Raw genomic sequence first — 1,153,433 nt, 5'->3', positions numbered from 1 at the left:
CTATGCATCAGAGTTAATTATGTAATTGATTATCACAAGTGTAGGTGATACTATGTATTATCTATAGTTTAGAGACGAGTTACCTGAAGTCGAAAGAGGTTAACTTTCTCAAGGTTGAACAGCTGGAAGATAGCAGGCTGAGCTTCAAACCCTAGCAGTCTAGCTAAAGACTCTGCTTTTCTGAAAATTACAGGACAATAAAATAACTGACAATGAAGAGACAGAACAAAATTTAAAAAGAACATAATTTTATTGCCAAGTAAACCTAAGTCTGAATCTTGCCTTCACTGTTTTTAACTGTGTGCTTTAAACTCATTGTACCCTAGTTCCATCTTTCATAAAATTTAATACCTAGCATTTTCCTAAACAATTATTGGTGTTATGGCTCTAAAAACTTTGTATACTTTATATGCACCTCATACTTTGAATAAGATTATGCTATACAAACTATTACTTGTTTTCTGTTTTACAGATGAGGAAACTGGAGACCTACAAGTTTAAATAATTTGTCTCATATCATATAACTAGTTGTGTTTTTTTCCCCCAGAAGACTGTTTTCTAATCACTTTGTTATTAAGCCCTAGTACAATTTACATACTTTAAATAATGAGGGCTATTTTCCTTATTGAGCAAATCACCTTCTCCCTTCAGTTATGGAGAAAACACTAAGTATAGGTGAAATTCACTGAATCTTCAATTTCCTTCTAGAAAAAAAAAGTAATTTGTATATTTTAGAGGAGAGCCAAGAGGAATATAGGAGGTAAGGTTATTCTAGCTATCTCAATAATAATGTTGTACCTGGACCCCGGATGCTACTAAATCTGATAAAATAAACTTCAGTTTTTTCATGAGCTTCAGCAAATGTTTTACTCTACTAGATCTTTCTTTCTCACATTTTTATTTTATTTTTTGAAGATTTTATTTATTTATTTTTAAGAGAGAGGGGAAGAGAGGGAGAAAGAGAAAGATCAATGTGTGGTTGCCTCTCGTACCCCCTCCTGGGAACCTGGCCTTCAACCCAGGCACATGCCCTGACTGGGAATCAAATCAGCCACCCTTTACTTCACAGTCCAGCGCTCAATACACTGAGCCACACCAATGAGGGCCTTTCTATCATTTTTAAATATAGCTTTTATTCTATTTTCTTTTCATTTTGTATTCTTGAGGATGGGCTGAATTAATTGGCTTGATGGGAGACAGTATGTCAGTGTGCGTAACAAGAGATGATGCCTTGAACACTTATTTTTTTGTGTTCAGATATCATTAATAAGGCTGAGCCATAGTTATATTAGCAGCTGCTTGAAGGATAGTGTACAGTCTAAATTTTTTCTTAATAAGAGAAAAAATTAGTAGTTTCTTTATGATTAGTTCTTTAAAAAACACGCCAGAGAAGAAAGTTTTAATTAGGAAAAGTTATTAATTTGTGAGTCAAGGGAAATGGTCCAAATAGAAACAAAACTAAAGATCATGTTGGATAAAAGAGAAGTAGTTTGGGGTATAGGAAAGCCCTTACAGGACTCTGGAAGGTACAATATGGCAAAATGCAAGCAGATCTGGAAATGTTTCCATGAGTGTTGAAACTGCTCCAAAATATTTTTTAAAGAGGTCAAAAAACTTTTCTCCCTTGGAAGTGAATTCTTTAAAGGGGTGAAAAGAGTTAGGCGGATGGCATCTCAGGGCCGCCTTAACCTGCTGCCATGATTGATCCAGTAACCTCCCTGGCGAGGAGGACTAACCAATGGAGAAGGTTGTGGGTCTTACAGCAGGCTTTTAGTTTCAGTTTATTTCCTGAAAGAAGACAACTGCCTGCCCTAAAAATAATGACAGAAACACCATATATTGCTGTGTATAATGCACTCCCATGTGTAGTGCACACCCATGTTTTGGGCCCAAACTTTCAGGAAAAAAATCTTTCATTTTAATTTTTCAATTCAACTTCTTATTTATTTATATTTATAGACTAGTTCTTTTTGTGTTATAGAGGAATTTTAGCATTTATTTTTAACATATTATGATACAAGAAATTTTATGTAACAAGTAATTATAAAACACCATAACAGATATGAGATATTTCAGTTACTACCCATGTATAATGTGTATCTTTATTTTTCCCTCAAAAGTTTTCAGCAAAATTTGCTCAATGGCAAAATATAGTACTTTTGGGAAAGGAAGACTTCCTTATTGGAATTCAGTATGGACATGCCTATTTGCAAAACCATTTTCCTCCAATATTTTGCAAATTTTTGCAGTTGTTTGAGGGCTATTACAACTCAATGAAATAGTCCCAAATATTTAAACAGTTATATTTCTATTCTAACTAAATGCGTCCTTGGAAACCATACATGCATTTTTTAGAAAGTTATGATACAGGAATTGTATTATATCAAAGTACTGTACTTATTTAGAAATCCTGATATTCTGCCCAGGGCCAAATTCTGTATTAATGAGTGTCTAGAAAACACACAGTTAGCATTATTAATGATGATGCTTCTGATGAAGTTATTAGTCACTACATGTACTTACACAGTATATGGATGTCAGAAACTCTATGTATATTATTTAATATAATCTGTCAAATGTTTCAATGAAAATGTGGCATTATTTTAATCTTACAAATAAAAACAAAACAGAAGTAACACATTAACTTTGGAAGCTGTAATTTTGGTAAAGGATAGAATGGTCTTAATAAAGATCCATGACCATATAACTGTGATCAAATACCTAGAGAAATAGAATTGCCTAAAATTCTATTGTCAAACTATTATTAAGGAGCACTGAACACAGAAATTTTCATTGTAGGCTTGTAAATACCTCATACATGGAAACTTTCAAAGTTTATTTTATTCCATATCAATAAGCATATGATATATCAAAACTTATATCAAATTGAATTAATATATACCATAGTATGATGCTGAAGTATTTAAAGAAGTGATGGAAGACTCCTCCTTTTTTTTTATTTTTACTGTGACCAGTTCAAAATTCAGAGCTTCCTTTAGACATGAGAGTTAATATGGCACAGTGATATAGAATTCATATGTTTCCTTTTATAGAATGACCTGAACGTGTCATTTATTCTTTGATCACAAACAATAGTTTATAAATATCAGAGTGCAATATCAATCATAGACCTGAATAGCAAAGGCCTATTATTGAATGAGTTTAATAACTGTTAATATTTTAATAGTATTGAGCAGTAGTTCTTACAGTACTATTTCCTGTTCTGAAAATGATTTCTAAGATTAATTCATATTTTAAAATTGTTATAATATAATACTATTTTAATGGTGGAATAAGGCAATGGTGGAATAGTTAGATTCCCAGTTAACTTTTGATGAGCATATGCATAATTGTTTTAAAACTAATTATTTTGAATATAAAATTATTTTAAGCTGAAAAAAATTTTGGAGAAATACCTTGAATCCATGATTGGGATATTGGCTTGTGGAAAACAGGGCCACTGCTGGCCTTTGTGCTGTCTTTCTAGAAATTAGTAAAACGTGTGAATTAGAACTTCCATAAGCAGTAGCCTTGACCCCACATCCACTCCCAGCTGGGCTCCATGGGACAATGAACAGGCTGCTTAAAATAGAATGCAACAACCCTGATGGTATTGTTTCAGAAATTTAATCTGTGCTTAGATGTATATTTCATAGTAAGAAGTAAAATAGTCATCTTTTTTTAAAGTTCTTCCCAACAGCCAGATATGATGCGATATACTCACAAAACTATACGACATTGAAGAAAAAAAATGAGAAAGACACAAATAAGTGGAAGCATATACCCTGTTCATGAATTGGAAGAATTAACATCATTAAAATGTCTGTACTACCCAAAGGAATCTATAGATTTAATGCAAGCCTTATTAAAATACCAATGATATATTTCACATATCTAGAACAAGTATTCCAAAAATTAATATGAAGCCAAAAAAGACCCTAAATAGCCTCAGCAATCTTGAGAAAGAAGTACAAAGTTGGAGGTATCACAATACCTGCTATCAAGCTATACTGTAAGACCACTATAATTACAACAAACTAGTACTGGTATAAGAACAGACACAAAGATCAATGGAACAGAAAACAGAGCCCCCAAATCAGCCCACATCTTTATGGTCAAGTAATATTTTACAAGGGAGGCAAGAGTATACAATGGAGTACAGACAGTCTCTTCAATGAAAAGTGTTGGGAAAATTGGACAGGTATATGCAAAAAAAAAAAAAAAAGAAGAAGAAGAAGAAGAAGAAAGAAAGAAAGAAATTAGACCACCAAGTGATACCATACACAAGGATAAACTCAAAATGAATAAAAGACTTAAATGTAAATTGTAAAACCATAAAAATGCTAGGAGAAAATATAGGCAAGAAAATTCAGACATCTCTCACAGCAATATTTGTGCTATCAAACAGTTATTTCATCTACATGATTAAAGATGACATGGAGATACTGCACTTTTTTTATCTGATTGGAACATACATTTCTTTTTGCATTTACTGAGGGAGAGCAAGAGCTGGTCCTCACATGTGGATAATTCCTCTACTTTTGCTAGCCTGAAAACAAATCATCCACAAAGGAAGGCCTTTCATGGGACTGGAAAGACTTGGAATTGAAGTCATAGAGCCCAAACGCAGAGCTCAAACGCAGAAAACAAAGCAGTGTTGCAGGCAATAGATACTTCTTTGACTTGATGTGCTAGAATACCTAGGAATGTGACAGCTAGAGTGGCAAATGCGTTTCCTGACTAGAAAACTAAAAGACCCTGCCATTTTAGATCTGCACTATCAACACTGACCAAGTGGCCATATTAGAGATAGGACTTCCCCAGCATTTAAATGATGAAAGGGCAAGTGAGACAGTTCTAAATAGAGGGGCATTTAATTGTCTATAAAATTACAGGCTCAACACACTCTTATGAGACAGTGTGCTGGGTGGTATGGAACAAAGGTAATTTGCCAACAATAGCCCTTACCTGGAAGAAGCTTGAGATAGGGAATGAAGTCTTTTATGCATGGCACTGTAACTAGTTCAGAGTGATCACACAACACTGTAGTGATCAGGGTCTGGTGGCTGCTTAAATTGACTAAACTAGAATGGAATAGTAAATGAAGTGATATTTGATATGGTCTTCTGGGTGGCTCTCACCCATGTTTTTGCCTGCTTTCTGTCCAGTTGCACAATACTGCGAATCCTTTAGTATTCAGAAGGTGAGCAGCTTTTGCTCACAGGAAATGTCATTTTTTTGTTCACAAGAGATAGGTTTAAGTGGAGAGAAAAGATGTCCTTAGTTAAATTGAATAATTTTTGACTGCAGCATACATTTAAATAAAAAAGACTAGCAAAGCCTGGGAAGTAGTCTTTTACTGTTGGTGAGCCTCTGATATGAAGGGTTTTTCATCTAGATATAAGCAATAGTAGAGTGATTCTATTCGTTTATTTAAACATGTCTGAGTGAGTCACATTGAGGCAGTTCAAACTTTGGAAACTTGAATTGATGATTTTTCCCTTTTGTAAAAATTTCATACTTGAGAATGGAAGTGTGAAATATGGAATAGATGATGATTAATTCTATTTAATTAAATGCATTTATCAAAAACTGTGTCCCTGAATTTGATAAATTAATGTTTAAAGAAATACCTACTGCATTTGTCCAAAACATAGCAGTGATACAACATACATGAGCAGAGAAAATTAAGCAGATGGATATGAACAAGAAAGGGCATCTATCATCAAGGATGAGAATTAGCAACAGGCTTTATTGTAGTTTGAGTCCAAAAAGCAAATAGAGGGTCCTGTTTAAATAAAATGGCTCATCTGAGGTAGCAAACATAAAGCCGAGCTCATTTTTTTTTGAAATAAGGTTCAGATTCACCATGGAAAATGCTAATCTGTACAAAGCCTCCCACCTGAGACAGCATGAAAAGGCTGACATAGATTAGCAGACTGGATTTGGACCAAAATGATTGTGAACTCAAATTCTGTATCTAACTTTGACCCGGTATGGCATGGAGGTCGGCTTACTAAGCCAGAGTGGAAGAAACCACAAAACATGTACTGGCTAGGGAAGGGTAATTCTAGATATCAAAAGGAAAAAGCATGCAAAATGCATGAGGAAATGAATAATAAATATATATAAAATAATATTCTGATAATTGAATCTTTGAAAATAATGGAATTTGAAAATGAACTTAAAATTAACACTTATAGTCTCTGAAATAAAGCATTGTGAAAATTAATAACATACGAAAATTAGGGTTGAAAGAAATGAAGCGACTAAGTGCACATCTTGAAATAAAATGTATAATCATTACAAAAATAACGGTAAATTTCCAGCAAATATAAAAGAAGACATGAAAAATTCACCCGGAGTCACAAGGAAATGAAACTGTAGCACAGCATCATGAATATTATCACCGTGACAAAGTTATTAAAATAAATTGAGTAACAGCAGACTTCTCTCAGCAATATCAGACTCCAGGAAAAGCTGATTAATTCAAAGAGCAAATGATAGAAGCCTATATCCTAGAAAGATAAGGAACTAGAATAAATGCAAAAGTGAAATTATTTTTCAGGCTTATACATAACAAGTGATTTAATACCAACACAGCTTCCTTGAAAGGACTATTCAATCATTAACTTTGGTGAGTGGAAGCGAGCCCATAAGGAAGTAATGAAATGGATGCATCCATATCAATAAAACATACAACTATGTAAACTTGACTGTTAGAAAAAAAAGTGACACTAATTCTTTTACCAGTAATAGTGTGGGAAAGGCTTGGGAAAGCAGTGTTAAATGACTGAGTAAATGATTCAATAACTTTTTGTTTCTGTGATGGGGAAGAAGATAAACTACTGAATGTGTAATTGAGACATTAAGAATAATAAGGATAACTATTAAAACAATATTACAGTAAATTGCTTCCAAACCTTTCCCCAAAATTTAAACATAATGAAGACAACAGAAAAAATAATTACCAATGAAACACAAGGCAAGGAAATCAATGAAAGAAAAAAATGAGCAAAGATAAAAGCATAGTAAAAAGGAACACAAAAGTTATTAGCTAGAATAACTAAATAAATTAGTAATCACAATAATTCCAACAGATTAATCAACATTATTAAAAGGCAGAGGTACATAGATTAGATTTTAAAATTAATTATTTGCTACTTACATAGACATGAAAAATTCAATGAATGAATGAATGAATGGAAATAATACAATTTGTTGGATATTCTTGGACATTTTTAATATGATTAAAGGAACACTCATTCAAATCTTAAAGAGTTAGCAATTGAACAACAAATCAATACAGCATGTTTGTATATTAATTTTAGAAAAATTATGGCACTAGATTATTTGATTCTAAAAAGCATTGTCTTTTCAGTTGTTTACATTTTGTTTTAGATCCTTCAGTACAATCTTCTAGTTTTTGTGATATGTTATATACCTTATTAAGTGCATTACAGAGAACTATAAAGTTGTCGAAAAAATACTGTGAATGGATTGCTGTTTTGATTTCCAATTCTAGATGTGTTAGCAAGAGAATTTTTAAAACTATTGCATTTTGTTTATTAAATTCTTATTTAGACTCTTTTCCTACTTTATTAACTCAAGATAGAGGTGTAGGTAAACATGATTCACACCCTCACATAACTGCAGAAAAAAGTGACTATTAGACCTCAAAACAAATATCACCTAGAACCATCCAAAAATCAAGCCGTACGGAATTCCGTCTGACAACCAATGATTTAAAGAAGCCACATTTTACCAGACGGGAAGGAGGTGCAGAGGTGTGGAAACGGGTGGAGAAGCAGCAGGATGGGCAGTCCTATGTTCACAAATGATAGATAAAAATCAGGAAGGATCCCTGGCTGGTGTAGCACAGTGGATTCAGCTCGGGCTGCGAACCAGAGGGTCATCAATTCAATTCCCAGTCAGGACACATACCTGGGTTGCGGGCCAGGTCCCCAGTGGGGGCCACGTGAGAGGCAACCACACATTGATGTTTCTGTCTTTCTCCCTCCCTTCCCCTCTCTCTAAAAATAAATATATTTTTTTACATCAGGAAGGATACCTTGGAGTGAGGAAATCCAGGAATCCCAATGCCAGGCCAGATCACACCACACAGTCCAGGTTTTGAGCACCAGGAAAATAAAACCCCATAACTGGTTGTAAAACCAGTGGGGGTTGGGGTGGCAGAAGAAACTGGTGGATTTTCAGGAGACTTCTCTTAAAAGACCCTCATGGACTTTGAACTTACATAGACCCCACCCCTCTGGGATTCAGCACTAGGGCAACAGCTGGAAAGGCACTCAGCATATAGGGGAAGAAAGTGAAGTGATCAGAATCAGGGTGAGTGCCCAGCAAACATCCGGAAGCCAGGCAGTGATGTTGTTCTCTCTATGAACCCTCCCCCCACACAGAGATGAAACGAGTTGCCCCACCCTGGCAATTACCAAAAGTTCCACCCCACAAAATTTGCAGATGCCAAGAATTCTGTGAGTAGGAATAGTTCCTATCTGCACTCTTTTTAAAAAAGATTTTATGTATCTATTTTATAGAGAGGGGAAGGGAGGGAGAAAGAGGGAGAGAAACATCAGTGTGTGGTACTTATACAGCCCCCACCAGGAATTTGGCCTGCAACCTAGGCATATGCCCTGACTGGGAATCGAACCAGTAACCCTTTGATTTGCAGACCAGCATTCAGTCCACTGAGCCACACCAACCAGGGAGTATTTGATGGCTTAATAGAACATTTTATTTCATTTTCATAGCTTGCAATCATTTTCTTTAATGATTATCTCAATATAAGAGATACTGACAGAGTTATCAATGCCTGCATATGAAATAATAGAAAATTATATATACATAACATACATATATCTAATTTTCCATTTCATCTACATTTATATTGGACTCTCTTCCCAGTTTCTGGCACAGAGCTCCTTTATAACTTCCTGAGTGACAGAAGTGTCTTAGCAGAATTCCTCTATTTCCTTGGTGATAGAACATCTTTTGTTCTAATGAGGTGAGTTTTGAGTGGGTTCTTGGATAGGAAATATTCACCAGAAAGATCAAGCCATGGATAGAAGCTTGGAACTTACAGCGCCACCCCATTCTGTAGACAGGGGAGAGGAGATGGAGATTGAGTTGATGATCCATCATGCCTATGTGCTGAATCCTCTATAAAAATCCCTAAAGTATGGTGTTCAGAGAGCTTCCAGGTTGGTGAACACCTGCACGTGGTGTGAGGCTGGCACACACTGACTCAGTGGGGGAGCTCCTGAGCTTGGAGCCCTTCCAGACCTTGTCCTGTACATGTTTTCATCGGTCGATCATCTTTATCCTTTAATTATAGTCTTTCGAACTAACAGGTAAACAAATTTTCCTTGAGTTTTGTGAGCCATTCTAACAAATTATCAAACCCATGGAGGGGGGCACAGGAAACACAATTTATAGTCTGTCTGTCACAAGTACAGGTGACAACCTGGACTTGTGATTGGTGTTTGAAGTGGGGGCAGTCCCATGGGACTGAGGCCTTAACTGTTGGGGCCTGGTGCTAACTCCAGGTAGATGACCTCAGAATGGAATTGAATTGTAGGACACTCAGCTGGTGTTGCAGTTTCTGGATGTGTGGAGAACCCGCACCTCTGGTGTCAGAAGTGAAGTGCAGGTAGTAGTGTGAGAGCAGAGGAAGAACAGGAGCATTTTCAATACACCCCTCCCAAACTCTTTCCCTCACCCTCTGGGGGCAGGCTTCCTGTGCGTGCTACCCCAGTAAAATTCTTCAGCTCATTGGACCAGCTGAGCATATGAAGCCATTATATAATTATTGTCTAGATTTTATCTGGGTCTTTTATTAGAGCTCTTTTTTAAAGCATCATTTCACTCTCTTTTATAGCTTTCCTTAATGCTTACAACAGGGAGCCTTTGATTTACCACTGCGCTCCACACATCTGAATGTCCTGAAACGAGGGTCAGATGCAGAGCATCATTTAAATTGCTCTCCTGTGCATTAATGCACAGACATTAAGAATGAGGTAGCAGTAAAGGTGCTACTCAGTGAAGAGAAATGGCTTTTACATGAGTAAGTGCAATAAATTATTGAAATTTTCTACTCCAAAAATGATGAAATAAATGAGTTTTCCAAATGTTGAATAAAACATCTTAACTCACACCACTGCACCAAACTTTAAAAAATAAATTACTGCAAAAATCTGGTTAGTAATGTAAATGTTCAACCAAATGACCCAAAGCATAACTATTATTTTTGTTTTACTTAAATGTTCTTCATACTTTAAAACATTACTATATTCCAATATATGTGTTCTAGAAATATCATAGGTGTTTAATGGAGTATAGAGTTCTCCATGTCACTACTTAAATTTCTACTTGGCTTTATATTAATCTTTCAGTTACACACTGAGTAGCCTCCTGTCTAATGTAATGGATCTGTTTTTTTTTTTTTTCTAGTTTCCCTATCACTGAACCCTGTCATTCTGACTTCCTAAATGAATGTCGGTATTACCCATTTGTCTCCTTTCCCGTTCCCATGCCCCAGTCCTGCTGTAGTTATTTCTCACCTGGATCATGCGAATAACTCTCCAGACTGATGGATATCAGACTACAGACTAGAGTTGTGACTCAGTTTGCCAAATTTTTATTTCACTTGTTTCAGCACTGCTTATATTCCAGGTTAGAAGTACCTGTAAAATGTTGCACTGCATATTTTTCCCACCATTTATGTGGTTTTAATAGGACTAACTTGACTGCAGAATATGAAAAGATGGGAATAAAGTGATAAAAATAATGCCTATACCATACTGAACACTTACAATTTGCCAAGCCCTGTTCCAGGAACTTTTCACGTATCAACACATTTAATTCATACTACAGCCCTCTTAGGTAACTTCTATTAATAACTCTGGTCCATATAAGGAACATTGAAGTTCTAGGTCACACCATTAAGTGGCAGAACTGTTTTCCTTTTGTTTTTCACAGATACCTTTTAACATAATGACTGTGAACATGGGACTCAGATGCACGCAGACCTATGTTTAAGTCCCACTCCAGCATTTAGCACAGAGACCACCTCTGATGCAAATGGTCAGCAAATATCCAAGAAATAAGCAAGTACAAAAAGAAAAGGAGTGTATGATCATTGCTGTTGTTTGGAAAAGCAGATTATTATCAACTTTGGAAACATTTCAGGATAGGGGAGATTGGCCAAAAGAAAGATGAAGGATGGACCCAGGAATGCATGGTATTTGGGTAAATAAATAAATATCTTAATAAACATTGCTCATTGATCTGTATCCCTTCAGTGTAACACATCTAAATGTCCTATGGACTTTTTGTGATGTGATTCCAGGGAGACACAAAGTTGTTGCAAATGATATATGACCATGACCATTCAGTTCAACTCTCAGAAATCAGCTGATGTTTCTACCTGTTTAGGTATGAAGCTGGGTCCAGATTGATATTTTTTACCCTTTCTTTTTTTCTTATTTTTTTCTGTATTTTATTGATTATGTTATTACAGTTTTCCCAATTATTTTCTCCCCTTTCTCCCATTCTGTGCTGCACACCCCCACCCTCCTGCATTCCCATCCCTAGTTGACATCCATGGGTTATACATGTAAGTTCATTGGCTTCTCCATTTCTTATACTGTTCTTAGCCTCCCCCTGTCTATTTTGTTCCTGCCATTTGTACTTCTTGTTCCCTGTGCCTTTTCCCCCCATTGTCCTCCCCTCTGAAAACCCTCCATGTGATCTCCATTTCTGTGATTCTGTTCCTGTTCTAGTTGTCTGTTTAGTTTAAGTTTTTTAGATTCTGTTGTTGATAGTTGTGAGTTTAGTGTCATGTTACTGTTTATATATATATTTTAATATATTTTATTGATTATGCCATTACAGTTGTTCTATTCCCCCCCTTCATTCCCCTCCACCCGCACACTCCCTCCCCCACGATTCTCCCCCTCCCTTAGTTTATAACCACGTAACAAAGTTCTTTAGATTCTATATTTCCCCTACTATTCTTGCCCTCCCCCTATCTATTTTCTACCTACCATCTATGCTACTTATTTTCTGTACCTTCTCTCCCCTTCTCTTCCTCTCACTCCCCTGTTGCTAACCCTCCATGTGTTCCTCATTTCTATGGTTCTGCTCCTGATCTAATTGTCCTCTTAGTTTGCTTTTGTTTTAGGTGTGGTTGTTAATAACTGTGAGTTTGCTGTCCTTTCACTGTTCATATTTTCTATCTTCTTTTTCTTAGATAAGTCTCTTTAACATTTCATATAATAAGGGCTTGGTGATGATGAACTCCTTGAATTTGATCTTATCTGAAAAGATAAGAGAAGCACTTATCTGAGAAGTGCTGTATCTATCCTTCCATTCTGAATGAAAACTTTGCTGGATAGAGCAATCTTGGATGTAGGTCTTTGGATTTCATGACTTGGAATACTTCTTTCCAGCCCCTTCTTGCCTGCAAGGTCTCTCTTGAGAAATCAGCTGACAGTCTGATGGGAACTCCTTTGTAGGTGACTGTCTCCTTATCTCTTGCTGCTTCTAGGATTCTCTCCTTCATTTTAATCTTGGCTAATGTAATTATGATGTGCCTTGGTGTGTTCCTTCTTGGGTCCAACTTCTTTGGGACTCTCTGAGCTTCCTGGATTTCCTGGAAGTCTATTTCCTTTGCCAGATTGGGGAAGTTCTCCTTTATTAGTTGTTCAAATAAGTTTTCCACCTGTGGCTGTTTCTCTTCCCCTTCTGGTACCCCTATAATTCGGATGTTGGAACGTTTAAAGATGTCCTGGAGGTTCCTAAGCCTCTCCTCATTTTTTTGAATTCTTGTTTCTCCATACTTTTCTGTTTGGTCATTTTTTTCTTCCTTCTGGCTCATTCCCTTGCTTTGAGTCCCAGTTTCCTTTCCATCACTATTGGTTCCCTGTGCATTTCCCTTCATTTCAATCAGTTTAGCCTTCATTTGTTCCTCCAGTTTGTGACTACAATCATCCAGTTCTGTGAGCATACTGATCACCAGTATTTTGAACTGTACATCTGAGAGTTTCGCTATTTCTTGGTCTCTTAGAGTTTTCGGCTCTGGGGCTTTGAGCTGTTCTTGAGCCATATTTTGGACTAATCATGCCTGTTGGGGCGGGGCAACTCAGTCGCTGGGTTGTGATGCTGTATGTGGGGGTGGGGTCAAAGAGGAGCAATGGTGGTCCCCTCTGCTTCTTCCCGCCGCTGGGACCTGTGTGGTCTGTCTCACTGGTCTCTCCCCTGCTGGTTTATCTGCGCGCAAATGTGTGACCGCGGTCAGCATGCCGCCCTGCGCCCTCACTGGGTCTGCCTGTTGCTACCCCACACCTGGGATCCGTCCATGGCTGCCTGGGTGCCTGGGTCGGGGGATCTTTCCTGCCCGACCCGGCTTCACCACTGGCTCTGCCCCTCTTACCGGTCTGGTTGAACGGTTCCGTTGTTGTCAGACTTCCATACAGTTCAATTTTTTGTGTTTTGGCTGCGTTTTTGTTCACTAAAACTTTGTTATCTTTAAACTTGGTTGTGGGAGAAGGCACAGTGTTTCCACCTACGCTTCCATCTTGGCGGAAGTCCCTCTTACCCTTTATTACACCCTCTCTCTCTCCCGAGTCACCTCTGTAGAGAACTTATTTTCCTTTCACTTATGCAGATTTCCATCAAATACTATTTTAACCTGTTCATTCTATTTTACTTTTTAAAAATTTCCTTAAAGTTTGTCTTACTCTTAGAAAATATAGTTTGAATAGGTTTTACATATTTTATTTAGAGGTATTGACATGTACAGAATTGCATCATTGCTTGAAATTTAACAGGATTTTTTTTAAGAAAGTGAGTGTCTGAGGTGTCTGTATGTAGTGTCTGTGTTTGTGCCTATGCCTGTAGAGACTTGGCCATAGAGATATTTCCAAATTTAGTTTGTTTGGTGGACTATTGACTAGAGACTGTGAAATAATCTATTTGCAGTTTGCGAAAAAGCATGAAACTGAGGTTATGAACATTTCTTATGATTTTATGTATTTTCCAGTTTTAAGCATTCAATCTCTTATTGAATGAACCTGGGAACTGTGCTTTTCCAACTGGAGAAGATCAATATATTTTCTCCAAAAGCATTGATTACATTTTTCAGTTGGTATCATAATTTGTTTAAGTTTTAGTGGTAGATATTTTATTATATGATTCATTTTTAATTGCCTGATAGTATATTATTTAGTATTAAATACATTGGTTGATTTTGAATTTCTAAGTTGACTTTGCAGTACTGTTTAGGTTTTTCATTTATTTCCAAAATAAAGTTTATATTGAGGGAGAAAATATGTAATAGTATTAACTCATTTCTAAGAATTAGAGTTGAGAGAAATAGGGAAGGAAGTAGAAAATGGCCTTTGGCACTCAGTTTGTGTGCCAAAGAAGAGACAAAGAGAAATGATAAAATTTTTACACAGCAAGTGGCAATCTCATATGGCATGTTCACATGCAGGAGTTTCTTCCTTTGTCTTTTCAATTTTTTACTGAAGATTTTTACTTAACGTATGATACTTATTTTTTTTAATATTGTGGAGTTTGATTGATTCCTGATTGTTAAATGCTACAAATATTGAGTAATAATTTCAAAAATAGGGTGAAAACATTTAATAGCTAGACCAAAAATACATGGTCATGAAATATAACTATTGTCATTGATGAGGATTCAAAAAAAATGACTCTGCTCCACTGATATTCACAGTTACAGCATCAAAATGTTACATGGAAAGTGATATTGATAATAATAAATTGAGACAAAGGAAGTCTGGAGTGGACCATTAATTTTTAACTATACAGACAAATGATTAGGTAGCCCACACTGATGAGTACCAAGGGCACATCTCTGAGATTTTATTTCATGGAATTTCTCTGGTTTATAAAGTGTCCACTTTTAAAGTAATTCCTTTAAATTAATGAATGTTCTAGGGTAGGCTCCCACCTTGAGTGTTATTTTATTCCAATTCCTTGGGAGATGTCATATAAATTTCACTCGTTTGATTTAATAAACTTTCTGATTTTTGAGAAAGTGCCTGTTGGGAACAGAGCAGATCTGTATATACGGAAGAGCACAGATCGGAAATAGTGTTATATGAAATACATCTGAGAAGAGCAGAAGTATGGTAGGAGAGGCACTGCATATCAAAGAGTTACTCTAATAATAGCTAATAATGTCACAACATTGATAAATACAGAAAGACATAAAGTAGGAAAATAAACCTCAACAATACTTTTCCTTTAGGAGTAGCAGAAGTCAGTTTTTCCCCACACTCGATAACTCTGAGTGTGTGTACATGTATGTGCATTTGATAAATGGGTTCAGTGATATTTCACACAGTTAGTTATAGGTGTGCTTACCCATGAGAAAATTCTGAGTAATTTTTAAATCAGAGAGGCGGAGCAAGATGGGCGTGGTGGAATGAAATGCAGCATGGAGAGTGAGGAGGTGGGGGTGCCGGCAAGGAACAAAGAACAAGTGATGGAGACAGAGCTACTTGAAAAATTAAAGGGGGAAACAAGGAGAGAACAGCAAAAATTAACCGTTATAAAAACTTATATGACATTTGGAATTGAACGAACAACCATTAATTCCCCAGGGTATTTTTTTTTTTGTAATCTAGATATCATTGAATTATGGTGTAAATGTATGTAAGAAAATTATTTTTAATTTTTTCTTTTAATATGTTCTATTTTTAAGATGGTTAGATTGAGAGAGAGGGAAAGGACTTCTGAGGTAGTATTGATTTGTCCCCCCCCTTGAGTTTAGGAGAATGTGAAAGGCAACAGCCCTTCTCTCAAGACTCTTAGAATAAAAATTTTTACTTCAGTGTAATCACTATCTTCTCATAGTTAAAAAAAAAACTGCATCACTAAACACTCAGTATTTGTTGACTGAATGAATAATACATGTACATAGTAAATACATTATACATTATACATAGTATTTATTATACATTTACTATGTATAATAATACATTATACATAGTAAATGTTAAATAAATGCTANAATTGAACGAACAACCATTAATTCCCCAGGGTATTTTTTTTTTGTAATCTAGATATCATTGAATTATGGTGTAAATGTATGTAAGAAAATTATTTTTAATTTTTTCTTTTAATATGTTCTATTTTTAAGATGGTTAGATTGAGAGAGAGGGAAAGGACTTCTGAGGTAGTATTGATTTGTCCCCTCCTTGAGTTTAGGAGAATGTGAAAGGCAACAGCCCTTCTCTCAAGACTCTTAGAATAAAAATTTTTACTTCAGTGTAATCACTATCTTCTCATAGTAAAAAAAAAAAACAAAAAACTGCATCACTAAACACTCAGTATTTGTTGACTGAATGAATAATACATGTACACAGAATTTATACATAGTAAATGTTAAATAAATGCTAGTTTCTATTCTTATTCAGAAATATGTTTTTTATACATAACCTATCACTAACTAAATTTATGGGCATAATATATTGTAGAATGGGTGATTTAAATGAAGTTGAAAAGTGTATTCTCATATATTTAAAGTCCATAGAGGAAAAAAATCACTGTGAAAATATATACATGAGTGAATGCTGATTGTTTTAATTACTTAACCTGTGGAATCAAGCAGTAGGTAAGGTAACAGTGACATACCAAGAACAGTGATCTTTTCTTACTCATTTATTTTCCACAGTAGAACCTAGGAATGTGTCTGAAATGTTTCCTGAGTAAAGAATCACAGGGGTGTACGTGTGTGTCTACAAAGGAAGATTAAGTGCCTTGACTGGAGCAAAGGTGTTAGATATCTTTCCAGAACCACTAGTTGCAGCCACTTCACTAAGGGGAATAAATTAAGCTAATGATCTAACTTAGTGAGTTTTTTTCATGGTCACTTTGCATTCCTCTCCTTTCTGTTCCTGCTTATACTCCCATCAATGTCCTTAATTGCCATACATAAGCCTATGGGAATTTAGGAGGCAGGCTAATGTTATTCATTTTCCTATGATTTGAATAATCTACAAATAACATCACTGATACTAATGTGCTCACATTATCCACAAAATTGCCAGTTGCTTCATCATTGAGTGTCCTCATGCTGTGTAGTCCTGCTAATTGATGCCTAGAGGTTTGCAGATTTCAGGAAGTGTTGCCATTAATATTCTGCCAGGGTTCGTGGAATGGTATTCAGTATTGGTGGACTTCACACTGGTGAAATCTTAAAGTATCAAACTCAGATGGGGTTCTATTAAAAACCCTATATAGTGGTCCTGGCCAGCCAGCTCAGTAGGTTAGAGTGGCATCCTAATACTCCAAGGCTGTGGGTTCAATTCCCAGTCAGGAGGCATACAAGGAACAACCAGAAAATGCATGAATAAGTGAAACAACAAAGCCATAGATAAGATAGAAAATCAATCAACAAATAAATAAAAAGGAAGAACCCTGTGTCTTCTGCTGTGTGGACAGGCTGGGCTGAATTCAGGAGACCAGAGACAGCCCTAAGAGGGAGTCCATATTACCATATGGTTTAGGGAACTATTTCCCTATTATTATGTATTCATTTTCTATCCATTCAAACGTGCCTAACCTGAACTAGATTAAGGGTTAGACAGAACCTATGCAATACTGATAACTAAGATAACATAGTTATTTTATTTTTGCTAATTTCTTCCAGGGTTGTATTAGATAGAAGACTACTGTGGAAGAGCCACAGGGCAGTCTGCCTTCCTCCATCAGCTGGCCAGAGTGGGTACATGCTTTTCCTAGAAATATTAGATTTGGTTGATTCTTGCATTCACCTGTATTATTTATAACTAGGGGCAATTACTGGCTTGAGAGATACTGTTCACTTATATGAAGCTTTTTTTGGCTGGTTGCTTGTGAGATACTTTGTGAAAAGCAATTTGGTTTTATATAAAATATTAATTCAGATGAAATCATATCTCAGTTTCTCAATCTTGCTGCTATTGGTATAAAAACTTGCAAATCTCAGCTTCTTTGCTTCATATTCATTTGATTTGCATGATGTTGGGCAAATTGGAAATTTCCTTCCAGCACAGGGCAATTTAACACGCAGGCTGCTGGCTGATAAGTCATTTTCTCCCCTGAGAACATTTCCTTATACTTCCTTCTTTTTCCATAAAATGGAAATGCTTTTACATACAACTTCCTAATTCATACTGATATTGAATGAAAAACTAAGAAATATCTGAGAGATGCTTTACTTCTTCATGGGGAAAAGACATACTCAAAAGCCTGCATTCTGCTGTTGCTGTTTTTCAGTATCATCTCTGCGTATTCTTTAAAGTTATCATAATTGAAATCTTTATTTCATCATTTGGCTCAATATTCTAATTTAACTTCTTCCATGTAATTAATAAAAGTTGTACTTGGGTTTTATTTTCTGCCTCTGTATGGACCTCAGATGCTCATAGGCAAATATCATATATCTTTTACACAGAGGAAAAAAGTGTCTCTCATTCACGAAGTCGGTGTGGGAGGAAAGATTTTATATGGATGGCCAGACTATCTCACTGATTCTAATTTCACAAGCCACTAACACTCTGAAAGGAGAAATTAATTTGAATGTCTGTCATATTCTAGAAAGGAGGACCACCTATTGGGAAATACTCAGTTGACCGCATAGAAAGGACAGACAATGGAAGATGAATTTATATTTTTGATAAATAAGGTGGAGAGATTTTCTCTCTATTCCCTCACTAAAAATTTCAAAGATTTCTTATTGTCCTTGGTACCGTGCTGTAACAAATCCCAGAAAGGAGTGAAGCTGCCCAGCAAGTTCTCTAATTAACTCAAAGATAGATGAGAATATGTACAAAACATACAGTGGGATTCAGGTAACTGGAACGGAATTGGAAGAGTTATGGAATTGTAATATTAGTGTTAGGAATACTAACAGACAGAAATTATTATCCTTGTATATATATTGTTAGGGACTGCAAATGAAGTCTATTAAATAAACCAAAATAGCGAATGGGCAGGAATACAGTAGCTGCTTCTTTGGCAGTCATTACTCAGTAGATTATTAAAGTCCAATGTAAATTGCCAACTTTGCCCTCCTCTTTCCCCTCCCCATTTTCTACCTCTTCCTCCTCCCCTTACCTGTTTTCTTATCTGTCTCTTCCACATCATCTTTTTCAAAGTGAAGAAGGGCCTTATGATGATGGAAACAGAATTTAGGATTTCTGTGTCAAACAACAAGCATAAGATCCAGTCCGAGCAGTGACCTGTGAGGTCACACGGTAAACCCAGCATGCGTTTGTGTATGTGTTGATTAGTAGTAATAACATAGACATTCTGCTACTACTGGTATTATCACTATTGATAGCAACAAAAGCTTATTGAACACTTTTGCATTTAGAGACTGGTAGGGTTTTATGTCACTGCCCAACAGCTATGTGTCAGAATGAGAATATTTTGAAAGTAAGCTGTCAGATTTCACAGCTTCAGCTCCTAACCACTACAATATATGGTGGTACGAAAGTGTGGAAAGAGTGACTTCTTTATCCAGAAGATGGTAGCTTTACATTTAAAGCTAAATTTAAGCATCTCTGTTGAGGAGCTTGGAGTTCCAGTAAAAAGAGTTATTTCAGAGGAAGCTATGTTTCAATACTTGAATTTTTGCAACTAAGACTATTTCTTGCCTTTAAGTGTGAAAGAAAAGTCGAAGCTCTGTGAAGAGGCTCCACGATGGGCATGAGCCCTGTATTCTCCTCTCTGTGCCCCACTTAGACGTGTTTGTTCATTCCTTCTGGAAGAACTACCCCGAGCAAGACTTGTCACACGGTCACTAACAATTGGGCCTGAGCAGGAAAGGAGAACATTTTAAAGTACCTTTTTATGATTTGTACCTGGGAGAGAAAGTTCTCTCATCTTGTTGATGACTTATGTGAAGAAAACAATGGACCAAAATTTCAGGTGATCTGCTCTTAGTAAGAATAAAAAGAATGTCAGTGCATAAATCAGGATCGTCAAAAATCTTAATGGAGTTGATTTGCAGACAGAGTATTTTTGTCGAGGTTGAATATGGAATTATATGGCCAAAGTAAATGTAGCGTTCTTCATTTGTGTCCAGCTAAGTGACCACAGAAACACAGAATTATGTGACATGGCTCAGCAGGTGCCTGTATAAAAACTTAGGTTTTTATATAATACGAAACTCAATATGTATTGTGTCTACTAGTTAGTGAAGTCGTTCAAAGTTGGTTCAGGTGTACTTTTTCTTTTACTTCTTATTAAAGTATTTTTAAAAATAAAGGAAATAAAACAATGTTCATCAGCATTGTAAGAGCATGGACTCTTGATCAACAGAGATAGATCCATTTGGACTAGGAAACCTGAACTATTTCACTTGATCTTTCTGAATTCCTGTTTTATTATTTGCACAGTAGATATAACTATAGCAATTTCATAAGAAGAGATTATATTATAAATGTATAAAGCTCCTGGCATAGTGTAGCCATTCAAAAAATGACTTCCCAGACTCTTTATCAGTAAAACTTATGCAAAGTGAATCTGCATTAAAAGAACTTTAAGTACAAGGGCAATCATAATTCTGCTTTATTAAGCGGGGCTGAGCAAGCAGGAATGACTTCAGAAGGAGCTGATCTAGCTGAAGACTCTCAAAATTGTGCCACACAGAAAGTGGAGGAAAATGAATGTATTAGAAGAATGGAAAGTATGTATATTTAGTGAAATTTAATCCTAAACTCTTGTATAGGGTTTGTAATTGAGACCTTATTTTTTTTTTTCATCAGGACAAAAAAAAAAGAGAGAGAGAAAGAGAAAAAAAGAAAACAGTTCCTCACCCTATTTATATCTGAACTAGGAACTCATTTTGAAGCCTTACATTGGTATTTCAGAAATGTTAGTTAGATGACGGTTGGTGAGAGATAAAATTGGTAAAATGCTCTGACCAGTCACTATAATGTGGTGGTACTGGGGGGTAGGGGCGGGGCAGCCAGAATGTTAGTACATCCTAGGGGACCAAATCATTTGCCTTTATCTTGTCAACTTTAGCTGCCAGCTTCTCTGTGTCTCTCTCAACACTTTAAACTTTGTCAAAGATAGTAGTAAGGCAACAGTGATGAAAACGTGAAGTAGATCACTGAAAGGAAGTTTGATGCACATCTTGCTAGAAGCAGAGGCACTTGCATGTCTTAGGGGATCAATTCTGCTGCCCTTTCTATTTGCTCTGAGGCAGGGCACAGTGAGGGACACAAACAGCTTCCAGGACAGAGCCTGCGATTACTTACTGACCATTTCTCTATCGAAACTGACCATTACTTACTGACCTGCAATTACTTAACATTTCTCTAACATTTTCCTATTTGCCAGTCAGCTCTAACATTCTGTATACAAGATAACTGGAGGGGGAGTTCCAATGGCAAAAAATAAGAATGAAATATTTTGGTGTGTTTTTAGCAAAATATGTGTTTGTATTAAAATACAGGCATACGTTCAATGAAAACCAGCATTTTAATACAAGAAGTTGGCCTCAGCCGACAGGCAGTTTTCCTCATTTTAACTTTTAGTTGAATTAAAAATGAACCATGGGGTGACATGGTGTAATAAAATTATATAGGTTTCAGGTTCACAATTCTCCACCCCAAGTCTCCTTCCATCACCATTTGCCCCCCTCTTTACCCTCTTCTATCTCCCCCACCCCCATTTCCCTCTGGTAATCACCATACTCTTGTCTACATCTATAACTTTTCTTTTAATGAACAAAGTAAACTAACAAAATAGACTCACAGATAGAGAACAGACTGACAGCTGTCAGAGGGGAAGGTGCTGCAAGGCTGGATGAAAAAGGTGGAGGAACTGGCTTATTTTAATTAGGAGAGGTGTACTCACAGTGGCAGCAGCTAGAACACAAACTGAACCACAGCCGCTGTGTGCACTTGAAGTGAGTGGTGTTTCAGATGTGACAGTTGATCAATTGGCTGGCTCAGTGTGTACGATACAGTAAACAGAGCATTTCTCAACTTTGCACCCAACCTACAATTCAATTTAAAAAACAATATATTTTTTAAAGATTTTATTTATTTATCTTTAGAGAGGAAGGGAAGGAGAGAAGGAGAGAAATATCAATGTATGGTTGCCTCTCATGAGTCCCCTGCTGGGAACTGGCCTGCAACCCAGGCATGTGCCCTGGCTGGGAATCGAACTGCCATCGTGCGGTTCGCAGGCCCGAGCTCAATCCACTGAACTACACCAGCCAGGGCTAAAAACCAATATTTTAATGACTATAAAGGTATGGAGCATCCTGAGAATAAACAGTATGCATCTAATTAAATTCAGGTCTTTTTAATATGTTTTCTTTCCTTTTATTTATTTTTCCCTCCATCCTTTTGAGTAAATAATTTTAGTTCAATGTCTTGGTCTAGGCTTTCCTCTCAATTGTCCTTTCCATGAATTGTAACCCTTAGCAAACCCAGCCTTCATAATTCACAGCTGGTTATTACATGGATAATATGGAAGGTAATTTTTTTTGGTATGACCAATATCTCCAGTGTCATATAAACTAAAGGAGTTTCTAAGAAAATTTTACATGCCATCACATGTAAATGCAATCTATTTACATATTTCCATATTCTTTTCCCTAAAGTTTTATTGTACTACCACTAACAATAAAAATAAATGTTTATGTTAATATTAATGGCTTACATGTTAGTTGCTACAACACACAATAAGTCCTTGGTAAATTGAAATTTTTCCAACTACCTTAAAAAATCTGGGCCTGAGAAGGAACTCTGCTCCTGCAAAGTATGTTTGGAATTTTTAAAAAAGTTTTCTTGCAAGTATCCTTACAGAGTCAATAGTATTTTAATTTTTTAAATTAATTACTCATATAAATTCTATGTGGAAAAATTTTGATAAAATTTTATTTTATACAAGAGAAATATATTTCACAAATTGACATATATAAAGGGCTGATGCAGATTTAACATAAATATTTGTCTATCTCTAGGATCCAGAATTATCTGGTACACAATTCGGGTGGGTTGCCTACAGTATTCAGTTAACTGAAGTCATTTTCTTTGCAAGATGGAACCTATGTACTAACTCCTTTGCCTGGATATTTGGTCACTACAGGCTGATCAGAGCAGCGTGGTATTTGTGGCCCCAGAAATTCATGTCTGGCCCTTGTGAAGAATGTAGTTACCAGCCAGCCTGAAGAACTGGTTTTTATGGTGTTTCTTATGGGACATGTCTCATACTTTTATGAGTCTCTGCTATATAGTCTAGCAACTAGAACACATTAAGTGTTCAGAAAAATATGTTAAATTAGTAAATTGTTGAATTACAAGTGATTAACTGGTACATCCATAGTGATTGCCTTCATACTTTAATTTTTCAGATACTGGTGCAGTATGATTGGAATATTACCCAAGGAACTAAACATCTGCCAAATGTAACAGTAAGTAATTTGCAGTCTTCCAGTATTGCCCTAGAAAGAAAATTATGAACTATTCCAGAGTAACCATTGACATATTGTCTGGTACTCTAGTATGGTAGAGCTTGCCTGGAATCCACAAGATTTAATTCACGTGTTCTACACTTGACTTTTTCAGGGGGTCTTCATGGATGTCAGTACTTGTGTATCATTAGATACTAAAGTCTTCCATTCTCCCTGAAAGTTAAAAAGCAAGTAAAGTGTAAACTAACATAAGGTGTAACCTAATGTGGCTTTGAAGTGTGATCTGGACAGTGAATCATAGTTGTCTGTGGTTACCAGGACAGTCGGACAACGTGATGTGCAAGGCCCAGGGGAAAGATGGTCAGTGCATTTGTCAGGCTCCAAGGTGGATGTGAGTGTGATTTAGGGGCCAAAAAAACCAAAAAACTACTCAATATTTCTAGTATTTCTCAAAGGATATAATGTAACCAAACAAAAAACAGAGGTTCAGCTGCCTATTACCACAAAAGGCAAAATTATGTGTGAGATGATGGTGCAAAAGAAAAGAGGTTTTTGAGCTGCATGACCTGACAGAATAGAGAACTCTTGTCTCAAAAACTATCTCTGCTTTCTGCCTTGGAAAAAGTCCAAACATCCTCAGCAAGACCAAAACAAAAGCCCATGTCCAGAGTTCCTGCTCCATTTCAAAGTATTGCTCTTTGGAACTTGCATGGGGCTGCTAAATGGTCTGTCTACATCCAGGTATCATAGCTTGTTTGTGCTTGTTGTCCATTTCCGGTTCCTCCTGGAGCCTGTGTGTGGAGCCTGCATGGCCATGGTCCACACAGCTGCTAGGGATACCTGGTTGTGTGCTCTCCAGTGAGAGAAGTGCAAACGCAATTGTGATAGAGTCACCAGGTGGTCAAAGAGAGAGAGGCTTCCCCCTGGAGGCTGGAGGCCAGAGGCCATCTGGCTGCTAAGGCCACATGGCCATGGAGAGAACAGATGAGCGTCAGCCAGTGCAGGTGTCGAAAAAGAGAGAGAGGTTCTTTGTTCCCCTGGGATTATATTAGCTGGGGTGTGGGACAGACCGGGTGCTTTTCAGAATGAGCAGTTGACTTCCAGTCAACTTCATTGCAGGGGATCAGGTGCAATTAACCACATTATGGTATACCAAGGGCCCTAATAAAGATATGTGTAAAATAAATTATTAACTGTGGGGTTTGGGGATTGAAGAGAGGGGTCAGAGAATGGGACAGAGAGTATGCTATTTGGCAGATTCTGGAGTGCTTCATTAGACAGATACTATAAGGAAGACTTTTTAGGCCAAATATTTGATGGATTAAAAGAAGGAAAAGTTTCAGTTGTTATTCAGAGTTGTGTATGTTTCACAAGCTTGAATAGCCCCCTCAGTTTGTCAAGAACAAGACACACTGACAGTCCTCCGCCTTGCTGTTCGTTGCGCTGGAATGTTAGGTTTTTTTGTTTTTGTTTTTGTTTTGTTTTTAGTTATTTTATTGTTGTGGAACTGCCTTTTGATCCAGCAGTTCCACTGCTGGGATTATACCCTAAGAGACCTGAAATACCAATCCAAAAAAACCTATGCACCCCAATGTTCACAGCAGCACCATTTACAATAGCCAAGTGCTGGAAGCAACCTAAGTGCCCATCAGTAAATGAATGGCCTGGAATGTTTTGATACAATGGAAATGTATCAAAATGCCCAGAGTTGTTTACTGAGCCATCACTAGACTATGGGATGTTTTCTAGATGTTTTAAATGCTGCAAAGAAAACCAATTTTCTTTCCAGTCCAGGATTTCCTATAAAAATTGGTTTTCTCACATTGCTTTTTGTTCCATTTTGTTTTATTTTTGGTAAACATGGAAACATAGACTTTTTTCTGTGTTCAATTTTGATTTCTGCTATGCTTATTCTGGGTTTATTTTGCTCTGCTATTTCTATTTTCTTCAGTGTGAAACTCAGTATTGTTGACTTGAGACTTTTCCTCTTTTCTAAAGTAAAGTTAATGGTATACATTTCATCCTTAACGCTACCATAACTGCAACTAGCATTTTGATTTGTTGTATTTCCACTTTCATCCAGGTATTTTTATGTCCTATAAGACTTTGACTTGGGTCCATGGGCTATTTATAAATGTGTTGTTCAGTGTGTATTTGATTCTACTTTGATTCTACTATGTCTAATTTCAAATTTATAAAATTTGTTAAAGGGTGAATTATGGCCCAAGACATGTTTCCCTGAATTTTCCATGGATGCTTGAAAAAATGTGTTTGCTGCTTTTGCTGGTTTGAACGTTCTCTGTGTCAGATCTCGTTTGCTCCTAGTGTTTTCAGTTCTGTATCTTTGCTGATGTTCCGTCTGGCAGATCTGTTTGCTGCAAGTGAGCTATTGAAGGTCCATCGTTAACTGTAGATTTGCTTATATATCCTTTCAAATATGTCTATATTTGCCTCAAATATTTTGAAGCTTTTTGTCTAGATAGCTCTTTATTCTTGGTGGATTGATTGTTTTATTATTATATTATGTTCCTGTTTGTCACTGGTAATTCTGTTTATATTGAATTCTATTATATCTGATATTCATTTATCCTTATGTAATCTTTCTATTTCCTATATTAATATTTTGTGTTCTGAAGTAAACTTTGATATTAATATAATATATTGTATTTTTCTTTTGGTTTGTACTTATATGGTATACCTTTGCCATCATTTGTCTTTTTAACATATATTGCTTTACATTAATGAATGGTTTCTATATATTTAAATATATAAATACATATTTTGAAATATAAATATGTATTTTATATATTTACAAAAGAAACATTTTGAAAAAGTATCCACAATACTTTAATATACTTCACAAATGAAGATGTGAAGATATCTAAATTGTCAATAAATACATAACAATTATGCAGCTTCACTAGTCATAAGGAAAATGCAATTAAAACTGCCATGAGGTACGAATACAAAACCACCAGAGTAGTTAAAATTTAAATTTGAAAGACCGACATCATCAAATATTGCCAAACGTTGCAAGTTATATAGAACAATTTCAATTCTAATATATTATTGTTAGGAGGGTTAAATGTTAAGCCTTTTGGGAAAAAATAGTAATTTCTTAAAACTAACCATAAAGCTCTACATATATCCAATTATTCCTTTTCTAAACATTTAAAACACATTTATGAGAATGTTTGGATCAGCTTTCTTTATTTATAAGAGCAAAACACTTAAAACAGTCCATGTATCCATCAACAATTAAGTGAACTGCAGTATGGTTATTTAATGGAATATTACTCTTCAATAAAAATGAACAACTAATGATACATACAGCAATGTGAATAATCTCAAAAAATATTATGTTAGGTGAGTAAGCTGTACAAGTAATATATGGTTTACATAAAGTTTTACAACAGGAAAAATACATATTTATGTTGCAAAATCAACATAGCAGTGCTTGTTCTTAAGAAAAAGGATTGCCAGAGAAAAGGCGTTCTAAATTTGTGTCTTCTTATACTGTATTTACTTTAGAAGCTGTTAATATATGTGCAGTATCTTAATTTCATTTTAGAGTAGCGTTTTAATTTTATGGAAATCTCAGTGGAACAATGACAATATATAAAATAAGTGGAAGATTGTCTTTTTTCTTTAAAAAGAGTGTTAAAAATTTGAACACTTCGATGAGCTGTTTTCATGATGGGTTTGGTAAGCTGAATGATTGTTCCTCAATGATGTCTTAACCCCAATCTCTCTGTTACAGTAAGTAGTAAAAGGAACTTCAGGGATTCGGTCTAGAGAAGAATCTTGAGGTAGAGATTAACCTGGATTACACCTGTAGCCTCTCTGTAATGATAAAGAGGCTTTTAAACAGAAAGCAGGAAGGTCAGCCTGAGAAGTAGGAGAAATGACTTTGGCAGGAAGAGGTTGAAATGATATGAGGAAATACCAAGAACTGAGAAATGCAGATAACCCCTAAAGGCAGAAGAAAGGAATGAAATGGGTTATCCCCTCCGTCTCCAAAAGGAACCAGCTCAGCCAACACCTTGATGTTAGCCCAGTAAGACCAATTTTGCACTGTTTCATAGAACAGTGCAAAATTAATCTTACTAGGCAGCAAAGTCTCAGACATTGTTCATAGCAATATTTTATTGGTTATATCTCCACAGACAAGGTAAACAAAAGAGAAACAAATGGGACTACAGCAAACTAAAAATTTTTGCACAGCAAAGGAAATCATGAACAAAATAAATAGGCAACCTACAGAATGGAAGAACATATTTGCTGATATATCTGACAAGGGGTTAATAGCCAAAACTTGTAAAGAACTTAAAAAACTCAATACAAAAAAAAAAAAGAAAAAGAAAAGAAATAAAAAGAAAAATTAACCCTATTAAAAAAGGGGCAAAGGACCTGAATAGACACTTCTCCAAAGAGGACCTACGGATGGCAAATAGACATATGAAAAGATACTCAATGTCACTAATCATCAGAGAAATGTAAATTAAAACCACAATGAAATACCATCTCACACCTGTCAGAATGGCTATAAATCAACAAACAAGTGCTGGTGAGGATGTGGAGAAAAGGGAACCCTTTTGCATTTTTGGTGGGAATGCAGACTGGTGCAGGCATTGTGGAAAGCAATATGGAGACAGCTCAAAAAATTAAAAATGGATCTGCCTTTTGACCCACAGACCCCACTTCTGGGAATATATCTGAAGGAACCCAAAATACTAATTCAAAAGAACATAAGCACCTGTATGTTCACTGCAGCATTATTTACAATGGCCAAGATATGAAAGTGGCCCAAGTGTCCATCAGTAGATGAGTGGATAGAACAACTATGGGACATTTACACAATGGACCATTTCCTAGCCATACAAAATAAGAACAGTTTATCCTTTGCGACAGCATGAATGGACCTGGAGAACATTATGCTAAGTGAAATAAGCCAGTCAGAGAAAGACAAATACTGTATGATTTCAGCCATATGTGGAATCTAATGAGTAAACTGAACTGAAAATTGGGACAGACTCATAGATGGAGAGCAGGATGACAGTTAGTGACGGGGGCGTTTAGGGAGTGGAGGGATTGTGCAAAAAAGAAAAAGGACTCATGGACATGGACACAGTGTGGTGATTGCTGGGGGTTGGGGTATGTATAAAGAGATAAAATGATAACAAAAGAAGTACAATAAAAATTAAACATTAAAAAAGACTAATTTGTAATTTTGCACATACCAAACTGCAAGATAATACACTTGTGTTGGTTTAAGCCACTAAATGTGTCTCAGTTTGTTACAAAAGAAATAGAAACAGTACATCTGCCATATTTATGATTTGCTTTGATTAAATCTCAGCTATAAGAATGATGGGAGTATTGAGGCTTGAAGAGAAAACATTGGCATATTCATTGGTCCTATGCTTACTTTTCATGATTCAAAGAGATTCCTTTAGAATCTAAAGTTTAGACCATTCAAGGAACTAACTACCTTAGAATAATGAACGCATAGAACTTTAGAGTGAAAGAAACGTACACACTACTTAGTGTAGATTTTTCATTTTGTGATTGAGGAAGTTGAAATTGAGAGAGAAGTTAATTTACCAAAAGCTATGAAAGATCATGATAAATTAAATAATCAGTGTTCTGAACATTGAGAATGCCTAGTGTTGACATCCCCATTGAAAAGAGGGCAGGCTAATTGGTAATTCAATTATCGTCTACTTGACAATTCCATTTTTGCTTCATTTAGCCTTATTATGTGAGAATTGTGAAGGTTAAATCAAATGAGGATTTTTAAATAAAATTACTGTATGAATTGTAAAGTATACAACAGATATCAGACTCAGTGTTTGGTTGTAAAGGAAAAGATTTTCCCATTGGAAACAAACTGATCACCGTATCAGTTAGGACAACTGACGGGCTTCAGACTCTGAGGCTCTGTCTTCATTCGACTACAAAGTAAATGTCGGCCATTTTTTATCTGTGATATTAATCTTCAAAATCAAAAGATGTCAAAAGATTGTGCACTTTTGTTTGCAGAGAAAGGATATTTGTCACATGTATACTTTTTTTGATATCTTTATGTTAATAAGACAAGGCTATCATTTTCTATATTTTAACACAGGCAAAACTGGGGAAGCGTATAACATGGTTGCCAGCCTGGTTTAATGCTCTGCACTGTGAATAACCATTCCACTAATCCAATAAGAATGCTATACAAAGTTTCTATACTTGATATTGTGCTGACATATTTGGTTAATTGAAAGGACAGAGCCTGAAGGAAATGTCAAATATTGGATCAAACAAAAAAGGATATTCCAACTCACTGTTGACTGAATGTCCCTAAACCTATTTAAGAGAAATAGTGGTTCTCCACAAATGGAAAACCTAATACTGCTATTTTCTGAAAAATGGAGAGAACTTATATAACTGTAAACAGACAAACAAAACCCCCGTTTTTCACTAGAGTTCTCACTCCTGTCCTTTCAGAGAATTTATTTTTATTACATAAACCATCAGTAATACATATATATGTGTGTGTCTATGCTAATTACACTTAGATTGTGATTCTAGCCATAACAATGTTATGTATGTATGTGTGTATGTCTAGCCATGTTGTGTTAGTCACACGCTACATATTTACAAAGTCCAAGCACATAACGATAAGAGAAATGACTAGAATGTACATATGTTTGCTTGGGTGCTTTATGGTTAATGAAATTATCGTAAAATAAAATTTAAAAAATATCAATACTTGTATCATTTGAATTAGGAAATCATTCCTCAGATATTTTCATACTCGATTTTGGTTAGTATGTCACCATGTATTACACTCATCAAAAGACACTAAACTTGGTGGTTCTGTGTAAAATCTCCTGGTTTTTAAATGCTGACTTAATTTTTTACAAGTGACCATTCTGGACACACACACAAAAAATATGACTATAAAATTCTGCCAGAAGTCAGCCAATTTGACACCTATAAAAATAAAATAAAATCATATTGTTACCAATTAGTTTTGTAAATTTGGCCTTATGTGACCAAAGCTTAAATTATTTTCTTATTATCCTTTAATAGAGCTAGCTAAATTATCCAATTTTTCTAGGCCTAAAGGAATTAGTAATGGTAAAATTTAATAGCTATTTGTACAGGAAAATGTTCCACATCCTTCCAGATCATTCAACAAGAATAACTGATTGTTATACTATTCTTAAGGCCAGTGTACCACCTCTGAACATAAGAATTTACTATAGACTAATTCTAATAAAAGAAAATGATATTTGTGCCTTGGGCTGATTTGTTTAATAGTATATATAATGACTAATAAAGGAAGAAAGCTTTAAGTCTGTTTATTTGTTCCCTAAGCCTCATAAATTTATAAGAAATAGATTATATTTAGATTGGTGGTTTATTAATAGCAAGGAAATAATTGTTTATTTAAATCTTGATGAAATGATTTCATCTTATTATTACTTTTTATCATTTGTCCTTAATTTGCAGCAATGAAAGAACACGATTAAGCTTGACAAGACTGAAACTTTAGCAGTTTAGTCGATATGATCAGTATTGTAATTTTAATATTTCTAATTAGCACAGTAGAGTTTTTCAAAATGTCAATTATAATCTTTACAATTCTTAGACATATCATGATACTTTCACAAGTATTGTAATTGCCTATATTGACTCTCTGTATTAGGCCAAGTCACTATACTGCACTATTATTTAAATGTTTTTGTTTCAATGAGTCTTTTTCCAATAAAGATTTTTCCTAAATGCTGGAATTTTAGATTGACTTTTCTCTCTATGGGAGTTTTCTGTACTTTGTGACAAACAGCTACTGTAAAGCTTTCATTCTCATAAATATAATGCATAGATTTTGAAAGAGATTGATACCTACTAAAGATGAAAATTAAATCTTTCACTGTAACTGTAATTACTTAATTTGTTGATGGAGGATTTTTCTTAATAGCTATAACTGAGGCTAAGTGTGGAAAACTCAAGTCTATTTTTATCTATCTATTGCTTAAAATATCTACTTTTACTATACATAATCGATGCATTAGACGATTCACTAACCCATTTATCTATAGATCCTTACTCATCTGTCAGTCGGAAACATGAAATCAGTTTCTTCATTTGGAGATGTACTGTGCTTATTTTTAAATCAACATTTCAAAAAAGAAATGCATTATTAACCTTTTGTTTGAATATAATATTCCCAGGTACTACTATCTGTATATTGCATTCTTTTTTAAATTGAATGAGAAGTTTCCCAACATTTAGATGTTTCAATAAATAGTATAGAATTTCAAGTTAAGAAATAGGCATTTCTTTCCCAAATAATTAATTATGAAAAGGATTATGAAAAATATCTTACATAGTATTAATGCAGAGAATTACATCTCTGTAATAAAGCTTAATAAATGTTATTACCTAATCTTTTAATATTTTTATCTATAGAAATAAATTTTTATAAACTTGCTTTGAAAAAGATTAGGCTTTGGGAACACTATTCTGCAATGTTATCTTTATCTAATTAAATTAATAAAAATGGTCTAATACTATAGTTATAATTCTAATAGTGAGCCTGATGTCACTGGTGCCTTAGTATAAATGACTTTGTGAATCTCAGATAGTAGTATAACACCCTACAAGTGATTTTTTTTTTTTTGCTTCTAAAAGCTGAAGAAACCAATGAAATGTTTTATCCACCCAGGCTCCAACAACTTGACTTTAGCCTATTAAGAATAATTTTGAATTTTACACCTACTGAACAACAACAATTATTTTTGCTATAGTTTTAGTATACGTATTGATACTTTTTTCTATAGTGCATTTAATAGCCCCCTATTCTTAACATGTTCAGGTGAGATGGGGCAGGGGCTGCAGTTTGATATTATTAACAATGAATTGGCATTTTCCATTCTATTTTAAGTGATGAAGTAAGATACTTATTTTATATAACTGCTAATTGATTTTACAAACATTCCTACAATATTCAAATTAACTGGATTTCCTGGAATAGAAAAAATGATGTGTATTATTGATGCTATAACACAGTGTTGCATAAACTCAGGGCTACAAATAGAAACAGGTGGTGTATGTACTTCTCATGCCCTTATATTTTAAGATTTTAGCAGTTTCATAAAATTTTAGGCCCTGGCTGGTGTAGCTCAGTGGATTGAGCACGGGCCTGCGAACCAGAGGGTCACGGTTTGATTCCCAGTCAGGGCACATGCCTGGGTTGCAGGCCAGTTCCCAGCAGGGGACTCATGAGAGGCAACCATACATTGATATTTCCCTCCCTCTCTCCTTCCCTTCCTCTCTAAAGATAAATAAATAAAATCTTAAAAAAATAAAATAAAATAGAATAAAGTAAAATAAAATTTTAGCAGTCTCAGAAATCTCAATTCTTAAATTAAACAGTTGACTAGGACCACATTCAGTTCTAAAAGTCTAACCTTAGTGTTGGGTTATGTTATCATCAGGTTGGTTAAATTGGCAGTCATTTTCTAGAATTTTTTACTTGTATGTTTCTTCTTGACCAAAAGAGGAATTTGTGCAAGATGTGGGTGTTGGGATGAAAGCAGAGATCTTTATTCATAGAATAAAGGGTATTTTTTGTGATCAAGTACTGGGAAGGACAGATTAAGAAGTGATTCTCCTCACTCCAGCTCATCTTTCTAACTTCTGACTTTGCTGACCAACAGCAGCCCCAGGCACCAGGGACACGGATCACATGGTCTAGGAAAAGCTTTAATTTGTGCTGCTCCTGAGTCTTGGAGTGTTTGTTCCTCTTCCATCTTGTTGATCTGCCTGCACCACCCCTACTCCACTCTTAAAATCAACTTAGGCCCTGGCTGATAGGGCTCAGTGGATTGAGCACCAGCCTGCAAACCAAAGGGTTGCTGGATCAATTCCCAGACAGGGCATATGCCTGGGTTGTGGGCCAGATTCCCAGTAGGGGGCATCCGAGAAGCAACCTCACATTGATGTTTCTCTCCCTCTCTTTCTCTTACCCTTCCCCTCTGTCTAAAGATAAAAATAAATAATATATAAAATAATAAAATAAAATAAAATAACTCAGCACCAAGCTCTGCTGCGAGATCCCAATTTTATCAAATCACTTGCCTAAGTATATCATTACTCTCAGTTAGGGGTATTATTGCACTATGTGAAAAACTACACTTTTGTTCTTTTCAGAAATTTTATGTTTTTATACCCTAAAATAAAGTGGTTTATTAACAAATAACTTTAGACATATATGTAATGTCTCAGTTTCTGGATTCCTCCATCATATACCATGATCTTTGACTTTACATTGCACTTATTAAAACAGACAGGATTATCTTTGGTCTGTCTACTTTAAAAAATAGTGAATGTTTGAAGAAACGGGAATATTGTGGCTTATAAAATTATGATGTAATTACATAATTTTTCACCGCTTAGGGCCCTAGAAACACAAGCAACTTTATTCTTAATGGATCTTACCCATCTTTCTGATAATGCTAGCTACCTTCCATTCTGCAAGTTAGACCCAATTGGCTCAGCAAGCTGTTACCCATATGATTTTCAGACCAGCAGGAGGCATCATTATGCTGCATTCAGAGAGACCTTAGCTATGTGCAAGAAAGTAATCAAACCTTGTGTTACTAAAATAAAGCACAGAAGGTACTTTAAAATGCCCCTTCTGGACTCAATGTAGCAAGCTTAATCAGTGATACAAAAAAGTACGTGCAGTGCATAAACCCAGCGGTTCTTGTTCAGTGCATTTAAATTTAATGAATAGTCCATTACCTCATAAATTATAATGCTGCACCAATATTGAGTGCTGTACACTTTATCCTAGCTTTGATTATGCCTTTTTGTTTAAAAAAGTATATCAGGATATACAAATGCAAATATCACCAGCAATTTTTAAAGAATTAGTAATGCTGCAGAAAATAAGAGCTTGAGTACAGTGTATTTTCTTAAACAATATTAACACAGCTTTTAAAAATACTTACTTTGAACTTCACATCACCATCATTGAAACTAGAGAGAATTTAAATTATAAAATAAACTATCAATTATAGAGAAGAAATTAATTTTAAATAGCATTGCATGATTCTGATAAATTTATCTTTAATAAATTAGAATATTATATAATGCACAGAAATAGCTGATATCTGATTAAATATTAACATCCAAGTAATAATTTGTATTATGTAAATTTTGTTTCATTTTCAGAAATTACAAGGCATACTACAAATTTTATGTACTAATTTGCTTGTTTCACTGGATCATAAGTAAAATTTCAACAACTTTAATATAGAAAGCCTGCTTTTTTGAGAGAATCCTAGAAGCAGCAAGAGATAAGGGGACAGTCACCTGCAAAGGAGTTCCCATCAAACTGTCAGCTGATTTCTCAAGAGAGACCTTGCAGGCAAGAAGGGACTGGAAAGAAGTATTCCAAGTCATGAAATCCAAAGACATACATCCAAGATTGCTCTATCCAGCAAAGCTTTCACTTAGAATGGAAGGACAGATTAAGTGCTTTTTAGATAAGATCAGATTCAAGGAGTTTATCATCACCAAGCCCTTAGTATAAGGAATGTTAAAGGGACTTATCTAAGAAAAAGAAGATAAAAAATATGAATAGTGAAAGGACAGCAAACTCACAGTTATTAATAACCACACCTAAAACAAAAGCAAACCAAGAAGACAGCTAGATCAGGAGTGGAACCATAAAAAAGAAGAACACATGGAGGGTTAGCAACAGGGGAGTGGGAGGAGGAGAAGGGGAGAGAAGGTACAGAAAATAAGTAGCATAGATGGTAGGTAGAAAATAGATAGGGGGGAGGGCAAGAATAGTAGGGGAAATATAGAATCTAAAGAACTTGAGACATGTGGTCATAAACTAAAGGGGGGAATGATAGGGGAGGGTGTCTTCAGGGTGGAGGGGAATGAGGGGGGAATAGAACAACTGTAATGGCATAATCAACAAAATATATGAAAAAAAATAATTACCACCATACAGCAATTTTAAACTTTGTCCATGACTGTATTTTCTTCCCAACAGAATGAACCATTTATTTTCCCCACTACTCCACTGCCATTCCAGGAATCTCACTGTTAAGCATTACATTTTGTAGTCCCAAATGAAAATGGGTGGTATTTTTTATTTTTAATGTATTGGGATCATCCTTATCTCCAATATATATCAATACCTATCCTTAAATATCTGTTAGAACAATTAGACACAGATTAGAAAGTATACAGAAGACTAGAACAATCCTGTCAAATAACCTAACTGACATATATAGAACTTTCCACCCAACAACAAATTATAAAGTAAATATAAAGATATTAAATAAAATAACAAGCAATAAGCAAAAGTCACTTTCCTCAAGTACATACGAACTATTTACCAAAATGTTTCTAAACTATACCCTAAATTTAAAACTGGGCAGAGTCTTGCATAAAAGAAGTTGAGGGACTTCAATTCTCTTAACAGAAGAGTACATCAAATGGCCTATGAGCATATGAAAAGGTACAAACCATAATTAGGTGTCTGGAAGTGCAAATTAAAAAGACTAGGTGATAAGACTTTGCACACATTAAAATCACTATACTTAAAAAGACTAAAAACTAAATAATTATTTAGACTAACACCTAAATAATTAAAATAGGAATAGATTTACATTCTTATAACTTCCTGCTGAGAGTCTAAACAGGTAACCCTTTTTTTGTAAAATGGTTGGGCCTTATCAATTTAATCATGAACCTTCCTGGTAACCCAGTAATTCTACTAATCATTTCCCCCTTATAAATGATTACATGGGCCCATAAAAGGATTTGCACAAGCATATGTATAATGGTTTTAATCATGTTAGTCAAAAACTTAAGGTGTTAATAGGATCAATAGATAAATGCTAGTACATTCATCTTTTGAATACTACCCAATAATAGTAATAGAATACTGATAACAGATGGCCTAAATAATTTTCAAACACATTATACTGAACAACTGAAAATAGACATAAAGGAAAACAATACACAATGCCATGTATGTGAAATCTATGTTTAAAAAAAATAGGAATATTGTTATCTTGATTGGAGACCATGCACTGGCTGAAAAGGGTCAAGAAAAGATTTCTGCGTTGGTAAAAATATTTTTTTAAAAGGCATGGGGATGTGTGGCACTATACATTTGTCCACATTTGTAAAATTGTACATGAAAGATTTCTTTATTTTACTTCATGTAAAATTTACCTTGATTTAAAAAAAATTTTTTTAAAGCATTAGCTAATGTTGTCACAGGTGGGTACAGGTAACCAGGTTCTTGATGATCACGGACAAAGAATTGAACTGACACACAGAATTTATAGCAGAAAGAGAGAGAGCAGATCTATTAATCGACAGTATCCTTCACAGAACATGGGAGCAGGCCAGCTCCGAGCAGAGATTGACCTCAGGGGCAGATCGCTCCTGACAAGTTTTGGTACAAGTAGTTGTATTACTTTAAAGCTACTGTGTGGCCTCCCTTGATTTTCCTTGATTGGCCACTGGAGAAGGGGGTCACACAATGTTAATGTATTATAACGCTATTGTAATGAAGGAGGGGTCATGTAGCATCTTCTATGTAGATGCATTCATGACTCACTGGACTTCAGTGCTTTTCCAGAAAGTGGGAACAATGGGTTTTAGAACAGGCTCTCGGTCCTGTATCACTGTCCTTTATCTTAGCCCTGGGGCACCACTGGAGTTTGCTCCTTCCTATCACCTGCCTCAATGTTGCATTACTCACCCAGTGTGGAAGGGGGTTTGGTGAGAAAGAGCCACTCCTACAGAAAATAATACACTCAATAATGCATGAAAAAGTGTCATACTGCTTTCTTTTTTGAAAATTTTTTGGGAAAATTGGGTCCATGTTGTAAAATGTAAGTCTTGCTGGTTCTTTTTCCCAACTACCTGTATTTAGAATACAAATGTACTTGTATTCTAAAATTGCCAAAAAGCAAGAAACAGGTTAAGTGTAAAAAGATGATAAAATGGATGTCAATGATGGATATAGCAAATATATGGCTGTTTATAGAAGCCAAACATTTTTCATGTTAAGATTTATATCTTTTTCATATTCATGAAGCATCTTGTCTTAAAGTTGTATAATCTATGTGTTGCTTAGAATTAAATTTTCTTTAAAAATTTTTGCATAATAAAATTTATTTAAAAATACTAATGTTGCCTAGCCAATAACTTTGCAACTATTACTAGTGTTTCCAACCTATAAAATGGTTTGAATTCCTTGTAACAAATGGAATCTTACCATATCCTTTCCTTTTCTTTCCTACTTAGATGATCAAAGCAGGGGCACCACTCTACTTACCAGCTTTTGGCACACCAGCTAAGAAATGAAAACTTTTGAAGCCTTTTGAACAGTATAGGACAATTTTCAATCTGGCACTTAGGGAATTAGCCATGTAATTCCCATTAATTTTAATGGGAGCCGTGTGGGTAATCCATAAACCATTAATGTATCCTTTTGGAATTTTCACAATGAATCAGCATAAACTTACATAGCACGGGTGTTTAATGGGCGATGAATGTAATATCAAAGCTGAATATATTAACATCAAAGAATAAAAAAATCAATTACTCACAACTATAGTAAGGTCTGAAAAATAAAATGGCTGTGTTAAATTTGGCTCAGATTTGAATATATATTACTAATGAAACTAGAGGTGGCTATCAAGTGAAACTAATCTGAATATCATTTATGGGTTTGGGTCTTGATATTACTCTTCTTTGTTGTTGCTAAGCAATGATGGGGAAACACTATTGTCAGTGTTTTGGCATAAATGTGATTTAATTTAATCAGAGAATGAAATATCACTGTAGCAGTTAGAGTTTTTAGTTACAGAAATAGATTGAGGTAAGCCAGTGTAAACAGAAAAAAGATATTAATATAAATTATTAGGTAGTTTTCAGACTGTGAATAGGTTAGAAGAACCTAAGTCCCATGCAAAACCCTCTATAGAAAGTAGATTTTAGCTTCCCAACCTTTATACTACAAGAAGACATGCTGGAAGGAGATTGGAATGCTTGTTGAGTGAACTGGTCTGCAGTATCTGGCACAATTATCATGTCCAAATTGTGGCTTGTTTTTTATTCTTAAGTTAGATGCTGGTTAAATATCAGGTCTTGGTTTTACATATGCACATAATGACTAATGAATTAGTCTAGTGTTGAAGGTGAGCTGGGCAGTAAATGACCAGTGAGGTTAAACTTTGTAAATGCTCTGCTGGTATACTACAGAGAAGTTACTGACCTCTGGTCCTTGGGTTTCTGAGATTTCAGAATTCACAATGGTCTTTTATTGGAAGAAATACTTTTGTAAAGACAATTTGGTGGCTTTGCAATCCAACTCACTGCTGATTACTTCCTTACTGGTGGTCCTAGTGTTTATATTTTAGTCTAAGTTTACAGTTGATACTACATTTCTATAGTGTGAGATTGCTTATTGGAGTTGGAATTTTGAAAAGTTTATTTGACTATAATATACTAGGAAGAAGGATCCATTTCATCATTATCTTACAGGATATATTAAATTAAAACATCTTTGGCTTTAGTAATCAGCAGATCTTCTTAAAAACTTCAAAACTTGAGATGTCTTAGTTTATAATTAAAACTTTTCTTTTGTAAATGGAACCTTAATGTGTAACTAGGTCACTGTGGAATGGGACTCTAGGCTGAAGCATACCACTAGGATTCCTCATTTTGTTTCATTCACTGGTGGCTGTTAAAATAAAGATACTCTTAGTACAGTGAGAGTTTACTCTTCACTTCTATGACTGTCCAGACGGAGGCAATGCAGGGCTGGAATATTAATTCTGTTCTATTTAACACACCGCTTTCATCTCCATGTACAATACAGGTTGGCTACAGAAACTCTCCCCAGACAATGAGATGGGGCAAAGAAGAGGTAGGGGGCACATCCCTCCTAGTTAAGGGTAAAGCCTGGGTGTTATACATACCACTTCTGGCTCACATGTCATTAGTCAGAACATAGTCACAGAATCTAGTTGTAGGGGAGCCCAGGAACTGTCAACTATAGTTGGAGAGCCTTAAACCCAGGGAAAATCTGCCTGGGAGGCTTTTAGTACCATGAAGGAGAAGCAGTGGATATTGGTGGGTGGCTAACAGTTTTGCCGAAACAGCTTACCTGAAATCAGAGCTGCCTTGGGGCTAGACTCTCTTATGGCCATCTGTGATGAGGATGACGCTTCTTGAAAGGGCCAGTAAGGGGAGTTTATTATACTAATTTCCTGGTAAACAAATCAAGAACTAAAAGAATCTCAGTGTTGAAAGAGGTCTTAATTGTCACCTAGTCTAACTACTCACCTGAGAATCTGAAATGAGGCATCTATCTTTTAGACTTGTATATTTTTTACATGTGACAACTAAGGACATACTCAAATTCACAAAATTATTTGTAACAATCAGGACTAGAATCCAGAGAATCTAGTAAATTTCTTTTTTTTCTACTAGTCCTAGATGAACACTCTGAACTTTGTTTTTATCATGTTATTGTCAGTGAAGAGATATTTGTGCATATTATAAGCTATAACAATCTGTATTTTTAGAATACCATTAAATGCTGTAGAGTAGTTTAGCTAGTATATTGAACTGTAAGACTCCTTTCTAGTGAAGTCTTACTAGAATACACTTCACTATTACACATATTTAGATAAGCTGGTGCAAAGGGTATTAAAATGGAATTCAAAGGATGTAACATAGTTTTCACTATCTATTGGGTTGGCCAAAATGTCTGTTTAGTTATTTCTGTGAAATAAAAGACACATTTCATTGTCACCAATACTTTGTTGATTTGAATATTTTGAGTATGTTGGCTATCTCCTGTGTGGTATTAATGTTGATTGTTCTCAGTTAATGTCTCAAATTGATCACTTTCAACTTCAGCTGGTCTACCTGACCACACATGGAGCCTTGTCCAGTGAGAAATCTCCAGCATGAAACTTCACGAAACATTTTTGACAGGTTTGGTCAGTCACAGCACCTTTTCTATGCACCACACAAATCTTTTTTGTGTGTTTCAGTTGTATGTTTACCTTTCTTGAAATAGTAAAGCATAATAAGCCAAAAGTTTTTCATAATAATTAATTTTCATTGTAATAAATCTGGTGGAGTCCAAAAAGGAAGCCTTCCCAAATCTCAATTGCAAATAATTGAGTTCAAAGCTTTCACTATTATTATGTCAACAATAAAATATTCCCAATATATCTAAACACATTATTTAGGAATAGTGAATGAACAGTTACTTTTATGGTGCTCAGTGAGGTAGAAAGGACATTACCTTGTTACATTGGCCTAAGATACCAGAGCTACCAAGTATCTGTAGGTTATCTTTCACTAGTGAGCTTTAGCCAATGATCTTTCTCTTTTCTACTAAAGAAGGTATGCAGATATCAGCAAGATATGTGATAACGCATTTTAACTATCCCAGATAGAAACTGTTAGTCAATTGTGATTTTACAAGATGGTAATAAGGTTTATCATAGTGAAACTACTGCTTTTGAACCTACTGTCTGTACTGTCATAAAATAAGTAGGGTGGAAACTTTCCTTTCAGAATGTAAATGTTACTGCATTGTTTAATTTCCTCATTGATCTGGATAACTATGTTCACATGTGATTTCATAACAAAAATAATTATGGACTGAACCATTTAAAAAATGGATATTATGTCATATGCATTGCCAATATGGAGTTCTAATTTGTGGGGTTAAACGAATCTGGTCATTCATTCAAATACCTGGTTTTCCACTTTGAAATTTTTTATGGCTATACATTATGTAGTTAATCTCCTTAGTCATGCAAACATCATTTAAAAATACTTGTATGTTATTAAAAAATCATGTTTATGAGAAAATATTTATTCTATCTGAGCTTTTATTTTAGAGGTTAATGATAGCTTTTTATTAACAATGAAGGAAAATAAATACTAAAATATTTATGTTTTTCATTTCTTTTCCTCATTTATATCCATTGATACAACATAAACAAGAAATCTAAATATGTTAAATATTCTTTGATTGTAGAAAGAGGGGAAAGGAGGAAAAAAAAAGAAGGAGAGAAACATCTATCAGTTGCCTTCTGCATGTGCCTTAGGACTAAACAGATCACAAAGGCATGTGTCCTGACCAGGAATCAAACCCAGGATCCTCTGGTTAGTAGGACAATACCCAGCCAATGGAACAATACCTGCCTGGGCTGATTTTGTTTTTAGACAGAAGAGAAAAACAAAGGTAGAGGAAAAGATTAGAAATATAAAAGAAAAATATATAATTATTAGATTAGACTCCTGGGGTGATAGGAAGATATGTTAGTCAGGAAGCTCTATATTATATAAGAAGAAATACAATTAAATTCATTCACATGTATGTGTGAATGAATTTATACACACATATACATATATAAAATATATGTATGGCCTATCCAAAAGAAGTCCAACTATTGTTAATATAATGAGAATAGTTTGTGTGACATCGGTGTAACCTGGCAGCCAAGGAGAGTGCACATACATATGTGCACTTGAACGCACATACATGAACAATGACGACTTCACTATACTAGTCAGTGGGGGCAGTAGATGCCATTGAGTGAGCATGTGTACTGTTTGGTTGTTGCATTCAAAATGATTGAGCAAGTAGAGCAATGAATCTGCATCAGATTTTGCATTAGGCTTGCACATTCCTTTGTGGGAACTATTCAGATGATTCAGAAGGCCTCAGCTATGGGTGACTGGCGATGGACACCTTCATCACGACAATATGCCCACTCACGCATCACATCTTGTACCAAGTTTTTTGGCAAAACACCAAATAACCCAGGGGACTCTGTCTCCCTACAACTGAGATTTGGTGCCCTGGGTCTTTTCCCAACACTAAAATCACCTTTAGAAAGGAAGAGATTTCAGACCACCGATAAGATTCAGGAGGACACAATGGGGAAGCTGATGGCAGTTGGGAGAGCTCCCAACTGCAAGTTCCCTTTGTGGCTCAAACCTTTCTGCATCTTCGGTGAGAGCCTCCTGGCTACATGATCCATCCATTCAAGACTTCCTGGGAAATAGGGAACTTCTAGGCCCCAAGTTCCAGCCCTAAGTTCTGTACCATTTTGTCAGATCCATATAGTCTATTGAAATTCTAATTTTTCTCAGCGTTATCCCTCATTCCACCAAGGCAAGAAGCAGTGGTGCAAAGTTTAAATGTGGCTGTGACTCAGGTTCATTAACCGGCTCACCTGGGGGCCATGACGCGCAAAGCAAATGCCAAGTGTAAACCTGAATTCAGGGAAATAAACTCGTTTAGAATACGACCAGAGAGGCTGAGTTCATAGAGGTGAGAGGAAGTAAAGATGAGGAGCAAAGTAGTGTAACACATCTGTGGAAAGATATAGACAAGTTTACGGTTATGGCCTGGGATGACCAATTCTTTTATGACTCCCTTTGGGTTACTGATCATTGTGCCATCTGAGAAAAGGGATGTTAAACCAGACCTGTTGAATCTGCTGAGATCTATTCAATTTTTTTTTACCTAATAGAATATCAAGGAACCCACATGTTTTCCACTTCTCCACAAACTTCAGGGTCCCCACAGGTAGACAAGATACTTTTGTTAAAGCTACAAAAAACACTCCAGTGAGAAACACCACCCCCAAATCATTCTCATCTGGAAAATCTAGACAAACAGCCCCATCCTCTCAGCTGGACCCCAAAGCCAAACACTTTAAAAGCAAGATACAGTTTGAGTTTCAAGCCTGTCTACCACCCTTGTCACCATCACCGTAAAGACCTTGTCCAGGTATTTTCATGCAGAACACAACATACACCTTTATATACAGCAACAATCATGACCTTCTGTTTTATTCACATTGTTCAGCATTTGGCTGAGTTGATTGCATTAATTGGTTATCTTGGCATAGAATCATCCAGCCTGTGTGGAAAGGTTATGTCTGAGCAGCTGTGGAGGAGCCAGCACAGAATTCACAACCAATACACAATTCATATTTTGCTGAGCACACAAAATTACTCATCTTGTCCTCCTTTGTTTTGTGTTCTTAGTCTCGCCCTTAAAATAAATATGTGAGATTAAACCCACAGGCTTTGGTCAGACTGCTTTCAAACTTATTTTAAAGTTAAAAATCTCCTACTCTATCATATCTCCCTTATGGCAATTTTGTGCTCTTACGAAGACTGTTTTTCTTATGCTCATATAGGCTGCTTTCATAAATCTCCTGGACCATAATCATACTTCATCTTGTTCATTGTGTCTGCCCTTTACCGTAAATGTCTATCCTCTAAAAGTTAACTAAGTTTTCATATATATACACAATACCAGCAACATGAATTATTTATGAGCTCGGATTGCTTGAGATTATAGCTGTCATAAGCAGTCATTGCAATTTTAAAATTATAAAGAAAAAATTGATTTTATTCTTCAACTAGGTCTATGGCCTGGCTTCGGAAATTCATTCTTAGATCTCCAGAACCCTGTGAAAGTACAATATTTTACCAAGAAAATAATTCCTCTCTGGTGTTCTGTTTCAATATATTGTTGGTACAGTGATTCATTAGTAATATGTGGCCATGCATCATGTGTCAAGAGAACACTGTGGAACAGGGAACTCACTTTATTTATTGGTGTTCTGTGCCATTGTGGAGTCACCAGCTGATGCTCAGGATCATGAACCCAGACGGGAGATTCTGCGTGATTGTCATCATGAGAACCAATATGCTTAATGCCAAGTTCAATATAAAACAACTTGCCTTGAGGATCCTCCAAGAGTAACTGTGATGGTTTTGATGGGGAGGCAAATATTATTTATATCAAGGGATTAGTAGAAATTTAATACAAATATTGTTTTTAAAATGTGTGAATGTTATTTATAACCCCATTCACACTTTGTACTTATTGTTAGACTTTTTGCAGTATATTTATTTATTAAGAATAGCTTATTACTTAATGATTTTAGTTGGTATGCTTATTTTTTTTAAATGTTTTTTTAATATTTTATTTATTTATCTTTTTAGAGGGGAAGGGAAAGAGAGAGGAAAGAAACATCAATGTATGGTTGCTTCTTGTGCATCCCCTGCCGGAAACTGGCCTGCAACCCAGGCATGTGCCCTGACTGGGAATTGAACCGCGATCATCTGGTTCGCAGGCCCGTGCTCAATCCACTGAGCTACACCAGCCAGGCGGTAAGCTTATTTTTTAATTGAGAAAATTTTATATGCTCTATAAATAATGCAATTTTGTTAAATTGCTGTACCTTTCTCATCTACCTAAATGTATCACATATCTTTTCTCTTAAGTTTGAAAATACAAAGCTAATAAAGTAAGATTGTCCTTGGAAAAAAACAATTTAATTGATTTATATTATTTGCCCGATAGCTTTCTCTATTTATTCATTTACATTACTTCTGTATATCACTCTTTCGAAAGGACCAGTTTTCATTTTATGTCCTTCTGTAAAACTCTAAATACTTGCCTCAACTTAGAACATAAAGAAGGTACTACTGTATTGCAGTCTTCCACTGACAGTATCATTTATGATTTTTTGCTGCCAAGGTGTGCTGCGCATACAGTACAGGGGCCACACTGGCAGGATAGCTGATGAGCTGGATTGGGCCAAGGGTTCAGAGCATGCATCTAAGATTTCCGTATATCCCAAAGAACCCAATTAGCCAAAACAGTTTTGAAAAGGTATAACCAAGTGTAGTCTGACTTTAAGATTTGCAAAAAGCTACAGCATTCCAGACAGTTTGTTTTGGGCACATGTGTACCTATACAGATCAGTGGAACAGGAAAATGATTCCAGAAACAGGCCCAGGTATATATTGACACTTAATATTTTTATTTTACAAATGTCCAAGGTAATTCAGTGAAAATCAAGCAATCAACAAATGGTGGTGGATAATTTGAAAAACACTGAAACTGTATTTCATTCCCTGCAAAACCTCACTTAAAATAGATCACAGATCTAAATCTAAGGAGCTAAGTACATAACACTGTTAAAAAAGTAAAGGAATGTTTTTCCTAATTGGGAAAAGTTTTCTTAGGGTGCAGAATAAAAATATTGCCAGAAAAAAACAATTTATACAATATATTTAATTAAAACAAAAAGGTTCTTAAAATGACACATTGTAAAGAGAAAAACATGATTCACAAACATACATTGTATTTTCCAAGTGTATGTCTGCTAAAGAAGTGCTATTAGAATATGTTTAAAACACATCTCAATATTAAAGACACATCTTAATATTAAAGATACAAACCCAACAATAAAAATGAGTCAGTGTTTCAGTTTTTATTTTACCAAAGAATATTTTCAAGTAGCAAGCAAACACATGAAAATGTGTACAACATTAATTGTCATTAAAGAGATAAAATGAAAAAGCATAGTGTGATTTTTCTTTGCTCAACCAAATTGTCTAAAACAAAAAGTTCTGATACATGTTGAGATTATGGAGCAGGAGAAATATACACTTCTTGGGAAAATGCAAACTGCTACAGTCACTTTGGCAGTAGTGTTTAATTTCTTATAAGTTAAGATAATATATGGTCTGGAGAACTAAAATATGTTTACAGGAAAATGTTTATGTGTATGTGCATAATAACTGTACTCTTTAGAACCAAAACAGGGAAGGGAAGAAATAAACCACAGATACATGCAATAAAATGGCTGAATCTTAAAACTAATAAACTGGGTGAAAGAAGCCATAGATAAACCACTACATATGTTCTGGTTTCATTTGTGTTATGTCCCAGGAAAGTCATACCACAATGACAGAAAATCAGGAGATGCGGACAAAGTGTGTGGTTGACTACAGAGCAACTCACAGAGGAGTTGTGTGTGTGTGTGATTGAAATATCTTATGATTGTTTTCGTGATGAAGAAACTATAAACATTAAATAATCATACCCTTCAATTTGGGGAATTGTATTCAAGCACATTATGCCTCAATAAGCCTTAAATAAAGCTTATTTTTTTTTCAAATAACAGCTTTTATTTACATTGTGAATTAGTATAGTTCTTGAATCTTGATACACCTATTCAGATGTATCAATTTCCTACTTTTCCTTCAAAGTAGTATTACTTATTTAGTAGATATTTAGCTTCCAACACAAAATTCGAATTAGATATTTATGTAATATACTTTCCACTTATATTAAAGTTAATAGTAAAAATACAGTTTCAGTGTTGTTAAATGGCACATCCTTAAAAGTGTCAATTTCTTGTTAAAGGGTTTTGGTAAGTATGAAGACTGACATATTTTTACCTAGCAAACAAAGACTTCAGTTATTAATTTCATGTTGTGTAGTATAGATATGTAAAAAAGATAGAAGAATAATATTGTTGAAGTCACTAAAAAACATTAAACATAGAACAATACAGGATGCCTGATTACTTCAAACTTATGTCTAAAATCAATGATTTATTTCCAATTAAAATTATCATTCATCATGTTAAAATACTGTTGCTAATTAGAATTTTATATGCTTTGATAGCTGTTTGTGATTAATTTGTGCATTTATTTTGGTCTTGTAGCTGAATAAGGACTATCTAAAAAGTGTTGAAACTTAATTTATACACAAGATATCAACATTGAAATTAACAATTCAAATCACTATAAGGAAAATATAATCATATATTGTTAAAAACAGTGACACTCAAATACGGAGCAGGCTGACAGGGTCCAGAGGGGAGAGGAGAAAGGGGAGAGAATCAAAGGGGAAAAGAGGATGGACTCACATGAACAAGTATAAAGGACACCTGGACAATAACTAAGGGTGGGGGGCGGAAATGGAAGGGAGGTGGGGATCACTGGGTGGGGGGCGGGCAGGGCTGGGAATATAAGACAGAAAACTGTACTTGAACAAGAATTAAATTTAGCCCTGGCTGGTGTAGCTCAGTGGATTGAGCGCGGGCCTGCGAACCAGAGGATCGCGGTTTGATTCCCAGTCAGGGCACATGCCTGGGTTGCAGGCCGGTTCCCTGCAGGCCAACTCCCAGCAGGGAACGCACAAAAGGCAACCATACATTGATGTTTCTCTCCCTCTCTCCTTCCCCTCTAAATATAAATAAATAAATAAATAAAATCTTTTAAAAAAAGAATTAAATTTTAAAAATGATGCACACATTATTCAAGTTTGAGGAAACTGATTAGAGGATTTAAAATATATATATATTATACATAAACTGATATCATTTATACAATAAATATTTGCAAAATATGTATATGATGTCTGTCCAGAAGATATCCAGGCATGTACCATAAAAATAGGGATATTTATTGAACAAGATGCAAGATACAAGAAACACTGTACACAAGACAGTGATGTTTTAGTCTCCTTCAAAGTAGGCACCTTGGGACCTCACACATTTCTCCCACTTGCCATCAGCTGTTCCGTTGTATTTTCCTGAATCTCACTGATGGTCTAAAATCTTTTTTCCTTTCAAAGATTAATGTAGTTTTGGGAAAAGGCAGAAGTCTCAGGGTGCCAAATCTGGGCTATGGAGGGGCTGAGTCACCTGGGTGATTTGACGTTTAACCAAAAACTCCGCATGAGATGTGATGCCTGATACAGTGTTGTGATGAAGCTGCCAATCCCCAGGTGCCCATAGCTGCGGCCTTCTGCATCATCTGAATACTTTCCACAGAAGAGTGTTCAAGTTTAACATGAAATTTGATGCAGATTTTTTGCTGTACTTGCTCAGTTATGTTGAACATGATGACCACACAGTACACATGCTCACTCAATGACATCTACCACCCCCACTGACTAGTGAAGTGGAATCATTATTGTTCATGCATCTGCTTTCCATTTCACTCTCCTTGTTTGCCAGGTTGCATGGATGCCATTCAACCATTCTCATTATATTAACAATGGGTGGACTTTTCCCAGACAGATGGTATACACACACACATGCACAATTCCTTTCCATTGACAAACTAGTACCCTACATTATAATATCCTCAAAATTTGCATTGTGAAGGCCCACTTTTCTGGCATTGTCCACAAATTCTGTAATTTTGAGCAAGATTAGTATGTATAACTTTATTTGTAAAATAGAAATTATGCATATTTCCTCATGCACATGAGTGTTTTTAATTTCTAATAACTTCATTTTTCATATACAAATTAATCTTTTAGTTACAGTTGTCATACATTGTTATATTAATTTCAAATGCATATTTCAGTGATTACACATTATATAACTGATTAACCTGATAAATCATGTACCCATCTGATGCCATGTGTAGTTATTAGAATAAAATTGACTATATTCTCTATACTGTACTGTACATTCCCCATGACTATTTATAATAACTAATTTGTACTTCTTAATCCCTTTACCTTATTCAGCCATCCCCCAAATCCCTCCCATCTGTCACTTACCAAAATATTTTCTGTGTCTATGAATCTGTTTCTGTTCTACTTGTTCATTTATTTTAGATTTAATTGTTGACAGATACTCATTGCCATTCTTGTTCATATTCTTTATCTTTTTTTTCTTGTTCTTACAGAAGACCCTTTAACATTTTGTAGAAAACTGGTTTGGTTGTGATGAACTCCTTAGCTTTTTCTTGTCTGGGAAGCTATCGCTCCTTCAAATCTAAATGATAGCTTGTCTGGGTAGAGTAATGTTAGTTGTAGGTCCTTGTTTTTCATCACTTTGAATAGTTCTTGCCAATCACTTCTGGCCTGCAAAGTTTCTGTTGAGAAATCAGCTGACATTCTTATGGGAGGTATCTTATAGTTAACTAATTATCCTTCTGTTGCTGCTTCTAATATTCTTTGTCTTTTACCTTTTGCATACTATTATGATGTGTCTTGATGTGGGCCTCTTTAGGGTTCATTTTATTTGGGACTTTCTGTGCATCCTGGACTTGTGTATCTATTTCCTATACCAAATTAGGGAAGTTTTCTGTCATTATTTCAAGCAGGCTTTCAGTTTCTTGCTCTTTCTCTTTTTCTTCCAGCACCCCTATGATGTGAAGGTAGGTATGCCTGAAGTTGTGCCAGAGGCTTCTTACACTATCCTCATTTGTTTTTAATTTTTCTTTCCCTGTTTTGATTGTCTTTTTCTTCCTTATGTTCCGAATGATGATTTGATTGTCTCCTTCACTACCTATTCTTTATGCCCTGTAAATTATTCTTCATTTTAGTTAGTGTATCCTTCATTTCTGACTGATCCTTTTTTTATGCTATTGAGGTTCTCACTAAGTTCAGTGAACATCCTTCAAACCAGTGATTTGAACTCTGCATCTAATAAATTGCTTGCTTCCATTTTGTTTAGCTCTTTTTCTAGAATTTTATTCTGTTCTTTCATTTGGAAGATGTTTCTTGTCTCCTTATTTTGGCAGTTTCCCCATGTTTTTTTTTCTATATATTACTTAGAGTGGCTATGTCTCCTAGGCTTTGCAGAGTGGCCTAATGTAGTAGGTGTTCTGTAGAATTGACTGGCATAGCATCCCCAAACACCCAAACTGGGTACTCAAGGTGTACCCACCATGTCGGCTTTGTACAGCCTTCTGTTGTAGTTGTAACTTAATTGCTACTGCCATGTCAATGGGAAGGATGTACTCCCAGTCCGATCAACTTCAAAAACTAGCTTTGCCCATTTACCACTGACATCTGACCACCATGGAGGGTCAGCTGTGCGAGGGCCTGTCTCACAGATCAGGACTTACTTCAGCAGCACTCTGGTGCCCAATGAGTCTGCCCCTTCTGTTATTTGCAGAGGTGGTTGGGTAATGATGCTTCCAAATTGTATGAGGCTATCCACTGGGTGCACTGGCTCTGGAACCTCACAGTAGGTACAGGCCAAAGTCAGCCACCCCTCTGTGTTTTGTCCTGGGCCATCTGGCACGAGCTACAAAGCAATCTGCAGGTGCCTGTACTTGTGCTGGGCTTAGAGGTGCTCAGGTGAGGCCAAGCTGCAAACTAAGGTGAGGCCAAGGTGAGGCCAAGCTGCTGCTCATGCCAGTGCTGGGGCCACTTATCAAGAAGTACGGAGCATGCTGAGGCCAGGTACTGTGTTTTTGAGATTTTAGGAAAATCTGAAGCATGAGGCAAGACAGACTATTTTTTAATGGAAAATCCACTGAAAACAGCTTGGGTGATCATGGAACTTGGGTGGGGTACAGCCTCAGGGAATCACTAGGGTTGGACAAATACTATGAAACAGGTTGATGGAGTGTCAGATATGGCACCCTATTGCCATCTCTGTTACAGGAGAGCTCATTAAAGGAAGAATGGTCTCTGCCAGTACTTCTCTCTGAAAGAAGAAAGCTGCCCCCCAGTTCTCACCTTGGTACCAGACATTTCAGTTCCTCCCTTTGTCCCTGATGCCTGTCAAGCTGATGCCGCAGCAGTGGAGCTCAGAATGAATGAGTCAAAGTACATGCTTGTCTAGGCCTTTTAAAAGGAACTGCCTGGGACTCTGGAGCCCTCTGTCTCACTCAGCCTCAGTTCCTGCTGCTTTTTGTAGCCTGAAGTTATAGGAACTTCTCTTTCTGACACTAGAATCCTGGACAGAGGGGCATGGTGAGGCTTGGACCTCTTGCTACTCATGGGGTCCTCCACAGTTGGGTTATTCCTCCAGACTTTTACCTGCCACACTGGAGTGTGAGTCCACTCTGTTCTGCATCTCCGCTTCTCCTACCAGTCACATGGTAGCTGCTTCTTTAATTCCCTAGTTGTTGGACTTCCACTCCACCAGATTTCAGGCAGTTCTAAACAGTGGTTGTTCTGTTTAGTTATAATTCTGATGTGGTTGTGGGAAGAGCTGAGTGCTGCATTTACATATGCTGGCATCTTGACCAAGAGTCATGCAGGGAAATTTGTTATAGCAGCAAAAAGTTCAAAGTATTATACTCCTGAATGATATGCTATAGAAAATGTGTTCATTTGTGGATTTATAGGTAATTCAATGGTAAACATGTAATCAATCAATCAATTCAGGAGCAAAGAAAATAGTACACTTGCTTCTTGGTTTCACTCTTGTTCTTTTTTATTTTGTAATTATTTCATTGTTGGCCATCCCAAAGTGAAGATTATCATCACCTTGTTAATAAGGGAGATGTAAAAAGGAGGAAAGAAATCTCACAGGGATTAGCACCATTTACAAGTTACTTAACTTGTCATTTTTATGGGGGGAAAAAACCATACAACAGTCACCTTACTCTACAACAAGACAGGTTCTTCCTGCCATTGATATCATTTTCCCCCTGTTTAGAGGATCTGTGCAATGCATCAGAATATCAAAATATTAAATAATTACATCAAATTAAAAGCTCACATAACACATACACACATACATGCACACACAATTATTGTTGCTTTAATGCAGAGTTCTTATTTCAAAGAATATATATTTTTATTAAGTTTTCAAACACTCCTAACAATTTATCTTTTGAAATAGTTCATTTTAACATTTTGTTTTCTGCATACATATATTTCCATATGTCTGTAGTTAACATACGAAATATGCCTCCTTCCTGTTTTAATCAATCAGTTTAAATGTATATAAAGCTAACAGATTCATGTCAACAATTGCTTGACTGAAAGATCTAATGTTTTTCAGCCCCTAAAGGCATTTATTTAGAACAAAATGAACAGACAAAAAATTTAAGCTATAATATACTTAGTTTTATGAGTTGTAGCAAAAATTAAAATAAAAATTACTTTTATAGCTGTTGCCCCAATTACACAGCTACCTCATTCATTTTCTGGATCAATTGTAATGACAGATCACCTCCTTTTCTTAAAATATGTTTTTCCAGAGACTTCTCTCACATTCAGATTTTTATTGATCAGTAAGCAGTTGTGCCATTTTCAAATAATGTTGAGATGAATTTATAGTTACTCATAAAAGTGCATCACTTATCTTTAGAATGATAGATTGTGGTTGACTAATATTGATGAAATGACTTCAGGTGTAATTGCTGAAAGTATTATGTTCATGGATTAGAAGAATTAACATCATCAAAATGTTCATACTACCCAAAGCAATTTATAGATCCAATACAATCTCTATTAAAATACCAGTGACCTATTTCACAGATATAGAACAGACATTTCAAAAATGTATATGGAATCATAAATGACTACAAATAACTACAGCAATTTTGAGAAAGAAGAACAAAGTAGGAGGGATCACAGTACCTGATATCAAACTACATAACAAGGCCACAGTAGTCAAAACAATCTGGTACTGACATAAGAACAGACACATAGATCAGTGGAACAGAATAGAGAGCCCAGAAATAGACTCAAATCTCTACAGTCAATTAATATTAGACAAAGGGGGCAGGAACATAAAATGGAGTATAAATTGCCTCTTCAACCTGTGTTGGGAGATTTGAACAGCACATGCAAAAAAAAAAAAAGAAGAAACTTGACCACCCACTTATACCATATACAAAAATAAACTGAAGATATGAATGAAAGACTTAAATATAAGTTGTGACACCACAGAAGTTCTTGAGAAGAACATAGGCAGGAAAATCTCAGATATTCCATGCAACAATATTTTCACCAATATGTCCCCTAGAGCAAGGTACATAAAGGAAAGAATGAACAAGTGGATGTCATCAAAATAAAAAAATTCTGTGCAGCTAAAGAAAACAGCCATAAAAGGAAACGGGAACAACCCATATGGGAAAATATGTTTGCCAATGATACCTTGGGCAAGGGTTTGATCTCCAAAATATATAAAGAACTCACATGACTCCACTCCAACAAACAACCCAAGTAGAAAATGGGCAAGAGACCTGAACAGACACTTCTCCAAGGAGGATATACAGAGGGCCCAGAAACATATGCTCAGCATCACTAGACATCAGAGAGATGCAAATTAAAAGCACAATGAGATATCACATCACACCAGTGAGAATGGCCATCATAACCAAATCAACAAACAAGTGTTTGTGAGGTTGTGGAACAAAGAGAACCCTAGTGCACTATTGGTGGGATTTCAGACTGGTACAACCACTATGGAAAACTGGAATTTCTTCAGAAAACTACAACTGGAACTGCCTTTTGACCTGGCAATTCCACTGCTGGGACTATACCCTAAGAGCCCTGAAACACCAATTCAAAAGAACCTATGCACCCAATGCTCATAGCAGTACAATTCACAATAGCCAAGTGCTGGAAGCAACCTCAGTGCCCATCAGTAAATGAGTGGATCAAAAAACTGTTGTGCATTTACACAATGGGATTCTATGCAGCAGAGAGAAGGAAGGAGCTTCTACCCTTCACAACAGCATGGATGCATCTGGATACTGTTAGGCTAAATGAAATAAGCCTGGCAGTGAAAGACAAATACCATTTGATCTCATCTATAAGTGGAGCCTAATCAACAAAACAAATAAGCAAGCAAAATATAACCAGAGACATTGAAGTAAAGAACAAACAGACAGTAATCAGAGGGAAGGTGGGAGAGGATAACAGAGGGAAAAGGGGGAAGGGACATGGACAAAGCCAAGAGGGGTAGGACTGAGGGTAGGAGGTGGAGATAGCTGGGGTGGGGAGTGGATGTGAGGGAGAAATGGAGGCAACTGTACTTGAACAATATGGAAATATGGAAAAAAAGAAAGTTGTGTATGGTTTAATTTAATGTGAATGAAAGAATGAAGAGGAGGAGTAACTTTTGGAAAAGATATCTGATACTAAAGGGTCTGGAACAACAAAAGTGCCACTAAGACTTAAACATTTTTTGTTTTGTTTTTCAAGTTGAAAATAAAAGGTGAGAAAAAGCTATGGTACATTTACACAATGGAATTCTATGCTGCAGAAAGGAAGAAGGAGCTCCTACGTTTTGCAACATCATGGATGGAACTGGAGAACATTATGCTGAGCAAAATAAGCCAGGCAGTGAAAGACAAATACCATATGATCTCACCTTTAACAGGAATCTAAACAACAAAACAAACAAGCAAGCAAAATATGACCAATGACACTCAAATACGGAACAGGCTGACAGGGTCCAGAGAGGAGAGGGGAGAGAATCATAGGGGAAAAGGGGAGGGACTCACATGAATAAGTATAAAGGACACATGGACAATAATTAAGGTGGGGGCAGAAATGGGTGAGAGGTGGGGAGCACTGGGCGGGGGGGGGCAGGGCAGGGAATACAAAACAGAAAACTGTACTTGAATAAGAATTAAATTAAAAAAATTTTTTTAAAAGGTGATCATGTAGAAAGTTTGTGTGGTAAGAATCACAGAAGCTATAACATATGCTTTCATTTCTATAAACTTACTGTTCTTTAAACTTCAAAATGGCAATGGTTGTGCCTGTATTTTAATCTTTCCATTATGAAATCTACACAAAAGCCCTACACTATTATGTGTAACTAAGCACAGGGAATAGGAGGGGCTGCACACCGCCCAAGGCAGTGCACGGGCTGCAGTCTCCAGGTAACCAAGATGGCATCTTGTGAACACTCCGCCCCTGTCTGGAGCATCCTGCTCCTGGTGGCAGATTCCTCACCTCTAAGAAAGATGATGACAGAAGGAAGTACTGCAGTAAGCATGGGGGCAAGGCTAGTAAGATAGTTGGATGGAGGAAAAGCCCTCTTGCTCACTTCCCATACGAGGTTGGGGGTGGGTCCATGGGTAGGCAGGCACATCCACCATAGAAGTCAGAATGGCAACAAGGAAAAGTAAGGGATGTGCTCTGACCCACCTGGCAAATGTACCGGCTGGTGTGATCGTGGGTCCTTCTGGCTCTGGAAGCCACATGACTGATAGTGATGCCAGCTGAGCTGGAGGCTCCAGGAGGGAGCCCGAGTCCCAACAGTGGCTGGGAGAAGAGCTCAGCTGCCTGGATGACCACTCAGTGGTTGCCTGTGGTTCCCAAAGGAGGATACTTTAAATGGGAGAAAGAACTCTGGGTGTTGCCTTTGGTTTTGGTCTGGCTGACATGGCTAGGGTTTTCTCTGGTTTCCTGAAGTGGATGGGTTTTCATACCAGAGGCTGACATTCTTCAAGATTGTGCAGCACTTGAGTAAAAACTTCTTTCCTTTGTCACCAACCTCTACCTCTAGAGTTTGCCTACTGGTAGTGGTAGGCAGCCAAACCTCCACTTTTATTTGGTAACATTCATAAACAGATGTTAGAATTTACTCTTTTCAATTTAAAAGAAATTTTGTTAAAAATGTTGTGGAAAACTAATGGTAATTTTTAAATCATTCATTATAAATAAATAGTGTTTGGTATCTCCTCTCAGTTTTTATCAACATGAATCCTGTAACAGTTAATATGATCTATCTATCTATCTACCTATCTATCTACAAAATGTGAATTTATAATTAGTTTGTATTTTCAAAATATAATTCTTTACTTCTTTTTTCCCTGCTGTTTCTTTTTTTAAATATTTTATTTATTTATCTGTAGAGGGGAAGGAGAGAAACATCAATGTAGGGTTGCCTCTTGTGAGTTCCCTGCTGGGAACTGGCCTGAAACCCAGGCATGTGCCCTGACTGGGAATCGAACCGTGGCTGTTTGGTTCACAGGCCCACACTCAATCCACTGAGCTGCACCAGCCAGAACTGTTTCTTTTTTTTGTATTTAGTAATAATATGCCATTCAATGTAATATGTTTTATTTCCTAATTTTATCCTCATTCCTCTCCCTATTTTGCTACTTTTAATCACTATCTCTCTTCACATCACTTCTTTTCTTCATGCACTTGTAGCTCTAGCTCTATTTTTTTATTGCTTCTGCTAATTCCTCTTTGAACTTGGACTTATTTCCTCACTCCCCCCCCCCCACAAAACCCCAGTGTTGTTGCTTTTCGTAAATTAGCTCCAAGACATTCTGTACTTTTTAAAGCTTCTTATTATGCTTATATTTGAAGGCTATCTCTATCCAAAGCTAGCAATGAGAACTTGGTCAAGTTACACAAAAATTGTTTAAAAAACTGTTACATACCTTATAGGTTTGTTTTCATGATACAAGGAAAGGCTTTGGGAAAAAATGTCTGGCAGTTTTTATATGATAGTGATTTAAAACATCTAACTTTTAAAAAAAGATTTTATTTATTTATTTTTAGTAAGGGAACTGAGGAAAAAAGAGAGGGAGAGAAACATCAATGAATGGTCACCTCTTGTGCACCCCCTACTGGGGACCTGGTGGGCAACCCAGGCATGTGCCCTGACTGGAAATCAAACAGGTAACACTTCCGTTTGCAGGCTGGCACTCAGTCCACTGAGCCACACCAGCCAGAGGTAAATTATCTGCCTTCTAATGTTGAGGTTACCTTTCTTTCCCAGTTCTGGATGAAGGAAAATCTCCCTTTCCAAAGCAACTCCATTAGCTAAAGAGTAACAATGAAGAAATTTTTCCAGCATGAAGACATTGAAGTTACCCTTAAACCCCAGATTAGGACTTTCAGCAAAATGAGATAATAACAAATGAAAATGGGTCAACCTAAAAGGACGGTGGGCTGTTTCAGTAATGAAAAGTAGTTTTGAGTCCAACAGGAGCTAGAAAAATGATATTATGGCAAGAGGAGAATAATTCTAATAATGCACAGGGTGTGCATGCTAGAATTATGTCCTACAACAGTAAACACCGAAACAAACATTGTCATCCTAGCTGACCTTTCATTTACATCCTGTCTCTTCCCCTCTACCGCAGGGACTGGTTTCCTAGTCTTTCTGTCTTTGGTCATTACCTAGTACTCCTAAAGAGATTTCTCTTTCACTGTTTCATTAAAAAATAATGTAATCTTTCTCCTGACTTTTCCATTCCTGAAGGAAGCATTCAGTCCTTTTGAACTTTTCTAAGGCTGAGTTTTTTCTCTTAATAGAAACAACCTACAGTTGCAATTATAATTGTGCAATTAGCCTAAGATATATCATTTCTTTAGGAAACTCAGAACTCAAGGATCACCTAAATATGCTAATGAGTAATGAGTATTTAAATAACAATCATAGCTATCTCAATTAAGATTCAGTTGCAATTGAAACTTGTTTTGATTCCTACATTCTAGGTGTCCTAGCTATTTCACTAGAGGGAGGTGTGTTGAGTGATAAGCTCTATGGGTCTGAGGCTGTGGAATGGGGCTGGCCCTGTGGATACAGACATTGTGAGGAAAAGTTGAAGATACGGTTCAGGAATGTACTCTAACTTTGCTGCTTTGATGTCACCATCCTGCCACTGTAGCTGTCTGTCATAGTACAGTAACCTAATCTCAAGCAAAGTGGGAAGCAGGTTAAAGCCCAGAGAGTGAGAACAAGAGGTTTGGGAAGGTACAGCTTAAACTACCTCTGGCTAAACAGATATCTATCTCCTGAGTTTCCTCAGTTTATCTACTCTCTTAAGCAGAGCCTGAGTCAAGGGTTTGGGTCCAAGTAATTTATTTGGGACTTTATCTAAAAAGCAGTGAAACATGAGTTGAGAGGTTAGAGAGAAAAGGAGAGTGCATTGTTGTAAATATCATAGTATACAATTCATAAAAATTGTGCCAGGGCTTCTAGATATTTGCAAAATATCTCCCTGAATGATCCCTAAATATCTCCCTAAATTGATGGGAAGTTGGAAACTACCCTAGTTAACTACTTTCTATTTATACCTTGTGCTTGAGCATCTTCATGGCTTCCAAAAAAAAGCTCTGAGACAGAAATATGAAACTACAGGTGCAGAACCGTGATGGAGTGGACCTCTATAGGTAGGACTCAGAGCTTCATCATAACTGTAGCTGGAAAAGAGAGAACCCAGGGGTTAGCTGAGCAGAGCTTCCCTGCATTAGAAATTGTCTGTAATTAAAATGCCAAAGTATGATGAAGTAGTAGAAATGTAGCCTGGTTTATTTATTTATTTAACCTATATTTACCAACTATTGTACACATCCCCACCGAGGACCAGACCTGCAGCCTAGGCATGTGTCCTGATCAGGAATTGAACCTGTGACGTTTTAGTTTTCGAGACAATGCTGCAACCAACTGAGCCACATCAGTCAGGGTAATTTCTACTTGAGTCTTTAAAGGACTTGTGCATGCAGCTCTTAACTGACTTGGGACCTATTTACAAAAGGGCATAATATGCATTAAATGTTTAATATATGTTTACTTTATTCTCACCAGATGATTTTCATCATTTATACCTTGTGCCAAAATGTGTCAGAATCCCTTTGCTAGTGGAGTATCCCCCCAAAAAGTAGAGTTAAGAGCCGTAAGTTATGGAGATTGGCAGGAACTGTGTGAAATTAATGCAATGAAACCATCTGGTGGCTTCTGGTCTTGTAAGAAGACTTGAATACTAGGAAATGCCATGTAAAGGAATGGCTAAGAATCCAGTGTTCATCGTCAGATTTTATTTTAGCTGATTCTCCATTTATTAGCTTTGTGATTTTAATAATAAAGCCTTTACATACTTTACTTCTTGAAACCATACAGTGGGTATATTAACTACATCTAACTTATGAAGTAGTTCTGAGGATTGAAAAATATTATTTATACACAGAATTTAACAGTGCATGAACCATCTTTTTTTTAATGAACATTTTTAAAAGATTTTATTTATTTATGTTTAGAGAGAGGGGAAGGGAGGAGAGAGAGGGAGAGAAACATTAATGTATGGTTNGGGTTGTGACGCTGTATGTGGGGGCGGGGTCAAAGAGGGACTATGGCGTCCTGTCCGCCGCCTGCCACCACGGCCCTCACCGGTGCCGCAGTTGCTGCCGTCACCGGGCCCACGCGTTTCGCCCCACTGCACGCGAATGTGCCACCGCCGGCAGCCCTCGCCCCCTGGGGCCTGCGTGGTCCGTCTCACTCTGCGCGAATATGCGCCCGCGGTCTGCCCCGCACCCCAGCTGGTTCCCATCTGCCTGCGCGCCTGGGTCGGGGCCCTGTCCTGCCCGATCCTGCTCGCTGCTGGCTCCGCTCCTCTTACCGTCCCGGTTGAACGGTTAGATGTAGTCGGACTTCCGTATAATTCAATTTTCTGTCCTTTGGTTGTGTCTTTGTTTCTCCAAACCTTTGTTGTATTCAAACTTGGTTGTGGGAGAAGGCACAGTGTTTCCACCTATGCCTCCATCTTGGTGGAAGTTCCGCATGAACCATCTTTCATTGTAAATAATGTTAATCATTATTTCCTCCCTGGTTTTAAATACTCAAGTAAAATAGCCAGTCAGTAAAACTGCTAAAATTATTTTCAATAATGTTATTTTTCTAAGTTATTAAGCAGTACTGCCCCACTATTCTAGTACTTACAAGATTGGCTCCCTTCCTGAAAATTTCTTTCAATAATTTGTATTCTCTACATGTTGCTTTTTTTAAGTCACAAGCACTTTAGACATCAATTACATTGAATTAAATACAATTTTTCATGTTGAAGCAATTCATAAAATTACAGGAACGGGTGCGTTTAGTTGAATTTGACCTAGTACATCCCCAAAGTTAAGCAGTCCAGAGTTCACAACGAGAGTAACCTCCCCAGGCTAAAGATTGCCTCCATTGTGTTCCCTGGTGCCAAAGGAAGTGATAGAAATCAGGCAGCAGGATCAAATAATAATGCAATGTGGTGCTCTACTACCATTATAGAGGGGCTAATGTTGTTGCACATGTGCATATGACTGAAGGATACAAAATGTGGTTTTTAGGCAAGATATATTGTGAGGGGAGAACAGTCATTTAACTTAATGTTGTGCTGATTTAAGAGAAAGGAGTTCTACCAGTTCATTTCATTATCTGCCAAGATTACTTTGTTTTTTATAGAAATTTAATTTTTATTGTTTTTTTACATTACCTTTAGTCTCCTTATTCTCCCCTCCCCTCGCCAATCACCATGTGAATCTGCTATTCTGTGTCTTTTTATTGTTGGATTCAGTCCATTTACATTTAGGGTGATTACTGATGCCTGAGGATTTCCTATAGCCGTTTTTTGTTTTGTTTTCTGGTAGCTCTGTTTCTCCATTCTTCTTTTCCCTTGTGTTTCCATCTGCTGTTTTAGTTTGGTGATATTCTATAATTTTCTCTATTTCTTCTTTTTTTAAAGTTGTATGTCTCAATTCTGAGATTTTGTATGTGGTGACCATTAAGTTCATGCAATTGAAAGCTTCATATATATGTAGTAGTCCTGTTTCTTCTGCGTGCATCTGGTCTCTATCCTCTTTTGCAGTTTCAGACCTTTACCTATTTCCTGTTTAGGTGTTTGTTGTCATAAATGATCTGTATTGTGCTGTGAGTTCATTCCTCAATTGCAGTAGCTATTATCTTTTTAAAAACATTTTATTTATTTATTTTTCGAGAAATAGGAAGGGAGGTAAAAAGAGAGAAACATCAAGGTGCAGTTGCCTCTTGTACGCCTCCAACTGGAGGCGTACACAACCCAGGGATGTGCCCTGACTGGGAATCGACTTGTAAGCCTTTGATTCTCGGGTCAGCGCTCAATCCACTGAGCCACACCAACCGGGGCTAATCTTCTTTGTTGAATATAACTTTTCAAATTGTCATAACTTCAAGTGGAGAAACTAAGTGGATCTCTCATGCTGCCATTCCTCTGATGTCACTCTGGAACCATTCTTCACAGTAGATATTATTTCCCCTAGTTCATTATAGAAATTGGAGAACACCTGTACTTGTAAAGCCACAGGCTAATTAATCTTAGAGCACAGGTGGCAAACAGGAGGCCTGCAGGCCGAATGCAGCCCTCCACCTTGTTTCCCCCCAGCAGCCCTGCCGAGCTCTCACTTAACTGTTCAGGAATAGTTACATTTATGCAGCCCTAAAGTTACTTTCCACCCTTTGAAGGCAACTGAAGGTAAGGCTGATGCGGCGCCCCTGAAAATGAGTTTGATACCCTTGTCTCAGAGCCATGATCAAGATCCAGGTTTATCTGAGGCAAAATCCACATTCCAAACTCTACCACGCGCTGCTTTTTGAAGCGCAGGGGAAACCTGCATTTTTGTTATGATTGTTGTTTTCACAAAACCTGTGGAAATGTTTGTGTATATTACTAAAACCATGTTTGGTAGGCATAAACTACAACAAACATGCTCTAATTAACCAAAGCATTTGATTGGAATGGTTACATACTAGGTGTGAAAAACATGTTGAGGAACCAATTTGATCTATACTTCTGCTTCCAGGCATATAACTGTGAAAAAACTTTTATTATAAGATTATAACACATTTTAATTTTTTGAGAATAAAGGAACAACCTAAGTAATTTTATAAGTGCAAACAAGCAACTTGGAGAATGTTTACTGGTTACGATTTGTTGTAACACTCAGTCATTCGCGGCCTCCAGTTGTGTGGCAAGTAGCTGAAAAAGTTCTGCACTGTTACAGCTGCTGCTGTTGTAGAAGCCCTCTAAGCCTGCTCACACCCAAGGAGCGAGCCTTTAACATTGCTTGTAAATATCGAGCCTACCTAAATTTCATTTCTGTTATTTTATGTGTACTTCCTAGCATTCATAGTAAGCAATAAGCTTTGTGTTTATGTTTTTAAGAAAAAAATACAAGAATATAATAAGTCCTATTATCTCATAGTTTTAGACTATTAGAAAGGAATAATAAAGATCCAGAATGTGGTAGAATATGCAGAAAATCTTTGGCTTTAGATAGACTTGGAGGAAAATTTAGTAGTATGCTTTTGTTGAACCTTCAAAAAGGGAAAATCATAGTCTGTATTTTCTGAGTACACAATGTCTTAGTTAATATCCATAATGAACCTACAGAGTGGATATTTTGAAGAATATCTTCAGATAAGTAGAACCTTTATTATAGTGACCAGTACTTAGTAGACTTAATAAAAGGTACTAAACTCCTCTTTTGACATTATTACCTTTTTTTAGATACTTTTTTTTAGATTTTATTTATTTATCTTTAGAGGGGAAAGGAAGGAGAGAAGGAGAGAAATATCAATGTATGGCTGCCTCTTGTGTGTCCCCTGCTGGAAACTGGCCTGCAACCCAGGCATGTGCCCTGACTGGGAATGGAACCGCAATACTCTGGTTTGCAGGCCCGCGCTCAATCCACTGAGCTACACCAGCCAGGGCTTTTTTAGATACTTATAAAAATTAAAGCATAGAGAAATAAACTTAGGCTAAAGAACAAATGAAATTGGTGCACAATATAGAAATCTAAACGATAAAAAATTAAATTAACTGAAATTACTACATGAGTTAATAAATACTGATGAAAAAGAAGGAAATGTTTTTAAATTCTATTTTAGCTAATATCCTATACTTTACATATATTCTTTATTCCTTTAACTTGCTTCATTTTTTCTTCACAAAGAAATCGACATACGATATTTTATATACTTTTATATTTATTTGCTTATCATCCATTTGCTAACTAGCCTGTGGGCCCCCTGAGAGGTGAGGAAGTACCTAAAAATGTCCCTGACACATAGAAGACACTTAATATACATTTGTGAAATAAAGGACATTTTTCCTTCCTTTGAAAAAAAGATAAAATGAGTTTATGACAGATGAAATGACACAGCTAAGAATTTGGAAAAATCCAATATTTTAATATAAGTTAATTTAAAGAATGATGCTGTTATTTATGTAACCACAAAACTAAACTTATAGTAGATACACAAAAAATTAAGACAAATAACCAAAACAGATAAAATCATCAAAGCAGAAAGGGAGAGAGAAACAGGAACAAAGGAAGAAATGACAAAACAACCAGAAAACAATATGCAAAATAGCAATAGTAAGGCTATACCTATCAATAGTTACTTTAAATATAAATGAACTAAACTCTACTTTGAAGAGACATAGAGTGGCTAATGGATAGACAAGTAAGACCCAATTATATGTTGCCTACCAACGACTCACTTCAGGTTTGAAAATACACATAGTTTGAAAGTGAAGAGATAGTAAAAGATAGTCCATGCAAATGGAAATGACAAGAAAGAATGGGTAGCTAAACTTATATCAGAAAAACATTAAGCCAAAACTACAAGAAACAGAGAAGGTTATTATATAATGGAAAAGGGGTCAATTCATCAAGAGGCTATGTATCATTAGCAAATATTTAGGCACCCAATATAGGAGCACCTACACATCTACAGCAAGTATTAACAAACCTTAGCAGGAAATAGAAGCACCACATATTGAAGGGTCTTAAACACCTCACTTTAAACAATGGGTAGGTTGTCTGAGAGAAAACCAATAAGGAATCATTGAACTTCCACTACACTTGCAGGAGATGGCTCTAAGGACAATTACAGAACATTCTGTCGAAAAAGCATCAGAATCCAAACACATTCTTTTTGAGTACACATGACACATTCTCCAGGATAGATCATATGTTAGGCCACAAAAGAGGTCTTAATAAGTTCAAGAAGATTAAATCATATCAAGAAAATTTTCCAGTCACAATTGTATGAAACTAGAATTACAAGAAGATAGGTGAAAAATTTACAGGTATATGGAGTTTTAACACCATGCTCCTGAACAACTAATGAGTCGAAGAAGAAACCAAAAAAAGCATAAAAAGACAAATGAAAAAAAGCCATTATATCAGAACCTGCAGAATACAGCAAAGGCCATTTCAAGAGAGATGTTTCTAGATATAAACACCTGCATTAAGAAAAAGAAAGATCTCAAGTAAACAATCTAACTTTACACCTCAAGCCACTAGTCAAATGAGAACAAAATAAGTCTAAAGTTAGCAGAAGGAAGAAATAACAAAGATCATAGCAGAAATAAATGAAATAGAGGGTCTAAACAAAGAAATGAAGGGGACAAAAAGGATAAAAAATGAATAAATAGTGGTACATCAGAGTAGGTTTGGCTAGAACACGTGAAGAGTAATCTAATTCTGGGGTATTCACTTGGTACTCACTGCCTTACGCTGTGAGTCAGTCTATACTTCAGAGACATAGTTCAAAAATATGGAAAAGTGCTTTTCTTGGGTTATATTAATAGGATTTTAAATCACTTCAGTGGTTTCCAGAGTTCCTCATGTTTTTATATAAAAATAATTTATATGACAGTATATTAATCTTTTAAAACTCTTCCAGCTTGGATTTGATATGACTTAAATTACTTATTTTTATTGATTGCGTTATACTTTAAAAAGGTGAGAGAGTGCAATAAGTTTTTATGCTTAATTATTAATTTATCCCTTATTTTAAAATCATTTTGTGAGTTTTGAAAACAAAAGGAAAAGAAAATATAAAAAAATATTTGTAGGTGAGGTCTGAGACACACAAACAAAATATTGATGGGAATATCAGGTAAGCTAGTACTAAAATTTAACGCTCAAGGCATGTCAGGAGATCCTGTAACTTTTCAACTATAGGTGAAAATTGGGCTTTGTATTTCCTTGTTGCCCTAGAAAATAAAATAAAATAAACACAACACATTGGTTTACAAGATTCATAGTGTGAAAGCAAAAACTGAAATGAATAGGTAAAAATAAAACTTTCAGAAGAAGCAAAACCTACTTTTATTATGAAAGAACTACAATGTTTATTTTGGGGGGGGGTGCTCTGTGATTAGGTAACATTTTCAGCATAATACATATACCAAAATAAAAAGGCTAGTTGCCATTTCATTCTTCAGCACGTGTCTTCTGTATAACAACAAAGCACAGCTTCAAAAATCCAGTGGACAGGGAACCTAGGTAATTCTTGCTGGACACAGCCATTGTGATCTGGCATAGTACAAGAATGCAGAACAGACCACTTACAGAGAGCATGGATTTCAGATCACACAGTTAATGCCTACATCTATCTATGATCTAAGATTTTGATTAGTATTAAGCAGCACAAAATTTGTAGTTAAAAGGTTTCTGCGAACAGAAATCTAGGAGTGACACGATTTCTGTTTCCCAGTTTTTAAAAATGGAAATGGAATTAAATTTGTAATGGCAACTGGAGACATCTTCTAGAATAATAGTTTATTTCGCCTTCACCAAAAAGAGAAAGGTACGTGAATTGTGAATAACAATGCTGATATTCCTTTGAAAAAGAATAGCTATTTTCTGCCCAACTTTTTTCCCATGATTTAGGAATGATCTTACTTAAATATACTCTTGCTCAAAATGAAAGGGAAATTGAATGCACACCGGCAACTTATTTCATTATTTTCTACTGACACACCCATTGAGTAATTGCCACAAATTTGAAATGCATACAGTCTTCTTGTTCTGAATGTGTATCGGCTGATAATTATAATGTGAGAAGCTGAAAAGTGGTAAACAGAGAACTTGAGAAGGAAAGAATGTTTGTAGGACATTCTATCTGGTAGCTAGTTAAAGTATTTGGAAAATCATTTACAAGTTGAAAGCACCAATCCAAATTACAATCGAAAGCAATTCTAAGGCTTTGAATAAATAAGCAAGACAGATCATTTGTTGCAGAAAAGTTTTGATGTGTTTGTGTTAAATAGACTTAACATGTATGTTGCCATGCATCTCTAGCCTCAATTTAAAACATAGTAGCACTTGACCCTTGATGCTGCGTAACATTTTGCTTTGATGATTTAGTTTTGTGAAAATAGAACATATAGAACAAAGATATCACCATGTAAAGAAACATTATGGTATCTAGTTTACATTTCTAGCCAATCACTACATTCATAAAATATAAATAATTAAATCATCAAAGTCCACTCTGTTTACATGAACATGTCATATCCTTTTTCTGCTTCTGGATGGGCCCTGACCAAACCATTCTCAATATGGACTATAGCATTTACACGGTGCCGGTACACGCATACCACCTTGTCTTCGGGCAGATCTGGGCAAAGACCCCAAACAAAGTGCTAATCAGTATGCTCAAATTCTATTGGATTTTTTTTTGCCTCTTAATACAGTTCTTTGTTTGGGGTCTTTCCCAGATATAAAAAGAATAGCAAAATATGCAGAAGATTAATTTTACAAGATTCAAAACCCATTCATCGTAAAATCTCTCAATAAATTACAGCTAAAATCATGATTCTCTTTTAAAATTTTTTCTATATTGTTCCTCTTTTTCTCCTTGAAAGGCAGGCATGAAAGTAGCTGGTTGCTATGGCAAGACTAATTACATTTAACGACTCAGAAAACCTGTGACTAACCTTGCTCTGAAGTGTAACAAAAAAAGAGCAGCTTAAATTCACTTGTTGCTTTTTTCACCTTGAATGCATTTTCATTTTTGTATAGTGCTTGAGTTTTGAGCCAGAGACAGGTGGAGAGTCATCAGTACAGGGACTCTGAAGCAATGGAGACTTATCAACAAGTTCAAGAAAAAAGTAGAAGGAACAGAGATCTTCTTTCTGCACAGAACATAATTCATCATCACAGGCAGTTTTTTCATAAGAAATCAATGCAGTTCTGCAGCCAATACCCTCCTAACCTTATCTCTACTCTATCTCATTCAGGAAACAAATTACTTGGAACTCAATTTTTCCATAGGAAATCAATGCAGTTCTGCAGCCAATACCTTTCTAACCTCACCTGTACTCTATCTCATCCAGGAAACAAATTACTTGGAACTATAGGAAACTCAAATGATAAAAATAAAGGAAATTTCACACTGTAAAAAACACTAGTTCATTTAATTCTGGATTCTGTTTGTATAATACTGTTAGGAGTCAGTATTACACTGTTTGAGGAGTATACATAATTTTTCTTTGATATTTCTATTAAAATATTAATTCTTATGGTAATTGAATTGGTTTAAGTATTCCGCTTATAGCATAGACAGGAATGTGGGGGCTATGTATCCTTGATTCCTTAAAAAATGCCCCATAAACTATCACACAGATATTTTTGTGAATAACAACTAAACCTGTAAATAAAATTTTATTTTACTCTTAGTTTTCCCTATTTGGCAATTTTGCCTCTAGAAAACCCCATCATAGATAAATACATTCTGAGAATTGAGATTTTTAAAAGAATGATAAATTACAAGCTTTTTCTATTCAATTTTATGGAGGGAAAAAGTAAGCCACTAATACTAATCTAATAGTTCCTGTGCTTGGTCTTTGTTTCTATGCCTCTGGTTCTATTTTGCTTATTTGTTTGTTTTCTTCGTTAGGTTCCTAAAATAGATGAGATCATAAGTTATTTGTCTTTTGCCATTTGGCTTATTTCACTTAGCATAATACTCTCCAGTTAACACTCATACCGTTCTGAAAGGTAAGAGTTCCTCCTTTCTTTCTGTTGTGTAGTATTCCACTGTGTAAACATGTTTACCATGTTTTTTAAATCCATTCATTTACTGATGGGCACTTAGATTGCTTCCAGCACTTGGCTATTGTAAATTGTGCTTCTATGAACATTGTGTACATAGGTTCTTTTAAATTGGTGTTTCAGTGTTCTTAGTGTATAATCCCAGCAGTAGAATTGCTGGGTCAAAAGGCTATTCAATTTTTAGATTTTTGAGGAAATTCCATACTGTTTTCCACAGTGGTTGTACCAGTTGCATTCCAACCAACAGTGCACTGGGGTTCCCTTTTCCCCACAACCTCTCCAACACTTATTGTTTGTTGCTTTGTTTATGATGGCCATTCTCACTGGTGTGAAGTGGTATCTCATTGTGGTTTTAATTTACATCTCTCTGATGCCTATCAATACTGAGCATCTTTCCATATGTCTCTGGACCCTCTGTATGTCCTTCTTGGAGAACTGTCTGTTCAGGTCATATGCCCATTTTTTAATTGGATTGTTTGTCTTCCTGGCATTGAGTCATATGAGTTCTTTGTATATTTTGGAGATCAAACCCTTGTTCCATGTATCATTAGCAAATATGTTTTCCCTCACAGTTGGTTCCTTTTTCATTTTTATGATGTTTTCCTTAGCCATTCAGAAGATTTTTAATTTGATATAGTCCCATTTGTTTATTCTTTCCCTCTATTTCCCTTGCCCTAGAGGATGTATTGGTGAAAATACTGCTGTGTGGGATAATTGAAGAAATGGAGGGGCCTATGTTTTCCTTTAGGACATTCATGGTGACGTGGCTCATGTTTAAGTGTTTTATCCATTTTGAGTTTATTCTGGTGTATGGTGTTAAGTTGGTGCTTGAGTTTCATTTTTTACATGTAGCTGTCCAGCTCTCCCAGTACCATTTGTTGAAGAGGCTATTTTTACTCCATTTTATATTTCTGCCCCCTTTGTCAAATATTAATTGATCATAGAGACATAGGCTTATTTCTGGGCTGTCTAGTCTGTCTCATTGATCTGTGTGTCTGTTTTTATGCCAGGACTCGTTTTGACTACAGTGGCTTTGTAGTATAGTTTGATATCCGGTATTGTGGTTCCTCCTTCTTTGTTTTTCTTTCTCAAGATTAAATAGCATTACTTCAGTAGTAAAAAAAAAAATGGGTGCCATTGCATGCAATTCAATAATACACATACACAGTAGAAGGAGATAGTAAAAAATTGAATAGATACTTTACAAAAGATATCTAAATAACCAATAAACATGTGAAAAGGTGTCCAATTTTCTTAGAGATCAGAAAAATACCAATTACAAGTATAATTTGATATGACTACCAATCCAGGAGAATAGCTTACATGAAAAAGACAGAAAATGCCACAGGTATTGCTAGTGTGTGGAGCAAATGGAATTCTCATCAATTTCTGGTGAGAAGTATAAATTGGTACAACAGTAACTCAACATTCTGTGGCAGATGTATCAGAAATGAGCAGCCAGTGTGTTATGTATGAATACGATTCTACTCCTAGGTTTATATAAGAGAAATGCATACTTATGTTTAACAAAAGACATGAAAATTATGTTCATAGCAGTGCCATCTATAATTACATGAAACTGGAACTGAACCAGTGTCTATAAATATTAAATGGGTAAACAATCTCATGTTTATAGAATAGAATACCATTAAAGCAACAAGAATGAACAAATAACAACTAAAACCAACAATATGAATGAAACATACAAGCATATTATTGAATGAGTGCAGCTATACACAAACAAGTAATGATTCCGTTTACACAAGTCAAGGGACTCAAAATAGTATGATTTCATTCATATAGCTTTCAAAAGCAGTATATATATAATGTTCAAAGTAAGAGTGGAGGGAAAGTAATTGAAGGGTTTTGTGCTGATGGTAATCTGGCTGTTGATCACATGAGTCTACAATCAAAATATACAATTACAATGGTTTTTCCCTTTGATGTATATTACAAGTCAATGAGTTGCCTAAAACATGCAACCATTGGGCAAAAGTAAACTAATTCACTATTGTATGGAAACAGTTGTGTTCTCAGCACAATATTCTTTCACACAAAAAACTAGAAGCAACAAATCAATCCTGTCATCTGATTATATTTACTAATTTCATTTTAGAATTTTACTCTAAATTAATTTGGAAACACTGTGATTTTGCACATTATCATTTCTGTTCATGCCAAGAAAGTACTCTGTGATACGGCAGTACCAATTAATAAGGGTCAATACAACAGGTTACAACAAACTGTTTTCACTTGTAACTTCCGTGTGAGCAGTATTCTCCCAGGTAGTCACTTCACATTATCTCATCATAGATAGAATATTGAGTACTGATGATCTGTGTGGGTTGGTGAATTGTGAAAATTGGTGAGTTATGAGCACAATAATTGTGCTCACCACTATATCATGCTCTTGTTTGTTGAATACAATTTAACTGCCTGTGGTCACTTAATGGTTCATGATTTGTTTCGTGTAAGTTATTTTCAGTACCAAAAGCTAAAAATTGTGGCACTGTGTGTGAAGTAAGTACATATTTTATTTGGCCTTCAAAGTATTTAAAAATAAGTAGAAGATGGATTTTTAATGTCTGAATTATTCACATTTTTAAAAATCATTATTTCCCATCTTTCTAGAAATAGCAGACAATTGGGCATCACTAGGCCAATATTCCCAAGAAGGAAAAGTATGCTTACCGTGAGTCAAGACTGCCCTCTTGAGAAAGTGCAATGTGCATTTCAGCTCAAAACATTCTTCAACATTCCTTATCAATACCCCGGCCAAACCAGTTATCAGTTCATTTTTCTTAAACAATTATTTTTAAGTACAAAATTATTTCTCTATAACAAAATCCCTATCACAAGTAGGACAATAAAATTTAGAGATAGATGCTGCATATTTCAGTGGGGATTGATGAACACGCTTTTTTCTTTGTTTCAAGTGAAGACTTTTGAAAATGTAATAGTCAAAAAAAGATGCCGGGTATCTTAAGACTATTTAACTTATTTGTAATACACTTGAGACCTAGAGAAAGCCAAATTTTAAATGTTTTTCTGAAAAAAAAATTTCCCTGTGCCTTGCAAGGGGTGCCCTTGCTTTAGTTCACATAAGTTTATAAAGAAAAAAACAGGTAGGAAAGAAAGAATAATCACGTATAATGTGCATGCCTCCCTCATTAAAAGATGAAAAAACAAAGTACCTAGATCAGCCAAAAGAGAAACTGAAAGAAAATAGAAATATATTCAGGGATAACTATAGAGAAACAGTTTCTCCCTACATTTGTCCATAATAAGAAAGCGAAATGAGAAAGCTGAATGTACCAATGGCATGAAGTTATAAAATCCCCTGCAGGTATAGAAGAAAGAAAAGATGGATATAAAAAGTTTCTGAGAGTATAGCTTGGAAGCAGCAGCCTAATTTTTGTCTGCATGTGAGGTGTGGCAAATATATTTCCTCAAATATTTACATTGACCTAGAAATTCTGCCCAAATAGAACTGCGTGTGAAAATGGGGTCTGATGATCAGAAACCTGTCAAGATTCTACAACAGGCAGTTTTATGTTGACATAATTAAAAAGCAATCTCAGACCTGCCCTACATAGGAAAGTTTTTAGACCCTGGGAACTAAGTTTCTCACTATGCACTGACTCATTGTTTGGACACATTGCACCAAAAAAACAGAAAAAGTTTCTTTTGGTATATTGGCACCCTGAAGCCTGGATGCAAACTGCTTTTCCAGTTGTGTTTAAGCAGAAGTATGAATTCAGGAGAAAAAGAAAATCTTGTGTTCTTGTTGATGAATAACTTGAGTAAAGTTAAAGTAATGCAAATATTTTGTATTATAGTTTTCTTTGTGACAATGGATTAAATCCAATTTGCACGCTTTGTTCTGGTACAAAATTAAACCTTTCCCAGGATTACAAAAGAAATACCCAGTAAACATTCTCTCTCTTTTTTTAGGAGTTTATATCTCTTGGTAATTACTTTGTTGGTATAATTTTTGCATTAGCTGGATAAAGAATGAGGCACATGATTGCAATGGGATATAAGGAGGAGTTTTGTGTTCTGGACCCTGCATCAGCTAGATTCCTGTGGAGGAGGAAAACAATGACTTCTTAATGAGGCCAAAGCTAAATGCTAAATTAAATCTGTACTTGGGCAGAAACAAAGAAAAGGCACATTGACGGTAGAACCTAGGAGACGGTGACTTGTTTGCTTTGATTAAAGTTTAGGAAACATTACTTATGAGACCAATGGGAGGAGTGAATTTAGATTTAAATTTGAACAGAACAAAGCAAAAGCAGCGTTCATATGTCATTCTATGCTGATTAACATTGACGGAATCCTTCTAAATTAGCACAAAGCCCATTTCACGTTAAGACCTCATTTGGATTTACTTTCCAAAGCGTTTATTAATCTAGGGTTAGGATTTCAGTTTTGACTTGTCACAGTGAAAATCACACTGGCCAGACTTAGACAGGCAAGGAAGCCTTTGTTCAAGGCTGTTGTGATAGGTACAGAGGCCAGAACTGGGTCTGAACTTAACCCGGCTGAAGCAAGGGCAGGAGGGTTTTTAAAAGCCGGGGTGAAGGGAACGTTGTAGGGCTCCTGCAATTGCTAACTGTCTTTATCAATGTAAAAGTAATCATTTTCTTCATGGCAGAAGATGTTTTTTACAAATTGGACCTAGGACCTGCTGAAGTCAGGCTCCTCCCCTCCTTCAGATGCGGAGATGGGGACTCCAACCTCCTCGACCACTGCGTGTGAAATGGGTAGTCCCAAAGTCACTGAGAAACAGTCTTGTGTAGTAAAAGTGCAAGAAAAAGTCCTTCATAAACAAAGGGCAGAGAAGGCTTTACAATGACCAGTTTTCTAAAGGAAATGTTCTAAGAAAGGAAGGCCAGGGTCCAGAGTCAGAAAAAAAGCCTGATGTTTAGTCCATTTCAGGGTAACATTAAGGCTACCTTAGTCAGACTTCAGAAGAACCCAGCTTCAAATTTATCATCCAGTTTACTTCATAGAGCTTCATTTTTGTTTATCTCATTATTGGTGTGAACACATCAAGCATTAAGTCATTGTCTATTGCATATTGTAGATGCTCACAACAGTGTCAAAGGGGCCTATGCTGTGGTTCATGTTCTGAACGTATCCTAGCCTATTTGGTAAAGCAAGATTTTCACAAGGCTGCTTGAAATTTCAGAACTGTATTCTTGGTTCTGAGTATAACTATTCATGTGATTTTGAATAATTTACTGAACCAGTGTGTGGGGGCTCCACCTGTAGCCGCCCTCCTGGGCCACCACACATGAGAATAAGTCTACCAAGACATGATCTGCTTGGGGAGGAAAGGTGGCCAATCTCCCAGAGGAGAAGGGCCAAGAGCCTTTTCCTCAATGGGCTTTTATTGGGTTCGTTTTGCACAGGAATGCAGGACAAGCTCATTAATCATTATCAGGCAGTAAGGGTCAAACACACAAAGAACTCTGAGGGCCTATTCTGAGTCAGGGTCAGATAGCTAAAGAGCCATAAAACTTTGAGGAACAAACTTACTTCTTGCTTGGACCCTTATCATTTAATTGAGAGCATTCTAAATAAAGCAGGTTTCACAGGATTTTACATATTCTTTCATAGGTCTGATTGCCCTAGGGAACCTGCCCTTTCCAGCACAGGGCACCCACCACCAGTATTGTTTCAGGCTTAAGGTATTGTTTCAGGCTTAAGTCAGGCAGGGTAGGGCAATGCCAAAGACGAGGGGTGAGTGTCCATCACCTCCTTTTGCTGTAGCCCCCCAAGTCCTTCCCTGGTGCCTCTATGTGATCTTACCTGTCTTAGGTTGTTCACCCCTGGGGGAATCTTACCTGTCATTGGCTAACCCATCAAGCACTGGGGGCCCATTATGGATGAATAAAAAGGAGCAGAAGCAGCCCTCCTGCCAGGGAGGTGAGCTTTGTCTCCTTAGTGGCTTACAGTCCAAAGGTTGTTTTCTCAGCCTTAGCCATGGGGGTAGTTACAGCTTCTGAAACTAGGCAGGGCGGTTCCCAAAAAACCAGTGTAGTTTTCTCATGCACAAGACAGTGTTATAAAAATTTTTGAAGTGGGTTTGGTAAAAGACACTCACCAAACCCTAACTATTGGGAACTTTGATTGAAAAATTCTATGGCACCACCCATCCTGGCCATGACCCCTACCTCCAGATGTTTGTGCTTGTGGGCAGCCCCCTCCCGCTAATGAGGTACAGGGTGGTATACAAGGAACCTGAGTGCTGATGGCACCCTCCAGTGACAGAACCAGACTTTTATCTTGGGCACATTTCTTAATTATCTGTGAGATTGGAAAGTCACTAGCTTGCTAAATCTCAATTTACCCACCTATAAAATGTAGGAAATGATCCTTAAACTCTCATTCAGTTTAAAAGACCAAAGGCACTATAAAAATTTCAGAAACTCATAGTTTCAAAAGTTTAGAAGTGTATATTTCTTTTTTGTGGGCCATTTAGTTGATGAAAATGACTAATTTTTTTTTTACATTTCTCCATATGTCACTAATGCACTTTACATTTTCACTGAGTATTTGTTGCTACGTGACTTCTTTAATCACATATTAATATTGTGCTAGACACACAGAATAAATTATTGCTTAAAAACAAAAATGGCAGTTTATAAATAATACCATTTGGTGCTGTGCAAATGTGAGATGAAAGAGTATATAATTAACTTGCTTGCATTTAACCATAACTGAAGGGGAAGCACTAATGGAAAGTTTTGAGGCATACGGGACTTCTCTCATATCAAGCATAAGAAATTTGCCTTCCTGAAAAGTGTCATCAGAATAGCAAACACTCTTCAAGTCTTAGATGATTCAGAAACGTGGAGTCTTTATGATTCATACGAGGTTATTCAAAATATATTTGCTCCAATAACTCACAAAATATTCTGAAAAACAAGGTATATGCTGTCCTACGTTTAAGTTGGCATCTAAACTTATGACAAGTTGAAATAATTTGTAAGATTCTAATTACCAGTAATCAACATTTTAAAACACAATTGTTACCTTTCCCTTTTATATGTATTTAACAAAATATAAATACTGTAGTGGTTTGATACTTTCAGCACAATTTATTTTTTTCTTTTTCTCTATTTTTATTATTGATAGTATTATAGATGTCCCCATTATCCCCAACCTGACTTTGCCCTCCTCCACTCAACCCCTGCCCCTCCTTCCCTCTGGCCATCACCAGGGAACATGGTGATGCAAACATGTTCCTTGTCTAATCCCTTCTCCATCTTTCATTCAGCATCCTCTACCCTCCTCCCCTCTGACAGGTGTCAGTCTGTTTTCTGTATCCATGCCTTTGTTTCTATTTTGTCCATTTATTTTTTTATTAGATTCCATGTATAAGTGAGATCATGTGGTATTTTTCTTTCTCTGACTGGCTGATTTCACTTAGCGTAATAATGTCCATTCATACTATTGCAAAAGGTTAGATTTCCTTCTTTTCTGTGGCTGTTTTATTGTATGAAAACACCACAGTTTATCTTTTAAAATTTAATTTATTTATGTTTAGAGAGAGGGAAGGGGAGGGAGAAACAGAGGGAGAGGAACATCAATGTGTGTTTGCCCCCAGCCAGGGACCAGACCAGCAACCCTCTGGTTTGCATGCCAGCACTCAATCCACTGAGCCACCCCAGCTGAGGCATACTGCAGGTTTTTTTTTTTCCTTTCAAGATTTTTATTTATTTCTTTTCAGAGAAAGGGAGGGAGGGGGGGGGGAGAGAAATATCAATGTGTGGTCATCTCTTGTGCCGAACCTAGGCCCTTCCTGGGGACCTTCCTTAGGGACCTGGCCTGCAACCCAGGCATGCGTCCTGATTGGGAATCAAACTGCTGACCCTTTGGTTTGCCGATTCACAGGCCTGCACTCAATCCACTGATCAGCATTAGCCAGAGCCATACCTCAGCTTTTTTATCCACTCATCTACTGATGGACATTTGGGCTGTTTCCAGATCTTGACTATGGTGAATAATACTGCTATAAATATAAGGGTGCATATACAAGACCTGTCCAGAAAGTATCCAGCCATGTACTATGAAAAATAGAGACATTTATTAAAGAAAACGCAAGATGCAAGAAACATTGCACATAGGACAATAATGCCTCAGTTCCTTTAAAAATAGGTGCCTTGGGGCCTCACATAGTTCTCCTAATTGCTACCAGCTGCCCCATTTTATTTTTCCAAAACTTGTTGACAGTCTGAAATCTTTTTCTCTTTCAAAGGTGATTTTAGTTCTGGGAAAAGCCAAAAGTCACAGGGTACCAAATCCGGGCTATCAGAAAACTGAGTCACCTGGGTGTTTTGCTACTAAAACTCTGTATGATACGTGATGAATGAGCAGGTACGTGGTGATGTAGATGCCAGTCACCAGTTGCCCGTAGCTGCGGCCTTCTGAATCATCAAAGAGTTTCTGTGGAGGAATGTTCAAGCTTAATGCAAAATGTGATGCAGGGTCATCGCTCTACTTGCTCAGTTATTTTGAATGTGGCAGCCACACGGTACATGTGCTCACTCAACAGTGTCTGCCACCCCCACTGACTAGTACAGTGAAGTCGTCATTGTTCAGGCGTGTGCATCCCAGTCCACTCTCCTTGGCTGCCAGGTTCTACATGATGTTGTGCAGACTGTTCTCATTATGTTAATAATGTCTGGACTTTTTCTGGACAGACCTCATATTCCTTTAAGTTGGTGTTTTGAGATTCTTAGAATATACTCCCTGAAGTGGGAATACTGAGTCAAAAGACAGTTCCATTTTCACTTTTTTGAGGAAACTTTGTGCTGTTTTCCATAATGGCTGCACCCAGTCTACCTTTTCATAAACACTGCACTAGGGCTCCCCTTTCTCCACATCTTCACCAGCACTTGCTCCTGTTGATTTGTTGATGGGAGCCATTCTGGCAGGTGTGAGGCAATATCTCATTGTGGTTTTAATTTGCATTTCTCTGATGATTAGTGATATGGAACATTTTTTAATGTCTATTGTCCATCTGTATATCCTTTTTTAGAAGTATTTATTTACATCTTGAACCATTTTTAAATGAATTATTTGTCTTCCTGGTATTCCTTGTATAAGTTCTTTATATATTTTGGAAATTAATCCCTTATTAAATGTATCTCTGGTGAATAATGTTCTTCCATTCAGGGGGTTGTCTTTTTGTTTTGATGAAGGTTTCCTTTGCTGTGCAGGAGTTTTTACTTTGATGAAGTCCCATTTGTTTACTTTTTCCTTTGTTTCTTTTGTTTACTTTTTCCTTTGTTTCTTTTGCTCTGGTAAACATATCAGCAAAACAATTGCTCTGAGAGGTGTCTGCCTGTTTTCTTCTAAGATGTTTATGGTTTTGTGACTTAACATTTAAGCCTTTTATCCATTTTGAGTTTATTCTTGTGTATAGTGTACGTTAGTGGTCTACTTTCTCTCTCTTTTTTTTTTTTTTGCATGTACCTGTCCAATTCTCCCAGCAGCATTTATTGAAGAGACTGCAGTAAAACATGTGAAGAGGAGATGGAGTTTGAACTCCTGAATTATGATTCCTCATATACCAAGCCACTTGTAAAACAAATTTAGAGAAATATTATGAAAGTAAATATAAATAGAAAATACCATGGTTTTAGATTATTCTATTTGTTTTTTTAAAATATTATATTTATTTATCTTTAGAGAGGAAGAGAAGGAGAGAAGGAGAGAAATATCAATGTATGGTTGCTTCTTGTGAGTCCCCTGCTGGGAACTGGCCTGCAACCCAGGCATGCGCCCTGACTGGGAACCGAACCGCGATCATGTGGTTCGCAGGCCTGTGCTCAATCCACTGAGCTACACCAGCCAGGGCAGATTATTCTGTTTGTGATAAGAGAATAAGAAAACCTGAATTCAACCTGCTGAGATAAGAATACCCAATACTATACAAGGAACCAGGTTAAAGAGCAGCCTTTTAAAAAAAGATTTCATTTATTAAATTTTAGAGAGGAGGAAGAAGGGAGATAGGAAGAGAGAGAGGTGGGGAGAGAAACATCAATGGGAGAGAGAAACATTCATTGATTGCCATTCCTATGTGCCCAGACAGGGAACCCAACCCACAACCCAGGCATGTGCCCTGACCAGGAATTAAACTGGTGACCTCTCACTTTGTGGGACAACAACCAACCAAATGAGCTACATTGGTCAGGATGTAGCAGTCACTTTTTATATTATCAGTTTTGGGGGTAGTATGTTGTAGCTACTGTTATTGAGTTGTTTCTCACAGTTTCACATGTTGGAATCCTAAAACCTAGCACCTTTGACTGTGAACATATTCAGAAATGGAATTGCAGAAGATGTAATTAAGCTACAATGGGGCCATTGCACCCTTAATCCAATATGACTAGTGTCTTTATAAAAAGGAGCTCTATGGAGACAGACACACATCCACAGGTAAAACATTATGTAAAGATAATGGCATAGATGAAATAATGCTTCTATGAGTCAAGGAGTGCCAGCAAAGCATGGGAAGCTAGGAGAGAGGCCTTCAGAAGGAATTACTCTGCCCCAAAATTGATTTCGGAGTTCTAGCCTTTGGAAATGTAATCAGTAAAGTGACATTGTTTAAAGCAGTACATTTGTAGTGCTTTGCTGTGGCAGCTGTAGAAACCTAATACAGGTACTCAAATGAAAAAATTGTATATTTTGGTGTTTTATAGTTACATATAAATATAGGAAAGTGATATAAGTAAATAAAACTCTGGAAAAGTTATTTCTTTGCTCTTATACTAAAGCAAATGATTAGAAACATTTTTTTGCTTTATATACTGTAGATCACAGTACATTTTAATGGAAAAATAAGGATATGATGACTCTATGTGGTCAAGATGTCCGTTTTTCTCAATATGATCTATAGATTCAGTGCAATTGAAATAAAAATCCACATCAATAAACTAATTCAAAGCTTATATGGGAAGGGAAAGAACACAGAATAGCAAACTCAATATTGAAGAAGAATAAAGTCAAAGGACTAACACTACTGACTTCAAGACATAATCTAGAGCTATAGTAATCAAGCTAGTGTAGTACTGGCGAGAGAAGATACAAACAGATCAATGGAACAGGATAAAGAGTTCACAAAGAGGCCACGCAAATATAATCAACTCATCTCTGATGAAGGAGCAATGGCAATGCAATGGTGAAAGGATTTTCAACAAATGATGCAAAAAGAAAATAAGTCTCTACACAAACCTACAGAGATGCCACCTTACAAAAAATTAACTCAGAATGAATCATAGACCCAAATGAAATCTAAACCTAAAAAACACAAGAGAAAATCTCATAAGCTTGTGTTTGGCTATAAGTTTCTGTTTTAAGAACCACAAATTGTAAAAATAAATAAATAAACAAAATTGGAACTTAACTAAGTAATCTAAAACGTCTGCAAAAGGCATTGTTAAGAGGATGAGAAGACAAGCCACAGACTGGGAGAGAATATTTGCAAAAACATATGTTATACAAAGGACTTTTATTCAAAATAGCCAAGTAAATCTTAATACTCTATAGTAGAAGATGAACAATCCAGTATAAAAATGAGCAAAATATCTGAATGGAGGCATCACCAAAAGACACACAGATGAAAAGTAAGCATATGAAAATGAATCAACATAATATATAAAGAATTGCAAATTAAAACAACAACAAGATACCACTACACACCTATTAGAATGGCCAACATCTAAAATACTAACACCAGATGCTGGTGAGGATGTGGAACATCAGAAACATTCATTCATTGCTGGTGGAAATGCAAAATGGTACAGCCTCTTTAGAAGAGAGTTGGGAAGCTTCTTACAAAATTAAACATACACTTACCAAACAATTTGGCAATCACATTTGAAACCTACCCAAAAGAGTTGACAATTTACATTCACACAAAAACCTGAACGTGGATGTTCACAGTAGCTTTCTTCATAATTGTCAAAATCAGGGAATAACCATGATGTTCTTAAGTAGGTGAATGGAAAAATAAGCTGTGCATTATTTGTACTATACAATGGAATATAACTCAATCCTAAAAAGCAATAAGTTATCAAGCATTGAAAAGACATGGAGAAATCTTAAGTACATGTAAGATTAAGTACATATAAGTGAATGAAGCCAGTCTGAAAAGGCTATCTATTGCATATTTCAAACTATACGACATTTTGAGAAAGACAAAATGATGGGAATAGTAAAAAGATCAGAAGTTGCCAGGGGTTAGTGGGAAGGAAGGGTGGACCAGGAGAGCAGGGATGATATTTAAAGCAGTGCAATGATTCTGCATGAAATTAAAATGGTGAGCACATGTCATTGTACTTAGTCAAAACCCATAAAATGTATAATACCTAGACTAAACCTTAATCTCTGGGTTTTAGGTCAATAAAAGGTCATCATGTGCAACACGTATGCAACTCCAGTACGGGTTATTGATAGTCGGGGAGACTGTGCTTGTGTAAGATCAAGGGTTATATGGGAACTCTGTACTTTCTACTCAGATTTGCTGGAAATCTAAAACTTTTCTAAACGTAAAGTCAACTTCAGAAAAAATGAATAGGACCCGGCCAAACCTGAAGCAGTTTACAATTTATCTGCAATGCATTTCCCAAAGTGAAAAATCTACTTGGAGTTCTTTGCCTAATTATTCCAGAAGAAGATATTCAGGAGTTGGTTAAATAAAGAATAACTTATCTTCAAGAGAAGAAAAGGAGCAGCCAAGTAAGCATTGTAATTATTACTTAAATGGAATGAACATTCAGAGGTTTGAATTGTATGAAATATAGAAATGGGATTGGTTATGGTGATTAATAGGATTTACCAAATTTGTAAGTCCCCAAATTCTGTCTTTACATTCTCTAAAGTAATCACAAATATTTACGAACTTTAAACCTAACCTATTTTATGCATGTATATATTTATTCACTTTAACTACTATTCAAACTTTAATTGCTATTTATAAAAGCCTATGAATTGCCAAGTTTTATGTGGGGATTTGGGCATTAAGTAATTATAAGGAAAAAAGATCCATATTTAGAAAGCTGACCAACTATTTTTTTTCCCTTCACTCATAAACTATGCAGGAAAACACATGCAGATACTTCCTCTTTCTCCTCCTCTGATTTCCTGGACCGCACTGGATTGGACTGTATCATTCCACACAGATCATCATATAGCTCCCCACAGAGTTTGGCTGCCTTACTCAGTTGTCCACAACAGTCCCAGTAAGATGGTCCCTAAATGCCCACAGGGACAGTTGACAATCCATGTCCTTATGGGACTCCTTTTCTTTTTCCTTTATATCATTTTCTTGAAGGTAGGACTGACATACAAAGAGCTGCACATGTGTAGTGCGTATGATTTGATGAGTTTGAAGATATGTATAAGCCCATGAAACCATGACCACATCGAGGCCATAAACTTACCTATTACCTCCAAGAGTTTCCTCCCACCTCTTCTAAATGTTTTGGTATACTTAAATATTTGCTCATGGAGTGAACGTTATGTCAAGTGCTCTTACCAAAAAGTGAAAGAAAGAAAAAACCCATGGGGATCTTTTTAATCTAAGGCTTTTCAGGGGCTGTCACTGTGGCACACCATGCAGCCTCCTTCAGATGCCACATGTATAATGTTTGCCAACTTTTCATGGCAGTTTATTCCATTTTATCTCATTTCCTCATCGCAGTGATGCTGTCAATTTGATAATACAGAAACTATTATTTCTACTTACCTATGAAGAAGCTGAGGTAGAGGAACTAAAAGAAAGGTCTGAGATCACCAGTGTATAGGTAGATATGAATTTAAGGAAAGATCAATGAGCTTTCTGTTCAATCCTCATTTATTCTATTTGCCTCACCATTGCTGAGGTGCTGTTTCACATTTCTTCTTGTCTGAGAATGCATCCTTTTTAATGGGGTCATCTTTGAAATTAAATTCACGATTCAATTATGGTTAAGGACACTAACTTTTAAGGAGTTATTTTTAAACAACAATGATGTGCTCAAAACCAAGTAAAATATTTAATGAGGTTGAGGGACTACAGGATTGATGTGAGACTTTTGCTTTTACAGTATCCTATTTTATGCCTTTCAGTATATTTATTCTCCTCTTTTTGCAATACAAAGTTCAATACATTTCCACATAAAGTTTACTCTCTCTTGTTTCCATAATATTCTCAGATAAAATTTAGTTTTTATTTTTCAACTACCAACTATATGAGATTATTAAACACAGTTTACAATGCTTCATAATTAAGCTTTAGATTATTTCCACAGTTTTTATCTTTATAATATATTTCAAATCAGTCTTGATTTGCATGAATAAACATCACTTCTTTTGTACATTTAGCGTATCACCATCCTTGTCAGTCTACATACTCCTTTTGAATTCTGTTCTCCACCTGAAATTATTCGTATTCACTTACCACACAGAAACTAATGGCATGTGTGAATGGCAGGGAATGGAGGGTTGAGGTGTATGCACATTTCAAATTTTATTCAAGCCTCAATACTGGAAAGACTTGTCATACAGCATAATTTCACTTTTAAAGATTTAGAAAAAGAGAGTTCTGCTTGTAATTTCTCACGGAAGTTCTTTTTAGATTATTTTTTCAAATCACTGCCTTGAGCACTCTGGTTCAAATCCCAGCTTTATTATTTCATTTCTGTTTGTGCACTTTGCAGTATAAAGGTCTGCATTAATAAACATTATAAAAACGAAATTTACATTAACCAGTAAGCTGTTACACTCGCATTAAGCTGGATCGCCCGGCACATTTATTTAATAATAAAAAACCCATGCATATCCTTTTACGTGGAATTGCAAATTAAGCTTGCGCAACGATTTTTTGATGCTCATAAAAAATAGCTTTAAATTGCCACTTACAAAATGTTTTACAAACCATAATCCTTGTAACACTTAAACAGATAAAGATTATGAATGGTGCTTTCTGAGGGCAACTAAGAGATCATCCATTGGTGCTCCCAAATTGCACCGGAACTTGAAGCAGCATAAAGAATAGATTTTCCCTGCGTGTCTCCCTCTAATACTCATTTTAGTCAAGGGACGCAGTGCTCTCAGTAAATGCCAGCCACCACTCTGTCATTCAGATTCAAAAGCAAACCTTGAGGAATCCAAGATTTCGCACAAGAGCGATGATATATATGAGATAAGCAATGAAATATCTTCTCAAAGATACAGTAGCGTAGTGTTGAAAATTATTTGGAGAAATGTTTTGGAGAATGTTTAACAAATTATTTAACACACACAAAAATGTCTTTAGAAATCACAGTTGTTATTTACACTTAACACTTTTATTAAGAACTTATCAAAACGAGGCAGTGAGTTATTTCCAGTGTTATTTCATGGGAAGAAAGTCAAGATTCAAAAACATAAAATATTATCTCCAGTGTCTCAGTAAGTATTAAACCTAAAACTTTATACTCAGGTCTGGGGACCCCAAGATTGGGCTTTTTCATTCTACCAGTCTGTGTTTCTATCAGAATGTCATTCATTTCTTAATTTCTTCAGAAATTCCCAAGTACTCAGTATTTTTATGTTCTCTAAATTCTCAAACCTGATAGCTTCAAGTGAATAGACAAAATGAATCAGAACCTATATTCATTCTCAAAGCCATTCCAGAACACAAAATGTAAAGAATAAAGTAGAAGAGCCATACATCACATATCTAGAAAATTCTCCCACAATGTTACCTGATAGGACAAAGCAAATAGTTATATTGACAGCCAACATGCCTCCAAATAAACAAAACCTGGGTTATCAGACACACTAAAAATCCTTTTAGTTGTACATATTGAAGGAATCTCCAATGTACCACAAGACTCCTACATTCTTACTTGACATAGGATTTTATTCTTCTCATAATCAAATTTTCCTAATTTTAAGGCAGATTAGAATCAAAGGAAAAAAGACAACAAAACTACTCCAGGTAGTGAAAATGGTGAAAAGTGAGCTTATTGCAAACCTGGAAGGAAATGAATGAATTCTATTTAGAAACACATTTATATTATTTATCAAGATTAATAATATTTAGATATCATGCCATGATAACATAATTTAACTGTAAATATTCCTGTAGCATGCCAAGTTATAAGACTCCGAGATCTTGCTACTCACGCTGCCCAGTCCCGTGGAGATGATGGTTTCACTCCCACGATTAGCTTACGTTTTTAGTACAGTTGACATTACCATAGGGAGATGATCCAGGCATATCCTAATCACCCGAAAAAGAAAGTTTTCTCCAGGTGGTTAAAAAATAGAAGGTCAGACTTTTGTTTGTTAACTGTTTTCTTTTCCTTTGTCTTGTTTAATGCGTTTACTTAGAATCCAGGGAAATGATAAGAGTATAATAGAATGGTCTTTGCCAAACTGATGTGGGGTTTTAGCCATACCCGTAATCTGATCTTTCTCCAGAAGGCAAATTGCGTCTTTATGAATAATCCCAGTGATTATCACTGAAATAATCTGCTCAAAGGTAGAGCGGGTAGTTCTCTTGTCAGAAAACAGGCAACTGTCAACTGTAGTTAGGAAGCTATTTGTCATCTTATATGCAATGACGGCTGTACTTTTGAATAAACAGAAGTTGTCTAAGCAAAATACTCCTAATCTAAGGGAAAAGTAGGCACTACTATGTATTCAGTTGTTGAAACCCTCTTAACAAAGATGAAAAATAGGATGAAACTGAAGATAAAAATGGGTTAGTTGCTAGAAATGCTAAAAGATACTTGGTATAGATTCTGAGCATCATTTGTATTTCCTTATATATGTAATATTTAAGTCTGAGACAGGAAAACATGAAGACTCTCAATTTTACTTTAAATATTTTTCAAAATTGTTCTTAGTTTTCACAAAATAAAGCTCATAAATACCTAAATATATTGCTTTAATATGAATCATAAGCACTTAAACGCGGTAATATTTTTTAAAGATTTTATTTATTTATTTTTACAGAGGGGAAAGGAGGGAGAAAGAGAGGGAGAAAAGCATCAATGTGTGTTTGCCTTTTGAGCTCCCCCTACCAGGGAACTGGTCTGTAACCCAGGCATGTACCCTGACTAGGAGTAGAACCAGTAACCCTTTAGTTTGCAGTCTGGCATTCAATCCAATAAGCCACACCAGCCCAGGCTAAATGTATGTTAATATTTGATCGTGATTAATATATATGTATAGTTTTCTAATATTTCTTAATAGAAAAAGCAAACTGTGCAACAGTTTTTAATATCAAATTATGTAAACTATTAAAAAATGTGTGCCTTATTGATGTGCTCTGTTGTCTCAAGCCTAAAATAATATGCTGCATCTTCTGAATTCCTGTGTTCCTTTGCATATATTATTTTCATGAATATATCCCAGAAAAAATATGTGTATAATTTTTAAGTTAATAATATATAGCTATTTCTACATATTCATATATTTATAATATCAGTAATTTCATATTTCCCCATATTCAGAATATTAATGGAATTTATTTACCCCAAGTCATTATCTTTGGATGTTGAATCTTCTTCCTCTTTATACAGTTAGTTCAAATAAGCACACTTTATCTAAATAACTATGCCTGATCATAGTTATTTCCCTAGAATAATCCAACATAGTGTTAAATAAAACTCTTACACAATTATAAAACCTTTCATCAAAAATTTTATCTTGGACTCTGGTTGGTGTAGCTCAGTGGACTGAGCTCAGGCTGTGAACCAAAGGGTCATGGTTTGATTCCCAGTCAGGGCAGGTGCATGGGTTGAGGGCCAGGTCCCCGGGGGGGGGGGGGGCATGTGAGAGGTAACCACCCATTGATGTTTCTCTCCCTCTCTTTCTCCTTCCCTTCCCCTCTCTCTAAAAATAAAAAAAAAGAAATAAAATATTTAAAAAATTGTATCTTGGCTTTCTGTAATGTCTTACCAGCTTGCTGTCCAGCTGGAGTAGGTGACAGTACATTGGTCTTCACTCGTTTCCCTTCACCAATGGCCAAATATCTGTTTTAGTAGAAGCAGAGATGGGAAATCTTGTATCTCTGCTAATTTGATGGGTGAGAATTGTTGTTGTATTTTAATTTTCACCATTTACTATGCTTTGTGTTTGGATTGGAATAGGTGTTTTTGAAGCCAGGGTTTTGTCATGTTGTGTTCAAAGCTGTATTCCAGATCCGTGAGTGATACTCGGTATGTAGAGTGTAGTCCCCAGATAGCGTTTGAAGGAATAAGCTATGGGAGTGCGAGGCACGATAAATTCCGTCCTCCCATAGGGAGGCTCAGATACGCAGCCATGACGACACGGGAGCCCCGGTGACTGAGATGTGGGTACACTCCTTTTTCGCACATCTCACTGAGGCAGTTGGCTGTGAACAGTGACGGTGACTGAGCAGGGCCCACGGAGCGCGGAGCAAAGCAGGCAGGAGACTGGGAGCCAGGCACAAGCTTCATGGGGCCTGTCATGAGAGAATGTGTCTCAGTCACGGTCAGGGGTCCTCTGCAGTGAATTAATACTACACCTTATGATACGGACATGGAGGGGCCTAGAAATGTCATGCTCTGACATGGGGTGCATGGTTCAAGAGGAACAGGGAGGACACCTAAGATGCACACAGTAAGGAGACGGTGAGTAAATCAGGCTACAAAATCCTGAGCAGTCCAGAGAATGTGGCCTTTTTTTTCCAGCAAAGATCTCTAGCTCACTAGGATTTTGAGAAGGCAACTTTTATTGACCAGCTTTGTCAATAATAGCTGTAACAAAACAATCAAAATATAACCTTTCTTCATTCACTTTGAAATAATACTATGTCATGTAAGCAGTATCTTTAGATTCAACACTGTGATGATAAACACTATTGACCAAATTCTTTTTGATTAGAAAGGAAAATAATACAAGGAGTGGATACAAAGACCTGGAATAAATGGAATATGATTCCTCCCAGTTTTTATTTTTTGATTTCACAACATGCTTATCCTTACAGCTAGTATGATTCTATTAGTCCACATATATAGGCTTCAATTAGATGAATTGGATGTTTAATTGATTAAATTGGATGTTTTCTTAAAGTCATTTGAGTTTATTTCTCTCGTGTTTACCAACTGATGCATGACAAATACCTCGAAACTCAGTGGCAAACAACAATAGCATTTCTTATATCGTTTATGTGTCTGTGGGTCTGCTGGGGTGGCTTGCGTGATGCATTTCTTGTTCTTCTCAAAGGAGCAGCTAACAGGGCATGTTCTCGTTGTGATGACAGTGGGGGGGGGGGAGAGAACAGCGTATTTCAAGTGAACGGGAACAGTTTTCCACCCCCAAATATGACCTTTTGGTATATTGATTATTTTATGCTGGTATTTTAAGAAACAAAAGGCATAGGAAGAACTTTGCTGTACCTCCTACATGCCTGGAAGAATTTATAGAGGAAACGCTGCAGGAAAGGAGCTATCGTTAGAGATAACTCTAGTTTAATAAGAGCTGGATAGGGAGGAATCCAGCAAGGTCCACTTGATCAAAGTCCCCTCTGTGTCCCATTGTTCAAGATGACCCAGAAAACATTTACCAAACACTTGCTCTTCTCTCTCCTATGAATTGCCTTCCTCCACTTGGAAGTCCCCAAACACGCCCCCCCCCCCCACCCACGTCCTTTCTCATCAGCTCATTCTGGTGAGCCTGAATAAGCCTCAACTGCCCAATTTCTCATTGGTTCCCATGTACTTATGGAACCCCCCGTATGTACATACATAACAAATTTGGTTATTTTCTCCTATTAATCTTTCTCGTGTCAATTTAATTTTTAGCCCAGCCAGCCGAACTATGAGGGGAGAAGGGACTTTGCCTCAGAAAGCATACCCACTAAATTCCCACTGACCCAGTACCATCACATAGACAAACCCGACATCAGGGGGACAGAAAAGCACTTTCTGCCCATAGTACAAGGGGGAGGGAAGCAAATATTTACTAATAAATATTCAAACTATCACAGTCACTAAGCCAGTTATATCAAGCAATTCAAAATTACATGTTTTTATTAAGTACTGGGTAAACTAAGCACACATAACCCTCAAAGAAAGTTGCTTTATGAAAACTTCATGCGTTACTTTCAGCTAACTCAGTGAAGGCAAATAGCCCCCCAAAATACATTCTGTTGAATTGGGTGTAGATAACTTTGTTGTAAAATAGTTGGTGTAGGGTCAAGGAGAAATAAAGATCCAGGTGATTCTGCCCTCAGATTGCTGCTTTGCAATGATCTTAAACTTCTCATTTCACCTTAAAACAATGATTTATAAATGATGTGTGATTCTTGTTAATATAAAACCCTGTAACATTCCAGCTGGGGACTAGAATAGCCTTAGCTGTACATCAAGTGGCTGCTTGTGTTTGTGTGTGTGTGTGCGTGTGTGGTTTGTGTAACTTTTAATTAAGACATTTGAAGTTGTTACATATGGAGAGTTGTGATTTTCTAGATTAACTTGCTTTTTAATTAACTGGAGAATTACTGGCTATATCATATCAGAGAGAAGGACTTCCTGGTTTTAAAGGTAGAGATTTGATTATTTGAAGAAAAAAAATAAACTTCAGCATAAGTTTACATCATTAGCTAAATTCCAAAACTCAAAAAAAAAAAAAAAAACCCCTCACAAAACTCACTTGACCCTCCCCCTCCTGAGGAAAGGGGATTCAATTAAATGGCATCTGTAAGTGAATAGAATTCCCAATGAGATTTGTAGCACTCTGATCTCTTTATTGCTCTGGAAACATTAGCAAAACAGCCTTTTCTAAATGTCTTTTTTCACTAAAGCACCTTCTAATCAGCATGGTGAAACAAAGGCATTGTTCAAAGAAACTAACCAAATTACATCCTGGCTCAGGAGACCCTCATTTACAACCGAAGTTCAAGACAAAGATGCTCACCTGCTTGAGTCTCTTTTGCCCACCTGTCAGGAGTTCATGGACACACTAGGGTGTAGCCCTGATAATGCCAAGAGAAGTGTGCATGATTTGTGTTTCAAATTGAATTTAACTTCGAAAATCATTGCAGATGTATTTCTTGGCTTTATTGTAAATGATTTTTCCCATAGAACATAACCCACAATTCCCCTATTTTGATTTTTTTCTCTATACCAATAACTGAAATGTTTGGTTAGTGTCTCTGCATGCTTTCAACAGTTTCTTGTTTTTTTCTTTTTATTAAGCTTATTGGTATGACACTGGTTGACAAAATTATACAGGTTTCAGGTGCACTATCCTTCCAAACATCTTCTGTGCACTGTATTGTGTGTTCACCAACCCAAGTCTCTATCCATTACCATTTATCCCCATACCCATCTCCACCTCTCCTCAGCTCTGTTTTTTTAAGTAGTGATCTCCTCGTTCTCTTTGTGTATTTAAACTGCTGGAGTAGAACTGATTCTGATGAACACAAAGCTAGTCTCATTCACAAGTTTTCATTCTATTAATACTGAATTGAAGATATGATAACTGTATTTTCCCGAGTAACTAATGTTTTTCAGGCAAGCATTAAGGATCAGTTCTTTTCAGATTAAGTTCATCCTCTTTGCTGGTAGATGATAGAAAGCAATTCCATAGTTGGTGAACACCTCCTTTCTGTACACTGCCAGCTTTATTTTCGTGAAGGCATTCGCACTCCTGACGTGCAAGGTTCATCTGGAATCCTTCTATTTCATCTCCTTGACGTTGCTGGTTAAATCCTTTATAAATGTAGTCCTGTAGTACCACATGTTGACTAAAATTAAATCCACCATCATGAAGAAAGCCTTTCACAGGACCAGATGTCATGATGTTTACACTTTTGTTTATGAGTCTACTGTCTTATGTTGTCAGGGAGCCTGGAACAAGAAAAGACCGTTTGCAATGAGACATTTATTGGCTGTTCTCACAGGTACACATATACATACCCTTTATCCTACAATGAGTCTTTCCTTGTTATCCTAAAATAATGACCTCAATACAAAAGGGGAAAAATACAAAACAATTGGAATGTCTTTGAAAGAATACTCTTTACTCTCTTTTTATAGCAAAATTTTACTAGCAGATTACTGCCTGGAATTGGAGAGGCATTTAAATTGTACCAGGAAAAATTATTTGGCCCTACTCCCTACTGTGAGTCATTTTCACTTATTTTTCTATAAGGTGTTTCTCAGAAGTCAGCATATACAACTAAAATCACTGTAGAAATTTATGGCAATTCCCACTTGAAACTGAATTTCTTAGAAAATGTTGGGAGAAGTGGAAACCTGAAATAGAGCACAATTTATATTAATAGTTTGAATTTTCTAAGTATAGCTGATCATTGGTTCTTCTTCCACATTATTAGGTGGAGTAACTGCTTAACAAAGTAGCCAGGGAGTTAAGTATGATATTCAGCCAGACCAAAAATCAGTGCAGTAACTGGTATTGTGGAAGACAGTTTTTCCTAGGATGGGGCAGGGGCAGGGGAGGAGGGAGGTGGCTGAAGCAGGGGGGGCGGCGGTGGCAGGTGGGAGGGTGGTCTCCAGGTGATTCAGTCTCACCTCCTGCTGTGCGGCCTGTTCCTAACAAGCCAAAGACCTGGGGGTTGGGGACCCATGATGTAATAAACTAGTGACTCTGGTCATTATATTCCAAATTAGAATCATCCTATTCTTTTTTTTTTTTAGTTAAAATACAACATATGGGATTAATAAGTGAGGTGTGTTTTTTTCTAGAGTTCTATGGTTGTCTTCATTCCAATTTCCCTCTACTTTTGAACTGTTTTGTAAAGGTTGAAAACACAACTTTCATCCAATAAAGTTAATTAAGCAGTCTAACAAACAGTGGGCAGAGAGAGTGGAACATTGGAACAGCCCGGGGGCTGGACACCCATTCTGGTATAATCTGGAGGTGGGACTTTAGCAAATGCTTTCCTCTCTCAGATTTTTCACTGGGGAATAATACTTTAAAGAGTTGAACTCCCAGGTCTCTTCTTTAATGTGTGAAAGCCTAGGATTATGCTTGATGGTAAATATTTTCTAGCATTTTTTTCCAGGAGAAAAATGACACCGTAAATAAAATTCCAGCGCTGTAGAAAAATAGCTACCCAACTTTTATTTTGTTTTGAAACAGCTTTAGAAAAAAGGCCTCTCTGGTTAATAGTTTACAATACTAACCAACTATATATTACAGACTAAAAAAAGGAAAATCTTTAAAAAGTGAGACATCTTTTAATTATTCAAGATACTAATTTTCGCAGTTTCAACTCCTTTGCTCTTAAAATGGTATTGCATTCTTAACCCTTGAGTATTAGCAGTAGCTGCCAGGTGACAGCAGGGGGAGCTCTAACACTATTTTATTTTATATTTGTTTAGCGTGGAGGCCGGAAAGGCACTCATTTTTAATTTGGTTGTGAAAATTAGAATTTAAATGTGATATACCTCCCAATAAGATAGCATCATCAAAGTGGACATGTTTATTCAAAGTAAAATTAGAATATGAAAATCAATAGTGAAACTTGTCAACCAGCTTCACAAAATTTAGCTTTGGATGAAGTATGATTTCACAACTATTTAAAACCTCCGCAAACTATAAGAATGCAAGGTATATGTTTGTAGTGTGTGTTTCCAATTGACAGATGAAAATATTTAATTGCCAACATGTTCATAATTGTACAAAGTTGTCTCAAAACCAGATTTACTCTGTCTGGCTGGAATACAGATTTTTTTATTCAATTTTTGCCTCAATACTTTTTAGTATAGCTTAATGTAATTCTATATAGGATTCTTCCAATATTATCAAAGTGGATATATATATTATCATAGTGGATAATATATATATATTATCATAGCGGATATATATATATTGTAATATATATATATCCAGAATAGTATTATCTAAATGTGAACACAAAGAAATTATCTCAGTGAGTTAAAATCTTATATATCCAGATACACTGCAGGTTTTCATTTTCAGAGATCAAGATGAACACTAAGATGGCAAACAGAGTAATTTTTATACTCGTTAAACGAAATCTTGTACTTGAAAAAAGTACATGTCCATTGAACAGTAATATAGAAAATAATTTCTGAAGTTTTTCATACCCTTTCCCTTATATAATACTAATCCCTAAAGATTTTTTTTTTGTAGTGTAGCAGGCCCTATGGCCAGTACTTTGCCTATCCCTTGTCTAAACCAGAGCTTTGCAAATGTAACATGCATATTATTCTCATAGGGGATCGTGTTAAAATGCCGGTTTTGATTCAGTAGGTCTGGACTGAGGCTTATAGAGCTGGGTTTATTATAAACACCCTTTCGGAGCTGCTGCTCATGGACTTCAACGTGTCAGGGAGATACACTAGGCATGGAACCTATGACTCTCCTATCCCCAAATCTCCACCGTACTCCTCCTTACTTTTCCATCAGCTAAAAATGACCATTGCACCACATGTTTAAAGGGATGGAGTCTTCCTCAGCTTGGCTCTCTGACTGAGTGGAGCAGATTCCTCTCATGCTGATTGAGAATAACCAGTTGGATTTATGGGGTTGAGAATATATTAAACCTCTGAAATTTTGTACTTATCTGTTACATCAGCTAAACTTATTTTACTAATATGTATATTCAGATTATTTTCATAAAAGTGTACACAAATAATGGTTTATACCTTTTTGCTTTTGTAAGGAAGGATATGTGATAAATTCTGGGTAGTATTTTCTATTCAAAATAGAATATAAATCTTCAATAATAAATATTGCCAAATCAAAATTTTAAAGTATTTTATCAAGTTATATACCTTAAAAAAAGAAAATATCTAATTTCACGATCTTTACTTCCATTAGGCAATTTAATAATTTTTATGTGTGTGGTTTTTAAATTTTTAGTTATGGAAAAAAACATACCATCAACTGTATTATCTTAGCCATTTTTAAGTGGACAGTTCAGTAGTGTTCAATATAGTCACATTATTGTGCAACAGATCTCCAGAACTTTTTCATTTTGTGAAAATGAAACTGTGTACCCATTAAATAACCCCATTACCCATCTTCCCAGCCCCTGTTAACCTCCATCTACTTTCGTTTTCTATGAATTTAACTGGTTTAGTTAGCTCAAGTAAGAGGCGTTATACAGTACTTGTGTTTTTATGACTGGCTATTTTCTTTAGTTTAATTTCCTCCAGCTTCATACATCTTGTGGAATATGACAGAATTTACTTTCTTTTTATGTCTGAAAAATAGTCTATTGTATTTATATACCACATTTTTGTTTATCTTAATTTCTAAACTTTACCAGATTGATAGCTAAAAAAGTAATGTTCTTTTTTATTAGCATACATTTTTGTTTGTAATAATTAGATAATATTTTTATATTACCCAGAAATTTACCAGTTTGTCAGGTAGTGTAGTGTTTTGTTTTGTTTTTTTCAAATTTTCTATTGGGCATTTTGTATTGATTTATTTAAGTTCTTTATATCTCACTGATTCTAGCCCTTAGGTGTTACATATTTATTTTCATCATCGTATTTCAAAATAAATATGTAGTCAGATCTGAAAATATTTCCCACATGGCTTTTGGACAACAGTTTCTTTGGTTTTATGGAGAAGAGAAAGAGAATTTAAGTTCCATGATTCTATTTTTAAATGAGCCTTGAAATTGAACATGACACTGTAGAAGAAATCTTAAGAGGCAATATTGTTCCTACTTCTTCTCCTAGAATAAAATTAAAGAAATAGTAGCTCAATACATAGCTGTGTCGTTAAAATTTGAACCAATATTATGTATTGTGAACTATATTTAGAAATTTCCAGTAACCATTTTACTCAATAGGGTACACACACATTTCCCTAAACATCAAATCTTTTTTTACTTTGTCTCCTGTTGAATGTAGAATCTTCTTTAAATCAGGGTTAGCAGCAAAGAAGTGTTGGCTGCTCTCTTTTTGTGAAGTTTAAATGCACTCATCTCTGAGAACAGCCCGACTGCTTGATAATTTTCTGTCTGTGATTTTCCCGCATCCCCACGCTGAGCTTAAACCTACTTATCCTTGTTCTGTGCCTTAGAAGAAAGGACGGCTGGCTGGCAGCCTGCTTCCACAGAGCTAGTCTTCATATCAGAAGAGTAGGAGATTGTGCCTTTGCCTTCTGCTTCTGTCGAGCCATTCAGATCCAATTCTCTATCTTATCACAAAATTTTAAAGTAAATGAGAATAAATTCTTCTGCGGTGGTTTGACCTATGCAATAATGGGAATAAATTGTAAAATCAGACTACCGGAGTTGTTTTCTATAGCTAAACATATATTTAAAAGCAAGAAATAAATTTCTACCTCTGCCAACAGGTTTAAATTTAGATATAGTAGGCATTGCAAATAAAAGTACATGTAAATAAACTCTATTGAATTTGCACTCTAAATATTTCTATAGGAGGTAAAAGATGTGAATATTTTAATTTCCAAATCTCTCTACCATGTAGCCACATGAAAGATTTATTTCAAAACTCTATTTCTTATGAATGCCCAAGATTGAAGGTTATAAACTATCAACAAAATAATTTAGGAAGAAAGTCAGATCATCTGGCATTTGCAAAAATTAGAAGCAAAAACAGCCTTCATTATACCAAAAAGTTAAAGGAGTATTAGACAGCCATTTTGACATATTAAAAAAAAACCACTGAAAATCAAATTGGAACCCAGAAAAATGGATTTCAGTCAAGTGCCACTCCAATCTATACCACTCCACTGGTGGACCATTTTTTAAAAAATGACAATAGAGCTTGTTTGGTGGAACATTTGCTTAGAGAGAAAATATACTCAAATAAGCATGTTCTGGTCTTTTGGGATCAATGGAAAGGAAACTATGAGATGAAGATTAGCACACACGAAATCTATCAGAATGTTCTTAAAATCAACATTGATGGAAATGAAAGGAAGGCAGGGTTGGGCAGAGGATGAAATGAAACACTGGTAACATACCTGTGGAAGTTCCAGCTAATCCCATGAGTAATCAGTCGTTAAAACGAGACGATAACCCTTCAGAGCTCTCCCAGGCTGGGAGGAGTCAAGCCTTTGTATTCCCAGGAGGATCAGTTCTCGAATGCAGGCAAACACTGGACGGGTGAAGGACTTTGGGCAAATTCCAAAAGGAGATCACAGCCAAAGGCTCTATGTACAGAAATATCAAGTGGTATGCTCTGACAAAAGTAACCACAGTAGTCCATCTATAAAAGCCAATAATATTTTACTCTCAAAGTTTCTTTTTGATATAGAATTAAGACCCCCATTTTCCATCAAAATTCCTTTATTATTTTTTTCAAAATGTACCCTGTTTCTTCACCCCACCATTTTGAAAAGAGGTTACGGGAGGTCAGTAGAAAGGAGACAGTTTTACCAGCCTACAATAAGAAATTTTCATAACCTGGAAAATAGACTGGTTCTTACCAGTTCATAGTGTCAACTACAATAGGCCTTCCTGGCCTTCCTACTAGTGCTGGGGAACTTTCCACAGGCTCCCAAACTGGGCCCGAATCATCAGTGCTGGAGCTTCTGGCTGAACTAGACTATTTTTAAATTAGGCTGAGCTTGACTGGGCTGCTACTTAATGGTTGTGCCTTTTTCCGGGTGACTTAAATTATTAGAATTTTGGTGTTCTTATCTGAAAAATGGGAGTAAGTTTCTTACAAGTTTACAGTGAGTTTTAAAGGAAATGCCATATGTAGAATATTCAGAAAAATGGTCATTAATATAATAAGTTAGCTATTCTTATAAGTTGAGTGAAGAAAATAAGAGCTATGATAGCTAATATTTTTGAAGGTCAATTATCAAGTGCTAATTCAACAAGGTCTATGTTTGATATTTCACTCTCTAGAGAGCCTGACGTTCACTTGGAGAAGAACAAATTCTATTATATTTTTTAAGGTCAAAGATGGTGCTGTAACAGGGTGCAGCCAAGAGGGGGGGCCCAAATAGGGATTTGTAATGGGGTCCAGAACTCAAGGTGTCCAGGAAATATTAGAAAAATATACAGGATGTCCTCAACGTGCCCCTCGCCCCCAAGGCTAAGCTGGGGGATGGGACAGATGGAGCAGGGTCATTGGGAGCTGTGTTGTGTAGCAACAGCTTTGCAGTTAACCTCTGGCATGGTCATTGAACACACCTATAACCTTTAGCTGGTTTCATGGGTACGTTAAATAGCTGTGGCCTTGCTGTGAGGGGTGGGGGGATGGAAGTGACTTCCACCCAATAAGTAACTGTGAGGCAGCTCCCCCTGGTTACAGCGCCTGTCTGAGAGCTTGGAGAAGATTGGCTCAATGCCATGGGGCCACACCTGCCTAGACTTATGATGACAGCCCAGTAAACCTGGAAGAATACAGGAATGCTGACAGCTGTAACTGATTGTAGGAGGAGTTGGAAATGGGGGTGCAGAGGAAGATTGACTTGAGGATTTAAACGCAGGCATGGCAGCCATGTGAAGAGAGAACCATGTGGCTTTGGCAGAGTGAGGACCACGTGGCTTAGGAAGCAGGAGAGACTTTGCCTGGAAGAAAAGGGGTGAAAGGACTCCTGCTGGTGGGCCTTAAGAAGGTGCCACATGGCTTTGGATTAACTGGAGATCATGGCGGTGACACAGCTGATGGTGCTGGGAGCCCAAATCATGGACTTCTACTTCTTTTCCTGAGATACAGTACCCCAGACTAGGGCAGAGGGAGAAGGAAGGCCTCTGTGCATCTGTGGGAATTCTAAAGGACTTTAGTATTTTAATGAAGACATTAAGTCATTACTCTAAGTCTGTATAACTTTTAAATAAATATTTCCTTTCCTTCTCACAAATCTCTGGCATTGAGAGATGTCTTTCCTCTGGCAGCAGGTACAGCAAACCTAGTGGGGGGTCCTTCTGGTAATAGTATATTGTACAGCCCCGTTGGCTCTGCTCTGTAACAATGCCTAATGCTTTTTAAAAAATGTGTTACCATATTTAAGCCTTGCAACAACTCTATGAGGCATCTATCATGATCCCCATTGTTTCGATAAGAATACGAGACACTGAAGGTTAAGTAATTCTCCAACATGTACACCCTTGTTAATGGGGCATGAGGCACCCAAGCCAAGAGGTCTGGCCCCAGGGTGCCCATGTGTGGCCGTTGCACCTTCCGTCTCTCCAGCAGCACGTTCTCCTCATCGCTCAGGAGATGTTATTAAACTAGTCACTTACTTAACATAAAATCCTATTAGGCTACAAAGTATAGTGTTTCAGTGTACAGAAGGGATAGCAGTATTTGATAATTGCTAATATGGGGAAAAGTACGGTTATAAGTATTGATTTGCTGTAATTTAATATTAGCCAGCAGTATAATTCACTTTGTCACAAGAAAAAAATCACCTCAGAAGGCATTAATATGCTTGGGATCTGTATCAAAACTATAATCATGTCATACCCCATCTGCGCTAATCTCATACTGTCTAAGGTACTGTGTTTTAGTATAATGAAGAAAGACAAACAAAAACATCAACGGTGACAAAGACATTTCCAAAATATGGGAACCAAAAAAGGAGGGGTCCTGAAGCCATGACTTTTAATGACATCTAAAGAAAAACAAAGAGTAACTGACATGCAGAACATCAAATAGAACATCTATGCTATACTACATAGTAGAACTGCATAAAATTTACATATAAGCTAATTTCAAACTATCATAAAACTTTTTTTGGATAAGTGAAATTCAACGTGGTACCATGAAAGGAATGACCTTCACGTTCCTGGCATGTTTAAGTAGAGAAAAGGTCATCATCTCAATTCAGAAATACTGTACAATGTAGAAAAGTTAACTTCATAAAGGCCCCCAAATGAGACTCAAATCATCATTTGATCTTCTAACTGGACAATTTATGTCTAATTTCTTCTTAACTCTAAAATGAGTAATACCAGTATTCTAAGATAACAGCAAAAATAAAGAAATCTCTGTGTGTGTACATGAGTGTCTGCATACCATGAAATATGACAGTGAGCATATATTTTCTTTGCTTTGGCATTTATTTGTTGTAATTTCAAACTAATAACCATTACTTCTTTATTGGTAAAATAGGGATATCAGTAATGGTGAAAGCTTCAGATTGGGGTCAATATACAAAATTTATAAAGAACTTATAAAACTCAACATTAAAAAGTTAAACAACCTAATTAAAGCATGGTCAAAGGACCTGAATAAGCACTTCTCTAAAGAGGACATACATATGGCCAATAGACATATGAAAATGTGCTCAACATCATTAATCAGCAGAGAAATGCAAATGAAAACCACAATCAGGTACCATCTCACACCTATCAGAATGACTGTCATCAATAAATCAACAATCGGCAAGTGTTGGCGAGGATGTGGAGAAAGGGGAACTCTTTTGCACTGTTGGTGGGAATGCAGACGGGTGCAGCCACTGTGGAAAGCAGTATGGAGATAACTCAAAAAATTAAACGTGGACCTTCCTTTTGACCCAGAGATCTCACTTCTGGGAATAAATGCAAAGAAATCCAAAACATTAATTCAAAAGAACATAAGCACCCTTGTGATTATTGCAGTGTTATTTACTATTGCCAGGATGCGGAAGCAGCCCAAGTGTCCATAAGTAGAGGAGTGGCTAAAACAACCATGGGACATTTACAGAATGGAGTATTCCTTGGTTATACAAAAGAAGAAAATTTTACCCTTTGCAAACAGCATAGATGGACCTGGAGAACATTATGCTGAGTGAAATAAGCCAGTCAGACAAGGACAAACACCATACGATTTCACTAGTATGTGGAATCTTATGAACAAACTGAACTAACAAGCAAAATAGAGACAGACACATAGATTGAGAGCCAGATGACTGTTATGTGGGGAGTGGTAGGGTTAGGGAGTAGAGGGATCCCACGAAAAGGAAAAGGGACTCATGGCCATGGATAAGCAAGATAAATGTAACAAAAAAAATACAAAAAAAATTATACTACTACCAATTCTCCCCAGCAATCTTGATTCTTCTTACCCAGTTCTGCTGTATTTCTTTCCCATATTTATTGCCTGCTACCATACTTTCTAGTTCACTATGTTTTATTTTCTGACTTTTTCCTGTAGGTTTCAGAAGGGCACATGATGTTGCCTTTAAAAAAACTGCTGAGCACCAGTTTCTGGAACATTCCACTCATTGCATGGTTAATAAACATTTCTCGGGCAAATGAGTGAAAAGTACCAGTTCTCTTTGTTCTTCTCCCTCTGCTCTTCCATCCTGTCATGTCCAAAGCTGTGTACACAGGGCATTTATAATTTGTGCAGTTTTTTCTTCCATTGTCTCTAATAATCACTTTCATAATGGGTCTTTCTGGTTTATAAATATGCCTGAAATTGATAGACAAAGATTAAACATGCAATCTTCCGTCTTATAAAACAGTAATTCTCAAACCCCGGTGTCATAGAAAAAGCAGGGATGTCTGCTAGAATTTCAGGATTTCAGTTCAAATACCATAAACTCCAGTTCAGTAAGTTTGGAAACAAAGTCCTCAAATCAACACAATAAACAACCAATTCAGATGATAAGTTTGTGAAATACTTTGGGCTGCTGACAGATTGACTATAGTAAGCCCTGCTTCTAAGATAAATATTTTTATTAATTTTTAACTAGCAAAAATGTAATGTATTTTTAGCATGTTTTACATAGGTGAATTTGAATAGTAAAAGACAAATTATGTCTTTGATTTCTGATGCCTTTATTAGTCTTTCATATTGATTTAAGGTAAATGACAATGTGATAATTAACAAAATGATTTTAGTTCAGCTAGAAATTTTTGTCTTGTCTTATTTTCATCTATAAATAAAATTTAAGTTCTACTTTTAGGAGTAAACCTTGTAATTATGCCCCTGATATTGTCATTTAGATATGGTAATTAAAATGTAGTCATTTATTTTCCAGATAATTTCAACGATTAGTACAATCTAAACATATGCCCGTCAAGGCAGCTTTAGTGACATTACCAGTTCAGAGTCTTATCTCAATTAAGGTAACTGTTTACATAGTTATTATTTTCTCTTTTTTAGGCCAAATTTCCTTTTGTTTGCAGCAGTAATTATTGTAACAAATCTTGACAGCAAGATGCAGATGAATCTCTCTCTCTGTTGTAAAGGACAATTTGCATTCTTGGCATAGATAAAATCCATACTTGCCTAATTCATTCATCTGGACAAAAAAATTTGAACTCACAGATAAAGATGCAATAAATTACACATAACATAACAGTAATTAGGGTGGTATGGGTCTGACTACTTTCCATTTTTATATCAAACTCCCTGGTATCAGCTTCTTAACTGTATCTTTAATAAAACTTCTTAAAAACATGAGCACTATTGCATTCCTGAAGTTTAAAAATAAGAAGCAAAGGATTTATTTCAATAAAATGCATTAAAAATAAATGTGAGCTAACTTCTTTCTGTCTGTTGACATGAAGACATGTTTACAGAGGAAAAGGAAGAACAGAAGTAAATCCCTCTTAAAGTAAAAACAGAAAAAAGGCATCATCAACTGAGATATTATTGCAACTGTAATTGTTCACATTATCTCCAAAATGCCCCACTTACCTCTGTGTTTACACTTGGTCTCAAATAAATCATCCTGAGGTTTCAGGGATTCTAGGTTGGGATCCTCTATCCCTTTGTCAAAAGGCCACAGCATTAGTTTGGAATTCTATCCTAATTGTTTACTTGGCACATATCGTACCTAAAATATATGCTTACTGCTGGCAAGGAAGAATTAGAGCCCGGATGAAAGACCCTTCAGTGGAAGCATGTATCAGACTTAAGTGATTGAATTGGAAGGAATGAAGAGTGGGGGAAGTAGGAGGATTAGGGAGGCTAAATGGTGATGTACAATGGAGAACTATATAATTTTATTAACCAATGTCACCACAATAAATTTAATAACAAAGAGAAAATAATTGGAACTTAAAATGGTTTATTAGACTGCTTGTGCCACACAGATAATTATAATTATATAATTTTTTTCACACAGCTCCTATTCTTATAATGAGAATAAACTGGAAAGACCAAAAAAAGCAGGTTTTTTCTTAACCAGCAGGTACCTGAGGACACAAAGTCACCTTTGTACTTCTATTTTCATTCCCTGCTATTTGTCAGGTTTTGTGTTAAGAATTGATGTGTGCTGGTGTTGGCATTTCTAATTGTGTGACACCCACCCACTTCCTTTTAGTATTTTCCCTGGTTTAAAGGAGCTGAGTGGGAATCAAATTGCTCTGAAGGGAAAGTGCTTGAAGGATTTGGAAGGCGAAAGAGAAATCCTGCCACCCAGGCATACACCACTGAGTTTGGCAGATACATCGTTTTCCGGGGCCTCAGTGATTTTCCAGGAAATTATTCTTGGTGCTGCAGGCACTGAAACCCATCATTACTTCCTCAGCTGCAAGGCCTAGGAGGCAAACCTGAGCTGACCTTTTTGAATTTTGTTCCTCCATCCCTTGGTACAATATTTCTTGTACCAATATTCCTTCCTTCATGAATCCCGGAAGATTTATGTTTCCCACACCCTACCCTGACTCTGATTCTTATAAACAATGTTTTGTCCCCAGTGAGTTTAGGCCATGGTCAGATTTAATCAAATAGATATTTTAATTTTTTTCTGAAGAATTTATAACACAAGGGTTATCTCTAGCCCAAAGAAAATATAGTAAGTATATATTTAAATTTTGACAGACCAGTAAGAAATAATTGACATTATGTGAAGCTTTATATAGCTAAAATACCCTGAAAACTTTACCAAGTCAGAATAAAGAATGGTCTTTAACCCTGGTTGTTGAAGCTCAGTGGATTGAGCATGGGCGTGTGAACCAGAGGATTGCGGTTCGATTCCCAGTCAGGGCACATGCCTGGGTTGTAGGTCAGTTCCCAGGAAGGGACGCAGAAAGGCAACCATACATTGATATTTCTCTCCCTCTCTCCTTCCCTTTCCCTCTAAAGATAAATAAATAAAACCTAAAAAAAAGAATGGTATTTAATTAGTCACCTTTATATTTAGGTTGCAATATAGTTAGGTTCGCTTTTATTTGAACATTTTACAGAAATAGAAATCTTGAAAAAAACCTTTTTAAGGTAATAAGGTAAATAGATTGTGCACCTAGGTATAATAAAAACAATCTTTCTGAATAGTAAGTGTGTAGAATTTTACTGGCTTTTAGATATTATGTCCATAGGTCCTCTTGAAACGTTCTGTCAACAAAAGGTACTGTTATCAATGCAAATTATATCTGAGTAACTATGATAGAAGAGAATCATAGAGTCTAGCAAATGCATGTAGCCTTGAGCAGAATTCAGTTTTAGATTTGATAGAGATGTAAGTTAAACTTTAACACCTGTGACATACTTTGTGTGGTCTCATTTTTATTTATTCTAATATAAGTGTTTACAACAGACAGTGTTGTCTGTGCCCCTAAGGAGCTCAAAGATTATCTTTAAAATCCCCATTTTCTTATTCTGGGCCCTGACTCAGAAAAACTCACAGAAGCACCTTCCCTTAGATTTTGTAAAGGAGACAAAGTGTTTGGCAGCTTGGTCGTACAGCTATCGTTATAGGAATAGGCTCTATTTCAGCACATACCCGGGAATGTATAGCTCCATCAAACTAAGAAATGGCAGTAATATAAGAACATGTGTTGTAAATGGGGCAGTTTAGCAAAGCTATTTAACAATAATTTTGCCAGAGATTGCAGTAAAGGGAACAAAGATTTCACACATTAGGCCTGCAATGCTCTTTCTCATAAACATTTACAAGGAGGTGATTAAGGATTGTTTGCTCTTTATGTGTACCACGTCACCATTTGAGGCTTTGCACACTTTCAGTAACATGTGGTTGTGGTTTAGAAGACAACTAGCCTTTGTTTATTGCAATGCGTTTTAAGCAAAGAGCAAAAGGTAAGGTAGCTATGATCAATGCAATAGTTGAGATATTTTAATAACTGAGGAATCAGATCACAGCCACTTATCTGAGGTATGCATGACAAATCAGTGTCTGCATCCTTAATGCAAATGATCACATACATGATATATTAGAAATCAAATATGTAGCTTTATTTAGTGTTCAGCACATACCCGAGAATGTATAGCTCCATCAAACTAAGAAACAATGGCTTATTTGATTATTTTATAAAAATAATGTCAATTCTGAGTTGAATGGTTTTCAATTATATGTAAGACAATAGGAAATGTAAATATATAAAAATAATCATATATTTAAGTGCATTTATTGTAATTTCTAAATAATTCTTCATTTATATGAACTATAGGATATGAATTAAAATAGGTAGGTGAATACATAGGATTCCAAGCTTAAAGTGGTCTTCATGCGTGATGGATGCTTTTTTCTGCAACAGCAGAATTCAGAGCTGAGTTTCTAAGGTAAGTGTCTATGTGTATACACTCAAAGACCAGAAGGCAAGGCCTTTGCTCAAGGTGAAAGCTTCAGCCAGGTGTCTGAATGATAAAGCCTGATTGGAATCAGAGGTGGAGGAAGGGGTGGGGATCTATAAGACTCCATAGTTGAGGAGGTAACCCAAAGCCTCCTATGGAAAATTAATAATGGGCATGTGTATCCAAAGTCCAAGGTTTGGGGCATGGCCATAATATATCCCACTTCAGAGTAAAAGAGATGCTGTAGCTGCCCAAGTTTCCAAACCCAAGTAGATTTTCTACTGGACCAGGTGAACGCCATTTTTTCCTTAAAGCACAGATTTCATGTTTTTTATTAGGAAGAGAGAAAAAGTTGCAGGGTGGTACACCATTGATGGGGGTAAAAAGTGAATATTCCCTTTTGCTTAGAGTTCATGTCTCTGAAAATATTAGATAAGCATTTTTTCAAAGATTTTATTTATTTATCTTTAGAGGGGAAGGGAAGGAGAGAGGGAGAGAAATATCAATGTATGGTTGCCTCTCATGTGTCCCCTCCTGGGAACTGGCCTGCAACCCAGGCATGTGCCCTGCCTGGGAATCGAACCATGCTTGTCTGAGTCCCAGGCTTGCACTCAATCCACTAAGCTACACCAGCCAGGGCTAGATAAACATATTTTTGAGGAGCTTGCCTTCGAAGCAAAACCATGCATTGGCTTACCTGTCATAATATGTATCTGCAGGTTAGCAGTTGGTATCGCTGCCAGAAAGAGCCTTTTTCTGAAGCACAAGATTAATCGAGTAGCCATGAACTATCTTTTTGAAATATAAGAGTTTAATGAGGCTTTCACTGTTTTTGTTTTTTTTTTGTAATTTTTTTCTATTGTCTTGAATTCGGTACTACTATATTTTAACTTCTAGTATTTTCTGTTCTTTCTTTCCTGGTTCTTTTCTGGAATCTGTTTCTGTAGGACAGCTGTGGATTTTTGCATGTGGTCGATAGCGGTGTTCAGGGCTCCTACTTGGGCTGAGCAAATGGCAAACTTGAACTTTTCTATTCTTTGGTTAGCTTTTTGCCATCTGTTTTTCATCTGAGAGTTTAGTAATATTCTCCATAAAACTTGTAACATTTACATTGAATTCCACCTTTCAATTATGTTTATACTATTTTACTTGTTCTCAAATTAACCTGGAAATTATCCTCTAGAACTTTTTTTTCAAGCATTGTTCATGTTTGCTTAAGCCAAGAAACTTCCTCAGAGTGATTTTAAAAAAAATCTGACTTATTTATTGTCTTTGTTGAGCTAACATTAGTGTACAACATATGCAAGTTTCAAGTACAACAATGTAACTCGACATTGGCATGTACTACATTGTTCTCACTTCCAAAATCCCAGTGTCCATCTGTCACCATACAGTTGACCTCCTTTACCCATTTCACTGTCTCCACTCCTTTCCCCTCTGGTAACAATTGATCCGTTGTCTGCTTCCATGAGTTCGTTCATTTTTAAAAATTCCAGATATGAGTGAAATTATATAATATTTTATTTGCTAATTGACTCATTTCACTTAGTATAACACCCTCTAGGTCCATCTGTGTTGTAACAAATGGCAGGATTTCAATTTTTTTTAAGTGCTTTATTATTATTATTTTTTAAAATATTTTATTTATTTATCTTTAGAGAGGAAGGGAAGGAGGGAAGGAGAGAAATATCAATATATGGTCGCCTCTCATGAGTCCCCTGCCAGGAACTGGCCTGCAACCCAGGCATGTGCCCTGACTGGGAATCGAACCGCAATTGTGTGGTTCGCAGGCCCGCGCTCAATCCACTGAGCTACACCAGCCAGGGCAGGATTTCAACTTTTTTTGTGGCTGGGTAGCATTCTACTGTTGTCTGCATGTCTTGGCTATTATAAACAATGCTATAGTGAACATAAAGGTGTATGTATCTTTTTGAATTAGTGTTTTCATATTCTTTGGATAATTACCAGAAATGGAATAGCTAGTTCATATGGTGGCTCTTTTTTTTTGAGGAGTCCACATAATATTTCCCATATTTATATTACCACCAATAGTAACAAGTATTTCCTTTTCTCTCTATCTGCTCCAACACTGTTTCTTGTCTTTTTGATGATTACCATTGTAACAGGTTTTAGGTGATTTTGGTTTGCATTCCTTAAAAATGAGTGATGTTGCCCTGGCTGGTGTGGCTCAGTGGATTGATTGCCATCCTGCAAACCAAAGGGTTGCTTGTTTGATTCCCAGTCAGGGCACATGCCTGGGTTGCAGGCCAGGTCCCCAGTAGGGGACACATGAGAGGCAACCACACACTGATCTTTCTTTCCCTCTCTTTCTCCTTCCCTTCCCCTCTCTCTAAAAAATAATTAAATCAAATCTTAAACAAAATTAAAGATGTTGAATATCTTCTCATGTACATGTATGTCTTGTTTAGAAAAATATCTGTTCAGATTCTCTGCCTTTTTCGTAATTGGGTTGCTTATCTTTTTGAGGTTGAGTTATATGCTTTCTTTATATATTTCATATATTAACCCCTCATTAAAAGGATGATTTGAAAATATGGTTTTCTATTTGGTAGATTGCCTCTTTATTTTGTCAGTGGTTTCCTTTGCTGCAAAGAAACTTATTAGTTTGATATAGTCTCATTTCTTTACTTTTGCTTATCTTCTTTACTCTTGGAGCCAAGTTCACACAAACATCCCTAAGATGATGTCAAGGAGCTTAGCACCTGTGCTTCCTTCTGTGTGTTTTATGGTTTCCAGTCCTACGTTCAAGTCTTTCATCCATTCTGATTTAATTTTTGTTTATGGTGTACTATAGTAGTCTGCATTCATTTTTCTGCATGTGGCTATCCAGTTTTACCCTTTTCAATAAATAACATTTATTGATTGAAATGTTATTTTTCATAAATAACATTTATTGAATGTTCCATAAATGTTAAATAGATGACATTTTCAATAAGTAACATTTATTGAAAAGACATTATTTTTCTTTATTGTGTGTCCTTAATTTCACTGTTGTACTAGTTGTCCATATATGTGTGAGTTTATGTCTGGGCTCAAAGTTCTGTTCCACTGATCCATGTGTCTGGTTTTCTGCCAATACCATACTGTTTTGGTTATGGATTTGTCATGTAGTTTGAAATCAGGACATGTGAAAGCCCTGGCATTGCTCTGTTTTTCTGAGGATAACTTTGACTATCATTTGGGGGGGGGGTTGTAGTTTCATTTAAGTTTTTCTTTTTAATATATTTTATTGATTATGCCATTACAGTTGTCCTATTCCTCCCCCTTCATTCCCCTCCACCCTACACACCCCTCCTCCACCATTCTCCCCCCTTTAGTTTATGTCCACCTGTCTCAAGTTCTTTAGATTCTATATTTCCCATACTATTCTTTCCCTCCCCGTCTTTATTTTCTACCTACCGCCTATGCTACTTATTCTCTGTACCTTCTCCCCACTTCTCCTCCCACTCCCCTGTTGCTAATCCTCCATGTGATCTCCATTTCTATGGTTCTGCTCCGTCCTCTTAGTTTGCTTTTGTTTTGTTTTGTTTTTGGTATGGTTATTAATAACTGTGAGCTTGCTGTCCATTCACTGTTCATATTTTTTATCTTCTTTTTCTTTAACTTTTCATATAATAAGGGCTTAGTGATGATGAACTCCTTGAATTTAATCTTATCTGGGAAGCACTTTATCTGCCCTTCCATTCTAAATGAAAGCTTTGCTGGATAGAGCAATCTTGGATGTAGGTCTTTGGATTTCATGACTTGGAATACTTCTTTCCAGCCCCTTCTTGCCTGTAAGGTCTCTTTTGAGAAATCAGCTGACAGTCTGATAGGAACTCCTTTGTAGGTGACTGTCCCCTTATCTCTTGCTACTTCTAGGATTCTCTCCTTCGTTTTAATCTTGGCTAATGTAATTATGATGTGCCTTGATATGTTCCTTCTTGGGTCCAATATATATTTTTTTCTAGTTCTGTGAAAAATGCCATTGGGATTTTGGTAGGGATTGCATTGAATCTGTAGATTGATTTAGGTAACATGGACATTTTAACAGAGTTATTTTTTTCCAAACAGTGAACGCACAATGTCTTTCTAGTAATTTGTGTTTCCTTCTATTTCAAACTGTCTTACAATTTTCAGTGGACAAGTCTTTTACCTCCTTGGTTAAATTTATTCTTAGCTATTTTATTTTTCTGTTGTTGCACTTATAAATGAAATTATTTTCTTAATTTTTCATTCTGAATTTTTGTTTTTAGTGTATAGAAATTCAAAAAGAAATTTGTATAGTGATTTTGTACTCTGAAATGCTACTGTTTTTGTTTCCCACTTCTAATAGATTTTGGGTGCAGTCAGAGTATATATTTTTTATCTAGTTTCTCCCAAAGCTGTAATTACACTTTGATTATACACTCCTCATTTAAAATCACACACCATAACATTCTTTAAATTGAAATATATTTTGAAATATTTCTCAATTTAATGTTCACTCAGTTGTTAAATTCTTGATATTATAAGGAGAGTCTCTAACAATAAAATAATGATAGTTACAGGCTCTCAGAAAATTCTGAAAAGCCCAGTCATTGGTGCTTAGGATTGTATTTTATACTTATATATTTTATTTAAATGAATTACAGTGACACGTGTTTTGGGGCTTTGGCTTCTTGTGGTCAACCTCATTTCATCTGGTCAGCTTCTTTTATGTGCAGTTTCTCTTTAGGCATTTCCTTAGTCCTCTGGCTTTTTTTTCTGCTGAGTTAGTATTTCTGATTTCATTTAAATTAGCTTTCAATAGTTGTGTTTGAGCTATTTTTTTATTGTTGACCATTGAATGTCACAGAGTAAGTTCCTTTTTTTTAAAGATTTTATTTATTTTTCTTTAGAGGGGAAGGGAAGGAGAGAGGGAGAGAAATATCAATGTATAGTTGCCTCTCATGCGTCCCCTGCTGGGAACTGGCCTGCAACCCAGGCATGTGCCCTGACTGGGAATCGAACTGCGATCGTGTGGTTCAAAGGCCTGCGCTCAATCCACTGAGCTACACCAGCCAGGGCAGAGTAAGTTCTTTTTAAAAATTTTTATGTTATGTATTTTCTTTTTTATTCAATTTATTGGGTGACATTGGTTAATAGACTTATGTAAGTTTCAAGTGTACAGTTCTATAATATATCATCTATTACATTGTGTATTCCTCACATCAAGTCAAATCTCCTATCACCATTGACCTCCTTTATACATTCTTTTACCTCCTCTTGCCCTACCTTCCCTCTGATAGTCACCGTACTGTTGTCTGTAAGTTCTTTCTTAGAGACCACAGCTGGCCAGTGGGCCGCATTCTTCCTGTGGAGTCTGCTTCTAACTGAGTTGTGGACCATTACCTGGGTCACAGTAGTACTGCATTTCTCATTTCCATGGTGGTTACTACTGTGGCTCAGGTGGCGCCGTTGTCCTCGTATCCATATGTAAAATCAGATCAGGCTGTGAACAAGTGGTTAAATAACCATGCTAAAAACTGGAACAGAGAGATGCCTGAGACATTAGAAATTCAAGGATAGGACCACAGTGACCAGTGTGGTAAAGGCTGTTCTGAAGCCTGAGAACTGACTTTCTTAAACTCAGCTATGAGTACCCAAAACAATAGATACATCAGTATAAATACTAAAAAAAAGTTTAAAAAATTAAAAGAAGATTGGAATGGAAAATAAAACTAATTAAAAACAGTAATAGGACAAGCAGAAAAAAAAGAATAATATGATAGAACTAAAATCAAACATATCTATATCACTTTAAATGCAATTTATCTAAACACACTAGTTTAAAAAACACTCTAAATTTCAGTAGTATTGTATTACCAAACACTGTGTAGTCTATAGGAAACTCACTTTGTATCAAGAAGAAAAATGGAGTAAAGTATTCCAGTCAAACTCAAATAAAAAAAGATAAAGTGGCTCCATTAATATCAAACAGGTTAGACTTACAAACAAAGACAATTTTCAGGTGTAAAAAGACATAATACTAGAGAGTTTGCCAGGAAGATACAATAATTTTAACTGAGTAGACACATCTAAACAGAGATTCAAAATTCATGAAAAAACTGATAGAAATTAAAGCAGCAGTTGAATAATTCAAAATTTTATTTGGAGACCTCCACACTTGTCTGTTGGTAATAAATCAATTGGCAGAAAACAGCAAGGATATGGAACTAGAAACACTATCACCCGTAACTAATTGACACTTACAGAACAAGACATGCACCAACAGTGCAATAGTATTTCTATGTGTGTCTGAAATATTCACCAAGAGAGACTATCTTAGGTCATAAAACAAACCTTGAAAAATGTAAGAGAACTGAAATAATATAATCTATGTTCAATAACCATAATGGAAATAAACTAGAAATAAATAATAGAAGATATCCAAATACTTGCAATTTAAACCACACACTTCTACATAATACATTGCCTGGAGATAAAGTCTCAGGGGAAATTAGACACTATTTGAGAACACACAAAAATAAAAATGCATCATATCAAATTTTGTGGGATACAGCTAATGCAGTGGTCAGCAGGTAATTTGAAATGATTATGTTAGAAAAAGAAAAAAGAAGCAAATATCTGAACTTCTACCTTAAGGAACTAGAAGAAGAGCAAAACAAAATTAACCCAAAGAAAGCTGAAAGAAGGAAATATAGGAGTGAAAATGAATAAAATTAAAAACAAGAAAGGAATCATGAACATCAATGAAACAAAAAGATCAATAAAATTGATAAATTCCTTGAAAATTTGACAAAGATAAAAGAAGAGAAAACAAAAACTGCCTATATCAGGAATGAAACCAAACTATTACTAAGGATCCTTCATCCATTAAGAGGATGAAAAATAATTATGTGAAAAATTCTATGTACATAAATGCCACAATTTACATGAAATAGAAGGGGAAAAAAGCACTTTTAAAATAGCATCAGTTATTCTTTCACAAACCTTGATGAGATTACCACCAAACACAAATCATGTGATAAAGAATAAAATGTCTTTAGAGTCTACAAGAAAGTACTATCAAGTAGTATAAATAGCTAAGTCATTCTGTAATATTTGAAAACAAGTAATAACATGCTACATCTATTGGCAACATCCTGATGCAGCAGGAGATATAGTCAAGGCAGATTTTAATATATTTTGATTGACTTATAATAATTCAGCTCTTGGTCCTGGACAGGGAACTCAGTTAGAATGTTGTCCCAATACATCAAGATTGCAGGTTTGATCCTCAGTCAGGGCACATACAAGAGTCAGTTTATGAATGCAAAGATAAATGGAACAACAAATCAATGATTCTTTCTCTCTTGCTCTCTTCCTCTCTCTCTTCAACTCAGTAAAAATTTATATATATATATATATATATATATATATATATATATATATCTGTTAAGAAACAGATATATAGCTTTTACAAGTTGTTATTTAGGGTCATTCTCCTTTTCCTAAATATTTTGTTTTGCAAAAATGAACAATTCTGGTACTCTTTTAATTTATTCTTAAGGAAAAAAAACCAATCACTTAGTACCTTATGAGCTCTGTTTTTAGTTAGAAGGTGTATTGCCTGGGTAAGTTCTATTCATGTGGCATTGGCTTACTCTCTTCTGTAAAATAACTGGAACACAGTTTACTCTGCATTTCTTCAATTGAGGCTTAAGTGTTTGTGAAGTTATGACCTCATAACTTTCACGATGCCTTTCAGGGTACCCCAAAAGCCATATAACAGGTGTGGGGCACTTTGTTAAAACACAAAAGGAATAAAGGAAAATTCAGCTGCACCAGTCCCTGGCATGCCAATTTATAGGGGTGTTTAAGTATTATTACAGGAATCATAATAAAATAAAACAAAAATATTCAGGGAGAGTTTATTTAAATGTTAAAAGAATACCAAAGGGCATGGTTGTATAAGAAGTGATTGTAGCTAACCCTGGCTGGTGTAGCTCAGTGGATTGAGTGCGGGACTGCAAACCAAAGGATTGTGGTTTGATTCCCAGTCAGGGCACATGCCTGGGTTGCAGGCCAGTTCCCAGCAGGGGACACAGGAAAGGCAACCATACATTGATATTTCTCTCCCTCTCTCCTTCCCTCCCCCTCTAAAGAAATATAAATAAAATCTTTAAAAAAGAAAATAATTCTTAAAAAAAAAGAAGTGATCATAGCTAAATTGTCTCCTAGTACGGCAAGTCTCCATTTGTTGATCATAGACCATTTTTGTAGCATCTATTAAGAAGTCAAAAGTTTGGATAAAGAGCTAAATGCTCTGGGTACATGAAAGTAACCCTCGCTTTGAGTGCTATGACAAGAGTCCTCTGCTTAATTTTGTCCCAGGCAGAACTCAACTTCTCCACTGCATATATGTGGAATGTGGTTATTACCTGTTTTTTAAGCAATGTACAATTATTCATGTGCTCAATGTAACACATTTTTAGTTTTATTGGATCTTTCATTTGAAGATGAAAGTCTGAAGGCTCAATAGATTTATTCAGCAAAATGCAAAATAGTTTTCTTAAGGTAAAGTATGCTTAGTAAAATATTTCTCTCTGTTACGGTCTCTGTCTTTAGGGTTCAGGGTACTGATCTATTCCCCTTTGCCCTTAGAGGCACTCAGTGTAGGTGTTGGCAAAACTAAGTTCCCTTCTGGCTGGATGACTTTATAATTACTTACTCTTTTTGCTAATTTATTGAATCACAGAATCCTAAACTGTGGGACAAAAATTAGAAATAGTAAGTGTAAGTAAATAAATAATAAGCTTCAAGAGGTGAATGACCTTGTGCCATGGCAGTAAAATGACAGACTTCATCGCCCACAATTACTACAAAGTCCACATAGACAGACATGTAAGTCAACAAGTTTAACTCATGAATATCCAAATATATGAAGATAATTAAGGACCTATAGTAATTTCCAAATTTGAGGTATATAAGCATCCTCTTCTGAGAGCCTGTTTATCTCAATCAGAGAAGGAATTGTGGGAAAAGCAAACATGAAAAGTCTTGAAGATTTAGAAAAATTTGCTCCAAATAGAGATACACATCTTTTTGCCAGTAGTTTATGATCTGAATTTCGGTGTAAACCAGCAGTCAAATGGAATGGTTTGTCTCATGCCTGTTCATTGGATGCTGTTGGTAAGCCGCAATTAGCATCAGCATCTTTTGTTTAAGCATGCAATTACAACTTATAATTTGCATTAGAATGTTCTTACAGACACAATATAGAGATTCTTTCCATTATAATTCATGGGAAATAACTTAATCTAGCATCCTCACCAGGGATTGTCCTAATTGGCTCAAGATATAGATCTAAGGTGTTTGGTTCTACAATTAAAGTTCAAAATGTACTCAGCTGATTGTCCTCACCTTTCCAAATGGCCAGTTTATACTCGTTATATGACAAAGATTAAGGAGGTCTTTTAATTCTCTGAAATTATAAGCAAAATTCTGTGTGAATTCCAGTTTTATGGAGATTAAATTCAAAAGGGTTGATAAAATTGTTTTAAATGTTAGACTTTTTAAGAACCCTTAAAAAAAGAGTAATTACTTCAAGATTTGGTTCTTCTGATTTGAAGAAGCCCTGAGAGTAACTGAAAGCCTAGAAATATAAACCAAATTACTTGAGAGTATCTCTGTAGTAGCAGGAACTCATCACAATGGATAAATATTTCAGTGACAATCCATCCTGTTAAAGTCAGATACACATAATGCTAAAACCCTAGTGATTTCTACCCATATCTTTTAAATTATTGTTAAATGTGTCACTTGGTTAAATAACCAGATATGGGTTTCCTAGTGTAACAGATATTCTGATTGTTTTATCAGGCAGACAGTAATCTTCATATTTATTCATTTGCACTTTTAGTTTTTAAGAAAACATTATTAAACGAGGCATGTTGCTACATCCTCAGTATACGTAGATCAGACCCCTTGCCTTGCACAGCCTATTTCTTGCTAAAGACATTGAAACTAAATGAGCAGGGGCAATCGGCTGTAATAAATGCCACAAGGAAACAGTCCAGAATATTTTACTGCATCAGCTAACTGGAGTATCTAGGAGTATCTAGGAGTGAGGAGTACTATATAAGAGGAATAATGCTTCAGTTGACACCTGAAGGATATTGGAGCAAGGAGCAGGGCAAAATAAGGGAAGAAAAGAATACTCTATTGGGAGAGAACACAAATGTATTCATATTATTTGACAAATATATGATTTCCTATTTTTATTTTGTATTCAGTAAAGTAGAAGAGGCTTAATTGTTTTTCTATAATAATTAGGAGAAAGATGTAATGCTTAGGTAATGTCTTTAAGCCAATCCGTGCAGAATCTAGGAGTATGGTATCCAAGGGGAGGCGCTTAATAACTAGAAGGAAACAGTGTTAGTACCTATCTATCTATCTTCCATCCTATCTGTTGACAGAGAGGAAGAGAGAGACTTAAAGTATTTACTAATTTATAAACCAATGAACATGCTTCTAAATTAAGGAGAAATATATAAGGCTGGTAAACATCAATCATGATAGATAAAATACAAAACAACAAAAATAAAAGAAATAGATCTCAGCAGCAGAGTGAAATGACAGGTCAAGAGGAAAAGAGAAAAAGCATTTTACAAAAGAGCATTCAAATGACTTTGGCTAGTTTTTGAGTGAAGTTTTTCTTTGCTTATTAATTTTAAAGACTTAGAATTTATTAAAAAATTTGCCGAAGTAACACCTGATATGTGAAGATTTTATGCGTTTAATTTAGAAGATAAATCAACCCAAGGAGTATTGAGATAAATTTTGCATTTTGATTTAAGATGAAGGAGAAGGAGTTATGGAATTTTATTTAAAGTCATCACATATTTTATTCATGTGGTTTCTATGATTCTTTTTCTTCTTTCTGATTAGTCAATAACAAATACTAAATATTAAAGATACTTGTTCATCTTAGAAACTTTTAAACCAGATGCGTACTTCTGATTTATTTCATCTATGCAGTTTCATGTAAAGAAAACCAAGAGCAACTTTGCACTTACTGGTTTATTAGAAGAAATCAATAAAATCAAAATGACTTGATGAATTATTTTGTTAGAGGGAACAATGCCACTTAAAACTTCCCAGGATTTTTATTACCATTTTTTTATTCCTTTTTGAGCCAGTTTTCAAAGCAGAAGCATTTCAAAGTAATTCCTTTTCAAATCATTTTTCCTCTCAACACATCTTTTATTAATGTGTTATTGGCTAGATTGCCAATATTTTCTTTCACAATTTAATGAGTACAGTGCAGTATACATTGGCCTTTGCAGTGTATGTTGGCCTTACACACACCTGGAATGCAAATGTATGATCTAAATACTTTTCACTCTAGAATGATAAAGCATGGACCGACGGAAAGCAGTTAAGAGGCAGTGGAGTGTACTTTGACAGAGATGAATCTCATATGGGCAACTTGCCTAACAATGGACAGTTAAATGCCCCAGACAACTGCAGCAGGTGGCCGTCTACTGCACATGTGATATGGAGCCATCAGACAAAGTGCATGTTCTCGCAACTCTTGGGGACCTGTAATTTGACATCTTCAGTAGAAAGCCTGTCACTGAAGAAAGCAATTTTGTTTGCACTCTGGTCTTCAAATAGCATCTCTGCGTAATATCAAATATGTTGGTACAATAGAACTTTTTATGTCTTTAGTGTCTGGTATGTAATAAGCACAAAATAAAATTTTCAAAGATGATAAGCCCTACCTATTTTATTTTAAATAATAGCTGATGATGCCACAAATGTGTGGGAACTGTGAAGGCATTGTCTCTGCTACTGTATGTCACTCATAGGTTAAATTAAGTAATCTAGCTGACAAAATCTGTGAATCAAGCGAAATAACCGTATCTCCTGATGGCATTAATTTTTTAAGAATTATTTTAGAGGTTTGTCTTGTTTCCATTTTAATGACTGGTTAAAGGGTGAGAAACCAGCCTGAGGAAACCGAGAGGGTTGAGAAATAAGGTCCTGGACTGCCTGCCTTCAGCCACTAGACAGTTACAAAAGGGCATTATTCTGGGCCTTTTTTCTCTCTTGCATTGGCTTCTGTTGTTCCCTGGTAAAGGGAACGATGATTCAATGAAGATACAGAACATGGAATAAGGTCAAAGTTATAGAGTTTATTGTTCTTTCAGGGGACATATTAGGGCATAGAAGTCTAATACCTGATTCCTGTGACAAAACTCCTAAAAAGGAGAGAAACTAGTGCATCCTAAATCTAGTTTCTGCCACTGACTGGAGCAGAAGTGAACCTGGTACCATTTAGTCTGTTTTCATTAGAATGTTAAGAGGGTGATCTTGTGACAAGTAGTTCTGTAATCAAGACTAAGCTTCAATATCCTTTTGATAAAGAGTTTTATGTTAGAAAAATACGCAGGGGTTTTCTCAAGCAACAGAAAAAAAAGTTGCTTGGGGTGAGATTGAGGGAATAGAGAGGGTGGGGCAGGGGAGTCATGCCATTTTTGGTAAAAAATTGCTTAACACCCAGCACAGTGTGGGTGGTGCACTTGTAAATCACTCATCATGAAATGAGGGAATGCGGTGAGTCTTCAAAAAAAATTCACTGAAGCCAAACACGGCTTCTCACAACAATGCTAGCTGGTACACTAATACAGATGAATTCCTAGAACACTCACTTGTGGAGATGCCTGTATTTCAAGGGGCCCACTATTCAGAAGATAATTTCAGGTTTTTTGAGTCCCCTTGTAGATATTCTTTATACTTCAAACTTTTTCCTCCTTGCACCTATCCTCTCCTACTTGCTAATTCTACCTACTAGTTTTTTCTCCATATCTCACCCCAGTTCTGAACTGGGGTTATTTATCCCTGGGATATTTCTTAGGATCTAATTATTTCCTTTCCATAATATTTATTAGTCTATTGTAACTGTGTGATTACATGCCTCTACAGAAGACAGAGATTATATGCATTTACTTTACCATAACATACTCAGTGACTAATACACACTATCATCCTTTAGCACTTAGTAGCTCCTTTATTTATTAATACAATAAATAAATTAGTGGATGAATAAAAAATAATTACATCCAAATGACATTTGGTTTTATTACAGAATAAAATGATTGTGTCTTTATTTTTTAGATGTGGAACATCTTTTTTGATTAAATCTCTAAGGATATAACTATTCTTTAGTTCTTTGTTTTGTCTTTTTCTCTCCTTTTTTTTTTGGACCTGTTTTTGTTTTCAAAAGACAGGAAATTGGTTTGTTTATCTTGGATAACTGTTTTTAAATACTGCACCTAAAATCAGCACCAACACCAGCTTTGTTTTATCATTTTTTAAATACTCACCCACAGACATGCTTGTTGATTTTAGATAGAGAGTTAGGGGATGGGGAGAGAGAGAGAGACAAATATTGATGTGAGAGAGAAACATCAATCGGTTGCCTCTGTACACGTGCCCCAACCTAGACAGGACGCACAGCCTAGGCATATGCCCTTACCAGGAATCCAGTCTACCACCTCTTTGTTTATGGGTTGGTGCTCCAACCAGCTGAGCCTTGCTGGCCAGGGCAAAAATCAACACCAGCTTTAAGTCAAGGCAACATCCAAACTTCTTTTTCGCCAGCTAACTGTGCACAAGCTTATATAATTTGTAAAATTACTAGGCTTATTTTAAGGACGGTTTTACATTTACAGAAAATTGACCAGAAGTACACAGAGTTCCCATATTCATCCTCTGCCTCCTCACATAGTTCCCCCTATGATTAACACACTGCATTGGTACATGTGTTATGAAAGCAAAACAAATATTGATATATGATTATTAACTAAAGTCAATCATTTACATTAGGATTTACTTTTTTGAGCTTACAGTTCTATCTACCATCATGTTACAATGCAGAAAAGTTTCACTGCCCTAAAAGTCCCCTCTGTTTCCTTCCTCTCCCTGAGTGCCTGGCAACCACTGACCTTTTTACTGTTTTCACAATTTTACCTTTTACAGAAGTTCATATAATTAGAATAATACAGTACATAGCCTTTTCAGGATGGCTTTTTCCCTTAGTCATATGCATTTAAAATTCTTCTATGGTTTTTCAAGGTTTGATAGATAATTTTTTTTAGTAGTTGGTAATATTCCAGTTTATAGATATACATCAGCTTCTTTATTGATTCATATATTGAAGGGCATCTTGGGTGCTTCCAGATTTTGGAAACTATAAATAATTCTGCTATAAACTCTATGTCAGTGTGTGTGTGTGTACGTATGTTTTCAATGTAATCTAGTAACACCAAGGAGTTTGATTTCTGGATCTGATAGTAAGAGTACATTTACTTATTTTTGTGAGAAAAAAAGTTGTCTTAAAAAGTGGCTGTACCATTTGTACCCCCACCAGAAATAAACGTGAGTTCTTATGGCTCTGTGTCCTCCTAAGCATTAGGTGTTGTCAGTGTTTTGACTTTTAGCCATTCCAACAGGTACTCAGTGGTATCTCATTTTTATTTTAATTTCCAATTTTTAATGACAAATGGCATTGAGTATCTTTTTATATGCTTATTTTCCATCTTTATATCTTTGGTGATATGTCTCATTCAAATTTTTTGCCCATTTTAATCATTTTTTTCCTTTTTGTTGAGTTGTATTTCGGACACAGTCTTTTATCAGACACATGTTTTGTGAAGATTTTCTCACAATCTTTGGCCTGTGTTAGAACCATTTTCACGGTGCCTTTCACAGAGCAGATGTTTTTCATTGTAAGGAAGTCTAACATAGTTATTTTTCTTTCATGAATCATATCTTTGCTGTTATGTCTCAAAAGTCATTGCCAAACCAAAGTTAGCTAGATTATCTGCTATGTTATCTTCTAGTTTTACAGTTTTGGATTTTACATTTAGGCCTATGACCTATTTGGTGTGTGTGTGTGCGCGCGCACACCTGCATAAGATAAAAGATCTGTTCAGTTGTTTCAGCATCTTTTGTTGAAAGCCTATATATACTTACTCCATTGAACTATCTTTATTTTTTGTTAATGACCAGTTAACTATATTAGTTTGAGCCTATTTCTGGCTCTCTACTCTGTTCCACTGATCCACTTCTTCTGATCTACTTACCAATAGCGCCCTGTCTTGATTACTGTAGCTTTCTAGTAAGTTGTGAAGTTGGGTAGTGTCAGTACTCCTGCTCTGTTCTTCACCCTCAATGTTTTTTTGTCTACTCTGGGCATTTTTCACTTCCATGTAAAGTTTAGAATCAGTTTGTTGATATCCACAAAATGACATGTTTGGATTTTGCTATAAATTGTATTGACTCTATACATCAAGTTGGGAAGAACAGACATCTTTACAAGGAGTTGGTCTGATATCTTAAATCCAATGCCTTATTAGATTTATTCTCTGTGTTTCCCTTCAGGAATAAAGTCATGTATGAGGGAATCACACATAGTATCAAGTCAGAAAGGACATTTGCATAATTTATTAGATTTTAATGGTTAGAGGAATTTTATACCTGTATACAATTTTTAAGATAGTACAGAGTTTTGCATAATGAAATATGGATTTTAATTTAATGGTAAACAGAATATACCACTTGCTAAATGCACATAGCTATATAAAAATCAACTGCTCTATAGTAGATTTAACAAGTACGTGTTGAACTTTCAAATTATATTTGTGATACTATATTATTTAATAGGCAACTTCATATCTTTCCCTTATATTTTTCTTTAACTTGTTCCTTTGTTCATTTTAAATATTTTTTATAAAATTAAAGATGTGTATTTAGATTGTATACAAAAACACTTAATACTGGTTTGCTATGAGGTATAAGCTAATGGAGCTCCTATGTTGGGTGCATAAATGTTTACAACTATTACATCCTCCTGTTGGATTATTCTCTTAAGTATTATGTAGTGAACACTGGCTGGTGTAGCTCAGTGGATTGAGAATGGGCTGCGAACCAAAAGGGTTGCTGCCTTGATTCCCAGTCAGGGCATATGCCTGGGTTGCCAGCCCAGTCCCCAGTGGAGGCCATGTGAGATGCAACCACATGGATCTTTCTCTCCCTCTCTTTCTCCTTCCCTTCCCCTCTCTCTAAAAATACATATATAAAATATGTTTAAAAGTATTATGTAGTGACTTTCTTCATCCCTTTTTATGGCTTCTATTTTGAAGTCTATTTTGTCTGTTTTAAGTATTGCTACTCCAGCTTTCTTTTCCTGTCCAGTTGCTTGGAATGTTTTTTCAATCCTTTCACTTTCTCCTGTGTAGAACTTTCGTTCTGGGGTGGGTCTCTCGTAGACACAATATATATGGGCCTTGTTTTCTTATCTATACAGCTACCCTACGCCTTTTGATTGGAGTATTTAATCCATTTACATGTAACATGATTACTTATACATGCTTATTCATTGCCATTTTATCCACACCTGTGTTTCTCTCTCCTTTCCTCTCTCTCTCTTTTTTCCTCTTTATAGCAACCCCTGTAGTATCTCTTGCAGTGCTAGCTTAGTGGAGATGCACTCTTTTTAGCCTTCTTTTGTCTGGTAAGCTTTTTATTTCACCTTCCATTTTAAATAAGAGCCTTGCTGGATAGAGTAGCCTTGATTGCAGGTCCTTGCTTTCTATTACCCAGAATATTCCATGCCTGCTGCACCGGACTGGGCTGGATCCCAGAAATCCCCTCATGGTGCACCTTTCTGATCTCTCTGCCCAGCTGCATTCAATGGAAGCAAACTTTACCCTCAATCTTTTCCCCTTGCTGGCAAAGCAGTTTGCACATGGTCCCTGACCAGCAGGTCTCAGTTCCCATTTAAAAAAAGTCTCTCTGGGAACTTCCAATGAGTCACTGTTCAGCTTTCCATATACACTGTCTCTCCAAAAAGCCAAAAGTCTCTCAGAGTCACAGCTTGCCACAGCCTGCCTCCCCCTCCAACCCAAGTGCACATGGAATCCCTCTTTCTCTATAGCACTCTCCTCATTGGCATTTGCTGCTGCAGCTGTTCTTGTGCCTCTCCCTGTGTGAGTGTGTAGCCTGGATCTCCCCAATTTTGTATATCTAAGTCACTCCCAGCCCAGGTCTGGGGGTTCTCTGCCCCGAGAGTGGAGAAAGCTTCAGGCTGCGATTGCTGACTAGGCTCTCTGGGCTGCTGGTGCCGTGCACAGGTATTTCCCTTCAACCTGTAAAATCTCTTTACTACCCATTGTGAAGAGTCTTCTCTACTCCTTGGCTTCCAAACTTCGTATCAGCTAAGGTTCTGTTGAATGTTCAGTTTGCTTTTCAGAAGATCAGCCAAGTATCTGAGTTGCGGTCAAGAGCAAGTGGACTCAGCTTCCACCTAGTTGGCCGCCGTTTTCTCTGCTGAGCATAAGCTAATGCAAAGTGAAAGATCAAATGGGAACATTCTCCTCTAACTAGAAACCTTTATAGTCACATATTCTTTAAAGCAATCAATACAATAGGTAGCCTCCTAAATATAAAAGTAAAATCCTCTTCCCAAAAATTTATATCTGGCTTTCCTCTCAAAATAATCCTGCCACTGGAGGGAAATTAAATTAAAATTATCTTTGTTTGGATTTCTTTAAGAGTAATATATTACCTTGAAATGAGTGGCAAGCAGGGAAATAAAAAAGGAATTTTATACTCTGCTATACATAATTTTTATTGCAGTAACAAAAGAGTAGTTTATGCCATTACGTGGCTTCAGGAGTATAACATTATAAATCTATGTCTGCATACAGTATGGCATGCTCACCACCAAAAGTCTGTTTTTGATCTGTCTCCATGTACTTGACCTCCTTTACCCACTCTGACACACATCTGCCTTTCTTTCTGGGAACTGCCTGTCTGTTATCTGTATCTACAAGCTTGTTTTTGTTTTATCTGTTAATTTTTTTTAGGTTGTCATTTTGTTTTATATTCTACATATTAGTAAAATCATACAATTTTTGTCCTTTTCCATCTGATGAACTTTTCTGAGACCCTCAAGTTCCATCTATGTTGTTACGAGTAGCAATATTTTATCTTTTTATAGCTGAATAGTATTCCATTGTGAGAAAAGTGAACATCTGTACAGTATTGGCAGGATGGTAAATTGGTGTAGCTTCTATGGTAAACAGAAAAGGATTTCCTCAAAAAATTAAGAATATAAGTACCATATGGTCCAACTGTATCACTTCTGAGTATTTATCCAAAAAATACAAAAACACTAATTTGACAAGATGTATGCACCCCTATGTTTGTTGCAGCATTATTTACAATACAATTTTTATTTAAAAAAATTTGTAATTATTCTTTATTCTGAGAATTTGTTTCTGTATTGACCCTTCTTTATAATATAAAATACCTGTGTAAAAAATATTTCTTTGTTTGCTGTATTTTGTAGGTACAGTTTGTCACATATGTAAGTGACACATAAAAGTACTTTAATTATTTGCAAATGACTAATTTTTGAGAAAAATATTTTCCATGTACTCTACTCTGGGGGGTCTCATCTTACCATATTATGGTTGTTGAGACAAAAATGTACTTTTGAGTAATTAATTTGTTTTTCTTACATTGTATGTGACTTTAGACCCTTGGTTCTTAATTTCATATCTCTTTACTAACACCGAGTCAGGTGTCAGAACTACTAACCTAAATTCTTTACCTCAAAAGAAAGATGTAAAGGCACCTTCTCATTCCTGGGCCCCGAAATGATGTTTCCAAAGTGTTTTTGTTTCTAAAACTAGGCCCTTCTGGGAAGTATAAAGATTCAGAACAAAGACAGTTTTAGAGGTGGGGGAACGTTGACAGAATGAGCAGTTCTCATTTCTGAGGCTCCAAAAAAAAGGAAAGGATGTCCTGAGAAACAAGAGGTTTGGGGAAGACCGTGCAAAAGAAAAAAAAATGAATGATGAGCTTCTTTTTGTCAGGCTAATGTCCAGAGGAAGAGAAAAGTCACTAAAAAAGAGATCTAGATAAAGAAAGGTGAGAGAAAAGGAGTTTACCGTGTATTAGCCTGTTTGTCAGTGCTGCTGACACTTAAGCAGAGCACAGAGAAGTGGAGGGCTGAGCCTTGGAAAGGGCCTCTCTGCCACTTGCTGTCCAAGGGACTTTTTTATACCAGGGTAAGTCATGTCCTCCTAAGACGGACATGGATGTAGGAAGAGAGCAACAGATTTAAAAGGGGTAACTCAGGGTCTAACTGTATAAACTAAATCTTGAAGTCTAGACTAGATAATGAACACGAAGGTGATGACCTGGCAGAGGTCTCTGAAGGCATCCAATGTCCCTTCCCCCTTTATGGCATAGTGTGCTATAAGGCTTTCCATGAATCTTAGTTACAAACGGGAAATGGATGAGACTACAAGATTAATCAGATCCATGGATTTCCATAAAATGTTTTAAAATAACTCATAAATGCTCAGAGAAAGAATTGGCACCACTATTGTGACCACACAGCATCTTCTTTTGTGACAGTATGGGCTCTGGGAGCGGTGCTTGGTCCGTAAACCAATACAGTTTCTATCACAGATAGGAACTCAGCATTCCCTCTTTCTACAACAGTGAACACTTACCAAGAGCTAGCTATGTGCCAAACATTGTGTTAAGTGAATACACTACATTAGCATTTAGGACAAATATAACTATCCCTTTTCAAGTGTACGTATGTTAACAAAGTTTGCAGAATTTCTGTGTGACTGAGCCAGGATTTAAATTCAGGCAGACTAATTGTAGACCTTTCTCTCTTGTCAACTCTGCTATTCTTCATGCAGTGTTGTCCATACTGCAGCCAGTGGTACTTAACACATACACACAAATTGACTGGATTTTACTTTTTAACCAAGTTTCATTGCAGATTGAAACCAGGGACAATGTAGTTGCCTTTAAAAAATTTAAAAATTGTTTTCAGCAAGGGATTAGAATTCAAGACACTTTATATTTACATAAATTTGTTCCAGAGAGTAAAATATCAAACACATTTTAGCTTTAACTCACAGAGTGTTTTTTTGCTCAAATCTGTCAAAGGACATTGATGTTATTATCTACGTGGCCTCCTGTGGTCTGTTAAGGCTTCGGTAGGAGTGGTGGGCCTGGGAAGGGTTATATGAAACTTGGGCTTGAAACTGAAAATTTCTTTTTTTAAATTATATTTTATTGGTTATGCTATTACAGTTGTTCCAATTTTTTTCCTCTTTGCTCCTTCTCTACCCATCACCCCCTACTCCTTCAGGCAGTCTCCAGACTGAACATTTTAATACCCTGGACATTTAGCAAGTATCAGAGCAACTTACTCACCTATTTTTGTATTTGTTCTAGATCCTCATAATCTGAATATGTTTTTCATTTAGACCCAGACAGCCACATAGAAAATATTTCCCTTAGAAAAACACCTGCTGAACAACTTTATAGCACATTTGATTATTTCATAATATTTCAATGAAACAATTGTCTAGGACTTGAGGAGAAGTTTCAGAAACCATCTAAGTCAGGGTTTCCCATAGCCTAGTACTATGGACATTCAGGTCTGATACACACACACACACACACACACACACAATTACATATGTACATATAATGTTAATATATGTTTATATACATATATGAACAATATATATATTGCTATGCAGGGCTATCCAGTGCATTCTAGGGTATTTAGCAGAATTCCTGCTTTCTTTTTTTTTAAATATATTTTATTGATTATACTATTACAGTTGTTCTATTCCCCCCCTTGATTCCCCTCCACCCGCACCCTCCCTCCCCCACCATTCTCCCCCCCTTAGTTTATAACTACGTGTCTCAAGTTCTTTGGATTCTATATTTCCCCCACTATTCTCACCCTCCCCCCTATCTATTTTCTACCTACCATCTATGCTATTTTCTGTGCCTTCTCCCCCCTTCTCCTTCTCCTTCTCCAACTCCCCTGTTGCTAATCCTCCATGTGTTCTTCATTTCTATGCTTCCACTCCTGATCTAGCTGTCCTCTTGGTTTGCTTTTGTTTTAGGTGTGGTTGTTAATAACTGTGTGTCTGCTGTCCTTTCACTGTTAATATTTTTCATCTTTTTCTTATATAAGTCCCTTTAGCATTTTATATAATAAGGGCTTGGTGATGATGAACTCCTTGAACTTGACCTTATCTGAGAAGCACTTTATCTGCCCTTCCATTCTAAATGAAAGTTTTGCTGGATAAAGCAATCTTGGCTGTAGGTCTTTGGATTTCATGACTTGGTATACTTCTTTCCAGCCCCTTCTTGCCTGTAAGGTCTCTTTTGAGAAATCCGCTGACAGTCTGATGGGTACTCCTTTGTAGGTGACTGTCCCCTTATCTCTTGCTGCTTCTAGGATTCTCTCCTTCATTTTCATCTTGGCTAATGTAATTATGATGTGCCTTGGTGTGTTCCTTCTTGGGTCCAACTTCTTTGGCACTCTCTGAGCTTCCTGGATTTCCTGGAAGTCTATTTCCTTTGCCAGACTGGGGAAGTTCTCCTTTATTATTTGTTCAAATACATTTTCCACTCGTGGCTGTTTCTTTCCCCCTTCTGGTACCTCTATAATTCGGATGTTGGAACGTTTAAAGATGTCCTGGAGGTCCCTAAGCCTCTCCTCATTTTTTTTGAATTCTCATTTCTTCATTCCTTTCTGGTGGGATGTTTTGTTCTTCCTTCTGGTCCATTCCATTGATTTGAGTCCCAGTTTCCTTTCCATCACTATTGGTTTCCTGTGCATCTCTCTTCATTTCAATTACTTTAGCCTTCATATGTTCCTCTAATTTGTGACTTTGTTCCTCTAATTTGTGACTATAATCTACCAGTTCTGTGAGCATCCTGATAAATAGTGTCTTGAATTGTGCTTCTGAGAAGCTGGCAATTTCTCGGTCGCTTAGAGTTATTGGCTCTGGGACTTTGAGTTCTTCTTGGGCCATCTTTTGGGCTGTCCGTGCCTGTTACGTAGCAGGAGCAGGATCGGAGCCCTAGGTGTTCACCAGAGTAGGGCAACTCAGTCGCTGGGTTGTGACGTTGTATGTGGGGGCGGGGTCAAAGAGGAACAATGGCTCTCACTGGTATTGCAGGGCAACTAAGTCGGTGGGTTGTGACGCTATATGTGGGGGCGGGATCCAAGAGGGACTCTGGCGTCCCGTCTGCCACCTGCCGCCACGGCCCTCACCGGTGCCGCAGTTGCTGCCGTCACCTGGCCCACACGTTTCGTCCCACTGCACTTGAGTGTGCCACCGCCATCAGCCCTCGCCCCCTGGGGCCTGCTTGGTCTGTCTCACTGTGCATGAATATGCGCCCGCGGTCTGCCCCGCACCCCAACTGGTTCCCGTCTGCCTGCGCGCCTGGGTCGGGGGCCCTGTCCTGCCCGACCCTGCTCGCTGCTGGCTCCGCCCCTGTTACCATCCCTGTTGAAGGGTTAGATGTAGTCGGACTTCCGTATAATTCAATTTTCTGTCCTTTGGTTGTGTCTTTGTTTCTCCAAACCTTTGTTGTATTCAAACTTGGTTGTGGGAGAAGGCACAGTGTTTCCACCTATGCCTCCATCTTGGTGGAAGTCAGAATTCCTGCTTTCCACTCACGGGATACCAGTAGCCTTCCTCTCTGACTTGTGGACATCAGAAATATCTCCAGACATTACCAAATATCTCCTGGAGGGCTAAATCGTCCCTGACCAAGGACCACTGATCTAAATGTTTACATCTATTCAATCATTCATCAAACTGTAACTAAAATTATCCCATTAAAAAAGGTTCAATAGAGAAATTGTCCCTGAAAATATTAGCCATGAAGGAATAGTTGACCCTTGATTTAAAATAATTCACTCTGTGTCTGATGTACTGTTACTAATATATATATAAATGTTTAGACTATAAATGAATAAAAATATAATGTTTATTTACATGCATTGGTGGAATTTTCTACCAAACACATCAATAATTTGTTTATTTTTTATTTATTTATATTTATTTTCTTTAACTAATTCAAATTTTAATTTTTATTCAATTTCCAAAGCAAGATTATATATAGTGTTTAGAGTATGTCCATGTAGGTAAAGAAATATCTGTTTTAAAAAAGGTACAAGTCCAATGATATTAATTTACTTAAAAATCACAGGGATAAATTGTCTTAGGGAAGTCTCTATACCTAGTTGAATGGCTCTAAATGCTCACTAATGTCTCATACAGAAGGTGCACTCTCATCCAAAATGAGTGACTAGGTAAAAATTCACTGGAAACTTGGCCATGTACATGTCATTATTCTTTTTCTCTACTAATTTTGTCCCCTTTTTGATGGATAAAAATGATACCTTAACAGTCTCAAATCTCTAGTCGATTAGATGCTCTAATCAAATACAAGTCATTTATCTTTATGATCATACTTCCTTTTATAATTTAGTTGCCCTTAACCAGATCTTGTCCTGACCTTCATGTTAAATAACAAACTCCTTTTCCCAGTGCAGTTTCACGTCCTGCCCTCATTACTTATAAGCCTAGCTGGGTACCCTTGCTCTTTACAAGGGTAACATGAGATATTTCAAAAATGAATATACAAAATTATAGCTCAGTATTTTAAGCAGGTAGAACAGAGTGTTTGGGGAACTTGAAGAATCACATCAGAAATGGAGGTTCCTCTCTGTCTATGGCAGAGAGACTGTTAATACTGAAGTTGTGGACTAGTCAAACGACTGTCTGCACAGGTTTGACGAGAGGTCCTTAATAAATGCTTCTCAAGTAGGGAATTTTCTCTTATTGTTTACTTCTGTGTTTGTTTTCTAAAAGCAACAAATAATTCATTTTTTAAAGCAGAAAAAGCCATATATTCACCTACAGAAACAGTCAACATATTCCTGGAATTTATTGATTTAACAGTGCTATTTTCTATTTCTTTTTTCCCTTCTACTTTATGATATCAAAAATCATTAGTTTCTTAACCAATTCAGGGATCATTATCTTTCCCATAATATACCATAGAGCATTTTGTATAGTTCAACCATAGCACTGTGAAAAAGTAATCAGTATATATTACATAATATACACTGGATGGAATTTGAGAGCAGATAGATAAATATAAGAAACCATCTATTTATGCATACACAGGTTTTAAAAACTGCTAGCTTTTGTCAACCACAAAACCTAGTTTACAAATGAGAGTAAGAGGCTAGCTTTTCAGCTCCTACTGTTTTCCATCAAATTAATTCTTATCCTCTGAAGGACTGCTGAACATATTGCTATGTTTCTAAAAATCCATGTTTCTTTCTGCTGTTTGAGAATAAGGTTATAATATTCTGTTATAGATTGTTAACTGTAATTGATAAAATATTTCCAAATTTAAGCACTAAAATAAAATAGTATGCTACTTTATTTTGCCTTTGATAAAATGGTTTCTCTGTTAAAGTGTTCAAATTTATATGCAGTATTTTGCATCCTCAGTACAGGTTTAAGGGAATACTTTGCTAGTTACATATTTTTTGGATTGTAAAGAGACTGTTAATAAACCAAGTTTCACAATTCATCCAGGAAATTATATTAAAACTTTTAATCATTTAATAAGTCCATTACATAATAAGCTGATCCTTGTTTGACAGAGAAAAATTGGAAGGGCAGCCAGTGTTAACTCTGGAAGGTATTTATCAGGCTACATATGAGAAGTGCTTCTGAATGCACATTATTACAGCTGATAAGGAAATTAAGATATTTTAAGAGGAAAATGATACACGTTTAATGTAAGCTTCTGTTCAACACAAGAAATTCAACACTGAATTATTTTCAAGTCTGATGCTGTCTTGAATGATAAGATACACACAGCATAGAATACAAGTTAAGCAATGCCCTTAATTTCATCAGACGTTGGCAACAGGGACCGTAAATCAAATTATCTCATATTGGGGAGAAGAGAGACAAAAGCAGTGCTGTCATTCCTTAAGCTTGAGTTTGATGAGGCCTGAAGTTGTGTTGACATTTACAATATCATGCAGTCTGCTGCAGACGCTGAAATGGATTCCGACTCTTGTGACTCTTGGCCCCCTGAACTCTGTACATACCAGTGAGAAAACTGTGTTCGGTAATGTTGAACTTCTGGCATGAACTTAAAGATGCAAGACAATCAAAGAGCTCATACTTTAATATATACATTTTCACTGCTTTTTAATAAAATACTTTGCTTTAAGATATATTATTTTCCAACTATAAAAAGAATAAAACACTAATTTAACCTAGAATCACACTAACATTTGCCCACTCCTATGTGTAATAAAATTAAAAGGAGGTAAAAAAAGAGAGTCCCCTGATCTAATAAGAAACTATCTTCCCACTAATGATACACTCGATTAGAAATGTTTTTCCTCAGTATAATATATGCTGGTGGGAAGCTTGCTACCATTACCGTTCCTGAATGACTGTACACTCATCTTTACAAGTCACTTTGCCCATGATATCAATGTAGTATGGTGTGTTAATTATGAACATTGGAGTCAGGCATTCTGAGTGTAAACTTGGCACCACATCTATCTAATATAATACTTTATTAATATTTCTCAGCTTTAGTATTTTCATCATTAAAGCAGGGATCATTAACTCTACTTTCTGGTTTGATAAAAAATCAAGCGAGACTGTATAACACACAGAACACAGCCTCAGTAAATGGTGATAATTATTATTATGTTATATTGTCTCTATTGTTATTACTATTATTACTATTCACTTTGTAAGACAATATATTTTCAACCGTAAGATAGGGCAATGCAATCTCTTTTTAACATTTGATAGAATATTTTGTTTCTATTTCTCCCTCCTCCTAATTAACAAAGAGATATATAAAATTTTACAAAACATTAGACAATATACTTATATACCTTGATCCCATTTGGCATTTGCAGTCAGATCCATGGATGTTAGGCTAAGAACCATTATCCAAAAACACGTTTGGACTGGGATAATGGTGAGGAAAACAAGGAAACTTGACATGAAATATTCTGAGAACAAGCTACCCATTATTCTGAAGACAAAGAATAGAATGCATACATAAATGAACATGGATTTAGAATCAAATATCTATGAGCTATAATGTGGATATTAAAATAAGATGCTAATGTGAACATACATTTGATGAACTTTGGCAATAGCTTTCTGGCCAATCCACCTGAGGAAACCCAATTCAATCTATTACCAATCTTTGCTTCCCACACAGTTTCTGAAGAGACTGTGTGTAGAGAACCATGACAGGGAAAACAAAGGCCTCCTCTATTATTATTCAGTACTTTGGCCTCGAGAGCCAATAGTGAAGTCTAGTGGATTAAGGCTGGATTGAATTCTCTTATGCCACTTAGGTGGGCCAATACATGATAGATGTTCAGTAACTGTATATTTTTTAAATTTTGTATTTTACCTTTATGATGACTTTTTCTACATGTTTTACATATAATTAAGTGGAAGAATGATGGTTGATACCCATTCATTCTTCTCAACTCTCGCATCTACTTCCAAAACAAAGACAAACTCATGGCACAGTTTATATTAATGAGACCCTGTTTGGCCTAAAATTATTGAGAAGACATCCCACTGGCAGTCCTTTCAGCGCTGTCTGTCTGTTCTTACATGGCGTACCGACTGAGATTTGTAAAAGTACGATTAACCCGATAACAATAATTGTTAGTAGTGGCATCGTGCTCGTGATACAAAGATTGAGATGGCACCAGCTCTTTGAAAAACCATTTTCTCCACTGATCAGTGTAACGAATATATGATGAAATTTTATCTTCCAGGGATTTGTTATGAAAGATCAGTCTGTGAAATTCTTACTGAAATGTTGGGTGGGGTAAAAACTGTCAAGGTTTTACCCCCAGTGTTCTTAGCTGATCTAATAATGGAATAGACATGACACAGATTGGCAAGAAAAAAGGAAAAAACAGTTACAAATATATGTTGGGGAACCCCACTTACAAGAAAGGTCCAGGGTTAAAAAGAAAAATTAAATTATAATGATACTCTGAGTTAGGGATGAGGTAAGGCACTTTGGGACTTTCAAAGATAATTTCAGGGAGAGCACATGTTCAGTAACTACTGGTTGCCTCGGCCTCTAGATAGGTAAAAAGTCACTTCTGGTGATAGCTCTTATCACGGGCCAGACCTTTAGTTTTAGTTCTTCTGTATAGTTAAGCTGACAGAAGGGTTTCTTGGACCCTTAGGGTCTTAGGTGCATTTAGCTCTATATAGTCTGCATACCACTGATGCCCATTTGGGGATCGCTCATTCTGAACCCGTACAGTGCACAGACCTACTCCATGGGGAAACTCTGAAAGGCCAGGGGATGCTAAATATATCTTAATTTCCACTACTGGTATTGATGGTAAGGTTGTCAAGCAGGTCACCTCAGATTTTGGAGTTTAACTGACCATTGTTTAAAGAATTCGTGCCACTTTTGGGTGTTTTCTTCCTTAAATTCTCCATACTAAAAAGAATTTGTGTCAACTCATATAATAGAAAACCCAAATAATAATGGACTATGTATTATATATTTATCCCCATGTAGAAGTCCATGAGCCAACAATACTAGTAATACTGGCTCCATAGTAACACAGGGGATATCTTGCCATTCTTTTTTGATTACAGTAACTGCTAGAAATCCACCTCTCTCACACACAATTCTCAGGGCAAAGGAGAAGGGGAAATACAAGTGTAGTCAGACCAGTGAAGTCCAATACTAAATAGCTGTCACAGTGGTTCTTCTCAACAATTTGACTTAAAATTTATTGTCTAGAATTGTGTCACACAATCACCAACTAATATAGGAAATGTAGTATCATAGCTACATTGAATAGTAAAATATCAATGAGGAAATTGGGGTTCTATAATGAGAAGAAGCAATGCAGGCCATACCATACTTTTATATTTGTGTTTGTTTTTATCTTAAAAAAAAATCCCTAGTGTATTATGTACTCTTATGAGCTAAATTATGTCACCCCAAATTTATATGTTGAAGCTCTAACACACAGTATCATAGAAATTAACTGTATTTGGAGAAAGATCTTTAAGGAGATAAGGAGGTTAAAGTGAAGTCACTGGGGTTGGTTTAATCCAATATGACCGGTGATCCCATAACAAGAGATCAGGACACACACACAAGAAGAACCATGTCAGAACAAAGGGAGGACACAGTCATCTATAAACCAAGAAGAGAGTCCTAAGGAGAAATTGATTCTGCCAACACTTGATCTCAGATTTCTGGCCTCTATAACTGTAAGAAAATATATTTCTGTTGTTTACATGCATGTGGTGCTTCACTGTGGCCGCCCTAGAAGACTAACTAGTACATGCACTAAAACAAAACCCACACTGAAGAACTGTACAACTTCAGAAGTGACAATATCCTATAATCTCAACTCCAAAAAACAAAATCAATGAGAGATGTTCTGTGTGTAAGTTGTAGTTTGTTTTTCTAATGTTTATAATGTAATTTTTAAAATAGAAATGATATAAAATCATATATTTTGGCTGTTTGCCTATAATTGTATTATTTATTTTTAAAATTTAGTTGTATATCTAATCCCCTATTCTCATGCATTTTTTTCTCTTGGTTGGAGGGTTTTTGTTTTGCTTTGTTTTATTGTTATAAACATGCTGCAATAAAAAGCTTTATAAACTCTTTTTGAGATTCTCTATAATTCAGGATACATTTTTAGAAGTGTTATTGTTAGGTGAAGTAGTTGGATCCTCAAATCTTTAAGAGTTACTAACTTACTTAATCATCAATACTCAGGCAAGGAGGTAAAAAAAATGACATTTAATCACTGCTGTGGTCTGAATTAAGTTAATTGTTAGTGAGTTTTACTGGGGAACTACTTTAAATTTAACAAATTGTGTGTCAGGATTTTGTATAAACTACATCATTAATATGGTGGCATTTCATGTTCATTCTGCCCCTAAAATTTCAAAAATTATTAATATGTATTTTAACTCCAAAGAAGTTAAAATAGTTTTGAACTACCCATTTGTACAAAGTATTTGAAATAGTGCTGAACTTATGAGTCTATAATAAAGAAATGTAAAAAACAACAAATATTTATTGAAAGTCTCTATCAAAATCATTACATTACCGCTCCAAAATTTTTAAGTACAAATCAAAGTAGATCACATCTCCTCTAAAAAGGCAAATACAGCCTTCACTCTCAATGAGCATTGAGAGTGAATTCAATCAACACGAAGTGCTACAGGTAATAAAAAGCACAGACCTTCTAGGGTCATCAAAAAACTTGATTAGTACTTGAACAATGATCTTTAAAATTTTCCTGGATACTGACTAAATTTTCTCTTCTTTTCCCAGGACTCATTAGCTACACAGAACTTATGAAAATTATGAGTACATCACTCATTATTTTTCTGTAACTCAATGCCTTTCTTAAATTGTGGATGATAATTTCTTCCTTGACTCTTTCATAGGATTGTTTATAATGAATACAAATGTCTTTAATAGTACTATTCACATAAAAATTGCTTCTCAAATTTTAAGTGCTATTATATTTTCTTATTCTTTTAATTTTTATTTTTATTTAATTCTTGTTCAAGTACAGTTTTCTGTCTTATATTCCCAGCCCTGCCCCATCAGTGCTCCCCACCTCCTTCCATTTCTGCCCCCCACCTTAGTTATTGTCCATGTGTCCTTTATACTTGTTCATGTGAGTCCATCCGCTTTTCCCCTTTGATTCTCTCCCCTTCCTCCTCTCCCCTCTGGACCCTGTCAGCCTGCTCCGTATTTGAGTGTCATTGGTCATATTTTGCTTGCTTGTTTGTTTTGTTGTTTAGATTCCTGTTAACGGTGAGATCATATGGTATTTGTCTTTCACCACCTGGCTTATTTCATTCAGCATAATGCTTTCCAGTTCCATCCATGATGTTGCAAAGGGTAGGAGTTCCTTCTTCCTTTCTGCAGCATAGAATTCCATTGTGTAAATGTACCATAGCTTTTTGATCCAGTCATTTACCGATGGGCATCTAGGTTGCTTCCAACTCTTGGCTATTGTAAATTGTGCTGCTATGAACATCGGGGTGCATAGGTACTTTTGGATTGGTGTTTCAGGGTTCTTAGGATATACTCCGAATACTGGAATTGCTGGGTCAAAAGGCACATTCATTTTTAGTTTTCTTAGAAAGTTCCATACTGTTTTCCATAGTGGTTGTACCAGTCTGCAATCCTACCAACAGTGGACTAGGGTCCCCTTTTCCCCACAACCTTTCCAGCACTTGTTATTTGCTTCTTTGTTTATGATAGCCATTCTGACTGGTATAAAGTGGTATCTCACTGTGGTTTTAATTTTCATCTCTCTCATAGCTAGCAATATCGAACATCTTTTCATATGTCTCTAAATCCCCTGTATGTCCTCCTTGGAGAAGTGTCTGTTCAAGTCCTTTGCCCATTTTTTAATTGGGTTGCTCATCTTCTTTGAGTGGAGTCGAGTAGTTCTTTGTATATTTTGGAGAGTAAACCTTTGTCTGAGGTATCATTGGCAAATATGTTTTCCCAAGCTGTTGCTTCTCTTTTTATCTTGACACTGTTTTCCTTAGCCATGCAGAAGCTTTTAATTTTGATGAGACCCCATTTGTTTATTCTTTCCTTTATGTCCCTTGCTCTAGGGGACATATCAGTAAAAATATTGCTGTGTGGAATATCTGAGATTTTCCTGCCAATGCTCTCCTCTAGGGCTTTAATGGTTTCATGACTTATATTTAAGTTTTTTAGGTACTATTATATTTTAAACACAACTGTATTGAATAGCTCTGTACCAAGCACAGTGGCTTTATTAAAATGCTCATTATAATTTATTTTTGATTTGCCTTTATTTTTAATAACCATAATTTGGATGCTGTCTGAGTGAACTTGATGTAAAAAATAATAGTAAACACATAAAATGACAAGAAACTAAAAAAAAGACCCTCATTTAAGTATTTTTATGCTAACAGAAATTTTAAAAGAATGTGCATGGCAGGTATGCAATGTGGATTTTCAATAATGCAACATAAATTTCAAGCAATAGTATAAAAAGCATTTTATTCCTTTTCCATTCATTATAGCATTATTAATAGAAAAAAACTAGAATTATTAAAATTTTCATTTTTGCCTTGATAAATATTTGTTATAATCATCATTAAAACATGAATCTATACATTTTTCAAATTTATTTCAAAAAGCTCATTTAATTTGAGGACTGCAAACATTTCTATGATTTTGTTTTTTGTTTTTTTTAATTTGGTATCAGGTAAAGCTCATTATGCTTTTGAAAGTTTTGGTTAATAATTTTAAAGCATACAATGTCTGACAAACATGTTAAATGCATGATAGTTTCCCCAGGAAAGAACACTGACTATAGAAACAAATGCAGCAGTGCCTTTGATAAAATATGATTTTTGAGCAATAAAAATACTTCAATACATCCAGCAGTGATTGTTGCTGTATTAAGGTTTAATACTAGTTGGTAATCTGCTTTTAGAAATAAATGCATACAAAGAAATCAGATTCACCCATGTTTGACTCAATGTGCTCATAGTATCAATTTTCATCCAATGGAATCACAAACTAGAGCCTGGAAGAGGGAATTAAAGTAAGAAAGATTGTTCTCAGAAGTGAGACAACCCAATCTGTCATTAGCACTAACAGTGACATCATACCTGGTAATATCAGAAGAGATCAAGAGGAGTCAGCTTCCTTGATTACAGTTTAGATATAATGATTTCAGGTTACCTTCTGATATTACAGTTGAAAAATAGCAAGAACTTATTTTTCAAACAGAGAAACTGGGTTAAATTACAATGCACAATAATTATATTTTATTGAAAGTCAGTCTTACAGGGTTAAGGATGGCACATTTGAGTTTTAAGCACTTTAAGACATTTTTTCCAAAACGTCACCACAGCTTGCCCCTGCACAGTGACTCACCTTTTCTCATGCAACATGTTGTGCTTTAAGGTGTTTGTGTTATGTGTTATTAAGCGTTGTGTTGTAGAAGTTTCCATTTACTACATACCTATTTTGTGTCAGTGTCTTATACTCACATGCCACAATGACAAATGTGCAGAATATAAACTGTTAAAAGGTAAACTGAGGCATATCGAACATTTCAAGTGTTTATCTGAGCAAAAATCGGTTAGAAGTGGGCAGCCTTGCACTGGAAATTGTTAGGAATGCTCCGTGAAAAGGAGCTTGGAGAGAAACGTTTTCAGATAAAAGGCAGAAACAAAGTAAGAAGATTATTGATTGGCTATAGCTTGAAGCCAAGTTAGTTGTTTGTGATTGATTGTCCTTCAGGTTTCAATTTCATAACCTTGAAGCATTTACAGGGTTTGTTTTTGCTTTGCTTACGTAGGCTGCCACGGCATTAGGCCCACTTCAGTCAAATGTTCTCTTCGTTTAACTAATATAACAGTATCCTTATCTTTATTTAACAGGAATAGGAAGATGCGGAGGTTCAGAGACATTTTATACCTTTAAGGTACCTGACAAATAAATGGTGGAGTCATCATTTGTCAGACTGGAAATGTACATTTTTTAATGTAATATGAAGACATTCAGTGACTTGCCCCAAGTCACTGAACAAGTGGTTGACAGAATTAGAATTCTGGGCTTAGGCTGTGGGTTGAATGTACAGAGCCAAGAATCAGTGATCTGAAACAGTATGTGTAGAAATAAACCATTTTCCCCAGTAGGAAGGAATAATTAGGTATATATATATATATATATTTTTTTTTTTTTAAATGATCCATGTGTCACTTGAAACACTGGTATCAAAATGAAATTTTACGTGTGTGGTGTTTTAATGGGATCACATATCTTTGTTTGTAACCCAGTTTAACAATCTGAAGGTAATAGAAAAATTCCCCTGAAGAGAATAAATCTGAGCCCTGTGCAAGGAAAATTTTACCAGATTGGAAAAAATCATCAATGCTTGCTACCTCTGAGAACTGTCATCATTTCACTGACCTGACCACTCCTTGGCAGAAAGAAAGGGTACCCTTAAATTTCATTATTCATCCATCACTACCCTCAGAATAAATTGATTAAAGGTTGGGCAGTGTGAAATTGCTACACATCCATCTGTCTATGGCTTTATGTTTGAAAAAAAGCAAGCTTATTATGGCATATAAAGTGGCTGATAGGACTGCTAGGCATGAAGACTATTTTAGGCATAGAGATAATCATAAAAAATTAGATGCTTCTTGTGTGGTCTTGGAAATATCAGAGAAATTCTATCAAAGTTCAGCAAAGATGTTGGTAAATATTCAAATTGCTTATACAGAACAAAATGAGAAGAAATATAATGCTGAAAACTGGCCTCTTGCAAAAAAAAATGAACACAAGAATGAAGAGGCTATAATTACTTATAAGATAGTTCATAGAGTCAGTTACAGTATGAAATTTTGACAACATTAAATCTTCATAAAGCTATTACCTGAATGATGGTGCAGTGCCCTTCAGTGCACCCTTGGGGAGAAAGTTATCACAAGGCATCCAAAAAGAGATTTAAAGTTGCTCATGTAAGAATGGATGTGCTGCTAAGTATATGTTAATAAAATCGAAATAAACAATGACAAAAACAAGAAAACCTACAAACAGTGCATTCTTTTAAAAAAATATTTTATTTATTTTTGGCAAGAGGGCAAGGAAAGGAGAATGAGAGGGAGAGAAACATTGATGTGTGAGAGACACATCAGTAGCTGCCTATTATATATGCCCGAAATGGGGACTGAACCAGAAACCCAGGCTCCTGCCATGACTGGGAATTGAGCAGACAGTGACCATTCATTTTTGTGTTACTACTCCCAACCCACTGAGCCACGTGGGGCAGAGCCAAACAACATATTTTAATAAAAATATCCAGTTTGCAGGTTCTGGTATGGGTAATCTTGGGATTTCCTCCTAGGTGGAGTTGTGGGATTTCATTCAGACCTCTGATGTTCTGTGAGAGAAATACAAAGTGAGGGCAAACCCACCCATACACACTTAGCCCTAACATTCTGGAAGGACAGATCCTATGAAAAAAACAAAACAAAAAGATTTTAGGTGTCCTTTAGAATCATTTGTCTTCATTTTTTTGTTTCACTCTTTGAGAGCTATAATTCTACTTATTCATACATTTTCTAATACATGCAGTACATTTCTGAACATAATCTCAATTTCTTTCTTTCCCTCTGGGTAGGTAAGCTGTTCAACCTGAACAAAGCCTGAGCTGTTATTGGGTGTGGTTTTCCCCAAACCACAAAACACAAGAAGAGATACAACTAGAATCAAAGCAGCTAAATCTATTTCGCAACTAAATTTTATTTTATTTTTTTAGAAAGAATTTTTATTCATTTATCTTTAGAGGAAAGGAGAGAGGGAGAGAAATATCAATGTGTGGTTGCCTCTTGTGAGTCCCATGCTGGGAACTGGCCTGCAACCCAGCCATGTGCCCTGACTGGGAATCGAAGCACGATCGTGTGGTTTGCAGGCCCGTGCTCAATCCACTGAGCTACGCCAGCCAGGGCTATTTCACAACTGAATTTTAAATTAAGAAAACAAGGTAAAAGAAAAATAAAATGTCCATTAAATAAATAAAAATGTATAATAGTATGAACATCGGGGTGCATAGGTTCTTTTGGATTGGTGCTTCAGGGTTCTTAGGATATACTCCAAATAGTGGAATTGCTGGGTCAAAAGGCACTGAGGTTCATTTTTAGCTTTCTTAGAAAATTCCATACTGTTTTCCATAGTGGTTGTACCAGTCTGCAATCCTACCAACAATGAACTAGGGTTCCCTTTTCCCCACAATCTCTCCAGCAATTGTTGTTTGTTTCTTTGTTTATGATAGCCATTCTGACTGGTATAAAGTGGTATCTCATTGTGGTTTTAATTTGCATCTCTCTGATAGCTAGCAATATCGAGCATCTTTTCATATGTTTCTGGATCCCCCCTGTATGTCCTCCTTGAAGAAGTGTCTGTTCAAGTCCTTTGCCCATTTTTTAATTGGGTTGCTCATCTTCTTTGAGTGGAGTCGAGTAGTTCTTTGTATATTTTGGAGAGTAAACCTTTGTCTGAGGTATCATTGGCAAATACGTTTTCCCAAACTGTTGCTTCTCTTTTTATCTTGACACTGTTTTCCTTAGCCATGCAGAAGCTTTTAATTTTGATGAGACCCCATTTGTTTATTCTTTCCTTTATGTCCCTTGCTCTAGGGGACATCTCAGCAAAAATATTGCTGCGTGGAATATCTGAGATTTTCCTGCCAATGCTCTCCTCTAGGGCTTTAATGGTTTCACGGCTTATATTTAAGTGTTTTATCCACCTTGAATTTATTTTGGTGTATAGTGTAAGTTGGTGCTCAAGTTTCATTTTTTTGCATGTAGCTGTCCAGTTCTCCCAACACCATTTGTTGAAAAGGCTATCTGTACTCCATTTTATGTTACTGCTCATAGCTAAGAGTTGGAAGCAACCTAGATGCCCATCGGTAAATGACTGGATCAAAAAGCTATGGTACATTTAAACAATGGAATTCTATGCTGCAGAAAGGAATAAGGAGCTCCTACCATTTGCAACATCATGGATGGAACTGGAAAGCATTATGCTGAGCGAAATAAGCCAGGTGGTGAAAGACAAATACCATATGATATCACTGTTAACAGGAATCTAAACAACAAAACAAACAAGCAAGCAAAATATGACCAAAGACACTCAAATATGGAACAGGCTGACAGGGTCCAGAGGGGAGAGGGGAGATAATCAAAGGGGAAAAGGGGATGGACTCACATGAACAAGTATAAAGGACACATGGACAATAACTAAGGTGGGGGGCAGAAATGGGAGGGAGGTGGGGAGCACTGGGGGTGCAGGGCTGGGAATATAAGACAGAAAACTGTACTTGAACAAGAATTAAATATGATAATGTATATGGACCTTGAGAATATTATGCTAAGTGAAATAATCAGCAGGAGAAGCTAAAAAAATGTAAAATAGTAACAATACTATCTGTTTACTAGTTTATACTGAAATTCTTATTTTCATTATATAATTATTGGTATTGTAAATAGTAATTATTCTTTTGGGGAGTAGTTTGGAAATATGCTGTAAGAATTGGAAAAAGTATTATTTTTTGACTGTTTGGTTATAGATATGACATTTATCCTAAGGGGGAAATCCTAAATAAGATAAAAACTATTCATAAAAATATTTATTGCTCTATTATTTACAATGAGAAAATAAATGAATGTCTCACAATAAGAGAATAGTGTGTTAACATGATGGGTTTTTATGCAACATTTCAACGACTAACTTTGTGAGTTATATAACAATTCAGCCACCTCAATTATCTCCTCAGTCAGAACCGTGTCAGCCACTTCTTCCAATGCTTATTAAAATTTTGAAGAGGCTGCAAGGCATGAATAGTAACAAACAACACAGCAGAAATTTTTCAAAATATTTTGCCATTTCATTAACACTTCTGTTCTCTCAGTTCTTTCTGATATGCAAAATTCCTGCCCTATCTCACTCTGATCCCCGTCCCCCAATTTATCACTGTTCTTTTCTTCTGTTCTTTGCTTCCATATTTTTGCAAATCTAGTTACCTGTAAATTATCACAGTCAGAAGCACAGCAGCCTATCTATTCAGCATAGAAAGGAAATGTTCTCATATTTTCATATTTTTATTTCTATCACATAGTTGTCTGGTCTGAACATAAAGAATGGATTATCAAACTAGAACTATGTTACGGTCCTGTTCTACACAGAAATATGTTAAAAGTACTATTTCATTTTCAATATTAAAATGAAAACAATAATATGTAAAGGACAGTATAAATTACATGTAAAGTTTCATAGAAAGCCAAGATGTATTGCTTTTGAAACATGAAGATGATAAATTGAACATAAAATTTTTGATATTTTATATTAAAATAAAAACCCTAAAAAATCTGAGGTTATAGAGTTAGTTTTTTGCTATAAATGATATTGGAAGAATTAGCAGTTAGTAAAAATTATAAAGTCAACTTCACTGTTAATAACATAGATAAAAATAAATGTAAAATAGTATATAAAACAATGGAACTATATTAAAAAGTAGAAGAAAAACAGGAGAATGATTTTGTTTGGAGAAATTTTAAACATGCAAAGTTCTATCAGTGATGGATATTTTAAACAAGTAAGATGACAAGTATCATGACAATTATCAAAGCAAATATCAGATGGAAAATTTCTTTGTACCAGGTTACAGATAATGGCTTAATGTGCCAAGTATGTGAAAAGTTATAAAACTTGTATGTAAAAGTTTTTATTTAGATTTATTTAAAACATCCTAACATCCCATTCAGATAAACAGACAATTCTTAGAAAGGCAAATCACTTAAACACATAAAATTTTTCACTCTCATGAATTAAAATGTTTAAAACACATTGTCATTCCCGTAATATACTTTATGCATATAATAAATAAATGAATGCATTTGAATAATGAATGAATGAGGGATATTTTATATGTTCTTGAGACATTAAAATAGAGATATTATATAACCAGTCTTAATGACCTGCAGTTTAAATGCTACTCAAGAAAATCACACAAAGGTAGTATTTATATCTAAAATATTAAGAGTTAACAGAAATATAGATCAAGAACAAGAATATCCTCAAAGTTCCCTAGAGATGTTTTTATAAAACAAGTTTCTCAGAACTTCACTTCTAGCTTACATTTTAAGACTTATTTTCTTTTATATGATAGCAAGGCATTTTATTTTAGTTCAATTATATCCAATATAAACCACCAACTATCTGATTTGTAATAATCTGTAACCACCTTTGTAAATTCCCTTAACCTGCTGTGTGTATAATTTAGATTTATTCAGTTATTTAAATGATCTGTTAGATCATTTATCTCTTTCTCACCCCATACTATTTTAATTAAACACACTATTTATTCACGTGCATACCCATCCCTTAAGCTGATCTCCTCCTGTTCTCTCACATGTCCCCACCTAATAACTGTACAAAATATTTATATGAAGAGTGTTCACATAGCAAATTGTGTTCTTCCTGTTTAAAAAGAATAACAGAAATTTAAAGAGAATAGTATATCCCAGGAAAGAGTCAGGACGAAGGTCTCTACACAGGATTGCTGTTATTCTGCTTTTTATCGGATCATTCTGCTCTGTATTCTCAGTGATACTCTCATGACAAAGTGGAAACTTTGTAAAGTTTTTATTTATTGATTTGAAACACACAGAGAGAGAGAGAGAAGGAGAGAGAGATCAATTTGTTCTTCTACTTATTTTTGCATTTATTGGTTGATTCTTGTATGTGCCCTGACCAGAGATCAAACCCATAACCTTGGCATATCAAGACAATGCTCTAGCCAGTTAAGCTTCCCAGCCAGGGCAAAACTTTTCTTGCATGATCTAACCACTTTCCTGTTCATCACCAACTGCCGAATCATGAGAGTCTAAGTAAGAGCATAACTAGGAGATAGGGTAGAATTGGGTTTATGTAGAATTATATGAAAGATATAGCTCAGGAAGGAAATGAGAGTTAAACTTAATAATGGCTAATATATAAAAGTATATTAATGGAAAATGTTAATATTTTTATTTCCACACAGGAGAGAAGTAGGCGGGGTTGATTCTGAATTCTAATAACTCAAATCAGCTTTTTAAATATCTTTTTCTCGAGTTACTATGGCATTGATGTAGGCACTAAAGACCCATGAAATGCTTTCTCTAAAAAGCAAGTTGCAGCCCTGGCTGGTGTAGCTCAGTGGATTGAGCGCGGGCCTGCGAACCAGATGATCGCGGTTCGATTCCCAGTCAGGGCACATGCCTGGGTTGCAGGCCAGTTCCCGGCAGGGGCCAGTTCCCTGCAGGGGATGCTCGAGAAGCAACCATACATTGATGTGTCTTTCCTCTCTCCTTCCCTTCCCCTTTAAAAAGATAAATAAATAAAATTAAAAAAAAATAAAAAGCAAGTTGCTTCTTCAGACCTTTTGCATAAATTGTGAAATCATCCCCAAACTATTGAGTATAGTTGTCCACTTAATTTGGCATTTTCTGGAACATGTATTCCAAAACCAAGGCCTGTCCATTTAAATTCAGTGACATTTATTTCCAAAATTTTCCTAGATTTATTTCCTGCCATGGATATGGATTTTGAGCCAACCAGTCGAAGCATATTGTAGATCCAGGCTGACATTCTACTGTGAACAGAGGCACCCTTCCCAGCTACACTCTCCACTCTATACCCTGATGGCTGCTCACATAGCACATGGCCATCCAAACAGAACCTCACCATGCCAGTGGAGTGGCATGAAGGTACGTGCCCATGTCCATGTACACACACCCACAGATCTACATACCGAACACAGTAGAGAATGTCTTAGAGAAAAGATTTTCTTATGATAATATTAATGATAAATATCCATGAAACTTTTTTATTGGTTATTGAGTAGATACAACTTGCTTGATGAATAAATTGAAAGCCTAGGTTCTGTTTTGTTGGGGTTTAATTTTAGCTTTTGTTTTAGTCAGATAATTATTAAGCCTAGATTTATACCTGCGTTACTCTAGGTATGTACAAAACTTATTATGGCACCCATAAAAAATTAAAGATGTTTTTACTAAGATTACTTGATTTGATTACATTATAAAATGTGTCTGTTAATGTGTAAACCCTTTCTAGTTGAACAGGAAGCTTTTTCTAATGTTCTCTTGTAATGTCCACTTTATTCTCGCCCCTTCTCCACATCTAAAAACCTCACGATGTCTCCAAATTTCACATAAATGAAAAAAATATGAAACTACAGAAAAGATGACAGATGATATAAGTACTCCAAGATGTAAACTGGAAAAGACAAATCATATATGTAAGTTGTGAAGCAGAAGTCACATTTCTCAGTGCAGTAATAGGACAAATATTGCATTATTTCTGTCAATAAAGAAGATAGTTCATTGAATAGTCTATTGTACTCTAAACTCCTCGACTTGTAATACCTTTCTACCTCTGATATTCACTGAGACAATGAGTTATGAATGAGGGATGTGATATTGTACTCTGATGCCCTTCATCCATTAGACACACATAGTAGCATTTGAAATATACTTTCCAAAAACCTTTGTGTAATGTGTTTACTTTTGTTATGCGTTTATCGCCATATTAGTTATATCAGGCAGAAAAATAATGTCTTAAAGAAACCGGTTATAATTTTAACACATAAAACAAAAATTATTAAAGGTATCTAAAATGTGGTATAAAATGGAAATTAACAATGTATAATAGAATATTGGATCATAATGTGAACAGATAATTCACAAGATAAAGAATAAAAAAAAACAAAAATAAGACAAATAAAACCCACTGATAGTAAAACTTTATAAAATACTTCACATGTTAGATTTTGGGGAAAAAGAGATCAATAAGCCTTCAAATGCTAAGTTTTTGCATTATGCATCAAAGTCAGGCTCTTTGACCTAGTAATTCTACTCTTACAAAATAATCTTAAGAAATTATTTTTCCCCCATCCCTCTGATATTCAAACAACAATAAAAATGATTAAAAAATGAAATTAACCATAGAGGCCCTCAGATATTTATTTTACAAGATTGAACACTACAGCCTTATTTATAATGAAAAAAGCACTATAAAAACAAAGTTTATATAACTAAAATGCAATAATATATTTATTCTGGGGAATAGTATGCAAAAATAAAGAATGGCATTGAAAAATAGCTATTTATTAAATGTATTTATATATCTATATGTAGATCTCTATATGACATACAAAAAAGACAGCTACATAAGCACATATGGAGTAAGAGCTCAATTGTATAAATATGGAAAATGGTAAAATTAACTGTTAGCTGGATTTACCTCAGTTTCCATTGTGAAAGTACATGCTGGAGAAGTGCTTGTAAATTTGTTTTCTCTTTGATAACTATTGATATCTGTTACTAATAACTGCTTGGCTCTTCCACCAGCTTCCAGCTTTGTTGTATGCTGGAATGAACGACAAAACTTACGAGAATTTATGTCCCTGCTCTCTAGTAATGTCTAGGGCCTCTCACCAACCCACACAACCACTCCGATTTCATTAGTAAAATTAAATCAGTATTATCTGACCCAACCCCAGCTCAAGATACTTTGGGGATTGCATAAAATAATGGATATAAAGAGAATGGTTATACAGACACTAACTTATCTTTTATATAATGTATCTCCCATTTATATATGTTTATTATTTACCTCATTCCCTTTCCTTCATCATGCTAAAATGATAACCAAAAGAGGGCAAATAAAAGAAACCAATACTTACATTCCTCCTCTTCTAGAAAAATAAGACAAAACCAAACTTTTCAGAACTTTTAATTTCCTGTTGTATAAAAAAGAAAGAAAGATTCTCTCCTCTTTTAATTTCTCATCTAAACCTCAGTATAATGGAAGTAGACTAGAAGATTATTTATTTGAAATATGATACCATCAGTACCCCAGGTGCAAGAGAGGGTATGTAAACATTTTCATATCGGTGCACATTTCTAACTTTGAAGGAAAAAAAAGTAGTTTATCACATGGGTCAGAACTCATGCAATCAAATAACTGTGTCGTATGTTGTACATAAAATGTAGCCAGCACAAATATATATAGTAGTTATTGGCAGATTTTGGCTTTAGAGTACTCATTTTTTAATATATTTTTATTTTGATTTTTCTAATAAATATACTAGCCTGTATCTTCCTAAAACTCAATTGTCTGTGCATCTTCTGAGACATATTTAATGTTTTTCATACATCCAAAGTTTAATAAACAATTCAGATGAATTTTGCTTGTTTTTGTTACTCTAAAAGAAAAGTATTTGATTTTGTTACTCCAGAAACAGAATGACAAAACTTGTAGAGACAAAACAGTTTAATGATTCTGTGGAATTTACAGTTTTTAAAAAAATAATTTTCATAAATTTCTAGAAATCCCTATATAAAAAAATGATTTTTTAAACAAAAACCAGATCAGTTATATTTTGTTGTATAATTACTGTTCAATTTATGTTTTTCTTAGCTTCTTTGCCTGGCTATCTGTTTTAATTATAGTTTCTGTCAAAAGTTTTCTTTTTTATCTTCTAAAGAAACTGTTTGTATCTATAATAAATATACTGACCAGGGAGTCTGAAACCAATTAACTGCTCTACTTAAGGTAATCCAGCTTAGTTTTTGCAGCTGAAACAACAATAGAAATGATATTATGATAAAATGAAATATAAATGGATAGATTATATGAATATACATAATTCTTTTTTCATGATTTCTTGTGAGAATAGAGCACAGCAAGATTGTATTTAATTAGGCTAAAATCTAGTATAACCCGATAGGTTACATGTGCCTTAAGTGAATCAAATATCACTCTAAATATTTTTTAAACTTGTTTTAATGCTAAGGTTTTGTTTATGCCTCAAATATATTCAGTGCTTATTATGTATCAGCAAACACCTCAGTCTTGACACTTCACTATTGACAAGATAAAGCATAGTTTCCAGATATGTTGCAGCATGTCTACAGAAAAGGCACATATTAATCTTAAATTTCATCTTTAATTATCAAGGTTGGCTACCCACAGTCTACATCCACTAGTTAATTTTCACATTCTCAATTTATTATTCTTATGAGGACTCAGTTCAATATTACTTCTTCTTTCTAGAATTCTAATGCCACACAATTTATATTTATACATATATTTATATTTTATCTGTGATAGTTACATGTAAAAGGAAATTTATATTTAAATATGTATTCTAGATTTAGCTGAGGTTTTCATGTAAATTACATGAAACTTTTTTGACTGCCTACTATGTTGCATATAATGGAGGCGAAGTGATGAATTCATGGTCCACGCTCTCCATCTAATACATTATTGAAAACACAAATAAAGCTCGATCTTCTGGTCAAGTGATGACTTAGTTCTAATATTACTCTTTGGGCAAAGGCCTTCTATAAAACAAGACGGTGAAACTTTCGAAAATCCCGATCTTTGCATGCAATGCACAAAGACCATAATTATGAGCAAATGTTCTTTTTATTTTTTCTCCTTCTTTTTCTTCCTTTTGATTTAAACCATTAAATTGGAACCCACACGATTCATGAAGATCACGCCAACACTGGAACTTAGTTCTCCTGATCCTCCTTGATTGTTGTCTTCATAAAATAGTGCAGTCTCTTTATCAAATGTCTTAATCATTCAAATTGCTTATATTTTTAAATATTGTTCCACAAATTTGAATCTAGAACATCTCACTTTGGTATTCATTCCATTCATTATTTTTATTTATGAAGTACTCCACAAAAAACCTGAGAGGATTGTTAGAAGTGAGAAGTTGTACCAGGTAGTTTCTTCCATGCATGTGAAACCCAGTGACATAGACTGAAAATCCGGCATCAGTTTTGCACATCTTTTAGAGTTTCACCTATTAAATACGTTAGATCCATTTAACCAATGACCTTGTATCAGTGGGAGAACGAAAGACTCCTTCACTCAGTGAGAATGAAGGTGAATGTCTGCAATGGAATACACTCCTAGGGTTCAGTCTATTTTAGTAACAGCAGTTACAGCAGCAGTTTTTAATCAAATGAGTATATCATCTCTTTCACACAAAGGTGAAGAAGCAGCTGCCAAAAATCCTTACAAATATTTATTTTATGCTTTTGCTTTAATTATAATTGATTCTAAACTGTGAAAAATAATTTTATGCTTGATCATAAAGAGTATTTGTGACTGCGCAGTACAGGAAAGCCAACGGAGGAAAACATCCAATCACAGTTGTAAAATCTATTCTCATGGCTTGTCTGTGCACAATAACTTTCTTTTAAGATATGCTTTCAGTTCATCTCTTGAGAAGAGGAAAGTAGCCTCTTCCTTAGAATATGCTCAGTCTATGAAGTGTGGACACTGCTGATTGCTGGGTTAGCAGATACATTTAAACTGCATTTCCACTCAACATTTATTTGGTGGTCATGATGCTAAGGCCTTTGAATATCTGATTTTGACAGGTCAAGGGCAATTTTTTTTAAAAAGAAAGACACCGCGATCGAGCCATCTATGGTATTTCCTCTCAATGGTGAGTCACACATTGTGCCTTTTTAAACAGTCTGGCAAGGGTTTTCCTAGTTTTATTTTTATCAAAACAAAATCAATGACATATTGTTATTACCAAACTTTTCTCTAGCCCTGAACAGCTACATATTCTAAGAAGATATACAATTAATTGATGGAAGCGTATGACACAGATAATCTCTCTGTTCAGTCTCCTAATTAAATCTAATTAAGCATTCTCCTTCTTTTCACAATGACTGCTGTGTTACAACATGCATATATTGACTGCTTCTTGATTTCACTATTCCATCATAGAAGATAAATATCAAAAGCCATATAATACAGAATGCCCTGAAGTTTAAGCTGAGCATGTTACAGTGAGATAGTACAGGCTTGGACCGTAGACCTTTTTGAACTGTCTTTAGAAGAATCCAGTTGATTTTCTAACACGCAGCCTCTTTGAGAAACACAGCCCCCTTAAACCCTTCTCCAGAAGTCAAGTCGATTCTGCCCTGTAGCAAAAGTCTCTATGAACTTGACAAATACATATAAGATCTTGAATTCAAAGGAGAACCCTACTTACTAAATTGTCAAGAACCTTTTTGAAAAGTATTTTCATTTTGGATGTTACCGTGTGAAAAGTCTGAATTCTATTAACTGTTTTGTTGTTAGTACAAAGAGTAGTTAGTTCCTCAGCCCAGCTTTCTGCCGTGCGTGCTAAGGACATGGGGCCCCTCACTCTTCCATGCATGCCCATGACAGTTCATGCAGCTGTGGAAGTTTCCTTTGGGAGGTATTCATTTGTGGACATTTCAGACATTTTTTTCTGTTGTAGACTTTAGGGCTCAGTTCTTTATAATTAATAGCTCCAGTAAATTTTGTAAATTTTAAATGAATGCTACCTGTAAGGCTTTGAGTATATTTATTTGAATCTCTGCTTGGAACATTTTGTAGAAAACAAATCTGCCATAAGCAACATCCCTAATTTGTATTCCCTTCATAATGAAAGCAAACATTTAAAATACCTTAAAGTGTAGTCTGGGAAGAAAAGAGATTACAAAAAACATTATTAATTTCCCTTTTAAAAAAGGTTGAGTAAACAGCATATGTAATTATTTTGCAGGGAAAGTCTGCTAATTAAAACCAAAACCATTCTATTAGTGTACACACCTGCTACTTCACAGTCTGTTTCTTACAGAGGAACTTAATTCTGGAACAGAGCTGAATTTCCGGTTCACCTCCTGGAGGAATGTCCACTTTATAATCCTACATTATAGTCTTGCCCATGTTGATTACTGATTTTTTTCACAGTAATCTTGGCATGGTACCAAAAAGAAAGCTTAGTTCTGTTAAGAAAGTTGTTGTTGCAGACTTTACATCCTGAGTGGAAGAGAAATAAAAGTCAATCTCTTCTCAAAGTATTCAGACTCAGTTGTCTCTGTTTTCAGGGCACAGGATTTTTTCAAAGACCTCAAAGGACGGGCCTGCGAACCAGACAATCGCGGTTCGATTCCCAGTCAGGGCACATGCTTGGGTTGCAGGCCAGTTCCCGGCAGGGGCCAGTTCCCTGCAGGGGATGCACGAGAAGCAACCATACATTGATGTTTCCTTCCTCTCTCCTTCCTTTCCCCTCTAAAGATAAATAAATAAAATATTCAAAAAAAAGACCTCAAAGCAAAAATGGTATTTTTATCAATAGAGAAGGAGAAGTCAAACATGGCTTTCCTTTCTTTCTTGAGCAACAATCTTCTGGCATTTTATTCAAAAACATTTTAAAGGTCACTTCTTTTTAAAAATCTTTACCATGTTAAATGAGCTTATTTTCCCACATACTAAAAATACTTTGTCCTATCTTACCCATATTCAAAAAAGTAATGTATGCTGCAGCATACATTTTTGATATTAAGCAGCAACAATAACAATGAAAATAGCAAAAGATTTAAAACCTGTAGAACATTTATTCTATACCAAGAACGATGCAGAAATAATTTGCTGTCTGCATTCATATGCATTTTTAAAATTTTGTTTTTGTTGATATAATTATATTTTATTTTGTTCATATACATGTCAAAATCTCACAGGGACATTTTTCAACTTATAGCTAATCCCTAACATTAGTGCTAGTAATTATGTATTCCCTTTCATAGTTTATAACTAGAACACATGTTAGATATTTTATTATATAACAAACTACAAAGAAAATAAAAAATACCCAAAATTTTACTCCCAATATATCCCTTACTCACGTAACCAATAATACCATATTATGTGGTTAGAAAACTCAAACAGTATAAAAAATACAAGATGAAAAGTGGGAGACTCTCTTCCCAGTCTTAACATTAGGTAATCAAATATTTGGGATTCTTCCAATAATAAATATAGGCAAGGTAGAGGGAAAGTATGTTTACAGTTGTTCATATGGAAAATAATACAGTAATTTGTAAATAAATTTTTTAAATGAACCGTGTTTTGCCCTGGCTGGTGTAGCTCAGTGGACTGAGCACGGGCCTGCAAACCGAAGGGTTGCTGGTTCAATTCCCAGTCAGTGCACATGCCTGGGTTGCGGGCCAGGTCCCCTGTAGGGAACACATGAGAGGCAACCACACATTGATGTTTCTCTCCCTGTCTTTCTCCTTCCCTTCCCCTCTCTCTAAATATAAATAAATAAAATCTTTAAAAAATAAAAATATAAAAATAAAAATGAACAATATGGTATTATTGGTTACGTAAGGGATATATTGGGAGTAAAATTTGGGGTATTTTTTATTTTCTTTGTCGTTTGTTTTGCATACTTATAACTGTAAACCTCCTTTTTTCCCACCCTGTATGTATGTACATGCTAAGTAACTTAATATATGTGCTTTCCTGGTAGGGGAGATACCATGATTATGAAGGTGGTTTTCCCAGGGTGAGGTTTATCCATTGAACCCTGGATATCCTGACCCCTGGGATTTCCACAAATGCGGGAAACTCAACTGCATAATTTGTGGTGGTAGGGAACTGTGTTCGCACTCTCCCCTGGCAAAAAAATAAAATAAAATAATAAAATAATAAATAAATAACTTAATATATGTGTACATACAAGTGTGTTATGTAAGTATTTATCTCTTTTCAAATCAGCAAATTAAAAAATCCATGTCATTTATATGACTGTATAATATGTAATTTCCATGGAGTATCATTTAGTTAAATAATTACTTATCAATGGGCTTTTTGTCTCCTGCTTTTTTATAATATGCACTTATTTATTTATGTAAATTTTATTGTTGTTCAAGTACAGTTGTCTTCATTTCCCTACCACCACTCCTTCCAGCCCCAAACCATCCCTACTGCCTGCCCTTGATCCTGCCCCCTTTGGCTTTGTCCGTGGGTCCTTTATGGATGTTCCTTGACAATCCTCTGCTTTTTTCCCATCATCCCCCTACCCTTTCTGCGCTGGTTACTGTCAGTTTGTTCTTTATTTCAATGTTTCTGGTTATAGTTTGCTTGCTTGTTTGTCTTATTGATTAGGTTTCATTTATAGGTGAGACCATATGGTATTTTATGATAAAAAAAGTTGGAGACATGCCATGCCATGTATCTCCAGCTTTTTTATCATAAAATTGTGGTCATGGTCACATATGTGAATGACTATGCGGGAAGTACCATTGTAATTCTCTCTGAACAGAGGAGGAGAAAGGAAGGCACAGAACATTCAGGGAGCTTGTCCTATTACTCACTTGTCAGTGGAGTGAAAATTCAAATTCAGGCAGTCTTAGTCCAGATTCCAGGCTCTTCTACTATGTGTATCGCTAGTGAGCAAAGATGGCTCCACTGGTAACTTCATTGTCTGGTATTTCAAGATGTGCAATAAACATTTGTTTACAACTCAGTAAATGTCATATAGCTCTTTTCTATTAAGAATAAAAGTAATGGATTCTTGTAATTTTATGGTAACACATGACACTCCAGAACTGAGTTACTTCTATTAGCAGAAACATGAATGAGTTTTAGAAAATCTATATATGAGTCTACACCTGAGAATGTAGAATTTAATGGTATTGTAAAATGATTCTGGAGGAATTGATCTTGAGGGAGGAAAGGTTCAAGGAAAGAGGCGGGCAAACGACATGAAGAAATGTAAGCAGTAAGCTATTTCTAACAGTTCATAGTGGGATAGCAGGAAAACTTTGTGAAGAGGTGTGTCATTTTCATTTTACATTTTCTCGTTTGGCACTATGTGTATGCATGACTAATATGTCCCAGAAAAGAGGTTGAATTCCATATATGGGCTGGCAAGGAGTAGAAGAATACAGTTGCAGGAATGGTATGTGATACAGTGAAATAAGAATTCGACCACCCAAGATATTTGGTGTTGGAAGGGAAAATACGAATAATCCCTCCCCCTCCTACCATATGTTAGAACTTGAGGAAACCTTATGGGCAATGTTAGATTTTCTCCAGGACCTGAGACAGAACTCTTGAAACTTTATTTAATTGTCTACAAACAAATTGGCCTCTTTTGACATCAGAATTACAAAATGATTTAAGGAGAAGTCTAAGAAACAGGGATCAAAAGACACTCAAAAAGTAAGAGAATTTGGGGAAAAAAAACATAGAACAGAGCAAGATGTCAACTAAGTGCTTCACACTTCACTTTCCCTTATTAATACTTTTACATAGTTTTAGAACAATGAAGAACCTGGAAAAAAGTACAAAACACTCCCGGGTAACCCTGATCCAGATTCCCCAGATGTTAACACTTAAGCACTGCTTTTACTACGGATGTTTACTCATCCTTCTTTCTCTGTCACTTGCATATCTGTCTACCTCTCCATCCATCCATTTGTAGGTATTTATTTATATATTTCTATACAGTAATATATTTTCCTGAACTGTTGAGTAACTCACAGATAAGATACTCCTTTACAAAAGCCACTCACCCCCAATAAAATTTGTGTGTGTTTCATAAAAATAAAAAAAAAATACTTCACATAATCCCAGGACAATGACCAAATTAGGAATTTAGCATTGATTCTGTACCATTTTTCTAATCCTGGGGATATCAAACATTCTATTAAAGGTCAGGTGGTAATTGTTTTAGGCTTTGCAGACCACATTGTCTTTGTTGCAAGTACTCCATTCTACTGCTGTAGTTCAAAAGTAGCCAGAGGGAGTATGTCAGTGAAAGGGCATGGCTGTGTTAAATACAAAGTAGCTTTCAAACACAGATGGCAGGATGACTTGGCCCATGGGTCATAGTCTGGTTTCTAGTCTAATATACAAACCTTATTCAAGTATTCATAATTGTCTGTAGAATATCACTCACAAGAGAATGTCAATTATAAAACAAGAGAATAGTTTTATCTTTGGGAGCCCCAGACTTGGAATCAGTCATTTTTCCAAAGAAGCCTTTGTTCCTTTTAAAGGAGGATGGTATCTAGCAATCAGGGTTTGTGACCAATAAGCTACTGCTGGTGTTGCTGGTGAGCTATTGCAGCGACTGCCGTTGCTGCTAGGTTTTCATTGCTTCTCGTCTTTCAGTGGGCAGTGCCGGGAAATAAAACACATGTGTACGTATGCATATATCCATATACACACATATGGATACATATCCCCACATATCTATATTTATTTATATATTCAAATATATTTACACATACTACCATGAGTTTACGCTGACACCTTTAATACCAGTCCAACATGGCAGGACCCTTTCTTCCTCCCTCCCTCTCTCCCCCATCCCTTCCTTCTCCTTTCCATATCTATATTTCTCTGATATGAGAAACCTGGCTGTTATTATCCATGATATATTTACTTATTTTCTCGATCCTGGAATATACAAAACTAGTTTGGGGATTACTGTGCCTAAAATTCTGGGAAGGAGAACTGGCTTGTGGGAGAAGCTCTGAGGGAGAAATAGGACACCGGCATCATAGGAACAGATCAAAGCTCTTGAGGTGACTGGGCTCAGCTGCTAACTGCACGAGGGGCTGTAAACAACATCTGAGCAGAGAAACAAGGGATGGAGAAATCACCGTCTTCAGTCCTGCCTGTGCTCACATAAGCAACATCAGCAGCAGAGATTTCCAGAGACAAAATACCGTACACAGAATCACATATGAACTTAAATCCTTAGCAGAAATGGAGCACTAGGCTCCAGAGAACACAATAGCAGCTTGTGTAAATTTCTGTCAATTAAGCAGGCAAAAAATCTAAAAGTTGTTGAGTTGATTTGAATGAATGCGCTTTTTCCCCTAAAGAAAACAATCTGAGCAATATGAAAAGCAGTCTTAAAAGGGGGGTGGGGGGGAGTCTGTCACCTCTTCACCAAGAAAATGAACACATTTTATGTTTCATGGGCTCTTACTTGCCAATGGTGTATCAACTCAACACAAGCCTGTTCCCAGCTGATAAAAATCTGTTATATGCTTCTCCATTTCACCACATTTAGTTCTTAGTTCAGATGGAGAAACAATAGGAATAATGCATAGGCTCAAATGTTCTCTCTGGTTTGGTAACACTACGATGAAGTTGCTGCTGCTTCTCGCAACTACATGTTTCTAAGGAGTATCTCTCAGTCTTTGCAGAATTTCTTAATATGATGTTTGCTCCTTTTCACGTCCAAAGTATGTGTTGTGAAACCATACATGTTCATTTTTAGACATTTAACATTTGTTCAAATCCTCTGTTCTACAACTTTTCTTGACAGTTATTCTAATAGCAACATAATGCCCCAACAGCACTGCTTGTCCCATACTTTCACATGTATAAACATTTATTAGGTATTCAGCATATAGTGCCTGTTTTTTATTTAATTAATCATCTTAAAATCCCAGGCATAGTTGCTGTTATTATTCGCATTTGGCAGACGTGGAAATTGAGGATCAGAGATATTTAGTAGCTACCTCATGACAGAGCTCGGAAGCCGTAGAACTAAAGTTGCAGAGTGACAATATTGCCCACACGTTATATCTATATAGATTTGTCTCTCACCATCCTTCTATTAATATTGATCTTGCAATGATATTTTTTACTAAGCCAAATTGTGACAGCACAATACTGGGATGAAAATGTGTATGCCTCACTCTCCTGGTTGCCGTTAAAGAAGTTAACAGTTGCAACGAAGAGGTAGAAATGGAATTCTCTGCCTGGTGTTGTTCATTATTGTAAGACCAGGTTTAGAAAATTACCAAATATAAATTTTTCTGTATATTCCACTTTGAAAATATTGCTCATTTTATAGAACCTTGCAGTTATTGCATTCATGGTCCACATTAAGCAGTGAGCTATGCATTAAAAACGGTGTATCTCATTAAGCCCTGATCACTCTCAAAACTCCAGGTGTATACATTTAGCTGCATCCTTGAAAATAACAGTTCTAACTGTGCATGTCCCTCCTCTCTGACAACCTGTTGTTTTCTACTCTCCTCCATCTTGGAACTGGGCACCGATATTGCCTAATTACTCAGACCAATATCCTAACAGTCAGATCCGAGTGTGTTCTTTTCCTTCTCTCCTGCATCCAATTCATTGTTAAATCCTGTCAATTCAAATCTCTAAAATGTATCTTAAATCCAAGTCCTTCTCTTCATCTGTATTACTATCACCCTAATCCAAATATCCACTGCTTTTCATCCTTACAAGCCTCTCTGCCTCTAACCTTGACTCCTTTGCCTCAAGGTGGTATGAATGATCTTTTGGAAACATTCAGCAGATCATATCCATTTCTTGCTTGAATGCCTTCCTATTTATCTTAAATTGAATCCCTGAGCCTCCAGCAAAGCCCCTGACTAACACTTCAATCTCATTGTCCGTAACTTGTTATCCTTGTTCATTTTCCTCCACCCATAATATCCATCTTTCTGTTCCTTGAATATTCTAAGATTTTTTTCAGCACGGGAAATTTTTCTTTGCTGTGGTTTTTTTGTTTGTTTGTCTGTTTGTTTTGATTTGGAAAACTTTCCCCCTAAGCTTTTCACAGAGAAGACATTTTCACAGTGATTCTATCTAAAATGATCCTCCTTGTTTACACTCTGTAAAATCATAGTTCTTATAATACATATAGTACATATCAAAATCTAGGCATGAGTATTGTTTATTAATTTGTTTATTGGCTATTACCATAAGCTAAAAAATGTGATATAAGAGGGTCATTGCCTCCCAGTGTGTCTAACACAGGTTATGTTTTAATAAATAGCTGTTCAGTAAATGAATAAATGGAAACTCACAACTACTCCTGAGATGTAAGTTATTATAACCTCATTTTGGGACTCAGAAAATCACACCTTAGAACATTACAGAACATTTCTGAGGGTCACAAATCTAGTGAATGACAGAGCTATGGTTCAGACCCAGGTCTGGCACACGCAACACAACTCAGGCACATTCTAGAAGCCAATCTCTTTGGCTAAAAGTGAATCTTCCCCTATTAAAAAAAAAGAACAATGAGCTAGTGATTTCAAATACTGTAAATCTTAGCTTGTATTTGAGCTGCAAATGAGTTTTGGAGGTACGGATATTATGCAAACATAACTCCATAATCCCTTGGGATTAACGCTAGTTACTTTCAGCATCAATTAGAATCTAGACAGAGCTGTGGTGTCACGTCCTCTCTTCCCAGCTGAGTAGAGTGTTCTGGAATGGCCAATGTATTTACCAAGTCATTACTAATCTGGACAGCCTAAGCATGCAGGTAGCTCTGATAGATCTACTTGTCAAAATCATGAGTCACTTTCTCACAGTAGCACGGATTAGGGACAAAGTGTTTTTCCACTAAATCTCTAGGGAAACAATTTTTACAGCCTATACAATATATCACTTCAGGTTATAATAGATCTTGCAACATCATAAAACACCATAGTACTTACCTAGCTAGGGAACTACATTTCTCCCCGCTCTTACAAAAGATTGAGTGATTTGTCAACGAGGACTCCATATAGACATTTTATTAAAATTTTGTAACTTTCAGGACATCATGAAAGTTGGTAATGACTCAAGGGGAATAGTTTTTCTATTGCAAGATATCCACTTGATTTATTTTTCCATATCTTTAAATATTTATTGGATAGCTTGTAGAAATTTTTTAGAAGTTTCTGTGTATCTATCTGTAGATAAATATGCAATAAAATAAAGCAAGTAAGAAGTTCTATTATTTTTTCCCACTTCTACTAATTTTTACTTGTTCAAAAAAGAGGTATTTTCAGAGGCAGCTCAGGAATCCTAGATTTATTCTCTGCTCTGCTGGTACATAGTTTTCTAATCATGGATAAGGAATGACTAATGAAGGAATCAAAAACCTACTTTATAAACTGGTGGGTAAGAACATGACTTTTCTTCTTTTTTATTGAATCTATTGGGATGGCATTGCTTAATGAATTTATACAAGTTTCAGGTATACAAATCTCAATGTGCATTTTATTTTATTTTTTCCCGCCTTGGTATTGACTCTCCTGAATTGCAAATAGTTCCTGACTGCTGTGGCTTCTTTCATATACACATTGAATTTAAACATATGGTAAAACATGCTGGACCAGACGATAATGGATTCTTTACCTGTCTGTGTTGCCTACTAGATGCTTAGCTCTTTCAGGCAGGGATGTGTCTTAGGCTCCATTTAATTCAACTGGCTTCATGTTTACCATCTGGCACCAGCTCTGCAATCATTTGTTAATGAAAGAATGAACAATTTCTCACTTTTTCTAATTCTGATAAATATACATTTGGTGAACAGTCAGCACTGTCAATAGATTCAAATTTTAAGTAACCAAGTGAAAAGGGTCCTGGTTTAAAATTAACTTGGCAGATGTGATCTCACTGATGGTGAGTGTAAATTACAAGGATCGTTTTATTAGACATTTGCTAGCTAGTGTTTCACGGCTATCTCCCACTGCCCACCCTCAGAACTATAGGGACAGTTTTAAATCCCATAACGGGGTGTGATAAAGACTGAAAATAGAATCAAAGGAGCCAGTAAGACAAGGGGACTCAGGCTGCTAAATATAGCCATACTCCTATTTTACCCAATAAAAGAGAGCCACAGATCGGATTTCCGTAGAGCAAGGTCTTTTCTCACCATTAAAAGTAGTACTATCTGAAATACAATTTTTAAATGAGTAAACTTATATTGCCACTTTATTAAATCAACCAGGCTTAAAAAAGTGTAATATCAAAATAATCATAGTGTTTGGCTTTTTCAAGTCTATTCCTTCAGAAGCCAAATTCCGAAGAACTGAATATTCTGAATGAATTTGAATATGAAACAAGAGCTGTCCCTCCATTCCACAAAGGAGCTAATTCATAGAACACTGAAAGGTGAAATTTTGTGACTCAGAAGTGTTTCATAATCAGGTCTGTAATAGAAAGAACCTCTTATTTCTTTAGGAAATAAAAGTCACAGCATGGAAATGACTGAATTAAATTACTCACTGGCAAAAAGGCACTGACAATTACTCTTTTTACACATCTAAGAAAGAAAATAACAAAATATACTATTACATTGCTTTACCAAAAAAGGTACATTTTTGAGATGTGTGTATAAAAGGATGATGGATAATGTTGAAACGTGTTGATGGCACGATGTTGAAACATCAATGATGGCATTGACTTCAGGATGTTTTATGTTAATAAACTGTGTAATGACGTGTAAGAAAAACCAGAATTCTTCCTTTCACTTTGTATTCACTCAAATCAAATGAAGGAACCTAACAAATAAATAAAATCATCAGAGGAATAAAACTATAAAATAAAAAACTCTTCATACTTTTAATTTGCCTCCCTCCCTCCTTCCCTCCCTGCCTTCCTTCTTTCTCTTTCATTGTTATTTCTGTTTCTTTTTTCTTTGAACCAGGCTAGGTTCTGCCATGTAACTAGCATCATCACATCATCTGTAGCCTATAACGACTCTATCTGTTTCCCGAGTGTGGTTTCCTAGTTCTGGCAGAGTGCACCTGTGGATTGAATCGACATCCAGAAGAGCTCGGAAATGATGCTCACGGAGCAAAACGGACGTCGTGCTCACGGATGTCGTGAGCAGTGTCCAACCCAGTCTTGGTGATGCCTTACATCCTTCCCAGCTCTGCAAATAATTTCATTTTAATTACTTTTCCAGAAGCAAAGGCACAAAGATATTGATTCTTTAAACACAATTATATAAACTTACTTTCAGCATTTCTGTCAAGGCTTATTTAAGTGCCATTTCTCTTTTCTTTATGAAATGCCTTTGTCTCTTGGTGACAGCATCATTGTGTGGTTTATTTGAATGTTTCCTTTGAAGCAATTAACACTCCCAGTATAGCACGAACACACACAGAGGCTTTTCTTATTCAAACCTTTATTTTTTTGCATAAGCTTATTCTCAGCTTTTACATGTGTTGAAATTCATGGCTTTTGTAAACACCCATTATAGGTAGTGTCCTTTTTCTGTAGTTTGCTGGTTTTCTTTTACTGTTTTAGCTTATTTACCCATAACTCATTTGTTTTAGTACAAATAAATCAGATATTTAGGTCCTGAACTGGGTAGTTTACATAACTGTAAAAGTTTTTCTGTTTTGAACTCACCTTGTTTTATGCCTTTATTTTTATCATTGTAGTATGGGTTCCTCTCATTAACATATAAACCTCTAGGGCAAAGATGGAACTATGTCTCATAGCTGGAAGAAAAAGTCCCCTCCAGACTCTCTCTGTACATATACCAGGCAAAAGAAAAGTGTTTCTGACAGATTTTTGTGAGTTTCAGATGGCCATAGTAGGTAAGTTCTAACTTCAGAGCATCACAAGATCATATAGTGTCCAGATAATACTGAAATGCCACCACCGGATGGGGTCAGTGTATAACTAGGTCCTAACTTACTTCAAAGACTCCAGTATCCATGTTACCAAAGGTTGGTGTTGTAACTTCCCAGGCTTTGAATTCACCAGCCTACGATTTCTCTACTCTCATTCACATACATACATGATTCTATAGGCATAATACTGATACAGGGTGCAGCCAAGGGGGGCCCCAGAAAAGATTTGGAATGGTGTCCAGAACTTAAAGTGTACAGGAATATTGGAGGAAATATTAAGATATCCTCCCCCCCCCAGGTGTCAGTTGGGGGAAGGGACCAATGGAGTAGGGCCATTGAGAGCTGTTTTGCATAGCAACAGTTTTGCAGCTAACCTCTGGAATGGTCATTTAACATATCTATAACCTTTAACTGGTTTCATAGATATGTTAAAGAGCTGTGGCCAAGTTTTGGGCCAGGGAGAAGGGAGTGGCTGCTACCCAGGCTAGAATTGGGAGCTGCTTCTCTGAGAGAGGGTCTGCTTGAGAGCCATGTGGCTTTAGCAGAGTGAGGACTCCCTCCCCCCTTGGCCAGGGGAGGGGGAGAGCCACGCTGTTTTGGAAAGATGTAGACCCCTGTAGCCATTAGGAGGGAGAGCCATGCGGTTTCAGCAGAGTGCAGACCCCCTCTTGGCCAGGTGGAAGAGAAAACCACGCAACTTTGCCAGAATGGAGATCCCTGCGGCCAGGTGAAGAAGAAAGACGCGGCTTTGGTAGAAGAGGCCCACGCAGCTTTGGCGTGCTCCCTTTGGCTGAGTGGCCTGGAAAGCAGGAGAGACTTTGACTGGAACTTGGTACAAAGAACTCTTGCCAGTGAAAGGTGCCACATGACTTTGGATTAATTGGAGATCCTGCCTGGACAGGCAGGCGACACAGCTCACGTGCCAGCGACCTGAAAAACGGACGTGTGCTCTTTTCCTGATTTACGGTACCCGGAGTTGGGACAGTGGGAGAAGGGAGCGCTGTGTGTGTGTGTGTGTAGGTGTATACCCTTAAAGACTTTAATATTTTAAGGAAGGCATTAGGCCTGAATAGCATTAAATAAACATTTTGTTTCCTTTTCACAAATCTCTGGCATTGAGAGATGTGTTTCCAATTGGCGGCGGACAGAAGAGCCCTATAGATATTAGTGTATCGTCCTTGGGAGGGGCCCCTGTTTTTTGCAGCAGTTTTTGGCATCCCTCGGTGGGCCAAGTATTGCCCCCCCCTCGGACCCTTTGTTCGGTAACAATACCACTTCCACTCAACAGATTATATTTATGCAACTGAGTGAGAAGAGTGGTTTGCTAATGATAATACTGTAGACTATTTAGCCCATAGACTTTGGAGTTAAAATACCCGCCTCTGTCTAACTTGTGACCTTAAGTTTCCTAGGATGTTCCAATATGGTTTTGCTTTCTTGCACTCTTTCATATATTTGCATTAACAACTCATTTCTGAAATGACACAATCACAAATGTCTTTAGAAATGTTCTGGTTGTGACAGTCACACCATTCAAAGTCCTTACCTACATGACAGAAGGCCACTTTAATATTTATTAAAAATGTAGATTCTTCATTTTTAAAAAGGTAGCTAGGCTACTTAAAACTGAATTGCAGTAAAATCTGATTCATCAAAATCAATCCAGGTGTTTTAGGTGTGTGATTATCTTTTTCTTTTAACTATTTACCATTGTTAAAATGAGTTGAATTACGAATTTTTAATTTTTAGTAGATAGGGAGTCAAGAATGATGAGTCTTATTTTTAGATCTGTCATTAATTATCTGTGATCTTGGGTGAATTGTTTAATCAATTAATTTCTCATTACCAATATGAGATTATTTTGTGAGATATGCACTAGCTTAAACAAAGTGATTGGGGCCTGACCTGTTATATTATCAGTCAATAAAGAATTCAAAAACTTCCTGGTCAGAAGAGATCTTACCTAAAATAAAGATAGAAAACTGCAATGCCTATAGAGCCATGTAATTAATTAAGATGAAGAAATTATGCCCTGGCTGGTGTGGTTCAATGGATTGAGCACAGGCCTGCAAACCAAAGGTCCCCAGTTCAGTTCCCAGTCTAGGGCATATGCCTGGGTTGCAGGCCAGGTCCCCAGTAGGGGGCATGATAGAGGCAACCACACATTGGTGTTTGTCTCCTCTTTCTTCCTCCCTTCCCTGCTCTCTAAAAATAAATTAAATCTTTTTAAAAAATGAAGACATTACAAAAACAATAGCACAAGCAAGAGATAAATGTCAATTAATAAATAATGCTGGGAATGTAGGATTGAATGTATCTGTGGTTAAATGGAGTTAAGAAAATCTCTCTACAGTGTCTAGTAACTCCTTGCTTCTTATTTATTATTGCTACAATTAACACAGTCCAGTTTTGCCAGATTTAATGAGGTTCAAATGCAAAGAGATATTCCAAGAGATTCTAAGAAATTAAGATTTTCATGTGAAATATTCTGAATTTATATGTTTGCAACAAATTTGTTACTTTAAACTAATATTTTATAGCCAAACAAGCAGACCATTTGGGCTGCATTTATCCCAAGAACCACCAAATTGCCACCTGCTCAGATACAGGTTTCCATTTGATGCTTGAAATCCTCTACAACATCTCTAAGAAGTGATCATTGATTTTATGCCTATATAATCACCTTCATATTTTGGTCAATTATTTCAATCTTTGGGGCAATTTTGATAGAAAGTTATTTCGGCTGAACAAGTATTCTCAATTATATATATATGATATATATTACATTAATATATAATATATTGCTTTTCTTAGACCCATGATAGAAATCTAACATACTTATTCTTTTATCTACTAAAGAAAATTTTCACATTCCTGCTCTCATAATGCCTGAGTATTTTCTTATTTCAGTTATTTCACATAAAGTTGGAATTTCTGCACCTTTCTGGTTGAAACTGCTACATGGATAGACTTTCTTAGAAGAGTTCTGGGCAGAGCTAACCCTACTGCCATCTGGCTGTAACCAACCCATCAGCACAGTGCTGAAGGGCTATCTTTTTATCATGCCACTGTAAGACATTAAAAAAACCCAACTTTTTGTTTCTGGAATTACTTTGATATTTAAAATTAATTATTGGAACTATCATCTTAACATTACTGTCCCTTTTGTTTCCAAAATTTTCTTCATGACTTATGCCATGAGCTGACAATGAGATATCCTCAGATTCCTATATCCAGTAAAATCTGTTAAGATTTAGACTCAAATAATACTGTATTTCTAAAAGTTGAAACGTTGTTCACATCTTTATTTATCTTTTTATGTTTTATGTATTGAATTAGTGTTTTGGGTTATAGATTTAGACAATAATCTAGAAATTATTTTTAAAACCAAAAACATTACAAAAAAAGGTCCACACTGACAAATGATATGTTTTAGCTCATTAGGAGTTTGATGTAGTTTATATCTATGTTAAGAAATCAGATAGAATTTGTAAGACTCCAAGTATGGATTTTTTTTTAATATTTTATTCATCTATCTTTAGAGGGGAAGGGAAAGAGAGAGGAAGAGAAACATCAATGTATGGTTGCTTCTTGTGCATCCCCTGCTGGGAACTGGCCCCTGCGGGGAACTGGCCTGCAATCCAGGACTGTGCCCTGACTGGGAATCGAACCGTGATTGTCTGGTTCACAGGCCCGTGCTCAATCCACTGAGCTACACCAGCCAGGGCTTAAGTATGGAATTTGAGGTAATATTGAGTAGCATATTTCTCTTCCTGCTCTAAATTTATACCCTTGTATATGAAAAGGCTTTGGTAATCGACTTGACAACAGCAAATTACATCATTTTCTAGGTTTAACACTAGTTACTTCTTATTGGATTTTTCTTTAATTCTATTTTTTTAAATTTTTGCCCCTTATACTCTGTATATTCTTCCTTTGAAGGAAACAGTCTATTATATCCTTCAGTTTTAGGGTCCATTTTCAGATCTAAAAATATGTCATTGTGTAAGAGGCTATCCCCCTGCAAAGGACATAAAGATCCTTATTCATTGTAGGTGGTGAGGTAATGTTACCCTGAGTGAGTCACATAATGTGGCCTTTTCAGCCCTTGGCCACGCATCATCCACCTCTTCCCTACACCTCTACGTTAAGGTCCTAATGAGGTCATTTTAAGACATGCAGTTTTACTCACAACTCGGAGAGTAATTTATCACTAATTTCACATAGGAGTGTTTTTCCTCATACGTTTCCTAGGGAAGTAGATAGTAGGCTGACCATTCATGTATTTTTAATAGATTTAGATAAATCTTATTATAATGGGTGGGCAATGAGAGACATAAATTTAATGCCCCCACCCCAGTTTCCTAGATTTGTAAAAGGATAAGGGGTGATATTCTTTCTACTGAAAACCCAAGAAGATATTTGTGGTGGGAGTGCTGTTTTTCAGGAGAAAGAACCCCCAAGTTCAGTGGATCAGTCCCTCACCTCTCTAGCTATTTACATCTTTTGTCACTAAATTTCCATTTGAAGTGGTTCTGAAATCCAGATTCTCAGGACTTCCATATTTTTTTTAATCACTCAGTATCCAAACATTTCATCTTATTTTCTTTCCACCACCTCCTTCCTGCCAAATCACAGCTCTGAATGAACATTTTTATTCCTCTTTCCAATCTTGCTTCTGTCCAACCAAACATTTCAGAAGAAAGTTGCATGTTTTTGCTGGCTGGCTTTACTCCAATACATGCGGGTGTTGGGGAAACACTGGCCACAGGGTATGAGCTTTCAGTTGTAAGTTGAATAAGCTATGCTGACTATACTTAACATATTGTGCTGTACACTTGAAACTTGCCAAGAGAGTAGATCTGAAGCATTCTTATCTCTCTCTCTCTCTCTCTCCCTCTCTCTCTCTCACACTCTCTCTCTCTCTCACACACGCACACACACACACACACACTTTCTCAGTCCTTGTTCATGTAAGATATTTTTGCCCACCCAGAACTCTTGGCTCCAGTATTTGTCATTCCTCTAAAATTCTCAAACCAATAGCTCTTTTTGTAAAGCTTATTTCATTTCTCTCATCATTGTTTTAAAGTTCATTTTGAGCAACAATTCATCTCTAGTCACTTGGATAGAATATGCTTTTATAAGAAGAAAAAGGGTCTGTGGAAAGCTTTTCTTTTGCCCACAGCTTTGGGATATTATATCGAAGGGTTAACAATAACAATGAACCAGCTGAGTGGGCTTTATAGTTCCCTGTACACTTCTATACGCCCACTGGCCACCTTAGTTCTTTCCCGGGGCTCCATAATGTAGTTAGTCTCTTACTCTCCTTTTGAATGCTCGTTTCTAGTACATTTGCCTCTGTCTTTTTGCCTATTATTGATATCGATTTATCTTTTTGGCCCCTAAGCTATATGCCTCTTACTGGACTAGTGTCTATGATGGACATTGCTGTTGAATGATATGGAGTGCAGACAGCATGGGTTCTAGGAGCCAAGAGTCTTGACTAGTAAGCCTGCACGAATTTGGACAAGTTATTTAATAGCCCTAAGTCTTAGTTTTGTGATTAGAAAAATTAAAAGAAACTTAATATACAGAAAGCTTTCATTAGTTTTCTACTGCCATGCAACAGACTGCTACAAATTATTAATTAGAAATAACACAAACCTATCATCTCACAGTTTTTGTGTTCAGAGTACGGACAAAAGTTACCTGGATTCTCTATTCAGAGGCTCACTAGGCTAACTCAAAGAGTCAGTCAGGGCTACAATTTCACCTGAGGCTTAGAGTCCTCTCCTAAGAACACAGGTTCAGTTCCAAGCATTGTTTAAGGCTGAGATCCTTGCTTTCTGACTTGCTTGCTGTCCATCAGACACCTACACTAACTCCTAGATGCTCCCTAATTGGTTCATGTCCGTTCTGGACAACCTCCCTTTTCATGAACTCAAAACCAAATAATTGGCAATATGCATATGCCTACAAAATCCCTGCTGCTATATAAAGTACTGTGATTATGAGAATAGTGTTACCTCATATTTATGAGTCTTGCAAGAAATTCTTCATGGACATCAGGGACTGGGAATCTTGGGGCCATCTTAAAATTCTGCCTACTGTAGACATTTAAGTCATAAAATTACTGCGAGGGTCAACCTATGCAAATAAATGTTTATAATGCATAGAAAATACTTGATATTGGTTCTGACTCATAGTAGATGCTTAATAAACTTTAACTCTTGCTAACATGATTTTATCATCAGCTAATCAGCCTCATCCCTGGGTCCTTCCTCTATAATCTGTGGGAGAAAACTATCCAACCCATTTTTCCACACTCAGAACTTTTATGCTAGCTTGGTTCCTACACCCTAGAATTTAGTAATCAAAAGACCAGTAAGTAGATGAATAATTTTTCAATTTTGTGCTCTGGATTTTGGTAGCAGTTGACTTGTTTCTTTTTTTAACCTACACATACTCTCACAATTTCAGTATGGTCAAAATTCTGTTAGAGGCTTTAATAAAACAATGAAATGCTAGTCAAATATAGCTTGATGGCATTAAGCACCACTTGAACAACTGAAATGAAAATCTGAAAAAGAGATTGTAAACTTCTTAAAATTATGGGATTTTAAGTGAGGAGGAGTGAGGCAACCTAGGGTATGGGCAAAGGAAGACAAAGGCAGATAAACCTCATTTGCTAGTGATTTCTCTGAGTGCTTCTTTTGTTTACTTGTTGCCAGTGTCTCCCTTGAATATATTTTGGCTCAGATATTGAGGCAAATCCAAATGATCTGTGTTTCTCACTTCTATGTGTAAAAAAAATGAAGAGTTTTTGGGTTGAGCTGAAAATCCATCTTTTCTCTCATTATTTACATCAGGACAGCTGTAGGTCACAACAGAATGCCTGGCAGGCCACCTTTTGTGCCCTTTGATTCATTTTATTGATAAATTGTTACTTTCAAAACAACTACTATTATTTTCATGCTCTAAGGAGTAAGTGTTGTGATCTAGGTCTACAGTGGTCTCATCAGTCACACACTGTCCTTGACAATCATCAAAGCAAAATTTCCAAACAGAAAACAGATATCTGTCACATAATATCTCACCCCACGAACTCAATAACTTACAGTTTTCATGGTTGATAATATGTGACATGCTGAGCTTAAGCTAATTAATTTTCATTCCAAACAGCACAGCCCTATTGTCTTCCTTGGTATTAGGCTCTGAGCAGGTGCTATTTTTAAATCATTTACATTCAGCGCATCAGCTGTCATAAGCAAGAGGAATCAGAGATGTGAGCTGTGGCTTGTGTGGTAAAATGAATAGACTGATCTATAAGCTTTGATCAGGGAAACAGATAATTTGGAGTCCATGGCAACAGATGTGTATGAGTTGGGGCTGGACTCAGTCCTCTGTCATGAAGAAGTAATTCAACATCATTTAGCAAACTTTCAACAAGGTTCTTGTCACTATAGAGAAATGTTGAATTAGAGCATCAAATCAATAGTGGAAGTAGCAAGTTGTGGTATTTGATTAACAGAACAAAGTTTTTCTGCAGATACTGGAAACTGAACTTTCAAAACTGGGCTAAATGGTCCAGTCAAGATGGGGGCATAGGTAAACATGGCTTACCTTCTTGTACAACCACAGCAAAAATCACAACTAAATTACGAAACAACTGTCACCCAGAATCATCGGAAAAGAAAGCTGTATGGAAGTCTGACAGCCAAGGAATTAAAAAAGTCACATTCACCCAACTGGGTGGGAGGGACAGAGATGTGGAGACAGGTACATGGAATGGGCCTTCTTACCACCACATGTGGTGAATAAAAATTGGGAGGGATGCCCCGGAAGCAAGGGATCCCAGCCCCATACCAAACCACCCAGCCCAGGGCTCTAGTACCAGGAAGATAAGTCCCATAACTCCTGGCTGTACAAAGCAGTAGGAGTTAGGGCAGCAGAGGAAACTGCATGATTCTCAGGTATCTACTCTTAAGGGCCCCCAACAGTCTTGGGTCTTATGCAGACTCACTCCATCTGGCCTCTAGCTCCCAGGCAGCAACTGGAAGAACTCCAGTGGCCTACAGGGAGAAACTGAAGTGACTGGCATCAGGGCACGTGCCACAGGATAGCTTCCTCCGGGGCAAAACTCCAGAGTGCAGGCAGTGGCTATCATACTTTTTCTGAGCCCTCCTCCACAGAGTGGTGACACCAAGTCTGAGACTCCATCAACCTGGGTCACACAGGTTACCCCACCCTGGTGATTAGCTAAGGCTCCACCTCATGCAACTTATGGCTGTGCTTTTTCTGTAACAGGCCATGCTACTAAGACAGGGAGTCAAAGCAGCTCTCCTAATACATAGAAACAAACACAGGGAGGCTGCCAAAATGAGAAGACAAAGCAATATGGCCCAAATGGGGAAAAACACAAAACAGAACAAAACTCCCCCAAAATAACTAAACAAAATGGAGATAACCAACCTATCAGATGCAGAGTTCAAAACACTGGTTATCAGGATGCTAAAGGAACTCACTGGGTAATTCAATAGCATAAAAAAGGTCCAGGCAGAAATGAAGTTTACACAAAGTGAACTAAAATTTTTTTGCAGGGAACCAACAGTGGAGTGGGTGAAAATGAGAATTAAATGATTTGGAACACAAGGAAGAAAAGAAACCCAATCAGAACAGTAAGAAGAAAAAAGAATCCAAAAATAATGAGGATAGGTTAAGGATTCTCTGGGGCAACTTCAAACACACAAACATTCTAATCATAGGGGTGCTGGAAGGAGAAGAGAAAGAGCAAGATATTGAAATCTTTTTTTTAATTGTTTTTTTATTTAATTATTTTTCAAGTACAGTTTCCTATTACTCCATCCTATCCCAACCCCCGTGCTCCCCCCTCCCTGCCATTTCCACCTTCCTCAGTTGTTGTCCATGTATCCTTTATACATGTTCCTCTAAATCCCTCACCTATTTCCCCTGAAATTCCCTCCCTTCTGGTCACTGTCAGCCTGTTCTCTATTTCAGTGTCTGTGGTTATATTTTGCTTGCTTGTTTGTTTTGTTGTTTAGCTTCCTGTTAGAGGTGAGATCATATGGTATTTGTCCTTCAACACCTGGCTTATTTCACTCAGCATAATGCTTTCCAGTTCCATCCATGTTGTTGCAAAAGGTAGGAGCTCCTTCTTTCTTTCTGCAGCATAAAATTCCATTGTGTATATGTACCATAGTTTTTTGATCCATTCATTTACTGACGGGCACCTAGGTTGCTTCCAACTCTTGGCTATTGTAAATTGTGCTGCTATGAACATTGGGGTGCATAGGTTCTTTGGGATTGGTGTTTTAGGGTTCTTAGGATACAATCCTAGCAGTGGAATTGCTGGGTCAAAAGGCAGGTCCAATTTTAGCTTTCTGAGAAAATTCCATATTGTTTTCCATAATGGTTGTATAAGTCTGCAATCCCACCAACAGTGGACCAGAGTCCTCTTTTCCCCACACCCTCTCCAACATTTGTTGTTTATTGCTTTGTTTTGATAGCCATTCTCATTGGTGTAAAGTGGTATCTCACTGTGGTTTTAATTTGTATCTCTTTGATAGCAAGTGATATTGAGCATCTTTTCATGTGTCTCTGGATCCTCTGTATGTCTTCCTTGGAGAAGTGTCTGTTCAAGTCCTTTCCCCATTTTTTAATTGGGTTAGTTGTCTTCTTAGAGTGAAGTCGTGTTGAGTTCTTTGTATATTTTGGAGATTAAACCTTTGTCTGAGGTATCATTTGCAAATATGTTTTCAGATACAGTTGGTTGTCTTTTTATTTTAATGCTGTTTTCTTTAGCTGTGCAGAAGCCTTTTATTTTGATGAGATCCCATTTGTTTATTCTTTCCTTTATATTTCTTGCTCTAGGGGACATATCAGTAAAAATATTGCTGTGTGAGAAATTGAAATTGTATTTGAAAAAAAAACAATGAAAGAAAAGTTCCCTAATTTGGTAAAGGAAATAGACACACAAGTCCAAGAAGAGCAGAGAATCCCAAACAAGATGGACACAAAGAGAACCATACTGAGACACATCATAATTAAAATGCCAAAGGTTAAAGATAAAGAATCTTCAAAACAGCAAAATAAAAGCAGAATATTACCTCGAAAGGAGTTGCAGGCTAGAAGGGACTGACAAGAAGTATTCAAAGTGATGAAAAACAAGGACCTATAATCTAGATTACTCTATCAGCAAAGCTATCATTTAGAGTTGAAGGGCAGGTAAAGTGCTTCCCAGACAGATAAAGCTAAAGGAATTCATCATCAGAAAATCATTATATATGAGATGTTGAAAGGACTTATTTGAGGAAAAGAAGAACAAAACTATGAACGCTAAATGGTAGTACATTCACAACCATCAGCAACTGAATCTATAAAACTAACAAAACAGGCAGAACAGGAACAAAATCATAAATATGGAGGTCACTTGAAGGTTTATCAGTTGGGAGGGAGAAGGATGAGAATAGGGGAAAAGATACAGGGATTAAGAAGCACAAATTTGCAGGCACAGAATAGATAGGAAATGGAGTAGCCAAAAAAGTGATATGCATGACCCAAGGACATGAACTAAAGGGGCCAATTGCTGGAGGAAATGGAAGGTACTGGGTGGAGGGGGGATGTTGGGACAACTGTAATAGCATAATAAATAAAATATAGTTTTAAAAAAGTGGGTAAATGTCCACTATGCTCTCTCAAAGTGTCATGTTTTAACCATTATCATAACCCTTATTTTCTTAATACTAATTATCTCTTTATCTCCCTAATCAACTAGAGCTTTGAAGGCCGTATTACTTTTACTTATTTCTCAATTGCCTTGTTCAATACTTGAGAGCTGGTAGAGAGTCAACACATGTGTTCTCTATAGAATATGCTCAAACACAAATACTCTGCCCTTTCACATTTTACTGAAAGATTTCAAAGCTAACAAACCTTTACATTATAATTTGTTCAATCAACTCAGTAAATTTTAATGTCTGACATTATGCAGGTAAACGCGTTTACCTTTGCAGGTAAATACGTTATAACAGGTTCTATTATGGCTCTAATTTTACATTAATAAAGTATATTCAATACTCTTTTTTATAACAGCTTTTACAAGTATTTTATTATTCTCTAAGGGTGAACATTTTACAATGTATAAAACATTGCATCATTATGTTGTATACATGAAACTGATAAAACTTTATGTTAATTATGCTTCAATTAAAAATGAACTGATAGGTAAATAAAAATAATGTTTTCCTTGGAAGCATAGCCATTTTACTCATTGGTGCTTTTATAAATACTTTTTGGAAAAAGAGTCCTTATTTCCAGGCTAAATTTGAGATTAGGTTCAGAATTGTATTAACCAATAGAATGAGACATTAGGAGAATTAGGCTTTAACTGAAAAGTCATTCAGGATTCATTAAGGGGGTAATTTATAGAACAGCATTTTCCTGTAATAAAATTAATGTTTACCAGCAACCTGTTGGATGTATTAGTCACAACAAAAACAGTTCACCGACACCATGTTTCATTCAGGATAATTTCTGACTTATCCATGTCCATTTACTTGTAGAGTATGAATGAATGGATAAGAGAGAAAGGTAGTCTTAGTGGAGAGGAAAACACACTCCTTATTGCTATGTAATAAGTCTCTGGAGCACAAACCATCTTGTGGGTAAGACAGATATACTATCTATGACTTTTTACCTTACCTGCAAAATCAAACATATAATAATCTTGTACACTTCTTAAAAGTTCAATAATTTGTCTGCATGGTTACTATAAGAAGACATTTAGGGGCTGCTGGTAGACCAGTTCACCCACCTCAATGTCACCAACAAGTGGTGCTAACCCAAGGCTGTTGTTCCCTCCTAATGGGAACTAGAAGAGGTAGATGGATGTGACCTTGGGACCAGACTTGTGAGCAGAGTGCCCTGCATGCAGAATATCTGAGCTCTGAGCTCCAGCCTCCTCTGTTGTGTAGTGTTTCTGTTTCTTCACCCAGGTCGTGGGGGCGTAAGATGTCTTGTAAGTGAGTGCTGTGACAAAGCTACAAACTATTATTTTAAGTGTATATATGAGTCACCCAGTGGAGGTTAATTTGCATACTTTCAAGAATAACTGCCTACGTGGAAATGAATTTCAAATAACTTTACAGGTGTCACCAGATACAGTAATCCTATTGAGGCAGGTTAGAAACTAGGTAAATCCCCTGGCAAGTGGAAAAAGGAAACAAATGTCTGGAACCTTAGAGCAATCAACAACAAAATGATAAATCATACGATGCCATTCTCCCTAACCAGAGATACCTATGAGCATGTGGTCTAAATCTGTCCTCCCTAATCAAAGATAGCTAAGAGCAGGTAGTTTTAACCTGTGATCATAACCAAAGATACCCAAGAGCAGGTTGTTGAGGAGGTGGAGGGTCTGAGCAAAAAGGAAAATGGACTCATGGGCATGAACAACAGTGTGGTAAATGCAGAGGGAGGGGGCTAAATGATAATAGAAAAAATATAATAAAGATTAAATTTAAAAAAGGAAAACAAAAGGGCATGTTATTCAAATATTTTTAAAAATCACCTTAGGAAGACAGATGAAAAATAAAAACAAAAACAAAACAAGTAAGAGCCAGACAAATGTCTAAGATAGAGGTGAAACTATCCAAAAATGACCCCAAACTCCATTACACTCTCATTTAATTCATTACCAGACTAAAAGACACACCCAGGAGTCTAATCAATATTCTACTGAGCTCCTCCCCTGAGTCCTCCTCTAAAATTCCTGCCTATAGAAAATAGATAAAACCCTCAGGACAAACACAGCCAGCACATTTTTTCAGTATGTCTGCATCCCCCTTTTCCTCAAGGCCATTATTTTGCTTCTTCTAAGCTAAGCTCTAAGGGTCCAGAAGAGACCCACACCCAGGGAAGCAACGGGCAGTAGCAGCTAGTTCCAAGATGAGCCCCTGACCCTGTCTTCAGCGGTCCTTCTCATGGACTCATGCCCATGCCCATGAGTCCAGTGTATCACTGTCCCTAGCTTTAATAAACTTACTCTCACTTTTTTTAAAAAAGGACATGTAGGAATGTTAATAAAAAGCAATTTTCTAAAAGAAATTGTGGCATCTAAAGAGAAAACAAGAATTATAGATATAACTGTGTACATACAATGTTAGATCCTCATGGTAGCTAACATTGAATATTCTTTTTTTAACTCCTCCATAAATAGGAGATTATGAAAGACAAAATTATTTCTCTCAAGGACATGAGAGGGCTTGAATTAAAGAATGCGAGTCAGTGGAATCAAGAATGACTTTCTTGAGAATCAAATTGTTTTTAATGATCTCACAATGGCAAAAGCATGTGTTGGAAGAAGAGGAAAGGAATCAAGAGCGAGGGTGTGTTGAGAGGCAGGAACAGCAGGATGAATGGAAGTCAGTGAGACACTGGCTGGCGGGAGCCCAGTAAACTATGGCTGCTGAGGGGGCTTTCGCTGAGCCGCGTGCGGCTCACAGGAAAGGACTTCATCTTCTTGCAAAGGTGCAAGAGGTACAAAGGGACTTTTTTCAATATGATGTTAACAACTAACATCTGTTGAATGCTTACTTACCAAAAATATATCTTAACTCACTGTGAGACAAATGCTATTGTTAATTCCACCACATAGAGGGAAAATATCAACATGGAGCAATTTCCTAACTTCTCCAGAGACAGTGATAATAAATGATACAATGGGAATTCAAATCCAAACAACCTGGCTCTACATCCCATAACAATCACCATGCTATAGTGCTACTCAAAATACTTATTCTAGAATTTGGCATAAGGTTAACAGGAATCAGTCAAATCTCATTGCAATGAAATCTACTTAAAACTAAAGGCACTCTGTTACCTCCCACCCCAGAGGAAAACAGCCTTTGTGGAAAAAAAAAATTTTTTTTACCCTGAATGTACTACCATCTTCTTCATTGAATTCCTGCTGCTTTTTGTCAGGGTGAAGAAATATTCATTCATATTCAACAGCTGCTAAATTGGAAATAAAATATGGGTTCAAGTCAACGCAAGGAAAAAAATGCATGGAGCAAGTACCAGCTAGAAATTTTTCCCAATATAATAGCATTGATTCTTCCTCTAGACACAGACATATGTACCCAGAAACTAGAAGTGGCAATGAAATATTGCAGAGAAAGGGTAATCTCTAAGAGAAAATCTGGACACAGGTAAGAGGGGAATGAAATGTGTAGTGGGAAAGGATTTCTAAAACAGAGCCTTATGGTTTTTTATGCCCTGAAGTGTGAACTAAAAAATAATAGTGATTTGCTAGTTATCCTTATTCTTAGGGAAAAATCAGATTATTTATATTCTTTTTTGGCCACCAAAACATTTATTTCAAAGACATAAACATATTCCTTGTCTGCTATATTATCATAAATTTCTATCTGTGAATACCAACAACAATGGTACTTTAAAATGGTATGTTTTCATTTATGTTTGGAATGTTGCTTTTTACTTTGACTTCAATGACTTACAAAATAATCCTCATCACTTGCTCTTGGTACCTTTTAATTGCGTAACTCCTTTTTTTTAAGGATTTTTATTTATTTATCTTTAGAGGGGAAAGGGAAAGAAAGAAGGAGAGAAATATCAATGTATGGTTGCCTCTCATGAGTTCCCTGCTGGGAACTGACCTGCAACCCAGGCATGTGCCCTGACTGGGAATCGAACCGCGATCGTGTGGTTCACAGGCCCGTGTAATTGTGTAACTCCTTGATAAATGTTCTATCCTCCATACTTCCCTTACTTTATTTCACTTTCTCAAATTTAACTCTTTTTTTTTCCAGGAAAAAAAGTAAATTCTGCACACTACCCAACACAGTAAAGCATGTTGGTATCTTTCAGGTTAAGGGGGAAAGCTGGTCCTAAATCATCTTCGCAGTACATTTCCTCATGAGGAATAAAATCTGTCTGGAGAAGGAACTCCAGCGATAGAGGGTATGCAGCTGGTACAGGAGTGGATGAGAAAGAAAGAGGTGAAGAGCCAGAGCTGTACATGAATGGAGATCAATTGTCTCAACAGCATATTGTCCTACGTAAACATACTAAAGAATTTGCACAAGTACTACATTAGAGGTCCAGTGTTTGAATTCCTGTCTCTATTAGTGTTATTAAAAAAAATCAGTGACAGTAGAGAGAAGACTGACATATTACAGTTTCACTGTAATATATCACAAAATTCTTGAAAAGGCTTGGGGAAAGAGATATTTCAGAACTAGGCCGCCTCTCTTACACATTTGTAAACTGGGTATTTATACATACACTGAAACTGTCTATTCCAAGCAGTTCACATTCTTGCTTAAACCTGCTCTAGGTTGACAAGGGGAGAAAGTAAGAAAAGTAAAACCTTTTAGTTTTACTAGTTCACCTGGCATAGCTTACATTAAACTAAAGTGAACTGATATTTTGATAATTTCTCCAAGAGACATTTACAATTAGAAAAAGAGATTCACCTCTGGTTCACAGTCCACGCTTCAATCCACTACACCAGCTACACCAGCCAGGGCTAAAAAAAATACAGATTTTTTTTTTTTACAATAAGAAGATGTTTCAATAATAGATACCAAAAGAAAAACTGAGTTTCATTCATTTTAACATTTAAAACTATTATGTATTAAACATATACATACAACAAACTTAAAGGTAAATTATATGATAGGATCAGTATTTTCAATATACATAGTAGAAGACCTAACATTTTTGGTAAAGGGGACACACAAATACAGTGATACTTTTAATTTAAAATAATGGTTCTGAGTCCACTGAATAGATATAAAAGGTATCTTTGTTCCAACCTAACACCATGTCCTCCCCACAAAAGATCATTTAAGTGTAAATTGTAGATTTAAAAGTAAAGCCAAAAAAGAAACAGATTTTTCAAATATTTAGGTAAAAATGTAGAAGATTATATTTAATAAAATGAGTTAGATAAAATATTTTGGAAAAAAACAACATAACAAAGCATACTATCTAAGAAAAATGACAAATTGGCTACTTTTAAAAATAAGGTTATTGGGCCTGGCTGCTATGGCTCAGTGGATTGAGTGCTGGCTTGTGAACAAAAGCATTGCTGGTTCAATTCCCAGTCAGGGCACATGCCAGGGTTGCAGGTCAGGTCCCCAGTAGAGAGCATGTGAGAGGCAACCACACATTTATGTTTCTCTCCTTCTCTTTCCTCCTCTCTAAAAATGAATAAAAATCTTTAAAAATTAAAATTAAAAGAATAAAATTATTTGCCTATCAAAAGATGCCATTAAAAAAATGAAAATACAAACCACAGAGAATTTATGGTTTATATATGTATCTGATAAAGAATTTGCGTCTAGAATACATAAAGAACTTCTACAAGTCAATAAAAGAAAGCATGATAGAAAAAATTGTCAAATGACCAGGATAGGCATTTTATAAAATATAATAGTAAATGACGAATAAATATACTTAAAAGATATTTAATTCGTTTAGTCCTGGGGGAAATACAAATGAAAATCACAATGCAATACTGATTGATAACTACCTAATATGAATAGGATTGACCTCATCTTGTATTACTATGGCCATGAAGCACTTGAAACTTTTTATATTTGGTGAGAAGGTAAATTGGTACAACCTGTTTGAAAAACTGTTACCATTACAAAATAAAGAATATAGGCATATTTTCCATACAAAAACTAACTTATAGCTGGATACCCTAACATACATTTACCGAAAGAGATGTAAAGAATATTCATAGCAGCACTGTTTGCAATAACTAGTAATAGTGTTTGTATTCAAAAACAGTAGGAAGAGTAAATTAGTTGTGGTATAGTCATACAATGTAATACTATACAACAATAAGGCAATGAATTACACCTACACTCAAGAATCTGATTACATTTCAGAAGCATAATATTTCACAAACAAAACTTTTTTACTAAAAAAGTTGTTGCTTAAAAAAGTAAAAAATACGAAACAATTTAAATGTTTAATGAAAGACTAAATAAATCAGGCTTTATCCACAATATAAGTGGAAATACGCACCATTATAGTGATAACATAGAGCAGGGGTCAGCTCATTGGCCAAATCCAATCTTCTGCTGGATTTGGTAAATCAGATTTTATTGAAATACAAGCCTGCTCATCTGCTCCCACCATCTTTATGACTGCTTGCACACTGCAGTGGCAGAGTAGCGACAGAAACCCTACGTCCCACAAAGCCAAAAACATTTAGTGCCTGTACCTTTAAAGAAAAACTTTGCCTATCTCTAGTATTATGAAAATAGTTAAGAATCAATTCATACGATTACAAAAGTACGTTCAAAATAGTTCTTGGTTTTCACAAACAGATAAGTAAGTAGTAAAATTCCAGATTTGACAATACTGTATGCTGGTGAGGAAGTGGAACAACCGAAACTCCGTGTTCAATCATGGAAACGCGCAATTCGCGGCCACTTGGGAAGATGGTTTGATGATTTCTTATAAGACTATACATACTCCGTTTATGCAGTTTAGCGATTGCACTCCTTATTTACCTAAGGGACTTGAAAACTTATGTCCAGACCAAAATTTGCACACAAATCTATAACAACTTTACTCGTAATTGCCAAAACTCGGAAGCAACTGAGATGATTTTCTGTAGGTAAATAGATAAACCTTGATACATATAGACAATAAAATACTATACAACCCTAAAAAACATACGAATTATCAACCCATGAAAAGATACAAGACAAACTTAAATATGCTTATTACTAAATGAAAGAGGTCAATTTGACCAAAAAAAAAAAAAAAACCAACTGTATACTATTTGACTCCAAGTACATGACATTCTGGAGAAGACAAAAGTATGAAGACACTAAGAACACCAGTGATTGCCAGAAGCTGGGGTGTGGGGAGCACAGATGTCTTTTCGAGCAGTAAAAGTACTCTCTGTGTGAAACCATAAAGATAGATACATGTCGTTATAAATTATAATGTATAATATTATACATGTCCAATTCCTAAGGATATGTAACATTAATAATGAACTATTGTGTGAACTCTGGCTGTTGGGTGATTATAATGTCAATAAGGTTTATCAGCTGCCACAAATATACCACTGTGATGAAGAATGTTGAATATGCGGGAGGCTTACGTAGGTGTGGGAGCAGAGGGCATGTGAAACGCCCCTGTACCTTCCCTTCAATTTTGCTGTAAATTTTAAACTGCTCTAAAAAAGTCCTAATTTAATATCCCCCCAAATTTCTGGTTTTTGTTAATAGTAAAAAACAAAACAGAATGATGGACAATATGTGAACTGTTGCTATGTAGATACTCTGTAAATTATAAAGATGGTATTTTTAATATTAAGTCATAAACTTCCAGGACTATACTAACTTTAGAAATAGCAAATACAGAATTTGATATGAATCCCTAATAGAATTAAGAGTTCATATATGTTAAAAGTTTGACATTAAATAAACATTACAGTGTTAAAATTACATGATAAATTTGATTATTTGTTCAAGATGTAAGCCAAGTTTAGATTCATGGATTCTCAGTACAGAAAATAAATGTTAAAGTTATTGCAGTCAGGTACCCCTCCTGTGCTTTTCTGCCTTTCATTTTATCTGCAGAAAATAGCTATTTATCTGGCTTAAATTCATCGGAAATCTGGAAATTAATTCCTTATAAGGAAAATTTGTCTTTGGACATCTCTATTATCTGGGGAGTTTTTAGTACTATTGAGAGAGAAAACTATGTCTTGGTTCTTTTCTTTAGTAACAGCAAATTGCTTCAAATTATTTATTTCCACAATGAATAATTTGCAAGCTAGCCAGGAGAGCTTTTTGATCTTGAGCTTACTTTCACAACAAATCTTAAATTTAAAGTTTTGACATAATTTCCAAATTATATCTAGGCCTTTGACACCATATAAACATATGAATGACCATTCCCTGGCATGATTTGAAGAGTGTGATAAATCTGCATTTTACATAGATATTATTTGTACTTGAAAAATACTTTTTGTGTATTTAATGAATAAATTTAATATTCACTTAATCACTGAACATATTTTTTATTTACTATTATCTTTCCAGAAGATAAAAATGTAGCTAGGAACAAGGCAGAGTGATTTCACTCTTTCAGAACTTTAATTCTAGTGCTGAGAAAAATAAGTACATAAAAATAAGCAAAATGACTACATATAATTTCAAATATTTATAGCATAAGTAAAGATAGTAAAAATGTGCTATCAAATAAAGCTTAATGGAGTTTGGCTATTCAAGAAACTTATAAAGAACTCTTGGAAGGGAGGATAGCTGAGACTTAGGCCCTTAATATCTAATGATTTAAAAAGTGGATTCGTTAGTCTGGGAAGGAAACCTACAAAATTAATCAAAAAAATATTAGGATGTTTCCTTTGTGCCTACCGCTATGCTATGCGCAGTGTAGTTAATAAAACTGGCAAAATGTATTCAGGAAGCTGAGGTTTATAACCTCATTTGAAAAGGCAATTCATACGCCCATGAGACAACTAAAGCACATACAACTTGATGCTGAGAAGCAGTCGCAGGAGTTTCTCAGCAAAGTGAAATTTCTGCTGGGCCTTGAAAAAAATGTGCTGACAAAGTAAGTGAACAATTGGGTTGAGGAAAGTGGCTTGATTTGCTTTTCAAATGCAAAATGCCTGCTTCGGAAGAAAGTTTGGCTTCGGCTGGGCAGCACAGTTAGAGCATTGTCCCCATACGCTAATGTTGTGGGTTTGATCCCCAGTTGGGACATAAATAAGTGGAACAAGAAACTAATATTTCTTTCTCTTTCTCGCGCTCAAATCAGTTTTAATTTTTTAAAGTTTGATTGATTTTGAAATAAATATATAAAATATCATTACAAAAAGAAGTACATGAAATACTGTTAACTTTTTGAAATTTTCTGATATTTGGCTCCTTGAGGAAATTACCTTAGGTTAATGTTATGGAATTTACTTCTCTCAACTTGTATGCATCAGAAATCTTCAATTAAACACCTCTAATTAATCATGAACTAGTAAAAAATAGGTTCCTCCAGAAAATGTAATATAGTACGGAGTGGTCTTTGAAATGGTTCATTCTGCTGTGATATTTCTAAGAAACTTAAAGATTGGGAACTCTCATCCTCTAAAGTTTTCTTTAGTGGAAAGCAGATATAAAATTGCAACCTAATTTTCTGAATTATTGCATAATATTATATAACTATCTCTTAACAGCATCAGTTATTTATATTAAGAAAATAAACACAATATTTCCTTCACTTCTTACATAATAATCATCATGGATCAAGTGGTGGAAAATAGTTCTGCTACTGTGAGTTATAAGACAGTATGTCATAACTAAAAGCAGGTTGTAGGAGCCATGCCAGAATGAGTACAAGGTTGGGTCAAATGCATCGCGTGCTGACTGGTCAAGTTCCTTCTGTAGAGGAGTGCTTGGGGCACAGAGCAATAGGGAACAGTAAAGAGTACAAGTTATTGTATTTTTCAGGAACACATTGGCTTTGCCAAATGTTTTCATGCAAGAGCAACTGTTCCTTGTTATTTTACTAAGGAAAATTTTTCTAGGACTCCGAAGGTCATCCCTTCTAGACAGTGGTTCTCAACATTTGCTGCACGTTAGAATCACATGGCGGGGTTGTACATTGAATATACACACTGCACCCTAAGACCAGTTAAGTCATCATCTCAGCACTTAGGACCAAAGAACTAGTACGGTTTTAAAGCTCCCCAATGAGTCCAATGTGCATCCAAATTTGAAAACTACTGTTTTTATGAGTATGAGTTTCCTTATTTAATCGTTATTTAGAACAAGAGTTCTCAACACTTAATCTAAATGAGGTTTTTAAAAAGACACTTTTGCATCTTATCCTTAAAATAGCATGAGGAATAACTTTAAAAAATAAATGTAAACCAGTCTTTCTCCTAGAGAAAAGTTTACATGAGGTCATCTCCTATCAATTTGAGACAAAAAAAATTGTACTTTGAAGAAACAAAGCTGCCCGTCTTACCTCCCACGGGTCCTGAGGACACTGCTTCCTCTAATTCACTTTCAGTTGACAGCAGAGATTTGTTTTCCTCCCACAAAATGGAGGGCCATCGACAGAGATAATTCACTAACGTGGTCAGCAAAATGGGCTTCGGTGGGCATGCCCTTAGCTCAACAGCTTTAGTTTTAGACCCATGCCTTCAGCATGCCTTAGTTTTAGATACATTTGTTCCTGGTTATAGGATGCTGACCTTGCTTTCCTTAGAGCATTTACTTTAGAAAATTTGGTATTATCAATTCATTCTCTGGGCCTGTTTTAAGTCTTTTCCCAATCTCTTGCCATTTACACAAACCAAGAAATATCTTTCTCAGGGAAATGGAACTGTTTCTTTAAAATAAAAGCCTTGAAGGAAATAGCGCCCCTGTCCTCCAGTTTCTGTGGGCGGGTAGGAGCCTAACTTTGGTAAGTAACAATTAACAGGCACAGATGGCTTATTACAGAAAAAAATTACAAAATCAGAAATATGTCAGTACAACCCAACGATCATCAACCTTCCACCCTGCAAAATCTTTAGTGCATTTTAGTCCCTAAAAATCCATGTTTGGAGGACCTTCAGACCTTCCTAAAAGGTTAGATGCAGAGCTGTGTTAAAAACAAACCTTTCTAATATTTTAGCTTATATAATTAAAAAATAAGTCACAGAAAAAGTCTTTTGATTATCCCTTTTTACTCTTGCCTATTTTATTTTATAAAAATCCAATTATTTCTATAAATTTGAGGAGCACTGGAGTTTTATTCCTCAGAAACCTCAGCTGGCCATAAGTTTCTTATCACTGTTCTTCAGTGCTGTTTCGATGATCAGCATTTTCTGTTCTTTCATCAAAATCCCTGAAGTATTTTCTTGCAGTTCTGTTCAATTTGACAATTTTCCCACCTAATCTGATGATATAATAAGATAATCTTCAAGTTGATGATAAACAAAAAATAAAATACTGTTATTCAAACTGAACATACAGAGCACAAATATTAAAAGCTTACACCACAGATTTTGATCAACACATGTTAAAGCACATTTAATTTATCCCCAGTCCCCTCATACTTGCAATTCAATCATTATCTGCTTAGTGCAGACTGTTTGCCTGCAACTACAAATGTACAGTTTTTATGATGTTTGCAGACTTTTGAAGAGGCAAAGAGTAATAAATAAGGCACAGATATTTACTTAATAATGATAACAATATATAAATAATATAGGGACCTATCTTAGGATCACATGAAAGTATGTAAAAGAAGCCCCTAAACTAATTAAGCATATATATGATGAAACTTAGAAGTCAAAGGTAGGACAATATACTTTCAAACACAAATACACATACTTATGTGTTTCGATGACCTTTCATTGAATTTCCACATGTTCTTTCAAGTGTGAGAGGTTTTGTAGGAGATATCAAAATATTCCTGTATTCAAGACACTATCCTCATTGGTCAGAAGCTATGCAGCTCTTATTGGACGGGGAAAGCCTCAATCCTACTGGATGAGATAGGATTCCAGGAAACCTTTGTAAGGGCCGGCCCAGATGGCAGCAGCACAGTGTGGACAAGCAGTTCAGCACAGAGGCAGGGGGTTCAGTGCAAGTTTCTGTGTCAAGTGCGGTTTGTGAGAGAGACCCCTGTGCTGAAATGGCTGCTAGGCTGTTTTTTGTTTTCTTTTGTTTCCGGCTTTTTTGTTTGTTTTGTTTTTTATTTTAAATTTGAGCCCAGTTAACTAGCAAGAGCCTTTTTTACAGGTGCCTCCCCCCCACAAGATTTGCATGTTTCATTGGAAGTATTTTTACTTTCTTGACTTTTTACCATCAGCCTGTCAGTAACATGAATGACAGTATTAACTGATTTTTTAAGTTATACAGTAAAATGATTTATCTGATTCGCACTCAGAAACAACTTAGTTAAAATGGAAAGCTTTAAACTTAAGTATGTCTAGCAAAGCCTTATTTTTACATCAAATGTGTGTTTGAACCTTTTCTACAGACAGATTGTAAAAACACAAATATAATCATAATTTAGTTATAGTAATTATCTATAACAATTTTTACCTGGCTGGTGTAGCTCAGTGGATTGAGCACGGGCCTGCGAACCACACGATCGTGGTTCGATTCCCAGTCAGGGCACATGCCTGGGTTGCAGGCCAGTTCCCGGTTCCCGGTTCCTGGGGGGGGACACACAAGAGGCAACCATACATTGATATTTCTCTCTCTCGCTCTCTCCTTCCCTTCCCCTCTACGATAAATAAATAAAATCTTTAAAAATTGTTTTTAAATTAACTGAGCACATACAGTGTGCCAAGTATCAGGCACTAATAAATTATATATAATTTCATGTACTTCTTACATGGGTAAGGTTACCCATGTGGTAGACCTTACCTACACACACTTGACAGAGGTTTTTTTTTTTTTAAGCTGTAAGCTCTGAAAGTTACAGTGTGACTTGCCAAAACCCTATAGATAGAAAGTGGCAGATCAATCATTGAAGCCAGGGTTTGTATGCCATTGCCAAATCGTTTAGAGATTCCCATATAGAGAAATATTTCCATTAGTATATATTATTCATTTGATAGTAGATATTCTAGAAGACAACAGCGTGTAGTACTTTCATTTCAGATTCAATTCACTTGAGTCCCTTTCCTTCCTAACTGAATAAAGATGTCCCAGATGCAAAAATGATATAACTAATTTTATTTTAATAAGTCATAAGAGGAAATAACTTGTTTTAATCACCAAGATGGTACATACAGAAATCTGAGATCCACTGATGTAAAAGCTAGCATCAGCTACAGGGTGTTTTCCAATTATACCTTTTAATAAATATAACCCAAAATGCAAAGAAAATATTTCATTTAGTTACAAGATTTTCCCACATAGCTATTAATACTTAGTTACATGAGGACAAGAACTCGCCATATACATATGTCTGAAAATTATTCATTAAAACAGACTTTTATAAAATATAATAATTCAGATATAATGTGCAATATGTATGGTTCAGGGTACACTACTGATATAAATTTTACTAAAATGATGTAGAAGCAAGAGCATCGGATTCCTTGAGTACCTGTAGTCAATCTTTTGGTGGCAAGCTTGGACTGGTAGAGCTGGACAAGTCACTAAGAGTATCCTAGCAGGGAGCATCTCATCCCAGTGCTGCTTTACATACAGACAGCTATCGTCTGAGCCCAGAGACTCCGGGTGCACTGAGAGAGATAGGCAAGGGGCCGGATGCCAACGTGGCCGAGGGAATTACAGGGATGGCAGTGGGGAACAGGCTGAGGACTATTACTGTTGGTCCCAAAGTGTCACTTGATGGTTGCTAAAACACCCTCTTAGACATTTCAATTCAACCTATAAATAGTGAGCCTTAAAACAGATTATATATCCCCTTAGAGATTTAGCAACCTTCTCAGGCAAAGAAGGTGAAAAATAATTTCAGACATTTCAAAAGAACAGCAACACACTCACACAAGTTCACAAACATGTCTTTGATTACAGCAATTTTTTGTTGCTTTTGCTTTCCTTTTCCCTCTCCTACTGTTGAACTAATATCAGTTCAGGGAATAAAGGCTGGAATATTTGTCCCATTGCAACAATCCTGTGAATTAGAAATCAGTTTATGGTCGCACAAAAACGTTCTGCTAAGCTGTCTGCATGTTTTTTAATTTGTCAAAAATAGAAAATATTTTTGGAAAAGGCACGTCTACAGAAAGCGTAGGCATAACTCTCCTAAACTGCCAGGGACGGTGCAAGAGGTCATGCTTCTGCTGCTGTCCTGGTCACAGCCAAGGAACCTCTCTCCAGCTGCCCAAATAGCTCTCGCCTCCTCACTGCTTTTCTTATTCAAAGCTGTTATTATCATTCAGGAAGATCTTAAACAAAGCAATAGTGCTTTTTCACTTAATGCAATGATTTACATATAACAGCAGTTCCTGATTTTTTAATATCATGCTTAGAATTAGCAAGATCAGAGTCTTACCTAGAGGAAAGAAAAGAATCTGTGCTAAGGTGAACTTGAAAAATATTTCTGTCTCCAGCTTTATGACCAAAGACTATAGCCCAGCCCTCAACTCTAATTTGCATGTCTTTTCCTGTGTAGTCCTGATACTGAGTTGGTTCCCAATGCCATTATCATAGTTCCATTCCCCCTACCTTTTGTAGATCTCAAGTCACCCAACATTTTTCTCTGTCTAACCCTTGCAACTCTCCTGGGAAACACATATCATGGCCTTGCTCAACAGCACATTTTCTTGTTTTTGTTCTAGTTAAGCCTCTGGTTGCAGTGATAGAAATCTCTTCAAATTATATAAAGGGTGAATTTTTTTGTTTGGAAATGAAAGCCAAGGAATGAATGCAAATGAATGCCAGGCAAGGAAACTAATCCTGAGAGATAGGAAGTTATTGTGATCTAAGGTAGCATCTAATGTTTACGTAGGTTTAGATCATTAAAAAGACTCAAAGACACCCCAGAATACATTCACATAAGACTTAATGAAGGTAAACAATATGGTAAAGCAGGGCAAAGAAGGACAGGTGAGCCTCGGAGGCTGAGGGCTTCCTAAGAGACTTCCTAGGGTTTTAGTCGTAAGGGGCACACTTTGTCTCTGATTGAGACAGTGTTATGTACAAGAATCTTGGTGTCCAAAGACTTCAGGCATGAGTTTTCCAGCGGGATTCATTACATGCCACTGGTCACACTTACAAGTCAGGTTTTGTAACCACGTAAATGATATGTAGGCCATAGATTTACACGCATCGCTAAATAATGTAAATAGATAGTTCTGAGTATCTCTAAAAGACTTTTTGAGCTTTAAATAGTACAATAAAAATCACTACTTAGCCTTTTTGCTCTTGTTTTTGCCACAGGTGAAAATCACTCTTTTAGCCATACTCAGAGACAGATACACAGCTTACTGTCTAACTATTAGGTAAAAAAACCTTACCTTACACACGCAACTGTTTTCTTCTTTTGTCTCATTCTAGAGCAACATTGTTTCTTTCATCCACTCTTTAAATCTTCTTTGTCTGAGCACCCTCTGCTTGGACCTGGCCCAATAATGTTTGTTACAGGTGCTAACAGGAAATAACTTTACTGGTCAGTGCCCACAATCAGCGTAAGCTTCATCTTAGAATTTGCATGTGAGGGCAATTCAAGGTTTGCTGACCAGGCAATGCATTGTGCCAAGTTAAAGCAGATAACCCCTGACAGTCTATTCAGCTGTTGGTGAATGTGTTTGGATCACATAATGCGAACGTGTGTCACAGAAAGTTGTTATTTTTTAAGTTTATTTAAAAACATACACAAAGGTAGAAGTTAGAATACCAAGGAAGTAGAGGTTTTCCCAAGGTCTAAAGAAAGAAGAGTTCTCTGAGTCCAGCAGTGACAAGTAGCTCTAACTTAAGTCCATGCTCACAGGGCAGCATCCAAAGTGACCACCATACTATTTCTAGAATGTGGCTTAATGACAACAAATACACACTAAATAAATATCTGTTTAAGGAATGAATGAAAAGATAGGTGTCAGTTACCAAAGAGAGCTATTAGAACCAGGAAGCAATAATTACATTTTACAAAAAACAAGAAAAAATAGATACATTTTTTAAAGAAGCCATGGTTTAAAAAGTGAGTAGCAAGTGAGCAATTAGACAGTGGGAACCCAAACTACTTTCAAGAAGCTTGCCTAAGGAGAGTGGGGTAAGTTAATAAAGTTACTGGAGCAAGTACTATAGAGGTAGTACAATGAAAGTTTTTAAAGTTAAAAACTTTAAAGTACAAGGGTAATAGCTATTATTTATTCAATGGTTACCATGTCTTCTTTGAAAAATAAGATGAAGTTGATGACGTTATCTGTGGTGGACTGAATGTCTGAGTTCCCCAAATTTATGTGTTGAAACCCCAATGTCCAATGGGATGAAATTTGGAGCGGGGGCCTTTGGGAGATGGTTTGGTCATGAGGGTGTAGTCCCCTAGTCCTCATGAATGGGATTACTGCTCTCGTAAGAGAAGCCCCTCACCCTTTCCTTCCTGTGAGGACACAGAGGAAAGGCAGCAGTCCATGGGCCTGCAAGTGGGCCTCACCAGACAATGCATCTGCTAGTACCTTGAACTTGGACTTTCCAGTCTCCAGAATGGTTAGGGATAAACTCCTGTTGTTTATAATCACCCAGTCTATGAGTGTTTTGTTTTAGTAGCCTGAATGGATTAGGATATTATCACAAAATTTAAAAAAAAGAAAAAAATAAGAATGTACTAGGAGACTAAGGTTCAGAACAGTTATGTAAACTCTTCACAGATGATTAGCTGCTGCTTGGAAGGAAAAATGCCTCAGGTAAACACTGGCACACAGGGCATGCTCAACAAATGTTTCCCAAATTCTAAGTAAAAATAATGAATGCAAAAGAGAGACATGGAAGGAGAAAACCAAGGTCTCCAATTATAAAACCGATACTTTTTTCCCATGACATGCATATGGTGTATTTTTGATTTTCTGTGAAAGGGAAAGTAAATCCTTCAATCTTTAATCATATATGTTAATGCAAAACAACTACTAAAAACTAAAATAACATTGATTCTAAATCATGTTGACATCCAAGATATGCTAATGTAGGCTCTAAAAGTAAAAAAGTCTCTTTTCCTTGTGGATATTTTCCTTGCAACATCATTTACTCTACAGGCTAAATCTCTCACCATAAGCTTCAATTAATAGACAAAAGATGGATTCCCTGCCCCTAAGTCCCATGGTAGAACTGGAGTTTAGATTTCTAATGAGATAAACATCTTTGTGAAAAGGTAGAAGATGGGATTGTGACATTTCAGCATCACTCATTCCGTATTATAATGGGCATATGCTCTGTCTACCAAATAGAGCAAGATAAGAAATAATCAGTTTTACCTCCTATGCATATAATATTTTATCCTCTTTCATCTTTTATAATTCATAAAGCTACTTGATAGCATTCTAGAGCTTATAGTCTTAAAATTATAACTGTTGTATAATTTAATTGCAAATAACTGGGCCATCTCATTTAAATTCTCATTACTTTGAAATTTTCTAAACCCATGGAGTCCTGTGAGATTATCTTAGTATGCCAGAAAATAATCAGACACAGTTTGGATCCATTATAAAAGTTTGAGAATTATTACCTTTGAGATTCTGGTTTTTGTTCACTAAAAATCACTGATGCTGAAAACCTTCAGCTGCCCATCCATTTTTTACCTGCTTTTTAAAATATTTTCTAACAGTGATCTCAGCACTATATAACCTGAATCCAAAAGCTCTCTGAGTATTAGATTTAGTAATTCTCTTAGAAAAGAGAGAGAGATCAGACACGTAGCAGTACACATATCTCCATCCTCCTTAGTTATTAGTTCGTTTTAAAGGAATTAAAACAAAATGGTTCTAAAATGTCACTATGGGGAAGAGGAGAGTTGCTATAATTAGAAGCAAAAACACTACATTTTTAGCTTCAGTTTCCTGAAATGCAGCTCCAAACACTTCTTTTCAGTGACCCAATTGTTTTGCAATCAGCACACCATCAATCCAGCTCCTCCCCTACCTGATGGCCAGTGATTAATTCACAGGCTCCCTCCTTTCACTTCCGTGCTTCTGTCATTGAAACTGACTAATGAGAAGACTCTGAATTACAAAACTGGTGTCAGTGCATCTGTCCATATGACATTGCAATGGACGAAAATTTGCAAGATAATGGTGAAGTTAAATTGTTGCCTGGAGTGGAATAGACACTGCTAAACACCATGAAATGCCTTGTAAGAATTCTTTATACTGAAATGAATATATTTCAATTGGTCTGGTTTGAAATTTTTAAATACACAACATTGGAATGAGTAACCTAAAATTTATATCACATTTTGGAGGATAGGTGCTTCTCTTTCCAGCAATCTATGTTACATGTACTGAAGATTTTCTCATCCAAATTAAAATTACATGATACCTATTAAATAAAGAGCCGTGCTTTGACATGAGTTTGGCTTTTGGGGCCTAACTTCCAAAGTGTGCAGATACATACAAAGACATAATCTTAAAATGATGAAAAATAAAAATTCTGCAAAATCTGAGACTATCAAAATGGCATATTTCTTGAAGTTAGTATAACTTTGATAATGAGATAAAGATAGAAGAATAAACACATTTACAGCTTAATTTTATTTATAAATATATAGACAAAACTAAATAAAACCATGGCTAACCAACTCCAAGTGCGTATTTTTTAAAGATTATTTATTTATTTATTTTTAGACAAAGGGGAAGGGAGAGAGAGGGGGAGAGAAATATCAGTGTTCAGTTGCTTCTTGAATGCTCCCCACAGGGGACCTGGCCTGCTACCCAGGCATGTGCCCTGACTGGGAATTGAACCAATGACCCTTTGTTTCACACGCCAGTACTCAATCTGCTAAGCCACACCAGCCAGGCCAAGTGTGTATTTTTATATATGTAAGTATATATACATATTTAAAATACATATAATACATATATACATATAATGACCAAGGGGTGTTTATCTCAAGAATGTAAGAATGGTTTAACAGAACATTTATCAGTAAAATGTACTAATTAATTTGTCTAAAGAAGTAAAACAGTATAAGTTAATTAAATGAAAAAATTTTGCCCAAATTTTCATACTTATTTTGGAGTCAGTGTAATAAATTTAAAAAGTTATTATCTAAAATTTTGTATCTCTTTTTGTTACCGAACAAGGGTCCGAGAGGGGGCAATACTTGGCCCACCCAGGGGTGCCAAAAACTGCTACAGAAAACAGGGGCCCCTCCCAAGGACGATATACTAATATCCGTTGGGCTCTTCTGTCCTCCGCCAATTGGAAAGACATCCCTCAATGCCAGAGATTTGTGAAAAGGAAACAAAATGTTTATTTAATGCTATTCAGGCCTAATGCCTTCCTTAAAATATTAAAGTCTTTAAGGGTATACACCTACACACACACACACACACACACAGCGCTCCCTTCTCCCACTGTCCCAACTCCGGGTACCGTAAATCAGGAAAAGAGCACACGTCCGTTTTTCAGGTCGCTGGCACGTGAGCTGTGTCGCCTGCCTGTCCAGGCAGGATCTCCAAGTAATCTAAAGTCATGTGGCACCTTTCACTGGCAAGAGTTCTTTGTACCAAGTTCCAGTCAAAGTCTCTCCTGCTTTCCAGGCCACTCAGCCAAAGGAAGCACGCTAAAGCTGCGTGGGCCTCTTCTACCAAAGCCGCACTCCACCAAAAGCGCGTCTTTCTTCACCTGGCCGCAGGGATCTCCATTCTGGCAAAGCTGCGTGGTCTTCCCTTTCACCTGGCCAAGAGGGGGGTCCTCACTCTGCTAAAGCCACATGCCTCTCCCACAGGCACTCTCTCAGAGAAGCAGCCCTCAATTCCAGCCTGGGTAGAAGCTACTCACTTCTCCCTGCCCCAAAACTTGGCCACAGCTATTTAAATATCTATGAAACCAGTTAAAGGTTATAGATATGTTAAATAACCATTCCAGAGGTTAGCTGCAAAACTGTTGCTATGCAAAACNGTCTTTAAGGGTATACACCTACACACACACACACACACACAGCACTCCCTTCTCCCACTGTCCCAACTCCGGGTACCGTAAATCAGGAAAAGAGCACACGTCCGTTTTTCAGGTCGCTGGCACGTGAGCTGTGTCGCCTGCCTGTCCAGGCAGGATCTCCAAGTAATCCAAAGTTTTAATCCAAATGTGGCACCTTTCACTGGCAAGAGTTCTTTGTACCAAGTTCCAGTCAAAGTCTCTCCTGCTTTCCAGGCCACTCGGCCAAAGGGAGCACGCCAAAGCTGCGTGGGCCTCTTCTACCAAAGCCGCACTCCACCGAAAGCGCGTCTTTCTTCTTCACCTGGCCGCAGGGATCTCCATTCTGGCAAAGCTGCGTGGTCTTCCCTTTCACCTGGCCAAGAGGGGGGCCCTCACTCTGCTAAAGCCACATGCCTCTCCCACAGGCACTCTCTCAGAGAAGCAGCCCTCAATTCCAGCCTGGGTAGAAGCCACTCACTTCTCCCTGCCCCAAAACTTGGCCACAGCTATTTAAATATCTATGAAACCAGTTAAAAGTTATAGATATGTTAAATAACCATTCCAGAGGTTAGCTGCAAAACTGTTGTTATGCAAAACAGCTCTCAATGGCCCTGCTCCATTCGTCCCTTCCCCCAACTGACACCTGGGTGGGATGAGGACATCTTAATATTTCCTCCAATATTCCTATACACTTTGAGTTCTGGACACCATTCCAAATCTTTTCTGGGCCCCCCGCTTGGCTGTACCCTGTATCATTTTCTAAAAAATATTTAGAAAAATAATAATTTAAGAGACTTTCCATGATTTGTGAAACTAATTTAAAAACTATAATAAGCATCATTTTCCAATGGGGAACATATTTAGAAATAGTTTAAGAGATAGAAGAAAACAAATACTCCCATTATCTATGTTATTGTTCAATATATTACTTAAGAAATGGTCAAAAAACAATAAAGAAAAAGAAGAAAAAAATAAGATTTGCCATTTAGAAAGGGAATATAATGGTATAGTTATTTTGAGATTATTTACAATGTATACAGATTATTCTAAAAGACCAAAAACCTGTTAGGCCTATTAGGAAATTTCAACATTGCAAAATATACAATTAGGAAATCATCTACACCATCAAAATGTATTCAGGAAAATGTAATAAATGAAATGTACAAATCAAGACAGAAACAGCTTTAAAATGCCAAGGAATGAACCAGATAAACAAGTATAAGTGTGGAGTAAGTTTATGTAAAAAAAAACCTCAATAAATGAAGAGATGTGCTAAATTAATGAAGTGAAAAACTTAAGAATGTTAAGATTTCAGTTCTTCCCAATGGAATATCAATTAAATGTCAGCCAATTTATTTTTTTGGGGGGTGGGGGGTTTAAATTTTCATTTAAACCATATATTTTTAAAGAGAACAAGTACATTATGAGAAAGAAGAGAAAAATCAGACCTGCCCTAACAACAGCATCTATTAAAAAGTCTCAGTATTTAAAATTGGTCACCAAACACTTGGAAATCAAACAAAACAACTAGTTCTCCCAGTTTACAGCAGCTATACTTCACTTACCAGCAGCGATTCCACACCATGATGTGGAAAAACATTCCATTTTCAAATATGGATCTTCAGCTCTCTCAATAATACAGTGAACTAAGCAATGTTTTTATAAACCACTTTTTTGCTTACCTCAGCCTGAATCTGCTCGAATTGCCTAAAATTAAAATTCTATTAACAAAATACTCATAATTAACAATGAGTCTTAAACATTGGCAAGAAAGAAACAAACTATTAAGAAAAAACAATTTAGAAATAGCAATTAAGTTTTAAATTTGGTATAAAAAGTCTATTTTCCAGTATCATCAATGTTAGACTGAACTATGTATTCTATAGCTTTCCCCGAGCTCAAAACGCATATATAGAAAACATGTTTTTTTCTTTTTTATTATTTATAAAAGGGTATCATATGATTAATATGTTTCTGTGATTTGCTTTGGAATCAAATTATAGGCACCCTCAAAGTTAGAAGTTGCATATTTCACATCTTTCCTTTTTTTTTCAACTTTTTTTGCCAGATCCACAGTGGTTCATAGTGTGGTTATGTCCAGAGGAACTCAATGTTTCTTTCCTCATTGTGGGTAGTAAAGCCGCATCTTTTCTTTCATTTTAATCTCTCTTTCCTTCTTTCTTTCTTTCTTTTTTTTTAAACTTTTTACCCTTTTTTTCTTTTTTTAAAGAGAGGCAGCGAAATTAGTGCTACAATCAACTTCCTGGCAAAAATACTAGAGGTTTTTCTAGAGCATATGATTTCAAAAATGTACTTGCTATATCTATCATACCACTTAGTAAAACAAAACAAAACTATAAAGAAAAATTGGTGGTTTCCTTCTACCCTTTCACTAATTGGTATAACCACATATTGATTTCTTTCCTTAAAATAAATACATTTTTACAACTGGCTTAAGTTGTATTTAACATATGTAAGAAATATGTGTGTTAGTAAGAATAACTATTATTATTGTACAGGGCTGGATTTCCCATCATGATTGTTCAATTCACAATTTATGGCCCCCAGGTGATAAAAGCGAATGTGCTTTATTATTGAAACCTTACTAGATAGCAAATAGGATTTTATCACTCCAGCATCTGCGAGGGGATTTACATTCTGTCCTTGCTAAATACTGTAATGGCTTGGGCTTTCACATTTCAAACTGCTTTTGTGCCATAAATAGCTGTTAAACAAATATTTTATTTCCAGAGTATATTTAGCCTCATCGGCCTGTGCATTTAAATGAGGCTGCAGGAACTTGTAGCCCTTCGGCGTGATGCTCTTCCTTCCGAGCCTCCAATTATGGAGCACAGTCTCCCAGGCACACCTCATACACGCGTGTGCTGTCTTTCATTATCATACAGTGTCTTCCTTCTCCTTTTTTTTTCTTCTGGCTTCACTTCCTTCCTGTAAAATTCCCTGGGGCATCACTGCTCGAAACAGCCTCACTATATCGAGCGCGGTTGATGGCATTCCAGGCTTGATCAACAACATTCACATCAGTGCCGCTGCTTCCTGATATTCTTAATGACTTCAGTGTACCGTGACGAGGTCAGAACTATAGTGAAATGGTGCTGTCTCTAAATTGGTGTCCTACTTAGGTCTCCTGTCCTTAAATTAATGGCTTCATTGTTCTCTAATTCTATGAAATCTTTTAAAAATTCAGCCCCATCAGTTGCTGTCCTAACCTCTTTTCCTGGGGTCAACACCAAATCAAGGAGCCTAGTGAAGGGAATTCAGGCTGCCCGCCTGATAGGAACTGGTTTTCGGGTGTGTATGGAAAAAATAAAAATCCCCCCTTCAGTTCCAATTGTAATGCAACTTTTTGTTCGTCACAAATGCAAATAACTAGATGCATTAGTTTGGGCTCCCTCGGGACGCACTAATACATTAGCTAAGGTTTTATATATTGGAATAATAATTTTCTCTCTTGATTGGTTGATTGGGAGGTTGGTTACTATGTACATGATGTTTTTAAAATATTTCTCAACTATTTGGCAATGGAGATGTAGACAATTAGCTCTTGGTGGGGATAATTTTCTAACTGTACACAGCCACCTACTTTTTAAATAATAACTGCATCACTAAATCAGGTGAATACAAGTATTTGTTGGTTGTAAGCTTTAGAAAATGCTCTCAGGTTTATATTTACATGAGATTACCAGTGACTGTAATATTTTCCAACTGAAATGAGATACAGTGATCAGTTATAAACCAACTTTCAATTTCATGAGCAATATTATTCTGAGAACGCAAATGCAGTAAGCAAAAAAAAGGTAACTATAAAGGAAAAGCAAAGCAAAGTGTGCTACTTGACAAATTAAACATGAATATTTTATCTACCCATCTGAGTTGCTAACTACAGGCTTGAATAATTTTAAGAAAATATTCCTACTGAACTCAGAATTCTCACCACGCATGTCTCCTTTACAAAATTGCCATTGGCAAAGAGAAAGTTAGGAAGAACAAGACGGGGGAAAAAGAGAGAGAAATATAGGAGAGAGAATGTGCTGACAGGAAGAAGAAAAAAAGTAGTAGTGGTATCAGATGTCTTCTGTTTCTTTCTCGTATTTCATTGTTCAGAGATGTCCTTCCTGTTTTATTTAATTTGTCATTTTAATTTTAAACTAATTTCTTCTTTAGTACCTGGCTCAACTATAAAATCAATCCTCATGTCTATGCAAGCAAAAATACATGAAAATTTGAATTTTTCAAAAAATATTTATTTACAAGTGACTAATCTCTCCAGGGTCAAAAATGCACCTTTAATGTTATATTTCCTGATTTAGTATTTTGAGTAATTATTATTAATTATTCATTTTATACCTTTACTCTTATTATTTCTACTCTGGTTTAATAAAAAGATGTATCAGTTATATAATGCCTGTGATAATTTTTTTATATTAACCAACTCAGGTTGATATCAATAGGTTACATTTCTCGATATTTAATTACTTACCAAAATGGACTTTGTTGTCCATGCTTTCTTTCATGATTATGAAACTGCATATTATCTATATAATGCATATATTATAAAGTATATATCATATAAACATATCATGAATCATTTCTATATATTGTCTAAACAGTTTTTAAGAAATTTTTCTCCCAACTTTCACAAAAATGAGCCCAGTTTAACATCATTTAAGTCAAGCTGATGCCTTAGCTAAGTTCCCTTCAAACTTCCCCCCTCTCCTTTGTGTTTTCTTTAAGTCAAATGCTCTCATAAAATCTGAACTTTCCAATGTGGCATTTGTTATCAAGCCCCATTATTCGAGTCCATCCATCTGTGCACACTGGCCAAAAGAAATGCATGAGCAGCAGTTGCAATGACGGAAATAAATAGCTTACTACAGAACTGGCCAATCTGGAGTACTCATGAGCCCTGAAAGAACCTACTCCCTGGTGCCATGTATAATAGGTTACAGAATATACAGGGCAAAATCACAAGACATTGTGCATTCGGGGTTCAGGGTCATGTTAGGAGATTGTTGGTTACAGAAGGTGAGGTAATTGAATCATTTCTTCAGGTGTTAAGGAGAGGTCTGAGGTCAGCTTCAGACATCCCTCTGTTTGATTTCATGGGAAAGTATCCAGGATGTGTTCCATTGGGTCTTTAGCCTGCCTGAGTCCTAGACCTTGTGACCACTAGCCAAGTTCAGGTTATTTAGCCTCTGCTGCCTGAGAGATTTATGATTATCAAGGGGGGAAGGTGAGGTGACAAACATTAGTCCTGTGGGCCAAATCCCACAGCCCCCCACCTTGTTTTATCCAGCTTGGCACCTTGTTTCTACCTGGTGGCAGTGCCAAGCTCCTTGCCCCTAGTTAAGGAGTAGTTACATTTATACAGTCCTAGAATTACATTTGGCCATTTGAAAGCAACTGCAAAGCTGATGTGGCCCCTGGTGAGAATGCATTTGACACCCCTGGGCTCAAACGCATTCTTAAGATGCATCTATGAGATGTGTAGACAGAGAGGGGGAAAACATGATTTCTAAATCTATCATCACAAAACAAATAAAAATCACAAGAACTCTTAATTTCACATTTATGATAATAATGAAATAATTGTATATAATATATTGGTTATGGGTCTTCATTGTTAAGAGATAGAAACCCAGCTCGAATATCTTAACAGCAGAGGGATTTCCCCAACACGTGTAACTGGAAAGTCTGAAGTGGCACTATTTCAGCCGGTTAGATTCAGAGCTTCAGTAATGTTCTCCCTCTGAAAAAGCATGAAATTACCTCTTCCTCTCTGAGCTCTACTTTTCTATATTCATTCTTTCCCAATGAAGACATATTTTCTGCACAAAACAAAGAGTATTTCTACTCACTCTAAAAATCTGCAATCCAGTAGTTTAACTCCAAATGTCCCTTCTCTGTCATGATTAAAATTTTAAATTCTCTAGAAAAATTCACCAAACTTGAGTCAGTAACCGCTTAAACCACTTGAATGTGAAGCAAATGGTTTTCTAAAGGAAAAAAAAAAATATGTGCTATTAGAAACTGATGGAAGATATACAGATATATTATGTAAAAATATATATATATATATATGTGTGTATATGTACATATATATGACAAAAAGAGGAGCAGAATTCAAACCCATTATAGCAAATTTAAGCCCATGGACATAGGGTTTTTATTCCCTATAATATGTTTTTGTATTTATCTCTATTTATGGATAAATATTTACTTCTTACCATGGGTACTTGACATGCAGTGGACACAAAATAAGTAGTTGTTGAATAGTTAATAGTAAGTTAAATATTGAGGTACCTCATCCATACCTTACCACCGTTAAATGCTTCTCTTATTTTCTTTTGTAACTCTAATAATTTAAATTTTAGTGACATTTTCCTATTTATGTCTCACCATCAGAAAAGCATGTCAGATTTCATGTCATCAGTGTGAAATATCAAATCAGGATACATTCTAATTTTCTATCACAATGCTTGGCAAATTATTAATCAGTATTACATTTAATTTATTTTTAAATGTAATATTTATTTTGCCTTATGAACATAAATAGATTATATCAATAGAGCCTAACTTCTCTAAACCTAACCCCAGGATATCCTTTACACACACTCCTCATGTTCTACCTTGTTTTGGGGGTGTTTGGGGCCCCGATGAAAATCTGCTCTTTTATGAGACTTTCAAAATTCCTCTCACAGCTATTTACCTCTTTTATTTTTTTCCACTAGTACTTATGCTCTTATTTATATGCTCTGGGTTATATAACTGGTCTTCTTCTCCACTAGAAGACATAATTCTTTGGGTAACATTTTGTTTGGATTCAATTCAACAACCATTACTTCTTTAGCCCCTAATTATATGCCTGGCTCTAAGCTGTGTGAATATGAAGATGCAAACTCAATCACCAGGAGTGCACAGGCTGTAAGAGAACGTGGTAACTATTTCAGTGGACTATGTCTTGATTGCTGTTTGATGACATTTCAGGGAAGCATTAAAAAATTTCCAGGGTTCCGAGATCAGATGAGATCAGGAGTGTTCATGATAAGAGAGAAAACTGTACGTGAACAAGAATTAAATAAAAAAAATAAAAAATAAAAATAAATAAATAAAAATAAATAAATTGGAGTCAATAAATCACTACATATTGTCAACACCTAAAAAAAAAATTTCCAGGGCTTCCATACTATAGTCTGCTCCTTTTGTATTTACTAATTCACTATATACTTCCTTGTTATTGCATACCAAAGAATATTTGGATTTCTAGACACATTGGCTATAATTTTTTTATTGCCATATTCTCAATAGAATATAAGCTTTGTTAGAAAATATACTAAGTCTTATCTGTCATTATATACCACTGCCCAGTGCCTAGTACATGGTATTCAATAATAAATTTGATAATGGATCAAATGAATGAATAAGAAGAAAGAGTGCTATAAATGTGAACAGGTAGAGACATCTCTGATAAAGTTAGTGTAAAATTTTTGACAGAGGAAATCATGTTTATGCTAGCATTTAGAACATCATCAAGAAATTGGCAATAGTGAAAATAAGAAAGCGCAAGAAAACTGCTTAAAGTCCACAAGAACAAGGAAACCAGAAAAGGTAAAGAGTAAGGCATATCACATGTCATATATGCAAGTGGATATGCACATATATGATACATATCTATACCCACAGATATGTATATTAACAGAATTATTTACATTAAATTATGTTTGAAGACACAATTTTAATTTAATTTAGAATTGTTCCTGCTAGTTCTATTTTCCTTCAGCTTTCTTATACCAGTAGGTTCAAGAGTTTCCTAGCCCTGGCTGGCGTAGCTCAGTGGATTGAGTGCGGGCCTGCGAACCAGACGATCACGGTCCGATTCCCAGTCAGGGCACATGCCTGGGTTGCAGGCTGGTTCCTTGCAGGCTAACTACCAGCAGGGGATGCATGAAAGGCAATCATACATTGATGTTTCTCTCCCTCTCTCCTTCCCCTCTAAAGATAAATAAATAAATAAAATCTTAAAAAAAAAAAGAGTTTCCTGTGATGATAAATGTGAACCCACATATAATGGGCTGCCAGCTTGTTTTATCAACAAAACTTGGCATTATTTTACTTTCTGACTACAATGTATGGTGTATTTTAACAATAAGTGTGGTGCTTTTCCCTTTATACTTCAAATGTGAGCTATAATCTCATCATTTTCTTAATTTACAGTTAGGCATCACAACAAATTAAATATAATCATTCCCCAGCATGAAGCCTGCTATTTACCTCTTTTGAAAGGGATTTGTCTCTTGAATATATGTAGAGTTATTCTTTCTGAGATGTAAATTTGAAGACATTTCTTCTCCAGAATGGAATTTCAACTAATGAAATCGGTAATGGAAATTGGAACTATCAAGTATTCACATTATTTTGTAAAAATTTGAATTAAATTACACTAGTGATGCTAATGTGATTTAAGCATATTTATTCTCTATATAATCTTAAATCTTTGCATTACTCTATTTAATCAACAGAATCTTCAGTTTCATCAGAATGTGTTTAATTCCGTTTTTGAGATTATTAGAATTTGGTGCAAATGTAATATAAGAAATGAAAACAGTCATTGTTCAAAAACCAAACTACATCAATATATCTTTTCAGTTTTTATAGATTCCTCCTCTTTCCATAAAAAATGCATTAATATATTATTGTAACTGTTAGCTGGCTCTTTCATGTAAGGAGAAATTCTTCATCCCATTTGCCTAGTATCAGTAAGCTCTCTCACAGATTCCAAGGTTCATGGGAAAAACGAATGGAAAGAAATAATGATGTATAAACAGTAATGGCTCCTTTTATCCTTACCCCTTTCTCTCTTTTTCTGGAACAACGTTAAAGAGTAGCTTCTGTTAATCTGCAGCGGGATTATTTTTATAAGACTCAAAAACAAGGCTAATATAGGAATCAGAGTGCCATGGGCCAGATAAATTGAAAAAAGATTCAACAGATATCCTGAGTATACGTACTTTAAATCTTGGAAGATCAGAGACAATGAAAGCAAGGGTTAAATTAAAAATTCACTAGGGTAAATTAAAAATTAATTAAGTTACCTAGTTTCTAAAATCTTTTAAAGCTTGTTCTTGGCTACATGCTTATTTTGATGAGGTGCTACAAAAACTCATTGATTACATACAGTTTGCTCTATGACTATATATATATATATCTCATGAACTGATAATGAAGTTCTCGTTTGCACAGTGTTTAATATGATACAGACACCATTCTTAAGATGCTATAGGTAAAAATACAGAGAATAATTCATGCTCAGAAATACTTTATTCTCTTTTATTGTAGAAATCACTGGTATTTTGCATAGGGTAAAATTTCAATTCAATTGCTATATTTAAATCCTGTATTTTGGCAAATGAACAAAACAAAGAACATTTAAACTATTCAAATATCCATATGCGAAGTGTAAGACGAAGGTTAAGAAACCCAGGATATTTTAAAAGGTTTGCAAGACTTAGGAAGAGAGAGATTTTACACTAGATATGAAAGCAGAAGCTGGATCTGAAGGGAAGCATGGACTAATATTGTGAATACAAGTATATGAAGTCTGGACTTTAGCATAAAAGCACTGGGGATTTTAAGAGATTTTAAGCAGGGAACAGATAGAACCAGCTGTACATGAACAATCAAATTTCAAGTAATTTGTGACTTGGCTTAACATGAAATGGTCAATCAAATTTTCTGGTAAATAGCATCTGTTTTATCTAACTCATAAGATACAGATTATATCTCAGAAGGAGATGAACAAAGAAGTAAATTGGCAGAATATAGGAAGAGACATTTAGCCCCATTTTCCCCATATAAAGTAAGGATGAATACAGTATTATTTTTATTCTTAATATCATGATTTTGATGTATTGATTTAAACATGAAGGAAAGTAATATTTGTCAGTGCAATTTAGGTACTTCAAGAAGGTAATTTTAAAAAGGTATTCAGTGAAACCAATGTAAAAGTCAGGAGAGTGGTTAACTTTGAGAGATTGGTGGTTGGGCTTCTGAGTTTCTGGTAATGGTGTTTCTTCACCTTGATGCTTGCTATCATGTATGAATATAGATAAATATCAAACATACAAATAATTGAAATCGCAGAGTTAAAGTCGAAATTAAAAATGGTAGATATATACATGAAGAAATATGTCTGAATCTTTTCCAAAATTAATGGGGGATATCCAGCAATAATTAAAACACTGCATTTTTAAAAAAACACAAAAGCAAATAAGGCAGAGGAAACAAAATCTAGGTACATTGTGATCAGTCTTAGAGATGTCTTAAATAGAAATAAGTATACCATTTTCAAAGACACATCAGTGACAAGAACAGCTGAGTTATAAACAGTGGAAGACAGAATACAATGTAATCATAAACTCAAATTATGAAAACTAATTGCCAACCTTGCTTAAAAATGAACATATCAAGCCTGCGACTGTGGTACTTAGAAAAGGTTTTTAGTTAGAAAGGTTTTTTCCTAATATTTGCCCTTGGGTAGCATCCTGAAATTTCACTTTCAGGGTACTGCTAGTTATCAGTTAACTGAAAAAAATTTTCACTGCCTCAATTTTTATAAAGACAATATAGTTCATGCTGAACACCTGCTTTCATTCTGGGAGCCTGGAATTTTTATATATTTTGGGCCATAGGTGTTATTTTAACCAGACCTAATTAGAACCTTAGGTGTTGAGTCACTTATAAGCTTCCCTAGGGAGACATGTCACCCACATGGCTTCATTTTTTTTTTTGCTGAGGCAAAAGTATGGCACATAGGAACCCTCCAGATGGAAAGACCACAAGGAAACTGCGCATGGGAGCCCCTCCAATCTGTCTATATCTCTCTCCCTCGGGGTGCATCTCCTTACTGGGTGTCTGAAAAGTTTCATCCATGAGCACACTGCCTTCTCACTGGACTCAGTCACTGGACTCAGTGACTCCTTCCAGTGAATTTACAAATGTAAGGGTGATCCTGGGTGACACAACAAGCAAGAAATCTGTATTGTTGAAATTATCTGTCCAGATTCAGGCCAAATAAGGAAGTTTAAAAACAAACAAAAACTCATAATCACTAAAAGACTCACATGAATAAGTATAAAGGACACATGGACAATAACTAAGGGTGGGGGGCGGAAATGGGAGGGAGGTGGGGAGCACTGGGGGGGAGCAGGGCTGGGAATATAAGACAGAAAACTGTACTTGAACAAGAATTAAATAAAATAAAAAAATAAAATAAAAAAATAAAATAAATAAAATAAAAGAAAAGAAAATTAGTGGCATGTATTCTAAAAAAAAAAAAAAAGAAAAAAAATTAAAGAATTGCCAAAAAAAGTTCTTCTGGCAGAAATAAAATGTTCTCATGTAATTTCTGCTGCAGAAAATAATACATATTAATTAAAAATTGAATATATCAATGGATTTGATGAAGAAATTTATTCTATAGAAACATAATACTGGGTTGACATATACAGTCAATCAAACATATACAGATTGACTGTATAGAATAGGATACATGTATGTAAACAATAAATATATTTAGCAGGGTTATACATAAATATACACATGATATCTATAATATATAATTTGGAGATATGGGAAAGGAATTATGACATTCTAAAATTATTGCATTTCCTAGGAAATGGTAAAAGTTAAGGTAAGACATTGAAGTCTGATGTAACCAATAAAAAGACAGCAATGGAATGCATAGGCAACAGAAAGGAAAAATGAAATAATAAAAACAATAATTAATTTTCAAGAAAGAAGAAAAAACACTGGACAAAAACAAGTAGGAAGAAATAATAAGAATCATTAAACATAAATTCATCAATAATTTTATTAAATCTAACTAGGCTAAATTTTGCAAATAAAAGAGAGATTATCAGACTGGATTGCAAAAAGTCAACTGTATTTTAATTACAAGAAAAAGACCAAAAGTATAATGATATAGAGTGGTTGATAGCAAAGATTATGAAGTCTTGATAGTTAAAGCAAGAAATAGACATGATTAAAATAGATAAGAAGAAATGATGATGGGAAGTAATGCATTTCTCTTTCTAACATACAACAAATAGGCAAAACTAGAATCAAGTTTTAAGTTGAAAGTTAATAAAAGTCCTGTAATTGACATATTTATGTAAAACCTCACCCCACAACATCAGGGATTGCATTTTTTTTTTCATCGTGACAATACATTTTAAAAATTGACTAATGTACTGTGCATCTCATAGAATGGGCTATAAGGATGTCTAAACAAATGTTAAATGATGGAAATAAATGAAGCATGTTCTCTGTCTAAAATAGGATTAAGAGGGAAATAAACAATATCGATATATTTTTTAAAAAATCCCTTATGTTTTCTGATAAGTACATTCACTCTAAATAACTTGGATGTTAAAAAAGTCTGAATAACAATTAGATTATATTTTAAACTGATGATAATTAAAAGGACTCTGTAAAAACCTGTACTTTGAAGGAAATTTGTCATTTAAATGCACATATTTTTAAAAGGTATAAAAGTTACATAAACTTACATAAAACCGTGTTTATTAATTTATGCAATCTCAGAACCTTAAATAATGTTGCATGTGGTTTATGGATTAATATGAAAGAAAGAAATAAAGAAAGAAAGAAAGAAAGAAAGAAAGAAAGAAAGAAAGAAAAGAAAATTAGGTTAGAAGAACTTCTTTATTTTTGAAATACTATGAACCCTAAAAAATGTTCAATAATTTTAATATAAACATTACCAAAAATATTTTAATGATCCTGTGTTTCATTATTTTTAACATGAAAAGGTAGTTTTATCCTCATTTCCTTCTAGCTCTGAAGTTCAATGATTCTAGTTCTCTTTTATTAGATCCTGGTATAATTCTGTGAGTAAACTATAAAATAAAAATGTATCATTTATGTTTATATGGCATTTTACTCTAAGAAACTTTAAAAGGGACCCAGGAATGTGCATTTTTAACAGGAATCAATTTTTCAGGTATATATAGTTCTATGACCATTATTTGAGAAACACTGAATGTTGCATTTCATGTTCAGCTTATTTACCACCACATCTAAGGTCGTATAACCAGGTTAATTAAGCCCTGAAAGGAGTTGGCAAAATGCCAAAAACCAATTTTGTACCTTATTCTACCATTGTGTGAATCTAACATAAATAACAGATAACCTAAACAGGGTTTGGAAGAATTATGCAGGCACAGATATAACGATCTTCAGGCATGGAAAAACCTTTTGAAAAATGCAAGGACACTTCTTTCCTCAGATTCTTCAAATTGGTTTCATGTTGACTAACTATGAGGTTTGCTGTCCATCCTAGGTTTGGTTCATGCAATTTTTTCCTCCGAAGAGAAAACTAAAAGACTGGCACTTCTTCCCATGCTAACCCCTCTCCATCCATTTAAGTGGATTATGAGAGAGAACATGAATTACTATACAAGTGGGCCACAAGGAAAGCATACAGAAAAGGCTGGTTTCATCTCTCAGCTTCACACCATTTGCTGAGTGTTTAGTACTTTATCCTGTGACATTTTGACTGACATTTAATATTGGAGGGCAGACTCTCACTTCCATTGTACATTTCATAATGCCACTTACACAGCAGTTTTCACTAAAAATATAAAATGTGTATCTGTGTGGGTGTACTTCTTGTCCAGATGTTTTAGAAATATGCTATCTTTTAAGGGAAATATATTTAAAAATAAACGGAATAATAGCCACCAAATCACATCTTTATAAGCTAGTTTATGTTATTTTATTTCACCCACAAAATTATATAGCTGATTTATAAACCCTGTTTTCAAGTGATTGGAAATGTTATATGAATACAAAAGCCTCTGTCAAAACACTATTCTAAATTTGCAATGAATTTCTCATTAGGTCATTTATTTTACAAACTGTTTTCAGATCCCATTATGTATGCAAGGTGAATGTGACATAATTCAGCCCCTGGAATAGCTCTCAGTTTGGTGAATACAATAAATAAATGAGTAATTGTAAAATAAGATGATACATAGACTGATTAACACATAAGGGAGCATATAAGTCTCTCTTGTCTGTTTCACCAAGGAAAAGAAAGCTTCCCAGCAAAGGTGACACTGTGAAGAAGTAGTAGGGGTGGGGGGGTGGGGGGAAGAGTACACTTTCTTGTAAGATAGAAATATACACAAGCACACTTGTCAAACTGCCCATACATTTTCATGTCCTTGTGAAATAACAGGCTACATATAAAAGTGCAGATAAGGGGAGAGTGGGAAGACTGACATAACACTGGGAGGAGGGGAAAATAGCAATAGTATTCTCCCAGGAGTACTGACGGACTTTTCCATGATACAGAGTAAGGAAACTCTCTCAGGGAGGCCTACAGAGAAGTGAAAAGTATCCACCTAGAGACGACTCTAAAGGGTGACAGATACTCAATTCAGATGCCCCCAGCTGCAGGGGTGATGAGGTTGTTGGCTACATTTTTCTCTCTGTACCAGTGGATAACTAAAGGCATTCGTGAAGAAGAGATAAAGTAAGAACCTACAACAATTGTATTTTTAAATTCTCATCATTAATGAAAAGTCCTTTGTATAATAGACCAATAAATATTTTTATGAGGCTTTAAATTGGCTTATGATTTTTGCCTCTGTCCAGCTTGAAACCAAAAAGATCCAGTTTAGCTTGCCATGCAATCCTCAAGAGACATATAAAATGCAGGCTTGTCCGAGGGTCTAATCGTTACTGTTTTTCCTTCCCTGGGTTTATTCCAGCCAGCATATGTGTGAATGCGTAATCTAACACTGTGAATCCCAGTTGTCACAAAACAATTTGCAAAACTGCTTCACATCGAAACTTTGTATGTCGATTGCCACAATCCTGCCTGACAGTGTGTGAAAAGATATATAACAAGCCTCCTAATAGTATGTAAGTGTCCAAATGCTAAAAGGATAGAAGACAAAGGCGAATAATTACTTCCCTTACACTGTCATGGGATCATATGTGCATAACTAGCCTCTTTAAACAGTCTGTACTCTTCTCAGCCAATCTAGGTGAAGTTAAACAGGGAAATTTTTGGACCAGAATGTCCAGTAGTAGCTACAGGTACTCAGTGCTGACAAATGTATTAGCTAAAAGGCATTGATGTTAGCACATTATTATTTGGAAGAGTAGGGCCTTCATGAGACTTTAATTCCTATATCTTTACAAAGAAACACATCAGAGTGGGAAAAATGTTAAACATAATACAAGGAAGACAACAAATTGATCCAAATCCATACTCATCTAAAAGTTCATCACATGGACTAATATTATTATTTTAAAAATGATTATGGCAATTTAAAATGTTAGACTTAACTAATGAAAGAGTAAATTAATAGATTCATCAATTAATATTAATGAATATTCTTGGACATTTTTAACTGGTACAATAAAACTTTTTAAGGTAAACTATATTTATTTGTATGGTTTTAAATCTAAAATCAATTTTTCATGGTATGGCTAGTCAGCACATAAATCTGGCACTTCCAGTGACCAGGGGATATAGGGCAGGGTCTGCGTGACCATGGATCCCTAGCAGAAGGCTCAGTTCTGGAGCTGGAGTTACACTGTTATACATAGGGCCTGGAACATTGCTTCTCCTCTGAACTAACATCGTATACCTACAAGTTCTCATTCAAAGGCTATTGTCTGCATAAAGTGTTCAATTCAGATTCTGAAGTCTGTCCACCTGCTTCCACGTCTTGGCTTCACCATGTAGTAGGTATATAATATTGAGTAAAAAATGTAACTTCTACATGCTTCTGTTAACTCACATTTATTTCTAAAATAGAAATAAAGAGAGCATTTTTATAAAGTTGTTTTAAAGATAGTGCAATTTAGTGCACACTAATTGGAAGTTCATTGTACCTTCAATATGTGATAGTTATTGTCATTACTGGTGACTTAGCTTACTGAATATCCACAACCAGAATTCATTTTGGAGCAGTGAAAAACTGAGAGAAAGGCAGAGACCTGGAAGACTCACTGAAGAGTAATAAAATGGACCATTAAAAGGAGGTACTATTCTAGTGTGCACCCGGGTCTTGGGCATTCTGTGAATACCCTTATAATTATGAGAGCAAAGTACTCCTGAGTGGAGAGGGAATAAGAGGAAGGAGCTATCAGAAGAGGGGAATCACAGAAGAAACGATTATGACAGATATTGGAAGGTAAATGTATTTTTAAATTAAAAAAAACATTCAATTGCCGTTCACATTCAATAGTATGTTAATTTCAAGTGTACAGCATAGTGGTTAGACATTTATATAACTTAGGAAGTAATTCTCAATAAATCAAGTACCCATCTGACACTATATATAGTTATTAGTCACTATATTCCTTATACTGTAATTTACATATCCAAGACTCTTTCATAACTACCCATCTATACTTTTTAATCCCTTCACAGTTTATTGAAAGGAATGAAGCTTCAGGAATTTTCTGGAATATTCACCCTTGTATTCTGATCACAGATGTGACCAGGAAGCTACCTGAATAACCACCCTGACACCAGGGGGCAGTTAAAACTGCTCTCAGAGGCCCACCTTTTCTCCGTCAAATGCTTCAGTGAATATTTCAAGGAAATCTGAAGGTTTTAAAGCTATGGTATTTCCTATTACAAGTGAGCTCATCATCAGCTATGAATCTATTCTTGCCACAATAATAAAGCATGTAGCTCAGAGTTTAGTGTGATTCTCTGTATGAGAGATGAATCATTCAAAAGTCCATTGTTTATCTTTAATAAAATATATGTTCAATTGAATTGTTCTCAGCCAAGGAAGTCTGGCACTTCATCAAGCACCTAGCGTACTTTTAGTACTTTCTTATAAATCAATCCATCTGCACCACCTAAGTGATGGACCCCAGCTGATAAATAATCATGTTATTCAAGTTGAGTGGATTTTGGAGTATGAATGGTGAAGGTGAAAAGCACTCTGGTTAAAAATAAATGTAAAAGAGGACATAAATAGAATTTCGGTTCCTCAAAGTAAAACAATAGGGGGGATTTAAAAAGGGGGGGCAGAATGTGTTTCTGAAGTTTTTATAGGAAAGGCTCTTAGTCACACCAAATCAATGTTTAAAATGTTACATTTTGGAATATAAACTGTACAAATAATGTTTATGGGGAGGCAATTGCTGTGCTTAGCAGAAACCTTTACAGGAGAATTTTGATTGGGGAAAGTGAGTCCAAGGGGTGACTAATTCTGTGAGATCAAATCATTTACCTGGAAACAGACTAGAATGCAAAAACACACATAGCAAACCTCTGGCAAATGATCACATTGGGAGGGCCCTCGAAGAAGCCCCTGTTTGATATCAAGGTCAAGTTAGAAAAGGTTTTCAACTTCATCTTTTCCTTCACCTCGCTTTAGTGATTAGTTTTCAGAAACCCTCCAAGGTGCATAAAACAAACAGGTTTGTGAAGTCTTAAGCACCACCACACTTTTCTAGCGCAGATTCCTCCATTTGGCGCTCTGTAATTTTATTTTCAATCCCTATCATAAAGTCACATATAAATGATTGCTTTCTAACTGGCAGCATCTCCAGACTGACCAGCCCTCTGGCTGTCCTGCAGCCCACAGCCACCAAACCCACAGAAATAATCTTTCTTCTGAAGATCAACACCCATAAGCCTTTTCTTCTACCCAGGCCCACAATGATTCACTGAGCCCTAACTATATACATAATACTCTATTTTTAGTGCTTTACGTAGCCACTGATTCTCAGTCCTGTGTACAAAATTTATCCTCCACCTTTGAGGTTATATGAAATGTGTGCTTCTTCTGTGTTAGGCACTGTATTCAGTCTTTAATATATTACCACATTTGGGCACTTACAATTTGTAACATACAGATCACTAACTCCATTCCACGGTGTTAGGTAATTTGACCAGTTACGTGGCTAGTAATGGCAGACCCTTGAATCCAAACCATGGCAAAGCCATGTCATTTCTAATAATTTATGAGGATGATTATTACATGTAGGGAACTGAGACAATGGCTGAAACATATTAAGGAATCAATTAATGGCAGTTGCTATTATTCTTTTTTAAAAGAATGTTGAAGTACTACTTACTCTGTCATATACCCCGTGTATGGCAATGCTAAGTATTTATTATATGTGAGATAATTATTTCAAATTTGCAATGTGGTAAATTTTGAACATCATCTGCCTGAAACTAACTTATCTTGACTAACTAACCAGAACACCCTTAATGCAAAGATCCCTTCTATTTCCATCAATACAATCTACTAGTCATACTAGTTAAGAGGAGTTAGAAACGCTGTTATAAACGTGTTAGGGTAAATAAATACTTAGTGAAGTTAGAACCTGCTTTAAAGGGATAGTTAACGTCTTCTTGGTTCATTAACTAAAGCAACAGTAACAGTATTTACATTTTCTGGGCTCTCCGAAAAAGTTTCCTGCTGGTCCCCCTTCCACAGACAACAGCAGAGCTCATTAAATATTCAGACCATATGGAGCATGTAAAGATCTCCACTGGAGGAAAATTGTGAGTGTGTGTGTACAAGCTCAAACATATTCCCTCTAGTTTTTGAATCAAAAAGAAGCTTTTAAATGAAGTAATACACTTATGTGCATTATCTCCTAGTTTGAATTCAATCATCCTGGGATTGCAGGAGTAGAAACTTTGAGAACAGAAATGTCCTTGGACAGAATCGTGGTAGGTTTACTTTGAAGTGTTGTCTTCAGATTTTCCCGAGTCTCCCTCTGGCACTGAGGACTAGCAATGCCTATCTGGTAGGAAGCCTTGAGGCTGCACCAGAAGCCACAGGGGCTGGGACCCCACTTATCCTATTTGGGAAATGCTCTGATCCTCTGTCTTCCTCCTGTTTGAGACTGAGCAAATGCCCCAAGGAGCTCTGGGACTCATGCCCATGACATTTCCCCGTGGGACAGCACCTTAATCTTTTTGAAGGAGCTCATGAGATTGGGTATATAGAGTAGTTACGAACAGGCAGATGTGAATTATTCAAATTGTTTACATAGATGGACTCCCACAATACATCCTTCGAACACCCCAACACACACCCTATGAGTAGCTCTGTTTCAGACAACATAGACCGGATTTATTTTCTTAAAAAATAGCAATTTTAGTAAACTAGAGGCCCAAGATCATACAGCAAAAACAGCCTGGATCTGTTAGGCAGAATAGATAGCAAACCAAGTCAGGGATGGGGAGAGAGGCATGTCTCACCCATTAATTCAGCAGTCCTGAGCCCAGTCAGGTAAGATTATAAGGTATTCGGAAAAATCACAAGAGAAACCATAATAGCACAGGAGGCGGGGAGGATTATAAATTCTGTATCATTTCTGCTATCTAAGAAAAAAAGCCTTTGAAACTGTATGCTAATCCCAAGGTCAGGAGAAGGGAAGAAGATGGGGAGCCTACAACCAGGCTGAAAGCATAAACCCCCTAAAATCCCAATAGTCGTGCACTCAGACTAGTTGTAGCTTTGTGCTCAAGTGTATTTCATAAATAAAATACATAAAATAAAATAAAATGCCAAATAAAATAAATTGGCTATCTCATTTCCACTGTACATGTTGTCTCTCATCTCAATTCATCTCTCATGAGAAGACAAGAATTGAGGCGTGGGAGACCCCTAATTTGTGTCTTCCTAGTAACAGAACTAAACTCTGTTTTTTAAATGACTGCTGATGTTCTATTGACCACATCAATTTTTTTTCTTTAACTCTTACAGATAACTAAGGCACATGTCTGAAAAAAATAAATTTCAGCTGTATTATTAATCTAATTTTAAAGATTAGAATAAAATTTAGAATACTATTTATTTGGCTTAAGTATAGAAAAAGACTTTTTTTAAGAAAGTATTTTATTTATTTATTGTTACAGAGAGGGAAAGGGAATAAAAAAGGGAGAGAAACATCAATGTGTGGTTGTCTTTCGCATGTCCCCTACTAGGGACCTGGCCTGCAACCCAGGCATGTGCCCTGACTGGGAATCGATCCAGTGATCCTTTGGTTCGCAGGCCCACACTCAATCCACTGAACTATGCCAGCCAGGGCAGGTAAGACTTCTGTAGCAAAGTTTAAAAATTTCTTAGAGGAAATAAATATACTTAACAGTTATGCATTTAAAACTTCATACAAGTCCATAAGCAAAATTAAAACATACACTATACACTGAAATAAGTATTTACAACACACATGAAAAAGATTTAACATGCTAAAAAAAAGGAAAAGAAAGAAAAAGAAAAAGATTTAACATTCTCAACATACAAAATTTATTTTTAAAATACAAGAAAGAAACCTATCATGAAAATACACAAAGAAATAAACAAAAAAGTCATAAATGAATTAATGCAAATTGCCAGTAAGGACATGGTAAAATGCTCAAACTCACTAGTAAACAGGGAAGTGTGGTCTAAAACTAAGAGATATCGTCATCTCCTCTCAGGCATACGGAGCTGTAGAATATCTGATATTATCACATTCTGGAGGATGTGAAGAACCAGAGAAGCCTTAGACCCTGCTGATGGGGAGAAGGAAGATTGGCTCACGAAATAAATCAATACTCAATGCAAAAATAAGAGTATAGTGATTTTTATTTTTTTATAAGGAAGAGACAAGACTTCATGTAAAAAATAGTCATATACGATTGCAAAAATATAAATGCACATAACTAAAAAACAGCAAATATGTTAGCATTGAATTACATAATACCTAGTATGCAAAATTATTTCTTCCCTAACCTTATTGTCCCTTTGCTAATACGAGAACATTATTTTCATTTTATTTACACTGCTTTGAATTTTTTGTGAAAAATATTAATTTATTTTAACAGTTTAGATTTTCTTCTAAGTTACTTTTTATGATTTATTTGTCCTTGATGGTGTTTTTACCACCTTCCTAGTTAATCATACTAGATATTTCATTAAAGTCCCTGGTTTTTCTCTCTTTAGATCATTAATTAGAATATTAAATAAGTTTATTTTCAAAACAGTACTCCCTGGGGTATCCATTAGCGCTTTTACTCTATGAATGTTAAATTATAATAAATAAAATTGTAAGCAAAAAACCTCATATTTTTATTCAGACCCTTGACCAAAAAAATTTTTAAAAAATCTGGAAGATTCTATGTGTTCACTACATTTAACATAAAGGAATATGAGTATATACATGTACATGTATACATATGAATATATACACACGATTTTATATGTGTATATATCACTATACACATATATGAACAGTTTTGAGAGGGAAAATGTCAGATAGTTATGCTAGAGTTATATGAAGTAGTTACTAAGCACTTAGACCTTAGTATTAAACTAATTTATAATTTGTTCAATTAGGTCAATTCTTTTATAATGGTATCTTAAAGTTTCTCTTTACTGATTACCAAGAGCACCAGCACTATTTCAGAAAGAATATTTAAAAAATTTTAAATTACAGTTGATATTCACTATTATATATTCATTTCAGACCTACAATATAGTTGTTAGATGTTCATATAACTCACAGAGTGATCCCCCCAATGCATCTTGCAACCACCTGATTTCCTGAACTGCAATTATATCCCCACAACTATTTTGTAACTACCAATTTGTACTTTTTAATCCTTTCATCTTTTTGACCCAGCTTTCCAAATCCCTTACCATCTGGCCACCAACAGCTTGTTTTCTATATCTATTAGTTTATTTGTTTTGTTTGTTTATTTTGTTTTTAGATTGCACATACAAGTGAAATTATACGGCATTTGTTTTTCTCAGTCTTATTTCACTTAGCATAATACCCTCTAGGTTGACTCATGTTGTTGCAAATGTTAACATTTTTTATGACTGAGTAATATTTCAGTGTATGCATGCATGGTTTCTTTTTTATTTATGTGTCTTTTTATTTGAGGATTCAAGCTGTTTATATTTAAAGTAATTATAGATAGGTGTGTAGCTTCTGCCATTTTATTAATTGTTCTCTGATTGTTTTTGCAGTCCTGTTACTTTTCTATTCTTTCTCTCTTGTATTGCATGTTGATGACTTTCTATAATGTTGTGTTTGGATTGCTTTCTCTTTATTTTTGTATCTTTCTTGCAGCTTTATGGATTTGGTGAATATGTGCATTATTTATTTCAAGTTATATTTGTAAAAGTTTATGATTACTTAAGTTAGAGCACATTCTAAAATCGCTACCATTTTTACTCATCCCTCCATGTTTCTACTTTTGTTCTTATTTTATGTCTTTTGTGTGTATTTGTATCTATCTCTTAATTTACTGGTATAAGTGTATATGATCTTTGTGTTATACCTTTAACCTTTGTACTAGCTTTAGTGTTGGTTGATCCATTGCTTTCATTTTGTGTTTGCCCTTGTCAGTGAGAATTTTGTCTTTATGATATTTTCTTATTCATATTTATTATTATTTCTTCTTTTTCTTAAAGAACTTCCTTTGACATTTATTGTATTGTAATACTTGTTTGTTGTTGATGGGCTCCATCAGCTTTTTCTAGTTTTGGAAGCCCTTTATTTCTCCTTTGACTCTCAATGATAGCCTTGCTGGGTAGAGCAATCTTGGTTGTAGGTCCTTGCTTTTCATCATTTTGAATATTTTGTGCCCAACCTTTCTGACCTGCAAAGTTTTTCTTGAGAAATCAGCTGAATGTCTTACAGGATCTTCGTTGTATGTAACTCACTACATTTCTTTTGCTGCTTTTCAAGTTCTCTCTTTAAACTTTGGTACTTATTTAAATTATGATGGGTACTGATGTGGGCCTTTTTTGGGTTCATCTTGTTTGTGATGCTCTGCAGTTCCGGGGCTTGTATGTCTATTTCCTTCATGAGATTAGAGAAGCTTTCAGTCATTATTTCTTCAAATACTCTCTCTGGTACTCCTATGGTATAAATGTTGTACTCAATGATGTCCCTGAGGTTCCTTAAACTATATTCATTTTTAAAATTCTTTTATATACATTTTTGTTGCTCTGATTGAATGTTTTCTGTTACCTTGCTTTCTAAATTGTTGATTTTATCCTCTGATTCATCTAATCTGCTGTTGATTCCTTACAGTATATATATATTTTATTTCTGAGTGGTTATTCTTTATGCTTTCTATATCTTTGTGTAAATTCTCACCGAATTCACCTATTCTTCCCGTAAGTTTATTTAGCATGCTTATGGCCTGTGTTTTGAACTCTGCATCTAGTAAATTGCTTACCTCCATTTGTTTAGTACCTTTCATGGAGTTTTGTCCTGTTTTTTCATTTGTGACATGTTTATTTGTCTCCTCATTTTGACTGCCTCCCTGTGTATGTTTCTATGCTTTTGGTAGACCTGCTCTATTCCAGTCTTGGCAGAGTGGCCTTATGTAGTGGGTGCCCTATAGAACGTAGTGGTGCAGTCTCACTGTTCACCTGAGCCATATGTCCACTGTGTATGTTATATGTACTTCCCTGTTGTAGTTTAGTCTTGATTGCCGCTGGCATGTCAATGGGTAGAATGGACCCTCAGGCTGACTGGTTGTGAAGACTGGCCATAACTGCAGTAGACAAGCTTCTGTGTGGGTGCTGACTACACAGAATAAGATTTGTTTTAGTAGGAATATGGCCCCTGCTGACTCCACTTTTGGGTATGTCATTTATGGAGCTAGTTGGGGTGCTCTTATATGATCTGAAACCAAACCACTAGAGGTATTGGTTCTGGAGTCTTTTGAGAGGGGCTCTAGTGCAGACCAAAATCAGCCACTGCCAATTTCCTACCAGGCCATTTGGTAGGAGTTACATAGTGATCTTCACTTTGTAGCTGCTCATGAAGGGCTTGGAGGTTGTGAATCAAGTTCAACTACCACTAATACTGGGCTTCAGGCTGCATTGCAAGAGGTACGGGCAATGCTAAATCCAACTTCAGCTTTTTTTGTAATTTATAGACCTTTCAGAAATTTTCAGGAAAAGTCTGCCAGGCCTCTGCTTGTATAGATTAGCTTTCGAAAGAGGTTAGAACAAAACCTGTAAATTGGGTGGGTTGAGGTCTCAGAGAATTACCAGGGTGGGGCTAAAGCAGTGTTAACCAGATTAATAGAGACTCAGATTTATTGCCCATCTGTGCTTGCCGGCTGTATTTCCGGGAAGGCTCAACAGAGGAACAATGGTGTCTGCTGGGACTTCAGTAACAGAGACAGCTGCCCCTCCAGCACTCGCCCTGATGCTAGACATTTCATTTCCTCCCCAAATGTCCCTTAAGCTTTACAAGCTGCTGTCCTTTCTCTGGAGCTTAGGGTAAGTGTTTGTGAGCAAGTGAGTCTGTGCTCACGCCCTTTAAGAAGACTCCTGGGTCTGCCTCAGTCCTCCATCTCACCATGACTGAGTCACTGCTAATTTTTACAGCCAGTTGTTGTAGGAAACCATCTTCCCTGCACTGTTGCTCCATGCTTGGGAGTCTGGTGTGTGGCTAGCACCCTGTCATTCCTCAATGGGAACCTCCACAGCTGAGATATCCCTTCTAATTCTTGACTGCCATACGTAGATGTGGGACTGCCTGTTTCACATGTCTATCCCTCCTACCAGTCCCAAGATGGCTTCTTCATTGTATCCTTGGTTATAGCTAGTCTTCAGGTGGTTCTCAAGTGTGTTTGTTTTCTAATGTTGTTGTAATTTTGATGCGGTCGCAGGAGGAGGCAAGCACAACATTTACCCATTCTGCCATTTCGACTAGAGTTCCATTTTATAAACCTTTAAAGGCAAGAAATAGAGAAATAGCAAATAGAGGGGAAGAAAAAAAAACTCTTGCAAACCTAAGTATAAAGCTATTGAATTCCTACAAATGATTACTACTTGGATTAAAAAATAACTTAGTAGGAATAGTCCACTATTAATTAGTCTTTCAAAATAGTGCACATAGCAACCCAGTTTTCACCTTTGGGCAACATAGTTTTTATAAACAAAGAAGTCATAATCAAGTTAGAACTGATGCTGGTGTCATGCTTACCCTTTTATTAAGTGTTAAAAAAGATCAGAATAAGGAGAAATCAGCTAAGAAAAAGGAAAAACACCAATGAATATAGATATAATATATAATATAATAGTAGATCTGTTTTATAATAAAAATACATAATAGACACTACCCCTTGGACTGACATAAGGCATCCATGGAAGACCCACTTCTTTCAGGCCTGTGATCCAGATTATGTTGGAGAAGGTAAGACCTTGGTTCCCTGATGTCAGAGAAGACACTGTGATATTACATGGCTGAACTGTAATAGACATCTATCATCTGTAACTTGCTATCAACATCCTCTGGGATGTTTGGAAAAGCTATTCACAGGGAAATGAATACCTATTCATCGCTGTTCTCCCTGAGAGCACCTTACTCTTATACAGAAAGACCCTAGAGGATAATTTGGAGAAATGCAAAGTCCTGACCACTCTGTACTTAGGCCATTTCTCATGGCTGTGTTTGCAGTGAGCAACTTTGAAAAAAAATTCAAGAACCTTGGTAGATTTCCTTTATCAGCGATCTACCCCTATATCTAATATTTGAAAATCACACAAGTATGCCTCTCAGTTGGCCATTCTAATTAACCTGACTGACAGAGGCCAGGATCAAATGCCATTGTAACACAAGGCAATTATCAGTAAGATGCTAAGCAGCACTATGAAGTCTGTTGTTGCCTACAATTATGTCCCCCAAGGTATTGGACCCAGTCGAGTAGGACTAAGTTCCATAGAGACCCAGAAAGTGTCATTTTAGATAGCCAAGATGTGGATTGAAGCCAGGCTATGATCTATTGTGACCTGAGGAAAAAAAATTGGATTGAGATGCTGATCTTTAGTGTCACTGACAATAATTAAGGAAGCAAGAGACTGGTGAAAAGAAACCTCAGTTCTACTGGAGATATTCTGTGGTCCCTACTTGCTCACAAAGAAACGCATAACCCCAAAAGTCACAAGTAATTTGGGGAGTTGTAAAACTTGATTTGGACCACCATCACATTTGTTTGGTGGAGAAACATAAGCAGTGTTACCAAGAAGTTGTAGAGTTGATTGTTATGTATGGTTTCAGGGAGAGCATACTAATTTAGTTCCAGCTATGTCCACATGCATTTTTCTGTTTTTATGACACCCAAGAAGAATCAACAAATCTAGGAACAAGTCAGATTTCTAGATGCAGCTGACGCTTGATTTAGGCTATGGTATCTGTTCCAGGATGCTTTTAATTCCTGTGGTCCAATCCTGGGTACCAGGGATGTTGCGCTCCCTCCAACACAGCAAAATACATGTGTGTCATTTTAGTACCTATATTTTCACCTTTTCTCTAATCATCCCTATCTGCACCCAGACCATTCTACTGTAAGTGTTGAGTGCCGAAGGAAGGACATTTTTAATCCAGAATTAAAATTGAATCCTTCTGGCCCCTTTTTCATTCTGTCACCCAGAGGGTGCCAATCCAGGCTGGTCTGGTGTTGCTTCTAGGGGTAAGAAAATAAAAACATATTAATTCTAAAAAATGTCAAGGCAAAAACTCAAAATTTAAAATAGGTATATTTAATTCACCCCTTCTTTGGTTCTGCTCATTATTCAGACAGCAGCTGAAATTTAGAAGAACCATCCGGGGAGGACAGCCTCATTTAGTGACAAACTGCCTTCAAGTTATGTGGACTGGAAAAGGAAGCAGAGTTAGAAATATTTTTGAGTTGACTTTTGGGCAGGCCATCCCAATAAGCTATACAATTCTAGATGCCTGTGGGTGGTAGGGAGCACAGAATGTTCACTGTATACATTGACTTTGGGGCCTATATTATTAGATCACTTTTATGAGAAGAAAATACAAAGATTCCTGACTCTGAATGGTCCAGAAACCCCAAAACATGGCATAGCTGACTATCAAGGATCACAGTGTTTTGTCTAGAATAATCGAGCTAGAAAAATAGCACTGTAATTTGAAAACAAATGTCAGGAGTGGAGAGACTCCCTCTGTAGCTCCAAGAGAGTGTTAAAAGCCTGATACCACCAGTCAGGAATAGGTAAGGTCATCCCCAAACACTAACAGTCTTTATAGATATACAAATGGTGCAACTCCTGGCAAGTGTCTAATTTGACAGGCAGAGATGGCCTTTATATCAGGATTATATCTCACCAGAAAATGAAGCCATTCTATGGTTATTTATATGAATGAGCCAGACAATCTGATTAGCAGATATGATATGTTTCTATAATTTGTAGCCAAAGAGTTGGTAAAAAAATATAGCAAAGCTTGTTAAGGGGGTACTTACCAGAGCTATGAGCATGACCTTAAGTTCTGCCCACTGAAATGAGTAAGCGTGTTCATTTTCGGTTCTGTATCACTGATACTGAGTTTGAACAGCTGCAGGAGCCCAGTGGACACAACTGTATTTATGCTTAGCTATATTCAGTGAACTAGACCTTTGTATTTAGGGGAATCTTTGTGTGTGGAGGGCCTCATTTAGCTAAGAGCTTTGTTTCAGGTACCCGGGTAGTGGTGGGGTGGGGGTGAAGTCTTCCTTAATGAAGCAGTTACTATCACTTTGTAAACCCAAGATGGTGTGTGGACATGTCAGTGGACTATACAATTTTTATTTGACTAGCAAGGACTTTGGACCCTTTCTTTGATAGTCATTAATTTCAACTAAGGACATAAGGCCAAAAAGTCACAAGATATTCATGTAACAGGCATTGAATTATCCACTGCCTACTCCTACCTCCACCCCTCATCTTGTACCAAGAAAAAATAAAGAGAGAGAGAGAGAGAATGTTCTTGGGGCTGTATCAGGCGGGTGGCCCAGGTGTTCTAGGAAATATCTCTGAGTACTCAAGCAGCCACGAAGTCTTCAATTAAGTTGTGTTTTTTTCTCCTCTGAGCTTCTCTATAGTCATTGTTAGACCACCTGGGAGAGGACAGGGATCACCTCTCTATCTATAGCAGTCCTTAAACAGGAGGATCTCTTTTGACTCTTTATGAATATTTATAATGTAAGACACATTATTACCAGTTACCCATTTCTACACAAAATAGACTGAATTGGCTTAGATGTCCCCATCCATCCATCAGTTGGATTCAAGCAGTATTTCTTTTTTCACGTGGGGACATAAACCTCACTTGTGTCAGGGACCTAAAATAACTGCCAGGGTACTGTGCATTCTTCTGGCTTAGTGAGGAGAAAGTGGGTGGGGGTGCAGGGATGATGGGGTTTGAGGTTACAGTTGGGGGTATGAAATTAAAGACAGAGGCTTGGTCAGCTGAAAAAGATGAATGGGGCCAGGAAGGCTTTCTGTTTCCTTTGGCCTCCTGGGTGGATACCACCTCATCCTCTCTGTACCTTCCAGTTCCATCAAATGCCTTGGCCTGAGGTCTCATTTTTAATCTTATCTCCTCCCATGTGTAATCTCCCCCGTGGTCCACAGTGGCACTGCTGTGCATTTGGTGACTGTGGTTTTACATAGAGGCAGTCTAGATTTCTGGATTTTGCCAAATGCAAATATGAAGGAAAGGGGGCTTTGGTCTTTGTATTATCATTATTTTACTACCAAGATGCCCATGATTTTGCCTTATAGGAATCACAGCTTACAGGAAATTTGACTTTTATGCAGCCCTCTATACATGAAAAACTTCAATTTGTCGTTGGGCTATCATCCAAAAGGTCCTAGTGTTTCCCAATGCTTAAACTGTTTCTCAATACCTAGACCGTGTCATGAACTATGCTTGCTTACAGGAACTAAGAAGGATTCCCTACCATGAAGATTAAGGTGCAGAGCACAAAGACGAAGATGGCAACGGGGCATCATTTGCAAAACCATGAAGAAAAGGTCAAATGCAACAGAAGAATAACTACACAAGTCTCAAAGAAAGTAATCACTCCATGCCACAGTCCATCAACACAGAAGGCTCCTCCCCGGTCAAGGAAAAGATGCTGTTAGAGCATAAGCTCACCCTTCTCAATTCCTTTATTAAATAAGAAAAATTCTGCTCTGCTTTACTGAACAATTCTGCTCTGCTTTACCTTCTCAATCATTCTGTTGGTGCCATTGGCACTGGGCAGAAGGACCCATGCTTTGGGTCCCTGACCCAGAAGGGTTGGTAGCAAATTTTCAATGAGAATTGAGGTTGGCAACTTAAAGTCATTTCTTACCCATGGCTTTATTAATCCACTAAACTTTCTGCCAAAACTTCCAAAATGTTTTCATCTCTTATGAGAACCTGGGAAGGTTACTTTCTGGCCTTGTTGGAGGAATCTTTCCTGAATAGTAAGATGAAATATGTGTCTAGAAAGATTCACCCATAGTCTAGAGGTTCTTCAATGCTATATTTTATTGCATTATATTCTTTGAGCAATGGGGAAACATAAAAAGACTAAAAAACAATGTTAGATGTTGAATTTATATTCCACTAAGTTCATTGTGGCAGCATTAGAGTTGAAAGGCATTTGAATAGTCATGGCCAGACACGTTGAAGGCGGAGGACAGAGACCCAGCTGTGGAAATGTGAACAACTCTCTCTGTTAAGGAGTAGATCTGAAAGAAGACCAGCAGGTTATACCTTTTATTGTCACAGAGAAGTAATTAAAGTAGAGGAAGCAGCAAGACAAAAGTGTGGGTGCTTTAGAGGAGAGGAGGAACATTAAATAAAATATGAGAAGCAATGTGTTTGATAAGATTTGAGGGAGAAGATGTAAAATATTTTCTCTTTAAAACATGCTGTTTGAAGTCTGAGCAACTTTAAGGGGATACATCAATTGATAGTGTAGCCACACATCATTTATCTGTCACCCAAATGGTCATATTGTACAGTGAAAGAATGCATTCTTATTCATAGCAATTAACATTAACGTGGACTATCTCGAGCCAATCAGATATATTAATACCCTATTTATTAGGCATTATGTGACTATTGATATCAGGAGAGATTACAGTTGACATTTTCAATCATAAAAATCAATGTTAACAATGCCCAGGGAAAATAAATAGAAATATATTTGTGTTATATTTATCTTTGTTTACTGCAACTGATATACTCCTTTATCGTTTACAGAATGCCTTCTTGTATAATACCTGATCTGAGTACTAAACCTATAAGGCAGGCCAGAGGAAGATCTCATTCTTAACTAGTAAAATACATCTTTTCCTATAAAATATTTAATATCGTTTGTATAATGGAGTATATTATAATCTCTATGAGGGATTTTGTTGTTCTATTTAGATCTTCCCCCAAACAATAAATGCAGTGTCTGGCTCTTAAAAGCAACCTGTAAGTTTTGAATATCCATTGTAAAAAATATCCATTGTATAAAAAATCTATTGTTTTGGGGACTTCTGTGATTCAAATGATCAAATTGAGTCTCAGGGTAGGTTTTTTATGCTATGTTGATTGTATCTTCATGTCTAATTTTTGATATGTATACTTCTCTAAAGAAAGAAGATCAGAGATTTGGTAAATAAAAGCAGGAAAAAACCCTTAAAATTAGAGTGTGTCATGGTATTGAATGGAATTAGGAATTTTATTTTACTTTATTCTTCTTTGTAGACCAAAATAAACATTTTATTTTCAAACATGAAGCACATACACTTAAAAGAAACATAAAGTAGTAACAAATATGTCAAGCCACCTTTGAGAGCACTACTATATCCAACTTGAACAACAGGGAAGGAATGAAAAATTAATACGACTTGAAAATATAGCACTGAGAAGGGACTAGAAGGGTCCTCACACCCCACTCTCTCTCCTGAGTGGGGAAGGCCTGGAAGGCTTTCAGTGGGTTGTAGATTCAATATGAACCAAGATAACACTCACGTGTCTCAGGACAGCCTTTTGCCTCTGACACTGCTTGCTTTCCCAAAGAGCTTAGTTTATTACAGATGCATGTTTTGTAACCACAAATAATATGATGGAAGTGGTCTCTGTTTACATAATAGAGTATTTTAAACAACAAGGTTAGTTTGCTTTTGACACCAATAGCTACTCACGCAGCATCTACACAAATACACACACACACTCCACCACACCATTGCCTGGCTCATTAACCACATCAGTCCAGCTGTGGGAACAGCTGGTCTTTTGGACTTGAAATGGAGGGGAAAGTACTCATTCCTTAAAACTAGTGCTGGAAATTTGGTATTTTTCCTGCTTCTGGCACCTTACGTGCTCAAGTTCTATCAACGTCACTGATATCTAAAACACAAAGACAGCCCTGGCTGGTGTAGCTCAGTGGATTGAGTGCGGGTCTGCAAACCGAGGATCGAGGTTCAATTCCCAGTTAGGGTACATGCCTGGGTTGCAGGATAGTTCCCAGCAGGGGGCACTCGAGAGGCACCATACATTGGTATTTCTCTTTCTCCTTCCCTTCCGCTCTAAAGATAAATAAATAAAATCCTTAAAAAAATAAAATAAAACACAAAGACAGACACACAGAGTAAGAGAGGCAAGGCCAAGTTTAGGACCGATTGAGGGATGTCCTTGTTCACAGCAGGTTATGCACAATATGAGAAAAAGTGAGGGCATCATTTCCAAACCAGCCCTAGGGAGTTTTCAAAAGGCAGAGTTCTCAGAGGTTAATGGACGTTTCCTTTGCATGGAGATCAGCAGGGAAGACAACCATTTGCCCCCACAAGAGGCATAAAATGCTTGAATCAGGGGAAATGTCCTGGATCCAATGTAGTCACCCTGAGGTTCACAGAGACCTCACAGAGGTCTGGTGGTGTCGGTTGTGCAGAAGCCCAGGACTGGAAACAAGATTGCTCACTTGTGCTTCTAGATGGAGATGTACATACAGTACACACACATAAATACACCACATTCACACACATGACTTCCTCTTTCCACATATTTCTTGCCAATAAAACTTCTAGAACGTGCATAGTCATGCTTCTGGAGAGAAAAATACTTCTCGTTTTCTCCAGTGGAAAAAATCAGAATTGCTCTATAGCAGCATCACAAAACTAATGCTGCCCTTCACCTGCCTTGCAAGAGGTGGCCTACCTCTTCTTCCAGGGGAAGGCAAGCGCTGTTGTCCATCCCTGGCTCTTTACCCTGATTTTGCCAGCTCCTAATGCCCATGGGAGCTGAAGAATTCCCTAGCAGGATGGGCACTGGAGTGGAACCTTGCAGGCCTTGGTTTCCAACTGCTCCCTTCAACTGGGTAATCAGCCACCAAAGCCCCAGCAGCCTGTGACCCTCAGAGGAAAGAAAACCAGTTGAAGCTAAAGGAAAGTTGTTCCATGGAGAGGCTTGGATCCCATCATCACTTTTGTTTTTAATCACTTATAAAAAAACAAATTCCCCCTCCTTTTTACTTTGACAGACTGAAGGCATTTCTCTTGTAACTGGAACTGAGGGAAAAATTATGGCTTGTTTAAGTCTTTAGAATCTGTCCCTCTGCCAAAGCACCATGGGCTCTGCTATCCAGTTGATGGGAGCCACCTGTGTCCTTGAACTTTGCCTTTCAAGGCCTCCGTGGTCTGCTAGAAAAATGGGGCGAGGAATAGCCTGGAAAAGCTCAGAGAGCCTCTCTTTGCAGAATTTTGCACCCAGGAGTTCCTCATGTTCTAAAAGAAACTGAAGTACATATGAATTCCATGAGCTGAATCCCAACACGAAGGAAGTGGGCTTAGAAGTGCCCCCATTATAGTGAGACCATCAGTAATGCCCTGGGGAAGGGGAGGGACCCACAGGACTTGGGCCTCTTGTCTACTGGTGAGGCAGATAATGGGCCCTGGTGGAAGGACATTCTCATAGGTCAGTGATTAAACACATCCAAGTTCTGCTGACAGAGCCTGAGACCAAGGCCTGGAGAGGTAGAATGGCTGAAGCAGAGACTTCCAAGAGTTGCCCTAATTCTCTTTACAGTTCTTTCTTACTAAGTTTAGGAACATGCCCATCTTACTCATTTTGATGAGCATGTTCCTAAACTCCTTGCAGATATAGGGGATCTATGGGACACAGTCCTGGCCAACCAGGAGACAATAGAAGTCTGGGTGGAATTTCTGAGAAAGGTCCTGAAAAGGAGGGCAAACTTAGGTAGTTCATTTCCTTCTTCCTACCTGGAACCCAGATGAAAAAGCAAAGGTAGAGCCAGAACTGTGCGCCATGAGGTGAATATGAGGAAAAGGAGAAAGAGAATCAGAAACCCGGGCCCTGACATTCTTGAGCTGAGGAAATTATGTCAAAAACTTCCCAGCTTTAGACTTCCCAGGATGAGGAAAATGAAGTCCCTCATTTGTTTAAGTCACAGTTGGGGGGTGGGGGAGGATTCTGATGCTTGGGGGTGGGATTCTGATGCTTGTGGCTGAATATGGGGATTTCCCCTCCAGACAGGAGCCCATCATCATCTTCCTAGAAAATCTAACATTTCAAGTAGCACACGAGGTTCCAGAGCTAACCTGCCCTTTTACCAATGGTTGGGGGAGGAAGGCAGGGAACTCACTCAAGCTATTAACAGCGGAGCTCCATCTCTCCTTTCTCTAGCACTGAGGAGTGTCATCATGTCACTAATGTGTCAAGAAATCTGCCCCAACTTCTAAAACTAAACCCCTGTATTCACTGGGTGAATAGAAGCTGTTGGTACCTCAGTTTTCTCACCTGTAAACTGGGCACAAGTTGAAACATGACAGTCTATAAGAGTCTTCCCAACTCTGACAGCCTAAAAAACACTGCTAAGTTAGTATTTCCTATTTCATTCTGCTTCCCCTAAAAGACCTATCTGGTAATTTATCTCAATACCACCTTTTGGGGGTTAGTTTATCTCACCCAGTCACTGAACTAAGAAAGGTGATTTTTTAAAAAATTTTACTTATTTATCTTTAGAGGGGAAGGGAAGGAGAGAGGGAGAGAAATATCAATGTATGGTTGCCTCTCGTGAGTCCCCTGCTGGGACCTGGACTGCAACCCAGGCATGTGCCCTGACTGGGAATTGAACTGTGATCCTTTGGTTTGCAGGCCCAAGCTCAATCCACTGAGCTACACCAGCCAGGGCAGAAAGGTGATTTTTTATTAGAACATCCCAATTTAAAATAAGTAAGTAAGTAAGTAAATAAAGAAATAAAGAAATAAAGGAATAGGCCAGAATTGAGAGTTTTCTGAAGTGGGGTTGGTATCAGATAAAGAATGTCAAACAGGTTTTCTCACATGACAGATGTGATTAATTGATAGTACTGCCTGAAATGATTTTGAGAAGGACTGTGAGGTCTCTTCTGGCTGGAGAGGGAGAGGGGAAGAGTTTGGTGATCAGTTAGTAATGTCTGCCATGGAGGTGGTAATGTACATATATAGCCATGTATTTAATCCATGTTCCTATGCTCACAGTTCGCAAACTCACCGTCTATCTCCTGTTGCTGTCACCAGACTGACAACCATCAGCCTTGGGCGAGAGGATTAGTTGAGTTCCCATTAAAGAAGAAATTAGGGCATGGTCCTGGCTGAGCTGGGGCCGCAAGAGGCTCGCTCAGGGTCACTGTGCTGCCACCAGTGAAACACTCTGATAACGTACTTCAAAGGAAGCAGCTGTTCCATCTACATATGTCTAGGTCCAAATTTCTCCTTTTTATCACATCATTCATGTTCAACCAAATTAGCTCATTCTAAATTGATTATGGGTGTAAAGACCATTCAAATGAGGTCAAGTTCTGAAACACTGAGGTTTAGGACTTCAACATATTTTGTTTTTGCAGTTGCCTTTTTCATGCCTTCCCCTACTTTTATTAAAATGCAATTACCACCCATTGCAGTGTAAGTATAAGGTTTACAGAATAATGATTTGACTTACATATATCATGAAATCATTACTACAATAAGTTTAGTTAACATCCACAATCTCTCATACAGATACAGAAAGAAAAAGAAAAGGAAAAAGATCTTTTTCCTTGTGATGCTAACTCTTAGGATTTATTCTTATAACAATGTTCACATATATCACGCAGCAGTTTTAACTCTAGTCATCACATTGTACTTGACCTCCCTTGTGCTTATTTCTCTTACCATTAGAAGTTTGTGTCTTTTCACCACCTTTGTCCTCCAATTCCTGTTCCCTCTGCCCTCCACTTTGTTTCCTTTTGTTTGTTTGTCTGGTTAGTTTTCTGTATTGGATGACTTCCCTGACGGCTCGCTTACGATGGCAGTAATTGAGGGGAGACTTTCACATTTATCGACACATTCTTTTCGTTGCGACACTCCCCTTCTGCATTGTCATTCAGCTCTGGAAATGAGCCTGATTTACTTGCCCTGACAATTCTGAAGATGGCCATCCATATATCAGCCAAGGAGAGAGGCCTGGAACAGATCCTGCCCTCACAACCTTCAGAAGAAACCAACCCTGCCAATATTTTTTATTTCAGACTTTTAGTCTCTAAATCTGTGAGACAAATATTTGTTGTTTAAGCCACTCAGTTTGCAATGTTTCATTATGGTCACTGTAGTAAACTAGCGCAGGAGTCTTTATTTAAACAAGTGAGTTATCTTTATCTATAAGAAGACTTAAATGCATACCGCCTAAAATAGTAATGTATTTTATTATATCATAAATACACCAGAATGTGCATGTACAAATGTCTACTTAAATTCCCCTTTTATGTGGAGGGAGCTCACTTATACCAATAATGTAGACATTAACCAAAACCAAAATAAATGAATAAACAAAGGAAGTGGCTGGTGTCTCGGGACTCGCGGAGCAGGTAGGGTGCCCTGGCACCGCCTCTCCCAGGGGTCTTCTAGCTTCTGCTGTCTGATGAACAGTGGGCAGAAGCTGGGGAGGGGCAGGAGCTCATGTTCACCAGTGGCCAAATCGATCCCTGAAACTTACACTACCAACCTGAAAACTCTCCACTGGGGAAGGTGGGTTCTCAGACTGGAATTTTGAACCACAATTTTTTCCTGTGAACCGTGATTGTTGACCACTCATTGTGCCAGTAATAGGAGTAACAATACACTTGCGGTGTTTGAGGGCTTGCACCCAGTTGGTGGGTAACACTACACCAGGGGGTCCGAGGTTGGTACACACTGCCCTTGTTCAGGCCTTTTTATGCCCTGTGCCTGTCATTCCCCTTGGCCTCTGGACTGCAAAGGATCACAGCTTCCTTCCGCTGGAGCTGCCCATGGACGAGCATCCCTGATCCACTGCTCCCTGATGGGAACTCCAGACAGCCATCCTGTGAAGAGGTCATAAGAGATGGATGTGGGTTCCATCACCTAGGACTCATTTCCTGTGTCTCTAGGAGGGGAGCTGGGTGTCAGAAAACACAGCTTGCTGCTAGGTGTTTTCATACAATTCAACAAACCATAGCTGAACTGTCTGCCTGTGCTGGGTTCTGGGGTTACTGTTACAACAGCCATGCCCTAGGACCCCAAAGGAGGACCCAGGGGTGCCCAGCTCCCAGCTGAGGGAGTGAAGTGACTGGTGTCAAGATGACCACAGAGGACCCTTGAGACTGTGTAACGGGTGGCAACTCTTTCCAGAGCTGAAGGCCAGCCCCTCAGGGAGGCTGTCGTAGAAGCCTCACCAGCCCTATCGCCACAGAGCAGAAGGGCAGAGCTGCTTGCTCATGAATCCCATCCCCAAAGCCGGCAGCAGCTGTGCTCTGATAGAATCTGATAGAACCTTCCTCTCAGCATGGATCTCAGAGTCAGACAAACCTGAGTTCAAATCCTACTTCTGCAGGGGCAAAAGTCTTTATATCTTTAAGCCTAAGTTTTCTATTTTTATTTTTTAAGATTTTATTTATTTATCTTTAGAGAGGAAGGGAAGGAGAGAAGGAGAGAAATATCGATGTATGGTTGCCTCTCATGTGTCCCTTGCTGGGAACTGGCCTGCAACCCAGGCATGTGCCCTGACGGGAAATCGAACTTCGATCCTGTGGTTCAAAGGCCCGCGCTCAATCCACTGAGCTACACCAGCCAGGGCAGCCTAAGTTTTCTCATCTCAAAATGGAGGCAGAGCAATACAAAACCCTGAGAGTTGTTGTGGGAATTAATTCAAATATGGCTCACAAAATGTGTACCAAAGGGGCACCCATAGCACCAAATGGAACACGTTCTTCATTTCTGATTCCATCGACTCTTTCTGCCCCCCTATCTGAGCACCCCTGGAGTTTCCTGGTCTCATCTGCTGCCCTCACCAGCCCGTTCCACCACTCCCATCTTTTCTTTATAAACACCCGCTGTATCTTTCTGTGCTCAGATATCAAACTAAGAAAAGTGGGTGGGGCAGCAGGACAGAAAAAAACAGGGAAAGCAGCATGTTTGACCACACCCACCTGTGTTCTTCTGCACACCTCTGCTTCTCCTTCTTCCCTCATCCTCTTCCTCTTCTTTCTCCCCCCCCCCCCCCCCCCCCGCCAGGACACAGTGGTAGTCAATTTTCTTACCAGGGCTCTCACTCTGGGAACAGAAGAAAAACAAACACAAGTAGTACCTACCAAGGCATCTATCTCAAGTGGCACTTTGAATCTCTCCATTGCTCTCGTTAAAGAAGATAGAAATGGAATTAGAAACTTCAGACATGTATAAGACCACAAGATAATTTTAAGACAGTTATATAGTTTTTATAAAGTCTATTTCTCAGAAACAAATAGAATGATTAAGATTGTTTACAGCATAAATTGTTTTTTAAAGATTTTATTTATTTTATTTTTAGAGTGGGAAGGAAGGGAAAGAGGGGGAGAAACATCAATGTGTGGTTGCCTCTCACATGCCCCCTACTGGGGACCTGGCCCACAACCCAGGCATGTGTTCTGACTGGGAATCGAACCAGCAACCCTTGGTTCACAGGCTTATGCTCAATCCACTGAGGCACACTAGCCAGGGCTACAACATGAATTTTTATAGTACAATTGTTATAGCATGCACGTGGAAAGAAAGTGTCTTTGTTTTTCTATAGATTTTTTCCCAAATCTACTGCACAAATGCTCAGAAGAAAGATTTAAGCACTCCAATTATAGTCTCAATATTTTTAGTTTAAACAATCTGCTTTTTAATAAATACTCAGATGCTTAGCAACCTCCTCTTCTTGTGTAGTCCAAGATAGTGCCTGCAGTCCAAACTGCAGACCAGCTCACTTTTCTTTACAATAATGTGGAAACAGAATCTTAGATGCGAGTGTAGGTATTACAGCTCTGTGGGCCTCTGATGGCTTCCAGGGATAATTTCCTTATCCTCTAATCACTGTTCTGCCTGCTGACATCTACTATTAAAGTCTGTGGATTGTAAATTTATGAAAGCTTCACTTTTGGATCTAGATGTTGTGGGTGACCCTGCTGCCTCAGGTTCCCCTCAACATCTGTTGGCACTACATGGCCCTAAAAGTCTCTGCAATGTTTGTTTTCTCCCCTTTACTACTTATAACCCAGGAGTCCTTCCTACTGACCTATTGCAAGCCCCACTGAGGTTATACCCTGCCCCTTCTCGTTGCTTCCACATCCTTGCACACAGAACTTGTGGGGACAACTGAACATCTTCCATATATGTGGGGTTAAGAGTGGACTCCCTATAGCTATACCCAGGCCACTGTCTACCTCCACACCTACTGGCCACTCTGATAAACTTGCTCCTGTTAGTTTGGAGCCCTCTTGGTAAGGGTCTCCAGTTATTAAATAAGAACCCAGATCAAAAACTCCTGCCTTCCAACTTGCTTCACCATTCAGGGACTTGGCAAAAAGAGTTAGAGAAGGACAGGGGATATCACGACATACACAGTTTGATGCCTTCTCACAATACATGCAGGGACAGAGTCAGCATGACTTCTTTTTCCTCTTTCTGTCTAGATGAGATTTATTCTTTTGTACTGAAGTGATTTTTTTCCCTCCACACTTTCTTTTGTTTCACTTATGTCAGTGTCTGAGCCCAGTGCTGGCTGCCCCTGACAATGGCATGTTGATTAATTTGAACTCAAATCACCTGAGGAGCAGCAAGAGCAGGAAAAAACTCTCTTCTATTCCCCTGAAAGCAGAAAATAAATCTCCATGAAAGGTGCTCTTCCCATTTCTGAAGGATTGAAAGGCGACCTTATCTCAAAAGTTATAAAAGCCTGAGTCCAAAAAGCATGCATAAACCCACCTTGTAACATCTTTGCTAATTTACTACCCAAACCCAGACTTTCTTTAGATTCCTCACTAATGAATACTCAAACATGCTTAGATTATTTTCTAGGGAGCACTAACTTTCTTTGCCCTGTCAATTTCTCACAACTGTATTGTTTCTTTGTCTATAAACTATAAAAGGTGCCCAGTTCAATCCATTTTTGAGCCTCATTTTATGATCTGAGCATCATATTGTGATTCTCCCATATGTACATATTAAATTTTTTCCCTGTTAATCTAATACTGTGTCAGTTTTATATTTTTGGAACTAGTCCAGTCAGAAGAAATCAAGGAGGACAGAATGAGGGAATTCTCACCTTCTTTTCAACAGCAGTGTCTATCACATGCCGGCGTTGTTGTAAAAGCTCTACAAAAATTGCTTCATGTAATCATTTTAACAGTCCATAAGATCAGTGCTATCGGTGGCTCCATTTTACAGATAAAGGGTTTGGCCACGGCAGTGGCACCACCAGGACCTGGACTAATATAGTCTAGCTCAAATCTAGGCTGTGCATCTTCCCCTCTACATGGTTATGTACAGAGAAACATGAATTACAGATGATGGAAAGGTGATTAATTTATTATTTTCAAATTTCTTTCATGCTACTTTATTTTTTGGAGGTATGAAAATGAATGAGTGGATGTGGGAAGAGTGTGTTTGTCCTAAAGATGTGGGGAGATTAGATAGAAGAGAGATCCACAGTACTTGAACAGTCGATGCTAACTTTAACAGGCAAAGGAAGTGTGAGGAAGTAACAACACTTTAGTGGTCCTTGGGTTTAACAACAGAAAGGCCCATTAGTGTGTGCATGGGTACAATGAGCTTTGAACTCAATCCTTCTATGATGAATTTTTCTGCTCTGTTACTGATAATCTTTTTTATGAATCCTGTCTTTCCTCTTATATACAAAACTTCTTGATGTGATCTCCCATGTAGATTTTGTAAAGTGATTGATTGTCTATGTGATGAGATGAAAATAGGCTCTTTAAGATCAAGGCCTATAGAAACATTTCAAACAAACAACCTAACCCTATGCCTACAAGAAGTCGAAGAACAACAAAGACAGCCCAGAGGAAGTAGAAGGAAGGAAATAACCAAGATCAAAGCAGAATTAAATGACATAGAGACTAAAAGCACAATTCTAAGGATCAATGAATCTAGGAGCTGGTTCTTTGAAAAGATAAACAAAATTGACAAGCCTCTAAGCAGGCTCATCAAGAAAAAAAGAGAGAGGATGCAAATAAACACAATCAGAAATGAAAGAGGAGAGATTACAACTGACACCACAGAAATACAAAGGACTGTAAGAAATTACTATGAAGAACTGTATGCCAAGAAATTTGAAAACCTAGGTGAAATGGACAAATTTCTAGAAAAATATAATCTTCCAAAACTCAATGAAGAAGAAGTAGAAAGCCTGAAAAGACCAATAACAGCAGAAGAAATTGAAGCAGTAATCAAAAAACTCCAAGCACACAAAAGCCCTGGACCATATGGTTTCACAGGAGAATTCTACAAAACATTTACAGAAGAGCTAACCCCTATCCTTCATAGACTATTCCAAAACATTCAAAATGATGGAAGACTCTCAAACTCTTTTTATGAAGCTAACATCATCCTAATCCCAAAACCAGATGCAGACACAACAAAGAAAGAAAAAGCTTCAGGGCAATATTGCTGATGAACATAGACGCTAAAATCCTCAACAAAATATTGGCAAACTGAGTTCAACAATACATTAAAAAGATCATACACCATGGCCAATTGGGATTCATCCCAGGGATGCAAGGATGGTTTAATATTCGCAAATCAGTAAATGTAATACATCACAAAAACAAAAGCAAAGACAAAAAACACATGATCATATCAATAGATGTGGAAAAAAACACTTGATAAGGTACAGCACCCATATACAATAAAAAAAACACTCAGCAAAGTGAGAATAGAGGGAGCATTCCTCAACATAATAAAGGCAATATATGAGAGACCTACAGCCAACATCATACTCAATAGGCAAAAACTAAAAGCTTTTCCACTAAGATCAGGAATAAGACAAGGTTGTCCACTTTCACCACTTCTAATCAATATAGTATTGGAAGTCTTAGCCACAGTAATCAAACCAGAAAAGGAAATAAAAGGCATCCAAATTGGAAAAGAGGAAACAAAACTGTCATTGTTTGCAGATGACATGATAGTGTACGTACAAAATTCCATAGACTCCACCCAAAAACTGCTCAACCTAATAAATGAATTCGGCAAAACAGCATGATACAGAGTCAGTATCCAGAAATCGAAAGCATTTTTGTATTACAACAATGAAACAGCAGAAGCAGAAATCAAGAAAAAAATCCCATTCAATATAGCAAAAAGAAAAATAAAATACCTAGAAATAAACCCAACCAAGGCAATAAAAGACCTGTATGCAGGAAACTACACAACACTGAAGAAAGAAAACAAGAAAGATACAAACAAATGGAAACATATACCATGTTCATAGATGGGAAGAATCAACATTATCAAAATGTCCTTACTACCCAAAGCAATTTACAGATTCAATGCAATACCTATTAAAGTACCAGTGGCATATTTGACAGACATAGAACAAATGCTTCAAAAACTTGTATGAAACCATAAACAACCCTGAATAGTTGTTGCAATTTTGAGAAAGAAGAGCAAAGTAAGAGGGATCACAATACCTGATACCAAACTGTATTACAAGGCCACTGTAATCAAAACAGCCTGGTACTGGCATAAAAACAGGCACATAGACCAATGGAATAGAACAGAGAGCCCAGAAATAAACCCAACTCTCTACAGTCAATTAATATTTGACAAAGGGGACAGTAACATAAAATGGGGTAAAAATAGCCTCTTCAACAAATGGTGTTGGAGAACTGGACAGCCACATGCAAAAAAATGAAACTCGAGCACCAACTTACACCATACACCAAAATAAATTCAAGGTGGATAAAAGACTTAAATATAAGCAGTAACAACATTAAAGTCCTAGAGGAGAACATAGGCAGGAAAATCTCAGATATTTCATGCAGCGACATTTTTACTGATATGTCCCCTAGTGCAAGGGACATAAAGGAAAGAATTAACAAATGGGATTTCATCAAAGATCTCATAAAAAAAACTTCTGCATGGCTAAGAAAACAATATTAGAATAAAAAGAGAACCAATCATATGGGAAAACATATTTGCCAGTGATACCTCAGACAAGGATTTAATCTCCAAAATATATAAAGAACTTACACAACTCTACTCTAAGAAGACAAGCAACCCAATAAAAAAATGGGCAAAAGACTTGAACAGACACTTCTCCGAGGAGGACATACAGAGGATCCAGAGATACATGATGCTCCATATCATTAGCTATCAGAAAGATGCAAATTTAAACCACAGTGAGATACCACTTCACACTGGTTAGAATGGCCATCATAAACAAAACAACAAACAAGTGTTGGAGAGGTTGTGGAGAAAAGGGGACCCTAGTGCATTGTTGGTGGGATTGCAGACTGGTACAACCACTATGGAATTTTCTCAGAAAACTAAAAATGCATCTGCCTTTTGACCCAGCAATTCCATTGCTAGGATTATATCCTAAGGACCCTGAAACACCAATCCAAAAGAACTTGTGCAGCCCAATGTTCATAGAAGCACAAGTTACAATAGCCAAGTGTTGGAAGCAACCTAGGTGCCTATCAGTAAATGAATGGATTAAAAAACTATGGTACATTTACCCAATGGAATTCTATGCAGCAGAAAGAAGGAAGGAGCTCCTACCCTTTGGGACAACATGGATGAAACTGGAAAGCATTATGCTACGCAAAATAAGCCAGCTGGTAAAAGACAAATACCATATAATCTCACCTTTAATAGGAACCTAAACAACAAAACAAACAAACAAGCAAAATATATCCAAAGACACTGAAATAGAGAACAGGCTGACAGTGTCCAGAGTGAAGAGGGGAGGAAATTTCAGGGGAAAAGGGGAGGGGTCTACAGGGACAACTATAAAAGACACATGGACAAAAACTAAGGGGGGTAGAAATGGGAGGGAGCTGGGGAGGGCTGAGTGAGCTGGGGAGAGCTGGGGAGGACTGGGATGGGAGTAAAAGACAAAATAATGTATTTGAACAATTAAAATTAAAAATTATACTTGAATAAGGGATGGATGTGACAAAGAAAAAAAAAGATCAAGGTCTAGCCTGAGCCTGATATCCAGACTCACCTTTCCATTTCCTGACCCCACTTCAATCTACTACATCTTACTAAAATGTGAAAATGAGGATTATTGGTTATTTTTTAAATATATGATTTCTGTTACATGGCCTTTGCACAAAAAATATTTTGGCTTGATTGTCATTGTCCTACATTCTCTTGGACTCTGCTCTTCCTACATTTTCCGCAGAATTTTATATTTGATCTTTATGTCCTCCAGGCATCTCCTTTTGTAATGCCTTTCTTGACTTTAGAGTTTCTGCTGCCTATTTTTTTTAGAGTAAAAGTAACTATTCTTAATAACTGCTCTACAAAACATGTAAATAAGATCCACACTGGCTTGAAAAAATCAATCATAAAATTTTCAGAAATTTTGCAAGCTGGTTATTTTTAGCCATCAATAGGTACTGTGGTGGGAGAATTTAAGTCACAGAATTCTGAAAAATAATAATATTTTTAATTTATTTTGTTGTATTTTTTCTAGAAAGCTGCTTCACTGGGGTATCACTGAAAATAACCCCAATTATGCCCAGCCTCGTCCGAATGCATTCTTGCTGGTGAAAGTGGAGTGTTTTCATGGGGTCTCAAAAAAGCATTCCAGGGACCCATGTATGGGAGTTTGTGGCATGGTAAGTTTTATTTGGAGTGGAAATAAAAAGGCTGCACCCAGGTTCCCAATTCCTCATATTCATTCATTCCACCATGGAAAAAGTCCAGCCTTGTCTTCATCAAGCCCAGAACAAAGACCAGTGTCCAGAGATTCTGTGCCCTATTAAAGCTTAGTCCTTTGGGGCCCACACAGTCTGCCGCAGTCAGGCCCTAAGGGGCTGCTAGAACCGCACAGGTCTGTGGAGAAAGAATGTGCTAGCAACCGGAGTGAGCATGTGTTACTAGGAGAGAGAGAGTTTCTTTATTAAGCTGATTATATTATCCTGGGCTGGGGAAGGACCAGGCCCTCTTTCAAACGAACAAATCAACTTCCCAATCTTTTATGGGCTCGCACTGAATCCTTCTTCTAACCAAGCCCTTTCTTAGATCTTCTGGATTCTTGTGTCCCTTATCCAGTCTGATCCTTTTCACAGTCTAGACAGACTGGCATTCACAGACACCATCTTAGCCTCTGGGCATGTACCCAACAGAGAAATTTCTCCTGCTATTTTTATTCCTTCCCTGCTGTGCCTGCTTCAGGGGATTAGGTCCTGCGGGTGGAGAATGCCCTGCTTCCTAGTTGATTATGCTTGATAATGTCTGATTCCCTTTGCTCTCTTTTTTTATTCATATTTAGCTACCTACACGAACAATATGAATATGAAATGTTAATAAAGAGGACATAATTAGGCTAAATTGTCAAACCATTAAAGTGGTAGCTTATTCTTTATAGTTTTACCTACTGTGTAAGAGCCAGTTTCACCGGTCTAAGTAAGGTTTTCCAAATTCAGGCTCAAGTTTCAAGGGAGAAATAAAATCTGTATCCTACATAAATAAATAAATAAATAAATAGGCCTGCATTTACATACGCCATCATCAGCGAACAGCACAGCTACGGAGCTGAGAAAATTGCAGACCTTTACAACTCAGTTTTTGATTAATGACTTAATTAAAGTGGAATTAATATAACTTGTTGGCAATGCTAGTGAAAGTAGAAAATGTTCTGGCAATCTAATCCTCTGTCAGTCATTATAGGAAACGTTGATAACAGGGTGACCGAGCCAGTGACTGAAACTTGGAGATTTGGAAGAAAAGATGTTTGCAAGCTATGCCATCAAAAATTGAGAAGCAAAGAAATAAAATGTAAATAACTGCAACTAGGCCATGTATTATATAGTGTACTTTTTATACAGACCCTTAGGAAAAAATTCCTTTCAAGTCTCAGTAACAAGCAAAGCTGACTTCTCTTCAATAATTGCCTTTATTCTTAACTTTGTGCACGTTATAAATCTTGTAACTACTTCTATTTTCCGTTTTGAATTGACAGCTGGGGGAGATCAGAGCTAAATTTGTCCCTAAATAACTAATATATAGAACCATGGGGCACATAAGTCTTGATGCTAATCTAAGCACTGGTTTATTTACTTTTCCTTTATATTTAATTCCCTTGGTTTCACTCTTTCAACCTTAGTTCACCACGACTAGTCTGTACATTTTTGTAAGCAACCACAGGATTGTTTGTTCTGAATTGTGATTTGACTAAATAGTGCAGCCTAGAGATGGGCACAGAAGCAGGTTCTCTAAAGCACTGGTCGCCAACCTTTTTGGCACCAGAAACCAGTTGCGTGGAAGACAATTTTTCCACGAAGGGGAGAGGGGACACTGGCGGTAAAGCTCGGGCTCTAAAGTGAGTAAAGTTCCCCTCCCCCTCCCCTCTGCCTCCGCTCAGCTCCTGTTGTGCAGCCAGGTTCCAACCAGGCCACAGATGGAACCTGTCCCTGTCCCAGTCCCAGGGCTTGGCGACCCCTCATCTAAAGCACAACTGAACTCTTAAAACTTGCTTATTTCAAGTTGCTAGAGTGCCCGTTATTTCTGCTCCTAGGCAAAATGGCCCTAGACTCTCATATCCAAAGTTATTTTGTAGTTATAGAAACTCTATCCACCCCTAGTTGAATGGCTAAAATTTTATTTTTTCCCTTGTTGTGCTATGACAGATATTTTTATAGGGTCACAAAATTCAATAACCTTTAAAAGATGTGGCAAAAATAAAGACATCTGCTGGGAAATAGATTGTAAAGGGAGTCAGGATATAGAGCCCCGGATATTGACATTTCCAAACCAAGTTTTGCCAGTATGCTTATTTATGTAAATTGTGCTAGCTTTCTGATCTAATTTTAGGCTAGATTTTGATAAAAATTAAGGCTCATTCACAGCAAATTCAAAAGAGCCCTTGTAATGCAGTGATTACTCTACATGAAAGACACGTTTAGGGTAGGTATTTAGATGAAAATGGAACGTATTTTAGAGGATATTTCTCAGTATTCCCTCACATTCATACCTGTGAAGCCACTGAACAATCCCGCTGCAGCCCAGGCATTGCATATTTCATGGTGTTCTTTAACAAGGACTTTTCTTAATATGCAAAAGTTCACATTGGAGAGGGGAGGGAATTCTATGGGTTTCTTTTATTTCTCTGTGAAAACATATACCTTTTACAGAACCATACGAAAAAAATGCATTTTATAATAACAAAGTGTCAACTATGTAAAATAGGCCAATAAAATTTACACTGGCCTTAGCTGGTAAAATATTATAATACGGTCCTATTTGTCAAAAAGATTAGAAAAAATTTGTAAAGATTAGAAAAGATTCTAATCTTTAATTCTCTATATCTAGCATTAATATATGGCACAATATATACAGATTAAATATCTTATTTTATCTCTCAACTGAAGTGGATGTCATCAATGCCATTCACTAATGGAGTAAATTGAAAATTGGCATGCCCAAGGTTATTCATTGATAGGGCAAGGATGAACTCATTTTATTTAATGCAACCTTTTTCTCAACACCTGTTGTTTATGCGAGGAGATGTGTAGACACTGGAAAGACAGGCATAAATACATCTTTATTTTACAAGGTGAAGAGCAAAAGGTCAAAAGGCTAAGAATTCTTTCTGTGTGCAAGTTACTTGTTTTTGAAAATTTATTCTTCTCAATCCTGTTTTAGATTAAAAATTAAAATTATTATGTCACCATCAACCGCATTATAAAGTTAAGTGGCATGTGGCCAGGGAAATAGTAGCAGATTTCACATAGATAGGCCAATGGATGAAGGGATAGGTAGATATGAATTCTGAATCTAATTACAAATCTCTAAAGCATCAGATAATCATGTTAAAAAAGTGTAAATTTATTTTGACTATGTTTCTTGATATATTGATGCTTTGCTATCATTTAGGATTGCTTTTTTAAAAAGATTTTATTTATTTACTTTTAAAGAGGGGAAAGGAGGGAAAAAGAAAGAGAGAAATATCAATGTGTGGTTGCCTCTCCCGTGCCCCCTACTGGGTAGCTGGCCCACAACCCAGGCATGTGCCCTGCCTGGAAATCGAACCACAACCCTTTGGTTAGCAGGCCAGTACTCAGTCCACTGAGTCACATCAGCCAGGGCCCATTTAGCACTTTTAACCTAACATAACATTAGTGTTTATTTGATTATCATTTAAAAAAATAAATAGATGAGCAGCATGTTAGGAGATAGGTTCACTCTTCTTAAACTTTGTGATTGTACATGACATACATGACTGAAATGTATAAAAAATAATGTGTTTAAAATAAGCCACTCACATCGTTTAAAGATAAGAGTTTGCAAAGATCGTTCTTCTTTTATTATCAAACTGAAATACTAAACGTGAAAATGGGAAAATAGTTACTGATTTTCATCCCCACCAAACAGAATAATGAGAAATTATATTTTAAATGGAGATTTATTTTTGAAACACTGTGTGGGGAGTAACAATGCATTTGAATTTAAAAGTTATAATTCATGTTCTTCATACAGCAACATAATATTTATTAAGGAAAAACATGTGTTTGGATAAAGAAATGTGGAAATCAGTGGATGCTTTGATAACTTTGCAAACTATAGCTAATGTTCAATTCTTCCATATATTTGCTTAACTTACCGTAAATTTAAAGTAGATTGTGATGAAAAAATAAATCTAAGAAGTAAATATTGTTATTATGAATGCAAAATAGGAAGAAAAACAAAGAAATCCATGTTATTATTTGGGAAAGAGAAACTGCCGATAAAAATAGAGGTCCTCAATATCATTTTGAACTTATCTCTTAGCCATATCACTGTTATTTTCAGGCACCAATGGGCATCTGCCCTGAGAATAAATTATTAGCACTTTCTGCCTACTTCACTAAGTAATTGAAGTGGTAATATAAGCCCCACTTATGATACAAAGTGCATAAGGTGGCTCATAACAAGAGAAAAAACAGGGCTCATAAAATTAAAAAAAAAGAAAAGGAAATGTCTTTTCTAAGGAATCAGTATTCATTTTCTTCTGGCTCTATGATACATGAATTCAATTAACAATATTTTAATAATTTCTATCATATCCTGCTTGGAAGAACCACTTAAGATAAATAACGTGTTTTAACATCCTTGTTATCAGTATAGTTTAATAACATGAGAAACATATCACATATAAAATTCAAGGCAAACTTTTTCTCTGGATTTAAAAAGATGTTTTGGCCAACCTACAGCTATAATCCTACAATGACTCTCAGAGTCTATAATCAGTGAAAAAGAGAAGTCTAGACAGAGAGATTGTATTTTGTGATGTGATGGTCATTGCATCACAAATGTCCCACGTGTCATCTTGACTCTATTGTTTTATTTTTCCTTCCCTTGCCCTTTTTGCTTATGAGACCTTCCCTTGAAAACAACAGATTTGGTAATATTATAGTCAAGTAAGTTGATCCTCATTGTAACCGGCCAAGATCTACTCGCTTGCTAGAAAGTTGGTGCTATGAACAACAACAAAAATTGTTCTTTTTATTTAGGAAAAATAAGCACCAATTTCCTTATAACATTTATATAGAAACATCACTTGTATGAAGTATTCAAACATACTTGGATATCTTCCCTGGGTTCTACAACTTTAATCCTGAGTCAGTGAAATTCCTTTAGAACAGTGAAATTACAGAACAGTGAAATTCCTTTCAAAGTAACTATTCAGTTAATCCAGATTTATGTACCATATTTTGCCATGTATAATGTGCTCTGGTATACAATGCACTCCCAAGTTTTGGGGCCAAACTTTCAGGAAAAATATCTTTCATTTTAATTTTTTAGTTAATTAATTAATATTTAGAAACAAAACTTAATATTGTATTTCATGGTAATATTTTGCATGTGGATAGTCTTATTGTTTTCTAGAGTTATACTTTTAATGCATAAGCATAAACAAAAGAATAAAAACATTAATATAGTTATGGAATTAGCACTATACATGTATAATGAGCATCCTTATTCTTCCCTTGAAAATTTGGGCCAAAAAGTGTGCATTATACACAGCAAAATATGGTAATTACTGATAATGTTTGGGCTGCTGAGTATACCTTACCTTAAAATATACTCACCAAACATTTAATATTTTGCTCTGTGTAAATACTGCTTATCTTCATACTAACTCCACTAACTTAGGGACAGATTAACTTTATGATTGCTTTGACTAAAATGATCAGCTTGAAATTGTTGAAATATGTCTGCTGAGTAGCTTATACTATTTTGCATATTATATTGTAAAACTGAACTTTAAAATACAATGACATCTCATATATTAGGACATTAGTCTTTTGCTAAATTCAGATTTCTAGAACAATGCTTAGACATCAGTAGTGACCCAAAAAAGCTTCTGAGAATCACAAAACTTTGATTTTTTGAATCCACGTACCTAATCCCTCGCTCAGGTTTAATGATTTTTTAAATAACAAGCAAAACAAACAGACAAACTTTCTCACCAGGAGATTAGAACTAAACTAGAAAATAAATTTTAGAGAGAGGCAGTGACAGAATTAAATTTGGAAAAAGAAAAATCAATTCATAAATCTGTATGCAAAGAAAATCTCATGGGACACTAGTTAAATTAATCTTGGAACATCAAGAAAATATGAAACTATATTTACTGATCTCTGAGTAAGTATGAAAATATAATATGCTTAATCTAACTTCTACTCAAAATATTTTATACTAAAAACAATTGCTTTGGCGCTTCAACGAGTAAGCCCTAGAGTTCAATAATATAGATAATTACTTCTCAAAATTTAATAGGCCTATAAACACAGTTGGGATCTTATAAGAACGTGGATTCTTATTTAGTGGACCTGAAAGTGTGGGCAAGACTCTATTATTTCTAATAAGCTCCCAGTTAATGCTGATAGTTTTCTAGCAAGAAAGCATTACTTGTAAGTAATGTCAGATAAATGAGATGCTACTGTATTTGATCTCAAATACTTTTTGAAACCTGAAATTAAAACATACTACTCCTATAAATGGACAAGATTATATTACACACGATTCATTCACTTTGGAAATAAGGAAATAACATATAATGAACTATTTTTAAAATACGAAACATGTGAGAGCAAAATAAATAACAGCATTATTCAGTCTTCCAGCCATATAAGTAAGCATGCATGAGAGAATTTTATTTAAATCTAAACTTGGTCAATACTGTGCAAAATTTGATGTGAGTTCTATCTATAGCATACTAAGTCATACTCAATAGAATCTGTAATTCTCTTAAATTATATTCTTCATCCTTTTCATAACAGGTAAGTATGCAACACACAAGGCAAATTTGGAGGAATTTTTTAAAGGATACTTTGTTTTAATTTATGTTAATGGTGAAACACTGTGCTTTATTCAGTGGTAAACAATCAAGATTTGTTCTTTGATTTAAAAATGTCCATTATCATTTTCGGTTTGTGTCTTATGTGTATAAATAGTATATGTATTAAAATATCCTATAAATAAACTGGAGCTGGGAGAAGTCATATACTATAATGCATTAGAAGCTATGGATTTATAGCCTTTATAGGCATTTCATATATTATTTAAAATCTTGAACTTGTCAAGTTTCTTTATATTGAACTTATAAAATATCCATGTCCAGTGACATTAATGTGAAACTGTTCTGATTTTACCACATCTTTCATACAGAAATTGAGGTTCTAAATGCATTATTGTCCATTTGACCCTCTTCTACTTCAGTGAAATTTGCTGAGTGAGAGATTTCTGCTATGCTCCAAATAGTTATTTAACGTCAGATGTCTAAACAAAATTGCCTGTTATGTTTGGTATGTATAGAATGTCCAGGAAGAGTTGTATATGTGGTGGGTGGGACACCAGGTAAAATCGTAAACGATATTTATAAAAGAGATATGACTTCAAGAGTTTCTTAAAAGGTCAACATATACACATGTAAAAACTTAAAAAAACTTTATGCTGGACATTAAGGAAAATGGACTACAATTCTAAATCATTTATAGAAGATTTCCACATTTACTATCACTTTGTAATTCTTCCATTTAAAAAATCAAGATGATATAGACAGTAATTGCATAAATCTATTACCTATAAAATCCTCTAATGCAACTTTTTTCCATTTTTTAATAAAAAGTAAAATGACATGTATGTACTAAAAAAGTTCTATGAACCTAGAGCGGATGACTAATTTATGCTAACCAAAAAATTATAAATAATTAGTAAATTATTTCTTATTAAAATTTTAAAAAGTTCATGACCCCATAAGACAGCCTAATGTTTAAATGATATGTTATTGGGCAAATTGAGAGTCTTTCCAAAAAGATTTTCTGGGAAGAACAATTAATTGATACAAATGTGAGTGCAAATCTGTTAATTTTTAAATTTTAAAGCATATCGTCAAAGTTTTCGCTTGTGCGCATGATAAAAATTCCATACATGGTTTTCTCAGTGACAATAAAAAGCACAGTTTATTAAAAACTAAAGTAAAAATCAAAATAAGATCTTAAAAAATCGGTCACAGTTTTGTCATTGGTATATGGAGGTTGTTCCAGGGACCCATCCAGAGCTCCTCGTCATCTGACTGGGTGTGGTCACTATGGAGTTCCAAAGCTTCCTTGCTGTTCCTGCTGTCAACCGTGGACTCCTGTTCAACTGTGCTTTTCAGCCTGTTCCCCAATGGCTTCACCGCGGTACTGTCAGTCCCCAGTGGGCAAGGGGCAAATGTAACCAGGGTTGGTCTCACGGTCATTTTTTCAGTAGAAAATGGCCCCTTTGATAAAGTGTTCAGGGGGACATTCTCCTCATGTGTCACTGCCAACTTGTCTAGTTTCTTAAAATGCCTCCCCAGGTGGACAGGGGAAGTGACTTTAAAGTTGTTGGTGAGGCAGGCACGGCGGGTTCTCACCACAGAACCATTCTGTGCAATGTATATATTGCCATTAATATTACTGTGGATATTAGGGTTGTGAATACGGTTTCTCTGACATTCAGGAGCGCTGTCTTCTCCAGCCGAGCTAGTTTCATAATCTCGATCCACAACTAACTTGATCATTCTTTTTCTTGCCCACTGTCAAAATTGGAAAAAAAAAAAGCGTGTGAGACATTATCAAGGGACTGAAAAGGGCAAAGATAACAATGCTGGTGTAGTTCCAAACCTTTGCCGGAAAGCAAGCAAAGGTTTATAACTCAAAAGAGGTAGGAGGAAGCAGCTCTTTATCAACAACAGTTTCTTTCCCAGCAATTCTTTACTGATTTTAGAGTTTAATAACTTCTGGAGAAAGCATTGCTGAGTTAGGAAGTAGACATGTATTTTAGGGAGCACATGTATTCTTTCAGATAAAACTGCTGCTCTGAAAGGAAAAAAAGGTATATTATTTATATCTGACTAAGGATCAGATCCATTGTCTGACAGTTGCTACACTATTCAGGAAAGTTAAACAGAAAGGAACACACCACATTATATTTTGTTCATATTAATACTTCTGTCACAATATTTTTAAACCCATATTATTCTGATTCCTAATTAATCCTTCATTGTTAATTAATTTTTTTGGTATGATTTAGTCCTTTTATTCCATTGAAGTGTCCTGGTTGTATGGGTCATCTCATTGAAATATGTAAACTTAACATATTTTCCCATCCTGATAATATTTAGTAATACACAAAACTGAAAAGTAGTTATTGTAAACTTTCCTTTTGTAAGCAACTGGAACACAATGGGCATTATTGCAAACTTATTTTTCTCTTATCATCCCACATTAGAAATGGCAAGGAGCAAAGATTAAACAATCTGAGGTTATCCTCAACAGTATTGTATTTTCAGGACATGGGAACCACCAGCACATTGCACTAAAAAAACATGCACTTTGATTTTCAGGTATATATTTTCAGATTATTATGTTGACTTACCTATGAATATTGTATAAGTCTTATTATAATTTAACTTTTTTCTCAATTCACTTTAACTCATATTCACAATAGAAAGGAAATGGTAGCAAATTTAATTTTTTTAATTTTATTTCATTTAACTTCTGATATTTGAACATGCCAACAACAGATGTATTTGAACCTGTTCAAGATATTTATGATAATGCCTTTGCCAGAAATGTACATATATGCAAAACTATGAAAGTAGACTCCTAGACGCTTCATTTGTTGCAGCGTGTCCTAGAGTTATTTTTTAGAAATGATATAAAAACCACCATATGTATTTACCTAATACATTGCAGTAAAGAGACATCCTTTTAATACGTAATGCCGCATAGCATTAACAGAAACCACACTAGAAAATATTAACTACTGATTAACTGGTTGCATGTCTTCCAAATTAACTAATATAGGAAGGATGAGTCTGTTTAACGCTATACTCTGATATACGCATCGATTTGGATAGCACATATATTCACTTTTCTGGCATGTTTCTAATCTTAAGTCAGGTCAAAATCATGGTGAATTTCCTTCCTTTCAAGTGTCATGTCAGAGAACACACAGAAGGCACGGCACACAAGAGCACTCATCACTGCAAAACTCCCACCTACTGTGATCACTTTTAAAGTGCTGTGTTGTAACCTTCAGCGTTTGTTCCTGCAGGCTTCTTTTGGCTCGCTTCCCTGCTTTTGTCATACTCTGGCACCTGGAAGCCCCATGGACCTCCCGACTGACTTTCGCTACTGCTGCTACTACTGCGTGATGATTCTGATCTCTCCTCACTTTCCACACCTCCTTCTCCCGATGCCATGCTGCCCCCCTCGGTGACACCTTGAGATTCAAGGTCTGTTGTTTCTTCTGTAGGGGCTGGCTCACTTTCCTCTCCTTCTGTTGGGGGTTCTTCTTCTTCCTTCGGTTCCTCTTCCAGTTCTTCAGGTGGCTCCTGTTTTTTACCTTTGACTTCCTGGACCTCTTCAACAACGGGCCTTCTTCGTGCGAAAAATATGTTTTTCCTTGCTTTTTCTCCCTCTGACTCTGTGGATTCCGATTCTGATTCAGGGGTAGAACTTTCCTCCTCCTCAGAGGGCGTCTCTGACTCAGACTCCTCTTCTGTTGTCTCAGAATAACTGAACTCAGACTCTTCTTCGCTGTATTCAGTATAGTCACTGGAGGTCTCCTCTTCGGATTCTACAGTGCTTTCCGTAGCTTCTTCCTCTTGGTCCAGAGTTAGTTTTAAGTAATCTTTATCTTCCTCAAAACGTCTCATCCACTCTTCACTTTCAAGATCGATGCCGCTTCTCTCTGCTAGTCCTCTAACTTTCTTAAAAATCATTGGGAATATTCTGGCTCTGTCCCATGTTATGGGTATAGGCTCAGCTTCTGGTGGCTTTTCAATAGTGACAATTACTTCTTCCTCACTAGGCTCTATAATTTCAACTTTGGGTTTTATAATTTCCTTTTCCTTTTCCTGAAAATTATGAAAAGGCAATTGAACTGTGAGCCAGGGGATAGGTATGATGTGATCTTTTCCCACATAAGTTAAGCAGGAAAGAATCTGCAGGCCAATAGCTTTATGCAAGTTATATTACTAATTTCAGAAAGTAAACACATGATTCTCTGATTTTTATCCCCACTGTTTATACACAGAAGATGACCAAGAAAAAATAAATTATTTCATTTTGGCTTTTATTAATGACACCAAATTCTAATGCTTTCTCATTTTTTTCTTACACGTTGATTTTGCATCTTGTATCAAAGGAGAGAGAAACAACTCTTCATAACTTCTTTCCTCTCTCATTCATACACTATAATATTTTTATGCAATTCCTTTAACAAAATTTTAAATAATCATAAAATTATGATAGTTTATCTGAATAGCTTGTGAAATTTTACTCTATTCTTAATTTTGAATAGGATAAAGCTATAGTAATATTTTTTTGTTTTGTGTGTATGTGTTTTATTTAAATAAATGTCCCAAGTACATATTTTAGGCAAAATATACAAATATTTTATACATGCCGTGCTAATTTAAGCATAATTATTTCGTTAAATATTGATGGTAATATTTTATTACTCTCATAACTGAAAGATAAAGACTGTACTTTTTCACAGTTTTTAGGTATGCCGGACAATGTAGAATGAAAGTAAACAGTGTTTTGCAAAAGACTTTTTTATGTTTTATTATGTTAACTTTATGGGGAAACATTTAGGAATTTAGAAAATATAATTTTACTGTAGCTTTATTCTAGGTGTCTTAAAATTTTACAGAAGGGTATAAATTAAACTTACATAAAAATTAATTTCCTTCTACAGACAAGACAAAATTGTCAGCATTATTATATTTCTACGAACAACATGTATTAAGTAAACAGAATTTCTGATTTTTGGAAAATTTTGTAGCCTGTTATTAAATAGGGTTAACAGATTGTTCTTGGATTATTAATCTTACATAAGAAACTTATAGTAATTACCTCTTCCTCCTCATATTTCTCCTCAGCTTCACCAACCTCCTCACCATATTCCTCTTGTCCAGCTGGTGGTAGCAAGCGACCACGACTTCCGTATTCAGGCATTTCATACCTGTAACAGAAACTTACACCTTTAAACATGTTTTCATGTGCTCTGGGTAGACTCTACCATGACTGATCTCTGTTTGCTTCTTTTTCTTCATTATTCAAACAACAGGTAATTATACCTCACCTATTAGGTTCCTTGTAAACTAGTTACACAACCATAAGTACTACAACCTGATGACCAATGGTTTTTGCCATAATGGTACCCTGGAATAACAATAAAAAGAGTCAAGTTATTTCAGATTTACTTTTTGGGTGAGTCTAGAATGAAGAGAAAGGCATATTGTTCCTTAATTAATTGAAGGATTTAGGACACAAAATAGGTTCTTTCTAAAAGTATATAATGGCTTATTCAGAACAAAAAGTCTCTATTTACAGTAAAAATCTGCTTCCAACATGATCTGTAGTGATCTTTACGGTTCTCTACTGTATTTTTAGAAAGCAGTTAACTTACATGTGTAGAAATGCTTATTACTAAATTCTATAGTATGATTTCTTAATTTCTCTTGGACAAATCTTGAGGGGGACTGGTTAAATAAAATCTTAAACATCTCATATAAAAATGGTGAATCAGGAATTGAGCAAATATGTTTGACATTTTTCCCATTTAAATAGTTTCCAATCATTTTTACTGCATTCTTAGAGTTGTAGTCAATATCAGCATAAACTTCAAAACAGAACTCAGTGTAGAAAACTGTTTAAAACTTGACTGAAAGTAAAACTGGATGTGTTACTTATTTTCAAAGATTAAACAAATAAAATTACATTTATAAAACAAATGGTAGTAATAATAATTTGTTTAAACTTTATCATTCGTAAAAATATTAAGATACTGGATAAAAAAATCTGAAGATGTACCCATGCTCATAACTGTAATAATCTTGTCCATATTCCTGGCCAGGATCAATTCCAGATTCCATGGATAACTCCTATTGTTCAAAGAGAGAAATTGCATTTGAAAACAAATTCTTATCACATTTCAGCTCAAAGTCAGATTTCCAGACCTGGAATGAGATGACTTTCAAAAGACTCCTGCCAAAGTAACTTTAATCATGAATGTTAGTTAAACATATTCAATTTTTTTTCTGGCTATAACTATTTTACACAAAATAAGGTTATGTTATTAGAAAAAAAGGATAAAAGGGGAAATGTTTTATAGTGGTAAATCTGTTAAAGTTACAGATAAGCCTATCACTTGTTCTTGGATACGTTTAAAACTATCAACTGGCAGTTAATATTTCACTCTATTTTAACATACTACTAACAGAGTTTAGCTTTGAGAAAAATTAAAGTGTTCTCTTTAGCATTGTTTCATTTTCCTGCTAAGTTTTCTAGTAGCCAGAACATTTCTATTTATCAAAAGTTATTCTTAAGAAATGAGCTGATAATAATCATTTATACAGTAATAAAATTACATTAAGATGTAATGTTTTTCAAGGATGTTTACATTTTAAAGCATATGGGATTTAATAAAATTTAATTAAATCTATAGTTCTGGATGTAATTCTCTTTTTGTTAAACAAAGGAATTTGTCAGAGCACCGCCCTCTCAATGTTTTCAGTTCAGAATTCTAGACAATACCAATTCTTTGAGCTCTACTCTTTCAGAAAGATGTTTTTCCTGAGATATACATACAAAACCAGTTTTAACTAACAAATTTAATTTCATTATATTTCCCTTTTAAATTCTATTTTAACATTTAAATAAGTTGAACTGAAAAGGTTAACCAAATTAATTTTGCAATGAAGTAGGTAAAGGGAAGGAAGAAAAATTATAGGTATCTTTGGGAAAATGGATTAGTATTTATTTCTAATTATCTATACAAAATTATCTATTTTGTATATAATTAATTCTGTTGTTCCGGGTATAACAATAATTCAGGGAGAATATTTGTCTTAGAGCATAAGTATATTGTTAGAAAAATATGAAAACTCACAGCCCGTATAACCTTCAGCTGTGCTCTGTTTGGCAAATGTCATTTAAAAAATTGAATTTGTGGCCAAAATTTTATTTAGAAAATGCTATTAAAAATCTGGACTTCGATTTGTTTTTTTAAAAAAAAAGATGGCAATACTGGTCTCATATGATCATTTCACGAATTTGGTTAGTGGTACTACTCCCTATAGCAATCATCTTCTCCACTAGCTACCACTGTGTTCTCAACCAGAGTTTTATATCTATACCCACAGTCATGACAGGATCTCTCATCTGCTCTTTTGTTTTTATATTCTATAAACTCTGTTCACTTACACTACTGCCCTAGGTATTTATTAAGTTTGCAGACACTCAACTCTACTAATGTACTATCTAATGACTTTGTGGTTTATAAATGCTTTGTAAACCATTTGCAAAGGAATCTATTTTTGATGTTAAAGTCAGCTTCATTTTACCCACCAGAACAGCTAAAATTAAAAAGAAAATTATCAATACCATGTTTTGGCAGGGACATGGAACACTGGAAGTCTCATACACTTCTAGACAGATTATAAATTAGTAAAATGTTTTGGAAAATGGTAGTAATCTAAAGTCAAATACATGCATATCCTGTTTCACAGAAAATTAATACAGTTCAGTTTGTATACCCAGCAAAATGCCTATAATCACTCACCAAAATACAGCACTCATAACAGCCCAAACTGGGAACCAATGCAAAAGCCCATGAGGTGAATATACTCTTAAACTACTTGGCTAATACACATTTAATCTAATACATATGGACACTGAAAAAAGATCACCAACTGGTTTTGAAGCTGAAACCTAAGTGTTCATCAGTGGAAGAATGGATAAAGAAAATGTGGCATGTATATAAAATGGAATATTATTCAACCTTAAAAGCATGGGATATCTACCATATGCAACACCATGGATAAAATTTGAAAACATTATGTTAAATGGAAAGAGCCAATCATATAAAGACAGAAGCAGCATAATTCCATTTACATGAGGTATCCGAAATAATCAAACTCATAGAAGCAGATAGAGTGATCATTGCCAGGTGTGGGGAGAGGGGAAAACGGGAGCTACACTTCAACAGGTATAAAGTTTTTATTAAAAAAGATTAAAACGTTCTAGAGACCTACTATACGATATCGTGCTTGTAGCTAACAATATTGATATGCACTTAAACATTTGTTAAGAGAGGGGATCTCAAGATAGGTGTTTTTACAATTAAAATGATTTTGAAATTGATTTTTAGTAACTTTTAGCAATAATTGAAAAACAAATATTTATGGAAACCTAATGCAACTGAGTGAATAGCAGATTTTAAAAGTTAGAATCAAAGTGTGCTTTAAAAAAAGTTATTTTTTTAAACACACACTTTTTTCTTAAAGAGAATGTAAAGCTCAGCTCTTGCTAACTACAACATATGTCTGGCATCAGATGTCTTTAAGAAAATAGAAGAAAACAGAAGCAAGTAGGAAGAAACACAGGAAACTTAGCCCTGATTCAATTAGTCACTCCGTGACCCAATATGAAAAGAAGGAATAGGTGCCTGTAGGAGGGAATAATCTGAAAGGTTCCTCTTGGAGTCTTATGCCACTCATCACTGAAGGGCAGAGTATCACCTTTTCAGAATAAGAAAATGAGGATGGACCAGGTGATGATTAAGATTCCTAAGTCAACTGAAAGGGACACTGAGATGCTCCACACAGTCCTTGTTACCCTTATCAGATCATCCTACATTTAGAAAAATATGCTAAGTAGCATACTAAAAAGTGATTTTATGGCTAGATAAAATACTGCATGTTATTTTTAAAATTCATTTTTGCTAAAATAAGAGAATTTCTCATAGAGAAGCCATAGAATTTGCTTATCTTATTGGCCAAAATATAAACAGCTATGCTGATGTAAAGAAACAAACCAAAAAAATCCCTAATAATAACTACTATTTACTGAATTTCTCTCTAGTGAGCTAAAAGCTAATATTTTAAATCTTCCTGCAATCATTTTATGGAAGTTGAAATTGATGCTCATCTTGAGGGTGCATATCTTGATTAAAGTCTTCCAGCTGGTAATTCGTATTTGGATTTTAACCCTGAGTTATCTGATTCAGTAGTCTTTGGAGGTGTCTCTAAGCAATTTTTTGCCAAAAAATTTATATATCATATTTTGCTGTATATAATGCACACCCACACTTTTTTTGCCCAAACTTTCAGGAAAATATTTTTTTGTTTTAATTTTTAATTCAGTTTTTAAATTTGTATTTAGGTACTTGTTTTTGTATTATAAAAGGATTTTTGCATTTATCTTTGATCACATTATGGTACAGGAAATTTTATGTAAGAAGTAATTATAAAACACAAGAATAGATACAAGGTATATCAGGTACTATCCTGTGCATCCTTGTTTTCCCCTAAAAATTTTGGGCAAAATGTATTCATTATACACAGCAAAATATGGTAAATTGAATATTCCTACCACAAAACTTCCAAATTTCAGAAAATAAATTTTTAAGCACAACATTTCTCTCTCTAGCAAAGTGAAGATACTTTTGTTAAGAAAGTGGAATAATTTTTTTAAAATCCAGGTATCAAACCCCCAACTTAGGCATGTGCGCTGACTGGAGATTGAACCCTTAGCCTTTTGGGCATGGGATGACATTTAACCAAATGAACCACCCAGCCATGGCAAGAAAATGGAATAAATTTTTTTAAGTGGTCCATATAAAATACTAAATTTGCCAAGGGAGATATATTTACATAACATTGCTTTTTATTTACTAAAAACTTGAGCAGTATCAAAACACAAAAAATATAAATAATATGAATTTATATCTATGCATCTCTTTCTCACCACAGAAGAAAATGACATAGGCATTATGAAATAGACACATGCTCAAAGGCAGCATTTGAATGACATGCAGTGATTAAAGACTGTGAGCCACAACCAGTTTTCACCTTTTGTTATTTCAGCACAGATGTCTGCATTCTTTCTTCAAGCTTTGCCTAATCTAAATCTGATCTCAGGAACAATTCTATGACAAGTGACTGATTAGGTCCGTGATTACTTCATTCAATGATAGCTTGCATTTAATAGGATCGAAATTCTTATTTGTCTAATTTCCAGAGAATGACGAAAAAAACCCCACAGCATTTCTACCACCAGCAAGCAGTAAAAAGGAGATTTGCTCGCATATTTATGTATTTATTTATTTTAATTTAAAACCACCTTTTTGCTCTTGTAAAATTATGCCACGTCGGCAGCCACCCACCCTGCCTACACGCATGATAGACATTAATGCCGCGTAGAGCACTGTGAAAACAGTGAGGTTGAAAAGAGAAAGAAAACAGATACCTCTGGTTTAAGAAGAGAGGGCCTCAGCAGTTGTTGTTGCTGCCAAAGGAAATTAAAATAGAAAAAGATTTAGAAAGTAATTCATATGAAAAAAATAGATTATGACTGGAAAGAGCGAAAAAAAGGTGACACCTTAAACCTGGTTACCTTGGGATCATAATTCGTTATTCATGTGATGGCTACCAACAGCATTAAACAATATTTTGACTATTTCTGTTGGAGCATAAATTAATAGATAATTTATTTTAATTTCAACATTGTTTTAATTAACATCAGTTAACTTCTTTAAATAAAAATCCACAATTTTCTCCGTTTGAGCTTCACAGTACAGAGTCACTCATGCTTCTAAAAGCACTTTAAGTGTTACACAGTTCTTCTTAGCACACTTAATATCATTTTCAATTGCCCCTCTTTCTTTCACCCTAATCACGTTAAACGTAATCAGGTTCACTAGGACGAAGGGAGGAGCACCGGAAGTGATGATATAATAGAAATATATTCACCATCATGTTAAAGACACGCTTCCCATTTTTCTTTTTACCAAAATGTGGATTGCCTGCACTCAAGCATTAAGCATGTTCTCAAATTCTTTTGTGATTAGAGAAATGGTTCTCTCTCAGAGTTTGCAGGAATTGTTTCCTACTCTCTCCCTATTTTACCCATCCTTATTTAAAGAAAAACACAGTTACTGTTCATCTGTTTCAGGATAACTCATACTTTAATGAGAAGTGAACTAGATTTGCAACTCAAAGTTTGGGAGAAATAGATATACAACACCAATCTTAAAGTGAACAGTGAGAAAGTGGGCAGAGAAGGCCTGAGAGATACTTCCACCAATGAACCAGGGTTTGAAATGCCTAACAGAACAACTACTTGACGGAACAGACAGATTTTCCATGATAGAGTTATTAGTGAGTCTACTTCAGGTATCCATTTAAAAGGGTGGGATGTTTAAGTTAGAGGTATTCTGATTCAATGTTAGTTATTAATTAGCCCCTTCCCCCCAAAATATTTTTAAAGTCACTCACCTTAATTTTCAAATAATTTAGAACTTACTTTTTCTAAAGTATTAGCCAATCAGGTCATATGCTTATTTCATTCTCTTGACGGAGAAACTGTATGCTAACCATACATACTAGGTTCTCAGAACTTCACTGATAGTGCTTCTTACAGTGAGGCTAGCTAACTACTCTTGGCCTGAATGCCCAGTGTCTTCACTGTGGACTAAGAGTCAAATAACACAATGGAAAAGCCAGAGCTTTCTCATAGTTTTTTTTTTTTTTTTTAACTCTTTGAGATTTGAAACTTTAATGTGATAGAATGCAGCCTTGGACTCATAATAAGAACAAAAGTCAAGTCAAATCATTGCTACAGTTTCCAAATTAGGTTTATAGAAAAATAATTCGGGGGTAATCTCATAATACTGAGTAATAGAAATTCAGGAAAAAATAAATGTGTCCTTGAAAAGGTGAGCAGCTAATCTTCATTCACCTTTAAATGAAAGAAAATAGTATAGCATACTTGTAAATTTTGTAAAGCACACTAGTTTTGAAAAAAGATATAAATCAGTCCCTGATATACTATAACACCATATAATGCCCTTACCTCTGATGCATAACCTCTCCTGCAAGGCAGAAATGAAGAAATCGTATTAAACATCTTGGCTTCTTAGGCTAAATAAAATTTTAGGTAATGGTGTTTAAAAAATCCAAGACAAAGTTAGAAAGTAATTTTTACTAAAAATTGTATCAGTGAGAAATATATTTTGTGGCAGCATCAAAACAAGAGGAAAAAGGTTTCATGCCTATGTTATTAAAAACAATGATCATCCCACCCCTCATTCCATATGAACACCAACACATACATTAGAGTCGGCCTAAACATTGAACTGGTGCTGTTGACCATGCCATATGAAATCAATAAACAACTAACTTCAGTAAAGGTTTATTATGAAGAGGTAAGTACATAATTTTATAAAGTTCAACAAAACAATTTCTGTAGAAAACTTCTTTAATTAGAAGGCCTTCACAAGATGAATCTACTTATCTGCAAATGTATTTAGTAGTTAAGGTATTGCCAATTGAAATAGTTGGTAGTATCAGTGTTATAGTAATAGTATTTAATCCTATCAGCAATTTATTTTTTGTAATAATTCTGTAGTGAGATTTACAGAGTGATCGTGTAGTTATGCCAATAGTTATGGTAATGATAATTCTTCTACTGCATTTAGAAGCTTAGACATTTCACTTTCACTCAGTTCATATCTTTCAGAGATAAAGCTCATATTTAGATTTTAATAAGAATAACTAAGTCATATGCATAATATAAAATATCCAAATGAAGTTGGATTTCATTTTCCAAGACATTTAAACTGCCTCTTTTCTCTAGCAGCATGTTCCATAAATGTGGGAAATAAAATATCAATAGATAAATGTTACTTTTCCATGAATCTTTATGTTGCATTTAATTTAGTTTTTTATATTATTTGTTTTAGTTCAGAGGCAAAAAGGTACTTAGAAGAAGTGCACATTAGAATCAATATGTGTAACTGTCTGTGTGATTTCAACTAACATGATACTCTGTTGATTCCTGTAAGGCTAGTCAGTCATATAATATTGATATATACTATGTAGTTTATATCTAATGTGTATTAATTATTTTATTTTGCATTATTTGTGTGCATTATAGATTACTTTTTAAATTGTTCTATATTTTTGTTTTTAACACATTTTTACTTAACTTCTATTGATTTTTTCCATTACCATTTAGTCCCCTTAAAACCCCCAGCGATCACCACACTGTTGTCCATGTCCATGACTCCTTTTTCATGTTTGCTTAATCTCTCCACCCCCTAACCTCCCCACCCCACTAGCTGTCAACTGCTTTCCGTTTGTGAGTCTGTCTCTGTTTTGCTTTATGTTAGATTCCAAATGTGAGTGAAATCATACAGTATTTCTTTTTCTCTGACTTATTTCACGTAGCACAACATTTTCTAGGTTCATCCATACTGCTGCAAAGGGTAAAATTTCCTTCTTTTCTGTGGCCAAGAATTCCACTGTGTAAATGTCCCATAGTTGTTTTATCCACTCTTCCATTGATGGACACTTGGGCTGCTTCCATATCTTGGCAATTGTAAGTGATGTTGCAATGAACATAGGGGTACTTACATTCTTTTGAATTAATGTTTTGGGTTCCTACACATGTATTACCAAAAGTGGGATCACTGAGTCAAGAGGCAGATCCATTTTTAATTTTGGGGCATGGAGGTATCTCCACAATGGCCGCACCAGTCTGCATTCTCACCAACAGGGCACAAGGGTTGCCCTTTCTCTATATCCCCTCCAGCACTTGTCGGTTTTTGATTTATTGGTGGTAGCAATTCTGATAGGTGTGAGATAGTTTCTCATTGTGGTTTTAATTTGCATTTCTCTGATATTTGTGATCTTAAGCATCCTTTCATATGTCTATTGGTCATCTGTATGTCCTCTTTGGAGAAGTGACTACTCATGTCCTTTGCCCATTTTTAAAATTGGGTTGTTAGATTTTTTGATGTTGAGTTTTAAGACTTTATAATTTTGGATATTAATTCCTATTCAGATGTATTGGCAAATATGTTCTCCCCATTCTGTGGGTTGCCTTTTTATTTTGTTGATGATTTCCTTTGTTGTGCAAAAAGATTTTAGTTTGATTTAGTCCCATTTGTTTATTTTTTTCTCTGTTGCCCTTGCCAGGGGAGATAGATCCAATAAAAAATATCTATGAGCAATGTCTGTGATTTTGCTGCCTGTGTTTTCTCTAGGATTTTTATGGCTTTGAGTCTAGTAGTTATGTCTTTGACCCATTTTGGATTTATTTTTATGTGTGGTGTAAGAAGGTGATCTAGTTTCATTTTTCTGCATGTATGTGTCCAATTTTCTCAGCACCAGTTATTGAACAAACTATCTTTATCCCATTGTATGTGCTTGCTTTTCTGTTGCATATTCATGGGCTATAAAAGTGTGGGTTATTTCTGGGCTCTACATTCTCATCTGTTGGTCTATGTGTTTGTTTTTCTGCCAGTACCAGGCTGTTTTGATTACTATGGCCTTATAGTTTGGTTAATATTAGGTAGTGTGATTCCTCCAACTTTGTCCTTCTTTTTCAGGATTGCTATTGACACACGGGACCTTTTGTGGTTCCAAATGAACTTTTGAAATATTGGTTCTAGTTCTGTGGAATATGTCATTGGAATCTTGATAGGAATTCTGTTGAATCTATAGATTGCTTTGGGTAGTATGGACATTAGAATGATGTTAGTTCTTCCTATCCATGATCATATATGTGCTTCCCCTTATTTGTATCCTTTTCAGTTTCTTTCTTCAGTGTTGTACAATTTTCCAAGTACAGGTAATTTATACCCTTCTGTTGGATTTATTCCTAGCTATTTTATTCTTTTGGAAGCAGTTATGAAAGGGATTGTTTTCTTAATTTCCCTTTTAGTTCATTATTGGCATATAAAAATGCAATTGATTTCTGGATATTAATTTTTTATCCTGCTACTTTGCTAAATTCATTTATCAGTTCCAGTAAGTTTTGGTGGAATATTTGACATTCTCTATGTATAGTGTCATGTCATCTGCAAATAAAGACAGTTTTACTTCTTCCTTTTCAATCTGGATACCTTTTATTTCTTCTTGTTTGATTGCGGTAGCTAGGACTTCCAGCACTATGTTGAATAAGAGAGGTGAAAACATACATCCTTGTCTTGTTCTTGATCTTGAACATGAATATGTTCATGTTGAATATGATGCTGGCATGGGTTTCTCATGTATTTCTTTTATTATGTTTAGGTATGTTTCCTCTAGTTCCACTTAGCTGACAGTTTTGATCATAAATAAGGGCTGGATTTTATCAATGCTTTTCTGAATCTATTGATATGATCACATGATGTTTACCCTTCATTTTATTTATGTGGCGAATCACATTTACTGATTTGCAAATGTACTAACCTTGCATTCCTGGAATAAATCCCACTTGATCCTGGTGTAAGATCTTTTCGATACATCACGATACTCATTTTGCTAATATTTTGTTGAGGATTTTAGCTTCTGTGTTCATTAGGGATATTGGCCTATAATTTTCTGTATTTATACTGTCTATTTAGTTTTGGAATTAGGATATTGCTGACCTCATAAAATGAATTTGGGAGCCTTCCCACCTATTGAATTTTATGAAATATTTTGAGAAGGAGCGGTGTTCTTCTTGGAATGTTTGGTAAAATTCAGCTGTGGAGCCTGATCTAGGGCTTTTGTTTGTTAGGAGTTTTTTGATTACTTCAGTTTCATTTGGTATAATCTATACATTCATATACTCTGATTCTTTTTGATTTATTTTTGAAAAATTTTATGTTTCTAAAAATTTATCCATTTCATTCAGGTTTTCCATTTTGTTGGCATTTAATTATAATATTTTCTTACAATCCTTTGTATTTCTTTGGTGTCAGTTGTTATTTTTCCTCTTTTATCTCTGATTTTATTTATTTGGGTCCTTTCTCTTTTTTTCTTAATTAGGCTGATTAAAGGTTTGTGAATCTTGTTTATCTTTTCAAAGAACCAGCTTTTTGATTCACTGATCTTTTGCATCATTATTTAAGGCTCTATTTAATTTATTTCTGCTCTGATCTTTATTATTTTCTTTCTTTTATTCACTTTGGGCTTTGTTTGTTGTTGTTTTTTTCAAATTCCTTTAACAGTGAAATTAAATTGTTTGTTTGAGCTTTCTTCTGTTTTGAGATATGCCTGTAATGCTATGAAGTTTCTTCTTATGATTGCTTTCCCAGTGTCCCACAAATTTTGGATTGTTTTGTTTTCTTTTTCATTTGTTTCAAGATATCTTTTGTTTTCTTCCTTGATCTTGTTGACCCATTAATTGTTTAATAACATGTTGTTTAGCTTCCATGTCTTTGTGTGTTTTTCAGTTCTCCTCTTGTGATTGATTTCTAGTTTCATAGCATTTGGTCAGAGAAGATGCTTGATATGATTTCAATCTTAAATTTACTGAGACTTGTTCTGTGCCCCAACATGTGGTCTATCTTAGAAAACATTCTATATGAACTTAAAAAGTGTGTATATTCTGCTGCTTTGGGGTAAAATGCTCTGAAGACATCAATTAAATCCATTTGATCTAGTGTGTCATTAAGGCCACTGTCTTCTTGTTGATTTTCTGCCTGGATAATCTATCCATCGAAGTCAAGGGGGGAGGGCAGTTAGAATCCCCAATTATGACTGTATTTCTGTTGATCTCTCCTTTTATGTCCATCAAGATTTGCTTTACATATTTAGGTGCTTCTTTATTTGTAAGCATAAATGCTTACTAAGATTCTATCCACCTGTTAAGAGTATTTCTTTTATCAATATGTAGTGTCTTTCTGTGTCTCTTACTATATAGCCTTGATTTTAAAGACTATTTTGCTGGATATAAGTACTGCTACCCTAGCTTTCTTTTTCTTTCCATTTGCATGAAATATCTTTTTCCAACTCTTTACTTTTAGTCTGTGTGTATTTTTTTATCTGAGATGGGTCTCTTGGAGACCCTTATCTCTTACCATAGATAACGGTCTTGTTTTCTCATCCATTGAGCTATCCTGTGTCTTTTGGTCAGAGCATTTAAGTCATTTACATTTAAGGTGATTATTGATAGATACATATGTAGTACCATTTTATTGTTAGACCATTTTCCTCTTTTTTCTTTCTCTTTTTATTCTTCTTCTTACAGTAAACCCTTTAACATTTGTTGCAATACTGGTTTAGTGTTAACAAACTCCTTTAGTTTTTTCTTGTCTGGGGAGCTTCTTTATCTCTTTTGATTTTAAATGATAGCCTTGGTAAAGTAGACTTTTAAATGATAGCTGGGTAAAGTAGACTTGGTTGTAAGTCCTTGCTTTAAATCACCTTGAATATTTCATACCACTCCCTTCTGGTCTGAAATGTCTCTGTTGAGTAATCAGATGCCACTCTAGTTGGTACTCCCTTCTAGGTAACTTCCTGCTTTTCTCTTGTGGCTTTTAGGATTCTCTCCTTATCTTTAAGTCTTGTCATTTTAATTATGATGTCCTTCAGTGTATGCCTCTTTGAATCCAACTTGTTTGGGATTCTCTGAGCTTTCTGGACTTGAGTAACTTTTTCTTTCACCAATTAGGGAAGGTTTTGGTCATTAGTTATTCAAATAGGTTCTCTATCCCTTGCTCACTCTCTTCTCCCTCTGGTATTCCCATGATGTAGATGTTGTTACATTTCATGTTGCCCCAAAGGTTTCTTAAGCTCTACTTGCTATTTTTTATTTTTATTTTATTTTTTTGCTGCCTGGGTGTTTTTTTCTACCTTGTCTTTCAAAGCATTGATTCAATCATCTGCTTCACCTAACCTAGTATTTATTCCTTCCAGTGTATTATTTCATATATTGCATTCTTTATTTCTGACTGGTCCTATTTTATGGTTTGTGTATCTTTTATCATGCTTCTGAGTATCCTTATAATGATTATTTTAAACTCTCTATCTAATAAATTGCTTGCCTCCATTTCATCTAGTCTTCTAAAAAATTCTCTTGTTTTTTCATTTGGGGTCTGCCTTTTTGTCTTCCCTTGTAGCTGCTTCTCTGTGTTTATTTTTCTTGCATGTTAAACTAATCAACTGTTTAACCGATGGGTTGATAATATAATCAACTGGTAATCAGCAGTCTGACATAAGCATCACAGGTTGGATCAGAGTAATTCCCTCAGGTGGGGTTCTTGCTTCCACTCTGGCTAATGCCACTTGAAGAGGAGTGCTCTGCCTGAGAATGATGGCCCCTCAGATGGTGAATGACTCAGCACAGACATCTTGGTAGCTCTTCCTTAAGTTCTCTTCCTCGTCATCTGTCTCAGACTCTTCTTAACCATCTCTAGTCCACTCCACCCTCCCTCTACTGGAACCAGGATAAGTGACTGTGAACAATATCTTTTGTGTTGTTTTTTTAAGAAGCTCTCTTGAGTTTCCAGCTATCTCTCTTTAGCAGATAGAACTCCTGCTGTATAGTATCTGGGTTCATTTCTGGGTCTAGTGCTGTAGGCTAGTGAGCAAGCTTTGGTTTAGACTCCACGATTCTCAGGGGGAACCTCTAGCTGCTGAAACATTCCTCAGAACTTCAGCAGCCACCTATGGCCCTCTTACAATACCATTGCCCTCCCTACCAGTCACGATGTGCTGAAGTGGTTTCTTCTGTCTGTTAAGGCTTCTCTCCAGTTAGTGTTCAGTTAGTTATTCTGGATGAATTCTCTACAGTTTAGTTGTAATTCCAGATTGGTCCTTGGAGGAGGTTAGTGTAGCTTCTATTTACTCCTCTGCCATCTTGGCTGTCACCCAGATTACTTTTTAAAATAAGAAAATGTATAGTAATTTGTTTATTTACTTTAATAAGATACTAATATAATTCTTTATGCATTAATTAGAGTATAATATATCAGTAGAAAAAATACCTCTTTTTTAGAGCCTGGTTGTCAGTTTATGGACACTTATGTGTTGAGGAAAGAAAAATATTTTGGCTTGTGTATTCAAAGAATATTAGGATAATAGGTATCATGTAGAAGCTTTTCCTAATTGACTTTTAAGATAAATATAAGAATCTCTAAATATAATCTGCCAAAACCAGAGTAGATTAAATATAAAACATGGGTATGGATGTTTCATTTAAAAATATAATATACTAATGCATTTTTGGATTATATAAATATTGTAAAAATGTTATAGAAATGGACAATGTAACATTTTTATAAGGCTATAGGTACCCAAAATTATTATTTAGATTTCTTATAATATTTCTGCAGTAATTATTAAAGATTTAATTATTAAGGAAATCAAAGAAATTATCAAAGAATTTCTTTCACATTTCTAAAAGGTTGGTAAAAAGTAGGTTAAAAATATACACACACTCACATTAAAAGCTTACACAACTACGAATAATACCTTGTTAGAGCCTGCCAAAAAGTATTTCTCATGCATAAGATCAACTGCCAGCAAAAACTCCAAATGAAGTTTTTCAGTGAAACAGAAAAAAGTCACACTCAAAACTCCCAAGAAAGAAATTATGCTTGATTTGGATGAAAAGAATCTGAAGCAAAACTAATGAAAACAATTAAATTTACAAATTGTTTTTGATCTGATATTATTAATTAGAGATGCCAGACCAAATTCTTGAAGAAATGCCACACACATAGGAGCTGAAAGAAACCTTTGAAATGATTCATTGTTGGTCCATGAACCATATACACATACAATGGTAAGTATCAAGCAAGACTTTTGCCTATATTTTAGAATTGTGTTTTTCTCTGTGCAAACTTACATGTTCCTAAAGTTTTAAAATTACAGAGTAAAAAAGATGATTATACTTGTATTTAAAGTAGGTTTTTTCAATAAACACCATTAATCCATGTGTTTGACAGGAAAAACAAAGTTACTACTACTTGATGGTCAAGTGCACCTTTGGTTAAGAACACAGAAAGGTAGTACTTAGCCGATGTCTTTAAGAATTTAACAAGTTCAACTCTAAGATACAAGAACCACTACAATTACAGAGATTTTTTTCTAGGGTATAAATCTTTGTCTTCTTTGCCTAAAACAAAGAGTGAAAGTCTATATAAAACTTGTAATAATTTTCCAGATATATTTCCTCTTGATTTTATTTAAACTTTTTATATTTTATCAATATACTATAGACTAAATTTGAGTGATTTAGCCATAGTAATTAAAAAGTAATTAGTAATGAAGCCAATAATGCCCTTTTCTAAAATTTCAATAGCTAACCATGTTTTATATAATTGATAATTTGATTAAAATATTTATAATTTTCATCAGTGAACTAGTAACTAATTTCATACTAAATACACATTTTTAGACATTTATTTAAGTTTCTTTAGATAAAACTGATTAGACTTTCTTTATTGAACAAGAGATAAGTATTTTCTTTGAAAGAGGATTTTATAATAAAATTATAATTAACAATATAATGTAATAAAGTGAACAAGCAAAACTAAAGAGGACTTTAACATCTGCAGAAACAACGAAATGTCTTACAAAAGTCAACAACTCAAGATTTATTTTCATTATAAAGAAGAAAAAAGAGATCACAATGAGAAATAAATAGATAAGATAGCAATTGAAAAAAAAGTAAAAGGTTTATCAAATGTATAAACATACTAGTAAGATAAAAGCAAACCAGAATAAAGGGTGCTCTCATAAGAAAATAGATGACTATATCTTATAGCACCTGGGATTTATTTTGAAATACCATGATGTCTGTCATGTCCTATATCTTGAGATTGATTAACATTTTAATTTGGTAGCATTTCATCTCACCAAATACATAGGCTTCAAGGAAATAACAGAACCTATTATATTTTTAGCTTATTTGTAACAGTCTGCATTTTTCCTGGATCACTTACATACAACTATGATGAAAAAGTAAAAGTTACTGCATTAACATGATAAACAAGTCACTGGTTTCAATTGAATATCTAACTTTCATGCCCATTTATTCCCATTAAAATATATTGAAATTACTTACTTTTTAAATAAATGTAGACAAATAATGCTACTTCGTAGTTAAGAAAGTAAGATCAAATCTATATGTTAGTACTGATGAAGTTAATAATATTTTAAATAAAAAATTAGGTAAAAACAGTATTGCACTGAGTTTAGGGTAAAAAAATGAAATCTTCTTTAATGTTCAAATTTGCCTTCACTTGAAGATTATGATCAACAAAAGAGTTGTCCAGTTAAAATAGGAAAAGTGACATTACAGTGAAGTAGATTGGCTGTGAGATTGTTTTTCAAATTCCTCAACAGTATTGTGCAAATTCTCTTGGTTTTGTCCAGATGTTATTTCCATGTGTATTATCTCTGAAGGATAACTAACTTGGAGTTTTGGAATGTGTGTTGATGGATAGTTTTTTTCTATTTGACTGTACATATTAGCTACCGACTTTTCAAGTTCCGCTAAGTTTTTAACATGTTTGAGGATTCCTTTTGGTTCTCTTTGAGGATCTGCATTGCTCACTGCCGTTGATGTTGATAGCTGTACTGCGGAGGACTTTATTTCCTTGGCTGGTGTCATATTGACAGTGCATTTATCAGCTGGTATACAAACACACTTAGTGAATAAACCTGAAGTTGAAGGAGGTAGTGAAGAAGGAAGAGGAGGAGGTGGTGGAGGAAGAGAAGGGCGTGAAGGCAGAAGAGGTGGAGGAGGAGGAGAAGGAGCAGACAAAGGAGAAGGGGGAACAGAAAGTGGAGGAAGAGAAGGAGGATTAGAAGGAGGAGAAGGAATACAGGAAAGAGAAAAAGGTGTAAGAATAAGAGAAGGAGGAGGAAAAGATGGAGGGGGAGGGGGAGGAGGGGGAGGGAGAAGAGGAGGAGGGGGAGGAGAGATATTTGGTGGACGAGGAAGGTTTTTGAAAATGTTTCTCTTGGTTTCAATAGTCAACATACAAGTGGGTGTCTCTCTCCTAAAGGAGGGAGAATTTAAAATGCAGGGCATTGAAGGAGAAACTTCCAAGGAACAGTCAGCAGGAGAAATGATGGTATTAGGTTCTGATTTGAGTTCCACAGTTCTTGAAACTGTTGGCAAAGTAGAGAATGCGGAATGAGACCAAGGAGAAGAAAACAAAGAGTCTGAAGATAGAGATTTCATCTGTTCTGTTCCTTGTATAATCAGTGATTCACCTTCCCTTATTTCCTCTTTCTCTGTGAAACTTGTATCTTCCGTTGTAAGCAAGGGATTACTGCTACCTCTTCTGTTTGGATAGGTTTCAGTGCTTTCATTTTTAGCTTTCTGCCTGTGGTTTCGCCATCGCTCCAGATCTATGGTTTCTGTGCTATTAGGAGGCTCCCGCATTGATCTCCTAGGTAAGCAGATTGTCTGATTCCACATCTTTTGAATTTTTTCTCTTGGGCCCCTCAGAGACTCATTTTTGGCTTGTGTTCTGGATAAAAATGAGCCTACAGAATCTGTTCTTACTGAAAAGTCTGAATCTGTTGATCTTTGATCTGTATTTTCATTATAAAGGGTATTGTGGGTACTTAAGGCATCCTCATCAGTTGTCAATGTGAATTTTCTCTTAGAGTCGGGCTGGTTGTTCTTAAGTGATCCATCTACATAAGCCCGCTTGTGAGCCTCAATAGTATTGGAAGAAAAGGGCATCACAACGTCCTGATGTTTCCTGTCTTCTGAGACTGACTTATTTCCCCTGCTTTGTTGAAAATGGTAGAGAAGGAAAAGACTTGAAAGAGAAGAAGATAGTGAAATGTAAGGAAACAGATTGTGATATAGCTTTCATGAGAAAGATGTTTTTATGCTTCTCATTACTACTTCAAAATATAAAATGCCAAATAACACTAATCTACTAAAGCAAAACATTACTTTCATGTCCCTATTCTCCAAAAGACAGGGCAGAAAAGTGAGAGCTGTGAGTGTCATAAGAAATATTCATTTTTTTTAAAAGTAGCAATCTGTACAGTGATATTTTTAAATTATTTTGATACAGCAAAGTATCCAGGACCACACAAAACAGTTCTCTCATATATGAATCACAATTCCCTAAATTGCAGACTAGCATTTTTGGTGATGGTTTCACATCTTTTGCCTTGGTTTAGAATGCTCAGAGCTGACTGTTTGGGGGAAAGGAGCCTTAGCTGTATCTGATTCATACCAATCCATTATCTCTCAACTCAGTCAGTTTGTCCTGGATCTAAAAGTGCTTTCCTACATGAGATAAAGCTAGCAAGAGAATAGAGAAAGGGATTTTTTTTTCTATTCTCCAGATTAAGAGAATTAAAATCCCCAAGCACGTGTGAGAATTTGTCTCTAAGGAGTTTAAAATCACAATTGAGAAATTCAACGTACACTAGAATCTTAATAGAGATTTTCTTCTATTTCAAGTTTCACTTAATCAGTTTAAAAACATTATATATAATGCAAATAAGAGAAGACCTGTTGGAATTTTTTTCATGTAATCTGGATCCAATTTTAGTCAAGACCCACTGCTGAAAACATTGAAGTTAATCAAACATAGTTTAGATACAACTGGAAGTTTTTCTCATACATGGCTACTGAGTCACGGAGGCTGTTCATCATAAATAAAATTGAATAAGTCAAAGGGCACAAATAAGTGCCGTGGAGGAAAGATTGGAACCCTTGGCTCAAAAGCTCAAAGTGACTGAGTTACTTTTGTTTTTGTTTAATATTTACTCGCCTTGAAGAAATAAATTAAAATAAAATATTTTGAATACAAATTAAATAGCCACATTGAAACACTAAGATGACAATGAAGCATTAAATGATATATAAAGCCAAAGTTATTATTGTGGCATTTTGTAAATATACAAAGTTCAAGATAGAATTCTCACAGGTGGACTTAAGGTAACAGGACCACCTGAATAATTTAGAAAATGTATACAGTGTGGATTAAACTGACAGCAAACACTTTTCTCAATCTTAAAAAGTTATTTTTAAAAATGGGTTTGATGTTATATAACACTTTTTGTGTAGATCTGTCCTTGGTTTAGTTTTTCTTGGAAAAAATTATCTATATAATGACATCACATCACGTAATTGAAATATATATACATATAAATATTTTTAACACATTAAAAGCAAAGAGAATGTCGAACCTCCTTTTGGTAGGGACAGGCACTATTGTTGGGACCACTTCTTTAAACTCGTGATTTCCAGGTATCAAAAGGAAGTGAAATATGGAAGATATAACTTTCTATTTAAAAGTAAATGACTTCATGGTAAAAGATGATTACTGTTTATAGGGTAACACAGAATTTAATCTATTCTATTTCATCTTTTTTAATGCCTTTGAATTAGAATAATATTATTTACTTACTTATGCCTATGTGTCCACAGGTAAGAAAGAGAAAACATGTGACAGAAAAGAAAAGTTTTAACTATAGTTAATTTGAAATGGTTATGAAAATGCTAACAGGTACTAGCATTAGACACTTAATAAGTATACCCAAAAAAGAAATGCATATTTTAGAGCTTCTTTGAATTTATTCATTAGAATAATATGCAATGTTTTAGATAAAATCATGACATATAATTGGTTGTCTTATCACATAAAATTATATCTAGCTATCTATTTCACATATATAGGTACAATTCACCTTTATCAAACATGAATGATTTCAATTCTAAAACAACAATTTTAAAGGAGATCCTAAGAATTGCTTTATGTTCTATCTGAAAAAGAGGTCTACACTAATACATAAAAAAGACATAAGTACTGTTTCAAAGGAATATACAAATACTATAAAAACTAGTAGAATAATTACTGAATCTACATGAAGTTACTACTTCATGAAGATTTTTTAAAACACCTTTGATGTTTTTCTTTTAAAAACATTTGTCAATAATTTGTCATTCATTTTTCTAATAATTTATGATTAGAATCCCTGTAGTTTTGAAAGATAAGTTAAACATTCATTAAAGATAAGTAAATTGTAAAATTTAAAATACTCAATAAATACATATTAGAATTCTAAAATCCTCTACTACATCTATAACAATTTTTTAAATAAAAATAGTCCATAAGTGTTGCTATTTGAAAATCATCACCATCAAACTATATTGATTTCAAATGATGTCAATTTATACCTCCTTTTGTTAAATAAAAATAAAAACATATCCTTCCCTAATTTCATATAAAACAAACACAACTTTACATCTAAATATTTTCTTAGTTTCTAAACCATTTTTGCTGGAGAAAGGTGGTTAACATAATCAAAATAATCAAATCATATTGGCTCAATTCCTACATTCACCAATAATTTAAAAGGAGACCATCATTTTCAACTTATGAAAAAATGATTTTAAAACTGTATATAAGTCATGAATCCTATATTATTATTTTAGAAATAGAATGACAAGCATTAAGTTGTTTTAAATTTAATTTTAGCATTAAAATATACAACATTGATGTCAGTTTTAAAATTTTAAAAGCCATCCTTCTCATGAGCTTCTATAATAGTATTAATATGGCAAATGGTAGTGATACTTATGTTTAAAACCAGTTTTCCCATTAAAGGGTAAATTTCATAATTTTTGAGTCTTGCTTTATTCCTACAAGTAAATGTGAAAATATAACAGTAGAATGTGTTTAAGAACCTCAACTCCAACCAATTTCAGGTAATAAAATGTTTTCTGGATTTAATTTTGTCATATTCAAAATTTTATAATATTCTCAGTTATTTTTCATGCCATGTTCAGAAATAGTTATTCTTGAATTTTAAAAATATAGACAAGTTAAACATTTCCAAAAGAATGAGGTTTTGAGAGTGCATAATTATAGAAACAGCTACAATATAGACTTTCAATATAGAAAGTCTATATTGAAATAGACTTTCAATAATAATCTNATGTTTAAAACCAGTTTCCCCATTAAAGGGTAAATTTCATAATTTTTGAGCCTTGCTTTATTCCTACAAGTAAATGTGAAAATATAACAGTACAATGTGTTTAAGAACTTCAACTCCAATCAATTTCAGGTAATAAAATGTTTTCTGGATTTAATTTTGTCATATTCAAAATTTTATAATATTCTCAGTTATTTTTCATGCCATGTTCAGAAATAGTTATTCTTGAATTTTAAAAATATAGACAAGTTAAATGTTTCCAAAAGAATGAGGTTTTCAGAGTGCATAATTATAGAAACAGCTGCATAGACTTTCAATAATAATCTAAAAGTCTCATTCAAAAATGATTTAGTATTGCTTAGATATTCCAAATATTACAAAAGAAATATTAAGCTATCATAGCAGTATCTTTTGAGTTGAATATAATAAAAATGATATTATCTAATTAGTTTGGGTATTTAATATTTAGTTGTTTATTTCCATTTAGATGTTAATTATTCTATCCTATGACATTATAAAAGACTTAAGACCACAGAATTGTTTTATGTCACCAAGCAGGAGTTGACCTTTGATACAAAACCAGGAATTACTATATTATGAGTGTGCTTTATTCTCATTTTCTACGAGAAGCAATTTTTTTCAGAACTTGTTATATTTGGAGCCTAATTATAATATTCAAGCTCTTCATCTGTAAATATCTACTCATACTGAGTACATATTTGTTTTCTCTTATTTAGTTAAAACTTTTTGTTATTAATTTTCAATTTATCTTTTCCAGGGCTCCTGACAATTTTGTGTTTTAAAAATCTAAGAATGTATGCCACAAATTGGACTTCATACATCAAGGTGAAATTAAATACTCACCACACAGCTTCCATCAAAACTCATTTACTTCTAAAAGTATCTGAAAGATCTACTTACATTGTGCTGTCCCCAACTTCTTCATAGACTGGTGCACCTGGAGGTGGTGGAGCAGGCGGGGCAGCCGCTGGTACAACAGCAGGAACTACTGGTTTAGGCGGGGGCATCGAGGCTTGGAGTCGCGCTGTCTTAGTGCATTCAGCTTGGCGTCTTTAGGAAAGTAAGCATGTGTTTATAAAACTAGTTTGGAAATCATATACTTCTCAATAGGCTATCTTGTAATAATAATGTACAGTTACCAGAGAAACTACCTGGTTTAAATACATAAAAAACACGTTCATACAATTATTTAACCTTATAAACTAATATAATTACAAGATATTGAAAAATACTCTTATAATACTTTAAGATATTTACCTTTTAAATAACAGAATTCACTTGAAATATTTGCAAAGTTAAATTATAATATTAAATGGAGAAGATAAAATATTTATTAAAGTGCAATTGACAATTGGTAGTTGTTTAATGGATTTCTTTCACAATGTGTGGTAGATAAAAGACAACTTTTCAGTATTCATCTATTTCAATAACAGTTATTTAAAAATAATTTGAAACATTTTTAACATTAAATGACAGAGGCAGTGTAGGTGTGTATTTCTAGAAGGGAGACTTGGTAATCTTTCACTTTTTTTAGATTCCTAGGAATGCCTGTCATTTTTGCAATAGAGTAAAGCTGTTCTCTTTTACTATCCTGGGCACTGATTGTTAACGCCTTCCTCAAAACCAAGATCTCATACAGCAGGAGCCCTCCGAGCAAACTGTCTTTTTCACATTTCCTCCACTTGCATCCAGTTGTGTAAAACTAGCTCAATCCTAGATATGTAAACCACAAAGGAATTTGAACTAAAAATCATATACCTATTGCAAATATAAAATAGGTAAGTAAAATATTGTTATGGGCAGGATGACTACTTGAACAGTATCATCTGATATTTCCCTTTTCATATTGCATAAAACCATGAGTGAATTATCAGTAATTATACTTACACTTTAAACCTGTTTGGGAAAGCAATGAGTAAAAAAAAAGAGAGAGAGAGAGAGAGAACTACATTAAAAATATTGCATTTATATGTTAATATCTGATTTATTCCAAAACATGAATAATTTACTGGTTATACTCTGAGATAAATTTAATGACATAGTAGAAAAACTATTTTAATTCAGAAAGTGAAAATGGTGAACACTTTATTATTACTGTTACAGTCATATAAGTTGTTAAAACGTTCACTGGAGACAAACAAATAAGTGAACTAAATAGAATAAGAAAAACCTTACTAAAATACGGGTATGTGAAATAGTATATTAAAAATGATCTGATATTTGTAATCAGCTTCTTGGTTTACTGTGCTTGAAGAATATTAAAGGAATAGAGAGAGTTAAGGAGTGATGTCAGAGGAATGGTGGCGTGATGGACCCTCTTGGTCTTTCCCATTGAAGTTTCAGCAATTTGAACAGCTGCAACTCAACAAAGAATTCCCTGCTGAAAACACAAACATTTCTGAAAGATTTGCACATGAAAACTTCTAAAGGTGGGCAACTGGAAGTGAACCGGGGAGGCAGAAAGGGATAAGAGCTCGAAGGAGCCGCAGGTGTAGCCTTAAAGCCTGGAACTCACTGTGGGGCTTCCAAGGGAGAGAGGGACAGTGAGGATTCAGTTGGGACTCCCTTCAGCCAGGAGGATCAAAGAGATTCTGTGAGCATTCCTGAGATTTTGTAGGAGGTGGCAGTATTGCCTGCAGCTAAGCCCCGTGACCTGAAGCACAAAGGTGTGGTCACAGTTGTCTGGCAACCAGCATTCTTGACAGAGAAACAAACTCCCCCGGTGTCCCCTTTGTGACAGGCTGCAGAGGGTTGCAGAGCACGGTATCTGCAAACCCTACAACTGGTACTATAGGGACACTTGTTCCCTGAGCCAAGGGCACACTCTGCACCTAATCCCAGAATCAGGTGGAGACATAGGGGAGATGCCAGGAAGATCCACTGGTCGCTCTTGCTAAGAGGGCAAAGCCACAAAAGAGGTAGCTGGGTTCCCTTAGCTTACTCCACCCACACACATCACTGCTGCCCTGCCAGTGCTGTCTGGCTGCAAAGGGACAACACTGGGCTTTCACCCATTTGGAGCCCCACTGGTGTTCCCTTGCGGGGTTGGTGCCCTACAAGTCTTCTGCAGAGACCTGAAAAGGCCAGAGAAGGTCAAGAGAGACTTAAAAAATGTAATCACAAGTGCTACCCACTGGAAAATAACAGAAAGACTTCTTATCAATCTGTTTCAGAAATGCCGCGCATACATAGACGCATAGACAGAGAAGAAATCTGTCAAATACCAGGAATAACCAGAGCAATGAGGCAGCTCCGTAAGATAAGAAATAATCTTCAGCAGATACACTTAAAGACATAAAACTACGTGATTTAAGTGAAAGAGAATTGAAGACTGAAGTTCCAAAAAACTCAATGAGATGCAAGAAAGCACAGATAGGTAGTTTAATGAACTGAGAAATAAGAGCAATGAACAAAATGTGTACTTTACCAATGAGATTGAAATTATACACACACACATACATACATACACACACATACATATACAAATCTTGGAGATGAAGAAGTCAATAAAAGATCAAGAATAAACTGGCAAGCATAGGAAATAGAGCTGACCAGATGGTGAAAAGAATCAGCAATACTGAAGATAGAAATTGAGAAATGATGCAGAGAAGAGACTTGAGCACAAAAAGATTGAAAGAACTCTATAAGAATTATGGGACTCCACCAGAAAAAGTAATATAAGAATAATAGGCATGGAGGAGGGATGAAGAAGGGAACAGAGAGCGCGTTCAAACCAACAGAACTCCCCGAAGCTATGGAAAGAGCTAGCTAGCTCTTTAAAACAAGAAGCAAAGAGAACACCTAATTACCTCAATCCAAAAAAGTCATTCTCCAATGCACATTTTATTAAGTTTGTGAAAAATTAATGACAAAAAAATTCTCAAGGCAACCAAGGAAAAGAAGAAAGTAACCTACAAAGGAAAGCCCATTAAGTTATCATTGGATTTCTCAGCAGAAACTCTATAAGCTGGAAGAGTGGAACTAAATATTTTAACTGCTGTAGGAGAAAAATATCAGCCAAGAAATACATATCCAATAAAATTATCCTTTAAATATGATGGAGAAACAAAGACTTTTCCAGAAATACAGCAACTGAGGGAATTTATCACCAGAAGACCTCCAATGCAGGAAATACTTAAGGGGGGTTATTCTACCTGAAACAAAGAACAAAAACATCACAAAACTATTAGTGAATCATTAACAAAACTTACAGCATAAATAGAGATGATTTTTGACAACAAACATGTAAAAGAGGAGGGGGTTAAAGATGTGAATTTGCAAAGGAGGATGTAGATTAGATGCATTCAAAGGAAAAAAAACTATGGTATATATGAAATATTTTTTACATAAATCTAATGATAACCATACACACACACACACACACACACACACACAAAACTCAGACATAAAACATAAAAAAAAGAAGAAACAGAAAAACAATATGGGATGCCATAAAAGAAAAACAGAAACACAAAGGAAAATAACCAATGTGGGTACAGAGCTACCAGAAACAAAAGATAAAATGATCAATGGAAATCTTTATACATCGGTAATGACACTCGATGTAAATGGACTGGATTTGCCAATAAAAAGGTACAGAGTAGCAGATTGGATCAGAAAACAAAACCCAACCTTATGCTGCCTTCAGGAGATACATCTAAGCTGCAAAAACATAGTTAAATTCAATGTAAAAGGATGGAAAATGGTTTTCCAAATGAATAGTATCTACAGAAAAGCAGGCGTAGTCATACTTATATCTGACTAAATAGATTTCAAGATAGCAAAGGTAACAAAGGACAAAGATGGATATTTTATAATGATAAAGGGAATGCTACATCAAGAAAACATAACACTTCTTAATATATATGCATTCAATCAGGGAGCACCAAAACATATGAAGCAGCTGCTACCAGAACTAAAGAGAGAAACGGACAAAAACACAACCAGAGTAGAGGATCTAAAGACTCCACTGATAGCACTAGATAGATCGTCCTAACAGAAAATATATAAAGGAATATTGGCCCTAAATAACACATTAGATCAAATGGTATAAGTGACATTTACAGAGCCTTTCATCCCATAACATCAGATTACACATTCTTCTCCAGGGCATTTGGAGCATTCTCACAGAGAGAGCATATGTTGGGAAACAAAACTAGCCAATTTCACAAGACTGAAATCAGACCAAGCGTATTCTCTAACCACACCGTTTGAAATTATAGATCAGCTGCAAAAAGGAAGTAAAAATACCCACAAGCATGCAGAGGTTGAATAACATACTACTAAAAAGTGACTCAGTCAAAAAAAGAAATAAAAGATGGGATTAAATACATATAGAGAAGAAGACGACAATATGGCATATCGAAAGTTACGGAATGCAGCAAGAGCAATAACAAGAGGGCAATTTAAATCATTGCAGGCCTATCTCAAGAAACAAGAACGATGTCAACTAAACAGCCCAAGGAATTAAAAAAGAATAACAAAAGCAGCCTAAAGTCAACAAGAATCAAAGCTTAATTGAACAAAAAAGAGAACACAATGACTATACAAAATTAATACAATAAATAACTGCTTTTTTGCAGATTCATAAAATTGATAAACTCCTGTCTAAACTAAATAACAAAAAAACCCCCCACAGGCTCAAATAAACAAAATCAGAAATGAAAGAGAATTTACCACAAGCATCACAGAAATACAAATTATACTAGAATATATGAGACTATATGCAACCAAATCAATGACCTACAAAAACAGGTAAGTTCTTAGAAATATATATATATATATATATACACACTTCCTATATATAAATTATATATATATATATAAACTTCCTAGACTAAATCATGAAAACGAAAGCCTCTTTAATAAATGTGCTGTGAAAATTGGAAAGCCACATGCAAAAGAATTAAGCTAGACTAGAATTTGTCCCCAGGTACAAAAATTCATTCAAAGTGGATCAAAGACCCAAATATAAAATTTGAAACAGTAAACTACACAGAAGGAAACATAGATACTAAACTGTGGATTTGGGTTATAAAGAACATTTTATGAATTTGACCCTTGAAACAAGGGAAGTGAAGGCAAAATTAATGAATGGGACTACATCAAACTAAAAAGCTTTTGCATAGCAAAAGAAACTGCTCACAAAACAAATAGGCAACCAATCAAATAAGAGAAGATATTTGCAAACAACAGCTTCAATAAAGGGTTAATATCCAAAAATATATAAAGAACTCATATAAGTCAACGCTAAATAATCAATCCAATAAAAAATGGGCAAAGGACCTGAACAGATACTTCTCCCAAGAAGACACACAATAATGGCCAACAGATACATGAAAAGATGCTCAACTTCACTATCGATTAGGGAAATGGAAATGAAAATTACAGTAAGACACCACCTCACACCTGTTAGAATGGCTATTATCAACCAGACAATGATAACAAGTATTGGAGAGGTTGTGGAGAAAAAGGACCTTCACTCACTGCTAGAGGGAATGAAAACTGGTACAGCCACTGAGGAAAACATATAGTGGTTCCTCAGAAAATTAAGAATAGAGTTATGGTATAACCCAGCAATCTATCTTTTGGGTATCTACCCTAACATTTTTAAAACATTTATTTGCAAAGATATATGCATCCCTATGTTCATTGCAACATTATTCTTGGTGCCTTAGACATGGAAAAAAACAAAAGTGTCCTTCAGTAGATGATTAGATAAAAAATAAGTGGTATATCTACAATGGAATACTACTCAGTCATAAGAAATACTGCTATTTGGGACAATGTGGATGGACCTTGAAAATATCGTGCTAAGAGAAAGAATTTAGTCATAAAACATTTAGGACCATATAATTTCACTCATATGCCAAATATAAAACTGAAACTCATAGACACAGAAAACAGTATGGTGGTTACCGAAGGGAAGGGGGGTGAGAATAGCGAAGGTTAAAGGGGGGCAGATATAAGGTAATGAAACCTATATAATATTACTAACCAATGTCACACCAATAAATTTAATTAAAAATAATCATAGAATTAGGTGGCATGCTCTGAGTGTACTCTTGGCCTCAATTTGGAGCTGAACAATAAATTCATGGTGTTGCCTGGATAGGTGTGGCTCAGTGGGTTGGGTGTTCTGCAAAGCAAAAGCTCACTGGTTCAATTCTGGTCAGGGCACAGGTCTGGGTTACGGGCCATCCTATCTTGGGAGCACGTGACAGGCAACCAATCAGCGTTTCTCTTGCACATTGGCATTTCTCTCCCTTTCTTCCTCCCCCCTTCCTTTCTCTCTAAAAATAAATAAGCAAAACCTTTAAAAAATAAAATGAAAATAAACTAATGACTATTTTCATATTTGCTTCTTGGTTTTCCTATGCATTACAAATTTTAAAGACACATCTTAATATTAAAAAAATTTATTCCAATTTTATTTATAAGCAGAATATGAAGGTACAAAAGTTGGGTTTTTAAAAATAGAATTTTACTTTGAAACATGAGCAGAGCAAAACTCATTTGGTTTAATTCTCTTAATCTATAAAGAGCAACAACTAAAATTAATGCATAGTGTTCAGTTGATCACTGAACTAAAAATAACTACATAATGTATCTATAAATGTTTAAATATTAAGCATCTTAATTTTTTGTTAATTTCATATTACTGAGTTTAATATCATTTTTGATCACTACATTGGTGTCAAATAAAAGTTTTCTCATTGATATTATTGCTAGCAGAATATAATAAAACTCCTTTGGAAATAGTTGAATAAAAGGATAACTGTTATGCAAATTATATTTAACATGGATAATTTATATTGGGTTAATAGCTTAATGATTAAAAACCTTTTGTCCAGTATTGAGTTTTTTCATAGGCCTTAAATTTGGGACATCTATTCATTTGTTAAGGATACATGAAATTCCAGTATATCAACCTAAATGTTATGCAGGGTATTTGCAACTTCACATTGATTTTGTGATAGAAAATATTTTTGTAGCATCTTGATACAGAGCATACTTTTTAGCTTTCAGATTGGAATAACCTTACCTTATTTAATTCAAAAGACAACTCTCAATTTTAGAGAACAAAGACATTGGTAAAATAATATATAAGAACTTTCCTTGCAGGTATTTTAAATAATGATAGCAGCTCTACTATTATTTCTTACTGTTCATTATAATAGCATTTTATATTATTTATTACTCTTATTTGCTATCTAGTTCCATTTTGCGGCACTTTATGCCTACCTCTCTTCTTAACCTAGTCCCAAATATTCTCATCGGTCACTGTCAGTAGGGATAAAATGTATAAGCCTCTAACACAATGATCCCCCATATGTAGTGTCAGATATAAATAGCTAGCTAGCCTATTTCAAATATACATGTTTAAATTGGGTAAAATTACATGACTACTTTGAAGGAACTAACTAAGAAAAAATATAGGTATTTTAAATGGATACATTTGACCATAGGAACCAGAAAACCTTGGCTTATACAGCCAATATATACTGTTAGGTGTTACAGCATAGGTTCTATAAAGGCTACCCAGAAAGAAAGGAACCATATGGAAAATTACATAGGAAGTGCTGTACTTTTTAAATGATTTTGCCAACACTGATCATCTGCACAGAGGTAAATGTTACATCATGGATAAAAACCTATTGTGACAATGTAATTTGGCTTCAGATCTTCCTTTGGAACTGGCTAAAATGAATGTCTGCTTGCCATTTCACTGCCTTTTCCTCCGGAGACCTATTCCGTGCTCTCCCAAGATTCTTATCCTGATGCACAGCATAAACAAAGACATGGCAGCTAACCAACGATTCCTATGGATGAGAGTATATTAAGAGCTCAGGAACACTGAACAACCTGTGAAACGTGTGCTGGAAGTTTACCTTGTTTTCCCTTTCAGAAAGGTCATCTGGTATAGGAGAGATACAGCAATCCCTGAAAGGTTGCACCACTGATATTTTACAACTACAAAGCCATGTTACCAGAGATGGTTTTTCCATAACACCTTCTGGAGGAACTATCCACATCTAACACGTATGAATACTCACTGTCGGTAGCTGACCAAAACCACCAAGACGGCAGGAATACAGCAGATGATAATGATGAAGGCCAGAGCCAGCAAAGCCCCTTCTGTGTAGCCTAGACTTTCTCCTCGTTTTTTAATGCTGGTCACCGCCTGTGGAGTCCGGATTTCCAGGATGCGACCTCCTTCCCCATAATGCGGCTGAAAGTCTTTATTGATATCGAGCAGTTTGCCATCCAAAAATCTTTATTGTAGCAAAATGAATATTAATAGAGAAAAGCTTTTTAAAGATAAAGTATTTTATACTATTTTATAATTTAATTGAAACATAAACTCAGATGAGTTTATTACTGTAAGAAAAGCATATATAAAAGCAAGAACAGGCAAAAAAACTACTTGAACAACAATTAAAAAATAAATTTTAAAAAGCAGGAATAATAAGAAGAATAATTACATATCTATATATTCACCAAAAATATTAATAACAATGAGCCTTACTTAGTATGCTTACAGGCCTGGGAAAAGTCATTATCAGTATCATTGAACTTACTATCACTGTGTTGAGATTAGTAACATTATTATGGTATTCAAGGGGAATAAAATATATTTTAAATTTTATAGCATAATTTAAAATAGCATTCCTGAATTTTATCTCCTTGAGTCCTCAAAAATAACCCTGTAAAATAGAACATTATAACATCGATTTACTGCAGGCCGCAAAGCCAGACAGTTACTGAAAGGAATCTGAGACAGCAACTCAAGTCTTCAGACTCAAACTATTGGTGTTCCACACACCATCTTAAATAGCAATGCTCTCAAATTCAAAATAAAACAATGGCTCACGGGCAAAAAGTGAACAAATTAAAAGGCATTTTGTGTTTAGAGAGAAAAAACAATAAATAATGCAGGTAGTAAGTGAGTGTAATCAGAATGACAAGAGGTAGTGCTCAGTTTAATCCTGTAGTTCTAGCAAACCTTTCCTCTAAGTGCAATTCCAACTATGGGCATTGTATTGGGAGGAGATTTAAGAAAAACATACTACCTACATGTGTTAGATTGAATGTTACATATTTTAGCTCCAATTAAAAATCCCCCCCAAATTTCTAAGAAACTTTTCAAAATTCCCTTACAAATCCTCAATATTAATGCAACATTAGTGCTCTTAGTAACATTAAACTATGGTGCTAAGTCTTAGATATTTCTCTTTTTTGAATTTTTGAGATTTTTATTTATAGAAGTCAAATATCTTACTATAGAACATTGGAAAACACAAAATTATTTGAAAAAGCAAAATTGTCTATAGGCCCACAATGCAAAGATAACCACTGCTAATGTTTTAACATTGTGATATGCTAAAGTCTAATGTTTTTCCTTTTTTCTTTTAGTATTAACAAATGTTTCATTTACTTGTGGTCATAGAGCATATGCAAAGAGAAAATGCTATTTTAGAAATACATTTGAATATAAAAATACCATACTTCAGTTTAAAATGTGAAAAACAGAAAGAAATGTGAAAGAGAAAGTGAAAATGCCCCCACATTTCACCCTTAAGGAATAAACAAAGATGTTAAACTTTGCATTTTACAGTCTACTTTATGCCTTTTCGACACCTTTTATTCTAATTTTCTGAGTGATTATGCTGATTTTAAATCTAATTAATACATTGCTTATAGAGTTTCCATATAGGAAAAAAATAAAAAGATGGCTGATAATCGGATGTGAATTCTATAGGGTAGTTTATTACTTTTTGTGCATAGGAAACCTAATGGCTTAGATAATTCAATTTGAGTTTTAAGCTACACACATTCTTACTTATTTTAAATTTATTTTTTATTTATTTTTAGAGAGAGGAAGGGAGAGAAAGAGGGAGATAAACATCAATGTGTGAGAGAAACACTGATTGGTTGCCTCTCACACGCCCCCACTGCAGACCTGGCCGAAACCCCCTGAACTCGTCAGTTCCCAAGGAAGGTTCTCAATCCACCAAACCACACCAGCCAGGGTCACACATTTTTACTTAAGTTTCTTTACTATAGCATAAGGCAACTAATATTTTTTCTACAAATATGCTTTTGTAGATAAAAATATACTCTTAAAGCAATTTTCCAAGGTTATTTTTAGACATATTAAAAATATAATAATAAAGATTTAAATATTGTTCAAAGTACTAGAATAGAATGAAATGGTAAAACTTTTTGTTTAAAATTTTTATTGGAGAAATTAATAAACTGCAAATGAAGTATAGATTTAGTTATCTCACAAGACATACTAAATTTATTAGAAACTAGGAAGGATCAGAAGTAGAATAAGATCATTAACTGCAGAGAAAATTTTACCCCTATTCTGAAAAAACTATTTGAGAGATCACAAATCTATTGGATTCCTAAAACCACCTAAAAGATTTGCTAACCTTTTTATACTACAACATCTACATCTTTTTTAGATATTTATTTTGGTCTATTTACCTATTTAGGTAAATTTTGTAATTGTTGACTAGAAGAATTGATCATTGTAGAACCCATAACTGGGTTAGAATATATATATATATATATATTCTAGATAGGAGGTATATATTCTCACATGCAGATAGGAGGTATAAGGCTTATCTAATTTTTTCCTTTATAATTAAGTCATTTTTATTTCTGTTTCAATGGCTACAAAATATATGCAGACACTTTTGAAGGACATATGAGTACCTTTTCATTGATTTTGCCTGTAATCTAATAAAATCTTTTAGATTTTAGTTCTGTTTTCGGTTTTTGTTTCTGTGATAACTACTACAATTTTTACCTGAGGGACACCTGTAGTTATCAGGTTGTATCTTAATTAACTTCTAAACATATTCAGATCTCTTTCATGATTTATATATATATTTATCTTTGTGTTAATATGCTATGAGTTTCTCATATATACCCTTCATGCTGCCAATTTATTTTTACATGATTTCTTTTCTCAGACAGAGTTGAATCAAGATTTTCAATACATTTTACATATTCTCCCTGATTTCAGGACTAAGAATCTAAGAATTCTAGTATCTTCTAACAACTATATCAGTCTTTGAAGAAATAATTTAATTGGTTCTCCCTGGAATGTGTGCTAACTGACCCACATCCAGTCAATGAAAGCAGAGAAAGGGCATTTTCCAATTATTTTTTATTTGTATTTACAAAAGAACTTGCCACCACCACATTGGAGAAGGCCAATTCTCTCTTTGCAATTCTTTTACCAGAAACAGGGGAAGGGTTCAAGGCATGTGAAACACATACACCATTTCACAATCTCATACTGTCTTGCTTTCTACTGAAAGGTTAAACTATTTTTAATGGTTTCAGTAGAAGAATATTTCCAGAGATATATAGTCTACCCTGAGTTATCAGTATGTTATTTGCTTTGCTTTGTTTTTCGCTAATTATCACTGATCCCATTTTCCCTCCTGCTTACTTATTCCAGAAAGAAAATAGATCTGTAAAATGCAACATTGTGGAGAAATGTGATCTTCTCTTTGTTTTCATCCAGTTTACTTAGTTGCTGCTTGAAAACAGTTAAGGCTAAGGGTGAGGCAAATAGATTCCGTCCCAGTATCCAGCCAACATCAATTGGTTACTGATCTGTTTTCCTGGGATGAGACTAACTCCTAAACCAAATTTTGTGTCTTCTGATTCAGTCAACTGATGGAACACATGCCAACATGTATTCCTTCTCTCTTTACTTGTGTGGGGCCCAACTGTCAAAGTAGAGTGTGTTCATCAACAGTCTACCCTGCATTTTATTTCAATGATTCTGGGATTGTCATGTACATGAACATGAACATGTGTGGCAGGAACCCAGACCTAACCAGTGGAGGGTCAGCTGCCTGTTTCCCGGGTAGGTACACAATCTGGGCCTCTACAACCGGTTTACAGAATGGGCAATGGTTAACACACCTGCACACATTCTTTCCACTAGGATAGGTTGTTTGGCCTAATAAAGCAAGTCAGGGGTAGACCTGACTTCCTATAGTGAGTCCCTATGTACAATTCTAGATTATTTTAACCAGATTCTAATTCTTAGTTTTCCATTTATTTGAATTTTTAACATTCTAAATTTAAAGATTTTTTTCTGGACTTAGGAAGTTGATAGAAGGTTTATCAGAGCTTGATAGTCATTATATTTTGAAGTGTGTATGTTTTTAAACACTATCTCTCATTTACCATCTGAACAGACTAGTGTTAAACAGATTGGACATACATAAGAAAGGCATACAAGCTACCACTGTATGTTCTTTTTAAAAAAATAATTGTTTTATTTTACAGTAATATAATCTGTTCTAAATGTAGTTTACTTTAAATCTATTCATCAACAGAGTTTTATTGGTCCTATTTTCAAAACAATAAAATAGTGATTGAATGCAAACTTAATTTTTAAATTTAAGTGTTTTGATAAACAAATGTGCAAATAGATATTTACTAAATAAATGCACTCACATATACTGTTTAGTATATATAGATAAAAATAAATTATGAAATTATGGGTTTTGGAAAATATGTGTGAGTTTATGTACACACAGATCTATAAATATATGAACATATACTTATGGTTATGTATCAATACATATGTTTCAACTAAAAATGTGTTTCAGTTTGGGTAAGAATTTTACTCCAAGAATCTGTTGAACACTAGGTGTCGCTAGATTAAAGCAGAAACTAACATTAAAAAAAGTACTAAACTTCTAGAATAAGTACTAAGAGAGAATATGTAGTAGTGTTTTGTTTCAGATTCTGTATTTTCTTTATTTTTAAGGATATTTATAACTAAAATATTCAAATAGGCCAGGATAGAATAGGGTATGGCTTTAGATGACAATGATTAAGTCCTCATCCCAAGTCAAGGGAAAAACCAGATGCTAATTTTTGGTGATTTAATAAGACCTTGAAAAAAGCAAAATTTGTTCCTAAACTTTAAACCTACAGACATTGTTGAAGGCAAATTGCCTCTTTAAGAAGGAATCCGTCTTTTCCTCTCAAATATCGAGGGCCTTGAAGCAGGAGTGGGATCAGATACGAGCTGATCTGAATAAACTGCTACTTACTCATGAGTATAATAGGCCACCTGACACCGAAAGGTAAAAAGACCCTCTGATGTCATTCTACTCCACACTCAGACCTGAAAACCTTTAGGTGTGTGGACCCTAGGTATTCTCTCTTAGAGTATTTTTGCTTACACCTCATTTTCAACAATAATTTGGTGGGTTTTAAACATTAAGTCCTCATTATCTATGAGTGATATGGTACCAGGAAGCCATTACTGACAATAAAAGTACTTACTTAAAAAGCTCATTTCTGTCGATGGCTCTGTTGGTTTGGGGGTCGATTGCATAGACCATCAAGTCACACTTGGTGTAATCCTCCAGAGAAAAGGCATCCCCATGCCTGCGAGCACCAATGGACTCCACCACCACTTTGGAACCAGGAATTTGCTCCTGAACGTAGTGATCCAAAATCCTGTAAATCAAACAGCGTACACGCATGATATCCTGACAGCCTTTCTAGGGGGGAAAAATCACCGTCAACTTGAAAGGATATTTAGTCAATGAAAAATGATGACAGCCTGTTTTTTTGCAAATGTTTACTGAATATGAACCTTTGAAAAAATTATATTTTTTCGGTATTTTACTCTTAATGATACTAGAAGAATGATACTAGAAGCTGAATAAGGTAGAAAGAGGTCACTAGCCACATCCTAGTTAAGTCTTGACTTTTTTCAATTTGTGATACCATTTGAGCCTTTACATGGCTCATGGGAAATGCCTACTGTGCTGTGCAGACAAAGCTGTCTATGCTATATAAGAGCCATGAGGTCCTAGAATCCTGAGTTTGTATGTTAGTGTTATAAATTTCACTTCCCATAAGGTTTTGTGAGACAGAGCATGAAGTTATATGCTGAGGTGCAGGACTAGGATACCTGTTCTCCTGATGGTATAAAGATCCTTACAGGATTATAGCAATGAGAGAATGTAGAGATGTTTTGCTACAATAGGTTTACCAGTTTAAGATAAAAATATTGCATGAAAATGTCAGAAGCTGTTTAGGCGAATACAACAACTAAATGCAAATAACTCAAAGCTATACAGAAAAGACAGAAAACATTGTTAACCTATAGGTTAATTTCTAAAAATGCAAATATTAATCTAATGACATAACTTGTGTTAATTGAAAGTACAAATTATTGCCATATAAATATTTGTTTTCTACACTGCTATAAGTAGCAATTTCCTTAAAGTTTTTTCCTTATTAAAAACTTTATATTGTTAAGCCTTGCAGATTAACACTAGATGCATATTTTAAATATCTATAGACATAAAATTAAGTTTAATTAATTTTAATAACTATGCATGACAAATATTTTAAAACTTATCTGTAGATTCAGTGCTCTTTCTGGAGTTCATTCTCTAAGGCACTTTGGGGTAAGGAGAGGATATTCTGACTTCTGTTCATATGTCAGAAAATAACTGACTTCAGCTGCCAAAATTGACCTGCTTTCTACTCCATTAAAAGTGTTGTCTTAAGAGTCAGATGTGTGCTTGATTTGCCCTTGTTAAAGCAACAACAGGATACTAAGCCTTGGAAGAAGTGGCTGTACCACTTAACACAAGTCTACGGTATGCATGACAGAGGACATTGCCCATGATAGCAAAGTGTTCTGTTTGCTTAAACAAACCAGCATAGTTGTATAAACCAGCATAGCTGAAGGCTCTCCTGTTGATGTACTGGTCATTCTTTCCCTTTTCTCTCATTGCCTCACGCCTGCTGGTCTGTCTGCATTACAGAATCTCTGTGATGAGATTGTTACTGAAGAATGAGCAAAAGAAGATGTGCAAAAGAGCCGGAAGAGTAAACCCACAGGTCAAATACTTGTTAGGAGTTGAATGCAGCCTTCCTGGGAATCTGAAGAGAGTTCCTGTATTGTGAAACAGACTAGTCTAACATCATCCAGCCTGTGTTTTGGTATTGAAAATAAGAGAGGGCTCATAGTCAAACTACATACATACTCTTGACAATTTGCAGGAAGCACAAACAATTTATGGTAAAAAACACGGAGTTCTAACTTAAATTTTCAACCTCTTTATTTATCAACAGCATGACCCTAGGCAAGTAATTTTAAGCTTTTAAAGTCTCAGTTCCCTTAACTAAAAAAATAAAGGAACTATCTAATGCATGGGATTGTAGATGGGAAGAAACCATCTACTGCATGGGATTGCATTATGAACAAAGGAATCTTTGCACAGATTTTAGCATGTAGTAACTGTTCATTATAATATTATAAGTAGTATAGTATTACTATTAATAATTTGGCCTAAATTTTGCACTGTCTTCTGTTTTGTTTTTAACTCATTCAAGACATTTAATGGATTTGCAGAATTATTAAGAAAGCATATTTCTCACTAGTACTATTAGTTTACTAATCAAAAAACAAAGAAATGTGAGTATATTATTTAATATATTGTAGAAGGTGGTTATCTGTTCTACTAATGTAATTTAACACTTTATAACTGCTCCAGTACATTTACATGTTCATTAAATATGTCCCATGGAAATCCTTCATATATGTAAATATGTTATGTGTTTTCCTAAGAGGAAGAAACATTTCTATTTCATTTGTGTGTTTTTCTGTATTTCTGTACAATAATGAAGAATCACATGAGACTATAAATGTAATATGGAATGAAATATAATTGTATTAATTGGTTCATGGTAGTAGGAATAAAAAATTAATGAACTCTAAATATCAGTTATGTAATTTAAAACATGTAACTATCTTCTCCTTGAATGTTTTTCCCCCAAAATGTTTAGAGATCTTTTGGATGAAATATGTCTTATGGCAAACAGAAATGTGTTCAAATTTGAGTTCCTTCTATCATATTCAGATAAATACCTATGAAACTAAATTTAATACTTTTTAAATGAGAAGAAATTTTGTAACAATTTTTCACTTAGTATCTATATCTGTATACCTAGGCACTTCTACAATGTTTATCTCTCCACTACATACACACACACACACACACACATATATATTATACATATGCATATAGATTACATTACATATATACATGCATGTATATATATTTACTGAGAATGGATGTTTAGCCCTTGATCTTCATATGTATATAGACAGGAAGATCATTGCTTCCTAAATATATGTTTTCAGATATTTTAGAAAATACAGCTCAACAGCCACTGACCTTGAATCGATTCACATAAATTAATGATAATGTTTAAGTCACCATTGTGTTCATATTTTACTTTCAATTATTATTCATGTCAGGACAATTCACATATAAACTTTAAAATCAAATATCATGAGAATATTGCATATAAACTGACCCAGAACAAACATACCTCTCCAGCCTGAAGACTTTGTATACTACCTGCTCATCATCAATTTATATTATTATGTTTTTTATTTGAAGCCTTTTATTAATAACAAGTTCTATAACAATGACATATTTAAAATACATTAATATATTACATATTAAATAAAGTTTATATTATATATTAATATATTTATATTTTACATAGAAAGAGAGAGAGATCCACAATGATTTTTCTCTGATCTGTAATATCTGTATCATACAGGTCATTGAGGACAACATCTATGATAATAATTATGTAAAGTCAATTATACTTAAGTCCAGGTAGTATGATTTTGAGTTTACTATAAAACATTTATAAAATATTTCATCTTTATACATTATGTTACTTGAATTTCTTACAATGTATAAAATAAAACAATGCAGTCATATTTTAAGAAATTATTTAACTCATGATTTCTTGTTCCTCAACTTCTTGAGACAAGAAACTCTATAAATCTCTATTTTCAGAGTTTAGAAATGTAGAAAATTAATTTGGACTCTTAGCTTTGCTATATAATAAAGTTATAGCAAAACTTAGGTAAGTAATAAGTGTCAACTTTTCATTCAGTCATTCATTCAACAGCTATTTACTGAATGCACATCTTGGAGCAGGCACTGTTCTGGACAGAATATATCAGTGAACAGAACAAAGATATCTGACATTATAGAACTTGCCTTCTCATCGAGTAAGACTATCAAACTACTAAAATAATAAAACTAGTAAGAGTATTCAGGAAAAGTGTGATTGAGAAGTTGATATTTAAGCAATCTTTTAGAAGACAATGAGTAATGTAAATACCCTGGGAAGAAGAAATTGCTTGCTGCTTGTGCAAGAGCCCTGAGGCAGAAGTATGTGGCTGAAGCAGAAAAGGTTGGGGGGTCAGTCACGTGGGGACCTCAGGATTATCAGGCATTATTACCTTTTCTTCTGAGTAAAGCAAGGATGCCCCACGAAATTTTAAACATTGAAAGACTATGCTTTACCTGACATTTAAAAGAAGCACCCTGGCCACTATGTTGAGAATAAGCTGTGGGGGCTGAGAGTAATATCAGAAAAAGCAGTTAGTGAAACTTCAAGAAGACAAGAGATTTATTTGCTTAATCTATTCAATTATTTGGAGGAAGATAAAACAGAAGATAATTCTTGATTATTAGACATGTAAAGCTTATAATTCATTTCTATTATATGCATTATTATGCCTGATTAAATATGCAACAAAAATAAATCTTATAAAGCAAACCAAGAAATACGATGTTCAACTGGACAAATATATTAATTAATGGTTGACCTGGATAAGTGTTTTTTGTCATTCTTCATTTTAAAATGGCTCAACTCTTATAGATTATACTCTGTTTAAAGAAAAATATGAAGGGGGGACTAAAGCTTAGAGATCAATTTGTGATGCTTTATAACCTTCCTTGAAGTGTGTATTCAGGCATAGGTGGCTCTTAAAAGAGGGTAACATCTCTTCTGAATTCAGGCTGCTTCTGTCATCTTTTATATTGAATATGGAGCACAAATACCTTCTCTGCTTCATTTCTGTTACCTTGAACCATCTGAACTTTTTCTTTGTGAAGTCCAGTGTTTCATACATAAGAAAAATTTTCATGATGACAGTGGTACCACCACACTGTTAAATAATATGGTGTTAAACCTGGCTAACATGACCACTAGGTACCATAAACACTGTTTGATGAATCTTTAGGTCTATAATGTGGAGAAAAATCCATTCCATTCCAATGCACAAGTAATAATAATAACAACAATAGAGACATTTATTAAATACAATATTCTGCAAAATTCTGTGAGTATCGAGAATTTTGTGGCCTACCCATACCCTAGTCCCGACAGGTGTTCTCCCACTTGTACATGACCTTGGCCCCTATCTGCTCCCCTGTACCCCACTGATTTCCTTGACTACCCAAATAGTGGCTGCAAATACAAACTAAAACCAAAAAACTTCTGTTTTAAAAACTGGCTGAACTTTTCAACCAATCATTTACTAAAGCTGCATAAGACATTCTGTCTTCTTTCCCAAGCCTAGTATTTTCAAATAAAAGCTTGTGCTAATAGTGCTCTGAGTGGTTTTATTCTACAACCCTTTAGTTTCCTTCTATCCTCCTCAAATTGAATTTATAGAAGAACAATTTGGAGATACACTTAATATTAAAATAAAAAAATAAAAAATAATCTAGGGAGAACCCTTGATTATTGGATTAGGATGAGGAATGGGGCCTACATTTTATCCTATCATTATTGCTCAGTGGCTTAATACCTGACATAAAATGCATCATATTTTAAGACCTCTAATAGAGTAATACTACCTGGGCACAGAACAAATACTTATTAAAGCATGTTTAACTGATTACATTCCTAAAAATATAAAATACATGTTTACACCTCCTTTTACACTGGACAGTATTGAACTTTACCTAAGCCCCGTGATCCTGGAAAACAGGCAGAGTTAGGAAGTCCCCCCACCCTGTTACGTTCTGGGAAACTGCTGACTCCAAACAACCATTCTCCTCCCCAGCGTATGTAAGGCTCAGAGACTCCCTGAGGCCGCTTTGTCTGCATAAGACAAAGCCAGTCCCAGATCCTGCAAATTCTTTACAATATAGGTGATCAACTGGATTGCTTTGTCCTCACAGATCAATCAGAACAAAATCCTTGTTAACCAAACACTGGTTAAATTGCCCAAGCTCCTCAAAGCCCTGAACGTTGACCCACCCTCAGACGGAAGCAGCTACTACACTTCCTAAAAGGCCTCTTCTCTATCTGCTGTCTGATCATCCCCCTCCCCTCCACAGGTTATTTTTAGCCTTCTTTACTCCTCCTTATCAAAAAAAAAAAAAAAAAAAAGCTAGAAAAGGCCTTTACCTCGGTTTTCCTGACCAAAGAGGTCAGGTAAAAGAGCACAACTTTTAATTGCTGTGCTCTTTTGGTCAAAAAGTTTTACAATGTGCTGTATTACAATAGTCTCCCTCCACTTAGTGCATTAGTTCCTCCCCTATTTGTGCCCCCAAATAATCTTTTAAATAAAGCTTCTAAATTCAGATTTGTTTTTATTTGACACGTGGCATAAATAGATTGCTAAAGGAAATTGTTTCTCATGCTCCTAGGGAACCAAAGGTTCTCATGATTCTGATTTGATTTACAATGTAGTTTTAAAACTATCCTCGTTTGCCTTCTCTCTCTCAGCACAATTCACTGACCTGACCTCAATATCTCACCATTTCAGACTCCTGAGGCAGCACATAGTCTAGTTGGACCCCAGAAGGCTAAAGAGAACATTTTGCCCTGGCTGGCATAGCTCAGTGGGTTGAGCTCGGGCCAGTGAACCAAAGGATCTCGGTTCGATTCCCAGCAGGGGATTCCCAGTCGGGGTACATGCCTGGGTTGCAGGCCAGTTCCCAGCAGGGGACAGGTGAGAGGCAACCGTACATTGATGTTTCTCTCCCTCTTTCCTTCCCTTCTCCTCTCAAGATAAATAAATAAAAAAATCTTAAAAATTTAAAAACAAGGGAACATTTTGATCTAAGTTATGTTTTAGCTCCTGAGCCCTAAAGTGGGAAGGCTCTCTTGTCTTCCTCTTCTTGAAACTAGTTTTGGACACAGGACCTGATCTCAGAGTTGTCCTCAAGATCCAAAGAAAGACTTTATTACCCTTCTGTCACCTCTGACCAATCAGCTCCTAACAGGACCAGTGAACCCTTAACCTATGGTCTCTTGTGATTTTCTCCTGTATAACCTTTGTGACATTGGGAAGTTGGCCCTTTCAGTGCATGAGCTGGCCTGGCTTCTGATTGTCCAATTCTAATAAAATAATTTCTTTCTTTACTGTGAAACCCCACTCATGCAATTTTTGGCCAGAGGGCACAGGCAGATGAGCTATTGCCCGCCAAAGCAAGAACTATGCAAAGATTTTTAGCAAACTACACAGAGAAAGCATAAGATTATTCATTATTCCCTTTCCTTGATTTCCTATCCCCACAGTGAATCAGCCGTGAAGTTTCCGAATTTCCAATCGCATAAGCTGCTTTTCTCTCAGTTAATCTGTGTGAATTCTGGTCAGCACTACTTAATTGCATTAAAACTTGTTCTAACAAACTGTAAAATAAATAAGTTCTAGAAGTATTTTTCCTGCAACTAAAAATAACAAATACTAACAAGAAGTCCTAATCAAGTCCTCGCTTTCCACCTTGTGATGAAATGTCATTCTGTGTCCTGCCTACTCATTGGCAGATAGAAACCATGGTGCTCATTTCTTTCCTGATCAGTGATCAGTTCTTTCCTTCCTGGACAGTTCTGTGCTTGGGACTGTGCTCTCTATGCCACAAAAATTGTATTTAATCCTCATAAAACTGACAGAAAGAAGGCATTGATTTAAAAAAAAGCATTAATACCTCCATTTCACATGTGACCTTTGTTGCTTTTTGGCTGCAAAGCACTTATACTCTTTCCCTAATTGGAAGGATTATCCTGTCTCCAACGGTCACATCTGATTGGACTTTAATCAGTGTCCCTATCTTGCTATCATCTTATGCCATCAAAGGCTGTATGGGACTCAGAGCAGGTCATGTCATATCTCTCTCCAGAATTTGATTCTTGAGTTGAAGACCTGAGATTTTTAAATGGTTGGAACTCCTGCCCTGGAGGTGCAACATTTCCACCAACCAGAAATTGTATACCCACCTATACCTGCCACTGTTTCCCAGGCCTCTGCAGCTGCCCTTGTTCTTGGCAATGTCCCCATCTGTTTTTCTGTCCTTTGTTGATATTGTCATCTCTGAAAATTCGGATGCATTTCCCTTTTACTGAAGCTTGCCAGAGTTGATTTTTAGCACAATAGAACTAGTATGATGATGCATATTTCATTTTTAGATCCAGTTGTACCAAAGCCCAAATCACCCTTCTAATGCTTTCATGGTAGCAACATCCATCCCATTTTCCTAGTACTGTTATAATTGGTCCTACTAGGCTCTTTGAAATTCTATTGATCATATGTTTTGTATTCTGTTTAAAGTTGCAGGGTTGCTCATGATAGAGTTTGATAAGAATCTGTATTATAGAAAAATCCAGGTGTTTAAATTGGCCTTGAATTTAAATTCTTGGAAGCAATATATCAATATAAAATACAAGTAATCCAATAAAATACATAGCAGAATGGTAGTTGATTATTGCAAACTGTTTCAAAACAAAGAAATGCACTTGATTAATCTTCTAAGATGCAAATACAGTGCAAATAAATTAGTATAATAATTGTAATCATTAAAAAATAAAATTTCATTTAAGGTGTATTGTCCCACTTTAGTTTAAAAGATCTATAACTTATAATACTTAATAATATGTTACTAAGGTATCTTTAAACAAAGTTTTAATAACTATACTTTCTAAGGAAATATGTTAATATAATTAACATATATATTTTATATGTATATATTTACATGTCAATATATTTATATGTTATATGTGTTTGTTATATATATTTATATATAAATATATGTATATAAAACATGTTTTACTGTGCTAGTACAGGTTAATTAATGTCCAGTTCAGACATTGTTTATTTAAATGGTTTTCTTAGATAAATGTTGAAAGGAACACTTAACTGAAACATACTTTTTCCCTATGCAAAACCTTTTATTTTTTAAATTCCAAACTAAGGGTACCAATATATAACAGTCTCAGTTAACTAATCTATTCTCAAACCAAGTTATTTTTGGCAGATACCCAATTCTAATTTACACCATCACTTTATCTAGTTACCTTTACGTGTATCTTCAATTACTTTCAGTCAAATTGCCTTATAAAAAATTAAAGGTAGAGTTTTCACTGAAATAGTACTGTAGGTGTTTTTCACACTACAATTATTATAGCAGCCAAACTAAAATGACCATTTGGTGAGAGTTTCTGGCATTTTGTGCTCAACTCACTCCCAAGAAAAGATATGTTGGATTTTTAATTAGCTTTGCCTCCTAAAATATTAACAGAGGGAGTGTTTAAGAACCCAGCCTGCTGCTGGCCCATAGATATAGATTCAAATTAAGCCTACACCACTGCTATCTGTGTCTTTGTGGAAACTACTCCGCCTCTTAGAGTTCTAGAGAACTCATCTGTACAATGAGGAAAGTAATCAGACCTACCTCCGAGGGTCTCTGTAAGAAGTTAATTGGATAACTCTAATTAATTGCACAAACCCATCCAATAAAATTGCCATAGGCATCAGACATTTGTTGTGGTGGTTGTAGAAACTACTCCTCGGATTTTATGATTGTACACTATGCTTAGCCTTTTGTTCAAATAAATTGGTTTATATTTAGTTAGTAAATAATATAGGGAGTACCTAAGTACTTGTCAATAGTTTTTCAAAAGCCTGGCTAAATGAATCAATAGGCTTTGCAGATGGCCAAAGGGATATGCAATACAGGTTTTCTGATACTCTGAACTTATTTCCTCTGTTAGTACAGACCCTTGGAGACTTTACACACACCATATGCTAAGTAATGCTCTTCATACCATGATACATTTTTTCATGACATGAGAAGAACCCTCTTTGAATAAAAACATTTTCCTACAATCTGGCATTTAACTGAGAAATAGTTCTGCCTCTCCACCAGCATTTTTTAAAAAAAAGTTGTAACTAATTCTGTCCTTGTTTGTTTGTTTCTTTCACTTTGCCTTTAAAATGATGAAAACTACTCTCGAGATATGGAGAGCATTTTTAGCACCTCTATTATTAGCCTCACTCTGACTCACTTAATTTCTTTCTATTTTATTTGCTATATTTTTCTGACTCATGTTCAAGGTATTTTACCTTGGTTTATGTGTGAATTATTGTAAACTGACAAATGCTCTTTGAATGAGGTGAAACATTAAACAATAATTAAATTTAGTGCCTAATACAGCTAAGACTTTAGTGAATGTTGCTAAAATAACATTTGTATTGGTACAGATACAAATGGAATATTCTTATATAAACATAAGGTTGAATTTATTTCTTATGTTAAAAAAGAAGCACAGACAGAGATAAATTGCAAATAAACTGGAGAAAGTTAAAAAAGGAGGGATAAATATAATTAAGAGAATAAAGAAATTGGCTCTTGGTGATTGGGTTTTTGAATTAAGTGGCTGGTTGTACAAGGAAATGATATATTTATGCTGTACCGTAGGTTAGGATGTATTATAACAAATAATAGTCTACTGTATTTGGCAAAACTTTTGGACCATAAAACATAAAATAATATAATAGAAAGAAGAATTTTGAAAGGAATAAATGCCCAATGTATATTTTGGGAATCTTATAAGGTAACTACAATTTAAATGTTTTAATGGAACCATATATTAAAATTTTATTTTTATCTCAAATCTGCTTTCTAGTTATTTTCTATTTGAAGTGATATTTGGGAAAAAGTAAAACAGAGATATAACACTGTACTTTTTTCTGTTCTTCTCTCTAATTTCTCTACTTGTATTTGCATAGATTTCCTTTTAATGAAAAGAAAAGTGTTGTAAGAGGCTGGGAAAACAATTTCATTGTTTTTTTAAAGACTATTTATTTATTTATTTTTAGAGAGAGGAGAAGGGAAGGAGGAAGAGGGAGAGAAACATTAATGTGCGGTTGCCTTTCACGTGCTCCCACACTGGGGACCTGGCCTGCAACCCAGGCATGTGCCCTGACTGGGAATCAAACTGACCACCCTTTGGTTCATAGCCAGTGCTCAATCCACTGAGCTACACCAGCCAGGGCAATTTAATTATTTTTATTAATGAATTTTACTTTGTAATATGAATAACTGCTTGCCCCAAATCACAGGATAGGCTATACCTGTATAAATTAATCTTTTCTCTATCACATACACATAAGCATTTATTCAAATTCTTTTAAAATATGTGGCACATGCCCTGGCTGGTGTAGCTCAGTGGATTGAGTGCAGGCCTGCAAACCAAAGGGTTGCTGGTTGGATTCCCAGTCAGGGCACATGCCTGGGTTGAGGGCCAGGTACCCAGTATGGGGTATACAAGAGGCAACCACACATTGAGTTTCTCTCCCTCTCTTTCTCCTTCCCTTCCCCTCTCTCTGAAAATAAATAAATAAAATATTTAAAAATATAAAATATGTGGCTCAAATCATAAGTTAAAATAATGCTAGATGACAATACACTGGTAGTTTGTATAAAATTATTACTTCTTCGTAACAAGAACATAATGAAATAAAATGAGTATTTTTCTTGTGAAGAGGGCAATTTACTTCTACTTCTTTACCAAAATATATCCCCAAAGTAGAATTTCAGAAAAACAACAGATGAATTTCCTTTGTGTCAAAATAATAAATCACCACACCTTAGGAAAAAAAAACAAATCACACTTATCTTTTTTAAAAGAATCATAAATTACACCTTAAATGTTAAAAAAGTAGAATTTTATTTTATAAAAGTAGGGCAAAAGTAGGCTTACAGAGGTGGGTATGTAAAATAATATAATAATTAATAAATAATAATAGAAGGATAAAGCATTTTGCATACGCACTACTGTAAACCCACTGTTGGCACACCTTGTATTGAGTCGGTGTTTTATTTTTGAACAGTCTCAATTTACTGTAGAGCTATTTGTCAATTACAAGAAAAAATGTTATTTTCAAAAGCTGTACTATAGAAATGAAAGTGTTTCATTATCTGATAGGAATTATGTCATTTAGGGCTAGTTTCTATTGGTAACTTTTCCAACTATATCTTTGTGCTAAGTAAAAGAAAATTGGCATATGATTAGCAACATTTACAGCAATTTATTTTAGAACACATCAGATAAGAAAGACTACACAATTAAAGAAACTCTCAGGTATAGTAACATATTTCCTATGTTCTAGGTAGGCTTATATACTTTTTAAAGATTTTCACTGTCTTGATAGTCTGGTGTCATACCTGATGTGTGTAATGTGCTTGGTTCATGTAGAATAAACAGACACAAGGAAATCACCGTAATGTATGGGTAAGAAAGTGGCTGTGGGGGGAAGATAATGAAATTTGATTTCATTGCCAAAGTGGGAAATCAGCAGATGATGGTGTGAGAGGCAGATGACATCGGGGCATCTGATGTGAACCATTTATTCTTAAATAAAGTCAATCTTCTCCATGAATGGAATACTATTACTTTATATGCATAATCTTATCAAATTCTTCAGTGGCTAAGTGAAGTAACTACTTTTATTTTGTCCACTTGCTCAGACACGAGCCTAAGAATCATTGTTTCTTACCTGTTCTCATACATCCCCATAATAAATTTTGTAGGTGAACCTTAAAAAATACATATCCTTAGTCTAATCACTCCTTCCTAACCCCACCCCTACCACCAGCCCCAACCACAATGATCTCTGTCCTGGACTATTGCTATAGACTCACACCTGGCCACCTAACCTCCAATTCAACACCCTTTCAAAATGTAAGCCACAGTGGTGTTTCTCTGTGCAAAATGTCTAAGGCCACACTGTTAAAAATAAATAGAATGCAAGTTACATTTGTAAATTCAAATTTCCTAATACCTATATTAAAAATAAAACAGTGAATTAAGTTTAATAGATTTAACTCAATATATCCAAAATAATCACTTCAATATGTAATCCATATATAATATTAATGAGATATTTTACTTTTTTTGTATTGTCTTAAGAATCTAGTGCATATTTTATGCTATACTTTACAGCATCTTTCATCTGAACCTGCCACTTTTCAAGCACTCAATAACCACATGGGACTAGTGACTACTACATTAGACATACAGTTATAAGGACTTTCTTACACAGAGGAAAGTGTTAAACCTTTCAGGGGCCTAAAATGTCTTAAGTCGCTCATTCTCCACTTTGATATCTATATTCTTGATGTCACCAGCATGCTCCCAATGCTGGCATTTTTCCTTTGGCAGTTTTCTCTCTGGGAGATCACTTCCTCCATCCCATCACCCCCAGCCCCCGCCACCCCATTACACATACACACACATCACCACATGACTTTCTTCCTCACTTCCTTCAGGTTTCTGCTCAGATTTCAGCTTATTAGAAAGGTTTTCCTCCGTCATCCTATATGAACTAGTACTTCTCTCACATAATTTTGAGCTTAAGGATCTCTAACATACTTGAAGTTTTCAAAAATTTACCAAAAGAAACCAGTTCTGTGCCTGATATGCTTACTGCACCAGATAATTTACATTTAATTATATTAAAAGCAGCATGAGCTTGACATCCTTATTCCAATATTCAAGATGAGGAAGCGTGGCCTTATGTGTTAAATAACTTGCTTAGAAATCACACAACTATAATAGGATTCCAACCTGTGTGTCTGAAGCCATAATCAGAGTTCCATTACCACTGTACCTGCTCTATGAGTAGAAAGTGCAAAACTCTGGCCTCTGTCTTATCCCACTAGCTTTAGGCTGCAAACTTCATTTTTGTGTAATATCTGTTATTCATTAAATGTTCATGGTTTCCATTGTCTGAAGCAGCTGAGATCATTTAGTCCTCAACACAGTCCTATAAGTTTTATTAGCTCTTATCAACATGTGCTGAAACTGAGTCTGGGGAAAATTAAATCATATGCCTAAACTCATGTTTCAAAATAAACCGTTATAAAGCCCTGGCTGGTGTAGCTCAGTGGATTGAATGTGGGCCTGCCAACCAGAGGATTGCGGTTCAATTCCCAGTCAGGACACATGCCTGGGTTGCAGGCCAGTTCCCTGCAGGCCAATTCCCAGCAGGGGATGCACGAAAGGCAACCGCACATTGATGTTTCTCTCCCTCTCTCCTTCCCTTCTAAAGATAAATAAATAAATAAACAAACAAATAAATAAATAAAATCTCTGAAAATTAAAAAAAAAGAAATAAATGTTATATTAAGTCAAAGATTTTATGAAAAGGGTCTTAAGACATGAAAGTTGCCTGATTTCTATCATTCCTATCTTTATATCTACTTAAAAGAAATAAATCACAAAAATTGCTGAGAAATTATACTTTTATGTTGCCATTTTCAGTTTTCGTAAATTATCTCAATGTCAAGAAAGGGGCATTATGATTTTGCTTGTACAAAATCTTTATTCCATAAAATGCACCGAGTGCTTATTATATAACTGGAATTGTAGCAGTGAAAACTAGATTACTTAGTCTCAAGGAGTTCATATTCCAGTGGGAAATTGAAATATAATAAAAATATTAGATAGCACTTTGAGAAATCAAGAATGAAGTGTGAGAACAGCAATTTTCAGCCTTTTTCATCTTGTGGCACATATACACTAATTACTAAAATTCTATGACACACCAAAACAGGTGTACATATTTTGCTGATCTGACAAAAATAGGTATACTTTTGATTTATTTATACCAAACAGCTATTGCTGTATTGGCTCTTGCCATTTTTTCCCTTCACAATCTAAGGGAAAGTTCAGTGGTCCTGACTAAATAGTGTGTATTGCATGTTTTAAAAATTCTTGTAGCACACTGAATGGAAATTGCTGCCTTAGAGGTTGAAGAAAATGTTCTCATTTTTGGAAAGTATAATCAGAGAAAGCCTACCCCAATATACAACATTAAAACAGCTAAAAGACAAGCATAATTCTAAAACTTTAGGGTATAGTCAGTTATTATTTTGATAAAGATTAAGTATATACAAACCACATCTTCAGAGGAAAATAAGACACTGTTATTGATATTTCCATGTGTAAATGTTGATAATCACCTCATTCATAGAACATTTTTTAAAATCCTCACCCAAAGACATTTTCTCATTATTTCTTTTAGAGAGAGAGAAAGGGACAGGAGAAGAGGAGAGAAATATTGATATGAGACAGAGCATTGACTGATTGCCTCCTGTATAAACCCCAACTGGTATGGAACCCACAACGTAGGTATGTTCTCTGGCCAGGAATCAAACCAGAACCCTTTGGTTATAGAATGATGCTCCAACCAACCTACCCACACCCACCAGGGCATTCATAGGACATTTTATGTGACATCCAAAGTTTCAATTTTATAAAATATTAAAAAATAATTGTTATATAACATATGTTCCTAATTAAAAGGAAATCACTCATGCCTTAATCAACATCCATTGTATTTTATTTGAAACATGATTACTAAAAGTTCAGCTATCTATCTGAAACTTCTTCTGGCAACTTACAAGGAGGGGATATTCTATTAGAGAGAGGAAATTAACAATAGTAATTGACATCTGTCAACCTAAACTCAATAGAAGACACAATAACAAATAAACACCAATATAAAAATCATGAAATGATGGCAAGTTAGGTTAGGGTAGATAAGAGTGAAATAGTAAAGACATTTTAATAACTCTTAATAGCATGCAGAATATTAAAGAACTGCATCTTAATAAATAATTACAACTTTGAGTCAACAATAATGTTAGTTCAGTGTGTACTATTCAAAGGCAGAGGGGCATGATATATATTTTAGAATAATTAAATATATATATCTTTTAGAAGTAGTCACTTGTTTTTGAAAAATAAGCTTTAGCCATCTAGATATATCACTCTGAGAAATAGCCTTCCCTGCACTAGCTGGGTTGCTTAAATATTGAGCTATTTGAATAATTTGGAGCCACAAAATCTAGCTATATACTCAATTAATATTATGACTTATTTCTTATATGCTGCATTTGAGATTACGTTGATGCATCGATCAAAGCATTCTGAAAGAATAAGATCTTCTCACATCTGATTTTCATTCCTATTTGAAAGCACTCTCAGAATCTTCACATATTTCAAATAAAATACTTATTTCAGGAAAACAGCAAGCTAAATTATTATGACAGTGTGTTAAATATAAGTTTAATATGAGCATTATAATAATGAAAAAGATCCAATCTAATAGCTGCATGAAAATACATATATAAGTAAACAAAAGTCCATTACTCTGTAAGCTCTTCTATCTTTTTTTCCACCAGAGTGGGAGGCACATTAGAAACAATGACTTGCATGTCCAGCTGATTGACAACAGAGATCTGAAAGAAGAAAAAACAGAATTTGTTTGGCTTTTACTCATTAACATTTCTATAATTAAAAACATTATTTTTTCTCTATGTATTTTACTTTTTTAAAAGATTTTATTTATTTATCTTTAGAGGGGAAGAGAAGTAGAGAGGGAGAGAAGTATCAATGTATGGTTGCCTCTCATGAGTCCCCTGCTGGGAACTGGCCTGCAACCCAGGCATGTGCCCTGACTGGGAATCGAACCATGATCGTGTGGTTCGCAGGCCAGCGCTCAATCCATTGAGCTATGCCAGCCAGGGCCTCTATATATTTTACACAGTAGTTTCCTATTTGTTAAAGTTTAGTAATAAATTATTTTTAGTCACATAATTTTCACTAGATGTTGGGACATGTTGAGAATGACCGACCATTAGTTGTTTACTTGGAAGTTACAGAACCCTAAGTGATCTCAATTCTTGTTGATTTTGTGTCTGTCTGTTTGCTTTGCTTTCTTGATTATTCACTAGGACATAAAATAAGGTGTTTTTGTTTGTTTAATTGGGTTATTTAAGAACACTCAGGAAAATGAAAAACGCAGCTTCTAGATTTTATAAATCTCAAGGAATAATTTATTCATTGTGATTAATAATCTGTAATATGGCTAGTCAGAATAATTCATTCCATAAAATTATTACATATAGTCTTTATGTTTGCTATAGCCAATTTTATGTCTGTGTTTATACACACACATGTAAATTTACATACAGGGTAAATGAATTTTAAAATAGCTCTTGATAAATTCACCCTATTCATTTGATATATATAGAGTTTTTCTCTGTTCTCATTTAGAAAAATAGAATAAAAATAAAAGCATTTATTCCCTGCTTACAGCATTCAATTTACTTTTATCCTCAATACTCCACAGACTGTAACTCATTTAATTCTAACAACCACCATATCAGGTACTTATGGCTATTATTGAATTTTAAATAAGAAAACTAAAAAAACAAAGAAACATTTAATAACATGGAACCTACTAGCTCAGGCTGTCTGACTCCAGAACATGTGCTCTTTTCTATTATTCAATATGGATATAAAAATGTAAAGTCAAATCAAATATTGTCCTGAATATACACTCAACACTACTCAATTTGTGTAAATGCATATGTACCAGAACTATGAATCAAATTCTCTGGATTAGGTATATTTAAAACCACATATCTGAACATAATTTATATTAGGGAATATTTTCATACTGCCTGTATTTTCCATATAGGCTCTAAGTTGTGTACAAACAGTGACTCAAACAGTGACTCCTATCAGGAGTCACAAACTCAGTGTCTTCAGAGACCAGACCTAAATTCAGGTAACCCAAATGAGTGAAGTCGCTAAAATTATGAAATACTAGAGAGACATGGAACTGTGGCAAATTGGAGAGCCTACAACTCATCTAAAGAGGTCAACTACTAACTCATCCCTAGTGAATATTGCCATATGGGAAAATGTGTCCAGATTTGTTGGATTCTTCATGTTTCAAGAGAAGAATGAGTCCAGACTACTGTGAAATATCACAGTGAATTAGCAATCTTACAAACCATTCTTCGAGCCCAGTAATTTATGCTCTGCAGCATGTATTAAAACAGGCATCTGTCTTATTTCCACCTGTGAGGAATCAGTTAACATTGGCAGTTACAACCATATATCTCTAACTCGTTGTAAGTGCCTGGGATCAAATGTTTAAATTTTCCTTTAACATGTAGAAGAATCTTGTTTGTGTCTTCACACACACACACAAAAATTCACCTAACTTCGTTAGAAAAGGGATCATCACAGTTTTTGTGTAACTTGTTCTTTTCTTATTGGTCCTGAGTAGAAAAAGAGACAGAAGTTACATATAATTATTTTTTGTTTTATTTATTTGTTTGCTCATTTGTTTGTTTTTATTTTAGTGTTTTAAATACATGACAAAAACCTCTAGAAAACTGTGTGTGATACTTATAAAATTATTGTTTTCTTTTCCTTCCCCCCTTCCTGTCTCTGTCCTTTCCTCCCTCCATCTCTTTCTTCTCTATCTTCTTTCCTTCCTTATCTTTTTTCCTTTTTTTTCAACACTGGGTCATGAACTATAAAGTAAAATAAAATAAAATAAATAAAAATTATGATCAAAAGCAAATACTCTAGAACAAAGAGTAGTTATGGAGTGTTATGTCAACAAGAATAGATTCCTCAACCTACTTTATAGTTTGGTGGAACCATATGGTGGAGTTCTGACAGATGTAAAGTTAGTGACAGGAATAAAATGTGCTTAAATCTTTTCCATGTGTTAACTCTTTCCTTCTTTCTTCATTTATATCTAAATAAAGAAGTCATAGATAAGGACAAAAACATAACTTGGAAGGGCGTTGAGTCCCTGTTTCTCCATTTGCAGGAAAACTGTCAAGCGAATCACCCAAAACGTACACTCTCATTGCTGTCGTGTGAGAGGAAAATAGAATTTGTTAGAAACCCTGAAATTTGTTTTCTTTTTTTCTTACACGGTCTACCATGATAAAAACCCAGTTATTTATTACATGTGATTGTTAGGTTCCTACTAGCTGTACTAATTATAGGACAATTAAAAACTAAAATGTTAGTTACATGTGGGTTCAGGAAAATAGTAGAATTTTTCCATAGAGAAATATGTTCTGAGATGTGGGAGCTTATTTGTAGGAATGCAGTCAATTCAGGTGTCAGGTATTTGGAAGCAAGATTGTTCCTGGCAGTTATAGTAACTCTATTATTTGCCTCTTAAGGACAGTCAGTCATTCCTCAGAAGGATAACTTACTTATTCAAGGGGAATTTTTAATTTGTAAATGAGCTTAGGGGCTAAATTCTCTCTAAATCAACAGAATAAGTTAAGACTTAAGATCCTCTGTCATATATATAACAAGCTTAGAGTTTATCTAAAAGATTTTCTGTTTTTAATAACCTTTGAAAACATACTTTTGTTTTTTAAGATATAATAACATTTTTAATTTGGATAAAATAATAAAGTCTTACTATATTTAACTCCAAAAGTAGTTGTCTCAGACTGTTAGAAGTTACATTTAAGATTTAAAATTTTTAAAAAGTGTTAATATACAATTTACGTAGAATTGGTATACATTTTTGCCTATGCAAATGAAGAATAAGCTATTACAATTTAAATTTTGATTTTTCAAACAAGTCCTATATCCCTAAATTTTGGGTTCTTCTATCATCTATAGCAAAGATATTTGAATCTTTAAAATTCTAGATGTTATTTATATTACTTATCACAGTATAGCCTTTATTCAAATAGTTTCAGAAATTCATATCAGTTTATTGTACCACACCTTAAATATTCTTCTTATAAAATTACTTAATCTTATTCTCTGGGTATTGTTTACTAATGGAAGATTTTTAAGTAGATATTCTTATCATTAAGGGAGTCGATCTTTGTTTCTATGTATGATAAAAAAGAAAAAGAAAAAAAGAAGTAATGTGGAGAGCAGGACCAATAAAATGACATTGGTTTGACCACAATACCACAAAGTATATAAAACAAAGTAGAGTCACTCACATCAACCAAAATGGCTGTCAGTCAGCCATGGCACTTTGGTTCAAGAGGGAAACTACCTAGGTCAGAGAGACACTTCTGGCAAGGAGGCACACTTAAGATATCTGCACATGTGATTAGAATAAACATGTTTGCAGAGTGGAACTACCCATAGATAGGTTCCTGGGGAAATTCCCCACTTGCCATTAGGGGTGCCGAGGCATTTATCAAAAGACCCACAATGAGCTCCACACACCAGAGTGCTGCACCATGACACACTGATCTCCCTTGGCATTGGCTACCAGAGGCTCTGCCCTGCTGCCCACCTGGCTCCAGAGACCCTTCCTTGCAAGATGCTGATAACTCCATTGGCTACCGTGCTGTCTCCCGGACCTGCAGATGGAGACTCTGGGACACGGGTTTGTTATTCCCTATTGGTTGCTCTCTGTGTGTTTTATATTTCTCTTAGATTTTTAGAGTGTGAGAGGGTATTAATGTATGCTGATGTTCTACTTTGAGTGAACCTGCATTCAATAAAAGCTGAGTAAATAGAGTAGTTACAGTGTGTGACTTTGGTCTATTCCTTGGTGCTGGGCTACTCAGCAGGCAGCTAGCTGAACATCTGCCTCACTGACTTATAGGAAAGTTTGCTATAAAAATACTCTTGTGACAAGTAACATTTGTGGAGCACAGATTTGTAAAACAAGAGATTGTCAATTTACATATTTTAGCTCTTTCTTTTAATCCTTCATCATAAACCTTTTATCTTTCTTTTTTCTCCCACTTGTTTCCATATAACTTAGACAGTATTATTCAATAGAAATATAATTTGAGCCACAAATACATACCAGATATATAATTTTAAAATTTCTGGTACCCAAAATAAAAAAGATAAAAAAATTAGTGAAAATAATTCAACAATACATTTAACCCTGTATATTCACTATATTATCATTGCAACATGTAACCAACATTTTTTCATGCTGACTTTGAAATCCAGTGTGTATTGTATACTTATCATACATCTTAATGCAACCTAGCCACACTTCAAGTGCTCAGTAGCTACATATGACAAATAGCTAACAAACTGGACCCTCAAGAGGTTCTCTAGAACTCTAGGGACCTTCACCATTTCTTGTGTGGACTGGTCATTGTCTCTCTTAAATGGTTTCTAGTGCAATCTCACTTTCCTTGAAAAGTAAGAGGTATTTTAAGAGCCTTTTGAGGTAAATGTGTATTCTTTAACGCTATACCATGGCCCAACACTTGGAAAAGCATTTTAGGCAGAGTCACTGCAAAATCTCTAAAAGCATGTCTGCCTATTTGAAGAAAATCAACTTGCCCAATATTATTGGGTTTGGGTGAGTTAGAGGGAGAAGAGTAGAAGATGAGGCTGTTGGAGGACAGTTTATAGAGGGCTGCATAGTCTTATATGACTTAAAAAATTATCTAAGTAAATTGATGTGATATTAGAATGCTTTGAGCTAGGAAATCATAGGACCTGAATTACATTGGAATCACAGGCTGCTAAATTAAAACCAGACTTTAGTGGGGCAAGAGTAGAAATGTTACAGAACAGAGCCAAGGGTAGGATAATTGTCTTTTGGTAAATTACCAAAAGTACCCCATACTAGGTTCACATTGTCTGTCACAAGAAAAAAGACATCTCTCAATGCCTGAGATTTGTGAAAAGGAAAGGAAATATTTATTTAAAGCTATAAAGACTTAAAGTAGTGACCTAATGTCTCCATTAAAATATCAAAGTCCTTTAGGATACCCATAGATGCACACAGTGCTTCCTTCTCTCCCTGCCCTAGTCTGGGGCACCATATCTCAGGAAAAGAGGTAGAAGTCCATGATTTAGGCTCCCGGCACCATCAGCTGTTTTGCTGGCTAGGATCTCCCATTAATCCAAAACCATGTGTCACCTTCTTAAGGCCCACCAAGAGTCTTTTTACCCCTTTTCTTCCAGGCAAAGTCTCTCTTGCTTCCTAAGCCATGTGGTGAAAGGGAGCACCCAAAGCCACGTGGTTCACTCCCACCAAAGCTGCAGGGGTCCCCACTTTGCCAAAACCACGTGGTTCTCCCAGCAAAGCTGTGGGGGTCCCCTCCCTGGCCAAAGCTGCATGGTCCTCTCTCTATTGCCACAGCCACACGGTCCTCTCCTGTATAGCTTTGGGGGTTCCCACTCTGGCAAAACCATGTGGTTCTTTCTCTGTTACCACAGCCCCGTGGTCCTGTTCCCTAATGGCTGCCATGCCTGAGTTTAATCCTCGTGCCAACCTTCCTCTGTACCCCCATTTCCAACTCCTCCTACAATCAGGTACACCTGCCAGCATTCCTGTATTATTCTGAGTTTACTGGGCTGCCATTGTGAGTCTGGGAAGGTGTGGCCCCATGTCATGGATCCAGTTTTCTCTAAGCTCTCAGGCAGGTGCTGTAACCAGAGGGAGCTGCCCTCCAGTTACACCTTGGGTGGAAGTCACTTCCATTTCCCTGGCTCAAAGAATGGCCACAGCTATTTAACATGTCTATGCAACCAGTTAAAGGTTATAGATATGTTAAATGCCTATTTAACCATGCCAGAGGTTAGCTGCAAAGCTGTTGCTGTATAAAACTGCTCTGTATGTTCATGCTCCATGTGTCCCTTTCCCCACTCACAACTGTGGGGGAAGGGGTGAGGACATCCTATATATCTTTCTAATATTTCCTGGATACCTTGAGTTCCCGATCCCATTCCAAATCCCTATTTGGGGCTTCCCTCTGGGCTGCACCCTATTTCAGAAACACAAGGGCAAGCCATGAGCTTGTGCAATGATATAGGTAAAATATGGTGGTGGTTTCCACCAAGTTGTAACAGTAGAAATGTTGAAAAACTGTGCAGTTTATATACATATGCATGTATACACATATATGTATATATTATATCTATATAGTAACAAGAGTATTTACTAAGGAATTTGAATGTGTGGTTTAGAATAAAAAGGAATCAAGGAATTTTTAGCCTAGGGAACTCAAAGATGATTTAGTCATCAGGTGAAGCTGGTAAGACTATAAATGAAAGAAATGTGGTGAGGAAGGGGAGTTTGCTTTGGGAAACATTAAATAGACATCTTCATTACATATTCACATGCAATTGGTACATGCACAAGTAGATATCACTATTTAGAATGAGCTTTGGGGTGAAGATATAAATTTAACATGTTTCAGTATATATATATATATATTTTATTTTAAAGTTATTTTAAAATAAAAATATTTAAAATATTTAAAATATTTATTAACTTTAAAATATTTTAAAGTTATGGGACTGAGTTTATTTCGTCAATGAGTATAAACATAAAAGAGAATTAATGTCTGAGCCCTAAAAAACACTAAATACTAAAAGGTCAGGAGAAGAAACTGAACCAGGAAAAGAACTAAGAACCAATAAATAGTGAGGTAAGAGGATACCAAGAGAGAAAAACAGCCTCCAAGCCTAGTAAAGGTAAGCAGTCAAGTGTGGCTGATAAGTTCAAATAAGAAGACTGAAACTACTAGGCTGTTTAGTAATAAGAAGCAATTGGTGTTGACATAAGTTTAGATAAGTATTAGAAGTTACATTATGATTAGAAAGAGCTTTAAAGAGATTAAATGGTGAAAAATTGGTTAACTGTGATAATAGATGGCTTTTTCTCAAAAAAGGAATAGAAATGAGTGGCAGCTAGAAGGAGATAAAGGTAAAAATATTTTACATTATTTTTGAGCATAAAAAGACATAAAAGCATGATTATGAGTGGTTATGGGAATAATCAAATCAAGGAGGGGAGACTGATATTAATGATGTATGTAAGAAATGGGAGAGTTGTTGAAACAATGTTCTGGAGCTGGTGAGTGGGAGTTGGATCTGTTGCACAGGTGGAGGTAATGACTCCAGATGAATGCATAGAGAATTCATCTAAAGGACAGGAAATAAGGCAAAGGATGTCAGTGTAAATCCTGGTAGGTAGGTAGCTATAGCTATGGGAACTGTAGAAGTATCCTTCTAAATGCCTTAATTTTATCTTCCAGTGAAATATGTTGCTAATTAATCAGGCAATTGATTGGTGAGGATGAGTAGATGTTGAAGACTGTAAGAGACAAGTTCTTTTAGGAGAGGAGGAGTGCAAATGAACTAGGAAATATGTAGTTACTGGACAATATAAGAGGTTGCTTGGGGGATTTCATCATTAATTTAAAGCAAGACTAATTACACAATTGCATATGTTTTGCACACATATTCAGCATGGGAGAAAGGAGACAGTTGCAATTAACTAGAGTTATGGTTTTGCTAAGTGAGTGTGATGTCGGAAGAAATGGCAAAGGAGTTGAATTTTTATGTGATTGAGTGCTTATAATAATTGATAATGCACTACAAAGCTGGTAAGCAGGAAAGAGAACATGGGGTTAGAGGAAGGGTAAAACTATCTCAGGCTAAATGAATTAAAGGCCCTGAGGAGAACAAATGAGTGCTGGAGCTAGCTGAAAGCATTCCGTACTATTGTCAAAGAGTGGGAGGTTTGGAATGGAGTTTATAGAGGCGTTGCAGTAATTGGTAATGGCTAAAACAACTCTGGTTATTAAGTAGTTGTAATAGTGTGGATGGTAAAGCCATTAGAGGAAAGCCATTGGAGGAAATAGTGAGGTCAGGATACTGGAAGGTTCATCTCTGCATATAGCAAAATTGTCAAAAATTAGGATAGGGGAATTAGTAACGCAAAAGCTGTACTCACTGAAATATGTTTGGGATAGACCAAAGATTTGGGAGATCACAGCAATGTTGTGAGGCAGCAAGTGAGTGACAGAGTCAGATAATGAGAATCAAGAGTGGATTCTTAGGAAGGAGGAAACATCTAGAAGTAGCAATGTGGTGCACTGAGAATCTTACTTTGGCAGTAGTATTATGAAGATGGTGACGAACAAATACAGAAGAGAACACAAGAACCATTATTTTGGAAGGCAGCAGAAGTAGCATCCTCATGGGAGAACCAGATTTATATCAAGTAATATGTATTTATCTAAATCAAAAATCTTATCTTTACTCACCCTTACTAAAAATTTACAATGTAAATGATTTCTGGTTGCTTTTAGGCAAAATTTCTGATAATTTTAATAATTTTACAGCTTTTATATGGATCAGCTACTTCCATCTTCAGTTCTGTCTCATTCTTTTTCCTTCTCTCAATCCTCCAAACTGAGTAAGTAAGTATCTATCAATTACTCAGACCCACCATCATTCTCTTCCTTCTTGGTTTTGGTGCATTCTTGCCCCTCTGCGTAAAAGTTTTATTTCTCTCCATATCTCCTTTCTCTTGACATAAAGGATTTCAGATCTCACAAGTAGCATTTGCTTGGATTTGTACTTATTAATGGTGATGTGTAAATATAGATTATTATTTTTTGAATTTAATTCTTCTCAATATATTTCAGATAATTTTAAAGGTATATTTCATAATTTCCACATAAGAGTTTATAGAGGTCAAATACAAATCCCATAAACTTCACATTGCTTATGTGCATATAACATATGTAATCTATATAGTTACATTTATTTTTATAACATTTTAATTATACCTTAATTATACTTATCTTTTAGCCTTAAAATACCACAATGTGCATCTGTTATTGTCTTAAATAACAGAAAGAGAAATAACATTATTTTCCATAATGTTTATAGATGTTAATTTGATAAAAATCTATGCCAACCTTAATATCTTCTATGTCAAAAACTTCTTGGCTTAGATTGGCTTTTGTTTATTCTATGCAGCTTTACTGTTATAAATGAGAAAGTTCTGGCCTCTGTACCCCACATAACCATGGTGATTGGTCTTCACCATTATCTCAAAAAAAGAAAAGTACCACTGGTGTCTGTATATATATTAAGGTTAAACTTTTCCAGGGAACTAAATGATAAAAATCATGAAAAATGAAAGTTAAATAAGATTTAAAGAACAAAAATAAAAATTATACTTGATTCTATTTTTAAGTGACAATATTTCCAATAATAATTATTCTTATAAATTTTTTGCTAGATTCATCATAGAAAAGTACAAATAATGATAGAGATTCCATGGAATAGATGCACTGGTATTCAATATTTTGAATAAATGTTAGTAGCAAATAGCCCTTGGGAATAATTTACCACTGAGCTTGTGAAGAAAAAGGTAAGTGATATTATTGGCTGAAGTCAAATATAACAGTCACAGATCGTCAACGCCATCAGTGGGACTTCTGCTAAAACAAATAATAAACATCCATTGGAACATGAACTTGTCCCAAAATATTTCCTTCTGTTTTCTTAGTTACAGAAAGCCTAAATGTAATTTAAGTAATAGTAAAAAGTATTTAAATTTCTACAGCTTATTTCTGTCAAGCATTTTAAAATTTGAAGTAGTTCCAGCCCAATATATACTGAAAATATAAGATCTACATACCAAATAGAAAGCCAATACTTATGACATTGTTGCCACAATGATATATAAAACATGGGATATATTTCTCAAATGTCCAAAAATTATAAACTTATATGTACATACTTAATATACTAATCTACAGCTATCAACAACCTATATAAAATTAATCACATTTTTATTTTAGAAAGCCTATTTCAAATAAAGTTAAAAGTTCTAACAGCTGAAAACAACTGACTCCAGACTAATCTGGCATGTACCCCTTATATGAAGATTTATTTACTTACGAGTACATTGGCTTTGCCGCTTAGTCCCTTCCCATAGTCGTCAGTTGCGATGACTTGAAACTTGAAGTAGGACCTCCTCATATTGTGGAAGAGCATAGCAGTTTTGATGATCCCTGAATATGTATCAATCACAAATCCTTCTTTTTCTTCTTTGATTGGTGGGATTATAAGTCTGTACGCTATGGCGCTATAATTGCCGGTATCTTTATCAGTAGCCTACGAGGGAAAACAACACAAGTTATAGATAATTGAAAAAAAAATCACCATTATTGAAGGGCTTATTTCTGTTTGTAAGACCAATGTTTCTTCTGTAATAATAATACAAAAAAAAAGCTCTCCTCAAAGTCTATTTTTCTGGATGTTTTAGGTAGACTTGTAGACTTAATGTCCACAGGGTTGAATGGTTGTCATTAGAATAATAGCTACCAAACTGTGAGCAAAAAAATCTAGGCACTAACAGAGTCCACTTGATGAATTGAGTGTTTTGATTGTCAGGACAGATGGGTTCAACTTTGGGCTATGACACAAACTGGCTTAAGGAAGGGATTCATTGTTTATCTAACCATTTTCTTGTGTAAAGGCATACACGTGTTTGTGTTCATTTATTTATTTATTTTTAATCTAACCTATTTCCTAAAAGGGAAAAAATAAAACAAGGCAGTAAAATACCTGTAATGACAGTAAGGCAAATTGAAGTCCAGAACATTCAACCAGTAAAACCAGAGATACATAGAGATTCTAATCAGTAAACACCATGTCACAATTATAGAGGGTTTGAATACTAACCCAAGTTCTTCTTTTCATTGTTCCCTACCCTGATCAACAAGATTTGTTCCTGGTGGTAGGTACTTACAGACTACAGGTTACAGTTTCTTAACATTTAGAATATTTAAGAGGTAAATGGGTGCTTAGAACATGTTATATGATTGTGTGTGTTTAATAAAGTTGCACACAAACATAAATTTCTACTTCAGGGAGATTTTTCATGAGAATAATCTGAGAATTATTTTATAGTGAAATGTTTGGAATTAGAATGATTGACAGAGTCTTAGTGAATTTATACCAAGTTATATATATCCTATTCATGATACTAAATATGTAATCTTTATGTTTTTATTATTATTTTATTATCTGGTTATTCTTAGTTTAACCAATGGTGTGATTAAATATCACACGTAAAGCATTTATAATTGGCCATCGCAATGCTGAGAATTCTATGAAAATATTCTTATTTAATAATGTTGCTGAGAAACATTATTGTATTAATAATACATATTAGTGTTGTCCAATGAAACTTTCTGAAAATGCTCTAACACAGTAGTCACTGGACACATATGACTAGTGAGCATTTGAAATGAGGCTAATATGACTAAGGAATTGAAATTTTATTTGGTTTAATTTTAATTAAATTTATATAGCCAAAGTCTGAATAGTAAGTAGAAGCAGAAGCTGGGATAAAAATAATGAAAATAATAGTAAACAATATAAATGTGTATTAAGGTACAGCATGAGTCTGAGTCTCTAATTTTAAATTTGATATATGTGTTTATTCTGTAAAACATTTCAGGAAAACTCTACTCACCTATTGGTCAAGGTAATTTAAACAATTTAGATATTTCACTTCAGAATAAAATATTTTTTGATTTTCTAAGAAGTTAAAATTCACAACTTTAGAATAAGGTAAGCTCTAACTACCAGCTCATTGCTTGAGATGATCAGTATGAATCACACAAAGGCACAGCATAGTTTTGGCATTCGAGAAATGGTAATTAGATTTCAACATATATTATTTAACAGGCAAAAGGGAACAAAGAAAAGAACACATTTTTTCTTTGTAATCTTTGAACCCCAGAGATGTTATTCATTTAACAAAGCATAGCATAGGAACTAAAAAGTTCTAAAGTTAAAATCAGAGTTTGAAGCAAATAATCACAAACATTTCTTTACGTACTATGAGCAAATTGGGGACTACTGCCAACCCAATAAAGACTTAGTTGAATATTATTCTTTTTTAAATTTAATTATTGTTCAAATACAGTTTTCTGTCTTTTACTCCCATCCCAGCCCACCGCCCCCAACTGAATGTTATTCTTTAACTGACATTTCCCCCAGAATAAATTTTTTACTGATAATGCAAATGTACTGAAATATAACAGACATGCAAGAAGTACAAATCTTAAGTACTCAGCTCACAAATTGTTTGCAAAGTACACACATCCATGAGACTTGCATCAAGAAATGAAACATTGCCCTGGCTGCATAGCTCAGTTGGTTAGAGCATCAAGGCTGTGAATTCAGTCATGGGTCAGAGAACGTAGAAGAAGCAACCAATGAATGCATAAAGAAGTGAAACAACAGGTTGTTGTCTCTCTCTCCCCCTTTCTCTTCCTCTCTCTCTGGCAGTTGATAAATAACATTTTTTTAAAAAGAACTAAAACTTATCAGCATTCCAGAATATTTTTTTCCTGGCCAACTAGTCATACCCAGCTCCCCAGGAAAACAACACTATCCTGATTTCTAACAGCATTAGAAATTCTGACTGGTTATGCCTAATTTTTAACTTTATTTTAAGGAGATCATAATATATGTTCTGTTTTCTGTTTGACTTCTTTTACCCAATTTTGTGTTGTGATATTCTAAATGTTTACATCTTTTTATGTTTAGTAAATTATTTACTTTTAAATTGAGTTTATTGGTGAGACATTGGTTCACAAAACCACATAGGTTTCAAGGGTACAACTCAACAAACATCTGCACACGTCATTGTGTGCCCATTGCCCGAAGCAAAGTCTCTTTCTGTCCCCATTTATCCCCACTTTGCCCACCCCCACTCCCTTTTTGTCTGGCTAACATAGTGTGTCTATGTTTTATATTTGTCTGTGTATATATAGTTTTTTGTTTAATCCCTTCACCTTCTTTCATCCAGCCCCCCAAGTCCCCTCCCTTATGACAGCAGTCAGTCTGTTCTGTGTATTCATGCCTCTGGTTATATTTTGCTTGTCAGCTTATTTTGTTCTTTAGATTCCACATGTAAGTGCATTTATATTTTATAATAGACCCTGTAACACACCAATATCATTTAGAAAAGACAAGGTTGTTGCAATATAATAATTGTGATTGCCTGGTACATTAAGCTTCTTTGCAAAGTTCTTGCTGATTAACTTCAATTACAATTAAAAAAGCAATTTTAATATACAGTATTGCTAATTTATTGAGTTATGATAACCACAAAGTCACAATATTTTATCTTAGTGATTAAGGTGCTTTTAACACATACTTTTCCTGAAATAAATACTTGCTTAATACATTTGGATTTGGAATTAATTATAACTCAGAAATACCTATTTCTTTTATTATTTTTTCACAGTACATTTGTAGCAAACTGTGAAAATGATATACATGGTTTTTCAAACAAAATCATGCTTCCTAGATCTTTTTCCCCCCAAATATAAACCTCTATTGTCAATATGTTGTCAGTAATATTAGTAGTAACAACACCTGGGGCTTCCTCCTCTTGAATCAATTTAATCACCAACCTACTCCTCGGTGACTAAAAAGTGGTGGAAGAAATTAAATAATCAGGCAGACTAACATTTCTCTGAGTTCATGGTCTGAGTTCAACTGTGACTTTGTTTTTGGGAAATTTTTGCTGTGTGTTCTCTCACTCCAAAAATTAACCCTTTTCTTCAAAGCACATATTTTTTCACAGCCTCCTTTAGAGATTAGGAGGCTGCAATTAACATTAAATTTAAGAATATTAGTGTGACAAATCTCCACTTTTCATTCTATAACTTTAAAAATATCTATATCTGCACTTACAGTCCTTCTCTAAATGTCACAGGAACAAGCCAACTCTTCTCTACCACTGAAGGTTATTCCTTGGCCTAACCTCTCCCATTTCTTCTTCATTTAATACTTCATCAGCTCTATTTATCTTCGTACTTTTAACCTTTACCTCAATGGAATATAAGACATCTATCTCTCTCTTACTAAAATAAAACTAAACTCTTCTTTTATTCTATACTCACTTCTGAAACTCTCCATAATTCCTATATCATTTTCACAGTTTAGTTCCTCAGAAAAATTTTTCTACAATCATTGCTTCCAATTTCTTCACAATCAGCCTTGAACTGTCACTAGAATTCTGCCACTATCACGTCATTGAATCTGTTAAAGTAAAAGACTGAGGTTAGCTTTGACTTAGATCAACTATCAGCCCAGGGCTCCTTAAACCACAATGGCCATTTGCATTATTGATATAATGTTACTGCTGATGCTGCAAACTAACATTTATTGAACACTTACAATTTTCCAGGTGCTATGAAAATTCTTTATATACACTATCTAAGGACACTGAGTATTTTTTATTGAATAAATTTTATTATTATTACATAAGTGAAGAAGTGGAGGCTCAGATTTACTGGTGTAAGTGAACGTAAAATTTAATTTATGAGGCATTGAGTGGCTCAGACAATAGGAACCAAGACCAAAGGCCCACTTACGGAAGTGAGTCCAGTGAGGCTTCCATACCAAGAACACTGAATCCTCATGATGAGGGTGAATTAGAGCTGCATGTCTCACTTCTAGCCACCACTGCCACAGCTGCCCCAATACAAGTCCTCATTAGAATTTTTATCCTTTATGAACAAAATATTAAGTTTCCCAACTCAAGGAGAAACCATAATATTCTGAATTTATAGATTGAATGCTTAAAAATTTTGCCTAAAGGACCAAACATCCACAACGGAGAATTTGAGAAAAGTGATCTTTGACTGATAATGGCCTAGGCTTCTATTAGAAGTACTTTTTTCAAAAAAGCTACTTACAACCTATAACTCAAATACTTCTAACAAATAAGTCCCAAGAAAGTTGAAAATTCAGAATAATTTCCAAAATGAACAAGAAACAAAATATTGTGAAAAATAGTCTGTGGGATAATAAAAGCAGTCATATCCACGAGGCTTTAGAACTTTGAATACACAGACACAAACTGTAAAACAAATATGTTCATGTATTTTTAATACATTATAGAGAACTTAAAATATGAATAAAGAATGAGAAAAGTTGAACACAAATAAAAAGTATCTTCTAAAAATAAAAAATATATAACTGAAATTTAAAACTCAGAGATGAAGTTGTTTGTAGATTAGGTAGAGCTGATGAGAGAATTAGTGTACTGAATGATAGAGTAAAAGAAATGATCCAGAAAGCTTCACAGAGTAACAAAGACAAAAAAAAAAAGCAAGTTTTAGACAGAATTTAAAGTGATACATTTTATTAAACATCTAATTTGAATTCAAAAAGAGAGAAGAAGAATGGAAGGTAATTATCCAAAACTGATATAAGACAGCTACCCACAAAGACCTAAGTCCAATAAACTACAAATAGGATAAATAATAAGTAATCCACTCCTAGAATGCACACATTATGTATAGATGACAGAGTATCCTCTACCTCCAGGCCAAAAGAGGAATCTTAGAAGTACTAGATTGACAGTTGACGTCTTAACAACAACATTAGATGATGGAACTAAGGAAATTACATCTTCAAAGTACATAAAGTACCAGTTCATTTAGAATTCTAGACCTAATGAAAATTTATTGCAAAAATAAAAATTAATAGTTTTTTTTTCCAGAAAATCCTTGAAGGAGTTTGGTATAAAAAGATGCACTTGAAAAGTTCTAAATTGTGTAGCTCAAAGTGAAAGGAATATGTAGATGGAAGGTCTGAGATTAAATGGGAAAACAGAAAATATTAAATGTGTGAATAACTATATAAGCATGAATTCTACAATATAGTAATTATATAATTATGTGTGGTTAAAAAATAAAGCAAAATATTTCACAACAGTAATGTTTACATTAGAAAGGGAATGACTGGTGTTAAATGTTCTAAATATCTAATATTCAGGATGTAGCAGACTGATATATTTAGGTATGCATTAGGTTACAATTTCGAAGGGATCTCATATTTAATGAAAAAGAGTACATAACTTTTCCAACACTCTAAGAATGCATTGGGTTAAAAATTTATCCAAAAGAAAATTTAAAAGGAGAAAAAATATGGAAAAAAAGGACAAAAGAAAATCAAATACAATACTAGGGGGTAAAACCTATTATATCTGTAGTTAGATAAAATGTAATTCAATCTTCCAAACAAGGTTAATCCCTACTTTACTGTATAATATATCATTCCTAAAAGAAGGAATGTGATTGAAAGGTAAGTCAAACTAACTTATGTTTTCATTTAGAACTCATTATTTCTGGGTAGATTTTCACCATACTATTTTTTCTTTGGTGGGGGTAAAATGGGAAGAGAACTAATAGTCAATATTTCAAAATTTTAACAATATTAGAAGTTAGGCCTGATATAATCTGATTGTCTAAGAAGAACCAATATGAAAAGAAATTATTTGCCTAAAACAGTCAGTTAACATACATAAATAAAGCAAAATAGTCACCTGGTATTTTTAAAACCACATTATTATGGATATAATGTGCACTGATTCCTTCCTTACAAAACTGTAGAAAATTTGTAGAGGTATTTTATGAAAGGGAGAAATTAAAATAATAAATCTATTTCACTGCTTTTTAGATAGTAATAAGGGGATGTCTAACTAGCTTGGTTAAATTAATGCCTAGAATTTAAAACTGACATATAATGAAAACTTTAAGTGAATAAAATTTTCTAAAAGATCAATATCATTTCATTTATTCCATCACCTTCTTCATAATAAAAAATTCACAGTGGGAGGGGAAGGAAAGTGAACATTTATGGAATGATAATCGAAACTGTCATTGTTTGTACTGTAAGCCAAAAAGCAATCCTCTGAATGTTAAACCACCAAGATATCTGGGGGTTCATTGTTACAACACATGAATTCCCTCCCATCCTAAGATTACACCAGATGTGCCCTGAAATCCAATAATAAATAGGAGTTTTAATTTTTACAGCCAATAAATTATTTACTTTAAAAAAATCAAAATGGGTTCCTGACAGTCATTATAATCGAAGAACTGACCCTGAAAGATTTGATTCATTGATTTCTGTGAGGTTCTCTTCGTTAGAAAATCAGGAAAGTTATGTCTAGAATTGTTTTTTTTTAAAAGGAAAATCAGAAATGAATTACATAATTATACTTGCTGTAATAATATTTTTAAATGAAGGCTAAGACACAGGACCAGTAACACATTTCTAAGTCCTCATCTGGAAATTTGAATACACACAGGTGCCCAACATTAAGAGAAAATCAGCAAATAATTGCCTGTAACATACAGGGGAGTAGGTGAGCCTATTAATTTCTAACAGCCTTAATAACTGTTACTCTCTGTTGAATACATTAATACTATGGATGCAGAAATATTAGCAGGATAATTAGCGATGTACTAAGAATTTCCAAAGCCCATTAAAGTCCAATAACGGCAACTTTAGCTTCCCAGCTAGATTCCATTTTAACACTTGTCAGCACTAAAGGCTCCCTTTTCCTGGAAATACATATAGTGAAAGTATTTTAGAATGTGGGGTTGAATATGCTCAAATCTCACATTTTCACTGATTAGTGTAAATATGTCAAGCTGTGCTTGCAAGGGGCAAAAGAACAGAGCTTTAGCTCCTTAAACTACTTTAACTGTTTCTTGTGTCTTTAGGAACTACAAAGAAAGCCTCATTTTAAGACCATTAAAGACAGTATGTCCAATATATCCAATATATTATAAAATATAAATAAGGAAAATGTCAGGGACATTAATCTATACATAAGACAATTGTAGATTGCAGGAACAAAAAAAAAGAGAGGAAAGAAACAGTTTAAATAAGAAAGGTTAGTGTTTGATTTTTTTCATAAGAATATCAAAAAAGAATCACTGTAAAATACTAGTAACTCTTCACTTAAATATGTCCTTTATTATTTGCATAGCTAAAGAAAGTCTGATATTCTGAAAGTCTGATATTTAAAAATATTCTAATTTGCAAACTAGAACTTGGTGTACAAACAACAATTTAATGACGGTATATAGAGATATTCAACATAGTTTAAATTACAGAGATTTTTACAGGGCTTTTATTATTATTTACTTATATATAATTTTCAAGAATTAATAACTAAAATTATGTTGACTCTTAATTTAGAATGGTTTCATATATGGGCTAATATCTACTTGAAAATTAAGGAAAGAAACCAAGGTGAACAAAAGAAAACTTTATTATTTTTTAAAGTTGCATATTAAAATATTCTGTATTACAGAGGCATAAAATAAGAAAGACTTGCATTTGTGTAATAATTGAAACTTTTTTTAGTTCATTTTTCTGTTCTTATAAAATATTTTCAAAAATAAATGTTACCTCAAAATAAGTGTTTTGTTCTTTTCCTTATTATTGCTAAGATAATGACAAACTGTATATTTCCTCAAAGATGATTTAAAATGAACTCTAAAATTATTTGTGTTAACTTTTCTTTCATGTGGAACAGATACAAATTGTGCTTTTTTGATACACATAGTAACAAAAGAAAACTCATACACAATTTGGGTCCTCTATTTGAAGAGTAAATTAATTTTAATGTTGATTTTGAATCAGTAAGTGTTACAGATTTTTACTTTAAACTTATTATTAAAATGTTTAAGAAATGTATACTTTGTAGTAATTCTTTAGTTATAAATCCTAATTTCTCAGCATTTAAAGCAAATTATGTTACATACTTATTATTTTTAATTCTTTTGTTCTTATTTTGTTACATTACATTCAATCAATCCAAACAAAATTTAGGTTTTTTTTTTCCTTGGGTCCCACACTCTTTTCCCTTTTGTAGCTACCATAATTATTCTTCCTTCCGTATTCTCTTTTCTAGGGGTGTCACCACCTATGGATTAAATTGACCTAAAAATAGTATTCTTTTTAGCTGTTTTATCTCCTTGTTCTCCAGGTCTTCTTCATTCTTTCTACCTCTGCAACATTTCTTCTTGTAGGACTTTCAAGCTGATGCTGCCCAACTTCATCCTCTCATGTCTCCTTTTACTATCTACCAATTGCTTAAAATGACTGATGGCTCCCTCCAACCAGAAGATGAATGTTAAGACAAGACCATTAAGTATTCTCAATGTGATCCCAGTTTACCATTCTAACTTCTGTCCTACATTTATTTTATTTCTTTGTTCCAAACCATATTAACTAGTTATTTTTCCTGAAAATCTATGTTTTTTTACAATGTCCATCCTTTGCACATGTGTGTTCTTCTATCTTTTTAAAAATATATATATTTTTTCAGGGAGAGGAGAAGGGAGAGAGAGAGAGACATCAATGTATGTTGCCTCTTGTACACCCTTTACTGGGGACCTGGCCTGCAACCCAGGCATGTGCCCTAACTGGGAATTGAACCTGGGGTCCTTTGGTTCACAGCCAGCGCTCAATCCACTGAGCCATAGCAGCCAGGGCAATCATAAAACTCCTACCCTCTGTGACAGGAGGGATGGAACTAGAGAACATTATACGAGGTAAAATGAGTTTTACTTAGGCAGTGAAAGAGAAGTACCATGTGATCTCACCTGTAAGTGGAAACTAATCAACAAAACAAACAAATGAGCAAAACAGATACAGAGACTTGGAAATGAAGAACAAACTGACAGTGACCAGAGAGAAGGAGGGAAGGGAATAACGGGGAGGGGTTAGAAGGGGAGGGTCAAGAAAGGAACACATATGGAGGACTCCTGCGTGTGAACAATGGGGGGAGACTGACTGTAGGAGTCGGGGAGGCATGGGGTAGGGGACAGCAATGTGGGAAAAGGTGGACAACAAACTGAAAAACAAAAAATATTCCTTGTCTGCTGGCCAAACAATTGTTCACCTGAACTATACTATGGCACACACACAGGCACACACATTTGCTCTCTTTTTCTCTAAAATACATATAATGAATAAAGCAATCAATCCTCAGCTTAAATGACTACTATTCTGAAGGATCTCCTGAATCCCCTAAAGAATGCTGCTTCCACTGCATATTTTTGGTGGCACATTTTACATTTTTTGTTATAGCATTTATCTTGGCATATTATAATATTATGTGTCTCCATTACACACAAAATATGTATTTTTCATCCTTTTTTTAAACTCTAGTATCATGCTCAGTAAGTGGTCAATTTATGTTTGGCTTATATGTCAGTGGAAGAAATATTAGAGATGAATATTTAGAAGTGAGAGGTATGAGATCAAATCTACCACTTATTAACCATATGAGCTTGGGTAAATAATCCTCTAGGACTCAGTTCCTCATCTGCAAAGTGAGAAAAATAGGACATGCTGAGTAGGGTGGCTGGGAATAATCACTGAAGTGTAAAATGCAGTGCTTGGCACAAAATAAGCAATCAAGATTAGTTATTGTTGTGACTATACTCTTGCCTTCTTCTCCATGAGGATTTTGTAGCTGTCTAATCTCTTACATTTTTTTATCACGTGTTGCACATTTAAAGACACATTGCTCTTACCTTTTGTACTTAATTGTAAATTTATTGGGAGGCAGGACTATTTTCTAATTCATCTTTGTGTTTCATAATCCTCAGTGGCCACTGTCCGTATGTGAAATATAGCTAGCAAATATTTATTGAAATGATCAATCTGTCACTGAGAATGTATATTTATTGATGTGTTTTTAGTGAATGCTGTATTTTTTACTGATAGCAAAACAAAAGTATCAGTAGGGATTTTTTTATTATATTACTGTAATAAGATGTTTATCAGAGATTAAAAATATTACTTGTGAAAGTACTGGAATAGCTAAGAATACAAATTAAGTAGCTATTATGTATATAGCATATAACAAAGACTGCACGGTTTATAATTGACATGCATTTTAAAATTGTATGGCTATGGATTTAATCCATAGGGCCAAAACTTAAAATAGAGAAGATAATTTTACTTGAATATATTTAACTGAACAGGTTATTTGACCTGGATTAAAATGATTTAATATTTTTAATAACAGAAGATTTGTGAAGCAAAGTTAAGCTTACACTCACTTAAAAATTTTAATTATTCTTTTTTTTAATTTAATTCCTGTTCAAGTTCAGGTTTCTTATATTCCCAGCCCTTAATTTTTTCATTGTTTATATTTTATCACTTTGTTTCAAAATAGACTAGTAAAATCTATTTTAAAATTTTAAATTTAGTAGAATACATAAAATTTTTAAATCCCTTTGAACATAAAATTTTAAAGCTTACTTTTGTCCCCATTATTACATTATTTAACAGTGTTTCTTTTATTGTTGATAAATTTGTACACCTTATTCCATAAAGTGATTTAAACATTCTCTCATATATATATATATATATATATATATATATATACTTACAATTTTAATTTTTAAATTTATTTATTTATTCATTTATTTTTAGAGAGGGAAAGGGAGGGAGAAAGTGAGGAAAACATCAATGTGTGGTTGCCTCTTGTGCACCCCACCCTGCATCAGGCATGTGCCCTGACTGGGAATTGAACCAGTGACGCTTTGGTTCACAGGCCTGTGAACCAAATTCAATCTACTAAGCCATACCAGCCAGGGGTATTTTTACAATTTTTAAGTACATATAATGTTAAAAGATTAATAGTAACATTTTTAATTATTGCAAAAAGGTCTAGATAATAAATATGTATGAGAAGCTTACTTTTCTATATTCTAAGTTTAATAGAACATCAGGAGAAATGAATAGTGAGGCATTTGAAAATTAAAACTGAATGTTGAATTTTCTATTCAGACTCATGTTTTCTACATGTCTATTTGTAGATTAAAAAGCAGAAACAAAAAGCTTTACTACAAAACACTCAAACAAAAACTAAACTCTTATCATAGCTTTATGAAAATAGTATGTCAAAGAAAAAATAAAATTCAATTTACAACTACTTTTACTTCAGAAAATAAATTTAGAACTTTCAAAATTTTATTGACTATAAAATGCTACAATAAAACTAATGATTGCAAAAGGAATGTCTCTAATATTATTAAGGTGACACTAACTGTAAAGAAAGCTGGACTTTCTTTATACAGACTGGAATGGCACTATTTACACATGAGACAATAAAATCTGTTTGCTTGAATGTACATAAATTGCAATATTTTAGTATAAAAACACTTCAACAAAAATAGCTGCTTTCCAAACATCCTTCATTTTAATTGGTGTTAGTTTAGAACTCTCTCTTTTGCTTTTTTCCTCTTGCTTTATCTCTTTTTGTGTGTGTTTATGTGGTGAGTTTATGTGTATATATTTATACACATCTATATATATTTATGTATTTCCTATTTTATAAAGATGTGTTTTATGTCTATATACATCATGTAACAAGTTTGCCAAGAAGAAATAGCTGTAACTCTAAACAAAAATGCCTGTGAAATAAATTTTACTCATTATGCTATTAACAGTTGTTCTAGTTTTTCTCCTTTAGCTTCCCTCCACCCATCCTCTCTAGCAATCCATCCCCTTAGTCCATGTCCATGGGTCATGCATATAAGTTCTTTGGCTACTCCATCTCCTATACTGTTCTTAATAACCACTGTCTATTCTATACCTACAGATTTGTACTTCTTAATCCCTGCATCTTCTCCCCCATTCTTCCCCTTCCCTTTCCCAAGTTATAACCCTCCAAATGGTCTCCATATCTATATTTCTGTTTCTGTTCTGCTTGTTTGCTTAGATTGTTTTTCTGATTCAGTTGTTGGTAGTTGTGAATTTATTGCCATTTTAATATTCATAGTTTTGATCTTTTTCTTAAATAAGTCTCTTTAACATTTCATATAATAATGGCTTGTTGATGATGAACTCTTTTAGCTTTACCTGTCTGGGAAGCACTTTATATGCCTTTCAACTGGTCCTTGTTTTTCATAGCTTTGAATACTTGTTGCCAGTCCCTTCTAGCCTGCAAAGTTTCTTTTGAGAAATCAGTTGACAATCTTATGGGAACTCTTTTGTAGGTAACTATCTGCTTTTCTCTTGCTGCTTTTAAAATTCTCTCTTAACTTTTGCATTTTAATTATGATGTGTTTGGCATGGTTCTCTTTGTGTCCATCTTGTCTGGGACTCCCTGTGCTTCCTGGACTTGTGTGTCTATTTCCTTCATCAATTTATGGAAGTTATCTTCCATTATTTTTCTAATCAGTTTTTAATTTCTTACTCTTTCTCTTCTCCTTCCAGCACCCCTATGGTTAGAATGTTGGTACACTTGAAGTTGTCTCAGAGGCTCCTTAACCTATACTCATTTGAAAATTTTTTTTTCTTCTTGCTGTTCTGATTGAATGCTTTTTTCTTCCTTCCATTCCAAATCATTGATTTGATTTTGGGTTTCATCCATTTTACTATTGGTTCTCGGTAATTTTCTTTTTTTTTAAATTTCACTTAGTGTAACTTTTATCTCTGCCTGGGTCTTTTCTGTGTTGTTGAAGTATCCAATGAGTTCCTTGAGCTTCCTAATAAACACTGTTTTGAACTCTATCTACTAGACAGCTTATCTCCATTATGTTTAGTTCTTTTTCTGAAGTTTTGTTTTATTGTTTCATTTGAGCCATATTTCTTTGTCACCTATTTTTGGTAGCCACCCTGGGTTTGTTTCTATGTATTAGGTAGAGCTGCTTTGACTCTCTGTCTCAGTAGCATGGCCTATTTTAGAAAAGTGCACCTGAAAGTTGGATGAGGCAGAGGCTTGGGTAATTGCTTGGATGGGGCAATCCATGTGAACCAGGTTGATGGAGTCTCCAACATGATGTCCCTGCTCTGTGTGGGAGAGAGTTCAGAAAGGGGACAGTGCCACTGCCTGGCCTCTGGGGTGTTGTCCTGGAGGAAGCTGTCCTCTGGCACTCACCCTGGTGCCAGATAATTTAGTTTCTCCCTGTATGCCTCTGGAGCTTACCAGCTATTGTACCCATGCTGGAGCCCAGAGGTAGTAAGTCTGCGTAAGTCCTAAGTTCCACTGTGGGCCCTTTAAGAGGAGGCACCTGAGTATCCAGCAGTTTCTTCCACCACCCTAGCCCTCACTGGTTTTTACAGCTACAGGTCATGTGGAATTATCTTCCTAGCACTGGCACCCTGAGCTGGGTGATCTGGTGTGGGGCTAGGATCCCTCACATCCAAGGTAGCCCTCCCGATTTTTATTCATCACACATGGGTGTGGGACCACCCATTCTGCATTTCCACCCCTCCTACCCATCTGGATGAATGTGTCTTCTTTAATCCCTTGATCGTCAGACTTCTATACAGCTCAATTTCCTGATGATTCTAGGTGATAACTGTCTCGTAATTTAGTTTTAATTTTTCTGTCATTGTGTGAGGAGGTGAGCCCTGTTTCCCTATTCCTCCATACTGACCAGAAGCCTTCTGGGGTGTGGTATAAAATTCTAAATACCATTAGCCTCAAATCATAATGTAAAGCAGAGTTGCCAATATTACAATTCCATATTGAGATAATATGAAAATATATTAGTATTCTCATTATTTTTATTTTAAGAACCACGGATAGAATTATAATAGTGTATGAATCTATATTTGCAAAATTATTAAATTGCTTTTGCACCAAGAATTATGTGGTGAGCTAAAGATTATTCCCAGTTTTATTAGTCCACAGAGAGATGACACTTGTATTGAACTGATAGATTTTATTAAAAAACTGCAATTTAATATTTTTATTTCTTTTCTCTTGCTATACAAATACTCAGATTCCAAAAGGCATTAAATTAAGACAAATATCTTCATCTCCACCTCTCTTTTTTAGGACAAGTGGAAAATGAATGGTGGCAGGAAATAGAATTGTTTATATCCTTATTCTAGTAGAGCTGCTCCATTAAGTGACATGGATGCAATTCAATGTTTGAATTGGATTTAGTGCAAATCAAGCCCTTATAAACATAGGTGTGATTACACATTTTCATTGCGTTCTTTTCCTTTTCTCATTAGTTACCCCTAATTTTCATTATCTTATTAACATAACATAACATTACTATGCTCCAGGAGGTGCCAAAAATGATTATGTGTCATTCTGTGATTCATTAAAGCCAGGAAAAGACCTATTTCATTTTTTTTTACTTTTTAACAAATAATTCCTTTTATAATCTTGAAAGATAAATGTTCTGCTGTTCAGAACATTCTATTAATATTTTCTATTTGAAAAAATGATAGTTTGACCATATCCAAGAATAAAAATTAATATTCTATATTGATGTTAAAGGTGAGATCAGAAAAGATAGGCTCACTATTCGGTTTCAAGGGGAATTTGATGAATCTCATTTACATTATTCAATCACTGGCCTTTTTATAGATAGTATTAGCACAAGTTCTGAAGAACACTATGTAAGAAATTTTACTGACTTGATTATTTTTAGTTTTATTTAAGATTACCTCAAAATCTTTTTTCTCAGACATACATTAATTAGTAGAAGATAACTTCATTTATTTTTTTAATCCTCACCCAAGGACATGCATATTGATTTTAGAGAGAGAGAGAAAGAGAGAGAGACTGAGAGAAACATATATCTGAGAGAGAAAAATTGATCAGTTGCCTCCTGTATGTGCCCCGACCAGGCATCAAATCTGAAGCCCAGGTGTGTACCCTGAACAGTAACTGAACCTGCAACATTTTGGTGAATGGGAGGACACCCTAATCAACTGACCCACTTGGCCAGGGCCCTCATTCAATTCTACAGTTTACCATGGTATAGTGTGGTAAGAAACCAAAACCCCAATATAGCCTTTTAAAAATATATGCTATTTTTAAAAAATTTCTCTGGATAAGTTGATGCTGGTACTACCTGAGAGTGAAATTCCTCCTAGTGTTTCTTAGAACATCACACCTGTATATAAACTTATTATTTTTTTCTTAAATTGGTTATGACTTCCTGAAAGGGAAATGGTAAGCCATCAATAATTATTTACAAAGAAAACGTGTAAAAATACTCATCACAATGTTAACATAATACCATTTCAAACATATATGCCTCATACATATCAATAGAATAATTGCTGATTTAGGCCTGGCTGGTGTAGCTCAGTGGATTGAGCACGGGCCTGCGAACCACCCGACTGCGGTTTGATTCCCAGTCAGGCCACATGCCTGGGTTGCAGGCCAGTTCCCGGCGGGGGACTCACGAGAGGCAACCATACATTGATATTTCTCTCCTTCTCTCCTTCCCTTCCTCTCTAAAACACAAATAAATAAAATCTTTTAAAAAACAGAATAATTGCTGATTTAAGAACTATTTCATTTAAAATTTGCAAGTTGAAATAGTTTTATTGATTACTTCTCAATGGAATAATATTGTAATTAAAACTACACTCAGGCCCTGGCTGGTGTAGCTCAGTGGATTGAGCACAGGCCTGCGAACCAGAGGATCGCGGTTTGAATCCCAGTCAGGGCACATGCCTGGGTTGTAGTCCAGTTCCCTGCAGGCCAACTCCCAGCAGGGGACGCACAAAAGGCAACCATACATTGATGTTTCTCTCCCTCTCTCCTTCCCATCTAAAGATAAATAAATAAAATCTTTAAAAAAAACTACACTCAGGTTTATTTTAAGAAGAGTTTGCCTAGTCATTACATAATAAAGGAAACTGTGCTTATATTAAGTTTCTTATAAAAAATGTTCAACTTTCTTATTTTCCTAAAAGGAATAAAAATTAATATTCTATATTGATATTCATAGTGACTTCTAAAAAGATAGGCCCATTATTTGGTTTCAAGGACAATGACAAAATATCTGAACATTCCATAGAATTGTGTTTTTAATCATTTATATGCACTGTGCATGCTTAATTAAAAACATTTGAGTCTTAGATTACTATTCCTTATAGACAAAAAGAACTATTCAGATAAAATAACTAGCAATGACCCTGAACACTTATTGAAAGATATCAGGGAACAAGGCATTGTGCTCAGTGCTTCATATGTTTTTTTTTCATTTACATTCATAAGAACTTTATCAAATAGCATTGTCATCACTTCTAGGCCTGATGCTTTTAGATTAAGAAACTTGTCCAAGGTTATCCATCCAGAAGTGGTTAAAAGCTAAAAATCTAGGCCTGTCTCCATCATCATGCTTTTGGAAAAGAGATAGGTACAGATTTAAATGTTACTACTTTGTCTTTATGATCCTTAAGTTTTATATTCATTAACCTTATTTTTCATAATCTTGGGACTCAGCATATTCATAACATTTGATTACATTTTAATCAATTTTGACTTAAATGAAAAGTTCCCTACTTCCCTTAGTAATTTCTGATATGACAGAAGGAGCAGAGCTACCATCCATTACTTGCTTATAGTTGTGTTTTTTTCAACTTTGGTCTTAGCCTCATCTCACATTCTAATTTTTGCTGTAACCCAAATTAGTAAGCCCACACAGAGCCTCTCCCTCAGAGGGGGCTGCTGCCTCAGTGTCACCCCGCCTTGCCCAGTTCAGATGTCACTTAGCCCTGCAGTGTGTGTAGGAGTATTCTGGGCTCATCGCCAGGATTTTCTGGCTCTGAAAAGCACGCTCTTCTCCTGTAATGCCTGTTCTCTGCTGAGTGCCCACATCTTTCTTCCATTTGACTCTTCTGAGACGTCAATCTACTTCAATCTCGTACTGGCCCCTTTCACTTACTGAGTGCCCGAGAGCATACAACAGCAGAAAGGCCTCTGCTTGTGCTCACGTGTCCGGCAAGGACTTAACAATCTGTTTCTGACCTATGACTATGATAACAGTAGTTTCAGGTGAAAACTGCTCCATCCAGCTTACAAACCTAGATTCTGAAAGCGAGAACCAGGTGAACCCCCGTGGTTGTTCATTCTACTGTGTAATCCTTCTACCAACCCTACCCTACTGTCATCTCTCAATATTGCCACCAATAATATAGAGTTTCATTAAGTATGCTTTCTTGCTCATAGTCATTAAAAAATAAACCTATGTGGCATTGTTTCACCAAGCATTAAAAGATAATTCCTTATTATTAACTAGACAGAAGAGCAATGGAAAATAGGAACTTCTCTATTTTTGTCAGAATCATTTATTACATCTTCCAAGAAGAATAGTTTAAACTAACTAGAAATTTGAATAAACTTCCCTTTATTTCTATGTATTTTGATTTTCATTAACATTTTAAAGTTTTATTTTTATGTTTTGAATTATATTTCTGAAAGTAACTAAGCATTTAGATCAAGGAATAGTGCATTGTTAGTCTTCTCCTCTAAATAAAAAAGTTTTTGGTTGGATTAGTTTTTTCTGTTTTGAACTTTACATCAATGGACTTGAGAAATTAATATTTTTCCTGAATACATTTGTTTATATTATATTTCTAAGTTTTATCAATGTCATTGCATATAGTAGTAATATATTAATTTACAGTATAGAACTTCATGGGACAAATATACTATACTTAATGTGTACTACAGTATAGAATTCTACTATACAAATATCCTATATGTACTATTTTCAGTTGTTTTTAGCTTTGTGATATTATAAATATTGTACATGTCTATACATAATGGATTTTGGTACATAACTTTTGTGAGTATATGAATGTGTTTCTATTTGGTAAATACTTAAAAGTACAAATTCTGAATAAGAGGATACATCTATGTTCACATTTAATTAATGAAGCCAAACTTTTTCCCAAATGATATATTAATTTATGTCTCATCAATACCATTTGAGAATAATTATTTTGAGTTTGATTTTATCTGTCTTTTTAAATTTTACCCTTCTGGTGGTTTCTTGTTGTTTATTTCACAATTCCCTAATAGTTAATAAAGTTGAATGCCTCTTTATATATTTTTGCCAATTTTTACATACTCTATGAATTGTGTCTTCCAGTCTCATACCTCCCTTTTTACCTGGGACTTTTTTTCTTCATCAATTTATTAGAGTTTGTCATATCATGGAGAGATCCTTGATATTAGATCGTAGCATATCTTGGAGTCTATTGGCTTTAGGTAGTAATAAAGTATTTCAAATTACTATGAACCTCAATTGTCTGTTTATAGATTACCAGGGCAATTTGGGCCATGACTCTCTAGAAAAAATAATTGTGAGAATAAATAAAATGAAACATACAGAATAGTGACATAAGTTTATAAAAAGTAGTGTATCTACCACATCAAGTTCAGAATCTACTTGATGAAGATCTTTATTTTAGTTTATTATTCCTATTCATTAGAATGTTTTTGTGAATCCAGTTATTTCTGTGCCTATTTTTGAAAATAAAACTAAAGTCTCTTTGCACTTTTGAGATTTACAGTGACTTATGAACAAACCAATATAAATTATATTTTTGTTATGTACATAATCTTGCTCCAGACTTGCTGACTTTCATTAATGTAAATTAATTAGAACTACTAGGGACAGTCATCCATTCTTTATGACTTATTTGGAATTAAATTTACTTCATAATACATTTTAAAGAATCTAGTCCTTTACTCTTTGGCTTGGCAATATTAGTGGGCAGGTCAAAATTAAAATATACTTAAAGAATTAGGAATAAAACTATCTTTTGGAAGTTCATTTAAATCATTTTTGCTTAAGATTAGTGTGACATGTCTCCTGTGTCAGGTCAATTAAAAAAAAGTTAAATGGATATTTAAGGAACTACAGGGCATTTTCAGACAAAAGTAATTCTTATTTGCCAATTATCTTTGGGATTGTGTCTTTCAATGCAGTCTTCAATGGCAGAAAAATTCTAAGATTTTTAAACTGAATGCCAATATTCTAGACAGATCTCTACCAGATGATGAAAGATACAGCCTTTGAAGCATAATAGGAGAGAGTACACAAATCAACACTGCTTTAGAGCACATAAAGTCTTCTTTAAAAAATGGAAAAAAATGCAAGCATGAGTTAAAAGATAATATTCCACATTTATCTGAATTGTTAGATATTAATTATCTGAAAGAAATGCAAGCATTAAGTACATTTTTAATCCCATCAGAATGTGATCAGACTTTGAAACATATGAGCCATCATTAAATTTAGAAAAGGCAAAATGATTTGGCCATTCACCAAATCAACCATTTTTTCCTAATGTGTTATGTTCAGTGAGTTGATATCCATAAAAAGTCCTCAAGCTTTTTATTTTCAAGAATATTTCCACTTATGTGTGAGCCCCTTTTCATCTGTTTTTAAGGACCTGAACTTTTCTGCTTTTCCTGACATACGGACTGGAAAAGATAGTCCTGTGTCTGTTTTAAGCAACACAAATGAAGGCATTCTTAGTTGCATTCAAACCAACAACTGTGATTTTTAACTAGTACTATGTGAATGCGATGGTTTTAGAGCTCCCTTTTGTGACAATAAAAGACTGATTTGTTTGGTGAAAGGGAAGATTAAAGAGAAATAGAGTAAAACAAATATGCAGACTATTTTATCTGAACACTTCATTTGTGCTTACAAAAGAAGACTTGGTTTTGTCCATTCATATTAATAGCAAAAAAAACAAACCAAACAAACAAACAAAAAACTCTTTAATTTTGTAATCCTTCAGATCAATAAAGACAAACTATATATCAGAAACTGATGAAAATACTTTATAGCTCTCAACTTGTACAGGGAGACAATGAAGGCTTAAACTGCATAGAATTTTAGAAACAGACTATTTAGTAATGACATGAAATCTTTTCTAAAATTACATAAGTTATAACATAAAAATACTTAAAGGGAAAGAAGGCAGAGACTAAAGTGAAAACCAGAGAGAATGTTATCATGCAACATGTGTATTGCATTCAATTTCTAAAATTGCTAAAGATGAACCAAATATTTGACTCTGAGCTCTAGCAGACCAAAAGGAAAATATTAACTACAATGTAATTTGCAATCATATAACACAAATAAACCAGTTTTTAGAAAACAACAATTTTCTTGGCATTTGCTTTCCCCAGTGGGGTTAAATAAATGTAAAGCTATCATAGATATATAATATTGATAAAGATATCATAAAACCTGAGCTCCCAGTTTTGACAAGAAGGGAAATTTTAGGGAAATACTAGATTATGTTACTCTTAATGTTGTAATCAGGCCCAAGGGAGTTTAATCGAAAGGACACTTCGCTTATATGAAAATCGATAATTCGGTCATGTATTACATGGACATCCTTGATTAAACAGGCTAAAAGACATGATATACATAAAAATAAGTGAAAATAAAATTTTAAGTAAAAACTGATGTTAAGCACAATGTATTTATAATGTCATTAAGTCTGAGGGGGAAACAGGCTTAGATGAAATTTGAATTATAGCAGAAAAAAATAGGGACATAGATATATGATAACAGTATAATGGATATAAGTGCCAAATAAGACACAAGGTATTTCAATTACAGGGTCATAGCCAAGAGAGCAATGAACCTTCAGGCATCTATGTGTATTCACTTTTTTCAAGGTATAAGACATTTGAGGTCAGGTGGCGTGGCAAAGGTGAAACACACCATGGGTAGTATGATCTCCTAAGAAATACCACTCTCTTGAAACCACGAGAAGTGTTTGTGAAAAGCTGGGTTTCCCATGGTTGGCAAAGGGGAGTCAAAATTAGTATTTTATGAGACCTTAATACAGACTGGTACTTGTTTACATTTGCATTGTATAGAAAAAATATCGTTATAAAATATTCCACTATCTTCAACTGACATAAATCACAAAAACTGTGAGACGTCAATGGTGTTTTGTATTTCAGAATTAAGTAATCTAGACTATTTGACCTATAAAACATAGCTCTCAAACGTAATAGTTCTCTTAGGGCACTTGGCTTCTATTTTGCTCATGTCATAGTTTTCCTAAAGTAAATGACGTGCAAACCGTTGGAAACAGTTAAAGATGTTAAACAGCACCTAGTCCTAAAGCAGTATTTGCATAATAGGAGAGACCTGTGGGCCAGGGTGGAGCAGTATTACATTCTATAGAGAGCTAAGAGCATATCTGAGCCTGAATCTGAGTAATTTGACTCCCAGCCCAGTGATTACCCACCTGAGAGTGGGTATAGCCTGATCTCCAGACTAGAGTGCCTGGCTGTAAATCCAGGCTTCACTATTGAGTTGCTGTGCATCTTGGGCAGGTTATATGAAATGTTTGTGACTCATTGTTCTCATCTGTGAACAAAATGAGAATAGTAGCTCCCTCATAGGGTTTCTGAGGAGACTGAATTAATTCCTGAGAAGTATTTAGAGTGCCTAGCATGTTGTTACAACTCAGGGCAGGGCACCCATCAAAATATGCCAATTTGGCATATTGATTATTTTGAATTCAAATGTTCACAGCAGCACCATTTACAATAGCCAAGTGCCAGAAGCAACCTAAGTGTCCCTCAGTAAATGAGTGGATCAAAAAACTGTGGTACATTTACACAATGGACTACTAAACAGCAGAATAAAGAAAGGAGCTCCTACCCTTCACAACAGCATGGATGGAACTGGAGAGCATTATGTTAAGTGAAATAAGCCAGGCAGTGAAAGACAAATGCCATATGATCTTACCAATGAGTGGAACCTAATCAACAAAAAAACCCAAGCAAACAAAATATAACCAGAGGCACTCAAATTAAGAACAAACTGACAGTAACCAGAAGGGCGAAGGGAGGGGAATAATGGGGAAAGAAGGGGAAGAGTTGTCTAGGAATATGTATAAAGGACCCATGGACAAAGCCAAAGCGAGGTAGAATTGAGGGTGGAGGTAAGTGGAGCAGGGGAAAATCATGGCAGAAAAATGGAGATAGCTGCACTCAAACAGCAATGAAAAAAGAAAAGAAACTGGTGCAAAAAGGGAATTCTTCTGATTGCCCTCCAACCCTTTGAAAATAGAAAATAAATCTCCCATGTGAAAGACACCTTCCTTGCAGCAGCAGTAGGGAAGAGGCACATCCTTATACTCAGGGATGGAGAATCCAGGGCTGAGAAATGTGTATAAACAAATCATGTTAGTTTTTACTAATTTACTAACTTGTTGTGCTGGAATTGTTTTCCATCAGATTCACATCAGCAGGCATAAGAGCAAATTATATTGTTCTCTGCAGTGTTAACCTTGCCTGTTTCTATACTTTCTGTCATGGAGGAAATTTTCATCTTCTAACTATGACTATGGCTTCTTCTCTCAACAGTATCAATCTTCTAAAACCACTTGTCATCATTTCACTGCTTGGGCAATGTAATAAAAAATGAGAGACTTACGACTGAGGATGCTCCATTTCTTGATACTTTTTCAAAATAGCATTTTAGTCCATAAATTTAAATCTGGCTTCTTTACTAACTCAAGGATGCAATGTCCATAGTCTTTTTAACTTTCGGTAGACATCTAGTCAATATTTTAATTCAATTTTTCTGACACTGAGTTTTTCATATTTGTAACTTGTAGAAGCAGAGATTAATAAAATGGAAAAGTTGGATAATAAGTTGGAAGGTGATTCTAAAACCAGATCTGACTTGCTACCTTAATAGAGGAGATCATAATTACAGAGACATCTCAATTTGAAAATTAGTTGGTTGCCTTGTTAATTATGTCCTAATTTTTCATACAAATTTAATATGTTCTGTTATTTTCTGCCAAAATTCTACCTCTGCCAAACTTCTACTTCTCACTTTCCCTGGGAAGGAACATAATCTAGAGATTAAAAGAAAAGTCCTTGAATAAAGGTAAATCTAACTTTAAATTCTGTCTTTGCTGCTGGGTAATATTTGGACTATTATAACCTTACAAATATTCATTTTTGCAAGACTACCATAACAAATAATTGTACCGACCTAGTTAGTAGGTGGTTTATTTACTTGTTTGCTTATTTATTTATTTAAATAAATTTTATAGGATAAAATGATTAAAGGATTTTTTGTAGTTCTCAAAGAAATAATATTAACAAATAAATGATAGCTATTATCATTAGTAAGAAATATTCATTGATTAATATTTTTCAAAGGCCAAAGGAGAACAGAAACAGTTAATGCTGAAAGGATTAGCTTAATTTTCCTTATCTTACACAAAAAATATGAGTAATATGATACATATACATGACTTTTCTGTTTTATTTTCAATGGCCAAGTAATTGCTTTTTACAAAGTTCTTTGTATATTCTGAATACTGTTTCTGGAGTTTTAAAAAATATATACACTCTACATACTTGCTTTTAGCTTACTGTTTGTCTTTTAATCATTTACAGCATCTTTGTCATAGACTGTTATTCTGATGTGACCACATTTATAAGTCACTTTTCATTAGCATAGGACACTTCAGTTAGTGATATTCAGCTAGTGGCCTGCCCCCAAAGAAGGGTAGATCAGGATTTTCTGGGGAATTCTGACATACACTCCTTGCAGACCGAGAAGGGGCAGTGTGGCCCCACAGAGAGCATCGCTGTCAGACTGTTGCAGCTGGTACTGATATCACTGACGATGGATGTATTGGGGAGTAAATGTTAATGACCACAGTTACATAGTCAAAAAATACAAATAGACTATCACAAATATTTACTCCTGAAACTGAACATAAAGTTTACATTCAAAATAACATAAGAGGAATGGTTACCACTGAAGAATAGCATCTTTGAAAAGAACAATTTTCATATTTGATTCATATCGGTGATGCCCACCCCCACTTTGGGTAGTTTTCTTTAACTGTGCTAACATATACATCACATCAAATTTAAGATATAAACCATTTTAAGTGCACAATTCAGCTACATTAAGTACATTCACATTGTGCTGCAACCATCACCACCAGTCATGTGTAAACGTTCGCATCTCCCTAAATTCAACACTAACTCCTCAGTCTGACCTCCCCATGGGCCTTGACAACCACAATTCCATTTTCTGTCTCTATAGGTTTGACTACCTAGGAACCTCATACAAGTGGAGTCATATAGTACTTGCCCTTCTGTACTTGGCTTATTTCACTTCGCATAATGTCTTCAAGATTTATTCATGGTGTAGCATATGTCAACTTTCATTTTTTTAAAAGACTAGCTAAAATTCTATTGTTTTGTTCATCCCTTCATCTGTTAATAGACATGCGAATTGTTTCCACCGTTAGGTACTGTGAATAATACTTCTATGTAAAATGATGTACAAATACCTGTTCGAGTCCCTGCTTTCAATTCTTTTGGACATATACGGGCAATACTTCTATTAAAGACTGAAGTGAAATATTACCATTTTATTTGTTCTTCCTCTTCCTGCTATTAAAGTGACTGATTGCATCTGATCAGTGAAAATCGATTTGGTGGATCCAGTTGTGAGAGATATCAAAATTAAACCATTATAAATATAGGGTATATTCCTAAATCAATTCTTGTGTTCTGTGTCCTTTTGACAGCACCCCAGAATTACTCTACATGATGTGAACATTCAAGTTTTGAGCCAGAAACCAAATACCTACAGGTCTTTATAAATAAAAGCCCTATTTACTTACTGTTTGGGGTCTAGTGTACAATATTTTTAACTTTAAGGGCAGTGGGACAGTCTATTTTGTTTGCCTCTGGATTTTCAGCATAAACTAGGAACACAATATATATTTTCTAAAATGAACTTCCAAGTCTCTAAGCATATTACATGTGCCACCTTACAGCAAATGTGAAGAACTTTTTTTTACTACTGTTTATAACAGATAATTCATTTTGATAATTGTCTAATTGTGTTGTCTTTTCCCCAACATATTTTTAATAATACCCTTAATATACTATCTAAATTTTAAGCTAGTAAGAACAATTTTATTCATTGATATTTCAGTCTCATCTTTGTTAGTTAATTCTATAATATGTTTCTTCTTCTTATTTCCTACATATAACAGTTTTTTAATTTAAAATTTATTATGCATTTATGATGAACTTAAAAATTAACTTGCATGAAGGATGGATGAAATATTATGTTACTCCAACATTATATAGTAAGTGGTATAAAAGCCTCTTTCATAATCATTGGCTGTTCCCCCATTTTTTAAATCATCTTTCCATTAAGTGCCAGAGCTTAGCTGGCCCTGATTCAGTGCTGTTTCCAATAAGATTTGGGGGCTGTAAGTATGGATTGAGGACTGCTTAGTTCATTTTCACTCTGATTAAATTTGGAAAGGAGAAAATCACAGGCTTTAAGGCTAAAGGCAGCACTTGCAAATCTTCACCATTTAGAGATTTATTACTCTCATCCCTCCTAAGGTACCTGCTTCTTATCACTGCTTCACAAATACACGGCAATTTGTTTCTTTTGGGTTTGGCTCCTTGTTTCCTCTGCTTAGACTATCCTCATTTAATATTCCCTGCAAAGATCTAACCACCCCTTTTCCATGCCTTGCCAATTCCTTACTCTCTAGGAAACTTTTTATGTTCCCTCACCAGTTAAAATGTCTCTGGCCTTAGAATCCACATGGTGATTTGTGCTCTCCCAACTGAGTTTTTATAATAGCATATACTTGCATCAATACATTGCTAAGCTTTTATCTCTTTCTCTTCTCCAGCTAACATAGAATATTACATTGCATGAGATTGGTTTCCTAGAAAACACTTCTTTCCTTAGCCCAAGGAGTCCACAGACCAACTGAAGGGAGGAACGTCCTGCAGAGTTCGCAGCAGCTCTAGAAAACCAGCCAGGCTTATCTTGTTCACTTTAAGGCATCTCTCACCACCCAGATATTTCTTCCTATGTAGCTATTTACACATCCTCATGGGACTCAGTTTCCCATCTCACCTTTACCTCTACCAACAAACTCCCTGGGATCCCCTGGAATTCATGCACCTCCATCATCAGTATCCCCTAAATATTTAACTTCCTTTCTAAATACTGCAGGTGCTTTGCTGATCCCACCCAGCACCTCTTCCCCACACAAGACTGCTTTCTGCAGCTGTTTCAAACAGTGGCTTTCTAGGGGCAGATGGCAGGTATCTTTCTATCTCTGAATTGCTGCTTCCAGAATATTATACCATCTCCTTTGTCAGCTTCTACCAATTACTGTGAATGCCATCATCAATTATATCACCCCCTAAATTCTCTTGCTGTAGCTATTTATAGACCTCTTTAATTACATCCTTTATTAATGGAACATTTTAGCATTTGGATTATTGTTTTTTTTTCTCCACTACAGTATATTATTTGTTTGTTGGATCTGATTTCATACATTTTTAATTAAAAATATTTTATTGTTTATGCTATTGTAGTTGTCCCAGTTTTTCCCCCTTCCTAATATCAAAGTGGTCATGAAAAAGCCAACAAAGCTTTTTATTCACAGGAGTATGTGGCAATTGATCAATCCCTTTCTTAACAAGCTTGTTCTGTACATGGTGCATGGAGTCTGCATTCTCCTAGTATCCTTGCTATGTCATGGCAATGTATTCTCAGTATCTTTTGCGGATCTCTTTCTGCTCTCCAACCGTAGAATATCCAGGAAAAGTCTTTGGACTTTCCTGTCTACACCCATTTTCGAGGTGAGTTCATCCTGGCCGATGATTTCTTTCCTGAATCTAGATCAGTATCTCTAACTGCATTGCATATCGAGAAACCCTCACCAACATAAAATCTTGAAAAATGAACTCTTAATGTCTGTCACCCTAATCATGGGGGAATGAGGGGGACCTGTTCCGAACAAAAACCTCCGTCATTTTTTTTCTATAATGTCCCACATATAACCCATCAGCAAATCCTTTTGGCTATCTTATGACTCCCCTTTTATGCCACCAAATCTTGCCTGGATATACTGTGTTCAATCCTGTTACTACTTTTGTCCGATAACACTGCTACTTGTCCCCATTAACAACCCTGCACAACACACAGAATAATCCTTTTATATTGGATTACATTACCCCTGTGGATAAAAACATTCATTGTCCTTAGGATGTTAGAACTGAGACCTACAGCTATGATTGCTCTACCCAGCAAAGATATCATTTAGAATCAAAGGGAAGTTAGTTTTCTAGACAAGGAAAATATAACAGAATTCATCATCACCAGGTCATTATTATATGAAATGTTAAAGGGGGTTATTTAAGAAAAAGAAGATAAAATCTATGGACAATAAAATGGCAATAAATACATATCTATCAAGAATTAAATCTAAAAAACAAACTAAGCAAACAAGAAGAAGAGAGACAGAATCATCGATACAGAAAGAGTTTTGATGGTTGCCAGATAGGAGGGAGGCAGTGTGGATTGCATGAAGAGGTGAGGGGAAGCACACATAGGTAGGTACAGGATAGCCATGGATGTAAAGTACAGTGTAGGAAATGGAGTAGCCAAAGAACTTATACGCATGACCAGTAGATATAAACAATGGTGGGGGATTGCCCGAATTGGAGGGTGCTGAGTGGAGGGGGGCAGAGGGGGAAAAATTGGGATAACAGTAATAGCATAATCAATAAAATATAATTAAAAATAAGACTCTAGAGTAAATCCATATTGTAATTCTGAATTAGATTTTCAATCTCATCTCCAACCAGTCTTTTTCAGTCACACCGACCTCCAAGCTTCGCTAGCTTCAGTTACTTTAATTGGAATGCCCACAATGCTCCTTATATAGGAATCCACATGTCTTTCTCTTGACCATGTGAGTTTGTATTAAAAAGATAACGATTCTCTTGATACACATTTTCCCCTACTAGTTTGTATTAGTAGTTTAGTGACATCTTGTTTGAAAAGTTTTGTCTGATTAGTTTTGATTTGTTCTATGCCCAACTTCTAGAATGGAGCACACTTTAAACACTCAAAAATATGTTTACTGATTAAATGAACAAACAGAATCAATCAATAGTTAGTGGGACTAAAATATAAAATAAGATGAAAATCATCTCCAAAGGACTGTTACTTGCAAATCATAATGCAAGTTGCATATATGTATTGTGACTGACTTAAAGTTGTGGACCACTTTTGGTCGGAACTGGTGATTCAGATGAGGAATCAGTATTTGGCACTGTGGAAAAGCTATTTTGTAAGCACAATACACAAGCTTTATTTGCTCGATTAATTTTTTCTTCTTAAGGTGTATAAAGTAATAAAACAACATATAAAAAACCCCAGAACTCTAATTATGGTCCTCCTGCTAATAAGGAAAGAAAGGCAACTGTAGATATGCAAAACCATAGGTAATAACAGCTGTGTTTGCCCAGGGAAATTTAGGTTTAATGTTTGTATGTTAATAGCTACTTTCAAAAATCCATTTATTAAGAACTTCCAGAAAAATACTTGAAATGCAGAATGTAAAATCTTCTGGCTTCTAAACATTTTCCCCAAGTCAAGATAATATTTATAAATTTATTTCTTAGTAATAACAGTATTGTGACTTCATGCACTACCAACCATGAAAAAAATCTTCCATCATTGATAATGGAGAAAAATTGAAAATATTCAACTTTAGTCTTGGACATTGTATTTTTAAAATTCCAACTTAGTAATTTTTTGACATATCCAATTTTTAAAACATTTAATAAAATACTGAAATTAGTAGTATCATTTTAATTTATATAACTAGCATTTGTTATTTAAAAAAATTATTGCAGAAAAATTATTACAGAATTTATTACATTATTTCTTATATTAGAAAGTGACAATTAAAAAGTCTCTAAGGAAAACATACATTTTAATCTTTTATTCAGCATAAAACATAGTAAGTAATGTGTTTCTTTTTTTGTAGTAAAAATAAAATACAAAAGTTTGCCTTGTATTTACATCGTAATTAATCTGTATTTTGTTTGGCTAATTACACTCATATATCTCCATGTTTCAGTCCTTGTTTAAACAGGAATAAGTACTCAGTTATTGAGTACTTAAACTAAAAACATGCAAACTACATATTTTTAGTTTAACTGCAAAATTGATTATAATTTATCTAAAAAATTAAGTTCTTTGCTTTTACTTTAAATCTGTGTCTTAATAAACTTTCTCATACCTTAACTCTGAGCACAGAAGAAAACATTTTTGCATCTTCAGATACACCTCCAATGTACAATTTTTTCTGAAACACTGGGGGATGATCATTTTCATCCTGAATCTCAATATATACCTTAGCTGTATTGCCTGGAGGATAAGAAATAATATACTTTTATTAGTGGTTATTCACTAGCAAAAATACAATGGAATAAATATTTATTGTACTTCATTTTTTTCTGAATCAATAGAAATAACAAATCAAAAAGTCATTCCTAAATGACATAACTAATACCACAAAATCCACAGAGGACACTCATAATGATCCTTCTGACATAATATTAAATCGTTGCTAGGCCTTTTAATTAGCATGTCCTAGAAATTCATATTATTTGATTTAATAGGCACTAAAGTACTACATTCTGCTAATTTTAATAAAACAACTGAATGGTTCATGTTTACAAACACTTCACACATTATCTACTACATGAAAGTAGAACAAATATATAAACACACTATGAAATAATAAAAACTGCATATATATAATATATGTGTATATATATATATAATTCTCAAGTATAAAAGCAGCAGTGATGTTACTTTAGCTTAAAATGTGCTATAATTTTTATTTAAGATCAAACTAAGTGGACTACATGGTAATGGAAAAAATACAATGAAGATTAAAAAAGAAAAACAAAACAAAAAAATAAAAGTGATGTTTGGATGAGGTGCTTATTTCTGCAAAGGAAAAATAAGTTTTATCATGTATTTCTGCTATCTGCTATTCATTGCAAAAGATGTGTGAGAGAGATAATTGACACATAACTCATAAATACCAGGTTTTGTAATTTAAACAATAGTAAATGTTTTATAAAAATGCATTTTGTCATCAAATATTAGAATGTCACCACCTCAATCATCACACCTTAAATGAGAAATCTATCACTTGTCACTAGTTCAAGAATAAACCCGATACAAACCCAATCAAATGAGGAATAAGGGGTTAATCATTTTACAAAAGTAGATTAAAATTACATAAGCATTCTGATACAGTAAGTGAATTTCTCTCAGGCATTTCAATTATATGACAAATATATGACAATGGATCTATAAACTATTTATCATGCATACTGTAAATTTTGCTGCTTTATCATATCCCCAACTATAACTAATTAACACCAATCTACTATCACAGTGGCTACATAATGGGCATACAATATATCTATCTATGTTGATTGATGCCTATCAATCAATAATATATCTATGTTGATTGAATAAATGACTGAGTGAGTAACCGGCATTATCTTAGTGAGAACTTAAAGAAAGCTTCTTATAGTTTGCCCTGCAATCAGAGAGATAAGAGAGTAAGTTCCAAGGTTTCACCCCATATCCTGCTGCTACTCATTTAGTTTCTCTCTTATTAGCCTCTTTCTTACCATTCTTGAACTGGAAGTGCTAGAATCAAGAGAAAAAATATGCTAAGTCAACAGAGAACAAGGCTAATGGCAGATTATGCTTCTCTATTCTATACTGCCAGGACTCCGAATTGAACACTGCTGAGCCACCCACAATCAGAGTTCATCCAAATGAAACCCATCTTCATCTTAGCAGATCATTTTATCTCTAGAATTAAGGAGCTCATTGCTCTAAATTTAATATTTTTAAAGAAAAATCATCCTCAATTATATGACCTTTCCAATAAGTGTATTCATCTTCTTAATAAATTACCACATTGGTTATGATCCCTATTTGCAACACTGAAAAAGTAAAGGTTGATTTTCAACTCACTATAAAGGGATAGATTTATGTTCTGAAGCTTGCCTATTTTTCTCCTGGCACTATAGAAAATGATGACAGAAAGATAGGCCTATGCATTAAGGTACTGTGTCATTAGGAACATTTTGTGCTTTTGGAAATCTTTTAAAAAGCTATTATTTTCTTAGGTATTAGGAAAACTAATATAAGAATCAGTGTTGTAATGCGGGGGACTTCCGGCCAAGATAGAGGTTCAGGTAGACACACTGTGCCTCCCTGCACAACCAAAATAAGGACAACAAAAATTTAGAAACAAAGTAACACCAGAACTGACTGAAAATTGAACTGTATGGAAGTCGGACAGCCAAGGAGCTGACATAGACACATTCTTCCAGACTGGTAGGCGGGGCGGAGTCAGGCAGCCCAGCAGAGAGGGGTCTGGGCACAGAAAGCACTGACATCAGGAGTGCAAGGCACCCTGGGCATGCAAGGCACAGAGGGTGAACCCCAGGCACGAGGGTGGCAATGGGTCGACCTGGCGAGGCAGCGATTGAGAAGCAGGGTACCAAGTGCAAGGTGGCTGACAGGGCCGAGGTCCCACATTCATAGGCAGATAACTGGGGAGTGAGACAGACCACACAACCCAGCATCCCAACACTGGGAAATAAAGCCTCAAAACATTGATTGAAAATACCTATGGGGGTTGAGGTGCAGGGAGAGACTCCCAGCCTCATAGGAGAGTTTGTTGGAGAGACCCACAGGGTCCTAGAAGGCACACAAACCCACCCACCCAGGAACCAGCACCAGAAGGGCCCAGTTTGCTTGGGGGAAGCTGCAGAAGGTACTGAGGTCTGACAGAGAGCTGAGCAAGTGCCATTGTTCCCTCTAAGACCCCACCCCCACATACAGCATCACAACCCTGCAACTTGGATTGCCTCACCCTGGTGAACACCTAAGGCTCTGCACTTTATTGTGTAGTAGGCGAGACAAGACAGAAAAAAAATGTCCGAAAACGAAGAACAGATCAAAGCTCCAGAAATAATAAAATTAGGTGACAAAGAGATAGCCAATCTGTCAGATGCACAGTTCAAAGCACTGGTTATCAGGATGCTCACAGAACTGGTTGAAATTTGCTCACAAATTAGAGGAACAAACGAAGGCTACACTAACTGAAATGAAGGGAGATGCACAAGGAATCAATAGTGATGGGTAGAAAACTGGGACTCAAATCAATGGAATGGACCAGGAAGAAGAAAGAAACAACCAAACAGAAAATAATGAGAAACAATAATTCAAAAAATGAGGAGAGGCTTAGGAACCTCCAGGACATCTTTAAGTGTTCCAACATCCAAATTATAGGGGTACCAGATGGGGATGAGGAAGAACAACAAGTGGAAAAGCTATTTGAATAAATAATGAAGGAGAACTTCCCTAGTCTGGCAAAGAAAATAGACTTCCAGGAAATCCAGGAAGCTCAGAGAGTGCCAAAGAAGTTGGACCCAAGAAGGAACATACCAAGGCACAGAGAATAAGTAGCATAAATGGTAGGCAGAAAATAGTGAGAGGGCAAGAATAGTATAGGAAATGTAAAAGCTACAGAAATTAAGACACATGGACATAAACTAAAGAATGTGGGTGGGAGAGCATGTACAGGGTGGAGGAGAATGAAGGGGGGAAATGGGACAATTGTAATAGCATAATCAATAAAAATAAAAAAAATTTTTTATATTTAAAAAATAAAAAAAAATAAAGTTAGCTAGAAGGACAAAAAAGGAATCAGTGTTGTAGTTTAATACAACACTTATAAGCTTTATAAAAATATTGTAAATATGTATTTTATAAACTCCAGGGAGATGGCAATAAAAATAATTATTTAAATATCACTTTAGGAGCTATTGAAATCTCTAAAATTAACATCCTATAGAAACATCTAGATAAATATCTATTTACATTATTGACACTCAATGACCGTATATTTCCTGTAAAATAAATTATCCAACTTTAACAGCTGAAGTAAAAGTTTTCAAGTTTTTTATTTATAATCTATTCATCTCATGAACACTATTACAATACAAGCTATCATGCTCCCACATCACTTGTACTTAAGCCATATTTGTTACAAGTGATTCAGAACTTAATCATATTTACTCCTTAAAAGAAGCCATGAAATAAGTTATGATAGTATTTCCATGTTATAAGTTGTATTAGGAGAGGAAGCACAATTATGAAAGGATAATCTTAATGCATATTTAAATATCTCTCTATTTTTGTTTTAAGTTTCATCTGCCAGGTTTGAGCATCTTCAACTTCATATGCATTATAATGTTAATAATAATAAATACATGTATTTAAGTTATCTATTTATCTCAATTTTTTAGATTGGTTGTTCTTTTTGCCTCTAACTTCTTTTCAATATTATTGTGTTAGTTTTTCTTCTGATTTTTAAATATTTGCCTAAATATTTAATTTGTATAATTAAAATGCATTAGAATGGAGTCATAAACCTATGCTATGGAGCTGCATAATTTCTAGCTCATCTGGCAGAGAAAGAAATGGAAATAAAATACTACAAATATTTTATGTACATCCAGTATATAATGTTACTGTGTTTGATGATGTAAGTTTAATCCTGGTCTGTTTTTATACCAAATAACTTTATACTATTCACTGCTGACTTGATGCATTTTATAAGTCAGTTTTATGCAATCACAATTTTATATAAAATAGAAGCCCTGGCTGGTGTGGCTCAGTGGATTGCATGCTGGCCTGCAAACCAAAGGGTCCCCAGTTCGATTTTCAGTCAAGCCACACACCTGAGTTGTGGGCTAGGTCCCCAATAGGGGGCACACTAGAGGCAACCCCATATGGATATTTTTCTCCCCCTCTTTCTCCCTCTCTTGCCCTCTATCAAAAATAAATAAATAGCCCTGGCTGGTGTAGCTCAGTGGATTGAGCGTGGGCCTGTGAACCACACGATCGAGGTTCGATTCCCAGTCGGGGCACATGCCTGGGTTGCAGGCCAGTTCCCAGCAGGGGATGCACGAGACGCAATCATATATTGCTATTTCTCTCCCTCTCTCTTTCCCTTCCCCTCTAAATATAAATAAATGAAATCTTAAAAAAAATAAATAAATAAAATCTTTTTAAAAAATAGGGAAAAAAAGCACCAAGGTGTGGTTAATAGTGTAAATAATGCTTTCTTACATCTATTGAAATATTTTAAAATATTTTTCATTTTAATCATGACTGAGTCCAAATTCAAGACCATCAATATGTATACATTATTTCAATAGTTCTTTATTTCTCTTAAAAGCTGAAAAATATAAATATATGCTGCTTTATATGTCCTTTCTATGTTTAGCTAAAATTAAATACTGGAAGTTAAAAATTATTAAAAGAGTATGTGGCAAATACTGTTCCAAGTTATACAGTCCCCTACAATAAAACTATTACTATAAATATTATTATTCTTATTTTTACAGAAGAGCAAAACAGGAAACACAGAGGTTCAGTCACGTTCCCCTATTTCTTCTAGTACATGGTACTGGCTGAGAGCTGAGCTCATTATTTGATGATACAGCCCAACATCTTACATTTGTTTGCTGTTGCCTCTACCTCTTTTAGGACAAAGGCAAAGTTGTGTACCTAGTATGGGTACGAAGAAGTTTGAGAGTTATTGGTAAGCAGCGATTTAAAGATTATAATCACAAACACTTTGATTTTCTTTAATTGTTTGTAAGGGGTTCATTTACTTCACAGTTATCATCACCTCAATGATGTCTTCACAGACACCTCCCCAACCCCAGTCATTTAAGTCCCACTAGTGTTTTTATTTTCTGCACAGCCTTACCATTGAAATTACTTTAGTTGAATATATCTGACTCCTTGTTTAGAATATAAAGTATTTGAGAGTTTGTTCTAGGCCCTGTTGAATAAATGGATAAATACATTAACATTAATACATTTTAATATTTTCCTTTGTTATTGATTTCAGCCTATTTACCCACCTTATGGTAATAAATTTTATGAATTTACAATTCACTTAGTGAGAAAGGAAGTCCTTTCATTTGCCTGGAATTCACCTATATACACTCTAACAAATATCCTCTAGTTGACTGCTGTCAGATTTGGTCACAAAATAAAAGAATATCTTCAGGATACAGTACCTAAGGTAGAAAATGAAGGAGAGGGGGACAACATGGATGAACTGGGAGGGTATTATACTAAGAGAAATATGCCATACAAAACAAGACAAATTTTTTATGAGCTTATTTATAGGTGGAATATTAAGAAGTAGAACTCATAGAAACATATGGGAAAATGGGGAGATGCTGGTCAAAGGTAAAAACCTGCTGTTATAAGATGGATGAGTTTTGAGAATGTAATGTATACCATGGTAACTATAGTTAATAATACTATGAATTATTACTAATGTACTTGAAATTTGCTAAGAAGCCTTAAATGTTCTTACCTCCCCCCCCCCAAACAGTAACTATGTGAGTTCATGGGTATGTTAACTATTTTGATTGTGGTAATTATTTCACAATATACACATATATCAAATAAGCATATTGTATGCATTAAATGAATTCTATTTTGTCAAATTTACTATATAAAGTTGAGTAAAACTGGGATATGACTAATCAAAAATGTAGAATAAATGCTGGCCAATCCCCCAACAGGATAGTCACCAGAGCAGCATTCATTTAGATTCTCTGTTTCATTAATATGTAATGTGCACAACACAGACACAACAGAGTTTCTCAGCTCAAACACTTTCAGGAAGTGTGTGAGGACTAAGAACTGTATCATGACCTTTCATCAAATTTGGGTTTTAATTATTTCAGAAGCAGAAACTTGTGACTTCAATTCCTTTAAGGGAATCAACTTTTTCACCTCTTTGAGTATTTGCAGATTCTTTTTTTCTTGTCAATATCATATCTGTTTTTTTAAGGGAGCTATGAAGCAGGTAAGAAAAAGAAAGAATCAGGAGAAATAGTTGGAAACAATGTTGATGAAACGTATAGGAGAGAACTGGAGAGGAACAACAAAAGAGCTGATGTCCCTTCTGGCTGGGTAAGACAATGCCAGGGCCCAAAGGAAAACCACAGGAAAATGAAGGAAATTACAAGCTGCATGAAAGATTTATTTGGCAAGTGTTTTGATTAAAAGGCACTGCAATCTTTTTTATGCACTTTGGTGCAAGTTGTCCCCGTTCCCTTCCTTCATTGACAGCGATTTTCTTTAATTTTGTGAGAGAATCTTTTTGGACAACACCAATGGCCCCAGTGAGCCAAAAAGTCCCAGAAATGAACCTTGAGGTCAGGGAATATAAAATATCTTCTTGGGATTTTTCAATTTAAAGAAAGAGAAAAATAGAATTGCTGCGTTTTACAGCTGAGAGAAGGAAGTGCCAGTCAGAATCGACTGACTAGCAGAATTAAGATAAAATGGAAAGATTCTGCAAATATAAAATGATGCCCTCTCCTAAGGCCATCTACATGCACTTTCCTTTAATGAGGGACTGGATTAAAATTAGCTGAAATTATTTGCTCACATATTGGTCATCAAAATTTTGACTAAATTTTTGAAAGCCAGGAGTTTAGTCCTGTTTACCTCCACTCTTGCCACTGACTGTTGGCCTTTCTTCCTGACATTCTCTTCACTTGAATGATTTCCAACCATAGCTCTAATTATTATTATTATATATATGTCAAAGAAATATTAATATTTGCTGTCATAAGAATACAAGAGCTTAGTCTGATTAGAACACATACACTGGACTAGATTATAAAACCTTGAAAGCAAGGGCTCTGTTTTTCTTATTGTTGCAGATTCTTCATGATCTAGTGTATTAAGTAGATCTTTTGAATTATATTATCTGTTGGGAGCCATCCTGTCTGGTTTCAGGGATGGTAGCTTCATTAACAGACAAGACTCCCATGGCTAGGGCTGAGTGAAAAGGCCTTGGGGCCATGAGCCACGAAGGAGACAGAACCTATCATCCTGGCGGGAGCAAAGTCCCAGCCTGCCTGCCTCACTTCCCTCCGCTTGGCCCCAGAAAGACGGCTGGTTAGTCAAGGATGGGTTAGATCCCTCAAGAGAGGGACAACCTAAACCAGGCCTATGGTCAAAAAAGGGCTATCAGGGAAGGATTTCGGGGACAATAGAGAAAGGGCAGGAAGACCCTCACCCCTCAGCTTTGTCGTACAGCCTGAGGCCTCAGTCTTTCTGTAAGAAGTCTAATCTCTTGACTGCTTTGCTCCCACCACCTGACTCAGCCTGAAAACAATGCCAGAGGCAGCTGTAGCCTTGCATGGGAATCAAGAGCTCCCAGAGGCAATCTGGCCAGAGAAAAAAAGAAACATTGTTTCCTTTGAGGCTTGCTACATAGCCGTAACCAGACGTTTGAGCTCAGAGTGGAGGGAGTGAAACTCCCTACTTCGTGATACAAGCCTCAACAACCTTCTGGCATCAGCATATCTCACTGACCTTGACCAGAGACAATCCCTGTATGTTTTCAATTATTACCGGTAGATGATGTCAATTTTTCATGATTATGGCTTTTTGGACATTGATGAACTTCATGTGCATACTATGTATCTTCTGTGTAAACTGAACTCAATAAATACACAGGGAAAGAAGTGCTCAAGCCTCTTCTCCTCCGAGAGATTAGCCAGCCTTTTCTCTACAAGCATATCTTTTTTAAAAAAATTTAATTAAAAATATATTTTATTGATTATGCTATTACAGTTGTCCCATTTTCCCTCCTTCGTTCCCCCCCACCCTGCACACCCTCTCCCACCCACATTCCCCCAAGCAGGTATTGGAAGTCTAATTTCATCTGAGACTGCCGGGAGGACTTGTAGGACAGAAATCCCACAATTATCTGATGTAAATGGTTTACACATTCTCCAATGATTCTACTGCAGAGACAGTTCAAAACACTCAGAATACCAAACTCCCATTTGTTACTTTGCTGCTGCCAAGTTGACGTAAGTTCTTCATTAAAACATACACACACAAACACATTTTTTCATGCTACTTTTCCTTTAATACAACTTTTGTATATGTTTTACTGGCAAATTCGTTCTTTAGAAGCACTGTAATTTCCTCACAGTGTTTAATAAACATTGAATTAGAATGAGATTACTACCACTCCCCAACCAGATCTCCACTGAAATAAAATGAATCACTCTATTTTATCTCCATAAATTGAGATCATGTAGTTTAAGCTCTTAAAAATCAGCCCTGGCTGGTGTAGCTCAGTGGATTGAGCACGGGCCTGTGAACCAAATAACCACGGTTCGATTCCCAGTCAGGGCACATGCCTGGGTTGCAGGCGAGTTCCCAGCAGCGGGTGCATGAGAAGCAACCATACATTGATATTTCTCTCCCTCTCTCCTTTCCTTCCCCTCTAAAAATAAATAAATAAAATCTTTAAAAAAATCATGTACCAAAGAAGTAGACATTGTTGTCCAGATCAAGAGTACCTCTTTTAAAGATAACAAATTTTTTAAAATAAATATTAATATTAGGAAAATATTGAAGCTGAAACCATTTCATAAACCATTTCACGAACCATTTGTAATTACTTTGAATATTCTTAGTATTTATACTATTGTTAATTTCTTCTCCACTTGTGTATATGCCAGAGGAATGACTAGTTTTATAGGTATAATAATGATTAAAGATGAAAGTATCATTTCAGATAAGAAGAAGCCTTACTGTGGGGTTTATAGTTATTCACTTAAAAAAAGTTTTAAATGTAAAGAGTGTGGAAGAAATATGTTGTAGTGTATTCATTAAATGGAATTAGTATAAACATAACCTACTTGTACACATGTTTTTTTGAAAAACAAATTATTATGAATGTTAGAATGACAAAAATCATAGCTTCTTCTTTCTTGGCTACTTGCTCTGCAGGAATTGTACTTAGTTATATTTAAATACACTGTTTATATTCCAAAGCTAGACTGCAAGAGAGACTGAATCTTTTGAAGTTCATTTGAATAGTTTTCTAGCTTAGTATTTAAATTGGTTGAATTAGCCTTTTCATGATTTTAATTGCTTGTATCTAAAATATATATTTTGCATGTGTTTGCTGAAAGGTTAATAGATGAATTAAAAAAGAAGCTGCAAGTAACTACAGACTTCAAAAACTGAAATTCAGATCCCTATACGTACGTGGTTTTTAGCTAACTCCTTTAGAGAAGAAAACGACACTGACAGTTTTATCGCTGTGGTGATGAGGAGATGATCAAAGAGTAATAATATTCTGAACGGTAATTAAAGTTTAGCTTTGTGTCCATATTAACATATTCTCCCAATAAAAAAAGAATTTAATGAACTAACTTCCTCTATAAACAGTAGCCATCAAAGTAGAAGCTATAAATGTAACATTGTTTCCTTTTATCAGTATTGCCAGCATTTCATGCTCATTCTGAGACAAACATTCATTTAGAGGCCTTTGCAAGGGAATAAATATTACTTTTAGCTCAGTCTGCTGTCATTCACAATAAATAGGCATGATTTTAATTAATTTGTATCCACTAAGCTATAACTCTGTCCAAAAAGCAGCTTAATACAGGAATTTAAGGACCAACAAAACTACTATTAAGCTGGGCAATAAAAAATTTAAGTGCAGCCCTGGCTGGTGTAGCTCAGCGGATTGAGCACTGGCCTGTGAAACAAAGGGTTGCTGGTTCGATTCCCAGTCAGGGCACATGCCTGGGCTGCAGGCCAGGTCCCCAGTAGGGGACACATGAGAGGCAACCACACATTGGTGTTTTTCTCCCACTCTTTCTCCTTCTTGTCCCCTCTCTATAGAAATAAATAAAATATTAAAAAAATTTAAGTGCAAACTGTTGAGCCACTGCCTAGGTCAATTACCAGTAATTCCTCATGTATACTGTGTGACTTTGTACAGGTTACTAATCCATCCTGAGCTAAAGCTTTTTAAGTTTTTAAAGTTTACTTATTCTTAGAAAGAGAGGAAGGAAGGGGGAAAAAGGGGAACAGAAACATTGACCTGTGGGAGAAACATCAATCAGTTTGCCTTTTGCATGTGTGGGAACAGGGACGGGGCCCACATTCCAGGCCTGTGCCCTGACCGGGAATCATGCCCTGAGGGGGAATTGAACTGGCTACTCTTCACTCTGCAGCTCGATGCCCAACAACCTGAGCCGCACCAGTAAGGACAGAGCTAAATTAATTACCAATAACAGTAATCATGTATAGTTAAGTAGATTAAATGAATAAATAGATGTAAAGGTTTAAATACGTGTGGTTTCACTATTTCAAATATGACTCAGAGCTTACTGCCTCTCAGGGTAAGAAAGAGACAACATTAATAGTAGTATAATTATTATTATATATATTTTTATTATCAGAATGAAGAATAGCAAGCCATGGAATTTAAAATATATATTTCTTATAACTTATTTATAAAATAAAATTGTTTTCATATGGGATGAAATATAGGGAATATCAATAATGTAGTAGAAAATATGTATATTTTTACTGCAAATAAAAGAATTTAAATAGCAATGAAATACTATTGGAAAACATATTAAAAGTGTCTTATTAAATATCCATACTTTAGATGGCAAAACTACAAATTTCTAGACAACTGAATTTAAAACATCAACAGTATTTGAGGAAAACAGACACACTGTGTAATATTCAGGCTAAAAATATTCTGCTGACATTACAAGTCTAATAAGAATCATTTTATTGTAAAATGCAAAACTATAGCTGAGGAAAAAGATAATTTGTTTGCATTAAATACACTGTGTTTCTAAAAAGAGAAGTATATATTTAGCCTAATGTTTTATTTAAGTAGAACAATGATTGATAGATTTGGTAAAATATATAAATATACAACAACAAAATGATTGTGTCTTGGACATGTAACTTACTAAGAAGCCCTTGGAAAGGTACATGCCCATAGGCAGTCTTGACTGTCTCCCACGGCCCTCAACACACACTCGCGCGCACACACACACAAAATCAGAAAGACACAGGTGCGCAATCTTTCTCGAGACTATATTGCATAATTAAGGTTAAACGGAGTCATAATGATGGGACCCTGGTCCGGAAGGATTGTTAAAGAGGAGAAACCAGACAGCCAGCCCTCTTCGTTTCCCTCCTTCTCTCTCTGTTTCTGTTTCTCTCTGACTCCCTCCACTCCCCCAGGTAAGGGCACAGTGAGGAGGCAGATAACTGCCGTTCAGGAGGAGAGGAATCACCAGATACGGTCCCTGATATCACCTAGATATCACACTTCTAGTCTCCAGAACTGTGAGAAATAAACCTCCGCTGCTTAAACTGCCTAGTCTGTGGTATTTTGTTATGACAGCCTGAGAAGATTGAAATAATGATATTAATTATTTAATAATTGAAAAATGTCTGATCTAAATGTTTTCTGTACATTATTTAAATTTATTCCTATAAAACACCATGTTATTCATTATCCACATTTCATTGATGAAGATAGTGGGTTTAGAGAGATTAAACGATGTGTCTAAGATTAAATGACTGGGAAGTTTCAAACCCAAACCTTTGATAGCATACATCCTTACTTATTTCACTTTATGGCTTTCATTCATTTAGGGTAATTTTTAAAATCTAATGTAACCCAGTGTATTTAGATAAACTTCTATGCCTAAAATACAAGAAGACCTATCATTTCACTGGGGAATTTCTAAATTTTATAATTGCTCCAGAGTATGAGAAGAAGAATGATAAAATAGGGCCATAGAAAGCAAACTTACTTCTCACGTGCAACAGGAAAATGGTTCAGAAACTATGTAGACAATCTGGCTTAAAATTAAAACTGCTCAGTGGAAGTGAGTCTATATATCTCTATTAAAAATATCCTTAGTTCTTACTTCATGGGAGCTTGAAGCAAAGAAGAAACACCACAGATCCAAAATGAGAAGTCCCTTTTTATATAATTTAGTAACTTTGACTGATTCTGGACAAGAACAAATGCCTACTTTCTCACCTATAACCTGTTGAAGACAATAACATTCTTTTGGTGATGAAATGTTATAATAAACAGGTATGTGATTACCATCATACAAATTTTTAAATTATACTCGATGTCCACAAAAATTAAAAATTGTTTTGGAATACATGCTATTTTAAAACATTTGCACAGTGAGTAAACTATCTGAAAGTTTATACTAGAGCACGTATATATACTATATATGTATATATTTGGGTAAGTATATATGAAATAATAAGATCCTGACACAGAGCTCCTAAAACCTCTTGTAAATAGGGGCACTGGGAGAACATTTTCTGACATTAATCTGCAACCCCAGTTCCTAATACGTAGCTTCTAAGATCTTTGTAATTTCCCAAGTGTAGAAACATTTGCTACCAAGTTCCTAAATCCTTGGGAATCCTTAGGAATGTCTTTCGTTCTAATGAGGTGACTCTTGTTGGGCTTCAGAATGGGTGTTGGTCACCGAAAGAGCAAGCCATGATTAGAAGCTTGGGATCTTCATATGTACATTCTCCGAAGAGGGGGAAATAGCTAGATGTAGAATTAATAATTGATTATGCCTCTGTGGGCAAGCGTTTACAAAAATCCCCACAATAGAAAATTTGGAGAGCTTCCAGGTTGGTGAACACATCCACCTACCAGGAGGTTGATGTACCTGAACTCCATGGGAACAGAAACTCCTGAAGTGGGGCCTTCCAGATCTAGGCCTATGCATCTCTTCATCTCTATGCTTCATCATATTCTTTAAAAACTCCCTTATTTCTTTGGTCTCAAAGAAACCAAAGCACTGGTTCAATCTAAGGAAAGGGGTCATGGGAATCTCCAGTTTGCAGCCAAGTCAGCCAGAAGTTGTGTCCTGAGGACCTACACACAATTTTTGATTGGCATCTGAAGTAGGAGACAGTCTGTGGGCCTGAACTTTAACCCGTGTGGTCTGTGCTACTCTGCTTACTGTCAGAATGGAATTAAATTGTAGGACACCCAGCTGATGTTGCAGAGAATTGCTTGATGCATGGCAAACCCAGTGTCAGAAGTGGTAGTAGTGTAACAGTAAAGGAAAAACACACAGGAGAGGTGTGTTTTTCCTACATAGTACATATTAGGCTAATGACAAGCTTATTTGATTACTATAATACATCTTCTGAAAAGAGAAAAAATGCACTTCATCTACAGAAAGTGACTTGGTAGCTTAATTTATCCTTTTATGGTGTAAGGACAGCTCTAAAAATTTTTATGAAAATTTAGACTACATTTCCAAAAAAATTACTAGTAGAAATATAAGTAGCTTCATTTTAAAGCAGTCATGGGCTCTGAGGACTCATTAAGAACTTCTGCTTTCACATGCTACTTGTAAAACAAACTTGATTTTCAGTAATATAAGAAGAGATAAATAAATTATATACCCACATGAAATATTAAACAATCATTAAAATTATGTTTCACAGAATATCTAATGACATAATATTAGATACTTCTGATATAAGTCTAAGTGAGAAGGAAAAGCCTAGTATTTAACACTCGCAATGCAGGATCCAAATCCTGTGTTTGTGCATGTGAGTGTGTAACCCTGGGAGAAAGAACTGAAAAGGAAGCATGCAAACCTCTAAAACATTCAAAAGTATAGCATTAAAATTACTTTCTTTATTCATTTTCCTTAATATTATATAATGATCATACTTTCATAATGAAGAAACTTAATGTTAAATATTTTGAAAGATAGAGGGAAAAGACAAAATAAGTTATAAGCCATGATATACAAAAATGAAATATCTTGAAATAAACATCAATGGCCCCTTCTTCTGCTGATACTAGTTAACCATGTATTTCCCCCCGTAAAATAAAAAGAATTTGCTTACTTGGTTGCTTGTTTGTCTATAAGAAGATATTTCTTCAAATGTGTGTGATTTTCTTGTGAAGATTTAACCAAAAAGCAATGACTATAGAGAAGCAAGCTTGCAAAACACAATTTTTTATCTGCATATCTTTGCTTTATTTATTGGACATCTGGTATACAGCATATTTAATAATCAGGTTCTTGCAGAAATCTTGGAAGGAAGACAAGCTGTAACAGTTTAACTACAACTACTGAGCTCAGTGGACATGCTAAATCTAGTCCTTAGAAAGTACTTAACCAATTTTGGTCAAATAGGGGTCCTAGTTCTTGCAATTTGTCATTAAATGTAAGGATTATCTTTAATCTTCCCCAAACTTCTGAGAGTAAAAACATATATATTGAAGCAACACAAGTTTGTAAACTTTCAGAAGTTCAAGTGAATCATTATTATAATTTTCAAGCCTTAGCCACTTGAAACGTTACATTTTCATTACGATAGAAAGTGAAATGGAGCACTACGACTTTTAAGCCACACACCACTCCTCTATGCCTGTCCCCACACTTCTCACCTATTTCGGCAAACTGCATTTGGGTCCTAAATGGATTTTTGAAAAGGTAAAGTAGAATATTTTTGATTTGTCTGCCTAACAGCACTTCTTCCCATATGTTGAACATAGAACTCGTTTTTTTCTCTGTGTGCTTTTAGTGAAACTGACAATCACAAGTGCTTTGCACTCCATCCTCGGCCAAGTGCACACATATGTCCCCACAGCCTCCATTCGAATTCTCCCCTCAGACCCTTGTGCTGATTGCCAGCTCCTTTAGGTGCATGATTCCAGCTGTCTTGAAAAGCAGTGTTTTGGGTTTCTAATTAACATTGCTAGAGCTTATGTGGTTTTTTTTTTATCCTTCCGTAGATCCTATTAGCTTTTCCTTTGTGAAAGCCCCCAAATATTCTTCTTAAGTTCTTTTTAGCATAAGTGAGTCAGAGATGATTCCCATTGCTTCGAACCAAATAACCATTTCAAGTGCAGCTGGGCATGACCAATTGAGTTCATATTTGAGAATCAGGGCCACGTCTCCCCACCTACAGAAAGAGTTTGTATATTCCTTTTCAAGGTACCAAAGATATCATAAGATGCAAATTTCCATTTAGTGTTGTTAGAACTTAATCAAGTACTATATTTTGCATCTTTTCCTCTTTGCATCATGAAAGATTACACTGCTGTGACCATTCTGTTTTGAAAAAAATGTCTGTGGTTTTGTTTATACATTGTCTGATTGTCAATTAAGATCAGGGAAATCAACTTTAAAAACTCCAGAAGATGGTATAACTGCTTCTCTAGCATGTCTCAATCTATAATGATTGGCTATGCGAAGAAGTTAAAAGAGAAACGTGGAATCCTATTCACAATAATTTAGAGGAATAGATAAAACATTTTAATATGTGATTGCTATACTTTGAGTGTCCTTCAAACACATCACAGCTGGTAATAATAATAAAGACTAGTAATAATAATTATAATAGTTTTAATTGGGTGTTGTGTTAAGTTTTTTGCAGGGATAATTTTGCTTAAAATTCCCCAACACTCTAAGAGGTACAATAATCTTTACTCTGATATAATGTTGAGGATTCTAGAGCTTAGACAGGTTAGTAAAGATAAAAAATGTTTATGGAACCCAGGCCAGACTGTAACCAAATTCAGAGAGATTAATATATTGTGTTAAATTTTTAAGCCGATGCCATTTCTCTGATGTGCTGTTGAGCGAATTTTGAATTGAGCTGTTTCACTGGTAAATGATCTGAGTTACAACAATTTTCTTAACAAACATTATTTACAAAATTTCCCTTGACTTCTTGTCCTTGTTTCTCACGTAGATCTTAGCATTTATGGATTATCATCAACAGGAATCTTTTATTAATCGAACTGAGTTAATGGACTGGCTAGATTATCCAACCGCCTTATGCATTTTAATAAAACATAAACAGCAATTTCTATCAAGGAGTCTTTCTTTAAAAGATTTTATTTATTTGTCCTTAGAGAGAGGGGAAGGGAGAGAGAAAGAAAGGGAGAGAAATATCAGTCCGTTGCCTCTCATAGACCAAACCTGCAACCCAGTCTTGTGCCCTGATTAGGAATTGAACCAGTAGCCTTTGGCTTTGTGGGATAACACCCAACAGACTGAGCCACACAGTCAGGGCTGTATCAAGGAATCTTGATAGACAAATTATGCTGTAAACAAGTAACTGAAAACAGACTTTGGAAATTGAAAGTGACAGCATTTAAAGAATGATTTTGTTTAAATTATTTGCAATTATTTTCAAGGTCTTACACAGGGGACTAATTAGGTATAAAATATCAAGGGGGGTGGGGGAAACAAGAACAAGATTAATTAATTGAACTTATAAAGGCCCTGGGGATAAAATAATGAATTAGCTTTGGAAGAAGATGTGATTACTAGACTTGTGTTTTAAATAATGATTAAGCAGAATGACAAACCAAGTTCATGTTTCTTATTTCTGAAACATAAAATTCTTATGCATTTACATTCATCATAAATTAAACTGAAATTCATGCCTCACAAAAATATGAAAATTTAAGAATCAAGGAATATTTAAGAACACACTGAATTTTAAGTTGTCTATTATGTAGATACAACCAAGAAATCCTTTACCTCCTATAATTTCCCTGCTTTCTTTCACATACAAGTCTTCTCTATTTGACAGTAACAGTAGATACTATGGGGCCCAACTGTCACTGAACATGTCTTTTTTTAGTTGTACATTTTCTCAAACATCAGTAAGGTTTGAGGGTTTCACTATCTTCTACCTCTCCTGAAACTCCTCTTCCTTCTGAACCTTTGGCTAAAAGGCCATCATTGCACATATTTTACCCCTTGTTCCTTTAGTGTCTGTTTCTTGTTCTCATTCACTAAATGAAGGGCTTCTCCAAATTCAATCTCTTGCTCTTCTCTCTTGTACGCATCTTAGAAAGACAGGGCCAGATGGCCCTGGAGTCATTACTAGTGATTTCCTTTTTGTGACAGATAAGTATGTCAGTCATTGGATCTGTGTTAGCTCAATGGGTCTTAACTGCCTCTCCTTGATACAAGCTATTTAGGCCGTGTTTCCTTGACCAGGAAGTTCCCATTGAAGTTCACAAATCAGTTTTGGGGTCAATGAAAGAAAATTGCCTTAATGTATTTGGTTTTAGAAATGTGTTAATAAAACTCCCTAACCATTTTAATATTGCATTTCTAAGCAAAGCTGTTTTCTACAATCAAATTGTTTTCTTGGTCAGGTACATTTTTACTATATTAAAAATGTATTTATTTCAACTGTGTGTTTAAATAAGATGTCTAGACTGTTTAAGACAATTGTTACAATGTCCATGAATCTTTTCAAAATTCCCTTTAAACATGTGAAGTAGTAATATTTTAAGTCTGTTGCCTTTAGCCCCTTTAATGGTGTGTTCAGGTATGAACAAACTATGTTCTTCTTTCTGTGAGTATGGAAATTAGAGAGGTGCTTTATTTCATTTGATACTTTTCTGCCTGATTTAACCAATTAAATCTTATTTTATATTTCAAATAAGATACTAGCGACCCTTTGTATAACAATACCTTGGATTAAGTAATTATTCTATATAATTTCTTTCAAAATCTATGTGCCTAATCTTGAACATCATTCAAATGATCAGTTCCTTATTTCCAACTATTTTCTAGATTTAACTTGTTACCCAGGATCAAAAGTATAAAATTATCTTGTTTCATTCCTTTCTCTTCATAGCCAGTCATCAAGTTTTATCAACTTTTTTATCCTACATTTCCCCATATTTATATCTCTTACATAAATTATCATGACTCTACATAATTGTAACTAAGAACACTAACATTACTCTAACAGTAGTAATAATTACAAGAGGACCCACAAAGCCTTTACCAACCCATATAATATAATTAAGGGTAAGTGATATTTCATCTCAGTATCAAAACAGCATAATCCCAGTATCCTATGCCATATATATATATATATATATATATATATTAGAATGCAGTATGTTCTGTTATTTGGTCATATATCTAGCATTTTATTATCACTTAATATGTTTATCTCATAAAATACCTTTGTAAATGTAACACAATTCACAATCACTGAGCGGAATATAAAATTTTGCTTCTTTAATTAGTCCCAATAGAAACTACATAAATTTTGGTCAAAGTCAGTCATAAGAAGATCTATGGGTAAGTAAAATATGATTTTTAATATACATAATAAACAAAAAAGTAAAATTCTGTAGAGCATTAGATAACACAGGGGCATTTCTTTAATACAAAACTGATCAGAGCACGGCGTGGTGCTGTGGAAAATACAATTTTGCTTCTACCTTCTAAATTCTTCTAGCTGGACTAATAATCAAATTAATGTGAGACAAATTCACAGGAGAAAAGTGACCAAATTTCATATATGTATATATATATACATGTATATGCATATATGTATATATGTATATGTATATATACATATATGTATATGTATATGCATATATGTATACGCGTATATGTGTGCATGCATATATGTATATATACACATGTACATACACATATATGTACATATACATACATATGTACATATGTGTATATGCATATATATTTCATATATATATACATATATGTATGTATATATACACACACATATACATACATACACATGGGTTCCACAGGAATATAAGATAATGAGGATAGATTGAAGAATTAAGGCTGAGATGCTGTTTGGAGCTCAGGAGAATGGGGGGCTTTGTGTTTGGGACTTCAAAGGGCAGGAAGGCAATTCGCAGGGATCTGAAATCAAATATTCGGTAAACACACGTTTGCAGGGCCATCTTTAACAATTGGACACTGAGAGAAGTTTGAACAAATTGGGCCCTGCAAGGTCCCTCCATATCCCATCTAGTTCGTATTAAACTATAGTTGTCTATGATAAGAGCACCTTCCTGGAGCAGGTACTTTATATACATTTGCTTAGGTGGTTAGAGAGAAAGTCAAAGATTTTCCCAGAATCTTTCCCTTCTTAAAAATAACCAGCTGCAAATAATCGATATCCCGAAATACATATTTCTGAATGTCAAATTCTCAGCATCAGACATAATTTCTTAGGCTAATTCTCTACTGTACAAGAAAAAGAGTATTTTTCTTAAAATGGCTTTGTTTTGTTTTAAGGGGAGGTTTTCCATCTCCATCCAGATTGTTTTCTATACTATTTTCTCCTCCGGGATCTATGTCAAATGTTATCTTGAAATCACCCACATAGTGGCTGTGGTCCTGTGATAGAATTTTGGCAATACAAAAATTGGGTAATAGTATACCTTTGCCTCTGAGAACTTACAACTTAGATATATTTTGTTCCTCACATTACAGAGATAATGGGCAATTAAGAAATGTTTCAAAGAGGAGATGGCTTTTATATTGAGCCTTGTAATTTAGGAGTTTATCTGGAAAATAAGGAAGGAAGGACATTTTAGGAAAAATAGTACAAGCAAAAATAGCACTTATTCCTTGAGATCAAGTAAAAATAGCCCAATATAGAAATTGGGAAACACAGTGACCTAGAAAATGATGACTAAGATCAAGAACCCCTTAAAGTTAAGAAAATGAAAACTTCTGAAGTTTCATCTTATCATTCCTTCTGTGTGGTACTTTCTCTCATACTTCTTTCTGTTATTTAAATATAATATTACTATTTTTTTGTCTAGTTAATGGGAATTTTTTTCTTACCATAGTCAACCAGAAACATTCAGTTGCTTGTTAAGACTTGTCAAAATAGAATATGTCACTAAGAATAAAGAATGTTCACTTTCAGTTTGTCTTAAGAGGTAAAAATAAATAAGTCAACCTAAGAGCTAAGTGAATCTTTAGCAAAATATAAAAAACACTAGAGCTGCCTTACTTTATATACCAGATTTTATAACAAGAGACAGAAGAGGGCCAATACTGCACTCATAAACAATTTGAAGAATTAATGCATTTAGAAGAAAATTCTGATAATTTTCCTTCACAATTTTAATAGCTAAAATGAATTTTATGCTCGTGTTATACAGACAGTGACTTTAGTTCTCCATATCTGTAAATGTTCATATTTCTCTAAGGTAGATGATTTAACAAGGTTCATTCCTTCTCTGCACAGACCTATGTGTATTTAATAAGGCAGAGTTTGCCTCTATTGAAATGAGTTTTTTTTTTTTAAATAGCATCTGATTGTGGACTCACTTTTTTATTTTAATTTTTTTTTAGATTTTTATTTATTTATCTTAAGAGGGGAAGGGAAGAAGAGAAGGAGAGAAATATCAATGTGTGGTTGCCTCTCTTGAGTCCACTGCTGGGAACTGGCCTGCAACCCAGGCATGTGCCCTGAGTGGGAATCGAAATCGCGATTGTGTGTTTTGCAGGCCTGCACTCAATCCACTGAGCTACACCAGCTAGGGCTGAGGTTTTGTTTTTAATCAAATGCTTGCTGCTCTCAGAAACAAAACATAAAGTTGCAAAAATATTTGTAAGCCAGTGAATGAGCTCTATTTTGGATCCCGATTTAAATTCAGACTAAAATAGCTAAGAAAAAATTAAATTGTTAACTATATTAATTAATCAGAAATTCCTAAGAATGGGAAAATATCTCCTTGATTTAGGCTCCCAGTCTTAGTCTGAGGCATATGAGTTAAAAAAAAATTTATACATTGCTTGACTCTTAAATATTTTAATTTTAATTGCACATGGAAGCAATAAAAATGTTTTCTTCATGAAACATAATTTTTGCCATCACATTACATATAAAGAGTTATGTATTATAATCTAATACTGTGATTAAGAATGGCTAATCACACATCATTGTCATCAGTTCAACAAATCAATTTTGGGGTCAATGAAAGAAAATTGCCTTAATGTATTTAGTTTTAGAAATGTGTTAATAAAACTCCCTAACCATTTTAATATTGCATTTCTAAGCAGAGCTGTTTTCTACAATCGAACTGTTTTTTTGGTCAGGTACATTTTTACTATATTAAAAACGTATTTATTTCAACTGTGTGTTTAAATAAGATGTCTAGACTGTTTAAGACAAAAATATCATAATGCATATTATGGTATCTGTTTTCATAAAGTAGTCTCTAATTTTTAAAGTAAGAAAGTATGACTAGAGAGCATTATACTAAGTGAAATAAGCCAGGCAGTAAAAGATAAATATCTTATGATCTCACCTATAAATGGAACCTAATGAACAAAACAAACAAGGAAGAGAAATATAACCAAAGACTTAGAAATAAAGAACAAACTGACAATAACCAGAGGGGAGGTGGGAGGGAGATAATGGGGGAAAGAAGGGGACGGGTCATTGAGGAGGGTATATAAAGGACCCATGGACAAAGACAAATTGGGGGAAGATTGAATGAGGGAGGTGGGGGTGGGTAGGACAGGGGAGAGTAACAGGAGGGAAATGGGCACAACTGTAATTTAACAATAAAAAAATTAAATTAAAAAAATGTCCTGAGTATGTATTGGTAAAAAATTTAGAAAGTAAGGAAGTATGAAGAGAACTTTTAAAACCATGGCTATGTACAAGGTTTGGCAAAAGTAGATATACAGTTTTGAGTACATAGAACACAGTTTATTCTTATGTTGTTGTTTATTAATTATTGTATTACAGCTGTAAACCTACTTTTGTTCACTGCTGTACTTATAGTGTAAATGCAAGGTTTTGAATATACCTGAGATTTGAAACTGAAGAAATGACATGTGACATATCGCAATGTTGTTACCCAAGTTATATGAGGAATGCTTTTGTAAGTCAGTTAATCACAAGTAAAGAAAACAGTCATCAGAGTTATTTGTCCCAAACTTTCTAGTTCCTGTTTGAACTAGAAACACCAAGAAAATGAAATGTATTGCAGGTCGTACCCTTAAGTAAAGCCATAAAATGAAATTAAGAGCATTTGAGTTGCTTTATTACCAGGTTAAGTTTTATCTCAATTGTTCTTTTATTCCTGATTGAAAGGCTATTTATTGAATCAAAACAGAATGACATTGTTTACAGAAAGCTGTGAGTGTTCTTCTGCATTTAAAGATAACACCGAGAAACGGACAACAGAATGGGGATAAGCAGAGGGGAAGGGAGGGCGGGGGAAGGTGGGTGTGGGCCAAGGGGAGATAAACACAGCCAAAAAAGACTCTTAACTTTAGGTGGTGAGTGCATGATGTCCTATGCAGATGACGTTTTGCAGATGATGTCTTACTGAGTTGTATGTTTGAAACCTGTATGTTTTATGAACTAGTGTCATCCCAATACATTTGATGGAATTATGAAAAGATAATTATAATTTTACCATAAAAGAAAATTTGATAAGGCAGTCAGGAAAGTTGCAACTTAAATAGCACCATTGTGAAATGATTGAACACTCATTGGGTCAGACGTGGGTTGAAAATAGACATTACATTGTCAATAAGTGAACACTTTCAGCATCAGTGTGCTCTCCTGCAATAACTTGATTTTGGCAGTGCATGTCAACTGATTCCATTGTTATATCAGTAGAACTTCAGCAGTCCATCTCCAGCTTTTGCTTTTTGCATTCTCATCACTGTTCCAGATGACCCTACTAAACAGGATCTACAAACACTAGCATTCTCACGCGTCCAAAATCTGAACCTTGGCTTACATTCGCAAGCTCTTTGCCTGTGTAATTCTATGAGTACAGGCTTATCTTAATGCAGCTGTAATTCCCTCCTTTGCTCCAACCATCATAAGGGTTTTTCAGTTGTGTAGTTTACCCTCAGGAGAGGTCTCGGACATTAACCCACTGTGCCCCCTCAAACACAGGAACACAGTGGTCTTACTCTAGTCGCCAACATTCCATTGGAGATAGAATATATATTCCCGCAATGCTCTTTTTCTGGGAATGAGCATGTTTGAAACAGAATCCAAATAAAACCTTACAACTTTTCCCCCACAGGACTATTTCACACAAAATCATTTCTAAAGTTATATACTTGACCTTTTTCTTTATTCTCTTTAAGAGTAAGAATTTTTGGAATGGTTTGTTGTGCTGTGTGTGCTTATTTTAAATATTTTTGATGATCTCTATTTCTTTGTAATTTTAGGTCTATCCCATCATGCTACTTTGATTTAAACTTCTAATTTAATACTTCATCATTTCTAATATGTGCTTCTTGTGTTTGAAACTATTTTTTCAAAACTTTTCCATTCATTCTTTGAGCTTACAGCTCAAAGGTCAGCCCATTCGGAAAGTCTCCTCTAATCAATCACTCACATGTCGGCTGTCGCTCTTCCGTACCACACTGCAGTGCGTACTACCCCCAGCCTTCTCTGCAGGCCCTGAACCAGGAGTTGATGATGTGCTAGGCCTCGTGTGTGTTGAATAGAAAACAATAACATAAAAGATATATCATGTTATTGGGAAATATTTTATCCTTACTGCTTTTATTTCAGTGCTGCTGTCAAGAGCTAGTGGACCAAAACTAGTTCACCTTTCTCTCTATGCTTATTTATTAATTCTTGGGAAAATTTGCTCTTTAAAAATGTTTTCTGTTAATTTGAACTCTTTTAATCATCATTCATTCATTCGATCATATATTTATTATATTACCCACTACTTCCAAAAGTGCTTAATTCAGTTAAGAGATAAAAACCAGTAGTTAAGAAAGGAAAAACATGTTTCTAGGAAACCTGTATAAAAGAAATCTAAAGCACTTGATTGAAAACTTAATCTTAGCTAAGTAACAGCTAACGCAATGTGAAGATCAGAGATGACAAAGCTCCCAAAGTCATCAACTGTGAAATAATTTCACTGTTTAAACAAATATTTTAAATGTCCTTGGATTCAAATATATATTTAAGAATTTGAGGGATTTTATTTAAGTAACAATGTAATGTTTGCATCTTGTGAAATCCCCTCTCATTACAAACAGACTGAGGCAGCCAGACCGGGAGGCAGGGTACCTTGGGCTGTTTGCACTTCTATACAACTGTGCTGAAGTTGCGATGCCCTGACCGGTTTTTACCTGGGACACAGGTCTGTTCACACAGCTAGCAGTTGTGAAAAGTGAGATAATGTTTGCAGGAATGCCTCATGTAGTCCACCAATGTACCCTATCCCTCTTTATTTCTTTTTGTAAAAGTGGCAGTCTCTATGTCCCGAGGTCTTCCATGCTGTACTCCAGGCATGTGCAGGTTGTCCACGGTCCTACACTCTACCTGAAAGTTTAGAGAGTTGTGCCATTGTGTTCAGTGCTGTGCTGATATTCCTGATAATACTTGTGTTGTGAGTAATCAGGCCGTTTTTCTTCAGACCCAGAAATCGTTTGTGTTTTACCAACATTCATGGACCTTTACTGGGCTAAAGAGGCTTTTATGGACGTTTTCTTGCACCTAGCTATTCTCCTCACTATCAAATTTACTTAATATTGTAGCATCAAACCAAAAACCAACGGATAATATCTACAGTGCTGTAGGTTGACGCCCACATCACACAAACAAAATCTCTGTAGTATCCGCAAATGTGATGACAACTGCTCATAAGGGAGTTCAGGGGAAAAGAGGGGTTTCTGTGGGTCGTGAGAGCTTGTGAGCCTCCAAGCCGGTCACATGCACTCAACTGGAAAGTTACGAAGCTAATATGAAAAGGTTAAGGAGCAAATGCTGAGACTGCAATGGAAAATGACCACAACAGACACAACAGAGCCAAAGAGAAGGGAACTTCTCCAGTTAAAGTGGGAACACAGAAAAACGCAGCAAGAAGAGTTCTAAAAGCAAAATGATAACTTTTTAACATTTTATGAAAATAAGTAAAGCAGGAATTCTAGAGCTGTAAATTAGATAAGCTACCCTACCCCACCTTAGGTTTTGAAGAGTATGGCAAAAGTAATTTTATTTAAACATGAAAGATAGTAAAGGACCATGGTCAAAGCCACTACTAAGTAAAAAGAGAATAGCAAGCCAATAATGGTTCTAAAGGAAGAAGGCATTTTTTTAATATACGAAAACTGTACCTTTAGTATTTTGAAACAAGCTAAATAATTTATGAAATAAGAGAAGCTATGAAAGAAAAACACCCATCAGAACTAGAAAAACTCATAAATAAAAAATAGTTTAAATGAAATGAATAAAAATATTTAAGGGATTAGGCTGAAAGTGATATAATAGAAGATTGATCACTTATAGGAGTCTCCAATGTTCAAAAACAAATTAATAAAAAAGAGAGAGTAATGAAATCTAAAATTCAAGAAAATGTTCCTGAAATAAGACTTGAATGGATGTACTGTAAAATGCAGAAAATTGCTCAGAAGAGCCAACATGGAGATATATTAAAAAAAACTATTGGACTTTACAGAGAGAGCAAATTTTTTTGATATTCAAATTAAAACCAACACCAATTACAAATGAAAACCAGTTTGTTATTTCACCTTTTGACAGTAATACTTCATGGAAGAGAAAAAAAATGGAGTAAAATATTTAAGTCAAAGGAAAAAAAATACATGAGTCAAGGCTTTTATTTGTAGCCAAACTCATGCTCAATTATAAGGGCCTCAGATAAACTTCAAATAATGCATATGGACATAGGAAATGGGGATCCTACCAGCCTTCTCTGCGGAGTCTACTAGAGAACAAGCTACAGATAGCTATGACTATTAGCATTAATAAGGATAAAACAATGTTATGTCATATTAGAGGTGTGAGGAATGGAAGAGAAAAAGCCAAAGCATTGCTTATGGTAAGAAATATACAAACAGCAGTCCCCTAAAGTGGCCCCTAAGTGTATTACATTATGTAAGTTTTGGAACAAGGTCAGCAAAGTACAGCCCATTGGTCAGTCCAGCCGGCAGCCTGTTTTAGGGGTGAAATTTTATCAAAGTGCAGTCGCCGCCGTTTGTGGCCCTGCTGGAGGACAGCCCACCTCTGTTACATATAGTCTCTTTCTCCTCCTAAACTACCATGGCAGAATTGTGAATTTTCAACAATGACCAGGTGGCCTATCAAACCAAAAATATTTACCTCAGTAATCATATTTGGACAGTGAAAGTGAAGCACCTTATTATTGTGAAACCCAGTGACTAAAAGGAAATAAACATACTTTCTTTTTTTCCTGCCTTTACTACAGAAGCAGAGCCTTGAGGTACCCAGATATTAGGTATGGAGAATTTTCTCTGTATAGGAATATTTTGGCTAATAAATGTAGATGAGATGAAGGAACAGATCAATAGATAGGAAATGAGTACAAGAGGCTGCTACTACCATGAAAGGAGAGGAGAGCCAAAGGGACTTGGTGCGCCTAGTTAAGAAACAGTGAACACAGGAGTCACCTCTTATCTGTGGGCTCACTTTCTGAGATTTCAGTAACCCATGCCAACTACAATTTGAAAAATTACATGCAAAATTCCAGAAACAATTCATAACGATTTTAATTGCATGTCTGAGTAGTATGATGAAATCCCTAGGTCTCATTCCATCCCACCAATGCCTGAATCATCCCTTTGTCAGTGTCCCCACACTGTATACACTGCACAGCGCATGATCGTGTAGCCATCTGAGTTATCCGATCCATCGTTGTGGAACTGCAGGGCTTGTGTCTGAGTCACCCTCCTTTCACTTTGTAATGGCCCCCAGACACTGATGGAGCAGGAGTACTGACACTGGCAGTGAGGTACACCAAAGAGAAGCTGTAAAGTGCTTCTCTCAAGTGAGAAGGTAAAAGTTTCAACTTAAGGGAAAAAAATCATATGCTGGGCTTGCTATAACACATGAGATAAAAACAAACCTTCTATCCATGAAATTGTGCAGAAGGAAAAACAAACTCAAGTTAGTTTTGCTGTTGCACCTCAAACTGAAAAAGTTAGGTCCATCGTGTGTGGTAAGCGCTTGGTTAAGGTGGAGAGGCCCTGAGTTTGTGGGTGGGAGACATGAACAGAAAGCGTGTTCCAAATGACAGTGACATCTTATGCCAGGAAGCGCTGAGCCTATGAGCCTCCTGGGGCAAGGGATCCCGTGAAATGAGTGACCACATTCACGTAATTTTTATTAGTGTATTGATAGAATTGTTCTCTTTTATTTCCAGTTATCATTGTTAATTTTTACTGTGGCTAATATACAAATTAAACTTTTTGGTAGGTATGTATGTATAGAAAAAAATCACAGTACGTATAGGGTTTAGTGCTGTCCAAAGGTTTAAGAAACCACTGGGGGCTTCACGTGTATCTCCTGAGGATAAGGGGAGACTAGTGCGTCATGTGTCACTGTATTATCTATAATTTACTCCTAAAACAAACAAATAAAAAATACACACACAAAAAGAAACCTGAATCTAACCAGGACTCCAGATGTAACTACCAAGTTTTAGAAAATAAGGGAGACAGAGAAAAATATGAAATGATCCCTTGAAAATAGTCATCAAAACTGAGACTTCAGAAATATATTTTTTAAACAAAAATATTATTATATAATATTATGGTGAATAAAAATGAATGACAATGGTGAAGCCTACAAAATAAAAGGGACTCACAAGACATTCAAACAATTGCAGTGCATGTATCTTATTTAGATTCTGATAGAAATAAACTTTTAATATGAATATTAGCTGGATATTTGTTGATGCTGGAGAGTTTTGGTAATTGGGGAGAGTAATGACAGTGTGAAAAACTTTAAGAGTACTTATCTTTAAGAGGTACGTATTGGAATATTTACAGATGACTTACTATGTTTCTGCCGTTTTAAAGTAATAGAATGACAGAACAATTGGTAGTTGATACAGTGAGGTTCATTGTAATAGTCTCTTTAATTTTGTTTATGTTTGAAGTGTTCCATACTAAAATATTAAAACGTTTTAAATGTGAATTTTGGAAATGAGTTCTAAAATTTTTCTATTTAATTATTAATTTGCATTTAAATATTAAATCCAGTTATAGCATAGTTGTAAAACTTACCTTGAAAATAACTTCATTAGCAACTTTTTGATAAAGAAATCACAATAAAATATTTTTTTAGTGAATTCAATGTATTCTGTTTATCATCACTATTCATTTGATATGTGGTAGAGCTAAAGATCATAGGGCAGCTAATTCTGAAGAAGGGATGAACTTTTAAACAACTAATTAATTAACATTAATTTACATAATGATCTTATTTGCATAGGAAATGGCTAGGAATCATTAAAAGTCATTAATAAATGAAATATATTAGAAATACATGAGTTTGTACTTCACACTCAGGAGGCAAATGTAGTCATGAACTATTAATAACAATATTCAAGAATCAGGCATTAAACAAAGATTTAGCTTTTAGGCTTCATACATTTCTAAGAAGATAACTCATGAACTTGCCACTTGGTCTTACCTCTACATGCCTACTGGGGCACATATAAGCACATGTGTGTGCATTAGGTAAACTATTATTAGCCTTACTTAAATTTCTATTCAAATTACAGTAATAAAAGCTAGTTGTATTGTACTCACATACGAGAACTAAGTATAACTATTCCTATAAATCAGAGCTATTACTTGAGGAATGCCAAGTTCTACAACTTAGTTACCAAAATTTTCTTTCTATACCTAATTGTTCATTTGTTTAAAAAAAAGTTGACAAGTACAATTTTCAACATTCTTTCACTCTTTTTTTTATTTTATTTTATTTTTTTAATTTCTTTTTTTTCTCAAATTTTTTATTTAATTATTTTTCAAGTACAGTTCTCTGTCCATTACTCCCATCCCATCCCACCCCCTCTCCCCCCTCCCTCCCATCATCTCCACCCCTCCCAGTTGTTGTCCATGTATCCTCCATATAGGTTCCTCTAAATCCCTCCCCCATTTCCCCTGAAATTCCCTCCCTTATTTTTATTTAGAATAACATACATTACACTATGTAATATGGACCTGCCCTAACATTTCTACTCCAGGTCCGTCAATTAGATTTACAGTTTGAAGCACACCACAATATTTTGTAAAAATATAATTATCTACAGTTTAAAGACTTTAAAGACTCCAAGAACTGGTCTGCTATTTTTAAACAATTTAATTCTGCAAGTGATGCATATTCATTAGATACCTTAATCCCTTTAATTCCACAGACATCCTGTGAATAATCTGGTGTTTTAGGTGATTTGGTTGTACCTGTATAGCCCTGGACACGAGATCAGTAAGTGAGGTTTGAAGTAAATAAAAGGAGTCCTTCACTGTTTCATGACCATCAATTGCTGTAATACATCAATTGCTGGACATTCTGTAATACATCTTTTGACTTCTATTCCCATCTTGCTCTCTTTCTCTTCTATCACCTGGGCTCCAACTCTCTGACATTCATTCTGTAAGTGTATGTAGCTCTACTCTGGCTCACACGCTCTCCTCTTTTTACTTCTTTCCCTTTGACAAAACGCTGATGGAGTGTCAGGATGTCTGAAAACAGTCCCAGAGTACCAGGTGGATGTTTTAGGTCCTGTTTCCCTTTTCTGAGACCTCATTACACTAATGAATAAGTTAAATGTGGTTCTCCTGGGTCTTCTAGATTTAAAAAAAAAGTTGATGTGACTGCAAAAAATGATGGGTTGCTAAAGTGCAAAGGAGTTTTTACTTCAGTGAATGGACAAGAACAGCATTTATCCATTATTGGTCACATCTCTCAGAATCTGTGCTGGCCCCCTTCACAAATGGGTTTTACTTGCTTCCCTGTGTGGGTAAACTATACAACACTGAAAGGCTGAAGACAGATTTTGGAGTAAAAAAATGTAAGCCTAAATAGTCAACTTTTCATTTATTGACAAATATTATTTTTAGAAAAATCACTTAATCTTTCTTTAGCCTGTCTTTGTAAAATGAAGCTAATAATTCTTATCTCTTAGAAATGAAATAAAATTATTTTCTCCTAATGCAACATATAAATTATGATAAATGTTAGTTGTTAATATTAAGATGTGTTTTCCTCAACCCTAAGAAACTGTAAGTGCCAGAAGCCACATAACTCAGGGGCTGTTGGGTGGTAATGGGATCATTAACAGTACACTACATACAGGAGGGTTAGTCAGAAGCTCACAGTGGCGTGAGAATAATGTTTACTATCTAACAGATGATGATGGTATTTTGCAACATTGTACACAGAAGTTGAAAATAGCGAGTTATTGTCTTGGCAGTTCAGGAGTATGAAATCACTCCGTAATTGTCATGTATTTGAAATTAAAATAAATAGGCTAACACCTCTGAGGATTAATGATCTTTGTGCATTCTTAACTGAGAACTTTTAGACATGCATTTCATAAAAAAATACGCAAAGCTCAGTCCCAATGGTGTAGTAAGTAAATATGTAATTCAGAATCTCCCCCAAACATATCAAAATGACAAATAAATTACAGAACAACTGCCATTCAGATCACCTGAAATCCAGCTGAACAGCAGTCCTATCACTAAGGATATAAAGAGGAAGCCACATTAAGACTGGTAGCAGGGGCAGGGATGTGGAAAGAGGGGTTCACACATGTGTGTGTGGTGGTTAAAAACCAGGAGGGATATCTCAGGGGTGGAGGTCCCCCCTGAGGAGTGAGAGATCCTTGCCCCATATCAGAAGCCCCAGCCCAGGGTTCTAGGGCTGGAAAGAGAAGTTTGCATAACTTATGGCTGTGGAAACCAGCAGGGACTGTGGCTGAGTGAGATGGAGGGCTTTGGAGTCACAGGCTAAATACTTGTACTTAATTGAACTCCCTCTTTCTGAGTTCCAGCACTGGGGCAGTTGCTTAAAAGGCACCATGGACATACAGGAACTGAATTTTCTGCTATCAGAGCAAGAGTTAGAGGGACAGCTTTCTCCCAGACAGAAGTTCTGAGCCCTTCTTCAACAGAGCCTGGCCATAGGCTAGGTCCCCAGGTCCCCAGGTAGGGACCATATCTGAGTTTCCATCAACCTGGCTAACACTGTTTGCCCTGCCCCGTTGATTCCCAGAGATCCCACCCCACTGAATTTGCAGTCCAACCTAAGCTGTTTCTAGTGGCTTTTCCATGCAACTAGCCTCATGCCTCATGCTTCAGATTTCCTAAAATCTATCTTAACAGACAGCATTTAGCCTCTGTGTACCACATACCTGTCACTAAAGTGGCCTCAGGCCCATCACTAGTTGGAGCCAGTCTTGATTTACAGGTTGGCCTCCCCAGAGTACCTCCTAGCCCAGCATAAATGGTAGCCATTTGCAGACTACTCTGTAGCTCATGCAGAGAGGCCCCTGGCAGGCTGACCTTGCACCTCCAGGGAAGCTCCAAAGCCAGTGCATCTGGTGTACAGCTTCAGACCAGGCCAGGTTAGTTAGACCAGACTAACTCCATGAAGTTAGTCTCTGCACAGCAGCTCCCATGCTGTAGTCACAGCTGATCCTCATACTAGACTGACCTGGCAATCAATCGCTCCCACTGACATACAAATAACAATCAAAACCCAATTACAACAGGATAGTGCAGACAGCCCACATGGAAGATGAACCAAAGCACCGAGGTCAGGTGACCACGGAGGTTGCACCCATGAGCCCTACAGAACACCTGCTACATAAGGCCACTCTACCAAATCCAGAAGGNTTAGCCTCTGTGTACCACATACCTGTCACTAAAGTGGCCTCAGGCCCATCACTAGTTGGAGCCAGTCTTGATTTACAGGTTGGCCTCCCCAGAGTACCTCCTAGCCCAGCATAAATGGTAGCCATCTGCAGACTACTCTGTAGCTCATGCAGAGAGGCCCCTGGCAGGCTGACCTTGCACCTCCAGGGAAGCTCCAAAGCCAGTGCATCTGGTGTACAGCTTCAGACCAGGCCAGACTACAATCCAACCACATGCACAAGGGACACAATAAAGGGGTGGATTTGGTGGGCACCAAAGACCCACTGAAGCAAGTCCTGTTCCATGGAGTTAGGCTCTGCACAGCAGCTCCCATGCTGTAGTCACAGCGGGTCCTCATACTAGACTGACCTGGCAATCAATCGCTCCCACTGACATACAAATAACAATCAAAACCTGATTACAACAGGATAGTGTAGACAGCCCACATGGAAGATGAACCAAAGCACCCAGGTCAGGTGACCACGGAGGTTGCACCCATGAGCCCTACAGAACACCTGCTACATAAGGCCACTCTACCAAATCCAGAAGGTGTAGCAGCTCTGACTAATACGCAGAAACAAACACAGGGAAGTAGCCAAAATGAGGAGACAAAGAAACAAGTCGGTAATAAAAGAATAGGAGAAAGTTCCAGAAAAAAGAACTAAGTAAAATGGAGGCAAGCCAACTATTAGATACAGAGTTAAAAACAATGGTTATAAGCATGCTCAAGGAACTCAGTGATAACATCAGCAGCACAAAGAAGGACATGGAAACCATAAAAGAGATTCAGTCAGAAATGGAGGATGCACTAAATGAAATGTAGAGTAAATTATAGGGAATCAAGAGTAGAGTAAATACACCAGAGAACCAAATCATCCATTTGGAATGTAAAGAGGTGGAAAACTCTCCATCTGAACAGTGAAGAGAAAAAAATAATCCAACAATGAGGATGGATAAGGAGCCTCTGGGACAACTTCGAGCATACTAATATTTGCATCAAGATAAAAGCAGTTAGTTACCTATAAGGGAGCTCCCACAAAACTGCCAACTGATTTCACAACAGAAATACTGTAGGCCAGAAGAGACTGGCATAAAACTGAGTGTTGAAAAGCAAGAACCTACAACCATGATGAATCTACCTAGCAAAGATGTCATTTAAAATCAAAGGACAGATAGAGTTTCACAGAAAAGAAAAAGCTAAAAGAGTTCATCACCAACAAACCAGTATAGCAAGAAATATTAAAGGGTCTTCATGAAGAATTAAAAAACCCCAAACTAAAAATATGAATAATAAAATGGCAATAAATATGTATCTATCAACAATTACTTTAAATTCAAACAGGTTAAGTATCCAATCAAAAGACATATGATGGCTGAATAGATAACAAAACAAGATAATCACATATGCTGTCTACAACAGACAAACTTCAGATTGAAAAACACACACTGAAAGTAAAGGAATGAAGAGAAGATATTCATGAAAATGGAAGCAAAACTACACAGAAAAAAAATTAAGGTAGCAATACTTAAGCCACACAAAATAGACTTTAAAACACAAGTTAGAACAAGAGAAAGAAAGACCAGACAGCAACTCTACTTCTGGGTATTTATTCACAGAAAACCAAAACACTAAATTGAAAACACATATTCACCCATGTTTATTGCAGCATTATTGACAACAGCCAAGATATAGAAGCAACCTAAGTCTCCATAAATAGGTGAATGGATAAATGAGCAGCACACATATATGATGGAATATGATTCAGCCATCAGAAGAAGAACATTTTGCCAACTGCTACAATATAAATAGATCTGAGGGTATTGTGCTGAGTGAACTAAGCCAGAGAAAGAAAGACGGCAGATGATGTCACTTATGTGTATAATCTAAAAAACAAAATAGACGAGTAGAACAGAAACAGACTCAGATACAGAGAACATTTTGACAGTTACCAGAGAGAAGAGAGATTGGGGGATGGGTGAAAAAGGTGAAGGGACTGAGAAGTACAAATTGGTAGTTGCAGAATAGTCATGAGGATGTAAAGTATAGCACAGAGAATATAGTCAACTATATATGCTTCAGATGGGTACTTGAGTTATTGAGGTGGTCACCTCATAAGTTAGAGAAATGTCTAATCATGGGGATGTACGCCTGAAAGTAATGTAACATTGTATGTCAACTATAATTTAAAAATCAAAAGGAATTTAAATGAGCAGAAACACCATACATTGATTTTAAATAACATAACTTACTTTTTGAAGGGACTCGGAGGTTGGCGAGGACCACTTCCAGGGAGTCAGCTTGGACTCGCAGGACATAGCTTGTCCTTGTTTCATAGTCCAGAGGGCCATTCACATAGATAACGCCTGTGATGTTATTAATTCCAAACTTGTCTAGAATTAAAACACAATTTCTTGGTCATTTTCCTCACACTACAAGGAAAAACAGTTCTCTTTAAAAGCCACTGTGATTTCAAAAACATATGTTTATAGTAGCAGGCCAACCCAAGCTGTTGGCCTAATACATAGAAGAGATAAGTAAAAGCTGGCTTTTGGACACTGGTCCAGCTCTGTGGAAACTTTGTTCCAGTAATTGCAAAGTCCATGTTACCCTAATTGTATGCCTTTAAATTCTAGGGTTTTTTTTTCCTGAGATTCTCCTGGGAATGATTGTTTCTGTGATCAATTACACTGGGGAGCATTGTACACTATACCCCTCACACTAGATTCAGATGGTCTTCTACCATACTAAAAACTTTCAGAAATTCTGTTATAAAGAAATCCATTGAATTTCTTTAACCGTTTTATAATCTTATTAAATTGTTAGACTTTTTATTATTTAATGTACCTTATTATCCTGTAGATTTAGTGTTCTAAGAAAACCTAAGGGGTAAAAAACCAGATAATTTAATATATTGGTTATTTTGAAAATATGGTTTATTATTTTAAGTGGCTTGAAATACTTTGCTCCGATGTCCATTTGTTAAATGAATTTGCTCATTTAATATATGAGTGAAGGGCAGGGCACTTTGCTAAACTGTAAAATATTCCACCTCTTGCACTCATGTTATATTTTTCTCTTTAGTTTTCAGTATAGCATTTATTATTATCTAAATGCTACTTATTTATCAGCTGATTCATTTTTATTATCTCTTCTTATTATCAATAAATATTTGTCAAATAAAGTAATAAATACATGTTAAATAAATAAATAGTAAAAATAGTCGTTGTAGGGGAAAGAAGGTAGTAAGTGGAGCCCCTCTGCTGTCCTCAAGGAGGAGTATTGACTAAAGTACAAAAATATACAGCACGACAGAACAAGAAATCAGAGCTTCAGTAAGATGCTGAAGTTCAGGGAAAAGGAAGTTTAGTAATAGTACTTATGGAGGAAGCATAAGAGCACAGGGAAACAAAGAACAAAGCAGTAAGTATGATGTTGAGCACTTGCTTCAGGACCAGTGATTCCTTGTAATGGTTGATTGTTGAAATGCTTGAAAAAGGCCTGTACACATTCCATGAAAACTGCTTAACAGCATTAATATTAATTAATTTATCACATATGTATTATTCATTTATTTATTTTTTAGTTATTTATTTAAAATTTTATTTATTTATCTTTTAGAGGGGCAGGGAAGGAGAGAGGGAGAGAAATATCAATGTATGGTTGCCTCTGGTGTGTCCCCTGCTGGGAACTGGCCTGCAACCCAGGCATGTGTCCTGACTGGGAATCGAACCTTGATCGTGTGGTTCACAGGCCCATGCTTAATCCACTGAGCTACACCAGCCAGGGCTATTCATGCATTTATTAAATACATTAACTATTTTGACTACCAGGCCATCTGGTTCCTCAAAAGGAAAAACAGAGAACAACTAAGGATATTGGTGGATATTGGTGAAACAAAAAATGGGTGATAAAGACTGAGCTATGGACTTATTCCTAGAGGCTCACAAACCATTATAATTCTTAGTGAAATACAATGAGTAGACAATACTTAAATTACTAACCTAAAATTATTATTTGTATGTCTAACCCAACTGTTTGAGGATTCAATCATATAATACATATGACTTTTATCATGGATATGCCTCTTTGGCCATTCTCAATAATTTGTGATTCTAAAATTTATTCAAGATTAGCTAATGTATGATATGGAGTACGGGTTGATGATGGCAAAGGGGTAATGTAATAATTATAACTGAAAGCTGAAGTATCACACATTAGTTTTATTAAGTTTTACTTTTTTGAAAGATTTTATTTATTTTTATTTTTAGAGGGAGGGGAAAGCAGGAAGATAGAGAGGATAAGAAACATCAGTGTGTGGTTGCCTCACATTCTCCCCCTACTGGGGACCTGGCCTGAGACTCAGGCATGTGCCTCGACTGGGAATCAAACCAGCGACCCTTTGGTTCACAGGCTGGCACTCAGTCCACTGATCCACAACTGCCAGGGCATCACACATTAATTGTGAAGAAATCTCATTAATATACCCTTAAATGAGAAAGAGGAGAAGGCTTCCAGAATTAGTATTTCCTGAGGCGGGGGACTTTTTGTTAATATAACTGGATTTTTAAATTGGAATTTTTAAAATATAAACAGTAACTCAATCTGCAATTAATTACAAATCCAAGTTGATAACTTTTTGTTGAAAATACAGACTAAACATCTACTCACCCTCTTCATTTCCAGCAACAATGGAGTACACGATACTCTGATTGACGGCTGCAGCAGAGATGACACCAACCATAGTTCCCCTGGATGCAAGTTCACTTACTGGAGGAGGCCTGCAGGTTCAGGGAAAATGAAATTTTTAGTACCCATTTTGCCAGGATGGAGTTTTGAATTTGGTAAATAGTATGTGTTTGTGTGTGTGTGTGTTTATTTGAATAATACTATTTTCTGAAATTCATCAGAAAGCATTGCATTGACTCCATCCTTAAAAAAAAAATGGCTAATTGCAGACTGGTACAACCACTGTGAAAAACAGTATGGAATTTTCTCAGAAAACTAAAAATGGACCTGCCTTTTGACCCAGCAATTCCGCTGCTGGGATTATATCCTAAGAACTCTAAAACACCAATCCAAAAGAACCTATGCACCCAAATGTTCACAGCAGCACAATTTACAATAGCCAAGAGTTGGAAGCAACCTAGATGCCCATCGGTCAATGACTGGATCAAAAAACTATGGTACATTTACACAGTGAAATTCTATGCAGCAGAAAGAAAGAGGGAGCTCCTACCCTTTGCAACAGCATGGATGGAACTGGAAAGCATTATGCTGAGTAAAATAAGCCAGGTGTTGAAAGACAAGTACCATATGATCTCACCTTTAACAGGAAGCTAAACAACAAAACAAACAAACAAGCAAAATAGAACCAAAGACACTGAAATAGAGAACAGAGGGACAGTGACCAGAGGGGAGAGGGGAGGGAATTTCAGGGGAAAGGAGAAGGATTTACAGGAACTAGTATAAAGGATACATGGACAACAACTAAGCGGGGTGGAAGTGAGAGGGAGGTGGGGAGCACTGTGGGGGATGGGCTGGGATGGGAGTAAAAGACTGAAAACTGTACTTGAACAATAATTAAACAAAAAAATTAGTTAAAATCATAAAAATGCTCTTTTAAAATTATCATGCTGCTATTATTTTAGTTTTTTAAGATGGAACATACTTTAGTCTGCCAAATATCATACAAAATTCTTCTCACTTGTCTCTAAAACACCTTTTGGACTGAAAACAATAAATAGATATAATTTGCTTCCTTAACTGTTAAAATAATATGTTGATATTGTGTCATTGATGTTATTATATTTAGGTAAATGGCTTCCAGCTGTCTGTATCTAGTCCTTATTCTTGCTGGATTGTAAAGTTCTAACTGTACAGACAGTATCTGAATTAAGGGAATCACAAAATTTACATTTTGTTCGAATTCACTTATTTTGCTCAACTCTAGCTGCACTAGCTCCTTGGTACTATGACATTTGTTTAATTGCAAAACTATATTTTCAACAATTATCTAATCCTCCTATAATTCTCAAAACCTCAAGTTTATTATGTAATATTTGTCACTCTAATTACGCTATCATAACTTTGTTTCCATAAATTAATATAAATAACTTCACTTTTATAATTCACATATATTTATATGATCCAGCTCTAACAGATTTAGAAAATTATTGAATACATATTTTTAACAATGTCTCCAAATGGATTTGTAGTTGAATCAGTATGTCTAACTCTTCTGATTTTTAATAAGGTTTAGTATCTTTTCTCAAACCGGTAAGATAAATCCTACTGCCATTTCCCCCATACAATCTTTCTTTCATCACTTACACTTTTAATATCACCCCTCATTTTTATTTCCATTTTCACAGTTTTTCCTAACCTAGATTACACAGTGCTATTATGTTGGACTTTCATTAAAGTCTTTTATAACAAATACTGATATACAAATATAGTCTGAAAAACTAATTACATATAACTCTTCAGGAATATCTTGTCCAAATTGCTATGCTGTTTAGCACTATAGCCCATATACTTGTTAAGCTCAGTACCTAAATGTACCTCACAGTGATATATTTTATAAATGTTCCAGCACCTAATGGTAGTACATATATTCATTGTATGATCAATAAATATTCCTTTTTCCATTTTATCTTCCTGCATCTTTTCTCTCTTCTCTTGTTAATAGCATCTAAGGTTTGCTTTAGATAACCACCATTCTCAGTCTAAGTGGTTTGGGTGGGGCTGACCAATCATAGGATATGTATATAGGTAAACCTGTATGTACATAAACCCTTAGCTCTCTCTGGCCAATGGGAACACTTGTCCTGTTGCTCACTGTTTATGTGTGGTAAATGTCTTTCAAAGCCAATGAAAGTTATGCCCATACAAAGATTTATTTATTAATTTATTTATGGCTAGAATTTTAATGTTTATTCTCTATAAGGTGGTTCCTGTTGATTGTGATATCAACACAAATGAAATAACTCAGAGTTTGATGACAGAATCCCTACACTTAGACTAATATCCTAAATGCTTCTATACTTAAAGCCAAGTAAACTCATCAGTTTGGGAAAAATAAATTTTCTTTAATATAATATTTCTATCACTTCCAATCAAAGAGTCCCAACTAATTTAAGAAAAACAAGTTTAGATTAAGAAAAAGATAGATTTGTCTTTTTGTACCTAAAGATACATTAGGTAGACACTTCTTAAGTAAGGAATCTGAGAAACACAATTGTATTCTGTAAGCAACTTACCTAGTCACTGTTGTAGTCTTAGTTCGGTAACATAACAGTGACTCTGGTAACTGAACCACAAACAGTAGTCTATTGATAGTAGACAGTAATCTGTGATAGTATCTACTGTAAAAAGCAAGGCATTTACAAAAGTGACAATAGATTGCTTTTGATGGACTGCTTTGATTATGAATATACTGTTGTATGATATTTTGAATTATAAAGAGACATTAAGGCAATTTGCTCTTTGTCACTTTGCTTAGTGGTTGACATTGGTAATTATGCAATGAAAACATGAAAAGGGTTAAAATCAGATGGTTATGGAAACATACTAGTTCCTTAAAAAGTCTCCAATAATCTCCCAGTTTTGGTATTCTTGCCCTTGAGTATTTCTCTACCCTCTCATGAGGGACAGAGTGTGACTTCTTTCTTCCTATAGAAATTGGTAGAGTAGGTGTGATGTCACTTCAGTGAGTATGTATGGTTTTTACTTGTAACTTCATTCTTGCTAGTAGACCCCATCTCCTCTGCCAGATTTATGAAGTAATGGAACATATGGAATTGTCCCCATGACAAGATACTGAAGGTGATGTTTGACCAACGTTCAGTGAAGAACTGAGCCCTCAGTCCAACATCCCACTGGTAACTGAATTCTACCAACAACCACAGGAGCCTGGAAGCATACCCTTCCCTGGTCAAGTCACAGATGAGACCCCAGCCCTGGCCAACACCTTGATTCAAAATTGTATAAGACTATGAAACAGAGAACAAAGGTGACCGGTTTCTGAGACACAGAAACTTTAAGATGTTACACGTATGGTTTTAACTTGCTTGTTTTAATATTGTCATGCCACAATAGGTAGCTAACGTACATGACTTGAATATTAAGAGTAATGAATTGTTAATTTATGACAGATCAAATTACATACAACTTAAATTTGATGTAAGAAAACATGGTAGTCACATTCTGAAATAATTTTTATAAGCTAAATTACTTCTTGTGGAATTAAACATTACTTAAATGGTTTACTTGTTTTTCTTGTTCCTACATAAGAGCTAAATTTTGCACTTTCCACAATTAGTTTATTGATCCTTATAAAATACAGAAATATAAAGTCTGAAGCTAATGTACCACTGGCTTATCATTGGAAAAGATGTCATGTTTTACCTCAAACTTTAAAAAGTATTTATGTGTATTTTTGTACAATATAGATGAAAATGGTTAATACTGGAAAAATTACCAGGCATAATTTAAGAAAGAATTTAAATGCAATGCATATCAGTAAGAGCATTTAAAATTACATTTGTTAATAAATGTTTAAAATATATTTACTTCTAGGCAAAATATCTCATTAACCCTTGTATTAATTTTTCCAACATACTTTCTTCTACCAGAATCAACACATATGATAAAAATGCATTTTTTAAAAAGATTTTATTCATTTACTTTTAGAGAGAGGAGAAGGGAGTGAGAAAGAGGAGGAGAGAAACATCAGTGTATGGTTGCCTCTATTGGGGACCCGGCCCACAACCCAGGCATATGCCCTGACTGGGAATCGAACCAGCGACCATTTGGTTTTCAGGCCAGCACTCAATCCACTGAGCCATACCAGCCAGGGCCAAAAATGCAAATTTTTTCAGGCTAGAATTAAGTAAACCTCTATGATAATGAGCATTGGATTATAAAATTTCAGTTCTGGTCTATTTACTGCCAAACATAACCCTTTTATTTTTTTATGCCCTGGAAGGTACCAGGGCATGATTGGAGCAAATTACGTATTCCCTGAGGAGTCACATATAATTTAAATACAAAATGAAGCAGTTGGTGTAAATCAAGAACATAAAATCAGATGATGGGATAGAAAGATAACAAAATTGAGTTAAAGGAACTGAGCATAAATTAATAGAGAAGGGGGTGAAAGTAAAGAATTTGTCACACTGTATGCTCTACTTAATAAGGGTAACTAGTACAAGAGTGCAAATCAAATGGGATTTTAAAGTGGAAAAGTAAATTCTAAATGTTATGTGCACTCTATACATTTTAATGTTTTGACAACCAATGAAAAGTTATTTGTTAAAATATCATCATCTGACTTGGTTTCTTTGATCTATAGACTTGATCTATGAGCTGACAGTTCATGATTTTTAGAGTATACTCTCTGAAAGGTAGCTTCTGGTTCTGTCATTCTGAGTCTGATACAGTGTGATTTATTATTCCCTCTTTTCTTTCTGTTGAGTACACTAAAAAACTATTGATTAAGTTTAGAAGCCAAGAATTCTGGCCAAACAAAGAATTGCTCACAGAGATTTTTTTAAAACAAAGCTTTCTCCTGCTATTAATTCATAAAGTTGAAATTCTTCTATTTTATAATAAACAAACACACCATCATTAACTCTCTTCCAGTTAACTTTGTAACACCTAATTCAAAACAAATAGTTGTTGAGTGTCTGTAATTCAAGAATTCTACTTTGTAAAGTTATATTTACTGCTGATGTAGTTATTTTCACAATAAAAGAGCCACTTAAAACAGACAAGACTCAATAGTGGAACCAGATGAAGCTTAAGAATCAAGAGATTAACTGACTCCCCATTGTTCAGAAAGACTGCTAAGAGTAGGCTAAAGGAAATGAATATACCTTCAACAGACATGGAGTCTGAACACTAGAGAGACAGATTTTTTAATTTAATTTCATTTAATTTTAATATTTAATTAAATTTATTGGGGTTGCATTGGTTAATAAAATCATATAGGGTTCAAGTGTACAGTTATTTGATATATCATCTAATATTGTATTGTGTGTTTACCACCCAAAGTCAAATTTCCTTCTATCACCATATACTTGACCTTCTTTATCCTTCACCACCTCCCACTCCCTTTCTCTTAGGTAATCACCATACTGTTGTCTGTGTCTATGAGTTTTTGTTTGTCTTGTTTGTTCATTTGTTACTTTCAGTTTTTATCTCACATATTAGTGAAATCATATGGTCCTTAACTTTTTATGTCTTATTTCTCTTAGCATGATACCTTCAAGGCCCATCCATGTTGTCTCAAATGGCAGTATTTCATCTTTTCTTATGGCTGAGTAGTATTCCATTGTATGTGTGTACACTTCTTCTTTATTCAATCATCCACTGAATGGCACATCAGTTGTTTTAAAAACACCTTTGGGCCCTGGCTGGTGTAGCTCAGTGGATTGAGTGCAGGTCAGTGAACCAAAGCATTGCTGTTTGATTCCCAGTCAGGACACATGCCTGGGTTGCAGGCCAGTTCCCAGCAGGGGACTCACGAGAGGCAACCATACATTGATATTTCTCTCCCTCTCTCCTTCCCTTCCCCTCTAAAGATAAATAAATAAAATGTTTTTAAAAAAACAAAACAAAATAAATCTCTTAAAAAAAACACAAAAAACACCTTCAGGAGGGATGTTCACCAGAGGTTAGACCTGTGTCGATTTGATGCCCAGGTTCCTGATATATTCCTCATGGCATCACCAGCTCCTGTAATCCCCTCGCTTACAATATTTTGGGCTTTATTGGTCATTTTAAACAAAACCCACAGATTTTAGCTGAAATTTTAAATCAACTAAATTTGTACTTAAACAGAGACTAAATAATAATTCAATGGAAAAAAGCCTATTTTGATAGATATCAAATATAAATTTTATTTGTGTATTATTTTACTATATTTGCATTACCCTCCCCTCTCCTAATTTTTTCATGTAAAATAGTTGCATATTTAAAAAAAAACTAATAAACTTTGTTTCTAAGGTAGTTTTAGGTTTTCAGATAAATTAAGCAGAAAATTTAAAGTTCCATATGCAACCCTCCACCACATTTCTCGTATAATTAATATTTTGCATTAGTGTGGTCCATTTGTTACAACTGATAAACCAATATCACTACATTATTAACTAAAGTCTACAGTTTACATAAGGTGTCATTCTTTGTACAGTATATGACTATGGCTTTCGACACATGCGTAATGTCATATATTCACCATTAGAGTATCACACACAATGGTTTCAGTGACCAAAACTACCTCCTCTTCACCTACTCATCCTTTCCCCCCCCTGAACTTTCCGCCATTGATATTTTTACTGTTCACATACTTTTACCTTTCCTACAATATATAATATAGTTTAAATAATATGCTTGGTGGTCTTTTTACACTGGGTTCTTAGCAATATATATTTAAACTTCCTCCATGTCATTTTTGGTTTTGTACTTTTTATTGTTATAGCATATAACACTGTAAGGATATACCATAAACAAATACATTTTAGTGAGAAGAAAATTGATTAAATTAACCCTGAATCTCTTGTTTACAAATACATCTTTGCAGGTAAAATGTGAGCCAGCAAATTTAATAGCTACAGAATTTATATGCAAAATATTTAGAATACATTTTCCTATGGATGTGTAAGCTAATTTTTAGATATCTCTTTAACATTTCAAATTGATTCTTTTTTGAAAATGTAGACTACAATAAATCTCTCTCAATTAAATCCTCTTTAGCATTCTTGCCATTTGAATAATGACTATTCTAAAATAACAAAATTTTACTTTGCAAATGGTAGACCCAGTTTTTACAGTATAAATATAGATGAAACAATTATTCTACAGTTTAAAATCTACTTTTATTGTTGGGTTCAAGAAGTAACAATAAAAGTAAATGTTACATGTGTCACATAAAACTCCTCATTATTTTAAATGCCATGCAGTTTAGGATATAAAAGTGTTTGTAGATAGACACTATAAAATTACATTGGGATTCAATCTGGCTCTATTGCTTTTTTTCTACTGAGAAACAAATTAAATTTATTCTGACATGTTTGACTTCAATATACTTGCAAATCAGTACCAATTAAGAAACTGTTTTTATATCTACGATGAGGGAATTTAATGAAAATGAGAAGGGAAAAGACACCCACTGGAACTTTGATTATAACTTTGAAGTAATTTCATCAGAGTCATCCAATTTTACATATTTAACCAAGAAAAAAAGTTTTAAAATGGCATGGATCAAGAGGGAGACACCAAATCACCAAGAAATCTTTGTGTGAATTGCAGATGAGAATTTTAAATTAATAAAGGACCGAATGGTTAAACACTGTTTTTGTTTGTTTGTCTGTCTGTCTGTCTGATCACTTTCCCAAAGAGTGCTTACTGTTGTTAGGAGCACGCTTTGCTTTGCTATGATGAGCATACTTTGTTTTATTTTTGTTATGAGATTCTTGAAGTGTCCTCATCTTCAGGACAAGAAAACTGAAGCCCTGAATCTTAAAACTCCTTTTCAAGTCCACAACACTATTGGGAAGCTAAATGTGCAGTCCTGGGTGTGTATGTTTGATTTGTTATTGTTTGCATGGATAGAGTTGATCTAATCTATCTCAGTCACTGGCTTTCAAGCTTTAAAACCACTGAATTATCTGAATAACTTGTTAAAATATTCAGATTTTTTTGGATCATGCTTAATGATTCTCATTTAGTAAGTCCATAGGGTCAGACTCAGGACTATCTTTTGTAAAATGTCACTTTTTCAATAGTTAAAGGGGCAAAAGCTATTTTTCTTTAAGGCAAAAGTTGAGTAGTGCCATAAAACCACAGGAAAAGTTTATTTCAGGTAAATTCATCCCTCATATTAAACAATAAATCTAAATTAAAATAGAAAACAACCTTAGCAAACAAGTAATCCGCTCTGCATGTGGGCTATTTTATATTATAGGAATAGCTTACATACAGCTGTTTTTTTTCTTTGAAATCAAGACTGATACTTCTTTTCTCAAAATCCTCAAGTCTGAACTTATGTGGCTTATGTAAAAAACAATGGCAGTGTTCCTCAGTGTAGGGTGATTTTCATTCCCTTAAATAATGAGATGTGAATTGGAACTTATTGTTCATCATTTTTTTGTCCACTGTTATAAAATTGTTTCATTTTTTTACAATATGTGAAAATATATTTCTGAATTTTAAGAGAAAGTTATGCTTTTTCTGTTTTTGCATAACAGGAAGTGAATAGTTAATCCTTTATAGTTCTTTATAAAATCAACTCTATTTTTAATTTCAATATAAAGCCACTTGAAAAACATAGTTTTAATATAAATTATATAAAAATTTGTATTGCATTTTGTTGTAAGACTGACATCAATCAGCAAAATGTCAATTTTTATTTTTTTACTTTAATTAAGAAACTGCTGAGATTTTTTCTCCATGCAGGGGATTTAAATTTTTTTAATGTCAAAGTACTTATATATCTATCTTGTTCTTATTTTGGATTTGATATATTAAATTTGAATAATGTTCAAAATTGAAAAAGATTCACAATATTTTTTTCTAATAGCAAAATATCAGCTTGTTCAAGAACTTAATAAAATATCTTGGGGACATTTGTCCCTTCTCTTTTCTATATATACTGATATAAATTTTGAATTTCTGTTTTTATCAAATTTTATTTAACATACATAAATTCTTAAAAAATGATTATAAGTACAGCATTAAATCATGCATCATTAAATAATCAACATTGATACATTTCTATTTTAAATAAATACCAAAAATATATTTATATTGCTAGCATATTTGTTTGAAAAAATTACAAATAACTGTCCTTAATAAATGTTTTGGTAAATAAGATACTGCATTTACCATTCAACATCTGCATTTCCCATTGAATACACTACATTCAACATTTACACTTAGTGCAACATTGGTGGTATATGGTGAGCATAGCTGCCTTCCAAAATCAATATTTACACTTAGACTCTATAATCTATTCTAGATGTATGGACCTTCCGTGGTATTTACCTCTGATACTGATGACAAGTGAATATCAGAGTGTATAAGTCTTTGTCTCTCTTCCTGAGTTACTTTATTCTACCTTGGCTGTTGTGGCTCAGTGGATAGAGTGCTGGCCTGTGAACCAAATGGTTGCTGGCTCAATGCCAAGTGTAGGGCACATGACTGGGTTGTAGGCCAGGTCCCCAGTGGGAGGTGCTTAAAAAGCAACCATGCATTGGTGTTTCTCTCCCTCTTTTTTTCCCTCCCTTCGCCTCTCTCTAAAAATAAATAAATAAAATCTTTCTAAAAAGATTTTATTCTAAAGTAACATGTGTTTGAATTACTATTTGAATGTTCATATTTCTGTCTAGATTAAATGGAAAATACGTATATTACATTTTCTGACTATGACAGCATAACTCTTTTCCAAAAGATGCATGTAAGTAATTGACGGGAAATCTATCAGATATGGACATATGGCGGCAATGCGAGTGTGCCTCACAACCTTGCAGTACGGGAAGCACTTCCATCGAGGTCCCAGCTGCTGTGCTCTGAAGTGTATTGCTGTGTTTATATGAAGGTCCTGCTACCTAGGGGCTGCTCACAGATAACGACTGAGAAAAGCAGAGATGCTATGGCAGGTCCTTCCTAGGAGGCACGGGACTTCCCTGATATCTCACTGTGGAGTGAGGATTCCCCTGTTATCATGTAGAACCTTACTAAATGACACAGCAGTCATTTAAAAAACACAGTACACCACAATGTTTCTATATAAACATCTCTCCCTCATTTTCACTTGGTGTCAGAATGCATGTGACAGGTTTGACAGGTCTCCTAGCTTTACACTGCTTATTCCTCAGTTCTCTCACACCAGTATTTCACCTGATAAAATATTTGCTTATTAAATCTCATCTCAATGTCTGTTAGGGAAAAACGGAACTAACACAGAAACACTAATGGGGTCAAGTTTAAAAAGAAGTTTTAGTATTTTGAAATATCTAAATTAAATTCAAAATATTCATAAACATTTATAGAAAGAGTTCTAGGGAAAATAAATATACATTAATTTAAAATGTTACTATAACTATATATTAGAATAAGTATTACATTATTATACTAAAATGAAGATGAATACACTACATAGATTTAATATATATTAATGTGCATGGAAACAAAAGAAAAAGAAAATCTTTAGGATTCTAGTGAACCATTATTTAAATATTACAACAATGTAGAAGAGTTTGCCATATGATCTAGGATATTTTAAACTGATATGAGAAACTGAATTGACGGTTCCTTTAGTTCAATAACTGCATGGTTACCGTCACTCTTTTGTTCCACATCAATGAACAGCATACACTGCAAGTTCTTTTTCCCAGTGAGACCAAATCTTGTCGGGACACCCTCTGATGGTTCATAGGAAAACGTTATTTGTCACATCCCTCTTAACCAAAGAGTTTAGCTAAGTTTCAATTGAAGCACAGCGGACTATGCCATCCCAAAATATGACTGCAGTTTAGTACATGCTATCCCAAAACATGCCGCTTTGGTGTATAGATTATTTTGAGCGGTAGGTATTTCAAAAGCAGCAAATTCAGGGAGAGGTGTTCTTTGAGCTCCCCTTCACTACCTAAACACAAATTCTGCAAAAGCAAGCCTGTTTTCATAGATCTGTTCCTGGGAGTTTCCATCAACTGGAAAAGATTGGTTTTTGTCACAGGAGAGGAAACAGAAGTGGACTCCACTTCTGTTTGTCTCAAATAATCATGCCTCCCATCTAGTCTTCTAAGAACCCATTCATCCTTCCTGAAAATTATGAACTCTCCTTGGGAGATTTATATCGTCCCCTCCTCCTATTTCCCCATTAAGATGTGACTTAATTCTGAATTCTAAAGCCAAATCTGTGAGTTACTCATATTTTCCTGGGTATACATGAAAATAAAATTGTGTTCATCTTTCTCTTGTTAAATCTGTTTGTTATTATAGGTGTCTTGGTTAAAAACTCAGAGAAATGTATTTTTCTTCCCTACACAGCCATACTACTTAAAGGAGGAGGTGAATTCTAAAATTGATGAGAACTGAGAAAAAATCATAGAAAATAATTTAAAAGAATAAATATAGTAATAATCTCAGCATGAACTCTGGCTAGTGATGCTCAGTAGATTGAGTGCCAGCCTGTGAACCAAAGGGTCATAGGTTCGATTCCCAGATCAGGGCACAAGCTTGGTTTGTGGGCCAGGTCCTCAGTAGGGGACACGTGAGAGACAACCACACAGTGATGTTTCTTTCCCTCTCTCTTTCTCCCTCTATTCATCTATGTCTAAAAATAAATAAAATCTTTTAAAAAATAATAACTTCAGCATAAAAACTCTCCAACATTTACAGCTATCCAAAGACTAAGGAGTACATTTTTCACAACTGTAAGTTCTCAAAAAAAGCCTAGTGAACTTCGTGGCAAGGATATTACAGGAATCAAGTATTAAATTATTATGCTGACTAAATGATCTCTGGTTTATTTCATCTATTATATGATATGACTTTGAGAATAGTATCTTTATGAGTAAGATTAACCTGCTGTTCTCTGCTTCTAGAGAAAGTCAAATTAGGAAAAATAGTCCATATTAAGATATGAAATTGAATATAAATATATTTTTTCAATTGCTTGAGTGATAAAACCTCAAAATTTATGATTATTTATAAGAGAAAAGGGCTAATATTTGAATTTAATTTATTGTAACAAAATAAAGTTACCTGTGGGTGATTTTTTGAAGGGAAGCGGTATTGCAATAACAAAGCATAAGGCAGTGCCAATTTTCTTTAAGAAAATTGTTTCAAGAAAAAGGAGAAGAGAAAAAAATTATTTGTGTGTATAAACTCTAAGACAGTAAAATTATTGGTATTTCCTCATTTGTCAAAGAGAGAAAATGGAAGACCAAATAAAATAGGAATAATGCATTAAAATAAAAATTTGTTTACAATTTTGACATTCTGGGTTGAGCGTATGTTTCTAAATAATATGAATGTTGTTTACAATTGCACAAATAACATTATACAGTATGAAAAGTTATACTTTTCAAAAGTTTTCAGAAGAGTTCAGTATTCCCTTGCAAACGTGGGTGTTCATCTAGGAACCAATACACGATGTCTTTGATTCTCCATTTACCATAATTAAATTACTCAAAGAAATATTGGTTTGACGTGGTCATGAAATTAACAAAATAAGTCTGTTTCAACTATTACAACTGCAATGAAGACCAAAGAGAATCCGTGCGGACTTATCCCAAGAATTACTGCAAATCTGGCCATTACGAAAGTAAATCTGTAAGGGCTGAACTGCCTTCCCATAATGACTACTCTCCTACTCAGAAATTGCTTGAAGCTAGCCATCAGGAAACAGTTCAGGGAAAAACAAAATTAAATATTTTTACAATATGTATAAATTATCTTAGTATGAATTTTAAACAAGAAAAATAATGTGAGAATTTTCTAGTTTTGACAAGCTAAATTATTTTACTTAGGGGTGGTCTTTGAAAAATCCTTGAATAATTTTACTAACTACATTATATATTTTTCATATAACATTAGCAGGAAGTTAGGATGTTTTTAAACATGAAAAGAGAATAGATAAAACAAGTAAGTATGTGAAATAAGGGTTTGGTTTTCTTCTGTTTTGTTATTTTTACATTGGTCAGCCAACCTAATTATTTGTCATCTGGTGATCTAATGCATTTTTTCTTTAATAAAGATTAAAGTATTTATTGTAATGTCTCTTGTTTGTTGGTTTCTACTTGTCCAACAAACAAGTAATGATCAGTAACTAACAACATCTAAATGTTTTCATTTTACAGAAAGAATAACTGACTGGTACATTGGAATATGCTTCACCAAATAGTAAACGTACTTGTAAAATCTTTTTGATGGTTTCCTACTAACTTACAGTGGGGTAGTTTATAGCTTGTAACTATTGCTTGCATTCTACATTTATGTTTTATTTTCACTTTCTTTTTCCTTTGTGATAAAGATAATAGGCTTCTCTGGAAAATGGAGAAAGTAATTAATTGCAATTAAATAGCCAAACCTTAGCTTGAAGTCCAGAAAAGCCTTGGTTTGGAATATGTGATATTAATACTTGATATGTTGAAATCACTCAAAATAATTTAAAACATCCCAAAATGTACATTTGAGATTCACTTTGAATTCAGAGGAAGTGTCCATTCTCTTATTACTTTAAGAGGAATGTATTTTATTTCTCCAACACATATTTAAAAGTAAAAGTGTTTGTGTACTATTATACCACTAGTTCATGTACCTGATATTGTATATTCTGAGACATAATAACTCACTTAGAATGACTGCAGCAATTTAAAATCTATAATGTCTAATATTACACACTTAATGCTGCCTTTTTACCAACATCATTTTCTCTTTTTCCTGGGCAGTAGAGGTGGAACCTGGACAGAGCTGTCTAGCCAGGAATTCCTCTGCCATTTCAGAGCCCAGTGTTCACATTTGCCTGGATTTTCAGGAGAAAATATGAGCTGATATTAAGTTTGCAACTCCCATGATACTTTAGAAAATCTCTGGATATGGACTTCTGCTTCTTTTTTCCTTCCCATGAACTGAAATGGCAATGATTGAAGTTAGTGTGAAACATGTTAAAGATGGAAGACCCTACATCTTCCTGGGTTCCTTAAAGACAATATGGAAGAATGAATGTGTGCAGAAGAGCTATCACCAACCTCACTGAATGTAACACTCATTCCAGACTGTCACATGAGCCATAAATATGCATCTCTTTTGGTTCTCTGAACCATTAAAATTTAGGTTTCTTTTTACAGCAGGCTAACCTACCTTAACTATTGTATTTCAAGATTTAAAGGTTTAATGACTAGCCATTCCAAGAACAAGATAATCGGGTTCAGGGAGAAGGTCAGGTTAAGAATTCAGTTCAAAATTCTAAAATAAATATATACTTTATATTTAGAACCTCTCTTGAACTACTAGTCATTTGTTGAAAACTAGGTTTTTTCCAAGGCATTAAAAACACTCAACATTGAAATGAAGACATTCCTGAGATGTAAAAACCAAACCTCACCTCACAATGCTATTTATCTTGCATTACTGCTTTCCATTTGTAACCCAGGAGCATCCTCCTCCCCAAACCCTACAGAGAACAGAAATCTTGCATTCTGATGTTGTGTCCCAGCAACTTTGATCATATAAAGCAGAAGTTCTTCACTGGGAGCAGTTCTGTAGGGGAGGTAAGACTTTACCTCTATCCTGTTAGGATTTTTTGGCTAGACTTAAGTATTAAACTGACATGCATTTATATAAATTTTACATGACATGGGAGCCCTCACAATGAAATGAAGACCCAAGGAAATGACAGAACTTACATTCTTTCATATTAAGAAGAAAAAAGAGACTCAGTTGTGGAGAAGTAACTAAACTGTGTAGGGAGGCTAAAGAGAGAGAAGAATTATTTTTAACAAGACTTGTTTGTGTTGATTTCCCTCGGCTTTGACTCTCCAATAATAATATTTTTTATCCTGGTATAAGAAGGGCATCTTTCACATGAAATTTGTAAACCTCCTGTTTTCAGGAAGAAAAGGAGATTAGAAGGCCTTTCTTGCATCTGTGGTTTTTTTTAAGTTCTTTTAACTTAAAATAACCCTTATGTCTAAGTGACACGCTTAGGGGTGACATATTCTGCCATCCTTCAGTTCCAACACAGGGGAGCATCCTGATAATCAGGCACTGATTACACTGGCATCTTGGGAAGTTATGTGCATCCAGCTAAAGCAATGAATGCACCAGAAAATAATACGAAAGGGAAGGAGACATATGAAATTTCCAGTAGCCATTCCATATAATTTTTTCTTTCTCTTTTTTTTCTGTTTAGAAAGGGCACCATGTGGGCCATCACAGCTATCTGAAATACTGTAGATATTTTGCCAAAGCTAGTAGTTGTACACATAAAAAGAAAATACTACACAAAAATAAAACTGCCTTATCATGAATATAGTTTTAAGATGACAAACTGGGAAATACTGCAATATAAATGAAAAAAGTTTCTACAATGATTAATACACTATATGATTAATTGTTTCATACTAATAAAATGTTGACCAACAACTGTATTAGTTGAAATGGTATGAGGCAACCTTATGGATAAGCCCCTATGTTTTTTGCATACATAACAATTCATTGAGGGCACTCCTAGTGAGGTAGCTCTCCTCCAAACTGTGATTCAGAGGCCTAAGCTCCTGTTGTATTCTATTTCTACTATTGTCAACATATGGCTCCCAAGGTGTCCTGGGTATTCTTTTTCAACTGTTCCATCTAATGGGACAGGGTTAAGTCAGGTCAATAAATTGTGTAGACCACATTTTTCTCATTGTATCGGCTCTCAGTTACCTGGCTCTACATAGTAGGTGAGGTTAGGATGCAGTCTAGGTGTATGGCCAGGAGGAAGAAGAAAAGAGTTAGGAGGTTTCCAGAAAACCTCTACTCTGCATGTGTCCAAAAATCTTCAAAAACTTCATAATTGATACATAATAAAGACATGATGTATAAGGAAAAATAATAATCAGCCTTAGGATTTTATTTTCTGTAATAGTTTAGGTCAAATTTAAGCCTATATAAATATTTAAATTCAATTATTTCCATTTATTAAGAAACTAATACACCCTGCCGATATTTAATATGACTTTCTATTATCCATATTTTGGGGCATTGGATGGAAAACAAAACAATCCTTTTAAGTACAAAATCCTGCTGAATCTATTACACCAACGACATTGCTTCTTATATAGGATTCTCTTCAAGAACTGCAGGATACAAGATTACCAGACCACCTTTATGTATCAGAATAATACATAATTGGGATAGTCAGGGCACTGTTTGCAATTGTTAGGAATGTTCTGGAAGGTCAAAAATTCTTTCACATTGGCTCACATGATTGCTCTTAGTTTTAGCACCAATTGGCTAGTTGTTTCTTCTCTAAGAACAACTTATTAACAGAATCCATCTGCAGTTAGCAGTTCTATACAGAGAAGGCAAGAAATAGTAATTTATTTGTTGAAAAATTATTTTTAAAAGGTGGCATTAAATAACAACAATTTTAAAAAGAAAGCTAAACGAGCAATGCTCTGACGAGTTCACTGACCTTGACCATAATGCCAGTGTTTTAGCTAGAAAAGTTAACAAGCAAGACACACTTCCATTAATAAGGAAGCGAGTTCCAGATAAAAGCCTGGAGAGAAGAGACATGATTTATTAAGTTTATTTAAGGGAAAATGTTATTCACCACACCACTTTTTTTTTCTCTTGGGGCTTCCAAAGAATAAGTCGACTTGGGATGCGAAGTTTTAGAGAACAAAGGTGGGAATTTTATTGTGCTGAAACTGTGAGGGATTTTTTGACCCATCTAAAATAATAACGACATTTTCTGTGAGCATCTACTAGATAAGTCAAGGAGAAAGAAAAGGGAGTTCACATTCATCTTGGTTCTTGAGAAAACCAAAATGGCCATATTTAGGTAATTCCTTCAATAGCAGAAAACTGAATGTTAGATATAAAAAAAAATGGAAGTTACCATGTCAGCCATAAAAGGGAATTAGTAATAATAGATATAATGAAAAAAATTGCCTTTAAAACAAATGAGTTCATATTGTTTTAAGTATGGATTCATGTCAATGGTTTACATAGGTGTTATGTAGAATTTTTTAGTATTTATATTATGTAATTTAATTTAGTACTTGAATATTGTAAGGACAGCTTTTTACAAAAAGAGAAAACTACTTGGTTGAGTGTGGTAAATGTTCCCAGATGTCTAACTTACCTCCTCCTTCAGCACCTTGGCCCCTGCTCTAGCTTATAATTCATAGGTAGTCCTTAGAAATTATTAGAGCAATAAAATCAAAATTCCAGAATTTGATAAAATGTTTTTATGTAACATTTTCATTTTTCTTGAGCTCCAATTAGTATCATTGTGTAGCTTCCAATTGGTGTCCAGATAGGCTGATTACTAAAATATTCTGGAATTCAATACATCTCCCATATGCCTCAATTGTGAGTATACTTCTGTGTATACTGAGTCTTTGGCATGTAACATTTTTCCACATTTTTGTTGAGTGGCTAATCTCTATTTCCATCAAGATACAGCTCATACTATGTTGATCATGTTCAGATACAGTTAAGTGTTTCTCCAACATGCTTCTTCAGTACTGTGAGCTTCTATTATTGTGTTTTCACAGTGTATTGTATTTTTCATGTAGTTCTTTGTTTCCACCCATGGTTGAAAACCTCTGGAATGCAATGACTGGCTGCCTTTTAATGCTCTTATCCAGAATAAATAAGTAGTAAATATACGATATATAGTGGTTCACTTTCAAATGTTTGTGAGAAAACTATGTCCTATGGGTTCTAACATACTAATAAAAGTACATTAATGTCTTAACTTGGAAACAAAAATAAAGCAATAGAGATCAGGTCTTTGGAAGGTAATTAGGTTTAGATCAGGCCATGAGAGTGAGTGTGATTCTGATCTTGGGGCCAGTGTCCTTACTAGAACAGACATCAGAGTACCTGCGTGCTTTCTCTCACTTTCTTCCAAGTGAGGACAAGTGAACAGGCAGCCATCTGCAAGCCTGGAAGAGAGTCCTCACCAGAATCTGACCATGCTAGCACCTTAATCTCAGGCTTCCAGTGTCCAGAAGTACGACAAAATAAAGGTCTGCTGTTTAAGGCACCCAGTTCATGATATTCTGTTGTGAAAGTGTGACCTGACTAAGATCATGTACATATAACACTATGGCTATAATGTAATATACATTATACACATAAACATACATATACTCTCTCTGTGTTTCTCTCTCTTTCACTGATTTTTGGGGAAATATCCTTTTGGATACATGTTAAAATCAGATAATATCGTGATTTTGGCAATAATAAGAAACAAAATGTCTAATTCTTACCATGGAGACCATTAGTGAGCTGCATTTTAAACCCAAAAAACATAATGTATATTTTTCAATGTTCACTTCAATTATTTGTAAAGGATCTATTATTCATGAAAGCATTAGTAAAATCGATATTATTTATACTGAAGTATCATTTTAACTGTACTAACTTTTAAGATAAATATAATCTTATGTTAATTTAGAAAAGATTAGACTAGAATTGGGAGACCAATTCATTGCTACATTTACATATCACATTGATTTTTAGAGGCCAAAACAAAGCAAAACCCTTTATTAATGACAAAACCTGGTAGGAGTCAATACCTATATTCCTCTTGTGTGAATCGTGGGATCTCTCCAGGATGTAAGACAAGAATTTTCACTACGGCGCTGCTGGACATCACAGGCTCACCGTCATCAAACGCAATGACCACCAACTTAAAGAGTAATAAAAATTCATGTTAAATATGGTTAATGACAAAGTACCATCTCATTTTTCTATATGTGTTTTTAATCATTGGACTTCTAGAACTGCGTACCAGGTGTCAGACACTGTACACCACATGGATCATCATTTAATCTTCATAAAAATCCTGCCACGTAGACATTCTTATTTTCATTTGTTAGATGGAATGACTGAAAGGAATTGAGTTACTAACTCTGTAGTAGAGAAAACTGCCAGCAAAATAAGTATATTATAATACACCTCTTCAATAATACGCTCTTCTCTTTCACGATTCCACTGGTGCCTACAGTGAAAACATGGGCCTTTCAAAGCACTAACACTTATTGAAAAAGTGTTAAATTCAGTAACATCAGTAGCAAAAAACTAATTAGCTTGCTTATAGCAGGAAGTTAACTTTTCCAGCGAACTAATTGCCTGCAAGATTATAGGGGAGAAATGGTTACTCTGGAGGATGAAATTGGAAGTTTATGTATTTAAACACACTTTGAAATACATTCACTTAAAAACAATTAAAAACAATTATGACATATAAAAACCAAGTTCATAATGTACAGCATAAATTGTTCCAACAATGCAAACTAAAAAAAAGTCTTAGTGTTAGGATGTGATTCTTGTATATTGTTTATTACTAAAATAATTTATGACGTCATTTTTTGATAACCTCTATTATATCAGAGGAATTATAATGTTTATTTTTAAGAAATGTTAAATATTTTCAAAACTGTGTTTCTTTGGAATATAATTTTGAAAGCTTCAGATTACTAATCTAAATTTATTCAGCCTATATCATGGAACCATAAACAAGGGACAATCTAAGATTCATGGTTTACCTTTAGTGTACAACCTTACAAAGAAAATACTTATTTCTAAATAGTGAGAACATTATGTGAGACATAGTACTCATTGATATTTGCAAGGTTAACTGATGGATGCAATTCGCCAATGGGGAGCCAAAGGCTTTATTCATAGTGATAGCTTTTTTCTAAATGGCCATAGAAAATAGAAACATTTAAACATTTAATAAATTGGATTATTCTTGATAATAATGAAGCATAGTATTACTTAAAATTTACTGGAATTATAACAAATTATGAGTACATAAGCTTGATTCAACAATCATGCCTGTATTTACTGACCTTAAGGAAAATATTAGCAAGTGGTAAATGATAACTGCAAAATGATTTTCAAGAAAATAATTATTTTTATAACAAAATAATGGAAACAGCCTGATTAGCCAACAGCAAAGTATTAAATTAAAAACTAGAACATTATGTCCGTACAACAACACATCATGCAAACATTAAAATAATACCAATAGTATTTATTAGCATGTGAATATATTTAGTTTAAAAAGCAGTATGAATAATATGATCATTGTATTTTAAAATATACATTTGTATACTTGTATTTGCATAGAATAACATCATAAAGAGAGAGAGTAAAATGGTAAATTCTAGTTATCTTCAAGATGTGAAATAGCAAAGATTTTTTTTTCTTTTTACCTAACTGTATATTCTGAATGTCAATGCAGTGGAAATGTATTGCTCATAATTTTAAAAGATTAAAGATAAAAAGGGAAAAGAAGTGTGGTCATCTGTTAAACCAATTTCTCAATCAAAACTTATAAACATCTAATAGATAATATAAGAAAAACACTGCACTGACCTTAAAAATTGTGGTAGGCTCTTCATTAAGATTGACTCGAGTTATTACTCTTCCAGAATCTTCTTCTACATCAAAAATACTGGCAGGATAAGGAGACTGGATATCATCTACTCTATACCTCACACGACTTGCAGGTAATCCCTAAAACAAAATTATATGTTATTAATTTAAGTCACAATAAAAACTAAATGTAGTGATAATGTTAAACTGATTTATAAAATGCACGGCCTTTTAGAAGTGAAAACTCATATTTCAATTTTTTCTAATTTCAGGTTTCAGATGTAGCTGAGTCTTTATTTCATTAGGATAACAATCTACATTAGTAAAGTGTTTTTACTACCTGCTGTTTAAAATTATGTGCAAAAAATAAATTAATCGTTGACTCAACTATCTTCTTTTTCACTTTCTTTTAATATTTTATCTCATCTTCTGAGACAATTGATAAGTTATTTTCTTTTACTCATTTCAACTCAGTGATAAGCAGCAGGTGCTAGTGTGTGGGACTGTGGTAAAGTGAGAAATTGATGTGGAAATGAAGGGAAAAAACATTGTTACTGTCTGCTCTGTGCTATTTACGATGCTCAGTGTTTTCATAAATACATTAATCCTCACAATACTCCTCTAAGAGAACATTACTAATGATGATAAGAGTAATAATAGTGAAACAAGAAAGGTGAATGTTTGTTGAATGTTTATTATGTGCAAGAATCATACTAAAGATGATAAATGTATACTGTATCACCCATTTTTTAGTTAATGAACTTGAGGCTTATAGGGAGTTAAATAATGTTGAGTTGTCACAGACACAGACCAAGGTAAAATACTAAGTTTTAAAGAAAGAAAAGGAGAGAGTATTATGAGAACAATGAAAATTTGTTGAATATCCTCATTTGTCTTAGGGTTTAGGTTGGTTTTATTTTGAATTATATAAGTAATACTGGAGTGGGTTCTATAATCTTTTCTCATTTAAGGTTGGTAAATCTTTTCAGCCAGACCCAAGTCCCAGAAGTCAAGAAAACAACTCAAGCACAAAGCTAGTCTATGGCAGAGTTTGACTTCAAACTCAAACAGACATTTTATTACACCATTAAACTCTTAGGAGTAAAATACCCATATTTGGCATTCTAATGTGGAAAATATAAGGGCAGTAATACCACAGGCTGTTTATTGGTTAGATTGTTTATTTATTAATTTTTTTATTTATTTATAAAGATTTTATTTATTTATTTTTAGAGAGAGAGGGAGAAAAACATCAGTGCATGGTTGCCTCTCACGTGCCCACCACCGGGGGCCTGGCCCCCAACTCAGGCATGAGCCCTGACTGGGAATCTGTGACCCTTTGTTATGTAGGCTGGCGCTCAGTTCACTGAGTCACACCAGGCAGGGCTATTTGGTTGGGTTTAATGGTACTTTGGTGTAAGGAAGGCTTTGAGAACATTGTTCTCTGTTGGTGATCTTCATAACCCTTCTCAAATGGAGTTTTTTGATCCTGCTGTTTCTTCAATCACATTTGGGCTATAGGACAAAGGTGTTAGCCTTCTGGACTTGTATAATTCTCTAGTCATTATCTGTAAGCCCAGTCCTATCATACATTACACATCGCAGTTGATCCATCCCTCCTTAAACACTTTTTTACCTTCTTTTGCACCTCCAGGTTTTCTTCTTATCTGCTGCTCTATCTCAAATTCTTTCTTTGTTCTCACTCTTTCCGAGTGCTCCAAGTCTCTGTCACAGAAACGTTCACCTTTTCTATCTCCACTTCAGACCTCTAGGATCTATTTTAGTCCAATGGCTTCAACTACCTTCTATTTATTCATAAATCTAAAGTTTAAACTTCTGGCTAAACTCTCATCTTTTAAGCTCGAAATTAGTATATACAATTGCAATGTAGACATTCTATTTTCAATCAAGTCCTGCCAAAACTTCAAGGAAAGCCCTATATGTATCACTTCTCACATCCTCCATCAACCTACAGTATCCCCTCATTATCCACACTTTCACTTTCTACAGTTTCAGTTACCTCTGGTCAATCATGGTCTGACAAATTAAATGAAAAATTCCAGAAATAAATAATTTATAAGTTTTAAGTTGCACTCCATTCTGAATGGTATAATGAACTCTCTCACTGTCCTGCTTTGTCCTGTCTGGGACATGAACTACCCCCTTGTTCAGTGTATCCATGCTCTTATTGCCACCCACCGATCACCACCTATTAGTCACTTGGTAACCATCCAGGTTACCAGATCAACTAATTTGGTATTGCAGTGTTTGTGATCTTATTTTGTAAAATAAGTAATCTTATTTTTCAAAAATGAAGACATATAATCTTCAGATGGAATACTGAAATAAGATCACATGTATGACCAGTGAAAGACTGCAACCTCTGAAGCAACACTTTGATGATGAGAATGAGAGAAAAACAGAGAGAGAGAGAGAGAGAGGAAGAGAGAGAGAGACTTCTGATTACAGTGTTCTTTAAAAACGTTTTGGTAAAAAATTCCTTCAGCTATGAAGGATTCCCAACCATCAACATCATCTGCTTCTGACATGCCAACATCAACATCATGATGTCTCTATGATCCAGGATCACCCTAAGCAGAGAGAATCTTGTTATTGGTATGAGGTCAGAAGGTCCATGATGGCCTAACACTACATCACAGTGCCTGTGTGACTCACCTCACTTCGTCTCATCATGTAGATGGCTTACCATTTCACATCATTACAGGAAGAAGAGTGAGTTCAATACAACATAATTTTTTTATTTTTTTATTTTTTATCTTTAGAGGGGAAGAGAAGGAGAGAGGAAGAGAAATATCAATGTATGGTTGCCTCTCATGTGTCCACTGCTGGGAACTGGACTGCAACCAAGGCATGTGCCCTGACTGGGAATTGAACCACAATCGTCTAGTTCGCAGGCCGTCACTCAATCCACTGAGCTATACCAGCCAGGGCCAAANCTACATCACAGTGCCTGTGTGACTCACCTCACTTCGTCTCATCATGTAGATGGCTTACCATTTCACATCATTACAGGAAGAAGAGTGAGTTCAATACAACATAATTTTTTTATTTTTTTATTTTTTATCTTTAGAGTGGAAGAGAAGGAGAGAGGGAGAGAAATATCAATGTATGGTTGCCTCTCATGTGTCCACTGCTGGGAACTGGACTGCAACTGAGGCATGGGCCCTGACTGGGAATCGAACCACAATCGTCTAGTTCGCAGGCCCGCACTCAATCCACTGAGCTATACCAGCCAGGGCCAAATACAACATATTTTGAGAGAGAGACCACATTCACATAACTGTTATTATGATATATTCTTATAATTATTCCATTTTATTATTAGTTATTGTTGCATTGCTATTAATCTCTTCCTGTGCCTAATTTATAAATTAAACTCTGTCATGCATGTATTAAAAAAAGGATAGTATACAAGGGTGGTTAAAAATAGGTTAAAGTACCAGCCACAATTACCTAAAATATAAATCATAAATAAGGATAAGAAATAATAACAATAATGACAAATAATACATATAAATAATATAATAATTGATAAATAACAATATAAGAATAAACTCTGTCCTTTACATACTCACAACTATAAACCTACTTTTGCTCTCCCCTATAAATGTAAATTTTGGTACTGCCTTTGGTTTTGCTTTTATTCTATTAAAGTAATCTTTGAAAAAAACTCCCAGTTATTTCTCATCACACCAGAAATTTAATCCAAACTCCTTAGTAGGGGCTATCTTATCCTGAAAACATCTGGTTTCTGCCTACCTGTCTAACTTCATCTCTCTCATTTCTCTTTTACCACATTGTCCTTGTTCCTACCCCATTGCCTTTTTCTTATACCTGCTGGACTCTTCTCCCAGACTTTTTCAAACTAAATTTATGCTCCTATTTCCCAGGTACTCTCTAATATTTTTAAAAAATTTTTCTTCAGCAACCCTACATGAAATCATAATATATATTCTCTGTGTTTACTTTGGTGCTGTTTGTTTCCCCCTAGGAACAAAAGTTCACAAGGCTGTATGTAATTGCTTTGGATGGTATCTGACCCGTATAGGCACCCAAGGAGTGCTTGAATGAACTCATGGCTTGATGAGTGAATAACCATGTGTTAGGGGTGACTAGATGCTTCAATTCATATTTAAAATATAAACATACTTCTAGATTTTACAATATCAAACATTGAAGGAGGCTTGAGAGAATATTAGGGAACTGTGTATCCACAGAATAAATAAATTATCTTAACAAAATGTTCTCCAGGTCTATCCATGCTGTAGCAAAGAGTAATTTTTTTTTATAGCCAAGATGTATTTCATTGTGCGTATGTCCCATAGTTGTTTTATCCACTCATCTACTGATGGACACTAGAACTGCTTTCACATCTTGGCAATTGCAAGCCAGTTAGAGAAAGACAAATAGCATATGATTTGGGTCGTAAGTAGAATGTAATGAACAAACTGAACTAACAAGCAAAACAAGGACAGAATCGTAGGTAGAAAGCAGGATGACAGCTATGGTGGGGGGTCAGACTTAAGGGATGGAGGGATCAGGCAAAAAAAGAAAAAGGCACATTAGGCACAAATAACAGTATGATTGTGGAGCCAAGGAGAATAAATGATAATGGAAAAAATACAATAAAAATTACCTGATTGTTTTAGGTTATCATCCAAGAAAACACATACTTTAGATATCCACCTAATGAGGTCCATTTAATTTTATGCTTTAGTTCAACTGGCTAAATTATAACGTCTCTTCCTTAGCACTGATATCTTAATCTCATGAAGTAAAATGTACTTTGCCACTTTAGGCAATGAAAAATTTCAAAAGGATACTATACAATAAACTTGGATCCAACATAATTTAAGGGAAGTTAGTAGAAATCTCATACATGGAATAGCACATGAGAAGAAAACTACTTAAACAGATTTTGAATTTTGCCCTATATATCTAGCCACCATCAAGAGGCAGTATCAAAGAAAAAAAGGAAAATAATTAACTCTTATACACATTAATTTAATAGGAAATTGATGAAATTGCCTGCAGATTCTCTTTAGCAGGCAGTGAGTGGTTGGTAAAGATGGAGTATCCTGTCATGCCTCTTGGAATCTTTTGAAGGGTGAGTACAAGGAGTTACTTCTTTAAAATTTTACAGAAAATTTGAAAGGACATGTGAGACACATAGCACAGCAGCTTTTTTGTAACATCCTTGACAGCTATTTCTTATATATTCAGCCAACCTCATTTATTGGAGCAAGTGTTTCAGATAACCATGGTTTTAAAAGACTAATGAGGTGCTCGTACGGCAGTCCTTCTCAATGTCAATGTCCATTCACCAAAGCATCCTTTGATATTTCCTCTGAGTTTTCAAATAAGTGATGCACTCTTTCTAGAGAAATTTATTTTCTTAAACAGAATATTCAAAATAGAGCCAGGCTATTACTAGAAGCTTAATCATTCAAGGGGTGCCGAAATCCTGGAGTTGTCATCAGTTGGGACAGTTAAAAATTCACCACAATTCAGAACACATCCCAAAAGAGTCTTTGTCACAGTCAAAAGAACAATGTTATAGAACTAAATCAAAATATGTTTATTTCATATAGAGCATATTTTCAAAAAGAAATTAAAATAGTGTACAAAATATTAGCAGTTGGAAATTTTATAAGTTATTCATTACCTAACACTTCCCACCTTGTTCGTATATTTTATAGTACCAGGGTTAATAGGGATTCCTTCATTTATTCATTCATTCAACACATTTACTGACTGGCCACTGCTGAGTCCTAAGAGTAGTACAAAAGTGAACAAATTCACAGCCAAGTGAGGGAGACAGAATTCACCTTATCTTCCTTCTCGACTTGCATTAATAATAATTTAGCCACATTGGCCTGAACAGCAAGCTCACATCAACCCCAGAACTTCCCCATTTGTTGTTCATGCAGCCTGCAACACTCCTGCGTGGCTTGTTCCTTGTAATATTCAGGTCTCAAATGACATTTCTGCATATACCCACCTATACACCACTCCGTGTTCCACTTTCTCTTCTTTTCTTTATAGTATGTACCCTTATCCAAATATTTTACGTGTTCATTTGCTTATGGGTTTGTGGCCTCTCTCTTTCACTGACTGTGAACTGTTATGAGCAGATGAATTTTTGACTTGTCATTACTGAACTAAAGTCAATAAATATTAATTAAGTGTTAATAAATATGAACAATGCTTATTATGTGAGTATCCTGAGCTGCCAGGATGCACAACTCCAGGGGCCATTACGTACACTGATATAATGGGAATGGCTATGTGTGATGTCCCTTATAGTTGAAAATATATTTAACTCACGTTCCTGTTTTCAGTAGCCACATGTACATTTCTTTGTGATCAGAAAGGAGGTAAAAATAATGTCAATCAGTTTTGTTTTTGGGAAAAAGCTTCACAAAAGAGGCGAAAATAGAACCTACAAACACATTGGTCCCCAAAAGACTAAGATTGGAGGAGAATAAATATTCCTTCAAAAAATTCCTGAATACAGTAGTGAAGAAATATAATAATCTATCATAATGAAAGTTTTTCCTTTTTTTTTCTGGATTGGCTGAATGTAAAGCACTATCTCTTCCCTACTTCTCAGTCTCTTAGCTTATATTCCATGTTACTTCCTATTACAGTTAACACACCCTGATGTTAAGCCATCATTTATAATAATGATGTGTCTCTAGATTTTTTAAATAAATGAATCCTCATATGATCTGCAGTTATAGGCTATGTATGTATTCTTATACCAACTGTAAAATATATGATGGGGGAGCCAAAAAATAAAATGAATTATCTCCTGGAGGATAAATGCCTTATAGGACAGGATTCCCCCACTAGGTGGGCGTTCTAGGAACCCATTTGCATCAGCGTACCAGTGTGAGAGGCTGATGTGAGAGGCTGCACTCACCTTTGGTAATTTTTTTTAAAGACTCTTTCAACATGTTTGCCTATATCATGATGGGTAACTTATGATCACCTGTCCACACTGCACTGAGTGTTCAGCAGTTTTTGACTAAAAATAATGTGAACCCTGTGTCCCACTCTCCCTATTTACCTGGTCTCACCCTGAGCAACTTTTTTTGTTTCCTTGGATAAAAAAGACCTCAAAGGGAAATGTTTAGGTTGACGTGGAAGAGGTGAAACAACAACAAAAACCAGCAGAAGCACTGAAAGCAATCAAAACTGATGAGTTCAAACACTGTTCTGTGCAGTGGAAAAATATCCTGATAGGTGTATTTTGTCACATGACAAGCACTCTGAAGGTACTGAAGTTTAAACATGTAAGAATCAATGCATATTTTTTATAAATAAATTACAGTTTCTGTTGGGTTCCCCCTCACATTAAATTTGAGTTACAGAGTAGTTTACCCTATTGTTGAATAAGACTGAATTTTTGAGTAATATGTTTGGTGATTGCAAAAATCATAGCTACATAGATAATTTTCCATATGGTTTAGCAGGCCTCTAAGCATTTATTTAACTCAAAATGTGGTTAAATTGTTGGCAAGTTTTCAATGGAAAACCCACCAATCATAAACACTCGAGATGACAGCCCGTGCTGAGAAAGGTGTGGCTCTGTACTTATGAGTCTCACATTTGCTCAGACGGGGCAGACAAAAGGTCACAGAAGAATAGAACTATCTAATCTTTCTGATAGAGCTCTACAGGAGAAGCATGGTGTATGAAATGGAGGTGCTAGGTCTGGAGCACGAGACTTCAGGTTTATAGTCAAGTGGACCTTACCCCTCTCTATGTAGATACTTACATAAGAAAGTGTGATGTGCCTTAAAATATTTTTATTTGTAAATACTGTCATGATCACGTTATATGTGGAGGTCAACATGTTATGTTATTTGAGTATTAGAATAACAAACTAGAATTTAATTTATATGTCTAAATTTTAAAAATTCTGTCTTAAACTCGAGGGGATAAAAGTAGAGATGCATCATTATGACATGACATAAATTGAAAAAGTCTATTTAAAAATCCTACAAAATTTTTGTAAGAACTTTATAATATATGTACATGCATAATTGGGCAAAAGTAGGTTTATAGTTGTGAGTATATGAACACAGAATTTATACTGGCATTATTATTATTGATTACTATATTATTTTCCATTGGAACAACTTCAAATCTACTTTTGTTCACACTTGTACTCATTTGGGGAGATTGAAAAAAATCCTATTAGCATGGTGGTTCTATAAAAACTTTATTTTCAAATTTTACAATGTCATGGATGACACCAGAATTACTTCATGAGTTCAGCCATTGATATCGTAAAGTTCACAAATAATGAGGATACAAGTACTGGACCAAACCAGAGGCAAAGTTTGGTTTGTTTGCCGTCATCCTGAAAGCAAGAATGAGGAGGAGAAAATCTTAACTGATGTCTATGTGCCAGACATTTCACTAAGTGTTTTCATTTTCCATTAAATGCAACCACCAATCCAGTGAAATGGTCTTACTATTCTTATATGGAAATAAAGTTTAAAGAAGTTAAATAACTACTCTATGTAACTTAAAGGGTTATGTGTCCAATATCATTTTTTCTAGTTAAACACCAACACTAGTGACATTAGCCAACAGCTAAATGGGACTCTGGGGATGTTTGCCAAGTTTTATAGCCCCAAGGAAGGACATGATTTATGACATCTATGAAATGAACTAATAAATTTGTTTGTTCATATATTAGGCTTCTTTCCAAATACAATTTGGAATAGTATGTGACTTATTTAAATATTTTGCTGTTTCCAAAATGTGAATGGCATGATTTCAACTTTGTGATGTCCTTTTATTTACTAAATCTGACATGTGTAAAACTCTATAAATATTAGTATGAGGCAATACTGCAGGAATGGTCACTTATTTTGTACATACATTGTAATATGGTGATATATTGGCACTCTGAGCCAGGCAATCTTTCTAGACAATGGGACTGTGACAGACAAGAAGTCCTGCCATGGTGGTACTTATCAAAAGTAATATATTTCTATGCAATAACAATGTGGGCATAATTAACGTAGCTGAATAAATGTAAATTTATATCAAGACAGTATCATCTTGAGATTTAAAATATTTTCTTTATTACTCAGTACATTTTTACTTTTGATTTTCATTCTTACAGTGTGTCAAACACGGTATGTTTTGACTTAATGACAGTGAGAATGTAATTAATTACTACAGCAGGTAATTTCAGGTGTGTATGAAAGATGTTCTAAACTTGCAAACATAGGGAATTCCAATGAGTCTGTAGTGGATCAAAATAGTAAGTGACTAATATCAGGGGATATTTTGATTTAGTCATTTTTCTTAAATACATAATTACCAAGAAATTATTCAGACCCACATAATTTTCTTCATAACGATGGCAATCGCGTTATGTCAAGAAATACTAAGGCTATTGTTACCATTACACACAAACATGAAGTAATTTGTTTTCAAGTACACAAAGATTTTTTTCTCTCTGACACGGTTTCCAAAATCCTCTTAATGTCTTTGAAAGCAACTAGTCTGATTTATTTTGTAACAGCATAATTTACAAAATCTCCCAAACATGATTTAGCATCAGGGAGTACTATAAAGTAGTTTGATTTTTTATTTTTTGCACTCATATTGACTTAGTAACTTTTTTAGTGGATTTAACTGGATGCTAAGGTATCATTAAAAGAAACTCGGAAAAAGGCAGGTCAAATTCTCCATGGAACCACTGAGAAAACCGTGTGCTCCTCTTTCTCCTTTTGCCCCACCCTGCTTTTGAACTTCGAAGTGACTAGTACATTTTGACAGCATAGTGAGTTGATGCGCTCGTAGACAAGTTCCTTATGCCATATATCACGGACTTAATATAATGCCTGCACAGTATAATTCAGTTTCTACAGACAATGTATTAACATGGCTATAAGAAAGACTATAAGAAATAATTGCCTCAAGATTACTTACCACAAGCTCTCTTAGGAAATGTTTTAAAAGGTAAACATAAGATATCAAATAAAAAATGTACTTCTTTTAAATTTTCTTCATTTAGCTACATTTTTCAAATTTATAAGGTAACAGTGGGCACACATTTAACTTCCTCTACCAAAAATCAACTTACAGAACCAAGGGAATTTAAAAATAGAAACAAACTTGATCTAGAGCTAATAATTAGTGGCCCCATCTTTTCCCTTAAAATTGTCCCATTTTTTAAGGATGAAACAAAACATCTTGACACTGTCTTTATGGCCACCAGGCTCAGCACCACCTGACTCAGGCTTACCTTTCCAGCCTCCTCACTTGCTTTGGTTTTTGAAATTTATTTTTCTTCTTCCTAATTTAGAGCCCAGTTCTTCTGTCACACCACTTTGCCTTGGAAACATCTGTTTATCTTTTAGACCTCAGCTCTGAATCTTTCCTCTGGAACTATCCTTGATTTGCCTTACGAAGTCAGGCTCCCTCTTATCTGGTTTAAGAGCAACCTAAAAATTTACTTCTTAGAGCTTTTCACAATTTGTCATTTTTATTTACTCGATTGTTTTTTTATTATTTTCTACCTTTTTATGTTTGAAAATCTAAGGCCTGGAAACGTGAAAAGTTAATCCTTATCAATTAATGCAATGCCTTTAAATAATCAGATTCATATATTATAATAAATAAATATTGGGGGATTCTTGCTTTGTTTGGACTACAGGTACCGAGATGTAAGTTAAATATTATCCACAGGTTATGGGACATTTACATCAGTGGATCTGCCAGGTATTTTACTTCCTTTTTACATTTTATTGATTGATTTTAGAGAGACAGAGGGACAGAGAGACACCGATTTGTTGTTTCCCTTTTGATCCATTCATTGCCTTCTATGTGCTTTCACCCGAGATCAACCCTAAAACCAGGCCTATTGGGATGACACTAACTACGTGGCCAGAGAAGGCTTATTGGCCAGGCATTTGATTACGTCAATTTATTCTCACATCTCATTCCTCCTTAATAGAACGTCCTCCTTCTCCCTTGAAAGACAAACTTTCTTTTTAGGTCTCAGATGGAAAACTTGAGACCATGTACCGTCACACCCACGGCTGCCGCGCCTCAGCCTCCCGAGAGCTGGTTCTGTTGGAAGGCGGTCGGCGGTGAAGTGTCCATTCTCAGAAACACACTCTGACAGAGTTTCAGCAAAGGCAAGCATTTAACATGTTTAAAGAGTACGTGCAACTAGACTGTCACGGCACATTGCATTTTGTTTAGCAAATATCCATCTGCCCCAATGATTCTGGGCTTGGCCATGTGACTTGCTTTGGTCCATGGGATGTGAGGGACTGGGACGCACAACCAGAAGGGACTGCGATCCCACATTTCGCACGTGATTTTGTCCTTCGCTCTGTGAAAAGCAGGATGGATCAGTCATGGATTCTGGAGGAAGGAGGCACATGGAATGGACATGAACTCAACCTTCAACTGAAACCAAGGCCAGCCACCCAGCTGCCTCAAAGGCCCATGCATAAAAATGTAAATGTTTTCATAATGAACTGGTGATATTTTGGTACGGTTTAGTCCCAACATTTGGGTAGTTAACTCTGATTCTATCGTGAGTATTTTTGCTTTTTTTAAAACTTCATGCGATGGTTTTATTTTATTTTTCTTACTATTTTTACTGAGTATAAGGTTCTTACATTTCAATCTCATTGCTATAAGTTCAGAAAATCCTGCTGTGCTAGAAATTCGTAAGATACTTCCACTGAATAATGATCACAGTTACATGGAAATCTGATGTGAGGGGCAGTCAGTAATGTAACTGATAATACTCCTGACACAAAGTTTTCCTGAATGCTCTGAGATTCCTTGACTCAGTGGTAAAGACGGCTTGGAGTCAGGGAGCAAATGGAGGCAGAAGGCTGGGTGGAGAAGACAGGTATGAAGTCAGACAAGCTACAGCATTTAGCTATAGTAGATAGTAGTCTGGTCTTAGAGAAACATGAATACGGAACTTTCAACTCCAGTTCAGTCAAGAACAGGTAAGGACAAAATTGCCACAGGGTTGGTTTAAAGTCCCGGTTTCTTCTTCACTGCTCTATATGGTACAGATTGGCCAGATCTCCTCAGGTCTTCCTCATGGTGTTGCTGATCTGTGCAGAGGAATTTTAGCTCCAACCTGCCCTCTGCCTTCAGCCTCATGAAGTGCTATATATTCCTCCGTTTGATGAACCTATAACTCTGGGCAAGAGACAGCCTCCTGCCAGTCTGGTACTCTGGTTCCTGGATAGATCTGGAGAGTATTACTCCTTCACTAGCTATGTTATGATTAGTTCTCTCAGCCTCCATGTTCAAGGAAGGGAATTGAACAATTTCTATCATTCTATGAATGGTGGCACTTGGATGTTTTGAAATCATATTTAACTGAATTTGCTCTAATTTAATCGTATTTTCTCCTTAAAACGTTGCTTTCTTTTCTATCATATTTCTGTTAATAAAAATTACAAATATCTTTTCACTCCAGCTAGAATCTCTTGAAACACTTCTGACTGTACTTTTATCCTGCTTGTGATCTTCAGCCTGTGGCCCAGTCACTGTTAATTCTTCCATTTCCCCCTTTTCCGTTTCCACCTTATCATTTTCATACTTAAAGGAAGGCTACAGCTGCTAATTCACCACCTGGTTTCATTTATTATCTAATCCAATGAGGACCGCATATCACAGGAAATTAATTGTTCTAATACATAGCTTTGATTTTGTCTCTGCTCTGTTTGTAAGTCATTAGTGAGGTCCTTTTCTGGATAATAAATGTGGTTCATAAACTATATCTGCCACATTTCCTGTCCCCAAGTGAGTGGCTAAAACAACTTTAATGTATTCTTTTCAATAGCTAACAGTTATTGAATTGGGCATAGTCCAAATAATATTATACAAAGTCCCCAATGTACGATGAATGTTTTGACTCTGCAATTTTTGGATATATTTCTTATGCCCGTCTCTTCTACCCACGCTTAAATGAATCCCCTACATTTGAAAAATTGAATTCCCATCAAGAGCAGGTTCGGGCCACACAGGGGCACACTCACTTCTTGGCACCTTTCAATCACAACATCCTGGCTATATCTATTTCTCTCTTGTCATAGCCTTCTTTGTTAAGTCCACAATAAATGCTTTCTGGTACATTTATTCATTCAGTAAGTATTCTGAGGTGCCAATATTGCTCTAGGCCATGTTTGGTTGAAGTCTACCACCTGGGTAATTCTACGCTTTAAGAAAATGGAATGAGTGTACTGTGGATGACAACATGACCACGAGTTACCATGGCACGGCTTTGAGAGTGGTAAGGCCAAGAATCAGCTCATGAGGAACCAAGCTACTCTTTCAAAGGCTCTGCTTCCATTTTCTCTGGTAAAAAATTCAAAGTAAAGGACATTATTCAAGCCATTAGCTGCTATTTTAGCCCTGATAGGAACGGTGGTTTCTTACTTAGGAGCACAACATTCGTATCACAAACAGTTAAATCTCATATTGATTTAAAGTAATGTTAACAATGTAATTGTTCTCGAAAGAAAGCTCTCAGCTACAGAAAGGGAAGAAAATAACACAGATTCATAAAACACTTACGAAACCTTTTCTTGACACTAGTCATGTAGAAACATTCTCACAAAACCTTCCCTTTTGTACTCATTTACGCTTTCAAATCTAATTATAACTCACTGTAATTTTAAAGATCAAGTCCTAACTGTTCCATAGTGTGCTTTCAAGTTAAATATCTGAGACCAAAGGGACTAAAGCTGGGGTTATATCTTCTCAGTTTTCACAAGCTGACATGCATCATGGAAATAGTTCTTGATTGTTTCCTTAACAGCTTTGATGTGAGGAAAAAAAAATCTTCTCTAAGCTGTGTACATTCCCCTATATGATCCTGGGTCGGGAAATGTGGTTTATAGGCACTGGTCTTTAAAACCAGAGTCTTTGCAACACTGCTGGCAATATCCTAAATCAATATAGCATAACAATATGAGTCAGTATGTGGTAAGTGAAGAAAAATAGAACTATGGAGCTATCATGTGGAAATGATAAAGTACAACATATCTGGATTTAAAAATACAATCTTATTTTTATCTTTCTATACTTTTATTTCTCTTATAAACTTAAAAAAAAAGATTGTATTTATTTATTTTTAGAAAGAGGGGGAAAGGGGGAGAGAAATATCAATGTGTGGTTGACTCTCACGTAGTACCCATGGGGAACCTGGCCCAGGCATGTGCCCCGATTGGGAATTGAGCTGGTCACCTTTTGGTTCACAGCCCACACTCAATCCACTGAGCTACACCAGCCATGTTCTGTATAGTTTGAACTACTGCATACAAAGCAGGGAGTAAATCATAGATAAAGACAATGATGCTGTCATGCCTCTGGTAGTAGACTGCCACAGAATAAGTACTTGAATGTTTAAGCATTTTTAGAACATCATCATAATTATGTGGCATTATTTGGTGATGACATTACATTTAATAAAACTCAAGGCATATATCACAAAAGAAAATAAGAAATGACCATCCTTTTTACTCCCTAGAGAGCAGCAAAAGTGCCTTTGAATGGTGGAGAAGGGTATAAAAGCCACCTGTGAAAACACTTCAAATACAATTCTTCAGGTAGCTTGTCTGAACTCTGAATGACTGGTATAGCTTTCAAAATCTCTAGAGGGGAAAAAAAAAAAACTCCTTACACATGGAATGGTCCTTTTTATACAAATACTCAAAAAAGTATAGTGAGAATGCTTACTGATTTTTAAGCCAATTACTATTGAGAACTTACAAGATCATTTTTTATGGAAGAAATTTATTTTATAAGTCAATATCAAAACCTGAAAAAAGAAGTCTTCAATGTCTAAATAATTCTTATACCAATATATGCAAATAAAAAGACTTTGTCTAAATTGCTAGTATTAAACATGTCTCAATTACTGTTTTACTTTAAAGAAGAATCTTATGAAGTCCTAACATTTATAAAATGAAAAGAATGATACAAAAATGAAAAGGCAATCCTTTGTGGGCACCTCACACTTTTTTGAAAATGAGCACAATATAAACCTAATTTATTTATTCCAATTGGTCCATGTCCACATTCTGACAAAGGACAGTATTCTGTCAGGCATTCACATGGCCCACAAAGAAAACTTTCGTATCATGGGTACTTCAGAAAGAATAAATACATGCAAATAGAAATTACACTTGCAGTTTTGTATTTTGTGAAAGTTTGGAGTGAGATGCTCCTGGTGATCAGAAGAAAAATGTTAGCAATATTTAGTATCCAAAATAATTAGTCATTCACTATTCATATCTCCAGTGAACCCCATAATGTGAATTCCATCACAAAAGGAAACCAGAAAATATAAGTCTTAATGGCTTTAATTCAGTGGGAAAAAATATATATCCCTTGAAGACTTTTTTCTCCATCTACAGCACTTCTGCTCAACCTGCACTTTGTAATTCTTAATTTATATTCAGCAACAATGTGCTCTCTGGCTTTAAGACCTTACATGGTTTCTCTACTGCTACTTCAAAAGATTTTGTTGTTGCTATTTTGTAGTTTAAAATGGGCAGTTCTTACTTCACCTAAAAGATAAAAAAGATGCCTTGAAAAAGGGACATGGCCAAACTTGAGAAATGAAATTATTTTTGATGAATTGTAACCACACCTATGGGAGGCTGTAGAAGCTGTGCTGAGCATTATACATGCCTCACTCCACTTAATTCTCACAGCCCTCGAAGGGCCAAAGTGAGGCTTACAGACTGAGACATTTTCTCAGGGTCACACAACTAAATTTCCAAACTGGCGATTGGTCAATTCTGAAGAGTATAGAAATAACTGTTAACTTATTCATTTATTCAAGTAATCAACAAATGTTTTCTAATGGACTACTAAGTACCAAGCATAGAATTAGATATGGCAATACAAACTGAAATAAGTTTTGACTCCTGCCTTTAAGGACATTACTTTCTAGTTTGGAGAGAGGCCAGTAAGTTAACATAGTGTCACTATAGATACTTACAGCCCCTTGTAGGGGAACTAATGTAGGCTTCTGAAAGGTCCCTATGGAATTGAAGCTATCTTCTTGCAATTAATAAGTGTTTGTAATAAGAATGGAGTAGAAAACACTTGGCAAGCTCGTCCAATAAATATTTAGTCTGTATTTATGGCACCAACATAAAATAATAAAAGTAAAAATTAATCATTTTGAAAATTATGTAATGTTTGTTTTCTGAAAATTTTCATGGAATTGAGCTTTTATTCCAAATTGCTGTAGGTGCGGCCAAAATGGATAAAGACAACCAGCAGCAATAATTGGAGAATTCAGTGCTGAATATCAGTTATACCAAAAGATTACTAATGTTTGGAGATTTAAAACTGAATCTGGCCCTAGCTGGTGTGGCTCGGTGGATTGAGTGCTGGCCTGTGAACCAAAGGGCTTGCCAGTCCCTTTCCAAGTCAGGGCACATGCCTGGGTTGCAGGCCAGGTCCCTGGTGGGGGACATGAGAGGCATTGATATTTCTTTCCCTCTCTTTCCCATTCCCTTCCCCTCTCTCTAAAAGTAAATGAATAAAACCTTTAAAAAGTTGAGTCTGATATCATATATATTCACAAACTGAAGTAAAGCATGCTCAGAGTTTCAGTTGAATGCCTGGCATCCACCTTTTATCTATTTAAAAGCCACTATTGGATATTACATTTCAAAACTATTGGGAATGCAAACCTAAGAACTTCTTCCAAAGAAATATGGGATTTGAGTCTAGTAAATTTCCATAAAAGAAAGGCAGTGTATAATAACAAGGTCTCTTCTATAAATAAGTAGCATAGCTTTTTAGAATAGACAATGGACTAGGACAACTTCTCTCACATTGGTAGAGTGACCTGAATGTCAAACCAGGTGACAAGGTCACAGGTGCCAAAGCTGAAGTCAGGGTGTTGCCTTCTGTATTAACACTTTGAGGTCTGTCCCATATTGGTGACCAGCAGGCTTACTTTTAGTCTTTCATCACTGATGCCATTTAATATTATCTTAAATTGTATACTAATAAGAAATTCTCTGAAATCTGAGCTTGCTAAGATGCTGTGTTTGCTTACATTCATACAGTAGAACTGTATGAATTCAGTTTCTGGACAGCAAAAGCTGGTTTGCACAATGATCATTATGGAATTAATGTTCAAAGCATGTCTTGAATAGAACAGAATGTATATTCCTAATTTCAAAGTATTTTTTTATCTCTAAGTTTACTTAAAAAGGCAGACAAAGCACCAATTTCACATTCACCACCTCTATTGGTGTGTTCAAGAGAATTAAATTTTGCCTATTTCCCAAGATGCAATAAATGTTTCAAAGATTTTATTTTATTTATTTTTAGAAAGAGGAGAAGGGAAGGAGAAAGAGAGGAAGAGAAACGTTAATGTGTGGTTGCCTTTGTAGCCCTACTGGGTAGCTGGCCGGCATCCCAGGCATGTGCCCTGACTAGGAATCAAACAGATGACCCTTGGGTTTGCAGGCCAGCACTCAGTCCACTGAGTCACATCAGCCAAGGGCCAAAGATATTTTACACACTCAAAGAAAGGAGATTCGAAGTAAAAGGTCACTGCCTGCATGTTAACATTATTTTCAAGACCTTTTCATCACAAAAAACTTTATGTGACTTGTCACAATTGAAGCTGAAAATTATTATAAATGCTATTCACCTTTTATTAAGTAAATAGCATTATATTAATATTATTTATGTTAGTAATATGAAGAACATTTAAATCATTTATAATATTCAGTTCATTTTCTATTTTCTCACTTTTCTAACATAGTTCATTTAATATCATTAGTTTTTTGTATGTTAGTCACTAATGTACAGTGTGAGCTCACTTTAAGTAAAAAAAAATCTCCAGAATTTGGTTATTATGAGAATATGTAATTAATATATATATATAATACTCAAGTTATTTATAGGAAGCATTGTTATGTAGATACTATTACTTCTATATGCTATTTTTTAAATATATTTTATTGATTATACCATCACAGTTGTTCTATTCCCTTTTCATTCCCCTCCACCCTGCACACCCCCTCCCCCCCTTTAGTTTATGACCACGTGTCTCAAGTTCTTTAGATTCTGTATTTCCCCTACTATTCTTGCCCTCCCCCTAACTTTTTTCTACCTACTGTCTATGCTATTTTCTGTACCTTCTCCCCCCTTCTCCTCCTCCCACTCCCCTGTTGCTAACCCTCCATGTGATCTTCATTTCTATGGTTCCGCTCCCGATCTAGCTGTCCTCTTGGTTTGCTTTTGTTTTAGGTGTGGTTGTTAATAACTGTGAGTTTGCTGTCCTTTCACTATCATTAAGATAATAACATTAAGAAAAATTTGACTCACTTCTGCTATAATATTTTAATTAAAACCTCTCAATCATGAAAGGTAGTATGAGTCTCTCAAAGAGGTAGTATCCTAGATAAGAAAATAATGTATTAAATATGTTCTAAAAGCTATATTATGATTTTAATTTATCACATTCAATGTAAGTATTATGTCATGCTGATTTAGAGTTTGATAACAAAGTAGCCATATGCGAATAAAATGACAAATATGTAAGATAAAACCTATCTTGGCTAAACCAAGCTTATATTATTCTACATAAAGAATCCAAATGATATTGGTTCCAAATCTAGACAATGCTTTTCATATATATTTATCATTATTACTTGATAAACTGGAAAATAGTAAAATTCCAATTCCAGTGAAACAAAAAGCATATCTCTAACTGTCTAAGCTCAATAATAACCACAGGAAATAAGTTCTGTACCTGTGGATGCAATGGGCAGGAACACAAAAATGAATGAGTGAACAGTGTGAAACATACAAACCACATATGTTGCCTTAGGACCTGGGTCCCTCAGTCATGAGTGTTAAAGGCTGTCTTACTACAGTTCACGGTATTAATCAATGTCTTCCACTTACAGGAGGGTCTGCATCTTCAGCATAAACGCTTGTGATGGGTGTACCCTTGACAGCATCCGGAGCCACAATCCCTTTGTAGATACGTTTACTGAACACCGGAGGATAATCATTCATATCCTGTAAAACACAATTAAGGGTTTAGTGCTTGAGTTGAAACTGGGTTAGGTGTCTGGTTACTTGACTGGCTCCATCTCTTTCTACCATGTAACCCATTTGCCACTGTCAGCCTTCCATCCTCTCAATTCCATTGCTTTCACTTCTGAATGGCACTCGGTACATCGTCAGAGGTGCTGCATGTTATTCATGTGCATGATATCAACCAAAGGCCATTCCACTGGAGTAAATAATCCATCACCCCAACTCCCACCACCACCCAAAATACTCCTTTTAGAGACTAGGGTAATGCTCGAAATTTTCTCTAAAGATACTTTTATTGGAATGATGTACAATTGAACTTTGGAAACAAGTAGGAACAAATTTTACCCAAAAAAGGCATTCAGAGATACACGTAGAAGATGGTGTTTTTATGTTTGTTTTGCTGTTACTTTTTTCAGAAGCTCTCTAACGTTTCTGTTGTAACTTCAAAGTCTTTAGATACTTAGCATAATGGTACGATTTAAAATGCAAAGTGTGAAATATCTTTTGATGCAATCTTACACTTTTATAACTGTAAAATGATTAAAGAATGTTTACCTTATAGCACACTATGATAATGAGAAATTTGATTAGATAGATGTTTTTATACACAGAAAACAATCATTTACTTTAAAAATTTTTGAAGTATTTATATGCATCTTCTTTAATGTTCACAATTCAGTGATGTAAGCACCTTTTTTATTTATATGATATCACTCATTAAATAAATATTTACCAAGTTCCTCCAATTTTTATGACCCCGTGCTAGTCACTGGGAATATATGGTGTCAGAGGAAAAGGTGCCCCTGTGCTAATTTCACGTTAGTGCTTTAAAGCCGGTAAAGACACTGATTCTACCAATAGGTTGGTTTACCTAAAGTAAATTACTTACCTGGCAGAGCTAAGTTGACATTTCTGGTCCCCAGAGAACAAGATCATTTTTTTTTCACTACAGCATTTTATAGAGAATTGCATATTATTTTTCCTCAAAAAGCAACACTTATGACCTTGGTTGATTTAAATTCCTTTAACATATCTATTCTAACATAATCATTATGCCTGGCATTGTTTTGGGTAATTTGGATCAAACATATTTGCACCCAAAGCTCCATCTGTTAATTACCTCACTCTCCAGGTCATCTGTTTCTCACTCGTCATTGAAAATAAAAGAAGAAGACTATTGTACACTGTCTATGATATTTCCTCTGATCCAACAAGTTTCTTGTTCAGTGTAAACTGGGGACACACTAATTCACGGACTCTAAACACCTCTTTGATAAGAGGTCAGGGTAATTATCTCTTACAATCAAATAGAGCTTGTTTTATGTTCCCTATACAGCTGACTTCTGAATTGCGAATATGAAGAAATCTGTGGCCTCCAGTAAGAAATAGGAGGTCCTGAACTGTGAGCAAAACTGAAAAATAAAATGTACGTACAAATTTTCTCCATTTTGACGTATAACATTAACACTCTTCCATAAAACAAAGAAGAGTTTTTTTTTTTTTTTTGTAAACTATGAACTTTAGAATCTGAACAAGTAGATGAACTCAGGAAGCAGGGGATCTCCTTAAGGAGGGCAGTATAAGGTGTTGACCTTGAGGTTTCAGGGTGTGGAGTAAATACTGTACATAAAACGCGGGCATGCATACCATCTCCTGCTCTTCTCAAGAGTGCCAATTACCTTCATTAGTGAATCTTGTAATTAAAAGGTGGAAATCATATTGTACTCCTAAATCTTAACTTCTAGAGTTTACAAAAGAAGGAGCTCAGTATTGTAAATTTTCTGTATACAGATTCCTAAAGTCATATAAACTCATTATGTTCTTACGAATTTTCTTCTCCCACCTCCCAGGGGACATTGAAAACCCTAATGTTACAAGGTATCTTTTGGACAATTTAATTCTTCAGGAAAAAATATGATATGTTACAACTATGTCAATACAGCTGCTAACAGTGCTGAAAACTGGGTCCCATTTCTCCTGAGAAAGTATTTACTAGATTTGCCTTCTAACTGAATGCAAAATGACCATTTCATAATCTGGCCTCACAAACTGATTAGATGCAAATCTCAGGCTCTAAATAACTGAAGACCATTCAAAGATGGTTTCTCTAACTTATTTGTTTGCCATTGACAGGATGTAGAATAAATCAATACAATTATTATAACAGTACTTCTTATGGTACATTGTATACATTTTGGGGCTACAATCTTTTATTGTAGCTAAGATGTACAGCCAGTTGCATGTAGCTCTTACATAATGCATTATATCAAATTATAAAATTTATTGAAATGTAATGCCAATGAGCATAATCAATATTTGGGCGTATTTATCCTTCAGAGATGACAGAAGAAAAATGGACACATAGCCTGTTTCTGTACAAATGCTCTATTATGCATTAAATTAAGGATAAGCTTCAATCTCAAAAACCAAGCCACCGTCTATTGCCCGTTACTCCACTAGAGGGTAGTATTGGCAAGTAGAAACATTTCCTTCTCTGTACACCTGTTACTAGTACCTGTGTATTTTATTACTAAGACTCTTAATAGTTTGCTTTCCATTGTTATAGTATTGTTTATCTGAACAATAACTAATTTTCACGTTTCTAAAGCCTATCCTGAGTGTTACCATAGTTCTCAATTAGAACACCACAATGCTCTTTTTAAAAAAAAAAATGTTGTGCTAGTTAAACTTACAATTTGGTCCCATGTAAAACCATACCTAAAGGTACAGCTAGCTAGGAGGGAAAAATATGTTTCATTTATTTATTATTCTAAACTGGAGGCTAAACTAATCATAAAAATGATTTCTATTTTGGCATATTAGCAAGTATATTTAAGAGAACTTTTTTAATGAGCCTACCAAGAAAATAGAATTTGCAGGTGAGATTAGGAATTAATGGCAGGTTCTTCATAAGACATAAAGAGAAAGAGGTGGCAATTTTTAAAAATAATTTTCTTAAATTATGGGGAAAAACTGTTCTGAATAAAAGACTTTTACTGATAGAAAAGAAATAACTGGTTATATTCTGATCATCTTTTTAAAAATAATGGAAATATAGAGAATGCTAGCCCCAATCTTCAACTGTCACACAAAAAATGACTTCCAGCCCTGGCTGGTGTAGCTCAGTGGATTGAGTGTGGGCCTGCGAACCACACGATCGCGGTTCGATTCCCAATCAGGGCACATGCCTGGGTTGCAGGCCAGTTCCCAGCAGGGGACACACCAGAGGCAACCATACATTGATCCTTCTCTCCTTCCCTTCTCCTCTAAAGATAAATAAATAAAGTATTTTAAAAAATGACTTCCATTACTACCGCAATACTGTTTAGTGTTAGCACTACCCATGTAGAACTGTTTGGCTGCCCTGCCCTCCAAAATCCCTTAAGACTTATGGGGCTGATGCCTAGTCTTCCTTGGCAGACTACAGAGCTGATTTCTCTGTGGCTTGTTACTAGTTCTGTTTCCCACTATCAGACCCTCTGTTTACTGTGTCTCATAGAACTACCTGCCTTCTGCTGTTTCGTTCTCCCCCTTGGTTTTTCTCCTTGACTTTTCTCACTTCTCCCTTTGTTGTGGTTTTGAACATAGGGTTAAAAGAGGGGCCATATCCAGACAAACTTTTTTTTCTGTTTTGCATGGATCTCAAACACAAGTCATATATTTATATCAACTTTTTTAAATGAAAACTTATCCTGGAATCTTTCTTTTTAGTTGTGTAAATTTGTTTTTAGTGTTGTTTTTATTTCTGAGTTTAAGCTATTCTGAATTCTTTCGGGGGCAGTATATCTATATAGTGTAATCCAACTTATCCTTTGTCACAAATGGAAAATCTACAGCATGGCTCTCAGTGTTACAAATATTGATGGGGTTTCCACTCTGGGCATTAGGTGGCACTTTTGGTGCTGGGGATGTGGTTAGCACCATGAAAGGCAGACTGCCTGCTGGTAGCGAGGTTACAGTTTAGTGTGGGAGGCAAAAATTTAATAAATAATATCAAATGTGATGGATGTTATAAAAGAAGTACAAGGATATGATGAGAGTGTATTGCAAGAAGTTTAACTAATTTAATTTAACATAGGATGCATTTCTGTTATCTGAGCAACTGTCCCACCACTCATGAATTCTGCCACCTAAAACAGTCTTCCCAAATTGACAATTAAATCAGAGGATAACACTGTGCACTGTTGAAAAGCCTGGTGATTTAATATGTAATTCCACTCCCTTCTAGATTCCCTGTGTTACACGGTAATGTGGAGGAAAAGGAGTTGGTACATTTCTGGAATTTTTCTAAGCCATGCCATTTTGGCCAATTAGGACTATGAGTGTGTATTCTGAGCTCAAATCAATGAGCAGGTTCAAACAGCATCACCCTATTTTAGACTCTCTCAGAGATGCGCTAACAGAGACATGTGTGCGCGCATTGTGTATGGTCGATTTTTACTTGGTCGGTTATTAGGCATTATCAGGCAGATGCTAGAAGTTTTAAATTTATCATCTCAATTAGTTTGCCAAAATATGTTAGCTATTATTATTACCATCACTCCTACTCTACAAATAAAAAACTCCAAAAACTTAAAGAGATTAAATTGCTCATCCGGCAGTAAAGGATAGAGCTGTGGTTTAATTCTGGGGATCTGCACAGGTAAGGAGAAAGAGAATTGGCAACGTTATCAGAAAATTATGTGTAAGACAAGTGGAATTTTCATTTAAAATATCCACATAAATCTTCTAAAATATCTCTTTCAAATACTATTTTACATTTAAAAAATTCTTCCAACTAGTTACCATACTTTTAACGTGGCAATCTAGTGAGCTTCTGAACATTGCATTTCTCTGAAGAGAATTTTTATAATTACCCGTAAGCCTTTTTTGGTAAAAAGGCAGTTGTTGTAGCTGTATTCATATTCTTAAAGCAGTCTATTCAAGCCTAGAAATAGTTATTTTCACTAAAAACTGATAACTTTTTTCTAAAATGAATTTTTAAAAAAATTATCCTTTGAGAAGCTTTACAAACAAAAAAGTCCCTTGATCAATTTTGGGAAATTACATTTTATTTTATCGAGATTCACAATGTGCATTAGCATATTAAAGCTCCTATATGATGGTCTACAATGTAGAGATCTGTTTGCTTTTGTATAGCCCAGTGTTTCCCAAATCCATTGTCTACTGAAATTCTTTGTATCTGAAACCCATTACCATATTGTTGAGCTGATGCTCCATGAAATATATCCACAGAGACCCTGCAGATACTGAGCTACTGAAGGCACTAACTACTACTACTTGTAGTTTTACAGAGAATATATTGAAGATTCTGGTGTATCACGTATACCTCCCAAATATGGCAGCCAATTCATCAGGGTGAAGATATCAGCTATAGCAACGGTGGGCTTGGGAAATAATGGCAGTGCTTAGCAGTAACTAGCATCAACAAGGCTCATCCGCATCTGTTGTCCCTACTAGGAGGCAGTTCCATTTTGGAAACTAGTAGCCGTAGCCAGCCTGCATGCCACTTGCCTTGGCATGCAGGGGAAACTGTGATCATCACTGAAGGGGGGAAAAGGTAAAATCTCTGAGCATATACATTTTTATTCGTTTCCTCGGCTTTGGTTCTTCAGAGGTAATATGCCACATCCTGGTTGTGAAACTCTAGAACAGCACAATGTGCAGTTACTTTAAGAAGCTATCTGACTCAGCCCACGATTCTCTCCCGGATGTGCTCACATTTTTAACACTTCTGATTAATATATTAGGAAAACACAGTGCACAATAATATGACAGCGCAGAACAAAATAGAAAGAAACATTTGAAGACTATACCCCAAAACACATTCATCTCCAGTTCAACCAACTCCAAGGGAAGAATCAACCCCAAGTTGTAAAAAAATAATGATCACTCCATTAGAACATAATCTCACTAGCTGGTTCATTGAAATCATCTTTAATTCAATCTCCTGCTTCCAGAAGAAGGGAAGAAAATACGCTGTACATCTTGAAATGTGCAGAGTTTCTTATTTGTGTGAGTCCTGGACTACCTCCTGGTCTCTTGTACTGCAGCTCTTGTGACCCAGTCAAAACCGAGACTGTGCCAATCCTGTCACCGTGGAGTTCCAGTGGCACATCAGCAACTGCCTGGTGTCCATGGTTTGGTAAATGGCACCTTGACACTGGACATTGAGTTCCTATCTAGAAAAGCTAGAAAAGCCTGTTCTCTATATTCTATGGGCATGGAAAGATTTCTTTGTACCTGGAGGACGAAACCCCTTTGAAAGATGAAAGTGCTAGCATCGTCTTCAAGGCTCATTGTACATCCCGACGTCCTTGGCCCTTATGGATAGTTTTCCATCTCAGATGCCTCCACCTAGTTCTGCCCACTCCCACACCTGTACCACTATGCCAGGCAAACAAAACCAGGATGCACCCCTGTCTCCTTCCTCCAGGGAAGTGTCTCCCTCAGTCTTCTTTCTGCTCCTACGTAGGCATTCGGTGTAAAATTGTAATCAGCAAAATGACTTAAGTTATCCTTTTTATCTTGAGCAAGTCCTTTACACTCCTTTTATTATTGTTAAGCATTGTCTATCTATTAATATATTTCATTTTTTTCTGGCTTGTATTCAGCTTCTGACTTACTATAGAAAACAGATCTTTATTTCCGTGCATTTTCTGTTGTACATTAGAAATTAGTGTGTAACATCAGATTTTTCTCTGAATTTATGTTTTAAACTGTTTAGAGTTTTATATTTATTTTCCAGAGATTCATTCATATGATCTAATTTTCTACTATCGCTGATTCAACTCTTCCAGATATTCAATAAATGTACAATGAAACAGGCTTTGTTTTTTATCAATGTTCTATAATTTTTTTCAATAAAAACATATTATTTTATCATCATTATTGATTTTGTTTTGGGTCCTTAAAATGTGGCATCAAGAAAGCTCTTGGCAGCCCTGGCTGGCATAGCTCAGTGGATTGAGCGCGGGCCCGTGAACCATATGATCACAGTTCGATTCCCAGTCAGGGCACATGGCTGGGTTGAGGCCAGTTCCCAGCAGGGGACTCATGAGAGGCAACCATACATTGATACTTCTCTCCTTCTCTCCTTCCCTTCCTCTCTAAAGATAAATAAATAAAATAAAATAAAGTAAGAAAGCTCTTGGTAGGTATTGCCGTATAATTCTATTTTCTTTCTATTGTGAAAATATTTTTACTTCCAAATATTACTCCAATTTCCCCATGATTAGTTCAATTTTAACTGAGTTTGATGGCCTAGAATACTTGATATTTCTTTTATTTTTCTATAAAAAATTATATTTCTTCTAAGTTTTGAAGAGAAATCTTCCAGATGCTTTCCCTGTGGTGACTGTTTTGAGTAGAAATATCTCTTAGCAAATACCATGCAATTATGTTATCGGCAAAGCAGCCTGTGAGTACTGCAAGTAAACAGACAAATAGCAGGAAATTTGTAAGCTTACGGAAGATCTATACAAGTGAAAAAATGAGAACTCTATTCCATTTCTCCTAAAAACAAACAGGTATGATAACACACAATAGGGTTTTAAAGCTCTCTGTGATAATCTCACCCTGAGTGCTCAAGAGAAAAGAAAGCAAGGGTCAATCTACATTTGGGAAAATATTCTGTAAATATATTTATGCTTGTATCACTTGAGAGAAGTGGCGTTGAAAATATCTACAATTAAATATTGAATAAGATTTGGTTTAAATGTACAATAAATCAGGAATAACTTCCGATACAAGTTATTGACCAAGAAGATTTGACTGATAAAATGGTATGGCCCTACAGGGTATTTTAACGGATGAGATAACAGACCGAGGGACGTCAAGAAAGCCCCCAAAATTACAGAACTTGAAGTGGTTGAACCATAACATAATATAATTTTATGTGATCCCAAAGCTTATTTCATTCTAGAAACTCAGCTTCCAAACTAAACTAAACTAAATTATCCTTGAGGCTTAGCACACAATCACTGAGTGATTTAATATTTTTAATTTTTTTATTTGAAGGAATTGGGTAAAGTTGTTATTTCTGCTGCTGTGGAATTTGGAGGAAAGTGCAGTTTGAAGATATTAGGATTCGGTTGAAATCACAGAGCTAATGGCAGGCTCAGGCAGCCACAGTGTTTTAATTAATTTTTAGTGTTTCCTTCGTATTTATCACTTATAGCTAAATGATATATTTATTTCTCAAGTCCTCATAAATATTTCACATTTCAAAACCTGTGTTCTGGGTCTGGTACCACTGTTTTATTAGAAGTTGTTACACTAAATACTATGGTCACAGTATGAAAAACAGAAGCTACATGTGAGAGTGCAAAGCAGGCAACCGGAGGTGATCTATACCCCTTACCTTTACTATCACTGTGACAGTCGCAATACCAGGTGGCATTGTCCCATAAATATCAAAGGCCTCCACTATAAAAGTGATGCTTGCTTCTTGGGGTGGAAATGACTCATAGTCCAAACTCCTTAAAAGGGAGAGTACTCCTGTAAATGGGTGGAGTGCAAAAATATGTTTCACTTCTGGGCTTCTTATTCGATAAGACACGTTTGCTCCAAGGTCAGCATCTGTGGCCTGCAACAAGTTAAGCAAAAGAATACTTACAACAGTGGCATTACCATAAAAGAGGGAAGAAAGACAGATGAATGTTAAATGTTAGCGCTTATGACAGCAGATGTTTAATGTTGACCAAAAGTCACGTTTCAGAGAAAAGCACTTTTGCTAAGTAATTTTCTGGAGAGGGAGGAGAGAGAGAAATAAAGAAATATAGCCAGCGACATGAGATTTTGTTTTGTTGATCTCATTGCTAAATTTACTTTACCTGAAAAACTACCAAGTAAAATAATCATACCACAGTAAAGAAATACATATGATCATAAATGATCATTATTTCCTGCTGATCATAGAACCTTGGGAAGGGCCATCAGGGAACATGTCCAAAGGACCCATGGGCAAAGCCAAAGCAGGAGAAGGATTGAAGGTGGGAGGTGGGGGTGGGTGGGGTGGGGGGAAGTGGTGGCAGGAAAATGGAAACAACCGTACTTGAACAACAATAAAAAAAGAACATAAAAATAAAAGAAGAATACAGAAACATACATATCGGATGTTGGTAGAGATGGTTTGAGTAGGTAGAAAGAGCAGATGCATGATTTTGAAAAATCATCTATACTGTATTCGTTTTGTCTTAAGAATCAGATGATGGGTTTATATGAATTAAATGTTTCATTGAAATAAAACTAAGTTCTACTAATAAAGCTGTTTGTATCTTAGAGAGTCTCTGATTTCAAGCACCATTCCAGCTTCCTGACATTATTTGATGGGGAGGCGGATCATCAGAATAAAGCACAGATGAGGACTAAACACTGATTACTCCGAGTTATCCTGCCACTGAAACCAAATTATCTCGTCACACAGGGGTTTATTTTTAAATAACAGGTAAAGAGAAAGGTGGCAAGTGGATGGGGAAGTAGACAGAAGAAACAATCTTCTATCAGGGGCTCAGGAAAATTCAGGACTCAGACAGATGGAAGGACACTGTAGTATATGAATGGATTTCGGGGACTCAGAACACCCCAAATTTAGCCCTGCCTCCTTAATTAGTCAAAGAGATGCTTCTTCCTAGTTTTGGGGCTCTGCTCCACCCCACATAGGACACTGCAGAAAGGCAGTGTTTGAGGGTGACTGCTTATGCTCAGTACCTCTCCCTTTTTCAGTGGTGCTCACTCTGAAGCAGGACATTGAAAGACTCGGGGTGTGAGGGCTGGTGTTGGTTTACTTGGGCAGCTGGAACAAAGTACTGCAAACTGAATGACTTAAAACAACAGAAATTTGGGGAGGGGGTCGGTAGAAGTGCAAGAAGGTACGCGGGGATAAATGGTAACAGAACAAATACAATAAAAAGTAATTGAGAAAAACAGACAGCATGCCAGATTTCGTTACAGTTTTCTGGCCACTGGTGCACTACTGCACAAGTATAATCAAACTTCTCAGCTTCAAGTTATATTGAGGTTAATCAATAAGAGTATTAGGCATGAAAATGATAACTAATAATGGCTTATTGTTGGATCAGCATTTCATGTAGAGCATTTTAGACTTATTTCAGAATAGCTGCATAAAAAGCAACTGAATGTTCATGTTGGCATATATTTATTTCATTTTACTATCATTTTAGCAAACCTTTTTTCTCTGCTCTTAAACTCCTGTAAGTACTTTTACATAATAAAACATTTGAACAGTGATGAAAAAGAAAAGTACTATTTAAAATAAAAATAAATATGTTGAATGATTTCCATAAACATAATAGATTATTGAAGCACTATGAGAAAACTGAAAAAATACAAATAATAATTTCATCTCACAAGTATCTTATAGTACATTCGTAGAAATCGCTGTATTATAACTCCTTTCATTTACCTAATATTTATTGAATAGTTATTATTGTGAGGTGCTACAGAGATGAACAAGATGAATCAAGACATAGTTTCTGCCCTCCAGGTTACTGTCTCAAAGAAATAAGATACAGATACCCAAATCAAAGGGAAAAACTGATATATTACTTTAGAATGTTTAGGATTTGGACTGATGTCTTTGAGCTGAAAGGATAGGTTTTTAAGAATCTTTTGTAGGGTGACTGTTTCATTCAGTAGCACAGGCTGGTGAAGGCAAGCCTGGGAGAGGAAATGGATGGAAGAAGAATGGCATTGGGAAGATGAGGGCTGGTTAGACTATGCAGCACTGATGCAGTACCTCCTATGTGAATGCCCAGACTTGGGTCCCTTTAACCAGTTACCAACAAAATAATGAGAAAGATGCCCTGACTGGTGTAGCTCAGTGGATTGAGCACAGGCCTGCGAACCACACAATCATGGTTCGATTCCCAGTCAGGGCACATGCCTGGGTTGCAGGCCAGTTTCTAGCAGGGGACTCATGAGAGGCTACCATACATTGATATTTCACTCCTTCTCTCCTTCCCTTCCCCTCTAAAGTTAAATAAATAAAAAATCTTAAAAAAAAAGAGAAAGATAATGCTAAAGCACAGATTTTATTTTTCTCCTGGGTAAAATCCTTCTTGTTTTTCATTCCATTTTAGATCATCTCCATTCTCTTTAACATGGTGAAAAGGATCAACACATTTTCCAGCCTTTTAGCCCCTAATTCTCTCCTCTTTTCCACGATTTTGAGCAAGTTCTTTGCACTGCCTTAGAAAGTCTTTCTTCCTTATGACTGAGTAGAAAAAAAAGAAGGAGCTCCTACCCTTTGCAAGAGCATGGATGGAACTGGAGAGCATAATGCTCTCCATGATCCTGGAGGGCATTATGCTAAGGGAAATAAGCTAGGCAGAAAGAGAAAATACCATATGATCTCACCTTTAAGTGGAACCTAATCAATAAAACAAACAAGCAAGCAAAATATAACCAGAGACATTGAAATTAGGAACTATCTGACAGTAACCAGGGAGGAAGTGGGAGGGGATAATGGGGGGAAGAGAATGAAGGTATTTCGGGAACAACTACAAAGGATACATGGACAAAATCAAGGTGGGGGGGTGGAAGCAGGGGAGGCAGATGGGGATGGCTTGGGTGATGGGAGAGTGGTGAGGGGTAAATACAGACAACTGTACTTGAACAACAATAAAATATTTTTTTTTAAAACCCACAAAAAGTCTTTCTTCCTCTTCGCTTGAAGGACTCTTACTCTTCAGGTCACCCTTTAGAAAGCAACTTTCTCCAGGAAACATTCTGTTTGATCCAAAGATTAGGTTAAGAGCTCCGCCTGTGATCTCCTAGGCCCCTCCCACTGTGAACTTTTAGTTTAATCAACAGTTTACTTATCCATTTGCTACATCAGACCAAACACTCCATAAAGGCAGAAAATCTATCATTTTCATGTTTGAAGTCTAGTATAGGAGTGGATATAAAACAAACATTGAAAAAATATGCTTACTGATAAACAAATAAATGAGATAAATAAAAGAATAAATAAAGAAATAATGGCCTTCTCCCTGGCCAGCTTGTATCACATTTTTCATATGTATTGCTGTTTATAGTCTAAATATTCATTGAGTTTAATTATGCAAGAAATATAAGCTTTTTATATCCAAGCCAACAAAATTTATGTTCTGGATTGCAGGTCAAGGAAGGGCTAGAAATTTTTTTGTCCAAAATATACTTCATATATCACCTGTGCCAGAATTAAAGGGATAGTTACTTAAAATAAAAATTTCTGGTCCATCTTAAACTCCTGAATCAGAATATAAAGAGTTTCTGGTGACAACACAATTGAGAAGTGAAAAAGGAGATTTGGTATGGAGACACTAATAAAAAAAAGAGTTGGAGCTGTAGAAGAATGTCAGTTATTTATTGAAAAAAAAACACCACAAAACAAAATAGTAGGTATATAGCCATACCCTATTTTTGTAAAGTATAGGACAACTTTTTACATATGTGTATGTATACATATACATGTATATGTGCATACTTACATATGTAGACATTTGATACTTGCCTGAGCACAAAGATAAATGTGACAGAATAAACATAAAAATATTAATATTGAGCATTTTAGAAAAGTAAAAGTGTGAATTACTGACTTTTTATAGACTATTGTATTGTCCATTATTACTATAAATATGGAGTATTATTATTTTTAATATTGAAAAAACTATTTAGATGTGTTATTTAATTTTTAAATGCAACCTTTCACCCTTTAATTTTTGGTATATCCCTAAAAGTAGAGTCATTAGATTTTTTAAAATGCAGTATCTGAGAGATACTTATATTAATTTAACTGGGTGTTTTATTTATTTTTTTATTTCTTAAATCTGTCAACCCTATCCTAATAGCTAATCTCATTACGTGGGATCCATGCAATTTATGCTTCTTCCACACACCTCTATTCGAAGGAAGGAGGTCCCAGGTGGCAGATTCTCTTCAACGACGACAGTATACGTTGAATTGGTGAACACAGGACTGTTATCATCAATGTCCAAAACTCTGATGGCCAGGGTCAGCGTTGAATGACGAGGGTGTACCGCTCCATCAGTTGCCACAACAACGAGTTCATAGTAGTCCCTGACTTCCCTGTTAAGCTTCACTGTTGTGTAAATACTCCCATTGGATGTGATTCGAAAAAGATTATTAAAGTTGCCCAAACTGTAGTACACTTGGCCATTTATTCCAGCATCAGGGTCAGTTGCCTAAATGAAATTAAAAACAAAGAAATTCACATAGTACATTTTATTAAGTCTTTTTCACATTTCATTTTGTTATGTTTCCCTTCTGAAAGAGAATATTTAATGAATCATGGTTTGTTTCTAACTGAATACTCTTTTTCTCTAGGGGGAATATTAAAAAGATAATGATGATATAATGCAAAAGCCTAGAACATGAAAAGAAATATAGCATAGTTTAATTAATATTCTTCATTGAAAATGAGCATAAAATATATTGATAATATCATTAGCAACAACAATATTGTTACAGAAAACTCTCATTACAAAGTACTGAATTTTTTTATATTATAATTTCTTTAATAGATTTCAAATTCTAAAATAACCTACTGACAATTTAAGGTTCTATAGATTTGTTTAAATTCAAGTATTTTTTATATTAATTTTCATATGTATGCTTAGGAATTATATGTATGTGTGTGTGTATGTGTATATATATTGCAGGTCAAGGAAGGACTAGAAAAATTTTTTTCCAAAATATACATCATATATCACCTGTGCCAGAATATATATATATATATATAATCATTTAATCCTCACAATGTTCTTATGAATAAAAATTGGTTCTATTTTACCAACGAGAAAATTGGGACTTAAGGAATTTAATTATCGTCTTAGTATCACACAAGAAATGAATATCTCAGTGATCTATTTTTTAGTACAATGCTTCTTATGTTAAATCACTTAATAAATATTTGTGAAATTAATGAAAGTGAAATTTAAAACTAAATCTGCTCCAAAACTCAAGTCACAGTAAAAGTATGGTAATGATGAAGCACATACAATAGGCTCTTCTTTAATATCACAGTAAAATCTCCAAATGATAATTGAGAATTGTGGATGTAATAATAATAATATAGTAACTGAAAATTTTAAGATATATAAATCACTTCACATCAAATGAAATGTGGAAAATTGTAGGAGACCGTTCTGCATGGCATGGGCCCAGCTCACAGATAGGTTCTCCTGTGGGGGATCAGGCCTGCTATGTACCTAGGTCTGCTTTGAGTCTTGCTTTTTGCTAAAAACTCCCTCACTCAGATTTGTGGCAAACATTTACTGCAAAGTAACTTCCTAAAAACCCTTCTAAACCTTCCGTGGACCAGTGTAACTGGTTCAGCCACTCCCGCCTTTTCATTTGCAAATATCCCTCCTCTGTGAAGTGACTACCAGCATCCTCTCCTTTGTTTTCTGTAAAAGGTAACCACCTAAAGCAAACTTGTGCATAGAAAATGAGGACCATCATGTAATGTGCTGAGAAACCCAATAAAGGCTGGTCCTGCAAGGGTGGTGGCTTTTGCTCCCCTTGGGAGAAAAGCCATGCCGTCTCTTTTCCTCCACCGGACTCGGTAGTCCCCGTGAATATCTCATTTCATCCACAATGACGTGGACACCGCAGGCTGCTGTCCGCATCCAAAAATTTGAGTGAATAGCCTTCTTATAGAGTGTTATGAGATCTTACTAAACCTTAATCATGAAATAAATTTTGACCTCTATACAATACTGTGTCTTTTGTGTCAAATAGTTCTATATTATTTTTCTTCAGAGAAACTGAAGGAAATTTAAGCAGCCATAAAAGGTTATATAGTTAGGCCTCAAAATGTTGCTAAGGAAGATAAGGTATTTGGCCGAATTATGAGCCAAGGACAATAATCACTTAATATCCACAATACTCTTCCCCTCAACACACACACACACAGAATGTTATCTTTTTGTCTAAAATCACAGCTTAAGTAACTAGAAATATATATATATATATATAATCCAGTAATATAAATAGGTCTTATTTCATCATATCATCACTCTTGAAAATTCCAGTAACTTTTTTTGCCTATGGAAATTCTTAAGGTCACAAAAATCAATCACTTATGTAATCAGTAATTTAAATGGTAGTGTACATGGAAGACCCTATAGACTCCACAAATAAAACTACTAGACCTAATAAATGAATTTGGGAAAACAGCAGGATACAAAGTCCACATTCAAAAATCAAAGGCGTTTTTGTACATCAACACTGAAATATCATAAAAAGAAATTAGAAAAAAAATTCCATTTACTATAGTAACAAGAAAAATGAAAACTTAGGAATAAACTTAACCAAGGAAGTAAAACACCTGTACTCAGAAAACTACAGAATATTAAAGAAATAAATTAAGGAAGGCACAAATAAGTGTAAGTGTATACCATGTTCATGGATTGGAAGAATTCATCATTAAAATGTTCATGCTACCCAAAGCAATCTACAGATTCAACACAATCCCTATCTAAATATCAATGACATTTTTCACAGATATAGAACAAACATTTCAAAAATCTATATGGAATTATTAACTACCCCAAAGAGCCTCAGCAATTTTGAGACAGAAGAACAAAGTAGGAGAGATCACAATACCTGATATCAATGCATATTAATAGGCCACTGTAATCAAAACAGTCTGGTCCAGGCATAAGAACAAACATATAGACTGATGGAACAGATTAATGAGCCCAGAAATAAAACCATGTCAATATGGTCAATTAATATTTGACAAAAGTGGCAGGAGCATAACATGGAGTAAAAATAGCCTCTTCAGTGAATGGTGTTGGGAGATCTGGACAAGTACATGCGAAAAAATGAAACTAGACTGATACAGGGTGCAGCGAAGGGGGGGGTGCCCAAAAAAGATTTGGAATGGTGTACAGAGTTCAAAGTGTATAGGAATACTGGGGAGACATAAAAGATGTCCTCACCCCTTTCCCCCTCACTGGTATGAGTTGGGGGAAGGGACACATGGAGCAGGAACATGTAGGGCTATTTTGTACAGCCATAGCCTTGTAGCTAATCCATGGCATGGTCATTTAACATATCTATAGCCTTTGGTGGGTCACTTGGATGTGTTAAATGGCTGTGGCCAGGCTTGGAGCTAGGGGAATGAAGTCACTTCCCCCCCAAGATGTAACTGGGGGCAGGTCCCCTGAGTTACAGTGCCTGAGTGGGAGCTTGGAGAAGATTGGCTCTAGGACTAGGGGTCATACCTGCCCAGGCTAACAATGGCAGCCCAGTAAACTTGTAATAATACAAAAATACTGGCAGGTGTAACTGAGCATGGGAGGAGTCGGAAATAGGGGTACAGAGGAAGATGGGCACGGGGGATTTAAACCCAGACACGGCAGCCATTAGAGGGAGAGCCATGTGGCTTCAGCAGAGTAAGGGTCCCCTCTTGTCCACGTGAAAAGGGAAAACCACGCAGCTTTGCCAGAATGGAGATCCCTGCAGCTGGGTGAAGAAGAAAGACACGTGCTTTTGGTGGAGTGTGGACCCCTGCAGCTTCCATAGAAGAGGCCCATGCGGCTTTGGGGAGCTCCCTTTGGCCGAGTGGCCTGGAAAGCAGAAGAGACTTTGACTGGAACTTGGTACAATGAACCTTTGCCAGTGGACCCTGAGAAGGTACTGCATGACTTTGGATTAACTAGAGATCCTGCCTTAGACAGTCAACACAGCTGATGATACCAGCGACCTGAAAAACGGACATGTGCTCTTTTCCTGATTTACAGTACCCAGAGTTGAGAAGGGAGTGCTCTGTGTGTGTGTGTGTGTGTGTGTGTGTGTGTGTGTGTGTGTAGGTGTATACCCTTAAAGATTTTGATATTTTAATGAAGACATTAGGCCTGAATAGCATTAAGTAAACATTTTGTTTCCTTTTCACAAATCTTTGGCACTGAGAGATGTCTTTCCAATTGGCAGCAGACAGAAGAACCCAGTAGATATTAGTATACCATCCTTGGGAGGGGCCCCTGTTTTCTGTAGCAGTTTTTGGCATCCCTCGGTGGCCTAAATATTGCCCTCCCCCCTTGGACTTCTGTTTGGTAACAAGACCATCAACTTAACACCGCCAACCAAAATAAACTCAAGATGGATAAAATACTTAAATATAAGTCATGACACCATAAAGGAAAACATAGGCAGGAAAATTTCAGGTAATTCCCACGGAAAAGGATATAAACGAAAGAATAAACAAATGGTGCTACACCAAGTTCAAACGCTTCTGCACTGCTAAAGAAAACATCAACAAAATGAAAAGAGAACCAGCCATATGGGAAAATATATTTGACAATTATACCTCAGACAAGGGTTTAATCTCTAAAATATATAAAAAACTCACATGACTACATATGAGGAAGCCAAACAATCCAATTAAAAAAACAGGGCAAAGGACCTAAACAGACACTTCTCCAAAAAGGACATACAGAAGAAGCACATGAAAAAATGCTCAACATCACTAGTCATTAGGGAGTTGCAAATTAAAACCACAATGCGATACCACTTCACATTGGTCAGAATGGCCATCTTTAATAAATCAACAAATGACAAGTGTTGGCAAGGTTGTAGAGAGAAGGGAACCCTAGTGCACTGTTGGTGGGAATACAGACTAGTGCAGCTACTGTGGAAAACAGTATGGAATTTCCTCAAAACACCAAAGATAGAACTGCATTTTAATCTAGTGATCCCACGGTTGGGATTATACTCTAAGAATTCTGAATCACCAGTTCAAAACAACCTATGCAAGCCAATGTTCATAGGAGCATTATTTACAATAGCCTAGTGCTTGAAATAGCCAAAGCACTCATCAGTAAATGACTGGATCAAAAAACCTTGCTGCATTTACACAGTGGATTCCTATGCAGCAGAAAGAAGGAGCTCCTACCTTTTGAACAGCATGGATGGATCTGAAGAGCATTATGCTAAGTGAAATAAGCCAAATGTTGAAAGACAAATACCATTGGATCTCACCTGTAAGTGAAACCTAATCAACAAAACAAACAAGCTAGCAAAATAGAACCAGAGACGTGAAAATAAAGAACAAACTGACGGTGACTAGAAGGGTGATGGAGGGGGAGGATAACAAGAAAGCAGGGGAAGGGGCAAGTCAAGGAACATGAATAGAGGGTGTGTCCAGAGTGTGGACAATGGGGCGGGGTTTGACTGTGGGAGCTGGGGGGAGCAGTGCAGGATTGGGTAGGGGAGAGCAAGAGGGAAAAAGGTGGGACAACTGTAACGGAACAACAATAAAAATTATTATTGCTCAAGTTATGTTTATTATATTTTATTTACTTTTTTTATAGAGAGGGGAAGTGAGGGAGAAAGAGAGGAAGAGAAACATCTATTGGTTGCCTCAATGGGCACCAAGCCTGCAACCCAGGCAAGTTCCTTGACCAGGAATCAAACTGGTAACCTTTCACTGTGCAGGACGACACCCAACCAACTGAGCCACATTGGTCAGGGCTCAAGTTACATTTTTATTCAGGCATGTATTGGAAGCTTTATTATGATAGAACACTTTAATTTGATGTGTGTGTGTGTCTTAGGGCTGTTGTATATATGGTCGTATATATGTGCAGCTACTTAACATGACTCCAAGAAGATACTTCAAATATATCTGTGTTAGTTTTCTATCATAGCCCTAACAAATTGCCACAAATTTATCAGCTTACACAACACCAGTTTATTATTTTTTAGTTCTGTACAACAGAAGTTCAACATAGGTCTCACCAGGCTAAAGTCCAGTTATAGGCAGGGCCTTGTTTCTTTCTGGAGGCTATAGAGAATCATCACTTTCCTTTTACTCATTCAGTTTGTTGACCTAATACAGTTCCTCCAGGTTGTCTGATGGATATTCCCATCTCTCTTCTGGTTGTCACGTGAGGACCATTCCCAGCTTCTAGAGGCCACTCACATTCCTGGGTTCATGGCACATTCCCTCCATTGCCAAAGCCAATAATGGTGGGTCAAGTCCCTCTCACACTTTTGAATCTCTCCTCTTTCATGAGATTCTCTCCTCTTTCATGGCATCTCATACTACGTATGAACCTCAGACACACGCTTTGAGATATATGGTGTAGCACATACATACGTCCGAGATACAGTGGCATTTGCAGAGAAATCCCCCTTTATGCATAATATGCTTCCACCTATGTAAAATGTCTCAAACCTAACCATACTGGTCCCAGACACCATCCACTCTGGATTAGATTGCTAAATTACTTCTTAATTATTTTCTTTCAGTTATTTCTCTTCAGAGAGATCTTTTATTAAGGAGAAAGTAATGATACGTGTCCTCTGCTTAACTTCTTTCAATGATTTCCACTTCCTTGGGCAGTATTCAAGGCTTTAACATAGTCAAGAGGTCCCACATTAAATATTGCCTTCACTGCATTCCAGAACATTGCAAACGCCTCCAACCTCCAAACTTCTCCAAATGCCTCTGCCTGTAGGGCTGTGCTATTATTTACCAGTCTAATACCCACTCATCTTTCAAGTGTCAATTTAACATCACTTTCTCAAAGCAGTTCTCTCTGACTCCTGAAGCGGAAATTACAACCTCCTCTTATGCAGGTCAGTAGTTCTGTATGCCTGCCATTTTTATTGCTTTTAATAATTTTCGTTATATATTACTATTTATCAGTGTGATTATTTGTTTAATATTGATCTCCTTTTTTACAATGTAAGCCTTAAATAGTATGGTCTGGGATTTATGGTTTTTTTTTCACTGATTGCTCACTGCCTACTATAGTGCATGGCACATAGTAGGCACATATTCAATACTTAAATGCATAAACATATAATATTAACATATAAATGAATATATTATTACTGCTATAGAATTCTTTATTTTTGAAAGGTTTTATTTATTTTTATACAGAAAAGGAGGGAAGGGGAAAGAGATGGAAACATTGATGTGTGAGAGAAATATTGATTAATTGCCCCTCACACGCACCCCAGTGGGACACAATCCACAACCCAGGCATGTGCCTGGACTGGGAATCGAACTGGCAATCTCTCACTTTGCAGGATAATGCTCAATCAACTGAGCCATGCCAGTCAGGGCTGCTATAGAATTCTTAAAATTATTTTATTCATTACATATCTATTGTTTGGTTTTATTTTGATTAATATTTCTTGATTTATCATTCTATGTAATTTTAATTTAAGAATCTCAAAGCAAATACTTTAGAATTATTCAAATTGGTTTTGGGACTCTGATTATTTTTGCATAACTACTGATTACTACTTTATGTTGAAAAATATCATTTTTAAAAATACATGGTGGTATTTTGTCATAACCAGAACAAGGATACGATAACAATAAATGTCTGTGTACTTTGAATATTTTGTGGGATGACAGACAAAATAAGACTGTGTAGGTTAAGATGAAGAATAACCATATTGTATAAAAAGAGATTGCTACATTATAGAAGTGCTGATTATTTTCAGTGTTTCTAGTGAACATATTTTAATGTAATTGGTGTGTCATTTGTTCTCTCTATGTCTCAGATATCTCAATTTAAAAAAATGAAGTAGAATTATAGTTTAGAATCCCTTTTCCTATTGTATACTTGTCAGAGATGAAACTTTCAAACACAACACAGATCATCAAGTATTGTATAATTCTCTATAATGTAGTTGCAATGCAATTTTTTAATTCCACAGCATAAGGTATTTAAAACATTGAATAGGCCTTATTACACAACGAATACTAGAGCAATACAATGTGGTAAATACATTTGTAAAAGATGAATTAGGAAAGACCTCACATTTGACTGCAACAATTCATGTTTGTAAATTGGTGTGCCGGAGGACCGTATTAAACATACTTTAATGAGACTCTGACACACTAAGCTGTAATTTTAGAATAAACCACCTATCATGTAGTGTTTGCATCAAATGGGTATTTCCCAAACTGCTGCATTAACCAGGTTTGCCCTTGGAAACTTCCCAGTGCACCTTATCTCAGAGAAGTGTTACATTTTAAAATCCTCTTTATTTATAATTATTGAATTAGAACTTCTTCCACCCTTCATCTTGCCAAGAGGAAGAACAGTTTAGCAAGAAAACTTCCCTCTCTATTCTGCCTCACTCACAGAAATGGTGGATTTGGTAGAAGGAATCGGGTAACACAAGGCCTCATTTAAGATTTGACTGTGTATAAGAATGTCATCACTTTGTGTTTGTTTAGCTATAAGTGCTCTTCCTCTACGGGCGAGATGAACAATTTCAGCCTCACCAATACGGGAAGAGCTGTGTGGGTGAATGAAATTGTGAGATGCAGCATTATCCAACCCATCTGGCTCTCATACTAAGCCTGTTAATACCACGGTTGCCCATCTGCCAGAATCCTGTATCTATCTCTGAATTGGTTTTGAACCTGAGTAATGTATAGAATACTAGTTATTACTGTCTTCAAATCCCAGCGTGTTTTCACCACAGTTTCCAAATGAATTTATTCAGAAACCCTTTCACTGTTGTTTGGCAGAAGGTACTAACACCTATGTTAGAACCCCTATGTATTAACATTTTAAGGGACATATTTGTTAAATACTGCTATAATTCAGTAAACAATGCTGGGATCATTTTCACACAATATTTCCACCTTGCACTTCTTGTTTTCCTTGACATAGCACTCTGAAACGACTGTCTTATGTTCACAGAACCAATGGTGTCTACTCTCAGCCATGTTGGGGTTCTTAAAAGGGTCATTAGTAAAGTAATAAATGGTTAAGAAATTATAATCAGAAAAGATATAGGTTTCCCACAGGACTACTAAAAGATGGTTCTTAAAAACAACTTAAAAGAAAAAGCAATAGAAAGAGAATTAAGTGTTTGGTTTTGCTCATGACTTTGATAAAGTAACTATAGGTGTGAGTTTTCCTCAAGCTACATTTTGAGGAATGTTAGTTAATGTTTTTTAAGAGGCAAAAAGTGAGGAGAGATGGAGAGAGAATGGGAGGTTATGTTCAGATAAAGTTTAAAAAGTAGGAATCTACTTTTTAAAATGTTTCATTACTTCAGAACTTCTCAAGTGCCATTAATATCTTAATGAATAAGGTGAAGTTCTCAAGACAATTTATGCACCAGATTTAGAAATGTTAAGTTTAGAAATATAGCCTCCGTTTAACACACCTGTTAACTTATAGAAAGAAGTTCAAGTCCAAACTCTTATGTATGATGTAATTCTACTGTACATATTCAGCGTTTCACTCTACTCACTCTCCTTTTCTATATTTCCCTAGGACTCAACACATACCTTTCGACATTTTTATCAGACCTCGCTGTGATGATCCCTTATTTATCTCGGAATTTCTAATCATTCATCCATTCTTCAAATTCTAGGCCAAATTTCACATCTTCTGCAAAATTTATAACATTTAGGGATTAATTAATGAATTGTATAATTGACAAATGTTTCCTCTGATTATTTTAGTTTACCGTAAGTCATTTCAGAATAAGAATATGTCCCATATCTCCTCATATATTATTTTTTTCAAGTGTACAACTGTCTCTAGTTTATAGTGGGGTGATTTGTTGAGAGAAACTATCCAAACAGATATTCAAAATGTGAACTGGTAATAAATGTTACATGGGGCACCTTCATCAATAGGGTTTCATAATTTTGTTTAAGTCAGCTGAAATGTAACAGCATGTTCAAAGTCGAGTGCACACAGACACACCTACAAACATACATTTTGATCTGATTTAGCACAACTAATTCACTGAATGTCTAGCTTCCATAAATAGAACTATATTTGATACTCATGGAATAAAAAAACTAATATTTTGAATATTTTGTTGGAAAATAAATATTTTAAGGTAACTCAGGAATGTATCTAACAGAGACAAATAAACCAGAATGTTTGTAAAATGCAGGGCTATTTCTTCCCTTTTCTATCTCTAAATTAAGGAGCATAAATAGGGTCAGGTAAGTTAAGTGACATGGGCTAGCTAAGCAAGCCAGTTTCATTTCTTCAGTATTATAGATGAGTATGTATATGTTAGACAAAACGGCCAAACATAAAATCCCGTATTATCAGCAGTACTGTCAGGAAATTTGCACTGAGCCAAGGAGCTCAGTGTGTGATGCTATAATGAAACCATTTATCTTCCTAGAAATCAATTAAAAGTTAATTAAGATTGTTAATAAGAAAAATCACACATCTCTTCTTCCCTTGTACTACATCAAAGCAATAAACAGTAATAGCTGCAACTTTATAATCATCTGTCCATAGTTAACACATTTTATAATATATCTTACTATGGGGCCTGATTTGCAGCTACTAATTTGCAAATGCATATTGCTGGGGAATTGGCTGATAGTCTGTGGTCAAGGAAAGACCTCACTGGACAAAACTGAATACTTGCTAAAAAAGACTTCTGGAAAACCTTAATCATTAAAGTCAAAGTTAAGAGTATATTAAAGAGAAATAAATAATTACTTAAGAAAGAAATCAAATCATGTGTAAGGGAATTTATTGAACAAGATTTTAAAAAAATATTTTATTTAAATTTTAGAGAAGGTGGGGAGGGAGAAAGAGGAGACAAACATCAATGTGTGGTTGCCTCTCACACACCTCCCCCTGGGGACCTGGCCCACAACCCAGACATGTGCCCTAACTGGGAATCGAACCAGTGACCCTTTGGTTTGCAGGTCAGCACTCAATACACTGAGCTACATCAGCCAGGGCTTACTGAACAAGATTTAATAAATATTTGTTGAGAATGATTTTTTTATTTTTCAGTTTTTTCTTTTTTCTTTTAATCAGTTTTAATTTATATAACTTATAGTGTACAATCAGAACACCATTTTATAGCATATCATCTTAAAAGGAAGCAAAGAGTTATATTTCTTATACATTATATTAATCATGTTTTCTTCTTTTCTTCCAAGGGGTCTATAGTACACACTTTCCCATCAATAACAGTGGAAGCCTATTACTGGGATGCCTACCCTGGTGGCTACAAATTTTATAGAGATCTAAAAGTTGCCTGAATGGTGGAATACATTCCACCATTCAGGAATGGTTTGAGGTGTTATTCGGGATAACACCTCAAATCTGCACCCCTTCCATAAGCCAGTCTCCGGGGAGATTACTCGTACATTTTTAATGATTAATTCCAATTTAAAGTACTTTACATTTATATTCCTTCAGATTAATTATGTAGATATAAAATCACCTCTGTTTATTCTTACAACAACCAGGCATATGCTAAGTATCTGAAAACAAGAAGAAATATATCTATTAATAAAGGCGTGAACTACTATGTGGCACCAGATCAGCCAGTAGGAAGCTGACTGAGAAGGAGACGCACTGCACTTCTTGCTTGCCTTTACAGCAATTTGAGAGGCTGTGTGCATTCTTTTCTCACCTTGAAATGGCAACCACAAAAGTTGTTGAGTAGAAAGGTCAGAAGGAGGAGTTGGGCAATGCATTGTTAAAGACATTACTAATAGAAATACTTTTCTATTTATCTAACACCCTTGTTTCTTTAAAGAAGCTGAACTATTTTCAGGGCTGTGATTATCAGTGTAAAAGAAGAAAAGCAATTTAGTGACTCAAGATTTGGGTAAATTTTTCCCCTCTCTCCACAAATGTTTCATATTCATTATTGAAGCAAGTAGATTCACAGGCTGGATGGTAACAGCTGCACTTGAGTTCAGATCACTAAAAACATAACTAGGCTAAATAGTCTTTTATTAAATATGGGAAATCTCAAATATTTAATCCTTAACAATCTAGAAAACCTATATATAAACTCTCTCCAGGTTAGAAGCATAGACATTTCCTTTACTAACTATTTGCTTTTGGTGAGTCCATCACTCTGAGCTTCCATCTTTCATCTGAAAAATGATAATAATGAATATTTATCTAGCTACCCCAATAAGGGAGGAACACATTTAGCAGCATGCTTGGCCATATTAAATAATCAATAAAATATATGTTTATTGTTAAGTTGATAAATACCTACTTAAACACTTTAAAAAGCTCTATTCTGTCCTAAAGTACTTTAAAAATATTTTTAGTAGAACAAATCATCCTATTTTTATTGGATGTATTTGTACATCTTATTTTCTGTATGATCATGTTTAATCGGGCATAGTGAATCTAATAGGTTCTACTAACTTTGTTGTTGTCAAGACTTTTTGAGAATTTTAGTTTCTGTATTTATTACAACCAATTCATTTGTGAAAGGTCATTAATTAAACCTATTCACACAGTGCTTTCAGTATAACAAATAAAGATATAAAAACAATTACATGACCAGAGGATAAATGAAAGAAAGGATAGATTGCTTTAGTTACTACAAGTAATAATGATGGAGACTTAATGCCACCAAAACATAAATTTAGATAGTATTAGATACGTGATAAAGAAATTTCTATGAAAAAGTGCATCTGATGATTTAATGGGTATTGCCATACTGAAAAATGATTACAATGTCTGGACTAAAAAATATCAGCATATTATTGGAAAATAAAAAAAATGTATTGCATTTGAAAATAGAAGAAAAGAGCTGATAAATTCTAGTTGCGTTTAAAGAAATTTCACCAGGAAACATGCCCTGCCTGCTGTAGCTCAGTGGATTGAGCATGGAGCTGTGAACCAAAAGGTCCCCTAATCAATTCCGTCTGGGCACAAGCTTGGGTTGCTAGCCAGGTCCCCAGTAGAGGGTGCCTGAGAGACAACCACACATTGATGTTTCTCTCCCTCTCTTTCTTCTTTCCCTCTCTCTAAAAATAAATATATAGCCCTGGCTGGTGTGTCTCAGTGGATTGAGCACAGGGCTGAGAACCAAAGGGTCACCCGTTAAATTCCCTGTCAAGGCACAGGCCTGGATTGCTGGCTGGGTACCTAATCTGCATCCCTGGTGGTGTGGGAGAGGCAACCACACATTAATGTTTCTCTTCCTCTCTTTCTCCCTCCCTTCCCCTCTCTAAAAACAAACAAACAAACAAACAAACAAATAAATAAAATATTTTTAAAAAGAAAAATAAATAAATACAATCTGAAAAAATGAAATAATTTCACCAGGAAAAAATGTGAGTGATCTTGACCTAGTTACAGATTGGGAGGCTCTTAAAATCATTATAGTGAGAGACGAATAAGAGGTATTTCACACTAAACATTTCCTTACTTGTCATAACTACAGCAAGCCATTCTTCTAAATAAGAAAAGGATAAATTCTACTAATCCATGAAATCAGTAAATAGTTTCTTCCCACAAAAAATGTTTGACAGCTGCCCATATTTTCTCCAAAGCTGTGTGTGGTTTTTTTTTTTTAGTGTTTTAAAATTCTTTCCATTATAGGGTAGAACGAACCTCAAGTAAACTGTATTTAAGGGCTTAGGTATTTCTGTGGGATGCCTTTTCTGACTCCCCCAAGTCAAGACAGCTGTCCATCCACTGAGACTACTTCATTCTCTTGTTTACTTAGATCTATAACATGATGCAATTACCTGCTTACCTTTATGTCTCCTACACTATACTTCCAAGATTTGAGGACAAGAATCATGTACTACTTGTAGCTGACTTCGATGCCTATTCTTCAAAAGTATACGATGAATATTTAGTAAATAAATGTTCAATTAAAGACTTACTTTTATTAAGTAGTAGGTGCCTTAATGAATGTTTTTTGAACCTACCAATAGCCAAAGCAATTATTCCTAGTTACACAATAAATCACATTTTATCCTAACATTCAAGACTCCATGTGACCTTGCTCTAACCTATTTTTATGCACTAATTTGCCACAACAAACTCTCTGACACAAAGTCTGTGTTTTAGTTGAAATAGTTTATTTATTGTATCAGTCAGCTTTCAGACAACTCCAAAATCTCAGTGGTTCATCATCACTGATGTTTACTTCTTGCCCACACAGCATCCGTTGTGAATTCCACGAAGCTCTACTTTTCATCAGCTTTACTCCAGGGTGGAGGCTGAAGAAGCAGCATCTATAGAAAGAGGCTGTTCATGTGAGTCATAGCTCTTAATGCTTCTGCTTGGCAGTGGAACATATCACCTACACACCTACTTCATTGGTCAAGACAAATCTTATATGATCAAGGCTGATATCTTTAAGTGGTAGGTAGCAGCTTCTCACAGTGTGGGACAGCCAAAAATTGGAAACAATAGATAGTCTACCACCCCCACTGTCCTTGAAATGCACCATGTTTGCTTCCCTCCTCATAGTCTTTGGTTTCTAATTCCTTCAAAACTTACTTGTCTCATCTTCTTTCTGGGAAGTATCTTCTTTCCATCTAGCTTCTGACTCCTCTTGCACTAGGCACAAGCCACTTTCTTTAATTATATATGTGTGTTGTGCAATTAAATATTAGGCCTAAAAGTTACAGTTCATCCACTTATTATATAATGGGAAGCACTGATAAGAAAATGTACAATGTATGAGAAGTGGGATGTTCAGACAGGGATGAAAATAAAGAGAATCCATAAAAAACAGATGGTAAGAAAACTGAAATAAAGTATCTTCCTAGAGTTGAGTGATATTTAATTCAAAGTGAACTGAGACTATCAAATTAAGCAAGCCAGTTTAAGTGGTTACAACATAGCCTAGAGTTCTCTTAATAATAGGGTATAAATTAACTCCAAGTAATTAAATAGCCTGAGGAAGAAGCCATGTAGCCCTGTACTAAATTTTGTACATACACAAGCACACCATAATGGACAATAATCAGAGCATAGGACTTTGATATTTTAGGAAAAGAGTTGTTAGTTTCATATTGACACAACAAATGAAAAATGTTTTATGATCACTATTGTTTTCACATAGTGAGGTTGACTTTTTTCTTTCTCAAATATTCCCTATTCTATATTGAAAGAGGAGAGAGAAATCTGGGAGGACTCATTTCATGATTGTCATATTTTTTCCAGTATTGCTTTGGATTTAAGAATTCTGTACTGTGGGTGTAGTGTGTATCAAACCATTTTGTGTGATGGTGTAAGGTCATTTACTAGAACTATAATCCATTCTCTCACTTACTTTTACTTCTCAAACATCTTTAGCCTCATCTTTTTTCTATAGACAAACATGCACTGGATCCAAATTCAAGTGTATTTTGTGAAACTAACCATTGCTATCTCATGTTGGTTTTATTCTATCAGGAAATCCTCCCTCAACTGCACAACCTGATTGTTCCTCAGCTCGCGTGTCATGTCTCTTGGTATCTGAGTGCATGGAAAGCTTCATCCCTAGGCTTCTGACGCTCATTGCACATTACTTTAGCAAAGTCCTTTTTACTTTTTTACATAGCCTCATGAAATTAAGACCTACTTAAGGGCAGGCTGGTCTGCTCATCTCTGTACCATGTTTGTTCTTTGCACTATGTTTTCTGCAAAAATTTCACATGAAGCTATTTTCTTTATGCATTTACACATCACTCCTACCCAACCACAGAATCACATGAAGAAATCAAAAACTTATTATTTGAATGAAAAAACTAAATCAAAAATTAAAATTTATCATTTATTATTTAAAGTAACACATCTTCCTTTTTAGATGAAAATTAAATGAACAATCACATCAGCAATGGTTTATTTCTGGATTTTGTTATGATGTTATTCTATTGTTTTTCTTTATTTCATTTTGTCTCTATAATGCTTTAAAATTGTATTTACAGTTCAGTTTGAAAACAAGTGTTGTATATACATCATCTATGTTTTATGGATTTGAATCTAGTACTTTTATTTTGTGATATTCTATTCCATTGTTACTCAAGCCCCTTTCATTATAACTCCCCTAAAGAGGCTTTTTACATATTTTTCCTAATTGCACCTCCATGAAATTGTATTATCATAGATGTATTATATATCTATTTATGTACATATGTTTACCTGTACTTTATACATGTTTTTGTTTGCCTCTGAAAAGTCTTCCATTTTGGGAGTGATATGCCCTTGTTAAATGAATGCTTTAGTCATAAGAAAGGTCTCTGTAACTTCCTAATATGCCATAAATAAGAATTTTAATTAAAGCATCATTTCTCCAATAACAAGTGTTGTTCCTTCAATTACTCATTACAATGACATCACTGCCTAAAATATCAGATTATTTAGTCGGGTAACCCTTTTAGGGTATCTCTGGAGTGCAGTCAATAGTCATCACTTTTAAAGTAATTAAGTAAAAAAAAAAAACCATCACCATGAAATGCATTTTATGCGTTCATCTGCATGGCTCAGGCATTCCTCTGTGCCTTCCTTGTCTGCCGAGTTCTAACACACTGAACTGTTCTCTTCTTATTTCTAAAGTATTTTAGTTTCTTCTATGCTTATTGAAGATGTCATAGTTTGCTTATCAGATGTTTCCATGATATTTGCTACTAATCTTAAATCTTAATTTTAGTTTTATCTGGTATTCTTTTGAGTTAAATATAAAGACACCCATGGATTTCCCTAAAGAGCCAAGACTGCACACAAAGTACTGTTCTTCTAACTGTCACAGAGCTTTCCGAGGTTATGTTGTCTCACAAATGATTTGCTTCTATTGGTTCTAGAAGAAATTTTAACTGGAATTGGGAAACATTTTGACACCCAGGTTGGATGCTCTATGAAGTTCTCCATAATTGTGTTTTCTGGAGGTTATCAAGCATTACATTATCTGATGCACACCTAATGCAAAAAAGAATACCTTTTACCAATATGAAATTCACTTAATGAAAGAAAATATCTTCTAATTCATGGACACTATGAATAATGGCTTTTATTGGATACTAATATACATTTTTCCCAAATGCAAACATAAAATTAAAAGGGTTTCCTCCGTTTTGCATACATTGTTATAATCTTACTGTATTGACCTACCCTGCTAATGCCACTTGAGTAGAACAGGATACAGATATTGATCCCTTGGGTTTATGTGTCGTCTGTCATTACTTGAGCTATGTTTAAAATTCAGCAGTTTTTCAATTACGTTCCATTGCCCTAATCTGGGATGTTGCCTAAACTGGTTGAGAAATGTATGTTTTACATTGATTCATCTGCCAACAATGCACTGGATTTTCTAAAGATCACATTGCCAACTGTCTTGTCTAACAGATTTATTTAAATTAGGAGAATAGAATTAATTAGACAGAATAACTCATCTCTCCTTATGTACTCCCTAGCACTGCGTTTCTGTGCAGGAGAAAGAATGTGCACGAAATGCAGAACTGCCCTTTGAATCAAATGTTGGATTCAGACTCTGCTGAGTTCTCCCTTCCCAGCTGCCTTCTTTCCGTGATGCTGTCAGAGCACATCCTCATGTGCACGGACTTTACAAATGGGGTCTGTTTTGGAATGATTGCCATACACCAGGCATTGTGCAAAGTGCTGTCTGTTTCCTTTCATGTCAGTGTTTAATGCTACTGCTGCTCAACTTAATATTGGAAATATATGTAGAGGTGTTTAAGCTACAGATTTTACAAAAAAACATTTTATCAATGCTTAAGGGTTTTTTTTCTTTTGTGGTTGTTAAAGTAGAAAAATACAATAAACTCAATTAGAGACTTCTAAAGGTGGAAATAACTTTTGGACATACATTCTATTATTAGCACATTCTCATTAAAAACATTTTCAATATCACTGGTCATGCAGAAATTATCCTGGAGAACAATGGGATTTATTCTGTGGAATTCTGTTGATGGTTAAAACAGTCTCATCAATATAATTAAGTAATAAAAGAACTGGAGTTTGGCATAAAAATTGAAAAAAAAAATAACCAGAAGTTAAAATTAAGTGTATAACTCTAAGAAACTAAAACTCCACAACCTGTCTGCCGAGTATCTTTGCCGATAATGAAGAAGAAAGTTATTGATTTATTTCAAACTTAAAGTTTAAAGAATCTAAATGGAGACTGAAGCTACCATCCACCAAGACAAGTTTGAACCGTTTGATTTGGTTTGCCTAGAGGAAGCAGTACTCTTGCAACTTCTATAAAGATGATCACTTTTGACAGAAATCTATTTGCTTTGACTGGGATGAGTGTGATGCTGAGGAGTTACAACGCCATTAGAAAAGTCTGTGGGTTCGGAAAAGCTCGTCATAAAAAACGGTTCCAATACAAGGAAAAAGACAGTGAAAAAGAGACTGCATTTGCTATACATCCATATCTTGAATTATGATACCTATAGAGAATACTCCAGTCCTGGGTTTCAGAATCCCAATGACCTAATCCTTCTGCGATATTATAAACTAAATGGTGAGAAAACAAGCCGAATAAATATTGGCTCTTTTTATTGATTTATTTTGTAGACTGAACCTAGATTTGAAAAAAATCCTCTTATCTTTTTTTCTTGATGACTGGAGGAAAACCAGTTCTACTCAGTCAGAGTGTTGTCTCAATACACTAAGGCTGTGGGTTTGATCTCCAGCCTCCACACAAACAATAAATAATCAAGGAATGCTAAATAAGTGGAACAAAAATCGATGTCTGCTTGTTCTCTCTCTCTCTCTCCTCTGTCTCTCTCTAAAATTAATTTAAAAAGCACTGCAGTATATACGGGTCTTTGTGAGTTGCATTCCCTATAAAACAGACAATAAGGTAGAAATTAGTTGCAAGTGGTTTATTGGTGTGTACCTTTGAGACAAATGCATTTGAGAAGCAACAGAAGAAAGCAGAATTAGATTAAAGAGTTTAACTACTATTCAGGGCCCAAACCAAACTTAGCCAACTCTGGAAGGTGTCTGGAATTAGAATTCCATGTTCAAGTTATTCTGATTTGAGCCAAAATGGCCGGGGCTTCACCCATGGACATTGGTTACACTGACAGGGGTGTGACCGTGGGTAAGGCAGTTCTCTGCAGCTGAGGCTATCCCTGCAACAGCAAACAGCTGGAGGATGTCTGCCTGCCTCACTCCCAGAATTGAGCAGTACATCCTTCCTTGAAGGGGGATCTGGGTGGTACATCTCGGTCTCCAGTATAAGCCTACAACTGCACTGCCTTTGCATTAGATTACAAACTTTTAAAAAAAGAATATAATGGGTCACACACATACATACCCATATGCATACCTAGAATCATTACAATATCAATCATTCATTGTTTTCAAAAAATAGCTATAGAGCTACAGTATGGTTTCACTGTCACACAAATACAGGGTTTGGCTGTTTTGACCTAAATCAATAAGGGTCTGTTTCTGCCCTTACACAATGAGATGCAGCTCAACATTTCTTTTGAATGTATTTTTCATAGAAGAGGCAAGGCCTAGATATGGTAAATTTTATATCTTTTCTATCCTTTAGTTCTTACAAACATAGCAAGACAGTTATTATTGTCCACATCACAGATAAGAATATTGCAGAAAAGCTGAGAAACTTGTTCAGGTTCCTGCAGTTTCCCAATTAAATAACTTAGATTGGAATTTAGGCCATTAATATTCATCTATTTGTGATTATTGTTAAAAGAGAGGGGTTGTTACAATTGATGAGCACTGGGAATTATTTTAAGTATATGATAAATTGCAGCCCAGAGATAATCAGTAATATGACATGAAAACAATTTAGAATTCATTCTAAACTAGTTTACTTATTTTAATTATAAAAATTAAGAGCTATGTTACAGAAATCCATACTTTGAGATTATTATTATGTAGCAATTCAGAATTTAAATGTATTCTACTAGAAAAATAAAAACCTAGGTTACAGGAAATTTCACTGGTTCCCTTCATGTTATTCCTTGCTCTGCTGTGAGCTAGTCTAAAGTGATGTCAGGGGAAAGATAGTAAAGTCAAAGGAAGTCATAGAATGAAGTCCTGGGGAAAATAATATGCAATGTACCCAGGCCTATGAAATTCACTATTGTTTTGAGACTCAGAGGTAATCTTTTAAAAATAAATCTATACGTAATTCAACATCTGTTCCTGTCTCTTGCATTCTCCCTGCTTCTGAAATTGAGGAGAAGCTTTAGCAATGGATTCAATTCCATCTTACAGTCCCAGAGGCTATGTTCCAAGAACATCTTCCACAACCATTTTTACCAAATCTATTTCCATCAGCATTCAAAACTGCTAAAGAAATTACCATCATAAAAAAAGAGAGAAAGAAGAGCCCCTTCCTACTATGTCTGTTGTCTTGCTACCATCCCTTCTCATCCCCATCTAGGGGACAACACATGTTAGGCCATTGCTCACCCATTCCTCAATGAGTTATTTATTGTCACACTAAACTATTTTTTGTTGTTGTTTTAGGCTTTGCATTTTCTTCTACTTAGAAGAAGTAGTCTTCACAGAAATTGACTGTTCTTTAGTCCTCAGCTTACATGGCTCGCCCTCTCAGGGGACTCTCTTCGGCCTCTCAATATATAGAAATACCCTTACTATTCACTCTTGGAACTCGCTATCTTCCTACACAGTGCTGGGACGATTTTGACTTTTGCATCTAACGATGTGTTTATTCATTTAATGTCTTACACGTTTTGGTCAGTGAGGTTCACGAGAGCAGAGACACTTCTGGGTGTTACAACACTCAGTCCGGTGCTCCACACAGAGCAGACACTTCATAAATATTCAATCAAGAAGTGATAAATGAAAGATAAAAAAATCCTAGCTATCCAGCTAAAGTATAAAAGGTATCGATGCAATTCAGATTAAAAATTGTAGAAATGCATATTGACAAAGTGTTACCATTTTCTCCTTTAAAAGTGGCAGAGAATCAAACTCTTCAAAGGTAGGCAGAGCAAGATATTATTTAGTCTACAAGCAGAAGGCATTCTTGTAAACGTTGTCTTGGTGTTGGTCAAAAAACTATATTCTGATTATAATATTCTTGCATAGGTTTTTATGTTAAGGTAGTGGAGTTAAAAGAATACCAAACTTTTGGCCTGAAAATACAATAACATTTTTATTCCCAGTTCTTTTACTTATTATTTATGTTACAATTTATTTACTTGTATGTTATCACTCATATATTCTGAGATATCATGCCAGTGAAATGGGAGAACAACTTAGGTCTTAAAATGCTTTATGAAAACAGGTGCCAACAATCACTGTTTGCAATTAATCTGCACATTCTAAAAAGGCAACCCTTCACCTCATTGATGGGGGTTAAAGTTGTTACATTGCCCTTTATTCTTAATATCAGAACATTACTTTAATCATTCATTTCCCCAGCATGTACCAATCATATAATACTTTTCAGAATCCACACTTGGAGAGAGATATACAAAAGATATATGTTTCCCTAGTATTTGCTACTTAGTAGCTCTTAAAGATATTACAATTACTTTTAAGTAATTACTTAAATAACTTAAATTACTTAAATTACTTAAATTACTTTTAAATAAACTACCCAAAATTATGTCAAGTCTTTGCTATCTTCAGTTACTAAATGTATCCTGTGGATAACATTGGATATTACTGAGTGCAGGTGCAAATGAAGGGCTACATGCTAATTAGAAAAAAACAAGTAGACATGTGTCCATATGCCTAGTAACTGATACTTGTTTAGTATCTTCTAATTCAAAAGCTGCTTTTGTGCACATTATCCCTTATAATTATCACATCAAAAACTATAAGACATTTATTATGACCACCCTCATTTTACTGTTGAGAAAACTGATGTTATAAGAACTTAATAAATAGAACAAATTGTATAACTAGTAAAGAGCAGAACTAAAACTTCAGCCCAGACTTTTTTAGTAGAAAACTGGTGCTTTTCCTACTACATCAACTTTTCTCCCCCTCACTTTTTCTCTTGCTTTATTATAGTGACATATACTAATCTACATGATAACATACTAAAGGATGTACAATACCATACTATACAGGCCCTAAATCTTACTCTTTATGCCACTCTGCTCAGATTACCTAAAAGTAACTTCATTAAAAACTGATATAAACATAGGTTCCTCAACTAAGATAATGAACTTCACTCTCAGGTATAAAGGCATATCACATTTTATTTGCCTCAAAAGAGTACCATTGCATCTTAAAGGAACCAAAATAATACCTTCTTTGTCCTAATTGATTTCATGTAAGTAGACATTTTACAAAGGTGTGGACTGTCAAGATATACTACAAGGCTCAGAGAGATGATGGAAAACATGACTATTAGACTGATATTCACATATCAAGTCTGAATTCTGAATGCTAAATAAAATTGTCTATAATTTACATGCAGTTTACACATTTGCCCCCTTATAATGGTAGACTTCATAAAAACTGTGTTTTAATATATATACTTATATATATTAAATACATCCAATATATAAATATTTGGATGTAATTACTTGCTATAAGACTTAAGCAATATTCTGTTGTTGCAGGTAACCTTTAACTAAGCCTTTTGGAATTTCATACAAATTGAAACAGGCAAGAAATCTATTTAAAGAAGCCTTGAAGTAGAGGTACACATGTAATATTAAATATGGTTTGAAATTAGAAGGCCTAAGTTTGTTTGCATGGAAAGCAAGAATAAACACTCGAGGAATGAAGACACAAGAAATACGTGTTGTCTTTCAGGAAAGCATGTTAAAAGCAAAGAACATGTCTCACTGGAGCATTTTTCTAAAACGTATTTGTGTAGACACAAAAGCAATGGCGTTTTTTTATCACAGAATACCAAATTAACAAATATATATAAAATGTATTTGAATAATCACTCAAAGCTGAGAGTTAAATTAGCTTCCGCATTTCTTTTCTTTTTTAAAATATTTTATTTATTTTTAGAGGGGAAGGAAAGGAGAGAGGAAGAGAAATATCAATGTATGGTTGCTTCTTGTGCATCCCCTGCCGGAAACTGGCCAGCAACCCAGGCATGTGCCCTGACTGAGAATCAAACCATGATCATCTGGTTCACAGGCTCAGGCTCAATCCACTGAGCTACACCAGCCAGGGTAGCTTCCGCATTTCTATGATCCTATTGTACTTTTTACCTGCCAGCCTCACACTCTTCACATTGCCTTATATATATGTATTTGCAATTTTGCATCTGTTAGCTAATGCAAATTCTAGAAAAGTAGAGAATGAGCCTGGTTCACAGCCATGCTTTGGTTTAGAGCTGAGTTTCCATCTCAGTAAATAGTAACTAAATTTTGAGCAGTTTTCTTTTTCCCACTCCTATATTATAAATATCAATGCCAAAAATCCAACATAACTGTTCAAATTTGATTTGATAATCATTCATGATTTCTTTCTTTTATTTATTCACATATATTTATTAACAAATTTGTGCTAGACACCATCTTAGGGGCTGGGGATGTAAACTGGGGCAAAAGTAAAAAGACTCTTTGATCTAATTTCACTTGAACTATAGGAAAAACTAGATATTAAACAATAACTGTCTTTTAAATATTACAAGAATAATAAAGAGGCATTGCACAATTATGACATGTATCTGGGCTTCAAACCAGCCCTCCGGGAAAGTACATTCTAATGGGGAAAATAAATGTTTTAAAAAGTCACAGAAATAAGAAATTTTGAAGTTTAAGAAGTACTGTGGAAAAAAGTACAGTGACGTATGAGAACATATAAATAGAGGCATTTAATATAATACGTGGCTCCAAGAAAGGAAATGACATTTAACTCACATCCATCCCTTCTAAACTATAGCTCTGATAAGGTCAGAAAATTTGGATACCCATGGAGATTTTCACTTTAAATGTACTAAGTACACATGATGACAAATAATTTTCTGTTTTTTTTAAGATTTTATTTATTTACCTTTAGAGGGGAAGGGAAGGAGAGAGGGAGAGAAACATCAATGTGTGGTTGCCTCTCGTGCATCCCCTGCTGGGAACTGGCCTGCAACCCAAGCATGTGCCCTGACTGGGAATCAAACCATGATCCTCTGGTTCACAGGTCCGAGCTCAATCCACTGAGCTACACCAGCCAGGACTATGTTTTTTACCTTAGGGAAAAATGACAATAAACAATATATCTCGATTTCAGTAAAATTCTTGAGACAACTTCTCGTCACATTTTTGTGGCTAAGATAGAAAACATGTTTGCAGATATGGCATAATAATTTAGATTTGGAGCCGATGGAACAATCATCCCAAGTTGAACAGCAAACTGAATAAGACTTAATGGCAAGTGGCAAGTCTCTATAAGTAATAGGTAATTGGGACAACATTGTCAGCCATTTTTTAAAAGATTTTATTTATTTATCTTTAGAGGGGAAGAGAAGGAGAGAGGGAGAGAAATATCAATGTGTGGTTGCCTCTCATGAGTCCCCTGCTGGGAACTGGCCTGCAACCCAGGCATGTGCCCTGACTGGGAATCGAACCATGATCATGTGGTTCACAGGCCCACGCTCAATCCACTGAGCTACACCAGCCAGGGCTGTCAGCTGTTTTTATGAGGGCATAAAGGACACAGTTTAGAAATATATGGATAATGCAAAGCTGTGTTTCATATCATAGACTGCTAAATCAAGACTAAAATAAACCTCAGTGTACGTCTCAAAATTCAAGTGTACACAATGTTACTGCTGCCCCCAGAGCTGCTGTAATTAGACTAAGTCTGAGAGTCCTTACTGTGCTTGAGGCATTGCGAATTACCTCCTCTAAGCCTTGGAGGACTTCACAAACCCGACCGACACTCTCCCTTTTGCGGACATGAGAAAATGGGGTTTCAGGCAGATTAGATAATTTGCCCAGAGTCATAGAGTTGCTAGTGGACATAGTTAGGATCTGAACCTTACACTGTCCGGTGGCATGGTCAGTGCTTTTCTCCAGAATTTTAGGTTGCCTCCAATTGTAAATACAAATTCTTTAGAATTTCACAGCTTCATGCTGATAACTGCCACTTAGCAGTTACATTGTTCTGGTAAATAATTCACCTCTTAAAGTCTATAGGTACAAAAATAATATTTGTAACTACCATAGCAGATTTTGTGAGTACTGAATAAGCTAATACAAATAAAGCCCTTGGAATAGTATTTGTCATCTAACTGACAATCAATATATGTTGGTAAATAATGCCAATATTATTAAAAATTTTTATGTGCCTTCCTTATATTCATAACCATAGCTAAATGTCACAGATCTGTGTGGAATCTGGATAATCTCTCAAAATTCATTCAGGACCCATTCATTGTCATTGGTTCATTTTCAATAAATATTAACAACGTCCCAAGCATTCTCACCTACTATTATTTCAAATTTGAAAGTAGGGCAAATACAGGAAGAAAATAAAATTGTGAAAGATGTGATGCTAGTAAAATATTTTATCTAAATGTTTTTATGTATACCATCTCATTAAATATTGAAAGTTTCAAGTGCTCCACATTAAGTCTGTAGAAGATTTTATGAAATTGTGAAGTATTCTGGGACTCCTGGGGTTTGTGATTTATAATTGACTGGCAATCAAAGAGAAAAAAATAATAAAAGCAAAGTTGCTTAGAGAAGTCAACTAAATTTACATAACTGATGAAACTTCACTGGGCTGTGAAATCATTAAGTTCTTCCTGTGAGTAATATTATTTCAATGAATTAATATTTCTTTTTATTTTTGTTTCAGGACCAAGACTACCTATTATGCTAAGGGATACCATACTTCAATGTAAAGTTTTCTAGGTATGAATATTTCTACCAAAATGCATGTTCTCTTAATTAAAGATGGGTATGGTCAAATAATCCAAAACTTCAGAGGGGAGGGTAGATATACTTCACATTTTTTGCAATTTATAAAAAAATTCCTTACTTAAATGGACAAAGGAACTCTGGCTGGTCTTGTTCAGTGGATTGACTGCTGACTTATAAAGCAAAGGGTCACACATTTGATTTCCAGTCAGAGCACATGCCTGTGTTGCAGGCTAGGTCCCCAGTAGGGAGCGTGCAAGAGGCAACCACACATTGATGTTTCTCTCCATCTGTTTTTTCCTTCCTTGACCTTTCTGTAAAACTAGGTAAATAAAATATTTACCCAAAAAAAAGGATGAAGGAGAATCTGATCTTTAGGTTTTCTTACTTCTCTGTAACTTCTACTTTCCTTTTTTTTCTCCATCTCTACCCACCTAAGTCTTCACCATATACTTTCTCCATTTCTCCTATTAGCATTAAATTTTCCACTGCTTAAGAAAAAAGTCCTGCAAAGCAGAAATTTTTCAGAACCATGAGTTTGATGAAAAGTTTAATTAAATGAAAGTGGAACAATTCATGGGTAACCAATTTTGTGGTAATTTTTCTTTTACTATTCTAGGTTTAATTTTTACCTGTAATAAAGTGATAAAATATTTGATTTTGATATATTTTCCAAATGTGTTATTATCAACCCCATGGTTGCTTCTCTTAATTTCATTATTACTTTCTGTTTATTATGTTCCTTTTGTACCCCATGGAAATTTAACTATATAACTCAATGATAAGGGACATCAAAAAAGATAAACAGATGATAACTTCAATGCATACTTTTAGCTATAAGAAATTGTCACTTGGTAAACAATCAGAGCAAACTCTGAGCTTTCTGAGAGAAAGACTCAATTTTTGACATAAATCTAAAGCTTGTGAGGTTACACAATAGGACATTTTAAAAAATATTCTGGGGTGGACTGGTTAGCTATTTTAAATTTCTTATAAAATTGAAATTATTTTTGAAATGTACTTAATAGGTCAATAACATTGACATCTCATACCATTTTAAACTACTTATTTGTTCAGCAATAGTCAGAGTTTTTTCCCCTTAATTCACCTCATATCAAGTTTCCAAAGTTTGTTACACATCAGTTGGCAAAATCCTTTCACAATGCGTATCAAATGATCATGTTATATACTTTAAATATGGTACAACCTTATTTGTTATTTATATCTAGCAAAGCTGGAAAAAAAGAAGCGAGTTACAAAGAGGCCCCTCCAGCTTGCTTTATAGTACCAACATCTAAACTGTTCCCTCAGATAATTTAGTCAGTTTGTTCATTGTGTTACCATAGGCAGCTAGAAATGAGTGGCCAGAGGGAAAATAAAGTAGGGACGCTGCCATTACAATCTAACAAAGAAGTTAAAACAGGAGGATGGAAACAAAATAATTCACATCTCACCAACTAACCCAGCAGTCCTGAGCCTGGCCCCATTGCCAGGTGTTCCGAACATCACAAGCACAGATAGCCCCTAAGTAAGGGAGTCCTTCAGGCTATATGCTGGGAAAGGGAGTGTCTGTAGTAATTTCACTATGACAAAAAAGGCTTTACTAGCTGAGAAAGAAAATCTTTGTAGCTGTACTTTATTCCCAAGGTTTAGAAAGGACAGAAGGGGGGGAACCTAGAAGCTGACTAAAGTATATAACCTCTGAACCACAATAGTTGGCATACTCAGATTAGTTCAGTGCCTACTTGTAGCTTTGGCTCAAATGTACAAAACGAACTTACAGGAAGTGTACTACTAAACTTACTACCAACTTTATATCCTCTATACATGGGTGCCTGCCTTCAGTTCTGTTCTCATGTGTATTTCATCAATGAACTTGCTATCTCATCTTCACTGTATGTGTTTGTCTCTCACTTGAATTCTTTTCTTGCAAGCAAGACAAGAACAGAGAAACAAACTTGGGTAAGGGGGTAGAGCACCTGACTCAGGTATCTTCCTGGAAACAATTGTCCATATGTGCAGCATTTTGAAAATAAACCCCTTTAAAGATATTTATGCTAACTTGTACTTTGAAGTTTTATGAAAATATCTATGTGATATGTGAGACCCAAGATGGCAGAAGAGTAAGTGGAAGCTACACTAACCTCCTCCCAGGACCAGTCTGGAATTACAACTAAATTGTAGAGAAATCATCCTGAATAACCAACTGAACAGTAGCTGGAGAGAAGCCTGATAACCACAGACAGACAGAAGAAACTACTTCACCACAATGTTACTGGTAAGGAGGCAGAATCACTAGAGGGCTGGCTGGGCTTCCACAGACAGCAGCTGAAGATCTGAAGGCATATTTTTGTGGGTTTTTTTTGCAACAGTTTACTTTAAAATACAATGACCAAGTGTTGGAAACAGCCTCAGTGCCCACCAGTAGATCAGTGGGTTAAAAAACTGTGGTACACAATGGCATATTTCACAGACATAGAACAAACACTTCAAAAATTTATATGGAAGCATAAAAGACCCAGAATAGCAGCTGCAATTTTGAGAAAGAAGAACAAAGTAGGAGGGATCACAATACCTGATATTAAACTGTATTACAGGGCCACTGTAATGAAAAAAAGCCTGGTACTGGCATAAAAACAGGCACAGAGACCAATGGAATAGAACAGAGAGCCCAGAAATAAGCCCAAATCTCTACAGTCAATTAATATTAGACAAAGTGGGCAGTAACATAAAATGGAGTAAAGATAGCCTCTTCAACAAATGGTGTTGGGAGAACTGGACAGCTACGTGCAAAAACTGAAACTTGAGTACCAACTTACACCATACACCAAAATAAATTCAAGGTGGATAAAAGATGTAAATATAAGTCGGGAAACCATTAAAGACCTAGAGGAGAGCATTGGCAGGAAAATCTCAGAAATTCCACTCAGCAATATTTTTACTGATACGTCCCCCAGAGCAAGGGACATAAAGGAAAGAATAAACAAATGGGATCTCATAAAAATTAAAAGCTTCTGCATGGCTAAGGAAAACAGTATCAAGATAAAAAGAGAAGCAACTGTTTGGGAAAACATATTTGCCAATGATACTTCAGACAAAGGATTAATCTCCAAAATATACAAAGAACTCACTTGACTCCACTCAAAGAAGATGAGCAACCCAATTAAAAAATGAGCAAAGAACTTGAACAGACACTTCTCCAAGGAGGACATACAGAGGATCCAGAGACACATGAAAAGATGCTCAATATCACTAGCTATCAGAGAGATGCAAATTAAAACCACAATGAGATACTACTTTACACCAGTCAGAATGGCTATGATAAACAAAGAAACAAACAACAAGTGCTGGAGAGGTTGTGGGAAAAAGGGGACCCTAGTTCACTGTTGGTGGGATTGCAGACTGCCAACCACTATGGAAAACAGTATGGAATTTTCTAAGAAAACTAAAAATGGACCTGCCTTTTGACCCAGTAATTCTACTGCTGGAATTATATCCTAAGAACCCTAAAACACCAATCCAAAAGAACCTATGCACCCCGATGTTCATAGCAGCACAATTTACGATAGCCAAGAGTTGGAAACAACCTAGATGCCCATCTGTAAATGACTGAATCAAAAATCTACGGTACATTTACACAATGGAATTCTATGCTGCAGAAAGGAATAAGGAACTACTACCCTTTGCAACATCATGGATGGAACTGGAAAGCATTATGCTGAGCGAAATAAGCCAGACAGTGAAAGACAAATACCATATGATATCACCATTAACAGGAATCTAAACAACAAAACAAACAGGCAAGCAAAATATAACCAATGACACTCAAATCCGGAACAGGCTGACAGGGTCCAGAGGGGAGAGGGGAGAGAATCATAGGGGAAAAGGGGATGGACTCACATGAATAAGTATAAAGGACACATGGACAATAACTAAGGTGGGGGGGCAGAAATGGGAGGGAGGTGGGGAGCACTGTGGGGGGGGAAGGCTGGGAATATGACAGAAAACTGTACTTGAACAAGAATTAAATAAAAAAAATGAAATGAAAGAAAAAAACTGTGGTATATTTACATAACACAGCAGAATACTATGCAGCAGAAAAAGAAGGAATTCTACTGTTTCCCTATTAATTTTCTGTGTAGATGTTCTATCTCTAATTAAAAGTGGGACATTGAAGTCTTCTATTTTTTTCTATGTTGTCTAAATCACATTTCAGAAAAGTCAATGTTTACTTATATATTTAGGTACTCTGATACTGCATGTTTATAAATTTATAATTAATATATCTTCCAAAAGAATTTACCATTTGATCATCATATGATGACTTTTTCATCTCTCATTATAAATAAAACATTGATCAAAAAGATAAACATTGATTAAACAAATGAATATTGATGGAGAATAAATTAAAGAAGACATCAATAAATGAAAATAAGCCAATATTCATGAATTAGAAGACTTAATATTGTTAAAATGTCCATACTGCCCAAATTGATTATAGACTCAATGAAATCTCTATCAAAATCCAATGACATTTTTTACAAATTTGTTCATCCTAAAATGTATATGGAACCACAGAAGATACTGAGTAGCCAATGGGATCTTGAGTAAGAAGAACAAAACTGGAGGCAGAATCATACTTCCTGATTTCAAAATATATTACAAAGCTTCAGAAATTAAAACAGTATGATAGGGCATAAAAACAAACACATACAGAAAATGTACAAAATGGAAATTCCATAAATAAACCAATGCCTATACATTTAACCAATCTTTGACAAGGGATCCAAAAATCACAATAGGGAAAGCACTGTGTCTTCAACAAATAGTGTTGGGAAACCTGGATATCCACATAAAAAAGAATGGAATTGGACCCTAATCTTATACCATAAACAAAAATTAACTCAAAATATATTAATGACTTTTACAGTCTGAAATTATAACACTCTAGAAGAAAATGTATTGAAAATGTTTACCTACTAAATAAGTATTTATATAATTTTTAATAATAAATGTAATATTTGTAAATAACAAAACAATAAAATAAAGTAACATAAGAAAATATCTTTATAATCTGAATATAGCAAGTAACAATTGAAAAATGATAAATAAAGTTAGCAATCTTAAAAATAAAAAATTAATGTATCAAAAGGCCCATTTAAGGAAGTAAAATGCAAGCCCTTTGGTTGGAGAATTGTTTGAAATACAAGTAACAAGAGGGGAGTCATATCTTGAATATGTAAAGAACTCCCACAGATAAAGAAGAAAAATTAATGTTAACCCAATAGATAAATGGATATGAAACTTATATAGGCACTTTGGGGAAAAAATCAAAATAGCTATTAAGCATTGAAAAACATATTCAATCTTATTAGGGAAATGTTTATCATGACCACAATGTGATAGCATAACAATCATACTAGATTGGTTCAAATTAGAAAGATTAACACATCAAGAATGCAGATGGGGACTATTACTAACTCACAGAATTCTTGACACCATCACTATAAAAATATTTGGCATTTTCAGTTAATTAAATATACTCTTACTCATAACATAGAGAAACTCAGACACATGTGCACCAGCTAAAATTATAACAATATTCACAACATCGTTGATTACAATATTTCAGAATAGAAACCACTCAGATGCTCATCAATAATATAATATCAAAATTAAATGTGATTTGGTCACATAGAGCAAAAAAAATGAACAAATGTTCAGGCAGATGTATGGTTGACTCTCACAAAGAGAAAGACAGATGAAAGAAGGCAAATACTAAAACATATATACTCTACAATTTTGTTTATGTTCATTAAAAAACAACTAAACTATATGATTTATGATGCTGATCTGGTAAACCTGCAAACTATCTTAGTGGTTAATTATAGGTGGCGGAAAGTATTGAATAATTGTGACTAATAAGAATCACGAAGGGTGCATTCCTGGTGCACCCTGCGTTGTACTTACGATTCTATTTACTTATAATAATTTATTAAACTGTGCAGTTATGTCTAAATAACTTTTTCTACATTACACACATTTCATAAAGTTAAAGGACAAGCTGTGGTCTTCATAAAAGCTTTCAGAAACAGTAGAAATGCTTCCCACAAAACCTCAAGTTGACTGCCAGGCTTCCTCCTTAGTTATGCAGTAGAGTCAGTCTAAGTAATTGTAGTGAGCTGTAACATTTGTAGAGAAGAATAACTGAACCCAGCTAAAGTGAATAAGCTGTGAATTCTCATCAGTCTATAACACAACGGTGCAATTTGTATAAGGTCGAATCTCATAAATAAATAATGTAGCAGTAAAAGGCACAGCTAGATGAATGGATCAGGGATTTGTGAAGCAGAAATAGCTGGTATTTCTTCTTATATAAACATAAATAATTTAAATGGAGTAGAATTTTAAATAGATGAATTAAGACACAGTACTAAAATATAACCAAACAGGCTACTTACATTTTTTTCTCATGTAATCTTAAACCTGTGAACATCGTTCATTATTATTTCCTGGACTCCCGGATGGTAAATATTGTGCCCTATATCAACCTAAAATTCAACTGCTCTTTGCATTAACACTGCTTTTATAAACAACTCTATGTGTACTATACTACAAGCTAAAATTCTAAAAGAATATAAATACCAAATATAAAACATTTTTCTCTATTTACCAAGAAAACATGTTTACTTGTAGATGTGTGAGTGAGATAAGCCAAATATATATGTTTAGGTATCAAAGTTTATTACACATTTTTCTATAATGTTTATGAATCACCAGTGTAAAATTTATTCTTTGATTATTTTAATACATTAGGTCTAGCTTCATTTCATATCTTCTAAGGGGCCAATATTGAGTTGGGTGGTGATGTTTCTAAGATCAATATGGCATGGTCTCTGATTTCAAGGAATTTGGATATATAGGTGACTTCAATGTACTTTACAAAGCACTTATATAATTGGGAGATAGGAGTAGGAAACTGTACATAGAAAATCTCAGAAATGGATTTCTGGAAGAGATTATATGTGACTAGAATTTTCAAGGATGAGTTAGATAACAAAGAAGGGAGAAAGAAGAAACCAAGACAGGAGGCATAAGCAGAGGCAAGGAAAGGGACATAGGAAAGTTCTGAGAACATATTATCTAGAGTAATTACAAGCAGGTTACTAATACCGGAACTAAAGTTGTAAAGTAGTGGTAGGAGGTGTGTCTGATTTGTTGCATTGTGGGATACTTTCAATAATTGGGCTGTGCTTGTTAGAGACATCGTTCCAGCAGTTATACTGAGGACAATGATGAGGGGTCAAGAACGGTGCCAGGATAAGCAATTAAGAGGGTATAATAATAGTTCAGATGAGAAATAATGAGAGCCTGACTATGGTTGTTTGGAGAGAGGAAAGGATTTGAGAAGAACTTGAAACGTGTAAGATACCAAGACTGCTGATTGGCTGGAGCTGGACAGTGAGGGAGAAAGAGGTGACTGAGATGACTCCTCACCACTTGGCTTCAGGCACGGCTAACCAAGAAGGATCCCTTCCTGGGCAGATAAAAAGAATTGCTGAGTCTTAAACATGTAGACTTTGAGATGGCTATCGGGAATAAAAGTGGATTTGCTTTACAGATAAATACCTATTTGGGGCTGTAGCTTGAAAGGGCAGAAGGGACTAAAATACATCGATGGGAAACACCAGCATCTAAGTACAATTAAAACTGTGGTTTTAATAGGAGAGAAATTCCCAAAAGGTGTGTGTAGAATCAGAACAACAGAGAACTTACTTTCAAAAATTGTTTTGGAGGTTTTGGATATATTTATTACATTGTGGTGATGTTAACAAAAGTGTACATATATTCAAACCCAAATTCACCAAATTGTGTATGTGCTATATAGCTTTTTGTATACTAATTATACCTCAGTAAAGATAAAAAAGGAATAATACTGTATTTAAAACAAGCAATTTAAGAAGTAATCAAATAAAGGGAAAGCAAAATGAGTAAGATATTCCTAAAATCAAAAATTGGTCAGAATGGCTATCATTAATAAATCGACAAACAACAAGTGCTGGCAAAGTTGTGGAGAAGAGGGACCCCTAGTACACTGTTGGTGTGAATGCAGACTGGTGCAGCCACTGTAGAAAACAGTATGGAATTTCCTCAGAAATCTAAAGATGAAACTGCCTTTTGATCCAGCAATTCCACTGCTGGGACTATACCCTAAAAACACTGAATCACCAATTCAAAAGAACCTATGCACCCCAGTGTTCATAGCAGCATTATTTACAATAGCCAAGTGCTGGAAACAGCCTAAGTGATCGTCAATAAATGAGTGAATCAAAAAATATGGCATATTTACACAATGGAATACTAAGCAGCAGAAAGAAAGAAGGGACTCCTACTTATTGTGACAGCATGGATGGAACTGGAGAGCATTATGTTAAGGGAAATAAGCCAGGCAGTGAAAGACAAACACCATATCATCTCACCTATAAGTGGAACCTAATCAATGAAAAAAGCAAAAGAGCATAACAGAACCAGAGACTCAGAAATAAAGAACTCACAGTAACCAAAGGGGATGGGGGAGACAGATAATGGGGGGAAAAGGGGAAGGGGCAAGCAATGGAAAACAAATAGGGGACTCATGGGCATGGAAAAGTGGAAGTGGAGGTGGAGGAAATAGGGTAGGTGTGAGAAATGGGAAAAATGGCTGGACAACAGTAACTGAGCAATAATAAATAAATAAATAAAACCGGAGAAAACATAGTAGAGCTTCAAGAAAGAGAGATCCACTTCTAATGCAGGAATAAAGTAATTCAGACAAAAATTACATTTGGCAATAAAGATGTCCTTAGTGACCATGCAGATGGAGGTGGGTATTTTATTGTATGTCTGGGATTATGTAGAGGTGAATATTTATATATACACACAAATGTATGTGTACATATATATAGTCATTATAGTAACTGATAACAAGACTAAAAACTCCTAAAAGAGTAGGTCCCAAGGATTTTTTGTGTAAACAAAATCATAACATTTCCTAATCCACTTATGGACTGATATTTGAATATCTGGAGGATTGCCAAATTTCAAAAGTATTCACCAGCAATAGTTAAATCTCCATTTTTAGGTAGCAGCATTAAATGAATGCTACCAATTTTGGGTGGTGGTTTTTTCTTTACTCAAGTAAGAACAGTGTTTGCATTACATAGTTTGACTTCACAAAAGAAGCCATAAAATTCCCCACTTGTGGCCCACTTAAAAAAGAAGTATTATAGTTGTAGGCACTGTTCAATGTCATGCTGAGCTACAAGAAATAAATAAAAGACCATAAAGCTCCCCACCTTCATTTCACTTTTAGAACCCACACGGGGAGATGACAACATTAATCAGACACAGATCACTGAGGGTCAGATTTATTTTGCTTAATATTAAATTGTCTTGTTGAAGGAAATATTATTTTAAAAAATGATACGACTGTTACCTTTCTAAAGACTGCCATTTACTAATGATTTTAAAACTGCTTTAAGGGCTTAAAACTAAATCTTTGCCACTTCATTGCCGCTGAGATGTAGCATGCAGATTCCCCACTGGGAATACATTTGTGTTTCAGCTTAAATAAATTCAGATGCTTTTGTTGTAGAACTGGAATAACATTTTTGTTGACTCGGGCCTCTATTTTTGTTACTTAGAGCTAAAAGAAGTCAGTTCAGCAAAAGAATTTCTGCAAGGTATTAACTAGAAATTTGCTGGGAAGTAGCTAACTCAGTATTGTATACAATGCTTAGAACTTGTTTAATCTTAATGGGCAGTGTTGTTTCCAAGCATGCTTTCTCAATGCATCTGTGCCTGCATTCACACCCAGGGTTACTCTGAAAAACAGAGATGAAACTTTTCAGGAGAATTTGAGCCCCTAAGAAGCTAATCAAGGAGATGGTACTACAAAGGCTAGAAATAGTTGATACGAGCTCCAAGGCTGCCTCCCTCCATACTCCCTCTTCACCCTTTCGCTGGACCCAAATACATCTCCACTGCTCCCAAATAAGCACACACGGTAATGTATTACAGCATCTGAGGGGGAAGCATGCCTAAGTAAAAACACCATCTAATTCTTCCTTATGCTAAATTCTATTAGACAAATACGAAGAAGTCTTCTTTGTGACCCTGTATCTCAGGCAGTGTTTGCTGAAACAGAGCTTTCTTTATCTTTTCCTGACTCCCCATCTCAGTGTCAAGATTGAATACATCAAACATTACTTGAGAAATAAATGAAAATGACACCCATTACATTAAACTAAGCATCATGAAGTCAGGACCAAACTCATTTCCCTGGCTCTGACATGTTAGAATTAATTTTCCCAGAAGGTCCTCCAGTTTTAGGAATAAACGGAATCTTGGAAATATATCCAAGAAATGTATCAAACTCATTTAAAATGACATACATAATTCCAATAACAGATCCAGCTTTACCCTCAACTATTTGCCCCATTTAACAATAAGTAAATAAACACAGACATGCAAACATTTAAAAATAATTCTCTCTCACTTCCTGGACACCCAGGAATTTGGGATCAACTTAGCCTTTTGTACAAGCAGGTATGAGGCCTAATGTCTGAACCCCATTTTAAAAATGAATTACCGTCAGATGGTTCCGAGTCAGAATATGCCTGGAGTAGATTCTATCTCCTTTGAAAGCCTGTGAAGGGTACTAACCCAAACTCTATACTGACAAGTAAAGTCTTTATATCAGCAGCTATTCCATTAGGGCTTCCTGCTTGCCCATGTAAACTTGACACGTTTCAGGTCAATTTTCCAGAACCCCTCTAAACTAATATTCCATTACTGTAAGATTATCGATTGGTTCTCAAATTGCCTCTTCAGCTCAACTCTGTCTTGCATCATATCTGCCCTGTATCTTTATTTCCTTTTTTCTTTTCCAGTCTGTAATCTCACTAATTTATCAAGGTTCTGCCGATGACACATACTACCGTGAACCTTGACATTGCCATATCACTTCCTGAGCTGTCTTTTATTCCTTTCAGTAAACAACTGGCATGATGCATTTGACATTCATACAGAGTCTGTTTTTACTGTTTTTTCTAGTTCTATTTTCTACATACATTTTTTCCAACTCTACTGCTACTGGAAGTACTTTGAGAATATAGAGAAGATTCCAAGATTTAGATTTGATGTGCTACACCTGTGTAAAGTAAGTTCTGTGTTAAAAACAATTACTGGCTAGTAGTTTATTTTTTACCATGCTGATTAAAATGTTTGATTTGTTTAATCTATGAATATCACCTCATAAGTTTTTCCTGTTTAATTAAGCTTGATGGTACACCACCACCTTAGTAAATGAAAAGTTTCTCTGCCGTTTGAATCCAAATACTGGATTATTCACACCAAAATACTGTTAGAACAAAACTCAAAGTCAGAAACTCAAATTCAGTAAAAAAAAAAACCAACCAAATAATATCTTTGTGTTGAGTCAAAATAGTTTTGGTGACAATTACCATGAAATTTTATAAGCAGAGCATGAGTCATTTAGTGAAACTGATATATTGTATAATCATCATTAGGCAGCAACAGGGGACCATTATGATGTATCCAAATTCCATCCTATGAGTATTACAACTTCTCTGGAACTGTGTAGAATCTGTTGGATGCACCTGCTTTGGATGTTTTTCTCTTCTTTTGTATTTTCAAACTCATTCTGGTTTTTTAAGAAAACATGTCTTGTCTAAAGACCAGGACAATTCCTGTTTTATCAGATTATGAGTGCTAAGGTCTATGTTTCCGTTTTTGATGTTGAAATAAATTATAGAGACCATTTCTCACGAAACTGAAGAAACAAAAGATAAAAAATGCTTAATGCTATAATTCCTTCAAAGACAAAGAATCACTAAGGAAAGTGACAAATAGAAGTTAAAAAAATTAACTAGGGATGATCATTATGTTAATGTCTACTTATGTGTTACTGTTCCATATGGACTATGGAACATAAGTGTGTGTATATACATATAAGTACAAACATACACATATGTGTGTATTTCATATGGGTTTATTACTCCAATACTCAGCAAATTAAGAGAAATTGGAAAGATTATTTTCCTAAAACATTTCAACACCCATTTATGTTATCTGACTGGTTGTAGATATCACTGATAAAAATTTCAGTTTCCATCTACGTGGCATCCAAGAGTGACAACTGTAATGCAATTTGATTATCATTCTGATTAGACTATTACTTCAAGCCTAATGCATCTGTCTAGGTTATTCTAATTGCCTTCTAATTCAGCTTTCTGGATTTAGAGCCTCCCGTTATAATCTACTCAAGAGCAATCTTTACATGATCAAAACCTGATCATCTCACACCTCAGACCCTCCAGGGGTCCCCCATCATCTCCTACCACATGGCGAAGAGAGCTGTTTTAGATATGGCACAACTTCTTGACTACGATTAGGACATGCCACATGCTCTCATTCACCTGTGCTTTTATTCATGAATTTAACTTTCTCTAGACAATCCCCACCCCCCACGTCACCCCTTGAAATCTTTTGCCAGGATACATTTTTCATGAATCAACTTTGGTATTGCCTCCTATTATGTTTTTTGCCCACGCGCCCCTTACCACCTTGTTTGCTTGGTATAAAGAAGGGGCAGTGCCCCATGCATGACCCTCAGAGCACATGTACTCTCTGGACAACTTCCACCTGCTGGAATCTGCAGTCCGACTGAATGCCTTGATATCAGAATTGCAGAGAGTTTGCTTGCTTGCACAGGAAGCAGGATGTGCGGCAGTGTGGCCCCTCCACAGCAGCTGGGCTGAGCAAGAATTCTAAGGATTTAGTGCACGAATTTGCAAGATCCATCACTTCTTGGGATCGCTTTTTCGGCAAAGTGTGTTCTGTGCCATTTCCCAGAATTTGCCCTCAAAATTAATCTGCAATTCCTAATAATAGATGGGTAGTAGCAATCCCTTTATGGGCTACCATCTTTTCTCTGCATCACTTCCTTACCTCCCTGTTAGTATTACTTGGCTTCTCAAATAACAGTTTATACCAGACTAAGGTAAAAGGTTTGACACCAGAGGCATTGTGTGGGCTTCTGGAGTCGAGTGGTTTGCTGGCCACGTCCATCAAGCCTCTCCAACGTGTTGAAATAGCACAATTACCCAGATGCTCTCCTGTCATGAATTGGGATGACATAAAGGCATAAGGGGATGCATGACGGATGCAGTCTCTCCAGGATTTAAGAGAAACAGGGACAATGATATCAATAATGGCTGTGGAGTTGGTAGTTTTAGTAAGCATTATCCATGCTCTGAGGGACTCAAACTAACCATTCCAAATGTCAGGGCGTGGTGTGAAAGTCAGAAGCTCTCTAAAACAGTATTTAAAGAAACCTTCCTTTATACAGCCAGTGAGAATATTAGAATGAAAACCAGACTCTCTGTCTGATTGTCAAAGTAGCTGAATTGCAGAAAAGTCTTACTTCAAAGTGGCAGCAAACCTCCTGTTTAAAACCCAAAGCCTTAAAGGGAAGAGGTGGGTTTCTGAAACAGACTCAGGACACCTGGGTGACTCAGTCCTCCTAGAAGACATGTCCTCTTTGCCCAGAGGCCATATAAAATCTCTTTTAGCTCAGGTAGATATCTCAAAATATGTACACTATCCTAAAAATTTTCCCTCATCTTATGACTTTTAGACCATTAACTATGGTCTAACTTACAAAGTACTGTCTCTGGTAAAAAAAAAAAAAAATCAAACAAACAAACAAAAAACGCCAGGATTTTTCATCAAAAGGACTACAGAAACTGGCTAATATGTCCAGTTTGAAATCAGGAGAACATGCCTAGGAACGAGTGCTGAGTATACTGGACAGGGGTTGTGTGTGATGTATTAACATAAAGTACATAGTAGATGTTCAATACTTGCTTATACCCCAAATGAACTTACCTCTAAACAATTGTATTTTGAGCTACACATTACCAAATTTATACTTAATGGAATAGCTAGTTACATATTTATTTTAAAGTCTTTTATCATAATTCCAGGACATAAAAATGTATAGTAAATACGAAAAGAATACTCTTTAATGAATCAGCATTCACTTACACAGTGGTGAATCACATTTTATAAAATGTAAACCAATGAGCTTAAAAATTTAAATCCAAATGGACATATGGTTTTAAAAAATCTCGAAGAGTATCCAGCCCAGTGATTGAGAATGTACGCACTTGAGTGTCATCTTCCATGACTCCCAAGCGCCCGCACAGAGTGTTTTCCAATCGTTTTGATGCTCCATCGTTTAAGACATATTCCACTTACCCTCACTTGACCCACAAAGGCATTGGCTTCTTCTTCCACCACAGACAGATTCCTAGGCAGGTAAGGATCAAACATTGGAGCATTGTCGTTGACATCTGACACCACCACGTTTACCGTGGCAGTTGAGGTCTTAAAGAGAAATAAAGAATTTAATGTGAGAGAAATTATTTCTATTCGGATGACAGTTAATTGTTCATTGTGGCATTTGTCGATCTGAAAAGTATCTCATTGTTATCCCCATGACTTAGTTTCCCAAAAAAATATTAAAAAGAGAAAATTGACAATTTTCAAAACTTTAAAAACAAATGGAAAAATCAAACAGTAATATTAAAGTGAAAAGTTCTTCAGTGTCAAGTATTTTTTTGGAGGCTAACCTTTAGAAACTGATTTTACATATATATATATATATATATATATATATTACTTTTTATATATGTATTTTGTTTTATTTTTCAAAAAATAGTAAAGATATTATATACCTCTTACATTTAATAAGCGTAATGTAGAGACTTTTACATATCAGTACAATAGTTTCCCTTTTTGTCTTTTTATTAAATGTATTGGGGTGACACTGGTTACCAAAATTATACCGGTTTCAGGTGCACAGTTCCACGGCACATCATCTGTGCACTGCACTGTGCGTTCACCACCCAAAGGCAAGTCTCTTCCCATCAGCATCTGTCCCTCTGCATCTCCTTTCAACTTCCCCCTTCCCCCTCATCAATTCCTACACTGTTGTATGTGTACATTATTTTTTTCTTTTGTTCTTTTTTTCTCAATCCTTCCAACCCCCTACCCATGCTTTCTTACTATAAACTTTAAAAAAATAAAACAAATATACTTAAAAAGATCAGAATTTTAAAGCTCAATGAGACTGTGATGATTATAAGAATAAAAAAATTGAGAACTAGAAATGCTAAATAACCTTAGCCAAGGGGAATCAAAAAACATAAATAAATAACTGAAAATAATGCTTTAAAAGGAACTCAACTGCTTTGAAGCCAGAACTTATTTTTACTTTTTAATGTGGACAAAACCAAAATTAGTAGATTGAGAATACTCCAGATGTTTTAATACACTCTTTCTTTTTAATCTGTTCTCTTTGTCTAAGAAGTGTTATTTTTAAGGCCAGGCTTAAAAGGTCTCAGCTAATATTATTAACATTAATTTCTGATTTATAATGTGACATGTATCAATGCTGTATATTCTAATTTATTTTTCTACCCTAATGGTTAACCCGAGTGCTCCCTGTTAAATTTACTTCGCTCTAATTATATCCCTTACTGTATGCTGAATAGTTCCTCCTCCTCTTTAGAATGTTTCCCCTCAGTTATTTCCTTGCCAAATTACCCATTAAACTTTCATCATAATTCAAATTCTTCAATTATTTTTTTTTCTTGAGACGCTCACTGACTTTATTACATGTATTTAACACAGGCACACTGTATTAATCAACCATATTATGGTTGATTAATGCAGTGTTATATATAAATTAATTTTAGATTTTATTTTTCTTTACTCATCTAATATATGTGTCTTATATTGACCCCACTACTTAGTAAAATTGTTCTGAATATTTTATTTTCTATATTGGCCATTCTTTTAATGTATGAAAAATGGCAGATAGCTTATAATTGGCAGATTGTAGTTAACAAATGTAATTAATTATGTCTGTTTCTGAAGTTTAATTAAGGTGATGAAACTGTCTGGCTGTAAATTTGATATGCTTTTATCGTGGAAAACTTCTCATCACTCCTCTTCAAATAACTGTATGGAGAACATTATATCCCCCCAAACAATTTATTATATAGAGCCAAGAAGTCATTTTAAGAAAACTGGAGATATGTCACCATTTGAATTGGGTAGTTCTTACCTGTATACCTACACTAAATTCAAAATTGTTTCCAGAGAACAGTCCTAAATTGGCTCAGAAGCGCTTGATATAAGAACGAAAAAACAACACCACAGAGTGGAGAAAAATAACTGTGTAATGATATATTGCCAAAAATTGAAACATTATAATGCTGAACAGTTGGAACGGTGGTGGTTGTGGCTGGAGTTGTTTGAAGAATACAGCCAAAATTTAAAGCAATTGAGAATGACTCAATGATTCATCTATTCTTAAAACTAATTTTTAGGTCCAGAGGAAATAAAATTCATGTCCTCTATGTTTAAGGTCTCCTTTAAACCACTTCAATCATCAAGAATTAGTCAGCACACTGAGTGCTGCTGTGGAATCAATGAACTTGTTTTCCTGAGTGCTACAATATATTTATCTACAAATTCCTTTGTAATATGTCCCCACCCAACAAAAGTGACATTAAAGGAGAAAGGCTCCAACCTAGTAAAGTTCCCGAGTACTGTGCTATTAATGACGAATGGAATCAAATTCTTCCTAGACTAAGTTAGATTTCATTTCCCACATAAATTGGATAAGAACGTAAAACACAGGAATCTATTCTGTCAAGGCAAAAGTTGCTTAACACCATAAAAGATTGCGTATAGGTTCATCTACTATTAAAAGAGCCTACTGGAGAAAAGAACACTTCCTCAAGTAATTTATAAGTAGTTGCTCCAGATTTAAAAAAGAGATTAATTCATAATTTCATGATAGTGATAAATTCTTGTGGAGTGTAAAAGCTACAGGGTTCTCTCAGACTCTTTTTTTAAAATTGTTGTTCAAGTTCAGTGGCCTCCAATCTCCCCCAACCACTACCTCCCACCCTTGAACCTACCCCTCTTTGGTACCTTTAAAGAGCCCTTTCCTAGAAAGAGTACTCACCCCATCTGGCCTGCCATCCGATGCCGTGACGATTAGAATGTAGCGATCAGTGCTCTCCCTGTCCAGTGCCTTCCCTAAGGTTAGAATCCCAGTACTAGTGGCAGAGAAAACAAACAAACAATTAAGACAGAAAGAAATTCTATCCCAGGGAGTCTTCTTACTATCCTGAACTACTATTATGTTTTTCCCCTCTATAAAACACGTTTTGAGTATTTAAGATGTATGAATATAGGATTAATGTTGAAAACTGTAAAAGGGTTTTTAAGGCTGTTGCATTTCTTAGCAATAATGAAAAATTACCAAAGGGAATGAGATAATTGGCTTAATTCTCTATCCTCCAAGAAAAAACAGAACTATACATCGTTCACTCCAGGAAGAAAGATGTCTACCTTGTCGGTGATTATTGCAAAGGTAAAGAGGCCATTAGAGCAGTTTCATGATCCTTTGAGTCAAGGAAGCATTTCTTCTAAGTAACCTGTGTCATCATTCCAATTCATTGTTACATGTGTGTCCTTCATCAAAATGCAAACATGTAAATTCCATCTTTGACAAATTCTACTAATTAAAATGTACTTTTTCTTCCTTTCTAATTTTAAAATAATTCAGGTTTATTGTAGGAATATAGAAAATACACAGTGGATTATTAAAACTTTTATAAATATTATGGTTATCTTTATAATATTTCTTTTCATTCTTTATTATAAGCATATTTCAATACATTTCAATTGTTTAAACAAGGAATCAGAATCCATATTTTTCATTCTTTTAAAAGAAATTTTATAAGCATTTACTCTTTCATTTTATAATTTATAAAACATAGCCTTTTGTCAATATATCAGTAATTTTAGTGTTATTCTATCATATTTTAAAAATTAGGTGTTTCTTCATTTAACTTATTATGTATAATGGAAGATGAACAGTCTTTAGGAAAATTCTCGTACTTTAAATATTTTTAATGCTGCTTCTTACCTTTTTGCTATTGAACATAAATGCTTCCAACTATTAACGACTTTTTGTCCAATGTAACTTGTTTTATAACTGTTTGGTTACTTACAATTCTCTCTGAGACAAATTCTACATTTATGCAGATATTACATAATACACATTAGACATTAGAACCTGACACTGTTTATAACATTTTAACTAAAGGCCTAAAATCATTTACTGTGGAAGAGAGATGATATTCATATAACAAAACATTAAAATGTTCATCAAGAAAAAACATAATTTATTTCTTATTTGATAAAGGGCTTTCATTTTAATGTAATTTCTTTTATTGTTATAGGGGAATTTAAGCAATTAACACCACATATGGTAGTTGAGTCCTGAAAGTCAACACCAATGAATGAAAGTCAGAGTCTCAGTCACTCTGTAATTGTTGTTGCTGTTGATACGGACTTAATAAATGTTCTGAACATATGGTATGGCTATGGAAAAAACTGACTTTAATTCTTATACATTTTTAAATGTTTTTTGAAATAACTGAAAACCAATTCCTAGGGTAATTCCTAACAAGCAGGTGTGGATCGACTTCCCACACCACAGATGGTCCAGATAATCTCATTCCAAAACGATATTCAAAGGGAAGCATAGACATTATTGCTTCTGAAACTTACAAGTAACTTAAGAAATAGGAAATCTGAAAACCTAATCACAGTATAACAAAAGAAAGAAGCAGTTGAGTTATTGTTTTTCATTTTTCATCTCAGTTTTAAGATCAAGACTGTATATTCTTTTTTGTAAAATGAGTTAGAAAATCAATAAAATATCAATAGTACTTCTACTTAGAGACATATTATACATAAACAGCTAACTTTTCATGGGCTGGTAATTATTATGGAGATAGTCCTTTGTCTAAGATAACATGTGCCTGTGTCCCGATGTAGTAGGTGTGGATGGGGATTTTGGACAGAGAGAAGGAAAAAAGGAATAGCTAGTGTCTTTTGGATTCATTGCAGAAAGACTAGTTTATGGGTACACAAAAGCATCCTTTCATGAAAGGCCAGAAATAATTGCAAGGAGGAGCCTTCCTATGTGTCGGGTTGAGGTTATGTAGCAAAATACACTGAGCTACAGGTATGTTAAAACATGTAAGAATCACTTCTAATAGATCATCAACATTTTACAGGATTGAAATGTATTGCACAAGAGTGATATCAGTGAAAATGGTTACGTAGGTAGCTCCAAGAAAAGGTCTCTCCACAAAAACATTGAAAAAGGAAGTAGAAAGGGTCTGAACCAACTTTGATAGACTCTGGAAAATGGCCAGAGGGTGCCAGCAACCAAATAAAGGCGGAATCAAGAAAAAGGCAACTTAAAATGATGGGAAAGCTTTGTGGCATTTCTGCTAGTCCTTGTCCCCGCTCACTGCCTTAGCCCAGCCTCGATGATGGCAGTCAACATTCTTTACTGTGACATTCTGGTCCCTGTTTCTGAAAGGAGCAGAGCTATCCTTATTCCCAAAGAATTGTGTTTGTCTCTTTCAGCTAATTTAGAGGCTGTCTGGAGATACAATACATGGACTTTTCTTTCTTTTGCCTAAGTCATAACTCACGCAAGGCAGAAAAGCAGTGAGTATTTCTGGAAATGTTTAAGGAAACGAGAACCCCAAAGCCACTGGGGCAGAAGACACAAAGGGCATATAATAGAGCTCCAAAAGCCTGGGAGAAAAAACTCGAGTAGACAGTTCCTTGGGAAATTAGGGCATTCCAAAGTGCTCATGTATCCTGGGGAACAGAATAAAATCGACAGTCCAGAGATAAGTCCATACATTTGTGATCAATTGATCTTGGAAAAGATGCCAAAATCATTCAATGGGGAAAGAATAGTCCCTTCAACAAATGGTGCTGGGGCAGTTGGAAACTGTAAAACCATGAAATTGGACTATCTTACACTCTATGTACAAATTAAATAAAATGAAACAATAATCTAGATACAAGCACTCGAACCATAGAAACCTTAAACAAAAGCATAGGGGAAACTCTTAAGGATTCTGCATTTGAAAATTCATGATCAAATATGACATCGAAAGCATGAGCAGCCAAAGAAAAAACAGATATATTAGATTTCATAAAAACTATAAATTATGTGCATTGAAGGACATTACCAATAAAGTGAATAAAACTATAAAATAGGAGGAGATATATCCAATAGCAGTTTGGTTCCCTAAATATATTAGGGATTTTAACAATTCAACAACCCAAAGACAAACAACTCAATTAAAGAGTAGACAAAGGATTTGAATAGATATTTCTCCAAATATATATACAAATATCACACAAGCACATTAAAAGATCTTTAACACCTGTAGTCATCAGTGAAAACTACAATGAAATATCATTTCACACCTTACTAGGATGGACATAATTAACAAAACAAACAAACAACCAAAAAAACAAATGGGAAGATAACATGTTGAGGAAGACATGGAGGAACTGAAACCCTTGTATGTTGCTGGTGGGAATGTACAGTTGTTCAACCACTGTGGAAGACAGTTTGGCAGTTTCTCAAAAAGTAAGTGTAGAATTACAGTATTACTGAATAATTCTAATTCTGAGTATATAATCAAAGAAATTGAAAACTGATATTTTAATACATGCACATGTATGCACACAGTAGTGTTCACAATAGCAAAAACCTAGAAATGTTGTCCAAATGTTCATCAGTTTATGAATGGATAAACAAATGGTTGTATATGCATATAGTAGAATATCACACAGCTGTCAAAAGGAAGGAAAAACTGATACCTGCTACAAAATATCAAAACATGAGGCTTATTTAAAAAGCCAGATACAAAAGGTCACCTGTGCCATTCCATTTTATATGAAATATTCAGCACAGATAAATCCAGAGCAACAGAACACAAATTGTTGGTTGCCAGGGTGTGGGGGAAAGAGTAAGTAAAGAGTCAATGTTTAATAGGCTTGGGTTTTCTTTTGGAATGATGAATATATTTTATAAGTAGATGAATTGGTAATCGTACAACATTGTGGTTCTTTTAAATGCCACTGAACTGTTAACTCTGAAATGGTATTTTATGCTATGTGCATTTCAACTGAATTTCATTAGTTACATTAAACAAAATTTCCTCAGGCTATATTCCTGAAATGTATTGTGTTTTAAGAAATCATGGCCTTTAGACAAGGAGTTGGATTGCCGAACCAAAAAAAAAATGGTGTTCGAAAATTATTTAGATAGTGTAAATAAATAGTAGAGAGTATTTTCTTCCAAACAAACCAGTATGCTAGCATTAAAAACCTGCTTCTATAAAAAGTAACCATATTCCCAAACTGCATTGGTTATTAGGAAATATTATAGCTGCAGCATTATGGACTGATTGATTATCTAGTTTTCAACCTTTCTATTCTATGCTTCCTTTAAACTTTTAAATATATTTTTCTAGTTCAAATTTAATGTCACTTACACTTATAAGTTTCAGAGGCTTGTAAGTGACAGATTCATCACATTACTTTTGGGCATCATGTTTCAGGCCTTACAATAATATTTAAAAAGATTAGACTATACTTCAAAATGTGTGGTTGCTTCCAGTTTCATGACATTCTATGTTAAATGGTCATTAGTGACCCACAAACACAGAGTTAACAGAAGCAGTTAGGTATTGGTAGGAGATTAGGGGGAAATGTTGGTGGCATACACTAAGGTGGCGGAGTAAAGGGTGTAAGAAGTAGTTTGATCTGAGAATAGATTTTGAAAGTAGAGCTGATAGAAAATAAAATGTATACCATCTCCCTTATAGGGTAATCTTCAAAGTAATCATAAATTTTGAATTGATATAAATAACAAACTTTAAATTCCTTGTCAAAATGATGAATTTAACCATATAGAAAAGTAATAAAAATGCCAGTAAAGGTTTAAAAATGTGAAATAAAATTCTAACAAGGGGCATAAATAACATTTGGAGGTTCTTCAGTTTAACACCTAGCCTCTAAGTGTTATGTTACATACCCTATGCTACAATGATGACAATCTATACACATTCCTCAACCTCTTGCAATAAGTAACTTAAATATTTGGCCATCATATCACTAATGGAAGTTTCTTTATAGCTGGTTTAAATGTGCACTTATATGTGAATGTCTGCTCAATAAATAGTTGCTGAATCATATGCAACTCAACAGACACTACAGAAATTATAAAAATGATGCATTACATCACAGAATCATACAGAAGCGGTCATTTAATATATGATATTGAAGGATTTCACAGCAAGCGGTTGCCATTTTTAAAGAGCAAGGCCTTTTATTCAAAGACTAAGGTCCTTTTCTGGCTGACTACTCCAGTCATTAAAATGCATATGACGATTCAACACTTTGTAAATCCACACTAGCATTAAAGTTATTATTCATTACTATTAATATTTTTTAAAGAATTACAAATGATTTTTAGTATATTGTTTCAATGGAAAAAGTTAAAAATAATACCATTGTGCCCATGATTATTGCTAAACTTTGCATCATGGCATAAAATAACAATATTTAAAGTAAACAATGACCTGTATCTTTGTTTTAAGGCAGAAAATGTAACCAATAACACTATTTGTAGGACTGAAGTGCCTAATAAAGGAGATCATTATGTCCTTGCTATCAGTTTTCCGAAGCAGCACCTGAATTATACAAAACCTTACAATTTACATAGAAGCGATGGCACAAATTTGTACAAATACTCCAGAAGTTTCAAAGAGAGAAGGGGTTGACATTTCAATTTTTCCCCATTTCAAATATGTTGAAATATATTGCTAATGGTCCAGACTAGCCTATAAATATCAATAGGAACACAGCAGTGAGGAGGCCGAAATAGAAAAATGAGCATGAGCTAGAAAGCCATGGGCCTCGTTTCCTGGACCTGAAACAAGGAATGATCTCTCAAAGAAACCATGCAGTCATCACAGTGACCTGTCCTGTCTCACTGTCCAAGGGGTGCAAAATACTCCACCCCAATTATGCCTCTTTGGGAGACTGATTATTTTAAGCTGGTTATATATTTAGAAACAAAAGAATCAGGAAGAAACTTTGAACGTCTTTCTAACTACTCAAAAGAATTTAGATAGAGGGCCTGTTCTAGGAAGGGAGCTATTATCATAGCTAACCATAGTTTAACATAAACCAAGTGTGATGGACAGGAATGAGCCTAGCAAGGCCCATTTGATCAAAGCCTTATTTGTGTCCTATAATTAAAATGGCCCAGCAGACATTTGTTTACCCATTCTATCTGCATATGAATTACCTTCCCACACCTGAAGTCCCAAACAACTAAGTCCCTGAAGTCCCTTTTTTTCCTCTGTTCAAGGCAGTTTACAAACCTCAACTGCCTGATTTGTTCTCAGGCCCCATATTCTTATGGAATCTCTACATGGACACATATAATTAAATTTGGTTATATCCTGTCATTAATCTGTCTCATTTCAATTTAATTCTTAAGGCAGCCAGAAGAACTGAAGGGGGAAAGGGGAAATTTTCTGTTCTCCCTCCCCAGAAACAGTTTGCATTTAAGGAGATGGCTGTCTGAATTGACCTAAGAGCTGTAGTATTAAACACTGAGGTCAGTTTAGTCAAAGGGGATGCTGCATGGACATCTTTCACACCTTAAATAACTTCTGTGACTGTAGTTAGGTGTCTGGTTTTGAAAGCAGGATGAGAAAAGTAGATGGGCAATGGTTGCTAGGGTAACAGAACAAGGGGGGAATTTCTTTTGTAAATTGGTGGTTCATCAGATTTCACAACTAGCAGCTGTAAAATCCTTCAGAATCAAAGGAAACACACAGGAATGCAAATTTTCAACAGAGAAAGAAAGACCTGGGCTTCCTGCTTACCAGTACAGGTGAAAAATCTTCACTGTTGTCTTCTCTCTGTCTCTCTCTTTACAGTTTTATTAACATTTAATTCACATCAAATTCACCCATTTAAGTATACAATTCAATACACTTTAGTATATTTTCAGAGTGGTTCAACCAACACCACAGTCAATTTTATTTATTTTTTATTTTTTAAAATATTTTATTTATTTATCTTTAGAGGGGAAGGGAAGGAGAGAAGGAGAGAAATATCAATGTATGGTTGCCTCTTGTGGGTCCCCTGCTGGGAACTGGCCTGCAACCCAGGCATGTGCCCTGACTGGGAACCGAACCGCCATTGTGTGGTTCGCAGGCCCAGGCCCAGTCCACTGAGCTACACCAGCCAGGGCCACAGTCAATTTTAGAACATGTTCATCACCATATCCATTATCAGTCACAAGCCTTTCTCCCACATCCACATCCTCAGGCACTCATCTACTTTTGTATAAATTTGCCTATTCTGGATATTTCATACAAATGGAACCATGTCATCTATGTTCTTGTGAATTACTTCTTTCACTTAGCATAATGTTCTTGGCTTTCATCCATGCTGTAGCTTGTTCCAGCACCTCATTCTTCTTTATTGACAAATAATATCCTATCATGTGGATATCTGTTAATCCATTCATCTGTACACTGCTCCTTTGGTTGTTTCCGTATTTTACTATTTTAAATATTCAATAATTCTGTTACAAACTTTTTATGTGTAACCATTTATATGGATGTATGTTTTTTTTTATTTCTCTTGAATGGATATGAGTAGAATTGCTGGGTTATATGGTAACTCTATGTTTACCATTTAGAGAAAATAATAAGTTGTTTTCTGGAGTGGGCATTTTACATTCCGTCAGAAATATATGAAGATTCTGATATCTCCACATCCTCATCCATACTTGTTATTTCCTTTCCTTTTCATTATAGCCATTCGAAGTGGGTGTGAAGTGGCGTCTCATGATATTAATTTGCACTTCCTAGTGCCTAGTGATTATGATATTTCCATCTGTTTATTGGTCATTCATGTATTTTCTTTGTAAAAATGTTTATTTAAAGTGTCTTTTTTACTTAGATTATGTTTTTTGAGTTTTAATAGCTTATATATTTTTTCTTAATATATTTCTCTTATCATATACATTATTTAAAAATATTTTCTCTTGGTTTGCAGGTTGTCTTTCACTTTCTTGATGGTGTACTTTGAAGCACATTTGTTTTACAAGTTTTGATAAAATCCAATTTATCAGTCTTCTCACTAATCACTTGTGCTTTTTTTGTGGCATATCTAAGAAAGTATCGCTTAACCAAAATCAAAAAGATTTACTTCTGTATTTTCTTCTAAGAGTTATATCCACTTTGAGATAATGTTTGTGAATATTATGAGGTATGGATTTAACTTCATTATTTTGCATGCTGTGCCAGCTTCATTTGCGGACAACATTATTCTTTCCTGTTTGGATTGTATTGGTCCTTTGTTTTCAGAAATCAATTGGCCATAAAAGTTAAGAGTTATTTCTGGACTCTTAAGTTTATCCCAGTAATCTAAGCATCTATTCTTATACCAGTACTGCACAGGCTTGATTACTGTTAAAGTGACCTTTTACATTTATTTTCTTTTTTAATGATGATTATAAATTATAGCTAATTTATGATTTGTATATACTCATGGGGGGTATTCAAAATAGCTAAGTTTTTCCAATTTTTAAATGGAGGTTTATTCATCAATGAAGTCTAAAGTTTGGGACATCTGGTTTTCAGACATATTAATTCATAGTTATAATGTCTTATTTAATGTGAAATTGCATCTGTTCCTCACAAGAGGAAGTGACCACCCATGATTCCCTTGATTTAAGATCATGTACCATATGTTTCTGAGACTGAAGGAATGTCTAGCTCATTTGTAAAATCTTTCTTTTTATAATCAGGGGTTAAGTTTAAGTTTCCATTCTTAGAGGGAGTAAAACTATTCATGCCCACGTAGAAAACGTCAGACAAGTAGCAAGAACAGCTTTAGATGGATCAGCCACTCGTGATAGCAAAGCAGCAACTTCACTATCACAGAAGGAAGCCAATGATCTCTCTGCAAACCTCAATTCTTTCTTAATGCCTGTTTCCAGCTTCCTTAACAGTTATGATGAACACTATTTTTGATATGTTCAGAGAGGTAAGTAGAGTAATGCTTATATAGACCACAAAGGAACTTAGCATGTACATGCAATACTTTTCTGTTAATTTTTTTAGAATATACCTACATTATTCAAAAATTGAATGGTGGACTTTGGTGGTACTTTTAATGTGTTTGAATTACACTTTGTCTTACAAAATTCCCTTTGAATGAACAACTTAGTGCCAATTTACTCTTTATAAAAGTGTCCTTGCTATTATGAGTAGCCAGCAAATTTAAAGGGAGCTAATTAATCCCAGGTTACACCTGCAAAATGAAATGTTTCCACCTCAGTGGATTTTACCTAGTAACAATGTTTAAAATAAATAAACTCTGGTAAAATTTATGGACTCAGAATTATACACTCCCCCAGCTTCTCATTAACATTCATAGAAAAATGTATAAATTAAACTAAAACCAGCTGAAAGCCTCTGATTAGAACTCTGTTCTGTTACTACTAGTACATTAACATTAAAAAAAGAAAACCAAAATAATTCAGAAATCGTTTTTAACTTACGTTTCTGAAAGATTGAAAACTCGGTGAGGATCTCCCTTCTCAATGGCATATGTTATTGGGTCTCCTTCTCGATCAGTTGCCTTCAGAGAGAAAGCAATTCAATGAACAAGTAATTGATGTGGCTTCTATTCAGGACAGTGTAATATAGAACTTTGAAACTAGCAGCATAGAATATCCATGATACTCTTGTAGCATAAAGATTAAAAGTTGAGCTAGTGGCAAGATGTAAAATAAAGAATTTCTTATTTGATCCCAGAATTTCTGTCATTCTATCTTATCTGAAAGTAGTAACAATGAAGGAGAATATCTTCTGAATGTTTACCTAATGTTACCTGGTAGGGAATACAGTAATAATTTTCCTAAGGTTTATGTATTTAATTGCATGAGTCTATCTCTACAATTTAAACAAACATGTTAAACTCTACATAAATGTTTACAGTGTACAAAAATTATTTAATCCATTATTTTTCTTTTTCCGTTCAGGGTATGTCAGGTCAGAATTGTATAATAGAGCTAGAAAGCTTGAATTTGAAACTAGGCTTCACTTACTAATTGTATGATTATTTCCCATTTTCTTCATTGATAAAAGAGAATCTATAATAATACAAAAGTTAATAGATATTAGGAGGTTTAATTTAAGTTACCTATATTGAGGCATACAGACTAACATTGGCCACACTGTTACAAGTTTCCAATAAATACTCTTCTCCCCACCCCACCCCCGGCTCCTTTTACTCAAGTTAGAGAAGACAAAAATCGATAGCTTCTGATTTTCAGTTGTGGGTTTCTGTTACCCAAAGTGAAGACATACACTCTAATTTGTGGCATTGGACAATGGAATTTGATATTCTAAAGCATCCATTAATTTCCTTTTCCAATGAGCCCTTCCTTAAAGTCCATTATGGGAGGTATGAGTGAAGACAGAAACCTCAATGACATAAAAGGGATGTGAGAGGGATCTATGTAAGTATGACCCAGGGAGAAAGGGAATATCTGAGAAATGGCTAGAGGAATTTTATTTCTAGGTTACTGGCCCAGCAGAGATATCAACATTCCAAATTAATAGGTGCTGCCCTTAAGTTGGTACAGGGGTGGTTGTGCTGGTTCTTTTCAACGACCGGACAATTGAAAGCCTGAATGTGAGCTCCCACGTCCAGACCAGTAGGGAGGCTCTGTTTCTACTGGTAGATTGATGCCTTTGGCATGCATCACAGAGTTCTGTTCATAAGACAATTGTATCAGCTACCACAACTAGTGGACGGCTAGATGCCTCTATTGGACTACTTAAATCCCAGAGTCCAGGGGCAGCTGAATAACAACAGATAATATTCATAAGGTGTCAGGTTCTGTGGGAGAAGCTTTGCAGGATTATTGAATCTGTGCCGCACAAATGTGCCTTCTCCACAAACACGTCCTTCACATGGATTCCATAACACCATATTCACCTGCTTTTAATTTAAATACTACTATTTATATGCTTCAGACTCTCATAGCTCTCAAATAGCCCTTTCCTCTGAATTTTAGACCTATCCAGTTACTTACATCCATTCTCAATTAGGTAAATTATAATCATCTCCAATTAAACAATGTTAAAATTCCCAAATCCTGGTCTTTCTCCCACTGCTCCCTTCACCAACAAAACAAAAAACAGCTGATTTCAGCCTTCATTATCTCAGTCTACAGCAGTCACTACACCCTCCTGCTTGCTCAGTCTGCACACCTTGACCTTAACTGATCATTCTCACTCCCCAGTGCCATGTCTCAGCAAATCCCATTGGATCTATTTTTTACAAGATCTTCAGTATCTGGCTGTATATGAATTCCTTCCCTACTATCATCTTCCTGATGGATTATGGAAGTAGCCTTCTTCCTCGTGGCCCTGCTTTCTCCCTTGTACCCCACTGCACTTAATTTCTAATTAAACCAACAAAATGACGAAGATCATCTTCTAAGTTGAGATTCTATTTCTTTTGGGTAAGCTTATACTGCCTTAGTACACACACTCAGTGTGGAATAAAATTAAAAATAAGATACAATGAAATAACAAACTCCCTAACATAATGTCTTCAAAATATTCCATTTAAATCAAAATCTAAAAATTATATTTAATTAAATTGATTGCAATGAAAATCTTAGAGAGTAAGAAATAAAGGAATATTTTTAAGGCACACAAAATGAAGTTGGCAATAGATGCTTGATATTTTTCTTGCCTTTTTTTGTTGTTATTTGTCAGAACAGTATTAGCAAAAATGATAAAATGAAATTGCAAATAACAAACATTAACTTTTTAAAGAAACACAGGATTCTGTTCTTTTTGGAGAGTATTTTATCATTAAGAAGCTCACATTGAACTATTTCTACTATTTTTCTCTTTCAGTCATTTTTACCTGTAATATTGTTACAGGTACTGTCATTTTCTTTTGTAAGTTCATTGATATGTGGGTTTTTTAAGAGGTGATTTATTGTTTTGTGTTTTCATAAATGCCAGAAGAAATAGATTTTGCAAAAAGATAGCTTTATGAAAATAATTTTAAGTCCAAATTAAGGTTGACCCTTTCTTGTAATGTATCAGAACTATTCTAATATTTAACATTATTTTTATGGGATGAAATCACTCTGGATGTGGTATTGTTTTATGTATATGTCATTGTTTTATGTCACTAAAATAATAATAGAGATGAATTCTTAGATGACTGTCAATTTTTTTCAGCCAAATTAATTACTTTCAATCCCTGAGATACTTTAAAATATTTCTTTAGTTTGGCTATTGAAATATCTCAGTATTTTAAAGATTGTGAGAGCCAATAATTTTCCTAGTTAATCTTTATGTGAGGTTATGTCCATATTGGAAACTTGAAGACCCATGATTTAGGAGGAAATTCTTATTTCATAGTTTTCTTCCTTTTATCCTCTTAGTCAATTTTTTGTTATTTCAGGATCTGTGGTAAATGTAGTAATTAGGGATGATTCATAATTTCTCAGTCAACTGAACAATGTGGAATGGTACTGTCTGGAATGAAGTTTCTAAATCTATCCATTAGAAGTGTCAACTCTGGTATAAATACCACGTATCTCTATTTGCCAATATCTAAAGGAAGAAATAACACATAAAATAATTAGAGAAATCAGCATAAATGAAGATTCTTGGAGTATTCAGACTTGATCCTATGCATATATGTGACCTAAAATATATTTGTGAAATCATTAGAAAAAATTTTTCTAATAATGATTCTAGTCAGTCTTCTCTAAATCATGGGCACAAACTTACATAATGTCAAATAGTGAATCTTCAAGTTAAAATCAGAAGCTATATCCTATGTTTTTTCCTTATTTCAGCCTCATCATAACCTGAGAGTTGTATGGAAAATGCAAAATATTTCAATTGTATTACCTTTTTCTGACACCATTCCAATTCTAGTCCTTTATAATTTATTTAATTGGAAGATACACCTTTTAGTGAGACAATGGTAACTGATGCATCTTTAAAAAGCCAGGTATAGTAGAGTTTTTTGTGTGTTTTATTTTTATATCTTTCAAAGTAACAAATTATGTTCAGAAAATATCAAGCCATGCACTATGAAGAATAGAGACATTTACTGGAGAGGATACAACATACAACAAACATCTCATATAGAACAGTGACGTCTCAGTGCCCTACAACCGTGGGACCTCACACAGTTCTCCCAAGCTCCATCACTGGCTCTATCCTATTTTCCTGCATCTTATTGATGGTATGAAACCTCTACTTTTTGAAAAGTGATTTTTAGTTTTGGGAAAAGCCAGCAGTCACAGGGTGTCATATCTGGGCTGTAGGGGGCTGAGTCACATGGATGGCTTGATGTTTTGCCAGAAATCTCTGCATGATACTTGGTGCACAAGAGGGTGCATTGTCATGACGAAGCTGCCAATCACCAGTTACCAGTAGGTGAGGCCTTCTGAATCATCTAAATAGTTTCCATGGAGGAATGTTCAAGCTTAAAGCTAAATTTAATGCATATTTGTTGCTCTACTCACTCAGTCACTTGAATGTGATGGCCACACATCCTCACTCAATGGCATCTTAGTATGGCAAAGTCATCATTGTTCACGCATGTGCATTCCAGTCCCCTCTCCTTGGCTGCCACTTACATGCTGATATTACACAAACCATTCTGGCTATATTAACAATGGCTGGACTTTTTCCAGACAGACCTTGTATAGCATACTTACTCATATTTCATATTTTCAAAATATCAAAAACATTTCCTATATGTTTATATTTATAGAAATATAAACACAAGATATGTATAAGTCAGGCCAAATCTGAGCCCTTTGTTAAAGGTCTGAGAGAAGTCATGGTAACATGTATCTTTCCTGGGCTTCACATCAAGTTTACTGGGTGGGCCCTAGAGCCAGCCACCTGGGTTCTGGCCCTGCTGTACCATCTCCTCTCAGGCAAGACACCCAACTACAAAGTGAAGACAATCACACCTGTAGTCCTCATTCATTAATTCAATTCAGTATGTATTGAACATCTAGAATGTATTGAACACTAGGGCTTCAAAGTAAACAACAACAACAAAAATCTTCCTTTGTCCAGTTTATATTGTAGCAGAAATAGACAGAGAAAAACAAAATAATTCATTAAAATTTATAGTTTTCAAATCCAAATAAGTGCTACTAAAATATAAAATAACTCAGGAAGGACAGATAGAAAGAGCAGGGTGAGGGTTTTCACCTATGTATAGATTTTCAGAAAAACTATCAGGAAGATGCAAAAATATGGTAAACACTTGTAAAGAGTGAGGGACCAAGTCATGTGGGCAAGGGCATTCCTGGCAGAGACCATGGCCAGTGAAAAGGCCATGAGGTGGACACATGCCTAGTGAGTTGAGGAACAGTACCAACCAGCTCCGGTGTTATGTTTGGCCTCAGATAAACAACCTAAGGTTGAATACATAACTTAGGTTACATGACTGAATGAAGCTTATTTGGAATAGCTAGCAGTAATGGAATTTAGTTGTGGGTTTGCTGACATGTGTTTAGCAACATGATAAATTAAGACAAAGCTAGTTGTTTTGTTTTTCTTTTAATTTTTGCTTGAAGGACAAAAAATATCTAAAGATCAAGGCAACTACTCTTTCTGGTCTGCTCAACCAAATTAATCACTGCAACCAAATTTGTCACCCATTTTTAGAAGCACCAATAGGGACATAAAAGTACTAAACAATATGCTTAGACACTGGTAAATAGGAATTTTGAAAAAGAAAACAAATCTTCACTAAACTAATATTCTGTTCATGTTAAAGACAAATGTAGCCATCAAGTACCATCTGCTAGAGTACACTTTATGCACACAGAATGATTCTACATATTTCACAGGACATTAAGACAAAGTACCTGCCCTTAGGGAGTTTAAAAGAGATAAAATCAATGGGTTTAGATAATCTTTTCTTTTCTCACTTAGGCAAACAAGTTCTGATTTATGTTATTAAACCACTTGAGAGCAAGCACTGAAGTTGTCAGTTCAGTAAAGCAGTTTCCGAAAGTGTGTGTGGAAACTCCTAGTGTTAACCTGTTGGCCCTTTAACAAAATGTTAATTTTTAAAAGTATATTTCAGCATGAAGTAATCTATACTTTTCATGTCAAGCAGTATTGTTTTTGTCATTTATGATTCTGATATAAAATTTCTTTTTTCCCCTTCTTTCAAATATATTTTATTGATTATGCTATTACAGTTCTCCCATTTTCCCCCTTCACTCCCTTCTGCCCTGCACACCCCCTCCCAATCACATTCCCCCGCTTTGGTTCATGTCCATGGGTCATATATATAAGTTTTTTAGTTTCTACAGTTCTCATACTATTCTTACCCTCTCCCTTTCTATTTTCTACCTACTGTCTATGCTACTTATTCTCTGTACCTTTCCCCCCCTCCCACTCCTCTGTTGATAACCCTCCATGTGATCTCCATTTCTGTGCTTCTGTTCCTGTTCTGGTTGTTTGCTTAGTTTGCTTTTGTTTTTGTTTTAGGTGTGGTTGTTAATAACTGAGTTTGCTGTCATTTTACTGTACATATTTCTTATCTTCTTTTTCTTAGATAAATCCCTTTAACATTTTATATAATGAGGGCTTGGTGATGATGAACTCCTTTAACTTGAACTTATCTGGGAAGCACATTATCTGCCCTTCCATTTTAATGAAAGCTTTGCTGGATAAAGCAATCTTAGATGTAGGTCCTTGCATTTCATGATTTGGAATACTTCTTTCCAGTCCCTCCTTGCCTGCAAGGTTTCTTTTGAGAAATCAGCTGACAGTCTGATGGGAACTCCTTTGTAGGTAACTGTCTCCTTTCCTCTTGCTGCCTTTAAGGTTCTCTCCTTCTCTTTCATCTTGGGTAATCTAATTATAATGTGCCTTGGTGTGTTCCTCCTTGGGTCCAGCTTCTTCGGGACTTTCTAGCTTCCCAGACTTCCTGTTAGTCTATTTCCTTTGCCAGATTGGAGAAGTTCTTTATTATCTGTTCAAATAAGTTTTCCACTTCTTGCTCTTCCTCTTCCCCCTCTGGTATCCCTATAATTTGGATGTTGGAACATTTAAAGATGTCCTGGAGGTTTCTAAGCCTCTCCTCATTTTTCTTGAATTCTCGTTTCTTCATTCTTTTCTGTTTGATTGTTTCTTTCTTCCTTCTGGTCCACACCATTGATGTGAGTCCCAGTTTCCTTCCCATCACTACTGATTCCCTGTACATTTTCTTTTATTTCACTTAGTGTAGCTTCCATTTTTCCATCAATTTTGCAATCAAATACAACCAATTCTGTGAGCATCCTGATTACCAGTGTATTGAACTGTGCATCTGATAGGTTGGCTATCTCTTCGTCACTCAGTTGTATTTTTTCTGGAGCTTTGATCTGTTCTCTCATTTGGGCCACCTTTTTTTGTTTTTGTTTTTATGTGCCTGTTATGTAGTGAGGGGTGGGGTAACCCACATTGCTGCATTGTGATGTTGTATGTGGGGAAGGGGTCCAGAGGGAACAATAGTGCTTACTCTACTCTCTGTCAGATTTCAGTCACTTCCCCGGCTTCCCACCAACAAATCAGGCCCTTCTGGTACAGATTCCCATGTGGGTGGGTTTGGAAACATTCTAGGAGCCTGTGGGTCTCTCCAGTGAACTCTCCTGAGACCTGGGAGTTTCTCCCACTGCCCCCTCAACCCCTTCAGGTGTTTTCAATCAGCAGTTTGAGCTTTATTTCCCTGCACTGGGACCCTGGGTTACACAGTCCATCCTGTTCCCCAGTTGTTTCTCCTGTTTTATCTGAGTGTGCATGTGGGACCACCCAGTCCGCAATCCACCATCTTGCCAGGTCTGCCCACTGTCACTTTGCCGCTAGTCCTCTCTGCCTGGCTGTCTGTTTCCTCCCTTCCTACAGGTCTGAATGAGTGTGTCTTCTTTAACACCTTGGTTGTTGGACTTCCATACAGTTCAGTTTTCTGTTAGTTCTAATTGTTTTTTGTTTTTAAATTGTTGCGGTCCTTCTTTTGGTTGTGTGAGGAGGCACTGTATGTCTACCTATGTCTCTATTTTGGCCAGAAGTCCTAAAATTTTCTTTTTGAAATCAGTTTATTTATTTAGAAACTCAGTTTATTAAATTTTCTAAAAAATCAAGTATTACGGTAAATGATATGCAAATATAATGGAGCTGAAACTGGGAAATGCAGCTAGTACAGAATGACACTGTAATACCTGAGAATGCCCTAAGACCTTTAATCTTGTCCATCTATCTACTGTAATTCACTTTTGCTACAATATTTTATTCCCTCTCCCTCTTTCTTGTATGATTATTTAACATTTTCTCCACTGGCCTCCAACTTATTCTACCCCATCTTTATTCTCAGCTAGTGCCCCTAATTACTATTTAACTTGGAAAATTGAAGCAATATTTCCAAAGCTTTCCATAGCTTTCAGAACATCTGTTCTCCTGGGTCTTCATCCCTGGGTCTCCTCATCTCCTAAGCACCTTAAAATCAATGTGTAATCATCTTCTACATTCATTTCCCTTAAGAACTTCATCCAGTCTCAAAGTTTTGATAGTACTTAAATGGCCAAGACTTCTTTTTTGCCCTGGCTGGTATAGTTCAGTGGATTGAACATGGGCTGAGAGCCAAAGGGTTGCTGGTTTGATTCCCAGAAAAGGTATATACCTGGGTTGCAGGTGGGGTCCCCAGTGGGGGCTACCTGAGAAGCAACCACACAATGCTATTTCTCTCACTGTTTCCTCCTCCCTTCCCCTCTCTCTAAAAGTAAATAAATAAAATCTTTTTAACAAATGGCCAAGACTTCTAATGTATATTTCTATTCCATACTTCTTCCCTAACTCATACCCAACTGTCTACTCAACAGCTTTTACTAGATGTCAAAAGACATTTCACAATGAATATGTACAAAATTGATGTATTCATCCTCCGATATTCTTTCCATTCTGGTTAGTGGGAATTCAATTTTTCCAGTAGCTCAGGCTATATTTTAGCCACTTGTTTTAACTTCTATCTTCTCTCCTATATCCCATCAAACAAACCCTTAGTTTCTACCTACAAAATATAACAAGATTAAAAGTAGTTCTCATTGTTTCCTGTGTATTATTCTAGACCTTGTCTTCACTACTGAAATAGCACCCTAATTTCCATAATTTCTCACATGACTCCACCACAGACTATTCTCAGGAGAATCCATAATAATAAAAAAAAATTAAGTCCATTTATGTCACTGCTTTACTAAAATTTTTATATTAGTGCCTTATTTCACTCAGGGTAATTATCACAATACTTCCCCCATAACTGGATGATTTTATTTCTATAACTTTACTCCTCTCTTCCTTTACTGCAGTCCCACGAGGGTTTTTGTTCTTCTTCAAATATACTCAGCAGGCCTAAACTTTAGGGACTTTGTACTTGCATTTGATAGATTCAGTGAAATTGTTACTGATCAACTTGAAATACCCCAAGTAAGCTCTCCATTTTTCCTTTTGTATTTTTTCCTCAAAGAATCTATCACCTTCCAAAACTCTCCATAACTCACTGATATATTGTTATATTTCTTCTCCTCCTACTTGTATACAAGCTGCATTAAGGCAGATCTGGTGTCCACTTTGCTACTGATACACCTTAGTACTTACACTTTGGGCCTGCCATTGCACTTCCTATAGCTGAGAGGGTAAGTTTATTATAATAAAGAAAAAAATAGTGAACCAGTTTTGCTTGTGTTTCAACTAACTATATTTATAGTAAAAAAGATTTTGACTTGATGTTTCTCTTATATATTTCATGTGCATCTCTCTAAATTTATTCTCACCTTGAAGGAGAAAAGACAAAAGAGGGTGTGTGTGTGTGTGTTAGTTTTATTCTACATTTTAAGAGTAAATGTCTTATTTCAAAACATATTTTGAAGGGATATTAACAAGCATTTTTTAAGGCCAATCACACTTGTTCATTATGTTAATAAATGTTATGCATTAGTGATAACTGCCAAAAAGAGTGGTTAAAGATAATATATATTATGTAAACAAAGTATAAGAACCAGAGAGTTCTTTGTCATTTGAAATGGTGCCAAGAAGTTGATGCCATAAGAGTCATGGTTCAACCTAAGGATTCAGTATGTATTATTGCCTGACACTAACTATAACATTGAGTTCTGTCTCTAAAATACTGTTTAATTAGATATATATATATATATATTGTTTAATATACATCTAATTGTTTAATTATATATATATATATATATATATATATATATATATAGTCAGGCACATAAAAGGGAACTATTACTTGTTTGTGTGTAGCGGTATTTGGTTTGCGACATCCTTTCTAAGCAGTAGCAAGGCTGTGACAGAGAATACTAGCTCACTCTTTCCACTCCCTATTGGTGCCTCCTAATTCTTACCAAAGATAATTTCATTCTTGTGAAAGAATATTTGGTTCTGATCAGTTCACAACATTCAATATTTGTTGATAACCTAAACAGATAAAGCATAAGCTAAACTTTATCTTTATAAGATGGTTCTTGTTCAGTTTAAAATAAATGAAAGTCCTGTTTTCTTCCCCAGAACTATGAAGATCTAATAACCTTGAAAATCTACACTTAAATTCTTGCATTGTAGTCGAGGGTTTCTCAAGCTCTGCCTCAGAGTCAACATACTAGTCTAACTAGTTTTCCTAGACATTGGTGCATTAAAAACAAAATTTAAAAATAATGGAGTTAATAGAATCAGACAAAGTAAAGTTAAATATACAGCTAATAGTCTAAGGCTATTGGGAGAAAAAGACAAATAAAAAAAAAACCCCAAACAAAACCCATACCATAAAAAAGACAGGATACAGTAAATGTAAAGATCAGAGTCCAATTGTCCATTAAAACTCTTATTCACAGTATCACCTTTTAATATATAGAATCTAACTTTAGAGCTGCTATTATGAGTATCCTGAGTTCAACAAACAAACAGAACTAGAAAAAAGTTTGGGCGATGAAAATAAACAAAATATTTAATGCTGGACATTAGGAATGTTATAAGCTATGCAATAAAGTCTCCTGCTTTTGAGAAAATTCTAATCATTTGGGACATGCATACTTTGAAAGGCTAAATAATGTTCAGTATACTTTGGTTAAATAAACACTTGTAAAAATAACTTAGAACTAGTTAGTAATCATAACATTGAAGACCTAGTTCTAATTATCTCATTTTTAACAACATGAACTAGAGTGTGCCACTAAACCTGTATTTTAACTGTAGAATTGGGTAAATAACACTTAAATTGTATGTTCTGTATAGTAAATAGAGAATCAGATGAGGAAATAGATATTTAGAACACTTTAGAATTCCATTCAAATGGAAAGTATTATTTAAGGAATTAAGGTGGTAGCTAAGATCTTGGGCTTTGGAGTAAAAAGTTATTAGGGATGGAATCTGTCACATATTAGCTATGTTTTTGTTATTGTTTTTTTTGCAAGTCACTAAACCTAATTATGTCTCATAAGTTCATGTATGATATTGAAATAGAATGGCATCTAAACTACGGTTGTCATGATATTGAAATATTCATATCACTGAGATTCTTACCAAAATATTCAAAACTTAAATGTAGTCATGGAGAAGCTTCAACACATGCAGATTGAGGGAAATTGTACAAAATAAGTGACTTGGAATCATGTAAAGCCTCAAGGACAGATTGTTTCAGACCAAGACTGAAGAGGCATAACCAAAGGTCACATACAATCTATCATTTTGCTGTAATACATTGACCTAATATGTTAAAGCAACTGGCAAAAGTTGAATGGCATCAGAGTGTATCAAATTTACTTCCTGATTTTAATGATTATGTTGTGTTTATATGTAGATAACCATGCTTTTTATACAAATTACAAATTGAAGTGTTTGGTGGCAATGGGACATTATGCTGGTAATTTATTCCCTAATGTTTTTTATAATATCTCTACATCTTTTTTTAAGTTTAATATTTCAAAGAAAAAATTAACAAAATAAATGTATGCAAATTTCTTACAATGGCAAAACATCTATATGTGTATTGTGCGTGTAATTTGTGTACATATGTGAACATATACATGCACTCATGTGTGCTATATATTATTATATATGATCACAATGAAAAAATCAAAAGACACATACCATTTAACACAGTTAACATGGGTTATATAATGAAGAAGAACTGGGAAATTAATTTGGGGAAAGGAAACAGACAGTGGGAAGTGAAGCAAAATGGAAAATAAGACAGCTTTATATAAAGGAAATAATAAAATGTATTCGATACGATTACATTTATTAAAATGTACATATTAATAGTGAGAATAAAACTAAAGGGGGATTTATATAAATATCTAGGTCTTTTCAGCTTGGTGTTCTTGGCATTAATCTTTGAATTTTTCTTCTTGTGTCACAAAGGTGACTTCTAATTCAAAGTCACCCAGCGCAAGCTGGTTAAATTAGGAGAATTATAATGGCAATCACGTTTTGCTGGTCTTTCGAACCACTTGCTTATCAAAGTCAAAATGAACTACTTTTATTTCAGGGTAGGTGGAAGGGAATATAACTATGTTGCAAAGCGATTTAACTTTCATTACTAGATAATTCTGCCTCTATGTCTAAAATGTGCTTTCTTAATCTAGAGCTTTTAAATCTATATTTTGTGTGAATGAGACAAATGTAAGTGGAGATTACTAAATGAAGATTTTTTGTCATTATTTTTTTAAAACTGTTATAGGATTTTGTGAGCCCATCTAAAATAACAAATATTCAAAACTAGCACAAGAGACATTGAATTCTTGTTTTCTTAAGTAATTATTCCAATACAAACATTCTTTGTTTATTTTTAATTTAAAACAAATTGTTTTCTTAGCTCCAAATCAACCAATTCTTGGGAACTAAAAAAAAAATGTGGATACACTATCGGCATTTCTCCACAACAATTGGGTTCCTGTTGCTTCCCCAGACAAATGACACCGAGAAACTGTTGAGTATACTTTAATAACACTGTTTTTGTTTCTTCCCACTTGTCAAAATCTCAGGGAGATAATGGCATTTGCCATTAAGTATAGTTAAGATTTAAACAACAATAGTTGCCAGTATGTGCAGCAATATACAGCTTCAAGCAATGCAATAAACTTTGAGGTTTATTGCCAAGTTACTAAAGATAATACTGATTGCTGCTATTAAAATACCAATAAGCTATCAAATAATTTCCTAAACATGTATTCCACGTTCAATCCCATAGTTCACACTATCTCTTTTTTAGGAAGAGAAGAATGGTTTAATTCTAGTCAATTAACACACACACACACACATACACACACACACAACAAAAACTGTCAAGCAGATATAAAAATTATAAACTTTTCTTTGGGGTCATACACAGTCTTCTAGCATGAGGTAAATGAAAATTTTATTTTCTGCTATAGTTACTGTATAAACTTATGTTTCAAGAGCTTTTATAAGGAGTTTGATGAAAGTAGTTATCCACCATTTCCACAAAATTTGATTAAGAGAAACCAAAGTATATAAGTTGACTGTCATCTAGAAAATTGGAAAGAATTATCCAGGGCTTTAAGAAGAAACATGGTAGGAAGAAGAGTAAAGATTAGAAACAACACTAAATAGGGAATAAAAGCCATTTTGAATCGTCTCTTGCCTTAATCTCCAACATGGCTTTATTATTCATACAACCCCCCAATGGTTATCCATAAAATTTCATTAACGATAAAGGTCTCAAAGTCAATGGTATTGTTTCATGACTATATTCCCCCCAAGCCAAAATGTTTCAGTTTTGGCAATGCTAAAAGCTTGGCTGGGCAATTCTGCATTACTCTATTCCCCCTACCCCCACATATTAGTTCAGAAAAGCATAGCAATAAATCACTTGTAAAAGCATACTATTCTTGGAGCAGCAAAACATATCTGAAGAAAATGCTAAAATAAATCTTTCTGAAATGTGGCCTTCCACTTCAAATACTAGCAGTTTTTAAAAAATAAATTATACTTAAATTTTGTTGGAATATCTTGGGGTATATATTAAATTTCAGCACTTGAATATGTTTTCTTTGAGAGAACTCTCTATCCATCCATTCCCTTTTACCTCATGTTAAAGCTACATGACCCCAACTCCTCATTTCAGATGTAATCAAGAACAAGGAGGTTTTTATCATCTCTATGTCCTAATTAGAGAGGCTGTATGATGCTAGAGTCCACACAGAGCTAGTCAACAGAAAGAAGGACAAAATGCCAGGGAACGATGACACTCTTTGAAACCTTAATTCTAGCGTTTCTTAAATTCAGACCCACTCTACCTTCAGTAGATCTTTATTGATTACATGGTAAATTCCAGGCATTGTTCTTGTTCCTGAAGCTATAATAGTGAATAAAACAAAGTGCCTTTCACTATAAACATAATATAATATTTGGCATCGTGATAAATAAGATAACACAAAGTAAATTTTAAACGTGCATGTAGGGCAAAAGCAAACAAGGTAAAGTGAATATGTATTGTGAGACTGGTTTTTTGTTGTCTAAATACATAAGGTGGTGAGGTGAAACCATTTTTCTAAGAGGAAAGCACGGAGAAACTTATAGGAAGGGAAGATGTAAGTCACGTGAATGTCTAAGAAAGGAGTGTTGCGGGCAGTGGAAACAGCAAGTGACAGAATTCCAAGGCGGGAGCTGCTCAGTGTGTGAAGAGTTTCCCATGGAGCTGGAATGGGACACTGAGAGGATGGGAAGTGGGGGATGAGGTCAGGTAGGCATCAGACATTTGCTTTTATTCTGAGTGTTTGGTGAAGCCACTGGAAGATTTTTAGAAAGAAGTGATTTTAGTTGATTTTTACCTATCTGTCTATTGTGTGAATACTAGACCATGGAAGGGTGAGAGTAAAGTCCCATAGAATTCTATTGCAATAACAGAGGTACACATTGGTGGTGGCTGGCATCAGGATAAAAGTACTGTGAGTGGTGAGAAAATGTAGAATTCTGGATATATTTTGAAATCAAACAGATTTGTCGATTGGTTCAAAATAAGAGGAGGCGATGAAGAAAGAGAACGATCAGAGATGAGTTGAAGAGTTCAGCCTGAGAATCTGGAAAAATGAGGTCATAGTTTACTGTCTACATGAAAATGAAAGAGGAGCAGTTGTTTCTCTAGGGAGTAGGGGAAGTAAATACCAGGTGTTGAGTATGGGACACATTCATTTTGAGATGTTATGATAATACTATGATTTCCCTCCCAACCCTCCCTTCAAGGAACAAAGAAATCATTCCCTTGTATGTTGGAAATGTTGACTGCTGAGAGCTTTCAGTTCTCAGTCTTATTCAGAGGATGCCTACCTCCACTAATTCAGACTGTTTCCTGAGACAGTGTGAATCTGACTCATTGATTAAATGTATATAAAGGGCCTCCTTCTACCAACCTTCCAACTCTAAAAGGCTATATCAGCCCTACTGGTTTCCAGGGGGTCAACTAAAGCCTTTGTGGGATTGCATTGAAGATCAGCTTCTCCCTAAACCTCATCCTGTTTCTTTCTCTCGTTTTCACAGAAGTTGATTCCATAAGCACTCCCTAATAAACATCCTGCAACTGAAGTTTTATCTCAAAGTCTGCTTCATTGGAAACTTAATCTAAGACAGATGATTGCTTAATGTCCCAAAGTAAATGTTGACATTACACTTTGAGATGGGTCTAGAGTTTTAGGGCAGTGAGCTAAACTGGAGGTGTGCATTAAAAATTGTGAGCATATAACAAATTTAAGAAATATATATTTTAATTTTAAAGAGAGAGGAGAGAACAGAGAGGGGGCAGAGAGAAACATCGATTGCTTGTCTCCCATACACGCCCCCAATGGGAATCAAACCCACAACCTATGTATGTGCCCTGATAAGGAATCAAACCTGCAGCCTTTTGGTGTATAGAACGGCGCTCCAACCAGCTGAGCCTCACCAGCCAGGGCCGCATATAGCAATTGAACCCATTAAACCAAATGAAATAATCTCAGAAGTGAATGTAAATAGGAAAAGAAAATCAGAACCTTCAGATGTAGGACATTGTTAACTTTTAAAAGACAGAAAAGCCAGATAAGATGGAGAGAAAAAACCCCCAGGAGACTGGTGCTCTGGAAGCCAACAAACTAAGTTTTTAAATAATGAAGGACTTATCAATTTTTATCACATCTTACTGAGGATAGACTAAGATGAGGAATGGATTTGGATATGGAACAGGCATCGGGACCACAAAAAGAGCCATAGCAATGGACTGATGTGATCAAAACCCCACTTACAATGAGGCCAACAGACAAGAGGAGGGAAAATCACCAAAACTTTCTTTGGGAAAGTACAGATAACGTATTTGAGTATTTTCCACAATGAAGGGAAGCATAGAAATGGGTAAGTAGCTAGAGTGGTTTGTGGAATCAAGAGCATTTTTTTGTTGTCATTGCTTTCCATTTTAATTGGGAGATATCACAGAAGAGTTTCATGCCAATTGAAATGAGCACATAGAGTAAGAAATCTTATGATGCAGAAAGACAAAATGGTGAGCTGCAGCAACGTGCCTGAGCAGGGCAGAGTGGACAGGATCCAGGACTGGTACAATGGACCCACACCTGAAAGGTGCCGTGTTTCCGTTTTACTCTGGGTCCTGCAAACTGCGTAGCAGTCCTGAGTAGTAGTATTGAAAGTGTGGTCCATAGCGCAGTGTCATTTTGCAAAGTGATTGTCACCAATCATTACAACGTAAGAAACCTAGTCTAAATTTCTATAGAGTAAAATTTAGAGTAGTCCGAAAAATTTTCAAGTAATGTAAGAGAGATTTTATATCTGTTGAATCTAATAGTAAAATATAAACTTGTATTCTTTGTGTTTTGTGTTTAATTTTCTCAGTAATTCATTTAAATGCATTCTTACTGGGCTCAAGAAGCATTGATCTGGTAGGCAGATAGAGGGAATGGTTTAGATAAGAACGAGCATTGTGAAAATTCAATCTAAGGATTGAAAACAAAACATGAATACAGGTGTGGAGGTTGGTACTCATGTTGACAGAAGGCTCTAAACATCTTCATCCAAGTGTTTGATAACAATGTGGTGATGGAGAGGTGCCACAATAAAGCTTTGTTCCTTGCCAAAGAATCTGTGCTTCCAGGATGAATGCAAACCCTAAATCATTATCTGTGTCCACTGGTCCAGCCAGCCACAGTGTCTCTGCTTTATGTTTTGTAAGATCAGAAAAGGCTATTTTATTTTATTAATTTGTCTTTAGGTTCTTAATTATTTTCAAAAGAACTTAAGAATATGGCATCCTACCATGTTTTCTAAGCTACCAGTACTCTCTGAGTGAAAAATAACATTATCTTCACTATTTCCTTGTGTTTGACTTCTTCTTCAAAGTGTAAATCAGAGGCAGAAGTGAAGTCTAACTTTATTAAAATATGCATTTGAGTTATAGCCTACAGCTGTTCTGGGGCAAATTTTTACATATTCGTTATCATTTTTATTCCCTTCTTAAGGAAGAAAGAGTCAAGGAAAAGATAATTTAGGAGGTAACTCTTTTAAATGTATCATACCGAGGGTTCTCCTTTTCCTAATTTCCCTGACACTTTTCTGTCTTTATTCCTAGGAGCATGTTGCAGTCTATGGAAGATTTACCTGGGGTACATTATTCTTTGGGAAGAGGAAGGCACACATATGAATAGATGATACATAAAACATATGTTTTCCTCGGTTTGGACAGCTTTATATTTCTACAGGTGAGAAATCATCCCTAGATAATGTGCATCCCTCAGAGTCAAGGGCACCAAAATTTTTTTGAAACTTAGACATAACAGAACATCTGTTTTAAAGAAGAAAATTTCACACTACAAGTTTCATTTTTCAACAAGCAGATACTTGTGTTGTAAAATGTTTTCCTTCCTCTCTGTGTCTCTCTTTCTCTCTCTCAGATTATTTGTTTATCTACCTGTCCTTCATACCAAGTAACCATTATAATGTTCAATGTACATCAACTTTCTAATATATACTCATAGTAATATTATTCTTCTGATATGATATAATGCAAATGATGAAAGAACCACCTAAAACACAATGCAAGAAAAGATTAGAAAATGCAATTTCCACTTCATGAACTGAAAATGAAGAGGGAAATAAATGACTTTCATTTCTCATACATCAAAATCAGAATAACCTACTAAATAAAGTAAGTCACATATTATGAAATTAAAGGGGAAACTGTCATTTTTTGTACAATCTGTGCTGTTAGTCTTTGCAGCAACACATTTAAGAACCAGGATGCTCAAAGAAAAGCTTCTGTAGTAGCAGAAGGGCAAGTAACATACCCAAAGTGATGCCCATAATGTAAATGGCACTGCAAATTCTATGGTATGAGGCCTATGTCTGTGTGTACCTGCAACTCCTGCTAACTCTTCAAGAATCACAAAATCCTATTATCATCTTCAAGGGAAAATATGTTCTATTTTGCAGGAAATACTCAAAGAAGAAAACAAGGAAGGAAGGAGAGGAAAAAAAGAAAGGAAGAAAGGAAGGAAGGACGGAAGGAAGGAAGGGAGAGAGGGAGGGAAGGAGGGAAAGAAAGAAAAGAAAAAAGAGAAAAGAAAATTTTAAAATCTTTGAAAGATTTCAGAGAAACAAATGAACACATAAGATGGGTCCTGTTAATGCAAAGGGGCAAGCTATGGGACAGCAGTTCATTAAAGTTGTTTTGGAAATGGATCAATTCTGTAGTGAGATCAAGGAAGCAGGACATTTTCTTCAGGACTAAAATTAATAATTCATAGAGGCATGCAGTTTAAGTTATATGGCTTTTGAAACTATTAAGCAATGAAAAGAACGGATTAAGACAAAAAGAAAATGCCTGCTGCAAGCTGACTAGAGCAGTCTCATACTCATGCTCCAGTGGTTTCATTAGTAATAGTCACAATCTTTCCTCAAGTAACTAGAGATGGCCACATCCCACTTTTTGGTCTGTTTCTCAGCATTTTCTCATTACCTCGCTCTGCTTTATTAACAGCAAGGAGAAGCCAGGGAAGCAAAACAGACTCAAACTGCTGGAACCAGTAGTTTGAAGCAGTGGCTACATCAAGTCTTCCCAGTGTCAATGGACATTTTCTGTATAATGTTTTCTTCACTTTGTAAAGAATCAAGAGGCAACCACAGGAAAATAAAATCTATGCCAATCGAGAAAATCTTTAGAAAGAAAAGAATGATTAGCTTTGTGTGCAGATCTACTTGCTATGGAAGGAATTGTTCCCAAGCTTGAGCAAAGCTCAGGGGACTAAGCAAACCTCAGTCTCTAAGAAAGGCAGAATAGAATAATGGTGAGCCCATAGACTCAATAGGAATTCCCACTCTGCAGCAGGGTTCTATCTGACAGTGGAAAAGTTACTTCACTGCTTGGCTAAGAGTATAAAAGAAGAGGAAGTTTCAACCACTTACAGTAGCATCCAATTAAAATTAGTGTTAATGCTATTATTATTCATATTTATTGTTTAACTACGTACTTCTTGGGCTTCCAAAGTACCACTTTGTTCTCTAATTTGCAAGGGATCATTACTAAGAAGAGTTAGTAAAAATTAAAAACTGGGTGAATATATTATTTAAAATGTATCCAGTCTTGCAAATTCTTTGATATTCTACTTTTCTACTCATTCCAAATGTCCAGTACTTCTTGCTCACTTTTAAAACTCCCAATCTCACTATGAGTAAACAGAAAAATGAGAATGGTAATGTTCCTCCTGGAAACTAGAAATAAAAATAACGGCCATAAATTAAGCCCCCTCTTCTGTAGTCACTGAGCTAGTAGCTGACATGCTATCTTATTTAACCTCTGTTTCCCTACCCCAATTACAAATTTCCTTCCTGTTTGCCCAAGTCTTAAAATTCTGCTTTCTGGTACATACAAAAGAATAAGTTAGTCTCCATTATTTTATTTAATAAAGAACTTATTAATAAGTATAGTGACTCAAATATTTTTATATACACGTTATGTTGATAACTAATGTTGTTATTGTTTGTAGCTGGCAAATGTAAGACTCATCTCTTACAACAAAGTATTTTGACACAGCTTTAATAAATGATCCCTTAATTCAATTTAACATACCAAACTAATGCTAGGTCTTAGGGCTATGAAGATATGTTTTATAACTTTTATGTTTTAGAAATGACTTTATACCTTATTTAAACATAATGAATAATATTTTGTGGTTTTTTGTTTGTTTGTTTTTAAATGACACTTTATACTGCAGGGGTCAGCAAATTATTTTTTGTATAAAATCAGTACATATTTAGACTATTCGTGGTAGCTAAATATTATTGTTTATTTCTTTTTTGTTACCTTATTTCATTTAATTTGTTTATATTTTGCTAACAAACCTTTAAAAATGTAAAAACTATTCTTAGTTTACCAACAATATGAACAGTCTATGAGCTATATAGTTTGTTAACATCTGTGTGCTATCCTTTCCTCATCGTTTTCTTTTTAAAAAATATCCACACTGACATTATTTCAAGTAGCTTATTATTTCCACTGCTACTCATTTTCAGGAATGAGTGCATATTTCAATAAAATAGAGCAGTGGTAGCAAAAATAGAGCCTGATAATAGAGACATTTTTAAATCAAGGAACATTTGCCATAAACTACTTCCCCCCTAATCCCAATCCTTGAACCCGAAAGGAACAAGGAGAGTCACACTCGACTCCCATTTGTGTTTTTGCTTCCATTTTGCAAAGCCTGGTTGAATTTTCCTTTGGGACGATCTCACCAGCAATAACTGAATAGATCATTAGTTTCAATAGCTGTTCATAACTAAGATTTGTTCTTCATAGTTGGGCATAAGTTACTGTAGGTAATGATATTTCAACTACTTAAAGCAGTGTGAAAATTGAAGTATTTCATATGGAATAAACCATGTTAAAAACAATGTCAAGGTCTTGAGAATAATGCCCATCTTTAGAGTGATGAAGGTAGATCTCAAATTCAGGGGGCAGGGCAAAGATGGTGAAAGCTTTTGGGATTGAATCATTTTAATGATTTCAGTATTTGGGAAATTGGCTACATTCCACTGATCAGCTGGTACAAGTTTAACAAGAGGCTCTGGAGTAGGAGATACTGATTTGTTGTGTTTGTCCATTACTGTGACATAAACATACCTTCCATGGCCAATTTCAAGCAGATAATGAGATGTAATTGAACATGGAGTTGGGGAGAGATCCATGCAACAGGCTCTCACGATCTCAGGGCACAGTCTCGCTTCAGCACCCCATTCTAACAGGCTGCCCTGGCATGTCAGAGTGATATAGAAAAGTTCTGGAAAAAAAATCCAGTCCTAACCATAATCAGCATAAGGAGTTTGGGGAAAAAAAAGAATTCTGGGTACCATTTTCCTCTATTGAACAGCATCAATACAGGCAAAAGAGCTTAATACACTGAGAAAGATCACAGCCTCCTAAACAACTTGTACATAAAATACGAAGATAATAATTAAAGGGGAAGGAAGGGGAAAGGGAGAAATGAGGACTGTTGTCTGGGAAGAAACCATTTTGATCTCAGTCAGAACTGATTATTTTGAAGTCAGTCTGCTTTCCCTTAAAAATGTTCCCCACAAATTCTGTCTTTCTAAATTGAGCAGTGAGTCAGCAGTAGGTAGTGTTGTATTGTGTGTGAAAATGTGGAGGATGCAACTAGGAAGATCGATAATGCATTCTGTTATTAATAGTCTCTGGGCTAATGATTTGATGGGGACTTTTTGAGTTTTAGGTCACTGTTTTAAATTCAATCTCAGATGATCCTGAGCAAAAGTGGATGGCTGGTGGCCTGTAGAAAATGCCTTGATGGTGCCACCCAGGTTCTTGCTAATAGAGACTGCCACTGCATTTGGCACCCTTTCTTTTGCTTCGGCAAGAAGCGTGAAGGGTGAATAGAAATGTAATTTCAACCATTTTCTCAGCTTTTGTACTAGAGAAATTTGAGGTGTGAAAAAGGTCAACTCCTTTCATCTTTAACTCTCAAGTAGAATTATTCCCCTACAATATCATTCCAAAATCTTTCTGGGATGTTTTAAATGAAACCTGAGCCATCTCACCAATAAAATTATATCTTACATTATAGAAAGTTAAATTACATATAGGCACATTCTTGAGGAATATTTAAATGTAAAACATCGAATATTTCTTGGCCTAATTTTAACAAATTTAATGTTTATTTTTCTTTACTTCTTGTTTAAATAAGTAAGTTCCCATGCATGTAAATAAAAAACTTCATTAAATGCACTCATCTTAATATTTGGTATTTCATATTTTTTCATTTTAATGATTAAACTAGCTGTTTTCCCCTTCCTAAAGAAACTGTAGTGCTTTTTCTTTTAAAAAATTGTCCATAAAAACCCATGTAAATTTCCTTATTACTAATAAGTATATTTTTATATAATTTTGATTCTAGTGTCTTTTAATAGTAAATGAACAACAAAAGCAAACCGTTTCCAGTTATCTAGGAAAAAAGACAAAGTAGACACTAGAACAGAGACACAAAGAAGTATCTGCTAATGCCAACCACATTTTTACCAGCCTCAAATAATAAGTGGAATATAATGCATTGAGCCTTATTTTGGAAATGATGAGAATTCATTCAACTATTCATAGACCTCATTTACTTTTTATGGGCTTCATTTTCCATATGTGGATCATGTGGTTGCTGTGTTTCATTATTTTTATATCCTTTCCAATACAAACATTCCATGGAATATTCATTTTTATATCACCAGGTTTTAAGTGAAAGTGTGTCAGTATTCGAATGGGATTTGAGCAAGATGTAGCTATTCATTGTTTGATCACCTCATTTGATGCTAAACGTTGATACCAGGATTTCCCTAAATCAACTTTCAAGGTCAGAGTACTGAATTCTCATGTCAGCAACTCCTGTCATTCGTGTGTAACATCAGAGGAAGATAAATTCTCTGTCTTCTGAACACCCATAGGTAAAGCAATATGTCATGTTATGGCCCTTATGATTTTTACAGCAAATGACAGTTACCAAAATTGTATGTAGTCCAACTTGAACCTGTCAATTCAGTTGAAGACACAGCCTTCTCTGGCCAAATGTGCTTTATTCAGGAATATATAAGTAGTGAAAACCAAGCTATCTTCCTGCAAGTAATCTAAAACATATGCACATGAATCTGAAGCTGCAAGTGAAAATATCAGTTAAACCTACTCCCTTCATTTAAATGACTAAACTGAGGCATAGCAATCACAAAATTTGCTCATGGCCATAGAATGAAGTTGTCCGCCTCGGAATTAGAATGCCTACCATCAATCTGTGTACCTAAAGTTATTTTCTCCATATAACACTGTGGAAAAAATAAATCCTGCTAGGGTAAAGGAAACCAAGACAGAAAATAATAGTCAGCTGCAGACTCTTTGGATGCAAAGTACAAAATATTCAAGTGCATGTTTCCACTCCCTTCATTTTCTCTTGTAATGATTGCAGCTAATCCCTGCCAGCTCACATTAGTTCTTCAATTGTGGCAATCAATAGAATAGATTAGCCATGAAAACCCTCCATCCATATCACACTTGCTTTCCTTTCCAGATGGAATTTTCATTCACTGGAGTACAAGCAGACGTGAGAAGATTTCCCCCAATGCACAAACATAAGCCCATTAGGCTTCAAGGTTGCCACTATAAAATTTTACACATACACACACACACTAAAGACCATACCTGTAAATTTAATAAAACAGCGCCAACCCTCATGGCTTCGCTGACTTCAAGGTTGTACATCAGCTGTGGGAAGCGGGGAGGGCTTTGGTTGTTTGGAGGAAGCACCTCGATGTACACAGTGCAGATGGAGTGCCTGCAGACAAAGAGAAGGCAGCAAGATGGGTAAAAATCTAAATCACATTCAATGACAGATGCCATCATGTATTCTGTTATCAGGTTTACAGGAGAGAAAATTTTGAATTGTTATAGAATATAATAATACTATAATTCAGAATAAAAAGACAGAAAAATAAAAGCTACCCCCCAAATAAAGATTTTATGAAATTATCTTAATAAGAGGCAAAGAAATGCCTCAGATATTAATTTTCCCTACTTACATTAATAGTGTGAACTAGTTTTTCAAATGAAGTTAATAAACGAACTTGACCTTTAACTTTATGTTGCAATGCCTCTTTAACAGTAAAAGAAAAATTCTGTAAATATCAGCTAATATGAGCTGAGCTTGGGACTCCCTCCTGTTAAACCAGCAGGGGAAGTATTGACTAAAATAACACAGAAAACAAAATATGGACTGTGTTTTATTAGTTTGTTGCTGACATCAAATGCTTAATGTAAATTCATGCTGAGTCAGGACCATACAGTAACCACTGGGAAAAGTAGTTACAAATATAATGTTTTAAAATCTTTAATGAGTATAAGATGATGAACTAAAAATTATATTTAATTAAAACCCTCCAATGGTAAGGAATTTTTGGAAAAAATAGGAAGATAATCTATTATTATAAGAACAAAATATTTAAATTGACATAATCAAGTCTTTTTGCAATACTGAAATTTCTTTACAGAACAAAAGCTAAAGAAGGAAGATGTTGGAGATTTGTACAAAAGAAACATCAGCTGAAATATACGACCTGGCAATTCACAAAATTAGTCTTTTATCTTGAAGAACACCATTACTGCCCAAGTTGTATGCTTTAAACTTATTTTAACAAAATAATGACTTTTTATTCAAATTACATTTATTATTATTTCTATTTTGGGGGTTAGAATTTTCTTAAAGTAGCTCAAGGCTCTTTTTTATTAAATTATTCAATTAAAAGACATAGTCATCAAAAATATTTTTATGAGATTGCTATAATAAAATCACATTTTAAGTTAACATCTAAAAGATAGTTTAATCAGTTAAAATATATTTATCAATCCTTGCTACTGATTTTATCACTTTATTTTTAAAATTTGCCAATAAAATTAATCAAATTATAATTTATTTTATTTTAAAAATATTTTTAACAACTGATTTACCATCTAAGGTTAGCATAAGAATTAAATAAGAGTACATATTTGTGCTTGTGTGTATGTATGTGTGTGTTCACATATTCATGCACATGCATGTAAAACATATTTATCAGTTATTTTGATGATTTTTCAAAACAAGCTTTCAAACTCTATTCTATGGAAATGGATAAATAAGTTTATACTTACCTTGGTTATCATGTCCTTTATAATATTTTAGATAAACTAATTGTATCCTTTTACTTTTTTGTCTAAATATTTATAGGCATAGTATACACTTGCCCCTCCCAAAGCAGAATGTGGCTGGTCATAGGGTTTGGTCATATTGAATGAAAATCTTTTGGTGTGAGAAATTCAAGGAGTTCATCATCACTAAGCCCTTATTATATGAAATGTTAAAGGGACTTATCTAAGAAAAAGAAGATTAAAAAATATGAACAATGAAAGGACGGCAAACTCACAGTTATTAACAACCACATCTAAAACAAAAGCAAACTAAGAGGACAGCTAGAGCAGGAGCAGAAACATAGAAATGGAGATCAGATGGAGGGTTAGCAACAGGGGAGTGGGAGGAGGAGAAGGGAGAGAAGGTACAGAGAACAAGTAGCATAGACGGTAGGTAGAAAATAGACAGGGGGGAGGGCAAGAATAGTATGGGAAATATAGAATCTAAAGAACTTGTGACACATGGACATGAATGAAAGGGGGGAATCGTGGGGGAGGGGTGTGCAGGGTGGAGGGGAGTGAGGGGGGAATGGGACAACTGTAATGGTATAATCAGTAAAATACATTAAAAAAATCTTCATTTTCCGTAGATACCCAAGGCTCTACCCACACACACTCAGTTTTGAAAACCACTGCATTAGCTGCTCTTGGCAAGTAAAAAATTACAGCTTCAACTGCTTTTTAAGTTAGTAGCCTAAGGGATTTCTCTACAAGTTGACCAAAATCTCTCCTCGTTAATCCTGTAGGTAAAAGATTCCCTCATTCAGTAACATTTTTTAAAAACCCAGAACACAAGTGTACTCCAAATTCAAAGCTTACTTTCAAAAAGTTAGATCCAGAGACACTGAAATAAAGAACAGACTGACAATAACCAGAAGGCGGTATAACGGAGGAAAAACGGGAAGGGTCATCAAGGTATGTGTATAAAGGACTCATGGACAAAGCCAAAGGTGAGTAGGATTGAGGGTGGGAGGTGGGGGTGGGTGGGGTGGGTGATAGGGGATGGGGGAAGAGAAAGACCACCGTACTTAAAAAAACCAATAAAAATATAAAATAAAATCTACCCTTTTCAACATATAAAAAAAAGTTAGATTCTTCCTGCTTCTGATTTTCTTTACAGCTTCAGCTTACTGGCCTGGAATACTTAAAATAAATCTTTAATAGGCCCTGGCTAGTATGGCTCAGTTGATTGGAGAGATGTCTCCTAAACTGACATGTCTCGGGTTTAATTCCAGGTCAGGGCACCACCTAGGTTGTAGGTTTGGTACCGGTTGGGGAGCATACAGGAAGCAATAGATTTCTGTTTCTCTCTTACATAGATATTTCTCTCCCTAGCACTCTCCCTCCCTTCCATTATCTCTAAAATCAATAAACATATCCTCAAATGAGAACAAAATATTAATAACAAAAACAAACAAATAATATCTAACAGAATATGAGTTCCTTCCCACTTGTGTGAAGTATCTTTAATACTAAAGTTACTATACTTTGTGCATTGTCTAATTCTCTCCTTCTACTCTTCTCACATTAATAGGTTATATCAAACTAAAAAATTTTTTCACTCAAAGGAAAACATCACCAAAATGAAGACAAACCACTGAATTGGAGAACATATTCACTAATGCATCTGATAAGGGATTAATATAAAAAATTTATAATGAACTTATAAAATTCAACACCAGAAAAACAACCAATACAACTAAAAATAGGCAAAGGACCTGAATAGACACTTCTCCAAAGAGGATGTAAAGATGGCCAATAGACATATAAAAAGATGTTCAAAGTCACTAATTATCAGAGAAATGCAAATTAAAATCACAATGATATACCATCTCACACCTGACAGAATGGCTATCATCAATAAATCAACGAACATGTGCTGGTGAGGATGTGGAGAAAGGGGAACCCTTTTGCACTGTTGGGAATACAGACTGGTGCTGCCACTGTGCAAAGCAGTATGGAGATACTTCAAAAAATTAAAATCACTGCTTTTTGACCCAGTGATCCCACTTTTGGGAATATAGCTGAAGGAACCCAAAACACTACTTTGAAAGAACATAAGCACTCCTATGTTCATTGCAGTATTATTTATAATTGCCAATATAACCAAAGACACTGAAATATAAAACAGGCTGACAGAGACCAGAGAAAAGGGGGGGGGAATTTCAGGGGAAAAGGGGAGGGTTTCACAGGGACAAGTATAAAGGACACATGGACAACAAAATGGGAGGGAGGTGGGGAGCACAGGTCGGGCTGGGATGGGAGTAAAAGACAGAAAACTGTACTTGAACAATCATTAAATAAACAACAACAACAAACAATACATGCAAAAAAGATGACAAGAATGAAAATTTTTTAGGAAAAATGAAAGAGGCTAGAGAGTAACTTGAGGCCTTACAAAGACAGATATACAGAACTTCAGTAAAGTAACTACATAGTTCAATATAAAATCTGGTGTTCTTGTATTTGTGTTTTGTAACTCTTTTTATTTCCTATATGAATTTTAAATTAAGTGTAAAACTAATGATTGAAAAAAAGATATGGAAGTAGCCCAAACATCCATTAGTAGATGAGTAGATAAAGTAACTGTGGAATATTTACAAAATAGAAGACTCCTCAGCCATAAAAAGAATATTTTACCTTTTGTAACTGTATAGAAGGACCTGGAGAACATTATGCTAAATAAAATAAGCCAGTTATAGAAAGACAAATACCATATGATCTCACTCATCTGTGGAATCTAATGAACAAACTGAACTAACAAGCAAAATAGAGACAGACTCATAGAGAGCAGGATGGCAGCTAAGGGGCGGGATTTCGTTAGGTGGTGGAGAGATTGAGCAAAAAGGAAAAAGAACTCATGGGCATGGACAATAGTGTGGTGATTGTGAGAGGGAGCAGGGTATAAGGGGACTAAAGGGTAAGGGAAAATACAATTAAATTCAACAAAAAAATAAAGGGCTAAATGCTTTACGTTGACGTACTCTCACTCGGATGAGGCATGTGTTTGCCCCAGAGGAGAAACTTAAAAATACAAAGTTAAAAGGACCCTGGACCCCAAAGCAGAAGACAGAGAATTGCTGTGGTCCAGTGGGGCTATTGTGTTCATCTCCTTTGCTTCCACTCCTCCTTTCCACAATAATTCAAATGCTAAAAGAACTAATTATCCCTTGGACTGGGATCACAGAGAAAGATCATAGTTCAAGGTCTTGCATTTTTCATCTTCAGAATTCTAGGACTTCCTTGCAATGTGTTCAGATAAACACTGACCTATTTGAGGGTTACTGTTTTCTTAACTGCTATCTCCTTTTTATCCCTCATGTCAGTATAGTGTCAGAGCTGGCTTTCCTAGAACACAATACCAATAGTATTAACAATAAAATGGTATCCATAATGCTGTAATGAACAGTATTAACTCAACAATGTCAGTTAAGTACATAATAAAACAGGACTGTCACTAGATAAATAATATTTTATATGAATATTTTATATTTACATTTTGTAGTTAGCATAAATGCATAAAATTGAGCATCTGTGTAACACAAATGTTATTTTTATAATGTAGCCAATATAGTACAGATAAATATCTATTTTTGAAAATGAAAATTATAAACATTTTCTCTTTTTCATTTGGTAATGAAGGTCAAAGTAGAACAAGAGGGGTGATATATTTTCTTGGATAATTTTATGATTTTTTGAAAGACCTTAGAGACTCACTATTTGAACCCTCTTATTTTACAAAAAATAATTAGAAAATCAGAAAAATTAAGTGACTAAATCAAGGTAATAAAGGTAATTAGCAACAGCGGTAACCCAAAGGGCCAGGCTTCTGAATTCAAAATTGACTTGTCCTTTCTTCCCACATTCCACAAGAACAGATTTGGGGAGCACAGTGGAGAATTTTTACTTATCTGGCGTGTGTTTCTGCGTGTCAGGTTAAAACATCCTCATTTTGTAATGATGGGTTTTATTTTGCAGGGATTCAGGGTGTTTCAAGTCTTAGGTTCAAGCTAGTTATTTATATCATGAATGAAACTTCATCCATAGCACTTTTTTCTAAGACCAAATAGAATATTAATAAAGAAGCAGTCAGGAAGACAGATTTAAGATGTTAAACTCTGCAAATGGCATAATTTAAAATGATAAATAAGTAATTTTTTGATTTGACAATAAGATTCAGCAGTAATGAGATATATTTAGTGGATTATACAATCTACATTGTAATTTTCTATTTTACATGTCAACACATCGTAGAAGGTATTTAGTTTTAACGCTGCATTTCTATCTTGTTGCTAAAATGAAGGTTATAAGTGTTTATATTTTCTCTACTAGACTTAAAACAGAAAAATTTTCTTATATTTAATTGTACTTTGTTTCCCAGAAATATTGGGCTAAAAAAGCTATATTTTAAGTTCAATGTTCACAGGTTCTATATTACTATTTTGAAAGTACATAGCAGAATCTGTAGGAAGCAAAGATGTCAGATTTAAAATAAATATGGGACATTTGACAAACTTCTCAGGAGTAGTTAAAGGGACAGTGTTTTAAGATGCAAGATGTACTTAGGTGTAAAAACCATAGAGTATTATAGACCGGAGGAAACACAGGTGCAAATTTATAGAGCAATAAATGAGAAAACTATAAGATTTATAATGATTGATAAAAAAGGATATAAGTAAGGCACAGAAAGATGGGCAAGGGACAGATCATTTAGGGGCTCATGCACAACACTTACTGATTTAGACTTCATCTTGACATCAACAGAGATTGGTTCATAGATTTAAAGCAGGTTAATGATATGTTCAGATGTGCCAAATAATATATAGTTTGCACAACACACCATGCTTTGTCATGTCTTTGTGTCTTTGCTTTCATTGTTGCCTCTGCTTAGCTATACCATTATCATCCCTTTCCAAGTTACCCTGTGCTTGTAATATCTACTATTGCATGTCCAGGTTTACCTGTGCCTTCATATGAATGCTACAAGGGCAGAGATCTCATCTTGTATTTCTGGTGCCTCCCAAAGGGGCTGGGGATTGCAGAAACTCAGTAAATTTTTTGTTAAAATAAATACCACCTCCATTTGTGTTGTTAAACATATCATGTGAAGTTATCTTAAAGAATATATATTCACAATGGAAAACCATTTTTGTTTGCAAATGGATAGTATAATCTTTGTTAATTAGATATAGCCTTAGAGTCCATGAAAAAAAATGGAACTCAAAGTATGCCATGCTATGCAACAATCATTTTCTAATAGTTTTATTATAAGATATTGGGGATGGAATGGCAGAGACTGTCTTGTATTCTCTATGTCTTCATAAACACCAAATAATATTACTTTATTCACGCTAAGATGAAATACATTTGTGTAATTTAATTCAAGTACATGAGTATAAGGAGACCTACATATACCAGTAAATACTATATCCTAATATTTAATTATTTTTTATATTTTGTTTTTTTATTTGTCCTCTTATGTTTATAAAAGACATAAATAAAAAGCCCAAAATAAAATGAAACAAAAACTATACCCTAATGATCCTTACTCTCTTAATAATTAGCTAGTTCACTCAATCAGAATAACCAAAATATGAATTCATATCAACATTATGTTGGGAGTCAATGTGTTTTTAAATTTATGAGTGGAGATCACCAATCCTAAAATTATAAGATAAATGATTGCATTTTTATATTATTAGTTAATTAGGTTTACATGCCATTGTTGTTGTTTGGATCAATATGTAAATGATCCCCGATCCATACTTTTATGTTCCTAATTTTCCAAAAGCATCTTCCCTTCATATGGAAATACTAAAAGCAAATCCTCTCTCTTCAGTTTACATAAGGATTAATTCAGTTCAATATGAAGGATCAATTGTCCTCTGGAAAAGAGCCAATGCCATTATTCATAGGAAAGTTGACATTATCCCAGCAGGTGGAATGGAGGTATTTTTTTTGTAGGAACCACTTGATGTTGATCAAACATTGTTAACTGAATTTTTAGTGCCCAAATCATTGTCTATAAAGAAAACAATGAAGCTATGTCCAACTAAATGTCCAGTGGCATCTAAAAGACCTATATATTCAGATTCTAAAGATGGCACTTTATTTCCTGAAGTGTAATATAATTTTTTTGCAACTAAAAACCTATTAAAGTTGACTGTGAAAAATAGCTGTTTAAACTGTGTGTTCATTTACATATATTTTTTTCAATTGACTATAATTTAATTGACCCACACGGTTCATACCAGGTTGGTCCAGGGTCAACTCCATGGTTGGGGGTCCATGTATGAAGGGAGCAGACTGTAGTTATATGCAGATTTTCAGCTGTGTTGGAGGTCAGTGCCTCTACTCCCCACACTGTTCAAGAGTCAACTGTTTTGTATCAATTAACATAGGCAATAGCTAATCTAAGCAAATCAGCAATATGACTTGCAAATAGAAACTAGGTAAAAGTGGATTATTAAATCTCATCCATTAAGTTATAAGGTGGTTAAAACCACATTAATCATAAAATATAAGCACATGTAGATTAGACCAGATCAATTTATCCAAGTACTGTCTTCAATGAAATAAATTGCAGAATAAATTAATGACTACTAAAGAGCTTCAAGAAAAGTTTAAATGATGAAACAACGATGACTTAATTCTTATAATTAGCATTATTAATTTTGCTAGTAAGCCATATTGTATTTTTCTCAAGAATAATGATTATACAAGATTATGGATGTGGAACAGAGTGGAGGAAACGGTTTTAGATTCCAACTAATCCATGTTTGCTGAGTAGGCGTGAGGGTGAGAAAAGGGGCACTTAGGTAATCCAATTATTCTCTTTCAGACTCAAAGTGTTGGTGTACAAAAATAGATACAGTTATGCAAGAGTCAGAATATTGTTAAGATGAGAAGTTTTGTATATAAAATAGCTGCATGGCTGCTAGCGCTAGTGTGTGGTAATTAAATAGAATCCATCATGTTTAATTCCTCTTCAGAATAGCTCAGCATGAATGAAGCTATTATTTAAAATGCATTCAAACTTTGACTCCTATTTTAGATTCTGTAATTACTCACTACATATAAGCATTCCATATGTTTCTTCACAAGGAACAGCCCTTAACTGTTTCCCTACCTTCAGGCATATACACATCCATTTGTTACTTGGATGTATGAACTACAGCTATGTCCAACTCAATGTGTTCAAAATTGAACTCATCTCCTTCACCCAAGCAATGTTCACCACTTAACATCACCACCACCCAGTCATCTAGAAAAAACTTGGGAGATTTTTTTGACAATTCCATTTCTTCATTCTTCTCAACATGCCCAGGTCAAGCCGTCAGCAACATTTTCCCTGGACTCCTGTAGTGGTGTTCTAATTTCTCCCACTAAAATTCTGTCTCCCTGAAATCTACCTGCTATAGGGACAATAGAGTGATTTTTCCTGAAGGTAAAATAATTTCACATGACTATCTAATTTAAAGTTCTTCCAAGGGTTTCTTCCATTGACTGCTAAGTCCAAGGTTCTTAACAAAGCAAATTAAAAATTTCAAGATATGACCTGTAACTCTCTTCCTTCCCCCTCGTCCCCCACTTTCATCAAAGTTTAGGTGCTAGTTACACTGACTGACTGGTAGTTATCCATAAGCACCAAGGTATCTCAGGCCTCTAAGGCTAGTAATTAATGTCACATACCCTGGTTACCTGGATGACCTCTACTCATCCTCCTGAACTAATCTTGCTTAGGAGGCCTTCTAAGTTCCCCTTACTATGACAAGTGTCCTGATGAATGCCCCAGAAAACCAAAAATTTGTCTCAATCTAAAATTGATTATACTAAACTGAATTTAATTATTTCATATTTCTATACTTTACTGTATTTTTTGACCTGCAAATAATGTTACTATGTTTACCTTTTTACTCCCATAATGTAACATAGTAAAGGACAGTTACATAACAAAGCACTGATATGTATATATCTGTGATATATATATCACTGATATATATATATATGTATATGTATATATATATATATACATATATTGGACTGACTAGAATATCTTAACACTCACAGGCACCTTTGTTTGTTTTTACTTTTAGAAATAAAATTAGACAGAATTAGTGTATACTATAAGGGAAGGAAGAACAAGTTCAAATCCGCCTCTGTATTTTGGAAACCAAAAAAGATATTTGAATTTTGTATTACACAGTCCCTTACTCCAATTCATTTACTTAAAAACAAAACAAAACAAAACAAAATGCCATTTGTTAAGAACCTAGGAAAACAAAACAAAACAAGAACTTGTTTATTAGGAATTTAGGGAATTCCAGGAATTGTTTTGGCTTCTGGACACAGGAGAAAACCAAACCACAGTGATTCTTGTCCTTGTTAACTGGAACTCTAGTAGGGAAGGGGCAAGGCAAACAATAAACTCCATACTCTAAATGAAAACACATATAGCATATTGCATGGTAATAAGTGCAGTAGATAGAAAGAATGCTAGGAAATGCCAGGAACGGGATATAAAAATATTGGGAGGCTGTTGCATTGTAAATAATTGTCAGAAAAGTCTTTGTAGAGACAGAAGTAATTGGGTAAAAGCTGAGGAAAGGAGGCCATGGAGGAATCTGAGGAAGTAGCTGGTGTCATCTGAGAGGAGATGAAAGTTGAGTTTAAAGGTCTGAAGGTAGCTGCAGGCCTCAAGGACAGAGAGGAGACCAGTGAGCTGACTGGAGTCGACTAAGAAAAGCAGAACTGAGTGGAAAACCAGGTAAGCAGGAAGGGGTGACTAGAGGGAGTGTCCCAGGCCTGGTGATAGATGGCAAATTGTGCTGGGCCCCATGGGACCTTTTAATGATTCTGACTTTTACTTCAAAGTGAATGTGAAATCACTGAAATTTTTGAGCAAAGGAGATTATATTGTTACAAGTATCACACAGGCCACTGAAGGAGTCTCAGGAAAAAGTTTAATTGGACTTCTTATTAGAGGAAGTTTTCAACACTCTGAACTAGAGAGAATAGTAGTTTAGATTAGGATGTTAATGAAAACAGTGGGGACTGTTGTTTTCTGAGTATGTTTTCAAGGGCAAGCTTAGAGTTGTTGCTCAAGATTTGTTTGGAGTTTGAAAGAAAAACAGGCAACCTTGCTGGTGTGGCTCTGTTGCTTGGAGCATCAGCCTGTAAACCAAAAGACTGTGGGTTCAATTCTAGGCTGGGGCACATGCCTGGGTTGTGGGTTGGGTACCCAGTCAGAGTGTGTATAAGAGGCTACCGATAGATGTTTCTCTCTCACATAGATATTTCTCTCCTCTCTCCCTCTCCCTTTCTCATGGTTTTGAATTCAATTAGTAAAGCATAGTTGTCTCTTATAATTCATTTAATCTCTTCCATTTACTCCCTCTTAGAATTTATTATGTGAACTTGTGCTTTTTTTTCTTTATAAAATTAGATTAGCTGGTGTTTTACTACATTTATGTTTTCATTTTTGTTGTTTTTTTCCAGAAAAGCAAATTTAGATTTACATATCATTTTTAGAGATTTTACAGTTCATTCATATTTGCTGTTACACTTGTTAATTCTTTTATTGCTTTCTGTTTTTTGTTGGTTTCTGAGGTATCATCATAAGCATATAAAATCTTTCTCAGCAAGAAAAACACGCCCTACTTTTGCTAAACAAAATAACAAACATAACCCAGAAGTTTATTTCGAAGTTAAAATGTCACAGCCTAGTGGAACTGATGCTAAAAATGTAAAGTAGATTTATTTAGAAACTACTGTATTTGCTATGTATAATGCACAATTTTTTTGCCCAAATTTTTGAGAGAAAAATAAGGATGCATATTCTACATGGGTATAATGATTACATATGTAGGTATAATGTTCCCATGTATGATGTGCACAAAAATGTGGGTGTGCATTACACATGGCAAAATGCGTAATAATCAATAATCAATCATCTTACCGTCAGCTCAAGAAGAAAAGTCATTCTATCTGTATAGAGGATATTTATTTTACTTGAATAAACCACCACTCTTATGTTTAAGTCAATAAAATAAGGTAGATAAATAAAACTCTTAACATTATAAAATATATGTTTAAAAAAGAATTTAATATAATGAAGAAGTGTAGGAGGCATTCCCACTCAAGTTAAAAACATGAAAAGCATTCTTATTGGAAGAACTACCAAGCAAAATTCAAAGAAATAAATGGACAGAAGAATATAAAATTATCACTATTTATAAAATACATTCAAGGATAATATAGGGGAATTAACTGAAAAATATAAAACCATAAGAGAATTAAAAAAGAAAGTAGGTTAAAAATTAACATAAGGAGAGTAATAGCTTGTCTGTGTATATATACTTATATATACATACATGTATATATATATGTACATACATAAATAGACATATATTTAGTCAACAAAATACAATAAGGAAAAGGGCTCTATTTACAGTAACAAGATACAGAAACAGACCAACAAAAAAGTATAGGACTTATATGAAGAAAATGTTTAAAAAATGAAAAACTAGAGAAGGACATAAAATAAAGCATACAACTAAAAAGAAGAAAGTTCTTAGATAAAAAGATTCAACATCCAAAATACACAACTTAACCCTAAGTAATAAATTTTTAAATTTGGAATTTTTAGGAAGAAAATATTTTTTAAAAACTATTGAAAGACATAAAATAAAGCATACAAATAAAGAGAAGAAAGTTCTTGGATATAAAGGTTCAACATAAAAAATATACAACTTAACCTAAGCAATTAATTTATAAATTTGATATGTTCTTAATAAAAATATAGTTTAAAAATGGAACTAACTTGTTTAAACTCAAAGAAAAGAATTAACAGAGAGAGTAACAAGGACACTTTTTTTTAAAAGGAAAAACAGGATTTAGATATGGTAGCATCACCATATTATAAAACATAGTTTAAAATGTGAGCAACTAAAATTGTGTGATAATTACTCATGAAAAATAGGCAAGGTAATGGAATGGAAAGTCTAGAATCAAATTTATATACAAAAGAAGATGCATAATATAGTAAATGTAACACAAAATTACTGAGAAAAAAATAACTATCTAATATATAGGGTAGAGCAAAAGCAGGTGTACAGTTCTTTGTGTGGAAAATAATATAACAATAAATGATAGTACAAAAATAAACTATTTTGCATACTCACAACTGTAAATCTACTTTTGTTCCCCCATATTGAGTGGGTAAATGGTATAATTTCCTGAAAAGATCTTGCTGCATCAATGCCTCTTTGTGTACAGCAGAGACAAAGATTTAAACATACAGTACAAATTAAAAAATAACTAGAAGAAAACCTAGAATAATTGAAACTTGGACTGAACATATCAATAGAAAAATGGGCAATGATTATGACCACCTTAAACATAAGAATTGAACTCACTCATAATCAAATGGATAAAAAAAGTACTAATTTTTACCTATCAGATGGGCAAACAATCCAAATGTTTGATGTTACACACATCTAGGGAGACTGGGTAGAATTAACCATTCTCAGCTTGGCAGTTGGAATTGAAACTTGTTTCAAGCCCAGTAGAATACAATTTGGCATTTATCTCTAAAACCTACCATTGCATATATTCTTTGGTCCCTATCTGGGAATTTACTCCATTGATATACTTGCACACATTGAAAATGATGCATGTTCAATGTCATTCCTATACAGTCAGTAAAAAAAAAGACTGAAATTTAAAAGTTATCAACAGTGAATTTTTTAAACATTATTATATACATATAAGGAAACATTACATAGCTGTGACAAAACTTTGAGGAAACTATCCATTATTCATATGGAAATATATCATCAGGATTTATTGTGAGGGGGAGAAACCCAGCAAGGTGCAGGAGTGTATAGACATTCATTCATATTTTCTTTAAATACATATTAAATATCTGGAAATAAAAAGCCATTAATAAAAGGAATATATCAGATGGGGGACTAGATAAATGCAATAGTAACAGTGAGAACTTTTTTGCTTTTTACCCTCTTAGCCGCTCTATCTATCTAGCTATCTAAGTAAATATACAAATTGAGAATATATATGCATATATTCTATAGCTAAATGATAAATTCTAATAAATTCTATAGATAGAATATATACATGCACATATGCATCTATATTTGTATATATGTGTGCATATGTATATATTTGTATACTTATATATAATGTATACGTTTGAATAATTACCCAGACACTGACAGGTGGCTTTAAAACCCTGAGACATTCCATGTCTGACCTCTCTCATCAACCTTGCTTTTCAACAGTAAATTAAATACATGCCTCTGATATTTCCAAGATTCCACCCTGCCTACCCACCGCCAAACAGAGTCATGCATGCTTCATATCTGTGAAATTATAGTTAATTATTTTGTGGTTTAATCCTGTCTTTACTATCCTTTTCCCACAATTGAACCAAGTAAGAACATGCAGTTCCTGAGAATCCGGTCTCTCTGATTTTGTGATCTAATTTAGATGTTTATAGGATAAAAGAATGCTTGCTGTGCTCCTTAAATTTAATTTTGGGGCTAAATGGGAGTGATGAAAAGACTGCTTTGGTCCTAGTATAAATTACCTTCTCTCTACAGGAGGAGCATTATCCGATGCTTGGACCGTGAGCGCGTATGTATGGCCGACTATCAATTCCACCCCCGGAGCGATGGTGACAAGCCCTGTTTCTTTATCGATGATGAAGTCTCCCTTCGCCCCAACCAGAATTTCGTATGAGATCTCTCCATTTGAACCTTCGTCTGCGTCGAATGCAGTGAGCTGGAATTGAAAATCACAACATAAATCCTCTGGGACTCAACTTTTCACTATTGTGTCATTTTTTTCCCCCTCCAACAAAAGCAGCTTGCTTTCAAAGACAAAAAAAAAAAAAAAAAGTAAAGAAAGTTTTCTTGGCGTATACTCTTGTTTTCTTGAATTGTGGCTACTGGATTCTGTTATGATGCAGAAGCAATCACAGAAGGAAGGGTTTCTGTTTTCTTTCCTTGTGAGAATGATTTTTAAAAAAGTGTTTGGGTCTTGAGGGCAATCTTTATTTTAATTTAATAAAGGAAAAAAGAGGAAAGCTGTAAGTAAATCTAATATCCTTATAGAAAAATGAATTTTTCTCTATTTTCCTCCTGTTCTTGACACATAAACACACACTACTACAGACTGAAGGCCTGAAGAAAATGAAATAGATGAAGTTTGCCTTTATTACTTCCATTCTTCCCTTTGTTCTAATTTTTTTCTATTCTTTATGATTTCCCTTCTGTCTCCCACAGATTCTCTTGATCTCTTGTCTTTTTTATTTATATGGGCTTTAGCAAAGACTCTCATAATCTGTTCATACTGACTTATAAAGGACTAACAAGGCCTAGAAGAGCAATTTGCAACTTTTTTTTCATCTCATGGCACATATAAACTAATTACTAAATTATGTAACACACCAAAAACATATTTAATTTTTTGCCTACCTGACAAATATAAGCATGGCTTTTATTCATTTACACAGGATGGCTATTGTGTTGGCTGATGTCATTTTTTAATTTGACAATCTAAGGGAAAAGAGGTCAGTGCTCTGAGTAAATAGTCAGGTATTACATGTTTTTAAAATTCTTGTGGTACATCAGTTGGAAGTCACTGGCCTAGAGTATTATCTCTCAAAATCAAACAAATACATCTTTAATTGTAGAATATTTAATTAGATAATTAGAATATCAAGTCCAAGAAACACTTTTTTGAGGAAAGGGATCCAGTTCAGGATACCTGAAATAATATGACATAAGCACCTGCAAAGCAAATTGCACGTATTTATAATCAATTTAGGGCAAATGGTATTTATCAAAGGCCACATTTGGTTAATTATTTGTATCAACACTGTGGCCATTATTAATTCCACACAGCAAAATTAAGGTAACAATTTAATATGTTGAATAAGGCTCCTTGACTCTCCTGATAAACATACATTTACTTAAGAAGAAAAAATAAATTCTAGGGGAAAATCTTATAATACTCATTTTAGAAGCATTCGCAGAACTTTCTCTTTTCATCATACCAAAAGTGATAAATAAAGAAAAGAAAGATGGCTTCAGCTTACACATAAGAAAAACACAGTTACAAATGTTCTACTGGATAAAGAAAACACTCATGGTTGTAATAAGTAGACCTATAGGAAAATGATCTTATGTACTGACATTTTCTTATATGGTCTCATCCCTGAATTTCACTCCTATAAAATTGTAGTCCTTTATTGTTAACAGTCTCCTTGGGGGTGCAGAGGCTACAGGATGCCCTGCTGTACCTTTGCAGATAAAATGTAAATGTGCACATTTACCTTGAGACTTGAATTCAATTTCAGGGACCCAGTGTTAACTAATGGCTCATTCAAATGTTTACATTTAATATCCTGATGAAGTGTACACAAGGTGTTTCACACTACCTCATCATGCTTACGGGCATATACTTTGCATATTCTATTTCTACTTTTAGCAACCACTGCATTTAGAGTGATAATGTGCATAGAAATAGCAAAAAAAAATTGGAAGGGAAAAAAAGGATATTTGAGAGACTGGCATTAATTCGGCTAAATCTAAGATTAGGTGTCTGGAGGTAGATAGATGTGGGTGCCAGAGGAAAGGCATTTCATGGAATGAATCTGGGGCTTATGTGAAAATGACAGACATAGTCCTAAAGGCAAAGGAGAAGGAAACTATTTTCAGAAACTGTCAGAATGAATGATGTATATTTATGGAGAACTATTCAAGCCAGACAAACTCATTCCCTTTTGTGTGTGGATAAAATTAGAAAATTAGAAAATTAGAAGGTGGGGGGTATCAGAGGAGATATCGATTTTGATTATAGTAAATCACTTAACACAATGTCTCAGGGAATCTTAATTAAAATTTAGCTCAAATTGCCTCAATATTAACATTCTTTCTGGGACTTAAATGGGCTAAAGAAATTTAATGATAAATGGCAATGTAGCAAGTTAAAAAGTGTTGAGGAGTATGCTTCAGGAATGTAGGTTTTACGGCTGGTCTTATTTGACATTTTCATAAATGATGCTGGAAGAGAAAATAAGCTGGATTATAATTAAATTGAAGACAAGGCACTCATCTGGGAGGGGCCATAAATACCAAATAGTACCACAAAAGCAGGTGACAGAAGTTTCCTTAAAACTGCAGAGCCAGCCAACCACAGATAAGTTACTATATTTGGGGACTACAACTAGAACCATTAACACACACAAGTTCAACAAATAAGTCCAAAATAATTTTTATGTTTAGGCTATTTAAATTGTTTTATGTTTTCAGTCTTTTAATACTAAATACTAAAATAGAGGGTTAAGAATCAACATAACTGAGCCCCCACACATGCAAACAAGAATTTTTTGAAGAAAGTTTTCGTAGTCCAAGATCAGAAAAGGGAGCTGAGACACTCACTCTGAATGCCCACAAAGTGGTAATGACACCCATCAAAGACCCTGAAACTGAACGACGGTGGGGATTTAATTCAATTACAGCTCACTGACCCGGTGATCAGTGGTCTATGAGATGGTGGCATATGAAGCCATCTCCCAACTGAGAAGGGAAATCTGTCCCCTAAATAAAAGGGAATTGAAGAAGGTGTTGATTGACATGGAAAAGCCAGTGCCACTTACATGTTATCAGATGAATGTAAGTAACATCTGACTTTAAATGGTTTTACTTAAGTGCTATAATATATAAATGATAAGAAACACTAAGTTATCTGTTCATGTATTTCTTTTCTATAATTGTATTATAGTTATTTTCAGGAAGTTTAATCTTACCCTCCCACAATTTCTTCCTCTCAATATTCTAATATGTACCAGTACATATTTCAGATACAGTGTCTTTATTTTCAGCCACCCTTCACTCCTACAAAAAAACAAGTTTATTTGCCAGTTCTATTCTTGTATTTCCTGCTAGTTTTGGCTGTAGTTTGTTTCTCTCTTCAATCTCCCTGTCCTATGTCTGAGAAATTAACAAATGTGGCTTTATGTATAAAAGAATATCAGATCACAAACTGAACAAAAAAAATCAAATCGGAGTCTCAGAAATGAAGCAGGGATAGACTAAAAGTCACAGTTGTCAAGAAAGCATCACCAGAACTAAACTATAAGACAAAAGTGTGAATGTAGTCTTATTACACACATACGTGTATTTTTACTAGAAATGAATTACAGTCCACAAACTGTGATCACAAACAAGTGTGTTGACCATTTGAAGTTTTGGATTTTTGTTTCCAGGAAGAGCCCTTTGTTTCACCTTTGGGATCGACGCGTGCCCCTCCCAGTCCATATTAGGGTGGGGCTGACCCTTAGCTTCATCCATCAATGGCACTGAGATTCAGACCTGGACATTGTTTGCTTTAGGAACTGCAAGTTACTAAATTGCTATACTCATGATGACTCCTGAACTACCAGAAAAGAGTAGCTGTTATTTTCTCTAGGGCTAGCCTGGTAAAATTACCTCTGACATTTTGCTGATCTTCACATCTGCATGGGTGGGCCTAACACAAAGTTCTAAAAAAAATACAAAAACAAAAAAGACAATGGCAGGTAATTGGGAGAGAATATCGTGAATGTGTCTGTTTCCAGTTATGCTTGAGTCAAATTTGTACTGACCATTTCTGATACACAAAATGAAATGTTCTTTTTTTAAAATAAAAAAGCAAGCTAGTTTATTTTCAAATTATGTCACTTCAATTGGAAGAATCCCAAATATTACAGAAAAATAGTTTTATAATTAGTTATTCGTCTTGGCTTGCTTTATGACTCTTAATTCTTCTAGGATTATTGTACTTTGAGATTCTCATATGTAATGCCACATGGTCATTAATACTTTAATATGTCTTTGATTCAATATATAGTTACTCACTATCATGAGTAAAGATAATACTGTGAAAGTGGTACAGTCATCCTTGTGTAGAAACCATGATGATGTTATGTAACAAAAAAGGAAAACATACACACACAGATAAATAAGTAAATGTTTTTCATGTAGTAATAGTTGGACTTTTAAACAAAGCGGGATCTAAATTATAAAATTAAGAACTTTTAATAATACATATTTCTTAGAATACTTTTTTATATCTTATTATTCAGGTTAAGTAAAAGTAGTGACAGAAAAAAATAGAGTCACTTAATCTTTTGTAATATTTAATGAAAAATAAGGCCATGGATACTGAGGTTAGCTCTTTTCTTTTTAAAGTGAAGTTCAATTTGCAAAGCGAACTCTGCTTAAACATGTACATCTGAGTTTAGAAAAGTCTAAAAATATTGTATCCTTTCCACAAGAAGGCAGCTGCAAAAGTATGTTAGCTGAGACCACTTGGTGGTAATCATAATACCAGAACGAATTTCCAAACTTGATTTAGGAAAAAATAATAATCTGGAGGAAAACATTCATTACAAAAATAATTTAATGAGAACCTACAAAGGCCTCGGGCACTGTGCTGGGAGCTGGGTATAAACCTAAGCTAGTAAATAAAATTAGGCCTTGATTTAAAAAAAATTTACTATCTATGACAACATATTAATAAAAATCTGTATTGACAGGCTGCAACAAATGTTATTTGAAAAATAATTTTAAAAAGTGAGTGTGTTGCAGAATACATATCAAAGTCCTTTGTCAAAGATTAGATTTAAGATGGGGTCTCCACAAGATTGAAGAATATTGGATTTAGAGGAGTTCATGGAAAAGGCAAGGGTGCATATGCAAACCCTGAGATGGAGGGAATGAAGGAGTCTCCAAGAGAAGCTGAATGTGATGAACTAGAGAAAGACTAACATGTCTGCGATGAAGTTGCAGCCATGAGTACAGCCTAGGGGAGGGTTTAATGTGCTGTGATAAAGAGTTTGAGAATCATTCTGTGAGACAAATAAATAAGAAAAGGATTTACATTATATTCGATTTAATATGTATAATAGTTTCTGCATCCTATATTTCCTTTAGGTTTTGGTGTTGAAAGCAGAAACTCTGGGGAAAGTGACATGATTTTAGATAAGAGGGTTATAAGGAATGACAGTAAATTCTTTAAATGGTTCTTATTTATACTAAAAATCATGAGAGAACTGTACTGGTTTTCAAAGCATGGACTGAGACATTTCAGACCTAATGTAGATAAAAAATAAATTTGAAAAAGGAAACTTTTGATAAACAGCATGAATAGCAGTCACACAATAAAGAACAGAGCCATATTGCATGTACACAGGCTACATCTGCTGCAACCTTCTGCTTTTATAAAAGAATTTTCTGACATATATGGACACAAATAGAACATACTTAATGAGAAAAAAAATACTTTGGAAACCTCATCATCTAAATATTTGTTTCAATCTACTGTCGTTTATCCCTAAGGGAGATCATCTATTGGTAAGGGATTTCAATGAATTTCACTTAGAAAGTATAAAACGCTGCGCTGAGGGTTTGTGTAAGAAATATTCATTGAAGAGACTGACACTCTCTGCCCTTTCTGGAAACTCAGATAACGTCTGAGGCTTGGTTTATTTCGACTTTCGGTCTAGGTAGAAGAAAGAGTGCACTGCAATTCCAAACATTCACGATTGTGTCCAAGTATACTATGCTGATACATTCCATTCTGAAATTTGCATTTACTAAGGTAGATTCATTGAGTTTTTTGTTTTGTCTATTTGTGAAAATGAAAGAAGTGATAGGATGCAGAATTACTGTCACAATAAACAATTTGTGATATTCCAATTCCTTCAGATAGTACTTCCTTTATTTTATTCAAAACAGCATAGATTCAGTATGCCAAAATATCTATTATCTTATAATATTTGATATGGAATTTTGGGTTTTGTAAAATGAATACATGTACATGATAACAATATAGAAACTTATGGGATTTTGTTTTTTTAATAAAATCAAACTATAATCCATGACATAAGGGATACATGGAAATAAGCACTCTACTTATTTCGTAAAAAGAAGAAACATTTTATCTTATTAACATATCTTGAGTTTATTTAATTTATTTGCTTCCCTCCACTTTATCACAGGAATCCTTATTTTCAATACTCTGTCTTTTCTTTGTACAATATATCTGGTCCCCTCTAGCAGCTGACTGAAATTGCTCTCTCTAAATGGCAAAGGAGTAGCTGGGTGTAGGACCCCTTGGTCTGGTGGGATGAAGAAGAAGACAATTCTTTTTTCAAAAAGTAAGTAAAAATCTAAGTAAAATAATCAAAACCATAATTTAGGACTATAAAGATTCAGTAAAGTATACAAATTGAAAGAAATGACTCATGAAGATTGCTGTGACTTCAGATTAAAAAGTAGGAGTCAGGGGCCTTGTTTGCATGTCATCCTACATTCCCCTCCCCATTGCCAACCCTCCTGCCACCCCCAGCACAGGTGGCATGCAAAGTTTGTAATGGTAGAACTGGCCATGAAATGCAGTCGGTTTGCCTCAAGAGAAAAACGGACAATTTGATGTGGAGTTAGTAAAGGATTCAAGCACAGTGGGAACTAAATGGAGAACAACCTCACCTCTGCTCGTATAAGGTGTGGTCCTAGTGGGGAAAAGCTGTGAACAAGCCAGACGTCCAGCAGAAAGAACTAGAAAATGGGAGCCCAACAGAAGGACTGAATAAGCTTTCTGTTCTTCACTGAAAAAATGCACATGTAGAGGAGGGACATGAGAAGGCCCGAGGAAATGTAGGTGCCGAATGGAAATCCTGCCAACTGCCTGAACTTTCAAAGCTGTTCTCAACATTAACTCGGATCAACTCATGAAGGGTGGAAGCCTTACGGGCTTGAGGTGTTTGTGCACACCTTGGTCTAAACCACTGGCTGACATTAACGTTTGCAGAAGTAGAAACCGTTTACAAAAAGCCAGCTAAAAATTGAACATGTGAATCAGCATAAAAATTGTGCAGAGACACAAGGAGCTGCTGTACATTGAAGGGAAGCAGAGTCAGGAAATAAAGTCCAGACACGTAATTAAAAAAAGAAAATCCTCTAGGTCAACATTCAAAATTTAGAAGTACTATTATATCTAGTTAAAACACACAAACACAGTCACTGAAAATAAATAAATCTAAATATTGTTAAAGAAATAACTCTTCTGGTGTTTGTAAAAAATGGTAAGGAAAGCTCTACTCGGGACCTTGGCAACAGGGGCCAAGACTATGACAACAGGGGAGAGAGATCAGGCGCAGTCAAACTCTAGATTCAGTAAGAAGACAGGGCAGACAGGCAAGATCTGAGTAAGGAGGTCTGGGAATGGAAAATAGTACTAAGAGGTGATATCAAAATTAGGGCAATATCAGATTGTACATAATAATCTCTAAAAATACAGAAAAAGCAATTTATAAAACCAAATATCTATTTATGAAAAAATGCGCAATGAACTACAATAGAAAGGAATGTCTTCACCCTGATACAAAGCATCTACAATAAAACCTTCAGCGAGAACGACAGGTAACGACAAGAGGCTGAACGATTTTCCCTGAGATCGGGAATGAGGAAAGCATGCTTTCAGCACTTGTACTCAGCCTTGTACTGAATGTTCCAACAGTGCCATAAAGCACACAAGGGAGCAACGGGAACAACAAAAACAGCAAACACCTCAGACTGGAAAAACAGATGTAAAACGGTATTTGCAGAAGGCATACTCATTTATGCACAAAATACTAAGGAATCTACATGAAAGTTTGAGAACTAACAAATGAGTAAAAAGTTTAAGCAAAATCTATTGTATTTTCTTATACAGTCATATCTCATTACTTGCTGGCTTTAGAACTCATTAAAATCTGCACTTGTTGCATTTTGATTAAGAAAAAAAATGTTTCGGGCCCTGGCTGGCGTAGCTCAGTAGATCTAGCACAGGCCTTCGAAGTAGAGGATTTTGGTTCGATTCCCAGTCAGGGCACATGTCTGGGTCGCAGGCCAGTTCCCAGCAGGGGACCCATGAGAAGCAACCATAGACTGATATTCTCTCCCTCTCTCCTTCCCTTCCCCTCTAAAAATAAATAAATAAAATCTTTTTAAAAAAAGGAAAAGGAAAAAATGTTTCAGCACTCGACTCTTGATCAGGACTTGGGGCACTGGTTAGAACTTGTGTAGTTGTGAAGCAGCCCCACAAGAGAAAATGCTTCATTGTTCTATACTTGTCAGCTTTGGCACTCGTCATGCGTACAGGAACAAATTAACAAGTACCAAGGTACCACTGTATTAGCAAAACAATCCAAAAATAACATCAGGTATATTCACAGTAGCATTAAAAATGATAGAATAGGCCCTGGCTGGTGTAGCTCAGTGGATTGAGCAGGGGCCTGCTAACCAAACGACCCTGGTTAGATTCCCAATCAGGGCACATGCCTGGGTTGCAGGCCAGTTCCCAACAGAGGTCGTGCAAGAGGCAACCATAATTGATACTTCTCTCCCTCTCTCTTTCCCTTTCCCTCTAAAGAAAAAGAAATAAAATCTTGATAGAAAATGATAGAAAAATGATAGAATAGAAATAAATTAATAAAATGACTATGTAATCTATACAGTAAAATTTACAACATTGCTGGGAGAAATTTAAGAGTATGTGCTAAGACAGTCCATATTCATGGAGGGAAAATACTCAATATTCTAATATAGAATTCTCCACATTTATTTAATTTTTAAATTTAATGTAACTCCTATCAAAATTTGACCAGGCATGGTTTTGCCTTAAGCTAAACATATAGATTCATAGACCATAAGTCCAGAAATAAGCTCTTACATTTATGGCTGACTTACAACAAAGATGCAAAGATAATTTATGGGAAAATTTTACAATAAAAGCTAATGAGGTATACAGGCCCTAGCTGGTGTAGTTCAGTGGATTGAGCGCGGGCCTGCAAACCAGAGGATCGCGGTTCAATTCCCAGACAGGGCACATGCCTGGGTTACAGGCCAGTTCCCTGCAGGCCAACTCCCAGCAGGGGACGCACGAAAGGCAACCATACATTGATGTTTCTCTCCCTCTCTCCTTCCCCTCTAAAGATAAATAAATAAATAAAATCTTAAAAAATAAAGCTAATGAGGTATACACATGCAAAGGTAAAAAGTAAATAAACAAAACTGGACAGAAACCTTTGTCTCACAGAATATACAAAAATAATTCAAAATGGATTTTCTATATGTAAAATAAAAAAGTTAAAATTATAAACATCTTAGGAGATAATAGAAGATTTTAGTGAATTATATTGACAAAGTTTCTTAGATATGACACCAAAAGCGTGATACCAAAAAAATAGTAAATTGAACTTTCTCAAAATTAAAAGTTTTGGCTCTTCCAAAAATGCTACTAAGAATATGAGAGACAACATGTAGACCATGAAGAAATATTTACAAATCATCTATCTGATAAAGGGCCTGCATTTAAATTTATTTTAAAAAAATTACAAGTCAATATTCAGAAGACAAACAATACAAATAAAAATGGGAAGAAAATTGGGATAGATATCCCTTCAAAGATGGAGACAGGATTGATAAAAACATTAACAATGGCAAAATCTTTAGTCATGAAAGAAACGAGAGAGAAATGGTCCATGTGCTTCAATGACACCGGAAACCTGTGTCAGGGAACTTTGCTACCCAGGGGGTACTGTACTGCTATTTTGCCTGGCCAGATGATCTAATGCCTCATCTGGTAATGGAAAGTGGAGAAAATAACATGGTACTATTAACTGAAGTGTGCCAAACTAAACATGTAATCTCTTTGTCTTTGTTCTATGATATAATAAAGGATTTTTGATTCAATTTCACAGTTAAGTGAAAATGAAACATGAGTAGATGCTAATATCCTGGGCAGAGAGATTATTTGGATAAGCAATCTAAAACTCACAAGCTAGGTAATAACTATGGAGACAGATTGGGCAGAGGAAGAATTTAATTTACATTTGGAAAACTTACATACACAGTTGAATGTCTCTATCACATTTAATATTTATAAAAAGGTATAAATAAGAGGATGAAGGAATGAAATAATGTTTCAAATGTTAAAGAAATATTGGACAACTTAGGGAAAGGTACGGCTATTTGTGTATTTTACAGAGGGAATTCCAACTCCTTACTAAATACAAGACAATCTCATTATTACTAGTGTTTCAGCAAGTTTACTTTATGTGCTAAATATTACAGAAGTTGCTATAAAAACTTTTAAGAAAATTCCTCAGAAATATGTGGCAAGGGAGTAATGCATTTAGAGTGTTGATAATTTAGAAGTCATTAGAAGTTTTACCTAAAGGGTGCCACTCTGCTATTCTGTGAAAGTAATATTGTTACCCCTCCTGAATCCTTACTCAAAAATAAATGAACTTGGTGCTACCAGAGGCCTATTGAATCTTTCATATTCATGGCCAGGCTGAACCCAAGACCACTCTTGCTGGTCAGGCGAATTAGGCAATATATAATTTAGTCATCTCCAGATTGATGCTCTCTGCATCTTTAAAGTAAGCTTGTGACTCTTTGACGCTAAAAATCACACTAAGCTACTGGTTATCCCTCTTCTGCTCAACATATCCCAGAATAATATAAGGTGGTAGGCATTATTAATGATATTATCAACTTTTAGGAACCAAACAATTTTTATTGGAGATGGATCTCTTACCTAGAAGTTTCACTTCCTGATAAAAAGTCAAAGAACAAAATATTAACAGTAAGTCATTGTTTCTTTTCCATGGCAAGTCATGATCTCCTTGTGGAGGTTCATTGAATCTCATCACTCAAAACTCTGACACTGAAATTATTTATTGCTATTGTGTTCTCTCACGCCCAACTTCTAACTTCATTACTTCAAATACAGATTCCAAAGTTGCCTTCCATCAATCCCCATACCCCAGACTTTAACCAGTCAGATTAAGGATCTAGTCTAAATTACTTCTTCAAGGAATCATATGTTGTATATAATGCCAAATCTTAAGGATTCTGCTATGCAGGATATTCCTTCTTTAATTATTTGATACATAAACTAATACATAATTCAGACCTTAATTTGTGTCAGATACTAGACTCTGAAAAACACAGTGTGCAGAAAATACAGAATAATTTCTGCCAAATAGCTTGTGGTTTAGGAGACAAGAAAAAGGCATCCTTAATAGAAGTGCTAATAGAGAATGATAAAAACACACAGAAAAGTCTGTAATGACAAAGGGCTGGAAGAATAAGCCAATGCATATTTGACTAGGTACAAGAAAGAGAAGCTTTTATCATTCAGTTCCTCCCCTCTCCAATGGCAGTCAAATTGGTATCCTTAGCTCCTCATTAAATTGCCATGCCTTTAATCTCATCACATCATTCCATCCAATAGCATCATATCCCCATCTCTTGCCCAATTGAGTACTAAAACATCCTACATGTTCATGAAGTTCTAATCAACAATGAAGCCTTCCCAACCATTCTAGTCCTAATAGATATTCCTCCTGACTTTTGATAAACTATGAGAATATTTTAGTATGCTCCATCTAATTTAACAGTTCAATAATGGTGGTGACATTTTCTGATTATTTGACTGTGAATAATGCTTATCTCATATATATGTGAATGAACCTAATATATTATTAGGACTTGTCCAAGGGTATTTTTGTTTCTGTCCTTTGCTAAACTGAATAAGCAAGTTTACTAGGCTTTCAATGAAAAAGGCACCAACCATATGAAAAAATATATTTGTCAAAGATACCTTGGACAGGGGTTTGATCTCCAAAATATAGAAAAAACTCACATGACTCCACTCCAGGAAGAAAAATAATCCAATTAAAAAATGGGCAAAAGACCTGAATAGATAGTTCTCCAAGGAGGACTTACAGAGGGCCCAGAGACATATGAAAGGATGCTCAGCATCAGAGACATGCAAATGAAAACCATGATGAGATACCAATTCACACTGGTCAGAATGGCCATCATAAACAAATGAACAAACAAGTGCTAGCAAGGTTGTGGAGAAAAGAAACCCTAGTATATTCCTGAGTTGTTGGGGATGCGGACTGGTACAGCCACTGTGGAAAACAGAATGAATTTTGCAAAAATGGAACTCCCTTCTGACCCAGCATTTCCACGGCTAGGATTATACACTAAAAATCCTGAAACAACAATTCAAAAGAACCTATGCATTCCATTGTTTATAGCAGCGCAATTTACAATAGCCAAGTGTTGGAAGCAACCTAAGTGCCCACCAGTAAATGAGTGGATCAAAAAACTGTGGTATATTTACACAATGAAATACTATACAGCAGGAAGAAAGAAGGAGCTCCTATCCTTCTCAACAGCATGGATGGAACTGGAGAACATTATGCTAAGTGAAATAAGCTAGAAGGTGAAAGGCAAATACCATACGTTCTCACCTTTGACTGGAACCTAATCAACAAAACAAAGAGGCAAGCAAAATGTAACAAGAGACATTGAAATAAAGAACAAACTGACAATAACCAGAGGGGAAGGGGGAGAGGAGAGAGTTGGTCAAGGAACATGTACAAAGGATTCGTGGACAAAGCCAAAGGGAGGTAGGATTGAGGGTGGGAGCTGGGGATGGGTGGGGCAGGGGAGAGTGGTGGGCAGAAAATGTAGACAACTGTACTTGAACAAAAATAAAAATTAAAAAAAAACAATTTCTTACTGCTCTATTTAGAATATTGATTTTTCTAAGATAACCTGTCTTAAAAACATCTCATCATCTAAGTATTTTTCTTTTATCCAGATGACCATGCTTTGATACTGAACATAATTTACTACAAGAGACAGTAAAGAAGAGATCTTTATCTTTTTTTAATAACAGCTGAAAAAACCCTAAAATACTTTGGCGATATACAGTAAAGAAAAAAATGAATAAAGTATATTGTGCACTTTTTCTATTCTAGAGTATTATTAAATTTTAAGTCAATTATCCAGTAATCTAGTAACATCAAGAAATATAATGAGAAAAATATTAAAATGCAAAACTTACATTATTTTAAAACAATTACATTACAATTAAACAAAACCTCATGAAGAATACAAGCATCTAGGCATTAATTATTAAAACTGTACTGTGGATAGTTTTCACTAGGAAAACCCAAAAAGCATGGCAGATAAACATAAAACAATTAAAATGCATTTACAAATGGATTTTATTCGAAAAGCTGTACATATAAATATATCAGAGGAGGATAATGACTAAAAAAATAATACACCAGCCAAATGTGAATTTTTTTTCTATTTAAACAAAATGAAAATGCAGATGTTTGTGATCACCTAATTGATATTGTTAATATTTTCTTTAAGTTTATGAAATGGAAAAGCTCAATCTACAGACTGTAACTCTAAGGTTTTTAGAAACACTTAGCTGTTAAAAATTTCATAATGTTTATGTGGGGGAGAGGGGTATAAGTGGAATCTATGGTAATGAAAAGAAACAATAAAATACATAGATAAATTAATTAGAAACATAAAATTTCATAATGTTTAATTTGATGAGAAGAGTCATTTGTCATGTATGATAGAACTAAAATATAATAGGCCTTTTTCTCCTATTATAATAGCAGTTTTCAAGGTCAGAAATAAATGTTAGTCGTTACTTGACTCTCTATGCTTTGGCAGAGTGCTCCAAAATTATGATACTTGACAATAATATAATTTTTAAATGAATGTGTTAATTAATCAACATTGCCTCTCTAAAAGCATATATAATTAATTCTCATGATATGTTTTCAACAGATTATTTAGCTTCTCAAGAGCCTTCAATGGACTCTACCAGATAATCAAAGTTGGGAATACTCTTCTAATGATACTAATATATATCTGCAGTCCTGTTGGTTGATTTTTAAAAATGCATTAATTTGATATATAAGTCATTTCCCACACTCACACAGAAACAACATAACACTCTCTTAACATACACCTATCATTTCCTTTATCTATTTATTTAACAAAAATACATTAAAAGTCTACTATGTACCAGGTGTTATGCAAAATGTTGAGTACATGTAATAGTGAAAAAATAAAGAAACTAAGAGGAGGAACCAACAGTCTTTATTCCATTTGACTTCATAATAAAATAGGAGAAATGGTTAAAAATTATAATTAGAAATTTTATTTTATTTTATTTTTTGTATCTCTTCATGTTTTATTGTTCCTTTTACAAAGTCTCCATTTAAAACATTCACCTAAAGCCTTGCTCTGAAATAACATTTTCTGTGTCAGAGTTTAATATTTCTGAATTAATGTTCTTAAAGCTATTAAAATGTCTTACAATAAAATATCTCCTTAATGAATCAACCAAGGCTTTGGGGATCTGTTTTTTTTGTAATATGTTTTATTGATTATGCCATTACAGTTGTCCCATTTCCTCCCTTCATTCTCCTCCACCCTGCACACCCACCCCTCCCATTCTACCCTTTTAGTTCATGTCCATGTGTCACAAGTTCCTTAGATTCTGTATTTTCCATACTATTCTTGTCCTCCCCTCTGTCTATTTTCTACCTACCATCTATGCTACTTATTCTCTGTATCTTTTCCTCCCCTCTCCTCCTCCCACTCCCCTGTTGCTAACCCTCCATGTGATCTTCATTTCTATGGTTCCACTCCTGATCTAGCTGTCCTCTTAGTTTGCTTCTGTTTTAGGTGTGGTTGTTGATAACTCTGAGTTTGCTGTCCTTTCACTGTTCTGATTTTTCATCTTCTTTTTCTTAGATAATTAGAAATTTTAAATGTGCCCATGAGGAAAAGATCAAGGCACTTGAGGATAACAGAAAAAAACAAAATATACCAAAGGAGTTATGGAAAGCTTCTTTGAGAAAGTGTTATTTAAATTTAGATCTAAATGACGAAAAGCATACTACTAGGAGTTGAGTTTGGGTGGGAGGATTCTAATGAAGATTCTAAAGAGATGGGTGAACAAACTGGCAGCTGCAAAATAGTCACGGAGACATAATGTGCAGCATGGATAATAAAGTGAATAATATTGTAATAACTATGTATGCTGCCGAAATACTGGGAGGAACCACTGTGCAAAGAAGATTTGACTTTGGGTGGTGGGCACACAATGCAATATGCACTCATGGATCATAGAATTATAGAGCTGAAACCTATATAACCTCATTAACCAATGTCATCTCAATAAAACTAATTTAATAAAAAGTATGTGACTGTCTAACCATGATGATGTACACCTGAAACAAAAGCAAAATGATATTGAAGGTCAACTATAATTGAAGAATAAAAATTTCAGCAAAGAAAAAGGTGAACAGTAAGTAATGAAACTGGAGAATAATCAGGAGATTGGTCAGAATGGTGTCTGACTATGGACTTTCTATGTGTAGTGGTGAAAAATGATTAAAGGGATTGAGCATGGGGTTTGTTCATTTGCTTTTAAATTTTAAATAACCCCGTGGCTACTGAACAGAGAAGAGGAGGAGAGGAAATACAAATAAAGCCCAAAGAGGGCATTGCCCTGATCCCAGTAAAAGCTGATGGTCACCAAATACAAGGATGGTGACAGTGGGAAGAGTATCAGGTGGTTTCATACAATAAGGATATGAAAAGAAAATTCATAAGACTTGCTAACAGATTGTGAAGAAGAAGTAAAAAGAATGTGTCAAAATAACTCTCTGGTTTCCAGCATGCTCAACTAAGTAGAAGGTATTACTTTTTCTTAGATGGCAAATATCATCTATTTGGACAAAATAAGAATAATGTAACAAAACTTCAAATTCTATTAAAGTCAGCAATATGAGTGAGTAGCTTACGTGATTTGGTTCTGTGTTTTGAGTCTAGTGCAAAAGAGTTTAGCAAAAAGTTGCATGGTGTTTAGTAAAATGAATTTGTTTCAAATATCAAAAATAAAAAGTGTACAAATGTAAAAATGTAAAAATATATAAGGTTTGCTCATCAAATCTGGCTCTTGTATTTGCTGAAGTATTAAACTACACCAAGACCTCAAATGTAATCTTTAAGTTGTAATCATATCACAAACACACCACAGAAAACAATATTATCATTTGACACACAATAAATGATCAAAAAGCATTAAAATACAGTATAGCTTGATCCTAATTTTATTTATCGTGTTAGAACTTATAAAAAGCACTTTAATATATAGTTATATATGTATATATAATACTTATATGTCCACAGAACACTAAGTAGTAAACATGGCATGTAGAGATATACATATAAGAGGCAGTGAAGAATATTAATGATCACAAAGGTCTTATAAAATTTATGAGAATAATTCAATAATAATAACTAGGTAATATTTATATAAGACTTACTTGCAAAGTATACATGTGGTAGTAGTTCATGTAACAAATTTAATATTTAAAACACCCTGTGAGACTGGCACTATTTTTATTTCCATTTAAAGATTAGAAAACTGAAGTACAGAAGGCTATGCTATTAAAGTCACACAATATCTATAGTGACAGATGGAGGCACATATAGCTAGTCTGGCTCCAGAATCTATTGTCTGTTAGTTAAATTCAACATTAACTCTGCCACTTGTAAATTTTGTGAATTTAGACCAAACATTTATCAATGTTGTAACTCAAATTCTTCATAAAATTAGGATCGGTAAGAAATATTTTCAAAGTAATGTCTAGCTCAAATAATATTTAAAGTCCTGTGACACAGCTTAAGTAAGAGAAATAACTATATCTAGAATGTTTTCTATGTGAAGTCTTTTTTATTCAGTATTAAGACCAATAATAATGTAGTCTGGTTGAAGCTGTGAAGTTGGAGAATATTTTGAGAAAGGATTATGGGAGGTAATTTTTGTGTTTCAGAATAATCATTTGTTGTAGCATGGTGGTGAATATGCAGAAATAGTGTTGTCAACCAGTCTGTTGTAGTAGCCTAATTTGTGGCAGTGCAAGGCATGGAAAAGGAAATGATGAGAGCTACAGTTTGAAATCGCAGTTTCAGTAACTGGACAGCCATCTGGGCACGTGCAGGTGAAGGAGGAACTAAGAAACATGACTCTGAGGTTGCTAGCCTGAAATCTGTGTAAGATTAATTGGGCCCTGTACAATACAGGGGATTCCAAAGAAAAGAGGATACGTGTATCTGACTCTCCGTGTGTGACTGTGTCCGTGTGTTTCTGTACTAGAAGAAACATGATGAATGGTTTAATTAATTCATCTTGGAATATGCCCGGTTTGAAGTGCCTGCCAAATCCACATTGACATGTCCAGCAGAAACCTGTAATGTCGGCACGATGCTCAGGGTACCACAGGACATTTAACTTGGAGAGAAACAAGAATATGCAGAGGAGAGGACTGAAAATTTGGGAATCAATGAAATAAAGAGGAATTACATACTGATTTGGGGGAATGCTAATATTTCAAGAGTGAGAATTGAACAAGGAGACAGCGACAAAGTCCCTCAGTCAGCAGAGAGCTGGGATGAGAACCAAGGGAGATTTCCACAAAGAAGAAAGTTGAGTTTTGCATAAATCAAGGACTGGGAATGCTTTTGCATTTGAAAAGTAGAGATAGACTTAATTAGATTTATGATTTTTTATATGATTTTCGGGTATGATGTTAGTAAAGAATAGGTTATATAACTATACATAAATATGTAATGGAATAATTAATAATTAATTAATTCCATGACTTTACCAATCAGTCTAAGAGCCTGAAAACATCAGGGTAGATTATCAAAGCGGGCAAAGTGCTGATGCTTTATCTGGGAGGACTGCTGAGACCAGGTGGTGGGGAGATTGGAGGATGCTTGTAGGCCAGAGGGAAAGAATCAGTAGGCAAAGATTATTATGGTGAAAAAAGGAGAAAAGAAGTGGAATAATTAGGGTAGCACAGGTGAAGCTAAGAGGAAGATGTAGGCTTTAAAGCAGTGAATAGGAGCAAGAAGTGCAATAGAGGAAAATAAGAACTAAAGAACAAAAAAAAGTAGAAAGAGTGGGATGCTGATCAAAGGACTCAGCACCACCCAGGACTCCATTTTAATGAATTAATAATTCCAATTTATAGAAGTATAAAATATTAAGGTTTAAGTCAGTTTTTCTCAAAACTAGATGAATATTGGAGCTGCTTTGTTTTATTATTATTTTTTCTTTTTTATTTTAATTATATTTTATTGATCATGCTATTGCAGTTGTGCCCATTTTCTCTCTTTTGCTCCCCTGCACCCAGCACCCTCACTTTCTCTGGCAATCCCCACACCTTGTTTATGTCCATGGGTCATGCGTATAAGTTCTTTGGCTACTCCATTTCCTATACTGTGTTTTATGTCCTCATGGCTATTCTGTCACTACCTATTAGTATTTCTTTTTTAAAAAAATTTAATTCTTCTTCAAGTATAGTTTTCTGTTTTATATTCCCTGCCTTACCCCCTCCCAGTGCCCCCCACCTTAATTATTGTCCATGTGTCCTTTATACTTATTCATGTGAGTCCATCCCCTTTTCCCCTATGATTCTCTCCTGTCTACCCTCTGGACCCTGTCAGCCTGTTCTGTATTTGAGTGTCATTGGTCATATCTTTCTTGCCTATTTGTTTTGTTGTTTAGATTCCTGTTAATGGTGATATCATATGGTATCTTTCACCTCCTGGCTTATTTCACTCAGCATAATGCTCTGCAGTTCCATCCATGATGTTGCAAAAGGTAGGAGCTCCTCATTCCTTTCTGCAGCATAGAATTCCACTGTGTAAATGTACCATAGTTTTTTGATCCAGTCATTTACCGAAGGGCATCTAGGTTGCTTCCAACTCTTGGCTATTGTAAATTGTGCTGCTTTGAACATCGGTGTGCATAGGTTCTTTTGAATTGGTGTTTCAGGGTTCTTAGGATATACTCGTAATAGTGGAATTGCTGGGTCAAAAGGCATGTTCATTTTTAGTTTTCTTAGAAAATTCCATATTGTTTTCCATAGTGGTTGTACCAGTCTGCAATCCCACCAACAGTGAACTAGGGTCCCCTTTTCCCCACAACCTCTCCAGCACTTGTTGTTTGTTTCTTTGTTTATGGTAGCCATTCTGACTGGTGTAAAGTGGTATCTCATTGTGGTTTTAATTTGCATCTCTCTGATAGCTAGCAATATCGAGCATCTCTTCATGTGTCTCTGGATCCTCTGTATGTCCTCCTTGGAGAAATGTCTGTTCAAGTTCTTTGCCCTTTTTTAAATTGGGTTGGTCATCTTCTTTGAGTGGAGTCAAGTGAGTTCTTTGTATATTTTGGAGATTAAACCTTTGTCTGAGGTATCATTGGCAAATATGTTTTATTAAATAAAATCTCTCCAGAGACTCTAGTAGTGAATGTGCAGGTCATTTATTTATTTATTTTCTTTTTTTGTTGACACTATTACAGATGTTCCTATTTTCCTGCCCTTTGCCCACCTCCACCCAGCCCCCACACCCTGTCCAGATCATTTAAATAAAAATATATCAGGGAGGGGTCCTATCATAGATATTTTTAAAAGTTTCTCAGGTAGATCTCTAATATTCAATTAGAATTAAAAATCACTGACTTAAGAGAAGTATAAAAGTTTAGTAATAGCAACTGTGGAGTATGAACTGGATAGTTAAGTATTGTTACTACAATCTACACCTTCAAAATATAAAAATTATATATCAAAATCTTTATCTTTCATATAGAGCAATTGGTTTTTCAAGAAAACTAACTCGTATTGTATGAAATGAGACCTAGAGACAATAGAGTATCAGATCCCTCAGTGTCAGCCTGTAAGATTGCACTGATGGCCTACAAAATGGTATTTCATGCAGCATAATATATGCTGCATAAACTGGAAAAAATCATTCCCATGCACAGCAATAATCTCTCCTAAACACAAGACGTGCTAATACTGTGACTACATTTCATACCAGGTTACGAAGGAGGCCAAGGCTGGCATCAGGTGCTGCTCCCCTAAGTGTGTTTCATGAGCCCTGCACATCAGGGTCACCATGTTTCTTTTTTACAATAATCAAGTAGAAGAAATACAGGTAGAGTTAGCAGACCAATTCATAACTGAGAATGTTTATGAAGGACCTGGTTAGTCACATCTTTATGACCAACTAACCCACTTCTTGTGGGAAAGGAGAGCTACCTCCTCAGAGCTAGTGAACTCCACTAATTGTTCACTTATATCAGGTCCAGATAGCCTCATTGAAAATAACAGGTTAAAAATGATCTGATTGTAATACTTAACATCTCTTATCCAAGGCTCTCTTTGTGGGAGAGTTTTCATTGTCAATTTTGCCTTTAATATTCTATTTTCATTGACATCAGGTTACTAACCAAAAAGTAAAGTAATTGGCCTCCTGTTGGGTGTATGGGGAAAGTCACAGGTGATGAGGGGTTTGGTGTGGATGGAGCATAGGAACCTGGTGTGTGACCCTTAAAAAGCATTTGCAGATGGCTTTTAAGGCATCACCTTAGTTTGGTTAACATTTTGTCTCTCAATAAAAAAAATCTACATTCTATTATTTCAAAGCCCTTATAGAATATTTTATAACCATACCTCTCTTTCACAACATACCAGAAATAACATGAAAAAACCTAATTGTAAAGCTTCATTTCTTGACATTTTAATATTTAAAATTAGAAGCATATTTACACAAACAGCAGTTTATGTTCATAATATGTGTAGTTTAGAAAATATATGCACTGAGAATCATGAAAACATGTGGGATTGTTTTATAAAGAGATACAAAAGGAAAATTAATTCCTGTAGCCAGCAAATGCCAGAAATAAGCTTTTGATCCATTCTAGCAAACATTTTTTTGAGAAATGGCTCTACCACATAATTGCTATTGTTTTCTTAGTTGTAGCATCCAATTTCCTGCTGCCTCTTTATCTAGATAAACTTACTTTCATTTCCAATTAAGTTATTATTGAGATGAAAATCAGGTCTAATTAAATTAAGTGCACGACAGTAACCGTCATTCCTTTATCTGAGTAAACTATAATTTTGTTTCCTATGAGGGAATGTCTCAGAGAAGCTAAATTCAGTTCTCTTAGTCAATCAATGACCAGAAATACAGTGGTCTCCCCTTCTCTGCCAGGGCTATGTTTGTTACAAGAGCCCCAGTGAATGCCGGGAACCTTGGGGAGCATGACACAGGAATGAACTTTGTCAGCTCTGCAGGCAATGTGGCAGCAGCTTCGTCTCAGAGAAAGCCTCTTCAGTAATTTTTACAATTTTCAGTCCATTCCTGAATCTTATTTTAGAGATTCCATCATTTACTTGCAGGGTGTGTCATCTCTTGATGAAATCCTTGTATAGGCTCAATGCTTTTGGCGCATCATGGTGCCATTAATTGAAAAATGTTTTCTTATCATGTCTTCCACACACAATTTTTATGCTTTTTTTAATGCTAAGTACTTATCACACATTGTGTCAACAACTTTTGAAGTTTGAGGTGTGACAGCAAAACAAGCAAGAATTAATTGTTCCTTCTTCACAATTTCACAGACAGAAGATTTGTTCTTACTGAGATCTTGGTGATGTCAGCATGCACTTTTTTTCTTTCCTTATTGAAAACTTTCTCCTTTTCTCCATAAAGCAAAAGAAGCACTTTATGGCTTCTGACTAGGATATGCAGGTTGAATATTCTTTTTTATTGAATTTATTGGGAATACATTAGTTAATAAAATTATATGGGTATATAGGTTTCAAGTGTGCATTTTATAACACATCATCTGTATGCTGTATTGTGTGCTCACCACCTAAAGTCAAGTCTCCTTCCATTAGCATTTTTCTCCCCTCTACCTTCTTTTACTTGCTCTCACCCTCCTTTTCCCTCTTATAATCACCACACTGTTATCTGTGTCTAGGAGTTTTTTTCTTTCTTAATCTCTGCACCAAATTATTCTTGTGCATTGGAGCCATCATTAAGTAAAATAAGGGTTGAATGTAAGCATTGTGATGCCATGACTATTGGTCTGATGATTCAGGCCGCTACCAGGTGCCTAACAGGTGGATAGCCTGTGGAGCAAGAATATGCTGAAGAAAATAAATGATGTATGTTCTCAGTGGGACAGAGTAGGGTAGCATACAACTTCATCAGAACACTCAGAACTGAGTACAATTTGAAACTTATAAATTGTGTATTTCTAGAATTTTCTGTATAATTTCCTGACCGTAACTGAACAGAAACTATCATAACTGAAACTATGGAAAACTAAACTGCAGATAAATGGGGACTGCTGTAAAATCCAGTGCATTTACATCTTCCCCTTCATTTATATGCACTTGCCTGCAAATCTTCCTTCCCTTTATCCTCAAATAAACATTTTATTAAGCATCTACCATATTAAGCCTCTATTTTGTGCTAAGCACTATGGATGCAGATGCTATAAGTACAGAAATAAACAAATTACATATCTGCTCTCAAGACAAATGGGTAAAGAGGCGATTTTATCAACATAACAAATGGCATACCGAGACAAATCAAATGCGCTGTGCCTGTTTGAAACCTTTGTCCCAACACCACATACACAGCAGAAGATCCTCACACAGAGATGCCCTTGCGAGGGGAATTTCTGGAGCCAGGGTTAAATGTCTCCCCTTCTATATCACTCAGGAATGCATATCTTATTGTAAATATCAAAATACGTATAGTGGTGACTTATTTCTAATTCATGTTAAAATTACATCATGCGAATTCTGTAATAATTCACTTTTGGAATAAGTATCAGCTGCATGGCTGACATGTCTGGCATGTGCTGGCAAACAAGTCAGATAGCTGCTGATATCCTGAAGTTTTCGGTTCGGGGTTGGGAAGGAAAAAATAAGATAATTCAGTTGGCCATAATGCTATGGCATGATGAGATACAGTGGTTATAAAGAAAGAGTGTGAGGTGGGGTGTGTGTGCTGGGAGGCTGCTGGCATTAGCTGTTAAGGAAGTTTTCTCTGAGGAGGCGGCATTTTGAGCTGAGGTTCGTGTGATGAAAGTGAGTTAGCCTTGTCAAATATGGGGTAAGAAAATGTTCTTTTTTAAAGATTTTTTATTTGTTTATCTTTAGAGGGGAGGGGAAAGGAAGGAGAGAAGGAGAGAAATATCAATGTATGGTTGCCTCTCATGAGTCCCCAGCTGGGAACTGGCCCGCAACCCAGGCATGTGCCCTGACTGGGAATCAAACTGTGATTGTATGGTTCACAGGCCTGCGCTCAATCCACTGAGCTACGTCAGCCAGGCGAAAATGTTCTCAATTAACAAAAAATTGCATTGAAAACCAAATACCATATGATATCACCGTTAACAGGAATCTAAACAACAAAACAAACAAGCAGCCAAATATGACCAAAGTCACTCAAATACGGAACAGGCTGACAGGGACCAGAGAGGAGAGGGGAGAGAATCACAGGGGAAAAGGGGATGGACTCACACGAACAAGTATAAAGGACACATGGACAATAGCTAAGGTCGGGGGTGGAAATGGGAGGGAGGTGGGGAGCACTGGGAGGGGGCAGGACTGGGAATATAAGACAGAAAACTGTACTTGAACAAGAATTAAATAAAAATTAAAAAAAAAGAAAACCATGAGGCATACTGACAAATATTTCTTCCAAACGCCTCACACTGAGGAGGCCACACCACTGTACTGGTATCTGGGCTACAAACTACTGTGTTACTCGTGAGTTGTCAGACTATTAATGGTTAAGTAAGAATTACTAGAAATTAGCTACAGAAAACTAACAAGTGCCTTCCTAGAAGGAAAAGAAGTATAAGAGAAAGGAGTCAAGCCATAAATAGGAGGGAAAAAGATCCAGGTAGAGGAGATAATTCAAGAAAATGAGAAAAAGCACATTCAAGTAACTGGAGACAGTTCAGCAGGACAGAAACACATGTGTAGGAATAGAGGGCCAAGATGAAGCTGGAGAGAAAAACAAGAACCTTAATATGAAGACCTTAGTATATTGTGGAAGCATTTGGACTGCTTTTTAAATACTCTGAACTTTTTATTTAGTACTAAAATATATAGACATACAAATGTATTATATGCTATGCTATCACATTTTATTATGTATTTTATAGAAATGTGACTATATATTATATACTATATATTATACATAAAATTTAGTATAATTTGGAGCCATTTGAGTATTCTTTTTTTAAATTTAATTCTTGTTCAAGTACAGTTTCTGTTTTGTAATCCCAGCCCTGAGTATTCTAACATATGTATTGAATCATGGGCTTTCATGGCCTAAGAGTAACTTAAATTAAGTCTGATTCTGAGATTTAGAGGAAAATCTTGATCAAATGGTCTTTATAGGGCTGGGCAACTGAAATCTTTGAAGTTTCTTTCTTTCTTTCTTATTTTTTTATTTAATTCTTGTTCAAGTATAGTTTTCTGTCTTATATTCTTTTTTATTGTGAGAGTGATTGTCTAAGTATTGCTCACAGAACTTCAGATCCAGGAAACCTGAAACAAATCTTACTCATCCATATTATTGAACAACTGACTAGATCACTTTGATGTACTGCCAGTTTGGAAAGTACTAAAATCACCTGTTCTCTAGATTTCTAAAGCGCCTCAAGGAAGAATGTTATTACTTTTTTATAATTAATATTCAGAATATTCAGGATACAAAAACAATTTTGAGATAACTAACACCTTATTTAAATGTAGTAAGTATAGTTAATAATAAAAAGAAGACAATTCAATGATAAATATTTTGCAAGTTTTCCATTTTCAAAGATAACATTTACTATGTAATCTTAATATTTCCTGCTGTAATGAATGATTCCATTTTATGTCCAAGTAACTGATGTCTAAGAGTATGTTCTGCCAATTTACTAATATAGTCCTTTGTATTTATCACCAAAGGAAACTTAACCATTTGCAAAATAGTTCCATATAACTTGAAGTCTGAAACTGTAGTTCTAATATTTGAAGCTTCAGTATAGTTAATACATTCATTACATTTATTAAATATAGCCAGTATACTATACTTTTAAAAAACCTAGTGTAAGCAGGCCAAATAGCTATTGTATCTAATATCTAGTTAATTGTACTTTAAATGCACACAGATATAATTTTATATGAAAGTTAAGTACATATTTAAAGCCTTTTAAGCTAGATATGTTATATAATAAGTCTGAAATTAATTTCTCTTTCTCTAAGTAATTTGTAACCAATGCATTATGTGATGCCCATGAACACAACTAATTGGAGTATATCCTATTACATGGGTAGTTACCTGTATGACGCTATCCCCAGGACTCATATCTGTATAAACATAGACATCATAGGATATTTCAGGGAAAGTTGGAGTGTTGTCATTTGCATCCATCACCCGAATATTGACAACAACTGGCTCACTTTCTTGCACGCCATCAAAGGCTGTAATCTTTGGGGGTGAAAAAAATACATTCAGTAGACAAGTCATGCAAACATAAGCGGTACAGAATTCACTCTTTCATTTTGTTTTTTTATATGTAATATAAATTTTTATTATATAAATTACATATGTAATATGTAGTTTACACTTTTAAAAGGGGACCAAAATATCTCATCAATAAAGAAAGTAATAAAACTATAATAGTATATATAATCAAAGTGTTTTAATGTGTTAAGAGGAAATTATAAAGGATTGTATTTATTTTCAATGCATTCAAGTCCAACCAACTTTTAAAAGTCATTGTGTAAAATTTTGTAAAGCGGCTTAAAGTGGTCAATAACATTGCTGATTTTTAAGAGTTAACTACTCTTTCATTTTAAAAGGAAATTAATAGGAAAACATTCTCTAATTTTACGTATTTTGTATATAACTAGGCAGTTGTATTTACAGCCAAAATGCTTATATCAGTGAAGAAAGCAGGTGCACTAGGTATGTTGCCCAGGCTCCTGTGGCCTCAGCAGATTAATGAACATAATATGCCGAAAGTGTTGCGTATTTTCTTCTATCATCAGTATTAAAACAGCTACATAAAAATTCACCAATTTTGATGATTTTTTAAAAAAATGCACACTAATATGAAAGTTGTCACAATACAATCTAACAAAATTGTTTCAAATGCCAATAAAGACAACTAAGCACTACTAGAGCCATCTTAAGGAAAAAAGTAATGAACTCTTTTGCCAACCCAATATCTTTATAAAATCTATTTCAGAAACTTGAAACATAGCTTTTATAACTGTTCCTTGTTTTCTTCATTAACTTAGGATTTCTCCATCTCAGTAGTACTGACTTTTTGAGCCAGATAATTCTTTGTTGGGGGGAGTTGATGCCGTGTATATTGTAAGATTGTTATAATATGTTAGGCAGCATTCTTGCTATCTACCCATACCCCCTCACAGTAGTGACAACCCGAAATGTCTCAGAATTAATAATGCAATAGTAACAATAAAATACAGTTTAGAAAAGAATCATTTCCATTGTGGATTCTAATTTATACTACCTCAATTTAAGTCAGTTGTGAGTATATGGTAAATAGAATTCACATATTTTTGTGTTTATCTCAAAAGTTTAATTTTTGGAAACAATGGTCACATAGCTGAGCAAATGTATAAACTAATGATGGAAATATTGCTTTGATTTTTTTTTTAATTTTTGATATTCTCTATGGCATTACTTGAACATGTTACCTTTTCCTCTCAAATAATTGACTTTTCAATTTTAAACCAACATCTCTTTATAATATATATAAATAAATAACTTTTATGTAATATATTTATACATATAAAATACATGCTACACACACACACACACACACACACACACATACATACATACACAAAAGTCACTTTACCGAAAAGATGTACGTGTCCTGCTCTTCCCGGTCCACTGGTTGAAGTAGAGTGAGGAAACGAGTGATTCCAGTCGGTGTGATGGTGAACACTGAAGCGTAATCATTCAGGAAAAGCTGAACCTCTGGGTCTTTCGTCTTTGAAAAGAAGAAAAAGCCATTATTCAAAATGTTAAATAATTAATACTCCTATTTATTCATGACCTGAAAAGTAATTTTTCAAGTTCATTATAAAATCAACATAACTCTATTAAGGATTTCTAAAGAAAAGAAGAGATTTTAATAAATATTTACCATAATTAAGCTAAATTATCTAGATGCCAATGATTCATTTTGTGGAAAACAGTGTAATAAAATAAGTACTAGTAAAATTAATGTAAAATTAAAGTAAGAAGAAAGAATAGAAAAAGTCAATTAAATATATATTTATTTTTTATTTACTATCAGTAGTTTTCAAAAGTTCACTGAGCTAAATAAAACAAGAAATAAATACCAAAACAAAGAAAATCAGAGCAGTGAGTTTTAGCTGTAGTAATATATGCATATGCATATTACTATACTGTTCCTATGTTTAATGTAAAATAAAAATAAGTTATGTATAATTTGTCACATATAAATGTCCTTGCTCTTTCTTATTTTAATTTTAATGTTGTTATGATTCTCTAAGGGGGAAAGATATCTAACTTAATTAAAATATTTTAGATGATTAGATTGAAAATATATGAATTAAACACATGTGTCTGATAAAAGAGTCTAGAATAAAATTTCTACATAAACAAGTGATTGCAAAAGTTCTAAAGGGAGATAATTAACCAAGACTTGGAAACTCTCCACAATCTGATCGCCATCCAGGAGAGATAAGGCGGTAACTGCTACCGTACAGTTAACAGAGGAAGAATGGAGAGGTAAATAGGGAATCTTGAATGGTCTCTGAATAGTGAAATAGGAAGGCGGGTGGGCAAATAAAGGGGAATTAAGGGGTTATTGTGACAGAGTGGATTTTTCAAGAAGGGTATAAGAATAGCCAAAAGGGATGATACAGGAAGATAAGGTATTTTTATATATTATGTCAACTTTTAAAATATTATATATAGTGTAATGTCAAGTATAATTTAATGTCAGATTGTTTTTCTAGATCTGGTAGCAAGGGCTGAGAGCAAAATAGAGAGCTTAGAATCATTAAACATGCTAATTTGAGAAAAAATAGAACTCATTAAAAAAATTTCTGTGTGAAAGTGAAAACTTAAAATGTATATTGCTACATTAAAAAGTGGGCACAATCTGATCCACCATATACTTTATATATCTTAAATTTCAATATGTGTTTATTTCAAATAACTTTGAAATGCATGGTTTTATTTAAACCTGACACCAACTGTGTTCATAATATCTCATTATGGGTGGTTACTTAGATATAGCCTGGTGGCTTCTATGTTCATGATTTTGTTGTGTCAGTATACTACATTTATTCTAGAATAATAAAAGTTAACAATACAGAAAATTTCTGTTGGTCTGATTATTATAAAATAATCAAAATTATTAAAAAATATACGCCCCTGGCCAGTGTGGCTCAGTGGATTGAGCGCGGGCCTGCAAATCAAAGGGTCACTGGTTCGATTCCCAGTCAGGGCACATGCCTGGGATGCAGGCCAGGTCCCCAGTAAGGGATGCATGAGAGGCAAGCACACATTGATGTTTCTCTCCCTCTCCCTCCCTTCCCTTCTCTTTAAAAACAAACAAACAAACAAACAAACAAGCAAATTAATTAAAAAGGTAACAAAAAGAAATATAAAATGTCAAGAAGATTTACACTGATATTTTCAAATAGGCACTTCATTGTTTTTATTTCATTGTCATTGCTCAAGTTGCTCAGCATAGTTAGAACATGGAGCAGTTTGATTAATCAAATGTTAGTTAATAAAAAGTTAAATTATTTATTTAGTACATGGGATTATATAATATTTATAAACATATTTTGATTCACACTTTGAAGATTCTTTTGTTGTACATTAGTTAATTATATGAAATTTAAGTATTTAAAAATGATCAGGAGTGTTAGAATGCAGTTTCAGTGAATAAAAACTAAATAAGTATGAGTTTTCTTTTTTAGTATGTATCCTTGATTTTAAGAATTGCAACATTTTCAAACGTATACGTTTTTTTTCTGCTCTCTGCACATCCAACAACCATGCCACGGAACACAGCTTCCTTTACTTATCCCTGTACGTTACTTTATTAATCCAAGTGGAGCAAGTTTTGATCTGTGACTTCTTCACCAATATTTACTTCTTTCCCTTTATTCAAATCCTTTAGTCATTCTCTACTTTATGATTAATACTTTTTTCAATTTATTTTTTCCCATTCAACTGTAGTTTCAGTCTGTAAATTTGTTAGACATATTCATTTGCATACCACATGTTTTAAACATTTTTAAATGCCAAGTATTATGATAATGCAATACTGCAATGTGGAGAGTTGTGAACCAGCATATATGCGTGGCTATAGTTTAATATAGTTTTGTGAAAACAACACCATTTGCTTTACCAACTTATGAAAGCCACAGATTTCCTTTGTCAAATATTTCCCTTCTGAAGGTAATATAAACACCAGGGCCCTATAAAAAGGCTCTCTCATAATTGATAACCAGAAACAGTAAAGGCTTGATAATTTAATTAAGTTTCTTGAAGTCTTTATAATAACTGGCTGGAGACAAATATAGCATTTCCACGAGGAGCAGCTTATTTGTTTTATGTAGAGATAACATAATACATAAAGCTAGTATTCTACATTGCATATCTAGTACATTCTAATATATTCTACATAGTTAATCTCTGGTTAAAATACAGCTTTTGAAGTTTATCAATAGGTAAAATAGTAACCTTTTATATCTACATATTGATAGATTGATGCTATTAGTGAATACCTGTGCATTTCTTGTAGTACAAGAATTTAAGAAGGAGGAATGGGAAATGTTTAGCCAATTACTATTCAAATTTAATATTTTAGGTTTATTTATAAGGATAACACTAGTTTCAAGTATGACATTTATGACACACTGGACAGATAATGCTTTAATTTAATATTATAATAGGGAGAGTAAATTTTATGTAGTTTTGTGTCCATAAATTTACTAAAAATAATTGTTAGTTTTCTGAATTGATTTGCACACAGAAGACTGATTAATAAATATTAGTTTTCTCCCTGACATAAGGTAATACCATTTTACTCTAAACTATACATTCAGTATATACCAAAACATTACATATTATGTCATTGATTTGTGTATTATTTTATGGAAGGTAAAATAAAATCATATTGACTCACAGCACAAAAACATGAATACAAAATAAACACATTTACAAATGCAAAGGTAAACAAAGATTTGAATGTAAAGGTTCTAAATTTCATCATATATAGTAGAATAAATATGTTTAAATGTGAATAGTCTAATGCATTTAAAATCAATTTTTGTTTTCCAGTGGGAATCAAAATATCACACACAATATTATATGCATCCTCATATATACACACATACAACACAGAAATGTGTACATATAGGCATATATATGAATGCATACTTAAGTGCACACAAATTACAAAGCATAATAGCAAATGACAAAAAGTTAATTTCATGTACCAATTTGAATGAGTTGATAGTAATTGCCTGAAGTACCTTATTCAAAGGGTTCATCTCAGGCTTAGAATTGTTCAGAAAGAATGCAGTGATGAATTATCAATGTTTGTCAAGAACTAAAAGAACATTTAATAGTTGATCTTTAAGTTACATGCAGTTTGGATTCTACAAACTTTCATACTACTATAATAACAATATAATGTAAATAATTTAATGTATACCTATATACATATATATTTGAAGTAGTTATAGATGTCTTTACAAATGAGAATGAGTAACTGCCTACCTATTTTAGTAGAACAGAAAAAGAACACAGAATCAAACCACAGCAATTAGCAAAAGAACAAAGACAAAATCAAAACCTAGTACCTACAGGAACTCCACCAGGTGGGACCTATGTGCAAATTAAACATGAAATAAAAAATGTGAATACCAATGACCAGAAACATAGATATGCTGTATGACATACATTAGTAAAACAAAAACCAAACCAAACAAAGTAAAACACAACAAAAACATGTTTCCTAGTATATTTAAACTAACAGTATTTTACAGGGAATATTTTATTCCTTAGTATTCTGATGTACATGATAGCATGACAATATTTATAAAACATAAAAATACATTATGTCTTTAAGACTGTATTATATTACATTTCAAACATGCCTTTATTTTAAAATAATAACACTATATACAGGGATGTGAAGTGATATGAAATTATAAGTGAAACAATGCCTTTCTAAAAGTCAATGTGCGGTATCTGTTGATTATTATCCTCTGTTATATTCTTATAACCAGAATTAAATGTTCAATATTTTAGTGATTTTGCCACTGAAAACCTGGTCATCTCACACATGACTCTTAAAAAATCTTGACCCTTTCCTATTCTATCTACAATCTAGACTATTTTGAAACTAAGAAGAGTACTTACAATATATAATCCATATATATGTTACATGCATGTATGTGTTTATATCTATGTATCTGTAGAAAAGGACCATTAGTAAATATAATTTGTTTACTTCTCGGTTTCTCTATGATCCTTCTATTCCTTCTGATTCAAATTATTTACTGCTAATAACACCACAACTAATCAATCCCATACATTTGAAAGAAGGAACGCCACTTGATTTTTAGACAAACAAATCCAAGTCTGACCTCTTCTTCACATTTGCCTTTTGTTGTGGCTACTCTGGAAGCCACTTAGGAGACCCAACTCCTATTGTGAAAGCTTCTCTGTTTGCGCCAAGTGCTTATTCTCCATTTCTGTTGCTCACACCTCTATGAGGTGGATGGCCTCTGTCTATATTCTTAACTCTATTATCTCTATTCTGATTAGTTTCACTAATTCTGACTGAAAATCAGCAAGAATTTACCATATAGTAAAATTTTTGCCTGTGACTGAAAAAGGCCTTGAGGTTTAGTTGTTGTTAATTTAGATCTTTAAATAACCTCATAATGACCATATTTTATTTTTAAAAATAGAGTGCTTGACCTGGAGAAAGAGATGATTCAGAGGGCATAAACCCATCTTCAACATATTAGTGACCATTTTGTAGATTTATTCTGTGTGCTATCAAATGAGAAATACATGGAATAATGAATGAGTTACAAGAGGTTGCTTTTAACTCACTATAAAGAACTAAGAATTAGTCTCCTAACCAAAGAATATGCCATATTGTGAAACAGTTAGTTCAATATCATTAGCAATTTTATGTAGATGTTAGATATCCTAATTCTATGAATTTATTTAAATTATAGATATATAGCAACCATATATGATACAGAAACCTTTGTCATTTTGGAATTAGGTATGCTTGAATTAGATTCACTTTCTGGGAACTGAGTGAAAATCACTCACTGTAGATAATTTTAGAAAAAAGATGGGCTTAAATAATAAGCAAATGGCCAGATACACATTATTTAAGTACTTGACATTTTTCACACAATATATTAATCATGCCACTACCCAAATATATGGCAGCATCTAAGGAAAATGTTCTAAGCACATCCCCATCAGCCCCAGATACAGGGACAGGCCGAGGAAACAGGGACCACAAGCATTTACCTTTTGGATCCTAGACAATTGAATGAAATGGGGGAAACTGGTGATGATGAATCTTACGTGGTACAACCAAGAAAGAAGCAGACCCCAGGGTGACTAACTCTAAAGTACAAACTCCTAAGGACCACAATGTGTTGCCCCACCCCTTGGAAAAAGCTCAGAGCATTTAAGAGGTTAATTGGCATTAAATCTCCACACGTAGGATTCTAGGTAGCATTTTCCAAAGGTTTTAGATCCAGGAGTTCTCCTCACTCCCCTCAGGAATACCTTGCTGTCCTTTTCAGAGTCCCTTAGAACACAATTTTAACATTTATTTTTCTAGAAGGAGAAAAAATCTGGTAGTACAGTCTTAATTTACTAAACTGATGATAAAACTCCATGTAATGAGATCCTAGGGATATTCTATAGCTGTGCTGCCCAATTAGTAATGTGTAATTATTTGAATTTAAATTAATTCAAATTAAACAAAATGTTAAAATGATGTTTTCAGCCTAGTAACATTTGAAGTGTTCCCTAGCCACACATGCTACTGTATTGGATGGCAGAGCTACAGAACATTTTCATTGCCCTAACTGGTGTGGCTCAGTTGGTTGGGCATCACTGCACAAAGTAAAACACTGCCCGTTCTACTCCCCCAGTCAGTGCACAAGCCTGGTTGCAGGCCTGGTCCCAGACGGGAAGTGTGTGAGAGGCAACCAATCAATGTTTCTCTCACATTGATGTTTATCTCCTTTTCTTTTTCATCCCCCTCTCTCTCCTAAAAAAAAAATCATCACCGCAAAAATTGTATCGGACAGTGCTATTGGAGAGGGAGAAATTGCTGATCAGGACATTCCTGCATTGTACATGATAGAAATCAAACGTACAATATTTTTTTTTTTTAGAAAAGATACATTGGGAAATGCTGTAGTGGTCACGGAATCAAAGTAAATTTTTTACAATTGGTATAGCTTTGGGAAAAGCATAATCTAAAAACAAACAGGAACCCAATAGGATTGGCTGGCTTCATTCTGTCCACTGATAATGGATTTTCTCCATGTCAGCAAACTTGGCTACAATGGCTTCAGATTCATTTCCATTTCTTTAATGCATGATGCTAAAATCTTCTGGCTCCGTTTTTTTCTTCCATTTCTTGGGAAGACTCTAACTGGCTTGGTGTATTTTCTGTCTGCTATTCATGGCACTTACCCTGGCTAAGGAAGAAAAATACTGTGATCTAGCCAGTCAGCCCCATTTCCCACCCGTGTGGCCAGTGTCAGTGCCAGAGAAACACAGGAGGAGGATGGGTGGAGCGGCAGAGTTCGCATCAACATAGCCACTGACAGAAGTGTAAGCGAGTCAGCTGCCTCTGAATGCTTTTTCGGCAATGTACCATCAGAAAAGTCTCCCGAGTTGTATCCAGAGCTGCCAGCATGATTCTTTGTACTTGTTGCATAGTTCTATTATGTTTCCCTATTAGCAAATTTTAACCCATATTAATTGAACAGTTTTAACCCATGTTAATAAATGAGTGTCCTGATAATTTAGCAAACTTCAACAGAAACATACACTTTCTACCTTCTACTGAATATCTGTAAACCAAGAAAAAACACAGCCGCTGAATTCAAATCTAACATACTTTTGAAATATTATCCTTGATATAGAATTAAATTACAACACTAATACTCTCATTTACACTTTTTCTCTATCCTATAGTTCATGTAACTGTGTTTTTGTAATGTTTGCTATTGACATAAGTATAACAAGAGATGTGTTAATAAAATGAGCAAAGTTTACATTTAACTTACATCTTCTATGTCCTTGTCCAGAACCACAATTCTTAGAGGGGTGGTCAAATTGACACTTTCAGAAATGGTTGACCCCACTGGGGCCGATTCCAGGATATAGCCCTGATAGCCGGGCATCGTGAAGTAGGGGGCCTGGTTGTTTTCATCCAGTATTTCAATATGGAGACTGGCAAAGGCAGGGAGCGGGTGGCCATTGTCCTGTTCAGCCTAGAAAAGAATGTAAAAAGGTATAAAAATTCTACATTTTGGGATCTTTCTGAGCATCACTTTTGATACTATCTATAGAGAATCTCTTTTGAACTGATATTATTATAGCAAGAAGTAATGCTTTAACACTAGAGGGGTTTAGAAAACATAAACAAGAAAATGGTTTCATTGATTTTTTGGTGTCCTGTCTTCAAAATCAGTGTGTAATTTAAAAGAACAGTAACAGTAATAACTGCAGTAAATTATTATAGTCCTCACTACATATTTTTGAAGAGCTAACTGCTTAAATACAATTAGACAGAACATTGATAAGGGGATATATTTGACTGAATTGCTAATAAAACAGTTAAATAATAGAAAAGATTCATCACTCAACTAAGGCATTAAACTTATTTTTGTCTCTTCCATGTCTTCTTATGCCACACTAATGATTAGTTCACCTAATGATTCATTATTGTATATAAAATTAATAGATTTTAGGCTATATTTTAGGAGTTCTCAAAAGCATCACATTAAACAACAGAGATAATTTCAATGAAATATTTTTTTAGTATCTATAAAATTTCAAATAGATTTAACAAAATATATGTTGTTTAAGTAAAATTAAAGTATATTAGAATTGTGTTTATTTTCTTGGTTATTTTATTTAGTTTTCAAACAATGATTACAATTTATAGTTCCACGCCCTGGCTGGCGTAGCTCAGTGGATTTAGCGCGGGCCTGCGAACCAGACGATCGCGGTTCGATTCCCAGCCAGGGCACATGCCTGGGTTGCAGGCCGGTTCCTTGCAGGCTAACTACCAGCAGGGGACGCACAAAAAGGCAACCATACATTGATGTTTCTCTCCCTCTGTCCTTCCCATCTAAAGATATATAAATAAATAAAATCTTAAAAAAAAAGAATCCTTGTTCAATTAAAAAAAAAAAGACAATTTATAGTTCCAATCAATTTTCTTAGGGTATCTCCATATGGTTATGTTGTAAATGCAGACATAGCAATGTGTGATTTTCTGTTTCTTAAAAAAAAAATGTATTTAAGGGAAGTATTCATCACAACTGACTTCAAGCTTTAGGAGAAATCATTGATATAATACACTAGTATACAAATTTACTGTCATAATTTTTTATTGATACTTTCCCTATTTTATTATAGTTGTAATTTGAAGTTAACTCAATGTGAAAGTTAAATGCTTCATAAAATCCTGGAGTGCTTTCCTAAATGGCATATTGACATTTTGGTCATGGAAGTTTATAGCTGGTTTAGATAGATATCTCTCATTATTCAATCCAATGGCAAGAACTAGCTCTCTAGAATGTAATTTTGCATTTTCTTCTCATTGTAATTTAGCATTTTCACCAATTAAGAGGGTAGGTGACAGATCACAGTGATGTTTGCAAAGCTACTGGTGACAATGTACTAAGAAAACTCATGATATATATTGTTACTTCATATTATTGTTAATATTGAAGATATTTTGAAATATTATTTGTGCAAATCGCTAACTTGAAATTACGGTAATTAATAAACCCTTTGTGGGATAATGTTATATAGAGCATTGGTAAAAAGCTAATCTTTCTTTTTTAGTATTTTGGTAACTCTATTTCAGTATATTAGTTTCCCATTGTAAGGTTTTATAGTTTACTTTATTCATTTAAATTTTACTTTGCAGCAGATTACCAAAGTGGTGCAGCCGATGTACTAAATGTTTATGAGCTCTGCATTAAGGACAACATACTGAAATAATCTGTAGCCTTTTCTAGACTTATGTATTCTTCTTCACACATAACCGTATGTGCTCCTGACATCCTTAGTATGGGTAAGCTCTTTCTATATCCAGTGGCTGTGATTAATGTGTGCTGAGCCATGGATGTTCTTCTAGGAGTTCCCTCTGCGATATACAAAAGGGTTTTGGATGTGGCTGCTTTACAGGACAAGAGGTAGAGTCTGTGATTGGTAAACATCATTTTTACAGGGAATGTAAAGCCATCATTTGGGCCATATGAAGTTCCAACCCAATGCCCTTGATCTGATCAAAGCAGGAGCAGTTCACACATAGAGGTCATNCATTTTCACCAATTAAGAGGGTAGGTGACAGATCACAGTGATGTTTGCAAAGCTACTGGTGACAATGTACTAAGAAAAATCATGATATATATTATTACTTCATATTATTGTTAATATTGAAGATATTTTGAAATATTATTTGTGCAAATCACTAACTTGAAATTATGGTAATTAATAAACCCTTTGTGGGATAATGTTATATAGAGCATTGGTAAAAAGCTAATCTTTCTTTTTTAGTATTTTGGTAACTCTATTTCAGTATATTAGTTTCCCATTGTAAGGTTTTATAGTTTACTTTATTCATTTAAATTTTACTTTGCAGCAGATTACCAAAGTGGTGCAGCCGATGTATTAAATGTTTATGAGCTCTGCATTAAGGACAAACATACTGAAATAATGTGTAGCCTTTTCTAGAATTATGCATTCTTTTTCACACATAACCGTATGTGCTCCTGACATCCTTAGTATGGGTAAGCTCTTTCTATATCCAGTGGCTGTGATTAGTGTGTGCTGAGCCATGGATGTTCTTCTAGGAGTTCCCTCTGCGATATACAACAGGGTTTTGGATGTGGCTGCTTTACAGGACAAGAGGTAGAGTCTGTGATTGGTAAACATCATTTTTACAGGGAATGTAAAACCATCATTTGGGCCATATGAAGTTCCAACCCAATGCCCTTGATCTGATCAAAGCAGGAGCAGTTCATACACAGAGGTCATTCTGAACATGAGTTTTCTTCCTTTATTTTGTATCTTGTATAAAAGCTATTATCTCACATCCTGGACATACTAATAATGCTATGAAAAGTAACAAAATTTATAACTTGTCTCCTTCCACCATCCCATACATACAAATATAGTTTATGAATGATGAGCGGAAAACAGAAAGCATTCTATAACAACAAAAGAAGTTCATATTTTACATGCAGCTCTTATATTTTTAATTTTTACTGCCAACTGTGAAGCCAGGAAAAATATATTATTTGCATGGTGAAAACAAAGTGATCCACGGAAAAGAGAAATAAAATCAAATTAGTCCTATGGAAACAATCTAATCCCTGTACCTTTAAAAATACCATGTGGAAGTTCTCTCTGAACGTTAGTTTGTTGTTAATATGACCGATATTTTGGGTTTATTACTACATGGTTTGTCCTATTTTAGGATTTTCAGACCAGGCATCTGTCTCTAAAGCTCACATTCTTAACCCCTATGCTATTTTGCTTTTCTAAATGTGAAAATATAATTTTGCTTCTTTAAAAAATGTTTTAAAATAGTTTGTGTATTTAATTTTAGAGAGATGGGAAGGAGGAAGGAAGAGAGAGGCAGGGAAACATACGTGTGCAAGAGAAACATCATGTGGTTGCCTCTCACACACATCCAATGGGGCACCTGGCCCAAAACCCAGGCATGTGCCCTGACCAGGAATTGAACCAGTGACCCTTCCTCTTACAGGACCATGCCCAATCCACTGAGCCATATTAGCATTCAATCAAGCTTTCTGATGAGTATTTGTTTATTTGCCAATTTCCTTAATTATTTAAATTTTATCCTGCCTTATCAGGTTCCCAAATAATTTTTTACATAGATTAGCTCACACTTTGGTGCTCTGAAAAACAGGTGGGCATCTTGATTCAGTGAGGACTGTGCAAACTGCTTTTCAAAAACAAGTGCTTCACATGACCCCAATTTGTCCAATCAATGGTCATTACCGAATCAGTGGGTCTGGCTTTTGGCATCTCTCATGTAGCCTGAAGGAAGTCGTTATACCAAAAATAGTCTAGTTGAGCCGCCTAGACCAGCTTTGCTCTAGCCTTGAATACAAATGATTGTTACTGTTTTTTACCTTTAGGCAAAGTCTCAAATTTCAGCAGGACCTAAAAGTTGGGGATGAAAATGAAGGAACCTCACATGAAAGTTTCTGGGTATCATCCTGCTTAGTTCACTAAACTCTGCAAATATCTGGGGATCAAATGTCCAATAACTGGCAATAGGTCACCTTTCTTTTCTATAATCATCGTTTTTCTCTAGGAATATCTTTTTTTAATATATTTTATTGATTATATCATTACAGTTGTTCTATTCCCCCCTTCATTCCCCTCCACCCGCACACTCCCTCCCCCTCCATTCTCCCCCCCTTAGTTTATAACCACGTGTCTCAAGTTCTTTAGATTCTATATTTCCCCCATTATTCTTGCCCTCCCCCCTATTTTCTACCTACCATCTATGCTATTTTCTGTGCCTTCTCCCCCCTTCTCCCCCTCCCCCCCCCTGTTTCTAACCCTCCATGTGTTCTTCATTTCTATGGTTCCACTCCTGATCTAGCTGCCCTCTTGGTTTGCTTTTGTTTTAGGTGTGGTTGTTAATAACTGTGTGTTTGCTGTCCTGTCACTGTTCATCTTTTTCATCTTCTTTTTCTTATGTAAGCCCCTTTAGCATTTCATATAATAAGGGCTTGGTGATGATGAACTCCTTGAACTTGACCTTATCTGAGAAGCACTTTATCTGTCCTTCCATTCTAAATGAAAGTTTTGCTGGATAAAGCAATCTTGGCTGTAGGTCTTTGGATTTCATGACTTGGAATACTTCTTTCCAGCCCCTTCTTGCCTGTAAGGTCTCTTTTGAGAAATCCGCTGACAGTCTGATGGGTACTCCTTTGTAGGTGACTGTCCCCTTATCCCTTGATGCTTCTAGGATTCTCTCCTTCATTTTGGTCTTGGCTAATGTAATTATGATGTGCCTTGGTGTGTTCCTTCTTGGGTCCAACTTCTTTGGCACTCTCTGAGCTTCCTGGATTTCCTGGAAGTCTATTTCCTTTGCCAGACTGGGGAAGTTCTCTAGGAATATCTTAGGGAGAGAACCTGTGGGAAGTGTGTTTCCTTGGGTCAAAGATGATATTACTATTACCAATTAATTAGTAATTAAAAGTAAGTGTGTTTGTTGCTTCTTGACCTTTCTTAATAAAATTATATTTCTATAAGATGAACAGGAACTTCCTTTATTTACACTTCAATACTCTAAAGACTCAAGAATGCATACAGAGTTGGACAACAAGGTTATTTATGAAAGTTTCTAAAATATGAGAACTTAGAAAACACAAAAACATCCAATAATTTATCTGATAAAATAAAACAAACTATTTTGAATATAATACAACTGAGGTGTTTCTAGTGTCATAAATATAGCAATAGAATATATTCTTGGTGGGTAAGGAATAGATTTGTTTGACAAAAAAGAAAAATTATTTTTAAGAATATAGAGAACAAATTCCAAAAAAAGCATTTATGATATGACAATAAAATAATATTGACATACTTTCACCTAGATAATATTTTTAATGAAGTGAAATATATTTTATTTTTACTTGAAGTAAGAACATGTCCATTCCACTTATAATTTATTGCAATTAAAACATGAATATACTTTTTTAATAATAAAAATAGTTTTCTTTACTTAGAGTTTGATGCAGAACCTGGCATTACAATGACTGATGCAATTTTGAATAATTTAAAAAAAGAAAAACTCAATCACTTAGGAAGATCACCAATTCAAAAAACTCTTGTCTAGTCACAAACACATCAGACTATTTAGCTCATGTTCTAAGCATGAGAATCATCTTGGTTGTAAATAGTAAGACAAGCCAGAGACAAAATTATGATAATGATGTAGTCTTTTTTTTTATGGAATGATTTTAATCATGTTTTCAGGTGTGGCTCAGTGGGTTGGGCATTGTCCCACAAACCCAAAGGTCACCAGTTTGATTCCCAGTCAGGGCACATGTCTGGGTCGTGGCTCAGGTCCCTAGTTGGTGGTGAACAAGAGGAAGCCAATCAGTGTTTCTCTTCTTCCCTTCCTCCCTCCATTCCCCTCTCTCTAAAAATGAATGAATAACATCTTAATCATGTTTAACCCTCTTATTTTGCCTTGCTCTTTGCCTCCCCATTCAGCAAAGGCCAATACTGGGTTGATCACATTTCCTCAGTATTTTCTCAATTAGGAGAAAACCCATTTCAGTACCTTATGTGAATTGGCCAGTGGGGATACTCCAACCTGGAATAGTTTCATTTCAATACACCATCATATAAAAACAGATTTTAAGTGGGTTACTTGTCAGAGACTGGCAGTTAGTGAGAGTTTATTCCCACCATGTACCAGGCTGTTCCTAAGAAAAATAATAATGATTAGCCCTATCTAGCTCTCAAGTGTTTAGATATATCCTTTCATTTTTAGTATTATATGCAACAACCCAGAAGCTTATGAAGAAAGATTACTTGGCAACAACCTTGTAGGAGGGCTAAGATAGTTTGTGTGTGTGAAGGGGTGTGTCGTGGGAAGATATGGCAAGGGCTGCTCAGAAAGTGACTTTCATTTGAACATTGTACTGTACGTGCAGTTGTACTCTGACAATGACCTTTGCAGACAAGAGGGTGTTACCAGAATCAAGGTACTGTGACAAGAATGGATAAAGTGCTTTTCTTCTTCCAAGTAATTGCAGTCACCTTGTGTGGAAGCAAAGAGGTCAAGTGAAATATCACCTCTGTGAGTCTTTTGTCAGCTTGCAAATTTGGACACCAAATTCCAAGTACTCCTGTAGTCAATGGCTGTATTCTATTTCTGTCCTGACTAACCCAGCTGGATGAATGAATGACTGCATGAGACAAGAGTACACTCAACATTCTTTCCTTTTATTAATTTCCATAATTGGCATCATAGGCAACTAATTCAACCTTGCAGTTAGAATTTTTAGTGGGCAATCAGGATGAAATAAAAGGATATAATGTTTTTTGGGGAGGGAAAAGATAACATTTTATGGGGCAATTTGACACTTAAAAAAATAGAACATAAAATTAAAATAAAAGGTGAACATTTAGCAAATGTATCAAACATGTCAATGAATTTCCAAAAGTGTGATTCATTCGGAAATACACAGAAGTATTTCTAGTACAGTACCAGTGAGAAATAATGCCTGACGTTTCTGTGGGATAATATTCTCTAACATGGGTACAGGAATTTCTCTCTTCCTCACCTTACAGATTTTGCTACTGGAGCAGAGGAAGTGAGCTTCTCTTTACAGACCTGCAGAACTGGGATGTGAGGTACATGAGTGCTTCACTGAAGCACTACAGAAATCCGTAAGAATTGGAAGAGGAGTCCATGGCTAGCATAGTTCCAGTATTATGAAAGTGTCTTCCATAGCCTCTGGCTTGCTTCCTGTGTCTAGACAACTTCAGTTCTGATATTTTTTCTTCTCCTAACCATAATTCACTGCAGGCTCCTATTCAATCTTTCCCCGAAGGACTATTCCACACTTTTCTTTTCTCTACTTTATTTGTCTTTTTTTTTGATAAACTGTTAATACTCACACGACAGCAGAGAGAATAGTAGCTTATACTTCACAATCTGCTTAACAGAGGTAATGACTTTTGATAGTTCTTTCATTTTCATTGCGGAGAGCATCCTTTCTATTTTAGAAGTGATGACTGATGATCTGTGACTTGCTATTCTGTCTGTCTGTCTGTCCCTGACACCTGTGATCTTTCAATCGACAATGTTCTCTGTTGGAAATTCATGAAGGGGGAATGTTGTCAGGTAACTTGAAGACAATGTGGAACAACATGGTCTATTTTTGTTTTCTTGTTTTAGCAATCCTCTCCTGAAATGTGGGGAGACTTGGGATGCAAGGAAAAGAGGCTAAAGTTTGAGAGATGTGTGTGAGATGATGGGCTGTGAGGATAGGAACTTGAGAACTGCGTGAGCATGGAGAATTGGGAAGACATTCAAGAATAAATTCCATAGGAATTAGATAGGATTTGAAAAGGGACTGGATGGGGACATATGGGAGCAAGATAAGTCCTAAGAGGAAATAGGAGCTCCAGACTTGGGTGAGTGGCTGGTTATTGCATTATCAATTGAAAGGAAGAGGTTTTAAAAGGATCTGTGTAGTTTACTACATTCCTACTTTTACACAGTTGTACAATAGTAGAAGTAGGTATACAGCCCATGACTGGAAGTATGGATGCAGACATCAGGAGAAAAGTAAGTCTGGAAGCAAAATTTCCCTATTTGGGATTCCCTTGAGGGCAGAGTTTTCATACATTTATGTCTCCTTAACACCAAGCAAAATGTCAGGCACCTAATGAGCTGTCAGAAAGAATTTGGCAAATTGGAAACTAGAGAATGCCATTCGCTTCAAAAAGGTTTCCATTGAATCCTCATGGCGTAAAGTTTAATTGAGATCATTATTCAAAGAGAAGCCAAACATTTTCTTGCACTGTGGCATCAGAGATTCACAAGTGTGGTTACAGTAGCTCATTCTCCCGGGTCTTGCTCATCCTCAAATGCCACTGTCCTCTGACACCTAAACTACTGAAGCAAAGAGATTTGCCAGGGACACCGGCGCATCAGCACTGCCATTTAGGCTTACCAGTTTCAATTCTGTGGCTCATTTTCGTGTGTCAGAAATGTATCTTATTTTCGGAGAAAGGAGATTTTTATTAACATACACTCATAAGTGGCCATAAGCTGTGTCTTCATGTGTATTTAAATATGGTGAAGTTGTAGGTACTCGATTCCAGTAGCCTTAAAAGATTTACCATACCAGGAAGAAACCAATTACAACAATTATTTGAGTATCTTCTATGCACTGTACATGCATAAGGCCACAAGGTAAATAAATAGATTATAATCTGCCCTCTTACAAAAGTCAGGAGAAAATAAAGAGTAAGTTCAACATAGAGTGACCAGAGCCACAATAGGGGCATGCAGAAATGCAAAGAGGGGCTTCTAACCAATGGCCATGCCTTTCCAGAGGAAGTATCATCCTAGCATCTACAGCATCAACAAAACATCCGCGTGAATTAGTGTTGTTAAAGGGAGAAATGATTCAGGAAGAGGGACAGTACTTGTAAATGCCTGGAGCCTAGAAAGAGCATGATGAGTTTAGGGCACTGCAAGCGGTCTCACACAGCTGGAACAGAAAACCTGCAGGGAGACTGATGAGAGCTTATGATTAGCATGCCCATGATGTGGAAGGAAAAGAAGTTCAAGGATAGCCAGATAGACAGTATGAGTAGGTCAATGAGTAACAACATAACAATCAGAGAGAACATGATACAATGATGTTTGTGACACTATTGTGACCCTTGTTACTAGTTCTTTATCAGTTTCAGATTAAAAAACACAATTATGTTTGAGCAATTGACAGTGAATTATTAATAACTTATCCATTTAATCTTTCTATTAGATGCTTAGAGTATTAAAATACCAACTAATAACATGTTTTAAAAATGGTACACTTATAATAATGAATGTGAATTTTCCAGGCTTTGTTATCGACACTCCATGCATGAACTAACTCATTATCATCTAGAATCTAAAATGCGGTTTCATATTTCTATATCATAGATTTTTTTGTTTTATAACTATGGTGATCACATAACATTTGATCCAAACTAGGGCATTCCGAGAGTGAAAGAGGTATTATAAATAAAATGTACAAGGACAAAAGGCATATATGTGAACTGAATGGGGCAAACCAAATATAATATTCTTATTTAAAATATGTATTTTATCTTAAAGTATGATTAGAAGATTATTATTGTGTAAAATTTGGAATAATGGTTTGATCCAGAACATCTTTGCCTCTTTTAACTGACACGTTTTATTCCTTTCGTATTCTAAGTAAGGTTAGAGGACTACTCCATCATGTCCTTCCAGTTTCACCTTTATGCTTTGTTAAAACACTGAATAAATCACTGGCAGAAAGAGATAAAGGGACGATGCTAAATCACTAATTCATCACCATCACCAGCGGTTAAATGAACATACAGCTTTTTGAAGCAGAATTCTTCTTTGAAGCCTGGTAAAAGATACTTCATTTTATTTTATTACACCTTAGCTTCTGATACAGAATTCGGGATCAAATCTAATGAAAGCTTTCGTGGTCAATAAAAAATGAAGCATTATTAAAATAAGAAAAAGGGAAGAAAGTAAAAGTCTTACCACAGGAGAGAACTCCCATATTGTAGCAATTCAGTGGACCTCTATGCAAAACCACAATATTCAGCTATTATTTAAGCAGGGGGCACGTTATTATTCTCACAGACTGATACCTTTGCTTATTATCCTCTTGATTGCACACAAAACACAGTTATTTTAACTAATAATGTCTGTAAAAAATCCCATTAAAATACAAGTTATTAATACGAAATGAAAAATACCTGCATTTTATTCTGATTGAGGTTTGTTTCTATAATTGATGGACTGGGTTTTAATGTAACTGGGTAAACTAAGACCACTGACTTCGATAATGGAGAAAAATAATTAATTTCAAGTTTCCTATGAGGTAGTTTGGAAACAGTGCCTTGTCAAGTTTCTTAACTCCCCCAGGGAAGCAGCACAGCACGGCTCCAGGTAGACAGACAGCAGACAACAGACACACATTTTTGAGTTTTATAGGGTCCTATGATAAAAAATTAATGTAGTCAACGCAAGAAAATGAATCTCATGCATGACTATTACACACAAAAGGTAAACGAAGTCTTTCTTAAATGCCTCCCGAGACCCTACTGAATTAAATCCAAGGAAATTTCTGTGGCACAGAAGTCTCGTTCCATGGTCTGGCTCCATACCTCACTTCCCTGTTAGCTGCTTGTAGCCTCCTATATCATGCCTCCACACTTGTACTTCTGCTTTCCCTGAGGTCCAAACATATCTTTTATTTTTATTCATTGGACAAACCCTTCCAATACAGTAAAATTTAGCTTGGAGGAATCTCCAGCAAATCTTCTAAGTCCTCAGATTAATTTAAACATACCTATTCTGCACTTCATCAACACTCATGTTTCTTCCTGTTAGCAGTTGCTGTGTTTGTTGCATTTGATATATTGGCTTATATGACTTTTTCCATTCTAGATTATATTTTTTAAGGACAAAGGACCACAATATAAATAAGGATCTGGTATGCATAATAATATAATGGGGTCCTAAAAAGTATGTCTTAATTAGATGTGAAATTAAATGCATTTCTACATATTATTGTTTGTAGTTTCACTGACAATTAAGCCAGACAACCATTTCTAAGCAACTGCACATTAGGGAGGTAAAAAAACTACATAAATCTAATTTTGAATCTCAGTTCCGCTGCCTATTATTGATGTAACTCTACGCCAATCAGTTACCCACTCCAGGCTTTAGTTTCCACATTTGTACTAATTAGCATACTACTACAGTTATGGTTATAATTCAATAAAAATGTACATAAAACACTTTGTACAATGTCCATGCTCAGTAAGCTTCCTTATCTCACTTCCTTTTCCTTTACCAATTTTAAATTTTTAAAATTCTATAAGACTGCATTTATATGTAAGTAGATATGAAAAAGTTATATAACACAGAAGACTTACCATTTCATTCCTTTTGTCTCTTCTTTTACTTAAAATGCCCTGCTCCCAGACCCCATTTCTACTTGATAAATTTCTACTCTTCTTTTCTTGACCAGCACAAATCTTACCTTCTTAATGAAATCTATCAGAATTAATCAACAAATCATTTGGGTTTCCACACTACCTTTCAAATGATTTTATTATTATAAAATTAGATATTATTGCCCCAAAATTATAATGTAAAATGGATTTCCCATGCTTTAAAGATGTTTTCAGTCCAAGATCATCTATCAACATTTTAAAAAATGAGACATATATTAGAATAATTTCTAGACAAGTGAGATCTTTTCCTTTTATGTTAGAGAGACATAAAAATGATAAGTTATTAAAATAAAAATATAAATCTATGTGCATTTAAAGCATATTCATTGGTTAAATTTTTATGAGTAAAATTAATTTCTTTTAGTAAAAAATTTAAGTGTTAGAAAGTGTTATAAAGTGTAGAATGTCAAATTATATACATTTGAAAAGGGCATTTACTACATATAAAATACTCAGTATTGGAATCACTTTGTAAAATAGTTATTTTAAATAAAAGCAATAATGTATGAAAACTGCTACACTTTACTTTTTAAATAAAAATGGGCTAATTGCTTTTCAAATTAACTTTGATTTGTTAAAATATTAAAATGCCCACAGTAGCCTCTATAGCTTTCTTTGATTAGCACTTTATAAACACACACACAAAATAAGAAATTAGTTTAATTTACCTTAATAACCAAATCAAATTTCTGGTAAAAGTCTCTGTTTACTGGCTCCAGGAGACTAAGTTCGGCAGTCCTAGGATGCATATGGAAAAAACGTGGGTAATCCTCAGGAGTCCCTGAAAAACATTGAGATTTCAGCATATAAGAGAACAGTGAGTAATGTGCGTATCTGCTATATCTATTCCCCTTCATTAACTAAGGAACAAAATCTCAATTTCATTAATATATTAAATTTCAAAAATATGCAGTCTGGGGAAATTAGATGCAAATGTGGTATATACTTAATTAGTTTGTAAGTAAGAGGATGAAAAATATGTTATGTTTGGATGATTTTCCAAATATCTTTTATTAAAAGAGCCCTTTAATTATTTGAAACCTCATCACGTACAAAGAGATATTAAATGTTGAGAAAGCAAATTTTGAACTCTAAAACTTATTTTAATAGTGTATAAATCTTCATTATTTTCTTCATGGTCTTTCAACATATCTTGAAATGAATAATGGCTAGTAATTTGTACCAAATATCAAGATGCCTGGAAATTAAAATGAGCATATTCTATTCCAGCTGGGCAAATATTTTTTCTAAGAAAAGTATCAAACTAACTACATCACTTATATTAAATAAAATATTTTAAATACTACATAAATATTTTCATGACACTCTTAGTGTCTGGAGATAATATTTCCATTAGTGTAAACTTTTAGTTAGTTGAAATATTTCTGCTTGCAGAAAATCCCTTCAATGGTATCATCTACCTTTGTATGTTGAACAGTATTTACAGTATTTTTTCCAACATGAAGAAAATGTGAACATCAAATTATATAACTATAGGGTCTATGCATTTGGTCAAACAATAACCACAAGAATAAAATAACTTTGTTGGTAATTATTGAAGCCTACTCTGTGCTTATGTTTTATATAAGAAATCATCAAAAACTCTCTGGTCCTGGTAGAGAGACTCTCTGGTCTGGTCCAGGTAGCTCAGTCAATTAGAGAATCCACTTGATTCGCCAAATTTCTGGGTTCAATATCTGCTTAGGACACATATGAGAATCAGCCGATGAATGCATAAATAAGTGGAACAATAAATTGATGTTTCTCTCTCTCTGAAAATCAATACATATAAAATTTTTTTAAAAACTGTAAATTATTCCCATTTACAGAGGGGTTTGGGACCTTTGAGATATTCAATAACTTTTTCAGAGTCAGAGAAACAATGTAACATAAATGTGCATTTGGATACAGTTTGTAGAATCCACACATACCCAAAATTAGTTAATTGCTACTATTCCTTTGCTTTAACTTTGAGATAAGAAAAGAAATTCTTCTGGCTATATGAGCAAAGAACAAATGAACAACAACCAAAACAAAACAGAAAAAATATTATAGCAATGAAATTGACTTAAAAGCTCAGAATTAATCAATATTGTGTGTGTGAAAAATTAGCATATGATAATAAAGTCAACTCAAAATAGTAAGAAGAAATTTTGAATAAGAGCATTTACCTAACAGGAGAGCCAAACAGAAAATAATGAAATTGCCTCCATTTTTCATACAACTATGCCAAATTCCAAATGGAGAAGATATTTATGTACAATGAATAGTAGTATAAGTTTTAGTAATAGATAAAATATGGATGAATTCTATTCTCATGTGAGAGTGGGTATATCTTTTCTAAGTGTGGCTCCAAATTTAAAAAAAAAGTGAAAAGGGATAAATTCAATGACATTGTGAAATTACATGATAAGACACAATAAACAAAATTAAATCACAGGTGAAAAACTAAGATAAATACTTGCAATTAACATCAGAGATAAAGGTTCATATCCCTAACATATGTACAAAGCAGAAAAGAATTAGCTAAGAAAAGGATCAACAATACATTTAAAACAGGTCTGTGCTAGAAAATGAACAGAGTTCAGAGGAAGAGGAAGGCAAGAGTCTTGACCATAAACCAAGGTCTTCATATTTATACATACGAATAAAACATTCAAGTTAAAACTACACTGAAATTCCATTTCTTACTGTTAGATTAGCAATGTCCCATGCTGGAAACCATACTCTATTTGTGAGTCTATGAGAAAACACACAACATCACGCATTTCTGGCGTTGGTAAATGAGTATTACAAAACCTCTGATGGAGAATCTGGCATAATCCATCAAAATCACATTGGTATTGAATTGCAGGATTTGGGGAAGATGGCAGTGAATGAAAGCACTGGAACCCCTCTTTTCACTGAGGCAACAATTACATTGGTAGAGTCAGCCCGATGTAACTATGCTAGACATCTGAAGTCTATCAAAGTCTTGCAAGCTCCTGGGGAAGAGTTTGGCAATCAATTGTGAAAATGTTCTGTCAGTCACAGCTCTGTGCACAGTAGCAGTTTCCCAATCCCCACTCCTCAAACTCTTTGCAGGAAGCTCTGCACACATCTTCGAGCTGCTTGCACCCAGCATGCGGGAGCCAGACCCTGGCAAAAAGAACCTGCCCTCCAAAAAGCAGAGAACTGCATACACTCTGGCGAGTGTTTGCTGCTTCTGTTTCCAGAGGTGCAGGCAACCCTGAGTAACATGCCTCCCCAAGACTAACTTTAAGTTTCATCTCTTGGACTCTACACATGCTACATTATCTATCCAGATCACTTGTCTGGCATTTCCTACCTGGCAATCCCAGTCTTTCTGCTAAAATAGCTCTTCCTCAGTTTCTAAGTAATTCTCTCAGAGGCCATTAGCACTCTCCTCACGTGGTTATGCAGCTCATACTTTATTTATACTGCTTAAAACTATATGTTTTCATTTATCTTTTGACATGTTTTTAGTCATATCCTCTACCTCATGCTAACTTAGAACATTTAACTATCATATTCATGTCTACAGCATATAGCAAAGTAATTGACATACTCTCAAGTCTTAAATGGAAATTGCCTAGTTCTATTTATCTCTGTCGAGGCCCCTATAGACATAAAAGAGACTTATGCTATTGTTCATAAAAACTTTTTAACAAATTTAATATTCTAATCTCAGTAACTGGTATATGATACATGTGTAGTTCTAGAGACTAAAGGCTTGGAACAGAATTACCTGAATGTATTTTATAGACAGCATTTTTAAGTAGGTGATAGCATCACAGTTGGAAATCTGTCTGTTATCTGCAGGTAATATTCTTATGTATGTGTGTATAAGCATAGGTCAGATGCATGAGAATAAGAAAACACGGAGAATAATGTTGAATTCCATTGAATAGTTATTTTCAGGCATACTTCAAAAGCAACTCCTTCTTTATTAAGAGGTATATGGTCTGTCTCAGGTTTATCTTTCAATCTAGAAACTAAGATCTTTGCAAAGGAGCAACATCCATACTTTAGCAAAATCAGTTTGAGTGGGGGAAAAAGCAATGTGGGTAGCATAATAAAGTCCTCATCATTTTTGCTTTTGCTATAACTAGCAGTATATGCACCAGGATGGATTCAGACAGCTTCTATGAAATTTTTCAAGGAAAAATTAGCCAAGGGAATAATGTATTATGTGCCCTTGGGCTAATTATAATCTTTCTCCTATATGGCTCCAAATGCCCTTATTTAATTCAGTCACATAGTTTCAGAATTATGTAATTGTATCCACTGGTGAAAAAATACAGATAGAGCAAACAATGTAAGTTTTTTTTCCATTTTTTTCTGAGAATTCTATATGAGATGATATTGAGAAAAATATTAACGTGTAGATGAAACTTATTTTTATTTATGTTTTGCTTCTTCAGTAAAAGTTTTTCTTGCCTATATATTTCACTGAAACTAATTCTGAAAAAGAGAAAGTATTTTTAAATTTATTTATCCTTAAAAATAGCAGTAATTTCCAAAAATAATTTTTGTCATTAAAGGGGTTTACTTTGCTTTGAGACACTGTTTTCCTACATGACTCCAGAGTGGTAACAGGGTGTAAAACATTAGCAGACACAAACCAACAAGGATGGAGTAGAGGATGCCTGGTCTATCTGACGGAGGCTGGATGTCCCGATCCTGGTCGATGGCCTGTATTGGTGGAGTAACAATGATGGGGTTCAGTTCTTCCTAGAAAAAAACATTCAGAGGGATTAGTTCAGCCTCATTTCTAAAACCTTCTGTAAAATTGTCATCCAGAGATTACGGTTTGAAGAGCTAGTTAACAACTGAGCCAGTAAACTCAGGTTTTAATATTTGTAATATAACACCTTGGTCTAGTTAATTTTGAATCTGAAGAGGGAACAAGGTGTACTCCAAGTCACAATAAAAAGACACAGTAGTTACATATATAGAAATTTATACCAGGAAATGTCTCCTAAAAGGAAAGCAAGAAGAGAAAGAACAAATTTTGGATTTTCTCTAGATAATTTTATCAAAAGAAATATAACACTATCAAGTATTGTTTTTATCCTTGGCTTTAAATAAGATTTGTAAGAATATTTATACTCTCTTATTCCTAAATCATGTTGTAAAATTTCACATAAATTAACATATTAAAATAAAAGCTTTAAAAATAGATGTTTTAATTCAGTAGAAATCAGAATCCCATTATTGCAAATTTCACATACTTAAAATTAATTATATATTATGTAGGTATGTACATTTAACTTATAATTATCTGCAAGAAGCTTCAGTTTAAAGATTTAATGCATTTCTATAAGTCAGTGTTTTCTAATTTGATGACCAGTAGTATTTTGTTCTTCTATCATAATTGGAAAATATTTTTCTACAAAGGGCCAGAAAATAAATATGTTTACACTGTGTCAGGCATACAGTCTCTGTGGCATCTATTAAACTCTACCATTGTAACAGAAGTGCAACAAGGTATTACTGTATTGCAATAAAACTTTATTTACAAAAACGGTGGTGAGTAGGACATAGGTTTTTAAACCTGGTGTGAGATTATAACAGGTATGCTGAATATAAAACAAATGTGCACTCTGCAAAGATAAGCTTGAGAAAAACTTTATAAAAATTATAAAATATAATCTACTGTACTATAGGTCTTTTTTGAGATTTAAGGCCTAATTTGTATAAGAAGGAGGTATTAATAGCTCATTTTTCTAGAAATAACGTTAACATCTCCTTGAACTGATATCCTCAGAACACAGTTTGGGAAATACTGCTTTAAGTCTTTGCAATCCTTAGTCCAAATACCTAAGCAGTAATTCTAAAGGAAAATAAAGGATATTCTATCTCAATATCTGACAATTTCCTGTTGTAATTATTGCAATGATTTTTCATGTTATTTCTTCTCAAATAATAGAACCTTGAAACATAGCATATACTCATACAAAATCAGTAGTTTACAATCTCAAAAGAAATGTATAATTTTAACATGCTAAAATGAATAATAATATTAAACCATTATTTAAATATTTAATTTGCATTAGTTTTTCGGGGTAGACAAATAAAGGTTTATAATTATGATACAGCCCTGGCCGGTGTAGCTCAGTAGATTGAGCGTGGGCCTGCGAACCAGAGAATCGCAGTTTGATTCCCAGTCAGGGCACATGCCTGGGTTGCAGGCCAGTTCCCAGCAGGGGATGCGCGAGAGGCAACCATACATTGCCATTTCTCTCCCTCTCTCCTTCTCTTCCCCTCTAAAGATAAATGAATAAAATCTTTAAAAAGATACAAATAAATATTACAATAATTGGTAAATGATAATACAAGAATAAATTTTGTGTTCTGCATATTTGCAACTGTAAACCTACTTTTGTCAATTCCTGTACTATTATTAAGCTATACACACATATTAAGTAAAATATATGACTAAGTTATATTAAGGTACTAAAGTTGGAATAATTAAAGATGATCATTGAGCAATAATTTGGAGCTCACATATATCTTAGTGGCTCTGTTGAGGCCATAATCTTCTATGGGCTCTTAGTGGTCTAAATGCTATCAATATTTTCTTAAAAATAAAGAGCTTTAGGCAGGGATAACTTGCCAATATTCTATTTACTTCTTTAAATGTGGATTTGGAACCATGGAATATTAGATCAATATCCAAATCACTCAATGAATTCCAGATGACTACTGTCACACAATGCAATGCTCTTCCTAAACTATCCTCCCCGCCCCATACTGTCTCTGGCCCTCTTTCTCTCCATTTTACTCTCTTTTTATCCCTCCACCTATTCCCACTCACACACACATACACACACACACCTTCCCAATAGTGAGCTGGCTTTCTGTATAACACCTGTATTTCTTTGTAAATTGAAAAAATTCAATGCTCTTCAAAGTGTCCATGCTTGAATGCAGGAGTTAAGGATTGATCAGATCTTCCTAGGTGTTTCTCAAAGGACTCTGGTTGTTTCATACAAAGTCAGCTCACAGGGGAGCTACATTTTCCTGGCTCAACTAGTTAAATCTGTGGGAACTTTTCCAAAAGTGTGGCCCTACTCAGATCTTGAGAAGCATTACAAATTCCACCATTGTTTGCAATTCTATCCTATTTCCCATGGTCAGGGCAATACAACAAGAGTTCCTAATTAGACTCCAGCTTTTAAAAATAATTTACTTACTTACTCAGAAAAGAACATTAAATCTGAGCTCTCCTGTTAGAGCCAAATGTGAACAGATCATGATACTCAGGGTATTCCTGCGGATCACCTTCACCCTGCCTATTTCCATGCCCCTGCTGAGTAACCCTTACACATAAGCAGTGTTGGTTTGGTAATTATTCATGTAGTTTAAAATCCACTTTCTCTATTATCTAAAGTGGGTGGAATGAACAATGGTGTTTTAATCATATTCTTTAAAGCTATATAAGCAATAAAACTAGAAATGACACAGCAAATAACCAAGAAGGAGGGATAAGTGCTAAATTTCTTATTTTTCATATATAGTGAAAACTGAAGAAATAAATAGAAACAAGTGTGCTATTTAGAATTATGTTGGTAATCATCAGAAGAATTAAAAATGGAAATAGCAAACTGAGAATATCTTAGGAAAGTTGGTCTGGAAGTGAGGGTAGGTAAGATAAAAATATATTTATTTAAAGCCACTCAGTTCTGTTTGACTATGCAATTACCATACCCTGTTATATTTTTAATGTTATAAAGAAATAAATAAAGTACACTGCTGAGATCAAAACAAAAGGAACCATGTTGGCAAAGGATTCAATATATTTCTGTAAAATTGAGAGCACTGTATTATCTTAACTTACTAGGACTGAACTTTTGTCTTGTCCTATAATATTAGCAGTTAATCAAAAAATGTTTTTCTTATGCTACTATTTATGAGTTTTTCAGAAAACCTACAATTAAAAGTAAAAAGAATAGCCCTGTCTTGTACAGCTCAGTGGACTGAGTACAGGCTGTGAAACAAAGGCTCTCCAGTTCGATTCCCAGTCAGGGCACATTCCCCCCAGTGGGAGCCCTGTGAGAAGCAACCATACATCCATGTTTCTCTCCCGCTCTTTCTCCATCTCTTTCCCTCTCTCTAAAAATAAATAAATAAAATCTTTTTAAAAAAGAATTTATTAAATAAATAAAATAAAAGTAAAAAGAATATTCACTCAAGTATGAGTTCTAAGATTACCTGTCAAGCAGATTTACCTGTCAAGCAGATTTTGATCTTTGAATCCTGAGAATTTTTAACACTAGGAATATAGTAACAGACTACATAATGGCATCGCAGTTAACAATAGACCTCATATAAGACCGTAGTCTCATAAACATATAGCGGAGCTAAAAATTCCTATAGCTTAGTGATAGAGTAGCCCATCATAATGTCATAGTGCAAAGTATTTCTCTTTTGTGCCTTCTCAGTTTATCAGTAGTAATGTTATGGGCTAGACACACCTGAAGGCACTCACCTGAGCCCAAGGAGTTGACCACAAACATAGCTCCTTTAAAACCAAAGTTACCACTGGACTGACTCTTCAGTTTTTATTATTACAAGACACCCATCAGCCATTAGGAAACTTTGAATAAAAAAATAGATTTTATTACTTATGAGCTGTGGGGCATACAAGGTAAGCCAATGGGATTCCCGGTGAGGACACAGGTAGAAAGAGTACATGTGTGCAGGGATCTGGGGTTCTGCTCTTTTTGGGGGTGTACTTGAGGACCTAGGGTTTCAAGGGCTCACCCTTCAATGATGAATTTAAAACGGCAGAACAAGAATTTACAGGAAGGAAAACAAAATCAAGTCGCCTAAGTGGTCAGTTACTGAAATCAACCAGGACCTCTAAAATAAAGGAGCCTCAGTGAGGGCAGGTGTCCTGATTCTATCTAGTCACCTGACTGGCAACGTGTTTATTTGAAATGTCCAGCTTTGAAGTGGAAGCCTGAGCAATTAAAGCTTAAATCAGGCATTTGCCTTATGAAAAGAAGCCCACTTTGAAGGCTCACACTGCAGTTACTCATGTTTGGGGAGATACTGGTATAAACAAACCTACTGTACTGCCAATGGTATAAAAGTATAGCACATACAATCACAGTAATAGGCTGCACCATCAAGATTTGTGTAAGTGCACCCCACAACATCCCCACAACCAAATCAGCTCCTGATGCACTTCTCACAATGCCTCCTGATTGTTTCTCACAATATATGTAATATATTGTGAATAATACATATATGAATATATGTAACATTAAAGGATGCTGTATTTTGTTTAGGTTGATGCTGTTAATTATTTAATATATTTTTCATAAAGATAAGTAGGATTTATCTTAGAAAAGTATATAGATATGGATAGATATACATATACATATAGATATAGATTAGATACAAATAGATATAGATGATATAGAGATAGATAGCTGTAGATAGAAGGAAACAACATAAATACCATGCATCATTTGAAGTTTTCCACTAAAATTCCTATGGTAGATAGAACCACACGTTGAAGGGGTGTGCGTACAAGCAAGAGAAACCTAGAGGGAACCATTCCTTAAAGTAAGAAAGAATTGTAATATTTCACAATGCTTGGCAAATAGTACATATTTTATACACATTTGTCAATTTGTATTCATTTGACACAAGAAGATCCATACCATAAAATTTCACATATTCTGGCCCAACATGAAACTGATTGGTATATAAAATTATTTAGCCAGGATAAAATACTTAAAATTTTAGAATGGTCTGAGAAAGTTTTGAGGGCTCTTACTAAAGGCTCTGTGAAATGAAAACTTCCTGGGCACATTCCATCTAAACAACCCTGTGAGCTAAGCCTGGTATTGGTTCAATGAAGATCACAGCTGACTTCTTATGAAAGGATTATTGCGACTATGTATTACTTGTGTAGAGATTACTTGGGTGTATACATACACACTCACACCCCCATATATGTATGTATGTATGTGTGTGTGTGTGTGTGTGTGTGTATATATATATATATATATATACATATATCAGGAAATTAGTGGTGAATTAGAAAACTTCAAAAATTAAAAAAGGAAGAAAGGAAGGAAGGAAGGAAGAAAAGAAGGGAAGAGAAAAGAAAAAGAAAGAAAGAAAGAAAGAAAGAAAGAAAGAAAGAAAGAAAGAAAGAAAGAAAGAAAGAAAGAGAAAGAAAGAAGGAAAGAAGGAAAGAAGGAAAGAAGGAAAGAAGGAAAGAAGGAAAGAAAAGAATAGGGGGATAAAAGGAAAGAAAAGGATCCAATCATGTAAGAGATCACTACCTTCAGGTTGACTCCATTGTAAGAGATGATGGGGGACCCCCCAAAATTGAAATGATTTTCTGGAGGGCAGGTCCCTTCTTGTACAGGCTTCCTCCACTAAGTGAGGGTTCTAGAAACCCATCTGTATCAGTGGACCAGCTGGCATTGTTGTGAGAGGCTGCATTTGGTTTCAGTGAATTATTTTGAAGACTCCTCCAGTGTGTTTGCCCATCTCATGATGGGTGATGTAGGAGCACACCTGCCTCCACCACACTCAAGGTTCAGCAGTTTTTTATTAAAAATGGCATGACAACCACAGCCCGCCCTCTCTATTCTCCCAATCTTGCCCCAAGCGACCTTTATTTGTTTCCTCAAATGAAAAAAATCCTCAAGAGGGAAATGTTTTGCCAATGTCCAAGAGGTGAAACAAAAAAAGGCAGAAGCATTAAAAAGCATCAAATTTGACAAGTTCAAAAACTGTTTTGCACAGTGAAAAAAAACATCTTAAAGGTGTCTCACATTGAATAGAGAGTACTTGGAAGGTGACTGAACTTTAAACATGTAAGAATAAATACATAATTTTTATAAGTAAATTGCAGTTTTGTGGGGTCACCCCCCATACCTACTACTAAAACATAGTCCAGTGGTGGCTACTGCTAGAACAACACCCACAAAATGTATTTCTTTTGAGTACATACTCTGTTCGAGCGGATAGCAATTACTGATCTCTGTTCCTCTCCTGCCCCCCTCATTTCCCTTAGCTTCTAATTTTCCTGTTTGGATTATAGAAGGGCAATATGCTGATGAAATAAGAAATTTATGTTTGGGTATCCTTACGGAAAAGATCAAAATGTTCCTCCATTGTAATATAATTGTCATAATTATATATTTACCTAAAGCTTTACTGGTTTGTGGGCAAAAAATACCTTAACTATGTTTACAAGCCTATATAACCCATAGACTAGTGCCTGAGAGTTTTCAATATATTTTCCTAATCAAGTTGAATTCCAGGAAATACATAAAAAAAGCCCAACCAAACACTATAATTTGTTGGTGCCTTTCTTCTAAAGCAAATGTGCTTTCTTGGCAATCTCCTTTTAAAGTCACGTCTCCTTAATTCTGTTCAAACACGAATGGGTGCACTTTAAAAGTGTATAGGATAGCAGACATGCATTCCACTGCTGCTGGAACCAAAAGAGTTAAATTCCTTGACATATTTAGTAATGGCGATTTATCACTAAAGTAGATTATGTCCATTTGAAGAAATAATTATTATGAAGATAATCATAAAACTATTAATAAATAACAAAATAATGCCTCTATTATGTGGGAAGTAATCTGGGATTCGATGATTGTAAAACCCAAGTTTTAGCTCTACTAAAACCCTAGTAGAGATACATGCTTCACAGTCAGTAAGTTATCTGGGGAGGAGTGTTTTGTTTTAAATTGATCTAAGACAATGTCTTCATACTCAATGTTAAATTCTTCTGAGAAGATAACAGTAGACAATTAGAGTTTTGAGATGAGCAAGGTTATTTATTCCTTCTACAACTTCACCAATAGATTAAACATGAGTTTCAGTTCAAATTATTTTATGTATGCGTAATACATAAAAATGCATTAACAAGCAATTGCAAAATGAGCTGAAGAAAAGTGTTCTGTAATTTTAAGGAAGTCCCAGCTCTTTGTTATTTTAGGTGCTCTAACTAGCACCTTACATAAAAGGTATCTCCAAGGGACACCCTCAGATTTCAGAGATAAGATACTCCCATAATTTTACCTAGACTCAGGCAAACAAGAGTAGTGATCTGTAGAGAACTCTAGGACTTGGCCTATGATATCACCCCTAAAATTAAGAGTGCATAATTCACGTGGTTCTCAAGTTTGTTTTCTGCATGGGTAAACTGTATTTTTAAAAGTTTCAGTTCATTCTTATATCTTAAAAAGTTTTCACTTCATTAATAGGATCTACTGTCTACCGTTTATCATACAAATCGATATGGCAGTAAATCTTAAAAATAAAAACCATAGCTGACAGTGTATTTAATTATAAATATTTAACTAGTAAAGTCTTCAGCACTGGTTGAGATATAGACCACAGGAATATTGTTCCAATTCTAAATGTCCCTGGACTCTGTATTTGCATGGTACTTTTGTATCAGTCACATTCATACAACATTACCTTGAACTTGCTAAAATGTTTTAAATAACAGTCTCATAAACATTCCAGTAGACTGAGTGGTGAATTCCTCTATCTTACAACAAAACAGGCCAGATTTATTACTAAGTAGCTATGAAACTTTCCAAGAAACTATTAATCCCTCAGAGCTTGCATAGTAATTTACAAATTGAGGTTAATAATATGTGCATTTCATAATTAGTGAGAGGATTGTGAAAGAATATATATAAACAAAACAGTAACATGTTTACTATATGAAAGTTATTATAGTTAGTATTAAAATTAATTTTATCATTTTTATTATATTGAATTCATTGATATTAAAATGAACTCCAATTAATAATAAGTGGAGAGAGATGGAAAACCATTCCTTTCAAGCCAAAATCTTCTGAGACCAAATCTTGCATTTTCTTAAAAAATCACACCATCATGAATTGTAAAGGTTTTATGTAAAATTGCATAATTGATCAAATTTTTGATAGTGTGAAGGGTGACTATCTATCATTACTATTTAATTACAAACCAAGATTCAGGTATAAAAGTGCAAAGGAATTTAATTAATAATTAAACCTAAACATAATTTTAAGATAGTATATCAGTGAGTTGAATATTCACTTCATTAAAGGAAGCTTCATTGCATTTATTTTCTATAGATTCAGAAACATTATCATTTTATGTCCAATTTATAAACTATTTTCCTAGTATTTTATTATAGAAATTTTGTGATAATTGCTTAGTTTATTAGTACTCAGATGAGTTATATAAATCATTAAGCACTCATGTGCAAAAATCTCTTCTAATTGTTTGAACAGTGTAAAATTGGGTAAGAGAGCTGAAACTCTATGAAAGAGATCATAGTCATGGGTATGTAAACTCATAGTTTACTTATGTAAACTATGCGTACATAAGTTAATTTAGAAAAATGTTTATAAAGACATCCATTAATAAATATTTAGAAAGCCTTGGTGGAAAACTCATACTTTCAAGTGTTATTAGTGAATTATGCAAAATATCAAGAACCTGAGATATTCAAGCATGTGAAGTTTGAACAAAGCAAATTTTGATATTTGAATTAAAGGCAAGATTGATAAAGATAGCAGACATGATTACATCTGATAGAGGCTGGACAAAAGCATTAAAAATTATGGCAATAGGGGAGGGATTTAGAGGAACATATATAAAGGATACATGGACAACAACTGAGAAGGGTGGAAATGGGAGGGAGGGGGGAGCACGGGGGTGGGATGGGATGGGAGTAATAGACAAAAAACTGTACTTGAAAAATAAATAAATTTAAAAATTGGAACCTAGATGCCCATCGGTCAATGACTGGATCAAAAAACTATGGTACATTTACACAATGGAATTCTATGCTGCAGAAAGGAAGAAGGAGCTCCTACCCTTTGCAACATTATGGATGGAACTGGAGAGCATTATGTTGAGCGAAATAAGCCAGGCGGTGAAAGACAAATACCATATGATCTCACCGCTAACAGGGATCTAAACAAAACAAACAAGCAAGCAAAATATGACCAATGACACTCAAATACAGAACAGGCTTGACAGGGTCCAGAGGGGAGAGGGGAGAGAATCATAGGGGAAAAGGGGATGGACTCACATGAACAAGTATAAAGGACACATGGACAATAACTAAGGGTTGGGGGGCGGAAATGGGAGGGAGGTGGGGAGGATGGGGCGGGGAGTGGGCAGGGTTGGGAATATAAGACAGAAAGCTGTACTTGAACAAGAATTAAATTAAAAAATTATTAAAAAAACAAATAAATAATAAAATATAAAAAATAAAAAATAATAATAAATTATGGCAGATATATAATTAGAAAAATATAATTTAGAAATACTTTGAGGAGAATCTTTAAAGTGCTTTAAAAGCAATGCAGGTTAGTATTCATGTAGTTGGCAATGGAAAACTTACATAAGTAAATAACAGAAATATTTTTAGTTCTCCTGATGACAAAGAATCCTAGACTATTTTGTAAGTACAGAGAAATGCAAAGTAAAATATTTAAAATTCTACAACCCAGTGAAACCATTATTAATCTTTTAAGACATTTTCAATCAGAATTTATCATTTTTCTATCATACTATTTGTCTATTTACATGTGCTATTTCATAATTTGCACATATAAATTTTGTTCATTATATCATAACCACTGTTGCAAGCCAATAAATGTGCTTTACAAACACAATTTGCAATAATGTGCAAACATCCACTAATGTTTTAAATTAGACTCTGTAATTGTACATTTAAATTGCTTATATTGTTTTGGCAACATATATAACATATTCATTATTGTGCTGTGTCTTTAATTATATTCATAGCTAAATTCCTGGAGGTGGAATATCTGGATTAAGGAATGAAAACATGCTGAACTCTTTTATACAAATTGTCAGATGGCTTTTCAGAAAGATTATGATGATTTATTTCTTCCTCAGTGGTGTGTGAGTGCTTATAACCACACACACTTGTTAATATTGAGGGTGATATATTTCTAGAGTACTGCTAACTAAGTGTAAGGTTTGATTTTTGCATTTCTTTGGTTGCTAGCATAATTGATTTGATATATTTATCTGTGTTTCTTCTGTTTATTTACTTTGTCTATTTTTTAATTTTTTACATTTTAAAATTCTATACTATGGCATATGTGCATAGTACAAAAATCAACACTTTGTCATCAGTCTTACAAATATCTTCAGTGTGTTTTTTTCCTTTTTAATGTTATCTGTGTTTGACAGCTAGGAATTTGGTATTTCTAAGTACTCAAATAAATGCCATCTTTCCTTTTTAATATCTGCTTAGTCTTTTACCATCTGATAGCTATATAAATGCTGAATTATATTAAAATTCCATATATAAGTTTCAACATTTAAAATTTAATGCTTTATATTCTATCAAGAAAGTTGAAGAGTAAAGACTTAATATTCTCTAAACTGTGGCTAGAACTTTAAAAGTTTATTTTTTGAGAGAAGTAAAACTTGTTTAAAAACTTTTTGTCATCCCTCTTCTCTGTCTTTAATGTACATGTGCAAGAAATTCAATCTCCTTTGAAAATCTAATGATCCTATATTTCTATTATATTCTACTGAACTGTTTTTAGAATCTTAATTGTTTTGTATTTACAATAATATATTTTTATTGAATTTATTTGGGTAATATTGGTTAATAAAATTATAGAGATTTCAGGTGCACAATTCTATAATACATCATCTGCATATCGTATTGTGTGTTCACCACCCAAAGTCAAGTCTCTCTTCACTATTAATCCCCAGTGCACCCACTTCTCCCTCCCTTTACTCCCGTTTCTCTCTGGAAATCACCACACTGTTGTGTGTCTTTGAGGGTTTTGTTGTTGTCCTTTAATTCCCTTCACCTTTTCCACCCAGCCCTCAACTAACTCCCTTCCAATCTGACAGCTATCAGTCAGTTTTCTGTATCTAGGAGTCTGTTTTATTCATTTATTTATTTCGTTCAATGGATTTCACATGTAAGTGAAATAAACTGGTATTTGTCTTTTTCTGACTGACTTATTTTACTTAGCATAATACTCTCCAGGTTTATCCATGCTGTCACTAAGGGTAAGATTCTTTTCTTTTTTAAGGCTGTGCAGTACTCCATTGTGTAAATGTACCACAGCTTTTTCTCTACTCGTCTACTAATAGGCACTTGGGCTGCTTGCAAATTTTAGCTCACGTAAACAATGCTGCAGTGAACATAGTAGTGCATATATTCTTTTGAATTAGTGTTTCAAGTTTCTTCAGATATATTCCCAGAAGTTGAGTTCCTGGTCATTTTAATTTTGAGAGGAGACTCCATGCTGTTTTCCACAGTGGCTTGAAAAATCTGCATTCCCACCAACAGGGGGGTTCTCTTTTCTTGGCATATTCACCAGCACTTGATGATTGTTGATTTATCGATGATAGCCATTCTGATAAATGTGAGGTAATATCTCATTGTAGTTTGAATTTGCATTTCTCTGATGATTAGTGACATTGGGCATCTTTTTACGTGTCTATTGGCCATTTTCATATCCTCCTTGGAGAGGTGTCTATTCAAGTTCTCTGTCCATCTTTTAATTGGACTGTTTGATTTTTAGGTGCTGAGTTCTATGGTGACCTTATTAATAAAATTTGAGAATTCAGAACCACACTACCATTTTTCTTAAATAATTATTTTAGATTCCTGCATTCAATTACAGGTATAGATATAGACATAGACATAGATATTAAAGTTTTATTGGTTTATGTTTTATTTGTTTTAAACGTTATATCTAAACATTTATATCATGATTTAATTATTTTAAGTGTTTTATTTTTACTGTCAGATGACATATGTCTTTGAGTACTTTTTAGTAAAATATATGAGTTCTTATAGATGAGAATATTAATTGCTTTATAACTCAGTAGAAATTTGGCTGAATCTCAGGTTCTCTATTTACAAACATTTCCTCTATTGTCTTTTAGCTTTGATTTCTATGGAGCAAAATTCAAAGTTCTACCTAACATTTGGTTCATTTGTATTTTTCATTTGTCCAGACAAATTTGCTTCTGTCTTGAAATAAACATACGATATCAGAATTTCCTTAAGTATTAGTCTCTCTACCTTACCTGTGTTTCATGCTTTGAATACTTTCAAATGCAAACACACATGCTTTATAAAATCTAACGTTTTACTTTTTCCTTTCCACTGTTTCTTTGTTGTTGCACTTGATCACTTTACCTGGTTCCTTTATTAACACAAATTAATTATATTTTTATTTGTCCATTGCAGATTTTTTGTTTCATCCCTCTGCCGATTCTTCTACAGTCTGGTGGAATTCTCAGAACAGTGCACTGTATCGTGGTAAGAGTATCCTTTTGTTAACCAGGATGATATAGATTGTACCTTGCCATTCATGTTAGCTAGCTTCAGCTAGCTCCACCCTTTGCTATCCGGAAAATGAAGAGAGTAATGTCGCCTTCTTTACTAAGAGTTTTGGCAATTAACTGAAGTGATGCTTATAAAAACCTGCTGAAATACTCCTAGCAAGTTACTTAAATAAATACAGTAATTTTTCATGACTAACAATATTGCATTCTTTGGTTCTGTATTGTCTGTCTTTAATCTCTTTAGTTTTATTATTTCAGTTCTGTTTTCTTCTCTATGAGTTTTTTATTTCAACTTTAATCTCATGTTTTATATATTCTTCTTTATTGAGTTTTACTGGCAATTCAAACTTTTTAAAAATAAATAATGTGTTTTTCCTAATAAATATTTTTAAAGACTTTTTTCCTCCTTTTTACCTTGAATACACATTCTTCTTGAATGTTACGCAATTTTTCATGGGCATCAAGTATGTTCGAACAGTGCATGAGGCAGTTGGCTGATGCTCTGTGATGGGGAAGCTCCTGTATTTCTGTGGTAGCGATCTGAAAATTTATCTTTACCCCTGTCTGAACATTTTTTTCACTCTATCTTTCAAGACTGCAGTGATCTTACACTAGTACTGACTTAGACTCCTGGTTTTCAGTGTCCCTGCAACTTTTCATCTCCTGTGCATTCCCACATGTACTTCAGTAAGGCCTAGGATAAAAATAAGCAGAGATCCATAGCTGTCTGCCATTTCAATCCAGACCTTTTTACTCTAGGTTTATGAGCAGAAAAATGACAAGATAAAAGAGGCGTTAGATAAAACTATATTTTCACCTATGAATACAATCGACACTTTGATAACAACATTTCTCAACCTAACTTTTCTAGATGGAAGGGTAATTGCTTCTTTCTTATTATTCTCACAGCATTGTTCTTTCCCTTGCGTTATTGAACTTTCGCACTCTTAGTTCATCACAGTACCGTATAAAGCAGTGCAGCCCAAGCCCTGGCTGGTGTAGCTCAGTGGATTGAGCGCGGGCCTGCAAACCAGAGGATTGCGGTTCGATTCCCAGTCAGGGCACATGCCTGGGTTGTAGTCCAGTTTCCTGCAGGCCAACTCCCAGCAGGGGATGCACAAAAGGCAACCATACATTGATGTTTCTCTTCCTCTCTCCTTCCCCTCTAAAGATAAATAAATAAATAAAATCTTTAAAAAAAAAAAAAAAAGCAGTGCAGCCCAGAGAAAAGCGTGCTGCCGTCCACCTAGAAAGACCAAGGTCTAAAACTATGTTCCATAACTTATTAAATATATAGATACTCAATATTTTTGAAATGAAGTATTCTAAGTATACAGTAGTAACATTAATTTATATCAAATCATATAAATTAATGATATACCCATTTAATCATAAAGCTTTTCTCAACTTAAAAAACTAACTTTTTACAGTTTCTTGCAGAGACTGTCCAGTTTAATATTCAATAAATACCAGTTGTTAAATATCTGATTATTCTATTTATATATACATTTCTTTCTGATCTAGAATATAAATACATTGAAGAGAAGGACCATTAATACCTCTATCACTGTTAGTGACTTACTTGGTGTCTTATTGATTAGATGTTTATTCTATATGAGAATATCACAGTTATGGCATTTTTCCTACATCTTTTTGGATATGTCTTGACAAAGGAGACTTTACTGATAGCACATTCAAATACTGCTACTGATAGCAATGAGAACAATAATATCTTTCACTAGGCTCATTTCCTGGTACAGTGTAGATACTTCATGAACATTAAGACTCTTGAGAACTTTGTGATAGGAGTCAATAATAACTTTTACTCACTTATAGTTCTATATAACGCATAGTAAAAACTATACAATAATTGGTCCACAAAAATTTACTCTCTTGTGAATACAGAAATGACATTTTTACAGTGTTATTTATGGAGTCATTTCTGAACTTTGTCGCAAATATGAAATATGTTATATAGCAGCATTTAATTGTAGAATTTGTTGCCCCAGTTTTCAAGTACTACTGTTAAAAATGATAATGTGAACTTGAAGTTATACTGGAAACTCAAGTTTCAATCATAAAGGATTTCAATAGGAGAACTTGCAGAATGTCTTTGTGAACTCAAACACAGACGTCTTTCTTAACTAGAATCTGAAAGTCACACAGGAAAGGGAAGGACTGATGGACTTGACTGATTCAGAATTTGTGACTTCTGTTTAGCAAAAATAAAGTTAAAATACAGATGACAGATTGAGTTCTACTCTTTCCAGTATCTAGAATATACCGAGCACTCCCTGAAAATCATCAAGGAAAAAACCAATGGTCCAAGAGGGAAAAAAAAAAGGTGAGAAACATAAGAAACAATTTCAGATGGAAAACCAGACAGAATACCTCATCAAACGAGTATATGCTTAACCTCACCAGTCACCTCCAATATGCAGTTTTAAACATCACATTACCATATTGGCCTCAGACGGGCCAAAATTAGAATATTTGAAGACATTAAATGCTACTGGCAATCTGGGGGACTGGGCACCTGTGTTTTTACTCTGGGAACTGAACAGAGTGATTCTGAAGGGCAGTCAGGTAGAATGATGGATGTGAACACCTCTGACCCAGCAGCCCTCCTCCAGGGCATATTCCCTGAAGCATGTCAGTGATGTGCACTGAAGACCCACACAAGGACAGCCAGCATTGCTTGTGACAGCAAGCTGCTGGAGACAAGTGGGGCAGCCTTCCTTAAGGAAATACATGCATAATGACGAGCATGTGCACACACACAAAAAGAGAGAATTTAATGATCAAAGGCTTTTAAGAAGATGGATGTGTTTGCTATAGAACATCTATAGTTAGGAGTAATAATGAATAACACTATATGTTTGAGCCTTATATATTTCTTTCTGTAAGCTATTGTCAAATGGGTACTTGTTATAAACATTGATAAACTATTTTATTAGTTAAAAATAAAAATATTGGTCTTTTTGTCTTGTAAATCTGGGTCAGTGAAGAAACATTAGTAATTAGTAGCTTGGTTTTATATATCCAATTTAACTTTTAGGGATATTTATTAAATATTTTATCATCTTACTATATTTATATTAAATAGTTATGGTTATATATTAAATTATGCTAAAATTGAATAATATAAATATGTGACTTTTTCAAAACTATTGTTTTATTGCTTTTTAGCTTTAATTACAGGTATCAAATATTATATTTTTCATTTAACAAACCCTATAAACATTTAATACTAGCTAGTGGAGATAATGCTAATGGCATTTCCCAGTTATATTTAATTTGATTTACTGAAATTTTTAAACATATAATTCACTTGGACATCAGCTTTAGGAAAATTGGACTAGTGTAATTGTGTACCCACGCTCCCAGTATTCTTTGTAGAAACATTCCTGAAATTAATAAAATGGCGAGTATATATAAGTAATTTTGGACGAACAGTATCCTCACATATATTACATCACAGGCATTGAAAAGACTAAACTTACCCTACTAGGTGTTGATTTGGAAGATAAAATACACTAAACTTTTGATCCACTTCATGTTATTGGAATTTGGGTGAAGAATAAGAAACATCCTCTTGTTACCAACAGAATCTATGTCTCACCCCAAAATTATCCCACACAACTTAAACAGCTAGGAGGATTGTAAAGATTATGCAAGTCTTCTCTTGACCAATATAAAATTTACAAAATAACACTAAAATGGAAATTCACAGCAGGACGCAGCAGTACAATAAGGTCTAATATCTTATAGAGCTTGTATCACCTGGATTTCTTAAAAATATAAGGTAAGTGAAAAAAAAGTTCATTCTGTGACTCTGTGAGGCTTGGCGGGATTGTACCCGCCTCACTAAATAGCGAAAACACTCTGCAGAGCACTCAGAGCGGCAGCCCATAGCGCGGTTTCCCAGGGACGCTTTCTCCACTCCCACAGCTGGCCTCTGAGTCACAGACAGAATAGAAACTTTCCCGAAACTAAACCGTTAGCAACACTTAAATCCCCCAGCATGTTGAAAGACCCTGGGGGGCTTGGCTTATTTTACGGAACCACAAACTGAAGCTCTTGGTTTTAATGTTCAAAAGAAGCATAACCCAGGTTTGTTTTCAGACTTCCATTTCACCCTGGCAACGGGGCTGCTCCTCAAACCACTACAGGGAAGCCGTTGATAAATCTGGACGCCGATGCCTGTGGGGCACGGAGAGATGCTTCATAAATCTTTTTCAAATAGCATTCTTGATATGTGCCCACAGGGTCTCTTGGAAGCATCTGCTAAACTTTTCAATTTTTCTCCAGAAGTTCGATGTAACAGTTTTTCTTTCTTGTTTCTGGTAGTAAGTTTCTCTTTAGCATAGGATGTGTTTATCTCCCACTGTATTGACTATCTCAAAATGAAGGTATCATTGCATTATACTTGCATTAGAAGCATTAGTTTAACAATAAAAAGAAACACAAAAAAACAATTGTTGGACCTGATCTCAGAAAGCAGATATAATCATAATACATGTGGATAGTTCCAAATAATCTACATTTTGGGAAAGCACCTCAGAAAAATTTTATATACAATGAAGACTTATGCAAACCACTTACATCTTTCTAACCCTTTATTTATTTCACATTCTTTTTTTTTTTAAAGATTTATTTATTTATTTATTTATCTTTAGAGGGGAAGGAGAGAGGGAGAGAAACATCAATGCATGGTTGCCTTTTGTGCGTCCCCTGCTGGTAGTTAGCCTGCAAGGAACCGGCCTGCAACCCAGGCATGTGCCCTGGCTGGGAATCGAACCACGATTGTCTGGTTCACAGGCCCGCGCTCAATCCACTGAGCTACGCCAGCCAGGGCTTATTTCACATTCTTAAATAAGACAGAGATGATGAGTAATATCTCACAGAAAGTAGCATGTATATATCACTTCTTTTATAGCCTTCCTGAACAACTCATTACATTTGGTCTATACTGTACTGGCCATCTCTCATAACTTAGGACTTCCTCAGGGGTTCTTTTTATTCTTATGGTTGAAAACCACGATTGTACTCTTGTGATGAAAAGTTGAAAATATCAAAATTTGAATGATTGGGCGGCATACTTTCAGAACCCTACTGCTAAGTTTATACCCAAAAATACCTTTTTAAAAATAAAGTACTCAAACTGGCAGAAAGATTTCAGAAGACATCCACAGACCCACAACTTAACTGAAAGTATGCTGTTTTTCAACTGGATTGAGTTAACTGACGAACGACCACAGCGACAAGTAGGCTGGTCACTAGGTAACAGGAAAAGGGGAATTTCAAATGGAAAAAAAGAATTTGAACTTTTTATAATGATATCATAAAAAACGGAAAAAGAATTTAAAATAAATTTAACTGAAAGGGAATCAGATGACCAGCTTTTCCTAGAAACTATTACCTAGACTTCTAGCATCTCTGGCTTTCTTCTCATGTTTTAAACAATATTTTTGACAAATTAAAAAAAATAAGAAAACTCTTTTGTAATATAGGTCTGCTGATTAGGTAAATGAAATTATTTATGTGAGGAAAGTAAGATTTCACTTAATTGAGGTTCAAAGTTAGTGTTCTCTATCATCAAGCAGATTGCAAATACTCATTGGTAAAAAAAATCAATCTTTTCTCATAGGCTTAACAAAGACAGGCATCAGTCTAGACTTGGCTTATGGGCTAGAGTTTGCCAACATATTGGCTCATTACCTGAAGTCTGTATTCTGAGAGTTGGTATTGAAAACATTTCCAAGATCTGGCTACAGCTTACTACCTTTCCATTCATATTTCTCATTACTTTCATTCATATTCTGTTCCACCCAAACTAAGGTATTTACATTCACTATACATTATGTACTGTCCCCAACTCTACTACTTTGTACATCTCCAAATGTGAAAATAGTTCAAAGATCTGCTCAAATGCCACCTCCCTTTTGATGTTTTTTCCTGAATCTCCAGCTGGAACTGATCCTTTCTTCCTCTGAATACTTACAGAACAGATATCGCTAATTCCCAATCACCTGTACATACCTTATTTCTTAAACTAGACCCTGAGATCTTTGAGCACAAGTAACGTGCCATGTTCATTTTGGTGTCTCCCTCAGTATAGTAGCATGAACGGACATTCAAGGGATAGTGTAGATTCTTGACTGAACGCTGAGGGAGAGTGATCCATACTGCACACTTCCCGATGGTGCTTATTTTGGAGTTGGTTTCCCATCCTCTATTTCACTTCCAATCCATTTGTGACTGAACTAGCTCCCCGTATTAATTTTTTGTCATTTAACTACATGGCATGTGCTCTGTTTCTCTCACTGGACCATGACAGATATAATTAATCCAAGCCGTGCATATAAACCATGAGAACTACTGCCACTCAATCACCCATTAAATTACAAGAAAGGACAGCACTGAGACCAAAAATTCCTGAAGGAGGAAGTTAAGTAGGGGTTTTCCACACAATTGTTTTTTCTCAATAAAATATGCCAAAGGTTTTCATTGCCAGGGTTTTTGCATTTGCTATTTCTTTAGCCTTCTATCTCATAACGTAGCTCGCAATTCAAAATCCTCTTCCTCAGAAAAGCTTTCTCTGACCACTCAACCTAAGAAAATTCCTTCACTTATTCATACTCATACATTCATATTAGTCACTACACCTTATGCTGTTAATGAAATATATGAGTACCTGAAATTACCTTATTTACTTAAATTTAAGTTTCTGTCTCTTTAAAATGTTAGGTTCCCTGAAGGTATGTGATCACAATCTCTATTTCAGTCATACCCCCCAAATTGTCATGCAATAAAATACTCTCTCTCATTCTGGTAGATAGATAGGTATATATTATATACCTATCTATCACTGGTGGACTGATTATTTTTTGGATGATAAAAGACAAGATTTCCCTTGTCAAGGAGATTAAAATAGAAGACAGGATCAATCAATATATGTTAGAGTTAATTAAACATAGTGCATCTTCTGTGGCATAAACTTTCTGCTGAGTTATTCAGAGGGCAGAGGGTTGGATGATAAGTGTGAACCTGAGTAATGTGACCACTTCTCCACATTTCTGCAGAGTTTCACAGCCTGTCATGTGTTCCATTTTACTTGAGCCTTGCAGAAACACTGTAATGTAAAGAAATTATTTTTTCACAGATAGGTTAAATTACATCAAAAGTATAAATCCAGACCTGAGATAAAGCTCCCTAAAGAAGATAGAAATTGTGAAACATAATAAGCTCTTCTGTTTACTTCTCAGAAATATAGAACAACTCTTATTTGGGGAAAAGAAGGACATGTAAGGAGCTAATAATAACAAAATCTGCCACTGTTACATGTGTGACATTTGTTAGTATTTAGCTTGCTGAAAGCATCACAGACCTATTACCTAAAATAAGAAAATTTGTTGGTTTGTATGTTTGTGGATGGTGGGTCTATACCTCCAATTTTAGGATATTATAGTGAATCAATGGAGCTACAGGGAGATGTCATAAAATATATTTAATCACTAATTTAAAATAAATCACATGGCAGGAGCATTTGTTTTCAAACATCACATGGAAGGAACCAATTTTTGCCTATTTATGTGTGCAGCTAATCAATTTAAAAGTGTTGAGGAATAGCTTCTATATGATAGTTCTGTGCTTAAGGCTTTCTGGCCCAGTGCTGACCTATTGGACGATATCTGTGCCATATTAAAAGAGCCTAGAGATTAAAAAAATCAGATGTTTCACATGTAAAAGGTAATTGGTAAATTGGTAAATTCACAGTCCCTCGGTGATTCTCTTTCTTTTTTGGGGACATCCTTATTTGCTCTGATTTTTACCCAGTATTGCAGAACCATTACTGCCAGTGATGAAAAACCAGAAACTAGGTTGCTTAGATACAGCAAATCTAGTATAGCCAAGGGGAAGTTGAAGGTCAAAGAGTGAATTAGATTGATATCTTGCTCTTGTTTGAAAACAGAATTTATTTGTTTTGCTGACAGAGTCAGAAAAAATGGATAGTCAAGGAAGGGAAGGCATTATTTTTGTTATAGAATACAATTCAGTAAGAAATCATAGTTATAAGAAAAAACACAGTGAATATTATTATGGTAATAACCCACTTAGAATAGAGGGACTATGAAACTTACCACTCACTGCGTCCTCTGCCAGAATAGACTGAGTGACAGTTTCAACTGAGGAATAATCCCAAACTAACCTTCATGGTAAATGACTGCTAAAGGGCAAGCAGAATCAGAATATAACTGAATTACATCATTGCAATACTAGGTGAGCAGCAGAGCCAGAAGCACGATAGAGCTAAGTACCGAGCTCTCTCTATTAAGAAAAAAAACAAACAAACAAAAAAACAGCTCCAGCTGGTGTAGCTCAGTGGATTGAGCACGGGCCTGTGAACCAGAGGATTGTGGTTCGATTCCCAGTCAGGACACATGCCTGGGTTGCTGGCCAGTTCCTGGAGGGGGACACATGAGAGGCAACCACACATTGATGTTTTTCTCCCTCTCTCCTTCCCTTCCCCTCTAAAGATAAATAAATAAAAATCTAAAAAAAATTCATTATAAAAAAAACAAAAAATATTTTATGTATAAAGAGAACAACACAGGTAACTTCTTAAATTTATATATACATTTTTTAAAAATCTTTTATTTATTTATTTTTAGAGAGAGGGGACAGGAAGGAGAAAGAGTGGGAGAGAAACATTAATGTGTGGTTGCCTCTCATGGGTCCCTCACTGGGAACTGGCCTGCAACCCAGGCATGTGCCCTGACTGGGAATCGAACTGGCAACCCTTTGCTTCACAGGCCTGCTCTCAATCCACTGAGCTACACCAGCCAAGGGCCTTAAATTTATATTTTGAACACTTGTTTTTGTACTGAATATTTTATAATACAAATGAAATAATTTGATAAATAAACAAAATAAAATAATAATACACTATATGACTAAAGTCCCACAATTAAAAGATAAATGTTTTTCAATAACTGTAATAGTCATATTTTTCAAAATCTTATCTAGTGAATAATGATATGAAACCTAATTTTAATACTATAGTTCATAGTATACAGTCTTAATACAAAACATTTAAAAACTTCTTTATTTTCCATTTAGCATTTGTTTCTTAATTCCGCTTGAACTAAAAAATGTGTGCTCTGTAATACAAGCAAATTAAAATGACACTTTCTTTCACCACGTATTCTTTAACATTTCCTTATTCACTTTAAATCTTACAAAATGTTTGCATCATATAAAAGCTTCTTGAAAAGTGGTAGAACTTCTACATTTGAAGAGACAGTGACCTAGAGTTACATTAAAAGTAATTGTCACTATAATGGAATGTTGCAGGAGGACTAAAAGTCTCACTTTTAGAAAATAACCAATTTCACATCATTTAATAGCCCTTGATTGCACACACCACGGCTTTGGAAATAAAATTACTTTCAACATTTGTCCTCTTGACAATGTACTGAAACCCTCTACTTGCCTTGTCAGAAGTCCCCTAAAAATTGAACTAGAGCTGTGTCCTCGGGGCCCAGAATGGGTTCCAAATCAGAATGTATCTTGTTTGTAGTGGAAGCAGAATGAGGAGAAGAAATCATCATGAAAAGCTAGGAGAGTCAAATCAAAGTAAGGGTGAAGTAAATGTAACCATTTCCAGCTGTGCTAGATCAGGAAAGTAGTTATCACACAGTGACAAATGAGATGGAGAAAGAGAGGCGATGATGAGAGAAGGGTAGGAAGCAAATACAGGGAGAATAACAGAGCAATCCCTGAGTGAAGTCCAGCAATATTTAATTTTGATTCTCACAGCTTGCCATTAATATGGTGAGCCATTTAAATAAGCCAGAGTAGAATGGACAAGGACATTATTACTGTAGATTGATTCCTCTCTGGGCATTTCCTGAAACTAGGGGAAGCTGTACAATGTGGCCTCAATTTAGTCCTAGAATCAATCACATTCTCTATGTTCAATTCTTGTGTCACTTTCAGAAATTCTTGGGTCAAGGGGCAAGAAGTTATCACAAATAAGGCTTTGTCCTTTCTAGAAGAGAAGTCAGATAAATGAAAATATGGTTATTTCTGTATGAAATATACATGTGATCTTAATCTAGACTATTTTTTTCTAAGAATTGTAAAGCTTGAGATAACGTCAGTATCAGGAGCATGGCTGCTAAATTCACGTCAAAAGAAGCAAGGACAAGGGCGGAGGAAGAGACAGTAACCACGTACTTTGCTTTATTTTGAAGGGTCATGACTTACATAACGACAATAATGCATTGCTAAATAACATAACATCACAATAAACTTATAAACAAATACTGGAAGACAAATAATATTTAAGATGCAATAAATACCAGATTACCATATATGAGATTAACCCTCCCTTTACATTTTATTATAAGTTTGTCACCATTATGATTTATATATGTGTCCCTTCCTAAGAAACCTATTAACCATTTTTTAAGTGTTTGATTTGTATGAAGTCAAGGGTTGCTGATCTAAGGTCATTCTTATCAATTATACTAGCTGTTTTTTACTAATCTCATAAAATATTTTGTATATTCAGATACACAATCACATTATTGCCAAGTTTTTCCTCTATACTCAAGGTTTAATTTACACAAAAGTATTAAATACAGTTGAACTTTGAAAATAGTATTTATATGGTTTTAGTGGGCATCTCTTTGTTGGTTTTTATGTTTTTATGTTTTTAAATGGCTTTAGGCTTTGTTGTTTATAATGATGTCTGTTGTTGGTTTTGATAGTTAACTTTTGTAATATGTGAGCATTCATTTGTGTTCTTAGACTTTTAGAAACAAAAATATCACAAAATATTTATAAACCATTTAAATAAAAACTATAAAAATATAATTTTAGAATAAAATGTAGATCACTACATATAAAATATGTGAAATCTTATTCATAACCACTGGTTAGAAACCAATAACAAATGCTTATTAGAAAGATATAGAGATTTTTAATTACACAGTTCAAACATTAGCATGAAATATATTATTATTATTTTTTAAAGATTTTATTTATTTATCTTTAGAGGGGAAGGGAAGGAGAGAGGGAGAGAAATATCAATGTATGGTTGCCTCTGGTGTGTCCCCTGCCGGGAACTGGCCTGCAACCCAGGCATGTGCCCTGACTGGGAATCGAACCGTGATCACCTAGTTCACAGGCTCATGCTCAATCCACTGAGCTACACCAGCCAGGGCGAAATATATTATTAATATAATCATAATGCCCCTTTATATGGATAAGAAAAAGTAAATGCCCTTTTGGGAAAAATAACAAACTTATAAATAAACTGTGGACCAAAAATGGGGCCACATCCTCAACCAGACAAGTTCAGAGGAGGCTTGTATGTCAACTTTACAAACTTAGAGACCTCAAGTAATTATGCAGGATGGTCCGAAATGAAACTTCTAATTGAAAGCAGGTCATGGTGGGTAGTCAAGTCCTAGGCTGCTAGCTTTGTTGACAAAGGTCAGTTTTTACCTTAACTGAGCCTATCTACTTATCCAGACCCCTCAGGGCACAGTCTCCAACAAGAGTGGAAGACGCACAGCCCCTCAAGCCCATCTTGTTCCTGGAATACCATCTCTATGTGCCAATAATGTTGATTGTTAACTATCCTGTACCCACCAATGTAGAAGAAGTATTTGTATCTCCATCTTACATTTTACCCAAGCTCAGAGATTTCTCTGTTTTGCTTTCTTCCACCTCCCTAATCTACCGATTTCATGTAACCCCTCTATTTTTATCTCCTTTGATAGTAATGTATAAACTGCAAAGCTGACAGTCTCCTGAGCATTTTCTCAATACATTAAAATTTTATTTTCCAGCAATCATTGTCAGTTTGGCTCAAAGAAACTCATAAAAATTCTCTATAGGTTTGGACATTTCTTATGTTGACAAGACAAATCACGGATAAGTAAATCATATGAAAAAATGTTCAGATTTATTGGATTTTTTGATATAAAGGGTACGAGTATTTTTAAAAAGTATATTAAATTTGTATTTGAGAATCTGTAGGGATTTTCAACAAATATTTTTAAGCAAGATACTTAAAATAGGTATATAATTATCTATTCTCAAAAACACATACATATTATACATTATCTTATATGAATATTAAGAATTAAATGTTACAGTATATATCGATTAGTGCTAAGGGAAGAAAAGGAAGAACAGAAAACAAAAAGGGTGAATATGCACAAAAATAGTATCTATTAATGAAAGAGCAGGTATGAGTATATGAGAAATTATGTGAGTGTGTATGTATAAATGTATAAATAAATGTATAAATCCTTGTACAGGATCCTGTACAAGGAGCGCCTGCTTCAGTGTGGCTGGTAGGGTAATGATATGGGTGTAATAATTTATAGTTTAATTTGAACATTTCACCTAAAATGTTATTTTGTATGCTTGACTATGATATTGTTGTATTACAGAATTACATGCTTATGATTTTGTAATAAAATATTTTATCATAAAAAGGGGCATTATTTGTTCCACACCCTGTATGTAACAAAAAAATAAGTATTTTTTGGTAAGATGTCAAGAAATGTTATTTTCTTTTTTTGTGTATGAATAGTAGGATTGATGAGGCAGAAGACCACATAAGTGAGCTCGAAGACAGGGTGGAAAGATTCTCCCAGACGGACCAGGTAATGGAAAAGAGAATCAGAAAAAATGAGGAGAGTCTAAGAGAAATGCAAGACAATATGAAACGTAATAATATCCGAATAATAGGAATACCAGAAGAAGAAGAAGAGGAACAAGGGATAGAAAACCTACTTGAAAGAGTAATAACGGAAAATTTTCCTAAGTTGAGGAAAGAGAAAGTCACACGAATCCAGGAATCGCAGAGAGTCCCAGGCAGGTGGAACCCAAAGAGGCCTACTGCAAGACACATCATCATTAAAATGGCAAAACTTCAAGACAAAGAGAGAATCCTAAAAGCAGCAAGGGAGAAAAAGGAAGTAACATACAAGGGGGTCCCAACAAGGTTGGCTATTTTCTTCCACATAATCATAATATATATAATTGAGAAGATAAAACAAGAAATAGCATGGTGTTGAAATAATTTCCACCTAGACAGTATAGTCAACTGTTTAAGTTTTCTTTTTATTTAAAGTTATTTATCAAACAAATCAAAGTCACTTACCTACTCTTTTCATTGTGGGTTTTAAGAGTTCATCTGTCAATGACAATAATATATCCCTTCCCCTTTTATTACCCTGGTCTTGATTTAATACTTTTGGGTAGGACAGAAATTGGTGAAAAGGCAATTCTTCTTTTACAGACAAGAGAGGAATCCAGGGGTGTCCAAACTTTTGGCATCTCTGGCCACACTGAGAGAGGCATAGTCTTGGGCCACACATTAAATGCACTATGGCATGGAATCACAAAACAATCTCATAATATTTAAGTGAATTATGGTTTCGGATTGGGCCACATTCACAGCCATCCTGGGCTGCATGCGGTCTGTGGGCCACAGGTTGGACACCCCTGGAGGACTCAGGAACAGACCAAGATCTGGTGCAGTTGGGTTTTTTTTGTTTGTTTGTTTTTTCAGAGAGTGAAGAATGCAGGGAGAAAGAGAGAGAGAAACAACAATTTGTCATTCTACCTATTCATGCATTTATTGGCTGCTTTTTGCATGCACACCAACCAGGGATTGAACCCAACTGGTGTATCAGGGTGATGCACCAACCAACTGAGGGTATGCACTTTTTATTGTTGGGTTTTGCATGGTGTTCATCCTCGCAGAACGTTGGATATTGGTCCGAGAACAGTTCCTACACTAATCTTGTCAGAATGTGGGTGTTCAGAACAAGCTCCACTCCTCTAAGCCACAAGCCTTGGTGACCACTGATTTATGCCTTTTGATGTTGCCAATCTAGTGAAAATCAAAGGAGATGGATGAGTCATGGGAAATGAGCCTCATTGCCTTTGTTTCTTTTTTCCTATCTATAAATCTAAGAGATACCCTGTGGTAGTCAAGTTAGTGTTCTGTGCTTAAAAGATAAATACCCAAATTTCTGTGCTCCATTTAAACAGGTGCTTATTTCCTATTCAAAGTTCAAGATACCACATAGTGACTTAGGCTGAAGGAGGCCCTCCCATTTTTGTATTCATGGCTTCCCAGATTGCCCCCAGGAGGGAGTGGACAATTCTATAGGCATTTTGTGTATGAGAGATTTTAGTCCCTAGTAACTCAGTTCCTGATTTACTAGCTGAAAAATCATTCGTTGGAATCCAACACACTAATCACTGGGATGGATTGTAGGATACAAGAGAAATCTTTCACACATGCCTTAGCTTCTTATCGCAAATGTTTTATGGACTGAAAGAGTTAAAAGTACCACTAATTTCAAGGAAATCATCACTGATTTAAGCTATCCTTAGATTAATAGGATTTTCCAAAATTTTGCAGTTGAGGAATGTCCATAACTTATTTTAAGAGCGTATCCTAAGTTGCCTTGAATCTGACACTCTCATCTCCTATCAGCCTTGAATATAATCTAGTACCTGACACTTTATTTCCAAAGATCCTTGGAACATATCCTGGGTTAAATCCAAGTAACTCCTGGTAATTTTTTCTACACTAGCAAGTACAGCAACATTTCTCAATATCAAACTCATAGTAAAGTGAGCAACTGAAAATTAAATTTGAAGTATATATAAGAAACATATTCAATTAGTTCAAGTTGCTGTTAGGTAGCATATGCTCAGCTTTCAGTGAAGGTGAACAAATGAAGATAAATGAGAAACTGAAAGAAAACAAGCCAATATGTGTTTTTAAGAAACAGTATTACTAAAGAGCGTGGGTTTTTCACTGAACAAAGTAACCGAGCTGTGCCTCAAATGGATACTTAGCGAGGTGTATCAAAACAAGTTTGTAAAGAACAATGATTGCAATTTAATGAATCAGAGCGAAGAGGGAATAACACACTTTCATATAGCAATGATATTCTAGGCATTGAAATTTTTTTAAAAGATGAAAAGAATTGCATAGGTTTCTGATCTTGATGTTTACTAAATTGTTTTTTCTATATCTGACAACCTTTAGAGAAATGTCTCCAACAGAATAGCTCTGTTGTTTATTTGAAAGCCACATAAAATGCATTATGTTTATATGTTTATTTGAAAGCCAAATAAAATGCATTATGAATACACTTTTTCACTTAGTATGCAGGTATTATCTCATGGGCAATTCAAGAAAAAGTGAAGAATTCCATAGAAAGTTCCCCTTTTACAATTTGACGATCATGATTAAAGAACCACAAAAATGCTCCTTTTGATATTTCTTGTTTCCTTTAAAAGAGTGGCCTACTGCAATTTCTTTAGTTTTCTTTTCTTCTAACTATATGGTATAATGTATCAATGTTGACTTTCTATATTTTAGAAATAAGACACCTACAACCAACTATTTCTAGAGAACCAGCTGATCTTATTCACAGGGGCCACAAATATTTCAAAAATTCAAAATGCCCTATAGACATTTTAAAACTATATTTATATATTACATAAATTATCATTATTATGGCCATGCCCATGATTATGCCTGTAATTTTAAAACATGTCACCTGAAAAATTATCATACATTTTGTCTTAGAAATGTAAATTCTATCTTTGATCTATTTTAGCACATGGTAATAGGTGGTAATAACATAACCTGGTGTGTTAGACAATCATTTATATTTGGTCTTTTATTCCTTCCTACATAGTTACTCCAGTAACAGAGGAGGGGTTATCTCTATAATTGTACCAATCATAGCAATCAGCACATTATAGGTGCCCAGGTCCTAGTAGGTGTCTGGTTATTGTCTACTGAGTAAATCAATGCATTCTAAATTTTGACAGTCATTACTCTTGATGCCATAAAAAATTACTTCTTGAAGTATGTCAATATTTTCTGAGTAGCTTTAGGCATTTCTTGGAAAATGGGATCTGTGTGGGAAGGGAGTGAAGCCATGAAGGCACTATTTCTCCTTCTAAAACTTCAGTCAGAACGCCTTCATTGTTTTGTTGTTGTTGTTGTTTTTAAAGGAGCTCTATTTATAGTATAATAAAATTATATAGATTTAATTTTCCTCAATGATTCTAATTTATGTGGTGCTTAACAACAACAGTAATAGCAACAACAATACGTCACACTACAGCATTTACAGACAGTGTAAAGAATTTTTCTTTGTCCTCTTCTTTTCCCCTAATAATCATTAACTCAATACAGAATTACCCAGTGACTACTTAGTGCCCAAAACCCTTTTAGGAATTTGTGCTATAAGAGTAAACAAAGTAGGCCTTGCACTAATGAAAAGTTCATGTTAAAAAATATATGAGTGAAATCAGAAAATAACAAACAAAAAAGTAAACACACATTAAGTAAGATGTTACAGAAAACATAAAGGAATAAAAGAAGGTGAAAGGAGTTCTGTAAAATGAGAAAAAATTACATAGTTAGTTATAAAAAGCGTTTTGCCAAGTTAACATCTGAGAAACTTCTGAAGGAAGTAAGAGAAACCGCCATGGGATACCCTGATCAAGAGTGGAAAACAGAGGAAATGTCATACAAAGGGCTTTAGGGGAAATACACATACCGTGCTTGGGGGACAGAAAGGAGTGTGGGAAGAAGCATGACAGAAGAGTCACAGGAGAGAAGGTCACAGCACTAGTCAGGGGTAAACTCATAAAGGGCCTGTGTTTTTGAACAAATGACAAGCCTTCTCATACAGAGAAGCTGAGACTTCCTAGTGAAGTAAAATTGCATTCTCTCTGAAGATGGTCTCCTACTGGTTGGTGGACTCTCCAGTGACTCTTAGTTCCATGCAGATGGGCTAATATTTCAACCTTGCATCATGTGTTAACTAGATAATGTTGTTACAAAAAGCATATCATCAACCAATCCCATGGTGCAATCAGTATGTACTGGTATTTATAATCATCATCTCATTGAAATCTCACATAAAACCTATGTGATGGGTAGTTTAATTTTCACACTATGTATAAAAAGCTAGATAATTAGAATGTTTTTTTTAAAACTTGTCTTAAAGTTATTGCTAAAAAAAGTGACAGAAGAAGGAACAAAAATTAGGTTTGTGTGATTGAAACTACCAAAGAGGGAAAAGAAAAGGAAGAGGGAAAGAAAGATGGAGGAAGAGAAGTAGGAGGAAGTCTGATCACATCATTCACAGATGACATCACTTATGCTAGATACAATGATGGCATTTTATATGCAGCATCTCACTTACCTAGACCTAAATATGTGTGGCCAGAGAATCTTAGTCTAGAGATTTGATCAGAAGCTAGGTACTGAATCTCAACTACCTGAGATTAGTGGCCTACCACAGTGGTTCTCTAACTACTCTTTGAGAAGACTGAACATTTCTTTGCTGTGGCCTTGGTGGTTGGGAAAGAGGGACATGCTCAATGACCTAGGCCACTTCTGTTTGATCAGAGCAGCTCCATTTGATTCTGCTTCACGTGCAGAGATTTGCTGTAAGATTTCATCAAATGGTATGTTTAAGCTTCTGGCTTAATATATCCTTCAAGATGGGGCAGACTGTCACCAGAATGCCCTTCAATGGCTAAGAGTCCTCTCTTGTAATGTACCTGACTAAAGTCCTCAGTACAAATCCCCTACTGCAAAGACCTACATTTTGTCAGCTTGAGCTGCTCTAACAGAATACCAGAGATTGGATGGTTTAAACTACAGATATTTACTTTTCACAGTTCTGGAGGCTGGAAAGTCCAAGGTCAAGACACTGGAAAATTTGATACCTAGTGAGGGTCCAAGTCCTTGTTTATACATGGCTGCCTTTCCACTACTCCTCAAATGATAGCAGAGAGAGAAAGAGCTCTGGTCCTCTTACAAGGACACTTATCCTATCATTGGGGCACAACCTCATGACTTCATCTAAACCTAATTATTTCCTAAACATCCCATCTCCAGATACTTTCATAATGGCAGATACAGCTTCAAAGTGTGATTTTTGCCGAGACATGATTTGGTCCATAGCACATGTCCTCCTATTAACAGTTGAACTGAACACATGTCTGTTATAATATTCACTTCCAACTTCGGTCTATATTACTTTTTTTTAACATTGTCTTTGGTTAAGTAAATTTCTTTCCCTAGTATTTGATTTTATGGTCTGCAATCCTTTCAATACAACTGAATAGTCAAGTTGAATGTAAATTATTTTTCCAGTGATCCCTAAAAGTCAACAGATTATCCTAAAAGAAACAATGAGACTTTAGTTACTAAAGAAAGAATAAACCTATTTTAAGCCTACCTTCTTTAGATTGATATTTTTTTGATAATGCTATTATACACATGTTTTAGTTCTTAATATCCAGAGTAAATGAGCATATGAATTGGCTAGTGTTTATATTTGGCTCTAAAATATTACATACAAAAAAATGCCCACCACATTTTAGAGAGAACTAACCATTGAAATGGTTCAAAAATTCTGTGCAAACAGCTAAATTTTTCTAAAGTCAGGAACTGAGAATAGAATAACAACTCTTCTCAGTTTGACCCTCTCTTAAAACTGAATTTATGATATGTGTTTGTAGTTACCACAAAAATTTAAATTGTTTATATTTCATTCACATTCATATATTATGGTCTTACATGTAAATATCAGATATCAATCACATTCTTCTCTTCTTATCACAATCATTGGATGTTTCTCCATGAATACAATATTTTATTTTTAGTCAACTACTGTACTTAGCAAATATTATTTAATAATTTCTTTTTAAATCTACTTAACCATAGGTAAATATATAAGAAATTTCAATACAAATAAATTAAATGCAAAGATTCTCCTTCTTATGATTGCCTCCTATATCATATGAGTTCAAACACACATAGTTTTTTTATTTAATGAATTTAATTAGAGAGAGAATCACAGGGGAAAAGGGGAAGGATTCACAGGAACAAGTATAAAGGACACATGGACAATAACTAAGGTGGGGGCGAATGGGAGGGAGGTGGGGAGCACTGGGGGGGTAGGCAGGGTTGGGAATATAAAACAGAAAACTGTACTTGAACAATAATTAAATATATCAAAAACTTTTGATATATTTAATTTAATTAGAAGGAAAAGCTGAGAAAAATCATATATATATAATAAGTACATGTATATATGTGTATGTCTATATATATATGTGTGTGTGTGTGTGTGTGTGTATTTAGATGTTAAACATTTAGATGTTTAAATATTCTGGGCCACAGTCAATAAAATAGAATCATTTTCTCTTGCAATTCCCCACTACATAATCTGATTATCACCCTTAGATTATACCATTCTTGTTCCCATGTAAAAATGAAAACTTGCTAGCAGACCTCCTCCTTAGTAAAAAAAGAAATGTGAATTATCATATAAAATCATGCTTGCTGATTTTCATAGCACTTGAGGCCCCAGGCGCACTGAAAATATAAATTTAATTTTGTTTACAGCTATCCACAGATATATTTTCTATTCATAGCTCACTCAGATGCAATTAGGTAGTCCATTATTTGATAAATTACATAGCAATCACATCACTCAGGACTGCCACTGTTTCAACAGCACTGGGAAAATATTCTGTTGTAACTGTATAGATAAAGCTACGGTGGTCTAAATTAATATTCTGGCATTTGATATTGGAATTAAAATTATTTCTATCAGACACAGTAATTGGATGACAATAATACATTTCTAAAGAAAAATCAATGGATAGGTTATTATTATAAAATATTTTAAATATAATCTTTCTAAAGAAAATCATTTATAGATAAAATTAGGAAGTAGAATTTTTAAATATTTTAAAGCAAATCCTCCTTTCCATTCAATCATATTACTGACTCCTACAAGAAACTACAAAAAGCAGTGAAGGACAAATAATAACTTTATTAGAAAGTATCCTGAAAATATTTTTTAATATGCCCTGGTATGATTCCAAACTATTTTTATTGACAATGGATAGATATGAGAGAAGAAATAGTCTGAGGAAGAGGGGACCACTTTTCAATAATTAAATATTCACTCAAAGGATGTTTTTAAGTAAGCATAAATGTAGACCCTTATACAAGATAAATTAGAAATTAAAATAATCAGTGCAGTAAATAAATACAGTTTCAAAAATATAAGACAGGTTTTATATAGTGGGGCAATCATAAATCTATCTGACATACATTTGAGATAGTTAGAAAGAATTCAGAAAAGAGAACCAGATAATGTTTGTAAACTTAAATAAACATTTGCATGCAAACGTGATACAAAGAAAAATCACAATGGAAACAATGCTGTACTCAGAAGTGAATGACAGTGAACAAGTCACAGAAAAGAGAAAAAACCTACTGAATATGGCAAAAGCTGCAGACATAGAAGGAACCTATTGAACACAGAAAAACAGCAAAAGTTGCAAATACAGCAAAAAACTAAATTATACAGGAAGCATAAAAACACAAAGTAAGTGGAAATAAAAATAAAGGAGCAGAAATAAGTAAAAGAGGAAATAGAACGGTAAAAAAAACTGTTCTCTAAAAATACAAATCAAACAGACAAGCATTTAGCCACATCATTTAAAAAATGAAAAGGAAAGACAGACAGCAGTACAGCAGAGGTTTAAAAACATCACAGACATGAGCACAATTCATGAACCTACTTTTGAATGTAGAAATAAAAGACATTTTTATTAAACAAATCTAATGAATATGAATCAGGAAAAGTTTTAAGAAAAAAATTAACATACACAGATCATCAACATGAATAAATAAATAAATAAATAGTCAATATCTGCCTTTACAAATATATAGGCCTTTATAGTTTGACAAGTGAGGCTAACCCACACTTTAAGCAAGAGCTCTCAATTTTGATTACTTGCATTATTTGAACACACCAGCTATACTCCTGACTCTGGGCTGTACACTGGCTATTTCTTCTGGGATGATCCTTTTCCTTCTTTCTCTACTCTTTATTTGAATGTCACATTCTCAATGAAGCCTATTGTGTCTATTTCATAACAATATGAGCTCCTGGAAAGTAAGGGCCATTTTCTGTTTTATACTCATTGATGTATCTCCAGAGCCCAAAGAAGATCTGAGACGTGATAAGAAGCCAGCACGATGTGCTGCCATTTTCTAATATACATGCATATCTTTGATTCTAAACCTGAAGGAAAAGAAATTATAGGCCAAATTCCCTTCTGTTTGTAAATAGAAAGTTAATAAAATAAAAACATAACATAATAATGTGCACATGTATGCATACATATGTGTGTAGAAAGTCATCATGAGCACATACTCTTTATTTCTGTAATGACTGGTGTGTTAATATTATACAATAAATTAATATATTTCAGCATATTCACAGATAGAGGGACTAATCCATAGACATTCCTAATAAATACAGGAAGAGCTTTCATTCAACATTCACTCGTCATAAAATATCTTAGCAAATTAGAAATAAATGGACTTTAGCCCTGGCTGGCGTAGCTCAGTGGATTGAGTGCGGGCCTGCGAACCAGACGATCGCGGTTTGATTCCCAGTCAGGGCACATGCCTGGGTTGCAGGCCGGTTCCTTGCAGGCTAACTACCAGCAGGGGATGCACAAAAGGCAACCATACATTGATGTTTCTCTCCCTCTCTCCTTCCCCTCTAAAGATAAGTAAATAAAATCTTAAAAAAAAAAAAAAGAAAGAAATGGACTTTAATAAGTGCCTTTAAAATATTTATAAAAACACATAATGAATAGTAGTGATTACATATTACTAACACTCCTCTAAAATAAAAAACACAGTAAAGATGACTGCAACATGTGATTTTCTCAAACAATTCAGTGCTATGGATCAAAGTCATAAAAAGAAAAAGAGACATGTATCAAAATGGTAATGGAAAAAATGTAATAAAGATAATACACTAAAAATGTCCCTATTTATAGGTAGTGAAGTTTGCTTCATAGAATGTATAAGAGAAACTAAGAACCATTTCAGTATAAAAGAGAGATCAGCAAGCTTGGTAAAAAAAAAGAAACATTTAAAAGTTGTCAATGTTTCTTTCTATATGACTGTGCAATAACCAGTTAGGAACAAAATATACACTCACAACTAACATTAAGAAGCAACCAAAACAGTTTTACTCTTATTTTAAAATGTATATATTGACATTAGCAAGAAGGTGAAGTATGAGATACCAGCCTTCATCTTCCTGACCAAAAACAAAACAAAACAAAAGCGAAAACAAAGGAAAAAAACAATCATACAGCTATTCAGAAGTGAAAATAGCCCTCAGAGGCATCCAGGATATAGTTAAGAGTCTACAACAACATAATGGAGAAAAAGAAAACCAGAGGTTAACTCCACAGAAATTATTGCTGAGGAGATGCTATAACTGAAACATAAGAAATAGCGAGAAACAGAAAAGAAGGGCAAGGACTATATCAACCAGGAGGTAGGTGCAACTTTGCTCCCATGGCCTGCTCTGAGGAGCCCTTCAACAGCATTCACAGCAGCCAAGGACTCCCAGCAGCCTTCACAGAAGAGAACCCTATAGGGTTTGTCAGTGCACACCTCCACAGCCTGCTCTAGAGAGGACTCTTTAACAGCTTTGCCACTGAAGTAACCAGCAGCCATAGCTGCCAAAAACCCCTTGGGAAGGAGATGCTACTGCACTTCCCTCAAGCAGAGCTGAGATTGTGTTGCCTTGGGTCAGGACTGCCAGCCCACACTGCCTTGCATATGGCCCAGAGCCCATGTGCCTGACCTCAGATCCTGACCTCAAGGTCCCTCTATACACACAAATGCTTCACACTCTGGCTCTGCAGTCATTCGACATTTGTGCTCCAGACTCTGGGCCTGCAGCTGTTTCCCAGGTACCTGTGTTTCAGGTACCACAGCCAAATTTGCTGCAGGCTGGCCAGAACCCATAATCCCAGATTGCTGTCATTCTGTATGTGCCCACAAAAACACACCCTGGCTTTGTGGCCACTTGGCACATCTCACACATAATTGCTGTTGTGGCTAGTCAGCACCCTTGAGCCTGGAATCATGGCTACTCCATGAACACCCATGCACCAGTCCCAGCTCCATGTATGCTCTGTGCATGTCCATGCCTCAGGCACTCAACATACACCACTGCTGTGAACTAAACAGCACCCGGAAGCCCAGGGCTGTAGTCACTCTGCAAGTGCCTGTGTTCCTGTCCCTGGCTCTATAGTTGCAGCACAGGTACCAAACATTGGAATCAGTTCTACCACCACTAGAAGTGGGCCTGTATGCTGAACCTAGAGCCAAGAAGAATCCCCTCTGCCATGACATGCTCCATGGAAGAAAAAAAAAATCAGGTGATCGTCACCAGCCTTTACCACCAAACACCCCTCACTACTGCTACAGACAACCATGCTATTTGTCATTAAAAAGCTGCACTATTATCTGTTGCAGACCTCAGCTAATGTGACTGCATGGAGATTATGCCATTGGGCCTCCTCTGGGGCTAGAACTGGAGCAATTCACCCACCAGTTCTCTCAGAACCACCTGCAGGCGGAGGCTTTCCCCTACTAAAACCAGTCTTAAGCCTGGAAGAGACGATTGCTCCATCAAATGCACAAACATCAATATAAGGCTACAAGAAACACACACGCACACAAAATCAAGGTAACAACATGATCAAAAGACTACTGGAAAACAATTTCCAGTAACTGATCCCAAATAAATGGAGATCTATAAGTTGCAAAAAATCAAAATAATTTTTCTAAGAAAGGTGAATAACTATAAAAAAGCACAGGCAACTCAATGAAATCAGGAAGACAATACACCAACAACACTAGAAATTCAAAGGAGAGACAGAAATTATAAAGAAAAGAAAAGAACCACATAGAAATTCTGGAGGTGAAGAATACAATTAATGAGATGAACAATGCAATGGAAAGCAAAACAACAAACTTGAACAACCAGAAGAGAATCCATTTACACAAAGATGAGTCATTTCAATCATCCAGTCAGAGAAGGATACATAAGTACATAAGTTCATAAATAAATACATATCTAAGCAAAAGGAATGAGGAAAACCTACATCAATTTTAGGATACTGCCAATCAAAACAACCTTTGCATTATGAAAGGCCCAGAAGAAGAGAAAGGTTGCAAGAGCTTATTTAAAGAAATACTGTCTGAAAACTTCCCAAATTTAGAAATTGATATGAACATACAGGAAACATTAAGCTCTTTAATCTTCATTCTGATTTAATTCCAAGAGGACTTCGCTGAATTACATTATAATAAAACTGTCCAAAATTGAAGACAGAGAGGATAACACAAGTAAGAGGGAAAAAATACAAGGCCACTCCCATACCCTGTCCGTGGATGTCTCAGGAGAAATGTTGCAGGACAGGAGAAAGCAGGATGAGACATTCAGTGTACCAAAAAGAAAAAAAAAAAGCTGTCAACCAAATGGTTAAAAAGGGCAAAGTTCTTCAAAAGTGAGGAAGAGACAGGTTTTCCCAGACATATAAAAGTTGAGGGGGTTTATTAACACTGGGCCTGCCTTATAAGAACTTCCAATGAGAGTTCTTCAACCTGAAATAAAAGGATGCTAATTACTAACAGAAAAATATGTGAAAGTATAAATCTCACTGGGAAAGGTAAATGTACAGTCAAATTCAGAATATCCTCGTACTGTAATGGTGGTATCTGAGTCACTGAACTGTGATTAACTGTGATGTAAAAGATAAAAGATTAGAGTATTAAAAATAACTATCACAACAATAACTTGTTTAATGGATATCAATATAGAAAGATGTTAATTGTGACATAAAATGTAGTGGGAGAGTAAAAGGGTAGAGTTTTTATATGCAATTGAATATAAGTTATAATCAGCTTGAAACAGTGATTTTCAACTGGTGTGCCACAAGAATTGTTAAAACATGCAGTACCTGACTATTTAGTCTAGGGCACTGATCTATTTTCCTTAAATCAGTGCTCTAGATTTTCCTTAGATTGTTAAATAGAAAGACAACAGACAACAATAGCTGCCTGATGTGAATCTCTGTCATATGTCTCATGATAGAGGTGCATCTTATTGGTCACCTCACATAATAAGGTGGCACCTGATGGGTTAATTCTTGGTATCAGAAAACTTTATATACAAATCGAGGCACCTGGTTTTTGTTTATTTTATTTTATTAATTTATTATTTATACATTTTTAAATTTTTGTTCTCCCCCGAGGACAGCCTTTTGTTGCTTTTAGAGGGAGATAAAGGGGGGCTAGATAAAGAGACAGAGAGGGAGAGAGATATCTATGTGAGAGAGAAACATGGATCGAACCTACCACCTTCAGCTTACAGAACAACGCTCCAACCAACTGGGCCACACTGGCCAGGGCAGCACCCGATTATTTAAAAAGTCACTATGCAGTAAAAAGAATAGGTAATAATGGCTATTATTGTTTTTGTAAATCAATCAAAATTATACCTATTTTTGTCAGATTGGCAAAACATATATTTTTTGGTGTGTTGTAGAACTTTAGTAATTAGTTTATGTGTGCCAAGAGATAAAAAAAGGTTGAAAATTGCTGGCTTAACAGAGATATATCTACAAGATATTTTATGTAAATCTATAGTAATCACAAAGAAAAACCCTACAGTGGATATGCTAAAGAGAGAAAAATCAAAGCATATCATTATGGAAAGTAATTATATCATAAAAAAGAAAGCAATAGGACAGCAACAAAGAAGCTACAAATGCTAAAAGCAATAAACAATATGTCTTTCTCAATCAACAATTATTTAAATGTAAATGTACTAAATTCCATCAAAGGACACAGAGTGACTGAGTGGATAATAAAAATACAACTGTGTACACTTAAAGAAGGCTTAGTTTTAAGGACATATATAGACTAAAAATGCATGTATGCAAATTGTATTTGCATATACAATGCAAATGAAAACCAAAGAAAGCAGGAGTAACTACAATTATATCAGGCTACATAGTCTTTAAGTAAAAAAGAAAAAAGTAACTAAAGATAAGGAAAATCATAATACAATGATTGAGGGATCCCTTCATCCCTCAGATGATAAGAAGCGAAAACAATTGTAAATATGTATGCACTAGCCATTGGAACACCTAAATGTGTTAGGCAACTATTAATTGATCTGATGGTACAGAGAGACAGCGATACATTGATAGTAGGAGATTTTAATGCTCCACTTTCAACACTGGACAGATTATCCAGACAGAAAATCAATAATAAAATAATTAACTTGAACTCCACTTTAGACCAAATATACCTAACAGAAAAGGCAAAGCATTACATAAAAACAGTAACAGAATAGATACTCTGTTCAAGCAATAACTGAACATTCTCGGGGATAAATGATGCCAAATTCCTGTTCCAACTACAACGGTAGAAAACTCAAAATCAATAACAGGAACAAAATTGGAGAAATTCATAAATATGTGGAAATCAAACAATACTCTGCTGAATAATCAAGGATCAGAGCAGAAATTAAAAAGGAAATAAAAAATACCTTGAGACAAATGAAAATGGGAGTACCACATTCGAAGACTTACACAATGCAGCAAAAGCAATTCTGACACAGAAGTTTATAGCAATAAACACCTAATTTAAGAAAGAAAGAAAGATCTAAAAAAACCCAAGAACTTTACACTTCATAAAACTACAAAATAAAAAATTAAGCCCAGTTAGCAGAAAGAAGAAAATAATCAGTATCAGACCCAATTCTTTTTCAGCATTAAAAAAGAAGGAAAGGCTGTGACTTGTGACGACACAGGTGGGCCTTGAGAGCAATATACCAACTAAAATGAGCCAGAGAGAGAAAGACAAGTAATGTATGGAATCACTTATTTATGGAATCTAAAAACAAACAACACAAAAAACAAAGCCCTCCCAGAAATGGTGGTTGCCAAGATCAGGGAATGATGGAAATGGGGAAATACTGGTCCTGGAACACAAATGTTCCATTGTATACTAAACATATTCTGAGGATCTAATTATAGCTTGATGATGATAACTAATAATATCATATTGCATACTTGAAATACGTAGAATTCTTCTCAGACACAAAAAGTCATAAAAACACAAACTGATACTATTGATGATGTTCAAATTCAAACTTCCCAATATGAAATAATGTCAAAACCAAAGCGAAAATGAAGCAGAGGTGGGAAAAAAACTATCATAGTTCACTAGCAAAGACTTTGTGTCCAGGACACACAAATTATAAAAGCACGCAGATTAAGATACCAATAAAAAGTGATCCCACTTCAATCATATTGGCCACAATTAAAATTCTGAATACCAGATGATTTTGAGAATGTGAGTAGATAAGTAATTAGCAATTAGAACGGTAAACTGATAGCATGGAATGCACTTAATGTATATACTCTACCACTGAGAAAGCCCACAGCTGTTTATCCTAGGAAAATCTCTTGCACTTGTACACAATATATGCTACATAAGAATTGATATTGCAGCATTTTTGAAGCCAATGAAAGATGTGAAAACTTCACTCCAAAATAAAAAAATCAGCAGACTATATATATATATATATATATATATAATAGAATAGAAATCTATAAACTGATAAATCACAAAGAAATAATACTGAGTAAAAAAAGCAAGTTGCAGTAGACACATTCAGATATCATTTCAGCAAATTAACAAAATAAATATTAACACATTTTTATGGATCTGTGAATAGACAATACAAATGTAAACATACAAAGGTAAAATGCACACACCAATTTTAAGATATCTGTTGTCTCTCATATCTGAAAGTAGAAAACAAGATTGGGGAGAGAAGGTGGGGCACAACACAGAGAAATGTCCCCTCTCTGACCTGACAGTGGAATAAAGCACAAGGAAAAATAACCTGGAATTGTTTTAAACCACTGAGATTAGGAGGTTTCATTGTCATCACGTTAGCATGATGACATGGCCACGTGGTGAGTGGCAAGGAACGATGACTGTGGCTTGGAAGCACAATGAGCCATGTCTCTGGTGGCAATATATATTGATAAGACTTTCACTCACAAGGATATGGAAAGATGGTTAGGTTATTAGTAAAATTTTAGCTTGGGAATGGCACTGTCCATTTCTTCAAATAAAAATAAAGAGCACCCTGTGAAATGAATTTAAGATAAACAACAAATAATACTGTTCAGTGTATGCCTCATGCAATACTACACTAAATGATTGTAATTATACTAAAGAAAAATGTTGTTCATCTGAAATTCAAATTTCACTGGGAGTTCCATATTTTACCTGGCTATTCTATCACAGGGAAGATAGATTAAAAATAGAAATATAGCAGTATCTCTTTGTTACTATTGAAGTTATTTGACAAGATTCAATGAAGAATCATGAAGTCAGAGAAGAAGGGGAAAAACATTAGTCATTTTAAAAACATGGAATTTTACCTACTTATATGGAAAACCACTGACAAATTTTGAACTGAGTTGTAATACAATTGAATTGTGTTTTAAAAGGATTGTCTTCGTGGCTATTTGGAAATAAAATAAGGAGAGTAGGACAAAAATAACGAGCCAGTTACAGGCTCTTAAAATATAAGAACTGTGCCTTAGACTTACCGAATAAATGGTTTAGGTTAACCCATTTTGGGGGGTAGATTTGGCCAGATATTGCTAAGGATAATGGAGTGAGAGAAATACATAGGAGCTCTCAGAAAACACAGGATGTAGGACTTGACAATTGGAAAGCTATAACATCTATTGCCTAAAATGGATAAAACTATAGACATCTAATTTGAAATGTTCATTAGACATCTACCTGAGATATCAAAAAGAGACTTGAATATATAGGTCTGAGGTTCATGTGAGAAGCCCAAATTGAAGAAATAAATGTGGACACTGTCAGGATATACATGATGGGATACTAAGATGATAACAAAAATAAAATAGTAATAGTTAATACTTACATAGAACTTGTTATTTGTGAGTCCTTGATTTAAATGTTTTATAAATGAACTAATTTAATCCCTACAACAACCTTATAAAATTGGTTCTACTATTATTACATTATTGAAAATCTCAGATTAGAAAGTGAAACTCAACTTGCACTCATCCAGAATCTATAGTAATTGATTTGAGCTCTGACATAATTTTTAACAATTTCTCAGTCAGTGAACCCTGCCATGATCCCTAGTATATAGTACATTTCTTTCATTTGTTGCAATTCTCCTTCAATATCCATGAACATTTAATAACATCTTCTAAAAATTAGTATTGATGGACTTGTATTGTGGTGTATAGTTGAAGACCAGCCTAGTTGAAGTTCAGGCTATAGGAAGGGATAAATTTGCTCCTGTCTCATACTTCACTACCAACACAGTAAATTAGCAGCCCAAGAGATCATGGTATTAAAGTGCTGGGGGGAAAAGTAAGACTGAGTAACCTGACTTAACTAAAAAGCACGACTGAGACATTGTCCTCTTGGGAACCTCTGAATTGTTACTGAGGTAAAATACAGTTGACATCGTTTTGAAAAGATGGTGGTATGAAAGGAAGTTGAATTTTTCTGTCAACATAGAACTATATTTTAGGCATGAGTGTCAAAGTAATTTCATCTCATATAGTCTGGGGAGGTTGGCAACATGCTGACTGCATATACATTTTTAAATGGATTAATTTTCATCTATTTAAATTTTCTCATATTTGTTCATGTGAATCCTTCCCCTTTTCCCCTGTGATTCTCTCCACTCTCCCCTCTTGTCCCTGTCAGCCTGTGCTGTCACATGAACAAGTATAAAGGACACATAGACAATAACTAAGGGTGGGGGTAGAAATGGGAGGGAGGTGGGGAGCACTGGGGGTGGATGGGCAGGGCTGGGAATGTAAGACAGAAAACTGTACTTGAACAAGAATTAAATAAATAAAAGAGGAGAATATTTTTATCTCTTTATACTCCTAAAAAAAAGAAAGAAAATAAACCATCTTAAAAAAATTTCTCATATTATTCTATTTTCTCAGAATATTCCACTTTCTCTTTCCTACTTCAAAAATTTGCAATAAATTCTTAGTTGTAGACCCATTTCAACCTACCTCCTTCAAAGGTTTTGCATTCACTTGTTAAATCTCTATAGAATTATACATTTATGTCCTCTCTATATATTAAGGCACAACTTATTTCTAGCCTTCTTAACTAAATATAATCCCATCACCACTAGGGTAACAAGTATTAGTGAATAGCAAGTGAACAAAATGAACAAATCAAAAATAAATTACTAATATGAAATATTACTTTAATAATAAATAGAAGTATAAATTATAAAAAGAAATAAAAATTAAAATAGCTGGCCATGTTGAGCAGCTTTTTTCAGGCCCAATCTTATATTTTCAACTTCAAATTTTATAACACAGCAGCATGTTCTGTTAATGAAATTATTCCTTGTTTACAAGATGAATTTAAGTATATTGATATTAAGACGGCTACAACTTTAATATGCTTTATATAAAGATTTATTTTAAACTGTCTCTCATCTCTCCCAAGAGAGCTCAAAATAAATAGTATCATGGTATATTAAAAATTAAATAACTTTGGCAACAAACTTCAAAAAATGGTAAGTAAAGGAAGGTGTTAAATGGTATCAGTTTTTGACAATAAGAAAACTATTTTACTATTTTAAATCAACATTCTACTTACTTGTTGTTCCAACATAGTAGAACATAGCTCTTATTTCTAGTAAGGATTTCCAGATATAAGATATTTCTTAAAGAGGATATGCTACTAATTGTCTTTTCAAATCTCACTCACTTTCCATTACAATTAGCAGTAGTTTCTTTTAATTATCTCTGCCCTTCTTAGAACAGTCTCAGGGATATATAAAGTTAATTACCTGGAACTCACATCTTTATAATTTTAACCTTTTTATGCTTCACTTGTTTACATTGGCATTTATTTTAAACAGTTACCAGGTGACTGCATATGGTAGACAATGGATTTATCAAAGGAGGAAGAAAAAAAGAATGTAGGACATTAAACTTTCTACAGTGTTTTGTAACTTTCCTAAAAATTATTAGATCATCAAAACAGGTTTTGACAAAACTATGAGACATATGTTATTAAAAATGATACTGGTGCAAGATCATTACTGTCTCTAAGCCATAATACAATCTATTACACATATATGTTATGGTGAAAATATATCCAAAGATCACATTCTACTACACTCTAGTTATGATGCAAAACTGCAGATCATAGTCAGCTAATTCAAAATAATAAAATCAAGGCCATCTGCAAGGTCACAGGATTTGCTAAAACCCTATACTTGATTTCCTTCTAAATATCTTTTCATTTTAGGAATAAATTAAGATGCCTATCATGTGAATGCTGTATTTTTGTTAGAAATCAATTAGCAACATTTCATTCCATTGATGTTCAGTGGAATAAAAGACACTTTTTAAGCTATGCCTCTAACCACAGCTGGGCATCTCTATCTTGAAAGATAGTTTCGAGTCTTTGATCCATACAGGTTCCCTGCTTGTCTTTACCAATCCCTGATTTCTGACATGTGATCTCAACTCTGAACCCTTGATTTTCAGTCTTTTTCTTTTGCTGCCAAATATGCGAATAAGTGGTCAAATATAATACCTTTATTCATTCCGGTTGTACAGCTCGAACCCTGCTGGCTTTGCTTTGAAATGTTACTTTTAATGGCCATATATTATCTTTATATTGGTGAATTATTTTTGCTTTCTCACATTCTTTTTAATTTCCTTTGCATGTGTATCTTCTAATGCTCTCTGATGTATTGATCATTCCCTTATCCTCATCCAGGAACTGTCATTGTCTGCTTTTGTTGATGACCCCACTGAAGCGGGGGTCTTGCATATCAGCACTTCGAAGTAACTGTTCTGTTTCTCAATTTTTACTTGTCTATAGATATAACAAATACAAAAGTAATCATGGCAGAGTAAAATAACTGCCTATATACACACAATATTTGCCTAAATAAATGGTAATACAAACCCCCAATTTCTGTGAAAATTAAAAAAAAATTAAAAATGTCTTTGCTTAAAACAAGTGGTTGACTTTCTAACTTTAATATATCTGGTATATAAAACAAATTATATATACATTTATAGCATATTTATTTATATGTAGATATATGTATACATATGTATATTATCTATAGATCTATATTTAGATATATCTATATTCATACATATATCTATATCTAGAGATATAGATATATCTCTCTGTGTATATATATATATATATATATATAGAGAGAGAGAGAGAGAGAGAGAGCGCGAGCGCTGGATGCCACATGCTAATTTTTATTTTGCCAATATGTCAAGTTTTCCAAAACTTGAAGTTAATTATATGAAGGAACATTGGCCTTGTCTTCAATTAGGTAGCGAAATTTTCAGTCTACTTGCATGGGTTGTTTCCCCTGTGGAAAGTGGAGGATAAATTTCTTATGTTGGCAACAAGTTTATAATCTTTTTTAAAAGATTTTATTTATTTATCTTTAGAGGGGAAGGGAAGGAGAGAGGGAGAGAAATATCAATGTATGGTTGCCTCTTGTGTGTTCCCCAATGGGAACTGGCCTGCAACCCAGGCATGTGCCCTGACTGGGAATCAAACCACAATCCTTTGGTTCGCAGGCCCGCGCTCAATCCACTGAGCTACACTAGCCAGGGCCAAGTTTGTAATCTTTTTAATGAAATTGGCTGTAACATCAAATTTTCTATTTTCCACATTGTGGAGAAAAAATTCCAGAAAGAGTACCACCTGGAATCATGACTAAAATTGCACAAATGAAAAATAGAAAATGTTTAGGAATAAGTCCATGATTCTATTTGCTTCCAAAACTTAACTAATGTTCATAATTTTGGGCAAAATTAATTAAATAAAAACATAAGCATTGATTTTATTAATATCTTTTCTTGAAAATCTTTAAGGTAAAATTATTTTTGAAATATTCTCTAGGAATAAACTTCATGTGGTCAGTAAGAATATAAGTCATACTTAAATGTATTCAAAATGGACAATAAAGGCAGAATCTGCCTCTAGGAGAAATTGACCTTTTGTTTCACAATTTATTTGATAATATTCCACAGTGTAGTATTTTAAAATTATATTTAGCTATAACAGGTGCCAAGATAACTGTATAACAGCAAGGATAGTTTTAGTACTACCATGTATAATAGAGATTAATAAATCTGGAAGAAAAGCATTCTATAATCAAACAGTAACTCTTGTCCATGCCAACACAATATAACTGTTATATAATTGCAGGTAACTATCAAGCCCTTAATTTAAAGTAATATTGCATATATTAAGGATATAAAACACCTAGTAACTTGTCAAAATAATCTTTTATCAAGATAATAACAACAATAAAATCTGCCCACATCAGTCAAAAGAAAGTAATTCAGTTTTTTTTTGAAGGTGTTAGAGTCAGAGTCTTAAATAACAGTTTAATTTCTGGAGGCAACAACAACATTTGAATTTCTGGGCAGGCCCAGTGCTATTCACATTGACTACTGAAAACCTTTAAGTTCAGATTTCAACATAACTCTTGTATCTCCTCTTATAATCAGTGGTATAAATTATCTAAGTAGTCACTTAGGACTAGCCCAGTGGTTCTCAGTTTGGTCTCAGCGCCATCTAGAAACGTACAAATCACAGATTTCATTTCAGTTCTTCTGAATTCAGAAACTTTAGGATCAAAGCCCAACAATCACTGCTTTACTAAGCTCTCTTAGTGATTCCAATGCATGCTACACTTTGAAAATCACTGGAAAATTACAGTGATGAGAATGCTGGTGGAAATATTTTTATTATACTTAAAGTGAATTATGGATTTTTTTACATCTTGCTAAAAATGATGTTAGAAGCCTGAATGACTACCTAAGGTAAATACATAGACCTATATTGGAGATGAAAGTGTTGATAGACTTTAGGAATTTTATAAAATTTTATTTGATAAAGTTTATAATTTTTGTGGGTAATCAATGGTCACTGTCTTTTGGGGTAGAATGTAAAAAATCTATGAGATTATGAAAAAAATTGTGATAAATAAGATGAAAGATGAATAAGACAGATCCACTGGATAAAGTTAGAAGAAGCAGGCTTCACTAAGAAAAATGTAGCAAAGGACAGAAATAATAATCTTTACCAGTTGAGCCTGTGTGAGAGGATCCAACTTATTGGAATGATTTAGATAACCAACAGAGGTCGATGAAGTAGAAAGCAGCACAATATTTATGCAGAATTTTGGGAGGCTGCAACATCAGTACTTCACTGTGTGATGGGATGTTACTTCAGCAAGGTTGGGCTCTCGGCAACATCATCATTTTGTTTGAGGAGAAATAGGAGAAGGAGTATTTCTTTTTCCTACTTTACCTTCAACTTCTCAACTTCTCATTGCTACTGATATATCCTTATTTTATAATTCTTAGGAAATAATAAACCTAACTCTTAGTCCCCCTCATGAGTAATTTAACTGTACTTACCATATAAATCAGACAGTCACCTGTCAGGCTATGTAAAAACTATAGGTACTGACAGTTTTTTTATAAATGAGCTTAATGTACATAAGAGGAGGCTTAGAGGTCAAGTCTCACTAGAACACTGAGATTTTAAGATTATTATCTGAGAAATATACAAGTACACACCATACTCAGAGCTTCACACCAGTAGAAATGAGGGAATGCACAATTATGGTCATAATAAAGAATTTAAAATGATCTTCAATAAAATGAATGGGAATAAACCAGAGAACACCAATAATTCAAAACTTCAAAGAACAGTTATAGGTATGTGTTTGTTTGTGTAATTTTGTTAAATCTCTCTCTCTTTTAATCAGAGAAAAAAATGAAAACATTCTTTGAAAGAAGCCACCCCTCATTTTAATTGTACTTATAAATAGAAGATCATAGGTCTTCAAGTTTTTAAAAAGCTAGTATTTTTACACAAGTCATTTTTCTTATTACTAGGTATTTTGTGATTCCTTTTAAGGTTTTTCTCCAGTGTGTTATAAACATGTTAACAAAGTGTTAATCCCATGTAAACATGTTAACAGAAAAAGACTGACAAAAATTGCTTGAGTGATTAATTAATTACCCTATTCCACAGCTCACTTTTGATACTCAAGTCATTCAGTTTTCCTAAAGGTCTAAAGTAAATTGAAGATTTAATTTTTCATAAGAAAAGTAATACAGTGATCTTTCAGATGTGGTTCGCACTCCTCTCTCTGGGTCGGCGGGCTTCTCTATTCTCCCAAAGCAAGTGGGCCACGATTGGAAGCCTATGCTTCCAATGACACCAATAACAGGTACACCAATATTAGCATTATCAGCATGTCTTTATTTCAACTTAAAAATTCATGAAACAAAACAATATTCAGGAGTAGAGTCTCCCAAGGGTCCAGTTCCCGAGGTCATGGGATAACGCAAGCCTCTTCACCCTCTCTACATCATAGTCCATCCCCAAAACTTAAAGACTGAAAAAGTGATCGATGCACAGTATCCAAAAAAGTAATAAAAATATGTTGCTTATGAAAATTTTGTATAATGTTTTCTGAACAGATTTTATTCTACTCAGTTCAAACCACAAATATTTTTCAATCAGTTTCGTTCAGGAAATAGTTATTGAGAACCTACGACCCATTTGGCCCTGTTCTATCAGTTTGTAATTCATCTGAGAGATGAACCATCTATAAGGAAAATATATGTTGGCTCCTAGCTCCATGCTTTTTTCCCCATCTGTCCTTAAAGTCAGCTTTAAGAGCTTGTTCGGAGGTTCTAGTAGGGGAGTGTAGCTACTTATATACCCTTGACCAAATACTGGTCCCCTCCTCTAGTTGGGAAGGTTGCCCTCTTTGACCAAGCATGCAGCTTTGGGAGGGACACACATGGATAGGTGCAGGAGGAAGGGGACACCCACCTAGCCATTGAGATCAGACGAATTAACCCTGGTGGTCAATGGAGTGACAGATGTTGCAGCCAGATCACCCTCACATCCTAAAGTCAGACTTTAAATACTAATGAAAATAATTTATTACATCATTTCAAAACACTGTATTTCAATAGCATCTGTAGTTTCATCAAGCAGTGAAGGAATAAACAAAATAAAAACCTGAATAGTTTAGCTATTTTACAATAGAAATTTGTACTACTAGTCCTCTGAAAAATATGACTTCTTGGTATATGAAAAAGAAAAGTCAATTCAGATGTGAATTTTTGTCACTATTTTTTCTTATTCTCTTTTGATGTGCTTAGTAAACAGTTTTTTTAATATCTTCTCTTAGAATAAAGATAATGAGAAAAACAAATGGATGCTATAAGGCCTGGCCCAGATCAATATGTTATACATTAAATATTTCATTAGATTTGTGCTCAAGATCTCTAATACTTCTTAACCTTTTGTTGTTCTTTTTAGGAATACCACATTTATAACAGTTTATTATACTTTTGATTAAATTTATTGATTTCTCAAAACTTTTTTCAAGTTTTAATGAACTACATGCCCAGCTACACACTGAGTAGAAAAAATATTTTAGAAAATAGTCACCCAAGCATGCACCTGGCATCCAAAAACAATTAGGATTGCCTTATCTATTCATCGGGATTTGTTATGACATATAACAATTCCATTTTACTATTTTGCCTATTTGCTTGCTTTGTAGTACATGAAGATATATTAGAAATATTAAAGTTTTGCCTTATGTAGCACATTTTTTTAAAAAGGTGTTTTAAAAGGTCATTTTCTGCGAAATTGTCTCCTGATATTTAATTTCTCTGCTTGCTAATTTGGTGGGCCTGCTATTCTTTCTAGGTGAATACTGATGTTTTCCTCATCAGGGAGTCTTGTATAATCTTAGGAACCCAATTTAACCTATGAGTGTTTATCATCTTTTTTAAAACAAAATTTATTTTTGCTTGTTTTTCTTTGTCCTGAGGCTATTCATGAATGACATTTTAAAGACTGAGAGTGAGAGAGGATGTTTATAGGTACCTCCTGTGATTTTTGTGTTCATGCAGTTCTGATGAAATTTATGCCACTAATTTCCATGCCATTAGTTTCATTAACAGATATTACTTCTGCCTTAATTAAATGCTAAAGAAATATAAACTTGGGATTCAATTTTATTTAACATAATTGAAGTCTCTCCACATTTATAGCAGGAGTGACATACATACCACCAATTCTGACTGAGATGGAGTCTAGACACTGCAGAAAATGTAAAACTGTCCTTAGAGTTCACCTTCCTAGATGTTGCAGGAAGCTGGAAAATGAACTATTGTTTGTGATAAGAATATTTTTTAATTGTTTTTGATGATGATGCTAATGAGAGCGAGACAGAGTGAGAAACAGAGGGGCAGAGTGAAAGTGAGAACTAACTCCTACAACCCACAGAAGTTCAAGGATACTTGCTATGATACTAAAATGCTAGGGTTATGGACAGAAACTCTAATAACAAATAAAGGGGTTCAAATTGACCAGCTGACCTATCCTGAACTTTTCTGGTGAAGTTTGAAGATTGTTATTCTCCCTCAATGGGACTTTATGTATATTAAAGCAGAGTTCATCAAGATGGTGAAAGATATAAATTCATTAGGTAAAATTCATAATTACCAGAAGTCCGCTTGGATAATTGATATTTCAGGACATGACTAAACTATACACTTGGCATAATTCAAATATGCTCACCTAAAAGCAGGAGTAATCATACACACACAAACCCACACATCATGCAAGAATTACACACCAAAACTTTGATTAGTTCTTGTATCTCAGTATGTCTGCATCGTTGAAATTGTTTTGACACATTAAAAATACAAATTCCTCATGTTATTTCATTTGTGATAATGACATGGTGATATGACATCATTTAGAGATACCCACTGAAATATATTCAGATAGCATGATGTGATATCTGAGATGTTCTTTGAGTAATGGAGGAGACAAGATGAGGAAATACAGTTGAGCCAAGAATATTCATGAATTGATAATTGAGTAGTGCTATCCTTTTCTGTTTTGCATATATTTAAACATTTCTGCAAAATAAAAGTAAATACATATTCTCAGGCTCCATCCTGGACTGAAAATTCCCTAGGACTGAAGTCTTAAATTCTCAGCTCTCATCCAAAACATGTGGGGTCAGAGACGTGAGGATTAGAGTTGCATAGTAACAGCCTCATAACATGAATCTTACGATCCAGTTAAAATCCTAATTGTCTCCAGAATGTTCTCCATCATTCTTTTATATACAATAACTAACTCTCTAAAGTATTTTGGGGGGGTCAAAAATGATCTCTGTGATCTATTTTTAGGTAATATTCACTTCATGAGGCCTAATGCCTATTCATCTACTTCCTACAAGTGTGACATTGGTCATGTTACTTCAAGACAGTAAATGTCAGGTCAGTAATTTAAGTTAGATCCTTAGCCATCAAGTGTTGTCATATTACAGAGAAAATTTAGTATATTTAATGCATGCGTGGTATACTTCAGTTGTGTTATGCTAAACTCTGAGTTCTAATAATTTCTTTGTTGTGATCAGATAGTTTATATGACATACCTAACACATAGTAGGCATTCAACTATCTGTCTTTTCCTGTGACCCCAGACAATCCTTTAGGATAATTTTAAAACTTTATTTCAAATATGTAATATTAGTTGTTAAACGTTTTTAAAAAGTAAAGTAAACTTTTATTTCCTTCTGTTTAAATTTAGTTCAATTCCACACAGATAATAAGACAAAGAAAAAAACAACTTGAGAACAATAATTAGAGTTAGCTTTTATGGATAGATCCCCCTGCCAAAATAAAGTTGTCAGAGGGAAGCTGCTTTAAGAAATGGCTCAAATCTGCTCCCACCATGCAGTAGGTGAAGGAATACAGTGCAAGGGCAATTACTACTCAGGGTCCTAAAGCCACTGCTGTCGCTGCAAACTGAATCCCTGTGTGCTTTTTCTTTCCCCAAGGAAAAAAAATGCCTCTATATTTCCACAGGCTAAGAGAAAAAAAACTGAAAACATAAATGTGTATGCTCTAGAATGTTTCTCTAATTATTATTAATAACCTCATTTTTAGAAAAAAATTATGCCATGTCCTAAACAACTAATTACAAACTGATACTTGAAACCTGATTATTTTGAAAGTACATGCTCTCTTACTCTCTTGTGTCCCCCGTATGTATGTTTGCCTAAATTCCTCTGCAGATTTCAACTTGTGGAAATGTATTGGTATTTTATAGCAAAAGTAATTGGAACTCAAAAATCTAGGGGAATACAAGTGAAAGTCACATCGAATATTCTATACAGAAAATATAATTTTCAATGTATACAACAGACATAATGCATAAAGACCTAATGTGAGTCATCAATCTGATATATACTGTCTTTAGATATTATATGGTATAAAATTGCTTCTGGATACAGAACAGATATATAACCTAATAATACAATCCAAGAAGTTCCTTATTTCTAACAATCTATATCAAAGCAATCAGACTGAGAAATAAGCATTCTGAGTGGGAAGCAATGTTTAAAATAACTCTTGAACCCATTGTATTCATGTCTCGCTGACTTCCAAATCACATGAAAGAGGTACTTAAATCACTTTACATATCCTCCTTATCTTGTTGTGTAAAATTGCCACCTGAAAAATAGACTTTAAGGAATGAGTGTTTTCTTGATTCTGTATGTCTTCAGGTAAACTATCTGCCAAGATTTACTGATTGGAGATTTAGAGCTCTTTGGGTGCTTATTACAGCTCTGACATTATCAATATAAATGTTTATGGTACCTATAATAATTATTACTTGATTACCTTGACATACTATTTTTCAATTTTATGAAAACAAAACCATTTATCTTGTGCATTATCTGCTAACCTTGATCATATCATTGTCTCAAGTTGAGTCATCAACAGTGCCAAAAACAGTTACGAGCTTCAAGGAAATCTCACTGGAAATATAATAGAGTTAGTATACACTTTATTTCTCTTTCTATTTCAGCTGAAAACAAATAAAACCCTTCTATTGATCTGTATGAAACTGTTGTTCTTTGAAGAAAACCAACATTAGGGAGAGTTGTCAAGAAATGTCTGTTTGAGGATGTGGTATTTTTGCTGAAACCTCAATTTGATTGATGAGAACGTGTTTACCATTGGAAAGTCTGATGGAAGCGCTTTACAACAGAGTGAACAGCAAAAGCTGGACATGAGAAGAAACTCGAAAATTCCAAGCAACCTGGTGAAAGTCCTGGCAGGAGAGTAACGAATAAGCAGGAGTTAAATCGTGTGTCGCCTAGTAAGCCGTACTCTGCTATTGGGATTTTCTTTTCACTTTAATCAGAAGCTACTGGAGCATTTTGTGTAGGAAACTAACTTGAATTGATTTATGCTTTTTAAAAATGACCCTGACTGCTGTGTGAAGAATAGGTTGTAGGAAGCCGAGGTGAGAGCTGCGAGAGGAGGTGACAGTGACTTATATAAGATTCCCTCTAAATGTCTTGAAGGCATCATGAACTGAAATCATCTGGGAAGTAAATAAATCATTTGCTTGGCCCATAGTCTGTTTATTCCCTTTTCAGAGTACCTCTGCTGACAATGTTAGTAAACAAATCAAATTGGTTTAGAGCTACCATAGGAGAAAAACAATATGTTTCAGAAAAAGCTTTACCAAAAAGCAAACTCTGCTCACCATAACTTCTAAACACTGAAATTGCTATAAATAATCTTATAAACTGTACTTATCACTTTTCTTAGTATTACTTAATTATTTTTGTGGTGACCTCACTGCATTGAACTACCCATTTTATTTTCATCTTTTGGACAATAATCTGCCTCAGCATAGTTTAAACCACTGAAGCACATGATCATGTGGTTCAGGATTCATTTTAATCAAGAAGAACTAAACAAAGGAGTATGTAACATAAATTGGTTTTGCTAACAAGAAACCCTATCAAATAAAAGTGTAGTTCTTGCAGAATAATAACTTTTACATAGGTGTTTTTTTGACAGAGGGATGCTTTTTTTCCAAGTAATACTTTACACAGAACTTCAAAGTATAAAGCAAGTAAATAAATTAAAGTGCTTGATGCAAAAACATACTATACAGCTATTTTAAAAGGCAAGATATATATGAGTGATAAGCAAAATTCACTTTATTCTAAATAAATATATATTTATTGAGCACCCTACTTTTGAGGCTCTTTTCTAGAGGTTTAGGATAAGACCACAAAGAAGATAAACAGGTGTTCTGTAGTAGTGTGTTTATAGTTCAAAGAAAGTGGATAGAAACTAATCAATCAAACAAATACATGTACTAGAAGTTTCCACTGACTTACATAAAATAAACCAAGGTCAAGTACTACTGAATTCATGAGGAAGCAGGCTGCCATAGATGGGTGGTCAGAGAAGGCTTCTCTGAAAAGATAACAATTGAGCCAAAAATCAAGTAAAAAAGCCAACCACAGAAAAATGTCAAGAGAGAACATTCCAGAAAGTAGCACATAAGTTCATATGTCCTCAGCTAAAAGATCACGTTTAGGACAGAAGGACGGTCAGGGAGCAGGCAGGAGAGAAGTAGAGATGAGGTCAGTGCCTTAGTCTATAAAACAATACTATAGATTGAGTGGCTTATAAACCACAGAAATTTATTTCCCACAGTTCTGGAGGCTGAGTATTCCAAAAGCAATGTACTGACAGATTCATTGCCTGGTAAGCGCTCACTTCCTGGTACACAGATGGCCATCTCACTGTTGTCTTCACACAGCACAAGAGAGGATGGGTCTCTCTGGAGTCTGTTTTATAAGGATTATGAACTAATACCACTCATGAGGGTTCTACTCTCATGACCTAATCACCTCCCAAGGGCCCCACTTCCAGATACTGTTACATTTGGGATATGTTTCACCAAATGAATTTGGGGTTGATATAAGAATTCAGTCCACAGCAGTCAATGATAAAGGGCCATGTAGGGCCATGTAAGATGTTATAGGAAGAGACTTAATAATGATCATTTCATAAGAAGCTATCGTAACCTTGAAGCAGAAAAAAGACGTGATATGATGTCAGTTTTCAATATCATTCTGACAAGGTTTCAGACAGAATGAAAATCAACCACTGCATGACTCTAGGCAAGAATTAACCAAAGACATCGAAATAGAGAACAGGTTGACAGTGACCAGAGAGAGGGGAGAGGGGAGGGAATTTCAGGGGAGAAGCGGAAGGATTTACAGGAACTAGTATAAAGAACACATGGACAAAAACTAAGGGGGGTGGAAATAGGAGGGAGGTGGGGAGCACTGGAGGGGTGGGCTGGGGTTGGAGTAAAAGACAAAAAACTGTACTTGAACAATAATGAAAATAAATTTAAAAAAGAATTTGTGATTGTTTGATTATATATTTATATATTTGCCTTACTATTTGGGTTTTCAGCATCAGTTTATCCTTCTTTACAGTATCCTGATTTTCTTTAGAGGAATTACGACATCTATCTATATACCTGTCCATTGAGATGAAGAGGCAGAAATAAATTCACATTAAGGAACTGGCTCATGCGACAATTACGGGAAGACAACAAGTACGAGATACGCAGGGAAGTTGGCAGCCTGAAAACCCATGGAAAAACCCATGTTACAGTTCAAGTCTAAAGGCAGTTGTCTGGCAGAACTCTCTCTTTTTGCAGGAGGTCAATATTTTCGTAAGGCTTTCAATTCATTGAATGAGGCCCACCAACATTATGGAGGACAGTTTGCTTTACTCAGTTTAGTAATTTAAATTGTATTGTAAACTGTAAAGTGCTTTCACAGCAGCCTCCAAATGTGTTTAATGAAATATCTGGGTAGTATAGACTAGCTAAGTGGACACATAAAATTAACCATTGTTGCAGGCTCCCCTTGCCCTCTGTTCAAAGAGTGAGCATGCAATTCGAGCCAGGTTGATTAAATATTTTCTCCTGCAAATTCGCATTTGAGTAGAGGGCAGAAGTACACCCTAGCCCTCTAGTCACATTCTGACTACAAGATCCTGCCGCTCCACACACAACACATACTTCTCCAATCTCCAGTGGCTAATCTTTTTTTTTAATTACCATTAGCCCAGGGAACATTTAATAACTCACTTTTGTGTAGGACAGATTCATTTCTTTGTTTGAAATGAAAAAACTGTAATTGTTTCAAGCAGCCTCCAGATATTTGGAAAGACAAGCATCAAATTAATAACGGTTATTCTTGATGTTGGGCTTTGAAGATTGAGGGTTTCCAATTTTCAACATGTACAACTTGTTAAAATATTTTCTCCATAATTTATAATTAGTAGCCAATAATTATTTTAATTAAAGTAAATAATGACAAATGTTTTGAATTAGCAAGTTGGACAAAAGCAGAATTTTACATATTATTGGGAATGAAAGTCCTATTTTTATCTGCTGTAGAAGCTCCAGAGGTGCCTCTGGGAAACTAGAGGTTTTGTGGACAATTTTAAAACTTTATTGATAGTCATTGTTTTTGAACTCATAAAATAAAAAGAAAGGGAGCATGATACTTGCTTCCCTAGAGGACTTTTAAAATTTGATTCATTGGTATATTGGTAATACTCACAGTATTACTTTGTGGCATTTTATATCAGCTGTGACCTCTTTCCTAAGCAATAATATATTTCATAGTTAATGCAGCACAAGTGGGGACTATACCAAATCTTTATTTACAAAAAAGAGGGGGCCACTGTTCTTTCCAATAAAGGTATTGCATTATTTTAAAGGACCAAATCACACTGAATTAATTAGGAGTAGCACAATCAGAATAAAGTAGGCTACATCAACATATACATCTCAGTTTTTAAGGCTGGGATTTCAGTTACAAATAGCTAGATATTCAATAACAAATTTGAATTAGGTGCTATTTCCCATGAGTTTTGGAATAAAAATCCAGTGAGATAAAAAAATTCCAGTGGCAAGGATAATGACAATAGCAATAGCTAATATTATTAAATTCTTAGTATTTGCTGAAAACAAGTTAAGTATGCTACATGAATCTTACTCTATAGTACTCATGAAAATCCCATATATTATACTCTTTTTTGCCATTTTATAGATGAAAAACTTGAATTGAGGTTTAGAGACATTAAGCAATATTCCCAACATCACCCAGCGTTCAATATGGACTCTGACTTTTTACATATTACCCTACATGGTGGTAGTAAACACCTTTGGTATTTTTTCCTACACAATTTGGTGAGCCATCAGGTGATTCCAGAGTGAATCTTTACGTAAAGCTATAAATATCAAGTCATAGTTGGATGCCTCTGCCTTTTCTCTTTATGTGTGTTTCATAGAAACACACATTTCCACAATTAATTTAAATTAATATGTTGAAAAATATTTTGAAAAATTACTAATTTGAAAAGAGAGACTTTTTCTTATTACTGAGCAGAATGGTGACTTGTTTTTTATTTAATATTAATATATTTTACTCCTCTTATTGTTTTTCATCCTTTAATTGTTCCACAGAAAATTTAAAATATCTTCATATTGTTCACAGGTGGAAATTTTAGACAGTTGAGTCTATTCAACATAAATTTTGACCAAAGATAAAAAAAGAATAAAGGAACCATTTGTTTCACTATAAGAGCACACACCATTTTCAGAATTACTGTAATACAGTTTCAAACTCTAGACAATACTTGCTGAATGCTATTTTTTTGTTTGTTTGCTTGGTGTTTAGCTATTGTTTCCCCAAATTAGATCTGAAACTTTTTGGATCATTTACTGCTGGTAGCATGTGGGTATGATTGTTGGTGACAGAGAGAAAATGGCAAATAATGCACTTTGACACTAGTTGTATTAGGTATCATTTTTCCTTTCAACCTACTTTAAAAGGAAAAACCTCACTTTAAAAAGGTATGGGCGATTTGAACGGTGTTAGTTGTTTCCTTCTTTATCTGTCACTTTGCTGGCCCCCAAAGAGCTCCATGGTACACATTTCGAAAATAACTGTCTTAAAGATTGAGGGAGGACAGAATTTAATACTTGGAACATTAAGGAAAAGAAAAGAAGGCACTATGAGCAATGTGTTGGCACAACTGTACACTGGGACTCCATATGGCAACGGGGAAATATGCTTACTTCATCTGAACTGCCTAATAGACTCCTGTTTAAAGGTTATCAGTGACTAGACAATGACCAAGTGTTACAATGCCTGCCATTGTTTCTTATTTGAAAACACTAAAATAGACGTACTCAAATTATATATAAACAAGTATGCATACATGTCATGGCTAATATTAGATAATATATATTTATGATAAACATATAATATTAATTGTGTTATATAAGAAATGAATAAATAATATGACTATGAATGGTAATATATAAATATATTATTTATTATATATAATACACATGTATGCATGCTTTACATATAAATACTAATAATAAGTACACTCTCATTGTGAGTGAGCACTCAGGAGCCATGCTTACTCATATTTTTTTAAAATATTTTATTTATTTATTTTTAGAGAGAGGGGAAGGGAAGGGAAGGAGAAAGAGTGGGAGAGAAGCATCAATGTGTGGTTGCCTCTCATGTGTCCCCTACTGGGGACCTGGCCTGCAACCCAGGCATGTGCCCTGACTGGGAACCGAACCCGAGACCCTTTGCTTCACAGGCCCGTGCTCAATCCACTGAGCCACACCAGCCAGGGCTGCTTATTCATATTTATGCCCAGTATCTCAGGGCACAATATGTGTTTCTTGAACTTTTAATCAGTTATTTAATTCAATTCAACATATACTGAACATTTACTATGTAATGTGAGTGGGTTCTTACTAGGATATAATGACAAATAGGAAGCTGAAAAAACTCACAATCTAGCAAAAGGGAAACAAGCAAACAAGTCCACCATCACCAGGAGTTGGGTTCTTGTAACAGGAATACAGGAGGGCACAGAGAAAGCTTAACTTTGAAAACCTACCATTTCATATTAACCAAGATGAAACTTGAATAACAAATACCATCTTAAATGGCATATTTCACAGATATAGAACTTCAAAAATACTTCAAAAATTTATATGAAACCATAAATGAGCCCAAATAGCTGCAGCAATTTTGAGAAAGAAGGGCAAAGTAGGAGGGATCACAATACTTGATATCAAACTGTATTATAAGGCCACTATAATGAAAATAACCTGGTACTGGCATAAAAACAGGCACATAGACCAATGGAACAGAATAGAGAACCCAGAAATAAACCCAAGTCTCCACAGTCAATTACTATCTGATAAAGGTGGTAGGAGCATAAAATGGAGCAAAAATAGCCTCTTCAACAAATGGTGTTGAGAAATTGGGATAGCTATGTGCGAAAAATGAAACTTGAGCACCAGCTTACACCATACACCAAAATAAATTCAAGGTGGATAAGAGATTTAAATATAAGTCATGACATCATTACAGTTCTAGATGAGAACATAGGCAGGAAAATCTAAGATATTCTATGCAGTAATATTTTCACTGATATGTCCCCTAGAGCAAGAAACATAAAGGAAAGAATAAATGAATGGGATCTCATCAAAATAAAAAGCTTCTGCATGGCTAAAGAAAACAGCATTAAAATGAAAAGAGAACCAACTGTATGGGAGAACATATTTACCAACAATACCTCAGACAAGGATTTGATCTCCAAAATATATAAAGAACTCACATGACTCTAAGACAAGCAACTCAGTTAAAAAATGGGCAAAGGACTTGAACAGACACTTCTCCAAGGAGGACATACAGAGGGTCCAGAGACATATGAAAAGATGCTCAGTATCGCTAGCTATCAGAGAGATGCAAATTAAAACCACAATGAGATACCACTTCACACCAGTGAGAATGGCCAACATAAACAAAGCAACAAACAATAAGTATTGGAGAGGTTGTGGGGGAAAGGGAACCCTAGTGCACTGTTGGTAGGATTGTAGACTGGTGCAACCACTATGGAGAACAGTATGAAATTTCCTCAGAAAACTAAAAATGGATCTGCCTTTCGACCTGGCTATTCCACTGCTGGGATTATACCCTAAAAACCCTGAAACACCAATTCAAAAGAACTTATGCACCCCAATGTTTATAGCAGCACAATTTACGATAGCCAAGTGCTGGAAGCAACCTAAGTGCCTATCAGTAAATGAGTGGATTAAAAAAAACTGGTACGTTTACACAATTGAATTCTATGCCGCAGAAAGAAAGAAGGAGCTCCTACCCTTTGCAGGACAGCATGATGGAACTGGAAAGCATTATGCTAAGTGAAATAAGCCAGGCGATGAAAGACAAATACCATATGATCTCACCATTAACAGGAACCTAATAAAAAATGAACAAGCAAGCAAAGTATAGCCAAAGACATTGAAATTGAGGACAGGCTGACAGTGACCAGCGGGATGAAGGGAGGGAATAATGGAGGAAAAGGGTGAAGGTTTACAGGAACAATTATAAACGACACATGGACAATAACAATTGGGGGCATGGAAACAGAGAGAAGGGAGTTCCAGGAGGTGGAGAGACCTGGGGTGGGAGGGAGGGGTAGTGGGAAAAGGCAGAAAACTATACTTGAACAACAATAAAAAATGTTAAAAAAAGAATTTGCTGAACAATAAAAAACTTAAAAAAAAACAATACCATCTTAATATGTTAAAGACAGTGAAGAAAAAGGAGAGTAACTTCTCAAAGAAGTTCAAGTACATGTATACAAAGCTCTGTGTTTCGAGATAAATTGCATTATGCAAGTTAACAAGATAAGATTACAAAGTGGTCAAACATAAAATCACTTTGAATGATATGCTAAAAACTTTGATGTTTATTTGGTATATGATAGAATATATTGAAGCATTTTACAGCTTTAATTATTGTGCAATCATATCAGAATTATATTTCAAAAAAATGAATAACCCCCTTCAGTGAGATGATGTTCAAAGGTAGGAGAGACTGGATGGCAGCTGGGAGTCCAGAGTTGACTTAGATGGCTGTTTTAGCAGTGGAAGTGGTCATCCAACATATTTGAATGACGTTTTACAGGCAGTATAGAAAGTATCTTTGGAGATTGATTGAATTTGGGATAGGGGGTCATTGAAGTCTAGGTCAAAGTCCACAAGGACCACCAAGCAAGAGGTAACATGGATGCATCAGAAATCATCAGAAAGGATAATAAGGCATCCGTGAGAAGCACACTGAAAAATATCCTGGAAAAGTAATAGACATAAGCTTGAAATTCAGGAGCAATTTCAAGTCAGAAAACACATTCAGAACATCCATATCATCTCTAATTTGGGAAAAATGAAATTCACTGATATAGGTTTGATAAGTCTTAGCAACAATGTATATTTTTAAACAAGTTGCAAATGATAAAAGTGCATTTTTCCTTAAGATTAAATAAATAAATAAATATCCAAGCAGAGAAATTTAGTTTAAAAAAATTATTGATGATTGATGAGGAGAAACCTGGGGCCACCCAGGGGAGGAAAAGAGCTAGCAGACAAGAAGAGAAGGGAGTTCCCAGATTGTAACAGATTCAGTGCGTGTGGGCCAAGAACAGACTGTGTTGTACATCACTGCAAATTACCACTACCCTTGTAATAACCAAGAAAGCTTTCCTGGAAGAAGAGAGCACCATAAATAAACAAGGGAGCTGTGTTGGACAGTTACATGAAAACTGGAGTTCTTTATGACAAAGACAAAAGTGGAGATATTTGTGGCTCAGCAGTCCAACCCAAATCTTTAAACTGGGACTGGGGAGGAAATAGGAGTGTGAATTCTAGCTGCTAAATGACTTGTCTGGTAGGAAGTCATGCCACAATACTGAACACCACATAACACAATAAGTGAAGGAAATATATACAGAAAACACAGATGATGTGCCAATAGTATCATATTAATAGTATAGCGTTTCTATTCAGAGACAAATTACTTAGCAAATACCAACCAAACAACCAACCAAGCAAACAACCAGCCAAACAGTATACACCTGTTCAATTCTGAAAAAAAATGTATAAGGATTTACTCTGACTTTGTGCTTCAGTAGAAAATTGAAAAGATGGAGCTAGGGATTGTACACTCTCCAAATTCCAAAGAATTTACTCACAATACTAAAATAATTTTACTACATAGGTAGAATAACAACTTTAAGAGATTCAGAAAGTAAGAATATAAACAGCATATGAGAAAGATTTTATCTCATCCTAGTTATCAAGACTCCTCAACATTGAATACAATATACATTAGGGTCTAATAGATATTTATCAAATTAATTAATAAATAATAATTAGCTATAAGACTACAAATTGCTTTAGTAGCCTTGAGACTCTATATACTTACATATCCAGTATATCAATCTTAGAGTTTACAAAAGTACTAATTTTTCTAAAGATAATTTTCTATAATAGAAAAATGTATAGAAGACTTATTAGATAAGTTTATCTCTAAGTACATGATTATTTGCATTTTAATAATAGTAGATTTTTACTTTTATTATATTCAGGTTCATGAGTTAAACACTGTAATAGATTGCCTTTTAAAGTTTTGCTGAGCTCATAGATTCTGTGAGCATTGTACTGAAACTTAGAATGGCTTCTTAAATCAAAAATACCACTGAGGTAATTAGTAGAAAATTTCACAAAGAAGGTGAGGAGGTGTCAAACCTTCAAGATCTGTAGAATTAGTTCAGGAAAAATCAGCAAGAATGTAATTAGAGTCATCACGTCCTGTCTAGCTGACATTAATGGATAGTTCTCTCGCTCTAAATAGCAATATCTTATCATTATGGTAGAAACTAGAAAAGTCTTTACTTTCATTGCGTTTGATTATCTTAAAGAATCATTATTTTTTCTGTGTCTTTAAAATTCTGTTTTGCATATCTTAACTATAAAAAGTAATTACACTTACATGCATGTTGAGAACAGCACTATTGACAGAAATTTCCAGAAATGTTACAAAACATGTAATGGGAAATAAAATAAAAAAGAAATAAAAGACAAAGAAAAACACCGCAATTTGAACATGAAACTCAAGAACCAGCTCCACTTCTTAACCGTAGTAATCAGAGGGGGTCCAAGGTAGCACGTGGGAGAACACATGGAAACCTGATGTCAGCACTAGGACTGACTTTATTTTCCCAAACATTGCTACATGCAAAAAAACTGCCTTCCTGATATGTTCCTCTTTCGATGCAATTGAGATACTCCTGCTATTAGGGAATGGTATGTCATTGTACTCCTTGAACCTGACAGTTTGACAACAGAAGTAACAAAGTAAACTATGAGACTAGTTCAGAAAAGTTCTGTCTGATCCTCTCAGGAAGTTTGTTCTTGGAATTCATCACCTTGCTATGGAGAAACCAAACAGCCTTGGAGAGGCCCACGTGGAGCAGAAAAGAAGCCTGGGGTTCACAGTCCTGGCTGAACTTGAGCCAATAGCTAGAATCATCAGCTTTCTTACTGAATCACTCTGAAAGTTGTACCCAGCTCTCAGTCAAGGTGACAAATAATCAGAAAACTTGCCCACTTCACCAGTACATATATTTACATTTTTTCTCAGGGCAATAAAAACATACATTTTAAAGAATAAATATTTGCTATAATTATTTAAGTATATTAAATTAAAGCACTCTTGTCCTTGCTGGTGTAGCTCAGTGGATTGAGCGTGGGCATGGAAACTACATGATCACGGTTTGATTCCCAGTCAGGGCACATGCCTGGGTTGCAGGCCAGTTCCCAGCAGGGGACTCACGAGAGGCAACCATGCATTGATATTCCTCTCCTTCTCTCCTTCCCTTCCTCTCTAAAGATAAATAAATAAAATATTTTTAAAAAGCACTCTTCATTTCACAGAATGTTAAAGAATGGGTCAATCTTAAAATGATAATGAAACAATTTTATCAAATGTATAGCATTATGTTTAATTCAAAATACATTATTTTAAAAGAAAATACTTTTTACTTGTTGGTTATAAGTCACGGAAAGCTACTTAAACCTTATCCCTCAGAAAACTCATCGGTAAAAGGACCATAATAATGGCAACTATGTAAGTTGATTTCAATTAATATTCTTGTAGGTTCTGGCTGGTGTAGCTCAGTGGATTGAGCACGGGTTGTGAATCAGTATTGCTAGTTCAATTTCCAGTCAGGGCATATGGCTGGGTTGCAGGCCTGGTTCCCAGTCGGGGCCATGTGAGAGGCAACCACACATTGATCTTTCTTTCCCTCTCTTTCTCCCTCCCTTCTCCTCTCCCTAAAAATAAATAAAATCCTTTAAACATTTTTTGTAGAATTTGGCACAGAACTGAAGATTCAATATAACCATCAGTCATTATTATAATCTATAATTTTACCCCAAATTTGGAGCATGGTTTGTTGCTAGCATGAAATGACATAACTATGGGAGAGATGCTTATTCCATAATCTGGAAGAAAGAGGAAGAGATGCTCAAATATTCTGTGTAAAGTCAGTCCACTTTGCTTCCCAAATGGCAACTTCTGTCTTCCTTTACTTCTTTCAGAACATCAAGTGCTGTTAGACAGTCAGACTTATAATTGATTCTAGTCATTACTATTTCTGTATGCCCCTTATCTGGGAATACCACTGGTACACCAGCTACATAAATTAACTCAGAAAAATAACATAATATTAAAATATTATTTTTCCTCATGATTAAAAATTTTAATGTTCACCATTATTAATAGTCTTCTTACTGATATTCAATAAAAATTACCCATTTAGCTGAAAATGAACATTATTTTCTTTATTCAGTGCACATCATAACATTTATTCTTTTTCCTTAAGGGTTTTTTTTTTTTTTTGGTTCATATTAGCTACTAGACCAGCGATCATGAATGTCAGCAGACACAAAAGTGATTCTCAGTTGTTTCAGGTCTACTGCAAGTAAGACCACATAGTCAATAAATAAAATATTGAGTAAAAATTCCTTGAAATGGATCGAACTCAATGTAATTTATATTCAGGGGGCTGAATTTCTGTTTTATTCTTTAAAAATATCAAATACCAAGAGGATCCCTACAGTTCTCACATGGCTAAGAATAAAAATCAATTACTTTCCAACAAATTCTGACATTATGAGCCATGTTACTAGCTCAGAAAACTTATTGTTTCCCTGAGAAATTACAAAGCTATTCATCAAACAATTGATTCTTGGGAATTAGACTTTTCTAACAGAGAATTAATAGTTTTAATATTAAACCTAAGCAGGATATCTACTTGCCTTATAATTTTTATTCTTAGGTACAAGTATTTTTCATCCAGGGAGGCCCAAGCTATGAATTCCAAGCTGACATCAATTTATAGCTCCATTTGAATTTAAAAAATTACATATAGAATCAAGTGTAGAAAACAGATGTTCATGACTTACCTTTTTGCCTTTTTAAAATACATGTTTAAGGGATAAATATTTACACTCAGGCTTCATTAGCCTCCATCACCAGAGAGCTATGTATAACTTCCAATAACACTTCAGAAACTTCAGAGGCTAAAGAACATCCCATTGGCCTGCATGTCCTCTGATTTACGATTACACGTTTACATGTGAATTTAAAGAAATGTTAGAGTTATTCTTCAGAGTTTCCTAGAACCTATGGAGAACTTAACTCTGTTATGATTTATAGGTGGAAAAATAAATTAATCAGTGTAAAATGGGTTGTGGCTTCACAACACGTCTTCCACCTTGTAAGTGATATAATTATTCAATATGACCAAAAATTTGCCCATAGTTTCCAAAACTGGGTTTGGGCATCCATATAGTGAAGTTTGCTATTCTCAGCTAATATGTCTGTAAAATACTTGAACAGGATCTCACTGGGGCTAAAGAGGTGTGAGGGAAGAAGAAAAGAATAGTTACCGGAGTCCTCAACTCAGGTATGGCAGCTTGATAGGTGACTGGACGACAATCACGAGTGTTTGGCACAAGGACACAAGGAAGAAACATTGGACCCAAGTCGTCTCCATCCAGCACATCCACTGTGAGGGTGGTGGTGGTGGTTCGCCTTTCATTCAGATTTTGTGCACGGTCCTGTGAGGGAGAAAGAAAAACCCAACACGATGGACTTAATGTTTCCCTCAGTTTGACTAAACTCTAGACAGGTTTCTTCCTGACCATTATCACTTGACTTCTGTTTTCCCAGAGCATTTACCTTAGAGAACTTGCAATTGAAAAACTTTTTCTGCCCCTTTGGGACATGAATTTTCTCCCTGCTAACTTTTTAAACAATATTTGACATGCATTGTTATATTAGTTTCAGTGTACAACATGATTCCATATTTAGATGCCTAATAATCACTGTCATACATCTAGTGACCATCATTTACCATGTAGTTATTAAAATATTATTCAAAGATTCTTCAAAAAATTAAAAAGAGAAAGAAGTAACACACAACCCAGCAGTTAGTTCTACTTCGAACCATTTATCCAAAGAAAATGAAAACAGTAATTCAAAAATATGTTTGCACCTTCATATTCATCCCAGTTCAACCTGTTGACAGTTTTATAGCCCAAATCTCTTTCTCAAGGACCTGGAAATCATCCCTTTGAAATGTAACCAGGAAGGAAGATAGGGCTCCTACTTCCTAGTCACTGTCAGAGGTCAGGAGCACAGCCTCAGAGGAGTGTCTTGCTCCAAATCGTGAAACTGTCTCATCATGAAGAAAGAAAAATGTTTTTTTTTTTCTTTTATTAATTCCAAAAAAAAAAGGGAAGGGAGGAAGAGAGGGAGAGAAACATTGACGAGAGACAGAAACATCGATCAGTTGTCTCCTACATATGCCCCAACTGGGGACTGAACCTGCAACCCAGGCACATGTCCTGACCAGAATGGAACCCACTACTTTTCAGTTCACGGGTTCATGCTCAACCAACTCAGCGACAATGGTCAGGGCTTTACTTGCCCTTTGAGAAGACCAATTAGCAAGTAAAGATGGACCTTTTTTCCTTCCAACTCAGCTTTTTTTAATGCTTTGATCAATTTAGATTTATTAGATAACTATGGGTTATTTCAAGAACATAACTGAGAAAAGAAAAATGAGGAGGAACATAAAAAGAAAGAAAAGAAAACTCACCAGGTCTGTTATACTTTTATTAAAGAAATGTTTTTATATGTCTCATATGATTTTTTTCTGGTCTAATGTGTTTTGAGTTTATTACTTGTCTACATGTAGTCTGCTAGTAACATTAAAATAAGCTAGTGTTCCAAATTTCTAAATAAGAATTGTTTTATTTGTTTCTTCATTCTTGGGAATTATGTTTCAACTTTTTTTTCACTAGATATATTTCCAAGAGAACAGTTATATATATTTTTTGTTTTCTATTTTAATTGAGATACAACTAACCTACAGGACTGTATAAGGTTAAAGGCTTACATATATTGCGAAATGATTGATATGATAAGTTTAATTACTATACATAATCTCATATCTTAAAACTCAAGAGAATGCTTTTCCTTGTGAAGAGGACTCCCACCCCAGCTCTTATCAACTCTCCATCCCTTCTTTTCAGTGGAAAAGCATTCTGGTCTCCTTCCCATTGCATTCTGGTCTCCTTCCCATTGCAGTGGTTTTGAATGAAGTCTTGTTTACCCACTTAACTTTGTCCAGTACCATTTTTGCTCTGACAATACATTGTTATTAACTAAGATCCATATTTCATTGAGATTTTCCTAGTTTTTAACTAATGTCCATTTTCTGTTCCAGGATCCCATTTAGAATACCACTTTATACTTGGTCATCATGGCTTCTTAGGCTCCTTTTTGCTCTGGCCATTTAACAGGCTCCCTTTGCTTTTGATTACCTGGACAATTTGCAGTACTATACTAGTAAGGTACTTTGTAGAATGTCCCTCAATGGGGCTTTACATAATGATTTTCCTAAAGATCAGACTGGCATTACGTGACCTGGGGGTTGGGGAGACCATGGAGGTAAAGTGTCATTTTATCACATTGTATCTAAAGTACGTATTAACATGATTTATCTATTATGTTAACCTTGATACCTGGTTGAGGTTGTGTCTGTCAGAATTTCCTCCTGCAGTTTCTCTTTCTTTTTTCCCTCTCCAAGTCTTTCAGTAGGAATCACTATGTGCAGCCCATATTAAGGAGTGAGAGTGATTCCATAAGAAATTTATATTAATTATGTTGATCTAAAGGGTGTTTATCATGAGGACATAAGGAAGAAACGTTGGCCCCATTTGTCTCTATCCAGAACATTTACTATGACAGTAGTAGTGACAGTTTGTCATTCATTGTGGTAGAAACTAGAAATGCCTTTGCTTTCATTGTATTTGATTATCTTAAAGACTCATTATTTTTTCTGTATTTTTAAAATTCTGTTTTGCATACCTTAACTACAAAAAGTAATTATACTTACATGTATGTTCAGAGCAACACTATTCACAGTAGCTAAAAATGGGACACAGTTGAAACATCCATCAATAAGTGAATGGATAGACAATTTTAGTGCGTGCGTGTGTAGGCAATAACACAGCCACAGAAAAAGATGAAGTAATGATATATACTACACTTTAATAAATATTGAAAACATTATGCTAAGTAAAAAAAAACAGATTAAAAAGGTCACATGTTATACAAATTCATTTACATGAAATATGCTGGATAGGTAAATTCGAAGAGACAGTACACAAGTGGTTGGTCTCAAGGAGCTGGGAGAGCAGGGATGAGACGTCACTGCTTAAGGGGTGCAGAGTTTCTTTTCGGAGAGATGAAAACACTTGGGAAATAGAGCTGGTGGGTGCCCAATAATGTGAGGGTGCCAAATGCTACTGAGTTGTTCACTTTAAAATGGTTGATTTTATGTTGCATGAATTTACTTCATTAATTTAAAAAAATTAAGTAATATATTAATATATATTTTTTATTTTTTAGATTTTATTTATTTATTTTTAGAGAGAAGGAAAGGGAAGGAGAGAGTTAGAGAAACATCAATAGGTGGTTGCCTCTCTCGTGGCTCCCACTGGGGACCTGGCCCACAATCCAGGCATGTGCCCTGACTGGGAATTGAACCAGCGACCCTTTGGTTTCTAGCCCGCACCCAATCCACTGAGCTAGTATAAGTATAAGTATAAGTATAAGCCAGGGCATATACTAATATATATTTTATTTTACTCTATCTTGCTTACAAAATGTTTTCCTGCATAATATTTAGAGGCATTGATATTTATTTACCAATTAAAAAATTTCCCCCTTTCTTAAGTTTTTTTTTCCACCCATATTTTACCAGCTCTCCTTTCAACTATAGGCTTATTCCCCATATCTATGGATCTGTTTCTGATTTGTTTATTCATTTTTTTGTTTTGTTTTTACATTCTACATATAAGGGAAAGTACATGGTATTTAATCTCTCTCTGTCTGAATTATTTCACTTAGCATAATAATCTAGGTCCATCCACACTGTTGCAGATGGAAAGATTTTATTTAGTTTTTATTGCTGAGTAATATTATATTGTATATGCATATCACATCTTTTTTCTAAATCCCAACCTGAGGATTTTTTAAAATTGATTTTAGAGAGAGAAGGGCAGGGGGAGACAGAGAGACATCAATGTGAGAAGGAAACATAGATTGGTGGCCTACTGTGCATGCTCCAATGTGGGATCCAAACTGAAACCTAGGTACGTTGTGCCCTGACCTGGAATCTAATCTTCAACCTTTTAGTGTATGTGGCAATGCTTCAACCGAATGAGCTGCTTGGCCAGGAGCCATATGCTTTATCCCTTCATCTATTCATGAACACTTAGGCTGCTTCTACATCTTAGATATTGTAAGTAATGGTGCAGTGGACATGGGGGTGCATGTATCTTTGTGATTTACTGTTGTTGTTTTTTTGGATAAATAATCTTAGAAGTGGAATTGCTTTGTCACTTGGCAGCCCTATTTTTAATTTTTTGAGGAACCTCTACAATGTTTCCCAGTGACCCAATCTACAATCCATTGAACAGTATATAAGGATTTATTTTTCCCAACATCCTCAAAAGCATTTATTTGTTGGTTTATTGTTAATGACCATTCTGACTGGTGTAATGTGGTATCTCATTGTGGTTCTGATATGCATTTCCCTGATGATTAGTGATGCTGAACATGATTTCATATGTCTGTTGGCCATTGGTACGTCCTCTTTGGAGAAAAGTCTACAGGTCCTTTGCACGTTTTTTTAACTGGATTTTTTTTGGGGGGGGGTGTTAAGTTGCATGGCATCCTTATATGTTTTGGAAATCGATCCCTTACCAGATATAGTTTGTCTTTTTATTTTGTTGATGGTTTCCTTCTCTGTGCAAAAAATTGTTAATGTTATATAGTAGCATATGTTCATTTTTCCTTAAAATTATACTTTTAATGTATGAGTTTTCGCATATATAAAAATCTTACTTTAAAGTAAATTTATGGGTTTACTTTAAATTTTATAAAATACAACTGGATCATAAACTCTATCATTTTAAAATCATGACTGCTTAGTATGAATTTTCACAAAAAAACTGTATCAATTGCAATTTAAGAAAAATGTTTATGTGATCTTGAATATTGTCAGACTACTTTAATATTCCAGAATCAATATTTCCATATTATCATGCTACTCATCCTTACACCTTACATGTTACCACCAGGACACTGCAATAGACAAAGTAGAGTATTTTCTATCCTAAATCTTTTTTTTTCAGTCTTTTAAAAAAAAAATCTCTCACCACTCCATAAAATAGATACAAGTGCCTAAAAAGGGGTATGTATTTACCAACATACATAATTTAGGCTTTTATCTCATACTGGGAAAGATATCACTTACTAAATGCTGATCTATAAAATGCGAATTTTTAAGTGGAAAAAAAAGGACCGAAGAATATATTGCAAGGGGAAAGAAAAATAATTTTCCTTCCACTATCTACATTCTTCCCTGAGACTTTCCAGTATCAAAAGATAGATTATCAGTAGAAAAACAAACAGAAGTTTAATAGTATTTATATTTTCTATGTACATGGGAGATACCACAAAAACTGGGTAACCTCTGAATGGCCCTAACCACCAACTATCTGAAACACTATCTTCAACTAAAGACAAAAGGAAAAGAAGATATTGGCAGGCAGAGAGACCGGTTTTCAGACAAAGCACAGTAAATTAGGGTATGGTTGTTATTCACATTTAAGTTCCTGCCTTCTGCATTAATAAATTTCTATAGATTTTGTCATCCTTCTATTCCAGATACTGAGAGAGACAGAGTTTAACAAATGGAGCTTTCCCTTACAATGTAAATTGCTCTTACAAAGGGGAAACTTCTATTGGTTTTCAGAGCTTCTCTTTTGTCTGCTGTTTTTTTTTTTTTTTAATAATCAGACTAAAATAATTATAATATCAAAAAAGCCTGTTAGGGGTGAAAAATTCTTCTTCTCTTCATTATTAGGAGCAGAGATGTAGTAATGAAAAATACCAACATCATTTCTACATATGTCAAGATTCCCCACAACTTTTCACCAAAATATATAATATAAAGAGAAATATAAAAATAGGTCTCATGCATACTTCTAACTTGTGAGCCCATGGAAGGTGTTAATCTATGATGATTTTGTCCCACTTCAAATCAAACTGGGTCTTAAAAATCTATCTAAAGTCAAGTTGCTGGTAATTGAAAAAAACAAAAAAAATATTTTCATCTTTCTGGTAAAATGTTACTGCTCAAGGCTATTCTGGGTAAAGTAAATATTATAAATTTGGAGTGGTATAAATAAAATATGCTTATTTGAATAAATATTTTATGGGATTCCATTAAGTTTACATTTATGTCCACTGCTATGTTAAAATCTGATACATATTTAAAAACTACCAAAATTTTTTCTTCCTTTTTCTTATTTTCCTTCATTTCTTTTTTCTGTCCTCATAAGAATAAGATAATATTGATACACTATCAATTTAGAAAATGTGATTACAAACATGACAATAATGTTATCCAAGTTGGTTTAATTAGTGTTTACACAATATGCATTACTATTCCATATATCATTAATACATGAGCTAACATTAAACAAATACATAAAACTATTAGTTAACTTCCATAATTGTGAGTGTAGTTGTGCAAGGAAATACAGAATAATCAAGCATAAAAATTGACATGCAGGAATTTAAAATCATACACATATTCTGAACACAATTTAGAAAACCATAAGGAATTTTAACAGAATATGGGCCTGGAGCTGACAACAGCATCCTTAATGGCTATCAGAGAAGTGGTATTGCTCTGGTCCCTGAACCTTTAGCCTCTTGACTAAAAGTCTCCAATTCTCTGGCCCCATAGGATTGCAACACAATGTACAAGTCTTCATAGTCATGCTATAAAATAAGGTCTGGCGTATCAAAGACCCTCATTGCTTTTGAGTGAATGGTTTACTATATGAGTAGTAATTTTCATCAATGCATTCCAAGAAAGAATTTATAAAAATATGTACCTAATAGAACTACACAGAAAGTTATTTTTATAAATATCTCAGAGAAAACTAACTACAATGTAATTTTTACAAAGCATATTTATATAAAACTGAAAAGTATATTAAGTTTAATACTGATTGCACGGAGTGGGGCCAGGAAAGATATGGACTCTTAACAAATGCTATGAAATTATATATAACCTAGTTTTAAAATGAGTGAGGCAAACATGCCAATGTTCTGATTTATTTTTGAGGCAATATCACAGGAAACTTGAAATAAAGAGACTTCTTATACTTATATGCTCAGTATTCAAGTAATTTGTAATTTAATAAAATGGCTAGAAGCACCTACCAAACTCACTCAGAGATACATATATTAAAGACTCTTTCATTACCTTATCAGGTATTCGCAGTGGAGAAAGAAAGAGTAAATATTGCAACATAATTAAAGTTGCTCTGAGTCTTTTGACCCTAACTCAGTTACCTCAGACCTTGAAGGTTTTCATCCCATTTCTGCTCACCAATGATAGATGGAATACTGCTGACTAAAACTTTAAAACTTAGCAACTTGAATCTGTTAAATCTCCACACTCAAAAAGGAAAACAGCGGTAACAAGATTGCCTTGGTCTAAATCACTTTAGAAGTGCTCTCTTATTCTTTTTTCTTGAAAATTTATTTTTGCTTGAAATATTCACCCATTTTAACATTTGCATGCATCCCAGTAGACAGGATAGTACAGTAGTATGTCCACATACTTACCTACCTTCTTTACTTGAACATTTATAAATGTTAAACCGTTGACCAACCCCCTCCCATTCCAGTCTCACTCCCCAGAATATGCCTAAGAAACTGGCAGAGCTAAAAACCAATGGGTGTAAAATTAGCACTTATTCTATATATCAACAGGAAGTAGATAGGTCAGAATGGGAGTTATTTCTGAAAAGTCATTTACATAGATTGTATCTAAAAGTATAGAAGTGATTTTTTATACCCAAGCCCATATAATTGCAATGTTTTGAAGGCAAACCTATAAGCCACTCAAACGTGTTGCATTTCAGCCTACTGAATATTTTGAATTAACGTGCAAGAACAACACTCCAACACTCCTTTATCCCCCTGAAAGCAAGAAATGAATCTCCCACGTGAAAAGTACCCTACCAGTGTTAGGACTTTAGAAGGCATCCTTATCACTAGAAATAGATACTTTAGGGCCCAGAAGGCTACAAACAAATCTTGTCAGTCCTCACTAATTTACTATCCCAAGTCTAAATTTCTTTGTTTTGCCATCTTTACAAATTTACTATTTCCTTATCTAAAGCCATAAAAGATGCCTACTTTGGTTGCTTCTTTGAGATTTACTTTTTTAACAGGAGGACAACACATATAAAATTAAATGTGTTGTCCTCCTGTTAATTGCTGTATCAGGCCAGCCAAACAACCTAAAAGGGAATTTAGTAAAAGGTCTCCGCCCTTGGATTTTATACAACTTTTAAAATATGCTTAGTCATTAGAAGAGCTAAGAATGAAATAGTAATTGTATATTTTTAGAAATTGTATTTTGTTATTAAAGGCAGCTACTGTCTTTTCTCTAGATTTTTGATTTCTGATAAAAAAAAAGAGTAGCCCCCTAGTGCTAATTCAGAAATTGTTCTTACTATGATTCTAAATAAAATGTAAACTTTTCATTTCTCACAATTATTTAAAGGGTCTTGAGAAATACCCTCTTAGTATTTCCCTCAGGATAAAAGTAATACAAAAGAGAGTTGCTTTGAAGAAAATCTATGTATAGAGATGAATTTTATTCTTTTGTGACTTAAGATAACATCAAAATTGGAGTCTGTGGTACCCTGGCTGGTGGATCGAGCACGGGCCTGCGAACCACACAATCGCGGTTCAATTCCCAATCAGGGCACATGCCTGGGTTGCAGGCCAGTTCCCAGCAGGGGTTGCACAAGAGGCAACCACACATTGATATTCCTCTCCCTTTCTCCTTCCCTTCCCTTCTAAAAATACTTAAATAAAATCTTTAGAAAAATTGGAGTCTGTGGTAACAGAATGTATTAGAAATTTCAAAAAAATCTCATTGATTTTTATACTTCTCTTAAATTCCTTTCTGAGATTTCTTTTCTTTTCTCTACAATTAATTGTTCACTCATTGCATGGTCATATTGAACATAAAAAGTATAGATAATAAATCTGCAAATATTCTCAAGAAAAACCAGTGATATGTATGTATGTATATATGTATGTATATATGTATATATATATATACACAGTATATTTTACTGATTCTGCTATTACAGTTAACTCATTTTTTCTCTCTTTATCCCCCCACCACCCTGCACCACTCCTTCTACCAGCATTCCCACCCCTTAGTTCATATCCATGAGTCATACATATAAGTTCTTTGGCCTCCCTATTTCCTACACTATTTTTAACCTCACCCTGTCTATTTTGTACCTACCAATTATGCTTCTCATTCCCTGTAAATTTTCCCTCCACTCTCCCCCTTTCTCTTCCCCACTGATACCCCTCCATGTGCTCTCCATTTGTGTGATTTTGTTCCTGTTCCAATTGTTTGTTTAGTTTGTTTTTATTTTTGTTTTTGTGTTTTTAGGTTCAATTGTTGATAGTTGTGAGTTTGTTGTCATTTTATGGTTCATGATTTTGATCTTCTTCATTTTCTTAGATAAGTTCCTTTAACATTTCATGTAATAAAGTATTGATGATAATGAACACCTCAACTTCATCTTATCTGGGAAGAACTTCATCTGTCCTTCCATTCTAAATGATAGCTTCGTTGGATAGAATAATCTTGGATGTAGGACCTTGACTTCCGTAACTTTAAATACTTCTTCCATGACTTTGAATATAACCCATTCTTGCCTGTAAGGTTTCTTTTGAGAAATCAGCTGATAGTCTTATAGGAACATCTTTGTAGGTAATGGTCTCCTTTTTTCCTTGCTGCTTTTAAGGATTCTCTTGTTATCTTTAATCTTGGGTTATTTAATCAGGATGTGCCTTGGTGTGTCCCTCCTTGAATACAACTTCTCTGGGACTTTGGAGCTTTCTGAATTTACATATCTATTTCCTTCACCAGATTGGGGAAGGTTTCCTTCATTATTTTTTCAAATAAGTTTTCAATGTCTTGCTCTTCCTCTGGCACCTCTATGATTCAGATGTTGGAAACTTTAGAGTTATCCCAGATGTTCCTCTAACTCTCTCTCTCTTTTTTTTTGAATTCTTGTTTCTCACTCTGTTCTGGTTGAATGTTTATCTTTCTCCCTTTTTTCCCTAATCTTGACTTGAGTGCCGTTTCTTCCCTTTACTATTACTTTTCTATATATATATTTTTTTCTTTTTTAACTTTGCATAGCCTTCACTTCTTCCTTTATTTTATGACTATACTCAACCATTTCTGTGAATGTCTAATTACCGGTGTTTTGAACGCTGCATCTGATAGGTTGGTTATCTCCTCATTTATTTAGTTCTTTTCTAGACTTGTGATCTGTTCTTTCATTTAGGCCATATTTCTTTGCCCAGGAGCACTTGTTCCATTGTAAGGGGTAGACCTTTAGGTATTCTCTAGAACAGGGCAGCCCACTTTGCTTCGTTGTGGTGCTGTGTTTGGGGGAAGCTGTCAGAGAGGGAATGATGCAGCTTGCTCAGCTCTCACCCCACTCTCACTCAGTTCCCCCACTTCCCACAAGCAGATTGTACCCTTTCAGAGGCTACCCTGTTGCTAATTCCCAGGAGGGTTGGCTTGTGTACATTCAGCAGTGGTCTTCTGCCACTGCCTTCCCCATCTGGTCCACCAGCTGCCACTTTACCATGTGCCCTTTCTACCCCAGCTTCCCACAAACTTAGACTATTTCCAGATCTTGGCTATTATAAATAATGCTGCTATGAAGATAAGGGTTCAAATATTCTTTTAAATTCATGTTTCTGGATTTTTATTATATATTCCCAGTGAAAAAAACAAATACCATATGACCTCACTTATACGTGAAATCTAATGAACAAAATAAACTAACAAATAAAAGAGAAACAGAGGCATAAATACATAGAACAGATTGACAGCTGTTGGAGGGGAGTGGGAAGAGGAGAACGAGAAGAGAAAAGTGAAACAATTAGCCTGAGAACATGTATGCGTGACATATATGCAGGACAGAAACAACAGCATGGTGATGATCTAATGTGTGGGGGAGGGTAAATCAGGGGCTGGGTAGAGTTGAGAAAAGGGCCAAAGAGTGCGGACAACTGTAACAGAGTAAACAATAAAAAATACCCTCCTGAAACAAAAACACCAGAAACAAATCTCTTTTAATTACCATTCAGATGTTGTACTATATGTTTAAATTTATTTAAAAATTATTTTATAGATAAATATAAATCTTTCAACCTCTCACCCATGCCATTCCTCCCTTTCAACAATACATGTATATACTTTTGTCTCATAATTTTATCCCTGACATGCTAAAACGTATCACTTTCTCCCTAGTTATAAGTAATCTACAAACTGAATACAAATTGTTTCAGATGTCTTTATAAACACTTAAAACTAGACAGAAATTCAGATTTCTGTTAGCTTACATTTCTTTAAAAAGTTAGCTCATTTTAAATAAAACAGTAAAAATCAGCTTTCAAATACATACCATAACAATCTGACATTTTTCGTGAATTTTATTGGAGATCCTGAGTCGGAAAAGGGAAATTGTATCATTTGTTCACATATTCCCTTACATGAAATTTTTTTTTAAAGATTTCAATGTTTGGAGGAAATTCTGAGAGGTCCCTTTCATATAGATTTTACTTTTCCTATATTCACAGTTTTCTCTCTAGCTTTTTCCACTGGAGACCCAAACAGCCCACATTGACTTGAAAACAAAACAAACCTTATAAATATTCAATGAAAGTCTACAAATTTGGCTTTAAAAATTATATTTATATTTCCATCTACCCAAACATACACACATATCTAGACCATATGTATATGTATATGTGTGTATCCCCTTTCTGATGAAATATCTCTAAGAAAGGGAAAAATGGCCATTTAATAGTACCTTGTTACATATACAAGTTATTCCTGTTCAAAAAGAAACCCACGGGCTGAAAATATGTCACTTATGCTAAAGCCCATTATACCAAACCTAGGTTTACTTACTACTTGACCTAACTTCAGTTTTTATCTTCACCAGAAATATAACCTTAATCAACCAGTCTGGAATTTTCTGGCCAAGCACCAGGAGAGTGACCTGTCACTCGGGCCCTCTGCATTTTCCAAGGGAGGAAGAGACACTCTGTGTAATAAAACCCTAGGCTTTCTGCACCACCCCCTGAAAGATGATGTCCTCCTGGTCAAATGTGATTATTTCTTTTATTTGGCTAATACCTCTTCTACCTTACCTTTTTTTCTATAAAAATCTTCCATTTTACATAACCTCTCCAAGCCAACTTCTACTTGGTTGGTGGGATGTTGCCAGCTTCCTGAACTCGGTAATAAAGCCTATTAGATCTTCCAATTTAGTTGGCTGGATTTGGGGTTTTGACCTCTTATCTGTGCAATATATTCCATACTCCCCTGTGGATGCCTGAAACCACAGGTGCTAGCTACCAAACCATGTATATACTGTTTTTTCCTCTATATACATATCAATGCTGATGTTTAATATTCTTATTGTTGTTCAGTTACAGTTATCCCTACAGTTACAGTTGTCTCCCCACCTCCCACATTCAATCCTCTCCATCCCCATTGTCTTTGTCCATGGGTCCTTTGATAAAGTTTAATTGATGAATTAGGCACAGTATGAGAGTAACAAAAAAAAACAAGAATAAAATAGAATAATTAAAACAATATACTGTAACAAAAGTTATGGAAGTGACTTTGGGGTCATTACTAAATAAAATAAGAATTACTTGGTCATAAGCACCGTGTTGCTGTGACAATTAGATGGTTAGTAAGTGACTAATGAGTGGGCAGAATATATGGCATGGATACTCTAGATACAGGAGTGACTCACTTCCTTGGCAGGACAGAGTGGGGCAACATGACATCACACTGCTGAGGAAGGCACACAATAAAATTTTATACATTGTTTATTTCTGTAATTTTTCTTTTAACATTTTCAGACTGTAGGTGATGGAGGGTAACTGAAACCACAGAAAAGGAAACCACCAATAAGGCGGGGAGCCTGCAAACCCCGGTTCAGAATGGCTGACGGAGGAGGCTTTCCTTTTGTCACTCCCTGCTCTCTCTCTCTTCTGCTGTGTGAGTACGATTACATCGCCTAGAAGCAGTTACACACAGAAGATGGCTTCCGGGTTCTCACTACCTCTTCAGAACATGGATGGCCCTGTCTCTTGCCATGTGACTTTTCCAGTGTTTAAAGCTATCTGTGGCCAGTTCTGTTAGTTTTTCCCTTAAATGCCCCATTCTTCTCAGTGACAACGTTATTTGTTTATTTGTTTGTTTTTTCTTTTTTTCCCCTAGGTCATTGGTGTGCCATACTGGCTGTCATTCAGAGATGATTGGCTCATTCCCCTTTACCACATACAGACTTCCTCAACTTCCTTCTATGCTTACTCATTTGATGCATTCTGTAATGGGAAAGGATTCTGGGAAAGTGTCCTCTCAGATAAAAGGAAACCAAATCAACAGCCATAAAGAGTCCTAGGGCTACTACTCTTTCCTTTTGCTTTCTCTCAAACTTGAAATACAGTTGTTTTGCTTATGCCTATAATGCTCATTAACACCCAGCAGACACAGCATTGGAAAAACGACGAATTTTCAAGGGAAGGGCAGAATTTAAAGACAGAAGGAGCTCAAACTTTGTGATACACATGAGCTTTCAAACCAACCATTGAACCACATCAATCTAAGGATTTCATTAAAATAATAACATAATTATTAATAATAACAAATATCAAAGTTATATAAGTAACTGTCCTCACGCCATGGTTATGGCCATAGTAGCTAATCTTTAGTGAACCATTATTCAATAAATCAAAGCTATGAGAGAAAAGACTTCCAATCTGGAAGTTCTCTACATCCAGTATCTTTGGAATCCCCTGAGATGTGAATAAAAAATGCAGGTCTTTCACTTCTACCCTCTCTAAGTTGTAGTTAGAGGGTGTGAGGTTCAGTGCCAAGGTGTTCTGCTTCGTTTGTTTGGTGGATCATGTTTTGAGAAATATTTCAGTATGAGCTAAAAAACAACTATTGAAGAATAGGTACAAGTGATTCAGAGAGTGAAGTTTACAATGAGCAGAAACAATCTTCATGCCCCATTACCTCCCACTTCCCATGCAGAAAAATACAGTAAACTACACTGGGGGCAGGGCTTTCCTGTTGAGGCTGCAAATTATACTGAGCACTCTAAGAACTTGTTAACATTTTAAAGAAACTCTTCATATGTTCACTGGAGAAAAGTAAGAGGAATCGAATACTCACATTAGCTTGAATGATGACAAAGTAGCGCGTCTTATCTTCATAGTTGAGCCTTTTCCTTAACACTACATTTCCAGTCAACATGAGGGGAATTTCAAAGGTTTCATTGGATGCCTGCAAATAGGTAAAGATATGGATTTTAAAAGCACTTGAATATAAGATGAATTAGGGAATTCAATTTGTAGTTTAGTCTGCTTGAAAGTTACAGAGGTCGTGCTTAGTACCTGAAAATAGAATGTGAGTATACACTTCAGATGTAATATTCTTACTTCTCAAAACTTCTCATTTTGATCAATGGGTTTTATAAGAGGCCTTTGATCATGATAAACAGGAAATGTGCTCCTTGTGTTAGTTTTTCTTTTATGTTATTAGGTTACTTCTAAACCTGAATCTAGTGATATAAAAATCTTCCCTGTTATATTATCTTTTCAGTATGTGTTTTTATCACCAAAGTGTTCAAACATTTCAATGTGTGATTTCTACGTAATACCCCCTTTCCACACTGGTGCCCATTCTGTATTCTCAGCATTTTCAAGAATTAAATACAACTATTAACTTGAAACACTGATTATGTAAAGAAGAATCTGTGTTATAGGTTATTTTTAATTCAGATCTGAGAACTGCTGATCATTAGTTGGCTCCTACCCTGTCAGGAATTGAGTTTCCTCCTGGTAACATGCATATATATCATAAGGGGAATCTCCAATATGCCTTTCTTCAGTGTAAGACAGTGTATTCATACCTTCTAGAGAATATAGTTTATAAAATTAGTGTTTTATCCTTACAATGAACTTACATCACTCCTGTGTTTTAGTGTCATTTAGAAGATTGATAAAATAGTCTCTCAATAGCCACAACAAATCAGTTTTACTTCCAGCATTAGAAAATTTCTGTTTAGTTGAGTTGCATAGTTGTGATTGTGCATGTGGTTGTGGACACCAGGTGAAATACTTAGCTTGGATCTACATCTGATTGTTTCAGCAGAAGAGGAAGTAAAGGAGAATCTGGAGAGAAAGAAGGGGGAGAGAGAAGAAGAGGGAGAAGGGAAGAAGGAGGAGAAAAGTAGGAGAAGAGCAAGGGAAGGACACAAGTGTGAATGTATGCAAGTATACACCCTCAACTGACACAAGGAGAGTCACTTAGGAAATGAGATTTAATTAGAAAACAGCCGACTCAAATCTCCCACCTCAAGCTTATTCAAGGAATCGTGGGCAAATTAACCTTCAATATCTATAGATGTGATCTCTCCCTCTTACGTCTTTTCCCCCTCTCTTTCTAACCTCCTCTCTTTCCACTACGCAGTCACACACAGAGTACACATTTGATAATGTGTACTTTAAAATAATTTATTCCACAGTAATGTAAATAATCCTGCAGATCTTTCTTGGATATAGCCACTTAAAAAATAATACTTTTAGCCCGCTAAAAAGTATTATTGATACACCTGGCTGGTGTATCTCAGCAGATTGAGTGCGGGCCTGCAAACCAGAGGATTGTGGTTTGACTCCCAGTTAGGGCACATGCGTGGGTTGCAGGCCAGTTCCCAGCAGGGGACCCACGAGAGGCAGCCATACATTGATGCTTCTCTCCCTCTCTCCTTCCCTTATCCTCTAAAGATAAATAAATAAAATCTTTAAATTTTTTTAAAAATAATACTTTTAAATACAAATACAGAAAATGTATCATGAATAATATTTACAGTTTACAAAAAGGCATTTGATGTTTTCTCTCAATATTTGCCTATTTAAACATTGCTGCTTGTATCTATATGAGTGTGACTCCCAGTTTTTCAAGGGGAGTGTAGAAACTAATTTAATATAAATGAGTTAATTATGGGGAAACTTTAGTTAATAATTTCCATTTATACTGTGAAACACAACTCAATGTGTTAGTATAATTATTTACATATGTTCATATATATGTACATATATGTGTGGCATGTGTATACATACATACTATATATCTGCATATATAATATATATATAATTTATATATATATAATTTTTAGTATTCACATGGAAGATAATGAAATACTGTCAATTGCTTACNTTAATATAAATGAGTTAATTATGGGGAAACTTTAGTTAATAATTTCCATTTATACTGTGAAACACAACTCAATGTGTTAGTATAATTATTTACATATGTTCATATATATGTACATATATGTGTGGCATGTGTATACATACATACTATATATCTGTATATATAATATATATAATTTATATATATATATATAATTTTTAGTATTCACATGGAAGATAATGAAATACTGTCAATTGCTTACAAAAAAGACACCTCATCCCTGGACTCAGAACTCCAAATGAATTCAGATAACTGGTGGCTTTGAGTTTTGGGGGAGGCTATGTGCCTAACTGGAATGATTCTTTTGTTTTTAAGATTTTATTTATTTATGTTTAGAGAGGAAGAGAAAGAGAGAAGGAGAGAAATATCAATGTATAGTTGCTTCTCGTGAGTCCCCTGCCAGGAACTGGCCTGCAACCGAGGCACGTGCCCTGACTGGGAATCGAACCACGATCGTGTGGTTCGGATGCCCGCACTCAATCCACTGAGCTACACCAGCCAGGGCTGGAATGAGTCTCGATTAATCTAATCCACCCATTGTAATGCCACTCTACTTACCAGTGATTTGTTTTGGAAATGTACATGAGGCATAATTCTAGGTAACTTGGCAAATTTTTCTTAATAGTAAAAAGAGAGAAAGAAGGGGAGAAAGCTCCATTTTCTGCCCATAAATGCTGGTATACAGATAGAAAATTTGGAAGTTCAGCAGCCATTTGGGGCTATTGATAGAATTAATGTAGGAGTAAATAATATACTAAGGATGACAGTGCAAAAAAATAGAAATAGCCTGGATATATTGTCTCTCTATTGCTGAACAAATGCTGAACAAATGCTGAACAACCTATTATAGAAGATAATAAATGACCTTGTTGGCTAGGCCCCTTTTAATTTAGTTTTCTATGACTTAGAACTAAAATTACTTTGATACATGATGGTCTCTTATCTATGTTTCCTCATCCTCTAGTCCCTTTCATTTTCCACGTTGGCCATGACTCTTCCCATCTGGCATTTGCTCTTACTTATCTTCTGCCTAAATATTTTATCTCTTAGCTCTCTAGGTAAAAAATCTTTTACATCCTACTTGTAAAAGCTTCTTTGTCACCCAAGTTAGTGTTACATTTTTGATCTGATATTACTTTATTTTTTCTAATTAGTTATTATTTATGCATTTTCTGTTTTTCCTTATGGATTTTTCAAGAATATCAATCAATGGCCTGGATGTTCTCATATTTATGTTTCTAGCAAAGGAACTTAATGGGTGTTTATCTTGTTTTAGTTGAAAATTTCTGATGAGCATGTGTAGATTTATTTCAAACAATATAATTAGTAATTAGAAATTTTCTTTTTAAGAGCTTTTTTAATTAAACTTAATTCTTATTAGCTAAGTCCACATTTTATAGATTTCTGAGATTTTCATTTTGCTGTTTTATACATACTTGTGTGGCCAGAAACAGGGAAAGTATCAATTTTATAATCTATGTTGCTTATGAATTATTAGATATAGAATGCCTTTGTATTATAGTGGACTGTTCTATTTTATTTCTTCTTTAATTTAGAGCTAGACATGTTGGTTTAATTAGTTGGCTTGGTGTTAGCTGCTAGTGATCTAAGGACAGGACAGAACCAAGGTGAGACTATACCTCACCACATCTGTAACTGTTGACGGTGGGAATTGGAGGAATTTAGATAGCAAGGAAGACTTCTCTATCTCTCAAAGGCTGTAATTTCTTATTGTTTTTCTCCATCATTTTGAAGTTAATCTCTTTCTTTCTCTCTCTTTCCCCTCCCAACTTTCCCCCACCTTCCTCTCCTCTATCACCACTTTTCTTTCCCTTCCCCCTACAAGGTTTTCTCCAGTTGTCCACATTAATGTTACTGTGCCTTTATTTTTCAGTTCCTGGAAATAGCACAAACCCTGTGTTCTGGTCAGTCTGTTGTCAGCCTTAAGCTTGTCCCTGATTAAATCATGCCACCATGCCTTTAGCTGCTGATCCACCTATAGCTTGGTTGGGATTGGTTGGGTTACTCCCCCAACCCATTTATCTTAAGTGCAAAGTGAGTGGGTAAAAAGAGCACATGGTCTCTCCCTCCTACACACACATGCACTCCTTAGAGGTTGCAGTGCAGTTCAGTCCACTTAATTCTAAGCAATTCCCTAGGAAATTGCATTTAGAAGTTTTTAGTTGGCTTAAGAGGCATGCATGATCTAAAGTTAATATCTTAGAGACTTGCAATGAAAAGAGTTTTCATTGTAAATTAGGAATAGTTGGGTCATTATTTTATTTGGTCATGAATTTACTGGGCCATTAGACTGTCAGGACATAATGCAACCTGTTAAAACATTATTAAATTGTAAAATAGCAATCTACCTAAAAGTAATCAATAGCATGTTACTTATCCCAAAAGATTTTAATAATATCTGAAATTTGGACTTTGATTTATATGAAAAACTGCTTCAAGATGATAATTTGTAAAACTTTTAATATTAAACTGTGGTTTTAAATTCCTGACAGGAAATGCTAACACATTACAAAAAAGTATGGATCATTTTTTTGTCAATACTCTCAAAGCTATAAGGAATCAAGCATATAACAAAAGAAAAACAATCTGCTTAGGATCTGCTAAAAAATATTGCCATACACTAAAACAACATTCTAATACCTCCAAGAAAGAAGCTACCTATGTGTGCTGTTCAAATGTCCTCAAATTTTTCTGAGTGGCAAGTGCAGTTAATAATAAGTACACTGTGCAGCTTCTTTAGTCTGCTGGGGACTGCTTTAAGGAATTTGTTATTAGTTCCCTCTTTAACCCCGTAGGCCCAAATACTTGAAATGTTTAATAAACATCCCATCATTCTGACATTTAAAAAAATAGATAAGGAAAGTGATGAGATGATCTATTGTATGAATAGTTTATTAATATGACTTAACAATAAAATTTAAAACATCAGAATGATACACATTGTAATTGATTTGTTCCATGTAAAATAAACTCCCCAAAATAAAAACTTCTGCAGAGCGTGAAGTGACAAATTCTGACCTGTATTAAAAAGTTTTTCTTCTCTTATATTTAATTTTAAAAATGTAATTACTTCAACATATTATGGATAGCCTTGCTTTATATTACCATGAAGGCACAAAAACTAGTATTTCACAATAACTATGATGAGCATAGTACAAATCCTCATAGTTTGCTGTCTAGAAAACTCTAATGATGAGGCATTTACAGTTATTTTGTATGAATATATCTGTTAAGAGATTATAGATCATGATATAGAAACAAAACTCCCAAATAATGGCTTCAAGAAGAAATTTTTACTTCTCACTCTACAGATCTGTACTAACACATCTCAGCACGGAGGTTCTGCTGATGCCCCGCCCAGAGACTCCGCTAGTATATGTTTCACCTCCACATGCTCTTCTCCAATCACTGCAGCAGTGGGAGGGGAAATGGGGAATCGCACTTCATTCTTTGAGCTCACATTTCATTAGTCAAAGAAAGCAATTTCTCCCATGAAAACAAAACAAAACAATCTGGCATGTCTCCAAAGAGAGGAAGAATGAGAACTTTTTGGAAACAGCATGAATGCTTTTGCTTGCAATGTCGCCAAACCAGTTCAGAAGTTCCTTATCTCCAAACTTGTTCCTTCTTTATTTTAGATAAAAATAAATAAAAAGGATGATAAAGAAAATAAAAAGTCAATTTTAATTATTTTGATGTTGTTCCTAGATTAAATAAAAGTGCTTTGTTTTGCTGAAGAGTTCTAAATTTTGGCCATAATTGAAATTCTATAATGTGGAATAGTAAAAATGTTGACTTTTTTCTCATTCCACTTCTCTTACCATAATTGTTGACTCACATCTATATATCTATATCTGTATCTGTATCTGTATCTATATGTATCTGTATGTATATACATACACACATATACACACATATATATGTGTGTAAAATAATAATTCAAATGACATCTTCAGTTTAGCTTCTATTAAGTTCAGAATAAAACTTCATTCCCTCTCTGTTTTGTAAATGTATTTAAATTTTTAAAAATACTTTTTCAAGGTAGATCTGTTTACATGACATTCAACAATTATGATAATCTTGCTGAAGATTAGATTAGGAATGACAGACAGATTCTTAAGGGAGCCCCCTCTATCCCTACTTATGACAAGCAGCGTTGCAGTTTTGTAATCCCTTCCCCTTGACTGTGGGCAGGACCTCTGACTTTCTTCTGACCAAGAGCATATTGTAGGTGCTAAACTGTCACTCTTATGATTGCCTCATGTTACATAAGGCCCCATCCTGTAAACAGACTAGCTCTGAGTACTCTCCTTGCAGCTTTGATGAAAGAAGCAGTCAAGGAACTAAGAGTCATCTGCAAGAGCGGCGAGCAGCCTCCGGCCAACAGATAGCAAGAAGCCTAAGCCCTCTGTCCTGCAACCACAAAGAAAATCATTCTGACAGAAATCTGAATTTACTTGCAAGGAAATTCTTCTTTGATGAAGCCTCCCTAGGAGAACTAATCTGGCCATCTCTTACATTACAACCTTGGGAGAGACCAAGCAGAGGGCCAGGCAAGCTATGCCCACAGTGTAAGGCACAGAAACTGTGAACACGAGTGTGTGTTGTTTCATGCTAGTAAGTTTGTGATAGCTTGTCTGTAGAAATAGACAACTAGCCCTGGCTGGTGTGGCTCAACTGGTTGGAGCATCATCCCATACACCAAAAAGTCATGGATTCTATTCCTGGTCAGGGCGCCTACCTACGTTGCATGATCAGTCCCCAGGTGCAGTACATACAGGAGGCACCTGATCCATGCTCATCTTTCCCCCTCTCTCTCTTTTTTCCATTCCTCTCTCTCTGAAAGTCCATAAGCACATATTTAAAAAATAGATAACTAATACATTGCGCTATTCCCTAAAACATATCTAAAGGATTGGTGGTGACATGTAGTAATGGTAATGGATAATTACTACATCTTCTGAGTCTTCAACTGAATAATTTAAAGTGGCACTACATTTTATATTTCCCTGGTATTGAGAAACACATGAGATGGTATCTTCACATGCGTTCTCATATTGAAAAGACTTATGAATAGACAATCCAAGTTTCTGACTTTCTCAATGCTTTCTCCAATTTCTCCCTTTTTAATACAGAAAACAGCCTTAGGTAGATTTGAAATGTCAGTGCTTCTGGTTATAGACTAGTGCTGAGGGCAAATTAGCTGACAGTTTATCATTGTAGCTACATAATCTTTGATGAAATAAATGTATATTCTCTTTTGTTGTTGTTAAAACTTGGAAATATTTCCATCATTGATGCTATTGCTCAATTTTTAGAAAAGTCAGGATAATTTAGAAGCAAAAATGAGTAAAAATACTAGTTTTCTAAAGATATATTGAAGAAAGGAATTTGTTTGGAATTCATTGTTCTGCTTCTGTGTAGCTGATTAACTCGTATTTCAACTCAGTCTTTCCATTAATGACACCTGTAAACTATAGACAAAATACAAAAGGCAAATTGACAAAAAATACTTGATATTCCTGAAGAGATAAGCAAAGCAGGCACTCAGAAGGAGATAGACACTTGAAAGAAGAGACAATATGTATGCTTTTCCTGTTTGATGGTAGTTAGCCTAAGGGAATCCTCAATTTAGTACTTTAAGGAAACAGTTACAACTCTGATAGAAATACTGAAGTCTTTCTGTCCTGAAGGAAGTTGGTAAAGAAAGATTTTCCGTACAACTAAAACTGATAGAGAGTGAGGTGGAAATATTGGGAAAGAGAGAGCCAGAAAGAAGAGAACAAAATTGCTCTTATAAACTATGTCCAAATCTGAGATTCAAGATGGTGGTGGAGTAGGTGAATATTACACTCAGCAATGATACATCTGACAAGCTATTAATATCCAAATTTACCAAAAACTTATACAACTCAACACACACACATACAAATACAATTATAAGTGTGCAAATGATCTGAATAAAGACCTCTCCAAAGAGGACATACAGATGGCCAATAGACATATGAAAAGATTCTCAAAGTTGCTAATCATCAGAGGAATGCAAATTAAAATCGCAATGAGATATCACCTCACATTTGTCAGAATGACTATCAGCAATGAATCAATAAGCAACAAGTGTTGGTGAAGAATGGAGAAAAGAAAACCCACCTGCCCTGTTGGTAGGAATTCAGACAGGTGCAACCACTATGGAAAACAGTATGGGATTTTCTCAAAAAATTAAAACTCTAACTTCTTTATGATCAGTGATTCACCTTTTAGGAATATATCACAAGAAACCCAAAACACTGATTTGAAAGAATATATGAACTCCTGTGTTCATTGCAGCCTTATTTGCAATAGTCAAGATGTGGAAGCAGTCCAAGTTCCCACTGGTAGGTGAGCGGATAAAACAACTATGGGACATTTGCAGAATGAAATACTACTCATCCAGAAAAAGGAAGGAACTCTTACCTTTTGCAGCAGCATGGATGGACATGGATAGTATTATGCTAAGTGAAATAAACTAGTCAGAAAAAGACAAATACCATGTAATTTCACTTATATATGGAATCTAATGAGCTAAAAATATAAACACAATAGAAACAGACTCATAGATACAGAAAACAGACTGACAGCTGTTGGGGTTGGGTATTTTCAGGGCTGTGATAAAGGTGATGAGATTAAGCTAAAAAGAAAACCTCATAGAGACAGACAACAGTAGGGTGATTACCAAAGGGAGAGAGACTGTGGGGGAGGGGAAGGTAGAAGAGGGTTAAAAAGGAGATAAATGGGGATGGAAGGAGAGACCTTGGGTGAGTAACGCACTATACAATATACAGATACTGTATTATAGAATTATTCACCTGAAACCTGTATAATTTTATTAAACAATGTCACCCCAATAAATTCAATAAAAAATGAAAAACAAAAATAAAAATGTATCTCCAAATCTTTAGTTGATCTTTAAGCTACATCTGCATGGAACAGATGACAAACAAATAATCTAAGAGAAAATATGTACTGAATTGAGATTTGAGCTTCACCGAAGAGAGTTTTCAGTTTAAATCAAATTAAGTTTTCTGTGAAGATAAAGCAAAGAAAAAATCTTCTCAGCAGAATAAAATGAAATCAAGAATCTCTCCACAATGTAACATTTACAATGTCCAGGATAGAGTCCAAAACAACTTGATATATGATGAGTCAGGAAATGCGGTCTCTTTTCAAAAGGGGAAAGTAATCAAGGAAGACCAACGTTAGAACAAGCAGACAAGGATTTTAAATCAGCTGTACATAACTATACCTGTGCTAAGAGATGTAAAAATAAATCACAGCCAAGAAATACAAACTGTAAAAATGTGGAAAATGAAGACATGATTATACTCTCTGAAGTTAAAAAAAGTACCACTGAATAGGTTTAAGAATAGAATGCAGATGACAGAGAAGACTATAACCTTGAGCACAGATCAAAAGAAAATAGTTACAGATAAGTCATTAAAATATAGTGAGAATATTTGAACAGAGCCTGTATCTGTGGAACAATATTTAAATTCCTACCATTCTTGTAGTTGGAGTCTCAGAGGAAAAAGGATCAAAGACATAGGCATGAAAATATTAAACAAACGATGATTGATGATTTCTTACACTGGTGAAAAAGAAATTTAGAGATTGGAGAAGTTCAATAATCCACCCCAAAATAGATACTTACAAAAAATAATATTTTTTCACATTCCACAGTTAAGGTGCCAAATGGTCAAGATTAAAAGAAAATCTTGAAAACAGCTAGAGAAAAGTGACACATTACATACTGGGAAACATGATTCAAATTTCTATTGACTTCTCTTATGAGAAACACTGAAGGCCAATGCTCAAACTGATGGGAAGAACTGACTCAAAAGACGATGTATCACTGTAAGGCAGAAGCGATGTTTGCAAATTTCTACAAGGATAAAGCAGATTCTGTAAATCAGTGAAGCGCCTTGGGCTACAAACAGCTGTACACTTATCGTCTGAGCAGTAGGATTCATTCCTCTTGAGCGTGGGGCAGTTCAACTCGAGCTGATGGTTGTCTTGTTGGAAATCAGGACTGGTGCTGTCATATTTTTATTTAAGAGAGAAGAAAAACCAACATATGGATGTGAAATTGGCTAAAAAAATATTTAAAATAACTTGTGGCCAAACACAATGTTTGTGATTGAAGTCCAATCCAGGTCACTAATTTGTGATTTCTGCTAATGAATAACATAACAGAAATTGTTTCAAGTAATAGAGCAATCTACACTTTTTACAACTTACCCTACAGTATAAAATTAATTTGAAAGAAATTATAATTGTGATTGCAAAAGCCAGACGTGGCCATATTTGCAGGTAAAATATGCTTGTAGTATTATAATTTTTGACATTAATAAATTAGTAGGAGAATATTATATTGCTATCAATATAGACAATGGCAGAATTGAACAGTGGCAGAATATTAAAACCATCAGTTATTTCTCTCTCATAGATCTTAACAAGAGAAAAAAAACTGGTACCGAGGTTTACACTAAGTTTCTATGATGACTAAAGACAAATTCTCCCTGTAAGGATGTGCCTTGGTTAATGATTTCTCCTCTAATAGACCCTACATTAAATGCTGCCATGATATCTTATTTTGTCTCATTAAATTAGAACCATGCCCAGAGAATGTCTTTCTCTATTCCACCATAGCGCTAGCTTGCTAAAGTACATTTTTGTTTTTATTTTCATAATTTGGAAACTGCATGTGGCTGATTGGCTTATCCAATCTGCAGGCACTAAAAGGTATATAATGTATTTGATGTGGAGCCCATAAACCTATGAAAGGGAAAACCATTCACAAGGAATTACTATGCAGTCAACAAGGACTTTCAGCCTCGCAAAATGTCAAAGAGATAGCTTCTCTTTTTAAGTAATAAATTTTGTCTCATACTATATCTAAACCTTGAACAGTTTTCTGAATGCAATGTAATAAATGTTTCCCTAATCTATATGGTTTGGCCATTCTGTATTTGGCTGGAAGGTTTCATTTTTACAGTTTAAGGAGTAAGGATTAGGAAATGACCTTCATAAAGTGTAAGCTAGGAGCATGGCACACACACATAATTCATTCTTAAAAAAAAACCATGAATAGTAAAGAAAATCAATGGGTTGGTCATAGAATGTGCAGTCAGCTGTGTCTATTTTTAAAGAAAACCTGTTTCTCACACCTTTGATTCTAGGCTGTTTCTTTGATCTTTTCCTTTGCATTTCATGTTCTTCCTTATTGTCCTTCTCTGTCCCTTTCTCATTACTTCCTCATCTCTTGGGGCCATTGCCTTTGACTACAAACATGTAGAGACATATATTTTTTTGGAGGAGAAGTGTTTTTTTAAATTATTTCTCCATTTTCTGTGGAAAATTTTAACACAACTATTTTATAAAAATGTAACAGAAGGCCCTGGCTGGCGTAGCTCAGTGGATTGAGCGCGGGCCTGCGAACCAGACGATCGCGGTTCGATTCCCAGTCAGGGCACATGTCTGGGCTGCAAACCAGTTCCTTGCAGGCTAACTACCAGCAGGGGATGCACAAAAGGCAACCATACATTGATGTTTCTCTCCCTCTCTCCTTCCCCTCTAAAAATAAATAAAATCTTTAAAAAAAATGTAACAGAGAAAGAGTGGAACGCATGCTGCTCTGAAATCAGAGTTCCGACTTCCTAGCTGGGAAGTGGCTGCGTGATACCAGGCAAGCTGCCTAGGAGCCTGTTTTCTCTCCTATGCGATAGAGATACTACTAATAACCAATTGATTTGTGGGAATAAAATGAGAAAATTTATTTACACTTCACTTAATTTTCACAATGAATTTATTTGAGGTAGATCTTATTTTGAATTCTTAGTCTCTATAACATAACCATAGTAATTTCTGTTTGGTTGTTTAAAGTTCATATAAGAAATACATGATTTAAAAATAAAGACATAGTATTTTCTTACTACTTTTTATATTCCTAAGTAACAGAAAGGAGAAGCATTCATTTAGAAAACTGGCTTAAGAAGTGATTTTACAACTATGCCTTGGGGAGCTCATGATGTTCTGAGCAGCTGTCTTGGGAAAAGAGGAAGAAAAGATGGCAGGGAGGACTTCCAGCTTTGGCTTCAACAAAACAACTCTGATTTTATCTGTGTTAAATATGATATATCACTGGAAGCATAATTTAACACTCTAAAGAACCCCTACCTGGAGGCTTTGTCCTTTTCTCTACCTTAGGTGTCACTGGTGGGGGAGTGGCAACAGTGCTGATAATTTCTACATTTCATAAAGCAAATGAATTACATTGGTTATGCCCAATGATTTACTTAGAATGCTTAGGAGTCCACAAATATAATGAAAATTTAGCAAAAATTACACATTATACCTAAAATGCATTTTAAACTCTTACCTACGAATACCATAAAAAATTACCTGTTCTATGTATATCACACATTTAAAAGAATGCAATTTTGAGCCCTGGCTGGTGTAGCTCAGTGGATTGAGCCAGGGCCTGCGAACCAGAGGATCGTGGTTCGATTCCCAGTCAGGGCACATGCCTGGGTTGCAGGCCAGTTCCCAGCAGGGGACTCATGAGAGGCAACCATACATTGATATTTCTCTCCCTTTCTCCTTCCCCTCTAAAGATAAATAAATAAATAAAATGTTAAAAAAAGAATGCAATTTTGAGATAACTTTTAATTATACTATTATTACTAGTGTGATTCCAGGAGCTGANACTGGTACCGAGGTTTACACTAAGTTTCTATGATGACTAAAGACAAATTCTCCCTGTAAGGATGTGCCTTGGTTAATGATTTCTCCTCTAATAGACCCTACATTAAATGCTGCCATGATATCTTATTTTGTCTCATTAAATTAGAACCATGCCCAGAGAATGTCTTTCTCTATTCCACCATAGCGCTAGCTTGCTAAAGTACATTTTTGTTTTTATTTTCATAATTTGGAAACTGCATGTGGCTGATTGGCTTATCCAATCTGCAGGCACTAAAAGGTATATAATGTATTTGATGTGGAGCCCATAAACCTATGAAAGGGAAAACCATTCACAAGGAATTACTATGCAGTCAACAAGGACTTTCAGCCTCGCAAAATGTCAAAGAGATAGCTTCTCTTTTTAAGTAATAAATTTTGTCTCATACTATATCTAAACCTTGAACAGTTTTCTGAATGCAATGTAATAAATGTTTCCCTAATCTATATGGTTTGGCCATTCTGTATTTGGCTGGAAGGTTTCATTTTTACAGTTTAAGGAGTAAGGATTAGGAAATGACCTTCATAAAGTGTAAGCTAGGAGCATGGCCACACACACATAATTCATTCTTAAAAAAAAACATGAATAGTAAAGAAAATCAATGGGTTGGTCATAGAATGTACAGTCAGCTGTGTCTACTTTTAAAGAAAACCTCTTTCTCACACCTTTGATTCTAGGCTGTTTCTTTGATCTTTTCCTTTGCATTTCATGTTCTTCCTTATTGTCCTTCTCTGTCCCTTTCTCATTAATTCCCCATCTCTTGGGGCCATTGCCTTTGACTACAAACATGTAGAGACATATATTTTTTTTGGAGGAGAAGTGTTTTTTTAATTATTTATCCATTTTCTGTGGAAAATTTTGACACAACTATTTTATAAAAATGTAACAGAAGGCCCTGGCTGGCGTAGCTCAGTGGATTGAGCGCGGGCCTGCGAACCAGACGATCGCGGTTCGATTCCCAGTCAGGGCACATGTCTGGGCTGCAAACCAGTTCCTTGCAGGCTAACTACCAGCAGGGGATGCACAAAAGTCAACCATACATTGATGTTTCTCTCCCTCTCTCCTTCCCCTCTAAAATAAATAAATAAATAAAATCTTTAAAAAAAAGCAACAGAGAAAGAGTGGAACGCATGCTGCTCTGAAATCAGAGTTCCGACTTCCTAGCTGGGAAGTGGCTGCATGATACCAGGCAGCTCTTGTCTAGGAGCCTGTTTTCTCTCCTATGCGACAGAGATATTACTAATAACCAATTGATCTGTGAGAATAAAATGAGAAAATTTATTTACACTTCACTTAATTTTCACAATAAATTTATGAGGTAGATCTTATTTTGAATTCTTAGTCTCTATAACATAACCATAGTAATTTCTGTTTGGTTGTTTAAAGATCATATAAGAAATACATGATTTAAAAATAAAGACATAGTATTTTCTTACTACTTTTTATATTCCTAAGTAACAGAAAGGAGAAGCATTCATTTACAAAACTCACTTAAGAAGTGATTTTACAACTATGCCTTGGGGAGCTCATGATATTCTAAGCAGCTGTCTTGGGAAAAGAGGAAGAAAAGATGGCAGGGAGGACTTCCGGCTTTGGCTTCAACAAAACAACTCTGATTTTATCTGTGTTAAATATGATATATCACTGGAAGCATAATTTAACACTCTAAAGAACCCCTACCTGGAGGCTTTGTCCTTTTCTCTACCTTAGGTGTCACTGGTGGGGGAGTGGCAACAGTGGTGATAATTTCTACATTTCATAAAGCAAATGAATTACATTGGTTATGCCCAATGATTTACTTAGAATGCTTAGGAGTCCACAAACATAATGAAAATTTAGTAAAAATTACACATTATACCTAAAATGCATTTTAAACTCTTACCTACGAATACCGTAAAAAATTACCTGTTCTATGTATATCACACATTTAAAAGAATGCAGTTTTGAGCCCTGGCTGGTGTAGCTCAGTGGATTGAGCGCAGGCCTGCGAACCAGAGGATCGTGGTTCAATTCCCAGTCAGGGCACATGCCTGGGTTGCAGGCCGGTTCCTTGCAGGCTAACTACCAGCAGGGGACGCACAAAAGGCAAACATACATTGATATTTCTCTCCCTCTCTCCTTCCCCTCTAAAGATAAATAAATAAATAAAATGTTAAAAAATAATGCAATTTTGAGATAACTTTTAATTATACTATTATTATTAGTGTGATTCCAGGAGCTGAGTACTAGACTAATACAATAAATACTAGGTAAAGTATGCCTTGATTTTATTCCTCACTGAGAAGTTTCATTGCAAGTAGATATTTACTTACTGGGTCATCTGGATTATATTGAATAACATATTCTATCTGTCCATTTGGGCCATCATCTATATCTGTAGCTCCATTGTCTCCCGAAAATCCCGTAAATATCGTGGTGCCAACTGGGGTGAGCTGAAAGGAAAATAAAAGAAAAACCATGAATTCTCATTTCAATAGCAACACACCAAAACTGTTCCAGCACAAAACCAGCCTTTTACTGCACAAAGGAAGAGAGTGGGCAGCTGCCCACAACCACAGACCTGAAGTGATTCAAGATAACACTTGCAAACCTTACAGAAAAGCTCTTATAAAGTCTGAAATTTCCAACATCATGTTTCTCACTTTGGGTTAGAGAAGTAGAAGGCCCAGATTCAGTCTGAAACATATTTGGACCAATTTATGACCATTAGCATCTTAGCTCCTGCAGAGAAAATGTATATGTTGTTCCTCCTTTAAAAAAAAACCCGATGTATTGAGTTACCCATAACCTATAATTTATATTGCATGTGAGAGTGAATTACTTTATTTTAAAATGAAAAACCACTTCAGAGAGATCAATGAAATCCAGTTGGGTAATTACACACAAGTGGCAAGCTTAAGTAAGAGAGCTGAAGACAACGGATGCCCCATCTACCAGAGGAGAAAGCAAGCCGGGAGTTTCTTCAGAGCCCATACAAGTAGTTGAGTAGAAAGCCATCCTGTGACAAGAGTTGGCAAGATGGTCACATATTTTCATTTGGATTAAAACAATAACAACAAAATTTAATGGTGCATATGCTACCAGGATTTGATGTTTGACTTTTTATTTCTTATTGATCTTGGCTATAGAATTACTGTTGTTTGGTCTTAGCTGTAGGTCTTTGGACAATGTGTTCTTACAGCTCAAGTATCCGGTCCTCAAGCTCTAGCTACATTTCACTTACACATGTATCAGTTTCTCCTAAACCATCCCTGACTTAGCATTTCCCTACACCGTTTTTGAACATGGACCTCTTTTTGTTTGGCTTACAGAGAATGGAGTGAGAGGAGAGAGCTGATAGCACATACAACACTGAAAGACCATTGGGGGATGGGTTAAATGGAGATGTTATTAACTAAGGGGCTTCCAAGGCAACATTTATATATATTTTAAGGTAACATCTGTCCCAAATAATATTGTTCTCTTTTGTGAAAATTCTATCATTTGTATATAGCTATGACTTGATTTTCAAGTTATTTCATTTTAAAACTGAATGGCGCCAATTTGTTTCCAGATATCTAATAATACAGACTCAGATTTTTCATTAGAGATCTTTCTTTTTTGCTAAAGAAAATAACTGTGTCATGGGTTAGATCAAAATTAAAATGGGTTCATAATTAGTCTATAACAATACATCCATAATGTACCTCTTAAATGGTGGGCCCATTCAGGTCTGAGCTAGGGTTTGGAATATTTGAAACTAATATAATATAAATACCTATGGAAAAAAGAAGATAAGGCATCTTGTATTAATATGAAAAGTCTAGAGATTTGAAAAGGGCTCTGACAAAACAGCCTATACTACATGCACAGATGCAAAATAGAATTGGAATACACAAAATGGTTTTAAAAACTAGTTGATTTCAGAATCCTATTTCATTAATTTTCCTTACGTAGACCCAACAGAAATATGCATATATGTATATATAAATGAACATCTGTATTTACCACATGTATTACCTAACTATAAACACACACACATTACCCTTACCTATTCTCATTACGGGTGACATGGCACACTGGGCTCTGTGCATTTTGGGTTATGTGGAGGTTGAAATCTTCCCATGACATTCAGGCAGTTTATTACAATGCATGGCCCTGTACATCATTCACAGCTTTCAGGACACATCCGCCATGCAGATGGCCATGGTCTGTGTCCTTCAACATTTCAACAAGTCTCACACATATAAATTTGGTTTTCTGAAGGGCATTTTATGCATGGGATGGTTATCAGATTGGGCAGCTGCCTGAGGGTATGACTTAGTTATTCAGTTCATGTGTTCTTTGACAAATGATTTTATTCAGCTATGGGGGAATACAGAAAATGCATAGATAAAGCAAATGTAAGAGTTAAAGAAAGTCAGTGCAAGAAAATCCTCATTTTAAAGAGCTGCCGTAGAGGCCCTGGACTGGTAGCTCAGTTGGTTTGAGCTTTGTCCCAATACACTAAGGTTGTGGGTTTAGTCCCTTGTCTCCATGTCTCGCTCTCTCTCCCCTCCTTCCTTGCTCTCTAAAGTTAATTTTTCAAAAATATGCATATGAGAAATTAGAATATAAAAGGTGAGTGGGTATCAGTTAACTGCCCAGATATCTTATATTTTATAACCCATAGCTATTTAAACCAACCTAAAAACTTCAAACTCGGCTCCAAGCAGTGAACATTTATCCTTCCTAATCTTACTTGGCTGTATATTCTCACAGAAACATGGTGTTCATAGTTTCGTATAAATATAGCTGCTTTTCAATATCCATGGTAGTAATATTCTAGAAATTTACCACAAATAATTAACAAATACTGAATCACTGCTCCTGGGGGAATCAAGACTATTACCTTGCTAGGGGAATACAGGGCTAGATTCTTGTGAGCCTCGGGTTACATTTTCATTGACTGATCAATGCGTAACCTTATTTTATGTGCGTTTTTATTTAAAGGTACCTTATTTAATATGTTTATTCTATTGTAGGTGCTATCTATTACATTTTACTTTGTTTATTGAATTATTCAACTCCAGAATTTCTGTTTGTTTCGTTTTGATAACTTCTATCCATTAAATTTTTCATTTTGTCTATTGTTTTGTGATTTTATTATATTGTCTTTCTGTGTTTCTTTCTGTTGCTATTTATTTAGGTTCCCTGACACAATTACTCTGAGCCCTTTGTCAGGTAAATCACCAGTTGCTGTGTTTTTGAGTTGGATTACTGCAGGTTGTTATCTTTTGGTGATGACAGGTCCCTTTGATTCTTCATCTTCCTTGGAGTGTTGTGTTGCTGCTTTTGCATTTTGAGGTATTAGACATCTCAAATTTTTTTGTAATTATTAATGGATTGGAGGGTTTTTTTTTGTTGGTGGTCCTGTTTACATTTTGGGACTTTCTGTAACCTTGTTTAAACATACCTGCTCCAAGACTATACTTTCAAGAGTCATTTCTATAGTTCATAAATGTACATGTTCCAGCCTTTTTGCTATCTCTGCAGCTGAATTCTTAAACTTGTATATTTTCTCTGGTTGCAACTCACCAGGCTGGCTGCAGGAAACCTCGTGTTTTTCCAGAAGACAGCGCCACAGTCAAGTTTGTGGTTTTATCCTTGCTCACAGTCCTTGGCATGAATTTCTGAGCACATTTTGTTTACCAGCATTCTCTCTCACCCTTACACCGGGGAGTGGGGCACACAAAGAGTTGGTCACAGCGTGGGGAGTGGTGTGGACTTAGCACCTGGGGTGTTAGGGGTGCCCACAGGACAACTGGGAGGGGGTATTTCATGATGTTCTCCAAGTGGCCTGTGGGCAGGTTTCCTGCTGGAGTCCTGAACAGAGTTAGCAAGAACTGCATTTTTTTAATGCCCTTGGATGTTCTTATCTGTCTCTTTCCAAACATGCTTCCTCCCCTGAGTCATGGAGGTAGAGGTCCTTCCTCTGTAATCTGGGTGTTTTGGGGACAAACACATTTCTTCCCCACAGCATCTGCAGCATCTGATACAAATGGGGTAGCCAGGCAGCTGCTGACTGCTCTTCCTCTCCCGTGCAGAAGTTCCGCCAGCTAGTTAGGCACCGACCAAGTTGGTCTTACACTCTTTAATGCTTTCAGATTTTAAATTTGTACTATGTTTGTTGTTGTTATTGCAAACAGAGTGCTGGAATCTCTCCTCAGGCAGGCTGGACTTTCAATAACAAAGGCTTTCTCATCCATGGCTCTCTACCCAAGCCAGCATTCCCCAGGTCTGCCCACACCATTGCCTAGAGGGCTTGGGGACAGTTTGTCGGCTTCAGTTAGTTCCATACCCCCAAGAGAGACTGGCCTGAGTGCCCAGTGTGCAGGTGGGTGGTATTACTTCCAGATCCCTTGGCTTATGCTGGATCCTGCAATTACCACAGAGGTCCTTTGTCCGTGGATGGATTCTGATTTTTATTTGTAAAAAGGGAAGACCGAAAGGGGAGACATCCTACAGCACCGCGTTGCGGACATCACTGTAAACCAACTTTATATTCAGCAAATAAATGGCATGTTGTTCATTTTGAATAAAACATTGAGAAAGATGAATGTTGGAAAGCACTCCATACCTGTTAAATGTATGCATTTAGTGATTGGATAATACCCCTGGGAGTTATATTGATAGGTAACAATAATCTTCTGGCATTAATAGCTGATGAGTATTTCCTAGACTCTTATGTAATATATTTACATGAAATATTCTGGTAGAACTAAATTGATAAACTACATAATTTCTGAATATCTAAAACAGTATTATAAACATGTTTGAAACAATGCCTTCTGGTAGGTTTTAATAGTTTTAATGATTAAAGAGAAACTGTGCAAGAGTCCAGAAGAACATTTTTATAAATACAACTAATAGAAAATCAGTTCATTGGGGAATAATTGATACAGAAGGGTAAAGTTATCCTTTGAAAACCTTCCCAAGGAAAAGCTCACCTAAGCAATGATTTAAAATGCAGCCCTGGCTGGTGTAGCTCAGTGGATTGAGCCAGGGCCTGCGAACCAAAGGATCGCGGTTCGATTCCCAGTCAGGGCACATGCCTGGGTTGCAACCAGTTCCCAGCAGGGGATGCATGAGAGGCAACCATACATTGATATATCTCACCCTCTCTCCTTCCCTTCCCCTCTAAAAATAAATAAATAAAATATTTAAAAAATAAGTAAAATGCAGTTGATGAGATTTTATTTTTTAATGTAATTCATCAGAATCCAAAGTGGTTTTTTTCCCTCTTCTTCTGTAAAAGAATGGAAGGGTCATAGAAATTAGATAAGTTGAACTAGCATTCACCGTGTGATAATTTTCATGTAATAATGATTTAATGACAATGCTACAAATGATAACAGGTACTCTATTTCTTTAAGCAAATGCAAATCCAGCACCCTGCTGCTTTGAAAGCCAAACTCATGAGGCAGGCACTGGTGAAAAGGAAAGGGGTTTATTCAGATGTCAGCAATCTGAGAAGATGAGAGACCCTTGTCTCAGATCCAATCTTGACATCGCAGTGCAAGCAGAGGTTTTTATAAGGAGGGGGGGGGGCGGGGAGTAGAGCAAAGAGATCAAGGGGAGGGAGTTGAAAAGTTCTCTATGTGCAGACCAGCACAATCCATTCTGATAAGAATCTCGAAATTGGTCAAGCAAAGTTCTGGTGTGCATCATACTGGTTTCTGTCTTCCTGGTTTTACATGTGAAGGTCAGAAAATTTTCCAGAGCTAGGATGGCTGAAGGTCAGAGTCTGTTTCTTATGAAATTCGTTCCTAGGATTCTTACAGAAACATGCTGTTTATCTACAAGCTACTATACACAAACAGCATTATTCAGAATCAGCGCTTATAGAAACAATGCCAAAAGAATTGTGGAGGGGGTTACAGTTCCACACCGTTACAATTCTACTAATAAACACTATCAAAGAAGAAACATTATCTTTACTGGAACAAGGTTAAATACCAGTGTATATTAGACTAGTACATGTTTATTTTTAAGCCACCAGTATCTTTGTCTGATTTACTGTATACTAGAAAGACTTGTCATTCCAATTAGTGTCTTAAGAAAAAACACCCAACAGAAGATAATATCCTGTATCATTCACATTGCTAGTAAAACTGGTATCAGTCCTCCAAGTTCAATGAACAATAAGACCTCAGTTTTATGATCTCTCTCATTGGTGCAGCGTGAATTCTTATCTCTTGTGATTGTTAATTGTGCCAGCTTGACAGGGTCAGGGTGTGACCAGATACTTGGCTAGACATTATTTGTGATGTGTATGTGAGGGTGTTTAGGGATGAGGTTAACATTTAAATCAGGAGGCTGAATAAAGCAGAGTACCCTCTCAGATGTAGGTGGGCCTCGTCTAATCTGTTGAAAGCCTGTGTAGACCATAAAGGCTGAGTTAGGATGAATCCACTCTTTCTGACTGTTTCTGAGCTCAGACAAGTATCTTTTCTTGCCATCAGACTGGGACTCAGATTGCAATTTCCACAATCCATTTTCCTGGCTCTGAGAATTTTGACTGGGACTATGCAGTCAGCATGCCTGAGTCTCCAGTTTGCCAATTAGAAATCTTAGGATTGCTCAGCCTCCATAATCACATGAGCCAATACCTTATAACATATATTCTTTGCTCTATCTATCTATCTATCTATCTATCTACTGATCTATCATCTATCTTTCTATCAATCATTTATCATCAATTATCTTTCTCTAGAAAACTGAATAATACATCCCTGATCCCATTTCTCTTTAGCAGCCAAATAAAATTGAGTATTTGATTCTGCAATGGAAAGGATTAGATTCCTATGTTATCACTCATCAGTGTCTATATAGGTACTATATGGCACCCTGTGGAACAATTGCTGATTTAACTATAACAGGAGCCATATAGTTTTTCAGTACTTTGATCAACCTAGGTGACCCTTTGAAGATTACCCACAGTGCTTTCTGTGGGCAGTAGTGTCAATTGCTAAACCCTAATTTACATAGCGCTGTAAAACAAGCCTACTTAAAATGATACTTACTCACTTCTTGCCCCTACACTAATTTTCAGGGTCTTCTCAAAAACAATGCATGGTCTGAAGATCAACGTCCATAATATAATAATCATCACTCCAAATTAGAAGCTATTCATCCTATAACTAGGATTCAGCCTTTAACCTCTTCCTTGGATAAAACAATTTATGAATCTCCCTTGCAAGTCATCCCTATCTTGAAAATAGTTTTTTTTCACATTTTTTTATTGTTGTTCAAGTATAGTTGTCTTCATTTCCCCACCACCTCCACTAGCCCCCCTCCCCAGCCATCCCCACTTAGAAATAGTGATATATTTGAAAACCAAGGAAGACTCCACAAATAAATTGGAGTCATGCATTTGTAAACAAATAGTAACTAGTGAAAAACTTATACTTTTCCTCACAATGATGAGATTGCATTATCTCCGAATCTATAATTATTTGATAGCTTGTTATCAGTCAAATCATTATTTCTGTGACCAATATATTGTTTTTATAGTAACTTATTAATATAATATTTCTTTATTCAAGCATTTATCTGAATCAAATGTCTGTTTGAAGTTTACCTTAAATCTTTTCAGCACTGATACAATATAGCATACATTTTTTAATTTACATTCAGTGGATATTATCTTACAGTGACTCATTAAAATGAAAGAAAAAAATAAGAAAGAAATTACATTTGCTCTTTATGTTTTTTAACATAAATAGTTTCTGTACCTGTGATTAAAATCTTCATTCCATTTTTGTCATGGAAGCTAGATAATTAATATTAAAAATTACTTCTACTGATAAAGTTATTAAAGCCAAATTCATGTAAATACCTTCAAAATAAGAGATAACTATTAGAGAAGGTGATAAGTAGCTCCACTTATCTTTAGTAAAAATGGAAGAACAATCAACCTTAAATTGAATATATATGTATAAGAGCTTATTAAATTTAAAGAGGTTAAATGGTTGAATACTTATGCCCTTTAACATACCTGAAGCATTAATTCCCATTTACATGCTTAAAGTAGAAAAAATATAATTATGTGTCTCCCGTGTTTATTCTCTCCCTCTTTCTAACTCCCTTACTTGGTTGTTTTCTCTTCCCAGAAATGTGCCAAATCACCATCTGAAGAAAAACTGTGACAAGTAACAGGAACCAGGGCTTAGTCTTATTTCTTCCTTCAGAAACTTTTTTGTGTTGTTGATGAAATGCTACTACTATGTGTTCGGGGAAGTTCTGTGACTCAGAATGGCTCTGAAGGTCCAGTCATCGTTACTCCATGAATACCTGAAGATATTCATTAAGTTTCTAATACCATGGACTATGCTCTAAAAATACATTTAACTTATATAAACCCACCTAATAATACATAGCTATTATAATAAAAGATATACAATATTTTATATACTTAACTCTAATGGAATCTCATTATTATGCTTTACCCTGGAGACCATCTGTGATCTTAGATCTACCATAATATTGGTGATAAAAAAAGATTTTCAGAAATGCATGTTGCACATGGAAGGAGATGATACAGCCACGATGCGATGTGAAGAAAGAGCACAGAACCAGAAGAATTTGTTCAGAAAAGTGAAGGCTTAAAGTGGAGAGACTCAGAGATAATATCATTATACCTTTGTGAGAAAAGATGATGTTCTTAATGATATTCTACTAATTATCACCCTGCTAACAAATTAAGGATGGGATAACCCCCTTGGTTTTTAAATATACCACTACTTATAAAGTATATTTTCAGTGCAGGGTTGACTTGCAAGGAAAGGTGACCAAAACCTGTAGTAAGTGCTTTAAAAGCATTATTCTCTTAATCCTCAATAAAACTGCATAACATTGTTTTTGTAATTATACTTATAATTATGTAATTTTAGGGTAAGAGAGCTTCTGCATGATGCCATAATTCTAACACTTGGTGGATAAGGATGGAAACACAGATTATCTGGCCTCAAAGTGTTAATTCTCAGGCACCACGATATATATTTTTCATAGTTTGCTATTACTATATGCTTCATATTTTACATTAATCAACTTTAAGATAAGAGGACATGAAAGATAAAGTAAATATAACTTGACCCATAACAGAACCCAAGATATACAACTAATCTGAAATGTGATTTAGATGATGTGTTCCATAAAAGATAAAGCATTTAGCCCTAAGGAAAAATGCTTTTGAGATATTTTATGGAAAAACAAAGACATTCAACTTCGCAAGTGCCAGTACTTTAGAAAACTCATAGTGAATAATTACTGCTATTGAAAACATTTTGGTTCTTAGCAAGTAAATTATTGTATAAATTCCTATATTCACCATGATTTTAGTGTGATAAATCTTTTATTAATAATCAAATCTTTACTGCTAGTACATTTCATTTCATAATGCCTGAAAAAGCATGCAATAAATGATTAAAGAAAAAAAGAAAATATATTCAACCACAATAATTTGTATTTTCATCAGTGGTTTTTCAACAAATTGATACTTCATAAACCACTAATGTAAGTGTGAGTAAAGATATGATAAGAAACAGGATACTTACAAAGTGTTAAAATCATTTCTCACCAAATACTTTACTTATTATTATGTATAAAACAATTAATAATTATGATAGAAACAACATGCAGATACCAACTTACTAAAGTAGTAAAAGCTACCATTAGTAGTAATGGGTACATTGACACTGCATGTCTCTCTCAATATGTATAAAGAAGACTATAGTACCAATCTTGTGGTATTCCTGAACAAAATCTATAATCATGAGCAAATATCAGGTAAATTAAATGATAAATAATATATAAGCTGTTTCTTTTCTGAAAATTAATAAGGTAGTTAGAGTTATAAAAATGCACAAGAACTATGAAAATTAGGTAAAAACTAGTAACATCTGAATAAACTACTGATTTGAGTTAATAATGTTTCACTTTCGGTTCTTTAGTTGTTAAACAACATAAAACATTGATGAAAGATGCAGGAGATATTTGATGTGAGTTATATGGGTACTTTGGTATTTGTTTTTAAAATAAAATATTTATCTCCAAATAGTTCTGATTTAGTTTAAATACACAATGGAAAATATAATCATAAACATGCCATTTTAAAAATTATTTTCATTATAACAAAGTCTAAGCTTTGAACAAAAAATTAAATAATATAGACCTAAGAGTGTATGTGTATGTATATGTATGATAGAAAGAAAAAGAGCAAAAGAGAGAGAGAGAGAGAGAGAGCAAAAAAGAAAGCAAGAGAGAGATTCCCACACATTTCTTTGGTTTAATTTGGCTGAAATTCAGCTTTTAATTCCTGCTTGTTGATAGCATCATTAAAATATTTTAAATCATTCTTTTAAGCCTTAAATAGTTAATACATTTAAAAAACCCACTTTTTAAAAATTTAATGAGCATATTAACCTTATGAGATTGTTCAAGGACATGATCATGATATGTCAGGAGAAGTAAGCATAAAAACATTTAAAGTAAGATAAAATAAAAATGCTAATTCAATCAGCATACAATATCAGCTAATATAAATACCTTCTCTGTTATGCAAGCTATTCTAGGTATTATACATGTAGTTGAGCAAGACATTTGTCTAGACATCCTGATCATTTTATTACCTTTTATAATTCCTCATGAATTTGTGGGCATTCTATAGAAAATGTACTAAATATACACAAACACACACAGTTTTTACAGTCAAAGTTTGATACTAAATCATCACTGTCTTATAATCTATTTTATATTCTATAGTTGTTATGTCATAAATTAGTGTTTTTACAGTGTCTGCTCATGTTGCATTAAAGGGAGTTTTCAAGGCTTTTACTTTGACAGAGTTTTGCAGAGAATGAAAAGGAATCTTTGCTGATATGAAGTTGAAATATATAATAAGGACAACATCCATCTATGAATAGAATAAAGTTTAACACTACGTTTATGAATCAGGAAAATACAGAAAATCTGAATAGACCAAGAATTATTAATGTTATCAAATTGTTACTCAAAAACTTTCAACAAAGAGTGCTGGACCTGATGTTTTCACAAGTTAATTTTACCAAAATTTCAAAGAATAATTAATACTCAGCTTTCTCAAACAATTCCAAAACATAAAAGAAGAGAAAAGTTTCCTCAACTCATTTTATGAGGGTAGCATTGCCAAGATACCAAAATCAAAGACACTAAAAAAAGAAAATTATAGGGCAATATCCCTGATAAACATAGATCCAAATATCCTCAACAAAATATTAGCAAACTGGATCAGCAATACATTAAAAAATTACACACCATGATTAAATAGGACTTGATTCTGAGATATAATTCCTTCAATATCTGCAAATCAATTAATGTGGTACACCACATAAAGAAAAAAAGGATAAAAGTCATATGTTCATATTGATAGATGCAGAATTAGCATTTGATAGAATATCCATTTGTGATAAAAACTCTAAGCTAAATGGGGACAGAGGGAACATAGCTAACAAAATAAATGCAATATGTGACACACCCACAGCTAATATCATTCTCAACCATGAAAAGCTGAAAGCTTTTTCTTTAAGATCAGAAACAAGACAAAAATATCCACTTTTACCATTTTTATTCAACATAGTATTGGAAGTCCTAGCCACAATAATCAGACAATAAAAAGAAAAAAAAAGGATCCAGATGGGAAAGAAAATGGTAAAACAGTCATTGTTTACAGATGTGTAGGACCCTAAAGATGACACACACACACACACACACACACACACACACACACACACACACACACAACTACTAGAACTAACACACTGACTTAGTAAAGTAGCAGGATACATGAAAAATATCAGACATTGGTTGCATTCTTATACACCAATAAGCAAGTATCAGAAAAATAATGATTTTCAAAAATCTTGTTTACAATTGAACATAAAAGACTAAAGTACTTCAAAATAAATTTACCCCGGGAGATAAAAGACCTCTATTGAGAAAGCTATAAGACATAGAAGAAAGAAACCGAGAAAGATGCAAATAATTTGAATCATATACTGTGCTCATGGCAGGAGGAATTAACATTGTTAAAATGTCTATACTGCTCAAACCATCATACAGATTCAATGTAATTCCTATCAAAATAACAAGGGCATGTTTTTTCACAGAACTAAAACAACCCTATGAAACCACAAATGATCCTGAACTGCCAAAGCAATATGAGAAAGAAGAACAAAGTTGGAGGTATCACAGTGCATGCCACAGTAATCAAGGCAGCATGACATAGCATAAAATCAGACACATTGATCAAGAGAACAGAATAGAGAGCCCAGAAATAAACCCATGTGTAATAAGATTGACTAATTTATGACAAATAAGGCAAGAACACAATAAGGTAAAAACTGTCTCTTCAATAAATGGTGTTAGAAAAACTGAAAATAGCCCTGGCTGGTGTAGCTCAGTGGATTGAGCACGGGCCTGCGAACCACACGATCGCAGTTCGATTCCCAGTCAGGGCATATGCCTGGGTTGCAGGCCAGTTCCCAGTTCCCGGTTCCCGGCAGCAGATGCATGAGAAGCAACCATACATTGATATTTCTCTCCCTCTCTCCTTCCTTTCCCCTCTAAAGATAAATAAATAAAATATTAAAAAAAAATAAAGATGTGTCCCTTCAGGAGCTGTTGGAAAAAAAAACTGAAAATAAATGTGCAAAAATCAAACTAGGCCACTCTTTTATACAAATACAAAAATAAACTCAAAATCAACATCGATGTGAAACTAAAATGTAAGATCTGAAAGCATAAAACTCCTAGAAGAAAACATAGGAAGTAAACTCTTTGATATTGTTCTTAGCAATATTTTTTTTGAATATGTCTCTCTAGGCAATGGAAACAAAAGAAAAATAAACAAACAGGACTGTGTCAAACTAAAAAGGTTTTGCACAGCAAAGAAAACCATCAACAACATGAAATGGCAACCTCCAGAATGAAAGATGATATTCGCCAATGATATATCCAATACAGGGTCACTATCCCCAAATTAAAAGGGGCTTGTAGAATTTAACACACACACACATACACACAAAACAAACAAACAACACCATTAAAAATGGGCAGAGGATCTGAACAGACATTTCTCCAAAGGGGACATACAGATGACCAACAGACATTTGAAAAGATGCTCAACATGACTAACCATCAGGGAAATATAAACTAAAACCACAATGATATGCCACTTCACACTTGTCAGAATGGCCATCATTAATACACCAACAAACAAGAATTGGTGAGGATGTATAGAAGAGGGAACACTCGTGCATTGTTGGCAGGATAGTAAATTGGTGCAGCCACTATAAAAAATACACGCATCCCTATATTCACTGCAGCATTATTTACAATAGCCAAGATATGGAAGTAATCTTAGTGTTCATCAATAAAAAATGGGTAAAGAAGATGTACATATATAAAAGGAAATATTACTCAGCTATGAAAATGAATGAAACCTTAACAGGTGTGACAACATGAATGGACCTAGAGACTATTATGCTATATTAAATAAAGCAGAGAAAAACAAATACCGTATGATTTAACCTAATACATAAACTGTAAAAAGAAACAACTGAACAAATAAAACAGATATAAACTCACAGATACAAATTAAACACTGATGGTCACCAAATGGAAGGGAAATTAGAGGGGTGAAAAAGGTGAAGGGATTAAGAACTATAGATTGACAGTTATAAAATAGTCACGGGAATATAAAGTACAGCATAGGGAAGGAATATAGTCAGTAATAGTGTAATACTTGTGTATGATGTCAGATGGGTACTAGACTTTTGGGAGTGAACACTGTAAGTTATATAAATGTATAATCCTATATTGTACACTTGAAACTAATATAACATGTCAACTCTAATTGAAAAATAAAAAATATATTTATTAGTTTCAATGTTATATGGTATTTACTCATTTTTATGTCATTTTATTGTCCTACTATACTAACCATTTTCCCTTAGTTACTATACTAACTAACCATTTTCCCTTAGTTTCCCTGCTCTGACTGGGCATCAAACTGGCTACTCTTTGGTTCATAGGCCAGCACTCATTCCACTGAATCACAGGAGTCAGAGCTCCCTTTCCTTCCTTCCTTCCTTCCTTCCTTCCTCCTCCTTCCTTCCTCTCTATCTTTTTAATAACACTACCTATCACATCATTATTTTACTAAATTTTGAATCAAGATGATAATTTATACCAAACAAGCAAATGCAACTGTTTTTCAAACTAGTGCTAATAATTCATATCAATGGTCTTATTTATTTATTTCTTACTCTTTTAGAAAGCTTTATTGTAAGACATGGGGAAGAAATATGATATTTCAAAATTGCGAGGAATTTTCTCTATACATCTAAATTCTTTTATTCTCTTGCCTGATGCATTTGCATAATATGGTGATCAGGAACTCAGTTTTGGCATGAACCTGCTTCAGTTTCTCACTTTATTAAAATTGAGATCTTTAGTAGACCTGCCAATTATTAGAATTGAGATCTTGGGAAAATTAATACATTATTTTATACCTGTACTTCTTTATCTTTAAAATAAAATATGATATATACATGATTTGATTCATTGTGTAGGTATGAATGTTTTAAATGACATGTTTCATGAAACATACTTAGTTTTAATAAATGTACCTAATAGCCTTGGCTGGTGTGGTTTAGTAGATTGAGTGCCAGCCTGCAAACCAAAGGGTCACTGGTTCATTCCCATTTCAGGGCACATGCCTGGGTTGCAGGCCAGGTCTCCAGTGGGGAGTGCATGAAATGCAACCACACATCCATGTTCCTCTTCCTTTTTTTCTCCCTCCCTTCCCCTCTCTCTAAAAATAAATAAATAAAATGTTAAATATCAATCAATCAATAAATGTACTTAATAAATTATAGTTGTTAAGATTAATCTATCATTATTATTGTAGTCTGTCCTTATTCCATTCATCAGTAGGGGGTGCTATTAAATTGGGGAAGATCCATGCAGAAATCTTACTATAAACATATTTTAGATAGGAACAGAATTTAAACTGATCTGGCATGAGGTTACTTCCTAATGAATATGGCTAATAACAAAAGGAGTGACAAAGATAAATGTTAAAATTATAAATCTAAAGTTTACAGACATTGAAGCTGTTAACCAAGACATAATTTGTGATATACTGTAACATTAAAAATTATGAAAACATTTGCTTGTTCTTGAAACCCGAAGTGATTTCAACTGGTAATTATCACCTTCTTGAATTGTAAATGACATATAAAATTTAGATTTGTGAGGCATCCTTTAAAGTTTCCTATTATTAAGCACTTAGAGAATCTGATCAAACAGATTTATTAAATTGACTGTGGTATTCTTGGGACACGGCACGGAGCCTCATAACACTGTGCATGTAGAAAAACCTACTAGAGGGGAAAAATGATATTTGGTTAAAGGGGAATCATGTTAATGCTACTTAAGCAACATGACTTGAGTTTTCCTGGAATGAAAAGTAGGGTAAAGATTCTCAGCAGTATAATAGTTATATCTAAATGAATATATAATTTCTCCCTGCACTTAGGAAAAAAAAGGCTATTCACATAGTGTATATTTAACAAGTGGAACAAAAAGTGTGCTTCTTTCCTTGTTACCACTGTTCTGTTTACCAGTGTAATCTTTCACAATAATTGGGAAAGCTTTTACTTGTTAAACAAAAAACTTTACCATGTATGATCTTCTTTTCTAATTTAACTCAAAATAAACTCTTTCTACCTAATTTCTATCTTAGAAAAAACAGAGTGATTGTATATGTTAAGTGATATTTTTGTTTCATGATTGTACCGTTCATATTTCATTGAGAAATCTATTTATAGAAATCTTACAAGGTACCAGGTTCTGCTTTACTCAATGAGCAAAACAAAGTGCCAGCTTTAATAACGATTCCATTCAGCCTTGGCCAACTAGCACAGTTAGTTCAAGGGTCATCCTGATAAGCCATACGAGAAACAACCAATGAATGTATAAATAAGTGGAACAACGAAGTGATGTTTCTGTCTCTCTGTCTCCCTCTCTCTTTCAAATCGATCAATAAAATAAAATAAATAGTGATTCAATTTTAATGAGGCAGAAGTACCATTAAAAATAAATGGGGAAAAGGGTTTTTAAGAACAACTATAAAAGACACATGGACAAAACCAAGACGGCTGTGGAAGCAAGAGAGGGAGGTGGGTTTGGCTGACGTGGGGGGGATGCATATAACTATAATTGAAAAACAATAAAATATTTTAAATATCTCATTTATGTATTTTTAGAGAGAGAGGAAGAGAGGGAGAAAGAGGAGAGAAACAGCAATGTGTGGTTGCCTCTCACAGGGGACCTGGCCTGCAACCCAGGCATGTGCCCTGACTGGGAATCAAACTGGAGCCCCTTTTGTTCGCAGCCCACATGCAATCCATTGAGCTACACCAGCCAGGATGCAAGGAGATAATTTTAAAAGAAGGAAAAAAATAAATGCATATATAGTATCAGGTGTAGGTAAGTGGTTAAAGATATCTGTTTCAGATTGTCTATTAAAATAATTATTCATTAAACCCTATGTAGTAGATGTTATAATATTTTCATTCCACTCCTTTTTTCAGTTAAAAAACTGAAAAATAAAAAAAAATTAAGATTTTATTTAGTTATTTTTAGAGAGAAGGAAAGGGAAGGAGAAAGAGGGAGAGAAACATCAATGTGTGGTTGCCTCTCATGTGTCTCCTACTGGGGACCTGGCTCACAACCCAGGCATGTGGCCTGACTGGGAATTGAACTGGTGACCCTTTGGTTCACATCGTGCACTCAGTTAACTGAGCTATGCCAGCTGGGGCCAAAATTTAATTTTTTAAAGATAAACACAACTGACATATGGTAAACCAGCACTAGCATAGTTGGAAATAGGGTTATCTCTAGTTCTTTTTACTATTATAGAAAAATCTTTAATGAATTTTTTTGTACAATTTTCGGTGGACACATATATTACTTTATGTTGTATACATACACAAAAGCAGAATTACTGAGTTTTAGGGTATCTACCATTTTAACTTTTATAGACACTATAACATATCTACAAAGTAATTGTGCCAAATAACTCATCCACAAACAACACATGAAAATTATGGTTACTCCATATATTTACCAAGACATTAAATTGTATTTTCTCTAAAGTATAAGCTTTATTTAATTAAAAAATAAATAGATGCAATTGAAACTTTATTTTGGTAGGGGCTATAACTAGGGAATCACCTGTTAAAATCTACTGTTTATTTGTTGCTGGTTTATGAAAAAAATACTTGCTTTTTAAAAAAGAAAATATTGAACTTGTGTCCAACAATCTGGCTAAGCTCATTTTTAACTGTAATAGCTAAGGTATGAATACTGTTGGGTTCCTATATAAACAATGCCATTTGTGAATATTAAAATGTTTATATGTCATTTGCCAAATATATAGGAAATTTCTAGTTTCTGTTCTTTTTATTGATTTTAATCTCAATTTCACTGTGACTAGAAAACATATTCTGTATAATTTCAGTAATTTGGAATATATTAATACTTTCTTTAGATACTAGCATTTGGTAAATTCTTGAAAATATTCCATGTGCTTGAAAAGAATGAATTGTGAAACAGGGTTCCTTTCATAGGAACTTACCATGTCAAGTGTGTCCAAGTCTTCTATGTCCTTACTGTTATTTTTCTCCCTATTTTGTCAGGCATATAGAGTGGTACTGCATTAATTTCTATTGCTGTTATAACAAATAACAAATCTAGTGGCTTAAATTAGTATCCATTTCTTTCATCTCACAGATTAGTCAAAGGTCAGAGTCAGGTCTCACCAAGTTACGATCAAGGTGCCAGCAGGGCTGTGTTCCTTTTTGGCCACTCTGGGAATGATTGCACGTCAAGCTCATTGAGGCCTGAGTTTTTTATTTTTGCCATGGTAGGACTGAGGGGACCTGATTTCCTGATAAGGAATCTGGGCTAGAGTTGCTTCTCAGTTCTTCAGATTTGGCTCCATTCATCTTCAAAGCCAGCAAGTTGGGTTGAGTACTTCCCACTCCTGGATTCTCTGAGTTCTCTTTCTGCTTCATACTCCCTGCTTTCTCCTCACTTGACTCTCTGTGACTTCAGCCAGAGAAAGTTCTCTCAGTTTAAGGGCTCATGTGATTAGACTCAGCCCATCAGTGTGTCCTCCCTATTAACTATTATACTTTAATCATGCCTGAAAAGCTTTTTTTGCCAGGGATTAGGGCATGGACAGTCCTTAATGGACTATTATTCTACCCACCACAGTTTTAAAATATCCCTCTATGATAATGGGTTTTTCTCTTTCTCTTTTAATTCTTCGAATTAAAATTTACTTTATTATTTCTGAGGTCATATTGTTAAGTGCAATTGAATTCCTAATGCTATAATACTCTGGCTAATTGAATTTTTTTTTCATTATTAAAAACTTCTTTTATTCTCTACTAATTTTTTTTTGCTGTAAAGTTTATTTTGTCTGCTAATAGTACAGCTAAATACAGCTGTACTACAGCTAAATAGTACAGCTAAATAGTTTCTGCATGGTAACCAACTGCCTATTGTATCTACTTTCATCTTTTTATATTTAAGATTTCTGAATCCTTAGATTCGTGTTTCATATCAAGTATTGTCTACACTTGGCTTTACTTCGTAATCCACCTGAAATTGAGGGACAAATTTCTGTTCTTTACGAAGAGAAATTCTCTTCTTTTATAAGAAATTCTCTTCTTTTTATAAGAAAGATAAGAAATTCTATTTTACCTTTCTTTTATAAGAAATTCTCTTCTTTTATAAATTCTCTTCTTTCTCTTCTTTATTTTTATGTATATTTTGATGAGGATGGCTTACATCTACTCTATATTTTGTCCTATTTTATGTTCTTTTTTATTTGTTCCCATGCTTACTTTGATGGATTAGCATACCCATTATTAACTATTTCATTCTCTTTCTAAGCAATGAAGACCTTAGAAAATATGTATTAATCATCTTCTGGTTTATAACTATAGTGTTCTCATATATGAAGTATACATCTGTATCTACATGTGAGAGATATATACTCCTTAAAAGGAAGCATTATTAATGCAATCAACATTTATTTAGTTTGTCACATTTACTTATATTTTCATTATCTTTATTAGCTATTTGAGGTCTTTCATTAGATATATTCATTTACTTATTTTCATTTTGTTTGTTCATTTGTTTATTTATTTACTTATATTTCCCTAACACTTTTAGTCACCATTAATAGACTAATTGGTCTTGACTACCTATGCTACCTCAGTCAGAAGTGGAAGACTTTAATGCTTTCTATGACTGGCAATAATGGAAATAACATGAATCTAAACCTCCCAAAGTAACCACATAATACCACCTCTGTACCAAAATTGATAAAAATCCCTAGATAATATTGTAGATATATATACTGAAGTAGGTTAAATAGGGGTAAACATTGGAGAAATGTAATTTTTTGTATATTTATGTGGTATTTTTCCTTTTTAGAAAATTATTTAATTATTGTTCAAGTACAGTTTTCTGTCTTTTACTCCCATCCCAGCCCCCGCCCAATGTATGTGTTATTTTTTCATTTCACAGGACAATATATGTTTAAATGTTTTCTTAAAGGAGGAAGAGAAGTTTAAGTTTTGCTAATTTATAATCTATATTCTCACAAATTAACTATATTATATTTCTTAATACAAAAGTAGAATGGTTATAATTGAATCAATGATAGTTTGGGGGAGGTGGTGGCCAGTGTATGTAGTAGAAAGTATTCATTTTCACATACACGGATATTTAACACCACTATTCCTGGCACCATATTGGTTTTTAGAGTTTGCCAGTAGAACATGATATTTTTAAAGTGTCAGTGTTTTTAGAAAGAGAACAAGTCTGCCAAATTCATAATATTTGATTATGAAAAAGTTAGTTAAGGTCTCTAAACTTATTTTTTTACTTTAAAATGCACATAATAATGTGAGCCCATTGGTGTATTATTATAAGGGTCAAACAAGATCATATTTATGGATTTGGAATAAGGTTGATTTTCAGTAAATACCAAATATCCACTATTATTCTTTATGATTTTTATTTAACTATGATCTTAGGATAATCATAGGTTAAAAAATAGTTTTTTCTACCCCATGAGCAAGGGTAGCAAAAGGTCAATTACTAGTCACCAATTAAAGCCCATTGAGGAAGCTCTTCTTCCTGGCCTTCTTAAATTTTTACAACTTTAAGAGCAAAAAAGTTTCTGTTTACCTGTTCACTCTGTCTGAATTCTTGGGGGTAGGGGAAGTGGGTATACGGACCAGGCAAACTCAGGTAGCTGATGCTGATCTCAAACTTTGATTCAGATCTATTTCAGTCCTTCGCACTCAGTTGCTGCCCTCAGGGATCTCTGAGGCTGAGATCCTATTTGTGCAATTTGTAGTCTGTTGGGTTGTAGAAAAAGCTCCACTACAATTCTCCTTGTGTGGACTTTTCCAGAACTTAGGACATTCCTGATCAATTCCAGCAACCACACTTTGGTGAGTGAAGTTATGAATGAAAGGGAAAGAAATGCCACATTCTCAGAACCCTTTAGTTTGATGACTTACTGTTAAATTTTACAAAACTTTTAAGGAGTGATTATTAAATGTCTCAAATAAATATTAGAGTTAATATAAAATTTGATATGTAGTACTATCATCTGTGTAAATGGACTCATGTCTTCTCTTCCCCAAACTTTAAATTGAGCTCTCCGTCACTTCCTAGTTACTGCTTTACTTCTTCTTCCTTTTTGACAAGCACCTTGAGTATTTCATAGCTGCTATCTCTGTTTTCAACACACTTTTAATCTAACACAATATGATTTGTACTTTTACTAATTTACTAGAATTGGGCTTACATTTTTTAATTCAGTGTACTTTTTTTCTTTTCTTTTTTTTGGGGGGCGGGTTGTAGCAATGCCCCCTTTTTCTCTCATTACTCCTTTGGTGTGTTTTTCTGTTGAATTCTTTTTCTTTGGTTTGTCTCCAAAAAACTTTGGGCCAATGTTCATTAATTTTATTTAGTGCATGGATATTTGTGTGAATCTCATAAAAGCCAAAACTTTTTTTCCCTGCATATTGTATATATCTAAATATAACTACTATGATGACAATTTTTAATATATATCTAAATATAACTACTATATGATGACAATTTTTTGATACCTACTACACCTATATCCTATAAGATTTTTTTAATTGATCAACCTTAGTTTAGGTTAACTGACTCATGATTCACAAATTTTTATCTTTATCATGGACTTTTCAAGATCTAATGATATTCCATGCTGAGTTGTCACAACTGAACCATCTCATGGATATTAAAATCACCAAAATCTCCTCTGACTGCAAATTTTCTTCCCCAAAGTGCTCATCTCTAATATATTTTCTTAGCAGGATCCATTGCCATAGTCTAAGTCAGAGTTAATCTAAACAAGTTGTAGAGTTCTGCATCATTTGTGTTTTTTTACCTCCTATAGTCTTCCAGTCATCTTTTCCCATGAAATTGTCCACCTAAATATCCTTCCTACATACCTTCTTTGTCTATTATCATTAGCTCTTAATTTCTTTTTATCTTGTGTTTCTACTTTCCCCTAAGCTTTTCTAAGAGTTCTCTATTGAGCTGTAGGAATGAGGCCAGAATGGCAAATTAGAATGCAACTTTATTGCTTTAAGACGAATATTCATTGGTCTCTTATTGCTGAAAATGCCTCTTTATAACTAACGCTGTCTTTCAGGATCTGGCCTCTGCCTTGTTATTCAGGTACAGTCTCTTTACATTGTCCTATTTTATTTTAAGGTTGTTATACAGAATTCATTATAATTTATTTAGTGGCAGTTCAGGAAAAGAAGTCCTGCTAAGTTAAACAAAAACTAAGTGAAAATAGAGATTGTTTGCAACATAAATTCAAAATATCATTAGGAGACAAAAAGGTGTGTGTGTGTGCATGTACAAACTACATATTTCTGATGAGTTTAAGGTCACAATATAACTATTGCTGTAATTCAGTATTATCAAATTTTATTAATACACTCTTTATTTATAGAATCTTATTCAATTGCTATTTTATATGACAAAAATGGTTGAATACTGGCAAATTTGGGGGGCTGAATCTGTTAATTACTTTTAACTATATTCTGCCAGCCTTCTGAGTTGATTGTGTGTATATGAATACACACACACACACACACACATATACACTCATGCATATACATGCATATATTACATATATATACTATAGCTAGTGGATATCTTCTTAACAACACAGGTAGAGTGATAATAGGGGTGACCAGACTTTTTTGTGAAAAGAGCCATGTTGTAAATATTTCTAGCTTTGTGGGACATATTCATGCTGTTGTAACTAGTCACCACGGATATTATAGCAAATCAACAATACATGATGAATGGGCATGGCTATATTGCAATAAATTTTTTTTCTTAGTAAACACTAAAATTTCATGGGCCAATACAGAAATATGCAGGCCACCCTTGACTTGTGGACCACAGTTCAACTAAAAATACAAATTTCAAAAAGCTGTGGTACCATTATTTAACACTGACTAGGAGTAAAAAGCAGATTTTTTGAACTAACTAAAGACTTGTATTTCAACAAAACATTCTATATAAAAACTGCATCCTCAGGAAACTGAATATCCTATTCGTAAAATATTGTCACATTATGAAAGTTTCAGGAATCATAAAATATTTAAAATATCACCATAGTTGTAGAACTCTAATTCAATCACTGCTGCTGCATGAGATAATTTTATTTTACATATAACTTTATAGATTTTTAAAAGTGACATCTGAAACAAAAATGTTATAATTTAAAAATATTTTAAAGTAAGATGCATACCCTTAAATTATTTATTGAAGTAGAATAATAGTAAGTGGAATGTTCATTATAATTGTTTAGGAATTTTCTTTAAGAAGTCATAAAATAAAAAATAAAAATAAATATTTTCACTTGTGAATATAATATTAAATCACTAAAATAAATATTGTAAGAACATAAATTAAAATAAAATATTTTATTATAATTTTAAAATCTGCATATATGAGGTCTATCCAGAAAAAGTTCAGCATTGTTAATATAATGAAAATGGTTTGTGCAACATCAATGTAACCTGGCAGCCAAGGAGAGTGGACAGAAATGCACATGCATGAACAATGATGACTTCACTGTACTAGTCAGTGAGGGTAGTAGAAATCATTGAGTGAGCATGTGTACTGTGTGGTTGTCACATTCACAATGATTGCGTGAGTAATCAATCATGTGTGCAAAAAATCTGTATAAAGGCCACATGGACAATAACTAAGGGTGGGGGGTGGAAATGGGAGGGAGGTGGGGAGCATGGGGTGGGGGGCGGGCAGGGTTGGGAATATAAGACAGAAAGCTGTACTTGACCAAGAATTAAATAAAAAAATATTTAAAAAATCTATAAAAGACAAATCTTAAAAAAATCTGCATGAAATTTTGCATTAAGCTTGAACATTCCTCTGTGGAAACTCTTCAGATGATTCAGAAGGCAATAGCTATGGGCAATTGGTGATTGGCAGCTTCATCATGATGGGCCCACTTGCTCATTATGTCTCCTGCAGAATTTTTTGGCAAAACACTAAATCACCCAGGTTATATAGCTTCCTACAGCCCAGATTTGGCACCCTGCCACTCCTGGCTTTTCCCAAACCTAAACTTGCCTTTGAAAGTGAAGAGATTTCAGACTGTCAATAAAATTCAGGAATATATAATGGGGAAGCTGATGGCGATTGGGAGAACTGTGTGAGGTCCCAAGGTGCCAACTTTGAAGGGATGAGGCCTCACTGTCCTATTTACAATGTCTCTTTTTTATATATTACATGGCTGGATACCTTTTGGACAGACCTCGTATTCTGTTATTAATATATGAGCTTAACTAAATAATCTAAGCAAATAAACAAAATGAAACTATAATGAACCATAATTAATCTAAATATATTGACTAGTGAAATATGAAAAAGGCAAATTTTCTAGAAAACATGGGCACCATCTGAACTATTATTTTTCTTCTGAAGCTCAAACACAGTTACTCTCAATTGAGTAAAAAGAAAATATCACACTGATAAAGCATACCCTACATAATAAAATGAAATTGTATAGTACTGCAAATCTATTAAGAATTATAAAACATTGCAGTGAACACATTTTCAAAAATTTAAAGCAAAAAAGCTATATAATACAGACTTAAAATAACTTAAAATTTAAGTTTTTTCTTTTGCAATTTATCTTTCTTTTCATTTCTCACTCCCATTCCCCTCCCTTTTCTCCCTCTTTCTTTCTGAGAGGTTGTAAGCTATCTACTCATCAAGAGAAATAAATGCAAGAAAATGTTTTTCCAGGACGTACCAACAAATAAGTCACATGCTATAACTGCATCATACATTTAAGGCAAAACTCAAGGTGATAAAATAAACAAATTGTATTGACTAATAAATTATCCATATAAATGTATGGATATGTTTAGAAAGAGTATAACACACTGCTATTTAGCCCTGGCTGGTGTAGCTCACTGGATTAAGTGCAGACTGCAAACAAAATCATCACTGGTTCAATTCCCAGTCAGGGCTCATGCATGGGTTGAGTGAGAGCCAGGTCCCTATTTAGGCTATGTGAAAGGCAACCATACACTGATGTTTCTCTGCCTCTATTTCTCCCTCCTTTTCCCTCTCTCTAAAAATAAATAAGTAAAGTCTTTAAAAAAAGAAGCTGACATTTAATGCATTCATAAAAATGCTCAGTGTGATTATATTATGGTATAATACTATAAGTATAAACCCTGATCTTTATATTTAAATAAGTTATAGAAAAAGGGTTGTAATCTAGCATAATAAGATGCCTATGAATAAGTAGTAAAGGGGTGATTGAACTGAGAACTTGGGTTTTATTCCCAACTCTGTGACTCATCGAATGTGTAACACAGTCAATTCATTCTACTGTTCCAGGTTTCAGTACTCCTGTAGTGAATAAGGAGAGTGACTAATCAGGGCTTTGATTTTGAAGACTTTTCTTATACATTCGTGACAAAGACTTTATACCTTTTTTAGACTTTAGTGAAGTGAAAAACATTTTGACACCAACAATCTGTTAAACCTTGAGTGATTAAAAAAACATTTAGATTGCTCTGTATTAAATTAATGAATGTATACAAAAAAACTTACACTAAAAGAAGACACAGTATAGAAAAATCTTGCAATTTTGTACAGAAGGTCAAATCTATTTCATTTTTTAAAATTTTACAGGCAGGATTGCAGTTACAGGAGACACAAGCAGCGTTGTAGTTGGAGTACACATACATACACACATACACCCATATATGTATATATGCTCAATGTGTTTTCCCAATGGATATATATATGTATATAAACATATAAATATGTAACCTACATTCTAGTGAATGCAACTAAGAGAAGTACTACTGTGGAATAATTTTTTAAATAAACAAATGATTAAAAAAATAGCTACATCTGTTTTTTCTTTGTGATATGTCTTGAAGTTTAAACAAGCCTTTGATTTTTCAAGAAAATAGATATGAAAGTATGAGCAAAATCAAAGTGGGAAAATGGGGGCAACTGTAATTGAACAATAAAAATGAATTAAAAATAAATTAATTAATTTAAAGATTAAAAATCAAAGGGGGAAATAATATTATCAAACCATAGAAGATAAAACCACAGTACAAGTGGAATAGGATTGTCTTAGTTGGCTATAGGAAAGTGTGTTGAGAGAAAAAGACACAAAGATAGCTTTGTAAAAAGACCTGATCCAGCCCTGGCTGGCATGGTTCAGTAGACTGAGCTCGGGCTCAAACCAAAGGGTTGCTAGTTCGATTCCCAGTCAGGGTACATTCCTGAGTTGCTTGTCAGGTCCCCGGCAGAGGCCATATGAGAGGCAGCCACGCATTTATCTTTCTCTCTTTCTTTCTCCTTACCTTCCCCTCTCTAAAAATAAATAAATAAAATCTTTAAAAAAAGACCTGATCCTCTCCCAATAATGTTTAAGACAAAATGTTTGATTTTTCTATAAATTTTATCACTATAATCCACATTTACCGAGAGGCTGCAGGAGTTTAGAGTTTGGAGAAACTGAATATTAATGAATGTGAATAGTTGGGGATAACTTTAGAAATAGAACATGAGGAATAGATCTTGAGATAAACTTTAAAACGTGAATAAAACTTAGAGACTTGAAAAGTAGGGGGGATCCCATTCTAAGTCAAATGAACAGTGTGAGCAAAGTCCAAGAGGTGAATACATTTATGCAATGAAGAAATTATTCTGGAAGAAGCGAAGTTTTATCAAAGAGAATTTAAATGTAAGAATACTTTGACAAAAGTTCAGATTATGGTAGGCTTTGAAAGTCAGCCAGTGGAGACAGAGAGCCTTTTTCCTGACAATACTTTGAAATTACAGTTTTTGAATAGGAGAGTGGCATGATTAAAATAGTATTTAAAAAGGTTATTTTTCAGCAAGGTGTTGAAAAGACCGGATGGGGTGAGTGGAAGTAGTTAAACCACATTGGATACTTTGAAATTCAAATTGAGTGTTATAAATTTCTTTACAAAAATTAAAGATATGTACCCAGGAATTGTTAAATATAAGAATAGATTTTACAGTTACACCTATTGCTCATACTCACCCGACTATCAGTTTATATCCAAATGAAGTTAACAAACAAGCAAAGCAAAATTTCACTGAAATACTATATTTCAGATGCTAAAATAATTAATCATGTAACCTGATTAATTACATTAATTAACATCTCTCTATTTGAGTAGAAATCTGTTAAATAAGAGTAGCTCAAAAAGGTCAAGCACTGACTAACCAGCAACAGGTCCTGTTAAACTTAAAAGAAGAGTTCATGGGTACTTTTTTTGAAAGTACAAACTACGAATTCTCAGGGACTTCCAGTCAAGATGGTGGCATAGGTGAGCACAACCACATCAAAATTACAAACTATAAAGTCTCAGATTATGGTATATATACCATTTCTTAAATTCTTAATCTCAAGAAGTTTATACAGGTTGAAGAGTCAATGCTATGTTTAATACCCAAACTGCATTCATTTCCTCNGTCCTGTTAAACTTAAAAGAAGAGTTCATGGGTACTTTTTTTGAAAGTACAAACTACGAATTCTCAGGGACTTCCAGTCAAGATGGTGGCATAGGTGAGCACAACCACATCAAAATTACAAACTATAAAGTCTCAGATTATGATATATATACCATTTCTTAAATTCTTTATAAATAGAAGAATGTTGAGATAAATAAGATAAATTCTAATCTCAAGAAGTTTATACAGGTTAAGGAGTATAAAAAGAATATAATCTCAAGAAGTTTATACAGGTTGAAGAGTCAATGCTATGTTTAATACCCAAACTGCATTCATTTCCTCCTTTAAAGTAGGTACATATTGTTAAAGTTAAAAAAATGCATCTTGAACATAAAGAACTGCCAACTTGTAGTTTATTTTTTGCTAAAGTATGTATATAAAACAGGTGATTTTAGAGGAACTTTACAAATATTTTCTAACTTTCTAACTTAATAGAATAAGAAAATAATTATAATAGAGTAACTGCTGTTTTTAAGAAAACATACAAGGAGTACTTCGTTCATAAGTTTGGCTCAAAATATTAAAAAGCAAATAAACTAATAAAAGCATGTTCTAATAAAAGCAATTATATTATGTTCAAAATATTTTTATAATTTGATCAGCATTTTTTACATGAATTTAGTTGTGATTGATAATAATTTTTTTTTAATTTGCCAGACCTTGATCTTAAAATTGAGGAAATCACTTTTAATTAATAGAATTTTAAATACATATTTTCTTCCAGGATTTAATTGCTGCTACCACTTTAGTGATATGAAAATAAATTAGTTCATCGTCATCTTACCATGAGAATAAATAGCTCCCATGGAACCTCAGTAAGCAAGCATGTGTATTCAGGGATAAAATTGTTCAAGATGATTATGAGTATTAAAATCTTGGTCATTATAATAAATAAATCAATTTTTTCTATACCGAAGTATATTCTTAAAATTATGTCTGAAGTCATCCAGACCCCATTTCTTCTAACACATTATTCCTTAAAATGTTTTCTTGATATTTGTAAATAGTTTCAAACCACATATAGTATACAGTTAGCCATATGTATAAAAAAAACACAAAGAGAGTACACAGAAACTGACCTCATTCACTGTGGCGTAGTAGCTTTCATGCTTGAATTGGGGCGAGTTGTCATTCCTGTCTCTGACCACTATTCGAACTTCATGGTAGATAACAGTGCCCACTTTTTTGTTGACACACTGGACTTTCACTACGATGGAGTGTATATTCATTGGTGGCTGCAATGCAGAAATTGAATCTTTAAAAAAAAACTTTTAAAATTGAGGCTTCTTATTACTGTCAAAGGACTAATTTAATAAATGGTTATCTGCTTGTTCATTTCTACATAATAGTAATCTACAAAAAATTCATCCATTTTGTACAAGTTTAAGGACAAGAGAAGACAACTGCAATGATTTTATTCAATTTTGTGTCTCAAAACATAAGGTCTTAAGTAGCATTCTGTTCACAGTTAAAGGACGGGTGGTAAATACATGACAAAATTAATGCTGAGATTTGATGGGATAAAACAAATTTTGTGCTTCCAAAAGTTAAAAAAGCAATAATATGAAGTTCTAATTTATAAAAACAATGTGTTAATGACAAAATCCTTGGAGAAGGATTGTATAACATTTTTGTCCATTTATATTTTTGCTAAAGTATTATATGCTAATATCTGATAAAATTAAAATGCAGAGAAACAAAAGAGAATGCATTCACAATTCAACCAACATAATCATTCTATGCATTTAAATGTTTATTTTACTGATTCCCTCCTCTGAAATATACATTTATCTTACAGGCACAGTGAATATTATTCCATATCTGTAAATATAATTTTACTATAAAACTTTGCGATTTAACCATACTCACTCTACTTTAAGTCCATAAGCATTTGTCTAAGTAAAAACTTATGATGAGATGTTTTATGTTGTCCGTCTTTATCATTATAAACTATACTTCAATAAATACCCTATACATAAATATGTGCTAAATTGTCTAATTATTTTATATGATAAATTTGGTGAAGGGGAAAAGTATGTTCAAAGCAGAACTTATTAACTCAGATTCCATGGCTTAAGACTTACAGAATTAGGTTGCATACCTACAACTCTTTGACTCTAGAGTTAAAGTATTAATACTAAAAAAATGTATCTTTGTGATTTTTATAATTTGTTTCAAGCTTATAAAATCTTTCCTCTAAGTGTATCACTTTATCAACACGGCCTGTTCTTACCACCCCATCTAAAATACCATACGTCTAACCAGAAAGCTCTTTTCTAATTCTCTTTTCACTACTTATTTCTCTGTATTGCATTTTTCATCCACCATTTGGCATATTACATATTTTATACATTTGTTTTATTTTTTCTCCCTTCACTACACTGAAAGCTTCACGAAACCCAGGGTATTGTTTTGATCATGGCTGAATCTCCCATCCAAGAGCTAGCACTGTGCCTAAGACAGATGACTGCGTGGACTTGAGTCCGCTTGGCTTCCAGACGTAGTTCCATAGCCCACTAACTCTATGATCTAGATGCAAAATCTCTCTGTGCTTAGTGTTCTCATCTCTCAACAAACAGAGATAAAAAACACTGTATGATAGAATAATTGTCAGTATTACATGACACTACTTTATGCTAGACACATATTAACATATAATGAATGCAAAATATATTTTTAATTTATAACAAGGTACATATCCAAAAAAGTAAAAAACATGAGCTCTATAATATACATACTTATAATATTGGATTATAAATAAATTGTTAAATATTTGGATTGAAATCCATCTAAAAATAGATCATGATTTTTGAAAGCTAGGATATGTTCATTAAAAATGTCACATGCGCCCTGGCTGGTGTAGCTCAGTGGATTGAGCGCGGGCCTGTGAACCAAAGGATCATGGTTTGATTCCCAGTCAGGGCACACGCCTGGGTTGCAGGCCAGTTCCCAGCAAGGGACACATGAGAGGCAACCATACATTGATATTTCTCTTCCTCTCTCCTTCCCTTCCCCTCTAAAAATAAATAAATAAAATATTTTAAAAAGTCACATGCCACTTTTCTAAATAAGAATGTTGTAAAACCTTTATCTAAACTGAAGCAAACATGTTTAATCTGATGATTATATGACCAATAAAGCAAAAAGTAGTTGAATCTGTTTGTCCTAGGCTAAGCAATTTTACTTAGAAAAAATAAATGGAAGCATCATTAACCTATGGAGGAGGGTCTCTAGTGAAGTGCCATATAACTCTGTGTTCTAATATCTATCTCATTCCATTTTTAATTGCTGACATAAATAAAGGCATTAAAATCATGTGTATAAAATCTGTGAATGTCACAAAGCTCAGACATATGTAAAATATATTTTAATCACAAAAGTCAAGGTTCAAATCACTTTAATATGTCAGAGTGGCTTACAAACATACATATAGTGCCCTGGCTGGTGTGGCTCAGTGGATTGAGTGCCAGTCTGCAAACCAAAAGTTTGCTGGTTCAATTCCCAGTCAGGCCATAGGCCTGGGTTGTGGTTGCGGGCCAAGTCCCCAGCTGGGGCTGCTTGAGAGGCAGTCACATATTGATGTTTCTCTTTCTCTGTCCCTTCTTTCCCTTCTCTCCAAAAGTAAATAAATAAAACCTTTAAAAAAACAAATTAGTTAAAATGCTATATTTTTCAATAATAAATATAAATATATTTGAAAACCATTTAATTACCAAAATATATTAAGTGGCTCCATACATTAATGTAAAATATTATTCTGAATTATGTGAGTGAAAGATGATTTCATATGCCAACACTATAAATGGGTTGCTGAAAAAAAATACAAACTTTATATTCATTAATAATAATAGATGCAGAGATAGGTGGATTATAATAAGCATCATATTCTGGGTGAATAAAATGTGAAATCTCAACACCTTTAAGTATGTGATAAAATTTGAAAATGTTTAAGCTAAAAGACATAATATCCACTAAACATCTGACTGGTTGTGAGATGTTCTAGTGAGATTTTAGTTTATTCATTGTAGTTGCAGGGAGTGAAATAAGAACAATGAATAAAAATATTACAAAGCATTATATTTTCAATATAAATAGAAATTTTCTATTAATCCACAATAGTACAGAATAGAATGGACTATCCTACAACAAGACAAACCCCATAAGTAAAAATCTGCAACCTTGAGGAAAAAAAGATTATTTATTAGGACTAGTTATTAGATTTCTGAAAATAATTTGATTAGATGACCTCCATCTTTACTACCCATTTTAGAGTGTTTGCTTTAATGGCTACTTAAAAAAAGCACTGCATATTTCAATAATAAAGTAAAAAACAATAAATACCTGTACAATTAGCCCTTGGCACACCTTCTAAAAGACAATCAGTTGAATCATGTCCTTTTAAGGTTATTTGTTTTCTAAATATTGCAGGAGAGACCTATGAAACCATTTCATCTCCACCTCTAATTCTATGCTGAATGGAAGCACTAGGATCCAAAGGTCACAATCTTTGCGAGTAGACTATCAAATGCGCGATGCATTGAGGCCACTTAGTCCTGCTAAGTGCCCATAAATTAGAAATATCCAGGTCATCTAGAACTCTTGTCACTCTCAACTTTAGCCCTCCGTGCAACTGTTAGCAGTATGGATAGAACTTAGCTTGCAATAAATTCCAGCCATAATGGATCATGTTGAAGGCAAGAATTCCCTGTAGCTAATATATAACACACATTGTAATTTCACATTGGAATAGATTCTACTCTGCTGTTTAAGAAGGTCGTAAATACATCAAGTAGAGTTCTACTAAATCGATTAGTGAGAGTTTAGAGAGTTCAAAATGCTTAGGAATGTCTTAGGAAAGTTTAGTTTATCTTTCATAACTGGTAGAAAAAATAAGTCATAGAAACTTTATTTTCTCTGATTTTCTCAATTTTTTCATTTATTAAACAAAGAAAAAAGTGTACATAAATTTGGGGATAATTATTTAAAATAACCAAAATTCATATATTCCTAGACATGCAAACAGTTCTTCCAATTTAAAAACAAATGTTTAACATAATACCCTTAATGCATATTTGCATATTTCCATGTTTGTGTATATGTACATATAGACTTTAATATACATAGATAAAATTCAGAAATAATATGTTCCAACAGTTGATATGGGTTATCCTTAAAATGTAGGGTTGGGGTAGAAAGTAAGAGAATGAATTTTTCTGACAAGTATATATGAATTTTATAATTTGAAGAAAAGACAAAAATTGAAAATTGTGTTATGAGTTTTTCAGAAAATCACTTAGGATTCAACATGCTAAGCAAAATTTTTATAGTGAAGTTGTTGATAATATAGCATTTATAGCACACATCTTCAATCTAAGAGAAATATTTAGTGGGAAAAATTTTTAGCAAACCTCTATAAGAATTTTTTTTTCATAAAGCAAAGGCAAAACTTACTTATTCAATACTCAGAAGAATAAAATATTTTTGCCAAGATTTTTATGTTCTGCACTTATCACCTTCACAGAACAAAACAAAATAAAACATAGCAAAACGTCATTTCAAAAATACACTGAAAGACTTTGAAAGTAAATAAAACATAGTGTGCTTTAGAAATTATTTTTAAATAATGAAACAAATTTAAGGCTCATCAGAATTCTGAGTGTCCTTCACAAATTAAAACTTCACAGTGAATGGTGTACTTATAGAAGTCTCCTAAAAAAGAAAAGCATGGATTTGGAAATATAATTAGGGATATGCAAAATTTAGATATGTCTGTAGATTTTCTTCACAGTAATAAGGACATTTTATTTATTTAACTATATTATATACAGAGTTCAATTTTGGATTTTGATTTATATTCATATAGTTCTTGTACACTAAGTCAGTTCTATAAAACTCATATGTGATGAAAATATATAATTATAATGCAAGTCAAAAAAAAGAGTTTTGCAGGTATTGGAGGTTAGAGGAAAAATTATATACCAGTATTACCTTTCAGAAATATTTAATGTAGAGAGTAGCATTTAAGACATGTCTTGGTAATAAATAACATTCAACAGATAACAATAGATAAAGGTAATTTTAAAGCATAGGTTTAAAAGTGCATCAGAAAAGGCATAATAAGAAAAAAATGGATGCTATTTAGGGAACAACACAGTTTAATTTTTCTAGATTAGAGTCTGTGTGTTTCCAAATTAAAGAAATGAGGTAGAGGGTTGCAGCTTGTACCTAAAAAACCTGAAGAGCCAGATAAACGAGTTTGCAATGAAAAGTCATCTACCGACAAGGTCCAGACTCTGTTGTGGGCACTAAACCTTGAGTAGGTTGGAACATGAAATGTAGTAAAAAGAGAGACTAGGAGCTTGTCCAAAAGTACAAGTGAGAATTAGGAGGGCCTGTACTGAAGTCATGCTGATGATGCAAAGGAAAGATACCCTATGCACATACAACTATGAAACTTAGTTGAATACAGGCCTGGGCATAGAGGTCAAAGCTTTTGTGTAGCAACCAACTAAGATTCTGAAAGAAGAAATGTTAAGATATTTGGAATTGCCATGAACACAATTTTTCTCTCTTCAAAGTTTTTAGAAGTTTGCCCAGAGTTTTGAAGTAAGTATAATGAGACTGTGCCAGAATTATATCTTTCTACTATTATTTTAATTATTGATGTTATCACAGCCATTATTATCCCATGCCTAATGGAGCTCAGAAAATATTGGTCAAGTAAAACAATATTTTAACATTTCAAAAATCTTACGTGATGATCCTTCATTACTAAGACTTACTTTTAATGTCAGACGGCATTTTTTGGTTGTTTTATCATTGTAACTCTCACCCTCTCTCTATTTCTCTCTCTCTGTCTGCCTTTTTTGAAGGAAATTTATGTAACTTTAGTGAACACAGATAAAAAAAGAAATAAAAATTAATAACAATCAGAGCAAGACTTACTAAGTTTGAAAATTGTCAACAGGTCAAATATATACAATATCATACAAAAGTTTTCTAATTAAATGCAAATCTTTTGAGCTTGGGAATTTATCTGTTTATATTTTCCCAAGAAATTTTCATAAAAATTATTAGTTTACTAACTTTATTTTAATAATTAATCTTAAAATATTTGTAATTTACTTAATTTTTTTTCCTTTAGCTTTAAGCAGCCATAATTGTTCAGATATTTCTATTAAGGGAGAGTTTATGGCCTTGATGAACAAAGTGTAGAAAACATGATTTGGAATGCTACCCTGGGAAAAATACACTTCCCTTAACTGCTTTGCATAGGCCGTTATAAATGAACATGGACCTCCCACGTGACCTTGCTCCCACCTCCTTAGCTATAATTGGTTAAAGTCAGGGAGTTTTTAGATGCTGTCTTTCACTAATTAGAAAAAAAAGCAAAACAAAGCAAAACAGAGAGTATAGTCAGTCTGCATTGCATAGAGAGCTTATAAAGAGCCACAGTGGAGTGCATAGTAATAAGAGCCAAAGTCAAGTGCAAATAAAAAAGTAACAAAAAAGCAAAATTATGTGTGTAAAGAAATCTACTCTGCAGGGACAAAGATGCGACATCTGCACAGAGAAAGGCAGGGGTTAGAGACTATACAGTCTAAGGCCATGTAATTTTCCTCTGTTCCAGGTAAATTTTCACTTGGCCAAAATCAAATTATTTTTCATGTTTATGATACTGATATTTTAAGTAATCCCTACCCATTGATTTGAGTTTTCTTTTTTGATATATTTGCCACCAGATTTATACTGTTTTACAGTTAAATGAAATTACAATTTGATTAGATTTAGATTAAATGCAGTGATTTCTATACCACTTTTATAGCAGTAATGGTCTTACTACACATAAAATAGATGGGCATCGGGTTAAGAATTTTCAGAATAAAATGCTGATTTAAAAGAAAAAAAGCGCTGTGGCAGCAGTAAGATAAATTCAAAAGAATTTTAAAAAAGGTAATACTCGACGTATAAACTGTACTGAAGAGATGAAATTAAGATTGGATTTTTAAAATTTGTATAAATATTACTTTTATTATGGAAAATAACAGGTATCTAAAATCTAAAGAAATCATTAAGACTACAGCATGTTAGTCCAGTGAGATGTGACAAAAATTCATATGTGGTAAATGACTATTCTTTCTTTTATTTCTGTTTAGAATTACTAATTTTGAGATATAAGATTCTGTAACAATTTGAGACTTAAATAAGAAAAAGAAGTAGAGGAAGAAGAAGAGGAAGATTATTTACCCAAGGCAAGATCTATAACTTGGACTCTGTAACCTAGGTAGTTACTAAAGCTCTTGAAAATGATTGCAAATAATTTTTTTCTTGAGGAATGAGTATAGAGATTTTATCAGAGTTCTCATTGCTCCACCTCCCAAAGATGAAAACACTGAGAAATCCCTAAGTCAAACACTGTATTTCATTGTTATCATTCTTTTCTTGATTTTTGGAAATTTAATACTGGTGAAATATTTCTTGATGGTCGATTTATTTCCAATATAGAGATTTAGTAGTTTCTAACAAGAGGTTGTCTTTTCCCCCCTTTATGGTTATTCTTTAATTTGATGGCCTCTATTACCATATAGAAGCTCTGAATTTTACTCTTCTTATTCTTACAATTCTTCTTCTATATTTCTTTTTCTACACTACACCTATGCTCACGTATAATTATACTTCTTCCACATGATTCTTTGCTTTATTTTTACAATAACACTTCTAACTTCTTGTTTACCTTTAATGCACACCTTTATCCAAGGAGAGTTCCCTGATATTAAAAAACAAGCTTTTGGCAACTTGGATTTTTGTTAATTAGCTTTGTGGACTTCATTTATAGTTTCTAGATTAAACTTTCTGCATAGAAACCAAATACACTATAACAGTAAACCAATAAAATATGTAACAGTAATAACAGCAATAGGAATGAAAACAAAATACAAAAAACACGTGAAAGCTAAGAAGTTCCTACTCATACAAAGGTTGAAGTCCTGTGTCTTTCATTTAATTTAATTTTGTAAATCTCTCCAGCAAGTGGAAGTACCTGTGCAAGATAATAATTTTAAATCTCTGGTATGGCATTACTTAACTATACAGGCTTAAATTTTCATATTACTATGGTGTAGAGCATCTTTTATTCAATGTCTTGATATAATTTCAATAAGTTTATTTGACAAATAGTAAGTACATTTCTAGTATGCAAGTATGTGGGGTTTTATTAATTTATAAATTTTCTTTTGCAATATTAATTTTATTTTTAATATTCTTTAAATGACCTAGTCTCCATCATTTTTAGCTAATTTTAGGTGGGTGTTCACTGACAACACTCTTAGCGAAGTGTCTTTACAGATTCAACTTGACCATAGCATAGAAACTTTATTTCATTATTATGTTAAAGAACCAGCCTGGATTTTTCTTTAAACAATACCTGTGCATATTTTTGCAATTATTACTTTCATGTCAAATCAATTTTAAGTGTATTCCCATGACACTGTTTCAGTTTAGCTGATGTCTAATAAATAGTGATCATATTTAAAATTTAAAAAATAATACTAAGAAAACAGGTACCTATCTTAAAAAATAAATATAAATGTTGGTAAATAATTAAAATTTAAACAATATCATAGGCTGAATATATGGAAGATCATTTATTTATACTAAAGGATATCCTTTCTCTCTACTTTTCATTCAAGCCTAAAATTTGAGCTTTAAATATAAGTAAATAGGCAATTTTTTAGTGACCAGTAAATTATCATAATCATCTATAAGGTGATTTTAAAAAAGAATACAAAATATAAAATTACAGTGGTCTGAAATGGATAAACATTCCATAATTCTTCTAACATGCTATAAGATGCATGTGACATGGATGGGAGTGTAGCTAAACAGAGCCAGTAAAGGATGTCTCTGAGTAATGCAGCAGGGGCGGGCGGTGAGGGAGAACTTACAGTTTCCTAGTTTGTATCATTGTCCAGATTATTTTTATAAAAAGTAAGATTTATGATAAGATAAATTAAAACAAGAAACTTTGAAAAAAGCAGCTGTCTTTATTCCTTTTTAGACTTTAGCCACCCAGCCAAAATGATAAACTGGTATATAAGGAATGTTCCTGTAATCAAAAAACTCCCATCACACAAAAGCCCTGGACCAGATGATTTCACAGGAGAATTCTACAAAGCTTTTAAGGAAGAGCTAACCCCTATTCTTCACAGACTAGTCCCAAAAATCCAAAAGGAGGGAAAATTCCCCAACTCTTTTTATGAAGCCAGCATCATCCTAATTCCAAAGCCAGATAGAGACACAACAAAGAAAGAAAACTACAGGCCAATATCGCTGATGAACATAGACGCTAAAATCCTCAATAAAATATTGGTGAATCGCATCCAACAATACATCAAAAAGATCATGCATCACAACCAAGTGGGATTCATCCCAGGGATGCAAGGATGGTTCAATATTCGCAAATCAGTAATTGTAATACACCACATAAACAAAAGCAAAGACAAAAACCACATGATCATATCAATAGACACAGGAAAAGCTTTTGATAAGGTACAACACCCATTTATGATAAAGGTACTCAGAAAAATGGGAATAGAGAGAGCATTCCTCAATATAATAAAGGCCATATATGAAAGACCTACAGCCAACATATGGCTGTAGAAAGAAAGAAGGAACTCCTACCCTTTGCAACATCATGGATGGAACCGGAAAGCATTATGCTGATTGAAATAAGCCAGGCAGTGAAAGACAAATACCATATGATATCACTGTTAACGGGAATCTAAACAACAAAACAAACAAGCAAGCAAAATATGACCGATGACACTCAAATACAAAACAGGCTGACATGGTCCAGAGGGGAGAGGGGAGAGAATCATAGGGGAAAAGGCAATGAACTCACATGAACAAGTATAAATGGCACATGGACAATAACTAAGGTGGTGGGTGGAAATGGGAGGGAGGTGGGGAGCACTGGGGGGGGGGGCAGGGCTGGGAATATAAGACAGAAAACTGTATTTGAACAAAAATTAAATAAAAATAAAAATTTTAAAAAAGGAATGTTCCTGTGATAAAAGACACAGTGAATGGCAGGCCATGGTGGAAACAGGGGGCAGTATTAAAATCTACTTATTTTGCCTTTATTGAGCCCAACAGCCCCATTCCTATCCTCCCCTGCTACTCAAGTTTCACACCTGCTACCACTACTCAGTGAGCTAAATTACGGGTCTCCCCAAGTACACAAAGGCAGCACACCCGGGTGAGAGGGTCCTATGTACTACCCATCTCACCACAAAGCTCTTAAAGACTGTGAATTTTAGATGTAAAACAGGGTAGACATCATTTAGTCTATGCCATATTGGAAAATGGATCATAAATCATGACAGAGGTGTTGTGATGACTCAGGTTCGGTAAACTGAATATCTGGCATTGGAATTTCATAAACTGGAAATTTTGGAGTAGGCATGTTTAGATGTACTCCTTAAATTTTCCCAAGGTCCTGTACAATTACTACCAGTTCTTAACCCACCCCCCCCCCACTACTCACATACTCTATTCTGTACACAAGACTGAATTGCAAATAAATGGGAATAAATTAAAATAAAAATAAATATACTCAAGTTTTAACCTTTTCCAGAAAGGAGACATTCAATAACTTTGGTAATTTAGCTGTTCTTAACAAAATACTTAGGTCATGCCCCCTTAGAATGACTGGACTAGAGCAACTGGATGGGGACATTGCCAAGAAATGGTTGCTTAACTTCCACCTTCTTTTAGTTTTCTTACACCTGTAATAGCACATCACCACAAACTGACCTCTCAGTCAATGCTTACTGCTTGTAAAAGGAGCTGTCCACTTATTTCTACGAAACTGTCTGTCCTCAAGTCAATGACTAGCTGCATGTTCAAACCTCACCATAGATTATCGCTGTGCTTCTCCTAGTCTTCCAAGGTTACTGATCCTTTATACTGACCACTCTGTTCTCTCCTAGTTCTGAAACCTGACGAGCTTCCTGATTTATAGAAGGAGGACTCAATGGTTCTCTCAGATATACACGGCCCCTTCCTTTCTTCTTCTTCTTTCAAGGAGTTTAAAAAATGTTTTTGTTGAGGAGCATAGGAAATAAAGTCAAATTACACAAAGAACATTTGATATCATATCAACAAATGCAAATATGTATAGGTAATTAAAGTAAAATAAAGTTGTAAGACAAAGAAAAAAAAACACTCACATCTCTATCCAGAACTCTGCCGGTGCTGTTCAGGAGAAGCATTTGCTTAACAGGATCCAACAGCACCCAGTAATCCACGTTGTCCTTTAGAGAGAGCTCTATGGTGGGGTTTGGTCCACCAGCAGTCCCTTTGATCAGCATGTTGTCCACCAGAATGGTACCTGGAAACCAAAGAAAGTTATTTGAAAACATACTCTACTTATATTCATTCTTTTTACTATTTCATTTTATTTTTACCATGTATCCAGAATTTGTTCATTAAGAAGCACTGTGTTTAGCACTTAATGTACATTATTTGATTTAACCTTCACACGGCCCTGAGAAATAGATAATTATTTAACTTGTTTACACTATTGCAGATATCCCACATTTTTAAACAAAAGTAATATGCTGGAAAACTTGCAAATCTATTGTAAAACACAAATTATTCAACTTTATATTTGGTATGATACAGAAAAATGTCCTGTTTCAAAAAGGCACAACATATTTTTATTGTGCTATTTATAAAGGATATTTTGGGGAGATGAAGACGGGAGGCAGAGATTCAAACACTTGGTGAATTTCATCATCTATTTCTTATTTACCTTTAACTACACGAATCTGTTCCTCTCCCTGTCCATCACTTTTCACAAGTGTTATCACTGAATTTCATCCTGATCAAAAGAAAATGTCTGTAATAACAGAAGTGGGTACTTCCATTCACTCAGTCAGACTTGTGATAAGAAAAGAGATATCCCAAAAATAAGAGCAAAGAAGAGATAAAGAGGTAACAGAGCCTCCCTTGGTGAGAACAGCTTCTTCTTTTTTTTCTGTTATCTTGGGCAAATCCACAAAACATAAATCTTAATATGAAAGATAAAACTAACACACAGGCACACAATAGAAGCCATTCTTCTTTGAGACATGTATGAGGTACTTCAGTGGAGCAACGCGCTATTCCAGAGTAACATTTCGATGCTTGCTTTCTTATAATTTTCTCAGTGAACTGAACTGATGAATAAGAGCTCTACTTTTTCCTAACCTGTTAAAAATCCCATGCATTTTATAAGTTGAACACAAGCAGCACTGATGCAATTCAGATCTCAGTTCCCCCCAGACAGCAATGGTCTCTTTTGCTAAACTAAATGCAACATAGCTGAGGGCAGTTGTTTTCAGCTGATCCATTTGGCTAAAATTATGGCATATAGAGGACATGAGGCTACGCAAATAAAATGTCTGATCCTAGAGACATCAGGATAAATGGCATCTATCTAGAGAACTCATTGCCTTAGAATAGCAGACAAAAATATATAGGTTATCCATAAATTTGAATCTAGCCTGAAAAATAGTCATACAAAATGTATCTGCTGCATTTTCTTTGAAAATCAGCCTAAATGTTACACCATTGCATAATTACAAAAAAAAAAGTGGTACTTTGGAAGATTTTTCCCAGCAAATATATAATAATAATAATGTATAATATTTTTCTATCATATTATTTATAATGAGCTTTATCTGCCTAGGGAATGTTGAATGAACCTTTGCTCTTTTGTAATAATAAATAATGTTTTAAACATGCCTACTCTCAGGCACACATATTTTTTCTAAATGGAAGATAATTTTTTCTAATTTTTCACATACTAGCATACATACATACAAGTAAATATTAAATAAAGCTTATCCTTCCCTTTTTTCTGAACTGGCAAACAAATAACCTACAGATAATTCATCCAAAAGTAGAGGTAATGATGGCTTGTTCTGATTTACAAATATGTTTAAGGCCCCAGTACATATCTGTTTACAGATATTTCACACAACTAAACTTTGAAAAAGTATTTAGCCTATATTTCAATATCTAATTAACTAATTAAGTGAAATTTTTTCTGAGTAAAAAACAAATGTACAACAGGTAGGTCAAGTAACATTAACATTTATAACTTGAGTCAATAGTCCATAATGCCAATAACAGCCGGTCTCTCTACAGTACTCACATGTACTACACAGGCATACAGAGGGAAGGACTGACAAACTCTCCTTCATAATGCAGACAAATTAAAACTGGAGAAGTCTGTAATAGTTATTTTTAATTTAATTTTTATTGCACTTTTTTCCATTACCATTTTGTCCCCTCTCCCCAGCAATCACTACACTGTTTTCATGTCCATGAGTCCTTTTTCCTTTTTGCTCGATACCTCCATCCCCTAACCTCCCCACAACCAGCTGTCATCCTGTTCTCCATTTATAAATCTGTCCCAATTTCCCTTGTTAGTTCAGTTTGTTTATTAGATTCCACATATGAGTGAAATCATATGGTATTTGTCTTTCTCTGGTTGGCTTATTTTATTTAGCGTAATATTCTGCAGGTCAATCCATGCTGTTGTAAATGGTAAAATTTTCTTCTTTTTTATGGTCAGTAGTATTCCATTGTGTAAATGTCCCATAGTTGAGTAGATCCATTAATCTACTGGTGGACACTTAGGCTGCTTCCATATCGTGGTGGTTATAAATAACACTGCAATGAACATAAGGGTGCTTATGTTCTTTTGAATCAGTGTTTTGGGTTCCTTCAGATATATTGCTGGAAGTGGGATTGCTGGGTCAAAGGGCAGATCCATTTTTAATTTTTTGAAGCATCTCCATGTTGCTTTCCACAGTCGCTGCACCAGTCTGCATTTCTACCAACAGCACAAAAATGTTTCCCTTTCTTTTAAGCATTATTAAATCATTCAAGTGGAAACAGTATGTGGCCTTGTATTTTATTTCAGGATTTTGTTTTAGTTTCATAGAGATCATCTAAATTTTTTTTCTGTTATTGCTCTTGCCTCACTCTATTTTCTTCAATGACTGAAACAACTATAAATGTTTCTAGTACTAGAGTGTTGAAAAAGAAAGAGCTTTGCTCTTCTTTCTGAAAAATACTCCACTTACATTGCCAAAAACCTCTCAAGATTTTCATATGCCATGTCCCTCTATACCAAAACTTTAGGTAAGAGAGAGAAAAGAGAACAGCTAAGGGAGACATGATGCTGGGGGTAATCAGCACAGCAAAGAAAATCATCAACAAAATGAAAAGGAATCCACTGAATGGGAGAACATTATTCACCCATGATACATCTGATAAGGGGTTAATCTCCAAAATACATTAAGAACTTATACAACTCAACACCAGGGGAAAAACAATCCAATTAAAAATGGGCAAAGAACCTGAATAGGACATACAGATAACCAAAAAGGCATATGAAAAACTGTTCACTATCACTAATTATCATATATATGCAAGTTAAAACCTGTCAGAATGGCTACACAATCAGTAAATCAACGAACAAGTGCTGACGAGGATGTGGAGAAATAGAATTGTCTTTTGGCCCAATGATCCCACTTCTGGGGACATATTCTAAGAATCCAGAAATAGCAATTTGCAAGACTATAGGCACTCCTATGTTCATAGCAGAATTGTGTGCAATAGCCAAGATCTGGTAACAGCCCAAATACCCACGAATAGATAAGAGAGTACAAAAGCCATGGTACATTTGCACAATAGAATACTATGTGGCCATAAAAAAAAAGAAAGAAATCTTATCTTTGTGACATCATGGCTAAACTTGGAGATTATTATCCTAAGTGAACTAAGCCAGTCGGAGAAACACAAATACCATATGATCTTACTTAATGGATACATTACATGACCCTACTCACCTTCAATTTCGACAAAGTTTGTACTACAATAGATGCAGTGTTTCTACCATAACATCATTTGTATGTACCTGAAAAAACTTGTGTTCTTATAACCAGAGCAAAAACAAAAAAAAAATCACAATAAAAATATCAATACTTGATATTTTTACCAATGGTCACAGTCATTCAGTCTTTTACACCCTAAAATATTGGGGATGTTGTGCTTCTTCCTTCAAGAAGTAGATCTTGAGGACCATTTGCTTCTACATAGAGACCTTTTCATCAAAATTGAGAATTCAATCTAGGCTTCTTCATTAATTTATTGTTAATTCAGAGAAATAACCTTGCAGCTCTTTCATTTGTACCAACAGCTTTTCCAGATTAACATATTACAAAGTATTGCCACTAAAGTAGACTCTGCTTGTATTAAATAAAAGTACTGAGGTAGATTTTCAGCCTTTTTTCTTACTATTTTACATAGCTAATCTTTCATTTTAATTATGAGAAAAGTTTGTGCAGAACAGTTCAAGAAGACATAAATATACTGTAAAATAACCTACAAATAAGTACACTCTACTTTTTATGCCAACTTTATTCCCCTACACCATGTGTATAAGGAAGTACTGATTGCACTCCTTTGTATGGAATAAAGACTTAAAAATTGTGAATTATAGTTATTGTTGTCTATGTGATTAAACTGCACTTTTGGGAGGGAAAGCATTTGGTGCTAATGCACAATGCCTCATTTTCAAATCAAGTCTACTGTTCTTGTCAAAGCGCTAGTGTTATCATGCTTGGTTAATGCGTAGAACTGCCAAGAAATCTCCAAAAATTTGTATAAAGTTAAAGGACATGAATTCAAAAGATTCATCCTAGCAAGTAAGAAGTAGTGAGCCAATGCTTACTCTAGATAAAACTGTAAAGAGAAGCCCTTGTTTCCATGGCCTAGTTTTCCTACACTGCTTTCCAACTGATAGACAACCCATCCAGCTGGCTATCACTAGGGAGTGATATCACTTACTAACCTCAGCTAATTTCGACTTTTCTCATAGAAACCGAAATTGGATTTGATGGCCAGAATAAGGCCTTTTTCAACAAATTCATACCAGTAATAATCTTTAGAATGAACCCGTTTTACTCATCTGTAGCCTATGTTTGGTTCTATTAGGATCTAAATACACATGCATGTACACACAGATACATATACATAATGTGTGCTATAGGAACTAAATATATGTATACACACATGGTATACATAATAGTTGGATACTTAATATCCTATGCAACAGTTATTCACTTATTCAAATTGGCAGTTATAACACAAATGAATTACTCTCTAAAAATGCTGCGGAGGTGGCACTGAGTAGGGGGCGTCCATTGTCTTTCTAATTGACGTAATTCAAGGAAGGGGAAAGAGCCAGTTCTACAGGAAGAGCACAGGACCATTTGGGTTCATTCCAAACATTAAAGAAAATGACTGTTCACAAAACCCACTACTTATTGCTATAAAACAATTAATCAAACATCTATAATATTAAGAATTGTGTAAAATTTGTCATAACAATCTTTTCCCAGTTTAAGCCAGGAGTGTTTATTGCTTTTACTTGCATGTTACTCCCTGCAAATGAAACCATAAACAAAGCTCCTAAATTACAGTATTTGATGAAAACAAACTACAATGTAAAAATGTAGGTAATATGCAATTTCGGTGAGGTAAACAGTAAGCATAGCTATTATATAGCTGTTATTGTGTAAAATTAAATTCTAAATTTCATATGTTAAGAGGAAAAAAAAAACTCTTTTTGTGCTCAAAGATTCTTCACCTAAACATTCCAGGACATTCCTAGAAGTAGTTTTTCAATTTTCCTTGATTATAGTCTTTGAGACCACAAGCATATGACCAGGCTCTGTTATTCCTGAGTTCCTGACGCAAAAAGAAATTGTGAAATGATAAGTGTGTGTGCTGTTGTAAAAAACTTTGTTTTTAATATTGTTATGCATCAATATATGATGAATAGAGCTCAAAGAGCAAAAGATCTATGTTCAAAATCTTAGCCCCAATATTTTCTAACTTTGTGATCTTATGCAAGTTTCCCAGATTCTTATAATCAGTAATATGCACTATTTTGTGGAATAAATAAGGTAATGTATGTAGGAAAGGACATGTAGTTACTCAACAAATAATACTTTTCATCTTACTGCCACTGGCAGTTCATGTAGACTAAAGCATAATAAAGGGGTTATTCATTCTATTTTACTAAACTGGAAATATATACCACTATATTTTAAAATACAGTGGTTTATAACTATATATAAACCACTGTATATCACATTATAGTGGGTTATCACATTTTTTATAACTATTCAAAGAAGAAAAACAAATACAGGACTTACCTAAAACCCAACAGAAATAAAAGACCATACTTAAGCAAAACAGAATATAAAAGGGGAGGGGCAACAGTTTATTCAGTTATCTCTCAGAACTTGTAATAAAGCAAAAGGCCATTTATTTCTGGCAAAAATCAGTGAACAAGATAACAAGCAAGGGAAGTCATATTAGTGATGTGAAAATGCTTCTTGACATTTGCTTACTGCACCAGTTGGGCTAAATAGCAAAATATAAAACTCTAAATGAATTATAGTGTATCCGAATTTAGGCATATGAAAATGATAAAAGTTAATATTCTCAGAATACTGCAAGATTTTATTTTTAGACCATCAAATTGATATAGCTGAAATAAAGAGAAAGACCATATTAAACTTTAAAAATATATAATTATAAAATGGCAGTTTAAAAATGAGCCAGATTTTGCTCATCTTCCATATTCTCCCTCTGAAAAGATTACAGACTCTATGTAATCAGGCAGCTGCTATTCACAAGAAAATGTCAGTGCTTGATATTAGAAAAACAAAAATCATTGAACATACTCTTTCAAAATGTGTAGGTGGACTGAGTAATTTTTTTTTTAAAGAAGCTAAAACGTTCTTCTTGAATAGGTACCACTTCTTAACCTGTGACTCCTTTGGAATCAATTAGAAACTTTGAAACATGGACTGTTCTTAAACTCTACAACAATAAATCAAATCTCTAGCAAGGCAATGATGACAAGTTTTCTTTTCCATTTTTATTTATTTATTTTCATTGTTGTTCAAGTACGATTGTCTCCACTGCGGTGGGGAAAGTGCCCACCATCACTTTCCCCCACCCTACTCACCTCCAACACCCACCCTCAATCCTTCCCTCCTTTGTCTTTGGTCCATGGTCTCTCATATATATTCCTTGACAACACTTTCCCTTCTTGCCCCCTTTACTGCTCTCCCCTTCCCCTCTGGTTACCATCAGTATGTTCTTTATTTCAATTTATGGTTATATTTTGCTTACTTGTTTGTTTTGTTGATTAGGTTCCACTTATAAGTCAGATCATATGGTGTTTGTCTTTCACTGCCTGGCTTATTTCACTTAGCATAATATTCTGCACTTTTATCTATGCTGCTGCTAGGGGTAGGAGCTCCTTTTTCTTTCTCGTGCATAGTATTCCACTGTGTAAATGTACCAGTTTTTTTTTTTTAAGATTTTATTTATTTATCTTTAGAGGGAAGGGAAGGAGAGAGGGAGAGAAACATCAATGTATGGTTGCCTTTCATGCATCCCCTGCTGGGAGTTGGCCTGCAGGGAACTGGCCTGCAACCCAGGCATGTGCCCTGACTGGGAATCGAACCGTGATCGTCTGATTCGCAGGCCCGCGCTCAATCCATTGAGCTACACCAGCCAGGGCTCCAGTTTTTTGATCCACTCATTTACAGATCGGCAACTATGCTGCTTGTAGCACTTGGCTATTGTAAATTGTGCTGCAAATTTCTTAACAAAACTTCACTTGAGAGTGTAAATTTTCTTTCTTTAGTGAAATGCCAACTTAGGATGTTTTCATTGCTATTAGATATGTGATTTAAAATAAAAGATGAGACTAAGCTTCTATTTCTTTAATTATATTTTATTGATTATGCTATTACAGTCATCCTAATTTTCCCTCTTTTGCCCCCTCCGCCCAGTGACCCCCGTTTCCTCAAGCAATCCCTACACAATCGTTCTTGTCTATGGGTCATGTGTATAAGTTGTTCAGCTACTCCATTTCCTACACTGTACTTTATATCCCCATGGCTATTCTGTAACTACTTATTTGTACTTCTTAATTCCTTCACCTCTTCACCTGTTACCCCACACATCTCTTCCCATGTGACAACCAACAGAAACTCTCCAAATCCATGACTCTGTATCTGTTCTGCTTATTTGTTTAGTTTGTTTTTTAGGTTCAATCATTAATAGATGCATATTTTTTTGCTATTTTATTGTTCATAGGTTTGATCTTCTTTTTCTTAAATAAGACCATTTAACATTTCATGTAATAATGGCTTAGTGATGATGAACTCCTTTATTTTTTTTTCTTGTCTGGGAAGCTCTTTAGCTGTCCTTTGATTCTAAATGATAGCTTTGCTATCAGTAAAACAATCTTGGCTATAGGTCATTACTTTTCGTGACTTTGAATAGTTCTTATCAGTCCCTTCTAGCCTGCAGAGTTTCTTTTGAGAAATCAGCTGACAGACTTATGAAAACTCCCTGTAGGTAACTAACGACTTTTCTCTTGCTGCTTTTAAGATTCTCTTTATCTTTAACCTTTGGCATTTTAATTATGATGTGTCTTGGAGTGGGTGTCCTTGCATTCATCTTGTTTGGGACTCTCTGTGCTTTCTGGACTTGCATGTCTATTTCCTTTCCAAATCGGGGAGTTTTCCTTCATTATTTCTTTTTTTTTTCCCAATAGATTTCCAAGTTCTTACACTGTCTCTTCTCATTCTAGCACCACTGCAAAGAGAATGTTGGAATGCTTGAAGTTGACACAGAGCCTGCTTACCATATTCTTGGTTTTTTGGATTCCTTTTTCTTCCATTGTTCCGATTGGTTGTTTGTGGGGTTTTTTTCCTTCCTTATGTTCCAAATCATTAATTTGATTCTCGGCTCCATTCACTGTACTGCTATTTCCTTTTAAATTGTTCTTTATTTCAATTACTGTGTTCTTTGTCTTTAACTAGATATATTTTTTATGCTGTTGTGGTCCTTACTAAGTTCCTTGGGCATCCTTATAACCAGTGTTTTGAATTCCATACCTGATAGATTGATTATATCCATTTCATTTAGTTCTTTTTCTGGAGTTTAATATGGGTTTTTTGGCCCTGTTTCTAAGTCTCCTCATTTTGGCAGCCTCCCTCTGTTTTTTTTTTTCCTATGTATTAGGTAGAGCTGCTATGACTCCCTGTGTTGACATTGTGACCTAATGTAGTAGGTGTCCTGTAGGGTTCAGTGGTTCAGTTCACTATCACCCATGCTGGGTACTCCAATTGTGCCCTTTGTGTGGGCTGAGTACACCCTGCTCTTGTAGTTGAGCCTTGGTTTCTAGTGGCAGTCAATGGGATGGGTTTACCCAGACCAGTCACAGAAAGGACTGGCTGTGACCACCAATCTCTACCCTCCTTGGAAAATCAGCTATGCAGGAGCAGGGTGGTTGTGCTCTGATGTGCTCTGTAGCTGTCCATTGGATTGACAGGCTCTGGGGTTTCCCAGGTGGTACAGGCCAAGGTCAGCTCCCAGCTATATTTTTCCCAGGTCCACCCTGCCTGGGCTATAAAGCAATCTGAGATGGCTGCTACTTGTGCTGAGCTTGGAGATTCCCAGGTGAACCCAAGCTATGAATCTAGGCTGGCTGCTACTAGTGCTATGTCTGGGGATACTTAGCAAGTAGTATGGGGCCAGGGCTCTCTGAGGCCAACTGTTGTATGTTTGAAAGGATTTAGGAAGTTGTGAAGCATGAGCCAAGACCAGAAATTTGTATGAAAAATCACTGTTAACAGTTACAAGTTGGGTGAAAAGGATTCTCAGCAGATCTCCATGGTGAGGGAAACCGTGTTAGCCAGGTTCGTGGAGTCTCAGATATGGTACTTCCTGCTGGTTCTGTGTGTCTCTGTGGGCAGGGTTCACAAAAGACACAATGGCCTCTGCCCACCTTTCTGTCTGGGAGAAAGCTGTCCCCAGCTCTTGTCTTGATGACAGGTACTTCAGTTCCTCCCTCTATGCCACTGGTGCCTTTGAAGCTGCCATCCCAGTGCTGAAGCTCAGAGGGAGTGAATCTGAGTAAGTCTGTGTGTGGGTTTTTTAAGAGCAACTGCATGAGACTCCAGAAAATTCTTTCACATGCTCAATACCTATTGGTTTTTGCAGCTATAAGTTATGGGGACTTATCTTCCTGGTACTGGAACCCTGTGCTGGGGAGCCCTGTGTGGAGCTGGGACTCCTTACTTCAGATATATCCTTCCCAAATTTTTATCCATCACATGTGGATGTCAGACCATCCCATTCCATGTCACTGCCCCTCCTACAAGTTTGGATAGATGTGGTTTCTTTCATTCCATAGTTGTCAGACTTTCATTCTTCTCAGTTTCTGACAGTTCTGAGTGATAACTGTTCTATAACTTAGTTTTAATTTTGATATTGTTGTGCAGAGGTGAGCTATGTTTACTTATACTTCCACCTCAACCAGAAGTCCCTTAGTCTAAGTCCTTAGACTAAGCTTTTAAACAATATTTCAATGTTTAAAATAATTTAATTTCATACATATATATAAGTATGATTGATTAACTTGAATTACTTAACCATCTAGGAAAAACACCTATTTAATATGTTTATCTACCCCTTTAAAAGTCTGAAGAGCTTATGTCAAATTGGTAAATGTAATTTAATTTTTAGGAGTTTGATAATTAAAAATCACACATAGAGTTAACAATGTAGAGGAATAAAATTTGTTAAATTTATGAATTAATAAAACATTAATAAAAACAAATGAAGGCATTTTTTCTCTTTTAACTAGTTTTCTGTGTTTTATTTGTTATAAAAATAATGCCAATTATGCTTAATTTACAGTAAAATATGTTTTGGATTTTAAATGTATCATTTAAATAAATCTTACTTAAAACTTAAGCAACTTTTCATGCATAGACAGCCTATGTGTTAAAAAATAAATAAGTGAAGGCACCTCATTTAATGCAAGGCTCACCAGAAGTGTATATTGAATATAAAAGAAAGTGCATAGCAAAAAGAAGTAGGGACACTTAAATCTCAAGCAACTTTTCATGCATAGACAGTGCCCGACTTAAAGACTAAATAAACAAAAGCACCTTATTTAATGAAAGGCCCATAGGAAGTATTATATAAAAGAAAGGGCACAGCAAAAAGCAAGAGAGGCAGAAGTGGAGGCAGAGAACTGGATGAAAGAAGGGGAGGGGATTAGCCAAAGGACATATATGCATGACCCATGGACACAGAAATTGTCTGGTGATGGCTGGTAATGCAGCAGCTGGTAAGGAGAAGGTGAGTGAAAGGGGAAAATGGATACATCTATAATAGAGTAAAAAGTAAACATAAAGTAAAAAAGAAGAAATAGGGGCAATATTAATGGTAGTAGTAAAATAAACATATCTTCTGACAACTTCACTTAATTTTTTATGTTTTCTGAGTTTCTGGTTGATTTGAAAGGGATTTATATTCTAGGAAGTAAGGTAGGTCATATGCCATAGCCTTCTCACACTTTTAACTTTAGATTTAATTTGCAATAAGTATTTCAAATATTATACTCTGTAGACTGGTTTGTATAATAATATTGTGTTTTTTTTTCAGTATCTCTGGAAGAATTGTGAGTGGTGATAACTCTAAAGTTAAATCTGTTTTCTCACTTCTAGAATTATTCAAAGAAACATATACTATAAACAATAAGGTAAGGCTCTTTAATGAGGAAGAGTACTAATAAACAAAACATGTGAATCTTATGATTATACCAAATGTCAATTAAGAGTACATGACAGAAGAGCTCTGGCTATTGTGGCTCAGTGGATTGAGTGTCTGCCTGCAAGCCAAAGGGTTGCCAGTTCAATTCCCAGTCAGGGCACATGCCTGGATTGCAGGCCAGGTCCCCAGTAGGGGGCACATGAGAAGCAATGACACACTGATATTTCTGTCCCTTTCTTTCTTCCTTCTTCCCCTCTTCCTAAAAATAAATAAATAAAACCTTAAAAAAGAATATAGGACATAAGAATAATTTATTTCAATAAGCAATTTCCCTCTGGAAGCAGTCATTTAATTGGAGAACATATTTTACATATTAAATAATAATGCAGGGGTTTTTTGTATAAAAGCAGACTTGTATTAAGACAGCAAAGACTTTTTTCTATCATAATGCCTCTATAATAGAAAACTAAATGAGCTTCAGTTTGATTAATAAAGTGCCATAAACAAACTCAAACATTTACATTTTTCTTAAAAGGGGTACTTCTTTAAGGACTTTCCTCCACATTATACTAAATAACATCAATTACAAAAATGCAACACTATAACAGATATAGGAACATAGGCTCATCATACAAGAAGCTGATCTAACTAATTAAATTCAATTTAATATTCTTTGTAATTACTAATGAAATAAACTTTTTAGTCAGATCCTTTGTTCCCAGTATAGACAATTTTCATTTTTAAATTGAATAAACCAGATTAAATTAAATAAGCTTCTTTGATATTTTTAAAAGTTTATTTTATCTGCTTAGTTTGTATGATGAAAGTCAGAAACACTTTATGTATTGAAGAAGCTATTTTAAACCCCAGAAACTGTACATTTCATAATCTGTTTTATCCTGGCACTTTCAAGTTGTTCAATTTGAATAATCCACTATTAACCAGAGATCTACTTGAACGTTATTGCCCAATTTTTATACTCAGCTTACTAGCATTATAAATAAGATTAAAAGTTGTATAAGGTAAACTAAGAGTATAACAAAACCATAATTTTGCAATATTATTACCCCCCAGAATACTAATAGCTATTTTTACATAGAAAATGGGTGGAAATGGAAATGGAAGGGAGGGGGGAGCACGGTGGGTGGTGGGATGGGATGGGAGTAATAGACAGAAAACTGTTCTTGAAAAATAGTTAAATAAATTTTTAAAAAAAGAAAATGTGTTTTCAAAGGAAAACAAACAACAAAACCTCTCAGGTTAATAAATACCAAAGAGTACAAAAATAAATTCTTAATTTAAAATTGCTCTATTTCACAAACTGATAGGTTCATCAGTATTCTTGCATAGTATTATGCTAAAGATTGTAGAAAGCTCAGTTTTAAGTAACCAACCAACCAACCAACCAAACAAACAAACCTCCTTCTCCAAAACAAAACATTTTGAAAGCTGGTCAAGTTTATAGGCATTCAAAGAAGAACTTAAAATAATGTTAGGCACAGACAGCAGCATAAACAAAAGATGCATTTGGAAGGAGAATAAATTTGGAAGAGTGAAATGATCAACATACTGAGACAAAAGGTAGAGAAGGAAGCATTTTGGGGCCACAAGTTTGAATCAGGGTGGGGCTGGCTTGTGGTGGGTCATTTGACTGACAAGTTCTTGGTCAGCCTGCAGGTCCTGTGGAGAGGCTGGCAGAGAGAGGGCAGTGGTAGTAGATAGAGGGCAAGCTGAGGTGGTTAGACTGGCATCTGAGTTTTCTTGCAGGTGTTTTTGAGTGCCAGCCCAACCTGGGAGACTTTCATGAACTAACACCAAGAGCTTTCCAACCTTTTGCTTTGTATTTGTCAAATATTCCATGAAGACAATAGCTTTAAAGAATAAAGCTGATAATTTATGGCTTTTTATTTTAATGCTAATTAACCAACCTTCTTGAAATTAAAAAAAATTATAATGCTAAGTTTACTCAAATTATAAAATTTAGTTATCAAAGAATTACTCTATATTGGTGAAACTGCTTTGTCAGTCACACCTCAGCTTGGTAAACTACATATGGGTCCTAAATTTTACTCTGTTGTACATACAACTTACATCTGGGATACATGTGGGATTATGCTTCCCAGCAAAACCAATATAAACTGTTTGATCTTCATTCCTTCGGTATCATTTTCATCACCATCATTTAATTATTGCAGTCATTCAATAATTTAATGCATGAGTGTTTTTCTTTGACAAAAGTCTAGTAAATCATATTTGTCATCAATTTATTAAGGTTAAAACACATGGTACATTTTATTTCTCAAATCTAGCTAAAATGTGTTAGGTAAGAAAGACTTTAAAGTAATTTAAATGATTATAAACTTAGTTATGAAAACATATGTCTGCATTTTCTCTGAACTTTGAATTATTTTTATTATATTTGAAAAATTAACCTCATAGTATTACCCACTATAATTGAGTCACAGACATAGACTCAAGACTAATCCACATACAATTGAACTAGTCTTTTCCGTGTTCACTAATATGAGCCCACTACCACTTACGTAGTTGTTACAGCAAAATGCTACAAAGATTTCTTGTAGTGTACTTATAATTTGCACTTAATCACTGAAACCAGGGAAAAACAGTTCAAGGACCAGCACATCCTTTCACACATACTTGGGGTAGACTTAACCTCAGCTACATGAGAGCACAGAGCAAGACAGAGACAAATGGAAGAGAAAATTTGGGTTCTCCACAAAAGGAAATAAGAAATCCCATCAGCTGTCATATCATTTTACTCCCTAAAGGTTAATCACTATTAGTGTTCCTCATATAAAGTTATATTTTTTAAAAAAGAAAAAATAAAACAAGGGACAGGTAGAGGTTGATTTTAAGGTTTTGATGTTAATCATAGTTGCCTTCTCCCACCTCTCATTCCATCCTCTCTTTATCTTTTGTAAGTGCCTCAGCCGAATAGTTTTTTTCCTTGTAGAATGACACAAATATCCATTCACGTATGATCTGTATCCTCGGTGGACTTGTCTTTAATGGCTTGCTACAAGTTTCCTTTGCTCAGCCTTCAGAGAAAGCAAGAAGGGCCATCTCAGTCAGTCTTCTGGGTTTATATCTGGTCATTTGCCTCCCTTGTCCTTATTGTATTTGCCTGAGGTCATCATCAAGGTGAATTATCCCCAGCCAGTACAGAAAATACTTACATTGGTAAGAGATTCAGTAGCATGAGGACTTCACAAATGGCCAGCAGACATGCTAAGCTTGGAATTCATCTGCAACACAACTAAGTTTCTGATGGAAGCACTCAGCCCCTGGCCTTCAAAATTCAAATTCCATTCATACAAGGTCTCAGAGTAAAAAGCAAAAATGTGCTGACCTCTAATTTAAATCATATGCCAACCTACTATAGAAGAACAATGCAAACTCATGGTAAATCATTTCCTAGCTATCCCTAATCTGAGAATTCCATAGCATATCCCACCACCCTGGCAAGCTAGTATTTCTGGGGAACAGAACATGGTGGTAACACCATTGAAAAATTCCATGGATGTGGGCTCTTAACAATCTTCATTTGTCTTGGCATGAATCTCCTTGTTGGAAATAAGGGTGTATTGCCACCATAAAATGGTGAAGTCAATGTAAAAAGGCACATTCTGCACACAGGAATAGTGCTTCATGTAGAAACACTGCAGGCAGGTAATGCAAAATTGATACTGAAGAATATGTTGTATTTCCATGAAAAAAAGCACATCCGTGCCACTGAATACCTGCTGGTTTCCATGGAGCATGAATGACACTATATTAAAAACTCACATTTGGCCTCTTTTGCTGCCAAGTTGAGCATTTACTAATAGAGGTAGCCAGGCCAGCCTTAGTGAAACTGCTTTGTTGAGCCTGTGAATTAATCATCCCTGTCACTATGGCCACTTTGTACATGCAGTCATTTCTTTATTCTCATTAAGATCAGAAAACCACATCCCATTCTGCATCCTTCACTGCCATTCCTAATCTACACAGAAGAGTCTGTAAAGCTCCTCAAGGATGCTGCCTGCTCCCTTTACTAATACACTTCTTAGACCTCCTTGCACTGTGTGTCCTCTGGGAACCCTTGAAGGGTATGGATAAATGGTGGCTTATCAGGGTGTACATAAAAATAAATCCATTTTGCTTTTTCATCACCCTGAACCTTTATAGTCCTTTAAAGTAGTGGTTTTCAAATTTAATGTGCATATTAATCTTCCAGGAATCTTGTTAAAAGTATAAATTCTGATATAGTTGATATATTTAGTATTTGTAGCATACGTTCTTGTTGATGTTGATATTGCTTGCCTGTATATACTACTTTAAGTAAATAAGGTTTATCACAATTATTTTCAAAGTATGATTCCCCAGGCAGACTATCAATTGCATTTGGGAACATTTTAGAAATACCTCTTTGTGCCTCTATCTTAGAGTATTAAATTGCACACCTGGAAGGTAGGGGGTAGGAATCTGTGCTTTACCAAAATAACCATGTGACTCTGACACTTACTAATGTTTGAGAACCCAGTTACATAATAGGCTGGAAAAGTTTAGCTATTTCTATCTCATTAAGTAAGTGTAAGTTACCATTGAGATCTGCCTTCAATTAGCCAGTCTAGCAGATTATTTCACAGCACTTCTCAGCGTGATAACCAACACATTACACCTCGAATCCAGGGTGAATTTACTCAAGGAAAAGAAGTCAGCACAAGATAATTTTATATTTTATTTTCTATTATCTAATCCCTTTAAAATTAACTGCCATTTTGCTCTTTAGTTAATGTTCTCACCTGTTTTGGTATATAGTCTATCTTGTTTTGAAGAGAGTTTTATTTTTGTATTGGAGCTATCCAGAACTCACATTCCTTTTTTTAAATTTTAATTGTTGTTTAAGTACAATTTTCTGCCTTTTACTACATTTCCTATGGGACTAGAGGCAACGAGGGGATGGTCAGTGTGGGTCCTAAGAATCTTTTACCCATTTGTGAGGAAACTGTTCATGTATGGTCTGTGTACAGCTATTAGGCAGAGAAGAGATGACCCCCTAAAGGTTGGAGAAAGAGGGAGGCTTTGGCTTCACTGACCAAAGGCATTCATGGAATTCAGAGGGTCAGAGTTTTCAACCTCATCATAATTCCTTTGTGTTTTATGTCTCTAAATCTCTTTTCCCATTCAGTGCTATTATGTTAGCTCAAGAGAGTAGAGAGTTTGAGAACTGAGGCAGCTTTGCAACTCTGAAACACAATTACAAAACAATGTAGGGCTCCTTCAGGGCTTCCATGGACACCTTCTAGATCTATGCATTTATTTTCATTGCATTTATACTGTTATCTTCACATTTTTCCTATCTATATGTCCTGGAGTTGTCCAGAAGAACCAACTGTAATTATAATGACTACTATTGCCATAATGATTAAGTGCCTCAGTCATTCACTGCCCAGAACTCTACACCTGTACTTCATCTCACACTATAAATGGCATTAGCTGTTTGCCATCTTCTTCTCCCAAACTCCAGGAAAAAAAGATCATCTCTGACTTCTTAAATGCATGCACAGTTCAATCCAAGAATCTCATTTCAAGATTCTTTTTTCTTGGGAACAATTCAAGTACTAATTACTGTATTAGTTGGTATACTGACAAGAAAAAGATGTCACCTTCAAATGAGGCTACCTAATATAAATTTAGTAAAGAAATACTTGACAGAAATGTGGATGAAACACAAAGAAACTATAAAGAGTAATGCCATACACTGCAAAAACAATAGATTCATGAGGAAAAGGTCACTGGAAAAACACGGAATCCAAAACAAAATGTAACATCCACAGTTAGAGAGGAGTAAGCCAGCCAGGGGAGAAACTATACGAGTATTTAAGAAAATTCATGCCTCTCTTTTTCTCTTCTTCCTCCCTGTCTTTTCATTGCCCATTGGTGGCAGTGAACAGTAAGTTAGAGGGCTCAGGAGCCTTCTAATGTAATCCATAGAGACTACACAGTTGGAGATTTAATGTAATGGGCAAATGGTCTATATCTGCACAGTGATTTACCTCATATCAAGGCATCTCCCCTGACTACAACTTGTTAAGAAAATCTACAAATAGTGAATCATGAAGCATAGTTCAGGTGGAAATAGGAGACATTCTTAAAATAAAATTTGAGTGAGTGGCTTAGGGCAGTAAGGAACACATTAAGCATAATACAGTTGTGGCATTTGACATTATTTAGTTGTAGCTTCCTTTATGTGTCCATGTAAAATCAGCTCTTCATTGTCCAATTTGGATTACCTGCTTCGTTTCTGTCTCCTGATATCCCCACTATTGGAACTGCAAACACCTTTTAAAACCTACCTTAACAAAAGCTAATTTTTAGTGTCTATCAAGAACACTATTTAATTGTGAACAAAAAAATTTTGTACAAATGAGCTTAGATCTTATTGACAGCACCTGTAGCATTATATAGCCATATGGCATTTAGCTCTAATATGACATATACAAAGTCTACCCAGAAAAGAGTCCAGCTATTGTTAACATAGCAAGAACAGTTTGCACAACACTGATCTAACCTGGCCACCAAGGAGAGTGGACTGGAGTGCACATGGGTGAACAATAATCACTTCACTGTACTAGTCAATGGGGGCATAGATGTCATTTAGTGAGCAAGTGTGCACTGTGGCTGTTGCATTTGAAATGACTGAGTGTGTAGAGCAATGAGTCTCCATCAAGTTTTTCATTAAACTTGAACATTCCTCCATGGAAACTATTTGGATAATTCAGAAGGCTGCAGCTATGGGCAACTGGTGACTGGCAGCTTTATCACAACAAGGTTCCCTCTCCTCATGCATGGTCTCACGCAGAGTTTTTCGGAGAAACATCAAATCTTCCAGGTGACTCAGCCCCTCTGTAGCCCAGATTTGGCACCCTGTGACTTCTGAATTTTCCCAAAACTAAAATCACATTTGAAAAGGAAGAGATTTAAGACCATCGATGGGGCACCTGATGGTGATTAGAACTGTGTGAGGACCCGAGGTGCCTACCTTGAAGGGGTTTTGATGTGTCAATGTCCTATGTACAATGTTTCTTGTATCTTCTTAAAAAATGTCTTTATTTCTCATATAACATGGCTGAATACCTTCTGGACAGACCTTATATGACAAATAACCCAGTAAGTTCTTTTATTAAGAATATATAATATAACAACAGTGCTGCTATCCATATAAAAATAGCAGAGAATTATATCCTACCACTAAAATAGTTCCTTTGTTCTTCAGTGAGTGTGCTTGGGTATCCTTACATGCCTGAGTGTTAGACCTACTAACAGGGCAATGTATTCAGATGTCTACAGGCTCACTTTTCTAATGAATAAGCTAAGTACAACTTACTTTGGACCAAATTAGTTTGGCTGGCCACATATGGCATATGCTCCAACTTAAAAAAGCCTTTTTCTTGGCTGTAGCCAAATCCTCTATGACTTACTGTGTGGCCCAGTAAAGTTTCCTTGTTCTCAAGGCTGATGACGAAAAATGACATTAATATAATGAAACAATGTGCCCATTGTGTGACATGGTTGTGTTAGCAATAGAAAAATTTTTGCTTCAGAAAAAAAAAGATTAGCTCATACTTCCTCTTCCACAGCCTTCCTTCCCTCATGTGCTTTTGAACATATTGTAGTCAGGTTTTCATCCTTATGTGCTACCAAGAAAGTTCTTGTCTAGGTTACTAATGCCCTTCACACTTCTAAACTCAGTATTCAGTTCTCAATCTTCAAGTTACTTTATTTATCACAAACATTTCACTCAGTTAATCACTCTCTTTTCCATATGCCTCTTTCATTCACCTTTCAGAACACCATATGCTACTACTAAACTATTTCTACATCATTGTTTGCTCAATCTTAGGCTCTCCCGCTCAGTCGTCCTTGTCTCTATGACTTTATTTTTTGTATCTTCTTTCTTTTATTGCCTCATGCAGTCCCACCTTTATTCTTGACTCATGACTCCTAAATTTAAATCTCCAGTCCAGACCTCTTTCCTGGACCAAAACGCAGATTCTAACTGCCTCCTCCACGACTTTACTCATATGTCTAACAAGTAAATCAAATTGAGATCTGATCAAAATGCTCTCTGGATCTTTCTACGTACTTCTATTCCTATGAAGAATAGAAATCTTTCTCATATAAGTTAAAAGAAATATCACCTTTCCATTTTTTTCCAGGCAGAATTTGTATTAGTCCTTACTGACTCACTGTCCCTCAAGTCCCATATCCATTTTGGAGAAAATATTACTATATACAATATATATCTAGATTTGATCTTTTTTCTTTCTTAACTTTATTGTTACCAAGTTGGTCTGTGACAACATTACCTCTTGCCTAGAGTTTAAAATAGTTTTCTAAATCATCTTCCTGTTTAAACTCTGCCCTGCCTCAGCCAATTTTCAACACAACAACCAGTTACCCTTTTGTTGGGAACCACCCTGCCTGGTTTCAGGAATTGTAACTGCCTCCCATGGCTAAGCGAGTGACATCCAGAATGTGGGCCACAGGAGACAAAGCTTGTCTCTGGCATCAAGTGCTGCTTCTGCTTCTTTCGCTGCCCCCCAAGCTTGGTCCCGATGTCCATGGCAGGTATGAGCCCTCAGAGGGGCAAACCTAGGCCAGACACAATCACAGGGGAGGCCATCATGGAAGGACTCGGGGCTGGTGGGGGGGAGGGGTGCTGCAACAAAGAACAATGGACTCTTGTCCCCTATCCCCGCTTTGACATAGCCTGAGTCCCCATTTCTGTCTGGGAGAAGTGCTTCCTGGCTCTAATCTACTTAAGCCTAAACACCTATGATGGGGAAGGCAGTGCAGCCCAGAGCTGGAAAGGGTGGGTATCCAGAGTAAATCAGGCATAAGAAAGAATATGTAAAAATCCTGCAAAACCTGCTTTGTTTAGGATGTTCTCATTTAAATAATAAGGGTCCAAGCAAGAAGTTTGTTCCTCAAAGTTTTATGGTTCTTTAGCTATCTGACCCTGACTGAGAATAAGCCCTCACAGTTCTTTGAATGATATCTATTGTTTGATCCTTACCTGTATTCTATGCAAATGAACCCAATAAAAGTCCCTTGAACAGGGGCTCTTGGCTCTTCCCCTTTGAGGGATCAGCCACTTTTTTCCCCAAGCAGATCACATCATGTCTCAGTCATGTTCACTCTCATCCATGGCACACGGGGGGACTTGCGAGGAAAGCTGCCCCACACCCTTTCAAGAGTAAGTCAACTTAAAACTTTCTAGGGGCTACTAATCTCCCTGACAATAAAAGCCAGATTCGTATTTGTTCTAAAATGCTTGGCTTGATTTTGTTCTTTTAACCACTAGTTTATAAGCGATTTCTCCAACACATCAAGCACATTCCCAACTTTAGCACCTTTGCCTTAGGTCTTCTTTCTCGAATCTCCTTTCCTGGAAAGACAACACACTTGCTCTTTGCCACCTCCTGGTTTGTGCTCCAAAGTCAGTGTCTCAATGAATCTTCCTCTAATCACACATTGAATGACCTAATACACCATATATAACATATTCTTTTCCACTTCCTCCAGCAGGTTATGTTTTTTTCCTGGATTAATTACTACATGATTCATTAGGAATTATAGTTCTCTCAAGTAATGGGTTTATTTAAAATGTATAAACATTTAAAAATGTGTAGCTGAAAATATTTTGTATATTTACTGGCTATCGTAGAGTTTATATTTAGGGAGGTAGAAGAGGGTGAAGGGGAGATAAATAGTAATGGAAGGAGACTTTGGGTGTTAAACACCTGATACAGTACACAGGTGATGTATTATAGAACGGTCCATCGGAAACCTATATAATTTTATTAGCCAAGGTCACCCCAATATATTCAATATTAAAAAAAGAAAACTTAGCTTTAGAAGCACATCTCATCACTGAGTGATATAATATCATAATGTACATTTTCACTCTCAAGTACTACTTCATTTTATTCCCATTTTCATATTATTTCACTTCAGTTTTCACTCATGCTATTATACGGTATTTTATACATTTAAAAATTACTGACTTCTGATCAACATGACAGAATAAGAAAATGTATTACTCAAATCCTCCCACAACCACATCAAAATTACAACTAAACTACAGAACAATCATCATTCGGAATTGCCTGAAATCTAGCTAAATGGAAGTCTTAGAGATTTAAAGAAGCCACATTGTTATAGGTAGGAAAAGCAGAGACATAGAAAAGGCTGGTCCCACACCTATATATTGCCAACAAAAATTGGAAGGGATCTGGCTGGTATAGTTCAGTGGATTGAGTGTGGGCTGGGAATCAAAGGATCACTGGTTTGATTCCCAGTCAGGACACACACCTGGGTTGCAGGCCAGGTCCCCGTGGGGGCCATGTGAAAGGCAACCATGCATTGATGTTTCTCTCCCTTTCTTTCTCCCTCCCTTCCTCTATCTCTAAAAATAAATAAATTAAATTAAAAATACATATTAAAAAATTGGAAGGGATATCTTGGTTGCAGTGGTTCTCCCTGAGAATTGAGGGGTCCCAGTCCCATAGCAGGGCCCCCCAGCCCAGGGCTCCAGTGTCAGGAAAAGAAGTCTCTATAACTACTGGCTATAAAAACCTGAAGGATTGTGGCAGAGTGAGGTAAAGGGCTCTGGAGTCTCAGGCATTCCTCTTAAAGGGCCTATGCACAGACTAACTCAGACTTAACTGGTTCTAAGCTCCAGCACTGGGGAGAGCAGCTTGAAAGGCACCAGGGATATACAGAAAGGAAGTAAAGTCCCTGGCATTAGAGCAAGACTTGAGGAGAGCAGCTTTCTTCTGAACAGCAGTGCTAGCAGAGGTCGCTGTTCCTTTTCTGAGCACCCCCCCCATCCCACAAAGAGGGGGCAGATGTCCACCATATCTGACTCTCCATCAACTTGGCTCACACTGCTCACCTACCCTGGTGATTTCCTAGCCCTACATAACTTGTAGGTCCACTAAAACTGTTTCCATTGGTTTTTCCATATGAACAGTTGGTCTTGGTTCATGTTTCACTCCTAAAATTTCTCAGGCAAGTGCCATCTGGCCTTGATATGACCCATACTTCTGGTTAAATGGCCCCAGGCCTATCACTAGTGGCATCTGGCCATGGCTCACCTCTCAGCCTCTCCTGGAAATCTCTAAGCCCAGAACAACTAACAGCCATCTGTAGATCACACATAAAGGGCAAAACGTGATTTAGAAAATCCACTGGATTAGGGGGTTGTGGGAAGGACTCTCAAGATCATGGCAAAACTTTAAAATCTCATGTGAAAGTCAGTGGGAAATGCATAGTTGACAAGTTCAGCAAGGAAGTCCCCGTTTCCATTCTTGAATCTATTGGTTGAGGCAATGAGTCATATAATTCCACTTCCAAAGAGCTGCTTTATAGTGCTTCATAGAGAACAATGGAAATTCAAGGTCCACTTTAATAACAGAGATCTAGTACTTTAATGGGTTTTAGCTCAAAATCCTAAAAGTCAGTTCTTTTAATTCACATAACAAAGTCACTTTTCAGAGCACCAGGGTGCCTTGTGTATACTAGGCTAGAAAGTTCTAGACCTGCTTTAATGAGTGCTCAGAAATGCCCCCAGCTAAGAACAGATAGCAATCTAACATAAAAAAATGTGACATACAAACACTCAAAATATGAATAGTTAGAAATAAAATAATATGGATAAACCACCAGTAGTATAAAAATGATAATCATAATTATTAACATGAGGTGGACAGAGGGGATAGTACTGGAGCTGTTAGAAACATAAAAAGAAAAACAAGAGACTGTCATGAAGAACTTTCATCTAGTGTATTTGACTCAAACAACAAAATTTACCAAAAAAAGGCACAATGTAAGCATAAAATATTTATGTAAAATAGATGAGCAGAGTGGAGGCAGACTCATAGATACAAGAACAGAATGACAGCTCTCAAGGAGGAGAGGGTTGGGGGCTGAGTGAGAAGGGTGAAGGAATTAAGAAAAGAAAAAAAAACTCACGAACACAGGGGTATTAGGGGAAGTAGTAAAGGGTAAAGGGAGGATAAATGGTGACAGAAGTGGACTTGACTTCATGTGGTAAACATACAATACAATATGATGTATTGTATAGAATTACCTACCTGAAACCTATATAATTTTATTAACTACTGTCACCCCAAAGAATTCAATAAAAATAAATTTCTGGCAAAAGAATGGACACATAGATCAATGGAACAGAATAGAGAGCCCGGAAATAAACCTATGCCTCTATGGTCAATTAATATTTGACAAAGGAGGTAGAAATATAAAATGGAATAGAAATAGCTTCTTCAACAAGTGGTGTTGTGAGAGCTGGACAGTTACGTGCAAAAAAGAAACTAGACCACCATCCTACACCATACACAAAAATAACTCAAGATGAATAAAACATTTAAATATCAGCCACAATGTCATAAAAGTCCTAGAGGAGAACATAGGCAGAAAAATTTCAGATATCTAATGCAGCAATATTTTCACTGATATTTCCCCTAGAGCAAGGGATAAAAGAAATAATAAATCAATGGGACTTTATCAAATTAAAAAGCTTCTGCATGGCCGAAGAAAACAATATATATATATATATATATATATATATATCAGCAAAATATAAAGCAAAACAACTGTATGGGAATATAGATTTGCCAGTGATACCTTGGACAAGACTTTGATCTCCAAAATATGTAAAAGAACTCACATGACTCAACAACAAGAAGACAAACAAACTAATTAAAAAATGGGCATAGGGCAAGAACAGACACTTCTCCAAGGAGGACATACAGAGGGCCCAGAAACATATGAAAGGATTCTCAACATCATTAACTGTCAAAGAGTTGCAAATTAAAACCACAATGAGATACCACTTCACACCAGTCAGCATGGCCATCATAAACAAACCAACCAACAATAAGTGCTGGTTAGGATGCAGAGAAAAGGTAACCCTGGTACACTGTTGGTGGGGATGCAGACTGGTGCAGCCACTGTGGAAAATAGTATGCAATTTCCTCAAAAAACTACAAATGGAGCTGCCTTTTGACTCACCAATTCCACTGCTGGGTAACTTAAGAATCCTGAAACACCAATTCAAAAGAACCTATGCACCCCAATGTTCCTAGCAGCATTATTTATAATAGCCAAGTGCTGGAAACAGCCAGCAGCATTTTGTTACTATAAAATGAGTGGATCAAAAAACTGTGGTACATTTACACAATGGAATACTATGCAGCTGAAAAAAGAAGGCACTCCTACCCTTCTTAACAGCGTGGATGTCACTGGAAAGCATTATACCAAGTGAAACAAGCCAGGTAATGAAAGACAAATACCACATGATCTCACCTATAAGTGGAACCTAATCAACAAAACAAACAAATGAGCAAAATAGAAACAGAGACTTGGAAATGAAGAACAAACTGACAGTGATGGGGTGAGTACAGGATAAAAAAGGGGGAGAGTCAAAGAACACATATAAACAGCCCATGGACAAGAACAATGGGCAGGGATTGAAATGGGAGGGGTGGTGGGCAGGGTAGGGGAGAGCAATGGGGACAACTGTAGTTGAACAACAATAGTTTTTTAATAATTAATTTAAAAAACTAGAAAGTCTGAATAGCTCTTTATTTATCAAANCCAAGTGAAACAAGCCAGGTAATGAAAGACAAATACCACATGATCTCACCTATAAGTGGAACCTAATCAACAAAACAAACAAATGAGCAAAATAGAAACAGAGACTTGGAAATGAAGAACAAACTGACAGTGATGGGGTGAGTAACAGGATAAAAAAGGGGGAGAGTCAAAGAACACATATAAACGGCCCATGGACAAGAACAATGGGCAGGGATTGAAATGGGAGGGGTAGTGGGCAGGGTAGGGGAGAGCAATGGGGACAACTGTAGTTGAACAACAATATTTTTTTAATAATTAATTTAAAAAACTAGAAAGTCTGAATAGCTCTTTATTTATCAAAAAAATTATGAATCTTTTGGCTCAAACCACTCCACAAAAAAATTCCCATCCTGGATGACTTAACTAGTTAATTCTATCAAACATTTAAAGAAAAAATAAGCTTAAACAGTTACCAAAAAAGAAGGAAAAGATATGTATATTATTTGTTTTACAATGCTGGCATAACCCTGATACAGAAACCTGACAAAGATATTATTAAGAAAAGCAAAGTAAATACTAACAATCTCATTAACAGATGCAAAAATAATTAATACAATTATTCTAACATATTAGCAAATCACATCCAACAATAAATAAAATAGATAATACAAAATTTAGCCTCAATCCCTACCACATACCAAACATATTATGACCAAGTTGGTTTTACACCAAAATGCAAAATGAGTCTAACAAATCTATAAAAATCATTAAGCAGAATGAAGAAGAAAAATGAGTCAAACAACAGAAAAATGTAATTCACCAAAATTGGACACCCATTCAGTATTTCTATGGAAAACAGTATGGAATTTTCTAAGAAAACTAAAAATGAATATGCCTTTTGACCTACCAATTCCACTGCTAGGATTTTTTTTTTAGATTTTATTTATTTATCTTAGAGGGGAAGGAAAGGAGAGAGAGAAATATCAATGTATGGTTGCCTCTCATGCATCCCCCGCTGGGAACCGGGAACTGGCCTGCAACCCAGGCATGTGCCCTGACTGGGAATCGAACCATGATCGTGTGGTTCGCAGGCCTGCGCTCCATCCACTGAGCTGCACCAGCCAGGGCCCCACTGCTAGGATTATATCCTAAGAACCCTCAAACACCAATCCCAAAGAACATATGCACCCAATGTTCATAGCAGCAAAATTTACAATAGCCAAGAGATGGAAGCAACCTAGACGTCCATCAGTAAATGAATGGATCCCAAAGCTATGGTACACTTACAGAATGAAATTCTATGCAGCAGAAAGAAAGAAGGAGCTCCTACCCTTTGACACAGCATGGATGCAACTGGAAAGCATTATGCTGAGTGAAATAAGCCAGGTGGTTTAAGACAAATACCATATGATCTCACCTTTAACAGGAACCTAAACAACAAATAAACAAGCAAGCAAGATATAAACAAAGACACTGAAATAGAGAACAGGCTGACAGTGACTAGAGGAGAGAGGGGAGGGAATTTCAGGGGAATTGGGAAGGGTTTACAGAAACTAGTATAAAGGACACATGGTCAACAACTAAGTGGGACACACCTGTTCCAGCAGGGGACACACAAGTGACACACAAGGGGTAGAAATGGGAGGGGGGTAGGGAGTACTGGGGGGTGGTCTGGGATGGGAGTAAAAGACAGAAAACTGTACTTGAACAACAATTAAATAAATAAATTTAAAAAATTGATGATAAGCCTCCCCCAAAATAAATAAATAAAAGATAAAAAAAACATTTTTTAAACATAGAGGTGACTTATCAAATCTACAAAGTCAAGCATTCTACACACGTGTTCATCAAAAAGTTGCAGAAAAAGCATTTGGCAAAATTCAATGTAAATTTATGACTAAAAAGAACCCCCAAAATAAAAAAAAATTCAGCAAACTAGAAATAGAAGGTAACTTCCTCATTCTGATAAGCAATATCTTAAAAAATAAAAACAAAGAAACTCTAGCCAACACCTGTGAGGTGGCAATGGTGTCCCATCATGTCACTTCTGTTCAGCAAAGTAGCTGGAAATCCTGGCTAGTGCAATACAGCAAAGATTAAATAAATGTAGTTTTAAAAAGTAATTTTCATATTTATAGACAGCATGATTAGACATAATATCTTAAAGAATCATCATCTAGATAACTACTAGAATTTATAAATGGTTGCCATGCTCTTCAAAAGTATAAGAAAAAGGTAATATGTAGAAAATTTGAAAATTAAAGTATAAAAGTTTTGTTTAACAATGGCACTAAAACACATAATATTTGGAAACACATTTAACAAAAGATTGCTGGAACTTCAACATGAAAACTTACAAAATGTTGCTAAAATAAAGTGAAGAAAATTTACATAAACAGAAAGATATGCCATGTTCAAAGTTGGAAAATTCAATATGATTAAGAAGACAATGTAATCCATTATTTACAGATTCAATAAAATTTCAACTGTAATCACAGCGACATTTTTATAGAAATTAGTAAACTAACTCAAAAATTTATATGGGTATGCATATGACCTAGGATAGACAAAAATAGATAGAAAAGGAAGATTAAATCGGTACATCTAATACTATCTGACTTTAATATATACCATAAAGCTATTTAGCCCTGGCTGGTATAGCTCAGTGAATTGAGTGTGGGACTGCGGACCAAACAATCATGGTTCGATTCCCAGTCAGGGCACATGCCTGGTTTAGAGGCCAGTTTCCAGCAGGGGACTCACGAGTGGCAACCATACATTGATATTTCTCTTCCTCTTTCCTTCCCTTTCCCTCTAAAGATAAATAAATTATATATATATATATATATATATATATATATATATATATACCAATGGAAATGGAAATGAAGCTATGGAAATGAAGGACTGAGAACTATACAAGTAAATTAGTGAAATACACTAATTCAAGTGTTTGTCAGCTTTGTAAATGACCAGATATTAAATACTTAAGGTTTTGTGGTTCCTATATGAAATATCTTTTGCTGCTTCATTTTTTTATTTGAAAATATTTTAAATATTAGTCAACCATCATTAGTTTGTGGGTCTCACAAAAATAGCCCTTAAGTCATAAGCAATTCCTGGAATAAATTAAGAAATAGATCCACAGCTGCCTTTTGACAAACACTTTAAAGGAGTTCAGTGGAACAAGAAAAACCTTTTCAGCAAAGGGTGCTGGAACAACTGGGTATCCACGTGAAAAACAAAACTGAACCTCAATCCCTATCACATACCAAACACAAAAATTAATTTAAGAAAAAGGGAAGGCTCAAGCATAAAAGCCCAAACTTTACGCATTTAGAGGAAAACATTTTATTAAAATTGGATAGTTAATGCTTGTGCCTTTCAATGTAGTAAATTTATCCTCAACTAGAAATAAAAATAATAATCCCATGAGAAATGGGTTAAGGTACAGTTTAAAAATAGCTGCAGGGTATTGATCCCTGTTGAAGCCAGGCAGTGGGTAAATGGGGTTTCAATATGACTTTCCATTCACATTAAATATATTTAACTTTTTAAAGAATCCTCAAGTAAAAAGTATTTGGTGCCCAATTTGTTAGAGTGATGGACCCTTTCAGCTTTTTAATATTCAAAGAAGACTTACAAATGCAATTTATCTTTATTCCAGAAAAATGGGATTATAATGATCTACTGTGTCACTAAGAGAAACAAGTAACCCAGGATTTTTTTTCTTTGCTGAACCTTAAATTATCTTCCAATTTCTTTTGTGAAGAGAAAGAGAAACAAAGAAGCAAAGAAAATGGAGAAATCCCTTTCTAGAGTATAACTCTGAATACTTTCCTTCACTATTTTAAAAATAACTCACCAATGCTATTTTCTCTGGGTGTGAAGACACATCATGCAGAAGTTTTCATGACATTTTCAAAATGATGTTTTTTTCCCAATCAATAATTTTTTTCTCTTAAATGTACAATCATAAAGATGAGTATCTTATAAAGTCTAAATATATAGTGATAAATATATAAACTCACTAGAAATAATAAGAATGATTATCTCATTTCTATAAATATGCACTGGTATCATCTGTTATAAAATAAGTGTTGTATGTTCAATATTAATAATTTACCTAATATATTTTATAGTCCCAAGTGGTTCTGAAAGTGAAATATGTTAGTCCCTTGAGTTTTAAACACAGTGCCGCCTGTTACTTAGACTGTACTTATATCACCATATATGAGACAGGCAACAACATGTCAGCCAAAGACAAATGTGACTGATGCTGTGAATAAACTTATACAATATTTATTCCAACCACCTCCTTTGCATATGTTTCTGGTATGCACAAGCTGGGAAACTAAAAATTGTGCTTAAAAGATTCCATTGTAGCCAAGATTCTATGTATGTGACAACATGCTTTTTGCACAAGACATTGTTTAGCATGAATTATATGAGAAAAAGCAGATGTCATGGCAGAAATGTGTGGTTCTGGAGTTGGCAGCTGCGGCAGCAGCTCTCTGACTCCACTCTTCTGGGTCACGGCAAAGTCAGGACTGCCTATGGCAGGCCAGTTATCTTGCAGGATTGCAAATGGTTTCTGAAAAGTCAGACAGAGTCTACCTGCTCTGCCCTTTCAACGGTATGTGAGCTATTCACATTACTGAATAAACCCCTTCTGCTTAGAGAGGCTTAGAGAGAAATCTTGTTTTTATGACCATGATGACTGACCAATCTTACAGTTTTCATATAAAACCATTACGTTGAAGATGAGTAACTACAGGTAGATGATCCTTCCCTCAGGAACATACCACATGAAACAGACTTAGTGATCTTGGCAAAGAATTTGATTGCCAGGAGTAAATGGCTGGTAATACATATATTACCAACCTCATACTCAAAATATTATAATGGTATTTACTGCTACAATTACTTAAAATATGTTTGTTTTTTTCTTAGTCTTAGTGAAAGCATCTCCTCATCTCTTTCCCAGTTTTGTCTACACTGTGTGAGAATCCCACAACTGTAATCCTTCTGCAAAAGGAATCTACTAAGATAGAATTTAGACAAAATCTCAACTACTCAAGTAATCACTAGACTAGGTCTGGGTTAGTAATAAGGCCATAAACTTTGCTACCTTGGAGAATCTGGAAAGGAATGGGTTTGAAGAAATTTTCTGCCTGCATATCTAGTTCTGGCTTAATATATGCACAAATCTATGGGGGAAATTGGGCTCGTCTTTCCTTATTGATGGCTTAAAAGCACATCACAGTCTCCAAGTCACCTTTCTTAACAAAACAAGTCAGGATGCAGAAGGATCTCGGCTTTGAATTTGGCCATGACTTTTCCTTTATTTATTTTAGCCTTCGCTTGACTGCGAAGCTCTGGGAGCTGGAGTTCAAAGGCAATCATGTCTTCAAAGAAAATACTTAGCTGGAAATATTCTACTAGAAAATGATGGGTTTAATAATTCCTATAGATATTATAAAAGCTTTTGAAATGCTAGCATTTATGTAAATAACTTCACTGAAATGCTAGCATTTATCTAACTAATTGCACGGAAATGCCTTTCTTTTGGAATAAATTACTCAGAGTCCTGTTTTTATCTATTTCCAAATAATCTCTGTTCATTTTTTGATGAAATTCATGATATACAAAATTTCTAAGGAAAATGGAAACAGGGGGTCTCTTGAAGGTACAATAACATGATTACCTTTACTTTGAAACCCTGAAGGCAGGCTCCTGCTAGTTAGGCCAAAATGTAAATTTTAGTGAGGATTCTATTAGAAATGCAAAGGCAACAGTCACTTTCAAAAATGTCAGACACACTGTGAGCCAAAGAGAGAAAATAATGAGTCTGGCTGAGCGGGTATTATTGAAACGGGTCTCTGATTTGCTGCTCAACAGTTGACTCTGCAGGCTTCAATTACAGGAATAGCTGGAGTAAAACTTGCTAACAGTGTAACCGATAAAACTTGCAAAAAAATGATGCACAGTCAAAGTGTGTGTGTGCATAAACTATGAAAAACTTTGAAAGTTATTCAAAGGAAAACTCTTGGCCTTACCATGAAGTTCATAAGCTAAGTTGATCTATGCTGTTTTCATGAGTAGTGAAGTGCAAATAATAGAATATTTAAACACAAAAATGCTTCTATTTCACTTACATAGGCCCCACCACACTTTTAAATTGAAGTACTAGACTCTTTCTTCTTCTTTTTAGTTTTGGCATTTATATACCAATTTCTAATATATACATATACCAAAAATTATAACATCATACATATAGGTGCATCTCTTGGCACTACATCTGGAACTTAATTTCTGGGTACATAGTTACCCAGAAATATATTGATTATTATGACAGTAACAACCAACACTTATTAAGTTTATGCCTGGATACCAGGCATAAAGAGATTAAGTAACCTTCTCAGGATCACATTGCTAATGAATAATGGCAGTATGATTCTAACTAAGCAGTCTGATTATGAATCTTAAAACTTTAAACATATTTTCTAAACTATGCCTTATATTGGTATTTCTTTTTTTTATTTTTTTTCCGTTTTTTTATTTAATTATTTTTCAAGTGCAGTTTTCTGTCTATTACTCCCATCCCACCTCCTTGCCCCCCCCCTCCTATTTCCACCCTTCTCAGTTGTTGTCCATGTATCCTTTATATATGTTCCTCTAAATCCCTCCCCTATTTCCCCTGAAATTCCCTCCCCTCTCCCCTCTGGTCACTGTCAGCCTGTTCTCTGTTTCAGTGTCTTTGGTTATATTTTGCTTGCTTGTTTGTTTTGTTGTTTAGCTTCCTGTTAAAGGTGAGATCATATGGTATTTGTCCTTCAACACCTGGCTTATTTCACTCAGCATAATGCTCTCCAGTTCCATCCATGATGTTGCAAAAGGTAGCAGCTCCTTCTTTCTTTCTGCAGCATAAAATTCCATTGTGTATGGTATTTAAAAAGACAACAAGACTGTATTGTCATTTATAATTCTTTCAAATTTGGTTTTTGTGACTAAAATACTATAGAATATATATATAGTAATATATATAATATATATACAGAGAATATAAATATATACATATTACTATATATAGTAATGAGAGAGAGAGAGAGAGACCAATTTGAGTCCACCACATCTTCAACTTACACTCATTACTTGGACTAGATCATTTATCTCACTCTCTTTTATTGTCCTTCTTTCTACTTCAGTTAATAGCAGTAGAAGGAGTATATTGCATTGACTATTTAACTCTTTGAAGCCAAAACTTTTGTTTATTGATTTCTCACAGTGACGTGGACTGCAATGATTAAAGAAGAAAACTATGAGGTTAAAAACAGAGGAGTGTGTCTTGGGGATTGAAAGCATGTGATTAACAAAAGACTGAGGAACTTAGAATTAAAAAATGTGTGTATATACATATATATGTGTGTGTGTGTATATATATATATATATATATACATACATACATACACACATATGTATAACCTTGAGTAAAATGAGAATATTAAAGAAATTTTCACATTTGTGGGTCTGCTTTAATGTCATATTTTAATTTTTTTAAAAAAGATTTTATTTATTCATTTTTAGAGAGAAGGGAAAGGAAGGAGAAAGAAGGAAAGAAACATCAATGTGTGGTTGCCTCTCACACGACCCCTACTGAGGGCCTGGCCTGCAACCCAGGCATATGCCCTGACTGGGAATCAAACTGGTGACCCTTTGGTTCCCAGCCTGTGCTCAATCCACTGAGCTACACCAGACAAGGCTAATATCATATTTTTAAATGTCTTTTATCAGAGTTGTCCCAAGGAAAACCTGATTTGTGTTTTTATTGATTTCTCTAAAATGCCCAAAGAATAATATTTAGGAAAGCCTTCCAGAAAATTTCAAACTGGAGGATTTGGATGAGCAAGCTATCTCAGTTTTCCCAAATTTCTCAAGGGACATATAATAAAGTTAGTTGTGATGGTTGGTATTTTGTATGTCTGACATGAATTTTGTCTAGTTCTTAGGTTACATATTCTCTAATATCCTTAAGTGAAGAACACTAAAACTCTAGCATTACAGCCTTTATTACAGCCTTTATCAAGCCACTACACCTAGGTTCTTGGTTTCAGTTACCAATGTACAAACATTGGTACGTTGCCCACAGCTATATTATAAGGAATAGGCTACACTTATGTGCTATTATATTGCATTCACATAAGGATGAATAGGCAATTGACATGCATCATATATTCCAGGCCAAGGAGGAAATAAGAAACACAGAAACTGCCATGGCCTACACGTTTGCTTATTTACATGAGAGTTCCATGAGGTCAGGGGTGATACATATAGGTTCACCAGGAAACTTAGAGCCTAACACATTGCCTGAAACACAGTAGGTATGATAATTAGTTATTGAATGAATGAATGGTCTTAATGCAATAGCATACCTCTTTCAGCCAATAGTAAACAGCATTGTTAATAGAAAAATAACTAGGGATCTTCCCATTCAAGTGAGAAATACGTGAATTGCTAGCTATTGAGCCTTTTGGTGAGAACTGAGCTGCAAGTTTGAAGTCAATATTTCTCAAATGAATTCCTAGAACTATTTGATCAAAAGTCTCCCATGTTGCTACTTAAAATTTCATATTCCTAGAAATCCCCTCATCACCCCCTCACCTCTATTCCTGAAATTAGTACCTAAAAATCTGCAAAATAAAGTCTACCCAGGTGATTTTATGTACATTAATATTTCAAGACATTTGTGCTAGATTATGCACATAGAGAAGCAAATGAAACAAGCTGTATAAATATGTTCCTAAAGTAAGAGATCAAATGGTTATATTAAAACATTAAGTGATTCTGCCCTGGCTGGTGTGGCTCAGGGGATTGAGCACAGGTTGAGAACCAAAGGGTCACAGTTCAATTCCCAGTCAGGGCACACACCTGGGTTGCAGGCCATGTTCCCAGTGTGGGGCACACAAGAGGCAACCACACATTGCAATTTCTTTCCCTCTCTTTCTCCTTCCCTTCCCCTATTTCTAAAAAAAATGAATAAAAACTTAAAAAAAAAACAACCAACCATGAAGCAATTCTGTATTTGTGAAAATAAAGAAATCAACTTTTAAAAAAAAGCCTTTATGGAATGAATGTAAGTTTAGTTACATAACTGATTTATTCTTTATACCAGATGATGAATATATTTATTGTTTTATATAATGTAAATTTAATAAATATGTACATTATATGCATATCATAATTTTAAATGGAGGATAAAAATTAGAAATCTAGGCAAAAATAACAATTATATATAATATTAATTTATATTTAAGCATATTTACATATAACATAGGTCATTTTTTAACATTTGCAGTTATTCCTAAAATGGATAGAACTTACCTTGAGATTAATAACACTTTTCATTCAGTCATTTGTTCATTCTAGTTTACTCTTATTTAAAAAATTTAACAGAAGTAACATTGCATTCTATAGTACAGAAAAAAATTAGAACACTTAAAATAATACTTATGGGAAAAACATACTTTTTGGCAATAATTCATTTCATTATTATAATTTTTCAACCATTTGCTTATTTTGCTCAAAGCCTCAAATTGTTTAAATAGTTTTGCCTTCAAAAAATACATCTTATGAATATATATTTAAATAAAATAGTTTTACACTACAGACTATTCACATGTGTGAGTTTGTGGATTAGGTATATATATTAAATATATACACTGAGGTATGTCCAGAAAAAATCGAGCCATTGTTAATATAACAAGAATCGTTTGTGTGACATTGATATAACCTGGCAGCCAAGGAAAGTAGACTGGAATGCACATGTGTGAACAATGATAACCTCACTGTACTAGTCAGTGGGGGTAGTAGATGCTATTGAGTCAGCACGTGTACTAGTGAGCATTTGTACTGTGTGACCATCACACTCAAGATGACTGAGCAAGTAGAGTAACAAATCTGCATCAAATTTTGTGTTAAGCTTGAAGATTTCTTTACATAAACTACTTGAATTATTCAGATGGCTTTTGAGAATGATGCAATGAGTTTAATGCAAATAAAAGTGTGGCACGAACACGTAAAAGATGGCCAAGAATCTGTTGAAAGTGATCCATATTCTAGAAGGCCTGCAACAAGCAGAACTCCTGAGAATGTTGAACATGTATAGGTTGCAATTCACAAAGATCAGCCACTGACAGTGCAAGAACTAGAAGTAGACCTGGGGATTCCAAAAACTACACATGGAGTAAAATTTGTTTCCCAGCTTCTGTTACCAGAGCAGAAGGAACATTGTGCTGCAGTTGCTAATGACGTGATTCAACCTGCTACCAATGAACCAGATTTCCTCAAGAAAGCCATAACCAGAGCTGAATGATGAGTCTACAGCTATGATCTAGAAACAAAGCCCCAGTCTTCTCAATGGAAGTTGCCTGGATCTCCATACCTATGAAAAGCCCCACAGAACTGCAGCAAGATCAAAACCATCTTAATTGTGTTTTTTGATTGGGAAGATGTTGTCCATCAGGAGCATACCCTTCCAGGCCAAACGACTGATAAGGGGTACTACCTCAATGTTTTCTGTTGGTTGAGAGATGCAATAGGACAACAGCCACAGCTTAGGGCAACTGATGATTGGCAACTTCATCATGACAATATACCTGTTCATACATCACATCATGTGAAGAGATCTTTGGCAAAATATCAAATGACCTAGGTGACTCTGCCCCACTACAGTCCAGATTTGGTGCCGTGTTTTTCCCAAAACTAAAATCACTTTTGAAAGGGATGAGTTTTCAGACCATCCATGAGATTCACAAAAACACAACAGGATAGCTGATGGAAATTGAGAGAACTGTGTGAGGTCTGACGGTGCCTACTTTGAGGAGATTGAGGTATCATTGTTCTATGAAAATGTTTCTTGTATCTTGTATATTCTTCAGTAAATGTCTACATTTTTCACATAACATGGCTAGATACTTTCTGGAAAAATCATGTAACCTAATATTTTTTACATTTGTTCATCTTTAAAGAGATCTTTGTTCAAAAAGACTATTTTAATGAAATGATATTTTGAAAAGTTCTCAAAAGTTATACACACAAAAATAAATTTGCTATAATAGTAAATTTTAAATGTTATAGTTAAAAAAGTTAAAAATCACCATAAACCAAATTGAAAGAAAAGGAGGAAGCCTCAGAAAGAATGTTAGATTAAATAGAGGCAAGTCAACTATCAGATATTGAATTCAAAGCGTTGGTTATCAGGAAATTCAAAGAGCTCAAAATGAGCTACCAGAAAAACAGGGGAGCTACAATGAACTCACTGCAAAATATATCAACATGAAAAAGGATATAGAAACTATCAGCAAAGGCCAAGAGGAAATGAAGAATACAATTTCTGAGCTGAAGACCACAGTAGAAGGAATCAAAAGCAGGATAAATGAAACAGAAGATCGGATCAGTGAGTTGGAGGACAAAGTAGAAAAAAACTCCAAGAAAGAGCAAGAAAAGGTAAAGAAACTCAGAAAAAATGAAGAGCGATTACCAGAAATGCAAGACAATATGAAACGTAATAATATCCGAATAATAGGGATACCAGAAGGAGAAGAAGAAGAACAAGGGATAGAAAACCTATTTGAAAAATTAAAGAGGGAGAACTTCCCTAATTTGATGAGAGAAAAAGTCACACAAATCCATGAATCATGGAGAGTTCCAATCAGGAGGAACCCAAAGAGGCCCACTTCAAGACAAATCATCATTAAAATGGCAAAATTCCAAGACAAAGAGATAATCTTAAAGGCAGCAAGGGAGAAAAAGGAAGTAACATACAAGGAAGCTCCAATAAGGTTGGCTACTGACTTCTCAATGGAAACACTCCAAGCAAGAGAATGGCAAGAAATATTCCAGGTAATGAGAACCAGAGGCCTACAACCAAGGCTATTTTACTCAGCAAGGCTCTCAATCAAGATAGAAGGCCAAATAAAGAGCTTCCAAGACAAAAGAAGTCTAAAAGAATATGCCTCCACCAAACCAGCTCTACAAGAAATGCTAAAAGGGCTGCTTTAAGGAAAGGAAGAAAAAGAGAGAGATGGAGAGGAACACAGGTACAAAAATAGCAATGAATAAGTACCTATCAATAATAACCTTAAATGTAAATGGATTAAATGCTCCAATCAAAAGACATAGAATAGCTGAATGGATAAGAAAGCATGACCCACACATATGCTGCCTACAGGAGACACATCTCAGGACAAAAGATCATCACAGACTAAAGATGAAGGGTTGGAAACAAATTTTCCAAGCAAATGAGCAAGAAAAAAAAACTCAGAGTAGTAATTCTCATATTAGACAAAATAGACTTCAAAAAAAGGGCCATAAAGAGAGACCCAGAAGGTCACTTCATAATACTCAAGGGAAGAATCCACCAAGAAGACATTAACATCATAAACATATATGCACCCAACATAGGAGCACCCAAATATATAAAGAAAATCCTAGAGGACTTCCAGAAAGATATTGACAGCAACACAGTTATAGTAGGGGATTTTAACACCCCACTGTCAAAAATGGACAGATCTTCCAAGCAAAATATCAACAAAGATATTGTGGCATTTAACAATGCCTTAGATAAAATGGACTTAACTGACATATATAGAGCCCTTCATTCCAAAGAAGCTAAATACAAATTCTTTTCAAGTGCACATGGAACATTTTCAAAGATAGGCCACATGATAGGACACAAAATGAGCCTCAACAAATTCAAGAAAATTGAAATCATACCAAGCATTATCTCCAACCACAAGGAACTGAAATTGGAAACCAACCCTAAAGATAAAAACCCCAAACACCCAAAATCATGGAGACTGAAAGGTATGCTATTAAACAACAAATGGGTCAAGAATGAAATTAAGGAAGAAATCAAAAAGTTTCTGGAAACAAATGAAAATGAACTCACAACAACCCAAAACTTATGGGACACAGCAAAGGCAGTCCTAAAAGGAAAGTTCAGAGCAATACAGGCCTACCTAAAAAATATAGAAACATTTCAAACAAACAACCTACCCTACGCCTACAAGAACTAAAGGAACAATAACAAAGATAGCCTAGAAAAGTAGAAGGATGGAAATGACCAACATCAGAGCAGAATTAAATGACATAGAGACTAAAAGCACAATTGTAAGGAGCAATGAATCCAGGAGCTGTTTTTTTTTTTTAAGATAAAAAATCGACAAGCCATTAAGTAGGCTCATCAAGAAAAGAAGAGAGAGGACAAAAATAAACACAATCAGAAATGAAAGAGGAGAGATTACAACTGACACCACAGAAATAGAAGGAATTGTAAGACAGTACTATGAAGAACGTATGCCAAGAAATTTGAAAATCTAGGTGAAATGGACAAATGTCAGGAAAAATATAATCTTCCAAAATTCAACGAAGAAGAAGAAAACCTGAACAGGCCAATGACAGCAGATGAAATGGAAGAAATAATAAAAAAACTCCCATCACACAAAAGCCCTGGACCAGATGGTTTCACAGGAGAATTCTACAAAGCTTTTAAGGAAGAGCTAACCCCTATTCTTCACAGACTATTCCAAAAAATCCAAAATGATGGAATACTCCCAAACTCTTTTTATGAAGCCAGCACCATCCTAATCCCCAAACCAGATAAAGACACAACAAAGAAAGAAAACTTCAGGCCAATATCGCCGATGAACATGGATGCTAAAATCCTCAACAAAATATTGGTGAATTGCATCCAACAATGCATTAAAAAGATCATACACTGTGACCAAGAGTAATTCATCCCAGGGATGCAAGGATGGTTCAATATTCATAAATCAGTAAATGTAATACATCACATAAACAAAAGCAAAGAGAAAAACCACATGATCATATCAATAGATGCAGAAAAAGGTTTTGATAAGGTACAACACCCATTCATGATAAAAACATTCAGCAAAGTGGGAATAGAGGGAGCATTCCTCAATATAATAAAGGCCATATATGAGAGATCTACAGTCAACACCATACTCAATGGGCAAAAACGAAAAGCTTTTCCACTAAGATCAGGAACAAGACAAGGTTGTCCATTTTCACCACTTCTATTCAATATAGTATTGGATGTTCTAGCCACAGCGATCAGACAAGAAAAGGAAATAAAAGGCATCCAAACTGGAAAGGAGTAAACAAAACTGTCACTGTTTGCAGATGACATGATAGTGTACATGGAAAATCCTACAGACTCTACCCCCAAACTGCTTAATGTAATAAATGAATTTGGCAAAATAGTGGGATACAAAGTCAATATCCAGATATCAAAGCATTTTTGGGTACCAACAATGAAACAGCAGCAGCAGAAATAAAAAAATCTTATTCGATATAGCAAAAACAAAAATCTTGGAATAAACCTAACCAAGGAGGTAGAAGACCTGTATACAGAAAACTATACACAACATTGAAGAAAGAAATAAAAAAAAGACATAAACAAATGGAAACATATACCATGTTCATGGATTGGAAGAATTAACATCATCAAAATGTCCATACTACCCAAAGCAATTTACAGATTCAATGCAATACCTATTAAAATACCAATGGCATATTTCACAGACATAGAACAAACACTTCAAAAATTTATATGAAACCATAAACAACCCCGAATAGCAGCTGCAATTTTGAGAAAGAAGAACAAAATAGAGGAATCACAATATCCAATACCAAACTGTATTACAAGGCCACTATAATCAAAACAGCCTGGCACTAGCATAAAAACAGGCACATAGACCAATGGAACAGGACAGAGAGCCCAGCAATAAACCCATCTCTACAAGCAACTAATATTCGACAAAGGGGGCAGTAACATAAAATGGAGTAAAACTAGTCTCTTCAACAAATGGTGTTGGGAGAACTGGATAGCTACATGCAAAAAAATGAAACTTGAGCACCAACTCACACCATACACCAAAATAAATTCAAGGTGGATAAAAGACTTAAATATAAGCCGTGACACCATTAAAATCCTAGAGGAGAATATTGGCAGAAAAATCTCAGATATTTCACGCAGCAACATTTTTACTGATATGTCCCCTAGAGTAAGGACTATAAAGGAAAGAATAAACAAATGGGATCTCATCAAAATAAAAAGCTTCTGCATGGCTAAAGAAAACAGTATTAAGATAAAAGGAGAAGCAACTATTTGGGAAAACATATTTGCCAATGATACCTCAGACAAAGGTTTAATCTCCAAAATATACAAAGAACTCACTCGATTCCACTGTAAGAAGACAAGCAACCCAATTAAAAAATGGGCAAAGGACTTGAACAGACATTTCTCCAAGGAGGATATACAGAGGATCCAGAGACACATGAAGAGATGCTCAATATTGCTTGCTATCAGAGAGATGCAAATTAAAACCACAATGAAATACCACTTTATGTCAGTCAGAATGGCTACCATAAACAAAGTAACAAACAACAACTGCTGGAGAGGTTGTGGGGAAAAGGGGACCCTAGTTCACTGTTGGTGGGATTGCAGACTGGTACAACCATTATGGAAAACAGTATGGAATTTTCTAAGAGAACTAAAAATGAACATGCCTTTTGACCCAGCAATTCCACTGCTAGGAGTATTCCACTGCTAAGAACCCTGAAACACCAATCCAAAAGAACCTATGCACACCAATATTCATAGCAGCATGATTACAGTAGCCGAGAGTTGGAAACAACCTAGGTGCCCATTAGTAAATGAATGGATGAAAAAACTATGGTACACTTACGCAATGGAATTCTATGCAGCAGAAAGAAAGAAGGAGCTACTACCCTTTGAAACAGCATGGATGGAACTGGAAAGCATTATGCTGAGTGAAATAAGCCAGGCGGTGAAAGACAAATATCATGTGATCTCACCTCTAACAGGAAGCTAAACAACAAAACAAAAAAAGCAAGCAAAATATAACCAAAGACACTGAAATACAGAACAGGCTGACAGGGTCCAAAGGGGAGAGGGGAGAGAATTTCAGGGGAAAAAGGGAAGGATTCACATGAACAAGTATAAAGGACATACGGACAAAAACTAAGGTGGGGAGGGATGGGAGGAAGGAGGGGGGCTCTGGGGGAAGTGGGCTGGGATGGGAGTATAAGACAGAAAAGTGTACTTAATAATTAAATAAAGTAAAATAAAAATTTAAAAAAATAGCTTAATATCATTCAGGCATTAAAGGACATCAAAATACTAAATTATATCCAATGATTTCAATTACATTTACCATTTACAGTTTAATTTTTACATACAGATATTATAAAATGAATATATTATGAAAATATTGAAATAAAATACAAGAGATATTGTATATTAAAATACTAGCATAAAATGCCTAGAAACACACCTACCTAAATTTTTACCTGTGAAATTTAATGATTTGAGTTAGGAGGGGTGTGTGTGTGTGTGTGTGTGTGTGTGTGTGTGATATCATTTTCATAAATCTGAATTAATCCACATTTGGAAATGAGAACTGGATCAGTTAGCTTTTAATTTAAATAAATAAATAAATCTTAACTTTTTGGATGAAGTACAGTATATCTGTGGTGGAATACCGCATACGGCATGAAACTTATTCTTTGAGAAGCTCACAGAATTATAAATTTGTCTGTAACTTAAGTTTTGCAGAGGTGTTCTTATTAAAGATCCTAGAACATGGGAGAAGTGGGGGAAAATAATAAGCAGAATTTGATTCCTTTTATCAGAGTGGCTAAGAGTGTTTTCTGGTGCCAAACTGCCTTTTCTATGAATCCCTGTTCAATCTCTTAGTAGCTATGGGATTGCTGGTAAATTACCTCTTCTGTGTGTCAATTTCCTTATCTATTAAATGGGGATTATTATGTTCAGGTAAAACACAGAAAGAGGACCTGAAAAGAAGAAATTCAAAAAGGGGGATGGAGCATTCATAATGACTTTGGCTCTCGTGAAACAGTCACAGGTAAGTAAGCTAACTGAAACCTGTCTAAAGCAATTGGACCAAAGTGAAAAAGCTAAATAGTTCATGCTTTGATCTTTGGTGGCCCCCGCAAAGTTATCCCTACGCTACCTTTCGGGAAGGATACAACCACAAATCTGTTCTCTTTGTTTGTTAGCAGAGGGTTGCCCTGGGTTTAGGAAAATTAATGAGGGTTGTGAGATAGAAACAGAATAGATATGACAACTGCTCAAAGTTTGCTGGAATTACCTTCAGGCAGGGGAAACGTGTTCTTCAGCATTTAGGGTGCCAAATGACACACACATACACAAAATTAGAACATGCACCTTCCATGGTCTTATCCTGAACTTTTTAAATGAGAATTTGCTATTTGTCTTCATCAAGTCTAGATTTTATAGTTTCAAAATGTTTTGGTTTTAAATTACATAATAAATGGGTGTCATAATCTTTTCAGCACATAGTCTTTATGTATCCTTACCTGGCATTCTGATAAAACACAGAGTTTAAAGCAGGTCCCATCTGTATCACATGACCTTGCTTTCTGGTTACATTTCAGTAAGGTATAAATGGATGCCTAACTCAATGAAAAATGACAGTGGATTTTTTCTCAAGTATTTGATTTAGAAGATCAATAGTATAGTGTGTTAAACAGAGGCACTTAAATAAGTTTAGAAGCATCTGAGCAAAAGTGGTACCATCTCAACCCATAGCCATAAGTCCACCTGAAACCCCAAGGAAGCTTCGTTTCTTCGATCTGACCTTTCTTTTTTCCCTATTGATTCCAACGGGCCTCGTCCAGCACCCTGACTCACTCAACATTCCTCTCCTTTGCAAGTCCATTGTCTTAATCATTAAGCTCTCGGGACAATGAGGTTCTGGTTGGCATCAAATAATCTTAGAAACAAAGCCTCCCATCTGTTGACCACAGCAACAGCATTTCAGTCAAACGAGAGATAAGACCCAGGCCTTAGTGTGTGCTTCAGCTCCACACCCAGAAAAATGGAATGGCCCCGCTGACCACATCCTTGTGAAACCAGATAGAGCAATGTCATGGCTAACATCGGGATCAGAGGCCATGATCAACTACCCCCTATCCTAGCACTGTCCAATTAACAGAGACTGTGACCCTAACCATTACCCTAACTCCCTTATTCATCATGATTAATAATGTACCCCTTATACAACCCATCCTCTAGAAGCCATCAGGAAGGAGGTCTAACAAAAAAGCTCACCTGTGACTGAGTTTGGCACCATTTCCCTTACTAACAAACCTTTACTTTCTTTGCTGCAAACTCCTGTTTGTGTTTGACATAGCTTTGATGTGCACAGGTAAACAGACCCCTTTAGTTTGGTAACACACTTAAGTTAAAGGGAGCAAATACTATGAGCTTTGTATAGGAGTCCTGTCTCATAGAGGATGACAGAACAGATGAATAAACACTAGACACCATGTAGACCCAAAATTAGAGAAATAGAGGAAAACGAACATCTATCCACTGATTTTCCATTTTCTAGGAGTCCCAGAATTATTTTATCCTCAATGGAACCCATTTTACCAAGGCAAATTTAAATATGTTTCTATCCTTTGTAAGAAAATGATATGTAAGACATCCTCACTTCTTACGACTGCTTTAACTGCATTTTACACTATAACATTTCCAAACTGGTAATGACACCGGGTCTCCGATGGTCTTATATTTCAAGACTTATAAAATAATCCACTGTTTGCCTCAAAGTCTGGCTACCTGGAAAGTAGATTATTAATTTTACATTTGAATTTTAACATCTTCATAATGAGTATACAGCCTCCTCTTCACCATAGTTGCTTCGTCTTCTGTTTCACCTGCCTGGCCCTGGAGGATGTTAACTTTGAACTCACTTCTCCTGTTTTAGGGCAATTACTTTATTTTAAATATCAAAACATATCTATTTTTAGATACTTTAACTTGGTTAAACATAGTAACTAATTACAGAATATTAAAAGTAGCAGTATTTACATGTGATCATGATAATAATAAAAGGAAAACAAAAGCAACATTTGTTGAGTGTTTAAAAGTGCCCGCACCATGCAATGTGCATTGCTTAACTAAATCTTTGACTAAATAAAAGGTTTTTAAAAAGTTCTAGCATTTAAAATGAATGACTTTATAAGGTTAAAATTTATATCGAATTAGCATTTTTGTAAAATTAGACTTGTGTTACTATATAGAATTTCATGAAACCTAGGGTTCATTTTATGAAATATCTATTACATTCCACAGCTATCATTTATCATTTATTTCTTTTCCAAGTGAGGTACTCTTCTTATTTCTTCAGACTTGTTCTCTCTTATTACTAAAGGCTTATCAAATTAAGCCATTTATATAAAAACAGTCGAGAGTCATTTGAAAAATCCTTCTTAAAAATATTAAAATTTATTTTTCTCTGTCCTCTTTCATAATAAAACAGGCAAACATTACAATGGTTTTATTTTTATCAAGAAAGTCAATTGAGCCCTGGCTGGTGTAGCTCAGTGGATTGAGCGCAGGCCTGCGAACCACACGATCGTGGTTCGATTCCCAGTCAGGGCACATGCCTGGGTTGCAGGCCAGTTCCCGGCAGGGGACACACCAGAGGCAACCGTACATTGATATTTCTCTCTCCTTCCTTTCCCCTCTAAAAATAAATAAATAAAATCTTTTTAAAAAAAGAAAGAAAGAAAGTCAATTGAGGGAAATAGCATAAGTGTAAGTGTATACATTTTAATGTTTTTTTCCAGCTTGGTAAAAGGTAAGAAAAGGAACTCATTTAAGTCAACATAAAATGTCTTTCCTTTACATTACAATTGTCATCTGTAGCTATAATTCTTCAGTTTTCTATAAGAGGGCAAAGTCATAACAATAAGAAAACAAAACAAAGACACAGAAATACTACCTAAACATCACTGAGAACTGAGACAAGATATTCCATCCAGATCCCTCGTATAGGAACAGACTCATCCATTCCACAATCATAGAGAATCTATCTGCTGGTGACCGTTCATATCTGCATATTTCACTATGCGTTGCCCTAAGGCAACCTAAGAGGAACTGACTCTCCCAAGGTTTTGCTTCTGTTGAAAGAGCAGTCACTGGAACACCTAATCTAAAGATCCAAAGGAAGAAAGATCCTTTCCTCGATTAGGCACAGATCTGAAGGGTTCCCACCAGAATTAGCTGAGGACTCAGTCTAGTGTTGCCAGGTACAATATGGCATGGCCAGTTGAATGTAAATTTTGGATAAACAGCCTATATATATTTAATTATTTTTCTATTCTCACCCAAGGACATGCTTATTGATTTTAGAAGGCGGGGGATGAGAAAGGGAGAAACACATCTCCAAATTTCTTTTAAGAAAGAATTTTTTCTTTTTTAAAAATATATTTTATTGATTATACCATTACAGTTGTTGTTCTATTCCCCCCCTTCATTCTCCTCCACCCTGCACACCCTCTCCCCCACCATTCCCCCCTTTAGTTTATGACCACGTGTCTCAAGTTCATTAGATTCTATATTTCCCCTACTATTCTTGCCCTCCCCCCTATCTATTTTCTACCTACCATCTATGCTATTTTCTGTACCGTCTCCCCCCCCGCCTCCCACNAAGTGTGGTTGTTAATAACTGTGAGTTTGCTGTCCTTTCACTGTTCATATTTTTATCTTCTTTTTCTTAGATAAGTCCCTTTAACATTTCATAGAATAAGGGCTTGGTGATGATAAACTCCTTGAATTTGATCTTATCTGGGAAGCACTTTATCTGTCCTTCCATTCTAAATGAAAGCTTTGCTGGATAGAGCAATCTTGGATGTAGGTCTTTGGATTTCATGACTTGGAATACTTCTTTCCAGCCCCTTCTTGCCTGTAAGGTCTCTTTTGAGAAATCCGCTGACAGTCTGATGGGTACTCCTTTGTAGGTGACTGTCTCCTTATCTCTTGCTGCTTCTAGGATTCTCTTCTTCATTTTGGTCTTGGCTAATGTAATTATGATGTGCCTTGGTGTGTTCCTTCTTGGGTCCAACTTCTTTGGGACTCTCTGAGCTTCCTGGATTTCCTGGAAGTCTATTTCCTTTGCCAGACTGGGGAAGTTCTCCTTTATTATTTGTTTAAATATGTTTTCCACTTGTGGCTGTTTCTTTCCCCCTTCTGGTACCCCTATAATTCAGATGTTGGAACGTTTAAAGATTTTCTGGAGGTTCCTAAGCTTCTCCTCATTTTTTGAAATCTTGTTTCTTTAATTTTATTCTTTCTTAAAAATGGAGTAAAAAATTAGACAAATAAAGACAACCCTGAGTTTGGTTGTAGATACAATATCTAGATCTAACACATGTGTATCAAGCCATCTCATGCAAGATGAGCCTTCTGAAAACTCCACTCTCCAGAACAAAGTTCTGGAGTTATTAGTAAGTAAGAAGAATTTCTTCATATAAATATTATGCCACAGTTTCCTGGCATGTTTCACTCTTTTAGTCAAAAGATAGAACACACACTTCTAATTGTTAACCTCTGGAATCAATTGCTATTGCTGGAGATGCTACGTATAGGACTCTTGGGAACATATCTGTTTTCAGTAGGGCAAAACCAATGTGAACGGCTAAAAGTATCTATAACAAGATCATTGGATCTAAGAAAGGAGCTCAGGGAGAAGTAATATATGTATTTATTTTCTGTCCTTCTGCTTTTCATAACTCAGGGAACTTTTGTCCCCTTTTAAAACTCTAAGATTTTTTGATAATTTTAGGCTCAGAATAAAATCTTTACCATGGAGTGAAAATCTTTAAGTAGGTATCTAACTTCTCTCCTTTTCTACATCTCCTACCGCATGCCATGCCTTACACTGCTTGGACCTCTACGAATCCCAGCCATACCAGCCTACTTAGTGTTTCATTTGTTTTCCACATCACAAAGCCTTTATCTCCAATTACACTTAGATTTTTCTAACTTAGATTTTTCTCTCCCTATGGTTCTTCTTCTAGCTCAGTTTTTTATGCCGATTAAAATGTTCCTTCTTTAAGGAAGCTTCACCGCAAGACCTTGCTTTGGTTGGGCCTCATAGCATCTCTAGGAGTTCTCAGACTTGTGATTAGCCACGACGATGTCCGAAACCCTATTCTGAGATACAAAGGGCAAGTATCAAAAACCAAAGTATCGGCCAAAAGTCCAAGGATTCTTTAATGTAGACTTCTACTCTGGGACTCATGAACCCTGAGTAGCACACAGGGTTTATTTTTCTAGTTTTCTAACCTGGGGCCAACTAGAAGCTGCAAACAGATACAATGTGTTTTGGTTTACTAGTCAGATAAAATATTTTATTAATGAATAAAATAAAACTCTAAGAAAAAAGGGAATATATAGTAAACCTAGAATTTAACAGCATGGGTCTCTGAAATATTAATAAGTTCAGGCATACACACTAATAACAAATAATTTGAGAAATTTTAGTACAAAAAGCATTGTAGGTTTGGAAATTCTTAGAGGACTCATTAAAATTTCAAGCACATGAAGTAGTTCATTTAATTGACTTTTACGTATGTTTTCCTCCTTTTATGCTAGTTCTCACTTTCCTTAATCTACACACTGAATATGCTACAATAAAAAAGGGAAATCTCATATACATTTTGCTCCCTAAACATTTATTAAGTACTTATTGAGGTCCAGATCGCATTTGTGGTATTTAGCACATATATCTTTATGACTAAATAGATAAACTATTACAAACCCCATATTAAACATATTATTTGTGGAAAAATAAGCAAGTATGGTAGTCTAATAATTTAAGATATTAAACAAAACACACCTGTGTCTTTTTGGAACTCCCTCTCATCCTAGGAGCCTGGGGTTGCCACTCGATCCACAGGGAGCAGTTATTAAAAGTGGAACGGTAAACAACTATGTCAAAACCCATAATGCACTGGTTGAAAACAGGAGGGAGTTGAACGAGGTCTCTCTTCTCCTTTTCGGCTAGACAACACCGGTATCAAGTTAAGGACGGAAGCTCCAAAGGGAAATGTGTTATTCCTATTAAAAATGTATGTCATTTACCCGCTTTCATAAAAATGTGTAACCTTTATTTAGAATAAGATTCCCTCTTTCACTGGGATAGCAAGTAAACATTGTTACACAAGTTCTGCAAAGCTGACACGCACCCAAAGCCCAAAACACAGGGATTGCTATCAATGAGAAAAGTGGCACAAATCATCAAACATCAAACCAAGAACATTCAGCCAAGATGATGAACCAAGTTCTGTGTGTTTTGTTGTGGACACACATAGTGTCTCTCGGAGCAGACAGAGGGAAAATGCTACAGACGCAAACCACCACTTGAATGTGCAGTATCTTAATCTAATCGCCTTCATAACTGTAGTTGTTTGCTTTCAGAACACTCTCCGCTGGAACAGAGAACAAAGTTCCCGTCTTGTTGCCGGGAAGAAAAAACAGTTTTCAAAAGGCCTGACACCAAGAAAAAAATCACCAAAACTATAACCTCTAAATTTTTCCAGTATCCCCAGAAATTTCTTTATTAGTTACTTCGAAATCACACATTACTAAATGACGTCTGCATGTGGACAAAAGAGAAAAAAAATGCTCTCAGTCATGTTTTAGATATTAATTAAATCCATTATTTGCTAAATATTCAATATTTCCCCTTATTCTTAGTGCCCCATCTGACATCTTTATGTTGACTTCTATTTAAATTGTACAATGCCTTAGAGTTTAATAGGTTTAATTATATGCCAGATTAAAATCACGCCTCATCTAGCATAAAAGGCATCATTTGGCATTATAGAACATCAATAGCTGAGAGAGATTTCATGATCAAAACTAACAAAGGTCGATTCCTGTTTATGATATTACCCCTATATAGGGTGGCTTTAACCGTCCAACATGAGACGAGGATACCATTACTGGTAGTACTACTACCAACCACCACCAGATGGCATTTATTGGATATTTACTGTACACTGATACTCTTTCTTTTTGAAATTTACAATTTCTATTTATTTATTTATTTTTAGATAAAGGGTAAGGAAAGGAGCAAGAGAGAGAGAGAAACATCCATGTGTAGTTGCCTCTTGCGTGCGTTGTACCGGGGACCTGGCCTGAAACCCAGGCGTGTGTCCTAACTGGGAATCAAACTGCTGATCCTTCGGTTCACAGGGTAGCAGTCAATTCACTCAGCCACACCATCCAGGCCTATAGTGCCACTCTTTTTTACAGATATTTATTTATTTTGAGAGAGAGAGAGAGAGGGAGAGAAACATTTACGTGAGAGGGGAACATCAATTGGTTGTCTCTCACAAGCGCACCATCTGGGAACAAACTTATAACCCGGGCCTGTGCCCAGACCAGGAATCAAACTGGCCACCTATCGTTTTGTGGAATGAACCAGTCCGTGAGCCACATTGGTCAGGGCTATACTGACACTCTTCTACACAACCTAACATGGACTAGCTCAGTTAATACTCAAATAGCGACCTATTACTCACACTTTTTAAATGAATAATTTGAGACACATAGAGCCAAAAAAGGTAAACAAAGACACTTTCAGGGAAGCAGTTATCGAGCATATTCTCATTAACTATGCCTAGCATGGCATAGTTACATGTGATCTCTTACTTCTCTTGCCAGTGACAGTCTGAGTTTTTCCAAGACATCAGAACCTGTTTCATTATACACATGATTCAAATAGGTCTGCATCAGCAAGTGTGCTCTAACGGGGTAAAATCTTTAGCAAGGCTGTTTTAATAATGATTCTTTTTTAAAGGACTTCACAGTCAATTTCCCAATATTAGCTGAGAAACTGAATCTTTGAAGTTCTTCCTGAACTTAATTGAGGACATTTTGTATTGTGGTGTCGTGGAAATGATAGAAATACAGCAATTTGGGGCCTGAAATACTGACTGCTACAAGACTGAGTGTGGTAAAAACTGATTGTCAGAATTAAAAAGATGCTTTTTATATACAATTAATATAACCTGTTTCTTAATCTTAAATATTTATTTTGTTTTCCATGCCATGGGCTTGTACACACTACTGGTGAACAAAGCAATTGGATGTTAATCTCAAGTAAGAGATTAATGTTAATCTCTAACTGGAGGTCCTGAAATGCCCTTCAGTTCTTAGAAAAATAGAAGAATAGATCAGGAATATATATTTACTAGCTTACATGTAATTGTTCCCATACTTTAAAAAATTATATGTCTTTGACCAGGTTAAAAGTATTCATTAAATCTGTATTTTTAATATATCTACTAAGAAAAAGAAAGAATTAGCTCTTAGGAGAAGAAAAGGGAACAGATTGACTTTGATTTGTTTCTTTCTTGCTTCTCCAAACAACCCAGCTCTCACTCTTCAGGGCCAGGACTCATTTTTCAGCTGACTGGTCTCCTGCTCTAGGGACCCAAAGTTGCCTTGCACAGCTTCTTTTTATCTATTTCATAATCCTTTTTGGGAACTTCTGGGACAGTTAGTTGATGAAGAGGCAACAGAGGGAAGAGAAACAAAACTAGAGAGAATTAGGGATCTCCCTCAATAGCATAATTTGGACTTCCCTGTAAGCCACATATATTCATATCTAGAATAGAAGCAAATTTTTAATTTATTTTTTAAATGACTGTGTCCTCTCTAGAGTCAATGTGGAAATAACAATCAGCACATTTTTTATTTATTTCCTCAATTCAGTAGAATAGATTTTGTGCCATTTTTTGGACAACTCTTCTCCCAAAGCACTGTATAATTCTACAAACCAAAAATACTATAACACCAATAAAACATAAATGCATGTACACACATGCATTTGTACACACATGTACTTGTACACACAAGTACACAGATATGAGACAGATATAACATCCCCACCTTAAAAATAACTGTATGTTTGAGGAAGATGGAGATAGCCTGCAGAGATGAATTAAATAAAGTCACACCCAAATCCATAGTGTAGAGTGTTCCATTCTGTTTGTTTTTTCATAGAACTTTAACTACCTTAAGAGTTCCTCAGAACATAGGTTATCTTATGGATTTAAATGCTAATTATTTGCCATCAATAAAAAGGAAACTCAGGATGCACTTTTTCCATATGTATGGGGCAAAAAAAGACAAGAAAAAAAAGTAATACAAAGATAGATGATCTATTCTATATGAGAAAGAAGATATAACCAACTTTCAAATCATGTTGTCCTCAGGAATAGGTTAGCAAAGGAAACATGACTAAAGAAGCAAAGGGTGTTTTTAAGATTTTTGTAATACTTACATAGCAGGTTTACCAGTCAGTCTGGAATTATTGGTGTAAAGCAACAAACAATGTTTCCCCCTCCCAATGCTGCCTTAAAACATGCACATAAGGATCTCTTAGCCCCACTCTTTAAAAATAATTGCAGCCCTGGCTGGTGTAGCTCAGTGGATTGAGCGCGGGCCTGTGAAGCAAAGGATTGCGGTTCGATTCCCACTGAGGGCACATGCCTGGGTTGCAGGCCAGTTCCCAGCAGGGGACTCACAAGAGGCAACCATATATTGATGTTTCTCTCCTGCTTTCCTTCCCTTCCTCTCTAAAGATAAATAAAAATTTAAGAAAAAATAATTCCAGACAATCTCTACCTTTCTAGTAATTTCAAACAAAATATTAATGTACACAAATTTAACTTTGGTAAATTTGACTTTCTTCAGGTTTTAAAAGGTCTATTTAAATGTAAATAAAAACTACAATCTTGCAACCAAGTCAAAACATTTTCCTTCCTTTTTCTTCCACCTCCGGTTTAAAATTAATATGCACCAGGAAGTGGTATGGTCAGTTCTCCCTCCTTTCCCTCCTTATCCAGGTCTCCCTTTGTTGTCATGGCTCTCTCAGAACTGTAGCAGGATGATTACAGCAGGAACAAATAAAAGAGCAGAAAAATTATTTTTAAATAACATGATCTATCTCTTGTGAGGCAGCCCCCTCCCCCCAACCAAAGCTGGTTCTGTGATAGAGTGCATTCATGAGTTCCTTGGACCCCCCCCCCCCCCCCGCTGCGTATTCTCTAATCTGGACCATTTGTTCCCCCATTAATTTATTGCAACAGTCAGTGGATAGAAGGTGAGGGTACAAGCTTTTTACATCTTCTATGGCATTTACTTGGCCTACAGAATAGTCACTCATCCCAAACTGTGGATGTATATTCTGATGACTTCTCCATTTTCTCATCCTGCCATCACAAAATGCCTCAAAAGGCTTTTAGTTTTCGAAATTTTGAAAGCAACAATCATCTGATCTGGCCAGTGTCTTTGAACTCTCTTCCTCCTTGGCCACAGGATTAAAGAAAGATGAATGCCCCTTCCTTTGCCTCCTAGGGAATTGACTGGAAGCACTCTCATTTAGGCATACAGTTCAATTTCTCTGTGATTGGTCTTTGAATGTCTCATCTTTTCTTTAAGTAAAAGCGCAATTGATGGAGGTAAGTGAAGGATGAGGAGTAACATAATTCATCTGGCTACTTTTTAATTAAATCTACAAAAACGTGTTCATTCTTCTTTAGAATTTAGGAGTATGTACCCATTATTTATTTGAGATTAAAAAAATTCTGAGACATGAGAAAATATTTTGTATATCTTCTATGAAAATTATAAATTATATGTGAAATATATAGATTAATTATAAAAGGAGTTAATATAAATTTTCAGAAGACATTAAACTAGGAGTGATAGAAAAGAACAAAAATATCTATGGAAGTTCAACACAACCTCAGTTTGAAACAAACATATGGACAAACTTCAAATTTTAGAGTGATACAGAAAAAATTCAACTAAGCAGATGGAGACAAAAGTGCATGTTTTATTAAGTTATAAGTATAATAGGGGTCAACAGTTTTATTATGGCTGCTAAGAAACAAAGGCTATCATATTATGAGAATCTATTAATAAAAGCCAAAAATCATGAGCACCGTCTCCGATATTTTATGGTTACATCCAATCTGGTAACATATTTTAATAGGTACTGCTATCTTAATATAAAAAGTTTGCTGCTCTCTACTGTAGTAAACTTTTATAGAACCACACTAACATTTTTCCATGTATTTGTGGCCAATAATTCTACTTATATATAGGCAACTCTTTTGAAAGTTTAAGGTACGTAGGATGAGGTCCATTTGGAAGTTATGGGGAAAAATGTTAACGTAGGACTTTGGATTTTATAGATGTTACAGTATACATTTCAAATGCTATACTCTTTAGCTGTGATGTTTAAACTGTCCTCATCCTCTTTGCTCAGGGGAGAGTCATTAAGATTTCACTCTGTTTGATTCTAGATTCTTCATAAAATTAACCACTTTCTTGTAAGTTTCTCAGAAGAGAGTAGAAATTACTTTACAAGGCAAATGTTAAATCTGATACTGTGAAAATGTTCTTGCTGTAGTAACCATTTTAACTTTTATAGGTAATTGAACATTGGGAACAGATTTAGCTTATGAACTACACATAAATTTGCAGTTTCTTATATTTTTCAATAAATGGTTTGTCCCTAGCACCACAAAATCAGATCTATTTTTACAGTCTGGGTTGTTCTCAAAGATGGAACACACTTAGAGGGAAATTTGACTGAGAGGTGGGAAAGATATTCACATTTTTTATAGAATGGTTGCTGGCAATTGAATGTCTACTGTTTATTCACAGCTTATAGCTCAGCAGCCAGATGTGGCAGAAAGTTGGCAGATCCTTCACTTACAACAAAAACGATGCTGTATTTCATGAACACAAGTTTGTTATTCTACTAATAAGGGAAAGGAAGATGAAACTCCTTCTATTTTATCCCCATGCAAATAAGCCATTTGCAGGTGGTTTTAGATAGGAGGTAAAATATTATTTTAAAAAATGAGTCAAGTTTTTCTATGCTTAAAAATTAACATCTTCAGGAAAAGTTTCTTATAGTTTATTGTGCTATTTCCTGAGTGAACTGCATACTAAGTCACTTATTCTTTAACGCTTCAGTGGCTATGAAAATTATTCATTTGATTTGATCAATAATTTGCAAAATTCTATATAATTCTCATATATTTCTTCAGCACCTATTTTGCTTACATGCTGTCAAATTTTACCCACATTCTTTAATTTAGAGAATCAAATTCTTAGAATAGCATTGACCATTTAATTTAAATACCTTCTTGAAATGTACTTTCCCCCTCAATTTATTTTACATAAATTATCCATTTTTAGGATACCATTTGTATAAATATTTATGATCACTGCTTTCAATTTTTGTCCATGCTTTTATCACTCTATTCAACAAACAAACAATAAAATATCACAGAAAAAAATAAAAACCAAATCATAATATTGTTTTATATCAGAAAAAACAATTAAGGGAAGTTTATAATTAAACGCAAACAGGCACACACACATGAATCAGAATCACAAGACCGTTGTCAAATTTCTAGCTGTAACATATACTCTCCATGTGGACTTAGGTATTTTACTTCCTTCACTTAACCTTACTTTCATTATCTTTAAAAATTATTTTCTACTAAGAAACATTCTAGATTTAATAGGTATGACTATAAAGAATCATGCAACTCATGCAACATGTTCAAATTTTATCTGAACCGTTTTGAAATATCAATTAATCATTTAACAACACACAATTGCCTGATTGTATTCGAAGGCAGCTTTGCCTTTTCAATCTCCTTTCACTTCCCTATTTTCTACAATCCAACAGGCCTAGGGATTGGCAGAAGATACTAATGTGCAGTAATTCAAATTTTCTCATTCATGACGCACTTCAGCAGAGCAAAGGACACTGAAGGTATTTTTATTGAATTACTTCTTCTGCTATACCCTAATCAATAACTAATTCAACTAAATCACAAACATACCAGCACTGCCATTTTTATGAAACAAAGGCACAAGGACTATTATTAAACACAATGTGTCCTTCATCTACAATGAAATAAAGTTTACGAGTCAGCTCTTTTGTCCCTCATAGCCAGTCTTCTAGAGTCACCAATTCCCAACCTTCTAATGGAGTTTTCACTTGATATGTGAGAAATAGCTGTAGAGTGTATGGCTAAGTCCTGGCATTGCAATTCACTAGCTATAATATATTCGACAAGTTTTTATCACACACAACTCTGGCCACAAAATTCATTGAGATAAACTACATAAAAAAACTAATATTAATAAATGTTGGCTAACTCAGAATTTATAATCATAGGTTTCCATGTCTTTATAAATTTGAGAACATTTGTTTACTGAACAAGTCTTTATTGTGTTTTTAAGATATGTGCAAGATAACTGCTGAGTCTATTATGGTGATCAGAAATAAGAAGAAACAGTTTTATCTTTTTGATCAAAAGATAAAAAGAGGCACTGGCAACAGTATGGTGATTGTTAGAGAGAGGGGGTTAGGGGAGGTTAAAGAGGGCAAAAGAGGGGATAAATGGTGGCAGAAAGAGACTTGACTTTGGATGGTGAGTGCGTAATGCAGTATGCAGATGATAGAGATTGACTTGTACACTTGAACTTTGTATGGTTTCGTTAACCAATGCTATAAAAAAATTCAATAAAAAAGATAGGTAGACCTAGAAATACAGAAAGAAAAGCTGATTTATTGACTATAGAAATAAATTTGAAGTAGAAAGGGATGAACATTAAAAGAGAGCACAGAGAGGGTTCATGAGAGAAAAACACATTTCTCACCATCAAGGGAATCCATACTGTATTCTGTGAAGACTGACTACGAGATGTTAATCTTTCATCAAAAATTTATTAAAGTGACAATTTTTCATGATACAGCAAAAATATCTAAATAAAAACAAGTAAAGAGGGGTTGCTCTGGAATGCTGCATTATATTTCCCTGCCTGTTTGTCTCGAGGCTCTATCCCATGGCTCTATTCACCACCATGCATTTAGGTAAATTGTTCTGCCAGAAACTTCTGGGTATGGTATTTGGTCATATGTAGAAATCGAGAGTTGTGGTGAGCGGGTGGGGTATTTTAATCTTGAACTTTGACAATATTGAAGTTGGAATCTTTAAAATCTTGGAAATAACAATGGATTCAACACTTCAGAAAGTCTTGGTTATACAATAGGTAGAAGCCACAACTCACTTTTAGAGCAATAACATTCTTTAATATTTTTTTCACTAAAAACATTTAATTTATTTATGAAAAGAAAGAGAAAAACCCCAATTCATTGAGAGGGAATTTCTGTATAAATATGTTAATATTTGCTTTCTTTCAGAATAGGTTTGTACTTGTAGAATGTTTCATTTTAGAAGAATAAAATTTACTACCTGGCTTATTTCACTTAGCATAATGCTTTCCAGTTCCATCCATGCTGTTAGAAAGGGTAGGAGCTCCTTCTTTCTTTCTGCTGCATAGAATTCCATTGTGTAAATGTGCCATAGTTTTTTGATCCACTCATTTACTGCCGGGCACTTAGGCTGTTTCCAATACTTGATTATTATAAATAATGCTGCTATGAACATTGGGGTGCACAAGTTCTTTTGAATTGGTGTTTCAGGATTCATAAGTTATAGTCCCAGCAGTGGAATTGGTGGGTCAAAAGGCAGTTCCATTTGTAGCTTTTTGAAGAAATCCCATACTATTTTCCACAGTGGCTGCACCAGTCTGCATCCCCACCAACAGTGTACCAGGGTTACCTTTTCTCTGCATCCTAACCAGCACTTATTGTTGGTTGGTTTATTTATGATGGCTATTCTGACTGGTGTGAAGTGGTATCTCATTGTGGTTTTAATTTGCATCTCTCTGATGGTTAATGATGTTGAGCATCCTTTCACATGTTTCTGGGCCCTCTGTATGTCCTCCTTGGAGAAGTGTCTGTACTGGTCCTAGGCCCATGTTTTCATTGGATTGTGTGTCTTCCCGGTATTGAGTCCTGTGAGCTCTTTATACATTTTGGAGATCAAACCCTTGCCTGAGGTATTGTTGGCAGTGAAAGAAAAATGCCATATGATCTCACCTATAAGTGCATGACCTCACCTAATGTACAAAACAAACGAACAAGCAAAAAAGAACCAGAGACATGGGGGGAAAAAGAACAACAAACAGGAGCTGGAGGGGAGAGGATAACAAGGGAAAGAAGGGGAACCTGTACAAAGGACCCATAGATAAGGACAATAGGGAAGGGATTGTGTTTGGGAGTGGGTGTTGTATGGGGCTTGGGAGAGCAATGGGCTGGGGGGGAAATGGGGACAACACTAACTCGAAAACAATATAAAAAACATTCCAATTTTGTGGGGCCGAAAAAAAAGAGAGAAGCAATGCAAAATTTTATTTTTTGTTCATTGATTAACTAAAGGGTTGTAGGACTAAACCGTAATGAAAAACGCAGAGCTAGTCTCTGTCCTTAGGAAATTTAAGTGTTNTCCATTTGTAGTTTTTTGAAGAAATCCCATACTATTTTCCACAGTGGCTGCACCAGTCTGCATCCCCACCAACAGTGTGCCAGGGTTACCTTTTCTCTGCATCCTAACCAGCACTTATTGTTGGTTGGTTTATTTATGATGGCTATTCTGACTGGTGTGAAGTGGTATCTCATTGTGGTTTTAATTTGCATCTCTCTGATGGTTAATGATGTTGAGCATCCTTTCACATGTTTCTGGGCCCTCTGTATGTCCTCCTTGGAGAAGTGTCTGTACTGGTCCTATGCCCATGTTTTCATTGGATTGTGTGTCTTCCCGGTATTGAGTCCTGTGAGCTCTTTATATATTTTGGAGATCAAACCCTTGCCTGAGGTATTGCTGGCAGTGAAAGAAAAATGCCATATGATCTCACCTATAAGTGCATGATCTCACCTAATGTACAAAACAAACGAACAAGCAAAAAAGAACCAGAGACATGGGGGGAAAAAGAACAAACAAACAGGAGCTGGAGGGGAGAGGATAACAAGGGAAAGAAGGGGAACCTGTACAAAGGACCCATAGATAAGGACAATAGGGAAGGGATTGTGTTTGGGAGTGGGTGTTGTATGGGGCTTGGGAGAGCAACGGGCTGGGGGGGAAATGGGACAACACTAACTCGAAAACAATATAAAAAACATTCCAATTTTGTGGGGCCGAAAAAAAGGAGAAAAGCAATGCAAAATTTTATTTTTTGTTCATTGATTAACTAAAGGGTTGTAGGACTAAACCATAATGAAAAACACAGAGCTAGTCTCTGTCCTTATGAAATTTAAGTGTTTAGTAATAGCTTTGCACATTAGGTAAAGAATTACACACTAACTGATCAACTCTTATTTTGGTAAATACTAAGGAAAGATATTGTAGTTTGTTGGCATCAGATTGCTTGTCATCAATTCATCTCTTCAAGTTCTAAAGCATCCTGTGAATTGCCAAGGAAAAACCAGGTAATTACATTTTCTAGGATTTCTTGGCAAAAGATTCCAGGTGAGATTATGCTAATAATCATATGTGCTAACTATGCTAAGAATTTGATTACCAGTAACCAAACAAAATTCTAATGTGAGATGTGTAAGACAGAGAAAGGGTTACTTTAAAAAAAATTAATATCCTGTTAATATTTGATGGGCATCTAAAATCACTGGTAAAAATTTCCTTACAATGCTTTCATTTCCAGCTTTAATAAAAATAGCAGCATTTTTTCCTTGCTTCACTCACACAGACCAACAAATCATTGGTTAAGTATCCAAATCTCTATGTTAATTTGTTTTCCTAAATTTGAAATACATAGTGTAGTGTTTTCCTGATGTAAACTTGCCTGCCTGATATATGCTATGCTCATAACTCTAAGAGGACTTCATGCTGATCTCCCCAAGTCCCTTAAGAAAGGAGTTTTTTTTTTTTCTTTTCAGGTTTGATGTTGGTGCAAACAGAAAACTATCATTTAATAAACATCTATGTGCCAGGAAATGCACAAGGCACTTGCTAACATTATTCACGTAACCCACACAGAAGCATTAACAACACAGCAAAAACCCTATAAAATAATTATTATTTTTAATTAAAAAATGTTTAATGGAAGAGGAAGCTGAGATTTGGAAATGATGAACTAGCCCTTGTAAATAGAAAACTGAAGAATACTTAAACTAACTTCCACTTTACCACAAAGCTACTTCTCTTTCCCTAAGGTGCTACTTTCTCTCCTGCTTCTGATGTTCATAACACAATTGGTTGATTTTGGTTGATTCTGTTATTGGGCTTTGGCTGGGCAGTGACTCCTTTACATCTATGTCAATAAAACCCTGGTTTACCTTCTCATCAATTTTTGTTCAAGTGTTTATTGAGAGTCCTAATTATTGTGGTTATTCTGGTCCCCATCAAATCACCATATTACCTTTCCCCAGCTTGTAATTTTCTTTTGCTGATCTCTAAACTCTGTTATATCACTACAATGTGCTACCTACCTCCCTAGATCCAAGTGGCTCAGGTTAGCCAGCTATACATGCATGTGATGAAGACCTTCTCCTTGATCCTATCCACAAAGTCCTTATGTATTTTCCTCCTCAAAATAATAGCATCCTGAGAAGAAAATCTTTCATTTTTTTAAAAATTAATACAGTCTGTCTGGTTAAGTTATTAACCCTCTGGAATAAGTAAGAAATAAGGAAATGTTTATCTGATAATTCTGTCAAAAACCATTTTCACTCATAAGAGATATCTGAAAATATTATTTTCATAAATCTTCTTTTAATATCAAAAATAGAAGGTAGAGTGAGAAAGGCAGCATTCAGATCTAAACTGACACCCATTCCACCTACACAAAGGCAGATCACGCACTGCATAACGCCAGAAAGCACTGTTCATATAGACTCTAATATAAATGGCAAAGGCAAGAGTACATCCTGGGATCCTATCTGCTTTCCTTTCTTTGCAGATATACACAAAGATGATCTCTACTCCATTCCCTTACCAGGAACCCAAAAAGTAGTATTGATTTACCTTGCTGTAGAGATGATTTTCTAGGCATATCTATATTCTTTCCGATAGAAGGATTTTATTCTATAACTAGTATCATATTGCAAACGTGTCTGAAATTTGGTGATTTCATTTTCTTAGATTATCCACCCTAGGAGGCACCCTACAGACTGACCTAATTCTGTCTCTCTAAGATAAAAGGGACTCTACACTAGACATAGAAGCTTGTCAATTAATTGTCAAATGCTTAGCCATTTACCTAAGCAATGTATCTATTTTTTTTCTTAAACATCATTTGGTGTTTTATTTCTTTGAGACGACTGTGGGCTCACTATGTGGCAGTGATGATGTGAGGGCTTAGTTTAAGCACAGTGACTAGCATTGAAAAGTACCATTCTGTTTGTTCTCTGAAACTTAGGCAGTAATTTAGCTCTTGGAATATTTTTCATCAAGGAAGTCTTCCATGTCCAGCCACATGCAAGAAGTATTGTTTCTCATATTGTGCTATATGTCTGCACATGGCCACATAAATCCATATTTAATCTGCCAAAATGTATATAAATATCTTTCTCTGTCCTTGGGTCAAGGAAAGAATCATTTTCTGCTGTTTCCATGGTGATGTCTCTTCTTTTCTCAACTGTCAGTTGTCTACTTTGTGCCCTGGGTTCCATCTTTTTATATCTCATGAGGATTCTCAGTCCAGTATCCATCTTCTCTGAGCCAAGGACCTTGAACTTTCACATGCCGATTGTTTTGCGTGTGTTATTTTTTGTTTTGTTTTTGCTTTTCTTTATTTTTCTAACTTCATACATTCTATAAGCAGTCAAATGAAAATCAACCTCCTTTTAGTTTATGTTTTCTCTCACCATTTATTCATATAGCAAATCATGCAAGAAATTAATATAAGCAACATCTCTTTGTAGGAGATAGGAGTAACATTTAATTTAGGTTTAAAGCAAGAAATCTCACCCTGAATGTGATGGAACTAAAATGCTGTTGAATTCCCAAACCATAGGCTTCTACTTACAAGCTTGAAAATATATATAATTCAGGACCTTAAAACAAATATAAAAGATAGGGTGGATGATATATATTTAGTCCAGACTGCTCTCAGAAAAATATCATCATTAATTCCACCATCAAAATATCTTACAATTCAATGTATCATAATCAGTAAAAGCTAAGTAAAGTAAATTTTTTTCTTTTTTCTTGGAGGTTTTCCTGACAAGCACATTCACTAATGAATACCAAAAGTTTTTCTGTGAAATTAAACTATTAAATATCACTAATGTCTGTACACTTCTTACTTTTCTAGGACCTTGTTCTCCATTACTTCACTATACACTTCATATACCAAGTCTTACAACCTGTGTGGCTGGCATCCATTAGTTAACTACTTAGACAATTTTATTTAACCGTATTTCTCCAAAATTATTGCATTTTTCTTTCCCCCTCCATCTGATTTATTTCTTATCCCTTCTCATTATCTACCTTCATTAGAAGGAAGTTACATTCCAATTTTTTCAGTGCTTTTTTTGACAATATATTTTAATTCTTATTCTTTCATATAGGATACAATCCATTGATCACACATCCTTCCTCTTTTGGAATTCTCTGTTTCCTTGGGACCCATGACAAAGGCAGTGTCTTCTCACCAGTATTAAATGAGGAGCCTTCATTTGCTTTTTCAGATTCTTCTTAGGGCCAATATTTCCATGAGTACACAAAGCATTCGGTGTTATGATCCTTCACAACGTATGAATATCTGTTCCCAGCTATTTTATATTTTTTGAACAGATACTGTCAGTTATTAAGGTCTTGACTGTTAACTACCTATTAATACTTTCCAAATCTAGTTTCAAACAGATATTCAGCTATATATATTATTTTATATTTAAATTTATCCTGAACTTTTTTGTGGTATCTCCAGATTAATATTTATTTATTATTTATTATTTTTTTAATTTTAATTCTTTTTAAAATTGAATTTATTCAATAAAACATCATTTTCATGCTGCACTGTGAGCTCACTGACCTCAGCAGTCTCCTTATTGTTGCCATTCCTCCCCTTTTGTCCTCCCCCACCTAGACTCTATCCCCCTTTGTTTTGGCTACCACTGCATTGCTGTCTGTGCATATGTGTCCAGATTAGTATCTAGAAAACCAGACTGTTCTGCAAATTTTCTTTTGCTAATGTTCAAGATCCCTCAGAATATACCATTGTTTATTCAATTATATTTATTTGAAAGCATATTTACCTTTTTTGTTTTGTACTCACCAAACTTTGTGATTCTTCCCATTAACCTTTTATAGTGCTACTGCTGAGACAGTTTGGACAATTATATGCGATTTTAATAAATTATAAAAATGAAAGCTTATAAAGGGTCAAATAGTAGTAGTCTAATGTACATAATTAAGAATCTAATGAAAACGAAAAGTTTTAAGATTCTTATGGTAAACAATAATCAGAATCTCAGGAATTCTCTTAAATAAAGCCAAAAAAAGAGAACATTTTTACAATACAATTTTTTGTTAAAACTAACATAACAGTATTATCTCTTCAAATTGATTGTAATCCTCTCTAATCTTCAAAGACAAACAGAGATAGTAACAATCTTTTCATGCAGTCACCCAAAACTATTTTTCTTCGAAAAGCTAGAAGTTGTTTCATATGTAACACTAATATTGTCAGTTAACTAAAGCTAATTTCTACTCCTTTTTAAGTGCTCAGTGAATGAATACTTAGTCTTCGTGACAAAGTATGAAATTCCTAAGTGTCTAGAGATCACATCACATATTTTCCCTCTCAGAATTTTTCTCACATTGTGATCATCTTATTCTGTGGTTGACATTGATTGCTAGCAACTTCCAATTTCTTCTTCTTTTCCATTTTACTGCACATCTAGGCAAGCCAAAAGAAAACCCAGGATTTCATTTTAGTTTTGATTTGTATTTTCTAATAGCTAGTGAAGTTGAGCATCTTATCATGTATTTGTTGGCCATTTGTATGTTTTGGCGGGGGGGGGGGCGGAGAAGTGACTGTTCAGGTCCTCTGTGCACTTTTTTAAATTGGATTGTTTGGATTGTTTATTTGGTGTAGAGACAGAAGATGATATGGGTTTGGGTGGTGGACACACAACGTTATATATGGATCATATATCACAGAAATGCACATGTGAAACCTATATAATCTTATTAACTAAAAATAAACTTAACAAAACAGAAAGAAAAAGAAGAAAAGCAAACCCAGGATGCGCTTCCCATGATAATGACAGGGAAGCTCAAACTATGCAATCCCCAAGCCAATTGCAGAGGGGCGGGCCCTGTTGTGAACTGCCCTTAACTACGTTAAATACCAGAATCACACACCCTCTTATGTTTTGCTTCTCATTAAACCTGAGCCTTTTGCGCTGAAGACTCTTTTTGCTGTTTACTAATAGAATTTGAGTAATGAGTGTATTTCATGTCCATGTTTCCTTTGAGTCATTTATCTCGACATCATTAAATTTCTGGTAAAGGAAGGAGGATAGGGGTACCAGTAATTAGCAAATGAAATAAATAAAACACTCAGGCAACATAAACACAGTTGCACAAAGAAACTTAGAGAACTGTTTCATTATTATTTTGTAAATATTTCTTGCTTTTTGTCTTGGCAAATACACAAAATCTATAAAACTGTATCACTCATTCAATCCCTTAGGTGTTTGGAGTCTTGAAAAGTTTAGATCCTCCCAAGATCAGAAAAGGTGCTGGAGAGACTTCCGCCAAGATGGAGGCATAGGTGGAAACACTGTGCCTTCTCCCACAACCAAGTTTGAATACAACAAAGGTTTGGAGAAACAAAGACACAACCAAAGGACAGAAAACTAAATTATACGGAAGTCCGACTACATCTAACCGTTCAATGGGGAAGGTAAGAGGGGCAGAGCCAGCAGTGAGCAGGGTCAGGCAGGACAGGGCCCCCGACCCAGGCGCGCAGGCAGACGGGAACCAGTTGGGGTGCGGGGCAGACCTCGGGCACATATTCGCGCACAGTGAGACAGACCACGCAGGCCCCAGGGGGCGAGGGCTGACGGCGGTGGCACACTTGCGTGCAGTGGGACGAAACGCGCAACTACAGCACCGGTGAGGGCCGTGGCAGAAGGCGGTGGACAGGACGCCATAGTCCCTCTTTGACCCCGCTCCCACATACAGTGTCACAACCCAGCGACTTAGTTGCCCTGCAATACCAATGAGAGCCATTGTTCCTCTTTGACCCCGCCCCCACATACAACGTCACAACCCAGCGACTTCGTTGCCCTGTTCTAGTGAACACTTTAGGGCTCTGATCCTGCTATGGAACAGGCACGAACAACCCAAAAGATGGCACAAGAAGAACTCAAAGTCCCAGAGCCAATAACTCTAAGCGACCGAGAAATTGCCAGCCTCTCAGAAGCACAATTCAGGACACTATTTATCAGGATGCTCACAGAACTGGTAGATTATAGTCACAAATTAGAGGAACATATGAAGGCTAAACTAATCGAAATGAAGGGAGATGCACAGGAAACCAATAGTGATGGAAAGGAAACGGGGACACAAATCAATGGAATGGACCAGAAGGAAGAACAAAACATCCCACCAGAAAGGAATGAAGAAATGAGAATTCAAAAAAATGAGGAGAGGCTTAGGAACCTCCAGGACATCTTTAAACGTTCCAACATCCGAATTATAGGGGTACCAGAAGGGGGAAAGAAACAGCCACGAGTGGAAAACGTATTTGAACAAATAATAAAGGAGAACTTCCCCAGTCTGGCAAAGGAAATAGACTTCCAGGAAATCCAGGAAGCTCAGAGAGTGCCAAAGAAGATGGACCCAAGGAGGAACACACCAAGGCACATCATAATTACATTAGCCAAGACCAAAATGAAGGAGAGAATCCTAGAAGCATCAAGGGATAAGGGGACAGTCACCTACAAAGGAGTACCCATCAGACTGTCAGCGGATTTCTCAAAAGAGATCTTCCAGGCAAGAAGGGGCTGGAAAGAAGTATTCCAAGTCATGAGATCCAAAGACCTACAGCCAAGATTGCTTTATCCAGCAAAACTTTCATTTAGAATGGAAGGACAGATAAAGTGCTTCCCAGATAAGATCAAATTCAAGGAGTTTACCATCACCAAGCCCTTATTATATGAAATGTTAAAGGGACTTATCTAAGAAAAAGAAGATAAAAAATATGAACAGTGAAAGGACAGCAAACTCACAGTTATTAACAACCACACCTAAAACAAAAGCAAACTAAGAGGACAGCTAGATCAGGAGTGGAACCATAGAAATGAAGATCACATGGAGGGTTAGAAACAGGGGGGTGGGAGGGGGAGAAGGGGGGAGAAGGCACAGAAAATAGCATAGATGGTAGGTAGAAAATAGATAGGCGGAGGGCGAGAATAGTGGGGGAAATATAGAATCCAAAGAACTTGAGACACGTGGTTATAAACTAAGGGGCGGAGAATGGTTATAAACTAAGGGTGCGGGTGGAGGGGATTGAAGGGGAGGAATAGAACAACTGTAATGGTATAATCAATAAAATATATTTAAAAAAAAGAAAAGGTGCTGGAGATAACAAGATACAAAAAGGTCAATGGAGAAAGAGAAATGGGTGGCCCTACCCTGGTGAGTACCTAAGGCTACACCCCTTAAAACATCACAGTTGCACTGAGACAAAGAAATATGAAAGAAAAAATCAAAGGAAAGAAGAGATCAAAACTCGAGAAAAAGAAGTAAGCAACAAGGAGATAACCAACCTATCAGATGAAGAGTTCAAAACACTGGCAATCAGGATGCTCATAGAAATGATGGAGTGTGAATGCAAAATAGAGAAAGAAGTGAAGTCTATGCCAAATGAAATAAAGAAAAAATATATAGGGGACCAACGGTGAAGGAAAGGAAACAGGGATTCAAATCAACAATTTTAAATAGGAGGAAGAAATAAACATGCAACCAGAATAGAACAAAGAAATGATGAGAGCCCTGGCTGGTGTAGCTCAGTGGACTGAGCACAAGCCTGTGAACCAGATGATCGCAGTTCGATTCCCAGCTGGGGCACATGCCTGGGTTGCAGGTTAGTTCCCAGGGTTGCAGGCCAGTTCCCAGCAGGGTACACATGAGAAGCAACCATACATTGATCTCTCTCTCCCTCTCTCCTTCCCTTCCCCTCTAAAGATAAATAATAAAATCTTTAAAAAAATGATGAGAGGATGAGGAACCACTGGGACAACTTTAAATGTTCCAACATCCAAATCGCAGGGGTGTCAGAAGGAGGAGAGGAGAAGCAAGGTGTTGAAAATTTATTAGAAAACAATAATGGAGGAAAAGTTCCCCAATCTTGCAAAGGAAATACACTTTTCAAGTCCAGGAAGCTTAGAAAGCCCCAAAGAAATTGGACCCAAGGAGGAACACACCAGACACATCATAATTAAACTGCCCAAGATTAAAGGAAAGGAGAGAATCTTAAAAACAGCAAGAGGAAAGGAGTTACCTACAAAGGACTTCCCATTAGACTATCAGCTAATTTCTTGAAATTGGGCAAGAAGGGACTGGAAAGAAATATTCCAAATTATGAAAGTCAAAGACCTGCATCCAAGATATCTCTATCCAACACAGCTATCACTTAGAATGGAAGGAAAGATAACGTGCTTCTCAGATAAAGTCAGTTAAAGGAGTTCATCATCACCAAGCCTTTATTATAAGAAATGCTAAAGGACTTATCTAAGAAAAAGAGTAAGATTGAAAATATGAACAGTAAAATGACAACAAACTCACAACCACCAAAACTGAACCTAAAAAAAAAAAACAATTAAGCAAACAACTAGAAGAGGAACAGAATCAGAGAAATAGAGATCCCATGGAGGGTTATCAGTGGGGAGGGGGCAGGAGGAATGGGGGGAAAGGTAGGGAAATAGAAGCCTAATAGGTATGTACAAAATAGACAGGGAGGTAAGAATAATATGTAGAAAATGGAGAGGCCAAAGAACTTATATGTACAGCCCACGGACATGAAGTAAGGAGGGTAGAAATGCGGGTGGGAGGGGGAGGTACTGGGCAGAGGTGGGTAAAGGGGAGAAAAAGTGGGACTAGTGTAATAGCATAATTAATAAAATATACTTATAAATAATAAATAAATAAATAAATAAATAAAAATACTGTGAATAAGCATTTCCTTTGTTAGAAGCAAGTTTGCAATGAAAAATTTCTGGTTTTTTTTCCTCTACAGAATACATTTCTTTGGCTGTCAGTCAGGTTACATGTTGTTGCAGGGAGGCTTTGAAGACAGATCAGCTAGGAAAAAAGATGCTATGAAATAAAAGTGTTATTTTAAATACTATTTTTGGTTTCCTTTTTTATTTTGTTTTTTAACCTGTAAGAGCTATAATTTTAAAGAACGTTAGTCACTTATCATCTAAATGTTGTTCCCAACCATTATGGTACCAGAGACTGGTTTCATAAAATACAATTTTTTTCCACAGACGTGGGGTCGGGTAGGGGACTGGTTTCAGGATGATGAAGGCACATTACATTCAAGTTCACCTCCTGCTGCGTGGCCCGGGTCCTAATAGGCCTGAACTGGTACTGGTCCCAGGGCCTGGAGGTTGAGGAGCCCTGATTAGATAACTAGCTTAAAGACACATATGTAATCCTAATCAACTTACAAAATTAAGAAAAAAGTTAACAAAGAACAACTCTGCTCAGATTATAGAGAAGCCCATGACAAAGGGATTTTACTAACTTCAATAAAAAAGAAATCCTATGGAATCTCTATTTCCATCTTCTCCACATTCAAAGAAAAACAAAATAAACTCAAATCATATATACATTCATGTTTTTTATTATCTATAAACAAAATATCTCTTGGACCTGTTCAATACAATATAATACAACACAAATAATAGCAACACATTCTGCTAAAATGTATATTCCTAAATGGTCAGCTGGGTTTATTAGTTAATGAAAAAAGATGAGTAATCCAATGTTAAGTTTTTCCTTGAGTGAAAATCTTGTCAATATACTTAAATTATGCAAAAGATAACTAAATTCACTTAAAACCTCAAAACCTAGAATATATTATCTATATAGTGTTCACATACACAAGTATAATTTAAATGTTATTTCTAATAATGCAAAATTTGTTCCTAGTTATCATTTTTCATTGCCAAATCTCACAGGATTTGTAGAAAGATATATGTATATATAAAACATAGCATTAAATCAGCTATGATAAAATAACCTTTTTCTATTTATCTCCACCACCCGCATTTACTGGCATTTGAGAAAATTTATAGCCTTGTACTTTTACTGCTAGTGCCAATTATTATGCAAATGCTTGAAATTTTACTGATGTTATAAATAATGCATGGGAATCTATAGACTTCAACCACTAGTGTGCATTATCTTTCATGGTTTATAAATATATAATAGAGAATAAGGTATAGCTTGTATGAATTTGGACAACAAATGTTTCTGTCTTACGGATTCTGGTCAAATGATTTTGCAGAAGTGTTATTTACACAATTAATATATGTATTTTGGTAAGTTAATCCAAAAATTATGTTGCCACTTCCCCCAATAGGTTGGGAACTAGGTAACTATAACTGACTTTAAAAATATTGTTATTGTTCAATTACAATTGTCCCCATTTTTCCCCTATTACTCTCCCCTGCCCTGCCCACCCCACTCCCACATTCAGTCCTCCCTACCATTGTCTTTATCCATGAGTCCTTTATACATGTTCCTTGATGACTCTTCCCCTTCTTTCCTCCATATGCTCCAACCCCTCCCCTCTGGTCACTGTCAGGTTGTTCTTTATTTCCATGCCTCTGGTTCTATTTTTCTCACTTATTTTTTTTCACTAGGTTCCACTTGTAGGTGAGATTATATAGTATATAACTGACCTTAAAAGAAGTGATGGGGATACTAAAGATGTTCAAAATAAGTTTTAATAGCTCTTCCACAAGTAGATTTTTAACCTATACCAACCAGTGTTTAATGACTAAGAAAAAATAATAGAAAATATAAAGCTAGCCCTACTCTAAAGTTATATACTTCATATACACATGTGTCACTTAGGTATTCCTTTACACTTCTTTTGTTTCAAAATCACCACCAGACTTTAAAGCAATTTGAATGAGAATGGTCCCCAGCATATTACATCTAGTTGAAAGCTGCTTTTGTCACTATTCATAGACACAGAGTAAGGCAAATCACTGCAATTCAAGACTGTCTGATATTTAAGAAAACAATCAGGTGCACTTTTAAGAATTGTCACCATAGTTGATGTGGACCCTGGCTCGTGGGGTCTGGGACATTGTATATGAGACACAACAAATTCACATGTACTACTGAATCCCACGGAGGAAAAGGAACAGCGTGGCTTCTCTCTCAAGAGGGAAGAAAAAATGCCTCAACCCTTTCCTTGACAAGCTTTTATTACTTTTCTGGGCACATTACATGATGGTCCTCATTTACTATGCACAGGTTTGCTTTAGGTGGTTACTTTTTACAGAAAACAAAGGAGAGGATGCCGCTATTCACATCACAGAAGGATACTTGCAAATGCAAAGGGAAAAGTGGTTACACTCTTCCTTGGAAGATTTAGCATGGATTTTAGGAAGTTACTTTAAAGATATGCAGTAAACATTTCTTTCGCAATTCAGGATGAGGGAGTTTTAGCAAAAGCAAGTCTCATAGCAGTCTAGGTACAATGCAGGCCTGATTCCCCATGGAAGAACTATCCATGGGCGTGGGTCCTGTGTGGGCCCACACCACGCAGAACAGTCTCCTATGCATACTACGGAAAATAAGTCAGACAGAGGAAGTCAAGAAACATATTATTTTATTCATATGTGTATTAAAACTGAAAGTAACAAATGAACAAACAAGACAAACAAAAACTCAAAGACACAGACAACAGTATGGTAATTACCAGAGAGAAGGAAGGTGAGGAATAATAAATGGTAAAGGTGAGTCAAATATATGGTGATGGAAGAAGATTTGACTTTGGGTAGTGGTCCCAAAACGCAATATACAGGTGATTTATCACAGAATCCTACACTTGAAACCTATGTAGTTTTATTAACCAATGTCACCCCCAAAATTTAATTAAAAACAAATTTTCCTATCCAGGCTAGACATCCTCATTTTCTTTGAATTATTGTATTTCTTAATGTCAAGAACTCTAAATTGTTTATAACTCATTTTACTAATGTCTGCCATAATATAGAATACATATATACCATTTTTAAATATCTAACTGTTCAAATTTGGTACCCAGTTTTTAAAAATATTGTGATTTCACAGAGAGACAAAGCCAAGTTTTATCACCCTTCTTGTACTAAAATAGCTAAAATATTTGTGTGTGTGGAAGAACACACACATGTGCATACACTGTTGTCTCTTATTTGTCTTCCAGGCAAATAACACACGTAAGTAATTTTTACATGTGTGCTTATAAAATGATTTCGCTTCATCTTATACTTGATTCACCAAAATTTTAAGTTTATGTACAGTTTCACAGTATCTTAGTCTTTGTAGAAGACTAAGTCAACAAATTCTACTACCTAAACACTGGCGTTCTCTGTTTCTTTTATGATGATTGATAGAATTTAATGTAAGCTTACATTACATTAAATGTAATCTTAATCTTACATTACATGTAATCTTAAGACCACTTGATGAATAAATTCCTAGGAATAAAGTCAGTTACCCACATTTCCTTACGTCCTATCTATCAACTCACTTTTTTATCTTCCACTTTAGGGCTGATGCAGAGGAATCCTTTAAATAGTTAAACCACAGGTGGCAAACACAAGGCCTGTGGGCTGAATCCAGCCCTCTACCTTGTTTTATCTGGCCCACCACCTTGTTTCTACCCAGCAGCAGGGTCAAACTCTTGCTTAACTGTTACGGAGTAGTTACATTTATACAGTCCTAAAATTACATTCAGCCCTCTGAAGGAAAGTATGAGGTTGATGTGGCCCCCCATGAAAATGAGTTTGATACCCCTGATAAACAGATTTTCCTGAAGTCCTCTCAAAAGCTATGGTTAATAGAAGCACTGAAGATATAAAAGGGCTAGAATTTTTAAGGGGTCAATTCTTTTCTCAGAACTCAAAGTAGAAATAAGGAATGAGACTAGACTGGAGACTACGACTAGATTTTTTTGAATCATGATTAAATAATGACAGGTATATATATATAAATGGAAGACCAGTTTTAATAGCACTGTTCCCTGCCCCTGACCTTCATGTTCATCCAGAACTTTAAAATGGGAACTTATTTGGAATAGGATGGGTCCTGATTCTAGTAACTGGTGTCTTTATAAGAGAAAGGAGAGACACAGACACATAAACACATGTGAAGACAGGGGCAGAGACTGGAGTGATGTAGCTACAAACCAGCAATGCCAAGGTTTTCAAGGAGCCACCAAAAGCTCAGAAAAGGCAAGGAAGTTTCCTGGCCTAGAGCCCTCAGATGGAGCATGGTCCTGCCAACACTTCTGGCCTACAGAAATATGAGAGAATAAATTTCTGATTTAAGCCATCCATTTTGTGGTAATCTTTTATAGCAGCTCTAGAAAAGTCATACAGATGGTATTGTTCTTTCCAAACTATTGATCTTAAGAAACTCATATATAGTTATAAAAACCTGACATATATATAAATATCCATGCCATTTTTGGTAAATATAAATACATAGAATTAATTTTTGAACTATTAAAAACTTCAAATTCAATTCCAATTAATAAGGTGAAACACAATGATCAAACAGAATAATATTTCTTTTTTATTATGCAAATAGTAATACTAATTTTTATTTTTAGATTACAAAGGGTATTGTGGACAATTAAATGAAAACCTTTTCAAAAATGGCATCTATTAAATATAAAGCATTCAAATTATATTATGGAGTGTTTCTTGTCTGAATTTATTCTGTCACAATTACATAAAATGTAGGGTTTTATTGTCATACTGGAATTTACTTACTGTTTACTTCTGTTCTCAACATTACTAAAATCTAGGTTTTTATTTTTAACAGGTACTTTTGTCTGTGTATAAAAAACACAAATTTATATTTAGAAATTATAATTCTCAAGTTCCCAAGTATAAATTGCTGAGGAAAAAATACCATATGGTAACATTTAAAAATATTTAATAAAGGTAAGTCATCACATTTAATATATTTAGAATTTAATTCAACCAAGATTTAAGAAATATTTGTATAGATTATTCTTCTGAGGGTTTTTGGTAAAATATTTACCTGCACAGACATACATATACATATTTAGCTCAATGTGGTGCTTTGTTCTTAGCCTATTATTTTCAGGTAAAAATAATATTATTTATGTCAAAATAAAATTCCCTTCCTTTCTCAAAAGAAGACCAAACAAATTCGATTTTAAGTGCAGAGAAAGCTGTTATGATACATTTACTTTCATTTGTCTTCTTACTCTTCCAAGCAACACCTTGCAAGGATATTTTAACTGTATTTCATTAGTTTTAAATATTTAATATATTTTGACAAATTTTGTTCTTATCTTTTTTAGCATTTATTTTTTAGGGATGCAATTCAAGTTAAGAATAATGAAGTGTAAATCAGCCTTGCAAAGACTCACACAAACCATGAATCCAGAAGCTAATTCAGACCGTAATATTGTGCATGGTAGGAAACAATCTGTCACAGATTACTGATTTTACCTTCAAATACCAAAGTGACAAGAAAATGACCTAACAAAGTCAGCCTTCTCCCCCTATTATGTACTCTTTTGCTGACAAACATTAACAAATAAACAGGGAGTAATATTAGGCAGACTAAAACACACAGGTTTTTTCAGCTAACTTTTGTGTCTTTATTCAAAAGGAGATGAACTCGAGCTATGAAGCACTACTCTCTCAGCAGCCATTCCATTCCATTCCTATACTGCACTATTTCAGAATTCCCTGTCCTATAATCAGAATATTATCAGACATTCCCCAGTGTGCGGGCTTCCTACTGATGTTCTCAGCTAACATTTACAGAAGATGGGTTTATCTAAATGTTATTTTTTCTTTCTTGTAAATAAAAAGTAATTTGCAATGTGTTTTTGTGAAAAATTCTAGGCATAAAAATTATACAGCCACATTTAAAATTGCTAAATATTTGAAAAATATACTTAAAATTTAGTGATAAATCATAGGCGCAAGCACATAAAATAAAATAGTATCAAAATGACAATTATAAATGCAAAAGTGTATGCTACAGGGAAACACATAATACAGAAGTTCCCAGGCGCTCTAAAAAGTCTATTAAACCTATGTATCTAGTTTCTGTATGCATTCAGCATTCATTGTCTTATGCACAAGCATAATGCCATATTCTTGTCCCAAGGCAAAATTTGGGTTGTATACTGGATGCTATTACCATGTATCAATGGCCACTGAATAACACTGAAGCTTACATTCTGTTTTCACGAAGACATGCGTAAAATAGCTACTGCCAAGTAAGACTTGAGTTTGACAATGGTGTGTGTGCTTATGCATGTTTTACATAACTCTATTTTTTAAAGGATGTGTTTTCCCATGTGCTTGTATTTTAGAGTTGTAGATTCTGTTCTCTTTTACTTTTGGACAACCAGATTTTATTCTGTACTCTGTAGATTCTTTCCATCTATTTCTTACCTGTCATTTTTGGATATGAAGGCAAGTCCAACAGCAGGCCTTAGTCCATGGACGATTATAGAGTTGGCCAAAAAGTCCAGAGACATTTTTTCAGTTTCATTATTACCAATAAGTTTGTGATTTGGATATTTTGAGTATGTCAGCTATCACCTGTATGGTATAATGTTGACTGATTCCAGTTTATGTCTCCATTTGATCACTATCAATTTCAACCAATCTACCCAACCATGGAGCATTGTCCAGCAAGAAATCTTTAGAAAAAAACTTCTCAAATCACATTTGACATATTCAATCGGTCACAGCACCTTCTATATACACTACACAAGCCTTTTTTGTGTTTCAGTTGTGTTTTTACTTTTCTTAAAACAATAAAACAAAATATGGCAAAAATGTTGCTTATTTTCTTCCATCTTCAATTTGAAAATAGCTACACAAAAATTCACCAATGTTGGTAACATTTTTTAAATGCCTGCTGATATGACAGCTGTCACAATATAGTCTAACAAAATTGTCCTGAATGAAGTTAAAGACAACTAAGCACTCCTAGAGCCATCTTATGGGAAAGAAATAAACAAACTTTTTGGCCAAGCCATACTTTCTTCCAAACCACCACATGAATTATTGTCTTGTAAATTTCGAAAATGGTGAGTGCACTGCTTAGAAAGTTTTAATAATTCCATATTAGCATTAAGATTAAATGTCTGGACTGATATATGGGTTAGTCAAAAGTAGGTTTACAGCTGTATGTAAAACTTAGAGTTTATTCTTGTATTATTATTAATTATTGCATTATTTAGTGGTACAACTGTAAACCTATTTTTGCCACCTCTGTATGTAAAGCCTTCACTCTCTAACTTAACACAAGTTTTCTTCTTCTCATACTATTCACTTAAACTCATAACATAACACTTCATGTCTATTCATTGCTCTTTGCCTTCCCATAACTTTTCCACTGTCTGGCTATGTTGACCTTGTACTTCACACTAGACAGATTATTTCAAATGCCATCTGCTATACAATATACACTGTGACAATTGCAGACAGGAGGTTCCTTTTACCTTCTAATACTTTTAATACACATCTTTTATTATAGATTCTCTCATGTTTTAATCATTTATTTATATGCAGAACTTATACTATAATGACAGGCCTCCTGTCTGACTCATTCTGACTGTTTTCAAGACACATCTCAGTTTCTGAAGTCAACAGACGGTGCTGCCTAGTCACCAGGAAAATAATTTCTGGAGCCAAGATTCCTGCCTTTGAATCTCAGGGTCATGTTCAAGTTAAGCTGACCTTGGGAAAGTTATTTAAACTTTTATTGTCTTACTTTAGTCAGTGGTATACTCATAGTAAAACACACTTGTTAGGATATTGTGAGGAAAAATGACAACAGATGTAAAGGTGTTGGAACTGAGACTAGTACGTACTCAGTGTTTCATGGAGAGTGTTATTGGGAACAATGAGTGACAGACTAAACAGAAAGAAAGAAAAGAAATATATGCAGGATGCTGAGAAGATTTAGGACTAAGTTCCTATTTCAGTGGTCTCTCCACACAAACTTTCATATCATCATTGTCATCTGCAGTGTATTTTACTTGTGACAAATCTCTGTATTAACATTTTGGTCATTTTAAGACCTTTTTTAGCCACTTGGTTTAACTATATCCATTTTACATGTATATTGTGGGCCTGCATTGAAGTATTTCAAAATAAAAACACTCAAGTACTATTTTTTTTCTATAAATGATTTGGTGAATAAAAAAGGTGGGTAATACAATCTAATCTCAGTATTGAAGGAGACATCAGTTGAACTAAAACAGAGGAACAAAATGGGGCATGAGGAAGCCTAGTAAGACATTCATGATTCCATACTAAACTGTGTGAGAACTGTGATTTCCTGACTAGGTTCATCCACTCATTTGTTTAAATTAAAGTTGACTTAACACCTGCTATGTGTCTGCTTTGCTCTTGGTTAAAACACGATGCTTAAATCCTGGTTGTGGCAGATGAGAAAGAAAGATGCACTGAGAAACACAAAGTAGATCTAATAGCAAGATGTCCCTAATGCATTTAATATGAGAGATGAGGGAATGGAAGCCTTCAGAAATGACTTTCATTTGTTTGGCTTAAAGAACTAGGTAGAGGGTGCTGACATTAACAAGATAAAGAAACTAAAGGGAAATTTCTTTTCATGTGTATAGGAGTAGAAATATTGAAAAAATGATGTGAGTTTTGAACAAATAAGTTTGAAGTGTCCTTGAGAAATACAAGGTGAGTTGTAAAATAGTTTTATACACACTTCTAGTCAAGTGCAATTAGCAGCATTCACTGAAAAATATATTTGTAGGTATAAGAGTAATGTTAAATCATAGAAAAACATATTTTGAATGCATTACAGCAATGCCTGATAAACAGATATAAGGTGCTTAAACAATCCTTTTTCATAATTAATTAATGCATAGCTTAAATGCTGCTATAATGTGGAATTGCTACTTACCATCACCTATGAGTAACAAAATAAGTCACTGATATTCATGCTCATTTACACATTTCAGAAGCAATACTGAAGGCTTTTTTTGCATGTGTTCATAAAGTCTTCCCTTAAATAAATAAATAATAACTAAAATGTAATGCCTGAGAGCATCTTCCAGCAATTACTCTGCTCTGAAGAATGAGTACACATTTGGGTTATTTCAGCACTAGATGCAACACAGTTAAACTCAGAAAAGAATTTATGTGCAATAACTTATATTTCCTGTACAGTAGACTACATAGATTTTCTTCACCTTATGCAAGCTTTTTACACAAATTAGCAAAAAATAAAAAAAAATAGCACTGCTGCTATTCACGATAATGTGAGTTTCTCCATGTGTGGCTTAACTTCTGCAACCTCACACTTTAAGATTAGACCATCTCCTGGGTTTAGACTCTATGCCTAGAACAGTAAAGATATCTGAGGATTTTGTAGGTGTACACAGGAACACATGTTAATGACAACAAACCGTCACATGTCACATAGGAGAGAACTTCTAAAATTACATAAACTGTGTGTAGATCTGTATATTGATTGACCTGGAACAAGTTTTTTTTTCAACTGTCTGCATCTGTTTCCCCATCTATAACATGAAATTGGTGATAATACAGGAACTTTCTTATGGGGTTACTATAAAAATTAAATAATATAGTACAAGCAAAGTTATTAGAATACTGATAAGCATGTGATAAAAACTTAGCAAGGTTTAGCTATTTATATTATACAGTAATTTGCTTAAAATAAAAGCATGCTATATGACTTGAAATACTTGTTACTACAAAGAAAAAATAAACTTAACCGGATATCCTTTATGTTATTAGGATCTCTACTTCTCATAGTATCTCAAAGCAAATATTGCTGGTAGTTAACATTCAGAATCTAAGAAATCTCCAAATGTTATATTTCTTGGCACTGTTGACAAGCTTTAAAACTTTTTGTAATGTTGGTTTTTAATGAGCTCAACTACTCCATTCAGCATTTATATCTCAATTTCTAGAAGAAATGTACATCCTTTTTGAATGTCTATTTTATCCAAACCAAAACTGCACATTGGGCCCATTGTTGATGTTTATTTTGGTTGCAATGCCAATTCTCTTTCATATGAACAGAAACCTTTCATAGAACTTTCCCCAAGTTCTTCCACTCCTATCTGTGTATCTTGATGATTTTACATCTCATTTTTTTGGCTTGACACGTGTTTTTACATTGTTATCCTTCAGGGTACATTGTGCTGATTTATTGCAGGGAAGGGAGAATTTTAAACTTACATTAAGCATTAAAAAAACCACTCAAAGTAGTTTAACAGTGGTTTCCACACAAATCAGATATTAAAGGAAAACAAATGCTAAGTCTGGCCATATAAAAACTCTCAGAGTGGTAGAGAGACTCACGGCCAACTCTGCTCACCCATTAAAGAAGCTTATCTATAAAATATATTCCAAGTTTTAAAAAAAGGTTTTTATAGATGAAAAGTATAAGTTGAATACAAATTGATAAGTAAATATTAATGTAGAAATACCCTTAAATCTTGCTTTGATCTTACTCAGATTTATTTTAGATATACTTTATAAGATAAAGTTTAAAATGTATAACATTTAATGTCATTTACAATCTAAATCCAACAACTAATAGCAATTATGTTGTAACAACTATAATAATAAGTAAGAAGTACAAGAATAGCCACTGTTTGCCAATGAGAAAACTGAGACCTAGTGAAGATAAGTGACTTAACCAAGGCAACACACTTAGCTGGGCAGAGCCAGGAGCTGGACCCAGATGATCTGACTTCCCAATCTGCTCTATATACCTAGAAACTATTTTCTAATAACATGCAAAATACTTGCTAGGTAGAACTTTTTAAAATATATTTTATTGATTATACTACTATAGTTATCCCATCCCCCCCTTATTCCCCTCCACCCTGCACACTCCCTCCCACCAACATGCCTCCCTTTAGTTCATGTCCATGTGTCATGAGTTCTTTAGCTTCTACATTTCCCATACTATTCTTGCCCCCGCCCCCGTCTATTTTCTACCTACCATCTATGCTACTTATTCTCTGTACCTTTTCCCACCTCTCTCCTCCTCCCACTCCCCTGTTGCTAACCCTCCATGTGAACTCCATCTCTGTGGTTCTGTTCCTGTTCTAGTTGTTTCTTTATTTTGCTTTTGTTTTAGATGTGGTTGTTAATAACTATGAGTTTGCTGTCTTTTTACTGTTCATATTTTTATCTTCTTTTTCTTAGATAAGTTCCTTTAACATTTCATGTAATAAGGGCTTGGTGATGATGAACTCCTTGAATTTGACCTTATCTGAGAAGTGCTTTATCTGCTTTTCCATTCTAAATGAAAGCTTTGCTGGATAGAGCAATCTTGGATGTAGGTCCTTGCCTTTCATGACTTGGAATACTTCTTTCCAGCCCTTTCCTGCCTGTAAGGTATCTGTTGAGAAATCAGCTGACAGTCTGATGGGAACTCCTTTGTAGGTGACTGTCACCTTATCTCTTGCTGCTTCTAGGATTCTCTCCTTCATTTTGGTCTTGGCTAATGTAATTATGATGTGCCTTGGTGTGTTCCTTCTTGGGTCCAACTTCTTTGGGACTCTCTGAGCTTCCTGGACTTCCTGAAAGTCTATTACCTTTGCCAGATTGGGGAAGTTCTCCTTTATTATTTGTTCAAATAAGTTTTTCACTTGTTGCTCTTCCTCTTCCCCCTTCCGGTACCTCTATAATTTGGATGTTGGAATGTTTAAAGATGTCCTGGAAGTTCCTAAGCCTCTCCTCATTTTTTTGAATTCTTGTTTCTTCATTCTTTTCTATTTGGTTGTTTCTTTCTTCTTTCTGGTCCACTGCATTGATTTTAGTCACAGTTTTGTTTCTATCACTATTTGTTCCCTGTGCATTTTCCTTCATTTCACTTAGTATAGTCTTCATTTTTTCATCTAATTTGCAACCCAAATCAAGCAATTCTTTGAGCATCCTGATAACCAGTGCTTTGAACTATGCATCTGATAGGTTGACTATCTCTTTGTTGCTTAGATATATTGGCTCTGGGGCTTTGATCTGTTCTTCCACTTGAGCCATTTTCTTTTCTTTTCTTTTTTTGGGGGGGGTCTGGGTGCACCTGTTACATAGTGAGGGGTGGAGCCTTAGGTGTTTACCAGGGCGGGGCAACCCTTACAGCTGGGTTGTGATGCTGTATGTGGGGGTGGGGTCAGAGAGGGAGCAATAGTGCTTGCTCCACTCTCTCTCAGATTTCAGTCCCTTCCACTGCTTCTCACGAGCAAATTGGGCCCTTCTGGTTCTGGTTCCCAGGTGGGTGGGCTTGTGTACATTCTAGGACCCTGTGGGTCTCTCCAACAAACTCTCCTGTGAGGCTGGGAATCTATTCTGGCACCTCAACCTCTGCAAATGTTTTCAATTGGTGCTTTTAGGCTTTATTTCCCAGTGCCGGGGCACTGGGCTGAGCAGTCTGTCTTGTTACCAGTTTTTCACCTGGTTTATCTGTGTGAGAGTATATAACCACGGTCAGCCAGCAACCTTGTGTGCCTCCCTGGATCCGCTCATTGTCACCCCATGCTCAGGGTCCACCAGCTACCACTTTTTTCTGTCCAGACCCCTCTCTGCCAGCTGCCAACTCCACTCCTTTTACAAGTCTGGACGAATGGTTGTCAGACTTCCATACAGTTCAAATTTCTTTCAGTTCTGGGTGCTTTTTTGTTTCGAAATTTTTGTTATCCTTAATTTTGGTTGTGCAAGGAGGCACAGTGTGTCTCCCTATGCCTCCATTTTGGCCAGAAGTCTAGGTAGAACTTACTAACTTCTAGTGGAAAGCCAAGTAAAATATGACCTTAAATGGAACAGTTTGGATATTGTAAGAAAGGAATAAACATGCCCACCAGGCAGTAAGCTTTTCATTGTTGTAAGATCTTCAAGGGCAGGGATTATGTATTATTTGACTGTGTATTTCCAGAGCCCCCCACAATCCTATCCACAGAGAACAGCATTAAGTGTTTGTCATTGTTTTATGGCAAAGTGCTACCAAAACCCTGAGAAAGTTAGAGAAAGAAGGCTTTGTATATGAACTGATATTTGAACAGAGTCTTGGAAAATAAACACAGGCACTCAAGGAGCAAATGCAGGGGACAAAGGCATTTCAGATGGAGAAAATAATATGTATGACCAGCGACCTGAAAAGGAGAAAACACTTGATATATCTAGGCAAGGTGTGTTAGAAAAAAATACAATGGAAAATTTAAAAGGATAAATAAAAAGAAAAACAATTCTTGGGAAAAAAGTGGCAAATTCAGTTCAGATACATATATAGTTCAATAATCCTTGAACAGGCCTCTTAAAAACACTGCCTGAAGATATTAAAAGACCACATTGTCCCTCCCTGCTTGTACTTATTTCTAAGGTTGGGTATTTCTATATCTCCTGCTGATCTATCTATCCCACTATTTTAAACAGGAGTGACCTAAAGTCATTTAAAAAAAAGGTAACTCTTGCCAAGAAGATAGATTGAACAGCTGGAAAGGGGGTTTCACTAGGCTAAATGAGGGAGAAGAGGGTCTACATTTAGGTTAAGTTACTAGTTACATGGACTGATATGCCCTAACAGCACCAGTTCCAGTTTTGCCCCTTTATCTTTTCTTGCCTATGTACTTGTGGACAGCAACCACATTGGTATTTTTCTCTGCAATATTCCTTTCTTACTTTTTAACTAATTAATCATAGATTCCATTTCTTCTAAAAACACTTCTTAGGCTTTCAATAGTCAAATTAATATTTCTTTCTTTTAATTACTATAGCATTTGTTGTTTGTAAACTGACTTAGCAATTACTCACATGATGTCTAACATTTTCAGTTTTAAGGGAACACCTATTCGAATGTGCTTTTATTTAATTTTCTAAATTATTTGATAGAAGATTTTATACCTTTAGCCCATAGTGGGCATTTAACAAATGACTAAGTTATTGAAGGGAGCAGGAGCCAGTATTACAAAATTTATATTTTTGAAGATAGATTTGTTTTCCATAGAATATGGTTTCCTAGATATGAATGATAAAAAAAATTAGGTATGATAAAAGTAGAGGGCTATGTCCATATTAATTCTTGATATAATGAATCAAGTATAATGCAGCATTTCCTTAAATCAGACATTTAAAATACTTAATTTTGTGAATAACAAATATATTTTGACAAACTATAGTTATTTCTACTAAAGGTAGTTTAATATCTTTTTAAAATATTTTTTCAATAAAAGTAATTATGTGGTTGTTTGCCTAATAATATCTGTAATTATGTGGTTATTTGCCTAATAATATCTGTGGCATGAAAAACAAAACGTGGCTTTTATAGGACTATCTGATACAGGACAGCATGAATGAGTTTTTAGCATTGACAATGAAGTTATGCTGATCACCTTCCAATATGTACACAGAACAGCAAAGGCTAGGCAACATAGCAGGATATGAATAAGGTCTAACCAAAGTGTGACCTTATGTTTATCTTTTAAGTATGTTTTTAAAAATATTATTCAAAATTGTGAAATATGTGAACAATATATTTAACAATATTTAACATATTGTTAAATATGTGAACTTTAAAAGAATATCTGAAGTGCATTTTAAGAACTTCTATGTATTACCATTTTGTAAAATTATTCTACTTGTACTCTAATGTGCTAAATTCTATAATATATCAACATGTCCCCAAATTGTGTCACTTCAAACAGCAAAAAAGGTATTTGGGTGCTGTTATACAAATATCAGGCAAAAAAATCATTTTGATAAGAAAACTACTCAAATCCGTCACTTTGTATTATGTTCATTAAGAGCTTTTACCTTTTTTTGTGTCACCTTCAATAGTTGCAGTTTTATAGTGAATGTAAAGAACATGACCTTGGTGTCAAAGCCACATGTTCTTTCAATTCATAGGCCCAAGTCAAAACAGCCACTGTGTTCAAGATAAATAAGAAGATCCATGTATAGGACAAAAGAAATTCCTTTATTAAGTGGTTATTGTCACTTAGGATGTGGTAGGCATCAGAACCCCAAAGAATTTCACCATCTGGAGAGATGATATGATAGAAATTATATATATATATATATATATAATTTTAAATTTGAATAAATTTAATATATATATCAGTTGTAAGTAACAATGGTCATAGGAATGATTAAAGTTAGGAAATGTTAAGAAGCACTAGTTAAAATAAATGAAGGGAAAATACATGTAAGCAGTGATTAAAATTTTGCCAGATACATGACAAAAATATTTCTGCAGGGGGGGAGGTTATAAATTAGTAAGGAAAATCATGGTAAGCAAAAATATCTTTTTAAGGCAGGATTTGCCAAATGTCAAGTGAAAAAATGGCCAAATAAAATATAAACAAAGATATGTTCTTGAGAAAAAAGATATTTCAGAAATGTTTTTAGTGTTAAGAAAGACTAGGTTAACCAATAAAAGAATTTTCGGAATAAAGCTGGAATGATCATTCCATTTGAGATAAGAATGATTCTCTCTCTCTCTCCCCCCACCACACACACCCCCTTTTTCCTGAGAATGATATAACTTAGATGCAAGTTTTACTTCTATTTTATTGTTATTACTTCAGCACTCACTAGTATGCCTAGCAAAATAAGTAAATAAGTGCTTTAATTATTTTGTGCACATTCAAATAACATGCTTTCAGTTTAATAGAGGACTTTGGATTATCAACATACTGTAGAAAATAATATAACAATTCATCAAAAGGGTATCTTTAAATGTGTTGTCATTAGTACACTGTTTTATATTTTCCAAATAAAAAGAAATGCATATATAAGCCATGGTGTATATAAAAATGTGTCTTTAAATTTAGAGTATATTAATATAGAATTCTAATCATTTTCTGTATGTGTACATAAATATAATTATCTTAAATTCTATTAGATTTTTCAACATATTACATATTCAGTTATTTAAAATATCTGTAAATAATTGTAAAATTGATCAAATAACTAGTCACAGAACAGGGACTTCCGGCCAAGATGAAGGCATAGGTGGAAACGCTGTGCCTCCTTGCACAATCCAGTTTAAAGACAATAAAGTTTTAGTAACAAAAACGCAACCAAAACACAGAAACTTGAACTGTATGGAAGTCTGACAACAACGAACCATTCAGCCAGATTAGTAAGAGTTGGAGTCAGTGGCTGGCGGGGAGAAGTCACTGAGGAAAACTCGATGAGACTGACCCAGGTGCGCAGGCAGTGGCTGGCAGATCCCAGGTTGGGGTGGCAACAGGCAGACCCAGTGAGGGCACAAGGTGGCTGGCTGACCACGATCACACATTTGCGCACAGATAAACCAGGCAAAAGAGTGAGCAGTAAGACAGACTGCACAGGCTAGGGCCCCAGCGACAGGAATTAAAGCTTAAAAGCACCAATTGAAAAAACTTTTGAGGTTGAGGTGCCGGGAGAAGCTCCCAGGCTCACAGAGAGTTTGTTGGAGAGACCCACAGGGTCCTGGAGGGTGCACAGGCCCACACACCTGGGAGCCAGCCCAAGAGGTGCCTGGTTTGCTTGTGGAAGCAGCAGAGGGGACCAAAATCCAAGAGAGAGCAGAACAGAGGCTATTGCCCCACTCTGACCCTGCCCCCACATATAGCGTTACAACCCAGCAACTGGGTTGCCCCACCCTGGTGAACACCTAAGGCTCCACCCCTCATACATAACAGGCTTGACCAGATCAAAGCATTATGGCTCAAGAAAAACAGCTCAAAGCCCCAGAGCCAATACTTCTAAGTGACAAAGAGATAGCCAACCTATCAGATGCACAGTTCAAAATACTGGTGACCAGGATGCTCACAGAACTGGTTGATTTTAGTCACAAATTAGAGGAACAAATTCAGGCTAAACTAATTGAAATGAAGGGGAATGCACAGGAAAACAATAGTGATGGAAAGGAAACTGGGACTCAAATCAATGGGGTGGACCGGAAGGAAGGACGAAACAACCAATCAAAAAAGAATGAAGAAAAAAGAATTAAAAAAAATAAGGAGAGGCTTAGGATCCTCCAGGACATCTTTAAATGTTCCAAGATTTGAATTATAGGGGTACGAGAAGGGGAAGAGGAACAGCCACAATGGAAAACTTACTTGAACAAATACTAGAGGAGAACTTTCCCAATCTGGCAAAGGAAATAGACTTCCAGGAAATCCAGGAAGCTCAGAGAGTCCCAAAGAAGTTGGACCCAAGAAGGAACACACCAAGGCACATCATAATTAAATTAAATTAAAATCTTCAATTTAATCAAGATTAAAATGAAGGAGAGAATTCTAGAAGTAGCAAGAGATAAGGGGACAGTCACCTACAAAGGGGTTCCCATCAGACTGTCAGCTGATTTCTCAACAGAGACCTTACAGGCAAAAGGGGCTGGAAAGAAGTATTCCAAGTCATGAAAGGCAAGGACCTACATCCAAGATTGCTGTATCCAGCAAAGCTTTCTTTTAGAATGGAAAAGCAGATAAAGTGCTTCTCGGATAAGGTCAAATTCAAGGAGTTCATCATCACCAAGCCCTTATTATATGAAATGTTAAAGGAACTTATCTAAGAAAAAGAAGATAAAAAATATGAACAGTGAAAGGACAGCAAACTCACAGCTATTAACAACCACACCTAAAACAAAAGCAATCTAAGAGGACAGCTAGATCAGGAGCAGAACCATAGAAATGAAGATCACATGGAGGGTTAGCAACAAGGGGAGTGGGAGGAGAAGGGGGGAGAAGGTACAGAGAATAAGTAGCATAGGCGGTAGGTAAAAAATAGCTAGGGGGGAGGGCAAGAATAGTAGGGGAAATATAGACTCTAAAGAACTTATGACACATGGACATAGACTAAAGGGGGGAATGGTGGGGGAGGGGGTGTGCAGGGTGGAGGGGAATGAAAAGGGAAAATGGGAAAACTGTAATGGAATAATTAATAAAATATATTTTTTAAAAAATGAAAAAAAAAAACCTAGTCATGGTAACATAAGCTAGCATGGCAATGCTTTAAATTAACTATGTAAGCTCTCAAACAATTAATACCTAAAGCAAATTTACCAGAAACAGAAATACAAAGAAATGAAATTATCATTTTTATATTCAAATTGCAAAGACTTTGGAAATAAGGAATATACTACTTATCATTGCTTATCAAATATGCATAAAATGTATCTGCTGAATACATCACTTATAAAGGTATCCAAATTTTTAATAAATCTTATTAATAAAAATTAATGTTTAGAGACAGATCACCCTTATATTTTTAAAAATAAAGAAAAAATGATCTCAAAACAATTTCTGTTGGATAGCTGAAGAAAAATTGGATAAAAAATACTAAGTGATTTTCCCATACACACATGTAGGAATTTTAGGGTCAGAATAAGATCTGGGGTTTCTCCTGTAAAATCTGAGTGGGGGCAGAATTGCTACCCCCAAACATGACTTTTTGGATATTGATATTTTAAGCTGGTAGTTTCAAGAAACAAAAGACTCAAGAAAAAACTTTGACCTTCTCTCTAACTGTCTAAAATAATTTTGATAGAAGACCAACTTCAGGAAGAGAGCTACAAGGGGGGACCCTCCCCCCCAAAACAGAATTATCTTTTGGAAGGCTGGTCCCTTGCAGTACAGGCTTTCCTGCTAAGTGAGTGTTCTAGGAACCCATCTGTATCAGTGTACCAGCTGGCATTGTTGTGAGAGATTGTGTTCAACTACAGTGAAATATTTTGGAGACTCTTTCAACTCATTTGCCCATTTCATGAAGGGGGATTTATGAGCATACCTGCTCACTCCTTACACTAGTGTTCACCAGTTTTTGGCCAAAAATGGCATCACCACCATGCCTCTCTCTCCCTATTTACCCAGTCTCACCCTGAGCAACTTTGTTTCCCCAGATGAAAAAAGTCCCTAAAAGGAAACATTTGGTCAACGTGGAAGAGGTGAAGCATAGAACAGCAACGCACTAAAAGACATCAAAATCCACACATTCAAAAACTCTTTCGAGCAGTGGAAGAAAGATCTTGATAGTTGTATTGCAACACATGGAGTGTACTTTGAAGGTGACTGAAGTTTAAACATGTAAGAGTAAGTGTATAGTTTTTTATAAATAAATTCTGGGGTTTTTGGCTCCCCCTTATAGAATCACAGATAACTCTAGTTTAATATGAACTAAACGTGATAGAGAAGACCCTAACAAGGCCTGCTTGATTCAAGTCTTCTGTTCTGTCATTAAAGATGGCCCAGCAAACACATTTTTACCAAGCATTTGCTTTTTGATTTCCATGTGAATTACCCTCCTACAGTATAAAGTCCCAAACCACACCCCAACCTCATCTCTTTAGCTCAAGGTATCGTAAAAGCCTTAACTTCCTGGAAGGTCTCATTATTCTTATGAAAGCCCTATATGTGCAAACATAATAAATTTGATCATTTCTTCCTACTAATTTGATTCATGTTAATTTGATTATGAATCCAGCCAGGAGTCCTCAAAAAAGAGAACACATTATTTTCCTCCCCCACATATCCTATGCCAAAGTCAGTAGAGTAACTTCTCTTAGGTCATTGGATCCTCTATAGGAATGTATTTAGCTTAGCAGTCTATATGATCATTGAGCTTTTTTTTTTCAGATTTTAATTATTTTTAGAGAGAGGGGAAAGGGAGGAGAAAGAGGAGAGAAACATCAACATGTAGTTGCCTCTCAAGCATCCCCTGCTGGGGACCTGGCCCCCAACCCAGGCAGGTGCCCTGACTGGGAATGGAACCGGCAACTCTATTTCTCTGGCTGGCACTCAATCCACTGAGCCACACTAGCCAGGGCCATTAAGCTTTTTAAATCAAACCAACCAACAACATTCCCCAAGGGCAAGGTGGAACAGATAACAGGTAACAGGAGGCTGACAAATAGACACAGGTCTAATGGCAGCTCAGAAGAAGGAATTTTCCAAGACTGAATTAGCTAATAAACTAATTATTAACCTCAGGTATTTCATTCACTCTCAGAAAATATGTCAGTGATTAGCAAAAACAATAAAAATAAATAAATAAATACCTCTCAAGCTACAAATGGCATATGACCCTGCCATACCTTATTTGAAAAATAGTTAACACCAATTTTGATAGAGGATTCCTAGTTCCTTCATTAGTAAAACAAATTATTTAAATGTCTAAAAATAAAATTTACTTTTTATATTTTGCCAAATCTTTTATATGGAGAACAATATAAAACGAAGCTTATACAGACTGCTCTGTTTTCATGATTTTAAATAACCTAGGAATTATTCTCTACAATGTTTTTAGAAATATAGATTAGTTACATCTGGATTGGGGTACTCATACAAGGAACATAATACTTTATCCTAATTTATCTTTCACATATTTGGTAAAAATGCTATTAAATATTATTAAGATCTAAGCTGTGTTACAGCAATTAGCTCTGAACCATTAATTCTACTTACTGAATATTTCAATAGTTAACATCAATAATTACTGTAGTGTATGGAAGTTAAACATTAAATGATTACCATAATCACCATTTATTTTCATTAGAACCAAAACTTTATCTAAAGGCATGACTGACTAGCTAAATTTACCTCATCCCAATCCCATCATTGTTTCAAGAGTATTTGTTTGAAGTATTTATATAGTTTGTTTGGGCCCCAATATCTTTATTTTTAACATTCTAATAGTAATCTCTATCTCCCATATTTTTAGGTATATTATAGATAATACATGTATAAAACTAGCAAAATGTTTGCTTACTCAATAAATCTTAATTTACTTCCATTTTATTTTGCTACACTTACAGAGATATTTAAACATCATAGCAATCATACAATATTTTTTCTAAAATACATCTTTTTTATACATATTTAACTCAAATAACCAAAATTTAAATCAAGTAGCAAAAACAAAAATCACTGTATAATTTATTATCATTTCTACATTGCTTACAGAAGAAATTCCTAATAAAGATAATGATTAGTATTGCAGGGAATGCCATGGAAATCATTTCAAAAGTGATAATAAACTTACATTGATCCATCTGTTTGTAAATGGTGACAAATTCTCTCAAGTCCAGGCCCTAGCACAGTACAAATATGCATAGTGATAAAACATCTATGGCAGTTATAAAACCTGTGCTAAATGCTTTAATACTTTCATTCCCAATGTGTTTTATGTTCTTTTCATCACGTTATAAGGAGGGTATTTTCCTCACTTAGTAAATGAAGTCATTGAGTCCCTGGTCTGAGGTAATGAGTAGCTAAACCAAATTGTAAACGAGGCAGTCTGTGTGCTTTGGTCATGGAGGGTAGTGTAGGGCCTGTTGAATATTAGATGTTTATAAAGAAATTGTGTTGAGTGAACAAATGAGTATAGACAAAAATAAGAAGCCTGTTTGGCAGAGACCACCGACTGTTATGCAATTATATACTTCCCAATACCTGAGATAGATTTTGGATATCAAATTTCATTTCCAAAGAATTCTGTATAGGACCTTAGAGGCAGTCAAGTATAAAGAGCCCAATTATATAGTTTTTCTAATAATATATTTTTTAATTTTTATTTATTTATCTTTAGAGGAGAAGGAAAGGAGACAGAGAGAGAAATATCAATGTATGGTTGCCTCTCATGTGTTCCCTGCTGGGAACTGGCTACCCAGGCATGTGTCCTGACTGGGAATTGAACTGGGATCCTCTGGTTTGCAGGCCTGTGCTCAATCCACTGAACTACACCAGCCAGGGCCTTCTAATAATATTTTCAGTATTTTACAGAATCCTAAAAATATTGATGTTTGTTTACTAGCCACTCCCCACCTCTCACTCAGAGCTTCACAGAACCCTCACTCCTCCAAAATTATTCAATTCCTTCGCTTACAGTAAGGCCACCAGTTGTCTCATTCTGATGAGAAAATCTGATTGGCAGACATATGTAGATTTGAAAACTTTTGAGCAAATAAAATAAAATGTTTTAAAGTATAAATCTGGAGAGAGAAAACAAGTGAAACATGTCCTAGGGAGCAAAGCTTGGAAACCAGTAGGCTAGTAAACCCCAAAATTTAAATGCCCCAAAGTTGCAATGGAACCTAGTAGCACCAAAGTCCTGATTGTTATTTATATATTAGTTTTCCAGAAGAAAAAAATATTAAAAGTGCATATTGCCAAGTTTGAAATGTAGAAATGCATCCCCTTTCTCTAAGCCAAATTGTCACACACAAAAACTTTAGCTACAAGAGAAAGTGAAATAAGCTCATATTTACCATAAAAATGGGCATTTCCCCCATTTCAGGTGAGTGAATTAAGTCATTACTATAAGTGGTGGTTTTCTCCACACTCTTCTTCCATCATTTCGGTTCTTTCAATCTAAGCACAAGCTCAATAAGCAATTTTTAAATAATTGAAGAATGAAATCCTCATTGGTAGCAATCATTTTGCTTTTTGCCTGTCTTAAAAAATACTTATTTTAGCAGTTCCATTAATATAGCTATTGCAAAATAAAGGAAAAGCTGTGCAAATGGCATATTATAAAATTAAATGATAACATATTGTGTTGCTCGGAATCACAGTCAAGTCTAGGAGCAAAATAAAAATAACAGATGCACTATAAATTCAGAGTTCCCATGTGTTTCATACTGTAGGAGGTTCAGTCTTTAGGAAGTAATGGTCAAGAGGGAGGGCCTTCATTACCTGCCTCTAATAAGGGAATGCCCCTTATACGAAGAGACACAAAGAGATGGTCTCTCTTAGCCTTGTGAAGACACCGCAAGAAGATGACTATCTATATGCCATAAAGTAAACATTCCACAGACATCAGAGCTGCTGGTGTATGGACCTTGGACTTTCTGAGCCTCCAGCACCATGAGATACACATATTTTTTTGTTTAGCCACCCAGGCTATGGTATTTATGGTATAGTAACTTCAACCAAGACAGTGAGTGTGAAGTTCTTTGGCTCAAAATATAACTGTGAAAGTTTTATTAGTGGTCAAAATAAAAGTCACTATTAAAATCAACTCTAAGTGCAAAACTAAGTCCATATACAGAACAGTAGTTTTGCTAGCTTGTTGATAGAATAGTGATCAGATAACAGGATGTCATCTTTTTATTGTTTTTTTTTTTCAGCTTAAAACAATTATTTCTTTTTTGTTACAATTACGCGTGTGTGTCGGTCTCTGCTGATTAGTTCTCAGTATGGTGTTGACTAGATCACTCACTTAACTATTCTGTCAGGAGCCCAGCAGGAGCTCAGCAAGATGGGATGCCATCTTGACCAGCCATCGGCAAAGTATAATAGCAGATGTTGGTAATTATGAGTAACAGCAGATTTTAAATTGATTGCACAATTAAATCCTCATCGGTGGCACTGAGTTCTTTTTGGAATCTAGGTCAGCGGATAAAGTAGGAAGAAATGATTGGATCACCAGGAGATAGATACTAAGTAGTCAAGAAGCCTGTGTGCCCCTAAAAACTCAATGGTGGTATAATAGCCTAGCAGTGCCTAAGAGGTTCTATAGCAACAATTGACTTGAATAAAATCAAAAGTGGCCTTGTGAGATTGTGAGACTACAACACATTAGCACAACAGAAGACTCATAAGCTTACCTAAAAGAAAGACCATGAACCTAAATAAAAGAGTTATTTACCACTCGAAATCCAAACATTCTCTTGAAAATATACAAAGAGGACAAGTAGGTCTTATCCCAAGATAAAGTGTGTTACACTTGCTAAATATCAACCTTAACAAAGCCAGAAACTTACATGAATACACACCAAGAATAGATATCCTTGGTAATCTTCCATCCCATTATCAAACCTAAAAAGAAGAGCTCAAATCTAAGGAATGGGATTTCAAAATATTATTAAGTTCCAAGGTATTTCTTAAAGTATTCGGGGACAAATAATTGTTTGGCCAATTCATAAAAGCAAATAAAATGAAAATTGAGCATGATTATTCTTAATATAGTCATACTTTTTTCAGAGAAACATCAAAAGTATTTTCTAAATGTGAGAAAACATATTTCTAGAAAATATTGGCAATGCTATACAATTATTTTAAACTTTTTCCTATTGGAAGTGTAAAACATTAACAGAGGCCTGAGAACCCCATATTGTCTATATTTGGAGTGGACATTCTTTCCTGCTCTACTAATCTGTGACTTCATAATTTGATATTAAACTTAGACTGTAGTATCACAAAACTTATACATTTGAAAAAATTAAAGATTCTTATCCACTCACTGAAAACTTAATTTTCTTCTATAAAAATAAAATGGACATTTAGCTTATGCTTGAGCCAAGTGAAGATGGCTTAAACATTTTTTGAAGAAGCCTTTTGTTGTGCAAACATCCTCATATTGTGTATTGTTTTCTAATGTAACTACATTGCTCTTTACAGTTGTCTGGCTCTACCGAGAGTTGCTTGATTTTAAATTATTTGAAAATTAACAATCAATAATAGTGGTCTGCCTGAAATAACCATATTTTTCATGTAAAGAAATGTTACTCCTATATAAGGATACCACACAATTTTCATTCACAAAATATTGACAATATGTTAAGAAAATAAAACTAATACAACTAATTATAAACATTTATAATGTTATGATTTTGTATTTTTGTACCAAAAATGGCAACACATATCAATAGCTACTTTTGAATGTATGTTCACTGATCTAGAGCTTACTCTAATAACTGCTGATATATATATTTTCTATAATGGACACCGAATTGTAGTTTTGTTTTTGTTTTTGTTTTTAATTGTTTTATTGTGTTTCAAGTACAGTTGTCTGCATTTACGCACCACCTGCCCCCAGCCACTGAGTGAATGTTTTGTCTGGATAATGTGCATTCACATGTTAACATAAAAAATTTCTGGATGATGGAATAGCATGTGATTTTATTTTATTTTTCTGTAATTTTTCTACAGCAAACAAGTAATATAAATATGATTTTAAAATGTTATAAAATAAATTATCTTATTTCTCTTTAAGCTTTTATTGTTTAGCAGTTGTTAATTTTCACATAAGCTTTGGTGAGTATGGTACTTCCATAGAGTTTTTAGATTTCAATATCCAAAATGAGTAGTCTATACTACATATCTAAAAATTCTATCTCTTGGAATTTAAAGTTGATGCAGAGGCAAATGTTAACCTAGAAAAACAATGAAACATCCTACTTAGGATCAGACTCCAAACATCACACAATAGCCCAAAGAGCACCAGTGCAATGGCAAACAAAGCCTTCCCAAGCAGCACAGCGATTTTCCAGAGGGTCCCTCACTGGGAATAAGCTTGCTTTTTGGCAATACAGTTATCTATATTTGAGGGGTTTTTTTTAAGTTAAAAAATGTGACAATCAGGGTACTTCTAATACTTATTAAAGAAAATATTTAAAATGTTTTGGATGAAAATTTAATGTATGCATTTTTAATAAGTTATCAGAGAGTCTTGCAAAGTTGAATGCTATCTTTAGTAACCAAATAATGTTGGAAAAACGGGGGCGTGCAATGTCAAGTACTTTATACGAACAGATGTTAAATTTCAGACATATGAATGCAGGTTCAAGCAATAAAGATTGATATACCAATTACATTACAAAGTTTCCCCGAAAATTAGCATAATTTCCAGTAAAGAAGGATATTACCCCAAGCTTATTATGCGTAGATATGCAGAGTATTTTTCTTCAGGTGCACCCTACTGGTATCCTGGTACTAATGCATGCTATTTAATGTTCACTGTGACTTCAAAATTATAATAAGAATACAAACTACTCACTGTGAAAAAAGTTCAACATTACACAATTCTAATAACCAGTATTTAGGGTCTGCATATATTCTGGAGCACAAAGCAAATTACAGTTTGGTAGAAATGTACACAGTGTAGTCTCACTCGATCTTTCTTATCAAATTTTTCCATGCTTATTCAACAGAAAATGTAAAATAAATTTATAATAAATATTTTAGAAAAATTAAATATAAATTATGTAATAAAAAATCTCAAACTGCAGGAAAACATTTTATATTGAACTCCTAAGGCACTAACACATTTTCAGTAGGTCTGTACTGTTATGATGTTTATTTCTAATAGATAAATTAAATGTGGATCATAGTTATGAAGATATACGTATTAAAGTACACCTACATTGAAATCACAGAATGTAATTCATGATAGGTTCAGATGCAGAATTCTTGAAGGATTCTCTCCTTGGAATTCAGATAAGAGACATAGATGTGAACTTATCAGCACTCAATCCAGATGCCTTATATAAAGGAACAAAAAATCTAACTCAAAAGAAAAAAAGGATTTGGGATGAGGTACTTCTGATTGAGAGATGTCAACAAAATTAACAACTGGGAGCTACTAATTCATGTTGAAATTATTTAGCAGAGCTAAAAGAATTAAAATTATGGTAACTACTGGGATAAACTCAACAAAAAGCAGCACTACACACACCCCAGTTTCTCAGAAAGGTCTCAGGAGCAAAGGGCACTAAGTACTCCAGCTGGCAATGTGAATGAGACTAGAATTTTTAAAAAAGATTAACTGAAGCACTTGTAAGGAGATTTAGGTACCAAATTGTCTCTACTAACTCAGTCAACTGACTTCAGATTTCCTCCTGCCCATAAATCTGCCAAAACACGGAGATCAGAAACAAGTACATATGATAGAAGGACAACAGATAAAGTGCTGAGGATATGAGGTCAAGATAGTGAGGGGTGGTGGAATATACCAATCCACAATATTCCACTCTACTATATTGATCATTATGAGCTATATTTGCTTAAAGAAAACAAAACAAAACACCACATGTAGGCAGAGCATTTCTCTGAACTTGGCTTATCTGCCCAAAGACAGATTCTCCAAAAAAAACACTAAATTATCATAGATCCAAGGAATTTCACCAACTAAGAGAAGATTGACTCATCATAGGAGAGGACCCCAAAACTGGGAGCAACATTAGACATGGACAGCACACTCAGGTAAAGCTTATCACAAACTATCACCCCTCCCAAGTATTATTCTTTTAAATGTCCAATTATCTTCCCTAAAAAACATTCACTCCCCCCTAGGAGGCCCACATTTCCTCTTCCTTTCCTTATTAAGATGGTATCTATTATTTTTATTTCATTTTTTTATTTTTAAAATTATATTTTATTGATTATACTATTACAGTATCTAGTTAAGATGGTACTTAATTCATAATTCTAAGCCAGTTTGGGGAGTTACTTATTTCTCTGGGTATCTCCCATGTATACATGAGGTATAAATTTTAATAAACTTCTTTTTACATTATCTTACTAATCACAGTGATTTTTATCACATTGATTGCAGCTAAAAACTAAGAAGGGCAGAGGAATAAATATTTTTCCTTTCCCACAGGATAAAATTTTGGGGACAAAACACTGTTAAACACCCAATATACATTATGAGGTTATAACAAGAAAGCTCTATTGTTAATAATTATTCACAGGTGATAAAACAAAAGCTCAGAGCTGTTAAATAACTTCCCCGAGATTAGATAGCTAGTGTGTAGGAGACCCAAAACTGTTTGCTCTGCAAAATGACATTATTGTCTGGTATGCTTCCCACGCACACGATTTAGAGTGTGGCCTGACATCCTCGATAAGGCAGAAACAGAATGGTGAGTTCATCGGAACGTGTGCCAGAAATGGGCAGAATGCTCATCTGAAAGCAGAGGGGCTACATTGATGTGGCTCGGCACGTGTCTGTGATGGAACATCACATGGACTCACCCGGTTTTGCAAATATTTGTGGTGCAGAACCCAAAATGTAGGAAATGGAACAGAGAATGACGTTTGTATAACAGAGGGATGGCACATGGGAATAAACAGTAATTGCTAGGCAGGTGCCAGAATCAGAAAAATCATAAGCAGCTGTATGTCTATCAGCTACCAGAAACAGGCATTGAGATTCCAGGTGGAACGGCAGGCAGATGAATCATAGGCATCAGCAAGCAAATATCATAAAAATAATCTAATAATGAGGAACGACCTTATTAAGCATCATCTTCCAGAATCCTGTGTGTTACAGTAAGGTTAATGGAAAGAAACTAAATAAGAAGTATCTAATACATGATTCTTGACTCTGAAAAACAGTCAAGGGGAACCAAGGGGTATAGGAGATAGTAGCATTAAGGGTTCTTATTCTCAGGATCTGTCCAACATTAAGTGAGATTTGAACAGGAATGTGGGAGAGTCAAATGCTTAAAGACCCTGTTGTAGATAAAGAACAAGTTACAAATATAGTCTAGAGTATATCTGTAACTTGTTTCGTGTTAGTTTCAAGGTTTACTTTAGAAATTAATCACTGAACCAATGGAAACCATTTTAAATTTGTAAGCTCAGATACAATAACATTTGCTACTTATTTGTATAATTTGGGGGGGAAATTTTTTGATTTGGAAGTAATATTTCAAAGAGTATAAAGAGAGGTTCAAGGTAAACTGTACTATAATAATGATTTTATTGGAAGTTGAAGGTTATGCAAATTGTTTTAAATGTGAAAAAAAGGGGTGGGGTATTACTAAAGGTAACGTTGAGTCAAGGATCTCCTCCAAAATAGTTATTTTGAAAAGATCAAGAACACATAATTTTTGTCTGTTTCCATGTTGTCTTGTAGCTCATATTTAACCTATGCAAAAGATTTATTAAAGCATAGAAAAGGTGAATAAATTGGAAAAATAACAAGTTACAAAGAATAGGTGGAAAAGTAAGCAACATTTTTTTTTGAAGAGAGAAGACTGAAAATTAACATTTTAGTTGAGTCTTTCCATTTTTAGGGATTTATGGATTATCTTTTGGGAAGTTTCCATCAGGTGGTGTCAGTTCCTAGTAATTTTTTTTCATCTTTTTGTGACTTTGTTTCTTAATTAAATTCCGAGATGATACTGCAATCCCGCATCCCACTAGGGTGACACTGTCGTGGAAAAGGAGGCTCTCCACAAGCAAACTCTAAGGTCAGCAGAAGATGACAGGGCTGCAGAGAAGCTCACGCAACCAAAACCAAACCAAAAAAAAAAATACATTCAACACTTTGCTTTTCTCCAGTTTTTCCCTTCTTTTTCCCACTTTTTCTTTTAAAAGTTACCCTTCTAACTCAAAAACACAGGGGGAAGAAATGAACTATTTTAGTTTTTCTTTTATGTCAGGTATTCTAAAAACATTCCCAGCTTACTTCTGCCCTCTACACTATCAAATAAATTTTAGGAATCTGATTTGACAAATACAGAAATTGATATCTGCTTGCTAGGTTTTAGATTGTCTAAAACCTGATTTTGGTGGTTTATTGTTTTTTATTCTCCATAATTTTCAGAAAAATGTATTTGCTCCTTTAAAGAGGAAAAGTAGCTTATTCAATCCAAAATTGTAATTTTCTATTGCAAAAGAACCAAATAAGTGATGCTAGCCCTTTGAATTTAACAGAAAAGCAATAATGATTTTTTGAGAAAGAGAGAGAAATACTTCTAGCATGTGAACAGAGCATAAGAAGTGGCATTTTTGCAAACTGGCTGTTTAACAGTACCTGTGTAGAGAAGCGCTGAAGTGGCCTTTTCTGAACATGAAGCAAGGAGGTTGCTTTTCCTTTCCATGCTCTTGAGGAACTCACTCAAATGCCTACTAGTACTTTTCAGCCTTTACTGCATTCCTAATGGAATTCCCCATTAAAGTGCTTTCACTTGCCTGGGTAGAGGCTCCAGCTGCAACCTCTACAAAAAGACTTCTCCTGTTAATCCTGTTCACATGAATAGGGAGAATCTTCAAAGGAAAGCTGGGATGTCGAAAATGGGAAATTTGCAAGAAGCAGCAGTCAGAATGGCACTGAGCAGCAGAAGGAACAGTAGCCATAAGTCAGATACAAATCACATTAATAAATTGAGATAAGACGCATGAAATAAAATCAATTCCAATTCCTCAAAGGAACATGAGAGGGTTTCTTTAAATTTTGGGGTGACTTTAATATCAATAAAAAGTTTAACAGACTCATAATCAAAAATTACATGACAAGGTAGGAAATTAGAAAAAAGTTTAAAGGAAAAACAAAAAGTATATGCCTCTGTACTTCAAGTCTCTAGGCTCCAAGAAGTCTCAACTGATAGTGTTAACTTCACTCATATTGAAGCTTTTCCAACATCTCATCAAGAACAGCACAGTTTTGTGTGGCCATTTTGATGACAGTGAAGAAGAATGTTTAAATGGTAATTTCTTGGGCCAAACATCTTAGATGTGAAAGTCAAGGGAGAGTACAGGGAGAGTGTGACTCCTTCCTGAGCAGACATGCCTGATTGTAATAGTGACCGGGTTAGACTGAAACTGGAAGGGCATTATGAGATTCCACCGGAGAAGACTTTTTCTCTCTCAAAAATTTGGTTTAGTGTGGCCGGTTTTAGAATCAAGCAAAAGTAATTTTGAGTAATAAAATTATTTAAAGTTCCTACATTCCAGAATCTTTCATTTTCTTTGTTACCTTTGATACCTCAGGAAACCAAGAGACCCCATTTACTGAAAATGGACTCCTAGAAGCCCTGGCTGGTGTAGCTCAGTGGATTGAGCGCGGGCCTGCGAGCCAGACGATCGTGGTTTGATTCCCAGTCAGGGCACATGCCTGGGTTGCAGGCCAGTTCCCTGCAGGCCAACTCCCAGCAGGGGACACACGAAAGGCAATCATACATTGATGTTTCTCTCCCTCTCCTTCCCCTCTAAAGATAAATAGATAAATAAAATCTATAAAAAAAAAAGAAAAGACAATGGACTCCTAGAAAAGGTGTCAGAAAATGAACCTCTTTGCCTTTTACTAGCAGCATACGGAAAACCAAAGTTCAATATTGAGAAAGGAGTGCACTTGAGTATATGCAATGTTTAGAAAACACATAAAATTGCATACTGCTTACTGCATTTTATATTTGTCTTTTTTCTATGAGGAAGTTTCTCCCTTGAAAAACAAAAACAATAGACCATTTGGTTGTATTTTTCATGAAACTAGATATTGGCCAGTTGCTAGACATCAACTGTGATATATTTATGAGAACAAACAAGCTGGGGAATTTCAGTCTGAAGTAAGCAGAACAGATGGCGTTGCTCTTGTAACTTTTTACAGATCATGAGTGTTGTAACCATTTATTTTTCAATAGTTCAGTTCTCAGTAGAAAGCTTCCCTATGAGTGTGCGCAATTCACATTCATTTCTGAAAAAATATTGTTCATAAATTTGGCAGAAGCATATATTTGAGGTATACCTTAGCAACCAACAGTTAAAGTAGCCCTCTAAAGTCCCCTGGTGTTGAAATGGCATTAGAGTTTGAAACAAAGACAGAGCTAGGAGAGAAATAATCTCTAATGGTTACGTGAAGAGACAATTCTAAGGTCTAGTTGAAGATGTAGCACCACAGGTGGCCTTTGCTGCCTTTCCTCTTCGGTGTGTGGCCAGACCAATCAGGTGGTTAGTAATCTGAACCAAGGCAATACAGGACGTGAAGCCACACGAACACTGGAACAATGAATGGTGCTCAGTAAGTCAGATCACGGAAAACAATTCTGGACCTGGCTGATCATTAAGGAAGTCACTAAAGTGAGAAGGCAAGTGAAAGCAGCCTAAGTATTTTCAAAGATACTTAACTTGATACAAAAGGATTTTTACTGAGTATGCATTTTTCATCCTAGATGGATTTAGAACTGTGTATATGAGTCATAGATATTGAAGCAAACCATATAAAGTACCGATATTTACAGTCAATGAATATGTATAATATTTAAGAAAATATATATTTTAAAATGATATTTAAGAAAATTTGTCCTTTTGGAGTAGAACATCCCTACTGTATGATTCAAATTGAATCTGTGTAATTAAGTAATTTACATTTGCGGTGTTAATCTTAGATTTGACTTAGATAATTTCTTGTGGTAGAGACTACTCGTTGCCATCAAATGTCCATTGTTTCCCTATTCCTCAGCAGTAAAAAATCACAAATTTTTAGTTGTCCAAAACCCCCACAAAACCATCCACTTTCCCTTCAAGTTATCTGTGACCTTGTGACTTTTAAGTTCTTCAGTGTAAGTGCTGTGTTGTGTAAAGCTGTCAGAAATATCTTTGGAGGCACAGGGGTTTGCTGTTTTAGTTTTTCCCCCCCCTTTTCTATTCCTTGGACCTTGGCTGTAGTGACATCAGCTCAAGAGGCCAATGCAGACCAGGAGAATGAGGGAAAGACCTTAGTGATGGAAGAACAGATGCTGGAGGAAGCCTTTGTTAGCAAGGACTTCGGAGAGCCATGATATTTATTAGCCGCTGGTGCCCTCTAGCCAGGCTTTTCTTTACAGAATGTAAACCGTCATTCCTACTTAAATTATGATTATTTGGGGATTTTATTACCCACAGTGTAAGTCATATGCTAAACTAGTTCATATTATGAGTCAGGACATTTCAAAGTCTAAAAATCACTGCAAAAATGTTTAGTTTATTAGCTTTATAAAGATTATTTAAGTACACATGAAGTGGTGTCCTTCAGTGAAAATAATTATAAAAATGATTATGTATAACAATTATTTTTAAATATAATTGACTAGTCAGATTTCTCAAGGATTCACATATTAACCAAAGTCCCCATTTTTTCTTAAATACATGGTCAAAAGTTGCTAGAGGTGCTAGATATATAAAAACATAATGTGGTTATATAGACTGAATCAGAAAAATAAAGAAACTGAACTTTTAAATTTAATATACTAGACTATTTTGGGAAACAACAACAAAAATGCATGCACACATTTCTGTGTACAAATGTACACACAGAAACCTTTTCTTACTGAAAATAAAATAAAATAAGTTCACATAATCAAAATGAAGCCTTGGCCATAGCAGACTATTTTGATAATTTGGGTTTTAAAACAAAAATTTCCCTGATTTAAAAAGATTGCAGTTAAATAAAACTGTACATTTTATTTTAAAATCTGTATTTTTATCTCTAAAATATTAGTTAATATGAAATTCCTAAAATTTTTATGCTGTTTTACTAATAAATTATGCTAATGTTATTCCAACATAAAATTACAAAAATGTAAAAGTATGTGTTCAGATTAAATATTCAACAATTTAAAAAATATTTTATTTATTTATTTTTAGAAAGAGGTGAAGGTTGGGAGAGAGGGAAAGAACCATCAGTGTGTGGTTGCCTTTCACGCACCCCCTACTGGGAATCTGGCCCACAACCCAGGTATGTGCCCTGACTGGGAATTGAACCAGTGACCCTTTGGTTCCCAAGCCAGTGCTCATTCTACTGAGCCGTGTGAGCTAGGGCAAAATATCCAACAAATATTTTTATATTAATAGAATATAATTTTTAACTAATATCAAATCAAATCAATTATCTTTGCATACTTGGATTGTTTTTAACTAAGGTGAAATACTAAAAAAATGGTTGTCATTTTTTAAATATTCCTTTGACTCTATGTGGAATAGAATAACTGTTTTGGGGTTAAGTTTGCAAATGTCTTCATTTTTGCCTTTTTAAGAAGTTGTAGCCCTGGCTGGTATAGCTCAGTGGATTGGGCGTGGGCCTGCGAACCAAAGGATCATGGTTCAATTCCCAGTCAGGGCACATGCCTGGGTTGCAGGCCAGTTCCCAGCAGGGAATGTATGAGAGGCAACCATACATTGACATTTCTCTCCCTCTCTCCTTCCCTTCTCCTCTTAAGATAAATAAATAAAATCTTTAAAAAAAGAAGTTGTAAAAATAATGTTTGTGGCTGTAGTATCCATTAGCTTTGCTGGTATTTTAGACAGACCTAAATCCCATTTTACTCTGTAAAGTTAAAGTTAGTTACCAAGAGTCATGTTAATAGAGGTGGTTGAAAATAAATTAGGATCACTATTGGCAGACAAGGCAAATTGTGTACAGAAAGAAAGATGATGTGTCTTTGTTAGAGTAAAAGGGAGTAGCTTTATCCTAAAGTATCTGATGTTCTCAGAATGTGAAATAGAATCATGAATGATAAAACCTCAATTAATATAGAAAGTTATACAGCTGTGGAAAGAGAATTTAACTATCATAGGTTATAATTTTTGCAAATCAGAAGCAGTGACTTTTTTACTGCCAGATACTAACAATGCAAAGTTAGATGGTTTTTCCCTATAAAAATGATAAACTTATTTTGCACTATTCAATCTGATTTTAAAAAGTGAGAGGTTATTTTTTTATCTGCAATGTAGATAAAAGTCTACTTTTATAGTCTACTCAAATAGCAAAAATTCTAGAGCTCATCAGAATAACTTTCTATGTGTCATGCTGAATTTCTCATCCTCTACATTATTCCTTCATTTCTGGAAGAGCTAAGACACCTTAACATCATATTCTTATTTTCTATGTTTACTTGTCACATTGTATTGTTTCTTGACCAACAGGTATTTAAGCTAAAATCTTCCATTATTCTCAAATATTGGTATTCCTATCTTAATCAAGGGAATAAATCTCCGTCAATAACTCTTTCATGTAGTCTTTCCAAGTTTTGAAATTTAGAAAATACAATTTTGAGGGTATCTTTTATGCTTAATACTATTTTTGTGATATCTCACATGGCCACAAGAGAATTGGAAATATTTGTTCTTTTACTCTATTAAACATAATTATATGAATCTGATATGATTCACATTTCTTACACAGTTTGACAGTATTGTAAGAGTAAGAGAGAGAGCAAATAAAAGCCTTTCCTAACATTATTCTGTTCAGGTAAAACATATATTTATAAACCTGCAGATTGTATAATCTCTGAAATATATTACACATACATATATATACATATTTGAGATATATATACATTATAGAAACATAAATATTCCAGTTACTTTATGATCTAGAGTTATATTAATACCATTATTATATTCTCTTATCTTTAGGAAAATATTATCATAAATTCTTTTTATTTTTATTTTTTTTATTTAATTCTTATTCAAGTACAGTTTTCTGTTTTATATTCCCTGCCCTGCCCCCCCATGCTCCCCACCTCCCTCCCATTTCTGCCCCCCACCTTAATTACTGTCCATGTGTCCTTTATACTTGTTCATGTGAGTCCCTCCCCTTTTCCCCTATGATTCTCTCCCCTCTCCTCTCTGGACCCTGTCAGCCTGCTCCGTATTTCAGTGTCATTGGTCATATTTTGCTTGCTTGTTTGTTTTGTTGTTTAGATTCCTGTTAACGGTGATATCATATGGTATTTGTCTTTCACCACCTGGCTTATTTCGCTCAACATAATGTTCTCTAGTTCCATCCATGATGAAAAGGTAGGAGCTCCTTCTTCCTTTCTGCAGTATAGAATTCCATTGTGTAAATGTACCATAGTTTTTTGATCCAGTCATTTACTGATGGGCATCTAGCTTGCCTCCAACTCTTGGCTATCGTGAATTTATGAACATCAGGGTGCATAAATTCTTACAAGTAGTTACATGTTATACCCTAGTAGAGTATTTTATTATACTCCATTCTGTTATTTTTGCCCTTTAACACAGGTACCACAGCAATTTCATTCTGTGCCTAGTAAGTAAGCTTTCTTACTCTTCTCATTTGCCTAAAAGCTCTGTTAAAAGCAATAGGCTAGAAATTAGACCTCCAATAGAGAAGCATAGCATCAGTACCACCATGGAGAGAACAAAAAAGCAGGATGCTAGAAATTGAAAGATAGAATAAAGAGCTGTTAGATTTTATTTTTATTTGACTTGTGAGGAGGATGAGAAGTTTAGAGGAAGGAGATCAAGATTTCAAATGGACAGCCGTTGTTTGCCCCACTGAAGACTGTGAGTCGGTGCATTATCTCAATAATCCCCAACTCCACCAGCTTCACTTGTCCTTCGGTATCAGACGAGGAAAACAGCAACCTAGGTGGTCTATGTGATATGTTTAGCTCAGCAACTGACACATGATAGGAATTAAGTACATTATAAATTTTATCCTAAAAAAGGAAATTCAAAATGGGGCAGCAGGAAAATTATGCCTCAGCTACTCTGACATGTTTAGCATTATTTGCACTTTATTGTGGAGAAACGATCAAGAGTCAGAGGAACCAACCTGTCAATATTAAAGTATTATTATATGACATCCTCATATGTGTGTGTCTTTACTTTCCCTTATAAGAACTTTATACGTCAGCATTTAGATATATCTTCAACTCTATATTGAAGATGTGAAAACAAGAGTTTTTACATTTTAATGCATTCCAGAATCAGCTGTGAAATTTTTAAATGGAACATGGGCCCCTCTTGTTAATCTGCAGAATCAGAATGTCTGGATTATTTTTGTGAACTACTGCCAAAGAATTCAGTAAGAGGTAAAAGTAGAAAGACATTTACTAAAGATTTTATACAAAGGACTTTGCCCAGTTTACTCATTTTCTGGCTTTATCAAACAAATGTTTGTGAAGACATGAAATAGGGAGAGAATATTTTACCCAAATGCTCCAAGATGACATTTTCCCAAATATAATTAGTGAAATAACTTCCCAGAATCCAAGAACTATATGAGACTCCAGATGGTTTCCTTTAGCAGCACATTTTTTTAGCCTGTCCTGGCCAGCACACGTTTCCTTACTGACAATCAAATGGTCTTCATTGAAGTGTGAGCTTTAGGAAATACATCTGCATATAAAAGAGGGCTGCTCTCTGCAATCAGTTTCTTTGGAGGGACTTATAGCATAGCCAGCTAGTCACAACAGAAGTCCCAGGTGGTAGCAGTTGAGATAACTTCAAAGTCATCAGAAAAAGGGCACTTTGTAGGACAAGTTCAAAACAGAACATTGAATTTTAATAGTTACTATATAATTATTAATCTTCTCTGCTTGGCTCTTAGTATATTTAAAAATTCTTAGCAAAATCCACAGGACAATAATTTTCCCCAAGTGGTGGCAAAAAAAATTTTTTTTGGTGAATTCACACAGTTAGAAACTGATAGATTAATAATTTAAACTTAGTTTTTCAAGTTCTGAGTTCTTTCTTTAACAATCCACACAATTTTAAAAATTTAAACTACTACCTATTTTGAAGAAGTATAACATACAGATGGCCAATATAAAAGGATGCTCAATTTCATTAATCATCAGAGAAATGCATATTAAAACCATAATGAAATATCACCTCACACCAGTCAGAATGGCTGTCATAAATAAATCAACAAACAAGTGTTGGTGAGGATGTGGAGAAAAGGGAACCCTCATCAGTGTTGGTGGGAATGCAGACTGGTGCAGCCACTGTGGAAAACAGTATGGAGAAACCTCAAAAAGTTAAAATGAAACTTTCTTATGACCCAGTAATTCTACTTCTGGGAATGTCTCTGAAGAAACCCTAAACACTAATTTGAAAGAATATATGCACCCCTATGTTCATTGCAGCATGATTTACAATAGCCAAGATTTGGAAGCAATCCAAGAGTGCATCAGTAGATGAATGGATTAAAAAAAAAAGCTGTAGTATAGGTCCACCCTGGAATACCACTTGGCCATTAAAAAGAAGGAGATTTCACCTGTTGTCACAGCACGGGTGGACCAGGAAAGCATTAGGCTAAGTAAAATAAGCCAGTGAGGGAAAGATAAGTGCCATATGATTTTACCTCTATTAGGAATATAATGAATAAAATAAACTAACAAAGATAAGACAGATTCATGGATACAGAGAACAGACTGACAGACATCAGAAGGAAGGGTCTAGGGCTGAGTGAGAAGGGTAAAGGAATTAAGCAAAGGAAAAAAAAGTAAGACTCATGGATACAGAAAAGAGTATGGTGATGGCTTGGGGAAGGGAGACTAGAAGAAGGTACAGTGGGGATAAATGGTGATAGGACACTTGACTTAGGGTGGTGAACACACAGTGCAATACACAGATGATTTATTGTAGAATTGCATACCCGAAACCTATGTAATTTTACTAACTAATGTTACCCCAATAAATTCAATTAAAATAAATAAAATAAACTACCTAGTAATCATTCCATGTTTCATGCTTATAGAGTAAATGCTTATAAAGTAATACATTTAAAGAAGTTAAGAAAAGAAAGTCATCATGTTTCTTTAATATTGCTAGGGAAAAGTTTGAAAAGCAGTGTAGTTAGAAACAGCCATAGCATTTTTATTTTTATTTTTTAGGCTCAAGCAGTGCGGAGAAGATTTGCAAGTAATGTTCAGTTAGTGACTGCTTTTTACTACTTTAGAACCCATTTTGCTAAAAAAGAATTTGTGGACATTGTATACTTGAAAAAAAATAAGGCCATTTCTTAAGGACTCCAAGTCCCCAAATGCTTATTTGAAAAAAAAAAATAATAAACCTCAAAATTCAGTTCAGTGAATGTGATTAAGTCCATCTGTAAAACTCAAAGGGATCCTGGTGTAACTTCTTATGGATTTTGGAAAGGCAGAATTCTGTTTTTTTCTCTTAATTTTTTAAGTGTACTTATTTGTTCATTACTAATTTCTTTGCAAATAGAACAATGAAAAATCTTATTGAGAAGTCACATGTAACCAAATGAGAATCTAACTTACATGTTTGAAAAAAGTTAGTTACAAAAGTGCATAATAAAATCCCAGGTTATATTACACATTCCATGATTTTCAAATTTAGTGATGTGTCATTCCCTATGTCTCTAACATGTAGTATTATAGATTTTTAAAAACAGCTGTTCCTGTTTCTCATTAGGAGCAGGATAGCTACAATAACAGCAAAGCTTTATATCGTAGGTGCAGTATAAGACTTCAAGCTGAACCTTATTTCAAGGGGTACTTCAAATGTCAGTGTCGCACAGAGCCCCTTGAATAATGGAGGAGGCAGGACGTGTCAACATGAACAGACATTCATCTCCATGCACAGTGAAGCGAGAGATGCAAAGACCTCTACCACTCCCAGCGGAGAGATGTGCTGAGACAATCGAGCGTTAAAGACTCTTAGATGTTGAGGCAGATACTATGAATCTTCAGGGCTCAGGAAATAATTTCCCAACTGTACATGATTCAAAGTAAAGTTTTCAGAATGGTCATAAAGGAACAAGGCATGGTGGACTCCAACAGCCATTGCCTTTGGGTGCACAACATTATTTATTATCTGACTAGCTCTGATGACTGTACTTTCTTTCCTCTAAGGAAATAAATCTTAGAGGGGACAATTTGTGGCACCTCCAACTCCCACCCAACCATGTGAAACCAGATTATACATTAAAGTACCTTATTTTCACTAAGCGCAGCCATTGGCACATAACATCTTGAAATCCCTACCTAGAATTTTCCAAATTAGAAGAAAATTGATAGATATTTTTTGCTCTTGAAGGTAACTTTAAAAGTGTGTGTCGGGAGAGAGCAACTGCAAAGAGAAAACTTGTCTGGAATAGATGACGCTGAGCATTACCTGAGGTCTGTGATCCTGGAAAACAGTGGATGTTGAGAACTGCCTTCACCCTTCTGTGTTCCAGGCGATGGTCTACCACACAGACCCTCCTCCCCCATGACTTAGATGAGAATCACGCACATGCCCTTGTTCACCTACACCAAGGCTGGACACAGACCCTCCGAATGCTCTTTATTGTACATGATTAGCTCAATTGTTCTACCCTCACTGATCAACTGTAGTAAATGCTTGTTAGTAAAACTTCTATTAATTGGTTCCTTCTCCCTGAATTCTATCTTCAGACTGTTTAACACACAATTCCTCCTGAAAATTGCAAGTTGCAGAGTAATACGTTTTTCTTCTGATGTATTATCCAATCATGCCACCTTTTCAGCCCACTTTTAATATTGTTTTGGTAAAAATCCTCTTAGCCTAACCCTTGTGAGGCTTGTAGACTTATGGTCAGAGGATTCTCCTTATTGCAATATTTCTTGCAAAAAATGTTTTGAATAAAGTCTCTCCTTACTAATTACAGATTTTTTTTTATTTGACAGAGAGAATGAGGGTCACAGTGAAGGAAAAGCAGAAAAATGAAGGATGGGATGTAAAAACAGAGAATGTTTTGATATTCAACCCATGCTTCAGTTCCTAAAGCCCTAGTTCCTGACCCCTGTTGATTGTACAACCCGCAACTTCTGACTTCTGGCCAATAGTTCACGGTCCATAGCTTTTACCCCCATCAGCCATTCTCCTCTTCCCAGCCCTCTGCTTTCTCTGGCAGTACTAAAAATATTTTGGTTTTGAGGTCCTAAACTTTCCAGAAATTTAAAGTCTGGATTTATTTTGTTTATTGTCCTTTCATTTCAATGAGGATTTTATTTGTTTTTATTCTATTACAGTTGTCCTGATTTTTCCCCTTTCTCCTCCTCCATCCCACCCTATCTCCCATTCCCACAGTCCATTCCACCCATTTGTGCATGTCCGTGGATCATGCATACATGTTCTTTGACTAATCCTTTCCCCTTCTTTCTACCATTACCCCTGCCTTCCTTTCCTCTGACTGTTGTTAGTCTGTTCCCTGTTTCCATGTCTCTGATTCTGTTTTGCTTGTTAGTTAATTTTGTGCATTAGATTCCTCTCATATGTGAGATAACATGGTATTTGTCTTTCACTAATTGACTTATTTTTCTTTGTGTAATAGTCTCTAGTTCCATTCATCTTGTCACAAAGGATAAGAATTCCTTCTCCTTTTTATCTGCTTCATCATATTCAATTGTGTAGTGCACCACAGTTTTTTAATCCATTCATCTACTGATGAGCAGTTAGGCTGTTTCCAATACTTGGCTATGGTAAACAATGCTGCTTTGAACATAGGAATGCATAAGTTCTTCTGAATTGGTGTTTCGGAATTCTTAGGGAGTAGTCCCAACAGTGGAATCACTAGGTTAAAAAGGAGTTCCATTTTAAAATTTTTTAGGAAACTCCATTCTGTTTTCCACAGTGGCTGCACCAGTCTGCATTCCCACCATCAGTGCACTAGGGTTCCCTTTTCTTTGTATCCTCACCAGCACTTGTTTTTTGTTGATTCATTAATGATGGCCATTCTGACAGGTACGAGGTGGTATTTTACTGTGGTTGTAATTTGCATCTATCTGATGGCTAGTGATGTTGAGCTTTTTTTTCATATGTCTACTGGCCATCAAATATCTCCTCTTTTTTAAATTTTTTTTAAATTTTATTTATTTACCTTTAGAGAGGAAGGGAAGGAGAGAGGGAGAGAAATATCAATGTATGGTTGCCTCTGATGTGTCCCCTGCTGGGAACTGGCCTGCAACCCAGGCATGTGCCCTGACTGGGAATTGAACCTCGATCGTGTGGTTCGCAGGCTCAAGCTCAATCCACTGAGCTACACCAGCCAGGGCAATATCTACTCTTTGAAAAAGAGTCTACTCAGGTCCCTAGTCCATTTATTAATCATATTGTTCGTCCTCCTGGTGTTGAGTCATATGTGTCCTTTATTTATTTTGGAGATTAAACCGTTGTCTGATGTATCATTGGCAAATATGTTCTCCCATATAGTAGTTCCCTTTTCATTTTCATGATGGTTTCCTCAGCTTGAAGAGGCTTTTTAACTTGATATATTCCCATATGTTTATTATTTCCTTTGCTGTAGGAAATATATCAGCAAAAATATTGCTACATGGGATATCTGAAATTTTACTGCCTATGTTTGCTACTAGGATTTTTATAGTGTCACAACTTATAGTTATGTCTTTTATCCATTTTGAGTTTATTCTGATGTATAGTGTATGTAAGTTGGTGATCTAGTTTATTTATTCATTTATTTGCATGTACCTATCCAGTTCTCCCAATACCATTTACTGAGGGGGCTATCTACTCCATTGTAGGCTCCATACCTGTTTTGTCATATATTAATTGACCATATTAATGGGTTTATTTTTGGGCTCTATGTTGATCTATATTTCTGGGCTCTTCCATTGATCTATAAGTCTGTTCTTATGCCAGTGACAGACTGTTTTGACTATAGTAGCCTTGTTGTATAGTTTGATGTCAGTTATCATGATCCTTCTTTCCCAAGACTGCCATGGCTATTGGAGGTCTTTTTTGTTTCCATATAAATTTTTGAAGTATCTGTTCTAGATCTGTGAAATATGCCATTGGTGTTTTAAGGGGAATTGTATTGGATCTGTAGGTTTCTTTGGATAGTATGGATATTTTAATAATGTTAATACTCCCAATCCATGAACATGGTACATGCTTCCATTTACTTGTATTTTCCTCAGTTTCTTTCTTTAGTGTTCTATAGTCTTCTGAGTACAGGTCTTTTAATTCCTTGAGTTTTTTGCGACTATAGTAAATGGGCTTTTTATCTCAGTGTTTCTTTCTAGTAGTTCATTGTTGGTATACAAAAAGGCCATCAATTTCTGAGTATTGTCTTTGTATCTCACTGCTTTGCTGAATTCACTTAATAGGTCAAGTAGCTTTTTGGCGGAACCTATAGGGTTTTCCATGTACACTGTTATGTCATCTGCAAATAATGACATTTTTAATTCTTCTCTAACACAAACAGAACATTCTCAAGGATAGACCATATGGTAGTACATGAAATAAGCCTTAACAAATTCAAGAAAATTGAAATCATATCAAGCATCTTCTCAGATCACAATGACATAAAACTAGAAACTGACCTCGAGAAGAAAAAACCTCTCAAAAACATTCAAGGCTGAATAACATGTTATTAAATAATGAACGGGTTAACAGTGAGATCAAGGAAGAAATAAAAAAAGATCTGGAAACAAATGAAAATGGACATACAATAACCTAAAACCTATGGGACACAGCAAAGGCCATATGAGAAGAAAATTCATAGCAACACAGGCCTACCTAAAGAAGACAGAAAAATCTCAAATAAACAACTTAACCTTCCTTCTAAAAGAACTAAAGGAACAACAACAAATAAAGCTCAGAGGAAGCAGAAGGAATAATATAATCAAGATCAGAGCAGAATTAAATGACATAGGAACTAAAAACACAATTCAAAGGATCAATGAACCCAGGAGCTGGTTCTTTGAAAAGATAAAATTTACAAACAATTAACTGGACTCAAGATAAAAAGAGAGAAGACTCAAATAAATAAAGTTAGATGAAAGAGAACTAAAAACTGATACTACAGAAGTACAAAGGACTGTAAGAAATAACTATGAACAGCTACCTACCAAGAAATCAGACAACCTGGGCTAAATAAAAAAAAAATTCTGGAAATATACAATAGACTGATAACAACTAGCACAATTGAACCAGTAATCATAAAAGCTGACACACAAAAGCCTTGGGCCAAATGTCTTCATGGGAGAATTTTGCCAAATATTCAAAGGACAAGCACCTATCCTTCTCAAACTATTCCAAAAAACTCAAGAAGAGGAAAGACTCCTAAATTCCTAATCCCGAAACTGGGTAAAGACACAACAAAGGAAGAAAATCACAGGCCAGTATCTCTGATGAACATATATTCTAAATTCCTCAACAAAATATTAGCAAACCAGATCAAACAAAACATTTAAAAGATTATACACCATGATCAAGTGAGATTTATACCAGCGATGCAAAGATGGTACAATATTTGCAAATCATTAAATGTAATACACCACAAAAACAAAATGAAATGAAAAACACAAATCACATGATCATATCAATAGATGATAAAACAGCATTTTATAAAATCCAGCATGCATTTATGATAATAACACTTTGCAAAGTCAGAGTAAAGGGAGCATACCTCAACATAATGAAAGCCATATTGCTAGCACCATACTGCTACTGCTAACACCATACTCACTGGACAAAAACTAAAAGTATTTCTCTTAAGATCAGGAATAAAACAAGACTGTCTGCTTTTTCCACTCTTATTCAACATATACTGGAGGTCATAATCACAGCAATCAGACAAGAAGAAGAGATAAAAGGCATCCTAATGTCTGGATTTAAATTCTTTTTTTTTTCTGGCACAGAGAATAAGAGAGTCAGGGGAAAAGTGCTAATAGTAGTCAAAGATCCCCCAAAGAAAATTTCTCTTTCAATGTACTTTTTACTTTCATAATAAAATTTAGAGATGCCTCTATGTCCCAATACTCATCTACAAAAATTCAAGTATCTGTGTACATAAATGATAATGTATGTGAGTCAACAAAATAGAGAAAGAAAGACATTTCTTTTGTAGCAATACAGTTGAATTTATATACAACTATACTATCTTTCCTAAGGTAACTTTAGCATCTCTCAGAAAAGGATATGTTTTATTTCTTATTAGATTCTTGTGATAATTAAATGAGATAATTGTCATATGGTTTGCATGGAACTTGGCCCAGATAAGCACTGAATAAATAATATTTGCTTATATCATTAATACCTCTCATAAATTGAAGAGTAGCATTCAGAAGTGAGAGATTACATCATCATTCTCCTGAGAAGGATGTGCATTATGATTTCTCTTCCTTCCATAGAGATCCCTGAAGTTACTGAGAAGACAAATTGGGAGATTTCCTTTTTCTATTCATCATGAATTCAAAATTTAGCATCATCTTTGTTTCTCTCTCATTAACCACCTTTTCCTGATCTCCTGCTATTTATTCAATATTCATTGGCTCTAGTGAGGTATATGTCCAAAGCTTTTATATAACATTCCACTCTTTTAATTCAGTCTCATATTATCTGTCTGTCAACTGTATTCTTGAATAACTTGATCCTTGGTTTTTACCAATCCGATTTTTCTTCCACACACTCCTCTAAATGTGGTCTCCTCCTAATAAGTAATCTGTGTCTTTCAAGGGAGTTTAGAGGAAAGGATTTTGCTATACTGCTCTGTGTTTGGAAAGAAGTTGCCTAAGAATGTTGTATAGCCAGAGAGGTTGACTCGGCACAGTTTCCTGACTACCCAATGTACGTAATCCTTTCCCTCCTCACTAGTATTACTTTGATTTCACTGAGGAATGGCAAAGTTTTTAGTGTAAATTCAATGTCCTAGATTGCCTTAAAACTTAGTTCCACATGACACAATTCTGGACAATGAAGCTGTAGAGAAAGTCAGCTACGGAGATTTTGTTTTCCTTATTTAGTGCTCTTTCCTTTTTATTACATTCTTCTTCCTTTTAAACCCTGAAAAGTAGTTGTGCTTGGACATATAGAAACTATGACCACAAAGTCATAGATATGACTATCTATGACCCCAAAGACAAAGGCCTCAGGTTAAGGAGAGCAAAGTAGAAAGAAGGAATGAGAGCAGGACAATCATAACATCATGGAGGTGCTGGACCAGCCCTCAGCTGTCCACTTCCAGACTGTTTTCACCTGTCAAAAGAGAAGCCTTGCTTTGATGAAGTCACTGTTTCTGGAAGTTTTCTATTCACACATTTTTTAAGACATCCAGAGATACTCTAATAATTTTCATGAATCTTTTCAGCTGTTCTACAAAGTTCTACTAAGTTCAGCCCTGAACACCACAATGGTGGAGATTTAAAATTTATGAAGTTTATCTCAGTCTCCCAGTATTTCTGTCTCATTTTCTCTTTTTGACTTTCTTTGAGGAAAAAATTTTCAAACATATTCAAAAGCAGCAAATACTGTTATATGATTTGTTTATCCATTACCCAGTTTTGAGATGATTAATCCATGCCCACTCTCATTTCACCTATTATTTCACCCACTCCCACCACTTGCTTTATTTTATTAGCAAATCAAAAATGATTTATCTCAGAAGTACAAATTGTAACACCTTATTATTTTACTTAAATAGAACTATGTATACATTAATGATAAACACATTAGCAAAAAACAAACTAATCAACCCAAAAGTTATTTCCTGTCACTTAGAAGAAAGGGGGACTCTAGGATAAGATGACCCCTCCAGGAAAGCCTCCATATGGCACAAGCAAAAACCAAAGCAAGAATGGTTATAATGCACGGATAGAACTGGAGAGCATTACGCTGAGTGAAATAAGCCAGGCAGTGAGGGACAAATACCATAGGATCTCACCCTTAACTGGAACCTAATCAACAAAACAAAAAAGCAAGCAAAATATAACCAGAGACATTGAAATTAAGAATGATCTGACAGTAACCAGAGGGGAGGTGGAAGTGAATAACGGGGGGAGGAGTTTTCAGGAATAACTATAAAGGACACACGGACAACACCAAGGGAGTGGGGGAAGCAAGGAAGGGAGGTGGGTCTGACTGGGGCGGGCTGTAATTTGGTAGGTAAATGCAGACAGCTGTAATTGAGCAACAATAAAATATTTTTTTAAAAGAACATCCTTCATGAAGTAGAAAATACTATAAAATATGGTTATAATGGAAGAATTGCACATTGGTTATTTAAGGGTCTAGGGATAAAAAATAAAAACTTGGAAATAGTGGGAAATTATGAAAGAAATGATGTTCAGAACAGATTAACACTATCTTCCTAGTTTGCCTGCAACAATTTGTAAAGCAATAGTATTTTGTTAATAATTCACAACTAATAAGATAAATGCCACATTATCACATCTAAAATGTTAATTCCTTTGCACGATGTGTATTTTGAAACATTGAAAAGTATCATAGTCTGATCCAATCTAATGCCCAAATCCTTGTGTTTCTATTACCTGATGCACTATATATTTTGAAAACATACCCAAATGACAGATAAGAAAGGTCACTTCCATTTTACATTCTCCCTTCTATTCTTTTATTTTTCTATTTTCCATTTCTTTCTTACTATGGTGTTTTCAACTCCCTCTTTATAGATACTATTATTAAATTTTATGTGTATATTTTTCCATACATATATTAAATATGTAAATACAAACCTATGCATAATTTGTTTTGTTTCATTATTTATCCATTTTAATTGTATTTTTTCCTATTACCATTTCCCCCCTTATACCCTCTTCTACCTCCACTTACCTCTCCCTCCGCCAACTACAGTTACTATACTATTACTCATGTCTGTGAGACCTTTTCTTTCCTGTTTTATCGGTGTCCCTCCCAAGCCCCACCCCCAGAGCTGTCATGATTCTACATATATTAGTCTATGGAAGCCCTTGAAAAATATGTTATGGTCGTCTCAAGGTAAGTAAATGTTTATATTTCTTAATTTCTCCATACATGCATATCCACATATAATTTTGCACTAATTGGAAAATATAATATTTGCTATATTTTTTTTCTTAATGTAGTCTTTTAGCTGTTTTCTTCCCTTCTCCTCCTCATGCTTCTCCTCCCCTTTCTTTTCTCCTTCCTCCTCTGTCTTCTTCACTTTCATATTTAATTGAACTACTCCTCCCCCAACATCAAGTTTGGAATCATAATGCTCAAATTCAAACCTTTTAAAAAAGATTTTATTTTAGAGATAGGGGAAAGGAAGGAGCAAGAGAGGGAGAAAAACATCAATGTCTGGTTGCCTCTCATATGCTCCTAACTGGGAACCTGGTCCACAACCCAGGCATGTGCCCTGACTGGGAATTGAACCAGTGACCCTTTGGTTCACGGGCCAGCATTCAGTCTGCTGAGCCACACCAACCAGGGCTGAAATTCAGATTTTGTGTCTACGAGATAGGTACCCTAGAGCAACATACCATTTATTCACCTGTAAAATGAAGGATAATAGTAGTGCTTATAGGGTTATTGGATTAAGAATATTTATATGCAAAGGGTGCTTAATACATAGCTAAAAAGAAAACTGAGACAAAATGAACTATTATTAACTGTCCCCTGCTTACCTTTACAGCTATTTTTGCTGTTGTTGTTATATTTTTCACCTGGATCACAGCATTCCAGACACACTGGCCTTTTCTCTGTCCCCCTCTCTTCATTTCTACTGCAATGAATGCAATCCAACTCCTCCTTTATTTACCTCCTTGATCAAAACAGCATCCTACTAACCAGTCCCTTCGACTTAACTATGGAGGCCAATCCAAAGTCTCTGGAATGATGGCCCAGGGCAAATGGCCCAGGGCACTCCACTGCAAAAATCCCACCACCAGGCTTCTCTTCTGGTGAAGGGCACCCAGTTCTTAGCTCTCATCACATTTATTTTGGGCCACTCATGGTTTCCTAGTTGTCTTCTAACATTAAAACACATAGTGTCACTCAGGAAGCTTATAAAAATGTCCATCTGTGAGTCTCAAATTCAAATATGTGAATTTCATATTTCTGGAATGGAACCTAGCAATGTAATTTTAATACATGCCCCAGGGATGTGAGCTACAATATCATAAAGCCATGCAGAACAACTAGGTTCTCTAAAAATCATCTTTTCATGACTATTTACCTAGAATCAATTGCCTTCTCTTTTATTCCTTTTATCTGGGAAAGATGCTATAAATTCATAAACCAGGTATGGTCCTCCTAACCAAGCTCTCCTTTACTCCTCCTTCTCTCAACCAGATGGTTAAACAATTTCAGCTCTGTATTAATTCTGTGCCTTGTACTCATTTATCTTAATGTTTTTCTATGGTATCTGCATTGTTATCTTCATAACTGAAGTACTCTTTAAGGGTGGACATGATGTCGTAACGAACTTTTGTAGTCACAGTACTTGGAACATGTTAAATGAGTAATAGATCATTAGTTAATCTCAGTGTATTTTTTTATTCATTGATTTTAGAAGGAGAGAAATGAGGGAGGAAGAGAAAGAGAGACAGACAGACAGAGATTGCTTTGTTGTTTTACTTGTTAATGCACTCATTGTTTGTTCCTTGTATGTGCCCTGACTAGGGGTAGAACCTGCAACCTTGGCATATCTGAATATCTCTCTAACCAACTGAGCTACCAGATCAGGGCCTCAGCATTTCTTATTCTGAGCCTAAGAGTAAAGTGTAAGTCTTAGTTCTGCAATTTTATTTTCATTTCTGTCACATATATCAATTTATACACAGGGTTCTCCTAATCCAAGTGTTCATTTGCAAGGAGGAAAGAGGCTTGGATGTTTGGAAAAGTAGGGTTGCCATTATCTCTCTATACTCCATGATTATTTTAATCAAGAAAAACGTAAGCCTAGAACTCACCATCAATAAATAAATCAAGCTGGATAAAAATACCTTATAAGAAACTAATTTATACCATAAAATCAATTATTAACTAACACTGTGGGCACTTCATTTCAAATAGGGGAGTTAACTAGAAAGAGAGAGAATTAGAAAGAGAGAGAGGGAAATAGAAGTCTGCTTGGTGAGTTCTGGGATCACAGATGTGAAGATGCTTTTAAAATAAAATATCTACCCTTACCCCTGCTGTGTTTCCTAAATCTCTATCACTTCTTTAAACCATTGTTCCAAAACCATGGAGTTATAAATGATACCACAGTACCTTCAAATTAAGAAGTTTAGCTACACTTTACAACGCGTTCCTTTAAGAAAATCTTGATCTCTTTCCCTTCTCCAAGGCCAAATGCCCTTTATAAAGGGAAGAATATGTGTAGTATTCTAAAGTTCCCATCAGTTCTTTGTATATTATATTGCTATCTCTCTGTTATATATTGAAGTCTATCTCTATTTCTATCTCTATGCCCGTATTTAGAATAAAGTGAAAGAAAGGAAAAAGATATTTCCCTCCGCCCTTTTTACAAAACCTATTTGGCCATGTAAAACATGAAAATATTTACATACGATCTAGACATATTTACATCCATATGCCAATATATTTTCCTCTCCCAGCTCCACCTAGTTTGGTCACACAAATATAATTAAAATAATTTAACAAGGTTTTAATGCATACTAAAATGAGGAATGACACTTTATGTATTCAAATTACTTTCAAGGAGGTGCAAAAGGAAATTGGGAAATTTGCCCTACTAAAGGGTAACAAAAATAAAATTCTCATTGATTTGCAAGGTCTTCCTTCCATAGTGGTGATATTATTTAATATGATCCTTGTTTAGTGACAATAACAGTTAGTTAAAAAGCATATTCAAATTACCTTTAGAAAGAAGTTTACTCATACTAAGTACCAATGTGCAGCTTATATCATTGGACATTTCCATTGTACACTGTCCATCATGAAGTTGACTGTGTCAAAAGCACAGCTCGTGACTCAAATCAGCTCTTTAAAATATTGAGTATATATTAAATATTAAGTATTCATTGAACTTTTGCACTGGAAAATTACATTTGAGCCACTGGAGACATAAGGGAATATTGAGGATATAACACATCAATTTTTTCTTCAATTCAGATAATACATATTAAAATATGCAGACTAGTTTAAAAATAATTTAGTGGGCTGGTTCATAATTAGAGGGACTGCACTTTATATAATGTGAATAGTAAAGGCTAGGTTAGGAAGAAAAAATGATTCCATTGAACACCTCTTGTTCAAAATTTTTAGATGACCTGTTTTACATATTTAAAAAATCAAATCATTTCCATATTATTTATTTATTTATTTATTTATTTCCATATCACATTGAATCATTTTCATGTTACATAAAATTTTATGTGAGAAAGTATTGATGTTTGGAATTTTTTTAATTGGAGCAATATATCCCAAAATGTAAAGAATATTTAACTTTATAGCTAATGATTTTTAAAACAGAGCTGGAACCTTATAATAAATGGTCATTTCTTTGCTCTAAAGTTTAAAAGTGAAAGGTTAATAACACCTTTGAGCTTAGTTGAATAACAAAGTAGAAACACTCATATTTTTCAATAAAAAAACCCTGTGAATTAATACTGAATTGCTTGTAAAAGCTGGACTAGAAAAACAATTTTTGCATATGAGTAAAGTGAATATAAAAATATAGTTAATTATTAACTCATCAGTATGCTGCACCAATACTTTCCAAGGATAGAAAAAAATTTAAAAATGAATTAAGTACATAGAACTTACTGTTTTCATTCTAATGATTATGTATAGGCACCAGCACATAATATTTAGAAACAAGTAAATATATAGACATAAATTCGGTAGTCCCAAAAATGTTTTTCATTAACTTATTTAAACAATAGCAAAGTAATGTTTCTTTCCAAACATCCATAGGCTTTTTCTTATCAAAGACATAATTCTAATGCATGATTTTAGGATCACTTCTATAATTACACAGATAAAAAAACCTATTATTTTTCCTCATGTATATATAAAGAAATATATCAATTTTTTCCTTATAGGAATATCTCAGTGTATTATAGGAAGCATTTTTGCACTTTACACTTCACTTACAAAGTTCTTTAATTATCTCACATTATTTGTAGAGATCCAAAATGCTTTTAAGGGAACTATTTTACTTTTTCATTTTATGCTTAAGTAAGAATAATGAAACACCATTATTTATACATAGAATACATATATGCATATATGTGTACGTGTATATATGTATATACACACAATATATGTGTGTGTGTATGCCAGTCAGCTTGCTAGATTTTTAGAGTATTTTTTACAGTTAAATACATAAATATATATCTAGGATATATATCTATATACTCTATATCTATATCAAGAATGTATGTTATATAGTATAAGAGGCTATTATATGTATATATAGACTGTTTTATATAGAGAGGCTATTATTGCCTTCCAGTGTGTATAGACTGTTATAAATATATTTGAGCATTGGCTGGTATGGCTCACTAGATTGAGTGCCAGCCTGCACACCAAAGGGTTTCTAGTTAAACTCCTAGTCTAGGGTACATGTCTAGGTTGTGGGCAAGGTCCTTAGTGTGGGGTGCGTGAGGGCCAACCACACACTGATGTTTCTCTCCTTCTCTTTCTTCCTCCCTTCCTCTCTCTAAAAATAAATAAATAAAAACTTTAAAAGTGAATAAATAAATATGTTTTCCATATATATATGTGTATATTTTGTATATATTTACATTCTACCCTGTCATTCTCTAAGAATGAATTTATATTTATAGGAAAACTGAATTCTGTCTACTTACAGGAAATTCTCCTTTTTTTTCTCAACCACTACTGATACAAATACAATTGTATGCCTTACTTTATACTAAAACTCACAGAAGACATTTTTCTATACACAAAGGTCTGTCCAAAAAAAGCCCAGCCATTGTTAATCTAACAGAACAGTTTGTGTGACTTTGGTATAACCTGACACGGAAGGAGAGTGGACTGGAATGTGCATGTGCGAATAATGACAACATCACTGTACTAGTCAGTGTAGGTGGTAGATGATGTTGAGTAAACATGTGTACTATGTGGCCATCAAATTTAAAATGACTCATCTTGTAGAACAACGAATCTGCATCACAGTTTACATTAAGCTTGAACATTCCTCCATGGAAACTGTTCAAATGATTCAGAAGGTCCCAGCTATGGGCAACTAATGATCAATAGCTTCATCAAGACTTTGCCTGCTCCTTCATCATATCCCCTGCAGAGTTTTTTGGCAAAGCATCAAATTACCCAGGTGAGTCAGGCCCCCTACAGCCCAAATTTGGTGCCCTGTAACTTCTGACTTTCCCCCAAATTAAAATCACCTTTGAAAGGGAAGAGGTTTCAGACCATTGATGAGACTCAGGATAATGTGACGGGGTACCTGATGGTGAATGGGAAAACTGTGTGAGGTCCCAGAGTACCTACTTTGAAAGGGACTGAGTTGTCATTGTCCCATTTACACCGTTTCGTGTATCTTGCACCTTCCTCAATAAATGCCTCTATTTTTCATTTACCCATGGCTGGATACCTTCTGGACAGACTCTGTGTACCAGGAATATTTGTGCTGCGCCTGAATGACTGTGTCACAGAATAAACAGTTGAATCTTCCCAGAGCCTTAATTTAACTAACAGTCAGTTGTTTAAAAATTATGTTAAATTCAAGACAGACATGCCATGGAGGACAGTGCTAAATTCACATTAATACTTAAAATACAATAGAACATCTCAAAAATATTAATTTGAGCAGCATGCTTTTATAAAATGGAAGTCCAAAACTAATCTCTGAAGCCTTCTAAAAAAAGCAGATATGTCATCAGAGGCATGTCTACACAGTTTCCTATCAATGTTTAATTTGCCCACAATGATAAAGAAAATATCTACAAAATAGGGATTTCCAATCAGAGAAATATATAAGGTTGGTAGCTTAATTAGGATTATGAGTCATCAGTAATTATCTCTTATTCGATTTCAAATTGCTGGTATTTAGTCTCCTCAAAGTCAGATGTAATTTTAGTTGTTTCGCCTAGACTGTTAAAAAAAATGCAATGAGTAAAATACAGTGAAAAAGGAAAAGGAATGGAGAAAAATGGTATTTTGTGAGAATTAGGCTTTTTGAAACAGACTGAAATGAAACAAAAATAACTACTTTTCATGTGGGACTCAGTAGATTATAAAAACCCAATGGTATCAACTGACAAAAACCTATCCATTGTGGAACATTATTTGAGAGATGCAAAGGTCAAGGCACCAAAAGAATGTTCAAATAATACAAACAAAACATTCACTTTCTTTTTATTATTGAATTTATTGGGGCAACACTGGTTAGTACAATTCTATAGGTTTCAAGTGTGTAATTCTGTAATACATGGCTTGTATATTGTATTCACCACCCCCAAGCCAAGTATCCTTTAAGCAATGTTTAATCCCCCTTTACCCTCTTCCGCCTGCCCCCTTGCTCCCTTTCTGTCCAGTGATCACCTTTCACTTTCATAGCTGCTCCTCATCACAGGAAGAAAATCTAAGCAGAGGTATAACCTGGTCCTTAGTAATACAAACGTACTGTAGAAAGAAAAATGTTGCATATAACAGTGTTCCATGAGGCTATTCACTACGAAGAAATCTAAAACCGTTTCTAAGTTTCGGGATAAACTATTGAGGCTAGCATTTAAACCATTCACTTTGTTTTTACTTCATTTATAATCTTTAGTTTGGCTGCTGCCAATAAGAAGAGTCCTCACATCCCTACAATAAACTTTTAAAAATAGTAAGCAAACCTAGAGCTTATTAATAAGATGCTACTTCCTTACTAATAAGGCCCACAGCCTGCCTATGCTAAGTATTAAGCTAAATCCAGGCACATTAATCAACACTTTCAACAAAACATGCTTCTTTAAAGATGACCATGTAATCGAGTAAAACAAGTACGTTTGATAGGATTTCTCAGAAATGTGAATCTATCACATTGAATTTTCCTTTCTGAAGACAATGTAATATAGAAAAATCACTGCTTGTAATTTTGATAGAACCACACTATCAAACTCTCAGACACTCAGTAGTAATTTCTGACAAAACAATCACACTCACAATGACCTTTGGAATGGCTGCAGTAATCCTCTATCATATGTTAAATGAGGCAGTGATACCACCAAGCCAACCTGCATTAGTTAGTGTATTTTCTGATTTTGTTTTGAATGGAGCACATTTTTTAAATGATAAAATGATCTGAGATTATAAACATCCATACACGCAATTGTCTATTCAAATTTTGAATTATGCAAATTATGACAGTGAGAGAATGAGGAGTAAGGAATTGGAAGGAGAATTATTCCTAGTAAATTATAGTTTGCTGGATGAAATCACTATCAAATGATTCATTACCAAATCAATAAAAAAATTTTCTGACTCATCTGCATATATTCAGTTGACATCTATCTTCTCTAGTTCTTCAACCACATTTGTTACCATTCATTTCTCCAGCCAACTTTTTGCCACATCTTAACTTACCAGCAATATTCATCCTGGAGACTTTGAATTGTTTTTGTTTGGTCTGTAATGTACATTTTCTAGCTAAATGCACAGCTCACATCCTCAGCCTTAATTTTGCACAGAATTCTGCTCACATATGATCTTGAAGAAACATCTTTCTCCCTGAAACAGCACCACCGCCTCCTCACTGGCTCGACACTCCCTGTTTTCTTGCTCTGCTTTACGCTTCTTCACTAGAGGTCCTGCCTCTGCCTCCAGGTGGAGAGTAGTTGTGCCTGTTTTCTTGCCGGTGCATCCTCCATTTTTAGAATAGGGCCTCACAGAATGGGAAGTGTCAGTAAGTGTATCTTAAAGAAATGACTAAATAAATATTTAAATATTGCTTAAATAATTGAGTGACTGACTGAAATAACAACTGAAACAATTATGTGGGCATGTCAGAGGTGGTTTCCAATAAGGAATGAGAGAATTGTAGTCAGGTGGTTTCCTTTTACCTTTAAACACAGCTGTTTTATTGTAAAGTAGAAGACAGGAACTGGAAAGGACAATTTTCCTAGTCAGCCCCGACTGGTAGCTATTCCTTTCCTACTCAGAACCGTTTTTAACATGCAACCTTCTCAATGCACACAAGTCTGACTATTCAAATCACTGTTTTGCATATTTGCAAATTTTAAAAGCAAACAAAGAAGTAGAAAAATAATAGGAAGGACAATATTAGGTAAAAGATTATAGTTTAAAATTATTATAATGGAAAGAGCCTTGTTTCCTAGGTGCCTTGAGTTAAGGAGAGTTCTGTGTCACCTGGCCAGCACTTAAGACTTGAGATACAAAAAGTACCGTCTGGCAAACTGCAGACTCTAGAAAACAAAAATGAAGACTGATACTGAAGGGGTTGACAAGAAAGCACCTTTAGCATATTATCATATCCCCACATTCTGTTTAATATCCATTTGTATGTAAAGCAAGCTGAGTGTAGCTTAAGAATGCATAGCTATGGCAATTCTTCAAACCTTCTTTTATTGAGTGCAATGAAGAGATTCACTTTTATTTGTTCTAAGGTATAAGCATGAACGATTCGCTTAAACTGTACCACCTGATATGAATATAAATAGATGCTAGCCGTAGTGAATACTTCACAGTTTTAGAAAGTAGCTATAGATGAAATGATACTAAGTGCTTCCATATGTATTAATCCATCTAGCACACATATAAGCATATTTAATTGAATTAGATTAGCAATTTCTGTTAGAAATATGTGACATTTGACTATTTGTTTTGAAAACTGTTATAGGAGGTATTTTAAGTTCAAGGAAGTTTCAAGTGACCTGGGGATTATTGTTGTCATCCAGTAATTGTCAAAGCCATCACACTGCTGATTGCTCTGTTCAAAAGTTATAGTGGCCTGTTTCAGATTTCTAGTGTCCTAACAGGGAATAAAGCTCTTAGTCCTATTGCCCCAACAAGAAAGATTAATAATCTAGCCAATATCTGATCATGAGTAGCAGAAGTGATAGTGATGGAACCATTCGTGCTAAAGTGGCATTTTGGGAAAGAGAGTCTTTCGGGGGCAGGGGAATTCTGGGATCTAAAAACTCAAGAGAGCATTCAGAGGATGAGCAGGTAGAGACACTGATTAAGAAAGGTTCTGGACAGAAGAAACTCCCAGGAGCTTTATTTTAACACCAGTAATTGAACTTTGGTGTCTCTTCCATCCATAAGCTATAAAATAATTTCCATCAGGGATTCACTCCCCAACTAAACTAAAGAATTATGTAACTAGAAGTAAAAAATGTGTTGGCTATGCAAATAAATAAATAAATAAATAAATAAATAAATCAAAGCCAAGACCCCTTGTTCCTTAAAATTTGTCTCCTTATGGACACTCTGTTCCCCATTGGGAATGACCTTTGTCTTTTACATCATTCCTAATTCTATCACATCTGTTGCCTGAATCAGAAATCAGAATTCTGGTGGCCTGCAGACCACAGGAGATACACAGTTATGCCTTGTTTGACTTGTAAAAGGAATCGACATTTAAATGAGAAGGACTCATCTTTAATGTCCAGAATTTTCTGTTATTCTGACAAAAATTATAGGATTCTCTTTGCTATTCAATATATGATTACAAGTGAAAAAAAGCTAATATGCCTGCCCTCCTTCTCTGCCCTCCAAGGCCCATGGTCCATGTTCCAACAGTTTTTGCAAATAAAATCAATACTAGCTTCAGTTATTTGCTTTAATAACTTATAATTTAGTTATTCTTTCAATAGAAAAAAATCTTTATTTTAACATCATTTATGATTACATTTTTGTGTGATTGTGACATAGTTTAATTCTATGTAATTCATATTTATTCCTATTGGACATAAGATTACAATATAGGATTTAAGCAAAAATAAAAAGTACAATTAGAATAGAATGTCTTTTCTTAGTTATGTTTTTAATTTGTTATAAACCAAGGGTTATTTTGCATGACTGAATCTCTTCATTATTGTTAATAACATTGGCTTTCTGAAATTTAGACAGTAAATGAGGGGTCACTAACTTTTAGAGTTGTATAAAATGCCCTAGCTTGCTGTCTTTTTTGCCTTCTGTCTGCCTTGTCAACTGCTTTTGCTCCTTGTTTTATGATCATTTCATTAGCTTCAGCAATCTTGTTATATATCTAGTGATAGTTAATAAACAAAGAAATATCATAAACTAAATATATGATTATATATCAGTAAAATTATAGATGACTTGAGGAAATTAATATCCTCCTATTTTGTTAATACTTAGAAACTTTTCTATTTACTTATCAATTCAGAGTTATAGATTCAGAAGAGTACAGTTGCTGACCTTTTAGAAAATGATTCTTTGGCACAAATGAAAAGAAGCAGAATGCACCCCTGCATATACAGTTTTAGCAGCAATAAGCAGAGCTGAATCTTTTCCACTCTAACAGCTGTCTTACAGCCACAGCAATAAGAGGTTTAAAACATATGAAGATTGGACATGGGTTTTTAAAAGCAATTTAGGTCTAATATTGGCTGGTATATCTTGGATAGCATCATTTAACTCCTTCATAACTTATTGGAAAAGTTCTATTTCCTCATCAATGTGTATCATACTTTTCACTGAATAACCCAATGTGACTTGATGATGATTTGGAAAAGTAAACAATAAAATGACAAAAAAAAAATGGAGTCATGATTTTTCCCCTATGCAATGTCCATAAGCAATTTAGCCAGAAGGACTTTAATGTCTTATAACAAGATTTAATATTTTGGTAGTTAGAATCTAGTTATGATGTTATAAAATTATTGAACAAAGGAACATACATTATTTTTTATTTATTTAGAAAAACAAAACTACTACATTTAGCAAAAGGTCATTCACTTGATGTCAGCACTGATAATCTTATATAACCTTGTACAAAGGATTAGTAAAGATTAATACAAAAATATTAAGACCAATATTAAAATAAGTTTTAATATTTTATATACTTGCACAGTCATCTATTAATTTACCTTACTCTTTTTTAAAATATTTTATTTATTTATCTTTAGAGAGGAAGGGAAGGAGAGAAATATCAATTGCCGTGAGTCCCCTGCTGGGAACTGGCCTGCAACCCAGGCATACACCCTGAGCGGGAATTGAACCTCGATCATGTGGTTCGCAGGCCCACGCTCAATCCACTGAGCTACACCATCCAGGGCTAATCTACCTTACTCTTTATAGCACTTGTATAGTAGAGTTGCACATGTGCACATGTGTTCTACACATGTGTAGCCTACTGCATAAAACCATATATTATTTTATTTGTCTTAAAATTTCCTTTTTATTTATCTACATCTCAGATGTAGAGTTATTCTGAGATTTCTTAATGAAAACTATCAAAGAAAATGACAAATACTATTTATGTTAGCAATAAAACAATGATGGAGAATAGAGGTGAAACAAAAGTGCTTTTTTTTTTTAAGGAGAGTAATCTTTTTTTTTTAAAAGATTTTATTTATTTATTTATCTTTAGAGGGGAAGGAGAGAGGGAGAGAAACATCAATGTATGGTTGCCTTTTGTGCATCCCCTGCTGGTAGTTAGCCTGCAAGGAACCCGCCTGCAACCCAGGCATGTGCCCTGACTGGGAATCGAACCGTGATCCTCTGGTTCACAGGCCCGCCCGCGCTCAGTCCACAGAACTATGCCAGCCAGGGCCCCAAAAGTGCTTTTAGAAAGCAATTTTTTAAACCAAACATTTAGAACTATCCTTCCCAAAAGAAATATATACCAGATTTCCCTCTTCCTTTTATTTTTATGAGTTAAGTTCTGTATGTTTTTTCAAAAGCTTAATATGTAAGATTCTATCCTGTCTCTCATATTTTATTTAATACATAAATTATCTGGACACACTTTGTTATGTGCTTTATTTGAAACAACCAGAATACTTATCATAAAATGAGAGAGAGAGAGAGAGTGAGAGAGAGGGAGAGAGAGAGGGAGAGAGAGAGAAAGAGAATGAAATTCAGGAAGTCTTAAACAGGTATTCTAGTTCAGACACATTGGAGAAAAACAAACAAACAAATAAACAAACAAACAAGAAGCATGGCATAAGGACCAGTCCAGATAAGAATTTCAACCTTTAATAATATTTCTCTCAAATATTTACATAAGCAAGGACTGTGTCTATGGCAACTAGTACTGGAACATTTTTCCACCTACTATGCATACCTAGCACCTTCAACCTGTTGGTCATACCCTCGATCTTTTCACTTTGCCCCAGAGGAACACTGTCACCTAGGTCGCTTGATACTTGCCAATTTGGTTCCTCAGTTCCTTTTCTTCCCAATATCTGATGCAGTCTTGTCATCTTGTCATCATCGTCAAAGGTTCTAGTCATCTACTCTGATATTTGACTCTAACCTATGTCTTCTACTCTATAGTCTAACCTTTGTTTACTCTGATTGCTCTTCTTGAAAAACTGTTCAGCTACTTTAAATCTCGCTTTCTTTAGGGAATGAACAAGCAGAATAAAGATTAAAAAAGGGGAGGATTGTGAAAACTTATATGTGAAAAAATTGTATCACATCTCTCTTTGAACCATGGGAATATTCATGAAGACATGCTGGTTATTTAAAATCTGTTTTATTCCCAACAGTACATGGCCTCTTTTACTAGCACTGTGAGTCACTCTACTGGGGACTTCTTAGAGGTCTGCAGGGCAGAGTTTGGCTAACTCCTTACTATAAATCAGAGAGATACAGAATTGGCAACTATAAAGAATAAAATATGTCAACGTAAAAGTTTAATATACTCCTCTGCCAAGCCTAGTGATTTCGACAATGGAAGGAAAAGGCTGACAGGAGCAACTTCTAATATCCCTTAATAACTGTTTCAAATGAAAATCCAACCTCTGTATTCCTCCCCTCCCCCTCCTAGCTGTATGACCCACAGAAACTCCAGGGAAGGAATGACCAAATGAATGCATTGTTTCTTTATACCACCTCCTCTATCTCCCTGGAAGCACGTAAGGAAGGGTCTATAATATTCATATCAGTTCCCACTTTGGCCCTGGAAATTGCCCTAATAAGGGCAGGAAAACATTTTTATTCAATTGGCTCTGGCACTGTTTATTGGCAGCTGCCTTCAAATTGTGAAGACACTCAACATCATCTTTAATTTCTCAAATTTGCTGTGAACACACAATAGCTTCTTAATATTACATCCATAAAGGCCATTTAGAATGGACCTTCTAATCTCTCACATAGTGATACCCTTTCACCTCTGAACCTGTCCAATTCTGTATAATCATAGTGTTGTGTTCAAGCCATAACTAAAACAATATCTGATCCCCTTGACTCAACACTGCCTGTGTATTTATCCAATTCTGAGAATCAGTGAGAACCACTTGTTCCCAGGCTTGTTTGAATGTCAGTCCATCGTGGCTGTAAAGCAGCCAGGACTCTGATTTGGCAGGCACTCAGAGCAGGCTGTAAATTGTTCCCTTGTAACTGCTCCCGGCCTTGCTCCTTCCAGTAAAAACTCAATGCCATCAGCAGCTCAGAATCCCGTGAAACTAGAACATATATTCCCAGATAGATTATTTTAAGACTTCATTTTTAGAGCAGCTTTAGGTTCACTAAAAAAGTGAAGTAAAGATACCAAGACTTTTCATATACCCTTTGCCCCTACACAGGTTAGCCTGTCCCGTTATCAACACCACTCACTGGAATGGAACGTTTGGGCTGACAATGCAAGTCAACCCCGCACTGACATATCATAGTCACCCAGCATCTACAGTTTACCTTAGGTTTCACTCTTGGTGTTATGCATGCAGTAAGTTTTACACATGTATGATGACATAGCCATCATTTGAATGCAGAATATTTTCTCTACCCTAGAAATCCTCTGTGCTCTGTCTACTCATTTTTTCCTTGCCCACCCCTAGCAATATTGATCTTTTTTTATTTTATCCATCATTTTCTTTTACCATAGATTCACATACTGGGATTATACAGTATGTAGTAGTGTACAGCCTTTTCAGATTGACTTCTTTCACTTGGTAATTAGATATTTAAATTTCTTCCAAGTCTTTTCATTGGTTGATAGCTTTTTTTAAGCACTGAATTTGTCTGGATGTACTACATTGTATTTATCCATTCACTTGCTGAAAGACATCTTGCTTGCTTCCAATTTTTAGCAATTATGAATAAACTTGCTATACCCATCCACATGCAGGATTTGGATTTTCCAGAAAGAATTTTTGAAAATTCTCATTTTATTTAATGAGATGATATGTTGTAAGTCAGTTTCTCTGTATATATTCCCCCTTTTAAGTGTAATTATCCACTAAACATGTTCTATATATTAGCCCAAGTGCTTTCTGATAGTTTTCAGGAACCAACATATATCTTTTTATGTGTTGAATTTGTGCCCTTACAACAGAAACTTGCTTTCTCTGGTAGTTGTAATGAAAATAAACTTAAGACATGGCTTGCCTCTCCACACAACCACATCAAAGTTACAACCAAAATATAGAACAGCTCAGAACCACCAGGACCACCAGAAATCAAGTTGAATAGAAGCCTGACAACTATGGAATGAAAAAAAACTGTATTTATCCAGATTGGTAGAAGGGGCACAGATGCAGAATGGGCTGGTCCCTCACTCATGTATGGCAGATAAAAATTTGGAAGGGTATCTTGGGATTGAGGAGTCCCAGCCCCACACCAGGCCACCCAACCCAGGGTTCTAGTGCTGGGAAGATAAATCCCCACAACCAGGGCTGGAAAAAAACAGTGGGAATTGAATCAGTGGAGGAAATTGCTGGAGCCCCAAGCAGTTCCTCTTAAAGAACTCACCCAGGACAGACATACCAACTCAGACTTACTCCCTCTGAGCTCCAGCGCCTGGGAGCAGCTTAAAAGGCCCCAGTGGCATACAGGGAGAAACTGAAATGCCTGGCATCAAGATGAGCAGAGGCCATTGTTTCTTTTCTAAGCTCTCCCCACACAGAACCGGCAAGCTGGTGCCATATCTGAGACTCTACCAACCTGTCTAATACTCTTTGACCCACCTTGGAGATCCTCAGAGACTCCACCCCACCCAATTTAGGCATCCACCCAAACTGCTTTTCCATATGAATGGCTAGTCTTGGCTCATGCTTCAAAACTTCCTAAATCCTCTCAAACAAGCAACAGCTGGTCTCAGGGAGACCCAGGCGCACACTAGCAACAGCCAGCCTAGATTTTGGTTTTCCCTGGGAATCTCCAAGCATAGCACAAAGTAGCATCCATCTCAGATTGCTTTAGAGCTCAGACAAGGTGCCCCCAGCAAAATACAAGTTGGAGCTGACCTTCACCTTCGCCACACAGGAAAACCCAGGGCCAGGTACAGACCACTTCAGAGACCTCCACCCTGCCCCTGCACAGTTGATCCTCCACAGAGGGGAGAGGTTTATGGTAAGAGATCACGGACAATCCTTGTAGTTGACTGGCCTGGATAAATCCCTCCCATTGACCTGCCAGTAACAACCAAGGCTCAACTTTAAGAGGAGTGTGCATTCAGCCCACAAAAAGGGTGCACCAAGTGCCCACCTTGGGTGAGAGGGGAGGCTGTGCCACTGGACCCTACAGGACACCTACTACATTTGTCCACACTACCAAGACATTGAGTCAAAACAGTTCTATCTAATACACATAAACAAATAGGGAGGCTGAGAAATTGAGTAGGCAAAGAAACATGGCTCAAATGAAAGAACTGATCAAAACTCCAGAAAAAGAGCTAAAAAAAATGGAGATAAGCAATCTATCAGATGTAGAGCTTAAGACACCTGTTATAAGAATGCTCAAGGAATTTACTGAGAATTCAACAGCATAAAAAAAGATCCAGTCAGAAATGAAGATCCAGATTCAGTCAGATTCAGAATATAATAATTGAGATAAATAACATTTACAGAGAATCAACAGTAGAGTAGGTAAAGTCAAGACTCAAATCAATGTTTAGGAACATAAGGAAGCAAAAAACAACCAATTAGAAAAAGAAGGGGAAAAAGTCCCCCAAAATGATGATAGTATAAGCAGTCTCTGGGACAACTTCAAAAGCTCCAACATTCACATCATAGGGATGCCAGAAGAAGAGAAAGAACAAAAAATTAAAAATCTATTTGAAAATATAATGAATGAAACCTCTCTAATTCAGTGAAGAAAATAAACATGCCAGGCCGGGGAACACAGTGTTCCAAACAAGATGGATGCAGCATTGGTTGGTGCGGCTCAGTGGATTGAGTGCCAGCCTGAGAATCCAAGAATTACAGGTTTGATTCCCAGGCAGGGCACAAGCCTGGGTTGCAGGCCAGTTCCCCAGTAGGGGGCACATGAGAGGCAGCCACACATTTTGAAGTTTTTCTCCCTCCTTTTCCCTCTCTCTAAAATAAATAAATAAAGTCTTTTTAAAAAGATTGATGCAAAGTGGCCCACTCCAAGACAAAATTCAAGATAAGGGGAGAATCTTAAAAGCAGAAAGAGGGCTTGGATGGGAGTAAAAGAAAACTGTACTTGAACAACAATTAAATAAAAAAATAAAAATAAAAATAAACAGAAAGAGAAAAAACAGTTACCTACAGAGAAGCTCCCATAAGACTGTCAGCTGACTTCTCAAAAGAAGCTTTAAAGAGGCTGGAAGGGATTGGCAAGACATATTTAAAGTCATGAAGAGCAGAGACCTACAGACAAGATTGCTGTACCCAGAAAAGATATCATTTAGAAATGAAGGGCAGATAAAGAACTTTCCAGACAAGAAAAAACTAAAGGAGTTCACCATTATCAAATCATTAGAATATGGAATGTTAGAGGGACTTATTTAAGAAAAAAAGATCAAAATTATAAACAATAAAATAGCAAAAAATATGTATCTATCAATTCAAATTGAATCTAAAAAATGAGTAAACAAAAAGAACAGAGACAGAACCATGAATACAGAGAGCATTTTGATGGTTGCCAGATGGGAGGGGTATATGGGGGAATGGGTGAAGAGGTGAGGGGATTAAGAAGCACAAATAGGTAGTTACAGAATAGCCATGAGAATATAAACTACAATATAGAAAATGGACATGAAAAATGTTGGGGTATTGCCTGATGAAGTGAGGGTGCTGGGTGGAGGTGGGGGCAAAGGTAGAAAAATTGGGACAACTGTAATAGCATAATAGATAAAAGAGTAATTTTTTAAAAAACGAACTCTTGGTTGAGACCAAGGATGATATAGTGAATCTATTATCAATACACTGCTGAAGAAAATGATCAATGAGGGGGAAAATCTAATAGGACTCAGGATAATGAAGTTTATAAATCTCCACCTCTTAATTTTTTAACTGTTTCAAACATTTACCTATGTGCAAGTGCATGTAGCACACATATTCACAAAAAGAGAAATTACTGCCATCCTACAGGGCATAAAAGTGTTGAAAGATGCAGATGCATGTTACAAGTCATGGCAAATCTATAAGTGTACCTCAATGATTTTTATGAAAAAGTCAAGTATATTTTAAAAAACTGAATTATTTAAAAGCTATACTTTAGTAGAGAATATATTTATCAATACAATTATTTAGTAGTAAAAAACAATAGAGCAAGATGAAGGCAAGTTGACACCCAATAAACTTACTACTTAAGCCTAAAAAATTATTTGCTATGACATACTTTTAAGAAGCCCTGGGGCCTTTAAAAATGAGTGTTTATTATACTGGTAGACTAAGAAATCCACGTGTTTTATTACTACCATTTAAAACGCCAAAAAAGGAAATCAAGAGACTTTAAGAGCAGTACTAGATTGATTTATTAGGACATTTCTTAGATTGCCTAAAAAAATTATATAATGATATTTTCATGTATTGTTTCCTTTGGACTTTTAAGATAAGGATGATTACACACTGCATTATAATATCTGGCAGAGGTCCATTTGATCACCCTATATCAGAAATTTAATGTAAAAGAGAAATGTAAACCATTTAGTCTCTGAATTGGTTATTTATACTTTTTATGATACACTCAGATAACTTTGGCAGCATTCTGAGTAGTTAGCAGTTTCTTTAAAATATGCCAATTAAAGGGCAAGTTACTGCACTGTATCATGTCACATTCTTCTAAAACTAAAACATTGAGCTTTTACAATATGCCACTATACAGGCAACGTCCTTATAGAGTTCCTGAGATCCTGTGAAAAGTGGGATCTAATCAACATAACAGGAGATAAAATATCATTATATTCAGGACTATAGTTACCATGTTGGTAGAATAAGTTCTGTATAGAATCACACATTAAAACAAAATTATGTATTTAAATTTGATGCTTTAGCTCAGCTCAGCTTATACATTCAAGGAAGTTGGTGAACAATAGAAATAAAATATAGTTTGGTCTTCTGTCTTTTAAAAAATATTTCTGGTTTAAAAATCAAACTGTTTTCATTGTAGAACATTTAGAAAATACAGATTTGTTCACAGAAAAATAGTCAACCATAAATAAGCCATAATTGTACATGTGAGGCAGAAAGTTTTTTCTGGTATAGTATTTTATATATGTTTCCTTTTCTGCAGACACATTCAGAGCTTATATCGAATTTGCTCAATATATGCTTAATAATGACATTTTACAAATTAAAAAAACTCAAATTTTTGTCATTTTTAAAGTTGCTAGATTTTAGTATAATATTTAAATTTGTTTAAACAGAGGTCAGCAAAGCTGCCGACATTTTTTAACCCATTCTAAAGGATGTGGAAAAAATATATTCCGATTCTTCAAAAAAGTAAAGGGATATTTTTAATGCTAAACAATAAATTCATAATAAAGTGAACAATACAGATATTATGTATATTATGGAAGTTTTCAAAATATATGTAGGTTGAATTCTATGAAAAATTCTGTTCTTGTATATTTGACAATTCATTTTAAAAATATGTTAATTTGGAAAACACAATGCTTAGAACAGACAGAAATTACAAATCAAACAAGAGGAATGAAAGGTTCATTATAGAATTAGTAGACAAAATAAGCCACAGAGAACACTCCCATAATTAGAATGGTTTGAACTAGAAACCAGCAGTCAAGAGAAAGTATTATTTCATGACTACCTAGTAGAGGATAATCTTTAAATATTTGTATATTAAAGTTTAGGGATGCTAAAAAAGTGTTGTGAAAAAAGTTCTAATTATATTTATTTTTGTTTTGATGAGGACCTTTATCCTTTTAAAGACCTTAATATGAATTTGGTATTAGTTATTAATCATGGCAAACAATCCATGTGAAAATTCATATTTTTTGATGTGCTCTACACTTTCTGTCAGTCTTTGTTCCCATGAACTTTCAGTTTTCTCTTTAACCATTGCTTAATCGTTATGTCTAATAAACTACAGATCCTGATCCATAACAGATTTTAGCCAATTTAAGTTAGCAGTGTAAGACTTACCTTGTAGTTCACTTCTTTGGACGAATGTAATGTATTTCAGTTAGATGACTAAGTGGTTTTATGCATAATAGTCAACTCTACCTATTGACAAAGAAAAATTGCAGCCAGTGTCTGGATGCATTCCTTGACTGAAATGAATCAAATGACTTCTTCACAATCAAAACTAAGCCACTATCTAGTTTCTCATAATATACTCCAAGTAAAGCAATACCCGAACATGGCATATTTAAACTCGTCTCAGGGAGAAATTCAAGGGGAGCTATTTGTGAGTTTGGGTTGACACTTTCATTTAGTACTTCCACACATAACAAATAGAGCATTGAAATGAGAAGAAATCCCTCTTAGATAAGTCACTTGTAAAACAGAAAGCTCACTCACCATTCCGACTCTCTTCATCGATAGCAACTATGGTAGCTGGCGGTCCTCCCCTGGCTAGTTTGCAATCTAAAGAGAGAAAACAACCAAGGGTAAGAAGTCACAACTACAGGAGCACTCACTCTGAGATCAAATTCATTGAGATGTATATTGACACTTAAAATGAAAAATTGTACAATCAAATTATGCATCATTACTTTTAACAACTTTTTATTAAAAAATTCATGAGCCACAGAGATTGCTTACTATGTCATAACACAGTCACTTTGTATATCATGAAACTATTCAAATATTACTGAGAAAACACCAGCATAGACCATGGGAGAGCAAAAGTTCTTCAGCACAGAGATAATGGGATGGTAACTTAACCCAAAGAAATAATATAAAGAAATGATTAACAAGGATAAGTTGTAATTAAAGCTTTACAACAGAAACAAACATAATTGGGTTTTAATTGTGATCAAGAGTCTAATTAAAAAGAGTTAATAAAATGTTAACAATATTCTAAAGAGAATAAAACAAAGACAGACAAGCGATGCTCATGAGGTTGTTTGGAATTTTTATTTTTGTCATCTTACCCTCATATTGCCAGTCTGGAGTCAAAAGTATAGAGTCATCAATGGAAGCAGATCAGAAAAATGAAAGAAGGAAAGGAAGAAAGAATACATGTATACATTTAGCAAGAATTTACAGATACAAATAGCATCATATAATAGCAGATATATCGCCAAATAATTTGAGGAAAATATGTCAAATCCTTATAACAAACCTGAAATTATATTATAATATTAACACCTTAACTTGAAAACATATGCCCCTTGGAAATGATATACAATATATGTATATGTTTCTTATAATAAGTAAATACAAATTATTTAGCAATAGTCTATTATTCTATGTTGAGCAAACCTCAAAAATAGTGCCTGCCAATCAGTACTGAAGGCTAATTCACTACTTCAAACAATACTAATTCGCTGCCAAGGATCTCAGGATAATAAACATACAAATTGTATCATAAGCTTTGATATTCATGATAATTAAAATGTGAAGGCTTTGCTTGCGAGATGTCAAATGTTGACTTCAGAGACATACAGCAATCTCCTAGGAGGTACTGGTGATCCTGATAGGGGTGTGTTCTGCAGGTAAACTTACTTGGGGGCATTCCTGTGACAGCAGCATAAATTAAATTGACCTAAAGCCACCCCAGCATAGGTGTTAATTGGGAGATGATTCCAAGGTTTATTGTTTATTTATTTATGACAATTCTATTTATTATGCACATGGGCATGAATACTAAAGACTTTGACAAGAACTATTCTATACTGTACGGTACGTGCCCTCTCAAATAAAGCTTAAAATCACAGAGATCTACAATCTTTCACCCTTGTCAATATTCAAGCCAAGAAACAACATTTTTGGATCTAAAATATGTGGTACTCATAACACTATCTCCTCTTCCTCACCCCTCTCCTAATATAGCACAGCTGCTCACTATATGTCACTTTTTCAATGGTTTCCTCACCTATCTCCCAGAATTTGTTTTCATATTTCATCCATTTTTGTTCCATAAAAATTATTTTTGGCACTCAAATCCGAGGTAAAATAATGGTATTTATTGGCACAAAAACAAAAGTGTTTCATCATTTAAAGATTTTCTGAACTAAATCATTTGGGATAACATTTCAAAGGATGTTATGGTCTCCACATCCTTTGGAATTAAGCACTATGGCCTCCTGTCACATCAGATACCTTACTCATGCTGGAATATGCCTTGTATTTTTTGGAAAGTTTCATGACCTAGATTAATTTCTGTCTCTACACCTGCCTGGCAGATATCTGCTTCTGTTGGTGAAAATAGATTTCACCTCTACCATGAAAACTCACCCAAACCTCAATCAGAACTTATCTTTTCTTCCATGTTTTTATAATATTTTATTTACCTAGTTTCTTATTCTATTTTGCACTCAACAAGTATTTATTGAGTCAAACTGTACATGAGTTACTATTGAAACTACTATGTGCTAAAGATTGGAATCAAAATCAACAATTCCTTATTTCAAGGATCTCAGGGGGGGAAGATTAGAACATAGATAAAAGCAACAATACAGGTTTAGTACAATGTGGTGTATGTGGAATCATTTAAGAAACTCACTAACAACACAAGTGATTAGATTAAAAAGGAAAATACATATGGGAGTGGAAATGGGATAGCCAGGAGGCAGAGATAATTTGTGAGGAAAGAGTAAATAAATTCTGAACACTTCTTACTAGAAGAAATTCTTAAATTACCAAACATATCTCCCATTTGTATTTCAGACAAAAGTAACTTTTTAGGACTATTCAGGCTACTGCCTTAGTTAAGAGCATCATCATTTAAGATAGTAAAAAGAAGTTGTATATTTGTATATGAATATTGGTAGAGGTACAGATATATAATCAATGACTTTTTGGAGCAAGCAGGATAAAGGAGAAATAAAAGAGAAAGTTGGATACAAATAGTTAAAATGTTTTCCAGTTGGTTACTATAAAATTTATGGGCACACTTCCTTTATACAGCTAATCCAAGTTCAACTCCCCATACCTCAGCCCTTCCTAACTCCTTTACCGTTTCCACTCCATAGTTCATTCTCCAGCCATCATAAACCAAGTTCATGTTTGCAGTGCCATTTACTGAAACTTCCTTTTCTGATTTCCCCAGTTGACTTCTATTTCTCTTTCAAGAATCTGGCAAAGCACCACTTCTTCCTGAAAAAGCTTCTTTCTTCTTAGCCTATGGCCCAGGGGTATCTGACTTTTGGCATCCCCGGGCCACCCTGGAAGAAGAGTTGTCTTGGGCCACACATTAAATACATCGCCACATGTAATCGTAAAAATTCTCATAATGTTATAAGTAAATTTACAATTTTGTGTTGGGCTGCATTCAAAGCCATCAGGCCACAGGATGGACACTTGTAGTAGACTAAATGTCTCTCCTTTGTATTTCTGCAGTACACAGTACACTCCTCTGGAAAATATTGTATCTTCCTCACAACTCCTTTAGACCAAGTATGTGTCACATTCACCTCAATAACCTCAGAACCTGGCAAGAGTTAGTCCTGAAGGTTTGCTGAACTTTCCCTGAACCACCGTCTGCCCAGCTACAAGCTCCTATAAACACCCCCATGGGAGCTACTCAGAAGTCTGTTCTCATTCTTCATTCACCAGTGGAAACAGCCCAGGAACAAAGGCTCAGCTACATTTCCTCCCAGTCAGACCCTTCTAGATGACTTCCACTAAGCTTTACTGATCCAGCAGGTTCCAAATCCCCCAATAAAATGTTTTCATGTCCAATAAATACTTTACCTATTCTGGATCCACCAAACATAATTAATTCTTTAAAGATTCACAACATTAATGAAGAGAGATTAGTCAGATGCATAAAAATAACCTATTAATAACATTGTTCATAACACCCAGTGTTTATTTTGAAATGATGCATTCATGAAAGTATAATTAATTAGTTTTAAAATGCACAAAAATGTTTAATAACTAGTATATTCAGAATTATTTTGAAAAAAGTAATTATGGATGAAATAGCCAGGGACTATTAAGTATGCAAAATATCCAGATGAAGATCAAAGTGAAGACTAAAAAGCAATTTGGGGGCCTGGTGATTCTGTTCTCTATGGTACATGGATAATCTACCACAGAAAACACAGGTTAGCTGATGACACTTGTACCTTGGAAATTGACTTCCTTAATCTATTTAATTTCACCCTTGACTGTTTTGGTTTAATCACAATTTTATTGTTTTCCATGACTCAAATTTCTAACTGCTTAGGTCCCTACCTGAGTCTCACATCCAATTTGTTTTAAACCACAAGATATGAATACAAATACTTGAATGCTCAGTGTAACTTATTTTTTTGAATTTGTTATCGAGCTAAAAATAACCTCATACAACAGGTCAAAGTTAAAACCAAAAAGAAGATGGAAAAGATAAATAATGCCTGGTTTCAGAGGCACTGAACCTATGATACATCGTCCTTACTACGGCTGCCTAAAGCTTATGAGTGTGGACAGACAGGGCACACAAAGGCAACAATTCAGAATTGTTCAGAGATGTTCATTCCTTACCTGGAAGAGAGAACAGCCAGGAAAACCTTCTTATGTTAGCCTATTCTCAAAACTTCCTTTTAAGGCCAGCATGTTTTCAGTAAAATTTCAAAACCATTTACTTCCCCCCCCATACTAATATGACAATTTTATATGAGAATGACTTGCATATCATATTTCCTGCTCAGACAACACAGGCGCTAGCAATTCGAAAGGTGCCTTTAATGTAACATCACAAGTCAAAATTCAGGTGCTACTCCCAGGCAACAGCTGGCCTCTTCCAGTGTGTATTAGTTTAGTGAATGGCACAGTTTTGCACCATTTGCATAATTCAGAAACCTGGGTAACCTTTGAGCCTGCCCATCTCCCTCACTTTCCTATGCTGAATTCATCAATAAATCCTGAGTTTAATTCCTACAGAAAACAGACAAACTCATATCCACCTTCTTCTCTCAATCCTTGTTGTCATCATACTAATATAATCTCTTAGCTAATCAAAATTGTTTTAACTGTTCTTCTTACAGGCAGTCTTGCCACACTCTTTAGTTTAATCTTCTATATTTAACCACAATAATTTTTACAAATAAAAACACACTTACCTTTTAATATTTTGCCATTGCTTTTAGCATAAAAAGTATTTTTATGGTCTATACCATTTGCATATAGTTTTAAGATAAAAACCAAAATATATGACCTACAAGGTCCTAAATGATAATAGCCTTCTCCTTCCTCTCCAGTCTCATCTATTTCCATGTTCTTACTTGCTCTCAGCATTCCAGACAGATTTGTGTCCTCTTTCTTAATCACTGTATACAAAATCCTGAGCTACCGCTAGACCTCTTCATATTGTCCTATTTTTTGTTTCTAATCTTTACATTCAACCTGTCATTCATTTACATTGTCTTTAGATTTTACCTTGTGCTAAAAGAAACCAATTCTCAAAGAAACCATTTCTGATCCTCAGGTTTCCTGGTATACTCTCATAACTCCAGATCCCACTATTAATTTATGAATATCTGATTCCTCACCGGCTAAAATTCAGTAATAACACAGACCTCATGTCTCTTCCTCAGAGTTGTTTCCCCAGAGAACAAAGTGCCGTGACACAGTTGATTCTCAGCAACTAGTCATTGAATGCCACAATGAATAATTTGCAACAATAAAAGAGAGAAAAAAACCCTCTAAAACATGAACTACCTTTTTCTCAACTAAATGCACAACGATAAAAGAAAAACAAAACTCTAGAATATAAACTACCTTTTTTTTCTTTCTAAACTTTGAAATGCCATTCTGGTATACAAGTAATAGGGGAAGAATGGGAAACAGATTGGTTGTCCAAAAATAGAATCACTGATGCTATTTCAGCATAAGTGTGAAGCAGAGCAGGGTGTGCCACCCCAAATAGGCCACTTTGGTAAGAGAAGTTGGAGGCAAGGTAGAACCTGCAGACTTAGGGAAAGTGTTTTACCTCCCTTTAGCAACTTAAAATAATTTAGAAAGGACATCTGTACCAGAAAGAGGAGCTATTCTAAGAAATAACTTTTTTATCTGGGAGACTTACTGCATGGAAGGTCAAACAGTTGCTCCTCTCCTTTTTCTGTGAATTCCTTTTTTCCCCTTTGAACCTCAAACCACTATCCCTTGCCATAGGTCAGGATGCTACCGAGCAGAGGTCCAAGGGTGGGGGCAATACTTGGCCCACCTAGGGATGCCAAAAACTGCTACAGAACAACAGGGGCCCTTCCCAAGGACAGTATACTAATACCTACGGGGCTTGTCTGTCCAGTGCCAGAGGAAACACATCTCTCAATGACAGAGATTTGTGAAAAGGAAAGGAAAAGTTTATTTAAAGCTGTACAGACTTAAAGTAGTGACCCAATGTCCCCATTAAAATATCAAAGTCCTTTAGGATACCCACAGACACCCACAGCACTTCCTTCTCCCCCTGCCCTAATTTGGGGTACCGTATCTCAGGAAAAGAAGCACACGACTGTGTTTCAGGCTGCAGGCACCATCAGCTGTGTCACTATCCAGGCAAAATCTAATTACTCCAAAGTTATGTGGCACTTTCTCATAGTCTACTGGCAAAGAGTTCTTTGTACCTATTTTTCCAGGCAAAGTCTCTCTTGCTTCTTAGGCGACGCGGCCAAAGGGAGCATCCCAAAGCCACGTGGGCCTCTTCTACCAAAGCTGCAGGGGTCTGCACTCCACCAAAAGTGGGTGTCTTTCTTCTTCACCTAGCTGCAGGAGTCCCCACTCTGCTAAAACTGTGTGGCTCTCTCTCCCACCTGGGCAAGAGAGGGTCCTCATTCTGCCCCAAACCATATGGCTCTCCCCTTTCAATGGCTGCCGCATCTGCGTTTAAATCTCTACACCAGTCCTCCTTTGCAGCCCCATTTCTGACTCCTCCTATAATCAGTTACACCTGCCAGGACTCCCATATCCTCCCAGCTTTACTGGGCTGCCAAAGTGAGTCTGGGCAGGTGTGGCCCCATGGCGTGGAGTCAATCAACTCAAAGCTCTCATGCAGGAGCTGTAACTCGGGGGACCAGCCCCCAGTTACATGCTGGGTAGAAGTCACTTCCTTCTCCCTGGCTCAAAGCATGGCCACAGCTATTTAACATATCTGTGAAACCAGTTAAAGGTTATAGATATGTTAAATGACCATTCCAGAGGTTAGCTGCAAAACTGTTACTATGCAAAACAGCTCTCAATAGCTCTGCTCTATTTGTCCCTTCCCCCCGGTGTGGGGGTGGGTAGTGAGGACATCTTAATATCTCCTGGAAATCTTGAGTTCTGGACCCCATTCCAAATCCTTTTTTAGGACTCCCCTCTAGCTGCACCTGTTACAAGAATGGTATACATAAGCCTCTATTGCCTGGCTGTTTTGAGTCCCATATCTTTGTAGAACCTTGAATTGTTTGTTCTCCTATTGATTTGTTGTTGTTTTTGTTTTTCCCACTTGATGTCTCAGCCAAGAATCTAGGAAGTGTACAGAAAAAAATTATTTTCCCTCCTTTACAGGGATAGAAAAAATTGTAGGAATTTGGGTTTTTTGGTATTAGCTATAAAAGATCATAGAAAGCTCAGAACAATGGAATAACTATCCCAATAACAGTGGAATAATGAAAAATGAAGAAAGAGAACTTTTTACTTGGTTATAATTGCCTATAGTTTCTATTAGAGTTTTACATTCTGATTATCCAATTGCCTGCACTGAATGACTATTTGAGAGCAATATTACTCCAATATTCTATTAATAGCAATGATGTATTTCAAGTACTTTCATGATTTTATCAAATGAACTAAAGGAAATAAAACTCAAAGACCTCAGATACCAAAGCTGTTATACTACCAAAGATCACAAATATTTTTGTATAACATTCAAATGTCTATTAAGCTATTTACTTACCAGCCCCGCACTATTTTCTAGCACTAAGCAGAGTATTGGACATATTATAATCATTCATTATATTTGTTGAACTAGGGAATATCATCTTTGATGATCAATGAATAAAAGAAATAGCCCATTCAATCCTTGTAGGAGACTCTTCTGCTTGGTGTGGGCCCAGCTCCCACTGCGAGATGCACAGGACCCACTCCCACGGATAGGTTCTCCTGAGGGGAATCAGGCCTGCAATGTGCCTAGGCCACTTTGGCTCTTGCTTTTTGCTAAAAACCCCCTCACCCGGATTTGTGACAAACATTTACTGCAAAATAACTTCCTAAAATCCATGCTAAACCTTCCAAGGACTAGTGTAACCAGTTCAACCACTTTTGCCTTTTCATTTGCAAATACCCCTCTTCCATGATGTGATTAGTGGCATTGGCTCCTTTGTTCTCTGTAAAAGGTAAAGCGAACCTGAGCACAGTAAATGAGGATCACCATACTGTGCGGAGAAACCCAATAAAAGCCTGTCATGGTGGAGGCAGAGGCTTTTGCTCCCCCTGAGAGAAAAAAACATGCTGTCCCTTTTCCTCCACTGGACTCAGTAGTCCATGTGAATATCTCATTTCACCCATAATGATTCGGACACTGCAGGCCGGTGTCTGAATCAAATCCTTACTATTAATAATTTCAAATCATTTGGGAGAGTGTTTTAAGATGTTAAAGGTGCCCTGGTTGGTATAGCTCAGTGGATTGAGTGTGGGCCTGTGAACCAGATGATCGCGGTTCGATTCCCATGGGCACATGACTGGGTTGCCGGCCAGTTCCTGGCAGGGGCTAGTTCCCAGCAGGGGATGCACAAGAAGCAACCATACATTAATGTTTCTCTTCCTCTCTCCTTCCCTTCCTCTCTAAAGATAAATAAATAAAATATATTTAAAAAAAGATGTTAAAGGAATTTATTCTTAGCATAGTATGGAAGTTAGGAATATGTGATTTATAGTCAGAAAACCTAACTTTAGATCCTAACTTTGGCTTTTAATAATTGTTTAATATTGAACAAATTATTACTTTCTTATACCTCATTTTATATAAATAGGCATAATAGTAAGTATAATACCTTATAGATTTATTGCAACAAGGGTAAATGAGATAAAAATCTATGATTATTTCTTAGATTAGTGCCTAATGAAATGTACAGGCAGAAAAAAAAGACACCTTTAATTTTTACAATACCATTATTTTTAGAATAAATCTATTGGGATAGCCACTCCTATTTTTCTTTTTTGTCCTTTGATCAAAAGATAATAGAGAATCCATTGGCTTTTTCCAAAATATTTAGTCAGGGATGATCTTATTTTAAGCATGTGACTGTGAAGTGCATTCTCATTAAGACTAAAGTGACATAAAATGTCTCTGGTGATCTGCACAGAAATAAGTTGGAATTCCTATTCCAGATGTCAATCAAGAGACGTTATCTTGGTTTGAGTTTGTATAGCAAATACAATCCCTGAACTCCAGGTTTAACAACTAAAGGGTTCTTGCCGTCATCTGCTGATCCCCCTGTACTCTCTAAAATTACTGATGTCCAAATCATCAAGCAGAAATATCAAGAAATAGTTACAGATTTTTCTGAAATTGCCAATCACCACGACAGTCTTCTATTATTAGTCTGTATGTTCACCGTCACCTCCTATTCGAAGCTTACACTGTGCACACACACACACACACACACACACACACACTGAGTCAGCTGCTCATATAAAGCATTTATCCTCTCAAAGGAGAAAATGCTCTCTCTGAATTTCATGCTGCAAAAATGTTTTATTTTCAATTTGCTTGTCACAATCAGCAGCAGAGAGACTATTCTAATTTTTTTCATTTATTTTTCAAACATTCACTTCAGGAAAATATGTATAGAAGTGAAATTTTAAAAAAGATTTTACTTATTTATCTTTAGAGGGGAAGAGAAGGAGAGGGAGAGAAATACTAATGTATGGTTGCCTCTCATGTGTCCCCTTCTGGGAACTGGCCTGCCACCCAGGCATGTGCCCTGACTGGGAATTGAACCGCGATCCTCTGGTTTGCAGGCCCACACTCAATCCACTGAGCTACACCAGCCAGGGCAAATTTTAAGACAATCTTATTTTATATAATGACTCTCTCATTAAAACACACACACACACACACACACACACACACAAAAGCAGGAGTTTGACCCTTGAAACTTATCTTCTAAAGCTACAGTCAATAAGACATGAAGTTAGACCACACTCGAAAAAAGCAAAATGAACTGCTGTACTAAAGGGCATAGCAAGTAGGTCATTTTCAATTCAAGAACAGGATATGCTCTTTATAATTATGAGAGTGAGCAGTTTTTCACCTTGGATTATGCCTACTTTGGGATATTGATTATTTTTACCTGGTTATTGTTAAGGAAAAAAGAAGCACAAAAAAACCCCTGGACTTTTAGATAGAGGACCTGTTCAAGGAAGTGAGATATCATCATAGATAACTACAGTTTAATGTAAATTAGTGTGTGATAGGGAAGAACCTAAAAGACCCATTTGATCAAAGTCCTCTGTGTCCCATTGTTAAAGATGGCCCTGCTAATATTTGCTTACCAAATATTTACATATTCATCTCCAAGTAAATTTCTTTTCTCCCCTTTGAGATCTCAAACCACAGCCCCTCTTTATGCTTTGCTCAATGTGGTGCTTAACCCTAACTGCTTCGTTTGTCTGGAGGCCCCATATTCTTCTAGAGCTCCTAGCTGCACATTCATAATAAATGTGCTTGTTTTTTCCTGTTAATGTCTCATTTTGATCTGATTATTAGACCAACCAGAGAACTTAGAACAGTAAAATAAATTTTTTTTTTCCCCACGATTTTTCCACCAGCATTAGCACTTAGAATTTTCAACTTTTTTCATAGAGGGAAGAAGGTCTATTTTATGATGCCTTAGTGTCATCATTAATTGGATTATAGAATTTGATTAAGATGCTCCAAGCACATGGTCTTGAAATGACCACTGAAGAGGAAGGGTCTTTACAAAATCGTATTTTCTGTTATTCTAAGATCTTCCTAAAAGGATTTTCTTGTTGGGTAGCTTGTTTGCCATAGTATCCAATTAGTCTGTATGTTTCATAAATGAAATATAAAGGATAAAGGAAGAGATAAGGGCTCGTGTCAATGACTAAAACACATTATTGGAGAAACGCTTTGTGAAAAGCTATTAAAGAGTTTATATCCGAATTATTTCTGAAAGCTAATTTGTAACTTTATTTTATAATTATTCTTAATGAGGTAGCTCAGAGAAAATTCTCAATCATGATTCTTACTAAGATATTTAACAAGATCCAACAATAAAAGCTTACAGCACCACACCTCTTTAAATTACATTGTTCAGAAAGATTCTTACAGTATTACTTACAGCCTCTTTAAGCCAATTCTGTGTTTCAAGCCAATTATGAGTACATAAACTATCAACACAAGAGCAAACTCTGTAGATTAAATTACAAAAAGTTAAGCATTTGGTTACTTGCAATATGTATAAAAGACTATATATTCATGTAAATATTATATTCATTTTCTTTTTTCCTAGCTTTATTGATATATTATTTTTATATAATGTAGATTTAAGGTATAAATGTGATGATTTGATACATATATTGTGGAATGATTACCACAATAAGGTTGTAAACATCTCCATATTTTCATCTAATTCCTTATTTTTGCGATAGTAACATTAAGAGCTACTCTCTGAACTCAAACATATAATATAGCATTGTTAATTAGAGTCATCATGCTGTATATTAAATCCTCAGAAGTTTCATTTTAAAGCTGGAAGATTGTACCCTTTGACCAGCATCTCTCTATTTTCCCCACCGTCCAACCTCTGGCCACCAACATTCTACTCCTGTCACTGTGAGTTCAGCTTTTTTAGATTCCATCATGTAAGTGAGAGAAAAACAAATTTTTTTCTTTATCCATTTCTTCATCTATTAATCTGCAGATGGACATTTAGATTTTTTCTATATCTTCGATGAACGTGGGCTGTTAGTATCTCTTTGATAATAATATCATCTCCTCTGTGTATATACCCAAAAGGGGAGTGGCTAAAGCATAAAGTAGTTCTAATTGTAATTTTGTGAGGAAACCATACTGTTTCCATTGTGGAATACACCCCTTTCAACCCCCACTGACAGTGTACAACGGTTCCTTTTCCCTCATCCGCACTAATACTAGTTGTCTTTTTTTTCTGTTTGGTAATATTTGTTCTGAGAGGTGTGAGGTGAGATCTCACTGTGGTTTGGATTTGCAATTCCCTGATGATTTGTAAGGCTGAGCATCTTTTCATGTACCTGCTGGGCATTTACAGGCCGTCTTTGGAAAAATAGCTATTCAAGTCCTCTGATCATTTTTAAGATCTTGTTGTTCGTTGTTTTGATATTGAATGTATTAGCTTCGTACAGTCCATGCCCACATGAAGCGTGGTGCGATGGGAACCAGCCTGCACCAGAGTGGGTCATGAATTTCGCACATTTTCCAGGGGACATACTTCAAAGGGAAGTGGGGAAGGGGGGCTTAGGGGGGACTGCTAGAGGAAGTATGAAAATGCATGTTTTCACCTTCTGGCAGAGAAAGTATATTTAAATACACATAGATAATTCAGCAACACTTTTCTATTGCCTTATTTTCTCAATTCCATGGAGAAAGTTAGGTCTGAGGTTTTATCATCAAAGAAATGCGTGCAGGGATGAGACTGAGAGTTATGGAAAAAGAAGAACATAAAAATAACAATAAGAAAAATACTTATTTTCTACTTTTCCATTTGTCTCATTTTGCTTTCACAGTGCTTTCTCAGATAGAATTCCTCTTAGAAACATAATTTCCTTTGGATTATGCATCCAGAAGTCAATCTAGAAGAAAGCTGAACGTAGAACCACAAGTTTCAGATAAACTTATGTTATTTTCATTGTTTCACAATCAATATAAAATGTCAAGGGGGTAGTGTCTGTATGTGTCAACTCTTTTTAAAACGAAATATTTTTATGTAACAAATAATCTCTTTTTGTACTGTAAACCTTGCCAAGCACACTACCAAATCTAAGTCAGGATGGTAGTATGATCTGACATGTGCTGGGCAGACAGAAAACTTGCGCTCGCAAGTTTGGCAGAAGGCAGCATGGTGCCAGGTTGAAATATGCATACGTACAAGTTCATTGCTTTAAGAAACATGAGTCAGTACTACAGTTTGACCGTGACTATAAGAATAAAACTATATTGATAATCTGATATCTTTTGGATTGGAAGTTTTCTTTAGAGTTTTTAAAAACTGAAAACAATAAAGCACTGAAGACAAGTGTTTTACCACCCATGTACTTCAGAGATGACATTTTTGACAGTTGGTTATCCACATGTGCAGCGTATGATGAAGAAAGCTTTATACCCTGCGGCTCACCACTCACAAATTCATTTTTTGACAATCTTTTATGCCGATGCCTGTGGTTTTGAAGATCTGCTGCTATTCGAAAGCACTTCTCAAGGGTAGGACTCCATATTTTATCCCTTTGTATTTGCTCATCTGCACATTTTTGCCAACAGTGAGCCCAAAATACACTCCACAGCTATAACTACTTCTCCTATTGCTTTATCAGTCACATGGTTTTTAAAAAAAAATTATAATCAGCTTTCAATTCTCAGGATTGTATATCTAATGGTCAACACGCAGCAGTTGTCTACAAGGTATTCAAAAAGAATGAGGCTGCCAATGCTGAAAAGCAATCTTTTTCAGAATTTGTGTTACATTCAGAGTATTTTATTATACCTCTCTTCAAATTTCTTTATTTGAACATATGATTACTTTGTTATTCTATTGCTATATTTTTCTTCATAAACTTTGGTAATATTCCTACCACAAGAAAAATCATTACTTTTGAAAAACTTAATTCTTTTAGAGTCAAGAACCAGCAAATAAGATGAACATAGTCCCCGAGATTCCAAATACTAAAAAGCCTCCAAGATCTTAAATACAATACCTTGTGAACTTGACACTTAGAGAAAGCCCTAGACCTTTACTGAATCCAACTTACTTTTTTTCATCCTTTTGTAATTAAATTTATTTTTTCTTTCCTAATATAAAATTGATTATAAAACATTAATAGAAGTAGAGAATGTATGGGGAAAAAAAGAAACATGCCTAGAGAATGGTACAATTTCAATCTGAAAGCAAGGCCAGAGAGAGTAAAAAATTATTAAAAGTAGACTAAGCACTCACAAAACAAAGTTGTTGGGAGTAAATAATGTCCTTCAATACAAAAAAGCTCCATTACTGCTTTATGGAAAACAGAAGCATTTACTAATTATGTTAATAATCTTAATTACCATAATGTTGAATTTATACATACTCTTTAAATAATGAAAAAAGTATACAATACATTATAGAAAGATTTACATCATGGGACTTATAATAAAAAATGATAATTAAAATAAAGTGATATTTTTGTTCTGTCAAATTTTTAAAAATCATTAAAAGAATAATAGCCAGAGATGGTTAGGGAGAAAGGAAATAAAAATTATTAAGTAATTTTGGTGGAGCTATATATTGTTTTTATAAAAAGAAAGAAATACAAATCAAAAGGAACCTTGGCAAGAATTTTACAAGAGAGTGCCCTTGACAGAGAAATTTTACTTTGAAGATAAGTCAAATATAGAAATAATGAGACAAGTATCCATTGCTGCTAAAAGTATATATAAAGTAAACTATTATACAATAATGTTAAATCATTATGATTTGAAAATACTTCCCAGTTGTTGCAGATACTGTAGATCGGTCCACCCACACCAACCACTTTTCTAACTTGATTTTTTGTACCACAGAGACTGGGAAGTTTAAAAGTGCACTTCCAAATTTATGTGCAGGTAAGCTTTGCCTTACAACTTGCCAAAGAGAACACACTCTCGAGACCTTGGAAGAAAGGACTGAGAGAAGTGTGTAGTTTTGGAGGTAACTGTAGGAAATAAATTTAGGGTATCCTAGGCGCTATGTTGGGTGCTATACCCTGAAGGCCAAAACAAAAAGTTTAGAATTGTAGGTCAGTGATTCTCTGGTTCTCTTGATCTTGCCTCTGTAGAATTGTAGCTGATTTTTCTGATCCCTCAGTCAACTAGTCCAAGCTAATCAATTCATTCCAGACAAAAGAAAGTGTTCTATTGTGTGTACTATATAATCTGGAAATTTGGAATTGGCCATCCAAAATGTATTTTTTATTTTTTAAAGTATTTTAAATTGTAGTTTACATTTAATATTATTTATATGAGTTTCAACTGTACAGCATAGTGATTAGACAATCATATACTTTACAAAGTGCTCCTCCTCATATTTTCAGTAGCCAAGTGGCATCATAGTTATCACAATGTTATTAACTATATTTTCTATGCTATACTTTATAACCCTATTACTATTTTGTAACTACCAATCTATAATTTTTAATCCCTTCACCTTTTTTACTTTTTGACCCAGTGATTCCATTGCTAAGTACATATTCAAAGAAACCCAAAGCATTAATTTGTAGGACTGTATGAACCCTTGTGTTCCTTGCAACATTATTTATAATAGCCAAGTTATGGAAGCAGTCCAAGTGACCATCAATAGACGAGTGTATAAAGAAGCTGTTTTACACTGAACTGCAGAACATGCTGACGGGGTCCAGAGGGGAGAGGGGAGGGAATCACAGGGGAAAGGGGGAGGGACTCACATGAACAAGTATAAAGGATACATGGACAATAACTAAGGGTGGGGGGTGGAAATGGGAGGGAGGTGGGGAGCACTGGGGGGGCAGGGCTGGGAATACAGGAAAGAAAACTGTACTTGAACAAGAGTTAAATAAATTTTAAAAAATAAAATAAAATAAACAACAAAAAAGCAAAAAAAAAAAGCTGTTTTACATGTATGCAATGGACTATTTATTACTCAGCCATAAAAAGAACAAAATTTTACATTTGTGAGAGCATGGATAGACCTAGAAGGTATTATGCTAAGTGAAGTGAGTTAGAGAAAGACAAATACCATATGATTTCACTACAGCAGTAATTTCCAATACATTTATCTTTTCTTAGCACATTTTCTGCTTCAGAGTAGACACAAATAGCTGCTATTATTATTTCTATTATTTTTATTACTAGAACCTTGGTAATTATCCACCACTTACTGTTATAGAAATTATGAGAAAAACAATCTGTACATATTTTATTCACTAAAACTAAAACAACTATATATTTTCTTCACTAAAGTTTATCTCTTCTATCTGTACTTCCAAAAACTTACTTCATATTTTCATTTTCCTTTGTGATTATTTTTTCACATTCTTTTTTACATAAACTTTTCTGTTTTCACTTGCTCATTAGCACTTTTCTTTTTGTTCTTTTCATTTTTACTAGCTTCTATGCAGATTATTACATTTGAAAATTAAAATATGTAACAAGAATAGCATTTAGCACAGGACCTGACACATCCTAATGTAACAGGGTACAAGTGGAGGGTCCCTGGAAAACAGCAGAGAATATACATCCACGAACCTGGGGAAGAGGGAAGTGGGTGATATGGTGGTTAAGATACTTCGTTTACCTAATAATAGCAAGTTATTAGTTGTACTGCTGCCCTGGGAAAAGGTGTACCTGACTTGCAGCGTGTTTAGTGATTCCTGACATAGCCGGGGGAGGCAAATGCCCCTGAGTCATGCAGAACCCTTGCCCAGACTAAAGATGGCAGCTGAAAAAAGGTAAAAGATAGTGGGGAACTGGCAAAAGTATTACATCATAGTAGGGGCCAGATTATGAGGACACACAGGAAGTTCTGGGCCAAGCATTTAAAATAAGGGTCGGCTGAAAGAAAGGGGAATTTTGTCATGAGGTCTGAAAGAAGAGGCAGAAACCATGCAGGAGAAAAAGGTGTAAGGAGAGAGCTGATGGAGTTGTGAGGGGACCTGCCTAACCAAGCACAGATTCGTGGAAGATGCAGCTGAACTGAACTGTGACCAGGAAGGAAACTTCTGCTTCTCTGAAGGACATATGGAGAAGCCACTCTCTTGGGACATGTGTCTCCCTGGACTCCACTGTGATACAGTGTAACATGGCCACAGGTTTGCTCAACCACAACGTGGAAGCTGAAGACAACATACCCCAGATCCTGAAGGAGAGAGCTGCTACAAGAAGATGGTGACTCTGAAACCCAAAGTGCACTTTCCGGAGGGGATGGATCCTGGCTTGCACAGCCAGCTTGAGACCAGGTAAGGATACGGGGAACTTCTGGGCATGGTTTTGGCTTATATCCTGGTGGGGAGCAGGGGAAGGGCTGGGTCTCATGAGAGAGCAGGGCTCCCAAGAGGAGCGTTCTCGTTGCTCCTAAGATTGGAGTTTTATAAATAAAAACCTATTTCCTTCAACACTAATTGTTGGGTCATACATCAAGGTGCCACAGGAATGGGCTGTGGTTTGCTTGGTTATACTAAGTGCTCAGTAATGGTCTTCATTTCTCTATAATGCCCCTGGAAGGCCAAAGGAGAATGCATATGTGTAGGCATCCTTTTTGTATTAGTTATTAATCTTGTTATTGATATTAATACATCTGGGACCACATGTGGAACAACAACATCAGTATAAATGAAGCCACCTGCTGAGTCTTTCACAATATTTTACAAAAATTCAATGATTCACCTTTAGCAAGAAAAAGTCACATCTCTTAAAATGCCAAGTACAAGGCATTAAATATGTGTTTGTATATGTGCTCTGATTATTATTCTGAAGATAAATTACCAAGGTCAAATTTTCTGAGTCCCCTTCAGGAATGAAATATAAGATTGAATATTTTTTTCAGAAAAAGTCCTCAGTGACTAAACTTATGTAGATTTGGTCTAATATGAATGTCCTCTAAGACCACCACGGGAAAAAACACCACTTTATATATGTATAGTTTGAGGAGGACCTCTTGGAAAACAAACAAAACAAACATGCCTTTTCTGTTTTTTAGAAAAGACTACTTTCTGACTTTGGAGATAGGTTTCTGAAATGAGAATTTTGTTCCTGCTGTAATAATTCTATTCAACATTCTATCTTACAGTGAAAAACAGTTGCTAAGGCAATTTAAATTAATTCCATAAGTTTTATCACTCTATATAATTTGCATATGTCATTTTTATCATCGTGTCTAATGAAAGAAGAAATCTACTTCTGTGACCCATTTTATTGCCTTTTGAGATGTGCGTTACTGCATTCACGCTAGAAATTGGTGGCCTTGAGCTTCTAGATTTGGGGCTGATTCAAGTAACCCTTTCGTAGAAGTGACCTTCTCTAAACTTCTGTGCTAGTTTCAAAGTGAATTAGTCCTTATGGTTGCTCATAAAGTGTTTTATTCATATAATGATCAGAGGATTAATCTACACCAGAAACTCTTGAATTATTATAATAATTTCCTCTCCAAATCCTGAAGTATGATCATGTTGTTTTTATTTCTTGGCATAGATGAGGATTTCTAAAAGTGAGTGTTCTTGAGGATGTTTTTGATGACACTTAGGGAAGTACATAGATACAGAGCTAATTCTTTAAAATTATTGTCAAGTATTGCATTATTTTCCTATTGATGAATATTTTAGTTGTTTCCAATTAGTCACTAAAACAATGCTGAGGGAGATGTCTTTTACATATAATACTATGTGATCATATACAAACATTTCAGTATTAAATATTCCTGGAATTGCGCTCTTAATAGCAATTAATACAAAAGTATAAAATTTTGTTAGAAGTTTTTATACTGCCTTCTCAAAAGGATATACATGTTTAATTATTCATTATTCATACTTGAGGTGCCACCTGCATTTTCCTAACAGTTTAATTGAAAACAACCACTTACTTTATAGTTTTGATTTTTATGCAAGTAAGGTTTATAAAAAAATTTGCTCTAATTTATTGCTAGAAATAATATGCCTGTGTATTTAATTTAAAAATGTACATGTTTTAATGCTGATATAAGTTACCCTCCTCTCTTTTAGCCCATAAATAAGCAAGGGAGGATGTATTTTTAAAAAATTGATTTAGCCCTGGCTGGTGTAGCTCAGTGGATTGAGCGCGGGCCTGCGAACCACAGGATCACAGTTCAATTCCCAGCCAGGGCACATGCCTGGGGTGCAGGCCAGTTCCCAGCAGGGGACTCGCGAGAGGCAACCATACATTGATATTTCTCTCCTTCCCTTCCCCTCTAAAGATAAATAAATAAAATTTTTAAAAATTGATTTACATGTGCTTCCATTAAAAACATCAAATGGCTTACCAATGTGTTCCTTTCAACTAGTAAATATATTGAAAAATTCCTAAATCCATTACCTTCTGCACAATGATTCTGAATAATTTACCATTGAAATTGTTTCTTCCATTACTGGTTAAGAAACTCTGACAACATAGGCATGGTAAATGAACCTGAAGACTTAAACATAAGAAGATAAAAGTAAATGACTTATGAAAATAAACTGACAAGCCCAGATTTTCTTTTAGTGTAATAGATAGAGCTTCTTGTAAATAAAGTGTTCTGAGTAAAATGGCAACAAACTTTAGCTTCTAATCATATATATTTTTTAAATTTATAGAATAATTTATCACTGGTATGTACCAGTTTCATTTGTATTTTGAGGTTGTGATTCCCTATTTGAAATTAGGTGCCTGTTCTTTTATATATATGTATTTGTTTACCCAGAAAGCCAGGTGCCAATGTAACCTAGAAGAATGAGTACCAGCATATCTTATGGCAATATGGACAAATACTGCATGAATTACCCATCGATAAATGGGTATATATTTACCTTCTATCTCATTGGTTTGTTGTGAAAATTAAAACAATGCATGAAAAGTCCTTACCATAGAACTGAGTACAAAGAAAATACTCTACAAATTACTGTTTATTTCTCTTTTTTTGTTACATAAAAAGCATTTAATTATATTGTAAAAACTCAAAGAAGATTAGTAAGTAGAAAGAATAACCACATAAATCACTTGTTATTAAGTTCTGGATCATTAAACCATTACTGAAGTGGTTTAAAGGTCTTTGACAACAGAAATGGGATTTTTTTCCTTTTTCTCTTAAATATATTTTATTGATTATGCTATCACAGTTGTCCCATTTTTCCACCCTTTATCGCCCTCTGCCCTGCACTCTCCCTCCCACCAGAGTTCCTCCTCTTAGTTCATGTCCACAGGTTGTACATATAAGTTCTTTGGATTCTACATTTCCTATACTGTTCTTAACCTCCCCATGTCTATTTTGTACCTACCATTTATGCTTCTTATTCCTTGTATCTCTCCCCCAACTCTTCCCCTTCCACTTTTCCCCTGATAACCTTTCATGTGATCTCCACTTCTGTGCTAGCTGTTTGCTTAGTTTGTTTTTGTTTTTTAGGTTCAGTTGTTAATAGTTGTAAGTTGTCATTTTACTGTTTATAGGTTTGATCACCTACTTTTTCTTAGATAAGTCCCTTTAACATTCCGTATAATAAGAGCGTGGTGATGATGAACTCTTTGGTGGTGATGAACTCCTTATCTGGGAAGCTCTTTATCTGCCCTTCCATTCTAAAAGATAGCTTTGCTGGATAGAGTAATCTTGGCTGTACATCCTTGCTTTTTATGATTTTGAATACTTCTTTCCAGCCCCTTCTTTCCTGTAAGGTTTCTTTTGAGAAATAACCTGATAGTCTTATGGGAACCCCATTGTAGGTAACTGTCTCCATTTCTCTTGCTGCTTGGACCCAAGGAAACTCACACCAATACACATCATAATTACATTACCCAAGATTAAAGAGAATTATTGTTTATTTCTATACTACTGCAAATGTTATTCATCAAAATATACTATATATTTCAAATGTGAGTATTTTGTATCAAAAGAAATTTAAGCAACAGAAAATGAAGAGACATGTGTTACCCCCTCAGCAGCACTGTGAAGAGAAAGGGTGCTTTCAACAACAACTTGAGATTCTATTTCTGTAACAAGTAGATGCATTGGGCTACTGAAATTCAATGAACCCATACCATTATTAGCATGAAAGTCATTTCACTTAATCTGACTCTAATTTCCGTTTTTGAGTTGAAAGTTGGTTTCCTGTTTCTACATTGCTACATGGAGAGAATTTATTACCTAACAGATTCAAACATTCTAGAGCCATGTCAGCTATGTTTCTTATTATAATCAATGAATTGGCTTTTCATCTTACATGGATCAGTCTGCAGCGGGTTTGGCTAGTGTGATCCCTGCGCCTGAGTCCAATTACATCTAGGTACACAGACAAAAATCGCATTTCTAGATTTGAAGATCAGCCTGTGGCCCTCAATTTCCCCACTGAGGTATTTCCATCCACTGAGGCCTAGGCTGACCTCTCAGCTAGCTTCTCGAAGCAGCAGTTAGAGCCACTCTCTCCATTTGCAGAACTGTGTGGACAGGTTGAAAAAAGTTCAAACAGAAATTGAGTACCAAAATGGCTATCTAGAAAATTTCTGAATGATTATGATGAAGACGTGGATGATGATAGAGTGGAAGAGAGAAGAGTATGATGTTAATTTCTGGAATGATGAAAATGCTCTATTCTTCATTTGGGAGTAGTATTTACACAGGTATATGCAATTGTCAAAACTCATGAAGTTTTAAACCTAATTTCTTGCATGTTATTTTATATAAATTTTACTCTATTAGTTTCACTCAGCAGAAATACCTATAATACATATCGTGCACAGATAAAGTGGTTAGTGAAGTTTTGGATAAAGACTATGTAACTTGTAGCATATTATTATTAATATAAAATACTTTTAAAAATAAAACAAAATTAAGTTATATTTATTATTTCACATTTTCTATCAATGCTTTTAATTTTTACAAAACATTGTGGAGTGGTCATATGGTCATATTTTTATTACATTATAAAATCAAATGATGATTTATCTTTTCAAGTGGCAATGCTAAAAATAATACTACAAAGAAGTAGCATAACTTTTTAATGTATTTTAATAGTTCGTTAATACATTTAATGTATTTTAATGCTGCTCTCTAATATGAAGCATTATAATTTCAAAGTTCATGTTCCTAGTTGCAGAACTTATTATTCTAAAAAAATTTTCACTTTACCTAAAATATGTTTACAGAGGCAACAACAAGAAGCCAAAATGAGTCATGACATATAAGTAATATTATTAAGATGTCAAGAGGAAACCAGCAGAAGATAGGTACAATGCCATTACATCCTGTAAGGCTGTACCAGAAAAGTGGACTTTCATTTAGTGTGGTTTCCAGAATCTGCTGGAACTCCTTTGAGTAATTTTACATTGATAAAATTATATGTTACAGACTTAACTGAACACAAAAGGAAACAAGAAATGGAGTTTTGTGCCCACTTAGGAAGATAAATTATAGAGAGAGGTCACTGATTTGTACTCTTTGCTTCATAAAATATGGTGTTACTTTTAAAAACATATTTTTAAATCATAGCTTCTTTTGTTTCTCTCTTACTTCTTTGGCTTCAGCCATTTTACTGATAATTTAAATATGGTAATTGTTTTCTCTCCTTATTCTGGCCTTTGCATTTCTCTTTGCCTGAAGGGCTTTGCCTGCCTGCCTCAGGGCTTCACTTACTTCCCATCTCAATTCAAGTATCACTTTCTTAAAGAAGCCTATTTTGTCGCTTGGTCTAAAATTATCTACCACCCATTCACTGAGGTCTTACCCTTCTCTTACTTGATTTTTTTATAAATTAAATTTATTGAGGTGACAGTAGTTAATGATATTATACGGGATTCAAGTGTTCAATTCTATGATATACCATTTGTACTTGTATATTGTATTGTATATCCACTACCTGAAGTCAAATTTTCTTCCATTTAATACTATACATCACAATCTGAAACATTATGTATTTATTTGTTCATTCAAAAAGTGAATTTGGTAGACCTAAAACATAACAGTAAAACATGTTCGTCAACTGAAAGTATGTATCATTTACTTATTTTTATTATGACATTAATTATACAGTAAATATGCATTGATCTTAAGGATTACAGTTCACCCTTTCTGATAAATGTGTATACTCCTGTGGAACTCTCTCCACTAGAGAGATTCAGAGTGCACTCATCATCCCAGAAGGTTCACTGATGCTCCGCCCCCATCCATGTCCCCTCTACCCACAAGGCACACCACTGGAATGATTTATTTCACTATAGATTCTTTTGCCCATCGTAGAATTTATATAAGTGCAATTTTACAGTTTGCTCAGGGTGTTAAGTTTATGCTAAATATAATCACCTTTGATATTATTTTCCAATTTAATTAGAGAAATCTAGAAGAGCGAATAGGAAAATGTTTTAAAACATGTCACCATTAAACTGTAGAACACAACCACTGGTGAAAGTTAAGGTTGTTAGTCAACTTCATAAACCATTTTTTTAAGTGTGCTGCTGCTATTTTATATTGTGTAATAGGTAATTTTGTTTTTCTTTATGTGGGATTCAGATTTGAAATCAGTTTCTTTGAAACAGATTGCTCTAGTGTAATTCAAAATTGCTTTTTATATTGCAATAAATAGGATATTTGCAGAAAACATGGAATTTTATCATGTGGCACAAAACCCCCTAAAAACCAACTTTTCTTGCATATTTGTAAGAAAAGAGAGATATTTATCTTTCCTAGATAATAAATCAATATTACACAGAATGATTATTAGTTTGATTAATTTATTTTGAAGTTTTCCGTTTCACTAAGCAAATGTTGGGGATAATTGTGCCAAAATGTTTTTAATGGAGTTTTTGCAAAAGGAAACACAGTAATTGTCCTAGCCAAGAGCTGGGTTTAGGGGGATTTCCAGAGCAAGTTAGAAGCCAAAGGACTGGGGAATAGGTCTGATTAAAATAATTTATCCTCCCTGGTAACCCCCAATATGCTGACCACATTGAAATAAGAAAGTTCCAAAAAGAAAATGAGAGTTTTGACATAAAATAATTTGTCATACACAAGGTTCATTCAGAGTTTCTTGAACAAGACATTATAATACATAAAAATCTTGCTATAAGACTTCTTGGTAGTTGGTGACCTCAATACACACCAGGAGTAGGAGATTATGCTGGTTGTAACACTCAGGGTTTTTAGGAAAATCCTAGAATTCACGAGTGGCAACTCAAACTGCAAAACAGAGAGGATGACCCAGCGAGACCAATCTTTTGTAAACAACACATTCTCTGCCAATCCACCACGAATTCTAAGATTTAACATTGGATTGTTGGTGCCCAAGAAGGTATGAAGGCCATCAGAATAAGATGAAGAAACTGAGAACCCAATGCCTCAGTTAATCCATATAGATAGTAAAGGCACTAGATGGTGCAATTTGAGGTAGAGAGAATAACCTCTTAGCTAGAACTTTGAATGAGGAGGGAGTACTAGGAAGTTGGTAGATAGAAGCAACAAGAGAGGGGGAACACAGGGCTTAGAAAAGCAAGGACTTCTGCAAGTGGGTGGAAGAGAACGATACCAGTTCTATCATCTGGTTCTGTGATGCAGTGGGTATGCGAGAATAACCATAATTTGAAAAAGCCGCAAAGAAACGGTTTTGTGGGGAAAAGTAAATTTAATGGCTTTTCTGTTACATATTTCAGTGTCTGATAAATCTAATCATTAAAAGCAGTTCAAAGGATTAATATATTACCCTCACAATGCCCTCATTAAAATACAATTATAACACCTAGAAAGGCAACATACTACTCATTAGCACTCATTTAACTCATCAGCAAAGTTTAATGAGCTAGACTGAGCTACAAAAAAAATACTAAAATGAGAAATATTAGAGGCTCTACAAAATAAATTTCCAGGGGCTGAGAAACAAGTGGGATTCATGAATAGCCAGATGCAAGGAGATGGGGGTAAGCTTGATACCAAATGAGAAGTTACAGTTTTACCAAATATATGCTTTAACTTTTTTTCATATTTCTGCAGGTCTCAAAAGTTGCTGCTGTATGAGCTCAGAGAGAAATTCTTAGGCACTGGAACAAATGCTAATTTTAAGTATAAAAAGTCTGAAAATGTCTAGTGTAAAGGAAGTCATGACTGAGTTCTTAGCGAATAGGAGAACAGAGTGTAAAAGCTTAAGGACATAAGGACAAAGTCTCAGGAATAATACACAGCAGGTTTTAAATAGTTTCTGAAACTTACAGGGAATTTGGATAAGTTATTTCCACTTGAAACCACTATGCAGGTTTATTATAAGAATTAAATGACAAAGTGCATACCTGTCATATAGGAAAGAGTAAAACATTCATTTGTTGGCAATTATTTTTTGAATACCTGTTATATGTTAGGGTAAAGCAGCGAAGATGTCAAGCCAAAGCTCCTGCATTTTTGGCCACTTTCATACTTGTAGGCATTGATTATAATTAGTAATGCTATTCACAACATTGAGGGCAAGAAGAATCACAAAGAGCTAACTATCTCATAGTTCACTTCTAGAAGCAGAACAGCAGTATTGATTCTAATCTCTACATGGTAAGTAAAAGGACCCATTTTACCACTTTTAGAAATTTCCAAAAGAAACAATTTGAAAGGGAAGCAAAATAAACAAATTAAAAGTGAGGTCATGTCCTGTGCATGTACACAGTCTTGTCCAGTTCTCTTTCAATATGAGTAGAGGTAGATTCCTGGAGGCCCAACACTCTGCTACGAAAACATATTAAGTGAGTTATGATGATAATTATAACGATCTCAGTAGCACCTCCAAATCAAGTCCATTATGCTGCTAAATTTTATTACAATGAGTTCTAGCTCTTTACTGCTTCATAAATCAATAAATTTTCCTTGCTAGCCTGTGGGAAACATTCCCAAAATTCACAATGGAAAAAAAGATGACTCAAACAGATAAACAGAGAAGTAAAAGATAAGTATTCACTTCTCTAATTATAATTCCTGTATTTCCTTTATATGGGATTAGATCCAGCAAAGCTAGAAAAGATAAGTAAAAGGTCAATTCTGGTGATAATTTTGCATCCTTGAGGAAATGACATATTTTTCAAGTTTTAATTCTTCATCTACAATGAAAAATTATAATTACAGCCTCATGTTCTGCTTGGCATATATATATATGTATATATATATATATAGATATATATATACATACATATAATTTGAGTTCTACATATATAGGTAAACATATACAATATGTATAAATGTTTTTTTCTTCACATTTTCTTCAAATTGTATTATGCCTCACATCTGCTGGAATTCCATGTATATGTGTGAATGTATATATGTATATATACTTACACATGTATGTATATATATGCACACATATACACACAAATTAAATGCTAAAACTGGGGAAAATTATATATATAATTCATAAATTATATATAGTTTTATAAATATAATATATATATATATATATATATATATAATTTTCCTCAGTTTTAGGAAGAGTGGATAAATGAGGATCTTGATCCATAATTTTACCAAATCTCCCCAAAGAAGTAATTCCCCACATACTTTAAATTTAAGAAATTATAGAATTAGTTTACTAAAAAGAATATGTCCTGTCTTTCCTTTGGTTTTATTGATTTTAAATGATTATTAATTAAAAATCAACATTTAATATGAATACTGAGACTTGGTCTACAATAAGTTATTTTTCTTCTATTTCTCCACTACCATCAGACACACACACAAATTCAGAAAAAAAGGTTAGGTAACACAGTTGGGAGTTCATAACCATGCAGTATTGGGTACTCTTTTCTATACCTAACAAAGCATGTGATTTGGATCATTTCCACTGGCTCATTTTCCCTAAAGGTGAATTTTGAATTTTGAATCCATTTGCTTAAAAGTAGATTCTAACTCTTTGTTTTAGGGTAAATGTCTCTAAATTGAAAAGGCATTTAAAAGCCCCATAAACAATTACACAGACTTCACTGACCCGTTGGTCAACTCTAGGTGACTGCACCTGTTAGATGGTCTTGTCTTACAGTTCTCTCTGATGCCAGATGCTGGAATTCCCCCTTAACCCATTCTTTCTGGATAGCAGGATAGAAACAGTATGAACATTGGCCAAGGTACTGATGATGACATCTTTTGTAGTGGTCTCTAATCACGATACTTGCCTATTAAAAATAGGTAAATAATCCTTTTATTACACTGTCCTAAATTGCCCTGTTTTATTATTTCCTCTTGTCAAATGATTGTCTGATGGTTAGGTCCAATTTCATTACCACTAATTCCTAAATATTAACCAGTTATTACTTGCAAAGAAAAATTATAGTCTAAGGCACGTGGCTGCATTGTTTGCCCATGATTTTAAAATAAAGACATGAAAAAATTATATTTTATATGAGAAATAACAGAATTTAACATATATCTTGGAAAGTAAAACCTTTTCCATGTGTATGAGAAAAAAAACCTAGGTGTTTCTGTTTCCCCTAATCTTTTAAAAGTTTATGTTTAATGCCTTCTTATATTGTGCTTGCCCTCAAGTGTTTTTAGGTCTGTTGATAACCCGAGTAGAAAAGAAAAATATAATAGAGAAACTAAGGACTGATTAGAAAGATTATATGTGTAGTAAGAAATGAGTCAGTTGCCTGCTTACACGAGTCTAGTTCTCAGATGCTTCCACCTGGGGTCAGTTTATTTTAAACAGAAGTTGGGCCCTTGAGCAAGGATGTGTTTTCTGTGTCACCTTTAATTCTATACAACGTTGATTTTAATGGGACTTACTGGTGGGTAACTAAAGTTTTGCCCAGGGTCATTGATGTCACAACAGCATTTCTGCAGGAGCAACAGAGTCAATTAATTTTTCTGGCCAATGGCCAACTTCCAGTTATACAAATATCTTCACTTATTTTCTTCTATTTTTCAAATTTATTGAGGTAGAGTTGACTGAAAAACTTATAATATGTTTACAGTGTATGAGGTAATGATTCCATACATTTATCTATTTTCAAAGAATTCTCATCATTGAATTAATTAACACTTCCATCACCTCACATATCTACTTTTTCTAACTTTTTTTTTTTTGGTAAGAAAACTTAAGTTCTACTCTCTTAGCAAATTTTAAGTATATAATATATCAGCTATAGTTGCTATGTTTTACATTAAACCCTCAGAAATCATTCATCAATAACTGTAAATTTGTATGCTGTTACTGACTTATCCCTATTTCCCTACTTCCTAGACTCTAGCAACTACCATTCTACTCTTTGTCTCTGTTTTCGCTTTAAAAAATAGATTTTTGTTTGAAAGATTCCACATAGAATTCTACATGAGTTATTTATCTTTCTCCATATGGCTTTTTTTCAGTTAGCATAATGCCTTCTAGTTTCATACTTGATGTGTCAAAGAACAAGATTTCCTCCCTCCTAAGGATAATTTTAAATATAATTAATTAATCAATCACTGAATGGAGAAATGTGCGGGTTTATTTCCGGGCATCCTATTCTGTTCCATCGTTATGCCTGTGCTGTACCAGTCTTATACTGTTGTGACGAGAGCTTTCTAACATAGTCTGAAGTTAAGGGTGTGATTTCTCCATCTTCGTCCTTTTTTTCTCAAGATTGAGGTTGCTATTTGAGGGCTTTTGTGGCTCAATGCAAATTTTAGGATTTGTTTTTCTGTCTATGAGAGATTGAATTTGTGTATTGCTTTACACAGTGTGGATATTTTACAGTATCAATTCTTTCAATATTCTTTCATAGAATATCTTTCCATTTTTTTCATAATTTAAAAAATATTTTATTTATTTATTTTATTTATTTCTAGAGAGAGGGAGAAAGAGAGGAAGGGAACATAATGTGTGGTTGACTCTTGTGCGTCTGCTACTGGCAACCTGGCCTGCAACCCAGGAATACGTCCTAACTGAGAACCAAACCAGTGACCCTTTGGTTTGCAGGCCGGTGCTCAATCCACAGAGCCATACCAGCTATTTTCATCTTTTTCTATTTTGTTCATTTATTTTTATAGTTTTATTGTATAGATCTTTCATCAAATTAGATTACTCCTATGTATTTTATTCTTTTTGATATGATTATAAATATGATTGCTTTCTTATTTATCTTTCTGAAAGCTTATTCTTAGTATATAAAAATGCAACAATGAAGAGATTGGACATGACCATCTTATGCCTGATCTTAGAGGAAGAGCTTCTGGCTTTTTACCATTGGGTACGATGTTAGCTGTGGATTTATTACATATGGCCCTTATTGTAATGTTGACATTCATTACATCTATACCCAGTTTGTTGAGTTTTGATTATGAAGGGATGTTACATTTTATCAAATGCTTTTTCTGCATCTATTAAAATGATCTTTCATTTGTGGATGTGGTGTACCACATTTTTTTCAGTGGCATATGTTGAACCATTCTTGCATCCTAGGAATAAATTCCACTTGATCATGGGCTAAGGTTATTTTAATGTACTACTGAGTTCAATTTGCCAATATTTTGTTGAGAATTTTTGTGTGTTTGTTCATCAGAGATAGTGGCCTGCAATTTTCTTTTGTTATGTGTCCCTGTCTGGCTTTGGTATCAGGATACAGTTGGTCTAAAATGAGAGTGGAAGTGCTCCTTTCTCTCCTATTTCTTGTGAGAGTTCTGAGAAGAATGGGATTAAATATCTGATAGAAATAATCAATGAAGCTGTTTGGTCATGGACTGTGCTTAGTGGAAAGTTTTTGACTACTAATTCCATCTCCTTACTTTTATTATTTGTGTGTTCAGATTTTCTATTTCTTCATAATTCAGTTTCATTAGATTGCATGTTTCTCAGAATTTATTCATTTCTTCAGTTTGTCTAATTTGTTAGGGAATAGTTGTTCATAGTGATTCTTACTGTATTGTAAGAATCAGTTGTAATGTCTCTTCTTTAATTTCTGATTTTATTTACTTGAGACTTGTCTTTCCTCTTAACATAGAAAAAAGTTTATCAGTTTTGTATATCTTTTCCAAAATGGTTTAAAGCTTTTATTTTATTGACCTTTCTCTTTCTTTTTACCTCATTTATTTCTGCCTTGCCATTTATTTATTTCCTTCTGATCACTTTGGAATTAGCATCTTCTTTTTCTAGTTGCCTGTTTTCTTTATCTAGTTCCTCGATGTACAAAATTATGTTGTGTATTTATGATGTTTCATTATTTTTTAATTAGGTATAATCGTTGTAAACTACCCTCTTAGAACTGCTTTTGCTGTGCCCCACCAGTTTTGGTGTGTTGGGTTCACCTCCCTTCTGATCTCTCCTTCAACCCAGTGGTTGTCCAGGAGCATGTTGCTTATTCTCTACATATTTGTGAACTTCTGTCTTACTCTTGCAACTAGTTTTTAGTTTCATACCATTATGGTCATAAAACACGCTTGATATAATTTCAGTCCTCCTAAATTTATTAAGACTTGTTTTATGGTCCTTCATATGGTCTGTCCTGAAGAGTGTTCCCTGTGCACTTGAGAAGAATCTGTATTCTGTTGCTAGAGATGGACTGACCTGTAGAAGTCTGTTAGGTTTATCTGATCTAACATGTAGTTTAGGTCTAATATTCTTTTATTGATTTTCTGTCTTGATAAAATATCTATTGTTGAAAGTGGCATATTGATATCCCCCACTATAATTATTATATTGCTATGTCTTCTAGCAGGTAACAATTTTTTAGAAAGCCTTAAAATTCTGAGTTGCTTAAATTTATTTATTTATTTTACTGATTAGAATTGCTTTTCTACTTGTATCAAAATAAAGTTCCATGTCAAGAAGTTACCTTTTTTTGAGAAGTTTTTGTGTATAAATATTTTAGGTATAAAATTTTAAGCAGTGTTGTGGCCATAATTCAATTGCTGTTATTTTTTGACACAATATTTTTGAAAGTTAAGTCTTTCTATTGTCCTCTCATGAAAGTGGTTTTAAAACATGGTTTGCATTAAAAAATAGCCCACTCTGCATGTAAATCAGCACTGAATATTTATATTACCCCATTCAGGATTAGCGTTAGGGTCACAACCTGAAGAAACATATATTTAGCTCGTCTGAAAATACTGGACTGGTGATACCTTCCTTCAAAAGAGAGGCAGAATGATAATTGATCATTTAAAAAGAACTTGTTGGTGGAATAGACCAGAAGGAAGAACAAAACATCCCACCAGAAAGGAATGAAGAAATGAGAATTCAAAAAAATGAGGATAGGCTTAGGAACCTCCAGGACATCTTTAAACGTTCCAACATCCGAATTATAGGGGTACCAGAAGGGGGAAAGAAACAGCCACAAGTGGAAAATGTATTTGAACAAATAATAAAGGAGAACTTCCCCAGTCTGGCAAAGGAAATAGACTTCCAGGAAATCCAGGAAGCTCAGAGAGTGCCAAAGAAGTTGGACCCAAGGAGGAACACACCAAGGCACATCATAATTACATTAGCCAAGACCAAAATGAAGGAGAGAATCCTAGAAGCAGCAAGGGATAAGGGGATAGTCACCTACAAAGGAGTACCCATCAGACTGTCAGTGGATTTCTCAAAAGAGACCTTACAGGTAAGAAGGGGCTGGAAAGAAGTATACCAAGTCATGAAATCCAAAGACCTACATCCAAGATTGCTTTATCCAGCAAAACTTTCATTTAGAATGGAAGGACAGATAAAGTGCTTCTCAGATAAGGTCAAGTTCAAGGAGTTCATCATCACCAAGCCCTTATTATATGAAATGCTAAAGGGACTTATATAAGAAAAAGAAGATGAAAAAGATGAACAGTGAAAGGACAGCAAACACACAGTTATTAACAACCACACCTAAAACAAAAGCAAACCAAGAAGACAGCTAGATCAGGAGTGGAACCATAGAAATGAAGAACACATGGAGGGTTAGAAACAGGGGGGTGGGAGGGGGAGAAGGGGGGAGAAGGCACAGAAAATAGCATAGATGGTAGGTAGAAAATAGATAGGGGGGAGGGCGAGAATAGTGGGGGAAATATAGAATCCAAAGAACTTGAGACACGTGGTTATAAACTAAGGGGGGGGGGAATGCTGGGGGAGGGAGGGTGCGGGTGGAGGGGATTGAAGGGGGGGAATAGAACAACTGTAATGGTATAATCAATAAAATATATTTAAAAAAATAAAAATAAAAAATAAAAAGAACTTGTTGGAAATTTTTTTTAAAGTTAAAGAAAGCCATCCATTGCCATGCTTCAGAGCAAAGCCTGCTTGGGCTACATTCTGTCTTGCATTTTGGGGTGAAAACTTCTCTCTGTTACTGTCGTGAGAGCATCAAAGAGGAGAATTATAAAGTGATCTGTAGGTTTTATGTGCTTTTCCTATGATTTTTAAAATATAAGGAATTCAATCATACAATACGTCAAGTCTTGAAAGGCCACCATCAGAATTGAATAAACTTTAGAAACTGATCAACATATATGGTACACAGTACTCTCAAAAAATATTAGGATGTTTTTACAAAGCTTTCAGTTCTTTAATATAACCAACGTGATTATCATGCCTTAAACACCTTTCCTTCTGCACTTGATCCACTCAAATCAAAATCTTAAATTATGTCCTTTTGAACTAAGGTAAAACTATTAAAAAATTAGCACAATCACAGAATTTACAGTTTAGCATAAAGAGTTAATAAATTCTTTCAAGTGATATTATTTAGTATTTACTTAATGTCAGGCACTTGGCAAAAATTATACTAGCAGTCCTGTCCTTGCAGGGAGTTTTCAATCTGGGAGAATTAATTGTTTTCCTCCTGGAAATTTTGATACAAAGATGAAGAGAAATGTCTGGTCTAATTCCTGGAAACCTGAAAAACAGATACAGCCAAGATAGAAGGAAGAAAATTAAGGAGACCTCAAAGGTATGAAGAAAAAAATTAATTTTTTGACTCTTATTCTTTGGTTTGCCTTGCTCTAAGCATTTCAATACTTCCAAGATTAATGCAGAGGCAAGTTATTATGCAGTGTCAACAGCTCTCTTGTTAGAAATTCAGGGCTCAAAAAGCGCCTTGAGAAACTCTCCAATCATACAGTGTTATGTTGGAGAGAATGAAAAAAAATAATGTCAAGATTAATCTATCACATATCATTTCTCCATGAAAACCGAGAGCTCTCAAATTATAAAGTTGAAGTTCAAGGCCATGATTTTCCCTCATAATCAAATTACTGTTTATAGCACTTACAGAAACTGATTAACAGATTAGGTTACTCAGCCCATACGCATGCTTATAATGTATTTGCAGAAGTCCCTCTCCTCCAGGGACTGGTCCTCACTCATGAGAGTTACCCAGTCCTGCACTGAGTAAAGGAATTCTTTGGCTTCTGCCCTCAAGACTCTTCCCACAAGTCTTCTGGCAGGTTACCCACAGCTCCGCAAAGTCCTTAGAGATGTCATAATTAAAGTGATCTAAATTAAATTAATTTAAACTAAAATATATAACATGGACTCATGCATTAACTTGTCTGATTTATAGATACTTTCAAAAGATTTATACTTGATCATAATGATTTTTAACATTAGTACATATTAGAATTATCTGTGGAGCCTTTAAAAAATATTTACTCACATACTCCTTGTACCTTCTAATCTAAATACTTTCTGAATCCCTAAAAGAAGCTTGGACATGTGTTCCTTGAAAAATCTAAACAGGCATTGTTATGCTCCCAGAAAATTTGAGAGCCACGGGTTTTGGACATACAAATCAGCCTTTATTCTGATTAGTGATTGATGAATTTTTTTCTATAAATGTATCAAATCCTTGATTGGTAAAGAAACTTATCTTTACACCATTCTGATATTCGGAAAATTCGATTTAACATTCTGTATTTTAATTTAAACAAACTTTTCCAGAATCATTAACCTTATGGGAAATACTAAAGTAAATTATTTTAGCAGAACTTTTTAGTGAACTGTCAGTTTCCTGAGGTTTTAGAAATCACCAGCAGAGTTAAAAATACTAGTGAACTTAGTGTGTTCAAACCAGGAAATTACTTTCTTTTGTTCTTCCAAATCATTGGTCGGTGGCAGTTTCCTGGTTAGAAAGAGGGAGGTGGTAAATAGGATTGTCCACTTCCTTTAGTTGTTGAAGGCTAAGAGGAAGCAGTTAAACTCTACCGTAAAAACTTAATCTAAACGCCTGTTAAAATCATATTTATCCTCCCTCTTCTCTACAACATTAGAATGATATGAATAATTTGGAAAACTATTAAATGAAAACTTCAATTGATGTCAAAAGCTGAGTAATCATAATAAATCCATTTATGCCACAAGCAAATTCCATTCCTATTTTGGAAAACGTCACGGAAAACTGAGCCCGGACCAGTGTGGCTCAGCTGGTCGGAGCATTGTCCTGTAAGCCGAAAGGTCTCAGGTTTGATTCCCAGTCGGGGCACATGCCTATGTTGCTGGTTTTGTCCCCAGTTGGGGCTCATATGAAAAGCAACCATAGATATTTCTCTCTTGCATCCATATTTCTCTTTTTCTCTCTCCCTCCCTTCCCCTCTCTCTAAAATTAAGAAGCATATCCTCACCCAAAATGTATATATATATATTCATTTCCTATCGACTGAAGATCCTAATCAAAGATAAAATAAGTCTTTATAGTGATTTGAAACTTCAATTATTTTAAATTCTGCTTTGGAACTGTGTAAGTACACGCTTTCTAAATTAGCTGACAAACAAAATCCCAATAAATAAATAAATCTATATCAAATCAAATTCTATTTTTTTCTCCTAAAGAGCTATATTTTACATTTGCTATAGTACTAATAAATGTTCTGCGCCTCATAATGATTAGAATGAGGAAGACGCGACTCTGAATTAGTTCTTGGGTTGGAAGTAGTCAAGAACGCCTTCCTCCAAGCTCTTTCTTGTGGCATAAACATCTTTATACGTTATAGTTACATATATATGTATAACTATTATCATATAGTTAATGTATAACTATAATGTATTAACTATATTATCATATAGTTAATGTATAACTATATGATAATAGTTATACATCTTTATACATTATAGTTATATTTATATAACTATAATCATATATATATATATGCTATTTATCTGTCTTCAAAAGTGCTTTGAAAACAGATATCCTATTACTCATCTATTATTAATTATCCATACATTTATTTACTTGGTTCACAAAGACTTAACAACTAACCCTAGTTATTAGGCACCATAGAGTTGGGTAATAAATGGACCTAGATGGAAAGTAGCACAAGTCCTTGAAGAGCTTGGGTTCTATTTATGGATGAAGACAAGTAATAAGTTAACCATATAATTAAATACAGTGTGAATAGTAGAAAAAATAAACATAAACTCAACTAATAATGAATAATAGAAGAGGTGATTGATTTATACAGTGTGAATAGTAGAAAAAATAAACATAAACTCAACTAATAATGAATAATAGAAGAGGGGATTGATTTAGTAAATAAAGGGGATGAAGATCGGAAAGCTTTGCCTGTGGAAGGTTTTACCACAGAGGTGACTTGACTGAGACTTGAAATGCGAATCAAATGCACCACTCACCAGCAGCCCAGCATCTTTTTTTCTGACTCCTACTTCATTGTTCTTTATTTTTTCTTTTTTATATGGTTGTTTGAATACAGTGGTTTCCATTTTCCTGCCACCACTTTCCCCTGCCCCACCCACCCCCACCTCCCACCTTCAGCCCTACCCCCCTTTGGCTTTGACCATGGGTCCCTTATATATGTTCTTTGATGGCCCTTCCCCTTCTTTTCCCATTATCCTCCTCCCTCCTCTCCTCTCTGGTTACTGTCAGTTTGTTCTTTATTTCCATGTCTCTGATTATATTTTGCTTGCTTGTTTGTTTTGTTGATTAGATTCCACTTCTAGGTGAGATCACATGGTATCTGTCTTTCACTGCCTGGCTTATTTCACTTAGCTTAATGCTCTCCAGTTCCACCCAGCATCTTCCAAATATATATGGATGGATAAGTGAAGGAAGGCCTGGATGAATGACAAAGTACTCTCAATTGAAAAAGAATCGGTTACAAGATTTTGTATGATTTGCATTTGCAGGAAAACCTATAGACACAGTGAGACATTAAAAAATAAAGTGTTAATGTCGAGCAATAAACAGCATGCTGTGGGGAGAAATATCAGAAGCTGGGAGGCCGTGCACAAGCTCCCACATCTCATCATGTTCCCTCTGTTTGCTCCCAAGGGGAGACACGCTGCCGATACTTTGCATTTTACAACAGAGACTGACTGCTACTTTGCAGTTTTAAGAAATGTCAACTGCTCTTATAGTATAATCATGATAACAATCATGATAAGTTTGTTGATTTTCTTGAAAAACAGCAAGAAACATAAAGGTCCCTAAGTGCCTACTCTACCCCTTTTCAGCATAGGTACATGATAGTCATGCTTTCATACAAACTTGTTTTGGGAGTATAAAAATGCTAATAAGTATTTATGGAGCGCAAGGCATTTAAAGTTTTATTAGCTGCTTTATACTTTTTAAAAATAATACCAAAGTGTAATCACACAAGATCTTCCTCATGAATGATATACAGATATATTTTATTATTTTTCTTATAAGTGAATCATGATAAGTAAAATAGAAAAGAATGAGAAAAAATGGCATTTATAGAACATTGATCATGATATAGAAAACAACCTATCAAAAAACAGATATGGCCCTGGATAGTGTAGCTCAGTGGATTGAGTGCAGGCCTGTGAACCAGAGGATGGTGGTTCGATTCCCAGTCAGGGCATATGTTTGGGTAGCAGGCCAGTTCCTGGTGGGGGACACACAAGAGGCAACCATATATTCATATTTCTCCCCCTTTATCCTTCCCTTCTCCTCTAAAGATAAATAAACAAAATCTAAAAAAATAAAAAACAAAAAACAGATGTGCATTATGCTAAGTGAAATAAGCAAGGTGGTGAGGGACAAATACCATAGATCTTACCTTTAACTGGAACATAATCAACAAAAGTAAAAAGGGAACAAAGTATAATCAGAGACATTGAAATTAAGAACAATCTAACAACAGTTAGAGGGGAGGGGAAGGGGACTATGGGGAGAAGGGTTTTCAAAACTACTATAAAGGACACATGCACAAAACCAAGGGGGGGGGGTGGAAGCAAGGGAGGGAGGTGGATTTGGCTGGGGTGTGGGGGAGTGGTGAGGAGAAAATGCAGACAAGTATAATAGAACAGTAATAAAGTAATTTATAAAAAAGGAAACATGTGGTTTTTTAAATTTTATTTAAGTTTAGCCATCACCTCTTCTCAGAGACTTGTTAAAACTGTAATTTTTGAACTGTCTATTCAAGGGAAACTGATTAGATGGCCCTAATCTTGGTTTGAGCCTCAGAAGATGAATAATATTTCTAATAGTTGAAGATGCATTGTGAAATGTGAGGAGTGCCCTGGTCTATTTCAAATTCCAAGTTCTTGTACTCAACTGACCCCATTTCTCTGAACAAACTTAATTCACTGTTTGATGTATGAGTCAAGAGAATGAATACAAAATATCATCTGGGGAATGATTATTTTTTTAAAAAGTCATTTTTATAAAGCTTCATGGATTATTAAGAACTTAGTGCTAAATGCATTTTCAGGATTAATTTAGTCTAGTTTAGCCATTCATTCATTCACTCAATATACATTTACTGAGTGCCTACTATTCTACCCCTTATGGATCAAGTTGTGAGCGGAAAATATCTCTGCCTTTATACAGTATGTATTCTTTCTTTAGCCTGAGACTTAAACAGTTTGGGAGTTACCTCCACTGCCATAATTTGGTTTTTATATGTTTTTCTTGTTCTCTCTGTTGTTCCAAAAGTTAAGATTAACAAAATATAGTAACTAAAATAAAGTCTAAACCACCATATTGCCTAAATTGAGCACATTTTAGAAGGGACTAATGCATCAGAAAGCTGCTTTCCAATGACCCACAAAAGAGCTTTTTGTCCAGTGTTGTCTGATTAAAACAACTACAACTGAAACTGCAGTAGAAATCTCTCCAAAAGACGTAGCAAGGCCTATTTACATCCAAACATTTCTCAAGGGTTTTTTTTGTGAGAAAAAAGTTCCCTTATAAAACGGTGCTCCAGGACAGAATCATGACATCTAGTGTATTTTGGGACAGGTGGTGTTCAATGGGTGGGCCTTAGGTGCGATGATGGAAACATTGTGCCATTCAAAAATTTATTTCTATGTTATTTTAAAGTATAAAATCTTCATTTTATATATAAGGAGACAAACAAGCATGGCAAACATTTATTCTATTATTCAAAGATTGAAATAAGGAAATGTCAGGAGCAGTTACAAATATAAAAATGTACTGACCAAATGGAAGCTTTCCTCCCATTACATGAAAAGTTAATTAGCACATGTATTCTGTGTTGTAAGATATACCAAATTGTACACCTAGAATTATCCCAAATTGTACACTTAAAATTATCCCAAGAACAATATGTAAATATACTTTGACATAAGGCCTGTTTCAAGAACTCTACTTTTCTTTTTTTAAAATTTTATTTAATTATTTTTCAAATACAGTTTTCTATTACTCCCATCCCATCCCATCCCATCCCCCGTGATCCCCCCTCCCTCCCATTTCCACCCTTCTCAGTTGTTGTCCATGTATCCTTTATATTTGTTCCTCTAAATCCCTCCCCTATTTCCCCTGAAATTCCCTCCCCTCTTCCCTCTGGTCGCTGTCAGCCTGTTCTCTATGACTTTTCAAAACCCTAGATATGTAAGTTCACTGAGCCATTTAAAAGCTGTAAACCACTCACTCAATGAGCTGGTCGCACGAAGGTTTGGTTTAAATAAGCCGCCCACTGCACACCCGGACTGCAAGCTCGCTGTGAGCTCAGCTGCGTTAATTGGAACATCAATCCTGTGAGGTTTTCCAGCGCTTGATTTTGGTACTCCCGTTACAGCAGTTTCCTATAAATTACCATTGCCCAGCTAAGAATGGCAGAAACTCCTAGGACCTTAAAGGAGCTGAATATTTTAAAACTCAGCCTTTATTCAAAGACTGAAAAAAGTGCTGATTAATTTATACTTTATTAAAGGGCTTACCTTCTACCTCAGAACAAGAACAGTTTTCTTATAGTAATTAAACCCAGCCCTCAAAGCAGTTAATAACTAATCAAGTTTATTTCTTTTTATTTTCGTCCTTTAATAGCAACCTCACAGTTACTCCTCCTGGTAATAGGCATTTTTAAAGTAATTTTAAAACACAGTGGTACCAATATGTACAGTTACTAGTCACTACTCTTCCACACTTTGGTACTATCAGCTTAACAGACAGAGCCGTGGATAAAGGGCTGCAAACAACTGCAGCGGGTTCCCAGGGGCAAGCTCCTGCTCTTGATGATTAGGGCTATTCAATTATGTATTCTTAATTGCTTATGTGTTGAAACTCATTAAATAAAAAAATACTGTTTTCCTGTGAGTAAAGCCCTTGAACTTTGAAAAATAGCCACTTTATCTCTGCCTCAAAGTGGCAGTTAATCTGATGGTATCTGGAAAAGCCCAATCTAGGAAATGTTTGTACAGAGATCATCCTATCCCAAGAAGGAAGAACAAGACGATTGCTCAGTCAAGTCGGAAACAAAGTTACTCCTTGTTTGTCCTTTAAGAGCGGTTTTCCAGAAAAGTAAACCCAGTATTGTAGCATTTATTATGCTCACAGGTATCATATAATTTATATTTTAAAAAAGAACAGTAATTGATGTTCCATTACTTAATGGATGTGTGTGTGTGTGTGTGTGTGTGTGTGTGTGTGAGGGGGTGGTATAGAATAAATCTTGAAGTTTTCCTGAAAATAAATTTTGATAGAATGAAAAAAAAATGTATCACACAGTTTCATTTATTTATGATGTTGTTCTAAGAGTAGAGAAGTTAACCTTCATTCATTTAGAATAGTTTGATCGAATGCCAACTACGTTCTAGCTTGTGCCAGGTGATGAGGATACATTATTCCCTGGGCTTACAGTCTGATGAAGTGGAAATAATAATCCAAATAATTATCATATATTGTGTATTTACTTCGTCCCTATGGAATTCTTATTCTACATGCATCATTTTACTTAATCTTTTTAACAATTTGATGATATAGGCCAAAATATTCCACATTGCAAGTGTATGTCTCAGAAAGATTGTTTCAAAATTAAATACATAAAAACACAGAAAAATATATATTGTTTTATGTAACAATTCATGTTTCTTTGGGGATTTATTCCTGACATACTCTAATTTGTCTGCAGAAGTGTGCCACAGGTGTGACAACTAACTTCTGGCAGATGCAGACAGCGGCCAGAGAATGCCTGCCTTAGGTGGGAAGACAGAGGAAGACAAACTAAGAACACTACACAACTACCAGAAACCTCCTGAGAGAATGAGTCATCTTAATTTTGACACTCATGAGAACAGTTTCACCTCCTTTGCACAGCACTCATACACTGGCTGAGCATGCTTCTCCCATGCTTGTCTCTCTTGCCATCAGAAAAAAACAAAGAAAGTGAAGGAAGGTTTTTGTACCTCCATGCTGCCTTAGATGTGGAAGCAATGAATCAGGGTCAAGATTATGGGGAAATGCCAGACTTTAGACTTGAGAGAGGAAAAGCCAAAATGTCCTCTAATAAATCAGCAATCAAGAGTGTGATTATAATGAAGAGATCAGAAATCAGGCAGGCAAAGACATCAGGTTAGACTTTTTCCTGTTCAGAAACCATGTGCAGGGAATACAGACGGATTGTTGAAAAGAGTCAAAACTCAAGGCCGAGGCATAGCAAAGCCAATTAGAAACCAAGAGTCCAGCAGAATTCCTAATGGAAGGGTGAGCGAGGGAACAGAGAGAGATGTGTAAGAAAATCCTTGCTCTGTCTGCTGTTACAGAGTATTACTAGTCTAAATCTTTCAATTCACTGTTCCCAGGATGTCCTGCCTTTAAGGCCAAATGGCAGGCAGTTGCAAATACCTGTAAAAACATCATGGTTCAAACAACAAATACAACAAAAGAAATATATCAATGTCAGTAAAAGAGAAAGATGTATTAATATCAGCATAGGGTCTCTCTATGTAACACTTCATTTGAAATAAAAGAAAGTCATCAAATAAAATAATGTCTAGTTAGACAATATACTTTAGGAAGCCAGTGCTTAAATTCAGTTAAAAATGAATTTCACATTGAATTAAATTAAGGGATGACTTATTTAGTGTAGTTTGGTCAAACACAACCATTTGTTTTAATTGTTAAGAAAACACACACACAGAAATGCACACACATAACACATTAAATCTCTAGGTAAAGATTTTAAAAGTCAATAATGCTTGAGAAATAAAAATGTCCTCTGAAGTAATATAAAACTACCCAAACTTTTAGATTCTGCACTTAATTTGTAACCCTTACGTGAGCAAAATATTAGAAACAAGATGAATGATAATCATGTATTGCACGCATGTGAGTAATGGTGCCTCAGAGGCACAGTAAACACTTATTTTCGGCGAAACAAAACATTAACTGAAACAATTATTAAAACACTTGCCACTGCACTCTTAGTATATTCAACATTGTTAAAGCATTTGGAAAATATAAAGTACTTCTCTTTTTTGCTCACTTTTAAAATATGAAAATTGTTGGTAATGTCTGACCTAAAGGCAGATATTCATTATAATAGTCAAACACCATAAAGTAAATTTCAAATGTCATGTATTCTACATAAATTATTCTAGTGCAACAACAAGTAGGCTCATAAATGTGCAGAGAAGTGAAGAAACATTTCTTAGGGAAAAACTGTATATTTAAGACATTCCTCACTAATGTCTCAGAAAAGGTGTTTTAGCATACTGCCCCATTACCTATGCTTCATAAAGAAAGCAGCTATCTAATTTAATTTGCTATGAACAGATTTCTCAGCAGCACAATTTGTATTTTGAGAACACCTCTTAAGAATCAGAGGTTGCAATGTATGGCAGTTCAATGAAGAATAATCTGTAAACAAAATCTCCATCTATCAAGAAAGGCCATTAAAAGCAATAAAATAACCCATCCTTGACTGATTAATGCTTCCACTAAAAGGAACTTCAGGCTATTAACATCCAGAAAATATACTGCTGCTGTGGCTGCATTTATTATATAAATCATATACTTATATGTGCTGGTATAAGTAGTGTGTTTTCTTAACCACCCCCACAATTAATTTAACATTTTTATAGAAAGACACTTGGAAGAACACTGAATATCTATAGTAAGTAAGTCTATTTTCCCTCTAAAGAAAGTGTATGTAAAAGCAGAGCTATTTATAATATAATATACAGGGTTGGGCAAAAGTAGGTTTATAATTGTGAGAACATGAAACTCAGAGAGTTTATTGCTGTATTATTATTTATTATGTTATTTTTCATATGAACAACTGTAAACCTACCTTTTCCCAGACCTATATTCGAAAGCTAAATATTTGTTTAACATTTCTTACATAATTCAATTTTATTATATTTGTCATTATGATGATTTCTCTAAATGTTGTTTTAAAAAGTTTTATTTTCATTTATATTTACTGATAGCTCTGTCATTAATACTGAGGGTGTGTCATGGGTAAAATCACCACAGGAAATTATTTTATCTTTATTTGCATTTATTGCCTAAAGGTTAATAACTTTAAACTCTTGTATTTATATTATTCCACGAGTTCTGTTATCACCATAAATGTTACTGTGGCTACTCCTTTTAGGGCATATAAATACAGCCTGGTCAGACCATAACCCTAGAGCTCTGTCCCCTAAGACCAATTCTAAATGTTTTGTAGGGTCTTTCACAAATGCTATGTATTAGCTCTGATATCTTAAAAACTACTGTTTGGATTTCTTATATTGTTTTAACTCTTGAACTTGCTTATAAAAAACCTTGACCTCTCAAAAAAATCTTTTTTTATACTGACTATTTAGTACAAGAGAGCACTGTCTAAACATTTCACTCACATTATGTCTTTCCATCTGTACACCAATCACATGAGATGGTACATTTTAAACACTTTACAATTTTAAAAAAATGGATTCGAGAGTTTAACACACTTTTCCAAAGTCGCAAATCTACTATGTTACAGAGCAGGATTCAATCCCAGATTCATGACTCCAAAATTTGTACTGTAAACTGTATACATGTCCTACCCGCATTTTTCAGTCTTTTTAGACGAGAGCACTCCCTAGTTATCCTCCACCTCTCTCTGTAAATGTTCTGGCTTAGACTGCTTGATCTTTCCATTATTTCGCCTTCTCTTTCGTCCTTTTCTGTCCTGAGTAGAGATGTATTTTGTTACCCTGCTTCTTTGGGGCTTTGAAAAAATAAATATAGTAAAAAAATAATAAAAAGCAAGAAAAATGAGAGGAAGTCAGGCTTGAGGCCCAGGGGAAGACTTTCAATTGATGATTTGCATTGAAGAGAATGGGTTAAGGAGGCAGCCAATGAAGGGCAGAGAAATGAAATCTATATATTCTAGGACAACCCATTCTGCTGGTAGCAATTGAAAAACACATGTAAAACATGTGATGTTATTTTGTTTCATTTTGTTTTGTTTCATTTTGTTTACTGGCTGTTTGCTTTTAAAAAAAAATAGCAACACTATTCCAGGATAAAACAATGGGTGCATGACTTTTGTAGATCTTTGTAAATACCATTTTACTAAAATACCTAAACGGGTTCAATAATCTGAGATGTAAGATATAGGTGGCCATAGTAAAGGAACGTGCACTAAAGTCAAAAGAAAACAAATACAATATAGCATTTTTCTCTTATAATTTCAGAAGTAAAAATTGGGGTTTGAATGTTTGTTATTTCCACTTTCAATGCTTGTAAGTCTCTGTGACAACCCCCATCTCCTCCCTAAGGCCTGTGTCTTTAGATACTATGGTGTCCCTTTGCAAACACGAATAAGAAAGTGATGGTATGTAGAAATAGTGATTATTTTTGTTGTTTTTTAAACTTCTAGATAATTTTAATTGTTGCTTTTATTGTTGTTCAAGTACAGTTGTCTCCATTTTCCCCCACCACTCCCCCACATCCCAAGTCATCCCACTTCCCACCCTTGATCCTACCCTTTTTTTGTTTTGTCCATGTGCGAAAGGAATTAGAATGACTGAGGTAAGAAGAAAGGATACAAAAGCACCTATTTTCAAAAGGTAAGAATCCTTCAGAATTATCTTAGCATGTACTTAGAAAACCCAGTTTAAAATTAAAATTCTCATTCGACATTAAGCTTATTCATACCTCAGGATAATAATTTTGCCCAAATAATTGTATCAATAAGTGACTCTGTTAGCTGATATAGTGGCACACTAGCCAATAAGGAACAGATATGTGATACGAACAGAACCTAAGGGGTCTGTCCATTTGCACAGTGATGTGGCCACTGAGTATCTGAAGAAACAATGACATAAAAGTAGGAGAAACTAAATCAGGCTTTAATTACTCTGCATTTAATCTAAACACTTTAGGGGCAGTCCGGACGTTTTACCCAAGGGAAATTTGAGAATAACCTAGTAAATCAATTTCTTGGCTTCCTCTATTAGTTATCAGTCTTTCTAGTTTAGCCACACAAGTACTCCTTTTGTACTTAAAACTTTGTCTAACTAGGAAGAGGAGAATAAGCGGAAAAATGACTGAAAAGAGATAATACAATTGATCTGTACTTCCTCTTCTTAACTGTCCCTCTTCTGTAGTAGTCTACTCTTCTAAAGATACGAAAAATCGTAAAAACAAACACAAAGTAAAATCAATAAAAATGAACTCCATATTTTTTCATTAAATTATTTTCTTAAGGTATACTTGTCTTAAACCCCTTTGGCTGTTATACCCTGGCTGGCTAGCTCAGTTACTTAAAGCTTTGCCCAGATTCACCAAGGTTGTGGGTTGAATATCAGGTCAGGAGACATCTAAGAATCAACCAAACAATGCATAAATAAGTAGAATAATGAAGCAGAATAATAAAGGAGAATAATCAGTATTTTTTAGAAAATCCTTTGGCTGTTTCTATACAGTGAGTTTAGTGATTTGGAAGAGTGGGGACACAACAAATCACTTTTTAAATACAGATAAAAACTTAACTGTATTTTATCACATAATCCCCAAATGTGAAGAGGCCAAAAATAAAATGAACACATAAAATAAAATCATAAATCTTCAGTTCATCAAAAAAAAAATAAATAAATAAAACTAAACAAAAGCCTATCTTGTGAGGGCCTTTGCATAATAAAATATGGGACACATCTAAAGCTCTATAAAATGTATATTAAAGTAAATTGTCACTATAGAGAGTGATATGCAAAAATGAAGTACTTAAATTCAGCTATTCACTAACACAAAATTGTATCATCAAAAGAAAACTACTGTTTGCATCATTAAATTTATAATATTTATTCTTTCTTTAAAAATGAGTAGTTTTTATTTGCCTAGAATTATTTCAGATTAAGTTGGATTCAGAGGATAAATGATACTTTCTTACAGATACACTTCTCAAAGCAAAGATCTTCAGAGAAAATTCTAATTTAAAAATTTAGGAAACAAAGAGTAAAATACATAATGTGTGGTTCTTCTTATGTTCTGAACTGTGAGATGAAAATTTTGCCTTAGACTTATGGTACTGGTTGTGATAATAATGTATTTTGTGTGACCCTACAGTTAGGCAAAAGTTCTACTGAGATACAATCAGCATAAAAACCTATTCAAATGCACTTTACCTATCAAGCAAATTCTTTACTGCTATCAATTAGATTTACTCAGCAAAGTACATTCTGGTATTTATGTTTTAAATATTTGTATTAATATTATTTTCTGGCTCTCAAAAACAGTACTATGAATGTAGAAATAAACTGTACGATAATGAAGGAAACTTCAGCTCTTGTAAGTCAAAAAAAAGCAGGAGATTGTGTCTGATTCATTGTTCTATTACCTAGAATAATGCTGGCCATACAAATGAAGTAGCTGGTCAATGAGGAAGATACATTTCTTGTTTAACTAGAATACTTGTTTTATGAAAAATGATTAAATTTCCATATTAAAAATTTAACTGAACTTAGCTATTAACAAAGTTTCCTGGAAATATTATTTATTTTCTTGCTACTAGTTGTTTCCTTTAAAATGGCAGCAGATACTTAAAAATTAAATGAATCTATTTAAATATTTGTTTTAGTTTTTTTGTTTCTCAGTCACGTAAAAAGTACCAGTGTTAGACAAGAATGCATGTTTTACTTAATTATACTTTAAACATATAAAAGGCACAGTATACTTTGATATTTCAATGTATAACAGTGATACTACTTGGAAAAAACTAAGAAAATGCAGATAATTATACAACATGAATTTAGGGCTAGAAACAATATACAAGAGAGGACCAAATTTTTTTAATGAAAAATGGTGTCTTTATTCTTACATGTTTAAACTTCAGTCACCTTCAACATACTCTCCATTTGATGTAATGTCTACTGAGACATTCTTTTCACTACTTTAAACAATTTTTAACTCATCAATTTTCATGCCTTTTAGTTCTGCCATATTTTGTTTCACCTCCTCCACATCAAGAAAAGGTTTTCCTTTGTGAACTTTTTCATCTGGAGAAACAAATAAACAAACAAAAAAGTTCCTGGGGGTGAGATCAGGTAAAATAGGCAGGGTGGGGCACAGGGGTCACACCATTTTGGGTCAAAAACTGGTGAACACTTAGTACGATGTGGGCAAGGTGCACTCGTGAATCACCCATCATGAAAACACACTGAAAGAGTCTTAAAAAAATTCACTGAAGCCAAATGCAGCCTCTCATAACAACGTCAACTAGTACAATACAGATGGGTTCCCAGAACACCCACCTAGTGGGTGAAGCCTAACTACAAGGGGCACACTTGCCAGAAGATAATCCCAGGTTTGGGCAGGACCTCTCATTATTTTATATATATAGTAATATATATAAATAGTGTAGTCATATTATATATATAAATGTATATATATATATGTATGTATGTATATACATTTTTATGCACACACATATGTAAAATCGCTTGCTTTGGGTAAAGAAGGCATTGCAATGTGAGTAAAGCACATTCAGTAAAAATATGAGAATAGACTTTACCATCTTCTAAATGCAAGGTTTAAAATATATTGACATTGCGAACAAGAAAAGAGAAAGACTGTCATCCTGGAAAATCTACTTTTGTGGAAATAATGATTTTACAGCAAATGTGATTCCTTTTGTGGCAAAAATTGCTACCACAATTTCAACGTAGAGCAGAAAGCTCCCACCTCTCTCTCTCTGTCACCACCCCTCCCCCCAAAAACAAGATAGTTGAAAGTAGACTGGGAGAAACTTGGAGTACTACAATTGAGAAGCTCTGTGTGTATGATACTTTCTGGAATAATCTGAGAAAACTATTATGCAAATATGTGATCATTAAATATTTTAGCAGATTAAAAGAATTTGATAAGATTAAAAGGGAAGAAGATAAGCAGGAGTTTTACACACACCCCAAAACAGAAGAGGAAATTGGTGTGATTAATTTTCAAGGACTGTGTACAGAAAAAGTCAATGATTCAAAGGAATAAGTGAGTTTGTGAGTTTTTCTGCTTTTGGTGACTTTCTCTGAGTATTGCTCAGACTAGTTCTACAATGGAAGAAGATAAGGAATCCAAGACCATGTCCAAATTTGAGGATCTATGAGTTTTTACCAAAGTTATCAGCTTATTATTCTTTTAAAAGATGACTATTTATAAAGATAACTATTTCATACATAAGCAAAGTGAATAAAAACCATTTTCAAAGGAATTAGTAGGTAATATATAGCCACACATACATACATATATAAATACACACACATATTCATATATGTACATACATGTTATAGTGATACGTATATTATTATAACTACATATAGCAAAGCAAGAAACAATTTTGAAATATATCAAAATGTAACAACAGAAATACTGAGCCATTGCAGCCCCAGAGGCCCTGTGAGGTCAGAAAAGATTTTGAGTTTTACCATCTGTTTGATTATTCGAGCATTACACAACTTCCTGCGGGTAGCAAATCTATGCTATTGTGCTTCTTCCAAGAATTTAAAAAATAGATGGAGAAGCTGCTGGAAATGTTGGAAGTTTAATCGATCTCTAAGGGGGGTTTATTAAGACAATGTTGTTCTTTAACAAAATTTGAATGGCTTAAATTTTAAGACTTTTTGAAAGTCAGAACTTTATCCTTTTGGAAGTTTTAAGCAATTGAAACTTGAATCATTTTCATAATCTAAACAATCACGAAACTATGGTCTTACATTATAATTTCACTTACACTAATCTAAATATTAAATATTTAAACAGAATAAGCACTAATAAAGTGCTCTTCCACTGCAAATGAATATCTTGTTAGATGGATCTTTATATTCCTTAATTGTCTCCTTGGGCTTTCCTGATTTCCTCTGGGTTTTTTCAAGGACACTGCCACCAGGAGGCCAAATGCCACTACAGAACTCGGCGGGCAGAACAAGGTTTGGGATCAAAAGTCTGCTCTTCTGTCCTGTACTCTGACAATTACTATTACCTTATCCTCAACCTGTATTTCCTCCTGATGAAAAAAAAAATGCTCATGTCGAACACTTATAATTGGATCAAATTGGATATTGTGCAGAGAGTTCTCAGTTTAACCCCTAACTGATAGTAAGTATTCAGCAAATGGTGATAGTTTTCACCACTGATCATGTGGGTTTGGATTTGAATTTGTACATTTTTTACTGGGCATGTATTTATCCACAACATTTTCTAACTGTTCATCATGCCTGCTAAATCTGTGAATAAAAGCATACTGAAAGGTGACTATTACATTAAGGAATAAACGCACATTATGCCCTGGATGGTGTAGCTCAGTGAATTGAGCATGGGCCTGAGAACCAAAGGGTCACTGGTTCAATTCCCAGTTGGGGCATATGCCTGGGTTGTGGGCCAGGTCCCCAGTTGCAGATGTGCAAAGGGCAAGCACACATCGATGTTTCTCTCCCAATCTTTCTCCTTCCCTTCCCCTTTCTCGAAAAATAAATAAATAAAATCTTTAAAAAAGAATTTAAAGAATAAGCACACATTAGGGGAGTGATTAAATAATATAAATTAAATGAGAACAAACACTTAAGTGTTTATTATTAAGTGCACTAGATAAGTGGTAAAATAAAATAAAGTAGAAAATGGGAGGTAGATGATTTCTGATGGAAGCTATAAGGCTAGAGTATGTGGGACATAGGGATTATTATATAACTTGATATATTAACTTGATAACTTGATATATGGAGACTTTCTGAATACAATTTATGGCCTATGATTTTTTTAAATAGAAAAAGGAGTATAACATGAGTTTCTCGATATTAAAACATACACCAAATGAAAAATGGCCATGAATATATGGCACCACTGCCAGAGAAATTACAAGGAGTGATGGAGATGAGGGAACTTAGGTATTTCGAACTCTGTTTGAAGCAGACGGCTTCTGCTCAGAAATTGTTTCCATATACAACAACTACAGGTTCAGCACATCCAAATTATCTCACATTTTTAAAAGTGAGAATACATCTAGAATTTTTTTTATTTGTGCAAAAGCTTAATGGTTAGTTCACTTGAACCACAAAACTGAATAGGCAAAAACAAAGAAATAAATGAAAATCCCCAAAGTATGCCTATGGGGAGAATCAACTTTCAGGCTTACGGTATTTGATCCTGAGTTAAAGAAACTACAATACAAAAGAAAAGCAAGAAGATGAGCTTGGTGAAAACTACAGAAAGTTTGAAAGAATGGGGAAAAGACTTGAGCAAATCTTAAATTTTCTATGCAAAATTGGGTCAAGAATAACAAAAGCATTCCCAGATAGATGAGAAACTTTCAAGTAGGCAACATTGTAGAAGCTCTTTCTTGGTGAGGCCTTAAATTTCAATCTGTTTGGGGTCATTTGGATGAAGTCTGTTCGCCTGTCCTGATGGATAAGCCTATTTTTCAGAGCACGTCTGTGAATCCCTAATACTGAATCTCCTGCTGTATTTCTCAGAATGCATGTTCCCAGACACCACTCCAGATTTACAGAATTGAATATTTTTGGCTGGTCATGGCAAGCTGGATTTTTAAACAAGTACCTTGAATTAATTTTAATATAAAGTAGATATTTAGAATTATACCACTGTACTCACAGATTCACAAGCACTAATCCACTTACCTGCCACAAAGGACACTTGTTTAGTTAGAGATTCTGAGGCCCATGTAGACTTACTGGAGCCTCCAGAGACTGGAACCCAAGGGATCTGTATTTATAACAAGTTTAACTGGATAATCTTGTTTATTCAGGTTCATGAAGCCTACATTTTATCACATGACAGTCTTCAATTTTATAATTAAAAAATGTAATCCTTGCCTGAGGCCATTTTTCATTACTTTTAGAGACATAAAGAGTGAAAGGCTGAGAGAGAAACGTCACTGTGAGAAACAAGCATTGACTGGCGGCCTTCCGTAAGCACCCAGATGGGGGATCAAACCTGCGGCCTCAGGTATGTGCCCTGACTGGGGATCAAACTCAGGACACTTTGACTGCAGGATGAGGAGCCAACCAACTGAGCCACACTGGCCAAAGCTTCAGTCCTGTTTTTCATGTTTCTTTGATGCCCATTTTTACTAATAAAATCAGTAATCTAAAAATATATAATTTCTTTGAAAATTTTCTATCTATATAGTTTATTTACATTCATCATAAAAAAGGAAACCTAGTTCATAAGCGATGCATTATTATTGCACATATAATTTAATTGCAACTTTAAAAACATAAAGATTTTATAAAAGCTACAAATGGCCTAAGAATATTACCAAAATTATTTACAGCCGCATGGTAGCCACTGAGCAACTCATAGATAAAATTTTAGATCCTTAAGATAACATGGTTAGCCATTTCTTAATTGCCTAATTTATTGAACTTGTCTTTGAGCAAGAGTGAATTTGTGTTTTAGAAACAATAGTACTCAGAAATATATAATTTAATATAAAATAAAGAGAATCTACATTTTACTATAGATGTAAAAATGTCTACATCATAGGCCTACATAGCTAAGACTTTGTGACCTGCCCCCTGGACTTCACCTAAGTGAGAAAATGGGAGCATATTAGCCTACATCACTGGCAGGTAATGACCAGGTAATCGTAACTGGTCATTACTATTTACAATAAAGCAGAAGTAAGAGAAAAGAAAAGAAGAAGAGTAGGAGGAGAAAGAAGGGAATGAGGAGGAGCTAGAAGAAAGGCTAGAGATGACACAAATAAGCGTCTAAAAATGATAGTTTTCAGCCCAACTCTAACTTTTAGTTTCAGGAGCTACTGAAAGAGTAAGTTCATTTATATAAGCTATTTCCCAGTTAAATGTGTTCTAAACTCCTGCCATTTTAGCAAGCTATGAGAAGTTACATTTTAATATTTCCAGTTTTGCCACCAGCAAACTATGTATATTAATAAAATATACAAATGTTTGAAGTTTCAGGGCATTTATCAAAATACCAGCATGAGTATTTGTTTAGCTGGAGCAAAGATCATACACATCTTCCCTAAAGTGATAATTAGGCTACAACAATAGCCCTAATGAGTTCAGCTCTTTCCTCATTTGGTACATTTCCCAAACACAGATATTTATGACCAACTAGCCTTATGCTAGGACATCTATCATGAGGCAGAACCAGAAAAATACTTCAGGTAAACTCATTCTTAGTAACAATGGCACAATAATTGTGAAGTTATATGCCATTAACAAAATTGTTGTGAGCACCAAATAAGAAAGTGTGACTAGTGTGCTTATTAACATAATGTCTGGCACAGAGTAAGAATTCAATAAATGCATTACTATCATTATGATGATTACCATTAGTATAATTTTATTAACTATCCCTATAGGGAAATAAACATATATTCTAATGACATATTGTCCACTTGAGTGTGTGCGTGCATGCACCCAGATGTAGGCTGAGTGAGTTGCTACACATTACCTATTTCAACAGTTAGAGTAAGTGGTTATGCTAAAATATCATATTAAAAGTACATGAAACAAAATGAAAAAGACTTAGTTCTTTGGTGTCAAAACCACCTCATTATAAGCCAATTGTGTTTTCACTTGCTTTAAAGCCAGTTGTAAACCAAATGAAGAAACGTGGAGTTGGTTTTATATGGCGATATCAGTAGCATTTTATTCTATATAATATATCTGTAGGTAAAAAAAGGTATTCCAGGAGGATATGAAAATATCCAATAAATGTTCTTATGAAAATATTTAAGGGGATTTTTTAAATTGGCTTTTGGTTCATACTGTTATTGCTGCTATTTTAATAAAGTATTTTTTTACACATAGAGAAAAGAAAGCCAAGCAATGATCTTCAATATTAATAGGTAAGGCCCAGGGAAAAAATCACATTTCATTTTACATGTTCAATTCAATTTAAAAAAATAAAATGCTTAAGTAACAACAAAACATATGAAGTCCCCTCCTGAGAGAAACTAGTGAGTACAATAAGGTGTACCCTGCCTCATTCAAGTTCATAGCTTTAAAGAGATTTAAAGTCAGAAGTCTTAAAAGAAGTCTTCAGATTTCTTGAAATGTCAGACTTCTAAATGGTATCTGTTATAAGGACCAACAATTTTTAAATAATTCAAAGAAAAAAGTAGATAATTTATTGGTTTGGGTAAGAGAATAAATAAAAGAGAAACATAAATGATTCATAGTGGCACTACGATGTCTTGAAAGCTGAGGAATTTAACACAAGTAATACATATAGTGAACTTGATGAGAAACATATGCATTTCCTGTTTTCCTTCCTCATGTCCTCTTGCAGCAGGTTGTTCCTATGTAAGTAAGTACTGGGGTGAGAAATGGTTGGGGGCCAGGTATGATGGGGAGAAGGGTTGGCCTCCACCAAAGACACCTTAAACAAATACAGGATTTAAGTAAATAAGATACGCTTACTTTGCAAAAGTGTCTTCCAAACAAGGTTCTAGCTGTCCTCATTACTACTATATTCCATGTAATAAATGCATCACAGTATTTTATTCTCTAGACCGCCATTGCTGTATGGACAAAGTTCACAATATTTTTCTACTTCATAATTGTTATCTCCTATAGTTCTAAATCGGTATCCTTCTAAAACTGACTGGGCTCCCAAGAGTAGGTCTGCTGACTGTGTCTTTTAGGACAGGGGTGGACAGACTGTAACCCACTACCTGGATTTTGCATGGCCAGTAGGATAGAACTCCTTTTTACATTTTTTAAGTAGTTGGGAAAAATTAAAGGAGGGATAATATATTTTGATGTAAAAATTGATTAAAATTCAAATCTCACTGTTCACAGCCTTGTCCATATCTTTACCAAGGTCGATGGTTTTTATGTTACAATGTCAGGTGAGTGTCTGCACAGAGACCATCTGGACCTCAAATCCTAACTATTTACTCCTAGTCTTTTCAGAAAATGTTCATTGACACCTGCACTAGGAAATTACTTTTGATATACATAAATTTGGATACACAATAAAGAAAATCATATTGTGAACCTATGATTTAATTATAGAGAAACAGGCAAGTTTTCTGGGCCAATTTTGATAAAAATCCTTATTACTTCATAATCACATGTCATATAGGAAGTTTTGGTATAATAAGTTTATTCTATTATGTGGAAATTAGAAAGAGGACAATATTCTGCTCCTTCTAATGTTATAAATGAAACCGTGCCCAAGTCAAGTTTTGGGGGAAAATGGTCATTTAAAATAAATTATTTGATTTGGGTTCTAAAATGGATTCTTTTTACTCCTTTGTGAAAGTCAAGGATCTGAGTATGCCAGGGAGGTTTTCAGTGAGAAGCCTGTCTCAGCACGTGAAATCTGCTTTCTTGGGGAAGTGAAAGCCACATTTTATAATAGATGCCACTGAGAAAGAAACTGTTCTCATTAGTATGTAATTACAACAATTATAACAGAATAACTTTTATTATAAAATTATATTCTGCATATGTCTTCTATGTACCTTGTAAGGTTCGTTGTCTGAATTTTGAACAGAATTCTGTTCACAAAAGAGGCAGTCTATACAAATGCCAATTCCATTCTAAGGGAAATATTTTCCATATGACACTTCTGTTACTCTCCTGTTCTGAAAACCTCTTTATAAAACAGTGTACCGTGTCTTTCTAAAAATGCAATAAAATAAAAGATACGGTACTAAGTTTTGGAACAAATAAGAATAAAAATATGTGACCTCTGAAAATTCAAAGAAGAGAAAATGCGTCCCTTCTTTGGAGGACACTGAAATACCAGATTTAATTATATCCTGTTTTCTAAGGTTTATTGCATAGGTAAACCCGTGATTAATTTAAGTGACACAATTGTAGTTCATTTTAAAATAAACCCTGTGAACCTACATCTGATTCACTCATGAAAAGCAAAATATGATTGTAGTTATTTACATAACAAAGCAACATTCATCTTAAAATGGATTAATGCTAGGATTCTTTTATTTCAAGTAAATAAAAATCTATTGATTAGTGACCTTCCAAACCCTATGCTAGCAGAGGTAATTATTAATATTGGTAAAATACACCCCCTAGTGCCTATTAAGTTTATTTAATATGCTGGTCTGTGCATACTTCTCCAAGATTACTTTGTAAGAAAAGTTTACTTCGTGTGAGAATATCAATATGATATATGCAAACGGTAAGTTTACTAGGATCTCACAAGATTTGAGCTTAGTGGAGGCCTATTTTCCTGACATGCCTCATTGACATCATCAGACATCCTAAGCAGATGTTCCCACGTACTTTATTCAGAAAGTAGAAAGTATTCTATATATTTTATATTCTAGGCCCATGACTACTCAGTCCCCACACTCTTTTTTTATTTTAAATATAAAAAGAAAAACCTTCCTTTAAAATTTTGAGAAGTACAGTCCTTCAGGATTATTTTCATTTTCAAACTCCTTATCTTTACTCCTCAATCCCAATCTCTACGTACTCTCAACCCTACTCAGGCCAGAATCATCTACCTTATAAGTAATACTAGTGATTCAGTCAATGAAGTCACATAGGAAACTTAATGAATGCTATATATGGGTGTAAAGGAAAGGACAGAAGTGTTCCAAAGGAAAAGAAAGAAAACAGGATATGTGACATGGGTGCAGAAACAAAGTGCAATTAGAAAAAAGGATTGGTTGACAGTGTTGACACTGTAAGGGAAGTGTGGGTGAGAAAAGAGGATATTATGTAGTAACCTCTCTGTTGTGAAAAGGAGATAGATTACTTTTTACATTTGTAAGTAGGTTTGTTTGGGTCAGGACCAATGCTGCTTGTTTCTACTAGAGAGAGAGAGAGAGAGAGAGAGGGAGAGAGAGAGAGAGAGAAGAGAGTGTTGAGTGTGAGATGATAGTGAGGCATCAGATGTCCCTGGCTTCTCCTATTAAAAAGAGTCATTATATCCCCAGGGAAACAGTGCTACAAAGTACCTACTGATGTCCTTAATTTTGAAAAATACAATAATTACTGAAAAGACTTTAAATCTTTATTTTCCACAGGTCCTGAATAATGCAATGTTTTGATTGATTTGGTGTCATTTATCCTAATGTTTTTGACCTATACTGCAAAACCACATTGAAATGTGTGTTTTTTTCATTATTCCAAATCCTATTGTCAAGTCTCAGTGTAATCCATGTATCTTTTTTTCTTTGCTCCTTGCAAACGTATGAGTGAATGCAGTGGCTTTTTCCTCTCTATTGTCTTACACGCCTGTTCCTTTCTATTCCCATTCCCACCAGTGTTTCCTATAACCTCTTGGCTTGCATGTGCTTTCAGTTGTTTATTTTCAGTCTCATAAGACCTGATGCAGCTTGCTGACTACTATCATACACATTTTCTTCAAATATCACAATTCTTTTCAGGTTAGTTCTTGATGGAATGACTATTTGATTCCCATTACCTTAGAATAAAGTCCGATCTTACCGGCCTAATTATTCCCAGTTTAGTTCAATTGATTTCACTTTCTTCGCCTAACTTTCTATTAGTCTATTCTAGGTGGACTAGTTTCCACTGGGTGTTGGTTTCTCTGAAATTGCTGTTTCCAGCCCTCCCCATCTAAACAAGTGACCTGATGAACAACTGAGGTCAGACTCAAGTTTCAGGTGGTCCATTGGTCTTCTTTGACCTTTCAAGAGAGTTGGTGACAGAAGTCCTGCAGACTTCCATCACGCCTTTTATGTTATCTCATGCATAACTTTACTGAAGTGCTTACATTTTAAAATTTTAACTGTATTTTACAATCTTGGGAAAAAAGACACATTTAGCTTAAACTAATGTTTTATCGGGAATAAAAGTAACACCTTATGTATATGATATTGTAAGACAAAGAACATCTTTATTTTACTGAAAAAGGTCATATTCAGAATTCAATAATAAAATGAATAAAACATTAAATATTCAATACTAAAATTTATTTGGAAAACAAACATGGGATATAGAAGATAATTTAGGGTTGAAATTGAAGTTAAATATCTATCATTTGCTATAGTTAATAGATGTTAAAATATCTGCAGAGAACCTCATTAAGTGATCGTGAATCTACTTACTGATTTTTGTTTGTTTTTTTAATAAAACAAGTATGAAAGAAGGAAACAATAATTATAGGAAAGAAGAAAAAACAGAGTGAAAGAGGGAGGGAAGGAGGGAAAAGAAAGGTAGCAGGTAAGTGAAACCCATCTGTAAGCAAGTGGAGAGCTATGTTGGCTGTGGTGTGCAGTAAAATACCAGGAGTTTCAGAATAAGATGTACTTATACTTGTATCTGGGCCATTTCATCTCATACCTTGGATAGTTTAGTCTCTATAAGCCTCATATACATATATGCTTCTAATAAGGATTAAATTTAATAGCTGTGAAGAGACTAGTGAAAAACCTGGAAAACAGTAATCTTTCATTTTTCATAAGAGCTATTATCATTGCATTTTTACTTAGTAGAATGGCTATCAGAATATGGAAAATAGTAAGTGCCTTTTTACTAAATGAATTAATAAATTAATGGATAATTACTAAAATAAGTATATATCTGGCTGTTAAAGTATTAGTAAAATTTAATGTTTGGGAATCACTTCTTGGCATTTTGGCTGAGATCAAGTGTCAGGTTTGTGAAAAGTCCATGTTTCCTAAATGATTTTGGTAATACTTTCAAAAATTCACCTTATTAAATGTTAATATTATTGACAATAAAATGAATCTTATGAAGTGCTTATTTGTAGATAATAGTGATTTTGTTCTAATTTTTATTATTTTCCTACATTTGAACAATAATATATATTAATTAATGTATGTGTTTTCTTTTATGGAATTAAAGTGGTTTAACATGTATTAATATTTATTAATTTTTACATTAAAATTAGTAACTAATTAACCTGAGTGGAAGCTCTAAGTAGGTTAGCAAGTAACTATTCTCAAACTCATTTTAGCAGCTTTTAAATTATTTTTTCTCAGAAAAAGGTATGAATTGTAAATTATAGATTAAAATTACTAACTATCATATTCATATATCCTATTTACCATGTTATCTGGCTTTATTATAATTGAGAGATGCAGAATTTTACAAAATTCAACTATCATTTATGGGGGAAAAAAACTGTTAAAACCTGGCAAAGAAACTAACCAACATAAAAGGTTAAAACAAAAAATAAAATAAGAGATCTCATTCTTTTGTTTTATTTTGTTTTTCAGTAACACATTCTCAACTCATTTTTTGAGAATGTCTGCTATGCCATATTCTTCACAGATAATGCTTCAGGCAACTAAAATCAGCTCTGATTAACTATTATTGTTTGTTATCTGTATTCAGTGTTGGAAATGTCACAAAGCATGTCTAGAAAATAAAAGCAGGAATTTGATACCCATGCAGTTTTCTCTCAAAGGAATGAGCAAAAATATGAACTCAGAATTTAAATGATTTATAGTTCTCATTTATGTATTGAAACAAGAAAAAATCTGAGTGTAAAAAATAACATTGTATTTAGAATTAAGGAAACATTCAAGAATTAAGTTATTTATAAATGTACACTTTCATCCAACTTTTAATTTATCTAACATATTTACTGGTGTGATTGTGGCTGTGTAATTTACCCACCCGGCAGCATAATGAGACTAGGGCTGAATTTCATTTAGGAGTAAAAATGGATGCACACGCCATATTGGCAGCCTTGTACACCAGAAGGTCCAAGAAAAAGTGCAGTCTAAATAACCACGTTCAAGAGGGCACACCAGAAACAAGAACTGAAACCAAGTTGAAGTGTCTGCTATAAAAGAGAGGTAGGAAAAACAAACAATTTTGTGATTCCAACCATGGAGAAGTTGGCTGAAACAGATGGGAGGGATCTACAGCCAAGCCCACAGGCAAAATAAGTAGTCCTGCAAAGCAATTTACCAAGTTGGAGAGTAAAATTAATTTAAAAAAATACCCATATATAAAAAGAAATATGACCCAGTTATTTCCTTCAAGGTTTAGGTAGTGTAGTTGGAGAGGCAGATGAATAATTAATTCAATGTGATAAATGCAACACTGCATACAAGGCATACTAGGCACACACAGACAGCAGAGGGTGAATAACTAACTCTACAGGGGATACGAACGAAGGGAAGCTTCTGGGAAAGAGGCACAAGTTGGTTCTTCACAAAAGAGTAGAACTTTTTCAGGTGAGATGTTGGGTAAATTCTATGGAAGATATCAAAGTAAAAAAACTGCATGTTTAAAAGGCTTCAGTAGCTTTTAGTGTTGCGTGCCATGTTTGTGCATCAGGTAAAAGTTTAGTAGGTGAGCTTGAATAGGAAGATGTGGTGAATTAAGCAGCACATTTAGGCCAGGCTAAAATATTTGATCATTTTAAAATTACTCTTTAGTCTTTATTTGTCAGAAAGAGTACTCTCAGAAAAAAACACAGGTTTAGTGAGATTATTTATGATACCATCGTAGTTTTCAAAATAATAGAACATGAGAGACTATAATGATAAATAATGACACAGCAAGGCACCTGTATATAAAGGAAGAAATTGATACAACTAAATAACTAACAAGTAGAAGCAATAGAACTGATATATAGAATGGGTACCAACATAGAAAAGGTGATAAAGAAAGGAAATCCATGTTGCTTCTCAAATTTGGCTTGCCTAAAATTAGGTAGAAAATGAACAAATGATGGAGTGTGAAGGAAATAATAATCATTTAATTTCAGATATTATATTACATACCTATAGGGTGAAGAATTTCAAATAATCAAAAACAGACTGAAATAAAATTTATCTAAAATTTCCACTCAAATCACAAAGCCTTTTGGTGAGCTGTCTATCAATTTTGATTGTATTCTTTCAATTTTCATTATACTTCCATTTTTGTTATATCCCACAATTTATTTTCAATTCAAGGATTTGAAACTATTACTAGAGTGGATAAACACTTTTCAGAATACCTGTTCTAAGAAAACAACTGAAAATATAAAGCATCACATTATTTTATCAATTATTTACATGTACCTTCAAAGAAAAGCGATATAGTCAATATATAGTCAAGCGATATAGTTGAACAACATTCAAAATAGCTGAATTTTAACATCCTAAAATAATTATAAAAGGTACACTCATGATATTATAGTGAACATTGAAAATATGAAGGTCATGAAATTACATCTATTTTTGTTAGTGGTTTGCTAATGGCTACCATATGATTATTACTGGTCTTTCCACATCTATTACAGTGTTATGGGTGAGTTATGGACAATGGGAAATGACTATTTCAGATCTCAATACTGAAACACTGGACACACCAAACCTTCAAAGCAGAACTTAATTAAGGCACACATCTTTAAATGGAAATAGGAAATGAATAAAATAGTAAGTGGGAGGTTTTTTTCTGAAGATTCACATATGTTTTCTTTTTGTATACACATAACTTTATTTGACATGAATTTTTCCATTATTCATTTTTTTACTTCTCCCATTATTCATTTCTCCTTACCTAATCCAAGAAAGCAGATTAAAAATAAAATTTAAACTTTATTGTTCCTCACTTATGCTCTAATTTGATGTATAACATAGCCTTAGATAATGTGTAACTTTATTTTCTATAAAATTAGTGGGGAAAATGACAACTTATTTCTTTTTTTATCATCTTAACCATTTTTTTTTCATAAAGCAAATTTATTTTATTATTATTTTTATTTAATTCTTATTCAAATACAGTTTTCTGTTTTGTATTCCCTGCCCTGTTCCCCCCAGTGCTCCCCACCTCCCTCCCTTTTCCGCCCCCACCTTAATTATTGTCCATGTGTCCTTTATACTTATTCATGTGAGTCCCTCCCCTTTTCCCCTATGATTCTCTCCCCTCTCCTCTCTGGACCCTGTCAGCCTGTTCTGTATTTGCCAACTTATTTCTTTAGTTAGAAATAAATAATGCCATATTTTGAGCTTTTAAAATCAAGTCTCTATCTCAAGGACACTAAAATTGCATGAGTTGACCCTCAGTTAAAATACATCTTCATAATCAAGATGAAGCAGATATATGTTGGGTTGTAAACCATTAATATTTTTATAAACGATTCTCTATAAGAGCAGTTATTGCTAGTATATCTGATTTGCAGTTATACACTGGGCCTCTTTAGCTACTTGCTCTAATAGTTGCTGCCACAAACATGGGGAAATTTTGGAACCACCAATGGTTTATACATCGACTGTACAAAGTAGTATATCTCGTGAAATTAAATAACTTAAAATTAAGTTTCCAGGGTTAGCATAGTGATTACAAAAGAAAACAGTGGGTGCGTGTTTGAGATGTTTAAAAAACATTTTACAAGCCTAAAAAAGTTAAATTAAAATGTTTATTTTATAAAAGGCCATAAGGTAGCAATACATTATTTTCTTCATGCTGAAAATGTTAATTAATTTTATAATACTGTTTACTCTATAGAGATATTTGTATATATGTTGCCTACTTAAAACAGTGTAAATAAATTAATCACCATCCTCCAAATGTAATTTAGCACATGCTGCATTTCACTCAGGGTTTATAGTGGAGGGACACAAGAGAAAAGTATGATGAAAATGTTTAGAACCACTTGGATAGATTTAATATGGTATTTAAAATATTAAGTATTAAAAATATCACAAAACAGAGAACTGATGAGGGCCTTATATTCATTACCTGATGACAAATTACAAATATCATAATGCTAGAGAAAACTAAAGCTGGACAGCTTAAAAATAGCCAGGCATTTTACTCAGACTACTGCAGTGTGGGAGAGAGACTGAGTGTAATTTGGTTCAGCTCTGCTAAAACAAAAGGCAGGAGGCTGGCCTGAGGGAATGGGGTTGCTGGGTGAAGCAGGCGAAGGGGGAAACATGGAGACAACTGTCATAGCATAATCAATTAAAAACAATTGAAAAAATAAAGTCTATACTTTATTCAGAAAGAAAATCCTGAGGTAGGCTAAAGTAAAAGTACTGAAGGACTTGAAGCGGGTGGTCAGTATGACCTGGTCACCTGTTCGTTGATGGGTAATTATCAGAGTCAAGTTCCTACTCCACCACACAGACTGGGAGAAAGGGGCCTCCCTTTCTTTTTCTTTATCTCTCTCTTTCTTTCTCTTTCTCTCTTTCCTTCCCTCCTCCCTCTCTCCCTCCTCCTCCCTCTCTTCCTTTCTTTCTTCTCCTTTCTTTCTCTTTTCTTTCTGTTGGTAACATCATTATAGCTATCCCTATTCTTGCCCCCACCCCTTTGCCTCCCTAGACCCAGCCTTCACCTCTCCTTTACTCTGGCTGTCACCACACTATTATTTGTGTCTATGAGTTATGCTAACCCTTTACCCTTTCTCATCTAGTCCTCCCTTTTCCCCTGCTCTGGCAGCTGTTAGCCTGCTCCATGTGTCCGTGCCTCTCTTTTTATTTTATTTGGCAGTTTCTTTCTTGATCAAATTTCAAAAAGACGGCTCCCAGGTCTTTAAGAAAAAAATTTCTGGGTGGTTAAAGGTGCATTACAAAGGAAAAAGTGAATTAACAATGATAAGTTTTCTAAAAGGACACACTCTAAAAAAGGTAGATAGAAGCCTTTAGTCAGGTTTTGCCTGGAACGAAGAGTAAATTCCTTGGCAGTATTGAGCTTTCTCAGACAGGCCGGAGCAGTCAACCTAGGGATGCAGTCCTGAGCTGTTAGGAACTACACTAGTGTTAGCCTAAGTCTCTTGGTATGTGGGGAGTAGAAAATCATTTGAGCTGAGAGCCAAGCCTGAGGCCCAGTTGAGAAGAGAGCTCGGAAGAACATGAGTAAAGCTTGGTCAAGGAGAAAGTTTTTGCCATGAAAAATTAATAAAAATAATGTCTAAAACCTAATAACAATAAATGACACATAGGTCATGGCAAATGACCATGACCTATGTGTCATTTGCCATGTAGTAATTTATAGCATTGTCTTCATTCATACCGAAGAACATACTAGGATTACACACTACTGGAAATGGGGTAACAGGTTAAGAGAGGCTAAATAACTACTAAGTAATTTTTGATGAACTATGTTGTCTTTATTTCTTTAAATGGTATTTTACATAGGACTTAAAAAAACAATAGGGGAAGTGGAAAAAGCGGAATAGGTGGGAAAAGCAAAGAATAGCCAAGATACATTCACTAAATGTTTCCATGTGTGAGGAAAAGCAGGAGACATAGTTCCCATACTCCTGTATTGGCAGGATATTCTTCCCACATGAATTGTATGTTAAGTCTTTCTGATTTTATTTTTATTTTTTAGTTTTCCAGAGGCTTACTAATTTGATCTTTCAAGTATGTTTCTCTTATTCTGGATTTTCAGTGAAAAAGAACTTTTTTCTTTTTTATATTGGCACTAAAATTACAAAAATCCTGTTTTCACAAAGACTTTTATCTAATTCATTTATATACTTTACTTAGAAGCAGATAAATCTGAAACCTACACAGGAAACAATGTTATAGGACATCTTAGAAGTTATGCTAGCAATTGGTCTAAGTTTAAGTATCAATTAATACACAAATGAAATTTACCCGATTCATACTTTAAGGCTTTCATCAATTCATGTCAGAGAAACCAAATAGACCTAGGTGGCTCTTATGACCCAAGTGTGGATGTGAGATGTAAAGTATAGAGTAAAGAATAAGACATGGTCCCCTATCTCCAGGAGATCACTGTCTAAGAGATGGTTTAGTAATGGTTGGAGATGCTGACGATGCTACAGTGACATTCATTAATAGATTAACTGAATTACATTTGAAAAGTGGTTTGAGTGTGAGGGGTATTGATATCCTTATTCTTCCATTCTTTGAAAGAATATAAAACAAGAATTTGTGCTTGCCTGAAGATTGGATCAAAAGAAGAGTAAATGCAGGTTTATTAATCATCTGAAATTTCCAAATCCAAAAATACATCATAGACTCTACAATAAGACCTGGATCCTGCTTCAGAAAGATTTGGACATTAAGTTTTAGTCAAAAAAATTAATACTGTTTCTTGGAGAAGGTGTGGGTACTTAGATCAACTGGAATAGACACTAGCTAGCCCATACTCTCACTGATGGGAATATTAAAGAGGAAGGAGGGAATAAGAAGTATACGAGTTCTCACTTGCACAAATGAAATCTAACCCACTGAGAATCTCTGGTTACCCGAGAGTTGACTCCAAGTTGTATTTGGTATAACACTGTAATAGAACATAAAGACTAAAAAACAAAACAAAAAAGGCCTAGTAGATGAGATAACTTCCTGTAAGTGGAATTAGGTCATTTTTTAAAAAACAGGGAACCTGGAAAAGAGAGAGTCATGTAAGGAGCGAAGGGGTACCCACAGGATATTTTCTCCTGAATGCCTTGGGTTTTAGGTGTATTCTTTCGTTAGATGCAAAGAATATGACCTTTCAGATAACATTTGAACTCTCTTTCCTCTAAAATTACAATTCTTTTTCAGAAGTTTACTTAATCATTCACTGAAAAGATTTGCATGAACCTAAAGTTAGGTAAATTTGTTTTATAAAAAATAAGAAATAGTGATGACCAAGAGCAAAGAAGTTGGGTTGGTTGTCACATCATTTCTCCAGCTGAGGCAGAGAGGGAAGTAATGTAGAAGGTGGGCAAAAGTAGGTTTGCAGTTGTGAGTGCACACAACCTAGAGTTTACTCCTGCGTTATTATTTGTTAATCCTACACTTGCCCTGCGCTGTATTGGGTAAGGCCCTTCTGAATCCAAGGAGGAGACAGGAGACGACCAAGAGCAATTTACAGCCCAGAAATCCCTGATCCAAGAGGGAATGGATTCAAAAAGCAAAACAATGAAATGAAAAAGTACAAATTCTCATTTTCCTGATAAGTACAAAACCATTGAGGGAAGTGGGAATCTCTGTGATCTCCAAGGTTTCAGAAACTAAGAAATATCTATAAATTAATTATGTCTTTAACGTCAGGCCAATGAATATATTCACTGTGAAGAGATCTCACAGTAATAACCATGTATATCAGAAAAACTGAATCTAAATCATAGAAAGAGTTAGGCCCATAGAGAAGTTTTATGAAAATGTGTAAGTGAGGCAGTCACAACCATCCATTAGTCTATGCACCCCAGTACTTCAATGTGGTCACACACCAGCCGAAGCATCTCTCTGCCGCTCTGAGAGCCATCCCTACACTTCACAGGTCTCTTCCATAACCCCTGTATCCGCAGCCAAATGCCTAAGTTTAATTCATGGGGGTTTCTCACTCTCATATACCTGTATCAGGTGTAAACTTCACTCTAACCAAGACTTTTTTCATTAGTTCACTTCAGGAGGATATGTAAAATATGTAAAATTTGTAAATTTTCTACATGTAAATTCTATACGTAATTTAGAATTTATCTATACATATATCTATGTATATTTATATTTTCTATATCTAAATTCTATATGTAAAATTATGAGATCTTGACAGTTTTCTATTATTAGGAATATTGTTTATATTATACGCCAATATAGAAAATTTAAAAAATATTAAAATATCTTCATTGACATTGACAGTTCCACTTTGTTTAGCTATGACAAATAAAACAATATTTTACTTATTTTAATTTTGGAAGGTCATGTAAGTCCATGGACTTACTCCATTTCATCTGTAAATGCCTATTTTAATTTGGAAAGTGGGAAATTATTTATCTGTGATTGTAAGAAGTGGCTCTGCTCAGTGTATGAATCAGAGCTCTGTAAATTTTCAAAAGAGGAAGAATAAAATGGACAGCAAAATCAGCAATAGAGAAAGAGACTAAGAAGAAAATTTTATATTTGTTTTTAACTTTGATAATTAAGATGGTTAGTTTGAAAAATGCCTGTTTGTATATGCTTTTTCCAACTGCTTCAGCTGTGTGTATATTAAAATAAACATTTGAAGCTAAGTGAGAGAGAATATACATATGATGAGGGAAGAAAATGTGTTATATAGAAGCTCTTAAAGTTTTTGTTCAGGAGCAACTTGCATACCTTCACATTATATCACCAATATCATGATTATACATCACTTAAAAAATGTTCCCACAGTCCCTTTTCCATTTTTAACATTTTAATTAGACCTCAAAGGTACTTTATTAAACTAAGCATAGTTTATTGTATCCTATCCTCATTGGTAAGTGAATGGTGCTTTCTGAAAAAAGGTATATAATAAACATTGCCAATTTGCTTAACCCCCAAACTTCAATATTACCAATTACTGTGTACCTGTACTTCTCTAGTTTCTCACCCTCCCGCCTCTCCACCAGTAGAGGTAATCAGTCACCCTGATGCCAGACGAGGGGTCATCCTTGTAAACAGATGTTTCTCAGAGACACGAATGGCAGATCTTTATTGTGCACACAGTGTAACTCAATTTCATTTAATTTAGATCATATTTTACCTCACATCTTACAGTGTCATGAATGATTTATGAATGTCATGTTAGAAAATCATGAAGCTACCTTAAACAGGTATATTTTCAAGAAATCCCACATGGTTAAGAAAAACACAGTGCCCTTTAAGATTGTAGACTGGGTCTCCAAAGTGTGCAGAACAGAAAGAATGGGGAAAAAAGAAAATCGGATAGAAGGACCTAAGTCAGGTTGCCAGGTCACAGCCTAGGATTTCTATTAACCTTTTAGAATTAATAACTGGAACAATAGAAATATATAAATAAATTCATTCATACAATATAATATTTAAAGTCTTTTATTCTATAATTTATTGATATTAAATGTCAACCCACCAGAAATATATTTCTACTGTTTCCCAATACTAGGAAAAGGGCCAAATATTTTGTTGTTTTACCCCAAACCATGTAAAAGAAAATCATGGCTATCTTGAGACACAGTGACAGTAGAAGAAAAATAAAGAGGATTTCAGTGAGCTGTTATATAAAGTATGTAAAGTCTTTCAACTCTATGTCATAGCATGCTATTTGTTTTGTTTTTTAAGTATATTTTATTGATTGTGCTATTACAGTGGTCCCATTTTTCTCCTCTTTATCACCCTCTGCCCTCCATCTCCCCTCCCTCCAACATTCCTCCCTTAGTTCTATTTTCCTTGTTTTGAGATAATTTTTTCTTCTCTCTATCACATATCTCTGCCTTTGCCCATCTCACTCCTAATCAAGAATCAGTTTAGAATCATTAATTACAAAACAATTTAGTGGGGCTAAATTCAGTATGGCTTAGTTATGTTGTGTTCCCACAATATTTTGTGAATTCCATTTTGACAATTCCATAAGTTTTCTTTTCTATGTCCCTAACTATGCTATAAAATCTTTAAGGGATGTTTTCTATGACTGTCATAACAAATCTACACAGACTACGGTGGCTTAAAGCAACATAAATGTATTATAGTTCTGTAAGACATGTGGCCTAAATTCAAGGTGAGAAAATGACTTTGTTATTTTCCCGAGGTCTAAAGGAAAATCCATTTTCTTGTCTTTCCCAGCTTCTAGAAGCTAGAAGCTTTTAGTCCACTTTTCTTGGCTCACGGTCCTTCCTCTCTCTTTAAAGTTGATAAACAGCCAGATGAGTCCTTTTCAGAATACACCTCCCTTTTTTCCACAGTCACATCTCCCTCTTACTCTGAATTAACCTACTTTAGTATTCAACCTTTTTTATTTAATATTTTATTTATTCATTTTTAAAGCGAGGAAGAGAAGGAGAAAGAAAGGGAGAGAAACATCAACGTGTGTTTATTTCTCGAGTCCACTACCAGGGACCTGGCCTGCAGCCCAAGCATGTGCCCTGACTGGGAATCGAACCAGGGCCCTTTGATTCACAGGTTGGCACTCAATCCACTGAGCCACACCAGGCAGGGCTGTATTTCACTTTTAAGGAGCCTGGGAATTACACTGGGCCATGAGGATAATCGAGGATAATGCCTTTATTTTAAAAGTCAGCTAATTGTCTAAATAAATTTTATCTAGATTCTTAATTGTCCTTTGCCTTGTGAGATAATATATTCATAGGTTCTGGCATTTAGAATGTGGGAATCTTTGGGGAGATATTATCATATCTATTGGGCATAACACATTATCTGGTATGTGTCAAGAGCTCAACAAATACTGAAACAATCAAGTTTCAGGACACATTTAGCTGGTTCTGTTCAGCACTATGTCCAGCATAAAGTATATGCCTTTTTTTCTGAAGCAGATGAAGACATTGTATGTGGAAAATATGCAGGTGTATTTGACTAATTAGTTCAACACAAGAGGCTCTTATTAAAGAATTAAATTAACCTCTTCATGTAAAGGATGAGAAAACGTGTCCCAGATAAGGGAAGTGAATTTCTCATGGCCATTCAGCTTGTTAGTGGTATTGCTAACGTTGAAGCCCTCTCATATATTAAGCGCTGTTATCTCTGGGGTACCCCTTTGACAAAATCCTTGTATAGAATCGATATTACTGATCCTCTACTGTGAAAGTCACTTAAAGGTGTCCCCTCAGTCCTATGATTGTCAGGAAGCTCTAGATATCACTCAAATCTCTGTCCAGATGCTGTCAACAGGGGTCCCAAGTTCACAAACTCCTCAAGAATCAAAACAATGCAGGACTTCATTCATTATGAAACTCCATTCCTCTACTCCATGTCAAATTTTGTAACTTGCACCACACAAAAGAGCACTAAAATTCTGAAGGACCAGGATCTCCCATAAAAAATGATTTTTCATCTTTTTGTGACCTTATGTTTTAGACATGCATTTATGAGACAAAACTGGGTACCAATTTTAGGAAGAGATTTTTTGCATGTTGCCCTTACATTTTTATTTTAATCTTATGAATATATTAAGGAGGAAATGATGTATCAAATGACAGATTTATAATTAGGATTAATTTTGAAAATTCAAGTTGAGAATATGGGGGCAGAATGCACCCCCTCAATCTCCCACCAGTGTTAATATATCTAGAGTATATATGGTTATACTTAGTTAAGGTATTTTAATAATAATTAAGATCCTTTTTTTTTTGACAAAAGTCTACCCAAACAAGAACAATGAAGAAGACAGCTCATGGAATTAAGATAGTTCCTAACTTCTATTCTTCATATTTTACCCTACCTTATCATAAAAAGTCTACTGTCCCTTGAGAAGAAGAAAAACTTTTCTTCTTCTTAGTCTTCCAAAATTAATGGCTGTGTTTGATGTTTTCATATTAAATAATAAATGGGTGTGGTTAAAGAATTCATAATGTATTTTCTTAAATTCTTCTCACAAGTTTGAATACATCTCTTTTTGAATAAATTATACATTTAAATATGTTATGTGTAATGTTGCCATCACAAAATTTGAAATAACTTTCAGTTTTCATAGTTTGTAAGTTGATGTGTAGAGCTTTAGAAAAACATAACCTCCAAAGAGGAATCCATGAGGAGAAATAATAGTTTTTGGCTCTAGATTCTTAAAATCTTATTTAGTCAAAGGATTGAGATTTAAAAGGTATTTCTTGAAGCCAAGTCTAAATCTAATCATTTCATAATATCAAAATAAAAAAGGCTTAGAAACTAATTATTTAGAAAAAAATTATTTGTTCTAGAATGCTAGAGTGACATTTCTTTATTTCTGTATAATTTTGGCTTTATGGTTTTTAAAACAAATTAATAAAATACAAAATATAAATGTTTTTTTTCTTAAAACATGTTTATTTATTACCTTTGTAGGAATGCTTGATATATAATTATCTTGCATACTGGACATTCCTACAAGGAAATATCATTCACTTAATTGCATACAACATTGAGTAAAAGACCCAGAGAGCAATCATAAGTAGAGATAATTTACCTTCAATAAAAAATAAAGTCAGAATAAATTTTAAAATGGAAAATTTTCTACACTATCAATGATGTTTTAGAAAATGAGGGCAAACATTCTGGATTACTTACCATTGTAAAAATTCAACATCATTCTGAATTAATTACTTGCAATTTCAGACACAATATGCCCTCAGCTAAGCTCCTCATCTCTCCTCTAATTGTGGTCCTTCTACTGTGTTCCATAACAGTGAATGATTCTACTCTGTAACTACTTGTGCCCACTTTTGCCTCCCATTATTCTACTCCCTCCTGGTTTTCAATAAATTACACATCACATCTATGTGTGTAATTTCTTCTGTTTTAAATCTCTCAACTAGTTTCTAGATCTATTTTTATTCCCCACCCACTTCCAACAGAATTTAAGGTACCATCATCTATTACTTGGCCTATGAGATAGGTGTTTATCTTGGCTAAGTTGCTATTTTTTTCCATCAGTCATCACACAAATCTATTCTTCTCAGCATAGCTGTTGATTCGTTTTAGAATACATTGAGCCCTGGCTGGTGTGGCTCAGTGAATTGTGTTCCAGCCTTTGAACCAAAGGGTCACCAGGTCAATTTCCTGTCAGGGCACATGCTTGGGTTGTGGGCCAGGTCACCAGTAGGGTTGCACAAGAGGCAACCACACATTGATGTTTCTCTTCCTCTCTTTCTCCTTCTCTTCCCCTCTGTCTACAAATAAATACAATTAAAAAAGAATAAATCTCATCATATTGTTACACCTTTTTCCTACTTCTGCCCCTTCTTTTTAAACTCTAAATTCTTCACTTAAAATTAAGACTAAATTTACTATTGTTGGCCAGCAAATATTGGTCCCCACAGATTTCTTCAGTTGCATAGCATTTGATTTAACTTGGCCCTCATTCAGACTCTTTGTCACACTGTGCAAACTTCTTATTATGGATTCTTACCTATAACTTCTTTCATCTGAAATAAACTCCTTACCTGAACACTTCTCATAGTTCCTGGCATATAGTATTGACCCAATAAAAATGTGTTGAGCAAATAATTAAATGAATACATAGTAACTAAAGCAATTAGTACATCAGATACACTACATATGCATTAGTAAGAAGCCAATGAAGTACAGAAAAATTATTCACTAGTAGAGATTTAGTGATTTTTATGAAAATCCATTTCTCTGCCTGAAGCAATTATAATTATGTCATAATCCAGAATAATCATAATGGATTAGAATAAGTATAGAGGTGGCAGTTTGTTTTATACTGTTCTTATTTCCTTATCTTTTAAAAGCAATATCCACTAGCAATAAAAAGTAAAAGGTACATATTTGGCAATAAATGTCCCAAATATATTTTATTTAAAAAATATTGGTTTTTGCTTTGACCCAAGTTTATTTTTTATAAATGTTGGTTGCAACCTTCCAATCTGAGGAAGGAAAAGGATTGATGAAGTTTGATAAACCTATTCTAACATATGTCCTTTCATTGATTTTAGATTCATCTCTTCAGGTAAGTCCTTATATTAAACCTGTTCAAAATTATTTCCAATCCTCAACTCTGAAAGGATGTCCACAAAATATTCAAAAACATTATAGAAGTGCCAGCAAAGATTTTTAAAATGTTTTTCTAGTTGCATATAATTTAATTCTGCAATAGAATAATTTTGTTGATATAATTTGCCAATACATTCAATACACAAGTTGTGAAACTTGGGGTATACCTGGCATTACAAGAAAAGGGTCTATTTTGAAATTTTCTGAGGTTAGAGTATCATTTTGCATTTCATATCACAATACATTTATCCAGAGTCAACAAGGTGCAATACAGCTGACACTGTCCTGTCTTGGGGAATGAGACTGAGCATTCCCTGTTTTCAAAGTGATTTCTCATAAATTTCTGATTATTGTTATTAGCAATTGCATCATTGACCAGTTGTTATATCCATAATCTTTTATACTGATAGGATATGGCTAGTAAAAAATTCAGAATTACAGAGTTTCTTTGCAAGTATATTTGCCTAACGTACCTTTTAATATTAGCATGGATATTGCACTCCTATTTCCAGTAAGTAGAAGCTGATTTTCTTGGTTTTAATATCTAAATTAGCCTTTATGTATATTTTTGTTTCTATTATAGAATGAAGCAGTATTATGCAACAAACAGAAATACATCATATCTTCAAATGTCCTTCTTTTGAGAACCTACTGTCAAAAGCCAGCTTTAAAGTGGCTTAAGGGCCATTGCTGTCAAGTTTAACGTGTCTAGGAAGCTCTCAGCAATACATCACACAGATGGGCTCGGGTCCATGTCATCAGTTCACTGGTTTTCATTTTGGGGGTGTATATCTAGTTTTCATTTGGGGGGGCTGTATCTCACTCCATGTATTCAAATACACTGCAAAAGAATTAAAATTCAATAAATGCTATTTGGCAAAGGTCTTAGACTGAATTTAAATCTTAGAAATTTAGAGAATTGAAAATTCTCTAAATAAGAAAATCCCAATGCGCTCTCATTGGGAATGAAATTGGATGGCATTTCCTTTAAAATGTTCCTCATCTGATAATACAAGGGAGCTTTGGAGGTATTAAAATATGTGTGCGTTCACTCTGGAAAATTTTACACTATAAAAATACACTCTGGGAATTTTTTTAATGTTATCCTAAGTCTTTTCTGTAACAGAAGGATGAATGATCTGGTTAAGATTATCATTTTAAGGTAGACCCATACTTTTGAAGTGTCCAGAGTGGGAAAATGATCATTGCATTTTCTGGAATTTAGATTGGCTAAAGGGAGGCAGAGAGGTAAGTTTTGAGAAAGGCTGAGAGAGAGAGAAAGGGAGAGAGAGACAAAGACAATAAATGAAAAGAGAAAAATACACATGTGAGTAAAAATGAGTAATAAAATAATAAGGAACTAACAGAGGTTCTTTTATGTAAAGAGGAACTAATGAACATTGACGTAGAGTTGAAGAAGGTAAAAAAATAAAAGGAAAAGGTACAGATACCAATGGCTACTGAGTTTTTATGCTCTGCCAGATACTTTAATAAATGCAGCTGAGAAATTTGTAAGATACGTGGGTAGAAAATTATACGAAGAGTTATACTACACAGAAAAAAGTATGCAGAAGTTATAATGATTTTTCTAAAACCAGTGGTCAAGTGTGTGATTGTGTTTGTATGTGTAAATGTTTTCAGACAAAAAATAGAGAACAGACTAATGGTTGCCAGAGGGGAAGGGGGTTGGGGGGCTGGGTGAAAAAGGTGAAGGGACTGAGAAGTACAATTTGACTGCAACAGAATAGTCATGGGGATGTAAAGTACAGCATAGAGAATAGAGTCACTGATGGTTATATTGTAATGGCTATGTATGGGGCCAGGTGGGTGCTTAAAGGATGGGGTGGACCACTCTGTGGAGTGCATGATTTTAAAACCACTATGCTGTGCATCTGAAACGAATGCATAATGTTACTGAACATAGACTATAATTGAAAAATAAAAAAATAAGAACTATATGTCTGGATAACAGACACACTAAAAAAATATTGAGTATTGTCATATTGTCTGCTTGTCTCTGAAATGCTGATAGTTATTATAATAGGTAAAAACATGTATAGCTTTCTATGTGCTAGAGAACATGCTAAGCAATTTACATGCATAATATCACTTAATCCTAATAGCAATGTAGTCAAAGTTGCTTTCATTCAAAGTTTAATAGATGGAGCTCTCAGTCTTAAAGAGAATATATAGCTCATCAAAAAGCATATATTGATTTTGCCAGGATTTGAAAAAGGTCTATCAAATTCCAAAGTCTATACCACAGATAATTTTCCATATCCAAGAATACCAATGCTTTAGGATCCAACAGTCCTCTTATATTTCTTTTTGTTCTGGTGTGCACATATGAATTTATATGCATCAGGTTGGAATTTAATGTAGCTCTTTTTTTATTTTCCAAGTAACACAAACCTATGTCATTCTAAAATCAGTATCGCCAGAGGGAAAGCTGGGTAAGGGGGGGTGGAAGAGGGCAAAGTGGGGAATGAATGGCGGTGGAAAGACCTGATTTTGGGTGGTGAGTTCACAATGCAGTAGGCAGGTGGTTTGTTACAGAGTTGTACACTTGAAACCTGTGTGGTTTTAATAACCAGTCACCCCAATGAACTCAGTACAAAATGCTTCTATGACTAACTAACTACAACTGGCACAGACTTTATTTTATTCTTATATTTTAATCCTCACCTGAGGACATGCTTATTGATTTTGAGAGAGGAGAAGAGAGGGAGAGAGAAAGGGGGAGAGAAACACTGACGTGAGAGAGAAACATCGATTGATTGTCTCTTGTATGTGCTCCAATCAGGAATCAAACCTGTAACCAAGGAAAGTGCCCTGACTGAGAATCAAACCCACAGACCTTCAGTTCACACGGACAGTGCTCCAACCAGTGGAGCCACACTGACCAGGGCCCCAATGGATAAACACGGTCACACCCTTCTAAGCAGGCAGCACAAATGCCGTCTTTTTAAATCAGCCCCTCAAAAACAACAGTATACTGATTTATATTTGTCATGTATTTTTGCCACTCATTTTGCTATGATTTCATATAAATTGGGCAGTGACATTCATGATGTCAAGAAATGTATCTGATTTATCTTTGCACTCCTAGAGCTTAGTACAAAACTGACATATAGTAGATGCTAATAAATATATATTGAGTAAATGGACATATGATAAGAAATGATCATAGCTTGCCTCACTCTCCTAAGGTTTCATGGATCAGAATTTATATTTTGTACTCTCATGAGTCAGTAACACTCTGTACTGAGGCTCCACAGTACAGTGGTTGAAAGTGTGGCAGCTTGAGCCAGCCTGCCTGTAGAAGGATCATGGCACTTAGATATATATGTGAGTTGTGCAACATTAAGCGAGAGAGCTCATTTTGCTTCCTTAGCTGAAGAAATGAATAATTATAATTATAATAGAACTTATCTCAAGGGATTTTAGTGCAGAATAAATAAAAGAATATGTACTTTGCTGAACATTCCTTTCTTCTTCATGCTTTATTGGAAATGTGATTGTTCCCAGAAGGTGCTATTTCCATAGCCTTGTCAAAAGGGGTGCTTTTTTTAAAATTTTTTTATTTATTTATCTTTAGAGGGGAAGGAGAGAGGGAGAGAAACATCAATGTATGGTTGCCTTTTGTGCGTCCCCTGCTGGGAGTTGGCCTGCAGGGAACTGGACTACAACCCAGGCATGTGCCCTGACTGGGAATTGAACCGCGATCCTCTGGTTCACAGGCTCGCACTCAATCCACTGAGCTACACCAGCCAGGGCCCTGCTTGTTGTCATATTCTTAGATCACTAGGACTTGAGGTGGGATATGTATTTTTGAATGCTACTTCTGCTTCTTCTGCTACTTCTGTTTTATTTCTCACACTACTTTATGAAAAGCAGAAAGAAAAAACATTCTGTATCTTACATCTTCAAACAGCCCCCATTTCCTCTTCCTTCTCTCTCTCGTGCAACCATTGCAAACTTTTACCATCAACAGGCCACTACAAACCACCCTGCCAAAGTCAAATGAACACCACTTTGCTAGTCCGGTACTCAGTTCTCACACTTCACCATCTACTAAATCGGACTTAACACAGCCGATCACTTTCTCTTCGAGAGGCCTTTCTCATTAGGCTTCAAGTAAACCATTCTCTCATTAACTGTCTATATAGCAATATCTTTTTTGAAATTGCCTCATCTTCCTAGACATTTATGGGTCAGCGGGTTTTTTTTTTTATGATTCAGTTCCAGCTATATTTATTCTTTGGACGCAGTGGCTCAGACTCTCTTGATGTTTAGACCAAATATATTGACATGAATACTACTTTACATGCTACTTTTTTTGTCTTCTCTGTGTCTGACATGCCAGCAAACCCCATTGCCTATACCTTAAAACATATCCACTGTCAACCATGTTTATCACCATTGTCATGAAGACCTGGTCCAAGCTATCTTTATCTTCTGCCTAGAATGCTGTTAACAAATTTCTCAGAGGCCAACCTGATCTTGACTGCTGATCCTCAACACAAGGGCCAAAGAAATTTTATTAAAACTTGACTTAAATCATTTCACCCCTCTGCTTGAAACACTAGTAACTTTCCATTTTCACACACACACACACACACACACACACACACACACAAAGACGATGTCCTTACAGCTGTCTGCAAGGCTTTGTACATCAGCTTCCCTCATCGTCTCTTTGATTTTATCTCTTCCCCTCTCTCTCTCACTCAGCTCAATACTTCAACATTTGCTCCTAATCGTGTTCTTCAAACCCACTATGTATATGTATATGATGAAATACTACTTGGCCATAAAAAAGAACAAGATCTTACTATTTGTGACAGCATGGATGGACATCGAGGGTATTATGCAATACAATAAGTCAATCAGAGAAAGGCAAATACTGTATCATTTAACTTATATGTGGAATCTAAATATACACAAGCAAACAAGTTTGAAAAATAGTCAGTGATAGATATGCATGGTGCCAGTTGGCTTCCAGAAATACTAGGTGGATCACCATGTAAAGTATGTGATTGTCAAACCACTATACTATACAGCTAAAATCAATACCAAATAACATTCAAAGTAAACTGTAATTTCAAAAATTAAAATAAAAACAAAATCCCTAGGCATGTTCCAATTTCAAGGCCCTTTCACTCTGCTCTGTCTTGAAAGCCCATCCCTAGACATCTACAAGTTTTTCCTCATCTTCGTGACTTTTCTCAAAGGGTACCTTCTTAGTATATCCTCTCTACACTATCTTTTTAAATTATATTCCCTTAAATGTTTCTTCCACATTTTACATGTTTAATTTTTGATAGGACTCCATTCACGTAATAACATTCAACATATTTTTACTGATTTTGATTATTTTGCTTCCCTTTCATAAAATGAGAATTTTTATCCATTTTGTTGTCTGCTAAATCTGCGACATCTGTAACAAGGCTTGTCACCTAGCAGCTTATGTAGTTGCAAACAAATGTTTAAAAATATTTGTTTGCAACTACATAAGCTTGTATAACAGGAATGTTATGATGCATATATTATGAGCATTTATGTATGCAGTGTTAGAAGGAGAGGGTGTGTAGCATGTGTATGGTGTTTGACACATAGAAATTNCCTTTCACTCTGCTCTGTCTTGAAAGCCCATCCCTAGACATCTACAAGTTTTTTCCTCATCTTCTTCATGACTTTTCTCAAAGGGTACCTTCTTAGTATATCCTCTCTACACTATCTTTTTAAATTATATTCCCTTAAATGTTTCTTCCACATTTTACATGTTTAATTTTTGATAGGACTCCATTCACGTAATAACATTCAACATATTTTTACTGATTTTGATTATTTTGCTTCCCTTTCATAAAATGAGAATTTTTATCCATTTTGTTGTCTGCTAAATCTGTGACACCTGTAACAGGGCTTGTCACCTAGCAGCTTATGTAGTTGCAAACAAATGCTTAAAAATATTTGTTTGCAACTACATAAGCTTGTATAACAGGAATGTTATGATGCATATATTATGAGTATTTCTATATGCAGTGTTAGAAGGAGAGGGTGTGTAGCATGTGTATGGTGTTTGACGCATAGAAATTACTCAATAAATGTTAGGTATTATCATTAGAAAACTGATATGCACATAATAGGTGTTATATATGTTTGCTGTGCCTGGATGAATGAATAAATAATTGGTGAAAGAAAATTAAAAAGTACAATATGATATTAATACTCTTTTAAAATGCTCTATTTTTCCCTTATGAGGATACCCTGGGTATCAGGCCAACTGTGGCCAACTATGGCCAAATCCTGGATACAGCTAAATAAAAAATTGATGTCAGAGTTAGCATTGCCCTTTCCACACATTATCTTAGTCTCAGCCTGAACAGCTCTTATGAGTATTCCAATTGTTCAATAAAGACACTTAATAAACTCAGAGTAGCTGAAGAGCTGTCACTGAGAAGCCTAATTGAATAACCCTGAGTACACAGGAGGACCCAAAAGAGTAGGGAAGATTAGTAGCATGAATGGTCGCTGACCTCAGGAACAAGCACTGCAGTGTGACCCACAGTTTCATGAGCAAATTCTCAAAACATCAGCTGATTGTCAGAAAAAGAAAGACAGGAGACACACCTGAAGGAACGATCAATTGCATTTGAGTTTTCTACAAAAAAATGTTTTCTAAATGACACACTACCATGAGATAAATACTAACTGAATCTCTAAAAAGTTATAGATAGTATAATTTATGTGAACATAAACATTTTATTTTCTGAACAGAATGCAAAAAGCATGCTATGAGTGACATCTCCCTACCACGGGTATTTATTAATTGCTTCTGTCCCCGTCCCAATATTGAACAATGTCATATAAACCAAACCCTCACTGAGTATGTTTCAGAATTGCTGTCTGAACTCCATCTACTATCTGCAAGGCTCACCAATTTACTACTGAATTGTTAAAAAACATATTTCATCTCTCAAGCTATTTTTTCAATACTATTTCAACAAAAGTAAATGAGATCATCTCTGCTTTTAGGAATTTATAATCTTAACATAAAACAAATATTATATAACATGTTATAAGATGGACATTATTTTTTCAGCTTAAGGTATAAATGAATAAAAATTGTATATATTTATGGTTTACAACATGGAGAGAGAAATACACATTGTAAAATTATTACCACAATCAGGTTAATTAACAAATACATCACCACACTTAGTTACCTTATTTTCAGTGTGGCAAGAACACTTAAGATCTACTATCTTAGCAAATTTCAAGTATATGGCACAATATTATTAATTATATACATAATGTAATACATTGGTTCTCCAAAATTTATTAATCTTAAAATTAGAAGCTTGTACTCTTTGTCAACCACTACTCATTTGGTTTCAATTGAGTGTCATTAATAACAACATCAAAAGATAATAAATAAGTTAATATTAAAGAATAAGTAGAGCTTGAGTAAAATTGGAAAAGAAAGGTTAGGATTTGATGTCATAATACAGTAGCATAGCACAACATGGGGCTATTGTATGTGGAGTCGAGATAAAGGGTGGAGATTGGACATTTAATAGTGACATTAATACCACACTGGGAAAGCAGCTCAACCTCTCTATGTTTCTATAATTTCCTGTTCTACAAATAGGCATAACAGTAGAGAAATTGTATGTGATGATTATTATTCTCATAAGCACCTTATGAGTTCTTGGAAAAATTAAATGTTAAAAATATGGAGAAATCAATTAATACATTTATTATTCATTAGTGATGATTCTAAAGAGATGCTGTTTACAAATTAATGAATACTATTATGATTTGTGATTTCAAGAACCTTTCAAACTATGTTGGAATGATGTCATGTATAAAATACATACAAACACACAGTAATAGTATATAAGAAGGCATTAAATGCAAACAATTGTAAAAACCGAACACAATGAACAAACAACAGCGTCTAGTGGTGTGACATGGAGAGAGAGAGAATGACAATTAGAATCAGAGACAGAGAAAAAGCCAGGGACAGAGAGATGGAGACAGAGAAAGAAATATGGCCGTTAGCTGGAGTTCCATGAAGGAGATAAACTTATAAATAAGTTTGGCTAGCTAATGGTCATAATCAAGTATTTCTTTTTTTCACCTTTGGATATTTAATATCTAACCTTCCCAGAATGAGGTCATAAAACATCATGGGCACTCCTCAAAGCTGCACAGGAATATCTGAATACATCTTGAATGAGAACACAGACTCAGTATTCTTCAGTTTTTCTGAAATGTATATGTTCCTCAATTGAAAAATCAAAATTCATCCTGCAAACATTTTTGACTTAAAAAAACTTTGTTTATTTTAAGAGAGAGGAGAATGGAGGGAGAAACATCAATATATGAGACAATATTGATTGGTTGCCGTCTGTTCTCCCTCAACTGGGGACCTGGCCCATAACCTAGGCGTGTGCCCTGGCAGGGAATTGAACCAGCAACCCTTCAGTGTAAAGGCCAGCACTCAATCCACTGAACGACATAAGACGGTTTTTATTATTATTATTTTTTATCACACATTTTTCATCAGATTTTCCATTTGTATTATTCTAAACACAAACACTGTACATAATTGTATTATTACATAGATCATATTGTATTGATTCTCTTTTTCATTATTATACTTGGATTAAGGAATTACCTCATCTTTGTTTCTCTACTATTTTCCCCAGAGTTAATATCCAATAAAATGTTAACTAAGTAAATCTTCTATGGAAAAGTCAAGATATGGACTGGAGAAAAAGCAGTGATGTACACAGTAGATGCATTGTTGGACACATGCACTGTGTAAGAAAAGTTCTACGAAATGGAAAATGACCAACACCAGGGTTTATTAGTCACAAAGCATCCCAATTTGTTCATTATAGAATGTGGTTTCTTGTGGAAATAAAAAAAAGCAGAACAAGTTTGAATGCACAGATGAGGAAAAAGTGGAATGCATACCAGAAAAAGAAGTCTGGTATGAAGATAATCAGACAAAGTCAGCACAAAGAGGCACAGAGAGAAAGAAAGCGGCAGAAAGGTAGATCAATAATGCTGTTTGCTGAAACACTAGAAAATTATAGGGTTTACCCAAGAAAGTGTGGAGTTGTGAGAAACACAAATTGCAGAGCTTAAGGAAATTGGAGAAGAAGTGGTATTAATAGGTATAAAGAGTTCGCAGGAAAGAACCCATCTAAGATAAGCCACTTCCTTATGAGTTCTCTGTGTCATTGAAGACTCAGAAGCAAGCAAGATTACAATTACATTTTGCTCAATTTCAATTAAAAACAGTAAAAATCAGTCCTGCCTTTTAACGCAGGATGTGAGCTATTTATTTTTCAATGGGTTCAAATTTTTCAGGTTTTCAAAACCACAATTGGAAGCACCCACCTTACCAGCTATCATTAATTTCATCTGCATTGCTTGGACACTGAATTAGACCTTCTACATCTTTTTTCTGTCTTAACAGGACAACTGAGGGTATCCAAAGCACAATATCAATACTTTGCTATTGTAAATTACCTTGGGAAAAATTGCCTGTGTGTGAATGTTAGCAGAAAGAGGCTACTCCAAATACAATAATTGGTCTTCTGATTATCAGGGTTTTCTTTTTTTCCCTTGGCTCTTTAGCTCTCTGGACTCCCAGGTATACAGATAGGTTTTAAATGAGCCTATTACTAGAGTAAACAAAAGCTATTGAATTCATTCTTTCAGGTACAAGGTCAGACCTTAGACAAGTCACAGAGTTTGTATTTCTGAACTTGGTTAGTGGGGAAATTGTTGCTGAAAAAAAGAAAGGCATTCTTTGAAACATTTGCTCCAAAACTGAATCTATTTTTGTATAAAGGAATGCACAAGAGTACCCACTCTCAGAAAAGAGGAGACAAAAAATGTAAGTGTGGAAACCACATAAGAAAAAGGATCCATTCGTGCTTTCATCTAGAGATGAATTTAGTTTAGGAAAGTTTTCTTGGATTGAGTATTAAGAATGACAATGCTGTTTTGGGGCCATCCCATTCTAAACATCACATAGTATTGTAATCTGCACAATGTATATAAATCTAATACTTTTAGAGCACACTATTAAGACAAACTTTCATGCTTTGAAGTTATCAAGTAAGAAAGACAACAAAGTTACTCTTAAAGTTTTAATTTATTTTCTCAGAATAAAAGTATACTTTATAAGATAGAGTAAGCTGAAAGGAGTAAACAAGGAAATACGTCTACAATATATTTACATAAAATTTTTGAATAAAAATATAGGCTATTCTTGTTTTTACTGTTGTCTAACGTATTTTATCTGTGTTTTTGTTTGCATGTGTGCACGCATATTTGCTGTATTTCTCTCTATATGCATGCTGCCATAAGAAATCATATTTAAATGAGGAATCAAGAAGTTTCCCTGAAGCCCTGGTTGGTGTGGCTCAGTGGATTGAGTTGTCACCTGCAAATCACTGGTTCAATTCCCGGTTTAGGGCACATGCCTGGGTTACAGGCCAGGTCCCCAGTAGGGTGCACATAAGAGACAACCACACATTGATGTTTCTCTCCCTCTTTTTCCCTCCCTTGCCTTCTCTAAAAAACAAATTAATTAAAAAAAAAGAAGTTGTCTTGAAAATTATTAACAATCATGTTTAATTTATTTATAAATGAAATAATCTAGAAAATGATTGCTTTGTACTATGATCAGAGAAAGATAATATTAACAAGAGGAAGAGAACTGTATCTTAGAAATATCTTAAGCTTAGAAATAACAAACTGAAAGAATAAGAAATTTTTGAATAATAATAAACATACCCATTTTCCATACATCATTTCCCTTTTTCCTCTCTCTCCCTCACTTTCATTATGAAATTTTTAAATTTCAGCATGACCCGGGCGAGACAGTGAGTGTCCCACAAATAGAGTGTGGAGCCCATGGTAGAAGTATTACTATAACAGGGCCCTATGTAACAGTCTGTAACATCCTGGTAACCTGGATTGCTGTGATTATTTTTTTCTTCTTGTGTAAGTTTATTTAACCACCTTTTATTAAGACATCTAAAGGAGAGAGACACAAGTGCTCCAGCTCATGGGACAGTTACATTTTTCTTAGAGTTCTGTTACCTGCATTGCGATTTACATGCCACTCCCTTCTAATCAGTATAAACCGCTGGCGCTCTACTTCAAGACCACCGGCTGCACCAATGAAAATGAAGTTTCCAATCTTTAGTGTCAGACTTTAGACCTTGGTTACCTAATTGATTGCCATGTATATCTCAGTGCTGACCTTCTGAGGGTGAGGCAACAACACGCATGAAAGTGAAACGGAAAATACTCCCTGAACTTTACCTACCACTTCATTTGAATCAGTAAGCTTTCCAAGGAAAGGACAAAATCAAATATACTTTTAAGAATAAGATGTAATTTAACAAATTTAAGTCTTCAAGGTGCTTGGTAAATTTGGAGAGACATAGAGAAAGAATGAATATACTTATACTACACAAAATATCAATTCATTAATTTATGAAAGAGAAGTACAATTATTAAAAGTAATGAGGATAATAGTAGCAATAGAGGTAAGCTTTATAGTAAGATTTGGCCACATTTGTTAAATATGTGTTAAACTGTATAAAATTGAGTTTTGGAGAGTTATCAGTACTCTAAGGAAGCTGAGCCTTAAAAAATTGGGTCTCTTCACCTCGTTGTTCTAGTTGTACACCACATAAGGCTTCCAGTCACATCATAGACATATGCCAATTTATGCAGTAGCTCAAGGTCAGGGCAAAAGATTTTTGTCCTCCAGGCTAAACATATGAGCAGCCAGGGAGAGCCCTTTTCTTAATAAACTCCTGTTGGCTTTCAGGTCTGCATACACTTAGGGAAAATTCTCTCTCTCTCTTTCTCTCTCTCTCAGATACACACATACTTATTGAACACGCACATTTTAAAACCCCTCTAACACATTGGCTCAAACTTAGTCCTATTTTACAAATATATAGTTATTCATTTAACAATTATATTTCCTATGTGATACATACTTAATACACACCATGGAAAATGCAGAAGAAATAATAAAACATACCCAGTACCCATATATCGTTTTTCCTTTTACCTTTCTCTCTCTCCTTTTCATCATTTATTTATAAGCTCAAAATCAAAACAAAATTAACAAAGAACACAAACCCTGTCTACAACTTGGTTTACTTACCTCACTGTGAATCATATCATTTGTAAGAACAAAGAATATGTTTTATAGATATTTTACCCCATAATACATACACTTGAGCAGATGTTCCTGCTTCCTCCACTTCCCGTAGCACCTCCCTGGCAGCTCCCCACGCTCTGTCTGGGCCCAGGGAACACAGTCCCACTCAAACAAAGTTGCTGGTATTAGTAATGCAGTAAGCTATTGTTAAAATATCCATCCTGATGCTCTGTTCAGGGGAAGGAGAGCATAACGTACATATCTCCTTAGGTTCTCAAATTTTCTGTCAGCTAAATTATGACATTTTGATTTAATATAATACTATCAATCTCCCTTATTAATGCTTGCTTAGACACCAAACAAGTGAAATGTTCATTATGGGATAGGCCATCCACGAACTTTATTACTGAATCTAAAAACTTGTCCCAGTATTTTGATGAGAAATATAAAATAATTAAAAACTTAGCCAAAGCTTATATGCAACCTTTTTGTTATGAAATATTAAAAATAATAATCATGCAATAGGTTTTTCTTTGAATTAGTTTCACACATTTGCTAATGCTAGAATGTTTCAGTTCAGGACAAAGTATTAATGAAACAAATGATTTTCATTTGTTTTTCTTCCAACTCCCTTTTGCCTAAGGAAATAAATAGAAAAGAATAAGGACAACACTCATCACAAGACATCCAGGGGAACCCTATGCTTTAATAAAAGAAAAACCTAGACGGCTATACTAATAGCCTCAGGGCATTTTAACATTTTCTCCTTCATGCTTTTCTATCTGAAATTTAAATCAGTTGCCAACTATCAAAATGGACTAATCCAATCAGTGAATTTTCTGTGGCATGGTGTTTTCATTTTTACTTTCCCTTGCATCTTTCTATTGTGATTTTGACTATAACCATTGTCTTCCTTCATCTATCCATGTACCTGCTGTCCCAAGCATTTGGACAAAAAATTATTAAAAAAATTCATATCATATACTCCAGTCAAGTGCTATTTTTTTGCGTGTTAATCATTCTTTGCCCAGTCCTAATTTTATCCTGCATAGCATGGACTCACAGTTTTATGGCTTTTAAAAAATGGTAACTATGAAAACCATTTTCATGAACAACAAAATAAAAGCGATGTCTCAGTCTCAAATAGGGGGAGGCCAGGGAGAGGTAAAGACCTGGGGGAGACCTAAGGGAAGAAACTCATATTATCTCTGGGGGCACACTGGCAGACGCTATAGTGTGGAAAGAATACGGGAAAGCATGTCAAGTTAAGAAATCTCTACAAAACACCATATAAAATTCATGTTACTCTCTCAGAGTTCCTATCCCTTCAGTCTTCCTAAGTACTGGGCCACTCACCTTCAGGAGAGACCCCAAAAGTCTTTCTAACATGTTTATAAAGAAAGTTACACATAAGTGCAGTGCTTTATGGGGCAGCCTCACTATAAACTGTCACTTGTCAGGGCTGAAGTTCCACTGTGCTTCAGAAATTAGACTATGTGATGGCCAACAGTGACCTGATAATCTTGTTTTGGAGGCTATGCTAGCACATTTAGAAAGACCAAGAACTTTGATGATATTATTAAGAAAATCAATCTACAGCATTATAGGTTCAGCCAGGAAAAATATCTTCTGATAGCCTGAACTATGTTCCTAAAAAGTTTAAGGTTTGTGATTGTCTAATGTTAGCAATGGCGTGGAATCCTTCCCTGCTTGGCCCGTGTGAACATCAAATATAAATTAAAAAATAAAATGTCTTATTATGTAAAGAAATATCAACATACACTGATTTGTCATCTATTCCTGGGGCACAATTTAAAAGGCATTATTGTCCCAGAAAGGCATGATCTTTTAAGTTGCACTGATTTTTATCTTTGTTTCAAAGCAGCAGTTACATCATTTGTCTTATGACCACATTTTTAAATGTGTTGTTAGACTGGAGATTCGCAAGCTCTATAAGGGGCAATGACATGAACCTTGAATTCACATACACTTGAAGTCAACAGTGTGCTAATTAGCAGAACTTTTCAGGGGAGTAGGCTGTTGACTTTATGAAAATAGTTGGTATTCTAAACTATTCTGCAAACCCCCAAAGAAACATATTTGTCTAATGATGGAGAACTGAGAATATCATAATATGTGCACAACTTGAATATTGTTTGGGATAAAGCAGAATTAATCCATTGACCTTCGATCATTCAATTTAACTGAGCAAAGCATAAACAACATTCACAATCTTGGATGTCACTGAGAGCAGCTACATAACAGGGCAATAAAGATAAGGAGATGGTTACTTGCCTGTGTACTTAAGTGCCGGAAAAATGTTGAGTAAGAACAGTGAACATTAGAAAAAAAAGAACAAAACTCATTGTTCTTAAATAACAATTTCTAGGGTGAAGAACTTTGTCCTTTTTGAAAAATCTCTCTATTGATGTATTCTATGTATCCTAACTCTCATTACGCAGTATTCTAAGACAGATTCCTTCAATATTGAAATATCTAAGGCAGGCTCACTTGGGCCACGTAGACATACTATGTTAAGTAGTCTCTAAGGAGCTTGGTGATTAATATATCTTTCTAAAGTGACTTACTAATTGGAACTGACTTACAATGTCTAATGTTAAGTCTTTTATACTTTTTTTACTCTTTCCAAATAAAATAGTGGGGGATGAAATAGTAATACACACAATTAAAGTGCTAACACTGAAGTCATTTACAGCATCTACTTTTGACCCCTTTGGGGGTGTCTTCGCAGAAAGAAATGTTGGTAACATGTATATTGGTAAGCTTTACCTAAGATCATTGTCTGTGTTTGTTGAAGGGTTAGTAAATAGAATCTAAGTCTTTTTTCAATAGAATTTGCTTAGTGAAAACAAGTGTTCAAATGGAGGTCTTTGTCATATTATCTATCAAACTGTAATCCTTATTAAGAAACAAAGTGTAATGGAAGCCACTTTTGCAAGATTGTTTTATTTAAAGCAAATTCTTAGACTAGCTACTAACCTTTAAAAATGAACGACAAATTAACATTATTCATTTCTATGGTGTGTGTCCTTAACCATTTATTTAATCACTGAAACCCTGACTAACTATAAAGGTCAGACTAAAAGCATCCTTACTTACCATCATCATACTGGCCAAAACATGTAGTGAAGAAAGAAATGAGGAAAATTCCAGAAGCTAACCATTTCCAGAGATAAAACTGTTGTAACATCTTCTGTCGAGTTCCACCCAAGGCCTATCTGAAATAACAAGAGGGAGAAAGAAACATTTGACAAATTCATTAATCTGTTACAGGTAAACACAACTGCCACAGCACAGAAAAGCCTTAATGACTTCATAGTTAATTACCATGCCAAGCTGTCCATTAACAAAGTAACACACTTAATGCACTGGAACTCTTTATCTTCTTGAATTTGTAGACAAATAATCTCTAAGGAAAGGTATCTTCTCCGTTACTTTGTAAACAAGTCAGTTGAGAACATATTAATATTATCAGAACCATGCTCTCTTTAAATTTGCAACCCTGTTAGTTAATCAACTGTTAATCAGTTTAAGTTACTAAATTTACTTGCCTCTAGCATAATTCAACTATAGTGTCAGGTGTTCTGCAGCAACAATTTAAGATGGCAAACCAGTTGTTAGTATAAAAATTTCATATGGACATTTGTGTTACACAATCAAGTAGAAAAAACCTTCATTAAAATGCTAATTCCTTTAAGTACAGTGATACAAGATTAACTTAACTATCCAAGTAAGACTAAGCATAAACCATCAATTTTTACCATATCTGCCTTATGAAGCTCTTGGATAAATTCACTTTAATTCCTGTGTTTTCTTGCACAACCTCCCAGTAAATAATGGAATCGAATGAGGCATTAATGCCCAGCGAACACACCAGCAAGGCTTATTGAAAGAATGATATGCCCAGTTTCCTGGTAAATTGAATAATTTATTCACACAAAATTGCTCAAAATGACTTTGATTATATGTGGAGGTCCAAGAGGGATAGAAACTCTGTTCCTCTACCTCAGAAGTTCCAAACTCAAACACCTACCAGGACCAAAAAGTACAAAAGAAAAGAGTGAGTTAGCCTAAACGGACAACGGGAGGGTGAAGGCTGTGTTAGAGTGTGGAGTACAGGGTCTGTGTGAAGAGCCCATTTGGTGCTCAGCTTTTGTCTAAGCTTTTCATGGGGGAATGAAAAACAGTGTTGCCAGGTCTTCTGATTTCCCAGAAGATGGTAGAAATCCAAACTGCTCAGTGTTCAGATGGTTGTCCCATCCTGTTTATGGAATAAATGTTTCTGGCCGGTCATACTGTTCTCCAAGGTCCCTCAGTCAATGACTCCTGCCCAGGATTTGCTCTCCTAGACTAGCTGTGGGTAAAATTCCATAGAATGCACAGAGCAAATATTTTAGTTCTGCCTTTACATGCATTTTATTTCATTTATCATTTTATACTTCATAAAGATTTCTGCACAGTAGAGTATATAAATAAATACATAGCTTATTTTAAATTGTTATAAAAGAGCAAGCTTAAAATTTTAGGATGCATAGTCCTTAAATTTCAAAAGTCACTGCACCAAATCACACGCATTTTACAATGAAATTTGTATTTTTGTGTCTGTTTCTTTAAAAATGAAAGTCCTTCTTTTTACCTGGCCCTCACACTCTTTTTCCCCCCTAACTGGTAAAAGACTGAGCTTCTGCTTTTATAATTTCTAGGCAAAGATAGCTCACACAAGAGCCCGTGTTTAGGTATCAAGAGAATGTAACAATCCATGTCTACTTGCTTACTTGCCCATAAAATGCAAGTAACATAAAAATAAAACTGACCAAGTGAAAGAGCCAGTGAATCAATGTGGCTTCTTTCTAAATTCAAGCTCTTCATCATATCTGTTATAAGACTGTGAGCAAATTAAATGGCATTGGTGTCTCCCTTTCCTCACTGTGAACATGGAGAGAAGGTAGTACACCTACCTTGTAAGTTTGTTTTTAGGGTTAAATAAGTGACTACAAATACATGCTTAGAAGAGGAACTTAGGTGAAGTGAGCACTCCATGAAGCTTACTATGAGTATTTTTGACTCTGCATCTATGAATTCTTCAAAGTGCCTTAATATATATTTTCTTAATCTGTGTGTAGCATAGCCTCTCAGGTCGGTATTATGACTCCATTCTGTGGAGAAAAAGTCACATTCCCTGTCTCAAGAATACAAACTGGTGAGTGAATAAAGAAGTGGCAAAGTTTGCAAGTTGGAAATCTCTGTTTTGTTCATTACAAAAAAGGATAGGAAATTTCCAAGAGAACATGTGGATGAGAAGGTCTCAAGGGTTGCACAGGTCGAAACAGCCTACACCTGGCATTCTAAGGGAGGGATATTGTATCCCTCTTCATAACCCGGGAGTACTCTAGAAGGATTTATACAAATAGTGGCTTCATTTTTTTTAAGAATTGGAGAACATTGAGAAATAGAAAATAGTATTTAAAATTGAAAACAGAAATAAAGAGAAAACGCTTAAAAACATTAATTAGGGAAAAAAAAAAGAACTTAAAGGACAAGCAATACCTCACCAAGTGACAAAAGAACAGAACGTGTAGGGTCCTTAGTCTGCCCTCTGGATTGACCTCCCACTGGCGTGGGTGTCAGTGCTGTGCTCTCACATACAACGCTACTTTCTTTAGCATCTGATTCAGACCATTTGGTTTCATTTTACAGCCTTCAAGATGAAAACAACCTGATGGGCAGTAATTTCAAAATTATTAAAGTCACTGCTGTTACTATGTCTCCGGAAATACAATCTCTTAATTCATGATCCTATGCATTTATTAGAGGATTACATTTTTTCTTTTTAAAACATCACAATAAAAACTTGCCTAAAAATTCATTTGGAAGAGATGTAATATTTACCATCCATGGTAATAAGAACAGGCTTATTTTCGAATAATAAGAAAGATAGTAACTTTTCTAATTTTTTATCATTTTATTCATATGTGCATTATTTTTCAAAGCAAATTTATCATTTCAATGGGCTCAGTATTTTCAACAAACTAAAAGTTGTGACTCACCATGTTCACCTGATACCCCAAACACGGAGCACACCTTAGCTTAAGAAAACCTCAGTCCTAGATAAAGATGTAATGAGATAATACCTCCAGGAAAGAGGCTGTGTCCTCCCAGCAAAAGACTAAGGACCAGCAGGATAAACACACTCATTGGGCTAATCAGCTAATAGTGGCACTTCTGTCATCAAAGAAGTTGGAATAGAACAAACATTTTGGTGAAGAAATCATTTTCATGACTAGCTTTACAATTTCTAGAATTGTAGGAAGAGTTCTTAAAGGAGACAAGACTCCAGATATTGTTAAATGATTGTAGGTAAATGAAAGCTATTTCATACACCACCTCCAACATGGTGCTGTACCTTACAAATTTTCTATCCAATTCCCCTATGGTCTCTGAGTACACATTTTCCCTGCAGATCTCCTTTGCCCATAATGTTATGTTCTAGCAATCTAGAACACAACCAGTTCCAAGCAGCACTGTAGCTGACTTATAAATAAGCTTATTATACTTAATTTTGAGGACATAATTTAACTGGCATATTTAATACTCTGGTGTATGGTTTTGTAACAGCAATTTGAAAATAGTATCTCATAAAAATATTGAAAAAACACATTTCTCAATCATGTCACAACCTTACATGTAAATGTAACCTTACAGTTTGAAGCTCTTGAAATTTATAACATATATTTCCAAATGCTTAGGAATATTTTACTGCAATTACCCAAGACACAATCTACTGATTTTGAATTTCACATCATTTGTGTTCCCTACAAGATAAAGCTGACACTCATTTCTCTGGCATTCAATGTTCTCAGAAATTCATTTATTTAATGATCATTTATGGAGGGTCACTGAGGTAAAACGAACTCTCCTGGGTAGTTGAAAAATATCAACAGGATAAGCCCACCCATATCTCTGTGCTCGTGAATCTTAACATAGTAGCAACGTAAAAAGAGAGAAGCAGCAAGTTATGCGGCATGTTCAAAAGTAATAAGAGACATGAAAGTAGAAGCTTGTATTTTCAAAATTTTATGCCATCACTTTATACTGAAATCTCATTCTGAAAATTGAGGAAGGTTATATGAAGCAAACAAAAATGCTTTCTGATAACGTAACTGAAGAACTTCACAAGAAAAACATAATCGTTCCAACAACCCTAGCTGAAAGTGCCCTTGAGAATATCTACCGCCCAGAGTACAGATTGCTGTTCATTTCTTGGAAGGAGAACAAAGGCCTTTCACTTTCAAATCCAAATCCAAACACTAGCAACACATACAGCTCTGCCCTTGATATGTTTATCCCTGCTCCCCGCATCTGGATTGGCTGTAGTGACACACGGCAAAAGCAGCCAAGGTTGACATCATGGCAGTTTTCCCTCTGGTACATTTTTGAAAATGGCATCTTTTTATTTTTTAAGTCTCTGCCCCTGACTGTTGTGCACATAACCACTAATCTCTTTGATATATCAAAGTTTGGAGCCCACTGCCAATACTGTGTTGAGAAATCCCATATCAATCCCATGTCGGGAAGCAAGCAGCAATATTTCAGTGAAGTGAGAGTTATACATATGCATCTGCCCTTCAACAGTCTGTCCAAACTCTGGTGGTTCCAATTTCTGACATCTAACCAGAGCTATAAAAATATAAATTGTGCCCTGGCTGCTGTCACTCAGTGGATTGAATCCTGGCCTGTGAACCAAAGGGTCACTGGATCAATTCCCAGTCAGGGCACATGCTTGGGTTGCAGGCCTGGTTTCCAGTAGGGGGTGCTCAAGAGATAACCACACTTTGATGTTTCTTTTCCTCTCTTTCTTCATCCTTTCCCCCTCTCTAAAAATAAACAAATAAAATAAAATAAAATAAAATAAAAAAATATATATATATAGCTCATCACCACTCTATATTTCTTGATAGAAATGTATAATGTAAAATATAAAGAAATATATTTATAAAAGTTCATATTACATTTTCCACATAAAATCTATATAAAGAGATACATTTACATATTATTTAAATTTATATTATACATATAAACATTGATGTTATTCCCCATTCATACATTTTTAACTCATTAGCTGAATCTGTTTTAAAGGCAGAAATTACCATATTTTAGTTAATTCTAGGTAAAGGCAGAAAAATAAGGTATGTTTTCACTGGGGACTATGAAATCTAAGGCACCTCTCCAAGCTGGCCCAGACAAACCAGGCTTACAGGGCATGCCACAATGTCTGAGTGTGCCTTGGGTGCTGTCCACTTTTAAATGTATATTTATTTACTTGTGTGTGTGTGTGTGTCTCTCTCTATATATATATATTTATATATATACAAATATATATGTATATATGCATGCATACACATATACACATACACACATATATTTATTTGTGCTTTTCTCTCTATACACACACACACATGCACACACATATTTTAAATATATACTCAACAGTTGTAAACATTAAATGAGACTGGTTTAATTCAAAATACATTTCCTGAAACCACATGATAAACATAAGGGAATTACAAGCTTAGAAATTCTTCTTCCACAAATTATGGTGGACATTTGGAAAATTCAAGCAGTGTCTTAACGTGTCTGTAGAGGTTCTATTCTTTTCTTTTCTTCTTTTTATTTTTTTGATCATTTTAATCACAAAACTCTACATAGAAGAGGGAAGAACCTTGGTTTTCTTTCTGGGTAATACTCCTCACCATGGAAACAAATTACTGACAAATAAAATTAGCCTATTCAGTTTACATTTAACAGTTGCCCTAGCTCAGTGGATTGGGTGCTGGCCTATGGACTGAAAAGTTGCTGTTTTGGTTCAGATTAAGGCATATGCCTGGGCTGCGGGCCGGGTCCCCAGTTGGGTACGGGTGAGAAGCAACCAATTAAAGTTTCTGTCTTACAGAGATGTTTCTCTCCCATCCTTTCCCCTCTCTCTAAAAATAAACAAAATCTTTAAAAATTGTATCTTATTAGGAAGCATTTGACTTAATCAATAACTGGTATAAAACATGTTATAATAATCTAGTCATAAATAAATAAATCAAAATTTATAAAAAGAGTGAATTTCAAAACATCCAGTATTGTTAACATATTAGGTATTTATTTGAGTGGTTAGGCATGCATTGACTCAACAAAAATTTATTGCACATTTATTGCATGTCAGACATCCTACTTCTGCTGCAGAAATAAACCAACTCAGTTTCCTCATGATTTAATTATTGAACAGATACCATATTTTATAATTTGATTAATATATCATTTCAAAGAACTTTAGTAAAAGGATTCCAAATTAGGGAGTATTAAAATTAATTTTCAATCCTAATAGATTTTCATTAAGTCTATGTTCTCTGAACTATCATATCAATACCATTCTTAGATATAAATATACTTCCCATATTTTTTAGAAAAATAAGAGGAAAAAAATTTATTTGAAAGGAGTGAGCAGTCTGGAATGAGAAAAGCCCAAGCATTATTTTTTTTTCCTGTGGAGTAATTTGGAAGTATAAACAAGCAAATCTAAAGTTGAGCTTTAAAATTCAGGCAAGTGCACACAATAACACACTTTTGAAAGGAATCTGGAAAGAGGGTTCTGTGTAATGCCATCCTCTGGCATAGGACACAGATTACGACTTACCCTGTTTGGTAAAGGCTGAACATCCCAAGAAACACAAGTACATTGATGAATAAAATATTCTTTTCTTATAGAAAATCCATGAGCAAAAGCCAAAGTACTAAGTCAGCTAAGAGAAATTAAAGTAGAAAGTGTGAAAATGTCAGTGACTTTTGGATGTACTATAATAAAAAGTCCTTGCTTTGAGATGGGAGAGACTCATGGTGCATTCCTCGTTCTGTCCCTTCTTTGTTGTAGAAATAGAAAACTAGTGGAAACTTCTGAGATTCGGTTTGAAATTAGGAAAACTAAATCTATTCTATTCTGTTATCATTAATAGATAAAAATAATAGGAGTACTACAGATAATAATTTTTAAAATTTACTGCATAAGTGGTTGCTGGGTACTGGTTCTAGACAGGCACTTTATAAGATGGCGACACTATAGCAGTGTGAGGAAAAATGGAAGGAAGGAAGGAAGGAAGGAAGGAAGGAAGGAAGGAAGGAAGGAAGGGATAAATAAAGGTCCACGTGGAAGTTTTCAGATAATGGAATGCAAGAATAACACCCTAAAATGCCCCAGAATGAATCATGCATTTGTGTAATCCTGTCCTAAACAGTGAAGGCAGAACCTGTAATGTGTTTCTAATAGGATATGGTAAAGGTGACAAGATGTCATCCCCTTGACTCACTTAAGTTATAGGAGACTCAGTCTCAGCACATTGGAAGAGAGATATCTTTTGTCTGAGTTTGAGATGAAAATATTTATGTTGCAGACTGCTAATGGAGAGGGACAGATGCCAGGGAATACAAGTAACCACTTGTACCTGAGGACAATAAAATAGTTCTGCCACTGATCTAATGAACTTTGTAGGGGATTCTAATCAATCCTATAGATGAGAATGCAAATCGGCAGGCAGTTGATTGCAGTTTCCTAAGACAAGGAGCAAAAGACTCAGCTCAATTGTGGCCTGACACCTGACTTGCAGAAGCTGTGACATAATAAATGCTAAGCCACCAAATATGTTGCAATTTTTATCTAGCAATAGCATGTTAATATGTGGGAAGATTTGATGAAAAATGTATGTAGGCAAAATGTCAATCAGTTTAGTGTTCGTTTTAAATCTCTAGATGATGGTTGCTATTGGGATAGAGGATGGAAAAATAAGTATTGAACACAAATTGAGAAATGGTCAACAAAAAAGAGGGTGGTCTTGCACAGATCAATAGTTGTAGTTTTAGTGAAATGAAGTGTGGCATGAATATCATCTTTAGCACTGTGGGGCAACAACTAAACATTTCTGGAAGTATTGCCTTTGGTCAGGTATTCTTGAAAGTCTCATGTACAAACACTATTTTCCTGAAGTTGTAAGATAAATACGGTAAAGATTAGCCAAGAACAAATATATGTATAACCCACTCAGGCGTGTCCGACCCAAGGCCCATGGGCCACATATGGCCCAGGACAGCTATGAATGTGGCCCAACACAAAATCATAAATTTACTTAAAATCTTTTCTTTTGCTTATCAGTTTTCATTAGTACTTGTGTATTTAATGTGTGGCCCAAGACAATTCTTTTTTCAGTGTGGCCCAGAGATGCCACAAAGTTGGACACCCCTGTCACAAACAGCAGTGTGGTGATGGCCTGAGGGAAGGGTGGGGGGTAGTCAGGGATGGATGGAGGTGGACAAAGGGGAAACATAGGGACATCTGTAATAGCATAAACAATAAGCATAAAGTTAAATAAATAGGTGATTCTAACTACCTTACGCTATTTTAAGAATTTTTGAATGATATAAGAAGTTTATTTAAAAACAAATAAATTAACTGGAATGATATCACTATACGTAGTTTTACAACTTTTCCTTAATGAAAAAATGCCCTATTAAAATTGGGCATACTGCCTTAATGGACATTTTCTCAAAAATACATACCAAATGGATAATAGACACATGAAAAGATGCTCAACATCAAACATTTTCAGGGAAATGTAAATCAAAACCACCATGAGATGTCACCTCACACTTCTCAGAATGGTTATCATCAAAAAGACAACAAATAGCAAGCATTGGGAAAAATATGGATAAAAGTGAACCTCATGCATTGTTGGTGGGATGGTAAATTGGTTCAGACATGATGGAGAACGGTATAGAGTTGCCTCTAGAAAAATAAACATAAAGCGACGGTAAGACCCAGAAATTCCCCTTTTGGTCATTTATTCATCAAAAACACTAATTTGAAAAGGCATACATTCATCATTGTATTATTTACAATGATACAGAGGTTATCTAGGTGTCTTATATTTAGCATAATACCCCCCGGGTCCAGGTGCATTCATGTTGTTGCAAATGGCAGTATTTCATTTTTTAATTGTGAAGTAATATTTCACTTGTATATGTAGATATATAAAATATATACAATTTATTTATAACTTTTATTTAATATAAATGAATTAGAAGATGTATTTTGTATAATGTGCTAAATGAGATATAAATGGAACACATGAAACTAAGTTTATCTCCTATTGTCCTTCTTATCATGAACTTAGAGGGTACACTTTTTTCAGTTTCATTTTAGCTTACATTATGTACATGATAACCATTAGTGGAATTTAAAGTCAATCACTACATAATAAAGTCTCTTTTATGTATATTTTATTTTTTCTCTTCTATAATAAACCTAAGCCTTGTACTTATTTGAAAAATAAAAGAAAATGCAATAGTAATTTAAAAACTCTCAGCAAAAAAAATAAAAACAACTTTGTTTATTGCAATTATTTTGAGCTTTTATCCTTTATCTTATAAATCTATGTGATTAAGGAAGAGCTTAATCTTCTCAACTGGCAACCATGTGAAGATGGATAACCTGACTTAGAAAAATAACTGATTATGTAAGAGCTATGTAAGCTCTTCATTTCATCTATAAATCCATTGAGGTCATTACAATCCTTCCTAAAAAGACTACATTTAGTGTTATGCTGAGTTTTATTTCAACATACAAAAATTCTGGTAATCATCAGTTTCTCTGGAGACTAGGAAAATAATCACAATAGAATTTTATTTCAATATATATCTAATTTACATGTGGCTAAAATTGGTGAAAAGAAATATAAGATTTAAAATAAATATTTGGATATTTACAAATTACAGCAATAAATTGAGACTGCAAAGTTCTAGATGTTTTTAACTGTAGTGTTGAAAATAAAATAAGTAAAACTTAGAGCTGTGAAAAATCTGTAAAAAGAAAATAATATTATATTTTCAATCAATCAATATATTGTAAATTGTTTAATAGCCATAAAGATATTGTGTAAAATTATTTTAAAATTGATAACTGCTGGGACTTCCGCCAAGATGGAGGCATAGGTGGAAACACTGTGCCTTCTCCCACAACCAAGTTTGGATACAACAAAAGTTTTGGAGAACTAACACACATCCAGAAGCCAGAAAACCGAATTATACTGAAGTCCGACAGCTACGAACCGTTCAACGAGGACGGTAAGAGGTGGAGCCAGCAGCGGAGCTGGGTCAGGCAGGGCAGACCTAGGAGCGCAGGCAGCCCAGAACTATTTGGGGTGCGGGGCAGACTGACCAAGGTCGCACATTCGCGCGCAGTGAGACAGACCACACAGGCCCCAGGGGGAAAACCCAGTGGTGGAGGGCTGACAGCGGTGGCACACTCGCGTGCTGAGGAGCGGGGTGCATGGCCCTGGTGACGGTGGTGGCTGCGGTGCTGGTGGGGGTCGAGGCAGCTGCGGCGGCGGCGGCGGCTGTGGCGGGTGCCAGAGGGAAGCCATTGTCCCTCTTTGACCCCGCCCCCACATATGACGTCACAACCCAGCGACTGAGTTGCCCTGCTCTGGTGAAAACCTAGGGCTCCGTTCCTGCTACTTAACAGGCACAAACAGCCCAAAGGATGGCTCAAGAAGAACTCAAAGTCCCAGAGCCAATAACTCTAAGCGACTAACAGATTGCCAGGCTCTCAGAAGCCCAATTTAAAACACTATTTATCAGGATGCTCACAGAATTGGTAGAGTACAGTCACAAATTGGAGGAACATATGAAGGCTAAACTAATTGAAATGAAGGGAGATGTCCAGGAAACCAATAGCGATGGAAAGGAAACTGGGACTCAAATCAATGGAATGGACCAGAAGGAAGAACGAAACATCCGACCAGAAAGGAATGAAGAAATGAGAATTCAAAAAAATGAGGAGAGGCTTAGGAACCTCCAGGACATCTTTAAACGTTCCAACATCTGAATTATAGGGGTACCAGAAGGGGGAAAGAAACAGCCATGAGTGGAAAACGTATTTGAACAAATAATAAAGGAGAACTTCCCCAGTCTGGCAAAGGAAATAGACTTCCAGGAAATCCAGGAAGCTCAGAGAGTCCCAAAGAAGTTGGACCCAAGAAGGAACACACCAAGGCACATCATAATTACATTAGCCAAGACCAAAATGAAGGAGAGAATCCTAGAAGCAGCAAGGGATAAGGGGACAGTCACCTACAAAGGAGTACCCATCAGACTGTCAGCGGATTTCTCAAAAGAGACCTTACAGGCAAGAAGGGGCTGGAAAGAAGTATTCCAAGTCATGAAATCCAAAGACCTACAGCCAAGATTGCTTTATCCAGCAAAACTTTCATTTAGAATGGAAGGACAGATAAAGTGCTTCTCAGATAAGGTCAAGTTCAAGGAGTTCATCATCACCAAGCCCTTATTATATGAAATGCTAAAGGGACTTATATAAGAAAAAGAAGATGAAAAATATGAACAGTGAAAGGACAGCAAACACACAGGTATTAACAACCACACCTAAAACAAAAGCAAACCAAGAGGACAGCTAGATCAGGAGTGGAACCACAGAAATGAAGAACACATGGAGGGTTAGAAACGGGGGTGGGAGGAGGAGAAGGGGGGAGAAGGCACAGAAAATAGCATAGATGGTAGGTAGAAAATAGATAGGGGGGAGAGGGTGAGAATAGTGGGGGAAATATAGAATCTAAAGAACTTGAGACACGTGGTTATAAACTAAGGGGGGGAGAAGGGTGGGGGAGGGAGTGTGCGGGTGGAGGGGAATGAAGGGGGGAATAGAACAACTGTAATGGTATAATCAATAAAATATATTTTAAAAAAAGAAAAAAGAAAAAAGAAAAATTGATAACTGCTTAAGAATTACTAATTTGAAGAATAAAATATATATAAGTCAAAACATAATGAACAATAATATGCAGTACAGGAAAGAAATAAAGATGGTTCTTCAACAGAAGTATGGATGGGAGGGTCACGGAAAACTAGAGTGTTCAACATGTCTTATAAATACAATAGACTCTTTCACAGGAAATTGATATCCAAATAAGTTCTCCATGGAAAAAAAGGAATAGAAAAATCACACAAATACAAGAAATAAGGTTAAAATATGGTGAAAAGGGGGTTTAAATACCAAGTTTACTTACAGGTAAGGACTGGTATTTACCTCTATGCTAAAATCTATGCTAAAAAGTCATTTGTTATAGTAACAGTGACCTACCAACAGGTTCATAAAAGAAGATGCTCAAAGAATATGACATGAAGATTCACTTGCTAAGTAACATGTGGAATGGATTTGAGGAAAAAAATGAATAGCAAGCAAACTAAGTGCTGTGAAATGATATAATTACTTGTTATACCCTCCGTTTAAATAGTAAAAAACAGGCCTGACTGGTGTGACTCAGTGGTTTGGGCATTATTCCACAAACTAAAAGGTCACAGGCAGATTCAATTTTCGGTAGGGGCACAAGCATAGGTTTCTGACCAGGTCCCCAATTGGGGGCAGGTGAGAAGCAACCAGATCAGTATTTCTCTCACACATCAATGTTTCTCACCCTCTTTTCTCTCTCCTTCCCCCTCTCTTTAATTAAATACAACCTTTTAAAAATTTTGAAACATAACGTAAAAGGAGCTGCATAAGAATGGAGTTGGGGCTGCTATTAGAAAGGAATAACATTGCAAGTTTCTCAAACCTTTGGAATGTTCAAACGGGGTAAAATCCCCTTTGGGCTGGGACAACACTACATTGTATCCCACACAACTCTTTGAAAGCTGGTAGGAAAGCAGACATCCTGACTCCAGGACTAGAAAGTAAAGACAATCTTTAGAATGAGCACCACTGAATATAGGCCACAGAATAAGATATCTTATTAACACCAATAGAAATTCATTATTTTATTTGTGTAATTATCCCCTTCCCTTTCTCAAAGAACCCCCTTTGCACCCCCTAATTGGAACACTATTTGGGTTTCTGCCCAAGTCAGTGCCTCCAGAGCAGCTATTCTTTATATATTCTTTATTTCTCTTATCAAGAATAGCCAATTTTATACATAACTAAAATTCTACCCTATAGGTGAATGGCAATTGCTATGATTATTGGATTCTTTATTTTGGGAAAGCAAATAAAACTTAAATACTGTTTTCTTCCTCATAGAGAAAGAAGAAAACATTATTTTTCATATTATATTTTGTTAGTAATAAAATAAGCAAATTTCCTCACTGTGTCTGAGTACACAGATATTAGCAGAACTCTCTGAAAGTTACATTATCTATTTTTAATATGGGTCTTTATAGAAAAATCACTAAAAATAAATAAACTTAAGCCATATAATACTATTTTAATACTTTTGTTGAAATGGCAAAATTAATGGAAGGCAATAAGTAAGCACCTTATTTAAGAAGAATTAAAAACACAAAAACAAAGTCTTAAACCATTCATGTATAGAAATAGAAATTATAGCTTTTCCCCACTTAATTAGCATTCTTATTTAGATAAGCAATAGTTGCTATAAAGTACCAGTACTCCCCTTAAAAATATTGCTGAGTTCAAAGGCTCAAGTTTTTAGTTACTACTCATAAAGCATGCAATGTAACTCTTAAAACTATGAAAACTCTCCAATTTTTCATGATTCAGCAGAATATTTCTCTTAGAAAAAAATTCACTGAAGAGTATTAGCCTCCATGCAAATTAATGACTAGAAACTCTTTTCCCTACAGTTTCAGACATGGATGAATAAATCAGAATCAGGTATCTTTTGTGGATGAAAGGAAGCAGAAGTCTTAACATTAGAAACTTATTAATGTGATGCCTATGGGCAAAAATGAAATCAGATCTTATGGATGGTTTTGAAGTTGCAATTTTAATAATGAATAGGGTATAGTGAAAGGAAAAACTGAAGAGGAAATAAATTTCATCCCTTTGTCCATACCCACCAATCTGTCATATATTTCAAAAGCTGATACACAAAGGGTATATAAAGATTAAAAAATAATCAGATACAATTGTGATGGGTGGGGCAATAATGAATGTCAAGCTTCAAAAAAGAGAAATTGGGGGAAAGATGGGTGCATATGTGTGTGTACTAGGTAGGATGTGCTATGTATTAAGTATCTAGTTGTTTAAAGAAAGGATCACAAATGAACAAGACTCTAAGAGTCAGAGACACTATGACTACATGAAGCTGGAAGAGAGAATATGGGAGGTGAAGACCATTGAATTTAAACTGATGTTAGTTTCTTTGTCCAAATGTAGTCCCCTATTTTCTGGTCCTTTCTAGTATTTTTAATAAAACAGAGTACCTAGAGTTTTGTTGGGAACCGCTCCGCCTGGTTTCAGGAGTTGTAACTGTCCCCCGTGGCTAAAGCTGAGTGAGTGACCTCCGCAATGTGAGCCACTAAGGAGACAAAACTTATCTCTCTGGCAGGAGCACTGCTTCCGCTTCATCCCCTGCCCCCAACGCTTGGTTGGTTAGTCTATGATGGGTAAGACCCCTCAGAAGGGGGGCAACTAAGCCAGACAGGATCACTTGAAAGGCCATCAAGGAAGGACTTGGGGAGCTACAGCAAAGAGAGAGTGATAGACCCTTGCTCCCTGGCTATTCTGACATAGCCTGAGTCCCCATTTCATCTGGGAGAAGCACTTCCTTAAGTGGCTCTAATCCCCTTGAGCCTAAAAACCTATGAAGGGGAGAGCGGTATAGTACTCTGCCCACTAGAGCAGGTTCTGGGGTGATCAGGCATAAGGAAGAATATGTAAAGTCCCATCAAGCCTGCTGTGCTAAGAGGGCTTTCATTCATATGATAAGGGTTCAAGCAGGAAATGAGTATGTCTCCCAAAGTTTCTACAACCCCCTTACCTGACAGACACTGATTCAGATTAAGCCCTCAGATTTCTTTGAAATGTTATCTATTGTTTGATCCTTGCTGCCTGACATTGATCGATGAGCTCTACCTGTATTCCTGTGTGTTACTAACCTAATAAAAGCCCTTGAGGAAGGGGCTCTTAGTCCTTCTCCTCTGAGAGATGGATCACCTTTCCTCCCCAAACAGATCATGTCTTGGTAGTATTGTTTTCATCCATGGCAGACAGAGGGACTTGTGGGCAAAGTTCCCCCCATAGAGTTTTAATGACAAATATGAAATATTAAATTATTTTAGCTAAACTATTTTTAAAATATGGCATTGGCCAAAAATATAAAGCTTCTTGTGCTTCATGACAACGTAAGTTTGTCATGAAGTGCCAGTACATAATCATAGCTCTCCACAATACTAACCACAATACTAACACCACATTTCACAAAGCCTCTGTTTATAGTCACACTTTTTTGAAAAGAATAATAGTTTAGTGTGTCTTTCTGCTTGGAGAAAATTTATCTTAGTAACACATGCAATATCTATGCAGATAATTTGCTAGAATGCTCATCACAAAAATTTTAGTTCAGAATTTTCTCAAAAAGAATTCCTAGAAATGCCAAGTATTTAAATTAAAACAATAAGTTAAAACACACAGCTCTAGAGTCCTGGCTGGTGTAGCTCAGTGGACTGAGTGCACGATCGTGGTTTGATTCCCAGTCAGGGCACATGCCTGGGTTGCAGGCCAGTTCCCAGTAGGGGACTCACGAGAGGCAACCATACATTGATATTTCTCTCCTTCCCTCCCCATCTAAAGATAAATAAATAAAATATTTTAATTAAAAAATTACATGGATCTATATCCACAAAACTTTTCTTGTATGCACATCTACGTTACCAAAGTAATAATGCATTTAAGACAAAGTCATCATCATTACAAATGTTATCTTGCCTCAAATATTGATTTCAGTGAATCATGTGAATGATTTTAAGGATCATACAAAATTCCAGGTTAAACTTACATTGAAGACATTTCTATATGCTTTTAAACTTACTTTTATGGTTTAAAGATGGTTTGAGACAATCTTTTAAATCAGCTTTTGATATTTGTTACTTATCTTTTTGTAGGAATAACCAAAAATTGGCATAACTGAAACCAAATGAAACAGATAATTATTTTCCAGTAACTTATAAACATCTAAACTGTAGGCATAATTTTAATTATTGGGGGTATTGCTTATATGATTGATTAGGAACATTTCTCTAATTGGCATTTAAATTTCCAATAAAATCTTGTATTTAAATTTAATATTATGTAATTCTCTCCTCCACTCAAAAATATATACACATAATCTAATAAACTGGATTACAAACAAGCCTTCCTAAATGAGTTTCAGACTATTATAAAAATTGTATTGTATGCGACCATAATGATTGAAGGAAAGGCTTATATAGCATTATATTTGGAGAAATTATAACCTTTTAAAAGTAAAATATTATTATTTTACTTTTAAAATAATAAATAAAAGTAAAACTATTATTATTTTCTAAATATAATAGGGAATTACACTGACATAAAATTGAATAGAACAATAAAGGCCTGGTGATATACATAACTGAAATTCTAGAAACATCGGCACTCCACTTTTGTCTCAAACATGAATTTCAAAACATACAATGGATAATAAATTATATGACAAGTGAAATGTGTTCTTATAATCCAAAAAAAGTTTCCTGGTGATTACTGTCTTAAAGAGAAAAACAAATCATTTATGCGCTGAAGTGCTTACCAAAAAAAGACTTTATGCAAACAAAAGCATTAGTAAAATCTACTGTTTTAGGAGGCATTGTTAATTGAAGTGGGAAATACTGTGTATAGAGATTAGCCTCTAAAAGTCACTTCTCCTGAACACACATGAGAACTAAAACTTTATAAAGAACTATCTTCCACCAGCCAAATAATACACGCAGACTGAAAGCTATTTTACGTGTCATATTAAAAACTTTATTTATGGCTGATATTTATAATTGTTTTGTAATCTCATTTTGAATGCAGCTTTCTTAAGCAACAGTAATTACAGAAGAGGTAAGAGACTAGCAATAGTGATTTGTTCATGGAATAAACAAAAAAACCTAGTGAGAGAATGAACATAACTTAGTCTGATAAGTTTAAACAATTTTGTTTAAACATCTGTATAGAAGTAAAACCTCTGGCAAATTGAAATTAAACTCTATTGGTTATTTTAAAATATTATTCTTACTTAGTTACCTAAAGCCAAATGAAACAGATGATTATTCTCCAGTAACTTATAAACTGTAGGCATAATTTTAGTTATTGGAGGTATCACATATATGATTGATCAATAAAATTTCTCTAAGATAGCTTCACATATGTTTATTTGTGTACATGGTATGTAAGGCAAAGTAATTTCTAATCAAAACCTATGTAATTAAACTCTAATTAAATAATCACTTTTTTTCAGATTTTTCTCATTTTTGAAAGCAAGTCAAATTTTTTTCTCCCTCAGGATAACAGTGATGAATTATCTATTTCTCCTGTATAGTGTAGTAAATGCAGTGTTTGAAGAGTGAAAAATAAATAGAAATAAAGTATCAATATTCACTTATAGGTGAGATCATATATTTATCTTTAAGTGGAACCTCATCAACAAAACAAGGAAGCAAGCAAAATATAACCAAAGACACATAAATAAAGAACAAACTGACAGTAACCAGAGGTTAGAGGGGAGAGGAAGAGTGGGGAAAAGAAGGGAAAGGGTCATCAAGGGACATGTACAAAGAATCCACGCACAAAGCCAAAGGAGGGTAGGATTGAAGATTGGAGGTAAGGGTGGGTGGGGCGGGAAAGGGTGGTGGGGAAATGGAGACAACTCTATTCTAACAACAGTAAAAAAAAGATCAACAATTTGGCAATGTGTCTATAGAGATACACTTCAGGGTCAGTTTTGAGGTTTCCTCCTCCCTACAGTGAAATTCGATAACTTACAAAAACAAACCTGAAATATATACTTGCCATCTAATGCTGAGATGCATTTCTTCGTGCATTAAGGATTAAAGATACAATGGTCAGATACACTTGTCTCTCTTTAACCTCTTCTTACATTGTTTGAAAAGTATTGTCTAACAAGGCCTCTACGCAGCTCAGATTTTTGTGAGAAAAACAAAATGTACAAATATAATGTAGGTAGTATTAGTACTGGAAGATGAACATAAGGGGAGAGAAAGAGGGTCTGAGTGGGGAGAGGATCACTAGTTATTCAGGATATTCAGTAAGAGCTTGTAACTCTATGTATCTATTTTTAAAAGAATCATTTATACACTGAACTATATGAAGATTTTCAGTTACATTGCTTAGGAGATAAGATATCATTTATTTTAATAAAATTTGAATGGTTATATTGAATCTTCAAAGTTTTACATTGTCTTACTAGGAAAATCTAACTAGTTGCATATCCCATTTGATAAAATATATATCGATATGTATTTTCACTTTATATAAAATGTAAACTGCATATTCAACTTGAAATCACACAAATAATTCTTTGTATTTCTCTCTTAATTGCACAAGCTGAAAGTCTTACAGAAGTTTTATGTTCATCAGTTAAAGCCAAAATTCTTTCACACTCCAATGGCAATGTATGTTATATTCTCTGAACAGAAAACTTTTAATATCTCACCCTGACAATAAAAGACCTTATTTTTTTTCATTTAATCTGGACACATTAGGATATCTAATAAGAAAAGTAGTTGTGGACTTGTCAAACTTGTTAAAATAAAATTGTGATAAAGATGTTTCACATTTAATTTTCTTTCCTAAAGAAATACTCAAGAGGTAGGCAAATTATTTAGGTCAACACCACCTGGACGGTTAAATTATATATTCAAAGTTTGCAGTTTCTTCATAGAAAATCTAGTGGCAACAATAATTTACACCTTACTTCCAAATCAAATAATTTTCACAGTGTGCTCCCTCAGAGAACACATGTATGCAAATAGTATGTTATATATTTATAGTGAGAAATGGAAATACATCATGTCTATGCCAGAAGTATCAGACTAAATAATTCAGCAATTCTCTTGATTTTTACTTAAATTTACATAGTATATTTAACTTGAAAATGTATTATGTGAAATTGTTCAACACAAACAATAGTTAGAGAGGAAAAGCTAATTAAAATTTTTGTTACCCCAATTTCTTTGCATTGCTTACTGTGCTGGAATATGCTCTCCTTCTCACTCTCCTGTCCTTTGTCTCCCTATCTCCTTACATCCATCTTTCTCCCCTATAAATCTACCATCTTTTCTTCCCATTCCATCTCTTCATGAAGTTATATGCTTTCCACTTTCAACATATGTTGTCAGTCTCATCCACTTCACTCTATTTCCAGTGAAGCCACCATGTGTGTGCATGTATGCATATATGTATATGTACACACATGTATGCATATATGTACACATACCTTTCATATACAGAAGCTATAGTATACAGAGTCAGCACATATAACATCCTTTTCCATTACAACAGCTTTTATTACAAAACCATAAGCATGTGATCCCGTAACATAACAATATCACATTCGAGCACACCAAATAGCATTCTAGGTGAAATGCTCAACTCTATATTACCCTACCAACCAAGTCAAGCAGGTGTTACTTCTGCCAGACCTTGTATAAGATATATAATTCAGTAAAAATATATATTTCAATATAAGGTCACTTCTGTTCTAAATCTTCTATAGATATCCAAGTCCAAGAGAACAGTATAACCAGTTTTAATAATGATCCAGGGTTGAGACATTTTAGAAAATTAAAACGGTCTACTATTAAGTATTATTGTAAATATAAGAATTTTTCCAAAAAGAAAAAGTTTAAAGCCTCTTAAATATTTTGGCATGTTTATGGGAGGTATTATTGATTTTTTTTATTTAAGAAGCATGGCTTTAGATGATTATTTTAAAAATACTAATAGGAATAATTACTGAGTTATTTTCAATTACTTAATTTAGCAAAAGGAAGCCTTCATTGTATTTAAAATGACTAATTTTAAATCTTTTTCTGAGGTGTCAAATGGAAAAAAATTGTCAGCACAATGAACACATAATTTTAAAATTGAGGATAAATGTGGAAAAAGCATGGAAAGGATAGAATTTGAAATTATAAAATGTATGTTTGAGTCTGACAACTGCATCTACTAAATAGTTTTGTTATTCTGGATAAATTACTTACTCACTTAAGCCTCAGTTTTACTCCTTTATATCTGGTCAAATCATACTAAATCAAGAGGATTGCTATGATGCTAAAATAAAACATAGCTTCTAACAAAGGGCAGTTGACTCTGGCTAAACATTGGATAAAATGTCTACTAAATTTCCATCATTCTCACTTCAGTAGAATTACAGAAAACTTTACTTTTCTGAATCCAAAGTTTAACAGACCCAGGTCTTGAAGATAAATGCTACATTGTCTGATCTTATTAAATATGTCAGAATTGCTTAGATAGACATGCTTACGTTGTTTTTCTCTTTCCATCTTAGTTTTAAAAATCCAGGCATATAAAGTTAGAGTTGCTAGCTAGTGATGATGCAGAGATAAGCTCGCTCTTATTAAAAGTTCTACTGCAATTCAAGAACTGCACAGAAGTTAAGCTCCAAAAGCAGCATCTCTAAATCAACTATGAAAGGCAATTACCTCTTCAAGAAGAAAAATTCATAAGTAGCAAGAGGTAGTTGCAGCTCCACAGAAAAAAAGAATCAAGGCTTGCATTTTTTCTTGGCCATTGTAAATGAGAAAAATATGAACCAGTCCAATCAATAGTTATGAGTATTTATAAAGTCACAATAAAGTTCATATTTTTAAATTAGATAACTTGACAAAGGGATCTCATGCTGCTTAAAAATCCCAGTGTTCAATGAGTAGTTCAATATTTTTTATCTACTAGATGAGTTTTTGCTTTCTCAATAACATTTCCAAAATATCTTTCTTATCTTCTAATCATTTAGTTTTTTCTACAACTGTGTAAACAAAATTACAGAAACCTACAAGAAGAATTGCTGCAAATATTAGTATTTATAGTTCTTCATCTGCATAAACAATAGATCTAAATGGGTATACAACAGGTTATTTCTAAGTATTTGAGCTAAATGATGACAGTGTAAATAATTCTTAAAATACATATAGAGAATATTGTGTTATTTAGTTAAAACATTAAAATTTAAAGTATACTTTCTTGGATGCAGTAATTACAAAATTCCCAGAAGCAAAGAGGTTAAGTCTAATGTAAAGTGTTTGTAGAAACCATTGCTGTATAAGCCAATAATTTATCATCAATTCATGGGTGTTCTTACATATTTTTCTTATAGTCCTAATATTAGGATTAAATTCTAGGTCAAAATCTACATTCTGCTTTGGACTACTTTCCATACTATCTTATCAAACATGGAAAGCACTTTACATGAGTAATCAGGGTACACAGAATGTATTGATGAGATAAATATATCATATTTGGTATATCTCTGACATTTTATCATTGTCCATCATTAATGAAATAAAGACATTAAATTATGATGCCTATGTCATACAAGGCATCATAATTCTAGTTGCATGACTATGTTAGTTACAGAGCAGACAGCAGTGAAGATTTAATCTTGCATTTGAGCTGCTCTTCACCCCTGAGAAGAAAAACAATAACAAACAAGTAAGCATATTAAAACAAAATGGAACACATACTGGGGAAATGTAAATGATTCTGGAAAGGTGAGGCGTAGAGAGCAATTTCACAGAGGAAGTGTGGTATTGCAGCATATTCCTAAAGCATGAGTGAGACATCATCAGACAGACAAGGACATTCCTTGCACAGGGGGGAGCCATGAAAAACATGGAGATCTGAAGAACACAGAAGTACACAGTATGATCAGGAAATAGTACATGCTTTAGTGGACTTAGGATGTTTGGGTGTGAGCAGCTCAGAAAAGCTGGCTGAGGCCACACCATAATATATGGAACACAATGTGGTTTGTGCAAAATGTCTCAAAACACTAAATTCACTTGGTACGCTATGTTCCAAGCCAGCTGCCATGCCATGGGGCAACCTTGTGGACAGGCTCACATGGCAAAAAGCTGGGGCCTGCCAGAAACCAGGAAGGGAGCCTGGAAACAGGTTTCCCCAGGCCAGCCAAAAGTCACCTGAGTGAGCTTGGCAGCAGATCTTACCCTTGGAACACAACTAACCGCTTAACTGCAACGCTGTCAGAAACCTTGAACCCAAACCAGCCAGTCAGGCGACTCTTAGAGTTTCTTTTCTGTGGGATGTTTAAGAGAATCTGTATTTGTTTTGAGGCTGCTACGTTAGGAGTGCTTTGCAGTAGATATGTGATCCTAGTGAAAGTGAGAAGCAGCCTCAAAAGCAGACATGAGACAAGTGTTTTCTTTCACGGTACTTAAAGTCACGTGTGTGCGTGCACATGCCTACCTGGAGCTGTGGGAAACAGCGCAGGGAGATGATGGTGGGCTCTCACATCGATTCTGCCCAGGGTGTTAGAATTTTGTATGTTAAGCCATGAGAATTCTCTAAACCATTAATAATAATAATGGGTCAACTAAAGTTTTCCAGGCATTCTAACATTGTTTGCTAACTTTTGAAATAAACTATTATATTTGAAGCTGTCTTAGTGCCAGCACCTCCCTAGGAAAGCAAGTACTGCAATAGTGAGCTATGATATTACCCCTTATATGATATGATAAAAGCATAAAATAAAATTTTGGAGTGCTGCAGTTATAGTAATTCATATATGCATGCTACAACATGAAAAAGGTTCAGAATCGCTGATATATACTATGCTGGAAGTGAAACAACAAAATAATTCATGATAAGACAATTCATAACTGTGCATAGCAGAATAACAAGAAAGTCTGTTTTCATAATAATCTTTATTAACAAACTACCCTTAATAAAATTTTTAGATGTAAAAACTCACAAGTAAATTGCATTTTTGTTGAAAAAGCAGTTACTTCAGGTACCTAAATTTGTAGACATGTCTCTGAAAACATGTCCTCTGGTTTTATGTCTTCTTTTATTTGTATTTAGGGCCAGCCTACAAATAATCCTGTTCACTAAACATAGTTAATCTAATCTACTACACATTTCTTGGCTATGTGATTTTTTTTCAATGGGGGTGGTAGAGTCCAGAGCTTCTAGAATCCAGACGGCAAACCCAAGGCCCACAGGCCAAATCCAGCCCTCCACCTTGTTTTATCTGGCCCAGCACCTTGTTTCTACCTGGCAGCAGCACCGAGCTCTTGCTTAACTGTTAAGAACCAGTTACATTTATGCAGTCCTGAAATTACATTAGGCCTTTGAAGGCAACTGCAGGGCTAATGTGGCCCCGGTGAAAGTGAGTTTGCTGCCCCTGCACTAGAAGCCTCCAGACCATGGATTTCTCCTGATGTAACTCTTCAGCTCTAAAACGCCTTGGCTGGCAACCCATTGTGATCCTGTAATTTTTCTTCAATGCTACAGCCCCAGATTAAGCTATTATGAACCTCAGGAGGGACAAATTATGAGTCAAGAACGCTCTTTTGCATCAATACATTAACTGGGAAAGCTTTCTGCCACAGAGGCTGGGAAAGCCTTCCATACTCTTCTGGGAATGGAAGTGAGAACGTTGAAATGTCAACTAATGACAATGTAAAACTTCCCCACAATATCATCTAAATTTTTTGTACTTTACAGACACTTGTAAATATGAACATCACTCCTTAAGAAAGTTGAATTCCTGAAAAATAAATGTTTTTACACCCTACCTGTGACTCATATATGAGACATAGAGAAACTGTATAACAGCTTTAGAGAAATTTATCTTTAGTGACTTTGTAAACTTGTTTTTGGAAGTGGCTGAAAAACCACCTCCAAATGATATATTTAAAATTCATATGAAATTCAAGGAGACATTTAATTATGACTGTATTTTATTTTATTTTTTGTTTTTTTTATAATATGTTATTTATTTATTTTTAGAGAGAGGGGAAGTGAAGGAGAAAGAGTGGGGGAGAAACATCAATGTGTGGTTGCTTTTCATGTGTCCCCTTCTGGGGACTTGACCCACAACCCAGGCATGTGCCCTGATGGGGAATTGAACCAGCGACCCTTTGCAAGGCTAATGTGGAAAATCCTAGATTTTCACAGGCTCCTGCTCAATCCACTGAGCTACACCAGCCAGGATGACTATATTTTAAAGTAAGTGATTTAAAATGTCTCCAATAACTTTTATTTGTTCCCAGATTACTTCCTGTCATGAGAGAAATAACAATGTTAAAACATGGTTAATAAACAGTGTCTTTTAGCTTCCTTCCTTTCTTTCTTTCTTTATTTCTTTTTGTCTTTCTTTCTTTCTTATCTGCATATATGAACTGAAATTATAGACCACTTTTTAATTCAGATTAGCTCACAACATATGCCACTTTTGACGTATATTCCAATTCTTACCCATATATCCCCTTATACAGATAAATATACCAGTATACACATACATACATACAGACAGACAGACAGACAAGTGAAGAACACCTCAAGGGTAAGATCATGTTTATACTGTGTCTAATATATTCATATATATATATATATATATATATATATGGTAAAAGCAATAATACATTCAGTCTATGTATAGACTGAACTCATCACTGCTTTTTACTCTCAAACTAGTATATATTTGTTTCCAGCAGGCTTTTAATTCTACTAAAATTTAGATATTCAAATTATCTGTTACTGCTTAAATTCTAAAAATCAAAATAATTTCTCAGGGATTTAAGTTTTGATTTCCTCTCAAGGCAGATGCTTTGTAGATGAAATCTAATTTGGTTAAATATTCTTCTTGCTCTGATTTAGTCTTTCCTGAACCAGCCCTTGCATAATAAGTAGCTTACGAATAAGAAATGGTTAAATCTCTTGATTTCAGTTACATAAGATCCAGAAATAAAAATTTCATAATTCCCTAGCCAAGTCATGTGCCTAAGAGACTCCTAAATCTAAAATGAAATAATCCCAAACATCTCTGATGAAGATCTCAAAATAAAAAGCTCTTCAATCAGATGAGAACTCCAATCTCAGGTGCAGCCCCAACAAAATGAAAGTGGTAAAAATTAAATGAGATAATGACACCACATGCTTAACATAAACACAGGCACAAATTAAGTACTCAAGTCACCGAGAGCCATTTTTATCATGACATTTCTCCCTATATCTCTCTTATATCAACAGGAAGAATTATAATGTTTAGATTCTTTAAAAAATATTTTTATTGTATTTTTCCATTACCATTTACCCCCTTACACCCCTCCCCTGACTCGACCCCATAATATCACCACACTGCTGTTCATGTCCGTGAGTCTTTGTTCCTTTTTTTAAATCCCTCCACCCCACATCCCCAGCTGTCATCCTGCTCTCCAACTATGAGTCTGTCTCTATTTGGCTTGTTAGTTCAGTTTGTTCATTAGATCCCAAATATGAGTGAATTGTATGGTATTTATCTTTCTCTGACTCGGTTATTTAGGTTCTTTTTAAGTTTTCTTTTTCCTTATAGTTAGTTACACCTTACCTTATATAAGCAAGTGAGCTCTTGATATAAAATATGCATTTCAAATTCTAAATGATTACCACTATGTAACAACACTGCATGTTAGTTCTATTTTTAAAGCATATCGTCATATCTCACATTGACAGTGTTTTCTGAAATGTGAGTCTGTTAATCTTTTCAATAGAAACCAGAACACATATTTTTTCCCCAAATTTACTGGATTAAAAGGGTATTGAAAACTTCAGAGACACTCTGGACTAATTCTCTAACTTGCTTTCTGAAGGAAAAATAGGCTCTAAACTGTATTGCTTTTCCAATAAGTTAACTTTCAGTGAAATCTATGTTTTTATATTATAGACCTTCCACTGAAGAGGTATTTTCAAATAGACAGAAGAAAACTGCATAACTTTGAGATCTGGAATTGATCAGAATTGACTCCACTAGAAGAGGAGTTGATGCTAAGAAAATAATTGGAGGCGATTGTCACACCTACGTGATTTGTCAGTCAGCCTATCCCCTTCATGAGTGAAATTGCTGTGGCTATCGGAGATAGAATAGGACAGGCAAGAAAAACAAACGGTAGTAATTTTTAGCTTAAAAAAATGTTTAAGAGCTTGCGTTCAGTTTCATCTGAGCCCAGCTTCAGTCTAGGATTTTTCATTGTGAATAACATAAATTCTCCTAAACTCAGAGATCTCACCTACAAAATTAGGGATAATTGTAACAGTTCCAGGATTAAAATAAAATGATACACGTGAACACTTTAGCACATGTTCTCAATAACTTTTGTGTGAATGTTATGATATGCTTTAAAAGTGCAACTAAAATGATCAGAATAGAAATGAAAATAATACAGTTAGCATTGCAAGTGTTTATTATGGAAATAGCCAAATAAGTGTCAAGATGCATTTATAAAGATGTATGTCAAATAATAACCATAAAGTTTAAAATTTGAATAGGCAATGTCAAAAGCGATTGGGACAAAATATTCAACATTTTAACTAAAATTCTAAGAAGAGTTCTTGATGTTTAGAAATTCTGGGAAATAGATGAATCAGTAGTTTCAGAGGTGTCCACTCGTGGCTCACAGGCCACATGCAGCCCAACACAGAATCATAAATTTACTTAAAACTTTTTCCTGCTCATCAGTTTTCATTAGTGTTTGTGGTCCAAGATGACTCTTTTACTTCCAGTGCGGCCCAGAGAAGCCAAAAGTTTGGACACCCCTGCTTAGGTGAATCATCAAAATAAATTAATAAACCTACATTATATGACCTAGGGATTATAAGAATACAAAATGTCTGTCCCAAAGAGAGAAAAGTAAACTGGGGTGAAATGTACTGAAATGTAACTAATAAAAAATAGGTGAATCAAATAGCTCAAAACAATAAGACTACTGTCATTAAGAACAATATATATAATTAGCAAGTAGGTTATATTAATAATAATATATGCTATACATTATTTTTAAGATAAAATAACTCACAGGACATTATTCTTTTATTAATTATCTATGAAATATCTCATTTTAAATAGTATTAATCTGCTCCGTTGTGTATACTTTTTTATTGGTTTGTTGGAGTTTCTGATACATTCTTTATCCTAGTTTTGTTGTTGTTGTTGTTGTTATATGTGTTACAAATAGATATGTTTACTTTATGAATTGCCTCCTCACTATATCAATTATGTATTTTGGTAAGCATTTTTAACTTTGTAAAAATAGTTTGTTTATTTATTTTTAGACAGAGGGAAAGGGAAGGAGAAAGAGAGGGAGAGAAACATCAGTGTGTGGTTGCCTCTTGTGTGCCCTCTACTGGGAACCTGGCCCACACCCCAATAATGTGCCCTGACCGGGATTCAAACCAGCAACCCTTTGGTTCACAGGCCATCATCACTCAATTCACTGAGCCACACCAGCCAGGATAGCATTTTTTATTTTTACTTAGAATAATTTATCTATCTTTTTTATCATGGTTAGTGTTTTTGTTTTCTATATAAGAAATCAATCTTTACCCATGTTTATGAGGATATGCCCCTATGGAAACTTCCAGAACTCTTATTAAGTATACAAACCACCTGGACTAGATTTTTATTTAGAGTGTGAGGAAGGGAGTTGCTGAGGGCAAAAAAATACTTTATAGTATAAGTGAATTTCCATACAAATATGAAGAGCTGATGTTAAAGCCCACAGGCATGGGAACACAGTTTATACAAAAACTGAAAAAAACTGAGTTATGGCTGAAACAGAGTTTGAAGCATTAGTATAGAGAAATTAAGCTGAAGAGATAATGATGACTGGAGTGTTCACTAGAAACTGCCCATGCTGGCACTTTGATCCTGGACTTCTAGCCTCCAGAACTGAGAGAACATAAATTGTTCTTGTTTAAATCACACACAAAAAAGAGATGAGAATGTAGAAATGTCAGTAGCTTATGAAGGAAGTAGTGGGATAAAATTTCTGAGCAATGGTTACCTACTTAATTAATTTTATTAGTATAATAAAATAATGGTAGCTCAGTGGATTGAGCGCAGGCCTGCAAACCAGAGTATCGCAGTTCGATTCCCAGTCAGGGGACATGCTTGGGTTGCAGGCCAGTTCCCAGCAGGGAACTCAGGAGAGGCAACCATACATTGATATTTCACTCCCTCTCTCCTTCCCTTCCCCTCTAAAGATAAATAAATAAAAATAAAATAAAATAAAATAAAATAATGGTGACAGTATATCTTCATTTTTTCTACGTAGGTAAAGTGGCATCTGCATCTAAAAATACAAATCTAAGTTATTTTGATAAAGGTTTCAGATGTAAAACTAACTTTCTTCCCCACTATTAATCTACTTATTGTTCATTCTTATTCCTTTCATCAGACCTATGAATTTTGTTCCCATTTTCATTAATTTCTTTTTTCTTTTTTCATAATCAGCATTTTGCCAGAGTATCTAGATTATCTCTCACCATTTATTTCACTAATCCTCACAGAATTAGGTTCCTTCTAGGCTTTAAACTGGACTACTTTCAGTATTTTCCTTCTAATCACACACCTTTACCTTAAGCTCGTCAGCATCCTCACAACATAGCCAGAATAAAGTGTGTGTGTGTATGTGAAGTCACCTTCTTGGAGTACTTGAACAGAATTGCATAATGTTCTCTTAGTGTGCTACAATAATTTTAAAGATCACTGACAAAATCAGAACAAAGCCTTAGAAGTAAACAGTTGTTTTTAGCAATTTTTTCAGAGGAGTTTTAAATTTTCACCTCTTCATCAAGACATCATGTTGTGAAGTGCCCTGATTTTGAAGAAGGAATTATAGATTGACTATGGAGATATAGCTGTGGATTTTTGCTTTAAAGTTGCACAATCATTGATTATCTTATATCATTCTGAAGAAAAAGAATAAAGGAAAAAAAATGCATTATATAACTATTACCCTTTGCTACAATTAGAAATCAGTTGCCTAACCAGTGAAACATGATGTTTACAAATATATTCTTCATAGGTTCTGAAATTTAATTATACCTTATAGAAACAGCTGATTTACTTATTGATTTATTTTTATTAAATAAGCACACTATGCTTGGTTCCAATATTTTGCACTTATTCTTGAACGGTTTGAAGAGAGTGGGAAATAAATGTACTTCATATGTTGTATACAGGGTGAGTAAAATTAGGTTAACAGTTGTTTGTACAAAAATAGTACAATAATTTAAAATAATAATACAAGAATAAATTGTTTCATGCACCCAGTACTGTAAACCCACTTTTCCCCCATCCTGTATGTAGTACATAACTATACATTTCCTTCAAAAGATACATTAATTAATCCCTTCAAGCCTCAATTTATTTTCTGTAAAATACATAGAAGAAGAAGAATACTATTATGATAAAGATAATAGTACCTTCTCTTGTTTTATTGAGGATTCAATGAGAAAAGGATCTTAGCAATAGGGGTGACACAGGAAATAGTGAAGAAGTCTTAACAATCACCATCAATCCCCATTTGTGTATAATATTTTATCTAAAACAGTAACCCACAAAGATATTGACATAATTCCACCAAGTAAAAGCCTGAGTAATCCTTCTCCCTCTGATTACACTAATTCCAACTGATGCTGTCAGGTTCCACTCCAGAGGAGAATCATGAGATGATTCTTTATAAAACTAGTAAACAAAACATCAGTTATCCAGTGACAACACCTGGCCTCGGAGAGTTGCATACACTGGGAAATCAATAAATAGCACTAGAAAATACTGTGATGGATACTGCTAGTTATAAAATTAATCATGTTTAGTTTAATGTTATTTAATGATGCATGATTTGATTTTCACTGTTGGTTAAATTTCTGAGTGAAACATTCCCCTCTCAAGACTATATTACCCCCTCAGAGCTTCAGAATATCAATATATTGTACTATTAGTAGCTTGTTTATTACCTACTGGCCACAAACTAAAAAGTTCACCTTGCCTGTGTCAAAAGGATTTTGAATTATATTCCCTTCTAGCTCCTGCTCCCATCCTGCATAACGTGTTGCCATAAAGTGGAAGAAACAGAACCAGTTAGTGTTTCTCTAACTGGCGTTGCAAGAAATACTTGGTGGAGAACACAATGAAACTTTCATTCATGTGAGCAGGAAAAAATTAATGAAAATGCAAAGTAAAAATTTCCATCTTATTTCTTCTTTTTATTCATACAGTGACCTGGTTTTTCAGTACTTTTCTTCACCTGTCACCTAATTATTTTCATTTCAAAATTGATTTCCAGCAGTAAAATGACTGTTTAATTTATGTTCCAAACCAAAATACTTTCGAGAACGAAAGGGGGCGCTGTTAATAAATGCACAGCAGGCACACACTGGGACTGCTTTGGGGAAACCAGGATATTGAGTCACCTGTTGTAAGAAACAACTACATTCCAATTTTTGAAAGTTTATAAACACTATATTTAGAAGTACCTCTGGATTCTTTTAAAGTTCACTTCCTTGAACCACAGGATTATATTATCTGCTAAACAGGTAAGAGGATTCCTGTTGTTACATCCCAGGCTATTCACATATTGGACCTGAATAAAGAATTCGGTTCCATTGATTAATCAATTTATTATCCTAAAGAAAGAAAACGGCTTCCCTTTGATGCTTCAGGTCATTGCAACATGTTATAGAAGCAGAATTAAGGAGGCTCTGACAGCATTTCTTCCTGACACCAGTGTCATTCCCTTTCAGACATTTAATCTGAAAACCTTGCACCTTTAACAGGTGAAGACAAGTGATTCATATTCATTATTGAAATAGAATAACTTGTCACCATGAGTTTCTTGAACTCACATGGACTTCTACAAGCTAAAGATATCCATGCTCAGGATAATGCAATACGGAAAACAAAATGAATGGAAGCTTCTGAGCTATTAATAGATAAACACTAAAGCGCTAAAGATTTTGAAATAGAATTGAAACAGGGAAACACAAATAGACCATAGAGTCTATTATGTAGTCCAACATTATACTTGAAAAAATCACCTCTGAGACATGCATTATTTCTAGTAAGCACTTTTCTATTTGTAAATGTCCAGAAATGTCACACCTTAAAAAAGAAATCCATGTTAAAATATACACATTTATTACTTATATAATTTAACTTTAATTTAACACCAAAATATATGCTATTACTATTTTTCAACTTAGTTCTGTTACCTTTATCTATGCATAAGAATTTACTTGATTTTTAAACATTTCAACCTTGAAGAATTGAAAACAGTGGAATATTTAATCAAGTATCTTTTTTTTCATGTATAATACCCTACCTATATATAATCATTTCTCATAGTTTAATTTCTAAAACTTCCATTAATAACAGTGTTTAGATTTGTATGATGTTTACTTGGTTTTGGCTATTTGGCCCTTGATTATAAAAGAACATATTGACCATTGTTGAATTTTGAAATACCTACAGATGCTCACTTTTTATGTACTGTCAGGATGATTCGGTTTTCTGAGGAACTCCTAAATTGAAATGTTGAGAAAAACAGAGTGTTTTCTTTAATAGATATTATGAAAACATCTGATATGTTTTCTCCTAGTCATCAATTTCAGACACAGATTTTCGAGGAGATAGAGCAAACGCATTGTGTTGGAACATCCCAGAAACCACCAGCATGAGAGTAGACAGAAGGAGCTGATGTCTCTGAGGGGCGCTTAGGCTGAAAGGAAAGACCTGTCTCTGTCTCTGCCTCTCCCCTTTCCATTCTCTCTAAAATCAGTAAATACAATTTTTTAAAAAATTCACATTCTTTATTTTATTTATGATAATAATCAGAAAACAGATGGATAGTTTAGATGAATTTGATCTCACTATGTAGCATAAGAGATTTTAGCAGTCTATGTTTAAATAGATGTATGATAGGTATGTGACTTACAATGACAGCTTTCAAAACCAGCAAATCTAATACAATGATAAATGAAAAACATAACACATGGTGGCCAAGCAGGGATCATTCCAGGGGCACAAGGCTGGTTCAACATACGTAAACTGATCAAGGTAATATATCACATTAAGAAAATAAAAAATAAAAATTATGATTTTATCAAAAGATATAGAAAAATCATTTGATAATATACAACATCAATTTATCATTAAAACGCTCGATAAAATTGGTATACAATGAAAGTATCTCAACATAATAAAGGCCATATATGGCAAGCCCTCAGATAATATCATACTCAGTAGTGAAAATCTGAAAGCTTTTCTTCTATAGTCAGGAACAGGACAAGAATGTCCATTTCCAACACTAATTTTTAACTTAGAACTGGAAGTTCTAGTGAGAGCAACCAGGCTACAGAGAGACATAAAAAGCATCAAAACGGGAAGGAAGAATGAAAGTGTCACTTTTTGCAGGTGGCATGATTCTTAATATAGAAAAGCCTAAAGACAAAAAAATTATTAGGAACAATAATATAATACAGTAAAGTTCCAGAATACAAAATCAACGTACAAAAAATCCACTGCATTTCTATATACCTAAAATTCAGAAAGAAGAAAAAACAATTAAAATAATTTTGAAATAGCAACAAAAATAATAAAATACTTAGAGATAAACTTTAAAATATGAAGACCCTATACATTGAAAACTAACTTTAAAATATGAAGACCCTATACATTGAAAACTAAAAAGTATATTAAAATATATTGAAAAAAATAATTAAATAAAAAAGCATTCTGTGTTCATGAATTAAAAGATTCCACATCTGAAAATTTACCTAAAAAAACCTAAAACACTAATTTGAAAGAAGATAAGCACCCCTATGTTCATTGCAGCATTATCTACAATTGCCACGATTTGGAAGCAGCCCAATTGTCCATCAGTAGATGAGAAGATTAATGACTATGGCATATTTATACAGATGAATAGTACTCAGCTGTAAAACAGAAAAAAATTTTACCATTTGTGACAGCATGGGTGGACCTGGAGAATATTACACAAAATGAAATAAGCCACTCAAAGAAAGATAAATATCATATGATTTCACTTTACATGTGGAATCTAATAAACAAGCTGAACTAATAAGCAAAACAGAGACAGACTCATAGAAATGAGGCTGACAGCTGTGGGCAGAAGTGTGGGTCAAGAGGAAGAGGGATTAAGAGAAAGGAAAATGACTCATGAACATTGACAACCGTGGGGTGTTTGTGGGGGAGGAAAACATAAGGGAGATAAATGGTAATGTAAAATAATACGAGTACATTAATTAAAAAATAAAATAGCTAGGAGTTAAAAAATCAACATTCTTAAAATGTTTATATTACTCAAAGCAATATACTGATTTAATGCAGTACTCATTAAAATCTCAATGATGCTTAAAAAATAGAACAAAAAATCAACAGATATTTATGGAATCACAAAAGACCCCAAATAGCCAAAACAATCCTGGGAGGTGGGTGACAGGAGCTGGAGACCACACTCCCTGACTTCAAATTATACTATAAAGTGATGATAATCAAAACAACACAGTATTGGCAGGAAAACCAGGCATACATATACATAAAACAGAATTGAGAACCCAAAATAAACCCACAAATACAAGAGCAATTAATTTTTGAGAAAGGAGCCAAAAACCCACAGGGGAGAAAAGAAAGCTCCTTCAATAAATGGTGTTGGGAAAATCAGAAAGCCACATGAAAAAAAAGAAAAAGAAACTAGACTACTGTTTGTCCCCATGGACAAAAATTAACCTAAAATGAATCAAAGTCCTAAATACAAGACTTAAAACTATAAATTTCATAGATGAAAACATAGATACTAGTCTTAGAGATTTTTTTGAATTAAACCCCAAAGGCAAGGAAAGTAAAAATAATAAATGAATGAGATTATATCTAGCTAAATAGCTTCTTCAAAACAAAAGAAACTGCAGCCAAAACAAAAAAGCATCCAAGTGAATGGGAGAAGATAGCAGCTCCAAGGAGGTGTTGATATCCAAAATATACGAAGAACTCATACAACTAAACACCAAAAAAACAATCCAATTAAAAAATAAGCAGAGGACCTGAGCAGACATTTCTTCCAAGAAATCATACAAATGGCCAACAGATATATGAAAAGATGCTTAACTTCACTAGCTATTAAATAAATGCAAGTCAATACTACAATGAGATACCATCTAACACCTGTTAGGATGGCTACTACGAACCAGATAATAACAAGTGTTGGAAAGGTTGTGGAGCAATCTTAGTAGTGAGTAAGTGTGCCTCACTCACTACTGGTGAGATTGTAAACCAGTACAGCCACTGTGAAAAACAATATGGAGGTTCCTCAAAAAATTATCATATTTTGCCATGTATGATGTCTATTTTTTACCCCAATTTTTGAGGATGCAAATTATACATGGGTAGTACTAATTCCATATCTATACAAATGTTTTTAATTCTTTGATTTAGATTTGTGCATTAAAAGTGTAACTCTAGAAAGCAATAAAGATAGCTATATGCAAAATAATACCCTGGAATGTGACCATCGGTTTTGCTGAACTTAGGAGGAACTTGCAATGAAAGCAGTTTTGACTAGAGTTGAGGGAATGAAATGAAGAGGGATGCATTGTTATCCACAGAGCAAGATAAATGATGTCAATTGTTATCCACTTGATAAGATAGATGATGCCAACTTTATTACCATACGGTGAATGATGCAACATTAAAGTGAAAATTTTTTCCCTGAAAGTTTGGGCCAAAAAAGTGGGTGCACATTATACACAAGAGCACTATACAGTAAGAATGCAGTTACCATATAACCCAGCAAACACTCTTCTGGATATCTACCCCAAATTTTTGAAAATATATTCTCAAAGAAATATGTCTTCTATGTTCATTGCAGCATTACTCATGGTGGCCAAGACATGGAAACCACCAAAGTGTCCTTTGATTGTTGATCAGATAAAGAAGATGTGGTACATGTACACATCGGAATTCTACTCAGCCACAAGAAAAGATGAAATACTGCCATCTGTGACACCTTAAATGGATCTTGAGAACATTACACTAAGAAATAATAAGACAGAAAAAATTAAGAGCCATACTATTTCACTATTATGTGAAATACAAAATTGAAAGGAACAAATAAATAAATGAGAAAAACAAGCAAACAAAAACCCATAGACACAGACAACGGTAATGTGGTCTCAGAGGGAGGGGGGTATCAGTTGGTAAAGGAAGGCAAATAAATGGTGGCAGAAGATGATCTGACTTTGGGTGGTAGACACACAATGCAATATATAGATCATGTATTATAGAAATGTATATTTGAAGCCTGTATAATCTTATTAACCAATGTCACCCCAATAAATTTATTTTTAAAAAAAAACAGAAACTTTCAGTTACTAGCTCAAAACCTTGAAAAATTTTCTTTTTATGCTCCTAAGTCATGGGCAACATAAGTCATCAACAGCAAAGAAGATAGATTTGAACATTCCCTCAATGCACTGGAGTAAATTTAGAACAGGGTTCCTGTTTAATTTTGTTTTATAGCTTATTCAATTTGGCAAGTGTGCTCAGACATAGCCATTTTGTAACTGAATAAATTTTCAGAATAACAAATGGAATAATATAGAGTTGTTTGCATTTAATAGTCCACATCAAAGAAAAAATAACACAAATTTCGAAACTAGTCACACATGTCTTTCTGCAGTGCAACTGCGGACAGCAAAAGAAGACCAGCAAATTTAGGTAAACAAGACTGGTGCTGAGTGCAAGACTTTCTTCTATTTTGTATAGCAAGTTTTGCTCAAATTGTTAATGTACATTAATTCATTCTATGTGTTTTCTTGTGACCTTCTTAAAATTGCAGTGACAGTTAAAATACAATCTAGATTGTACAGAATTCTACAGACCATTGAAGATTTCAGAACACAGCACATCTTTCATCTCATGAATATAGTCATTGTCTGTGTAAGGTACAAATACATCTAAAAACTCGATTATGAAACACTTAAGCATTTCTTGATAAAGCTCTGAGAACATTTGAATTTATTTGGTCATGTGTCTATTAGGTTTTATTCTATTCTATAAGTATCTTATTTGTTTATATTGAGAAATTAAAAAAGCAATTTACCAAACACATTTCTTTTCTAAGACTCAAAGAAGCAAAACACATTATTTTTAAAAAGATTAAACCCTTTGCCTACCTACTCCATTATATCTTTGACTTGATGAATTTTAGAATTATATTTTATATTTTGGTTTCCTGGGAGAATCAAGCAATTCATTTAACCCCATGTCTGATATTTGCCAAGGAAGCAATATAGTGTAGTGAACACAATAGAGCCTGTGAAGTAAACAATGTCTCAAAACAAAAATATTTAACCTTCCTGAGCTTCAGTTTTCAAGTACCATCAGAAACATTCACCACTTAGCAGTCCTTTTATTCTCCCGTTATATTCTATTTCACAACTTCGCAGCTGTGTGCCACACAGACAGAACAATGCCAGACGCACTAAAGTGGGACACAGTGCTGTAATCAGAGAAGGAGATCTCGTCTTGAGAAAGGTGTCAAGTATCCTGTGAGGTGAACTGTCTATCGCAAACATCACGGTTCTGTAAATAGCTCTCTCAGTCACAAACGCTAAAGAAGCAGCCTTTTACAGTGGTGTAGAGGTTAGCAGTGAGACAGGGACATAAAGTAATAGAACCTACAGCACACACTTCGATCATGTTTGTGTCCAATGTACTATATACACGTTCAGATGTGTACACATATGTCCTGGAAAGCTCTTCAATCTTTATCCTCAGTGAGACTCAATGCAGTTGTTTGTTAAAATGCTTCATCACTACCTGTGACAGCATTATGATCTAATTCTAGTTTAGGAACCATAACTTCCAAGAGGATGTATTGGACTGAGTAATTTTTAATAAAGACATAATAAAGCAATCCAGTAGGCTTCTTAAATAATGAGAAATTCATTAAAGACAGCACTTCATTTCACATTATCTTGGCTCCATTAACTGGCTGTGTACGGGATTTGGGAAGTAAAATTCTTCAAGCCCCTGTCTAAGAGGTTTAACTTTTCAAGGCTGTCATCTAACATCCCTTCAAACTTCGTAAGAGTCCTCCAATCATTCCCAAACTGTAACCTTTCGAAGTCACACATAATCTTTTATGCCTTCATATTTCTGTTCAATTAATATTACATTTTTGTAACTTCTATACTTGTGATGCATGAAAATGCATTCCAGTCCATGTTAGTATTTTGTGTAGTGTGTCCTTTTATATTTTGTGAAAGAAGACTTTTTCCTAAAAAGTTAAAATGGCAATGTTTTTGTAATTAGCTAGTAGAAATTACTAAATACATGCTTGCTAAGAAAAACATTAATATTGATAATTCCTACTATTTTCCTTTGGCCTGTTCCCAAACTAAAATATGGATTGTATGTATTTTATACCACAAGAGTAGAAAATATATCTGTTTTAGTTTACCACTGTTCTCCAATGAATTGAATTTAAAATACTTTTATATTTTCAAAGGGTCATTTTTAAACTATTTGATAGATTTGATTTCCTTATCCATTAATAAATTACTATTAGTTGTAATCTACCTTCACTGAGCAATTATGAATAAAATTTGTATGAGTCAATATAATACATACACATATAAACTAGTATAACAATAGTAACAATATATATTTTCTTCTTAAAGTGTTTTCTGAAATAAACTATTCAATAGGAGAGGTAAAACTAGATGGAAGTCAGCAGAAAACAATTGTATAAACTATGCATTATCTATCTATCTATCTATCATCTATCTATCTGCCTACTAGCCATAAACACAAAAATAAATTTTATGTACATTGTATATCAAAATAAAACATATCACATTGAGTTGTAGAACATTCCAAATTTGGGGATTCATGGGGGATTCGTGGGTCCTTTTGAACAATAGTTGATAACAGTAATCACCTTTATTCATTGTCCATTTTTTTAGACAATGAATAAAGGTTTAAATTGTAAAATGAAGAGTTAGATGGACTATGAGAAAGCAATTGATTTGTGTGGTTGATACAAAGTTACAATTTAGTAGCTTATTTTCTGATATAAGAAGAAATATAATTATGCACTACTCATAAAGAAATAGTCTACAGCTTGTATTTCACTCTAAGTCACTTTATTTATTTGCAAACTTGAAAGTTCTATTTTTGCATCTTTTTTCTTTTTGAAGCACCAAAGAGCAGTCTCAAGCTAAAACTGACAAAAAGGGAATAACAGCATCTATGTGAGTGGCTGAGCTTAATAATAGTCGACAGTAAAGATGAGCATAAAAGTTGGGCTTAGAATTCTGGGGAGTTGCATGTCAGACTTCGGTTCTGGTGACAAACACTGATGATAAGCTCTGACTTGGTTGTCACGCGTCAGCATGTGAATTAGAGAGATTTAAACAGAAATCTGTCAGAATCCATGAAGGTCACAGTAACAAATATAACTGTGGAAACCTCAGGGCATAGCTCTCTCTAACAAGGACTTGCCCAAGATCAGGCTAAAGAGTAAGAACTTTCTATTATATCTATTTAAATTCAGTTTTTTTATTAAGTTTGGAGATACATGAAGATATTAAGTCTTCTAGATATTTTTTTAAATATAACTATGAGCTCAGAAATATTTAATAAGAAAGCAAATTCTACAGAATAATTTTGTATACTCTCTCCAAAAATATGCATTATTACTGATGAAGATAAGCATTACTATAAAAGAGATAAGCATGTGCTATGTTTATAAACAAATGAGCTTGAGTTTGATGTATACGTCATGTCTCAAAAATCAATCTCATTATTGCTGTAAGATTATTAGGTGCATGTATGTGTGTGCATGTGTTTGAATAGGGTGATTAGCTGAAATACAAATCAAACTTCTTTTTAATATCATTTCTCTTGAGCCAATCAAGTCAAAATAATCTTGAATGTTGGCACAGTGGAGACAACGTCTAACTCATAGCATATAAACATATAAAAAAGCATTACTGAATTATTTATCTAAAGTATGGTCACTTGTCATCTTGATAAATGATATAATTCTTAACTTAATAGAGTACATTTCATATTTCATAGTCAGGTTTGTAACTTTGTTTTATCAACCCAAAGTTTCAATGATCTATATCAATTAGAATAAAACTCTAGAAAGTAGGTTTTGGAAGATGACGTTAGCTTATTTCCCCATAACACACACACTTATACCTCTCAATTTAGAAATGTAATCAGTCTTAGCTACTTGTACACCATGCTCAAGTCCTAGACATACTCTGTTCCTCATGGCACTACATATTTTGTGATCCTCAGCTCTCCTAGCAAAACAGCCAGATCATCATTTAATACCTAGTGAACTTCATCTTCATAAAAAAAAAAAAAACCCTCCTACATCTCAGTCAAAAATAAAGAGCTCTCTTTCCTCTGAACGTGTGTGGTCCTTTATATATATTTAGTGAGATATATCACCTGGTACTTTCTAGTAGTTGTGTTTAACTGAATATACCTCTTTTACTAGGTTCAAAGTCCTTACAAGGGTGTCTCAGTCTTTTCCAAAAAGCAGAGCCAGAGGCAGAGTTTGTTTCCCATGATTTTGTTAAGAGTATAACCTCAAAGCATCAGGAGTGAGGGAAAAGTGGAGAGAAGCAGGGAAGAAGGCAGAGACGATGTTACCAAGCCAATATTACTGAGTTTGTCCCTGCTGATGTCATGACCAGGCGGCCCAGTTAGGAAAGAACTGCCTTTGGGGAGGTCAGATACACATTTTCCAGACAGACAGAGTCATAGAGTTGACCCCTGTTTCTCATTGATCAAATTCTTAACCAATGAAGCATTAACTGCCTGTGCAAGTGGGCTGAATACACATGAATGGTTAGAGGGTCCCAAAGCATGGGTCCCCACAGTCCTCAGTGATAACATTGAAGCCCCACGAGAGGGTAGAGAAGTACAGGAAGGGTCTGAGGGGAGACCCTGTTGGGTGCTATGCCTGTGAAAGTGGTTGGAGACTACACTAAGTTGTTGTCCAGTGGCCATCTGCCTTAGACACAGCTAACTGAAAAGATCTGAGGTGGCACATAAGAGAGGTCTGATTTAGTATGTGAGTGTCATGAAGCTGTGGTCAAAGAGTTGAAATCCATATTTGCAACACTCACTGTACTACAAGAGTAATTAACATAGTTAGTAAAAACTTAACTGTATTAAGGAAGTGTAATGGAAAGATAATAGGGAGTGTCATTAGAAATAAACAATTCTGTTAAGAGTAATATTTTAAGGACTTCCGCCAAGATGGAGGCATAGGTAGAAACACTGTGCCTTCTCCCACAACCAAGTTTGAATACAACAAAGGTTTGGAGAAACAAAGACACAACCAAAGGACAGAAAATTGAATTATACGGAAGTCCGACTACATCTAACCGTTCAATGGGGANTAACATAGTTAGTAAAAACTTAACTGTATTAAGGAAGTGTAATGGAAAGATAATAGTGAGTGTCTTAGAAATAAACAATTCTGTTAAGAGTAATATTTTAAAAAACACAATGAACACAATAGGTTAGTCATTTCTAAATGTTCAAGACCAGAAAGAGTTTTAGGATTCTATTTCTATAAGCACTTAGTTACATGAGTGACTCATACTCAGCTTTTTTAAATAGTTTAAAATATCAGGGCATTTTTGTTTTGTTTTAATTTTACTTTTGGTGAAAACAGCTGTGTGATTTTCTCTCTGGTCCCACTTATCCCATCTGTGAAATGAAGGAAATTAATTTGATGGTATCTATGATTCTTTCAAATATTGAAGCTAACATGTTTAAGATCATGAATCCATGGCAAACATGTAACTAAACATTAACTTAATAAATATTATTGAGCACAAATCATGTGGGAAGCACCATTCTTTTAGCACAAGATACACTAGCGAGCAAAACAAGGCACAGTAATGAACAAAAGATACTTATGCCCTGCTGTATTAGAGTCTAAATTCTAGTGTGAGGCATCACAAAGCAAACTAAATGTGTACAGTACATTATAATGGGATTAGTTACAGGGAAAGAGACGGGGAGGTATAAGAGGAAGCCAGAGATGTGGGCTACAGCATTAAATAGGGTGTCCATGGTAGGTCTCAGTGAAGAGCTGAGGTGAGGGATCCAACCAAATGAATAATTAAGGGACAATCTAAGGTTGAAAAAACAGTGCAAGTATCGTGAGAAGAAAGTAGTCCTCACAGTTTCCAGCCAAATGATGAAGAACTATGTGAATCGAGCCAAGTGATGGAAGTAGACACTATTATGGGAATGATACCAGAGAGTGAAGGGGAAGTAAAACCATGTAGAATCCATAGGACATTTTTAAAATTTGTCTTTTATTCAGCATGAGATGAAGAGTCATTGAGGGTTCTGAGAGCAGAAGTGATGTGGTTTGACATCAGTTTTAGAAGATCACTTTGGTCATTGTGTTAGAATAGATTACAAACTGGCAAAGAGGTAAATAAAGGTATGAAAGTAAATCATTTCTAAGAGATACATCTGACAATAATGTCTATAAAATTGATAACCTGGATAAAGCTATGCTAATGACTCCACATGTTTTAATTTTGATTTTTTTAATGTTGCCACTATCAGAGTGGCCTGCAAGTCCTATTTATCCTAAAATAGACTAGATGCCTACATCATTGTCTCTAGGGATCTAGTGTTAAAATGTCACTATTATAAATAGTTAACATTTAGCTCTAAGTAATGTTATAAGAAGAAAAAAAGCTAAATAGTACTACGTATGTTTTGTTTTTATTCCTAAAATATTATTCTTTCTATGTATTATGTCATGAATTCCTTACAATGTCATGAAATCATCAGTGGTTCCATTAACAGAAGAGGTCACCTGGTCAAGGCCACATAGACTGTGAAAATGGGAGACTTACTTAAGGGACACTTATATATGGGAAACTTACAAAATCATTGGTGTCGGAGAAACCTAAAGAATGGCATATTTGTTTTCTCTTGATACTATAATAAATTATAGCAAATCTGGTGGTTTAGAACAATACATATTTATTAGCATATAGTTCTGGAATAAAGAAGTGAAACGTATGTCTCTCCCGGCTAACATCAAAATGTTAGAAGGGCATTGTTCCTTTGGTAGGCATGAGGGGATAATCTGTTTTCTTGCTTTTCTGCCTTCTCCTTACTGGCTAACTTGCTTGGCCCCTGGCCCCCTTTTATTTTGAAAATGAGCAATGGCCAGTTGAGTGTTTTTCGATCTGTTCTACTCTGGCATTGACCTCTTCTGCCTCTCTCCTCCACTTAAAGTACCTTCATGTTTTCATTGGGCCTGCCTTGATGATCCCCCCATCTCAAGATCATCTGACTAGCAACCTTAACTTCCAAATGCTGTGTACCATAACATATTTATAACTTTGAGAGATTAGGACATTAACATCTTTGGGGACCCATTATTCTGCCTGCCACAGATGGCAAGATAGGTTGAAGGTGATGGATGCTAGGTAAACCTTTGCTTTCATCATAGCTTCTGTCAGAAACAATCTGAGTATGTGTAGTAGGGTATATGCCAACACTCAGTTCAAGACTGTTCATTTCTTTTTTAAAAATTTATTTAATTGTTGTTCAAATATAAAGGACGCATAGACAAAACTAAGGAGGGTGGAAATGGGAGAGAGGAGGGGAATCCTGGGGGGGTGGGCTGGGATGCAAGACTATTCAATTTAATTATTATTTAAAAAATTTTTTTTAAATTTTATTTTATTTATTTATCTTTTAGAGGGGAAGGGAAGGAGAGAGGAAGAGAAACATCAATGTATGATTGCTTCTCGTGCATCCCCTGCTGGGAACTGGCCCCTGCCGGGAACTGGCCTGCAACCCAGGCATGTGCCCTGACTGGGAATCGAGCCTCGATCGTCTGGTTCACAGGCCTGCACTCAATCCACTGAGCTACACCAGCCAGGGCTTCAGTTTAATTATTTTTTAATGGCTATTTCATTTAATTATTTTTCAAAAGCTTTATCAGACTCATCTGAATATACATAGAGAGGGATATACACCAGCACTTATTTTAAACCTGTCCCATTTAATTATTTTTCTTATCAAATATTTATAGGAAAAAACTAACATTTTTCAACTCTGTCTTTGTGAATATATATCTCTGTGTGATAGAGAGACTTTCCAAATTATGAACCTAGACTGTTCACTCCATGTTTAATATTTCTTAACCTTGGAGTGTGTGTATGTATATGTGCATATGGGTATATGTATATGTGTACTTTCAGATGGTAACTAGGGTAATTTGGAATAGAGAACATAAACACAGTGAGATGTGTGCAAGCCTAGTTACCACTCATTCAATGAGAAATTGGTAAAGGTCACTACCTAAAAGGAAGACTGAAGAAGCTAGACATGGAAAATTTTCTAATATACTGATCATTGAATGTTGAAGAACTTGCCATGTTGAGGACAAAGAAGAAGGCTATTTACCCGTGGTATTATAACACTAGTTATCTCCTTAAATATTCTATGTGAGAATAATAGGGCTGACCTGGCTGGTGTCGCTCAGTGGATTGAGCGCAGGTTGTGAACCAAAGGGTCATGATTCGATTCCCAGTCAGGGCACATGCCTGGGTTGCAGGCCTGGTCCCCAGTGAGGGCCATGTGAGAGGCAACCACACATTGATGTTTCTCTCCCACTCTTTCCCCTTCCTTTCTTCCCTCTCTAAAAATAAAAGAAAATATTTAAAAAAAAGAATAATAGGGCTATGGAGGCCAGTCTCACACTAGAGGAAGTCTGGTCTTTCCTCAAAGACTTGTATTTAAGGTCTGAGTTCTATAGGGAAGACATCCCCAAGGGAACTTCCATAGTGGAGTGGTATACTAGCTCCTGTATTGGGGCGGCAGCCAGGGATTAGAGAACATGTCTACCTCTTTCATAGGTAATATACTACCCAGTAAGGGATAAGTATAGAAATCCATGGATTTATGTTCTTTGAGAACAGTCATATTATACACTGGATGTTTATTATCCTTGTGTTGAAATTTTCATCACTATCTAAGAATATTCAAAATAATTTTGTTAAGGCTACCAACGTGCCTTTACTCTTACCGTATTTGCAGAAAGGATATATAAACATCCACAACTCAGCTGAAGTATCTAGGAAAGAGCTGCATGAGCATGAAGGAAGCCAGAAGCGAATAACTTGCAGTCAATTGGCTAGACATTTTAATCTGGAAAAGGTTGGTAAATAGGGGTAGCAAGTGAAAACCAGGAAAAATTTTGGAATGAATACATGTCCATAGAAACCTTTGGACATCCAGTAAATGACTAAATTCATATATATAATCAAGTAAGAATAGAGTCAGGTTTTTATTTAGGCATTGGAGGAAAACAGGATTTCAGACTAGTGAAATTTGAGCCCTGTGAGAATATGACCCCTTCAAAATGTGATACTACCATTGATTTGTATTTTATCCAAAATGTCCTATTTCAATAGCCATGTTTGATTTGTGCAAATGCAAAAAGATGACAAAATAAGTAAAAAAACCCCCTGGAGATTATAAAATTTCTCAAAGAACCACTTAGTCATACTTTTAATAAGATTATACTAATACCCTAAATTACAGTTCTTAATTTGGTTTCTAAGTACACTTTAATTCAGTCATTATAAATCACCAACACTGCAGAGAATGAGAGGAACATAAAGAGTGAGACATGGATCTATCTTTTCCAGTACAACAGACAGGCAAAAGTGGCATCTGTAACATAACATATGCTATGCTGTGCTCCTAAATATCAATGGTAACATGCTAAATGCTCAAATTTATCTTTATCCTTCTATGTGGTGCTATAAAATAATTGGTCTATAAAGAAAGTAAAATCAAATTGTTTTAAGGAAAGAAACTTTATTTTCATAAGACACACACACACACACACACCCCTTGTGGTAGGTAGTTTCTGCAACGGCTGTTAGCGATCCCCTCCTCCTAATATTCATGTGCTGTTTCCCCTTATCATGGGTTTGAGAGTGGCTACTTACAAGACTAAATAACAAGACTTTTTCTTTTTCACTTTTTCCAGCCTTCATACTTGCTTGCTCTTTTGAAAACTTGCATGCTGTGTGCAGCTTTATAAAGAAGACCCGTGAGAAAACAGTGAGGGAAACCTCTAGCCAATTAGCAGTAAACAACTGAGGCATATTTGTTTACTTGTTTATTTGTTTTGTTTCTCTTGCCTGGGGAGATATATCAGATAACATATTGCTATCAGGTAGGTCTGAGACTTTATTGCCTATGTTGTCTTCTAGGATTTTTATATTTTCAGGTCTAATATTTAAGCCTTTAATTCACTTTGAATTTATTCTTGTGTGTGAAAGCAAGAAGATGGTCTAGTTTCATTTTCCTGCACATATTTGTCCAATTTTCCTAACAAAATTTATTGAATAAACTATCTCTAGCCAACTGCATGTGCTTTATTTGTTGAATATTAATTGACCATAAAGTTGTGGGTTTATTTCTGGGCTCTAGTCTGCTCCATTGATTTATATGTCTGTTTTTATCACATAACATAGTAACATGCTGCTTTGATTGCTACTACATAGTTCAATATTAGGTAATGTGATTCCTCCAACTTTCTTCTTCTTTCTCAGGATTGCTGCTGCTATGCGGGACCTTTTGTGGTTCCCTACAAATGTTTGAAATATGTGTTCTAGTTCTGTGAAATACAACATTGGAACCTTGATAGGAATTGAGTTGAATCTGTAGATTGCTTTGAGTAGTATGGACATTTTAATGATGTTAATTCTTCCTATCTATTCTTCCAATCTATTCTTCATAGACAGGGAGAATTAACATCATTAAATAATATCTATGAACATGGTATGTGCTTCCACTTACTTATATCTTCTTCAATTTTTTCTCCAATGTCTTAAAGTAAATAGTGTTATTAGGTAGGATATAGTTAGGAAACAGGCAGAGAGAAGGACATAGTCACATCTCACCCACTGATTTGACAGTCCTGAGCCTGGTCAGATAAGAATGTTGGGTATTCTGAGCATTGTAAACAAACATAGTGCAGAAAAGACTCCATGAGATTGTGCTGGAAAAGGGAATCTCTGTACCAATTTTACTATCTAAGACAAAAAGTCTTTACTAGCTTAGAAAGAAAGACTTTGTAGCTGTGTATCAATTAATCCAAAGGTTTAGAAGGGGAAAAAAGAGGGGTACCTAGATGCTGACTAAAGCATATAACCCCTGAACCCCAATTGTCAGGGCACTCAGATTAGGTGAGTACCCACTCATACCCTTGGCTCAAGTATATAGAAAAAACTTACTAATAAATTTACAATTTTATAACCTCTATATTTGAGGCATTCAGACTAGTAGCTGACTGCTTCTAGCTTCATGCCTATATGTATTTCATAAATAAACTTGCTGTCTCATTTCCACTATATGTGTTGTCTCTCACTTGATTTTATCTCTTGCGAGGGAGGCAAGAACCAAGGAACAAGCTCTGTTGGCAAGGGGGATGTGGTTAACCCAAGTCTCTCCCTGGTAATAGTTCCTGCACAGCAAAGGAGACCATCAGAAAAATGAAAAGATACCCACACAATGGAAGAACACATTTGCCAATATATCTGATAAGGGGAAGTTTATAAAGAACTTACAAAAGTCAACACCAAAAAGAAAGGAAGGAAGGAAGGAAGGAAGGAAGGAAGGAAGGAAGGAAGGAAGGAAGGAAGGAAGGAAAGAAAGAAGAAAGAAAGAAAGAAAGAAAGAAAGAAAGAAAGAAAGAAAGAAAGAAAGAAAGAAAGAAAGAAAGAACCCAATTAAAAAATGGGCAAAGGACCTGAAAAGACACTTCTCCAAAGAGGACATACAGACATATGAAAATATGCTCATTACGACTAATCATAAGCGATGCAAATTAAAACTCCAATGAGATTATCACCTCACACCTGTCAAAATGGCTCTAATCAATAAATCAACAAAAAAGTGCTGATGAGGATGTGGAGAAAGGAGAACACTTTTGCACTGTTGGTGGGACTGCAGACTGGTGTAACTACTGTGGAAAGCAGTATGGAGATACCTCAAAAGTTAAAAATGGATCTGCCTATTGACCCAGTGATACTACCAGGAATATATCCAAAGGAACCAAAAACGTTAATTCAAAAGAACATAAGCACTGCTACATTCATTGCAGCATTATTTACAATTGTCAAGATATGGAAGCAGCCCAAGCGTCCATCAATAGATGAGTGAATAAAACTATGGAACATGCACACAATGGAATACTACTCAGCTGTAAAAGAGAAGAAAATTTTACCCTTTGTAAAAGCATGGAAGGACCTGGAGACCATTATGCTAAGAGAAATATGCCAGTTGGAGAAGGACAAAAAACATGTGATTTCACTTATATGTGGAATCTAACGAAGAGGGTGCTGGTTAGGGTTTGGAGGGACTGAGCAAAAAGGAAACAGGACTTATGGACATGGAGAACAGCGTGCTGATTGCAGGGCGGGGGAGGTATAATGGGGGTTAAAAGGTAACAAAATAAATAAATAAATAAAATCAGCAATGTCTTAAACAAAAGAAAAAAACAGAAACCGAGGCACTCAGTCTAATAGGCCTGGAAGACCTGAATCCTGCCAACACGCTCCTGAAGGGCAGCGGAAGCAGACCCAATCACTGCCCCACCTTAGGATGACTATAGCCCCACAGAGACCTTGATTTTAGCTTTGTGGGATACTCACACTCTGATAACCCAGCTAAGCATGGCCTAAATTTCTGACCTTCAGAAACTGGGATACAATAAGTGTTTGTTGCTTTAGAGATAATTTGTAAAACAGAAATATATAACTAATGCACAGAAATATACAAACATACAAGAGAGAATATAATTTCTGAGGGAAAAATATTAGATGAAGGAATAAGATGCAGTTACCATGAATTATCAAAGTTTACTACGTTATTTTATTTTAGCATTGGACTAACATATAGTGTCTTTAACGTATACATTGTTAAACATTCAAATAAAAAACTAAAATGTTATGAAACTCTGTAGAGTGTGAAGTTAGAAAATGAGGGTGGAGGGTGTTAGTCAAAGGTCAAGGGATCCAGTATATGATGACAGAAGTGGATTTGACTTTGAGGGTAAATACAGTGAAATATACAGATGATGTATTGTAAAGTTGAATGCCTGATGTTTAGATAATGTATTCATCAATTTTACCCCAAGGGATTTAATTGAAAAAATTTTATCTTCACTTACAAACGTTTCTTCTTTGAATGTTTCCAAGAAATGGCAAAGCCACTATTTTAAATAAAGTTTCTTTTTAAATTTGATCTCTAACTAAATTTTATAAGTAAAGTTTCCATCATGACATGAAATTATGTTAATTTTTGAATATAACTTTCTGGTTTTGTTTATGTACATTTCATGAGAAGGGAAAAAATAAAAAGTCTCTTAAAAGCAATTATACCTCAATGATTTAAATCAACTCACCAGGCTTATGATTGTGGCAGATACTAAAAAAATTAAATTGTCCTTCCAAAGCTAAGTTGATTACTACTTAGTACCTACCTGCGTTCTTTTAAGATTTTATAAATTGCATGTGATTGGAGCTCAGTTAAAGTACAGATTGCTGATTGCCTTTATCCATAGAAAACACTATTCAAAGAGAGGTGAAACAAAAAACAAATCCTTTTACATACACAGTGGGGAAAAAAGAACATAAAAAGGAAAGTGATCTAATGAGAAGTTTTGCACAAAACTGACAAAAATAACCTACAAATATAGAATATATCTTAAAAGGGTAAATGAGTTCTCTCTTTTAGTAGATATTTGTCCATCGATGTATGCCAAATGAATGTATTGCCTTCAAAAGATACCAAATGGGACATTCAACTTGAAATCAATTAGTAAGACAGACCGGCAGTTTCTGGCTGGATTCCACATAGTGCTTTGGGATTTCCATGCTTCAGACAGGTTTAGAAACTTTGTTTTTGTGAGCTAACATGGGACTGTATGTTATAAAAGTGACGGTGAGCGGAACTCACTGATTTGAAAACTGACAATAAATGAAAGCAGAATGTGAAACCAATTTGCACTGAAGGCCCAAGTGTTTTCAAATATTGGCCAGCACTTTTCTTAATAGTTTGCAAATGTCTGGGAAGCTTAATCACTAGGTGCAATATTGTTGAGATATTGTTGAGTGAGTCAGGAATTATAGAAAATAAGATACTTGTAATGGATATTTTCTTGTAGTCGTGGTTATTTAGCTAGAATATATATATATATATATATATATATATATTTGGTAACTAATTGGGGTAGTAGTCAGAACAACCTCTTCTCTGTACAGTGAGATAAAATATCTTCAAATTCACTAAATCCTCCTCTTTAAAATCTTTACTGTTACTTTTTAAAATTTTCAAAACATGTTCCCACTGGCAAGTTTCATATTATTTTACATTTTTGGGTCTTTCAACACTTTCAGCTCTACATATATAATACTTAGCTTGATGGGACATAAAAGAAGATGTAATGGTAGGAATATTTCATGAAGTCCTTGATTTCCAGCAATGGTGAGGACTGTGCTACTTCTTATTCCCTGAAAGCAGTGATTTTGAAACACAATTTCTCATACTATATTTAATTGTTTCAAAATATCACTTATTCTAAGTTAGGGATCCACTTAGAGAGGTTGGGATGAACTCAGTTTCTTTGCCAGCTTCAGTTACTCTTATGTTATTGAATCTCATGCTCTCCCTTCCCACGTATCCACAACGATAAATGATATAACTTGGTTTGCTAGGAAGTGGTGACTGTACTCCATACTCCTCTCTTCATTTCAGTACATTATTTGGGATGAAAAAGTCACCACAAGAACAGCAATAGCTGAATATGAAATTAAGCACTTATACCTCATAACAGCACAATTTTACAAGTTAGGAAGATTCAGTGTATGTTGAAGATTCAATGAATTTGAAGAATATACCTCAAGTCACATAGTAAGCAGAGCACTGGAATCTGACTCCGGAACTGACTGCAAAATGGTTGAATTGCCCTGAATTATCACAAAATATCCACATTTATACAATAATGCTCTTTCATGGCCTGGATAGATTCCAAGGTTAATTTGGTACAGTTTCATTTCCCAGAGGACGCACGCACACCCACACAGCATAGTCAATCTCTGACCTACCCTTTCTCAAAATGCCCATATATGTTATATGTCAACAGTTACTTGAGAATAAATGTAGCAGATCCTAGGCATTCCTATTCCCCATATTTTCTTAAGATTTGTCTGCCATACCTCTGTCTAGATTTAAATTGAAGACTAATTTCTTACTGAACTGGAAGTACCTGAAACCTTATCTCATTCTCTATCCTGCAAACTCACCATACTGATATTCTTAGTTTGTGGGCACAGTTTAAATCTAAATGACTCTTATTTACTTATTTTTGAACCCAGAACCCTGCCATTGGCATTTTTAATATTATTATTTCTACAGAATGTAAAAACTCGTTTTAAGATGTGAAGGATTAATGTAAGGTAACTATTTTACTGCCCATTTCTAGTTGACATGAGGAGTATAATTCACAGAACCACTGACAGAAGTGCAGTAGAGATAACAACTATCTGAACTCTGTGTTCTAAATGAATTTCCTGGTTGTAACAGTGGGGAATGCATGCAATATTTACACACTGTAATTTAAAGTACGGAGTGGAACTGTAAATATCTTACAAGAGAGGGATTTTGGAGCTGCTCCTACTGAAACCTATTCTGTATTTCAAACCATCTAGTCATTAAACACTGGGGACTAGGTAGCTATAAAAACTATTTGAGAAGAATATGGATATTTAAGTCTCCAGTAGTTTCATAAGCATTCTAAGGCATTTTAGGCTTGGTAGCAATTTCAGATCAGATTATTTTCTTTTGTGCATTCTGTCTTTGTACTTATTTTCTAAATTTTGTTCTGGTATTTGATCTACTATGATTGTGCACGCGTATATGGGGCTTCTCAAGCACAGAACTATTGCAATTTTTGGCCACATAATACTTCGTAGTGAAGGATTTCCTATCCATTGATTTATAGAATGTTCAGCAGCACGCCTGACCTCTCTACCCACTGAATGACTCCCCTCCTCAAGTTTTAACAACTGAAAAATGTTCTGGATATTGCCAATTGTCCCATTTTGAACAAAATCATTGTTTGCTGAGAATTACTCTTCTAAAAGGTTCTGTTTCTGTGATCAATTAATTGTAGGTACCACTGTACTCAGACCAGCCATATGATTTCACTTATACGTGGAATCTAACGAACAAACTGAACTAACAAGCCAAACAGAGATACTCATAGACAGAGAGCAGGCTGACAGCTATTTATTAGGGGATGGTTAGTAGATGGAGAGACTGAGCAAAAAGGGAAGAAGCACCCATGGACGAGAACAATGGTGTGGTGATTGCTGGGGTGGGGATATAAGGGAGTTAAATGGTGGTGAAAAACACAATAAAAATAAAATAAAGTTTCTGCTTCTGAATCTCATGGGCAAATAAGATGATATCAGTGTAGGGATCACAACCAGTGTATATAAAAATATTTATTTTTCCTGTGTGTGTTAGAGGTCCCCGGTCACTCTCAGGTTCAGTGATTCACTAGAACTCAGCATATAGGCATATTCACAGCTATGATTTATTGCAGTGAAAGAATGCAAAGGAAAATAAACAAAGACAAAAAGCACATGGGGCAAAGTTTAGAGAAAATTAGGTGCAAACTTCCAAGAATCTTCCGGTTAGAGCTCTTTCCCACTGGATACAGGTAATTTCTTCATCAATGAGTTGTCACAACGGATAAAATTTAATTCACCGGAGAAGCTCATTAGAGACTTAATGCTCACTTCCTGGCACATAAAAAAGTGCAGACTCTGAGAAGGCAAGCAGATATTTAAACAAATCCATATTGTTTGTATAATTTATGTAACTACAAGCCATGCTTATCAATAGGTTATGATGGGAATTTTCAAGAAATCCAAGTTTCCAGACACCATCTGGGGATCAACCTTGCAAGCAGGTAGATAGCGATCTCAGGGTTACTCTAATTCTTTCCGCATATTTCCCTACAGAAATTTTTCCTCAAGTACTAACTGCATTTTAGTCACCTCAAGACTCACAAAACAAGTGAGTGAACTAAGTAATCATTTTATCATGTTTTCTGTAAGAATCCATTAAACTTTCTATTTAGATTTTTGTTCCTGAAAATTCTCAGCCCTAGAGGAAAATGTACCGAGCAATGAAGTATCATCACAGATTTAGAATTAAAATGTAGAAGATGATTCTAGTTAAATTGTGCCAGCCTTGAGAGGCTTTTCCAGAAAATCTTCAGACAATTCACTGTGCCCCAGCGTAGTCCATTTTCAGTGAAAAGGAAATAGAATATGGTATTGTTCTGATCATCCAAGTTCAAAACGCAACCACTAAGAGAATGAGGACTTTACACAAAATCTAACGGCATACGAACTACCCTTTTCTGCCAAGAAGATTATGTCACTTTTAAAGGTAAAATGACTTATTAGTTTCATTCTGTTTTTGAAATAATTGAGTCAGTGGACTGTTCTTCAGTCCGAAAACTTCTCCCACGGTAGCACGCCCCTCCTTTATAATATGAGTCTTCAGGGTGAGTTTAGGTCGTGCTATTGGATTACTGTCCAGTCCTAACCCATCCTCCAACCTCAATGTAATCTTCAGTAAGAACAGGGTCCTTGCTCTTTTTTATGTTTCCTCACCTGAGTCTCCCTAGAACTCTGCAAAGTATGTGGCAAATAGTAGTCAGCAAATATTTACTGAAAAAATTTGTAAAATAAAAGCTTCTAGGTATCACAACCCAGAGTCCCTGAGTTCCCAACATAGTTTAGGTCCTTAATCAAAGGCAGACAAATATTTTTAGAAAGAAAAACAAGGTGTAATAAAGATAAAACAGAATGCATTGTAAGATTTGTTTCCTAGATTCTAAGATCTTCTAAGGACGAGTTGCATGGGGACCTTACTGTCATCCAGAAGATTTTAATCAGGGTTTGGTAAGGCTTTCGGGTGCCCAAACACCCTATGCATAGGTGTATACCAGACACCTATGATGTAAACATGCACAAGCATTTTCCATAGTATGCCCTACAAATATTATCACCTTCTGTGTTTGGAATTTTCAAAAAACAGAGTTGGAAAGCATGCCTTAGATGGAATATTTAGCTTTTAACTGCTGTCATTGTTTGTTTTAATGAACCATTATTCCTGGCTAGATAGGTAGGATGCATTGGCCCAGTGCCCCTGGCCGTGAGTTTGCTTGTATATTAATTCTTCATACTCTCATTCTTCTTTTGTGTGTGTGCGCGAGAGCTATTTTTGTTTCTTTGTGGAAAAAAGCGTACTTTAAATGAACTATTCTGTCCCCACTATCTTCTTCCAAAAGCTGAAAATGGTTCATCTAGTGTCACTGTCTAGAAGGATGCCTTGACTGGATCATAAAGTTAATAAACATGGTCGTGCTCCAGGAAATAAAGACTGGCTTTCTAATTCCCAGACCAAAGTTTTTCTACCATATGCAAAGGTGCCTCTGTAATAACTTTGTCTTTAAGATACAATAATGATTACAATTTGCAGAAACTGTTAGTTGCAGAACTGAGGAGACATACATTATAAAGTAGCTGGTTTTAAATAAACTGTTTCCTGGATCCAAAATGATGATAGAAATTCATCTTATTAATAGTAAAGAGCATATCAGAAGAATCCAAAATGCTAGCTATTCTTTGGCCTGATTACAAGAAGTAATTTATATTTGAAATAATTTAACATTATGGCATCTCCGGTTCCTTTTGTAAAATCCAGAGCTCCACTTACTCATTTTAATGGCTATACATTTTTGGAAGCTTTTCAAATTGGCTCTATGCATTCTTCTTAGATATAAACAGAATACCTAATCAGGCAAGAACTTCTTTCCAAGTAGTTTTGCTTATTATTCAATTTTATCGTACCTTTAAGCCAAGGTCAGAAAGGTCAATGCAACTGATAAAATTAAATGTGGTAGCACAGTTTTAAGTTTAAATTCACAGGTATGTGTTTGGATTGTTTTTCTTGAGTAAATGTTTGCTACCCAGCCTGTGCTTTACAGTTAAAACCATGGAATGTGGAGTAACACAGAACTGAGTTTGAACCTGGTTTTACCACTGTCAAGATTAGTGATTTTGATTGCCTGTTTTTATCTTCTCTGATCTCAGTTTCCTCATATATTAAAGGGAGCTGTGTGTTGGATGGAAGGGAGGTTAATGCTGTCACTAGTAATAATAACATTATTACCTTATTACCAAGGTTCCTACGACCCACACAGATGCAATGCCCCCCACCTCTTTCTTTGCCCCTTCCTTCCTTCCTTCCTTCCTTCCTTTTATTCTTCCTTCTTTTTCTATGACTTCTTTATGTTAGGGTAATTTATAATATGATTGGAGAAATTAATTTCTTAACCATTGTTCTCTCAAGATAATTTTATTTACTTTTACAATTATTTATTTTAAATTTAAAAAATATCTTTTATTCTACTGGTAAATTTGAGAGTGATAGCTCATGTACTTAATGTGAAATTCTTAGCTTATCCACGGGATCAATAAAAGTTAAAGACAGGGTAAATAACTAATCACTGTAGCTATAGTTTTTCCTCTTTAATCTGTCCAGCCAACTAACAAAAGAAAATAGTCTCCTTAATGAATGAAGATCAATTAGGGCAAAGACTCAGCAGTGAGAGTCTAAAGAATGCAATTCCACTGTGAGGAATTAAGTCTTAAAGAATTTTCTTCACTGTGTTAAATAATTCATCCTTAAGGTTTTTTAATTTTTAGTTTTTTTATTTTAAATTTAATTTTTGAATGATAATTTTGGAGACAATTTAAACAATATCTGTTATGATTACCATCTTTTGTTATTTTAAATCAATAATAAAAAATTTTGGCACTTAACGCAAAGCACGTCATATGGTATTCAGAAAAAAAGTGCAAATATATAAAGAAAATCATTTGGTGAAAATAATATTACAGGCTTGTATTTGTTTCACATCCAATAATATCTCAATTTTGTTACTTTACATAACAAAAGATTGTTTGGGAATTACCAGCAGCAAACTCAATGATACTTAAAATTCAAAATATTCTTCCCAAATCAAACATCTTAACCAGGACTAAAAACTTAGTAATTTCATAATTGTATTTATGATGGTTAGATCTAGTTTATATTTGCCTAAAAATATTAGGTCTACATGAAGTAGCAACAGTAATAATTTTTTTTCTTTATAATAACCCATGTGTGAAAAACACATTAAAGAAAAAGAGAAGAGAGTTAAAATCACTTAGGGGTATACAGTCTTTATTAAATATAGCACAAGTACTTTTGAAAATGTGATATTAAAAATATTAAAATGTATTTATACTATATACATGGTTTTGAAAATATTCAGAAATTAGTAAGAAGTATTCCATGTATAACCACTACACAGTAGCTCATTTATTTTTTTTTACAGTCTTACCAGGTAAGAATTACTACCTTTACTTTGCTGAAGAATTAAAACTAAAGCTGAAGGTGGTTAAAATTTTCTCTGATGTATTTAACTCCTTGGTAGGAGAGCCAGAATTCATAATTAGGCTAATGCAAGTTTATGATTATTCCAGTATATCTTACTGTTGCTCAAACAGGTGTGCTTTTAAAATTACTTATGAAATATGTACAACAGATGGTACCTGTGAACATACAGCTGCTGATGATAATATCCTGATATTTTCAAATACTCAAGGGTATCTAGCACAATATAATAACTTTGAAAAATACTTTAGTCCATCCCTCTATGTTTGAGAAAATTCAGACAAGGCGAATTAAATGATTGGCCAATTTGCTATCCAGAGAATTTCAAAGCCCAGAATTGACACCAGTCTCTGGACTTTCTTTCTTGAGATTTCCATATTATATTAAGGAAATAGATTTAGTTATAATGTTTACAGTATTTCTTTTTCCAATCTACAAGGCAAAAGATGCTAATTCTCAATAATAAACAGAAAGAAAGTAACCATAACTACTGAATATCACCACCCATTACATTAGCAAAAGCTTTTAAAAAGTGATAACAGCTGTCAGAAGGGAGGGAGGTTGGGGAGCTGGGTAAAATTGGTGAAGAGATGAATGCAGAAACAAAATCTCATAGACACAGACAACACTATGGTGATTACCAGAGGGAGGGGGGAGGAGGCATTGACAGAGCGTCAAGGGCAGATAAATAGTGACGGAGGAGAGTAGAGTTTGGGTGGTGAACATACAATACAGTATAATGATGATGTATTATAGAATTTTACACTTGAAACCTATGTAATTTTAGGAATCCATATAGCCCCAATAAACTCAATAAAGATATATTTTATTTTATTTTTTTCCAATTTTTTAATTTAGTTATTTTTCAAGTATAGTTTTCTGTCTATTACTCCTATCCCATCCCACCCCCTGTGCTCCCCCCTCCCTCCCACTTCCACCCTTCTCAGTTGTTGTTCATGTATCCTTTATATATGTTCCTTTAAATCCTTCCCCTATTTCCGCTGAAATTTCCTAAAGATATATTTTAAAGTGATAACATTTAGTTATAAAACTTTTGAATATATTTTATGAAGACTATCATGTTTTTAGTTAGTACTATTAAGAAAACAATACCAAGCACCAACAAGTCTCATTGTCTTCTTTCAAAATCTATTATTTTTCCCAAAATATTTCAATACTATTTGCCAAAAAGAATATTTTTTTTCATGAGATTGTCATTGCCCCTTTGTCAAAGATCAGTTGGCCGTATCTGCATAGGTCTGTGCTTGGGCTCTTTATTCAGTTCCATTGAATATTCGCCTGTTCCTCCATGAATACCATGCTGTCTTACTTACTGTAGCTTATAGTACATCTGGAAATTCTTTTTCTGAGTGATATTTGTTATTTTTACTATGATGATTATTATTATTTTTCACGTGTTGTATTTTTTCATTACCATTTAGTTCCCTTATACTCTCCTTCCCCCAGCAATCACCACATTGCTGTCTGTGTCATGGCCTGAGTCCTTTTTCCAACTATAATAAACAAAATGCTTTAAAAAGGCTTTGTTATAAAACTATTATGTAAAATATTTTATCTAGAATAATGAAAATTAAAGAAGATTTATAGAGCTTTTAGTTGCTTTTCAGATACTTCTGTACTACCAAGAATATGTATAAACACTAATAATTGTCACAGAAGTTTTATAAAGCTAATTTTATTTTAAAAACCTTAAAAAATAAAACAATCTTTACTTTGTGTCACACAAATCTTTCTTGCTTTACAATCTTTATTGGGTATATAAATCCCTCAAGGAATACATTAAACTGGCTGATTCTATTACATTCTTTGATGTCTTCTATGCTCCAAAAAAATGACGCCAATGTAGCTTAAAGATTTGTAAGCAATACAACTGTTACAGCCAACTGACAGGAAAGCATTGGTACCCTGTTGGTTTTTCAGTAATCAGACAGGATTTACACTTCATTCAAACTCTCCCACCTGTCATTCCTTGTAATAATGGCATAAATGGTTGAAAAATATGAAGGATGGTGCACAGTCTGGACATGTAAAATATGTGGAAAGCCAATGATCCGTATAGAAATAAATCCACTATTCAGGTTCAAATAAATTAGCAAGAGATACCTGAACAGAGAACAAAAGAAACTTTTAAAATCCATCACACAAATATGCTCACAATATAATTTGATTTCAAAGATCAGTTTTCAATTTAGCAGCCATATATTGACTTCCTAATATTTGTCACATATATACTTAACTATATACTTAAGTGAGAAGTTATCCACATATAAATATTCCATCCATGTATGTTAAATATATGGAATATATATTATACAGATATATCCAGCACTAGAAGATGTTGATTGGTATGGATTAATAAAAGGGAGGCATGGATTAACAAAATCGTGTAAGCCCCGGAGGGATAGCTCAGTCTGTGAGAGCATCGCCCTGATGCTCCAAGGTTACAGCCCAATCCCCAGTCAGGGCACATACAAAAATCAATCAATGAATGTATCACTAAGTGGAGCAACAAATGCAGGTTTCTCTGTCTCCTTCTTTCTCCCTTCCTCTCTCTCAAAAGTCAAGAAATAAATTACATTCTTACTGCAATTATTTACTTGAAATTAAAAAGTCATGTAAACTTTGTCTTCATTTTTTTTCAAAATCAGAACTTAAGAACATGTATCTTTTCTCACCCCTGGTATTATTTAAGGGAGAAATAGCAAGAAACAATATACTTACGCACTTCATACTAAGAAATGGCTGAAATGACTAAAATGGTCTCCCTTTATAACCTGTCTCTGACAGAGAAACGTGGCCTTGGCATTGGAGTACTGGCTCATTTTCTAAAACTGGGTTGTATTTGAAGTTTATTACCAGATCTTCACTGCCAAATAAGGTGACTCACTGCATAATTTACTAGTAGTTTTAAACAAGACTGGTCATCAAACTTCTTCCATGTAAAGTATTTATATTCTTCAGACTAAAATCACCAGGAAAATGTCTTAAATTTTTTAAATTAAATCTATTGGGGTATCATTAATTAAGTATAAAAGTTTCAAGTGTACATCTGTATATTGCATTGTGTTTACTACCAAAGTCAAATCTCCTTCCATCAACATATATTTAACCTCCTTTACCCTTTGCTATCTCTTCCCACAGCCCTCTTTCTCTCTGGTAACCAACCACCATAATGTCTGTGTCTATGATACTTTGTTTGTTTGTTTGTCATGTTTGTTGATTTGTTACTTTCATTTTTATATACCACATATGAGTGGAATCATATGGTTCTTGACTTTTTCCATCTGATGTATTTCACCTGGTAGGATAATTTTAAGAGGCATGCACACTGTCACAAATGGCAGTATCTCTTTCTGCAACTCTAGATTAAGAGTGTTATTCTAGCAAGTCAAGACAGTGTGATCATCACTGAACAAGGATGCATTATTGCTATTCTTGGGAGGTACTCTTTGGCAAGTAATGGATGTACTACCTTTTCCCGTGGCTTGCAATTCACATAAAAAATATACAGCTTTGCATTAAGCTAAATATATGAGTAATTTGAGTCTAGGATACCCAAAATGAAATCATCACTAAGCTTTGGCAAACTAAAAGCAATTTGCCCCATTAATACGATATGCATCAAATCATAGCAACATGGGTTAGAATTGCATGGGTCCACTTATATGCAGGCTTTAAAAAAATGCTGCTAGTGTATGTTCTCTTCCTTATAATTTTCTTAATAACATTTTCTTTTTTCTAGTTTCCTTTATTGTAAAAAATACAATATATAATAACATATAACTTAAAAATATGGGGTTCTAGTAAACAGTATAGGCAATTATATTGTTAAGTGAGGAGTCGAACTTTATATATCAATTTTTCACTGCATGGGGGTTGGAGCCACCCAACCCACTGTTGTTCAAGGGTGAACCATATTTCAATTAAGGAGAATTTTATTTTAACTTTGCTTAGTAATACAGAAATAGATTTTCACTAGAAAGATATTCTAAAAAATTTTTGACACTAATATATTGTATATTACTTAACTATTGCCAGTTTATCAATTTAAAAAATTATATTAGCAAATTTTATTAATTTAAATTTTCATATAAATACGAAATGCCATGTATATTTCAATTCTTTTTAAAATGCTTTATATAACCATTTATAGTTTACTGTTGTTTATGCAATAATTGGATTATCATAAATATGCCAGAAAAATATTACATGGCCAATTCACAAGTATATGTTCTTCTCAGATTCAAACTAAAATTAAACAAAATTAAGTAGATTAAAGTAAGATTATTTGCTATATATATTCATGCTAATAGGTTCATTTTACATAGAAATCATTGATAACATTGATTTAATTTTTTCATGAAGTACCAGGTACAGGAAATGATTAACAATATTTTTTTAGAACACAGCTAAATATTATATATATTTGTCTAGAGAGTAAAATATATCAAATTTATTCCAACTAAAATGCTGCATAAATTTACTGGAGTTAACATGCTCCATTCTTTAAACACTTAGGGCTTTAGCTCCAGTTATTTCCATTAGTCAGTCACTCCTTAGTGCAAAGGGTAATCATTGGAGAATAAAATTGCTTAAAATCCAAGACATGTTTTAGAAAAAGAAATATGAATAAAAATGCAGGGAACAGAAAGATATATGGTCCTAAGGTATAAATAAGGTATATGTTTATGTTTATAGGTCTTGCTGACACCATATCAAATATACATATATGAAATAATTGATTCAATCTAATCATAGCCCCAAATATAAAATCCAGCTATGTAGTTTTTTAAAAAAATTAAGCTAGTTATCTATATAATATACCTAATGAGATTAGTAATAATAAACTAAAGATATTTATTGGCTCATCATGATAAAGCAGTTACTTTTTCATTGGTTTATTATGAATATTATTCATAACAATACATTCAATATAGTCTTTACTTAATACAGGGCTTAGAGCATAATTCATGCTAAATAAATATTACTTGCTCTCTTCCTATTATGTAAACTCTGTAAGTATAAGAACGAAAGTTACCTTATTACTCATTAGCAGTTACCTTATTACTCATTAGCACTTATCTCTTCCGTGGTGTCAGGTACATAATAAGAAACCGGCCACTGCCATTCTTTAAGTACAGGGATACAGAGACAATTCCGGTTACAGTGTTGTACTCCCTATTTGTTTGGCTGTCTGCTCCAGTGTGACTTTTCTGCCATACACTGAGAACAAACCACACAAGGACCTGGTTCCTAAAAAAAAAACAAAACTAAACTAAAAATGTACAGCTTAAAGGGCCAGATGGGCTTACACAGATCTTAGGGGCAAAAAACAAACAAACAAACAAACAAACAAACAAAAAACAACCAGCCAATGATTCATTAAACAAAATAGTCACTTGTTTTGTGCATGAAACTTTTTGGGTTTTATTTTTAAAAGTCCTGGCTTTGCCTTTGGTCAGGGCCACTGGCTTTGCAGTCAGTTTTCTTACATATGTATAAATTAATATTCAGCACTTTACCTAATTGTTTTTGAGTTATTCTTTGACAATGGCATTATAAAATTCACGTTAATAAAAATAAAATTCATACATAGGAAATAAGTTTATTATTTGGACTTTTGTTTGAAGATGCAGAATGCTTTGGTAAGTATTGGCTTTATTAAGCAATTCTCATTGAATAGGATCACCATAAATCTCAATACACATAGAAAACAAATGTCTTTTAGATCACACAAGATATAAATGAGATGTATTAAAAAGAATACATCTGGTTTTATACATCTGGTGTAGCTCAGTGGATTGAGTGCGGGCCTGCAAACCACAAGATCGAGGTTCCATTCTCAGTCAGGGCACATGCCTGGGTTGCAGGCAAGTTCCCAGCAGGGGATGTACAAGAGGCAACCATACATTGATATTTCTCTCCCTCCCTTCCTCTCTACAGATAAATAAATAAAAAATTTTAAAAAAAGAAAAAAAATCTTGGGAAGTTCTCCTGGGCAGGGGTAATTTCTGTTGCAGCTGAGATAGTTTTGTTACATTACCTTGGAAGCATGGGGGCAATTTGAAATGGTGTCTATTTACACAATGGAATTCTATGCAGCAGAAAGGAAGAAGGAGCTACTACCCTTTGCAACAACATGGATGGAACTAGAAAGCATTTTGCTGAGTGAAATAAACCAGGTGGTGAAAGACAATTGCCATATGATCTCACCTTTAACAGGAACCTAAACAACAAAACAAACAAGCAAGCAAAATATAACCAAAGACACTGAAATACAGAACAGGCAGACAGGGACCAGAGGGGAGAGGTAGAGAGAATTTCAGGGGAAAAGGGGAGGGATTCACAGGAACACAAATAGAGGACACATGGACAACAACTAAGGGGGGTGGAAATGGGAGGGAGGTGGAGAGCCCGGGGTGGGGGGGGGTGGGCTGGGATGGGAGTAAAAGACAGAAAACTGTACTTGAACAATCATTAAATAAAAAATAATAAAAAAGTACGAAGAATGGCAAAAAATGTATGTATATGTTAAGCTGTCAAGAATTGAAATGTATATAATAGGTGTTGATTTTCTTTGCCAAGTGTCCCTCCTTTTTCTGTTTAATTGGTATTTCTCTGGGGAGCCACTTCCTTTGCTGTCCTTGTAGTAAAGTGCCATGTCTATCAGCAATGGCAACAAAGGGACCTATATAGGACTAATTGGATTACTCCCTGAAGTTTTATTTGTAGTTGCCGGGAGAGGGAAGGTCTCCCTTCCTTAGCAAGCAAGCCAGAAAAAAAATAGCGTAAGTATGAAGCTACTTAACATATATGTGGGTAGACAGGCCCTGGCTAAGAATAAAAGCTTAACTCCATGGGGCACAAAGAAAGAGACGTCAAAAGAGGAATCTGTTTAAGTTACTGGATGTAGCCAAGACTAAAGAACTTATAACATTTTTTATTGCTATGCTTATTTTAGCTATTTTCTTTTTCTTACAACTAAAGGAAACCTAATAAATATTAGAAGGGTAGAATGTTGATAAGAACATTTCTGAAACATGAAACGTGAATATATTTTGATATAAAAATTTGAATTTTTTAAATTATAAATTATATACTCTATAGCTCAATAAATGTAATTAATAGTTCTTTTCATTAACATTGCTTTATGTATAAATAAACCACATCTATCAGTTTTGAGTATCTTCAGGTATTAATGTAAACCTTTCTTTTATACTAAAATTGTGGCTGTTTTTCTATTTTATATAAAGGGAGGAGAACAAGACCAATGAGAATATTGAATTATTCAGACTCTAGAGTAGCTTGGATGATATCATTACAAACGAAATTCAAATACAAATCTAAGCATTGAAATTTTGGCTTGAGTTTTGAACTCTTTTCCACAAAGTAATATATTTTATACAATGTTTAAAAATCTGATAAATATTAGATTATATTCTTTAAGTCTTCTCTTCAGCAGATGTTTTTCCTAATTATATTAGTACTCTGCAAGATTTTTATCCTGTGAAGTCACTAGCTGTACCTGTTTTTTTATATTATCTTTGCCTTCTCTAGGCCCACCTTCGTCTGTTGGCATCTCTTTCACCACCATTTTTCAATCACTTCTGTTCCTAACTCCCCCTTTCTTCTTCCTCCCACTAGCTTACTTCTTATCAGCACCTTATATAGAATGAGAAAAATATTTCTTTATATAATAAATTAGATTTTAAAAAGATATTAAAATATATGTCCATAATATTCTTTACAAAGAGACTATGATGCACGATATTCAAAGAAAATTTTTATAATAAACTACCAAATAAAATAGAAACCAACTCATAGTTACAGAGAAGAGCCTGATGGGGGTTTAGGGGCTGGGTGAAAAAAGTGAAGGTATTCAGCAGAGAAGAAAAAAAAAAGCTCATAGACACAGAGTATGGTGATTACTAGAGGATAAGGGAGAGGGAAGGTGGAAAAGGATAAAGGGGGGATAAATGGCACGACCGCCATGCTCCTCCTTCCCTATTCACTTTATCTTGCCCTGAGGGACTTTTTTTTTATTTCTCTTTGTCCTCAAAGGGATGTGTTTTGCTATTGTGGAAGAGGGGAAACAAAAAAAAAATGGCAGAAGCACTAAAATCTATCAAAATTGACTAGTTCAAAAATTGTTTCGAGAAGAGGAAAAAAATGTCTCAATAGGTGTATTGTAATAAATGGAGAATACTCTGTAGGTCACTGAAGTTTAAACATATAAGAATAAACACACATTTTTTAATAAATAAATTCGGGTTTCTTTTGGGTTTCCCCTCATAGACAAATTATGTATTACAGAATCACACACTTGAAACTTATATAATTGTGTTTATCAATATCACTCCAATAAATTCAATATTTTTAAAGCAAATTATTTCTGAGAATGTTCAATTTCACTCTACCAGTGCCAGGCAAATACCTAAAATTTTTGTTCAAGTTGCAAAATGCAAGTTTCAAAATTTGCTGTCAATTTAGCAGTAAAGCATGACACAATTTTCAAACTATGAGTAAACAACTTAATAACAGTTAATATGAATTATTTTATTAAAATGATGTATTAAAGAACAAAGATCTAGACTTTTGATGAAATATATAAATCCTAAGTAAATTTCCATTTCTATACTTTCTTTTGATATTTCTAAAAAAATTGCAGGCATGCAGTTAAATTTCTTAATGGTACATCACCTTATTCTCACTCTGTCTTAATTTAGAAAATTTCAAGGCTATTCCATGGCAAAGAATTAGGACATCATGTACCTCTTAATGTATTTTGTTAATCTCCATGAATAAAGAAATAGACAACATCCTGTCTAAGATGTACATTCACCTTTAGCACTAATACAAACCACCAAGGCGTAAACTCTTCCCGAGTGCTTTGAGAAATCCTAAAGTTTTCTCCAGGAAATGGATTTGTGCTTAGGTTCTTTCATGTGTTGTATACTTATATCATTTTAGGGTTGCATTTGTTGAGGTTGTGGGTGCCTCTGTGTAGCTGCATCCCAGAATAATCCTCCTACTACCTCCCTGAAGCAGAGACAGGCTTGGGTTACAGAAATGGATAAATACCTTCTCCTCTGCTCCTGCTTTAGAGGGAGCAACTCTTCATTTCATGAACTCCTCACACGTATAGGGCCAGCAAGGATAGAAAGTTTACACAAACCTCAGTAGGTAGCAAGACATATAGATACTTGTCTTTCAGGGCATAGCTTAATACTTACTAAAAAAAGTTCCAAAAAATCAGGTAAACTGTATTTACTTTCAGGTGGTTTCATGAGTGTATACTTGCAAAGTTTTTAAAATCTTGATGGTAATTTGTGAAGTGGTATAGGAGACTATTCTGTGTGGTGTGGGCCCAGACAGGACCCACGTCCACGGATAGGTTCTCCTATGGAAAATCAGGCCTACAACGTACCTAGGCCACTTTTGAGACTTGCTTTTGCTAAAACTACCTCACCCTGAATTGAGGCAAAAGTGCTTACTGTAACTTCCTAAAGTCTGTGCTAAACCTCCCCAGTATGGAGTGTAACCAGTCCAACCACTTTTCCCTTTGCATTTGAAAATATCCATCTTCTGTGTTCTGATTAGTGGCAACCTCTCCTTTGTTTTCTGGAAAAGGTAACCACCTAAAGTGAACCTGTGGATAGTAAGTGAAGACCATCACGCAAGGGTTGGGGTGCTTTCCCCTAGAGAGAATGGCCGAAGTGCTCTGAGGCTTTTCTCCTCTTGAGAGAGAAACCATGCTGTCCCTTTTCCTCCACAGGACTCAGCAGTCCATGTGGAGTTCTCTCGCCTCATCTATAATGCTGTGAACCCCACAAGCTGGGGTCTGCATCAAAGTGGTAAGCACTAACACACAATTTATTATGGAACAATACCTTGATCTGTTTCTCCCTAATATCTGTTACAAGTCACCAAGTAAATAACTGGCCACATTTCTCTGTGAGTTTACCTTGCTAGTTCTTTGAAATTCTATTTACCATTGCCTCTTTGATAACCTGATTTTTTTCTTTTCAGTTAGAGTTTGCATAAAATATTACTTTGCATTAGTTTCAGGTGTACATCATATTGGCTAGAAGTCATATTTTACAAAGTTTTCCCCTTGATATTTCCAGTACCCATCAGCACCATGAAAAACAGATGATATAAGCATCCTAATAATACAACATTATATATATTATATACATATAACATATGTTACTATAATACACCATGATATTTGTATTATACATTGTATAGTACATATTATATAATATATAACTACATGTTATATTGTTTATTATATAATATATAGATTATAAATTATATGTTATGTACACATTACATTATATATATATATACATACACACACACACACATATATATAATACTTTTTAGTCAATAACCTTGCTGAAGTGAGGAACAATCCATATCTTCTTGCACACATACCACACCTTTGCCTCATCAAATGTGTTAACACTTGGATAATGAAAAGAGCCAGGAGCAGTTACTAAACATCTATTTAAATTAACTCAGAACAGAGTGTAAATGTGGAAGTATCCATGCAATTCACAAACTGCTTATGTTTTAATAGCAGTGTTTGATGATGTTGGCACTCTTGATTATTTTCTGTCTTTGAAGTTACTGAATTTAATGATCCATCCATTGTGTTTATTTATCAGGACTGTGAACATCATAAACAATTTAAAATGTTTAGAATTAATGTTGAGTGTAAATGCAGAAAAATGTAAATTTGGGTAAAATTGATAAGCATAATTTTCATGTGTTTATTGTCTCCTTGTTAATAGAAGTTCTCATTCCCAGACTAAATGGAAGTGGTGGGGGAAGGTGAGGAACTATTTGAGTTCAAATTTATAAATGCTAAGATAGAAAAATAAACAGGCCTTTTTTGTATATGGACATCTGATGCCAAAATAGCTTATAAGATACAGTAGACATTTTTGACTCTAATAACTGATAGTTTGAACTAAGGAAAGCTGGGTTCAAAGCCTCAATGTCATGAGACTTGTGTCTCTGTTTCTTTGGCTTCCTCTGTGCTGGCTAATTTCAGGTCAACTGTCCCAGTCAGGGTGGCAATGATGGTCATTGCAGACTCTCACATCTTACAATCCTGCCCCCTTCCCCACAGCCTTACCAAATAACAAAAATCTTTCCAGGCATTTATGATAAAAAAAAATTGAAATTGATTCTAGTTTTGTCTATCTTGGGTCATGTTAATGATACATAAACTAAGCATAGTTATCTGGGAACAGAATGACCAAGGTAATACCCAACTCTGGAACTACAGAGTAAGGTTGTGAAAGCAATGGACTAAGAATAGATGAGAGGTAATTCACCAAAGAAAAGCAAGCATTCTTTTATCAATTTTTTAAAAAGTTTCTGGTCAGTCAGAAACAACTGGTTTCTATAATCAAAATGTAAATTTTACAGAAAAATCTTTAATAAAGACAGTATACATTCTTCTAAGCAGTTGAAGAATTCCAGGGAATAGACAGTAATAAAATTTAGGGCCATAAGAGGCCAGGCAGTGATAACAAAATATGCATTTCCCAGTTTTAGTCCAGACACAGGGTTCACCCTGCTGACAGCAGGCATTGGCTGTGGTTAGAAGGCCACCCTTCTTACTAGTTAAGTGAGAACTCAGAAAAACTATCCAACTAATTTTAGCTTAAAACACATTTTATCTAATCCTGAGTTATAGCATAATGTCAGAAGCACAAATAATCATAATTATTAGAAAGACTATTAGAGTAAGAGTTTCATAGTTTATTATTTTTAGCTTGCTGAAATTCTAGTGAGAGTGAAACTTCATATTCAAATGATTTAAAATTATTGCTGGATATATTAGCAAAACATGTACTTTAAAAAATAATGCAAGAATTTGATCTAGGCTGGTTTAAATACTGTTGGGTAAGGTAGCTCTTGCAAGAGAAAGGTTAAAATATCTTGAGTAATATCATATGGCAATGATTAAAACTTTCTAAATAGTGGAGTTTAGAACACACTACCCTAAAATATGGCACATTGGCATATTGAATATTTTAAGCTAAAAGAGTTTGAGACAACAGCAGAAGCAAAAAGATTATTCTTCCCCTACCTTCCTCTCCTGAAAGAGGTCATTAAACCTTCAGGTGAGATTCATTATTTCTGAAGACAAAGGGACATCTAGAAGAATATTAACAAACAGATCTCGCTAAATTTCTTCCAGCTTATTCATTTTACCTCATAGTTCTTAACCTGTGTGGTTTTTCTCCATGACTATCCATTCTTCATCCACCTGGCATAAAATATTCAGATCTGTTTCTTCTAGTCTTCATTTCCCATGAAAACTCTCATGCCATGCAAACCTTACATTAAATACATTTGCATGCTTTTTTTGTCAGTTTAATTTTCAGACCCAACCAGGACCCTAAGATCAAGAAAAACTTTCCTATACCACAAATCCAAGAGTTGATTATTTCTAATTATTATATAAGAGAAAATGGATCCTTCAGAAAACAAAAACATTCTTGAATTTCTCACAATAACATCCTGTTGAGAGCTTAACTAAAAGTTTGTGTATATCTTATTTAAAAAATTATTTTGAAAAATTTAATATATATGTATATAATTAAACCATCCTAACAGTTAAAACATTCCTCTTGGACTAAGCATTTATAAGTCTCAATCATTTTAAACAGCATTTAAAATACATAGTCATGCAAGTGTTTGTTGTTTTTTTTTAATGGAATAGGGAAGCATTTCAATTGCATTCACATGTCTGAGCTGTTCAGACACGTTACAATGAAATGAAATGAAATTGCCAAGCACACATTTTAAATAGAAGATGGTGCCAGCATTATCTGGAAATGTTCTTTCTTGCTCTATGCTTTTAGAGCATACATTTGTGTGTCACAATTAAAGTTGAGTCTTGCAACTTGCAGTTAATCCTTGGCTACCTGTCATGATTAGATATTCCACCAAGGTGTACACCGCAGACCATCTGCAAGAGGACATCATTTCATCCGTCTCTCAGGGAATAAGGAGGCTCATTTTGAGAATGGGCCCACCATGGCTTTTTGTGAAAGCGGGAGAGTGCCAGGTGGTTGGTACAGATAAGCACAAAGAATACTGGAGGGAAGAAAAAAAAAACAGGGCTTTGACAGCAAACCTTTCCAGAACTTCTGCACACTACAACAGGTGGCAGCCACTGCAGTCCTCCTGTCATACATGTGAACAAAGCCTGAACATGATTTGCAATTTGTAGCTCAGCTTCCCTGAGGCACAGCAAACACAGATGTTAGAAAGTTTCAAAGTTCAAACTGGGTAGAATCTAATACTATCATGATATCTAGCCTTTTTCAGAATGCCTGTACTTATATTGCTAACTCAAGAGAAGCCATCTCTGAAGTAATCACGGGAATGGGTGGTACTTAAGTCAACATATTAATATATAGTATTTAGCCTTTTTCTATGTCAAGAGAAATTTATATATTTCCTTGGGAAATTGGATGGTGGCCTATTAACCTGCAACTGTGATCTATTAGGGCCAGTTTTAAAAGTGAAAAAAATTAATCAGTCTGAAAAAGAAAAGAACTTTTACCAAGATTTACCTGTTCTGAGCTCAATAATTATGATTAAAGCAAACTGGAGTGGATAAAAAAAAAGTAAAGGAAAATACAAATACTTAGGACCTGCTTCAGGAGAGAAGGGTAGGGGAAAGTTTTTTCATCTAATTCCCTTCAAATTTATTACACACCCCAGAGTGGCAATGACTTCTATGAACCACTGTCAAACATGTTTAGTAAAACATAAAATAAAAAAAATAGAATTAAAGATATCAATCACAAATAAAAAAGACATACTCAAAATTAAAGAAAAAATACTAGAATACAAATTCTACGAGTGCAGAAATTTTGTCTTTTTTTTTAAATTGCTGTGTTTCCACTACTCAGATTTGTGTTTGCACACAGTAAGTACTCAATAGATTTGACACATGACTGAACACATTTTAAATACTTTGGATAACTTGGAATAATTTTTAATAATTGGAAATAACTTATATTAGAGTAAATTGTCTAATGACCCATAATGTGCCCTTCTCCGTGCAAAGTATTTATGCATATTAGCCTGTGTAATTGGCCTGCAAACCTCTAAGAAAATTGGTAGTATTTTAATATTTTAGAACAAAAATTGGAATTTCAGATATATTAAATAAGTTGTTCAAAGTCATGCTAACTTCAAAGCACAAATTCTTTCCTTCACAACATGGCATAATCCACCAGAGGGCAATGGTACTGTGAGAAGACTTTACCAGTGGAAACACAATTTCATAGAAGATAGGAGAAGGCTATATTCACCCTACTTTTCATGCTTCATACAGCAAGGAAACTCTGATATTTATTGTTAGTATTTCAAAGTCTATTTTACCTCCGCTCTGTTATCTACAGGAGTCATTACCTTTCTTCTAGAACAGTATGAGCACTGCCTCTGTGTGAATTATAGTCTGTATACTGAGTATACACCCTAGTGGAAGAAAAGCAATTATAATATACCTGGAATGAGAAGAATTACATCAATAAAAATTAGGAGAATAAAAATGAATAATATGATAAAGTTTCCATTGCCAGAAAAAAATGTGCAATACAGAACAGGTGAGAGAGATAGAGAAGAGCAAAAAGAAGTATGGTGGGTAGTGTGGGGGTCAATAATCTATCATTTATCTATCTATCTGTTTATCAATATATTAATTATCATTATATCTCAGTGTAATGAAATAAAAGTAGAGTTTCTTTTTGAGAGCATGACATTCTGTGAAATATTTTATAATTTTACACTAAAGAGCTAAAGAGTATACTGAAATGGAATTATTTTCTGACTTGATTCTTTTAAAAATCATTTCAAGGTTTAAGTATCTTTTAAAATTTATACTAAATAATTTATAAATTGTTGATAGTGTATTTTGCCAAATATAAAAACTAAGTATAAATTCCTGTTACCTATGCCAACATGATTAATGCAAACTCTGAAACAAATAATGTCTTTTATACACATGGATGCCACAGTGATAAGTGCTTTTTGTTTATTATAAATAGACCAATTCAGAGGTTTAAGAATTTATTTTGCCTTTTTTTGGAAAAAAAAATCTAAATTAAGCTCTCCCTATTCCCTTTTACATTTCTTGACTATAGATCACACTTAAACCATTCCAACCAGTCCCTTATCTCTATCAAACTCCTGACACTGTACTGTTAATGCCCAGATTACTAAACTCAATGGTCAATTCTCCATATTTATCCTACTTGAATTAGTAGCAGCATTTTAAAATATTTTTAAAGATTTTATTTATCTTTAGAGAAGAAGAGAAGAAGAGAAGGAGAGAAATATCAATGTATGGTTGCCTCTTGTGAGTCCCCTGCTGGGAACTGGCCTGCAACCCAGGCATGTGCCCGGACTGGGAATCGAATCTGGATCGTCTGGTTCATAGGCCCACACTCAATCCGCTGAGCTACACCAGCCAGGGCTGTAGCAGTGTTTTTGTACAATCAGTTAGTCTTTCCTTGTTGAAAAAAATACCTTCTTGTACTTGCAGTCTCAACACTTCCCAGGATTTCCTTTTACTTAAATTCTCAGTCTTTTTTGTTAGCATTTCTTCCTACATCTGAACTCTAAACACTGGGGCAAATAGGGTTGAGTGCTTAGATTCACTCTTTATCTACCTTCAATATTTTTCTTTATATTACTTACTGATTTCAAATCTCATTTATAATATAAAGATTACCAAGGTTAGATTCTCAGTCTGAACTTTTCCTCCAAACTTCATATTCATACTCTAAAATAGCTCTCAAAAATAATGTCCGAAACAAAATTTCTCACCATCTTCAAACCATATACTCTGTCATCTTCTCTACTGTACTCAAAGGGATCATCAATAAAATGAGGACTAATTTGGTTAGAATTACTGTATAAAATGCTATCTCACTTTTTTAGTACTTATTTGTTCTGTTTCATTTGAACACAAAGATAATATGTTGTTATTCAAGTTAAACTATCTCATTAGATGCAAATGTCACACATGCATATGATAGCTTTAAAATCTTAAACATCTCCTTTTTTCTGGTAGACTCTACAAATATCTTTCGGCAGGTCAAGTTAAAATATTTTAGCATGTCTTTGCTATTTTTATTTTAAAGACTTTGAACACTACAACCTACTTTTAAACCTTAGTAACTACTTCAAAAACACAATTTTATGTCCAAAAGGAAATTGAAAAAAGAAAATACCAACTTGCATATATTTTACAATATCTATGTATGGGATTTTGAATTCAAAGGACCCTACTTTATTAGAATCTCAGGGGCTACCTAGTGGAACTTACATCTTAGAAATCAATTTTATCCAAGTGCCTAAATCCCATCATGACAAAAATAAAATGACCACTTTATTCATGTATTTCATTAGGACATTGTTAATGTTTCAAAATTGGCTAATGTCATTTGAAACGAGTAAGAGTGAACTGGAATTATTAATATGCCATGTAAAAGATATCTCCTTAATAGTGGACACGGAATGACTCCTTCAGCATGCAGCGATGTTAGCACTGGGGAATTACTCAAAGATAGGTCAGTAGGAATACTTGGTAGTCGGGGTCTGAAAACTGTGTCAATTCTTAATAGTTACTATGAAAAGCCAGCACTGCACTATTCTAATTACTATATTCCAAGGTTGGTTTTTGTATCACTGGAGGCAAACACCAAAGTATTTAACATCTCAAAACCTCTGTAGAGAAGATAGTGTTCTTAGCTGTCGAACAGTATGTAAGTTAACAAATATAAAGAAAATTAGATTGTTACCAACTATTCTCTTTCTTGACCTTTAAGTCAATTTGATATACCCACACAGATAAGCTCCAAACTTCAAAATAAAATGTATTAAACACGAAGAACAATACTTTCTTTTTAATATGGTCTCATGCAATTAAGTTCCTTGAGAGATTCTTACCCTTGAGTTCAAGTCCTATTTACCAAATTCTCATTTTAAACTTTCTTTGTATTTTGGTCTTTTAAATTTGACTTTGAATCTAGATAAGATACATGTTCAAATCTCAACCCTGACATTTAATAGCTACGAAATCTTGTCAAGTTGCTGTGTTCTGTGATACTTAGTTTTCTCAACTATAAAATAGTAATAACTTCAACAATAATAATAATGGTTAGTATTTATTGAGCTAATTACCATTAATACATTTTAATGCATAAATCTTCCCCATTTTAGAGTTGGGAGAACTGAGAGAATTCAAAGCCAGTTATGAAGGGCTGAGCAAAATTTATTTACTCAATTGTATGTTTGGAATAATATATGTATCAAAGTTGTTTGCAGTAGGTAGAGATAGTGAACACGAGGTACCTATCATCACACTGCCTTAAAAATTGTAAACATAAGTACCTGGTACATACTAAGTTCATAGTACATAGTAACTACTGTCATTAAATTATGACAGTGGCTGCAATTAGTAAAACAACAGCAACACTGTTTCAGTTCCGTTATTGGAATTTCCACTGTGAGTCTGGCCTATCTGACTGTTCCAAGTCCCTTCAGTTTCGGTATTCCCACCCTCGGTTCTGGCCATCCATTCCGGCACCCATTGCAGTTTGGTACCGGCCATGTGGGAGAGGGAACTTGCTTTAAGCGAAAAAACATTTGTCATTTAATAGAAAAATTGGAAATTCACTTGGCCTTCATGAGAATAATCACGACAATATACCATGGATTATTTTTTAAATCAATAGATGTTATTGAGATTTCAAACATCTTACTTGAACTTCAAACTGAAATTAATCTCATAATCACAGAGGAAAATAATCCATAATGTCATGCCTGCAAGTAATTAGGATGCCATCACCTTACTATTTTTAAGAGATTTCACAAAGCATATAAGCCTATCTCAGTCTGCCGTAACACTTCGGAAAGTATGAATGCTAAGAGGTCCTCCATTCTATCTCTAAAATGATGGAATCCTGCTTGAATTGGGCATGGTAAAATGCATTACTTTATACATTGCTTAGTACATTATACATACTGTATTTTGCCATGTATAATGTGCACTTAGTTGTCCAAATTTTTGAGGGAAAAAGAAGGATGTGTATTATACATGGGTAGTGCTAATTCCATATCTATATAAATGTTTTAATTCCTTTATTTGCACTTATAAATTAAAAGTGTAACTATAGAAAGCAATAATGATATCAGTATCCAATATGAAACCCTGGAATACGATAATCGGTTTTCTTTCTAAATATAGATAAATAATTGATTAAATTCAAAACTAAAATGAAAGATTATTTTCCTGAAAGTTTGGGCCAAAAACATGAGTGTGCATTATACATGGCAAAATATAGTACATTCTTGTTAAATATATACACAAACTATGCCTATAAAATATTTACATTGTGTATTATTTTGGTTAAAATACAAAAAGTGTTTTTAATGCTTAAAACCACATGTACCTCATAAATTATCACATTTTATTATCTGAAGCAATAAACTTTGTGAAATAGGAGCCCTCTTTAGGTATTAGCTGATCTGTGATACAGGACATAATTATAAATTTTTTGCATTCCCTTTTTCTCTCAACTTATCCTGCATGTTATCATTTATACACGTGGTTGTAATTAAAGTTAAAAATTATGACACAGTGTGATATCACTTTATAATTTTTTTATTTTAATGAGAGCTACAAAGATTAAATCCTCTTGTGTGTGTGAGTTTGAAGGATTAATGACGGCTTTAATTAAGCAGTCTTAGGGAAAATGTTTTAAAATCAGAAAACAACTGAAGTAAATAAACTAGGTTAAAAAATTCATAAAAGTTAACATAAAGACATAGCAAACTCTTTGGTAGATTTTCTTTGATAGCTGAATTTTTATTTGATACCTGCAATTTTGATACCTGCAATTTTTGGTGTATCTGCAATATACCATTTATTGCATGAAAACTTAACTATCCATTCATTCACTTATTGAACAATTATCAAGTATCTAAAACAAGCTATGTTCTAGTTGGAAGAAAACGATAGCAACAACAAATCTTTTGCTTTGAGTAATATGATTATGAAGCATTTCTAATATTTCATCTTGTTAATATATAACTTGTTCCCATCTTAAAGAAATTTAAAGATTGTTGGTAGGAATTTAAATATCTATTAGAGCATTTATTACACTATTAAAAAGTTTATTTATTTTATTTGTCTCTGTTATGAGCTCTTCCAAGGCAGAAATGGTACTGAGTATTTAATGACTATTTCCTGGATCAATAATATAAATTCAAATGATAAAAATCAGTCAACTTACAGTGAAAATAATATATTAAAAATATATTTATTGCACAATTTTTTGTTCTTAATATAAACTTTCTATTCAACATTAAATTTTATTTGCTACCTTTTGCAATGATACGTGCTATATTTTCACAGTGAAGATTTAATAGCATTTCTAGTTAAACAAGATACACGATAATTCATTCATGTTTTCTAATCTGAAGACATCATTTTGGGCTTTTGAAAAATTATAATTATTTGTCTCAAAATGTATTAAAATGTTAAAATATTGAATACTTAGAAAATGTATAAGAATTATAACATATATTTAAAAGGACAAGGGGAAACTTTTTTAAAATTCTAATAATAAAATTACATTAATACCTATGAGATGATTATGGAAAGTATAAGACAAAAACGTACATATTTATATCAGTTTACAATCAGTTTAAATAAGTGATTGAATAAATTAACAATGTGGGAAGGGAGACAAATTTCCAGTTAAGATTTCCAAATAAATGCATGGATACCCCTAAAGGAGGGAGGGCATAACACCTCCGTTCCCAAGTGTGCACTGTGTGTGGTGACTTCCCTTCAAAGAGCACGACATGAAAACGGGGAAGCACGAATGACTTTATAGTGTGGAAATCTAATAAATACACCAGCAAGCTACTCAAGGTTAATATGTTCAGTCAGTTATAAATCATGGTGGTAGTATGTAGCCTTGATACTACGTGACTCTACATACGACTGTGGCTATATACAAATATGAGTTTGTTATGTGGGCACGGAGGAAGTATAAAGTACACAGCCTAGAAAAAATCGACAGAAAGCCATTCTCTTCTTGCTCTGCTGAAAGCTGCTTGTGTACATACAGATAAGTCATTTCCCGCCCCCGGTCTCAGTTTACTATTAGAGGAATAAACAGAACCATAAGAGTTCTAGAACCCCACTTATCTCTATTATTCTATTAATTAACTTATTAATTAATAGATGTAACCCTCAGAGACATTACAATCTACATGAGAAAACTATAGTTGCAAACAATGAAACAAACCCAAACCTATTTAAGAATGGCATTAAAGGCCAAGGTTTACATTGTGTGTATTTACATTAGGAGACACTAGAGAAACTGAGAAGCTTTATGAAAGAATTAAGAAGTGTATGAGACTGAAGGACCACTTTGGAAAACTGATGAGAACAGATGAGTGAAGTGCACCCTATACCTCAAATAATTGGAATCTGACTCAGGTTAATTTCTTATTTTACTTCAGTTTCAGGTATTGGCAGAGTTAATAAACCACTCCTTCAAAATCCTTCAATTCTTCACCATCTCATGTAACAGCAAAACCGAGGGCCTTGCATGGCATGTAACCTTCCCTGACCTCGCCCTGGCCTGCAGTCCAAACCCACGTCATGCCACTCTGGAACTGACTTACACAGCACAAATCAAAATTGCTTGAAGTTTCCTACACAGGTATACACTTAGGTAATTTTGTAATTTTGAAAAGCTCTTTCCTTCCTCTAGAATTTCGTTCCACCAAGAGCACTGAACACCCTCAATTAGCCTGTCAGAATGGTCAGACAATGCATGTATCACTTCCCTCAATACTGCAAACACTGGTTAACTTCCCTCACCCATTTGGTGAAAGGGGCCATGTCATATTAATCTTTACACCAAAATCAACACCTAGAAAATGATAATGATGATGATGATGGTGATGATGAAAGCTATAGTGAAGACTGAATGATTTATTTTATTGCATGCCTGGTTTTGCACCACTCATTGCATTTGAGTTTTGAATTAAAACTAGGCTTACTGACCCTAAGTTTATTTTATGTTACTTGTCGCATTACTTGTCTGCAGAATATATATATATATATATATATATATATATATATATCCAATAAATATTTGTTACAGTTAAACTGAGGGAGTTCATTCTATAAAATCTTACTTAAATAAAAAAAGTAATGGGAGTTTAGGAGGAAAAAGAAAAAGTCTCATGAATAGGATATGCTTGTTAAGCAGAACTAATGAATGAAGACCCTCCATAAGCATAAAGATTCCTCCTTTCCATGCTGTGCTGTGATGCCCTTACAACATTATTTTCTGAATCTTTGTATCATTCTAGTATCTATATTGGTCAGTCTCTCCGGAACTACACCAAACAGGAATCAGCAGATACCACAGAAGTTAAATGAACACCTTTTATGTTTTCTTCCTTGCCTTATTCTCCCTCAAAGATTATATTTTTGTTGATTTTTTCTTTCCTATGACATACAAGAGAAATGCATCATTCTTTGATTTTTATCTTAAATTTATTTTTAATGGTAATATTCAAGGGGTTAGGTAAGAGGGACTAGTTGAAAGCAAAAATATGTCCTCAAGTCAGCCAAACACTTTTTTTTCTACTCACCAAAGAAAAATAGAAATTCCACTGATAATATTTTCTCTATTTTATTCACAGGGACCTTCAGCTTAAACCACAGAGAAAACCATATCACATTCTTCTACAGAGAAAATCATTAGAGTGATAGCTCCCTATCAGCTATTTTTATTTTCTTTGGGCCTCCTCAAAATCTCAGCTACTCAAACACAGTTCAGTGTTCTAAGTAGCTATATCATAATGTCCTTTCAGAAATATAAGATGTATGTTTCACAAAATATTTTTTCTGGTTTGATGACTATTAAATATATGTGTATATAATGTTTCAGGACAAATTGCAGCATGTGCAGTGTAGGCTGTTATCCTTGGAATTTGCATTTCTTCACATTTGTACTGTAGCATTATAAGCTGTATGGTAATAAATACAACACATTTTCAGCCAAAAATTCTTAAGATCAGTGCTCAGAAGGCCAATTATAAGTAAATGTACTTGGAAAGACACAAACTTGGACTTGTGTTAATGTTGAATTAAATAATTTGCATAACCCTATCTTCTGAGAATTATTAGAGAAGCTAGAGAAAATATTTTAAAAATCTGCTTGAAATCATCACCGATTTAACAAACCAGTAAAGAATCACAAGGCCAGGATTTGGGGACTGGTAGGTAGCTTAGCAATCCAGGGAGGTGGGTAAAGCACTTGGTGTGATCCATTCCCAGGGACGCTTTCTGATTCTGCAGTGGACCACTGAGAGGTTGCTAGGGCGAAGCGAGATATTTACCATTCTTGTGGGTCTAGGGAGAAAAAATTACAGCCCTTAGTCTGATAAACAGGAACTAATGAGCTCTTTACTTTCAGCTGTGAATCTGGAGGATTCTACCCACAACATAGAGCGAAGTGGAGGTTTAAAGCTCTGCATACAGCTTGCAACTTAGCTTTAATTCTGTCAATACCAGAAATTGGATTGATATGATCATGGATGGTTAGTGTCCTTATTTCCCTGGCAGAAGCAAATGTAAAACCAATCTGGAGAAAAATGTCGTCTTCCCAAGCCCTAAATTTTCTCTGTAATAGCTTCACAAATATCCTCTCTCTCTCTCTCTCTCTCTCTCTCTCTCTCTCTCTCTCTCTCACTCCCACACACACGCACACACACCCCAGGTACAGGAGGAGAAAAGACAACATAAAAATAAACAAGCCAGTCAAATATAGACAAACAAATATTGGTCCTGGAAGAACTTCCTCATACGCATCTAAGATAGTCTCCATTACAGAGTCTGCTTTAGGGGAATCTGAGTAACAATTGTCAGTTCCACATATAACCAGATAAAATTGACATGAAGATGAGATTCTGGAGCTGGAATGTGTGCTGTCTGGTAGGCAATGCAGATGCCATCCCTGGGGGTGTTGTAGATGACAGAGAATCCATGGAACAAGGTAGTTTATGACTGTAAAATTTTCCCCCGGGGTACTGAACCCAGTACTAGTGGAAAGAATGTTCTGGAAGGGGAATTGCATCAGGTGTTCAGGAATTTGTGAGAATAGGAATGATAGGGACAATGAAAATGAGATGGTTCTTGCTAAGGGCCGTTCATGTTTTGAGAAACACAATGAGAGGCTGGGGATGATTATTTCGCCATTAAAGACTAAAGACAATCTGTGATAGTCTCCTGGGAGCATATAAAAAAAAGTGAATCTCCTGCAGCCAAAAAGAAGACAATGTTAAAAACCAGGACTAGGATTTAATCTTAAAACGTCAGATCCCCAGAAAAAGTTAAATTTGAATCCTAGAGAGACAGCTATACCAAGGATAAGACCCTGGTTTGGAAAGGATGACAACTTTAAGATTTAGTATGGAAATATTCATTACTTTTAATCCTTCAGATTATCTGGATCATCTGAGCCTGCAGAAATGACAAACTCATCATTTCTCTCAATCAGCCAAATAATTCGAAGATAAATGAAATTTCTATGTATAAGAAATCAGACTTCTGTGAGTGTTTAGCTCTTATACTGGAACCAAGTGGAATAAAAAAAAAATCTTATCTTTAAACACTAGCTATAATCGAAGTTACAAGATACTTTCCATTGAGAGCTGTAGGAAACAGGCATCCAAGAAGATAACTGTGGATTCATATTGCCGGTCATGCTGGGGCATACACTTATTGATTAGAACGGCAGTCACATTTCACTAAAATATTATGCATTTTTCAAGTTCACACTATTTTTCATTTTTTTACCAAGCATATATAATTGAATATTTGTAACATAAAAGATGCAACATCTGTAGAAACATTTCTTGGTATATGGTGATCGATGTTATGATGAAGATTTACTCATTCTCATGTTTATAATCATTGATGATTTAGGGGAACTAGCTCCCTTCTAAGTTTACCTAGGAGTCTGTACATCTCCTAATAGTACAGAGAGACTCAATTCCCTAGATGTTCTTACAGCTACGATGCTGGCATGCAACATGGATCCGCACACGTGGCACAGTCACAGGAGACATCAGTACGAAATGTCACAGAACTGTTCTGGTGAAGGCAACAGCAGAAGCAACCCCTTTGGGAAGCAGTTTTGACAGAGTCTCTAGAATCCAGGGCCCAAGAATGAGCAGGCAAGATGTGGCAACTCATTTGCTCAGTAATATTTTTATATAATCTTGTTAGTGTATAATCTACTGTTTCTTACTCAGAACACTCACAGAAACAATCCTTTTCCTTTTCCTGAGAATATATATATATATATTTTTTAATTTCATTGGCTATTCTTTTTTTTTTTTTAAGATTTTATTTATTTATTTATTTTTAGAGGGGAAGGAGAGAGGGAGAGAAACATCAATGTATGGTTGCCTTTTGTGCATCCCCTGCTGGTAGTTAGCCTGCAAGGAACTGGTTTGCAACCCAGGCATGTGCCCTGACTGGGAATCGAACCGCGATCGTCTGGTTTGCAGGCCCGCACTCAATCCACTGAGCTATGCCAGCCAGGGCCATTTTCCTGAGAATATATTTCTTGAATTCCTTAGCAAATACAATTTTTTTCTGTATAAGCCTCTACTTTTGGTATGATACCAGAAATTTACCACTTCAAGTCTCTGCTGTCCAGTACTCATATTGTAGTACCCATATTGTAGTCAGTACTCGTTTGTAGCTATTTAAATTAAATTAGTTATCAAATACAATAAAAAATTAGTGTCTGCAGTCATATTAGACAGATTTTTAGAGCTTCCTGGACACATACGGCCAGCAGCTGTCATGTTTGACAATGCAAATACAGAGCATTTCCATCACTGAAGAAAGTTCTGTCACCAGTGCTGCTTTGCAGCACAGACAACTTATCTAGGACATGTGTGACTGCCTTCAGATTGGAGAAACCTTTCTTAATGGATTGATTGATTCTGTTGCCAGTTTCAAGTTACAACCTTGATATCATGTGATATTCTATTCATCTTCCACTCCATTATTCTATTTGATTTTGCTATTAAGGTTATTAAGGTCACTTGCTATCAAATTAGAAACAGAGCTCACTTCATTTTAGAGGAACAAAAATCAAATTTCATTAGCACTCATCACCAAACATGGAAGGCTTCCTTACCGCTACTTTCTCATGAATGTTATTAAACTCTATTAATAAAACCTAAAGGCTGACACTAACAGACTCACTCTTTTAGCAAAACCCATTTGGCTTCTGCTTGAGTGTTCATTTTGGTTCAATGATGCCTGAAATGCACCGTGTGCGGTGGGCATTTACTGTGTGTGCCTACCTAGCAAACCCGATCATCCTTTTGCTAAGGGTACTAAATTGTTTAAATCTGCCCTGTTATATGCAATCTTGGTTCTTTTGTAAATCAAGGTGATCTACTCACCCTCCCTCCTCTGGCCTAGAGATTGACTTTGGAAACAAGTTAACCAATTGCACTATGCGGCAGAAATTACTACAAGGAGCAAAATTAAATGAAAGTGATACATGACAACAGCAACAACCTAAACAAATCCTCATGATGTCCTCTTCTCTAGACCTCCAGAGCTGTTCTCATTCTGTCCTTCCAGAAATTTCATTCTTATTTGATAGTTTAACCTTTTTTAAAAAAATGTGGCTCTTTCTTCTAGCTTCGAAGGATTTTTTTTTAAACTTTGCTTTTAAGATAGCCAGTTGGTTTATGGTAAAGTATTAGGGCTGGAGAGAGTCCTAAATGGTGCTGCGTCCACATTGGGATTTTCCTGGGATGTCTACTTGACATTCTGAAATGCGACTCAGGCTTCCCTGCACTCTTCCGAGGTAGCTTCATGTATCGTCAATACGCCCATCGTGACACCGCCAGATAGGTCTTTGAATTCGGCAGCCTAGCAATGATTCAGCCACAGCGGTGCTGCCTCCTTCTGCCACAGTATCCCTTTAATCTCCCCACAACTGTAAACTCTATTTGAAGTTAAATGTCCACCTGTTTGTGCTCTGAGAAATGCTGGCAAAGGGAAGGAAAGGGAAAAAAAACCTCCTATTTTATATAGATTTAACCTTGTCAAATTCAATAGACATTTTAAAAATGATGTTTTACCCATTTGGAGAAAACATATATTTAACTCTTGTTTTCTGTGTCATCATGATTCAATAGCATTAAGGTAGACATCTGATCAGATATTTTCCTAAACTACTTTTTAAGGTTATTATTAAATGGCAAATAGACCACTCTAAAAGCCAGTGGTTTAAACCAGAGATGTCAACCAGTGTGCCACAAGAGTTTTTAAAACATGTTATGTCTGACTATTTAGTCAGTGGTACTGACCTTTTTTCTCTTAGACGGTCAGGTAGAGAAATACCAGCCAACACAGCAACAGCCATCTGGTGTGAATGAATCAAAAATATAATTTTTGTGTGCGTGCCACAGAATTTTAGTAATTAGTTGATATGTGGATGAAATGAAAAGGTTAAAAATCACTGGTTTAAACCAATCAGGATTGAGTGATAAAATTATAGAGCTTGGAGTATAAATAGATTTTACTAATAGGTTTGAATTGCTTAAGTCATTATGAAAAGCTTGGTATGCTAACAATCCCATAAATTCAAAAGTGCTTAGAGCTTAACAAGATTGCAAGTGTAAAATAATACCAAGCAAATAGAAATTTTATTTTGATAAATACAAATTAGGCACAAATATAAATATTTATTATACTAATATTTAACCTCAAAATACAGTAGACAGGTTGAAACTTGATTTAAACTCACACATTTATCTTAAAAGATTTACAAAATGCACCTTCTATTTGTTCAAACATTGACAAGAGCCTGTTTCACCATTTGATTATAAATTAATAAATGAAAAGTATCCGTATATGTAAATTTTGGCAAAGTTGCGTATGAAAATCTTCCCTATCCCACCACCTTGCAAAAGACAGAGGATCTGGATGTTGCATATTAGGTATCTGGCAGAATTCAGTGTCGGAGCACAAAACATGCTGTGAATGTCAGCCATTAATGGAAAACATCTAACAGGGAACGTCACTCATTAATCCTTTCAGAGAGCGTGTTTTCCTCTTTCCTCTTTACAAGAGATATTTCAGGAATATATGAAAGGAAAAGAAGTTTAAGCACCTGAAATCAATGAAATATTCAACATGTTTTCATAGCTACACATCACATAAATGTAAGTAGTTATTTCTAATTTATCAGTTACATTCAAAGCTCAGACAAGTTTATTTAGGAAGAGACATTAAATGCACACTCTTATGCACACTTTACGTTTTGTACTATCCATATTCGAGTATATTTTTAATACTTAAATATTTATTTTTTGAAATAAATAATTACAATATCCCTTGTATTATTACTATGTCCGTAGTGTATCATACAGTTAAAGCTTAGAAATATTGCCTTAGGGGAAGAAACTCCACCTAAATGTGCCAGGCCTTACAAATGAAGTACAAATGTACCGACACATTCAACTCCCCTAATGTGCAGGGGTGTTTTTTCTTATTAATTAGAACTGTGCTCATCAGCTTATATGGGCCATGGAAAAATAGAAATGAAAGGTCTTAATTTCTCATCTTCACAAAGTAAAATAGGTACAGCCACCATCCATGTCCCTGACACCTGGCTGCAGGTATCACGCTAGGTGTCATCCTCAACCACTCGCATCTGCAGATGCAGTTTCAATCACCATCATTTTCAGTGTCACATTAGAAAAGGAGAGATCTAGTGATATCTTTGAACTGCAAGCCTTCTGGAGGTGGCAGAGATGATTGCCACATTGTCACCTGGAGACATGTTGCTTCTCGCACTTCTAGAATCTTCTGCAAATGTTAGATCATTACTAGTAGGTCAAAAACGTGCCCTTCTCACCTCTGACTAGAAACGCTATTTTTTAAAAATGCCTTACTGACTGTTTTTAGCTGTTTTTATTGGTATAACTTTCAAAAATAACAAGTAAATATTATGTAATGCTGCCAAAATAATCTATGGGGAAAACTAACAGCTGCATCATACAACAAGAATAAGCTGACTTCTTATATAGTCAGTGCTGTAACTGTGTAAGAGACCATTCTAACTCTCCAGTCTGCTGCTTAACACCTGATGATTGACACTTTAATAAAGTCAAGTCTGGATGGACTGGCATTCTTCATCTTCTTACAAATACTTTACTGTTACCATCATTAAAGACAGTAAAAATAATTAAAGTGTATTATAAACTAACATTGGCATATAGAATGAATGAGACTTTACAGTATAAATGTATTGTACTGTGAAACTAAAGACAAAGGAGAAACAAGTGTCACAGATTTTAAATATACATTTCTTCAAATATACCCCCACAGAGGCATATATATATATATATATATATATATATATATATGAATACATATTAATTTATATATAAATTAATGCTTATAATATATATTTAGAAAACATATATTTATGTATATATAAATCAATGTTGATAAAATCTGTGTTTAGCAAACCTTACAAATATAAGTTCACAAATGATTAGATATTTCAAGACAGTATTATCTAGTAAGCCTCAGAGACCATTATTTTAATTTAAGTTCCACTAGTGGACAAAATCCAAATGTTAAAATTTAGTGCAGTGTTTAATGAGTGAATAAATATTAGAAAGCACAGCTCTTGAAATCATAGGTTAGTCATTATTAGAGACTATTTTAGCATATGATATTTACTCTTTTTTACATTAGTTTTAATTCTTGTTAAATACCTTACTGCTTTGAAGATAATCCATGTAATACAGAAGTAAAAAAGTACATTTATTTTTGAGGTTTCCTTAAATATAGGCATCACCTTTGTAATACTCCCTCTAAGGCAATCAGACTATATACTATCCACAATGTACTGTCAACCCTGAGTGTGACTTAGGACAAAAGTACAATCTAATTTTGTGGTAAATCTATAAGTGTTGCTGTTGCCTATTGAACAAATACATCATTAACCTACTGACAATTTAAGGGAGATAAATACCTCAACAACTTGATAATGAACAGCTAACAAAGTCTTGGGCAGAAGAATTATCCTAGACATATTTTTATTTGCTATCATTATTATATTTTATCTTAACACTATTAGATTTTATACCCTGAAGATTTATTGCAATTTCAGTCTACAGGTTGTCAACCCAGTGAAATCACTTCATCAACCAACATTTTAATTCAAGGGGATGATTCATCAAACTAGTGGATAAAATTGACCAGTCTCAGCTAAAATTATCTGGGGTCTAGAAGCTCAGCTCACTTATCTGCTGTTGGGCAAGACTGCATCTACACGATCAAAAACAAACAAAAAGATTCAAAAGAAGCTTATGCCAGTAGACCTCCAACTTTAGCTTATCCTCTAATTAATTACTGGGGCAATGACTCTACCCCAATATTTTATAAAGCTTCTGCACGGAGGTCAGCACCAATACACACGGGGAAAAGAGCAGCCTCTGGTAGAGATGATTCATGCGTGTGACAACACCTCCTGAACGCTTCTCTTTCAGTTCAGATGAAAGAAAATGCAAAACAAAAGAAAACCCAAATAGTCCTACAAGCAGAATCCACCCCCCCCAACCAAAGAAGATAATTTTGTTAGGAGTTAGGCTTGATTTATTGAGTTTTGTTGCTTGTTTCATGCGTCTCTGGCAGGGAGGGGTAAGTGAGGCTACCACTGTGGCCTCCCAAGAAAGGAGATAGTCCAATTACAGCAACAGGAGGTTGGAGGCTGTGTGGGGGCTGCTGTAGGGAGAAACAACAAGGGGTCTGGGGAGAAGAAATATATTGTAAAAGAAAAAAATAAGTGTATGCTGATGATAGCAATTGTCTCAATCTTTTCATTCATTAAGTATCAACTTCTGCCTGACATGCTTGATTGGATTTGGGAAATATGAAGGGTGACTGACTTAGGTTGATTGCTCTGGAAACAGATTTTAAAATAGCTATTTGGATGCAACCCTTTCAGAATTAACACCTAGGAGTAGTTTCACCTGGTGGCAATTGTTATGGATCTTTATATAACACGCTCCACTTCACCCAAATACTTCATGCTCTACTCTACTCCAGACCAGTCACTGGCACCTGGCCCACGGCAGGGTGAGTGTGCTTTGGGTCACAGCTGCTCCCTTTAGCTGAAGCCAGTTTCTGACCCGGGAATGAGTTGAGGCTGTCAGCAGTTAACACGGCTTACAGTTTCTGGGAATTATAGAGCAATTATGTTGATTGTTTCTTTTGCTGTGAAGAAGCATTTAAGTTTGACGTAGTCCTACTTGCTGATTTTTGTCTTCGTTGTTTGATTTGTTGATGTTGGATCCATAAAATCATTGCCAAGACCAATATCAAGAGCTTCTTCTGTTTTCTCCTAGGAATTTTATGGTATCACGTCTTATATTTAAGTTTTGGATTCATTTCTTGTGAATTTTTGTGAGTGTTGTAAGACAAGAGTGCAGTTCCCTGTTCCTACTTGTGGTTATCCAGTTCTTCCAAACCATTTGTTGAAGAAACTACCCTTCCCCAACTGGGTGTTCTTGGCTCCTCTGGCAAAAATTTAGTTGGTCATAGAAGTAATGGTGGAATTCTGGGCATTCTTTCATTCCACTGGTCTATGTGTTTGTCAAACACCTAAGTGTCCATCAACAGATGAATGGGTTAAGAAATATTAATATAATTAATAATTATAACTATAATTATATAATATGTATATTATAAATATTATCCAGCCATGAGAAAGGAAGAAGGAGTACCTGTCATTTACAACAACATAGACCTTAAGGACGTGCTAAGTTAGATAAGCCAGACAGAAAGGCAAATATTGTATGATATCTCTTGTATGTGGAATCTTAAAAACCAAACTGGTGAAAACAGAGAGTAGAATCCTAATTACCAGGAGCTGAGTGGTCAGGATTTAGGAGAGATCTTTACGGTTACAAAGGTGCAACTGGTAGATGAATAAGTCCTGGAGATCTAACGCACAATACGGTGAAGATGACAATAATGCCATACTATAAACATCCAACTTAGTAAGACATGAGATCTTAATTATTCCCACCACAAAAAAGAAATGATGAGTATGCCAGATGATAGAGGCAGATGCTACAACGGCCATCACCGTATTCTACTGCAATGCAATATATTGGGGGAGAAAAGAAGCCACATACTAAACCTGACAAGCTCAGAGGAGGCCTGAGTGGCAGCTTACAAACTCAGAGACCAATGGGCAAAGGACTTGAACAGACACTTCACCAAGGAGGACATACAGAGGATCCAGAGACACATGAAAAGATGCTCGATATCACTAGCTATGAGAGAGATGCAAATTAAAACCACAATGAGATGCCACTTAATACCAGTCAGAATGGCTACCATAAACAAAGAAACAAACAACAAGTGTTGGAGAGGTTGTGGGGAAAAGGGGACTCTAGTTCACTGTTGGTGGGATCGCAGACTGGTACAACCACTATGGAAAAGAGTATGGAATTTTTCTAAGAAAACTAAAAATGGACGTGCTTTTTGACCCAGCAATTCCACTGTTAGGAGTATATCCTAAGAACCCTGAAGCACCAATCCAAAAGAACCTATTCATCCCGATGTTGATAGCAGCACAATTTACGATAGCCAAGAATTGGAAGCAACCTAGATGCCCATCGGTCAATGACTGGATCAAAAAACTATGGTACATTTACACAATGGAATTCTATGCTGCAGAAAGGAAGAAGGAGCTCCTACCCTTTGCAACATCATGGATGGAACTGGAAAGCATTATGCTGAGTGAACTAAGCCAGGCAGTGAAAGACAAATACCATATGATATTGCAGTTAACAGGAATCTAAATAACAAAACAAACAAGCAAGCAAAATGTGACCAAAGACACTGAAATACAGAACGTGCTGACAGGGTCCAGAGGGGAGAGGGGAGAGAATCACAGGGGAAAAGGGGAAGGACTCACATGAACAAGTATAAAGGACACATGGACAATAACTAAGGGTGGGGGGCGGAAATGGGAGGGAGGTGGGGAGCACTGGGCAGGGGCAGGGCTGAGAATACAAGACAGAAAACTTTACTTGAACAAGAATTAAATAAAAAGAAAGAAAGAAAGAAAGTAACCACGTAGGATGCTCTGAAATTAAAACTTTCTAACTAAAAATAGTTCATGGTGGGTAATCATGTCCTGGGCCAATATTTATCCCTAACAAGGTCAGTCTCTACCTTAACTGATCCTGTCTTTTTTTGCATGTACAACAACATACCTCTGAAATGTCAAATTTCCTTTTTCTGGACTTCTCAAAGCACAGGCCCTGCATGAGAGAGAGCCCATAAATCCTCTCATTGTTTTTATTATCCTGTTAATTGTTGACGGTTGGCTATATTGTACACACCTGTGTAAAAGTAAGTGTCTATTGTTTTACTTTTTATCCAATCCCAGAGGTTTTTGCCCCCACTTTGCTTTCTCCTGCTCCCCCAATCTATCACCAGTGAATTTCTTGTAACACCCTTAAGCATCATCTTTTTATTATAACGTATAAAATAAGGTGCTAAACTGCCATTCTCCAGAGCATTTCTCAATCCACTGAGATTTTGCTTCCTGGCCATTACCATCAGTTTGGTTCAAATATGCACATAAATGTTCTCTACAGGTTTGAGTGTTTCTTACATTGACAATAGAAATGTATCAAATCAACATGTTGTACACTTTAAAGTTACATAATGTCACATGTCAAGTATATTTCTATTGAAAAAGTAAAAAGCAATCTTGAAGCTCCCCAGTAAAAACGTTAAGAAGTACTTCAAGGTGGGGTGAAAGCAGGAGCTAAGACTGTCTGCAGGAGGGTCAGTCACTTCATCTAGGTTAGAATAGAATTTCAAGAATGCGGGGAGCTCTCCACACAATAAAGCAGACATAAAGAAGGTAACGTGGATTTACACAACCCTGGAGTTGCTTCAGTTCAATAATCCACCCAGTTCCAGCATGCTTGCCAGTTTTTAGTTTCAAGGTGCTCTTTCTCCTCTATTGCTCATTTTCACAAAAACTTTGATTGAGTTTCTCATTTTAAGTAATTTATGTAACTCTCTTTTTCACTTATTTGAAAAAAATTAAAACAGATTTATTTTTTGCCAACATAAAATATAGGTCATTTATGGAAAAGCCAGAAAGGAAGGCTCCAGGAGAGTTTTCCAAAGTGTGTCAGCTAATAGCATGGAGATCTACTAGTAGCTAGTAGATCTGAGCTGACGAAAGTGAAAACCCTGAGAAGAGTTATTAATTACGTGCGTGCTGTGTGCAGACTGGATGAGAAGATACTAGCCAAGACATCGTGACACAAGGAAAGAGTCACTAGAACATCTCAGTTACCACATGCAAGCCCTAAGTTCCCTTCACCAGACTGTGCAGTGATCTGTGGACAATAGGCGAGACAAAGGAAAACACTGCTAACACAAGTGCTAGGTATTTGACTTGGGAAGTTCAACATGAGAATTTGATCAGAGCAAAATGTACTGATGGATTCCTTGCTCTCCCCAGCCTACATTTCTAGTGCAAAGTGGTAGGTGTTTTCTATAGGCCCCCTATTTATTGTGCATGAACCAAGTATTTTGAGAATATTGTGACTCCTTCCATTAAATGTCAGTCACAAACCCACTAATAGTTTTGTGGAAATTTAATTTTTTAAACATGTTTCTTGATTTTAGAGAGAAAAGAAGGGAGAGACAGAGAAAATGATCGAAGTGGGAGAGGGACATTGATTGGTTGTCTCCCATTCGCTCCACGATGGCCCAGGATCAAAACCAAAACCTAGGTACATGTCCTGACCAGGAATTGAACCCCCATCCTTTTGGCGTTCAGAACGATGCTCTAACCAACTGACATACCCAGCCAAGGCTCATAGATATTTAAGAGCACTGTTTCCTAAGAATATTATAATTAAATATATTCTGCTGTATGGAAGCACTACAAAATAAAATGGCCTTAAAATTTGTGAGCAACTTCTGTTCTGCTTACTTTAATAAAGGTTGTAAGGTCAAGTTTCATTTCATTTATGCTTTTGTTTTTTATTGGTCTTTTTGCATTAATTTTGGAATAATAAATATACCCATGGACATGGACAACACGGTGGGAATTGATGTGGGAGTGGGGTGGGAGTGTGGGCATGGGTGGGATAGAGAAGAATAAAGGGGGAAATTTGGGAGAAATGAATTAGAAGAACAGTGAAAATTTTTAATCCTCATTAATATTAGAATATACCTAGGAAGTATTATTTCAGGTTTCATTAAATAAATTTTTTAAGGAAATGCTCCTTAATATTGTTTTACTCTTGACTGGTCAGATTGAATGGTATTTTAATTACTGAAATAAATTTAAAAGCCCTTGATAATTGCAGACTGACTGCCACAGTCACAACTGACTCAATTTATGAAGAGGTTGAGACTCTACATTTGATTCCCATTAAGTTGAGATATCAGAGTGAAAAACTCTAGTATCTCAGTGTAAAGGGCCCATTGGCAGCATTGGTTCTGCTACTCAGAGGGACAGATGGATTTCATCCACCCCTTCCCTCCAGTGTATTTGTTTTAAGGGACTTAGATGTTGCTGGCATGTGGAAAGATTTCTCCTTTTACATATTTATAACTTCTAATTCAGGACAGATAGAGAAGTCTACTATGTTTTTTAGTAGCAGGACTATGAAAACAAAATAGACCTCATTGGAGCTTCCTAGGACCAAATTTTAGGGAAGGATGACTACATTCTGGAGCCAAAATATACCATAACGGAATAAGGAGCCTACCCTGATGAGCAAAATTCTACATCAAGGCTACTGCCACCCATACTTTATAATCTCAACTCTGCCAGGTTTGGGAGCAAACAAGATAGAGATTCAGTCATACACAGGAGCACATTTAACTGTGATTAACTTTTTTTCACCCCAGCATTCCTTCCACATTCCACTGATAACAAAACCCTGATGCTCCTCCACTATACACTTCAATATGTAAATCAAGAGGCCTGCTCTTATCTAGCCAAAAGGTGAACACAACAGAGAAGTAGCAGAACACAAGTGAATCCTACTCTCATTCCCAGTAATTTGAATTATGAGAGTTGGAAAAAAAGAATGGACTTCATTCAACTGGTGAGTCTCTGTCCACAATGTCAATTTGTTTTCTCTACTTAGACCGTTAGTGCTTTACTGCAGCATTTTTATGTACCACTCTCATTCTCAAGCCTTCTTATCAGTTTTGTGGGCTAATATCCTCCAGATAAGTTTCTTTTATGATTAAACTGGCTACTATTGGTTTCTGTTAGTTGAACCAAAAAAATCATAATAACACAGCATACCAAGTGTATGAGAAGGACCTGTACTCATTCTTTTTTTTTATATTCTCCCAGGGATATGTTTATTGATTTTTAGAGAGAGAGGAAATGGAAGAAAAAGAGAGAAAGGAAGAGAGAGATGTAGATGTGAAAGAGAAACATGGATAGGTTGCCTCCATAAGCACCCTAGCCAGGGATTGAACCTGAAACCTAGTGCTCTGACCTGGAATCAAACCCCCAACCCTTCTGATGCACAGGGCAACACCCCAACCAATGGAGTGTTATCACCAGGCCAGGGCCATCCCTTTTGTTCTAGACCAAGTTGGTTGTTTAAGCTCAGAATAAAAGCAACATTACTTTGTTCCTCTTATATTTGTTTTCATAGAAGCTACATATATTTCAGGAATGATACTAAGATAAACTATTTTAAACCGATAAGAACAGATACTACACTTGATTTTAGCCAAAAGGCTGAGAAGCCATGAGATAAAATATTTTAAAAGTTACCGAGAGCCCTGGTAGATGTGGCTCATTTGGTTGGAGTTTTGTCCTGTGCACCCAAAGGTTACAGGTTTGATTTCTGATCAGTCTGCACATACACAAAGCAGTAGAAAAATATAAATTGTTTCGCCCCTACTACATTTTATTCTATTGCAGTGATAACTTTACCATGTATTCCCCAAGGCAGTTCTTGAACTTGCTCACTGTCCTCCAAGTAAGATAAGTAAGAAAGTCCTTAGTTCAATGTGCCACAAACTATTTCTAGGAAAATGCTTGATCTCCTTTGAGGAATATCAGCAAGAAAGCCCATACCACCAGAAGGATGTATTTGAGAGAGAGAAAACTGTGAATCAGTTGTTGTTATACTTTGAATGCCATGGAAAGTTACTGATCTGATCTCAAATATAATACAGAAATATTTGAGACACGCTGAGATCTCACCATTTGGTTGACTGTGGGTCAGCTGTCTCCTGCAAAATATATAGACTTTGAGTACCAGAAGCATCTGCTCTCAAAATATCCCCCTTGAAGATGGGGATTTTTGTGCATTACTTTTTATAATCCTGGCTAATAAATAGTGTGCTATTTCATTACATAACCAATGTAATCTGACAAAAGTGAGCTAACTCTTCTGATAATATCAGACATTCTTGGAAATATTTTGAGAAAAGAGATCTCTAAAAAACACTATCAAGCTTCTAGCTGAGGAAAAGAGCTTGAGACACCATGATTTGAGATGTAAATAAAAATGTGAACTTTTTTTCCATAACTTGGCTGTTGTGAACAATGTGCAATGAACATGGGAGTACAGACATCTTTTGATGTGCATCGAATGAATAAAGAATGAATGCATTTTCACTGAATGTATATATATTCTCATTATATTAACAGTGTCTGGAGTTTTTCTGGACAAACATATACATGTATATATGTATATGTAATATCTTCTTTATCTTCTTCTGAATGAATATAAAGAAGATATTACATATACATATATACATGTATATGTTTGTGTGTCCAGAAAAACTCCAGACACTGTTAATATAATGAGAATGGTCTATGCAACATCCTTGTAACCTGGCAGCCAAGGAGAGTGGACTGGAATACAGATGTGTGAACAATGATGACTTCACTGTACTAGTCAGTGGGGGTGGTAGATGCTATGGAGTGAGTATGTGGCCATCACATTCAAAATGACTGAGCGAGAAGACAAAGAAATCTGCACAAAATTATGTGTTAACCCTGAAGATTTATCCATGGAAACTATTCAGATGATTCAGAGGCCTCAACTATAGGCAACTGGAGACGAGTAGCTTCATCACAACAATGTGCCTGCTCGTGCATCATGTCTCCTGCAGTTTTTTTGGCAAACATCAAATCACTCAGGTGACTCAGCCCCCCTATAGCCCAGAATTGGTGCCCCGTGACTTCTGGTTTTTCCCAAAACTAAAATCACCTTTCAAAGGGAAGAGATTTCAGACCTTCAGTGATAATCAGGAAAATATTACGGGGCAGTTGATGGCTATTGGGAAAACTGTGTGAGGTCCTAAGGTGCCTACTTTAAAGGAAACTGAGGTGTCATTGTCCTGTGTACAATGTTTCTTGTATCTTGTATCTTGTTCAACATATGTCTGCATTTTTCATCTTAAATGGATGCATACATTCTGGACACACACACATGCACTCACACAAAATGAAATATTATTCAGCCATGAGAAAAAAATACCACTGCTTGAAACAACGTGAATGAATCTTGAGGGCACAGAGCTAAGTAAAATAAGTTGGAGAAAGACATTTTGTATTATATCACTCGTATAAGAAGTCTGAAATAGCCAAGCTTAGACAGACAGAGAGCAAAGTGGTGGTTACCCATAATGAGGGTGTTGGGGAGAGGTGAGTAATGGGCAGATATTGGTCAGTGTACAAACTTCAACTCATAAAACTGATGAATTCTGGGGAATTAAAATACAGCATAGTGATTACAGCTAATAATATTGAAGGTTGCTAAGAGAATAGATCTTATATATTTTCATCACAAAAACAAAATGACAATTATGTGATGAGGTGGCATTATTAGTTAATGCTATGGTGATGACCATTTTGCAATATATAAATGGCACGCATTAATGCATTTTACACATTGAACTTACATGAAGTTATATGTTAATTATATCTTAGTTAACCGGGATAAAAATGTGGCCTCTTTTGTATTCATCAGTTGATAAAGCAATTGTAAAAGGAAATTCTGGAATGTAAAGCATTTTCTGACAAGTGAAAACCAACTATTCTGGAAACATTTATTAGCTGGTATCACAATAGCAGTGAAAGATACAGACATTTGTTTGGCAATAAAGGTCAAAATCAGAGAAGAAACCTAACATGCAGCAAAATAGCAAGTTCTTTAGAAAAACAGCATTACCATAATGTCCCAAATTTATAAATACTGGAGAGAACTTGGTACATAATATCTTCAGTAAAGAATATTGACAGTTCAACAAGGAAAACTCACCACTGATACTACTTTCTTTCTCATTTCTAACTGAAGGAAACCCTTTGTAAATAAAGGCCTTCTGTAGTTTTGCAACATTAGACATTTGAAATCTAGGCCATTTGTAAAATATCAGACATAGATTAGATGACCTATACATTGCTCATGAAAATTAACAAATTTATGTAGATACTTATCAACTTTAGGAAGACACCACATTTGAATATAATATTTTCATATTCCAATGCCTTTCACAGGGTACTTATTATCAAAATATATTTGTTCCTAATATATTTATTCATGCATTGTTACTATTAAAATGCTACTCTATTTGACAACTAATGAAATGTCATTCACTGAAATGAAGTAATCCTTAAGGAGCAATCACACTAACACATGTTTCTAATAAATGTACATGAATTATTGATCCCATGAAAAACATATTCTAAACAACAATGTCAGTTTTTCTTTTAAAATAAACTCTGTTATTTTTCAATATTTGAACCACTAAGTATCAATTCTCTAAATTTTCATACTTACCACCGGGTTTAAACAGAGTAGCTCACTAACCATCTTTACCATCTGCTTCCTCAAAACACATCTTTTCTTCTGGAAGGAAGCTAGTGCTTTGAAAGATAATTACCCATGTGAAGAAATGTTTCAAACACAAAATTCCATCTTTGAATGATCTCAACAGCTGTTGTTATGTGTTTACATTTAGATGGAAGAAACCTTACAAAGACATGTTGCACCACTTCAAGTAATTTAGGTTTGTCAAAGTACAGGGGAAACACACTGACAAACGATTCAAATAAGCTTGTAACTCTCAGAGATAAGGGACCTAAAAAAACTCGATCCTCAATCAGTGAGGTACAGGACGAATCTATAAATCAGGACTGACTAGCCTGTGGAAGTATGATGTGTGGGACAGATGATCTAGTCACGTGCTATGGAAAGAACTATTGACACTCATTCAGGAGTAGCCGTGACATATTCAGTCGAAGGATAAATGTTGACGGTTCCATAAGAATTCATGTTAGTTACATGATACTGTGAAAAAAAGCATGGACTTTAAAGAGAGGCATACCTGAGTTTTAATCCTGACCTCCCAATTTACCACCAGTGTGTTTCACTTAAATTCTGTGAACCTCAGTTTCTACATCTTTAAAATTAAGCTAATAAATGCCTATGTATGAATTTCATTTAATACTCAGAAATATAAACTCCAAATGAATATCAGTGTTTTCCCATGTAGCAAAAAAGCATCGTTCAATTAATATATGTCAAAATAAAATGAAAAAGTACCAAATCACCAAAGCTCTCTATTCCAATTAGTTACAGAAGAATTCACCAGCATTAGTAGAACAGAACTCTGAAATCCCTCACTTGGTCTCCCCCTTTCTGCTGAACGTTTCCTAATCTCCTGAAAGCTCAGATAGTCCAAAAGAGAATTAGTCTCACCCCACATGCAGGAAGAGAGAGTTCTATAATCTAAAATGATGCTGGAGTACTCTAGGAAGATGCTTCAGTTGCCCAGTTCCCTGAAAGGATGGGATCTCCAGTTTTCTCTGAGAAAAAGCTCATTCTCTCAATTCCAGTTTCTTCCTATGTGTCCCATGTTGGACTCCACAGTCACTACATATATTCTTAGTGCTCCGTGTTCAGAACCACACACAGCCAGCCTCAGGAGACCTGGAAAAGAACTAGTTCCAACTTTATCATCTCAGACTCCTATTCTCCTTGGGGTTATGCAGAGTAAAAAAGTAAATGTACATACATAGGGGGTACACTCTGAAGTTACAACATTAATTTGGGTTGCAATGTATCTAATCAACAGATTTAACCCTGCTTCTGGCACATTTTTAGGTAAATAACTATGCACGTAGGATGCACTCATTATTTTTTAACACATGGTATATGCAGGTATTGTGTGCATCTGTTCTTGTAGAAATATGACATTTTCCTGAGAATTACAGCAAAATTTTCCTGCTGTGATACAAAAAACATGCATTTTGTTTTTTTAAAAGCCCATTAGCTCTATTTAGCCTGAATCGGGACCCATTTCCTATGCTGAACAACAACGGTGCTTCCGAGTCATCGTGCCTGTTCTTGTGTGAACTCATGGAACAGGGCGGTGGGATATCACCAATCAAACCACATAATTTAGAATTTGTGGTTGGAGAGGGGTGTCCCCCAAGGAAAACTGGCAGGATATTATCAGATGAGAAAATGGAAACAAGGCAAAAAGTAGATGTTTATGTACATAAATATATATAAGCATATATTAAAGCATGTTAATGTTTTTTACTTTCCTCATATCTTATACCATATTGGTTTTGGCCTGAGTAATTAGAAGCTGAATTTAAGTGAACAAATTATTTTATATAGGTTATTGTTTTAATTTTTTGGCCTCCAATTCATGGAGCTCACTCTACTCCATGCTGAACTCATCAATAGCTTTCCACCTGTCACTTCAGTCTTCAGTCTTTCTTTAACACCCAAAATACCTCTGTCCAGTGAGAGAAGTATGCCTGCATTTCAGAAGAGAACCTTTAACTGTCCAAATGTGACTCAAAAATCAGGTCAGAGGCAAACAAAGAAGAAGAAAAAACAAAAAAGAAGTGAAGATGGCATTAAGCTAGCTCTAGTGTATAAAAATGTTTTTCCTTCTCTACTCCCCTTGGGAAATAATAGCTTATTCTAGAAACTTTGGTGCTCAGAAAATGAATCATTTAATCTTTTCTGATCCACGGGGGTCTGCCTCAATCTCTTCCTCCTTGTTCTATCTGGCTCTACACATTAAAATTAACATTTGAATAAAAAGTGTTTTGTTTTTCTTCCCCATCCCATCCCCCTTTCCTACCTTCCTTTTCTAGCCTTTTCATTAAATCTCCTAGGTATGGTAATGACTAATAAGCACCTCATAAACTTCCTGAGAGTCTATTTAAGAAACACCTGACAGGTCTGCCCCTGCGCACCTGTGGTAAGTGTAATTGGGTCCCCTTTGAGTCTGACTAAATGTTCCTAAGGGAACATGGGCTCCCCAGCATCTTTAACCCACAGGCAGACTATCTCAATTCCTCTGTGTAATCAGCTTGAGGATGAACATAGATGTACATGGCCCCAAATCTTTTAAGCCCATCTATTCTAGTCCTCTGTAAACTCAGGCTGAGTCAAGAAAAAAAAATTTAAAAAGTACATTGTTCTCCAGAGAAATCTTAAATCCTGCCATAGGGCTAAGAACTACCTCTCATCTCTGTCGTCAGGGACAGAAATCTTAGAAAAGACATCCTATGCTCAAATATCCACCCTTGTGTATATTTCTCCATATGAAGCAGAGACACGGAGACTTTCCAGTATGATTGGGGATATAGAAACAGCTGGAAACGGCATGGGGACAAAACCCTCAAGGCACCCTACATGCCCTACCTATAAATTTAGCATCTCCAGTGCCCCTCACCCAACTCCTGTCGGGAGTCAGGAAAGGGTCCTATGTGATTTCTCATTATTCTAGACTAAAACCACCACCAACAAAAAGTAACAACCTTAGCTCTCTCAACTCCAAGAGTTCAGAAATCAATTTTTCATTATTGTCTAGAATCTAATGGCAGGGTCACAACTGATGAGGTGCTTCATTTTTCCTCAATTGTCCTCCCTGATACTGGATCTCATAGCAGAAGTAGTCTATGTGGTCTCCGACAATCCACATGTACTTTGGCGTGTTCTCCAGTTCTCTGGACCTACTCTGGAGTTCTAGAATGTCACTTTGCCCCCGTCTTAATTGACCATGTAGTTACCATGTAGGGTATGCTAATTCTCCTTCAGAACAAGATCCTGAACTCTATTCCTAGGAAGTTATTGGGGTCCTTCCATTTACAGAGATATTTCTAAGAAATGCTGTACACTCGACTTCCAGGAATGAACCACCATTTAAATCCCCTCGTTTCTTGCATCCACGACTAAAATGCTATATGAACCCCTGAACCAATTTTTGAACATTCTTCTAAATGAACATTTACGGTAATATATTATACATATTATAGATAATAAGCTATGCAAATAGCCCCTATTCTTCAGCATTCCCTATATCCTCTCAATTTGCTATGTAAGTTCACAGTATCCTCCCACTCGGAGTTCAGCCATATGACTTAGTTTAACCAATGAAAAGCTTGAAAACACTCAGCGTTTGAGCTTGCCCTATCTTTTGTTCTCTTTTCTTAACATGATAACATGCCAAGTGAGCCAAGAGGACAAGAAGCATATGAAGCACAGCCAAGTAGCCCCAGTATTCTCAGTTAAGTTCAATCCAGATCAGTTAACAAACAGCCAGAACTCAGATGGGAGTGAGCCCAGTTAAGTCAACAGAGCTGTCACGGGGACCGTCTCAGATGCAGGAGCAACAATTGCTTATTCAATCATGGCACGAAAGTTTTGAGCTTATTTGTTACACAGCATTATTTTAGCAATAGGCAATTGATACAAGAGCCATATGCTGATTTTTAATATCTGATCACCCTTCCCACATCTGTGTCCATACGCCTTAAAATGGCAATGATTAATTACAACATCAAGTCAGAATCACCAAAAATTAGTGAAGAATAACCAACTATTGGGTGTGTATCTATATAATTATATTAATAGTTATAAATAGGAAAACAATAGTATAATGATAAAATGTATAAAAATAAAATAATTATAACTAAAAAAATACTTGTAAAGTTTATAGGTATTACTTTAATATACTATCCAGAGTAAACCAATCAAATTAGGACCATATTTATGGAAGGCTTGTTTACTCTTGTTCTTCAAAATATTCAGATAAAAATGCTAATGTAATAATGAAAACACCAATCCAATTATAAAATGATTATATATATATATATATATATATACACATACATACATATATATACATATATACATACATATATATCTTCATTTGGACTAAAATGTTTATTATTCATATATATAATAAACATAAAAGAGCTTGTTTTTTACATATATATAAAAGAGTCATTAGTAGGGTGTACACAGAAAATCCAGTTTTCATTTGAGAATTTCCACCAACTAAATCCAATCAATGCTTGGGAGAATTTGCCATAGGTAAAGGAGCAAAACAGAAAAAAATACATAACATTCTTCATATTCAAGTATATTGTCCATGGTTTTGTAGATTAAAGAAGATTATACTGATTCAACTAGAATTAGCGGGCACAGGGATATATGTGTGTGTACATATATGCATATAGGCATATGTATATATGCACACACATACATGCATGTATACACACATATGCATATATATTTTTAATATCACCATATGTCTTTTATTTTTTTAATTACTTTATTTTTATAGAGAGGGGAAGGGAAGGAGAGAGGGCGAGAAACATCAATGTGTGGTTGTGTCTTGCACACCCCCTACTGGGGATCTGACCCACAACCCAGGCATGTGCCCTGACTGGGAATTGAACCAGCAACCCTTTGGTTTGCAGGTCCGTTCTCAATCCACTGAGCTACACCAGCCAGGGAAAATATCACTATATGTCTTTTAAATGAGGATGTTTTTTTATTGCCTGTGCACAATAAGGGCATCTTAGCTTAGATATGTATACCTATTCAATATCTCTGAAGACGTCAAATGGTAAATACCCTAAACTTTCCCAATATTTTATATAAAGCTTAAATAACTATGTATATATATATTATTGATTCATTAAAGTGAAAAAGTATATATTATCAATATTGATAAATATTGATCATTAATACCAAAATATATCAAACTTTAGCTGAAGAAAAGATAAACAATATTTAAAGCTATGTAAGATGATACATTATTGTTAAAGATTTTCTTCTTTTTTTTGCTCTTGAGTTTCTATACACATATACCCAAGTGCTTTTTGTGAATTCTATATTTACTCATATATTTATTCAATTAAGTGGTCACACTTATGACACAAGGTGCTCTCTCACTTCTCCAGGCTTATTAATAAAAAAAATGACTGATTTCTTGGGTTACAGGAAGTGGATGTCTCATAATGGCCATCAGTCATCATTCTGAAATTTTAAAATGTATGAAGCAAAACTGGCAACTAGCGAACACGATTTCTGTGCTCTCATCAATACATCAGTGTTAGGAGGTTTTTAAAGAAAATCACATCACTCGGGAAGTCCAAAGTCAAACCCTCTAATGCAACTTTTGAAAGAATCACATGTGACATGTTCGATCACCAAGCACAGGCACTTGGTTATGGCACTGCTTCAGTATGTGCCACCAGTTAGAATAAAGGCTTCCAGAAGAATGTCTCCCAGAATGACTCCCATAAAGACTCTGTCAAAAGACCAGATGAAGCACAGACAATATACTCTCAACAGTATTCTCTGAGAATCCACCCTTCTCAGATTTCAAATGTCTAACAATGCTTTATTTATAGAAATCAAAAGTGTGAAGTATAGATTAGTCATAAGTAACAGCTGTATCAAAAAACAAGTCTGATTTATTCATTTAATAAACAATTGATGGCATTAAACAGGTCACTGCTGTTGGGGACATAACTATGGAAAATGTAAATATAGTAGCAGAGTTTCTAATGAAGGAGATGCCTCCTGGAACACAGTGAGATGCAGGCTCCTGAATCCATGTCAATACAATGAAAAGACAAACCACAGTTCTTTATAGTTTATTCTTTAATACGTGATTTTATTAGAGTTTGCTTCCTCTAAGAATGTATTGTTACCAAGACAACAATTCTTATTATTTTAAAATAATGAGAATAAAATCCAATATGGCATGGCAGGCACTGATACTATCTTTACACTACAATAATGCTTTTGTGGTTCATAACCACTGTGCTTAGGTTTGCTAACTCCTTCCAAGGTTAACTATGTAAAGGTATCCATAATGCTATATAACATGATTGGAGTTGTTTGCTCTAGATTTTGCTTGTGTAGCCTAGATATGTAACATCAAAAACTGGGTCCCTAAACTATCTGCCTTTGAAGATCTTACCTTCAGATAGAATGTCAATTTTAATGTAGTAAGTAGGACTTGATCTTCTTTTTTACAAGTGTATTACATAAAATAATTTGATTAAACTGTTCATTCTTAAAAATTAGAGAGAAATCTCTAAAGAGTTGATAACAAATACATGCTAAAAGCAGTTTATAAATCACACACCAAAGTTTAAAGCATTTCAAAAATATTCTACATACAGATAAAAAATATATTCCACAAGAATCTAAATGATTGAACATGATGACCTACAATACAGACCTGAATGTATTTTATTTATGGTTATTACATACAGAAGTATATATGATTCATGTTACAGTCCTTCACTTAAAGAGGATATATATTTTGAGTATTTGTATTTAACATTTTAGGGAAGATGTATAAGGATTCACACATTATTGTGTGATAGCCAACATTAGTGTCAAAAGACTAACCAATCTGGTTCTAGATAAGAGGCAATTAAATGTCTTTCACCTTAGTTATACTCAAAAATTCTTTTTTTGCAAGCTAAGTCACAATATGTCTATACTTTCTACAACTAACCCGTACCCAGGAACCAATAGTATAGCATATAACTTAGACTAAGGCAGTCTACATTATTCACCATTCACCCATAAGGTCGATGAAACATTCAAGTAAATCAGAGCCAAGCAGACTCAACATAAAAGTTGTTGGTTGAATTATTAGAATATGAACTTTCTTATCTTCTTTTGTACTAGGTGCAGTGATGGTGTGAGCTCAAAGCTGCCAAGAACCAATATACACAGATTTTGAGAACATACTCAGTCACCCAAGAAAGCAAATAAAGAGATGCATCCTACAGTTTCATGCGAAATGTAAATCCGTGTAGCAATCCTCATCTACCTCCCTGCACTCTCAGTTACACAGAACAGTGCATTCCCTTCGTTTTCTTTTGCATAAACATGATTGGTCAGAGGGAGAAATTCCAAGGGAGAGGCTGGATAAATAGAATGATAATACATTTGAGTATCTTAACAAGGCAGGGATATGATGAGAATGGCAGCATTGTAGAAAAACGGAGGCAGGAGAAAGGGAAACAGGCACAGAAAGTGAAGAAGGGGGAAACAGATGAGTTGGGTATTAGTTGAGAAATGACGATCTTCAGGAAAGAATGAAAGGGGTGTTTGATTCTCCATTTCTTAATGTGTAGGGTTGACAGAAAGATTGTGTTATTCGATGAGATAGGAGCAGAAAGGGTGAGAAAGACCTAGAAGGCTGACACACAGGTTTTGAGATTGAATGATTTGATATGGGTTGTCATTAGTTACTGAAATAAGAATACAGGAAAAAAGAAGGAGAGGTTGGGAAGTAGGGGTTGGAAGAGGTCATGAGCTTAGTCACATGACTAAGGAGTTTGAAATAACCATGAGATACCTAAATGGAAGTTCCAAGAGAGCTGGTTTTGCAGGTCTGACTGAGCTTTGGAATACACATTATAGGTATTAGAGATATAATTTTATTTTTTATCTGCAGGAAGAAATTAGGAACTTAAGAGTGGATAAATTGAATAAGAAGTAATGTGAAATAAAAGAAATAAAGAACTGAGCACACTAATATATAAGACATATGCAAACCTGAAAACTAATCTGAAATGTGCCTTGAGAGCTAAGATGTAGAAAGCAACACAATAAAACAAGAGAAAAATTCGTGCCATAAAAATTAAGAGAAGAGAGAGGTTCAGAGATCAAGGAGTAGTCAGCAATATGAAATAATGCAGATGGGTGAAAGTAAGACAAGGCCTGAAATCTTCCACTGAATTTAGCAGTTAAGGGGTCAGTGGTGACATTGGTATTTGGCATTTCAGATAAGCAGTGGTTGTGGTAGCCAGATCACAATGGACACAAGGAAAACTGCCTTCATAAATCACTTACTGGGCCCTTGAATTTGAATGCAAAATTATGGATCTCATTCTTTACAGAATGAAGGACCCCTAGAACCTTGGCCATTTCCTTTATGAGACTTCCAAGAAAAAATATCACTTTCCTTGTGAGAGAGGAGGAAATGATGAGTGCCTCAGGAATTTGGGGTGATTTTTCCTACATAAAAAAGCACTGCTAACATAGTGGGTGGCTTTAAAAATACCAATAACCTAAAATTGATGTAGCCAAGATATTTTATAACATTTACAAGAATTTCTTTGATATGACCACTGCCTTCAAACAAAACATCCTAAAATATACTCTTTGTGTTAGTGCAGTAATTTATCCAAAAAATCTTGTTTCTATTTGTTCCGTATTAAATTCCTACCCTTTGCTGAAAAACTACAGGAGAGAGAATTTCCCAAAGAGTTATATAACAGCTTACTTCTTCCTTCCGCTATGTCTTCAACATCCATGTTCACTGTTAAACTGCATTGCAGCAGAAATAAGTGTGATAATAAGCCAGTCTGTGTGTGTGTGTGTGTGTGCTTGTGCTTTAATTAAAAAATAGATGCTGGAGGTGACTTTTAATTGCTCCAAATATAATTCAGTGACAAGCAAGCAATTAAGATAAACTTAGTAAGTTAAAAAACCAAATATTTCCAAAGTATCAGTGATTTAATCACAACATATCTTCTTGATATATTGTCATCGAGAAGACATTTAATGAACCTTTTAATTTTTAGTCCATGTTTAAATATGACTCTTTTACTATTACTCCAAAAGCTACTTTTTATTAACTTTATTTTGAAATGTAAATTTATAACATTAAGAGGAAGGATGATCAAAAGTACCCAAAGTTCTTAGCTGTTGCCCTCCAGAAACTAAACTTAGTAAAGGTAGTAAAATAAATATTAAATCACAAGTGCAAAGTGGTGGGAAAAAATGTGTGATTTTAGCAAGCTTGTTGATGTTTGCAAGTGGAAAACCAGTAACTTATTTGGCTGATAACAGAAAATTACATAGAAAATGGCAAAAGTGGGGAGAGAATGATAATATAAATCAGCCTCTTGACTGTAGAATGTATGAGAAGCTTAGCAAATCAAATTATGTACCACGAGAAGCAGGGGAGGCTTGCTATGTTAGCTGAATCACCTTAACAAGGGTATTTATGAGAATTCTCTCCCCAAGTGCTGAACAGTCTTCCCCTAAACCTTTAACTGCCCCAGAGCTTAGCAATCAGAGTGTGCTCTTTTTAAAATATTTTATTTATTTATCTTTAGAGGGGAAGGAAGGAGAAAGGGAGAGAAATATCAATGTATGGTTGCTTCTCATGCGTCTCCTGCTGGGATGCAACCCAGGCATGTGCCCTGACTGGGAATCGAACTGTAATCCTTTGGTTCACAGGCCCACGTTCAATCCACTGAGCTACACCAGCCGGGCAGAGTGTTTTGAAGACACTCTGAAAATGTTTTGAAGACTTTTTCACCCAGATTTGGGTCATAAAACACAAGGCCACGGCTGTTTGAATGCATCACAGTCAAGCCCACCTGTGACAAGCCAGTCTCACACACAGAAGACTGTCAGTGTGTTTCAGAGTCTTGCCATTGGTGACACATAAATACCAGAAATGTATTCTTTGCTTGAGCATTTCCTTGCTCATTTAATTTATTCTTTGCTTGAGCATTTCCTTATTTACACACCTTCCACTGATGTTACCATCACTGGAAAAAAATTGTTTGCAACTATATTAAAATGAAGCCTTATTATCTAAAGCTCTGTTGAATTTTTATTCTATTCTTAACATTAATATATGAATACAAAACAGGAATTCATATAATGCATGCTACTGTGAACTCAGTATATCCCAAGTGAAAATTTCTCAATAAACCTTGTAAAGATGCCTAAAATTTTTGCTCTCATTTTCTGTAAAGTATTAGCAAGTCTAGGTAACAATAGCTAATGTTCCAAAACAGAGCATTCTATTCCATGCTTTTAGCATCAGCTAGAAACTAAGGTTGTTTAATAGACTGTCAACACCTATGAGATGAAGGGACTCATGCGGAGATATTCAGACATGAAATTAACAGGGAAAGAAATTTCTGTTCTACATTATCTAGCTTGTACAGGGTACAAAGTACCTTGTACCTTGACATATTTAAAAGTACCACGAATAGTTATTGCATATAATAGATATTCAATATTTAGTCACTTATTTATTTATCGAACTAATTTAACAGCACAACAAAGGCAGAAGATAAAAAACATTCAAATCAAACTCTTACACACATTATTAGTGTACTTTCCTCTAAATATAGCCATGAATAAGGAACATACTTAGTAAAGAGAGCTCATTTAAAAAGTCAAGTATTTAAAAAGTCAAGAAATAAAAAAATAAAAAAATTGTAATTGAAATTATGAACCTTTCAGTTAATATTTTGGCAAAGCACTTTACCTTCCCATAATTTACCTTATATCATCAGCAAATAACTTGAGTGCATTTGTAAAACACATTTTCATTTATAAACCATGCATATCCTTTTTAATGCCCCTTTATGCCATCTCTTCTTGAAATTCAGAAAAGTAGGCCCACGTTTATATCAGCTTTCCAAAATCCTTTTTCTCACTCCTCAGTTTGCTGCCTTTTTCTAACTTAATTGTTCTAACTTCATCTGCTCCCTCAGTACATCTTCACTTTTTTTAATTAAAAATATTCCAAATACCAGCCACCTCTTCTACAAATACTCCTTGTATTAAGGAAGTGAAATAAATACATAAATAAAAGTGACAAAAAGCCACCACCACCAGGAAAAGAAAGATTTTCCTGGTCATAACTATTACTTTATTTGTTCTTAAGACAGTAGGATGGGCCCTGGCTGGTGTAGCTCAGTGGATTAAGCACGGGCCTGTGAAGCAAAGGATCGTGGTTTGATTCCCAGTCAGGGCCCATGCCTGGGTTGCAGGCCAGTTCCCAGTGGTGGACACATGAGAAGTAACCACACATTGATATTTCTCTCCCTCTCTCCTTCCCTTCCCCTCTCTCTGAAAATAAATAAATAAAATATTTAAAAAAGAGAAAGTAGGATGGATAGCAGGAAGAGCTCTGTTATAGCAGTCCTGCAAATAAATACCACCTTTCTCTGCAGAGCAGACAGGAGGAAACTGGCTATGTTATTGCAGTGTTTTATATTAAAACTCCAAAACACCATTTCAAAAATTAATATTCAGAGCAAATATGCATGTATTGATTAAATAATTATTGAACACTCACTAAATTCTGGACACTGAGTTAGTGAATAGAACTACTAAAATAAACTGTGCAAAGCTCCAGATGAAATATACTTTTCTATTTAATTCATAGAGCATGACCATGAGGTAGAAAATAATATCTTCACAAGTGAAGCAACTGGAGCTTATGAATGTGAAAGTATTTGCTATATTCCATATGGCACAAGGGGTGAGCCAGGATTTGACTTGAGCTCTGACTCTGAAGCCCATACTGCTGGAATCCCACTTGGGCATTGATGAGAATTGATGATAAATATCAGTCCCCATTTACTGAGACATTTCTTAGTTTTAGGTCCTGTGCTAGGATGATTTATAGATGTGAATTAATCCTTTGCTAAACTTCCATAGACAGAAACCAGGGCTGAGAGCTTAGATAACAAGCTCGTCACTAGTAAGGGACTAGAGCAGAATTAAAGCTCCATGTCGTCTGTTCTCCTCTCATCTTCTCACACACACCCCCTCTGTGTCTCATTCCCCATCTCTGGATCTCAGGCTCTGCCTCTGCCTCTCCACCCCCTGCTCTCTGTCTGTCTTTCTCAATCTCCCTTTCTGTCTCTGTCCTCAGTCGTTTTGTCTCTATTCTCCTTCCCCTACCGATATATCTTCTCCTTTTTTTCTTTTTTCAACCATATGCCTTTCTGCCAGTCTGTCTTTTCCTGCCCATTTCTATCTGACTTTTTGTTTTGACTCCTTTTCTCTTTCTCCCTTTTTTCTCTGTGTATCTTAGTCCCTCTCTCTGACCTCATTTGTTTTTTGCTCATCTTTGACTCTGTCTCTAACTTTATTTCATCTATTTTTAAAATATTTTATTTATTTTGAGAGAGAGGGGAAGGGAAGGAGAAAGAGTCGGTGTGGGAGAGAAACATCAATAGGTTCCCTCTTGTACATGTTTTGACTGGGGACCACACCCGCAACCTAGGCATATGCCCCTACCTGGAATAGAACTGGCAATTTTTTTGCTTTGCAGAACGATGCACCACCAACTTAGCCACACTGGTCAGGGCTATTTCATCTCTCTTTGTGTGATTTTCTCTGTTTCTCTCGTTCTTCAATGACCATCTCTGCGTCTCTCTTTGTGTATCTCTGTGCATCTCTCTCACTTCTCTGTGTCTCTGCCTCACAGACAGTGACTTAAGGTGTTAGAAAAATAACAACCACTCATCTGTCTTAATGAACCTTCTCTGGATTCCAGTGGTGTGCTGTAAGGTTGAAGAAATCAGTCCCCTAAATGATCAAGCAAAAAGGAAAGTCAGTGTCCTTGGATAAACAATTTGCATTTCCATAAGGATTCAGTGATGCAGAATCAGAAAAGGCTCATTCTGACACCTCCATGAAAACCACAGGGAGAGCATTCATTAACTGAGCTCCGGTTTGAATGATGCACTTCATCGCACACAGCGTCGTCTTCCCATTCAGGAAACAGCGCTTAATTCTGTCTGAAACCCACCCTTTCACTAGGCATTTGAATGAATGACTTTTCAAAGTAATGGGAACTACACATCTGCCGTGGCCTGAGAATGTTTACACGCTAAAGGCCATAACGAAGTTACACCTCCTGTCAATTTCTTATCCATCAAACAACACAATAAACAAGCTTTGGATTTTTCCATTTACCAGGTGGAAGGAAAGAAGTGCTTTATATTCTTTAGCTTCTTGAAGTAATGACTGCTTTTGCCTTTTACATTTGCTGCTTCAATAGCCATGATCTGATATTAAGGTTGAGTGCAACCTTTAAACAACTTGTGAGATAAAAGGAAATTTGTCCATTACAGCGCTCAGGTAGAAACTTTTACTGGTTAGATGGGAAATCATTTGGTTGCTATTATTGTTTGTTGTAGAAATGCAAACAACAACAAAAAATCTGAAGAAGTAGTTGCCAGAATATTAGAATGATTAGTTGTACATTAGATCATTTAACAATTTAAATATTTTTATTCATTCTCTTAACTGTTCCTTACAAAAAGTCCAACAGGCCGAGTTTCACAAATGTGGGCACTGACTCAAAAATACTTAGGGAATGCGCAAGGGGAAGAATTGTTGTTTATGCCAGAATCTGAAGTTCCTGTGCACCACACTTCAATGAATACATCGTGTGTGTGTGTGTGTGTGTGTATCTCATTCATTAGTGACTTATTTGCAGACTAAGAACAAGTGATACTCATATTCACTATCTGTAAAGCTGACACGTTGGTGTGTACATTACAGGTGGTGATTGGTTTACACATTACAGGTAGTGATTCTACTCCAAGGTCATGCTACTCATATTCACATTCAAAATTACCTTCTTACCTTGCACATCATTCTTATGTGCAAGAAAGTAATGGTTGCATTTGGAATCTCTATGTATATTCTCTGATCCTATCTTTATTTCTATCCAAGTGGCTCCAGTATTCAAATTATATGAAAGTTAAACATTAGTTCAGTTTCTGAGTGTTTGAACCTTTGACATTTATACAGAGACTACCAAGAGGACATAATCTTGCTATAAATTTCTTGTAGTAGTTATTTTTTCACTCAAAATTAACTATGAGCACGAATGAATTCTCATAGTTCCTTCCATCACCTCCTCATGTAACTCAGTGAAGCACAAAACTGATAGATGAAGCCCCATGCGTCACCATTACTTTTGAATCTATGCTGTACTATATTATACAGTAATAAAAAAAAACCCATGATAAAATATCATATCTATATCCAAACAAAGTTTTAGTTGGGAGAAACAAAAAACATTCTGGAAAGTCATTCCCGTCAAGTAAAATTATCTTTTAAATACCATAATTGGATAGCCTTCCACATATGTGTGAGACATAGAATGACAACAGCATTCAAAAATACCAGTGATGCCAATAGTAAGAACAATTCTTTAAAAAAGGAGAGAAGAGAAACATAAAATTGTTACTAAAACCTACTTTAAACCCAGAGTTCCAAGCAAAATTAAACTTTTAGACGATAAACATGCCCAGTTGATTTAGAAGCAATCTCTTGGTTGAGATTATTGTTTCTGCTAAGTTGAATTTATTCCTAGGTTGGAATCCTTAGTAAAAGTTAAAACCATATATTTATACCTGCTGTCCAGGCTACATTAAGGTGTAAATTTATACAGGGGCTTCTGTGCGAGGATGGAGTTAAGATAATAGCTGGTTTATGCGAGAAGTTCAGTAAATAGGAATCAAAGTTCTTATTGTCTAAAATTATACCTGCACATTTAAAGTAGGGGTAATATGCTCCTCTACCATTCAAATATTCACATTTAGGGGATTGCTTTATTATTTTAGTTTCACTTTTTACTTTTATTATAAAGGCTTATTATTTATTCATGAGGTAAAAGCCCACGTGTTCAAGTGATTATAGACAGGAATAATTAATTGTTCAACATATATTTGCATGACACATTTTATGATTAAAGAAAAATAGTCATTTGTTTCGACAAGAAAATAATAATTACCTTTCGCATTTAATTTCAAACTAAGGCTGTTTACCAGATACTGGCGAATTTTTACAAATGGCTTCAGTTTAGGTCTTCCTCTGCCTATAAAGTTGGATGATAAGAATACAAAATGCGTACTATGCAAAATTTAAATGTGGAAAGACTAAAAAAGTTTATAATGGACATTTAACTTGAACTCTAGCTTATTTCTTCTTAGAATTACAAATATTACCATTTTTGAACTAATTTTATAGTCTACACATTAATTAGATAAGCTCGTCAAATAATATCTTTAATGGATATATTATTCCAAAAATCTTAGCAAATGAAAGTTTTTATCTAAAACTCTTTATAAAGAATACTAAAAATTCTACCCCATAATATTCTAAACAAGTAGTTAACAGTAAGATAGCACATACCATGATCAATTCAGGTCCTTTAACGGCTAATGTTTAGAGGTCATCTGTGGCAAAGTGAGGGAATTCACACCCCCTGCTCTATGCATTATTGCAACAGCTGAGAGGTGAGGGTGTCCTCACTCAGTGCAACCAGGTGCACATTAAGTCCCCCTTTTATTTCATAGGAGAATGAGTACAGAGTTGAGGAGATCAGGTTGCTGAAATTTGAAGACTCGTGTACAGATAAATACACTGACTTAGTTGCAATTAAAGAAAACTAAAGAAAGTTTTAAAAGAGCCAATTGGTAGTACAAAAATAAGTTCACATGAGCATATACAAAAAATTCAAACTTGCTGTGAAAACTACAAGGAGCATTCTATGCTTCAGATATTCGTCTTTTACAAATTACTTGCTTCTCCCATGTTAAGCCACACAATAACTCTACCCCTTAAGTATTTGGTTACTACACTTGACAATTAGCTCTATTTGTGAAAACCAATGAGTAAGGACTTGGAGTTAACCTTACATGAGGCCGTCACATTATCCTCTAGTTAACAATGGCTGTCTGCATACATGCTACAACTCCATCAAACCGATGACCACCTGTGCACACGACCGATACTCTCTGGAGAACCAGCAGGCTGGGCCTGACTCTTGTTTCTCAGGGCCCTCCTTTTCTGTAACTACCAAAGTGTGCTTCTTTTTTTTATTGTTGTTCATGACAGTTGTCTCCATTTCCCCCCATTACCTCCACCCTGCTTTACCCATCCCCCACCTCCCACATTCAATCAAATTATGTTTTTAAAGGCCACACCACGAAGGGGAAAAGTTGTTAGTACTATATATTATTAACTTTGTATTATAAGAATAAAGTCCATCTGGATTCAAATTCTAAATGCTCCAAGTTATTTTTGTAAAGCAGATATCCTAAAACATCTGCAGTGAATATATCAGGTAACTTTATATTATAACAAAACACAAAAATAATGCTGTTATTTGTGATGCAGAGTTAGCCACCTAAACTTACCCATTACATACAACCTCCAGCAGCTACCACACACAACACATCATACACATATATTTGCACATACAAAAACAAACAAACACAGCATACCCATACTTTGGCCCTTTTTCTTTTTCTATATTTTGTCAGAGAGAGAGAAGCAAAGAACATGGTTGAGGAGTGACATTTTAAAAAAATGACTAACCACACAGAGTTACCATTTTACACGTGTGTCTAAATATTGCTTTGACATCTCAATAAAATTATGATGCCGCACAGTAATCAGGAAAAATAGCAGGACAAGGACCTGTGTTCATTCTCCCAGAAGATAAATACTTGTACATCACTACTACTCTGTTTTTGGAAGAAGCATGACAGAGACCCATTGCTCTGGAACAAGCTCCTAACTTTCTCTGTGCTTCCCTGCAGCTTTAAATTCAACAGATAAAGAAAAGGAGGTGGGAGGAGGAAGAACTTACCAGGTTAAAGTTTCATCTTTAGCCCATGTAAGATTATGCAGCAAGTTTTTTTTGCCAAGGCTGCCTCCTGCACATCTCTTTCAAAACAACCAGGGCTCATAATGTAGGTCCAAACGATTCATTCACGCGTTACACTTCTTGAGTCTGTGAGGCATTAATATCCAGTCTTGTATCATCAAGAAGATATTATAGAGGAAAAGAAAAACACCTCAACAAAATGAACCCAGAAGGCATACTCTCTTTCTTTCTCCCCGTTCTGAGCTATATGCCAACTGCCTTAGTTACCACAAGCAACTAACTCTAAGCCGCTAGCAGGAATCTGTCTGCCCTCTATCTGTCGCTATTAGCTCAGCATGTTGATTCACTGGCACTGAAGCAACAGCAATTAGCTGTCCTGCTTCTCACAGCACATACAGGAGAGAGCTGAGTGTGCTAACCACACAGGGATTGCCGAGCTCTTTGCACTAATTAGTACCAGGTGCTACAGCTCAAAAGACAAATTGATGCCCTACTGATCATTGGCATTGGGCTGCTTTATTGGTAGTTTGTCCTCGCAGCCAGTTTGGTGATTCTCTGCTTTTTTTTTTTTTTTTTTTTTTTTGCATGGTTGTTTTTACTGATTTACTTCATCAGTACTAAGAAGTTTAGCAGCTTACTTAAAGACACTATTATTGACAAGTCAAAATAATCTCTTAAGCCCCTTTGATCATATTCTCATTCTCTCTCTCCCTCTCTCTCTCTTTCCCTCCCTCCCTCTCTTCCTCTTTCCCTCTCCTTCTCCCTCTCAATCCACACTCACATATTAAGCCCTACCTATCTCCACATCTTCTGTGTATAAGGAAACTTCACACATTCTTATAGGAGCTTAAAAGTAGACTGTTTAGGTTTGTATAGGCATGTGTGACTCAGGGCATTACAAAGAAACATGCTTTAAATAGTTATAGTGTATTCCTTATTGATCTCACAATAAAGTTCCTTGTTCCTTACATAAGATCCTCACAATAAAGTTCTGAAAATAGACATGTAAACTGGTGGAGAAAAGCATTCTGTTGTCTAAATCAGGTATACATTTCTTAAGGAATATCCCAAGTGTAGGATTTGCGTCCATATCACATTTTGGCCACACATTCATCTGAGCCTCTGAGAAAAAAAGAATCTAAAAATGAGAACAATTTCAAAAATATTATAGTAGTGTCTGTGACAGAGCAAATATCCCAAGGTTGGTTAGAAATGACAAGGTGTAGAATCCCATAGCACATGTTTTCTTCATGGACAAAGTGGAATATTTATCATGATGATACACTCATCCTATTCAAGAAAAAAATAGCACAGAGTGCTTCTAGAACATTGCCATATCTATACACATACATTCTCAGAGAGTAACATCTCTCTTATTGCATAATTAATTTATCTTGCAAGTTCAGTTTTCTAGAGGAAAGGGGAAAATTCTAATGAGTGCACAAATAATCCAAGGTCGGCCAAATGTGTCATAAATGTCAAGTAGTAAAATGTGTATGAGTTAATCACGAGATAAAGTCACAGGCGAAACCCAGAGCCCTTAAGCATATCCTAGTTGCTCTCATTTTATTTATGACTTGAAGAAACTGAAGAATCTGTTTTCTTCAAAACATACAAGATGGGGGCCAGTGGTAAGGATTTGTACACGTTTTACAATTATATAAATTGAAGTTTTAAATGCTTAAAATGGATGTTTTAATAAGGAAGGCTTTATCAATAAATGTTTAAACAAACTTGTGTATATTTTATTTGGGGGGGGGGCTTTTTTAACTCATTGAAACATCACATATGTGGAGTAAACCAAACATTGACATCATTGGTTAACTAAAGCATCTGGTTGCATAAAGATGTTCCAGTAATAAGAAGAATTAAATGTATGTTTAATTGATGACAAAGTCAGTCTCATTCCTGGTAATGTTTAATTATAACTTTGATGACACATTACAAAGGCAGCTAGTATACAGAAAGATTCATATCTTCATCACCTCCTATGAAGAATTAGATATCTTCGAGTGAACTCTTATGGATGACAATAGCTGATTTTTTGTATTAGTATATTTAGATTTGTGGAAAACTACATTTAATAAGAAACAAAAATGCACCATAGACTATAGCCTAAATGTATGTAAATTTTAGAGAGATGATTTAAAAATACAATAAGCAAAAGGAAAATGTAACTGAAAAATCCAGTGCCCTGAGATAACTCTTGTTAAAAATGTCGTGTGTGATTCTCTAGACATTTTCAAACCTCTCTCTCTGTATCATTCTCTTTTTCTCTCCTAGACATACATTTTAAAAGCAATTTAAATCCTGCAGTAAACATCACATTTTTAACCTTCTTTTATCTTGAAAAAATATCATGGACATTCCTTTTGACAATAAATATTCAAATAATCATTATTAATGATGTTTCCTTATCCATGCATACATATAATTTATGTAACAAAGTACTTATGTTGTGACTTTGGGGGAATTTATAGTTTTAATATGTTTGCAGAAATAGATTTTATTCTATTCTGGTTGTTATTTGCACAATTTTTAGGAATGGAAAACACTGGTCTAAGGAAACTGGCCATTCATTATTATCATGGGAACTTTTACAGATGACACAATGATTTTTTACTGTATCTTAACATCCCTAATGATTTCAGTTTCATAAATAAAGGACTCTGTTTAATTTATTTTTTGTGTGCATTACTGCTTGTAGCCAACAGTCTCACATATAAAGTAAATGTTTGATACATTGAATTATTTTATTGACAAAGTACATACCTAACATGCCAATACCTTGATTGCCTAATGCATCCTTGAGATAAGTTATTTTAAACACTAGAAAATATCCCTTCCAGCCCTGGCTGGTGTGGTTTAGTGGACTGAGTGCTGGCCTGGGAACCAAAGGGTCATCAGTTCAATTCCCAGTCAGAGCACAAGTCTAGGTTGCAGGCCAGGTCATAGGTAGGGGGTGTGCAAGAGGCAACCACACATTGATGTTTCTCTCCCTCTCTTCCTCCCTTCCCCTCTCTCAAAAAATAAATAAAAAAATATTTTTTAGAATACTTATTCCATAGTAAAGAAAAAAATGTCTCCTTTCCTTAGAAAGTTAAAGGGCACACATGGCAGACAGAATGCGTAGGAGGCAGATTTTAAAGGGTCAGAAACAACAGTCAGGATAAGAACATGAAACAGAGCACTTACATTAGGACAAGAAAGTCTGAAAATTGATACTGAGTGAGAGATACCTATGGGAACAAGAATCGTTATAGATTAGGTACCTGTTACTCTCAGGAGAACTCACAAAGAAGGGATTAGCCAAAGAACATTTATGCACAACCCATGGACACAGACAACAAAAAGGGGATCAACTTAGGGAGGAAAAGTGTGGTGCTGGATGGAGGTTGGGAAGGGGAGAAAAGCAGGGAAAAACTGTAACAGCATAAACAATATAAATAAATAATTTTAATTTATATATATATTTATTTATTTATTTATCTTTAGAGGGGAAGAGAAGGAGAGAGGGAGAGAAATATCAATGTATGGTTGCCTCTGGTGTGTCCCCTGCTGGGAACTGGCCTGCAACCCAGGCATGTGCCCTGACTGGGAATCGAACCGCGATCGTGTGGTTCGCAGGCCCGTGCTCAATCCACTGAGCTACACCAGCCAGGGCTAAATAAATAATTTTTTAAAAGAATAAAGAAAATACTTCTGCTTCAGATAAATATGTCCTCATAATTTGCGATTTAGGATGAACCTTAGGATTGGAATCCAACAACGGAAATATGCAACTTATTCAAAAGGAGATGATTCCCGCAAAATGAATGAGTGGTACCACACTGTATCAAGAGCAAGCATCAGAAAGTTCTGAAACAGAAGAGTTAGGAGTTGAACTTGGCTCTGGTTTCTAGCTCTGCCCCTTGTAGCTAGTAACCTGGCAAGTAACCTGACTTTCTCCTTATGTACAGTGAGCAAAAGATCACAGATAATTGAAAAAGCTGTTTAATTATGTTATTGAGGAGCTTGCTAGTCTCTAAACTCATTATGCTTCCTCACGCTTCTGTGAATGTATCTGTAATTTGGGCAATGCGTCGGCATCATATGCAGATGTGCTGGGCTGGCATGTGAGTGTCTGAGGTCTAATAGTTTTATGACCTTGGACTAATTCCTTAACCTCTCTGAGACTCTGATTTCTAATCGGGATATTAGAATAGTAATTGATACCTACCCCACAGGCTTATTAAGATATTTAAATGTGGTATATTATGTGGTTTACTTTGCAAAACTCATAATAGTAAATGAAACATGGTATATATTTGGTAATTTTAGGTACTAGTATTAACATTTTAACACAAAGTTTGAAATCCTTTGGTTATGGGTACAAACGTGAGAGAGCAGCATATGGGGCAAGTCCCAGATAAAGCAAATCTTAGTAATTCAATGTTTTAAAGTTTAATTTGATCATGTAGGCAGAAGAAAGTTACTGTAGAATTTCAGGCAAGGGTGTCTTGTGACAAGTCATGCTACGTGTGCTAAGTTTTTATTTGCATAAGGGTCACAGGGTGGTTGTTAAAATGCAGATTCTTGTGGAAACTCAGAGTCCAAGGGTATAGAGTGGGCCTAGGAATGTGAAACTGAAGCTGTGTCCATTCACTGCACATGGTAGTACAGCGAGATTCCTGGTCCCTGGTCTAGCTCATGAGGCTTGCCGTGATACCGCGCAATCCCGCGGCTAAGCACTTTTTGGGTTGGAGCTGATGGGAGGCAGAAACTGTATTCTGCAGTTTACCAGCCAGCTGACCTTCACCAAGCTGCTTCATTTTTAAGCTTTGATTTTCTCATATATAAAATAAGTTAGAATTAGTATTTTAAGATTAAGCAGAAAGTGCATATGAGCTATTGTTTTACAAGATGTCTGGCATATATTGAGTTCGTATAAAGCATATGGGAAGTGCTGAAGAAAACGTTACTTACATAGGGATGACCATCTCTCTTGGAAATGAGAAAGAGAAAGAAGGGCTTTAAAAGTTAGAGATTTGGATTTGGACACTGGTTTGAGACCCTTAATTTCCCAAGCTTCCATTTTGGCTACCTTTACCCAAGGTCATGGGTAAACATCTGGGAGGAGTCACTGGGGCTAAAGTCCAAAGTGCTCACTTTGTGAGTCCTTATGTTCTGGCTTGGGCTCTACCTAGAGGAAGAAGTAATTTTTCTCCCAGTAAAGGTGGAGCTGTGCCACCCATTGTCCTCATCTACACAAGATGTCTTTTCTATCATGTCATAGAGATGTAAAAGAGCTCCATACCTTGCTTACAACAGAGCAGTCTGTTCCATGAGGTAAGAGTGGTCTGTTACATGAGGTAAGCTGCATAGCACAAAGTCTGATGAGGAGAACGTGTTCTTAGAAGCACAGCAGTTAATCACACATACGTGAAATTAGGTTGAATTTAAATATTTAAACACTGAAGATTAGGATTTCGCCTACTTTAGAAAATGAAAAGGATGTCTTATATACATTTAAAAAATGAATCATTAAAGTCAAACATAAGTTGAAAAGTAGATATGTAAATTATATTATATAATTTTAAGTATGGTTATACAACTTTTAAAGTGCTAATCATAAAATCTATGCAAATGTGGTGAAATCAAATAAATTGTCAAGTTTTTAAAGTTAAAGAAAAGTAGTATTCACCCTTTCTTAGATACTGCATTTCAGTGTGTACACCCCGTGTCCATGTGCGCTGGAAATATTGTGCTGAATATAAATTTGACGGTTATCACAGCAGGGAGAGTGGCGTAAATACCCACTCCCACCGATGTCTTTTTGAGTAACCTTTTACTTTTTATATTCCTTTTTAGCACATCTTCTTCTCATTCCCCATTTTCTTTCACAGATAAATACCTGAATATGTTTAATTCATGTATTTTGTTTGTGTTTGTACAAAATACATATTTTTGTGTTATGATAAAATTTCATAAAACTAGTTGTATTTGTACCCTGTAAGAATTTTTCATAAACATGAATTTTACAGAGCAGTGAAATAGAAACACATAATGCTTTAGCTGGATGCCAAAAATCAGTTATATCCTACATACAGATGTGAAATTGCCACAGCCTTTGGCATCCATGCCAGTTCATCTGTGCACTGGCAATTAATGAACAATAAAAAGCAAAGAGCTGGTCAAAAACAGACATTTTATTTTCTGTATGTAATTTTTTGAAATCCTGACTTGTTTTAACAGTAGGTATATTATACCTACAAATAGCAGGTTTATGTTATATTATAATGCAAACCTACTTCTCTGATTATAAAAGGACTTGAAATGCTTCTTACGCTCTTCACCAGCTCTGGCAAATTAGTATATTAACTATGTAGAATAATTCTTAAAGCCTTAGACTCCAGTCTGCTGTTAGGGAACATTTTAGGGGATCTGACTAAAATTAAAGAAACCAATACTAAGTAATATATTATCTCAAATGTATTTCATTGAGAAAGTAAGAGATGAGAAAATGTTGCCTGTCCTAGAATGAGGACTGAGTCATTGATTCAGTAGAAACTGCAAAGTAAAGAGAAGTAGGGAAGCCTTTTTTTTAACCCACATTAAAGCTTTAGCGAACAAAAGCTTCTGCAGTGCTATTAAAATGTCCCCGCTCATTACAAGCAGGGTCTCACTAAGTTGCCTGGGATCAAGCTATTCTAGGCTTTTTATTGTCAGGGTCATTTGGAGCTGAGATTCAAAGCTGTTGGGTGGAAACCCATAGCAAATCCTCCACCAGGTACCTGGGGTGGAGGAGCCATCTGGATTCACACCAATACGTCTGTTACAATTTCACATTGTACAACCTTGGTTTCGATTTGAACATGATTTTATTGTCAGGATTCAAGGTAGCCCGAGTTAACATTTTTTGCTATCAATAGCTTCAATGCTTCCTTTTTTAAAGAAACCCAGCTCTTGCCTATTTTACAATGAGAACTCAAGAGGTAAGGACCAGTATAATCTCCGTTTAATGTTTAGCTGTGCTGAGATTTCCAACAGGCAGACTATTATTTTAAAAGAGCAATTTGGGGATATAATACAATAGTTCTATGACAATGCTGAAAGAAATAACTAATTTCATAAACATATAGTTGAATGTAACTAAGTAAAATATGTGAAGAAGATGCTGAACTGTTTATACCACCATGTTTTAAAACTTAATTTTTAAAGAGTATTGGATTTAGAATGAGATATTTATCTCCATGGACATCTGGTGGACTTGAAAATACACAAATTATTTTTAAGCTTGGATGAAATTAGACATTTTAAGGTTAAATTATTTGATGATTTCATACAGAAAAATAAAACAAAGTATAGCTAGTAATTGCTATAAAGTATTTTCTAAATGTTACGCTTATTTTTTAACTATTTCATATTTGTCTTAGGGATACATTATATTTCCAAAGAGAGAACTGAGGTATTACAAATGTCTAATTGGTTTAAATGGAAAACTGGTTTACTTTTATGCCAGCTCTTCTCAGTTCTTCTCAGCTAATTCTCATATTCTGGGTGTATTAGTACCCAGAATGCTGTATAACAAATTGCCACAAAATTAGCAGCGTGAAACAACATGTATTTATTATCTCATACTTTGTATGGCTCACAGGCCCAGGTCAGGATTCTACAAAGCTATAATCAAGGTGTTGGCGAGACTGAGTTACCTTCTGGGTGCTCAGCTGGGAAAGAATCTGTTTACAAACTCATTCAGGTTCTGTGGCAAACTTACTCGGCTATGACGGGATAACTGAAGGTCCCGGCTTGACTTCTTATTGTCCCTCAGGTGGTGGTGGCCTTCAGCTGCTAGAGGTGGTCATTGATCTCTCTGCCATATAACCCTCTTCTTAGGCAGTTTACCACATGCCTGTCTGCTTCTTCCAAAGCACCAGGAGAAGCTCTCTATGTGTACTACCAAGATGGAATCCTGCGGGTACACACAGCCTTCCTTGCACCACCTCTCTCGGGATGTAGCCTTCTATCATCACAAGATTAATATTCCATAAACTTTGTCACATGCTGTTGGTTATAGGTGAGTTACAGTTTCCCCCCACATGCAGGGGGAGGACTGCATAGGACACAATACCTGGTGGTGATCATGGCGCCATCTTAGAATTCTGCCTCCCACACTATCTTTTCCCTTAGTGCCTGTATTATGTTCATTCAGACTCCAAATTCTGTTTATCTACGCAGAAATATGTGATGACATAGTTAAATATTCTGAACAATCAAAGCTTACCCTCAGTATTTTTGAAAACTATATAGAGCTTTTTAATATGTAAAATTATATATTATTTTATCAGAGAAAAATTGTAAGTCCCAATCAGTTGAGCACTTTGATACTTAATTAGTTGAAATATTGAAAACCAGAGTAATTTAGGAAAATATTCCCCCAAACAAAAAACTTAAAAGAATCTCTATATAACCATAAGCTACATGGACAGCAGTACTTCAGGATCACATACTGAAGGCTAGAGCTGGAGAACTTTATTTAGTAGTAAGTAAAGTAAAACTTAAATCAGCTTTGTGTTGTCTTCCTTTAATAGTAAATCTGTGAAAATATTACCAAGATGTCTTCTTAGATTTCTTCAGCCTAAGCCTATTATTAAACACAGGTTATATATATATATATATATATATATATATATATATATATATACACACACACATACACAAATATAACTGGGTAATGATGAAGTTATTTTGGTCATTTAAAGCTTTCATCATTAGACTTTAGGTGATAGGGAAAAATAGTTTTATGAATCGCCTTCATCACTCTGCTATCTTGATACTTATAAAAAGTCCTCAGCATAAAATTTCGCTAAATTTAATATGATCTCAGTTATCTATAATTGTGAAATAATAAATTTAAATTTTATGCACATTTTATAGTCCTCTAGGAGTCCCTGTCTCAGCAAATATTTGTTGGTACTTTCTATACTAAACTTTACATTAGATGCATTTGTATAAATATTATTTTTAGATGAAGACTAATCATTAAGTTTATAATAACTGAGACAAAGTATTTCACTTTTATATTTATACTGGTTTCTTTTTGACTCAATAATCTCTAGTATTTTAATCTGTTTCAAAGAGCAAAATTTGGGAAGACAAACTTTTCCCCCAAGTTTGTAAACAAATGTATTCTGTCTTTCTGTCTTTTTCTGCCTGTTGCCTCTTTCCCCAAAGCAGTCAGAGACAAATGCGTTGATGGAAAACCACCATTCATGCAAAGCCCAGAGCACAAGGCCCCCACTCCTCCCCCAAAAACCCCACAGACAGAGGAAAGCAGAGTCCGGGTTACTTCTGATCCAGCAAGCCTCTTCCCGTGGCAGAGCAGACTGAAATGAGCTAATAAGCCCGGCAGTCCCATCTTTAGCTCTGACTCCTGCCTGTAGAGCCCCCACTAGCACCTGGAATTTAAAGGATTATGGCCAGTGGATTTATTTCTTGGCAGTTATTCAGACCTCTCTTCTTTCAAACCCATGTCCTCTCAGAGTGAAGGGATTTATAACTACTTTATAGCTTCATATAAAAGCTTCATTTTAAAGAGCTTCACAATTTTCATAGCAACTGATTACCATGTCACATACTTTGGAAGAAGGTCAAGTTCCGTTCCATTCTCAAAATGATATGACAAAATAATTCTATTGTTAATGGAAACATGCAGAAATACAGAAGCAGGGATACCTTCCAAGACACATATACCTTTAGCTACATTCATGTTCATTTTATGTTGATTGAGCTCTAATGAGAAATTAAGTGATTGAAAAACAATAAAAATGGATTAAAATTAGACCGATAGCCTGAGAAACAATATTTTATTCCTAATCTAGATGATAAAAACTGATATAAGTATGGCCATAGTAGGAGAGTATAGATTACAATGGAGAATATTATTTGCACATTGTTAAGGCACAAATATTATTTTAACATTATTTAACCACTGAGTCTCTTGTTTTAGCATGTTTGGCAAGCTGTTAAATTCTATAATTGTCAGAGGTTGCTAAAATATTAATCAAGCATTTATTACATTCTTTGTTGGTAACATCTTCCTAGATTTGGCTCTAATTAAATTTATAGGTGAAAATAAAGAAGATATAAAAATCCAGTCATTAACAGCACCAATGCCCTCTGTAATTCTCACAGAATCAATGAACACTAGTTCCTGGGAAGTTCATAAGAAATAGCTTGGCAAGCAAAGAAAATATATAAATACTGTAATACTTAGCACTACTATGCTAAATGCCAAAATAGTCAACAAGAAATTAGAGGCTGAGCAAATGTATTTCTATGAAATTATAGTGAGAATCCAGTCTCCTATTTAGAGATATGTTTATGACATACTACATATCATTTCACATTCAAAACCCTCATCTCCTCTTACTTCAGACATATTGTATCTGAATAAAAGGTTCTGTGCTTATATACACTCAGTACTGAGTGCTAAAAATCTGCCAGGAAAAGATGTAGGACTGGCAACACAGTAGTAAGTAATGGGTATGAACCAAACATCTGAAAGAGCAGATATAAAAAAAATAATAAAGTACACTGGCCCTGGCTGGTGTAGCTCAGTGGATTGAGCACGGGCCTATGAACCGGACGATCGTGGTCCGACCCAGTCAGGGCACATGCCTGGGTCGCAGGCCAGTTCCCAGCAGGGGACTCACGAGAGGCAACCATACACTGGTATTTCTCTTCCTCTCTCCTTCCCTTCCCCTCTAAAGATAAATAAATAAAATTTTATAAAAAATTAAAAAAATAAAGTAGACTGGATCATAGAAAAACGAAGAAAGTAGGTATGGTGGACAAGGAAGTTGATATTATCAGTTCTCTCCATCCAGAATTCTCACTTTGAATAGGAAAAGTTAGTATGATTTTTTAATTCTGTGGTTCCCAACATTTTTGCCACAAGGGACCAGTTGCCTGGAAGATGATTTTTTCTTGAATCCAGTGGGATAGGGAGATGGTTTCAGGATGATTCGAGTGCATTACATTCAAGCTCACCTCCTGCTGCGTGGACCTGTTCCCACCAGGCCCAGACCAGCACTGGTCTATATAGCCTGGAGGTTGGCGACCCATGTTTTAATCAGTTACTTCTGCTGTTAGGGAGAATATGTTAACTCTCATGTTAACTCTCACCATTAGTGGTTTAAGAATTGAAAACACAGTTTGGAGAAGAGAACTCATATTCAAAGCAAATAATGTTTCTCAGTTTCAATCTGATCAAACACTTAATATACTTTCTAATGAATACTCATAATTTGTTGATTTTTTCAAACAATGTGAGATTTTTAAATACCCTCAAAATGTTCCCCCCTAAAAGGAACATTCAGGAACCTCTAGTCAATTCTCAAAAATTAGTGAAAAAACAATTCTAGATTCTCTTCACTGTTATCCTTGGGACCACCTGCAACAAGATCTGGGTACAATATTAAGAGATAATAAGTCTCACGCATTCATTCTTCAGCTCAGAATCACTATTGTTATTTTTTTATTTTCCTCTTCATATACCTAAGAATAAATCCACCTATCATCTCAACTCTGATATGCAATACAAAGTTTTCCTTATCAAAGGTGTGAGATGTCACTCAGGCAGGATCCCAGACTTCTATGACCAGTCTTCACTTCTGGCATCATTGTGTTGGTGGTTTGGCAGCTCATCTATGAGACATGGACATCATGCATCTTTCTAGACATACATTTTACAACTTTCAGTATATATATTTCTTTGAAAACTTTTGATCAGCATTTGTCATTATTAGAGGAGGCTCTAATGTATATTCAAATAATTCCCCCTTCTGAAGGAACAAGGGCATATTTACATATATATCACATGATTAATATAGTAAAACATATTACAAAAATCATATAATGTTATTAGCTTTGCTGGTACCCAAGTCTCTTCAAAAGATACTAATGTTTTCTAGTCTAGCTCTCACCCTCAAATAAGTCAAATAATATAAGGGAAAGCAATCAAGAGTCAACCTCCAAGATGAAAATGAATATGTTCTGCTTCCCTGTGTCATTGAGGGTCCTTAGTGGGGAATATATGCATGGGAGCTGATTTTATTTTTGCACTGATAACAGGTAGTCCCATGCACACTTACTTGAGTAGAAAATCTGGAAGCCACTCATGCTTCCTAATACTCTCTCACATTATGTCTATCAAGTATGCATCAATGCTATTAAATATAACTCCTAAACATATCTCATATCTATCCTTTCTGTACCACATCATTGCTCCTTAAGCCTAGAGCAAGCATCTGCCAACTCATCATTTCTATTCTTGCATTCCTTTAATCTGTTCTGCATAATCACAATCAAAGTGACATCTGACACAAATGCCTGATTAAGTCTCACCCCATGTAGACTCCATTAATGTTCTCTGAAATGTCTGAAAACTTGGCCTTATTCTTCTCTTTCAGTTTTATTTCATTTAACTCCCCCCTTTAACTCCCTCCTTGACCACATATATGTTAGCAACTTTGAGTGCTGTTTACTTAATTAAAGCATGGCATGGTCACTCAAGACTCATATCCTACTCACAGGCTATTATTTCTGTTGTAAAGAAATGATTTAGTCCTCAGCCTATACTCTGCACCCGTATTATGCCCAGCTAATTCTTCTGAGTTCCTGAAATTTCACTTAAATTTTGCAAGCTTCTGGACAATTAAACTAGCATACGTTATAACCTGATTTATTGCCTTCATTGCCCTGTATATTTTGTTATTTATTCTTAGATATGTTGTTCAGTGTTGGCTTCAGCCACAGGATCACCTGTTTAAGAAGATCAGGTTCAGGACCATACTCTTCCCTGTATTATATCCAAGCCTCTGGTATGATAAATGGCACAGAGCAGATGGCTGAAAGGTATTTGTTTATTTGAATTTATTTGACATAATGGTTCCAGTTGATTCAGAAAGTATGGAAATGTCAACACATAAAGAAATTGAGCATGTGTATGCAATGTGTAAAGTCTTATGACAAAATATTTGTGTATGATTTTTAATTCTTGCAATATTTCAATGTAGTTGTCTTAGTTTGGGCTGCTATAACTATAACAAAAATACCATAGACTGAGTATATTAAATAAAAAACATTTATTTGTTACAGTTCTAAAAACTGGAAGTTTGAGATCAGGGTCCCATTTGGTTAGGTTTTTGGCAAAGGCCCTCTTCCTGGTTTACAGACATCTACCTTCCTTACATGATTAAGAGAAAGAGCTCTAGTCTATTCACCCATGTACCAGGCACCAATCTCATCGTACAGGGTCTACACTTAGGAACTTAACTAAACTTAATTATCTCTCAGAAGGCCCACCTCCAAGTACTACCACTGGGGATTAGAGCTTCAACATAAAGATTTTTAAGAAGACACAGTCAATTCATAGCAGTAGTCATTATCATTTCCATTTTTAGAGAAGAGAAAATTAAATTCAGAAAAGTTAAACAATCTTGCAATGCTTTAAGCTAATAAATGACAAAGTCTTTTCAATAGTTTAAGAGGTCTTTTTTGATTTGTTTACCACTCTCTTTGACAGAATAAAAGCTCCTTCTGTTGTGCCCTTCATATTCTATACATCGACTGAAGTATACCATTGTGGTCTCCCCATTAAACATGCTATTATTTCTACTTGCTTTCTCATATACCTTAGACACTTTTTTTGGCATGCATAGTCCTATCATCCAGACTTGAACATTTTATTTACTCTGTTGAATCTTCTACATGTCAGCTAAAGTAAACATTGCAACAGTGTCTTTATCACCCAGCTCTAAGTTAAATGCCACTTCTGTGCACTTGTAGAACCAATACTCTTTATCCTAATGTACATCATTGCAGTGTCAATATTCACTCCATCACTGGAGGCAACAGATTATGGACCCCTAAACATTATATTCCTGGTACTTAGACAAAGCCTGGCATATGGAAAATATGTAAAGTTTATATATAATTATATAAATGGATACAGCTCTGATTTGTCTCTTTCATATATCATGACTGAAGTACATGCAGAATAATTAGTAATAGATATAACTAAAATCTAGTGAATCATTTGAGGTTCTACAAAATGCTGAATGAGGAAGAAAGACACAATTATTACATTATAAGCGTTTGAAGGCACTTCATTAGTTGTTTAGGAAATAAGTATTTCACAACAGAAAGCTAACATGAACCACTGAGTCAAAATATAAGCCACACTTGTGGATATAATGGTTTTCCAAAGGGAAATGAGAAACTAAGGAATTTTTTTGTAAATTTTGATTTATGTGTGCAGAAAAAAATGTATTTTCAACTCAACAATCTATTTAGTCACTCCTAAGAGAATAAATAAAAGCCAAACGAATTTCCCTTTAGTGTTTTAAAATTTATGTGTGGAATTAATGGTAAGGAAATTTGAATACCTCCCCACAGGCTAGAACAGTAGATCTGCTGTAGGGCCAATGCTACAATTAGAAAACTGAATTATAAGTATATAGCAAAGACCAGGAATATCCCTATTTTGGTTACAGAATGGATTTTTAAGTTACAGTGTCCCAGCCCCTACATGGCTTTTATCTGATGCTATAAAATGCAGTAATTTCACAGATCTGAGCTACAATGACCTCACAGGTCCCCCCTCACACTTCATGGGCTACTACTCAAGGGAAGGTCACATATTTACTTTCATCTGCATAAAACTAGTTGTATCCTTCTGAGTATTTTTGAAATTAACTTGTTGGTTTCTCTGTACTTAACTAATGTGAAAGCAACCTAAACCTTAGCTGTCATTCAAACCAATTGGCAATCTTGGTACTGGACTAGGTTTAGCTATGATCTGCCTCATTAAAATACTATTTAATATCCAGAGACATTGAAATTAAGAACAATCTGACAGTAACCAGAGGGGAGGTGGGAAGGGATAATAGGGGGAGGAGAGGAAGGTTTCCAGGAACAGCTATAAAGGACACATGGACAAAACCAAAGGGGAGGTGGAAGCTAGCAAAGGAGGTGGAGATGGCTGGGGTGGTGGGGAGAAGTAGGGGGGGTCAATGCAGACAACTGTTGTTGCAATTGAACAACAATAAAATAATTTTTAAAAATATTATTTAATATACAAAGAAATCATTAAAGTCCTAATATTAAATATATTCAAATGTATTAAAATAAATTTCCAGAAAATTAATCTGAGGACATAATGTAATAAAAACTATATCTCTATGAAAGGGATTGTAGTATAATACATTTGAAAAATAGCTTTAGAAGCTATAATGATAATAATTGCAAAGTTATCTTTCATAGCACAATTACCATAAGTCTTTTAAAGTAAATATTATCATATGCATTCCAAAAATGAGGATATTGAGATTTAATGATGCTAAGTTAAGTACCGGGGACCACATAACCACTAAAAGGTAGAGAAAGATAATCAGTCTGCCTGATTCTGAAATCCACATTCTTAATCATCTTTATTAATCGTCTCAATGTTTAAAACATCCAGACTGAGTATTCATTTGTAAAGGGGGAAAGATGAATCCTTTGGCCAAGCTCATCACTTCAGCATTGCAGCTCCGGAGCTTTACCACTCAGGTAATTCTTCTGGTAAAACGATCAGTGAACTAGTACTGAGATGAGAAACTTATGGTAATTTCAATCAATTCATTTGCATTACATCCATCTTACATGAATTATACACTATGCCTTTGAGATTACTATGAAACCCACATATATCATTAACACAAGGTATTCTTATAAAGCAGGTTCATCATCCCATTTCCACACCTGAAATGGCAGTTATCAAGAGTGATAAAACACCTCACACAATAACACTAACACCTAGGTCTTTTCATTTTATTAACCTTATCTATATCTATTACTAATGTCACTATTCTCCATATATTCATATGTATAATAAAAATATATTTCATTCTATCTTGAATTGTAATAATGTGCCTAAATACCTCAGAAGATGGTAAAATATATTAAGGAAGGGAGTATGTTTCATTATTATTCATATCCTGTTAATTTCTATCATACAACTTCGTACTTAGTTGTTATTCCAAAGTTTGATATATCAAAAATCTACAACACACAACCCATTATTCTTTTTTCTTCATTTAAAACAAATCATTCATGTACCTATTTAGCTCAAATTATTTTTGTTTAGTTTAATCTACCTATCCCTCATATTGCATTAATTAATATCTAGGCTCAAAATGTTAATGTGACAAGTGTCTGTTTAGAATGAAATACTTTTTAAGGGAAGCATTTTTATTTATGAAGAGAATTAAATTGAATAAAAACCACGGTTGAGTAAAATTATGTAGTGATTACTAAATGTGGCAAATTATGCTTTCCAAAGACAGCCACCTCAGTATATTTCATCACATGCGTTCCTCTTATAACATCTCTTTGTCACTCTTCATGTTATGCAGTAGAGTGTATGATCCTTCCCCTTGAATCTATGCTGGCTTGTTACTCTGTCTCCAGTGGAAGTAACAGTACACGACTCGCAGTAAAAGGCTGTACGTGTTCTCTCCATTTCTCTTCAGATCTTCACACAGAATCTTAAACTGTCATGTAAACAGTCTGACTCCTGCCATGCTGTTCAAAAGCCCTCATTAAGCCACTCAGATTAGATGAAGAGTCTTTGGCATCACTGAAAGAGAAAGATATGCCTGGAACTCTCTCAGTTGCTGCATTCACCAAAAACGTAGCTCCACCTACCATCTAATGACAACTGTATTGGAGCCCCTGGGCCAGGACTGCTAGCTGAGAACTTCCAACATTCCTTTACTCACAAAAGCCTTGAGGGAGGTCCAGCTCTTAGGACATTGGTCATTTTACTCATTACGTTTTTAGGTTATTTTTATTGTTAATTTTAGTCATTGTATTTTTAGTTTATTTTTTTTACATAACCAGTGTAACTAAAACACTGATTTTTGTGAGACTATAAATTATTTTAGAAGAATATCTAGGGAAACAATTAAGTACTTACAAGCACTAAAAAAAATACTTGTAAAATGATTTGATCATGAAGTCCATTTCATTTAGGACATTCAAGGTCCTTCAAATTACATTTTAGAAATTTATGATAACTAATAAGGAAATAGCAACTCTCAAAATCTTATACACAAAAAAATTCAACTGGTGTACCTTATCTTCCTTGTTTATATTTTGGGTACTTTAACTCAAAATGCTTGCTCATATTCAAATGACAATGAAAACATTCTGAGATGAACTGAATTAAATTACAGTTGGCCAGAGGGTGGAAGACACAAGGTTAATGAGCTAACAATTACAAGGAAAAGCCAACAAAAGACTGATTGCATTCCTGAATGTATGTTGGAATTTTGAAATAACTTCCAGATGACTATTTCCAAGATTATTTAGAAGAGAATAGCCAGCTGCCAGCATGTCTTGGGAGCCTCCACTTCTTGCTGACACATGAACTTTCTAATCTGTTGCCCATAGCCAGTCAGTAAGAGCGAACACTTTTTCCCTGGGGACTCTGCCGCTATCCCTGAGATAGCCCCAGTTCATCTTCTTTCATCCCTTTTATCTATAGCCAATGTAAATTCCCTAAAAAAAACTCATATCTTTCTTGCCTAAACTGTTTTCCATAAAAGAGCCTGTGAACTCCAGGACAGGGAACATGTTTGTCTTTTTTACCTACTCATGTTCCTGGTGGTTCATCCTGAAATGGAGGGTCCTTATGACTTTGATTCTTTTAGCTTTGAAATCAAGTTTCTATCCCTCTCTACAACACTCACAGACCTAACCTTTCCCCTGGATAATCAATCATCTCCTAAGGCAGAAAACAGTAGTCAGGACCTGACTAAATGTCTTAGGGGCTGGACCTCCCCAAGGCTAAAGATAACATCTTGACTTAAGTGTGTTTCTGTTCCTAAGCCCTAAAATGGAATGACTCCTGGCTACTCTTCCACGAAACCAGACAGAGGGGCGCCAAAACAGACCTAGAGCTGTCCTCAAGACCTGAAGAAGTGATTTATGACCCTTAAACCTCATTTCCACCAATCAGCTCTGGGCACTGCCCCGAACCACCTAAAGCACTCTGTCTTGTGATTTTTCCCTATGTAATCTGTAACCTCCATGACATCGGGATATTAAGTCTTTAGAACATAAGCTTGCCCACACACCACATTCACCATTTAACTACTAAATCTCCTTTCTTTTTTTAAGACATTTTAAATTGTTATTCTATTACAGTTGTCCCAGTTTTTCCTGCTGTTCCCTCCCATCCCACCCCCCACTCCCACAGTCAATCTCCACATTGTTGTCCATGTCTGTGGAGTATTCATACATATTCTTTAACTAGTCCCTTCCCTGTCTTTTCACCATTACCCCCTTCCTCTCTCCTGTCTGGTCACTATCATGTTCTATGTTTCCATGCAAGTAGCTCTATTTTGTTCATTAGATTTTTCTTATAGGTGAGAGCATATGGTATTTGTCTTTCACCACCTGACTTATTTCACTTAGTGTAATACTCCATACTGCTAACTCCTCCTCATGCATTTCTTTCAGCTAATTGACACAGACAGACAGATTAAAATATCAGGCTTTGATGAAAAGACTGCATGCCCCAGGACCTGTCTTTTTTTCTTGATAGTAATAGCCTAATAAACCATTTCTTTTAAAAATATTTTAGTTGTGAAGGGTTTTTGTTTTGTTTTATTTTGTATCAACATAATAATTTCCTATTTAAATTGGAAAAATGTGAAATTAATTTTTCATTTTTACAAGTGAAAATTGAGTTGAAAAAAATAAAAAGCTTTTATATTTATCTCATTTAAAAGACTTTTAGATATTACAATGTCCATGATTTCCAAGGCTAGTTTCTTAAGATTCAGACATAATAGAATTTATTATGTAAATTATTTTATGTAAAAAATTTTAACATTTCTTAGTTTCACTAATGTTTTCCTATAACTTTTTATTATTAGTTTAGCAACCTAAAATGTGAAATAAAGACACACATATAAAGACTTGTATATATCATACAAAAATTATAGCAAGATATCACCCCAACAAAAAAAGATCACCTTCCTTTAGTGTGTTACTTATGAGTAACTTTGGGAAGTGATACATTTAATACATTTAAGTTTCAAACACATCATGTGACTAAGATCAATGACTCTCTTTCTCCATAGGGAAGGGAATGCTCCATATTTTTCTAGAATACTTTTTCTATTCTCCTTACCTATCCCTTGATAATGCAAATGAGTATCTTTTAACCTTGTGAGACAGCATACTTTGAGGTAGTATCAACTGCAGCCAAAACAAGTTTTCTAAAAAAAATTTCAAGTGATGGCTAGTAAATCATCATCAAGGTCTATGATTATGCAACATGTATGAAAAGTTCTGCCATCTTCTTTCAGAAATCATTCTAACAGAAGCAAGGAAAATAATCTTAGTAGATTAAGAGGAACTCACTCAATATATCCATCTGATGCAATCTGAGATATGACAAATACCATGCAGACATGCACCCAAATATGCATTCACATTCCGAAACTCACCGTGACTTTCCTAGAGTTACTTTTTCCAATCACCATGTTCTACATGAAAGGATTCCTTCATCAGCATGGAGTACAGTTTTACTCCTTAGAGTATACTGACATTCCTCTTACTGGCAGCTCTACTCCTTATCATGTTCTTGCTCAGTCTTTTTGGATGCAAGAACGTGACATTCTTTCATCCTTTTCTTTGATTCTTTCTGTAAAAGTTATTCTTAAAGTTGAAAGAAATCATGCTGAGTAAAATTGGTCTTGCTGGTTGAATTATTTTTAAAAATTTCAAGATAATAAATAGATTTTAGTGTTGACTTTATAAGCTATGTTTTATATTATACAGCATTAAAACACTACACATTTTATTTCAAATATTACTTAAATATCCTGCTGCTTTTGTATGAGTACCATAGGCTACAAATAGCTCAGGAAACTAAAGTTTGTTGAACCCAAAGTTTAAAGAGAATCATTGTATTATGGTGTTCAAATAGATACAAAAGTCTGCATTTATAGTTAAAGCCCCATTTCATCAATTGAGCATCCCTCCCTAACTAATGAGATATATTAACTTTATGTATGGTAAAATTTTACTCAAAAAAGAGAAAAATATAAGCAGTTTACATAAAGGCCCACAAAGGGCTTTAAAAAGCATTGGTTAATATTTCTTAGGCATTTTTAAATAAATAGCTAAAGGCTTGCATGACACATGCTACATACAACATAAAATACATCTGACAAATATCTACCTTTATTGTGAAACTAATGTCACATCTTTGTATATCTTCTTAGGCAATCTTAATTAACTCCAGATAAATATTGGCAAGTCAATACACCTATATTTTGCTTTCCAATGAAGAGAGTCTTTTTCAAAAGTCTACTACCTATGACTGATCAAATTATATCAGTACTTTAAAGTTCTATGCTTGCATGCATATTTACAATACAGCCCATAAGCATCAAGTCTCCAACATAGCAAAACATGTCGTGTTTTGAACACACCTTGTTTCACTGACCCATATGTATCAGAACCTCAATGTGGTAGGTATAGTGGCAGTTCTATTTTCGTAGGGTCTAAAAATATATAAAACTTCTGACTCTATTTAAGCACAATTTTACAAATGAGAAAGTAGATAAAAAGTAAGAGATGGGAGTGGAGTGGAGGACTGGGTGAAAAGGTAAAGGGATTAAAAAGTGCAAATTGGCAGTTATGAAATGGTCATGAGGACACAAAGCACAGCTTAGAGAAAACAGGCAATGATATTCTGATAACTATGTATGGTGCCATTGGGGACTGGACTTATTGGGGGGATCTCTTTATAAGTTATAGAAGTAACCATTATTCTGTATATCTGAAGCTAATATAATATTTAATGTCAAGTATAATTACAAAACTAATTAATGAAATTACATTCAGCTTTAAAAATGTGAAATTTTATTTCACATGAGAAAAATTATGACTAATTACATTTTTAAATAGTTGGCTTATGCCACTAGCATTACAATATCTGCAACTGTATTTTCAAAGTAAAAGGGTACACCTGATATAGATCAATAATACTTATTTTTCTTATATGTTTTGGTTTCATTGTCTTTGATTGCATTTTAATAGGACCACAACTTTGTAATATTAATATCTCTAGTGATCATTGAAAGATAGTTCAGTCTTCTAGTAACAATGATTTATGTTTTTATTATTTCTTTTGCTAGCTCCAAAGTTTCTTCAGGTTCACCATATAAATTTTGTGTATTATTATTAAATTTGGTAAATTCTCTACCAAGTTTCTACTTTGTAGGAAGTATAAAATTTTTGGAAAGTTGAAATATCCATTTGCCTTATGACTAATCATAACTATTCTACGATTAGGGCCAGAATTAGGTGAAGTGAGTGAGGCACCCACTTTGATCACCAAATTTGAGAATCACCAGTAATTCACTAATCAAGGCAAATAAGATAAATAATATTTTAACACCATATTTTGACAAAAAGTGCACGCAAACACAGACACACAAACACAGAGGGTGCATTTTCATTTTACATTAGAACCGATATGGTTTGGCATAGCTTTGACCTGAGAGTAAGATGTTCTAAAACTTCCCCTTGAGGGGCTTCATGTTAAACTCACCTTTGGAAAGATAATAATATTATGTTTATTTTATAGCTGAGGGAATAGACTCAGAATGGTTAACAGTAAAAAGCTAATAACAATGATAACCTTCCAGCACTGTTCTATGCGCTTCATAGATATTTTGCAACTATTTCTTATGACAACGCTATGAAATAAGTACCTTCTCTCTTCATTTTACTCATGCTAAATCAAACGCAGCATAGAAGGGACTGAGGAATAATTGCAGGCAGAAAATGTCAGACTTAAATTTCACTTTCCCTGATCTTAAAACCAAAGCTAGTAATGGTTATTCCATGCCGTTGGTATCTTTGTCAGTAAAAATTAAGCCACTTGATAACAAGTCTCATACATAATTGTGTTATTGTACCTCATTTTATGAAGTGGAAACTTACTCCTGCACGCAATTTTACAATTAGGAAAACTTAACAAAATTGATTTTAATTAAAAAACATAGACTAAAAATACTTGTCCTTGAAAAGCTTCAAAAGCTTCAAAGAACCCAAGAAGTTGGAGTTTTAGAGTTTTTAGACTCTTCTTCAAACAGTCTATACAATTATCTTTCCTGTGTGCCATGGTTATAACAGAAAAGAAAAAAAACCTTTAATTTCAATGCTTATAAATCTACAACTTGTCTAGCACATTATCAAACTTGCTATATTTCTACCATCAAAGTATATCAGTACTATGTTTGTTGTTCCCATATATCCAAGGAAAGTCTTACATCTTCTGTGTAAATGCCTGTGAAAGATTTTCCACAGGGGTGCTGTCATACAACTCTCCAGTTTTCTCAGTTTATGTATAAATTTCTATCTAGTTTCTGGATTCCAAAATGCTGTTGTAGGGTTTAAATGTGTGTATATGAATATACATATTAAAGCCCACCATAGCAGAGGTTGTTAAATTGTAATTAATATAATGAAACAGAAACCAGAAGCAAAAGTCCCTGTTTGACCCAAGTTCCTGTCATTTCTCAAGGTCCAACACAGAAGAAAACAGAAAAGAATGGCACCAACCAAGTTAAAGATGGAAGGTGGCTAGGGCCTAGATGAGGCTCTTTCCCACCTGCTACCTTGAGAATAAGGAACAAAAACAACCTGACCTCACAAGTGTAGCAGAAGGTGCTCTCCACCCACTACTGTGATTTCTGGTCTAAAGAACAAGCCACCAGCTATCTCCATCATTAAGTATGGTGTACGTCCACTAACAATCCTTAGAGTAGGGAGAGATGGGGAAGGAAAGGTACAGAAGGCAGGAAGGTGGTAGATGTGGTTTCGCCTTACGTAAGCGACCTTGTGTCTTGGTGGAGCGTGCGTTAGCAGCTTGGATGTGCTCTTTTTTATCTTCATGGAATACAAACAAACAAACAAAAATAGACCTTCATTTAATCTAAAACCTCATAGGACATACACAGGGAGAAAATATATGGGTGGAAATACTATCACCAGTTTTTTCCCCTCAAAACATGAAAGTGTTCTGTTTTGAAAAATGCTCTACTTATACAATTGAAATGCTCTTTATGTCTGGTGAACATTCTGTAACCATCTTGACTAATTATCAAATATCATTTAATTTGCTATTTTTCTGTGTGCTAGAAATGAAACTAATCAATGATATTATAGACATGCTACATAGTACACTAAACATATAAAATATCAGAAAGCACCATATTCTCTATAATATATTCATTAAGTGTAGGGCCTATTGCTATAACTCCTTATCTTCAGTGATTTTTTTTGTACATGTAAGTCCATACCGACATCACTTTCAATATGTTCAGTGAGCACTTAGAGCTTTCAATTAAAAATCAACTTCCATTACAGAGTATTCCTCTCCAGTAAAATATTGCCTGATGCCTTAATAGAGTTAGTTATTCTTTCTGTACATCCTACATTAGTATTTGATTTATCCTTTCATGGTAAAGACTATATTTTTTATACTTGCATTGCAGGAACCTAGCAAAGGACCTAATTTTCTTATTAGAGACTCCATCATTATTTATTAACTGAATAAGCTGAAAAGTTTGCAGATCTGATATCTTGCAAGCACCCTAGATTGCTTTGTAGAAATTCTTCCTTACATTGCTAGTTTAATAAAAACATAGCTAATCACATAAAAGTTAATAATATTCAACACAGATTTAAACTAGTAGATGTGTGAGTAGAATATAAAATGGCAAGACACAATGGAAACAAACAAAAAAAGAAATGAGATTAGTCTACCCCAAATAAGTCATTTGGATACTTTTAAGAAGTATGCCAAATCATGGGCATATATATACAAAATATGAAAAAAAAGAGATTTATAAAATCAAATTTGGTTTACACTTAAAAACAAAATGGCAATGTTGGGGTAAAAACTTAGTAAGCAATGAGCTATAATGTTCTGCAGTATCTCCAAACAGTCTACAGGATTTTAAGCATGCCAATACACATCTTAAAATCTACAGTAAAAATAGATGAAGGAAGCATCAAAATGTCCTCATTTTCCCCATTTGGTAAGTCATAAAATTTAGGCTTATCTAAAACAGGGAAACCAGATATAAAGAAAGTATATGAACGCCCTTCCTACTGCAGAAGGTATAACTTACTAATGCCAGCAATCCTTTCTACTCAAACGAGATGTGGATTCAGAATCAGGATATAGTACTCCATACAAACACAAGGAGTCACCAGAATTTGTCTCTTGAGATGCAAGCTATTTGCTTTCCTTCCTGAAAACACATTAAGAAGACTCTGTTCGGACTTTAGAAATGCCAGGAGCTGGATTCCAAATGCACATATGGGAATACATGTGTTGTAGGAAACGGATGCCAGGAAATGTCTTAGGGTAGCAGATGGCCAGCCAGCCAGTTCACCTCTGGATGACAGTTGCTTCTCTAATAGGGGAGTGACGTCTACATTACCAATGTCATTGACATGGCCCAAGTGCTCTCTAAAAAACAGTCAGTCACTCAGTGTGAAAATGCTACTGCCTCACCTGAGTCCAGTAGCCAGAATAAAAAGGTTTATGATAATTTTCAAATATGTAGTCAGAAACACTAGACCGAGTGTTTTGTTTTGTTTTCCCACATGCTGTAACAAGCAACAGGATCCAATAATCCTAAACTGGGCAATATTTGAACCAGTAACTAGATGATCCATTGAAAATATTTTTTTATTAGCCGCCTGAGTCTGACCTCAAATGTGTCTGTTCTGCTAAATTTGCAATATTGTACTTCTAAGTTTTAATTATTTTTCCTGAAGTCTGTGAAATACACAGTGAGAGGAAAAGCAATTTTCTGTAGATAGTCATTGAAATCAACTATATCTCATCCCTTTTCTCTCCATTGGGAGCGAAGTCCTGATTTTCAACATGAAAAGACCTGGTGGAAAACAACTTCACCTTACTAAATTGCTGTTAGGCTTGTTCACACCCTTCACATTATTATAGAGCTATTTTAATTGCTATTATCAGTTAGTTGGAAAAGACAACAAATATGAATTGTATAGACCAGGTTTCAAGTTCTCTGAACATAATGCTCAACAACATATGAGAAAGTGGTTTTTTAATATGGGTGATCTGGGAGGGAGGTTTAAACAACTTTGCTGCATGTGATGAAGAAAGCTTTCATATGAAGCACTCATACATCCCCGAATAAACTACTTTTCCTGGCTTATTTGGAAAACTGCATGGTTTATTTGGAAAACTAACTCACTGTGTAACTTAAAGATAATATACACAGACACATACTATTGGATAGTGTGGTACATCCCAGAGGAAAGAAGGAAGGGAGGGAGGAAGGGAGGGAAAGAGGGAGGAAGGAAACAAAGTAATCAGAAGGGAGTCAGGAAAGTCTTTTCTCACGTGGGGAGTAAATCAAAGACCTGAATGGAGTAGCTAGTTTGAGGATTTGATGAAGAGGGTCTCTATGCGAAAAAACTTCAAGTGCAAAGTCCCTGAAGGTTTCTGAATGTAACATGTTTAAGAACAAACAAACAAACAAACAGACAGACAAACAAACAAACTGTAATATGGTGTACTATGTGCAGAGTTCAGCAATGGAAAGAGAAATACAAAAATAGATTTCCAAGATTATTTTTATACACAGGTTGTAGGTAAAGATTCAGTTTTACTCTACGTATTATGGATAGACATGAGAAAGTTTCAAAAGATTTACTCTGGCTCTTTTGTAGTGAAAATAAAGTCCTGGTGGCAATTTAAAATGATTTATTCTGGAGTTTCTGAAGCCAACAATAATCCCTGCAAAAAAGTATTCTGATAGAGGTAACTATTGCTGATTGGATTATAAATGCTCTGCATTGTTCTAAGTGGTTGATGTGTACAATATTACTAAATACCCCATGATACCAGGAGATGGGTGCTACTCTTATCCTTATAATTCAGTGAGAAGTTTGACACAGAAAAAATTTGAATAACTTGCCCAAAGTTGAACATCCAGAAAGTGGTAGAGCCAGTAATTAAATTTAGCGAAGGCTCAGTGGATTGAGTGCCAGGCTACAAATCTAAGGGTCACCAGTTTAATTCCCAGTCAGGGCACATGCCTGGGTTGTGGGCCAAGTCCCCAGTAGGGGGCACATGAGTGGCAATTAACATAGATGTTTCTCTCCCTTTCTCCCTCCCTTCCCCTTTTTCTAAAAATAAATAAATAAAATCTTAAAATTTAGTCACCCCAAATTAAATTTCTGTGCTTAATTTAAAGGCATGTAATGCGTGCTTACTCTATGACATAAAATGGCACCCATGAATTTCATCATCAGTCTCCTAACTGTCTAAAGCAAAAAAGACAGCATGGACCAGTTAGCGGTCTTAGTTTATTTCTTTTTATTATAAAAACACTCCTCTCTTCTCAAAAGTACCTAGTTTAATCCAAAATTACATGGTCATTGTATCTAAAGCTTCCAGAAGGATTTTTTGGTTGCCCATTTTTCCAGAAAAAATGAAATACAATTATCAATATGCTTTTTGAAAGTAGACAAATCACCTCATTTATTTAGAAACATTTCTTTATGGCTTTGCTCCAGTATCTTTAGTGCCTTATAGATGAGGAATGCAGGAATATAGTTTTATCAGTGAAGTGCAGGTCATCCGATTCTGCTATCTCAACATTGAAAGAAACCCTGAAATCCATTTTGCTTTTAAAATATAATAATGCTTTTACCTCATAAAAATGCTCAAGGGAAATAGCAAGCTGTGCCATACATAGCAACACACACGTAAAAATATTGCCTAATAATGGGGGAAACTCCAGTGAAAAATTCTCTGCTTTTCTTCAACTTCTACTACCTCACAAAATGAATAGGCAAGGGCTGAGTAATGGAGCAGCTACCAACAAAATCAATACAATTATGCACAAATATGAAATAATCTGTATTCCTTTGGAGAGGACAATTGTTCTTATAAAAAGTTAATTTATTCTTAGAAGAAGTAGGTTATCACTATGCATATGTAGCCAGTGTTTAATCCAATAAATTTTAATAAATATAATCACTCACAGAAGTAATTCTATTTAAATTCCTGAAGATAGAGATTTCAGATAAAAGATAACTGGAATGTATTTTTTTTCATTTCTGAGCTAACGAAAGATTATTTGTGTTTTTTTATGCTCCCAAGATTTTTTTTACAGGAATTATGGGGATGTAAGATAAAAGAACAAATTATAGGAGTGAAAATAATAAAAAAACATTTTCAACATGAAATAACTCATGCAGTTTAAATATCAAATACAATGCAAGACAAAACACCAACAACTTGCTAATTTCAATAAACATTCACATTGAATGACTTTTATACAATCACATTTTTTCCATTTTACCAATTTTTTTACAATTGGTAAAAGTCTGCTAACTTGTGGAAGTAAATTTACAAATTTTTTTTATGAGTAGCTATTTGGTTTACTCAAAATTTCAATGCTGTGTAAACTAAATACTGAAGATTTATTGATTTTTAATAGGTTTTATTGTTGTTCAAGTACAGTTGTCATCATTTCTCCACAACCCCAGCCATCCTCACCTCCCACCCTCAATCCTTCTCCCCTTTGGCTTTGTCCATGTGTCCTTTATACATGTTCCTTGACAACACTTCCTCCTTTTCTGCCCATTATCTCCTCCCACCTCCCCTCTGGTTACTGTCAGTTTGTTCTTAACTTCAATGCCTCTGGTTATGTTTTGCTTACTTGTTTGTTTTGTTGACTAGGTTCTACTTATTGGTGAGTTCATATGGTATCTGTCTTTCACCACCTAGCTTATTTCACTTAGCGTAATGCTCTCCAGCTCCATCCATGCTGTCTCAAAGGGTAAGGGCACCTTCTTTCTTTCTGCTGTATAGTATTTCACTGTGTAAATGTACCACCATTTTTTGATCCACTCATTTACTGATAGGCACTTATGTTGCTTCCAACACTTGGCTATTGTAAATTGTGCTGCATTGGCGTGCAATTGTAATGAACATTGGGCTGCATGGGTCCTTTTGGTGTTTCAGAATTTTTAGGGTGTATTCACAGCAGCAGATTGTCAGGTCAAAAGGCAGTTCCATTTTTAGATTTTTGAGAAAATTCCATACTGTTTTCCATAGTGGCCATACCAGTCTGAATTCTCACCAACTGTATACCAGGGTTCTCTTTTCTCTACAACTTCAGCACTTATTTGTTGATTTGTTCATGATGGCCATTCTGACTGGTGAGCAGTGGTATATCACTGTGGTTTGAATTTGTGTCTCTCTGATGGCTAGTGATGCTGAGCATCCTTTCATATGTCTCTGGACCCTCTGTATGTCCTCCTTGGAAAAGTATTTGTTCAAGTCCTTTGCCCATTTAAAAAAAAATTTTTAATCTTCCTAGAGTGGAGTCACATGAGTTCTTTCTATATTTTGGAGATTCAGCCCTTGCCCAAGGTATCACTGGCAAATATATTTTCTCATACAGCTGGTTCCCTTTTCATTTTGCTGATGTTTTCTTTAGCCATGCAGAAGCTTTTTATTTTGATGAGATCCCATTTGCTCACTTTTTTCCTTTATGTCCCTCGCTGTAGGGGACATATCAGTGAAAATGTTGCTGGCTAGGATATCTGAGATTTTCCTTCCTTTTGTTCTCCTCTAGGACTTTTGGCAACAGAATTTCTAGTTAAGGAACAAACTGGCATGTTATGAACACAGCGGCACAACCAAAAGTTAAATCACACAAGAAAGACATAATCTTGAACTCCACATGTTAGTGGGTATGTTTTCACTTCGGGGCACACATTTCCTTTGAAAGAAGTATAATTAAATGCTCTTTGGTTGGAAGAGTTTAGGGGTTCTATCATTATAAAATATTTATTTTATTAAGTGGTCAGTTGGGTATAATACTTTACCAGACCCCCTTAACATAAAAAAAACATGAGAACTTTTCTAAAGTGCTTCGAATCTAAGACATATACATTCACTTATGCTGGCTTGAAAAAAAAAAAACAGTCACCTAATGCAGTCACCTAAAACAGTCACAAAGTGATACATGTATATTTGTATGTTCATTTCAGTATATTTTTCTCAGGATGTAAGTCCTCTTAATTCGAGAAATATAAACTTGTTTACAGAGTTTTTAGTGCTGTTGAGTATCTACATATCTAAAGCTTCTTTTATGTTCACATCCTCTACTTTGATGCCAAAGTGGGCTCAGAAAATCCTATCTGTACAGCTGATGTCCCTGTTGGCTGTTAACACAAAGAGACTGCTTTGGAACAGGCTGAGGAACCCCAGGAGGAGCTTTGGCAATGATATCCCATTACTGCCCGTCTAAATCAGTCACAGTAGTCTAGGCAGAACTAAATTAACTCTGAGCACACACATATATACAATGGAATACGTAAATGAGGTACCAGCTGACATTTTTTTGTAACATGTCTATTTTGACTGCCTATTTTATTTAGATGAATATATGTCGAGACATTATGTGGGCATGCTTTAACCAGAAAAATGAAAACATTAGAGGTGATGCCCAATTGCATTGGCAGTATAACCCTTTTATGAAAGGTTTATATCACTTTCCTGTTTTACATATATCCCCATGTTCATCCTGAAGAGTTAATGTGCCACTCAGTCTCAATCCTGGCCAGTACATTTGCATGGAAATAAAAAAATTGTGTTCTCTGCATGCTGACCTTATTTCCCACAAATGCACAACTTGAGTCACCAGGGCAACCAGACAAGAAAATGTGGATGGTCAGGCTTGAAATTATTCTCACTAACAGAAAAATGGGGACCTTCTTTTGCTTGGTCATGAAGAAGCATTCCTTCTGTCCATAGGCAGATATAGAGATTCATTAGGAGTTTTATGAGTGATAAGGAAAACAAATGTCCCTGAAGTAGTGACATTGCAGGCTTATTGATCATTAAAGCTGGAACAGAACTCAAGGACTTCTACTCCAATATGCTACATTTTACAGGGAAAGAAAACAAATACTAATAAATAAGAAATTACTAGGATTGCACAGCTGAGCAGCTTTAAAGTCCTACTAATATAAACTATATGTACATATTAGATATATGCAAAGTACATTTATGTATATATTATATTTACTATATGCTGTGGTGTGTCATTAGCTACATATTACTGGTCAGAAACAGAGTGTCTTAAGAAAAGATAAGTGTTTCAAGATTGAACCATAATTAACATGCAGATATCACAAAGTATTACTCTTCACTTTATGAGTCAATTTAATTAGGCAATGCTGCCTTGTTGTTTGGTCAGAGGTTACTCCAGATGTTGCTTGTGAAGGCATTTTTTAAATGTGAGCAACGTTTATAATCAGTAGACTTTGAGTAAGGCAGATTACCTTGTGCAATGCAAGTGCCTTGATTCTATCCCTGGAGGGTCTTTGCAACACAGACAGGTTTCCTAAAGAAGAAATTCTTCCCAAAACTAAAACAGGGTATCGTGCCTGAGTTCCTACTTGCTGTGCTGTACTGTGGTTTTCAGACTCAAGACCACAACATAAGCCCTTTCCTGGATGTCCAATCTATGAATCTGACCTTTAATTTTGATACTTGCCAGCCCCCCCAATCATGTAAAGTTAATCTCTCTCTCTATCTATCTCTGTCTCTCTCTGTCTCTCTCTCTCTCTACCTTCCATCTTGATCTCCTAACCCAGGACCTTTATTTAACACAGCATATACACTTATAGTTAAAAGTGCATAAACTCTATTGTTCATCCCCAGGGGTTTGTTTCTTACCGAAGAATGCTAAGATACAACTGGGAGTGAATACCATCGCTATCTGGGTGAAGTTCAGTTCTGTTAAAGTCTAAACAGCAAAAAAACATGACAGCTTAGTTGGCTACTGAATTATCATATTAAGCTAATATGCTATGGTATAATATTATGAATAAAAAAAACAATAGCATGATTAACAATTTCAAAGTACACTGTCGGTAGACCTATACTGCAGAAGGAATAACCATACGGTTATGGTTATTAATCATAACCACAATATCCTTATGGTTATGATTAATTACCTCTAGAGTTAATACTAGTTTTGATAAAAGTGTCAACAAGTATACCATAACCAAAACTTCACTAACATGAAAGGTATGTACCAACTTTCTATTGATTTTGCCCATACTAGAAAGTTCCATTTACAGAGAAATCTTGTCTCTCTTACACACACATTTCCATGTGTATGTGCGCACATGGCTCCTATACAAATATGCACATCCTTCCACACATAGATCCTGCCTCTTTTGTATACACATCCCCATACACTAATACACGTAACCCCAGGAAAGCACACATCTTTTTCCATATGCAAACTGCCATGCTTACATAGCTTCACTTACTACACAGCAGAAAGTATAAAGGAGTCAGAACATGTTGGCATTTACATTATGTTTATCATGTTTCAAAGACATTAATAGCATAGAATTTTATGTAAAATCCCATGTGTGTTTACAGATTGCTTGGAAGGAAATTCTGAATAAAGATGTTTGAACATAGATAGGCCATAGACTCTTCTTCCTCTAACATGGTGAAATAATCTGTAACTTGTAAAATAATAAAACACAGTAAAAAATACAAACAACTAAACAAACTAAAACCTCTCTTAAAAAAACATAATAAACAGCCCATAAAAAAAGATTACAAACGAATGTAATACTCTCCAAATAAACAAAAAAACCTATTGATACAAAAACCTAAAGATTCTATCAGAACCCAAGAAGTTCATAATTCCATTCCCACATGTCAGAAATAATTTTGGAAGTTCAAAAATTTCTGAGATTCATTACCAATGTCCTTGAATTTAGAGAGAAGAAAATTAGAGCTGCATAAAAGGATGAATAACAAGTAAGAATTAAAGAACAGAAATTGACTAAATCTGGCAGAAATTAAAATTCTATCACTTTAATCTCAGTTGATTGAATCATCAGAAATTGAGAGTATTCCCAACTGGGGTAGATTAAATATCAGAGCTCATGAAACTTTTGTGGTACATTTAATAAAATTTCAAAAGAATGAACAGACTTATGGTCTTAACTCTCTCACATACACACAATATCCACATCCATATAGTTATGCAAAAGTGCAGTGACAGCTGAGCTTTACCTTAAACCTTGAGAGAAACATATTTCATATTTGTTAAACAAGAAAAGTACTCCACCCTATGTCAGTGCAGTTAGATAATTTTCATATCTAAGCAATAAAATAAAAGCCTTGAAAATACTATATATATCTCATGAGACATGTAAGGAATCTAACAGAGAATAAAACATCTCAGGAACAAAAAATTTATATCACTAGCACTTTTCACATTACTGACTACTTGAATCATATTGTAAATTAAATATATCCACTCTTTTATATACATACACCCAAAGATTGAACCAATTAAAAATTAAGAAAAAGAATAAACTCAGGCAGTATTGGAAGAACTGTGTTTGAAAGACAAGAACTGAAAATTGAATGCTATTTAACAAGAATAAAAACTGTGGAAATATGACTAAAAACATGATAAAGTTATTTTAAACTGTTAAAGATTTAAAAAATAATGTGACTATCAAAATTGGAGCAAATGATAATTGATTATCTCTTCAAGTTTTCATATCAAGGAGTCAATCTATACTACATTACACTGCAATGGAGTTTAAAACACTATGCCTTAACTTAGTAATATTATTGAAACATCTCATTAATCCTAAATAAACTGAATGTTTATTTAAACTGTTAATGTTTAACAGTTTATTTAAACTGTTAATGTTTAAATATTAACTGAAGTTCCTCAATTATTTTAATTTCCATATAATTATTTCTTTTCTTAAAAACAGAACTTTATTTAGTATTTTCATTAAATGTAGCATGCATATTATAATCCATTTTTATAAATTCATTTGTTCTTTTAGTTAAACAGCCAATTTGTAGCTATTTCTTCTTCTACCTACATATGTGTTTACAGAGATGTCTAGATATGTAATTATCTGACATAAACCATGTTTATTTTGATATGACAATATATTATTTCTGCATTGTTTCACCTTATTTTAATGAACACATATAATTTTTACCAAAGGGAGAAATTCTGAATTAATAGAATGAGTCATGTTACAGATAAAGAACAGCATTAAGTAAACCAAAGAACTTGGACTTAGTCTCCTTATGTCACGGCAAAGTTTGTAAATTTCCTCCATAATTTGCAATATTCAAGGCACCAGGTAAAGGAAAGGTGAGTTGTGTGTGGGTGCATTGGGTTGTATGTGTGTGAGAAGGCAGAGAGAGACAGAGGGGGACGCAGAGATGGGGACAGACGGAAATAGAAAGGCACGAAAAGAGGCGGAGGGAAGAAATGAACAAATGAGAAAGATTGAATTATCAGACACCTTGTCATTTTAGTTTCTACCATCCAGGCTCATTCTTAATACTATTAGCATCTTCTCCTACTACAAGGTATCTTTTCTTCAGGTACCCTTCTGAGTATCATTTTTTCTGATTCTAGTAATTCATGCTTAGTAATCTGTGACTTGTTCTTTATTTCCATTTCGTTATTCTTTTATAAAATATATTTTATTGACTATGCTATTACAGTTGTCCCATTTTTCTCCCTGTTTTTCCCATCTGCCCTGTACCCACCCCCATCAGCACTCCCCCACCTTAGTTCATGTCCATGTGTCATACATGAAAGTGCTTTGGCTTCTCCATTTCCCATACTGTCCTTAACCACCTCCCCCCCTCCCCTCCCCGTCTATTTTGAATCTACCAGTTATGCTTCTTTTCCATGTACCTTCCCCTCATCCTCCCCTTCCCGCCCCCCGCTGACAACCAATCTGTTCCTGTGTTCATTGTTTGCTTAGTTTGCTTTTGTGTGTGTGTGTGTGTTTAGGTTCAGTTGTTGATAGTTGTGAATTTATTGTCATTTTACTGTTTGTATTTTTTATCTTCTTCTTTTTCTAAGATAACTCCCTTTAACATTTCATATAATCAGGGCTTGGTGATGAGGAACTCCTTGAATTTGACCTTGTCTGAGAAGTACTTTATCTGCCCTTCCATTCTAAAGGGAATGAGTAATGGAATGTTTTGCTGGATAGAGTAATCGTGGCTGCAGGTCCTTGCCTTTCATGATTTTGAATAATTCTTTCTAGGCGCTTCTTGCCTGCAAGGTTTATTTTGAGAAATCAGCTAATAGTCATATGGACATTCTTTTGTAGGTAACTGTCTCCTTTTCTCTTGCTGTTTTTAAGATTCTCCCCTTATCTTTAATTTTGGGTAATGTAATTATGATATGACTTTGTGTAAGCTTCCTTGGGTTCAACTTTTGGGGGCCTCTGAGCTTCCTGGACTGCTTGGAAGTCTATTTCCTTTGCCAGATTGGGGAAGTTCTTCTTCATTATGTTTTCATATAAGTTTTCAGTTTCTTACCCTTCCTCTTCTCCTTCCGGCACCCCTATGATTCAGATGTTGGAACATTTAAATTTGTCCCAGAGGCTCCTCAGCCTGTCCTCATTTTTTTGAATTCTTGTTTCTTCATTCTATTCTGATTGACTTTTTATTTCTTTCTTCTGTGTCTGACCATTGATTTGAGTCCCAGTTTCCTTCCCTTCACTGTTGGCTCCCTTCATTTCACTTTTTATAACCTTCACTTTCCCCTCTATTTTGGTACCATACCAAACCATTTCTGTGAGCATCCTGACTACTAGTGTTTTGAACTCTGCATCTGATAGGTTGGCTATTTCTTTATCACTTTGTTGTATTTTTCTGGACCTTTGATATGTTCTATCATTTGGGCCGTATTTTTTGTCTCTGAATGCCTGTTACAGAGTAAGGGGCGGAGCCTTAGGTATTTGCCAGGGACTCAAATCGCTGAGATCTGGCACTGTATGTAGGGGACATGTCCAAAAGGGAACGCTGCTGCTTGCTGGGCTCTCAGCCAGTTTTCAGCCACTTCTTCCTCTACCCACAAGCAAATTGGTGCCTATTCCCAGGTGGGTGGGTTTTCTAGAACTCTGTTCTCTCCAAAAAAACTCTCCTGTGAGGCTGGGAGCTTCTCCTGCCACCTCAACCCCCACACTATTTTCAGTCAGAGATTTTGAGGCTTTATATTGCAATAAATTTTTAAAATATTTTATTTATTTATTTTTTAGAGAGAGAGGAAGGGAAGGAGAAAGAGTGAGGGAGAAACATCAATGTGTGGTTGCCTCTCATGTGTCCCCCACTGCGGACCTGGCCTGCAACCCAGGCATGTGCCCTGACTGGGAATCAAACCAGCAACCTTTTGTTTCACAGACCCGTGCTCAATCCACTGAGCTATACCAGCTAGGGCTGTAATGAATTTTTGCTAATGCATTAATATTTAAATCTGTGAAGAAAATATTTCATTAAGTCATACAAGGACACATCTAAGGTTCTAGTTTTAAAATAGATGTTATAGAATTTTACTAAGATATTTCTTTTTAGGTTTGCAAGGTATGAACAGACAAAGAATAATTTAAAGAGCTATAAATATATGCAATGTCAGACTGGTCTTAATATATGTATGAGTTTTATGATTGTGAGCTTGCTTACAATCCCTCACCAAATTTCTGCAACTACATCAAAGAATCTATTATTTATGTTTGTATACATTCAGTAAAATTACACTTTATTTCATAAGATGTTATCTCATCTAAACAGATCTCTTTGAAACAAACTGGAGAATCTTTTGGATAAATTCAACTCTTACTTTCCATAGTACAGAATGATACCAAAGGATGCCAACTATTTTAACTGTTTTACAGCATGCAGCTGCCATCCAGAAATTCCTTAATAAATAATTCAAAATTGCCAAAGAAAGAAGGAGGCAGGTAGACACTATTGTTGAGCAGGTGGGGTGAAGTGGTATGACAAGTAAATGTAATGAAACTTAATGTTTGGAAAGAAGAACACAGATAGTATAGTTGAAAGAGTGCATCCCCAGTTTTTATAATATGAACAAAGTCAGGGAAATTTAATATACAGGTTTTAAAATGTGAAAACTGAAGCCTATCTCCTCAGCAATATCAACCCTTAAAATGGCTAAATAAAGCATTCCTTTCATTGTTTTTGTATCATTTGGCTTCATGAGCTTCAGAGAGAATTGAACAAGGAGAGCTGTGCTCTGCCAGTTGAAAAACTGGCAAGGAGAATAATTGCACTGTGCTTCAAGGGAGACAGATTTGAGCCAAACAAAGGTACATCCTATATTAATATGTAAGCTTAACAATCAGGCAAGTCTAATGCTGCCAGATCTCTGGGTCAGAATATTAACATTTGTTCCCTGACATGTTAGAGCTGGAGTTAAATGCCAAGGAAGGCATTTATAATTAGAAAACAACTTAATTGTGATTTATAGATGTCTAACAGGCTGACATTTGATGCTTGCTTACTCATTTACTGGCTGAATATTCTTTTTATGTCCTGAGAGATACAATTCAAATGGAAAGTTTTGCTTATCAATTTTATACTTTCATATTTACTAATATTTTCTCTATATGCATACTTTACTTTTACTCAGTCATTATATTTTAGCACACATATAACACAGAATAAATTCCATTAAATATTTGAGAGTCGTTGAAATGATAAAGCTTATTAAACAAGTTTGCTTTAACAAATGTAGTAAAACTTCTATATGAGTGATTAAAGTTTCAGAAATAGTCCCTAATGCATTACAGACTCAAAACATGAGGATCAGTCTTATAAGTCCCCACTTTAAAAATACTTGTAAAGTGAAGATGAGTCAAAACATTAATGTCATATTATTGTTTCTGAAAACAAGAAAATAGCTTTAGTACAGAATCGAGTATGTTTGTCTCATAATATAATACTGACAGAAAGAGAGAGAAAGGGACAGAGAGAGAGAGAGAGAAATTGTGTTGTAGTCAAGTTGCTAACATATAGTTTGGGGAGATGATGGAACTCAAGAACATCATCTGTGAACCAGATTCCTGTCATTTACATATACTAACTCTTCTTATTCTTTTTTAAAAAGATTTTATTTATTTATCTTTAGAGGGGAAGGGAAGGAGAGAGGGAGAGAAATATCAATGTATGGTTTCCTCTCGTGAGTCCCCTGCTGGGAACTGGCCTGCAACCCAGGCATGTGCCCTGACTGGGAATCGAACCGTGATCGTGTGGTTCGCAGGCCCATGCTCTATCCACTGAGCTACACCAGCTAGGGCCTAACTCTTCTTATTCTTTAATGGAAATTCAGACATGTGCCTTCATAATACCCATGCATATTTACTTCTCCTGACTCTCTCTCCGGTGGAAGCATCTGTGGCTAGAAAAAGATTTTCTTATTATTTTTGAGGAATATGTATACCATTTGTAGAAATACATATCTACATTCAACTCTCATGGATAGGAAGTTTAGAAATGAAGTTCGACCTTATTGCATCAGTGTTATAATTAAAATGCCCAATAAGTTTATAAATTTTGTGAGAACTTTTAAATAAATTTCCACAATGAATTTGATGACTATTATTTTATACACTTGATGTGTTCCAGAAAATTATATTAATTATTTTTTAAAACTTAGACAAATTTAAATGTCAGAGCAATTATTTTAGTTTTAGCCTCAAAGAGCAAAATTTAAAGTAGGCTTTAAATTATTACCATCCTCTTTTACCTTTTTTCTGTTTGTGTGTATTATTTTTAACTAAAACAGTCTTGAAAAAGATTCATATTTTTAATTTAAAGTCACATTTAATAAGTATTTTAACACATATTTTGTAATTTTAGTAATTTTTTCTATATGCTCAATTCCCTCCTGTAAATTATAACTTTGTTATTTATGCTTTTAATCAATGTTTAACTTATTGTGACAAAAAATAACTAATGAAATGGGGTTGCCATTTCCAAATTTCCACATAACACCTGTGAGGAAACCAAGGATTCCCTGGCAAGGTAGGTCAGTTTGTGCGCCACACAAAAGACTGATGGTTGCCCCCTGAGTCAGGGCTGAGCCAAATTAGGGAATGGAATACATATGCATCATGCCCATGCAAAAGACTGCCCTTTAGAAAGAAGGTGCTAACCGATACAATAAATAATGTGATAAAAATTCTGCATATAAGAGCTGAAAGAACACCCAAGTCCTTATGAAAACAATTATTATCTATGTTAACATTCTTTTTTTCTTCAAAGTTCAACATTTTCAATTTCTTTCCTTTTTAAAATTGAACTAATTGGGGTGGCATTTGTTATGCAACCTACAGGTTTCAAGCGTAAAACTCAATAAAAGATCATCTGCACACTGAACTGTGGGCTCACCACCCAAAGGCAAGTCGCTTTCAGACCCATGTATTCCCGTTGGCCAACTCCCTCTCTGGCTCTCAGCAAATATTCTTTTATTATTATTATTATTATTTTTGTTCAAGTACAGTTGTCTCCATTTTCCCACTCCCACCCCCACCCCCACCCAGTAATCCCCTCCTCCCATGCACAATCTTACCTCCCTTTGGCTTTGTCCATGTGTCCTTCAATGTGTTCCTTGACAGCCCTTCCCTCTTTTCCTCCTATTATCCCCTCCCACCTCCTCTCTGGTTACTGTCAGTTTCTTCTTAATTTCAATGTCTCTGGTTATATTTTGCTGGCTTGTTTGTTTTGTTGGTTAGCTAAACTGTAGGGAGCATGTCTGATATCATCTGGCCTTGTATCACCTAATATTCTTTTTTTTTCATTATTTTATTTTATTTTTTTGTCTTTAAATTTTTAATTTAATTGTTGTTCAAGTACAGTCCTCTGTCATTTACTATTCTTAACGAAGTATCAGAAGAATTCTACTGCGGCTGCCCAGAATGCAATGTTAGAGGAAAGAACCCTCACTCCACCAGATTTTACATTCAGGTGGACATAGCAAAGTGTAATCCAAATGGTAAAAGGGGTAGGATGGAACCCTGAAGAAAAATGAGACAAATGGAATGGAGTGTAAGAAAAAAGGGAATATGTTACTGATTCCCTTTTTTATGTTACACAATCTTTTGGAAATCAATATAACTGGAAATTGACCTCAAATTATTAACCTGCTCAATGTTATATTTTAACAAGTTTCAATGTCCAAGTGCCAGGTAAGCAATCTGAAACACCAGAATTTTCCTGGACTTCAGAATTCTTACCAAAAATGTATTTGGAAGCTAGTGACTATAATATGTATATAAATAATAAAGCACATTTATTTTTAAAATTGCATACAATTTTGTATTCTTATACTATTTACTTTTATTGTCTTTTGTGTTAACACCAAAGAAAACACAGTAATGGCTGAAAATACATTTTTCTCAGTCTTGATTGTTGATGTTCTTACTATAAACCATGTGACTAATACCACCATCTCAATCTGATATTCTGTAACATAGAGCTTCAATATAATTAAATCCAGACTATAATGTGTTATTAACATTTCTCTTTCATTAACCAAAACAATGGATGATAGTTATATAAAAAAAGTTGTAAGACCAACTATTTAAAATATGCAAATGTGTGTGTTTGTGGCCTCTTCAATGATCCCTCAGGATTTGCTAAATCTTTGAAGGATTAATACATGATGAATGAATAAAACTGTTACAAATTGAAGATAATTTTGCGCTTCACTTATATCAGAACCTATTTCTTCTAGATTGTGGATTTTTTTAGTAAGAGGAGGGTCATTGAGGTGAAAAAGAGAAAAAAGATTACCAATGTAGTAATCTTCAGCAATCTCACACAAGGCCTTCATGCCGAACTCAATTTTCTCTTCAAAATATGAAAAATTTGCTCTGCTTATCATTTGGTTTCTAACAGTATAGCTTTAATAGGTGTTGCAAGGAAGGAGAACAGAAGGGCTGTGTGAGGATTTATTGTCCCTGCTAATGAATCAAACTTGATATTATTTGTTTTACCTGGATGCAGTTATTAAGCCAGAATTCTTCCCTGTCAATACATTTCTTGCTTTAGGGGACAGGTCTGTTAAGTGTCCCCTACCAAATGTGACTGCCTCTGAAAGAGAGAGAGAGAGAGAGAGAGAGAGAAAGAGAAAGGGAGACAGAAAGAAAGAAAGAAAGAAAGAAAGAAAGAAAGAAAGAAAGAAAGAAAGAAAGAAAGAAAGAAAGAAAGAAAGAAAGAAAGAAAGAAAGGAAGAAAGAAAGACAGGAAGGAAGGAAGGAAGGAAGGAAGGAAGGAAGGAAGGAAGGAAGGAAGGGAAGTTAAAAGTTACCAGCATAGATGTGGGTGTTATATAGCATTTGGGTATGATAATATTACAGGTAATGCTACACATATGTTATATATTATTTCATTTAAGTTATCATTCATATTATTTATCCAGGTTCACATCAAATTTTATTATTTAAAGACAATTTGTACAAAGTTGATTTGCTTAAAATTCATGGTATCAGCTTCAAATTAATAAATATCCCTAAACAGTTTTGTCACTCAACCACTGTTTCAAGATTTTCCTAAATGTTCCCTACCTTTGATTCTTCTTGAATCTGTAAAAATGTAAAGATCCTGTCTGATCTTCATGATTCATAATCATGAAAACTAAGTCAGATTGTTTCCTTCTGCTCTACCATTTAATTTACATAATTATGCTAAAAGGGACCAAAATTCAAACTCTCTAAATGTAGTTTCACAAAGAGTTGCAATAATGCATTACTTTGATGTGTTATTGCACATGTACATTATAGTCTTAATTTGTATTTTAATCGCCTTATATTTTCATTTGTTTTTTAGAATTATAGTGGCTCTTTTATGAATATTTTATATTTTCTTTCTTGTTATGAGTAATCTTCCTTTTGTAGTTTAGTTTCACTCTTTAATTGCAGAGTTACCTTGTTCTGTAAATTCATAGTCTACATAGAATCCAAAGAGATTACAATTTCTAGAATTAAATGAATACTCAAGGTGTTTATAACATTCAAATCATAAAGTACACTCAAGGCCACACTTATTTCCACTACCCAGTAAGTAGCAAACTGAAATCTTACTAATCTTTACTTTCCTGCAACAAATTAAATCATTTAAGCAAACATTAGAGAGGGTTAACAGAAAGGTATGTGTGAACAAATATTTATTGAGCACCTACATAAATATCTTCTGATTTAAGGCTTGCAGAATTAGGTAAAATTTCCCTGACTCCTCTATAGATAAGAGAAGTAATATTCAGAAATTTCAAGGAAATTGTCAAGGAGCAGACTGCTGATCAAGGGCAGTCAGGCTTTCAACAGGCTGCTGTCTGAGCTCCAGACCTTGTATTCTGCCTGACACAATGCTGATCCTGGCAGCAGCACTGCCACTAACAACATGCTTTCTGTGTGCATCACCTGTATCTCATTGTCTGAAGAAATCTGCTTCAAAACTGAAGCATCTTGCAAATTTAGACAGGGAGATTAGAGGATAGCCTGCTGAAAAGGTAATATTTAAGCTGGGTCCCAAAACATTAGGATTTAGCCAAGCAAAGACTGCAGAAAACGGAGAGAAAAATATTCCAGTTGAGAAAATGCTGTGTAAAACTTTTTAACAATCCATATAACATTGATATGGCCAGAGCATAAATTCTTTTAATTCTCCTACATACCTTTATTTGCTTTACCTGCAAAAATTTAGAAAAGCCAAATTAGTTTGGGTACTCAATTTTGCTAAATTACATATTTTGCTTATTAATATATATGTTAAAGATTGCTCTGTATTGCTTTCAATATGATGTTTAGTGAAATGTGTAGTTTAGTGAATTTTACCTTTTTTAATGCAAAAACTGTACTTGCAGCATATCTGCACATCTTGGTCTTTAGCAAGTTGTTAAATCCTCCCAAGTACCTTTCTATATCTTCTCCTTACTTTTGAGCCCTGGGATCTGAAATGTTTGAATCAAGACTTTGTGAGAAATTATGTCTCATTTATCTCCTTCCTTTTTACCTTTCCTGACCTCTCTCCAAATCTCTTGGTTGTTATTTTCTGTTCCTTCTGTGACCAAATGCAAAGGTTTAATTTAAGCTACTGGTAAGATCCAATGCACCTACCCTAAATTGTCATTTATATCCCTAGGTTATTCTGCACTTTCTCCAGTTGGCTACTTTCTAGAAATAAGTGTGCTATCTCAGCTTAATATCTTGATTCATTCTCTATCCATCTAATATTAAAAGTAAAAATTGCTTTCTAATTAGTGCTCTGATCATGGGTGTGTAGATTTTCATTTAAAGTCGTACACCTCCCAAATCATGTTAGATTAGGGTAGAAATGTAGTTGGCTGTAAGTTCCTCAAGAGGAGGAGCCCTGATTCACACATCTTTGAATCTCTATTATCCATCAAATATTTAGAATATGGTTGAGCTGCAGTGTGCTTTTTAATCTCAGTTATTATCATTTGATACCTATACTTATTTAAATGATTCTATGACCACTTTGTAGGGCACATCAAAACATGTTTTGTTTTAGAGTAAAATAAATGGTAGTTTTGGGAGAGGTATCAAATACTAAGACAGAATAAATAATGTTCCTAGAAATTCTAGGCCAAGTAGCTGAAAATGTATAGATAATAAATTGTATAAATGTTTAAAGTTTCCCTGGTTTCCTACATATACTTTCTGCTTAAAATTTTAAAGCAGTTCATGTAGCATAATATAATTAAAAGATTTTATTTATTTATTTTTTAGAGAGGGGAAGGGAGGGGTTTAGAAAGGGAGAGAAGCATCAATATGCGGTTCTTCTCATGTGCCCCCTGCTAGGGACCTGGCCTGCAACCCAGGCATGTGCCATAAGAGTCAAACCAGTGACCCTCTGGTTCTCAGTCTGGCACTCAAGTCACTAAGCCACACCAGCCAGGGTGCATAATATAGTTTTTAACAGTTTTTTAATAATATTTATAAAATTATTGTGACAACATTTTATTTATTCTTCTTAGCAGCATTTACATAAATATTCTATTTGTTGCCCAATAAAAATTATAAGGTGGTTTAGTCTGACAGTTGAGAATATTTCATAATGCATGTGTAACCAAAATTTCTACATATAGTTGACAGCCCAAATCTGATATAGTTGTTATAAATGTAAAGTTGAAGAGACAGATTCCAGTCCAAGATGGCAACATAGGAAGTTCCTAAACTCACCTCCTTCCAGGTACATATCAATCCACAGCTACACACGGAACAGTGTCTCTGACCATAAGCCAGCTGAGTAAATCTTACACTCCTGGTGAATGAGAAAATCCCCAGGTCAAAATGGGTCTATTGTGAGTTTACTCACAATTCCAAGCTCCTCCCTATGTAGAGGGAAAAGTCTAGACCCAATATCTAGCACCCCAACATTAAAGACTTTCATATCCTAAGCATCTCCCTCAAAAGCCAACAGGGCTGGCATCTAGGAGACCCAAAAGACTATATAAAAAAGAAAGAACCCATTTTCAGCTGGATATTGAGGACCCTCTTTCCTACCTGCCCAGGCTCAACACAGAGGGAACAGACAGAAATGCTGTCTCCCAGCCTTTTCTGAAGGGACGATGGGTCCTCTGGCATAGCTTAAAAATTGCAGCTTGAGGGCCAGGCTTCTGATTTAGCAGTCATCTAAGGACAGGTTGAGATCCTCCTAGCAGACTTGATCTCCATATTCTTCCCACAGCCCAAATCAAATCATCAACGTCTCCTGGGAAGTAGCTTATACCGACTTCCGGAACCTGAACTTTTAAGGCTATTACCCAGAGGATGCACCCCCTGGTGGTCTCCCGCTGGTGGTCAGCGGGGCTGATGCCCAGGGGCCCACAGGAATGTAGCAAACAAAGAAACAGTTTCTAATTGGCTACCGTCCCAGACTCAGCACAGAAGGAGTGGGCAGAAACACCCAGCTCCCTGTCTCTCCCAGAAGGAAGTCTACATGGATACTTCAAAAGCTGCTTTCTGAGGGTCTGGCTTCCAATCAACTTGTAACGAGGGGAGTAACCTAGCAAAATGTTCTCTTTGACTCCCTCTTGCTCAAGCCTGCTTTGTTCCCTTGGCCTTTGCATATAGACAGGCTGATCATTAAGAGGAATTCTGTTTGAGGCTTGAGTTGTACAAAAGTGGCCCCTTGCCCTTAGGTGCTTCTACTGAGAAATGGAGGAAATATGTACTAAAACAAGTGTCGTTTATCAAAGATTTGCAGGGGCCTTGTGAATGAACTCAAATCAACTGGCATCAATGAACTGAGAACAAAGAGGTTGCATGGTCTTCCTAGAACCCCTGCTGGTGCCCAGAGTTCTGTGGTTGTAAATCACTCCTCACCCCTCCTGCTTCCCCTTCCTTTAACAAAGAAGACTTAATTCTGTACTTCAGTAAGATGGATTTGAGGTACTACCAGGGTGCCCATCTTCTCTGTTGGAATTTTCTCAATCAATAAACATTTTCTTACCTCGAACTCTGATGTTTTGAGTTTTGGACTTTAGAAGCACCAGGCACAAGGACTTTGGACCGAGATGACTGACAGCCTTCCCTTTGGGACTCTGACAGGTCCTGGCATACCCTCAACTACTAGGAGCCACTAAGAGCAAAAAGGCAGCTTGGATAATCGCAAAGGTTTGGGACACAACAAAGAATCGGTGCCAGGCTGCATAACAAGCTTCACCTTCTACCTGAGATCACTCCACGAAGGATGGGAGAGGTGGAGTGATCTTTTTATTTCCTGCAGAGAAACCAACACAGAGTTGAGAAAAATAAAGTAGAGGGATATGTTTCAAAAAAAAGATAAAACTCCAGAAACAGATATGAATAAAATGGACATAGAGATTCACCTGATAAAGTGTTCAAACTAATGGCCATAAAGATGATTACCCAGGTCAGGAGAACAATTCATAAACAGAAAATTTCAAGAAAGACAAAGGAAATGTAAGAAAACATAAATCAATTAAACAATAAGCACCAACAACACCACACCAAACTGAAATGCCGAAGTTCAGGTTACTCAGACCTGGAGTATAAAATTAAATGAGATATGTGACTGAGGATTTGGCAATTACATTATAAATGGTTATATTTAGATCGCCCACCCCAAAATGATATTCTAAAACATTTGAAAAAAAAGTGACTGAAACAACCCTATGTCAGAAAAAATGTTAAAATATTGACTTTTAACAAGGAGCAACTGGGATATATTGCCTTGGTTGTTGACTGCAGAAAATTTTAGCATCAAAAAGTAAGATGATCACCTGGCTGGTGTAGCCTAGTGGACTGAGTGCAGGCCTGCGAACAAAATGATCATGGTTCGATTCCCAGTCAGGGCACATGCCTGGGTTGCAGACCAGTTCCCAGCAGGGGACTCACGAGAGGCAACCATACATGGATATTTATTTCCCTCTCTCCTCCCCTTCCCCTCTGAGGATAAATAAATAAAATCTTAAAAAAAGTAAGATGATCAAAGCAGAAAAAAGGAAGTATTATATAACAAATATTGATTAATATCATAAATTATATGCCATCCATAAATATCCTATGTTAAAATGATCAAAAATTAAGTAGGATGAAAATGCTGAAAAAACAAAAAAATAGACAAGATAAATTAGAACATAACAAAAAGACTATCATAGTAAATCTGGACTACTAGTTATTATAAATAATAAAGTTGACACATGTTTGAAAATTGGTGAAAGATCCTTGGGATAATTGAAAAAAAACATAAAAATAAGAGTATAGAACATGTGTCTGTAGAGATTATTTAACAATAATCAATGTAAAGTAACATATTTTTAAGACATTCTGAATTTCTCATTGGATTACAAATTACATATTTCTGAGTATTATACACAGATAATACATAAATTGTATTATCTGTGTATAATATATTATCTGTGTATATTGTCTCTGTGTATATATATATATTATACACAGATAATATATAATATATTATCTCTGTATATTATCTGTGTATAATAAATATCTGTGTATATTATCTGTGTATAACATATAATTTATGTTAACATAAATTGTAGTACTTAAATGAATATTTTAAAACAACACATTTTTTCGAAAACTGGTATATTGGTCATTTTGTGAACTTGTCTCATCTCATACTGAACTAATCCCTATAACAAGAGTTTAAATGAAATGCATACATTGCTGTTAATCTGGGTGGTAATACCTTTTACTTTTTAGCAAGTCTCTGTTATTTAGCTTGTATAAAAAAATAAGCACTGTAAGTCAGCAGTCACAAATGACAAAGAGAAATATTCACTGAGTTGTTTTGGTTTCTAGTTAAATTACAACTTATAAATTAAAAAATAAGATTTGTAAATTGAGTAAATTGTTTTATGGTTCCGCTCTTGCAGAATATTTCTCATAAAGAAACTTCTATGGACTGATTGGCAGGATGGTGTCTCATCCTCTCCCTGCACTGTGACCCTTCAGGACCACACAGCCTGGAGACATGCTGACAGAGAGAGACTGCGTGATAGGCAGTGAACAATTCCTGCGAGAGGACGTGACAAGGCTGAGGTGGTAAAATTGCTCAGGCTACCCTTTGATGATACGGGAAAAGCTTCCCAGGGAAAATGATGCCTGAGCTTTCTATTTTAACTCCTGCAAAATATGTTTAAAATAGCTTTTAAAAATAGTGACAAATTATTCAAAACAAGTTTTTTTTTAGTTTTATGAGTGTTGGGTGACAGTATAGTGATAGATAAATAAAAAGTGGAAGATATTACTGTGCCAATAATAGTATTTTTTAAATTTCTGCAATCTGAAATGCTCTAAGAAATGCAAAAGATGTCTTTCACTACTAAGATTAGTTTAAAGGCATTTGGCAGCATAAACTGAACAGAGCAAGATGCATTCATTGAAAACATATTAATGTGTGAGATGATGGAATATTTTCTAGAACCCACCAGGTATCAAATAATTTATTGGATATGCGTCATATTTCCTTTATTACTTTTTAAAAATCTGAGTTTGTATAGCGAATGTTGAAAAAAAGAGACTGAGGACTTGATTGATTCTACAAAATCCTCTTTTAAACACTCCTTTTTTCATCTATATCTTCTACCAAAACGTTTTCTCAAATGTGCACGATGGACTCAACTAAGTTACCAGTCCACAGAATTCCTAAATTACTCCAAGACTAATTCAAGTGGAATATCACAAATATTACCATCTGAGGATCTTTTCATTTCAGATCACTAGCCCTGAGATGTAACTACTGCATTAAAAGACACACGAGGATTTAAAACTTTGTTTTAAGAATGAATCTTCCACTCTGAGAAATACGCTTAATGGAAGATGGTCCAGGGCATTATTACAAATATTTAATCAAGTATTTTGTTTTTTTCCTTGTTTACTCCATAGCCTAGCATAGGTTACATTCTTTTACATGCTTTTCAATATACGAATGAATATGTGGCTCTTAAAAGCAAATGGGAACCCTAGATATACTGGGTGTAATTACATTAAAATTGACTATTGACTATATTCTGGAGAGAAAAAAAATCACTCCCCTGCAAGACTTGCATGTTTTCTAGACAAATAAACCACTTCATTAACTGAAACGTTAACACCTGAGAATCCTCTCTTTTTTAGTATGGGGTAATTAAGATTTATACACAATGAATTGGGGACTTTGTTATAGAAAAATTTGGGGCAGAGATCTTTTGACATCCACGCTTTCAGTAGAAATGGGGCAAATCATCTTATCTGTAACTCAGAAAGCAGTACAAGGCAGGCACCTATATAGAATACCATAGAAGATAATTTGCTTAAGACCTAATGAAAATACTTCTTCAGTTTTACAGCTGATAGAAAATATGCCAAACATAGAGACCCAAAGGGTTTCACATAGCTTCAAACCATATTTAAAAAATAATATGGTCACAAAAGGCAATTATAGAAAATGTGGCCCTTTGCCTTTAGTTCTTATTTTCCTTAATCTTCAACCTTGTAGGAGCTAGAATTTTATTCACAGCATTCATGTTTCCCCTGGAAACACAAAACAAACGAAAAAATGCTCGTGCAATTCATACCTGACAACATATTTTGTCTCACACTTTCAGCCATGATCCTTACTGATTTCTGTCCATTGATCCTTGGCCAACCACCCCAGCTTGTTCTTCATGTTTGTCCCTAATAATTCATATGATTCTGATTCCAGAATTCTGATTCTTAGCTCTAAGCCTGATACCCTAAGCTTAATCAAACGCCCTCCTGTTGATCCTATGTAGACTTTCATCAATACCGCAGTGCCTGAAAGTGCTGTTTTTAGACCTCTGTGATGTATCACAACCCCTAGGTGTCTTCATCATGTAAGTAATAAAATCACAAGATTAAATCACAAGAAATCCAATGATTAAAAACCGCTGTGGCAGATCCGGGACTTTATCCTGCTAGGCTTGAATGACATCTCTTCAAGTGTGGTTTCCTAGTGCTGAATGTTGCCTTCTCATCCTTGAACCTGAAGAAAAGTGCTGACATAGCCCTCTGCAGACTTTCCAGGGGAGGGATGTCAGAACTAACCTGTGGGTCTGAAGTGTTAATTTTCTGCACAGAGATTGTTACTCATAGTCCCTGCATCGGGGGTTTAGTGGACAATGAGTTTCCCTCCGCATCCCTATTACATCAACTGTCAAATAAGCTGGTGATATTTGCCAGATAAAGAAAAAAGTCATAAAATATTTTTTGGAGTACCATACTATTAAAATCAAATAAAATGGTGGCTGTAAGCTAACAGTAACCTTTCATCTCACAGAGAATAAAAAGTTATGACAGCTTAAAAGGTTTGCACTAGGTCTTCCATTTAAGAGCTGAATCTGTTATAACTTAAAATTCCTAAATCTTAAATCTAGTGATTTCTCATAAGATGTTTATTATTTTATTTGATTTAAATATCTTGTAAAGTTCTATTTTACAAATACTTCTTCACTCTTAGAATATCCTTGCTTTTTTAAAAAAAATTGTATAGCTATTGTGAAACCATTTCAAATCCATTTTTCTGTCCCTTCCTTTAACGTCCTAGTTTTCAAATCTGGGTTTGGGAACCTGATAATGGAAACCTGATAATGTTCATCAAATTGGAATCATTTTTCTAAGCTCCAGTCTTTTTTTAGAACTTACTCTTTGATGTTCTGTGGGATTGCACTTCCCGTGATTGGATGGGAGCCCGTCTCTGAGCACCAGCTTGGGGCTCTAATGGAGACAGTCACTAGAACTACCAGGTGTATTTGTCATCTTCACAATATTATTCTTCCATAAACTATACAAGTATCTGTAGTTAAGTAATAACAATTTTACTATACCTGGCTTAGCTTTTTATTTTTTTCATGAAATAATTATCGATGTGGGGGTAAATGTGTATTTAAATGAGTAATTTGCAGTAAGTAGCATCTTTTGTGGTGTCATCAAATTATTCCATGTATTTTAGTTTCAAAATAGAACAGCTTACTAGAAAGCAGTAACTAGTTGATAATTTCACACACACTGAATAAGCAAATACAGTTACAGAATCATAATGGAATAATTCCTCTTTGAGAATTTTCCTCTTATTTTTAAAAGAGATGTAGCCTTATGTACTATGTGATACTAACATGGTAGTTAAGTCAGCATGGCCACAAATTGGGAGTGTATCGTTCTTCATTCCTAAGGGTAAAGACTTCTTTTTATTATCTTCTTTCAGCTGTGTCTCAACTGGATTTATTACATCACATTCTCTCTTTATGGGTCTCCCTTACCTTTTTTTTTTACATGGGAAGAAATATGAATCTGCTTCTGTTTGTAAAAACACCTTAGTATCACTCTTCTCCATATCTTTTTTTTACTCCATATTTATATTCCAACTAGTAATAGTTCATTACAATAAGTATAGCCCTCTCATATTTGTCCTTCTCAACAACATTTTTCATAGCTTTCTTTCCCTTCTCATTCCCTCTATATACTTGTCCCTAGAAACAATTCAAATTTCTTGTAAGATTATCATTTTCTTTTTGAAAAAAAATGTAAATCACTTCCTGTGAAATTTGTCTTTTCCCCTAAAACTTTTCTGTTAAAAGTCACCATTTAAAAAATATTTTATTTACATATTTATTTAGAGAGAGGGGAAGAGAAGGAGAAAGAGTGGGAGAGAAACACCAATGTGTGGTTGCCTCTCACATGTCCCCTACTGAGGACCTGGCCTGCAACCCAGGCATATGCCCTGACTGGGAATTGAACCAGTGACCCTTTGCTTTACAGACCCATGCTCAGTCCACTGAGCTACACCAGCCAGGGCAAAAGTTACCATTTTGTATGTGCACATAACTAAGAAATAACTTAGCAAGTTCTATAATACTCCTCTGCAGCTGGTGCCCTGACTCTATCTTTTCTTGTTCTCAATCAGGTAGTTCTCGTATTTCAACCAAATACAGGAAATGTAACATTTCTTGGGTGACAGCTGTGTCCCTCATGTGCTTGTGATGCTGACATTATTTTACAAAATAAGGTTAAACAATTTGAAAACTCAGAATGATTAAATAATTTGTTCAAGTCCAGAAGACCAACACGTATCTAATGCTGAGTATAATATAAATCCGTAATGTTATTCATACTTCTCTCTTTTCATGAAAAGCCTTAGTTTTTTTTTAAGTTCAAATTACTGTGATTTTCTGGACTTTTGTAACATTGGTCACAATCCTCATGATATATTCCCATTAGTCAATGCATTTTATAAACTCTAACACCTCAGACATAGCACTTGTCTCCTGTCTTGATCTGATCAGGGTAGCGCAGAAACACTTGACTTCTTAGTGGGGTGACTGCTAAGGTGAGGGGATTTAAGGGGACTAACTGGTAATAGAAAAAGTATAATAAAGATGATATATTCAAAAAAGAGTAAGTGTAAATACAAATACACTTATTTGTATTTACCATTTTTTTACCTTTTTCCACTAAAGATTTCAAGCATACTTTATCTAATATACTGTTTTGTCAATATATTGATATTTTGTCTATGTTAATTAGTTTCAAACTCAGAACATTATTTTCTTAGTTTTATGAGTAATAGAATTTCTTGAGTACAGAACTGATTTATTATACCTAAGTACAGAATCTTCTAACTAATGGAATTATTATATAGAATATAAAACTATATTATATATACTCAACATTTTAACCAAACTTGGTCAATAAGTCTGATTTATTTATTTATAATATTTATTGAGAATTCTGTCTATCCCTTCTCCTTAAAGTAGAGAATAATAACTGGAATACTTGTAATTTTAATTTTTTTTCTTGATGATTTTGAAATTTGTCCCTCCTTATAACTTCCATCTCTGATCTTCTAGAGTAACAGACTTACAGAATAGAAGCAAATGCAGACTTACACATTCTTTGTAGTTACTCTGTTCGGGAAATAAGGTTTTAGTGTGACATTTTAGGACAGTACCTGAAGTTTCTAGTTAAATATACTTTTAGGAGTAACCTTATAGGACTGGCTACAATGACATTAAATTATATGAATGACAAATAGCTTAGAGAGTCAATTTGCCCAAGAAGTATATATCTAACAACTTTTAAAGAGATAGAAAGTGTATAAAATTCTGTACTAGTCTATGCCTTTATACAATGCATTAATTTTTTTTGTGTGAAAATACAATTTAGACAGTGAATATACAAATCATGACTAACAAAATTCATTGTAAATCCAAATATTGGGACCAGCATTTATTCCTGTTTCTAGAAATAGTTTGATTCAGTTGTTCTTGTTTCCTTGGATAAGTGAAATTACATGATTTAAAATAATTTGGAAGGTTCTAGCATATGTTGGTAAAAGGCTAAAAGTAACATGTGAAGTACAAAAAAAGAAATCACAGGCCCAGTCTAATTACCATATTTTTGCCATGTGTAATGCACGCCCACATTTGTGTGCACATTATACATGGGATTATTACACCCACGCTATGTGATCATTATGCCCACATGTAATGTGCACCCTTATCTTTCCCTCAAAAAACAGGGCAAAAGAGTGTGCAAAAAAGAATATGACGAAAATACAGTACTTGTCTACACAGGAGGGAGGATTTGGAGGGAAAAAAACTAATTTATTTTAGGTGAGGTGGTGTAACTTTTATGCCCATTTTCATTGTAAACAGCCGTGTTTGAAGAGGACAGAAATTAAACTTTTATTAATTAAAATAATTATATGTACAATAGAAATACATCAAGTATTTCACTTTTTTACCTATTTAATTCCATGTATTTTTATTGTTTCCGAAGACATGTTTAATCCATATAACTCATGACATTTTTATCTTGTTTTAATATTTTATACGATCCAAGTTAAAATAACATTTCTGGCATTAATTATGATGATTTTTTAATAAAATGATCAATAGCTAGCTTTGAAAGGGAGCCCTCATTTTTAACATATGTTTTACAATTTTATTTATTTTTAGACAGAGAGGAAAGGAGTAAGAGCCAAGGAGAGAAACACTGATGGGTTGTGTCTAGCAAGTCGCCAACTAGGGTCCCTGCCCATGACACAGACAGGTGCCCTGACTGGGAATCCAGCTGGTGACCCCTCTGCCCATGGGACAATGCCAAACCCACTGAGCCACACAAGCCAAGGCTTTAAATTTTATTTTTATAAAAATATTGTATTTCATTTAATGTTGTCATCTAAGATATATAAGTGAGCCATCCTTTTTCCTTAATCAGAAAATCAGAACTAGAATAGAGAATAGCTACATATTATATACAAAGGGAAGTAAAGCTTTGGAGGTGCACATACTGTAGGAGAAGATGAGAGAGATTTAAAGCCATATTTGTGAAGCTTTATTATTTTTTAAAGACTTTATTTATTTATCTTTAGAGGGGAAGGGAAGGAGAGAGGGAGAGAAATATCAATGTATGGTTGCCTCTCGTGAGTCCCCTGCTGGGAACTGGCCTGCAACCCAGGCATGTGCCCTGACTGGGAATCAAACCGTGATCGTGTGGTTTGCAGGCCCACGCTCAATCCACTGAGCTACACCGGCCAGGGCTCAAAGCTTTATTATTTTTGATGGGCTATGTTAAAGTCAGGGTCAGAATTGGCACTGCCCCTCAAGTCAACCCTCCAGTCAGAAGGAGAGCCACCGAGTTGTTTAGGAGGATGTCTGCAGGATACAGCTAGGTTTTGAGTGATGGTTCGTTCCTTAACTGTTACGATTTCGAACGATGTCAAAAATGCAGCAGTTATGTTTGAGTTGTTGCCTAATTGGACTTAATCAGTTAAACAAGTGATCATATTTAAAGCTCTCCTTAACAAAGTCTCTTTAAAAACCCATCATGCTGTGTGGATCAGTGTAAATCCAGAAAAGAATTTTCAGAGGATGGAAAGCTCCAATGAAATATAACAATGAAAGGGATTAAAAGTTTTACATATTCACTAATACACATGAGGCTGTCTAGAAATAGAGAGAAATGGCTTGTCATGATAGTCATGATACTTTCAGTTTTTATCATGACACACATATCACATTTTACATAAGAGATGTAAACACATCAGGAAAAAAACCTAATAGCCCACAAATCTGAGGTCTTGCAAGTAAGAGAAGATATTGGTGACTACAGAGGGTGAAGCAGAAATCAGGAGATGGTAGATCAAGAATGATAATGACAGAACTATGTTTGTTCCTAATAGGAGTTTTCGTACATGTCATATACAAAATTGCTGAAGGAAACTGCAATGCAGTACTAAACTTTAATGCTTAAATAAGTAGAAATGAAAGAAATGTTAAAACATGGAGGTGCTATAGTAAAACACAGGGAAATTCTACATGACGGATAGATGTACTGATTGTCTAATGCTTTATAACAAATTAACCCCAAATTTAGTGAATTAAGGACAAGCATTTCTTCTGAGACTTCATAGGTCAGGAATTCTTAGTTGGGTAAATTTGCATTAAGGTTTCTCTGGAGGTTGTAGTCAAGCTGTTGACTACAGCTGCAGTGTAATTCAAAGTTTTGACTGGTGGGGCTGTGGAGAGGAGGCTTCTAAATGTACATTAAGGGTCTCAGCCTCGCCATCTGTGCTTCTCCACTATGCTGCTTCACAACAGGTCAGCCGGCATCTCCCGGAGTGAGCATTTTGAGAAACAGTGAGAGTGAGAGCAAGAGCGAGAGTGAGAGAGAGAGAGAGAATAAGCAAGCACCCAAGACAGATGCCATGGTCTTTTTATAAACCAATCTCAGAAGGGATGATCCATGACATTGGCAGTATTTTGCTCGTTAGAATCAATTCAACATGTCCAGCCTGCAACCAAGGCGGGGGAATCAAACAAGGAGTAAATACTGGGGGGCAAAGACCATAGAGGGCTATCACAGAGGCTACCTTTCATGACAGACATCAGTGACTATTTCTGAGTTGTGCTTAAGGCAATCTAATCACTTAAAGAGAAAACTAACGCTAGAGGAAGAAAATATTAATGTGGGTAGCTCATGAGAAAATAATAAATACTAAATTTGAAAAATAAATAGAAAACTAAGTATATTCAATCTAATAATGTAATGGTTTGGGCACCTGGGATATGAAGAGATGAAAATCTAGAGCTATTTTGAAGTAACCAATGAAGAGTAATGTTCCTGTATACATCAGAGAGACAAGAAAAAGATTGGCATAAAAAATGGTACTTCTGTTTAATGAAATAAATCTTGAAACTGGATGCAAGAAGGCAGTAAATAAAAAACTATAGTGATACAAGCTGGATAAGATTGAGATGTTTATACAGATTCTGAAAATAAGAAAATTGTCTCCAAAATGTGAGTCAATAAAAAAGACCCTGGAAGTCAACTGGATATGATTTTGAGAATTATAGAGCATTTTTAAAAACACCAATCATGTGTTGAGCCCTGATAATGTTATAGACATAGCTTTGAATATTTTAGTTTTCTAATGTAATTACAACGTGAGTTCAAAATGTACTATTATTGATGGCATTGTGTTCAACTTTCTAATACCTATCAGTACCCCAGTAGATTATTTTGCACCTGTTATCATAACTCCAACCCCTTTGCTGCCAATCAGTTCAGGGCTGGGTTATGGTCCATTTTTTAAAATGATCTGTGAGAAGTCTATTTTAGTCATCTGGAAAATACTATTTCTTTCCAAAAGAGAGCCAGTGGGAAAAACAAGATGTCTGTTCTTTTGTCATGTTTGCATATAAAACTTTAGGAAAGGGACAAGCATCTCATTATTAGCCAAAGCATGAACTCAACACCAAAGATGGCAAGTTTTCCTAAGGATTAATGCTCTAATAATACTTTCAGAATAAATTATTCTAGAGTAAAAATAATCTCATGAATTTCCATGTTTTAAACCCAGAATTTTTTAATTTAAAAGTTACTTTTCTTCATTTTTCACTAATTCTAGAAAGAAGAATGCTGAATAAAATCCCAGATGTATTACAGGGTTTTTTCTCTTTTCTTGATCACTTTAACCTCTAAATAGACAAAGAAATTCAGAAATGAGAAGCAGTAGGCTGGTGGCATGAAATTTACAGTTTGGAATCTGTAACTGCTCTCTCTACCTACGGCCAAGTGTTTACTGAAAGAAAAGCACTATTTGCTTTCAAATTTTATTAGTTATACTGAACAACAAAAAAAAAGATCTCCAAGGAATATTTCTTGTTTGAAAAGAGATGAACATGGGGTCATTTTGCTTTTTGTTTGTGGAAAGAGAAAAATAACCATTTATTCCAGTAATTGCGATAGCTTCAGAGTTCAGACACACTTCCTATCAGGTAAATTGTGACATACAGTATAGCCTCAGTTAATGACTGCAGCTACCCATCAACTAATTCTTTTGCATTGCTGAGCTGGGAAGGTACTAGACAGCTAATTTTGATGGTAATGTGGGGATGAAAATAAAGTGTGCTTTCCATAGCACTTTCAGAGCTTTCACGGTAAAATGCTGTTCTCTGGGATTCCATCTCTGAACAATATGAATTGTCATCTCTCCAAGCAGTACCACCGTGGCCCTCATATTTGCTGTTTTGTCAGTGACTGTTTAACTTCAGATTATTTTCAACCATTTGGAAAATAGCTATTGGATGTCTCTTATGTGCTAATTATTGCAATACATGCATCCCAATTACAGGCATTTCACATTTGCTGTTCTGCATTTCACCCTCATTATATTTGATATTATCTAATAGACAAACTCATTTTTGATAATGGTCTAAAGGGAGTAAGTAAGAATTTAACTTTCAATCTTTTATTTCAAAGAATATGTGAACTCTAAATAGCACATAGCTCCAACTAATATGGATAAATATAATAGTTACTACAAAATTATACCAGATATTTTAATATATTACAGTTCTCCTTTCCTACTTATTCCAAACCATACACACATGCTAGACTGGGGAAGAATTAAGATACAAAAAATTTAAGCTATTGTTTTCTATAGTTTGCATCTTAACAGCTGTATCACTGGCTAGACCAACACACTCATCCTCCAGCTCAAGAGTATGATACATATTGAAAATGGTTATCTTCCTCTGTGTTCCCCAAAGCTCATGATTCCCAGCTCACAGATGTAGGTTATTCTAACATTTTCCAGTGTACCTGTTGGTCCAGCACCACTGTGGTCCTTGGTTGTTGAGAACTACGCACAGGCATCTTTTTCTCTAAAGCACCCAGGCTACTTTGTCTTAGATAACTAACATTTTTGGATTAACGATTAATTACTTCTATGAATTCCTCTCTCTTCCCTCTGTACCCTGGTCCTACCAATGAGCTATAACCTCTCCACTTCTTTTCACCTCAGGATGCTAAAATTCCAGGTTTCTCATCAGATTACATCCGACATTCTAGACCAGCTTTGAACCATTTTGACTCCCTTTCCTCCCCACTTCACCTCACCACTTCTGTATTCTCCTTTCAAAATTGTCAACCAGGCCTTCTCTTTATTTGTGCAGTGAATCAGGCCACACTTTTCTCCAAATCTCTTACTCAACAAAATTGTTCCCATATGTTTATCCCCATCAATGCATCACAGGGGCAGCATAGCTTAATGGAAAAAAAAAAAACACCTTGAACATAAACTTTGGAAATAGCTATGGAGCAATTAATGTTAAGGTATTGGTGACACTATTAATCAAAATTGTTAGTGAAAGTCTGCCATACAAAACTGCTTTGTATCAGTAAATCAATAAGACATAAAAAATGAGACGGATTATATACTAAGTACTCCCCACATCCTTCCCCTAAAATGTTGCAGAAATCACGGCAGATATGGCACAAAAGCAAGACTACGGTTTCAGTGGGAATGTGGAATTGCAGGTAAGGGTGGGTCAGATAAACATAAGGCCATTTATTAGGATACTGCAAAAATATGTTGTCAGATGGCCCAGAGTTTCAGCAGGCAGTGACAAATGCTCTGTGGGACTGAGTAGTGTCACTCCTGCCCTCCACTCTCCATCAAAGAAAAACATCATTTAACCAAAATGTGTAAATGTGATCTTATTAGGAAATATATTCTTTGCAGGAAGAATATATTATGATGTACTCCTACTGTATTAGGGAGGGCCCTAGTTCAATGACTAGTGCTCTTAAAATAAGGGAATATTTGGCACTAAGAGAAACACAGGATGTCTTGGTCTGTTAGCTCAGTTGGTTAGAGCATCATCCCAATACGCCAAGATTGAAGATTGGATCCCCTGTCAGGACACATAAAGAATCAACTGATTGGATGTTTTGTTCTTCCTTCTGGTCCACTCCATTGATTTGAGTCCCAGTGTTCTGTCCATCACTATTGGTTTTCTGTGCATTTCCCTTCATTTCAATTAGTTTAGCCTTCATATGTTCCTCTAATTTGTGACTATAATCAACCAGTTCTGTGAGCATCCTGATCACCAATATTTTGAACTGTGCATCTGAGAGGTTCGCTATTTCTTTTTCACTTAGAGTTATCAGCTCCGGGGCTTTGAGTTCTTCTTGAGCCATATTTTGTACTGTTCATGCCTGTTACCTATGAGGAGCGGAGCCCTAGGTGTTCACCAGGGCGGGGCAACTCAGTTGCTGGGTTGTGACACTGTGGGGGCGGGATCAAAGGAAAGCAATGGCGGTCCCATCTGCCACCTCCCGCTGCTGCCGCTACCGCTGCCACTGCAGCTGCCACCATCACCGGGGCCCTCGCTTCCTTCCCACTGTTCGAGAATGTGCGGCTACGCTTAGCCCTCTGCCTCTGGGTTCGCCCAAAGACAAAGCCAAAGAACAGAAAATTGAACTATACGGAAGTCCCACAACAACGAACCATTTAACCAGGACTGGTAAGAGGGGTGGAGCCAGCAGCGGAGCAGGGTGGGAGAGGAAAGATCCCCTGACCCAAGGCATGAAGGCAGCTGGGGTAGCAGCACAGACCCAGTGATGGTGCGGGGCAGGCTGACCATGGTCACACATTTGTGCACAGATAAACCAGCAGAGTGAGCAGTGAGACAGACCATGCAGGAATGAAGAAACAAGAATTCAAAAAAATGAGAGGCTTAGGAACCTCCAGGACATCTTTAAATGTTCCAACATCTGAATTATAGGGGTACCAGAAGGGGAAAAGAAACAGCCATGAGTGGAAAACTTATTTGAACAAATGATAAAGGAGAACTTCCCCAGTCTGGCAAAGGAAATAGACTTCCAGGAAATCCAGGAAGCTCAGAGAGTCCCAAAGAAGTTGGACCCAAGAAGGAACACACCAAGGCACATCATAATTACATTAACCAAGATTAAAATGAAGGAGAGAATCCTAGAAGTAGCAAGAGATAAGGGGACAGTCACCTACAAAGGAGTGCCCATCAGACTGTCAGCTGATTTCTCAAAAGAGACCTTACAGGCAAGAAGGGGCTGGAAAGAAATATTCCAAGTCATGAAATCCAAAGACCTACATCCAAGATTGCTCTATCCAGCAAAGCTTTCATTTAGAATGGAAGGACAGATAAAGTGCTCAGATAAGGTCAAGTTCAAGGAGTTCATCATCACCAGGCCCTTATTATATGAAATGTTAAAGGGACTTATCTAAGAAAAAGAAGATGAAAAATATGAACAGTGAAAGGACAGCAAACTCACAGTTATTAACAACCACACCTAAAACAAAAGCAAACCAAGAAGACAGCTAGATCAGGAGTGGAACCATAGAAATGAAGAACACATGGCGGGTTAGCAACAGGGGAGTGGGAGGAGGGGAAGGGGGGAGAAGGTACATAAAATAAGTAGCATAGACAGTAGGTAGAAAATATATAGGGGGAGGGCAAGAATAGTAGGGGAAATATAGAATCTAAAGAACTTGAGACACGTGGTCATAAACTAAAGGGGGGAATGGTGGGGGAGGGAGTGTGCAGGGTGGAGGGGAATGAAGGGGGGGAATAGAACAACTGTAATAGTATAATCAATAAAATATATATATTAAAAAATCAGCTGATAAATGCCTAACTTAGTGAAACAATAAATCAATGTTTCTTTGTATGTCTGACTCTATCTCCCTTCTCTCTTTCTAAAATGAATTGATTAAAATATTTAAAAAGAAAAAAAGAAACAGAACAAATGCTTTGTGACAATAAAGAGTGAGACTGGTTATGCAGCTGCAAACTGAGTAATGCCAGCAAATTACCAAACTCTCAAATAAGCAAAGAAGAATCCTCTCCTACAGACTTTGGAGAGAACATGGGTTAACCAACATCTTGATCACAAACTTCTAGCATACACAAATGGAGGACAGAGTGGATTTCTGAAGTTTAAAGTGACCTAATTTGTTACAATGTCCCTAGGAAACTCATCCAAGCACGTACATCATACAACACTGAAGAGTATCAAAAAACGGGCCTATCTCTCAGTTCTACAACTGAGTACCGTGGCTTTGAACAAGTTATTAATCCTCTATGAATCCCAATTTCCTCAAGTAGAAAATGGAAATAAAACTTTTGTCTTCATTTGTAGCATGAAGTGATAACATACCTAAGGCATATATCATATTGCCTGGCATATAGTAAGAACTGTATAACTGTTATGTGTATATTTATTTAAATGCAATGACCCCATAAGAGTGACCCTAAAGATCAGAGGCACATCCTCTGATGTGGCATTGCACTTAGAATCTAAAACATAAAAAACAAACCTCTTTGTTCACTCACTGAATAGCCAGCAGCTCTACAAATGGACACACTGTTCCACACACTGACACATTTTCACACCTAGGCACCCCAGCAGCACATTTTCAGCAGTGCCTAGATGCACATAATTTTCTCTAGCAATGCTCTATTCCCTGAAAAGGAGGAGTTCTGTGATATATCACACATGGAAAGATTTGGAGGGAAGTTAACATTTATCATTCTTTTGTTCTCCTTTGCAGTAACACCACCATTCAGTTCATATCATCTGTGTATTTTCTTGCCCTGTATATCTACACAGTGAACATACTATATGACAGGTTGTTGAACATCAATAATTTGTCAAACTGGACAGAGACTCTACATATAAATTAGGATCGAGGGGTCAGTTTACGCAGATATGCTGTGATATAAGCAGCGCCCTCCAGAGCTTGAGCACACGTCAGGGCTCAAGCTAAGTGTGTCTAGTAGTCACCTGGAAAACCAGCTAACATCCCCAAGAGGCCATGGTTGATAAGATCAGAGCCGGAGCCCAGAATTTAAGATTCCAACAGTTCACCTGGGTGACACAGTTATAGGAGCTCTGGGAGTCACATTGTGAGAAAGATTGTCATGTATAAAACATTATTTGCTGAAACCTAACAGTTATGATACTTTTGAAACATATCCGAAGGTATTAACATCTAAAGTTGCTAAAATCACCTAACTGATTTTTAAGTTCTTATATCAAAATTCCACATAAATATATCCATATAACTTACAATCTCACATGTCACTCTCTCATTCCTATCCCTGACTCAGCTACACTAGGTTAAAAGAAAAAAGTCCTCGCCCTGGCTGGTGTAGCTCAGTGGATTGAGCGCAGGCTGCGAACCAAAGGGGCGCCGGTTTGATTCCCAGTCAGGGCACATGCCTGGGTTGCAGGCCAGATCCCCAGTGGGGGCCACATAGAAGGCAACCACATATGGATGTTTCTCTCCCTCTCTTTCTCCCTCCCTTCCTACCTGTCTAAATAAGTAAATTAATTAATTAATTAATTTTTAAAAGAAAGAATTGTGATTGAGCTTTAAAATATCCACACCTCAAACCAATTAAAGAAAAATTTCTGCTTCAGTACCATGCCAAAGGATTTATAAGTTTAATATACAGGCAGGGTTGAGAACAAAGGCTTGAATTGAATAGACATCACAAGTTAAATGAACAGGGTCTCTGTCTGACAATAAGAAGAAAACTCCTCTGATTCTGATCTCTCTATTTCTCTGGAACTCACATAGCCTCAGGAGTCTTCCCGGAATCAGTAAATAAGAATGAGACGGTAGACAATGAGATTAGCAACTCCTGTGTGCTCCAAATGTCATAACAAAGAGTTAGAAAAAAAATGGTCTACTACAGAATCTAAGAGAGAGAAAACACTATAACCCACATATAATTAGCTTAATATACCAAGAGTAGGTCATAGTTAAAAAAAGAGAGAGAGAGAAAGGAACTTCAACAGAATACTAGTATGCCTGAGACCTGTCTTCTCAAAGAATAAAATTAATAAATGGGAACATTCTTTAAATATTTTCATATTCTACAATGTTTAGGTTTAGAAATTGAATATGGTTTGGCTTAGGACAAATTGTTCTTGTAAAGGAATCAACATTACATATAGTATTAAGGGAAACCCAGACAGAAAATATTTTGATTCATAATTTTAACTACATATTTTTATGCTCAGAAAGATTAAATATTTAATTTTATCATGATTAAAAAGTTATTCCTGTGCCCCCAGCATAAATATACATAGATCCTTGTGTATCTTCCCATGGGTATATCTGAATATAAAATGAGCTGGCAATAAATAAACTACTGTAAACATAGCATTTTTAAAGTAAGACGGATAAGAAAAGAATTGATTTTTCTCTAACAAATTGAGGTAAGCATATTGTGCACATGGTTGTGTATTAGAATAAATTATTGGAGCCTCAATCTACTCAATCTAGTGAAAGTGAATCAAAATAAGTAGTAATATTTAAGAAGGCTTAAAATAAATTGTCTTAACTATATTATTTATTTATTTTAGAACTGTTATTTTCACATACTTCTACTTTTAACCTAAAACAATAAGATATTCACTAGTTTTAATAAATAAACAGAGGAAGAGAAATTACAAATCTTTGTCATATATGGTGAGAAAGCAATTGCTAAATGTTTTTATTTTTTTTTACTTAATCATTGTTCAAGTATAGTTTTCTGTCTTTTACTCCCACCCCAGCCCACCTCCCATGCTCCCCACCTTACTCCCATTTCCAGCCCTGTTAGTTTTTGTCTATGTGTCCTTTATACTTGTTCCTGTGAACCCTTCCCTATTTCCCCTGAAATTCCCTCCCTTCTGGTCCCTGTCTGTCTGTTCTCTATTTCAGTGTCTTTGGTTATATTTTGCTTGCTTGTTTGTTTTGCTGTTTAGGTTCCTTTTAAAGGTGAGGTCATACGGTATGACCTCATACGGTATGACCTCATACGGTCATACGGTATTTGTCTTTCACTGCCTGGCTTATTTTATTCAGCATAAAGCTTTCCAGTTCCATCCATGCTGTTGCAAAGGGTAGGAGCTCCTTCTTTCCTTCTGCTGCATAGAATTCTGTTGTGTAAATGTACCATAGTTTTTGGATCCATTCATTTACTGATGGGCACCTAGGTTGCTTCCAACTGCTAAATGTTTTTTATTAGTTTCTTCTAGTTACAAGGAAAGGGACTCACTTAAAAAAATAAAAACTTGACCTAGATGACTGCATAAAAACATTATGAAAGCAGAGGATAACAAATTAAATTTTGGAATAAAATCTATATCTACTCTGTCTACTTTGACTTAGTTTGCATCTAATTAATCTTTGGTAATTATAATCATATTAGTGAATAAGTCATTTGGCGATGTTTACAGATTCCTACATTTATTATTTTGGCATAATGAATGTTATATATTTTAATATAACCCTCTATTAATTTGTTTTTGATTATTCCATCTGAATAAGAGATAGCAATCCTTTGGCTTGTCAATGGATGTTTAATGCAGTATTACAAGGAGCTTCCTGATTACGTTTAATAATCTCCATCTTCATCTTTTGATGAAATCATAAAAACTGTGATTCCCTCATCAACAAATATCATCATGGTAGATATGGTTACAGATTACGAGATTGTGTTATTGGTGGATTATTTCTTGGAGTCAAAACGTTCTTTCAACTATTGGTCCTGGAAAACAATAACATGAGCACATTATCAATTTCCATTGGGCCAGATCTATCAAAAAAAGTAGAGTTTATAAAATTTAATCTTTGACATACCATTTCTAAGATTCCATGAGGGACAAACATATTAGTATTCATTCCTAGCCAAGTAGAGCTCACAGTGTTGGGCCACTAACCCAAGGTCTGAAAGGACAAACCTGTCATGTTACAAATGCCCTAGGAACACTTTACAAATTTCAAAAGCTGCCAGCCATTAAGAAAAAAATGGAATCAATTTCTAAAGGTGAGGAATTACATAAATTATACCAAGTTGGGGACAGTTTTTGTCTTCAACGAGTGATAAATTTGACCTTTTATGTATTATAAATGCTACAAAACCTAAAATCTATTGGGACTTATAGTTAAGATGGAGGGATAGATAAACATGCTTTGCCTCCTTGCACAATTACAACAAAAGTTACTACTAAACTACAAAACAAATATCACCCAGATTCATCAGAAAATCAAGCTGTGTGCAAGCCTGACAACCAAGGACTTAAAGAGGCCACATTCATCCATATGGGTAGGAGGGGAAGAGATGTGGAGGTAAGCAAAGAGGTGCAGAGAGGTATAGAGGTGTGGAGAGGCATGGACGTGGAATGGATGGTCCCACATTCCTGTGGGGTGGAGAAAATTAGGAGGGAAACCTTGGGTGTGGGAGATCCCGTCCCTAAACCAGAGCACCCAGCTCAGGGTTTCAGCACCAGGAAGATAAGCCCCCATAACTTCTGGCTGTGAAAACCAGTGGGATTTGGGGTGGCAGAAGAAACTACAGGATTCTCAAGAGACTCCCCTTAAAGGGCCTGCAATGGACTTAGGACTTAAACAGATATACATACCCTCTGGTATTCAGCAGGAGGACAACAGCTTGAGGGGCACCAGTAGCATAGGGAAAGAGGTTGAGGTGACTATCAACAGAGCGAGTGCCAAAGACAGTTTCTTTCTGATCAAAACTCCAGAGGCCAGGCAGCAGCATTGTCCCTTCCCCAAGCCCTGTCCCACACAAATCTGTAACATGGGTTACTCTGCTCAAGTGATTACCTAAGGCTCCACCCCATACAACTTACAGGTGTGCTTGTCTACAATAGGCCACGCTACTAAGACAGGGAGTCAAAGCAGCCCTACCTGTTACATAGAAGGAAACATGAGGAAGCTGCCAAACTGAGGAAACAAAGAAATATGTCCCAAAGGAGAGAACAAGCAAACAAACAAAAAATTCAAGAAAGAGAACTAAATGAAATGGAGATATGAAACCTATCAGATGCGGAGTTCAAAACACTAGTGATTAGGATGCTCAAAGAACTCATTGGGTATTTCAATAGCATAAAAAAGGGCCTGACAGAAAGAAAGTTTATATTAAGTGAAAACGAAAATCTGCAGGAAACTAACAGTAGAGGGGGTGATGCTGAGCATCACATCAACAATTTGGAATATAAGAAAGAAAGAAGCATTTAATCAGAATAACAAAAATTTAAAAAAGAATTAAAAAATAAGGATAGACTAAGAAGCCACTGGATGTCTCCAAACATATCAACATCCAAATCATGGGGGTGCTAAAAGGAAAAGAAGAAGAGCAAGAAATTGAAAACTTATTTGAAAAAAATAATGAAAGAAAACTTCCCCAGTTTGGTGAAGGAAATAGACATACAAGTCCCAGAAGCACAGAGAATCCCAAACAAGTTGGACCCAAAGAGGAACACACTAAGACACATCATAATTAAAATGCCAAAGGTTAAAGATAAAAAGTAATCTTAAAAGCAGCAAGAGAAGAGCAGAGAGTTACCTACAAAGGAGTTTCCATAAGACTTTCAGCTGATTTCTCAACAGAAATTTTGCAGGCTAGAAGGGACTGACTGGCAAAAAATATTCAAAATAATGAAAAGCAGGGACCTATAACCTAGATTTCTCTAACCAGCAAAGATATCATTTAGAATGCAAGGCACATAAAATGCTACTCAGACAAAATAAAGCTAAAGGAGTTCATCATCACCAAGCCCTTATTACATGAAATGTTACAGGAAATTATATAAGAAAAAGTAGAACAAAACTGTGAACAATAAAAAAGGCAATAAATTCACAACTATCAACAACTGAATCTAAAAAAACAAGTTAAGCAAACAAGCAGAACAGGAACAGAATCATAGATATGGATATTAGGAGAATTGTCAACTGGAATGTGGAAGGGGGTAAATGGGGGAAAAGTTTCAGGAACTAAAAAGTACAAATTGATAGGTACAGAATAGATAGGGGAATATTAAGAACAGTGTAGAAAATGGATTAGCCAAAGAACTTACAGGCATGACCCATGGACATGAACTAAGGGGGAATTGCTGGAGGAAATGAGGGTACCTGTCAGAAGGAGGTAAAATGGAAAAATTGGGACAACTGTAATAGCATAATCAATAAAATATATTAAAATAGGTTGAAACATGTTTTAACACTGTACATTTTAATAACAATTTTAGTAATGTTTAAAATCATTGTATATTTATATTCTTATCACAAGCTAAGTAATTATAGACTTTTAATGAGGGTGACCAAGTGAAAAAATATACCTAAAAAAAGATTACCTTCTGAAATGCAGTTTGGTAAGTTGTTAAAAGGACTAAATGTATTTGCATTAAGTAGCTTCTAAAAAACCATAATTTTCCAATACATTTTCTGAAAATTACCCTGAGGTCATATTTTTTATTAAAATATGTATAAAAAATCCTCTCATTATTTCTTATGTAAGCTGGTTCTGTAGATGCAAGTAACAAAACCACTTTTAATGGAGTGAAAGTCTGCATGTTAGTGAAATGTATTTCAGACAACAAAGAGATTTGAAGCCTTTATGCTAATTGATGAATTATAACCTCTCACTGTGCTCAGTTCTCTTTAATTACAATGGCTAGAGAATAAAATACTATTGAAAAAAATGTTACAAGACTTTTTGTTTAAGGCTTTGAATGCAAATCAAAGTATCTTGGAGGAAAAAATTATTATCCAATAAAAATAATGATTATCCTAAGTATCCAATGTGTTGCTTTACTTAAACAACTATTCCCAACCTTGACCACTTATCAATTCAAGTTTCATAGTTTTAAATAATTTATTCATATGTTTTATGTTCTATTCTCTTTATAAAGCCACAGCTGTGAGAAATCTCATTGTTTATTGAAACAGGCATGGCAATTTCTGGCTATGTTATCAATGTGATATTGTAGTCATATTTGCAAATAGCTAATGGATTTATAGTCTACACATTTTCAAATCTAGCAACAAATGAAAATAGCTACCAATTGTAAGAGAAGCTTACAATTCTCTAACTTCCATAACACAAATTAAAAATATAAGCTCTATATGTTGGCTCATGCTTATTATGCAATGTTATTTTTAAACAATTTTGTTTCTTTTTTCTTTTGTTTCTATTTTAAACAACTTAGTTTCTGCTAAAGAAACTTCATCTGAAGAATTATGTCTCTGAGGTCAACACATGATGAAAAATTTTAAATAATTTAATTTCCTACATTGTTAGGAGTTGAGCATCTCAGAGAAACAAGTAATGCATCACTACTTAAAAAAGATATGAGCATATATGTGCATGCAAAACAGATCGGATAAAATATATGCTTTTTAAAATTCAAACAGACTTTGGGGGAGCTGTTGGAGAGGACAGCTATATTTTAAGCAATAGACAAAATCATTCTTACCTCTTCCATCACCAGCTCCTTTCTTAAAGGCACCATTGCTAATGGTATCTTATGAATTATACTAATAGTTTTAAAGAATTATATAACTGTATGGGGTCAGATGGATACTAGTCTTATTGAAGTGATCACTTTATAAATGTTGTATACTTCAAATATGTTGTATACTAACATAATATGGCATGTCAACTGAAGTTAAATAATTAAAATGGAAAAAAATTATATGGGAATTAAAATACATTCAGCAGCATTTCTGTGTTTTGAGAGATAAAACAATGAAATTAGTACAATGTTAAAAATTTACCTCAAAGAGCTTATAATCAAGCCATTATAGGAAAAAATGATTGACAAGGTGTTTACCATATAGACCTACTTCCCTGTCACCTTGGTGCCTGTTGGTATTTATAAGTTCAAAGACACTACAGTCTGTCTGGAAAAATTCCAGCCATTGTTAATATAACAAGAAAGGTTTGTGTAACATTGATGCAACCTGGCAGTCAAGGAGAGTGGACAGGAATGCACATGTATGAAAGATTATGACTTCACTGTATCAGTCAGTGGGGGCAGTAGACACCATCCAGCCAGCATGTTTACCGCTTGACCATCACATTCAAAATGACTAATCATGCAGAGCTACAGATGTACACCAAGGTTTGCATTAAGCTTGAACATTCATCTTCAGAAACTGTTTGGTTAATTCAGAAGTCTGAACCTTTGGTCAACTGGTGACTGGTACCTTCATCATAACAATGTACCTGCTTATGCATCCCATCTCCTGCACAATTTTTTGGCAAAACATCAAATCACCAAGGTGGCTCAGAGTGGTTGAGCCCCACTGCAGTCCAGATTTGGTACCCTGAAATTTCTGCCTTTTCCCCAAACTAAAATCACCTTTGAAGGGTGAGAAATTTCAAATCATTGATGAGATTTGTGAAAACATGACAGGTTCACAATTAAAAATTGGGGGAAGGGCCTGAACAGACACTTCTCCAAGGAGGACATAAAGAGGGCCCAGAGACATATGAAAGGATGCTCAGCATCACTAGTCATCAGAGAAATGCAAATTAAAACCATAATGACATACCACTTCACGCTGGTCAGAATGGTCTTCATAAAAAAAACGACAAACAATAAGTGCTAGTGGGGCTATGGAGAAAAGGGAACCCTAGTACACTGTTGGTGGGAATGCAGACTGTGGTTGGTGGAAAAGCAGCCATTGTGGAAAACAGTATGGAATTTCCTCAGAGAACTAAAAATGGAACTGACTTTTGATCAGACAATTCCACTGCTGAAATTATACCCAAAGAATCCTGAAACACCAATTCAAAAGAACCTATGCACCCTAATGGTCACAGCAGCACAATTTACAATATCCAAGTACTGGAAGCAATCTAGGTGTCCATCAGTAAATGAATGGATCCAAAAACTATGGTATATTTATACAATGGAATTCTATGAAGCAGAAAGAAAGAAGGAGCTCCTACCCTTCACCACAGCATGGATGGAAGTGGAGAGTTCTATACTAAATGAAATAAGCTAGGCAGTAGAATAAAAATACTATATGATCTCAACTATTAGTGGAACCTAATCAACAAAACAAGCAAGCAAAATAGAACCAGAGACATTGAAATAAACAACAAACTGACAGTAGCACAAAGAGAGGTTGGAGAGGATAATGGGGAAGAGGGGAATGGTCATCAAGGAACATTTATAAACAAATGGACAAAGCCAAAGGAGGGAAGAATTTAGGGTGGGAGCTGGGGATGGCTGGGGTGGGGAGAGTGGAAGGGAAATTATGTAGACAACTGTACTGGAACAATAATAAAAAATAATTTAAAAAGTATGATGAGTTCAAACAAAAGCCCTTTGGTTCTTCGTTGTTGTTGTTCAGTTACAGTTGTCCCCATTTTCCCCCATTACTCTGCTCTTCCCTACACACCCCCTACCTCCCACATTCAATGCCCCCCATCGTCTTTGTCCATGGGTCCTTTATGCATGTTCCTTGATGACTCTTCTCCTTTTTTCTCATAATCTCCCTCCCTGGTTCCCTCTGGTTACTCTCAGTTTGTTCTTAATTGCCATGTCTCTGGTTCTATTTTACTTGCTTAGTTGTTTTGTTGACTAGGTTACACTTATAGGTGAAATCATACGGATTTATTCCTCATCACCTGGCTTATTTAACTTAGCATAATGTTCTCCAGTTCCATCCATGCTGTCACAAAGTGTAGGAGCTCCTTCTTTCTTTCTGTTGCATAAAGTTCCATTGTATAAATGTGCCAGAGTTTTTTGATCCACTCATTTACTGATGAGCACTTAGCTGTTTCCATCAATTGACAGTTGTAAATAACACTGCTATGAACATTGGGGTACACAGGTTCTTTAGAATTGGTGTTCCGGGATTCTTTGGGTATAATCCTAGCAGTGGAATTGCCTGATCAAAAGTCAGTTCCATTCTTAGTTCTCTGAGGAGATTCCATACTGTTTTCCACAGTGGCTGCACCAGTCTTCATTCCCACCAACAGTGTACTGGGGTTTCCTTTTCTCCATAACCTCACCAGCACTACTGTTTGTTGGTGTGTTCATGATGGCCATTCTGACTGGTGAGCAGTGGTTTTAATTTGCATCTCTCTGATGGCTAGTGGCACTGAGCATCCTTTCATATGTCCCTGGACCTTCTGTATGTCCTCCTTGAAGAAGTGTCTGTTCAGTTTTTTGCCCATTTTTTAACAGAATTGTTTGTCTTCCTAGTGTGAAGTGGTGTGAATTCTTTATATATTTTGGTTCTTAAAAATATTTGTTATTCAATAAAACATGAAGACAGAAAAATATAGTATAATATTTAATGAAATAACCTGTAACAAAAGAACTACTGGAGGGCAGAGTGTCATGATTCATATAAGTTGATGTTTAGAAAAAATTAAAACATCAGTAAGTTGGTTTTCTTTTTAATATAAAAGACTTTAATTAAGTACATTAATATTTAACTTATAAAGTATAATTAATGAATAAGTGAAGTTAGAAATCATTATATAAAACCAGCATTACTAGTATGTTTGTATAAAACTATTAATGAATATTAATATATTGACTTTAAATTTATAACTATGGAGTTTCAATAACTCTTTAAGAAAAGTTTTCAGATCAATAGTATAACTACCATAATTTTTTAATGTTATCATTTTCCATATTGGCTCCATATTTCATTAAAAATATAAGAAACAAACAATAATTCAGCTGAAGTTTGCTTCTTTTCCACATCTTCAGTGGTTACCCCTTTTCTGAACTTAGATGTATAAAGTAGATCCATGTATGTTGAGAAGTCCTAAATTCTGATTCAATGTATTTAGACCCAAATTGCATATTAAATATCTCATAGACCACACCTTTTATTATCAACAAACAGCCAAAATAGAATACCCATTGTGAAGATCCTCAAACTGCTATATACATGGCTACATTGAGTACAGTGGCTCATGTTTTCTTATCAATTAAAATGGATAAATTAATCAAACTTTTTTGATGACCCTCAATCAGAAGGAAAAAATGTTAAATTATATGTTTCCATATAGAGAATTAGAGAGGCCTATTATAGATGACATATAAACCTGTTAAAAACTTAAATGTCATCTAAAGGAAAATTTCCGGTCTTTCCAGTCTTGTAACATTTTATGAGATTAAAAAAATTAGACTGGTACAACCACTGTGGAAAACAGTATGGAATTTTCTCAGAAAACTAAAAATAGATCTGCCTTTTGACCCAGCAATTCCACTGCTGGCATTGTATCCTAAGAACCCTAAAACACCAATTCAAAAGAACCTATGTACCCCATTGTTCATAGCAGCACAATTTATAATAGCCAAGTGCTGGAAGCAACCTAAGTGCCCATCAGTAAATGAATGGATCAAAAAATTATGATACATATATGCAATAGAATTCTATGCAGCAGAAAGAAAGAAGGAGCTCCTACCCTTTGCAACAGCATGGATGGAACTGGAAAGCATTATGCTGAGTGAAATAAGCCAGTTGTTGAAAGACAAATACCATATGAGCTCACCTTTAACAGGAAGCTAAACAACAAAACAAACAAGCAAGCAAAATGCAACCAAAGACACTGAAATAGAGAACAGGCTGACAGGCACCAGAGGGGAGAGTGGAGAGAATCACAGGGGAAAAGGGGAAGGGTTTACAGGAACTAGTATAAAGGACACATGGACAACAACTAACGGGGGTGGAAATGGGAGGCAGGTGGGGAGCACTGGGGGGATGGGCTGGGGTGGGAGTAAAAGACAGAAAACTGTACTTGAACAATAATTAAATATAATTTTTTTAAAATCACATTTATTTAACATATGGTTGACTTTCTGTTGATTCTGTACAAATTAAAATTTTCTGTATAGAAGTTAACTGTATACTATCCAAAAGAAAAAACAATCATTCTCTAGTTTCATAGCAGGAATATCTTATGTCTGCAATAATAGTTCCACTGAGATTTGAGATGGAAAAGATGGAAACACATAGGCAGAACTGAATTTAAACAGCATTGACTTCCAGCATGTTTTGGGACTTTTAAAGTGCACATTTTTTTAAAAAGTGGGAAGAAACTCTGTTATTTATGATGATTTTAAATGTGTTTGATACTTTTGTTTTTTCTCCAGGGTAAAACAAGCACGCAATTTAGTTTCCAGGTGGGCTCCACAGCTTCCCAGCACGGGCCCTTTGAGGACTCGCTCATTGGGGTCAGCAGAAGTGAGAGAGGACTGGCACACAGGCCTGTGCTGCCTCTGAGAGAATAGGTGCACGGAAGTGGTTTTGCCGAGTCTATGCCTGAAGGCGTGTGAATATGGTCTCTATGGAGTTTTACTGAAGCAGTATTAATTCACTTTCTATCTGAGTTCAGAAACATGGGGACTGAGTTAGTAAAGAGTGTGTTTTTCTTTATTAATAAAATAATTTGGGAGCTTCACACATATGAGGGTACAGAAATAGCATGAAGTCCTTTAACCACTGTTTAATAGCAACAACAGCAAAAAAAAAAAAAAATGGTTTTTTTTCCTTTTCTTGCTTATTACCTCCCAAATTTGGAGTCCGAATACAAAGACTTCAAACTCAATTCACTAATTGGGCACCATCACACCGGATTAGTTATAGAGATGAAAATTTCCACCTCGAAAGCCATGGTAACTAAGAGCCTAGTAACCAATAAAAGAAATGAATTAGGGCATATTTCCATTTGTAAAGATTAACTTGAGTTATCAGAATAATGTAAAATCTAAGTCAATTGGGTAGTGGTGCCTTTTCCACATATCTGCCTTAAGCCAAAGTTTTAAAAAGAATGCATAGTTTTATTGTTAAATGTTTTCTCAAAGGTGTGTTGAAGTAATAGGAATATTGCCAGTTAATTTTTTAAAATCCTTACCCAAGGATATGGTTATTGATTTTAGAGAGAGAGGAGGAGGGAGGGAGAGAGAGAGAGAGAGAGAGAGATCAATGTGAGAAAGAAACAGATCAGTTGCCCCTCATAGGCACCCAGACCAGGGATCAAACCACAACCTAGGTATGTGCCCTGACTAGGGATTGAACCCACAACATCTTGGTGTATGGAATGACACTCCAACCAACTGAGCCCTTTGGTCAGGGCATAAATGTTTTGATTCAGACGGAATGCATTAATAATGCAAATTAGAAAATATCAGTATCACTTAAATGGAAGTGATATGAGGTCAGGGTCCTCATGCTCATGACTATATATTGTTGAAGTTCAGAGTAGTGTCTGGCTCCTAGCAGTGGTCACTTGTTGAATAACTGAATCCTCATTATTCAGTACTAAATTTTGAAGACAAAATTCTACTTTAGCATTAAAAAGAACAAAAATTATTAGATAAAAAGATTCTTGTATTTATTAGTAATATATAAGAAATGGACTTTTAACATAACACATTTTAGCATTATAGGTATATTCAATAATGCAAAATTAGTTTATCTTTTCAGTTAAAATTATTAAAATGTATTTTATATATCCTCTTAAAATAACTAATTTTTACCTTTAAAGGTAAAACCATAGGAAAACCATGCCTTACATGTTGAATTTTCCCCACAGTCTCATACATTCAGAAACTGTCAACTTCCCCACAGTTACTTTCTTATTGATGTTTTAAAGCAGGGTCTTCAACCCCCAGGGCCACGGACTGCTACTGGTTCCTGGTGTATTGGGGACAGGACTGCCAAGCAGGAGGATTATAGAGGGAAAGCAAGTGAAGCTTCATCTGTATTTACAGCTGCCCCCCACCATTTGCATTACCACCTAAACTCTGCCTCCTGATAGATCAGTGGTGGCATCAGATTCTCATAGGATCATGAACCCTGCTGTGAACTAGCGAGGGATCCAGGTTGTGTGCTCCTTATGAGGATCTAATGCCTGGTGATCTGAGGTGGAGCGGCTGCAGATACAGATTATCATTCGCAGAGAGGTGTGACTGCACAGAGACCACAATAAATCAACTGCTTGTGGACTCACATCAAAACGCTATCAGTGAGTGGCAAGTAACAATGAAGTGGCATCTAGTGACGGGCTTTAAGTCAGAATCCAACACTTATTACTCTGCACGTGGCCCACACACTTTTTATTTACTACTTCTGCTGTCACCTCCTTCCCCCACTGCACACCTGCCTGAGTCAGTTTTGGTAAGCCCACAGGCTAACCCTAGACAACATGAGTGAAAAACAAACGTTGCTGGAGAGCTTCTCTGAAAAGGGGCAAAAACCCAATGATGAGACAGAAAAAGACTCTAGGACTGCCAACAAAAAAGAAACGACATTTAAAAGAAAATACCGAGTCCTGTGTAAATTACGGGTTCATTGCAACAAGTAATTCACATTCTCCAAGCCTGCTTTGTATAATATGTTGTGATTGGCTATCCAACTGAAGCCATTAAACCTTCAAAACTGCTTCCCCTCATGGAAACAAAGCACCCTGCATTAAAAGACAAGCCTTTGTGTTTTTCACACACACACACACACACACACACACACAAACATGAACACAAAGAACAGGAGAAATTATTGAAGTGCACCACTTCATCTAATGTGATGCACTAAGGGTGATGCACTGAGATCATCATCCCTAGTGGCTAACTGCATGGCAAAAGCTAAGAAGCCCTTTACTATTGGTGAAGGTTGATCCTGCCCACTACTAAGGACATTTCTCATGAACGTTTAGGAGAGGCTGCAGTTCAAAAAGTGGTATATGTTCCTCTTTTGGCTAGTGCCAAGTAGACGAACTGATGAAACAGGAGAGGGTATGGAGACACAATTACTAGAGAGGATTAATGAGTCACTGTGGTACACATCTGGGTTGACAAGTCTACAGATGTTGACAACAAGGCAACAAGGTTTGTTTTTGTGCAATATATTTTTCAAGAGGATGTGCATGAGGATAGGTTATATGTACGTTTGTTGCCAACCAACACCACTACAACGGAACTATTCAAGTCATGCTGGCTGGTGTGGCTTAGTGGATTGAGCACCAACCTGTGAGCCAAATGGTCCCCAGTTCAATTCCCAGTCAAGGCACATGCCTGGGTTGCAGTCACCCAGTGGGGGGGTGTGTGAGAGGCACCACACATCTTTCTCTCTTTCTTCTTCCATTCCCCCTCTCAAAAAATAAAGAAATTAAAAAAAAAACCTTTTAAAAAAGGACTAGTCAAGTCTTTGGATGATTACATATCAGGAAAACTGAATTGGCCATTTTTATATCAGCACATGCATGGATGGAGCGGCTGCCATGACTGGATGGCTTTCTGGTTCGCTACTCAGGTCACAGACGTCACTTCTGAATGTGAACCTATACACTGTGTCAACAGTAGAGAAATGCTGCCCAGCCGGAAAATGGCACCTGAGCTTAACAACGTTTTGCAGGATGTGATTAAAATTAGCGACCACATTAAAGTACATGCCCTTAATTCACATCTGTTCACATAGCTCTGGGAGATGGACACAGAGCACACATGTCTTCTCTTATACAAAGTGAGGTGGCTTCCTAAAGGTAGCTCACCAGCCAGAGTTTTTGAGTTATGAGAGCCACTCCAGAAATTTCTTTCTTTTTTTAATTTAAGTGTTGTTCAAGTACAGTTTTCTGTCTTTTACTCTCACCCCAGTCCACCCCCCCAGTGCTCCCCACCTCCCTCCCATTTCCACCCCCCTTAGTTGTTGTCCATGTGTCCTCTATACTTATTCCTGTAAACCCTTTCCCTTTTCCCCTGAAATTCCCTCCCCCCTTCCCTCTGGTCCCTGTCAGCCTGTTCTCTATTTCAGTGTCTTTGGTTACATTTTGCTTGCTTGTTTTGTTGTTTAAGTTCCTGTTAAAGGTGAGATCATATGGTATTTCTTTTAGAAAAACAGTCACCACTAGCAGCACATTCAATGACGCAGAATAGGGAGCAACATTTGCTTACTTTGGCGACACTTTCAACATACTTGATAAACTCAATCTGTCATTTCAAGAGAGAACAATAACTATGTTCAAGTTGACAGATACAGTGGCTGCATTCAAAGCCAAACTAGAATTATGGAGACAACAAGTGACCATTAGGATTTTGATGTGTTTCTAACATGGGCAGAGATTTTGAAAGACACTGAGCCAGAGCCTTATTTCTCCCAGCTGGTGCATGATCACCTTTCAAAATAGTCAGCTTTCAAAAGAATCTGAACATTACATCCCAACCACAAAAGACCCCAGAACTGGGAAGGAAAGAATGTGTGACTCATTTGTGAATAAGGCAGGCGAATTGACTTTGTCCTTGCTAGAGGAGGATCAACTGGTTAACAAAATACAACCAGAGATATTGAAATAAAGAACAAACTTGCAGTAACCAGAGGAGGATGGTAGGTAGGAAGGAATAATGGGAGGGGGAAGGGTCATCAAGGCACATGTATAAAGGACATGGACAAAGCCAAAGCAGGGTAGGATCGAGGGTGGGAGGTGGGATGGCTGGGTTGGCGGGGGAGTGATGAGGGGTAAATGGAGACAATTGTACTTGAACAACAATAAAGAGAGGGAGAGAGAGAAGATGATGAACTGCTTGAGATGTTTGAAACAGGACTTGAAAGTATGTTTGACACAGCTTCAAATCTCCATACTTTATAGATTAAAGTCAAGGAGGAATATCCAGAGATTGCATTAAAAGCACTGAAAAGCCTGCTTTCATTTCCAACACCCTTCCTTTGTGAGGCAGGGTTTTCTGCCGGGACAGCACCCAAATGAGATCATGGAGGAGACCGGACATATGCAACACACTTCAGAAGTCACTTCTCCCATCACACCCGGATGGGACCATCTAGTTGAAGGAAAACAAGCTCAGGATTCCCACTGATTCTGCATCATGGTGAGTTGTGTAATCATTTCATTATATATTACAATGGAATAATAATAAATGTGCACAATAAGTATAATGTACTTGAATCATCCTGAGACCACCACCCCATCCCCCACCTGTGAAAAAATATCTTCCATGAAACCAGTCCCTGGTGCCAAAAAGGTTGGGGACCACTGTTTTAAAGAGCCAGAAAGGGATCATAAAAAATGTCATAAAAAGAAGCAGTAAATACTCTGGCTGGTGTAGCTCAGTGGATTGAGCGCGGGCCTGTGAAGCAAAGGATTACAGTTCGATTCCCAGTCAGGGCACATGCCTGGGTTGCAGGCCAGTTCCCAGTGGGGGACACATGAGAGGCAACCATACATTGATATTTCTCTCCCTCTCTCCTTCCCTTCCCCTCTCTCTGAAAATAAATGTAAAAAAGAGGCAGTAAAATAAAAGAAACTTTCATCACCACCTTTCCTCCAATTTGGAAAGTCTAAATGGTTGGACTTTCACATAAGCAATCTCATATTAGGAATCATAGTCTTTCTAATATCTGGTATGTATTATTACATCTCAAATACTTTTCCTTTAGTAATTTTTAATGAAAAAAGTGGATGTAACATGGCATAAAAATCTGTTGTTCAGTGATTATACTAAGTTTTCCACTTTATTGCTTTACAGTCAAAATGTAAAGCAAAGTCCTCAAAAAACAACCGTGTTACAGAGCAGTGATGTTTTCTTCTAACTAATTAAAATAAAGCAACCCAATGATCTTTTGTTGCAGCCTTGGCAGTTAGTTCCAAGAGAGGACAATGGAACTGACAGTGGATTAGCAGGATGTATTGTCACCATAGCCATAAGCAGTCAGTTTAAGAATTTAATCGAAGTATGCACTTGGGAGCACTGCTGTCATCAGAATGAATGTAGTTTATGCCAAATTGATTTTATTTGTAAATCCAGCTCAATGAAATTCAAGGGAACCCAGGAAAAGCAGCTTCAAACACTGCTGGCAGTGAAACTTCCTCTATGATATATTTTGACTTTCCAAACTGGAGTGTAAGGTCACAAAAGAAGTTTTTTGTTTTTGGTTTTTTTCTGTCTAGTCGCAACATCATCTTCCAGTCCAACAAATGTCCAGGGAAAACTGACGCTAACAGCTACTCTCTTGAATTTACTCTAGCTTATATTCCAAAACTAGATTACAGCCCTTAAAGTACTTAAGCTTCATTTGATGAAACATTTGGAAATAAAATAAATAAATGTGCTTCAGATATTATTTTCATATAGAAGGAAAACCAACCGGAATTTCTATCATGCACATTTCACTGTTATTCAATAGAAAAGGAATGTTAGAATAAATTTCTACTGGATACTTTAACAACATGAATATTCTAAATATACATATTCTTAGATTTTTGTGTGAATATGCTAGAATCTATTTTAGATAAATGTGGAGAGTTTTCTCTAAGTGATATTAAATAGATGAAGACTGTTTAACATGAAAGGTTTACATGGGGATGACAGGAGGTACCTGGGAGTAAACAGCTATTTAAGAGGCATTGACCTACATTTTATATGTCACCAGATATACACCTTTGAATCATTATCTTCAGGTAAAAGGAAAGAGTAATGTGTAAAGTATGGATTTGATGTGTTATGAAGCCTCATTATACCATTGAAATTCTCAATCTGAAAAAAGAAATGGTTTTAAAATAGAATGTTACATGAAATAGAAAATTTATAACTTTCAAATTATTTTTCTAGCCATGACTTTCTTTAGAAATCAATTAGTCAATAAAGCTGATTGCCAGCTTTTCATATTTGTGGATTCTAAAAGAAAACAAATATCAATATAGTTTTGTTTTAAGTATAATATATTTATAACTTGAATATAGTAAGAATGGTCCCTTATTAGTAAAATATTATAGTAGGTTCAAGTTAAATGTATTACCTATAAATAATTACTTTATTCATAACTTTAAAAAGGCTGGGTAATCTGAATATATATTGTTTGGATTAAAAATGAGGCAGCATTATGAGATTTACTAGCTTGTGTGCCTCAAGAGTATGATTACACATTCCGGCAGTTTTATTACCACAATCCCAGCTTAAACATTGGGGTCTTAAGTCTAAGAGTGACGAGAAAACACTGGAATGAATGTCCTAAAAACTTCTCTTTTCTTTTTAGTTAATGGCTATTAGTCTTATATTTATGAAATATCTTATGTAGGAATGTTAAGCAGTTTAGGTAAGAGATAAGTCCAGTGCCTGGTATGAGGAAGTAAGGGGCAATCTGACATCAAAAAAAGTTATTGACACTAAATGTAAAGACACATAATGAATCAGATCAACACACTCATCCATATTCTATCATACAATAAGGTTTGCAGAAGGAACGCCAAAACCAGTAAAGTACCACTGAATTTTTTACAACTTTGCTTACAACAGAAAGCGGAATGAAAATAAAAAAACAAAGAGCCACGCTGAGCTGAATACTAAAATGAGCATCCGTGTATGTGCATCCTTATAATTTTTACCAAATAGTTCTTCAGCATATTTAATCCCTCAACACCAGGCTTTCAAGAGAATAAATTCTTTCCATAGCACCCAGTCAGTGCTGGGCCAAGGTTTACAAGTTCCATGTTTCAAAGAGTTTGAAGAGGGAAGTGGATTTTAGCGAGAGTTTGTGTGACCACGAAGCAGTGCACAGATGTGATTAGCCAAACTGTCATTTAAAGTGTTTTAAAAGTAATAGTTTTTTCGCTGTAATATGAATTGAAAATAAATATGATCTTGGTGTCATGAAAACTAAAGCTAATTTCTGTTATTGAATATCAATATAGGGTTTTATTATTCTTTTTACCATTTTCCATTTCAATATCCTTAAATGTATATTGAAAAGCCTGGATTCAATTACACATTTGGTAAAGTAAACTATAAATTATACCCAATTTTACAAATAATACCACCCTAATCTTCTATTTATTGTGCTTGATTTATTTGTCTTAATATCTCTAATAATTAAATATATACATAATTATATATATAAAGCATTTTATTTATTGATTGACTTATACTCTTCTCTCCAAGGATGTCAGTCCCTTAAGAGCATAGACTGTGTTTTTAATTTGTATTTTCTTTATGATGTTGAACATTTTTCATGTTCTTATCTCTATCCATACATCTTTTTTAGTGCAATGTCCAACTATTCAGGTATTTTACTTTTATTTTATCGGATTGTTTTTCTATTATTGAGTTTCAAGAATTATTTGTGTATTTGGAAAACTGTGACATGTATTTATTAGATATGTGATTTACAAATAATTTCTCCTAGATTCTGGCTTGACTTGAATTCATTTAATAGTATTGTAATAATATAGTTAGAATATGGTCTTTTGTTAAATGTTCCATGTGGTATACTTGACATAATGCATTATAAATCATGTTTCTAATAAGCCATATATCTTAAAAGCGAAGCCAAGTTATGTGTAAGATGCATCAGTGACCTGTCTCATTGAAAAATTGATGAATCAAAATCTAAGAACTCTCATTTTTTCAATACTACTACAGCCAATCAGCAACAAAATAAAATTGGCAAGAAGAGTCCTTGATATAATACAGAACTTTGTGCAACATAAGTTCAGCTAATCATGTATAATTTTATCTACTTTCCTCACACTCATAGAAGGGGAAATGATGCTTATTTTATTGGATTTTGGGTAGAATCAAAGAATGTAATTTATACGAAAATACTTAACAAATACTGAGTAATTCTTTATTATCAATAGCATATTGTTGATGATATTAAAAATTCAACCTTGCCCTAAACAAGTATACACAAAGAAATAATTCACATAAGAAAATGAAAGCCAGAGAGGTGGAAATTGTAAAATGTCTTGAATAGCTATTTGTTGAAATCAGCCATGATCTGAGTAGGCTGAATTAGGGTAGTACAGAGATATTCTCTCTTTTCCTCCATATGGAAATGGAGTCTCACAAATCTACATATCAAAGAGTCACCCTGGCTTATAATATGACAGCTTGGGACACTCTTGGACACTAAAACTTCTGATACATTTAATGATGTATATCACAGAAAGTTATCCTGATAAACTTTAGAAGCAAATAAAAGATTGTAAAATAAGGTTTCAACATAATAAATGGATTAAATTAATAATTCTTATAATTTTTAAGCCCTGGCTGGTGTAGCTCAGTGGATTGAGCACAGGCCTGCGAACCAGAGGATCGTGGTTCAATTCCCAGTCAGGGCACATGCCTGGGTTGCAAGCCAGTTCCCGGCAGGGGACACATGATACATTGTGTGCCCTCGGCAGAGGCAACCATACATTGATATTTCTCTCCCTCTCTCCTTCCCTTCCCCTCTAAAGATAAATAAATAAAATATTTTAAAAATAATAACAATTCTTATAATTTTTAAAGAGAATATAGTATGAATGACAACTTTATTTATTATGAGGGGAAAAATCAATACTGAAGTTTCAAAACACCATTTTTATTTGGGAGGGCAAAGCACTTCAAAACCAAACTTTGCAGCATCTATAGTATTTTAAAACAAAACTAGAGAAAAATTAACTATTGAATCATGTCTTGTAATATAGTTTGATATCAAGTATTATGATCCCTCCTACTTTGTCAGAGGCAGGGTGGGGAGGAAGGGGGACTACTGTATTTAAACAATATATTTTTTAAAAGGAAAGATTAACTATGGAGTCAAGATCATATCATTTTTAACTCTTCATTTACTGAACAACTGATTAATGCGTAAAAAACTCATTTTTAGAAAGGCTGCCCCTGGTAACACTGCTTAGGCTGCAAGAATGCATATGCTTAGAAAAATGTTCCATACGCTCACATATTGCCCAAACATAGCTCAAGGAACTCTCTAGTTTTTGAAGTGGGAAGATCGGTTTGATAAACTTAGATGATGTGGATGTACTATATGTGATTATGAATCCTGAGTAAAGAATTTTAAAGAAGAGCAAGCCCTGGCTGGTGTGGCTCAGTGGATTGAATGTGCCAGCCTGTGCACTGAAGGGTCACCAGTTGGATTCCCAGTCAGGGCCCATGCCTACGTTGCAGGCCAGGTCCCCTGGGCTGGGCATGTGAGAGGCAACCGTACACTGATGTTTTTCTTTCCCTCTGCACCTCCCTCCCTCCCCCTATCTCTAAAAATAAATAAATAAATAAAATCTTTAAAAAAAAAGAATATTGCCCAGCATTAAGCAGACCTGAAGAAAGGTATCTATAACAGATTTACATGTAAATAGAGCTCAAAATAGGAAAGCTGATAGATCTTTAAATAAAATTGTTTAAGATGTATGACTAAGGCCATCAGCCTTCAAAAATGTTAAAAACTGTAGGCTATCTTATGATTTCAATATATAATTCAGCAAGTAAAACACAATTTAAGGATAATTTTAAACATTATATATAAAATTCAATAAAAAGTAAAGCTATACAATAGTGCTTACATTTGTGAATGGCAACATCCACCTAACAGATACTACCTGGAATTTCTCCTGGTTATCATGAGGATGGGAAAAACAGGCAAAAGCTCCGAAGCCCTATACTCTACAGCTTGCTGAAAAGAACCTTTTTTTCTCATTATATGTCTGATCAGAACAAATGTTTCTGAAGCTACCGATGGAAGAACAGAATACACAAGAGACCATAAGGTGGAAGGGAGGTAGCATACTACTTCAGATACCAATTTTCTTTCTTTATCAAAAATATTCATAATCCCTCAGCATTATATGGAACACACAGTGGCTGGACTGTCACAAGTAATCATCTAAACTAATTATATTTTTACCTTTGGTGCTTGCAAGTATTTGAAGTAGATTTTATTGCAACTCATCTGGGCCTAAAAGTTCCTTCTCTTTCAGAAAGAATGCAGCTGCAAGAAATTCAATCTTAGATAAAACATACCTCACTCTTATTAATCATAAACAGATGATGCGAAAATATTTTCTCATAATCAAAAGGATAAACCAGGCAAGAAAAGAGAGTGTGTTAGAAAAATTCTATCAGAATGCACAATGTCTCATATTAGAAATGAGTAGTCCTTTAGACACAGATTCACTACTGAACATAGAGGAGGTGTTATAGAATAAGTTATTAGCACTTAACAAAATTCAAGAATCAATTAAAAAACACTTATGAGCTTCTCTTGTATCTTCTGGATTCTAGACTATCACCTCTAGTCTACCCAGGATATTAGCATAACAGAAAATTTAAAATATATTTTATTTTACCTCTTAAATTGTATTTATTGATTTCAGAGAGAGAGAGAGACATTGATTTGTTATTCCACTTATTTATGCATTCATTGATTGCTTTCTGTGTGTGCCCTGACTGAACTTGCCATTGAACTTGCAATCTTGGCTTTTCAGGATGATGCTCTAATGAACTAGCTACCCAGCCAGGGCTAGGACATATTATTAAGGGAATGCTGAGAAAAGGAACAAGGAGAATTTTAGCTCCTAATATACAAATCTATCTGATAGAGTGGATCAGTTGCCTTTGAGTTAAATCACTGTATTGTGGGGAGAATGTTCTGGTCTTCACACTAAATTTGGTATAAAAACAACTGAACATATAGGATTCAGATTTATTGATCTCCCATGTGACTGATAAAGATGGGAAATAAAAGGTTGGCTTCCCCCTTTTCTGTTCTAGGATATTTGTGAGAAGAATGATCATGATTCCAGGAAAGTAACAAACGCAGCCAAGCTCAGAGAGAAGGTTTGTTATATAAGAGAGGTAACGCCAAGGGCCAAGTAAGTCCTCTGGTCACACACTCTTGTGGACTCTGGGAGCCCCACCGAAGAAACCTACACATTTATCACAGTCAGGGAAAGGAAATCTCTGAATTTTTCAGTGTCAGAAAAATTATTTCACCTGACGATCCAGCAAAGGAGTAGACTTGAGGGATCCTGGCCACAAGAGCATGTGGCCTTGCAGAGGCCTATGGAGTGGGCCTCCCTCATCACAGCCAATGATTCTGTGAGTAAGACCTGATCACAGAGCAAGGTGTACGTCACTCCCTTCAAGAGCCTCTCTGGAGATCACTAGCCATACAGGGTCTCAGACTTCAGATGAAAAGGCCTATGGAGACAAAGTATGTCACATCAAAGACTAAAAGAAGCAAAATGCATAAAGCTACATTGTTTAAATATCCTCATGGGGTCTGCTCAGTTACACTACGTTCCGTACTTTGCATGCCACTTTGCATGCCAATCATACACACACCCAGGCACTTCTTTAGGGAGAAAAGTAGGAGGAGGAATTGGCTTCATCAAAATGCTGAGCAATTTTTATACAAGAGAGAATGAATAATTGGGTTAATTAAATTTGTTTTATTTATTTATTATTTATTCATTTATTCCCTCCAGCTAAGAAAAATATGGAGACTTAATATGTAGGTCAGATTAATTACAATCTAAAGGAAATAAATTTCATTTTTTGGAAGGTTCCCAGGTTTAATTTTTGTCAGTAAATTTGTGTGATCGAGCTATAAAAATAATGTGAACTCACGAAGAACACTGGAGCAAAGGAAAACAAGATTATCACATTAGAAATTGTGACAAAAGCAATGGCAAGCAGTTGAAAGAAGGGACGTAATCATCTACTAAGTAGAAGATAATGCAGTAAAATCTCCCAAATTTTCAGAGAATATATCAGTAAATGAAGAGAAACTAATGAGATGAAAGATTGATATGGGATATGTAATTCATGATTTAAAGAAAGCAAAGGGAAAAGGAGCAGGGAAGAAAGAACATGGGAAAATAATGAGAAGATCACATTTAAAGATCACATTTTTCAAAATGAGTTTCCAAACAAAGTAAGTGGTACACCAGACACATCCTCCCAGAATTGTCAAATGTTAATGACAAAGAAGGGCAGAAACTAAACAGAGGAAACAGCCAAAGACATCAGTGAGATTGGCTCCTAAACTGTGTACATCATTTCACACTGGAACATAAACATCTACAGAACTCATTAGAGAAAGCACTGTAGCTACTATTATGCTCATAGAAGAAGGACATTTTGAGATATATGAAGACCCAGTTAAAGTACAAGATATCTTTTCTAAATAACCCACATGAAGGTCAAGAATGATAACTAACCATCAAGTTTCTGTGATCGCTATTAATTTAATATATTATTGATTAAGCACTTACTAAGTGCCAGGGATTTTGTTAAATTCTTTAACAGAGTTAATTTGTAAATCATTTGCATGACAAAATTCAAAACATTTTTAACTATCAAAATATGAATATTTCTGAATATGAAAGCAGCATTAAACAAGCAGCCAAATCAAATCTGGTCTTGACAGAGGCTCAGAATGTAACCAGGTGGAGAAGAAACCCATTTTTAAAGATTCTAGACACATTATTTTGTTGTGACATGTCAAACATTTCTCCTCTCACCGTGGCATTGCAAGTCTAATCACTGCAAAAGCAATGTGCACAAGAACCTCTCTGTATGCTTTTCCTAAGAACAAAATCCTTTAAATAAATTATTCATTAATTTCTTAACAACTACTTTTATAAAGCATAGCTGTTTTGATTATTTGAATTCTGAAGTATTTTTGTTTCATTTATCTCTTCTGACAGAAACACGGCCAATCCCATGAGACACTTTCCATGTAGGTGGGGAGACAACATTAATACAACACAGAATCAATGGATAACAATGTGCATTAATAAAGCAATACATTACTCAGTGCTATTAGAATACAACAGCTTTATAGTGTGTGCTGATTTACAGAGTACACTGAAAAAGGATAATAATAATTCCAGTTTAGCAAGGCTGTAATATGTAGGAAAGAATTTGTTGTAGGCACATAATGAGTCCTTAAGTGATGGGCGGTGTAGGTATAGCAGAATCTAGACATTCATTTTTAAACAACATAAGTTAAAAAAGAAAAAGCAATGTAGGCTTGCCAGACTTAGGGCTGAAGTATATAAGACAGGAAAAAGAAGACACAGAGTCAAAAGGTAAACCAGATTTACCTAACAGTTAATCTTCAAAGTTGACATACCCTGGAGTTCAAGTATCTAGTATTTGAGTATCTGTATTGCAAGTTATAACTAGCATGAAAAGAACATGATTTTTTATAGTGGGCTGAAGACTTTTTATTTTTTATTTTTTAATTTAATGAATGGATCAAAGAATTATGGTACATTTACACAATGGAATTCTATGCAGCAGAAAGAAAGAAGAAGCTCCCACCCTTTGTGACAGCACGGATGAAACTGGAAAGCGTTATGCTAAGTGAAATAAGCCAGGTGGTGAAAGACAAATACCACATGATCTCATCTTCAACAGATGATTTTTATTTCAGTGTTAAAAATCCAGTTATCCCAATGGCCACAAGAAACAAAGGTCCATAAAGAAATAAGACATGACAGCTGAATGAAGGAAGCCTATTTGTAACAAAGCATTACAAAAATGGGGATAGATGGAATTAGCCAAAGCAGTCATTTTCTGCTTGGTTAATGTGCTTTGGGCTCATGTGTAAGAAGTAGTGAATGTCAAATATTCTAAAAAGCTCTGCAAGCCTGCTGTAAGTGTGGACACTGACTAAAAGAACTGAATACAAAATGTAACCAACAAATTTCCTTTCATTTCTCTGCCTCTCAGAATACTGAGTATTTTCTTATCTCCATCATTTTCAGAAATTCCCTTGCTCTGTCTGTGCCCATCTCTACATATTCATCACTCTGACAGCAGAATCAAGCATAAAATTTCAGATAAGAAAACATGCTGTGTATTGCTTTGTCTTTTAAAATATGAGACATACATAAACATAAACATACAAAGATAGCATCTTAGAAATGACAATAAAAATAAGTGCACACAGTATTGTATATCTTTATTTTTATCCTGATAAGCATAAAGCAATGGCACGCATCAATCATTTGAGTTTGGATATTTTTATATTCCTCTTTCTTCCCCTAAAAGTTAATAACAAAAGAGTCCATTTATAAGAACGCCTAGATTTACTGCCTGGGTAAATATACTCCCACATATCGTGCCTGCCCCCTGGCAGTGGCATATGGCAGTGGGGACATTGGACCAAATACACCAAAGTAGACTTTGTAAGTCATAGCAGTTATTAAGCTGTCTGCCTGAGCCTTCATTGTACACTCAGACAAATACCTCAAAGACAGGGAACACAATCTATATCCGAGTGGATCATTTTACCACTGCGGAACTTTTACGACTATTGCTCTCTGAGCAACATCTTAGGGAACAGGGTTTGGCACTTTGCATTACTTGGTGAACTTCGTTTGTCAGAGACTGGTACAATTCCTTTAAAAGATGAAACTATATTATGCCAAGTAATAAAATTCCTTAAAAAGACAAGAAATTTCTTCTGTACAGCCTTTTTTTTTTTCCTGGTTAATCTGGGATGGTTTTACTCCACAGTGTTTTTCTTTTTATGTCAGTAACTATGTCAAGGACTGAAGGAATAATTAGTTCTTATTATTTGAAGGGATATTTCACTAGAAGAGACATGCTAAATGTGTCTAGGAATTTTTTTAGTCACGCATATTACTCTATTGTTATCTTAAAAATTTATATGACCATAAGTAATATGTTAATTAAAAAGCATCTAAGGGTATCAAAGGATTTTTCAAATAAAAATAATTGAATATAAATGTAAATCACTTGCAATTTAACCTTTAAGTTTATTTTACTATATCCAATTAGAAATACATGATTTAGTGCTATACTCATAAAGCATTCACTTATAATTTTGACTCTTTATAAAATAAGAGGAGAAACAGATGAAAATATGAGGCTTAAAAATAGTCCAAGTTCTTCTTCCTAGCTGTTGGCTTTCATAATAGTCCCAGTGAGAATCTACGAAGGAAAAAAATGACTAAAATAATGAGCCTCAATGTCTGTTCCTACATTAATGTCCTACACTAAGAAGTAATTAGCTTTCCTAGCAAAAAAAAGTAGCTCACTTCTTTGATATAGATTTTTATTTGTATTTGAAACCAAAATCTAGTAAGAAAGAGTAAGTCCAATAAGAACTTCCAATACAATTTTGTAATAAATAAATAAATAAATATTGGTATTCCATGTGAGGGAGAAAAAACTTTCCAAAAAAATGTGTGTCCTGTCATTCAACTTTCCTCAAAGCCAGGATCTTTAGGATTGGCAGTTGCTTTTCAAATTTCCCCATCTCTGCCTTTCCTCCCCTCCTTCCTTTCTTTTCAAAGCACTCTTTCTTGCCTGGGGTGGGGTGGGGCAGGGCTAGGAATATAAGACAGAAAACTGTACTTGAACAAGAATTAAATACAAATCAAAATTTAAAAAAGAACACTCTTGACAAAGTACACTCACAAGAGTCTCTTCAGAGGGACACAACTGCAAGGAAGTGTATTTGCATATCAAAATGCTTTGTTGTTAAATACAACATTTTCCACCAGAATATATCAAGGAGTAAACAATATTTCTAGCATTAATTTTTAGTCTTAGCCCTGGCTGCTGCGGTTCAGTGGATTGAGCACTGGCCTGGGAAAAAAAAAAGGGTCACCATCACTTCCCAATAGAGGCATGTGCCTGGGTTGCAGGCCAGGTCCCCAGTAAGGGGAGCTCGAGAGAAAATCACCCATTGGTGTTTCTCTCCCTCTTTCTCTTTCCCTTCCCCTCTGTCTAAAAATAAATAAATAAAATATTTTGAAAAATGTAGTCTTAGATAATATATAAACTCTGTGTAACATTATTTACTTTTTAATGGCTCACCTAAATCATTCATTATATGTGAGAAATAAAGAGCTGAGTTGTGCATTAAAATAATGACCTTTTTCAAACTCTTAACATCAATCTACACTCAGATTTTAGAATTTTATGGTTTTCTTGACAGTGATAAATTCAAGTTTCCCATGGTATTGCCCTTGTGGGTGTTGGATTTTAACAAATATTTCTACATGAGGTCCTTCCAGTGGATAAATTGCTTCATCACAATCACCTTTTGATATTTAGCAAGAACGTCATGGTTGGATAGCAGAGAACTAAGTCCATGTTTTCTTTTCCTTTAAGCAACTAATACTTAAGAAAAGCAGCAAATGGTAGACATGTCCATACAAATAGGTTTCAACACAACAAAGGAACAATCATAAAGTAATTGCCAACAAATAAATTATGATTGTAACTGGGGCCCCAAAACTAGTAATTTATTTAAAATTTTCTTTATGAGATACAACTCTTAGTTACTCAAGTATTGACATGATGTTTTATGTGTGAAATTCAATATAAAATAAAATATACTGTACCTTATTTGTAGGTCTTATGCACAATATTCAGAAACATGACACTGGAAATTCCTATAAAGAAAAGAAACTGATGAGTCAAATGCATTTTCATATTTAAATCTGAGCAAAGTTTTGCAGTGAAGGAATAATGGCTAATTATTAAATATTTCCCTATAACATCTGGTACTGCCATAATTTTTATAATTGCTAATATGTTGTTAAAGACAGAAACAAATACAATGCATGTCTGTCTAACCATTAAAAAAGTTATTTCTGATTATTCACTTATTAACAAAAACTCAGGTCCAGATACTGGATCATTTCAGAAGTTCATTTCTCAAATTTCACAATTAATATGGATATAATGCATAAGAAATATTGTTGTTAGGTTTGAAAAACAAGATTATTTAACTAAACTGGGTAATAATATACTTAAATATACATAGTAAATACATCTACAGTGGTTGTGCCTGAGGAATAAGATGGTTTATAGAAAAATTTCTTCCTTTCTATATGTATACCCAACATGTTTATTTATTAAAAAATGCAAGGGTAGTATATTTCACATTGCAATAATGTGGGCTTTTAGAAAACATTAAAATAAAGTTTGGGGCAAAATGTTTGAAACATTAATAATTTACTTAGCATTATATTTAACATTGAACAAGTAAAATTTATTTTGTTGGTTTTGGGACAAGATATCTAAGTTAATACAAGATAGATAGATTACCTTTAAATTTGCCAGTTTTTTTATTTTTTTACTTTTTGGCACTCTAAATTCTCTCAGTAAATAAGATAGTGGAAACTAAAATGCCTAATTCAGTTCTTGTAACAACACAAGCTCCTGCTAAATATGATAGCATATTCCACTTTAAATTTTAGTTCCAAGGCAAACATCACAGAAACATATTTCATTTTGAATATATAAGAATATATTTATAAATATAAATATTTTATAAAAACTTTAGAGAATAGTATAATATACAATATATATCCTTAATACATAGATAATATGTAGTATAAGATTGTGTCTAATTCTAAGATTAACTACTGCTTCAAAATAACAAGTGTACTTTTTTACAATATGGGAATAGTGAATTACCATGTTTTAACATGCAAACAAGATAACATGGTAAAGTAAGAAGAGATACACAACTATGGAATTGTAAGACACATGCACACAACCTTAAAAGCAGGTGGAAACTCAGAGATCATCAAAATTGAATGACACATTTTGGGGGTATACAAGGATTCTATGAAAAACACTACTGTTTAAGGCCATGTAGCATGACTGGAATTAGTGCCCATAATAAAAGGAAATACTATCACTTAAAAAAGTATATGATAAGATATTCAACTGTATTAAGTTTCTGTAAATAATTAACTTGCTGGACTTAGAATATTTGTGTGTGGAAATTAGATGAATGTAAAGTAAATTATTTCTAATGTTAAGATGAGGCAATGATCTGATGCTAACATTGTAGTTGTTTCCTCTTAGGATATTTTTAAATTCTTTATGATTTTAGATTAATATTTTATAATTTCATTATTCATCATAAAGATACAGTTTATCTGTGATTAATGATTCTTTCTTTGTTTTCCAGTGGGAACTAAAGGTAAGCTAAACAGATTTAAACATGTTTAAATCTATCACTAGAATTGTTTTACTTTCAGTTCAAGGTTAAAGACAAATCAATATGTTTGTATTCTTGTAACTTTTCATGAAACAAACGTTTTTCAAACATGTATTCCCTTTAAAGCCAGAAAATAATCAGTTTCCTAAGACTTGCTGTGTTGTTGCTGCTAATTGTTTAAATATTTTATTTGTTCATTTAATAGAAATTTATTGATTACTCTGTTTCTTATTTAACTGGCATTTTTCTAAGCACTTGGAATATCTTAATAAACAAATTTCTTAAATGTAATCTTTGAAAGGACAGAAATAATTTTATTTTATTTCTTCTATACAGAAAAAATATCTGGGTACTTCACATTTTATCGTCTTCTTCAGGATTGCCCTTGACATTAAAAACATTGCTGCCACTTTTTATTTTTAACACAAACACATCACCAATATGTATCCACATCTGGTTTAATAACAGGCACCTATGGAAATGGATAGAATGGCAACAATAAATTGCTCTAGGTGTCAAGTTCAGTGCTACTGGGACAGGGAGTAGGAGTTAACTTTAAGTGGTTCAGTTCATGTCCCAGTCCTGATGTAGAAAAGCACTCTCGCAAAACATTTCATTAAACGCCTTAAAAGCACTTCCCTTTTGCTTTGCAAGAATTAGAATGACATCTGTCACCGTGTAACATTCTAGAGAGTAATCATTAAAAGGTGCAGCTCTAGATTTTGGCATCCACTAAGAAAGACCTCTTTTTGGTTCTAAGCCTTGCAGTTACAACCATGAAGTGAATATTAAAATTGACCAAAGCAAGTGCATTGAGGTTGAAGTTTTCTTAAATTATTTTGTAAATTTTTTATTGTAGAGCCTTCTGAAACAAGTCTATATATGAAATATCACTGCTTTCAAGTCTAAAGTTTGATATTTTAAGAGTTTCATCATCTAATGATAATCCACATGCCAATAATCTGATTTATTCAATAGTGTAGATTATGACATAGTATTATTCCCTAACTTTTAAGCAATTAGCACAAATACACATGGGTATTAAGTATTTTGTAAGCACATAATTGTAGAGATTTTATTGTACCTTACATGTCATATTTTCAATATCTAGTGATTGTAACTTAATCAATCACTAGATTAAGTGCGGCTTCTTTGAAGTGCCTATTAAATTCTTACATGATAAACATATGTAAAACTTTATATATTGATATCTTAATGTATTCCATTACTTCTGCAGGAAAATGCCACTGAAAATGACTTGATAATGCTTGTCAAGTACAAAGTAAAGATCCTGATCACCTCTGCTAATTAACTGTTTTGAAGTTTCAAGTAAGTGTGAACTATTTATCATCATATCTTTTACATCTAATATATGTTTTAATATAGCTAATACATGTTCTAATACATCTAGTATCAAATTCTAGAAATAAATTACATAAAATTTGTTGTCTATGTTCATAAATAATAAACATATTTAGAAAATATTTAATTTCACTGAGAATAAATTAACATATAATTTCTATGCAATAATTTATAGGTCTATAATTATATGTCTAAAGATATAAAAGATAGTTATTTGTTAATCAAATTTATCAGATATCTATATTTATAAAATTGAGATAAGTCTTTTTTTAACAGTAAAATACTAAACAGTCTCCAAAAGCTGAAAACATCCCAGACACAAAGTCACCAACCCAAATTTAGTATGACTGAAAAAAACAAAATAATACCTCTATCATTTATATTCCAGTATAGATTATATTTTATATCTTTTTTAAAAAATATTTTTATTTATTTATCTTTTTAGAGGGGAAGGGAAGGAGAGAGGGAGAGAAATATCAATGTATGGTTGCCTCTGCCGAGGACACACAATGTATCGTGTGTCCCCTGCCGGGAACTGGCCTGCAACCCAGGCATGTGCCCTGATTGGGAATCGAACCGAGATCCTCTGGTTCGCAGGCCCATGCTCAATCCACTGAGCTACACCAGCCAGGGCTATATTTTATATCTTGATATTGAGTTACTGGGTGTAACTAATAAATTTCAAGCATTTATTCATGTATCATCATGTAGAGTAAAAAAAAAAAACAAATATGGATGCAGATCTTATCATCCAACATGAAGCATTTGATACAATGGCACCCCAGACCTGGAGACGCAGTTTTTCTATTGTGAAGTATCAAATGCCTTTATTGAGGAGACAGAGTGCCCCCCTCCATCATGGCCATAATCTGTTCTTGATTTATGGTGTTATAAGTTCAACGTATGTCTGAGCTGTGGTTTCACTATATTATTAAGCATTGATTATGATAAATGGAAGTGAGGGAGGGAGAGAACCTGGGTTTCAGAGGCAGGCCCCGTGAACTTTTCTTTTCTTTGAACTTTTCAAAGTTCTTAGTGAACTTTGTGCACTCACTGGACTTCGTGTACTTGGGTGAGCTGCTTCACTTCCGTCAGCGGCAGGTTCCTCTTAACATGTCATGGGGATCATCTTTGCAGCACATGTGACACAGAGCCCAGGCCACTCAACAAATAATGTCTTTCGTCTTCAGAAAGACACCTCATCTTTCTTGTTGGCCAAATATTTATAAATATTTTTGTTGACCTTCCCCTGCGCAAATGGAAAAAAAAAAAGTCTCCTTCCCAAAGATGCTGGTGGGTAGAACAAAGGAAAAAGGGAGTGGGCGTGAAAGTTCTATTGTGACAATAAAATAAGCACTACCGTGTGCCTGGGGTGTGAAGTAGCTACATCATTAAACAACGGAATGTGGGCTCTTCTGAAAGTAAAGTGTCAAATTTTACATTCTTCAAAGTGTTTAAATGTTTGCAAGGCCTTCCTCATTACCTCTATGTAAGTTGGAATTAACTTTTTTATTCACTGGGTAACAAAAATATATCAAATGCATGACCATTCAGACCATTCAGAGAGTACTGAGCCTTATAGGCACTACGATTTTTCCTACACATCCACACCCCTATGATAAATTTGATTTGTGAATTAGATAACTTCAAGATAGAAGATTCCTTCTTGCTTTGAATTTTATCAACCTCAGCATGTGTGTGTGTATATATATTTTATATATCTTCATATTATATATAATATATAACTATATATTTATATATTTTTCCTTATTACGTCAAGAACTTTCATTTTTTAACTTAAAACACTTTATGGCTTCTCCTTGGTGTGTTCAAATCACGAGCATCACTACTCTTGCACTCTGGGGGCGTGGTTAAGTAAAATGAGGGTTACTTGAACACAAGCACTGTGACGCCCCCACAGTCAATCTGAGAACCGAGATGACTACTAAGTGACCAACAGTGGGTAGCACACAGTGTGGATATGTAGGACAAAGGGGTGATTCACATCCTTGGTGGAACTGGGCAGTGGAGAATTTTGTCATTGTGCTCAGTGTGCAATTTAAAACTTATGACTGCTTGCTTCTGAAGTTTTTTATTTAATGTTTTTGGACAGTGTTTGTGAGTAACTGAAATCTCAGAAAGCAAAACCACAAATAAGGAGGATTACTGCACTACAAAAAAAAAGAGAAAGAAATCTAAAATTAAACATAAAAACAAAACAGATCTTGTGCCGTCATTTTTGCATCAACAGCACATTCGGCACCTCTTCATTTCCTGGCAGTGTCAGCAGTGAAGTAAATGATGCAGTCCATTTGTCAGGACAGGATGAACTGCACAGTGCCTCCCACAATGCCAGTGAAACAACAAGCTGCCAAGTCAAGGTGTGTGATGGGCAGTACCAGAGCCATTCATTCTCTGTGTCCTTAGTCAATCAAACAGTACTGATAATATAAAATAAATAATAATTGCCTTTTTTGGAACATGTGTTTTGCTTGTTTTTTTTCTAAGATTTTATTTATCTTCAGAGGGGAAGGGAAGAAGAGAGGGAGAGAAATATCAATGTATGTTTGTCTCTGCCGGGGACACACAATGTATCGTGTGCCCCCTGCCAGGAACTGGCCTGCAACCCAAGCGTGTTCCTTGACTGGGAATCGAACTGTGATCCTCTGGTTCACAGGCCCATACTCAATCCATGAGCTACACCAGCCAAGTGTTTTTCCTAGTTTTAACTATGATGTTATTCTGCAGTTTTCAACAATATATTGATGACTCAGTTTTCAAGTTTATTGAATTTGATATATGTGAAGAAAATAATTTATGCTCTCAGATTTTTTTTAAAAAGATAAAAGCAAACCAAAACTAGAAATTCTGGCCCTATGAGTCTTTTCTTCTTCTTTTGAACTTAAACTTTGTAAAATCATTACATAATCTGAAGAGGAAGTATATATAATGTTATTTTCATAGTAATTTTCTGTTTAAATTTAAAATCTGGAGCTTAAATCTTAAGGTGGAAATAAACTCTAACATAATTGGTTGCTGTTTATGTAAGGTTGTGGTTTAGATAATGCATTCAATAGAATCTTGTATTTTACCTAAATATAACCAGAAAAGGGGATACTTAGTTATAACTTGTATATCTGATTGTAGCAGCCAGAAATTTATATTTATTCTAAATATTTCTCCTTCCTGAATTAAGTTGATTTGGTTTAACAATATAATATGTTTTTCTCAATCTGAAGTTGAAACAAAATCTACATAAAGCACTAAAATAGTTTAATAGCTACTCCAACTGTCGCTTCTATTAAGCAATATTTACAATGTTACAACTCAGGAAGACCCAGTTCCATCTCGCCTTATCATCAAATAGACCATTAAAGGCGCATTAAAATTAGGAGAAACTAAGAATAAACTACCATTTAGGCAAGAGAACAAATAAAAAAAATGATTTTCTAACAATCTTCAAAATATACTTTATCATTAAAGCAACACTCCACTTTCTAAGCTCTGATATAGTACTTCCATGTGAAATTGTGGCTTATTAGCAGAGCAAGAGATAGCGTATGAAGAGGATGGGCATAAACTTAAAAAAATACAAAAAGGATTATACTAAAATACAGATGAAATCAATTTATTTTTTTTAAATTAGCTTTTGCTTATAGAACATCTATTCTATATCAGGCATTTAGTAATTATCTATTTTAGCTTCAGCCCCACAACTACATGAAGAAACAGAATTATCACCCTTCACACTAACTTGAGGAAAGCAATGTCCTAAGAAATCACTTTGGGTCCCACAGTTAATAAATAAATGGCAGAGCCAAGATTCGGCATCAAAGTCTAGGTTCTTTTCTCAGTTGTGCATTGCCACATTACAAAGATTGCAAACTGAATTATGAGAACAGTATCAGGACATTTTCCCCTTTCCTTCAAGCAAGGAATGAACAAAGTCACTGTCAAAGGTTGAACCCAGGCTTTAATTCCTCAAATTATTTTAGCCATTATTTTATCATTATAAACATGTAAAAGAATACTGTACTTTTTTCACAAAAACACATAAAATCCCAGGATAGCAAATGAATTCAGCTGAAAACTTATGAGATGAATACAGCAAGCGCAGTTTCTAAACATGCTATCAAAGAAATAAAGCCATGCATTTATAAGTTCTAACAATTAAGCATTTGTATCTAATGCCACAGATTAATTAATTGACTTTTGGATCCATTTCTGCAGTGCTGCATTCATTCACAGTGTCAGAGTACTTCCCAATGGAAGAAATGCTAGGTCTTAGGGCAGTTACAGGAAGCCTCTGAGACAAGGTCTTTCTAGGAAACGAGGTCAGGAAAGAGAGAATTGCTGTAATCCTTAAGCTCTTGGATAGTTTTCTTTCCTATGTGAATATGAGGCAATTCTCTACTGTGGGAATAAACAGGGGTGAAGATATTTAGCTCATGTAAAGATGTTCTGTCAAAACTATATTGCATGTGTATCAGGAATACAGAATTGTATTCCTCTTAACATTGCATTTTGAATATAACAAACCATGTGTAATACGGCAGATTAACAGATTTGCTTTCTAAATATGCTCAGATTTACTTTCTAAATATATTAAGATTAAGCTGATTTGGTTAATCTCATTCTGCCTCATAAGTAGTAACAAAGTGTATTTCAAAGGGTTGCATGGGGAAGTCTCAATAAAGACAAAGGAATAAAAGGCACAATCCTTTCCATCACCCGAAACTGGCAAACAAATAAACCCGATATTTCCTAAACGACAGGGAGGAGAAATCAAAAACAGATATTTCAAAACCCTCCATGTAGCAAAGAGAACTCAGTGCCCGATTTGTGATTTAAGTGGTAACAATATTACCAACATCCTTGAACCTCTTCAAGCAGGATTATCAACAGTGGAGGACCTAGGTTCCTAATCTCTGGAAGTGCTTTTTACAACAAAAACCTGTCTGGAGGGTGCAGAAATTGAATAGATCGTTTTAATTTCCTTTCCACTTTAATTTCAATGGCAAGGATTAAAATATACTTCAATTCCAAAACAGCTACTTAGTTTACAAGCTCAAGTTAAAGGCATATTTACATAAATGTATATCTATGTGACAGAGATCAAATATTTAAGTTTTTATTTTTTCCTTGTTTAATTTCAGAATTAAGACTTCTGGGTTTGTGTGAGTATTTATGCATGAAAACAACATTCATAAAACACTTAGTACGGGGCTAGCTAGCCCTTAACTAATTCTCAACGATGGTCTTCCTCCATCATCTCATTGCCTGTCTACTTGGAAAACAACCTTGAGGATAGTTAAAGGGAGAGAAAAACATTTTTGGCAATAGGAAAGATAAGGGGCACTGATTTATAAAGGTACACTCTGGCATAATAAACTACCAGGCAGCAAGTATGTATTTACTTATGGTTCTACATAGAATATTATAGCATGAGATATTTTTTTTCTGCATAAGAACATTCCCCTTCTGTTACATGCATAGGGACAATTCAAATGCTTTTTTTTATTAAGTGTTCAAAATGACACCTTTAATCTCTCCATCTCTGAAGCAGCACACACTCTAGCCTGTACTGCCAGTGAAGCAGGCAGTAATGGAAATGTCTGTTTCCTCATAAGATTCTTAGGTCCTGAAGTGCAGAGAGCATGCCCTAATAATCATTGTCTCCTCACAACCTTGCATATTACCTGGAAAGTAGCAAGGCTCCAATAAATGTGAGTTCAATTGCAATATATGTAGGTCACAGACCTAATGGATCCACAGGGGAATCGCACAGCCTCTGCTGCTCTGCTTTTTGTAGGAAAACCATCACTCTGCATCCCTTCCTCATAGCAAATGTCACAGAGAGAAGAGATGACTCCCCGCTGTGAGTACGTGTTGGTTTACCGAGGACTACACAACTACAATTCAAAAGCATACTTTTTCTTTGTGGAAAATAGGATATTCTTACCACAGAAAAAAAGCCAAAATTGATTAGAATAATAATTATTTTGCTAAATATATTCCATATATTCCAGATATGTTTCCAATAGAGTAATTGTGGAAATCTCTGCTTTTCACTAAGTATAGTTATATGTCTTTCTTCCTTTGCTTTTATTCTCCAAAATATACTGAGAAGAAAATGAATAAGAAAGCAACCTTCCCCCCCAACATACTACGCACTTGGTCCAAACACTTTTCAGCAGTTTGACTTTTGACAATTACTTCCACAATACAGTGTTATGTGATAAAAACCTCAGATACTGAATGCAGTCTTCGTTCAAAAATTTTACTTGCGTTTTTATTGTCCGATCTATTGGTCTCCGCATTTTGGTCCATAGGAACCTTCACTGTTGTTTTTGTGGTTACTATTATCATTAAGTTCCCATGGAAACACTTGTGTCTATGGAGTTTGTGCTCTCAAACAAAATATGAAATGTACTCTCCTTACTCCCTCAAATTGTCCCTTAAGTGCAGTCATGTTTATAAGCACAGTAACACATCAAATGATGCATAGTTGCAATTATGTGATAGTATGAATTAGGCACTATTGCTTTTTATACTTTAAAAAATTTTGAGTTCATAATGATATCATTTTCAATAATCAGTGAAGGTTTTGTATAGCTATATCCTACCCTATGAAATCTGTGGATTGTCAAGGAAAGGCAGGGCAACCTTGATTTAGATGCATGAAGTGAAGGACCCTGGACCCTCTTTCTGAAGTTTGCTGCATTGCTGGGATCCTCTGACAGAAGGATCCTTCCTCTGCTCGCAAAAGGCAGATCCCAGATTCCTCAGGAATCCAAAGGCTACAGAGATATCCCTCAGACTCGTGCCTGTCATCAGTATAGTCTCCCCTACAACAATTGGAGATACTTGTATCTTTCTGAGCAAAGGCATTATCACATTTTATTTACTCTAGTTCTGAAGCTCAGGAGAAGAGAGAACTGTAAGTATTTTTTTGCCTTCCTTATACTTGGCTGTCTAGGTTCTCCTCTTAAGGACCTGCTTGGTTATTTTTAAAAAGTGACATTTTTCTTAGTTTCACTAGTGAAAGTACTAAATCACTCTGATAAGACTAAAGCAGACATCACATGTGAGAATCCAATCCTGACCCTTGGGTTTGAGAACAGCATTTTATCTATATACTTCCTGTGCACCATGAATTTATCCCTATCAGAGCACCTAACCATAGTGAAAATTTAGCTGACTACCCCTTCATTTTACTGTGGGTCCCTTGATCGATGTTATCAAGTTCTATTTTCATTTTTATTCTCACTATCCAGCAAAGGACATTTCAAGAACAGATCTTTATTAAATATTTATTGAATAAATAAATAAATAGATGAACTACTAGTTATCTATTGAATAAATAAGTGAATGAATGAACAAGTAATACAACAGTAACCACAGATTCTTGGAGGTCAGTTCTCACTAATAAGTGTGCTGCATTGTGTGATGAGGTGTCACCAGAATTCATAGTGTAGGGTAACTGGACTGGTTAGCAGACAGAATAATTATTTCAGAGTGAGTCAGACTAGTCAGACTAGGAAAAGACAGAAAAACATGTCAGAGACAGAAATAGTACTCAGGATCAACTGGTTGAGCTGCATGGAATGGAAAAAAAAGATTACTCAAGGAATAATGAAGTAAAACATCTGATTTAATGCCTAGTTACCAAATTTTTATTTTTCACTCTTCCAGATTTTTTTCTGGAAAAAACTCCATTTGGAGGACCATCATTTAGTTTTTGAAGTATAGCTATACTGCATAAGCATAGATTTTATACAAAGACATGGTAGCTTCTCATGTTTACTTTTGAAGGAAGAGATGTTCTCTGATGAAGCTAAACATCAGCTCACCTTGTGTCAGTTAGGACAAAGCCATAAAAAACAAAAACTCTATTAAGAAGGAGAAGAAGAAAATAATATAAAGCATGACCATACATATACCGGAAGCCAAAGTCCAAAGAACTATTCAGTATATTTAGTATGTGAGGTCTCAGACAAGATTAGAGAAAGTGTCTTGAGGAAAAAATATATTCACAAAAGACAAATGTACATAATGAGTATAAATAACATAATTAAAATATAGTAAAGGATATAAAGAGATTGCAGAGTACCTAGAGAGAAAGAGACAATAAAATTTTCAAATTTTCTGACTCTAATATTTTCAATATCTTAATAATTCTCTTTTTTATTTTCTAGTTTATTTATATTTTTATTAAAATTTTTTCAAAGGTTATTCAAGTAGAGTTGTCTCAAGTTCCACACCACCACTCCCCCAACCCCAGTCACCCTCACTTCCCAACCTTGATCCTACACAAATTGGCTTTGTGTAACTGATATCTTCAATAGCTTAATATGTTAAAACAAGAATAATATTTTAATTAAGAAATTTAACCTTTTGCCAAATTTTGCCAGATTTTACTCTGTTAATCATCCACTGGTTTTCCACTTTAGTAAACTACACTTAAAATAAAAAAAAATATATTATTGATTCTATTTTTGTAGGACAGGGGCACTGACCTCTTTTCCATTAGATTGTCATATAAATATGACAATAGAACATACAACAGTAGCCATCCAGTGTGAATAAATCAAAATGTATTCACAGAATAAATTTTGGGTGTGCCACAGAATTTTAGTAATTAGTTTATATGTGCCTTGAAATTTTAAAAAATGTTGAAAACTGCTGTTATAGGATGTAGATAGAGCACATGATATGTCAACCCTAAGTTTTAATAACAGTAATTTCTTTTCATTTTTGAGCTGTTGATTTTCTGTTTTGCTGTCATAGTATAGTGACTGCCATTGCATAATACAACATTTTTAGTGTTTCCTAATATGTTTAAAGATAACAGAAGTGTTGCTGTATTTGTTAAAATATATATTTTAACTAATTATGTGAAGATTTTAAGGGTTTCATCCTAATATGTTTAAAGATTATAACAGAAGTGTTATATTAGTTAAAATATGTATTTACCAATTATATGAAAAGTTGATTTATGCTATACATCTTAAACTTATAGAATGGTATGTGTTAACTGTATCTCAGTAAAAATGGGGACAAGATAATAAGAAACATCTGATAAGCTTTCAAAAACAAGAAAACAAAAATAGTGTCATGTCAAAACACTATTTGAAGCCTGAAACAAATAAACACAAGCAATATGGTTCTGTCTTTAAGTTTTGAAATTTGAGTTATATATAGTTTTATAGTGGGATTTCATATACTGTTGATAACAAGAAAATTGGTGATTACAAAAGCCATCCCACATCATTCAGTAAGTTTAGAGGTGCAGAAAAATTGTCCATTCTTATCATAAAATAAAGTATTGCCTTTGAGGAGATTAAGGTAATTAGATAGTTCTCTGATACATAAAGGTTGGAGTGGTGTAAATTATGTGTGTAAAGTTAAAAATTTAATCCTACTTATCTTAGGTATCATTGTGCACTGTTGGTGGGATTGTAGACTGGTACAACCACTATGAAAAACAGTTTGTAATTTTCTCAGAAAACTAAAAATGAATGTGCCTTTTGACCCAGCAATTCCACTGCTAGGATTATAACCTAAGAACCCTGAAACACCAATTCAAAAGAACCTATGCACCCCAATGTTCTTAGCAGCACAATTTACAATACCCAAGTGTTGGAAGCAACCTAGGTGCCCACCAGCAAATGACTGGATCAAAAAACTACGGTCCATTTACACAATGGAATTCTATGCAGCAGAAAGAAAGAAGGAGCTCCTACCCTGTGCAACAGTGTGGATGGAACTGGAAAGCATCTGGCTGAATAAAATAAGCCAGGCAGTGAAAGACAAATACCATATGATCTCACCTTTAACAGGAACCTAAACAACAAAACAAACAAGCAAGCAAAATATAACCACAGACACTGAAATACAGAACAGGCTGATAGGGACCAGAGGGGAGAGGGGAAAGAATTTCAGGGGAAAAGGAGAAGCATTCACAGGAACAAGTATAAGGACACATGGACAAAAACTAGGGCAGGGTGGAAATGGGAGGAAGGTGGGGAGGGCTAGGGGGGTGGGCTGGGATGGGAGGAAAAGACAGAAAAGTGTACTTGAACAACAATTTAAAAAAATTAATCTTACCTAGCATCTTAGCCTACCTGTTTGCACACTATTTCCTTCCCCATTATTTAAATAAATTGAACTCTTGATTTCTGAACTGACATTAGGCAACATTTGAAATTTAATTCTGCGATGTGTTGTGAGTTTCATTTTGGTGCATTTTACTTTGTTTTGGCACTATGGTATGTGTGTCTGGGTAGTGGGGCAGGGGAGAGAGAAAGAGGGGGTATTTTCCTAAAAAAGAATCCAGGCCAGTTTAGTAGAGACATTGACAAGACAGACTCATACTATCTTTGACAATTGTCCTAATCCACAGAAGATTTGTTTACTTCTGAATGGTCCTCATTGTAACCATCACTGGAAAGTACTATTATTATCCAATTAAGCATTTGGAGAAAACATGTAGCCCTTAGAAATCCATATATGTCGTGTAGAAAGTCAAATGTTGTGCAAGTGATGAGATTTATTATGGACCCTGACTTATATTGGTCTAACTAATTCTTCTTATGATTATTCTATGCATTTCATCATCCTTAAGCTGATTGCTTTGATAAGACAACTCCATAGTCACTTTGCTCTGGGGTAGACTGTGGTAGGAGAATTACAAGTCATGGAAAACAGAGGACGTGTATTCTCATCAGTTGTAGTCATTTTATATTCAACTACCAGAGATTAATGGACAAAATTAAGGCAGTGGGAACCCCATGAAGTTCACAGCATCCCTAAATTAGACTGTGAAAATAAAGTAGATTAAACAGCACATGATCAATATCAGATCTCTGAGTCATTTTTATCATCTTTCTTCTACTAATCACAACTAAAAGTATAAAATTTTGGAGAAGTCCACCTAAGAAATCTTCCAAAATACTGAGTATAGCATTTGATTTACATAAAATATGTTCAAATTAGAATGTGCCTACAGTGCTAGGCCATTTCAAAGGTGTATTTGAAATATCCAACAATATAAGTAATTAGAAAAAATTAAATTAAGACTATGTAGGTAACTTTTTTGATGTTAAAACTATTCTTGAAGGATATGAAATTATTTTTAATCTATACTTTTATACTACTTAGGTGTATAAGTATTGTCAAATTACTGTTTATCATCTCTGAAACTAGTCACATATAATAATAGATAGTTTTTAGGCATTTTGATTTGCTAATACAATAGATAGTTGAAGTATGAGAAATACTTAGGTTGCTGAAGAGAATAATGCAAAAACTCATGACAATGTTTCCAAATATCTGCAATATTGCCAATAATGATGACTTATGTCACTCTAGAAGAAAAATAGATAATATGCAATAAATTTAAGCTAACTGTAAGGAAGTAGAATATTAACAGATATGCTCTTCAATGGAAGTGTCTGCCTTGTGAAGCTGTAAGTTATTTATCCAAACTCTGTTTCAGGTGTTAATGATATAAATATGTGTAAGAACAAAATTTCAAAATTCTGTAAAATAAAGAAGTACTTGAGACAGAAGAGGGCTTCCACAGACATGGATCTATGTGAATCTTTAAAGATTCCCTTATGAAGAAAGCGGAAACATCATGCACTAAGACACAAATTTGTAGATCACACATTGAATGAGAATTCATTATATGTGAAGAAGAGGATGTGGAAAAATGCATCTTTATTGGGATGTTCATAGGTGCCATTATGCAGGTGGCCTGCGTCTCCTTTTGAGCAACACTGGCCTGTGTGAAATAGTGATCTAATGCAGTCTATCTTGTTGGACTCTAGAGCCAGTGTAAAGTACAAATAGTGATAGAAAAACTTATGTAGAAAACATGTAATTTGAATAATTTTTAAAAATCATGTATATTTCAAGGACAAGTTACTTCAAAAACCAACAGGAAACTTTCGTCTTTAAGCTGAAATTATCTGTACAATCAACATTTTTATATCATCCTGAAACACTCCAAAATCATTCTTCAACTTCCTAGAATTTGTACACATTCAATACTCCCAACAATTTATTTATTTTCATTTAGGTCAATCATTTATTCTCTTACACAGTATGCATTTACACAATAACTAAATAGGTTGGTTCTATGAGCTTCCCTTTTTAAAACATCTTTGATATACAGGTGACTACAGCAAAGATGGAATTCTAGCTCAAATATGAATAGAGTATAATATCATTCCCTAGCTGATATCCCTGTAAACATCCATACCTACCAAACCTATTGTTTACCTCAGGTAAATAACAAATTTAATAGGGTGATGTTAAAAAAGAAAGTTGAAAATAAATGTGTCTGCTTTTGGAAGGTGTGGCATTGATTTATAAGGAAAAAATAAATCATACATTTTCTCATTGTCTTCCAGTCTGAGGAGCAGAAGCCATTATTATCTATCTTAATATCTAAGACATCTTTCATGGCATTTATGTGCCATATCTCCTCCAAATGCATAACCAATCTTTAAAGTCCGTTGACAAGGACCAAATTGTTTTTGCAAAGTGTAAATAAGATTAAAATTGGTCATTTGAGTTGAGTAGACAGTACCACAACCCCTGATTTATGTCATTTCCTGAACTGGGAGTGAGATTTTTCTTAAGTGAAGTTGGCTGTGCATGGCAGGAAATCTTTTCTGTGTCTGGCACAAACAGAATATGTCAATTTAGAGGATTCGGCAAGTAATTTCTTTGTCAGAAAGATGAAGATGAGATAGAGGAGAGTCTACATTCCTGAAGTTTTATGAATTAATTGTGCAAAGAGCATATCTGAAGTCTGAACAAGGAGGCAGATATGTTCTTTAACAACATAAAGACAAAGACATTTTATTCCTAGTTTGCTTTATTAAGAGACTACTTCCTCATACCAACAACATAATGAAAAGTAAAAAAACCACGTGCAAATACAGCACGTCATAATCTGAAACTGAATGTACTTGTTCATTGTACCACAATTACATAAACTCCTCAGCTTAAAATGGGGTTATGTCCTGATATACCCATTATAAATTGAAAACTCTGTATGTTGAAAATGCATTTAATCTACCTAACCTACCAGTAATTTAGCCTCCCCTTCCTTATATGTGCTCAGAACACTAACATTAGTTTATATTTGAGCAAAGTCATCTCATTTCAACTGCCAGAATCACAAAAGAATATCAAACTACAAGCACCGGCCCAGGAAAACATCAAAATTCAAAACTGAAAGCATGGTTTCTGTGAATGTGTATTGCTTTAGCACCATCATTAAGCTGAATCATCATTAAGTCAGGAACTGTCTCTACTGCCCCTGTACTTTGCACTCTGAGGTCAAGCACAAATAGAGAATGTCAGTCAATAAGACAGCTTTAAGGAAGGCCAGAATTATACTTGGAGACTTGATAGCAATGCATCCAGGTTTGTTTCTAAAACACAAGGGGCACCAGAACCTGGTGTGATGAAGAACTTAACTTAAAGGTTGTTACACAAATTCTTGGAGGACTTAAATTCAGGGTTTATAGGATATCTTGGAAATGGGAACCATTCTCTCTGAATGTGACTGAGACTTTGTTTCACTGAAAAATTGGTGAGCTAAGATATATAAGTGGTTTCAATTTTTTTGTATGTGGTAAATTTTTACTCCTATGTGTTGGAAGAGGAGATCAATAATAATTACCTTGGTATACATTTCCACAAGGTTATTATATGTTTATGGCTTTTTGGAGCAAATTAATATTTAAAATTCCCCCACCTGTGATGATGCTTTACCAATTTTACTCAAAACTTCTCTCTTCCTCCATACATTTAAGTTTCTGATCTGTTCTTTATTTATTCTAAAGTCCATAAACTCAAGTTTTTCTGTTTTCCTAGCTTACTAAACCCTTTATTTTGATGAAGTGCCAACACATACTTTTAAAAAAATCTACTTCAACTCTTCAAGCTCTTGACCCATCTACGAGAGGAGAATGGTGAGTTTTCATGATCTGAAATTAAACAGAAAATCAGATATACCATATCCCTTCAGAGGGTTTTGGGTAAGAGGAACCAGGATAAGTTATAAAAATCAGAAATGTAGTCCAAAATGCAGAGTTTTTAAGGTTCCCTGCATATCTTAAAGTGAAAGAGCTATTCTCCTGGGATGTGGGGAGTATGTTCTCTGAAGAATTACAGAATTGTAAATTTGTTGAATAAGTGAATATTAGGACCAACACGTTCATCAAATAAATGCAGTATCTGAACTTCGGCATCCTGGTTTTTGGCAGAAAGCGTTACTTTCTGTTATTGACGTGGGTCATTGCACAAACTCTGACATGAGCCATATTTGGCATTTGCTTCTAATAACATGATACTCTGTTTTCAAGCATACCAACATTCAACTCTTTATGAAAGGCAAAGAAATAAACATACTTGAATGTTTGGTAAAAATGAACAATTTTTCTAATAATGTACACTTAACAGGACAGATGTAATTAATTGTCTAACATATGAATTCCTTAACAGTAATAGAAGGTTTTGATAGAAGTTGTCCCTTATGAATAAGTTGCAATATGTTGCTACCCAAAGTATGAATTAGTAGCACTGCTAGCAAGATTGATAGATTATATAGTTACTCAATTTCCTTCAAAACTGCAGTCCATTTTCCTGTACTATTTCATTTTCAAACTATAGGCCCTCTTTTCAAATCAATGTGATGTTAATTTTAGAAACATATAATTATTTTAAAATTACATTTATGAGCATTTTGCAATGTTATGAAGTTACAGTGATGAGCTATATTATCCTCTAAACGTCAATCTTTATTTTAGATTTTTGCTTGTCATTTGACAAATGTTCTCTGCAAGATATGCTCTTGAGCAGACACAAGTCATTTATTTCAAATGAATTGTTGCATGACGTTGCAGTCACTTTAAAAATAATCATCAAAATTCAACCAAGAAATTAACTTCTACATTCCAAAGTAAATGTAATCATCACCATTATCATCATCATCATTGGCTGGTGTGGCTCAGTGGATGGAGTGCCTGCCTGTGAACCAAAGGGTTGCTGGTTTGATTCCCAGTCAGGGCACATGCCTGGGTTGCAAGCCACATCCCTGGCTGGGGGCACACAAGAGGCAACCACACATAGATGCTTCTCTCCCTCTCTTTCTTCTTTCCTTTTCCTGCTCTCTAAAAATAAATAAATAAAGTCATTAAAATAATAAATTGTAACAATACAATTTCTGATCGTAATGAAACATTAAATGGCTTATTATATTTGGCTAAAATATTGGGACAAATATTTTCTTATTTTTTTATCTTCACCAAGCCCCTTTAAAGGATTTGAATTTTCCCCAAGGAAACAAAGGTGAAGACAGGTTAATTGAATTTAATAGTCGTGGTAATTTTCACAACTGAAAAGTAAACCAGGTTTTTTTTTTAACCTTGAAGTGGGTATTTGTTTTGCCACACAACTCTGCCTTGATATTGGTAAATTACTGTTTTGAATCATGATTAGTCTGGAACTATATACTTTCTCTATTGGGTTCTAAAAAATAACTTTCTTCCATGTTCTTCAGTTGAGTAGCAACAATTAAGTCAGCACATATGCCTTTGAAAGTGTGGTGTTAAACCCCACGGGCTAACACTTACAAGGGCAGGTTTCTGGGCTCTATACCGAGCCTGTGAGATCAGAATCCTCAGGGTATTCTTCCACACAGGGAGAATCTTCTGCCTCTGACCAATGGGCCACAAATGAATTCTGGTAGTGCTAATTTATTGACACTGAGTTCCCCAGAGCAGAGTCAACTTACGTGGAAGCAATCTTGCCCATTTCCTTCAACATGCCTTATAAATAAGATAATTTCTATGTCACCATAATCTATAGGAGGGTCGGAATCACTGTTATCCATCATCAATTGTGAGAAACACTGATATTTAGAAAGAGAAATAAAGATGTCACTTACAGGATAGTCCCTGTTTTTTTTATGTGTGTGTGTATATGTGATTAAAAAGGGTTTGTGTGTGTGTGTGTGTGTGATTGTGTGATTAAAAAGGGTTTTTTTTTTGCATTTTTGCAAGTAAAATAATTACCCACAATCATGTAATGTTCTTAGTTTTGGAAAGCTTTCAATTTATTTTGTCTCACTTGTTTCCCCCTAGTTTAAAGATGCTGAGGACTTTGTCCAGAATCATACAGCAAGAACAAATCAGGGATTGCAATCCAAGCTTTGGGACAGGAAATGCAGCATTATCTTCAAGACCACTCTGACTTCACATTCAACTTAAACTCTATGTGATTAATTACAAAAAAAAACTTGGCTATTTTCAAGCAGCTTTGAATTGAAGTGTTTGATGAGTTTGGGCAACAGTGGCAATTTTTACATAAAGAAGTGTTTTATGGCCCTGGCTGGTGTAGCTCAGTGGATTGAGCACGGGCCTACGGACCACATGATCACAGTTCGATTCCCAGTCAGGGCACATGCCTGGGTTGCAGGCCAGTTCCCAGCAGGGGACTCATGAGAGGCAACCATACATTGATATTTCTCTCCTTCTCTCCTTCCCTTCACCTCTAAAGATAAATAAATAAAATCTTTTAAAAAAAGTTTGGATTAAAAAAAAAGAAGTGTTTTATGTTGCTTCCTGGTTCTGACCTCTCTCCTTTTCTTTTCTACACCAATTGCTAAAAGCAGCAGATATGAAACAAACAAACAAAAATCTTTGTTATTCTTCAGGGGTAGATTAATATGATTCAAATTCACTTTCTAATACCTGACACACGCACACAGAAACAGAAAAGTAAGAGAGAAGGTATCCCACTGTTTGATCCTTGAAAATGATATAGGAAATTTGTTCTGATATAGGAAATCCTAATCAAGTCAATTGCCAGTTTAAGATTATCTGCTCGCTTCCCTTAATTAGTTCCCTCTTCTTACTAAGGAAGTCTTGATAAAATCCCTTAAGAAGCTAGCATCTTTTAAAGTAATGTATCATAGGTGAGAAATATTAATTTGATATTTTAATTATGGATTCTATGTGCAAGCTTCATTAGTGAACAACTTTTATTATATTTTAGCCTTTTATTTTTAAATTGACTCTGTAATAACTCTGAAAGCTGTGTAAAGTGAAATTAAATCCTTAACTATAGACTCTTGCTTTGGCACTGTTTCTGTGTGCAGGAAGTACCAAGATTAGGTTGATGTTACTCACTTGGAATATAAATTAAAACGCCCATTTATTTGCATTCTTATTCCAATGTATCTGAGCACAAATAAGATGTTGGAAAACAATTTAAGTATGATTATAGTGGCAAATATTTAAAATTGACAGCAAATAATGCCCAGAGCAGTAAAAGAAAGGAAGTAGTCAAGATCAGAGCAGAATTAAATGACATGGAGACTAAAAGAACAATTCAAAGGATCAATAAATCCAGGAGCTGGTTCTTTGAAAAGATAAACAAATCTGCAAACCTTTGAGCAGACTCATCAAGAAAAAAAATAGGGAGGACTCAAATAAATAAAATTAGAAATAAAAGAGTAGAAATTACAACCGATACCACAGAAATAGAAAAGATTGTAAGAAATTACTAGGAACAGCTATGTACTATGAAATTTGAAAACCTGGAAAAAATGGAAAAAATTTGAGAAACATGCACTCTGTCAAAACTGAATCAAGAAGCAGAAAGCCTGAATAGACTGATAACAACTAGCGAAGTTGTTGAAGCAGTAGTTCAAAAACTCCCAACATACAAAAGCCCTAGCCTGGATGGTTTCAGAGGTGAATTTTAGCAAACATTTAAGTAAGAACTAACTGCTATCTTTCTCAAACTATTTCAAAAAATTGAAGGAGAGAGAAAATTCCCAAACTCTTTTTACAAGGCCAGAACCATCTTAATTCTAAAATCAGATTAAGACACAGCAAAGAAAGAAAACTACAGGCCAGTGTATCAGAGGAAGATAGATGCTGAAATCCCTAACAAAATACTGGCAATCCAGATTCAGAAATGCATTACAAAGATCATACACAAGTGGGGTTCATCCCAGGGATGCAAGAATGGCACAATGTTCACAATTCAATAAACATAATACACCACATAAACAAAATGGAGGACACAAATCACACGATCATATCAACAGACGCTGAAAAAGCATTTGATAAAATCCAGCACCAATTTATGATAAAGACACTCAACAATGTAGGAATAGAGGGAATACACATTAACATAATAAAAATTATGTAAGTCAAATCTTTAGCCAACATTATATTCTATAGGAAAAATCAAAATGCTTTACCCTTAAGATCAAGAACAAGACAAGGGTGTCCATTTTCACCACTCTTACTCAACTTAGTAGTAGAAGTTCTTGCCACAATGATTAGACAAGAAAAAGAAATAAAAGGCATCCAAATTGGAAAGGAGAAAGTAAAACTGTCATTATTTGACAGCATACATAGAAAACCCTATAGCCTCCACCAAAAAACTACTCTACCTAATAAGTGAATTTGGCAAAATAGTGAGAGGCTATTTTGACAAAGTCAAACATTCAGAAATCTATGGTATTTTTGTACATCAACAACAATATATAAGAAAGAGAAACTAGGAAAAAAATCCCATTTAATAAAGCAACAAGAAAAATAAAGTACCTAGGAATAAATTTAACCAAGGAGATAAAAAACCTATACTCAGAAAACTATAGAACACTGAGGAAAAAGATTAAGGAAGATACAAATAAATGTAAGTATATATCATGTTCATCAATTGGAACAATTAACATCATTATGTTGTCCATACTACCCACACCCAAGTCTCTATGGTCAATTAATATTTGACAAAGGGGCCATGAACATACAATGGAGTAAAGGTAGTCTCTTCAATAAATGGGGCTGGGAGAACTAGACTGTTAAAATGCCAAAAAATGAAACTAGGCCACTAACTTACACCCTAGACCGGTATAAATTCAAAATGGATAAAGGGCTTAGATATAAGTCATGACATGATACAAGTCCTAGAGGAAAACTTAGGCAGGAACATTTCAGATATCTCTGAAAATACACCCTTCCATAAACCCACATATCAATATTTTTGCTGCTAGATCTCCTAAATAATATTTTTACATGAACTCTAGATCAGATTTTTAGGTAATTGATTTGCCACTAGTAAATAAACATGTGATTTGATATTGATAGCATTTAACAACTTGCAAGATACTGTCTATTTGTTCCTTATGGTTTCCTTGTATATCTGTTTTAAGGACATAGACTTAATCTTCCTATTAACTTGACTTTATCTCCAACTTTAAAATAATTTTAAAAATACACAGCATGAGAGATGATCATAAAACAGTGGTATGGATATATGAAGGAATTATATTAATAGCAATATATTATCAACAGAGTGACTATAAGGTCTAGAAATGTAGAAAATGTCATGTTTGAATTCTTATACTTTCTCTGGGATAGGCTAAAAGCACCACATTTTCAGTAAAAACGAGAGACATAACTAATCTTTAGTAACACATCACAGATGCTTATGCAGAGACAGATGAAAATTCTGCATGAATACACTATGTTCAATACAACTTCTAACTATGCATTGGAGACCTGAGACAAAACATCAATCCAAATCTATTGTGAACCATTCAATAGATATATTTACCTGTGTTTCCAGACATTAAGGGCACATGGTATAAGGAATTTTGGTTGTTTAAAAATACACTCTTCCAATATATTAACATTATTAAGTTAGAGTTGAATCCTGAAAATCACTACAGTGTCCACCTGATATTCTCACTTCAGGAATGTTTGGCTTGCTCTAAATTACACAAAAAAATAGAACATAAACTCTCTTACTCAACAGTTTAACAATCCAAATTCTACTCAAATTAACATCTCGAATTTATATTTCACTATTTTCACCATGTCTCCCATATTCCTTCTTCAGGATTACATAGTATTTGCTATTATCTGTTCATTAGCATCTTTGCATTTTTGCTCACATTATTCAATTTAACTAGAATTAAAGTTATTCAGTTAAATTATTATTCAATTTTATAGCTATGCAACATGCCACCAAAGGAATAAAGTTACCTGTTAGGTTCCCAAAATATTTTAACAGCTTATTGAAATAAAACTCACATACTGTATCATTTACCAATTTACAATGCATAATTTAATATTTTTAGTGTATTCACAGAGATTTGTATCTATCACCACAATCTGTTTTATAACATTTTAGTCATTCCAAAAAGAAATTCTGTACCCATTAGCAGTCATTTATCATTCCCCCTCAACTCCAGTTCCAGGCAAACACAAATCTACTTTTTTTCTCTATTGATTTGCCAGTTCAAGACACGGCAGATAAATGGATTCATACAATGTGTGTTCTTTTATGATTAGCTTCTTTCACTTAGCATAATGTTTTCAAGATGTATTTATTTTGTAGCATAAATGTCTAGTCCTTTTATCACAACATTACATTCCCTTATATTGATGTTCCAGAATATATTTATCAATTTATCAGTGAATGCACATTTGATTGGTTTACATTTTTGGTTACAGTGAATACTAGAATGCACACACGTTTGTACAGACACATGATTCTCTTTCTCTTTGGTGTACACCTGAGTGGAATTACTAGGTCATATGGCAAGTCTTAGTTTAAAATACGGAGACATTGTCAAAATGTTTTTGAAAGTATCTGTACTATTTTACAGAAATGTAGGGGGCTTCTAATTTCTTCATATCTTCACCAAATTGTTTTCACTCTGTCTTTTTGACTATAGCATTTCTAGTATATGTGAAGTTGTATCTTATTGTGGTTTTAATATGCCTACCCTAATGGTAAATTATGTGTATATTTTCATGTGTTTATTAGCATTTTAGCTATTCCTCACTATTTTATTTATTATTTTTTTGATGAATGTTTATGTCTCCATTGTACATTTTTATGGAGTTATTGTTCTTTATATTATTGAATTTTAAGAATTTTTAACAATACATTTAGTATACAAGCTCTTTATCATATATATGATTTCCAAATATTTGCTCAAGCCTATTGTCTTTCCATTCTCTTGATAATGCCATTTAACATGCAGGAATATTCATTTTAATAAAGCTTATTTATTTTTATTCTGTTCAAGTTTTTGATGGACTGTTGGATCATGTGGTAGTTCTTTTTTTAAATTTTTTTGAGTAACATGCATACTGTTTTCCTTACTGGTTGTACATTCCTACTCAACAGTGAGGAAAGGTTTCCTTTTCTTGAACTCCTGGCCAACATTTATTTTTTTCTCTTTTTGATAATAGTTACTCTAGCAGATGTGAGGTAATATCTCATTGTTTTTATTTGCATTTTTCTGATGACTAATGATGTTGAAAAGCTTTTTATATACCTACTGTCCATTAGAATGTCTTCTTTGGGAAAATATCTATTTAGGTACTTTGCCCATTTTTTTCTTTCTTACTTTTTTAAAAATTATTGTTCAAGTACAGTTGTCTGCATTTTCCCCAACTACTCTCCCTCATCACAGACATCCCCACCTCCCACCCTCCATCTTACTCCTCTTTGGGTTTGTCCATGTGCCCTGTATACATGTTCCTTGACAACTCTTTCCCCTTTACCTCCATTACCTCCTCCCACCTCCCCTCCGGTTGCTGTCAGTTTGATCTTTATTTCAATGTTTCTGCCTATATTTTGCTTGCTTATTTGTTTTATTTATTAGGCACCACTTGTAGGTGAGATCACGTGGTATTTGTTTTTCACTACCTGGCTTATTTCAAATAGCATAATGCTCTCCAGATCCATCCAAGGTGTTGTAAAGGGTAAGCTTCTTCTTTCTTTCTGCAGCATAGTATTCCATCATTTAAAGGTACCAGTTTTTTGATCCACTCATTTACTGAAGGGCATTTAGGTTGCTTCCACCACTACTCTATTGTAAAATGTGCTGCTATGAACATTGGGGTGCATAAGTTCTTTTGAATTGGTGTTTCAGGATTCTTAGAGTGTAGTCCTAGCAGTGAAATTGCCAGGTCAAAGGGCAGACCCATTTTTAGTTCTCCGAGGAAATTCCATACTGTTTTCCACAATGGCTGTACCAGTCTGCATTCTCACTAACAATGTGCTAGGGTTTCCATTTCTCCACAATCTCACCAGCACCTGTTTCTTAATTTGATTATGATGGCCATTCTGAGCAGTGTGAAGTAGTATCTCATCATGATTTTAATTTGCGCCTTTCTGATGGCTAGTGATGCTTAGCATCTTTTCGTATATCTCTGGACCCTTTGTATGTCCTCCTTGGACAACTGTCTGTTCACGTCCTTTGAAAAATTTTTAATTGGATTGTTTGTCTTCCTAATGTGGAGTCTTATGAATGCTTCATATATTTTGCAGGTCAAACTCTGGTCTGAAGTATCATTGTCAAATATTTTTTTCCCATATGGTTGATCCCTTTCATTTTGCTGATGTTTTCTTTAGCTCTGAAGAAGCTTTTTATTCTGATGAAGTCCCACTTGTTTATTCTTTCCTTTATGTCCCTTGCTCTTGTAATGCTTCCTCCTATTGCCATCTTGCCTGAGGGTGGGGTATCTGGTATCAGGCTATTGGTATCAGAATTATTATCATATTACTTTGCTATTGCTTGTATGAGTCCCTTATATATCTTGGATACTAACTCTTTATCAGATAAATGGTTTGCCAATGGTTTCTTCCATTTTGTAGGTGGCTTTTTTTCTTTTAGACACTTCTTTTGCTGTATAGACACTTCTTGTTTGATATAATCCCACTTATTTTTGCTATTGTTCCCTGTGCTCTTGATTAAAAATTTTTTACAAATAAAAAGTTAAGAAGCTTTTTCTCTATGTTTTCTCCTAGGAGTTTTACAGTTTCGTGTCTTACTTTTAAGCCTTTAATCAACCTTGCAATAATTTTGATATATGGTGTATAATAGGTATCCAATTTCATTCTTTTGCAGGTATTCATACAGTTTTTCCAATACCATTTTTTAAACCAGAATATCATTTCCCCATTGAGTGCTCTTGGCTCCCTTGTCAAAGAACAATTAACCATATATGCATAGGTTTAATTCAAGGCTTTCTATTTTGATCCATTTATCTATGTGGCCTTTTTTTTATATCGATACCATACTTATTTATTTTTATAGCTTTGTAATATAGTTGAAATCAGAAAGGTATGCTTCCAGGTTTGTTTTTCTTTTTCAAGATAGCCTTGCCTCTTTGGGGCCTCTTTTGGTTTCATATGAATTTTAGACTTTTTCCTATTTCTGTGAAAAATATCATTGGAATTTTGATAGGAATTCTCTTCAATTTATATACAGCTTTAGGTAATATGGATATTTTAACAATATTGATTTTTCTGAAACATGAGCACAGGATATCTTTCCATGTATTTGTGTCTTTTTCATTTTCTTGCATCAGTGTCTCATAGTTTTCAATGTACAGATAGATCACTTATCATCTTGGTTAATTTTTTCCTAACTCTTTTTATGTTAACTATGAGTAGAATTGTTTCCTTTTTTTCTTTTTCAGATGTTTTGCTGTTAGTTTGTAGAAACACAACTGATTTCTGAATGTTGTATCCTCCAACTTCTCTGAATTTCTTTATTAGTCCTAATAGCTTTTTGCTGAAGAATTTAGAAATTTTCTGCATATGAAATCTTTACATCTGCAAACAAAGACAACTTTCCTTTAGAAAATTGATGCTCCTAGAGGAAAAACTTGAAAATTTTCACTATTGAGTATGGTGTTAGTTGTGGGCTGGTTATATATGATCTTTATTATGTTGAGATATGGTCTTTATACACAATTTGTTAGATATTGATCATGAAAGGATGTTGAATTTTGTCAAATGCTTTTTATGTATTTATTAAGATTATCACATGATTTTTATATTTTATTCTATTAATAAATGTTATCACACTTATTGATTTGTATATAGTGAACCATCCTTACTTCCCTGACATAAATCCCATTTAATCATGGTGTAGGATCCTTTGAGTGTGTGATTGGATTGGATTTGGTAGTATTTTGTTGATAATTTTTGCATCTATATTCATCAGGGACAGTGATCTATATTTTTCTTTTATAGTAGTGGACTTATTATGCTTTGGTATCATAATGCTGGTTTCCTAAGATAGTTTTTTTTATTTTAATTGTTGTTCAAGTACAATTTTCTGCCTTTTACTCCCATCCCAGCCCACCTAAGATAGTTTTGATAGTATTCTTTCCTCCTCATTCTCTTGGAAGAGTATAAAATAATCACTATTAATTATTTTTAAATGTTTAATAGAATTAATCAGTGAAACCACTTGGACCGTGGAGATTTCTTTACAACACAGTCTTAGTAGGTTGTAGGTGTCTAGAAATTGATTTATTTCTTTTAGGTTGTCCAATGTGTTCACATATCATTGTGCATAGCCATCTCTTTATGACCCTTTGCATTTCCGTGATATTAGTTATGCTACTTTTTTATTTCTAGCTTTACGTTTTTGACTTATCTTGTTTTTCTTTGTAATTCTAGCTAAAGGTTTGTCAATTTTGTATATCTTCCCCAAAAAACAGATCTTAGTTTTTTCTTATCTTTTCTATTCTTTTCTTGTCTTGTTAATCCTTTGGGCATAGAGAGGCTTTGACTATTTTATCAGCTAAATAAAATATGTGGGTCTTCTCAGAGCAGTTTCTATGCTTGCTTCTTAATAAAAATTTTAACTGGCATTTGGTCAAACTTTATTATTTCTTCACATATCATATATGTTTTTTGTTAAAAACTGGAGACTTTAAAACATACAGTATAACCAATATGAATATTGATTCCCCTGGTACTTAGTGAGGTTTATTATTGCAGCTGGCATGTTTATTTCCTTACTGACTTGAATTGAGTAAATTGTGATGTCTGTCTCCTTTGTAGTACAAAACCACGGATATTAATTCACAAATGATTCAGCCATGGGAATGCACACATTTTGTTTAAGTCAGACTCTCTTTGATTGTCTCTTTCCCTGACTTCTCTATTAAGATGTCTGCCACTATTTGTATACGTCAAGTTTTTTGCCTGTACTAATTTCTATTTTATTATTTTTTTAACTATACTTTAGAAGTTGATATACCTTCACAGTTGGATTCAATTACATTTAAGCCAATTTTAAGGGCAGTCTTAAAGGCCAGTCTCAGTCTCCTTCTGATACTAGGAAGGCTGTTCTTAGCAATTTTTTTTGTTTTGTTTTGTTCTGTTTTTCCTGTTTCTCTTCGATAGACTTCTAGTGGTCTCAGGCTTAATCTGTTGCTCTCATGGAGCTACTATCCCTTTTCAATTACTTTCCACAAAAAAACTCCATTGTTTTTGTCAGTGGTTTTAAGTTTGAACTTCCATTTTTTATTTCAAATAAATTCATTTCCCTCGGAAATGAATACAAAGCCCTCCATGTTCATTGCTCTTGTGGTAAAGCTCTCTGTCACTGCTGAGAAACTGCAAACACAGTGTTCCTTTATGCTTTACACGTGCATGTGGTGGGGGCAGTATGGTGGAGAAGGCTGAATGGAGAAAAACTAAAAGACTGATAATATGTCTAAATAAGACTGAGTTTACTTCAATGGTTAATTTTATATTTTATTTTTTGTGTTTGTTTTCACACTGTTCAGAAGACCTGGGAACACTAGAGATAGATAAGCTCAGACATGCAAAGCAGAAAAAGTTACTTTTTCTCATATCTGAATCATTGTAAAGTTTGACTCCTGCTGCATAAGACACAATCCTTCTAATATAGTGTGCCTCAATGGAAATTTCTAGAGTGCCTTTTTAGTTTTATTGCATCACTGAGTTTTATTATATTTTTGTTGAAATTTATATAGAAAAGAAATACTTTACCATATTTCTGCATCCCCAGAAAAATGTGAAAATGATGATGAATTGGATTCAAAAGGAGAAGGAGACAGAACAACTATCTCAGAAACAAAATATTGAGTTAAAAGGATGAAGGGGGCTGTCTTGTCTTTGGTTTTAGAATTCTAACAAATACATGCTCAGATAAGACACAATAAGATATAAGATAAGACTTTTTAATATTGTACTTTAATTTTCCTCTGCCTAAGAAATTCTATTGACCACTATTGGTCAAAGATATAATAGAATAGTCTTGCTGATGAATAGTTACAAGTTGAATAGTACTCTGTTACTAAACATAACTGTATTATTAATTTATTAAGAATACTTTCCTACTCTAAGCCCTAGACTTTCTAAAAATAGCCATCAAAGCAGTAATTGAAGTTTGTAAAATGGTAGTACCTTTATTTACTGACTGTTTAGGGATGAACTTTATATCACCCAATGGCTGCATTAGGTTCATACGGACAAGCCTAAAAATGAAAACAAGTAGTGGCACCTAAAGAATCATTATATAGCCATGGTTAAGCTTAATTTATATGCTCAAAAGTGAACACTTCATACTCTAAAAAGTGTAATGCTTGACCTCTGCCTCTTAAATAAATATAATGTACACTTCAATTTCTTCAGTTTATGCATTAGTCATGTACACTGAATTACTAGAGGAATGCAATTCATTAATTTACCTTGAGAAATATATTGCCCAATTCTCTGGTTACTGAATTCTCTCTCTGTAAAAACTATATAAGAAGCCAGCATTATTACTGAGTGTTCTTTGCGAATTGATTGTGGAAGAAAAAAGGGTTCTACATCAAGGAACCTCACAGGGTAATCTAATCATAAATCCTACTTGTGCAGGTCCTATTGGTAGTCATGCTCCAATAGTCATACAACTTCCTTAATAAAAGGTTTATCTTTGTCTTAAGCATGCACTGTCTATTTTTTTATTTTTGTACATCTAACTTAACACACTTTTAAAATGCCAGAGTAACCCTTTTTTTCAGACTCCTTAGAAGCATGCCTGTCTTTAAGGGACCATATCATCCTACTTACTATCCTGTAATCCAATCTCCAGAGGCAAAAGAAGAAGAAGTGCCCCTGGAACTTGAGAGGGGGAGGAAGAGAGGAGAGGAAGAGAGAGAGAGAGAGAGAGAGAGAGATACACATATTAGACATAAAAGAGAGAGAAAAGATACGGCTGTGTTCTAGAAAGAGAGAGAGAGCATGTCCCTGTAGTCTGTCCAGTCCAGCTGCCTGCCACTGCAAAAACCAATACTCTAGACACAGGTGCTGGTGCAAAAGTAGTTTATTTAAGTACCGGTCATGTGAGAAGATGGAGGACTCTTTGTCTCAAAGCCTGTCTTCACCCCTCAGGGGAGGCAGAGGTTTTTATAAGGTGGGAGAGAAGAAGCAAAGCAAAGAGATCAAGGGAAGGGGCTGAAAAGTTCTCTACATGCAGACAATCATAGTCCATTTCATAAGGCAGGTGATGGTCCAGTGTACATCAGCCTGGTTTTACATCATACTGGCTCCACAGTCAAAGGTTAGCAAACTCTTAGAGCTGGGATTCCTGAAGGTCAGAGTCTGTATCTTTTGATGTTCCTTGAATTCTTATACAGATATGCTGTTTATTTACAAGGTACATGTTAGTCAGAGTCCGCACTTACAGAAAAAATGGCAAAAGAGGGGTGGGGTGGGTTTTAATTCTTCACTGTTATAAATATGTGCAGGTACTGTCTTAAGTGCTTTTATCAGGAGATCTCAGCGCAGAATATCAATAGAATATCCATCAGCATTCCAGGCGTTTCCCTCAGAACCCTACTAACTGCTTGGAGCCAGGGTAGGGGATCATTAGTCAATGCAACTGGTCCTGATATTAGCCATAGAATGGCTCAGTCTGGTTTTGCTGCTTCTGGTTATGAAGTGTGTGTGTGTGTGTGTGTGTGTGTGTGTGTAGTTAGTCCAGGAGTTATCCAGTCATGTAATATAGAAATATATATTGAAGAACATACAAAATATAAGAAACATTGTACATAGGACAATGATACCTCAGTCCCCTTCAAAGTAGGCACCTTGGGACCTCATTAATTTTCTCAATCACCACCAGGGCATGTCATATTTTCCTGAATCTCATCTATGGGACTGAAGTCTCTTCCCTTTCAAACCTGATTTTACTTTTGGGAAAATAAAGAAGTTTCAGGGTGCCAGATCTGGGCTGTAACAGGGTTGAATCAACTGAGTGATTTGATATTTTGCCAAAAAACTCTGCAGGAAAGGTGATCCATGAGCAGGTGCACTGTCATAATGAAGCTGCCGATCTGCCGATGCCTATAGTTGCAGCCTTCTTAATCATCTGGATTGTTTCCACAGAGGAGTGTTCAAGCTTAATGCAAAATGCGATGCAGATCCATTACTCTACTCGCTTAGTCATCTTGAACTCTATGACTGAACAGTACGCATGCCCCCACTGACTTGTGCAGCGAAATGATCACTGTTCACATACGCACATTTCAGCCCACTGTCCTTGACTGCCAGGTTAATTGATGTCATGCAAACTATTCTTTTTTTTTAACATTTTTAAAAATTTATTTAATTATTTTTCAAGTACAGTTTTCTGTCTATTACTCTCATCCCATCCCACTCCCCATCCTCCCCCCTCCCTCCCATTTCCACCCTTCTCAGTTGTTGTCCATGTATCCTTTATATAGGTTCCTCTAAATCCCTCCCTTATTTCCCCTGAAATTCCCTCCCCTCTCCCCTCTGGTCACTGTCAGCCTGTTCTCTATTTCAGTGTCTTTGGTTATATTTTGCTTGCTTGTTTGTTTTGTTGTTGAGATTCCTGTTAAAGGTGTGATCATATGGTATTTGTCCTTCAACACCTAGCTTATTTCACTCAGCATAATGCTTTCCAGTTCTATCCATGATGTTGCAAAAGGTAGGAGTTCCTTCTTTCTTTCTGCTGCATAGAATTCCATTGTGTAAATGGACCATAGTTTTTTGATCCAGTCATTTCCTGTGGTCACCTAGGTTACTTCAACTCTTGGCTATTGTAAATTGTGCTGCTATGAACATTGGGGTGCATATGTTCTTTGGGATTGGTGTTTTAGGGTTCTTAGGATACAATCCTAGCAGTGGAATTGCTGGGTCAAAAGGCAGGTCCAATTTTAGTTTTCTGAGAAAATTCCATACTGTTTTCCGTAATGGTTGTACCAGTCTACAATCCCACCAACAGTGGACCAGAATCCCCTTTTCCCCACACCCTCTCCAACATTTGTTGTTTATTGCTTTGTTTATGATAGCCATTCTCACCGGTGTAAAGTGGTATCTCATTGTGGTTTTAATTTGCATCTCTCTGATAGCAAGCGATATTGAGCATCTCTTCATGTGTCTCTGGATCTTCTGTATGTCCTCCTTGGAGAGGTGCCTGTTCAAGTAAATATTCTTGTTATGTTAAGAATGGTTGGACATTTTCAGCTTGTACCTTGTGTATATGTGCATATATTTATATGGTTCAATATTATTTGCAGTTTGTGATTTCACACATTGACTCAGGAAATACTGTACAAGCAAACTCTCTTCTAAAACACAAATAAGCAAAATGTAAATGCAATGATTGTATTTCTTTTTCTTTGCAGACTGGGTAAGTTAAAAGCATTACTATAGGTTTCTTGTTTATTAGTCAACAACTAAATCAAACAGCTATTATGTAAGGCACTATTGGGCAAAGGGAGTAAAATAGTAATGAGTGATAAAGCATAACGATAGTTAACATATCTCGAGTATGTGCTACATCTGTGAAATGATGTACTAAGATAATTTACTCACTTGTCTTCTTTAGGCACATGGATTTATAAATTTCCCTCATTGTAGTAAACACTATTTCACAACAGTGCCAATAAGCTAACTGCCTGCTTAGAGGGCTAATAAGCAAAATTAATACTGTTGAACTTGCAACCCATGCTATTTTCTTGAGTTCCATTGTAAT

At 35.1% G+C, this 1,153,433-nt stretch overlaps 1 protein-coding gene, 1 long non-coding RNA gene, 1 other non-coding gene and 1 pseudogene across 4 annotated transcripts; 2 read left to right on the top strand and 2 right to left on the bottom strand.

Moving 5' to 3' along the window:
- Positions 1-150,020: 150,020 nt before the first annotated feature.
- On the top strand, positions 150,021-150,184 carry LOC119001539 (U1 spliceosomal RNA). The gene has a single exon (XR_005069602.1). It is a non-coding gene; the product is annotated as a U1 spliceosomal RNA (small nuclear RNA).
- Positions 150,185-241,166: 90,982 nt separating this feature from the next.
- On the bottom strand, positions 241,167-1,032,242 carry PCDH15 (protocadherin related 15). 2 transcript variants are annotated; one of them, XM_037066919.1, is made up of 38 exons: positions 1,031,773-1,032,242; positions 920,392-920,510; positions 834,679-834,744; positions 700,620-700,780; positions 689,469-689,624; positions 661,452-661,571; positions 646,260-646,370; positions 632,236-632,406; positions 566,621-566,729; positions 562,664-562,776; positions 550,244-550,450; positions 542,761-542,895; positions 541,209-541,358; positions 515,645-515,838; positions 501,520-501,652; positions 478,268-478,347; positions 468,746-468,839; positions 465,964-466,092; positions 425,981-426,286; positions 421,441-421,665; positions 412,941-413,057; positions 393,960-394,100; positions 392,153-392,265; positions 373,518-373,627; positions 371,099-371,239; positions 336,649-336,776; positions 306,826-307,041; positions 296,497-296,585; positions 280,495-280,671; positions 275,217-275,435; positions 268,048-268,056; positions 267,061-267,210; positions 264,612-264,617; positions 252,317-252,335; positions 250,712-250,750; positions 246,275-246,345; positions 245,315-245,423; positions 241,167-241,983 (listed from the first exon to the last, which is right to left on the bottom strand). In XM_037066919.1, exons 2-38 carry the CDS (start codon positions 920,480-920,482, stop codon positions 241,432-241,434), a joined length of 5,157 nt encoding a protein of 1,718 aa, XP_036922814.1. In that variant the 5' UTR covers positions 920,483-920,510; positions 1,031,773-1,032,242; the 3' UTR covers positions 241,167-241,431. The 2 variants fall into 2 exon arrangements, with proteins under 2 accessions (XP_036922814.1, XP_036922815.1); XM_037066920.1 differs by lacking the exons at positions 246,275-246,345; positions 250,712-250,750; positions 252,317-252,335; positions 264,612-264,617 and having other exon boundaries at positions 1,031,773-1,032,240.
- Positions 782,548-796,392, top strand: LOC119001519 (uncharacterized). Its single transcript, XR_005069599.1, has 3 exons — positions 782,548-782,559; positions 782,873-782,878; positions 796,160-796,392. It is a non-coding gene; the product is annotated as an uncharacterized LOC119001519 (long non-coding RNA).
- LOC119001541 (uncharacterized) lies at positions 1,011,651-1,011,781 on the bottom strand (annotated as a pseudogene).
- Positions 1,032,243-1,153,433: the final 121,191 nt, after the last annotated feature.

This window comes from Sturnira hondurensis, unplaced genomic scaffold (genome assembly GCF_014824575.4).
Source record: "Sturnira hondurensis isolate 20B ecotype Veracruz unplaced genomic scaffold, ASM1482457v3 Scaffold0016684, whole genome shotgun sequence".
NCBI lineage: Eukaryota > Metazoa > Chordata > Mammalia > Chiroptera > Phyllostomidae > Sturnira > Sturnira hondurensis.
The sequence above is the reverse complement of the archived record's forward strand: the minus strand, read 5'-3'. Positions and strand labels throughout refer to the sequence as shown.

Bases quoted from the DNA above. Each gene is read 5' to 3' on its own strand.
- PCDH15 (XM_037066919.1), bottom strand. From the start codon at position 920,482: ATGTTACAACAGTTTTATCTCTGGAAATGGTTAGCTTCTGGAATTTTC. The intron at 646,371-661,451 runs GTAAGTAAATAT...ACCTATTTGCAG, and splicing joins AATATAATCCAGATGACCCA to GCATCCAATGAAACCTTTGA. The intron at 296,586-306,825 runs GTAAGTAAATAA...TTCTTCTTTCAG, and splicing joins GCGGCAAAGCCAATGTACTC to ATCTCTGTTGTCAATCAGCT.